The sequence below is a fragment of the Bemisia tabaci genome, chromosome 6, assembly GCF_918797505.1.
Source record: "Bemisia tabaci chromosome 6, PGI_BMITA_v3".
Lineage (NCBI taxonomy): Eukaryota > Metazoa > Arthropoda > Insecta > Hemiptera > Aleyrodidae > Bemisia > Bemisia tabaci.
The window spans coordinates 36,990,005-38,100,863 of record NC_092798.1 but is presented as its reverse complement, the minus strand read 5'-3'; the positions used below and the strand labels follow the sequence as shown (position 1 = coordinate 38,100,863).

General features: G+C 40.4%; 20 protein-coding genes, 2 long non-coding RNA genes and 2 other non-coding genes across 39 annotated transcripts; 12 read left to right on the top strand and 12 right to left on the bottom strand.

Moving 5' to 3' along the window:
- Positions 1 to 6,756: 6,756 nt before the first annotated feature.
- On the bottom strand, positions 6,757 to 178,799 carry nkd (NKD inhibitor of WNT signaling pathway naked cuticle). Of its 4 annotated transcripts, none has more exons than XM_019051423.2 (8): positions 178,682 to 178,799; positions 175,358 to 175,475; positions 134,791 to 134,845; positions 29,584 to 29,753; positions 19,089 to 19,187; positions 13,110 to 13,471; positions 11,215 to 11,355; positions 6,757 to 10,746 (listed from the first exon to the last, which is right to left on the bottom strand). In XM_019051423.2, coding segments are annotated over exons 3-8 (1,323 nt in total). In that variant the 5' UTR covers positions 134,792 to 134,845; positions 175,358 to 175,475; positions 178,682 to 178,799; the 3' UTR covers positions 6,757 to 10,196. The 4 variants fall into 4 exon arrangements, with proteins under 4 accessions (XP_018906968.1, XP_018906969.1, XP_018906966.1 ...); XM_019051424.2 differs by having other exon boundaries at positions 29,584 to 29,756; positions 178,682 to 178,798; XM_019051421.2 differs by lacking the exons at positions 134,791 to 134,845; positions 175,358 to 175,475; positions 178,682 to 178,799 and adding an exon at positions 89,820 to 90,402 and having other exon boundaries at positions 29,584 to 29,756.
- TRNAG-GCC (transfer RNA glycine (anticodon GCC)) lies at positions 128,025 to 128,095 on the bottom strand. The gene has a single exon. It is a non-coding gene; the product is annotated as a tRNA-Gly (tRNA).
- LOC109036928 (vanin-like protein 2) lies at positions 142,839 to 151,212 on the top strand. The gene is made up of 6 exons (XM_072301463.1): positions 142,839 to 144,989; positions 145,493 to 145,657; positions 146,127 to 146,276; positions 146,758 to 146,921; positions 147,388 to 147,602; positions 148,901 to 151,212. The coding sequence occupies exons 1-6, from the start codon at positions 144,894 to 144,896 to the stop codon at positions 149,740 to 149,742; spliced, it is 1,632 nt and encodes a 543-aa protein (XP_072157564.1). The 5' UTR covers positions 142,839 to 144,893; the 3' UTR covers positions 149,743 to 151,212.
- Positions 164,777 to 166,035, top strand: LOC140224858 (uncharacterized). Its single transcript, XM_072301711.1, is given in 2 exon segments — positions 164,777 to 165,129; positions 165,132 to 166,035. Coding segments are annotated over 2 exon segments (468 nt in total). The 5' UTR covers positions 164,777 to 165,018; the 3' UTR covers positions 165,489 to 166,035.
- Positions 178,800 to 199,808: 21,009 nt separating the features above from the next.
- LOC140224860 (uncharacterized) lies at positions 199,809 to 202,732 on the top strand. The gene is made up of 3 exons (XR_011900075.1): positions 199,809 to 199,902; positions 200,484 to 200,576; positions 202,492 to 202,732. It is a non-coding gene; the product is annotated as an uncharacterized lncRNA (long non-coding RNA).
- A 26,469-nt stretch (positions 202,733 to 229,201) lies between these two features.
- Positions 229,202 to 252,692, bottom strand: LIMK1 (LIM domain kinase 1). Its single transcript, XM_019051402.2, has 15 exons — positions 252,292 to 252,692; positions 250,348 to 250,465; positions 249,618 to 249,732; positions 249,011 to 249,141; positions 248,127 to 248,321; positions 245,454 to 245,546; positions 243,853 to 243,985; positions 242,595 to 242,815; positions 240,474 to 240,601; positions 238,596 to 238,705; positions 238,107 to 238,364; positions 237,054 to 237,329; positions 236,517 to 236,671; positions 236,132 to 236,238; positions 229,202 to 235,310 (listed from the first exon to the last, which is right to left on the bottom strand). The coding sequence occupies exons 1-15, from the start codon at positions 252,311 to 252,313 to the stop codon at positions 235,081 to 235,083; spliced, it is 2,292 nt and encodes a 763-aa protein (XP_018906947.2). The 5' UTR covers positions 252,314 to 252,692; the 3' UTR covers positions 229,202 to 235,080.
- Positions 239,788 to 239,906, bottom strand: LOC140224950 (U4atac minor spliceosomal RNA). Its single transcript, XR_011900171.1, has one exon. It is a non-coding gene; the product is annotated as a U4atac minor spliceosomal RNA (small nuclear RNA).
- A 122-nt stretch (positions 252,693 to 252,814) lies between the features above and the next one.
- mRpL37 (mitochondrial ribosomal protein L37) lies at positions 252,815 to 262,282 on the top strand. The gene is made up of 7 exons (XM_019051404.2): positions 252,815 to 253,004; positions 254,384 to 254,585; positions 255,745 to 255,975; positions 258,869 to 258,988; positions 259,994 to 260,277; positions 260,829 to 261,001; positions 261,936 to 262,282. Exons 2-7 carry the CDS (start codon positions 254,398 to 254,400, stop codon positions 262,197 to 262,199), a joined length of 1,260 nt encoding a protein of 419 aa, XP_018906949.2. The 5' UTR covers positions 252,815 to 253,004; positions 254,384 to 254,397; the 3' UTR covers positions 262,200 to 262,282.
- A 513-nt stretch (positions 262,283 to 262,795) lies between these two features.
- Positions 262,796 to 279,569, bottom strand: Su(var)2-10 (E3 SUMO-protein ligase Su(var)2-10). Of its 9 annotated transcripts, none has more exons than XM_019051411.2 (15): positions 279,321 to 279,569; positions 278,757 to 279,017; positions 277,906 to 277,988; positions 276,852 to 276,912; positions 275,786 to 275,952; positions 272,609 to 272,765; positions 271,751 to 271,943; positions 270,808 to 270,932; positions 270,026 to 270,127; positions 269,381 to 269,621; positions 268,738 to 268,972; positions 266,904 to 267,027; positions 266,115 to 266,160; positions 265,219 to 265,455; positions 262,796 to 264,033 (listed from the first exon to the last, which is right to left on the bottom strand). In XM_019051411.2, exons 3-15 carry the CDS (start codon positions 277,929 to 277,931, stop codon positions 263,855 to 263,857), a joined length of 1,893 nt encoding a protein of 630 aa, XP_018906956.1. In that variant the 5' UTR covers positions 277,932 to 277,988; positions 278,757 to 279,017; positions 279,321 to 279,569; the 3' UTR covers positions 262,796 to 263,854. The 9 variants fall into 9 exon arrangements, with proteins under 9 accessions (XP_018906956.1, XP_018906958.1, XP_018906957.1 ...); XM_019051413.2 differs by having other exon boundaries at positions 278,757 to 278,987; XM_019051412.2 differs by having other exon boundaries at positions 279,338 to 279,569.
- Positions 279,570 to 314,775: 35,206 nt separating this feature from the next.
- On the top strand, positions 314,776 to 926,220 carry LOC109036950 (neuronal acetylcholine receptor subunit alpha-7). 5 transcript variants are annotated; one of them, XM_019051388.2, is made up of 11 exons: positions 314,776 to 316,769; positions 318,367 to 318,392; positions 789,007 to 789,146; positions 822,064 to 822,108; positions 826,852 to 826,961; positions 837,531 to 837,711; positions 846,501 to 846,576; positions 871,483 to 871,677; positions 880,989 to 881,075; positions 897,411 to 897,520; positions 921,583 to 926,220. In XM_019051388.2, the coding sequence occupies exons 1-11, from the start codon at positions 316,723 to 316,725 to the stop codon at positions 922,099 to 922,101; spliced, it is 1,536 nt and encodes a 511-aa protein (XP_018906933.2). In that variant the 5' UTR covers positions 314,776 to 316,722; the 3' UTR covers positions 922,102 to 926,220. The 5 variants fall into 5 exon arrangements, with proteins under 5 accessions (XP_018906933.2, XP_018906934.2, XP_072157505.1 ...); XM_019051389.2 differs by lacking the exons at positions 314,776 to 316,769; positions 318,367 to 318,392 and adding an exon at positions 329,562 to 329,723; XM_072301404.1 differs by lacking the exons at positions 314,776 to 316,769; positions 318,367 to 318,392 and adding an exon at positions 638,465 to 638,825.
- On the top strand, positions 628,104 to 633,942 carry LOC109036951 (uncharacterized). The gene is made up of 2 exons (XM_019051391.2): positions 628,104 to 628,262; positions 632,150 to 633,942. Exons 1-2 carry the CDS (start codon positions 628,193 to 628,195, stop codon positions 633,478 to 633,480), a joined length of 1,401 nt encoding a protein of 466 aa, XP_018906936.2. The 5' UTR covers positions 628,104 to 628,192; the 3' UTR covers positions 633,481 to 633,942.
- Positions 715,458 to 743,347, bottom strand: LOC140224779 (gustatory and odorant receptor 24-like). Its single transcript, XM_072301408.1, has 4 exons — positions 743,024 to 743,347; positions 741,524 to 741,595; positions 723,116 to 723,205; positions 715,458 to 716,805 (listed from the first exon to the last, which is right to left on the bottom strand). Exons 1-4 carry the CDS (start codon positions 743,255 to 743,257, stop codon positions 716,686 to 716,688), a joined length of 516 nt encoding a protein of 171 aa, XP_072157509.1. The 5' UTR covers positions 743,258 to 743,347; the 3' UTR covers positions 715,458 to 716,685.
- On the bottom strand, positions 751,497 to 761,840 carry LOC140224796 (uncharacterized). Its single transcript, XM_072301474.1, has 3 exons — positions 759,632 to 761,840; positions 757,487 to 757,740; positions 751,497 to 751,859 (listed from the first exon to the last, which is right to left on the bottom strand). The coding sequence occupies exons 1-3, from the start codon at positions 759,822 to 759,824 to the stop codon at positions 751,497 to 751,499; spliced, it is 810 nt and encodes a 269-aa protein (XP_072157575.1). The 5' UTR covers positions 759,825 to 761,840.
- Positions 829,849 to 835,755, bottom strand: LOC109036956 (uncharacterized). Its single transcript, XM_019051396.2, has 4 exons — positions 835,728 to 835,755; positions 834,940 to 835,036; positions 833,450 to 833,768; positions 829,849 to 830,272 (listed from the first exon to the last, which is right to left on the bottom strand). The coding sequence occupies exons 2-4, from the start codon at positions 835,003 to 835,005 to the stop codon at positions 830,265 to 830,267; spliced, it is 393 nt and encodes a 130-aa protein (XP_018906941.2). The 5' UTR covers positions 835,006 to 835,036; positions 835,728 to 835,755; the 3' UTR covers positions 829,849 to 830,264.
- On the bottom strand, positions 846,583 to 857,043 carry LOC109036953 (uncharacterized). The gene is made up of 2 exons (XM_019051392.2): positions 855,842 to 857,043; positions 846,583 to 851,029 (listed from the first exon to the last, which is right to left on the bottom strand). Exons 1-2 carry the CDS (start codon positions 855,900 to 855,902, stop codon positions 849,831 to 849,833), a joined length of 1,260 nt encoding a protein of 419 aa, XP_018906937.2. The 5' UTR covers positions 855,903 to 857,043; the 3' UTR covers positions 846,583 to 849,830.
- On the bottom strand, positions 862,505 to 868,308 carry LOC109036954 (uncharacterized). The gene is made up of 2 exons (XM_019051393.2): positions 868,101 to 868,308; positions 862,505 to 865,776 (listed from the first exon to the last, which is right to left on the bottom strand). The coding sequence occupies exons 1-2, from the start codon at positions 868,159 to 868,161 to the stop codon at positions 864,641 to 864,643; spliced, it is 1,197 nt and encodes a 398-aa protein (XP_018906938.2). The 5' UTR covers positions 868,162 to 868,308; the 3' UTR covers positions 862,505 to 864,640.
- A 12,856-nt stretch (positions 926,221 to 939,076) lies between the features above and the next one.
- Positions 939,077 to 964,277, bottom strand: LOC109036927 (uncharacterized). The gene is made up of 11 exons (XM_072301401.1): positions 963,716 to 964,277; positions 962,475 to 962,589; positions 961,712 to 961,815; positions 961,243 to 961,314; positions 957,575 to 957,691; positions 955,283 to 955,379; positions 952,726 to 952,934; positions 950,769 to 950,983; positions 945,898 to 946,057; positions 943,484 to 943,653; positions 939,077 to 940,776 (listed from the first exon to the last, which is right to left on the bottom strand). The coding sequence occupies exons 1-11, from the start codon at positions 963,755 to 963,757 to the stop codon at positions 940,434 to 940,436; spliced, it is 1,644 nt and encodes a 547-aa protein (XP_072157502.1). The 5' UTR covers positions 963,758 to 964,277; the 3' UTR covers positions 939,077 to 940,433.
- A 3,248-nt stretch (positions 964,278 to 967,525) lies between these two features.
- LOC140224791 (uncharacterized) lies at positions 967,526 to 970,049 on the top strand. Its single transcript, XR_011900036.1, has 2 exons — positions 967,526 to 968,188; positions 969,431 to 970,049. It is a non-coding gene; the product is annotated as an uncharacterized lncRNA (long non-coding RNA).
- A 4,009-nt stretch (positions 970,050 to 974,058) lies between these two features.
- On the top strand, positions 974,059 to 991,330 carry LOC109036972 (cytochrome P450 4C1). Its single transcript, XM_019051428.2, has 12 exons — positions 974,059 to 975,099; positions 977,237 to 977,343; positions 977,875 to 977,965; positions 978,558 to 978,743; positions 979,530 to 979,599; positions 979,960 to 980,086; positions 981,393 to 981,465; positions 982,297 to 982,406; positions 984,950 to 985,018; positions 985,698 to 985,866; positions 987,709 to 987,888; positions 990,123 to 991,330. Exons 1-12 carry the CDS (start codon positions 974,931 to 974,933, stop codon positions 990,302 to 990,304), a joined length of 1,533 nt encoding a protein of 510 aa, XP_018906973.2. The 5' UTR covers positions 974,059 to 974,930; the 3' UTR covers positions 990,305 to 991,330.
- Positions 991,331 to 992,834: 1,504 nt separating this feature from the next.
- On the top strand, positions 992,835 to 1,018,626 carry LOC109036973 (cytochrome P450 4V2). Its single transcript, XM_072301286.1, has 12 exons — positions 992,835 to 993,129; positions 993,843 to 993,949; positions 995,099 to 995,189; positions 997,264 to 997,449; positions 998,099 to 998,168; positions 998,767 to 998,893; positions 1,001,019 to 1,001,085; positions 1,006,576 to 1,006,685; positions 1,007,197 to 1,007,265; positions 1,009,018 to 1,009,186; positions 1,011,033 to 1,011,212; positions 1,012,899 to 1,018,626. The coding sequence occupies exons 1-12, from the start codon at positions 992,961 to 992,963 to the stop codon at positions 1,013,075 to 1,013,077; spliced, it is 1,524 nt and encodes a 507-aa protein (XP_072157387.1). The 5' UTR covers positions 992,835 to 992,960; the 3' UTR covers positions 1,013,078 to 1,018,626.
- A 312-nt stretch (positions 1,018,627 to 1,018,938) lies between these two features.
- On the bottom strand, positions 1,018,939 to 1,066,736 carry LOC109036926 (very long chain fatty acid elongase 7-like). Its single transcript, XM_072301446.1, has 8 exons — positions 1,062,890 to 1,066,736; positions 1,061,957 to 1,062,043; positions 1,060,900 to 1,061,090; positions 1,059,990 to 1,060,076; positions 1,059,363 to 1,059,419; positions 1,058,562 to 1,058,667; positions 1,057,943 to 1,058,079; positions 1,018,939 to 1,020,535 (listed from the first exon to the last, which is right to left on the bottom strand). The coding sequence occupies exons 2-8, from the start codon at positions 1,061,976 to 1,061,978 to the stop codon at positions 1,020,287 to 1,020,289; spliced, it is 849 nt and encodes a 282-aa protein (XP_072157547.1). The 5' UTR covers positions 1,061,979 to 1,062,043; positions 1,062,890 to 1,066,736; the 3' UTR covers positions 1,018,939 to 1,020,286.
- On the top strand, positions 1,025,886 to 1,033,432 carry LOC109036977 (uncharacterized). Its single transcript, XM_019051436.2, is given in 5 exon segments — positions 1,025,886 to 1,026,138; positions 1,026,817 to 1,027,742; positions 1,030,147 to 1,030,494; positions 1,031,542 to 1,031,795; positions 1,031,798 to 1,033,432. Coding segments are annotated over 4 exon segments (1,428 nt in total). The 5' UTR covers positions 1,025,886 to 1,026,138; positions 1,026,817 to 1,027,230; the 3' UTR covers positions 1,032,112 to 1,033,432.
- A 6,338-nt stretch (positions 1,066,737 to 1,073,074) lies between the features above and the next one.
- Positions 1,073,075 to 1,077,128, top strand: LOC140224895 (cyclopropane-fatty-acyl-phospholipid synthase-like). Its single transcript, XM_072301930.1, has 2 exons — positions 1,073,075 to 1,073,552; positions 1,076,467 to 1,077,128. Exons 1-2 carry the CDS (start codon positions 1,073,075 to 1,073,077, stop codon positions 1,077,126 to 1,077,128), a joined length of 1,140 nt encoding a protein of 379 aa, XP_072158031.1.
- A 3,162-nt stretch (positions 1,077,129 to 1,080,290) lies between these two features.
- On the top strand, positions 1,080,291 to 1,083,944 carry LOC109038047 (cyclopropane-fatty-acyl-phospholipid synthase-like). Its single transcript, XM_072301929.1, has 2 exons — positions 1,080,291 to 1,080,606; positions 1,083,322 to 1,083,944. The coding sequence occupies exons 1-2, from the start codon at positions 1,080,291 to 1,080,293 to the stop codon at positions 1,083,942 to 1,083,944; spliced, it is 939 nt and encodes a 312-aa protein (XP_072158030.1).
- Positions 1,083,945 to 1,110,859: the final 26,915 nt, after the last annotated feature.

The window sequence follows — 1,110,859 nt, the reverse complement described above, 5'->3', positions numbered from 1 at the left end:
AACCCGCTTAAATTAAGAGGCTTGGTTCTTGATTTAAGCTAGATTCTGATTGAATCAAGAGTGCTTTTTCTTGTCGATGTTTTTAAGAGTCTGGACTCTAGATCCAATGTGTTTTTTTTTCCAAAGTAAGTCCGCAATCACATATCTCGTTTGCGATGTCTGAAAATCTCCGCCTCTGAGTTAATATTTAAAAGGAGTAACGAATTGACATCATTCCTTGAAGTTTTTGGAGAGTTTTCCTCGCGCAGTGAAGATAAATCGCGGCAGTTTTAAAGAATAGCCGTTGAGTAGTTTTTCGTTTAAAAAATAAAGTATGACAGGAAGCTTGCGACGTTGCAAACCTAGTTATGTGATTGCCGACCTACACGGGCGATATGGAAGTGCTCGATGGGATATTTTCCTATTTTTAACCTTTTGATGGGTCAATGGATCGTATGCAATGCATCAGGCGATATTGTATCGATATCGATTGGTTCAACTTGTAAACACAACCTCAAAAGTCAATTGAGTAATCTGAGGGAGCAGGTATCACGATAGATTTTTTATTTTTATGAGTACAAAAAGGCAATAAAAAGTGAAATTGTTAGACATTTCCTCATTTTCAGCTTTTCCAACTTCAATCTTAAAATTTTTGAGTGAGGTTATGTTCTACTGTTTTGAACCAAACGATACATCGAACCACTATCGAATACGATCTGTTGATCTGAGGCCTGAGGCTTGCGAAAAACGCCTGTCCCGCGCGCGAGTTTTATTTGGACTGTACATTGAAGCTGTCGACATTAGTCTACAAATACATTTTGAAATAAGAATCAGACATTAAATTGTAGAAGATAGAAAAAACCAAATGTCAAGGAATTTTTTTGGACGACTATTCTCAAAAATCCTAAGTAGGGTCAGGGCCGGATTTACCTACTTGCCGCCCATGGGCCACCTTTATTTTGCCGCCCCTTCTCATTCGTTTTGAAACATCGATACGAACCATCAAGTGAACGTGCCGGATGAGGAGGGGTGCATAAGACGCGTTTACTCGCGTTGGGCGCATTTTTTGTGAAGGCCCTGTCAACACTAGCTAAAGTTCACGGAACTTTGCGCGAAAATTAAGTTCCGTAAACCTATCTCTGTGTGGACGAGGCCTTTCTTTATAAGAAAAGAACGAACAAATTATGAAAGAATAAACATAAACGTGGTTTAATATTTTTCATTTCCACCACCGCGCCAACCGCACCGTGTTTGGCGCAATGCGTGAAATATCTCTACAGTCTTGTAGGCGCTATGCGTTTCACGCCGACCGCTGCTGACCGCACTACGTCTGACGCAATGCAGGAAGTATTCATGGAGTCTTGTAGGCGCTACGCGTTTCACGCCGACCGCTGCTGACCGCACTACGTTTGACGCAATGCAGGAAGTATTCATGGAGTCTTGTAGGCGCTAATATGTGTGTCATGCTGACCGGCGCGTCGAGGGCTTCTCCTTTCCATCTCAAGTCCTCGTCATCATTGCTCTCTGCGTCGCGCCGCTCCAGGCCAAATTGCGTGTTTGGTTTCTCTCTCAACTTCTGTCTCTTGTATCACCCAAAGACGAACAAATTAGAAATTACTATACTTCAACTCTCAGGAAATGAGAGCTTTTTTCGCCTTTTCTCGTTTGTAGTTTTTTTTCTTGATACCTACATTTGAAAAAAATACAACATTTCTCGCCCCCATAAATTTGCCGCCATGGGCCGCGGCCTAAGTGGCCACCCCCTTAATCCGGCCCTGAGTAGGGTCAAATTGACCGGACTATCTCTGCTAGAGGAGTTATGGGGCTGGCACAAACGAGCTTCAGATTTGGGTCTAAATACGTCCTATAAAAATGATGAGACAAAAATTTTAAAAAAGGCAAAATTCAAGCGTCAACACACCCCAAAATAGAAGAGACGTAATCGGGCCTCGTTTTTTATACTTTTCTCAAGAATCTGAGTGAGTCCTCATTGGAGGCACAGATCGGAGCATTGGCATTGCAAGTTCACGTCTCGCGCCATCGCGCCTTCAATTTTGCAGATGCAACACGGACATCCATCGAGCACGAATAGTTGTTTCTCTGCGTCGTCTTTAACGTGCGTCGAGGTTTTTTATATTTGAAATTCGAGAAAAGTTAACGTAAAGTTTGCTCAAAAAATGCGATGATGACTCTAAGCTGATAATCATTTTGAAAAAAAAGAAAGAAAATAAAAATAAACGAGAAAATTGCAAAGTTCTCTCAAGAGCCTTAAAAAGAGCACGTCCAAAAATTGGTATTTTTGTCGAAAATCTAGAGTCGCAAAGTATTTTTGAATATTTTTCACAAATATCTGAAATTTCAAGATTTGGTTATCCACGGAAAATTGCAACCCTAATCCTAGAAGATCCATGAAAGTATATAGCTCGCAAACCAATCAAGAAGCGACAGTGCATCTTGCTAAAAAGGATCGAGATGACAATGTAAATGGCCAAAGTGCGAAACCATAAATCTCCGTATGCAACGTTCCAGACTTCCAATCATCCTTTATTTTTCAAATCAAAAAGCGGTACAGCTTTCCTATAGTAAAAAGATACGAATGGCCATACTCTGTCTATGAAGGTACTCAAAGGTTCTCTATGGATAATAATTTTTATACGACAGAGTTGGCAAGCGCGCATGGCGTGGAGGTGTTTTAATTACTCGCGAGTTTCGGGGCTGGAGCCGGGAGCGCGCTCGGGAGCAAAAGTGCGTGTCGCTCCGGGTGCGGGGCCCGGGAATCACGGGTTTGTCGCCCGAGACGAGTGTGAAATTTGACGCAATAAATATCTGTCAAAGTCGGGAGGCGCGAGGACGTGTGAGGAGCGGGCCGCGACAGGGATGCGAATCTAATTCAAAATTGACTCGCTCCGCACTTCGACTGCCGTGATGGAAGACGCAACCCGCCGAGCAGCTGAGCCCGAGCTCTTGCTCCCCGTCCGAAAATCGATGGTGAAACTACCCGGCCACGGATCTCGACTCCTATGTTCGAAAATTTTCGCCCATGCTTTATGTCTCTCGAATAAATGGCATGATTTTTAAGCTCGAAATTCTCGCAGTACGTCGTAATGGAGATGTTGCATGTGTGAGGAATTTGCGATTTGACTGTTGATTCTTATGTAGAAGTTCGCGGGAAACACGATGGTCCCACTGGTTTTCTCTGAAATCATCTTCCAAGTTCAAAAAAAGCTCTCAAGTTGAGGCCAAAATGGAGGGGATATCCCACGCTATTCTGAGAGCCCACCTCTACACCAAGACAAACTCTCCATGCAAAGATAGGGAGCAAATTCATTGACAGGGCTGCCACTTTATTTAAGAAAAATACTACGGAATTTTTGAGTTGGAACCATGATCAGCGGGCTGATAATTGAAATTGATAGACAAAGCAATAAAAAAAGATATAGAGAGTATAGAGTGATCCTATTGGTTGAAGTGGGTGGCTCCTATAGACTAAGGGAGAAAATAACGGACTCTAACTGTAGGGTCTCTCGTGGGTTGCCGTTAGTTAGTCGATTGCCTACCTCCTTTGTCCATTGCAGCCACCCGCCTAAGATTCCTCCATATCCCTTATTCCTTCTTTATCTATAGCCTTGTCTATCAATTTTGTCTATCAATCAGCCCGCAGCGGGCCGATAATTGAAATTGATAAACAAAGCGATAGACAAAGAAGAGGAGAGTATGGAGCTATCCTATTGGTTGAAAAGGGTGGCTCCTATTGACTGAGGGAGAAAATGATGGACGAATTAAAGGGTCTCTCGTAGGTTTTCAATAGCCATGTTTGCAGACGAGCCACTCGTCAAGTTTGAAATATGGTAGGTAGAGAAGTTGACTTTTTTTTTTCTTCTTTTTTTTTTTGATGGGCAGTTAGCGTGAATCCACTGAAAAGTTACCGTTTTTCCTTGATGATATTCTCCTCCACCCCTTTGTAAACCTCCTCCTGCCTTGCACATTCCTGCATTGCACAATATTTACAAAATACACAATTGTATTTTCCTTTAAAACATATTATTTTTCATCATTTCAAATGAGAATAATCAATGCAGGGTGTGCAAACATTTTAAAATAATGAGTTGAAAAACGCTGACTCCGCGAGTTTAAATATTAGAGCCTCACACAGAGCGGTGCGGCATGTTACCGGCGGGAAACGCGGACTAGCGCCTACAAACCTAACAGGGATACTTCACGCATTGCGCAATGCGTGAAGTATCCCTGTTAGGTTTGTAGGCGCCAGTCCGCGTGTCACGCTGGTCGCCCTCGCCCGCCGCCCGCCACTTCATGCAACTATTTCGCAACATAGGTGTCGCACAGTATCATACGAAATTGAAGGCTCTCCGACGCATCAAGAGTGACAGGCATTCTTTGAGAGTATGGAGCTTTCCTCTTAAAATAAATCAAGATACTACGGTAAAAAAAGAGAGCGGTTGTCCAAAAACTCACTAAGTCCTAGCATTCGTATTTAGTAACGTTTAGCATAATTTTTGAATTTCGTCAGAGAAAAAAGTGACTCGATTTAGGCAGAGACATTCTTGAGTATGCCAGCAAGAAGATTTTATTTTGAACCACGAATAAAATAGCAACAAGGGTAATTCACACTCACATTACGACTCTATGTACTCTATGGAAGGTAACGACGTATGCCCGAAAAATAACTCATTTGGAATTATTATGAGAGCAAGTGCCACTCAATTATTGTTGTAAATGTAGGGAATTTTTGACTTTATATCCTTCAAGTTTGAATCACGCGCCAGATAAAATTACTTTCTCGTGAACGCTGGTAGGTAGCGCCACAATGCACTCACGAGTCAGATTACAGCAGGTTGCGCCTTTCACCGCTAGGTAGCAGTAACTATTATATATATCCGCTTTTGTCCTTTGAGCGCGAGATTCAAAAATGATAGGAGGATGTTGGTAAGAAGGTTGAATAAGAATAATGAGGTATTTGAATGTTCAACATCATTTCACGACAGTTTGAAAACCGCAGTTTGACACCTCAAGCCTAAAAACTATTTTATGAAATAAAAAAACTCTTTTTCATCCTTGATTGAATCCATTTAATCCAGTTTTCCTTGCAGTGAGTTTGGTGCTTCAATTTTAAAATCCCAGTCAGTACCAGGGATAGTTTGTTTTGCCCATTATCTTGTTTCTGAACCGTAAAGGCTACAAGATTTGTTTGTACCTAATAATTCTATATATTTTCAGAGCAATTCTGACTACGTTTGGTCTGTGACTTTAGACCTTTGGAACCCCAAGTAGCACAGTGCAACAAAAATATTGAAATTTGATTTCAATGAAATAGTTATTTTTTTACCGTGAAATTGCAAAATTTTACATAATTTAGTCGAGTTATTCCGATTTTAAACAATCAACCAAATGAGCTTAATGTGTCAGGAAGATAGACAATATGCAATGCAATGAAAAATTGCAACTTATTTCAATTTTACTGCAATAAGTTTCAATAAATGGGGCTCCTTCAAATAGGAGCTAGGCAACATTCACAACACTTAGTGAAATTGCAATATTTTTTACATGCAAATGCTACTTATCGCAATCTGTGCAACTTGGGACATTTGATGGCTTGGTAGGTACCTAAATTTGAGGTGTTTTTGTGAAATGAAGATGATCATGGAAGTTGTTGAAATTCCCTTGAAAGATCACCATCAGATCGATACATACCATACCCCGACTAAAATATATGCTACTCTTTCCATAAGCATCAGACTTAAAATCAGCAAATAAGGTATGCGGGTTTTCAAATGAATTCTCTCTCACCTAGTTATTCGCTTTATAGGAAATGCGTTCCCAGGAGTTCTATAATGAGAAAGGACAATTTTAGTGGGTTTTGAAAGTGGTCAGGTCATGTTTACAGGTTTTCTTCCAAATTTGAGCAGTGATTCATCTCTCTTTCATGCAATCACAATAAAGTCTGGCGAATATATTGGAGAAAATTATATTTTGTTCTGTTCTTTCTCTCCTAAAGTGCAGGCTGCATCTAGTATGTTTGACTTTAAGAAAGAATTTATATGAGGACAACATTTTTCGGCACATACTTAATTATCCGCTATCAAGGATTTTGTCACTAATAAATTAGTTTTTCATTCTTTCAAAAAGAGAAGTTAAATGATTTTCTGAAAATACAACCTTGGAATATTTTATTTGCTGATAAATTAGATATAGATTCCATTTTTATGACCAATCAATGTATCATGAAAGAAGCGGGAAAAGCAGACCCTAGGATTTAAAGAAAAACTTTTTGACTCCTTTTGATGGAGACCCCGTCATCCATTTTTAATTGGATGACATCTTGCAATAAGGAACCACTGCCTCCGGCTCGTCCTCAAAAGCATCTTTCTGCACAGGGAAACCAATGACATATATGTTGTTTCTAAAATGAGCCAAAAGTAGTAGTTCCTTATTGCCAAATGTGGTTCAACTGTTACCCTTACAATTGTAAATGTAATATACTGAAACTTTCAGTGATTTTGCTTTACACATGAAAGAAAAGACAATAAAATTTTCGGATAAAGTGTGGTGGTTCTCCCATGAAGAAATAAAATATGTTTATAAAGCCTGAGACAGCATAGTAAGATACATTCCTCAGTCCAGGATTAGATGAATTATCCATTACTTCTACAATTTCCTGTTTTCTCCTGATCTATTACACATACCATGTTTCCAATTTTTGACAGGTTGCAAGAATTGAGAGAAAATTTTTGAGAGGAAAACCAATTACAACACATAGTATAAATTTTATAATTAATAAGTTTATTTGCAAAAAGTGAAGGTAGGGTTTCAGAAAGTTTACAATAGAAGTTACATGATCATGATTGAAATTATAGCTACTTAACATTGTTATTAAGTATTGCCAGGAACAATGAAAGGCAAAAATAGACTCTTGCCAAACAATGAAACCTTCAGGCGAATCTTTGAGCAAAATTTGAAAATAATGATTTATTACAATTAAACAATAAATGATGGAATGAGAACTAATGACTTATTTGTACCTTCAGAAGAATTCAGAAATCATTTGAGACATGCAAAGGTCAGAATAGATATGGTTTTAGTAGGGTATGGTTGTGTCCACCACATTCCTAGCTGACTCAACCATACTCTTGGCTGGCACTAAAATCTGCCATGGATTCAATAGAAATTATTATTCTTTTTTTTTCGGCTTGAATACAATAAAAAGTAAAGAGCCTGAAATGAATTTAAAAAATCTATTGGTCGTGTTAACAATTAAAATGAAATGTTTTGACCTGATTATTTACCGAAGCGGGTACAAGATATGTTGCCCAGAAATTAAATGAAAAATATTTCACTTCAAGAATTTTTTTAAAATGTTATCACTCTGTATTTGAGTAGTATGAGGAGAGAACAACATGCCATTGGAAAAAAGGAAAGGAAACGAACAGTAACATTCATAAAGAGTACATTTTTGTTTTAAAATTCATGATTAAAATGAACTGATAGTCGTTAATGGATTCCAAAATTAAACTAACTGCTGATGCAATTACATATTGAATAATAATACGATGTAGTCTAAGTAATACTAGAAATTAGGAGAGGGCACAAAAATAATGACACACATTCTCTTGTTTGCAGTCTTTTGCTGAGATTAGTTTCTTCTCAAGCAATGAGAGAAATATTTTATTATCAGTTCTTTATGATAAATAATATGTCGAGATAAATAATTGCATGATTTCTGCCTTTCATAGAATACACAACAGGCTATGGCTCAGTTTGATTTTGTCTCGATTCAGCATTTAAATTTTTTTCAAAGATTAATGCCAAACGGATGTTTCATTTGGATATTTTCATCAAAATTCACAAGGTAAAACTAGGTAATTTCATGTAAAATTTCGTTCTATTGAGGGTTGGGTGCTTTTTTGGAGTGTACCAACTCTCGCAATTTGATTTCTAAACAATAATAAATAAAGAAAGGAAAAAATAGCAATACAAAAAAAATGTATAAAAAGAGGAAAACAATCATTATATACAAATATATATATTTACAAACTAAGTTTGAGAGTACTTATCGAGGAGTTATTGACCTTGGGAGGAGAGAAATTTGAGCTACATTTTGAAAAAAGGGACTAATAGTTCTGGTGTATTCATGTAGGCACCTATTTGCATTGAGAAATTTACTGCAAATATGCTGTTACTAAAATGAATCAGATATAATTTTTCCTTTTTGCAAAATGTGGTCCAAATGGTAAATATGTAATGCCTTTACATACATAATCCAAAGCATTTCAACAGGTAAAATCATACCTATTTATGCATCAATGAGGAAAGAAGAAAAACACACATCTTGACTGCGGTGATTTAACATTTTTTTTTTTTTATCTGTACCTCATTCTTCCATGAAAGTTACATCCAATATTGCTGCATTTGGTTGTTGCATTACGTTTTCTAAGAATATTCTTTGAATAAGAGAGGGAAAATTGCCGAAAGTTTCTGCAATGAAAATGACCTTCCATTCTTCCAAAGATATAAGTAAGGACAGGAATTCTGCAGATTCAAAAAAAAGAGGATGGATGTTTTTTCAACTTTCACCATCAAAGCCCACCTGGTATGTTAAATAACTTTTACAACCAGAAAATTACAGGAGCTCTACAATTCTTCAGCTCAAATTGTTAATTCCTCAAAAACAGAAAATACAGAAGCAAAAGAATCATATGGCGCTGAATAAGCACATTGGCATCAATTGATCGTGAATCAAATAAGTGTTATCAATGTCTCCTGCACAAAGAAATATATGATTTAGATTGCGCAGTTTCTATATTTCAGTGAATATTTAATTGCTTTATGGGAGAGCAGTCCCACGAATTTATCTTGCAATTTTCGAATCTTTTCTTACATGTGTAAGGAAAAATCACTTGAAATTTCAGATTCAGTCATGTTACTATTTTCCTATAAAAAAAATGGTAGTAAAAAATACTGGAACAGTGCAATTAAGATATGTACCCTTGTGCAGAAGATGACAGTACTTAAATCTGCAGAATTAATTTCATGTTTCACCTTCGGTTAAAGTCTTTCTTTATTTCTAATTCAAGAAGTTTGAGATTTTCTTTGCAATTAACTCTAATCTTGATCCTCCTTGTTTCGTTTTTAAATCCTTTAAAAACATTGAAAAAAATTTCGGAAAAAACTAAAATCTCTATTGGCAATTTGAATTGTAAAGAGTGCTCACGGTAAATTCATTGTCAAGGAAAATACTCACAAACGCATCATTTAAAATACTGTTAGATTACCTACATAGGTTTACAGTGGCTAAAAACTGTGCAAAATTAAAAAATAAATAAAAACGAATATTCCTAGATTATGTACAAAAACATATGGCAAGAAAGCAGTACGCATCTACAATCATTGCTCTTACAAAGATACAATATTTTGCAAACATTTTTGGCAGCTTCTATGAAAACTATTATCATCAAGTGATGGATACCTACTTTTCCTGAGGTTTATTCAATCATTATCAGCCAATTTGCTTTTTAACAATGAAGAAAAAAACATACAATAATGATGTCGTGTCTTCTGAGCTATGATTGAAAATTAAGATAAATTTTATAAGGTTTTGACCTTGAGGTTTAAAAGTGAAAGAAAGAAAGGAAAAATAATAGTTAATTGAAAAACAAGAAAATATAAAAAAATTTAAGGAACAAAGTAACAATGCATCAGTAGAACTGAACTAAATACATACCCAAGAGGTGATACAAACACAGAACTCAAGATACTAAACAAAGCGTGATGGCAAAATTGCAGGGCGAAGTTTCCAGATGATATTAACCAAAATTCCTACTTAAACCCATTTAATCAGTTCAAATGCCAGTCTAGAAAGCTTCACACATCAACAAGAATTGCTGAGTGAGGCAGTAGTCAGATAAAACATTGAGATTCAATTTTATTTGCTTAGAAATTGATGAAGAGATCATCATTAGGTCAGTTCAATAAAATCTAAAACTAAAAGATGAAGAAGTCAAATGGAGTGAACATCCTCCAACCACGAAGCTAAACTTTCGAACATTAGGTTGTGCTTTCATTTCTAAGGAGAAATACGCTTCCTTTTGGGCTAAAATTAAGCCAGTACACTTTAAATTTTAAGCAGTCTGCAAAAAGCACAGTTCCGATTACTTTGGGTTAAAAGTTTTGAAAACTTTGTCGAACAACTTGTGTGAAGCCAATTAAACAACAACAGGGGATTCATTGTAATGATGATAGTGGTGATGTACATGTTCATGAATGTGATGGTGTTCATGCTTGTCGTTGCATGATTTCGATCTATTTTCCGTGGTTTTCGTTGTATGCTTTTCTGTGTGTTTTGATTTGCTACGATGATTTGGCGAAGGCTTAAAGACTTCCTGCTCTAACCATTTGACGACTTGTGCCATAGCCCGAGCTTGATCCTGCTCTCGGTGGCGATGCTTAAGATGATGCGGTGAAGACTTGAGCTTGTCTTCGTTGATGAAGTGATTTAGCTGAGGTGATTCGTTGAAATTTCTCTGGTGTGCAGCTGAGTCGAAATACCCGGCAGGAGATGCTTTGTTTGGAGTGACGTACCCGGGGGTAGAAATGTTGTTATTTGGTGACTGGTTCTTGTTCGTTGGAAATAGCTTATTAGTATACTGAGGCGAGAAGGCAGGACACTGAGTGGACGACTGGTGGAAACTTGAGTGCCTCTTGTGACGGTTTCTATGATGATTTGGAAACGAAGAATCTAAGCCACAATGTTTCCTGCAACATAAAAATTAAAAATTAGGAATGATGACAAATTTAAAACTACATAAAGGCAAAAAGTTGAACTAATGAATATATTATTATGTATAGAAAATGTGAGACTGAAATTTTAAACATGTATATGAAACCAACAACTTTCTTTTTTTTAAGTTAGAGAGGTTTTTTTTTCTTTTTCAGTGCATTTTCCGGAGAAGATACACTATGGTTTCTTTTTTGATTCAAGAAATTCAAGGAAACTTCATCGTGAGTCTAGTTTTAAGATCAGTGTCATCAATCAATCAAGAATTAATGTTCATAAAATTCTGCCAGTTGAACTGATATCTAACATATATCAATTCAAAATTTCTAGTTCTCAACTGTCAAAAAACAAGAAAACATCATGATCTCAGCCTAACTTTGCTTTCTGGAATTTTTAAAGGAAGTATTTTTTACGTCTGACAATGGGAGGAAACTTGTTTTGCTTACCTTGAGGTCTGGAAACATAGATTATTTTTCTCCATATTTGCTTGAATAATTTGTAGAAGTTCCTGCCTTTGTAAAGAGGATGATCGTTTCTTAGTTCGACTGCAGCAGTTGTTCTGAGGTGACAAAGAATCGGAATTGTTGCTGAAACAAGAAATTAGTCAGAATTTGAGTACCGATGTTAAGAATTAGGGGTCAGTAGGTAAACATAAAATGTTAAAATGCTGAACACTTTCACATACTTTTAGACTTTTTATATGTACTTAAAGTTTTCAAATAAATGAAAATAGTTCAGTCTTGAGTGCTCTAGAATGAGGGACATTAAAGGAGATCGGCCCTAAACACAGCACCATTGAAGGAGCAATTTTAACTAGTCTCTAAAATTAAACAGTTTACTAGGTTCTAATCCCTTGTGAACTTCTACTTCCCAATTTTCACTGTTGAATTTTAATTACTCGAAACTCGCAACAATTGCCCTTTACATGACAAGGTTCTACTTCTCAAGTTTCACTTTTAAATTTCACATACTCGAAATACATTAAAATTGTTCTTTGCATGGTGCTTTGTTGAGGATATTCTTGAAAACTCCCTAAATCACAATTCAAATCATTTGGAGCCTCTTGAGGAAAATCCATGTACCATCTGTTGGTCCATCCCCTTACTCAGACAGTTTTTAAAATATACGTAGAAGAGCAGTAATTTGAAGTCTAAGGATATTCCAGCATCTCTAGGGATCTTCGAATTTTTTTTAGAAAATCTGGGTATTCTTCCTGTATGTTTGTACCTACAAGTCGCTTTTACGGCGCGCTAGGGCGCTATGCGACGCCTATGCGCCACAGGAGTCTATCATGGTAGAGATCCTTCCTGGTAAAAATTGGCGATAAGAGCTGCGTTTTAAAATACCATAGGAATTCTTATAGCCGACTAAAGAAGGCTACAGAAAATCATATATATGTAGCTGGCTGTAGAATGCGGAGAAAATCATACGGCCGGGCTATACGAAGCGATAAAAAATTATGCAGCCGGGCTATAGTTCCTATCGCCGGGCTTTACACTTTATGGCCTGGCTGTTGCTTTTACGCCATCGGCTATAAAAGGCTATAAGAAATTGTGTAGAAATTCGTGTGCTTTGTAAATCCTTAAGTTTGTGCGGAATCACCTTGATATTCACAAAACGCACATTATATTTTCCTCTAATACATATTCTTTTTCATCAATTAAAATGAGAATAATGCATACAGGATGTGCAAACATTTCAAAATCATGAGTTGAATAACGCTGACTCCGCCAGATTAAATATTAGAGCCTAACATAAAGCGGAGCGGCGACGCACCGGCGCCTACAAACCTAACAGGGATACTTCACGCATTGCGCAACGCGTGAAGTATCCCTGTTAGGTTTGTAGGCGCCAATGCGCGTTTCGCGCTGGCTGTCCGCCTGCCGCGCCGCAGCGTGCCACGGCGCTTGAAGCAACTATTTCACACCAGAGGTATTGCACAGTATCATACGAAACTGAAGGCGCTCTAATATATTAGGAATGGCAGGCATCCATCGAAAGTACGGAGCTTTCCTCGCAAAATAAATCAAGATACTATTATATGTTAAGTATAAGACAGGAATTAGACTAGCTAACGGTATTCCACGGGAGACCCTGTGGCTAGTACATCATTTACCCCCAAGTCCATAACAACTGCCCGTTTTAACCGATGGGATCGCTCCAAGTTCCATATGTCTATCAATTTCAATATCAGTCCGCTGGAGGGACCCACTCCAACACCCTCTTCGGCAACCTGGTATCAGATAGAGTCCCTTTAGACTGAGTATCAGGCATCCTTTGCACATGCCCATATCATAGCAACCCTCCGGATGACTAGAGAAGATAGAAATTGTATACTCACTTGTTGGTGGAGAGCCTCTCGTTGGCGGCGTCGTTCTCCTCCTCGGAGATGTCGGCCTCGATGTCGTGGCGGTCCTCGCTGGGCGCGGAGCTGCTGATGCTGTGCCGCCGCCGGAGGTTGGACTTGTGCCCGCGGCGCGGGTGCCCGGGGGTCCGTCGCTCCCGGATGGTGACGTTGAGGTCCCGCTTCTTCGGGGCGGCGTTGTTGTTGTCGCCGGGCGCTGCGTCCCCGCCGGCTCGCGCTCGCGCCGCCTTGTCCGGCGAGACCGTCAGCTTCACCTTGATCGTCTTGCTCCCGTAGTGCGGCACCCGGATCGACGAGCCGATCGTCTCGTAGATCGTCGTCACCAGACCCGCGATATCCTGCAGAAAAGAAGGAGATTACGTTACAACGTGGAAATCGTAGCGAGAAATACAGCGTCGAGAGAAAAAGTAACACAAAACAAAACAGGGTGTCTACTAAAACAGGCTGGTCAAAAATTAGTATTTTTACAGTACTTTTTCGGTACATTCTCAGGAAATTCAGTACCTCCTCCAACAGAAAAATTCCGTACTTTTTCAATACCTCCATTTGCCGAAATTAGAAAAATTTCAAAAATTTGAAATTACGACAAAAATGAGAACATTTTTAAAAAAATTCTGGACCTTTTTGCGGAATTTCCGCACTTTTTCAGTACTTCCGAACCGCCCTTAAAAAATCAGTACTATTTCTGGACTTGCCGGAAATTCCGGACTTGTAGACACCCTGCACCCTCATTTTTAGAGGGAAATATCCGGTGATAATACCCGCTGAAACTTAGTAATAATCGCTTAAATACCCTTCTTTGCTACCCTGCAACATCCTTAAACGACCATCAAAACACGATCCTTCGAAAAGCGTAACGGAAAATGGGACATTTATGGAAAAAAGGAGGGGTTGAGGTGGACAAGCGCGAACAAGAGGAGATCCCCAAGTTCAAATACCAGAACCAATGTGAATAATTGGGAGCTAGTTAGGGAAGACGACTTAATTGAAATCACTTGGCTACAATAATGTAAGTCTCCTCGCCTCCCTCCCCCGCTCGCCAGCAGTTCCCAATATCAAAGCAACTCCATCCGCGAAAGCACATCCGAGCCGAAACGCGAATAAAAACACACACCTTCCAGGGATGCCGACTCACCGGACGAAAACCGGGATTTCGATTGGGGATGGACGATTTCGCCGTGCGATTTGTCTCGGGTGACGCAACGCGTTCGAAAGAAATTGAGATTACACGCGCTGGCTCCCGGAGAGGCCGGTTGTAGCGTCCGTCTTTTTTTGGCAGCTCCTCAGTCGAATCAGTCAACATTTGTTCTCGCGGACATCCGTGCCAAAATTCGAAGTTCTGCGTTGTCAGATTTGGCGTGAAAATTACATTATCGGGGGACGAAATTGTTGGGTTGCGCGGGTCACGGGGTCGTATTTTCATGATTCACTGGGAAAAAGTTGCTTGAATCTAGAGTCTAGACTAACATTCAGGGCCGGATTAAGGAGATGGTCACATGGGCCGCGGCCCATGGCGGCAAGTTAAGAAGGCGTAAAATTTTGCAATTTTTTTAATGTAGGTATCAAAAAAAAGAGAGAAAAAAATCGGATTCAGGAAATAAATTACAAACGAGAAAAGGCGACAAAATCTCTCATTCCCTGAGGGTAAAAGTACAGTAATTTCTAATTTTGTCGTCTTACGGTGATACAAGAGACACCTCCTTTACTTAGTCGAGTTAAGAGAGAAACCAAGCACGCAATTTAACCTGGAACGGAGCGGTGCGGCAGTCGGCATGAAACGCATAGCGCCTGCAAGACTGCATGAATACTTCACGCATTGCGTCAAACACAGTGCGGTCAGCAGCGGTCGGCGTGAAGCGCATAGCGCCTACAAGACTGCATAAATACTTCACGCATTGCGTCAAACACAGTGCGTTCAGAAGCGGTCGGTGTGAAACGCATAGCGCCTATTTGACTGTAGGAATGCTTTACGCATTGCGTCAAACACAGTACGGTCAGACGATTCTGAGATTTCATCTGACGAACGTTCTCGAGAAATTCTCACAATTTGACAACCAAGCTGAGGATTAGGTACACGATCTACAAAGAAAGAAGCAGGGCTAGGGAGTTGACTAATCATGCTCCGTCACTTTACATAAAAAAGAATACTTCGGATTCAAAATTAATAGTGACACAACGTAGTTGTGAGTACGCAAAACAAACTGAGAGGTGTTCTCGTGTGCACCGCCGCTTGGTAGTACAAAATGATACACGTTTTGGTCAATAAAGTAGTTTATTTATTCTGTTCATTTATTTTCGTAGGAGAGAACTGTCTGTGCCACGGCTCACTATATTATTCTCCGAATTGTTGAAAATCCACGTTTCCCGGCATCTTTCGTGTTCGAAGAGGGGGAAAAAAACAAACCGAATTTTGCATTATTAGAAGTTACTGAAAAAACGTCGAAAGGTTTGATGATTTTCCCCCGAGCCCCGACTGTCGAGGGATTTTCCGGCAAAAAGAAATGCCCTTCGTTTCCATAGAATCCTGGTTCTTGGCTCTCTATCTTATAGAGATAAAATTGGAAGAAATATTCGGTAGAAAATTAGATTTCCATCGTTAGAACATTTCGTCGCTTGGCTGACATAAGGGCGTAACTACACATTGAGATGAGCCCAGAAAAGCATTGAAATATATGGAAGACAGGGTTCATTGGAAGAGGGTAGTTACGCCCTTATGTCCCAGTAGGCGACGATTTATTACCTGCTTGCGAAATATTTTAAAAAGATAGTTAACTGTCTCCCTGGCTGGAAATTCTGGATTTCGTCTATAAGGTCATGCCAAACCACAGCTATCATATTCTGACATTGAAGGCCTGAATTCCAAGGAATTTCTGGAGTCAAAACTTTAAGAAGGGACGCCATGTCATGTAGGTCGTTTTACAGTGAGAGTGAACGTGCAAAGTATCTACAACACCCCGACGTCCAAAATGCGAAACCATGTATCTCCGTTTGGGACGTTGTAGACTCCCAGTCATAATTAATTTTTTCTACGAAAAAGTAGTCAACGTAAGTTCTTGAAAATTGCTTAGATTTTTCTTCTGTGTTGGCAGAGCAGTCTGTTAAAATTTCAAGCTATAAAATTGGCTCCACTGAAAATAAAACTCTAGTCGTGGAAGCCTTAACCTGGCTGTAAAGACTCGGACCCGGGAAGTTCCAGGCGTAGCACCCGGAGCAATCGGAATTACGGTTCCAGCACCCCGGAACTTTCGGTCATCAAGTCCAGAACGGACGGTATATCTACGGACCATAACTTTTTTCAGCGTTGTCCCTCTGCAAAAAAAATTAAACAGGAGTAGAGATTTTGAAACGCCAAAATGGAGATACGTCGTTTTGCACTTTGATATTTAGAATTTTCATTTTTTACTCATTTTTCCCTCCGCGCGAAATCTGATTTCTGCTCACCGTGCGCAGGGTGTCTAGTGTTTTAAATTTTGAAAAATCCTGACATTTTCCTGATTTTTCCTGATATTGTATAAAAAATTCCTGATATTTTCCTGATTTTTCTCGACTCCTGGCACGGTAGGCAAAAAGCAGTAAGACTTTCTCCGCTGAGGAGATTTGCGTAAGAAAAATCCCTGATAAAACGTCCGATTTTTCTGATTTTCCTGATTTTTTCCTGATCGGCCAAAACTCCTGATATTTTCCGGTTTTCCCGATGCTCGACACCCTGGTGCGCCAACTCAGCCGGTCGGTCGGTCGCACGGTGGATCGAGTCATTTAGAGAGGTCGGACATGAAATTTTTGACTGGAACTGCAAATTTTGATGTTTATTTCGTAACATTTTAAATTTCAAAGGTCGCTTACAGCAGCAAATTTTTCGAGGAAACCAATGGAGCCACTTTTAGAATCTCAAAATTTTATATAAACGGAGTTAAAAGCGTTTGAAGTTTCCAAATTTTGTCCGACCTCTTCTACCGACTTGATCCACTGTGGGTCGGCCAGACTTGACGGGTCTTTTTGATCTTTGCGTTTTCGACTCGAAAAGATTTTCCCGCCGTACTACGCGAGCAACCTATTGATTAACAATCTAAACTTAGCGCGTGTGCCGTGATAATGTCAGTGAAATCCTTTTGATGTCCGGATTCGGGAGGCCGTATCGTTAGACACGCTTCGAACCCCGTAAAGAAGGCGAGGGGACTTTAAAATTAGAGCGAATAGAAGGTTTTTCTTTCATACGCTCTGCGCGATGCTTTAATCCGGCCCGGCGATGGAGGATGCTGTGTGTCATTCGACAAGCATTCAAGCAGATTACCACCGGCGAGAAAACGTCGTAAGAGGACTCAAACGAAGCCAAATTTCCTCCGATAAATTGTTTGATCATAGGAGTAGAGATGCATGTTTCGCCTTGGATTCTCACAGACACTAGACAGAATGTAGGTAATGTTTTTTTCATTATGGAAAATACTTATGAAATTCTGATTTTTCCTGATTTTTAACTGATAAATCCTGATTTCATCATTTTTCCAAATCCTGTTTTTTGCGGAGAAAAATTACAGAGAAAAACTTCACGGAGGGCGAACACTGGAAAAAAAAAATTGGATCTTGAGTCCAGACTCCTAAAAACATCGACAAGAAAAAATACTCTTGATTCAATCAGATTTAAGCTTAAATCAAGAACCAAGCCTCTTAATTTGAGCGGATTTCCTTTTGATTTAAGCTTAAATCTGCTTGAATAAAGAGTCCTTTTTCTTGTCAATGTTTATAAGAGTCTGGACTCTAGATCCAATGTGTTTTTTTTCCAGTGAATGTAACTTTACAAAAATAGCTCGATAAAAAAATCCGATCGGACAGCCGACTTTTCTCAAATCCTGATTTTAGGACCGATTTGTCCTTAAATCCTGATGAAATCGGGATTAAATCCTAATTGACCTCAAATCCTGATAGAATCTGGAACATCGGGAAAATACTGATGCTAGACACCCTGCTAGATTACATCGTGTGCAAAATTCGCTCTTTGAGAAGAAAGACACCAACAAGTTTCCTCGGATATTCATATTTTAGCGCGGGAAATGTGGCAAAGTTGGGTGGCTCATACGTTGTTTTTCCTCGGCACGGCACCTGTTATGAGGCGACTGCATTCCAGGGACGCTCTGTTGCAGTAATGAGTGTAGTGCATCAGGCCAAGTCTTTATCACTTCATTTACTCATGTCTGCGGAATGGGTGGCGTGTTGCACCGGGATGACTTCGTCAGATGAAAGGCAGTGAAACATCGCTTCGGCATGTGTACCTATGCCAGCCGGCCCTTTGATGAGGGCTGGAATTTTTATTTGGGCGGTGCGCGGCTCCGCGGACAAATTTCGCGCCTGGTTTTTTAGTCTAGGGTTCTCGATCCCTTTGAACCCGCGAATCGGAGGCTTTGTTCGATTAGTCGCAGAGGCGAATCTCGCGAGTCCGACCTCTGGACTTTGCCCATTAAAACGCATGTAAAAAATCGAAATATAGCGAAATTCGATCTATCGCAGAGGCGGATCTCGCGAGTCCGACCTCCGGACTTAGCCCATTAAAACGCATGTAAAAAATCGAAATACAGCGAAGCATGCTTTCCCTAGAGCAGTGGCGTGGTGTGATTTGCGATATATCGATTGATCGACCATTTAAACCTATGGAAAAATATCGATAAACAGGGTGTTCGCAGCGAACACTTTAACAATCGATTATTTACCACAGCTTCAAATGGGGAAATATCGACAGATCGCGAAGCACGCCACGCCACTGACCTACAGTCGATTGGTTTTAGTGATTGGATGAAGAAAAATCTGGAAAAGCAAGAGTTACTTTCAAGAATCTTCGGTGAGAGGTCAGTTGCGCTACGCTTGGAATCTTGTTTTGATGATTGAATCTTAAAATGTAAAAAAAAAAAAAAAAAAAAAAAAAAAAAAAAAAAAAAAAAAACTTGGTTAATGAGGTAAACTTACATCTTTGGTAATTTTTCCATGGCCATCAAAATCGTACAAGGTGAAAGAAAATTCCTGGCCATTAACGCCTCCTTCGACAGACAGATCACACTCGAATTCCTGCAAAAACAAAGAAAACGACCATCAGAACAAATACACCCATGAGAAAGAAGTTGCAGGCAATTAAATTTGAAACAAAATTCAAGTTCTTTTAGGGTGAGTGCTTTGAACTCCAAGGATACATACAAGACTTTAAATTGCATCGAAAAGCTGAAATAATTATTCAGATTTCAAGTTTAAAAAAATCGAAAAGTTTACATGGTGCAGAGAATTTGGAGGCGGGGCAGAATTTCCATCCCGTGGCGAGGCGTGAAGGATCGATTTTCGATATTCCCTTATATTTGAAGCTGTGGTAAAGAATCGATTATTGAGGTGTTCGTTGCGAACACCCTGTTTATCGATCCTTTTTCATAGGTTTAGAGGACAGACCAGTCGATATATCGCAAGGCACGCCACGCCACTGCTCCCATCCAAATACGAAACAAAACGAACCGGCTGGGAAAAAACTCTTATCTCCGGGCGGAACTTTTTGATTGAATCTGTAACTATCCCTTCCGCACTGGAATAGAATAAACGAGGTGAAAAGTACACAAACCAACGCTGAAATCGGGAATCGCAATTTGAATGAATGAATAAATGATGAATTTAGTCGGGGTGTGGAGCGGAGAGAGAGGGGGACTGGGTTGCACAATCGTCCATCGTGCGATCGGGAGATAAAATAGATTTTGGAATGAAAATTTAGAATTCAATTTTCAGATTGGAATTCCCAGTTCGATGTTCCATGATCCACCGGGAGCAATCGCGTGTGTCACCAAGCTCTCAATCAATTTTCTACTAAAAGGAATTCAGTAATCGGTGGAGAAATTATGTAATTAATTAGTAAGAGGGAAAGAAAAAAATGAGGAAATAATTGAAGTATTTATTTTACACGAACAGAAAACCCAGGCTAGGGTATCTAGTTTTTTATCATTTTGGAAAATCCTGATTTTTCCTGATTTTTGACTGCAAAATCCTGATTTCATAATTTTTCCAAATCCTGATATCATAATTTCTCCAAATCTTGATTTTTTGCGGAGGCGAATGTGACTCCACGAAAATAGCTCGATAAAAAAAATCCGATCGGACGGCCGACTTTTCTCAAATCCTGATTTCACGACCGACTTTTCTTCAAATTCTGATGAAATCGGGATTAAATCATGATTGACCTCAAATCCTGATAGAATCGGGAAAATCCTGATGCTAGACACCCTGCGGGCCATTAAAACAGACACGACGTTGATTATAGTGCTTCGATGCAACTATACGTACTTGAAGGATAACCGTTTTTCATATCTGTACACGCGAGGGCGCAACTATACGTACTCGAAGGATATCCGTGTTGCATGTCTGCACACGTAAAGGCGCAACTATACGCACTCGAAGGATATCCGTGTTGCATATCTGTACACGTGAAGGCGCGACGGTTCATTTCACTCTTTCCTTCCTTATCATTCAATTTCCGCCCGTTCAAGAGAGCAGGCACAAGTCGATTGAAACACTTTCACAATTTTCTACCGACAATGAATTGTTATAAGAAAAGTTCAATACCCTCGAAAATCCATACTTTCGACAGCACTTGAGAGTTTTGAGTAGATACCCTCGAAGACAGAATTTGCTCAACCTAAATTGACCATCAACTCGTCCAAGTCTCGGTCTTCGGAAATTACACTTCGGAATGGCGAATAAAGTAACTACATAATGGAGGAAACCTGGCACCGTTCCTTGAAGAATCCCGTGGTATTTGAAAGAAACCGGGAGCGCGCCTGATGAGTGCTATTTTAAATGATTCGGGCAATTAAGCGGTTTGTTTTTCGTTCGGCGATTCGCTTACGCGAATTCTAATTCGGCGTCGGGTTTCGCTTATCCTCGCAATCAGGTCCTCTTCGTCTCTCATTATTTTCTTCTCGAGTCGTTGTCGCTCCGTCATCAGAGTTGTCGGTGTAACAGAATTATTCATAAAAAAATCAAACTCAGATTTGCATGTGTAGAATCGCAACTGGACGGCTCCATGGCACAGATTAGGAGAGATACATAATAATAATTATCGTGTATGTAAACACCGAGATGTTTTTGAGTGCATTAATTGTAAGAAAAATAAACATGGTTCGATGTGGTCGAATTCTTCTCGAAGTGCAGTGAGGGGATCAAAATCGCGGAAATTCATCGCATTTTAAGAAGTCTTTACGACCATGCCACTCCACTTCATATTCGTTTCATGGATGACCGAATCAATGGACTTGCACGAATGATACTATGATGAGCAGATCCTTTAACGGGGTATAAATATTTGTGGAAGGAAAAAAACAACCTGCAGAACTGCCAGGGTGTCTAGTTTTTTATCATTTTCGGAAATCCTGATTCTTGACTGCGAAATCCTAATTTCATAATTTTTTCAAATCCGGATCAACTCCTGATTTTTAAGATGTCTTCACTTCCCGGTAGGCGAATGTTACTTCACAAAAATAGCTCGATAAAAAAATCCGATCGGACGGCCGACTTTTCTCAAATCCCGATTTTACGACTGATTTTTCCTCAAATCCTGACAAAATCGGGATTAAATCCTGATTAAATCGGGATTAAATCCTGATTGAATCGGGAAAAGCCTGATGCTAGATGCCCTGTACTTTTCATCGATCCAAACATCAAGGTGCACAATCGTGGAGTCGTTGCAATGGAGTTGTGCACTTTAGATCCTGCATGCTCCAAGTACAATGCCATCATTTTCGATTAATAAAACAATACTCGGCCGAGCATCGCAGACTCAACACGCGGAGGTTTTCTCAAAAACGTACGAGTGGAGATCGAGCGCTGCGATATGGGTTAAGAGTCTTGGGCTCCCTAGAAAATGGGCCGCCAACGCGAAGTATAGGGTAGAACACTGCCGTGGTTAGGAAAAACGCCGTATGAGCATTCGAATGTTGCCAAATTTCCTCTCAGAAAATATACATTTTTGAAGATATCCATGAATATTTTTCCTCAAAATTTTCAGACTTCCTCAATCAAATTTCGAACAAAATTCTCCGCAGAATCTGAGGAGAAATATGCGCAAATTTTCCTGAAAAGTCATTGCTTTTCGAAGGGAATTTGACAGCGCCTGATGGCTCGTACGGTGTTCTTCCTTAGCACGGGAGAACAGGTGGTTTTTGAATGCTGCCTTCTCCATTGACGGGCCTGAACAGGGTGTCCATCGGAATTACCCGGGTCTCGGGGAACGACGGCACGGTCCTCCAACCCGTTGAAAACGAACGCAGCTCGGATCCGCTGTTCGCGCCGTGCGTACAATGACAGCTTCCGCAAACATTGTGAAATGAGGCTGAATGAGCCTTTGTGCCCGGCCGAGATAAAACTCGACCCCACTTCACAGAGATTACAAGCCCGCTCTTGAGCCGCGCATCCTGGAGATGGCCTGGCCGTCCCTCAGGAAGTACCTTGCAGGGACGGTCGGCGGACGCGGGTGGATCGGCGGTAATCGACTCGGCCGTCCCTGCCCCCCGCGATAACGCTTTTCATGCTCCGCGTTCCAGGGTGGATTTTTTCCCCACTATCGGGAGGATCTAAAATGAATTTTGACCGCGGATTAAACCGCAGAATCGTGTTTCGATGGTAGAGTCGGATAGATTGGGGGATGGGGGAGGAGGAGGACACGGGGGCTATGAAATAGGCATTTTTACACCGGCGTCTAATTTCGCAATAAATTAATTTCTCAGGGTTGCCACAGAATTAGGAAAATGAAAAGGCATTTTTACACCGGCGTCTGATTTCACAATAAATTGATTTCTCAGGGTTGCCACGGAATTCGGGAAATGAAATTCCCTGACACATTTTGGTGAAATTGTGACAATTGAAGATAAGACCAGTGAGTAAGAGGACATAATTAAAAAACCTTTTTAGGAAATTCGTTGTTTGAAACCTCAAATCCATTCTAGAAAGCGAACACATGTTTTCAAACATACTTAATTGACATTTTCGTCATTTTCCCTAACATTTTAACGGTTTTGCCTGATTTTTAAAAATTCCCGGACATTTCTCGGTATTTCCTGACTGTGGCAACCTTGCTACCAAATCTAGAAAATGAAATTCCCTGATATTTCCCCGACACGTTTTGGTGAAATTCCCTGACACTTGTAGATATCCCAGATGGTCAAAAAGACATAATTAGAAACAGTTTCGGGCTAAATTTGTTGTTTTAAACGTCAAACCCATTCTAGAAAGCAAAGAAAGGTGCTCATCAATTTTTCCCTGAAATTTTCGTCATTTTCCCTGACATTGCCAGGTTTTCCCTGACTTTTGAAAATTTCCTGACATTTCCCAGTTTTCCCTGACTGTGGCAACCCTGATTATAATAAACTCGGTTAAGAAGACTGCCACTCGTTCACAAACGTAAACTCTTCGCTTTGATTAAAAATCACAGAAATAAACAACACGAAATTTTCCATCATCCCCGATAGAGCGCGTGCAGGCGGTAAATCCGACAACGGTGGAAATCGTGCGCAGCTTTGGTGATTCGAGGCGAGTGCGCGCGCATTTCCAGCCGTGAGTGCAGTATAATTAAGGCGGTCATTAATCATTTTCATGAAGCAACGAGATATTAATAATGAAAAGATGGAGCGGAAAAAAGAGAGTCGCCGGCCCGGTGGGAGAGGGGGGAGGAGGGGGAGGAAGAGGAGGAGGAGGAGGAGGGGTCGACGCTGACGATAAGAATCGACATCCATATTGGTCGCGACCGGGTCTCTTCGGTCTTCGGGCCTCCATTACCAGAGGATATTCGCCGAAAGCGGTTTCTGACTCAAAGCGGCCGAAACAGTTGCTGTCCGCGAAAAAAAAGAGTAAAAGGTAAAAAGGAAAAAAATCGCTTTGAGGATGTGCCAACTGTCTTGAGTCGTCGTTTCCCGAACGAAGGAACGTTACTACATCTCAACGTTGCTAAAGTTTATGTAACTTGTTTATTTGTACTCTGAGACTACTGAAAAATTGTTATTGGTAGTTTGGACTTTTCCATGGGTTGATAAAAAAATAGAAAAAAGTAACAAACTTGAAGAAAAATGAAAAAAAGTACAAAAAAACGAAATTTTGAGAAAATGCACTGTTATACAAGGAAATAAAGAATTGTGCAAGTAGACTTGAAACCTCTTAGATTTGAAACCTCTTAGAGTTTTTCATGGGGATTTCAATCCCCACGAATAAAGCTATTCCCATAGAGATTTTTGGTCAATGAGGTTTCGAAGAGCGTTTAACAAATTCGTCGTTGGCCTACTCGGAAGATGAAAAAATTGATTCTTAAGGGCTGCCTTTGCCAAAATTAAAAGACTAAAATTAAGACGATTAAATTAATTTTGTGAAAAGGGGCAGCTGCTCTATCACTCAGTCGCAATAAAACTCGACTGCATAGAGGCTCGGTATCAGGCAGTATATGCTTTCATTTACGGAAGTACCACTGGAGATATAGACAATAGAAGATCAAGTAAAGACTGATTCGTTGTCTTCGGTAAAAATAAATGATGAAATTCCGTTCTTAGGGGTTCAATTTTTTAAAATTTCAGGGAGGAACTCCTTTCCTACATCCTCAGGAGCACCTTCTTTCTCTTTTCGGCACTTGTGTTGAACATGAACACCTTACCAATACGGCTGCGCGCCGCGCCCCGCGCTGCGGTCGAGCTGTGCGTGATAAAATAATCGCCTTCAATTAGTCGTGATACAATGGGCCTGTTGCAAACTTTTGCTAGAGCAGAATGAAGAGTTGTTTCCTATAGATAATGCCTCAAAAATCACGATGAGCGCATCGGCAAAGTCTGAAATGCACTCATAACTTCACAATCTGCGTAAGAAATTTGCGTTATTTTGAGCTTCCCGCTTCAAAAACGATACTACTGCACAGGTGAACATTTTGTTAGAGGAGTCGCTCCATCGTCGGCAATATTCATCATGGCCGACGCTTGCGCAGTTCCTCGCGTAATTCGAGGAGAGTTCAAGGTCAATTAAGGCGGGCGAGGAAAATATGAACGTAAACACGCCGATTGTTATATGGTTTAATCCTGTTCAAGTGTTATCTCGTCCCATCACGCGTGTTTTGGCGGACTGGCGTCGGCCATGATGAGTATTGTCGCCAATGGAACGACTCCTCTAACAAAATGTTCACCTGTACCGTAGTATCGTTTTCGAAGCGGGAAGCTCAAAAAACCGCAAATTTCTTACGCAGATTGTGAAGTTATGAGTGCATTTCAGACTTTGCCGATGCGCTCATCGTGATTTTTGAGGCATTATCTGTAGGAAACAACTCTTAGTTTTGCTCTAGCAAAAGTTTGCAACAGGCCCATTTCACGACATCGGAGCTCGATAAGTGGCATCCGGCACCTTGTGATACACGCTGCTTATTCTGCCGTGCCAAGGAAGAACGCCGTATGAACGTTCGAGAGTTACCAAAATTCCTTCGATAAAATGTTTATTTTTAAGGAAATTTATGAATATTTTCTCTTCAAATTTCAGAATCTTTAGGTAAAGGTACGAACAAAATTATCTGAAAAATAAGTGGGAAAATATTCATAAGTTTACCAGGAAATTTGGTTTTTATTAAAGGAAATTTGGCAACGTCTGAAGGTTCTACGGCGTTTTTCCTTGGCACGGATGTATTCCTGTTCGGTGTATGCCCTTCCTGTTCGTCAAACCGCGGATTTCAGGTACGATCACGGCAACAGCGTGTTTTGAAAAAGTGAAAAAATGAACGAATGCCAACTTAGAAGAGAGATTGGAAACAGTGGTTTTCAAAGCTGGTAAACCTCATAAAATACGGAAAAAAAATAACTTAAACCGCATTGGCGACGCAGAGTAAAGCGGGTAATTTTTTTCCTTGAGGACAAGCACAGTGGCGAAGTGTGAGAAATCGATTATCGACATTTCTCCGTTGAAAGCTTTGCTAAAGAATCGATTATTAGGGTGTTCGTTGCGAACACCCTGTATATCGATCCTTTTCCATGGGTTCGAATGGCAGATCAATCGATGTATCGCAAAACACGCCACGCCACGAGGCAACGATGGAAGCCCCAGGATTTGCGGATCGTGGGGTATGCGATCGGGGTTCGAGACGTGACCGAGAGTTAATCGGCCGAGTCCCACGTTGCCAGATCGCACAAAAATCTCGCATTTTCACCCCCCGAAACAAAAGCAACGGATCCCTATTGGACATCAATTGGATTTACGCGGTTCTCCTCGGAAGGGTAGGCGAAAAATCCCTTATTTTCGTCATTCTAACGGAGAATGACGGATCTCGATAGGGTTTCCATGAGGAGATAGGTGGTTTTTCCTGGGAAGGGTGCTTTTCGTCGCGGCTTGGCGGAGCTGGCGGGAGATCAATCGGGGATCGGCAAATCGGTGATCGGCGATCGACGAAAGGGGATTATCATGATAAACAGGCCGCGGCGTCGCTGTGCCCCGACCTTGGTCTCCAGCGCCGCGCCGCGTTGCCAAATCGCACGAAGTTCGCGATTAAATGGACGCGAATTCGTGATTTCTGCGAGTCGGTCTGACAGTGCTGGGCTGTCCGAGAATGCTTTGACGCTTGCCGGTTAGCACTTCCAACTTGGGACTCGCCGCGGCGCCGCCGCCGTGCTAAGGAAGAACGCCGTATGAACATTCAAAAGTTTCCGAATTTCCCCTGATAAAACGTGTATTTTTGAGGTGAGTCATGCATACTTTTTCTTGAAATTGTCGGATATGCTAGACTAAATTGTGTGAAATATCGTCTGAAAAATTGGATGAAAAAAATCCAACAGTTTCCTTAAAAATTGGTATTCTATCGGAGGAAATTTGGCAACACCTGAAGGCTCATACGGCGTTTTCCCTTGGCACGGCAGTATTGCGGCCGCTCCCAAAATTGGAAAAACTGCGGCCCGTTTAAAGTTAAAAGCGGGGCGAAAGTTGAGTCTGGGAGCCGAGAGCCTTATCGCCGTGTGTGGGAAGTGACAAAGTGATTGCAAAAGGGCTGTATCTACTAATATCTAACGAAGATGCGTTTGGAGAGAGTGGATATAGAAAATTCATTCAAACCTTGGGATGACTTGAAAGCGTCAAAAAAGGGTCATTTTTTATGGAAACCTAACTTCACGTAAGAGGAGGTTGAAATCGAACTTTGTGGTCAAGAAAGGCTAAGTAATAATTCTAAGCTTCAGTTGCTTGTTACAAAAAACACTTAGATACAGGGTTTACATTATTTGCACACTCACGTAAGTATTTTTTAGGGTTAAAAGAAGTGAACTTTGCAATCGTAGGCACCTTATTTGATGCAGCGCAAAGAGAGTTACGTTCCGTCGTCGAGAATACGACGAATTTTGGTTTATTCTTATCGATCGCGAATTTTGGGCCTATCGGCAGGGAAACTATGTCTCACCCCCTCACACAAATTTTACCTCCTCTCAACAATTATTGTCTTCGTCAATCTTCCATACGTCACGACCCTACTGATTACTGGACGCACGGCGCCTGGTAACATTATATACTGACGTGTAAGGGAAAAACGCCGTATGAACATTCAAGGGTTGCCAAATTTCCCTGGATAAATCGTGTATTTTCTAAGAAAGTTATTCATATTTGCCCATGAAATTTTCAGGTATTTTAGATCAACTTGCGAACAAAGTAGTCCGAAGAATTTGAAGCAAAATATCCAAAAATTTCCCAGTAAATTCGACTTTAATTGTATGGAATCTGGCAACGCCTGAAGGCTCATACGGCGTTTTTCCTCGGCACGGCAGATTAGAGCATTGTTCCAGTCATGAGGGGGTCCAAGGAATTTGGACCGCCTCGCCGCGTCCGCGAGTGAAATAACAACTGAAATTACTGTTATCTCCGAGCGGGCGGCAAAGTCCTTTGGGCGTTCGGACAGTACCCGTGAACTTCCTCGGGTCGGCGCCGGCGTTAGGGCGTTGCGTTGCGTTACCGGGCGTTGAATGAACTTGAGAAACGTGCGCCGATCGTCCGATACGCGAACGGCTCATCTGCCGTGCTACGGAAGAACGCCGTATCAACATTCGAGGGTTGCCAGATTTCCTTCGATATAATGTTTATTTTTGAGAAAACGTACGCATATTTTTTTCTTGGACTTTACAAATATTTGAGATTAAATTGCGGACGAAATTATCTGAAATATTTGAAGAATAACATCCATAAGTTTACCAGGAAATTCGCGTTTTATCAAAGAGAATTTGGCAACGTCGGAAGGTTCATACGGCGTTTTTCCTTAGCGCGGCAGTGATGACTCCGGACTCGCAGCCCGCGCAAGATAAAAAGAGACACAGTCACTCGTTCGCGGAATCCCCTAGCGAGGGGGGTCATTATCTCGCCGGGATGGGGGAGGAGGGGGGTTATCGGGGATCGGATGTCAAAATAATAAACGGTCGGGAAGGAAATGGTAGAAAAAAACGGCGGAAAATAAAAATCCGGCCGCGTTACGTAAACGCTTACTAATCGGGGTCAGCAGCGTTATCGATCAAGGTTAATCGAGACTGCACCGGAGAAATGTGTCACGTACTCTGTCGTACTGAGGAAAACGCCGTATGAACCTCCAGGCGTTGCCAAATTTACATTTATAAAACACGAATTTCCTCCTAGACTTATGAGTCTTTTTCTTCCAATTTTTCGGATAATATTGTTCACAGTTTCACCTAAAGTTTCTGAAAATTTCAAGGAAAAATATTCATAACTTTCCTCAAAAATAAATATTTTAGTGAAGGAAGTTTGGCAACTCTCGAATGTTTATAAGGCGTTTTCCCTTAGCACGGCAGAATTGAATGTCGTTATTTTAGTTTAGCTATATTTTCTTTCTTAGTTTAAATATTGGTTTCATAGAGATTTTGTGAGGATGAATTGCTAAAAAATGTTTTCGAGTTTGATGGATTTGCTTGTGGTCCGGAATTCAGAGTAAGAGCGGTGTTTTAGCAAAATTTGTTTGACATTTAAATATTTGCTTTCTCCCAATATGGATTCATCTGATTTACTTGAGATTTCCGCACGATGTTGCAGCCAGGAGTTTGGAGGAATTTCGACGTTGCCGCGTGGGCGATTTTCGGACATCGAGACAAAGGTTACTGTTATTCGGACCGGGAATACAATCTACCCGAAGGTCTATTTGCTTTGAAAAGGTGTCTAGTTTTTTTTTCATTTTGGGAAATCCTGATTTTTCCTGATTTACGACTGCTAAATTCTGATATTAGATTTTTTCCAAATACTGATTTTTTGCGGAGAAAAATTGAATAGCTCGATAAAAAAATTCGATCGGACAGCAAATGTTTCTCAAGTCCTGATTTAACGACCGATTTTTCCTTAAATCGTGATGAAATCGGGTTTAAATCCTGATTGACCTCAAATCCTGATAGAACAGGGAAAATCCTGATGCTGGACGCCCTGCTCAAGTACTAGAAAAGATGCCTACCTCGAATTTCAACTGTTTTTTGGCTGAGCATTTGGGGGAGTTGGGTGATTTTTCCGAATCCAGGTTGGTCATTTTGGTGGGTGGATCCGTGCACGTGTTGTCGTAGAAGGGCATCCCCAGAAGCTCCTCCGTATCCGAGGGTCGGCCATCGTTGCAATCCGATGGTAACACTGCTGGAACAGAACAGAAACAGACACCAAATTAGAATCACGAAACACACACACATTAAGAGTCGATACATTTGAGATCTAATTTTTCGCACCCTCCATGATCCGACATAGAGAGATAAATCGACCATACCGCCGCACAATGGATTGAGTCAATACGAGAGGTCGGACAAAATTTGGGGACTTGAAACGCGTATAACTCCATTTACACAAAACTTTGAGGTTTTAAAAGCGGTTCCAATGGTTACTTCGTGAAATTTTCTTCCAGGAACACCCCTTAAACTTGAAAATATGACGAAATAAATATCAAAATTTGTAGAATTAGTCAGGAATTTCATATCCGACCCCTCTGATTGATTCGATCCAATGTGTGCCGCGCCGATCGACCACAAGATTCAATTTGGATGGTTTGCCGGATGGTTAAAAAGACATAATTAGAAATAGTTTTCATGCATAATTTGTCGTTCAAAATGGCAAACCCATTCTCAAAGGCAGATAAAGGTGAATCAACAATTTTTCCCTGACACTTTCATCATTTCCCCCGATTTTTTCATCATTTTCTCTGACTTTTTAAAATTTCCTGACATTTCCCGGTTTACCCGGTGTTCCCTGACTGTGGCAACCCTGCAATGACCATTTCTAGCAAATCATTGAGTTTCGTGTGCAGTTTTTCTGCCGCGAAAACCACAGAGCACTGTCTGGGCTCGAATATAAGGTATAAGGTATAGGTCTGCTACATTCGGCAAAAATTGCATGTCTGCAGTGACTCGGCGTTACGGGAAAGTATGGATTACACGACCCTACGAAGTTTCGGCCATGTCGTACTTGTCGAACTGTGTCGGAAAAAATAGCGGCGACAGACGTTTTTATTCACTCAGAAGCTACTTGGCAACAATGGCACCGACCTTTTTACTGCCGCCAGCGTTTTCAGAGCTGCAACTACAAAAACGGTGAAATTCTGGCGGCCAGTGGCGAGGCGTGAATGATCGCTTATCGATATTTCCCCACTTGAAGCTATGGTAAAAGATCCATTATTAAGGTGTTCGTTGCAAACCCCCGACTATCGATCCTTTTCCATTTGTTTTAATGGTAGATCAATCGATGTATCGCAAAGCACGCCACACCGCTGCTGCTTTCGACTGGTTTCGGGTTGCGTGAGAGAATCGAAAGCTTGCTGACTCCTGTGCAGGGAACAATGCCTCGAATATGACACCACGGCCTTGCAGTTTAAAGCTAAAATGTCATGTCAACGGGGCGACGGGCTTTGCGCAAGCTGACTTGGAAAGAATTCATGATGTGATAAAGGTGACGAGGGGAGGAGACCCAACAGAGAAGAACTTAGATTCAGACATTGAAACTGAGAACATGTATGCGGAATCAAAGTTCCACACGCACTTTTATAATTTTTAAGCAGTGTAGCTGCTCTCGGAGTTTAAAGTAGTACCACTGGATCGTTCAAGTTATAGATAGTTCATAAGTTGGCTGCCTTTTTGGGCCCCTAGCAGGGCCGGATTAAGAGGGTGGCCACATGGGCCGCAGCCCATGGCGGCAAATCTATAGAGGGCGGCAAATTTTGCAATTTTTTAAATGTAGGTATAAAAAAAATTCGGATTTAGAAAAAAAAATCATAAACGAGAAAAGGCGACAAAATCTCTAATTTTCTGAGAGTATATATAGTAATTTCTACTTTCGTCGTCTTCCAGTGATACAAGAGACAGCACCTTTAATTAGTCGAGTTGAGAGAGAAACCAAACACGCAGTTTGGCCTGGAACCTAGGCCTGGACTTGCCTGGAGAGAAATGATGACGAAGACTTGAGATGAAAAGGAGAAGCCCTCGGCGAGGCGATCGGCATGTAACACATATTAGCGCCTCCAAGACTGCACGAATACTTCACGCATTGCATCAAACACAGTGCGGTCATTGCGGACAGCGTGAAACGGATAGCGCCTGCAAGAATGCATGAATACCTCACGCATTGCGGCAAACACAGTGCGATCAGCGTGAGACGCATAGCGCCTACAAGACTGCGTGAATACTTCACGCATTGCGTCAAACACAGTGCTGTCTCCGAGGCGCGGCGGCGGAAGTTAAAATCATGTTTGTTCTTTCATAATTTCTTCGTTCATTTCTTATGAATGGAAGGCCTTGTCCACACAGAGATAGGTTTACGAAACTTAACTTTCGCGCTAAGTTCCGTGAACTTTTGTTAGTATTGTTGATAGGGCTTTCCCGAAAAAAGTGTTCAACACAAGTAAACGCGTCTTATGCACCCCTTCTCGGCTGGCACGTCCATTTCATGGTTTTGATTGATGTTTCACACCGAATGAGAAGGGGGCGGCAAAATACTAGCGGCCCAAGGGCGGCAAGTAGGTAAATCCGGCCCTGTCCCTAAGAGCTACATGACCTGATCAAACCGAACCTCCGAAGTTTTGAGTTGTCCACTCTCTCCAGGGTTGTCACAGAATTTAGAAAATGAAATTCCCTGACATTTCCCTGATTTCCCTGGCACATGTTGGTGAAATCCCCCGACAATTGAAGATGTGACGGATGGATAAGAAGACATAATTGAAAATAGTTTTTCGGCAAAATTTGTTGTTCGAAACCTCAAATTCATTCCAGAAAGCAAGTAAAGGTTCCTTGACGAATTTTCCCTGACATTTTCGTCATTTCCCCTGACATTTCCCTGATTTCCCTGACACATTTTGGTGAAATTCTTCGAAAATTGAAGATGTGACGGATGGTTAAGAAGACATAATGAAAATCGTTTTAAGGCAAAATTTCTTGTTTGAAATTTCAAACCCATTCTAGAAAGCAAATTAAGGTGACTTAACAAATTTCCCTGACATTTTCGTCATTTTCCCTGACATTTCCCGGTTTTCCCTGACTTTATAAAATTCCTTGACATTTCCCGGGTTTCCCTGACTGTGGCAACCCTGAACATGACCTGATCAAACCGAACCTCTAAAATTTCGAGCTGTCCATTCTCTCCCAATAAAGGTACTCTACCCACTCTATCTTCAGCTCGAGACTCATCTCCGGATTTCGGGGGCGACAACGGCAACCCTGAGCGGGAGCGGGAGACATAATCCGCGGCGCGGGGCGGCGCGGCGTGCCCCAGTCGTAACTCGTAACACGGGAAGCCGGCATCGACACCGGCCGGGAAACCGGTTGCGCCGGGGGAACCCGAGTCGGGCCGATCTTGTCCGAGCCTTTGAGCCGCCGGCCTCACCGCCCGATCCCGGCACCGCTCTCTCAAACGAATGGGCCCATCTTCCATCTTCCGCCTGACCTTCATCAGTCACCCTGCGTTGCAACATTCTGCCCATGCATGAACCATGTGGGGCGCAGGCCCGCCCGCTGCCGTGGCGTGCCTTGCGATATATCCGTTGATGTGCCATTAAACCTACGGAAAGGATCGAAAGGCAGGTTGTTCGCAACGAACACCTTAAAAATCGATTTTTTACCATAGGTTTAAATGGGTAAATATCGACGATCGATCATTTGCGCAGGCCCCTTTCGATCCGACCTTTGGTCTGAGGACCCGCCTACCGCCTGAGCGCGCCAAACCTGCATTCTACGGTTCAGAGGGGGTCATGCCTGCAAAAATTCGGAGAGGCCACCTTTACTACAAGTGGCGTATTCACACTAATTCGTAAAAAGTGAGTTGAGCAAAGTCTGATCGTGACTTAGAAAGGGCGTTTTACCGAAATTGTCGTTTCCCAGCGAAGGAACAAAACCCTATTTCCAAGGTTGCAAAATTGACCAAAACAATTCAATTTTTTTACAAGAATATACCAGTACAGTTTTTGTTGAATTTTTTTCTTATTTTCGCATTTGAAGATGAGGACGAGAAACAGTGAAACCTTACGTTAGAAAAGCCCAAAATTCTCCTTGTAAAAATTTAATTTGTGAGTGGCAAATTGCTCCCGGAGTACCTGTGAGACATCACTACCACAAGGGTCTCTACTAAAGTAAGCTGGCCAAAAATCAGTGCTTCTCCAGTACATTTTCAGTGCATTCCCAAGAAATTCAGTACATTTCCAGTAATTCAGTACCTCCTCAACACAAAAATTTAGTTCTAGTGAAGATTCAGCACCTCCATTTGACGATATGCGAAAAATTTCAAAAATTTGAATTTCTCGCTCAAATTGCGACAAAAAATAACCAAATTTCGGACCTCATTGCGGAATTTCCGTACATTTTCACTACTTCCGGACCGCCATTGAAAAATCAGCACTATTTCCGGACTTTCCTAAAATTCCGGACTTGTAGACACCCTGACCACAGGACGGCGGGGAGAGGGGTGTCACCCCCCCCCCCCCACCGTCTGCTCTTCGTCCTCATCGTCGATTTGTCTGCAGAGACAGAGAGGACGGATCCCGCTTGATTTTTCACGCCGGGGGACGGATGACGGACCAGAGCCGCGGGGAAAAATAAAAGAGCTCAAAGGACCAGATCATCAAAGGAGAGCTTCCGTCGTTTGACCTGCATTCCGGCGGCTATTAATCACCCCGTGGGGAGGAGGGGCGGCTAAGGTTAGGTGCCGTTTGTAGTTCACTCTCGCGGTTTGGGGGCCGGCCAAGTTCGTCTTCACCCGGGCGCGGATTTTCGTTTTCCGCCGCGCGTCGCGATGACTTTGAACTCGATTCCCTCGGCGGCGTTGGCGGACCGCGACCACCGTCACACCCGCAGACGGATCCCCGTCGCGATCCATCATCGAGGCATCGCTCAGCGCGGAAAGGGGATTCCATGCCGCCGGGGGCTCCGGTCCTCAGAGGTAGAGCCCCGACCCTGTGGATTACAGCAGAGTCAGGGTTATCACAGAATGGAGCATTTGCAGGTGTCTGAAATTTGATGAATTTCGTAGTTAAGTGGAAACTACTGCGTGAGCTAACCACGAGGATGCCCATGGTTCATGAATTGATCAATTATTGTGGAAGATATGACAAAATGATGTAATCTGCAAAAATACGTGTGTTTAAAAAAGAAATGCCGCCAGATGACGTCACTAGGCGGTGCATTTTCTCACTTTTAAATCTATTTTCATACTATTTCCCATATCAGAAAAAATGTATAAAAAATACTGTGAAATTAGCTCTTCAAGCACTTTCAGATGAGGCAATAAAAAATTTGCATGCTAATGCTCCTTTACGATAATAAAGTTCCCTGACATTTCCCTGATTTTGCTGATACGCTTTGGTAAAATTTCCTGGAAGTCGAAGATATACGCCAGATGATTAAAAAAACATGCTTTGAAATAGTTTTCGGGCAAAATTTGTTGATATAAACGTCAAACCCGCTCGAGAAAGCAAATGAAGGCGATTTCACGATTTTCCCTGTCAATTCCAGGATTTCCCTGACATTTCCCGGTTTCCCTGATTACGGCAACCCTGCGTCCACCAACTCGACGCGAGGCTGACGAAAGAGGAGAGCGGGTCTCCGAATCGCAGTATTCGCAGCTTGCATCATCGCCCTCACAAAACCGCGGCCCGAAAACGGGGGAGGAAGTGCCCTGCCCGTATTTACACCCGTGTTTAATAATAAACCCTTCGGCGAAATTATGAAAGGCGAAAACGAGGACGGCCAAGCTAGGGAAGAACGCCGTATGAACCGTCAACGTTGCCAAGTTTCCTCCGATAAAAACCGAATTTACTGGCAAAATTGCGAATATTAATTTCCAAAATTTTCAGACAATTTTGTACGCGATTTAATATATTGTATCCGAAAATTTCAAGGACAAATATGCATGAATGTCGCCAAAAATACATGTTTCATCAAGGGAAATTTGGCAACTCTCGAATGCTCATACGTTGTTCTTTCTTAACACGGCAGAACAATGCTCCCGATCTAATCACGGGCTCAATCGACCGAATACCTCTTATTAATTATTCCCATCCGCGGAAGAAGCCACACGAGTACTTAACCACCCGAGAAAAATGGGGTGCGCGGTCGCATGACTGCGCAAAAACCCTACCTCGAAATCGAAAAAACGGAGACTTCTAGACCTAATTCGGCAACGCTGCGTCGATCACAATATGCGAGGGTCGCGTAAATCTATTTGAGCCTATTAGCGTTACGAAATAACTTAACCCCCTTCGCGGGACCCTTGTTTGCCCGCCAGTTTTAATTTCGCCCCTTTTTTCATTCTTCCCGCGGCTGACGGGCTCGAGGATGTAAACAAATCTCGACGGTTCTTGGCGATTTCCTCCCCCTCCCTGTCCTCGAGAGAGGTGGGGCCGGAATTGCGATCAACAAGTAGTGCTGCCGGTATTGTGCAGCCTCCCGGATCACCTGCCCTATCTATCGGACCGAGCCTAGATTGGTTCTAGCCGTGGATCACGCCGAACGGGTTCAATAGACTGAGATGAGAGGGCAGGAACCGGCCTACTCTCTTGAGAAATCGCGTCGAATAGAGTTAATTTGAATTCTTGGTTCCTCCCGTCGAAGCTGGGAGCCTAGGAATCAAGTTCACACAGGAGAAATAACCAAGGGTGCAGGAAATGCCCGGGCGCGTGAAAGTGTGGAAAAGCCCCAAAAAGGACCCCGCACACCTCTTATGGGAAAGTTCACCATGATTGACGGATCCTTAAGTTTTTTATGGCATTCGATTCTCCTCAAGATGCTGATAAAGAGTTATCATTGCGCCAACTTCCTACGATGCACCGTTTTCGCAAAAAAACGGCCGAGAAGATTCAATTATTCGGCGATGAAGAGCCAGAAAGATTCCTCATTTCAGCACTCGACGGAACGGTCGGCTATGTGTTTTTCAGTAGGGACAGTGAAGAAGCGTACTAAGTTCATTTTCTGAAGATGCCTGAAGTCCAACAGAAAGCTTACATGTCAGAAGCAGAAAACATAGTTTAATTTGAGAAAAAAAAATAGTAGAAAAACGTATTTTAAGTCGTTTTTTGTGTGTGTGTTGCATTAAAGCATCTATTTTTTTAAACGTACACGTTGGAGGTAACATCTCCTATGAACTCAGGTTTGAACGTAGACCGGTTCATTTTAGTGTTGCGTATGGGAGTGCGAACAATAACACCCTCCCCTCCCCCCCCCCCCGAAAAAAAATTGACGAGTTTGTTCTTGTAGCTGATGGAACGCGCTTCGCTCGCACGCTATCATACCCGAACAAAATATCAGTGCCCGACTGGTGTGGCTGTGATAATGAGAATCAGCTGCTCGGGGGCATTTGAAACATCCATTCAGTCCCGTAATTCACCGACCAACTCTCCCAGACGCCTACTCCCGTGCGGAGGAAAAGCGACGTAAGAGCTTTCGAACGTTGCCAAATTCTCTCCGATAAAAATAATTCGGATAAAGCTTCGTCTCTTAGAAGCCAGCGAATATTTCCGTCAAATTTTTTATTGAATTTCAATCACAATTCAACGTGACGTGTCCGACAATTTCAGCGAGAAATATTCATGATGTACTTTCGTAGGTACACATTTTACTACAGAGAAATTCGGCAACATGCAATCGTTCTTACGGCGTTTTTCCCGAGAATTGCAGCACAGCACGACGCGACGTCACGGTCGGGAGTTATCAAAGTTCAATGAACAGTTGTCAGTTGTGTGCGCTTGACTCGACGCTGCGCCGCGCCGCGCCGCGGTCTGCAATCACGATGGGCTCGATTTCGATTGGACGCACCGATGCCCCCCCCCCCCCCCCCTCCATCAGAATTTATACTCTTACTGTTATTCAGGCACTCTCTGAGAAATAGAACAAATATAAAGCTACGATAAACAAAAATAAAGCTTTAGAACAAATCAGAGTGTGCCTAAATCGCTGGACGGACGCTTTTGACGTATCTAAGACGTTGTAGGTTCAGACAAAAAGAGGAGAAAAAAAATCAGCCGAAAATCGATACACTAGGAGTATAATTTATTACTTCTGAGAAACTAAACACACACAAATGAATCTTTGCACGGAGACAAGATTTTCAGTAGGTATATCGATTACTGACGAGTAGGGTTCATGAGGTGAATTTAGAGATTTCGATTGTAAACACTCTGTCTAGCCGTGAAGAATAAGTGCGTTAAACCTAATTTGTGTGCAAGGTTTAGGGTAATAATTCTATAGGGACCTCCGTAATGTTCTGTCAAAAAATTAAGACATTCATAAAGAAATTAAATGATAAATTAAATCTTCCGTTTTTTACCAATATATCAAAAAAAGTAACCAGCATTTGAATTTCTCTGAATTCTATATTACTCATTAAGCTGCACAATCTGGGCAACACTGCAAAGCGTCGACGTCGCGTCGTCTCTGCAAAGATTGTCTCACGATCACTTACAAAAAAAAGATCATCTCATAAACCCTGCTTACTTGGGTTAGAGTATGTGATACAACTATTTGAACTCCTACGTAGCCCAAATTGCATAGCCATCGAATTGAAGGAAAACTGAACTTTTGACGCGTATTTTCGCTTACTGTTCTAGACGCTGCTCTTATGTTCATGTTTTCTCGTCAGAATCAGGTGTGAATGAGCGGAAAATGAAGAGATGAGAGGAAGTAAGGTAGACCGAAATATATTAATGTTACTTGTTGAAACTTGGGTGTCTGTTTTTTATTTGGGCAGTTGAGTTTGGTAAGATTCGGTTGTCCTACCTACAAATGGATTGCATTTAGCAAAAAGAAACCAGCGCGATTACAGTGTTTTAAAAATGTTGCATCTTTCTAATTATCTAAGTCTGTCCCAGAATAGCAAATATTATTTGTTTTTTCACCAAAAAATTGTTATTTTAAGGGATAATAATTGCGAAAATAACACTGTACATACTGTCAGTATTTTTTTAAAAAAAAATGAGAAGTTGCACGATTTAAAAAACACTATAATTGCGCTGGTTCTTCTTGGCTGAATGCAATCCAAACAATCTTCAACGCAAAATCAGAGTTCTCTATTGGCCAACGTATATTATTCTGTACTGACGATACCTTTGTTTGACTATTCGCTTTAAAGTTACCAGTGAAGCTTGAAAAAGCGAGAATGCGAGCGTACGGATCGCTTGCACCGAGACTGACCACATGGCAACCGCAGGTCAAAACAGTCGCCGGTGGTTTTATTATGCTTAAAATGAGTTTTTCAGAGCGTTACCGGTGACAAATTGCAATTTCACGCGACATCGTTTCGAATCGAGAATCACGCTGTCGCTAATCGGTTATCGTCGTCGGGCGACGGCCAAAGTACGTATTACTATAACAAATGCCTCCCCCTGCCTCGCCTCGCCGCGCCGCCTTAACCGTTCGCTACTCCATCGTGCGTTGTGAAGCTTTTATACGGTAGAGTGGATTCTACTTATCAGTGGCGTGGCGTGCTTTGCGATACATCGATCCATCTGCCATTTAAACCCATAGAAAAGGATCGATAAATAGAGTGTTCGCAACGAACACCTCAATAATCGAGTCTTTACCACAGCTTTAAATGGAGAAATATCGATCATAGATCATTCACGCCTCACCATTGTTACTAATCGTTACTAGCTGGTTCAAGTCGACTTCGATTCGATCATTTGACGGATTTTGCCAGTGGTGGACTTCTCTCGGGAAATGCATTTTTACTAGCTTCGATAATTGGAAGTTCATTCGCGCGCACTGTTCATTGTTGATCGTACTTTACTCGTTAGCTTATTCTCTACAGAATTCCAAGCCCTCCACAACCATAAATAAACATGCTTTAAGCTCAGGCTCAAGTTCATTCAATGAGCTGAACACTTACGTTACTGTGAAAAACGAGTATGTGCCCTCAGCTAAAGCTGCACGATATAGTTGCCGTACGTATTCTGGGTCAAAACATTGACGGCTATTTTCTGATGCTGAGAGATATTTTACTGGAATACAGAGTATCCTTATTGAAATCTCTTGATTTTTTTCTTCGATTGGTAAAGAGGATACCTTATGCTCCCTAAAATGACCAACATTCTTGCTCAGATCATATAATTTTCGAAAGTCCACGTTTTCATTGACCTAAACTATTCTAGTGTTCGTGCGGGAACATAAAAGAGACAATTTAGCAAATTGAAAAAAAATTGAGCGGCAACAATTTTACATTTTTTCCACCATTAATGTAGAATTCAAAATGCCTGAAATTCCAGAATTCTTTACTAAATCCTCCACTGATTTTAATGAAATTCCGTGACGTTTAAAAAGTGCAATTCTATGACTATTTGTTGGGAATGAGAACCTTGTGCTTAAGGCGACCATCTGATCAAAAATGAAGAAATTCCCATATACCTCTGGCAAAAGTCCTTGATTTCAATGTTTTGAAGGTTCCTTGATTTAAAGGATTTAAAAATGCCATAGCTTTTCTAGGGTTTCCCTGAGAGATAAATCCTTCCAACCAAATCAAACCTCCCAAAAATACTCGATCGCTTCGAAACCTGCTCTCGGTATAAAGGTCCAACCGTATTGCCGGCTGCATGCTTTTGTTCATCCCCGCCCATTCTATCAGAAATCCCCGAACAAAGCCAATCGGGACCTAATTAGCTCTTTAGAGCTTTAGCGCTCGCATAGAGGGCGGCAAAATTCAAACGAGCCAATCGATCCCTGCGCCGCTTTGTTTGGAAACATCGCTAATTCGAAAGACAGAGGCTCCCCACGGCGTCATCGGGGCGGCGTCCCCCGGACGTCTTCTTCCGATTTTACGAGACGGCAGGGCCCCGCGGCGGCGAAAATTGAAAATTCGACACGGGCGAAAAGACAAAACCCCGCCACCCGTGCGCGAGGTCTGCACGCGCATTAATGCACGCGCTTTGTTTCAGCGCTTCCTGCGCGACTCCGCTGCGCGCCGACAGAGGGCGGCACCGCCGCGACACGTGTGCCAAAATTTCGGAAACTCAGCTCCGCGGGGGTCAAATTCGTGGCGTTGGATTTTTTTTTTGTCTCTCTTGCTGACCCGCGTGACCCGTCCTTTTATGTCCGAGCGAGACCCCCCGCCGGCTGGTGCCCTGCCTTTCTTCGCGGCTTTGGTGCATCCTTTCTCTAACGCCCAACAACTTTTTAGAAATGGAGAGCAATTAAACGGGTCCACTGGTTCTTCTTTTATTTCCAGCATGCGTGGAGAGGGTTACTTTGATGATGCCGAGAAAGAAAAAGAGCCAAGACCGGGAACTTGGAAGAAATACGATTGGCTTCCCTGCAGAGAGAAATTCTAGAAGTTTTACCAACCAAACGGTCATTTTAAGAAAGCTGGGTATATTCTCGCAGCATTTCCAAAACGCAATGCACGGTGCAATATGTAGTTCCGAAAGAATTTCTTTCCAAAAAATGAACCATGAATAAAGTTGACGCCGCTGCCTAGAGGCCGAGCGTTTGGTGCTAATGGGCCTGTTGCAAACTTTTGCTAGAGCAAAACTAAGAGTTGTTTCTTATAGATAATGCCTCAAAAATCACGATGAGCGCATCGGCAAACTCTGAAATGCACTCATAACTTCACAATCTGCGTAAGAAATTTGCGGTTTTTTGAGCTTCCCGCTTCAAAAACGATACTACGGCACAGGTGAACATTTTGTAAGAGGAGTCGTTCCATCGTCGGCAATAATCATCATAGCCGACGCCAATCCGCCAAAACACGTTTGATGGGACGAGATAACACCTGAATTGGATTAGACCAGATAACAATCGGTGTGTTAACGTTCATATTTTCCACGCCCGAATGGATTGACCTTGAACTCTCCTTGAATCACGCGCGGAACTGCGTGCAAGCGTCGGCCATGATGAATATCGCCGACGATGGAGCGACTCCTCTAACAAAATGTTCACCTACGCCGTAGTATCGTTTTTGAAGCGGGAAGCTTAAAAAAACGCAAATTTCTTACGCAGATTGTGAAGTTATGAGTGCATTTCAGACTTTGCAGATGCGCTCATCGTGATTTTTGAGGCATTATCTTCAAGAAACAACTCTTATTTTTGCTCTAGCAAAAGTTTGCAACAGGCCCATTATAATAATTAAATGTTAAATAATAATATTATGATGTGGATGAAAATAATTACAGGGGTGCTTCCAAGCTTCCATATTTTCACATTTTCCCCCACAGTTTTCCACAAAATATCCCACCAATCTAAAAAAGAAGATGACCTTTTTCTTATGTTTTCCTTTGATTTTCGACTGCTGGCCCCACAAAATGTTCTCTCCTTCCACATTTTTGGGGCTTTTCCACTTTATCATTTTCTGAGACAGTAGGCATTTTATGCACCCCTGAACTTCATAATAAAATAATATTCAATTTTGTCTCAGTCTTCGCAGTGATGATACAGGAAACGAACTAAGTGTGGGTACACACTGCACAGGGTGCCGTGAAGAAGTAAACGTCGATTGGGTACGTAGCAAGTTGATCAGTTAGGAATACCGTAAGAAAACGAGTGCGCCTTCAATTTCGGGATATGTAATCCGTACATCCGGTGAGCACGAATAATTGCGCATCACGTTTTCACCATCAAGTTTGCTTTTACGTAGATTCGACGTTGTTTTGGACGAGTGCGCCTTCAACTTTTGAATTTGCATCCCGCGCATCCGCTAAGCACGTATAGTTGCGTCAAAGGTTGTCCGCGTCGCGTTCTTACGCTTGTAGATGAAAGTCGCATTGAAAACTGCGCTTATTGATCTACCTCAGCCTATTGTTAGAGAGACATAAAAATCTGCTTTTCGCGTGTTTCAGAAATTTTTTTGGTGATGTAACCTTTACAATGAACTCAAACACGAGAGTTGTTTCTCAAAATTCTGAGAGGTCCAATTCCGCGGCTCTGTGTACAGTGAGTCCACCGAAAAATCGCAAGGCGAGGTGGGCAGACGACGACAGGTTGTAGAGAGCGAGGCAGAGGAAGTGAGGGAGAAGGACAAAGATGATGAAGCGGAGGTAAAACAGGCGTATAAATTTCGGGCGAGCCCACAATAACATAAAAACACCTGATTTATGACCTGCACCGATGCAGTTGAGCCAAAGGTCTCATTGTTGTCGGACGAGGCCTGAATTTGCCCGACGAGGATTTTACAACGCGGAGCAGTGTTGCCGAACTGAATGAAAATCAAAAAGAAACAAATAATCAAAAAATAGGGAAGATATTTTTAATCATCCCATCCGTAACAAAATATTTTGGATGGCAAACATAAACAAAGAGGCTGTTTCAATTATAGAAAAAATAAAGCCTATCATTTATCTACGCATACTAGGGGGCTACGCCCCCTGGCCGCTACGCGGCCCAACCCCCTGAAGGCGCTCCGCGCCATCAATGGGCCGCTTCGCGGCCCTATTTTTACCCTCCTATCGGTGTTAGTTTTATTTTTCCCCTAAAAAATTACGAAATGAGGTATACTTTACTTTTAGAATGAAATAATTTTTGGTTTTGATGAATAAAGAAACAAATTTTTTTTTTTTGAAGTCTAAAGGACGCGTTTTGGAATGACTACTTGATGAAATATTGCAGTAAAACAACGAACATTGATAATCAGGTAATAATTAAGAGTTTCGGGAGACGGGGATCGAACCCATACCATGTTCAAGGTGGACGCTTCCGACGTCTTTGACGACTCGGCCACCGCTCTACCTGAGGCAGACGGGGCGAATCTTGTGTAGATAAGTGTAGAGCTGATGCGCAGGCTACACAGCTACTGCGCAACCTCCTCGACCACTGCGCATCCTCCCGCGCATAGCGGTAGCAGTCTCGGAGCATTCTGAAAATTCACTCACTTTTATAACGTGATTGTAAAAAAACCTGGGTCCTATTTCCAAAATCTGAATAGAGCGGGCTCATCTAGGGCCAATTACCCGTCGATTACCGCAAAAAACTTGGAAATCGGCCCGGTAGAACGCTCAAACGAACTATGACAAAAAATATAAATTTACATTGTTTAAATGGGAGAATTCGCAACTTTACCACTTAATATAAAAAAACCTAGGCCATATTTTGAAAATCTGAAAAGAGTTGGCTTATCTAGAGACAATTGCCCGTCGATAGCCGCAAAAATCATAAAAATCGGCTTTGTAGAACGCTGGAACTAAGCGTTACCAGTTTCGCAAAATTAGGAGGCTTGAGAGCTTATAGTATAGATGGTCTAATATCTGACTATCCATCTTGGTACCCTTGAAATGTGGAACAAAATGAACGTTTGATAAAAACTCCTATAGAGCTGAGGTTGCTTTTGTGGGCAACTTGATTCTTGTTACGGCGACCAGGAAAGCTTCGGTAAATGCCGTTGTCCTATGCGAATCTTGGATGTTGAATAATGAATGCCGGTTGTACTCAAGAGAATAGAGAAAATTTGGTGAAAATCATGTTGAAATGAACAATTATTATAGAGGATGTGACCAAATGACTGAATCTGCTAAAATTCATGTATTTAAATGGAAAGTGCCGCCTTATGACGTCACAACGTGGTAAAGTTTTTCACTTTTAAATATATTTTCTCGAGCAAATTTTCAATCGACTCCAGCCCAAGTCGAACACTAAGTTCGTATATTGACGATACTCTGAGAATGAGGCAAATATAAGTTTTTTAAACATAATAGCAGCGTCTTAACTAGTATGTTGAATTGTCGAGTAGCGAGGAATGAAAGAACGGACTATCGAACGACACTTAAAGCTAGTAATCGCGGGCCCGTCCATCGCAAATGACGTCATCTAATCTGTTTAGAGCGATGCATTCGGTTTGAGCGTGTTCCGCGTTTCAAACCATACGTGTTTATGGCGGCTCCTTGGCGTTTATGAGTTTACGACGCGTTTATGGCGGCAACTACGACAATACAATACGTTTAACTTATTTCCGACGTAAGACCACTACCAACTCTCGACAAAAAATTACGCCTTTTACGGTGTGGATACGGCTGGTGTGCGCCGTTAAAACGATAAAAGAAAAATAAAGTATTTGTGAGAGAGCTAACTTTGCGTTAGCAACAACTGCTCACTACGCATTGCACTTATCCGCGTTTAGAAAGCGGTTTTAATGGGTCAACTCGTTTTTTGTCTGTACTCGGTTGACTGGGTACTTATCTCTCAGCGAGTTTGGAAAATTCCTTCATACTTACGTATAAACGAAAATTCTTACATAAAACAGGCAAATTAGGAAATGTACAAAAAAGAAGAGGGTCTTTTCGCGGAAAATGGTCATCATACTATGTGGCAGCGTGTAAAAAGGCGCAAACATTTAATTTAATTAATTCGGCAACTTTGCCGCATTCTACAGTAAAAAAATACGCAAGCTGATGATTTTAGTTGTTTCCAATTCCGCGCAGGAGAGCGCTGCAATGACGCTGTATTGCATGAAAAAATTGTAAAACTAACCTTAAAAATACAAAAATAGGAATCAAATCTCACGCTAAAGTACCCATTGACTAGCGGTGCCTGTTTGTCTAACGACTAAGACCAAGTGACTTACATCTAGAGTGCGCAAACTCTCTTAAAAAAGGATTTCTCTTCGTTCTGCAAAACCGTCAATTTGGAGATAGACGGTATTTTCCGTCAGCCATCGACCTCTACAATGACTGAATTATAAATAAAAAATGTTGTCAGTGAACATCTGATGATCAGATCTGCCTAGAGCCGCTAACACACGTACACTCCGAATGTACATTCTGGCCTATTGCGCATGCGCGGGCATCGAGAATGTTCCTCATTTTGTTCTCTTGAACAACCATAAGTTACAGGAATGAGTAAAAGATCGTCGCGGGTATCTTCTTTCTCTCGTCAAACTGTACATTCTTTTCCAAGAGAATGATGAGTGTACATTCGCGATGCCCGCGCATGCGCAGTAGGCCAGAATGTACATTCGGAGTGTACGTGTGTTAGCGGCTTCTCATGAGGGTCTTGCTTTTCCAGAAGACAGTCTCTGGATTAAGGCGGGAAGTAGTCATTCCTCCAGTCATGCAGGCGTAATCCGTAATCGCGACGAATAATTCCGGGAAATATGGCAGCCCTGGCAGGGTCCGTCAGGTGGTCGACTGGCGGTGAATATGGTAATTTCTAAAAGGTACCGGCCCGCTCGCCCCCCGCCCCTCCCCACGCACCGAGATCCTATCCCTCCGTGTTCTCGGTTGTACTACGCCTACTCAGAAAAGCATCCCGCCGGATTTTCTTAAGATTTTCGGGGTAGAAATAATTTTTACCTCACAAAACCGTCCGTGCTGCCGTACAAAGGAAGAACGCCGTATGAACCTTCAGGCGTTGCCAAATTTCCTCTGACAAATCACTAATTTTCGGGAAAATTGTTGAATATTTTTCTGCCAATTTCTCAGATAATTTTGTTCGTAATATGATCTAAAGTGTCTGAAAATTTCAAGGAAAAATATTCATAATTTTCCTCAAAAATACACATTTTATCGAATGAAATTTGGCAACTTTCAAATGCTCATACGGCGTTCTTCCTAAGCACGGCAGCGAGGGCCTCCGTTCGGTGTTTTCACTTTCACCCCCGCATAATCGACCCGCGAAACCACTCAACTTCAACGGTGTCCTCGCGGGGATGCGCGGTTTTTGCCTAGCGGTACCTTTTTGTTCAGCCCTTCGCGGGAGCCTTCCTTGAATCGAGGCGGGGGATGATGCCTGAGTGTTGGCGAAATCCACCCCTACTTCTACATCTAGGATGCGAGGAAGGCACTACTATTCAACCCCGCCGTCAACCTGCGGGCTTTTCGGCGGAACGGTGGAGAAACAGTGATTTAGTCACCTCATTTGTCTTGCATGAGTGCGCCTCTTGTGAAATTTCGGAGATAAATTTTTAAGTGGTAAACTAACTGACAAGAGTGTCAGCGCGAAAGAAAAAACAGATTCCCTCCCCCTAACTGTTTTGTCGGTTTTAGCGGCTCTGGTGCTTGCACTAGAGCTGCTATTCCGGACGGTCCCAGCTGGGGAGTATCATTGGACCATGTTACATTGGAGAGACCGCGCGTTGGTTAATGGGAATCGGCGCCATTTTCGGCTATGTTCCTTGTCATGACTTTATTTTATTGCATATTGTTTTATTGTTAGCCAATGCTATGTTGTGTAGTGTATTTTTGGAATCATGGTGATACAGTCAATAATTCAAAACTTGTCTGTGCTTTAATCTCGTGATGGAAAAAATGTACTTTACGTTCAAAATTTGAAAATTTGAATTTTAAAGTTTTCGCGGTTAAGGAAGCTCCAACCACTGGGTTGGAGCTTCCTAGTCATATGCTCGATATCAGCTGATAGCAAACAAAGGTTACCAAGGAAACCGTAAACGTCTAATGCCGTCTGCCCACGTAGCAAATGGGAGGCGAAAATGGAAGTCATCAGTGCATCGTTGAGTGTTGACGCCCGATCCCATTTTCAGACATGTTCACCAACTGTTCACACGTTTTGCTTGCAAAGAAAAAAGGCGGCAAATCAATTTTTATTATTGGACCAATGAGTGTTCTCCAATTTGAGTTTGTAAAATTCGTGGTTTCTAGGTTAGGTTTTTGGCTGTGTGATAAATGATATTATGCCGTCTTTGATTTTGTTAAAATGACTCGATATATGTTATTTGATAAACGATTGGAGTTTTGATAAAGTAAGTTGATTTGAATTAAAAATTGTGTCCTTAAAAAATGGATGATGAGGTGATTTGGTTAACATGGGCATTTGTGGTACTTGCGGCGTATTGGGAGTTTGTATGGAAACGACGTGGCAGTAGTCCACACTTTTTACAAGAAACTATTTTGTACAAAGTTCTGTACAAATTTTACACTATTTATACAGTAATATAATACAAAAAAATTATGTACTTTATCACAACTCACATAGCTTCAAAACAAGATAGAAAATGATGGATGCTCAGACCCGACACATCGATGATCGCGAAATTTGCGCGGCCCGCGCAATTTTCACGTTCAACACTCACCGATGCACTGATGACTTCCATTTTCGCCTCCCATTTGCTACGTGGGCAGACGGCACACAACTACCGTGGCCATCGGGGCGATTATTGAAATGACATCGACTCTATGTCGCCGCTTACGACAAGACATATAGCCCTATCTTAACCGTGTAATATATCGCAATTCGATATTCAAAACCATTACCTACAATTTCAGATATAAAAATGCAAATTTTTTGCAGCCTCGCTAAACGACTTATCAACCATGCATTCCAAAGTTTCTTATCACAGGGCTGTGAAAATATACAATCTAATAAATACAAAATAACCAAATATCTAAAAAGACAAAATTTCAGTTACAGTCAGTTTCAGTCTTATTGTTGCACAAACTAGTTATTTGACAAAAAAAGATGATCACTCAATTGAAAGAAATTGGCGCCCAATCACAACGACAAGTTAAAAAAAATACTGTGGGAGAGATTTTTTAGGATGCGGACCTCCAAAGAGCCTTCAAAATTAAAAGTATACAACAAGTGATAGTGCCATGCATTCTGCATATCAAGGGCCAATACACATGTATACACCGGCTACGTAAATCTGCTAAGTTACAAAACATGAATCGACAGTTGTCGGATTGTACATCAGTGACAAAATGTGTCTAGGCCCTCATTCTTGACTACAACTACTGTCGCCAGAGCCGCTCTCCGACGCGAATGCGTTGGAGCTTCCTGCTTGTTTTATTTATTGGTGGTTCTTAACTTTCTCTCCTTCCCCTTCTCGTGTTCTTGCGGGAGGTTCGTTGATTTCTGCGGTTTTGGATCCGTTTTTGGAGGATTTATTGCTGGTATGCCAATGAAAAATGAAATATTACGAGTAAAACAACGGATGAACAACATATTTCAAGTGGATCAACCATCGTTTTCACACATTTGAAAAAGTCTTTTTGATCCAGAGACTAGACTCGTAAAAAATTTGACAAGAGAAAGATACTCTTGATTCAATCGGATTTTTACTTGAATCGAGAGCCGAGTCTCTTAATTTATGCGGATTTCCGTTGAATTTAAGCAAAAATACAGAGTGAAATTCTGTTCCTTTTTCTGGTCAAATTTTTTAAAAGCCTGCACTCTGGATTCACGCGGCTTTTTTCCAGTGAGTGAAATTACGTTATAAGGCTTTATACGCACAAACAGAATGTGATATTTGATCGACTGAAAAGCATGTCCACATCAATAAAACGCAGCCTAAGTAATTTTTTAAAGTACCAAGTTATATTTTCGTCAATTCTTGAATCCACCATGGGTATTCAGGGACCAAAAGTTCCTGGTCAATTTGCGGTTGGACTATAAGGTTAAGAAGAGTTTCTGATATTTAACATCGATACAACCAGGAATTTCAACTACATACTCTCGTTAAACTAACATTAACGTTCATTTAACTTAACTAACGTTTCGATGATGTTTTTTTCCCCGGGATCGTTACTTCTAGCAGCTCAATTTTTATCCGAATTCCTGTCCATAAAATTTACAAGACACTTGGGTGGTTCGATGAGAAAAATTCTACAAAACTTTCAATCCCGGGTTAGAAGTTAGAGTCACAGACCCTGGGCTGTTTCCCGAACGCAGGACTGCAGGAGGGACAAAACGAGTCCCGCGATTACGTCACCGGCAGGCATTGATGTCCTTCCGTTCCTCTCAGAAAAGTTCGCGTTCGAAAATATTGCCTCCGAGGGCTTAAAAGCTCATCGCGGGAGTCACGAAAGCTCAGCGACGTTGCCAACTTCCGCCTACCGAAACTTCTCCGCAAACCAATACTCGGGTATTTTCAGAGCGGTTTGATAACGGCGCAAGCAGCGCTTCCGCTCAAGTGTGAATTCAATTGGACGCCCCGTCAAGTTGCATTAACGAGTCCAGCTGTGGCGCGCTGCCCTTCGTTGACCCTGGAAATCGTCACTTCCGATAAGAGCCAGGGCTCCGATGATCCCTTTCGGAGGTTCGGCAGTGGTCACCGATAGATAACGAGGTTGGGGTCTGTCAAGGGGGAGCCTCCTCGTCACGCGTTCGTGCGGGGGAGCAGATGAAGTGGTGGCGGAAGCATCGAGATAAGGGAGTCAGGCTTGGTGTTGGTATTTTGAAACAAGAGACGGGCTCGAGAGGACCCGGAGATTTTGGATCTTGATTTTCGGATGGAGGGTAAGTCATACAAAACGCCACGTAGGTTTAAGCAGCGATACTTGAAATAAAAGAAAATTATGAAAAAATGGACGTTCCAGTGAAATATTTTACGGAATTCACTGGAAAAAAAACACACAGGATCTAGAGTCCAGACTCTTAAAAACATCGACAAGAAAAAGTACTCTTGATTCAATCAGAATCTAGCTTAAATTAAGAACCAATCTTAATTTAAGCGGATTTCGTTTTGATTCAAGCAAAAATCCGATTGAATCAAGAGTATTTTTTCTTGTCAATGTTTTCAAGAGTCTGGACTCTAGATCCAATGTGTTTTTTTCCAGTGTTCAATGAAGCTGTGTTAATGAAAAAAGAGGATGGTTATGCTCTTACAATAAATACACGATTCAAAAAGCGAAAGTCGATTTTTCCTTGATGAATCTTGCGGTGCTTTCCCCTTTTTCTTTGTAATTATACATATTGCCAGTGTTTTTCATTCTTACCTATGTACTTTCTTTTGCACTGATGAAGACGAAGTGTTGGTCGAAACGTTTGCTTGTCCACCATGCTAAGGTAATATTGTAAATATATTAACATCCTCTTGCACATTGTTTTACTTTATTGAAGCATGGCCTGAGTCGCAATCATTCCATATATTCGTAAAATCGGCTCATAGCTCATCTTTTGTTTTCACATTATAAGTAGCCGAAAACAGAAAAATCTTGTCGATTTTTACTTGTGCCACGTTCGGCATTCTTGCGCTTCGGACGAAAAGAAAGTAAGCTGGAATGTGTACACGTGGAGTTGGTTTTCATTCCAGTCGATTCGGGCAAAACCATCTCCGTAATTTCAAGAATCGAAAAGTTCTCGGCGCTTCAAAGGAACTTTCGCCAAAAGAGTAAGTGGCTAAGTATGAAATTGCGTCGCCGGTCCGTTAAATTCGGAGAATCTCGAGTAAGCACTTTCGTAAATTTCTTTGAATAGTTCAAGTTTTAGGAGAGGGGCCCCAATTTTATCGAGAACCGTAAGTCGGCACGTGCTTGGTCCGAGACTAAGTTATTCTTTTAATCATGATTAAGATATTTATAAATTAGAGCCAGAGTTACAGAATGAACTCTATCGCTATGGAGTTTACTTTGTAACTTGAATTCTAATTTCTTCTCTTTCTGGCTTTGACTTCTCCACAGAATGAAGGAGACGTATCGCTCATCTCCCACCCTATAGTGCTTCCCGTTTTCGCGTTATAATGCGAGTGTTTTTTCTAACCCTCGTTTGTCAATTAGGTTTTAGGTGCCTTTTCCGCACCTAAAAACAATCTTCTAATTACGATAGAAATTTGAAGGTAAAAACACGCCTGAAGTAACATTTAAGGTTCAAGTCCACATTAATAAAAGCGTTTTCCAATAACCTGATCAGATAGTCTCTTCTTGTCGAAACGATTTCATTACATCTAACTGAATTTCCTTGATATGGGAACATTTTCGGATATAGTACGGCAAGTGGCACAGTGGCACGGAAATTTCAAAGGAATCTAATGAAATTTCACGTACCCAATTTGGGCATGCGTTGCGGCCGCAAATAATTGAAAAAATAGTCCCCGTTTAGGATAATATTTGACTCCGCAAGATAATATTTAGTACCATTTCACATGGTTGGGAAGTTACGGGTCCTACACTAAACTATGGTCACATTTTCAGAGTATTTCGAATCATCGAAACTTTCAAAGTACTCAAAAGCATATTTTTTTCCTCAAGTCCGGGATCCTATCGTCAAATCCTAACCTTTGCAACCGGCACGGCGTCTGCGATAAAATTCGTCCCCGTCTCATGTCTGGCCCCGGCAGAAAATTATTTTCCCTCCGTTCCGCTCAACAATGGGCCTAAAATCGGGGTACCGTGCCGACGTGGCCCGGGGGGGGGGGGGGGGGGGGCTGGCGCGGCGGATCCGTGGGCGACATGACAACCGAGGCGGGAGGTTAGATCATTGGCCTTGGTCATCGTTGCCAGACGGTGCCGGAAAATCACCCCTTTTCCCGGTTCGCCCCGATGTACTTCATCAACGTGGCAACCTTGGCCTTGGTGGCGGCAGGCGGCGAGCCGACCGGTTTCAAAAGAAACGAAGCAACATAAAATCCCCGCGTCCCCCCGCGGTCGTCCGGCCGGCTCCGGGCCCGGGCCCCCTCCCCCCCCGGGCCGGGGCCCCCCTCGCCCGTGCGCGGCGCGGCCCGGACCGCTACCTGCGGATATCTGAACCGCGCCGCACCGCACGGCGGCGTCGGTCTCGGGTCGCGTTCGTTGTGAGCATCTCGCACTCCGCGTCGATCCACCGACGAAAGGACGTAACACAATTCCTAAACGTGAGCCCTATACTCCATATAATCCAATCCATTCCAGGGCTCTTGAGGAAATAAAGATAGGCCCTTGCACCGGAAGAGCGACGCCCTGTAATTCCGATTCCGAATGGCCCGGCATCCGGCATCGTACTTCGTCTTGGACGTGTTTGAATCGAAAGAGACTATCACCATTGTGACATGGTCCCTGCCGACTACGTGTTCTTAAGGGTTGCAGGTCTCAAACCACAACGAGGATAACTCCTATCAGTTTGAATACGTCGTCTTCTTCTGGTTCTCGAAGATTCGGGAGTCGGCCGTTCTTGTACATTCGAAATGGGTTGCACACGGAAAGAAAAATTTGGAGCAAGTACAGCTCCTACTGTGACGTATTTATGCTAAAAGGAACTATGTGCACAGGGTTTGTGTGAGACATAGTTCCTTTTGGCATAAAAATGTTCACTAAAAAATTTGAGCTTGAAAATCGAGCTTTTCGGGCTTGAACACCTAATTCCAATCGAGTTTCCGGTTTTAGAGTTGAATTTATTTTCAAGTGAGCACGCAGTCGTACTGAAAATCGCAAAGAATACGTTCGGCTATCTGAATCGATCATGGGTTCTTTAGGACCCATGGTTTGGATTCCCAACACTAAGGAGAGTACCAGAAAATTTGGTTTTCCAGTGTTGGAAACTAAATTTCAGTTCCGGTAACTAAGATTTCCGGTTTTTGACCAAGTACCTGCCTGGATGCCACTCGACACAAGTCCTTTCCAATCGTCCTTTCTACCAGTAAACTATAGAAAAATCTGATTACTGAACCGAAGACTTCAGGTGGGACCAGTGACGCTTAAGATAGTAGCCGATTTTGTTCCCCGTCCAGCAACATGGGTGTGTCCCTTCATAGCCGGGAATAGATTTCCGAAAATTTTCAACAAAAGTGAAAATTCCCGCGATTTCCGTCGCTGTACACCACCTTTTCCCATCGTTTCTTTTCCCCGACGTTTCCCAGTATTTCCTGACTGTGGCGACCCTGTTTTTGCTGTTAAACTCGCCTGATTAAAAGGAAAATGCCTGGGAGAGAACTTTCTGGAAGGTGCTCGAAACACGAGGCGAGGAGGCAACGCAGGGCTCAGAGCCAGAGCCGAGAGCGCGCGGCATTTCTTCACGGCTTCGTCTGAAATTAAAGGCCGCCTCCCGGAGGATTTTAATCTGATAAGACGCTGTGATCGCTGATCAGGATCACCGATTCCCGCTCGCATAGGTCGTTGCATCCTTTGGCCCCGCCCCCCGCGCGCACCAGTCTCGCGCGCGCACGCACCGATAGAGACATTTGAAAAAAATAACGATGGCCTCCGCGTCAGCTTGCCTCCGGGATCCGCGTTGATACGGAAAAATTATAAAAATTGTGCCCGTGGGCTGGAGCTGTCGGCAAAGTTGTCAGAATTCAGAAAAATATAGAAATAATGAAGTCAGTTTTTAATCGGTGAGTTGGCCTTTATCGGGTCAGGGTTGCCACAGACTGTGGTGAATGAAATTCCCTGACATTTCCCTGACACATTTTGGTGAAATTCCCTGAGAATTGAAGATGTGACGGATGGTAATTGAGAATAATTTTCAGGCAAAATTTGTTGTTCAAAACCTCAAACCAATTCTAGAAAGCAAATACAGGTGATTTAAAAAATTTTCCCTGACATTTTCGCCACTTTCCCTGACGTTTCCCAGTTTTCCTTGACTTTTTATGATTCCCTGACATTAACCAGTTTTCCCGGTATTCCCTGGCGGCTGCAACCCTGGCGGGTATTTTTATTGATAATTTTTCAATTAAAATTTGAGGAAAAATCCGATAAATTCTCGATTAGAAATGCTCAAGACTCTGTTGGTTAATATGCAATATGCAAGGGAATTTTTGGCAACATTGTAGTGGTTACGTTCTTTCGTAAGAAAAACGACGTATCATCTTCAGCTCCTTCCTCGAATCAGCTGATTATTTAAATTGAGACAAAGCTATAGACAAAGATGGCTAACTGAGAATTAAGCGATCCTGTTGGTGGAAGCGGGTGGTTGTAATGGACAAAGGAGGTAAGTAATAGACTAACTAACGGCAACCCACAAGATACCATGCAGTTAGTCCACCATGTCCCCCTTTAGTCTATAACAACCATCAGCTTCAACCAATAGGATCGCTTCATACTCTCGGATATCCTCTTTGTCTATTGCTTTGTCTGTCAATTTCAATAATCAGCCCGCTGGTCCGTCAAATGTGCCTGGTTTGTCAAACAGATTACTGAAAGCGCCGCTGTTTCAAAGATCGAGTCTCCGGAGCACCTCACTGGAAAAAAAAAACACATTGGATCTAGTGTCCAGACTCTTAAAAACATCGACAAGAGAAAGTACTCTTGATTCAATCAGAATCTAGCTTAAATCAAGAACCAAGCCTCTTAATTTAAGCGGATTTCGTTCTGATTCAAGCAAACATCCGATTGAATCAAGAGTATTTTTTCTTGTCAATGCTTTCAAGAGCCTGGACTCAAGATCCAATGTGTTTTTCCAGTGTTTCTTAGGTCACACTGCATGGCTAGTCAGTAAAAGAGCGAGACTTGGGAACCATCTCGTCTTTGCCGACAACACGTTCTGTTGACCCAACGATCCCGAAACAGCGGCGCAACCGGTATCGTTCGGGGAAAAGCGCGGTCCGGCTAACTGGAAACCGCTGGCGAGCTTCTGGAGCGAGCCGATAACCAATCAGCACCCCGTAGCGGGCGGCACGTCAACAATGCAATTTCCAGCGATGCATCAGAGCGCGGCGGGACGGTGGGCCCGGTGGGACCCCCGCCAGGGCCCAGCCGAGGACGGGGCCCCGCGGGGTCCCGGGGCCCTGGGCCCGGGTTCTCGAAACTGACCGAAGACCGAGCCGGCCAGGAATTCGGCTTGTTTACGTTCGAGTTAGTGGACGCTCGGCCGCTAACGGAATTTCGCTGTCCGGCCTCGTGGGTGGTCCACGTGTGAAGTTGCGTCTGCCGACACCGTTGCAAAGTCACCAACCCGTCCGCTATTGGGTGGAGGGCCTAATCCGCAGAGAAGAAATCAAAGGCGAGAGACCCTCCACTGGCCTCTCGGAGATAACTAGAAGCTTTTACTTTCGGGGATTCAACAATTTCTTATGGACAATTTTAAGGGAGCAACAGTCGCCTCTCGGCGACAACTGGAAGCTTTTACTTTTGGGGATTCAACAATTTCTTGTGGAAAATTTTAAGGGAGCAACAGTCATCACTCTTATCTTGGCTGTTGACATACCTACATGGTGAATGCTGAGCTTCAGATGACGTCATGGGCCAAACAAATTTTCCAAACTTCGGCTTGTTTGAGAAACGAAACTGACAACACGTTGTTGAACATCAACCATGTAGGAAAGTCAACAGTAGAATACTGAAGTCCCGAAAGTAAAAGCTTCCTCCATAGCTGAAATGCGAGTGGAGGGAAAGTAAAAGCTTCCTCCATAGCCGAAATGCGAGTGGAGGGTCTCTTGTCTCTGGAAGCAATGGAGAGTGATTGCGAATTGAGACTCCATTCCAGAGACTAACAGATTGCTTCGTAAATTTCTTCGACAAACAATCGATACAGACCGGAAACAACGCCACGACCGGTTCATTTTTGCGGTTAAACATTGATGCACTGGTCGTGGGGCATTTCCGGTTTGTACTGACTGCGTGACCATGAGATGTTCAAGAACATATTAATAGTGTGCGTAGGGCTTTTCGGAGATCCTCGACACTGCCCTCTTGACGATGGTTGAAAAATTCTACTTTACAGGGCAGCACGCTGAACCCGTAAAAATCCCCTTCTTGTAGGTCGCGAGGCAACTTGTTAAGCAAATCGTTTGGCAAACAACTTCACTTTAAGCTCGCCAACCAACACGAGGATAGATGATTGTCCCTGCACAAGGGCATCGAATGGAATAAGTTCGGAGGGTCTCTATTTTGTCTATAGATCTGTGGTATGTTCCTGGCAAAGATTGGGGAAATCAGAGTGGCTGCTGCGTTGCTTAAACCAGGCCAGATGTATCTTCATTATACCTCGGACTATGTACAAAATGAGAAACCTCGTCATTAATTTTCCTAAAACCTTGGCAACGGTTCAGTTTTATTATCCATCGCGTCGTTTTATCATTTCTACTTCCACTTGGAGCGTCAAAAAACGGCATTAGAAGCACTATGTGGCAACCGCGTCCGGCGCCGTCAGTGTAATAATGTGAGTCAGCAGTGATTTGAATTTGGGAGTGCCCATACATACTGCCCGGTGCCTCTTGCACCGGAGGTTTTCAAGGCCAGGCAACCAGAACGAAAGAGCGGCCTAAATGCTTCGTTGTTGACCTTTCGAATCGTCACGACGTGGACACGACGTCTGAGGTCCGATCAACGCTGAACTTTCAGCTTCCGCTAGGCGCCGTTCACATCGAACCTCAACGACGATGGAGCAGGGGTGTAGAGTGTTCACGAACCAACGACCTATCGGTCGTTCGCGAACTATAGGGTACTTCTTTAAAAAATGGATCATATGAAATGTGTTACAGTTTTGATGAAAATGTGCTCCATTTTTGCGTACACCTTCCGAGGTTGAGTACGCATTTTTGAATAGCGTACGCATCTCGGAACTTAGCGCGATTTGCGAGTCAACAGCCAAGAGCGAGACCAGGCGATGACGGAGCGATGCTTGAAGTATCCCTACCGTTTAGCGGGCGCTTCCCGCTGACTCAGAGATTTTAACGCAGAGTAGGAAAGTTTGATGAAGCGGAACGCGTCATGCATACAACTACTTCAACTTCCAAGTGGATAAAATAGCATATCTCTAAATGAAGGGGATAGTGAACTATTTTCGGCTAGCTCAGGGACTTCAACGCAGAGTAGAAAAGTTGGATGGGGCGAAATATGTGATACAACCATTTTGACTCCCAAGAAGATAAAATTGCACATCCAAAAAATGAAGGAGAACGCAAACTCTATTCCCGGAGTCCGATGTTCCTTTAGTATACTCCGGGAGATCACGATCCTTTTTCCATCACTGCACGTTTGACTCTTCACCTCTCGGTCGTAGGTGAGGGAGGAATGCAAAAGATCGATCGCTCCTTAAGTGTCCAAGAGCGCGGCCGATATTCAATCGGTCATTTCTCCGACGGACAACGCCTTAATAACGCTCTTCGGCGGGTCATGAAGGAAGCAGCGCACAGTGGATTGATTCAATAGGAGAGGTCGGACAAAATTTGGAAACTTTGAACGCTTATGATTCCGTTTATACCAAACTTTAAAGTTCTAAAAGTGGTTTCTTTGGTTTCCTTGTGAAATTTTCTCCTGGAGCCACCCCTAAAAATTAAGAATGTGACGAATTAAACCTAAAAATTTGCAGTTTTAGTTAAAAACTTCACGTCCGGCCTTTCCTGTTTGCCTCGATCCACTGTGCGGCGCAGTGGCGGGTCCGTCTTTAAAGTGACCAAGACTCGACGGCGGGCAGTTCGGGGGTGGCGGGTCGGGAACTTTCAGCGCTATCTAAACAACGCCGGAGTGTTTTCTTTCCCTTTCTTCCCGCCGACCCCGGCTAAGTGCACACTCACACACACACACCTACACTCGACGGATCGATGTATCGAACTTCGATAATACGAACGCGTCGTCAAAAACGTGGAAACACTCGATACAATCGACGCATTTCAACGGCCTCTTGGGGAACCTATCGAACTTCGATTCAGCCCGAGAGATGCGGTTAAATGTATCGATCTATAGAATTTTGATTCAGACCGAGAGATGCGGTCAAATGTATCGATCAATCGAACTTCGATTCAGGCCGGGATGATCCGGGCGAGCGGCCGACGATGTGGCGAGGTGGCTAATGAATGGGGTCCATTATGCTCGATAAAAGCTTTGTCTAATAGCTTTGAAAAACTTAACAGCTGTCCGATGACAGCCTTTGGGCCCGGTCCGTCGCCACCGCCACCGGAAATAGCCCCCCCCCCCCCCCCGGCGGGTGGGTGGGTCGCCCCGGAGTCACCGTGCCCGGACCCGGTGACAAGTTGCCGCACCGCGATGCACGGATTACGCCCCGGTGTTGCCGAATCGGAGGAGAGTCATTTTCTTGAGTTGAAAATAATCACAAAAAACGATCGAGAAATACTATGGATTTATATAGATTATAGAGATATTATAGATTATATAGATATTATATAGATTTCGAGGCAAAATAAAGAAGTGGTTGCAGAGATGCGAAATTTCATGAAACTTTATACAATGAAATTTTTTAATGCTGGTAAGTACTGCAATGAACTCGGAATGTCATGAAACGCATGCGAACGATCATCAAATCGTAATTTTGAAATTGTGAAAAAAATGAAAATGAAAAAATGATCATTAAAAATCGTTGGAATTGCATGGAAAATAAAATTTCACTTCCCGGTGTAATGAAATTTCATTTTCCATCTCTAAGTGATTATAATATGCATTTATTTTCAAAAGAGATTTTGCTGTTAACACTTCTGGGGCAAGAGAAAAACTCAGAAAGAAGACAAGACTTACAGACCTCTGTGGTGCGTTTTAAATTAGTCAGACCGACAGGGAACAATTGTATTCAATGACACTTACCTGAAACAAGACAAAAATATCAAAAATTAATTTTTAAGCTCCAATTAAATGATAAACTACAAATAAAATAGTAACACAAGTAAGTAAAAAGGTGAAAATAACTAATTTTCGCAAATCCCGGACAACGGAGAGACTTCAGCCAGTCCACATGAGATCAAAATTAAACCACGTCGCCTTCCGAACGTAAGGGCGTAACTACGATCTGCAGTGATCTCTGTCGTCCCGTACAATTCAATGCTTTCCCGGGCTCATCCCAATGTGTAGTTACGTCTTTTTGTAGAAGAGATCAGTAAGTTCATGCTGGGTTGAGCCCTGGGACATATAAAAACACGTGCTAATCATGGCTCTTACAGAAATTCACTTATACTGCTCTCTTCGCTGTCACGGCAATAATGTCAACCTAACCGAGATATGCGGTGGTCCGCACGAAAAAAAAAATTCAATTTCGAGGAAAAGCTGCTTAAAATTCTGATCTGCCATTTTCAGGACACGAAATTGCCGGATTAGGATGCAACTGCATTCTGCCAGACTGTTCAACGACAGCTCAAAATAGTTTTCCGTTGAAAACTCGAAATGGAGAATTGGCACACGAAATTATTTTTGCTTCGTCTGAGAGTGCCTGATGAGCTGAATTCATAATTTTTTTCTGGCATTGGAAATTGGAGAAAAATAGATTTAAAAAGGAGAAAAATGTGCCGCCTTGTGACGTCATCTTGTGGCAGTTTCCATTTAAACACATGTATTTTGGCAGATTAGGTTATTTTGTCATATTTTCTCTGATACCTAATTGTCCAAATTAAGAAACCAAGGATATCCTCGTGCCCACACTGGAAAGAAAAAACACATTGGATCTAGAGTCCAGACTCTTAAAAACATCGACAAGAAAAAGTACTCTTGATTCAATCAGAATCTAGCTTGAATCATGAATCAAGCCTCTTATTTTAGGCGGATTTCGTTTTGATTCAAGCAAAAATCCGATTGAATCAAGAGTATTTTTTCTTGTAAATGTTTTCAAGAGTCTGGACTCTAAATCCAATGTGTTTTTTTTCCAGTGCAGTCTTCCTAGTAGTACCATTTTTAAGATGAAATTTACAAAATTTAAGACACCTGCAAATTCTCCATTCGTTACTTGGACCTGCCTCGACAAACCGCGTACACTGGAAAAAAAAAAAAAAAAAAAAAAAACACATTGGATCTAGGGTCCAGACTCTTGAAAACATGGACAAGAAAAAGGACTCTTGATTCAAGCAGATTTAAGCTTAAATCTACAGGAAATCCGCTCAAATTAAGAGGATTGGTTCTTGATTTAAGCTTAAATCTGATTGAATCGAGAGTATTTTGTCTTGTCGATGGTTTTAAGAGTCTGGACTCTAGATCCAATGTGTTTTTTTTTCCCCCAGTGTACTTATCTCTGAACATCTTGCTGTACTTATGGACATAGTTAATAGACTTAAATTTTCGACTCGATCCGACAATAGGGGAATTGGACAGGGTTGCGCGACGGTAGATGCGGAGATGGCTCTGCTGGGGTCCTTGGATCTGCGCCGCGGTCGTGCGGGGACGGGCGGCAGGGACGCGGGGGACACGTTGTTGGATTCACTTTCACCTTCCGTATTGGCATGGCCACGAGCACCGTGTTCCCCGACGACCACGCATCGAGACGCCAGAGCACGGGCTACGGGCCGCGGGCCTCTTCCCGCTTCTCAGCAGGGAACTCCACTTGGATCCCCACGGAAGCTCGCGAGTCTAGTTTTGCCACCTCATCGTAGGATTCATCCTTCGAAGGGTATTTTCCGGAACTGAGATTTACAGCGGGCTGACACTAATTATTGGAATTTATAGAAAAAGCTATAGGCTAAGAAGACAAAAGGGAAATGGAGCGATTCTATCGGCAGAAATGGGTGCTTTTCATGGACTGAAGAGAATCTAACTTCCGATCCCCGCAAGCTCTTGAGTTGAGGTGGCAGGATTCAACCTTGAAAGGACGTTTTTCGGAATTTCAGATCTACAACGAGCTGATAATTGTAACATGTAGACGAAGTTATAGACAAACGTAAAATGGAGCGATCCTATCGGTTGAGACGAGTAGCTCCTGAGGAGCTTCTTAGCAGGGAATCCAACTTCGATCTACGGAAGCTCTTGAATCTAGTTTTGCCACCTTATGGGAGGGTTCATCCTTCGAGGGGTATTTTTCGGAACTGAGATCTATAGCGGACTGATTAGTGAAATTAGCAGACAAAGCAAAAGATACAGCGACAGACGAAGAAAAAAAGGGAAACTGGAGCGATTCTATGGATTGAAACGGGCTATTCTCGGCAGGGAATCGGAATCTCGGAAATTTTCCGACAGCAAATGACTCAGTTTTGAGTCAAAACGTCTCGAGGTTCCGTATTATTTTATTTTAGCCTTGTTTCCCGTTTTCCCCCTTTTCTTTTCCTGAAAACACGATTCTATGACTCGCGCTATTGACGCCTGTAACCTCACCTATAGACCACCGCCACCTATACTGATGTGCTAAATTAAAACGCCGTATGAGCCTTCAGACATGGCCAAATTTCTTTCGAGAAAATTCTAATTTTCAGGGATATTAATCGATTTTCTACCTCTAATTGTTCAGAGTAGGTAGTTTATTCTCAATCAAATCTAGTTAATTCAAAAATTTTAAGAGAAAATATTCATGACTCTCTTTAAAAATAGACAGTCGATTGGAGGATATCTGGCAACTCTTGAAAGTTCATACGGCGTTTTCCCTCAGCACGACAATACAGAAGGAACCTGTTACTCGCGTAAAGCACAGTCATCCCGAAAATATGCAATTACGCAACAGCCAACTCGCGACTCGCGACTCAAGGATACCTATTAAGCCTTCGTTCGGCTGGAAACGGTGGAAATTGTGCTTCTGATCATGCAGATTAGGGGACTCCGCGGTATGCGAACAGGGTCATTTGGCCGCGGTCTTAAGAGCCGCCCGCTCCCGCCTGGACCCCGCCTTAAATCCGCGCTTTTTTCCTCGACAGCATTTTCGTGAAAAAAGCGAAATAAATTTCGTAAACAGAGCGAGCGGGGGACGTCCGAGATGAAAGCCGTTCTGCCGACCGCGCCCGCCAGATCTCCGCGGAAAACCTCAAATCCCACAGCAGAAAAACAAAACAACATAACCGAAATATACAAACCTCGCGCGAAATCGGTTTTCTCAGTGGCGAGGCGTGAAATATCGATTATCGAAATTTCCCCATTTAAAGCCGTGGTAAAGAATCGATTATTAAGGCGCGCAAATTCGGTTTTTTACCAGTGGCGAGGTGTGAACGATCGATTATCGATATTTCCCCATTTGAAGCTATGGTAAAAAATCGATTCTAAGGCTTTCGTTGCGAACACAATTTATCGATCCTTTTCCATGGGTTTAAATGGCAGATCAAATGGGTATATCGCGAGGCACACTGCTTTTTTTCGTGCGATTATGGGTTTTAAAGCGTGACCACGTGGCAACAGCGCCGCCGACCGAGTAAATAATCCTATTATCATTAACCGCGTGCGATAACTTGGTCGTCGGTCGGTGCCGCGCCGCGGCAGTTTCTCTTTGAAAATTCCTCCGCAAATACAAAGTAACCTCTGATATTTTAAATTTATCCCCGGCAAAGAGCGCCGTGAATTTCGCCGCCTCCGCCGCCGCGGTTCGTCGTGAATTTTTTTCGATCCGGATTTTTTTTCTCCGTCGCGTTCGTTTCAGGTTCCGCCGGGATGCAGGCGCCATCGCGGGCCCGGAGTAGGAATCCGGCTGATTGTGAGACGAAGTAAACAAAGACCCGGGCTCATTGGCAATATTGTCTTTTCTCCGTTTAAACCTATGGAAATTTATCGATTCCTGGAGGGGTCAGGTACTCCGACAGGAATCGATTGTTTAGCATGGGTTTAAATGGAGGCAATCCGGTGTGTCAAATTGCTACATCCGCCTCTGCCTGGTTTCGCTGGGATACTGGATTTGATCGGTGGTCCATCTCTGGAGCAAATGCTCCGAGTTGCGGCAATGCTGTTTTTCCTCCATTTAGATTTATTATGAATTGCGATTCTAAATGAAGTCAGAAATTTGGTCCTTAAAACTCAAGGCTGAAGAAGGGAAACTCAGAAGATCCGTCAGATTTGACCACTCTAGCAAAAATTAGAATGTATTTTGCGATAAGGAAGCATTATTTGAACTACATTTTGCAATAAGGAACTACAAATTCTGGCTCACTTGCAAAACAACATATGCGTAATTAAATTAGCTATGCATGTATAAGTTTATTTTACACAAAAAAGGCAGTTCCTTGTCGCAAGATACAATTCATTTTTGGTTCATCTACAGAAACACCTAACTACATGAAAAGGGTGGCACATATGTTCGCACAAAGGAGCACACATGTTTTTCCTAAAATTAACCAGAAGTAGCATTTCCTTAATGCAAAACGCATTCCAATTCCACACATGACTCATGCCTAGAATCAGCCAGACAACATTACACGATTCCAGAATCGATATTTCATTATATTTTCCGACTGAAAACTGAGGCGCCATAATGAAAAATGCCTTCGAGAAATTTACCATTCCACTACATCATAAAACATAAGGTGCTTGATGTTTGTTTCCTGCGGAGATCTCTTGAGGCCATTCTTATACCCTGTAGAAAATTAAGAAGAGAAACCTTCATTTCGGGGAAACGTATAAGCTTGGTGACACGATAATATCTCAGCGGAGGATTAAGTTCGATCTCGAAACTGGAACACTTTCACTGGAGAAACTTGTTTCCTGCTTTAAACATACAACGCAGGAGTCCCAAGTATAGAGAATTTACGAGACAAAATACTCGGAAAGTCAATTCAGAATTTAGAAAACAGAGTTCAGAATTTCATCAGGGGAACATGACCATTTTCCTGATTTTTCTTTGTTTTTTCATGAATATTAATCTGTAAAACCTCGTGCTTCTCAGGCAAAATTTTACAGCCCGGCCTCTTGAATTATTACCAACTGATAATTCTCAGCAAACGCTAAAATCATTCCAGCTGTACTTTCTCTGAAAGATACTTAAGTGCCATCGAGTGGCTAAAATTTCGCAAAACACTGAATCCGCATCAGATACGGCATCCACGCCACTCTATAAATAAACGTAAACATTAAACATTTTTTCTCACCCTCGTTAATTAAAATTACCGTTAATTACGACTTTTTTCGCCAATTTTATTGTGATGCCGCCAAAGACCGGCGGTGTTGATAAAGCCACTCGGTATTTCATTGATGCCGTTCGAAACCCGGCGCTTTCGCGAGATAAAACACTAACATGCGCGTGAAAAAAGAGGCACAGTGAAAGAACACTCACCATACGGATGGGAGTGAAATTGGTGGACCGAGGAACAGTAATTTATTTGGAAGATCGCATCGTTCGAAGTGCGCAGCCTTTCGAAGCAATGATCCTTGTCTTCCATGCGATTCAATGATTTTTCAGGTTCATCTAAATGTGTAGTTAGGAACGTCCTTCCGTCAACCAAGCGACGATATGGATCCCCATACATCCCTGGTTCTTCCAATCGTAAGCAACATTTTCAGAGGAGGTGAAGAACCAGTGGTCCCAATTCGTGGGATTCGTTCCCATTTCGCTCAAAATTTCCGGGATTCGGAACTTTTTTGTACCAATTTCTCCCACTCCATGACCATCAAAACTTCCGAGATTCCTTATAGATTTTTTCAAAAGTTCCGAGAACGTTCCGGAAAATGCAAAAGGTCCGGAACATTTCGGGAATTTCAAAAGTTTCGGGAAAAATTCGGGAGGATGTAAGTTCCGGGAAAAATTCAGGAAAATCTCACAAAGTTCCGGAATTCGGAACTACTTCCGGTAAATGGGAGCACTGGACAGAACGGAGCCTCGGATGAGATCACCTTGCGACTCGCGGCATGAAAATACAAGGCCCGGCGCACGATTACCATCGATGACGACGGTCGTTCATCACGGGTCGCGCCATCGGCATCGCGATCTCGTCATCGGGACCGGTTTCCGACCCGGGACTCCGGAGTTTCGCATGAATGAACCCCGGTTCGCAGGTTGCCGGCGAGGCCGGACCCGATCTGCCAACAATGACCGGTTCGGCATCCGCACTTGAGAGACCACCGCGCCGCCGCCAAGAACCGCTGCTGTCCCTCATTTGTAGTGCCTCCCCCTCCCCCACCCACCCGCCTGTGACGCCACAAACCGCTTCCGGGTCTCGTCGCAGGCCCGGGACCTTCACCCAGGGCATCTCGGTGAAGAGAGCGTTGACATCTGCGAAGGTTCACAGTGTGATCCAAATTCTAGATTCCCTGCGAGCTGATTGATGAAATTGGCTGACAAAGCGATAGACAAAGCTATAGACAAGGATGATACAAACACTGGTAACAAAAGTAGCTTGGATCTGGAGTACAGACTCTTAAAATCATTGACAAGAAAAAATACTTTTGATTCAAATGGAAATCCGCTTAAATCAAGAGGCTTGGCTCTTCGATTCAAGGAAAAATCCGATTAAATCAAGAGTGTTTTTTCTTATCAATGTTTTTTAGAGTCTGGACTCTAGATCAAAGCTACTTTTCTTTACCAGTGAAAGATATGATAGAGGGATCCTATTGGTGGAAACGGGTGGTTGCAATGAACGAAGGAGGTAGATAGACTAACTAACGGCAACTTACGAGAGGCCCTTAGTCTTAGTCCATCATTTTCTCCCTTAGTCGATAAGAACCACCAATTTCAACCAACTTGATCGCTCCATGTTTCCTATGTCTTCTTTGTTTGTGGGATTTTTTTTTTCAAATTCAACAAACAGACTGCTGGTTTATTCTTCTGAAGTTTCTGGATTCACAAAGAAAAAATACCGCTTGGGCAGGGTTCTAGAGTGACACTACCAAAATTTCCGATCGGTACCATCCCTTTCTTCCGTGAAACTTGACCTGAATCCAGGAAGGGATTGGACATACCCAAAATTTAAAGAAGGCTTTTTCGTCGCTCCTCTGGCGTAAGGAGTATCTCAACTTCCACTGTTTCCAATGAGAACCATGGTCACAGGCAAACCAACTGAAGATTATGAAAAGAGTAAACAAACTGAGGTCTCGTGAGAAAAACAACAGGACGTTTTTCGGGGGAAAAATCCATGAAATTGTAAAAATTCCTACAATAGTCGGCAAGAATTTGAAGGGACTATCTCACGGAGGCAACGTGAGAAAATTTTCGTGCGAAACCAGGTCTAATTAGACATACAAACGAGGGAAAAACTAAACAAAGAAAGAAAAATTAAAAAAATCCTGCGCAAAAGCACGGGAATAAAAACCGGCGACTCAACTAATCGGGAACGGAGGCAAGTCCCAGACGACATATTTTCGACTGCCACGAAATTCCACTTCGCACCGAAAATGCAGCGAACATCAAACGAACATCAAACATCAAACCGGACAAAGCGCGCCTGGGATTCTCTGCGGAACCGCGTGCCTTTCGGCGCGCCCGGATTCCGGACCGGCATACAATGGGCCGAGACATGGATAAAGGTCGAGCATGATTTTTTTTTTACTAAAATTTCAGATTTTGATGTTCATTTGGTCACACAGAAAATATTAAGGGGTAATTCATGCGGTAAATTTTACGAGAAAACGAATGGAGCCACTTTCAAACTTCTCCGTTTCGTAATAATGGAGATACATGCTTTACAAGTTTCCACAATTTACTTAGACTTCTTCCGTTGACCCGATCCACTGTGCGAAAAGGCCCGCGGAGGAAAAGGCTCGTAAAAACTAAAATAAACCCAGTTTTAATGATCCCGACGCCCCGGTGAAAAATTTCGACGGTATCATTTGTAATTACAAAAGCCGGGCCGAGTCCTATCGATTATAAAATCGTCCAGTCTCGAAAAAATGTCGTCGGATGCCACTCTCTGCAGGGTTGCAGGTTTTGGCGACATTCTGAAATTCCTCGACTTCCCTCGATTTTACCTTGAAAATCCTTCACGCTGAGTGCAAAAATTCACCAAAATAAACCATAAACTAGTGCTTGACATAGTGCAATAATTTCATGACGTAACTCTGGTACTGAATATACTAAAAATAAAAATTTCCTGATTTTTCCTTTGCCTGCAATAATTTCATGACGTAACTCTGATACTGAATATACTAAAAATAAAAATTTCCTGATTTTTCCTTTGCCTCGACGAAAATTCATACTTATGCACACTAAATTGCTTGACTTTTACCCAACTTTTGACTTTTTTCAAAAATTTGAAATTGCGACAAAAATGACAAAATATTAAAAAAATGCCGGACCTTTTTGCGGAATTCCCGCACTTTTTCAGTACTTCCGGACCGCCCTTATAAAATCCGTACTCTTTCTGGAAATTCCGGACTTGTGGACACCCTGAATCCCCAGCCACGAGTTCCAAAAATCCTCAACTCTCCGCTTGTTATTCTGACCTATGCAACCCTGCCCCGTCGAAATCCGCTAAAATCAACATAAATCCACGATTTTGGGGGAAATGCGGCAACAGCGCGGGACACTCGGCTCCAATCAAACGAAGGACGCCGCCGGAGCCGGGACCGCGGAATTTCTCGGAAAAAAGAACCGGATTTTAGGCCGGCAACAGTCGCGACCGGCTGCAATTAAAGGGGGAAAAAAGCGGAAAAAACAGACGACGCGAAATCTTCGGGAATGGGGCGGGGGAGGGGATCGGCGGAGGAATTTTCGAAGAGCGGGATCGGAGGAATGAGCCGAGGAATTATCCCTTATCGGGCCGAGGCCGAGCCAAGGCGGAAGGAAGGCCCCGAGGAACGGGAGATTTTCCAAGTATGAGGTTTGACGTAATGCCGGATCGCTAATCGATCTGATAAATGTTCGTCGTGGAATTTGAAAAAAGAAGAAGAAAAAAAAAATTAAGTGGCACCGTGAGTGAGGAGCCGAAGATATTGTGAGGGTTGTTATTTCGAGAAAATCCTTGACGGTTCTGCCGTTTGAAATGTGCAAAGGATTCACCAAAAGGACCATCGAAAGATCCGCGGATAGTCATCTGAAAATTTTCCCGATTGATCCGCATATGGTTCGAAAAATTGGGAAAAATCCGGGAAATTTTCCGCATCGAATAGCACAAAATGGAAGATTTTCGCGATTTATCCGCATGTAGTCCGAAAATTGGAAAAATTCCGGAAAATTTCCCGAATTTCATGACCTAAAATTAGATCCGCAGATAGTCATCTGAAAATTTTCCCAATTTATCCGCATACAGTTCAAAAATTGGAAAAATCCGGAAAATCTTCCGAAAATAACACAAAATGTACTATCGATTTACTTCTTGGGTAATACCCGCGATTCTGCCGTTTAAAATAAAAAAAATACACCAAAATGAGCACCGAAAGATCCGCAGAGTCTTCTAAAATTTTCCAAATTCATCCGTTTGTGATTCTTTGCGATTTTGGGTGAAATCAAGACGAATACTCTCTCGATTTTTATGGGAAGGGTCCCCAACGAGGTTATTTATTATTTTAGGTTTAGTGCACAATATGAGCGCAAAGTAATAAATTTATCCAGTTTAGGGGGAGGTCTCCCGCAGCCCGCACCCTTTCCTCAGGAACCCCCAGGGTTTTGAGACTGTTTAATTTTCTGCCCTTACCAGCAATAAAACATTAGATGATTAAAAAAAGGGGACGCGCTGTTCAACCCCTGCCAGCCGGGCAGAATTTCGACATTAAAATAAAAACAACCCCAGCCGGACGGGCAAAATCCCGACATTAAAACCAGCACAATGTGTCAAGAAGTCAAGGGAGGCTACAAAGTAACACCCCTCACCCCCGAATCGAAGAGTGACTCACCGACGATGAATCCTACTCAGCACTCTCGAGAGCGGGATCAACCCCCAATCTGCATTTAACGGCCTCACCACGCTGCCGTACTAATGTAAAACGTCGTATGAGCCTTCAGGCGTTGCCAAATTTCTGTTGGTAAATATCGAATTTTCGAGAAAATTTGTTAATATTTTTCCTTTAATATTTCAGATAATTTTCTAGGCAATTTTACCTAATGTTCCTGAAAATTTCAAGGAAAACTAATTCATAACTAGAGTACCTGTATAGGAAGAGTATGGACAACTCGAATTATGTAGCTCTGAGGGCCCAAAAGGGCAGGTAACCTTTGAAATGAAAAAAGTCACTGTCGATCTTCAAACTCCAATATCAAACGAAAATGGACGAGAGAGTAAGCATTCCTCCGGAAAAGTGAGTAAGCTTACGTGAAGACCAAGTCAAATACGTGCTTTACAAACGACAGTTCCCAACAATTGCGATTATAAATCACTCTGGATAATTTGAATTCATAGGTTGGCTGTCTTCTTGGGGTCTAAGAGCTCCATCACCTAACCTCAAAATTTTCGGCAAGTCCACACTCTCCTTATATACCTAGGTATTCTATTCATAACTTTCTTCGGCAAAAACTATTTTCTGGGAGGAAATTCGGCAACTCTCGAATGTTCATACGGCGTTCTTCCTTAGCACGGCTGCAGGACCAGACCACCCCCCGGTCGAAATGACCGTGTATAACGGGGCTGGGGGCGGGAACTTTGTACTCTGTTTTGGTCGATGGTTCTTTTATGACGACGCGTCGATACGCGGGGGGACCGGAAGCGTGTTATGACTATGGAAGACACCATTAAATTTTCTCGTGTGCGCATAATGGCTTCTATTTACGACGGCCCCGAGCCGTTCGTTGCCGTTGCCATCGGTCCCCATCCACCGCCGACCGCCGCACAGTGGATCGAGTCGATAAGAGAAGTCGGACAATATCTGGAAACTTTTAGGACTAATATTTTCAAAAACATTAAAAAAAAAAGAAGTTTAAGAATTGTTTCAATGGTTTTTTCGTGAAGTTAACTTTCAGAAACACTCTTTAAAACTGAATTTGTGACGAAATAAACGTCAAAATTTGCAGTTTGAGTCGAAAGTTTCATGTCCGACCTCTCTAATTGACTCGATCCACTGTGCGCCGCGCCGGTTCGGTTGTGGGTCGCGCGCTCATCGATGCCAAAAGTGATCCAATTGGATTGCATTTTGCAAGAAAGGACTAAAAATCTTTCAGTCTGCCGGTTCTGCTTATTTTTTGCCGGAGTTTCTCATTTGTAACGAGAATTTTCCCTGAAATTTCGGCAACACTTCACTCCAGCGGAACTGTACGCTTTACCGCGGCAATACCATTACCTTTCACGATAGTTACCAAAGCAATACCATTACTGACGCGAGTCATACATCATTTTACAAGAAAAGTTATCCTGTTATACGCGCTATTTTGATATACCATTACGTGGTCCAGTTTTCTCCAGGGGCGTAGAATAATTATGCATAATAATACTTAATTTGAAATAGTTTTCAGGCAAAATGATTTGTTCGAAATGTTAAGCCCACTCTAAAAACAATTAAAGGTGACTAAACAATTTTTCCCTGACTTTTTCGCTATTTCCCCAGACATTTTCCAGTTCTTCCTGACTTATCAAAATTCCCTGCCATTTCCCGGTATTCCCTGACCCATTCTAAAAATAAACAAATAAAGGTGACTAAACAATTTTTCCCTGACATTTTCGATATTTCTCTTGACATTTTCCAGTTCTTCCTGACTTATCAAAATTCCCTGCCATTTCCCGGTATTTCCTGACCCATTCCAAAAAACAAATATAGGTGACTAAACAATTTTTCCCTGACATTTTCGCTATTTCTCCTGACATTTTCCAGTCCTTCCTGACTTACCAAAAGTCCCTGCCGTTTCCCGGTATTCCGGACTGTGGCAACCCTGCAACACGGGTCATAACTCATTGCTCTTGTAGACTGAAAAATCCCCGGATATCAATACTCCGGCAACGTAGACGGGTCCCGCCGGTCCCATCCCGGCGACCTCGGGACTCGCGCGGGCATTCATTAATGAACACCGTAAAACGTCCCATTAACGGCTTTTATTGAAACTATCCCCGACCGAGCCGCGGCCGCGGCCGCCCGCGCGGGTGCACTTTCGCTCGGCCCCGTGGAAATAGTCGCGAGTATAACGGGAGCGGCGCCTTCTCGGAAAACGCGACCGCCAGGACCAGGACGCCGCTAGTCTCCCATCCTCGGGAAAAACGCCGTATGAACCTTAGGATATTGCCAAATTTCCCTCGATAAAATACTTACTCGTGGGAAAAGTAACGCAGTTTTCTTTGAAAATTTCAGGTGATTAGCCCTGTGTCCACTCGTCAAAATGGCGACAAAACGGAAGCTCAAAGCTAATCGATAAATACGATCTGTTCGCGATTGTTGCTAAAAAAAGGGTCGCGCCGCTCTATTTTGAGTTGCAACACTCATCAATCGCATCTATTCCCGACTTTGAGCCACTTATCGTCGAAATCGATTCACTTTGAGCTTCCATTTTGACGCCATTTTGACGAGTGGAGACGGCTCTCTTCGTCAAGATCAAGTGACGTGGTCGAACTGGCATGCTATGTACATCATGTCGATCAGGTGGAAAATCTCGGCAGATTTTGTATTTTTAGCCGAAAAATGGACGATAGCCCCTGCGCATAAGCCGAGAGAATCATTCTAAACCCAATAATTTGCAAATTTCAAAGAAATGAAAGCAGAATAGATTTCGATACAGCTATCGATTTTTGTATCGAATGTGAGGTTTTTTCCCTGACACAATTCTGCTTTCATTTCTCTGGATTTTGCCGATTTTTGGGTTCAGAATGAATCTTCAGACTTGTGCGCAAGGGGTATCTTTCTTGTTTTGGTTAAAAATTCGAAATTTGCCTCGATTTTTGCCGTAATCGATGCCATATATCGCATGCCAGTTCAACCACGTCAGAGAGCTTGACGATCACCTTTATTTCAAGTGGCGAGTAAAATTCCAAAGATAAGTAATTAGAGGGAAAATATTTACAGGTTTACCGAAAATTCTTAGCTTATCAGGAGGAATTTGGCAACGTCTGAAGGCTCATGCGTCGTTTTCCCTTAACACGGTTGTAATATGAAATGAGCTCGCGGCTAGCTCGCACTTGTTCGCGGTCTCCGGGTTACCTATTACACCCTGCGTAGTGTTTTATGTCCTCCTCGCTCTTTTTAATGAACCTCGTATGACCGTATGAATTGCCCGCGGGCGGAGTGAAACTCGAGCGAAATTTTCCCCGGCTCAGAATGAAAAGATAGGTCCTCGTAAATACCTTCAAGTGGTCAGGGAGAGGGGGGCGGGAAGGGCACAGGGCTCATAATTTTAAAGTTCCCTATTGCCTCTGTTAATCCGTGCTTTTTCCAGAGTGTGGGTTAGCAAAGGAAAAGAAACGCCAGAATCCAGCATAAAATAAGTTAGGCAGTCGAAACTTAAAAATTTTTATGATTCTGGTATGAATTTTGAGAGAAATCAGTGCGAAATTTCAGTTAGGAATGCCTAAGATTCTCCTTTGGCAACATTAAAATGAAGTTACGCAGGGTGTCTACTAAAACAAGCTGGTCAAAAATAAGTACTTTTACAGTACTTTTTCAGTACATTCTCGAGAAATTCAGTACCTCCTCCAGCAAAAAAATTCCGTACTTTGTCAGTACCTCCATTCGACGAAATTAAAAAAAATTCAAACATTTGAAATTGCGACAAAAATGACAAAAAAGTTAAATAATTCCGGACCTTTTTGCGGAATTTCCAAACTTTTTCAGTACTTCCGGACCGCCCTTAAAAAATCAGTACTCTTTCTGGACTTGTAGACACCCTGAGCTACGTTATTTTGCGAGGGAAACGGCGGTATGGGCCCACAGATTTTTCACAGCCACGCTCATGATCGCGGGTGAAATTTTCCGGGGAACATACGCAAGCATTCCTGGAAATTCGTGCTCGAGCAGTTCGCTACGGGTCCGTTGGCAACGTCCGAATGCTCACACACCGTTCTTGAATACGGCAGAAGCGGAGTCACGGCCGTGGTTCATCGCCAGGAATTCCGTTGATTATCATCTTCTTCTTTCTCGAGTCTGGTGGAATCCTCGACCAAGCCTGCTCTCTCGGTTGTGGGATGGATTGAACAAAATTAATTAAAGATGACAGCCCGCTCACCGGTGCCGACGGGCTTGGCACCGCCGAAAGCGTCGTCCGTCGAAAAAAAAATAACAACGAACCAGAAGTAATCTCGGAGGCGCGACTCGGGAGAGCTAGCTCCGACTTCCACCGGAAGGAGAGGATTACCTCCGAGCCCGGCGAACAGTGGATCGAGTCAATTGGAAAAGTCGGACAAAATTTGGAAACTTTAAACGCTTATAACTCCGTTTATACAAAACTTTGAAGTTCAAAAAGTAGTACCATTGGTTTCCTCTTGAAATTTTCTCTCAAAAGCACTCCTTAAAGTTGAAATTGTGACGAAACAAACATCAAAATTTGCGGTTTTAGTCAAACATTTCATGTCCGATCTCTCCAATTGAGACGGTCCACTGTGCGGCGCAACGGTTCCAACAGGTAATTCCGCCACCGGGGGTTTCGGTTTGATGGGATTTGAGAAGAAGTATCTCTGGAACCGGTACTGGCTATCCAAGATAAGAAATGTGATTGCTGTTAAGAGAGAAGTATCATTCGAGTAGGGGAGCAAAATTTTCAACATCGTCCGATCCGCAGCAACATCTTTTTCGGGAATGTGAGAGAATTTTCGTCCAAAATGACACAGAAAAATTTTTCGGAAAAATTCTGACGATTTTTCGATTTTCCGACTTTTCGAAGGATGCACCGAATAAACTTGCACAATTTATCCAGGAGTGTGATTGCTGGTGAGACAGACGTATCTTTCGAGTAGAGGTGCAAATTTTCGCTATCATGCGATCCACGGATCGCGAAGGGAAATTTTTGGAGAACGGACGAAATTGTTGTCCAAAACGACACAGAAAAATTTTTTCGGAAAAATTCGAACTATTAATCGATTCTTTGGACTTTTTGGTAGACGTATCGAACAAATTCTTATACGCTGCGAAAGGAATAAAATAAAAAAATCACTTAGGAACATCTTTTGGAAGCGGAAGAAGAAGTCCTGGGTTAAACAAACATTCGACCGAATGGCATACATTTTGCACCCCTGCTTTCGAGGGCTCACCATTTTCTAGTGGAAGCAATGTCCAACTTTGTCTTTCGTACCTCACGATCATTGTCGGAAATTCTTTTGATCTCATCAGGATCTCGTTAGGAGGAAAACCAAGGTGAATGAATTGAAGCACTAAACAAATGCTACCTCTACAAAATGTCACGAGGAAACAAATTACACGACGGGAAGCTTGGAAAACAACTTCTAGGTAAACAAAATACACGTGTTTACAGTGAACATTGGCTAAATAGCAAAAATTTTAAAGCCATAATTTTAGCTAAAAACCAAAACAATCGAACCCTCATTGGTTCTGTATTCAAAAAAAAACTTGTTAATATCACGTTCAGAAAATGACAGCAAAACTTCTCAATGTGGGATTTGTTTTTTACACGTAAGATTTTGAATCATTATACTGATGGAGTTGCTCACTTTCAGCGAACGTTTTCAGCAGACGGCACTGCAAATTACACCAAGTCAGCGATCCCTGCTTTTTCTAATTTCTTCTCACGCGCCTTCTTAATTGATAGGTCCCTAGTGCTTACTCAGGTCGTCGCCGGCGTTGCCGATCCCACATTTCAAGAGTTCAACGGGCTGATTATTGAAATTTATAGACACAGCGATAGACAAAAAGGACATAAGGAGTATGGAGCTAGTATATTGGTTGAAATGTGTGGTCCACTGAAAAAAAAAAAAAAAAAAAAAAAAAAAAAAAAAAAAAAAAAAAAAAACACATTAGATCTAGAGTCCAGACTCTTAAAAACATCGACTAGAAAAAGTACTCTTGATTTAATCAGAATCTAGCTTAAATCAAGAACCAAGCCTCTTAAATTAAGCGAATTTCGTTTTGATTCAAGCAAAAATCCGATTGAATCGAGAGTATTTTTTCTTGTCAATGTTTTCAAGAGTCTGGATTCTAGATCCAACATGTTTTTTTTCCAGTGTTCCTATAAACTAAGGAGAAAATGATGGACGAACTGTCGGGTCTCTCGTGGTTTGCTGTTAGTTAGTCTATCACCTACGTCCTTTGCCTATTGCAACCACTCGCATTCACCAATCTAATCTTTATTCCCGTTTATGAATCCATGAGGGGGGTTGTCTTGACTTTCAGTATTAAAGACGAGTGCGACTGTGACGCCCTCTCGTAGAGGCTCGTGCAACTAACGATTCCCCGAATCGCATCCGATTTTTTTCGTCACCCGACGGCGCCCCGTGTATTCTCGGTTCCGTCTTCATTATCCGGTGGAGTCATCGATTAATGATGTTGTTTACCGGTGGCAGCCCCTGCCGGGGTGGAATGGTGCGGTCGTGATGGTGGTGGCCACGCAACTTCTGTTTGTTGTTCCCCGGATTCGACCGCCTGGGTATCAGTTATTTTAGTTCTTGTTCGTCTATAATTATCCCCTCCGCTACCCCGAGTTTGTCGATTCTAATCGGGTTTTACGATCCCTGTCTCCTAGAAGACGCGCTCCTTCTGGCTCCCTGGCTTTTTACAACATGCAATGACTCTAGAATGACGTGTAAGATAAGTCCATCCCAAACATACATCGAAATGCAGGCTGTCTACTAAAACAGGCTGGTCAAAAATAAGTTCTTTTACAGTACTTTTTCAGTACATTCTCAAGAAATTCAACACATTCCCCAACAGAAAAATTCCGTACTTATTCAGTACCTTCATAAGACGAAATTCGAAAAATTTCAAAAAATTGAAATTGCGACAAAAATGAGAAAAAATTCAAAAAATTCCGGACCTTTTCGCGGAATTTCCGAACTTTTTCAGTACTTCCGGACCGCCCTTAAAAAATCAGTAGAATCGTCTAAATATGATTAAATATAGCACCACTTAAAAAGAATCTGAATCTGATAATTCTTGAGGAAAAATTATGCTTTGAGAATGAAACCGCCCTTATCATGTGCGGTTCCTTCGATGAACCGTATCGATAGATCACTGAATACTTCTCTCCGACTCCATCAGAACCGCCTATAGGACTCCTTCCTTCCAAATGAGGTTTTTACCGAAGAATTTGCTGCATACAAATAGAAATAATAATAGGAAGAATGTTCACCAAAACTTCAAATTTTATTCATTGTTAATTTGCGATCTCTCAGCAGTCTAGAAAGAAGAAGAGAATCGCATCGCGTTTCGTAGCGTGACTAAAGAAGTAAAGATACAAAAGCATGGAAAAAAAAATCAATACTAACGTTCTTCGAGCGTAATGATTCACGTTTTTGACCTCCCCATCGACGACCCCCGAAAATTCAAATCGCACGGAGCTCTGTTGTGTCCGCCGCCACCACAAAGGCATCCCTCCCGTGAAAAATCCGAGAAAATTGATGTCCAACTCGAGCCGATCCGAAAATCGGAAATCGGCGAGCGATTCCGAATCTGCGGGGTCGAGCGTATCGAATCAGGGATGATGTTAGGATTACCACGGCCACGGCCGAGATGAAAGGCCCCCAGCCTCCCGGCGGGAACAAACCGATTCCGCCCCCGTTGCCAAGTCGCTGCAAAAACTGACCTTCCCTCCTTTCGAGGGAATGATCCACGGTCAGGATTTGCCAACCTTGTTGAGGATCGAGGGTCGCGGGCTTCTAGCATTGTTGTCGAATTGGGCGAGATATGGAGGATGAAATCTAAGATGGGGGTACTCTAGAGGTGTTTCATAAATTTTATATTAAAACATTCATTGATGGGGATTACAATTGCAAATCCCATTCCAGGAAAGTAAACCAACCTGTGGTACATCCGGTGCTAACATGAAAACTTTGGGCATGGAGGATTTATGAACAGCTCAAAGATGACGATCACAAATGAATGATATAAAAACTCAAAATCGATTCATTTCAACTGAATTTTTTCGAACGGCAATATTTTTGGGGAAATTGATGTACATTTTCCCATGAAATTCTCAGATATTTTTGATTATTTCGGTCAAAATTGCCTGAACGACTGGATTAGAAAATATTCAAAATTGTCCGGTGAATTTGTTGTTTATAAACGGAAACATGGCATCCTCCGAGGGCTAATACGGCGGTTTTCGACGACCCCAAGAAGAGGCAACACCGCTGCGCGTCCAACACTTATCCGATCCGGATGAAAAACATTAATGCGATCCGAGATCAATCGGGGGATACAAGTTATTATGAAGAGCGGCGGGTTCTTGGAAGTTGCCGGGGCCCGGAGGCTGAGGCTGAGGCGGCGTTTTCTGACGAGCGCGCTCCAAGCTCCGAGGAACCGGCCACGCCGCACAGTGGATCGAATCAAAAGGAGAGCTCGAACAAAATTTGGAAACTTCAAACGCTTATAACTCCGTTTATACGAAACTTGGAGGTTCTGAAAGTGGTTCCAATGGTTTTCTAGTAAAATTTTAATCTAGAGGCACTCTTAAAAATTTGAAATGTGATGAAATAAACATTAAAATTGGCTGTTTTGGTCAAATATTACATAACTGACCAGTGTGCGGCGGCGGGCGGCGGGGCCCCCGAATCCCGAATTCCACCGGTTGAATGGGGCCCCTGCCCGGGCTCCGCCGAGAGCCGGCTACGCCTATTCAGCCGCCCCGAGGGCCCCGGGAGCGTGAGGCACTGAGGCCCCGGCCCGCTTCCCGCTTGACAAGAATTGGAAAAATAGCTCGTTTTCAAAGACCCGAGCCAGGGACGGCCCTGGTTGCCGGCTCTTCTGGCTTCCTGCATCTCGCCGTTTGATCGGGGAGAATCTGCAGGTGCTTGAAAGCTCATTTTCAATGCAAATCGGAAAGTATTTCGGGGATTTGACCGCGCGGTCGCGTTCAAATTGTATGGAAGTGTACTAAAATATTAAGGAAAAGAGAGCCCGTTTGAGCAGGGAGAATGTGCAGGTGCTTGAAAACTCATTATTAACACAAATCTGAAATTATTTCAGGGATTTGACCGCGCAGTCGCAATTAAATTGTGGAAAAGCCCAAAAAATTGTGAAGGTTAAGAGAAGCCGTTTCATCAGGGAAGATTTGCAAGTGCTTGAAAGCTAATTTTCAATACAAATCTGAAATTTTTTCAGGTATTTGACCGCGCGGTCGCGATTAATTGTGGAAGTGCCCTAAAAATCGTGAACAGAAATACAATTTTTAAGTTTTGGAATTTGTGAAGTTCCAAAAGTACAAGCATGGTTCAGGGCAAAGACAAAAGCAATTTGTACATTTAAACTTGATTTGAATCTGAAGTAAGAAAAAAACATAGGAATCCCCCAAAAATTGAAGATAAACAAAAAGCGCGAGAAATGTTTCAGCCCCTGGTGACGCGAATGCGTGCTTTGAGCGGGCCTCACGTCTGACCAGCCCGAAATCCTGGTTTGGACGTTCGTTCATAATTAATGGATGATCGTTGATCGTGTAGCTTGAAACTGGCATCCGCGCATTTCGCTTCTTCCTCTGATCACATGTGTGTAAAGGCGAGTGCCGAGGCAGTCGGGTCCTAAGCCGCCCCCCTTCCCGTTCCATCCTTTTCTTTTCCAGGGAAGCGTGTTCCTCCGAAAACCCGAACCCGCAGAACGTCATCCTTCGCCCCCTATCCGCGCCTGCCGTGATGCGATGTTGGTAGCTAATAAGGTCCACAGTAAAAATTTAGGTAGCAAAGTGATTGAACTTCGTCAGAATTTTATTTAAGGGGCCATTGGGTTTCGTGTTGGAGGCTTGAGACGGAAAATTCTTAATTCCATTGCATCATTTCAAAATTTTGGATTTTAGATTCAGATCAAATTAGATAAATTTTCGACTTTAGCAGTGGCCTTGAACAATTTTAAAATATTAAGCCGCAAACGCAGTTTATGCGGTTTTCACGATCCGCGAAAGTGACGGGAAATAGTAGAACCTGCGGAAAATCTTCACAAATCTTGCACCGAAAACGGGAAACGCACTTTATCAACCATTCACTGCTGCAAAGTTGGCGGGATTAATTGATGAATCTGTCCACAAAATGAACATCTGTGAAGACAATGATTGGCAAAGGGTGGCATTTCATGAAAAATAAAACCTTGAAATTTCACGTGAAATATCTCATGAAACTTCAGGAAGTTATGAAAGATATCGAGAAATCCTGGTTCCTTTTCATGTTTTGCAAAATGTAAAAGTTGTATCCTTATTCTATTTTAGTGTGTTTGAGTGCGGGTCGCTTACTTTAGTCCCTGAGAAATATGAAATATATCACAGCCTCGTGAAATTTCATAAGAGATTCCACTGAAATTTCCTATCTTTTAATTCTTTCTCGTGTTCCATGCCACCCTGCGCGGACACCACACATTTTCAAGCAGCCATGCGAAATTGACAAACCAATCCAACTAGGCAAAATCATTCTCGTACGCACAGAAGTAAAACTATTTAAATTATTTTTTCCGTGTATCGCCGCTCTGATTTCCGAGAACTCGCTCCAAGATCCCATCACGAGGCGATCGAACAGGAGTCCCTTCGTGTTCGACTCACGGTTCAGCGGGTCGGTCCCTTTGTTGGGCCTCCAAGCCGGCATCTCAGAATCTGCGGATCGACAGGTTGCGAAGCTCGAGAAAGGGACCCTCCCTCCTCGCTCGGAATACTAAATCCGGTGACTTATTTTGTCGAGACCCAGCAACAATGGAGATCATCTGTGCACCACCAGACGCCAACATCCCCCGCTGCCAAATCTCGAAAAAAGTACACTGTGACGATCGGACTGAAGGGAGAAACAGGAGGGTTGGAAACACTGTCAACATCCTGCTTATCGTGAGCTGCGGCACACAATTCTGGCGTGAGCTCCGGAGATCTGGGCCATCATCCCCGTGACAAACCCCGCTCTCTGCGTTTAGATGTTTTATCAGCGTTAAAAAGGAGCCGAGATGAATGTTGCGGCCTTTGTGCCTTGGGAAGTCACGAAAGTAAACAAACTAATCCAGAGATCGCAGAAAGTTTTAGGTGAGACTGATGGGAACTCTTTTGAAGGGCCGCATATCAAACGTGAGACATCGGATGTTTCGTTATTTCATCACCGAAAGGAACAGAGATTGCTGATGGGTTCGAAGGAGAACCTTGCTAAATCGAACAACAAAATAAACATCATGGTGCAAAGTTGCGTGACGTTGCCCGAGCACAAACATACTGCTTGGCGTGGTTAATTAGGCTAGTTTAGTATTTGGATAGAGTTTAAAGGGAGATATTTTCTTTAAAATTCTATCCAAAAACTATACAGTGTGTAATTTCGCTCTCTTGAGCCATGTTACATCGAGATACTACTGAAAAAATATTTCAATTTATATCTCTCCACAAGACTCAATGAAGAGATGGTAGTTAACGTCTGTTTTCACGTTCAAAATAGCATAGGTCGATGTTTAATTTTTTGCAGGAGAAAATGTGCACCTGTACCAAACTAGTGCACCCTAATTTGTCATTACCCAAAATGTCAACATCCACAACACAATCGATTCGATCTATTGATTCATCCGCAAGATCAAAAGTTGTCGCGCTGTTAACATAAAACGTAACTCCATTATCACGTGAGCCCTAAGAGCGTGGAGCTAAACAAACCGTAGGACTCATCTGAAAGTGTAGAAACGCCTTAACACTGGGAAAATAAAAGAATGGACGCATGTCAACATTATCTTGACTATATTAATTCAAGTTGACTATATTTTGCAATTTGGAACTACAATTTCTGACCTCTCTGAAAGCACTAATTTGCAGAGGATAAATTATGGTAGGTACATACGTTGTTTCCATGATGAGCTGGAAATAGTAGTTCCTACTCAATTGCCGAATACAGTAAAATTGATAGTTGTCCCATTGGTTTGAACATATTGCTCAATGGTACTGTCATCCGATGTGTTTTTTATTCATTCAATCATTTCCTAGGGTCAAATGTTGTGAGAGTAACGAAACGGCAGCCTGCGAGATCAGACGCACAGCTGGAAAAAGAGCACACGTGAAACCTAACCTAAAATGCAAGGCGTTCCCGTGACGATAAGAGTCCTGCCATTTCCACTAATTCCAGACGGTGTTCCCGAGAAACCATGACTAATATCACGAAATCCTCACAGTCGCAATCGGCAAGCGAAGGCGCAAATCCTGACGGCGTTACGTCAGCAAAATTGCACTTCGAATTTCGAGGGTAAGCCGGTTCGATGAGAAACGTCAAAAATGCCATAGCCACGACCCTTTTCCCGCGCTAAGCATATCGGTGGGAGAGAAGGGCGGCTCGCGCTATCTCAGCGTTCTTCTCGGAAGAAACCAAAGCTGGCCCTCTGGTCCAAGAACCACCTAAGTCAATCGGAAACACGATACACTTGAACTTGCGTCTCGAACGTACTACGAGAGGTATCGATTTATTCCCAGAGGGTTCGAGCAGTTCGACTTGAATTCTGCGATCATATCCACTCTGAGGCCTATACTACCCATGGGAACAAATTGAAAGACCTCTACAACCCAGTAGATGACGTCAAGTCTATAGCGGTTGTAAGAATGTCGGGCTGCAGAAAGTAGATTCAGAAAAATACTTATTAAACTGTAAAGAAAATCGCACAGGTATTGTTTTTTTTCCAGCTGACATTCTACGAAAAGACGCCTTAAAAACGTTCAAACGTTGCAAACTTTCAGCTATCTGGGTAAATTAAACGAATTTTACTGAGAATGTGTGGGTACTTTTCAAGGAAGCTTAATTTATATATAATCTAAAATACCTTTATGAAAATTTCAATAAAATGCTGCTGACATCTCTTGAAAATAAGTACTTTAGGTATCAGAGGTGTGACATCCGAATGTTCCTTACGGTGTTCTTCATTAACATAATAATTCGGGTGTTCAGAGACTTTAGCCTTTTCCTTCATTGTAAAAATTTGAAGTTTAACTATTTCACTGCATATGATGCTTCTCTCAGACACTCAGAATAATCGGTTACAGCTTTTGTATAGCTGGCTAGTTTGCATATCTCAACCATAACCACCCACTTCCTCAGCAGGATGTATCAGCGATCTTTACATGCAGCGGTAAAGCATGTAGTTACCTGCGGTAAAAAATTCCTTAGACGCAAGACCGTTTGTCTGAAAGTTTGAGGATCAAAGGCTGCCGAAAAAGAAATCCGATGCGTGTGAAACCGTCCGGCGATTAAACTTCAAAGCGCGACTAAATGCCTTCCCACCGTGCCCTGAGAACCTACGCGAGCGGTGCGCCGCCGACTTTGATCGTTCAACCTCGCGACTCCTAACATTATCCCACCGGAAAATCCACGGCTGGGTTGAGTTAAGGCAAAATTCAAAATAATTACTACCGCAAAATTAGTGAGATCTCGGGATTTGTGAGCTTTTTCGAGGAAGGAAATACTTCACACCGACTTTGACTTGCGCATAATGAATCCCGGAGGGAGGATTCTGAGAGTTTCTGACAGAAACAATGAACCGTTCCCAAAGAAATTCTTTTAACATGCTTGGAAAAGCAGCAAACAGGTACAAAAATAAAAATGATAAAAAGAAGATTTCTTACAACCATTATGCTGCCATTTGTGACAACATAATAGCACAAAATGCGATAGTTCAATAGCATAATGGTTGTAAGAAACCTTCTTTTCATTATTTTTATTTTATTCCCAAAGAAGGTACTGAAACTTGAATAATCTTCAGATATGGAGAAAGTCGTCCTTCTTAGGAAATTTCTGTGATTTGTAAAAAACACGTGACTTTCGCCGCGATTCTACGAAAAACATGCTACTTTTTACACGATTCTACAAACACGCCCGAAATTCATCGCAATTTTGACGCTTTCACGAGCTGATTTCTCCATTTTCCACGGACTTCCTATTTTTCACGCAATCATGATCGTGTGATTTGGAAGTTTCTAAACCCTGATCTTCACACCATAGATACGGTGTTTCGGGGATTTCGGTTTTGCTTGCTTTTTCACAGGTAACAGCAAGCTGATTTCGTTTTTAATTTTTCTACGGGCTGCTTCCAGAAATTTTTACAATTGGCAAAAGAACGCTGTGTCAAATGTAACGAGTTGAAAATAAGTAGCTTTGCTTCAGACAATGCAGATGATGCTCCAGTCAATGCGGTGGATAGTCATGTTTACGCAGAGAGATGTCGTCACCAATGACGATTGATTTAAACTACGTTAATTAAGTACGTCCATCGCAGTTGAGATGGTACAACACAAGCATGATTATTATACAATCGTCTCGACTATAATTGGGTTAAACACACACTATAGACTGTAAATTTCGGTGAGTCATGTCGTTAGAATCCATCCTCTTCACAACACCATTTTTCCTGTTTTTGAAGACAATTATACGGATTAACAGCTGAAAAATTCTGTCAGATGGTAGACAAATTGGTCGCAAAACAAACATCTTTCATCAGAAGCACAAATATCCATGTAACGCCCACTCGAGTGGATTCTCTGCATAATGAGTTTCGAGTGCGAGTTGTATTTGTTGAAAATACGTTGGGTTTCAGGTGTATCTACACCCGAAGTTAACGAACATTGAGATACCAAACACTTTTCGCGAAATCACTGGGTCTCATTTTTGCGGGAAAAATTAAACGGACCTGAAAAATAAATTAAAAAAAAAAAAAAAAAAAAACAGTAGAACCACTCTTCAGTTAATCTTTCATAAATTTTCCATTTGGAAACCCCAAGTAAAATAAAGCGGACAGACTATGCGTACGGTAGATATTACAACATACTGGTCAAATCTGATCAACGGTTTAAATTCATTTTCTATCAGCTTAAATTAAGGTTTCACAACGCGGTTTTTTTTTTTACAAAATATCAGCTGGAATGCGCAGGGGTGCAGAGAGTTCCCATTATTTCGATTGATCTTCTCATTTTAAAAACCCCTTTTATCTTCGAAAAAATTCGACAAGATAGCTTTTATACGGCTTGAGCGCATAAATTGGCGCTACTCGGAGCAAAACACGCGATTGCTACCGCAATTGTGCGAAAAACACATGATTTTCACTGCAGTTTTGCCCAAATAATCGCGATTTCGCCAGCTTTCCCATTTCAAAACACCATTTGCGGGGTCTTCCCATTTTCCTGCGCGACCCGCCCGGTCGCGTGGTCGAGAAATTTTTGCATCCCTGCCCCGTTCCTGCGCTGTCTTTCGCCAAAAATGCAGAGTGAAACCGATACTTTGGCAAAATTACCGCTATTTCAATATTTGCTAGTGCCTCCCACTACAACTTCACGTGAAATGACCGGTAAGAAACTTGGCAACATAGTCTGCTGTGAGTAGGTAGGTTTGAGTGGAGTGACTGGTCTGGACTTCCACATGGCGAGCGCGGGCTGATTGGTAAGCACGACACGACCGGTGACCGCGTTCGACCGCATCAGCGAATCCAATTCCCGTATCAACGTCCCCGTCGCGTCGCGTCGGCACAACAAGGGACCCTCGGGTCCGATCCCGCAACGAGATCCAACCAAAACACCACTTTCCATCCCGTGGGATCTAAGTTCCATTACGGAAAGCTGATGTGAGGCTGAATGCTCTTTTTAAGAAAAAAAAAAACTCTGCACCTGAATTTTGTATCCCTCTACTTTGGAGAAAGAACTGGTATTTGTAGAAACCGTGTATGAGCTTTGTAACTTCTTCCTTCATTCGCAAATAGGCAGTATCTAATTTCTCCTAAGATTTTCATCTTAAAAATCTACGGAAATTAATGTTTAGATTCTTAATTTTAAAAAATGATTGATGAAATTGATTCGTTCGCGAGGTTCGCAACAAATTATAAATAATATAGTAGGTATGTATGATTTTAAGCGGCTTTCAGGTTGGAAAACGATTGGAAACTTCAAAAATTCCGCGACTTTTCACCGAAGTTCCCCGACCAATTTTCGTCGCTCCTCTGACGTAAGACCGTACCTCAATTTCGAAGTTAGCCCCAGAAAGCAAGGGGTGGTATGGACAGCATTGCCCACGTGGAAATTGAGATGCGGCTTTATGTGAGAGGAGCGACGTTTTGGAAAAATTCTTTGACTTTTCCTGACCTTCTCCAAAATTCCCTCACGATTGCCGCGCCCTAGTCCTTGCGAAGCTTCTACATCGTTTCGGCAAAGAATGCACGAATGCCACTGAACTGCAGTAGGGGACGTATTCGTGTTTTAAAGAAGTCCAATTTCTGGGGATTTGCGTAGCTAGACTTCATCTTCATGCATGTTTCCATTCATAGTTCCCCGATGCAAGTAGGAGATTTTGTCGATGAGCGAGACAATACTGGCTCCTCATTTCAAATTGTGGTTAATTTTTCGAGGATTTTTTCACACCCTTCACCCACTCCACTATCAGCGATCGATGCACGTACGAAACGCCTGTGAATGTCGGGAAAGGGCCCTCGAAAAACCGACTCAAATAAAATGCTAGCGTCGGAAAATCGGCCCGTCTTCTCACCTCTCGGCGACCGATAAACTGCAAGTCCCGAGCTCGCCACTTGACTTTTTCCCTCGAGGGGCTCACGTTTTGGCCGACGCGAAATTTTTTCGCAGAGCCGAAAGGGAACCGCCTATAAACCACCATTTTCAATCGAAAATGCGCGGTTTTTTCTCGACGCGAGTCACGAGACGCGCCGCGCCGGTCGGCGGCTCCAGAGAGAGGAATGAATGGCAATAATGTGGGGCTTGCCAGTGTTGCCGGATCGACAGTTCGAAATTATCGGCTGTTGATACGTGTAAGAATAGGGAATTATCGACAGGGTTGGCAACGGTGGGCGCGGTCGACCCGCGAGCTGAGAGCAGGAGCACTCAAGTCCCATCTCAAGGTGATCAACTGACACGAAATTACACTCCGTGCTCCTCTCTTTGTTACGGTAACCACATTTCCAGTCATTCAGCCGCCAAAGCCGCTCCGAGCAGAGATTCTTCCTGCGTTGCCGCGTTTCACGAGAAAAAAACGCGACATTTCGCATGTTTTCTTCCACACCATGCGGGCCATTTGGAGCGCATTTTGCAAGAGGGAACCACTATTTCTGGCTCAATTTAGAAACAACATGTATGCCATTGGTTTCCCTATGCAAAAAGGAGCGTTTGTGGAAGAGTCAGAGATAGTGGTTCCTCATTGCAAAATTTAATCCATTTGAATTACAGTTGGATTACATTTCGCACTGTGGAACCACTGTCTCAGGCTCTTCCATTAAAGCACGTGTCTGCACAGGGAGACCAGTGGCATATATGTTGCTTCTAAAATGAGCCAGAAATAGTGGTTCTCTCTTGCTAAATGTAATCCAATGGTAGGGTGATGAGTAATAGCTTCAGGGGTCGAGCATCCTACTAAAATTTTGAGCGATTTGGGGAGAAAAATTTATGACGAACCTTCTCTAACCTACAGATTGACAAAAAAACCGCATGTGGTTACTTAGATCTAAGGAGCAGAGCTGGAATCATAAGGGTGAAAAATGGGGGTAGAATTTGCTAAAATTCATCATCCTCTTTTAGCACCTGGAGATAGAAACATTAAGCGTTCCTAGGAAATTAAGGGAGAGACGTCGCAGCAAAATAGAAGAAAAAAATCATACAAATTGTGAATAAATTCATAGATAGGCACGTGATTTCTTCCGATTCTGTCTCCAGACAACTAAAACGATGGGAAATTGCTGGAAGCTTCACTTTCGGAACACTCTGATAACAGATTCTTTAGCATGGCTTCAAATGGGGAAATATCGATAAGCGATCATTCACGCCTCGCAACTGTCACTCACGAAACCGTTCGAGCAGATTTAAAAAAAAAAAAACCGCGGGACAGATCTGTAAAAATTACCTACTACCTCCGTAAAATAGCATAACATTATACTAGGTTCCACCGTGCTGGTTTTAACTGATTTTGAGTTATTCAAAAGAATTTCCCTTAATTTTAAGTACTGCGGTCATCTTACTGAAAAAAAATCCGGGCGTGGAAGCCGAAATTATGGGTTATACAGACATACCGTCCGCGTTCCGGGCTCAAAGGCCGAAGTTTCCGGGCGTAGCACCCGGAAGTTTCGGTCTCTGAGCCCGGAACGGACGGTGTGTCTGGATACCTAAACTTTGTGTCTGAACAGGGTCCTACTGCAAAAGGCTGGCTAAAAACCAGTACTTTTTCAGTACATTTCCAAGAAATTCAATAAGCACCTCCTCAACAGAAAAATTCTGTACTTTTTCAGTACCTCTGATTGACGAAATTCGAAAATTTTCAAAAATTAGAATTTCTCGCTCATATTGCGACAAAAATGCCAAAAATCCCGGGCCTTTGTGCAGAATTTCCGCAATTTTTCAGTACTCCCGGACCGCCCTTGAAAAATACGTACTGTTTCCGGACTTAGAGGCACCCTGCTATACCCTTTTTTTTTCAGCGCTGAAATTCAGTTTAGGCCTCAACCTCACAAACTCCTCCAAGGAAAAACTAGCGAGTTACGGTAAAAAACAAAAAATTAAGGGAAAAAAACAAAAAAAAAAAACTTGGGAAGACACACTGGGAAAAAAACACATTGGATCTAGAGTCTAGACTCTTGAAAACATTGAGAAGAAAAAGGACTCTTGATTCAATCAGATTTAAGCTTAAATCAAAAGGAAATCCGCTCAAAATAAGAGACTTGCTTCTTGATTTAAGCTTAAATCTGATCGAATCAAGGGTATTTTTTCTTGTCGATGTTTCTAAGAGTCTAGACTCTAGATCCAATGTGTTTTCTTTCCAGTGAAACATTTATTTATCTTCAGCGTTCTTCGGGGATGAATCCGACAACACGGTGCTAGCGTCGGCAGGCTCCAGCGCAGCGGTCCAGCTCGGATCGGCGTCCATCATTCCGAGAAATGCGAGCCGATTCTCGCTCTTATGGTCAGATCCCATCTCCGCGTCCGCGCCGCCGCCGTGTGCCCGTGTACCGATGCCGCTCCAAAGACCATCTTTCAATGAACCGCCGCGCCGGCCGCACCGAAGGGGGGCACCGGGGGCAGATGCCTTTTCCCGCTCCGAAAACCCGGTCCGGCCGCCGAGGAAAATGCCAGCTCCGCGGGGATGCTCCACGCAACCACTCAGGAATTCAGTCTCGCATATTTCGGCTCGGCCCCACATTTTAAGGGGTGTGAGCGGATTGGGATTTCTGATTACTGCCGTGTTAAGGAAAAACGCCGTATGAACCTTCAGGCGTTGCCAAATTTCCTTCGATACGATAAGAATTTCCTGGTAAACTTATGAATATTCTTCTTCCGATTTATCAGGTAATTTTGTTCGCAATTTCACCAGAAGTTCCTGAAAATTTCGAGGAAAAACATTCATAACTTTCCTCCAAAACAAACATTTTATCGAAGGCAATTTGGCAACTCTCGAATGTTCATACGGCGTTCTTCCTCGGCACTGCAGATTAGATGTACCTCATTATGTTGCCTGTGGTTTCAGGGCAGATGACTTTTCCCGCCCGCGGAAGAATTTTACTTCAAATAACCCACGAGGGATACTCTCACGCTCTACGCTTTTTAATTTGAAGTAGTTCCCATGCAAAATCTGTTGCTCGAATTATGAAACCCATTCTGGAAAGTACAGAAAGGTGAATTAAGGAACAATTCTTTCCCTGACATTTGTACTTTTCCCTGACGTTTCAAAATTTCCTAACCGTAGCAACCCTGAGAGATTCTTTTAGCAGTAGAAGATCACTTTTCCAGTGGCCGGAGCATGTTCATCGATACTATCCAGAAATCGATTTATTCACCGAATCAAACTGCAAAAATTAAAGAAACTAACGGTCTAATTGCAACGACCTTCGTTAGTTAAGAGTTCGTCGTAATCCAAAAACTCGACGCGTCCGGCGTCCGCTACGGATGAAAAACCGGACTTGAGAACCGCGTCGCTCTCGGAAGCGTGAGTTTACTTCTTGAAATGTTTGTTCAGCACGACTGTTACTTCAAAGCGGGTCCGTAATGGTCCGTAACCGCCGGTCAGTTCCAGATCGTTCGCGCAACACGACCTCCAAGCCTTACTCTCGCCGCTTCACAACTGCAACGGTCCATTAGAAACGGGAATTTTCGGGGGTTTAGCTGTCCGCCGTCTTTATTCTTAGGGTAGATTTGGTACAACCAGAATTACAGAGAATCGAAAGTAGATTGTCCTTCGTATTTCATGGCCTGGAGTTATGGTTCCAGCCATACATAATCTGGTTTATTTCTCTAATAGAAACGTTGTAGTCGAAATGATTTAAGGGTAAGTGACGCTTTTTCGCCGCTTTTGAGTTTGCCCCACGAGTTGACCGTAGAAGACGGGAGACGAGATCGGGCTGGGCGGAAAAAAACTACCGGCGCCAAAATTCAATATTGATACGAGTGGAAGGAGTTTATTGCGTAAGAGAGAAGAGCGCGGCGCCGATACTAAATGAGATTGGCGAGAAATTTGATTGAGGAGCCGGGCAGTGATTCGATTAGGGAAGAGGTCGCATCGAGCTTTCGGCGAGGTTCAAAAGCTCCGCCGACACGCGGCGAGCTGGCGGCATTCAACAGGTGGCTCTTTGCCAAAAGCTCGGAGAGAGAGAGATTACGTTTCGTAATCCCACGAAAATAACAAGACCGTGCAACATCTTTTGAAGTAAACTAAGAGAGGCAGCTGTTTACATGAATCCAAAATTGAGTTCCCACGTCATAGACACGCATCTCCCGCCAGACTACTTCTAGCAAAGAAACAGCAATGAGGTAGTTTACAGACACTTCAAATGGATAAAACGATTTCGGCCCGCCAAAGTAAGGCATCTAAAAGAAGAATTTTGAGCCCCTAAAAAATGGCATGTTGCTTAACGGGGAAGGAATAATATGTTGGCTTACCTACATTTTGAAGGTTATGGATACCGATAGAGAGAACATTATATGTAGAATGGTTCTAAAGAGGGAGCAACGTGAATCTGAGATGTCTATGATATCTAAAACCAATGTTATTCGATTAGAAAAACACGATGGACTAGTCATTACTTCTCTTCTTGATTTTTTGAACGCTGGAATTATAAAACGATAGTGATAAAGCCTCGAGCTAATTACTATTATGACCTTTCCGTAACGGCTAAGAATCAAAATGACGTTCCGGAAAGGGCAAGCGCTATAAGATAGGAGCATAAATTACCTGTAAAATGTTTGTATCCATTGATAACCTTAGTTTTCCACCAGCGGACTAAATGATTTGCCATATGCATCTCATTCATTTGAGTATTGAAAACAAGCTGGCCTCCCTTGAAACTCGCGAAACACATTTAGTAATCCAGGCGGGATAACGATTTCTCACATGACACCACACTCATGATAACACAACGCGAGAGCACACCAAGGGGATTAAATTTAGAGCTGTAAAGCCACGAAACGAAAAGGGGCTGATGTGGAGACTCTAAACAATGCAGTAGGGTGGAAAGAACCAACACAAACTTCCCGCGAAGCAAACTATCTCTCGGACAGTTATGAACTTCTTTGAAACGAGCAAACTTGGACGAAGTTGATGTCTCGACGGAACACAAAAGGTTGTGGGTAAATCCGAAATATTCACAGCAACACAAACGATTTCGTTGTCAGGTAATAATAACACAAGCACACGTTTTCATGGAAACACTTCACGCGAACTCACAACAACCTTATCGAGAGAACACTCAGTGCGGGAGCGTTGCGCGACCGGCCGCAAGCGTATTTCTCAGCGAACTGACGAAACGCGGCAGAGAGAGACGGGCCGAGCGCCAGAGGGGTCTCCTTCTCCCACCACGGAGAGGAGAGGCTATTATCTAGAGTCTGTCGGCTTTCGGAAACACAGGCACAGTCAGAGGTACTATTGGAGCCGATTGGAGACTTGCCACGAAGGAACTCCGGGGCCGACATTGCCGAACTCACCGAAAAACCACAGAATTTTCGGTTATTTTTTTTTTTGAAATTGGACCGCGTTCAGCGGGAAGGAACCAAGCAATTCAATTTTTTCAAGAGAATTTTCGTGCGGATTCCATTGAAAAGTTTAAGGAACTTGCTTCGTGCAATGTAGAAAATTCACTCAGATCTGTACCAAAATCCGCACTACCGTTTTCATGTAAAAAATTAAATTGCTCGATTTAATTTGGCAATAGCTGCTGCGTCTTGGTTTCTTTCTACTTAATGCAGTCCGACTCTTCTTACGTTAACGTTACGTTACGTCAAATAAAAAATAAAGCGACGGATTTTGCTAAGTTTCAAGATTAAATCGAATTTTAGCGAGGGAGACGATTTTCAAAATCTCGACGGAAAAATTTTTCACTTTCAGTTTTCGCGCCGTTAGGGGCAAGTCAACATTTTGAGGGAGCTTTAAACTCTACTAATCGTAGATTTCCGTAGAAATTTTTTTTTTATTTCGTAATTTTTTTTTATTTCGTAAAAAAATTCGTTTTATAATTTCGTAGAAATTTTTTTTAAAAACAATGTGAGCATCGTGTATTGCGGATTAAATCTCGAGCTCCCTTTTTTCGGATTCAATTAAATATTTTTTGATTTTTTCCTACTGAAGTCTGCTTACGGACAATTGACCGATCTAAAAACAGGATTTTTTGGAGTGGCTGAACCTCGGGAACGCGTCAGGCAATGCCAAAAATTGAGTTGATTCAAAGACCATGCCACAGTCCCTCGGGAAATTCGTAAAACACGGAGCAGTCTGGCAGATGTGTTAGGAGCCATACCATCACTAATTCCCCTCCTTGCCGCTTCTCCAAAGACCCATTCTCTTCGCAGCCTTACATTTCTTCATAGAGGAGTTATAAACAGTGCCGACAATACAAGCTATGAGCCCAAAGAAAAAAAGGGCCTTCTTTTTCTTTCTTTTTTACGCTTCCTCGCTCTGTCGCTCCTTCGAGGCTCGTCCATGCTCTTTCTCTGTTATCTCAGTTTGGGTTTTTTTCTCCTTTTGGTGCTCAGTCTTTTTCTCTTCCTTTGGCGGTGGGACATGACATGCGCAGCTACTCAGCTGTGAAGGAAGGAGAGAGATGAAGAGACTGGAGAAGCTCTGAGGAGGGAAGAAGAGGGGCATATAATTTTTCGATCGGCAGGTTACGGTTGCCAAAAATTTTGGGGGTTTCCGCATCCCTGGATCTGAGCGGGGGAGATAAAATTCGCAACAATGGCTGCGAATCATTCCTGCAGTGTATTGGAGCTTACGGAGGATGAATTAGGGCAATAAAATCAGAGCGGGCCCTCAGGAGACAGAACTAATGAAAAACAGAAGCACCTGCTCCTCGCTTTTTTTCCAACGCAGCTTGGACCCATGCAATGTCTGGAGCGACGTGTGTTGGGTTTTTTTTTTTTTTTTTTTTTTTTTTTTTTTCATTTACTTATTTACTCACTTACATATCCTCAGTTTTTGCCTTCACGATACGCAAGTGTATTTATTTACGTACAGCCAGAATGAGATGGTTTCACAGCTTTACGAAGTACGAAGTCATATTCATGCAGGCCCTTTTTTAAATGAATAAAAATCAAATTTGTACCGAAAATAGTATATACTCTAGGAGGCAAAACGGCAGTGCTCACCTAGTTTTCATATTGGGAGACAAGAGCGTAAATAAAGAATTCAGGATTTTGTTTAGGGGGAAAGGATTTTAAAATTTAGGGGATCAGGATTGGAGATTAGTAGATTTTCCATCACGAACCTCTGGTATAGTGACACCTCTCCAGAAATAAACATTGAAATATTTTTATAAATAGGCTCATAAATGGAGAAATAAAAAAAAAAAGTCGGATACCGCTTAGAAGAAAGTTGGCGTTTCGAAAATCCTTCCTCCATAGCTCAACGGAACAAAAGCTCATCCTTAGAACCGCGTTTGGCTTTTGGAGTTGTTCGCCAAGTCTCCGAGAGAATGAACGCCGGTACGAGCGGTAAACCGTGGTGTATTCCCTAGTATTTATTGGCTGTTTAGAAGCTCAAAATAATATGATTCATCGAAATTAGAGCCATCATGCAAATCTTGAAAAATAATTGCCCGATTAAGCTTCCATTTTGAACGTAGATTGGGAACTAATTGTGAGTGTTGAGGGGCCGCTCAAGATCACGTGACGCACTCAGGAAGGGGGGTTGAGCCAGCGCAACAGTGCGTTACGAGGGAAGAGGGGGGTCAAGTCCAGCGTTACGTAACAAATCCGAGCCGCCGAGGGGGGGGGGGGGGGGGTTGGAAAAAACGTGGAAAAACTTCAAAATCCGCCATTCTCTCTCGAAGAACCCTCTCTTTCCACGTCGTCGTTTAGCGGAATATCTCCAAGAAAAACCCCGATTTTTTCAAGCTGATTTCTCAGCATTTTCTTGATTTTTTAAAAATAAGGGGGGGGGGGGCTCGGGCCAGCGTTCAGAATTATAAAGGGGAGTGTAAGGCTGTGTTACAGGTGCGTTACAAGAGGGGAGGGGGGCCAAAACAGTGCGTCACGTAATAGGTACTTGAACGGTGCTTATTAAAGGGCAACGCAACTACGTCCACATTACGAATCCAGCGGCCGAGGCAAGAAGTACTTGCCTACGGTCGAACAGCTGTTGCTTGAACGCGGACTCCCGGAGGCTTCCTCGAATCCAAAAATGGGATACAGAAGCCGAAGAACCAAAAAACCGACGGATCGCGGGAGACAGCATCAGAGCAGGAGCGAGAAAAAAGAACAGATTCGAAAAAAAAAACACAAAGCTAGAACGAAGGAAAAAAACACATTGTCAGCGTTTGTATTTCGTGCGGAGCACAGTATATTTTCGGGAGACCGGCCTAGTTTTTTTCGGCGAAGTGGCAACCCCGATCCGAATCCTGTTGGTCAGGCATGACTTCTCAAAGTCATGCCGACAACGAGTTCCAACCCCCCCTGCCCTCTCCCCAAAATCCCCCCCCCCCGGCGTCCCATCCTGGATCCACCACCCCGCGCCCCTGCCGGTCACTCTCACCGCTCCGCGGTAAAACAACGCAACTTCCATGGAGGACACAGGGCACGTATGCGGTTTCATCTTAGGAAGGATGCGCACCACTCACGCTCCGCGCCGCGCCACCAAACAATTTCAAAACAGATAGAACAATCTCATTCACTCTTTTTTTCTTGCGCACCCCCCCCCCCCCCTCCCGATTTTGGGTATCTCCCTTTTACCTGTGGTTTTTTACATGGTTCCAGGTCTCGTTTCTCTCTGTCGCTCACACCTTGGCGCTCTCGGTTCCTCCTCCGGGCTTCCTTCTTTTCGGATTTTCTCCGAATTCGGACTCCAGATTTGTTTTACCTATGGCTGCGAGCCTCACAATCTCACATGCAGTCAGGACGCGGCGTTCGAGTGAGAATTTGTGTTTTAGAAAAGAAAATTTGAGGGAAACTTTTAGCGGGAAACCACGAAAACCGTTTTTCGATGCATCCGTGCTAAGGAAAAACGCCGTATGAACCTTCAGGGGTTGCCAAATTTCCTTTGATAAAGCACAAATTTCCTGGTAAACTTTGAATATTTTCCTTCCAATTTTTCAGATGATTTTGTTTGCGATTTCACCCAAAGTTCTTGAAAATTTCATGGAAAAATATTAATAACTTTCCTAAAAAATAAGCATTTTATTGGAGGACATTTGGCAACCATCGAATGTTCATACGGCGTTTTTCCCTAGCACGGTAGTATTCCTATGAGGAGTAAAAATCAATGGGCTTGTTTTGCGTGACGGATAATTATTAAGTTCGGAGGAGGGATCTACTTTTAGAATTGCACCAAGAAGCATTGGTCCAAATTTCTTGGTCCTAAATCTCCGGTCGTAAAGTTGGGGTCAACGTGCGCTCTTAAATTTTCTTCCATTTTCTTCTTATCGATAGAGTAAACGCGCACAAGCTGTTACATGCAACTTTGAATACTTCCCGGCGCTCTGCTTGCCTGTTAAGTTTTTGAAGGCGAACTGGTCAGAACGAGCGATCCTATTGGTTGACATGGGTGGTTCTCATAGACTATGGGGGAAAATGATAGACTAACTGTCGGGTCTCTCGTGGGTTGCCGTTAGTTAGTCTATTACCCACTTCCTTTGTCCATTGCAACCATCCGCTTCTACTGATAGGATCCCTCCAAATCCTTTTTGTCTTCTTTGTCTATTGCTTTGTCTATCAATTTCAATAATCAGCCCGCTGGCCTGACTGAACGTAAAGCATCGCGAGTAGAGTAATCGCATGTGTTCTTTCTCTTAGAACCGAATGAGCAATGGTCAAACTGGTGCAAGCAACTATTACTGTTCCGAAGCCGATCAAATTGCCTGCCAAATTTTTGAAGGCAAATTCGTCTGAGTGAGCTCAAAACACTACTCTGTGAGGAAACTAATTTGGTGTGCCTCTGAAGTTATAACCGAATGCAAATGCTTAAACCTATGCAAGCAACTATCAAGCCCCTCTCCTCAAATTTGTCCTCTCCCTTTTGATTCTTCGTCACATTGAGGAATTCTCAGACTTCAGCCTTGCAGGGCAAGAGACATTTCGGATACTCTTGACCTTTGGCACTCCCGAGCAAAAGATCATCTCGGGAGGTTCTTGGCCTTTGGGCGATTATTTCGGGTGGCCGGGGAGAGGGGGGGGGGGGGGGCAAGGGGGCTACGCGGCCCGGAACGGTAACCGGGACGATGCGGGTTCGGGGCCGGGCCGTGCGAGGACTCACGTCAGAGGCCTGGAGCCACGGATGGACACTGGAAGAGATACCGCGGTCACGGCTGCCGCCGCGCCGCGGCCGGCGCGGCGCGCCACGGACCCGGTCGCGGCATGCTCCTCCGATTCCCGACACCGTTGCCAGATTTCACTTAAATCGAACGAATATGGTCGCAACAGTTGTACTTCTAGCTTATATAAAGTAATATGTGATAATCTAATTAGGAACCCTATACCGTAATGCTCAAAATTGAGATACTACCATGGCAGCCAAAGGCGACGTCACACGGAGAAAAAAACTTCGTGCGTGGGACCCGAAGTTGAGGTCATATGGACTCTGAAGTTTTCGGATCACATAACTAAAAACTTGGGGTTCAGCTGCCGAAGTTCGGGTCAGACATCTGAAGTACTTCGATGTATACCGGTGGGTTCAGGTCACACATCTGAAGTACGCCGGTACATACCGAAGTGCCTCGATGTTTGATCCGAACTTCGGCAGCTCGACCTCAAGTTTTCGGATGCGTGATCAGAATCGGATCCTACGCACGAAGTTTATTTCTCTGTGGCTTGATCAAATTTCCAATTTTTTGGAAAACAGTTCGCCGTATCGAAACAGAATAAAACCTTGGTTCTAAAAAGCCGAGTATTCTCCCAAACATGGAATGTAGCCTAAAATTTACCTCGCACAGCTCGAGGAGCAACCGAGATCTTGAGAAATGCCCGTTCTCAGCAAACGACTCTCCTGAGAAACTTAGATGGCCAAAGGGACAATCAAAGGGTTCGAGTGTCTGGTGCGATGCACTACAAATGAGAGGGGGGTGGAGGGGTGCATGCGTGACGTAACGAGCAACAGTTTTAAGATTTGATCATTCCTTCAGGGATGTAACCACGATCAAGGCACATTTCGCAGAAAAACTGATCATGAATGGGAGTGTGGGCTCTGGCTAGCGTCACGTACATCATCAAAGATTTGGAGTCTGTGTTACCGGTCCGTTAGAGGGGTGAAGAGGATAAGGGGTCAAAAAACTAGGAGAGTCGTTGCGTGACACTGGAACGGATCATGGCCACCTTTCGGTTTATCTGGATGGGTTGTCCGCGGTGGAGAAGAGATGTCACCACAGGTGTATTTTTTGAGGGAGAGGAGGGCGGCCCGAAGACGAATGGAAGAAGTGCGTAACGTGATATTCGAAGGGCCCGTGACCGGCGAGCACCCCGCGGTTTTCCTCGGCGGTTTTTCCGGGGCCACCTGGTAACGCCGCCCGAGGTCCAAGCTCGCGTCTAATGACCGCACAGCAACGGGTAAAGTTTAAGCCTGCCCGATGATTGTGCGGGGTGCGGGGGGCGGGCGGAGGGGGGAAGTGGGAGTGAGAAGAAATGGCCCGAGGTGGGCAAGGAGCAAGGAGCGCGAGGTAGTTATTAGGCCGACATTAACTTACAGCGGCGGCGATTTCAAAGGGGCACCAATTACTAGTTTGGCCTCGGCGCGGCCACGGAGATAATGATTGCTCGGCTCTCGACGTTGTCGCTTCGCTGCCCCGGCCCCGGCCGCGCCGCCCCGCGCCGGGCCCGCCTTCCGCGCTCGGCACCGTCGCAAAGTGGACCCGCGCTCACCATTTTGGGATCGGTATTTCAGGACGTCTTCGAGAACACAAGGAGAACCGTTTCTGTAAGGTTTGGTTTGTTAGGGTTAAGGTTGCCGGACATGAGGAGACCGTTCCTATTTGGTTCGGCTCTTTTGGGGTTCATGAGGCTGCCGGACACAAGGGAACCGTTTCTATTTGTTTTGGCTCTTTTAGGATTCATGAAGCTACCGGACACAACAGGACATTTCCCGTTCGTTTCGACTCTTTTAGGGTTTATGAGGCTGCCGGACACAAGGGAACGATTTCTGTTTGGTTTTGGCTCTTTTAGGGTTCATGATGCTGCCAGGATCGATGAAAATGGCGGAAGTTGCGCGAGGATGTCTCGAGCGTGACCGAGTATTAAGGAGCTCTTGACACTCACAGCCACAGCTTCGAAAGAAGGCATTTGAGCGGTATAATTTAACCTTAGTTTGCATCCGCACTCATTTTTACAAAATATGAACATCTTTTTCTTATGTTATAGGAAAAATTAGTGCGTTGAGCGTTTACTATCTCGAATAAAACCGATATTGTTAATTCGCGTAACCGGAAGTTCGGAAGATTATTGGAACCGAACGTTCCGTTGCACAAACTGAAGGTTTGCTTTGACGAACCGCATGATTGGGACGTCACATGTAAAACACCATGTTCACCTTCATTTTGAGAATATGCAATTTTAACTTCTTGGAAGTCAAAATCGTTGTATCACGTCTTTCGCCCCATCCTACTTTTCTACTCCGCGTTAAAGTCTCTGAGTCAGCCGAACAGAGCGCACGTTCTCCTTCATCTTATGGATATCCAATTTTATCATCTTGAAAGTCGAAATAGTTGTATCACGTGTTTCGCCCCATCCTACTTTTCTACTCAGCGTTAAAGTCTCTGAGTCAGCCGAACAGAGCGCACGTTCTCCTTCATCTTGTGGATATCCAATTTTATCATCTTGAAAGTCGAAATATTCGTATCACGTGTTTCGCCTCATCCTACTTTTCCACTCAGCGTTAAAGTCTCCGAGCCAGCCGAGAAGAATTCACATTCTCCTTCATTTCGAGGATATGCAAATCACCAAATGAACTCGGACTTGGATTCAATTCAAGTCATTTGATCTTCATTTCCGACCACTGTGCGCCTTGCCGCGTCGCTTCCTCTTGTTCTTCCTCCGGTTCTGCGCCTGCGCCTGTGGCTGCCATGCTCCGTAGCCGCCGCGCGCCGACCCGACCGCACACCACAAGCCTACATCGCCGAGCCAACAGCCAGGTCGGCTGACTTTTTCGACGCTTTTGGACTCCCAAACGAAACCTTTGGAATGCTTTTGAGCCGATGAGGTTTTTTCCTCCATCAAGGTCGCCCGGTTTATGCGTCGGCCAGAAAATATTTTCGGAACAGGAGCGGTGGTGGCGAAAAAATTGCACCGCGCTCAATGGCACTGCTCAGCATCTCAAAGGCACCGCCGTGAAATGAGAGATGAAAAATGCTTATCTGAGGTCGTTGATTAAGTTTTCGGCTTGGAAAGTCAGGATCATCAAACTCACACCGACTGAGAGGGTCAGGTGAGAGTGGAGTTTTCACTGCTGTAGGAACCTCTTCATGGCATGAGCACAAATGTAGTATACTTCGGAAACTTCCTTCCTAGATTGCTGTTGGCAAGAGTCCTTACAATACTGTCGCGCTAAGTAAGAACGTCGTATAAGCCACCAGGCGTTGCCAACTTTCCTTCGATAAATCACGAATTTTCAGGAAAATTTGTGAATATTTATCTTTCGATTTTTCGAGGGATTTCGTTTGTAATTTGACCTAAAAAGTCTGAAAATTGAAAGAAATAATAGTCACAGCTTCCTTCAGAAATAAAACTTTTCTGAGAGGAAATTTGGCAACTCTTGAATGCTCATACGGCGTTTTTCTTCAGCACTGCAGTATTCACTCAGGTCCGGTGACTTTAACGATCGGTTGTGCTCCCGCGGGCAAATATTTTGAGACCTCTAGAAGAACAGTCATACATGCCACGATTGCTACTTTAACAGATCTAAGGATTAGTCTCGTCGGATAATCGGTATGAGCTGGAACACTAAGGATGAACGCCGTATGATCATTCATGAGTTGCAAAATTTCCTCAGTTAAAACTTTTATTTTCATGAGAAGAGCTTTGTCTCTCGAAATTGTAAGATATGATCTGACCGCTAATAAAATTCACTGAAAAATTCAAAAAGATACCCGCCACAAACAAAACTATTTTTCTGAAATAAAATAGCCGGGGATAAGGGGAAGAGTAAAAGAGTTGATGAGTTTAAAAAATACCGGAGAAAACTAAACACTATTTAAGACTGGCTTTTTATACCCCAATCCCAGAATTAACGAACTCGCCTTACAATCAATTACCTCATTTAAAATAACTTTCCCAAGTTGCACCGGCCTTTATAGATTCCCTCCGATCGAAGTAATGGACAAAAATCAAGCATTGGTCGGTTTTTGATGGAAATTTGACAGTACCAGATATCTCCTTAGCTAGATTAAAACTCGTTATTTCGAACTGCCCCTGTTTTTAAGGAGCAATCCAACCAATAATGCTCCAGCCTTAATGGGACCTTCCACTATTAGCCGCCCCAAAACGACGACTACCAACATTGAAATACGCCCGGTTGAAACCGTTGACCAAAAATACTAGGCGATGTTTTTTTACCGCGGTTGAAATGTAAGAAAAATGTCGGTTGAACCCAGAAGTTACCCACCTTGTAATTAAGAGATATCGGTGCTAGATAAGACGCGTGAGTTTTGAGTGGAGGAGGGGGGGGGGGGCGATAAAAAAAGCGTCAGAAAAAGGCCCCATCGGTTTTTGAAGCGGCAATAAATTAGAGGATTACAGCCCCGCAAACCGAGAACCACGTACCTCCGAGGAGAAGTTCGGATGAGGTACGCGATTTTAGTTCACCGGGGCATATTACTAGTTCTCCCGACTGTTTTTATCTGGAGGCTCGGATCACCGGCTGTGTGCTTTTCGTTCGCGGCGTTTATCTCGAAAAACTCTCCAAGTTCCAAATTTTTGGAGGGCGCGCGGTGCACGGGAGAAGATGCAAAGTGGGCGCCTGCGCCTTGATCTCGTGCCCTTTGGAGCGCCTTGTTTTTGTGATAAGGGGGACCGACTCGAAAACGGCTGCCTCGCGTCGCGGCGCGGCGCCGCGACGCCTACTGCGTTGTCGGATGTAGGAAATTATTGAAATTTGTTATTCCCGATGGTTCGATCATAACTTCGTTGAAATTGATGGACAAGTTTGTAGACAAAGAAGACAAAAAAGGGATATGGAGGGATCCTATTGGTGGATGAGGGTGGTTGCAATGGACGAAGGAGGAAGGTAATAGACTAACTAACGGGAACCTATGAGAGACCCTATAGTTGGTCTATCATTTTCTCTCTTAGTCTATAGGAAGCACCTACTTCAACCAATAGGATCGCTTCCTTTTGTCTATGGCTTTGTCTATCAATTTCAATACTCAGCCCGGAGACTGGCCACGCTATACCGTGTTAAGGCAGAACGCCGTGCGAGCCATTCAGATGTTGTCATATTTTTCTCAATTTTAAACGAATTTACTGGGGAAATCATAAATATTTTTCTTCAAATTTGTCTATCAATTGGGTTCGCTGCATAATCTAAAATATCTGAAAATTTCCTGGAAAATTATGCATAACTTTCTTCCAAAATAAACATTTTATCGGAGGATATTTGACAACAGTCGGATGTTCATACGGCGTTTTTATTTTGCAAGGCAGGAAGGTAAAGGAGTTCCTTAGTCAGTGACAAAAACAGCGATGGGGAGGGGAGGAGGGTGCCACTGGGGGCCTGTAAGAATTCCCAACCCCAACCAGAAACGTTTAGGGATATTTTAACTTTACTCTCCCTCCCCATTGTAAATGTAATTAGTATGAACTTCTTTTTTCACAATTCTGGATGCAGATATAACTCCTATAAATGGTTTGCTTAACGCTTTAAAATTGTAGAATCGAGTGAGCAATGGTAAAATTGGCGCAAGCAACTATTACTGTTCCGAGGCCGATCAAATTGCGAGTCAATTTTTTGAAGGCGAACTGGTTAGAGTTGTGTAAAACATAGAGAAATGTGCTCTTCCAGCTAGAACTAAATAGACATGGTCTAACTGGTGCAAGCAACTATTACTGTTCCGAAGCCGCTGAAATCACCAGGCACATTTTTGAAGGCGAACTTATTAGGGTTGGTACGTAATACACAATGAAAAAAGTAATAGAAGCTAATAGACATGGTTCTAGCAACTATTACTGCTCCAGAGCCGGTCAAATTGCTTGTCACATTATTGAAGGCGAACTGATCGGCGAAGTGCTCTTCTCTCTAAAGCATTATAAACATTACAAAGAGTCATTTATAGAATAACGCACGTATACGCTTCAAACTGGGCGGTTCTTTAGGGCATGGATGTGCTTGATGACACTTACCTGAAACAGAAAAAGCACCACAGGAATTAGAAATTGTCATAGGAAAACCACCCCCAGATAATCATTTGAAACATTCATACAAAAATAAGGCAGTCCTATTCTGGCATCATGGATTTCGTCAATGACGCACGTAAGCAATGATGCTTTCTTTCATAGATTTTCTTAAAAATAGTGCGGTTTATGGACATAGCCATTTTATATATAGTTTTTGAGCCTCTATTTGAAGTTAAAATAAGCCGGAGCGAAGTTTTCACAGAATATGCTTCAAGACTAGTTTTACTTGAAATAATTAAAACCTCATTTTCTTCAAAAACCGCACTTATTCGCCATGTCCTCCAAGCCCCTCCATTTTCAATACATCACCTAGCTCAGTTTTTCTCGTACACCTGATCCAGTTTCTTTGCCTCATAAACTCACTTAATTTTTTCCCTTCTTTTACTCTTGTTTTTCTGAATGATTCAACCGAAAAGTTAGATAGGGTCATTGAGAATTCTTGGCATTTCGTAAGGAGGAGGACCCAACCGACTGAAAATCCATTGATAAACAGCCGCACCCGAAATTTTAAGCCCGATCCACGTTCCTCATGACCAGCGCTATTTTCGACTACGAGATCATAGAGGAAATGCCTGGCGTGTCAGTCCGAGCCGACAATGGCGAGTGATCGATTATCGATATTTCCTTATTTGAAGCTATAGTAAAGAATCGATTATCAGGGAGTTCGTTGCGTACACCCTGTTTATCGATCTTTTTACATAGGTTCAAATAGCACATTAATCGATATATCGCAAAGCACACCACGCCGCTGCGAGCCGAGGAATCCGAAGCGCGCACGCGCAGGAGGAAACCGTCAAACCGGATTCCATCATCGGACATCGATTTGGCCCCTTCACCGCCGGCGGAAGTAGCTTTCTTCTTATTCTTCCTGCGACAAAAAACGCGATATGACATCGATGGCGGTCAACACCGCACAGTGGATCGAGTCAATAAGAAAGATCGGACAAAATTTGGAGGCTTAAAACGCTTAGAACTCCGTTTAAACGAGGCTTTGAGGTTCTAAAAGTGGTTCCATTGGTTTCTTCGCAAAATTTTCTCTCAGGAACGCCCCTCAAAATTGATATAGAATGACTTTTTTCTATAAACTACACAATTTCCAAGAAAATCTATAATAAAACTCGTCCGTACCGACACACGTCATCAAAAAAATCCAAGATGCCCGAGTTGCAATCACCTCCTTTTTTTCCCCATGGCGTTTTTCTCAGCGCGGCTGCTTACGTCTCAGAATTCTGAAGACGATTTCTCCGTCAGTGCGTTCAAAAAGTTGCGTTTGATCCAAGGTTGCTATGTTTTGCTAATCTATCTAGATCACATATTAAAACACGATCCCTCGTCACGTGCATTTGGACGTGTTTCATGCGAAAAGGAACTATGTTCCACGCAAACCCTATGCACATAGTTCCTTTCAACATAAATACGTCCGCAATTGATCCAATCTGAACCTCGTCTGAGTGTTTTCTGCTCGGATGCGTCTCACCGGCGTCGAAATGTTTGAAGAATTCAAAATTTTCCCCCAGAGGACTGTTTGACAAGAGAGAAACCACTCGAATTAATCTACCTAAAGAGCTCTAGACTCGTTAAGATAAACGTCGGGATAAAAACAAAGGAAAACGCGGTGTAGATAATGCACTCGAGAAAACCAATACTCATCGCGCCTAAAGCTCGAGAGGAAAGGAGGCACTCAATTTTTTATTCTTCTTCTTTTTCTTTAAGAGAATGATTTTCATGTACCTAACGCAAAACGTGAATCATCCGAGACTCCTTTACACCGTTATTCTCTCTGTACCTAAGTGGCCTAAGTTCAGGTCAATATAAGCTTAAGTCGTTTGTAAAGCACGCATTTGACTTGGTTTTTGCATACATTTACTCATTTTTATGGAAGAACGCTCATTTATGAACATTATTGGCCATCTTGGTTTGACGAATCTGAGAATTTGTAGCGAAAATTTTTTGTGTTAGAGGGTTGGCTGCCCTTTTGGGGCCTGAGAGCTTCATATTTCGACATGTCCGCGTACTATCCCTACATAAGTACTCCAATCTTAACGGTATCAACATTGGGCATCGTTTAAATAAGCACAGCGGGCTGATTGTTTAAATTGGTAGACTAGACAAAGTCATGGACAAAGAAGACATAAAGGATATGTAGGGATCCGCAGGGTACGACTGGCTCGCATCCGATGGCGTAGACCCTTGGCTGGTCAAAGGGGCATAATGTGAATCCTGGTGAAGCATCCCCTACGCAGAGAGGGGCTCAGAAAATTTTGGCAAAGCAGCACAAGTTTACGCTATTTTCAGGTTCAAAGTTGACTAATCTTACAAGGTAAAAATTGCAAAATTGAACGTATTGAAGTAACCGAAAGACTTTTGAAATTAAAAAACAAAACAAAAAATTTAAGCCACTAGACTCATCCAAGCACCATTATTTTTAAAGGAACCGAGCCAGTGCTGCGGTTTACATGACCTTAAGATGTGCGTCTGCAAATTCATCCTAAAAAATTATTAGACATGAACTTGGAAAAAGAAGAGAGCATCAATACAGCCGAAGACAGTAGAGACGTATTCGGGCCTCTTTTTAAATTTTTTTCCTGACATCTCACCGAACGACACCTCATTGATAGCATGTCGCGGAGAATTGCGAGTTCACGCTTCGCGTCATCACGCCTACAATTTTTCAGATGCAGCACGGACATCCATCAAGTACGAATAGTTGTATCTCTGCGCCGTCATCAACGCGCATCTTTTCCCTTGTTCTATTTCCATATTGTGTTGGTTTCGTTTATTTCATTTATAGTGCTGCTTAAAGGGCTGTGTGAGTAACAGCCGAAGATAGGAGGGACGTAATCCGGCCTCGTTTTGCGAATTTTCTTCCGAATCTGAGCGACACATCCTTCGTAGCATATAGCGGAGCATAGCGAGTACACGACTCACGCCACGCGCCTTCAATTTTGCAAATGCAGCACGGACATCCATCAAGCACAAATAGTTGTATCACTGCGCCGTCATCGACGCGCCTCATTCTCCTTGCTCTAATTCCATATTGTCTTCGTTTCGTTTTTCTCGTTTGTAGTGCTGCTTCAAGGGGTACGTGAGCAACACAGCCGTTTTTGGCGCGCCAAAGGGGCGTATCTAAGCCAATGACAGGTTTGCCTTACGGCCAGTCCGAGCCTGCGGAATCCTATTGGTGGTAGAGGGTAGTTGCAATGGACAAAGGAGGTAGGTAATAGACAAACTAAGACAACCCTGGAGAGACCCTTTAGTTAGTCCATAATTTTCTTCCCTAGTCTATGAGAACTACTTCTTTCAACCAATAGGATAGCACCATACTCCTCTCTTTGTCTATGGCTGTGTCTATAAATTTCAACAATCTGCCTGCAGTCTCATTTCAGCTGCGAGTACCGACGTTCACCATAGAATGTGCACTCTTTTCGATTCGACTGAAATCCCTCAGTTTCAGGAATACCACTGACCTAATACTAATAATAATACCTAAATCCGTGCTTTATGTGCTCTACTTGACAAGGGGGACACTAGTGCGGTTCCAGCTGCACAAACGGATTTCTGGAAAGCGTGGCGAAGGTCGCAAGGTAGCTCGGCCAGCTTCAGGTATCTTGATGGATGCACCGATCTCGACCATTCCATACTAAATAAAAACCGCATTTGCACGTCGGGTATGCTTTTGAGTTACGCGGTTCTTGGCGAGAGCGACGGGGCTCCCTCCGTGTCACCGAGATGTCTTCCGGGAGGACATCAAAGGCCGCCGGTGCCCGGTGAAAAGGGTAGTCGAGCAGGACCAATTGGCCCGGCCCGAAAGGGAGGCCGCGCCACGCTTTTGAAAAGGACGTCAGCATCAGCGCTTTTTCGGCGTATTTGCATCGGAATTGGGCCCAGCGCCGTGGTTCCCATGCTTGGGAAATCTCCGCTAATCCTTCTACCTGCACCGATGCCTCCAGCTCACACCGAACCGAAATCACTTTCCAGTCGGATATTGGTCATCGACATCGATCATGCTGCCGTGAGCGGGAGGAACGCCGTACATCCGAATGTTGCCATATTTCCCTTTATTGAATTTTCCTTGATGAGAGGGTACGGGTTTTACCCTTAAAATGGAGATGTTCCATGTGTGAGGAATTTGCGATTTGACTGATGATTCTTCTGTAAAAGTTCGCGAGAAACACGATGGTGCCACTGGTTTTCTCTAATATTAACTCCCAAGCTCAAAAAAAGCTCTCAAATTGAGGCCAAAATGGAGGGGATATCCCACGCTACTCTGAGAGTCTACGTCTACATCAAGACAAGCTCTCCATGCAAAGATAGGGAGCAAATACATTGACAGGGCAGCCACTTCATTTGGGGACTCCAAAACTGAAAGCACGGCAAACCTGCTAATGTATTTGCTCCCTATCTTTGCATGGAGAGTTTGTTTTGATGTAGAGGTGGACTCTCAGGGTAGGGTGGGATGTCCCCTCCATTTTGGTCTAAACTTGAGAACTTTTTTTGAGCTTGGGAGTTGATTTCAGAGAAAACCAGTGGCACCATCGCGGAAAAATTAATACTCCTATAACGAACAGAGGTAATGACAGCCAGCCAACAGACACAAATTGAGATCGCATAGATTAACCAGCCAAGGTGATGTCATGTCTATGTATTGCGCAGGACTCACTTTCTATGGAAAAAATTATTTCAAGTTACCAACAGTCCAGTAGGTTCAGAATTCCATAAATATTTGCTATATATTTTATGGTTTATAATGGAAGCTAATGGAGCGATATAATTGTGTATTTCTCTAATAGACAACTATTCTCGCTCTTCTATATGTTTGTTGGCGAAGGAGCGAAATTGTAAGCAGAACTCAAGTGGACGATACTTGTCAATAAGTTCACGCATGTTGTATCGGTTCGATCAAAGTTTGTCAAACAAGATTAATAAACATGCTCTAACGGCACGAGCAACAATTACTGCTCCAAAGACGCTCAAATTGCCTGTCAATCATTTGAAGGCGAACTGGCCAGAGTAAGCGTTAAAGCGCGCACCGCCGAGAACGCGTAATGCGTAAAGTATTCCCACAGTCTTGTAGGCGCTAATATGAGCTTCGCGCCGACCCACTGTCTTTGGCGCGATTATTTAACTCGTGCAGTCCGTGTTCTTCAACTCATAACAACCATAATTTTTTGCTCGATCTGAATGGATTAAACACCGTGAATACAGTAAATCCATATCGTCTTCCTGCAAGCTAAAATCGAATGAAAATTCTCAAACTAGTACAAGCATGCAACTATTACTGCTCCGAAGACAAAGTTACAAACTCCTCAAGAGTCGCTATTGTTAGGAGACTTTTCATCATTCACAACCATTACAAATTGATTCAAAGTCAATTTGAGCGAAACATCCTGTCATTTTTACAAGATCACAGCTAGCTCCAGAATTTACCTATATATTTTACTCACCAAAGCATCAGAGGTAACCTAAAGCCCAACTCACACTATCTTTTTCATCCGACATAATTGATCGAGAAGTTGGATGGAAAGTTGGACGCAAAAAAAATCGATTCAATTCGTCGCCTACCTGACATAAGGGCGTAACTACAATCTGCGATGAACCCTGGGCTCCATACAATTCGATGCTTTTCCAGGCTCATCTCAATGTGTAGTTACGCCCTTATGTCAGCAAAGCGACGAATTACCGTTGCAGCGTGATATCGTCATCAGCCTGTGCTTCGTGAAGATACAGCTTCGGCTTTTGTCGGTCGGAAGATTTCGTTCCAACTTTTCGTTAGATGTGACGTCACATTCAAGTTTCCGTTCAATTTTTCATCAAATCGTCGCTTTTTTCTCGTCAGTATCACCCAATCCAAATTTTCATTCGACAAGTTGCATCCAATAGTTGAATGGAAAGTGTGAAATATATTTGTGAAATGGGCTTTAAACCGATCAAACCTTCCACAGGTTCACCGCAGCCACCTCCCCAAGGAATAAATTATGCCTCCAACGGAACAAGGATCACTCCCCCTCATTTTCCACCGGAGTCCACTCTACGTCTTCAAGAGAGCGCTCCGGCCGTGATTTCAGACTGAAGTATTTTCTTTCCGACCTCCATTATACCGCGGTGGTAAACTCACGCAGTGCGGCCAGTCCTCGAACACCGACACCTCCTCGAAGTACACCCCCTTCCCTCCCCTCCACAACCGCCCATCGACCCGGGCCTCAGTGTAAACATAGGCCAGGGCTACCAATCGGAGCGGACAACTCAACCACCCACAATGTACGCGGCTAAAATGTTTAATTTTATAACTCCGAATGTAACGCCGCGGTGGAGTGTGATATTTTCATTACTCTGTTTAATTACTAGCCGGCACTTTGGAGGCCGACATCAAAGGGAGACGCCGCGCCGCGCGGTCCCCCACACCGCGCTCCGTCGGGAGGGGGCAGGGGCGGGGGGAGGAGGGGGCGCATTAAACAGCTCCGCAGGTGTGCCAATCTATCTTCATACACATCCGGAGCTCTGTGTTTTACACCTTGGCTTCGCGTCTGTCCACGCTGCATTTGCGATTGCGAATTGCGAGTTGGCGCTCGCTCGGCTCGCATTTGATGTGCTCCGCTGCGATGCACAATATCCGCGCTGCCGGACCGTCCGCTAAAACGCGCCTGTTTTACGCGGGTCCGTGCGGGGATCGTTGAAAATCTGGCCGTGTTTTCTGCTTCATCGGGGAGTGCGTTTTTAGGAGGCGAAGTAGGTTGGGATCGCCCTAATGATAAAATATTCGCGCTCAGGACGAAACGCGATACGATCAAGTGCAGTTCACGAGCTCATAAAACAAATACGAATTAATGACTCGGAAAGTGCGATGCTGGATGAACGAGTGATGGGAACTCGCCTCACCGTCAGCGTTGACTTCCCCAGAGACAAAACGGAATCCAAAAAGTTATGGCATACAAGTTAAAATGCTAATGTATGTACGTTGCACAAAGCTGTAAAACACTTTTTAACTTTAGGTAACATGAAAATCTTGGAATGAATTTTGGATATAGTCACTTGAATTAACTTTGATAAGGGATGGAACCCGTGTCTTGAAAAGCTTAAAATCGAGATACTGGTGCAACTGTTTTGATTCTAATTTTACGATCAAGATGTAATTTTAAGTAGGCTCTGGAATTAGTACAAATTAAATGTGACCACGGGTGGAGGACTTTTACAACCGAAAAAGTAAAACTCGAAATACTGGTGCCACTGTAATCGACTCCAAGAATACAAATTTCATGGCCATAACGTCCCCCATGTCTCATTTGATGGGGGTACTTAAGGAACTCTTTATCTTGGAGCTGGGGTTCCCAGTTTTTAATTCGTTCCATCAAACTTATCTGCGCGGAAACTTTGTCAACGAAATTTTGGAGGAGAGTTTGACGAACATAAGGAACTTTTCGCGATCAAATGGAACTTGAAATATATCACTTGGTGTGAGAAGCGTTGAATGATTTCAGAGGAGGCCAAAGGCAATTACAGTGCAGATTTCTCATACAAATCCTGAATAAAATGAAAAAAAATCATAAACTTTGATTCTTGGAGAGAAGGTGGGGCAGAGCACGGCTCTGATTTCACACGGCGCACAGTGAATCGAGTCAATAGGTGAGGTCAAACAAAATTATGAGACTGTAAACACGTATAACTCAGTTTATACAAAATTTTTAGGTTCTGAAAATGGTTCTATTGGTTTCCTCGTGAAATTTTCTTGTAAAACCACTCCTTGAAAAAAAATGTAACGAAATAAACGTCAACACTTGCAGTTTTAGTAAAACATTTCGTATCCGACCTCTCTGATTGACTCGATCCACTGTGCGACGTTCCGAAATTTGTCAACGCACTGGAAAAAAAACACGTTGGATCTAGAGTCTAGACTCTTAAAAACATCGACAAGAAAAAATACTCTTGATTCAATCGGATTTAAGTTTAAATCAAGAATCCAGCCTCTTAATTTGAGCGGGTTTCCTTTTGATTCAAGCTTAAATCTGATTGAATCAAGAGTATTTTTTCTTGTCAATGTTTTTAAGAGTCTGGACTATAGATCCAATGTGTTCCTTTTTTCCAGTGCGATCAAAGTTGGTGCTGGTAAAACGTGTAACCACCACGAGAATGGCTGGCTTACGGAATACCCCCCTAACGTAAATTAATTAAGACTCAAATCTAGTCTGACTAGGACTATGCTATCAGCCGCTTCAAAAGACATCGAGAAGAGCCCTCGATTCCCGTCCCCATAGACCGGTCTCAACGACTACAGGTTGCTCCATACTTCAGACGGGAGGTTCTCGTAATGAAGAGCCAACCCCTCCGTGGTTCCATCAAAGACCGTCTCAAGATGGCGACAGATAAGAAAACAATTAACGGTGGGCGATGCGACACCTCGCAGACTAATGAGCCGAACTCGCCTGCAAATTAATTAATTTCGAGGGGGGGGGGGGATTAGCGCCCCGCCCCACACCCACCACCTTCGTGAGAGCGAGCGATAGGAAAGATGTAATTAAAAGGTGTCACCGCAAAAACACGACTTCATTCAACTGTCATAATGAAGCTTGCGCTTGAGCTGAAGCTGCGCGATCCGTCGATCTATCGAATTTCGAGTTTTTAGACGGACTCAAATGCTATATTCGATTTCGATTAATCGAGCTCTGTGCGACTCACGCTGAAGTGTCCTACACGACTCTATGTCCATGCATTGAATTTTACGAGTCGCGCTATTGAAATGGATGCCGAGTGCGCGGGATAAGCGAGGGAATTCGTCGTTCAATTGCTAAAAAGACATAAGTCCATCTCCACGTGAGCCTTGGAACTCATGGCGCTTAACGTAAAACACAGCTCAGTTTGTAGTATAGTTACGCCCTTATAGAACGCTACGGGGTCGCGGACCGGATGAAGGACTTTACAATCTCATTTAGCTGTTTTACAGGGTGGCATAACGTGCCCTTATCTCAATGCTTTTTATCAACCCCCCAAGAGGCGAGACGAGGGGTGCGGGGTGTCGTTGGTTTTGTTTGCTTGTTTGTCCCCGTTTGAAGATAGTACGGCAGGTTGTTATGTTATAGTACCCTTATTTCATGAAATAAGGGTTGGTAGTTTTATTTCATCTCCATTCATTCCTTGACGTGTTACTTTATTTCCCGCTCGGTTGGCAGCGTTCGAGTGAAATGAGTGAATGGGAGAGAAGAAATTAAAAGAGGGATTCGTGGGTGGTTATTCAGCGAACTAATTTAGTGACGCTAGGCAGAATCCAGAGAATTTTTGAAAGCGGTTGTGGTGCTGGATTAATGCGACTGTAATTGAGTAAGGCTCGCTCAAGTATTACTATTATACGTGGAGCACAGGCACAGTCCCCGTTTTTTCGCACCTGTTTTCTCGAATGCAGCCACAACTTAAAGCTTCCTCGTAAAAATCACATGATGCTGGTCGTCGACTTTTCTGAGGACTTCGACAAAATGATGGCTCCAAAATCCTTTCACTCCCCAAAAATGTTACATAAAAACTGAATTGTTTTCTTTCTTCTTTTTCTCTTAACTTTTCAATACGCATGCTTTATCGAATATCACGCAGAAGACCATATATACATATTTAAAGCATGAAATTTTCAAGGCATTTCGAATAAGTTATCAGGGTTAATCAATGTGTGCGCGGCTGAGCTTTGAGCGGTTAAGCCTCTCCTCTACTCCTTTAAAACGGACGTCATTACAAACTCTTACTCCTTAAAAAATTTCCGCGATACTTGAGTGCTCTCTGAGCTAATTTTCCCACCACTAAATTTTTTTACGCTCATTGAAAGGTTGAATTATCAATATATGGCAAAGGTCTCTTTAGGGAAGGGGAGGAAAGCAACTTGCCGCCCCTATTTCCTCCGTGTTTCGGATGAGACATTTTAGACGGTTTAGACAAATTTTAAGGCTTTTTTCAGGATTCGTTGAAGAATTTTTTAAGCACCTCTTGCAAATTTTGCTTCATTGAAACAAATTTCAACCCCTACCCCAAAATGTTGACTGAAGTATACGAATGGTTTGTCCTGTTGATCCCACCGTCTTACCAAATTGTCAAGTTCAGATTAATCAGGAGATTTATCTTCATTTTGACGGTCATGCAATGACAGAACTGGTAGATATATGATGATCAAAACTATTTTATCAATGCATTATACTGTGTACCGTTTATCAAGCGAGTTCCACCAGGGACTTTTAATTCACGCCCCACATCGTCTTATTTAAATGATATTTTTTCCTCCCATAACCCATTCCACGAACAACGGATTCACCATTCAGTGATAGATTTAGAAAACTGCCGTTAAAGTTTCGAATTGTGCAAACTTCAAGAGTTACAGAGCATCGGAATAAACTACGCGTTAAGCGCTAAACTTTTAAGACAGGGGTAATTTAGTGCGAACTCGTTGAGTTCAATTTCGCATCTTCCCGAGCTGACATGACGACGGGGTGCTACTCTGCCGGCCTGCGGAAAAACGCCGTATGAGCATTCGAACGTTGCCAAGTTTCCTTTCAGAAAATATTTATTTTTGAAAAAAGTTAGGCGTATTTTCTCTTAAAATTTGCAGGTGTTTCAGATCAAAATACGAACAAAATTCCCTAAAAAATCAGGAGAAAATTATACACACATTTTTCAGAATATTCGTGATTTGTCGCAGGAGATCTGGCAACGTCTGAAGGCTCATACGACGTTTTGCCCTTAGCATGACGGTATTGCAGCTTTCAACGCACTCGCAGTGCGCTTAATCGCAAAATATGCTGCGGTTTAAGTAAGCAAAACTTTCATATTCTCATCAAGAATAATCTCGTAAAACTGGAGAGGGCACCCGTCTTACGATAACTTCCTAACTTCGTAAATAGTGTTTATCTCCCTGTTAGAAACAATCCCGCTCCAACGCGACGATCCCTGCCAAGTTCTGTAAGTTTACAGTGTTCACAACTTGGCTCATTCCGAGCTTAGGTCAATAGAGCATGGAAAATTCAGTTTCGCGGAACTTTTCGTCAGCATTTCCCTCCGTTTTTCTTTTCTTTTTTCAAAGATAAAAATTGGTTTATGCTATTCGTTTACCATCTGCATTTGACCCAATTCAGGTCTGATGCCTAGTTGGTCCAGGAACTTCAACTCGAAAGTGCGGGGGATGCACCGTGAGAAATATCGGGTTGAAATCAGGGGTGCGAGGTCTTTTCGCTCCTGAGCCAATTTTGCCTCCAGAGCCAGACAGAGTGATTCGAATAAGAAATATGTAAAATTCGCCTGTAAAAGCGGATTCGACTCCGCAAAAGGCTCCGGAACGAAACGCATATTCCGGATTTCTTTCCAATGTATATACCGTTGTATAGGTACTACCATCGACCTTTTTCCTTAATTTTAAGATCCGTGAAAAGAAACATTTTGATTATAAACATCGTTGAAATTTAATTATCCTGATACATTTAAAGTATGCACGGGCGGCATATTTGGTTCCTCAAAACTTCCAGAATTTTATCTGAACACTTTAAAATCGTGCTTACGTGAGTAATTGTGAGCTGTTTTAAACTCATGCGTGAGTAGAATGAAAATAAATTGTAAATTAATGATTAATTTAAAAATGGAGAGTAAGGGATCTCTTACATTCTATATATTTATTTTTTCTATTAGTTTTTATTACTAACTGAAAATGTAATATTGTAACCATGCTGGGAAAATGGGCCTGAAACTGGACGCGAGGACATGAAATCCATCAAGAACATCGACCAGTGTATCGAGTCAGCTGAGAGGTCGGACATACAATTTTTGACTAAAAACTGCAAACTGTGATGCTTATTTCGATAAATTTTAAATTTCAAAGGGTGACTCCAGTGGAAAATTTTACGAGGAAACCAATAAAACCACTTTTAGAATCTCAAAGTTTTGTATAAACGGAGTCATAAGCAAAGTTTCCAAATTTTGTCCGACCTCTCCTATTGACTCGGTCCACTGTGCATCGTAGAACAACGATTCGTTTTTCTCCGCGAAGGTAAAAAATGAAATAAGGTTTTTCGGAAAAGAGGAATGGAATTTCCACTTCCACAAGAAAATTCTTAGGCTCTCCTAAAAATCCCGACCGTCCCCCAATCATGATATTCAAAACGTAATTTCGCTGTCCAAATCCGGCATTAGCCTAGTAAAGCACTGCAGGCTAGATAGGAGAGGTGAAAATCAAATTTTATGAGAGCTGTCTCAATCCTCGGTTTATCCTTGTTCGTGGACCGCAGCTCTGGCGAGGATCTAGCTTCGGCGAATTCATGAATAAACGTTAAAATGACAATAAAGTCATCCGAAAATGGGAAACTATCGGTATCGCCCACGCTTGTGGTGTGTCTCTCCGAGCCACAAAAGCGCATATTTCCCTTCGGAAACTGCTGACTAATCATTTTATCTTCGATCTCGGCACTTTTGTCATGTGAAACAGCCGCGACCCCCCACGTAGACGGTTTCCTTCGTGTTTTTATTCATCTCGGCCAACCGGGCTCATCGTACATGTTCTAAAAGATATAGATAAATATAAAAAGGAAACACCACTTTCTGTACAGAAAATATGGAGTCTAGGCCATAAACGTTAATTTATCATGTAATAAATGCCCATGATGTCTATGATTGATACGTAAGTGCGTTGACAATTTTGGCGAACATTTGGACGGATTAACCAGAACCAACCGAGCTAAATCAGACCGCGCCATATCGCCTCTTTTCTTTCATGACTTTTTATGGAATACGAAGCAACATTCTGATTTGAAACTTTGTCAGTACACCATATTCCTACACTTGCAGGTACATCGTTCAGTGGCTGCTAGGGCGCCGGAGATACAGATAAGACTGAAATATTCTGAAGTCGAAAAAAGAGAGTTTCGAATTCACCCGTTTGTTTAGTGGCACATCAGCAAAACAACACAGGAATTGTGTGATTCAATATTAATTTTTTTCTAGTTTCACTAAGCTCTTTCAAGTTTATTCCAAATTTTTCTTGGGCAGTTTTGTCGTTAGACAAAATGTCTCTACGGATCTGGATGTTTCCTAGGAAATTTTAAAATCACCTAGTGCGACACAAAAAGAAAGAGAATAAAAAAAGAAAACAAATTGGACTGCATTTTACGATTGGGAGCTCATGTTAAAAACAGCATATCGACGGTGAAACTACCAAACCACGTATCTCGTTTGCGGTGTTTAAAAATCTACGCTCACATTTTATTTTTTTGAAGTAGACCAAATCAATATTATTTCTTGAACTTTTCACGGAATTTTCTCCGCACAAAGACAAAAAATCACAGAAATTTTCAAGACTGGATGTTAAGTAGTTTTTCATTTAAAAAATAAAGTATGACAGGAAGTCTGCGACGTCGCAAACCGAGATACGTGGTTTGGTAGTTTCACCGTCGATACATGCTATGAGGTTCTCTATGCAGGTAGGAGCTTTGGTCGAGCCTGAAACTGCAATTCCTTGTTGCAAAATGCAGTCCAGTTATATTGCAGATATTTGGGTAAGTATCTCTTAATCCGTTGTTTCTGCAGACCTTTTGCGATAATTGCAAAGTTGCGGGGTTGAAAAAGGCTGAAATATACGAAGCACGAAGCAGAATAGCAAAGCTAGGTGTGGCCATTAGAAAGGTGAGGGAGAGTGGCACTGTTCAATCCAATTTGAGATCTCGCGGGAACTGCAAGAGGTCTGCAGAGTTCATTAGCAGTGATGGATCGAAACAGGAAATCGATGGGAGACAATCGAAATGGCACCACTAGAAGTCTCCTGGGTGAAAAAGCGAAGGAAAAAAGATGCGAAAGAGGATTTTTTATTATGACTTAACATTAATACTGCATTAAACTCGATTTCCGGTGCTAATGAACCGAGTGGTTGGTCGCTTCGATTAGACCTGAGACGCCTTGCCATTCATTTGCACAGTGTTCCTTTTCTTTACCTGAATGCTCTTTCCCCATTGATACATTTGTTATAGTTTTTATAGCGCAAAGTGATTTGTTCCATGCTATGCCACCGTCGGATAAATTGTGGAAAACAATCATCAAACATTTTTGTTTTTTGCTGAGTTTGATCGTTTCACCAGAGCTTAAGTACTCTCGGCTTAATGGTCCTCAGTTTGTGTCATGGGACTTTTTAACATCTCAGAATCGGATTATGCATCAGAGTAAGCGGAAAAGTCGTGAGAAAATTGACTCAGGAGTTTCACCAATCTTGGACGCTGCTCTGAACGAGTGCACCATTTCATCTACTTGCACAGATTTTGCGATCCAAAACTACAATTTCTGGCTCATTTTAGGGGCAACGTTTATACCATTAGTAGCGGCCCACTTCAAGTTGGGAATCATTTTTGTGGCCACTTTTTGAAGAGATGGTGGCCAGCCTTTTTATCCAATTTTGTCTGATCCAAATTTTTCATTGTCCAATTTTAGAGTTTGTCCAATAGCTTTTTTCCCCTGCAATGATTTATGAACCAACAGTTTTCTTAGTTCAGTTACAAACAATCGTATAGGTGCTGAGATTTTGCCAAATAATAGAAAGGAACCTTTGATGCCCAAGCCGGGTCGAACTGACCCAAGAATCGCTGAAAACACGTACCCCGCGGGTTCTACGGAGCTGGTACATTTGAACTTTAGATGTAGGTCCACAAATATATCTTAAAAAAAGAAAAAGACGTCAAATGAAGAAAAGGAGAAAATCAATTTTTCACATAAACGAAGACAGGAGAGTCGTTTTTGAGTCAGTCATTTATCAGAGCGGCGATTCATAGAGCGGAGCATTGCGAGTTTAAGTTCACGTATCGCACACTAGCGCCTTCAATTTTGTAGATGCAACACGGACATCCATCAAGCACGAATAGTTGTATCCCTGCGCAGTCAGCAGCGCGCGTCCTTTTTCTTGCTTCATTTCCATATTGTGTTGGTTCCGTTTGTTTTACTTGTAGTGGTTCTTCAAGGGCTACGTTAGCAAAACAGTCGAAGATAGGAGAGTTGTAATCAGGCCTTGTTTCTTACCTTTTCTCCCGAATCAAGTGTTACCTCATTGACGGCATAGAGCGGCGCATTGCAAGTTCTAGCATTGCGCCTTCAATTTTGCAGATACAACACGGATATCCATCAAGCACGAATAGTTGTATCTCTGCGCCGTCATCAAAGCGAGTCCTTTCTTACTTTATTTCCGTGTTATGTTGGTTCCGTTTGTCTCATTTGTAGCGGTGCTTAAAGCGCTACGTGAGCAACACAGCCAAAGTATGACTTCGATTAAATTGGTTGGCCAAACTAGGTATCGGGTAAAAAAAATTGGGTCAAGTGTCTAGCTACCCTTTAAAAAGTCCGGCGGAAGTCTTGGAAGCTTTGAGATATTCCATTAGTGAGTTCAGAAGGGGCCTCTTCTGGTTATGTGTGGGGGCGACCGCCCCCTTTCTCCCGGGCCAGTCCGCTCATATCTCTACCCTCTTTTTTCGATTCTGTTCTCTCTATCTATTGTCTTGTCTATAACATCCCTCCTGCGATTTGACGCAGCGTGTTATACTGCGGGCTGATTGTTGAAATTGATAGACAAAGCTGTAGACAAAGTGGACAAAAGGGATATGGAGGGATCCCATTGGTGCAGCCGGGTGGTCGCAATGGGCACAGTGGGTAGATAATAGCCGAACTAACGGCAACCCACAAAATATCCTATAGTTAGTTCATCATTTACCCCCCTAGTCTACAAGAACCACCCATTTTAACCAATAAGATGGCTTCATACTCCCTATGTCTTCTTTGTCTACAGCTTACAGCTGTGAGTATATCAATTTCAACCATGGAGATGTTGCATGTGTGAGGAATTTGCGATTTGACTGATAATTCTTATGTAAAAGTTCGCGAGAAACACGATGATGCCACTGGCTTTCTCTGAAATCAATTCCCAAGCTCAAAAAAAGCTCTCAAGTTGAGGCCAAAATGGAGGGGATATCCCACGCTATCCTGAGAGCCCACTTCTACATCATGACAAACTCTCCATGCAAAGATAGGGAGCAAATACATTGACAGGGCTGCCACTTTATTTGGACACTCCAAAACTGAAAACACGGCATCCCTGCTAATGTATTCGCACCCTATCTTTAGCATGGAGAGTTTGTCTTGATGTAGAGGTGGACTCTCGGGATAGTGTGGGATATCCCCTCCATTTTGGCTTCAACTTGAGAGCTTTTTTTGAGCTTGGGAGATGATTTAAGAGTAAACCAGTGGCACCGCCGTGTTCCTCGCGAACTTTTACATAAAAATCAACAGTCAAACCGCAAATTCCTCATGCATGCAACATCTCCATTTCAAGAATCGTCCCGCTGGAGGCACACCGGACACCGCATTTCCATTCGCGCGCTTCGTAAGGAGCGTGGGATGAAGCTCGAAGTCGAAAGCGACGCTAGATCGACGTCGCGTCGCGTCGCGCGAAGTAAACATCCACATTCCGAATTAGAAGTTCAGTGTCATTGACACCCGCCGCGGTGTTGACATTTTCCGCGGAAAAGGGCGGAGCCTGGAGGCGGGGGGAGACGGGCGGGAAAAAGAAAAATAAAGAGCGGTGGCACAAATTAATTACGTGTCACACTTTTTTGCATGCCCACTTAAACTGACTCCCGACTCGACTTCAAGAGCCGGAGTCGAGTGTCGCGCCCCCTGTTATCGCGCTGTGCCGCAAAATGGCACCCTTAGGTCGGATAACGGGGGGATTTTCGAGAGAACTGGCAACCTCGTTGCGGTACTGACTTGCGATCTATTGCCACGAGCGTTGTTGCCGTTTTCAAATGGTGCTTTAATGGTCGATTCGGCACACGAGCGATTTGGAAGGTCAGTGATTTATAACAAAAAAGTTTTAAATGTTGGCTTATTTGCATTGGTTGAATCGAACACTGGAAAATAAAACACATTGGATCTCGAGTCCAGACTCCTGAAAACATTGACAAGAAAAAGGACTCTTGATTCAATCAGATTTAAGCTTAAATCAAAAGGAAATCCGCTCAAATTAAGAGGCTCGGTTCTTGATTTAAGCTTAAATCTGATTGAATCAAGAGTATTTTTTCTTGTCAATGTTTTTAAGAGTCTGAACTCTAGATCCAATGTGTTTTTTTTCCAGTGAGGAAGATAATTCATCGTTCCACCTTCCAATGTAAAAACGCCGTATCTCGAAAAAAAAGTTATGCTGATTTAACACTCTGGATGTAAAAAAGTGTGCGAGAACTCACAAAACGCTGAATTAACCGCCACAGCAGCTATTTTTACACGTTGAAATTGCTGAAGTAACTGCTGTAACGGTTAATTCAGCGTTTTGTGAGTTCTCGCAAACTTTTTTACATCCAGAATGTTAAATCAGCATCACTTTTTTTTCAATGTCCATTGGACATTTTTCAATTTTTTTTACCGGCTAATGCTGATTTGCAAGAAAACCAACTGATATTCATCCTTCATTCTTATGATACAACTCTGGCATATTGTTAGGAACTCAAATTGAAAAAATGAGGCCTTGATGTGGTCATTGGGGTTTCTTGTGGTAGAGCAGTATGTGCAGAAGAAAAGTATAAAATTTGGAATTGGAAGATCAGTATGTGCAGAAGAAAAGTATAAAATTTGGAATTGGTAGATCAGTATTTGCGGAAGAAAAATTTAAATTTTAAATGGAGTTACGGCGTTCTTCCTGAGGAGGTGAATATTACTGTTTGGATCAAATCTATAAATTTCTCTTGATGGCAAATCTTTGTACCCATTCAATGACCAATCTTTGTGATGTATCGATGGTTAAAGTAAAGAAATGCGTAGTCCACATTCCAGTGTTTCAAAATTTTTATTCCTGTTTTATTTATTCCTTTTACAGCATGCTCCTCGAAATCCTCTGTGTTTATTTTGAACAATTGAAGAAAAATCCTCGAAAATCACAAGAAAAACTGATGGGTTTATTTTCTTTACAAAGCAATGTAACATGAGCGACGATACGCAGCGGTGCAATCAGAGATACACATCCTCCGACTTGAGCTATCGATATGAAAGGAATGATTGAATAAAGAAACCCTCCCAAACCTTTCGAGGGCATAATCAACGACATTAACGTTCAATACGGTGACACGATCTGTAGTTTCGCCTGCAATATTTGACATGCAACTTACAATACTTAAAATATGCCTATCTCATTACGTGGATAGTCAATATGATCCACGATCTGTGACAGAAGTATCGCAACTTGCAATGAACCTTATTTTAGCACAGAACATCTTAAATTTTCCAACTTTGTTTCCGACTCAAAATCATTCATCATATTGGACACTTCGTCCATTAAGTATGATATATCTTTGGGAGTACACTTACCGGCACTTCAGACAGAATACCGTCACATTCCGGCCAAAGTATTACAAGCGCCATGTGACGTTTCAAAATTTCCGCCGCCATTTCATTTTTTTACAGAAAAATGTTGATTGAATTTGTTTGAAAATTTCACTGAATTTCACAATTTATCGGCAGCGCAAAGAAATTTCAGTGAAATTTACGGACAGCTTCGTTGGACAATTTCTCTGTAAAAAATAAAAGGTGGCGGAAATTTTTAACCATCGCATGAAGCTTGTGATACTTCGGTCGGAAGGTGACAATATGCTGACGTGATAACAAGTGAAATTTTGATGGAATTCTGATCGTGCGCATCGAATAGAGGGGACATATTTAAATTACAGCGATTTTCCACGCTTCCTACAATGTTTTCAACAAATGTGGACTAAAGTGCTCTTTTTTACAGACGTAGGTGAAAAGAAAAGCTATTAAAAAGCCAAACATCGTTAATATTCTTTCGAAACGCGTTCATTTTTATCAACCCTAAAAAAACCCGAACCACCTAAAAAGACGTTTTATTCTAATTTTACAGCTGTCGTCGTGCCTTCCGAGTAACGACTCATTCTTACTCCAGGAGTTTCAAACAGGAATAAAAGAGGTTTACGAGGGAAAAATTACACGGTGCGCAGCCTCAAGCAGGCTACATTGTAGCAGTGTTTTCTTTTTTTAATAATTCAGACGCTACAAATGTAGCTCACTCGGCAATATGGTCGTTTTCGGGAAACAAATAAACTGGGTCGGCTTCATGCGTGCCACCATAAAAGGCGGCCTTTTTACGCGGGCACCAGACTGCAGATGCGTTTCCGAAGACATTTCTCAAAACAATCATGTCCGTCTGTCCCTTCTCGGATAGACTATAGCGTCGGTCCCTTTCGGAATTAGCGCGGCAAAGGCTCCGAAGGCCGCTAAGTCCCCGGGCCGGGAAATCGGCATGTAAAATGTTCCGGAATATGATTTTACTGCTCGAGCCGTACAATGGAGACCGTATTTTAACAGTTTACCCAGCGACCTTGTCGCTCCAACAAAGCGGAAGGGCTGTCATATTTGCATGCAGCGCTCTCGTTAATGGACTCCCGGACAATAATGCGATTACGCCGGGATTCTCAGATCCGCTCGAAAGGTCTCTTGCGGCTTTCCACGCGCCTTTTCACTTTTCCCTTTTGATTTCCCACTTTCCTCTCCTCGGGATCCTCGAGTCCTTTCCTTTCCCTTTCTCGGTCTTAAGATCGTCACTTGACCTTCAAACTGCACATGCGTGAAATTGTCCTCCCGTATTGTTTCTGGAGCTCTCGCACACTCGCCGCCTTTTTGGGTATCCTCACCGCAAATTCGTTTTTGCCCTCGTCACAGTTTGAACATCGGACATGTGACTTGTTCAACTCGGCGAGTTTTCCCACAAACGATAGAGAATTCTTTCTTCCTCCTCGCTTTGTCGCGGAGATTACGTCTCAATTTGTTTGTTATTCGAAGGACTCGTTGTTGAATGGGATGCAACACAACAATATTGTCTAGAGCTATATGCTGAATCCTTGAAAGCATTCCAGTGGGAGAACCGGAAAAATCACACTTGACTTATGCTCCCGTACAGAGCAAAAACGCCGTAATTCCATTACAAATTTTGTATTTTCTTCCACACATACTGCTCTACGAGTAATGTAAGAAAATCCAAGTTTGACAAGGCTTCATTTTTTAAATTTTGAGTTCCTAATGCGGTGTGGTACGCCAAAATCGACTCGATAAAAATGAGAGATGAATATTCAATGAATATGATGAATATTGCTAGTTTTCTTGTAAAGCAGTATTCTGTCGGAAAAAATCGAAAAAATGTCGAATGGAGTTAAGGCGTTTTTACTTTGGCGGCAGTATGGGGGTAACATACCACTCTCTGTCTGTTCTTAGGCCTCATTTCGTCGTTTTTCCCAAGAGATAACGTAACTCCATTTCATGTCGCCAAATTTCCCACACAAAATGCTTTTCAATCAGGATAATTTTGAGAATTTCTAATTGATAATTTCACTCACTTCCATCTGATCTCATGCAAATGTCATACAATTGCGCATGTATATTCATGTAAAAAATTGAATTATTTCAGTCAATTTTGCAACTTTGGAACAGAGTTACGTCCGTTCGTCCAGGAAATGACGATCTGGCTCTAATTATGATGATTTCTTTGCCCCTCTATCTATATATTCATAATAATGATGGGGGAGTGGATTAATCATGGGGTGATAGCACACCGACCGTTTCATTTACATACGATCGAACTTTTTTTTCAGTGTGAGGTCGCCTGGACTGCGCCTCTGGTCAAAATCATAAATTCATCGATAATTGAATGTTATCTTTGTGGAATTATTTACTTTTTTATCACAGCTATTTTCCGAGCAACAAACTTCTTTTCCAGAGTGAATGATATTGCGCCCTGGGTGCAAGGAGCACTCCTGATGAGATCATTCACCAATCAAATGGTGCGGAAGTCGGACGGAATAACGAGCACCAGATTTTCAATTGACTTAATTTGTAGGTTACCGACCCCGCAGGAAAGGAACAAACCCCGGGTTTTATGAGCCTCGACGGAACTCCGCCAGCAGGGTTGCAATCGGAGGGCTCGGGTTGCGAGACCCGGATCGAAAATCCGAAGTTTCCCCGCGAACATTGGGAACGTCGTCATGCCGCAGCGCATCTTCCCGACTCGGAAAAACGCATTCGGCGGATTTGAGGATACGAATTTTCCGCAACGGAGATCCAATTAAACGAGAAAAAATGCGCGTAAGACTCCGACGTGACTGCCGATAGCGCTTTGCTTTTCGACTTTGGATTCCGGGCGGCTCCTCCACCTCCGTCGAAAAACGCGCCCCTAATAACCTACCCCCGCTTTTCCTGTCGTCCCTATCAACCCGGAGCCGAGCTCCGCGAAACGAAGTGCGCGGGATGCTCTTTTAGTTCTGCGTGGGTGTCGGATTGTAGGGTGAAACACGGAGACGGAAAGTTAAGTTCGTATCGATGGTCGAAGTGCAAAACCGGAGTTTCTCAGTTTGCTACGTTGCACAATGGATCGAGCCAAAAGAAGAGGTCGGACGAAATTTGGAAACTTTAAACGCTTATAACTCCGTTTATACAAGACTTGGAGGTTCTAAAAGTGGCTCCATAAGTTTTCTCGTGAAAGAGCGACGCCAAGAATGGCACAATTTGGGCCGGAAGGGATTTTTCTGAAACCGGGTCCAAACGATACCTTACGATACCCTAAAACTCTGGTTAAAATTTTAGCTTGAGTATACGCACGGTTTTTGAGAAATGAGGGGGCAAAGTTGCCAAATCGCCATCATTCTGGACAGCATTTCTACAGCAAAAAGACGAGAAAAATGGACGAAAAAGTTACACCTTTGATAGGTTTCGGCTGTAAATGTTCTCATTGGGCCCCCAAGCATTAAAATGTGTTCAGTTTCAAAAATTTTGGTCGCACAGTGGTCCAAAATGGGGAGAAATCGTCGACAAATCAGGATTCTTGGTCAAATTTTTAGAAATGGAAGTAAAATTGTCGATCTGCTGCAGTTTTCATGGCTAACAATGTTCTTATCGGCCATCAATGCATGGGATTGTGTTCAGCTTCACAAATTCACATCGCACAGTGGTCAAAAATGGGGGAAGTAGTGGACAAATTAAGATCCTCTATCAAACTTTTTAAAAATGAAGTGAAACTGTTGGTCCCCAGTAGACTTTAGATCCCGGAAAAATTCTTTAAATTCTTTTTTTGACTATTTAAATCTTTTTTTAATTTTTTCTCTCCATTTTTCCTTCTTTTTTTTAAATTTCTGAAAGTTTGCAAATTTTATTGAGATAATACTACAAAGTATATTCTATAACAATGTTCTATAAACAATACGGTCTGAAATGTAGTAATAATTAAAAAAATTAAAAACATGAATTTTCCGGGATCTAAAGTCTACCGGGGACCAACAGTTTCACTTCATTTTTAAAAAGTTTGATAGAGGATCTTAATTTGTCCACTACTTCCCCCATTTTTGACCACTGTGCGATGTGAATTTGTGAAGCTGAACACAATCCCATGCATTGATGGCCGATAAGAACATTGTTAGCCATGAAAACTGCAGCAGACCGACAATTTTACTTCCATTTCTAAAAATTTGACCAAGAATCCTGATTTGTCGACGATTTCTCCCCATTTTGGACCACTGTGCGACCAAAAATTTTGAAACTGAACACATTTTAATGCTTGGGGGCCCAATGAGAACATTTACAGCCGAAACCTATCAAAGGTGTAACTTTTTCGTCCATTTTTCTCGTCTTTTTGCTGTAGAAATGCTGTCCAGAATGATGGCGATTTGGCAACTTTGCCCCCTCATTTCTCAAAAACCGTGCGTATACTCAAGCTAAAATTTTAACCAGAGTTTTAGGGTATCGTAAGGTATCGTTTGGACCCGGTTTCAGAAAAATCCCTTCTGGCCCAAATTGTGCCAAAAAACGGTTTTTTTTGGCGTCGCTCTTTTCTGCATGAAATACCCCTTGAAGTCTTAAATGTAACGAAATAAACATGAATATTTGCAATTTTAGTCAAAAATTTAATGTTCGACCACTCTAATTGGCTCTATCCACTGTGCGTCGCGTCGCACAGTGGATCGAGTCAATTAGAGAGGTCGAACATGAAATTTTTGACTAATACTGGAAATTTTCATGTTTATTTCGTGCAAAAATTAAGTTCCGTAAACCGATCCCTGTGTGGACAAGGCCTTTCATTTATGAGAAAAGAACGAAAAAATTATGAAAGAATAAACATGAATGTGGTTTAATGATTTTAATTTCCGCCACCACGCCAACCGCGCTGTGTTTGGAGCAATGCGTGAAGTATCTCTTACAGTCTTGTAGGCGCTATGAGTTTCACACCGACCGCTGCTGACCGCACGGTTTTTGACGCAATGCGTGAAGTATTCATGCAGTCTTGTAGGCACTATGAGTTTCACGCCAACCGCTGTTGACCGCACTACGTTTGACGCAATGCGTGAAGTATTCGTGGAGTCTTGTAGGCGCTAATATGTGTTTCATGATGATCGGCGCGCCGAGGGCTTCTCCTTTCCATCTATCTCAAGTCCTCGTCATCATTGCTCTCTTTCTCTAAGCCGCGCCGCTCCGGGCCAAATTGCGTGTTTGATTTCTCTCTCAACTTCTGTCTCTTGTATAACCGAATGACGAACAAATTAGAAATTACCGCACTTTAACTCTCAGGAAATGAGAGATTTATTCGTCTTTTCTCGTTTGTAATTTTTTATTCTGAATCAGATTTTTTTCTTGATACCTACATTTGAAAAAAGTGCAACATTTGCCGCCCCCTAAATTTTCCGCCATGGGCCGCGACCCACCGGCCCATGTGACCACTACCTAAATCCGGCCCTGGAAATTATTAAGGATATATTTCTTTAGTCTTTAAAATTTTTGTTTTCCTCTTCCGCGTGCTGAAAGAACCAAATGAATGGAGCTTTTACACGACGTAGGAATCTGCGGTTTAAGTACTATCGCTCGTGTAAAACTGCACAAGAAACACGAAAATGCTACTGGTTTTCCCTAAAACTAACTCCCAAGGTAAAATAAACTCTCTAAGTTCAGGCCGTTATTGAGAGGAGCGCCTATTTTACGAGTTCAACTTTTCATGCATAGATCGGGAGCAAATACATTAGCAGAGTTGCCATGGTTCTAGCCCTATAAAGCCCAAAAGAAAGTAGCAACGTTGCTAATGTTTCTGCTCCCTGCCTTTTTTTGAGTACGGGAGTTAGTTTCAAAGAAAATCAGAGGCAACACCGTTAATTTTTCGATTCTTTTTTTTAAAATATCGTGCGTAAATCATAAATTCTTGAGGCACAGAAGAGCTCAGTTCAGAGTAGATGGAACCAAATCCTCATTTGGTCCCCTTCTAGAATTCCAATTATGTGTGATCAATTTAAAGAGAGGAACAAACTGCATTTTGACGCCTATGCAGTGCCTCAGAGCAACTGAAGAGTACGCTTGCTTCTTGTCAGAAAAGCTTGGTTCTTGCTTCCTATCCGCTGAACTCGATCCATATTTCTCCTAAGGTGACTCGTCGCGGTATTTGGCGTGGTCGAACTAGCATGTAATAAAGCGCATTGATTATGTAAAAAATCTCGGCAGATTTTGAATTTTTAGCCCAAAAAAGGACGATAGCCCGTGCACATGAGCCTAAAGAATCATAGTCTGAACGAAAAATTGACAACATTTAGAGAAGTGAGAGCGACATCCTGTTAGGAAATTTTTTTTGCATTATGTAAAGCTATCGAAGCCTAAAAACTTGACATTTAGATGTAAACCTATTGCGCCTTCATTGAACAAAGTAGGCGACGTCAGATCCCTCGTGGCACAATGATTATCTACTAAAAAGTGCAGTTGCGTCATTTTCGATGTACCTAGCCTGAGTTTAGCTGCGACAGATACCTCTGCCATGATCTTTTAAAAATATATGCTTACGGTGAGTTTTTTGGGACTTTTGGAGTTCGTTCGATGTGGCATCATATCAGCCCCTTCCGCAAATTCCCGTTGCACCGCTGATAGAATTTAGCAAAACTACAACTACTCAAAACAACTCATTTATAAATCGGGTTGCAAACCGAGTTTTTCGCATCCCCAATAAGAATTGGGGGTGGGGGCGGAACCAGTGAAGCGGCAGAGGAAACGAAATTTATGTCTCCGCTCAAACTGGCTGCCAATTCTCCGTTGTCTCATAAATGAATTGGAGCCTTTTAGCGGGTACGTGGTATTTGTCTAGGTACATTACGCCGAGAGACGATGCCCCACGTTGACGAATTGAACGATAAATACGGGATTTTTCGCGGTGTGAGGGGGAGTTTTATTCAGACAGGCCGACATCGCCGGCCGTGAGGAACTCGTCTGAGGGATTTATATCCTCGGCAAGCCAATTTATGTCTTAATATCCCTGCGAAAAGCGTACTGGGTCTCGATAAAACTACAGTATGCATGGAGGAGTATGCTGTAATAACTTTCCGGCTGACAAGATTCGAGGATTTAAATATTGTTGCCGGGATTTCCGGAAGGGATGATGATGTTTTGAGAGCCGGAAGGGATATCAAAATTGCAACGAGGCTTCGCGGACAGGGTATATAGACTCGTCGTCGTCATAGGGGATGAGGAATCCATGTGGGCTCAGCCTCTCGTTACTGAATAAAAATAAAACAAGAGGAAAACGATGGAAAATGCTTTGATTTACACTCTTACAGGTGGTACAGAGGATGCTGATATTAAAAAAAAAATTCAAATAAATAAATAAAATAATTTATTTCCCTGTGATGAAAAGGAGATTGTTCCAGCATTTACCAAACCTAAAATGGACTACATTTTGCAATTTAGAACTATAAATTCTAGCCAGGTTCAAAAACAACGTATGTGCCATTAGTTTCCCTATGCACATAAGCGTTTTTCCAGAAGCGCCAGAATTTATAGTTCCAAATTGCAAAATGCAGTCCAAATGTTACTTCATTACTAGAATTTTTTGAGCCTGCATTACTTTATTTTTATCTTCAACAGTGCAGTCTATTAAAGTCAATCATAATTCTGGCTTGATAAAATATTCACGAATTTGGTGCGTATACATACATATGCAACAGCCAATTTTGTGACTCCACTCAGTATTTTCATTGATCGTGAAGAGGAATAAGAGGGCCGTGCAAGGTATTAAATAGGCTACCCAGGTGGCGGGGAGAGGGATGTAACCTTGCTTTCTTGAGGGGGTCAAGTCCAGTTTAAATGAGTCACTCGCTTCGGGAATTTCTAGTGTATTTTCCGAAGGAAATACACTATTGCGGTTTTTTTTTTTTTTTTTTTTTTTTTTTTTTTAAAGCCTCTCACTCTGTTATTTTCTGATAAATTGGGGGAGAAGGTCAGGGTAATCTTCCGTAATTTAAAAAATAAGGGAACGGCGGCCGTTTCTTTAGGGTGCCTTACAAGGCGGAAGGGGGGTGTCAAAAAGTTTACCATTATCCCTCACGTAATATTTGAAAAATATATTTATAAATAAATTTATAGTAGCATTATTCAGATTTGTTTTTTCTTCTTGATGCAGATTTCTACTTTTCCAATTAATGATGTGGTATAATGAAAAAGAAATGTAGTATACAATCACTCATCAATGACGTGTAAATATAAACGTAATCGACTGTAATGCACCGCCATAAAGCGTTCGGTGCAAAAACACTGCATCGGCCGGGAATCGAACCCGGATCGCCCGCGTGGCAGGCGAGCATTCTACCATTGAACCACCGATGCTTCGTGGGAGAGCGGGCGAAAATCGCGGCTCTTGACGGCCTGGAGTTCCCGGCTCTGGAAGGCAGATGCGCACGTTGTTGCGTCACTCGCCACGATAATATCAACAGTGCGTTGCCACATGCCCAACGTCAATGTGCCCAACTTACCAGTTTCCTGCACATTAAGCAATGCCTCGGTCTGAGCTGTGAGCTTTTTGTTGAGCTTTTCATGAACTGACAACAATAACAGAGACTGCCACTAAGCTTGTAAAATTCGTGCTTACATACGGCTTTGCCTTAAAAAAAAAATGTTGAGCTTTTCATTAAGTGACAATAGTATCACATTCTGCCGCTATCAATAAACCTAAAAAAATCCTGCAGACACACTGCCTTGCTTTAAAAAAATTAAGAAAACAAATTTTGAGAAATAAAATGAAGAAAAAAAAATATTAAGGACAAAATTGAGAAGAAAAAAAATGCGAGTGTATAATATGTTTTAGAGAGAAAAATGTTGTAACCTCGGCTCTATTACACATCGTCCTATGAAGCGGTCATATTTTCCTTCTCGTTTCACACTTTTACGGGCGATTTCACAATAACATAAGAATAGCTAAAATGTACAACATCTTAAAAATAAAAGTGCACCAATTTTAAACAAATATCATCACTTCATTTTAAAGGTATTAAACTTCCTTTTTCCAGCTTTGGCGCGAACTATTTTGATTCAGTACAAAGGCATAAAAAAATACACCTGAATTTCTGTGGGGAGAAATAATTTCCAAGCAAGAAAATGTCATCAGACGTTTGTACACACGCACATACACCGTTTGTTCTGCCTCATTTTTCGCGCTCAGTTCTTCTTTTGTAGTTTTTAAAAATAGTGACTCAATCATACAATGTTGCCAAATTTTGTGGGAAAGTGTAAAAACCCTATCTCTAACATACTCTTTTACGTGCACGTCCTCACTCTCATGATCCGTCGAAAATGCGACTACGGTGCGTTCCGCAACCTATTGTGCCTCTGGAATCCAGTAACGGGGGCTAAGTCCGGAAATCTTGAAACTCACCAGACCGGGTTCTGCACACTCGGCGACCGAACTCGAGGAGGTTTTTTTAATCCCACCAGTGGCGTGGCGTGAATTGCGACATATCGATTGTTATGTCATTTAAACGTATGGTAAAGAATCGATTATTAAGGTGTTCGCTGCGAACGCCCAGTTTATCGATCCTTTTCCATAGGTTTAAATGGCATAACAATCGATATGTCGCAATTCACGCCACGCCACTGAATCCCACCTGTCACGGTCGCGGTAAGTAAAAAAGAAAAAAAAATATGCTAGTTGTAGTAGCATAAATATTCTCGTTTTGAATGGAAAGATATTTGCTTTGTGAGATTATTGGCCTGATATATACCTATCCTCTCATCCGGTCAGAAATCATGGCTTCGAATTTTTAAGTGCAGTGGCTTTTTGAAGTGACCTCAGTGTCATGATTTAGGTGCGCCGCACTGAGAAAAAACTATGGCTTATAAACCTATTAGTGGTAAATATGGAACACCACTAATAGTAGTACCTCTACATATAATAATAGCACATATACCTTAGTTATGGTCTCTGTACCTTAATTAGGTACAGAGACCTTAGTATGGTTCACAGACCGAGAATCATTAGTTTATTTACGACTATTATAGGTGTTCCATATTTACCTCTAATAGGTTTATAAACCATAGTTTTTTCTCAGTGCGTGTCTTACCGACAGCAGTGACGAGTTGTAAGTTGGCAACACTGTTTTTTCTCCATTTGAATATGTGCAAAACAATCGATTCTTAGCGAGGCAGCTTAATTCATCTAGAATCGATATTTTCAATGGATTTAAATAGAGGAAAAACTTGTAAATCGTCACTGACCGATGATGGCCCCCCGCGCCTTCTTGTAGTCAACAGGTCCAATGTCATTTTTTCTTTTTATAAAGTTCTCACTTTCTTACTCTTTATTATGAGTAAGTATTCTGTTTCGATGAGGGTGCTTCTGATCAAAATACCATTGAAAGAACCGAGTTAAAGGCTTAAAAGTTATATGGAGTCTTACGACCCTGGTAAAAATTGGCAGTAGAATCTGTGTTGCAAAATACCATAGACCTACAGCCGTCTGTAAGATTTCCAATAGCTTCTACGGCCGGATACACAATTTCTTATAGCCTTTTATAGCCGATGGCGATTAAGCAACAGCCAGGCGATAAAGTGTATACTAAATGTTACCAATTACGGATGCTAGGACTTAGTGAGTTTTTGGACTACCGCTCTCTTTTTGGGCCGTAGTATCTTGATTTATTTTGCGAGGAAAGCTCCGTACTTTTGATGGATGCCTGCCATTCCTAATATGTTAGCGCGCCTTCAATTTCGTATGATACTGTGCAATACCTCTGGTGTGAAATAGTTGCTTCAAGCACTGTGGCACGCTGCAGCGCGGCGGACGGGCGGCCAGCGCGAAACGCGCATTGGCGCCTACAAACCTAACAGGGATACTTCACGCGTTGCGCAATGCGTGAAGTATCCCTGTTAGGTTTGTAGGCGCCAGTGCGTTGCCTTTGTGTAAGGCTCTAACATTTAATCTGGCGGAGTCAGCGTTTTTCAACTCATGATTTTGAAATGTTTGCACGCTCTGTGTGGATTATTCTCATTTTAATTGATTAAAAAAAATATGTATTAAAGGAAAATATAATGTGTGTTTTGTAAATATTAAGGTGGTTCCGTATCAAACTTAATAATTTTCAAAGCACACGAATTTCTACACAATTTCTTATAGCCTTTCATACACAGAAAAAAATGGATGGTGCTGACGACAGAACCTTTTGTTCATACGGCTCCCACAGTTTCTTTGTTACACTTACAGAAATTTTCTGTTGTGAGAACAGAACTTCTGTCGTGGGAACAGAGCACTCTGTTCCCACGACCAAAAGTTCTGTAAGTGTAACAAAGAAACTGTGGGAGCCGTATGAACAAAAGGTTCTGTCGTCAGCACCATCCATTTTTTTCTGTGTAGCAGATGGCGATAAGGTGTATAACCCGGCGATAGGAACTATAGCCCGCCTTCATAATTTTTTATTGCTTCGTATAGCCCGGCTCTATGATTTTCTCCGCTTTCTACAGCCAGCTATATGATTTTGTATCGCCTCCTTTAGCCGGCTATAAGAATTCTTATAGTATTTTGAAACGCAGCTCCTATTGCCAATTTTTACCAGGGGACTCGTAAACAATTGCAGCTGATGTTGTGGAGCTGCAAATTGGACTTCATTTTGGAATTAGGAACCACAGTTTCTGATGGCTCATCCGTAAAAACAAGTATTTACATGATCAGACTAATGGAACACTTGTTGTTTCTAAACTAGGCCTTAAGTTGGAGTTCCAAATTGCAAAATGTAGTCCAATTGAGTGTACTACATCAAACGAATACAACTGAGTCAACTAGTATAGTCCAGTTGAGCAAATCGGCTAAACTGGAACGCATTTTGCAAACAGGAACTATAATTTCCAGCTTATATTAAAACAACATATACGCCCTAAGGTTCCCCGCACAGGTAGGTGATGCTATTATGGATGCTCCTGAAATACAGTTCTAATTGCAAAATGCAGTCCAATTGGTGTGCAAAGTCTACTCAGAGTGAAAATCCTAAATCAGTAAGGCCTCAATTTTTTGTGAACTATTAATTAATTCACCGAAGATTTCACTTATAGTTACTGAATAAAATCAGTTTTCTTTTTCAAATTTGTTTTTGAATTCCGCTCTCCATTGTTTCAAATCGATTTCGTCCCATCTCAGTCGGCGGCCTAGACAGCCCCACGACCGGCTTCCAAGAACACCGGTATAAAATGACCGGTCCTCCGCCGTTGTAGGTGCCGAAAAATTTGACGTGTTTTTATTACCACTAATCTCGGGTAGAATGTGTTCCTCGGGATGGGCCGGGTCTAGTTTGATTTATATTTAAAATTTTCGGTTATGGATGGAAAGTATTCGCCCCGCCCGATCCTGGCTCGGTCTCGGGGACACTTAAAATAGACATTGTAAAACCAAATATTTAGATGAGCCTTTTAATGGCCGCATCTCTGCGGTGCAGTCGCCCATAATCTTTAGGGCCGGGCCATCTCAGTTTCGGAGGATGGCCGTCCCCCAATCAGAATGCCTATCTTAACGACATTATACCTGCGTGTAATACTGCCGTCTTAGGGAAAAACACCGTATGAACATTCGGTCGTTGCCAACTCTCCTCCAATAAAATAAGATATTTTAGAAATATTTGCGAGCAATAAGTATTGCGAGTGAGAGCAATAACACTCCTCCTAATTCGTATGATACCAGTGGCGTCGCGTGCTTTGCGATATATCGATTGATCTGCCATTGAAACCTATGGTAAAGGATCGACTAACAGGGTGTTCGCAGCGAACACTTTCATAATCGATTCTTTACCAAGGATTCAAATAGGGAAATATCGATAATCGACCATTCACGCCACGCCACTGAATGATACAGCACAATTTGTAAGCGAGAGCAGTAAGTGGACAAAACCTGACGTCGTTTCAGACAAATCAGCACAACAGCACAATAGCACAACATCCTCACTGTATTGGGTAAAATGATACCCTTCTTTGGCTTAGAACCTTAGGATACAGTGGCTAGGCGTAAATGATCGATTATCGATTTTTCTCCATTTGAAACTATGGTATAAAGAATCGATTATTAGGGCGTTCGTTGCGAACATCTGTTTATCGATCCTTTCCCATAGGTTTAAATGGCAGCTCAATCAATGTATCGCAATGCACGCCACGCTACTGTTAAGACATGTTTGTTTTAAGTCTAGAACGTCAGCACGGAAACATGCAGATCATAGTACGTGCTATTGTCTTGCTTAGCATGAAATTAAGGAGGCTCCTCATGTACAGTCAAAACTTATTAAAGTCACAGTCAAAGTTTAAAAAAAAATATCAAAAATTCGTAATATGTACATTCAATAAAATTTGCCTCTCAGACGATACCATGCCCATTTTTTCAAAATTTTAATTTTACTGGATATGTACTGGAGCCTTCTTCGGAAAGATGGCAGACTTGTGGAACATTTTTATATAATCCTCAGGGCTTTTTATCATTTTTTTCTAGTTCCAAGAGCTTAAAATTCTCTCGGAAAAATGTCCGAGACTCTTTTCAAAATGCAGTATTTTTTCTCATGGATTTGGCAACGTTCAAATGCCCATACGGCGTTCCTCCCTAGCGCGGAAGAATATGAGCCCCGTTTACAATGCTCACGACTTTGATGTCGGGTTATGGCTCTGAAACGTTACTCGCTTCCTCTTAAAACAATGTGAAATGGGGTGCTCTCAGAAAGAATACACGTAAATTTTCAACTCCGCTCCCGCCAGAATTCCAACCTAATAATTTTGGGCACCATGCTTGCTTGAACAAGTATCGGTCAGAAAATATTGTTTTCCGTTTGAAATACGACCTGTTAGTCTTGGGACGTTCCCACTCGAGTCTCAGTCTATCGACGAGAATACAGCAGGGGTGTAGGTGACTATTTAGGTTTCATCACCTCCTTCCCCTTTGAAAATACCTTTACGACATCGAACGTGAAATTTCCAAACTACGTATCTTGATTGCGAAGTTCTAGACTACTCGTCATACTTTATTTTTTTAGTGGAAAACTATTCAACTTCTTTCCTTGAACACCTAATTAATCTTCCCCTCTTTGTAAGGAATATTTGTGAAAATTTCAAGGAATGATGTTGATTAGTTTCCATAAGAAAAGTGAAATAGGTGAAGAAATTTTTACATAATGCAATCGAAAAACATGCTTTGAGAATTCCACTTTCTGGATAGATTTCTTGTTTTTGAACTCTGAGAGAATCAAAATGTTTGGCGCAAAGCGTGAAGTATTCAGACCGTCTTGTGGGCGCTATGCGTTGCTGAACGCACCGTGTTGGACGCAATGCGTGAAGTATTCACGCAGTCTTGTAGGCGCTATGCATTTCTCGCTGACCGCAATGACCGCACTGTGTTTGATGCAATGCGAGAAGTATTCGTGCAGTCTTGTAGGCGCTAATATGTGTTACATGCCGATCGCCGCGCCTTGGGCTTCTCCTTTTCATCTCAAGTTCTCGTTATCATTTCTCTCTAAGTCGTGCCGTTCCAGGCCAAATTGCGTGTTTGGTTTCTCTCTTAACTCGACTAATTGAAGGTACTGTCTCTTGTACCACTAAGATACGACAAAATTAGAAATTACTATACTCTCAGTGAATGAGAGATTTTGTCGCCTTTTCTCGTTTGTAATTTTGTTTTGTCTGAATCCGATTTTTTTATACCTACACTTAAAAAAATTGCAAATTTTTGCCGCCCCTTAGATTTGCCGCCACGGACCGCGGCCCATGTGGCCACCCCCTTAATCCAGCCCTGCTCTATTTATACCAGTTTAAATTTGCAAAATTTGAAATTGTCTTCCTAAACAGCTATGTTCCTTTTTAATAAAAAGCTCAAATCTTTACATTTAAAAAAGGAAAACATTATCAAAGATAAAGAACCTCTCCATCTAGGCGGATTCATCCGTCAGTAAACCGTAAAGAATAATGAGATTGGAGCGGTTTCCTCTTGAAAAGTACTAAAAGTAAGTAAAGTTAAGTCCGAATTTTCTTCGAGACACCAAATTTCTATATATTTTGAAAAAGTTACTCACTAATGGAACATGTGGCTTCCGTTTCGGAGCTGTTCTCCAAGTGCAAGTGAATGCTCTGTAAAACGAAAGAAAATATGTTACATTAATAACAAAGAAAAAAAATGGCACTGCACTGGTAGTGATTCTTGCGTTATAAGGTAGTAAAGCTCTGCTTCATTGAAATAACTTGACAGTAAAATATTGTTTTTGCATAATATCAATCAACCAGAGACTTGAATAGAAAAACTGAATTAGCCTCAAAATCGTGAAGTGGAGCGCAAGAAAATATACTGTCCGGCAAATACAACAAAGGGAACAAATAATCCTCGAATAGATAATTATTGCTGCATGGAGGATGCTTTCTTGCCTACCTCGAAAATTGAAGGCGAAATGACAATGAGTGTAACCCTCATGCTCTCCTACGTAGCGTTTCTCTTCCTCAAAATGTCGCCATTGAATGAAAACGCAATTGAACTCACCCTTTTCTCCTCTCAGAAAAATATACTTTCATTGATCAAGATACATCGGTGCGGAGGTATTGAGATAATGTGCGATCGGACCCTTTGACCGTCATACAGTGGATCGAGTCAATAGAAGAGGTCGGACAAAATCTGGAAACTTTAAACGCTTATAGCTTAGTTTTTACAAACTTTAGGGTTCCAAAGTAGGTTCCACTGGGTTTCTCGTAAAATTTTCCTCTAGCAGTACCTACTCCTCAAACTTTAAAATACACTGAAAAAAAAAACACATTGGATCTAGAGTCCAGACTCTTGAAAACATTGACAAAAAAAATACTCTTGATTCAATCGGATTTTAGCTTAAATCAAAACGAAATCCGCTCAAATTAAGAGGCTTGGTTCTTGATTTAAGCATAGATTCTGATTGAATCAAGAGTACTTTTTTCTTGTCGATGTTTTTAAGAGTCTGGACTCTAGATACAATGTGTTTTTTTTCCAGTGTGGTTTCTCGTAAATTTTCCTGTAGTACTCTTAAACTTTAAATAGACGGAAAAACAAAAAATTGCAGTTTTAGTCAAAAATTTCATATCCCACCTCTTTTAATGCCTCGATCTACACTGGGAAAAAAACACATTGGATCTAGAGTCCAGACTCTTGAAAACATTGACAAGAAAAAATACTCTTGATGCAATTAGATTTTTGCTTAAATCAAAAGGGAATCCGCTCAAATTAAGAGGCTTGGTTCTTGATTTAAGCTAAAATCCGATTGAATCTAGAGTATTTTTTCGTGTCGGTGTTTTTAAGAGTCTGGACTCTAGATCCAATGTGTTTTTTTTCCAGTGTACTGTGCGTCAGCCCGACGTCGTCGTCGCGTCGGTGTATAGGTCAGTAGAATGAATTTGGCGAATGATCCAGCATGCATTGCGCGAGTAATCAACTCGGGCAACCGAACACCTCTCTCTTAATGGACTTGGTAATTGAATTTGCGGTCCGATTTTTCCGATCCGAATCGACCGAGAGGGCAGAATGTCTTAATTTGAACGTGACTTGTATCCACATCTGCGACCCACCGCCCGCTAATGGACGTTTCGCGAGTTTAGGAGTCCGATACTTGGATCTCGTGTGTGACCCCTCTCTTGTTGCCAAATTCTACGTTCCTTTATTATATTTTGTTGACGCGAACTAAATGGAGGCCGGTCGGAAGTATTTCCTAACAGAACATTCAGAGCGGAGAAAATTATCAAGAAGCGTGATACACATCGCTTTTTCGCCTTCAATTTTTGAGCTAGGATAGGTGCAGCAACAGGAAAAATTAGGCTCGTTGTATTTGAGGGGCTTGGAGGAGAAGGCGCATAAGTGCAGTTTTTACTATTTCCAGAAATACGTGTCTGAAATTACATGGATCCTCATGGCGAAAAGAAAATTCGAACTGACTTTTTCATGTTTAAAAATTGGAATTTGGAAGCGAATTTTTTACAGAGTATATTTTAAGATTAGTTTCAGTTGAAACCATTAATATCTCAATTTTTTCTACAACTGCACTTATGCGCCTTGTCCTCCAAGCCCCTCATTTCTAAAAGAAGTTTCCTCACAGGTAATTGTGTTTAAACTCCCATTGGTAATTTTAATACCAAAGCTGCTTTCTCTATCCTTTAAGATTGATCAAATGTGTAATATTTGATTAAATATTTCCTTACGACTTTCCTGTGGGATGCAGTGCTCTCTGATCGTATTTTGCGAGAAACACCTCTTTGAGGCTTGTTAAGCTGGTTTAGTAATGTCAATTTGCGATACACATCGTGATTTTGCAAGTAAGGACTAACTTGGTGTAAGGAGGTTCAGACGAGAAAAAGATCCAAAGCTTTTGAGAGTAAAAACTTTAATATAACAAGAGTGTCACAATTTTATTCTGAAGGCAACGGATTGTCATAAATCTACAAATCTCGTGAAAAATAATTTTGCTTTTCGTTAAAGTAATGTTTTGCCAGTGTTCCCACAGTATTTTCACATATTTTTCTTGCAGATTTGGAACAAAACAATTTGCAAGAATCTTTGAATTGTTTTGGAGTGCGGTTTGTTTCTTCTTTTTTGGTTTCCTCTCTTTCTTCTATTTTCTACTTTTCTTTTTCCCTTTTTTCATGAGGGAAACGGTTGAGATGTCTGAGTTGGCAGCACTGGTAACTCCTCATCGGCGGAGATACAGACGATCTGATTAATGACGCGTTACAGCGCAGCCACCCCAACCCGCGACTTCGCCAAACTACAAAGCAAACGTCATTTGAGGCACTTACGGACAGAAAGTTTCCCGGTCAGCTCAAAGGGAAAGAAAAGCGCGGAGATAAAAACAACATGAAAGAAACGAAAGAGCAATTAGAACAGATATCCGCCAACTTTATTGCACCCAACTCAAGTTTTTACTTAGTAATTATCGCTGCACCCGGAGTTTTTCACGCTGATGCCATGTTTTCACAGAAATATCCATGCTGTGTTGCCATTTTACAGTTCTCTTGAAAGGGGAAAAACAAGATCGTCAGGAAGAGCGGATCATCTAGCTATCAACATCTGTAAAAAATTATAAAAAAAATTGTGAGAGTAAAACCTGAATCTTTTTGTCTTGAATCCTGATGCGTAAGGTATTGTGGTACCGGTACCCCCAGCGACAGTTGCACCCAGGGTGGCAAAATTTCATGAAAAATTAAACATTGAAATTTCATGTGAAATATTTCGTGAAATTCCAGAAATTTATGAAAGATATTGAAAAATACTGGTTCCTTCTCATGTGATGTAAAAGTTGTAATTTTCTTCTATTTTTGTGTGTTTGAGTGCGGGTTGCACACTCCAGCCCCTAAAAAATATGAAATATTTCACTGAAATTTCCAATCTTTCATTTTTCTTGCGTTTCACGCCACCCTGGTTGCACCTGCCCGGTTTCGTATTCCTTCATTCTTTTTTTAGTGAGCCAAAATAATCATCTTCATTTCCCTCGACACTATCCTGGTGCTTGACTTCCCCCACTGAGAATTTTACCGAGCCGCTGCCGCTCTTGAATGGCACCCTCTTGACTTGTGCGGAAAAACTGGGTCACGATAAATTTGAATCAGGCATAAGAGCATCCCCAGCCTCCGCTGAGACCAACATCCTCACCACCCCTAAAGAGTTACCTCCCTTGATAGCATCCATTTTTATTCTCACTATAATGCCGTCTCTTGCTCTCCGCAGTCTTGGTGCTATGAATAATTTTCCTCTTTAACGAGTCCGTGGATTTCTTCCGAACAAACAGGCTGGATGAAATGCGTGCACTGATTCTTCCGATGCAATGATTTCATTGATGATCATCAATGATTTCATTGATGGTCATCAATGATGTCGAAATGCTTAGAGAATTCGCGATTTTCGCCAAGATTAAATGCATTGTATCTTTTTTGCTCCTGCGCGTGGATCTGAGGTACCTTATACTATACTGTCGTCATTGGCAGACCCAGCAAATTGGCAATATTGCTTTTCCTCCATTTAAACCTATGAAAATGTATCGATTCATGGAGGGGCCAGGTGCTCCGACAAGAATCGATTATTCAACATAGGTTTAAATGGAGGAAATCCGTGGTTGCCAAATTGCTGGATTTTCCTCTGACTGTGCTATGGAAGAACGCCGTATGAACATTCGATAGTTGCCACATTTCCCTGGAAAAACATGTATTTTTGAGGACAGTTATAAAGTTTTTTCCTTGACATTTTCAGATATTCTAGATTAAATTGCGAAAAAAATTGTCTGAAAATTTTAAGGAGAATATTTCCAATTTTCCCACTTAATTCGATTCTTATCGAAAGAAATATGGCAACGTTTGAAGGCTTATACGGCGTTCTTCCTTAGCACGGCAGTATACGATACGTATCGACGATGAAACTCCCAAATCTCGTTTGTGGTGTTTAAAAAGCTCCGCTCCTATTCTTTGGAGAAGAAAAAATCAAAATCATTCCTTCTAATCGTAGTTTTCACACAATTTTCCTCGCTCGGAGTGGAAACATCGTGAAAATTCACAAGATTTGATGTTGAGTAATTTTCTATTGAAAAAAAAAAAAAAACAATTATCGCCAGAAGTCCGCAACGTCGCAAACCGAGATACGTGGTTTCGGAGTTTCGCCGTCGAACACCGAAAAATATGCACACACGTTCGAGGAGAAGCAGAGAACTGGCAGTAGAAACAACATGGTTAAGACTAGAGCATGTGGCGTACAATTTGAAGACGAACATATTGTGGTCCTCGGGAAAAACAAATACGGCAGATCGGACAGTATCGCAGGCGGAAAACTTCCTTAATCACTAAAACCGTCTTATCGGAAAAAGTATATACGACAAAAGTTGTTCGAAACTCGTATGAAAGCTATTTGGACTGAATTCAGAAGAGAACAAGAACTCATTTCGGGCAAAACCACGTATCGCCGATGATCAGTTCAACTTCTGGAGGTGGTCATGCAATTGCATTGCAACAAAAACTTAGCCCCTTTCTCTAAACAGTACGTTTAATCAAACTCCACAGTTATTCGTACTTTTTTGAACCCAGGACATTTCCTTTCTTGAGCTTTATAACTACAGGCCCTAATAGCACAGACTCTTTTATTCGCCTCTTTCAATTGCCTCTTTTAGAAATTTATTTCCATATTCATAGTTAAATGGATATTTTTACGTAAAGTTTTTAAGAAAAAACCTGTAACGGCGAGTGTTGTTGTGAGAGCCTACCTCGCCTAGAGCCCTATAATCAGTCTCATTTTCATTTAAATCCACGGTTTTCTTTTGTCTACCCGCTCATTTTCATCATTACACAAATAATCGAACGCCAGCTCAGCATTATCGAAGCAAACGGAAAAATCCCGAGGGAAAATCCCTTGAAAAGAACAAAATAGCCTTCGGCAAAGACGGGCGAGATGCTCACGGACGGCCCATACTCATACATCAACCCCGAACTGCAGGGCAATCGCGAGTTCAATATCAAACAATTTCTTGATATTAAACTCGCGAGATCATTTCGGAAGGAGAAAAATTGGTGCGAGCGATAATAAAAACCCGATAAATGTAGTATAAACATAAGGTTTCGTTTTCTTTAAAAAACGAGATGAGACTCGACTCGTGCGAGCAGCGCCGGGTTCGTAGCTGAGGGCCAGGCCAGACGTACGCTTTATATTTCCATCGATATCAATAGAGTAATAATGGGTATAATAAAGACGTATATTTGCGCTGCCTCTTTCTGCTCCTGGCTTATCTTTTATGGCGCTCTGTTTGACTTCGTTCCTGTTTCCTCTCTTCTGGGAGTCGCTCTTTTCGCAGTTTGCAGTTTCGCACCGTTTTTATCCTTATTTCTGCGCCCGCTGGTACGTACGTGGCTTACGTAACAGAACTGCCATGGCATGGTGTGTCTAACGATATCTAGACAGAGTACCTGAATGTAGATGTTGCATGTGTGAGGAATTTGCGATTTGACCATCAATTATAGTGTAAAAGTTCGCGAGGAACACGATAGTGCCACTGGTTTTCCCTGAAATCAACTCCCAAGCTCAAAAAAAGCTCTCAAAGTTGAGGCAAAATGGAGGGGATATCCCTCGCTATCCTGAGAGTCCACGTCTACATCAAGACAAACTCTCCATGCGAAGATAGGGAGCAAATACATTGGCAGAGTTGCCATTTTTTAGTTTTAGATTCCCCAAATAAAGTGGCAGCCCTGTCAATGTATTTGCACCCTATCTTTGCATGGGGAGTTTGTCTTGATGTAGACGTGGACTCTCAGGATAGCGTGGAATATTCCCTCCATTTTGCCTCAACTTTGAGAGCGTTTTATGAGCTTAGGAGTTGATTTCAGGGAAAATCAGTGGCACTATCGTGTTTCTCGCGAACGTTTACGTAAGCATCAATTGTCAAATCGCAAATCCCTCACACATGCAACATCTCCATTGGGAGCGCATTACGATCTGAATTTTTTCAGGAAACTGTTTAGAGAAAAAAGGGAAATTTTAGAGATAACAGAGAGACAGGAAAATTTCGAAAGAAAACAGGAAAAATATTAGCAAGAAGCAAAAATAGCAAAAACAGAGGGTCTGGAGGAAACATTAATGTGCTAGGGAACGTAGACAACAGTCTCTCAGTGATTTGATGCGACATTCGGTCTTATTCATAGAGCAACTACGGTAGGCACCAATGTAAGTAGATGAGATGATGACCAAGTCCAAAACTGTTGACAAAATTAGAGCTGATTCCATTTTCAACGTAAGACGAGGTTTTTAAGCTACCTTTGATAGATATTTTATCGGAGAATGATACTTGTCCTGCATAAGGATACTTCAGAATCACTCATGGGAACTGATTTAATTCGAAATTTAAAATACGACTATACTTGGACAAGTGAGATCTGCGCAAACCAATCATTACTATATGATAGTGTAACTATCGAACTCGTGATACCTATTTTTCGCCTAACCGACGGACGAAGATGATTTTTGCCCGAATAAAATCACGCTCTACAGAACGATGCATGATGTTCGCCTTCAGGTCTCCGATTAGGCAAAAAACATTTCACAGCCGTTGATATAGTTGCATCATCAGATAGACTGCTTTACACGTGAGGGAACCAAGAATTTTTCCGCATTGTAAAAACAGCGTAATACCACTGAGTATATTTTATGCATATAAGAGCTTTGAATGAGTAGATGAGCCAGGAAATTGTATTCGCTGAATGCAGTTCAGGTCAGGGCCGGATTAAGGGGATGGCCACATGGGCCGCGTCCCATGGCGGCAAAATGTAGGGGGCGGCAAATTTTGCAATATTTTTGAATGTAGGTATCAAAAAGAGAGAGAAAAAAATCTGATTCAGAAAATAAATTACAAACGAGAAAAGGCGACAAAATCTCTCATTTCCTGAGAGTAAAAGTACAGTAATTTCTAATTCTGTCGTCTTTCGGTGATACAAGAGACAACACCTTTAATTAGTCGAGTTAAGAGAGAAACTAAACATGCAATTTGACCTTGGAACGGAGCGGCGCGGCGGTCGGCATGAAACGCATACCGCCTACAAGACTGCATGAATACTTCACGCATTGCGTCAAACACACTGCGGTCAACAGTAGTCGGCTTGAAACGCACAGCGCCTACAAGACTGCATGAATACTTCACGCATTGCGTCAAACAGTGTGGTCGGTAGCGGTCGGCGTGAAACGCATAGCGCCTACAAGACTGCATGAATACTTCACGCATTGCGCCAATACAATGCGGTCGACGCGGCGGTGGAAGTTAAAATGTTTAACCACATTTATGTTTGTTCTTTCATAAATTTTTCGTTCGTTTTTTACACGTGGAAGGCCTTGTCCAAACAGGGATGGGTTTACGGAACTGAACTCTCGTCACTTTCGTAGCAAAGTTGTTAATCTTTCTTTGTGCCTGTTGTTTCGTGAAGTTGTGTCTGGACAACGCTACACCTTTGAAAATAACGCTTAAGAGTTAAAATTTCAAAATTTTCAATTGCTCGAATACAAAAAAGAAGGCTCTTAAGGCGGGGAAAATAGTTAGGTAGAGAGGTACAGTATAAAAAAGTTTGTCCTCAATCCTAGAAATTGTAACTTGAATGACGGAAAATTTCCGCCCAAGGCAAGGCCTCGGTTGATTTCTCGTACGCCCAGTCGCGCTGAAACATAGACGAGAACCTAACTTTGAAAAGTAATAATATAATTAAAAGAGAAAAGAAGCAAAATTAAATTCGAGCGGATTGTGTATGCTCCTCGTTAAGTTTGGGAAATCTCCAGGGATGCATTCATCAGATCGGTATCACATGGCGGAAGGGATGCATCGAGCTGTAACTTATTTGGAAATCCTTCACGTGATACGTTTCTCAGCATTCGCAGCAACTTCGGAACAACACGGCAGGGAATTAAGAGACGAGAAACGAAATCTCGGGAAAATGCATTCTGCGATTGTTTTCCGTGCAAGCGCATCTGCGCTCTAATCTGCTCCCTGTCGTCGCTGACGACGTGAAAGCAAATCGCTGGAAATCCGTCGCAAGGCAAACAGGAGCACAAATCGTGCTCTTCACACACCCTGCACGCTGAAAAATATAATGCTTGTAACTTGTAAATGTCTCTCACAGTATGCCAGTGATAAAAACAATTAACAAAATTGAATTAAGAACTCAAAGAACTGCTTACCGAAAATGAAAATATTGTGGAAATATGGACGCGTTTCGAGTGTGTTTCTCTTTCTATGCCTTCTTCACCAAGGAAAAATGGATTAATTTCAACGAAGAACAGTATTACCTCACGCCAGATTTTCGTTTTTTTGCGCTGAGAAGAATACTCGTTCGTTACGCGAAGGATGCTACTCGTTACGCCGAATTTAACTTTATTTGACACAAAATTTATCTCTCCGCGTCAATGAAATTTTTCTGGTTTTAAATTGTTCTACTGACAATTTGGTTTGTGTAAACGAAGGTTCCTTCTCCCGTCGATGGTCACACATAGATGATTAAACAAGGGAATACACGTGGTAGCTGATTGCAACGTTTCAAAACCTTCGCTTGTGTTATATTTTTAATTTTTTATAAGGAAAAATTAATTAACGCCTTATCACCCCGATTTATACCCATACTCTCGGATTAACCTTTGTTCGTGCCGACACGCCCCAACATACCACTGTTAAAGCAGAATTTTTCGAAACACTGTTCAAGTGGAAATGTAAAAATGGGTAGAAAAAAAAAGCTTAAAAAATACCTGGGAAATTCAAGTCTTTGCCGTGCGCTAGATATTGTCAATAAAAAAAAATGTTAAGGTAAAAAAATCACAAGAAAAAAAAATCTCAATTTAAATTGGCCTAGTCTTTGAAGTCTTTTGCACACGTAGGCGAGGAGGTTTAAGACAAATAAATAAAAATTACACGGATTCGGGCTCAGAAGTGGATTGCCACCAAGCTAACTTGCACTCTTAAATGTAACACAGTCAATGAATTGGCACTTGCTGGCAAAATTTCTTGCGTAGAAATCAATCAATGGTAACACTCGAAACTTTCCCCAAATTGCCAAATCATTATCTTGATTTTGTTTACTTTCATAGCTCTAATTGAATCATGAAATTTGCTGTCTTCAATGTTGATTGAGTACATAAATCGTCGCTTCTCTGATAAGGGCATAACCACCTTTCGAGAAGATCCCTGTTCCTCGTGTTACTTCACAGTTTTCAAGGGCCTTGCTGGAATGAAGATACGTTCTTCCGTCAGCAGACTAACGAATTGTCGGATAATGAACTAAGATAAACTAATGTTCCTTAAAAATTGTCCTAATGAAGTTTGCACGTAGATTCCAGTTACTTTCCATTGCTTGTCATGTATGGAATTGTTTCCCAAAATCTTGCAATAGCTAATAAGGTAAATGACTCTCATTTTGTCTCTCTTCATGATCACGGGTAAATGAACTTACCTCTTCATTCCAAGCTGAGTTTCTGTTTGAAGAAAACAAAACTACTTTGATCACTGATGCTCAGTAGCTTTTTGTAAACCAAGACAGAAAGTTCTGTGAGTCTGTTCACTACTTCACTTCCATTGATTTACAATTATAAATTCGCGACTTAATACCAGGTTACGGGTTTAAATTTTTGACTTTAAATATTGTATTATTAATTGATTGTTTTCACTTGACCATGACGTTCCTTCTATGCTGCAAATCAACAAAGGACATGAAACGACCTTGTATCATTTCAATACTTGCCTTAATTGTTGTGATTACACTTTCAATTGTAAGTTAGCGAAACCCTCAATTTTTATCGTGCTTCTTTAAACTGATTTGGATGACTCAGATCATTTCATTCACGCCGCGTAAAGTCACAAAAAAATATAAAATGGTCAGCAAAAGTTGAAATTACTACGAAGAAAACATCTGGAACCTCAATGGCACAACATGTAAATTTTACGTCCTGCGTACCTACATTTTTGCGTATTTTTTTTTAAAATTATTATGTAAGAAAAATTTACTTTACTATATTGCTGACAAAAATTGCATTTTATCGACTCTAATAATTTGTCAAAGTAATACACTGCTTATCTGTCTTTGTAAACTTCAGGTAATTTTTACTAATTTTGTTACAAAAAAGTGCGAGGACGTAAATTTTTGTCACCAGAATGAGAATATCAAACTTCGAACTTATATTGATATTGCAAGAGGAAATTTTTTATTCTTCTTAAGACGTGATTGATTGCCAATTTGCATATAAATTTTAATACTTTTACATTATCCCGTCAGGTGATTTTTTCTGGAATAGATGAAGAAAATTCAGGACCAAAAGAGTACTTTGCGGCCGTTGTTGAATACCATACAGTCGGAGAGGATGACAGAATATCCCTCAGAGATTTAATGCTTAAGAATGTGGACGAATACGAACTTCTTATAAAAAATGCGAGCAGACTGGTAAGTGGTGTCTTTACAATGACGAAACTTCCTGATGATTACCACTCATCACAAGTAAAGGGATGGATACTTTTGACTCATGAAATTCACTTCAAGCAGAAAACTTAAAATTTAATTCCCTCAATTGTTGGTTTTCAAATGCAGACATTTTAGTGATTGATTCGAATAAAAATCCAAAAATTCTCAGACCAACGATTTCAATTCTCTGGTTCGTAACTGTGAATTGGCTGTTGAAGGCGAATAGAAAAAATGTTTTCTTCTGTTTCCTCATCCTCTTTTGACTGGGTTATAGGCACTCAGGCACTATTGCCGTAGTAAGCACGCATGAAAGAAATACAATTTAATAACAATTGATCAAAATTGTTACATAAGATTGATAATTTTTTTATTTATTTAATGAACCAGAAACAACGTGTCAAAAAAAATATGAGGGAAGAATTGAAGATAGTATTCCTCTTTTCTTCCACAGAACGTGGATATAATTGTTTTCCCTGAAGCGGGACTTACAGGGATTTATTTCAACAGAAGCCGGTTGTATCTCAGTGCCAATTTGGTTGATGTTCCAAGTCCACATCAGCATGTCACGCCATGGAAACTTCCGCGTGGAGCTTCTCATGAGGTGAGAATACGCTTTTTCGCCAACACTATTATTTACCCTCCAAATCAATATGAATTTCTAGGACGAATAAGTCCGATTTTCGAACCCGCTGTTAAAATCTTCTAGAGGAAGCTCAATTTTTCAAAAATCGTGAGTGCAGGGTCGGAAAATGAGCAACATTGGCTATCATTGTTTGGCTATAAAAGTATACCAGAAATTTTTTTGTTTGCCAATGCCCTCAAAATAAAATAGCTTGTTGATTGATAAAATCTTAGTTTTTCATGAATATTGCTTTCAATTTCTTATTCATACAGTTTTTAAAAAGAGGGGGCGGAAAATGAGCTAAAATGTAATTTTTTTCCTTAGAAATCATCTAAATTTCATTGATCAAATGAGCAGAATATCTATGGATTTTTATGGATGGATTTTTAGGTAGGTCGGAGAGGAATTTCACTTTGGGAGTCAACATTCTATTTTCAATGATATCATTAAAACTGTGCAGGTTCTTCGAAGAATATCCCATGCGGCCCACTTGAACAAAATCTATGTGGTCATCAACTTACTTGAAAAATTTAACTGCTCCCTGCAATCTGACTGTCCAGTGGATGAATTCTTATTTTACAATACCAATGTTGTCTTTGATCGGCAGGGTTTAATCATCGCAAGGTATGAAATAAATTTTATGTTCACCTCTTTAAGTATTTTCATCCAATTAAGTCTATGGGCTGTCCAAGAAAAAAGTTAAAATACTCTGTCTTCTGTCTAGGTGGAGACGATTGGTAAACCTCATCCTAAATTCACCGACAGTCCAATCGTGAACTAACATCTAACGTCTTTGAACATTTTCTCTGGCATACACCGTCGAGTTCGAACTCGGAACATGAAGTCAGTGTCTTCAAAGGTAGTTCCTCACCAGCTTAGTTCGAAGAAAATCAATTTTTTTTCTGGCAAAAGTCAGAATGGAAAAGGATCTATTTAAAATTAGTATTATCATTGTTTCAAAGATTGCTTCGGAGAAGAAGTAAAATAAAATAAAAAAAGAGAAAAAATTAGCTTTGCTGTTAGATAATTATACCGACAATTTCTTCCGAGTCTTCATGCATTATCGACAGCTTTTTCTACCTTTGAACAGGTATCGCAAGTCTCATTTGTTTCGTGAACCTGAATTCAGCGCTCCACGACCAACAGAAATTAGCACTTTCAAAACAGATTTTGGTGTTACTTTCGGTATGCTTATTTGTTTTGACATCCTTTTTGAGGACCCTGCTATTCGATTGTTACAAGAAACACATGTAAAGGATATTATCTTCACGTCTGCATGGTACTCAAAATTGCCATTCCTGTACGGTAAGCACAAATTTTACCCCTCCCTATAGTAACCATTAATCGGGATGTGGTACCAAAGAAGTAAATTTGGTACATTTTTGGCAAAATTCTTTTTGCGTACCATCAGGTTCGTTCTCACTCATTGCCAGGGCCGGATTAAGGGGTTGGCCACATAGGCCGCGGCCCATGGCGTCAAATCTAAGGGGCGGAAAAAATTTGCAATTTTTTTAAGTGTAGGTATAAAAAAAATTACAAACGAGAAAAGGCGACAAAATCTCTCATTCACTGAGAGTATAGTAATTTTTAATTTTGTCGTATCTGAGTGATACAAGAGACAGTGCCTTCAATAAATTAGTCGAGTTAAGTCGGAAACCAAACACGCAATTTGGCCTGGAACGGGCGCGACTTAGAGAGAAATGATAACGAGGACTTGAGATGAAAGGGAGAAGCCCTCGGCGCGGCGATCGGCATGTAACACATATTAGCGCCTACAAGACTGCATGAATACTTCTCGCATTGCATCAAACACAGTGCGGTCATTGCGGTCAGCGTGAAACGGATAGCGCCTACAAGAATGCATGAATACTTCACGCATTGCGCCAAACATAGTGCGGTCAGCGTGAGACGCATAGCGCCTACAAGACTGCGTGAATACTTCACGCATTGCATCCAACACAGTGCGTTCAGCAGCGGTCCGCGTGAAACGCATAGCGCCTACAAGACTGTCTGAATACTTCACGCTTTGCGCCAAACATAAGGCCTTGTCCACACAGAGATAGGTTTACGAAACTTAACTTTCACGCAAAGCTCCGTGAACTTTTGCTAGTAGTGTTGGCAGGGCTTTCCCAAAAAATGTGTTCAACACGAGTAAATGCGTCTTATGCACCCCTCCCCCGCTGGCACGTTCTTTTGATGGTTTTTATCGAGTTTCAAAACGAATGAGAAGGGGGCGGCAAAATACAGGCGGCCCATGGGCGATAAGTAGGTGAATCCGGCCCTGCTTATTGCCATTCGGAGAAATTATCAGAGAAGAAATGATCCTTCTCTTGTAAACTGAACTGATTTTTTAATGTTTCTTTAGTTCGCCCCGGAATAAAAGGCAAAAGGACCAAAGCAACCAAAGCAGATTGTTTAGTTTTTTATCATTAAATCATTTACATCTTCCCGTTTAAGTCTTTGAGATTAGATTTACGATAATTTCCAACAAACTGCAATTACCACAATAACAAACTCCGGAAATTAAGCTACGATCAGTTTTATTAAACCCGTTATAATAAAGTATATAAAGTGATAATAATTTGTTTTTTCAATGATTTTAGCTGTTGGCGTTCAAGCCGGTTGGTCTTACACAATGGATGTAAATCTGCTAGCTTCAACTTTAAATACAAAAAGACACGGAGGTAGTGGAATTTATGCTGGAAAAAACGGAGCTCGAGTAGCCGTTACGCCGAACGAAGTCGGTACCCAAGTTCATTTCGCAAAAGTTCCATTCTGGTCTGAGTCTCCAAAAGCATTGAGACGTAGCTACCCTCCACCAGTTAAAAGAGATTTACCCTCTAATTCTAAAAATCAAAGTTACTCTCAGAAAAAACTACAATTCAGTCGAGACTATAGCTTGTTAAAAATGAGCACCAAAATCCTCGAGTATCCTTCCGATCAAATTTACGAAAAAATCGATGGGGTGGTTTTCAAGACTGAGCTGAATTATTCTGTACCAAATTTCGAAAGTTCTGCATCTGTCCGATGGAGTATCAACAAGAAGTTTGATAGCTGGGCACCACGCTACAGGCTATTTTCATTTTTCGGCGACAGACCGTTCGGTGGCGAGGGAACTGCGACGATCGCCATTTGTGGTATAGCAGCGTGTAGGAATGAATCTATTGAGTCTTGTGGACTGATCCCCAACATTGATTCATCTGTGAAAACGACACTGCATGATGTAATTATTAATATAAACTCAAAAATTCTGACTGAGGACTATATACCCATCACGGGTGATTTTAATTTGGAACCATTAACAATAGAAAAGTTTCAATTTTCAAAACAACGAATACGAAACAGTGATAACTCTGCGGAATATAAATTGAATATGTCTATTCTCCAGCCCGTAGATAATGTACTATCTTTCGGAATTTATAAAGTTCCTGGCAAGTGGAATTGATTTGCCTCTGATGAGTGACTTTCTATTACTGACTGAGTCAAGTGCCTAAAACTAACCATGGTTTGATGAAAAGTTAGTCTCGTTCAAAGCATAGAATCATTCTTTGATGGACATGCAATAGGAGAAAATTTACTGTTAGAACAGAAATCTGATAAAAACGATAATGAAAGAATAAAATTTAGGGAAAATTTATGAACATTTGTAAAGTGACATAAATTGCTATTTCAGCGCAACAAACATCACGTAACATTTCAGCGTTTTGATGAAAATAAAAAAAATTGTTTGCTTGGTTTCAGGTAATTAAAATAATTGTCTTTCATATCAAATCCTCTCTGTTCGCCGATTTTTTTACGGCAGCATATTGAGTTGTCTCGTTTTAATGGCAGTTTTAATGACAATTATCAGAATAATTTATTATCATATTTGTATCTTTAAGTGACTTTTTTTTATATAAACGGTGAACCTTACTGAATACTGAACTTCCTTTTATGAAAATGTCATAACGAACGCACAATTTTTGAATAGGACGTTCGCTTTTTTTGTTGGCTTAAAAAGGTGTATTAGGGCGTGAAATGAAAAGTTGTGCTCCGAAAAGACTTATTGATGTACTTTTACTTAGCACGCCTCTTTCTTGCCATTTAAAGCGATAGACGTATACGTCCGGAGCCCATAACTCAAAATTAGGAAAAAACCTAACGTTACTGCAAACATGTCCTATTGTCCTACTACTGTGATAATCCAGTTTCTCTTCCTAAAGGAATCAAGGTGCTGAGCTGTGAAAAAAGAGAGGTCGAGTGTTGAGTTATTGTACACTCGTAAGCCCTTGAGATTTCCTCTATTTTTCATCGCATAGTCTCAACTTTTAATTAATTTTCTCAAGCCTTAAAAGCTCGAGTGGTGGTGCTTTATATTTCCCTGTGACATTTTTTTTTTTATTTCATTTATTCGTTACCCACATAATAGTGAGGAAAGCTCTTAATGATATCTAATTCATGTACAGTAAAAATCTTGTCACTTGCCTTATTCTGAAAAAGAGCAGAATACGCTCACACGTACACATTATTCTAAGTATGGGTTTTTGTTTGTAAGATAAAAAACAAAACAAGCAATTAGGCAGTAACCCAAGATCAATAAGTAAAACCCTCATGTCGTCACCTTCCGGCCAAAATATCACAAGCGTCATGCGACGTTTAAAAATTTACGCCGCCATTTCATATTTTTACAGAGACATTGTTGATTGAATCTGTTTGAATATTTCACTGAATTTTATCGGCAGCACAAAGAAAATTCAGTGAAATTTTCTAACAGATTAAACCAACGATTTCTCTGTTTAAATATGAAATGGCGGCGTAAATTTTTAAACGTCGCATAGCGCTTGTGATACTTTAGCCGGAATGTGACGATGTCTAAATAACGGAAGACAGAGGCGAGGAATAAAGAAATTCACTCATTCAATCACTCACAATGAATAAAAAATTGATGAAGTAAAATCTAGCCGTAATCTTTTGCTCAATTTAGGATTTTAAAAAACATAAGCCGATGTAGGGTATGTGTTGCAACAAGAGGAATGATGGTGTCCCCGTTGGCACTGAAGAGTCGAAAATAAGTGAGAGAGCTCACTGGATTGAACTAGAATCGAAAAAGTGTAATGAAAGTTTAACAAAAAAATAGTGACACTGAGAGATGCCTGAAGGGCTGACGAGGTTTACATGGAACACGCACGGTTCTATAGTGGAGAGGACCTCGAGAAATGGGCAGCCCACGCTTATATAGACTTGCTGACGTCACTGGTGGTGAGTCAACCAGGCTGCGCGTGATTGGCTGGCTATAATCAATGGAGCCATCAGTTGCAAGTCTGGTCGTTATAGGATATGTGATGGCTGGATGATAAAACGAAAGAAACGGAGTTTTGAGACAAAAATGCTCAAATCCAGCCATCGCTAATGACAGCCACAGGGATGGAAACTAAAGGAAAAATAAAATGGTCGGGTTACAGGACCAGAGTCCTTGAGAGTATGAAAATTACGGCAATTTTTATTTATTTATTTTATTAATTTTTAAGAAATAGTAAGATTTTTGGAGTCACGTTGAAGTGATTAAATGTAAAATAGAATGTCATAATTAATTCAGTCTTTAAATACCGACTGAAACTTTTTCAAACCATTCTGGACCCCTCCAAATTTTTGAAATCCATACCTTTCTTTTCTCTTTTTCTATTCTTCGTGTAATCACAAAAACCGGAATATTCACAAAAACATCTAAGTACATATTCGTACTTTTGAACTTCCCGTGACAATAAGATTTATATCCATGACCATTAAGGTCACAAAAAAAAAAAGTATTCCTAAAATGCCGGAGCCTCATCAGAATTAATCATATGCGTAAATGCGCCCAACCAGTATGATACCTACAGGTCAGGTACCGATACCCCTTCGCAAGCTGATCCATTTTGCTATCCTAACAAAAAACGCCGTATGACCATACAAACCATGCCGAATTTTATCGGATATAATGTTAAAATTTGAGAAAAAGTTATGGATATTTTTCCTCGAAATTTTCAGAAACAGTGGAAAACATTAATTGCGAACAGAATTCTCTGAAACGTATCATATAAAAATTTCACAAAATTTATTGAAAATAAAACTCGCGTTTTTAGAAAGAACGATAGCGACGCGTAAATGTTCATAAGACTTCTTGACGCAGCATAGTTTTCCAGAGTACAGCAGCATTGATCATCGCGGTTGTCCTCATATTTCCATTCCCTGATGAATTCGTAACGGATAGAGCCGTAATATCTGCCTCAAAGACGAGCTTTTAAGACGTATTAACTTTCCACCGGACAGTCCTACACTGGAGAGGAAAATCTGTTGGGTGGACAAATTTTTCATCCCCATATTTCAGAGAGAACGGTATTACTAAATCCCTCGAATGGTTTCCATCCCAATGAGTCGAATGGTCGATTCGGGGCTCGGGCGCGCGAGTTGTCAGACTTCGCTCAACGAAATATTATGAATGCCATACAAAGTCGTCAACTTGATGAGAATATATGTTTCGTCGATCCTGTAGATTAAGAGCCGTCCGCATCTTAAAGTGTCTAATCCTGCTTTTTTCATATAGTTTAAGAGAATTTTATGAGTTCAATTCTCAGATTTGTCGAAATTCTTGTTTCGGTAAACTACTTGATTTTTAAACATAGGTAATTGAAACAAATCAAATTAAATAACTTTAAGTTCTTCAGTTTTACTGCTCATAACATAATAGTATATAATTATGGGGTCACAATATAGAGATTGGAGGACAGAGAAGCAGAAACAGAGGAAGAAAAAGAAGAAGGGGAGGAAGAAGAAGACAAATGACGAAGAAAAAGAAGGAGAGGAAGAAGGAAAGAAAAAAGCATGATGGGAGAAAAATAAAAACATGAAGAAAATGAAATAAAAAAAGAAAACAAAGGAGAATAGGAAGAAAATGTGGGGGTGGAAAAAGGAAAATGCGAATAATTTCTCTTTCTTTGTCTTTTTCTTCCTGTTTCCCTTCACTTTCTTTTCCTCTTTTTCCCCTCCCTCTTCCTCCTTACCTTTTTCGCCTCATCCTCTGCATCTTCAGGCTTGTCTATCGATTTGGAAGACCGTTCCGGCAGTCCAGGGATAAACTTGACAACGGTTAATAGAAAAGGTATCATCAATTCCCTCTCGATGTCGTTGGAGAGGCATCAGGCAGTCATGCGAACGGAACAGTGGCGTGGCTTACTTTGCGATAAATCGATTGTTATGTCATTTAAACCTATGGAAAAGGATCGATAATTAGGGTGTTCGCAGCGAACACCTTAGTAATCGATTCTTTACCATAGGTTTAAATGGCAGAACAGCGATATATCGCACAGCACGCCACGCCACTGGAACGGAAACCCCGGACCTCCGGTTTTCACTCCAGTAGTTGGCCAAGAGGACATCCGACTTCACGTCGGATCGACTTAAATTTTCCGTCGACAAGGTCAAAGGTCATCCACGTGAATAACCGTTGAGGTGATACGCCTGTGAAGAATGGATCCTGATATTAATGAGGTGTCGCGACTCCATTCAAGTTTCGAGATTTTTTATGACATTTGTTATCTGTTTCTTCATTCTGGAATGAAAACTGAGGTGAATTTTTTTACTCTCAACTTAGAAAATGACGAGATTGGACTGTATAGAGGAAGGAGAGAGGGGGCGCTTCTATGCTGCCGTGCTAAGGAAGAACGCCGTATGAACAATCGAGAGTTGCCAAATTTACTTCGATAAAATGTTCATTTTTGTGGAAAGTTATGAATATTTTTCCTTAAAATTTTCAGAATCTTTAGGTGAAACTGCGAACAAAATTATCTGAAAAATTGGGAGGAAAATATTCATAAGTTTACCAGAAAATTCGCGTTTTAAAAGGAAATTTGGCAACGCCTAAAGGTTCATACGGCGTTTTTCCTTAGCACGGCAGTATGGGGTTTGAGCCGTTGATTATTGAAATTGATAGACAAAACAATACATAAAGAGGACACCAGTGGCATCACTCCATTTTCACTTTGTCATCTTTGACTATAGCTTTGTCTATGAATTACAATAACCAACCCGCTGGATGGCCAATTTAGTAGATGAAACGCTCATGGTTCGTAGAAGAATATCTATACCCAACAGTTCGTTGGTTCCCCCAAGAAAAAACGGAACTACATTTCAACGTTGCCAAATTTCCCCTCACAAATTGCAATTTTAACTACAGACTCCGGGGCGTATCCAACTGGAACTTTCTCTGATTTTTCATCATATTCTGTAAAAATCAGAACAATTTTGGATAAAAATTTCGCAGGTACAAGTACATTCATGCAAAAAATCGAATTGTTTGAGTCAATTTTGCAACCCTGGAATGGAGTTACGTTCTTTTGTCCGGGAAACTACGAATGGACCACTAGACAAGGTACAAATTTAAGCATTCTGACACATGTTTCTTCACCAGAATTTCACATAGAACACGATTCGCGCAACGAAAACTAATGAAACAAACTCTAAACGAAGATATTAACGTTTTTATTACACATTGGTTACGAGGAATTTGAACTGCCCGCTCACAAGAAACTCAAAGCTCTACGTGAGTCAAATCGCGCACTACAAAAGTTTCAACACGCTTCTCAATCGAGTAATGTTCATTTCCCACCATGTGTTGTTCAAACTATAAGTAATTTGCTACAGCTGAGCCTAAGCGTCAAGATTGAGGTTGCCAGATCTTTATATAGCAGAGAATGTCATGATATCCTTTAGCGCACGATGTGAATCACGTAGAGCAATGAGTTTTCATGAGCGGGTGGTTTGAAATCACGCATCAAAAATCATTAAATATCTTCGGAAGGAGTTGATTTCGGTAATTTTTGTTGCGCGCATCGTATTTTACGTGAAATTTTAGTTGAGAAACATGTATCAGAATGCTGAAATTCGTACCTTGTATAGTGGTCCATTGCCGTACTTTTTCCACCCCATTCCGCAATCAATAACCTGGGGGGTTCCAAATCCGCCGTTTGCATGGGTGACAATAATTGACAACCTACGCAACAGCCTATTAGAGGACCCTGAATCCTTCGCTTCATCAGGTAAAATTCCTCCCTCAAGAGTGAGAGGTAGTATCGAATTTCGCCACCTTGAAGTTGCTAAAGCCCGGATCCAGAAGTTCGAGCGCATTTCAACAGCAACGAAGTAGAATAATTCATCGCAGATGATGGCGCGAATGAAGTTCTCTAAAATCGAGACTCGGTGAGGTTAGCGAAGGCGGCGTAAGAAACTGAGGAACGGTAAAAATAATTCACTCGAGAGTGGAGGAATTGACGAAATAGCGGAAGCTCCGTAAGTGACGACGCGTGGGTGTGGGGGGATGAAAGGGGGCTGGGGATGGAAAGTGCAGGAATTATGTATAAATCCGGATTCGGGCGGGCTGAAGCTCGAACTTTTACTTAATTCATACTCTCACGACTCTCGAAGTCTCGACTTTCGGGGGCATCTGGGATTCCGGGCCCGCGAATGAATAATTCATGCGGCGCGGTCTCTAATTTAATCATGCGCCGGATAAACGACGGCACCCTTTCAGCCAAATCACTGCCCCATTTTCCGACCGTTCAACCCCCCCGCCGGCCCCGCCGGCTACAAATTATAGGTATAATTTAATCATCAACGCACTTCATCCCCGAGTGCTGCGTGGCGGGTTGCGGAATTTGCACCTCGTTTCGTCGCTCCGCTCGGCTCCCGGGTGTGACGCCATTTTGGGGTGAGCTCTGGTGTCAACGAGACTCGATGCTTTCTAGGGCTCACGTTAAAATTGAGTTACAACCGGGAGATGAGTTGAATGGCGGTTTTCGCACGGGAGGTTTGAGATTGCCGCTCGGCGCTTCGTGCGAATTTATGCGGGGATGATTTGTGTTACGTCTTCGTTTGCGGCGACAATGGATGACGTCTTAATTTTAGGAACGCTTTGTCGCGGATCTTCGAGGTTTCTCGCTGCTCTTCGTGATGTCTTTGGCGGGACCTGATCCACGGGCGTGCGAAGGGGGGTCCAGGGGGGCATGCCCCCCTAGAATTGAAAGTGGTGTCACCTCCCCCCCGCCCCCCCGAGCAGGGCCGGATTTTCCTACCTGCCGCCCATGGGCTGCCTGTATTTTGCCGCCCCTTCTCATTCGTTTTGAAACATCGATAAAAACCATCAAGTGAATACGTGCCGGCGGGGGAGGAGTGCATAAGATGCGTTTACTCGTGTTGAACACATTTTTTGGGAAAGCCCTGTCAACACTACTGGCAAAAGGTCACGGAACTTTGCGCGAGAGTCAAGTTTCGCAAACCTATCTCTAAGGGACGAAGCCTTCCATTCATAAGAAATGAACGGAAAAATTATGAAAGAACAAACACAAAATTTGGTTTCATAATTTTAATTTTCGCCGCCGCGCCGCACCGACCGCACCGTGTTTGGCGCAATGCGTGAAGTATTCGTGCAGCTTGTAGGCGCTAATATGTGTTACATGCCGATTGCCGATTGCATCAGGGAGGCCTCAAAATTCATCCAAACAGACTTCAAATTTCAAATAATTTCCGGATCCATAGAATGCAACGACTTCCTTAAGTTTCCTTTCGGGAACCCCCCCCCCCCTTCCCCAGAAAACTAGTCAATATAACGCGCCTTGAAACTTCGCATACTTTTTCTGTAATGTTTGAAGAATATTTTCACACAATTTCAAGTCAAAATGTCGCACAATTTTCTGTCACATATTAAACGAAAGAAGGAAAAAATTAGGTCCATCAGGGAATTGGTTAACGCCCGATGTAGTTAGGCTAATTTTGGTTACGTCGTCGGTCCAGTGCATAGTGTTAAAACACTCGCACTCGCTCAATATTAGCCCTTCAGAGATGAATGTATTTTTCTAAAATCCGTGATATTATACGCGCTCAAATCTACCTCCACCGACGTGTGACTTGTCCCCCTCGGTCGAGGGAAAATTGGAATGCTGAACACTCTCCACGCGTCGAAAGAGATCTCCCGATTCCCGGAGGACTGAGCTGCCTGGTAATGCAATTACCCGCGCGTTCACGCGCTCAATTGCGGAAGTTTTCCCGCATGAGGAGAATCCCTTTTTGTGGGAGCGGGAAATCTCCTGTAGGTAATCCGCATATCTGAAAATATGTTCACGGATTCCGGATTCGCACATACTTCACGCTCAGTAAAGATCATAACGCCGAAGAACAATACTACCGCGCTAAGGAAAAACGCCATATGAACATTCGAGAGTTGCCAAATTTCGTTTCAGAAAATAGTTAATTTTGAAGACAGTTATGAATATTTCTCCTTGAAATTTTCAGGAACTTTCGGTGAATCTGAGAACAAAAGTATCGGAAAAATTGGAGAAAAAAATCTTTAAAAATTTTCCCGAAAATTGGTGATTTACCGAAAGAAATTTGGCAACGCCTGAAGGTTCTTACGGCGTTTTTCCTTAGCACGGCAGAATACTGCCGCGCTAAGGAAAAACGCCCTATGAATATTCAAGAGTTGCCAAATTTTCCTTGGATAAAACGTGAATTCATGAGGAAAGTAATATCTATTTTTCTCTCAAATTTTCAGATATTTTAGATAAGAGTGCGAACAAACTTGTTTGAAAATTTTGAAGAAAAATACTCACAATATTCCCAATAAATCCGTATTTTATCGACGGAAATATGGCAACGTCTAAAAACTCATACGGCGTTTTACCTTCACACGGCAGGATACGTGTCTCTTTTATCTTTTTTACTATTCCCCTTTCGTCTTGAAACAATGTGGTCGGCTAAATCTTACTGGTCCATCGAAAAATGAAGGGAGACGGAATAGAAGTATGTGAGCGTTTTTGTGGAAAACGGACCTCTCAGGGTTATATTTAAAGTTGAGATATTGGTAGCACCGAAAAGAGGAGTGTTTGCAAGTATTTTTCCACACAAAAAATTCCACAGCATTGTCGTTTTCCACATGAGAGGACGTGACTACATTTCAATGTTGCGAAAATGTTTCTCTTAAATGTTTTTTTTCTGGGAAAGTATAAATATTTTTGTCTGAAAATTTCACTAATTTTTCTTTGAATCACACGCAAAAATTAGCAAACTATTCAACAGAAGTTGCATCGTCACATCCGTCACAAAAAATGAATTTTGTAGTCAACTTTGTGATCATGGAAAAGTGTTACGTTACTTGTTCTGAGAAAAGACCAAATATGTTTAACCGATCGATAGGGTATGACAGTTCCAAGTCACTATAGTTTAAGAATATGGATAAAGATATCAATAATTGTTAGTAAAATCAACAGAGACATGTTCTTAAACACATTTTTCACATGAGTTATTCATATTTTCAAAAACACAACAAATATATATTCCTGTCGCAAATTTGTTCATAATTTAAGAAGTCAAATTTTGTATCAACTTAATAGGGCCAAATTAAGGGGATGGCCACATGGGCCGCGGCCCATGGCGGCAAATTTAGGGGGCGTAGAATTTTGCAATTTTTTTTAATGTAGGTATCAAAAAAAGAGAGAAAAAAATCCGATTCAGAAAAAAATCACAAATGAGGAAAGGCAAAAAAATCTCTCATATCCTGAGAGTTAAACTACAGTAATTTCTAATATGTTCGTCTTTTGGGGATGCAAGAGATAGCGCCTTTCATTAGTCTAGTTGAGAGAGAAACCAAACACGCAATTTGGCCTGGACTTGCGCGGCGCAGAGAGCAATGATGGCGAGAACTTGAGATGGAAAGGAGAAGCCCTATCGGCGCACCGGCCGGCATGAAACATATATTAGCGCCTGCAAGACTCCATGAATATTTCACGCATTGCGTTAAACATTATGTGGTCAGCAGCGGTTGGCGTGAAACTCATAGTGCCTACAAGACTGCATGAATACTTCACGCATTGCGTCAAAAACAGTGCGGTCACTTTGTTAGCAGCAGTCAGCGTGAGACGCATAGCGCCTACAAGACTGTAGGGATACTTCAAGCATTGCGCCGAACACAGTGCAGTTGGCGCGGTGGCGAAAATTAAGATCATTAGACCACATTCATGTTTATTCTTATTCATAATTTTTTCGTTCTTTTCTTGTAAATGAAAGGCATCGTCCACACAGAGATAGGTCTACGGAACTTAATTTTCGAGCAAAGTTCCGTGAACTTTTGCTAGTGTTGACAGGGCTTTCACAAGAAATGTGCCAAACGCGAGTAAGCGCGTCTTATGTACCCCTCTTCCTCCCCTCCGGCACGTTAACCTGATGGTTTCTATGGATGTTTCAAAACGAATGAAATGGGGTGGCAAGAAGGTAAATCCGGCCCTGCAACTTATCGCTGTGTTGAAATACCTTTACAACCCTTTTCCGAGGAACGGAGCGATAACGAAGGGACTGAACATTTTCAAAATCCGTCGTTGGCACCTTTGAAAACGGACGAGAGGGAGGGACTGATCGCCTCAACCAGGGTGGTGGCATGAAATGTACAAAAGAAGTGAAAGAATGGAAATTTCAATGAAACGTTTCATGAGATTTCAAGAGACTGTGAAATATTTCACATTTTTCATGGGCTAGAGGATGCAACCCGCACTCAAACACACAAAAATAGAGGAAAGTCACAATTTTTACATTTTGCGAAACATGAAGAGGAATCGGTATTTTTCACTATCTTTCATAGATTTCATGAAAAATTTCACGTGAAATGTCAAAATTTTATTTTAAATGAAATTTTGCCACCCTGGCCTCAACCGTTCCCCTATCTGTGACAACTAGCAAGCCACTACTGAAACAAAATCTTAAATTGAGAACTCTAAGCGTGCAATTAAAGATGTAAGCTTTGAATCTGCACGCATTTAAGATACATTTAAATACGAGTACTTCAAATAAAACTTCTTTCCTCCTTGATAGTATTAACTGAACAACGTCTATCAGGATTACAACGTGGACCTTGGTAGTGGCTAACCCACGCATGGCCAAGGGCTCGGACTGTCGTTCCTTTGACGTAAGGGCGTATTTCCGTTTTGGGATGGGCCCTATTTTCCATATAACTCAATGCTTTCCAGGGTCCAGGTGAGAATAGAGATACGCCTTTACGTCAGAGGAGCAACGATGCTGAGGAGTGAATACAGTTCCTCCGCTTTTCAATTGTCTCAATTTCAGAATAATGCCAGACTTAATGACGTCAGCTTCCAGGCGTCTTAGCTATCGTTCCAAGCTCTGGATTTGACACTCATTTCTGGGCCACGTTTACTCCTCTGCCCTCTCGAACCGCGGATGAAGGAGGATGAAGGGTAGATGAGAAAAAAAATCGTTGTCTCTCATTCGGGAGGTTTTTCATCGACGACTGAAATTGAAACTTGAGCTCCTTCGACCAGATCCTCACCGCGGGACTTCCCGGATTGGATGAGGCGCGTCGAGAACGAGAACGATACCTTTCGACGGCAGGCGGGAAAATTATCTACCCGGAACCACTGTTGTCGAATGATGAAAGGTTTTGGATGATGGAACATCCACTTGTTGTAAAAAATTGGATTTTACTTCTTCTTTTTCATAAAAGTCCTTATTCTACGATAGAGTGAAGAATTTGCAAGTTCTGAAATTTGGCGAGTTTTATTTTTAAGAAGAAGATATTGAGTGAAGTAAGCATGAAAATTTCCTTGGTTTTCAAGATGAACAATTGTCAGAGGAGATAAGACCATAAATGACCTAATCTATACTAAAATACAAGAGTTTAGAAGGGAAATGATGTCTGATGACGTCCCAAGGCGGTATATTTTCGGAGTTTTAATTATAACTGCAATTTCCTATATATAATAAGGAAAAACTACGAAACTAGAGTCCCTTTATACCCAGAGTTAAGACAACTCGATTATCAGCTGACTGGCAGCCGGCCTTGTCTGGCCATGGAAGCCGAAACGAGTGCACCCAAACGAACGATATTGAGGGATAAGGATCAGGAATCCTGCGATGTCTGTCACACAAAAACAACATCAACTAATTGATCAATTAAAAAGAAAATGAGATTGGTTTGTGAATAATTTCTTAATCTATTTTCATTTTGGACCGATGGAAATAACAATTTACTCTTGATAAACCACAATTAGGTAATATTTTCATTATTCTTATTCACATTCGAGGTACCGCCATCTTGGTGCACTCGTTTCGGCCTCCATGAGCGAGAACCAATCAGAATTGGATTTTTTTTTAGGCCACTTTCAGCCCAACCAAAAGTGAGTTGTCTTAACTCTGGGTATAAAGGGACTCTATACGAAACATACCACGAATTCAGCTCATTAAGTCATTAAGCACTCTCAGATGAATCGATACATCTTTTTCAGGAAAATTTTCCATTAGCGGAAAGAGGCATCACGCAATTCCCATCAAAGTTTCAAATGGATCGTATAGGTGTCATTTTGACCCAACATTTGTGATAGTTTCTGCATTTCTTTCTCCGCTACCCACAAAAAATGCGAATCGGCACATCCCTGTGAACTGATTTGAATGTAACTCGGCAATAATTTTCCGGTTGCTTTCGGCTGCTGCGTACGTATACTGCTGAAAGCTCGAGAACAGTTACCGGGACATCTTGAAATTCCCGACTTTTGATAAATTTTATTCAGTTTGCTGCCCCATACCGAGTGCGAGACTGGCCGATACTGACTTACAGGGATACTATGCATGGTCATAGACTAGTCAAAATTTGGGAAATTTTTCAAATTTTAATTTGTGTCATTTTTTGGTCAGGCTAGCAGCTAGCGTGTGGATTGTTAGCCTGGCAAATTCTAGTAGAGTGAATGAACAAATCTGTCTCTTTTATCTGATACGTATGTCATCCCGGCTTCCCTCAATTTCTGCTGATGTCCTTAATTTTTCATGACCAAGTTCAAACTTTATGTAAATCCATCTTCAAGCATTGGTACCCGACGTTCGAACCAATCGTCGTATTCTTATATCAATGGACGACGCGAAACACATCAAGGAATGGCAGCTTGCGAATCACACGCTTCCCGTCGAATCAATTTCGAGTAGAAAAGGGGTATTCTGTCTGTTTTCAGCATTTAAACGAGAGTGAACTCAATTCAGGGTCTCAATCTCAGCACATCGAGGAATTGACGTGGTGGTGGGTAGAGGATGGGGGGGGGGGGGCAATTGAAAATGCTTACCGGGGGCAAGACAAGAGGCTGTGGCTCGCGTCGCATCAATGCGCGGTGTCTCCCCTCGTGGCGCGGGCCTGGTGGCCGCAAGGGGGAACCGGGGGGGGGGGGGGACAGAAGTAATGCAAAGTGTATTTCAGTGTTTTCTGCAAGGGAGAGCAGAGCGATGTTGCCTAATTAAATGATTTGACAGGATTTTTGTCTCGAGTCCTCAAATATGTGAAGCGACCGTTTGATTCGCCCCGCGTCTAGTGACAAAAATTCGGAGTGAAAGGCACTGCATCTCTGAGTGCATTTGGACGTTCGACGACTTAGAATTAGAGTTCCTCTGACTCTGACAAAGTTGGCTTCTCTTAAATCGCGTGAGAAGCCTGGAAATTAGTACTTCCGATTAGGGTCAAATCGAATCCGCGTCATCGAGTAGGAAGATTGTGTTGCGGCTATCTGCTGATACATTTTTCAAATTGATATGTTTCCTTCCTCTCTTAAAATTGTAAATTGTGCGAGAAAATTTTGGAACGTTGCCGCTGAGATACGTGCGGTCCTGGCGTATAGGTATCAAATTGTCTGGGAGCACAACCATTCGTTTAAGTCAGCGCACCTCCAAAGCATGCATGTAGGACCTTTGAATTTTAGAAATTATGGGATATTCCCTTGAAATCTTCGTAGTACTATAATTAATACATAAACGTGTATCTTCCAACGGAATTACAAAACGCAGGTAGATCAATCAGCTTCTGTTCTGAAATTTATGCACCACCGATAAAGAGGTAATAGATTTGGGCTGGCCTATCCTTCTCGAAGTCCAAAAAGCAGAGTTCGGTTAAATCATCAATCAAATTCAAAATCAGTATTGTTATACGTTTCATTCTCATTTCTCATTTTGTAGTTAAAGCATCAATGAAGTTCAAAATTAATATTGTTACATTCATTTTTTATTTTTCCTCAGGAGAAGACATTCACAAGCTTTTTTCGTGTCTTAGACATTAGTTACTCACTCCTACATCCCTCTGAAGATCTGCTTGAAGAAAAATCATTTATGTGAAATGAAAAAGCTTCAATGCAAATAATATACAATGAAAATGTTATTTCACATGGCTACAAGATGATCATGCAACGAGCGTGGGGTTAGAATAGAAGCAACTGCTTCTAATCATCTTTTTCCTTTTTGTTCATTTTCTCTCATTTTTTGTCTCTTCCTCTCCTCGTTTTACCCTAAAAAATTAAGGAAAACCCAAGAAAACATTTTTTTTAGATCACGCGGGAAGTTTTGAATACTACGCAGCTTGCAACCCTGTAAATATTAGCTCACATCTCACTGTGTTTAAACGCACGAAAATCCCATGATTTAGTCAGGTGTATTTAAGTTTCATAACCCAATTTGGCAGGGAACATATGTCATACCGGGATGTTCAAAAGTAACCATCATTTTTCATCCTATTTGAGCCGAAAAATTCTGACTGGGACTCTCTTTAAATGCTCGCTGTAGGGAAAATTTTCAGGGGGATGGAACTCACATTTAATCCTTGCGTTTAGCTGATACAAAACTTTGAATTGTAATAAAAAAAAGTGCATCGCTCCAGGGTTCATGAGAGAAGAACCTTATTGCACAAATTACTGGTATCTGGCTACCATAATTTTAAAAAAGCACTTCAACCATCACCTCGTCGGCCCATCATTCAGAATTAGCAATTAATGGAGGAACATGTAATTTTCGTAAAACGTTTCAATTCATTCGGGTTTTTCACACCGATCGAGTAATACATAGAAAAAAGGAAATAAGGTTCTGCAGAGGCCAATGATCTAGTACAATTCAAACTGGCGGCCCAAATTAAAGTTCAGAATTTTAAAGCTTTCGCAGGCGGCTATTTTTGAACGGTGGCTTGTGGTTCGTACCAAAACGTTAATTTTTCAAATCTTTCAAATGTTGCGATTCAAAAGGGTTTCTCTGGTAAAAATTGCATGACGTAGGTTAGTGGCATTTGCCTTTGAAGCAGAGCATAAATACTGAATTAAATGCCTACAGGCTCATGATATTTTACCGGGCTAGATTATGAGCCCCCCCCCCCCCTTCATCCATTCCCTTCATTTCAAACCAATGAAAATGTATCGATTATTCGAATCGAAGAATCGATTATTCAACCAGGGTTAAATGGAGAAAAGTGGATCCGCCTCTCCCTCCCCCCGTCTCCTTTGAGAGATGAAGTACAGTGACTTCTACAAAAAAATACGCCCCTTCACAACCATATAATGACAGAAAAACCGACAAGAACTACGAGTTTAAACAGAACAAAATTTGCTGTGTGCGAATAGTTACTTCACAACAACCCAGTGCAAATTTTCTGAGAGCCGAGGGTTCAAACAGAACAAAATATGCTGGGTACAGATAGTTACTTTACAACAATCCAGTGCAAATTTTCCTTGTCGGGTTGACGCAAAAAGACTACACATGATAAAGCCACCTGAATTCGTTTTTATTTCACCTTGACTGTCATCGAACCGAACAACCATATCCACCATAAAAAGGCTAAACCATAATATTCTGATCATACTGTTCGTGTTTCACCGTGGTGTAATACTTACTGTTTTTGGTGCGTTTGTGAAAAATGTCCACGTTACGTACAATCGTGCTCATCTTTTGTCTTTCCTCCCTGATTTTTGCTTTGCCATCGAAGGAACCTGGAAAGAAACCTGGGAAGAAACCTGGGAAGAAACCTGGAAGAAACCTGGAAAGAAACCGGAGCCGTCCCCTGAAAAAACTTACTTCATATCGACGGTGGGTGTGAAGAAGGGATGGAAATGGTTGGCTGCTGAGATCAAAAAATGCGGAGCAATCGAACCTCCGGTGGGTGGCAATGTGACCACAACTTGGCTGGATGATCAAATTAAGCCGGACGGTATGATTGTCTTATATTTTAGAACCAAAGATTGTACAGGTGAACCGATTTTCCAAACGCAGGTATCCGTGAAGTCAATACCGGTAAAGCGAAGGAACATATGGGGTTTCGCGATTGATAATAAGACTGAAATTGATGGTGCGACTGTGGTCGGTGTAAAGAGGAAAAGAGGATCTTAAATTGTGCTCACTGCGTTATTTTGTAATTTCTATTCAAATATATTTGATAACAAGAAATAAAGAATGAATTAAAAAAGTATTTAATTGAATGGGTGAGTAATGGAGGTTTGCTCCTCAATTTTTCATTTTATATTCACACATGTTTTGTTTGACATACCTAACACGCCATTTTGGTTTATTCCTCAGTTATAGAATTTTTTTGGAGGAAATTGGCCCTTCATTTTTAGGCCCTTTCAGTCACCTATCGTTTCCTCTCTTAATTTTAATAAGGACTCTTGTCGTGTGCATGGAGAGTCCGGTTTGTTTTTTGTGATTTGGTTTCCATAGTAAAATTGTTTACAAGAATAGTTGTGGCGCCCGTGTTTTTTCTTCACCTACATTTATCATATGTAAAAGAAAAGGAAAGAAAAAAATCATGAAAATGGCAGATTCTAATAATTTATGGTGTTCCGGGCGAGATTTTTGAAAGAAAACAGCACAAAGGCTCACGAAGGCTAATTTTCAATGATCAAGATATTTCTATATTCGTCTCGAAGGTTGTCTCTCTTCTTTGTGCATTTTCTTAAATTTTACATACTTAGGTCTTCCACAGGGCCGGATTTAGGGGATGGCCACATGGGCCGCGGCGCGGCGCATGCCGGCAAAATGTAGGGGGCGGCAAATTTTGCAATATTTTTGAATGTAGGTATCAAAAAGAGAGAGAAAAAAATCTGATTCAGAAAATAAATTACAAACGAGAAAAGGCGATAAAATCTCTCATTTCCTGAGAGTAAAAGTACAGTAATTTCTAATTCTGTCGTCTTTCGGTGGTTCAAGAAACAACACCTTTAATTAGTCGAGTTAAGAGAGAAACCAAACATGCAATTTGACCTTGGAACGGAGCGGCGTGGTGGTCGGCATAAAACGCATAGCGCCTACAAGACTGCATGAATACTTCCCGCATTGCGTTAAACACACTGCGGTCAGCAGTAGTCGGCTTGAAACGCATAGCGCCTACAAGACTGCATGAATACTTCACGCATTGCGCCAAACAGTGTGGTCAGTAGCGGTCGGCGTGAAGCGCATAGCGCCTACAAGACTGCATGAATACTTCACGCATTGCGCCAATACAGTGCGGTCGGCGCGGCGGTGGAAGTTAAAATTTTTAACCATATTTATGTTTGTTCTTTCATAAATTTTTCGTTCGTTTTTACAAGTGGAAGGCTTTGTCCAAACAGGGATGGGTTTACGGAACTGAACTCTTGTTAGTGTTGACAGGGCTTTCACAAAAATTGTGCCCAACACGAGTAAACGCATCTCATACGCCCTTCCCCCACCGGCACGTTCACTTGATGGTTTTTATAGATCGTATTCGACAGATCACTCAGGTGAGATTATGGTGATATCGATTGGTTCAATATGTAACCACAGCCTCAAAAGTCAATTTAGAAATCTGAGGTAACGGGTCTTATGTGATCGAATTTTTTTTCTCTCGAATACCAAATGGCAATGAAAAGTGAAATTGTCAGGAATTTTTTCATTCTCAGCTTTTCTAAATTAAAACCTAAAATGTTTGTTTGAGGTTATGTTATGGCTGGGCGGCAAGTACGTAAATCCGGCCCTGATCGTCCATGGACTACTTTTTGCCTAAAGGGACCGCACTATATCTGGCCTACCTTAAAAACATTATGTAAGCAATGATTTTTCACACGCAGCTGAGGGTTTTAAAATGAGCCAATGATGTCAGTACCATCTTGAAAAAGTCGTCAATTTGATCTCTACATGAGGTCTCCACGGTCCCTCCAGTTTTGGGTCGGTTTTTTCTGCACATTGAGTACAAAAATGATTACAAGAGGTTAAATATCTGAAGAAACGTATAAAGCGGACGAAGGGAAACCAAGAAAAATGTTAGCTAACCGGGGATTATATCCCAAGTAGAAGTGACAAATTTGGCTTTGCGGCGAAAAGTAAGGAAATTAATATTGACTGAAACAGGAACACTTCTTGAAACCGATCAAGGTAAGAACTACAGTATGCCACAACATACTTCCTCTTCAAAATTGTACGTACTACTTACACGTATCACACAAGAAGAAATCCGGAAATCAACTCCTGAAGAAGGTCCGAGTATTTTTAATTAACATTATGGAAAAACACGAGTGACATCAATTCTATGATTTGTGGCCCATTTTTGATCAAAGTAAAATGTACATGTCGTATAGGCGATCAGCAACTGCCGGTATTTTTGCTAGCGGATTGCATGTTGTCTCGATTAATGGCATTGCCTAATGCGCATCGGCATAAAGAGGGTTTGATGGGTATAGTGGCCTCCAATGGCACGATCTTAGCTTGAAACGCCTTCATTTCTAGCGATTCTCTTCGCTTTGTCGCGGAGTTAGTTTAGTTGCCCATCCGATCCAAACTCAACAAGGGTCATGCTTTTCACTGCCGAGGAAAAAGTGTCTATTTACATTAAAGGGAAATAACTTGTAGGTAATCTTTTGACTTTTTTGGAATGTTTATATTTTTTCTATATGTTCACTACTGCCGTAAGGAATAACACCGTATGAACCATCAGACGTCGTCAAATTTCGTTCTGTAAAACACAAATTTTCGGAAAAACCTTTGCCTAGTTTTCTTCAAATTTTTCGAAGAGTTTGATACGCATTTTAATCAAAACATTTGAATAAGGAGAAATGTTGATAACTTTTTTCAAGGAGAAACATTTTATCGATTGAAATTCAGCAACGTCCAAATGTTCATACGGCATTTTTTCCTTCTTAACACGAACGACTATTGGTTTGCAAAGTGCTGGGGATTGCTAATTGCCTGCAAAATATTTACTAACATCTCGTTGAACTCCAAGTTTCTACTGCGTGAGTTCGTAGCTTTCTAGGTACAATTGGACGTATTTCTATCAAACGGAACTATGTGCATTGAGACATGAGCCCTGAGGCCCATAAGAATACATGCATAACAGGGCTCACGTCATGATGCACATAGTTCCGTTTGGCAGAAATACGTCCAATTTTAAGAAGAAAAATACAATTCGGTGCTTTAGAGCATACCTACCTTGTCCAACGGCCCTATTCCGACCTATACAACCTATTCCAATGAACTGTGCTTTGAAAATACCTCCCCTCTTTCAGAGGCGCGTCCCTCTTCACCTCGCCTGCCTCTCAATTATTTCGGCAGAAAGGGAGAGAGGAGGTGGTCGGGGGAACCCTGTCCAACAATTTCCACACCTGAGAGCGCTCCAATTTTTCACGTCGACAAATCGTGATCAGATATTCCATTTTGGCGGCAATTTGGCGACGGTCGCTCGGGCCTCCTGTCACCGGCAGAGATGGTTCCCGACAATGGTGACAGTTTAATTGCTTTCCTTCAATTTTCCGCGCGTGATCCCGGCCTCCCCCGCCCCGCGCATCTTCCCCTCGTCCCCTCTCCATTATCTCCCCCCCCCCGGATTCGGAGTGAAATTTATTCATCGATCGGAATCAAATCGAAGCGAGTCGCGGTTGCGGTAGCCGGCATGCAGCCGCGCCTCGTCAAATTATAATGATTTCAATTTTCGCACTTTGATTATTCGCGCCGCTTATGCCTTCCTTGGTGCTGCCTGCTCCCCCTTTTCGATTTCGATCGCTTCTCGTCTTGCCACTCTCCCTCTCGTCAACGACTTCCTTTCGGCTCTGGTCTGGAGACAGCGTCAACGGGTTCGTCGAAACATCCTCGGATTCTTGTTTCAAATAGAGAAGTTGCAGGTGTCTCAAATTTGGTGAATTTCGTGCTTAAGTGGAAGCTACTGAGTGAACTGAACACGGGGATACCCTTGGTTCATGAATCGAGCTATTATTGGAGAAGATATGATAAAATGATATAATCTGCTAAAATACGAGTGTTTAAATGGGAAATTCCGCCAGATGACGTCACTAGGCGGTGCATTTTCTCACCTTTAAATCGATTTTTATACTATTTCCCAAATCAGAAAAAAATTATAAAAAATACTGTGAAATCAGCTCTTAAAGCACTTTCAGATGAAGCAATAAAAAATTTGCATGCAAATTCTCCATTGTGGCGAAGATTAGGGTAGTTGTATGCAGCAGGGATTTTAAATTTGACTGCTGAATCTAGCAGAGCTCTCCGCGAAAGAACCGATGGTGCATTTGCAAGGTCCAAAATTTGAGCCGAAAGCTCCTAAGAAGCTCGGTAAAGCTTCGTCAAATTGCAGTAAAAAATAATCAACTTTCTTTGAGAGATCGGCCAAAAAATTGAAGGCAGATGAAGCAGCAGCTATTACAGTTGAGTTCTATTTCTCCGCTGTCGGGTCACCTCATATCGACCGCCTCGAGGTGAATATGCAGTGATTTCGAGTAAGATTCGATTCGATAGTAGATCAATAGTTGTAAGCCTACAGGGATTTTAAGACATTCTTTCCAAAAATCCCAAAGGTATTCGTGTATAAAATTAGCGCAAGAACTTTGGAGAAAGTAACTAACTCCGAAAGTACGTTCCATGTTAAATTCGCAAATCGTTTTGCTCTTCGATCTGCGTCATTTATTCGAGAACCTCCGGAGGTTCTGATCAAGTTGTATAGTTGAATACCTACCGACCGCACTGCGACATTATATGATTTTTGAAAAAAATTTGGATTCTGATTTTATCAATTGATCATTTGAAAATCAAAACGTTTTAAAAAGGATTGCAAACCCACTTTCGGCATAAATAAATAAAAAAAAAAAAAATGTGCCCCCCCCCCCCCAAAAAAAAAACTTACAGTAGGTATAACAACATGGTAGGATAATGCTGTGTTTACACTGTTTTATGCGGAAAACGGAGGCTCAAAAAAGAAATCTGACACGTTTCAGCGTAAGATGGAGGGGAGGAGAGTGTTCTACCTATTTCTCAAACATTGGTAACTGGCGCCCATAACTTTAAATAAAGTTAGAGAGGCTAACTAGTTGCATTACCACCGTATTACAGACTTCCATTCCAAAAATCAGGTTAAAATCGCTCGTACTGTTATTTAATACTTATTCCGACGAAAATGGCGCGAATTAATGAGCACGATTTAATCACATGTATCAGAGGTAACAGAACGGACTCCCACGTTCATTGGAGATTAACAGAGATTCGAAACCACGCGATGCCCGCGATTAATTAAGAAACAATATAGGGGGGCGGGGGAGGGGGCCCAAAATTCCGCCGTTTTCGATTAGCCGCGCGGTTCGGGGGTTATAAATTTCGACGGAAAATTATACCCGCATTTGATGTGGGTATAATTTTACCGGGGTTGCCGAACTGTCCATAAATTCATAATTTCCTCCCGTAAAACTCAACATAGTTTTAGTATCATTGAGAAAATACCAAAACAGATTTAAAGAAATGCATTTTGAAAATAGAAAACTCTTTTTAAAAAAAACTCTTCAAATATGCGCATTGAGAAACTCTATTCGTTCCTCTTTCGCGTAAAATGCAACCTTGATGCTCTGTGCGAGCTTTTTTATCACGTCACTTTTGTAAATTTTTACCAATATTTTGCGCCCAGTTCTAGCTTTGAATTTTGTATGTTTGGACTTAATTCTGCAGTAAGGAACCATTGTTCCAAGCGCATCCATGAGAGCACGCATCTGCATTGTAAAAGTAGTCCCTTACACGTCGTTTGTAATATAAACCTCAAATATCGGTTATTTTTCGCTGAGTGATGTCCATCCTGCAGCTTACTTCGCATGTAGCACCGATGTAAACGTATTTTGGAATTTAAGAAAATTTTGATGTTGATTTTTTTTCATAACTTTTCTGAATGTATTTAAAAGAGGACAAAAGGGGTTTCCTAGGTCATGTACTTTTACAGTTCGGTTTTTTTTCTTTCTTTTTTTTCATACATACATGAGTCGCTTTTATAGCACTCTCTGGCGCTTTGCGACGCCTAATCGCCACAAAATTCGGTCTTCCCACAATCCATCTGCGAGTTGACACTCCCTCATCTCACACTGGAAAAAAACCACATTGGATATGGAGTCCAGACTCTTAAAGACATCGACAAGAAAAAATACTCTTGATTCGATCGGATTATTTGCCTAAAATAAGAACCAAGCCTCTTACTTTGAGCGGATTTCCTTTTGATTTAAGGAAAAATCTGATTGAGTCAAGAGCATTTTTTCTTGTCAAGGTTTCAAGAGTCTGGACTCTCAGATCCAATGTGTTTTTTTTTTCCAGTGCATTTAACACCCCCTGTCGCCACCCTCTTACTAGGCGTCCCATTTTTTAATATTTTATTATTGTTTTATTATATTTTATATTATTTATTTTTTTATTTTTTATTTTTTTTAAAAAATATTTAAACCATTGTATGCCATTAGGAAAAAAAGCAAACAACATCGCTCAATCTTGCAACCTGGCCGCATCGATAACCAGAGGAGCCCAGCGAGAGGCAGCCATACCGCCGAGCCGAGCATTTCCAATCTTTTAGCCCCCTCCCTCCCCCCTCCCCCGGGACTGTAAAATATTAATTCGAGTCCGGAACGAGCCGACGGCCGGGCCAGCTGCCCGAAAATCCCGGAGAGGAGCAAGATTGATTCGTAATAACGCGAAACGATCGAGAGAACCTCGGGAGCGTATTATTTTACACCTCGGAGCCCGGTGCCACCAAATCTCAAAAAAAATCACTGAAATCACTGAAAAACCCCGGGGGCGCGGTCGGGGTTTTCCCGGCGACCCGGCAACGCTGCCCCCGCGGCAAGGCACGGACAGAGTGGTGTGAAATGCGGCCCCGGGCAAGAAATCACAGTACCCGATGATTAAAGGATTTCTGGTGCTCTGCTCCGGGACGTCCGCGGCCATCCCTCCTTCCGAGCGGGCCGTTGCCGAGTGGTGTCGGGAATCGGCCGAGGCGTGAGTCCATCGCGAGAGGGTGTCCATAAATTACATAACTCTAGATATCGGATCTACCCGGTAGAGGAGGCTTCGGGGGCCGTTTAAAAAATACGTAACGCTAAATTTCGAATTTTTCGACCTCCGCTCCTTTTTGTAACGTTCGACCATCCATGTTCTTTTACTCGTAAGGAAAGAAATGGCGTAACGCGCTGCTCATCCCTCCCTCCGGACTGATTGTTCAAATTGATAGACAAAGCGATAGATAAAGAGGACGAAAAGAAAAAGGAGTGATCCTATCGGTTGAAATAGCAATGGACGAAGGGGGTAAGTAATGGCAACCCACAAAACACTCCATGTTGGTCCATCATTTTTTCGCTCAGTCGATAGGAACCACCCATTTCAACCAATAGGATCGCTCCATACTCCCTATATGTCTTCTTTGGCTATAGCTTTGTCCATCAATTTCAACAATCAACCCGTCAACTCAACTCATGATACCTCGAGTACCTTTATAAGACAGAGTATGGTCACTGGAGGTTCCACTCGCGTGATTAGCTCAGCCAAATCGTCGTCCCTCTGGCGTAAGGGCGTATCTCAATTTTTGCATGAGCCCCAGAAAGCATGGATTTATATGTAAAACAAGGCTCACTTAGAAATCCAGATACGCCCTTACGTTAGAGGGGCGACGAAATGAGGCCCTATGCAGCTCTTGATCCAAAAAAATGACTAATGCCACGTGCAGACCACTCCCAAACCGTGAAATTTACTCAAATCCCAAAGATAGACATATTCCCTCAGTTTTAAATATAATATTGTGCATTACTTTTGAGAACGTATTTTTGATTTGAACCTTTAGAATGGTAAGATTGACAATAGATGGAACAGGGAATAAACGTTAAAGGCGTTGCCAACCACCCCTTTCCACCCACTCCCCTAGAGTCGCCATCATTTTCATGGATCCTTGGAGCTCCATGCAAATGCAACCCGGAGTCTATACCCTTTATAAAGGTATTCTAACGGCAGCGAGGGGTTCTGTTTGAAACTGCTCTACTTTTTCATGCTTTATGAAGGATTTTGTGTGACGTTCGGCAGCTCTGTCTCGTTCCCGCACAGCAGGGTCTGCCTTCGGAGAACGGTTTATAATTATTTAGATAGGTTACAATATTATTTACTAGGAAAGGGGCCCGCGCGCCCGGGTCTAGGGAAAACGATGAAAAATATACATAATAATAAGGTCCAGCCTTTCTCTAGTTTTTTGTTTTTAAGGATTTTTTGATGGCCGCGATGGGCGGTCAGTTTTGACCCCTCGAATTTGAGGTGTTGCGGTACGTGTAAATGGTTCTGAAAATGTTCATTGGAAGAAGAGTATGGTGCAGAAATTTTAAGTATTTTAGGCAACCGTGCACTTTTTGAACGACAGCTATTTAGGGAGGGAAAAATAACATTTTTGACCGTCCATGGGAGAGGGGAGGGTTTTATATTCACAGTGAATTTGAGTAATTTACTATCAAAACTACGTTTCTTAAACCGCGTACCTCAAATTGTCCCATTTTCGGTTCGGTTTGTCAAACATTTGTTAAGGTCTTTGTGGCTGAACTTTTCAGAGACACCTATATTTACAGCGGTCGCTATTCCAAACTACGAGTATATCTGATTTAAACATTTCAATTTTGAGTTTTTTTGGCTCTGTAGAGCCCTGTTCCTGCAAAAGATCTACTAGAAATAATTCTGATTACTCGTATAAGACGTTGGCAATAGGCCAATTTTCAGTCCTTATTTAGTCTTTTAGTTACTTTTTGTTGAAATTTGTAGGAAATTACGGATGACTGTCGCATTATTTTCGAAAACACTGCGAGCATTGCGCTCCGAGTGACGCTTATATTCTGGATCTATTTTAACAGTTTACAGAGTGGATATCACTCTTTGCTCATATACCTAGTTTTTAGGAAATTCATAGGGTCGGGGAGGAAATGCACTACAGACTTTACTGTGATATTCATACAAATGTATGTTGAAGGAGTCTAATAGAAGTTAGGACGGTGATAAACAAAATTATAATTTATATTTCCCGACTCTACTGAAAGAGTAAAATCACGTATTTTGAATTTCATCAAATTTTGAGGACGTCTAGCCAGTACGTCCCGACTTTCGGTCTTCTTTAGCAAAAGCTGACCCGCCGGAAATAATCACCGGGAACATTTGGACCCAAAAAAGAAACACACAAAATCGGAAATAGGTTGGAAGTTAGAATTATGAAGGTTTGTCAAGATGAGTCAGAGTCTGGATGCAACTGTACGTGCTCGACGGATGTCTGCGTTGCCTATCCAACGAAATTGAAGGCGTTTTGTGTTTCTGCAGAGCAAAAATAGATCGAGTGAAACAGAAAGCACTGTGGCGTGCGGTGTAAAGTCAGGTCACAGTCTTGATACAACTATTCGTGCTCTACGGATGTCCCGGTGGCCTATCCAACGAAATTGAAGGCGTTTTAGGTTTCTACAGAGCGAACCTAGATAGAGTTCGACAGAACGCACCGTAGCGTGCAGTGTAAAGTCAGGTCCCAGTCTTGATACAACTATTCGTGCTCTATGGATGTCCCGGTTGCCTATCCAACGAAATTGAAGGCGTTTTGCGTTTCAACGTAACAATACTGGACCAAATTCTACCGAAAGGAACCACCGCGGTCAGCCAACGCTAGAAGAGGTTTAAAGTTTTATTCCATCATAAAGCTCAGTGTTAAGGACCAAGTGTAACGACTGTTTTCACGTGCAAAATATTCTTTCTCGACTTTGAAATTTTTATAAAAGAAAATGAGCGGCTAGATAGATTTACAACCACTTAATCCTAACTCTTTCTTCCTCCAAAATACGACTTAATACGTTTCTGTTAAATTCGATCCATCCGAACCGCGAGTAAACCTCCGCGGCTAATCGAGACTTAGTGGTTTGCGGCATTGTTTTATTAATGTCAATACATAAAATTGAAATTAATTCCTATTATGTTATCAAATATTTACTTACGCTGGTGTGAGCTGATTCAAGCCTGTCATATCTGCGAAGCGTAAATTTTCGCGATATGAGCGCGAAAAGCTGCGTCAGCTGGACGCGCGTCACTCCAGCGACCGCCACCTTGACAACCCTGAAAAATGAAATTTCATATGTTAACAAAATTATATATTTGCCATTGAAAAATATTAAAGTTTAATTACCTGTAGGAATGGAGCTACAGAATATTTGATGAAGCATTAAGAGTAATAATTTATTTTTTTCCGGATTCAGACTGTGCACGGTTTTCGATTAACTTCAATTTCCTGCGGGGGTGATTTTTGGAATTGATGGGCAAAGAAGTCGCAAAGAAACTGGAGCGATCCCATTGGTTGAAACGGGTGATTGTTATAGACTAAGGAGGAAAATGATCGTGTAACTAAAGGGTCCGTCGTGAGTTGCCGTTAAGTTAGTTTGATTAAGGCCAGTTTTCTGCGGGCTGATAGTTGGAATTGATAGACATAGAAGTCAAAAGGAAACTGGAGCGATTCTACTGGTTATAACAGGTGGTTGCTATAGACTAAGGAAGAAAATTATCGTCTATGGGGTTTGTCGTGGGTTGCCGTCAATTTGTCTCGTTCAATTTTTTTACGCGAACGTGACTGGAAAATTTCTGTTTATCTGATTTTTGCGTAAAATTTAAAAGAATAAGTAAGTTAAATTCGCAGTTTAGAGTTACCCAACATTTTTCGACTATAAGTATAATTTGCGAGTGGAGCTTTGCAACGATGCAGTGTAGTTTCGTTCTTGCATCCGACAATCGACGAGCTCTCTTAACTCTAAATCCAAATGGGAATACTTTTCATTACGCGTGTGCTTAGCCCCCTCCAAAGCGATTTTTCAAACGATGACATCACGCCAAAGGAGCCTCTCCTCGAAAAGGAATTGGTCACGGGCGAATACTAATCACGTTTGAATGATTTTCATCGGAATAATCTCCACAACCTAACAGAGGATCATCAACGTGGGCTCTCTTCCGCCCAATTCACTTAGAATAAGTGCCTCTAATCATTTCTGTGCTTCTGTGCTCCGAAAGACGCTCAAATCTCCTCGACCGAGCACGTTTCCAATCTCCTAACGAATGAGTGAAAATATGAGATGGCCGCAAAGTTGCTAGATTTGGCGATAAAACGTGAAAATTGTACATGCGTTTAAGTGGGGAAATGTGCTGATTTTCAGCAATATCTGGCAACAATGGCTCAGCCGGGGGACTTTATCCTCCGGTATATCGAACAATGCTGACCGGGAGAAAATAAAGACCAAGTTCGGCGTAAAAAATGATGATTTTGGAGTGTGTTTAGTTTGGAGCCCCTATTACGGCGAATCGAAATGGCGAATCATGAGAAAAAAGGCAGGATTGAATCCCTATTGTTGCAGCCTCCAGCCTCCCCCGCCCGGAAAGCCCGTTGCACCCGCTCGGATTGAGAGGCGCGTTTCCACTTGATCTGGATCAAAAAATGCAGCACTGTTCCTTCAATACTCAAGCAGCGCCAAGTAGCTGCACTTGTACTGGGTGCCCGCGGAATCGGAATGCGAATTCTGAAGGAGAACACTGAAAAAAAAATCTCGGTGTATTTACTAAGACAAGGGTAAAATTACCAAGAATTCAGGGTTCTATTTGATCCCAGTTTTTTCTTGGTGAAATTACCATTTATGAAATTGGTAATTTTACCGAGAAATCTCGGTAAAATTATTGAACTTTCTCGGTAATTTTACTGGACCTTGGTAAAAACGCCAATATTTTGTATCGACTGTGGTAGAATTACCGAGATAAAATAGCAAAGTTACCGGGAATTGATTACCAATAAAAGTGGTATTCTTACCTGAAAAAAGAGTAAAAATACCGGTTTTTAAGTAAGCTTACTAGTCTGTCTTGGTAGTATTACCAATAATTATAAAAAAAAAGTGAGATGGTAAAGGTACCAACGGACCTTGGTAAAAACGCCGAGAATTTTTTTCAGTGCAGACATCGTTTTATGGGGTTTATTTATGCGTAAATAATCTTCAGTCCTACACTAAGTAAAATCTGAACAGAAAATGAGGGAAGGCGCATTACGGAGACGTTAGATTCTATGTGAATGAGCAAAAAAAAATCACGTATTTTCGCAACGCGTTGACCGAATTTTAAAAACGTTGGTTCATTACATAGCTTGAAGGATGCCCTCTTCGACCTCTCGAGTTTTCTTCTTTCAATACAACACTTATGAAGAGAAAAATAGGTGCATTACTGTAAAATTAACTTTCACACGATTAATTTATCAACGCTCAGCAATTTTCAAAGCATTAATAATCAAGTCAAATTCGCTTTTTACAAACGTAGAAAGAGATCACAAAAACTAAACGGAGCCCGAAGCCATACACATTCAAACACAAAAATTTCACGAAACCTTGATTGGATTAGATTCGGCGGGAGGAAGCGAATTTTCTCCGGGGAACAAGAGACATGCTCATAAATTGATTGATAAAATGAGTTCTCTGACCTCTCTCCATAAAAGCGAATGTCAATCAATAAGCAATGGGTTTATGTTTATGGTTCAGACTCCACTCCTCAGCAATTCGAAATTGAAGCAATTTTACCTTAGTTTCCTTCAGTGATTCAATTGAGCTCTTTCACAATCAACCAGAATTGACACGAACCTCTCAGTTCAAATTCTGGGGAGTTAGCGACTGTTTGCTAGCTCAATTTTCTTAGAGAGTAAGAATCAATTTTCTTGTTCAGAAATCAAAAGAAAAAATCCTACGGTTGATTGAAGTTTTAAGTATTAATGTGAGATCATTTTTAGATAAAGAAGTAGACTCCTCTTCTGCCGGAAAATTTGATTTCCTTTAACGAAACTCTGCTCAGTCCTGAACATCGAAACATGGGTTAAGTTTCTTTAGGTCGAATATGAGTCATTTTTTTCTCAAAAATGCAATTTAGAATTTGAATAGTATGGGTATATTATTTCAATATTTTTTTATGTTTATGGAATTGGCCGAGTCGCTATCTACGCATATTTGTATATATCATGACAAGTTCTCCTGCTGGAATGACGATTCTGAATTTGTACCTCTGAAACTAGAAAATTGTATGGTCACAATTCATTGGCTAACACATTTATAGGATGCAATGTTAATAAAATCTAACCTCTAAATTTACGACACCACAAAAATTGCTACACCTCAGAAAACACATTCAACATTAATTATCAAGTTTTTAAAACTTTTTTTCTAAAAAAAAAATAAATAAATATTTATTAATCGTATTTAGTTGTAAAATTTTACATAATCCAAAATTATCCATTTAACGTGTTCACTTACGTTAAAACTCGGCGAAATAAACTCGAATCACGTCGCGTGATTTCGGAACGAAGCGAGTCGGAACACTAACGCGTCACCCGTCAGACGTCCGCGCGCACTGTGGGGTAGGCAACCAGCTGCTCGCCTCCGCGCGGCGGGTCACTCCGCGACGAAAGCAGGCGCACAAACAGTCATCCCTTCCCGAGACATCCCTGTCCCACCCGCGTAGCCCTCGGCTCCACCAGTTGCTAATAAGCTATCACGCAGGGCGTTTGTTTTGCCTCCATTCATCATCGCCGTGTGTTTGCACAGCCAGAGCCACACCACGAGCAGAAACCGCGGATTTGCGTATGATTTTAATAGAGGTTGTGCGGTTTTCAAGAGTATGTTTAGCGGAGGGTGCTGGATTGGGAGGGGAGCCAGTTCATTCGGGAACGTCAATCTTATTGCGGTGAAATTCTCGGTGAACAAGGGGAAAATTATTGCAGCCCTCCGACTCCCCCTTTTCATTTTTTTATTCTCTCGTCATCAAAAATAATGCTGAAGTTGATTGAGCCTTTAGTGTTGGAATCGCTCGGGACTACTTACTTACCCCTGTAACCATTCGGTTTATGCCCGTCACTATCTTACTTTGGAGCGGTGGTCTCAGCAAAATGGGGGTCATTTTCCTTAGTTAGAGAATCGTCTTTTGATGCTTGAATCATGAAAATCAGCCTAAAAAACCCCCGCTCGACCAAAATTGATATCTGAACCGAAACCAACTGAGCACTTGGCTCATTTCTCTGAATTGATTTGGCTATGTTCGCGTTCGGAGGATAGAAACCAAAATATTAAAAACAAATTTAAAAATAAATAATGATTTTCTTTTGGCAAATTTAATTTTTTTTATCAGAAGTAGACAAACAAAGCTTCTAGAGTTGATTAAAATAAAAATTTTGACACAGAACTTCTGTTTGTGTCAAATGTAGTAGACATTTTGCAAACAAACGGACCCCTTTCCTCCACCCTCAAAAAAGAAAAAAACTTGGTTATTTCCTGCTAATTTTGATCCAAGTAAGAATGGGTTGCTCAAACGAAACACTAGAAAAAAATTTTCTTAGATCCATAGTCCAGATTTTAAACATTTGAAAAGAAAAAACTTTATTGATTCAATCGGATTTTTCCTTGAATCGCATGAAAATTTGTTTAAATCAATAGATTTGGCTCTCGATTCAAGCAGAAATCCGATTGAATCAAGAGTACTTTTTCTGGTGAAAGTTTTTAAAAGTCCGGACTCTGGACCCAAGAAACTTTCTTTCCAGTAAAAGCTCCAAAACAAGTAATAGAATTGGATGAGCTACCAAGGAGGGAAACAACACTAAAAAATGGCCGGAACTATTTGTAACAAGGCTGAGAAATGATGCTGGGTCCACACCATTCGCGGGGAAAACAAAGCCAGGAAGTTCCAAAATTTTTACAATCAGAGTCAAGAAATGTTTGGCTCTAATAAGTACCAGTACACAACATTTTTTTTTTTTTACTGAAATTGTAAAATTTTTGGACCATCTCGGCTTTGTTTTCCTCGGCTTTGGACCCAGCACCATTTCTCCACCTTGAAATACCAAGTTTCGAACCAGAAGGCTCGATTATCAGAGCCAAGCCATCAATATTGCTCATCAGATTGACACCTGCTAAAACCCTATGCGGGGCACGTGCTGGTAAACCTCGATGCTAAGATCCATAAGCCGCTAATTCAAAAGTTAAGGCTCAAAACCTCTTGTTTACAACCTGAGAACTTGCACTCGGTCTCGTCGGACGGAACAGCGCTCCTCTCACACCATTAGCCCTCTCCCGCCAAAAGCTTTTCAGAGTAAAGTAGCGCGGAGCGGTGTTAATTAATTTATTGAGACGCAAACCGAAATTTGTTAAATTTTCGAGAGACCTCGATAGTCCCCCCGCCGCGCGCCGCCGCCAAAGGAGTACAAATTAATAACGATGAAAAGAAACGCGGGGATTAAAAGGATTTAGGGATGCGTTCGAGTCGGGCTCTTAACACTCCTCTTTCATCACGATCAAAGTGTCGGGAGCCCCGGTGTTGGCTCACACATTTATAATAATTATTTTCTATGAACCAATTTTAGCCTAACCCTGACATCACACGTAGCTCTACTAAGGAAGAACGCCGTATGAGCCTTCAGGCGTTGCCTAATTTCCGTCGACAAATCACGAATTTCCACGAAGATTTGACAATATATGGATCACATTTGGACCGCGTTAAACAGAGATGAACCAAGCCACATCAGCTATTGAACAGGGGAATTTGATTTTTTACGAGAGAACTTTTGTCGGATTCCTTCGAAAATTTTAAGGAATTTGCTTTCTATTATGGAGAAACTTCATAGAAATGTGCACAAAAATCCGCACAAACGTTTTCATGTTAAAAATTAAATTGTCCAATTAAATTTGGCAACAGCTGATGTGGCTTGGTTCCTCTCTGTTTAACGCGGTCCATTTAGCAAAAAGGAACCAGCGTGATTGCAGTTTTGTTAAAATGTTGCTTCATTCATAATTATCTAAAACATTTTCCGGAATAGCAAATAGTTTTTGCTTCCCATAAAAAAAAAAAAAAAAAAAAAAAAAAAAAAAAAAAAAAAAAAAAAAAAAAATGTTAATTTTAAAGGAAAATAACTGTGTAAATTTTAATACTGACACGCATTAAGTATTTTTAAAAGTAAAGAGGAAGTTGCTCGATTTTGAAAACACTGTAGGAGCGCTGGTTCTTTTTTGCGAAATGCGATGATCTATTTACTCTTCAATTTTTCAGAGCATTTCGTCACTAAATTAGATTGCATTTTGCAACGAGGACCACTATTTTTGGCCAATTTTAGAAACAACATACTTGCCATTGGTTTCCCTATGCAAATATGTGCTTTTGTGGGAGAGCCAGAGATAGTGGTTCCTTATTGCAAAATGTAATCCAATTGATCTAAAAAGTCTGAAAATTTCAGGGGAAAATATTCGGAACTTTCTTCAAATATAAATGTTTTATGAGAGGACATTTGGCAAAATTTCGATGTTTATACGACGTTTCTCCTCAGCAAGTCAGTGTACCTCTCCGACTGACTCCCCCTTCGCTTGCCTGACTAAGTTCCGCGCTTTGAACTTCGACGCGGTGTCGGGAGCTTCACGCTGTGAGTTGTATAACGGTGGCAATTCTAGACGCGTCGTGTCTGCCCCGTGAAGGGGCGGCTCGAATGAAACCTCAGCCGTACGCTGATTTAGTAACTACTGGGGTAAACTAGAAGCGAAGCAGGTACTCGCTAACCTCCTCCGACGGAATTGGACCATAACTACGAGGAACCGTGTTACACCCGCAGGTTCATTCCACGGTGCGTGGAAGCATGTCCATCAAAGGATAGAGGATTTTAAGTAGTTTTCGAGGTGATTTTCTCGAAAATTTGCGTGCACCGTTTATCTTATCGCTCCTCTGATGCGAAGACATAATAGCATTTTGAAATGAGTTTTTTGGTCCTCTGGAATCATTACATTTTCACCGATTGCAATGATTATCACCTGGAATGAGCCGGAGAGTTGCGAGCACAAACGGAATGATATGGAGAACGGAGGAAACCACACTCATTTGAGAAGTGTTTCCTGAACATTTTAGCATAGACAAATTTTAAAAAAAAGTCGAACGAAACTAGTACTATGACGCTTCAAAAGTTTCAGTCCCCAAAGATAAGCTTTGAAGGAAAGCCATGATTTTTTTTTAAAGTAAAATCTGTTTGATAGGAGGGGGCGAAGTTGTTCAGAGGAGGTTGTTGAGAGGGACGAAACTTCAAAAAAATCTCGAAGAGTGCCCTAAAATTAATCAGTATAGACCAAAATAGCCCATTAGAATCGAAATGCCACTCACCCTCTCTAGACGCCCTGGTAAAAATTGGCGATATGAGCTGCGTTTCAAAATACCATAGGAATTCTTATAGCCGGCTAAAGAAAGCTACAGAAAATCATATAGCTGGCTTTAGAATGCGGAGAAAATCATACGGCTGGGCCATACGAAGCGATAAAAAATTATGCAGCCGGGCTATAGTTCCTATCGCCGGGCTTTACACTTTATCGCCTGGCTGTTGCTTTTTCGCCATCGATTATAAAAGGCCATAAGAAATTATGTAGAAATTGGTGTGCTTTGGAAATTATTAAGTTTGATACGAAACCACCTTAATATTTACAAAACGCACATTATATTTTCCTTTAATACATATTTTTTTCATCAATTAAAATGAGAATAATCCATTCAGGATGGGCAAACATTTCACAATCATGAGTTGAATAACGCTGACTCCGTCAGATTAAATATTAGAGCCTAACAAAAAGCGGAGCGGCGACGCACTGGCGCCTACAAACCTAACAGGGATACTTCACGCATTGCGCAACGCGTGAAGTATCCCTGTTAGGTTTGTAGGCGCCAATGCACGTTTCGCGCTGGCTGTCCGCCTGCCGCGCCGCAGCGTGCCACGGCGCTTGAAGCAACTATTTCACACCAGAGGTATTGCACAGTATCATACGAAACTGAAGGCGCTCTAATATATTAATAATGGCAGGCATCCATCAAAAGTACGGTGCTTTCCTCGCAAAATAAATCAAGATACTACGGCCCAAAAAGTGAGCAGTATTCCAAAAACTCACTAAGTCCTAGCATCCGTAATAAGTAACGTTTAGCATACACTTTATCGTCTGGCTGTTGCTTAATCGCCATCGGCAATAAAAAGGCTATAAGAAATTGTGTAGCCGGCTATAGAAGCTATTGAAAATCTTACAGGCGGCTGTAGGTCTATGGTATTTTGGAACACATATTCTACTGCCAATTACCAGGGCAACATGCCCAGAAAAATTCTATTTAGCGTTTCCGGCGACCATATACGGGGCTCGGAAATTTATAATTACTTATGCTAAATTATTACACTGGTAACTTTCTTGCTGAACCGTCAATGGACCATAATTTTGCAAAATTTTGATGTGCTAAGCATGTTCTACGTAAAATTGTGATGAGAAATCATGTCCTGCGGTGTGCTGAATGTCTAAAAATGTCGGGTAATCCATTGCTGCTGGTAGCAGCCGTCACGGTCAATACAGGTACAGGTGTCACCCTCTAAGCCAATCAGAAATTAATCCCTCGGTACTTCTTTACTTTTCCTTATTTTTTGCATTCAGTTCCGAATTCCAGAACTTTAGAGATTTTTCTGAATTTACCTGGAACTTTTGAAATACCCACAGTGTTCCGGATCTTTTGCATTTTCCGGAACACTGGAAAAAAAACACATTGGATCTAGAGTCCAGACTCTTAAAAACATCGACAAGAAAAAGTACTCTTGATTCAATCAGAATCTAGCTTAAATCAAGAACCAAGCCTCTTAATTTAAGCGGATTTCGTTTGGATTCAAGCAAAAATCCGATTGAGTCATGAGTATTTTTTCTTGTCAATGTTATCAAGAGTCTGGACTCTAGATCCAATGTGCTTTATTTTTTTTTCCATTGAACTTTTGAAAAATCCAAAAGGAATCCCAAAACTTTTGACGGTCATGGAGTGGGAGAATTCGAAGCAAAAAAGTTCCGAATCCCAGAACTTTTGACAGACTTCTAAATTTCTGAAATATTCAAGTCGAGAACTCAAGGAGGACGTCGAAAAACCACGACGAGTCGCGAGATCGCGGCCGGTGAGCGACGAAGACGACCCGTCGCACTCGGATCTCCCGAGCGGAGGACAGGACAGCCCGTTATCTCCGGCAAAATAAATAAAGGAGAAGCGGAAAAATTAGAGCCAAATGAAACGGAAACTTTTGAAAAAAAGAAGAAGGAAAAAACTAAAAAGGAAAAGGTAAGTGTACACGGTATAAATGATTATTAGGAGGAAGATGAAAGGCGGCGCGAGGCCGCGGGGCGAGGTGGTGGGGGAAAGTCATAAAGGCGAGTGAATGTTTGATCTTTTGTGAAATACTCATTTCAATTACAACGCCTTTGTTCCTGGCCGGCCTTTGTGCATCTTGCGAGCCGCCCTTAGCCCCCAGCCAGCACGGACGGGACGACAAACACGGCTGAGGCTCACTAACTTCACACCTTGACGCTTTCTTTGATGATGGCGGCGCCTGGTGCCCGGTGCGGCGGCGGCGACACCGGATTGTCCACCTTTGAGACAGTCTCCCACGCGCGAGTTTCGATCTATCGATACTACTCTCGAATTTCGATGTGTCGATGGAAATCTGGGGAGAAATCTGGTCGACGGAGGTAAGAATCGAGTTTGCAATTGGACTGCATTATGGAAATGAAAAACAACGTAGGTTCCATTAGTTTCCCTAGGAACATACGTGTTTTTACACATGAGCCAGAAATTGTAGTTCCGAATTGCAAAATAAGGTCCAATTATCACTTTGGTATGACTTTTTGCCTAGTCGATGGGTTGAAGGAAATTTTTTCATCACCTATCGTCGCGTTTTCCAAAGTTTTGGCTGAGCTTGGTTCTCCATTCCCTCCGATAAAACACCCTTGTTTAAGTTGCAATTGGAATGATAATTTGTGTGATCGACCTTATTTTTAATAGAGACTTCATCGCTTACTAGGAATTGGATGATGGTTTTCAGTTTTGCATTTTTGCCTGCCATTGGCTAAGGCTGAAATTATGGAAGTCGTAAATCACTGAAAAACTCTCGAGAATTCGTTGGTGAAATCTATGGGTAGTGTGCGTCTTATGCTTTTGATTTTTAAATTAATTACTCGTCGAGGATCTTTAAAAAAATTCAAAAAGACAGAACAGACAATTACCTGGTATTGAATTTAGTTCGGCATTCCATAGTGTAGTGGTTGTAGCGCTAGCAGCTCTGTGATCGGGGGGTTCCGAGTTCAATTCCCGGCCAGGCGATCCGAGTTTGATGGTCTCAAACAATGGTTGCCTGGGACTGGTTGTTAGGGACGGAGAGGAGACGGGACTAAAGCGCAGGATTGGCCCTTGCGGGCTATTTGAAGTAAAAAAAAAGAAAGTATATAGCCAATTAATCGCCTATTAATTGTACAAAAATATTATAGTATATTTTCCGGGGTAACTTTGAGGAAACTCAAAGCACTTTTTGATGACCATCAGTTACCCCTCTGCAGTTATAAGTTTAAGATGTTTCTTGAAACTGTTTTAATTCGAAATTGTCTTTATTTTCAAGATTTCAAGTCAAATAGTTGAGTTAAGGAACTCCACAAAATTTTGGCCTTTAACGCACCCTTCCTCATAAAAAAATTCCTAGTTTTCGCGTACGAACAAGTGTCGACCATCGAATCTCCAAGATTCTATCCCACACAGAAACTCTTCTCCTCGGCGTCCGATTGACTTAAAGCCGTGACTTACCCCGAATCACGTGATTTCGAATCCGATGAAAGCGGAAAAGTCGAGGATTTCCACCATCGAATCTGGCAAGAAGGGCCGAGCGCGCAAGAGCGGGGCTTCATAAGCACGTTTCGAGCACCATTACTCGCGCCATAACAGCGATTACGGCGCAGCTAAGGTCCAAATTAAATACGCCTCACTATTAGCCGGCTGTGGCTGTGGCTCAGGGATCTAAATCCATGCCCTACCCGGACCTAAAGCACATCCGCCAAACCGCAATCACTTCCCCCGTCGAAAACCTAAAGAAACGCTGATTTATCACACAAACCGGCAACGCCGTGACGGGGTCCACTGCGATAATGACGGATAATTATATTAAATCGGCGTGTTCTTTGATACTTGCCAGGCGCCCGGCCGTGGACCGCACCCCCTCCCCCCCCTCAAGCTTTTTTATCCCCCCTGACCCCCGCCCGATCCCCGGTCGCATCATACCCGCTGCATCTTGACCCGGGTTCATATTAGCTGCACTCCGGGTAACGTATTTCCGACGCGAACGTGCAGTCGAGCCCCGCAAACTTTTGGGGTCGGCCCAAAGTGGGGGATGCGGGGGCGGGGCGGATATTGCGGAAAATTAAAGGGTGGTCGCTACTCTCGCCGGCTGATTAAGTGACCGCGGTGTGGCTTTTCGATTGATTGGTCGGTGAGGAGGGAGGGCACTCACACATACACACCCTCGGTGAAGAATACTAATCCACACACCGCGGGTTCTAATGGGGTTGTTTTTACTGCGGGAATGGATATCCCACGATAGTCAGGAATTTGTGATGGAACCAACTGGACTATGTTAATTTCCGCGAGAAACTGATTCGTGCCTCTGGTTTTGGGTAAAGGCGCCTAACTTAAGAAGGAATTATGGGAAATCGATGAAAGCTGAAATTATGGAACAAATCGATGCGATATATCGCACGTCGCTCTGACACAAAAAATGGCGTCCATCGAATCACGTTAAGCATCTGAGTGTATAAAATTTCATCGCGTTGAAAAATAAGTGAGTTGTCTACAAAGTTCATAACAGCTGCTTCATGGTGTGACACTTTACGACTGTAAGTTGCCAAAAACGCATCATTGTTTCTCCCAGAAACACTGAAAGCCAGAGAAAAAGCTCGAGACTGTTCTTTGTAGACTCAATGTGCACTCATTTGCCAAGAGTGTCGTCAAGTCAAAGAGCATTACGCAGTTTATGGGGTGGGTGTAATTGGCCTTATCTACTGAATCTTGTCATAAATAAGGAACTAAGTGGCGAGACGAAGACTTCGTCGGAGCCAATCTGAGTGACTGACGGTTGAAGATGTTTGCTATCAAACTTGTTGCCAAATTACCTTTCAGTTAAGTGACAATTGTCATAACAAAGTCCACTAAAGTTTCAGGAAAGGGGGGAAAAGATATAACAAGTGCGGGAGTACGGTAGGTGTACTCGCTTGCAAAACCTCCTGAGAATTGTTGAAAATTTTTTAATAACTCTAATCAAACATATGAAATCCAAATCAATTCACAGGTTTGTCAATCGATTCTCGGTTGTCGATCGATCGATTCGTCGTCGTTCGTTTTATTTTTCGATCCATTCATGTCGATCGAATCGACACGGGTGTTTTTAAACTAACTGTCGATCGAATCGGTGTAGATTGACATATGTCGATCGATTCATATCGGTCGAATCGACACCGTTTTTTAATAATTTGTCGATCGCATCGGTGTCGATCGATTATGTCCATCGATGCACGTTTTCATTTTTCGATCGATTCACGTTTCATTTTTCGATCGATCCATGTCGATCTAATCCATACCCTCCTCTAGATCATACAAATAGTGTCCTTTGCATTTTTGTCATTCAAATAATTATGTCAATATACTTTTATCTAATTTAGGATTTGATTGTTGATGAGCCCCTCATTGTCAAAAATAACACTCCAAGTAAAATTTTTAAAATGAAACATGCAATGGATTCCGTAAGTTCGTACCTTGTCTGATAATCCACTGTGCCGTTCCGTTCCATCAGCCATTATAGCTTAATTTAAACACTGACTCACTCTGAAGATACGCAGGTTGATAGTAAGACATTCTTGATAATGGTTACGTTAATCCACTTCCTTGTGCTCCAATCCAAACTCAGCAAGTTCACTTTCAACAAAGCGAAGAAGTGGTCCAAGTCATTCCGACCCATCTTTCTCATTTTATTTTGCCGCTCCACGCTTCAATGCACCGCGACCAAGATTATGAACAGAACGTCTCGATCAATGTATTATTAATCTGTTGAATTTCTGTTCGGTCATGGTGCTCAAGCACAACTTTGAATATTCATAGTCTCTTTGAGTGCAGAATCCGGCGACGCGCATTTTTTATACGGATAATATTCCGCGAGTATTTTTCTTTCGAATCCTGCCGCAGGTCTTGAGACTTCGGTTAAAGGAAGTTTAATTATCATATTTAATTTTTCGACTCAGGGTTTACATTGGAGACAAAGCTTCATCGAACAATGGCCGTGAGAGTGTCTCGAGAGTTTCCATCTTGCTTCATTATCCACCCTTCAACCTCATTAAAATTTTAATTATGAACTTTGACGTTAATGATTTAATCTGGGGGGAAATGCATTTTACCCTCCGCTTAATCGGGCGAAAAAATTGAAGCCGTCTTTCACGGTTTGTCCTCGGACTCGTAAGTGAATTACTCCGTCTTAATTGATGATAAACACTGAAACACTTGAGTTATTTTTAAGGTGGCCATTTTTCCGGATGACGACGTGCTTAGAGAAACGACGATGGAGCTGAAAATGCATATCCTAATTGCGCTGTTTCAAAATTTCCATCTACATGATTTGAACAGGCGCAATTTCAAAAATTGTGCTTTACATTGAAAATACAGTAGACTCTGGATTATCCTTATTAATTGGTGCCGGGCCCGATCCGGATGAAAAAGAAATCCGGATAATTATAGTAAACACAAACACCACCAACCAACACCACAGTATTCTTATAATGTATACATCATGTACATACTAACACGAATTTAAAAGGTTAACGCCAAACTGAACGACTCAATGGTGATTATGAATGGTAGCCGACAACGACAAATTACAATACAACGATTAAAGCGCGCAATGCGTGAAGTTTTCATGCAGTCTTGTAGCCGCTAATGTGCGTTTTAGGCTAACTAACCGACTGCACTGCGTTTGGCGTAATGCGAGAAGTATTTATGCAATCTAGTAGGCGCTAATACGTTCCACGCCGACCTCACTGTTTGGCGCAATGCGTGAAGTATTCCTTCAGCCTTGCAGGCGCCAATATGCCTTGCGACCGCTTTCGCGGATCCGCTCACTTATCGGAATGCGTACGTAGTTACATGGTTGCAAAATCGATCCGGATAATCCAGAGTCCGGATAATACAAAGCCGGATAATCCAGAGTCTACTGTATCAAGGAATATGCACCATATGCCAGAAAAAATTCACACACAAATCTGGAGAGAAAATTTGCAGCCGACTATCTATACTATAAGCTCCAAGACCTCCTAATTTTGCGAAACTGGTAACGCTTAGTTCCAGCGTTCTACCGGGCCGATTTTCATGATTTTTGCGGCTATCGACGGGCAATTGTCTCTAGATAAGCCAACTCTTTTCAGATTTTCAAAATATGGCCCAGGTTTTTTTATATTACGTGGTAAAGTTGCGAATTCTCCCATTTAAACAATGTAAATTTATACTTTTTGTCATAGTTCGTTTGAACGTTCTACCGGGCCGATTTCCATGATTTTTGCGTAAATCGACAGGTAATAGGCCCTAGATGAGCCCGCTGTAATCAGATTTTGGAAAAAGGACCCAGGTTTTTTTAAAATCACGTTATAAAAGTGAGTGAGTTTACAGAATGCTCCGGTACTGCTACCGCTATGCGCGGGAGGATGCGCAGTGGTCGAGGAGGTTGCGCAGTAGCTGTGTAGCCTGCGCATCAGCTCTACACTTATCTACACAAGATTCGCACCGGAAACTTCGTCTTTTACGGTGGCCGAGTCGTCTGAGACGTCGAATGCGTTCTTCCGAAACTCGGTGTGGGTTCGATCCCCGGCTTATAAAATCTTCATTATCGCCTGGCTATCATTATTCATTGTTTTACTGCAATATTTCATCAAGCAGTCATTCCAAAACGCGTCCTTATGATTTTGAAGTAATTTTAAGTAAAATTTAAAATTGAAGTATACCTCATATCGTAATTTTTTAGGAGAAAAATAAAACTAACACTGATAGGAGGATAAATATAGGGCCGCGAAGCGGCTCATTGATGGCGCGGAGCGCCTTCGGGGGGTTGGGCCGCGTAGCGGCCAGGGGGCGTAGCCCCCTAGTATTAAATAATAAATCAATGTTTGGCCGAAAATTTAGGGCCTTTCAAAACAATCACGCCCCTAACGGTTCTGATCCACTTAAGGCCATCTTATTTCTTTTAAAATGCAAGCACAACGTTTTAATGTAAAACCTCACGGGAATAAAAAAATTACTGACGTAACATCCCAAATGTTAAGAATTTGTGCGACAATTTGAATATTGATCTGAACGCTACGGCTGTTAAAGTAACATCCTAGCTACGTTGGATTAACAGCCGCAGCGTTCAGATCAACATTCAAGAGTTGTCGCACAAATTCTGAACATTCGAGATGTTACTTCAGCAAATTTTTTTCCCAATGATTTAATTAGATTTTGCTCCTTCCCCCTTTCTTTAATTTCATGTGAGGGCCCTGAGGCCTGTCTTTCAACACTTCCTATATTTTTCATCACGCGATTCCACCCTTCCAAGAGCTGGTGCTTTTTTCATAGTATCCGAAAAAGAATAAGCGATGCCCCAAGATCGCATTCATTAAAATTATTCAGAATAAAGTCATATGAAACAAAGTTGAAAACTTATAATAAAAAACCCATATTCCTGCGTAGATCGATTCCATGGCTGGCGTTTGGCGTTACCACTCCGTCGAGTTGATCGAACCGTATCCCCTCGTCAGCGGCAACAGCAGAGGTACCAGTCAAAAGCGAGATATCGAGAGATACAAACTGATAAATCACCGAATAGTTTCGAACGGCACACTGTTTACGTCTGACGTCAAGGGCCCTTACTCCGTCGTCAAACGTTATTTATCACGCCCTTGAAAATAACCAAAAACGGAGCCGTTTCGGCGGCGGCGGCTCCGGAACTTTCAAAGTGAAAAAAAATCCACAGTTGGTAGGAAATAGAATCTCGTGGCTCGGCGGGCGTATATCGTCGTCTCCTCTGCTAGAAGGGCGTATCTCGATTTCCATGTGAGCCCTGTTACGTATACTAATCAATGCTCTTTGGGGCTCACGTAGGAATCGAAATACGTCCTTACGTCAGAAGAGCGACGATATGACGTCTATTTTTATTCGTAAACAAATTGAAATTGAAAGCGAAATGGGCTCCCTCTGTTTGCTCTACCTGTTTATTTTTTGAAAAATCCAAAGTGTCGAGAGGCGAGATGGGGGGCTGAAAAATATATGACACGGCGCGATGGGGAGGCTCCGACAAGCTCGAGGTCGGAGTTTCAGCGCTGGGAAATATAAACCTGGCGCCTTAAAAGCTTTCGGGACCTTAAATCGAGTGTGTTATTGCGCTCTGCGCAGGAGACGGAAGTTCTTCCGCGGTTGATTTCGACGAAAATGACTCCGTCACCTATGCGGGTGTTCCGGAGTTTCCCGGTAGCCGCAGAGGGAACCGGGTGAAAGGACAGTTTATTTTTCATGAGTATTTTGGTCCGGGTTGCCAGAGAGGTTTTGAGGAAAATGCCGTGAGGAGATTTCCCGCTGTGTACATTATTGTAATTTCGTCTTGATGGGTTTTGGTAATTGACTTGTTCCTTTGATGATTGGTGCTCCTGACATTGCTTTTCCTCGTATAAATAATTTAAGTTTTTGACTTCTTGTTCCTTCACTGATTTTTTTAATCGAATAAGTGTCAATGAGAAAGGAGACTAGGTCCGATTATTAAAGTTAGAGGTATTAACGCCACGTCTGGGGGAGCGTTTCATAGAAATTTTAGAACAATAACGCCCAATATTGTTAAAGCTAATCGATAAGATGATTTCAGGGGCTGAAGGGGGAAGCCGCGAAAAAAAAAGTATTTAACTTGGCGCTGCGAGGTCACCTGGTAACTAGTAACCTAAATAATTACCTGAAAAATCAAGCAAGGTCAAATAGACTGCATTTTGCAATTTGGAACTATAAATTCTGGCTCTTCTGGAAAAACACTTATGTGCGTAGGGAAACTAATGGCACATACGTTGTTTTTAAACCGGACCGGAATTTATAGTTCCTAATTGCAAAATGAAGTCCAAATTATCCCTCCTCCGGTAAAGGAGACATTTAACTAGACAATAATTGCAGATAATCCTGGTTGCACCCATGAATTATCAGCACTTGTATAAAAAATCCAAGTTATATCCATTTTCCTTTCAAGAGAAACGGATTAGTGTATTTGCATAGAATGTGTATAAAATGTTCCTATCTAACCATGGCGAAAGGAAAAAATAAACTTCATGAATACCACCCGTTGATTTGTTTTCCTTTGAAAGCTATAATACGACAAATTTCGGACATCGCAACTCGAGATCCGAATTTTTGAATTTCTACTAGTCGTTTGTAATTTTTATTCCCGAGTTGTAAGGTTCAATTTTTTACTGTAAGTTGTACGGCAACTTGGTTAAAGACCCTTAAAACTTGGCAACTATACATTGTAGTCCATAGTGACACTTCGAGACGTGCATTGCACGCTCGGTGAAGCTTTTCGTATTCGATCAATTTGCGCTTGTGTGAGTTGACTGTCATCGTCCTAGGGGAGAGAAAACTCCAAAAAGAGCATGGAGGTACCGAAAGAATGGGAATTGAACTCCGCGTCTCAATTGAAAAAAGATGAAAGAAATGAGTGTTGTGAGAGCGCAGGAAAAGACAAAACTCAGCAATAAGATTTGAAAATGAGTACGCGAACCCGTCTTCTAAAGCAAATGTAAAACTTTTCTTTTGTTGAAATAGGCAATCAAGTTTTCCACTCCTTCAATTAACTGTGCGACCATTGATATCCAATTTCCGTTGAATGCAGGGCCCAAAGGGAAGAAACCGACAAGGTATAACTGAATATGCTGAAATTACAATCGCAGGCACCACAAAGACGGTTTAAATTGAAGACAGGGAAGCGCAGATGGATGAACAATCCCGACTGGCTATGTAACATTTCTGGTTCGAAAGTAAAAAACGCCTTCAAAACGATGGATATGTAGATCCTCGACGATCGTGTACGAATAGTTGTAGCATAAAACCTTTATAGGAGATTTCAGAACTCGACTTCTATCAATTATTGATGCAACATTCTCAGGAATTTCATAGAATGGAATCCACGGTTCATCGAGACCGCTGCGGTCCGTTTCTTGACATTTCTTGGGAGTATTAAACTTAAAAGATTATGTTTTCCTTGTATGTCCATAAATATTAAGAACATATCAAAACTTAAGTTTGGCTGGTAGTTCTAGGAGGAGAAGAACACATGAAACAAGGTTAATCTTTAAAATATGGGTGAGCCCCTTGGCCATAAAGCGGCCTTACCATAAGAAAACAACCCTGGTAAAAATTGGCGATAGGAGCTGCGTTTCAAAATACCATAGGAGTTCTTATAGCCGACTGAAGAAGGCAATAGAAAATCATATAGCTGGCTGTAGAAAGTGGGAAAAACCATATGGCCGGGCTACACGAAGCGATAAAAAAGTATAAAGCCGGGCTATAGTTCCTATCGCCGGGCTTTACACTTTATCGCCTGGCTGTTGCTTTTTCGCCATCGGCTATAAAAGGCTATGAGGAATTGTGTAGAAATTCGTGTGCTTTGTAAATCCTTAAGTTTGCACGGATTCACCTTAATATTTACAAAACGCACAATATATTTATCTTACTACATATTTTTTTCATCAATTAAAATGAGAATAATCCATACAGGATGTGCAAACATTTCAATGTCATGAGTTGAAAAACGCTGACTCCACGAGATTAAATATTAGAGCCTAACACAAAGCGGAGCGGCGGCGCACCGACGCCTACAAACCTAACAGGGATACTTCACGCATTGCGCAATGCATGAAGTATCCCTGTTGGGTTTGTAGGCGCCAATGCGCGTTTCGCGCTAGCGGCCCACCCGCCGCTCCGCGCCGCAGCGTACCATGGCGCTTGAAGCAACTATTTCACACCAGAGGTATTGCACAGTATCATACGAAATTGAAGGCGCTCCAACATATTAGGAATGGCAGGCATCCTTCAAAAGTGCGGAGCTTTCCTCGCAAAATCGCCATCGGCTATAAAAGGCTATAAGAAATTGTGTTGCCGGCTATAGGAGCTATTGGAAATCTTACAGCCGGATGTAGATCTATGGTATTTTGGAACGCAGATTCTACTGCCAATTTTTACCAAGGAATTCACATACCTTAAAAGGGTCACTCTCGTATAATTTCAAACATTTAAAGAGAATGGGCATATTTACATATTATCACCTGTTGATAGGTGCAAAAAGCACAAAATCGGCCCCGTTTATCTGCAGTATGCCATTTGTCAAAAAAAAAGAACATTTACATTGTCTAAATAGGACAATTCACAATTCATCGCGTAACATTAAAAAAAATTGGGTCAACTTGTAAGAAAGTGGAGTCCTCTCAACAGTCCTCTAGAGATTATAACCATCAACAGCCTCAACTACGTGAGGTAGTAAGAATGGAATCAACATACCATGAAAATAGAGCAAGGGAAAGGATGCGTGTTAACGACGGCGCAGTGATACAACTATTCGTGCTTGATGGATGTCCGTGTTGCATCTACAAAATTGAAGGCGCGATAGTCCGAGACGTGAACTCGCACTCGCAATGCTCCTCGCTATGCTGCGAGTGAGGTGTCGCTCAGATCGGAGAAAATTTAAAAAACGAGGCCGGATTACGTCTATCCTATCCTCTGTTGAGTTGCAAACGTAGCCCTTGAAACACCATCCCGCCAATGTCCATTTTTCCAGCCTTGAATTTTTTTGAGTTTATAATACTTTTCGGAGTTGATGGCAACCACGAAAGTGGCGTTAAAACTCGTCTTCGGGTTTCCTTCATCCCAAAACGAGTACTTTCATCACTTTTATGGTTGTATCAACTGCTCTTTGAAAGTAACTCTGTAAAAGTATAAACTCAAAAAAAACTTAAGACTGGAAAAATGGACGTTAGCGGTGTCGCACGTCCCGATTTAATTGGCCCCACGGATCTCTAAAACTAACTGCGACAAAAAATTTAAATTTGAAAGATCAGAGCTTGTACACGTGCTGGAAGATACACTTAAGAAACAAAGAGTAACCGACATGTTGAAGAATACCTGCAAGCGATTCCGAGCAGATTCATCTGGATGTTCTCGGCCGACCCAGCACAGCAGCTGTTCGCGGTGAAGACCAAAAGACTCCACCGAAAAACATTACCGTAGGTTAACTCCCCCCGATATCGACTTAGCCGTCACAGCGGTCTTTTCTTCTTTGAGCCTCCGCTAATTGTCTAAATGAGCAGCATTTCGCATGAAAGTGTTTTTCACGGTTTTCGCGCTTCCTTTTTAGCGAGTGTCCCTCGCGGTCGTCTGGAGGGGCGCGAAGATGTTTTCGTCAGCACCTGCACTTCGCCGACAAAGAGAACAGATACATTGTGAGTAAATGGGAACTATCTAAGTCTGAGGAAAAAAAGAACGGAACACTTGGTTTATTGCAGGATCGGTGGTTTCAAATGAAAGAGTAATGCATGAAAACTTCCGTCTTGAGTTCGGGCCTAAAATTAATGTACAGGCGTTGGACTCGAAGATTAACACAGTCTGCGGGCTGATTCAACAATCAGCCCGCAGACTGTGATAGACAGAGAGGACATGAAAATATGGAGCGATCCTATTGGTTGAAATGGGTGGTTCCTATGGACTGAGAGAGAAAATGATGAACATAATGAAGGGTCTCTCGTGGGTTGTCGTTAGTTAGTCTATTACCTACCGCCTTCGTCTATTGAAACCACCCACTTTCACCAATAAGACCCCTCTATATCCGTTTTGTCATCTTTTTCTATCGATTTGTCTACCAATTTCAACAATCAGCCTGCAGTGAACTTGGCGAATGACATCATCCGCCTTGTTTTTTTGCTACCCAAAACGATCTTAAAAGAACCGTGGATGGATCTAATTTTTTTTTTTACGCAACATTGCATAGTTTGATAACAAATCGTAATTTTGTGATACGATTGAAGCCGTTTTTTAGTGAGAAATACAGAAAAGCTCAAATCTCATGAGACTGTCATTGATGCGCAGCACCTTTCTGTCGTCCACCAGAATCTATCGGTTCCTGTGCAAAGCGTTTACTGCAGAGTCTAAAAAAAGCCCTAAAAACTGGGATTTCATCATTAAATTTATTCACTTTACTTATCATCAACCATTGAGACAAACATCATGAAGAGAGGAACAGAGTAGGAAACACCAAGATTTTTAGATTCGAGTTTTGCATTATTTTCTGTGATGCAAGAGTTATGAAGCGAGACCCAACGAATGGGTAACTATGGGATTGAGTAGAGTATGTTTTTATGCATACCTCAAACATTGAAGGCAAAATAGCACTGTGTGTAATCTGAATTTCCTCTTCGCGACAATTATGCCTCACCAAAATTTTCAGTCAAAGAACGTCACTGTTCCCGTGTAGGATACGAAAAAACTCATTCTGTGCAGGGCCGAATTTACCTACTTGCCGCACATGGGCCGCCTGTATTTTGCCGCCCCCTTCTCATTCGTTTTGAAACATCAATAAAAACCATCAAGTGAACGTGCCGGAGGGGGAGGGGTGTATAAGACGCGTTTACCTACTCGTGTTGGATACATTTTTTGCGAAAGCCTTGTCAACGCCACTAGCAAAATTTTACGGAACTTTGCGCAAAAGTTAAGTTCCGTAAGCCTATCTCTGTGTGGACAAGGTCCTCAATTTATAAGAAATGAACCAAACAATTATGAAAGAACAAACATAAATGTGGTTTAATAATTTTAACTTCCGCCGCCGCTGCGCCGCGCTGATCGCATTGTGATTGGCGCAATGCGTGAAGTATTCCTGCAGTCTTGTAGGCGCTATACGTTTCACGCCAACCGCTCTTGACCGCACTGTGTTTGGCGCAATGGGTGAAGTATTCATGCAGTCTTGTAGGCGCTAATATGTGTTACATGCCGATCGCCGCGCCGAAGGGCTTGTCTTTTTCATCTCAAGTCCTCGTCATCATTCCTCTCTGCGTTGAGCTCCAGGCCAAATTGCGTGTTTAGTTCCTCTCTTCACTCTACTAATTAAAGATGCTATTCTTGTATCACCGAAAAACGACAAAATTAGAAATTACTATACTCTCAGGAAAGAGAGATTTCGTCCCCTTTTCTCATTGATAATTTTTTTTCTGAATCCGATTTTTTATACCTACATTTAAAAAAATTGCAAAATTTGCCGCCATGGGCCGCGGCCCATGTGGCCACCCCCTTAATCCGGTCCTGATTCTGTGATTTGAAAGGTTGGGAATCCTCTCCTCGCGAATAAATTTCTGGCTACCTATATCCAAAAATTAAACAGCAGTTTCGCCTGAGCCGAGAAACCATTTTCTACGACGAATCGAATTAATAAACTTTTCGTAGTTGGGCCGTTTTCGAACCGACAGATTCAATCCGTAACAAGAGTCCCTTCATACTGAGAGACAATGTGAATCCATTTCTGATTATGGTTACCGTATTTTAGGCCTCCACAGTGTCACAAACGGGAATAAAGATTACATTTTCACCAATTGCAAAGATTACAATCTGGAATGGACCGAGGAATTACGGGTTCGACAAGGAACAAACGGAATGAGAGAGGAAACGGAGAAAGGAATTTGAGAATGGGCCGATCAAAGATTGCGAAAAACGTTCAATTTGTGTAATCTTTATTCCCGTTTGTGACTCCAAAAGGGGGTGTTGTCTTGACTCTCAGTATAAAGGGACTCTATCCGTAACAAGCTGCGATTTGAACTAGTGGCGTGGCGTGCTTTGCGATATATCGATTGATCTGTCATTTAAACCTATGGTGAAGAATCGATTATTAAGGTGTTCGCTGCGAACATCCTGTTTATCGATCCTTCTCCATAGGTTTAAATTGTATAACAATCGATATATCGCAAAGCACGCCACGCCACTCTGTGATTTGAACCGCGCTCTCCACCCTTGGTCCAGAACTCCAGATTCCCTGTTTTGCCCCGGTAACCCTGGTTTCCCACCCTTAATTTTCGAAACCCTGTTTAATGCCCAATTCGGCAACGAGCGGTCTGGGTATCACGATTACAACCCAAGGTAAAAATCCGAAAGACGGACGACCACCACAACTTACTACGTAGCTGTGGCCGGGGTGGGGGATGAGGGGGGCTTACCCCTAGGGAGTAAGGTTGTGGCGGGAGGGGGTGGCGGGGTGGTATAGGTGTGAGTCGGCAACTTGTGGAGTGAAGAAGCATTGAAGTGAGGCAGCTGCCAGCGGCTCCACCGACATCAAAGACCCCGCCGCTGCAGGCGTGAGCACCGAGGGTGCCAAAAATCTCGATTTCCCAGAATTCTGACCCTGGAATTTTGAGATATTAGGGCTAATTTGGCAATGTGGCTTGGAGTGCGCGACCGAAGGACGACGGAGGGCTTAGGAGCATTATTCCTCTTTTTTTTACTCCTACTATCATTTTGATTTTGATTCTTTATCAATTCAACACATTCGGACCCGAATTTTGAATACGGCGCGCGGCGCGGCCCCTCCGGGCCTTGACTGACATCATCGGTGACTTTACGGTGTTCGACTTCTGGTCGGGGAGATTAAACGGCCGCCGGTGTTGCCGATTGGTTTTGATTTTTAAATATTTTTGTTTGATTTGCCGTACAATTATTGAAAGGGGAGGTTGTCAAAAAGTGAACAATACGTGCGTAGGATCGCCTGAGGGGAAAAGGGCCTTGATTCACTCGGGCCAATTTCGGAAGAGAGATATTTTTGTTAAAAAGGGTTGAGAGATCGGAATTTCAGTTTTCGGAGGAATACAGCCTATAATAACGAACAAAAATAAAGTGAATCCGACCATTTTGAATACTGAATACATACAGGGTGTTTCAGACCACCCGTACCAGGCCTTCCTCTCGGTTGGTTTAGGTCGCACGAAGTCGGAGACCGCGGGGTTGAATAGGGAATCGACCCCAAGGAATCTGAATTTCCCCTGGCCTGGTATGGGTGGTCTGAAACACCCTGTATGTAGGTGGTTGAAATTTCTAACAGAACTTCCTTTTCTAAACTGCAAGTTTTAAAATAGCTGCGGTTCCGGTCACATTTGAAAGTTGGGAAGGGGGGGGGGGTGGAGGGAATTGTGCCAAGATATTCGTAAAATAACTCTCTATGCAAAGGCACAGATGTATTAATTTCAGGGTTTTTTTATATCAAGATCCTTTCTCCCCCGTGCGATCACAAATGTTGTTGCATTTACATAAAACATGTATCCGAAGAATATTTTTATCTCGGTCCTTAGGTAAAGACAACGATTTCTGACGTAAACAATCAATTTCCCTGTATCTGCCGTACCACATTGCTTCATGTTGTATTTGCAAATCATAAATCGCGATTTATGATTTATGACAGAGACGAAATATTGAGTTCTACACTTGTTAAAACAAGGAAAGGAAATCCATATTTTGTAACAAATATGCAAATCGAGTCACATAAAACTTTTGCACCAGTGATCAGCAAGGAGCAGCAGGGAGCATGTTTTCCCGGTTCCAGAAACTAAGTTTTCTTATGGTAATTTTCGCCACAATATTCATCCTTGTTTCGTGTAATTACTCGCACAATTAGTGTAATGTGGACTGTCTGACCGCTTAGCAGCAGAACTTTGACATACTGTCAGCCTCCCTCAAAGCCACTAAAATTAATTTTTGGAGTTTTCAAAATTTCTTCGTAAGAAGACTGTTGACGCCTAGAAATTTTTACAGAATGAACATGGGCTGGTGAGGAATATTTGGAGGAAAAAGTCATTTAATTGTTTTCTTTTCACTGAAAATTATAAAATAAGTATGTGTGGAAAATTTGAGACGTTAATTATTGCCGTTGAGAGATGTGGTTTTGAAGAAGTCATCTGGGAATAAGCTGTACACGGAGATGTTGATCGTTCCATTTATTATACTAGATGCTAAATCAAATAGGATTAGTGCCTCTCCTATAGTTAATGAATGGACGTATTTCTATCAAACGGAACTATGTGCATTAAGACATGAGCCCTGAGACCCATAAGAATACAAGTATAACAGGGCTCACGTCATAATGCACATAGTTCTGTTTGGCAGAAAGTCCAAATGATTTAAATCAGTCTTGTGACATGTTAGGTGATGGTGATACTTGCAATGCAAGAATATGCCGCCGCTGCAGGGATTTTAAGAGACGAAAACGAGGACGCTTCGACTTTCCTAGGAAGACGGGTAAAATAGAATTGTAATTTTTGTCTATTCTGTTAAAAATTAAGAAATATTTTCGACCAGTATATAACTGGATGGCAGAATAGTGATGAGTCTATCTTATTCTGAGGGGAAAACAACGGCGAGAAAAAACTAAACATATTGGAATTAATCTAATTCCAGATTTTTTTCCCCGGTCTCGTTTTTCCCTTTGAATAGTGTGGATTCCAGCAGTGGCGTGGCGTGAATTGCGATGTATCGATTGTTATGCCATTTAAACCTATGGTAAAGAATCGATTATTAAGATGTTCGCTGCGAACACTCTGTTTATCGATCCTTTTCCATAGGTTTAAATGGCATAAAAATCGATATATCGCAAAGCACGCCACGCCACTGGATTCCAGGCACGTAGCCGGGGGGCGGCTTAGTAGGCTTAAGCCCCCCCCCCCCCCCCCCGAAAGCAAAAAAAGGAGGAAAAGAGAGAAAGAAAGAGGAGACAGAAGATAAGAAAGTGCGAGAAAAGAAGAAGTTTGATACCGTTGAAGATATCTATCTCTTTCAATTTAGAGTCTTAAATGAAAACACCGTGTTCATTCCTAATATTTCCGTCAGCAAAGCCTCAAAATGCGTTCAAATAGAGTAAGAATTTCAAAAATTTTCAAGATCTTTTTTAATGCATATAATTCAAAAGTCTCTTTTGCTCAAAATTCAAAAAGAAAACGTCATTTTTCTGCAGACATTCATGGAAAAAGCTGCGCCACGGAAGCCTCGAAATGCGTCCAAATAGAGTTGAAATTTCAAAACTTTTCAGGATCTTTTTGAATGCATACATGCATTATTTACTGAAAGCTCAAAAAGGAAACGTAATTTTTCTGCAGACATTGATTGATGCATGGAAAATCCGCGTCACGGAAGCCTCAAAACGCGTCTAATTAGATTACAAACATCTGAAATTTTCCAGGGGAGGACCCCCATGTAACGAGGCAAATCCCCCTTCTCTGCGAAGCAGATCCAGGTCTTCAGAGGCACATACGTCCTCTGGTATAAGATAAAGATAAGCCAACGTTACTGGAGGTGCCGGAATGAGCTCGCCGGGATCCTGGATTCGGGCGCCAATTTTAAAATGAGTTTGACACCCCAGACCCCCCTCTGTAGTAGGGGAACCCCGCAAGCCCCCCTTCGCAACAAAATCCTGGCTACGTGCCTGGTGGATTTTACTATCCTGCTACTCACGATGGGCCGTAATTGTGTGATCATACCATGTTTACTCGGTGGGTGTCAAGATGAATTTTGGCGGTCAGAGTAATCAAGTAAAACTCAACATTTCAGATCGTTGCATGTGACGGGTCGAGCAGTTGTAAAAGAACTGTAAACTCAGCGGTGCGTAATGAATGTGTCAGATGCCCCTGAAACAAGCCCTTGAAATTCGTAAACGTCTTGCGAATTGCCTCGAAAAATATTAAGAATTCACATGGGAACAAATGAAGGTTTTGTCGGTGCCGTTCAGGGGCGGATCCAGCGATTTGGCAACACCGGATTCCCTCCATTTAAACCTATGTTAAATAATCGATTCTTCTCGAAGCACCTGGCACCTCCAAGAATCGATACATTTCCATAGGTTCAAATGGAGAAAAACTATGTTGCCAAATTGCTGGATCCGCTTCTGGTGCCGGTTTGGAGCGCCTTCGAGTTTCCATGATACTTCACACTTTGTCAAGCAGTTTGTTTAGTTGCCTGTCCAACCCAAACCCAGCTCAGGGCTCTGATTTTACTACGCGCACATCCAAATGTACTACCAGCAGCTACCGCGCATTCAAGAAGAAGAAGCGTTCATTGAAAATCAAGTCATGGTAATCAGCACTTTTTTCACCTCTCATTATTTCGGAATTTCATCTTTATTTCTACATTGTAAAATTGCAACTTTTATTGTTTCTCTAAGGGCCCTTTTGCCCGCAATTCACCTGCATTGCCTCCATGTGGATCACGAGAGAGTTCTAACTGTAAGGACAGCGCCCGGAAGAGATGCACTTGCACCTACTGCATATGTATATTTTAAATTATTTCTACGTGCCTTCTGTTGCCTGAAATTGAATCACGCCCGTGCAGTTCCTACTAGAGTTAGAAATGTATACTAATGAAATAAATAAATATATTATAGCCTCTTATGGTTTACGCAAATACAGCAGCTTAACTACATTTAATTTTCCTCCAAAAATAATCCCCCAAAGTTTGCAAAGAAAGAAAAGAATGACCGATTTAACCACATGCCCTGCCGAATCTCTCTCCAAACCAGGGCCGGATTTACCTACTTGTCGCCCATGGGCCGCCTGTATTTTGCCGCTCCTGCTCATTCGTTTTGAAACACCAATAAAACCATCAAGTGAACGTGCCGGAGGTAGCGGGGTGCATAAAACGCGTTTACTCGTGTTAGACACATTTTTTGCGAATGCCCTGTCAACACTACTAGCAAAAGTTCACGGAATTCTGCGCGAAAGTTAAGTCCCGTAAACCTAGGTATTCCTTTGAGGACAATGCCTACCATTTATAAGCATGGAACGAAAAATTTAAGAAAGAACAAACATAAATGTGGTTTAATAATTATCTTCCGCCGCCGCTCCGCGCTGACCGCACTGTATTTGGCGCAATGCGGGAAGTATTCCTTCAGCCTTGTAGGCGCTATGCGTTGACCGCTGTTGACCGCACTGTGTCTGACGCAATGCGTGAAGTATCCATGCAATCTTGTAGGCGCTAACATTTGTTACATGCCGACCGCCGCGGCGAGGGCTTCTCCTTTTCATCTCAAGTCCTCGCCATCATTCCTCTCTGCGTTGAGCTCCAGGCCAAATTGCGTGTTTAGTTCCTCTCTTCACTCTACTAATTAAAGATGCTATTTCTTGTATCACCGAAAAACGACAAAATTAAAAATTACTATACTCTCAGGAAAGAGAAATCTCGTCCCCTTTTCTCATTGATAATTTTTTTTTCTGAATCCCATTTTTTTATACCTACTTTTAAAAAAATTGCAAAATTTGCCGCCATGGGCCGCGGCCCATGTGGCCACCCCCTTAATCCGGCCCTGTAGAAATATGAATGTTTGGTAGAAATATCTTCGGTAACTTTCGATTGGCCATGGCCATATGGCCAATCGAAAGGTTATTTAGTTAAGCATTATAAGTGATTTCGTCCGATTTCTTTGTTAGCACCAAAATCTTCTAGGCATGGTTAAATCCATCAATTTTCTTCCGAGGAGTGTCTGACCAATTTTTTCCATCATCATTATCAAATCTCCCCATAGCATCAGTCATCATTACAAGAATGATAGTTGAATTGATTTTTTGTGTTCATCGAACGTTTCAAAATTGCATAAGAAAATACTCCAGGAGATATTACTAAATTTTGAGTTTGGTCAACCGCAAGAGAATATTTTTGCAAAATATATTCCATTTGGAAATTTTGAAACGTCACAATAGACTCAGATCTTTGTGCAAGGAATCGAATCAGTTATGATCCCCGAAAGTGACTTTTAACATTGGAAGGCATCAGTGAAGTCAAAAATATTTTGTCTCGTCCATAAAGTATCCTTTGAGTATTCACCGCGCATTCGATCAGAGCTGGCTTTCGATCGGGATTGGCGACGATGCAAACCGAATCAACCGTCTGCAGCCCCAAAATTGATTCCGAAGTTAAATCTCCTCCCCCCTCCTCTCTGTGCTTCATCCGAACAGAGACTTGGCCAAAACCACGGATCTTCTTTATATTTTTCCGTCGAAGTTAAGTGGTTTTTAAGTAGTAGTGCGGCAAAGGAATGGGTCGCGTCGGTCGGCCCGATTCCTTTTTTTTACGACCGCAATAAAACTGATCGAAATCGTGCAATAAATTTTTTAACACGCAATATCACTCGGGTTTTTTTAGGAATCAGGATCCGTCGGTCGTCTTACTACAGGTATGTGGTGATGCTGCGCCGGCCAGACCCGTCAATCGATATCTAGAATCGATTTGTTTGCAATGTGTGGAGGTTCGGAAGTTCAAAGGTTCCAACTAGTCGAGTCAAATAAGGGCAAAAGAAGGGTGAACTCGGAACTAATTGTATGTTTGAGTTTTTTGGGCTCATTTTATTCAGGAGATTAAGGAGAATTGAATGAACTAAAATTCGCCAAAATTCTCTCAATATTTGACCGTAATTACTCCGCGTAATTTTGGCTTTCATGCAGTTTTCATTCATGTTTCTATTGTTAAATTTAGTGCACTTTCATTCTAGTCCCGTTACTTTTCATGCTCAGATGTGCGGTTTCCGAGATAATTGGCATCTTATCAAAAAATCCGTGAATGTTTTAGGTCAATTTTCAGTTTTTATTTGGGGGGGGGGGGAGGGTCAAATTTTAGGAGAATTTTGGCGAATTTTAGTTCATTCGATTCTCTTTGATCTTCTGTATGAAATGAGCCCAAAAAACTCAAACATACAATTAGTTCCGGATTCAACCCTTATTTGACTCGACTAAACCGATCGGTCGATTATAAGCTGATTAATCGGTCCCATTTGCGACGGTGATACACACCGACATTTTTTTCTCATTTGTCTGCTTGTTTTTTGAAGTAGCGAGAGCCGGTATACGTGCAATGACTGAATTTGAAGCAATTCATTACTGAGTATTGGTTCATACGGACGGCAACACGCGAAAATGTGACACCAGAGTATTTTGGAGGGGAGTTTTGTTTTGGGTCTACTCGTTAGTAGATCGGTGAAAGTTTTTCATGAAAATCAATATGAGTCAATGTGGATGTGATTATTTGATACTGCGAATACGAGTAGATATATTTTAAGGATTAGCCCCCATGAGTTTTTGCTTTAGCCCCCATGAATTTCATACAGGACTTTTCCGTTTTAATATATCTACTACACTAAATTATTGTTAACTTAAATATATGGACAAAGTGAAGCCGCTACCATTCGCTCCACAAGTGGTAATGTTGGAAAATTCTTGGTTTACTTACCTCACAGCGGCTGAGGGCTCATCTCATGCAATTTTGAACATGATTGCACGTTTTTAAGTTGGGCTCGTACCCATTTTTATGAGTTGGAGTTCGAAGCACTTACTTTTAAACTCGCAGAATGGTCAACGTGAAGCCGACTGCTGCTATTCGCTGCACAAGTGAAAATGTCGGAAAATTCTCTTGTGCAGCGAATAGCAGCGGTCGGCATCACATTGTCCATTCTGCGTATTAAAAACAAAGTGCTCCGTACTCCAACTCATAAAAATGGGTACGAGCCCAACTTAAAAACGTGCAATCATCTTCAAACTTGCATGAGATGATCCCTCAGCCGCTTTGAGGTAAGTAAACAAAGAATTTTCCGACATTTTCACTTGTGCAGCGAATAGCAGCGCACGGCATCACATTGTCCATTCTGCGTGTTAAAAACAAAGTGCTCCGAACTCCAACTTATAAAAATGGGTACGAGCCCAACTTAAAAACGTGCAATCATCTTCAAAATTGCATGAGATGACCCCTCAGCCGCTGTGAGGTAAGTAAAGCAAGAATTTTCCGACATTTACAGTTGTGCAGCGAATAGCAGCGGTCGGCATCACATTGTCCATTCTGCGTGTTTTAAACAAAGTGCACCGTACTCCAACTCATAAAAATGGGTAGGTACGAGCCCAACTTAAAACCGTGCAATCATCTTCAAACTTGCATGAGATGAGCCCTCAGCCACTGTGAGGTAAGTAAACCAAGAATTTTCCAACATTTCCACTTGTGGAGCGAATGATAGCGGCTTCATTTTGTCCATATATTTAAGTAAACAATAATTTAGTGTAGTAGATATATTAAAAAGGAAAAAGTCCTCTATGAAATTCATGGGGGCTAATGCAAAAACTCATGGGGGCTAATCCTCAATGGGGGCTAATCCCTAAAATATATCTACTAATACGTACGTAATTCACGCTATTTATTTATCACCCAATGAGAAACCTAAAAGGCCTCCGTTCAATTCATAAAATGTTGACTATTCCACCAACCCCAGTGCCCCCCCCCTTCACCCACAAAGGGTAAAATCCTGTTAACTTTTCATTATGTTTAATGGAATTGCATTTTTTATGAGTAAACTCAACACCCTCTGAACTATTTCTATTAAGTTTAAAAAAAATTATCATCCATAAACGATGTAAACTTTATATAACACTCAAATGTTTCTTCAATAGAAAGTCGGTACTCAGGATTTAAAATTTACATTTTTTACCTAGAGGAGAATCAAATTTTCCTGGCCCAAGGAAAAGAGGTAAAAATCCATCGTTCTTGACATTAATATGTTTAAATTTACAACGTTCTGAAGAAGCTCGATATAAGTTCGTGACGATCAATAATTTAGAATAGGTTAAGCCAATTCTGGTAAATTTGACTTTTCTTTTTAAATATGTAGATCTTAAATTTAGCACTTTTTGAAGCATTTTAGGCTTGGCGTAGAACTGAGGGGTCTTTTGGCTTTGCATACTCGGAACAAATCAGTGGCTTAGGTTCCCTTAACCTAACCTAGTCAGCACTTTTTTCACGTTTCATTATTTCTGAATTTCATCTTTAAGTATTCATCGTAGCTACATTGTAAAATTGCAACTTTTATTGTTTAGAGGTGAAAATGTAAGTACATTAATAAAATAAATAAATAAACATAGCTTCTCATGGTTTCCCTGAACTCCCCGGCTTAATTTCATTTCCCTCCGAAAATATCCCCCCAGAGTTTGCAAGGAAAGAAAAGAATGACCGATTTAACCACATGCCTTGACGAATCTCTCTCCAAACAAGAAATATTAATGTTTGGTACAAATATTTTCGGTAACTGTCGACTCATGGCCCATCATAAAGGCAAATTGGTTAAGCATTTGAGTAATTTCGTCCTATTTCTTTGTTAGCGCTAAAATCAGCTAGGCATGGTTAAATCCTTCAATTTTCTTCCGAGGAGTGTCTGGCTACTTTTATTATTATTATTATTATTATTATTATTATTATCATCGAATATTATCGAATTATTAAATCAGTGGCGTGGCATGCTTCGCGATACATCGATTGGTCTGTCATTTAAACTAATAGAAGAGGATCGATGAACAGGGTGTCCGCAAGGAACTCCTTAATCATCGATTCTTTACCATAGCGTAAAATGGGGAAATATCGATAATCGATCATTCATGCCTCGTTTTTGGAACAAATGGGCGCAAATCAAGCCCCCCCCCCCCCCCCCCCAATGGTAAAATAGTGCTGGGTCCACACAATTTTGCGGAAAAATCAAAGTCAATAAGTTCAAAACTTTCAATTACAGTCAAAAATTTGACTACTGAGGTATAACCTTGAACTATTTGGCCTTGCTTTCCTCGCAAAGTAGTGTGGACCCAGCACTATTTAACCACCTTGTTAAATACAGTTCAGGCCACATTTTTTAGTGTCTTTTTCCCGCCGAGCCCTGAATATTCACCACAAAATCGGAATTTGTTCTGCGTGTTGGCCTGCCGACCTCACGAAGTTTCCCGAGGGAGACTTCAGGTGCCCCCGCTCCGGGGTGCATCACGTAATACCGGAACGCTCTCATGCGGCCGGTGCACCAACAAATTACACTCGAAAGGAGCAACATCGCGAATAGGAGTACGTATTCTTGTGCTCGCATTATCTACACATTTTTCAAAGATAATGGGCCGCAAGTGGTACCTGCGCGCTGCGAAGCGAACGGAAGGGATTTTTAGCTGAGGGGTTTATTATGACTAATGAGTGATCGGGGTTGTTTGGTTAGCTGCGAGCGAGAGTCGGCTGTTTGTCCGGTTGCGTTGCGTTTGCGTGCAGCACGCGAGAACATACGCGAGCTGGAAGCGCTAGAATTAGTCTGTGATTAGCTTCAAAGGCCCGCCGGCGGTTGACGCGCCCCTCGTCTGACGTTCACGTCACGTCTCCGTCCCTTCCGCGCAGCGGTCATTCACAACGTGTCCTGCGCACGGTTGCAGTCATTGAAAAAAATCATGGGATCTAGAGTCCCTTCATACTGAGAGTCAAGACAACACCCCCTCATGGAGTCACAAACGGGAACAAAGATTACAGAAATTGAACGTTTTTCGTAATCTTTGATCGGCCCATTCTCAAATTCCTTTCTCCGTTCCACAGATTAGTCCAGATCGCTAACATCCAATCTAGCCAATGCTTCAGAAGCGTGAGTAATTTTGCTACAGGTTAGGCAACTTTAGAAAATTGATGGCACTACCAGTAGTGAAAGAACTTGACCGGATCGAGAGAAATTTCCTATTGAATCTGATTATAAAGCTTGAAAAAAGTATAAATAGTAATGTGTAATAATGGTTTTTGATCAAATAAGATTTTATCAAGTACTGTTATGCTAAGTATTCTGTTTCAATATTCTTACAACAGTTGGTAGCAATTAACTGCTCTCATGGGGGCCTGGCGGGAATTCAAAACTAGGAACCAAAAGTCTCATTTTGGCAGGATTTTGCTTTAATTTTCGGTTTCTAAGGCTTTAAACTTCAAAAATATGATATATTATAATCTGCAAATTTTTTCAATAATGTTATCTACTCAGTATACTGATGAACTCTGATTTGTTTATTTCCACCGATAAAGCACAAAAACATAGCCCGATTATACGAATAAAGAAGGAGAATTAATTAAAATACGGGTAAACAAGGCTAAAAATTATTGAAACACTTAAAGGCAGGACGTTTCGAGCTGCTACCAGCTCATTTTCAGCTGCAAAAACACATAAAAACAAGTAAAAAATTGAGTGGCGACCTGACCCCAGCCGTTATTATGAGTGGTTACGTGATAACGGCTGAGGTCAGGTCGCCACTCAATTTTTTACTTGTTTTTATGTGTTTTTGCAGCTGAAAATGAGCTGGAAGCAGCTCGAAACGTCTTACCTTTTAGTGTTTCAATAATTTTTAGCCTTGTTTACTCGTATTTTAATTAATTCTCCTTCTTTATTTATTTCCACCTTAATTATTTAATCTGGAAATATTGAACCACATAAATTCTACTGAGAAACTAATTCTTGAATTCTTCGGAACGTTTCATCCCACAAAAATCTGAAAAAGAAGTATTCTCCCGCCGAAAATCTGCTGAAAATAGCCAAAAGGACCCTACAACAAAACGGCCAAATCGGCCTAAACACGGAATCCTACGATTTTCTCAGGGATGAAAGAGGGTCTTCCCGGACACTCAAAACTGGTCATATTTTTTGCCTAACCCCCAGGGAAAAGGGGGGGATGGGGGGTCAAAGTCAAAACCTTTAAAGTAGCATAACTTCTCAACGGTTTGTCGTAGAAAGATGATCTTGGTGTCAAAATTTCCAGAAAAATAAGAGCTTTCAGAATATATGTATGAAATTAATAAAATTTTAAAATTTGACCCACTTTTGGGGCATTTTACAAGGTTCCCCTTTCGTAAATTTTCGTTTTTTAAGATTTTCGGTTGTTCGGTTCGCACGGATTAAAACAAAAACAATTTCAAATGAAAGGAGAGCGTTTAAGCTTTAAAACAAGCCCAAGATAATCTTGGGGAAACGATTAGAAGCGGAGTTATGAGTCTTCAAAGTTGACGCGGCGCGCGGGAACCTTGTATGTTCCGAGTCTCAAGGTCACCTGCGCGCCCCGGATTGCCTGCAGGTTGCAAGTTTTTGTGTTGTTATGCTTCTGTAGGTCATTTTTAATGTAAATCATTCAATGAAGATAGAATAATCGAAATTTTTTAATTTTACGGGAGGAGCGAGAGGGGGCTTAGAGTATCAACCATTATGTCCATCATACCTCATTAAACATTTGCTGACGATGACGATTCTGCTCTTATAATTTAGAAGAAACCATGGACCCTCAGTTCAAATATACATATGCTCCATACAGAACTGAACCATTTAGAAATTATAACCCATTGATGCCAAATTTTGGGGTACCCCTAATTTTAAAATTTTTTAATTGAGCTATAAGCTACAGCGCTTGACGGAACTCACTTGGTAAAGCCAAATAGTTTCTGGTAGAAGCAGACGAACTTTGAGCTTCAAAACAAGTCTCAGTTATTCTTGAGGGGGCTATTTGAAACGCAGTTAAAATTTTTTGACGTTAATGTGGTGTACCTCGCCGAAGGCCCATTGTGTAAAATTAAAAAAATCTGATTAAACTATCTTCATTGAATGATTTACATTAAAAATGACCTACAGAAGCATAACAACACAAAAACTTGCAACCTGCAGGCAATCCGGGGCGCGCAGGTGACCTTGAGACTCGGAACATACAAGGTTCCCGCGCGCCGCGTCAACTTTGAAGACTCATAACTCCGCTTCTAATCGTTTCCCCAAGATTATCTTGGGCTTGTTTTAAAGCTTAAACGCTCTCCTTTCATTTGAAATTGTTTTTGTTTTAATCCGTGCGAACCGAACAACCGAAAATCTTAAAAAACGAAAATTTACGAAAGGGGAACCTTGTAAAATGCCCCAAAAGTGGGTCAAATTTTAAAATTTTATTAATTTCATACATATATTCTGAAAGCTCTTATTTTTCTGGAAATTTTGACACCAAGATCATCTTTCTACGACAAACCGTTGAGAAGTTATGCTACTTTAAAGGTTTTGACTTTGACCCCCCATCCCCCCCTTTTCCCTGGGGGTTAGGCAAAAAATATGACCAGTTTTGAGTGTCCGGGAAGACCCTCTTTCATCCCTGAGAAAATCGTAGGATTCCGTGTTTAGGCCGATTTGGCCGTTTTGTTGTAGGGTCCTTTCAGTTTTGGTTCCTAGTTTTAAATGCCCATGGATTTTCCCGCCAATGGCGCTCACAAAGCTACTCACGCTCTTCCGCCGATGTTAGCGATCTGGACTAATCTGTGCTCCGTTCCTTCTCTCATTCCGTTTGTTCCTTGCCGAACCCGTAATTCTCTGGTCCATTCCAGATTATAATCTTTGCAAGCGGTGAAAATGTAATCTTTATTCCCGTTTGTGACACTGCGAAGGCCTAAAATACGGGAACCAATCAGAAATGGATTCACATTGTCTTGACTCTCAGTATAAAGGGGCTCTAATGGGATCCAGGCATGGGCGGAAATAGGGGGGCCGAGGGGGCGGCCCCCTCTACAATTCTGCTCGGCCCCTTCAAAAAAATGTCAAGGACCCAAGCTACTAATTGAATCGACGAATGCGAAAAAGTCCGATGTCCAATACAGTGCTTCAGAATTCGAGTGGACGATCTTGTTGTAACTTGAGGACACAACGACGGTGTAAGTCGGCAATCACATAACTCATTTGCGGTGTCTGAAAATCTCCGCCTCTATGTTATTTTTTCACAGGAGAACAAATTCACACCATTCCTTGAAGTTTTTGCAGAATTTTCTCCGCACAGAGAAGAAAAATCACGGCAGTTTTAAAGAATTGCCGTTGAGCAGTTTTTCGTTTAAAAAATGAAGCATGGCAGGAAGTCTGCGACGTCGCAGACCGATTTATGTGATTGCCGACTTACACTGTCGACAACATGGCTTAAGACGTTAGGAATGTAGACAAATTCTATGAATAATCCCCTGAGTATAGTTAAACGTTTACGGAAGAGACAGATCTTATTCATTAGTGTCGCGGGCAAAAAAACCGTACCGCAATTAAGAAACCCTGTATTGGACAACGGACGTTTTCCCATGGGTCGATTCAATTAGTTTTGAGGTAAAAGGCATGGAGATAATGTAATAAATGTGGGCTTAATCCTAATAAAATTGATCAAAATTGTGAGAAGATGAAAATTTCTCTCAAAGAGGAATTCATTTTTTTTAAAATAAAAAAGGATTAATTGCAGTTTTAAAAGCACATGCATTTGTTTCCTTTAACTCAGAAATAATGGGGATTACGAGGGTCATCCAAAAGTAAGGTTCCCTACCTTGTATCTTCCGAACGAAAAGAGATAAATCAAATCGGTAAAAAGGTACATATTAGACATACTCTAAGCTTTAAAACAAGCTCAAGTTTTTGAAAATCGGTTGAGGAGTTCGCAAAAAAACTCAATTTTACTGAGACGACCTCCTGTCGTCGCGTGCCCACCTCCGAGGTCAGGATGCGCGGAGAGTCGCTTACTTCAGACTCGGCTTATCGCCTCTAATCATCAAATCAAAAAGGAATTTAAAATATATTATTAAGTAGGCCTTACCTTACTTTTTGAGATGGTCTCCGCATCTTTTTTGACATTTCTGGTATCATTACAGCAGCTTTTTCATGCCTTCCGCGTAGAAGGTCTCGTCTTGGCTCAAAAACCAGTCATTGCCAGCGCTCTGCGCCTCTAAATCGGTTGGAAATCGCTTTCCACAGTGGGAGTTTTTCATCTCAGGAATAGACGAAAGTCACCTGAGGCTAAATTAAGAGAGTACGGAGGATTTGGGAAAAATTTTACCACGGAAAGCAACTGATTTGGAAGTGCTGACCGCTGGCAATGACTGGTTTTTGAGCCAAGACGAGACCTTCTACGCGGAAGGCATGAAAAAGCTGCTGTAATGATACCAGAAATGTCAAAAAAGATGCGGAGACCATCTCAAAAAGTAAGGTAAGGCCTACTTAATAATATATTTTAAATTCCTTTTTGATTTGATGTTTAGAGGCGATAAGCCGAGTCTGAAGTAAGCGACTCTCCGCGCATCCTGACCTCGGAGGTGGGCACGCGACGACAGGAGGTCGTCTCAGTAAAATTGAGTTTTTTTCGCGAACTCCTCAACCGATTTTCAAAAACTTGAGCTTGTTTTAAAGCTTAGAGTATGTCTAATATGTACCTTTTTACCGATTTGATTTATCTCTTTTCGTTCGGAAGATACAAGGTAGGGAACCTTACTTTTTGGACGACCCTCGTACAAACTGTGTCCCGAGCCCGACACCCAGCGCCTGCACACGGCGCACGGGCTATGATTTGCCTTCATTTCATCGTGTAGGCGAAAACCGATACCACTGGATACAAGTTATTCTTCAGGGATGATCCATAATAATCCATTATCGCGATGCGTTTTAACGATTGTCTTCAGGGTAAAATCGTTACTGTTGAGTCTGCAGTGAGTCTACAATAAATTCCATTTCAAAGGAAAACACTATTTTTTGTTTTTGTTTTTATTTTCACGGAAAAAAGTATGCATGATTTCAACTATGGCAAATTACAGGCTGACTTCGGCACCTGCGGTTGCACCAGTCAGAGGTATGGTTGATTCAACCACATTTCTGGTAGACTCAAGCATACCTCTAGAGAATTCAATTTCACTCCTGGCCGGCGCCGAAATCATTCGGGATTTACAAATTATTCAGGAACTTTTCATACCTTTCTTCCGTGTATTATACGCTCCACGATTCTGCAACATACGGAAAATACCACGCCATAAAATTTTAGAATTTTTTTAAATGTTTAACATCGATTGATTATAATAACATCGCAGTAGGTAGTTTCAAGCACAGGGACAGGCGAGTAAAATTGGTAAACGATACGTCTGACCGATATCGATGGCGAAGGAACTACTACCTACCACATATCTGCATACTGAAAATTTTACCGGACGAAGAGAACACTTCGCTATTTTGCTTATTTCGAGGTTAGATTTGCAATTTTTTCATACATTACAGAGTTATGGCAGCGCTATCCAACAGAATTAGAAAAAACTAAAGTCATCAGCTTGCATGTTTTATACTGTACAATGCGGCTAAGTCGCTACCTCATTTTTGCCAAAATTATCTGTTACCCGGTATTCTGCCGTGCTAAGGAAGAACGCCGTTTAAACATTCGAGAGTTGCCAAATTTCCCTCGATAAAACATGTATTTTTGACGACATTCATGCACATTTTCTTTGAAATTTACAGACAATTTTGATAGAATTGCGTACGAAATTGTCTGAAAATTTTGGAAAAAAATATTCACAATCTTCCTAGTAAATTCGGATCTTATCGAAGGAAATTTGGCAATGTCTGAAGGTTCATACGGCGTTCTTCCTTAGCACGGCAGTATTGCTCCTCCGCCCTCGATATGCTGAGGATCAAGTTCAAACTTCTAGATTAAAGTTGTAGTATGGGACCTTTGCCTTTACTCTTCTGCCTCACTGTGCGACGATCCCGGAGAGGAATAACCGATGTCAGTTCTCACGAGAACTCACGGACATGTGCGATCAACGCCCCCTGAAATGGACTGCGTTAAACAGAAAGGAACCAAGCCACATCAGCTATTGCCAAATTTAACAGGGGAATTTGATTTTTCTACGAGAGAACGTTTGTGCGGATTCCTTCAAAAATTTTAAGGAATTTGCTTTGTATTATGGAGAAAATTCATAGAAATTTGCACAAAAATCCGCACAACCGTTTACGTGTAAAAAATTAAATTGCCCGATTAGATTTGGCAGTAGCTGATGTGGCTCGGTTCCTTTCTGTTTAATGCGGTCCAAATATCCTCGGGTTTCCAGGCAAAGTTTGGCAACAACCCGAGCGAACAGCAAAGCTCATAAGTAATTTCTGTCCGACATTTAAAGCGGAAAGGACACGACACGACAAGACACTTTCCGTGCCACCGTTACGCGATACCCGGCGCGGTGCGTTAAGTTAGTAATCCGATGTTCCTGCGAGTACAACTGCGTACGAACACTGAGCACTGCCCCGCGAAACGAGAACCACGTCATCCCGATTGAAATCCTCGGGCGGATACGCGGTTTTCGCGGCGTGCTCGAGCTATGGCTTCAGTTCACTCGGGAAACTACCCGGAATAACTCGACCGTGGGGTTCGCGGAAGCGAAAGCTAACAAGACGCCTACGCAATGAGCAATGTAAGCCGTTCCGACTTACGGGGGATTGAAAGTCGGATCGGTACAAAACTATCTCGCCATGCTGAGGAAAAACGTCGTAAGAGCATTCGGATGTTGCCTAATTTCCGGCGATAAATTCTTGATTTTAGAGGAAGCCATGAATGTTGCACCTTGAAATTTTCCGATATCTGCGCTACGGAAGTTGCGAATGGAATGGAGATGTTGCATGTGTGAGGAATTTGCGATTTGACTATTGATTCTTATGTAAAAGTTTGCGAGAAACACGATGGTGCCACTGGTTTTCTCTGAAATCAACTCCCAAGCTCAAAAAAAGCTCTCAAGTTCAGGGCCGGATTAAGGGGGTGGCCACATGGGCCGCGGTCCATGGCGGCAAATCTATAGGGGGCGGCAAATTTTGCAATTTTTTTAAATGTAGGTATAAAAAAAATCGGATTTGATAAAAAAAATTACAAACGAGAGGAGGCGACCAAATCTCTCATTTCCTGAGAGTATAATAATTTCTAATTTTGTCGTCTTTCAGAGATACAAGAGACAGCATTTTTAATTATTCAAGTTAAGAGAGAAACCAAATAGTTAAAACACGCAATTTGGTCCAGAACGGCGCGACTTAGAGAGAAAGAATGACGAGGACTTGAGATGAAAAGGAGAGGTCCTCGGCGCGGCGATCGGCATGTAACACATATTAGCGCCTACAAGACTGCACGAATACTTCACGCATTGCATCAAACAGAGTGCGGTCATTGCGGTCAGCGTAAAACGGATAGCGCCTACAAGACTGCGTGAATACTTCACGCATTGCGTCAAACACAGTGCGTTCAGCAGCGGTCGGCGTGAAACTCACAGCGCCTACAAGACTGTCGGAATACTTCACGCATTGCGCCAAACACGGTGCGGTCAGCGCGACGCGGCGGCGGAAGTTAAAATCATCAATCCACATTTATGTTTGTTCTTTCATAATTTTTTCGTTCATTTCAGAAAACCAGTGGCACCATCGTGTTTCTCGCAAACATTTCCGTAAGAATCAATAGTCAAATCGCAAATTCCTCACACATGCAACATCTCCATTTCCGGCGATAAATTCTTGATTTTAGAGGAAGCCATGAATCTTGCACCTTGAAATTTTCTGATATCTGCGCTACGGAAGTTGCGAATGGAAAACTATGCCAATTTTAAAGGAAAAGTTGGCAAGTTTAACGGAAAACTTATATTCCATTGAACAATTTGGCAACGTCCGGTTGTTCATACGGGGTTTCTCCTCAGGACGGCAAAGTTACAGGATTTTGGTCGCGAAGAAATCGGAGATGAGGTCAAAGCTGCCGTGCTTAGGAAAAAGACCGTATGATGAGCCCTCGAACATCGTCTAATCTCCTTTTGTAACTGTAAGATGATAATGTTGCATTCTTGAGCAAAGGTATGAATATTGTCCTTCTAAATGTAGAGGAACATGAAATTAAATCGCTGCCGATGTTTTCTGAAAAAATTGATACAAAAATTGATAAGTTTTCTGGGAAATTCCCATCCAGAATCTAAACTTTCAAAACGCCCTCTCCCAACACGGCAAAGAGACTACTTGCTGTAGATGAAAGACTCGAGTCATCGAGTCATCGAATGAGACTCTTTAAAATATTGATTCATAGCGAAGAACTGAATCGTCAAGTCTGAGATACACATTTTCAGTGGTGTTTCCTGATTACGAATTTAGAGGAGTAGGCATTGCGAACGCCCTGATAATCGACCCTTTCCCGTGGGTTTCAATGGCAGATTAATCGATCCATCGCAAATCGCATGCCACGCCGCTGACCGCGCTGAGGCAAGATCGTCGACAATACAAGATATGAATCCTCGGATTATTAGTTATTCCCGATCGGAGTACGTTATCTGCCCTACCTCGAAAATTGAAGGCGAAATAGCAACGTGCGTTACTTTTGTAGTTCCCTCTTGGCGCACTGGAAAAAAAAAAAAAAAAAACACATTGGATCTAGAGCCCAGACTCTTGTGGTCTTGTAAACATTGACAAGAAAAAGTACTCTTGATTCAATCAGATTTTTGCTTAAATCAAAAGGAAATCCGCTCAAATTAAGAGGCTTGGTTCTTGATTTAAGCAAAAATCCGATTGAAGATCGTCGACAGTACAAGATATGAATCTTCGGATTATTAGTTATTCCTGATCAGAGTATGTTATCTGGCCTATCTCGAAAATTGAAGGCGAAATAGCAACGTGCGTTACCTTTTCAGTTCCCTCTTGTCGTTAATACTAAATTTTTAGTAAAAAATTCCACCCAGTGTCCCCGACGTTGGTTTTCCTTAGGTCCTAGAGTACGTGGTACCATCAACGAAGTGCGAGAACCTTTTCGTCAGAGATCGATGAGGAGTTTCTCAGAGTTCAAAGCTCGAATCGCCTTTGCTCGGAGCCTTTGCGCTGAGCCGATGAAAATCGATTGCATTCGATTCGCAGGGCGTGCGAAGCCACAGCCGGGGGCGGGCGTGGGGCCGAACTCCGAGACCTCCGCGGCATGTCGATTCGAGATAGACTCGATACTGTTCAGTGGCGTGGCGTGAATTGCGATATATCGATTGTTATGCCATTTAAACCTATGAAAAAGGATCGATAAACAGGGTGTTCGCAACGAACACCTTAATAATCGATTCTTTACCATAAGTTTAAATGGCATAACAATCGATGTATCGCAATTCACGCCACACCACTGACACTGTTCCCGTCTTTGGAGGGCGGGTATCGAAATATTTCGATGGATCGATTGATTCATAGGGCGCGGTGGAAAACAATCGATCCGAGCGGTCACGGTCAAGGGCCGGAGGTGAGCCACGCATCGGGCGTGCAGAATCGGAAGCGTGCATTTTTCTCGAATCAATTAGCCGACCGGCTCCGACAGCGGAACGCTCGCAAAGAAACGCGCATGTCCTGTGGAGAAACGTCGTATGAGCATTCGGACGTTGCCATATTTCTTGTAATAAAAAGTGCCCGTCCGCATGGAAACTGAACCTCGACCGCTCTGACTCATACACTGAAAAAAAAATTCTCGGCGTTTTTACCAAGGTCCGTCGGGTACACCTTTACCATCTCACTTTGTTTACCATCATTGGTAATTTTACCAAGACAGACTGGTAAACTTACCTAAAAACCGGCATTTTTACTGTTTTTTTCAGGTAAGAATACCACTTTTATTGGTAATCAATTCCCGGTAACTTTGCCATCTTATCTCGCTAATTCTACCATAGTCGATAAAAATATTGGCGTTTTTACCAAGGTCCAGTAAAATTACCGAGAAAGTTCAATAACTTTACCGAGATTCCTCGGTGAAATTACCAATTCCATAAATGGTACTTTTACCAAGAAAAAACTGGGATCAAATAGAACCCTGAATTCTTGGTAATTTTACCCTTTTCTTAGTAAATACACCGAGATTTTTTTCTTTCAGTGTAGAGAAAAAAAGGAGGCCCGTGAAGTAGGTCGGTACAGGTACTCCAGCAAAATCCGGAATTCAAAGTATGAAAAACGGATCATAAAGCCCGATTTTTTTGCTTAAACCAACTCATCATATAATTTCAAGCACTTAATGTAGAATGAATTTTTTCCATAAACTACACCAATTCCGAGAAAATCGATGATGAAAATCGTCGTATCGACCTACGTTATCAAAAAAGTCCAAGATGTCCGAAATGCAAACACCTCCTTTTATCTCTCTATGCATGGCATTGACTAAAGTTGAGTTAAGTGCCAGCGTTTTAGAAAAAAAGTACGATTTTACGGAGAGTCTCGCCTTGAGGGGACCATTTTTGATTGGTGCCTCCATCTTCGGCTTTCACTAAGATTTAAGACCCACTAATGGCGAACGTTGCAAGCAGTTTTGGATGACAAATTAATGAAAATTTGGTTTTATTTGCATATCGTACAGTGAACGTTGATCAAATTGGTTATTTCGATGTGTTTACATAGTTTTACAGCTGATGGATGCATAGCCAAAATGTGGTTTTATTATTGCATATCGCACAGTGAACTGTACTCAAATTAATTATTTCGATGTGTGTACATAGCTTTACAACCAATGATAAATTAGCAGGTGGTCGAAATTTTGCTAATTTCATGTTTAAAATGGAACTACTAGGAGAACTGAGCCCGAGGATATCCTTAGTTTTCTAAATTGGACGTATCTATGCTAAAAGGAACTATGTTACACGCAAACCCTATGCATATAGTTCCTTATAGCATAAATACGTCCAATTGAACAATTATTAAAGAAAATATGATAAAACAACCTAATCTGCTAAAATAAACGTTTTTAAATGGGAACTGTCACCAGCTAACCTCACAAGGGGTCACATTTTCTCATTTTGAAACCTATTTCTCTACAACTCTCCATTTCAGAAAAAATTATGAAAAATAATTCGAATTTAGCTCATTAAGCACTCTCAGATTAAGCAATAAAACAATTTTGTACAAATTCTCCAATGATAGTATGGTGATATTCTCGAAAAAAAAAAAAAAAAAAATTATCTTGGATATGGTAAGTGGACGTGTTAGTTTTCTTTGTAGATTGATCCAATATCTATTAAAATTTCATAATTTTTCTTAGAATTAAATATTTACGCAAGGAAAGTTGGCATAACGCGAATGTTCATACGGCGTTTTTCCACAGCCCAGGAGAACGGCCCGCAACAACGCGCGGAACGGGCCATTGCCGGCTTGAGATGATCCCGCCCCGCTAATCCAAAAGCGCGTATCTCCCGCGTATCCCTTACGCGATTCCGCGGTTTTGCCGCGATGCGGGCGGGAGTCCGGCACGAGTAGGCAGGAGCCGCGGCGCGGAGGCGGCGGGCGGGCGGATAGACACGCTGGCTGGCTCTGGGAATCGGCGGCGCCTTTGATCTCCGATAACTTTATAATAAAAGAAATTCAAATTACGGGCTTGGGCATGATAAATGAAGCGGTTTTTGGTTCGGTGCCTCCTCGCGCCCGCCGGCGACTCGGGGTGCCCCGACTACCGGCGCATCTGGCTTGGCGCAGGGGGTGGGGCCGAGGGGGAGGGGAGGATTAAAAATTACAGCTCCAGGCTGAAAATTGCGAGCACGAAATTTTGCACGTTGCGCAGGGTGATTTCGTTCTGGTGTTCGGGAGAACGAAAGATGGCAAGTTGGGATTTAGGAGAATGTAGAAGAGGTGCGTGACCTAAAGTTTTGCGAACATCTTTTCCGAAAAGACTGTTCAGGGGTGAAGAGAGAAATTTTGAACTTTTGTGGAAACCGCGCTTGGTTGACGATAGAACATCACGACGTGAGCAGCTCCTACTGAAATACTAGTTTTAATTATTTAGGGTTGGATTAAGTATTTCAAAACCGGAGATCTGCTCGGTAAACCATTTGTCTAGTGCAAGGAACCGAAAGTTCAGTTCGAAGAACCGGAAGTCCAATTCAACGAACTGAAAGTCCAGTTCAACGAACCGAAAGTCCAGTTCAACGAACCGAAAGTCCAGTTCAAAGAATCGGAAATCCAGTTTAACGAAGCGTAGTCTCAGTTCTACCAAAAAAATTTTGGTTCACGCGGAACATGTTTCGAGTAGACCCGAGTTTTCTCGTTTGGTGAACTGAGACCACGTGTTTTTGAACTCAACCCTCTTTTCACCAAACTGAAGTCAGTCCGAACGCAAGAACGAATCTTCGAATGGATAGACTGATGCTACACGGAGTATGCCCTCTGGTCTGCTTCGAAAACTAGAGGCGACCTCCATATCTACATCAGTGCATCACATCAATGAACACCATAATAATCGATTCTTCGTCATAAACGTAGGAAAGTATCGAAAGTCGGTTATCATGCGTCGCAGTATGTCACACTATAGTCTGAATATTTCGATGACAGCTACGAATTTATATCCTGGTCTCTGCATCTGATTCCATGTATAAAATATGAACAGCATTTTGCAATATAAGGAAGTCCGATTTCTGTCTCATCCGTAAAAACATGAATGTGCATAGGGCAAAAAATGGTACATACATTGTTTCTAAACTAAGCCAGAAATCATAATTCCTATCGCAAAATATAGTCCGAATATGTGACCACCATGGGAAGAGGACCTCAGTTCACAAACAATCGAAATAGATGGGCCGAAAATTGCAAAAAAATGTCAGTGAAAATGAAGTCATGATGCGTTGCAAATTGCAGTTCATGAAACCTATAGTTTCGAGATGTTAATAGTTTAATTCTAATTCGTCATTCTCAGTGCACAAAATTGTCAGATCATAATGACTCTATTAGCAAAAAAATGAATTAAGCGACCAGCATCCTAGCAATTTATTATTTTGGACAGTACTTGGTGAGTAGAGAGATTATCCCGCCGAAATGTCGAGATCGTGTTTTGCTTAAATCGACAAAAATTGCTCCATTGTAAATTCTGCCTAAAGCCCTTTCTCCGTTGATGTTACACAATCATAATAGTACACTCTTTAATACTTCAGAAGTGACGGTGCCTCTCTAGTTTTTATGCAGAAAACATTACATACAGTAGAATGACGTCAATAGAAAAGTACGCACCGCCAATTGGAAATGCAAAGAAAAGTTAGCGCGCCTTCAACTTTTTGCATATGCAACATGGGCATCCGTCGAGCTCGAATAGTTGTATCCATCATCAAAACAGTACGCACGTGATTACCTACAACAACCGTATGGAATATAAAAGCGCCTTCATTTTTTCATGCATGCAACCTAGACATCCGGCGAGCATGATTAGTTGCTCAAAGCCATGAACATTTAGATTTTGCCATTTGCTTCTCGTTGATTTTTAGTTCTTTTCACCGGAGCGTCATCACCATTCAGGTGATTTGACGGTTGCCATTTTTTGTGTCAGAACGACGTGCGAGATATCGCATAAATTCGTTCCATAATTTCAGTTACCTGTCATTTTTTTCGAATTTGGAAATCGCACTTCTGTTGTCACGAGACTGATCTCGAGTGCAGTTTCGATATCAGTATCGAGTGCGATATTTTTCCTCTAGGAAAACTCTGCCTTTATTGTGTTGAATTTCTTTGTCTTTGGTAGGTACATGAATTCTTTAGTCTCGTGACAACGGAAGTGCGATCTCAAAATTCGAAAAAAATGACAAGTGGCTGAAATCATGGAACGAATTGATGCGATATATCGCACGTCGCTCGGACGCAAAAGATGGCAACCGTCGAATCACCTTAAAGTAAGCGACGAGAAGTTTTTCACAACACAAGGTACAGTTTTCTGCCTCATTCTATCGGGGCCGGATTTACCTATTTGCCGCCCATAGCCCGCCTGTATTTTGCCGCCCCCTTCTCATTCGTTTCGAAACATCAATAAAAACCATCAAGTGAACGTGCCGGAGAGGGAGAGGTGCATAAGACACATTTACTCGTGTCGGACACATTTTTTTTTTGTCATCAGTACCAGCAAAAGTTCACGGAACTTTTCCGCGAAATTTAAGTTTCGTAAACCTTTCTCTATGTGGACAAGGCCTTCGATTTATGAAAAATGAGCGAAAAAATTATGTAAGAACAAACATAAATATGGTTTAATAATTTTAACTTCCGCCGCATCGTCGCACTGACCGCACTGTGTTTTGCGCAATGCTTGAAGTATTCCTACAGCCTTGTAGGCGCTATGCGTTTCACGCCGACCGCTGCTGACCGCAGTGTGTTTGACGCAATGCGTGAAGTATTCGTTCAGTCTTGTAGGCGCTAATATATAATACATGCCAACAGCCGCACCGCGCGAGGGCTTCTTCTTTTCATCTCCTCGTCAACATTGCTCCTTTCAAGTCCTCGTCAACATTGCTCTCTGCGCCACGCCGCTCTATGCGTGTTTGGTTTCTCTCTCAACTTGACTAATTAAAGGTGCTGTCTCTTGTATCACGAAAGACGGCAAAATTAGAAATTACTGTTCTCTCAGGAAATAAGAGATTTTGTCGCCTTTTCTCGTTTGTAATTTTTTTTCTGAATCCGATTTTTTTTATACCTACATTTAAAAAAAATGCAAAATTTCCCGCCCCCTAAATTTGCCGCCATTGGCCGCTGCCCATGTGGCCACCCCCTAAATCCGGCCCTGGATGCTGACCTAACGTTAAACTTATACAACAGTAGAGGATCTTGCAAAACAAGTGAGCTTTAAAATGGACTATTTCTATCAAACGGAACTAATCGCCATCGGGGGAGGAGGGTAGAGGGGGGCTTGGATTGGCGGCGGAACCGGGCGTCGGGCTCATTCCGTCCTATACTCGCAATGCTTTTCCATGGCGCTTAGGTCCGTTTGACAGAACGCGCTATCCCGCATTCTAAATTCCGCAAAAAGAAGTCAAATTGGCGCTTAGGTCCGTTTGACAGAAATACGTCCAAATGAAGTCAGAAAGCAAGAGAAAAAGATGTCTCGTAAACCAGTGGCGTGGCGTGAATTGCGATGTATCGATTGTTATGCCATTTAAACCTATGGTAAAGAATCGGTTATTAAGGTGTTCGCTGCGAACACCCTGTTTATCGATCCTTTTTCATAGGTTTAAATGGCATAACAATCGATATATCGCAAAGCACGCCATGCCACTGTCGTAAACGTGATTAAAAAGCGCTCTCACCTGGGTGTCTTCCTCATCTCAAAATACAAACTGCATTTGACATTCCCGTTGCGTAATAGAAGTGGCCGTCGTTGTTACGTCAGGAGACAAGAGTTCCCAGTTTCCAATCGCAAGAAAAATGACTGAGAAATAAAAAAGGAACTCGAAAGGGGATGAAGAGGGCGCCGCGCCGGGTCGACGGGGGAGGGGGCGGCTGCGGTCGAGGAGAGGGGAGGGACAAGACGCACTTAAGGAAAATAGCATCAAGTAAACATTGAATTGTCTAGGCTCGGCTTTTTAAGTGAAATGAAAATAAATTAGTGTTTAAATAAAACTCTTTGTAGTGATTTCCCCTCCCTCCGATGGTGCTGCTTGCCGCGCTAGGGAAAAACGCCGTATGAGCATTCGAGAGTTGCCAAATTTCCCTCGATTAACATGCATCTTTGAGGTTAAAATATAAATTTTGTTCCTTGAAATTTTCAGATATTCCAGGCAAAATTGCCAACAAGATTATCTGAAAAATTTGAAGGAAAATATTAACAATTTGTTACAGTAAATCTATTCTTTATTGAAAGATATATGGCAACGTCTTAAGGCTCATACGGTGTTCCTCCTTAGCACGTGGCTTTGTGCCGCGGCTTTGACGACAACGTTGCAGTCTTCGGATGCTCAAAAATAACAAAAGCGCCGCCGCGGATCGCGTCAGCGTCGAGAGGAAGAAAAATATAAAACGAAAGCGGAGGGAGGAGGGGAGGTTTCATAAAGCTTTTGTTTATCGTTGATTGATCCTTTTTTGTGTGTCTTTGATGTCTCGCGGAGGAGCACACCGAAACACGCGAGATCAGACGCTCACGGCTCACACTCTCAGACAGGTACGTATTTATTAAAAAGATGAAAAGGAAGAGAGGAAAAAATCCGAGATATTCCCCGGATTCCACCGACGTGTATCATCGGCGAAAGTTTCTTTTTTTTTTAGGTCGGATCAAACAGTTCGGATGAAAACAAGCCAATCGGAGCGATTATCGAGCATGAAAACTTTCAGAGGAACCTCGAGTGCGCTCTTGAGACAGGATCAAGAGGCTTCGATCCGCGCCCAGGCGCCTCTTTAACCACTGAAAGGGTTCTTCTCACACATTCACGCCTCAGATGATAGGGAGAATGGATCGTATTCGATAGTGGTTCGATAAATCGTTCGGTTCAAAACAATAGAACTTAACCTCAAACCAAATTTGTAGGATATTTGTCAGAAAAGCTGAAAACGAGAAATTTCGTTGCAATTTCACTACTCAAGTACTCATACGAATCAAAAATTTGTCCGAAAAAACCCGTTCTGTCACGTAACTCAATTGACTTTTGAGGCTACGTATATGTTTTGAACCAATCGATATCGATACAATCTCGCACCCGTTTGATGTATCGAATACGATCTATTCCATACATCGGCGGCTGACGAACAATACCACCTAACTAACAATTTTGGCAAATTCTACAGTGTACAATACGCAAGCTGATCATTTTAGCTTTTTTCTAATTCTGTGGGCGAGCGCTTTAATGAGGCTGTAATGTATGAAAATAATGCAAATCCACCCTAAAAATTACAAAAATGACGAAGTCTTCTCTTCGTTCTGCAAAATCGTCAGTTGGCAGATAGGCGGTATTGTCCTTAGCCATTAATATAGAATGGTGGGTGTCAATTTTCGTAATCAATTTTCGATTGGTTTCAATGACCAGAGTGCGCACCGTGGTGTACGCGCAATGTGTGAAGTATTCTGGCGCTCTCGTAAGCGCCAAGAAGCGTTCAGCGCCGACGGCCGTTCTGCGCAATGTGTGAAGTATTCCTCCAGACTTGAAGGCGCTAATAAAGCGTCTCGCACCGGCCGCACCGCCGCGCCGTACCGTAGCTCTTTGGCACCATCGTTCAAAGTTGGCATTTTTCTACATCTCCGTTATTTTGAAGTTTGTTTAAACGTAGTAAATTACACCAAGTGTGTAAACTGCGCTTGCGCTGGAATGTTGTGCAAACGGAACGAAGCGTGAGTACATACATCCGGACCATTCAAACATTCTCTAATGGGTTCCTGTCAGTCAAGACTATTGCCCACCTCCTTTTTTCATGGCAACCACCCGCCTCCACCAATAGACTGGCTCCATTTTCCCTTCGTCGAACGCTCTTGTAATCGATTTGGTCACGAAAACGTCATTAACGGCAATCAATCGAAATCAAAATTGCCTGATAATTCTCTATTGTTGCTGTCCCGTGGAAAAACAAAGAAAAAAATAAAAAATAAATAAAAATGTATCCGAATGCATGCTTAACTTTCGTACCTTGTCTTGAGGTCCATTAGCGTCTAGTTTTATTTCATTCCGCATATCGACGGTGAAACTACCAAACCACGTATCTCGTTTGCGGTGTTTAAAAATCTACGCTCACATTTTATTTTTTTGAAGTAGACCAAATCAATATCATTCCTTGAAATTTTCACGGAATTTTCTCCGCACAAAGAGGAAAAATCACAGACATTTTCAAGACTGGATGTTAAGTAGTTTTTCATTTAAAAAATAAAGTATTACAGGAAGTCTGCGACGTCGCAAACCGAGATACGTGGTTTGGTAGTTTCACCGTCGATATTTAGTTACCTGAACATGACAGATTAGAATTTTGAATTAATTTGTTACAGATTAATGTTTTTCCATTTACGAACTTCAAATTACCATTACTTTTGTTCGATTTAACATTTTTTGGCGCCTTCCATCTCGAAACGGACGGATTTTACCAGAATCGGCCTAACTTCACGAGACGCGTGCCTCCTCCACTTTGATGTTTTATTTTTTAAATTATCACTTATAAATTAATTTTCAAAAATTCTCTAGTAAAAATAGAGGGAAAATTATCGCTAGAATAGAATACGCCCTTAAATTCCTCAGCGTTTTAGAACTCTGTTTCAATACCCGTTGGAGAACGTGACATTATCAAGAGCTTAAAACGCCTTCATTCTGTGCGTAGTCAACTTTTTATGCTCCTCAGTGCTCTTATATCCTCCAGCCAGGTAATTAGATCCATGAATATGATAATAAATCAATACAATTTCAGAGTTGCTGCAGTAACTGGGCTAAAATCAATACCTAAGTAACCATTATTTCTAGGTAATTTTAGGAGCAACCTTTGCACGCTTTTCGTTTCCTTGTGACGATTATCGCGTTAAGATTAGAAACAGATCTTGAAAAATATGTTCTGATTCAGGACCACTGGGAAAAGGTGCTAGAGATTTCTTGGAGATGCTTTTGGAAAGGGAAATATTGATACACGAAAGAAAAACAAAGGGACGTATTTGCAGTGACAAAGGAGCTTAGGAGGATGAATTTTGCTTCATTTTTTGTCTCTTCAAATGACTAAAATTATTGTGATTTCAGTGGCGAGGCACGAGTGATCACTTATCGATATCTCCCCACTATCGTATATTGCATTACAACATCAATCAGTGTTTTGCTTCATCATTTTTATTTGACTTTTTTTAATTCACTCAAAAACTTCAACTTCAAACTTCTTCAAAATCCACTCACTGAACTTTCTGACTGCTCTCTTACACAACCTCCGAGGCTTAGAAAATATTCGGGACGGTACCCAAAGGCGCAAATGTCCAAGAGCCTAAACTCCAAAAATGAAAAAAGCGCAGCCCAAAAGCTCAAATACGTACCGAAAGGAACACTTCAGAAGAAACATGATTTTTGCCAACACTATTTAAAGCTGATTTTATGGGTAGAGGAGCTTTAGACAGGCTTCGTCGCTAGGCAACATCGCTGCACAGGCTCATGGAGCTAATCTGACCAGAAAATCCCACTTAGTGGATCATTCAGTGGCAAACTGCCAGCGCGAAACGCGCGCTGGCGCCTACAAACCTAACAGGGATACTTCACGCACTGCGCAATGCGGGAAGTATCCCTGTTAGGTTTGTAGGCGCCTATGCGCGTGTCACGCAGGTTGCCCGCCGCCGCGCTGCGGAGTGCCACGGCCGGCGCTTTTAAGCAACTCTTTCGCGACAGAGGTGTTACACTGTATCATACGAAATTGAAGGCGCTCTAACGCATCAAGTCTGACAGGCATCCTTCAAAGAGTACAAGCTTTCCCTAGTAGCAGAACCACAGAAGGAAAAGATAAATATTATTTACGAAAGTTAATTTTTTTTATATAATGCATGCATACAAAAGTGTTAGAAGTGAACATTTTTTATGCAACCATTATATAAAAAAATGTTATAATTTTCGTGAGCTTTTCGCGAACATACTAAAAATTCTTCTAATTCGCGAAAAGCTCACGAAAATGATTACCTATTTTTTTATATAATCGTTACATAAAAATGTTCACTTTTAACACTTTCGTATGCATGCGTTATATAAAAAAAATAAAAAATGTGTGTATAAAAAAAAATTACTTTATCTAGCTTTTATCATTTTTCATATGTTACGGTCAGGTCTGAACTTTGATTTTTTTTTTATATAAGCGTTACACGTTTTTTATATAAAACGAGCATTTAGATAACAGATATGTTTTTTTTTTTACTTTTTTTAGAAAAACAAAAATTTGTTCTGCTACTAGGGTTCCTCGCAAAATGCCTGGGCCAATGATTTCCAGGCCCTGAATTCCTTACTCCCTTTACCCCCGAAATTTGCCGTCCCCGATAATTTACCGCCCGGTGCCATGTCACCGTTGGCCCTCCCCTAAATCCGGCTCTGATGGAGAAAATTAGTGTTCTTGAAATGCTCTTTATTTTGTGAGAGGATGACATTTAAACAAAAAGAGGGCGTCTCTAGCTTTGTAGAAGAGATACTGTTTTATGCTGGATTAATTATACCTATTAATTATGTTAATTGCTTTTAATTTGGATACTAAAATAATGGTTTCTAGCTGCCGGAAAAACATGAAGCAATTTTCTGTTTGAAAATGCCTCACAATCGAATGCCTCTATTTCAAACTTCAAATTCTAGAATCTTCCAAGGGAGGACCCCCTGAGCCCTACCCTCTCTTCTAGCTGAGTAGACCACTCTGTGGACATAGTTACAATTAAAAGGTACCTAGCGGCGATTTTGTTCCACGTGCAAAAATCTCTAAGAGCTCCTAGATAGGATGAATAAACTAAATTGTCACAACAGCGCTCGATCGTTGATGGTCATAAGAAGGGGGGGATGAAAGATCAAATTTTCAGGTACTTTCCTGGTTTTGTGTGGCATTGGTACTTTTTAAGTTAAATTAGACAAAATTCAGAGCAAAAAAAAAAAACAACTTTTGTTTAAAGAAAGAATTAATTTTATTGAGTCAGTTCTGCCAAGATAAAGAGTTATTACCATGAGTTTACACGGCACAGGCACGCTTACGATGATAATTATTTATACATCAGAATATTATCCCCATTTAAAGGAAAATACATCAGTATCAATTCATTATTTTGTTTGTTTTTCAATTTACAAGAAAAAAATTCGATTTATAAACAAACCGGAATGTTTACAGAGATAAATTGACCAAAAGGCGGACTGGGACCAAAAAAGAGACCAGTTGGTGATTGATCCATCCAAAAAGTTTCTAATTCCTCCTCTAAATAAGAGAGAAGTATTAAAGTAATAACAGTCGGAATAGTAAGTAATGCTCTTACTTCTAATTCATACAAATAATTGGAGAGCTAGGAGGTTTTATAATTTTTGACATATTTTCAAACTTGATAAATAACCAGCCCCTCTTTGATGAGAAGAATGAGATAGAGGGCTCCTTTGAAGCTGGCTGTAAAGAGAATGCTTTACTTTAAATCTTCCTGATAATCAAAATAATCTCATGCGACTGCTGAGATGTGAAAGTTTCCAACTGATTTACTCTTTCACCATAATTCTTTACTTCCTTAGCCAGAAAAATAAACAATAATTAGTTGAGGCGGTAGTATTTAAATACTAGAAGAGAATGTCTGAATTAGCCATAGAGCATAGAGTACATTAGAGTTGTAACCTGAGGTGGGAACCTGTGTGCTGTGGCATCGCCAGTCGCCGCACAAATGTCATTGGAGTACTCGACTAATAACAGCCTCAAAAAGTGACATTGGTGGCGCTCCAGTATACAGTGATTCTAGTGTATACTCTAAGGGATTAGCTCACAAAGTATAAACAGTGGAGTGAAACATCAATGGACCCATGATGACAAGGCTCATCATTTAAATATTGAACTTCTAAGTTTTGAGGAGAGAGGATTTTTAGTGAAACATGTTTCCAGTTGCATAGCAGATGAAATCAATCTGTAGATTTGCCTTGGCAAATGTGTTTTCTAAATTTCATACAAGAGAGATAGTTAATCAGATCTGAGCTAAATTTTTAAAAAGCAAAGTCAGCGGTAGTTGGAAGAGATTTAAATTAATTTGATGGATAACTAACTAGGCGAAAAAAGAAAAAAATGAAACGAAGAGAGCATGAAAAGCTCATTACTTCATAAATTAACAGATGGAACACGTTGAGAACATTGAAAATTTTCAAATTAACTGACAAATGAGAAATCAGCTTTTAAAGTTTGCATATATGGGTAAAATCAGGTCCTGAAAACTTATGATTCGGCGAAGGACTAGACTTCGGTTCCACATGAATTTCTTCCGTCTTTTGGCAAATAGAGCTCTCCTATTTTTAAATAAACATCAGAACTTGAAAAAAAATATTTCATTGTGAGGAGCAAAAAGATTCACGAAGTGACCGATTCTTGCCGAATGGACTCTGATCTTTTGGCAAGCAGGGAATTGCATTCACTGAGAAAAATTACACTTTATTTCTTACTTATGAATCAAATTTGAAAATTTGCAATGTGTCCATTGGAATGTGTCCATGGAAATGTGACGTATAAAAATACGTCACATTTCCATGAGGAAACATGCAGCAGGGTGCTTAATTTTTTACTTTGGTTGGTTGTCTCTTTGATCTTTCGTTCAAGCTTCATTCAATTTTATCCTCAGTGGTCTTACGATAATTTTTAGTTAACTTACTTGCAAATTTTATTTTGTAACCTCAGGTTTAGTTTCCTAAATACATGTACTTCAGATCTATTATCAATTTATATACAGAACTAAGCCCAGTAGGCTGCCAATTTTTATTATTGCTGGGTCGAACATTTAAAGAGTAGACTTTTATGACTTAGCAAAACGTTCCTAATTTTAAAAAATTTAATTTTACACTTTGGCTTCGAAGTTCTGGACAATGGGATGAAAATATAATTTTCAGCTTACTTCAATGAAAACTTCAATGGTTACAACTTAAACTTTGCTTAAAATATTGAATCATAAGATCATAATTAGACTTATATTCACCTTAAAAATTCACAAAAAATAGGTAAATCTTAGAATCGTAACAAATTATGCTCAAAAAATAAATAAAATATAAAAAGAAAATAAAACAGAGGATTAATAAAAAAATAAATTTTTCTCAAACAGAAAATAACTTAAAAAAATAAATAGGTAGATACTTTATGCTTTCAGCTACATCAACTAGGAAAATAAAACAGAAATCAAACAAAAAAACAGGGCAAGATATTAGACCTTCTGTAGAAGTCAAAAACTTTTTACAAAATGGAGATACACCTTTTATACAAAATCCTAAAATAAGGTTGACAGCGAAGATATTACCATCTAGAGAATAATGTCTCAGTTTTGCTACCAACGTGCAATTTGTTTTTTCTTTTTACGTTTTTAGTAAGCCTGGAAACTTTCCAACTGTCAGTATTATACTGCTGAGAAATCCCACAAACTTTAAAAATTGGTTTCATGGAATTTCACTTAAACTCAGGAGGAATTAGGCATTGGTATTCTCTTAGAAATATTAAAATGGGAGCTAACTGTAATCTTTCATGTCTGACAAAGCAAGACAGATAAATTCTGGTCTTTTTTATGCAATTACTCGACATTGGTGAGTCAAATTTCTTCCCTCGACTTATGCTTATTCCGATGAATTGCCTACTGTCTGTGAGGGTCCAACCTTCAAAGTCCGTTCTCAAACCATTTTCTAAATTATAATGTCTTCGCATAATAGCTACAATGGAAATTATACAGGGTATATTGCAAAGACCGTACACTAAGTTGACAACTGTCTTAGCACCAACCAGGAAAATTTAAGAGCAAACTATTCAGATAAAAAGTGGTCTCTTATTTCTTCATCAATCGAGCTTTGACGCAATCACTACACTTTTTTTTTGTTCTGATGATTCCATCAGATCATCAGTATTCAGTTTTTAAACTTGCAAAAATCATTGATTTGACAGCTTCAGGGTGAGTCTACAGAGCCACTGCCAGATTAATGGTGCTTCCGACTGATTCTGATATTATCGGAAGTTATTTTGCCCTATGATTTAATTACTATTATGGAAGTCACAACCGTCAATTGGACGTATTTCTATCAAACGGAACTATGTGCATTATGACGTGAGCCCTGTTATGCCTATATTCTCATGGGTCTCAGGGCTCACGTCATAATGCACATAGTTACGTTTGGCAGAAATGCTTCCAATTGATGCTGTCAAACTCTAATTAACTGTGAAGTAAAAAAGTACAAGGAGTAAACTTATTGATATGTTACAGCTGATCTGGTTGATAAAAATTAGAACTATGAATTGAGTTCTCTTGTAACTGATTGTTACAATTCAAACATTAGCGCTGGTAAAAATGTATGCAAATAGAAAATATATTACTTTAAAATCCTTAACATCTTGACGACTTGGGTATACTATCATGCGATCATTTGTACTACATTCTCTAGGTACTATTTCATAAAAAATTTGATAATTGGCTGGTTTTAAAGTATTCGTTTTTTTACTCTATATTATCAATTTGCGCAACTCAGTTTTTTGGGAGAATTTAGAGATTAGACTTGTAAAAACCGAATGATAAAAGAAGCAGGGCTGCAAGATAAAATTACGACACTTTTCATGCATTTTTTTACATCAGGGTGTCAAGCAAAATTTTAATTTCCTTCTAGTTGACTTTCTATGGTCTTCCTAACCTTGTTTCCTGCATTAAAAGAACCTCTAAAATAAATATTACTCAGTGCAGAGTAATGATATGGGTTAGCAGAGGCTTAAATTTTAAGAGACTAATGTTAGGAGAGAGCACTGCAGGGCTCTGTTTCAAAGCATCGTGAAGTTATGCAAAGAAGTACAATGGACTTTGCATTGGTTGCGCTTTTCTCTCCCTAACTTGTGCAGTTGCTAGACGCCCTGATACTATGGTACAGGTATTTTAAAAGACGCAGAAGCATCAACAAATGAAGAGAATTTAATGGAGAAGACATCCTCTGTAAATAGTTTGCTCCCTTCAACTAAAGTCAAGTCTTGAGGACCAAATCTATTCAACACACTGTACCAATGTTTAGAATATTAAATTAAATTTACACAAAAGTTTCGAAGGAAAAGATTAAAATACATCACTGTACAAAAAAAGATCAGGCAACTAATTTTAAGCTTGGGTAATGCGAGTATTACAGATATTGCTTTTTGTCCCCCAAACTAGGCCAATGGGATGGCAACGTACGTAATTCCTATATAACGAATTAAAAGATCATTGCTCTGGATTTGAGCAGTTTGAAAAATATCAAAAATCTGCGAGTGAGCAGTGCAGACAAGAGTTTGGACGGTTCAACAAACAGTCTTGATTCTTGGTGCCTGAGAAGTTTCTTAGCGACATTCTTACTTTTGTGTCAAAAACCATGGCAAGATAATAGAGGTTTTCATAATCACATAAGATTCTTCTCCAACTTTTTGCTATCAATGGAACTAACATTTCATCACAAGAATAGAAAGTATTCGCAGCTTACTTTTCGAGGTTCATTTCAACAAACAGCGAAAGGGCTTGAGCATTATCCTAGGAAAATTTTGAGGAGAGATGGAATCGAAATGACAAAGTGGCAATAAAAAAACTTTCAGATCACTGAGAATTTTTTCATACAATACTCTTTCATCATTTTGATTCGATCCTAACAAATAAATTTACATCAAAAATGAAAAAGTTGATGACAAAGAGGTGTACAAAATCAGGCAAGATTACCTTGGACGGGTCAAGTGAACAAATCAAGTATATGTAAATATAAAACATTGGATAATTATTACTTCCAAGGGGAATTTTTGAGGCAAGAATAATTTTAGTACATAGATACTGAACACCTGATGTGCCCTTATAAAAAACGTTTAACTTGCACAGCAGGAAATCTGGAATGGCTGCAACATAAGATCAGTTCGGTGGTGGAATGATGAAAATTACATACACTCAACTTCCTTCACTACAAACATTAAGATTACACATATTTAACAACAGGTGAGTTTAATCAAAGAGGAACTGGCCTGAGAATGATAATTTTCTGAATATTCAATTCGAGAGAGATGGTGAATGCATCATAGTCTCTCAAGACTGAGTCTAAAAAGCGAAGTAATACTTGTTTTTCCATGGAAGTTAAAAACATGTCTCAACATGCGATTCATTGATTTAGAATTCACATAAAAGCAAGATGGCGATAACATCTTTCTCTTTTCGAACACTTCGCACCTGTTTGCATTATTATTCACATTGTGTAACAGGTTACGCTAGCTTCAATTACTTCATTTTATTTTACATCATGAAGGGTAGGCAATGTTTTGTACACAAATGTATGATGAAAAATTGAGTTGATGAGTTTGGACGGCATCGTTTGGTGCCATATTGTACACAAATAAAGAATCAAAGAGGATCCACCGTACTCCGAAATTACACCACTTAATGACATGTCCAAGTCCATGCATATTCAACTAATATAGATTCTACCGTTATCTTCATTGTGATTAATAAATTTAACAATTTTGAACGGTTTGCCCGTGCCAAGTTTTGAAGTATTACAGCTTTTTGTGTTTGCTGATTAATTTTCCTCTAAGTTGCCATAATAAAAAAAAAAAAAAACTGAGACTGATTGAGAGCTCAGTTCACTTGATACTCTTAAATAATAAAATAGCAAAATTTGCTTCGGTGACCCCAGGAATGAGAATATCTTCCGATAAGTGAAGAAGTTATGATATTGATGAGCAAACCTACGGATACCTTACCAATTTTGTTTGCCAAAAAATAAACAGAAAACTTAAGTAAAAGTACAAAAAATAAACCAGGTTAAAAAAAAAACGAGAAAGATATCATGAGGAGGAACTCTTGATGGGCGCGGAGGCTTCGACTGTACTTTCCAGAACAGAATCCTGTATACTGCTGACGGAATCTTCCGCTCCAGAGACAATATCCGAAACATCAGAAGAACAACTGACTCGTTTCTCTTTGATGGGCTGGAGTGGGGGAATGATTGCTGAATGCCTGACCTCTGGAGTTAGCAATTCTGGCGTAGTTGACTCAGATGAGCTGTTACTTCGACCTGCGGAAAGAAATGCATCAGATATTTTAGAATATTTAAGAGAAAACTAAAAGCAGAAGATGCTTGCAAAAAAAGAGAGGAAAAACTGGTCTGCTGTGGCTGAATGGGGTGGAACAAGAGCTTAAAGAGCGATGAACATGAAAAGAAAAAAAATAATCAGAGTGAAAGAAATGCAAAGAGCCATATTATAGTTCTACAGAAAAATGCTGTATGAGACTTCAGATGTTGCCAAATTTCCTGAAATAAAATATGAGTATTCAGGGAAACCTGAAAACACTTCTCCTCAAATTTTGCAGAGAATTTCATTCACAATCAGATCTAAATTATCTAAAAAATTTTGGGGAAAATATGCCTAACTCTCCTTAAAACTAAACATTTTATTGGAGGAAATTTGGCGACTCTGAAATGTTCATATCATGTATTTCAGTGTATAGCGTATGGCAGTGTATTGACGGAGACCAAGGGTCACTCAGGATAATTTTTAAATACCCTGACTACGTTTTGGTTACTTGCAATCTCTTGAAGGGAACCGGCTACAGTTGCTAAGTTGAGGCCCTACTAGCAAAATTTCCTGACTGTCCTAGTTCACCGTTAATTTCCTGATTTCCAGATTTTTCAGACTGCCAGAAATCCTGCCATTATTTTACAATTGTAAGTTCAGGGGATTGTGCAAATTTCTCAGGGGCTGATTTTGTGCTCTGCAGTATGATGAGGATCAATGAGTTTTCTAAAGTCAAAACTTCTTCGTCAACTTGAGAATTCTTCTTGTTTTATTTTTTATTTTAATTGAGGAGTATAATTTCATTTTTTCTAGGATTTACCTGAATAGTTGAGAATATCATTTTCAAGTTCAAATGGAAGAGGTGCATTGATCGAGAAGTGCATGGCTAAACTTTCCAACCACACTTCCATAACTTCGAATGGAGGCCTGAAAAAATTCAAATGCTTAGAATGATGTCAAATTAGTTGATAGATTTTTGAGATGCGAAAAAATAACTGCCATACTTCAATACTGACAATAAGTGCTAGAATCAAAGTGGCAAAATTAATGTTATATTCACAAAGATAGGCAAGTAATTTGGGATCAATACAATTAAGATCAGGGAGCAAATCCATAAATGATCTATATTAATACACAGGAACTTTTTATTAAGTGATTAAAAAGTAAAAGTCGTTAAAAAAGGGAACAAAGTGAATGAAGATTACCTTTTATCAGGATTTAGATCACAACAAAGGAATGCTATCGAGTAGAATGTCTCCGGACAGTTAGAGCAGAATTTCTCTTTGAATACAGCTTGGTTGAGACCAAAATCAGACGAGCGTGGTAAATAATCTGGATCCGCTTGGACTCGCCCAATAATCTGGAATCATCACAGCAAGTACTCATTAGGTTAATGAGAAGATTGAAAAGCTTGCAATGAAAAAGACAGATATAGTCTAAAATATTTCTTAAGTAGCAATTTGAATAAACGGGAACTCCTATTAGTTATCGAATAAAAGTGCAACAAGAATTTTAGCCAATGGCGCCATTCAATAAGAATTGGACAGTTTATTTGAAGAGGAGTGCGAGTAGAATGGAGTTGCTGTGGTATTTATGCTCTCCTTCAAAAAAGCAGTTTGATCCAGGGTTCAATTTTTTGCATGAAAAGACATTTCATGATTTTCAATAGGAGATAAACACTAGTGTAAGAATCAAAGATTTTCTTCTTCAGCCCAAATTAAGGAAAAATTGCAGTTGCTTACCTCACAGAGTACAATACCAAACGAGAAGATGTCGACTTTTTCGTCGTATTTGCTTCCTTTCATCATTTCTGGTGCCATCCAGTAGGGATTTCCAACAACAGTATAACGTTTTTTGCGTTCACAACGCCTGATCGTGCTCCTCTGGGTGACATTGCTTTTGTTTCCATAGCGACGAGCGGCCATATTGGTGGTTCTTGCTGAGTTGTTCGGCGAATTTGAACTACCAGAGTAAATTATCCTTGCAAGTCCAAAGTCCGCAACTACGACAGTCTTATCCTGAAAGAAAATACAGATTGAATTAATACAGTTGCATGAAGATGAATCTTCTGTAGAAAAACTTCTCCCTGTGTGAGGAACCGAGGGTTTTGAGAGATGTAGGTATTGTCATAAATTGAAAAAAAAAGGAAGACAAAAAAATTCAGGGAGATTAGATTAAATCTGGTAAAACAATCACACATCTAAAATACTACAATGCAGTTATATGTATATATTACTTTGATTTTTCTCTGCAATAGTTGATTGTAGAATCATCAACGTTTTATATAAAGGAACCATTCAAATATTGCGCACAGCATTTTGGCCAACTTTTTGACCCCCCTCTCTTCCTTGTAAGATATTTGTAGGACAACCTTTCGTCCCTCCTTATGCAATATGAGAGACTCCCTCTTCCCCTAACTTTTCAGAAAACAACAAAGAAAAATTGAAAATAGCTAGAAAGAAACCCCTTCTCCCTTTAAGTAGCTTACATAAAATTAAACAATCCCATGTGTTAATGCTGGTACCATAATTGAGTGATCGGGCTTAATATTGACTTTATGAAAATTATTGCAGTTGCCATGATGATAAAAGGTGATATCATTGACCATTGCCATTCAGCTTGATAAGAACTTAAAAAAACGGTCATCTCAACTGGATGAAAATTTAATGAAAGACATAAGGAAAAAAAGTTTCGGAGCATCTTCTATGCTGTGGCGGGTAGGCGTTGCAGAGTGCCCTAGCACGCCATAAAAGCAGCTCATAAATACATCTTCTACGCTTACGGTATATACTGACCTCTCTTACAAGACAGTTGTGAGAGTTCAAGTCTCGGTGGATAATATTCATGGAATGTAAGTACGTCATGCCCGAAGCAATGTCCTTGGCAAAATTAATACGCTGCTCCCACGGCAGAGGTTCATTCAGGTCGTGGATGAGATCTTTGAGGGTTCCGCCTGGAATGAACTCCGTCACAAGATGAAGCTTTTTGTCTTTGTACAGAACACCAATAAACCTAAGTACGTTGTTATGACTTAAACTACGAAGAACTGCAACCTGAAAATGAAAAAACTAATTTAGTAAACCAAAAAAATTACGTTTCTTTGTTCGTTTTTTATAGTAAAACGGAGTCAGAAATTGAAGCAGCCTCAGATACAAAAATATGCTAGCATAGCAAAGCATGAATCCAAGATCTTAAGAAAAATTGGGATTTTTCAGTAGGTAAAATAAAATTTCAATTACAGGGCCAATGAGAAGTGTTACAGCTCCACTATTTGAGAATATTACCTCTTTCAAAAAGTTTTTCTGCGCCTCTTCATCAACACGGTACAATTGTTTCAGAACCATAACTTCGCCTGTATCTCGGTGAGTTACTTGATAGACTTGACCAAAAAATCCTGGATGGGGAAGGTAAAATAAATTAATTAGTAAGCAGTGCAAATTTGGTAAAGATTTTGAAAGGACAGTGATTAACATGATGATTAGGCTTAAAAAATGCAAAAATCAATAAACTTTCCCCTGTTCAAAATAATTCTAAAACTCATTCCCTGAGGTTCAAAATCAAGATAGTGAGCATTCAGAATACATTCTTTGAGGAAAAGAACGTTCAGCTACATTCTTTTCAAATGGTTGATTTAGCCTTATCAAAATCTTGAAAATCGCAAAAATCAAAAAAATTTGAGGTTATTTTAAGGTCAACTGGAAAAAAACACTAAGAAGTGGCCCAAATACTGTATGTAACAAGGTGGAGAAATGGTACTGGGTCCACACCATTTCTTGGGGAAATCAAACCCAAGAAGTACCAAAAATTATAATTAGAGTCAAAATAAATCTTTTTAACTCAAATGATTTGCCCGCGAAATGGTGTGGACCCAGCACCATTTCTCCCCCTTTATGGTCAACCATACAATATTACAAAGACTCAATGACAAAATAATTAACTACAGTGCAAGATAAGGTTCAGGTCTGTCACACAAACCATTTAAACATTGACAAGAACATGATTAATCAGGTAACCATCAAAATATTATAAATGTAAATACCAAGTTGACTAACAGCACTAAGCCATCATTTAAGTCAACAGGTTAAAAGCTTCCACTGACCTTGCAAAAAAATTTAAGTTTTTTTAGAGACTTTTACAGTATACATGAGAAGCTGCAACCATGATAAACGCACTAAAATATAATAAGCACTCAAGAGTATTTGAAGAATGGAAGTTGGAATGTTTTGAAAAGTAATCCAGCTAAACTAAATTTTGACGAGATGAAGTAGGCAATCTCAACTAAAAATAAACTCAGGAACTAAATTAGAGCTGTAAACATTTCAATGATGCTAAAATTATTTAATTTTCATACCAGTATTTGTAAGGGGGTCCAGAGTTAAAATGTTCTTATATTGGAAATTAAAGTTAGAACAATAGTAGAAACTTTAACAGATGAGCAGCCCAAGAACTATTCATAACCTCTTGTAAAGTAAAGAGGTTTCCAAAAATTGCACCTACCCATGAAATGAGTGATGCGAAACAGTTTATCTTGGTTTCAGCAACTATACTCTCACTAACCGATCATTGAGTATAATGCTCTCCCAGACAAGGATTGGGTGGCAAAGATGGGTCCCTTTATAAGTAACCTTACAGGTACTGAGGATTTGCAGGGTGTTCAACTTCAAGGCAATCAATCTTTTTGACATATTCTCTTAAATTTTATCAAATGATTTTTCTAACAGGAGGATTGCTTGTGTCATGGGCTTCAAATTGCAAAATTAGGAAAATGAGACACTTTGTGTGGAAAAATTCATAAAATTTTGCACTGGCTGTTTTATATGCGCCAACCCTCTCTGGTGGATGAATTTGGAACTAATCTATGTTACACTGAAAAACATGCTATTTTTCCCCTGAACTTTGTGTACCTATAAATTAATCATAATAGAAGAACCCTTTCTTGAATCCATTTGCAACAAATTCTAAAGAAAAAAAATACACTTTATAATGCAACACGTAACTTTATAAAAGATAGGTTGACTTATGAAAAAACAGCATATGCATTTTGTGAGTGAGTGGTCATTGTTAAATTTGGGATGAAAACAATATTGATTATCTGTAAACCCAGTTGAGAAAAAATAAAAAAGTAAAATAAAATCTGGAAAAAACTTTATTTAAATTGATACCTTGTCCAAGGAGCTTCCCTTTGACTAAATCCGAGGCTCGAAATATTCTTTGGGTTTTAGCGGTGGTTTCTACACGGAATGATCGAGTTCTCGATAAATCACAGCTTTCTTTAGAATTTGGGGATGACCTGCAAAATAAAAAGTAGATTAATACAAAAAGTGTTGTAATTTATCAAGAGAGTGACAGAAAGTTCACCTCAATTGAATCGCGTTTAGCAGATGGGAACCAACGCCATTTCAGTGTTGTAAAAATCGTGCATCTTTATTTTTATCTAAAAAAAAATGCCTATGCTACCAAGAAAATAGTTTTTTCTATTTTTTTACCAAAAAATGGCTAATTTTTAAGGAGAACAATGGAGTAAATTTTAGTGCAGCGTAAATATTAAGTACTTTATAAAGTGAAGAAGAAGTTGCACGATTTTGAAAACACTATTATCGCGTGGGTTCCTGTTTGCTAAATGCAGTTCATTAATCCGTAGAATGCTAACAAATTTAGAGGCAAGATACAAGTATTTCTTCAGTAAAACTCTTTAAATTAGGTTTTCTTTTTCTTGAACGCAGTGCAAATGCAACAGCACTCAGGTGTATTTGTGAGAGACCAAGCAACTTCTAATAACTTTCAGGAACTTACTTAAAACATTTAAAAAGATAAAACAACAAACACATGACACCGTGTAAGTGACAGGACTTTAAAAAATCTATCATCTCTTTTAAAAATATACTGAAAAATAGCTTTAAACACACTGATTATTACAACAATCTCGAAATCCACGACTAAAATCATCAGACTCAAGAGAGCTGCAGCAAACAGACACAGGATATGGATTTCTCAATTCAAGAATAAGCTGAGACAGTAAAGGGAGGAAATTAATAATTAAACAGATAATTTGACCAGTGAAGCAGAACAGCCAGAAAAATAGACTGAGGGCAATGATGTCTGATAGATTTCACTGGAGAGACACTGCCCTGATTAATCCAAGAGCACTCAAATATCACATTGCCAATTTAGAGTAGGAGAGGAGGGGGGGTGTCCAAGTATACATTACAATCAGAGCGTACATGACTTTTTCACTCTGAATTCCCTAAACTTTGAAAAAAAACTTCCACTTCGATTTTTTTTCCTTTTGCCTAATTATGCTGACTTTTGCTGAACTTTGGATGAAATTTTCACAACCAGAAATTCAAATTTTTGGGGAAAAGGCACCTGGAAGTTGTTCCCACTTTTTCCAGTGGGACTGGCTGAAGTTGCCGAGCCAATGCACTACATGCAGAGTTTCCTAGCTTCTTTCATCGCTGTACACCCTAAACAGTGCACTACAAAGCAAATAGAGAGACAAAAACTCAGTGTTACACGATGATCCAGAGAAAAAAAATTAAGTCACTATGTGTAACTTTGTGTAATAAGGTAAATTTGAGAGGAAAAAGAAGTTCCGATCAAACTTTGCCCAAAAACAGATGAAAGCAGAATAAGCTTCTGTCTGACTTAATTAATTTTATTGAAAGGGGGGTGTCAAGTTTGCATTATAAATACATACCTAATACCAGTAGAGAGGAGAGTGTAAAAACCCAAGAAAATTCTGTTAATGTTTCCGGTGCCATTATGTGCCTAGTGTGTCAGTTTTTGGTTGTGTTTTTTTTTAAAAAAATGGAAGCGATCGTAAAAAAAATACCTATCTATGTTCAAAGATTTGAGAAAAAACATATCTGTTTGGATTATGGATTGGGTTTCAGAATTTAAGTTAGGAGGTTAGAGTGAGTAAAATTTGATGCTAAAGCATTGCCATGCGCCGAAGACCGAGGGACAAATAGACATGACCTGAACAATCTACAGGGACTTATCTGCAGAAGAGTTGATTACGCTTAATTGGCTCTGTTTCTCGATTGAGTTTTGAGGGGTTTCTCCGAGTTCCTCCTTTTCCCATAGCAGCCTTGCTGATACCCTCTTCTAATTGTCTATCTAAACATGATGCTGGTCTTACACTATTGCACTAAAGTCTTTTCTCAAAACTTCCGATGTGGCTTGACTCCGTTTGCGCAAATGTGCTCAAGTATGCTCGAGCATATGAAACTGATGAATAATTTTGAAAAGCTGGGAGAAAAGAAGTGACTAGAAAAACTTACCCTTCCAATCTAGAGGTAGAGGATGACCTCTCTTTAGATTCATTACAACGGCCACGCCTGAGTTGCCTAGAACTCCGGGTTGATCCGCTTAAATAGCCTTCGTCCGTATTTTTTTTGAACAGACGCGTGCTTACATCTCTTATGGGTGCTGGCGACAGGGACGACAGAGGAAACCTGGCCCTTCTTCGACTGACAGAGTCTGGGTCATGTTCAATTGTCAACTGGTGAAAAGAAATATACAACTTTACATCAGTAACACAACTAAAGAATCAGTTATTTATTATATAAACTTGAATTTCTGACAAGGAAATTGCCATTTGTTCAGTGAGTATCAAAATGTAGTGCAGGTCTCCCTGCCCTTTACAGAGGGTAATATGTATTCTCAATTGTTAAAGATGTAAATATTTCAGGTTTGCACTTAATATACCAATTAAAATTTCTGAAATAAGCACTTTTCAGACTGGATTTTCTCGAAATTGGCATATAAAGCGTTTGATTCCAAAAACAGATCTTACTCAGTAGATTGTACGGAACATCATAGCAGAAAATCTCGAAATTCAGTGAGCAGCGAAAGGACCCCACACACCTCTTATGGGAAGCTGCACCATGAAGGAACGTTAATTTATTTATGTCATTCGATTCTCCTCAGGACGTTCATCAAAAGTTATAATTGCGCCAACTTTCTACAATGCACCGTTTTCATAAAAAACCGCCGAGAAGATTCAATTATTCGGTGACAATGAATAAAAAAGAACAAAGCATTCGAGAACAGGCCCGATGTAAATGAGGAAAAAACATAGCGCGTGTCCGTCTTCTTATCTGTACCTGCCGACTCTAGGACTATCCCCCTCCTCCTGCTCTCGACGCATCTGTTTGACATTCACTGACACACAGCCGCTTGTCAATCAAATAGTGAAATGAGGAATCATTCTGGCTTTTTATCGCCGAATAATTGAATCCTCTCGGCGGTTGTTTGCGAAAACGGTGCATCGTAGAAAGTTGGCGCAACTATAACTTTTGATCAGCATCTTGAGGAGAATCGAATGACATAAATAAATTAACGTTCCTACATGGTGCAGCTTCCCATAAGAGGTATGCAGGGCCCTTTCTTTGTATTGTGTGCCTGGTTCTCAGGAGAAAGAGCAAAAGACAGAGCAAAGGGCAACGTGTGAAAAAAAAAAAATCTCAGGGAACTTATAGAGGAGAGAAAGTTTAAAAGTTTTGAGTAGTTAAGCCCCACAAGAAACAAAGACAATACCTGCAGAACAGTATCCGAATATCGTATCAAATTTTCAACATTTTCAATAGTTTGATCTTTCACAGGTGTGCCATTGACTTCTAAAATCCGGTCTCCTATGTGTAATGAAATCAGATCATTGCTAACGTCCAGCCTGAAAAAATAAGTACATATGACTATTACACACAGAAATAGAATCTGCACTACTAAGGAAAACATTCATCATCTATCAATGATACAGTCACTGATCTGGTTGATAAAATCGAGGCTATAGACTTGACTATCAAGCTCAAGATACCTGTTAATTTCATTCTTCAATTTAGTAGTAAGGATATTCTTGAATTCGACATTGGATTTTCAGAATAAAATATCTGAACAGATAGGCCAAACGCAGGGGATGCTAGACTTAAATAAAAAAAAGTCCAGAAAATCAATGTTTTTGAAAATTTTGCTTTACCGAAGAATTTTCGGGTTTCCAAATGTCCTGTAAACCTGTGAAGTCTCTAAGGTCAAGGCATAGACTTCACGAAAATGTATCATGGATGTACTTAAAGTTATTCTTTTGACAGCCTGACCAACAAATTAGAGTTTAATTATGCTGACATTAAGTTAAGACAGTTAATTTGTGCAATAACAAAGATCATAATTTATAGTGGGTAATGTTATCACAGAAAATGATTAGTTTGGGTGAAAGTCACTTAAAATCAGTCTTCATGATATGCAGGGATGGAAAGGATAAACCAAGTAATTTTAACATTTTGGCTGAGGCGCTAAGCTTTGCTAACTGCCAAATAGTGGGGCAATTGTGAATGATTATTTCTTAGCTCATAATTAGTTTTTTCTTGTACTACTGCCTCTGTAACAGAGAAATAGTTTTCATTACCTCTTGATCAATACTTAGTGTTGGTCATAATAGGGTGGTATTTTGACTTTCCCAACCGTGAAATAGTCAAGTTGACGTAAAACACCTGTGTGGTTAGAATGATGCAGAATGAGGATCAGACAAGATTCTTACTCAGTGAATCACACAGCCTGTTTTTTTTTGCTTACTTAGACTTCTCAGCACCTATTGCCACGGAATCGCTGGGCCAACAGAACTCAGTGTTACCAGGGATAAGCTCTGAGGGATCCAGCACTCTCTATCTAAAGACAATAATTTAAACAGTCTGCTCCTCCTCTCATCAGGACATTCTCATTCTATTTTGCATAAATTAAAAGTTACCAGGATACTACATGAGGGAGCAGCAAAACTCTTTGGAGAGAGAAAATATGTTGCGAAACTTTATCTGTGCTGATGTGCCTGAGGAAGTTTTAGTGACAAGTCTAAAGTCTAGAGTCATGTTCCGGATATTAGATAATGCATTGGTTTCTTAAATGCAAATTTTGTCAAAAGATATTTTTTTTTCCATTGCTGACCGACATAGGGTGGCGTGCATCAAATCTGAAAATACAGTGCTTCGCCGAATGGAGCGGAGCCTCAGACAAAGTGTTAATAGGAAAGTGCTTGAAAGCACATAAAAAGTCCCATACATCCTTGGTTAATGACTAATTTTACAAGGAATTAGAACTACAAACTATTAAGGGATTGAGAGATATGTATTCCATAGAGATGCAAATTTTACCTATATCGAGAAACAACACAGCAGAGTTTAAATGCAGCTTTTATTAGGATCACAGCCAGTTCTAAAATTTTTTCCACGATATTCCACAAGAACCTGAAAATGCATTATTTCCACAATCGATGTTAGTGAGTGATGACATACATGTGCTACTCTTGTGAACAACCAAAACATTAGAGGAAAGGCGCCATTCATAAATTACAAACGGCACTTAGATAAGGAGGAGAGGTTAGGTTCAATATTGCAGAACAAGTTGAAAAAAATATTGGGTGATTTTTTTTTGGGGGGGGGGGGGAAATGGATTTTGAGGCAAAATTATAGGGGGAAAAGTGGAAATGGAGGGGAGCAATTGGACTACATTTTTCAATTTGGAACTATAAATTCTAGCCCGGTTTAAAAACAACGTACTTGCCATTTGTTTTCCTATGCACATAAGTGTTTTTCCAGAAGAGCCAAAATTCATAGTTCCAAATTGCAAAATGCAGTCCAAATTATGTTCAGGGTAACTGAATTTACAAGGTGGGATTGGGTTAAAAAGTTTGTTCTAAATAGGGATTAAAAGAGGAAAGTTGCGTTAACTTAATTTTTTATTGGCTCCAAAGGTACCAAAAAGACAGAGAGAGAGAGAGAGAGAAAAAGGGGAAGAGACAAAGAACTTTAACAGTTGTAAAAGCATTTTACAAAAGGGACTTTTTGATAGAGAAAAGTATCTTGACGGATACCTTGAGATATTGATCATTTCTTGATCTCTCAATCTTGACCATTAGAGGGGGGACCAAACCAATTAGTTGAGGTTTTAAGTCCTCGGTAGCATTTTAAACCATAAATAAATAGTTGGAAATTAGTACAAACAAAGTGGGATTCTTGGAGAGAAAAATTATCCTACATGAAGAGAAATATCTTCCTGTATGATTTACTCCAAGATTTCATTCTGTTCGGATATTACTTCTCTCGTTTCTAGTTCTTGGCTGATTTCAAGAAAAAGAGTTCTGGGATGAATCCATTTTCTCAAAATGTAATCAGATAGATTTCACCGGAATTAGTCTGAAAGCATTGCATAGGGTTGAAAATCCTCACGTGCACTATTTCTCTGATAACCAATTAAATGCAACCTCGAGTTGCTTTGATACTCAATTACCATACGCTTGAATTTCACAAGCAATTCACAAATAGTTTTAATGCATAGGTTGCCTGGTTCAACGCTAAAAAAAGAAGACATGCGAGGAAATTTCATGGAGTGAAATGCAGCAGGGCTGAACCTGATTACAGTAGTCCCATTTGTTGGAGCCTCTCTCTCTCTTTTTAATTACTGATAGTTGACATTTGTGTGTTCAAAGGATAAGTTAGATGAATAATAAGTAGGAATTAATTCCCCCACAAAAGCAACTACAGGTTAAAGTTAAAAGCACACGATTATAACTTGATTAACGATCAAAGGCTGTTTAGGAAAATACAATGTGAGATGTCACATTCCATACAAGACTTATTATGTTATGCTTCTGCTTGTTACAGTTTGAGAGATTTTGTCATTTCAGGAGTCTCTACAAAGGACTCTACCAGAATTTGTATTTCCAAGACTTTGAAACAGAGTATCCGTCTTTCTTTCTAGAAAGATACCTTGGTTTAAATCTTCAGTCATGCAACTTGTATAAGTAGATCTACAGCCATGCTCAAAATTTAATCATTTGGTGATACTTTTGAATTCAAAGAGGAGCCTAAAATAACGAGCCTTTGATAAAATTTATCAATTTAAAACTCAATGCAGTTTAGCAGATGAAATTTAACAGATGTTTTAAGATTCCACCCAGCATAATACCTTTTTTTTGTGAGAAGTTAAAGTGATATTTATCTTAACTCACTCAGATTTATTATTAATCTGGAATGGAATTTGTTTTATTTCAAACTCACGGTAATGACAAAATAAATGGAAGAGGGAATTTTCGGAGATACGAAAATGCAGTCAGATCACAATTTCTTAGCAACTAAATAAATTAAACAAGGGTTAAAAAAGGACCCGTCTCATCTCTCTAGGTAAAACAAAATATTTCCAGAAGCTATGAAAATGAAACTTGACCAGGAAGACTTATTAGGATACAAACATTGATGAAAATCAAAGGACTATTCTGGTGAGATGAACACGCAGGAAAGCGAACTTTGGCTTTATATTGGCCATTACTTGGCCTAGGGCTTTGCCCTATTAAGGAAATATTTGTAAGTACCTGCAATTCAAAAGTTCAGGATTAGGCTGTTAACCCATTATTAGAAATTATTTACAGACCTTAAAAGTGCAAAAAAATGTTACACCTGATCCAGTGGCGAGGCGTGCTTTGCAATATTTCGATTGATCTGCCTTTAAACCTGTGGAAAAGGATCAATAAACAGGGTGTTTGCTACGAACACCTTAATGATCGATCCTTTACCATACCTTCGAATGGGGAATTATTGATAATCAATCATTCACGCCCCGCCACTGACCTGATCATATAAAATTCTTCATCTCGATAGAACTAATTAAAGTTTTTTCCATGCACTCATTGGTTCAGTTGGTAGTCATTTGTATGCATTTACACAAAAGAAGTCTACATGGCAGGGCAGGGAGTCTTTTTTTTGGATAAATGTATTTATTTATTGTTTTACGCAACACATTTACAACCCAATGCAGATTGTTAAACTTACTCAGATATTCGGAGTCCTTGGCATTGTGATGTTTCATGCCTTGGTGCACTTTCAGCAGACAATTTGATACCTCTCGTTGATTCAGGAGTTGGTGGAATTTCAACGAGTCTAATTGAATGCGGTTTTCGAGAAAATGGAGTTGAGTTGGAGTAAGTTAGACTGAGAGGTTGCAACTGCCGCTTGTAGCACACTCCACTGTAATTTCAAAAATCGTGAAGAAATAATTTATTATACTATGATAAAAATGGGGCCTCTCTGATTAGGTTACGACCTAAGTTTCCTGATTTATAATTAATTAAAATGAGCTTGTAGGATCCACAAAGTCAAAACGCAGAACCATGCTAGGACTTTAAAGAAATATTCAAGAACTTTTGAAAAGTTTTCCGGAGACCTTCAACTGAAAATTTGAGAACTTTATTGGAAAACGGAAAACACTAAAAATTTGATGTTTAGATAACCTGCTCCCTCTCGTGGCGTACCAACAACAACGCTCCGTTTAACTCCCCTCCCTTAAATTAACGTTTTATAACGACCTTAAAGTTCTTAATTTTCATTATCATAGTGCTGCTTTTCTGAAATTTTTGTCCTTATGTTTGGAAAACTCTACAGATAAACTCCTTTAATTCTGTAGGTAAAATTTCACATTTTTCCACCTCGACTCTGGGAGAAAATGAAAGACTCATGTTGCTCTCTTTTCAACAGGATGATATGTTATTGGTTTTTTTATTGAGCAATTTTTGCTGGTTTCTCTCTTGCATAACCAAAGCAAGCCTCTTATTTTTCGATAAAAGCTCACTGAGAAATTTGCCCGGTTGGTCAATTTGGCTCCTGTAAAATTTAAGTGAAACGATCCTTAGCACTAGTATGTAAATAAACTGACTAACCAGTAGAGTTTTGATCGTTCAACCAGAGCATAAGACTCGCCATCTCCAATGAAGTTGCTGCAGATTGTACATCGAAAACATTCTGGATGGAATTTATGCTCTCCAGCTACCATCACTGGGCCAGTGATTATCTGTAAAAATCGAAGAATTTTTTGTGAAAAACAACATTTTCAACATTCATCAAATATTTATCAGTATGTTAGAGTTTGGTAAAGTTATGTTAGAGTGGGCTAGAGCCACCCTCTAGCCCACCCAGTGATCCAGAGTATACCTATTTCCTGTAGATATGTAGTTTCTTAGTGAGGAGATTGCAGTCGAATCCTTATCCACAAGAATCATCACTAGGGAAGATATGGACCAATTTTTTTTCCACAGCTGACTTGCCGCTGAAGTTTGCATGGGTCCCTTTGCAATCAAGGTTTTTTCAAGATTTTCTGCTCTCGAGACCTGGGATTTCCACTGAGTAAGTCTGCAGGAATTTTGTGCTCTTTCCTTAAATGGGAACAATTACAGAGAGACTTTATTTTTAGGAAAGAAAGGGGGAACTCTAGTGAGAAGAAAGGCAGAAAAAGAGAAGAATGGGAAATAGACAAAAATTAAAACTAACTTGATTGCAGTTCTGGCAAGCTTCTCCATACTTGGACCAATAGTCATCTTTACAGAACAGCAACCCATCTTTCTCAAAATACCAATTAGAAAGTGGAATGTCACAAGCTGAACACCTATGAAACATAAGAATAATTGTGATTGGAGAAAAAATAATACAATTTTTAAAGCTATAGGTGGAAAAATTAAGTGAATTTTCAAATATTTTTTTAGTAATACCTCTGGTAAATTTCATGAATGGAAAAAGAAAGGTGAGATTTTATTTTGAAAAAAGAAAAAAAGAAAAGAAAAAAATATGTTAGACAATCCTGACAAACACACCATAAAATATGAGGTAATTTCAAGTTCATGCACAAAATCAAGAATAACACATGTATAGTAAAGGTTCATTAGAAACCTAACTTACGCTGATTCCACAAGTTGTATCAATAAAAATTATCTTCTCGTTATGCCTTTTGAATTAACTTGAAACTATTGGCAATGCAATAAACAAAAAAGCAATCACAGTTAACTGCACTTCTAGTAACAAGTTGTTCATAATTTTTTCTTTACAAACTTTCCTGAAGTTGTTGCTTAAGTTTCTTGAATCAAAATGTGAGAACTTTTTTTGCTTTTTGGATTTTTTCTTTTTCCTTTGTACTGTCTTCAAAAATCAAGGTGCTTAAATTCATGAGAAGATAACAGAATTTAGGCTCTTTAACTGTAAGATGGAATTTAATTCGATTACAAACCTGAAGCAGTCAGTATGCCAGTCTTGATTAAGGGCTTGAATGTATTCATCTTTGTCAATAGTATTCAAACAACCTCCGCAGATGGAATGCTCAGAGCTGCATTTATCTGAACACTTGTCTGTAAAATTAAACAAGATGAACACAATTAAAAACTTGAAATCAAACTGAGGTTATTCAAATAAAACTGTTCAAAGTTTTCAATTTAAAAATGACATCATTAAAAGAAAAAAAATATAATTTAAAGATTTAATCAGCCATATTCGAGGCTCAACATTTATACATTAAAATACAACTTAAGCCTTCTATCTTAAGAATTGATTGAGACGCTTGCACCTATTTGCTTTAGATACTAAACTGCACACCTGTCTAAGCCAAAAAAATTAATTTTCATGTGCAGAAAGACAAAATGTCTTTATCCTGCGCACTTTGTCTTCAGGATGCAAAGTCTTTTCTCTGTGGACAGTCATGAAAAAAGAATCCCTGGTGTCCTTGGATCAGACTCTTTTTCAGTGGAGATACAATGCTTCTGTGCTAAGGAAAAATGCTGTGAGAGCTTTCAGATACGGCCATACCTCCTCTAATAAAATTCAAATCCGAGTACATGGAAAATTGGGAATATTTTTTTTTCAAATTTTCAAATAATTTTTTTATGCAAGTTACCTAGTCTGAAATATCTAAAAATTTAACTAAAGGATATGCAAAACTATCCTCAATGATAGACATTTTGTCAGGAGTTCATGCGCCGCTTTTCCTTAGCAAAGTAGCATGGGATGTGAAGTGTGCTTTTTATGCAAGTATACAGTGGGAACGCTATTTAACAGCAACAGTCGGTCAGGAGTGGATTTACCTCAAATTGCCTGATGATTTAAAAAATTTTCATCTCTGCCGACAAAGAAATTAGAAGATCTAGTTTTGAGTAGATTTATTACGCAGGTTGCCCACAAGATGAGCATTGCTGGTGTACATTGCTTGGAAGTGATTAGGTACATAGTTTCTCAATTCATATATTCTACACTATGCAGAGCTATCCTCAAAAATAAGGGAGAGACAGGATGCTGGCCATTGTATCATAGAGAGTCTATGTTATAATAGTCAATACATAGAATAATGATGCTTTGCAATCAGAAGCAAAACTCCCGTAAAAACGCGCTGAAGCAAACCCCGTACTTCCTTACTATGATGCCACATTGTGCGTTCTTGAAATGAGCGCAGCAGGACTTTTAAATTTCAAACCGAATCGGCAACCCTGATCGCACGGGCACGCATTTGTCAAATGTGAACAGCACTGTACTAAATATTCTTCTTCTTCTATATCCCTATCCCTTCGACTTCCCTATCCTAGTTTCGCTTCTGATTGCGAAGCATCATTATTCTTTGAGTCAATACTAGCCCATTAGTCCAGCTGTATTTTCATGGCCTCAAGGAAAGTTTCATCATTACGGCAATGCAAACTACCTTTGAATTGATGGAGCTATGCTTACTTAACATGCAGTAAGTACAGGCTCCAAGTGCTTCACGGTAACTGACTTTCGCTGCAGTCATGGAGAGTCAGAGAGATACTTCAGAATTAAAGGGTTCTCGACATTACCATGCAATTTGAGCACCAGTATTAAGAATCAAGAGCAGCGCAGATTATTTTGTCATTGATGTCATAAGATACTGCCTTTTCGCAAAAATATAGAAGAAATTGGAAGAAAATAATTTGTCACGCATGAAGGAATAGTTCACTCATTTTTGTTTACATTAACAACTCCTGAGTTTTATCTGACAAGAAGGAACTACAAATGCCAGACACTCAGGAGATGATCCATGATATTTACGCAGTGTCAGCCACAAGGCAAGCGACAATTTTTGGTGTTAATAAATTTGCTGCATAGTCTCAATATGGGATGTACTGGTTGGAAAGTTCATTATAGTGAGAGAAAGATTATCTGATCAACTTACCCGAGTCTACGGAGGCCATCATTCACAAATCGAGGAAAATAAGAGGAACTAGTGGTTCCCCGGATCATCCATCAGTAGACACATATACTGGTATGCTTAGCAATATGAAAATAACTTGTGAAATGTACACGAGAAGTAAAGAAACCAACTGTCAGATAAATAACGACGCAGACAGAGCTTGTTGTCTGTGTTTACTTCAGATCAGAATTACAAAATCCAAGAATCCAAGGAATCAACAGAACTTGAGAAATTAAATTAGGTTGGTGATTGACCAGCACGGGTGAAACTATCTCCATTGCAAATTAGCGAGTATACAAAAAATCACTGATTAAATTAGATTACTTCTAACTCGATATGTGAAACTTGAAAATTATCAACGCGAACACATCTTTTGGCAATCTATGGCCTCTGATTATGACTTTCGCGAAAGCACGAAAGCACAGATGTACGATGAACTTTCGGTGAGCACTCAACGATGGGCATTGCATGTTTCAATTAGGTTATGTTCTCTATTATTGTATTGCCTGCAATCAGCCTAACTCTTTCACATTATTCGACCGGAAAATTTGTTTTTCCCCTTTAAAATCAACAACTATCTGCACTTTGATCGGTTGGATTCAGTCATGAAAGGGTTTACGTTTACAAAGTTTGTCCCTTTAAGTTAAATATCTTCATCATTTTTAAAACAGTTGATCAACGCACCCCTTAATCTTGTAAGTACACGGTTGTTTACTCTTACTTCCTGCGCATTAAACTTTGATAAAACCATGACACATAAATAGTATTTCTTTTATCTTCCAAAGTTTTTCAAACAAGTTCAGGGGGATAATGGGAAGTGGAGATACAAAGTCAACCAGCGCAAGGCTTGTGAGAGCCAAAGATGATAGTGTACCTCGCTGTTAGTAGAGTCCACGCCAAGTACGGCTACACACTGTGATAGATCGGCAGAAAAGCAGCTGGTATCCAATCAATCCTGTCTGCACTTCCTATAGTCCACGCCCAAATAAGTTTCCCCATTTGTGGACTGCGATAGAAGATCAGCCATCTTGCTTCTTGCATTTACTTTACGTGTAGATGATGTCAGACGGTCTTGTCTCGCAGTCTAGAAGTGCGTACACTTATTTGGTGAAGACTCTAAGAGTCTAGGAATCTTTTAATTTTGCCGTCGACTCCTGAATTTTACAGGGTAATGAAATTAAGCATTTTCTCATCATGGTTATACTCAGATAGGCAATAGAACTTGGTGGACGTATCAAAAATTTCCAAATTAAACTCATCTGTGAGGAATCAGCACTTTTTGTTTATTTCAGCGCAAACTTTCTTACAAAATAACGAAAATCCATTTGAGTAAAATCGGTTCCAAGATAAATTTCAGTGTGTTTTGCCATAAATTAATTTTTTCAGTGTGCTAATCTTTTTGGAATAGCTTTAAAAGCACTGCGCATCTAAGTAAGAGCAGTTTTTTGTGAAACCCAGTTCTGGTGAAGTATTTTTCCCTTGGCAAGTTTATTTTTCTGGACAGTTTTGATTTGGACAGCTTTGACTGAAATGGAATCCGACGGATTCTCTCTGCTCTAATCAGCCTTTTTTTGAGGCATTTTTGGCTTTTACTGTCATCTGATCAGTGTTTAGTGAACATTTTTGTTACTCTGCAGCAAGGATGCGAATTTTTCTAGGCCTCTGCATTTTCAAAGAGGCCTCTAAAATTTTCAGAAACAAGAAGTTCAATAATTCTCTGCACGGTTTTTTAGTGAGGTCAACTGTTGACGCTAGAGCTTGCCCTGCCACTAAACGCACCGCACGCCACTGGGTCAACACAAAGCTCTGATCAGGAGACAAAAAACCACCAACAAAAAGCACAAGAAAAAAACTCAGCCCTCACACTTTTGACGGCATATCGTCAGTTGAAATTGCAACTGCGTCTAAGCATTTAAGAACGATTTGCACCCCTGTTCAGTAGAATATTTTATGACTAATTACTGGAAAAGCATTTTTATCAATTGAGCGGATCCATTTTAACATTATTTTTTTTATTTAATGAAGAATGATATGAGCCTCATCATTGGAAATTTTTAAATTTTTTTGATTCTAGCATTCGGCTCAGAAATGAAATTATCAGAGATCAGACATGCACAGCATACTTTACGTTGGTTTCAACGCCACTGGCGTGTTCAAGGACGACGAACCCCAACAAGAACTTATGACTTCAAAGTCTTAGCAAGGCATAATATTCCTGTAGAAAATGCACTAGATGTTATCAAAGAACCACATAGCAAGCAATGGACAGACGCAGAGTAAGTATGGAATTTCAACTCTTGAACGCAGAGAAAGAAAGAAAAAAAAACTCAAATCAGAGAAAGACAAGCTTATTGACTGAAGTCTATTCCTGATTTAAAAGAACTTCAGAAATTTTATGTAGACAGATGGATAATTTTATTTTCAAAGTGTACATTTAATAAAGCATAGAAATTTACTGCTGACCAGCCATAAGTGTTTACTTGTATGGTTGGTCCAGTTTTACAAAATAGAACAAGACAGATTAGATTTAGCACAAAAAATGATAACTAAAGACAAAAGGGAGTAAGACTATAAAAAAGATAAAAATGAAAAGTAAAGAAAGTAAGAGAGAGAAAAATATAGAACCAAGAAAAATTCAAATTTCAGAAAAATTAAAATAAATAAGTAATGACTAATAGTATTGACTAGTAAAACAGGTTATTGGTTGACCAAACATGTGAGTTTCCGTTGAAGGCATTTTATATTTTAAATCATATCTGTTAATTTTAACAAGTCTTGCTGTCGATCTGTGATTATTCATACAAAAGAACCTAAAATCCTGGCGGAAAATTAAAGGAAGAGTTCATGCCCAGCTGGGTCAATTATTCAGCTACACTCAGCATTCTCAGCAAAATTTGAGTTTCCTGTTTTGAGCACCATATAAAGTAAATATAACAGAAAATAAGTTGCAAATGGCTTAATTCTTGTGGCCAGAGATTGGAAAACATTACATTTTCATCTGGCATTTATGAGCCTTGATTATGGTGAACAAAACCGTCCCATTAATTTTTCCTGAAAGTGTGGTTATACCGTTAACTTCAATCTCTCTTCACTCCATTCAATTTTCAACAAGGAAAAACGTTAAGAAATGTAGTTTGAACTGTGCGTAAAAAAGTGGTAAAATAGTGCTGGTCCACTCTGTTTAGCTTGCTTCAATTTAAAATGTATATCCCTTTTTTGTGCAAAATTATTTAATAAACCCCCAGAAATTCGATTGTATGAATAAATCAATTTTGAGTTGCTCAGCTTTTCTTTCCTGGGGACCGACCTCAGTGCAGAAATCTAATCCGTAAGTGATGTAAAGTTTTTCAATTGCTACAGCCCTTAGCATAAGTAGTTCTCCTACAACCTTTATAATATATTTAAGCTAACGCTTGTTTTTTTGTTTTTGGGTAGTTTTGCCCCCTATGGAACGCTTGGAAAGGTGCTCCCCTTAGATGAAAACCACCCTCTTTACCATGAAGAGCCCCTGTATACATTCAAGGATCACAACGTACTGGTAGAAGGTGTTGAGCAGGCTAAATTACTTACCAAGACAGTTGAAGTGAAGGCAGGTTTGCCAGCAGAGATTGAGAACCGAATAGGAAAGACGCCTTCGCATCCAGACCAGCATACATTTGTCGAACGGTATGTCTGTTGCTTGATTAAAGTACATACTAAGGTCAATGATCTACTAAGGTCAAATGATCAAATGATGTACAGATCAAATGATCACAAAGTCCTTAACCACAGCAAGGCTTCATTGCAGTTGTATCTCTCGAACAGATTACGATAGATACCTGAAATTTTGTAAGCACTCTAAAGTCAAAGCAAACCACTTTTACGACCCCCCACCTCCCAAAATTTTGAAGGGATCTTTTTAAAAAGAGGCAAGAGCCCTAGATATTATAGGGGTGGTGCGGAACCCTCAGATCACCTTGTATGAGATTTCCACTTTAGAAAACTAAATTACATTGGCTTTTTGATCTTCTTCACAACCCTCCCTGAGTGGTATGAAAAAATTCATTCAACAAATTTTATGGTCTAGTGTTGTTCAGTTTGTTATCAAGAAAATAAAACAGAAGAAAATTTTACCAAGTGAAAGGTAGACATTTTTCCTTTTTTTTTTTTTTTTTTCTGGCCCACAATATGTTGAAATTTTGATAAAAATTTCTCACTGGTGGTAGTCAAATAGTAGAAGAGCAAGTATTAATCGGCAAGAAAAGGTTCTATTGATATCGCATGAAATATACACATGCTGATCCTTGTTGAAGATGTTCAAATCATCTATAATCGAATGAACTAGATTTGTAAGGAGGAACTACAAATTCTGGCTCATCCTTAAAAACGTTTAAGTCCATAGGAAAACTAATGGTACTCACGTTGTTTCTAAACTGACAAGGGGAACTTCCCAAGCTGCCGCCTCCGATCGGGCTGAAAAAATTCATACGAACTCTTTGGATGAATTTATTTGACCCGTATTTTTTTGTTTTTTCCAACGCCCCCTAGAAACCCCCCAAAAAAATTCCGGAAAGTCTTGCTTTGAGCGCTCGAGTGTATATACGTAGTATAGCATCAATATCTTATCAGTCGGCGGTGGCTCTGCGGTAGCGCGCTTGCCCGGTGTTACAGCAGTCCCGGGTTCGAATCCCGGGCGCCGCGCCTACTTTTTACGACCGAATTTTATATCCTCACACATTTTCACATCGAATCCCATTTAATACAGTGGAACTTAAAACATCAATTAATTTACAACCATCATCAAACACAAATTGATCTACGATCAATAACTTCTTCAATTTGAAGTATAGATTTTTTTGGGAGGGGGGGGGGGATACGCGCGCGATTATCTCGCCAATCACTGTACTTTTACATTAGCCGACGACCCGCTCCGCCCCCTCACATCAACATATTTCTCCCGATCACCCGTATGCGTCATGATTTTTCCGTCATTATCGCACAAAATCATGACGCATACGGGTGATCGGGAGAAATATGTTGATGTGAGGGGGCGGAGCGGGTCGTCGGCTAATGTAAAAGTACAGTGATTGGCGAGATAATCGCGCGCGTATCCCCCCCCCCCTCCCAAAAAAAATCTATACTTCAAATTGAAGAAGTTATTGATCGTAGATCAATTTGTGTTTGATGATGGTTGTAAATTAATTGATGTTTTGTGTTCCACTGTATTAAATGGGATTCGATGTGAAAATGTGTGAGGATATAAAATTCGGTCGTAAAAAGTAGGCGCGGCGCCCGGGATTCGAACCCGGGACTGCTGTAACACCGGGCAAGCGCGCTACCGCAGAGCCACCGCCGACTGATAAGATATTGATGCTATACTACGTATATACACTCGAGCGCTCAAAGCAAGACTTTCCGGAATTTTTTTGGGGGGTCTCTAGGGGGCGTTGGAAAAAACAAAAAAATACGGGTCAAATAAATTCATCCAAAGAGTTCGTATGAATTTTTTCAGCCCGATCGGAGGCGGCAGCTTGGGAAGTTCCCCTTGTGAGCCAGAAATTGGAGTTAGCAAGTCCCAATTGCAAAATGTAGTCCTAATGGGCTGTATTAGTAGAAAAGAACCAGGTTTGCTGGATGTTTAAGTCAGTAAAAAAATATTTAAAATAGGAAAAGGTATTGAAAGGTTTCATTTTGTTTATAATGCAATGTACAAAAAACAGTCACAAATCCATAAATGAGGAAGTAGGGGTTTTTTTTTATTTTTTATTTTTATTTATTGTAGTGGGCCTTGGTGCTTTAGAAAGAGAACGCAATATATGGACTGTTTAAGCTGCAAATCAATTGTAACTTTATTTATGTGAAAATAAGATTTGCTTCATTTCTGCTAAACGCAGTTATATAGACAAATTGTCCCACATAGAGGAGAAATAATTTAGAGAAAAGATTTAAAAATAACTAATAGTTTTACCAAAAAAAAGGCATCCAAGAGACTTGGAGTTTCCTAATCAGCCCTGAATTTGGACATTTTTGTGTTCTTTTGGATACATCTTTAATTTTTGCCAGCGATTTTTTTGACAGTTTTGTATATAAAACCTTCTAGTTTGACTACTATTAAATTGCAAATTCTGTGTTTTTTAGATGTCTCGATTTATTTTCTTTATCATGCTGTAGCATGATAAAGAAAGGCGTCTTCCTCAGGTCTCTATACTTCAATCAAAATGAGAGTGCAGACTTGGAGGAGTGAAGAATACGATTTTAGAACTAAAGTCAACAAAATTTCAAAATTCTAATTCAACAAAAAGTCAGATTTACAGAAAAAACCAAGAAGAGAAAAGAAAAAACTTCAAATTTTCCCATCAAAATGAAATGAAAAGGTTGAGATAACAGCTCTACCGTTTCACTGTAATTTTCAGCCAACTCAACTAACTTCTTCCTTTTGGCAAGTTTTTCCTTTGATAATTCTGAACATGCTGAATTTTTCACAGCAATAACTACTTCAAGTATTGAAAACGATATCAGCTTTTGAGTCTGTGAATTATTTCGAAGTTTTAATTTCCTCCTTTCAAAATTAATTTTCCAGGTTGATTTTATCTTCCGTTGCATTTGATTTGAAGCAAGATAAATTACCAAGGCTGATTGATCCTAAGCGACCTGCTTACGTTTTTGCTCGTAGATATGGAGTTGGGGACAAGCGTAAAAAGTAAGTTCCTCTAAAAGCTTCATTATAATTGAATCGGCTCATGCAAAAACTGCTAATGTCCATTTTTTCCAATTTTGAGATTTTTGGGTTAAAATACTCTCAGAGGTCAGACATGCTCATTAATGTGGTGAAAATGTTTGTTCCTTAGGTTTGAAGCCTTTTTCAGAGGAGGCCGTGGTCTGAATCATGTGCTAACCGCTAATGTCCATCTTTCGATATATGCCTCATAATACTATACAACAAACCAAAATAAAAAAATGTCCCCTGGACGACATTAGGTGATTTTTATGCATTTTGAGGCGCTGAATCCGAATATGACCTCCCTTTTTTTCTATCACCCTCCAATTTTCCGGAAAAGCCGATTTTACTCGGAAAAATGACAAGTTTTGGGCATTTTTGGTGTTTTTTCGACTGTTATCCCCTGCAGAATGTGGGTAAAATTTTTCGTATCTACGAGATTCAATTTTGCTGATGTCTTTTTAACTGATGAGTCCGGAAATGACCTTAGTTTTTCCTGTTTACCTCTCAGTTTTCCAAGAAAGCAACTTTTTCCAGAGTTAATTAAGTTAAAGTTAATATTTAATTAAGTCAAAGTTAATATTTCATTAAGTCAAAGTTAATATTTAATTAAGTTAAAGTTAATATTCAATTAAGTTAAATTATATATAATGGCCAAATGCCAAAGATGAAAAAACAATAAAAGTTGGTTATTTTATGTTATCTTGGTGAAAATGTTGGCAATCCCGGAAGATGATGAGAAACTTTTCAGCATCTTGCCTTATTTGTTGAAACAAAACTCAGATGTAGCAGAATAAAGCTCGGGACTAGTTTTATTCTGTTGTTATTAAAAATTGATTTTCAATTTTTAACTTTTTCCTTTTCTTCCATCCCTTACTCGCTTTCATTTTGGAACTTGATTTTTACATTCGTAAGAAGTTGCTCCTCAGGGGTCAGAGATTTCTTTGTTTTGGATACCTTATTTTTTATCGATTCAATTTTTTCCAGTCTCTTGATGTTCAATCGTCTCCTACAATTGACCGAAAATATTTTCGGTGGAGAAATTATGAATAACAGGCATGTCGTCCGTGATGCTGCGATCTCTGTTCCGATCAAAGCGGATGGCTTAAATATCCAATTTGAGATCACGGCTGAGATGTTATTGATGGCGGAATCTGCACTACCCAAGCTTGTTGATGTGCCAAGAGGTCTTGACTTACCTAACTTGTTTCCATTAAAGCCTCACATTTCACTTGAAGAATCTAATCACTACGAAATGACAGACAAATTCCGTAAGTTTTCTAAGCCCAAGACTATAACATTTAATAAAAAATTCTCTACGACCTTCACTATTTATTTAATATGCCATTATCAAATATCTAAAGCTAATTCAAAGCTAAAGAATTACAACTCAACTCTCATTCCAAATTGAGGCACGAGGGAGAAAGCATAGTAACCCTTTTGCTCCGAAAGTTAACACAGGTTTATACCAAAGAAAATGCTGGGTTTGGTAGTAGAGTCCAATGTAAGTAATTATTACCGCTGAGTCTGAAAATGACCATAATTCTTTCCCACCTTCAAACTGCTTTTTAATAGCTAGTGTAGTTTTCTCAAAACAGAGCTACTGCCAGTAGTTTTTGGACAGCGTAGGCATTTCCCAAAAAGGAACCGTGAAAGGAAAGCGCAAAAAGCATGTATTGTCAGAAATTGTATCTTGACAAGGCAGGTGCCTATTACTTACAAGGTGGAAAGAGGTTTATGTATTTATTATTTTCCAGAACTGCAAACTTTTCCTCAGTGTTTGTTACATTTCGTTTATTTAAAATTTTTTCCCCTCTCTCAGCATTGAAGCCCTCCGCTGGTAAACTGTTCATTCATACAGCCTTCCTGCATTTTAACGCTGACACAGAGGTGAAAAATCTGTATGATGAACCTGTCACTGATTCACAATTCTTGAGCAGGTCGCTGGTCAAGTCGTTTGCAATAGCAGCTGCCCAAGCTCGATATATTTATGGGGTAAGTTCTAACTCACCCTATTTTATGAGTAATGGTCCACTCCTTTTTTCTATTTCAAACTGTGCCGAAGGGTGCTCTAGTATGGATTGAGTTTATCAGAAACGCGCCAAGACTCATCAAGATTAAGCCAACGAAAAGAGATTAGAAGTTTTTTCCCCATAAGTGTAAGGACTTTTCCAAATTCAAAAACTGTAGTTTATCTCTGCTTTGAATTTTCGTCAGGAGAAATTTTACAACTGCCTATTTTACTTTCAATTGATTTTTTCCCAAATCCGATTTGGAGCACCTGTCAAGCTTGGTCTGCATTATCTAATTACATATGTATGTATAATTTTTCTTCCTCTGAACAACTTTTCCCTTTTTATAAAAGAGCTCAGTCTTTAAATTTCATCATTTTCAGCAGAGCCAGCCCCCTCCTTCAATTCTCATCAGTTTTTGACTGCCTGTGGCCTGAAAATCTCTTTCCTCCGAAACAATACTCGATTTTTCATAATTTTGTACATCCCATTTCATTTGAACTGTTGCGTTGAATGCTGTTTAATCACCCCCTCCGTATATTGAATTGTGTTCAAAATAGTGTTCGAAACTCACCTTTGAGTTTCAGGAGCCGTGTGGAGCATCAAGTTTGACTTTTTGTCTAAATATCACGGCGCATTCAGTGAAAAGTTAGACGCAAGATGTTTTAGTTACAAAACCAGTTGAGGGAAATGTCAAAAAATCAATAAACAGAAAAATTAGGATTTTTAAAGGGGAGGGGGCAATTTTTAGGGGCCATGTTGGCGCAGAGCCTTCATGTTTCAGGCACCATGACCGAATTCTCAGGCGCCAATGCACCTGAGAGTTTCTAACACTGATTTAAAAGCCCTCTAAAACGTATAATAGTTGATCAAATGATTTCTTTACTCATTATACAAGTTTCATCGCCTCTTTTCAGAATGATGTGGAAGATCTACCAGAGCCGATTGTTATTCAATCCATCCATACAGACTCGGTCAATTTTCACTTCAATGTTTTCCAATTGAATACTTTGAATATCAACAGTGAGCATGATGTACGGAACGTCTGGTGGTCTGATCCTATGATTAAATTATACTCTCAGGGTGACTTCGTAGATTCGATTCCTGTCCTGGATGACTACAACCCAGAAGTTTTTGAAAAATTCCTCGCTTTTTATTCTAACGGTACGACTCAACAGTGATTGTAAATATTTGTGTTATTGTTAATTGTTCTAAGCATTTTTGTCAAATTTTCCACCTCCAAATAAAGTTATGATTTTTTGTAGCTAAGAGATGTTTTTCTTTACCCATCAAAAGTTTCCTTGTCACCACAAAAAAGTATAATCGAACAATCGAATTTTGGCGGATCACCAACTTTTATGTCACGCATTTTTAACTCTCCTATAGTTCTTTCTATCAATAGTTCATGATGAACAAGGGGAGGTGACAATGGATACGCTTATGAAGCTCTCACAAGTCTTATGTTTTCCATGGAAATCAATGTGTGAAACGTTATGCACACCCCACATGCTAGTTACCAGACTTTCAACTATTTAAGCAAATATTGATACGAATCACACAGTGGTTTCTGTTGAAAATTTGGGATTTTTGAAACCTTGTCTACAGACCAATTAGCAAAAACGCTGAAACTTGTTTCAGTAAGATATGACCTTTATATGTGATAAATATGGCTTTCATTTCAAACCAAAATAATTAAAATTGGAAGCAATTCCATTGCTTCCTCTCATTGTGAATTTTCGAATTTTTAGCTTCGTTTGAGGACACAAAAAAACATTGATTTCAAAGGAAAAAATACATAACTTATTTTATTGTTTAATTTTCAAAAAATTTACTTAACAACAATACAAAACTAATTTGAATTTACAGAAACATTCATATGTTGAATCATGTACATTTGAAGTTTAATCTTCGAACAAATAGATAAGAGAGAAGAGATAATAAAAAAAAGAAGTTTCACTATGAGGAGAGTCGCTGTCATGAACTCAAAATTAAACTTTATGCGATTAATCTTCGTGCAAATTCTGAGTTTATTTATTAATGACTTTGCTGACTCAAATAACTTGAACCTAACTAAAACATCCACAATTTATTTACAGCAATTCAAGAAGAAATTGCCGACTTTCAGTCATACTTTTTTAAAAGATGTTAAACTGGAGATCTTAAATATTTGGAAAACTAAAGTTCTCCATTTTTGGTAATATCCAATTCATCGTTTAGAAAATAAAATTGTAGGACCAAAAAGTAACTATTTAATAGACCACGATGAACACTATTTTAAATAACTTCGCTCTGTTGATTCATGGGTGTGTAAATCTGGTAACCGAGAATAGAAAATAGGCTTAGTTTACATCTTTATTTGGTTAGAAAAAAGACTGCCCCCCTGAGGAAAAACGTGCTCTGAACATCTGAAAGTCCCCAAAATTTATTTAACAAAAGATTAAGTTTCAGAAAAATTGATGATGAGCTTTCTTGACTGTAATAGAAAATTTAATTCAGAATCTAAATTACACATATTACCTAAGACATTTAAGTTAAAGTATACATACATTTTCTTGAAATAATACACATGGAACTTGTGAGGCCACTCAACGGTTGGTGCAATGTCCTTCCGTAGCAGGGCAAAAAAAAAGAAATAAAAACGATTAACTGCCAGTTCTAGGTGTCAGATCACAGTTCTGTTATAATTAGAAAAATCTCAACCGTGGAGGAATTCACTTATGAGAAGAGCTGTTGGCTCATGAATACTACTTACATAAAATCTAGGAGACAGTGTCTTTGCAATAAAAAGCTTTCAGTATCAGCACTGTGTACTCGTAGAGTGAGAAAATGTCGGTTTTTACTTGAAAAGACAGGAAGAAGGTTCAGGAGGAGGCATCGATGCTGCAGGGGAAGCTGGTGTTGGAGACGGTGATGGACTATCATCGATGATGTCGATCGTTGGAATGACGTTGGGACTCTGATAGCCGCTACTAGTCACAGAGCTTGGCCCGGGAGTTGAAACACAGCTGCCTGAATCTAAAAAAAAGTCAGAATGTTAAGAGGTTTCTTTCAGAGGAATATAATAAATCCCGTTGGAATATAGACAACTCATAGCAAATAACTTAGTTTCTCTCCCAGCCGTCACAAAAAAAATTAAAAATCATTACCTGAGTAAAAACTCAGAATTAACTACAAAAAGAGGAAGGAGAAAGGGTAAACAGGGGTTGGGAAGGGGATAAAGAGGTATTTTTTCTTCCCTCTTTCTTTCTTCTTACTTCTTTCTTTTCTTTTTTTTTCTATTCTTGTCCCGCCTTTCTTTCATTTTCAAATGATTAGTTAACATTTATTTATCAATTAATAAGACCCCACCCGACACAAGGGAAAACCTTAGTGGGTGGTTTTATTATGTTACTTTTCTTTTGTTCGCACTTATTAAATAATCTTGTTAAACTGTAAAAAAAAAGGAGCATATTAAAGTTTTATTATTATTATTTCTTCTTTTTCTTTCCCAACAATGAATCTTGACTAAAAGGGAAAAAATATCGCGACGCCGAATAAATTTAGTAAAATACTGGCTACACTTTCAATTATCAGCAAAAAGAAAATGTCTGAAATTTATTTTAGTAATATGTATAGAAATGGCTTAATGTCCATAAAAACAACCACAACAACCAACATCACAGCAATAAAATATCATCAAAACCGAACGAGTCACATCTTTGATTTTAACGATGTAGACTCGCTGTATCATGAAAGATGTATTTTTCATGATGAATGACGTATCATGAAAGAATGTAATTTCATGATGAATGACGGCAATGATAGAAATTTTGAACCAAAACTTGGAGGTTCGTGTTTCTTGCACTGATTTCACTGGCTTTAGATACATCGCTCACTTTATTCTGTTCAGTGCGTAAGGCTGCTATGTAACCGAATACATCCGTTTTTCCAGAAGCAGAGTCAACAATGTAAAATTTGTCTGCTATTCTTCAGTCAACAATGGAAGATGTTTTCATCTTCCTGTTTCTTGTTTTGTTTCTTCTACATTACATTTTGTTTCATTCCAACATATCGTTCCATTTATATTGATTTAAGCAGAAGATTTTATTGTGCACACTGTTTTCCTCACACAAAACATAGTAGAAAAAAAAGCCTCTAAAGGTCACGTCTTTCTGGGCTAATTGATTTATCGTACATACATTTCAGCAGTAAACGTCTTACCTGATCCAATTCTAGCTGTTGAATTAGCTGCAGGCCAGGTTGATTTTTTGGAAGCATCCTCATCTTCAGAATCGCTAAATGTCAAGTCTATGACTTCGGCTTTCTTCTTTTCGGCTGCAGCAGCATCAGCTGCCGCTGAAGCACCGGCAGTTCCAGAGGCAGAAGCACTAGATGCAGCATCTTTTTCTTTCTTTTCCTCTACCATAGTAACTTCCTCCTTTGGAATAGGCACGATTTCTACGGATAAAAATAAATTGGTTAAACAGGACTCAATTGGGAGCTCCGTTCCAGCATCCGATAAGTCGAAAGGGGGGGGGGGGGGGGGCTTTAACAACATTACATACCATAATAAAATAAGAGCCTGAGAGAATGTACAACTAACAAGATAACCAAATTGAGTGTGACAATATCTCTGAAAAGAGAGGCTAATATCCTCAACGAACATTGAAATTTTGGGATGGTGAACAAGGATATTACATTTAGATCGGTTATTCAATTGAAGCATAGGACAGCAGAGTCTTGATAAGTCTGATTATTTTCTCCAGTCCTGTCAATTGCCCTCTTAACATAACCAAATCAATTTTGAGATAAGTTGGAATTTCTGGTTTTTTCTCGGTTAAGAATTGCTCATATTTCGGTCCTGTCTTAAAGTTTTTGTAGAATTAAAAACTTTTTACCTGGCGAGAGGCATTAGAAATGACAATCTCATACTTCATCTTTATCTTCTACATTCTAAGTGTTACCATCCTTGTAATGTTTAAAATTTACAGATCATTGAGGTTTGCTGTACAACAAATTTTTTCTCAGGAAATGAACAATGAATTTCTTATTGTTTTTATAGACGGACCAAGGATACTTGAATACTTAAATAAATAAAAAAAAATATATGTACTTACCAATATCGTCTATGAGAGTTTCTACGATTGGTTCTACTCTAGCTTGCTGCAACAGAAAGGAATTGTAAAGGTCGTTATTCAGGAATAAAAAAAGAATAAATATGTAGATCTTCGATTTTCTGTACAAAACTAAGAGTTAATAGAGAAAGAAAGAGGTTTGTGATGTACTTTTGAGCACTTCTTGCATTATTTTTGATGTTGCTGTGACATGCTAATTTTACGCTGAAATGGAGCGATAGCTGATATGCAGTACTTTGTATTACATTTTTATAATCAGGTTGTCATGATCAGTAGTCTTGAAAACTTTTAAAATTAAAAGAATATTTTGCCACTTTGCAATTGCAAGACCTTCCAAGCTCTATTTGTGAGACATGTAATAAATGATGGAAAAACTCACAAAGCCAGATACCTGCCGAAAGAATTTTGTCATCTTTGTTAATTCTCTTCAGTCTTGATTGAAGTTTATATTCAACGAATATTTCCAGCATTTCGATTTTCATAGCTACAACAGTTAAAATTAAAAGCGATGCACTCCTGCCCTTAAAATTGTTCGGCAAAGAATGTTAAGTGTATTCCAAGAAATGAAAATGCTAGTTGAAAATTGACAACTGGTCTAATTATACGGTGCTTGTAAAAAGAGAACTGAGAAATAATCTTTTCATCCCTATAAATTCTGATGAGGAAAAGATGGCATATGTTTTGGTAGCTTCATTTTCAGCAGGTTTTCTCAGCGCTGGTGGGCACATTCGCAAAAATTGTGCATTACTAAAAATGATGATATGAACTTACAGTGGTAGCTTTGTGCGTTGGTTCCTTTTTAGCTGTTGGGACTGACCAAGAGCCATCCGGTAACAACTGGATATCATTTGAGCTTCCAGGCATTCTGGGACTATTCAATACTTCTTGGAAATACCTGGACATAAAACACAGCATTAACTTAACGAGTCTTAAGATCAAAGAAAAATATTCTCTTAACACGTTGACTGCCACGGTGTTTTAGGTACTTATTTCCCCCGGCGCCATAGCCTTTTCTTTTTGGTATTTTTTTTAGAATTGACTATATCAAACCTAAACTTCATAGACCTTCGTAATATTCTTTCAGCTTTCAGCCTGAAGCCGCCGGTCGTTACGACCGGTATGGCCTCCGGTGAAAAATAATGCACCGGAGGCCACGCCGGTCGTCCGGCCGGTCGTGTGTTCCTTGAGAATCAGCAACGTTGCGTGACTCGCGCGCAGTCAACCCACAACCTTGAACGGCATGGAATTAATGGTAAGGACTGGTAAAACTGGGTAGGAGACAAACCCAGATACCCCCTAACACCGAGTTTCAGGCGAATCCATCGGCAAAAAATCGAGGTTGCCAATTGTTGACCATTTTGAACTTTAATCGGCGGCCATTTTGAAAAATTAGGGTTTTTTTTAAAAATCTAACGTCAAATTCGTTTTTCTCGTGCCAAAATACCCCCAGATACCGAATTTCAGGTGAATCCATTGGCAAAAAATCGAGTTTGTTAAATTTTCGGCCATTTTGAACTTTGACCGGCCGCCATTTTAAACTTTGACCGGCCGCCATTTTGAAACGGTTTGAGATAATGACTTCGGGTTTGCGGGAAAACATTTTTTTTTTTTTATGTTCTTTCGAACGAGGTATCACAAAGGGGGTCTTCCCATTTGAAAAAAAAAGTTAGGGTCCGTAACACCCCCCCCCTCCCCAAGGGGGGCCCCCAAAATTTTTTTTTTTGGGGGGGGGGTTCAAAAAGTAGCTCCCTTTGATCTAGGAACACCCTCCAAGTTTCAAATCTCTACCTCAATTAGGTCAAAAGTTAGGAGGGGGGGAGGGGACTTTTCGAACACCCTGTATTTTACCTTTTGACCCCTACCTCCCCCCTTCCTAAAAAATTGTTCCTCCTTTTTTTAAAATTTATTTTTCAAGTTAAGCCAAAATTTAAAGGTCTAAAATTAATATTGAGGTAAAAAACCAACGATTGTAATTATATTCTAATTTATTAAAACAAAAAAAAATAGCGAAAAAGAAAATTAAAGTTGAAAGAGAAAAAATCCCCCCCCCCTCCCAATTGTTATTCCCCTTTTTTAATTTATTTTTCAAAATGCGTACAAATTCTAAGGTTTGTAACTAATATTAAGCAAAGAAAACAACACTATTGTAATTTTATTGTATTAATAAATAAAGATGATAAAGAAAAAGAAAAAGATTCATGAAAATGAAAAAAATAAAAATCCCCACCCCCAAAAAAAAAAAAAAATTCAGTGGTGCATTCTCTTACTGGGGCCATGCCGGTCGTGAGCCATAAGCGTATACACGGCTCCGCCGGTCGCTGGCCTCACAGTAGCCTAGTAATGCGAGCGAGCGGGTCCCGGTCGAAACGACCGGCGTGGCCCCGGCAGAACCCTTCGAGGCCGGTCGATACGACCGGCGTGGCAGTCAACGTGTTAAAATATTATTTCTTTCCCTTAGTCTCCGCGGTTGCTATGAAAAGATACTTTCTGAGGCCATAACCCATTTTTAACAGTCTTTCTAAAACATAATTTTTTCAGGAAATTTTTCGGTGAACATCACTTTTTAAACATCACTATGCAACAAAATATCAAGGCCAATTCTTACCCATCAATGACCAGATTATCGTAGAGACACGGTTTATCACACACAGGACAGATCCAAGTTGGCTTGCGCTCATTCATTTGAAGGAAGAGAAGAGCGTCGAAGCATTGGAGATGAGTACAAGTAGATGCGCGACAGGGGTGTGTCATACGCAGTTTTCCGAGGGGACACATCAGTGAAGCACGCAGCGAAGTCGTGGCGATTTCGCAGTCAGAATTCTCATTGAACTTCTCTTTGACTGTAAAGAAAAAAGAGCGAAGAACGGCACTTAATTTATGAGGAAATTATGAAAAACGAAAATTTATGAAATTGTATCACAGAAATAAAGTTGCGGCTTGGCATTAAATTCATCTATCAACGAGAAGTGTAGATATCATGTGCATCATTTTAAGCAAAGAGCAAAATGAGGAATTTCAAAATTTAATCCAAGGATTTACCCTAATAAAATATTAGCAAAGACGTTATGATTAATTTTTGCCTTTTCCAACAAAATCATTCAGTCCTCATCGAGTTTTAATAGTGTAAATTGAGCAAATAAAGAATCATTAGCAATAATTTCTTTGATTTTATTATTTGCTTCCCTCAGCATACAGTTAGTAATCATCAATGAACAATGTCACTTAATAAATTGACAAGAAAAACTTACTCAAACCCATCGTGTAATCTTGATGCCTGATTCCCTTCTGTTTTAGTCTTTGGAGGAGCTGATTAGAGTTCAACTTCCGTACCAAGTATACACCAATGACAAACCCTCTGCCGTATTCACTAGTCCAAGCTACGTTGATAATATTGGGAGTAACAGGACTAATTTTGATAAGAGGTGTAACATTGACTGGTTTTGGCAACCTTTTCTGTTCTTGTCCTTGTTTTGATGGAACTATGAAATTCTGAGAAAAAAATTAGAAAGTTGTTAAGAACTGCAGTCTCTGAGCACAAAATACAAAGATTAGTTATGACGAAGTGTAGTGATGAAGTAATCACATACAATTTATTTCATTTACTTTTTTAAAGCATTGACTGAATGAGGGCATGAGATGTTTCAGCGGTTTTTGACATGTTTATTTGTCTCTCTATTTTATAAAATATGTGTGGAAAGGAGAATTAAAGTAGCTCCACTGATTTTTTCAGATCATTGCAACCAGGCGACCTATCGTCTAGTTCACTCCAGGGTCATTTTTCAGATAATTCCTATTTATATTTTACTCTAGAAAAAGAAATTCAAATAAATGTAAAAATGGATGTGCTTTTGGAGGAATGTTTACAAAATGCTTGAACAATATTGTGCACTTACCGGTAATTGGGCGGTTTTATTGTTGACTTTCACAAAAATATTTGATGGAAAACAGTCCATCTGTTCGCAAGAGGTTTCTAATAGACAAAACCTTACTTGCACCTGAAACATAAGGACATCACTGATGTAAATACGAATGAGATATTAAAACAACAAAATCAAGCACAGAATTAAGAGCGATATTCTTAGTTGCAGATCAGCAAGGCTGAAAATCTCAAGTATCTTAAGAATATATCATCGCATCAATGGGGTTTACATTACTTCTGCCTTTTCGGATTTTTTTGGCTTTCTCCGACCCTAAAAGTTCCAAAATTTCCTGACTTTCCTTCACCTTCCATCATGACATCCACTTGTATTTTTTCTCCCTAAGTAATTAAACAGACTAAAGCTGAACTATGGACGAAATCTCAACTTTTAGAGATTCAAATCTAGGAAAAAGGCACTCGGAAGTTGGCCATATTTTCTCAAAAGACACCAATTAAAGACGCGCTACTCACAAACTTCCCCGCCTTTCCCAGGTCACCGTAACTGCCCTGACTTTCCAGGTTTTCTTGACCACCAGAAATCCTGCATCAATCTCTTCCATTATCTGAGTTATTTTAAAATCAAGTTGAGCCTTTTATTGGATATTTGAAACTTGCAACGATTGACAGTTACATGCAGAAAGCTTGAAAGGGTGGTTCTTCGTAAGTCTCAGCCAGAAATACAACAGTGCAAAAACTAAAATTATGGATGAAATTATCTGAGTTATTTGTGTTTCAATAAACGAAGAGTGGAGGTACCTGGACTGTGTACTCTGCTTTTTGACCTTGAATGATTTCTCGATTGTAGGCTATCTCGTTTGCTTGGTACGGGGTCAGATAAAATTGAAAGCTCTGCTCTTGACTCCGCTGGTTACCATGTGCAGCTGGGGGAAAAAATGAAATTAGGTAATGTTTTTTTAACAAACTATCACAATCAAATGCTTCTACACATTGCAGGGTGACAAAATTCCTTGAATTTAAAAATGTTCTACCTCTATGAGGGTTTTGAAAAGAAAAAAATATCAATTCTGACATTTCCCTGACTTTTCAAGCAATTATGGCATACAAGTGTATTTCATGAGAAAAAATTATTGCAAAATTCAAACTCTGTTGATAGCAGACATTAGTCCATCAAAAACATGAAAATTTTTTCTTTTAACAGGTCAAGAGAATTCCAATCTGATAGCAGAATGTCCTGACTTTTCTCAGTTAAAAGTAAAAGTCATCGCCGTGACCTGATATACCAATACCAACACTTGGCAACGCTTCTGTGGCTTCGTGTTCCTAGTCGCAAGTCCGAGCCTGGACAATGCAATGACTACTGCATACAGGCGGTGTTGTCGCATTCGCATTCGTATATAGCCACCAGATGATTCAACGTTTTTCATTCGCTCCTTGCTACTTTACGTACTGTGAAGCGGTTTTCTAAATGCTGTCACTATAATTGTTTTAAGATTATTAGTGTTCTTGAAAAAAAAAAAAATCATCTCCCATTGCTCAGGGGAAGCAGTGCTTCCCTAGCGTACATGCAGAAATCGCCACTGCAACATTTTTGGTTGAAGTTATCTTTGCTGACTTTTCAATTTTCCAATATTGCAACCTTTTTGTGTCATGAAAACCCGGTCAACAGTTTCAAAATTTAAAGGAAAACTATCGAATCTAAAAGTAATGAAAAAATTCAAGAGAAATGTGAGGTACATACTGAGACTTGAGGGTTTTATCAATTCTCCTAAAATATCATAGAAAGGCAGCCTCTTGAATTTCACATCAGGATGGACAGGATACTGATTCGGGTTGGGCGCTTGCTTTTGAGACATGTGCTGCGCATTTGCCTGTTGATATCCATACATTGGATACTGTTTCTGCATCTGAGTGTAACCACTGCTGCGGCCCATCTGTAGAAGAGATAAAGGCAGTGCGATACTTGAATGAAAGTGACATTGTAAACGATTTCTTTACTTTAAAATAAATGAATAAATTAATTATTACAGATTATTCGTTCATTGATTTATAGACTGTAACAGACACAGGTATGCAGAAATTTCTGAGCTTCCTCACTTCAAATACTCAAACTTCCTCACATATTTACTAGTAACCCTTGTCTTGGCTTTGAACACGTAAAGTGCCACAATTTTGCAAGAAATGTGTGTTTAACACTAAGATTTTGCAAGAGGTATGCAATTTTCACCGCTGTTTCATGAAAAAGCAATTTTTACTTTGATTCTGGAATTTGTGCCCTAAATTTTTCATTTTTAAAACCTATTTTCAGGGCGTTCCATTTTTCACACACAGCTGATCCGAACCAGCCAGCCACTTGGTCGAGAAGTTTCTGAAACCTTGTATTGACATTAGCTCAAATACAAGAGAGTAAAATAAAAGAAACAAAACAAACTCCTGATTGTTGAGAGCAATCCCTCAAAACAGGCAATTTTTGAGCTACACAAAGTAGAGTTTAAAATTGATTGACCAAAGCCTTTCAGAGAATTAATGGCTATTTTGTCGAAGCTTTTCAGATGTTTGCGACGGAGTTTTAAATTTGTGAGTACGGTTAGTTTCTCACCTGTTGCTGTTGGTAATCTGGATAGGTGGGTGGAGGGTTGTTGAGCATACCACTCCCCATCGACTGCTGTGGCTGACGCAGCGGCATGTTGTTGGAGTACGGTCCACTACCACTGGACGGAGGATCTGGGATGACAGTGCCGTTAGCAATCCCTTGCCTGAAAACGGTTCAAGATTATTCAAATATTCATTGAGATTGAGATTTCAGCTCTAAGAAACCAGGGACCATGACATGTATTATAGCAAATATTTAAAAATCATAACCGCATTTATTGTCACTCTGCCAACTCTCATTCCTCTCTGATTTAACTCTAATTCTGCAACATTTGCACTCCATATGGATGTATTCACGCTAAGAGGAACTATGCTGTACACAAACCCTATGCAAATAGTTCTTTTTAGCATAAATGCGTCCATATCTATCATGGGCACTGGCTGCTGAAAGCAGTGGGTGCAAAAAGGGTCAATCAAATTCGGAGAAAAGATGAAGGCTATATCTGTAGCTCAAGATGAAACGATCGTAACACACATTTTCAAAAGAGTTAAAAGAATGGCTTTCTTGACAAGCTTGGCAAAATTGAGAGCATTTATGACTAACAGGAAATGATAGAGTTGCTATCTCGTCTTTCACTTAGTCTCAATCATAGTTTTCCCTGTTATATTTTTTTTAAAAAAAAAAAAAAAAAAAAACCAAAGAAAAGAACGGAGATGTGGCTACGGCCCTTTGGTTCTAGGCTACAGATATAATTGCAGGTTCTTTGTATGAACGACTTACGATGAGGAAAAGTCATCGGACGAATACAGTATTTTTTTGAGACAAAATTATCGCATCTTGCTGGAGCTCTGCTGATCTAGGGTTGCCATAATTTTTTCATCATTAAGTTCCCTGACTTTTTTTCTTTTCCCTGACTCCAAAATTATCTAATTTCCTGACTTTCCCTGACCTTAGGATAAAATTTCCATATATTTCTTTTTTTTTTTAAAAAAAAAGACCCTGACTTTCGCTAGACTTTGATAGGTAGATGTGTCAGAAATTCCCTGACTTTTCCCTTGAATTCTCTGACTCTTCCTGATCATCGCGAATTCCCTGACTTTCCCAGTTTCCCAGACCGCCGGCAACCCTGTGATCTTATTGTAGAGTTGAAGAACTGTGAGAGGAGAAAAAAGGCGGTCTTAACCTCGGCAGTGAAACGAACATGGGAACACGTGCTGAGGTCCTCCTCATTATCACAGCTTCTAGAGCTCCTGTCTGAGGTCAAAAAATCTAAAAAAAAAAGAAAATTACGCCATGAAAAGATTAAAAAGCAATGACAATCTGGACATTAAAAATGCCCTAACTATCAATGGTAGATGATCTCAGCTTCACCAGGTGAAGACAAGTGCCTAATTTTTGAATATTAAGTAGTACAGTAATGCCTCAATTATTCAATGAGTTATGGTGGAAACCTGCGCAAGCTACCAAAAACGCCAGATAATCTCAACTGCATAAAAAGACATAATACCACATGAAATACGTACGGAAGAAATGAAGAAAACAAAAACAAAAACCCAAGAAAAAACAGGAAAAATAGAACATGAACATGTCTCATTGTCGTGCAAGATAAGTGATGAGTGGATAATCAAGGTATTACAGTACTTTCACACTGCTAAAAAATAAATACAGAAGTGGGTTAAAGCTACAGAAGAGGTTTTACAGAGATTTCATCTTTTGAAGTATTGTTAAAATTCTGCGCAAAACAAACGGTTCCTTTAGAGTACCGGTTTTATACAGTGTTCCAACTTCAGGGCTAAATATTAGGGGCCATCTTGGCTGGCAAGCTTAATTTTTGGAAGCCATCTAGGATTTTTTAGGAGCCAAAATGATATTTTGCAGAATTATTACCTATCATGGCGCATGGAATTTTTCAAGGAATGCAAACTGACAGTTGAAATGTATAGTGGGATTGTTGCAATGAAAATTTACAGCAGGCTGACTTGCGCCACAATGGATAACTAAACCTTGTGTTTTGTATATAATATTCTGAACGAATCAGGGGAGTAGATTGCATGGTAATTAATTGCATGTTTTTGGAGCTAAAATCCCGGACAATTTCCCTTTAAATAAGTTCGAAGACTGAAGGAATTTCAAACGCCCTCGAATGGCAAGAAAATAATATAAGTGGTGTACTACGGCAATCAAATCGCTATCTCCTCTCATTTCCACTGATGTTTGTTGGAATGACATATTTCGATGTGGAATTGTTGCTTGTTTATCACAGATCTTATGAATGAGGTTAGATTCTTGGATTTTGAAGATACAGTTCAGACTTTCCTTTGTTTTCAAATAGGAAGAGTAGAAAGTTTGACCGAAGTCTTGGAAACCAGTGCTTGCTTCTGATTAGAACCGGATGACATCATTCAATTCAGTCCAAAACCGGGGCGTTTTAAATTTGTGGAAAAGTTGTGCTTTTAGAACTGCGCATTTCTCGATTTCTGAGTTACTTTTGAGCATTTCTAATGTGAGCATCAGGTTCTACGCGTCACTTCACATTTGAAAAAATATATTCGCAAGTCAAAATTTGTTCATGGTTAAGTGATCCATTGATCAACCCTCCCAGTTTTACAGAGCCCGAGCCGCATTTTGCACATGACGCTCCCTGAAGTTACAACACTATCCAGTAAAAATTTGATACATTTTTAATGAAATATTCTTATGAAATAGCGGAAGGAAAGACTACTATTAATGTAAAGTGACCCATTCAATTCACACAAAAAATTGACATGATGATCTGGTCAGCATTCAGCAATCAGGGGCAAATTTTAAGGAGAAATACGGGGTTGAGTTGTTCCGAATGATTGGATGATTGGCACAGTAATTATTCTTATTCCAAATTCTGGTGGATTTTGTACAGGAGTTCCATTTGCTTGATTTTCATCAAAAAATATTTAAAGGAAAAATCACAATTTCGTAATGGAGCTCAATTGAATGACAGAATGGAATCTGAGCTGGTTCTTCATCAGATGCTCAAGGTGAGTGAATTAAATCACGGGTAGCAACTCAGTGCATGATAAGTAAAATTGAAGAGGTGATGACTTTCGGAGAATCTAATGAGAAATTTTTTCAGAAAACGTAAACAGACCCCTTGTTTCACAAAAAAATTTGGTTCCCTGATGCTAAATGCAGCCAATCTAAACTTACTGGATTGACTTATATAGTTCACGGATCTTTAAGAGGACTGGTGTAGAGCGAGTTTTCAATAATTCAATAGCTCTGGCTTGCAATTCAGTTTTACGACCGGTTTTGTTTCCACCGGCATATCCTAATAGCATTTGCAATTCAGAAACTCGGAAGCTCATTAACATGCTCTGTAAAAACAAAGAAAAACCAATTAGTGACAAGACAAGAGCAAAGACGATTTTAAAAAAAAATGCTACCTTGAAAGAATAGCAAGAATACGTGTATGGTAGTCATTGTTAACAGCGATTCCATTTTAAAGTATGCTCCTTATCTGGTAAATTGATGGCCTAAGTGCAAGACATTGTACCTCCAGTACACTTTTTTAAAGGAGAATAAGCCAATTTTTTAGCTTGAAATTTATGCAGAGTACTCTCCTAATACAGAGGAAAAATCGAAGAGTTTTCAAGAAATTACATTGATGGGTTTTCCAAAATAAAAATGAAGTGTGACAGGAAGTCTGTGTGGCAAATGGGAACATGTAATTTTGCCTTTTGGCTGTTGATATTTTGCCAGTCCTGGACTATTGCACATACACATGTTTTTAGATAAAGAAAACTTTCAAGAGGGAAAGAATATTTTTAATAGAATGGTGCTTGGTGTGTTTCCTTTCAACTGTTCTTCTCAGGCTGACAGTTTATTACTCTATGGTTTCCAAATTTCAAGCCGGAGGGAAAAACTTTCTTGACTACAGGACCAGGCCATTCACATGAAACGGGGAAGTTCTCAAAGGTATAAGAAAAGATGAGGGAGGGCTACCACATTATTTTGATATTTCTATTTTCACAAGTAGAGGCAGTGAAAAAAAACCAACTATCTAGGAGATAACGGTTTCTTTTTGTTTTCTTTTAAGTCTTTAGGAAGAACTGATGAGGAATTTTGGTTGAAAATGGGAGAGACAAACTGTGCTAGGAGAAAGGCTTGAAACTTCCTAAGCCTTTGATCCAAAGTTGACATTCAAAAGGTACAGCGACAAATTCAGTTGTTGCCATTCCACAATTTGGAAAGAGGGACTGTGCTCTGAACTTACCCGAAGTTCATCATCTCCGGCCATTGCTTTACGGCGAGTCATCGGACCGTTTGTTTTTGTTCTGAAACATATCACCGGAGAATTTCATTACAACCAACACTAAAGAGACTTCCAAATATTACTGGGAGATAAAATAGTTTAATGAAAGAAACAAGTACTACAAAACAAAACAAAAAAATGTAAATGCTTGACAAATATTGCAATTCATGACGTAGGATTAAGAAAAATTCAACGGCATGCAAAACTAACCCCTCATCATTGCTTCGGACAATTCATGCAGAACAATAAAACAATGCAAAAAAAGATTAAACAGGGGCATTGACAATGAGACTTTTATAGAATATAGTTAGAAGTTTGATAAATTCAGTTTTATGGCTAGAGCAAGTAAGGCTACTTTAATTTGGGTGCTTTCGAAATGATGGTTTAGACTGGCACTAATAAAAAAAAATGAAAGTTCTCAAGGCTTAAAATTCTGAAACAAATTAAGGTAAATTAGTCACAGATTAATGCACCAAATTTGGATACTACATAAAATCTGTGTTGTAGCTTGATGACAAAAATTCTTTTAAAGAGACAGGCTAGAAGGGCAGCAGATTCTAAAATTTTAATTATTGCACTGAACGGCAAAGCCAACAGCAGAAGATGAGAGTGGAGGTAGAAGAGCAGTTTTTGTCACAAACTTGGAAAATCACTTGAAAATTAAATACTGTTTCTAGACTCAGGTAATAATACAACAGATACTGGTTTGATTTTTCAAATTGTGGTCCATTTGTAAAATATTGATGATTTTAACGAATAAAAGTAAAGATTACTAACTTTTGTGCAGACATTTTTGCACAAGGTTGAAATATTTTACGTTGGCAAATCCTGCGATGCGTTTCAAATGAATTAGTTTTTAAAATCACCTTAAGTGAAGGCAACCAGTGCGATTACCTTCACTTAAGGTGCAATGATCTGAGGATGCATTGCGCAGAGTTCCAGTATTAAATTCGTCAATCTTATCCCCACATAAGAGAGGTTTATAACTGTCCTTCTTAAATTTCAATTAACTTGCCTTATTTTGAACCAAAATGGATCCATTTGGCAACTCAATACCAACTTCTCATACCCGACCACATTTTAAAGGGGACGGCAACCCTAAAATAAAAAATGAGATAGTATTAAAAATTGAAGCGGGAAGGTATAAGCAGCAAAATGGCTCTGCCCCGAATGAAAAATTTGCAGATAGTATTAAAAATTGAAGCGGGAAGGTATAAGAAGCAAAATGGCTCTGCCCCGAATGAAAAATTTGCTACATCGGCAGAGATATGAAGGGTTGCAGGTAAGTCTGACTGGTGACATCATGCGCTCACGGTGCGACTCGAAGTCGACAACTCGAAGTCTGGCCCGTTCGCTAAAAGTTCACACTTCACAGATTTGATTTGTGACAATTTTGGCAGTCACTGTCGGGAAATATTTCAGAGTAGCCATTAATAAAGCTCAAAACTTCAGCCCTCTACACCTTTTTCCAGATGTATGTTTGACGCGTTGCATCTCGTCTTTGATTCCAGGAAGAAATATGTTCCGTAACCCCATCCAAGATGTGATTCTGTTGTAAGAGTTACATTCATTCAGTTCACCTGGTCTAGAATTTCATTCCCTTCTAAGATTTACTTTCTCGAGGAAAAAAACACTTCTTTCAAGTTCTATCTTAGCTATGCCACCCACTCTTGGTAGACTCTCTGTAGGATCAGTGACTGTAATCCTGTAACGGAGTATGAGAAGTTGGTACTTGTAAGCCAGGCAAAGACTGAACAACTAAGTTGGCTCCAAAAATACTAATCAATTACGGATGCAATAAAGGTAAACATTTGATAAGTGCACAAGAGTAGAGTGCTTATAAGAGAAAGGGATAATAGCAAGTACCTTGGATATCTCGGCATTGGTAAAGGAGTCTAGCTTTTCTGGCCGCATATCATTAGTCAGCTCAACTTAGACGAATTGATCACAGGGAGGATCTTGCGGTCTTGTCTTTACCAACTCCGTAATTGCAGATATTTCCCAAATAGAATCAGGGAAAAGTCAATTGCTCTGAAGAACAGAGCTTCCTCACTTTCTGTCGATGAGTACCACGTAAAGCCCTCAGTGATGAGCAACCTGTGACAGATCCGACTTACAGTAGGTACTCTAAAAAGACAGAAGAGAGAGGTATGAGAAGGATTCTAGCATACAATTTAGCAATAAAATGTAATAATGGAAAGATAAAGTGGAAGGAAAAAGAGTTCTCACCATACTTAACTTGGGCATGGAAGATCATAGAACAGTGACAGGAAGGAGCGCATGGTCCAAGAGCTGAACACTAAAAACAAATTTGCTAGCCTTGGACTCTGAAATACAAACAGGTACTAGGGAAGTTAAGTTTAGAGGTACCGCACCGAGATGGAAAACATTGCGTAAACGTGAAAATGCATGCAGAGAAGTGAAATTTACCTGACACTTTTTCATACCAAAATTTACACCGTTGAAGGGGTACTGTTTGAGGGGCTAGGTGTAAAAATTTGGTCAACTGAGAGCATCCAGATTTTCAGAGAACGAACCAAAGACGTCACAAAATTTAAAAATTACATGCAGGAACAATTTTAATCGAAAAATAAAACAATTATTGTGATAAATACAGTGGCCGACACGGGAATCACCCTTTTTACTTTCTTCAAAAATTAACTGCAGTCCATTTTCAAATTCCGTGTTGGTTGTTTCTTTCGTGGAAGCGCTCGAAAATATACGGAATTTGGCAATGAACCAGCGAGCACCCGCGGTTTTTAAATCGACGTCCTTTTTTCCAACAAAAATATGGTTGATAGGATTTGGGCCAATTCTATTCATTTGATCATTTTTATGGAGCTTCTTTAAATTTTACATAAGAATCTATTGTCAAATCGCAAATTCCTCATATATGCAACTAGAGGCGGATCCGGCAATTTGGCAACACCGGATCGCCTCCATTTATACCTATGCTAAATAATCGATTCTTGTCGGAGCACCTGGCCCCTCCGGCAATCGATACATTTCCATAGGTTCAAATGAAGAAAAAACAGTGTTGCCAATTTGCTGGATCCGCCAATGCATGCAACATCTCCATTTGCGCCTTTTTGTTCATGCTTAGGTACGCCCTGGAGTCAGGCCTACCACATCCCATCTCGGGCCCAGGTACCAGTTTTAAAGCCCGGGCCCCAAGCACGGGGGGAGGGGGGGGGGGGTCCTGGGGGCATCCCCCGAGAAATATTTGAATTTGTAAACTTAATTAATCGGACGCATTTTGAAGCTTCCATGACTAATTTTTCCATCAATTTCTGCGGAATAATTAAACTTTTTTTTATACTTTCAGCACAAAATACCTGCGAATTGTTGCATTCAAAACTTCTGGAAAATTTTTATTATGGGGGGGGGGACACATGATACTATTTACAATTCTAAGGGGGCAAGGCCCCCCTGGATTCCCCCTTCGTTTGTCTATGGCAAGGAAGTTGAGCCATGAGTCATTGAAGTCGAGGATGCCCAGACTGGAGACTCTTAGCATCTGAGGACGGAAGGAAGAAGTACGCAGTTACTAAAAATATCCTTCTGTGCTGAAAATCTTGAAAATAGACAGGGCCGGATTTACCTACTTGCCGCCCATGGGCCGCTAGTATTTTGCCGCCCCCTTCTCATTCGTTTTGAAACATCAATAAAAACCATAAAATGAACGTGCCAGCGAGGGAGGGGTGCATAAGACGCGTTTACCGGTGTTGAACACATTTTTTGCGAAAGCCCTGTCAACACTACTAGCGAAAGTTCACGGAACTTTGCGCGAAAGTTAAGTTTCGTAAACCTATCTCTGTGTGGACAAGGCCTTCCATTCATAGGAAATGAACGAAAAAATTATGAAAGAACAAACATAAATGTGGATTAATGATTATAACTTCCGCCGCCGCGCCTCGCAGACCGCACTGTGTTTGACGTAATGCGTGAAGTATTCACGCAGTCTTGTAGGCGCTATCCGTCTCACGCTGTCCGCAATGACCGCACTATGTTTGATGCAATGCGTGAAGTATTCGTGCAGTCTTGTAGGCGCTAATATGTGTTACATGCCGATCGCCGCGCCGAGGGCTTCTCCTTTTCATCTCAAGTCCTCGTCATCATTTCTCTCTAGGTAAGTCGCGCCGTTCCAGGCCAAATTGCGTGTTTGGTTTCTCTCTTAACTCGACTAATTAGAGGTGCTGCCTCTTATATCACTGAAAGACGATAAAAGTAGAAATTACTATACTCTCAGAAAATTAGAGATTTTGTCACCTTTTCTGGTTTATAATTTTTTTATACGTACATGTAAAAAAATTGCAAAATTTGCCACCCCCTATAGATTTGCCGCCATGGGCCGCGGCCCATGTGGCCACCCCCTTAATCCCCCTTAATAGGGCCCTGAAAATAGATAGACAATTTCCAAGATATATACTTCTTTGAAAATTTATGAAGAATTCTACAGTGCCCCAGCGTGTTTTTGAAAAATTCACCTTCTGCGAAATTTTTAGGATAAATTTTTCACTTTTTATTACGAAACAAGGGTTGCATGTGAATTCGTGGTGGTTTTTCACGGGCCCCGGTACAAGGGACCCAGTGCCCCCCCCCCCCCCTTGTGGCGGGCCTGCCTGGAGTTTTTGTTTCCAATTTTATTTTTGTCTCCCTCCTTCTTGGAACTCGGAATTTGCCGCCGGGGGAAGCTGCCCCTTATGCGCCATATGGAAATCTGGGCCTCATAAATATCAGCCGTACTTTTCGGTTCCCGTAATGGGATTATCAATGTTGGTAATCGTATTCTCGTCTCATGCAACCGAGCTCATTCTGCAGTCCGGTTTATGATACCGTACTATTTTTATAGTTCAGTTCGGGTGGAAAGTTCGGTTACATGAGCCGGAAAAGGGTCTCATAAGCCCAGAAGCCCAGAAGCACGGTTACTAGAAGCGACCCTGGGAAAAGTGAGTCAGCCTGACGTCAGGCTATGTTTCATAAACTACCTTGAGTCAGACTGATTTAGGCTGATGCCAGACTGATGTCAGCCTGAATCAGTTAGACTCAGGGTAGTTTATGAGACATAGCCTGACGTCAGACTGACTCACTCTTACTAGGGGAATAGTCAGGCCAATTAAGATACGATGCAAAACAGTACTCCCTCAAAAATTTAAAATTTTAAATTAACATTCAAGTTGTAAGAAAACAAAAATTTGGACGACCTCAAAGTTTGTCTCAACTGCTCCTGCAGTTAACTTGAAATCTTGGAGATGTTAATCCAAGGAGTGGTAGAGTGCAACGAAATTATTGAAATACTTTTGCAATTTAATGCAATGAAATTGCGACATTTTTACATTGATTTTTGAGGATCAATAAACTGTGCTTTACTTGTGAAAAAGGTAGGCAAACTGCCTCGCGATCTAATTCCCCTGATGCTCCTCGCGCCTCAGGCGTTGCGAGTTACTCTCATGATTTCACATCATAGAGTATGATGAGGGGAGCGCCTGCAATATGTGGATAGACAACATGCACAACACTCCAATACAATATCAATTATTTTACCATTTGATCGCAATTTATTGCCACCTGTGCTATTAAGAGGGGCGGTTGAGACAAACGTTGTGATGTCGTCGCAAATATTTTGACAATCAAGATTCATGAGGTCTTGTCTACAAGAGTGCAGTCCGTAGAACCTCGGTTGATGTTTGGACGGGCAAGGTTGCCAGATTTGTATTAAATGAAGGATTTTTACATAGGTTCTAAAAGGGAAAGGTGCCGATTTTTCAGCACCGTCCAGCAAAAATGGGGACGGGTGAGTTAAATGGGGAATGGACCCCTGGAATAGGACTACCGTGGTTTTGAAATCCCTCAGCCCTCCTTGGGATTCTAGGGTCCATCCTTTATTTAATCCCCGGTTTCAGACATCAAACCGAGCAAAAGCCTGGCGCAGATGGTCTATTCTATGGCATTTGCTTGTAATTTATTGCGAAATTAGTTTCGAGAAACACGAAAATGCCACGAATTTTTGTCTAAGATCGGCTCTCCAACTTAGGAAAAGACAATCTAAGGATTAGATCACAATGGTGACTTAGTTCAGTACTATAAAAGAGAGTTCACCTCCAAACAGATAATCTTCATGTATACCGGTACTCACTTTGTTTTCCATTGAGCGTTGCGGCACTCCAAAATGAAGGATACAACTATTTTAACTTCCGAGTGGCTAATATTGCATATCGATCGAATTGAAGGTTAATCGTATTTCTCGCCCTTAGCGCTCTGCGACACCTAGCCGCCAAAGTCCCCTATCCTCCCAAAGCCCTTCAAGGCGTTGACACATCCTCCTTTCCTCTGAAACTTGCCGCTACCCTTTCACTGAGCGTCCTCCTCGTCTCCTCCCAGGAGGAACCTAATCAAGCACCTTCTTTGGCAGCCTTCCTTCCATCATCCTATTGACATGACCATATCAGACAAGCTGTTTGGTTGTGGTCGAACTAGATGTCATTTTTGACGGGTCTGACGCACTCCTTCATTGTGGACCCGATCTCCTCTAGGAAGGAGGGGTTGCGATCTGGGCCGAAATCGGCCCCTCCACGGAATTGAGAAATTTTTGGATATATGGCAGTTGACGGTGCATATTTGACAGAAATAAGCGAGTTTTGCCGTTACTCACGGTTTTTGGCTGCGAAGAAGGGGCCTAAACATGGCGCCGGAGCCGAAAATAGCTTAAATTTCGCGTTTTTCGAGGTTCTACCTCAGATTTTGACCTGGTCCCAAAGATGACGGGTGATGAGCTTCGAATATGGTGTCAAAAACACCTAGATACGTAACATACTTGAATATGATCGACCGTCGCCTTTGGGCCCAACTTCAAAATCGAACTTTTCCAACTTTTTAGCCGTATGAACATTCGAGAGTTGCCAAATTTCCTTCGTTAAAATGTTTATTTTGAGGAACGTTGTGAATATATTTCTTGAAATTTGCAGAAACTTTAGATGAAATTGCGAACAAAACTATCTGAAAAAATTAGGAAGGTAATATTTATATAAGTTTACCAGGAAATTTGTGTTTTATCAAAGGAAATTTGACAGAGTCTGAGAGTTCATACGGCGTTTGCATGGCAGTATACGTCTCTATGCTTTTGATACGTACCTGTCTCAGGTATGGAACACCTAGGGTAGCACCCGTGCCTATGCTACCCCGCACGTCCAATTCTGCCGTGCTAAGGAAAAACGCCGTATGAACATTCCAGAGTTGCCAAATTTCCTACGATAAAATTTTTATTTTTGAGGAAATTTATGAATCATTTCCACTCGAAATTTGCAGATAATATAGATATGATGGCGATTAAAATTCCCTGAAAAATTCGAAGAAAATAAGTGATCACATATTTCCCTGGAAATTCATATTTTATTAAAGGAAATTTGGCAACGCCTAAAGGCTCATACGGCGTTTTTCCTTAGCACGGCAGAATTGGCAACGATTTACGATGGTCCTCCACGCTTGTTTACATGGCAAATGCTTTGAGAGGGGAGTTTTGAGAGAAGGGTCGAAGACAACCCGGAAACTTGGTATCCAAGCAAACATGTCGGACCCCCCCCCCCCCCCTCTCTCTAACGTTGACTTCCTCTCATCCAGCCTGGAAACAGCATCCATCTTAACCGGGCTACTCATTTTTCAAGCTTAACCCGTGCTTTCGCGGAATCCTGCGACTACTGGAGTCACTTCAAAGAGAGCGCAGAGTCAAAAGAAAGTTATAATTTTATTGGCTCTCTCCGTGTGGCTGTCCATAAATGACATCAGGCAGGTTTCCCTATTTTACTTCCCCTGAACACACATCCCATCTCTTTCCATCACAGGTCGTTTCTCCCTCTCTCTTCCTCATTTTAGGCGGGTTGTCCGATACACTGAAAAAAATAGTTCTGTTCACAGGGCTCCTGCACTTTTTTTGTAACAGTCACAGAGGCTTTCGTTTTATGGACAGAGTACTCTGTTCCCACGACCGGAATTCTGTTCTTACAACAGGAACATTCTGAAAGTGTAACAGAGAAACTGCAGGAGCCCTTTGAACAGGAGGTTCTGTCGTCAGCACCATCTATTTTTTTCTGTGTAGTTTTCTAGATACCCCTTTAACAAAAATATTTGACGCCATTTATGGATGGAAATTTTCTCTGACCTACGTTAAACATTCTTCCAACAGACTTTTTTATACTCTCTGAAAGCTTCTACAAATGCTACACCAAAAAAAAAAGATGCTGTAGTAACATCCTAGATGTTACGATTGTTAAAAAAAATGTGCGACAACTCTTGGATGTTGCTATTAACACTCTGGCAGTTAAGGTAGCATGATAGGATGTAAAAGTAACATTCTAGGATGTTACTTTAACAGCCAGAGTGGTAATGACAACATTCAAGAGTTGTCGCACATTTTTTTAACATCCAGGTTGTTACTACAGCACCTCTTTTTTTTCGGTGTACGAAAAGTGCTCCGGGACAGGGAACTTCCATGCCCCTGTACGTGTACGTCGCAATCTTTGTACACCATGAGGTCAATAAATGCCGGTATTAAAGGGTCAATAAAAGAAGCTCCACGTGTGAGAAAGGTGGGGTTATTTGCAAAACGAAAAAAAGTTCAACTTATTTCGATTATATTGCAATAAACAATAGAATGAGCCCCTTCAATCAATGAATAGACAATATGCGCAGCACTCTGGCGCAATAGCAATAAGTTTACCATGTAATTGCAATTAATTGCAACCCGTGCAACTTGGAATATGGTGCGGTCATGCACAGAGAATAGCTGATGATAAGTTGCCGAAAAAGGTCGCGTAGATTGGGTTCCTTCTGAGAGAAGGTGTAGAGGGCACCCAATGAGCGGATAATGGGGTGATATTCAATCCAAAATGCCCAAGTGCAAGATTTGGAAGGGTCTATAGGTCTGACAGAGACTAGTGGAGGATAGGGGTTGTTGAGCTATAGGGAGCGGTTTAAAGCGACTAAAATTTATACAAAACGAGGGGGGGGGGGGATCGGCGATTTTACATCCCCAGGTAGCAGTGATTGCGATAAGTTGCGACTTGATCGGAGAATGTATCGCGATTTTAAAGACCTCAATTTATTGCAATATTATTGGATAAAAAATGCGATAAATTGCGATATATTTAAAAGCCGCTTTTATAGAGCACTCTGGCGCTCTGCGACACCCAGCTGCCAAAGTCCCCAGGTTGGAGTCAAGTTCCCAGTCAGGTTGCGATTCTATACCGTAAATTCGTAACAAAATCACGATTTTATCGGCGGCGACTTATCGCGATATTATCAAACAGAAATCGTGATAAATTGAGATACAATTTCACTTTTATCGAACGCGATTTCATCAAGATAAAATTTCGACAAGATTGAGGATGTTGCTCAGATGTTGATGATATTAGCGATTTTATCTCCGAAAAATCGTAAAAAAATCGCAACTTAATTTCAAGACATCGCTATTTTTCCGTAGAAAAATGCTACTCGGGTCAGGTTTTTTTGCATGCACAAGTCACCTGCCTCCTCTCTGCCGTGCAGCCGTTCTAAGGAAAAACACCGCATGAACATTCGAGAGTTGCCAAATTTCTCCGATAAAACACATCTCTTAAAGGAAAGCTATGCGTTTTTTGCTTGACATTTTCAGTTATTTTAGATTAAATTGCAAACAAAATTGTCTGAAAATTTGGGGGAAAAAATGCAACATTTTCCAGAATAATTAGGTTTTATTGTGGGAAATGTGGCAACGTCAGAAGGCTCATATGACGTTCTTCTCTAGCACGGCGGCTCTCGCAACCCGCTGAATGGGAAAGAGAGGAGTATGCGAAATGGAAAGCGTATACCTGGTGCAGATTTTTCGCGACGATTGCTACGTTCATTACTCCGCTGCTCTGAAATTAATTCTTTCTCTCCGCGATTCCCCTTTAAGTGGCCATTATCCGTAAGTGCTCCTTTGTTTCAGACCGCTTGCATCCCGCCAACGAACGCTGACAAATAAATCACTTTGTCGGATTTCATGAAGCGACTCCCGAGTAGTATAAATAAAATCGACCGTCCCATCTTTTTCGCCCGCTGAAAAGAAGTCCGCGGATTAATTATGAAAAGGCTCGTAACAAAGCTAATGACATGCTCAGGTGGAAGTCTTTTAAGCTAATGCGCTCGGCCTGCTGCATTTGAAGTTGTGCGAAACATTTCAGTCCTCTTCCTTCAGATAATTTTGTTTTCAGCAACAGGTGTTCGCCTATATGCGCTCGGCGGCTTTCGCCGCTTCTTTTATTCGAGCGTTTACTTCTCTATGAACAATCAGAGGCCTCAAATTGCAACAGTTAGCCCCCGCGGTTTTGAGTTTCAGCTTTTATGCGCTGTCATGACTTCACGAGCAAGGTTTTCAGCCAACTCGAGAACAAAGGAGGCCACGGAAACACGAGGGATCTATTTCGGCAGGAAAACCATGAAACACACGGAAATTTGGGAGACCCTTCCAAATACATGACAGGTGTCTGACATATGGTAAATTTCATGTTCAAGATGAAACTATTAAGCAGTGGCGAAGCATGAGTGATCGATTATCGATATTTCCCCATTTGAAGCTGTGAGAGAGAATCGATTTTTAAGGCGTTCGTCGCGAACGCCCTGTTTGTGGATCTTTTTCCATATTTTTAAATGGCAAATCAATCGATGTATTACAAAGCCAGGCCCGCTACATCCTATCTCGGGCTCTGGTACCAGTTTTAAGGCCCGGGCCCCCAGCACAGAGGGGGTCCGTGGGCCTCCCCCGGGAAATTTTTAAAATTTTAAGTCTATACTTGGCAGTGGCGTGGCGTGAATTGCGATACATCGATTGTCATGCCATTTAAACCTATGAAAAAAGATCGATTATCAGGGTGTTCGTAGCGAACACCAGCAATCGATTCTTTACCATAGCTTCAAATGGCGAGATATCGATAATCGATTATTCACGCCACGCCACTGATACTTGGACGCATTTTGAAGCTACCCCGACGGAGATTTTCCATCAGATTCTGCAGAATATTTACGCCTTTTTTTTACTTTTAGCATAAAATACTTTCGGAATTTTGCATTCAAAACATATGGAATTTTTTTTCGGGGGGGGGGAAGGGAGGGCAGATGATACTATTTTCAATTCTAGGGGGGTCCAGCCCCCTTTATCTGAGATAGAAATCTTTAAAGAAGTAAGAAAAATTCTACAGTGCCTCAGCGTGTTTTTGAAAATTTATTTACCTTTTGCGAAATTTTAGGATACATTTTTCACTTTTCCTTGCGAGACAAGGGTTACATGTGAATTCGTATTGGTTTGTCACCAATGGCACGGGCCCCTCCAGGGCCCGGGCCCCGGAACCAGGGACCCAGTATCCCCCCCCCCCCCCTTGTGGCGGGCCTGCGCAAAGCACGCCACGCCACTGCTATTAAGAAAGCTGAGCACGAGAATACAGTTGGTCTGTGAGCTGAATAATTATTGGAGGAGATGTGATAAAATAACCTAATCTTCTAAAATACTTGGATTTTCAAAATTTTCCAGGGGAGGGGCTCAGAAAAATAATTATCATCCCTAGAACCTCGAGCTAGGCCGACACTTCCCCGAACAACTCGGAATGTGTGTGCCTTACTTTCAGAGTTTTGAGATGCTCCTATAATTAAAGTCAGCCTCTGCAGTCGAACATTATTATCCTTTGGACTCGTTGAAAATTTATGAGGAGGCTGAATTTGACCGTATACCGATTCAAGATTGGAATCAGGATTTACCAGAATGCTGCCATGCGAAATAGAGGAAAGCCGAATGAGGCTTTCGACGTTATCAAATTTCCCTTGATGAAATACGAATTTTCAGGGAAATCTGTGAAAATTTCTCCTTCCTTGTCTCAGAGAATTTTCTTCGCAATCAGATCTAAATTATCTAAAAATTTCAAACAAAATAATGAAAAAATTCTCATGATGCATCCGACTAACAATTTATGTACCGAGGAGATATACTGAGGTTTCCTCTCTCAGCAGAAAAAAGTGCCGCGGGTCGGTACTTTATCATAAATTAATTTATTTTTTGAGAAACCTCCAACAACGATAACAATGTGTGTACACGTCTTAGATCAAATTCAATCATTTTGAATGAGATGTAAGTTTGAAAAAACAGTGTGACATCTATTGAGCAAGAGAAGGGAGGTAAGTACATTTTGATTTGGATTAGTTAACAGGAGTAACTTAAAAGGAAGACTTGAACGATAGGAAAGAAATTTTAATATAATTGAGGATTTGTGTTTGTGAAAAGTACATAAGTCGTTAACTTCGAGAGAGACCCCACAAGATTATTCGAAAAATCTGGCAACATTGTTTATGGTGTGATCACAGAACAGATAAGGTGCGAGCAAATCGTCAAAATTCGGAAGCCGGCCGGAGGCTGGCTCGCGAGCCCCTCTGGCGGCGGGAAGCTACCCTTTGCAAAACTGATCTCTGTTACGGCCGCTCGAGGCTGAGAACGAGTCTGTCCTTGAAAAGATTCGGCTAGCGTCGCTCACCTGAGTCGCATTCGGTGATCGTCTCGGGTCGCGTACGCGTCGGCCGCCTTGGCTCCCCAACATTCCTTCAAAATTATTAGAGTTTCCTTTGAGTTTTCTTCTCATTTGACGGTAATTAAGTCTCGTGTGTTTCTTTATGAAGTGTGTCGATAATCTGTGCCGTGTTTAACGCTTTATTTTCTTGAATTCATTCACCATGTCTCGAGGTTTTCGTCGGTACGCGCGTTCGGAAGTTCGGAACTGCTTCGCGCGATTCGCCTTCCGTCTCGTCGTGGTTTTCATTTTGATCGCATCGTTTTGTATTTCGTCTGCAATTAAATCGTGCGGAAATTCGGTTTGTCGTGGTGTGATTTCGTTCGGAGATGTGGACATTTCGCGTCGGTTTCCTCGGTCGAAGCGAAGCTTTTCAACTTCACGCAGAACTGAATCTTGTGATGGGCTCTCTCGATGGGAAATTTTGGCTACTACTGCTTCTGTTTATCACGGTTTGGTCTGTGATCGAGGTTTGAGATAATTTACTTACTTCTGATTTAAATTCTGCTCAACTAAAGGTGTAAATATGTATTACTTGTCTTGTGCTCTACCCTCGTGATTTTCCTGTTTCTTTCTTTCCTCAGTCATTCCTTTTCTTTCATACTCACAACCCACTGAAAGGAAATTTTTCCAAGGTTTTAAATGGAGAGGCTTGGAGGACAAGGCGCACAGAAATTTTTTGAATTTTGTCTATCCTAAGAAATATGTGTTTATAGTTTCAAAATTTCGTGGGGCCTAATGGCGGAAAGGAAGTTCAAACTCACTTTCTGATGCTTTAAAGTTGGATTTTAGTTGTGAATTTTCTAAGAATATGCCTACTCTCTAATTAGATTTAGATGAATTTATGAATATCTCAATTTTTTCAAAAACTGTACTGAATGAGCCTTGTCCTCCAAGCCCTTCCATGAATATTTTTGTACCCTCTCATTTCAGGTTACCAATCTCACCACGCTACCTTTCCCTCATCTGAGAATTCCTAGGTTGTTCAATGAAAATTTAATATGAATTTTTCATTTACATTGTGTCTTACATTTGTACCTTCAGATGATAATTTCGCGCAAGTTTTGTCTGCTTTGTATACCTAGAGTAGGAAAGTATGTTGATTGGAGAGAAATCGACGACTCTTTTATGGTTTTTTTCCCCAGTAGAAAATGAAATTGTTATTTTTTCAAAACGTCCCGGTTTTTTTATGTTGTTGCAGCCTCTCCTTATGTTACTTCATTGGTTGATTAAATCGTTCATTATTACTTGAAGGCTCCACGTATGATCAATGTGAGCTTTAAGTCTATCGAGGAAGGTTGAGTCGTTGAATTGGGATTTTTATGTTTCCGTCATCTCGAGCTTTCCTTTTATTCCTCATCTCTATTTTTGCATTTTGAAGTGTCTGACTGGAACTTATCATTTCAACCCAACCGTACAAGCTTTTGCTTGCCTCCCTCCCCCTCCCCCCCCAATTTTCTTTTCGCAGATTTTCAAGGGATTGCTTTTCCAACATGAGAAAATCCCGTGTAAAATGTGAGCAATTTCATTGAAACAGAGAAGTTTCGCTACATTTTTAGTAATTCAAAAATGCTGCTCAGTGTGAGAATACAGTTCTGTAAAATGTTTCCACGTCGTTAGTTGAAAATTGAGACTAAATCTTGTACTCAATAAGTATCCTCTAAATGATCCTAATTTAGTATTTTCGAAAGTTGGAAGACCTTTCAACCCCTCTTGCCAAATAGTTTCAAAGGCTGCTGCAGTGTTGTTTTGATTTTTCTGTCCTATCGCACTTGGGGCGCTATTTCCGGTTTTCCTAACGCCGAGCAAAATGTGTCGATTGTTGTTCTTTTCAATATCTCAATTGAACTACATTTTGCCATTCGGAACTATCATTTCTAGCAATGTCCAAGAACAACGTATGTGCCATTATTTTCCCTATGCACTTGCGTGTACAGATGATGAAATTGTATATTCTAATTGCCAATTCGTCGGTCTTTTGACTAAAAAGTGTAACTGAATTTCCACGTGAGCCCTGTTTTACATGAAAATCCATACTCTCCGGGGCTCACTCGAAAATCTCGGATCGTCCTTCGGTCAGAGGAGCGGCGAGTTCTCCCGCCTTTTTCCCTCTCGCTTATCTTGTGCTTGCCGGGCGATTTTCTCCCGCCCGATTCCAACACGCTGGGTCTCTCCCCTTCCCCCTGTGGTTTGCTTGAAGTGAATGAGTGAAGCAAAACGGGCAAGATAAGAAATCGGCGACGAAAACTGACGCCTTGGGACCGGATGCGGGCCCTCACGGCATGTGTCTCCTGTCTGGTTTTTCGGGCAGAGAACCTCAGAATCCTGAAGCCGCACGGAACGATTTCAGTCGATTTTCTGCTTTTCAACATTATCACTTATTGATCTTCTAGAATCTGAGTTTTCTTCATGGCAGGTGTAGGTGGTCTGCACGATCGCGGCTTCTTCAGTCAAACCCTCGCTTCTCTCTCTCTCTCCTCTCCCCCTTCCTCCCGTCTACTGTGATAGTTATTATCTCGGAAACTTAGAGAAGAACGCAAGGAGCGCCCCCCCCCCCGCCCCTTCTGATGGATTGTCATGACCGGCGTGCAGATATAAAGACAGGAAAAATCATGAGATGGTTTCTATAAGCATTGGTAGAGAAAAACCTTAGGTTTTTTATTTACTTATTATTACTTACCTGTTTTTCATTTTTAAATCTTATTTTTTGAGTGTCCTCTTTCGTCGACTAGGCTCATCAGGTGAAATTGGAGAGAGAAAAAGAAGGATAGATGAAGGGGGGGGGGGGTTCTTTTTACTCCCTTGTCCCAGCCCAAATGACTCCCTAGAAAATTTCGAGTTGTTGTAACTTTTAAATCATGTTGAAATTGATGATTCTAAGGTTGAGGGACACCTTTTGCCCTGCCCGTTTGAATAATTATAACTTGCTGTTACAAGGAAAAGTAACTTTTGTCAGAAACATTTGTCCATATCCAAGGAGATAAGGCCACACGAAATATATCTCAATCAGATTATTGATTCTCTAACTTCATATCGGTGCATCAAAACTGCCGTGCTAAGGACTAACGTCGCATGATAATTCGAGAGTTGCCAAATTTCCCCGAATAAAACATGGATTTTTGAAGGACGTTATGCATATTTTTCCTTGAAATTTTCAGATATTTTAGAGTAAATTGCGAACAAAATTGTCTGGAAAATTGGAGGAAAAATATTCAGAATTTTCCTAGTGAATTCCGTCTTTCATTGAAGGAAATATGACAACGCCTGAGTGCTCATACGGCGTTCTTCCCAAGTACGGCAGAATTGGAAGAGGATTTTTGTTAGGTCCGAGTGCAAAAGTGATTTTCTTGTCAAGGAGAACGAGGACGATTTGAGAGTTTCTCTTTTCAATATTTGTCCTTACCTTTCCTATTCACTTTCCTCACTAATAGCAATTTGCACCTCACAAAATTAAATCGTTCTTGACTTTGTTTCTTTTCTTTCATGTTCTTTTATTTTCTTATCTTAGCCTAAGTGTTGAAACTATTTAAAAAAAATTATCCTTGAATTACATAATTAATTTAATTAAGTTCTTGCATGTGATAGCGATTTAAGGTGATTTGATAGACGCCATTTTTGTGTCTAAGCGACGTGCGATATATCGCATCGATTCGTTCCATAATTTCAGCTACTTGTTATTTTTTCGAATTTTGAGATAGCACTTTAGTTGTCATGGGACTGAAGAATTCCTGCACCTTTGACAAAGAAATTCAACTCAATAAAGACGTGGTATTATTAGAGGAAAAATATCACATTCAAGTGCAGTTCCGATATCCGTATCGAATCCGATATTCCTCTAAAAAAAATCACGACTTTCTTAAGTTAAATTTCTTTGTCAAATTTGGTACGAGAATTTTTCTGTCTCATGACAACTGAAGTGCGATCTCAAAATCTCAAAATCTGAAATCGATTCTTAAGCTCAAAAGAAGCTCTCAAAGTTGAGGCCGTAATGGAGGGGGTATCCCACGCAACGTTGCGAATTCACCTCTACATCCAGTCTTTTCCATGCAAAGATAGGAGCACGTACATTAGCAGAGTTGCCGCACTTTGTGTGGGGACTCAAAGTCGGCACCACGGCAATCCTGCTGATGCATTTGCTCCCTATTTTAGCATGGAAAATTTGCTTGGATATGGAGGTGGACTCTCATTGTTGCGAGGGGTATCCTCTCCAATACGGACTGAACTTGGACAGCTTTTTAGGCTCCGGAATTGATTTCAGAGAAAACAAGTGGCACTATTGTGTTTTTCACGAAATTTTAAGCACAAAAATATGACTTTATTGAGATCTAGAGTGGGTGGATGTTGATCCCTCCCGCGAGGATGTTGTCTTAGAAGGGGGGGGGGGACCGGGACTGGGGGTGACGGGGCACGTGGTTTGTTGGCCGGTCGGTTGAGCAGTCGGTCGAACGATTTGTCGATAGCTTTTTCCCCGGAGAAAGCTTTCGCGAGATCGTACGACCTACACTGTTCATCTGATGGTCTAACAAACGGTGAGTGCTTGTAGTTTGTTGGACGGTCGGGTGTGCAGTCGGTCGAACGGATTGTCGATCGCTTTTTCCCCGGAAAAAGCTTTTGAGGGATCGTTCGACCTACACTGTTCATCTGACGGTCTGACAAACGGTGAAGTGAGTGCATGTGGTTTGTTTGACGGTCGGGTGGGCAGTCGGTCGAACGATTTGTCGATAGCTTTTTCCCCGGAAAAAGCTTTCGAGAGATCGCACGACCTATACTGTTCATCTGACGGTCTGACAAACGGTGAGGTGAGTGCATGTGGTTTGTTTGACGGTCGGGTGGGCAGTCGGTCGAACGATTTGTCGATAGCTTTTTCCCCGGAAAAAGCTTTCGAGAGATCGCACGACCTATACTGTTCATCTGACGGCCAAACAAACGGTGAAGTGAGTGCATGCGGTTTGTTTGACGGTCGGGTGGGCAGTCGGTCGAACGATTTGTCGATAGCTTTTTCCCCGGAAAAAGCTTTCGAGAGATCGCACGACCTATACTGTTCATCTGACGGCCAAACAAACGGTGAGTGCGTGTGGTTTGTTTGACGGTCGGGTGGGCAGTCGGTCGAGCGATTTGTCGATCGCTTTTTCCCCGGAAAAAGCTTTCGAGAGATCGTTCGACCTATACTGCCCATCTGACGGTCTGACAAACCGCGAGGCTTCACCTGGCTCTCGTCGCACCATCAGGTTACGATTACGATCAGAAACTCCAATCATTGTGTGGTCAGCGATGACTTCATTTTTGACTGGAGTGCGGTCTTAACCTGTTGATGCAACGAGCGCTCTTTATGATGGTGATCCGGGAGGCCATTTTCCTTGTCTATCATCCACTCTTGGCAGACCTGCCGTCCGAGAGGCAAAGTCTGGGTCGAACTCCCGCCGGCGCTGGCCTTCGGCCGCCGCGTTGGGCGTCATTGCCGTGATATGCACGACACCCGGGTTCCGTTCCGGACGATCCGGGACGGAGTCCCGGTCAAACGGAACTTTTCTGGGGCCGAATGCACCTCTCACCCTTTACTAAGGCACCAAATACTTTTATGAAAAATCTGCATCCGACTTGCGTCCCGTAGTTAAAAATGTCACAATTGAGGACACCGCACCAAGAACAGCGTATGACTGGAAACCGCGTTTTGAGAAAAACGCATCTAAAGTTTTGTTTTTGATGTACTGCGCAGACTTTTCTATGCAGGTACCCTGTTTTGGTGTTTTTGGGTGACCTAACCCTTCTATTGAAGGATGCCGGGTAGATTTTGCGATACATTTTGGGTTTACACTCTAATGTATTTAATTCAAAAAAGCGGCTTATAGGCCATTATTACGCCCAACAGTCACTTTGGTGGCAATATGAAGTATCAATCATGAACGCAAAATGAAAGAATATCGATAGTGAGTAAAGAAAGGGGTAACTAGCACCTTATAGGCCCTTAAGCTTATAGGCCCGTTTATAGGTCGTTCTTGCACCCATCGATCCAGAGGCCTGACTTAACTCGAAAAAAACAAAGTTTTTCGACCTCGAGCCGTTACCTATCTATATTCTATCGCTACCACAGCATAGTCCAGGGTACGTAGAATCCGAAAAGCAGATGGGCGTAGTAACGACCTATGCGCCTATAGGCTGTTCTTGGTGCGGTGTCCTCAATTGTGTCCTAAGGGAAAAAAGCGACGACTCACTATCGCCCCGACTTGAATTAAATTGAAAAAGTCACGTGCGTCACGCGGTAGACGTAGGTTTGCAGCTTCTTGAATCTTCTGCTTTTGAACGCGGGAGGCAATGAACCAATTACTTTCCAAATCACGCAAGCGCCAACATTGCGAATGCAAGAAAAACAAGAAAAACCGTTTTATTTCGCTTTGTTGACAATCTTCGAATTCCAAAAAATGAGTGCTCCTGTAGAAGGCTATTTTGAAATCTGACTTGATTGATTAAATCAGAGGAAACAAAGAGAAAACAACCACTCTACCACTAAAATAGAGGTTGGCGCTCACGTGATTTAGCAAATAATCGGTTCAAGTAGGTTCTAAGTCGGATGCAGCCCTCGAAAAAATCGTTGTTAAAACCTCTCATTGAACTTGCCTCCTTATTCGGAGATTGATTTTTACATAATTATGCACAATTTTTTTACTACTACTATTACTATTACTACTACTACTTCTGCGAATACTACTATTGCTTTATGTACCCTTACTCAGGGCCGCCCAGAAGGGGGGTAGGGGGGAGGGTAAACGGGTCTCTAATCTTAGGCCCGGGGTCAAAGTGGCTCCCGTGGCTTTACAATTTGTGAGGGACGGGAGCATTAGGTTCATCCGTCCTCGGACCTTTTGAGTAAAAGAACAATTTTTACGTCTAAACCAAGTTTGAGGACCTCACTCGCAGTTTTACGAGCCCTTCTGATCCATCTATTCTCTTAATTCTTGTTAAGCACGTTCGGCAATCAGCACTATCGAAATGGTTTGAAATAATATACATTGAGAAAGTTCCAAATTGCATTTATTTTACCCTCAATTTCAAAAATTTATTGGGGGAATTCCCCCAAGTGGCCCGTCACTGATGACGTCACAAAGCGTTACATTTTTTCACTTTTAAAACTTGTTTTCAACAATTTCCCATGTAAGAAATTTTTTTTTAAAACATGCCATGAGCCCGGCTCATAATTAGCATACTCTCAGTTAAAGCAATAAAATGTTTTCGTGCAAATTCTCCAGGCTATTGTGAACGTTCCCGGAAACGTTCGCTAGAATTTTCCCTCTACTTACTTTCCTTTCCCGGCACTTTATTTCCTGGAAATATTGGTCCCTTCAAGGAGCGGTTTAATTAAAAATGAATGTCATAGTTTTTAAATGCAACCCATCTTTCAAGCCGCATTCTCACGTGATATCCATGTAACAAGTCGTCGAGAATGAATTAGGTGACTGAAATCTCGCTCCTCCAAATCGTCACAATTATTTTCATTCTCGAGAATTTTTAAGTTTTTTCAAACTTTTAAGTCGTCCGCCACCCTCTCCAATAAATTCATTATCATAGATTAAAGTTCTAAACAAATTATTGGGTTCGCCATTTTTCTGGATCTTGACCGATGACGACTTTTTCAGACTTTCAGTTCATATTTTTTTGCTTCTTGTACTGTCCATCGAAGAGTCTCTTAGCACCACGCATATTTCCTGAACACGTGTACCTGCTAGTTTAGATCAATATCCCGATAAGTTTGATTTTGTCACTTTAAATTTTGCTAATTTAACAACACGATAGAGAAATTTACATGAATTAACAATTTATTTTAGTAAGAATAGGTAAAGTTAATCGCTCACGTAGGTAACAGATTTCCAACTTTAATAATGTGGAATGCCTTTCTTTTTTTTTAAAAAAAAAATTAACTCAATTAATCAGTTTAAATTGATTTGAGAGATCATAGCTCACTCGAAACTTTTCAACCAATGATCTTGAGTCGTAGTATAGGGGGCGTTCATTAGTCACGTAATGCACTTTTCTGGCATTTAAGACCCGCCCCCCTCCCCCTGTAATGCTTTATAACGCAACCACGGACCCCCTCAATCATTACGTAATTCTTATCAAACTTCCCTCCCCTTTAATATTTCAGAAAATGTGGGAGACTGTTGAATATGTAGCTGGATTACTGAATTCTTTGTAAAGATAGTGTGACAAATAACTATGAAGAATTGAGAATGATACAGTTCGGATTTTCTGTGTTTTTACCCAATAGAGAGGGTTACGTAACGCTGGCACTGACCCCCTTCCTCCTTGTAACACAGCGTAACGCAAGCTCATCCCTCCCCCCCCCTCCAACTAGAGCTTTACGAAATTAAGTATGAACTCTCCTTAAGACTGTAAAATTCGTTACTGAGGAATAGTTGTATCACACCGATTTGCGCCCTGGTGCTAAATGGACGTTCACGCCCCGGATTATATGTATGAGTTTAAGGAAAGCATAGGGAAGCGGAATATTGTCAAACTTAAAAAAATTGAACTTAAACATCATTAAGCTCAAAGAAGCTGGAAAAAACCCGAAGAAGTATCATTCAAGGTCGCCTATGGAGAAGGGATCGGAACGTTTCATATTGTTTTTTAAAACAAAGAGAAGATAAAAGCTTCTATCTTTGATCACTTGAATGGTTCTGATTTCGATCAACTGTCGTGTTATTGCCTCAACCCAATTCATGATTTGGGATGGAAATATTAGTAAAATGGCTAAGTCCATCCTTTTATCAAGGAAAAATGAGTTACAAATTTAGGAAAATCAGCATTTTGGCGTCGGCGCTTTTGTTCTTTCAATCATTTCATGTGAAGCAGGAATTTTATTTCAAACTTAGTTCTACAAAATTGCATCCTGAAACTAGACAATTTGCGAGGTTTCTTGTGTTTGGAACTCACTAAGTTTAATATGAAGTTTGAACTTAATTGGCGAGAAAAATTATTTTAGAGTAAATTTTGTATGGATCCAGTTTTTCAAGGAAGAACAATAGACATCCTTAATTTTGAACATGACTTTTAAGCTTGGGAATCGAAGCAACCATAGATTGGCTGTCGATTTGACAGTGGGTAGAGTTTTGTGTTTTTTCGTTAATATCGTTAGTTTTCTCGACTTTTAAATCTGAGTCACTCCCTCCCTGTTCTCCTCGTTCTCAATTTGGAAGGCGTTTCCGTTTCCTAGAAGTCGTAAAAGCATGAGCGGAACTTATATAATATCAGGTGCAGTGTAATTTGACAATAAGAACAGCTCAGAGTTGCTCCTGAGGCGACTCTATTTTTCAAAATCTTGCGGGGGAGGCCCCCCGTATCCCCTTTAAGGTTTGAGCAATCCTCTCAGCTCCTCTTTAGAACTGCGGATCGGTCCCACCAATCCTTCTTTACGGGGTGTTTTTTAATGTCCCCTTACTTTCCCTGACGAGGTGTTTTTTTGCCCCCCCCCCCCCCCCCCCCCCCCCGCAAAATGTTCCCACTCCCACCCATGTATAGAAACTCTAATGTTTGTCAGGATCCTCTCGGTGCGAGCAACTCTTTCAGTAAATTGACGCCTCGCTGTCAAAAATTCTTGCAACTCAGTCTGCAAGAAAATTATTCTAATCATATAATTGTGTAACATTACCGTTGTCGGTAATCGTAATGTAACTGACATTGAGCATGAATAGACTCTCAATTTTTTTTAAGTCTTGCGCTGATCATGGCAGGCCTGACATGACAGAAAGGTAGACGCCTAATCTTCCTCGTTAAGTTTTTTGCGAATAATGCTAACATCGCAGCTGTATTTCCTACTTTCTCTGAGAAAGTTGAGTAGATGGCAGGCAAGTAATGAAAATGGCATCGTTCAAACATGTTTCGTATGGTGATGATGAATTTCTTTCGACTGTAGCATTACTGAAATTAAATGTGTTTATAATTTTAAAATGTGTGTGGAATGTTTATAATATATGATTTTAACTGAATAATCAATGAGAACTTGCGAAAAGTTGTATCTCCTTTACTCGATGCGTTCCTCTACTTGATGCGTTAATGTTGTACATCAAGTAGCGCATGTTGTACGTTCAGTTTTTCGCGAATTCAGGAAAGGTTGATAACTGTGTTTATAATTGTAAGCTGATTTTCCTGTCTTCAGTGTTTAAGGGTTACTCACTCCAGCTTTTAATCAACTTTTATTTCATTTAATTTTTTTTGTCAAGTAGCTGGCCTTTTTTTCAAATTTTACTTTTGATTTATAATACCCATGAACCAAGATTTGCCGAAATTTGGTCAAAAGTAGTCGCAGCATAGCACAGTACATACCTAAATTGGACTACATTTTGCAATTAGGAGCCATAAATTCCGGCCCGGTTTAAAAACAACGTGCGTGCCATTAGTTTCCCAATGCTCATAATTGTTTTTTTCAGATGAGCCAGAATTTATAGCTCCAAATTGCAAAATGCAGTCCAATTATTTGATCATTTTTTAGACGTAATTTATGTAAGAAATGTTTCGAGTTCAGACTGAGCTATGGGTATGGTATTAGTCATATAATGACCAAAATTGCTTCCTGTATTATTTAAGAAAAATCAATTTTTTCCTGGAAAGAAAACTTGTCTTTCCGGCTCTCTCTGTAACTCTACATTTTATGGCAAAAAAAAAAAAAAAAAAAAAAAAACAAAAAAACAGCAAGTACAGCAGCATAAGCCACGAATCAAAGATGCCCTCTGACAAACAATACAGTAAGCGATTTTGATCGTTTTCAAGACAACCATAGCGTTTTAGCTCAAACAACACTTGAGATGTTTTTACCGCGCGCTTGAAAAAACTGCTAAAATTAATTTTGGAAGGAAACGTCGGTCTTATTTATGTTTATTATTTTTGACTGCAGTTACTAAGTACCAATAACTCTAAATCTTTTGTTAAAGCACCTATCTAGATAAGGGAACTAATGGCTCGACGTACGTTGTCTTTGAAATAAGCCAGAAATAGTCCTAGTTCGTGTTTCCAAAATCAAGTACAAATCTCGTGTACTTGTGACTTTGAAATGTATAAATGCCTATAGCCTGCAGGGGCTGTCTGCAGCTTCACTGTTCTGCCTTGCTAAAGATTACTTCGTATGAGCCTTCGGACGTCGCCAAATCTCCTCCGATAAACTACCAGTTTTCAAGGAAACTTGTGGATATTTTTCTTCCCAATCCTCAGGAAATTTTATTCGCAACTTAATCTACTGTTTTTGAAAATGTCAAAGAAAAATATTGCTAACGTTTCCTGAAAATGAATGTTTAATAGGGGAAAGAAAGGTGACGTTTGGATGGTCATGCGGCTATTTTCCTTACTATGGCAGTGTTGTAAATTGAATTTAAATAAGTGTCGTTTTTTCTCGGTCCGTGGGTTTCATGCCCAACATACCTATCGTCGCAACGTTTCCAGCGCTTTTCCCATCTCTTGACGTGTGCTCACGGAAGTTTCGATCGGATTTCGTTCCAATCATTAGTTGAATTTTCATTCAAAGAAGGCAACTGGATTCGATTTGGTCAATGAATGTATCCCGAAGAAGATATTTTCCGTCTCCGAACTCTTAGAACGAATGGTCCTCAAATCACATTCATCCTCACACTTACGACTTTCGTTTCATACAAAATTCATGTGAAAATTACAAGGACATATTCTGATCTCTAGTTGGCTGAAATTCCTCCTTAATCAAGTGAAATTCTTTTCAAGTCAAAGTCAAACAGCCGCGGTAAATCATTGAGGTGGCGAACAATTCACGAGTTGGTGAAAATATCCTGATGAGATAGCAGCCCTCGCCGGAAATGGCGTTGATCGAGCGCCATGTAAGCAATCGGCGCATCCTTGCGTTCGATGATGCAATGCTTGAAGTATTCGTAAGACTTTGCAGGCGCTCCAAACGGTCCACGCTGACGTAACCTCGTTGGTGAGGCAGTTGGCGCATCTTGGCGTTCGATGGTGCATTGTTGGAAGTATCCATACGATGTTGCAGACGCTCCAAACGGTTCATGCTGATTCAACTTCGTTGATTTTTCTCGTCACTGTTCAAAATCACAGAATCCGGAAAGGAGGCGAGACAGGCCCCGAACTTCATCTCAAGAGGTTTCTGATCTCATCAAATTGTTGATCGCGCATTTCTAGAGGCATTCAAGTCTGGAGACACTACCTTCGTCGCAGTCCTTATCTCTGAAACCACCACTCGCTGAACCACTTACGACGCAGAGATTTCGTTCTCGATGCCTGATTATACCGGAGTCGCAATCAAGATTTGCAAGATTGCTAATCTCATTTTGTTTTCCTCTCTCGGCAACAGAAACAACGTCCGTAATAAAAAATCTTGGAATACTTATGGTCGGATTGCTGCCCTGCGTACGTCAATTTCAAAATTGAAATTTCGCACTTTTCCACTCTGTGCGCTGAAAAATTCAACTAGTCCACGAATTTTAGTCTTTCTAGGCCCGAGATTTTAGCCGTTTGGGCTGTAGCCACGTCCAATGACGCACGAACCGCTGATCAAATCAATACAGCACAATAAATCTGAATTTTTCCCGGAATCGAACGTCAGCTTGCTGACTTTCGACAAAAATTTCATTGATGTCGCAGTTTCACCGATACCATCATTTCATCGCTCGGAAAAAATGCTCCGCGCATCCTCCAACATTCGTCAACGTCCATGGAATTGATCCTGTTTTCCTTCCTCCTCGCAATTTCAAGAAGCGCCCTTGAAGACATAATCGCCCTGAAGCCTGTGAGTATTGTGCGCCAAGCCAGCCTCTTCCCGTTGACAGGCATGCTGGTCCCTTAATTGAAGCAGCCTCTCCCTGTTAACAGGCAAGCTGGTTTAGAATTGTGGCCACTCTCTGTTTTTCACAGGCAAGCCAAGTGTTGTGGCCTTTATTTTTTCCTTTGAAGGAACAAGCAAGTGAACTGCAAAGAGCCCTCGTAAACATTGTCCTAACATGGGCTGCAGCAACGGCTGGTGACGCACGGAACATTGATGAAATCAACACAGAACGACAGAAATTTATCGGCATAATACGCTAAGCCAGCCTCTCCCCGTTGACAGGCATGCTGGTCCCTTAATTGAAGCAGCCTCTCCCTGTCAATAGGCAAGCTGACTTAGAATTGTGGCGTTTTTCTGTTTTTCACAGGCAAGCTGAGGGTTGCGGCCTTTTCCTTTTCTTTTAAGGAATAAGCAAGTGGACTGCAAAGAGCCCTCGTAGCGTAGCCCCAACATGGGCTTTAGCAACGGCTGGTGACGCATGGACCGCTGATCAAATCAACGTAGCGCACGAAGAGTTGGAATCACGGCGAACCCAATTTTTTCAGACAAATAACATCTGCTCGCTTACCCATGTTTAAAATTTTAGCGACTCCACAAATTAGTCACATGGAGAAATTGCGGATCGACCAATACTTTTCAACGTCCATGGACCTTTTCGTCATCCGAGCAAGGCCGGCGTTCTTCGCCGTGGATTACATGTCATTATGAGCGTTTCACTTGAAAAATATTTGTTGCAGAGCCACCGATTCGGTGAGTTTATCAAATGTCACGCTGATATAGAAAGCCTAAGAATTCGTCGATGGATCCGACGGCAGGAGTGGAGAGCTTTTGGAGCCCGTAAAAATGTATCTCTGTCAGAAGCACCTTTACTCAAATGCGCTAGTTATTCTTAACCGGGACTGTAACTTCGCTCCAACAAATTTCAACGATGGATACAGAAAAATACCCGAGTAGCACACTCAAGATGGGAGAAGGAGAAGAAGATGGCCTCTGCAGAAGATTTGGATGGTTAGTGGTGCGGATGAACACGGCGTGGAACCCAATAAGTGAAGTGAATATGCCGGAGCAAATTCCTTCAACCAAATGAAGACCTTTAAGGGAAAAGCATTGTTAAAAACTTCCGTATCGTATTTTTGCACGAAAGTCATTCGCTGATGCTGAACTGGCAAATTAGAACATCGAATTACTTTCGAGTCTATTTGACGATGCGGAAGTTTTGTTTTAGATGTTATCATTTGAAAGTGTACGCTTATTGTGTACAAAGAGGCTGAAAAGAAGAAGATAAAAAAAACATGATCAATGAGAGAAAAACTAAAATATGGAAAAAACAAAGAAAGCAAGAAAAAAACCAAAAATACAAGAAATGAAAGAAGAAAAAAAAACAAAAAAAAACAAAAAAACAAAAAAACAAAAAAACAAAAAAAACAAAAAAACAAAAAAACAAAAAAACAAAAAAACAAAAAAAAAAAAAAACAAAACAAAACAAAAAAAACAAACAAAAAAAAAACAAAAAAACAAAAAAAAAAAACAAAAAAAAAACCAAAAAAAAAACAAAAAAAAAACAAAAAAAATAAATGTCATACATTTTAGGTTTATCTCTTTGTAATGAAGTCTGCAGCAAAGAGCCGAAAGATCGTGCGTGTATTTCTATCCTTTAGATATGTCGAGAAAGCATTTTAATATTTCCCGTTGCTAACAATTTAATGTCAACCAAAGGAGAAAACATAATCAAAAATCACTCAAGACGTCCAAACAACCACTCATTACCGCCCGCTTAAGACATGACCGCCAGACATGTGCCCTCTTCAAGATCGTACGCAAGAAAATTATTCGCACAACGGGAAGTTCGAATATCAATTCTTGAATGAAAAAATAACAAGTGCTTCTAACATAGGTCAAATGAAAATTAGTTTATAAAACAGGCGTAATTTTAATTCTTGCCATTCAACCAATCTAATTGTTTTATTTATGTAGTTTAAGGCTTGATTTCCGGACTTTCCATTGAGTGATCTGTTTTCTTTCGTGAAATTTTGAAGAGAAAGTACGTCGCGTAGTGATTTGATTCATACCTTCAAAAAGGCGTATTCTATCACCTCAAATTCTCTCAGGTAGAGGCAGTTTGCAACGAAGCATTCAAGTCTGAAAATGCTCCAATCTCTCGGCTAGAATTCTCATTTTTTCTTTCTTTTAAAATTCCGGGTCATCGGCTCATTTCTGCAAGTAGGTGGCAGTATCTGTAAAGCATTAGAGAACTACTGTAAGGTAGAACTGGGGAAAGAAGAGAAGAGACAAAAGTCACATCCTAAAATTGCACCATTCAACAGATATTTACATGCTAACCAATAGGCCAACTGATGATTGATGTATTCAGACTGATGTGACTTTTGTATCCTCTCTTCTTTCACCAGTTCTAGTATGTTTGTCTGTACTACAGAATTTTGTAAGTATAATTTTTTAAGTTAAGTGCATGCGAATAAATGATTTTTGTTGAGAAATTCATCATCACCATCGTTGCTAACACATCGGACTTTTTTCTTCCATCTCGACTTCTACAAATCGGTATTTCAAAAACTTCGCTTGTCATTTTACTATAGGAATTAAGTTTTAGGGGGTGAGGCATTTACGTCAGCCGCACCACTCACCCTGCAGTGGCAAATAGCGAGTCGTTCACTGTGATGAATCGATTAATATGCTATTTAAACCCATGAAAAGTATCGATCAAGAGTGTTGCGAACGAGTGTTGTTCAATCATAGATACTTATAACCATAGCCTAAAATGGGTGAATGCCGATAGTCGATAATTCACACTTGCCACTGCATTTACTTACCCTCACCTTTGCCATTGCATTTACTTACCTTTTTGGGAGACCCTCGGTGTGTCTGTGATGCTGCCAAGTGCGTTTATTCTCATTGAATAATGACATGTTTTAAATTATACAAATCGTCCCGTCTTTAGATATGCAATGTATAAGTTTAGGTATTATTCTCATTGGCAGGCCGAAATCGCCGCACTGTGTGCGGGCAGAGACGAAACAGCCAATGAGAGTAATTAGGTAAGATATCCTGCGGGGAAATCAAGGCTTAAAATTAAAAAAACTAGCACGAAAGTCACCAAAAGAACTCTAATGAGTATCAGTGCAAGAAGAAGGCGGGAGAGTTATCAGCTCAGGTAGATGCATAGAAATACTATTTAGCAATGTATACGAATCAATATATATGTTTATTTTCCGATATCTTTATATGGTTAGTTTAAAGAGCTCAAATTTTCTCATATGCAAAAATTAAAAGTTAAATAATATCATCAAAATGAAATTTTGAAATTAACTTAATATTTTACTGAATGAAATCCCCCATAAAAGGATGAAAAGGTGATAAAGGTTTTACTGCTGATTTGCCTTGATTTCCCCGTAGGATAGTGTGGACCCAGCTACATTCTATCATCCTGTTATTCACTTGAATTTGGGCCACAGTATAAGTGTTTATTTATATTTACTCAGGGAAGTAAGTGTCATTAGGGCATTCACCATCAACATAAATTAGATAAGAATAGTTCTTCTCCTCTAAATTGATTTCGCATTTCTGGCACATTGAGACACCCTCCTTAAGGATTGTGGCGTCTGAGTCTTGCAGGCTCTCAGAACCATCAATGTTAGCGCTTAAAAAAAAACAAAGAAAAAAAAACCATGAATATAAACAGAATATATTGAGCGTGTGGGTATTTTTGTATTCATGCTTCATAACTGAATCAGCTCATGCGAAAACTGCTTATTTTTATTTTTTCTAATCTTGTGAAACGTGCAAAAAACTGTACTTCTAATGGCGGTTGTTGCTCTTATTGTCTGGCCGAAATCGCCGCACTGTGTGCGGGCAGAGACGAAACAGTCAGTAAGAGTAATTGAACTTGTAACGTAAGAATGCGCAAAAGCTAACCACTGAATCGCAAGGAGTTTTAAAAACCGGAAAGCTTTAAAGACGTAAAACATACAAAATTAGCAGTGATCTCAAGAGCTGACTCACTTTAAGTGGGGCATATTTGGACTGCATTTTGCAATTTGGAACTATAAATTCTGGCTCAGCTGAAAAAACACTTATGTGCATAGGGAAACTAATGGCACATACGTTGCTTTTAAACCGGGTCAGAATTTACAGTTCCAAATTGCAAATTGTAGTCCATTTATATTTTATTTTATTTTATTTTTTTATGTTTTTTTTATTTAAAATTCTATATTGTATTTCCCTCCATTTACTTTTACACCAACTAGAACCGGTATTTATTTGATTGCTTACGGATTTACTGAAGCTTGTTATTATGCATAACTGCTCGTGTTGTATTTGGATCCTGACTGACATCGGAGTGCTGTAGCTATACAATGTAGCATCCCTCTGTATGTACTCAAACAACGTAGGATTCAGAGATAAAAACATTTTTTATCAGAAGGGTTTTTTGCTATTCGTATTGGTGGGGTAGGTGAGGGATGTTTATCCTGGATTGCAGAAACTACAACTTGCAATCACCAGGTGGCTCTGGCTCATTATCGCCCTGAGCTTTTTGTAAAATGCAAAAACCCAACTTTTCTTTCAGTGACAGTCATCGTACTTCCTCCGAATCTTTGTCCTATTTTCCTCGCGTCTTTTCTTGGTAGGATTCGCTTCGGCTCTCTAGCAGTCCCATCTCTCAGTAGCCTTATCAGGGCAGTTGTTGTTACTTGCTTTTGGAATCGAGGGAACTTTTTGTCCTAAACAGTAGTGGGTAGTATGACCTCTTCACCAATCAGTTGTCAAGTTTACAACAGTACTTTCAGAGCCATCTACCGTCATCGCGGCTTTCTATCGATCTAATTTTTCTCATTTTTCCTTGATCAAAGGATGCACTTCCTTTCTCCGCCCTTAAAGCAAGTTGCTAGTGGTTGGCGTTCTGATGATCAGAAGGCGTCGCTTTTATGATTATTTTTTTGGGTAGGTCATCCGGTTGTGCGTGACGCCTGATAAGCAATTCTCCGTCTGAATCTCAACTTTCTCGCTTCTCTTTTTTTTCGGGTCCCCATGTGTCAGATCAGTAACCAAAATAATGGGGAAATAAGCTATTTTCTGTAGCTCCGTTGCAGAGAGTTTTTAAAAACCTCACTTGAGTTTTCATGTGGTAGTTTTTATTTCATACCCGGTGGAGTAGACAGCCATTTCTCATAGGAAGAGGAAAGTTTATAATTCTTTCTGTTGGGGGAAGGGGGTCCAAACATTCTCAGTACTTCTCTCTCTCTCATACCACTGATAACACATCATGTCAATTCAAAAGTTCAAGTAGCTATGATGCTGATCTCTCAGTCAATGCTTCGTTTCGAGTTTATTTTTGTCATAGTTTTTTGCACAAATCGTAATTATCCTCTTTCCACTTGATTTGTAATTCCAGAATAAAATCGTTCAGAAATGTCTATATTGATTTGTTAAATGGATTAGGTAAATTATCATTGAATCTCCCGCTGAAAACATTAACGCAAATTTTTGCTTGAGCTATCTGAGTGATCGTTTTAAGAATATCTGCATTTACGTTTATTTAAATTTTTAACTTAATTTTTGCAAGTAGTCATGCTATTTTAAAAATGTTTCTGGTTTTTTTCTCTCCTCCTACTTTTTTCTAATAAACAGATTTTAAGCAATTTCCTTAACTAATGCATCTAAAAGAATTGTGCACTCCTGATCCGCTCCTCTTCGTACAAAACAGTATAAACAGAAGCAAAAACACACATTTGACTGGCGTATTGCGAACTTGCATGCCTGACACTACGACGTATGACATCACTATTGACTCTTCTTCTTTTTCTCCATTTACATCTTATGCAGTAGTAGTAATAGTAACAGTAGATATTTATCTTAAAGAGGTGCCTTAGCAACTTTGGCAGCTCACACCTTCTCAATTTAAATACTTATGAGTTAAGTCATAATTGAAAGTTAATTTTTGAGTAGGTAATTTGAAAGAAAAATAAAAATTCAAATGTACCTACTTCAGCTCTTGAGCATCAACTTTTAGAAAACAGGGTGTCTAACGACCGGGAAAACCGGGAAATGTCTGGGATTTTTATTTTGCAAGCGATTTTTGTGTCAAGGAAACGTTAGGGAAATCGAAAAACATGGATTTTTTGGAATCTAAACCAAAATTGTTTCCAGAATTTCTGGTGATGTATCTTAAATTTTAAAAATGAGACAAAAATATCCCGCATAAGTTTAGGCCCTGTTGCGTACATTTAGCAACAATCAGAACTATTGAATAACTATTCAACTTCATAATAATAATAAGCATAATAATACTGTTCATTTATAATTTATTCACACGGGCTTATAGCGTTACAATGCGTATGTATATAGAACTCTGTTACCACGGAGACATATCAGGTTGAAGCTTAATTAGCTTCAACAGGCCCCGTATATTTTGCTCTATTCATTGCATTATAATCCTAAAACAGGAAAACCTTACTTACATCTAATCAGTTCAACCGTGTCGAAAAATTAGAAATATTTTTTTCTTTTTGTCAGGGAAATGTCAGGGATTTTTTTTTTTTTAAAAAACATTGTTAGACACCCTGGAATATCTCGAGGGTAAGTGCCTTTTAGAGGGAGGGTGCAGAGGTTAAAAGAGCTGATTGCACACTTACCAAATGGGAACCGAGACGATGAGCTAGACTCATCGTGTTGGTCCCCATTTGGGACTTGTGCAATAGGCTTATGTCCTCGGGTCAAACGCACAGTGTGGAGCTCCGTTTCTAGGATCAAATTGAGCCCACTATTCCACTGATGATCAATTTTGATGGGCTCAATTTGATCCTGGAAACCGGGCTCCATACTGTAAGTTTGACCCGAGCCTAAAGAGGTCCCGGAAGTTCCGTTTCAGCCGCGACGTGCATTTTACGGCCGTGACGCACAACGACGACGACCGCCGTCAGTTCCGGTCATAGTGCCTCCCACGGGCCGACGTCCGACGATCGGGTGGACACCCGCTGGACGCTCCGTCGACTGCTCTACCGTGATGACAGTGCCTCCGTATCGACTTCACTCTCAGGCTGAGGCCTTTAGCCTCGGTCTGAAAGTGAAGTTGAGTTGGAGGCTCTGTCGTCCGACCGAGCACTCGTCGGAGCGCCCGGCGCGCGGTCGTCCATCCGGTCGGCGGATGCGGTTACGGTCCGACGTCCGACGATCGGTGGACACCCGCTGGACGCTCCGTCGACTGCTCTACCGTGATGACAGTGCCTCCGTATCGACTTCACTCTCAGGCTGAGGCCTTGGCCTCGGTCCGAGAGTGAAGTTGTGTTGGAGGCTCTGTCGTCCGACCGAGCACTCGTCGGAGCGCCCGGCGCGCGGTCGTCCATCCGGTCGGCGGATGCGGTCCGACGTCCGTCGAGCGGGTGGACACCCGCTGGACGCTCCGTCGACTGCTCTACCGTGATGACAGCGTCTCCGTATCGACTTCACTCTCAGGCTGAGGCCTTGGCCTCGGTCCGAGAGTGAAGTTGTGTTGGAGGCGCTGTCGTCCGACCGAGCACTCGTCGGAGCGCCCGGCGCGCGGTCGTCCATCCGGTCGGCGGACGTCTTACCGTCTGGAGGCACTAGAGGAGCGATCTGCAGACACCGCCCCGGCCGCACGTCTGCCCCGGTGGATGGTAGCGGGCACCGTGGAGTGCCCTTAGTACCCTTGGTCAGTGACCTTGGGATTGGCTCCCGAGCTACAGCTGCGGTAAAAAACGAGTTTTTTTTACCGTGGCTCATTTGGTTGTGTTGTGTTGTGTTATGGTGTGGTGTAGTGTGATGCACGGAGAAAGAAACTTCGTGCGTGATACCCGAAGTTGAGGTCATATGGATCTCTGAAGTTTTCGGATCACGCATCCGAAAACCGATGCCGAAGGGTTCGAGTCACACATCTGAAGTACTTATACTTCAGATGTCTGACCCGAACTTTGGCAGCTGGACCCCAAGTTTTCGGATGCGTGATCCGAAAACTTCAGAGATGTATCTGACCTCAACTTCGGGTCCCACGCTCGAAATTGTTTTCTCCGTGTGTGGTGTGGTGTGCTATGTAAGGTAAGGTCAGGTTAGCTATGCGGGATTGATATGCTTAGGGCAGGCTAGGGCGGGCGGGGGTTAGGGGTATGGTGTGGGGGGTTTGGGTTGGGATTAAGGGATGGGTTAGAGGAGAAGGGGAGGATTGGTGTGGGCACAGTTTATTTTAGAAGTTAGGTCTAGTTTTAATGTGTGATTGTGTGTTGGGTTGGGTATGGCCGCGGTAAATGAATCGTAGGTATGCTCTTCCTGACTCTCAGTCAGAAGTATGCTTTCTACTCCCGCGACTAGAGCTGAGCCGTGAAATCTGAATGTCAATAACCTTAAAAAGTTGTTGAAATTCTAATTTCGCGCCACAGCTCTAGCGGCGGGAGCCGAAAGTCCACTTCTGACTGAGAGAGTCAGGAAGAGCATACCTACGTTCCATTTACCTCGGGGTTAGCCGAAACAGGCTAGGCGTCAGTTGACTGACTTGGTAAGGCGGGACTTATGAGTTTAGGTGGGCCAAGACTAGGAGGGGGAAGAGGGTTTCAGTTGGGACGAGGAGTTAGGTTAGGACTAGGGTTTGGGTTAAGGTGATTCCACCCAGGAAGCATACAAAAATCGATCTGTCGGACAAATTTTGTTGTGATACGAGTCTTGCTTTTCACTATAAGCAAAAAAAGTGCTGAAACAGTGTAGAGGTATACATCAGCAGTCCTTAGCTGAATAGTCTCTTCCCGGAACCCCTAAATTAAAGCCAAATGAGACTGACCGCGAAATATCGCATTCTATTGGTTAAATAGAATGCGATATTTCGCGCTTAGTCTCATTTGGCATTAATTTAGGGGTTTTGGGAAAAGACTTTTCACCAACAAGACTGCTGAAGTATGCTTCTACACTGTTTTAGCACTTTTTTTTTGTCAAGAGTGAAAAGCAAAACTCGTATTACAGCAAAATTTGTTCGACAGATCGATGCTTGTTCATTTTCTGGGAGGAATGAACTTACGGGATAACTTGAGATTAGGAAGTTCAAGGTAGAAGTAGGACGTATGATGGTTTTATCCCTCGCATTACCTCACTCTTGATCTGAAGGTGATTTGATGGAGGTTATATTTTGTGTCAGAACGACATGCGATTTATCGTATGTCGTTCTGACACAAGATATGGCGTCCATCGAATCACCTTAATGAAGACAGCTTAAATAATATAATATAGTTTAAAAATTAAAGTCACCTTAAGAAAGTCGATAGTAAATTTAATCATAGCGTATTCTTCGGGAGTTTCTACATTTCGATGTATCGCATCAATTCGTTCCATAATTTCAGCGACTTGTCATTTTTTTCGAATTTTAAGCTCGCACTTCTGTTGGCACGAGACTGAAGAATTCATGTACCAAATTTGACGAAGAAATTCAATGTAATAAAAGCAGGGTTTCTTAGAGGAAAAATATCGCATTCGATACCGATCACGAAACTACACTCGAATATTTTTCCTCTGAAAAACCCCCGCCTTTAATACGTTTAATTTCTTTGTCAAATTCGGAACATGGGCGCCTCAGTCACATGACAACAGAAGTGCAATCTTAAAATTCGGAAAAAATGAAAAGTGGCTGAAATTATGGAACGAATCGATCCGATGTATAGCATGTCGCTCTGACACACCGCCTAAAATACGTTTAATTTATTTGTCAAATTCGGAACATGGACTCTTCAGTCACATGACAACAGAAGTGCGATCTTAAAATTCGGAAAAAATGAAAAGTGGCTGAAATTATGGAACGAATCGATGCGATGTATAGCATGTCGCTCTGACACAACAATGGCGTCCGTCGAATCACCTTAAATCGCAAATCGCTATCACATGCAAGAACTTAATTTAATTAATTACGTAATTCAAAGATAATTTTTTTTAAATAGTTACAACACTTAAGCTAAGATAGGAAAAGAACATATTTTTAGTCAATGCAGCTCGCCACCTTTCTAGCTGTATACGATGATCGTCGAATTTCAGCCATAGCAGTTACAGCAGCTGTAAAAAATCCCTTGATTTGGGAAATCAAGCCAATCAAAAATAAAAACAACGACAGTCATAGTAGGAGAGGAAGAAGTTTTAGCAGTCAGTAGTAGACGAAGGAAAATCAGCAGCAGAATTTTTAAGAGTAGGAATATTTGTTCCTTAACACAGCAATTATTTTTCTCTGCGTAACGACTAACTGTCCAGGAAACAGCTCTTTTGTTGTGAGTCATGAATATCCAATAATGCTTAGTTGGTAAACAAATCAGGGCTGCCAATTCTTGAGTAATTCAAGCATCGGTGAGTTAAATGGGTGTCATTTTAGTAGTGTGTGAGAATTCCAATGAGCTGTGAATAATTCAAGAGTGATTCTCCATCATAGTGTCCCGCGGTGTGATTAGCGATCGATGAAGTGATGATCGATCCTAAAATAATACATTTCTGGTGTGTTTGTGAGTAACGAGTGAGTAAAATCGAGAAACTGTGAGTGAAATGTGAGTAAAATTGAGGAACGGTGAGGAAAAAGTGAGTAAAATCAAGTGGGAGTAAAATCGAGAACAGAGAGAACAAAGGTAGTAAAATCGAGACACAAGGAGTACAAAATCGAGACATAATGAGTAAAATGAGTAGTAAAATTGAGACACAATGAGTGAAAAGAGAGTAAAACCAAGAAACGCGGTGAGCGATAAGTGAATTAGATCGAGAACAATGAATAGTGAGAAAAATGGAGAACGGTGACTAGCAAGTGAGCAAAATTTATAACGGTGCGTAGCGGATTAGTGAGGAATTCGCAAAACGTGAGTGTGGGCAGCCCTGAAAAAGATGTAGATCTCAGGGTGAATAGTTCTTGATAAGTCGTTGAAAACCTGGGAAAGTCAGGGTAATTCGCCCAACATTGTAAAGTCAGTGATTTTCGCTGCGGAACTTGGAAATTATTTCTTCCGGTCGAAATGTGTACAAATTACAGTCCACTCCACTAACACACTATGTGGACGAAGATCAACTTCCGCCTTTAAGTCCTTGAATTTTAGATTAAAGAAATTATTATGCCTCAATGAAGGCATTTTTCATTGTGTCCCGATGAAACCGGGTTCCCTCTCACCTCTTTTTCCTCTTCCCCCGAAGAAAAAGGTATCGCTTTTTGTAGTATTCCTTGAAATAATTGTCGAATCCTCAGTATTCGTTGACCCAGTAAATTTAAAGTCCAAACAACGGACTTGGCAGCCAATATTGCTGGTAGGTTTTCCCTTGTGTACTCACACATTTTCGCCTCGTAATCAAAATCTCACGAGAGTTTGTTACTGAAGTAAAATTTTAAAACTTAACTCTATTATGTTCCCCAGCCGAACGATGAATTATAAGCGCTGACGCAACTAATTGCTTGCGTACACGCTACTGCATGGTTTAACGTTAAATTAGTCAATTTATGTTTTATCAGGTATACAAAAACGAAGCATGCGTTAATTTTTTGAGAATTCTAAAGCAAATAAATCCATCAAAACAAAAATAGTAATTGGATAATTACTGTACCAGCTTCTGGACTTAAATATATTGGAGTTTGAAGAACATGCATTAAGTATGCTTCTTGGTTTCTTCTCTTTTTCAGTTTTTGATTATCCACAAGCAAATTATCTCTTTTTTGTATCATTCTGGTTTCAAGACACGCCTTTTATTATCATTATCATCATTCTGCTATTCTGACGATCAAACCACCACCACCCCCCCCCCCTACCCCCCGGGCCCCCGGCCCATGATCGGTAAATGACTTCAAGTCCATTCGTTCGGAAAAAAGGAATGTTTTATGAGGATTTTTGTTTCGTTAGTATTCGCTATGGTTTATTCTCTAAGAGGAGAAAGGGTGTCAAATAGATGATTCTTCAAATGATGTTTCTTTCTTCTTTGAACATTCGCAAACATTTTTGTTCAGTCGTTTCTTTCTTCTTGTAGTTCCCGATGTAGAGTTGCCTACGTACATTATTTTATAAACAAATTTTCTCCAAAATTTTGTACTTTACCCCTTTCTGAACATTTTCGTTCACCTGTCGGTGCTAATCTGGTTCGTCCCAATTATTTTTAACGAGTAGGTGGTAAGCTTATAGTGACGTACAAAAATTTGCAGGTATCCAGTACTGGAGTCTAAAATATGGTCAGTAGTCCCTAGACTGTACTTCAGTCTGAATATAAAACAATTCTTGAAGCCGAAAAAAATGAGGCTCAAACGAAGAAATATAATTAGCATTTCACTAGAACCACTCAACAGAAACTGCAACAACTAGTGACAAAATTGACCACAATCCTCATAATTAAAACACTTTAAAACTCAGATTAATTAGTCAAGTCGAATGTAGTTCCTAAATTTCATCTTGCAAATGAGCAAAATGGGAAAATAATTCACAAGGCTTCTGAAGTAAAAACTGGACCGTTCAGTAACGGGCCTTTACTCTGTTTACATTCCGAACCCGATTATGAGTTTCATGAGTTGAGACGACTGCACTTGGTAATGAGACAAAATCAATTATTAGTTGACTCTTGAATTTAGCCAATAGTGGGGACCCTTCGTTTTTTAATTTTTCGAGAGGAATCGGAGACGAACATACGCACAGTAAGCAAATTTCTCGCTACTCCTTATCGAAAGATACTAGCATTCAGGTTTATGAGTTGAGTCTGAAATACTTATTTAAATTTTATTTTGCTCATAAGAACAATTTTAGAAGGTCAGGTGTTCTTAAAAAATGGGAATTTTAGCGTTCAATGACTGAAGAATACGCTATACACTATCTAAACCCGATTTTATCAGTATGCAGATGAATGAGTTGAGTGGATAGCACTAATTACAGTTAGTTAATTTTTGCGTTGAGTCAAGAGAACTTAGTTTAATGAGTGGAACGGAGAGTATCTTTAGTTTTTTGTGATGAGAACATGTGGAGGAATTTATTTTAATCCGAAAGAGGAGCTATGTCATGGGTTTCAAGTATTTTCGTCCAATTTTTTTCGTGCAATACATTTCCTCCATGCCGTGCATATAGTGATGAATTGCTTGCGACTCTTAAGAGAAACACACTAGCATTCGAATCTATAAATTGAGTCGAAAATATGTTCAGATTTACTTCACTGATGGTGATAGAAATTAGAGAATAGTCCAAGTTTTTCAAATGAAAGTAGTTCCGGTCCAGTGATGAAATTGCACGCTATTCATGGTCTTTACCCGATATTATCAGCATGTAAATAAATAAGTTGAGCCGACAGCACTTACAACTCTAGTACTGTTTTGAGTTGAGACAAGAGTACTGCGGAGATCTATGAGTTAAGCCGAGAGTACCTTTTGCTTTTGTTGTGATGAGAGAAATTGGAGACGAATAATTTGTCACGCGTTTCATAATCTAGACCCGCTTTTATCCGAATGTAGATGAAATAGTTAGAACGACAGCACTTACACCTTGAGTTGAGACAAGATAACTTCGGAGATCTATGAGTTGAGCCGAGAGCACCTTTCGTTTTTTTGTGATGAGTGAAATTGGAGAAGAAAAATTTTTGATGCGTTTCAAAATCTAGACCCACTTTTATCCGAATTTAAATGAATTAGTTGAGACAACAGCACTTACATCTTGAGCTGAGACAAGATAATTTCAGAGATCTATGATTTGAGTTGAGAGTACCTTTTGTTTTTTTATTTGTTTTTTTGTGATGAGAGACATTGGAGAAGAATAATAATCCGAAGTTAAAAGCTGTGCTTAACATGTAGTAATTGAATTGTTCCGCTACTCCTCATGAATATACCCTAGCATTTAGATCTATAAATAATTGAGCCGAAAACATTTTTGAAATATTATTTTACCGGCGAGAGAAATTGGAGAAATGTCTCATTACTGAAATAAAAATCGGACCAGTGACAGAATTATGCGTATTCCAAAATATTTTATCCAAATGTAGATGAATTAGTTAAAACGATAGCGCTTAAATTTGATAATGGAAACATTCATTTAAATTTTTTGACGTCAAGCGTCTAGAAATATGTAGCATTAAGTTGACAACAATGCATCTACGTTAAGACGGTTGAACCACGTGACGAACAATAGTCTCACGAAACATTTTTCAGGAAGTAATCAATATTACTATCACTGCATTTGTGTCCACTGACGTAAGCAAGGATTTGAAAGAAGTCTCTATGAAGTGTCATGCGTGTATTCTTTGAGTAAATTGGTCGTTCATACAAAATCATCGATCATTTTCTCTTTTATTTTATTTTATTTTATTTGTTTGCTTTGTGTAACTACATAAATTGTACACACCTAACATGGGCAGAATTTAAATCAGAACAGTAAATTCGTACATTTTGTGCACCTCACAGTGAACCTGTGCACATTTTTCCACGCTATATCTTTAATATCTCAAATCTTCTCGTGGCCAAGTTTTTTAGTTCAGGCTTTGTGACAGTGTTATGAGTGCTTTCAGCGTGGCGTCGGGCAATTGGATAACCCTCTCCTGGTACGTACTTTAAATTATATTTTCAATTTGTTTTTTTTTTATTCGATCAATATTCACTTTCCTCAATAGAATTTCAAAGTCTAAAGCTGAAATTTAATTTGAATTCAGCAAGTTAGCGTTGCGTAAGTATCAAGGAATCTGTTTGGATAAATATATTTTAATTTCGCCTTTTGAGTACTTACCTAATGCCGAGATTTATTCCAAAATTCATTTTACTTTTAGAATAGAGCTCAATATTAAGGTAAGCACTACAAAGGCAAAATTAAACATATTTCAACAACTATCGGAGAGTGCATGCAACATACAAATTAAAAGTTATCAAGAAATTATCTTGAATTGATTTTATTTTTCGTGATATTGAGAGTGAGTAGTTGCCGCAATATTGCGGTGATTAACGCGTAATTTCTCTTTTCCCTCTAAACAAATATTGGAAAAGTCGTGCATTTCCCACTATACCGAGATGAACTGCGCTTAATTGTCTAGGCTTTAACGAATCCGCTGGGAATATTGCGTACTTTTCGGGATATTGAGATGGATTGTGCGTAACTCCTCACTTTTAGGCGAAAATGAATTGAGTAACTATTCGGACGCCGGAGTGTACAATTGTATAGGAGAATCTTATGTTTTTTCGTATCTCATATTCCTGACATTCTAACATTAGGCTCGCGTATCTAAAAATCGCGTATCTTTCGCAATATTGAGGTGAAAACAGTGTTTAAAACACACGCCTGCCAAACAGCAATTTGCCGGTAAGAAATCGCCTTTGGCCGCTAAAAAATGTAACCGCTAAGAAAATCGTCGTTAAACTCCGTTTTTTGGGATTTTTCGGCGCATTCTGCAAGGTGTTATCTGTCGTGTTATCAATTCTTCCCCTCCGTCTTCGTCAAGTATCGTGACGCATCGGGTCTTGTCCTAACATTACTATTCAATATAGGGTGTTCCTGACTCGATGTATTTCGAAAAGACAATTTCTCATTTTGGCCCCTAAGAAAAAGAGTTGCACGCCAGATGGCTGCTAAGACTTCATGCCGAGTTTCAAGCACTATTGGGTGAAAATTGTGCGATCCCATATATTTTTCATCGACCGCTGAGCATTCGCGTGTATGCCGCGAAAATTAGGAGAATTAGCGTAATTTTTGATGTTCTTACAAAACTGCTGCAAAATCGCGTGGTTGCCGCCAAAAAATTGCGAAGATTAATGTGTGATTTCTCATTTTCTTAAGAAAATCTTTGGAAAAATCGCAAGAATGTCAGTAACAACGACATATTTAGGTCAGCTTTCTTTTTGCTTTAAAATTCCAGATTTTCCGATCAACGTTAGGTGGTGTAACGCAGGAAAACTTACTGTTTGAACCGAAGCCAGTATCGAAATTAATTGACGAGACACGAAAATAGCTATCTTGCTGACTGATACAGAGGCTGAGACTCTCTGAAGACTCGCCCTTGATTTAAAAAAGATTGAATGGATCTATAGGGTAGAGATTTTTAGGCTACGGTTTTTAACTCGTTACTTTGCTGCAACCCCACCCTCATTTTGTCATTGATCTGATCTTTTTCTGCCCTATTTTATCCTTGAATGTTATATTCTCTGTTTCAGGAGTGCATGTCGTCAGCTGTTAATCGGTATGTATCCATAATATTCATTCTTGCATTTCCAAAATGATGAGTTAATCTCTAACAGCTGTCTGTTCATCTAAAAGAAAAATTGTGGTCCTATAGTTAAATGTAGAAACTACGCTTGCAACTATTCGAACTCTGGAGTAGATATGTGGTATCACGCGAAAATGAAGGCAGATCTTGGCTTTTGCCTGTCTCAGATTACTGACGCTCATGAATGCCGTGATGCTCAGATTATGAACACGTACTCTTTTGTGTGTTTTTATCAAACCGCTAGGCAAAACTGCGTATTTGCCGCGATGTTAAGATGAGAATAGCTTTTATGATTTTAAAAAACCGCTGGAACAAGCGTGTATTTTGCGCGATATTCAGATGAATAAGCTTGCTTGAAAAAGAACACGAAGAGCCATGCACAAAATTGCCTGATTTTGGGCCCCTCAAATTGGGGTCCCTTTGAGGTTGTTTTCGTCCTTTGGATGACCCCATACTGCCTATACGTGCACTGAAATTTAAGATTGAATATACGAACTGTTTTCGCGATATTGAGGGAGGGAACAAAGTCCCCGATTATCACTCATTTCTGAGGGTATTAAGCGCTCAGCCGATAGGCAGCGCTTTTTGATTTCGACTTGCCTCTAGAGTACTAGTATACTAGTGCTAACTCGTTTAAATGGCGCACCAGCTCATCGATGTGTAGGCTTTGGGGGGAGGGGGGGTCCAGTTTTAAAATAATTAAAGCTGTGAAACCCGTATTTTACGCTTTTAACGTAATGCGCGGGTAGTTTCGATCGTTTGTCTATAAGAAAATTCCTTAGCGGTAGAGTAATTCTTATCGAAATTGATCGTTGAAAATAAATGAAGCCTAAAAAAACGCGCCTGATGAGCTCAACGGTGACTATCATTTTCGGGAAACGAAAAAACGCGTTTACGGTTTCCTTGGTAACCTTTGTTTGCTATCAGCTGATGTTTTATTTCCATTACCCAGCCAAGTCGACGGCGTTTATACTTCCTTTCTGCACTAAATACATGGACTAACACCTGAGCGCTTTTCTGATACGACAGTATTAGAACTTTCCCGCTTATTTTAATGTCTATATTCGACCGTGACATGTTACTCGATCGAGATATCGAAGCGCGGTTTGCAGCGATTATTCCAGATATTTCTGGGTACAAGTTTTTACATCTTTCTCGTACGTCTACCTGGTTATTCCCGATGGGGGGGGGGGGCGGCTAACTGCAGGTTGCCATTTATCACCGTTTAATAATGACGACCAGTTTAAGTTCATAATGACGAGAAATTGATACCTTGGTCGTTAACCGGTCGACTGGGATGAAACTTGGAGTGCCTGGGTTTTTTGGCACGGAAAGAACGAATCTGACATTAAATGCAAAAATATTGTGCTACTTTAAATCTGACTGCCATTAAAATGGCGGAAAGCGCCTCATCTTGAAAATAGTGCAATATTTTTGCATTTTTCCGTTAGATTCGCTCTTTTAAGAAACCGAGATGATAACTTCCCGCCTTGGTAAGGCTGCCATATTGGAAGGAGTGCAATACTTTTGCATTCCGATGTCAGATTCCTTCCAGAGAGTTTTTGAACTTTCAAAAATCCTTCTCAGGATTCCTCTTGGAGCTTACACTAATGCCTGTGCCAAACTTGGTGGTTATCAGAACAAAAGAGACGAGAAGAGGTTTTGAACAGCTAGAATGGGGTTTTGACACACTGTGCGCCTGCGATAGGCATATCTCAGCGCCTGCATGAAGGCAACTATTTCAACTCCGAGCCGGTGATTCTGCCTACACGCCTGTTTGAAGGCGTTTCGAGCACGGCGCGGCGCGATCTCGCAGCTTGGCGACTCGGCGAAGAGCGGAGACTGTTTGTCGTGGGCTCTTGGGAGAGTCTTTTCCGACTTTACACCCGCTGTCGGTTCGGAACCAAATGAAGCCTCCACTTCGCAAAGTGCACGTCTCCGACAAGTGGATGTCCGAATCAACCTCAAACTTTCCTAACTCAATAAAATACGGAAGTTTCGCGGGCTACGGACGCGGGACTCCTCAGCGGCTAGTAATGATGCAGCCAATTTAGTTTCCACGCCGATATGATTCCGTCCAAGTTTGCAGGTTTTGATTGGATCTTTGATCGGAAAATTCGTGTCAAATGCGTCGCTAAACAGAATGTCCGACAGTTGGGAGTGGCGGGGATGCAAGGGAATGTTTTCACTTCATGGAAAGACGAGAAAACAGAAAACCCTTTACAAATAATACACGTCGGTCTGCGCGAATTTTCCTTGAATTGATTGTTGCACGTGGGATGAGATAAAATCGGGGATTTCATATTTTCATATGCGAAGTTGGATAATTTTCCTATTCTGGAAAATCTTGAATTTACTCAAGTTTTCTTCCCCTCGTAAAAATTATTGATTTTATAAAACAACGAACCTACAAAATATTTTTCATTAGCATTTGAGCACGGGTAGTAACGGACAAAAAGCGTTAGCGTTAGCATAATTCGTCTCCTTCTGGCCAAAGTTTCAAAAGCGCCATTAGTGCTTAGACACTATGTTGCCAAATTTCTACAACTTGTCCAATTTTTAATAGAAATAGTAATGAACATAATCACTGGAAGATTTTATCCAATATTTCTTTTGTCATTAAAATCGAATCGAATCCCTGAAATTTTCATGACACTATGTGCGGAAGTTTTAAAGAAAAATCAAAACAATATTGATATGTTCGGCAACATAGCGTCAAAGTGTGCGTTGCCCCTCTCTAGTATTATAGTAACTTACAATTAGTAGCTCCCTATCAAGTTACTCTACGTGTAATGGCTCGGGGATCCATACAACAAAGAGAACAGCACGAATCACAATCCGATCGGGCCTCGGAGGCCATCCGGATCGAGCCTCCGAGGCTCGACCGGAGAGGACGGTAAAAGGAAATATGAAAAGAGTAAGTCACGGGTTTAAGGGTTTCGAAGTGGCCCGCCGGCCACCCCCGCGCACTCCGTCACATCCGAGAAAGAAAAGGAAAGGCTAAACAGTCACCCCAAAGGGGTGAAAACTGGGAAGAACTTACATGTTCTCTAGATCGGGAAACGGTCTTCGGCTAACTAACTGTACGGCCAATCAGGCGTCGTCCACTCTCCCTCCACCAGAGGCGCTGCTCTGGTGAGCGGAGAGTGGACGGAACCCGACTGGCGGCAGATTTGATTTAATAAGCTGTCTGGCCTATTACAACAACCCCACGGCTGCTCATGTTTCCAAGGAACTTGGAGGCAGGAACAGTTGTGTCCCCAACGGAAAAGGACAGACAGACTGGAACGCTAGGAAACGAGAGGGAAAATTACTTTGTTGCTGGACAAAACAAGACAAGAAAAAAAAATTTGGCAACTTTGGAAAGTTGTGACGAGCGAGTGACGGGACGTGACCAGCGAAAACCTATAATCTTTTCGGTTTTTTGGCCTGTATTCAAGTAAAAAGAAACAAGTACATGAACAAATTTAAAATCTGGCCTTTGGCAGATAAGGCAAAGAGAGGTAACAGTAATAAAGACTGGTATCAAAAATACTAATACTAAATGACAAAATATACTAAGTATTCAATGACATAGAAAAAATACAATTTTAATGGGACGGAGTGTGCGTTGGCGCAATGGGTCACATAAAGAAAATTTCAAAGAAGGGTAGTTTACACACTGTTGTAGTTAATAGGTACAGCCATGCACTCAAGTTTCCCAGGGAAAAGGCCCGAATTGGGTTTGCGAGTGGGGACTGAGTTATTTGACACTTGTGTTGGCCAGACACAAGGCTGCACAAGCCTCGCTGCTGTCCCTACAGCATATATGAGGAAAACAGGTGCTTAACTCCGAAATTGAAAAAAAATAAAACAAAAAGATACAGACGGGAAGCTGGTCTGTTTTACCAAAATGTATTCTAACTTACTCTGACAGTGACAACTGAACGTTGCACTGTTTTTTCGGTCATAAAAAATAAAAAACAAAGCAGATTACAAGGAGTGTTCGATGCACAGTGTTCCACATTCCCAAATGCGGATACACTGTGGATTCCTGCGATATCAATGAATTGATGGTGATCACCCTGTAAAGATTACATAAAGGACGAGGAATCAACACCTTCTTGGGAAAATCGAGTGCACAGCTGTGTAATCGCGGGATTTTTTTAGGTTTGGCAAAGAGTGAAATTTTGAAGACAAATTAAAGGGAAATATTTGAAGAGTCCTGAGAAACTAGCTAAAACTAAATCTAGGTACTAAGGCAATAGGAAAAACACTTAAACACATAGAAAATAGTCACGTTGGGTAGGGGTAACAAATTGCTAACAAATTTAACCAACCCCCTCCCCAACGGAAAAGTAAAAAAAAAAGGACTGGTTGTCAGTTTTTTAAAGTATGCGTTTACACCATACTATAGGATGGACGCCGATTGAGATTTATTCGCAGAGAAGGCGGAGGTGGTCAAGATTGTATACACCTTTACAGGTGTTTGTTACCGGGTCAGTTAACTCAAAAGCCTTGTTTCCGACCAACCGCGAGATTACAAAGGGGCCTTCATAGAGTCTAAAGAATTTCTTGACTTCACCGTACAAGGCATTTGACAGATGGTGCGATTTTACCAGAACTTTACTACCAACTTTGAAAGGATGATCGGTTTCAGGTTTGCCCTTGGCGCGTTGTCTCCTCTCCGCGCTCTTAGTTAAATTTTCTTGAACCATGAGAAATTTTTCGGTTTGAGTCAAGGTGCTTTCACATGGAGGAAATCGGACAAATTGTTCTAGGATATTTCGAGGGGACAAATTTTTCATCACCTCAATCGGCGTGAAACCTGTGCTTCCGCTCACACTAGAGTTGAAACAAGACTCAAAGAAGCTCAGATATTTGATCCAATTTCTGTGACTTTCATGGCAGTAAATACGGATAAATGCCCCTAAGGTTCGCATATATCGCTCGACTGGGTTAGATTGTGGATGGTAAACACTGGTGTGGCCAGGTTGAATGTTGAGTTCTTTGAGTCTTGCATCCCAATAGTGCGAGCGAAAGCACGGGCCATGGTCACTTATAACTTTCTCTGGTGTGCCTTCTACTTCAACAAATTTTGTTATAAACTGGCGCGTGGCAACAACAGCAGTTGCGTTGCGTAGTGGGATCAGTCTGACATATTTGGAGAATATGTCAAGGCATACCATAACATGGGTAAAATTTCCAAAGGATTTTGGGAGCGGGCCGTACAAATCAACAGACACCAGCTCCAAGTTTCTTGATGCAAGGACGGGAATCATTGGTACAGAGTGTCTGCCGATTTGCACGGTCTTGCTTTGTTGGCAGTCGAGACAGATTTTGACAAAATTTCTGATTTTTTGTTTCATTTTTGGAAAAATGACACGTTCCTTGAGATAATTGTGTACCTTGCCTGATCCAAGATGGCCAAGAAAGGAGTGAGTTAGGGAGATTACTTCTGTTTCAATGCATGCTGGTATACATAACATAAATTTTGGTGCATGTTTGTAACGGTAAAACAGAGCTTTGTCATGGATAATATAGAGTGAGTGCATTGCACTGTTGGGATTCTCTCTGAGTTCTTGCATTATTTTGCCATATCTCGGGTCAGCCAAGGTAAGTTCGGTAATCTTACTTAAAATATCTGACTTAAGGTCAGGGGAAAAAACTGTTGTTCTATACACATTAATTTCAAGGTTGTTGGGCGGGAGAGTATGAAAATCTGGGGGATAGCGAGAAAGGGTGTCTATTGCTATGTTTTGTACACCTGCAATAAATTTAACATTGAGATCAAATTCCTGTAAAAATAAGGCCCATCTAGTAAGGCGACCAGAAGACAGATGGCACTGTTTTAAAAAAGTTAGGGCATGGTGGTCAGTCTCTACAATGGTAGTGGAATAGCCAAGAATAAATTGGCGCCACTTTTGACAGCAAGCGACAATACTGAGGAGTTCAAGCTCTGTCGTGGTATAATGGCGTTCACTTTGTGTTAGAGAGCGGCTGTAGAAGGCAATCGGCCTTCGATTTTCATCATTATCAAATTGGTAAAGTTCGCCAGATACTGCATTTAGGCTACTATCACAATTTATATTATACGGTTTTGAGGTATCAGGGTAAGCTAGAACAACGTTTTCAGCAAAAGTTGTTTTTAATACTTCAAAGGCTGCCTCTTCTTCTTCGCCCCACTTCCATTTGACATCCTTGCGGAGCAAATGCAGCAAAGGGCTGACTAACTCAGAGTAATCATTGTGGAATTTTCTGTAAAAATTTAGGAAACCTAAGAATGCTTGGAGTGATTTAACGTTGCGAGGACGAGGGTAAAGAGTAATGGCTTCAAGTTTTTTAGGATCTTTCCTGATACCTGCTTCAGACAATAAAAAACCTAAAAAATCCGTTTCCGGTTCAAGAAAACCACATTTTGGAAACTTGAATGTCATTCCAGCAGCTATTGTAGATAATAAGGAAGCTGGTTTACAATAGGTGCTATAACATAAGGCTCAGGTGCTGGAACATCGAGGTACTGCATATTTCTCACTCGAGAAAGGAAGTAATTAGATAAATTGCCATAGGTCGGGGCAGGTTGATTCGATGAGACAAACGTGTCAAATACAGAACTCTGAATTTCAGGTCCCCAAAAAAATTGGAGGAACTCGGATTTAAAATCCTCAAAGGATGTAAATTTATTTCGGTTTTGGTTGACCTTAAACCACTCTCGCGCACTGCCCCTGAACAGTCTCCCCACTTCGAATAATTTTGTTTGGTCAGATTTGCGTGATGAACTGTAGTAGGCATCAAGCTCGCTCACAAATTCTTTTGGATGGATACCCTCAAGCGTTCCATTAAAATTTGGCAGGTCTTTAAATTTAATGGAATCGCTATGACATGGTGCTACAGTTGTACAATTTTCTCGGTGCGGAGACTGTTCAAGCGCAGCGCCCGAGAACGGCTTAGGCGGGTTTGTTGGTTCTGACATTTTGCTATCAAGCTGCTCTTGAACCAATAAGGGAACTTCGCTCTTAATTTCCTCAAAAGCCTGGGTAACAGTGGTCTGGAGCTGAGCCATCTGTTCAGTTATTTGCAGCATCATTCTTTGCTGGTCTGCAATCTGAGTTTGCAGATAATCATCCGCGGGACGCACGACAATACCAGAATTAAGATCATCACAATTACGCAGATGCTGGTTAGTAGAGGGAGGGTCGGTATGGAAGCGATTAGAGACTGGGTGGGTTGCCGTTATTACTTCTATCACAGGAGACGGTGACATTTGGTGAGGCGGTCTTCTAACAAAAACATTTGGTGATAGCGGTCTTGGGGGTGCCTCAGGTACAGAACGAAATGAATTAGTGGAGTGATCAGAATGAAGTGAAACTCTACTATCAGAAAGGTTTTGATTCAAATTACCCCTCATGCCTCTACCTCTAGGTCTACGAGATCCTCTACCTCTCGCTCTACCAGAGCCTCCTCTACTAACAGCATTTTCAACCGAAGGGTGGAAATTTCCACCGTAGCGAGTACGTCTAGGACTAGAGTTTTGCGACATCACGTAACAAAATACAAATAAAAAGAGTTCTAAATGAAAGGGAGTAGATTTCTCACAATTACTACTTTTCCGGGTACGAAGAAACAGGAACAGGTTCTGAAAAGAAGCAGAAGCGACGAATTAGAGATGTGTAGATAAGGTGAGAAGTTGCTAGAATCAGACATAGGTCCATAATCCAGGTAGTTTGAGTAGTCAGGGAACCACAAGAGAGAGAGTGAGTGCCAAGTCCTTTATCAGCTGTCCACCCACGTTGGGATCGAGGAGGTCTCCGTGGTGACCCGCTTCCTCACCTCGTCCAAATAATGTAGAACAGGAAACATCATTGTGATGGCAGGAACATGGTAACCTTTAGACGTTAACCGTTAGCACTAGGTTGGCATTAGAAAATTATCAGGAATTTTCGAAGAGGAAAAAAAAAATTTTCCTTTGAGCAATAATTTAGAAGGTTAAAAAAATTGTCCGCAGAATAACAGGATAAAAAAAAAAATTGTCCGCATAATTTCAGGATAGAAAATTTGCATCATCACTGATAATAATAACACTTGTTGGGTTACCGTCTCTGTTTACTGTTTACCGTGGTTTGTAGGTTAGGTTCGTTGGTGGCGAGCTGGTGCTGATGGATGATGGCCGTGGTGTGTCTAGATGGTAGTCCGCGGAGTAATACAACGCACAACAAAAAAATGGCGGCGGATCGGGACTATTTCACTACCTCGTGGATCGGATTAGAATGGGCGGAAAAAGTCAAGCAATAATCAAACATGACAACGTAATCAGAATAAGATAGAATAGATTATGAAACACTAATAACGAATACAGGAGCACTTCAAACATTTCCACTAGTTAGGTACGAGAGTACAAGATTACATTGTGGAGGACGCGTACCCGCGCACGCCACGTTTTTCGTTTCGGTTCGAAACACTTAAAGATGGATATCAAAGATATCCTCTTTGAAGCCACTAGTTGGGACGCCAGTTGTAATGGCTCGGGGATCCATACAACAAAGAGAACAGCACGAATCACAATCCGATCGGGCCTCGGAGGCCATCCGGATCGAGCCTCCGAGGCTCGACCGGAGAGGACGGTAAAAGGAAATATGAAAAGAGTAAGTCACGGGTTTAAGGGTTTCGAAGTGGCCCGCCGGCCACCCCCGCGCACTCCGTCACATCCGAGAAAGAAAAGGAAAGGCTAAACAGTCACCCCAAAGGGGTGAAAACTGGGAAGAACTTACATGTTCTCTAGATCGGGAAACGGTCTTCGGCTAACTAACTGTACGGCCAATCAGGCGTCGTCCACTCTCCCTCCACTAGAGGCGCTGCTCTGGTGAGCGGAGAGTGGACGGAACCCGACTGGCGGTAAATTTGATTTAAGCTGTCTGGCCTATTACATACGGAATATGAAGGTTTTTTGAGGCTTAACTTATTTTGAAAGGAGAAAGGTTCAATCCCAGCGTGACGTAATTTTGAGGGAAAAGGGAAGGTTCCGCAGCCTAATGGATCAATTGTGTAGGTGCTGGTCACAGAATCGTATTTTGATGCACATTCTTGTACTTAGAAATGAGAAGTAGAAAAATATACGGCTGGTGGAGCTCAGAAACATTCTTAACTCAATTTTTTCGAAAATGTGGGTTGGTTCCTTTCTGATAAATTCGGTCCAAATATAGTCCAACTTTCGGCAACTCAAGAGATCTAATTTGTCGTCGACTCCACCCAACGCACAGTAGAACACGATGGTGGGAAAAATCGGACGAAATTTGGAAATCTTCAAGGCTTGTATCCACGGAAATGTGAAAGGGAGGTGTTTAAATTGGTGCCATTAGGTTTTTCATAAACTTTTCCTTCAGGATCACCCCTTGAAATGGAAATTGTGACAAAGCACACATCAAAATTTGCAATTCAGTCTTAAATTTTACATCCGACCTTTTCTAATAGCAAGAAGAAGATCAACGAAGCCGACCAATCACGCAGCTCTATTCCTCATCAGCATGGACTCGTCCAGTTTAGAGTCCCTTTATACCCAGAGTTACGACAACTCACTTTTGGTTAGGCTGAAAAAGTGGCCTGAAAAAAATCCAATTCTGATTGGTTCTCACTCATGGAGTCACAAGTGAGTGCACCAAGATGATGGTACCTCGAATCAGGGCCGGATCTTCCTACTTGCCGCCCATGGGCCGCCTGTATTTTGCCGCCCCCTTCTCATTCGTTTTGAAACATCAATAAAAACCATCAAGTGAACGTGCCAGCGGGGGAGGGGTGCATAAGACGGGCTTACTCGTGTTGAACACATTTTTTGGGAAAGCCCTGCCAACACTACTAGGAAAAGGTCACGGAACTTTGCGCGAAAGTCAAGTTTCGTAAACCTATCTCTAATGGATAATGCCTTCCATTCATAAGACATGAACGATAAAATTATGAAAGAACAAATACAAAATTTGGTTGAATGATTTTAACTTCCGCCGCCGCGCCACGCCGACCGCACCGTGTTTGGCGCAATGCGTGAAGTATTCACGCTGTCTTGTAGGCGCTATGCGTTTCACGTTGACCGCACCGTGTTTGGCGCAATGCGTAAAGTATTCACGCAGTCTTGTAGGCGCTATGCGTTTCACGCTGACCGCACTGTGTTTGGCGCAATGCGTGAAGTATTCGTGCAGTCTTGAAGGCGCTTATATGTGTTACATGCCGATTGCCGCGCCGCGCCGAGGGCTTCTCCTTTTCATCTCAAGTCCTCGTCATCATTTCTCCGTAAGTCGCGCCGTTCCAGGTCAAATTGTGTGTTTGGTTTCTCCCTTAACTCAACTAATTAAACGTGCTGTTTCTTGTATCACTGAAAGACGACAAAATTAGAAATTACTATACTCTCAGGAAATGAGAGATTTTGTAGCCTTTTCTGTGTAGTCCTTTGTAATTTTTTTTTCTATATCCGATTTTTTTTATACCTACATTAAAAAAAATTGCAAAATTTGCCGCCCCCCAGATTTGCCGCCATGGGCCGCGGCCCATGTGGCCACCCCCTTAATCCGGCCCCGCCTAGAATGTGAACGAAAATAATGAAAATATAACCAAATTGTGGTTTATCAAGAGTGAATTGTTAAATAGATCGAGAAATGATTCAAAAATCAATCTAATTTTATTTTATCGCACTTTCTTCGGTTAGGTTTTGATCAGTTTTGTCGATGTTGTTGCTTTTGAATGACAGACATCGCAGGATTCCTTATCCTTGCAATGTCGTTCGTTTGGGTGCACACTTTTGTGACACCATGACCAGCCCAGGCCAGCTGCTAATCGAGATGTGTCTTAACTCTGGGTATAAAGGGACTCTAGTCCAGTCTACAAACACAAAATTTCTACAATCGAGCTACAAGTCATGATGGGAGGGGGGGGGGGGGGCGGCGCAAAACCCGATTTTCAACATGATGCAATTCACTGGGAGCCGTAATCAATATTTTTTTGGCGGGGGGATTTCGGGCAACGCCGCGCGCGGCTCGGAGCCCAGGCCGTTGCTGCGGAACTCGTGGGGGTGGGGGATGATTCGGTGGCAGCGGGGCACGAGGCGGGGGCGCAGGCGCGCGGGGGGTGGGGGGCGGCGGGGCGGGGGGAGCCCTGGGACCGGGGAAGCTGCGCGTCGGACGTCGGGGTTCAATCGGATACGTCACCTAGACCGCGGCGGTCGTTGTTCAGTTGCGACTATGCTCTGAGAGCCGGCGGTATGGCGGCACGCGGTTGTCTTTAACCTAGACATGGTGCGGATCGGTGTTGTGCTTGTTCTATGCCTCCTTTGGACACCTCAAGGTAAGATAGTGTCGCAGGCAGCCGATACCTCAAACGTCGGATTTTTTTTTTTTGCGAGTCAAATTTGCGCTCCCCTCGCTTTTTCATGTGTTTTTTAAAGGCAAATCGCCAATGTTTTTACTAATTTTTGAAGTACACACATATATTTATCTTTTAAATTTTACAACTTAAGGTGAGATTGTGTTTCGAGGGTTCGATACCTAAGACGTCGAATTTTTTTTTGCGAGTCAAATTTGCGCCCCCCTCGCTTTTTCATGTGTTTTCTAAAGACAAATCGTTACTGTTTTTACTGTTTTTTTTTTTTTTTTTAAAGAAAATATACATATATTTATCTTTTAAAGTTTACAACTTAAGGTGAGTTCGTGTTTCGCGGATTCGATACCTAAGACGTCGATTTTTTTTTTGTGAGTCAAATTTGCGTTCCCCTCGCGTTTTCATGTGTTTTTTAAAGGCAAAGCGCCACTGTTTTTACTTTATTTCTGTTCTTTTTTTTAAATATATAATTATATTTTATATTTTACAACTTAAGGTGAGGTCGTGTTTCGGAGATCCAAATACCTAAAACGTCGACTTCTTTTGTGAGTCTAATTTCCGTTCTCCTCGCTTTCATGTGTTTTTTAGAAGCAAATCGGCATTGTTTTTACTTTTTTCAATATGTTCTTTGAAATATATAATATTTTAGAACTCAAAGTGAGGTCGTGTTCGGGAATCCGATATCTAAAACGTCGAATTGTTTTCTCCAGTCAAATTTGCTTTCCCCTCCCATTTTCGTCACTTTTTTTTTTTTTTTTTTTTTTAAATATATTTATATCTATATAACTTAAAACGAGATCGTGTTTTGGGGATCCGATAACCAAAACGTCAAATTTTCGCTCCCCTACCCTTTTTCTGGTGCTCTTTAAAGCCAAAACAGTTCTGTTTTTACTTAGTTTTTAATTTTTAAAATATATATTTATATTCTAATTTTACAACTTAAGGTATGATCGTGTTTTGGGAATCGGATATACAAACCTCGAATTTTCGCTCCCCTCATACTTTTGAAGTTTTTTTAAAGGCAAAATCCCACTGTTCTCACTTGTTCTTTTATTATGTTTTTCCAAGACAAATACACAGTCGTTCAATGTACGTAGTTTTCCTAGTGGAGCTACAAATGTTAAAAATCAATGTGAAAAGTTCTTGCAAAGTCAGGAAAAACCAGGAAAAGTCGAAGATGATCACCGTTAGACCCTGGACTACCATTCCTTTTATAGTTTTTTATCTTTATGCCTTCTTTGGACGTCTCGATGTTATACCGTGCTTCCGGGATCCAAAACATCGAATTTTTTTGCGAGTCCATGTTTTGGTCCACGTCCTCCCTTTTTTGTGTTTTCCGGAGGCATATACCCCATTATTTTTATTTAGTTTCGTGTGTTCATAGTTTCAAATTAACGTAATTTTACCAGTGAGCTTAATAACGTCAAAAATGAACTTTATTTTTTTATAAATCAAAGGAAATCAGGATAAGTAAATGAAAATAGCGCAGCTACGAAAAAGTCAGGAAATACCATTGAAATTTTTCAGCGCACCTTTTCCCCCTATGTTTACCTTTTAAAATTTTCGTAATTTATCCAGGAGGACTAGTTAGCGTTAAAACCTGTAATGAAAAGTTCTCAGAAAGTCAGGGCTCAGGGAAAATTGGTAAAAATTAGTGATTGTTACTCAGCCGCGGCGAAAAGAATGGCAAAGTTGGGAAATTTTACTGTTGAACGTTATTTTATAATTTTGATTATATTTTTAGAAATTTACTAGGCTTCTTTTAGACACCTCTAGGTAAGACCGTATGAGCATCCCACTTGAGTTTAATACCGTTAAGTTCTTTGCAAGTCAATGTTTTGCCTCCCTTTTTATTCATTAATTATTTTACCTACTCCACTCTAAAATACGCATCTTTACCAAGGCTCGTAAATTGAAAACGAGAAAAAATACGAACAATTATTACGTAATTAGAGGAATTAAGAGGATTCTTGATGAGTGGTTTAACGGTTGAAGGAGATTTTCCGAGTATATACATTTAATCATAACACGAATTTCTAAGAACAGACCTCTTCAAATGAGAGAAGGAAGTTTCAATGTGACTTTCATGGCGAAGTTGAAGAAAAAAATTTAAATTAAAAGCTTAATTAAAACAGCGGAAGGAAAATTCACTCTCTTTTCATAACGGTTAAAATGCAATATCCACTTCTAGACAAAATCAATTAAATTTACTGGAACGAGAAAGTTGGAAGATTGCGATGACAAGGAGAGCCACAGCTGAGAGACAGCAAACATTTTATAAAAGGTTTCGAGAGAAAGTCCTTTATATATTTTTGCACGAACTTCTAAGCGTTAATAATTTCCTTAAGCCAAGAACGAAGCCTAAAATAATAATAACGAATACAATTCGAAAATGTATAATGAAAACACGCGAAATCTTTTATTCACCTTTCATTTACTGATCAACTCTCAGTTTTTAACTTGTTCTTGACTCTTCCCCCTAAAAACACGAACTTTAAAATCCCTTATTTCTAAACAAAACTATAAGTAAGTGAATAAATACATATTGGTCGCATCGCATAAGATTTATTTGGCTCCAAAGCATCTATCAGACTCGAAATGGTTTTTGACCGAGTGAAGGAGGTAAAACACAAATATCAAGAATGACAGAAAAGAAAGGTGTGCACATTTCGAGAGTAACAGGAAATTTGAAAAGGATAGTAATATGTATTAATAGACTATTCTCAGTAATCATACGTAATCTTCATAATTAGATTCCAAAAACGTAAGCAGTGCTGCTCTGCTTTGAGATGCTAGCCTTCTTAGTATTAAAAAGCTTAGGCAGCAGTTTTCGTGCATTCTCATTCGTTCACAATGCTATGATCTCTGAATGATCTACAATCTTCAAATAATCTCGGACTTCATTTAAAAAATCTGAACTTTCAAAGTTTAATTTGTTTCCGCTTCGTGGACGTTTACCTTAGTTTTACTAAAATTCTTTTTGCCCAACGCGACAAAAAATCGTGAATGGCTTTTAAATGCGGGCAGGTGAAAAAGTACAAAGTTCCTTCAATTTTTCATGTATGCAACACGGACAGTCACTGAGCACGAATAGTCGTATCATAGATTCATAGGTGTCAGATGAAGGCAAGCCATGAACCGTTTCGTTAGGCAGCCAAGGTGCTGCATCCTTACACATCGATCTTGTTTTCGTCCAAAATACGGACTCATCATTCTCTTTTTATAGAACACCTTTTAAAAACTGAGAAGAATCTGAGGGATCTTCATATGAGCAGGCAAAATCAAAGCTTTTTCTCTTTATTGATTTAATAGAAAGGAAAATTATTTATTGCCGTCTCATGCATTACGTTCATTACCCTCGTTTGCCCCGTTAAGTTTCGCTTATGACATAGGAAATGAACAATTGTGGCGTGAACGATCAAAACGTCAAGCAATTTGCCTTTAGGCGTATCGTTATTTTCTCACCTAGGTAAAATCCTCAATCTCTTTCGTGTTTTTTTTGTATTTTTTTGTGAGCATTTATACCTTTTTTTTTTTAATGTTTCTTGTTTCATACTCCCCGACCTGCCAATTAGGGCTTAAATTTTTTTCAATTATTCAGTTCAACATGCTTTTTTAATTTAATTTTTTCTCTTTTGTGATTAATCGTTCTTAATTTTTTTTACGTATAACTTTATCCGATGAGGACGGGACCATGCGAGATCTAAAATACATCGAGTATATGAATGAACTATACAGCCTAAGACGTCCAATTTCTTATTTTATAATAATTATCATAATTATTATATCTGAGGATCCTTCAGGCCGAATTCTACAGTTTTTTGGTTACTTATCGGTCGGTACGATTTCAAGATAAAAACGCTGTCTCTAAATACTCGAATAACTTAATTTTTTCCTCCAAGTCGTCCATCATTGGATCAGAGTTTTTTTTACAAATCCATGCGCTAAATTTTTCTAATTCGGGGATTAAAGCCGAGTGGAATCTGTTTCCATCGACCCTTTCCTCAATTCCGTGAAAAATTGTCGTCGCAACCGGGATTCGAAACCATGACCTATTGACCTGAAGCCAGACGCGCAGAAGACTATTAAACTAACCTGGCCTTTTAAGTTGGACATTTTTCGCCCTGAAGTTCATCACCTGCTTTGAAGATGCATCGCAAAATTATTGTTTACTAATCCGTGTCCTCCCTTATTTTCTAACGTTAAAAAAGTATGATATCAATCACACACGGAGAAAAAAGTTTTAGGGGTTATCCCCTAAAATTGTGGTACCACCCCAATTTGTTGGATGATATGGAAATTTGCAATTAATTTTGGCAGTACTACAACTCAAATTGGGGTAGTGCTGCAACGTTTGAGGTAGTAAACTAATTTATTGGGAAACTACCACAACTAAAATTTGAAATGTCCAAGTTGGGACTTAATCACTACCTCTTTTTTCCGCAAACCAAAAGGACGTAGAAAAGTCAAAGAAATATTTTCATCCATTCGTTCCAGAGATCGATTTCCACGATTTTTATGGCTGTTGGTACGTAATGATTTCTAGATGAGCCCGTTTTCCTCGCATTCTTAAATTGAAGCAAGGTCCGTTAAGGGCGCCAAGCGTCCTCTGGGGGGTGGGCCGCGTAAGGGCCGGAAGCATATCCTCTTATCCCCCTTCAATAATACGTTGGCCAATTTGCGAATGGAGATGTTGCATACGTGAGGAATTTCCGATTTGACAATTTATTCTTATGTACAAGTTCGCGAGGAACACGATGGTGCCACTGGTTTTCTCTGAAATAACTCCCAAGCTCAAAAAAAGCTCTCAAGTTGTGGCCAAAATGGAGGGTATATCCCACGCGATCCTGAGAGTCCACCTCTTCATCAAGACAAACTCTCCATGCAAAGATAGGGAGCAAATACATTGACAGGGCTGTCACTTTATTTGGAGACTCCAAAACTGAAAAAACGGCAACCCTGCTAATATATTTGCTCCCTATCTCTGCATGGAGAGTTTGTCTTGATGTAGAGGTGGACTTTTAGGATAGCGTGGGATATCCCCTCTATTTTGGCCTCAACTTGAGAGCTTTTTTTTGAGCTTGGGAGTTGATTAACCAGTGGCACCATCGTGTTTCTCGCGAGCTTTTACATAAGAATCAACAGTCAAATCGCAAATTCCTCACACATGCAACATCTTCATTGCAAGTCACGATACGCGTCCGAGCGCCGGCTCTGTGGACGCTGCCCTCTTTCCCATTCGAACGTAAACGCATGTAAAATAACACGGACCGAACGGAGGAAATTAAAGCGGGCGGGGATTCGAAAGCTCATTGGGTATAGACTTTGATCTGGGGGATGATTCGAATTTTCTATACTTTCGCACTCGCGAGCATTCTCAGATTCGGAGCGTTTCAAAGTCGACGGAACAAAAACTCGGCTCCCCGCGAGCCGCCCCCTTTCTCCCCCCCCCCCCGGGGGGGGGGGGGGGACGCGCGCGTCGCGAAGATATAAAACTTTTTATTCCTGCTCCGGACGCGAATGAATTCCTCTCCAACCGCCTGCCTCTTCCCGGCTACAGTGCATCTTCGCTGCGAGAACTTCAAACGAACATCCGAGGCAACTCTTTTTCGCAGTGATTCGACCTCGTTTCAATATCCATTCCACGCTCATCGAATTCACTCCTTGCATTTTCAAAATATGAGAGTCGGCGCGCCCTAACGATATTCCAGCGCCTTGGGAAGAAGTTACGTTCCGCGCGAACCGAGTTTCCGTCCCGTCCGTTTCATGTTTAACATTTTGAAGTCTGACTCGTGTGATAATGTCGACGCTGATTTACAACGTGCCACAAGACAGGGTCAGCACTTACGACACTGGATTTCGGAGACGATATATTTTAGGGATCCTGCACCAGGAATTTTACGGATTCGGGTTCAGTTTTCTGTAACGATGAAAAATATGGACAAATACGTCGATAGTTCATCGTAACATGACACTCGAGACGTTCCCCAGACGAAGGAACGTAACTCCATTCCAAAGGTTGCAAAATTGACTCAATAATTCGAATTTTTACAAGAGTGTGCCTGTGCCATTCTTGTTCAAAATTTGTCTGATTTTTGCGTGAGAGCCGATGATAAATCAGTGGAATTTCCAGTCAGAAATGCTCGAGATTCTCCTGCAGTGGCGTAGCTTGCTTCGCGATGTATCGATTGATCTGCCTTTTAAACCTATAGAAAAGTATCGATAGACAGGGTGTTCGCAACGAACACCTGAATAATCGATTTTTACCGTAACTTCAAATGGGAAAATATTGATAATCGATCATTCACGCTTCGCCACTGTTTTCCTGGTAAAAATGCAATTTGCGAGGGGATATTCGACAACATCGAAATGTAGTTACGTTCTTTCGTGTGGGGAATGACGATTTTGATCGCACCTAGTAGAGGAGAATCAACGCGATTATAATGCTGTAAAAAAGTCTAGAAAGTTTCACTGGAAAAAGAAAAACACATTGGATCTATAGTCCAGACTCTTGAAAACATTGACAAGAAAAAGGACTCTTGATTCAATCAGATTTAAGCTTAAATCAAAAGGAAATCCACTCAAATTAAGAGGCTTCGTTCTTGATTTAAGCTTAAATCTGATCGAATCAAGAGTATTTTTTCTTATCGATGTTTTTAAGAGTCTGGACTCTAGATGTAAAGTGTTTTTTTTTTTTTTTTTTTTTTTTTTTTTCCCAGTGTTCAAGAAGCGTCTAAAATTTCGGTCGTGCGGACTGTGCTTGTTTCTACAGGCATAGGCCGAGAAAATGAATCAGGTGCACAAAAACCCTCCCATCAGGAGCCCACGTTAATGGAAGAAGGGTGATAAAATCAACTTTACTGTTTTCCGTTAATTAGTTACGCGAGTACATTCCGACAATCAGCCGCGCCACCCCTTCCGACTGTTTCGCGTTTATGATTTGGAAAAAGGGGGCTTTTTTACTGTCATTGCCTCCGCGGTACCTCCTCGAAAGACGTAACTGCTTCAGAAGATGAGCCTTGACGACCTTACATTATCATGCTTTTCAGAGCTCAACGCAAAATTTCGAGAGGCGCTGCAACGCCTGCAGCCGCGGCACAGCGATCGAATGACGCTTTATGGCCGTCATTTAGTGAGGTTAGAATGACTACCCATTACGTCATTGACTACCTATTACGTCATTTTACACTTGAATGGTTCGATGGGGAGCAAGGGCCCCGCGCACGTGGAATGGGGCACAAGTGGGGCTCAATTAAGTGGGCATATTTAGGTTCGTTGAAGAGGGGGTTGTAAAAACCGATAAGTTCAAACGGATGCCGATCTTCCATGGCTGTCAAACTTTGCGAAGTGTCATGAATTTCTGTATCCGATGATGTCACTCGAAACTTAACCGAGAGTGACAAGTAGATGCAGGGTGGCACTATTTTAAAAAAAATTAAAATATCAAAATTAACTTTATTCGCGGAGGCATCGGCGAAGGCCTGATGGATTTTCGGAGTTTCACATCTGTCCATACTCTCGCTGGACAGGTACTCAACGAAACTCCAACAAGACCATGTCTCCTTTGTTGTGACCACTAACAAGAAGCTCTCCTGTTCGATGGATAGAGAAGCTTTAAGTCGATGTTGTCATCTTATGAGTCAACAATAACGTAACCGTTTCATCACAACTTAAACAAACCCTCTACCTGCCCTTAATTTTCCGATAGTGGCTTCCGGATACACCTCAACAAACACAAGCACCGACCGACAGACCTAGTGCAACGCACAGCCAATTAGGTCAATGTGTGGAGGGTTATTAATTAATTAATTTACTAACGCATCCAATTCACTCATAGCGTGACCTCTTAAAGAGAATTAATAAGCAAGAGTAATAAAGTGTTAAGCGCCGTTTTAAAGGGTCGATAATATCAATTTTAATGTTTGATCTATTCACAAAATGTGGGAATTTGATTCCGAGGTCAGTTTAGTTTTGAGATCAATTAATTGTGCACGGAGAAAAAAAACTCGTGCGTGGGACCCGAAGTTCAGGTCATATGGATCTCTGAAGTTTTCAGATTGAGCATCTGAACACTTTAGGTCTAGCTGCCGAAGTTCGGATCATACATCTGAAACTTCAGTTCTTACATCTGAAGTACTTCAGATGTGAGAACCGAAGTACTTCGGATGTGAGAACCGAAGTACTTCGGGTGTGAGAACCGAAGTACTTCGGGTGTGAGAACCGAAGTTTCAGATGTATGATCCGAACTTCGGCAGCTAGACCTAAAGTGTTCAGATGCTCAATCTGAAAACTTCAGAGATCCATATGACCTGAACTTCGGATCCCACGCACGAGTTTTTTTTCTCCGTGTGCGAATGGAAATATCCCTATTATGAAGTAACCTCTCGTGTATTTTAACATTCCAAGACTCTCTTTTTCCGCGCAGTGCTCGTCGTCTGCGAGTTGATTATTGAAACGTTATCGAATGATGTCAATCGATATAATTCATCGCTAAAATAGGGATTCATCGAACAAGGCAAAAATCGACCTGTAGGTTTAGTTTTTTGGAAATGGCACTTGGCATTTTATCCTCTGTCCGTTTCCTCTCCTCAAAAATAGAGCATCTCCGTTCGCGTACGTGTCTACGTTCCTTCCAATCTTTAGGTCGACTGGTGTCTGATTTGAGCATGAGCTCTGCATTAGTTCCCTTCCATCTCCTCTGAACCACATTGACAAGTTTTTTAAGGTACCGATTTTGACGAGGTAAATTAAATTACTCATACAATTTTTCAATTTTTCTCCAGTTTTCTCGAGCTAACATGTTTTAAACAAAGCAAAAGTTTGGTGAACTCGGTTGTCGGTTTGGTGTAGGCAGTTTATTGAAAAGAAAATTGAACGTAGCTCTGCGTCAGGTCGGGTCGTTAGGTTTGAAGGAACAAATATCTTTACTTCAAGACCTTATTTTACTCCGCAAATATAGATCAAGTGTCTGGCAGAGGGTAGGAGGGGTGGGAAGGCGTACAGTAAAAACCTCTCAATCACAGCAGACAATGTAAGATACCCAGACACCCTCATAAAACATAAATCACATATTGGAATACCCAACACTTGAGCTTGAAATTAATTAAATCTGTTTTATCAGCTACATTTTACGGCCGAAAATGAAAAATTAAAAACTTTTCTGCGCGCGACACTGCTTAAAAAACCATAAAACTTCAACTTCGTCGCGCGTCAAACAACCGCGGAAATTGGATCAAAGTTGGCAGCCCGTCGTTTTAAAGATGCGGGTTGGCAGTAAACTTTCTGGTTCTAAACTCTTTGATTGCTCCGAAAGGAGCCCTCCCCAGGATTGCGATTCGATTCGATTTATTTCGATATCGATATTATTACATAATTTTATTCAAATCGATATATTTTCATGTTTTCGCATGAAAGTGCGCACGTTTCTTTCCGCACTCTAAGGCGCCCCTTCAAAGTCAAGGATACGCAACTAAAAATAAAAAAATCCCCTTCGAAGTCTCGGACACGCAACCAGCACAACCGATTGATGTATCGATTTATTCGACAGCGCGTTTGAGCTATCGCGCGACGACAGATGCTTGATTAAGAGCCGTAAAATGGATCGGAGCCACTCTAACTAGCGCTAATTAAATACGGTTCGAGTAAACAGACTTTCGATAGTATGGGAATGTTTATTAGAGTCGCCGGGTGTTACAAACCCACCGGTTTGAAGTTTAAGCGCGCTAATTACCTTCATGAGCGGGCCAAGATACACGGTTAACAGATGATGGTGAAAAGCCGCCACTTCCCTTAAATTAGTGTCTAATAGTCAGCGTTGGGCTCACGATTTGGCTCATGTGCATAACTCAAATCGAACTTTTTTGATTCCTGTGTGTTTGGATCGAGTAAATCGACACTTGTAGTTTCATCCAAACACTCAAGAAGAATTGGACCGCGTTATGCAGAAAGGAACGAAGCCACATCAACTATTGCCACATTTAATAGGGCAATTTGATATTTTATACGAAAACGGTCGTGCCGATTTTGGTGCAAATTTCAGTGAATTTTCTGCATAGTACGAAGCAAATTCCTTAAAATTTTCAAAAGGATCCGCATAAACGTTCTCTTGTAAAAATTGAACCGTCCAGTTTACTTCGATAAAAGCCGATGTGGCTCGGTTCCTTTCTGCTAAACGCGGTCCATTATGCACCATTGATCCATCAGTGAACAAGTAGCACATTAATTTGTTACTTATCAATGCGTCAATTTGAATCAAAGTAAATTAATAGCGACTGCCGTCATCGAAACGCCTTCAAATACGGCGGATACTACCGGGAGTTACCCGGGAGGTCGAATAGTTGCATCATATGCGTTTATAAAAAATTAAACTGCCCAGTTCAATGTAGCAACAGCTGATGTGGCTTGTGTCCATCATTTTCTTCCTCAGTCTATGATAGGAACCAACTATTTCAATCGATAGGATCCCTACACACTCCCTATGTCTTCTTTGTCTATCGCTTTATCTAATATCAACAATCAGCCCTCTGGACCGAGAACTTCAGTGTTCCAAATGATGAACCGAAGTTTTTTCTTTCTCCAGGCCGCGTCAATATTCTCCTTCAGATTCCAGGACGCGGTCGGGGGTTCTGTCCAGTGGCGAGGCGTGCTTTGCGATTTATCGATCGATCTGCCATTTAAGCTCATGGAAAAGGATCGATAAACTATGTATCAGAATACTTATCTTCATACCTTGTCTGGTGGTCTATTAAGGTTTCTCATACATATACGATTGAACTCGAAATTAACAAGGCCCTTATCAACGAAGAATCTGGGGAAACGCGTGCAAGTCTCGGCCGATCACGGCGCTGGCATGCAACTATTCGTGTTCTGTGGATGCCCGTGGTGCATATGCGAAAAATTGAAGGCGCTTCAGACGCGATGGTAAAACTGTAGAGGTGCGTACAGTGACGTTGCGTGCTTTGCGATACATTGATCGATCTGACATTTAAACCTATAGAAAAGGATCTATTCTTACGGTGTTCGCAGCGACCACTCTGATAATCGATTCCTTATACCACAGCTCAAATGGGGAAATATCGATAATCGATCATTCACGCCTCGCAATTGGGTGCGTACCTTGGTTTGCGGCGTTGCAGACCTCCCATCATACTCTTTTTTCTAAACAGAAAACTACTCGACGTGATTTCTTGAAAACTTTTGTGATTATTCATCTCTGTATATAGAGAACATTCTGTGAGAATTTCAACCGTGACGACGGTTTAATCTCCTTCAGCCTTGCGTTCACTGGTCAAAATGGACGATCAAAATGAATCGATATAAACGATAAATCGACTCTTTACCATAGCTGCAAATGAGGAAATATCGATAATCGATCATTCACGCCTCGCCTCGGGTTTTGTTCGGCTACAAAATTACTCGGTACATTTTTCACTCACCCGAAGGAAAATTCCTCACGATAACGGTGCGGCCGGAAGAGTTTAAAAAGACGGCGCGGAACGCCGTTCCCGGAGCGTTTTCACAAGGCATCTTAATTCTACGTTCGCAGACCGGAAACGGAAGGGCCCAGCCTCGGCGTATCTTCTGGTGCCGGCGGCGGATTGATGAGCCTCGCGATCAGCGCGTGATTGATGTTGTTTTAAAGGGACAACAAAAGTTTTCGCTTTCATTAGCCGACGTCGAATTAATTGCGGCCCGCGGCGTGATTTGATTGGCCGTCAATACGCGGCGTCGCCGGGCATCCGGGAAAACCGCCCGTTTCCGCCGCCGGAGCAACAGGTCTTCCTGACGTCGGGTCATCATCGGCGGAATTTTTCGGGCTGAAATTCTGCCGGCCGATCCGCGGAGAGAACACCTGTTGCTATTGGGAATCGAATCTAAGGTTACGCCAGAGATGCTAGATTTCATGAAATTTTTTCAAATGAAATATTATATTTTTCGAGATTTTCTATCGTACACTGGAAAAAAACACATTGGATCTAGAGTTCAGACTCTTGAAAACATTGACAAGAGAAAATACACTTGATTCAATCGGATTTTTGCTTGAATCAAAACGAAATCCGCTTAAATTGAGAGGCTTGGTTCTTGATTTAAGCCAGATTCTGATTGAATCAGGAGTACTTTTTCTTGTCAATGTTTTCAAGAGTCTGAGCTCTAGATCCAATGTGTTTTTTTCCAGTGTAGACCCACGCCAATAAACATTTTCATATTCGTGTGTTGCTTTTAATTAAGATAGAAAGTGAAAATCAACTCACTTTTGGACTACATTTTGCAAGAAGGAACAACTCTTTCTAGCTTATTTGAGAAACAACATATACATACATGCCAGAGGATTCCCTAAGCAGAGAGGTTTTTGTATGGAAAGGCTTGAGATATTGGTTCCTTATTGCAAAATGTAATTCATTTGGTGTTAATGTTGGTACCGTCTGTTTTGGTTGTGGCGCAGAAAACTATGGAAAAAACAAGAAACCCCTGAATAAACCGAAAGTTTAGGTTAATTTTCGTTATTTTTCCCGCACAGACCGTGCTTTTGTGTTATTTTTTCTCGCAGCATAGGAAGTCAAGAAACGCCTAGAAATGCAGGATGACAATATTTTGATCAGGCAAAAAAAAAAAACCTGGAACATTAATTAAATTTCATTCAATCGTGAGAAGTTAGAAAATCTGTTATCAAACCTTGAATTTTTCTTTCCTGCTATTATCGATCGGTAAATGGCTCCAATGGCTTCGGATTTTTTATTTCACTTTTTGTTTTAGATATCGTCTAAGGGGAAAACAAATCATTCTGCAAAAAGTTACGGGAAACTGTAGGATTCGTCATCTCAAAAACTTTGAGAAGCAAGGGGAAAGTAAAAAAAATTAGCAATTCGATGAACCTGATCACCCTAAAATTGTTAAAATTCAATATTTCAAGTTTCATATCTTATGGAGGTGTTATCTTTGGTTGTATACTCCGTAGAGATGTAGTCCTTAAAAATACTCTGAAACCTCATGAGTTTCTCTGAGCAGAATGAAACATCAATCCGTGAGTCTCATTTCACATACCTGAAGTTTTAGCCAGACAGAAAAAAAGGACGAGAATCCTCGAAATCCGGCACCTCTTGCATTTCCACCACCCGAAGCATAGTTGTCGCACCGAGCACAACCCCTCATATGATTCGATACGATACATAAGGGTATCCTACGCACCACTCGACAACTATGCAGAGCATCGATGCCGAATTTCGTTCAAAATGTTTGCTCCGCCGTGGTAACATACAGCGGAGCGCGCCATCATCGGCAACTGGGGGTAGAAGCTGACACGGCGAGCGAATTTATCATCTTCAAGATTTTCTCGAAAAATAATAAATTACTCGGACCTCCCCCCCCCCCTTCTCACTGCTCCCCCGGTCGGCGCGGCGGGACATCAACACTTCATAAGTTTCGGTCTCAATTTGTGCCGCCATGTTATCAGTTCTCCGGGCCCATTATTCACGTGCTATTAGCTTCGTATTACCGCGGTCGCTTGGTTCCTGCGGTTTCGGTCGAGCCGCTGAAATTTCGGTCGTCGATACCGTTGCGTTGGCCGTTCCTGGCCCGTCGATCCTGCCGCCGTTAGCGTCCAATTAAATTTCGAGCTTTGCTGACAGACAGGCCCTTGTTACAGTGACGTCGTTAGCGGCCAGAGACAATTTTAGAGGCCTCTCGCGCCAACAATAATCTGAACAGTGTGAGGCAAAAGATAAAGTCGGAAGTAAAAGCGGAGTTTTGCGTCAAATGATGGTTGTCGAGCAACTTATTGAGCAAAACATTTCGCAACAATTCACCTATTGATGACTGATGAATGTTGAGTTGAGAACTTTGCTAGGAGAATTTTTCCAAATTAGGTGAGGATTGCTGAATCCAAAAGATCTCTTCGGAGGTAAACGTGGAGGTGTTCGCCTGATGATGGTTAATGAGCAACCTGTTGAGCAAAAAAATTAATAAAATTCGCCTAATATTGAGAATTGAATGTTGAGTCGAGTAGTTTTGGTAGGCGAATTTTTCCAAATTAGGTGAGGATTTCTGAATCAGTCGCTCAACTCATTGATTATCAGTCATCTTTAAGCGAGTCTTTTTGATTAAGAACTTTTGGTTATAAGAATCAACAGTCAAATCGCAAATTCTCCACACATGCAACATCTCCATTGTCATCCAGATAACCAGATATCGGTATTAAACGAACCTAATGATAACCGTTTTAAGAATCGACACGAGAGCAGTCTCCCCTTACTAATTACCATGTCCCCGAACAAAAAAGCGGAAAACAGCGCCATCAACACGAGAAAATGACACATCCAGCTCGGAAGGAACATTTTCCTGAGCGATAATCCCGAGAGCCCCTCAGACTCTCATCCCCAGATCGGATCGTATTCCTCCGCTAACGAGTCCATCCAATTATGCTGAAAAATTTCGCAAATATTAAAACGATCCGAAGACTAAGCAGATAAAGGAGCGGGCGGCGGCGTTGCCGTAACGTCGTTAAATCCCTCGGGAAATCCCTTCCCGCGCGGAGACTCAGCGCGGGACCAGGTAACACGGGCGAGGAGCAGATCCGATGACAATAGATTATTTAATCAGGGCGGGGGAGAATAAAATTAGATGTCGAAGGGATAAACGAACCGCGGCGGGGAACGGGACGAAAGGGGTGGGGGGCGGAGGGAGTGAAGGGACGGACGAAACAAAAGAAGCGAATTAGAGGAGTCTAAATTGAGAGGACCGCGGAGTTGACGGAAGGGGGGCGGCGAAGGAGAGAAGGAAGGTAACAATGAAAACACAATGGTTTTTCTTGGCCCTTGACAATAACGGATTAAATGAGCTCCCTTATTAATACAAGTTGTTGAAGTTGACCAGAGACGGAGTCCTCGAGTAAGGAAGGAAAAATTACGCGGCGGAGGTAAGGAAACGCGGGCTTGCGTGCGCGGTTGCCGTCCGCCCCGGCGCAGTAGGAGGATTCTTAACGCAACACACTGGACCGAGCCAATAGGAGAAGTCGGCGGACAAAATCTGGAAACTTTGGAAGCTTATATTTTCGAAAATATGAAACGAGAAAGTTTAAGAGTGGTTCCGTTGGGGTTTTCTTGAAATTCACTGTCAGAGACACCCTTTGAAATTGAATTTGTGACGAAATAATCATCAAAATTTCAATGTGCATGTCCCATTAAGTATTTTGGCCCAAACTTTGGCCGAAAATTGAAACAGCTTAGAATAATGTCATGTATGGTCAAATCGACTCTTAATCATCTCTGTGAGAACTTGTCCTTATTTGAGGTGTTTTGGAAAGGTTTTTGCCTGGTTTACCAGCTCAAAGTAGTGATGTTTTGCAGTTTTCTCGAATAATTGCTTATTTTCGGTCCTAAATTTGATTGTTTATGTATGAGCCCAAGCGACTACCACTTTCATATCCGAATATGTTAATCTTTAGTACACCCATTACAACATATTTAAAGGAGTAAGTGGTAGTCGCTTGTGCTCATATACATAATCAATCTAATTTAGGACCGAAAATGAGCAATTATTCGAGAAAACTCCAAAACTTCACTGCTTTGCGCTGATAAATCAGGCAAAAACCTTTCAAAAACACCTCAAATAAGGACAAGTTCTCACAGGGTAGATGATTAAGAGTCGATTTGACCATACACGACATTATTCTTAGCTGTTACAATTTTCGACCAAAGTGAGGGCCAAAATACCTTCCTCAATGGGACACATCCTTTGAAATTTTAGCCAAAATTTTCGTGTCCGACCTCTTCTACTAGCTAGTTCCACTGTGCGCAATCGGGAAAATAATTAGAAGTAATGAAAAGTACCCAAGCGCTATCAGGAGTGGCTAATATAGTGCATGTTGTCCACAGCTGTATAGGAGCACGTAAATATCTTTGACATATCAATGAACTTTTTTTCCAGTAGTTTTATCTAATTTCGAGTTTTAATTTTCAAACTAGAGTTATCAATCTTAGGGCTTCAAAATGTCATGAAATGAGAGAAACGGCCGCGCAATCCATTACTCTCGGCCTTCGAATGTTGAATATTTGTCGAATCATCTTGATCGGTAAGTAGCATCAATGAAATAGGGCTTTGTCGATCATGGTAGTTTGATGAATATTCAATAATCGACCCGCTGATTGCGCTTGGAATATTTTGCATTTCTTGCTGTAGGTCTTTCGTCAAGAACTGACACAGCTAAGCAACTTAAAACCTATTTCCAAGTCACCGTCATTGTTTTAACGGTGTGAAAGTTTGGGCTTCAAAATTATCTTTTTTAAGATAAAAAGTTCGTTAAGAACGCCCTAAAGACTTCCGAAGGCATCGTTTGAGACTCAAAAATGCTTGAACTGCTGCTACGCAAGTGCCTTATTCCACAAAATGGCCTGTCATTTAACGGGCCATTGGATAATTTAGCTTCAATGACCATTACATCCCTTTCCCCAGTTATTTTGAAGATTGTTCAAGAATCACCTCAGTTTTTACTGGAATAATTTGACTTCATATTTATATATGCCTCATCAGAAGCACCTAACCACATTGAGAAATGAGTGGCCTGTATGACGTTCCTGCAATGAGTCAGATATACTGGTTCCTTAATACGAATAATAGTCCAGTTGGGTATACATCAAACATTTTGCGAGATGTTGTTGGCAAAGGAGGGAATCAACTAATTCCCGCCTCAAATGTCGGGTATGTGCTCGTGCTAATTCTCAAAATAATAAATTTCTCAACCTAAGTACGGTTTATTGCATTTCATTTTGACGCTTTACTTTGACTCCCTTTAAAAGAATGCCCATTTGATTCGTCGTGAAAGGACAATAGAGGAGTGAATATTACGATTCTAAAAATTATTTATGACTATTGCGCGCTGCGTCGCGCAGTTTTATATCAGAAAATGACATCCATTTTTGATAGGATCATTTTGAAGTCTATTTATTACGTGTTTTCCTTAATTTATTTTTCTAAAGCCTTTATTTTTTAGTGCTTTTGCTTAGAGAAGGCGTAAAGCGCCACACACAAGTTAGACCTGGGGGGTAGGCCCCCGCACAAATACGTTTACTTCATGCGTTGACAGCTCTTGAAATACTCATGATGGTGAGTGAGCGAGTAACCGAGCAAGAAACTCCTTCATATTTCCGGTTATGCAATTTGAGCGACTTTGACGTTGATATAGTTGTATTTCGCATTATGCTCATAGTGCGACGTCTCATGTAGATCCCTTGTAGTTAGTCTGTCATTTACAAGAGAAGTAGATGCTTACTATTTTTATCTGCGCGTATGTGTGGAACTGCTTTAACCGGTGTTCTCATTTTCGTGAATTTTAATTACTTACCGCCCGCGACAAGCAGCAACTTTCAGCGGATTCGCGTCGCGGGAATAATCCCATTCTGACAATTAGGGCGGATGCACTCAAAACGTGTAAAATATGCAAACCAGTAAGTCAAGACTCGCGGTTGTTGAGTCAGGGGACGTTGCCTCCCTTCCTCGCATCCAAGCGTGTAGAATAAATTACAGAAAGTTCTATGCATTATGACGTGGAAAGTTCCATCATATCAAGAGCTGTCTTCAAATCTAATGAGCACCTGAAGTAGAGAGCTCCACGGTGCGTTTCTCATTTTTTTAAGGGAAATGTCTGCGTGCCTTTTTTTACGACTTTTTAAAATTTTTCCACAATACGGTATCCCACAATTTGGCCTCTATGGTAATTTTGATGAAAAAAAGGGGTCGCGACTGAAAAAATCTCATCTTGAAAAAGCTACAGTTTCCTTCTTCCTTTCCTTTTCCTCCTTCTAGATCTCTGTACTACTTAACTAAAGTCTTCACTGAGAGAAAAATGTCGTTGGAGAGTCTCAATTTTACCGACTGAAAATCTTGGCTACATTACCCAAAGCTCGTTTTTTATGACTGGGAAACTTAGTCGTTTGAACCAAAAAATTTAGCGAGCCGTCACAGAAAAAAAGTAAGGTTATTCCTTAAAATTGTGGTACTACCCCATTTTGTGGACAGTAAGAATATTTACAATAAATTGTAACTCAACTTGGGCGTATAGTACCGGAATATTTGGGCTACTACCACAATTAAATAGGAATGTTCAAGTTTGAACTTAGCTCCTACCGCTTTTTTCCGTGATTTATCGAAGCTCGGTCGTTTTAAAGGACATTTTTTCTTTGCGCGCGTTGAATTATTCCAACAAGTTGGCAAGTACTATTTGCAAACGGAAAGGAAAAATGTCTATGCATTCCAACTGTGTTATTTGCTGACTTATTAACTTGGTGTTCAATTACCGACTTGGCTCGCGTTGATTTTGGTATTTTTTTTTCGCACCAGCTGGACGTTCGCAGTAACCCCTTTTACCAGTAAACGCTAAGCTCTCGCCCGAGAGTTGATTTTGGAAATTTTCAATGCGTCCACCGTATTCTGCATGAAATTTCAAAGAGGAAGCTTATGTCGCGATGCTTAATTGGCCCGCCTGTCTAGTGGTCCATTTCAGAGCCGGCGTCCCATCAGAGAAAAATAATAGGTTTTAAAAGTCCAGTTTGGCAAGGAAGCGGCGGCTCTTTGCGAGGATCAGTGGAGAGACTGCGAGAGGTGTGAACCGATCGATTTGTGCATGTGATTAATTAGTTTTCTGGCGACGAAGCCAAGTCGCTAAAAATCCGCCGAATTTAAAAGCACCCCGGATTGTTTTTCCATCGCCTCCGACAACACCCCCGCTCGCGGTGAGACCGGGGTAGGAGAGTCCGAGTTTTTTAAGCGCTATCGCTAGAAAAGTAGTTCATTCTCCTTCGTAATTTTCCCCCTTTTCCCGTCATTTCTCATTTTTTGCTCGACTCTCGTTCCGTCCGCCGGGTTATTAGGGAGTTCGGAACCCTGGTCTATTACTCGGAGCCCGATTTTTTCTTTTTTTCCTCCCGGAGATGGAAGTGAGGCTGTCACGGCGAGCCTCGCTTCTTAGTCCGATCCTCATTGTCTCGGGCCGTCTCGTTTCCCTGAGATGTTTTAGAATCTTGTCGCGCTATCGAGATATACGAAGAAATTTCCTCCGGGATGAATGACAGTTCAACGAACATCCAACTGACAGTCATCGATATCTTCTAACTTTTTAAGATCGACTTTTTCAGAAATGGACCGCGTTCAACGGTAACACACAAATTCGCATTTTTCCTTTTTTAAAAAAAGAAAATCAAATAGTTTTGAATTCAACTAGTCTCAAAGTTTCCCCAGTTAACATGTCAAAGTTGAGCAATAATATTTTGAGCGCGGCATTACATGGTAAAAATTGAGTCTTATGGAGTATTGAAATTTCAAACCTCTTCAACTCGGTTTGATCTTGATGTGACTTTGTTCCTTTTGGTAGTAGGTACTCACAATCAGTCCAGTGTTGCTTCGTAGAAATTTAAAACGCCTTCAGTTTCGCTGGATAGGCAACACGGCTGTCCATCAAGCACGAATGGTCACATTCAGATTGTGTCCTGAATTTGCACTGCACGCCACGGTGCCCTCTGTTGAATTCGATCTAGTTTTACTCGCCAGAAATTCAAAACGCCTTCAATTTCGTAAAATATGCCACACGCACATCCGAAGAGCACGGACAGTCGCATCCAAACTTTGGCCCGATTCAACCGATTTAACACCGCAAACCACCGTGCGGTGCATTCTGTTAAACTCAGTCCGAGTGTGTTCAGCAGAAATTCAAAACGCCTTCAATTTTGCTGGATAGGCAACATGGACATTTGAAGAGTACAAATTGTCGCATCCAGACGCCTGAACCAATTTTACAAAGCTCTCTGCCCTTAGCAGGGCAGAAAAAGTAAACACGCAGGCATTCAGTATAGGTAGCACGCACTGCTAAATTGTATAACATGAGATAAGCAAGGCCTTTTCTGCGGATTTGGAGATAAAATTCGTCGATGGTGAATCATTTGAGCAATTTCTTGGAGTTTTTTGAACGGTTACAGACACGTTCACGCAGAAAGGAAGATTCGTTCGATAAAATTTCCCGCGCGGACGCCTCCGGCCCGTTTTCTCAGAACTTCACCCCCTGAGTTACTGCTCTACCGGGCTACGCCGGGAAAAACGCCGTATGAACATTCGAGAGTTGCCAAATTTCCCCGAATAAAACACGTCTTTTTGAGAAAAGTTATGCATATTTCTCCTTGAAATTTCCAGATATTTTGGATTAAATCGTGAGCAAAATTGACTGCAAAATTTGAGGAAAAACATTCCCAATTTTCTCAGTAAATTAGGTTTTTCTTGAGGGAAATATGGCAACGTCTGAAGGCTCATAGGGCGTTCTTCGTTAGCAAGGCAATGCTCTCCTCGGCTACACGGCGGACCACATCATCCTCGAAGTTATTGCGATCTCAAAATCATCCTCGAGGAGCCGTCATTTATTATTCCTCCCCGCGCATTATCCGCCGGCAGCGCCCTCTGGCGGAGAGCGGAGGCAATATCGGCCGGAGGAAAGTGACGTTGGCCTCGCCGAGGTGTCAATATCGGAGCACTTGACATTGCTATTATCGGATGGAAGTTCCCCGTCTTTCGGTCGGAGCGCCCCCGTGAATAGCTACACAAATTCTGCCCCCCGCCCCTTCCTCCCCCGCCCCCTCCACCCCCCTCGGCTTGCCGCGGGCTTAAAAAAGGGCGAGGAGGTGTAACAGGGAGCGGCGAAATGAAACTTTGAGGATCGATCATGCGATCTCCAATCCCGAGGGAGCCCCAATTGCCCCGGGTTGAGTTTCAGGCCCGCTGGGCGAGGGAAATATGTGCCCCGAACAGGGTTGCGTAATGTCGTCCTCGGTTTCTGTTTCTTTTCTTCGAGAGCAGACGAAGGAAGGCCGAAATTCTAAGACGCTTTTTGAAACTTTCCCGAGAAAGAAATCATTTTAATCCTGGCAGGAAGATTTCCTCTTGCATCAAGAAGAAAAATGCTTTTACTAAGGAGGAGAATGAGTGGTTTCATCAAGAAGAAAGTCGCTTATATCAAACAGTGAACAAAATAAGGAGGAAAAACGGGGGAAAGGGCTGAAAATACACAATTAAGAAAACCCGAGACGTTTCGACTCAAAACTGAGTCATTTTCAGTCGGGAACAATACAAATTTAAAAGAAAAACGATGAAAAACCTGAGCTCTTCATGATGGTGGCCGGGATCTGAGAAAAAAAAAGGATATCAAACGGAAACTCGTTTGATTCAGCAATTTTTTCCTTGATCCGAGAGAAAATGTTCCATGACGGTAGAATCAAGAATTTTCCTGCTGCAATTAAGACATTTTTCAGGCGATTTTTCCCATTCTTGAAATTGATGATCCAATCGGAATCAGTGTGACGCTGCTCAGGTTCAATTTCCTCTCAACAGAGAACAAAGCAACGTTGTGTATAGAAATTGTGTGCGTATATTTATCTTGATTGTGGAAATCCCAGAAAGTTTCAAAGCGGCACATTGTTTAGTATTTTACCAAGAAATAAAACATAAGAGAGAATTTCACACAGCGTGAAACTCAGTTAGGCTGATTCTGGTCGACTTTGCGCAAATGTATCTAAAATTCTCCTAAACGCGTGGATTGAAATTTAAGTAAGGGAGAAGGATTTCAGGGATTTTTTGAGGCGTGATTTTAAATTCTGGCTGTAGAAGCAAATGCGAAGAAACTCGATAGATATTTTAGATGGGGCCGGATTTAGGATTTTTGGAACAATAGATGCAGACAATGGTGAATAAAAGTGAATCTTCCCGGAGAAAGGGTTTCAGACAGGAATTCACCCAGCAAAGAAGGAGTGTGGGTCCCAGCGGTCCGATTATTGAAGCACGAAAACTGACACGACAAGACATGGCCTTATCTTAATCATGCACTACATTGCAATTCGATGTCTAATCAGGCTGCTTTAAACTTTGAGTATTCGGGTCACAGAAGGCCTCTATAAAATTTGAATGTTCAACCTCTCTGAAACGGGGTTTTCGGCATATTGTAGCACACGTTGTGAGGGGAACGAAAGGAAGAGGGACCTGAATAGATTTAACTTTGAGTAACAAGGTGGAGAAATAGCGCTGGGTCCACACATTTCGCGGGGTAGGTACACAAAGCCAAGAAATTCCAAAAAAATCTCAATCAGAGTCAAAAATTGTTTTCCTCTAATGAGCACTAGTGCGAGACTGAAGAGACTCATCAGAACCAAAAAAATGTTTGACTGTAATTGACATTTTTTGGGAATTTCTTGGCTTTGTATTCCCAACGGGTCCCAGCACCATTTCTCCACCTTGATACATACAGTCCAGACCATTTTTTAGTGTTTTTATTTCTCGTTTAACTTTAAGCCAATGAGAGACAAGCGAAAATACCACGGTCGAAAAAATTTAAAAAGTTTACATCGAAGGGAAAAGGGAGAAAACCTAGTGGTGCGGGCCCCTAGGCACGCGTCCAATACGCCCGTATGGTAAACCCGCCTCCGATCTGAGTCACCGGAAATTAAGGAGGTTGGCCAATCATCGTCGATGAAACCAAAATTTCACGACATTTTCCGAAGGTCTGACATTTTTAGAAGATTCCGTATCCGAGAGCGTTCATAGAACACTTCTCTCTGCTCCGGTATCAATAACTCAATTTTGAGTTTTTGTGGACGGCGGTCCCCTCCTCGCGGACGGTCGCATATGTACTCTGTCAGGATCGTGTTTTACTTCTCCAAGCTACATGCTCTGTTGCCGCTTTTATCGTATTTCACGGGTTCCCGATATCTTCGTGGTTACATCCCCTTCGTCAACAATACGTCGCACAGTGGATCGAGTCAATCGGAGAGGTCGGACATGGAATTTTTGACTAAAACTACAAATTTTGATGTTTATATCGTCACATTTTCAATTTTAAGGGGTGCTTCTGGAAGTAAATTTTATGAAACAACCAATGGAACCACTTTTAGAACCTCAAATTTTTGTATAAACGGGGTTATGAGTGCTTAAAGTTTTCAAATATTGTCCGACCTCTCCTATTGATTCGATCCATTGTGCGTCGGCGGAGGATGCGTGCGGGAAAATCGAATTTCCCCGCGCGATCTGACGTCGTGGGCCGAGCCATTTACAGCAGCTCAGCTATTTTTTGTATAAAATATTCAATTGAATCCTCTCTTTGACAGTTACACCCTCTCCCGCCCCAGTTGTGTCTCGAGCTTCGAGCCCCGCGCCCCCACCCCCACCCCCGCCCCCGGCCTGACCCGCCCCGAAAGTTTACCGCACGAAACTCGGGGGTGTTTTTTGCGCCTCATCTAATCCTCCTTGCTCCTGTCAATCTTGAAGGCATCTTACCAGGGCGCGCCTTGTATCGGTGGATATTACTCCCTCATTAGGTATGGGGTCTCGGGAATTTTCCTTTTGAGTTCTCTTGACGCGGTGACGTCATCCCCGAGGAACGTTTATCCTAGACGTTCTTCAACCATGACCTAGTATTAATTAGGGTCTCCTTTGACGAGAGATAGAACAGTTTGAGGAATGGAGACGCGAACCAGTAGAAAGATGTCTTAGTTCGCACGGTTTTCAGTTATTTTTGATCAGCCGTCTCCGGTGTTTTTTTCTCTCATTCCTTTTTCCTTTTTGGCTGTTTCCTGTCGAATTTTGTTTTTGCTTATTTGCCTTACATTTTCATTGGAACTTATAGCCATAGAAGATGTACAGGACAACGACGGGTATAGACTTATCCATGCTTCACGCTCTACAAATTTTTAAAAATTAACAGCCAGGGGAATTATGTATGACAGCACTTTCACTCGTCAGTGCCGTGAAAAGTTGTGGGCACCATCGGGATCTGAACCCAGGACCTATTGACCACGTGTCGCTCTCTTGATTCCGTGGTCCACACTGGAAAAAAAAACCACATTGGATCTAGAGTCCAGACTCTTAAAAACATCGACAAAAAAAAATACTCTTGATTCGATCGGATTTTTGCTTAAATCAAGAACCAAGCGTCTTAATTTGAGCGGATCTCCTTTTGATTTCAGCACAAATCTGATTGAATCAAGAGTATTTCTTCTTGTCAATGTTTTCAAGAGTCTGGACTCTAGATCCAATGTGCTTTTTTTCTAGTGCATTTCACGTGTATAATCTTTGCAATCATCAAACATGTTATCCATGTGCTGATGAATGGTTTCCAATGCGGCGACTCTTGTAGGATGACTACCCTTTCTCACCTTCATGCTCATAAATACATGTGAAATAATCGATTTCAATCGATTACCTAGAAACGATTTTTACAATAGATTTAAATGAAGGAAACAAAATGCAAAATTTCGAGAATCGCTTCCGACGGTCCCATGAAAACTTCATAACGGAAGCCAATCAAACAAGGATTCCATATGTTTCGACCTCCCCGTCTCTCTCTCTTCCCCTCATTACCCCTCTCTCCCGCTTCCCTCTTCCCCTTTCCCCCTCTAAATGAACTTTACTGTCCATAAGCCAATGGTGCATAATAATCTCGCGGGTATCGTTATTCGTATTTCGCCAAATGAAGGAACTTAACTCAGTTCAGACTTTATCAAGCGCCGTTGACGATTCATTTATTTTTGCCTTTTTCCGTTGAATTTTCTTTTTTACAATTCCAAGTATGGAGGAAAAAAGCAAGAAAGCCAATCGGGAGCTAGCCCGCGGACTAGCTTGGAGATAGGGACGTCCATTCATTGACTATTTGCCAACTTAGATATGGGTGCACGTGGAGCAAAAGGACTCCATTTATTTTGAGAAGTAGGGCATAGAAAATCCATTTCTGATTGTGTCTCGTGTAGCCGGCTCTGAAAACGTCACAAACCTCCGAAGAGATTGTAATTTCCAGGGTTGAAAAACTAAACAGAAAAACGGGCATACAGCTTGCGGGAACGACAAGAAACAAACAAAACGAGAGTGAGGGACCTCGTGAGTATAAGAAAATGAGCCAAACTAAGGTTACTTACAATTGTGCTTACTGTGTCATCTACACAACGGTTTGTGACATCAGATTCTTGAACACAGTCTCCGTTAACGCTCCGGTAACGCAAACTACGGACCCGTGGCAATCAATTCTATAACTCTGGAAATAAACTTTACCGAAATGTCATCGGTATAAATTGGAATATCCAGTAACATAACACTTGAGCCATCTTTCCCTTTAAATTTGTCACGTGACATTTTTACTACATTTTGTATTTTTAGGAACTACAATTTCTGGCTCAGTTTGGGAACAGCGTATGTACCATTGGTTTCCGTATGCGATGAACCGGAAATTGCAGTTCCGAATTGCAAGATGTAGACAGTTTTAGCGATTCCCAAGACTCAACCATTAAAACACGAATTTGTGACACGCAGAACCACCGGGGTGAGTGAAAGAAACTTGGCTACAGAATCATTTCACAAGTCGAAGAGTAATAGTTTCCCCCGCAGCTGAGGAAATTTTCAGGTTCGAGAGTCATCGCTGCCAACTCTCCCAAAAATTACCACCAAAATAAGTCCTCCAAGAATATGAAAATGATTCAGTAGGGTCAGTCGTGGAATCGTGTATTCCTCAGACATTTTTTGTACTTGTTCATACCGCATATATTTCATGTGAAATTTCAAGATTTTATTTTTCATGGAATTTTGCCACACGGAGAAAAAAAACTCGTGCGTGGGATCCGAAGTTTAGGTCATATGGATCTCTGAAGTTTTCAGATTGAGCATCTGAACACTTCAGGTCTAGCTGCCGAAGTTCGGATCATTCATCTGAAACTTCAGTTCTTACATCTGAAGTACTTCGGTTCTCACACCCGAAGTACTTCGGTTCTCACATCCGAAGTACTTCGGTTCTCACATCTGAAGTACTTCAGATGTAAGAACTGAAGTTTCAGATGTATGATCCGAACTTCGACAGCTAGACCTAAAGTGTTCAGATGCTCAATCTGAAAACTTCAGAGATCCATATGACCTAAACTTCGGGTCCCACGCACGAGTTTTTTTTCTCCGTGCACCTTGGCCAGAACCTCTAGTTCCAAACGAAGACGGGGATTGAAGTATGCTCGCGGTGTTCAGCAGTTGAGTGGGCCCGGGACCCTGGCTCCTACATCCGGCACCCTTAACGCCCCCCCCCCCCCCTCACACACACACACCTTGAAAGTCGGTAGACCTTCCAGCGAGAGGATATTCTATATTTGTTGAGGTCGCCTCATCAAAAGTTAGCATGGAGCACGATACTTTTCACCATGGAATCATCCATTTTCGCTTATTCTTCGTTGAGCTCTGGATAGACGATCAAATTCGCTAACCAATTCCGATCAAAGTATCCATAAAAGTTCCGGGAGTCATCAGTCTTAAACTCATTAAATTGCTTCATTTTAAAATGAAAACTTGGCAGAAATGCTTCCTGAGGCAGGAAATGATGCATGGTGGCACTCCATTCTGATCTTACTTTGGACAAATAAGTGTAGCCCGTCAAAATTTGATGGTAGATGGTGACCACCAGTCATCAGCATGTCTTCTTTGATCGGAATCGGTTCGGAATTTGATCGTCTATTCAGGGCTTTTACCTCCAAGTTTGAAGGATGGAAGGACGGTGTCATGACCCGCGCAACGGCGATCCCTTCCCCGACAACGCGGCACCCCTGCAGGGAGGTTCATCTCGGCCCGATCACGCGCTCGGGGAAGCCTCTAACGAGCGGGGCTGACAGATGGACTAATTTCCGGCGGGCCCGATTAGCGAGCGGTCATCGATGAGCGGTGCCCGGTGCGGTCCGCGGTCGCCGCATCGATCCGCTCACCGTTCACCGTTCGCCGTTCACCGTTCACCGCTCCGGCTCTGTCGCGGGGCGAATCTTGAAATGCTCGCCAGCTGTTGGTGTATATGCTTAAGTTTGTCACTGCTCGTGAATTGATTGCCGGGATCCGAGCTCCCACCTAGGCCGGCTATTGACAGTTATTAATGACGCCACCCCTTCCCCCTCCCACTCTCCCCCCGGTGCCTCTTCCGACCGCCCCCCGAGGGTTCCTTGTCGTCTCGTGGTCGGTAGCATCCGCTCTGCCGTGATAGTGAAGAGAGCAGTAAGTGCATTTCTGTATGAGCCATGATTAGCCTAGTGCTTTTATGCGTCTCGAGGTTCATTCCAGCATGCACTTACTGCTCGCTCCGCTATCACAGCAGCGATGCGAACTTACCTGGGAAATTCGCGATCGAGTCGGGAAGTCTATGGTTAGGTGACAAGTTCGTGGGGAGTCATCGAAAATGTGAAAAAGTCAGGAAATTTTCTTCAACTCTGCACTGAAAAAATTATATGCTGTTTTAGCACCTAGTATGTCAAAAATGTGTCTGGTGATCCTAAGATGCTGCCTTGATTGCCCACGCAATTGAATTTGCATTCATAGGATGTAAAGGTAACTGCATGGGCAGTAAATGCAGCATCTAGGGATCACCAGACACTTTTTTGACATCCCAGATGCTAAAACAGCATATAATTTTTTTCAGTGTGAAAATTGAGGAAGAATTAAAGCGATTTAACCGGAATTAGCCTGACTATGTCGAGCGATGCTTAATTTTCTCGGTTGTTTCATCAAACCGGTAGAATTTCCATTGAAATAAGGATTTGTTGGATGTAAAAGAATGATGTCAAAGAAAACAGAATAAATGTCTAAAGAAAACAGCAAAATCTCTGGAAGGGGAGTACACGATGCTACTGGATTATGCCAGGAAAATAGGAAAATACAAAGAATCTATCAGGTAAATCAGAGAATGTCAGGGAAAACCAGGACATGTCAGTAGACCCTCTCCTTACCAGAAGCGGATCCAGCAATTTGGCAAAATCGAATTTCCTCTATTTAAACCTATGTATTAAATAATCGATTCCGGTCGGATCCCCAGGCTCCTCCAAAAATCAACGCATTCCCATGGATTTAAAGGGAGAAAAACCGATGTTGCCATTTTGCAGGATCCACACGGAAAAAATTAAATGCTGAGTTAGCTTTTAAATTGTCAAAAAAAGTCCGTCAATTTTCAAATGCTGACTTTACAATACAAAAATGCTAACACAACATTTGAATTTGTTCGTTTTACAGTGGGCGTAGTTAAGTTAGCATTTCTCCAATGTAAAATCAGCATTTGAAACTTGTCGGACATGTTTTTAACAATGTAAATGCCAAATCAACCTTTTAATTTTTTTTCTGTGCCCCAATACTCCTTACGCAACCACTAATCCGAAACCACTCTTACAGTGGACGATGTCACCAACTCGTTTCTGAGAGGAGGCTCCGGTTCATCTGAATCGGCGCCACCGAAAGTCGGCTCAGCGTTATTATCTTCTTAAGGAAAATTCAGCCTCGGAACGATTATTTCCCGCGGTCGCGAGAATGGCCTGTTTTTATAGAACACAACGCATCATGCTCTGCGTCTAAACGACATCCAGTCCGCGTCTGAGAATAAATACGCTCAGCGACTCCGGGACAAAGCGCCCAGTGTCTTACATCATGCTCCACTCCGCTCGCCCGCTAATCAATAACCACTCAACAGCACGCGGGATTCCTGCGGGAGATGCGCGGTTCTTACTCACTCGCACTCGAGTCGTCTCCGAGACGCTAGCCCATGATTCGGAGTCTCCAATAGAGTAAATAAGTTGGAAACGTTCCAATACGACTTCGACTTCCTATGGAAAATTGAGGAAAATAAGGAGAACAAGGGAGCTAGGAGAAACGCGGCGGAGGATTACTGCCGTGCTAAGTAAGAACATCGTATGAGCCACCAGGCGTTGCCGAATTTCCTCTCGAAAAATTACAACTTCTCAAGAAAATTTGCGAATATTTTCCCTCCAAATATAAGGAGGATTTAGTTCGTAATTTGATCTGAAAAGTCTGAACATTTCAAGGATAAATATTCATAACTTTCTCCAGGAATAATCTTTTTCTGAGAGGAAATTTGGCAGCGTTTGAATGTGCATAAGACGTTTTTACTCAGCACGGCGGATTATCCTACCGACGGAGGCGGAGATAAAATTTAACAGAGTGAAGCATTTGAAAGCGGGCGGACTGTTTTATTATTTTTCATTAAATTTAGTCAAGAAGTAAATCGGAACCCCCCGCGGAGAACGGTAATCCGAAACAACCTGAAAAAAAAAGAAAGAAAGAAAAAAAAAATGAAAAATCGTGGAGCGTGCGAAAGTTTAGTTTTCTCAACTCGCACCGCGTTTACAGGAGCTATCCCACTCGCAGAAAACTTCGAAATGAGCTGTGCGATGGTTCTTGGGAAGGAACGGCGTATGAAACACGTAGACATTGCCATATTTCCTATTAGTAAGTGCAATTTTCCCCGGAAACTTGCGAATATTTTTTTGAGGCTTTTCAGAAAATTTTATTCGCAACTGGACCGCGTTTAGCCGAAAAGCATCAAGCCACATCATCTATAACTCAATTTAATTAGGCAATTTTATTTTTTAACAAGAGAACGTTTTTGCGGATTACTTTGAAAATGTTGAGGAATTTGCTTCGAACTCTGTATGAAATTCACTGAAATTTCCACCTCAAAATGACGAAATGATTAAAATTTTGCCCCCGGGACATAGCAAGTTCCAAGCGGAATCGCATGATACAACTATTCGACCTCTCAGGAAACGCCAGGTGGTATCCGCCGTGTTTGAAGGCGCTTTATCGATCGCGGTCGCTATGAGTCTTCTTCCATTGAACTGACGCATCAGTAACTAAAGAATGAACGTGCTACTTGTGCACTGATAGATCAATAGCGCCGGTGGCGTGGCGTGCTTTGCGATAGATCGATTGATATGCCATTTAAACCTATATGGTAAAGGATTGATAAACAGGGTGTTCGCAGAAAGCACCCTAATAAACCATTCTTTACCATAGCTGCAAATGAGGAAATATCGATACGCCACTGCCACTGAATGGAGCATAATTGGACCGCGTTCAGCAGAAAGGAACCAAGTCACATCAGCTACTGCCAAAGTTAACTGGTGAAATTTAATTTTTTAGAGGAGAACGTTCTGACGGAAACCTTTGAAAATTTTGAAGAATTTGCTTTGCACTATGTAGAAAATTTACTGACATTTGCACAAACATTTGCATAAACGTTTCTATGAACAAAATTAAATTTGGCATAAGTTGATGTGGCTTGGTTCCTTTTTGCTTAACGCGGTCCAATTTAATCTCCTGAATCTGAGAATTTGAAAAAAAAATATTTAAAACTTTTCTGAGGATGGAATGCTTGATTGAAGGAAGATTTGACAACGTCCGCATGTTCTTAAGAAGTTTTTCCTTAAGGCTGCAGGCTCGGCCCAACGCTGCAGATTGCGTCCCATTAAAATCGCCTTCATTTTTTAGAAGGTGCCAGGACTGCCGCGCCTCCGCCAACGAATCCAGACCGTCTTCGGAATAACGAAGATACTACATTAAAGGACGGAGAAGTACTAATCCGCCGGCAGATAAAAATCGGTGCGTGGAAAAATAATGACGCGGAGTCCGTGTTGCCAAATTTGGAGATCATTTGGACCACATTTTGCAATGAGGAGCCACTATTTCTGGCTCATTTTAGAAACAACATATCGACGGTGTAAGTCGGCAATCACATACTCGTTTGCGGTGTCTGAAAATCTCCGCATCTATGTTATTTTTTTAAAGAAGAACCTGCAGAAGTGCATTGACGGTGATGACATCCCGAAAGAATGGAAAGAGGCCTGGATAACAGCGTCGCATAAAAAAGGAAGGAAGGATGACTGTGGGAACTACAGAGGGTTAGCGGTGACAGGAACGATAAGTAAAATTTATGGAAAAGTGTTGAAAGCGAAGATCGAAGAGGAGTGGACCCCGTTCGAGGCGGAGGAGCAAGCAGGTTTTAGGGCTGGTCGGTCTACCGCTGATCATCTGTTCTGTGTTACCCAGTTAACCGAAAAGAAGAGAATTGTTGGCCAGGAGCTTCATTTAGTGTTTTTGGATATTGAAAAGGCTTATGATAGTATTCCTCTTGTGAAACTCTGGGAAGTCCTAGAAGAAACTGGTTTTAGTAAAGGACTTATTGGGGCAGTCAAGCAGTTTTATCGGGGGGCTTTTGCTAGAATTAAGTGCCAAGGAAGGCTTTCAGACGGTTTTTTTTGTCACCAAGGGGCTTAAGCAGGGATGTTGTCTGTCACCGACGCTGTTTAAGATATATCTAGAGCACGTTCTGAAGGAATGGAAAAGAAAGTGTGCCGGCATGGGCGTCCCTCTAAATGACCAAGAAACACTGTTCACGCTATGCTTTGCTGACGACCAGGTTGTCATAAGTCAAGATCACGATGACGCGGAGTATATGACCCGAAAGTTGGTGGAGGAGTACCGCAAATGGGGCCTCGAGGTTAGTGTCCGTAAGACAAAAAAGATGTCAGTCGGAGGTGCTCAGCAAAGCATAGTCCTGGAGGATGGTCAACATATAGAAAGTTGCGAACAATACAAGTACCTGGGGGTGAACCTGACTTCGGATGGGAAGCTGGATCAGGCCATTCGGGACCGTAATCTTCTAGGAAGGAAAGCCATCGCCATGCTTAATGGGATCCTTTGGGACCAAAGGATTTCCAAAGACAACAAGAAGAGGATTTATAACTCGGTTGTCAAGCCTATTATCACCTATGGCAGTGAAGTGTGGCAGTTGAAGAAGCGGACCCAAGAAATGCTCAAGGCGACCGAGATGGATTTCTGGCGACGATCGGCTGGAATCTCGAGGAGAGAACGTGTCAGGAATGAACGTGTCCGAGAGATAATGGGCGTTGAGGGGACGATTGTGCACGATATCATGACCAAGCAATTGGTATGGTATGGGCATGTGCAGAGAATGGCTGATACCAGGTTGCCGAAGAAGGTGTTGGAGTGGGTCCCCCCAGGTAGGCGACGGAGAGGGCGTCCAGCCAAACGGTGGGTAGAGGGCATCCATGAAGAGATGGAGAGATGCCACCTTCCGGAGGATCTCTACCATGACAGATTCCTGTGGAGAATAGGCGTCGCAGAGCGCCCTAGCGCGCCGTAAAAGCGGCTCATACACAAATTTACATCATTCCTTGAAGTTTTTGCAGAATTTTCTTCACACAGAGAAGAAAAATCACGGCAGTTTTAAAGAAGTGCCGTTGAGTAGTTTACCGTTTAAAAATAAAGTCTGACAGGAAGTCTGCGACGTCGCAAACCGAGTTATGTGATTGCCGACTTACACCGCACCGTCGATATATACGCCATTAATTTCCCTACGCAGAGAGGTGCTTTTACAGAAGAGGTAAAGATAGTGATTTCTTATTGAGAATTGTAATCCATTCAATCGTCCGGTTTTACGGTCTTTCCTCCTCGTTTGGGTGATACTTGGAGACGTTTAAATTGTTATATACAATATATTATTAACCCCTATGTTGCTTAAATTGCATATCCGACGGAAATTTTTACAATTGTAAAAATTATGCATCTTTGGCACACGTTTTTCTCATTCACTTTGCTATTGTTCGAATTAAAGTCAACACAGTCAATGCCTGCATTAATAGACAGGGTGTCTAGCAACCCGTAAAACCGGGAATTACCGAGAAATATTTTGGAATCGGAGAAACCCTAGAAAAACACCATGAATGTACGAAAAATCTGTTGGTCTTAGAATTTTTTCGTAGAATCATCAAGTTTTCACGTTTGTATATTTGGAATTGTTTACTTTTGATTCTAGAGCTCATGGAAATATCAAACATATCCCCTCCCCCCGAAAATTACCATGGTTCGGAAATTTTACGCATTTTGGTTCTGAAAACCATCATAAACCATGGAATCACCAGGAAATTCTTTTTGTTTCTTAATGTGCAATACACTAATGAAGAACCTCTGCGTTGACGTCACGTGTGAATTTGGATCACGCAGGCTTGATGGCAACATCGGTTCGTCGGAATTTGGTCCATAATGATGACGCTCAAAAGTTTTGCACGCACTTCAAATGAACAAAAGAAACTCGGTTTACTGCGAAAACTAACGGCGGAGCGGACTTAGCGAATCCTTAGAAGCGTCTTATCCCTTGCGGCTCGGAAGCCGGCTGGTCAGATTTCTCGCAAAAATTAAGTTTTTATGTGTGTAAAAAATCAGATAATTTCCCTATAATTTGGCAACCGTGCACCGGGATGTTACCGAGTGTTAGCAATTTTGACGTTTGTTGCATTTTTACGGATAATAATCTCACAAAGGTCGGAAAAGACATCGTGGCTCACGATCAGGAGACGAGGGGGTGGTTTATGGATCGGATTTATTACTTTAAACAGGGAATAGAAGTTGTGAAAGTAACACTTCTACATCATATAAGGAGTCCTGCGCCACGAAGCGCAGAAACATACAAAGAGTATACATAAAAAATGTATAGGGTCCTTTTCTTGGGCATAGCATAAGTGATGGCCAGTGAATATTACTCCCTTTGACTTTCTTGTTTGTTCTGACGGATTTACCTACCCATGCTGGAGTGATAGGCATCCTAAAGTGCTTTGCACTCGAGTGAGATTTTTTTAGTATCTATCGATAAGTCAAAAATTAAAAAGAAATAAATTAATTTTGAACATTTTGAAGTAAAAATTCTATCTTGAAATTCAAAATTAAGAATTAAAAGAATTAACAAAAATAAGTTCACAAAATAATTAAATCGCGATAAATGACCTTTGGGAGGAAATTTTTGTGAATGGTTAGAAGTCATAGTAACACTGGACCCTCTAAATGTTTTCTTCCTCAACTTCACCTCTTTCTACCTATCCCCCTTTCCCCCTTAACAAGGGTAGAAAACCGTCATTATTGTTGCAATTTATTGCATTCCGTGCATCTTGGGCAGTAGGATTGCTTTATTTTCTCTTTGTCTTCTTTGTCTATCGCTTCGTTCATCAATTTCAATAATCAGCCCGCAGTTATCTTGTTGATTTGAAACAAAGTCTATTTTTGCCCGATCGGAGCGTGGAGGTTGAAAGGGCTCCTATTTCGCTGCCATCTGGAACGGCAACGGTAGCGAAGTCTAATAACCCTTCCTTGGGTTAGCAACAGGAGCCAGGTAAGCGGGAGAGGCAGGGCGCGAGGGAGAAAATGAGACGAGGAGAAATTTTAAATTAAAGAAGTTGCTCCTAATTTGAGATAAAAAGATCCTGATTACGGTGAATCTTGCGAGCTGTTAGGCGAGGGTCGCGAGGGGGCTCTCGTAGTTGCTAGGTCGCGAGGAAAGCGCGCTCGTTTCTTCACGCTAAGCCGCAACTCTGCCGACTCTAGTTCTAAAGAAAAACGCCGTAAGAATATTCAAAAGTTGTGAAATTTCCCTTGTTAAACCGTTTACTCAGTGTGAGGGAGAATTGTGCCCAACTCTGGAAAGTCCGAGAATTTTGTTACGGAACCTTGAAATTTTCACAAGAATAATACATTCTGGATCTGCACTGGAAAAAAAAAAACACATTGGAGCTAGAGTGCAGAACTGCAGACTCTTGAAAACATTGACAAGAAAAAATATTCTTGATTCAATCGGATTTTTGCTTGAATCAAAACAAAATCCGCTTAAGTTAAGAGGCTTGATTCTTGACTTAAGCTAGAACCTGATTGAAACAAGAGTACTTTTTCTTGTCGATGTTTTTAAGAGTCTGGACTCTAGATCCAATGTGTTTTTTTTCCAGTGAAAATGATAAGCTGATTGAACTGTATTGAGCTAAACGAAGTGAGTGTCAATCACTCTCTCATTGACCTTCCGGTCAAAGTATCACAAGCGCCATGCCACGTATAAAAATTTCCACCACCATTTTATTTTTTACAGAGAAATTTTTGGTTGAATCTGTTTGAAGAATTTTATCGGCAGCACGAAGAAAATTCAGTAAAATTTTCGGACAGCTTCGTTGAACCATTTCCCTATGAAAAAATAAAGTGGCTTCGTAGATTTCGAAACGTCGCATGGCGCTTGTAATACTTTGGTCGGAAGATGATGATATGCAGCGCAAATAGCACTTAAAGTTAGCGCATCAACTCTTCGTACGTCGCGGCCGGATCTTCATAAAAACGCCTTCAAATGCGTGTGATACTGTGCAACACACCAGAGTTGATATAGTTGTATTCTTAGGTTGGAACCTAACTCACGTAAATCGCCCTACCAAACAAGGCATGTTGACCTGTTAACTGCTGTATTATTACTATTATTTTATGGAAGAATTTTTCAAAAAGCTGTCTGAAAATTTCACTGAATTTTTTTTGTGCTGCTGATAAAATTTAGTGACATTTTCAAACTGACTCCACCAAAGATTTCTCTGTAAAAAAATAAAATGGCGACAGAAATTAGAAAAAATCCTATTAAATTAAGAGTTTGGGCTCTCGATTCAAACAAAAATTCGATTGAATTAAAAGTATTTTTTCTTGTCAAATTTTTTAAGAGTCTGGGCTCTAGATCCAAGAGACTTCTTTTCCAGTGCTCTACATTAGACAATACTAGCCTTTTTTCAATTTCGAGAAACTTCCCGTTTAAAATTTTTCGGGAGAATAATTTTAAGGAGAAATTGAACATTGAAAAGTTGGAGAGAAGTAAGTTAATTTCAATTTCCGAATCCCCTCATTTTTCAGGGATTTCAAGTCTTTTTGGGATTGACTTTTAACGGAGAATCCAAGAAAGCAAGCTACCTCGTTATTTATGAAACTGTTTATGCCGGGCGATAGGCTTACGAATATTTGTATTTTACTAGTTTCTTATTAGAAAATATTTCCCTTTTACTTGCTATCTACTCAAAAAATTGCGCATAATTTCAAAACTAATATTTTTTGCTCATCAATTGTTTTGGATTTGGATGCATCTTCGTATGGGTATTCTGCACGCAATCTTCCGCAAACTGGATGTGCACCACCACGTGTCGCGACAAATTGTTGAGTTTTACAATTTTAGGTTACTTATTTAATTTAGCAAACTTTTTTCTATCTTACAAGTTTTAGCATCGTTTACATTTCAACTTGAATATATTTGTCAAAACCCTGACTACTCTGGATTTTTCTTTTTCCCGTGTATTATATATATGCGTAGAGCTAAATCCCAAGAGAATATGGCAACTCTTTTTGTCTCATCATTTCTCAGTGTCAGCAAGTTTTATTTGAGGTTTCTCTTGCTCACCAAATGAGATTTTGGATACAGAATAATTAAACAATAAAATCGGGTCTTAATTACAACTACCGTCTCTACCACCTTTCCCCGCTCTTTTTCCTTTTCTGCTTTTCATCAAAACTATTTTCAGCTTCGCGGCAAAGTCGTTTAGATACTCGAGACATTAATTCGTTTGTTCGCTGATTGCTGATGTTTCAGATCCTAGAGGCAGAGTCCGGTTTTTAAAGCATTCCTCTTTCCAAACCAGCAAAAGAATTTGTGATGATCTATAAAATTAAATTCATTCGTAGGGATTATTTTTATCCGTATCCTTCTGATACAGTGGTGCGGCGCAAATAAATTTCATAGATTTTCGTGGGGAAGAAAATATCCTGGATGCAACGCTTCTTTCTTCATGAATACTAATTCCTCTTTTTCTCCATTTCTGTTTCAGGTTGGTTGCATTTTCAATGACGTTTTGTGTGTTAAGAAATATTCCATACATCTTAGAGTGAGTCAAAAACAAAGTCTTTTTACCACTAAAATTTATGTCTGTGATATGAGAAGCTGGATGAAAAAACGGAGTGATCATGTTTATGGTTTACGGTGCATCGGGTGTATGTTCAAATGTCACCTCACAAAGTTCATGGCCGTATCTCAATTTCTAAGCAGCATATGGGAATATATCTGATTAAATGTTGTCTTTACCGTATCATAGCAGTAAAAAATTGTAAACTTAATTTTCTCGTCAAGCCATTCCGCCGCTCAAACTGTTTTCTCGCCAGCATCTTCTTAATTGGACCGCGTTAATCAGAAAGGAACCAAGCCACATCAGCTTTTGTCACATTTAATCGAGAAATTCAATTTTTTACAAACCGAATGCGCAAATTTTTGTGCAAATTTCAATGAATATTCTGCACAGTACAAAGCAAACTCCTGAACATTTTTAAAGGATATGCATAAACGTTCTCTTGTAAAAAATTGAAAAATTGAATCTCGATTAAATTTGGCAATAACCCATGTGGCTTGGTTCCTCTCTGCTAAACGCAGAGACAAGAGACCCTCCACTGGCCTCCTAGCGACAGGTGGAAGCTTTTACTTTCGGGGCTTCAACAATTCCTTATGGACAATTATTAGGGAGCACCAGTCATCACCCTATTTTCGGCTGTTGACTTACCTACATGGTCGATGATGAGCTTCGGATGACGTCATGAGCCAAACAGCTTTCCCAAACGTCGGCCATTTTCGGCTTGTTTGCAAAACGAAACTGCCAACACGTTGTTGAACATCAACCATGTAGGTAAGTCAACAGTGGAATGCTGAAGTCCCGAAAGTAAAAGCTTCCACCATGGCCAAGATACTAGTGGAGGGTCTCTTGTCTCTGGCTAAACGCGGTCAAATGATGCATCATTGATCTGTAGGTGAACAAATTGCACGTTAATTTTTTAGTTACTGATACGTCAATTCTAATCGAAGCGGACTAATAGTGTATGCGGTCAATAAAACGCCTTCAAACACGGCGGATACCACCTGGAGTTCCCTGGGAGGTCGAATAGTTGTATCATGCGTTTCCTTTTGGAACTTGCCGTTTGTCGTATGCATGTCTTGTTGTTTGTTACTTTTCCCCTTTTCCCTTGCTTTCTTCACTCTTTAGTCGTACTTTCTTACTTTTTCCTTAGTTCTATTCTTTTTCCTCTTCTTCTCACCCTGTTTTTTCTCCTGCTCTTTGTCCTCATCTCCTTTTTCCTTCTCATATGATTTCTCATCTTTATTTTCTCCTTCTCACTTTTCCTCATACTTTTCCAAAGTCTTTTTTTTCTTTTTATTTTTCTCGCTCTCCTTTTCTCCATCTTCTTTTCTCTTTTCTTCCATCTCTTTCCTTTCTTTTTCTCCTCCTTCCTCTCCTCCTTGGAACATGCTATTTGTCACGTATCAACTTTAAGTCACATGGTCACCTGCAGTGGATATTCGACTTTTTAGCCGTGTTCATAGTAGTGTTTGAGTCCTTCTACCTTTCAAAACGTCTATCTATTCACGTGTCCGTATCTCCTGTGTGCAACAGACTCATTTTGTACACCCCCGCAAAAACTAGTATTGATTCTTGACCGGGCGCCGATGAAATCAGCCTAATTAGAATTTCGCCGGCACAGAGAGCGTTGATAGCTCAATGAGCTAGGCCGAGCTTTGACGTAACTCAGTGACAGCACCGAGCGCGTGGCCGGGGGCGGAGGTAGGGGAGGGGGGAGGGGGAGGAGGCAATTTCGGGTCGCGCGTATATTGCAAAACTGGGGTTATCTCACAAAAGCGAGTCATTTTCTGTAAAGTGCGGCGGATGGGACGAACAATGGAGTTTTCAATTACGCCCTCCCATGCCCCCCTCCCGTCGCCCCCCGCGCGATCCGTCCCCCGAAAATTGATCGAAATTGCCCTCCGGCGGGAGACACACGCATTATTTACATGACAGCCCTGTCCTGTCCCGCATTGTTTCGCGCTGAATGAACTGTGCCCTTTTTATGGCCGCCGCCCCCGGGCACTCGTGTCCGTGGAAATTCGCGGTTAATCAGAACATGCTAAGTGTCGGCGGGAAGGCAAAAGGCCGCTGATTGGAATTCTCTTATTTTATCGTAAGGAACAAGAATTCGATCGGTATAGCCACATCTCCGTTTATGTTTCGAGAAAAAAAAAACTGTCCATGGAGGAAAGGGAGGCATGGCTCTTACAAAGCGTACACTGGGAAAAAAAACTCATCGGATTGGAGTCCAGACTCTCGAAAAGATTGACAAGAAAAAATACTCATGATTCAATCGGACTTTTGCTTGAATCAAAAAGAAATCCGCTTAAATTAAGAGGCTTGGTTGTTGATTTAAGCTAGATTCTGATTGAATCAAAAGTACTTTTTCTTGTCGATGTTTTTAAGAGTCTGGACCCTAGATCCAATGTGTTTTTTTCCAGTGATGTCTGATCAGTGGGCTGATTGTTGAAATGGATAGACAAAGAAGACAAAAAGGAAATGGAGAGGTCTCATTAGTGGAAGGAAGGGGTTGTAATGGACAATGGAGCTGATGGACTAGCTGACGGCAACCCACGAGAGACCCTACAGTTAGTCCATCATTTTACCCCCTTAGTCTACAAGAACTCCCCATTTCAACCAATATGATCGCTCCATACTCCCTACATCTTTTTTGTCTATCGCTTTGTCTATCAATTTCAACAATCGGTCCACTGCACAGTGTGTCAAAACCCCAATCTAGCTGCTCAAAACCTCTTCACGTCTCTAAATTTGGTCGGATAACCACCAAATTTTGCACAGGCATTAATGTAAGCTTGAAGAAGGCTCACCTAAAATTTCAAAACTTAGTCATCAAAATTTTCAAAATGGCAGCCATCTAAAAGTCCTGTTCAACTCATGTAAAAATCGTAAAATTTCAACTAAATTTTAGGCGCCTTATGTGACTTGATGAGCCCCAAAAATTAGACAAATTGTGTTTTCCGATCCAAAATAAGTCCTGGAGGATGTCTTGGGGTTATGCATTCCACTTCAAAATGGCGAATTTCTCATTTGACCATCCAAAGAAATATGAATTCCATATTATTAAAATGATCCGTTTCGGCAACTCTAAGTGACAAGTTAAAAATAATATTTTCAAAATGTTTGCCTGTAAAGGAAAATTTCGGCGAGCCCCCCTCCTTTTCATTTTCCTACGTTTCATAAATCATGTCCGAAACCTTTCCTCATTAGAAATAAATAAGAAAGTCTGTTTCAAATCATACAAGAAACTTGTTGAAAATTCGATGCAACTTTGTATTTGAGGACCCCCCTCCGCAGCATGACAGTATAGATAATGGGAAAATCGTAATGAAAGAAAATAAAAATTTAAAAAATTGGACTGTTCGGGATTTGAACCCCGGTTATACAGGAAATAATGAAGGAAGCAATCAACTGAGCCACCATACGATCTTATCTGCCCCGGTGAAAAGCCTCATGATAAGGCTCACTCAAATCAGGGGACCGAGCGCGCGTGGTGAGATGCTGCCTCCGTCTCAATTCACCTGTGACAGCCTGTTGGGGGAGATCGCATTACGCCGCTCGCACGCTTTTACACTAGGAATCGCCGAACAAAATGTGCTCTTATTCTCAAGGTTGCGGAAGGTAGCAGTAAAACTAAAGACATTTCAAATCTAGATAGTTTTCTGAACACTCTCATATAAGTTTCATGGTGTTCCGTGTAGTTCCGCGCTTTTGCGGCTCTAATAAAGCCAGGAAAAGTAAACGGTCTTGGGTACTGTTTTCAATGAGCAATTATAATACTTAAATAATGATTTTGGAGAAATCAACGGTCATATTTCCTTTCTCTGGCCTTTGACATCTCGTTTCATCCAGAAATGACCCTTTTTCGCCACGAAGTACTCTTAAAAGAAGCAATACAGTGGCACCACTCCTGATGGCGAGATTGAGGCTGGACGTTTACCGGCTGCAATCCCTATCATTTTAGCGACCAAAAAATTTATTTTTGTGATAACCATGATAGATACGTAACCAGTGGGTGCCTGTGGAACCACTCTGACCATAAATAACACCATTTGTTGACTTGATATAAGGGGGGTTTTGAGCAGCTAGATTGGGGTTTTGACACACTGTGCACTGGGGCTATCTGATCCAAAATCTGATCAATCTTGTACCACGAATGTGGATAATTCGCTTCATTACGAGCTTTTATTAGATTGTGGAACGTCATCGTAAAATATTTGGTCAATAGTTCGTGACGAAGATTTTGAATAGATCAACTTTTGAAAAAATATGATTATGAATTCATCAAACGCAAGTATAAACCCGAATAGCATATCAGCAGATCCGTACAGCGTCTAGGGTGACAACTGAAGTGATCCCCAGGTAGTTAAACTTGCGGAACTGGAATTCTGAAGGCGACTTCACTCCTTGGCTATTGTTAAATGAATGACTGGTTTTGTAGAATTTCGTGGAAATTATTGAAGACCAGTATGTTTCTCTGCGAGAATTGAGTTCATCTTTGTCGACTGAACGGGAATTGCTGCCGAGATTGAAACGGACCAAACGTCGTTGAAAGCTGACAAAAGTTATTGAAAATCCGACGACATTGCTCTCTACAAAGCGGCTAGGAGTTAATTTGCCACTACGAGTGCGATTTCAAAAGCTCATATCGAGGTCCCTTCGCTCTTGCCAAATGCTGCAATTTTAGCAAAAATCTTGTTCAAGGGAACCTCCGATCATGTTGCCCGGTATTGAAGAAAGATCAACGGACATTTGTGTTCAATACGATTTTTAACATCAATCATGGTACAGGTACTCATACCAGGTTTTTTACTGTACCGGAAGATAAAGAGTTGAAAGTTATACCGCGGAGCGAGGTTGGTTTATCAAAAGGCTAAAAATTGCCAAAGGCCAAAGAGAATTGCTTTAGTGAATTAAGTATTTTTGCGATTTGAGGATGGTTGGCCACATTAAATTGGCGAATGCCAGGAAATCTTGGTACCCACGACTAAAGAAAATTGGGGCGGACGTCGTAAAGAATCCAGAGACAAGCAAGATAAAAACGGGAAAACTGAGGGACACCAAATTCCAAGGGGACAAGTAGTTTTCCCTGTTTTTTTTTACAAGAGTCAAAATAACGATTTTTTATTTCCAATGTTTTTCAAAACAGGACAAGGAGCCTTTTTTTAAGAGTCTTACTCGCAAAAGTCAGGTAATTTCCCCAAAATCTCTGGGTAGAGGTAACATTGCAAATTCTGGGAGTTCTATCGCTAAATTTTTGTCTTTCATCCCTTAAAAACCCTTAGTTCTCCACGAACCTCATCTCCACCCCCAAAAAACCCGGCACGAAACGGCAACGGCTGCCAAAGGTCCGCATCGCAAATGTAAACTACGCTTCCGACGACAGGTTGTTATAGCCCAATAGAATTCGGCTCCGTCACCTCAACCGTGACGTCAGCTCGGGCGAGAACCAGCCCGAGCACATCTCGAACATTTTCAAAACCGCGGATCCTTGCATAAGGTCCCCACGCGAGTCGAGTGGTTTTCGCCGATGCAATTTATTATCCGTGCCAGTTGGCAACAAGGCACCTGACGCCCCAACATCGTCTATTACGTGTTTTGTGCTATACGTGCTATGCAAGTCCCTGTTATTGCTCGATGCGGATTTACAGCCCCTTCCCCGCGGCGCCCGGCAACCCGCACTACCTCTTGGCACAAAATCTGTACCCCCCGCCCCCGCCCGCCGTGCGCGCAGCCTCCTTTTTGATATTTGCGCCCCCCTCCGCCCGTCCGCAGTGCCCTTGTCCCCGCTGTTACACTGTTTTCCTGCCTCTTGATTTAATTATATTCTCTCCCCTATAAAAATTGAATCGAATTCGTTTCTCCGTCATTTTCTCTTGCCCTATAAATCCGTAGTCGATATCTTTATCTGCTTAAACTGTTTCTTCGCCCCTCCCTCCCGGAGCGTAATCTTCTTCCCGGAACTTTCGGTTATAGGCGCGTCGTCGTGACTCTCCGCTCTTCCCTCTTTCCGCGCGTTTTTTCTTCCTCCGGAAAAAGCGTCAAAAAAACCTCGAAAATTTGTTTACTCTCGGAGATTGAACTACGACACCGATTTTTTCGCCCGTATTTTCAGAGAAGTCTTTTTCTATCGGTTTTCGGTTCGAGCATTTTCGCCCGTTGTGAGGTGTTCCTTTTTGAAATTAGATTCCCTTGCCTGCGGTTGTGGGGGATGGCCGCATCCATTTTTAACCCTGTGCGTGGAAAGAAATGGAAATAAAATATAATTCGGACTCTACGTAGATAAGATGTTTGTCTTTTGATGTTCTTACCTGATACTTTAAAGTTACTCTTCAATCTTTTATGGAAAGTTTCCTGGATTTCTGGCCTCTTCGATTTTAAGTTGCCTTTGAAAGGTCCACTGAAAAAATTATTAGGGATTTTTTTTGGGGATTTCGAAAAAAACTGGTTTAAAGTTGACTAATTTCACTAAGCCACATAGCCTGAAGAACTCTATGCGCATTCAGGTGCCTGAACATTATATCTACCTCAATTAACCTTCGAAAAGTAATGAAAATCTGTATTTCTTTAAAAAGAAGAAATATATACATTTAAAAAAGAAAATTTCATTTAAGCTTTAAAATGACACGTTAAGGTAAAAAAAACCATCGAAACAATATAAAATCAAAAGTAACAAGGTTACTTTTTTTCAGTATGTGCGCAGATGTTGACCTAATATTTTTCTAAATATTTTCCTCTCGACCGAGACGATTCTTAGCAACGGGAAACGCTGCCACTAAAATTCTCCATCCCCTAGCGTAAGGGCGTATTTCAATGGAGATGTTGCATGTGTAAGGAACTTGCGATTTGACTGTTGATTCCTATGTAAAAGCTCGCGAGAAACATGATGACGCTACTGGTTTTCTCTGAAATCATCTCCAAAGCTCAAAAACAGCTCTCACGTTGAGGCCAAAATGGAGGGGATATCCCACCCTACCCTGAGAGTCCACCTCTACATGAAGACAAACTCTCCATGCAAAGATAGGGAGCAAATACATTGATAGGGTTGCCGACTTTAATTGAGTCCTCAAACTAAAACGTGGCAGCCCTGCCAATGTATTTGCTCCCTATCTTTGCATGGAGAGTTTGTCTTTGATGAAGACGTGGACTCTCAGGATAGCGTGGGATATCCCCTCCATTTTGGCCTCAACTTGAGAGCTTTTCTTGAGCTTGGGAGTTGATTTCAGAGAAAACCAGTGGCACCATCGTGTTCCTCGCGAACTTTTACAGAAGAATCAACAGTCAAATCGCAAATTCCTCACACATGCAACATCTCCATTCCCACGTGATCCCTACGAAGCATAGAGTTATACAGAGAATAGAGCTCCTTGGAAATCGAGATACGCCAGAGGAGCGAGGAATTGGCCGAGAGACAAATCCGACGACGAAGACGCAGTAGGTACTTTCTAACCTGCAAAAAGAAACTACTGACAGACAGATGTCGATAATCAGCCTCGAAGACATGTTTGGCAAAGCGGAGAGGAAGCGGGCAAAGCGCGGAGGCAAGAGCCGGGGGAAGCTTGTGGGTTCGCACTCTGACCTCTTTAACGGATTCACGCCGCGTCGAGCTCAGGACTCAGATGTGACCGGCTTTCCAGGATCCCTGATCCCTTCCCGAGGGGCCGACTACCAGCCCTTAATGTCCCTCCCAGCACTCAAAGCGCTCTTCGTTGCCACTTAAATTGGGAAAATCCGTGAAATATCCACGGACAAAGTATCTTACGCTCCCCGCGCTAGCAATACAAGGGGCTGTCCCTGAATTGCGTAACGCTAAATGAACCGCGTTAAACAGATAGGAACCAAGCCACATCAGCTATTGCTAAATTTAATCGGCGAATTAAATTTTTTACATAAAAACAGTTGTGCGGATTCTCGTGCAAATTTTAGTGAATTTTCTCCATAGTACGAAGCAAATTCCTTAAGATTTTCAAAGGGATCCGCACAAACGTTTTCTCGTAAAAAATTAAATTGCCCGGTTAAAATTGGCAATAGCTGATGTGGCTTGGTTCCTTTCTGTTAAACGCGGTCAAAATCTACGTTATTTTAAACATCCCTTCTCGCCCTAAGGTGCATGTAGAGAATTTAACGTAGTAATTATCATGATAATAAGATGATCCTCGAACTCAAACTATGCTTTTACTGGAATAATCCGAACAATTTCGCAACTAATTTCATACGAGATTAACTTGATTATAATTTTAATTACCGTAGTTTTGGTCACAGAAGAAATAAACTTTATTTATATAAGTAAAGTTCAAATATAGGTGTCTATTTTGATAATTCTATTTCCTTTAGTACTAATTTGAATAATTACAATTTCAGCAGAAACTAACCGGGCGCCCTTTGATTTTTCAGGAGGGGAGTCAGAGTTGATTTCAGGATTTAAATGCTCGGCAGGGCTAAATAGGCTCGGTTTTTCAAAACGTTACGCCGGATTAACCTAACTAAGATTTAAATTTTGCACTTTATATTTTGTTTTCTATGAAAAAAGGCATCATTTCTGAGCCAGCACCTCGTGGTTTTGCTGAATGCAAGGATTCGTTTGATTGGGAGAGTAAAGAGCTTCGAGGGTATCTATGTTTTTAACCGCCGCAAAGATTAGACAGTTTCATATATGAAAATGCAAAAGCCTTCAGTGAAAAAAAAAAAAACTTAAATTTTCCTTCAAGAAATATTTTTTCTTGAATCAAGAATGTTGAAACTTACTTTACGCTCCTTTTTGCTCAACCCAAGCATATTTTTTGTTTATAAACAAATTCTGCTTTAATTAAGATAATAAAAGAAGAAGAAGAAAAATTGGGTGGCAAATTCAAGAATCATTAGGCTTTAGCCAAGCACCCTTTCTCATTATCGGTTTATGACACTATTAGGGGCCGTCCGTAAACTACGTAACGCATTTTTCCAGCACTTTTGACCCCTCCTCCCCCTCATTACGCTTTTGTGAGGTAGGTTCCTACCCTTAAACACGTAAAAACAAAATGGCTTAACGCTCTCTTTGACCCTCCCTCCTTCTTGAGCGTGAAGTAATTTAGGGCCGGTCCCTTAGAGTCAGTCAGAGACTGCGAAACGGGAGAGGATAGACAGATGTGAAACTCCAAAAATCCACCAGGCCTTCACCGATGCCTCCGCGAATAAAGTTAGGACCCAGAAATGCAGCCAACCTATGAATTTCAATTATCCAGAGCGATTTACTAATACAATTGTTACGAACCATAGTTTATTAAGCACGTATTTGACTTAGTTTTTGCATCAATTTACTCATTTTCGCGGAAGAACCCTCATTTATGTACATTCTTAGCCATCTTGGTTAGAATTGGAATCTGCAGACTGGCAGTGAAATTTTGTGTGCGCTAGAGGTTGGTTAGAAGGGTGCCTGCACTTTTAGGCCCTAAGCCCTCCATGAAGCGATCTATCCATACTCTCGCTATATAGGCACTCTAAGAAACGGGAGTTAGTCACAAACAGATTTCACACTTTTTACTTCCGCGTTCTAATGTTTCCAAGGGCGCCTCCGCGTATCTGTTTCGCCCCTCGTCGGACCCCTGTGCGGAGGGAAATGCGTGCCACTGTTTTCTCAAGTGCAGCTTCGCCCCACCGCACCACAGCGGTCCTCGCGTCGCCCGTCGTCAAGGGATAAAGTGGCCGTAATAAGCGCGCTGGAAGGCAGCGGGGCGGGGGGGGGGGGCACTCGGGCGTAAAAGAGCGTCCGCTTACCCCCACCCTTTCTTTGCATAAGCGTATAGTGGCGATGGCGGCGGCGGGGAAGAGCCCCCAGACGGGGGGGGGGGGGCGTCGAGCGGGATAAGGCGAGCCCTTGAACCGTTATCTTTGCCTCCCACGCAAATGTGGCCAGGGCTTAGCCCTGTTGCCCGGACGGCTTTCCGCCCGGGAGAGCGGGGGAATTTTCCAGGTGAAAATCAAGCTGGGACTTGGATGCAACCGCCAAATCCGCCTTTCCCGAGGTGAAAAATATACATGCATGGAGAAGGGTCGAGTTGTGATGGGTCAGTGGACAGGAAGTTCGAGCTAAAAAGTAGCGTCGCCGGAGACGAGATATTTTACCGGGGAGTCCTTTTCCGGGAAGTCTCCGTGCTTCAAGCTCCCGGCGGTCTGGGAAACCTGGAAATGTTGAGGGCAAACAAGCGACGTGGAAACTTGGAGGTGTTGCATTCCGATCCGAAATTACCGAGCTCTTACGTCGGATCAAAGCTGAAAGTAGTTTTTTCTGAAAACTATGATTTTTGAGCCTCAGTTTGAAACCTCTAAAGCACCTCCGTTTAGATTTATGGACGTTATTTGTACGAAAATGCTCGTGTTAGTTACATGCCTCTCGACAACAATGCCATTCTTTCAAATTTTAGTCTATGCAACATTACGCTGAGGAAAATCTTGGGGTTGAAATTTCGCAGTGTATTTCACCCTTGAATCTAAAAAAACGCCCGAAGAACCTGAGTGATATGAACACAGATCAGTCAGCATCTACTTTTTTACAGAGTAGAGCCAGAGAAAGGAAGCGAAGGGGGCACAATGGGGAGTTCAGAGAGAAATTTAGCCCCAACCTTACCTTTAAACCAAACGAAAACCTTTGCAACACGCGAATGTCTAAAAGCCTTGGGGTAAAAAATCGAGAATCATCGTTTTTAGATGTTCCTTGGCCTCCTCAATGTATCCTCAAAAGTTTTAAAAAATTTCTCGTAATTTCTTGAAAGACGCAAATAAATTTCATGAAATTTTCCATCTGTGAGCGTGGTTCGCTCCTATGGAGTGAATTTCACTTCGAATGCACATCACTCGAGTTGTTTGCGCGCTTTATGGACTCCGGTGTGAGATGCACTTTACATTCCACGATTCTCTCTGATATTTCCAACAGCGTAGGGTTTTTATCCCAATGGTCGCGTAAGCAAACATATTCCCCCAGATTTCGGAGGGATCAAGCTGGCAACGCGAATGCAGGCTGTCGTGATCCTTTCAGCTTTCGTAGGTCTGGGCGTTGACAAGATCAGAAAGAAGGAAAGTGGAAGGCGAAAAAAATGAGACATCCCTGCGTCAGTCTCGAGGGTGTCAGGTCTTGCGATCCTCCGCAACTCGCAACGATGTCGTTGGTAGCTCGCAGCTGAAAATCGTATACTTTCTCCGTCATTTTATTTCCTCCGTTTTACGTTCGAATAATTTCTTCGCTACTCAGTCGTGTTTTTACGAGGTGCTTGCTGAATAATCATCGATGAAAGACGCCTTTCGAAGAAGAGTCGTTTGAAGGGTTTTTACAGGGGAACTGACTTTGTAAGAGAAAGCAGCGGATGGTACTTTACGATAAGTTTTGTGACTGAGCATTTCAATACCGAAAATGAATTGATTCGTAACATAAGGATTTAAGTTCATTCCGACGTTTCAAAATTACAAATCGACGGTGTAAGTCCACAACCGTGTAAGTCGCTTTGCGACGCTGCAGACTTCCTGTCATACTTCATTTTTCAAATGGTGAACTACTCAACGGCAATTCATAAAAACTGCCGTGATTTTCCTTCTCTGTGCAAATAATTTTATCGAAAAGTTCGTGGAGTAATGTCGATTTGTTCTCCTTTTAAAAATAAAATAAAAGCGGAGATTATCAAACACCGCAAACGAGAAACGCTGTTATGAACTTACATCGTCAAAATGACACTTTTTTGGCATGAAAGGATAACAGGGCGGATTTTTATGACAAAATTGAGAATTTTCATTGCATCATAACCGATCAGGTACAGCATTAGTGGATAAGGAACAGCCACAAGAATAAAGGGAACTTAGGAAAAAACCTGAAAAACAGAAATTTAGCATTTATCAGTCATGACGGCTGCACTGGAAAAAAAAGAATCTTAAATTTGCCACCAAGAAGTATTTCTTCTTAAATCAAGAATTTTTCTGGTTAATATAAGCTACTTTCTTGCTTAACCCAAGCATTATTTTTCTTGTATCAAGAAAAAGTCAGCTTAAAGCAAGAAAAAAAATTTCTTGGCGGCAAATTCAAGAATCATCATGCTTGATCTAAGCTACGTTTTTTTTCAGTGTGGAAATTTTATATTCTGACCGTCTGATCAATCGTATTGCTGGACTCTGCGTATTCACCCGCAACCAAATCCAAAAAAAAACCAAATAAAAATAAGGGAAATTGGACTTATTTAAAATACCTCGAGCCCTGCATTTTATCAGGTGAAATTTGGCAACATTCGAATGCATATACGGCGGTCTTCCTCAGTACGGTAGAATAGCAAAGCCGTATGAAAGTTCTGCAAAAAAAATCTCACGACACGTAGGAACGGTGCCACCTGTCAAGACTCACCGGACACCGGAATCACGCAAGCGTAACGTCTCAGTCAAACGCACTAGCCCGTAGGAATTTTTCTAGGAGCAGCGTTGCTAACGATGAGCCCAGATGAACTGCATTTTGCGACATGAAACTGCTATTTCTGGCTACTTCCTAGAGGCATCTGTTTGCATGAAGAAAATAAGGTCACATATCGATGGCTAAAGAACAATATCGCCTATCTGGAAACTGACGAATTTGCAGGACGAAGAAAAAATACGTCACTTTTGTAATTTTGAGGTCAGATTCGCAATTGCCGCAATACATTACGGCGCTTCCATGCAGAATTGGACAAAGCCAATAACATCGGCTTACGTATTTAATACTGCAGAATGTCAGAACTCACGAAATAGAGAATCTAGATCGTAATTAAAGTATATTCGTAGCGACCGGTCGATAAAACGCCTTCAAATGCGGTTGATACTACCTGGAGTCACGCGGGAGGTCGAATAGTTGTATCATGTGTTTCCTCTTGGAATTTGCTGTTCGTCGTATGCCTCGTTTTTTATTATTTTTCCCCTCCTTTTTCGTAGCCTCCTTTCCTCTTTCCTCCGATTTTTCTTACTTTCAGCTCTCTTCTCTTCTTCTCTGTTTCCTCTTCTTCTTTGTCCTCGTCTCATTCGTCCTTTTCGTACAATTTCTCTTCTTTATTCTCACCTCCTCCTCTTTTATCTCTTTCAATATTTTTTTTTCTCTTTCTCGTTTCCCGTGTCTCCCTTTTCTGCTCTCTCTCTCTCTCCTGTCTCTTTCCTTTCCGTTTCCCTCTTCTTCTTTACTTAATCTCTGTTCTTCCTCCCGTCTTCCTTTTAAGTGCTTCCATCACAAATAGGTGTCATTATTGAGCCAGAAACAGTAGCTCCTCAGGATTGCGTTTGCAATATTTTTCATAATTTTTATGTCTGATGTGGGATATTGTAAATAAATAAATTTGAAAGTGAGAAAATACGCAGCCTTGTGACGTCATCTGTCGGCATTTCCGTTTTAAACACACGTATGTTAGCAGATTCAGTTGTTTTGTCATATCTCCTCCATTAATTGTTAAATTTAGAAACCAAGGAAATTATCTTGCTCGGTTATCTGAGTAGTTTCACCTCGAACCTGAAATGCACCGAATTTCAGACTCCTGCGAATTCTCCATTAGTCCATACGTTGTGTCCAGAATGAGTCAAAAACAGTACTGCCGTGCTAAGGAAAAACGCCGTATGAACATTCGGGAGTTACCAAATTTCCACGGATAAAATGTTTATTTTTGAGGAAAATTATGAATATTTTTCCTTGAAATTTTCAGACGCTGTAGACCAAATTAGAAACAAAATTATCCGAGAAATTGGCGGGAAAATATCCACAAATTTTCCTGTGAATTGGTGATTTGCCAGAGGAAATTTGGCAACGCCTGAGGGCTCATACGGCGTTTTTCCTTAGGACGGCAGAGTAATCCCACACTGCAAAACGTAGTCCAGAATTCCCCGCTCCCGACTGCCGCGGCACGACATGGCAAGAAGTGTCATGCCCCAGCTATTATGATGTCGCATTTTCCCTCTCACGACGCGGGACTCGCTCACCTGCTACCCCCACCCCCGCACCACCCCCTCGGCTTGGCGAATATCTTCAGTATGAATACGCACCCCCCACCCCCCTTCGTCCGTCAGCCCGTTTCTCTCGCGGGCTCCTTTCATCATAGCGGGATTCTCTCACCCTCGAGATTTCGGATTAAAATTTTCGTGTCGTCTTGTTTCAATTACGCCAAAGACCATTTTGTGGCCCATCTCTCGCGCTTCGTTGCCAAAAGTGTGCTCGAAATTTTTCGGGAATCGGTGATGAGTTGGATAGTCTCCATTAGAATCAGCCAACACGGATTCTGCGTTGTCTAATTTTCTATCACGTTTCGTTTCTTCGAACAGAATGAATGCCTTTAACACCGAAAGCATCACAAAAATGATAATTTTTGCAAGCCTCAAGTGAACGCATTCAAATCAAAAGGAATTATGTCGATTGTAACAGAAGCCTTCAGCATTTGCTAAGCCTTCGGAACAAAAGCTATTTTGCAAGTATTCTCATGAGTATCCGTTCTCCCATCAGAATGTGTATAGTTCCTTTTGATTCCTCCTATTTGTTCCGATTAAAGTTGAGTGATTTTGGAAATGAATCCTTGCAAGGGGATCACGATGATTTGCCGCTAGAAAAAATACAAAATACAAGAGAAAATATGTTGTTTTGCAAATTTCAAGGTAAGTCTGTGCATACCATGAAGTTCGTCAGAATCATAGACGTTTTTCTCTGTATTTGGCACTTTTACAGGGGCGAATCTTAGTAGTCCCTTACACGGATTTATTTCTAAATTTTTGGTGCTGAATTTTACTTGAGGTTTGCCAAAACTGTCCTTTTCATGATATTATGTTAAGGATGACGTCATTAAACTTCTATGACTAAAACTATGACAAAAAATAAACATTTACATTGTTTCAATGGGAGAATTTGTAACTTTACCAAGTAATATTAAAAAACCTGGGTTATATTTTCAAAATCTAAATAAAACGGGCTCATCTAGAGATAATTGCCTGTCGATAGCCGAGAAAATCGTGAAAATCGGTCCAGTAGAACGCTGGAACTAAGCGTTACCAGATATGCAAATTTAGGAGGTCTCGGAGCTTACAGTATAGATACTTCTTTCGGGTGGTGAGGGGTGGGAGGTTGGGTAGCGAAGTACTCAGGGGGCGCAGCCCCTGGTGCATGTACATTTTCATCAAAAGTGTATCCCAGCCTCCTCCCCCTCCCCCCCTCCGAAGGTAGCACCATCCAAAAGGAGCGAGTTGACGAGGCTTTGCTCCGCAATCAATTAAGGATTTCCCGGCTTTTTCCTCAAAATGGCAGGTGTTTGTTCGGCGACAAGGCGCCGCAATCCAATCTCGCCGGGGCGCATCTTATTTCTCCGGAAGAATGGTTTTTGACGGCTTCGACATGAATCACCAATACGGGCGTAGTCTGACGGCACCCATAAAGCCCTCCCCTTTACCTATCCTCCACTCTCACCCCCCCCCCCCCCCGAAAAAAAACCGCGGCAAAAGTAATTACTGTTCCTAAGATCGCGAGACGCTTCTCGTTAAAATATTATCCTCGCTCGCGTCACCTCGTTGGCTGGCAGGGTTGCCCAATATCCGGAAGAAATCCGGAATATAAAGTGCCAGGAATTGGTTGTAAAATGTACACTGTTTGGATTTTTGAATTATGGTTGGAACCGAGAAAATAGCAAGAAATAGGAGCTGTTTAACTGTACTTTCAAAACATCTTCTCAAAGAGAATAGTTCTTATCAATTTTGAAGTCATGAGGGAAGGGGGGGGGGTGATGAGAAATAATTGTCTCGAATATTAATTTCATCAAGTCACATTTTTTGGAACTCATCTCCATCTCAATGTCACGCACGTCTAATGAAAGACAGAAAGTCCACTTATTTTGGCCTGCATATTTCCAATCAAGGCAAAAGTATTTTGAAATTTTGCGAAATTCTGTAATTAAATCTCACCCATCACCCAATAAACACCCATCACCAAGGATAAATCATTGAGTATTTTTTCGAATTTTGGGAGATGTCTGGTCAGCATTAGCATGAATAAACCTACCGCTTTGTATTTCTTTTTATGATTTGTGACTAATTTATTCCTATATTTTTTACTTAAATTTTTTATTTAATATTCTAACAAAATTCTATTTCAATACTCAATCAAACACTAATTATATTTCAACTGAATAATTAGAATTATTACAAGATTTAATTTGAATCAGTATATCGTAAATATGCATGCAACGCCTTATCTAAAAATATTAAACTTGAAAATATATGCACAATACATTCTTAAATGAAGATTTTATCTGAGATGGCTCGCAAATTTGGCTACCTATAAACTTCGTCTCAACTGAGTTTGAGTCAACTCGTTTCAGTAAATCAACCCAAAATTGTCACCCTGATTGAAGAAACCAATCCATGGAGAGGTAAAGAGAGGGACTTTCATTACTTGGGGGGGGGGGAGGGAGTCTAAAACAAATGTGGCTGTACAACCCCCCCCCCCCCCCTTTAGGACATTTTGTGAGAATTTTTTCAGGATCCATACGGCAACCCCTATTTCGTCGGCATCTTAGCACCGCTCAACGTTCACCACTCCTGCGAACAAGGGGCCATTGTGCTCGCGGCCGAGCTGGGTCGACGTTGCCAATTCTGTGTGAAATCTATTTATTTCACATGCAGTTTTATGACCTTCCGAGGCAAACTGGCAACTCAAGCAGCCTTTCAATATGTTTTCTCGCGGGATAATCGTCTGATTCGCGCGAGTAATATATAAGTGTCACTTAAGGGCCTCGCGCCCTCTTGTGCGGGCGTCTAAAAAGTGTAAAACGTGCGGGCCGATGTTGCGGTTTGCTCGCGACAAAATGCCGCCTTTGGGAGTTTGCATTCCTTCATTTCTTGGATTTTGCAATAGCCCATTTTCTCTTCGAACTAGCACAAGATTTCTTTATCTTCTTTTTAAATTTATTTGAAAATAATATTTTTCTCCTGCCAAGCTCACTGCTTTGTCGGTGTTTAAATTAGTGTCGTGAAATCGATTAAAAGCACGAATTTAATACACTGAAACAAACAAAAAATAATCTTAAGATTGCCGCCAAGAAGTATTTCGTCTTAAATCATGAATTTTTCTGGTTAACTTAAGCTACTTTTTTGCTTAACCCGAACATTATTATTATTCTTGTATCAAGAAAAAGTCAGCTTAAAGCTAGATGATAAACTTTCTTGGCTGTAAATTCAAGAAGCGTCATGTTTGATCCAAGCTACTTTTTTTTCAGTGTAGAGTAACTATTCCTGCTTCTGTGCAGTGCTTTTTGCCTACACTCAAAATTGTAGGCATTTTACGGAGGAGTGGTTTTGTAAACTAACATACATAAAAGTCAAGCACAATCTTAGCTCTTGGTTCCTTTTTGCAAAATGCATTCCACTTGATCTTAGCAAAAACCCCCAATGAAACTACTCAGCAGCAACAATAAAACCAATAATCATTTTTAAAAATCAAACTCAAAAGAAGAGGAAGTATCATACACGTCTCCACAAAAACATTTAATTTACCTTCACGATATTGCAACGCAGCAGTCAGGATATCCTTTGAAAAAAGGTATCCCGGTATGAAAATGTGTCCCTTCCCCTCTCGCCTTCGTCGGTGGCCAATTTCCTTAGATCGATAACTAATATCAGCACGGATAAGAGTTGACCCCGCCTCGGAAGGAGGGCGATCCGCTAAGGAAAAGGGTTGCGTTATGGCCACGGCCGGGCCGAGGGGTGGGAGGGGGGTGAAGATTTTCGAGTGTAAACGTGGCATAATAACATGCAAAATGTAGACTCCTCGGATGAGTTAAGCTACACCCCGCCAACGGCCGAACCGTAGCTACTTTGTGATCGATTTTCCATTCAAGTTTCCCGCTGCTGGTCACACAGTGAGCGAAAAACCGAATTTTGCCAGCCGAAACTCGACTTGATAAAACAAAATGTCCTTTCAGTGCGAAAATTGACTTTCAAAGATCGAAGTTATGAATAAGACAACGCGAGATTCTTTGAAAATTGGTCACACTGGAAAAAAAACACATTAGATCTAGAGTCCAGACTCTTAAAAACATCGACAAGAAAAAATACTCTTGATTCAATCAGATTTAAGCTTAAACCAAGAACCCTGCCTCTTAATTTGAGCGGATTTCCTTTTGATTTAAGCTTAAATCTGATCGAATCAAGAGTCCTTTTTCTTGTCAATGTTTTCAAGAGGGTGGACTCTAGATCCAATATGTTTTTTTGCAGTGCAGGAAAAACCTGGGAGTTCAAATCCTGAATTTAAGCCATCATAGACAAGGGAAACAAATACTGCCGAAAAGAGAACCTTCAGGAAAGAATTATCGGAAGTAATAAGATTGTTTTGGCTTGTTTCCCCTCTTAATTTTTCTTCGCAGATTTTATTTGTAAATTGGTCCATTCATTCGATTCCTCTCCAAATTAACACGTTTCATCCGAGCAGCTTCGTAGCAAGACTGCACGGCGTTCCGACGATAACTATATCAACTTCCGAGTAGTTAAAATTGCATACCTGAAATTCTGAAGGCGTTTTACATGCCGTCGAAATATCAGCTTCCGTCTGAATCTTGCACCGTTTCACGCGAATTTATGCAACAGGTCATCAATTACGATTATCGCAGTGTTCATATGATAGTGTGGTGTCTTATTTTGTATACTTCAGTTTGCTGCTAAACATCCAAAAATTCATTTTCCTTATTTGTTTGAATAAAATAGAAGACGAAAATTAGAATAGACAAGTTTCCAAAACTGTATTTTACAGGGCTTTAAATGATAAGTTTCTCACAAGCTTATCAGTTTCTAACGTTAAATCACATTTCTGCTTTTCCCTCAACTGAACTATTTTGATTCGCAGCTCGATGTGAACCTCATTCTGAAGCGTTTCAGCCGCAAGAGCGCCGCGCGTTCTTGGGTTCAGGCCGCGTCACCTCGCACCCAAGAGGGTGCTTATAAGGACAGCGGCTCTTCGCCTGGCGACCCGTTCTTAAATTAACGCAGCTTCACCCTCCCCCATCACACAGATACCCACAACCAGTCTTTTTTAAGGGTTCCAGTAGCCCTCTTTTTTACGTCTCCGCCTCGTATGGTTCCCAACGGATTTTTCGAACGCAAATGAGAATTCGTTGATCACTCCATCAATGTTTCCAGTTCCAATCTGTAAACGTGGGATTTACAGCCGTTGGGACAAGAGTATTGGCTTTTGGGCCAAAAATTTGTCATTTTCTGATAAGATTCCACAGGAAAATATTAGGTTAGACTGTAGAGTAGGAAGGAGGAGACAGGAATGGTGATGTTGCATGTGTGAGGAATTTGCGATTTGTCTACTGATTCTTATGTAAAAGTTTGCGAGAAACACGATGGTGCCACTGGTTTTCTCCGAAATTAACTCCCAAGCTCAAAAAAATCTCTCAAGTTAAGGCCAAAATGGAGGGGATATTCCACGCTATCCTGAGAGTCCACCTCTACATAAAAAAAACTCTCCATGCAAAGATAGGAAGCAAATACATTGACAGGGCTGCCACTTTATTTGGAGACTCTAAAGCTGAAAACATGGCATCACTGCCAATGTATTTGCTCCGTATCTTTGCATGGAGAGTTTGTCTTGACGTACGTCAAGACAACTACGTAGAGGTGGACTCTCAGAATAGCGTGGGATATCCCCTCCATTTTGGCCTCGACTTGAGAACTTTTTTTGAGCTTGGGGGTTAATTTCAGAGAAAACCAGTGGCACCATCGTGTTTCTTGCGAAATTTTACATAAGAATCAGTAGTTAAATCGCAAATTCCTCACACATGCAACATCTTAATTGAACGGGTTATCTAAAGAAGGGCGTAACCGTCAAAATGCAAGTCTCGAAAAAATCGAAGTACAGAAATACTTGCTTTCTTTGACAATTCTTCCTATTTACGTTAAAAAAAACCAATGTTTTTTATGAATCTGTGACAAGACTACGGTCATGGGAGGAGGGTCTGAGAAATTGAGCAAGATATAATTTTTTAAAATTTTGGTGGGTTCGTCTTTTATACTCAAACCGCACAGCTCTGATATTTCTTGCAGTATCATGACGAGGAAGTAGCAAGTCTGTTAGATGAAAATTTTGAAAATCATAGTCTATGCCCATAAACGTATGATTTAGTCCAATATTCTCTGTGATCACTTATAATTTCGCTCGTAACTTTTGAGCTTTTTGAACTTGGTCTGCGTGTGAACATTTGATGAGGAAACAGATCTTGTACGGCTTTAATTCACACCCTGTCTGATGGTCAACTCGGCTCACACTAAAGAGGTCATCAGAAAGGAATCATACATATTTGAGCCTTATCCTGCACATGAAAGGTCCAATTTTGTTCCCCAGGAAGCTAACTGCTATTTTTGCCGTACACATGGCATCTGTTTATCAATACAGCCGTTACAAGAACACTCACTATAGCACCCTACGGCAGCGGGTGGCGTATGTTTTGGCCACTTAACGTGCACTTTGAGCTGAGGGACAAGAGGTGACCCTTACGCGTGGGACAAGGGTACCTATCAGCGCGTTTCCTGTCTAATAACCTCGTTGGCTCAGACTCGATTTCAGAAAATTCCATTTGCCTCCGTTCCCTTTAGGTTGCTGCAGGGTGCTTGTGTTTCACCGCGAGTTAGGATACTTGTACGAGGTTATAGTCGTCTATAACCCATTTGGTCGATTTTTTAATCGTCATCGATAACCTCGATCGATAGATTCCTATCTTATCAATGCTAATCATCGATCCAAGTTTTTCGATAACGATTCTACATCCAAGAGCTGGTTCCCGAGAGTCGGGCCGAGTTTCTCCCGCGGAGACTGCGGCCCCTGGGTTACCAGAGGAAGGTTGCCGGATTGTCTGATAAATTATGGTTGTTTAACATGGGTTTATACGGGGAAAAGTGTTGATTCTCAGCACTATCTGTCAACGATGATCCGGAGCCTGGTGCGTCGCGACGGCCGAACGACCATGTCCGTCTAACGCCAGGAGGTTTCGGTCACTTCCTTGTCCGAGTCGTTATTCCCATCAACTTAAACTTGAACGAGGATTAAATAATAACAGCTATTAAAAGTAGGCTCCGAGGAAATGCAATGTATCATGTCGCTGTCTTTTCGGCTAACTTTTCGCGATTATGAAAAAATATCCTATAAGTAGGTGTCTAATTTTTCATTTTATTTTTTGTTCCAGGTGAGTTGATGTTCTTTTATTCAACTGGAGGATACTTTTTTCACGATATTTCAATTTAAGATGTAAGTAATTATAATTCCTAGTCTAATATCTTTGATTTCCTTGGACAATGGGACCTTTCTGGCAGTGGCATGGCGTGACGTGCTTTGCAATATTATATCGATTGATCTGCTTTTCAAACCTATGGAGAAGGATCGATAAACAGGATATTCACAATGGACACATTAATAATCGATCATTTACTATAACTTCAAATGGGGAAGTATCGATACTTGACCATTCACGCCTCCTCACGGCTTCCTGCATGTAGGGAAATTTTAAAGGGAGCTCTGTTCGGCAGGAAATCGGAAATTTTACATGAGAATCAACAGTCAAATCGCAAATTACGCACACATGCAACATCTCCATTTAGGAAACAGTCACCCGGTGTTTCTATTCAATTTGTGAGGCAACTGGCCGGAACGGAGACTTGTGAGCCTTTGAACTGCTCCTATTGAAACAAATTCATCTGAATGTAATAAGTTCAATCTTTTACAGTGGATGTCATCAGAATATGAAAATAGTTAGTTTTATACTATCACAATTATTAAGAGATTCCGTCGTTTTCTGAAGTTTTTTTTCATATACGGATTTATTATTACGAAAACTTTACCTTCTGCGCCAAAAATTGGTGCAAGTTTCTCAATTTTTTTTATATTTATATATGTTTGAGAAACTAACAGTGTTACACACGAACCGTTAATTCGGCTGTAACATCGCAGATTTTGCCAAGCGACAAGATGAACGTTTGTATTACTTTTCTATTCCGATCGGTTCCATCTCGAATTTCGAAACCGGTAATTTTTCACAACTGGAGCAACCGGCGCGCGGCGCCGCACTGGAATCCCGATACTGCAGCAAGACGCAGGGGAAATTCGTGGGCGAAGGCCCCCAGGCGGTTCAATCCAGTTCCCACAGAGAAAAGTGGGCTAATTTGGGATTACTCAAAGAACGGGCCGTGAATACCGAGCGGGGCTGCCCTGCAAACAGGGATGAGGGATGCGAACTAAATTGAATGCATGTGAGGCCGCGGGGGAGGGGGGGGGGCACTGGTTCCACACCGAGAATCACGTGGCCCTCGAAAATACAGTGCCTTCTCATTATGCGGTTTTACGAGTTGGCAAACGGAGAGCTCATTTTGGCAAACCGTCGTCCCCGTTGCTGGACGAGCGGAAAAACCGCCTTTTTCGAGCGAAGTGAGCTGGTTTCACCGCTGAAACTTGGCAGTTTTCGCGGAAATGAGAAGACGTCCGTTTGACCGAAAACCGCCCAAGTCCAGTTGCAGCATGAAGTGGATCCGCGGTTTGCGCTTAGGAGCGAGGGTGATAGTGGCGCCGCACAGTGAATCGAGTCAACGAGAGAGGTCGGACCAAATTCGGAAACTTTAAACGCTTATAACTCCATTTATACAAAACTCTAAGGCTCTAAAAGTGGTTCCATTGGTTTTCTTGTAAAATTTTCTATCAAGATCACTCCTTAAAATTTAAAATGTGACGATATAAACGTCAAAATTTGCAGTTTTAGTCAAAAGTTTTATGTCTGACCTCTCTGATTGACTCGAACCTCTGTGCGCCGGTCTGCGGGGAGTGCGCTTGGATCGAATCGCGGCGGGACGTAATCACGTCACAATTGGATCAACGTCGCAGAAACCCGACATGTTGATTTTTTTGATGAGCTGTGGCGCGCCAGGATGGTCAATTGCAATTGCACGTGTCGCAGTGTAATTTTTCCTCAGTATCTCCCAATGGTCGTTCGCCTTGAAGTCACGGCCGGATTTAGGATTGAAGGGGCTCGTAGGCGCAGCCTGTGGTGCAGGCCCCCTGAAGTGCATCTCTCCGAAGAAAGGTTGTTCCACGAGAAGTGGATCGCATTTAGCAAAAAAGGAACCAGGGCTATGCGTTTCTCTTTCTTGGGTACCGTCCGTCAAATTTCGGAAAATCGCCTTCGTTTGAACAACATCGCGAGGACGGGCTTTGCCGATCAAGGTCATTCGACGAAGGAGCGATACAATTTTTATAATCAACTGTCTGGCGAGACAGCAAATCGACGAAACCGGTCGATCCCGGAAGTATCTTTTCAATCAGTCGAGAGGAAAAAAGGAAAAAATAGATGTCATTGGAGTGGAAAGTTTGAAAGAGGAAATCTGCTTCCATCCGAGAATCCTTTAATTAATAGCGTACAGTTCCACGTATAGTTCACTCGGTTCGCCTCATTGTGCGAATTATGGGAGACTGCTCCCAACGTTGTCGCTTCCATCTGATTTTTCCATAATACTCTATGTGAATCGTTACGCTTTTTCCCCATTTGTGGCAACCCCGACGGCTTCTGAATGGGCTCCTCGCTGAAAGTGTTAAACTTGGTACAACTTTTTTTTTCATTTTTTCCCGTTTGAGCTATTGTGAGCGAGAGCTGGTTGCCCTGGCACCTTTTGTCTAAGGGTGTATTTAAAGGAAATGCAGTAATCCAAGAAGTGTTTTATTAGCCGCTTTTCATCTGAATTTTTTTTTTTATTTCATAAAGTCATTTTTAGCGCTTGAGAGTGTCTCTCACGAGAGCACACAAAGAATTACAGTTCCATTGTGACGCTGCATCTTAGCCTATACCAATGCACCTCTTGTAGACCTGTATAACGACACTTATAGATAGGGTTGGACTTCTATCGTGTTGAGGACCCGATTGGGAAAATAATTTCAACCCGATGCCATATCTGTATTGACTTGAAATCGTGTGAATCTTAATTTATTCAGCGAATAGGGTTCACATTAAAGATTGCTTTGTTACTCTCTAAAATTTTTCCTCTATTCGTGTAAGTTCACACCACCCTGCTGAAAATAAAAAATCGGCGGATAGCGTAACTTTGCAGCCTCAATCGGAAGAAACTGATCATGATTCACACTTTTGGACGCGAGAGCGAGACATGTCTGTCTAAACTTCAAATTTTCTTTTTTAAATCAGCTCTACAGAAATCGCTTTTTCGAAAAGTTTTTTTGGCGGACTAAGGCTTCTTCTCTCTTGTATAGCTACTCAATTATATACGCATGTTACCACGATTGTGACCTCTGAGGAAATTTCTATGATGAATGGATACACAGCCGAAGTTTACCTCTTGCACATGAAACATGTGCTCAGATAATTCTGCCATACCCAGGAAGAACACCGTATGATCCTCCTGACATTGCACAAATTTCCGAATTTATAAACGAATAAATCATAAATCTACAAAACCTGAAAATTTCAAGGAAAAATGTTTACAACTTTTCCTCAAAAATCAGTATTTTTTATGGAGGAATTCAGCAACGCTCAAATGTGCATATCGATGGCTGAGGAACAATATTGCCGTGATAAGAAAGAACGTCGTATGAACATTCGAGAGTTGCCAAATTTCCGTGGATAAAATGCTTATTTTTTTAGGAAAATTATGCATATTTTTCCTTGAAATTTTCAGATACTTTAGATCGAATTACGAACAAAATCATCTGAGAAATTGGCAGAAAAAAATTCAAACATTTTCCCGAAAATTAGTGATTTGCGAGAGGAAATTAGGCAACGCCTGAAGGTTCGTAAGGCGTTCTTCCTTAGCACGGCAGAATACCGCATATCTGCAAACTGACGATTTTGCAGGGGACAGAGAAAACTTCACCATTTTTGTATTCATTAATTTCAAGGTTAGATTTGCAATTTTTTCATATATAGATCGTTTTCGATACATCAAACACGTGAGATTGTATCGATATCGGTTGGTTCAACATGTCAACATAGCCTCAAAAGTCAATCGAGTAATCTGAGGAAACGGGGTTTTTCTGATAGATTTTTGATTCTTATGAGCACTAGATGGCATCGCAAGGTGAAATAGTTCGGAATTTTCTCATTTTCAGCTTTTCCGACTGAAATCCTGAAAGTTTTGTTTGAGGTTATGTCCTATTGTTTTGAACCAAACGATACATCGAACCACTATCGAAAACGATCTATTATAGCGCCAGTGCAGCACTCCCATGCGGCACCGAGAAAAACTAAAAACGTCAGCTTGCGTATTCTATAATGTAGAATACGTCAAAGTCGCCATTTCGTCAAAATTGTCAAGTTAGGTGGTATTGTGCCTTATAGCTCTCGATGTGACGCTTTTTGTAAGCCTGATAGTACTTTGACTCTGCAGGAAGGGTGAACACTGAACAAGCTGGCACCCGCGGACCCAATGACCCGCAAGAAGCTCCAAGACCCCTCTCCGGAACAGTCAGCGACGATCAACTTCTGCATGGATGAGAAGGGTAGCGAACGCAGTAATGACACCGTCGAGAAAGCGCGGGGATCGCCGAGTATGGTACCATCGATGCCGTTTTGTCGCGACTTTTCGTGCCGGGAAAAGCCAATTTTCAACCATAATCCTTATCTTCAGCATCTTCACAAACACTCGCGCGAGTGTCGGACGATTGTCGGGGAAGTAAAACTTTTAGACAGAGATGGAACGAGGAGGAAAATACGTTATTACGTTAATACTTTTATGTAGACCCACGAGAAGCTTCGTAAATATGAGTTTTGAAAATTTTCAGTGCTGGTATAGTGAATTCCGTAAGCAGAGACACCGCGTCACACAGTGGGTCGAGTCAATTTGAGAGGTCGGGTATGAAAGTTTTTGACTAAAACCGAAACTTTTGATGTTTATTTCCTCACATTTTAAATTTCAAGGGGCGTATTTTGCAGGAAATTTCACGAGAGAACCAATGGAACCACTTTTAGAACCTGAAAATTTTGTATAAACAGAGTTATGAGCGTTTAAAGTTTCCGAATTTTGTCCGACCTCTCTTATTGACTCGATCCACTGTGCGCCGCGATGATACCACGATGCAACTTTCTGAGCTCTAGTTGCACCGCACGAAGATAAATAGACTGCATTTTGCAATAAGGAACTACACTTTTTGGCTCATTTGAAAAATTTCTCTGTACCTAAAAAAATATCATGGAAATTTGGACCGCGTTAAACAGAAAGGAAGCAAGCCACATCAGCTATTGCCAAATTTAATTGGGCAATTTAATTTTTTATATGAAAACGGTTGTGTGGATTTTCGTGCAGATTTCAGTGAAAATTCTCCATGGTACGAAGCAAATTCCTTAAAATTTTCAAGGAAACCCGAACAAATGTTCTCTCGTAAAAACTTTAATTGCCCAGTTAAACTTGGCAATAGCTGATGTGGCTTGGTTCCTTTCTGTTAAACTCGGTCCATTTATAAACGTCGCATGGCGCTTGTGATATTTTGGCGGGAAGGTGACGGGATGTGTATGCTGTGCTACTTAGAGGCGGGTTCTGTCTGTGGATCACTTAGATTCACCTCAAAGACGAATTTCGATGTCCGATCCGGCAATGGACCCCGAGACAGAGTTGAAGCCGCCGAATAAACCGTTTTATTGTGGCGGAGCGAGGCGGGGAAGGGCGAGGTGGCAACCGCGACCGCAGGAAAGACATCAATCCTCTTAGTGACGCAGCGCATTCACGGAACAAATTGAAATTAAGACGATTAAGGTGCCCGCTTCGACTGACTCCAGGCCCCTGCCCCGGAGATTATGTCGAGAAGAATATTTCTTCCTTTCCAGGATTCACGGCCGGCCGCTAGCCGCAATTTCGGGACGCTCGTCGTCCTCAAGTGTGGCGATCCAACTTCGGGGCTTCGGACTCGCTTTTCGGCGAGCCAGCGAATTTCTGCCCTGAAAATACGTATGTTTACGTGAAAAACTTCTGTTTGAATGTCGTGCGGAATCAATTTCCACGGACGTAGAAGGACCAAATTTTGCGATAAGGAACCACTATTACCGGCTCATTTTGACAAACATTTCATTTGATCAAGTAAAAATATACTGAAAAAAATTGAAAACGTGCAATTTTTTTGGTCGCAGATACAGCGGATTATTCTTATTTTTAAGCATCAGTGTGAATTTTCAAGCTCTTGCTTGCTCCAAATCCAATTTGATTTTTTATTGAAACAACATCTGTGTAAAATAATTAAACAATCCAGTCAATTTTGAATATAAAGATACTTTAATATTATGTTAAGCGAAAATAATGTCGATAAGCGAATCTGTGACATCATGTGCGAAAAGCTAACAATTTGTTTTACAGTTAGATTTTTCCAAATGTTTCAGTCTTTCTTCTTTTTTAAAGTTAATTATTTAACTGCCGACAAACCCGGAAGTGGATAGAATGACGTGAGAAGTCTTCGTTCAGTATTCACCGAACCAACATAATCAAGGATTCTTTTTCCTCTCGTTTGAAGGGATTTCTGTCTTGACGCCGCCTGTATGTTTAAATGTATACAAAATTCTAGGTACCGAGGTGTACGCTAACTTTAAGATCAAGTAATGCCCAGCATAGATTAAAGGTATGGAAGAAGGGTGTGGGGGGGTTGAAAAGGCTGAAAAAGCCCACGCAACAAAGAAACTGGATATCCGTTATATCCTCATTACACCCTCCTCATCCACAGATCTTTTTAGTCTCAGGTTTTATTCCAAGTTTCCTGACGTCACGCTTTATTATCCACCTGCTGAGTCCGGGAAGAAGGGTGGGTAGGGTAGAAGTACTGCGCTCCTTTGCAAAAATAGCATATGGTCACTGGATTATGGTTGGAGTTATGCGCTTTCTGGTTTGCACGGAGAAGGAGTCGTGTTAATTTGTCATTTGAGGCGTCGACCTTTGTCGAGTAAACTGTAATTTAGGTGACTCCTCGACCGCTGTTGGCAAATCTCATACGGTAGTACTTTGTTTATAAATACCTACGTACGTGAGTACGTTAAACACAATTTTCTGAAAAATTACATAAATTCGTAGTGAAATATGATCTGTGAAAATTAATCGAAGTATATAATCGCAAAACAAGCGGGAAAGCTCTGATTCGTTCGTATTAGAGAAGTGCTCAGCAGTTCTCTAGGTAGGTGCGTTTTAAGTTCCTCGAATAAGATAAGCACCATTGAGAGGAAAAAACTTGTTAACCAAAATTTCAATTATCAATTATGACAGAACTATACTACCGCCAAAACATATATTATAGAAAAACGAATATCGTCATCCGTGCTTTGACATCAAAGGCATTACATTAAGGTATCACAGATTAATCTATTCTAAATATATTAGGCAGGTTTGCGTCATCTTGTTGGCGATGATGCGGCATTTGAACGCATTGCCTCTAGTATACTAGAGTCCCTTTATACTGAGAGTCAAGACAACACCCCCTCATAAAGTCACAAACGGGAATAAAGATTACACCAATTGAACGTCTTTCGTAATCTTTGATCGGCCCATTCTCAAATTCCTTTCTCCGTTCCTTCTCTCATCCCGTTTGTTTTCGTCGAACCCGTAATTCCTCGGTCCATTCCAGATTATAATCTTTGCAATCGGTGAAAATGTAATCTTTACTCCCGTTTGTGACACCATGGAGGCCTAAAATATATACGGGAACCAATCAGAGATGGATTCACATTGTCTTGACTCTCAGTATAAACGGACTCTTTAGTATACTAGCATTTTAGAGGTAGGTTGTAATAAAAAAACGCTCCGTATCGGCCGAGCGCTTAAAAGTTCGAGTTTATGAATTAGCATCGAAAAGTCGTTTTGCAAGTAGATTGGATCTACGAAACCTCGTTCGCTTCTTCTAATGCTCTGAGCTTACTGAATGGCGACGCCCAGCATTTAATCGCCAAATCGCAAAATTCCGCCGCCACTCGCCAGGATAATTTATAGGGTCTCCCGCTCTATTCGGATTTGAGGTTATCATTTGGCAACGCGCCTGCCTAATTAACATGGTGCAATTACTCCAGCTAACAACCCCCAGATCCGGTTCTTCTTTTATGCGAGAAACAAAATCTCACCCTCACCGCCTTCCCGTCGGACGTTAGCGTCAATTTAATAAGGCGCTTTCTCTCGGTCAAATATTTTTAGACCCTCAAGCTCGGGCTAACAAGCTGTCTTCCGCGAGACCATTAGGGGCTGCGTCCCCCCTCGCCGCTTATTTTGAGTTGTTTCAACCCCACGTGGTGGTGATTCTTTGTTTACCACATAACGCGGGATGTTCTGTCTCTAAGTTGAGCCCCTCCGAGGATTCTGAACCACAGACAACGTTCCGTCGAGAAATCCTCGTGATAGCTTTCGGTTTTAAGTAAACGGGTCGGTAAAAAGACGTGTCAGAAGTCCTGGCATGTTTTGTATTGTCGTACTACACGGAGAAAAAAACTTCGTGCATGGGACCCGAAGTTGAGGTCATATGGATCTCTGAAGTTTTCTGATCATGCATCCGAAAACTTGAGGCCAAGCTTTCGAAGTTCGCGTCAGACATCGAGGCACTTCGGTATGTACCGGAGTACTTCAGATATGTGACCCGTACCCTTCACTGAAAAAAATAATCGGTGGGATTTACCAGAGTTTGGGTGTTATTTACCATACTGTCTACTTGATTTTTTACACAGTGAAGCTGCAGCATAGTTACCAATATACCGGTATGGTAAATAACACGATACGGCTGACACTATGCGACACAGTGCCAGTGTGGCGTTCCCGACTGACTAGTATGGTAATTTCAAGCATCCAGATGCTGCGACAAACCTTGTAGATTCTAAAATCCACTCATCTTATATTATTAAATGCTTTTGATGAAAGTCGTGGATATTTTACTTACATCTTACTTTTAGAAATTCCGTTACGTACACAATCAATGGCAGTTAAAGACAGTTTCAACGAGAAATAGCAGATAATTGCTTCACTGATTTCAAGTAAATGATACCAAAACCATACTTGTTATTCGCGTTAAGGTATCATTTACAGACTAAATCAGATCCACGGAAAATTTAATTGCATATAATAAATAGATAGTTCAAAATATACCCACAAAAAGACACTAAATGAAAATCCAATCGCACGGTTCACGGTGGGCAGAAGCTGCCAAATTTTGCTTAAAGTTACAGTTAAACATCAATCCCACGCACATTTGTCTCTTCATCTGAGTATGTTGAGCTTCGAAAATTTTAACAAGAATATAGATATACCTACGAACGAAGTATTCAAAAATCACTTCTAGTCGATTATTTTCAAATTACTTCCGCACTTTTATGTTTTCGAAATGACTTTACACAGAACCGATATTCGCTGGATTGCAGAACAACTTTGCGAAGGTTTTCAAATTTTCAGGATTCCTTCACTTTGCAAGCCAGATTCATTGTAGCAACTCCTAACCTCCAGAAATTGGTCGATACGAATAACGAAAAAATCTCAGAAAATGTATGTGGCAGATCAATATAGATAGATTCGAAGAGAAGACGGTAGCTTTAGGGACAATTCGAACACAAATTTGGGCAAATTACGCGTGGATTCACATGGATTAATATGGATCAATAAAACACAGCCACGGACTCCGACCCTCAACGTGATAAATTTATAACTGACAAACAGACAAACGAAAAATGGCGGACCACAGACCGCAGCGCAGTCAAGCGGGAGCTCTCACCACGCTGACTATACCAGTATGGTAAATTTAACCTACCAACACCATGACCAGTCGCATACAGATGCCTACAGATATCAAACGCAAGTGTTACCATGTTATTCCATACTTTTAACTCATCGTATGGTAAAAAATACCCAGCTGATGGTGAGAAATACCTAAACGATGGACAGACACACCTAACTGATATTTACAATCCGGGTATGGTAATTTTTATATCGAGTATGATTCTCACTTTCATCTAGATGCTTAAATCGACCATTATTTGGCTTTTTATCACCATATTTTTTTTTACTATACCATTATGGTCAATCCCACTTCCACTTTTTTTTCAGTGTTCGGTATATCGAAGTACTTCAGATGTCTGACCCGAACTTCGGCAGCTGGACCTCAAGTTTTTAGATAAGTGATCCAAAAACTTCTGAGATCCATATGACCTCAACTTCGGGTCTTACGCACGAAGTTTTTTTCTCCGTGTAGAGAGAAACACCGTATGAACCTTCTGATGTTTCCGAATTTCCTTTGATGATTTACGAGTTTTCCGGAAAACTTATGAATTGTTCTACTCGTGTCTTTCAAATGATTTTTGTCGTGGTTCAATCCATGATGCCTGAAATCTAATTTTACCATTACTTGGGAAATCAGGTAGAGGTAAAATTTGTTTTTTGCGTGATGCAGCAATAAAATGCATCGGATCACGGGAGAAGAATTTGTTTCGTAAGATGAGAGTCCGTCAATATATCAAAATACTAACTCAATGAAATATGGTAAACCTCAACGTGGGCCTACCCCAATCCGTTTCGCGACGATCCATACAATTACTCTTCCTCCCTAGTATTCAAGGGGCATCATACCAGTACAAAATCCTTTGACTGGCTCGGTAACGTGCAAGCTTGTCAAACTTACCCATTTCAACACCGATCAAACCCTCAAACCTTTCGAAAAATGCGAAATCCGGCAACCGGGTGAAGAAAACGCGGATTAGAGCCTAAACCTTCCGCGCCTAAACCTCTTGATTAAACGGCGACGACAAAAAAAAATCCCCCTCCTTTGCCGGTCCGCCGGCGCACGGTATCAATTATATGGGCGCTCAAAGGCTGTTTGCCTTTTATGCAAACAACATGAATATTCACTAAGTATCAATCAAGCGAGATACTCCCGCGAAGGTCCGCTCCCCGATTTTTCCCCGCCGTGAATTTTAAGCCGGCTCCAAGGGTAATTACAAAGTCAATACGGGGTTATTAGCCCGTCTTGATTGATACTCCCAAGGACACTGGATTCTGGGGTCTCGGCCCGCTTTGTTCGGGACCCGTGCGGGCAGGAGGAGAAAGCTCAATCCGTCTCCCAAGTAGGAATTTTTGGCAAAGTTCATGGATCGGGAAATTGTATTTCGTGCGGTCGATAGTTGCTAATTTTTAATTTAGCTAGTTCTGAATTTATTTTATGGTTTCATCGCATATTGCGTAACACGGAAAAAAGAAGTGGGGGTCTCCAAATCTCGGTGTATTTACTAAGAAAAGGGTAAAATTACTAAGAACTCAGGGTTCTATTTGATCCTAGTTTTTTCTTGGTAAAATTACCATTTATGGAATTGGTAATTTTACCGAGAAATCTCGGTCAAATTATCGAACTTTCTCGCGTCTGCGGTAGAATTACCGAGATAAAATGGCAAAGTTACCGGGAATTGATTACCAATAAAAGTGGTATTCTTACCTGAAAAAAACAGTAAAAATACCGGTTTTTAGGTAAGTTTACCAGTCTGTCTCGGTAAAATTACCAATAATTGGTAAAAAAAGTGAGATGGTAAAGGTACCAACGGATCTTGGTAAAAACGCCGAGAATTTTTTTTCAGTGTACCTCTCTTACGGAGTGATTTGCGTTCTTACGGACCAGAGCGTTCACTCCTCTAGCGGAGAGCACTGCGCTCTTACGGAGCAAATTTCACTTCCCATTTATATCAATCTGGTTGTTTGTGAGGTATACAGGCTTCGAAATGGAATGCAGATTCCACTCTGATGTTTTCCATAGTGTGCTAAACAACCTGGCAGTGGCGTCGAAAATCGGAGGATTTGCTTTGGACCGCAGCGATAGGGAATTGATTAGCGAGCTCGAGTTCCTCCGTTAAGTTGCAACTTTCGCGTCGTTGCCGAACCTCCTCAAATATAAATTTACCCGCCGACGATGCGATGATGCCGATAATTAGCGGCAATTCGGCAACTCTGCGCTTTGTTTGAACAAGCAGAACGCGGCCATGCGACGCGGCTTGGCGTAGCGTGACGGCCGGAAGCTCAAATCGGCGCCGCTCGTACCCGATACTATACCTTTGTTTGACAGCCGAAAATCATCGTCGATCAAGGCGCTCGGCTCGGGGACCCAATTACTCGTCGGCTGGATTCCAGGCGTGTCCAGGAGCAAAATTGTCGCCGGTAAGCGAAAGTAAAGTCTGCGCCGATGGATTTGGGAAACCGCGTACGCTCTGCAGCGGTAAAATGTGGAGATACGCTTTTCTTCGGGTCTCGAAATGTAGGATTGACTATTCATGCTTGGTGGCCACCGATTGGACGGATTTATGCCACATGGAATGTGTACAAATGAATGGTTCAGTTGCGCTGGTCACAGAATCCTATTTTGATGGGTCAAGCTTCTAAAGGAGCGAAAATTATCCAGACACGTCCAAACGCCAAATTTCTCCGTGCAATTTTAACTGGATTGCATTTTGCAAAAAGGAACCATAGGAGTTGCAATGATGCTGAGATTGTGCATTTTCATCATTTGCAATGACATTACTGAGACTATGAAAAAATATGAAATTTACATGGTAATTTTTGTCCTAAATTTACAGTTTTAAGCGAGTAAAATAGAAACTGTGTAGGGATAATCAGATTTTTCTTCCAAGACAGAAGAAGCTGCACATTCTTATCAATATTGCAATGCTCCTGGTTCCTTTTTGCAAAATGCAATCCAACTGAGATATTGTCCATCTATTCTTGTTCGCGCTGATTCGCACTTTCGAGCCATCCGTTTTTAAACTAATTTCGGTATATTTTACGATGGAAAGATTTTCCTGGGTACCCACTTTTTTTACAAGATTTAGGGTATCAAAGGAAGTAAGGAAGTATATCTGTGTGAAACTAAGCTGTAGTCATTTGCCTGGATCGATTTCGATGCGTGATTCGGTTCACGCTTATTGCGGTTTTTCCACGAGCAGGAAGTTTAAATTCATTGGCCATAATGTAAGCTAAGGACGTTTATTATTCATTTATTGGTTAATTTTGAAGTTTTCGATACGTTCAAGGTGTTGTGCGTGAAGTTTTACCAAGAAAACATGTGCCGTTTTGCTTGATTTCTTACCCTGACCATTACTTTCTTTCCCATAAACGCTTTAATCCTACATACAACTATTTTAACTCTGCGGATATGCGGGTTGCTTGAATCCTCATTGAAGGCGTTTTATGATTCCTTACTGTGGAAGTCAACTGATTCCCGTTTGTGAATGTCTCGGAGGGGGTTATTATTGACAATTATCGTCGCATGAATATTTCTCCATTTTGAACACCGATGAGGAATGTTTTTCCTTATTTATGAATCGAATTTGAATTTGCTCTATGCGTTAAACGTACACACGTGAAATTGGCCAAAAAAAAAAAAAACAAAAACAAAAAAGAAAACATGTACTTTAGTTCTTTCTAATATTTATTATATCCAGTGATCCTTAGAGTAACTTGACAGAGGGAGAGAGTACGGACATCTCACCCCCTTCACTTTGCATGGAGGCCTTCGAACTAAAAAATGACGGCTCTTTGGTTTGGTTTTTAAGGATGGGAAACGGGCCATTGCCAACTTTCGACGGTTATCACCAACCGCACTTGCTGCCACCCTTACCGTAGCTAAGATGATTTTTTTCGGAAATAGCACACGAGTAGCCGTAAAACTATGTAAGGATGTCGTAATAATGCATTTGAGTCAAGTTCTCGTTGCGATTTGCCAATAAAACTATACATTATAAGCAATTTCGTATTTACATCTATTTACAGAATCCGCTATGTTTGTGTTCTGAGAGCTCAATGAAGCTTAAGATGGAGGAACCAATCAAAAGCTATAGCCACATTGCCAGTGTTCGAAACTCACAGGGGCCAACGCGCCAAATGCGCTCAAAAAACCGGTCATGGCGCCAAAAAAATGAAGGCTCCGCGCCAAAGTGGCCCCTAAAAAGTGCTCCCCCCCCCCAAAAAAAAAAAAAAATCCTAATTTTTGTTTTGTGACTTATGTTTAGTGACTTTTCGAAAGCTATAAGTAACAGCTACTAGTTTTGTGTGACTTAAACATCTTGCGTCTGATTTTCACAAAATGCGCCGTGATATTTAGGCAAAAAGTCAATTTGGCCCCTAAAAAATCTTCAATGGACCCCAAAAACTGAGCTTGATGGGCCACATGGCTCCTAAAATTCTAAGGTGAGTTTCGAACACTACACATTGCGATTCTCTCTCTATCTCCATCAAGTAACTCAAGTGATTCTTTTAGAATTTGAGCAGGTCTAATACCTCAAAATTTATGAGCAGCAAAATTTATGTGTATCCTTTGTTCTTTTTTCGCAGCCTTTTCCCCAAATTAAGTTGTTCTTTTTTTATGAGCAGAGGCCCTGTTCCCGATCGACACAACAATAACGCACACGAACGCGGCAACGGCGCGTGTCCGCCATGTGTTGCAGCGCTCCGATTTGCGTATGCATCACCAAACAATGTGTGCAAACATGTTGCGCGAACAACCGCGTGCATGCCTCCGAATGCGGGCGAACGTGCATAATGTTCTCCTCGTGACTAGTTGTTCTCAAATATTAGTGAATTTCAAAGACAATAGATCGTTGCGGGGATGACGTCGACGTGTTGGGTTGTGCGCTGAATATTTCCCGTCTTCCCGCCGAACCGAGTCACCGAAATCCGTTCGTCGAGCTGCTAAGTCGAGGCGGATATGTGTCCGCAACGACGGGGCAGGGTGCTTTTTATGACTTCCGAGAAATCAGTTTCCGATGCGCTTCAGTTCCTCGCAGTGACGTTAGCTTTTTAGGGGGTGGAGAATTTGCAGGGGTTTGAAATTTGATGAACTGCCAAAGCGTCGAGATCGAGGTTGCAAGATTTTCAAATCGCAAAGCCTATCATAGCAACGTAACGGACGTAGACCATTGTGTTTTCATGAGTGGGAGATTTTAATTCAAGCGTGAAGAAACATTAAATATCTTGGTTACTAGCTGAAAATTCCTACCTTGTGATTTCAGTAATTTTCGTTGCACAATCCGTGTTCCACGTAAAATTTTGGTTAAGAACTATGTATCAGAATACTAATCTTCATACCTTGTCCGGAGGTCTATTAAGGTGTCTCACATAAAATTTAACTCGAAATTAACAAGGCCTTATCAACGAAGAAACTGGGGAAACGCGTGCAAGTCGCGACCGATCACGGCGCTGGCAAGCAACTATTCGTGTTCTGTGGATGCCCGTGGTGCATATGCGAAAAATTGAAGGCGCTTCGGACGCGACGGTAAACTGCAGAGGTGCGTTACAGTGGCGTGGCGTGCTTTGCCATTTATTGATTGATCCACCATATAAACCTATTGAAAAGGATCGATTATAAGGGTGTTCGCAGCGAACACCCTAATAATCGATTATTTACCCTACTCAAAAGGGGAAATATCGACAATCGATTATTCACGCTTCGCCACTGATGTCTAAGTGAAAACTATACCGGGTGAACTGGACACGAGGATACCTTCGGTTCATAAATTGAACAATTGGAGTGTTTCTGTCAAACGGAACTATGTGTATTAAGACATGAGCCCTGAGATCCATAAGAATATATGCATAATAGGACTCACGTCATAATGCACATAGTTCTGTTTGGCAGAAATACGTCCAATTGTTGGAGGAGATATGGCAAAATGATCGAATCTGCTAAAATACACGTCGACGGTGAAACTACCAGACCACGAATCTCGGTTTGCGAAATTGCAGAGTTCCTGCCATACTTTAATTTTTAAGTAAGAAACCACTCAATGACAATTCTTGAAAACTTCCGCGATTTTTCTTCTCAGTGCGAAAAAACTTACACTGAAAAAAAAAGTGCTTGGCTCAAGCGTGATGATTCTTAAATTTGCCGCCAAGAATTTTTTTTTTATCTTGATTCAAGCTAAATTTTGCTTGATACGAGAAAAACAATGCTTGGATTAAGCAAAATAGTAGTTTATATTAGGCAGCAAAATTCTTGATTCAATAAAAAAATACTCATTGGCGGCAAAATTAAGATTTTTTTTCCAGTGTACCTGAAAACATCAAGGAATTAAATTGAATTGTTCTCCTCCAAAAAAATAAAATGAGAGCGGAGATTTTTAGATACCGCAAACGAGATTCGTGGTCTGGTAGTTTCACCATCGATATGTTTCAAATGAGATATGGCCCCAGATAATGTCACAAGGCGGTGCATTTTCTCACTTCTAAATCTATTTTCATACTACTTCCCGAAGCAGAAAAAAATATGAAAAATACTGCAAAATCAGCTATTCCATAATTTGTTGTGTCCGAATTTCATGCTCAAAAAATGCCAGACCCAAGCTTTACAGTCATTCGAATTTATTTGAGGCAGCGAGTTCGAATAATCGCGCCAAACACAATGCGGCCGGCGTTAAACGCATAATAGTGCCTGCAAGACTGTAGGAATACTTCACGCATTGCGCCAAACAGCGCGGCCGGCTTGGTGCGCATATTAGCGCCTACAAGACTGCATGAATACTTCTCGCATTACGCGAAACGCAGTGCAGTCGGTCAGTTGGCGTGATTCGCATATTAGCAACTATAAGACTGTCGGAGTACCTCACGCACTCCGTTCAAGTGAGGATGCATCTGAAGAAAGGAATGATTTGCCCCTTTTCTGGGAGATAAACGGAGGAATTCTCTGAGTAACAAGCTAAATCATGACGATGATTGCGACATTTACTCGTTAGAGCTCTTGCGTGACCTCAAAATCACAGGAGAGGACAGCCCCACCATCCCAATAAGAAACAACGCAAATCCTATTTAAATCTTATTTAAGTCAGCGGTTTTTGATTAGCATAGAGGGATGCGACAAAAGCGCTGAAAACCCGCGCGAAATATGTCACTACGCTGAGGTAAGAGGGTGACTCTTGTTTTGAAAAGAGCCCTACTGTCCGTATGATTCTTTGCTTTTGGGAGCTCATGTTAAAAATGATTTAAGCTCTTGCGTTGGCGGGGCGGCGTTTTGCAGCAGGTGACTCGAACTTAGCGAACTCTTAAAAGCTCAGACTTTCAACGTGTTCCCCCGTAAATAATTAAGCGAGGAGCAAAATTATGGCGCCGATGAGAGCGACGCTTTCGAAAAGTTTCGAAAGAATCCCGCGAACATCACCGACGCCATGTTGCGACTTTCGTCCGGAACTTCGTTTTTCTTCGACTGCGAAAGGTGGTTTGAAGGTTAGGTTTCACGTGGCAATGCGTCGGCCCGCGAAAGTTTACGATACATTAAGATGCCGGCTCATTATTGGTTTCGGGAGATTAATTACAAGCTGCGGCTAACTTTGATTTGATAAGTTTAAAAGTTCGGCCCGTCAACTTTAAACTTGAGTTGTGACCGTGACTCGGTAGTCCGTCGGCACGGCAAATCATGCAAAGTGATTCTCGTGTTAAGTTATTATTACTCCATTTTTTCATGCCGTAGCATCTAAGGCACACCGTGCTATTCTGCCGTGCGAAGGATTTATTGAGGAAGTTACAAATATTTTTCTACCAAATTTTCTGATAATTTTGTTCGCAATGAAGATGTTGCATGTGTGAGGGATTTGCAATTTGACTACTGATGCTTATGTAAAAGTTCGCGAGAAACGCGATGGTGCCACCGGTTTTCTCTGAAATCAACTCCCAAGCTCAATAAAAGCTCTCAAGTTGAGGCCAAAATGGAGGGGATATTCCACGCCATCCTGAGAGTCCACCTCTACATCAAGACAAACCCTCCATGCAAAGATAGGGAGCAAAGACATTGACAGGGTTACCGTGATTTCAGTTTTAGAGTCCCCAAATGAAGTGGTAGCCCTGAGGCCTGTCAATGTATTTGCTCCCTATCTTTGCATGGAGAGTTTGTCTTGATGTAGAGGTGGACTCTCAGGATAGCGTGGGATATCCCCTCCATTTTTGGCCTCACTTGAGAGCTTTTTTTGAGCTTGGGAGTTGATTTCAGAGAGAACCAGTGGCACCATCGTGTTTCTCGCGAACTTTTACATGAGAATCAACAGTCAATTCGCAAATTCCTCACACATGCAACATCTCCATTCAGTCTAAAATATCTGAGCATTTCAAGGAAAAATATGCAAAACTCTCTTCCAAAATTAATGTTTTTCAGGGTAAATTTGACAACATCCGAATGTTCATACGGCTTTTTTCTTTAGCACGGCAGAACACCCCTGGAACTTTTTCTCCCGGTGCGCGGAGAGGCTTTGGGGGCGGCAACGCGAAGCGACAAGGGCTCGTTTAACCGCATCTGGAGCCGGGCGACGGAGGTTGACCCCACTGACCCCGTGGCCGCGGCCGAGGAGTCGCATCGCGAAACGCAGCGGAAGCGATCACCGATTGAACTTGGTCGAGCCGACGGCGCACCAGAAGGGGGGGGGGGGGGGGTTGGGAACGGAGGGGAGGCTGGCGTGACTTTCGTGGAAACGCCGTCCCGTCATCGGCGTCGCGTCGCCTGCTTTGCATTTCTACGGCTCCCGGGCGCGTCGCGACGCGCCGTCCCGCGGAATCCGAACCGAGCGGACGCGCTTTTGTCGCCGCGCAAAGGTCATGCGATCCGTGGAAATCGCAGGTGGAATACTGCCGTGCCGAGGAAAAACGCCATATGAACATCCAGGCGTTGCCGAATTTCCTCTGATAAAAGACGAATTTATTGAGAAAATTGTAAATATTTTTCTTCTAATTTTTCAGACTATTTTATCCGCAATTAAATCTAAAATATCTGAAAATTTGAAGGAATAATATGCATTTTCGTCAAAAATACATGTTTTATCGGGAGAAATTTATCAACTCTCGAATGTTCATACGGCGTTCTTCCTTAGCACGGCAGGATACTGCCGCGCCGAGGAAAAACGCCGTATGAGCCTCCAGACGTTGTCAAATTTCCTTTGTGAATCACGAATTTCATCATCGTGATTTTTGAGACATTGTCCGTAAAAAACAACTCTCATTTTTGCTCAAGCAAAAGTTTGCAACATGCCCATTTTGTGATATGCTAAAATTTAGGAAAATTATTACTTTACACCCTAAAAAACTTAAAAAGGCCTTATCCTCGAAAAGGTAATGTCGTTTTACCCGAAGAAAGACATGTGTCTTCATTCCGCGATTACAAAATTGATTAAAAAAATTGACCTTCTAACAATAAAATAAAATTGTCACCCCTCTGACGTTGGGGCTTATGTCAATTTTCACGTGCGTCCCGTTTTACATCAAAACCCATGCTTTCTGACACTCATGCGAAAATCGAGATGCACCTTTACGTCTAAAGAGCGATGAAATGCTTTGAGGTATTCTCCAAAAATTTTCTTATTTTTGTCTTTTGCCGGGAGATGCGTCCGTGAAATTTTCAGTTAAAATTTTTGAACAATTTTGCAGAATGAATAAAAATTTTGAGTGGAAACTTTGCATCATTGAAATGGAGTTACGGTCCTTCCTGCAGGCGATAATCTAAAGAGCAAACGTGTCAGTTTTGCTAGGAGAACGTTTCCCCAAGTATCCGATTTTTGGTTCAGAACTTCCTCGATGTTAGATATAACGAGGTATTTCTATAAAGACGGAAGAGCCCGCCTTAAACCGACATCCATGGATGAGAAAAAATTCAGGGACCGTGCGGTAGATCGAGCCAAAACACTCTCATGCAAATTTCTCTCGTCATGCAGGTACGCCTAATGTCGCTCAATCATCAATATCACGTTAGTGCCTCATTCGAGTCAAACGCCCCCCCCCCCCCCCCCTCCATTCCACCCTCCGCTCCGACTTTTTTTCTTTTTTCCTTCATTCAAGCGCATCGCTGAGTTCATACTTAAAAAATACTTACTAGTTAAGAAATGGTGTTTTGACGACCGCCAACCGCTCCCCTTATCACACGCGATAAGAAAATTCAAGTACCTTTACGAATCGGCCCGAATCTTCGCGGTGGTTTTTTTTCGCGTCGTAGCGACTTCCGCCTTCACGTCCCGGATTGGCTAGAAAGTTGGAAATAATCAGGAAGCGGGATAATTTGTCTCTCAGTCTCAGGATGGTTCAATTGACTGTGAAATTCCCCGCTTTTCAGCTTTGTGGCTCGCTTGGGAGCCCTCGGATTAGATACCCGCTTGCGATAATGTTTATGTGTTTCGTTGGAAGTGGGGTTGTGGGACAAAGATATTTAAGCGGTAATATCTCGTAAAAAGAACGACACTTGAGCTGGAAAATTATATTAAGTAAAACATTTTAAGCGTGGTATTTTGCATGAACAGTCGCATGTGGCTGCTCTCGAATGACGAAATTGTCGACCGCAGTGTTGAGAAGACAGAAAATTAGATGGACGAATTTAATCTGAAATAGTAAAACAGCATTTCTTATTGCCCAATTTTTGCTCATTTTTTAGTTTTATATCAAAGAAATGAACCACTTAACGCATATGAACTCCCTGTGAATTTATCCTATACCACTGTATGGAAGAACGCTGCATGAATCTTCAGACGTTGTCAAATTTCCTCTGATAAGAAACTAATTTTTAGGGAAACTTTTGAACACATTTCCTCCAGTTTTCTAGAAAATTATAACCGGATTCTACATTATCTGAAAATTTCGAGGGAAAATACTCAAATATATAGATTATTGGAGGAATGCTGGCAACTTTCGAATATCCACGCGGCGTTTTTCCTCAGCACGATAGTAAAGTTATTAGGAAATTTCAGTATTTTTTGAAGAATTAGTCAATGGTTTTTTAAGCATGGATTATTTATCAAGCGAGCGAGAAATCCTTTAAAAAACCACTGGCCGACTCCTAAATACTGCAATTATTATAATTGGCCGCCATAACAAATCTTCAGTTCGTCAAAAAATATACCGCCATAGCTCCATGTCTCAGTGCTGTTTAGTTCATCTCTCTTCAAAAAATAGAGGGAAAAACTTACCGACTAAATTTATCATAACAAATCTTCAGTTCGTCAAAAAATATACCGCCATAGCTCCATGTCTCAGTGCTGTTTAGTTCATCTCTCTTCAAAATATAGAGGGAAAAACTTACCGACTAAATTTATCATGACCTAAATTCCGCTCCTGATGGGCTGCGAAACTCACAGTTGGCAGAGAATAGGATCATCTAATGTAGAGCTTTCAAATTGTTGCCACAAAATGGAAGTAAATGTTAAACGGTCGAAGCGTATATCATCTGCCAACTCCTGTGTTGTATGACCTTTCATGTTTATTTTGGGCGGTGTTCTGCTTGCCCCCACGGGAGAAAAATCCGGACATCTAGTTGGTAGTTTTAGGCGGAAAATCGGGGAATTTTACTCATATTGTTGACCTCGTTTCCGCACTGCGGTCAGGAACGCAGAAATTGGGGAGGAGGGGAAGGGGAGTTCTCTTTCCCCCCTCTCTTTCTCTCCTTCTCTTGCGTTTGCGGTCGGAGAAGCCGTACGTGCACTTACGCGGCATGGATGCCGAACCACCTCACGCGGCTTTTTCAATGCGAGTGACGTCATACAAGCAGGAAATTGCGTTTTCCTCGCGTCCACACAAGCCATCCTGATTCAAACGGCTTAAGGAAGAAACTTTTCAAATGAAATTTATCGCTCGTTTTAATCCTAAATTAAAAATAGGCATTTACAGAAATAAAAAATAATATATCTTAAAAAAAACTTAAAGTTAGACGAGATAGCTTTGCGTCACTTTGATCCTAAGGGGAAGTGTCAGAAGTATTGTTTTTAAATCCGCGAATCACACTTTAGGCTCTTTAGCTTCATCAAGTGGTCCATTGAGCATGCGAAGCGCTAATTTGGGGGTTGGGCTGCATAGCAACCAAGAAAGGAACCCCGTTCATAGATCCAAAGGGTAAGCCTTCATGAGAATCTCCTTTGATTCTGCCCCTCTAATGAACGCTTTATGAGCGTGCAGAATATGCTAAACTGCACTGAATTTATGTCTAATTAGGAGGAAAGTTTATGAGTATATATGAGTGTTTTCTCTTGAACTACACAGGTACCAGATTGAATTGCAATTAAATTTCCTTGAGAGTGTCAAAGGAAAATTTGTGCAAGTTTCTTAGAAAGTGTGAATTTAAGTATGAGAAATTCGGTAACGTTTGAACGTGCATACGACGCAGAGTACCTTCCTAAACTATTTTTCCCGCCAGTCGAAATAAGCACAAGGCGTCTCTAAGTACTATTCTGCCGTCTTAAGGAAAAATGCAGTATGGGCTTTTAGATGTTGCCAAATTTCCCTCGAAAAAATATTCATTTTTGCAGAGATACACGTATATTTATACTTGAAATTTTCGGATATTATAGATTAAATTCCGAACAAAACGGGAATAAAAAATTTCAGAGTTTTTACGGTAAATTCGGTTTTATTGAAGGAAATGTGGCAACGTTTGCAGGCTCATGCGGCGTTTTGCCTTAACACAGCAGTATGAAAGAGAATAATACGGTCTTCCACTGCTTCTTAAAAAGAAGTGGCTGTGACACCGGGAAGGGTTATAATTTCCCTGTCCGCAAAGGCCATGCCAAATGTGCGCGGAGCATCCGGGAGAAACTTAATCCCACTCACAGTGGTTTATTTTTAACTTCTTTAAGCCCAGAAGGACGCCGTGTAATAACGCAGACGGAAAGAGCGTGAAATGGCGGAAAAATAGTTATAATAAACAAAAAATAATATCGCAGCGGCGAGATAAGTAAAGCGAATAGGAGGTCATAAAACGGCCATTATCGCGGAGCAGCGCCTTTCTTGGGCCGCGACGAAAAAGGCATTATGAGTGCATTGTAAAAACATATTTCAGGTGGCTAGTAAAATATTGCAAAACATTTTGCGCCGCTCTCACCTCTCCGCATACCTATCCGCCATTCTTTTCCCGAAGTTGCCAGACTTCGACACAGTTCCCTGTCTCACACCGTACAGGGGAAAGAAAAAAGAAAAGAAATCTTTGATTCGATTCTTTCGACACAAAAACTACTATTTTCAGACTATCTGTGTTCGAAACTCACAGGCGCCAACGCGCCAAATGCGCCTAAAAAATCGGCCATGGCGCCTAAAAATTGTAGGCTCTGCGCCAACGTGGCCCCTAAAAATTGCCCCTAAAAATCTGAATTTTCATATTAGGCGATTATTCGAAATTTTCAGCACCACAAGTGAAAGCTTTCTCTATTCTTCACGATCTCATCATTTGTGCTTTTGTCTTCCCCAAGTTACAGCTACTTACTAGTTCTGTTACGAAAACATCTTGCGTCTAACTTTTCACTAAATGCGTCGTAATATCTAGGCAAAAAGTCAATTTGGCCCCTAAAAAATCTTCAATGGTGCCAAAAAATCGGGCTTGATGCGCCACATGGCTCCTAAAACTCAAAGGTGAGTTTCGAACACTGGCTAGTATGTCTGGAGAGTGATTTCATTATCCGATGTACCTGGTCCTTCAATATGAAGATTCTCCAGTAAAAAAGGCCTATCCGAGGGTTCCACGTTTCCACCAAACCTTAAGGCGCGTTTTTTAGTGTTCATTCAATCCAGCCAGAGAATATAAAATTTAGAGACTTCGCTGTGCTATCTTCCCTGTTGTGTAAAAGTAACTCTCGGAAGTCAACTCTCCGACTAGCTTTATGATGGCTGATGACCAAAGAATCAAGCAATTGGTCTAGTGTTACCTATTTTTGAAGAACTCGCCAAGCAAAGTGTTCATCCCGACTTTCATCAGTAACTTTGATCAGTAATCATCCGGGCTACTTTATGCTCAGCAAGTTTGCTCATCAACCGTCATCAGCGGAAAAATATCATTGTCTTTCGAACTTTGTAATTTTTACCTCACCTGAGTAAATTTCTCAGATTGTTAGTGCAGGGCCTTATATTGTCCCTGAATCTGGCGACCATGACGTCACTGGTCACCAATCACCAACAATAATTATAATTCCTACGTAAATAAGGAAAATCCATTATTCTCACAGCCGTTTGGCAACTCGGCATTTAATCCTACGCGTTTGGGTCTCGTTTGAAGTCATAATTATTTTCTCTGCAGTGGCACCCTATTCGCCAAATTTCATCGGATTTCAAATATTCTCGATAGAAATGTGGTGTTTTTATCACCGATTCGGCAGCGTGGAATCTCGAAACCGGTCAATTCTTCATATCCCTGCTCCCTTTACTTAGGTAATAAATCCCACGGGAGTTTTAATCGCTTAACCTTAATAAATAAGACCAGGATGCAGTCTTCGCGTTTCATTTTGCATTTTTAATTCTTTAATGAAACCTCGGGTGGTAGATGAGCTAGTGGCTTTTTTTCGCCCCTTAGTTTAAATGGTCTGAATTGAACGAGAAATATGGGGGGTGGCAACCCTTGATTTATGATTTGCCTTCGCTGCAAGCCGTAAAAATAACTGGGGCCAGTATTAATCTGTGAGACCCAATTTTGAACTGATGTTATGTTAATCTCTCCTGTTCGCAATATCTTGGCTTCCCACCGTCATGAAACACGCGTAACACAAAGAATATAAACTATGAAGATGGAAAATGTTTTGTTTCAAAATAAGAAATGCAGATTGAATTCGGAAATGTGAACAGCGCTTCTTATAGAAACTGATTTATTGAGCCCATCTATAAATAAAGCCACTTTCATGGAGCAACTATAAACACTGATATAATATCTCCATATTGATCCAAACAAATCGAGCTGTTTTTGCATGCTAAGATTAAATGATCAGTCCCAACAAATTTGTCAAAGTTTGGATGATCACATGACGTTTACCTTTAGCACATCAAAGCGTTATAAATAAGGTTTAGGACGCAACGACGGTTTCTACGATTGGTTCAAAATTTCCGTTCCTATTTAATTTTTTAAAGGAAACTAAACCATCGTCACGGTTGAAAGTCTCACAGAATGTTCTCTTTATACATAGATGAATAATCACAAAAGTTTTCAAGAAATGACGTCGAGTTTTCTGTTTAGAAAAAAGAGTATGATAGGAGGTCTGCAATGCCGCAAACCAAGGTAAGCAAAACGCACCTCTGCAGTTTTACCGTCGCGTCCGAAGCGCCTTCAATTTTTCGCATATGCACCACGGGCATCCACAGAACACGAATAGTTGCATGTCAGCGCCGTGATCGGCCGCGACTTGCACGCGTTTCCCCAGTCTCTTCGTCGGGCCTCGTTAATTCCGAGTTCAATCTTATATGAGAAACCTTAATAGACCACCGGACAAGGTATGAAGATTTGTATTCTGATACATAGTCCTTAACCAAAATTTTACGTGGAACACGGATTGCGCAACGAAAATTACTGAAATTACAAGGTAGGACCGAGGCGTATTGCGAGGCGATATTGGCGTTTTTACCAAGGTCCAGTAAAATTACCAAGAAAGTTCAATAATTTTACCGACATTTCTCGAATTTTACCAAGAAAAAACTGGGAACAGTAAGAACCCTGAATTCTTGGTAATTTTACCCTTTTCTTGGTAAATACACCGAGATTTTTTTTTCAGTGAAGAGTGTCGGGGACATAGACATAGACAAGAAATATATATTAAAATGTTTGAATCAGTATCTTGTCTTGGGGTCCATTGTTTCTTATTCTAAGATTTCTTTTCTTTTTCTTCTTTTTATATAAGAAAGTGAATAAAACTTAATAGGCTCACAAGGAACAACTAATATTTTATTGGATCCGAGGGATTGCATTCAGAACGAGGTTGCGGCGTGCGAGGCTCCGGGCTCGTAAAAAGTGCCGAGTTCGATGGGTTTACGACCCGGACACTTTAGCCGGGTCTGCATAAGTATGCCATTGTGATATTGCACTGCCGCTAGGAGTCCCGTCCCCGGCCCGTTGTCCCATTTCCATAGCGGGGCCTCGCCCGCGGTTGTAAACAAAAGGACGGGATGCGCCCTCTCCCGCAGCCTTTGTCTCCGCTTCGCAATCTACCAAATGGAGGAGATGAACGGGATTTGATCTAGTATCGACGCGACTTCCTCGCGCCGGATTTCATTTTTCCGGATCCTCGATCCATGACTCGCGGCAAAATGGGCCAGAATAAACAAACGAAGAATGGAGGCCATTGGGTCACTGAACCATGAACGAATTTTGACTTTCAAACACATTTTTCTGAAGGTGAATGACGTGACACCACTTTTCCGCAAACTTGAATTGCCCCGATTTAGGTCTGGAGGAAAAAAACACACCAGGGAGTGGCCCGAAAACTGTATGTAACAGGGTGGAGAAATGGTGCTGGGTCCACACCATTTCGCGGGGAAATCAAAGCCAAGAAGTTCCAAACATTATAATTAGAGTCAATTTTTTTTTTTTAAAACTCTAATGAGTACCAGTACAAAACTGAGAGGGGGGTTGGGGGGAGAGTGTTCAGCTCAGGCAGTTTGCATTGGAATATTAAGTTGGAGTCACGGCGAGAGATCTATACCGGTTTGGGTCTTTTTAGGTCTACATATACGATCAAATTTCGAAGTATAAAGGGACTCCATGTTTACATAATGATCCAATCGATATCGATACAATCGCAGCGACAGAACGCCTGAAAATGTATCGAGCACAATCCATTGTGCTTGTTTTTCCCGTGTCAGGAGGAAATTTTGAAAATCGTGACATCGTTGAGATTGACCGGTGTTGGCCGGGAGTCGGTGGAGCTTCGCAAAGGCGTGTGAAAAGCACGGCGTACGCGTAAAATCACGCGAAACACGCTCGAAGCGTGAAAAAAGTTGGAAAAAAAACAGCCCTGAATGAAGCGCGACAGCCCTTGAGGTAGTCATGTAAAATGGACGCTGGGGTCCGGAGAAGCGCGGCTCGGACTGACGGAGTTTGATACCGGTATATTCAAATGAGATGAAAGCCTGCTCTGTTGCCGAATTTACTAAAGAAAGGCAATTTGCTTTCATATAGTAGGAAGAAAGGGTCGCGCTTTTTCATACAAGCACTCCATGCAGAACTTGCGAGGCACGAATTCGTTCCGCACAAATCGATCGAGAGATATGAACGTGAATCTGTCGACAATTCTTTAAAAAACCGGATTGACTCGATCGAAAAACATAAACGGGAACCGATCGACAGCGACTTGATCAACAAACCCATGAACCGATCTATAGTGATCGACACCGATTCGATTGACACAATCCGATCGATCCATGGTATTCCATGGTGTTGTCGATCGATTCACGGGTTTGTCGATAGAGTCACTGTCGGTCGGTATGTTTTTCGATTGATGCATGTAGAATGTAGATTGAACCGACCCTATTTTTTGAAGAAGTGTCGATCGTTTCACGTTCATATTTTTCATATTTTGGTCTTACAGTAGGGAGAAAGGGATGCAACTTCTAATACGAGCACTCCTTGTGGACTGCAAATATTTTCATGGATTATATTTCGCCGCCCATTGCATTTTTGAGCAGGTTCATAAAACGCAGTTCACATGAAAGTTGACATCGTTTATAATGTAGTAAATCGAGAAAGTCAAAGAACTTTCGGTGACCGGGATAGTCAGGGCAAGTTAGGAAATCCTCGGGCAGAGTCTGGGAATTTCTAGTAAGCTTACAAGACAAGTTAATAATTTAAACAATTATTTTGAAGAAATTGCAATTTCAATCTCTAATAAGATGGAAGAGCAGAAAAAGTCATGGAATTTAACACTATTTTTAAAGAGGATATTTTCTTAGACTGTCAGGAAAAAGCAGGAAAGGTTAAAAAAAGTCAGAAAATTTGAAAATCGAAAATTTATGGATAATCTGATTTCAATAAATGACCATTATATGAGAAATCCGTCTTCAGTTTTTCGCATATGCAACAAGACACCCACAGAACATGAGTGGTTGCATTCAGGCGCCGTGATCGGTCTGGCGACCGAGATGCTTCTTAATAAAGGTTCCTAAATCTCTTCCTGCTTTGGGATGCAAATTCCCTGTCATGCCGACTCTAAAGTATGAATAATTTTCAAAAAAAGACAAGATGCAATTGTAGCACAGTCCACGCTGGCTCGCCGAGCATAGAGTCCCTTTATACTGAGAGTCAAGTCAACCCTCCTCATGGCGTCACAAACGGGAATAAAGATTACACAAATTTGCAGTTTTTCGTAATCTTTGATCGGCTCATTCTCAAATTACTTTCTCCGTTCCTTCTCTCATTCTGTTTGTTCCTCGTCGAACCCGTTATTCCCCAGTCCATTTTACACATTATAATCTTTGCAATCGGTGGAAATGTAATCTTTACTCCCGTTTGTGACACTGTGGAGGCCTGAAATACGGGAACCAATCAGAAATATATTCACATTGTCTTGACTCTCAGTATAAAGTAGCGTCCCTTTATACTGAGAGTCAAGATAATGTGAATCCATTTCTGATTGGTTCCCCTATTTTAGGCCTTCACAGTGTCACAAACGGAAATAAAGATTACATTTTCACCGATTGCAAAGATTATAGTCTGAAATGGACCAGGGAATTACGGGTTCGGCAAAGAACAAACGGAATGAGAGAAGGAACGGAGAAAGGAATTTGAGAATGGGCCGATCAAAAATTACAAAAAACGTTCAATTTGTGTAATCTTTATTCCCGTTTGTGACTCCATGAGGGGGGTCGTCTTGACTCTCAGTATAAAGGGACTCTAGCTGAGCAGGGTGGCAACAGGGGTACAATATGATGGACGGGGACGCAGCGCGTCCCCCACGCCGCCTCCCGCGGTCGCCATGGCAACAAACCGCCGAGAAATTATAAATTTAACCGACGACTCATCTGCTCAAAAACGCGCTGCGCTCTCTGTTTACCCGCCATTAATAATAGATGCGACGCAAAGGTCAATGTCTGGCCGGTGATTAGCAGTCACCGGTCTCAAGCTCAAGTCGCCGAGACGCCTCCACGCCTCCTTCGATGGTGTCCACCTGTCCGCTGGAAAATATCGAGTCGCCCGCTGCACTCTCGACGGGATGTGTGGTTGTAGCCTCCCCCGATCCGTCTGGCGTCTATTTACTCGACCCCGCGTTGTGGTTCTTTGCTTTCACTTTCCGAGCCGAGTTTCGCTTTCCCGGCGTCTGCGTCGAAGTGGTTTCGATCCGACGCAGCCTTGGCATCTCATCGGGGTCTTTCATAAACCGACGTTGACATAGAGTCCCTTTATACTGATAGTTAAGACAACCCCTTCCCCCCGCATGGAGTCACAAACGTGAATAAAGGTTACACAAATTGAACGTTTTTCGTAATCTTTGATCGGCCCATTCTCAAATTCCTCTCTCCGTTCCTTCTCTTGTTCCGTTTGTTCCTTGCCGAACCCATAATTCCCTGGTCCATTCCAGATTGTAATCTTTGGAATCGGTGAAAATGTAACCTTTATTCCCGTTTGTGACACTGTGGAAGCTTAAAATACGGTAATCTATCAGAAATGGATTCACTTTGTCTTGACTCTCAGTATAAAGGGACTCTATAGTTGAACCCGCAGAAACGCGTGTCTCCATGTACCCTCTCTATACAGGGTGACCCAGGGTTAAACGGCTAGACTGCAGTAGCGTGTTTTATGGGTCAAAGTAAGGTCTTTTTTGTTGTAAAAAGCTTTTTCCAAATGTGCCCCAATCGGAGCTACGCCCTCCCCCCTCCCCCCCCCAAAAAAAATTGGAAAGTGAATCGTTTTACCTGAATTTTGCCAACGGTTGTGAACCTAATCTCATGAAAATGTGTACTTTTATTTACTTGTACGCTCTGAATTCATAAATGATCTAAAATAATCGAAGTATCAATTTAAAGAGGGGATTTGGGGGTGTTTTGACTCCTGCAGTCTGGCCGTTTAACCCTGGATCACCCTATGTGTGATGCTTCATGCAACTATCTTAACTCTGCGGATGTGCGGGTTGCTTAAATCCCAGTCACAGGAGCTTCCTAGTTCCTTTTAAGTTTTTTTTTTTTTTTATTTCGATTGGTACTGGTAAATGGGGTATTGCTAGATTGAGTATGGAGCTATGCGCCGCGGGATATAATTGGACCGAGTTTGACCAGAAGGAACCAAATCACATTATCAGGATTAAACTAGGAGAATGACGTTTTATTATTCCCCCATCAGATTCAATCGACGATAGCAATATTGCAGGAACGCGTCGCTCGGTTTGAGATGTTGCAGACTTCCATGTCATACTCTCTTCTTTAGATGAAAAAACATTCAACATCATCTAGCATTTTAGTTCATCATTAGTAGCCAATGTTCTGCTTAATACAGAAACAACGTATTTACTATTGATTTCCCAAAAGAGCAGGGTGCTTTTTCACCGGCGAGTCCGGCACGTATTGACTCCTTTCCCATGAGCGCTGTAGGTACATATAATGCTAGATGCAACTAATAAAACTCCGTGGATGTGCTGGTTGCCTGAATCCTATTTGCAGGCTTTTAATAGGTCCTTTCCGCAGACATCAACCTATACCATTTCCTGATTATCTCTAAAGGAGCCAATATTCAATATTACAGTAAAGCAAGCAAGAACAATGCAGGTAAAATCGGAAGGACGAGTATATCAGTTTTCGACATAGTAGACTTCCTGTTATTCATTATTATTAAATGCGGATCTACCTAACTACTTGTGAATATTGCCTCTTTTGAAGATATTTAGAAAATTTTATAGAATGACGTTTGCGAAGGGGAACTTTAAAGTACCTGCAACTGAGATTAAAGCACCCGCACATCTTTCTTGATTTTTCCACTCGATGGGAAGGAAAATTTGTAAAACTTTAAAGCATTGGCGTTGGTTTGTTCCCTTCCATTCTCGAAGGAAGTGCGGGGTCCGGGGTCTCTAAAATATATTTTACCTGCAAAGTCCCTGAGACATAGGCAAATCCAGACACTTCGCACGGAGATGGGGGGTCCAGGGGGCTGCCCCCTAAAAATTGTAAAAGTTTGAAGCATCTAAAATGCAGTGTGAGTCAATTTTATCATGAATAATTACGAATTCCTTCCTTTTCCTATTCCCCTGTTACTTCCTTGTTTTTCCGGGCAAACGTACACCCCCCCCCCCTTCCATGGATCCGCCTTTGATCTGAGGAAAGTATCTGTTCAAGGAATGACTTTGAATATGACCCAAAAGATGAGCCAATCAGAATTGGGTCCCCCAATGTCCATACTCTCCCCATGAAGGTACTCCACTTACAGCTCGCCTTTTTATCGGGCTTAATGATCGTAAGAGCATAATTGGTGCATGCTAATGAACTCCAAACAGCGGGAATCTCCGACTCGCCTAGCGTCCAGCCTTGTTTGCGTTGCGCGCCCTGTTTTATTGAAGTCCATTCGAGCGCAAGTAGGGCCGCGCACTGCAAACGAACTCACTGTATTTATTTTCAACGGATGAAGAGCCACTTAACTTTTTTCCCTTCGATTCCCAGAATTTCAGTTTCAACGTGGACCGCGGAAGTTGCCAATCCGTTTTTAATTCGAACTTAACACAATTCGGGAACAGAGACAATTATTTAAAAGACCCCGCACCACTATCTTAGTGAGTGTAGTAGTGTTGAAGTTACTTTCGGAAGTCAACAGTCAAATTCGCTTATGATGACTGACGGCCAAAGAGTCTACCAATTGGTTTAGCAATCCTAACCTATTTTGCAAAAACTCGCCCAGCAAGCTGCTCACCCCGACGTTTATGAAATATCATTACGCGAATGCATTTCGAGTTTTTGCTAAACGAGTTGCTTATAAACAGGCTGATTATTCAAATTGATAGACAAAGCGATTCGCAAAGAAGACCTAGGGGAAATGGGGCAATCATATCGGTGAAGCGGGTGGTTGTAATGAACAAAAAGGATAAGTAATAGACAAACTAATAGCGACCCATTAGGAACCCTACAGTATGTCCATCATTTTAGTCTACAACAATCACCCGTTTCAGTCAGTTTGTTCGCACCGTTTTCCCTTTGTCTTTTTTGTCTAGCGCTTTGTTTATCAATGTCAATAATCTTTCGATGGCAAAAATAGGGTTGGCCTCTGAATTTAGCTTCTCCTCTCTTGATTATATTTTTTAGATTGTTGGTGAAGGATGTTTAAAATGTTTCGTCTTTGTACCTACAGGACTAGGCATGCACAGAGAAAAAACGCCGCTTCTCCAAACCAACAAAATTGCAATTTATACGGCCGACCACAGTCTGCGATTCAATTAATCTGAGTTTTTTTGGTCCTAGAAACCGAACTTTGATCCAACGTCTTCGGTTACACTGCAGTGAACATTCGTGATATTTTTTTTTTCCTGGGAAAAATGGGGAGTTTTTCCTCGTAACAATGTAACTAGATATTTTCTGATCCTATGTAGGTGCGGCCGGCGTTGAACATATATTAGCGCCTGCAAGACTTTAGGAATACTTCACGCATTGCGCCAAACAGTGCGGTCGGCGTAAAGCCATTATCAGCGCCTACAAGACTCCGTGAATACTTCTTGCATTGCGCCGAATGCAGTGTAGAGAGCACGCACGAGGGCTATCCATCACTAGAAAAAAACCACATTGGATCTAGAGTCCAGACTCTTTAAAACATCGACAAGAAAAAGTACTCTTATTTCAATCAGAATCTAGCTTAAATCAAGAACCAAGCCTCTTAATTTAAGCGGATTTCGTTTTGATTCAAGCAAAAATCCGATTGAATCAAGAGTATTTTTTCTTGTCGATGTTTTCAAGAGTCTGGACTCTAGATCCAATGTGTTTTTTTTTTCCAGTGCACTCATTTCTTTCAATCAGATCAACCTCTCTGCAAAGCGGGAAGTAATATTTTCCTCTGAAATTTGACAACCTGGGGCAAAAAATCGGCGAGAAAGAGAGGCAGGCACGGTACTCACAGGTAGCACACACGCAAGGTTGCCATTTTCACGGTTATAAATCAAAATAATCTGCTTGGTATGCATATGAGCATGTATCAGCCCTAAATCCAAATTCGCAACAGAGTCCGTGTGAAATATGCTCGTACTTTCAAAGAGCGGGGAATTCAGTGCGAGTAGCAGAGCGGCTGATGAAGGCGGAAGCCGGGTCCGGCAGTGGCAATCAACGTTGTCACATTTTCTACGAAAAAAGCAATTTTAAGTCGGTAGTCGTATATAATTCGAAGATTTAGCTGAAAGTTGACAACGCTGTAGTGGATGCAGTCGTGCTCTGAACTTGAATGATTCCTGCCTAGCGGAGGTATCACTTATCCGCAGGGTTGTCGGATGGTCGAGAGGCTGGTTGATTTGAGTTTTCGGTTTATAAAACGCATCACAAGAACACAGCATGTCAAAGCATCATTAATGGGCCATTTTTGACGAATTTTGAGTAAAATTCAACAGTATGGCTTCGGAAATACACCCCTTTGAGGTGTTAACATGATTTTCCTGAATACAAATTTAAAATAAGAACAGGGAAAATTGCAGATCTTGGAAATGTTAAGGTTCGTGTTAAGGTTGGGTCCATGCCTAAAGTTAAACTGTAGAATTTCACTCGGAATTCCTTGAAAATATCCTTTTTATGATGTCATATTAAGAATCATCATCCTCGGTTACTTCTTCTCTCCTTCTCTCCCTCCCCTTCTTTTCCCCTTTTTTTTCACTTGCACTCCTAGTATTAATAGATAACCCGTAGCCACAAGGACTCAGTTAGATGAAGTTATAAGGCATACTTGACCCCGAATTAATTATTTTCAGCCGACTGATTCTCCTTAACTTCCTCCATGTGGCCAAAAAAAAAAAAGGATCATCTTATATCTCTGCAGCCACAAACTAAACCCCACATGGCTTTCTACGAAAAGGCGTCGTTAAGGAACGACTTTATGAATACCTTAAATTGTTGGCGAAGGATATTTAAAATATATTATCTCCGATTCAAAGCGACCTAGCAACCTCCGGTTGAGGTTCTGCAGTGGCTGGAGCATTTTTCCGCCCAGACTGGGTTCCGACGTGCGAAACTAGGAATCCTCTTCATCACCAGGCCCTTGAGAAATGGCACGTCACGGCCACTATTCCGGAGCTACCTACTTTTCCCATCGAACTCGCCAACCATCCCTCGCAGTCACTCAACGCCTTGCATTTCTGCGAACTTGCTTTACAACTCTATAAAATGTACAACGTATAAAATGCTCATATCACAGTGCTCATTAATTAATCAAGGTTCCATTTATTTCTGTTTCAGGTACGTGCCCGTGTTTATAATTGCAACTATATTAGATTACTACTTCTCGAAGTTTTCATCCAGGTGGAAGTTTCCTTATTCGGTGAGTCTGCTGAGTTTCAGCATCCCTTCAGCTTGGTTGATGGACCACTAGTCTAAGTGCGAAAGTCAGCACCAAAGTACACATTTTCTCATTAAAATTTCACGAAACATACGTTCGTTACAATGAGAATTTCCAAATTAGTAAGAAAATAGTGTTCCCCATGCACGCTAGATGAAACTTTGAATTGACGTAAATACTCTGGTCTACGCGCGCAACTCAAATCAAGTATACAGTATATACAGTATGTTCTACAAAGCAACGAGCGGGGTTTGGGCTGCGTAGAGTTCAGGGAGAAACCTCTGGATTTTCTAAGTCCTTAACATTACCTAGAGAGATCCTTATCAAAATCTACGAGAATTAAAACGGTACTCATAAGAGACTGCTAAATGTTAGGTTCAATGCAAACGAGCAACTATTCGCACACTCATGTCGTGAAATGGCCTATACGGCTATTTGAAGGCGTTTTCTGATGCAAGACCTAGCCCTATTTCTCGCCCAGTGAATCCTTTGATGTCACCTTCCCTCTGGCGATGATTTTGAAATGACGGATACGGAAAATCGGCTCTTCATTCATGAGTTTTGAAATCGAACATTTTTAATACACACTGTCGTTAATTTTTTTTTTTATTCAGAGCGATTTATTTGTAGTAATTAAAGTTATTCTGCAGTGGGTACAGCTCAGTATTGATGGACAACGAAAATTGACTCTTCACCCATGAGAGTTGGATGCGGAAATACTCCGCACGATCATAAAATTTGTACGTATTCAATAGAAATTGAAGGATCAATCGAAATGATTTTAAAGTCTGATTCTCTGCATCCACTAGACGAGACAGCTTTATCGACTGCCGCCGAATTCTGTTGAAAAATCTTGCGCGTCAAACTCAAACCTCAGAATTGAATTGTTTAATACCCTTGCATAATTGTTCATAATGTACCTCTCTCACCAATGGTACCAATTTCACAATTTTCAGTTTTCAGCACTCAGGACTTTTACCATCGGATAGTGGCAATTAATTAAAATCTTAGATTAATACGGTTCCTTTCTCGAATTCCGTTGAAAAACCTTGCGCGTCAAACTCAAACCTCAGAATTAAATTGTGTAATACCCTTGCAAAATTGTTCATAATATACCTCTCTCAGCAATGGTACCAATTTCACAATTTCCAGTTTTCCGGCACTCAGGACTTTCACCCTCGGATAGTGGCAATTAATTAAAATCTTAGATTAATACGGACCCTTTGTCCCGTGCTTTAATCGTAGAAGTTTAGAGTCCTCAGCTCATTTTGTCACGACGACAAAGAAAGATGTCCGATTCGGGGAGGGAGGGGGTAGTCTCAGGGGATTGTCGCCCTCCTTCGATTCCAGCCCAAAGTGTCAAGTATCTCCCCTGCCTGATCCGATTACCTTTGTTCGAACAATTGTTGAAGTTGAAAAATGTTTGAGGCTGGACCGCGGGCTCGGAATCCCTCCCCGCTCCGATTCCGGAAAGTTAAACCCACCGTGTGATGTAGTTTTCACGCTCGCTGCATTATTCAAGCCCCGAGCGAAAGAGCCGAATCGGCTTACTCAGTGTTCTTTCCGAACAATATTCGCGGGACTCGATGAATGGAGTAAATAAACAACGTTTATGGGAGGACTTAGCATCAGCAGGGCGATTTAGCAAATGGAGATGTTGCATGTGTGAGAAATTTGCGGTTTGACTGTTGATTCTTATGTAGAAGTTCGCGAGGAACACGATGGTGCCACTGGTTTTCTCTGAAATTGACTGCCAAGCTCACAAAAAGCTCTCAAGTTGAGGCCGAAATGAAGGGGATATCCCTCGCTATCCTGAGAGTCCACGTCTACATCAAGACAAACTCTCCATGCGAAGATACGGAGGAAATACATTGACAGGGTTGCCGTGTTTTCAGTTTTGGAGTCCCCAAATAAAGTGGCAGCCCTGTCAATGTATTTCCTCCCTATCTTTGCATAGAGAGTTTATCTTGATGTAAAGGGGGACTTTCAAGATAGCGTGGGATATCCCCTCCATTTTGGCCTCAACTTGAGAGCTTTTTTTGAGCTTGGGAGTTGATTTCAGACAAAACCAGTGGCACCATCGTGTCTCTCGCGAACTTTTACTTAAGATTCAATGGTCAAATCGCAAATTCCTCACACATGCAACATCTCCATTTACACCCTTGAATATTCGGCTCTTTTTTGACAAACTCTATCCAAGTGGTGAGCCTTTTGATCGGGTGCAACTCTTGAGTACTTTGAAATTCTCTCCAACCACGCACCGAGACCGTTAATTGAACATCCGTCTCTTCCATCGAGATTCCGTTCATCCCGGTCGAAGCTGGAACCGCTGGGAGAGGTCAATCGCTACGGGAATCGTTCGGAGACTAATGTCTTCCACGATTAATTATGTACATCTGCCGCATTGGATAGGGCTCCATCCATGAAGCCCGGTAATATATGGTACGTGCCCGCCGCACGGTGGATCGAGTCAATAGGAGAAGTCGGTAAAAATTTGAAAACTTGAAACGCTTATAACTTCGTTTATACAAAATTTTAAGGTTCCGCAAGTGGTTTCATTGATTTTCTCGTAAAATTTTCTATCAGAAACACCCCTTACAATTGAAAATGTGACGAATAAACATCAAAATTTGCAGTTTTAGTCAAAAATTTCATGTCCGACCTCGGAGTAGAACTATTCTACTAGAACTAACTTTTACGTAAGAATCATTAGTCAAATCGCAAATTTCTCACACATGCAACATCTCCATTCTGGACTTCCTGTCCCATTAACATGCGTAAAAATGGTCCATTAATATAGAATACCTCTGACGATATCCTCACCGGAACAGTGCATGCGAAAATTCCCAGCCTGTAAAAGTCGAGTGTGCAGGGAATACCGCTCGGGACGCCCTGCGCTGCGCGCGAATTAATTATTCCATCAAAGTCTTAATTTTTTCCGTCGGATGTCATGCACGAACTTTACGGCAACTTTGCTCATAAAACCCGCGCCTGAAAGTTATGCACGCCCGTGTACACTTCCGCGGCTTCAACTCCGCGAGATCCTCCAAGATTGAAACTAAAGCCTTGCTCCACCCCCCCCGAGGCTAGAACCGTCTCACTCTTGACGAAAACCATAAGGAGACAGAGTTGCCATTAGGCTCGCGTGCCAATAAAATACCATAAAACTGAAATGGTTCATCAAGATTTATATTTTCACTCAAAAATTGACCTTCTGGCAAAAACAGGAAGAAAATAGCCAAGCAAGGCCGAAATTTTTTTTTAAAAAAAAGGTAGAACGTGGCAGACTGGTGTCAACCAGTGGCGAGGCGTGATTTGCGATATATCGATAGATCTGCCATTTCAACATATGGAAAAGGATCGATAGACTTGGTGTTCGCGATGAACACCCTAATAATCGATTCTTCACCATAGCTTCAAATGGTGGAATATCGATAATCGATAATTTACGCCTCGCTCTTGGTGTCAACCCTCATGTTAATTAGGATGCGATTCAAATCGTAAAAAGCAAAAATAATGAAAGATCAAAAACCCAAATCCCCTGTTAGCGGTAAAGAGGAACCAAGGGATCTGGAGTTATTTCCTTTTTATTAATTTTATATTTTTTTTTCCAGTTTCCAAGGTGACTAGTTTCTTTTGGGCTTGATGCCACTCCAAAACAATAAAAATTGTACCTCCTATGATTTTAAGCTAAATATCGCCTCAGAGTTCGATATTTTTTTATGTGAGTATTAAAGAAATAATTCATACCATCGATCAAATTTAGTGTTTGGAGGAGAAGTCCCATCGCTCAAAACGAATTTATTTTAGGATTAACGGGAATTCTTCCAAGATAAAGATTAAAGTAACGCGCCTTCCCTTTGAAAATACATGAATGACATTTTGTCCATGTCGATATCAAAGTCGGCTTTCTCCTAATTCACACCAGAAACTCTATTGGAAAAGATATTCCATTTCTACACGAAATTCCATTCCTACACGAAATTCCATTCCTACACGAAATTCCATTTCTACAAAAATGCCGTTTCTGCACGAAATTCCATCTCTGCACAAAATTCCGTTCCTACACGAAATTCGGCATTGCGGATGTAGATGCGTGGTTCTCGCACGGCACAGGGGGCTGCGACCGACTGCGACCCCCTCGCCACCTGTTTGGAACATCTCGGCACTGACTCGGCTGACATATCTGCGAGGACTTCTCCTCGCTCTCGCATCAACTCGCGTCGAAATGAAGGGAGACGTTGTTGGTCTAAGTTGATGTCAACTTGGAATAACTTATGCATAAACCGGAACGGAGGTGGCGTGTGCATGCTCAAAGTGCAAAAACAGTCATTAATGAAGGTATTCCGTGGTGAAAGTCGAAAAACACGCATCTCTATTCGCGGCGTTGCCGGTTCCCTGATATAATTTTTGAAAGTCGGACGAAATTCGCCTGAAGGTGAGGGGTAACCAACTAATCATGCCACGGCCTCGGGGGGTTAATTCTGCATTCTTTGTCGCAAATAACGCTTAACTTATGTAGAGAAAATTTACCCTTCGATGGAAGGACACATAAATGAGGAATTAGGTATTCAAAGCGCCATCTTTTTCGGTCGATACTACCTGTGAGTACAGGAAAGTGTGGATATAGTTACTTCGTGGCTCTTTTCACGATTTCAGTTATGTAACTGCCATTGGTATAAACAAAATCTCCGGTCGGTACTTTTTTTTTCCTCTCGTTTTTCATTCTTCCTATGATGAGTTTATCGTATTCGATCGAATTTAATGTTCATAGGATGAATACATTTTTCCAAATTCGATGTGCAGTTATTTGATTCCTTAGAAGACTCTGAAATTCCTCTCCTCCGTTCTCCTTCTTATTTGTTCCCTGACGTGCCTCTAATTCCTCCAGGGTATCTCGTCATTAAAGGCCGAAAAATATCAGGAAATTCAGTTTTAGCAGACAAAATGAGGAAAAGCAGCCGTGGATCAAGAAATTTTAAGGGTTTCAAACATTTGTAAAACATTTGATTCAATTCATCAGATATTTCGATTTTTTAGGTCGAACGAGTGTCAATTCATTCGCGCAAAAAATCAGGAAATCTCGTCTATAATATTAAGAAATATTAAGAAAATTTCGGGAAAATCCACAATGACGTTTCAGTAGACAACCTGCCTCAGTCCATGCCAGTTGATAATCTTTGCAATCAGTGAAAATACGAAGTTTTCCCGGTTTGTGACACAGTGGAGGCCTAAACTACCGGAGCCAATCAGATATGGAATCCTTATAACCTAACTCCCAGTAAAAAGGTTTCCGCTGATGTTTGTTTACAGCCGTACACTTCCCTTCGTCGATTATATCCTAATCTTTGCAATCCGTGAAAATACGAATTTTTCTCCATTTGTGACACAGTGTATAGGCCTAAACTGCAGGAACCAACCAGAAATGGATTCCTTACATCTCAACTTTCGGTATAAAGGGACGCTACGTTCACTTTTCGGTGATGTTTGCTCGCAGGCGTACACTTGCAGGTGTCGATTAACCTAATCTTTGCAATCAGTGAAAACGGGAATATTTCCCCGTCAGTGACTCAAAGGAGACACGCATGGAGGCCGAAACTGCAGGAACCAATCAGAAATTGATTCCTTACGGCTCAACTATCGGTATAAAAGGACTTCATATACACTCTTCGGCGATGTTTGTTTACAGGCGCACACTCCCGTCTTCGATTAACCTAATCAATGTCCCAGCGAACCCGGAGCGAAAGTCGGGAGGAGCACCTGACGTCATCGATCGGCGGATTTTATCGGGAGCCGCCCGGCCCGGGTCTAGCCGTGCGGAACCGGGCGGAGGCGAACGAAACTCGTTTATCTCGGCGGCCGGGCCGGGGCCGGGCACGAGTTGGGAGAGGAGCGCCGAGATCGGGCCGGCGATCCGGTGTCCTTATCACCGTACACGGGCGGACAAGAGCGACGGCAGGACTGGTCCAGACGGGACGCAAGATAGGCAGGGATAATAATAAGTTAAATACATGGCATGAGTTTGAGTTCGACCAACCCCGCCCGCCCGCCCGCGCCCGCCCCCGCGCGCCCCGCCCGCCCGCCCGTCGTCGGCGGTCCGCAATGCAGCAACAAGCAAAACTCCCGCAGCCTTGCCGAATGGCGCGCTCCTGCCGCCTTTTCGCCCGTGAGTCCCCTTCGGTGGTAAAAGCTCTTCGTCGGTAGGGTCGCTCTTTACTGAGAATTAAGACATAAGGAATCGGGCAGATCAACTGAAAATAAGAAGATCTGTCCAAATAGCAACTTTCCACGTTGAATATTAACCGAGATATCGCGCTTTGAAGAACTCAATTTATGACGTCATCCGCCGCGGTAGTAGAGTCCCTTTATACCCAGAGTTATGACATCTCACTTTTGGTTGGGCTGCAAGTGGCATAAAAAAAATCCAATTCTGATTGGTTCTCGCTCATGGAGTCAAAAATGAGTGCACCAAGATGGCGGTACCTCGAATGTGAACAAAAATAATGAAAATATAACCAAATTGTGATTTTTTTAGAGCGAATTGTTATTTTCAATCCACCAAAATGAAAATAGATTAGGAAATTATCCCCTAATCAATCTAATTTTATTTTATTGCAATTTCTTTGGTTAGGTTTTGATCAGTTTTGTTGATGTTGTTGATTTTCAATGGCAGACATCGCAGGATTCCTTATCCTTATCCCTCGATGTCGTTCGTTTGGGTGCACACTTTAGTGACACCATTGCCAGCTCAGGCCAGCTGATAATCGAGATGTCATAACTCTGGGTATAAAGGGACTCTACTTATGCACTACCGCGGTGGATGGTGTCAAGAAGCCGATTTTTCAAAGGACGGTATCTCGGTTGATATTCAACGTAGAAAGTTGCTGTTTGGATAGATCGTCTTATTTTTAGCTGATTTACAAGAATCAAGCATCACAACACGATTCTGTTACCAGCGCAATTGGCCCATCCCTCCCATCAGGGGTACGATAGGGAACAAACGGCATCAAAGAGGAAACGAAGGGACAGAATTCAAGAATGAATTAATCAAAGATTCAAGACGAATCGATCTGATTGACGCAAAAATTCGCTTTAGAAGTTACTTTCGGAAGTCGACGCTCAGATTTGGTTAATGGTGACTGGTGACCAAAGAATTCTGCTACTGCTTCAGAATTTCTACCCTTTATTGCAAAAACTCACATAGCAATGTGCTCATCCCGACATTTATCGGTCACCATTAAGCAAATTCTATCAGATTTTTAGATTAGAACGTTGCTCATTAACCATCATTACTTTGGTTAAAAGTGCGTTGACCTCCGATATAAACTTTTGCTTCGCTCAATTGAATTGATTCGATTGTTAGTGACGGGATTTCTAGAATATAGACAGCTTGTAGATTTAAATGAGATGGCACCCCTTCCTACTTCTCTCCCCTATTTATTTGATTTTCTTTCTTCTTGCTTCGAAGAAAACACGACTACATTTTGGCATTCGCATTTTGTATTGTATCGGGATCAAGCAATACCTTCGGCTTGATATTGTCTTTCAAGGAGGATTCTATTTCTTAAAAGTCGCTCCTGCTCTTCTAGGTGACACGACAGAAAGTACAGCTCGAAACAGAAGACTGACTTCAGGCTGAAGCGGCACCGCTGTTCGCATCCTGTTCAACGGCGAGTTCAAAACATTCATCTCGGTACCGACGACTTTTCTGCGCTTCAGCCCTTCCCGAGAGGGGAAGAGGCGAGCTTCGTCTCATCCCCCACCCCTCCCCCTCTCCAGCAGACCACATTCCCCTCCCCCTACGTCTTCCGGGATGCCTCCGCCTGTGAAGTTTCGAGTATTAATTCTCTGTATGTTATTTAGGCCTTCTGTCCGGGCCCGGGCCTCGCCCCCCCCCCCCACCTAGCCCCCTATTGCTTCTTCTAGCCCCCCTGCCCCCCGCGCCACCCTTTGTTGCTCTTATGATTGTTCTCCGTCGTGCTTGTTGTTGCAGTATTTTTCGGGATTCTTTTCCAGTTGTCATAAAAAATGTCTCTGCGCTGCGGCCGTTCGCTGCTGGTTCGTCAGGCGTTGAACGTTGCCGATTCGCGAATTGCGATTTTTGGAACGAGTCATCTTGTAGAAACGTGTTTCGACGGTTTACTGTTATAAGTTCGAGAAACATATCGAGCTCCGTCAAAACACCTCTGATTCACCAGCCCAAAGTAGTGAAGTTTTGCAGTTTTCTCGAATAATTGCTCATTTTCGGTCCTAAATTAGATTGTTTATATATGAGCCCAAGCGACTACTACTTTCTTCTTTAAATATGTTAATCTTTAGTACACCCATTACAGCATATTTAAAGAAGAAAGCGGTAGTCGCTTGTGTTCATACATGAACAATCCAATTTAGGACCGAAAAGGAGCAATTATTCGAGAAAACTGCAAAACTTTACTACTTTGCGCTGGTAAATCAGGCAAGAACCTTCCAAAAACACCTCAAATAAGGACAAGTTCTCACAGGGTAGATGATTGAGAGTCGATTTGACCGTAAACATGACTTTATTCTAAGCTGTTTCAATTTTCGACCTAAGTTAGGGCCAAAATACCCGCCTTAATGGGACACATCCTTTCTAGGAAAATATTCGGTACTTCCATAAAAATAAACATTTTACCAGGGAAAATTAGGCGACATTCAAATGTTCACACGGCATTTTTCCGCAGCATTCGGGTGCATCCTTCGGAGGCTGGCAACAATGGCGATAGGCCTCTTACGCCTGTTTTCTCGGCTAGAGTTAGCCTTGAGGCGTCTCGTTGGCCTAATTATACGCTCGCCGAGGAGGAGTCTACTCGCAAAGACGAAGTGCGGTCCGCGAGCTTGCGGTTAATCTGAGGAGCCTCAGCCTTTCGCTTCTTAATATTTCACAGCAGTATCGTTTTTGTGCACTGCCAAGACAGATCCTCAGGCGCTAGAGAACTGTCAAAATTTGCACAAACGAGCTTGAGATCCTTAGTTTTCTCGAACCTCAAGGTATCCCTTCTAGCCCACAGGGTCCACTGAGTGGGTCTGTTGCACACAGAGACAATATGCATTTTAAAGACCCTGCACTGCTATCTTCCTTGTGGTATAATAGTTTTTTTTCGGAAGTCAACGCTCAGACTCGCCTATTAATGGTGGTAGATGACCTAAGATAAGAGTCGACCATTTGCTTCAGAAATCCTAGCCTAATTCGCAAAAAAGTTCCCGAGCAAAGTGCTCGCTCTGACATTCATTAGTGATCCGTCATTCATTTGGACCGAGTTTATCAGAAAAGCCAAAACCAACCCAAATTTTCGAAAAAATTGAGATAAAGATTTTTTCGAGTTCCACTAGCCGTATATTTTCTCCTGCCACAAACTGAAAGTCGAAAAACAGAAATTTGTTTGTGAAAAGAGGGGTTAAAGTTTATTTTCTACATTGAGCCCTATGCAGGAATAAAACTTCAAACTTCATCTTCTCAGTTTCAACTGAAGATGGGTTGGTTCTTTTCTGATGAATTCGGTCTATTTAGGGAATCATGTTTGGTTTTATGCTCAACTAGTTGCTCATCAATCATCACAAGGTAGAAAGTAGCATTGACTTCCGAATTCACCGTTTGCCTCGCCTGATTACATTGCTTAAATGCTTGGTTTGTCAATGCGTGGTCTCTAAAATATGTTGTATCTGGTCCCAGCCGACAAGGGGTCCGAATGAGTCACGAGAGATGCAAAGAGATGTGTATCTCTTGTCGAAAACAGATCCATTGATTGAAATGCAGATCTTTCGGGGTTCATATTGAAATGGGAAAAGAAGATCACCAATTAGAAGGACTCGTATGTTTGTAGAAAAAAAGAAATCATTCAAAAGGAAGTCTTGGTTGTGATCAAGTACACTCGAAGCGAACGATCAAGAAAACGCCTTCAAATCCAGCCGATACCACCTGGAGTTACTTAGGAGGTCGAATAGTTGTATCATACGTTTCCACTTGGAACTTGCTATTTTTCGCGTGTCATACTTTGGGAGTCAGTTGGTCGCTTTAGCAGGTATTTACGCTTTGCAATGAGGCACCCAAAGCAGCTTCTCGCAGTATCATCATGTATTCCCCAACGAGTTCTTTTACACACTTTCAAGCATAATTTCAAAAAAAGCAGTCACTTCGCAGAAACAAATAGACCTCTCTTTCTCGTCAAACCCTAGTTCTTTTTCCTTAATGACATGCATTCTCGACAACTACTTACTGCATAATGCGATCTAAGTAGACTTCATTTTATTTATTATTTTATTATTATATTATTATTTTATTTCTTCATTTATTAAGGAGCTACCATTTTTAGCTCATCCCTAAAAACACTTATCTGCATAGGAAAACTAATGGGACTACCTTGGTTTCTAAAATGGGCCGGCAATAGTTGTTCCTCGTTTCAAAATTTGAGCTTCATTTTGCAAAACGAACCGCTATTCTTTACTCATTTTTGAAACAACGCAAGTACCACTAGTCTCCTTTACAAGTAGATGCATTTATGAATGTGCTAAGGATAGTGACTGTGTACAGCAAAATGTAGTCTTGATATTAGGTTAAACAAAACACCCCTCAAGATTCCGATAATCTCTCTCAAGACGTCAGACGAACCCCGTCTCTGAGTGCCGAGCATGGAAATTTTAAATAAGTTACTCCAATCGTGGCCCGCCCCAGTTTCTAGACCCTTTTTCATCTCATGATTATCTCCGTACAAAAAGCGCATAAAATTCCATCCCCTCGACTGGGGGCGCTCCTCGCAATTGCGGGAGCGAATTTGAGACGGGAGCACGTAAAATATGAATAAAAACTGCATTTGAGTTGCACTCGTATTCTGCAAACAGAAACAGCGCCACGTAAGAAATGCGCCGATACGCCCAAAGGGGAAGACCGGGGGAGAGGGGGGAGGGGGGCTCGGGGGGCCGCGCAGAATCGCGTACGCTCCAAGGAGAAATTCCCCATGCAAGATCAAAGCTTCCCCGCAGAGTCACCGAATCATACAGAAAAGCAGGCTTGCCGCGGCAATTGAAAAACGAAATTCCCGGGACTTTTCCCCTCACTTCTTACTGCTTCATTAATAGATAGTTTTCGATATTGGTTCGATGTATCGTTTGGTTATAAAACAATAGAACATAACCTCAAACAAAACTTTCAGGATTTCAGTCGGAAAAGCTGAAAATGAGAAAATTCCTAATTATTTCACCTTGCGATGCAATTTAGTACTCATAAGAATAAAAAATCTATCAGAAAAACCCCGTTTCCTCCGATTACTCGATTGACTTTTAAGGCTAGGTATACATGTTGAACCAATCGATATCGATACAATCTCACCTATTTGATGTATCTAAAACGATCTATTTAAGGAGGTAGCGGGCTTTTCTCTGATTTTATTGCAAAGGTCTCGTCCAAAGGTGCGTAGCATTTTCTAATGACGAGTAAAAGAGAAGTTTTCTTTGAGTTTTTGTTATTTTGGGGTAATATATTGACTTTTTAAAATTTCTCGTGGCGTTTAAGGGTCGCATTCGCTCATTCATTGTTTCGCATCCAATGTTTTGAGATGCGTGACTTTTCCAAATCGCGGAAATTGACTTTTTCGTGTCTCCCTATTTTTGAAAATTTCCGCAACCCTGCAAAGTTTTTCCTTGCGTTTTTAAAATATATTACTTTTCGTAAACTTTCCTCATCAGTTTTCGAAAGAATCCCTGATTTACACACATATAGCAGCCGTTTTTATGGCGTAGCTTCGCGCTCTGCGACATTCAATCGCCATTGCCCCCTATCTTCCCGGAGAGTCCCTGATTTACTAATGTTTCTATCCGTTTTTTTTGGACGACAACAAAGGGCAAACGAAGAAAAACTTTTCCAAATGGTGTGTAGAAGCATAATTAACTTGTTTTTCCACAGTTTTTTGAAAGTCCTCTAATCCACAAAATTTCCCCAATGGAGAATTTGCATGCAATTTTTTTATTGCTCCATCCGAAAGTGCTTAAAGGGCTGATTTCACAGTTTTTTTTATAATTTTTTTCTTGATATGGGAAATAGTATAAAAATACATTTAAAAGTGAGAAAATGCACTGCCTAGTGACGTCATCTCGCGGCATTTCCCATTTAAATTCACGTATTTTAGCAGATTAGATCATTTTGTCATATCTTCTCCAATAATTGTTCAATTCATGAACCAAAGGTATTCTCGTGTTCAATTCACTCGGTAGTTTCCACTGATACACGAAATTCATCAAATTTCGGACACCTGCAAATTCTCTATTGTTTCAAATATCCTCAGACCTATTCGGGGCTTCACGACTTTTCAAAATTTCTCGCCCCCTCCCAATGAATTTATTCCCCCTAAACATGACAACCGTGGAAGAAACTTTTGCGAAATTTCGCGGCAACGTCGCACACAAATTAAAATGCAAATTTTTTTTCCAACTCTGCGCAGCGTCGAACCGCACGATCCTAGCAAGGCTGCTAGCAACCGACCTCCTCCTCTCCGCTCGGGCGTTCCCGTTCCGGCTTTTGATATTTCTGCCGACATTAAATACATTTTCGGGGCCGAATTAAACGGCGTTATCCGAGTCCTAAGCTAGAACCACGTATTTACATTATGTCTTCGTTAGAGTTACGTGGTTTTTTTCCAGCAGGATTTAGCTCTCTTTCGGTAACAGCATTCGGTCGGCTTGCGACGTGTTTGGATTTCGGGGCGAGCTCTAATTAAGGTGGTGAAAATTCGAACCAAGACGTTTCATTCCTTGCTGATGAAGGAATCTTAAATGCGGCACGCTTTTGCGCTAAGACTGTTGAAATGTTAATCTTTTGTACGACCACTACACTGTAACCGCCTCAGCCGCACAAAACGTGATTAATAGATTTTGGACTTTTAATATACCTGTTTTTAACTGAGAAGGCAAATGGGAGTTTAAAATGTTACAATTATTCGTATAGTTTTTCAACGAAGGTGACAAAAATTGCATGAGTCATTACGAGGAAGCCCTTTTCTGGCCAAATGAATAATTATAACCCTGGAGATCAAGAAAATCACCGAAATGGGAACAATCGAAGGAACGGGTGAAGGAAACGCCTTCAAATACTGCTGATACCACCTGGAGGCACGTATGAGGTCGAATAGTTGCATCGTCCCTTTCCACTCGGATCTTGCGATATTTGTAGAATAAATTTGAAAATTCGTTTTAATTATATCGATTGTAAATTGATTAAATTAACGATGCTGTTTTACCAAAATCATTCGCTACATGTAAATCAGTGCAGTCGAATTCGGGACGAAACTTGACAACGAAAATTTGGTCTTTATTGCTCTTTTCGGTGACACAGTATTTAGGGGCTGATACTTTTTAAATTGATAAACAAAGAAAACAAAGAGAAAACAGAGCGATCTCATTGGTGGAAGCAGATGTTACAATGGATATAGGGGATAATTAAGTGTGCAAACTAATGTCACCCCACAATACCTTATATTCTATCATTACTCAAGAGTCTATAACCCCGAGTCTATGAAAATTGACAATCACCCTTTCCAGTCAATTGTAACATTTTGTCTCCTTTATCTATCGCTTTGTCTATCAATTTCAATACTCAACCCGTAGGGGATCCTTTCACGCCTAGCAACTCATTCTCCGCGGCAAATAAAAGGCTCCCGACTGGATGGAGGGTGTCAGGTAGAGTCCCTTCATACTGAGAGTCAAGACAATTCGAATCCATTTCTGATTGGTTCCCGTATTTTAGGCCTCCACAGTGTCACAAACGGGAATAAAGATGACATTTTCACTGATTGCAAAGATTATAATCTGGAATGGACCAGGGAATTACGGGTTCGGCAAGGAACAAACGGAATGAGAGGAGGAGCGGAGAAAGGCATTTGAGTGTGGGCCGATCAAAGATTACGAAAAACGTTCAATTTCTGTAATCTTTATTCCCGTTTGTGACATCCATGAGCCGAATTGTCTTGACTCTCAGTATAAAGGGACTCTAGTGTCAGGGACCAGAAAAAAGGGAAGAAAAAAAGCGCGCTATTAATTTGGCCAATCGAGGCCCGCACTCATCGCGGCACCGCGACGCGGGGGCGGGGGGCGGCGGGCGGAAAGGCGGGATTGTTACGCTGATTTAATTAGTGAGTAATGAAACGATATAAAGTCAGGTTCACGTGCGACTCGGAAGAACTACGACAGTGATGTTTGCAAACAATAGACGACATAGCAGGTGCTCGAGAGGGGCCTCCGGCACGGGCCCCGCTGCCGGACCGCGCCCGAAAATAGAGGGTTGAATGAAGAACCGCGTATCCGACCGGGGGTCGCGGGCGGGGTTGCGCGGTTCTCGAGCGGCGGGGCGGAACGCGCGTGTCGAAAATCGGTGAGTTAACGTGATCTGGGAGCCCCGCGCTGGGGGGTGGTGTGGAGGGGCGGTTTTCTGATAACCTATTTTCCCAGAGATGCGAGATGTGCGCTGACTGGAGGCTGAGTCGTTGTCAGATGGCCCCGCCGGGTTGCCGCTTCGCTGTCGTGGAACGGTTCGCTTCGGGAACGGGTTGAGTTCCGACGGTGGGCATTCCCCAGCTGTAATTCCGCTAGATTTAATAAAGACTTGGAAACTGGTATGCAGCGCAAACAGCTATCAATGTCACCGCATTGCAAAATTTTCTCTGTGGGTCGCGGTCAGGTCAATATAAAACGCCTTCAAATGCGCTGTGATACTGTGCAACACACTAGAGTTGATATAGTTGTATTCTTAGGTTGGAACCTAACTCAAGTAAACTCATTGGCGGATCCAGCAAATTGGCAACGTTGTTTTCCTCCATTTAAACCTATGGAAGTGTATCGATTGTAAGCGGGGCCAAGTGCTCTGACAAGAATCGATTATTTAACATAGGTTTACATGGAGGAATCCGGTGATGTCAAATTGCTGGATCCGCCGCTGACGGTGGGAACGGAGATTTTGGACAAGCAACTTTACTTACCCGGGGAGAAATTTCGCTATAATTTTTTGCGAATATTAAAATTGTTGGAAGTTAAATTTTTCCAGTGACTTACCAATTGAGTTCAGTACGGATTTTCCGACTACCTTATACCGCGTTACAATGACCATTACATAGTAATGTTGTCGGAAAATTCGGACTGAATTTCATTGGTGAGTCGCCAGAAAAAGTTACCTTTCAACGATTTTTGTGTAAGGGTCTGACTAAATTTGCATACAGGTGTGATCGTTTTTGCAAACATTTGGACCACGTTTTTCTATAATCTAAGACTGTTTTTCTTGGAACCCCAGGACTTATATCTCTTTCAATTTTTGAGATTTTAGGTTTAAACTGGCGCGAAAATTTCGAATTTTCTTCCTCCATGGATTTAAATAATATTAAGGAAAATTTTCTACCTGAAGATAATGTCCATTTTCACAGAGTCAGTCACATATCGACGGTGAAACTACCAAACCACGTATCTCGGTTTGCGACGTCGCAGACTTCCTGTCATACTTTACTTTTTAAATGAAAAACTACTTAACATCCAGTCTTGAAAATTTCTGTGATTTTTCCTCTTTGTGCGGAGAAAATTCCGTGAAAATTTCAAGGAATGATATTGATTTGGTTCTACTTCAAAAAAATAAAATGTGAGCGTAGATTTTTAAACACCGCAAACGAGATACGTGGTTTGGTAGTTTCACCGTCGATATATATTTTTAGAGACCCTGCCTTAACTCCCTTGTAATCGAAGTGCAGTGTGAGACGAAAGTCAAGTTCGGAAGCCTACGTTTTTATTCGGCAAATGCTAATTGATGATCAAATCTGTTGAGTATATAATACGCCAGATGATTTTTTGGCAAGTTTTTGCAAAATAGGTCAAGTTTAACGTACGGGTTGGTCAACTTTTTGGTCATTTGTCATCATCAGGCGAATTCGAGCGTTGACCTCCGAAAGTAACTAAACTTAGGAGCGATTGAAATATCAGGTCTTTAAAACACAGGGTGTCCCAAAAGTCACTTCCACCCCCTCTAAAATTTTAGCTAATTAATATTTTGAAACGAAACTTTGGGGATGTTCATCGATCAATGTAAGCTACTTTTGGGGGCCCCCAAAATTTTCGGGGCCCCCCGTGGGGAGGGGCTGCGGACCCCAACTTTTTTTTTTCAAATGGCAACCCCTATCTTGTGATACCTCATTCGAAAGAGCATAAAAAACTAAGAATTTTGGCGCAAACCGCAGATCAATATCTTAATTTTTGACCGAGTTATGATAGGTCAAAGGTCAAATTTGACCTATTTTCAAAAAATTATAACTCCGGTTCAAATTATCGTAATGAAAAAAATAAAACGGGAAAATTTACCACATTGTAAGCACTTTTAAGGAAAAATCACAGAAATTACTTCAAACTAATTTTAAGGGGGGTTTCGGACCCCCAAATACGCCAATTCAAAGGTCATTCAATTTTCCCGCGAAATAAGCCAATTTCCCCCAGATTTGCCTCCACACTAGTTCAGTAAGGTCAAAATCAGTTCAACATTACGTTGGCAAGTCCCCAAATTTCGGGAAAAGTTAAAAAAAACGAAATTAAAGGTGATTAAATTTGACCGTATAAATTTTTTTTTTAACTTTTTCCGAAATTTGGGGACTTGCCAACGTAATGTTGAACTGATTTTGACCTTACTGAACTAGTGTGGAGGCAAATCTGGGGGAAATTGGCTTATTTCGCGGGAAAATTGAATGACCTTTGAATTGGCGTATTTGGGGGTCCGAAACCCCCCTTAAAATTAGTTTGAAGTAATTTCTGTGATTTTTCCTTAAAAGTGCTTACAATGTGGTAAATTTTCCCGTTTTATTTTTTTCATTACGATAATTTGAACCGGAGTTATAATTTTTTGAAAATAGGTCAAATTTGACCTTTGACCTATCATAACTTGGTCAAAAATTAAGATATTGATCTGCGGTTTGCGCCAAAATTCTTAGTTTTTTATGCTCTTTCGAATGAGGTATCACAAGATAGGGGTTGCCATTTGAAAAAAAAAAGTTGGGGTCCGCAGCCCCTCCCCACGGGGGGCCCCGAAAATTTTGGGGGCCCCCAAAAGTAGCTTACATTGATCGATGAACATCCCCAAAGTTTCGTTTCAAAATATTAATTAGCTAAAATTTTAGAGGGGGTGGAAGGGACTTTTGGGACACCCTGTATATTGTCTCTGATTCTGGGATTTTAAGAGGTGAAGTTGTCGGAGGAGTGTCCAATCAACCTTATGCTAAGAAGGAGCACAGTACAAAAGGGGAAACAGGCCTCAACCGTGCGTCGTTTTATTTTTGAGCCTTTTAAATGAAAATTGAAATATGAACTGTGAAAAACGAGAAAAAAGCATTTAGGAGAGAGGTGGTGGTAGTAAAATTTCGTATTTCTCGTTAAAAATAAGTTATTAGTATGTTCGAATCGATAAACCGTGGAAAAGTATCAACGTCCCTGTAAAATCTGGGTGAAAAACTATAAAATACAGGTTCCTTATTCAAAAGGTATAAGAGCAACTGTATTACTCCAAACATGATAGCTTAACCTAATGATATTGTATATGAAACATCTGATCTGTACACAGAAATTCTTTCAAGGCGTGCATCTCAATTTTACCTAAAGTTCTCGAACTCAGGTGTGTACACTTTTCCCAGTGTTTCTAAAAAAAAGTTTCCACGGGCTGATAATAAATGACCCTTCGAGTATATTCATGAACTCGGTCCAACGAATAGAGCAACAGAAAATTTAACTTTTTTTCAGGCCCAAGAGAACCAAGACGGAAAATTGCTTTTAGAGCTTTCAAAGCCGTTTTGCCAACTTCGAGATGCTGACTGGAAGCTGCATATTCTTCGCGAGCCCGTCGGCAAAGCTGCCCTGACACGGGAAACAGCCGCGCATTTCAACGTGAGCCACCGTTAGTAGACACTCTAACGAGCCTGGAGGCTCACCGCGGAATACACTTACTACCGTCTTCCGTAGCAAGACAGACAGTCCTGTTCGCGGAAACAAGCTAATGAAAGTTTCGCGTTCTTAAGAGTTACAAGCATCGATTTCTGGAGAGCGCTCGTTGCATTCGCGGTGGTTTCTTTCTCTGTGAACAGAAATAGTTTACGCCGCTACCGAACACGATTGCCACACCGTGTAACGTCAGACATTTTTTTGGGTCGGATTTATGCACTGGAAAAAAAAACACATTGGATCTAGAGTCCGGATAGATCTGGACTCTTAAAAACATTGGCAAGAAAAAATACTCCTGATTCAATCGGATTTTAGCTTAAATCAAGAACCACGCCTCTTAATTTGAGCGGATTTCCTTTTGATTTAAGCAAAGATTTTTATCTGATTGAATCAAGAGTATTTTTTCTTGTCAATGTTTTTAAGAGTCTGGACTCTAAATCCAATGTGTTTTTTTTCCAGTGTGGAGATCTTAGAACACTTTTAGTTTAGTGCGAGGCGTGTGGTCGCGAGGAAAGTCATGGAAGAGAGCCCTTTATTGATCGCCAAAACGCCTTCAGGTCGTTAAGTATGCTTCATTGATGACCTCTGTGCCGGAATGTTCGCATCTCGCCACCCAACCAAGCGTTGTCATCAGATGGGATTGGCCCTGCGCTCCGTAACTCAAGTTAGGGTGGTACCGCAGCATTTGGGTCAGTTACCTAATTTGTTGGGGTGCTAACATCATTAATTGGGTTACTACCACAATTAATTGGAAATATCCATATCATCCAACAACCTCGTGTTTTTTTCCCCGTGGGGTGGCTCCTATCGACTAAGGAAGAAAATGATGGACTAATCGGGTCTCTGGTGGGTTGCCGTTACTTACTTCCTTTGTCCATTGCAACCACCTGCTTCCGCCAATTGGATCTCTCCGTATCTCTTTTATCTTCTTTGTCCATAGCTTTGTCTAACAATTTCAATAATCGGTCGGCAGGAGGGCATTCTAATTTCCATAAGTTTCTATTATCTCCGTCATCAGGGTGGCAACAGAGCTGTCTAGAGTAGTACCAGGGCGGGATGCGGCGTTGCTGCTGCGTCTGAAACCAAGACATTTTTAATGATTCTCGGAGAAATAATCCTTAATTCTTCCCGACCATCGCGGGTGGGCCGCGGCCAAACTCGATTTCCCGCGGCGGAAGCTATTTCGGTCCGGCGCGGGGATGCGCGGAAGAGGATAGGAGGAAACCGCGAGGAAGGGAGGCGGGGAGGAGAAACCGCCTTGATGAAAGAATTGCGAGGCGAACCAAGATTGATTCTCGTTTCATTTCGGGTTGTGTAGAACGGTAATTTTCAACTTTTTGCACGTGAGTGAGCTAAGAAACGCGGCGTGTCCTTTGTTCGCCGGCCACGTCTGGGAGTCTCGGCGACTTCTTTGAAGCCCGCACGCAGCGAAATGGGAGACCTGTCGCTGTCTCTTAGACTGCGTCTGTGAGCAGTCTTGATTGGGATGAGACGTCAAAAAATGTTCGAATAAAGGCTTAAAGTGGTAGAAAAAAAACCCGCAAAAAACCGAGCTGGCAAAAATAAGACGAAATTGTCCTGAGTCCAAGTTTCCTTCAAAAACATTTATTTTCGAAGAAAGTAAAATACTCTTGATTCAAACCTCAGATTTTTCATGGAAATCAAGAACAAGCCCATTGATTTGAGTCTGGACTCCTTTGATTTCAAGCTAAAATCTTGATTCAATCAGATTTAATCTTGATCAAGGTAATGCTCTTAGAGATTGGCTCTTGATTCAAGTAGTCTGATTTATCAGTGAGTCAATGTTTTCTTGTCAGAGCTTTTAATTTCTGGACCAGTTAAAATATTTTTCCTTGAAATCTTCAGATTTTATAGATCAAATTACGAACGAAAGCCTCCAAAAATTGGAGAAGATATATTCATTAATTTTCCTGAATATTCGTAATTTGTCGAAGGCAATTTGCCAACGCCTGATGGCTCATACGGCGTTCTTCCGCAGCACGGCAGAATGGGAGGTTTTGCAAATTGCCATGCGAAATTTGTCCGCAGTAAAACCCGATTTCACAGGGAAGAAAACAGGAAAATCAAAGAATTCTGGAAATGGGAAGAATTAGAGCATTCCCAGTGTTTTGCATTTTCGGCAGTAGTGGATGTTGCCAATTTCTATAGATAACGTGTCTCGTACACCCACTCTCGCAGGAGTGAAAAGCATGAAAGTCCATGGAATTTTCTGGAAAAGGGATAAATTAGAGCACTTTTCCAGCATTTAACGTTTTCAGCCATAGTATAGTAGACGTTGCCAATTTTTATGAGAAACGTTCATTAAACCAGGTCTCGCAGGGATAAAAAGCTGCTCCTCTGACTTGAGGATTACTTTCTAATTCCTCGTGAGCCTTTGAAAGTATGTGCTTAAACGACCACCAGGGGTCATTTCGAAATTCGCATACGCCGCTTCGTCGGAAAAACGACGAATACGGAGGAGTCGCCGTCAATGACCAGAGGGGAACGCAGCCCATTCCGTATCAGGTTTTTTCGGGCCACGACAACGAATGCCTTTGAAGTTTCGCTCGGAATTGTAAAGAACGTAATGATACACCGTTCCACGGGTAATTGCAACGCTAATTGCAGAGAGTAATTTGAATAAGCTCGCGCCACTCTTTGGTGCCTCCACACGGATGCGCGCATAAATGTCATCATATAATTCTGCGGATGTGTGCTCCCCGCGCTGTTGCCAACTTTACTCCAGCTGTGAATGGAGCCCATATAGGGGGAATATTGCCACGTCACACAGTGGATCGAGTCGATAAGGTCCAGTTACACGATCAAATTGTGCCATCAAATTGGGTCTCTCATTGGTCGCATCCTCACCTCAGGTCTTTTTCCACCAATCAGAGCTTCAGTTTGATTGCTCAATTTGATCGTGTGACTGAACCTATAGAAGTTGGACAGAATTTGGAAACTTTAAACGCTTATAACTCCACTTAAACAAAACTTTGCAATTTTGAAAGCGTTGCCATTAGTTTTCTCCTTATATTTTCTTCAATAAGCTTCCCTAGCCATTTTAAATGTGACGAATTAAACATCAAAATTTGCAGTTTTAGTCAAAAGTTCTATGTCCGACCTCGCCAATGAACTTGATCCACTGTGCGTCAGTGCTCAATAGTTTTATCTAAGATGATTTCATCCAGTAAATATACAAAAATTAATATATCGAAACAAGTTTGCCAAAATACAAGTTTCGCTTTTCGATATTTGTAAAAACAGAGAAGCAACAGTGTAAACGCATACTTCAGCAACTTTATTGGTAGAACATCGCTTCTAAAAACCCTAAATTAAAGCCAATAGTGAGACTTAACGGAAAAATTTCAGTTCAATTTGCTAATCGAATGCGATATTTTGCGTTTAGTTTCATTCGGCGTTAATTTACGGTCTTCGGAAAAGATTGTTCACCAATAGACTGCTGAGGTACACTTCTATACTGTTGCTTTCTCTGCTGTAACAAAGAGACAAAAGCAAAACTCGCACTTTCGCAAAATTTGTTCGAATTATCGATGTTTGTTTACTTCCTGGGATGTATCGCCTACAGGTTTTTTGTTAAACTCCTAGGGACCAACCAGGAATCACATCCGGTGGCTAAAATCGAAAAGTACCCATTGCAACCATCGCTTTATTTTCTCTTCAAATTCTTTGCGTAAGAATTATTTCAATAATTACCCCGTTAACACTAATTAGGCTTGATAAATGTCTTTGAGCTGAAGCTCAAATTCAACTTCTCTCCTCGCAAACATGGTTGCCGACCATTTTTAAAACGTGCGATACGGTCCACGCAGATTGTGTCATAAAGTGTATATTATAAGCTTTTTTTGATCTTCTCGTCTTAATTTTTGTGTAATCCTACCTCCCGATCGTCCATTCACTCATCTGTATCTCTTTATGTGGAACAGACATAGAGTACATAGAGTCGTGATGCAAGTGCGAGAGCTGGCGCCACTTTTACGCATTTTCCAGGTCCCGAATTCCGAGATTTCTGTATGCGGCGCCGCGCCGGATCTCTTTTTCGATACATAAATCGCGAGAGTATGGACAGATCGCTTGATGGAGGGCTTAGGGCCCAAAAGTGCAGCCACCTTTCTGAGCAACTTCTAACACACAAAATTTCACTGCCAGCCTACAGAGTTCAATTCTAACCAAGATGGCCAAGAATGTACATAAATGAGCGTTCTTTCGAAAAAATAAGTAAATTTATGCTAAAAGTAAGCCAAATACATGCTTCATAAACGGCGGTTCGTAACAATTGTATTTAAAAATCGCTCTGGAATTCATAGGTTGGCTGCATTTCTGGGCCCTAACTTCATTCACGGAGGCATCGGTGAAGGCCTGATGGATTTTCGGAGTTTCACATCTGTCCATACTCTCGCTATACAGGTACTCTACCCCACACCGGGCTCGGAACTCGTCAAGCAGAACATGCACTGGAAAAAAAAACTCATTGGATCTAGAGTCCAGACTCGCTTAAAAACATTGACAAGAAAAAATATTCTTGATTCAATCAGATTTAAGCTTAAATCAATAACCAAACCTCTTAATTTGAGCGGATTTCATTTTGATTTAAGCGTAAATCTGATTGAATCAAGAGTCCTTTTCTTGTGAATGTTTTCAAGAGCCTGGACTCTAGATCCAATGTGTTTTTTTTTTTCCAGTGTGGCGCCAGCTCTCCCACTTACATTACGACTCTATGCACTCAATGGGAACAGACTCATTCCTCGAGAATAATACACTTTTCTGTGTGTGAGCTTTCGTGCAAATTGGTTCATTCCCACTAAACTTATCTTAATTGGTCTCTCAAACGGGGCAACATTGCAACACACTTGTGAGAATAAGCCCCTCTCCTCTCCTCCCCACCCACCCACCCTAAACCTTACTTAAACCCGAGGCCTGATATAATCACGGCGTCGACGCTATTGCAGACTGGTTATTGCGGGCGGCGACGGCCGGAGGGGGTTGATGATACCACCGGGGGGGGGGGGGTATAATCCGAGCAAGTGGCGTTTTAAATCGTGATCTGTCAGGCAGAAATCAAGGGGCGCGGACAGGGGTATAATTGAGGGCGGATTATCAGGGCGCCCGATGACGTAGTTGCTGGTTTTAGGAGAAAAATTACGAGTCTAGCCCCGGCGCGACGGCGAAAAGGGGTGATCTGGTAACGGCGCGGACAGGTGGCGGTACTCATGGAGAGAGGAACGAAATTAACCGGTTTAGCACGACGAGCGTCGGACGCATTATCGATGACGTCACGTGCATGAGCGATACGACCGTGGATGCGTTGTGAAAGTCATTGTATCGATGATTGATCCGTCAATTGGACAGAGTTTAGCAGGAAGGAACCAAGCCGCATCGCAGAGTTGCCACAGTCAGGGAATACCGGAAGAATCTAGGAATGTCAGGGAATTTTAAATAATCAGGGAATATGACGAAAATGACAGGGAAAAATTGTCGAACCACCTTTATTTGCTGTCCAGAGTGTATTCGACGTTTCAGACAACACATAGCGTTTGAAGAATACGAGAATTTCACCAAAATGTATCAGGGAAATCAGGAAAATGTGAGAAAATTTTATCTTCTAATTTTTGTGGCAATCCTGACATCAGCAAATGTTATATGTAATTGAGCAATTTAATTTTTTATATGGAAACGCTTATGCGGATTTTTGTGCAAATTTCAGTGAATTTTCTGCACTGTACGAAGCGAATTCCTTAAAATTCTCAAAGGAATCCGAACAAACGTTCTTTTGTAAAAAATTAAATTGCGCGGTTTAGTTTGGCAATAGCTGATGTGGATTGGTTCCTTTCTGCTGATAGCGGTCCAATTATGTGGTTTTTGATTTTCGGATAAGGGGCCGTTCATGAAATACGTAACGCTTGGGATTCGAAAATTTTTTTGTGCAATTTTTTTACTCATTAAAGAATAGAAGCCTTCCAGGCATTCGTCACGAATGCGTTACAAAGGAGGAGGAAATCGGAAAATCCAATTTTTAACGTCACGTATTTTATGAGAGACCCCTAAGAGACGATTTTTCAAACTGCATTTTGACAGTGTTGATCGAATGCAATGCGTGACGGTTACCTCAGTTCAGTTACATACCCCAGAAAATGAAGGCGTTTTATCTTTCTCCGAAACGCAGATAATTACGTTCAATCATCCGGAAAACTGCCGTTGGACAATAATGATTGAATACAACTCTTCCTGCGTGAAGGTTGCCTCAGTTACTTATCCTAGAAAACAATGGCGTTTTATTTTGCTCAGTAACACAGATAACTCAAACAAATTGCGGCAAATTCACAGACTCTACATTGATTTCATGCTGAGCATTAACTCACTTCATTTTGCGCCGGTCGCGTGGTCGAGAAAATTCTCCACCCTTCCAGTCACATCGTCAAGAATACGCTCACACTGCCGTGCTGGGAAAAAACACAGCATGAGCATTCAAACGTTGCCAAATCCCCTCTTAGAAAATATAATTTTTGAAGGAAGTAATGAATATTTTTCCTTGAAATTCTCAGACACTTCAAATCAAATTATGATCGAAATCCTCCAAAAAACCGAAAGGAAAATATCCATAAATTTCTCTAAAAATCCGTGATTAGTCGAGGGAAATTTGGCAACGTCTGAAGGCTCATACAGCGTTCTTCTCTAGCGCAGGCCCTCGGTAGGCTTTTCAGGGGCCGGAAAGTTTGGCAACGGAGGGTGGACCCTTAATTCATTTCTCGGGGGATTGTTTGATTTTGTCGTTTTTACGAGCTTCTTCCGAGATAGCCTCCCTCCCCGCGCGTTCCCTCACCCTCCCCCACCCCGCGCCCACGCCGCCGACCCTGCGCAGGCTTAAATTAACGTCGAAATTTAATTACGAGCACATTAACCGTTTGATAGTCTCTCAATCCTCGGAAGGGGCCGGAAAAATTGTAAACCGGGCCCCCGTTAATTTCTTCTTTATTACCCCCCCCCCCCCTCCCGCTCCCGACCATCGTCTTTTGTTGCCGCGCACACAGACGCAGCGAAACCGGCAGCCTTGATTTTGCATGTAAACAGCTGTCGTGAGCGGAACATTTGAGTCTCGATTCTGAGTGGCAGGCACCCCGAAAGGGTGAGGAAGCCACCTCTATTATTTCTTGGATCTTCAATAGAGACACTCCATGTACTCAAAATGGAGAATTCGCACGTACAAATTTTATTGCTTCATCTGAAATTGCATACTAAGCTGAGTGCGCAGTTTTTTTCATAATTTTTTTCTGATATGGAAAATTGTGGAAAAAAGGATAAATGTGAAGAAATTTACCGCCTCCTGACGTTATGTGGTGGCATGTCTCGTTTCTGATTAAGTATAAGTGGCAGGCACCCTTGGAGCACAAAGAATAGACTGATTTAGTGTTTACGTCATTCGATATAATATCGAACTCTTGGTTCAAACCAAGAAAAACTAAGGTAACCTCATGTACAAATTCTTTGAGAGTTAATTGTGTTGATTCATTAAAATTTAGCCATTGACCGGCCATAAACCAATCAAGGATTCATTAAACACGAGGGATTTAGATTGTAAGAAACACTTGGACGGATTTTACTGCCTGCGCGAAGGGTGAGAATCAGAAACAAGGTTCTACGTTTCTTTACACCTGAACCATGACGTTGCCACTAAATCAGTCTCTAAACATTGTGATGGCTAAAGTGCGAGGCTACGTATTTTCATCAGGATGTGTCAAAATCTTTGCTCCTTTTCCATTTTTTTTAAGAAAAATAAGCCAATTTCGTAGCTTGGAATTTATACGGAATATTCTGCTAATACAGAGGAAAAATCAGAGAAGCTTTCAAGAAATCAAGTTGACCAGTTTTCCGAAGAGAAAATAAAGTATAGACGATGAGCAAGCGACGACGTCGCAAGCAGAGATACTTTGTTCCGCTCTCTGGCCACCGATTGCCTTTTGCTAGGGTCTCTCTGTACCGAGTGCTCAGGCGTGCGGAATCATTTTTGATTGGCCTCTGACTTTTAGGCTACGAATCCTTTCTATTTGTTTTTTACCGGATCTTTACGAGTAATATTTTTTAGCATTTCTGAATTCGCATCGATGAACGGAGCCAATAAGGAAGCAAAAATGTACGGAACCTTGGAAGAACAAACGGGATGATGATGTATGTATCTTATCTACATGACATGCACTGCTTTTGATCATTTTATTTCAAAGCTCACTGCCAATATCGCGAAGATAATAATATGTACTGCTTCTTTAACTATTGATCTTAAATCACTCGTAAATGAACTAAGGCCAAGTCTCGAATCAAACACGAATACGTTAACCGATACTTGTAATCGGACCACATTTTGCATTAAGGAGCCACAATTTCTGGCTCATCCATAAAAGCACCTATCTGTAAAAGAAAACGAATAGCACTTATGTCGTTTCTAAAATGAGCCATATATAGTGGTTCCTTATTCCAAAATGTGGTCCAATTTACCTCCGTAAAGTGTAAGATCGACCGATGCGATTTTTCCTTCAAATCAAAGTTTCATGGACATTTGTACGGGGAAGGAAGGTGAGTAAAAAACCAGGCACTATGATGTGGTCGTCCCACTTGAAGCTATGGTAAAGGGATTATCGGTGTTCGTTGCCAACACCCCGTTTATCGGTCCTTTTCCATAGGTTTAAATGGCAGATTAATCAATGTATCGCAAAGCTCGCCACGCCACCTACCGAAAATTGTATTCACCTGGAAGAATAGAGGGTTTTGAACAAATATTTCTGCAAGTATCCTTTTCTGGCCAGCATCCATACACCATTACTCCGGAACGCCATGGTTCCGAATCTACTCTATTGGCTTTTTAGGCGAGAATTTTACGAGTAATTTTTCTCCCCAATAGCGTTTTTTTTTTTTTTAATTTGCTTTAATGAACGGAGCGAAGAAGAAGCAAAAATGAGCGAACCCTGCGAAAAAACGGGACCCAATCAAGGGAACTCATTTAATCGTGACCGTTGCGCGAAGTTTATTAACCGACGACCAGACAAGGGAACTTTTAATTGTTGTCGTAAAACCGCTTCGGCTCATCAATTCATGTCGAGTAATATCCAGCCCAATTCCCCCGATTCACAGAAGTTGAGAAGCTTTTCGAGCGTGTGTCCATTCATCCGTGCGTAAGGTTTCAACTTTGGCCCGAGCAATGACGCCACATCTTGGAGGCGAATTATTCGAGTTCCGTTTTTTATCATTGAGGTGTAAAGGAGAGAGTTATTTTATCTGATATTTATGACCTCGCTCAAAAATGACGATGACAACCTCAACAAATGCCAAGAGCCGTATTTTTAGTCGTTCGTTAATCAGTTCCTCTCTGTAAGAGGCCTCATGCGATTTGCATCTTGGTTAGGAAAAGTTATACGGACGGCAGAACGCCTGTAAAGAAAGGCAGTGGTGGTTTTTCAATTCGACAATACCGTTTTTCCTCTATTTAAATTGATGAAAAATATCGATTTAAGCTGAGGCAAGCTGCAGCTGCCTCGCCAAGAATCAATTGTTTTTCATATATTCAAATGAAGGAAAAATCATTGTTTCCCATTTGCACGAACGGAGAAAAAAAACACGGTTATTTCACGGTTCTCACGATAGTAATATCACACGGGATTCCACGATAGTAATCTCACACTGGATTCCACGATAGAAGAACCGTGGATTTGGGTAAAATTATTGACGAGTATAGTAGCATAACCATGCACATGATAGCATTTTTGTACCCACAGTAATATGACGGCGAACACGGTAAAATCACTGTGCTCATCACAACCATCAAAATCCACGATTCTACTACCATGGAATCCCGTGTGACATTACTACCGTGGTAACCGTAGAAATACTGTGTTTTTTTGGGTGTGGATCGCCACTGAAGAAAGGATAATTTCTGTGAAAATTGAATACAATTCAAAACTTTGTCCTCGGAAATAGGCCTTGACAAGAGATTACAGTAATTTGCCTCTGCCAACAATTTAAAGTGCCGAAAAACAGATTCTGTAATGTACGCGCGGTAGGTAGGGATCTACCTCGCAAATCCTGAAATATTGTTTTTATTGCAGTTGAAAATAATCGTTATCTCTTGTAAGGACCTTTTTACAATGGTCCTCTGTTAAATACTCAACTTTCGATCGTAATAACATTTCCCCCTTAAATATATCTTGTTTAACGGTGCACAATTGGCAACATTTTCCGCCGATCTCGAAACACACGACCACTTTAAAATCCTTCACTGCATTGAGCCCGGCTATACACTGCGTCTGACACGGGGTCAGGTTAAAAAATAAAAAAGTTTATTTCTCAAAGAAACTTCGGGTTGTTTTTCAATTAGTGCTCGAAATTTATGTTCCCGGAACAGCGGTCAGGAGGAAGCGGATCGTTGTGTCGGGACGCGCATTGTTGCCAGATCGTCCAATCCCCTAATTTGGAAAATTTTGTAGGGATCAGCGTCGAGGGATCGAACTGGCAACCCTGCTTTCACGGTAAAAATACCCGTAATTAAAAACAAAGTAGGGCCATTGATTGGGGGTGCGAACTCGGGTGTTTGTAATCGGCTTTGCGCCTATTATCGTCGCTCCTATGACGTGAAAGCGTATCTTAATTTACACGTGAGCCCTGGTTTACATATAAAACCATGCTTTCTGGGGTTCATGCGGAAAATGAGATACGCCCTTAGGTCAGAGGAGCAACGTTATGACCGAAATACTTCCGGTGTTGTTATCACAGTTTCAAGGCTTACCGGGGGCTTTTTACCGAGGCCTTTTTAGCGAAGTTTGTAATCGCTCCGCGGGACGAGAGAAACCCTTTTCGAGCTCCCCGAACCCCCCCCCCCCCTTCCGCTAGTCCCCTGTTCTGTGTAATTTCCGATTGGTGTTAACAACTTAATTCGGGCGGAACCGATATTTTTCGATGCCCTCTTTGGGAAAGTTTAGCGGGGATCGAACTTTGTTCCTCACTTCCTTCGGGTGGTTATCGAAGATTCTTATAGCGGGCTGGATGTAGGAAATGAGATTCAAAGGGGAACCGTCGGAAAGTTTTTACGACCATTATTTATCGCGAGAACTAATGATTTAAAAATTAATTATATTAATGGACCGAGGTTTTCTCAGAAAAAAGTATAAGTGTTCCAAAAACGTCGCTATTGCGGCGAGGAAGTCAACGATGCAAATTCAGACTCATTAGATCACGGGAAAGTGCTATCGCGCGGTGAAACCGAAAGTGGTCAAGCTCATTTTTTCCCTCTCAAAAAGAAATTCAATCTCTTCAGTGTAAACTCTTTGACCCCCTAAAAATTTAAGTTCGCTCAAACGTTCAACTAAGCACATCCTCGTGATTTTTGCGTTCATCCCTCGGTGATAGTCCCTAATTGAGCTCGCTTCATTCAGATGTTGAAATTAATGGCCCCGCTTTTCGTACATCAATGGCCAAAGCACGAAACCACGTATCTCCGTTTGCGCCGTAATCCAGGATTGCGCGAATTGAGACCTTAACATCCGCTACAGAAATGCGCGAATTGAAAATGAAGTTAATTTGAGGTAGAAGTTTGGCAAAACAGGATACAGTCGGAAAATACACGCATTTTTATGTTAATGCTAGCTTAGGTGTTTGTTGACAAGTCATCGATTCTTACCTTCTGATGATAAATGAAGTGAACAGATTAAATAATGGTCATGGTCATAAAGAACTTTCCTAACTTTTCTCGGAAAAAATATTTAATCGAGAGAAACGAGGCAACGTTGAAATGTTCATATGGTGTCGAAACACAACATAGGCCTTTTAAGCTCTATTATTCGATGGCGCGATTATTCTAACACGAGTTCAAATAATCGTGCCAAACACAGTGTGGCCGACGTTGAACATATATTAGCGCCTGCAAGACTTAAGGAATACTCCACGCATTGCGCTAAACAGTGCGGTGCGGCAAGCCCATATCAGCGCCTACAAGACTGCGTGAATACTTCTCGCATTGCGCCGAACGCAGTGTAGTGTTTCTCACGCAGTTTCTCATATGATCCGTGCTATTTTCTTTCGATTTTACCTCTTGACAATATCCTCAGTCGGCTACATCTTAGTAGCGCGAATGATGGATTATCGATATTTTCTTGATTGAAGCTATGGCAAAGAATCGATTATCAAGGTATTCGTTGCGAGTACCCTGTTTATCGATCCTTTTCCACAGGTTCAAATGGCAGATCAATCGATAGATCGCAAAGCAAGCCACGCCACTGTTGAATCTCGCGTGTGCATCGAACCCATTTTGCAGCGTCGCTCACGATGAAGAACCGAGATTACGCCCGCCCTTGGATACACGAATCCCGAAGTTGTTGAGTGAAAGTTGATTTAATTTTATGAAGAAGAAAAATAAAAGCTTTCAGGCCGGCGACGGAGGGGAGGGGGAAGCGTTCGATGCCTGGAGCCGTGGGAATATCAACTAATTTTTTGCTCCCCCCACCCCCGCCCCCCTCCAACAGCTATGCAAAGCAATCGGAGGATCTTCACAAGAGTCACAGGAAAGTTTCCGAGTTTATCTTCCCAACTTTCCGCCGGCTCCGCGTGTTTGACTTGGAAAAAATTAAGGGACTTAACGAGTTATGATAATTGTGATTTTTGTGTTTTCGCGCTCGCGAAAAAGTACAATAGTTGGGATAATGAGCGACAGAAGCGGGGGAGGGGCGCGGAAGATTAACTGTTTTGTTTGTTTGGATTTAATTAACACAAGAAGTGCTAGTTTCGCTGTTTTTGCTTTGCGCTGCATTTGCTCTGGACCCTAGAAACTTCTCACCATACTTTTCCCGTTTTTTGTTAATTTGTTCTCCCTTTAAATTAATTTGATGGCCATGGACGCCGCCGGCCCTTTAAGTCCCTAGTCGGCTAAGTCCCTAGTATCATTGATGTTAAACCAGGATCGACAGTGAAACTTTCTCTAAAACCAATTAAACCACTTATTTGTTACTTATTACTTTAATAAACAATGGTGATTTCGGGCTTGGGTGTCCATCGTCAGGCGAATACAAACGAATCGAATTATTGACCTGAAGATGGGGACCCAAGGCCTAAAATGGTCATTATGTATTTAAATTATGATTAACAAGTAAGTAGTTTAATCGGTTTGAGAAAGAGGTTGATCGGTTGGATCTGTCAATTCTTGTTCAGAAGAGTGAAAGCGTTTTCCTCACATTTTTAGGTGGTAGTGTTAGTGGGTGTTTACGAGCACTCGCGATATTCACGTGGGTTGCACGAAACCATACACATACAAATAACATACAAAGGGGGAAATACATAGCCGTAGCAGCGGAACGATTGCAATATCATTGGGAACTCCGTCCACTTGAGAAAAAACATGCAGCAACACATAATGGCAAACGCCATGCATTCCTGCTCTATGAATTGTCTATGCAAAGGATGGGCTTTGCGAGTCGTCGCCTTCCATCTTCGCCCCTTCAATAATTAGGATAGACAAACCGCAACGGTCACTAGACAATCAAACCGATCCGGGATCAACGCGATCGAACCAAGCAAACGCAAATAACTACCCTGATAGATTCAGAGAGTGTCAAGGGAAAATAGCCAATCTACTCCGCCGTGCAAAGGAAGAACGCCTTATGAACCTTCAGGCGTTGCCAAATTTCATTCCACAAAATACGAATTTATACAGGGAAATTTGTGAATATTTTTCTTCCAATTTTTCATAGTTTCACTTGCATTTTAATCCGAAGTAAATGAAAATTTGGAGGATAAGTACGCATAACACTTCTCTAACCTAAATTTTTTTTCGGAAGAAATCGTCGTTTCCTGGACGAAGGAACGTGATATCATTTCAAGGTTTTAAAATCGACTCAAACAATTCGATTTTTCACAAGAATGTACCTGCGCAAATTCTTTTCACAATTTTTCTGATTCTTGCGTGAGCTTTAAAGAGAAGCCACTGGCACCGTCAGTTAGAAATGCCTAAGATTTTCCAGTTAAAATTGTACGTTCTTTTTTGGTGGAAGCTACAAAATTAGGCACCCGTGCAAATTTTTTTTCGCAATTCATCTCATTTTCGCGTTAGATCTGAAGAAAAATCAATGACACCTTCGGTCAGCCCAAGATTCTCCGTTTAAATCGCAATTTACGAGTGAAAATTTGGCAACATCGAAATTACTTACTTCTTTGGCGAGGGAAACGACGAAATTAGGCAACACTCAAATGTTCATACGGCGTTTTTCCGTAGTACGGCAGGGCACAACGCTGTATGCATACTGAATACATCTAGATTCCTTTCTGCTTGAAGTCACTGCACCTTGAGATTTCCTCAGGCAAGTTATTCGCAACGGTCGATCTGGCCAAAAGGAACTATGCACACGAGAATCAAATCAAAAGGAATCAATGGCGTGGCGTCCTCTGCGATATATCGGTGAATAGGTCATTTAAACCTATGGAAAAGTATCGATAAACCTGGCGTTTGCAGCGAACACCTTAATAATCGATTCTTTACCACAGATTCAAATGGGGAAATATCGATAGATCGCAAAGCACGCCACGCCACTGGAAGGAACTATGAAGCATACAAATCCTATGTATACAGTTCCTTTTCCCTAGCTTCATTTGCACATAGGTTCTTCCAGCATAAATCGTCGCTCTCCTGACGTAAAGGCGTATCTAAATTTCCGCATGAACCCTGCTGTCCATAAACCTCAATGTTTTCTGCGGTTCTCTTAGAAATCGAGATACGTCCTTACGTCAGAGAATCGACGAAATTCGGGATCCGCAAATAACCAACCGAGGTCCCTCCGCACCGGACCAATTCCCCACCAAGAATTATAAAACGGCCGTGTTGGCGATGGTCTGCGGAGAAGTTTCGTGATTCTTGAAACCGCGTATCTGCACGTGTAATCTCGTGCGAATACGTGTTTTTTGATCGAGCTGAGCGGCATGTCTGTTAAATTAACCCGCGGTCGGCTCTGCCGGGCAACCGGGAGCGGATCTTTGATAGATGAGTGGCTCAGCCGAAAACTAGAATTCGGCCGCTTATCACGGACCTGTTAAAATCGTGGAGAAGCCCCCCTACCCCTTCCTTCTCCCCATTCCTCCCTACTCCCCACTCCCGAGCTGTTCCTATCCTTTTATTAAGTACTTTAGTTGGAAGGTAAACACAAGGCGGGGACTATTTTCAGGATCCCCTTTCTCCAGCTTCCTTCCTCTCACAACCCGTCTTCCCCAAACTGCCGTGTTAAGGAGGAACGTCGTATGAACATTGAGATGCTGTTGAATTTCCCTCAAATAAAATATTTATTTTTGAAGAGGAGTATGCATATTTTCTTTGAAATTGGCGGATTCGTTTAATTAGTATACGAATAAAATTTTCTGAAAAATCAATGACAAATATTCACACACTGGAAAAAAAACACATTGGATCTGGAGTCCAGACTCTCAAAAACATCGATAAGAAAAAATGCTCTTGATTCAATCAAATTTAAGCTTCAATCAAGAACCAAGCCTCTTAATTTAAGCGGATTTCCTTTTGATCTAAGCTTAAGTCTGATTGAATCAAGAGTATTTTTTCTTGTCAATGTTTTCAACAGTCTGGACTCCAGATTCAATGTGTTTTTTTTTCCAGTGCAAGAAGTCCTTAAAATTCATGTTTTGTCGAAATAAATTTGGTAAAGTTTGAAGGTTCAAACATCGTTTTTCCAGGATAGTAGCTCTCCTTGCAGGAGGCTAGAACGAAAAGCTGACGGATAGCCGCCCTCACTTTAGCCCCCCTCTGTCCTGCTAGGGTAAAACGCAGGGTCTGTATGAGCGTACAGACTTTCCTAAGTTGATCCCAATAAATGATTTATTTTAGAGAGAAGTTATAGATTCTCCCCTCAGAAATTTGCAGACTCTTCAGACTAAATTGTGGATGACATTCTCTGAGAAATTGGAAGACAAATATTCACAAGTAGCCCTAAAACCTCATATTTTATCGCACTAAATTTTGCAACGTTTGTACAGCCGCACCGTGTTCCTCCAGCACTGGAGCTTTCTTCGTTACAGCAAAAAGTCAATGGATGACCTCTGAGTTAGTCGACTCTTGGGAAACGCGCTGCCATGATGCCAAATACATCCGATAAACAACCAAATTTTTGGATTAGAGTTCTTCTCAAAATTGCACCAATTTAATTCGATGAATGGGCCTGTTGCATGCAAGAGATACAGCCGTGCGAATAGACTTTTTAGAGGTTAAATGACACGAAAATTACAATGGTCACATTAAAAAAGTCTGAAATACACTCCTTACTGCGCAGTTTGTGTTGTTAGGAACGCGCTTTTTCAAATTTCCCGCGCCTGGGGGCAGTTTTCTAACGGAAACAATTAACGGCAACTCGCGGCTATTTCCGGTCAACTAAAACTGACAACATAACCTACAAATCGGAGCTCGTGACATCGTGAAATGAAATGTAGAAGGATAGCGTCGAATATTTGAAAGTTGATCAATTTGGTTACCGCATAAAGTGTATACGGACCACTGGGGGGTTTGTAAACAAACTGAAGGAAAAAATAACAACAACAACAACGACTCGGCATCTTCCGGTAATCACCGAGCCCGCCGTTTGCTCGTTTCCGGTGATTAGAAAACTGCCCCCAGACGCGGGAAATTTGAAAAAGCGCGTTCCTAACAACGCAAATTGCGCAGTAAGGAGTGTATTTCAGACTTTTTTAATGCGACCATCGTAATTTTCGTGTCATTTAACCTCTAAAAAGTCTGTTCGCGCGGTTGTATCTCTTGCATGCAACAGGCCCATTGAGCACAATTTTATTGACAGTATTAAGACTACATTCTAATGTTTTTCCAGTGTCAAATTGCATACGATTTGCACATCTTACATTCTGGTCCAATAATTATTATTGTACAATTTTTAACAAAGCATCAAGTAATGATTGTTACTTTCTTCTTGTTTCAGGTGAGAAACGACTCATTTCATTTTATTTTCTCGTTCTGTGGCTCCAAAAAGTTGGTGAGTAATTTTTTAGAATTTGTAATGATTTCATTCTTGAGCCATGCTACCGCGCACCCAAGAACTGCAGACCCTCCAAACTTTCCGCCCTAAATTTATTTATTTTTTTGATTCCCCCCTTTGGAAGTAACATGTATACGTATGAATATTACATTTATCAGCATAGTTTTGCAAAGTGAAGAAAAATTATGCAAAATTCTCCTATTTGAAAGCGGTCGGCTGTCCTGTACCTGAATAAAATTTCTCAAAAATTTCTCGGCATCGCAGAGCAAATACATTTTCCTTTAACCGCTGTGATACCATCGATATTTTAACTGGCTGAGTAAGTCTGACAGCATTCATGAATTGGTTCGAGGGTGAAATCGATGGAATTTCCTCCGAGTCCTGGCAGTTTTGCCCGGGAACGTCAACAATATTATTCATAGCTTCTGCATAAGACGGGACGCAGGAAGAGGTAAAATCTCGAAGATTTTCTTTTCAAAAAGCATTTCAGTGTTTTCTTTTTAATGCAGGACGGGAGAGAGTACATAATTCAGAGTAATTTCTTTGTCACGTAATCGGTTTGCTCAATTCGGCGTTTTGCCGGCAAAAGCGCGTGTTTACATTTCTGGATGAACCTCTTTGTGGACTTTTCCCCATGTTACCAGGGCTCACGTAGAATCAAGTTAGATGTTCTATCGGCAGAGTCTCGGGCAGCGTCGCTGAGTTGGAAAATAGTTGGGAAAAAGCAGAGGAATTAGTGGTAGTGCGCCTCCGCTCATTGTCTGTCAAGCTCTTTAACTCAATGCGAGGGATTTCGCTTGTCAATTTTGCTGTTTGCTGTCTATCAGGATTACCGTGAGTTCCAGGAAGTTTAAATAAAGAGACAGATCGCTTTTTTTAGCGGACAGTTGGGTAATGGGTGAATAAACAATCATTAGATCACTTCCTCGAACTATTCTTAGAACAGGAATGATGCTGGTAATTGAATAAATTAATGCGAAGTAATGAAGAAAAAAGAAGACAATACTGTAACCCAACAATTTTCCATTTCGGTGAGTTGGGTATTTCAATAAGGTTGACTGTCTCCGAAGTCATAATCCATTTGCTCATTTTATGAGGGTCTCAAGGCTTTTAAATAATTTCGATATTTTAACAATAGCAAAAACTGTTTTCTTAGCCTTGTTTGGCTTACGGTTTGCTTCGTAGAATTGCATTAAAAATTAAATTTGATCCAAAGCAAAATCTAAAGCGCATCACGAGGCTGGTATTGTCAGGAGCTCGCACCAAACTCACACAGCAGAAGTTGTCATCTTAAAAAAACTCAGAGGATTTAAAATCATGCGTAGAGCGATAAGTATAAAAACGCCTTCAATCTCGGCCGATACCACCTGGAGTTAGCGTGAAGGTCGAATAGTTGTGTCATGGCTCCCGGCCATTTTCAGCAATTTGATTAAAAATCGCCTTTTTAAAAACCCGTCAAATGTACTTATTTACTTTTTAGTATAATTCTTGAAGGCAGTACAAATGAACCCTTGAACCATGATGTCCGAAAAAAAAAAGAGTTGAATCAATGAAGGTAGGTTTTATTACCACAAAGGAAACTCAGGATATTTAAAACCATGCGTCGAGCGACAAATATGAAAACGCCTTCAATCTCGGTGGATACCACCAGGGGTTACCGGGAAGGTCGAATAGTTGTATCATGGCTCCCGGCCATTACTAGCCACGCTCTAGACGACTTTTCTTTCTTGTAGCAGTGACTTTGCGTTGGCAATGTTGCAACCCTGAATGCAGAGAACCGTGCAGAACAATCAAGAACTCCCCGAATCGGAAAGTTTCGCTGAATATTTAAAAAAAAATCAGGCTCGAGACAACTGAATTAAGTGCCGAGAGGCAGCGCAGATTCGGGCAGGTGGTCGATTGTTGCTTCGCTTATCCAACGCTCAGTGAGCAAGTTAAACTGCACTGTGCGAGCAAAACAACTCCGTTTCTGTTCATTCTCAGGGTATATCACCAAAAGAAGTTCCAAAAAAATGTTGGAGCAACGTTTCATCAAAACCTAAAACTAATTATTTTCGGTTTAAAACAAAGTTTTAAGCTCTAAGCAACTATCTTTGCATAGAAGAAAAGTTTCTCTTTTTGAAATGATTTGTTTTTTTTTTTTTTTAAATAATTGTCTTTCTTTGAGTTTTACTATCTTTAAAATGCTGACAAAAGTAAATTTTTAATCGACGATAGAATTGATTTTCTTTGAATAATTTAAAAAAAATTTAAAGAAAAAGTAGAATGTTTTTGAATGTCTGTGGGTTTCCGTGGATGTAAAATTTTTTAAGTGCTATTTTCAAAGCTTTTCTTCTTGAGTTAGGTCAAAAAGCGAATTGTGAGCTATTAATGTAAAATCTCTTTAGTGCCTTAAAGAATGTACTGCGACTGCCTTAGTTCATGTTTGGGCATAAAGAGAGTGTAAAATTGTATTATTATCTAGAAATTTTATACCTTGAACATACCAAGTTAGAATTTCAAGTATTCTAGAGTTTCAAGTCTACGTATGTAAAATTTAAAACTTTAAAAATGTACATACTCAACAACTTGTGTAGTGATTTAAACTCCTGTAACATTTTCTCATCAAGTCTACGTCGTCAATGAACAATATTGAACCTCGAAAAGCGATTTCAGAGTTGAGTAGTTTGAACCATATTTATACACCCCCCACCTAGAAAGGGAAGATCATATGCAAAAGTATCCTTATCACCCGGGGTCCGGGTGCACTATCGCGGGTTATTTCAGGTAGCCGTGCATTGATAACGGCTTCAAGGACCATAACTCGTGGTAAGAGGACCACACGGTCTAAAGTGCACCCGGGGGTAAGGAAATTTTCGAACACCATCTTGACTCTCTCGGCGATGCGAATTGAACTGAGAACCCAACAAACTTAACTTTAAATTCTTTGAAAAGAAATCCGGGAAATTTCTCGTAAAGCAATTTTACTTTATTTTTTCAAAAGTGCAAAAGTTGAAAATTCCTGCAAAAGTTCATATCAGCGATGTCTGCCACAGTTCCCCCATTAAAACCATGCATTCGACGGATTTTCTGACTATCGGCAACATCTTCCAGAATGACTGTGGCAAATGTTCGCAGCAGTCCAATTGCAAGTCCTTTAAGATGCGTTGCCGGAATTTTGAAACCGCCTGGGTTTCGCGCTCTCGAGGCCATTTATCACGGCGACTTTTGGGCGTAACCGGCGGCAGAGTCGAAATTCCACCCGAAGATCAGACATCGCGTCAAACCCATAATCCGACCTCCGATTGCTTCTGCCAAAACCACAATCTCGCGCCCCAGCTCAGACGGAGGCTTGGGGTTGCCGGATAGTGTGCGGGAACTCGCCTGGTTTACACGTGTTGTAGGTTTACCTCCAAGAATACGACTACCGTTACCTTGTTCGAAACACGCTACACGGTTAAAAATTTCCGTGTTTGAGGTTACTATGTGTTACTCTGCGTTACTCAGTGTTACTTTTTCTGTGTCAGATCAACCCATAAAGGACTTGGTTGCTCAAAGCCCGTATCATACGACCAAAGAGAGCTCTCACAGTGGCGTCACGAGGGGTCATGTGACCCTCAAATATTTCTCTGAAATCAACTCCCAACCTCAAAAAAAGCTCTCAAGTTGAGACAAAAATGGAGGGGATATCCCACGCTACCCTGAGAGTCCACCTCTACATCAAGACAAACTCTCCATGCTAAAGATAGGGTGCGAATACATTAGCAGGGATGCCGTGTTTTCAGTTTTGGAGTCCCCAAATAAAGTGGCAGCCCTGTCAATGTATTTGCTCCCTATCTTTGCATGGAGAGTTTGTCTTGATGTAGAGGTGGACTCTCAGGATAGCGTGGGGTATCCCCTCCATTTTGGCCTCAACTTGAGAGCTTTTTTTGAGCTTGGAAGTTGATTTCAGAGAAAACCAGTGGCACCATCGTGTTTCTCGCCAACTTTTACAAAGGAGTCAACAGTCAAATCGCAGATTCCTCACACATGCAACATCTCCATTTCCTACATTTTACCCCAAAATATTTTGGTAACTTTTTCTGAGTGCGTAGCAATGCCCTCCTTATGTAGGTACCCTAATTTAACATTTGACTTCCCTTGTTTTTGGGCTTGGATCCGAGAGCCAGGCGCACGCGCGCGGCGACCCAGGACGCAAATCCATTAGACGTGATGAAAACGAAATCCTCCGAGTCACGCGGCTGCAGTGACTTCTCAGCGGCATCCCTCATGAAAAGGAATAGAGCCGCTACATTATTCTTTGTGTACTCTCGGAATCCATGCTCTGTGCTCAGACAAATCCCCTCTTCCGCCTCTGGTTTTCCGTATTCATAACTCACACACCTCGCACATATTTTTCTCCGCGATCTTTTTCACTTACGCCGCGGATTACTCGCAGAACGACGCAAGTGCAGCGGGATTCGCAAGCTCCGCGTGCTGTTTCTCCGATAAACGGTTTAGTCGGGGTGCTCGTCTTCGTCTATGCTGCAGTCGGGAGCGATTTCGAATGATCAAAACATCGAAATGCTTCTATGCTCCGGCAAAAGGAATTCTCGATGCACTTGCTCGGATATTCTGCGCACGTCTTTTTTGCACCCGCAAGAAGGGATTTTTTAAACAGAATATTTTAGGTTTTGGTTTTTGAAACTCTCTTATTTACAGAAAATTTTACTCTTGGGTTCGCGAAGAATTAAGGTCAGGTATGTTTTTCGTCAAGAGTTGATTACTGGCACAGTTATTGCGTTTCTGGAAGAGTGTTGTTCAGTAAAACTTGACGTTTAGAAGTTTTTCTGGAAGTCAAACATGAAAGTTACCGAGTTTCAAGAATAATAGCATTGATATGTAGGTTTTAATTGCAAAAGAGCGTACGGAATAAAAAGAGGTAGAGGTTTTAGGATGATGTGGACGTTTCCAATTAATTGTGATAGTACCCCAATAAATTAGTTTATCAACCCAAATGTTGCGGTACTATCGCAAGTAATTGAAAATGCCCATGCCATCCAAACAAATTAGGATAGTACAGTAATTTTAGGGGATAACCCCTGAAACTTTTTTTCCATCGATCAAAATTAGTAAGAATCACATTTTGTAAATTGCTGAGTGAGAATCAGTTACTGTCTTCTTCTTACTTTGTCTGCTGAAAATTAAATGTCAATAGTTTCATGCCCATCCCCTTTCAATATCCTATCTCTCTAAGTTATGTTTTTTTTTTTTTTTTTTTTTTTTTTTTTTTTTTTTTTTTGACAAAAACCAGACCCATTGCAATCGCCACACCCCCAATGCACCCCTGGCAATTTATTGGTGCCGTATATCAACCACCGCCACATCACCAACTAAATTTGATGTAATGCACTATAAATTAGGTAGCGTGCAATATCAATTCGAATAGTGCACCGCATCAAATGGATTGACTGTGTCAAAATCAGCCGTACGGCTGGAGCAGAACGCCACATTTTATTTTCCCTCATTATTTTACCAAAATCTCAATTCCGATTTTTACGGCACCAAAGCCCACTCTGCCGCGGACGGTCACGAACGCTTAATATTTGCACTTTTCGAGCATAATAATTCCCATTAGAGGAAACTAATTTCGGCACACACAGACACACGAATCACTGATAAACGTACGTATTCAAATCGAGAGGAACTACACCCATCGTGACTCGGGCCTTCAAACCCATAAGCATACACGCACACCAGGCTCCACGTCATACCGGAGATACCCCCTTTCGATTTAAATAGTCGGCTGCTCTTGTAATTATTAATTGTTTGATTAGCACCCGAGGTCTGAGGTCTGCGGTGCGCGCCCTTTTTCCAATCACCTCTCCTCAAAGCCAAATATTTGTCGGCCCCGCTTCCCCCCCCCCCCCCCGGATCAAAGGGGCAACATCCAACCGGAAGTCCCGGCCGCAAACCCGCTGCCCATCGTCATTGATTTCATTTCCGGTTCCGGCGAGGCCGCTTATAATTCGAAATTAATACACGTGTAAACGCGCGACCTCTAGCCGCGGCATCGGGCCAACCGCCGCCGCCGCCCCCGCAGCGGTGGCGGTGGGAGCGTTGGGGTGGGGGTAGGGTAAGCTGCGGCGAACCCCCCCGCGACGGATTCGCGTTATCCCTGCCCGCGACCGCAGAGGCATTTCCGGGCTTCGATTGAATTGGAATTTTCAGTTGAGGAGGCAGCGTTATTGCTTTCCTGGGGTCGGGCTACGTGGTCCGGAGCCAAGGGGTGGTTCGGGTCCGTTTTGTAGAGCCCTGGAGTCCATAGGGAGGTATTGATACTAGGGTTCACGACGAGATGGGGATGATGGGTTCCGCCATCCGAAGATTCATGCAGCGCGTTCTTCTTGATACTTTGACGTCCGTGCGCGTTTGATGCACACGTTGGTGCTTTCGGTGGTTGCTGGGTGGCGGAAATCGAAACGGTGCCGTTTTCCCGGTGCATTTCGGTTCTTGTATGCAGCCCCCACAAGAGTATCTATACAGGGTGTAACAAAAGTCCGTTCCACCTCTGCTAATTTTCGAACGAATTAAGCCAAGGAAATGAAACTTTGGGAATGTTCCTAGCTCAAATGGGACCATCTTTTTTTTTGGGGGGGGGGGGAATTTTGATCCCTGATTTCTGTTACACCCTGTATAGGGCAGTGGCGAAGCGTGAATGATCGATTATCGATATTTCCCCATTTGAATCTATGGCAAAGAATCGATTATTAAGCTGTTCGTTGCGAACGACTATGTTTATCGATTCTTTCCCTTCGATTTAAATGGCAGATCAATCGATATATAGATACTCCAGTGGGGGCTGCATACAAGAACTGAAATGCACCGGCAAAACGTTTTTTTAAAGTCTGCTGGGAATCGATTTTAGAAAAAAAATCACCCGGATCATCGAAATCGTACGCACGAAGTGAATAAATGGCTCATTGTCGGTAGAAAATCCCCGCCCTGTGCGAGAATCATCTTCGCGCCTTTCCAGTTGAATATTCCCAGCCCATCCCCCTCACCCTCCGAGATCCTATGCGATTCTGTCGGATGTCCGGAATCCTCTAATAACTTTCGGTCGGTGCTGAAGTGTAGCGGAGTCAGGAGAGCGGGGATCTGGGACGGAGGGGGGCGGGGGTTGAAAGTCGCCTAACGAGGGTGATCTCGGATTGCCGAAATCAATTAATTGAAACGCTTCGCATTTCGGCCACTTGTCGGTCCCCACTCGTCGCGGCGTCGCGCCTAGTCGCCTCCAATCAATTCCCGTGTCAAAAGGCAAACTGTTGGCGCCTTTCTCTCCCTCCCCACCCTTGTCAAGTTGAGTGCTCAGCTTCCGGCGTTTGGGCCTTGTTGAGTGGTGGATGTATTTTTAAAGCGGGGTTTTAGGTGAATCTTTGTCGGTCCGTGGAGTGTAAGGCACCTGTACACTGCCGCAGTGAAAAAAAAAAAAAAAAAATCGGTCATGTGAACCGAACGTTCTGTGTTTCATATCATCCCAAATATTCGGTTTGAACCGAACCTTCGGCATATATGACCAAACTTAGTTCGCCAGTTCACTTTACCGCGCAAGTTCTGTTTGACAAACCGAAAATTCAGTTTGACGAACCGAATAAGTTGGGATGATATGGATTACCGAACTTTGGTACATACGACCGAACTTTTTTTTTTCAGTGCGTGTTAAGGGAAAACACCTTATGGACATCCAGAAGTCGCTGCATTCTCCTTTGATAAATATTTATTTTTCAGGATTGTGCTTTTTCCGTGGAATTCTCAGAGATACTTTACACCAAATCGCGAATGAAATTTTCTGAAAATTGAGAAAGAGTAACCGAGTTTTCCATTAAATTAGTATTTTATCAAATAAAGGCAATTTCTGAAGGCTTACATAGCGTTTTTGCTTAGCTCTTTCCATTGTGCGGCAAAGTATCCATATTCTGCCGTGCTATAGAAAAACGCCGTATAAACATTCGAGAGTTGCCAAATTTCCTTCGATAAAACGGTTACTTTTGAGGCAAGCTATGGATATTTTTCCTTGAAATGCTCGAAAACTTTAGTTGAAATTGCGGACGAAATTATGTGAAAAATTGCAAGAAAAATATTTACAATTTTTTCCGAGAATTTGCGATTTACCAAAGGAAATTTGGCAACGCCTGAAGGTTCATACGGCGGTTTTCCTTAGCATGACAGTATTGCTGTGCTAAGGAGAAACGCCGTGTAAAGCCTCGGATGTGGCCATATTTTCTTTGATACAGGACGATTATTGAAGGGTTATAGTGAATAGGTTAAATTCATTTTTCAAAGTGTTAAAGCCGCAATTTCTAAAGCATCTGAAAGTTTCCAGGAAAAATACATTTAGTTGCCTGAGTATTCTGAGAATCGTTATTGTATCGGGAAAATTTAGTAACCTTCGGATGTTCTTACAACGTTTTTCTTCAGCACCGTAGGAGTATAGTTAGAGTATTGACATACCTGGCCCGATATCTGGTTAGTCTATCAGTTTAAGGATTTGGGGTTCCTGAGCACCTAAGTAAACAAACTCGATTAATTGGAATTTGTGTTTCCGAGGTGCGTAATTTTCCATAAACTTACTGATCTTAGTTAAGTCAGACATACTAACAAAGTTGGAGATCAGAAAAACCTTGCCAGGTGTAGAGCTTTGGCACCATCTTGTATGTTTACTTTAGTCTAAACTAGTAGTGGAAAGTGCTACCGTGAAAGCCGGAAACTCATTTTGGCCTTGATTCAAAGAGCTGCTTGGAGTTCGGAAGTGGATCTGCTATGAAAACAGTAGCGCCTTTGTGTCTCTCGCAAAATTTGACAATCGATGAACTGGCAATCTTATTACGTGGATGAAGTTCCAGGATTTAGGTACAGAATTAGAGCCCGCCCCTAAAATTACCGTATTTTGCAAATGTTCTCCGCACATTCGCAAAAATTAGGCACTCTTCAAGTGCAAAGAATGACACTCGTACCCGCCCCCAAAATGGCTCAAGCTGAAAGACCCTCGAGTTCGCTTTGATAAAGTACAGCCTCGTTTTCTGCTCTTTTGATCGTCAGGTTGCCAAATAGACACATTGAAGGCGTTATTGGGGGGAAAATGATCTCATATAGGAGTCGAATGGCGGTAAAATGAGACTTTAATCTTAACATTTTTACTCTCGATGAATGGGGTATTGTTTCTATCACTGCAAAATCATTTAAAAATCACTGGGAGCCCTCATCATTTTTTTGAACATATTTATGTCAAAAGAAAACAGGTTCAAATGAAGCGAACCGGAAAAGCCTATACAACACGTAGGTGCTACGCATGCAGTTTCTTTTTAGTTTAACGCATTTGCACAAAGTTCCTTATCGTATGAATATGTCCGTTTCGACGGTCTCATTTTTTAATCGCTGGAAAAGGGTTACAACATTCCGATCCGTGATAACACCATTCATTAGTGTTTGATTAAATGCACTTTTAAAACACCCCTAGACCGCTGAAAGCATTTCCTTTATGAGCAGGGTCGCAAAATTTCATGAAAAATGAAATTGTGTAATTTTGCGTGCAATATTTCATATTATTTCAAAAATGAATGAGAGACATTGAAAAATGCACTTCAAATCATGAATTAGAAGCACACGCTGAATTATTATCCAATTAATTATACGTATTAATTGTAATTAATTGTATGTAATTAATTGTTTAGAGGCATCGTTTTACTCACTCATGTCGTCGCTCTTTTGACATAAGAACGTATCTCGATTTCCACATGAGCCCTGGTAACCATAGATTTATAGAAAGAACAGATGGATTTAGAGATACGCCCTTACGTCAGAGAGGCGACGATGTTACCAATGCGAGAAAAAGAAATCAAAATCCAGAGTTCGATTGCACAAAAATTAGAACCCTTTTGCTGTTTGGTGTTTTTAGTCGGGCTGTATATACCCTGCCGATACAACGAATGTTTCATAATTTTTAAAATATTCATGGCCTCGTGAAAATAAAATAGTATCTACGCCATATAAGTTAAAGCATTCTTAGACCAATGTAGAAGCTCCGCCATCTTGCTTCTTGCTTTTACTTTACACGTAAAAGTGATGTCAGACGATCTTCCGTCGCAGTCTAGAGGTGCGTAAACTTATTTTGCGTGAACTCTATCTCGTCCACTGGCAAAACACTTTACATAGTGATACTATTTAGTGAAAATAACGTGAATTATGGTAGTATTCACCAGAACTTTGATGATACTTACCACAATATGGTAAATGCTACCATAGAGTCTGGTGTTGATTACCATACTCGTATCTCTGTGTCAGAGTATGGTAAAATCTACCATATTATTTTTTCAGTGTTGAAATTTCCAATCTTTCATAAGTATATTTCGTTTAACGTCACTCGATTCATGAATGATTTGCCGAGAGCGTTTCAAGTTCGGAGAAGCACGAACTGCCAACAGAGTCGACTCCGAATGTCAAATCGTTGAGTGCCCTCTTCAGCGAGGAGGAGAGACTGTAGCTACGAAGTTATTCGTTCAAAGTAATCATCCAACAGGTATTCAATTGCGAATCCTTTCAACGGAATAAGAGTGTTATCGGGCCATCGCGGGATACCTCCTTTGTTTGCGAACATACTTCGCGGGGAAACATTTCGCTTTTTAACCCACCCCGTTCCGAGAACGCCAGTGGCGTGGCGCGAATTGCGATATATCGATTGTTATGCCATTTAAACCTATGGTAAAGAATCGATTATTAAGGTGTTCGCTGCGAACACCCTGTTTATCGATCCTTTTCCATATGTTTAAGTGGCATAACAATCGATATATCGCAAAGCACGCCACGCCACTGGAGAACGCAGGATGATTCCTGCGAAAGGGAGCCAAGGCTGTAAACACAAGCGAGTGCACAAATGGTGCGCGAGAGCCACCAGTAATTCAAAACTTCCATACTTTCCCGCCCCCCTTCCTCCCGCGGAGGGAAGGGCCCTCCATTCTGCCTCCGCATTAATTCATTTTGCCTCTTTGCTCCGTAAAGTGTTAAGTTCAACTCTCACAGAAGAAATTGAAAGGCTCGAAGTGACATTTTACCGCTGGGAAGTTGAATTGAAATGTAGAGTATATCCTTGCCTCCTGATATTCGAACTCAGTTTGGTAGAATGGGTAGCTAGTAAGAGACAGATTTAAAGAGGGTTTTTTTGCGGTTGTGTCTTACCCATAGAGGTGTCAATAATGGGTTTGCTCACAACCCATACTAGAAAAAAAAACACATTGGATCTAGAGTCCAGACTCTTGAGAACATTGACAAGAAAAAATACTCTTGATTCAATCAGATTTTTGCTTAAATCAAAAGGAAATCCTCTCAAATTAGGAGGCTTGGTGCTTGATTTTAGCAAAAATCCGATTGAATCAAGAGTATTTTTTCTTGTCGATGTTTTTAAGAGTCTGGACTCTAGATCCAATGTGTTCCAGTTTGTCTTCCTAGGTCAGGTTGCTCACACCATCCACGAGTCTGAAACCCGCCCCCCAGCGAGGCATGAGAGAACACGGGTAAAGAAATGAGGAAAGAGATGGAAAAATAGAAATTAAAGAGATGAGGTTTAAATCATTATTCAGACGATACTTTGCGCTCTACTGCTGTTTACCCAATATTTTCTTAATTTTCTCATGATTTAATGTAAGTGCTAATGGTATGATTTTAACCCAAAATAATTGTTCCAATACCATAAGAAGAAAGTATTGTTTCATTGGGGCAATTCATGGAATACGTATCGCTCTGAGGAGGAGGGAAATTCAAGGAGAGCAACGTCATCTTGTTTTCATGTGTTGAAGTATGCTGCTGTGCTGAGGATAATCGCCGTATGAGCCTTTAAACGACGCCAGATTTCCATCAATGAAACCCGGATTTACTGGGACAATTTTGAATCTTTTTCTTCAAATTTGTCAGATAATTTGTTCGCAATTTAATCTAAGACATCTGAAAATTTCAAAGGAAATACGAACATCTTTCTCTCAAAAATACATGTTTTATACAGGGAAATTCGGAAACTCTCGAACGTTCATACGGCGTTTTTTTTTTTTTTTTTTTTTTTTTTTTTTTTTTTTAGCACGGCAGTATAAGGATCTGCACATGACATTTAAAAGAAAATGAAAATGTGAACCAACGTAATTGTTTTAGATATAATCAATGTTTGTTTACCCATGCATTTATTTCAAAAGGGAAACTGGTTTTGTGTGAGAAAATTCCACGAAATCTTAAATCGCTCGTAACGCGGCAACGTTTCGAAGTTTGGCTGTTGAAGGCTCCCAAAAAAAAGGCGCATCAGGCCCTGAGGCGTCGGCCTCCCCAATTATGCACGGTTAAGACCCCCATGAGTGTGCGTTTCCGCGCATAGTAAGGGCGCTGCGGTCCCGCCCCCTTCAGAGAAACGAGCTCCTAACCGCGATCCTAACCTATAAAAGTTGATTGGGGAACGCAGCGCACCAAAGTTGAGGTTGTTTCAGCGAAGAGGAATTATTCGTTGATCTCTTCCGTGTAGCAGAGGTGCCGAGTGTTCCGAGAATTACATCGGGCTAAATATTGAACTGTCTTTAGAAGATAGGAGCCACTGAACGCTTTGAACAAGGGTTAAGATGTGATATAATCATACCTTATTTATGCAAAAATTGCAGAATTTGTCCAAAGAAAAAGGAAGAATACAGTGCGGTAAAATAAAAATTTAGAATTTGGGATTTTTCGAAGATAGAATGAATTTTCCAGCAGACACGAGTTTGCTCTCTCTCCAGAAGTGGAATATATCAGATTAAATGAAATAAGTACCATGGAAGGATCTAGGACAAAAAGACTATAAAATTACATTAAAAATGTAAAAATTGATTATCTCAGAAAAAACCGCTTGGTCTCAAAATGCCGCACATAAAGCTTTAAAGTCAAAATTCGATCATTAGCCTCAAAACACCAGTTGAAACTTTATTTGAGCCTCAAGGGTCTATGTAATTTTTAAACCGCTAACCAGTCCTTCAAGATATCACAAAAGTGTCACTCGATGTGTTTATGCGACGGACCGTCAGTTATTTCTCCAAGTTTAAAAAATAATGTAGCGTGAAAATAATCGTTTAATTTTATCTCGATCCAACATCAAGTCTTTGATAGGATTGACACCTACACCCTCTGCCACATTTTTTCTGCTGCACTATGAATTTTCTAGATAGACAGACTCCTTGCCAAATAAGTTGACGCCCTTCGAGACTGCTACAGAAAATCGTCTGACGTCACATACAAGTAAAGTAAATGTAAGAAGCAAGATGGTTGATCTTCTGTCGCAGTCTAGAAGTGCGTAAACTCATTTGACGTTGACTCTAATGAATTTGTTCCTTCAAAATGTCTGCGAATTTTGTGCAAAATTTGATCCAACATATTTTAAAATGTCAGAACAAAATATTCAAAGTCTCCATTTCATGGATAATTTATTCGAGGAAATTCGATAAAATTCGATCGCTCTCTCGTCTTCTTCCCTTAGCACAGTCTCCCTACCCTGGTGGCGGAATCTCGTTCGGAGCTGGTCCACTGTGCGAGCGGCACAGCTGTGCTGCAGGTTGCGGCCCGCGCTATTGCAGGCGCGCTCGTCGACCGGCTCCGGGCTCGACTCCTGAATATTCCAGTTTCCACCGGAATCGTTGCCAATCGCTCCTCCAACTTTTTCCCCCGCCCCCGCTCGCCCCCGCCCGCCTAAAACGCGTTGAGGCCCGGTTATTAAATTAACGCGGCCATCAGCGCAACACCTTTCTGAGTGAGAGGTTACGGCGCGGCAGGCCTAGTGACGAGGCTCGACGCTCAGAGCGGCTCGCACAGTGATAAACGCACCTGATTTCAGTTTGGACGTGCTCATGAAGAACGCTGCATGAGAATCAGTGACGTGGCGATCTATCGATTGATCTGCCATTTAAACCTATATGTAAAGGATCGATAAACAGGTATTGCAACGAACATCATGATAATCGATCGTTCACGCATTGAAAAAAAAAAATATCGGTGTATTTACTAAGAAAAGGGTAAAATTACCAAGAATTCAGGGTTCTATTTGATCCCAGTTTTTTCTTGGTAAAATTACCATTTATGGAATTGCTACTTTTGCCGAGAAATCTCGGTAAAATTATTGAACTTCCTCGGTAATTTTACTGGACCTTGGTAAAAACGCCAATATTTTTTATCGACTGTGGTAGAATTTACCGAGATAAAACGGCAAAGTTACCGGGAATTGATTACCAATAAAAGTGGTATTCTTACCTGAAAAAAACAGTAAAAATACCGGTTTTTAGGTAAGCTTACCAGTCTGTCTTGGTAAAATTACCAATAATTGGTAAAAAAAAAGTGAGATGGTAAACGTACCAACGGACTTTGGTAAAATAGCCGAGAATTTTTTTTCAGTGTGATCTGCTATTTAAACCTATGTGTAAAAGGATCGATAACCAGGGTGTTCGCAACGAACACCATGATAATCTATTCTTTACCATAAATTCAAATGGGGAAATCCTGATAATCGATCGTTCACGCCTCACCACTGATGAGCATTTAAATGTTGCTAGATCTTTCTTGATAAAATGTATGACTTTGAGGAAAATTTTGGTCATTTTGTCGTCTTCCAAACGAGAGAACTTGACGACATTTTTCGCAATTTTGCAACAATTTTACGCGCTGATAGCACTTAGATTTTTAATTGAAAATTTCTGACTTTTCTGTTATGACTACGCAACATGTTAACGCAATTTTGGATAAGAATTGATGAGTCACATTCTAGTTAAAAAATTAAGGAATTTTCCGGTAAAAGAACGTGCGTGAGGTTTTCAATGCTGCTAAGATGGTGCAACGCAATTCCTTACTAGTCACAAAAAGCTGTGCTATGAATTGCTCTCCGAGTTTTCCTTCACTGTTGGGTGGAAGTAATTCGTCTGTGAATACATTTTATTTGCTGCAAATGTCATGGAAAACTGAACAATATTAGCAGCATTGCGAGTTTCATATGTCCTTTTATCGAGGATGCTTTCGATCGATTTTTTTTTGGAAAGGAGCCACTATTTATAGTTCATTTTAGAAAAAAAAAAAAACGTATGTGCCATTAGTTTCCCTGCGCACATAGTTTCTCGTATGGAATAGTCAGAAATAGTAATTTCTAATTACAAAATGAAAACCAGTGGAGATTTTGCGGGTGCGTCTATTTAATAAATTTCGTAACTAAGTGGAAACTACTGATTGACATTGATTCATGAGGATACCTTTGGCTCATAAATTAATCAATTTGAGAAGATCTTAAAATGATCCATTCTGCTAAAAAGCATGTGTCAAAAGGAAAATTCCGCCTGACAACGTCACGAAGCGGTACATTTTCTTACTTTTGAATCTATCTTTGTACTATTTCCTGTATCAGAACAAAGTCATAAAGAAATCCTGCGAAATCAGCTCTTTAAGCACTCTTGGATGAAGCAATAAACAATTTGCGTGCAAATCCTCCATTGTGATATGAACTCCTGGATTTTTGAAAGCGCATGCAGGATCGTACTGGCTTTCCTGACCAGAGGGAGAGTTTAAGGAACGACTCAGGGAACGGCTCCAACTCTCCTCCCTGAAAACACGACTTCCCGTAAGCTTCATACTGCCTTGATAAGACAGAACGCCGCATGAGCCTTTAAACGTTGCCAAGTTTCCTCCGATAAAAACCGAATTTCCTGGAATAATTGTGAAAATTATATTCCAAAACTTCCATGTAATTTTGCTCGCAATTTAATTTAAAATATCTGAAAATTTCGAGGAAAAATATGCACGAATATTGTCAAAAATACATGTTTTATCAAGGGAAATGGCAACTTTAGAGTGTCCATACGGCGTTCTGTCTTAGCGCGGAAAATTCCCGAAATGGCACTCTGACTTCTACTCCGGAGCGTACCTGATGATTCATAGCCAACTCCTGCCCGGATTATTTATGCCTCACCTGACACCGGCGTTGGTCCGCGAGTCGCCCCTGCTCGCTGCCAGGCCGCAACCCGCATCGCAGGAAAACAAAGCGCCTCCAGCCCGCGATAACGGCGACGCGGAAGTGCGTCGCGGCGCTGCCGGATCCGCCCCCGCTTACGGTGACTCCGCTCTGGGGGCGACGGTGTTTCACCGACAGCCGGCGGGGCTGCGGAGAGAAGGGTGCTTCAACACAAAGCAGACGTGGTTAACAGGCTCCTCGCGAGGGGCCACTCACCGAGTGTTGCGGTAAGCCATGGGTGCCAGATCGTGTCTAGAATGGAGACGTTGCATGTGTGAGGGATTTGCAATTTGATAATTAATTTTTACGTAAAAGTTCGCGAGAAACACGATGGTGCCACTGGTTTTCTCTGAAATCAACTCCCAAGCTCAAAAAAAGCTCTCAAGTTGAGGCCGAAATGGAGGGGATATCCCACGCTATCCTGAGAGTCCACGTCTACATCAAGACAAACTCTCCATGCAAAGATAGGGAGCGAATACACTAGCAGGGTTGCCGTGTTTTCTGGCGATAAATTCTGGATTTTAGAGGAAGCCATGAATGTTGCACCTTGAAATTTTCTGATATCTGAGCTACGGAAGTTGCGAATGGAATGGAGATGTTGCATGTGTGAGGAATTTGCGATTTGACAATTGATTCTTACGTAAAAGTTCGCGAGAAACACGATGGTGCCACTGGTTTTCTCTGAAATCAACTCCCAAGCTCAAAAAAAGCTCTGAAGTTGAGGCCAAAATGGAGGGGATATCCCACGCTATCCTGAGAGTCCACGTCTATATCAAGACAAACTCTCCATGCAAAGATAGGGAGCAAATACATTAGCAGGGTTGCCGTGTTTTCAGTTTTAGAGTCCCTTAATGAAGTGGCAGCCCTGTCAATGTATTTGCTCCCTATCTTTGCATGGAGAGTTTGTCTTGATGTAGAGGTGGACTCTCAGGATAGCGTGCGATATCCCCTCCATTTTGGCCTCAACTTGAGAGATTTTTTTGAGCTTGGGAGTTGATTTCAGAGAAAACCATGGCACTATCGTGTTTCTTGCGAACTTTTACATGGAATCAACAGTCAAATCGCAAATTCCTTACACATGCAACATCTCCATTGTGCGTCTCATGGGGGAGGGAAAGTTGACGTGAGCTACGGTCAGCAGAAATATTTTTTTGGGGTATTAATTGAGGAGTTTCCTGGAACAAGGGCGTATGCGACTTGCAATGCAGCTAAGATTGTGCGACTTTGTAAACAATTTGCAGCGATCCTTAGTTACATTGACATGTATCTATTTTTACAGAAAAATAAATCAAAATGTTAGAGGAGATCGTGGATTTCATGTTCTTTTAATTCAATTAGGTTTATATCAGGAAAAATTTGGCAACAATCGAATGTCCATGCGTCTTTTTTCTGCAGCAAGGCAGAAATGGACACGGGAAACAACGGAAAATGAGAGAAAAAATGGGGTTATAGGCATGATGTTCCACGCGAAAAAAATATCATGCAGCAGAGAGGGGGCTCGCAAGTGGATGCTGCATCGTAGCGTGGGGTATCGGACCTCCCGGGGGAGGATGATTGAGCATGTGGCGGTGGTGAGGGGGGGGGGGGCGAGTAGGGGCATTGCACGCAGCAGAGGCTGCAGAGGAGGACGAGTCAGAGCATTGATTTTTAAGGTATTAAAATATAAGGGTTGTTAAGTGGACCGACCATACCTCCCCCGTTTCACTGACCCCCTGATCTCCTGCTCTCTTTCCTCTACCTCCCTTTCATTTAGGTGTTTTGGATAGGATACCTACCAACACACAAATTTTGATTGCTATTATAAAATGTCTGCGCTTGCTTTATTTTTTCGTTCGTTGAGGTATCAGATTTGAATCAGATTTGTAAGGTTAGGTATAATTTATGCTATGATAACTAAAGGCATTTTAGGTTTTATTGTTTGAGGCCACCACATATCTACCGTTGGAATAGACGTTGATACTCGGGCTTATTTTACTTCAGCCACTGTAATTATTGCTGTTTCGACGGGAATCAAAATTTTTAGGTGGCTTGCTACTCTAGGTGGTATAAAGTCTAATAAGTTTAGTCCCCTTGTTCTTCCGACTGTCTCTTCGGTTGTCATGAATGATGAGCAAGTGGTGCAGGATGGCTACAAGTGAAGCTGCCTTCATTTCTTTTTTTTTTTAAATATTTTTTTACGCATAAAATTTGTTGTCCGTAAGGAGAGTGAACATTCAAAATACCCTAAGCACCATCGCATGCTGGACAGTTTGCATGACTGCGATAGAACGGCAAAGCATCCTCTCAGATATAATGTAGCAACGCTTGACTTTAGACGGTGTGTTAAATCGCATTCAGAATTTCAGTTATGCAATTTTACCTACTCAGGAGTTGAAATAGTTATCGTCTGAGCGCCGTGCAGTCCCACTATAATTTTGCTCATAGAGTTAGTCCTTACTGGATTTGTTGGGGCATGTTGACACTAGCGCATTAGTTACACGGATTTTGAATACATCGTTTCACATAAATTAAACATTTGTAAATTTAATAATTTATATCATAATTTTTCTCCTTGGATGTGATGATAATGCATTTTCCTCGTGCTTTAAAAATATGTCGCAGATTTAAATATTCTTACGATAAAAGTACAATTTGTACCAATTCAAATCACAAGATTTGAACTATTGAGCTAAGCTGCCCAGGTCAATATCAGAACAAAATTCTGACAATCTGATTACATAAATCCTAAATTAAATTTTTATTGATTCGTATTTTTTTTCGATCAAAGAAAGCGTATCGATTTGGGCTCACCCTAAATTTCCTCCACTGTGCGAAGTGTGCGATTCTCTGCTCTTCGAAGGTCTATATTTTACGGAATGCATCATAAATTGATCATGTTAGGCCTCTTTTTGGGTCTAATACTTGCCTAAACATGGGTCTGGCTACCGATTTTGGCAAAAAATGAGAGTTCGCGGTCAAATGCCGAAAAATCCACATTTTTTGCCAAAATCGGCCTTCAGACCCATTTTTAGACCACTAACCTTAAAAGAGACGGGGAATGGCCAAATGAACTGCATTTTGCAATTTGGACCTATAAATTTTGGCTCATCTGAAAAAACACTTATGTGCATAGGGAAACTAATGGCACATACGTTGTTTTTAAACCGGGCCGGAATTTATAGATCCAAATTGCAAAATGCAGTCCAAATCATGATGCATTACATATATACAGACCTTCAGTGAACAAAAATTCACAGAGTTCAGAGAATTCAGTACCGGTGGGCCAAAACATTGCACTTAACGATACCCTTAATTTATATTTCTCGTAGAATAATGAAAAAATGTGTAAATTTAAATATCTGCATTTTTAAAAAAAATCACGACATTAAAATACAAGATTTGTATAGTTAGGCTAATTGTAAGTTGTCTCGGGTACAATCAGAAAAACACGCTGGAAACCCGACCTGATAAATCCCGAAAGAAAAAAAGGAGCTATAGACTCCGTCGGCGCACGTAGCCCTTACCGATTTAATTAACTTCCTCCTGGAAAAGTATCCAAGCCCCGAGTCAAGGTTCTGAAAAGCGCCGGAATTCTTTGCCGTTTCCGGCGGCGAGTGTTCTTATGGTTAATGAGCTGATTAAACCAATAGACCGAATCCTCGGAGCACGGCTCGGCGCGGCGGCGGCCCATCGCTAAAAAGAACTTGATATTTAATTTCACTAATTGGTGCACTGAGGGCGGACGCTTCGCGCTCACCCCCCCCCCCCTCCCCGGCAACCCCGGCGCCCCCTCGACCCTTTTTACCCTGGGTGCTCATCCCGCCACTCTGCGCGCAACCCTGTAACGAACGAACGGACATCGCAGTTCCCTCCGCGATATTTGTTGGAGCACCGTTGTAATTAAATAATACGGCCATGTCAGGTCGGACTTTGAGGTTTTTCCTCCGGTTTCGCCGGGGTTTTTTTCTTTTTTTTTTTTGTTCCGCGTCCGCTCCCGTGGAGGAGGATATTAAACTTTAGACCGCGTTTCAATTTTATGTGATTAAAAAAGGTAGCGTCCGAGCCGGGATGTTGTTGAGTCATGGTCGACGGATATTCTTCATCGTAGTTTGATAGACTCGGATCGTAGGGCTCAAAGGGTCTTATTCGGATCGCGTTTTGCAATTAAGAACCGCAATCTCTGGCTCATTATTGATACAGCATATGTATGCCATTAGCTTCCGTGTGTAGATAGGTGTTTTTATGTATGAGCCAGAAATTGTAGTTTCGAATTCGGTATTCTTTATCGTAGTTGGATTGACTCAGATCGTAGGGTTCAAAGGGTCTTATTTGGACCCCATTTTGCAAATAAGAACTGCAATCTCTGGTTTATAATTGATACATCATATGTGCCTTTAGTTTCCGTGTGTATATATGTATTTTTTTTTGTAGGAGCCAGAAATTGTAGTTCCGAATTCCGTATTCGTTATCGTAGTTAGATTGACTCAGATCGTAGGACTCAAGGGGTCTTATTAGGATCGCGTTTTGCAATTAAGAACTGCAATCTCTGGTTTATCATTGATACAGCATATCGACGGTGAAACTACCAAACCACGTATCTCGGTTTGCGACGTCGCAGACTTCCTGTCATACTTTATTTTTTAAATGAAAAACTACTTAACATCCAGTCTTGAAAATTTCTGTGATTTTTCCTCTTTGTACGGAGAAAATTCCGTGAAAATTTCAAGGAATGATATTGATTTGGTCTACTTCAAAAAAATAAAATGTGAGCGTAGATTTTTAAACACCGCAAACGAGATACGTGGTTTGGTAGTTTCACCGTCGATGTGTGCTATTAGTTTCCGTGTGTAGATAGGTGTTTTTATGTATGAGCCAGAAATTGTAGTTCCGAATTCCGTATTCTTTATCGTAGCTAGATTGACTCAGATCGTAGGACTCAAAGGGTCTTATTTGGACCCCATTTTGCAAAACTTAGCTAAGATATTAAAAATCATTTAAAATTACTTGAAATTTCTCAAAGAAAGGAAAAAACGTATCTGCAAAACGTGAAGAAAAATGAAACGTTTACTTGTGTGTCGGCGGTACTTTAGCAAAAAATAATTTAAAGGTATTTTAAAAAGATATAATAAAAACCCTCTTGTTTTTTAAGATTATGCTAAAAATAATCCATTTTATAAAAGACAAATCTTACTACGTGTGCAATCATACTAATAACTTCTGAGAACAGAATTTGAAAGTATTTGAGGATCCTTGAATTTCGGTTTTAAATCCTGCGCGAGCCGTGCTGGCGAAGAAAGCTGGCGTCGAAGCCTGGGCAGGCTTGGGCTCATTGGAAAGAGAATTCTGGCGGCAACTAATATTTCAGACTCTTTCAGCGTTCAGCCCCAGCCGACTCGCTCTGGATATCTGGGCCTGATAATCCGAAACAAAACTGTCCCAGCACGCCGCGCGCCCAACTACCCAACAAAGCGAGCGCATGACATGATGAAGAGCCCTAGTTAACTTTGTCTTCCTCTCGCGCCTCCAACGAACTTGCCACAGCCCAACGATGACAAATCGGCCCCCAAAAATGAAAGTTTTGCACATCGGGAAGGTTTGAAAAAGGGGCAGCTTTATCCCGAAACGGCATCGCTATGAAGCAGTGCGTGGAACGGAATGGGTCTGGTTTTGAGGCTTAGAGACCGTATTCATAATCGTTCCTTTAACAGGCTGCTTCATGGCAGGGGACCATATGAACGTATTTATTCTGAAAGCAGCTATCTGTACCTAAATTGAATAAAAAAGTACAATGTACACAGGATTTGGAAGCTGTATTGTTCTTGCTGATTTACTTCATCGGTGTGTAATTCCTTTCAACATGAATGTGCCTACAAAAAGAGTAAAAATTTAAAATGGCCCAAGCGTTATCGCATATTGCTAAGTGGGTGTGTTGTTCTTCACTTTGAAAGAACATAAATGCATCCCCTCATAAATAATGCAAGGTTCAATCAAGCGCTAGACTGTGGGTCTGGACGCGACGGTGCGGTGTGTTAAATCGCCTTCAGATTTTCAGTTATGCAATTTTAACTACCTAGGAGTTTAAATAGTTATCGTCTGAACGTTGTGCAGTCTTGCTATTGTTCAGTTCATGCTTTTAGTCTTCAGTTGACTTGTTAGGACATTTTGAAACAAGCGGCTCAGTTGAAGCGTGGAGAATGAAATTCGATCATTTGTATTTATTTATTTTTATCATATGTGTCGCCCATATCACCGTAAAATTGTCTTTCTTTCTGTTCCACAATTTCATTATTTTCCCCGGTATTTCTCTTCTTTTACTTCGTACTCCTCTTTTTTCCGATTTCCTTATTTTTCTAGTGTTATTTCTTCTTCTTCTTTTCCTCGCCTTTTTCTCCTCTTCTATCCGTTTCATCTTCTTTTGCGTCATATTCTTTTTCTTTTTCCCTTCTTTTCCTTCTTCTTTACAAGCTTCTTCCTCTCCCTCTTCTTCACTTTCTCATCCTCTTTTTTTCCCCCAGCTTCTCTTAGTTCTTCTCCCTCCTCTCCTCCTCCTCTCACATTTCAAATGCCAACAACGTCATAAATACATCGGTATACGTTATGAATCCTGCATTATCGCGTTGATATGTATCCTCTTCAGAACACACCACGTAGTAAATCCCAAGCGGTTCGTTCTTTTCAGTTATAGCAAGCTGCAAATTTGAAAGACCCAAGTCAGTCAGACCGGGCTTAACGAACGACTTACCCCATACTATACGGCCCTCGGAGTTCGCGACAGTGCGTCCGTATAGCTCATTCCCGCTGATTTAGCGACAGGATTTTTGGCAAGAGAAAGCTCGTTTCCTGCGAGACCGGGACGGCGCGCTCCCGAGGAGAAGACAAACACGGACCATACATCCTCATTCCGTAATGAGCCCTGAGCCCCGTAAGGATGCCTCCGCTCCGGGGCTCATGAGATGTTGCGCGTTGACATGGACGGTCGGGAATATTAGCGTCTATTCTGGCAGCTTTCGCGACAGCGGCCCGGGCCCGGGGGCCCGAAAACGCAAATGCGGTGGCTGACATCTCGGATCCCGGCCGGGCCGGGCCGGGGCGGAAGGCGGAAGGCGGAAGGCGGAAGGGAAAATATTAAAAACTGCAAAAATGAAGCCGGGCGGGAATTAGGGGCTCCGAGCTGAGTAATGAAACTGCCGGGCGCAGACATGACGAAACGCGAGGAAACGGAAGATGCCCGGCTCCGGCGCACAGTGGAGCCAGTCGATGCTCCCGTAATAGCGGAAAGAGTAGTGATGGAAATGTTGCATGTGTGAGAGATTTGCGATTTAACTGTTGTTTCTTATGAAAAAGTTCGCGAGAAACACGATGTGGCCACTGGTTTTCTCTGAAATCAACTACCAAGCTAAAAAAAGCTCTCAAGTCGAGGCCAAAATGGAGGGGATATCCCACGCTATCCTGAGAGTCCACCTCTACATCAAGACAAACTCTCTATGCAAAGATAGGGAGCAAATACATTGACAGGGTTGCCGTGATTTCAGTTTGAGAGTCTCAAAATAAGGTGGCAGCCCTGTCAATGTATTTGCTACCTATCTGTATCGAGAGTTTGTCTTGATGTAGAGGTGGACTCTCAGGATAGCGTGGGATATCCCCTCCATTTTGGCCTCAACTTAAGAGCTTTTTTAGAACTTGGGAGTTGATTTCAGAGGAAACCAGTGGCACCATCGTGTTTCTCGCGAACTTTTACGTTTAGAAGCTCATAACTCTGTTGTTACAAGATGTTGAGGCCTTAAACATGACCCCATAGGTTTTATAGTAAAATTTCCCTCACGAAGCACCCCTTGAAATCTAAAATTTGACGAAACACACCTCATAGTTCGCAGTTTCAGTCAAAAAATGCACGTTCAACCTTTCTCTCAGTATCGACTCACTGTGCGGCGACTTCCAATCCTCATTCCTCCTCCGGCTGCCACATGGGGCCCGCAAAAAACCCTAGTTCTTTGTTCTTGGAACTAGGAATTCGGCGGTTCCTTCGCCGCGGTGATGAGAATGGACCATTAGACAGGATAAGAATGGACTATTAGAGACGGATAGGAATTGAGCATGGAACACGTGTTTCCTCGTCGAAATTTCATGCACGGCGAGGAAGGAAACACGGTTTCTCTGTGGTTGCTTCGGGCCGTATTCATGGGTGATCCTTGAATGCTTCTATCAAACCCTGTATGGTTCAAATTGTGACTAGGGGTTAAGAAGACCCTTAACACAGCATCATCGAAACAACTATTTTATCGAATCCCGTGTAAAACTAACAGTATTACTTAGAAACTAAGTTCCTTGCAGATAATGAGTTTCCACTGAAATTCTAAATAGAAAAAATTCTATGATTTTCTGAACTCCTGATTCAACCTCAAAACCTGTCATGTTCATCGGGCCACAAGTACACCTATGGGCTTTTGAAATGAGAGAGATGTAGTAGATCACAATTGCAAAATGGAGTCCAATTGAATGTTGGTCGTTAGTTCGTGACCGAACTTTTTAATTGTGTTGAAAGATCGTCAGTACACAGAGCGTTCGTTTGAAATGACATAAATGCTTTGGCCAAAATTCATGAGCTGATGAGCGTGCGTTTGATTCAATACTTCAATCAAACATTTCCATCCCTCTCAGCTATTTTTCATTCAGTGTGATTACAATAAATACAATTAATTACAATATTTCATTACAATAAATGTTTAATTTGGCATGAATGAAAGCATGAATGTGGCTTTTAGGTGATATTAAATGATTCTTAGTGAATTGACGGGCTTGGAGGACAAGGCGCATAAATGCAGTTATTGCTATTTCGAGAAATGCGTGTTTGAAGTTTCGAAATTACATGGATCCTTGCGGCGGAAAGAAAGCTCGAACTGACTATTTGATGATTAAAAATTGGAATTTGATAGCGAATTTCTCACAAAATATGCATAAAGACTAGTTTTACTTGAAATCATAATATCTCATATTTTTCACAAACTACACTTATATGCCTTGTCCCTAAGGTCCTAAAATTTGATTTAGCTTTATTACTAATTTGTGTGCAGAAATTGCTTTAATTTTAAAAACAAATCAGAATTCTGACTATAATTGTTGTTTTTTGTATTTTCAGGTAAGAAGATTCAAAGATTCAGCCGCGTAATTCTGATGTGTCTGTGAGTTTGCTACAATTTATATCCGTATTTTGTTGAGTAGAAAGATGAAGGGAAACCTTTTTTTATGCATTAAAGACATGTTATGATTATGCTAAGCTTCAGAAGTGCAGACTTATTATGTTTCGACTATTAAAGTAAGCGATTCAGCGTGCCGATTTTTGAAATTTTGTGTTTGTCGACTAGACGTAGATGACGGAAGTGAAAAGGCTTAGAATTATCGGGCGGCTATGGCTTATCGCTGTTTTTTTGTGTCTAAATCAGGAGGTATCAGGATTTTATTAAGAACTCAGTAGCTGCCTTGACTTGTTGTCGATTATACCCAGCATAGGCATGGCAATGAAGCGGTCAGACATAGCCGCCCAATCATACTGCTCCATTCCACTATTTTACATAAGTCATTCAAGTCCGGCCGGGAAACACATCATTTCAATAACTAGCCATCTGAGGCTGGATGGAACCATTTTTAGTGTCCTTCTTTAAATTTTAAGTAAAACTTTACTAATACAGTTTTTGTGATGTGACCTGAAAATATGAGGGTTCGGTTATTTCCACGAAACGTTTAACTTTTTGAGTTTTTTCCTAAGTGTCCCCATGCAGATAGGCAAGGCTAGCCTTTTTGTCTCTCGTGTAATTGTTGGCGGGTCCAGACACTCTGAACGGTGAGGGAGGGCGGTAGGGGGTTCGCGGAGCTTCCCCTAAAATTTTTTGGAAATATCAAAGCAGGTAACATGCAATTTGAATCAACTTCGTCCTAAAAAATTATCAAAAACAAGAGTCTTTTTTTCTTTTTTCCTCCGCTCATTCCTTCTATCTTCATTCCTTTTTTCTTTCTTCTTTTTTCGGGAGAACGGGAAGGGGCGGACGCCTCCTATGCCACCCCTTTAATCCGTATATGCGTCTAATTTCAAGAACAAAGTAATACTTTGAAGTCGAAAATCCTCTCAACGTGGGAACCACGTAGCGAATAAGACAGCCGAGCAGTTTTTTTCCCCACTGCACTGACCCACAACTACCTTGCACCGTGAACGTTTTCGCAAAGCGAGCACATCACAACCCTCGCCGAGTCACACACACCCAATTCATTCGAGCATTAGACTCACATCTCGGCGTCTCATCCTCGGAAATGAAGAATTTCCCGAGACACTAATATTTTATAAATAACGCCGAACAAAGGGAAGCCCTCACGTTACGGCGGGAAATCGCGCGCCGAGAGCCCCTGATCCTCCCGGCCGGGACCCGGGGAAGCGTGCCCGGACGCCCGGAAGAGGGGGGCGGGCGGGGGGCGGGGCGAGAGCTAGGAAAATCTATTTAATGATGAGTGAAATAAAGATAAAACTGACTTCATTTTGTTCGCGAGCCAAAAATAAATACAGGGACTAGAATTCAGCTCAGGTCGCTCTCCAGCGTGATCCTCTTTTTTCGCGGAGAGCACGTTTTTAGTCCGAGCGGGGTTGCCATATTTAGTGGAGTGTTAAAAGTACATGAATTGCCGGGGGAGGGGAAAGGGGGTGAAGTCATGACTCCCAATAAATCGTCGTTTCTCGAACTAAAATAATGTAACTAAATTTCAACGCTGCGAAATTTCCTCTCGAAAATTGTATTTTTTTTGGGGGGGGGGGGAACTGCCGGAAGTTTTTTGCTGAAAATTCTACTGATTTTTCTCCTGATGACACCAATAGATCAGTAAAACTTTGGATAAAATTTGCGCGGTTAAATTTATGTAAAAAATTGAATTGTCTCCGTCAATTTTGCAACCTCAGATGATCGGAGTTACGTGCCATGTTCCAGGGAACGACGATTCGGACTTCATTTTGCAATTAAAACTACAATATCTGGCCCAGTTTACACACTAACTATTAGCTATATCATTAGTTTTTTTCAGTTGCCCCAGAAATTTTAGTTTCGAATTGCAAAATGGTATCCATTTATGCAATGTGCATGGCTCTACAGTGAAGCTACTTTTTTCCTCCTCATCACATTCTTCCTCTATTTTATTCACACATAACATGCATTATGTGCGGTTAGCTCAACATTTTGATTTTCACAAGTAGGTTAAGATTCCGTTTCATTTGTTACGTATCATTTGAAAGGAGCATAAAAGGAGGAAATAAAGCGAAATTTTGAAGAATACCAAGTTATGAGCGATTCTTGTTGAAGGCTGTAAAATAATATCGCTCTCCCACGTATCTTAACATTTTTATCCGAGTTGGGAATAAAGAGGATGATAGAATATGAATGGTGCTGGCTATAGGCTAGGCTCTATACAGAGAAATTAATACCAACAAATTCCAAACATTTCATTAGATTCAAAAATTTGAACTCAACTGAGTATCAGTGCAAGACTAAGGGGTAGAGTGCTCAGCTCAGGTGGATGCATTTGAAATTTGCATGAAACATACAGATGAAATTCTCAGAATTTTATAGCTTCGATTCTCCGGTAGAATAGTGTGAATCCAGCACACTGCCATCTTGTGTTGCCTATTATTCGGGCCACATTTTTAGTGTTTTTCTTTTCGGGGGAAAATTGATACCTTCTCTAAAGTTTTCCGATTATCAGCTCAAACCCTGTGATAGAATCCTCTAACTACTCTCATTCTGACATCACCTCAATCACTACCATGTACCGAAGTTTATCTTTCAATGACTATTTTTGCCATCGTGTTTAAGTTCATATCCCGTCGCATCAGTAGCAGTGGCGTGTCGTGAATGATCGATTATCGATTATCGATATCTCCCCATTTGAAACTGTGGTAAAGAATCGATTATTAAGACGTTCGTTGTGAACAACCCGATTATCGATCCTTTTCCTAGGTTTTAATGGCAGATAAATCGATATATCGCAAAGCTCGCCACGCCACTGATCAGTAGCAGGTTTTCGCGGCCCGGGCCTCGTAAAATTGTAGTAAAAGTTACACCAAGTGGCCACGCCGGCCATTAAATTCCCTATTTACCATGGTTTCACACGTAAAGAGAGAGTAGGCACCAGTGATGCCAGGCGTACGGATTTATCCGTGCCGCGCGGACATCCCCTATACCGACACGGACCGCGTACGGACAAAAACCTTATGGGAAAATAGCTTCCCTATCTTAAAATATCCGTACGCGTGACGTCACAGAATGACGCTTAGCCAATAGCAGCACGGAGAGCGGTAGAGCGTACGGATCTCGCACACGGAGCACCCGGGAACACTGGTAGGCACGCACAAATCCGGCAACAGCAAAGCCAACGGTGCAATGTGACTTTTTCTCACCGTTCGGAGCATCGGCTGACGGTGAAAAATCTCTTTTTGATGCGAGTTTTTTACCCCGCTCGAAAATGTCCCACCGCCGCACCGTCTAGCTCGGCTATTTTCCACCACCATACAACGTTGCCTGATTTCGATTATAATATATATTCCCCCACTTATCTTCGTTTTGGATAATCAATGCGGAGTTTTGGGCACCGTGGCAACCCCGTTCTGTATGTTCGAATGGAGGCGGAACGAGGACTAGATATTTCTAAAAAGAACTATGTCCATTTTTTCATAAACTTTAAAACTCGTGTATTCCCACGGAGTTCAGGGTTCATCAGATAATGTACGTGCTCGAAACTCGTGGAACTTTGCTCGCTTCATCGATACGAGTGTTTACGGCCTTCGGAGCCGGGCAAAGCTGACTCGGCATTGGGTAAATATTGGGATTTCCGTTGAAAAAAATTAATTTTCGCGAAGCTCGGGTAGGGTCGCAATGATTTACTCGGGTTGGATCGGAGTGGAGGACAAGGTTAATGATAAATTAATTTTTTGAGTTCTGTTGCAATATTGAAAGGAGTTCTGATATTGTTTCTCCACTATGCGCGCAAATTATAGATTGTTTCAAACTTGAGGTAAGGGTAATTTCACGATGAATGAATAGAAGTTGTTGGCTTATTCAAATGCTTAGCAGAACAAATATATTGGGAAAAAAGTAAAAAAAAACACACCCACACACACAAAAAAAACCCAATCATTATTACAAATTGTTCATATTGTGACCCTGCAGTGATTTATGGAATAAAATATGAGAAATTAAGTCACTGAAACTTCCAGACCGTAAAATGTCGTTGATGCCGTATCTTATGACCTTTTTTTATGTTGATTATTCGTAACGAACTTAAAATGCTGCAGTCTAAAAATCTCAGAAATGATATGTTTCGAAGTGAAAGTTTATGCAGGACTAAAAAGTGACCAATTTACCTTTTCCAACTTTCAGAAAATCAATAATCTTAATTTTTCTTCGTTTGATGAGTCTTTGGAGTTGAAGTTTAAATTTCAGCTTAAGACCAGCGTGATCACACCTGAAAATTTTAAAATTCAAAGTTAGTGGTACTATGCGGATTGCCTAGCAAGAAAAATGGACGTGCATGTTTTTAACCTTAACTGTTTTTCACCATTTTAACTTTCATTTGGGTGCATGCTTTTTCGACGTCAACACCTAAATCGTGTATAACTTTCGATTTATTTTTGGAGGACACTGTTGATGTGGAATGGGCAATTCATACAGATTTCATAAAACATCTTAGAAGGATATTAATTTTCAAATGTTTTGCCGATTATGTGAAAATATCCAAAATATTGAGAGCTTAATCCCCTCCTGTCTCCCAAATTTTAATTTCTGCCAATATCTTTTTATTCCTTTGGCTGCGACTTAAAAATCACTATTTATTGTTGCTTTTATCTCACTCGTCAGTTTCGTTAAAAAGTTTCCTCGTGTTCCTCTGATACTACATGCCTCTATTGAACCGATCATTTTCCAAATCACGAAAGTACCAATCTCTATTTTGGTGGTAGAGGGATTGTTTTTTCTTTGTTTTCTCTGGTATAATCAATCATGTCTGATTTCAAAATAGCCCTCTAAAAGACCATACATTTATTGGAATCCAGGTCAGCCTCAGTGGTGTAGTGGTCAAGGCAGTTCGCTGCCAATGCTGAGGTCCCGGGTTCAATCCCCGGAGCTCAAATATCAGTCATCGTGACTGTGGATGAATATGCCACTTCAATGCCCTGACCCTTCTAGGTAACAGGGTGCGGGAGGGACATGGTCACCCAGTAAGTAATCTGTCTGGCCCTTACTTACTTACTTACTTACTTACATTTATTGGAATTCAAAGATTGTCAACAAAGCGAATAAAACAGGTTTTCTTGTTTTTTTCTTGCATTCGCAATTTCGGCGCTCACGCGATTTGGAAAATAATCGGTTCAATTCAGAAGTGCCAATTTCGTGCTGAAAAGAACCAACGACGAATATTCCTCGGTACGTACTTCAGTCAGCATTCAAATTCAAACAAGAGGGCACTGAGACAGACGAAAAACTCACATTCGACCCCGCGATGCACCGCATTTGCCTCTCATTGTTAAAAGTGCATTGAATGGGAGGAAAAAACCGAGTGATCGAATTGAATCAAATCCCGTTTATTCACGGGTTGAATTAAGGGCCCAGCCGGGGGAGCGGGGGGAGGTCGGGGTAAACTCTGAGGGATAGCGCCATCACAAACGGACGTATTTCTGCCAATCGGGACTTTGTGCATTACGACGTGAGCCCTGTTATGCATATATTCTTATGAGTCTCAGGGCTCATATATGTAGTTCCGCTTGGCAGAAATTCGTCCAAATAAGTTGAATGGTTGCGTTTGCATTCTCAGGGACGGCAGAGAGGAGCCAATTTTATGCATGCAATAAACTGACTACATCTCGCAATAAGGAACCATTCTTTCTGACTCATTTGTGAGACAAAATTCGGATGGCATCCTGCAATAAACTAGCTATGGTCGTTGGATAATAAAAGGACCATTTGATTCTTAGTGACCGCTTTTTAGGAGATGTCGCATAGCCGCATAAGCACATGTAAGAATTGGACGTATTTCTATCAAACGGAACTATGTGCATTATGACGTGAGCCCTGTTATGCACATATTCTTATGGGTCTCAGGGCTCATGTCTTAATACACATAGTTCCGTTTGATAGAAATACGTCCAATTCGTCAGCAGATTTGCGGAGATCAAGCGGGAACAAGCGTTGGATCTTGATTTACACAAATTTAAACCTCCTACTATAACACGTTCAACATAAAGGAGTCATATGATCACCATGTATACGCTGCTGAGTGTTTATGGACACTTACGCACCGTTTCCGAAGACACAGTTGCCGTAAACTCTGCTCCCTAAGAAAGAAGTGAACTTGGCAAAAAGCGCATATATCCCTCCTCAAGAGCGGCTTTTACTTTGATAAAGGGTAGATTCCAATCCTTTGACTCCTTCTTTTATCCCCTAATACAGGAAATTCGGAAAATTGTATCTGTTGACGTCTCCGGAAAGGAGTTCTAAAGTGCCTTCAATTAGGATTGAAGCATCCAGCACATACTTAGAGTTTAAATAGTTGCATCTTGCATTTTATGTACAGATCTCGTAGGAAAGATCCCCATAATACAGGAATTTAGAAAATTGTATCGGTTGACGTCTCCGGAAAGGAGTTCTAAAGCGCCTTCAATTAGGATTGAAGCAACCAGCACATCCTTAGAGTTAAAATAGTTGCATCTTGCAATTTATGTACAGCTCTCACAGGAAAGGAGCCAATAAAAGCCGGATTCGTCTATAAAAAGCACCCTGCTCCTTCGGGAAATTAATAGTAAATAGGTGGTCTCTAAAATAAGTAGAAAGTTCGACACTACTGTGGAGTATTTTTTACTAATATTTTGACTACTGATGTGAAGTATTTTCCTGGGAAAAAAATCATGACAGGAAATCTGCAACGTCACCGAGTACCTACAAGTACACCGTGGAAAGTGCACTCAATGAGGATTCGAGCAGCTTGCACATCCATAGAGATAAAACAGTTGCCTCCAACACCATACGCACTGGAAAAAAAAACACATTGGATACCAGACTCCAAGACTTGGATTTGGAGTCCAGACTCTTAAAAGCATCGACAAGAAAAAATACGCTTGATTCAATCGGATTTTTGCTTAAATCAAGAACCAAGCCTCTTAATTTGAGCGGCTTTCCTTTTGATTTAAGCAAAAATCTAATTGAATCAAGAGTATTTTTTCTTGTCAATGTTTTCAAGAGTCAGGACTCTAGATACAATGTGATGTTGTTTTTTTTTTTTTTTTTTTTTTTTCCAGTGCAGACAGTGCTCCTGGTAACAGAGCCAACAAGTGCAAGACTTATCTTAAGGAAGGCCCCCGCTTCTTCGGAAATTAAATGGTTAATACGTTGTCTCTTAAATAAGCAGACGATCGGCTACTAATGATGATTCCTAAACGATGTCGAGTATTTTTCCATCGATAAAATAAAGTATGATTAGAATTCTGCAACTTCGCCTCGCCCTGCAGTTACCGTCGATCCAGTCTTATCATGAAATAAAACTTCAACCCTCTTCCTCCCGGTTTGATCCTGATGTGATTCGGTTCCTTCCCGTTAAACCCAGCTCAATAATACCCTGCGGTGTTTAGCCTCATACCCAATCTAGCAGTCCATTTACCGATACCGATCGAATAATTGATACCTGCCCGCAGCGCGGGTTCGGAATAGTTTATTACCCCTTCACCGCCACCGCGCCACCCCCGCAGCTACCGTCAAGCCTATTTAGCGAGCCGAAGGAAAACTTTAAGGGCCCTTACAAGCACATCTTGACAATCGTACACGGAAGCCGATTTGCGACCTCTACCTCATCTTCCCCCTTTTCCCCTCGCCGCCCTCCTCGCATCCCCCTCCCCCCCCCCGTCAGGATGGGATGCTGCAGTTACAACGGCAAACGAACGGCCATTGTTGTGCTGTCGGGAGAAACTCGATCGCATTTGAGCGGACGCAGCCCCCCCCCCCTTCCCGCGTCGACGCCCGACCTCCACTTCACTGCTCCTGTTCTGTCGACAAGTCTAACAACCCCCCGCGCCCCTCTCGCCACCACGTCCCGCCCCTGCGAGACGTCAACACCCCGAATTACTTTCTGATTCACCTGCCGCATGGTGGAGCTCGGCCCGGGTTCTTCGGTGCCGTCGTTGCGGGGTTGTTGCCTCGACAACTGCGCTCTGATGAGAGTGCTACACACACACTAAAGAGTAACCAACATTTCGTGTATGGAAGGGAAGATTTAGAAACATTTCAACACGCAAGTTTGGTTAATACGGGAAGGAAAACATAATAGAACCCTAGTCTTCGGTTGACAACTTCAAGAGAAAATGCCAACTAGTTTTTCCAAAGAAATGTAATAAAAAACGAGTGGTGAATGTACCAACGATGCAATAAGAGCCTATTATCAACCAAGCCTATTTGGTATTCTGACAAGAAAAAAAGTAACTTGAGGTAACTCTAGGTAGTAGTAACGATAAACGCGGAAATTTATAATTGTGTAATGATCTCAAGAGTTTTTTTTTTGTGTTTGTGTGATGCACTAGGTGGTTTTAAAATTTCCAAGGAAACAATTATATCCGTAGAAACATTTTGCTTAACAGCGAAACTGCGCAAGTAAAATTTGGAAGAAATTTGGAATGCCAAACTTTTTTCGTGAAACTTAAAGCCGAAAACCGTTAAGGCTTTAACTTTGAGAGATTTTTCAGTTGATACCATACGAAACTTGCGGCACTGTGGTGTTCTTCGGACAATTTTAGGTGCAAGTAGTCGGTGAAGTTGCCGAATCCATGCTTTTGTAGAAACTACACACACAGACTTTCGACTGAGCAAGACTTCCCTGCAATCTCATCAAAACCTTAAAAAGGTTAAAAGGAGATCAGATACACGATTATAGTTCCACGCCACCCCTGCGCCCCCTCCCCCGCTTAATCCAGCCTCATCAAATCTGAATCCGCCGGCGCGAGGAGAATATGTCACGCTTCTTATCGTTTGCATTCACCCCAGGAGCAATGATCATGATTAATCGCCCTGCGAACCGCGACGACGCAACCAGCAATACGCGGCGGTATACCTGTCCCCAGCGTTGCCTAACTTCAGGCTGCAACTTGTGAGTTTCACCCGTCCGAGGGGCGTTTCGGCAACAGCGCTCGAATCGCTCCCCGAGTAGCTTGCGCCTTGCACTTCATTTATCTTGTTATATAAAACGGAATTCTTACGGCGCTTAGTGAAGAAGTAGGGCTGGCGAGACGCCTCCAACTTAATCAAGGCTCGTCGACGTGGTTGTCAGATTTTGCGTGTAATCCCAGTGAGGAAATATACCTGCAAATTGACTTATTTTGAAGATAATGTCCCGTTCAAGGCATCCCTAATTGTTGGACAACGGCTAGAGTGAGAGTTGAAGCTCCCGAAGTGATCAAACCAGGCTCATAGCAAAAAATAATTATATTTCGATCTGGCGTGGAATATGGGGTCGTGTCAATTGGACTACATTTTGCGGTTAGGAATCGCTATTTCTGGCTAATCCACAAAAACACCTATTTGCCTGGGAATATAATTTGCATATACGTTGTTTCCTCCAAATACCCAGAAATAGTAATTCCGTATTGTAAAATGTCGTAAAACTATGACTCTACTTTCGATTTAAAGACAATACCTCAATTCAATTTTTTCTGATTGTGAGTGACTTCAAATGAATCCAATTGCCTTAGCCCAATATAAGAACTGCACCCACTGCAGATTCTTCCAGATTCTTGGTCCAGTCCAATGGGCTATAGCCACTCGCAAGTCGTAATCCCTGAATGTTCTGTTTCTGAATTTGTTGTTCAGCCAGACGCTTCTTGATCCCCACATGTCTCAGGGTAACCGACTGTTTCGGTCGATTTAACCGAAAATTAGTAATAAGTAATAAGTAAATAATAGAAAATCGGACCGAAAAAAAGTAACCCAAAGTAACCGCATGCACACGGGAATTTTTAATTTTATGGTTTCGTATCGCAAATCAGTCCAGTTTGAAATCATCATTGAGCTCGTTAGATCTGTAATAATTCGATAGCCGCACAGAGAAAAATATTCGTGTTTTTATGTCACTTTCGGATGATGTAGGAAGTGAAATACAAACCAACCCAAATTTTGTGTTGATCTCGGTAAATTTTGCAATCAGTTTAACACAAAAAACAATTGGAAACCGTGAAACCCCAGTTTCAACTGGAGGCTTGGGTTTTTTTGTGTTCCACTTTCCATATCATCGTGTTTCTCGCAACAGTTTACACAGGAATCGATACTCAAATCACAAATTCCTGTCTCACACAAGAACTACATTGCTTGCTAACTCAATGTGGATGGATGTATGTGTACTTCCTTATGTTCTATTAACCAAAATTATGGGTTGTTCTTCCTCTCAGTGCAAGGCATATCGATAAACGACGGAAAAATGGAAAACTCTTCACTCAGCCCGGCAATCTCGCCGTATCACATACGTTCATTTCAACGGGTGATCGTCCTATTCATTAATACAGGTCAGTGGCGTGGCGTGAATTGCGATATATCGATTGTTATGCCATTTAAACCTATGAAAAAAGATCGATTATCAGGGTGTTCGCAGCGAATACCTTAGTAATCGATTATTTACCACAACTTCAAATGGGGAAATATAGATAGATCGACTGATTAATACAAGTATGTTACGATCGCGGGAGGGCGAGGGGTCGTGGGAGACGAGATCCTCAAGGATGAGTGAGAAGTCGTTTGATGGGACAAACGATACAGAGCCCGTTTTTTCTTCCCCCGCGTATCAACTCGCGACTCGAATGTTTCCCATTTAAGTTGCGAGAGGGCGCGGGGAGCGGCACCTCGGTTTCGAGCTGCCTACAGGCGGTTTTGGATGTATTTCTCTCGGGAAGCGAGATATTGTAATAAGTGATCGTGTTCCCTCTAAACTCCAACTTTCCCCGCCATCCGATCCGGATGTATCGCCGTGGAGAAATTTCTCGGCTTCCGTTTTTTTTGCTGTTGCTCCTGTGACCCCGTTTCGGGGATGGATCGTTGGCGGGCCGTTGTTCTTAGTCGAGATCTGTCGGGGATGTGGTGATGGGGTAGAGTTTCTTGAGAAACAAACAACTGTTTATATATCATACTCACATCTATATCTATATAGGACCAAAAATGATATGCGCTTGGATTGTTAAACCATTATCGAATGCCTATGATTGATACATAGCATAGGCAAGATAGGGGTTTATCGATCTTCGATCACGTTCATTTGATAACGATTCAATAATCGACCCGTTGCAGGATATGACTAAGTCATGATCCCCTTCGTTAATTGTTCACTTTCGATGAACAAACAATCGTGGGATTACGAGAATCATGGGTCAACCTGAAAACAGCTCATATTGAAACAGTAGTGTTGATCCCCCTTGAAGTGAGGAAACCAATTAATTTTAACATAGACCATTAAATTGTGTTTAAAAAGAACGTAACAATATTTATTAGATGGTTTATTCGTTTTTCATGTCGGAGGCAAATAGTCTAAAATCAGGCATCGTATGACATGTCTAGGCAGGTAGTCAAGTTTTGACATTTGACGCAGATTGCTACAGATGCGAGATGCAAAAGTGTTAAATGGATTGTTTCTACGCACAGACCTTAACTAAGCAAAATTACCAGAATGTCAAACGAAGTAAGTTTATTTGACCATCTACTTAGCGGCTGATTAATGAATTTGATCGAATGAGTGATAGGCAAATGTGACAAAGAAAAATTGGAGCGATATTATCACTGGATGATGGTGGTTGCAAGGATACGGTAGGTAAGGAGATGAAGAATAGTCGAGCTAATAGCAACCACCGAGAGACCCTTTATCAGTCCATCATTTTCCTTTTTAGTGTATAACAATGACCCGTTTAAATCAATAGAATCGCTTCATATTTCTTTTATCTTCTTTGTCTAGCGCTTTGTCCACCAATTTCAATAATCCGTCCATCAGGCATTTGACAAAATACCTGATTCGACTATTTGCTTGTGACATTTACATTGATTACCCCTAAAAAAAGGGTGCTTGATGAGATAAAATCAGGTCTGGGAGGAACACGGAGAAAAATCCATATGGCTTATAAAGCAATTAGTGGTTCATATGGAACACCACCAATATAGTAGTGAAAGCAACATATAATAATAGTACTTATACCTTAGTTATGGCATGTATACCATACTATGGTGCGAGCTACCAGAAACTTCTGAAACTCTTTGCCTCCCTTAATTTAAAAATCTAAAGTTTTGTGCATACACCCAAAATCTTTCCAAATTCTTTGTAAAGACGTTCATAGCTTATGACGCTGAATGTCTTTAAATAAACTAACCAACTAACTTACTAAGTATGGTTCATAGACCGATAATCATTAGTTCATATACAACTCTCAATGGTGTTCTATATGAACCACTAACTGGTTTATAAGCCATAGCTTTTTCTCAGTGAAGTTCTGAACTCGGACACTCATGACTTTCTTTGGAAGGGCGGAAGGAGCATCCTCACTTTACCCGAATTCTCTGGAAGAGTGAAGTAGCATGTATGCTTTCGCTTGAGTAATTAAAACATATGCCCCCTGCAACGAGTTTAAGAGCATAACCCTGTTGTCATTAAATATTCGTTTGGAGCTCTCGCGGCCCGGGACGAAATGGGACCGCGGTCAGGCGGACAAATTGAAGCCGCACCGATTCAATTGTTTCGTTCATAACTAACTCGGTTTTAATTTCGGAAACGTCGCACCGAACGTGATCGATGCGTGCTTCCGGTCCGGATTTTTAAACCATTATGATGAATGGTATCGGCATCGTTTCACCATCCATGAAACGCCTCAATTGTGAAATGCCGTTCTTCATTTTGAGTTTTTAATCTCGCTATTGATTGATGACAACACTAAAGTAGTGAAGGTGTGACATGATCTAACGAAAATCTCATCAAGTAGTTTTCATAACATATACAGGAATGCCAAAAAAAAATAAAAATTGAACTTTGACAAAAATCCGATTTTCTGCGGCGACGAACCAGCCATCATATTCCAACGAATACTCAAAACCAGGCTCGGTAAAGCGTTTTGGCCTAGAAACTCCCTAAATGCTCGTAGAAAGGACGTTGGATCCATCTTTCATTTTATTTCATTTCATTTCATGAATTGCATCCGAGTTATCTGTAATGAACAAGCAACAATCCCACTTGAAATACGTTTTATTTTAACGCACATCAGTGAGAAATTAGAGGAGATAGCGATTTAACTGCCGTAGTATACAACTTCCATCATTTTCCCGCCATTGCAGCGCGTTTGAAATTCCTTCGAGTCTTTGGCCTCTTTAAAAGCGGGCGCTTCCGGGAGACGGCTCGAAAAATACAAGTACACAATAAATTACCACGTACTACTCACCTGGTACTTTCGGATCATTAAATAAAAACACAAGGTTTAGTAGTGATCATTTCTGCTCACACAAGCTATTCTGCACTTTTGTGTTATCAGTTTCCGTTTCGTTTTGGAGGAGCGAAAGAAAACCCCCATCAATCGACATTTAGAGGTACTGTCCGATGCGCCGAATCGCAGAGCGACCTATTCTGCCGTGCTAAGGAAAAACGCTGTATGAGCCTTTAGGCGGTGCCAGATTCGCCTGAATAAAAACCAAATTAACCGGAGATTTTGCGAATTTTACTTCAAACAGAAGTTTTACTTCAAATTTTTCAGACGATTTTGTTTGCTCTTTGATCTAAAGTACCTGAAAATTTCAAGGAAAAATATGAGTAACTTTTCTGAAAATTACATGATCACACTAAAAAAAAAAAAAAAAAGAGTTGGGTGAATTCGAACTAGTTAGGAGCATATGGAACCAGGTTTTGCTCGGTAAACACAACAGACTTAATCGGTCCGTTGAACCGATCCATAAAAAAATTTTTATTGTTCGGTTCAGCGAACCGGCAGACCGAGCAGACCGAATAGTTCGGTTGTGTGCACCGAACAAAACCTGGTTCCATATGCTCCTAACTAGTTAGGATTCACCAAACGTTTTTTTCAGTGATGGTTCGAGGAAATTTGGCAACATTCGAATGTTCATACGGCGTTTTTCCTTAGCACGGCAGCACCTTCCTCAGTGGTTTTTTTTTCTTTTCAGTCCGACAACATTCTTAAAAGAGCAACAGATAAACCCCCGGCGTCGTTGCGGCCACCGGCCCCGCCTCCGCCGCAGCCAATTACTTTTGTCGGCAGCCACTTGAGTCTCAATTATTGAATTACGTCCCTATCTGAACACCTTGATCAATGTGTGTCGGGAGCGGGACCAGCCGCAGCCCTGTCGAGCGGGAGGTCGCGCGCGGCTTTGAAGGGGCTCCCGACCCTCGACGCGGCGTTGGGTAAATGGGCCGCGTCACGAGGTCCTCATTCAGGGGTCAGAATTGAGTTAATTATCCCCGCAGGGAGGGTATTTTGATTCGAGTGTGACTCCGCCGCCTTTAAAACACCACAGATCGGCCGAGGTGTCGACCGTGAAACTTAAGGTATCCCTAGTCGCTCTTTGGAGAGCTCCTTTCTTCAGTCGAGAGTCGTTTATGGAATTGTTCATAGTGGTCCTTTTGCTTTTAAGTCCCCCTAAAAGGATTTGTCCTGGGCCCAAATGGGTTAAAGGTCATTTTGGTCCAGTGAAATTTGTCTGTACAATTTGGACATTCCGTCCAAAAAGTTTGTCCCGTCAATTTTTACCGGCCGAAAAAGTGCCCAATGGGTAATTTGGTTCATAAAAAAGTTCTATTCCAAAGCGGAGTCATGTGATAACAAGACTTTTTCACGCAAAAACTATCTAATTCCGTTCAGCGATCGTTTGGTAACCATAAATGATCCCTATCTTCATTTTTTAAATATGAAACTCCCAGTATCCTGAAGTTTTGACCTAACCAGCGAGCCGATTATTGAAATTGATAGACAAAGTTATAGACAAAGATGACAAAAGGGATATGGAGGGATCCTATGGTGAAAGCTGGTGGTTGCAATGGACAAAGGCAGTGGGTAATAGACAAACTAACGGCAACCCACGAGAAATCCGACAGTTAGTCCATCATTTTCTCCCTCAGTCTATAAGAACCACGCATTTCAACCGATAGGATCGCTCCATAACCCCTATGTCTTCTTTGTCTATAGCTTTGTCTATAAATTTCAATAATCGGCCCGCAGTGGATATCGAGAGCCAGCTTGATCGTAAGTGCAGCCTACGAAGGTGAATTCACAGAGTGTAGAGTTGTAAAACTGACATGCGAGAACGCAGCGAAGCGCCTTCATTTCCGCTTGATACCCTAAGCACCACGGCCGAGTTAGTTTAGTTGCTTAACCTAACCAAACCTAACTTGGCTTGATACTCATCGCCACCAGACTGTTTGGGCCTGAAAGATAGATAAGAACCAAACGGAAAAAATGCTGTTATGTCTTGTTTACACACACGGAAAAAAATTGAATGGCGCTTTAGTATTTATGAGGTGAAAAAAATGTGCTACAAGTATGAATGCTAATTTTACAATAAAAAAGGCTATGTTAACTATATGTAAGGTTAAATGAACAAATCTAATGTTGAGTTAGCATTTTTAAAATGTAAAATCAGTATTTCATACATGTCGCACATTTTTTTCAACAGTATAAATGCTGAATTAACATTCCACTTTTTTCTCTTTGTCATAAGCTCATGGATATCTTACAACCGGAATGAAAGGAGTACTGATATATGAGCCATAAAAATATATCACTACTTACGACGGTCACCGTTCATGTTTTTCAAAGTCTGCCTTGCCGTATACGCTTTTATCTATAGTGGTGGTCATTAAAAAAATGATGACATAGTAGCAGAGCCTTCAGTGTGAAATAATCCTAATTAGAATAATGTGAGGATATTGCTCATTCTGCAGAGCATCCAAAACGTGAGAAACGTGTTTCCTTCACCCAGGGATGAAATATGCGCGTTTCAAGCCCAAACTATTGATCTAGCCTGCACTAATTTTTGGTATGCTTACGGAGCACTAACAGCATCCGGGCGGCTGAGATCCTGAAAACCTCGCCCCTCCTCTTTCTGCAATCTCAAAAGCTCAAAGGGATCATAATTTACGTCGAATTTATTAGCGGGCCTGTCTCAGTCTACTAATAATTCACAATAGCAGCTGACACACGTACCCTCGCCCTAACAAGAGACCCGCTCACTCCAGCCAGCCCTTGATTGAGACTCGAGCCACTTAAGTGTGTTAATTTCCGCGATCTGAATTTTCTGAGCAAGACACAAATAACGTCTTTGACATGCCGCGGGGAGCCTGGCTGGAGCGGGTGGGGGGAGGGAAGGAGGGGACGCTTTATTAACAGCCTGTATACACGCCTAAATAATTGCTTGAAGTTGAGAAATTAGTGCCTTTCTGACGGTGACTCATTAATGATGACACATTAGCCGGCGCTTCTGGGGCGGCGGCGCCGTGTGTTTTTGAAAAATTTGCACCCGGAAACTGTGCAAAATCATTGCACAATTCAAGGGCAAAATTTAGTAAACCTCGGATCATCCGAATTCCGGATCATCTGAGCTCATTTGTCGAAACATACTCCTCGTTTTCACTCATAGCAGCAGCTAAAAACTGACGGCTGATTTTGGGCAGAAGTAAGTAACGGATGAATTTAAATAAGGAAATATGAAACGAGTCTCGTATAAGTAGACTAAATATTTGCATACTAATTTTGTCTTTTGAAGTATAAAATTAAAGCAATTTACATTAATTTCATCGATTTTCCATTCATATCACGAAAAGTAGCAATTACATCAGGATTATCCGAATTTTCCTGTATCCGAACTGGCCGACCGTCACATAAGTGCGGATAATTCCAGGTTTACTGTATAGGGAGAATTCGCTAAATTTTTATGAACGTAATCAAGGAAATATCCTACGTTGTGGATGGCATCTAAAACTGGAAGAGTTTCTCATTTTCTGTCTACGTTTAATAGAAATATTTAACTACATTTTGCAATTTGAAACTACAATTTCGGCTCAGTCTAGTAAGAACGTATGCACCACTGGTTCCCTTACGCTCATAAGCGTTTTTATAGATAAACCAGAAATTATAGTTCCGAATTTCCAAAATATTCAAATCGATATTCTATTTACAAAATATAATGAAACAGGCGTGTAGGAGATAGCACATTCGGCTATTTTTTAGACGTGAAATGAATTAGTCCCTCTTTTTACAGTCACGAGTATATTGTGTCGATTCTGTACCACCTAGCTACCACTCGATCGATTATTAAAAATTTCATGAAAAACTTAGGTCTGATTTTATATAATTCATCTGCGCTCAAACAGTTCTACATCTATTTTCGCGAATCTTAAGTCTCAGACTTACTGCCCTCTTCTGTACTATGGCAGCGTAGTAGTTTATTGAGCAAGAAATTTGTCAACGACGAGTATGCTAATAGAGGAACTGCTCCGGTGCAGAGTTGCTTGCGAGTAATTAGCATAAATGAGAAGCGGGACGTCCGGAGCAAGGGGTCGTCCCGCCTAATTTTTGCCCCGGACGGAGCCCGCCCCTAAAAATTAGGGCATCCTCCCCCAGGAGCACTCCTAAGTGGCCCACAAAGATATGATAATCCGGGGGGTGGGGACAGAGACAAAATATTCTAGGGAATCCCTACAACATTCTATGGAAGTTACTCTCGAGAAGAAGTACTATTTTCGACTAATGATGACTGATGATGACTGATGAGCGGCTTCCCATGCCATCAATTGGACTACATTTTGCAATCAGGAACTGCAATTTTTGGTTCATTCGTATAAACACTTATGTAAGGAGGGAAATTACTGGTACATAGATTGTTTCTAGACTGAGACGGAAATATTAGTTTCCACAGCATTCTATGGAAGTTACTCTCGAGGAGACGTACTACTTTGCGACTAATGATGACTGATGATCGACTTCTCAAGCCATCAATTGGACTATATTTTGCAATTAGGAACTATAATTTTCGGCTCAGCCGTGAAAATACTCATGTGAGTAGGGAAACTAATGGTACGTACGTTGTTTCTAAACTGAGGCGGAAATCGTAGTTTTTGATTGCAAAATATAGTCCAATTCAGCCAGCAAGACTGGTTTGATGAATGCGTAGATCAAGTGACCCTCTCGTTGCATGGTGCCACAGGACCGAGCTTATCGAAGGTATTCTATAAAAATAAATTTGCAAAAATACAAACAAATTAATTAAGTAACCCAAAAAAACTATGAGAAAAAGAACCTTGGCGTGAAAAACTTACATTAGAACAATAAGACATTGCTTTAAGAGGTAATTTACGAATGTTGTGGCTAAAAAGAACGGCTTCGAATTTCAAACTGAATCGGAACCGGAACGGTTTGAATCTTACAACTGCAATAGCTTGTCTTAAAGATAATCTGATAACAATGAGAATTTTTAAGTGCGAATAGTTCAAAGATGTCGAATTAAAATGCCTGTTTGTTCTCTACACTATCATAAAGGTGAGTTAACCCACTTTCCGTTCATTTTTGGGGGTTACCAGAGAGTAAGTTACATGAAAAACTCGACTAAAATTTGCAATCAGGAATTTCTATTTCTTTGTCAAAGGAAAATAATGTTGCATACGTTCTTTCTATAATGAGCCAAAAATAATAGCGCCTCTTCGCAAAATATAGTCCATCTCGAAGTCAAATGCTTTAACGTAGGTACCTTCATAAAAATCCCCGCTACTAAAAAATTTCCGACCAAGTATGAAAATTTCTTTCCATTAACGGTCAAAACCAGAGATTTAGTCCAAAGACGGATCAAATTTACACCTTAGAGCGAAGGTAAAAATTGCAGGTTTTCCAGGAAATGAGAAAATTGTGTGCTCTCGCTGAGAATTGAGGGTCTCAACAGAGTTGAGCTCTCTGCATGGAGAAATAACTTGCGATGAAAATCAGACGAGCTTGAGCCTCGGGCGCTGAAACTTCTAGTTTCCACAAGTGGGGGGCAGGATGGTAATGAAACAGGGTAACGTATTCTAATATCTTATCAGGGACGCAGCAAAATATTGAAGTTCCCTTCGGCTGAGGCGAGGAAATTGGTCCTTTTTTTAGCGAGTGCCAGCTGTGCAATTGCGCTGCGTAGATAAGGAAAGGAAATTTCCTATAAAAAGAATGAGGGACCTGAAGAAAAAGAATCGTTACGTGCAAGAAAACTTGTCCCGCGGACCCTTCGTTCCGCTCCGAGTTATGGACAAGGTTGCCAATTCTTTTGAAGTAATGTTCCAAAATGAGGCTGACATAGCCAATAAAGTGAAAATTATAGGTTATGAAGTCGGCTTAGGATACAGGTCATAAATTCAGGGTGTAAAAGCTGAAAAGGGGAAAGGGAAGGAGAATTTTTTCCGCAATTGTGATAAATTCAAAATCAGGGAAACTCGTGAAACGCTGTGGAACGATTGTTCAGGGAATAAGGGATATGTCGGGTAAAATTGATCAGAAAACCCCAATTAAAATTTAAAAAAAAATAACTTAAGATGAACACGAAAATGACATATAAAGTAGAAGAAATTGATATAAAATAAAAAGAAAATGAAACATATATTAAGAATATATTTTTCAAGAGTCCCAATTTTTTACATGTTCCTTTACATCACTTCAAGTAAGGATTATAACACTTTGCAGAGAACCATCCATCAAATAATCGGGGCATCGTCTAAAACCAGGCGAAGAAACAGGAAATAAATCTAGCATAGTGCACACCCTGAAATTCATCAGCCACCATACATAAGGCGCATTTTATTTCAATTTTTGCTCCAAAAGTTGCTTATGAACCATGATAAGGCGTGAAATAGCATTCATCTTCGAATTGAACTTTTGCCGCGCTCGATTATAACATTTTGATTATAATATTGTCGTGCTTAGGAAAAACGTTGCGAGAGCATTTAAATATTGCCAGATTTTTTCTCAAAAATTGTTTATTCCTAAAGAAAATTATGAATATTTTTCCATGAAATTTTCAGGCTTTTGAAATCAAATTGCGATTAAAATCATCTGAAAAATCGAAAGAGAAATCTCCAAAAATTTTCCTGAAAATTTATGTTTTTTCGAAAGAAATTTGGCAACGCTTCTACCCGTACTGCGTTTTCTTTCAGAGCGGTAAACTAGTGCGGGACCTGTAAAATATTTTCTCTCCGGATGGTACAAATGGAATGACGTAAGCTCAAAGTTCAAGGTTGACCACGTGCTTCGAAGCTCATCGGGACCTTACATCGAAACGTTGAGCGCTAACCCCATGAAGAGGCTTGACAATCCATTAGCCAGCCTCAAGTTAATTTGCTACGTGTTAATCGCTTGCTTTCAGAACCTCACAAGACCTGAGCCCCCAGCTCAATAAGAATGGCTGTATTCTGGGGCTCATAAAATAATGGACGTATTCAGTTGCAACATCCACTGATTCATGTGAGTCAGCTCCAGGTCAATGGAGATGTGAATTGGTTACTCGGCTGACAAAAGAACGTAATTACAATTTGCGATGAACCCGCGAAAGCATTGCGTCAAAGAGACGACAGGGTTTATCGTGAAATGTAGTTGCGTTTTTATGACAGGAGGGTGACGGATTGATCCGCAGATGCTGTTGAGGCTTTTCTGGTGCCCGATAGTTACACCGATCTGAACGTGCGAAAGGGAAGGAAAGCTTAGTATAATCAATGTAACAGATCCTGGAAATTCCAAAGATTATAGAGCGTAAGTCGGCTTTGAGGTAGACTGGCAAGCTCTACTCGACCGTGAAGCAAAAGGTGTTGTAAATCCTAGTATCGCACACACACGGAATAATAAATGCAGCTCTCCTAAATGAGGATCAAGCAGATTACATTTTTTAAAGGATCACTGTTTCTGGCTTATCCGTAAAAACACGTACCTGCTTATTCAACCTTTCCTATCTTATTTATCTATCTCCCGTATTTTCCGTAAAAGGAGGCGCAGAAGGGTTGTTTCTAAAAGGAGCCAGAAATGAAGGAAATGGTAAATGCAGAAATCATAATAGCTAGCAATCATAAATGCAGGTGTTTTAAATGAGGCGTTAGGTGCAGAGAGTGTTTTGGATTCTTCTCCGCTAATTTTTATTTTACGAAGGAAACTATTGAACAAATTTTCTGAAATTTTTTCAGTTTCAGCATTGTAAAATCATGAAGAAAATTCAGTAAAAGTTTCAACGGACTCCATACATTAGATTTGATTATAATGAATGAAACGTTAGTAGAGATTTGAGACACGGCAACTAAGAAATGCTCTTTTTGCACCCACCGCTTCAAATGAGAATTGAATGAACTATATATTTCAACGAGGAGCAACTGTTCTTGACTCATCCATAAAACGCCTACCTGCGTCTCATTTTAATCTATGAGAGGTGATTTTAGAAGAAAATTTCACGAGGAAACTAATGAAAACACTTTTAAAACCTCAAAGTTTTGTATAAACGGAGTTATAAGCTTTTAAAGTTTCTAGATTTCGTCCGACCTCTCTTATTGACTCGATCCACCGTGCGATGGAACTCGTCTCCGATCTCTTCGCCCTCGAAGGGTGACAGCCCCGTTTGGCAGCAGGCCCCGACGATGGCCCGGGAACTTTTTCCCCGTTCGTAAGGGACACGAAAACTTTCACCCTCCGAGTGCGGGAGGCCCATTTCTCGCCTCGGACGCTGCCGAATCTAAACGGCGCCATTACGGAGGCAAGCGATTCCGCGGGCATTTTCGAGTGACGCGACAATATCTCCAGTCCGAGTCAGATTCATTTATACATATCTCGCCTACTTTATTAAATCGACTGCGTTGGCCCCGGAAAGTTTGACACTTTCGCCCGGCTGATGTATGTGTAACGTGGATTCGACCCGATGGAACCGGAAGAAAATGAAAGCGGCGTCGCGATCTGCCTGGCTCCGGAAAAACCGCGTATCTGCCTAGGATTTTTCATTGGACTTACCAGTTTTTGCCGTAGCCGGGTGGATTTCCTTCCGTTTCGACGACAGGCGTCAAGTCGTCGCTCCTCAAGGGCGTATCCCAATTCAACGTGAGCTCTGTGCTCCGTATAACCCTATGCTTTCCGAGGCTCATGCGAAAATCGAGATACGCCCTTCCGTCAGAGGAGCGACAAAGTGAAGGAATTGTCCAAATGAAACAAGGGCTAACTTCTTTAATTCCGTCTGATAGGATGCTTGCAGTCAGGGCAAACCTGGAAAATTTAGGAAATTTCGCCCTCACTGGAAAAAAAAAACACATTGGATCTAGAGTCCAGATTCTCAAAAACATCGACAAGAAAAAGTACTCTTGATTCAATCAGATTCTGGCTTAAACCAAGAACCAAGCCTCTTAATTAAAGCGGATTTCGTTTTGATTCAAGCAAAAATCCGATTGAATCAAGAGTATTTTTTCTTGTCAATGTTTTCAAGAGTCTGAACTCTAGATCCAATGTGTTTTTTTTTTTTTCTAGTGCTCAGCCAGGGAAATAGCGTGCCTTGCAGGTTTAAGGAACCCCTCAAAAGAAGATTATACAAAAGACATTATTGCTGACCGCCAGAAAAATCTGCAAGTATAACTTTGGAAATGGATCTGCCAAAGGGATTACACCCTACAATTTTTATCCCTGTAAAAAGCACGAAATGAGGAAGAAAGAATCCTAGGATTTTGACGGACTTTAAGGCAGGTGCGAGCCTCTACCTTAACATTTACAAAGCGTCCAATATATTTTTTTGTTAGTATTTTGCACATTTCGCAAATCATTGCAATCTTTCAAAGATCCATTTCTAAAGTTTTATTGCTGACTTTTTTAGGCTCAACCTGCGTGAATTTCCTCCAATCTATGGTTTTGTGCTTATTGAAGGTGTATATTTGAGGAATCCACCCTGATTTGATCATTTATTGGTTTTTTTCATTCTAATAGTGGCCTAAAGATCGATCTGAAGGCCGATCTCGTCGAACATTGCGGATTTTTCTGCATTCGACCTCAATCCCACAAAATTCTCATTTTTTCCAAAATCAGCCTTTAGACTGATGTTTAGGCCTGTATCAGACTCAAAAAGAGACTGAAAAAGACCAAAGCATGATGAATTTCGTAAAATATAGACCTTGGATAAGCAAAAATAATGGAATTGAGGAAATTCAGTGTGGGCCAAAAAACGGCCCTTATCGATACTCCTCGTTTAAGAACCTCTCACTCCAACGATGAACAAAGGAAGAAGACATATCTCCCACTAAACCTCAGAAAAGTTTGTCTTAAGGAAACGGAGTTTGCAGGCGTTTGATCAAACAAGACAGGTATTGACATTTACAACTTTTAGTGCGGACGGAGTCACCTTGACGTCGATGAACGAACATCAAACGATTGAGATCGCTAAAACTTATCAGCGAGTCCTCCGGACAAACTGCAACCCACACGTGCTCGGAGCAAGATGAGATTGCCGGGAGAATATATCGCAGGCTCCGCGAATTGAATCCGCACAATAAAAATCTCCTGGCGCAGTATTTCATAAAATTCGTCCGCCACTTTCGTCTTGAGATTACTTTTATGACATTTCGATGCATTTAATACAATACCAGCGAGCTTGCATTGCCAGGTCGTCATCCTGCATCGCGGGTATCAGCGGGAGCATTCTGATACATGCTCCTCGACGAAAACTTCTTAGTGGTCTGGACTAGTAGTTTTTTTATGGATCTGCGGGCCGATTAATGAAATTCATCGAAAAAGGAGACAAAGGGAAAATGAAACGATCCTATTGGTAGGAACGGTTGGTTGTAATACACTTAGCAGAGTGATACTATGAGCAAAAACAGGAAAATATCAAGAAATTCAAAACCATCAGGAAAATGTCAGAAAAATCGGCCATGGATCAGGAAATTCTGAGCGTTTCAATCATTTTTAAACGTTCGATTCAGTTCATCGATATGTTGATTTTTTAAATCAAACGAGCGTTAATTCATCCGCGCGAAAAACAAGGGAATCTCGTCCAAAATATCAGGAACAAATGAAGGAAATCCAAAATTTTAGTAGACATTCTGCTTACAAGGAAAATTATGGATTAATTATGGTGTCCATATCGTGGGTTGCCGTTGGTTAGCCCATATTACTTACCCTTTTGGTCTATTGCAACCTTTCGCTTCCACCAATATGATCGCTGCATTTTTCCTCTGTCTCTTTTGTCCGTCAATTTCACTGATCTTCCGCCTGGAGTTTCTCAAAGGAGCATTTGGTCAATCACTGGTAAGAAAAGCCTTTTGGACCAATGCCGCGGTGCATAGACTTAAGAGTGCAGTTTCTTGTCGCCGGATTTAAGAGTCTTGAACTCTTGTTTCAAGCGGATTTTGCATTGATTCAATTCAAACGTGAATTGAATCAATGCAAAATCCGCTCGAAACAAGAGTTCAAGACTCTTAAATCCGGCGACAAGAAACTGCACTCTTGAACCAAAAGGTTTTTTTTACCAGTGAATCTAATCAAAAGTAAAATGAACCGAAAGAAATTAACCAAAATGCTGTATTGCTTTATGTTCTACCCTCTATATTGACTCACAATTTTGTGTACTTCTTTTTAAAGCGAGATACGTTAATAATATATTTATATGACATCGTAATTGTACCTTTACTCTCATTAAGTTTCGTTTGTTCCCCTCACATTTAAAATAGGTATAGCTTTTATCTGCCCCTAAAGAGGACTCTATCCCAGTGTGTCGGAGGTGTTGGGTATAATGCAACATAGTCCGGCAACCGAGCCGAGGGGTGCAGCCAATAAAACCTTGACGGAGTGCAAAGAAACGTACTCCTGTTTGTCTTGTCTCGCGTTCCTGGCACACTTGTTTATGGTATAAACGGGATCACTTCAAAGTTTTATTGATGCGCCCGGGAACTTTAGCCCCGTAAAATTAATCAAGAGGACCCCCTCCCCCGCCCCGCCCGGGCCCCCGGCCTCCGCGGAACAAATTGCGAAACAGTAAAAACTCGGCGGATCGTCAAAAAGGAAAACCGCGAATTACATTCTGGAGCCCGGGAAACGGCATTTATCGTGGCGCCGTTGCCAGATCTCGCAGGATTCGCACCGTAAAAGCGTAATTTCGCGGTGCGATTTGGTAGCGGGGGTCGGGGTGTTTATGCCACACGTAGCGCGAGTCAAACAAAAGTGTCGTTTTTAGCATGCAAAACGTGAACTTCGGCGCGGGATTTATGTGTTTGCAATTTGTTTTTCCGTCCGTGAGGGGTGGGGGCGGGCGGGCGGGGGGGGGGGGGCGAGGAGGAATGCCGAATGATAATGACTTATGTTAAGGAACCCCCTGCGGACTCCTTTCGCTGCAGGAATCCAGGTGGAGCCGCCTGCCGAAATTCGGGCGAGGGTCCCGGTGGCCCAATGCCAGGAGCCTCCCCCTCCCACGCGTGGCGGGTCGCGCGGCCCTCCCACAGAGCGATAACACGTTTTATCTCGTCCCTGGCTATATTTATGGATGTTTGCTCGCAGGGATCCCCGCTATTTTTCCGCCTTCTCGCCCCTCGCCGATGAGTGCTTCTTCGAATGTTAACTGTCGAAAATGCTCGGTTTTGGCTGTTTCGGGGGTGAGAGTGTGGAGTGCGGGTACGTATCCTGAGGGAGGCTGGGGTGGGGCGCCTCCTTGAGGATTATATTCTCTCCGTGTTTTTTTTGAGTAAGCAGTTTTGGCGCCCGATGTGAGGTTGGAGGGATGGAATTGAATCGGAAATGTTAAGGTGCTCAATGCCCGATGGTTCGACAGAGGGCATTGGAGGTTAGGTGTCGTTGAGCGTCATAGTGCTATAAAGCGACTTATATGTATATTTGTAAGGAGTTTTGGACCGTAGGATTTTTGCCATCCTTGAGATAGAGTACCTATCTAAAGAGAGTACGGTCATTTCGAAGAATGGAGCTCTTACGGCCCAAAAAGGCAGCCAACCTGCTACACAAAAAATGTCACTGTCAATCTTCAGATTACATTATCAAACTAAGATGGCCAAGAATGTTCATAAATGAGCGTTTTTCTGCAGAATTGAGTATGAATTTATGCAAAAAAAATAAGTCAAATACGTGCTTCATAAACGACAAAGTCGTAACAATTGTAATGATAAATCACTCTGGATACTTGGAATTCATAAATTGGCGACCCTTTCAGGCCCTAAAAACTCCATTATCTAACTTCAAAATGTCCGACATGTCGCTACTTCCCCGTTGTCTTACTCTACCCTGAGATTCAAGATTTAACCGACTTGTGTACGGAATTGATAGATTCCGTACCATATACTTTGCTTGTGTTCCGCACCAATGAAGGAAGATGGTTACAAATCGATTGTGAGCTGATGAGACATTTCTCTGGTAGAGCAAATTAACTTGATGCAGTGGCGTGGCGTCCATAGGTTCGCAGTGTTCGCCGAACACCCTAAAATATTTTGAGACAATTGATAAATTATGGCTAACAATGTGGGAAACAATACAGAATAGTAGACCGCAAATAATTATCGGGAGATTTTCTTCCGACGGCGATATGCGGCGTGGCGGAGAGAAAGAATCCTGAGACGCGGGGTCCGCGAGGGCCACCGATCCTGGATGAGAGTGAGAGGGGAACGGGCGGGGCGAGCTGCCCACTTCGGTGAGAAGAGAGAACCTCGGTGCAATGATGAAGAAGGGTCGGTAGACGAGAGAGCGGGAGGCACCGGCCGGCGCGGAGGACAGAGCGGAGCGGGAGCATTGAGTTCGGCCGACAAGTGCGGACCGCGCTCGCGAAGTGAACATAGCAGAGAGAAAAGGGAACAGGGAGAGAACGAGAGACGAGAGTCGCTCATCAGTCCAGCTGTTTCCTTTACCAGTGGTCCGCAGGTCCCTGCGAACGGCCGAATTTCCCCTCTGCCAATTCGTCCTACGCTTCTCCTCTTCGCTTGCGGGCAGCGCGCGGGCCGCATCTCTCAGTTCCACATTCCTCAGTCTCCCATTTATTCTCGCAGGTGCGTGTTGTGCAATTCAACGTGATCTTCTCCCCTTTCAAGAAGCTGGAATTATGGTTTCAGAAGAATACTGAATAAATAATAAATACTTTTTGAAAATTTTAATTATAATAAAAACTTTTTCAACAATTTTTTTTCATTCATTTAATCAAAAAATAAATCAAATATTCCTTAAAAAAATAAAAAAAGCTATAAAAAAATTTAAAAAATAAAACAAAAATGAAAAAAAAAAAACAAAAAAAAGGAAAAAAAAAACAAAAAAAAAAACAAGCGGGAAAGTTCTAATACTGTCGTATTCGAGAAGTGCTCGGTTTTTTTCTGTGTCGTTTTTCGGCGCGTTTTTAAGTTTCCTATGCAGGAGATGAGCACCGTCGAGGTGAAAGAACCCTCTCACCAAAATTACAACTATAAATTTGGGGGAAACTAAAATTCACTAAAATAAATAAATTACAGGAAAACGATCAGTGAAAAAAAAAATAAAATAAAACGTCAATTTATTGCCACAATTTTCACCAAAAAGGATGAAAATTGTGTTCCACCAGAAAGGATGAAAATTGTGTTCTTGCGGCTTCATTTTTTAAAAAATTTTCCGGGGGAGGCCCCCCGGACCCCCCTTTCATGGAAGGGGGGTAAACCCCCCCTGACCCCCCCCTTAGGTGGTTGACACTCCTACCGAACACCTATCGGATAAAGTCACGCCACGCCACTGGTTGATACAGGTTTTGAGTTGAGGCTCCTTCTTCTTTTGTATACGAAGATTCCAGTAACCTAAAATTACAATCGCGTTCTCCCGCAAAAATGTTTGAATTCATGCAAAAACTAAGTCAAATACGTGCTGTACAAGTGAAGGGTCGTAACAATTGTAATGATTAATCCTTCTGAATAATCTTAATTATTAGGCTGGCTGCCTTTCTTGGCCCTAAGAGCTCCATGACCTGACCTCAAATTTCACGACACGCCCCCGTACTCTCCGTACTTAGCTACTCTAATTAAAGTGATTCCAAAAATTTTAATTCTTAGGCTGGTTGCCTTTTTGGGCCCTAAAAGCTCCATGACCTGACCTCAAAATTCACGACATGTCCCCGTACTATACTCTCCCTACTTAGCTACTCTAATTAAACCGATTCCAAAAATTATAACACAGGGGTGGCAACCCCCGCGGAAGAATCCCTCACCGCGAGTCACTGCGGATTCATCTTAAAGGCAGAAGAAAAAATCAGAAAGATTGCTCGTTAATCCGGCAGCGGGCGTGCCGTGTTTGCTGAGTCATGCCGTGCCAAAAACAATCCTAATTCCGAGCCAAAACAACGTCTAATACGCCCTGGGCCGAGCTTATCTTAACCGGCCTCCTTCCCCCGCCCGCCCCCGCCCCAGTGTCCCAGTGACTTTCCCGGCTCCCTTTTTTCTCCCGGAATTGATCACCCACGGCTCCTCCTGGACAAAGGAGCCCCCGCTATCAAGGGCCATTTCCGGCCCCTCCCCGCCCCGCGACTCCAGGTCCCCGCCAAGAGCAGACCGTGGCTGAAACAGTCGCCAAGGCTCGGCTACCGGTGGCGTGGCGTGCTTCGATGTATATCGATGTTTCCTCATTTGAAGCTATGGTGAAGAATCGATTATCAAGGCGTTCGTTGCGAACACCCTGATAATCGATCCTTTTCCATGGGTTTAAATGGCAGATCAATCGATATATCGCAAAGCACGCCACGCCACTGTTGGGCTACTTGGCCGGATTTCCACCTGCGTCGAAGTCTGAGCAGCTGAGCTCGGGAAGCATTCCGGAGCAAGTCATCCGTGCTCCCGGTGATAGAAAATTGTGTTTAAATGAGGGAGGGCTTGGAAAATCCCGAGTGTTTTCCCGTTTTTATTCCTCGTGTGCATTCTCGCTTTAATGCCCTTGTTCCTTCTCCTTTTTCCTCTGCCTCTTTATCCTGTTCTTCTAAATGTGCTTAATGTTCTTTTCCTTTTCATTTTGGTGTTTTTCTTCTCCTTTTATGATTTGTCCTATCTTTGTTCTTTTCGCTCTCGTGAACCATGTGCTCCTTATTTTCTTCTGTTTCCGTGATGGTCTTCCTTTCACTTTCCTTCTTTTTCCTCAATTTCTTCTCTACTTTTTTCTGGGCTTGCTGCTTTAATACTATCTTCTACAGATGGTTCTTCTTCTTTCCTCTTTTTTCTTACTTTCCATCCATTTTTTTATTCTTTTCTCCTTTACCGTCTGCTTTACATGATTTGCGTTCTTCTTATTTTCTGTATTAATTCCCTTACTCTTTCTCTTTTTCCTTCTTTTTCTTATCTCTTCCTCCTTTTTTCCCTCTTGTTATCTCTCTCCTTTTCCTTTTTCCTCTTCTTTTTCCTTCTTCTTCCTCTTTTTCTTCTTATTTCTTTTGCTCAAAATCTCCGCTGGGAATCATAATCTTGAAAGGAGAATCCGAAAATTTTGGAGTCAAGGAAAAGCAAAAATAGCCAGGGAAAGTCAAGGAATTTGAAAATGAAGAAATTATGGCAACCCTGTTTTTTTATGATTGTCATTATTAACAATTTAACATGACATTCATATTGAACTCAACAGAACCTAAACCAATCTTTTCAGTGGTGTGGCGGCAACCATCGATATTTCCACATTTGGAGCTACGATGAAGAATCGATTATTAAGGTGTTCGTTCGAAAACCCTTTTTATCGATCTTTTTCCATAGGTTTAAATGACAGGTCAATCGATATACTGCATAGCACGCCACGCCACTGAATCTTTTCACATGCGCGGCAACACGGGGACTTTTTAAGGGAGTTATATCATCTGTTATCTGTGAGCTCCCCTGCCGTTCACTCCTGCAAGTTTTTATATGAGGAGGGGGATTTGCCTGTTCTTCCAGACGTCATAAATTATTCCCGCGATTCCTCGGTCCGTCGCCTGGTCCGGCATCTCATGCACATAAGACGACCCGGGTTTTTTCCGACTTTCCGGACTACCGCTCACGGGAGAGGTACCGGTACCCCGCTAGCACGGTATAAGTTGACGTCTGAATATTTAGAGTCTTTTTATATCGCGAGACTGAGAGTTAGGTCATGTAGAATCAATCTCTGATTGGTTTTTCACTGGAAAAAAAAGTCGCTTGGATCTAGAGTCCAGACTCTTGAAAACAATGACAAGAAAAAGTACTCTTGATTCAATCGGATTTTTGCTTGAATCAAAAGGAAATCCGCTTAAATTAAGAGGCTATGTTCTTGATTTAAGCGAAAATCCGATTAAATCAAGAGTATTTTTTCTTGTCCATGTTTTCAAGAGTCTGGACACTAAATCCAAGCGAATTTTCTTTCCAGTGTTCCTTTAAAAATTGTTTTCCTATTTTACTGGCTTTATCTTCCTTAAATTGACACAGCCTATTTATTGGGGTCAGCAGTGACTTTAAAATGAAGCCTTGAGAATGTAGTTTTGGTAGTTTCTGAGCAGAGAATTCTAATTCTATGTCAAGTTCCTCAGTTTTCCTGAAATTGTCGTAACTCCATGAAAAAAAACTCCTAGAGATTGATTGTATAGTTAAGAATCGACGAATTGTACTATTAATAAAATTACAAAAAAAAACAGACTTAATTGTTTTATTTTAAGGTAGGAAGATGTATCATCCTCTGCATGCGTGGGGGATGACATTTTTGACCATAACATATACACCTTTAGGTATGAAGGTGATAGAATTTGGTGCAAATTTGCACAAAATAGCAACAGATAATGCTCTCATGCAACGTAATATGAACTTTATCTTTTCTGTCATCGGAACATCAGATCATCCATTTGAACACGCACATCATCCTGGGTTGTGATGGATCGTTTAATTTTAATGGTCTCCGAATAAAAGGGCCCCACCAATTTAGAATTAATTTTTCGTCCGTCGACAGCGGAGGTTTATGCCTCCTTGCGCTTATTCGTTTCCTGGCGATGGTTCAAGCGTGTGACTGCATCGCACACATTTCGTCATTTTCTAACGCAAGGGCATATCCCAGTTTTCACGTGAGCCCTATTCTCCGCATTACTCAACATTTCCTAGGGCTCATAAGGAAATAGAGACGGATCTTCACGTCAGAGAAGTGACAATTTGCAATGTCTACATGCGCGGTGCACCCAACCCCCCAACGTTCCCAACGGAAAGCGTCCGAAACTACGGATTCGGGAAGTGCTAATCTGAGCGGCAAACTTGGGCATGTTGCGGAGCTCGTGTTGGAAAGTTGGTGGCAAAAGTTTCCGCCATCCGTGACGATTCGCCGCGGTTCATGGGTAGTTCCTTCGGCGAGCCGTGTTTTTGCGTTTTGTACGGATTAAGCGATTACAGCCTGGAAAAACGCGCCCCTGTCTCCTTGGCTTAGACAGGGTTGCCGAATCGAGCGCGAGGCCCTTTCGGCTGGACTAATGAATAACATAGTTTGTATATTTTAATGCTTTCAAATTTTTCCCTTTTTTTTTAAAAAAAAAGAGGCCTGATAACTTACTCATTTTGCAGAAACATCATGGGGAAATTTTCCCATGAAATTTTAAGTTGTGCACGGAGAAAAAAACCTCGTGCGTGGGACCCGAAGTTTAGGTCATATGGATCTTTGAAGTTTCCGGATTGAGCACCTGAACACTTTAGGTCTAGCTGTCGAGTTTCGGATCACACATCTGAAACTTCAGTTCTTACATCTGAAGTACTTCAGATGTGAGAACCTAAGTTTTTCGGATGTGAGAACCGAAGTTTTTCGGATGAGAAAACCGAAGTACTTCAGATGTAAGAACTGAAGTTTCAGATATGTGATCCAAACCTCAGCAGCTGGACCTAAAGTGTTCAGATGCTCAATCCGAAAACTTCAGAGATCCATATGACCTAAACTTCGGGTCCCAGGCACGAAGTATTTTTCTCCGTGTGCATATCCAAACCGCTAAATGATTGCACTAGAGCGCTATGTTTCTCTCAATCGCCACCGGAAATAATCTCTGTCGGCTCATGCAGAGGGTCGATCATTAAATATGATGGACAAAGCTATGGACAAAGGAAGAAAAAGAAGGCAAAGGGAAAACGGAGCGATTCCATTGGTGGGAGAGGGTGGTTATTTTAGACCAAGGGGAAAATGATGGACCAACCAGAGGGTCTCTCGTGGGTTGCCTTCTTAGTTAGTCTATTAAATACCTCCTTTGTCCATTGCAAAAACTCTGTTCCACCCTAAAGATTATACTATCTTCCATTATTTCCCTTTTTCAATCGCTTTGTCTAACGATATCAATAATCAGTCCGCTGTAACTCCATCCAAAATGTTAACGTTTTTCACTGTAAAGTTTTTACTATCAAGAACCCCTCTGTAAACCACCATGTGCCTAGCTGATTTAAATTATTTACCCAATTTTGTGGGTGAAATTTGTTAAGTAAGCATAGTTCGTTCCTTTAGTGACATGGAAAGTTAGGTGGAATGACATCATACATCGAAAACTTCAAACCTTATTGTCTCCGTACATACGCTATTGACACTTCGCGCCTGCTTTGTTCTGTGTGATGAACTCTCAATTACACCCTGAATTCAAACTGAATTTCAATAGTATCTTATCTATTTTGATACGCATTGTGTAACTAAACTTGTTTTAGACAACCCGTGTAAAGAGCGCGAATATTAGATCGGGAAAATTTAATTTTTGCGAAAGACCGCTTCGGTGAATTGCTATTTCAAAGAGTTTATTGAATGGCGTCTTGAACGACTTCGCCGTAAGTTTTCAAGGACTTTAGCAACTGCGGCGTCAGATGCTGATCACGTAAGATGATGTTGTCAGTTTTGAAGGATAATTCACGTACTGTATTTTAGTTTACTTTACGGAAACTTGATCTTTTATTGATTACCATCGACAACTAAGCTAACGAAGTTCAACATGAAACAAATTGACAAAGTGCAAGCAGCTTGCATGTCAAAAAGATAACGAGAGCAAGAGATAGCGATTTGAATGTAAAATTTTCGTATCTAAAAAAAATGGAAACTTATGTGTTCTTTATTTTTTCAGAAATAATTATTGATAAAGGTGGAATAAAGAGGTGTGAAGTATGGATCACTAGACAAAGTGCGATTTGATTCAAGTATATTCTGGTTTTTCTCGTAACCGACAAATTCTTCGTAACCTGTACTAAATAGAAACGTTAACATCTTGATCAGGAATGAATCTCAAGAATTTTCGTTTCGCAAATCATGTTCAGTGTGACATTTTGAAGAGTTAACATATATTGAAACGATTAAATTCGTATGTTTTCTGGTGGCCCATCGCAAAACTCCGCAATGTAAAATGAAGAAAACTTTTGAGTCGCCCAGTGAGAATACTCAATAGAAAAATACAGTCCCTTTCTTAGCCTAAACAAGTATCATCGAATGGCGCATCGCTCAGACTCTGAATAATGTAAGCGAATAAAGGCTTTTAAGTGAACATTATCTAATCCAAAGCTCGCCACTCTATAAGTCATTGACATTGCATCACCTCCCGGCCAAAATAACACAAGCACCATGCGGCGTTTTAAAATGTCCGTCGCCATTTTATTTTTTTACAAAAAAATCGTTGGTTGAGTCAGTTTGGAAACGTCACTAAATTTTATCAATACAAATTCAGTGAAACTTTTTGACAGTTGCGTTTAAAAATTCTTCTATAAAATAATAGTAAATAATAGTAATAATAAAGCAGTTAAAAAGTAAACATGCACTATTTGGTAGGGCAATTTACTTAAGTTAGGTTCCAACCTAAGAATACAACTATATCAACTCCGGTGTGCTGCACAGTATCACACGCATTTGAAGGCGTTTTTATGAAGGTCCGGCCGCGACGTACGAAGAACTGATGCGCTAGCTTTAAGTGCTGTTTGCGCTGCATATCATCATCTTCCGGCCGAAGTATTACACGCGCCATCCGACGTTTCAAAATCTACGAAGCAATTTTATTTTTTTATAGGGACATGGTTCAACGAAGCTGGCCGAAAATTTTACCGAATTTTCTTTGTGCTGTCGATATAATTCAGTGAAATCTTCAAACAGATTCAACCAACAATTTCTCTGTAAAAAAATAAAATGGCGGCGGAAATGTTTATACGTCGCATAGCGCTTGTGATACTTTGACCGGAAGGTGACGATTGATTGACACTTACTTCGTTTACCTCAATACAGTCCAATCAATCAGCCATCGGCGGAGCCTGCGATCGGCACCAATGTTTTTCTTCGTTTAACCTATGGAAATGTATCGATTCTTGGAGGGGCCAGGTGCTCGGACATGAATCGATTATTTAACACAGTTTTAAATGGAGGAAATCCGGTGTTGCCAATTTGCTGGATCCGCCTCTCCAATCAGCTTCATCATTTCGTTGCTTAAAAGTTATTCAAGTTATTTACTGCAGTCACTCATGTTATCCGCAAGTTTGCATTTCATCACTTGCAAGTTTTCACGCTGCGATGACTTTTAATCATGGTTATTGAAGGCTCCCAGCGATTCCTCGCGTTTTTTTATGAATTCTCACGTGATTTTATTCCACCCCGTCGCGCGCCGAATGAATCCTCCCATTGTTGAAATCTAATCAACCGGCATTATGCCTCAAGTGAACGTATTTCTATCAAACGGAACTATGTGCATTATTACGTGAGCCCTGTTATCCGTGTATTCTTATGGGTCTCAGGGATCATGTCTTAATGTTTATAGTTCCGTTTGTTAGAAATACGTCCAAATAGCATCCGAACCATCCGAAAATAAAGCACGAATGGAGTGATGTCTGTGGATTGAACAAATAGACAAAACACCGGATGCCTCCGTATTCGCTATCAAAGGGACTGCCATCCGTTCTACCTTGTTTTTTCAACGAGAATAAAGTTTTTTGTGTCTCTTTATAAACCATGTTTGGATACCGATCATTGAATTTTAGATTCGGGTAGGGAACAGAACGATTCATGTTTCGCCATCAGAGTGAAGTGTATTCCAACTTTCACAGCTGACCTTACACATGAGAACTAATCTGAAACGGAAGATTGAATTAGAAAATTTCTCAAAATATTTCAATACTTTAAACATCATGCATTGCAATAATTATTGTGTGTAATTTATTGTCGTGGTACATTTTTTTATTATTTCAAAGAAACGCTGTATTTTGAAAACCACCGGGTAGATTTTCACGGTTTTTTGGTTGTCGGTAGGGATTAATCTCTAGTTTGGCTTACCATCTTGCTGATAAGGACTTAAACTTTTATGAGTGTTCCTAGCTCACAGAGGATACTAATTTTAAGTCACCCCCTCGTCCAAATTTTTACGAAGACCACATAGGTAGACGCATTTAGTGTGACGTCACATATCGATTTAATTTACATATCTCGAAAGTCGAAATGGGCCCCAGCGAACGAACACAACATTCGTCTGAAGACTTAGTATTATGTCACGAGCTTATTATATTATCAATCTTGTGAATGTGGTCTCAAACGTTTTGGAAAATGACTAGCTTATTGTGAAACATCAACAATGAGTGGGATTCGAAGCGTCGCTTCGAATTCGCGCATCTCTAAAATCATAACAATGTATCGAGTCTCTCACCTATTGGATGTAAACCAGAATAAACTACACTCTTCTTACTGATGTCGTCGCGTACGTGTCTAATCATACCTGCTATCCCCGCTATATCATAATAGGTTATGGCCCAGTGCTTTAGTATGTGTAGTGTGCAACTTTAAAAAAAAAAAAAAAAAAAAATGGGCTGGTTTACGGATAGTTCGGAAGAAAAAGAGAACCAAATTGACTTAATACAATCCAACATTCAGCAGTACCAACCCGTAAGTACTCACGACGTCGTACTTTACGTAGTAACCGCGATATTGTTCTTCCTCATAATCGCCGTTTTATTAGGACTATGGTGCGTTGTCGTTACAAAAAGGCATTCTCGACTCTCGAAGCAGGTTAAAGCACTAGAAGTGCGCGTCGCGAAATTATAAGTGCGAAAAATGGACAAAAAACTGAAACGGGTAAATAACAGAATACTTGACGAAATATAACGCGTTTTCTTCCGCCAGAAACTAGGTGCTACAGTTTCAAAAAAATTATTGGTGCAAACAAGGAAACTATATCGTTATTGTCAAAATCTGAAACGGGTAAATAACAAAATACTTGACGAAATATAACGCGTTTTCTTCCGCCAGAAACTAAGTGCTACAGTTTCAAAAAAAAAAAAAAAAATTATTGGTGCAAACAAGGAAACTATATCGTTATTGTCGAAAAAAAAAAAAAAAAAAGTTCGTCCGTCTCGTGTATCAAAAAGCGCTACGTCCACAAAAATTCAAGATGAGTGACGAGCATACACAATACTCTCAGGTTGAAAAGCTGAAGGACGTCGAAAACTTTAAGCTTTGGGAATTTCAAGTGAAAGTGCTGTTCAAAGCAGTTGGAGCCATCGAAATAGTAGAAGGAACATCCAGTGATCCGGGACCCTCAGCAGAAAGAAGGCAAGAAAGAAGTGATTGGGCGCTGAAAGATGGCAAAGCGCAACGAATCATCATGTCGACCGTCGACAGAAGCCTACTCGCCCATCTCCTTGAGTGCAGTAATTCAAAAGAAATGTACGACAAATACAAGGAAATGTTCGAAAACAAAAACGATGAGCGTAAGTGCATACTTATGCAAGATTTCCTGAACTACAAAATCACTCGTGGAGAAAATGTTGCCACATTTCTAAGCAAAATCTCAAACCTGTTTGCCAGTCTGAAAGCCGTGGAGCCGACCTTAACAGATGACCTACTAATGAACAAAATTATATGCTCACTACCAGAAAAATTCAACCCGTTCGTCACTGCATGGAGGCTTAATGGCAGCAAAAAACTTAGTGACCTCATTGCAAACTTGGTGAGTGAAGAGCAAAGATGGCTTAAAAACACAAATGAAGAACCAGTGGCCTTTATGTCTTCAAAAGACACAGTCTGCAGAAATTGCAACCGGAAAGGCCATAAAGCCCGCTTTTGCTATCAAAACAAGAAAGACAACGACAGGAATGAAAGTTCATCAAGCAGAAACCCTAAAAAACAGAATAAATTTTGTGAAATTTGTAAGAAAAAATCTCACGAGGCCCGTGAATGCAACTTTCGTCCGGGCGGAAAATGGGATCCAAATAATAAAAATGAAGAAAAAGACGACAAAAAGGTCTCATTTTTAGCTCTAAAAAAGGGTGATGAAAATTCCATGACTTGGGTCATTGACAGCGGATCGAGTTCACACATGACCTACAACGAACTTGCCTTGACAAACGTGCAACAAATAGACACAGAAATCAGCGTTGCAAAAAAGGGTGCCGCGCTGCAAATCCGGAAAAAGGGCGACATCGAAGCCGATCAATGCGTACTCAAGAACGTATTGTACACCCCACACGTCGCAAGAAATCTAATATCAGTTAGTGCAATCGTGGAAAGTGGCGGACAAGTTATTTTCACAAATGAAAGCGTGCAAATCATGAAAAACGGAAGTGTCATCCTTGAAGGCCAAAAGGAAGAAAATGGACTCTTTTTAGTGAACCTGAACATTCAAGACAAGGGTCAAGCCTTTATAGCTCAAAAAAGTGAAAATGCAATGATTTGGCATTTGAGACTAGGGCATCTTGGTGTAACAAATATGCTCAAGCTGTCAAAATTGTACGATGACACCAGTCTGCAGTTCAATAAGCAAGAACTCGAAAAACTGATAAAGGATTGTGACGTGTGCTATAAAGCAAAAATGACGCGAAAACCGTTTGGTGAAGGCAGAGATAACGCAACGAGACCTCTAGAAATCATAGTTAGTGACGTAGGAGGTCCAGTCACACCAAAAACATACGACCAGAAGGCTTATTACGTTTCTTTCCGTTGCGACTACACCGGTTATGTGGAAGTTTATCTACTTAGCGCCAAAAGCGAAGTTTTCTCAGTGATGCGTGAATATATCGCGAAAGCAGAAGCAAAATGGGGTACTAAAGTTCATAAGTTTAGGTGTGACAATGGAGGCGAATACTCATCAAACGAACTAAAAGATTGGTGTAAAGACAAAGGCATCATTTTAGACTACACGCCTAGTCACACACCCCAATTAAACTCGAAAGCGGAAAGGCTAAATCGAAGTCTACTTGATAAAACAAGAGCCTTACTTATAACATCTGGAGTTAACAAAGAACTCTGGGGCGAAGCCTTAAGATTTTCAGCAGCGTTGTTGAACCGTACTCAGTATGCAGAAAAAGAGTTCACCCCGTACGAGAACTGGCATAAGCGCAAACCTGATTTACATGCCCTGAAAGTTTTTGGATGTTCAGTTTTCGCAAAAGAACTTGGATATCTTAAGAAACTTGATGACAGATGCGAAAAAAAGGTCTTAGTTGGCCTTGCACCTGTTGGGTATCGCTTATGGGATCCAGTGAAACGCAAAATAACAATCTCTCGGGACGTCAAATTCAAAGAAGACGAACTCGAAAATAAAAGAAATAAACGTGAAGATAATTTTGCCATTATTGGCAACATCGAAGAAAACGTTCCACAAATCAACCAAAACAACACTCAGAAATATCAAGTTGAAGCTCAAGGTGAAAACCTCACACAGAATGCTGAACATGCAGAAGAAGACACCGGAGCGACGGCAGAAGAAGAGGATGATGAACTAGACCCTGACCTAGCATATCTTTTCGATTCGAGTATGAGTGACGCAGAAAACACAATGATCCAAGACCCCAACTGGCTACCCGGTGATAGTGACCTTCACGCCGAAGAAACCATTGAATTCACAGATGAAGATGATGACTCAGACCGTAGGTATCCAGATCGACCCAGGCAAGCTCCAGAATTTTACCAGTGTTCGATGCTCACGCAGGGACAAGATGACACCGAACCATTGACCTACTCTCAGGCACTGAAATCAGGTGAGGCAGAACAGTGGAAAGCAGCCATGGTAAGAGAGTATGAATCCTTAATTAAAAACAAAACTTGGATCTTAGTAGAACGACCAAAAAATCAAAATATCATTACATGTAAATGGGTGTATAAAAAGAAAAAAGACGAAAATGGCAAGACCGTGAGATATAAGAGTAGACTATGTGCCAAAGGTTTCTCTCAAAAATTGGGTATTGATTATCATGAAACCTTTTCACCAGTAGTAGGAAACTGTGTAATCCGATTCCTCTTGGCGTTAGCAGTGACTTTAAAACTAAATATACATCATTATGATGCAACCTGTGCTTTTTTAAACGCAAAATTATCTGAGCGAATTTACATGGAGCAGCCGCAAGGCACTGTAAGTAAAGGTAACGAAAGCAAAGTTTGTTTGCTACAGAAATCTCTTTATGGACTGCGTCAAGCGTCAAGAGAATGGTACAATTTAATTAACCAAATATTATTAACCCTAGGATTTAAGAGATCAGTACTACAAGCTTGTGTTTACTTTAAGATATCAAACAATTCGATTTTAATCATAGCGTTATTTGTTGATGATTTTTTAGTCCTCTGGAACAAAAATGAACAACTAGAACAGCTAAAAAGAGATTTGAAAGGCAAATTTGATTTGGTTGACTTAGGCCCTGTGCAACAGTTTCTGGGCATACAGATAAAGCATGATAGCGCAAAAGGCACTTTAAGTCTTAATCAGAAACCTTATATCTTAGATCTTTTAAAAAAATACAATATGAAGGACTGCAACCCTATAGGCACACCATTAGAAGTTCGTCCATCAAAAGTTATACCAACCGAAGAGTTGCAAGTAGCTAAGGACGTTCCATATCAAAACCTAATTGGGGGATTAATGTATCTTGTTGTTTGTACTCGGCCTGATATTGCTTACGCAGTAAGCTACCTCAGTCAGTATAACAAAAAACCCACTCAAAACCATTGGAAATCAGCAAAACGAGTACTTCGATATTTAAAATATACCATAGATAAATGCATCATTTATAAGTTCAAGCCAGGGATACCTAAGCTACTAGCATACTCCGACGCTGACTATGCAAACGACGTAATTGATAGAAAATCATACGGTGGATACGTGTTTTTTATGGCTGGAGGACCCATATCATGGGAGAGTAAAAAAATGGCTACCGTTTGCCAATCGAGTTGTGAAAGTGAATATTTGGCACTAAATTCCGCAGCAAAAATGGCATGTTTTCTACAGAATTTTTACAATGAACTTTTCCAAAACCTAAAATGTGAAATCATACTAAATAGTAAATTAGAGACGACTGTTTTCACAGACAGTCAATCCGCAAAAACCTTGGCGGAAAATCCGATATTTCACCCAAAAACAAAACATATAGAGGTGAAATACCATTTTATTAGGGAAAAAGTACTAGAAGGAAAATTCATTTTAAAACATGTTTCTACCACGGATATGATAGCCGATGTGCTTACAAAAGCCTTGCCCAAGCCTAGCCATAAGAAACACACTGATATGATGTTACATTAACTTATTTGACATTATGATATCCAGGTGGTGGGTCTCATACTTGCTAAAACCATTAAAGCATCTATAATTTGTTCTTAATGACCTTATAATCATAATCATAATAATCAAATAATCAAAAAAAAGTGAGTGAAAGAAAGTTTCAGATTTTAAACAACTTTTTTTCTTTTCTTCATAACGTCCAATTTTCAAAAAACAGATTCCGAAGAAAAGTAGTCATGCGTCTCAAGGCTAATTTTTTCTTTTTTCCTCATTCAAAGAATTTCAATGTGACTCAAGAGAAAAAAGAAAAACAATTTCTTTTCCGTGTGTTACAAAATCCTTTCATGATGCATGTCTAACCTGTTTATTCTTTTCAGAAGAAAGTCATAACCAACGATATTTGTAAATAGTCTTAAGTCAAATGTGCGAGAGACCTAGGAAATTTTAGACGCCTCGTAAGGGCAATAACAAGGAAGTAGAGAGATACGCGCCTCGTAAGGGCATGATGCAACGAGTCAGAAAATTCATGACACAAAAATTTCACCTCTCCAAAACAGACAGTTTTTCCTACCAATTGTTTACACGAATAATCGTTTCAAAAATTGAGGTGGTGTATTGTGAAACATCAACAATGAGTGGGATTCGAAGCGTCGCTTCGAATTCGCGCATCTCTAAAATCATAACAATGTATCGAGTCTCTCACCTATTGGATGTAAACCAGAATAAACTACACTCTTCTTACTGATGTCGTCGCGTACGTGTCTAATCATACCCGCTATCCCCGCTATATCATAATATAGCTTTCATAATTTTACGGTCCCACGGATTGATGTGTTAGTTTTAGGCTAGTTTGAGCATTCTTTCATCGATTGTTCGTTTTGGAGGTTATGTTTGTTTGTTGGGGCACATTTCGACTTTCGATATATCGAACCAACAATATCGCTCCGTGACATCACCACTAAATTCGTCTATTGAAAAGGGGCAAGAACCTTATTGGTCACAAGGGTGGTGCGGGGTTTTTAGATCACCCTCCTATGACAAACAAACCCGAACGATTTGGCAATGCTGGATCCGGTCCGATTTGAGGTGTGTCGGAGAGGATTTTGGGCGGAGGAAGGCGAGTCGAAGGGAGGAGCGATGAACCTTTGACGGAAAGGCAATTTCAGGGCTGGGACCGCGGAGCCATGGGCTACGGCCACTGGCCCGTGGGGACATGGCCCATATTCAGCAACTTTTGCCCCGCTTTTCTCCCTCACTTGCAACCCTTTACGCCACGCATATTTTACCTCTGCGGGGTTTTTCCCTCCTTTCAAAGGATGCGCTCTCCGGAGCATCCCGATACAGATACCGGCCAATCCGACCGAGATTGGAGTTGTTTTATTGAATTTTGTATCTTGTTTGCTGTCCTCTCCTAGGAGGACACGATTCCTAGAATCTTGACGTAGTCTTCCAGAAATTTTTGAACGGAACCTGAAGAAAAATACAATAAAAAACGATTTAAATAGCGGGTAACAAGGGTAACAGCTCACACACAAGACCAAACGTTTCGGTTGAGTGAGCCGAAACTAGTAACGTTTAGTAACGTTGTGTGAGTTTCGTACACTGGTCCTAATGGAGATGTTGCATGTGTGAGGGATTTGCGATTTGACCATTGATTCTTATGTAAAAGTTCGTGAGAAACACGATGGTGCCACTGGTTTTCTCTGAAATCAACTCCCAAGCTCAAAAAAGCTAGCTCTCAAAGTGAAGCCAAAATGGAGGGGATATCCCACCCTACCCTGAGAGTCCACTTTTACATCGAATCAAACTCTCCATACATAGATAGGGAGCAAATACATTAGCAGGGTTGCCACTTTATTTGGGGACTCCAAAACTGAAAACACGGCAACCCTGCTGATGTATTTGCTCCCTATCTTTATATGGAGAGTTTTGTTTTGATGTAGAGGTGGACTCTCAGGGTAGGGTGGGATATCCCCTCCATTTTGGCTTCACTTTGAGAGCTAGCTTTTTTGAGCTTGGGAGTTGATTTCAGAGAAAACCAGTGGCACCATCGTGTTTCTCGCGAACTTTTACGTAAGAATTAACAGTCAAATCGCAAATCCCTCACACATGCAACATCTCCATTTGCTAGATCCGTCAATGTGTTGGATACACATATTATTGTTTCTTCTTCAATTTTTTAAGATAACTAAATTCAACTATCGTGCTGAAATAGTTATCTATTCGAGGATTTACCTCATAAGTTGAAAAAATTTTCAGAGATTTCTCATTTTATCAGACGAGATCAAGCAACGTTCCAACGCCCAAATGATGTGTTCACCAGCAAAGCAAAGTAGCCGAGCATGAACGGGACATTCCTGCTCAAAACAAAACTAAGAGCGGGAAGTCGTTCGCTGAGAGGATTTTTACAGCATCTGGCTACGGCCTCGCGCCCTCTTGCTCACGTAAGCCCTTCACTTCCACCACACTAAATATAAACCTCGTAACTCAAACAATATCCCCGCGTAAATCCGCGGTTTTTGATCGACCGGTCTGTAAGCACAATGTTCCGCCGTAATAAAACCTCTTGATGTTGTAAACCCCACTTTTCATTTCTGCTCGATCGTGGTTCGCGGCCCGCGTGCGCGCCCAACTTTCACGCACCGCGAGGTTGCCTAAATGGGCGATAAAACGTGGGTTTAGATGGTGGAAGTGCTGGAGTTTCAGCAATATCTGGCAACAATGGCGGACCCCCTCGAAAACTAGTTTCCGAGTCCGACTGAGCTTAAAAAGGCTTACTACTCGTGAAGCTTCGATTTGTTTTCGTCTTTTCGGTGATTCGCGCTGAACTGAGCCGCCTCGTTGGTTTAGTTGAGGATCGGAAATAATCATGATTAACCTGCCGAGGTACCAACTCACCTCTAGAAGAGGAAAACTTCAACTAATAACTTAATAATGGACGTATTTCTGCCAAGCGGAACTACGTGCATTGAGACATGAGCCCTGAGACCCATTGGAATTCATGCAGAACAGGGCTCAAGCCATGATGCACATAGTTCCGTTTTGCAGAGATACATCCTAATGCTACGAATCGTGGCTCACGGCTCTGCCGCACCATGAAGAGGATAACGCTTATGAACATTCAAAAATCGCCAAATTTTTGCCCATCTAATAAATATTTATTTAATGGAAATCTTGGGTGATATTTATCTAGCAAATTTTCCGATTATTTAATTTGCGATTCTTATTGTATACTTGAAAATTTTAAGGAAAAATATTTCGACATTTACTCAAAATAAAATATTTTATGAAGGAACTTTAGGCATGTCGACGGTGAAATTTCCAAACCACGCATCTCGGTGTGCGAAGTTTCGGACTTCTTGTCACGCTCTATTTTTTAGTGGACTTTCGTGATCTTTCCTCCTTGTCGAAGGGAACTGCAAGGAATGATGCTGATTTGTTCTTCTCAATTCCGATAAGTCTTTTATTCATTTTTACAGACATCTAGATTTTCCTTACTAATTGATTTGTCTTGTCTTGTTTCAGGTAAGCGCTGGTTCTCAGCTCAAAACTGATAGTAATGACCAAGTGACGTAAACTCTTCGATGAAACCTTCACTACAGTGAGTTTTGTATCTATTGACGAGAATCAACCTAACTACATCCTACTTTTTCTAATTTCCTTTCTGAGTTATATCAAACTGACAAATACATGAAAATAAGACTTGAAGTGTTGTAAAGTGTATTCTGCATAAACCACGGAAAATCCACGGATACTTTACAAGTGGACCGAGTTCATTAGAAAGGAACCAATCCACATCAAGTTGAAGCTAAGAAAAAGGGATTTGAAGTTGTATTCCTCCATAAGACTCCACGCAGAATGTATTTAACTCTCTTTTCACGAATTAATCTTTTTTTCGGCTCTGAGTTTTTGGCAGGAGAAAATATACAACTATAGCAACTCAAAAACATTCCTAACCCAATTGTTTCAAAAATGTGGATTGGTTCTTTTCTGATTAACTCGTTTCAAGTATGCTTCAGTTTGGGTTTTTGTTGCACGGAGAAAAAAACTTCGTGCGTGAGACCCGAAGTTGAGGTCATATGGATCTCTGAAGTTTTCGGATTACGTATCTAAAAACTTGAGGTCCAGCTGCCGAAGTTCGGGTCAGACATCTGAAGTACTTCAATATATACAGAAGGATTTGGGTCACACATGAAGTACTTTGGTGCATACCGAAGTGCCTCGATGTCTGACCCGAACTTCGGCAGCTCGACCTCAAGTTTTCGGATGCGCGATCAAAAAAAATTCAAAGATCCATATGACCTCAACTTCGGGTCCTATGCACGAAGTTTTTTCCTCCGTGTAAAAACTATAAATATCAGGGGAAAAAAAGGCAACATGAAATGCTGTTAGGCAAGTTCTGGTTAATTTAACTGGTTTTACGTGCAGCTATCCATTTTACAGATCGTCAACCATGGAACGGGAAAAAACTCATTTTCGTAAAAATACCATTTCATCTGCGACGAACGGTCAGTCCATTCATTCAGCATCCAACTTTGAAATTTTAAACGCTTACGGGTTGCGGTGATAGTGGCCCGTTCCCCGGATCGAAGCTCCGATTTCGCCTGTATTCTAACGACTGTTTATCCCGTAGACAGAGTGTCATAACCAAGTCGGGACCCATTTTTATCCCGGCTAATAATTTATAGGAGTTGCAGAGCGGTTCTCGGGCACACCCATTTGAAATTTTGCCAGGTTGGGTTCTGCTTCATCCGCATGACTCATCCGAGAAGGTACTTTGTAGTGCTAGCTCGAAGCCTTTTCGGTGCCGGTCACGTTTGCGGGATTGCCGCTCGGGGAGAATCCAGAATCGTAGAGTTTTAAAGTATCAGAGAGAAAAATTGGATCACATTTTGCGAAAAGGAATCAGCGAAATTGAAGTGTTTTCAAGATTGTGATATTCCTTCTTATCTTTTAATATGTAATACTTAATATATGTACAGTTTTAAAATTTACTTAATTTAATTTAAAATTTATTTTTAAAAGTAATTTCATATAATATTAACAAGGTTATGGTAGGAAGCAATAACTATTTGCTATTCTGGGACATTTTTTAGATAAATATGAAGAAGCAACATTTTTACAACACTGTTATTGCGCTGGTTTCTTTTTGCCAGATGCGATCCAATTGCTCTCCGAGGAGTCAGAATTTGTAAGGTTATAACGCCTTTGAAATTTGATGAAAATCCATTTTTTATGCCGTAGAACGTTGGAATTTAACGTACCACTAAGCCAAAATTCTCATTGACTAAAGAGAAATTAAATTATATAAATTGAAAGTTGAGGAAAATTCACTTATTGTATCGTGAATAATCAGGGATTTCATCAAACTTTGAGCCAAAATGCTTATTAACCGACCAAAGGATGTAATGATTCCAATTAAATATTCCCATGGAACTTTGATTTAAATTCCCTTATTTTGCTGTAAAAAATCTGGAATTTAACGAAGGTTTGAGGCAAAATACTTTTTAACTGGTTAGAAGATGAGAGGATATAAATTATTACTATTAGAGTTGATGAAAATTCCTCTTTGAATCGTAATAATTCCGGAATTTGAACCATTTGTATAGAGGCCAAATACATTTTAGCTGATCACAGACGAGAAGGGAGAGAATTTCGATAGATATTTCATGGTAATTCATTCATTTTATTTGTAGGAAATTAGAATGGACTTCGAATTTTCAATGAATCGAAGAAGCGAAATGATTTTAAACTAATTGAACCATGGCAAGGTAAAATTTTCGGCATAAACTCGACAAAAATCCACTCATTTTTTCTTAAAAAAAACACCAAGACTTGAATTATCTTATCTTGAAAGCAGTTTTTTTAATAAAAAATATTTGTCATTCATTTTTACACCAATCGGATCATTAAACTGTATCCATTAATTTTGCGAATATTTTTGACACAATTAAATCGAAACCTCCACCGTTTCAACTTCTGTGGCTGTGGGATTCAGTGATACATAAAATTGTTCATTTAGAAGCCACCATACCTCTATGCCTAAAGTTATTTGGTATGGTTTGTGTTGAGATAAAAACAGCCAAGGTCTTAATTGTAATTAAATTTATTTTGCCGGATATTTTTATTTATTCTGGCAAAATAAATTTTTAAATCTATAGAACCTTACACCTTGGTTGTCATCATTTCAACTCCTGTCAAAACCTGTCAATCATCCACATTCAATCGTGACTTTGATTTTTTACTTTCTCCCGGTGATCAAACTGTTCCACATATCAATGGGTCGCATTGACATATTTATAAGATGTCTAAAAACAGGATTAATAATTGAGAAACGAGAGGCAGGGTCAATATACTCGTACTTACGGTTTCTTCAAAAGGAAGGTTTTAAGAACGTAAAATGTAATGAACTGGACCGCGTTTAGAAGAAAGGAACCAAGCCACATTGGCTATTGCCAAATTTAACTTGGCAATCTAATTATTTACGACAGAACATTTGTGTGGATTCCTTTGATAATTTCAAGAAATTAGCATCGGACTATGCAGAAAATTCACTGAAATTTGCACCAAGATCCGCAAAACCGCTTTCATGCAAAACATTAAATTCCCCAATTAAATTTAGCAGTTTCTGACGTGACTTGGTTCCTTTCTACTTAGCGGGGTTCAACTATCCCTAGATCGGTTTCTTTAATGACCACGAACATTAACTAAAGACGCTTGAATCGATGAGCGAGCTGCTGGATAGTTGAATCGCTATAGATGACCTTAATCGATCACTGAAAAAAATGAGTTAGCGTCAGATGACTAAAAATGGTTTCTATACACTAACTCAAATTGTGTGATTTGGACACACATGATTTTTGGTTTCTGTACACTAACCCTTATTAGTGCTGGAAACTAATTCCGCTACTCTAATTCGCATTCGGTAGGGTTGGGTCAACCTAACCTCAAAACTGGGAGAGGAGAAAACGGCTTAGCGAATGATAACTGGACAATACTTTCAGGAAAAGAAGATTTCTTAAAAGATGAGAGGTAAAAATCAACTGACCGGTTCCAAATGAACGACAGAGGAAAGGAATATCCCATAGGTATGTGCAAGTAGACAGAATTATCCTTTAGAGAGACACACTCACACTGAAACGGTAGCGAATGTTCACACTGAATAAACATATCTCGTCCGAACACTTGAGATATTCTTTTGAAATTACGGGAGAACACGAACTATAGAAGTAAGCAGTAAGTTCACAGATTTTCGTAAAATATAAACTGAACGCGGAACGCTTTAATCGCAATTTAATACAGAAGATTGACGACTCCAACGAATATCATGCTTGTTTACGTTTTGAATCGAACAGACGATTTCTAACCTTAACAGGTTTATTTATGTTGCTTTCGAACGTTTTCAAGAAAGAGAGGACACTATAAATCATACCGGGAGTATTTACATTGTCAAACGAGCCCGAAATTTCACATTTTAATTGATTTTCACGAGCTGACGCGATTGAGGCTGTTGTACCGACGCCACTTTTCCGAAACTAAATAAATGTAACGGACAATGTGGCAGTTAGTGTTGAGGGCGAATTAGTTTGACCCGAAGGTGAATTTGTCTTACCACAGCGCTAATTTTACAGCTAGTGCTGTTTTCCAATTCTGGTTCGCGCTCTAGTAAAGTCAAGTCAGCGTATGAAGCGAATTTATTGGTGCTTCAGTACAATAAATTAGTTCTGAAGCCTAATTTTGATTCTACTTGGCGAGAACTTACCAAATTAGTTCTCAACGCTAACTACTTTTTTTTCAGTGATATATAACATTATTAAGATAGGAACTTGTTGATGAAGGTCTTTCGATAACGATTCTATAATCGACTAGCTGGGCCGTTCAAAGATAACAACCCTCCTCCTTATCCACTGAGCGAGAAGTTTTCTCAGCCTCTAAGAATCAAAAGCCACCTAGGTCAGGGGCCTCGTAATTTCACCCCTCGCGCCCTCTGGCGGAGATATTCGGAGGGATTCGGAGGGAATCTCGGATATTCCCAAGTTTAGGGAACCATTAGAAAGTCTGTAAATTCTTGACGACTTGCGATCTTCTCCGGGGCGAAGTTTGATTAATCCTCTTACATGCGTAATATCGGCCAATTATCAGTCGGAACTTTTCGGCAACAAACGATAACTTTGATTCCCCCGCAGGATGGTACGCGGCCAGCGGTTCGCGTGATTCAATCCCGCGTTTCAGACCGCAGAACGGGGAGTTTGGTCATTTCGTGGGAAGTCTGGCAACCGCGCGCAGTGATAATTTTGAACTTCATCAACAGCGTCTAAAAGCTTTTCGGCGCCTCGGAGTCGAGAGGAAATTTTTGACCGTGATCGGAATTGGTCTCGTAGTGTAGTTCTCACTATCCGGGCTTTTCGTTCAACGTGAAACGTAACTTCCTTGCGCAGAGCAGATGCTATGTTCTAATAGCAGAAGCAAGATACAGATCGTTTTCGATACATCAAATAGGTGAGATTGTATCGATATCGATTGGTTCAACATGTAAACATAGCCTCAAAAGTCAATCGAGTAATCTGAGTAAACGGGGTTTTTCTGGTGGATTTTTTATTCTTATGAGTACTAAATGGCATCCCACGGTGAAATAGTTAGGAATTTTCTTATTTTCAGCTTTTCCGACTGAAATCCTGAAAGTTTTGTTTGAGGTTATGTTCTATTGTTTTGAACCAAACGATATACATCGAACCACTATCGAAAACGATCTATTCCAACGAGATTCGAGGTTGGCCGAGGGCAGGGAAAGTGTCAGTTGGATCGCGTTAAGCAGAGAGGAAATCAGCAATTTGAATCGGGCAGTTTTTTTTTACACGAAAACGGTCGTGCGGATTACTTTAGCAAATTTCAGAAAATTCTCTGCATTGTACGAAGAAAATCCTTTAAAATTTTCAAAGGAATCCCCACAAACGCTCTCTTGTAAAAAATTAAACCACCCAATTAAATTTGGCAATAACTGGTGCGTGGCTTGGTTTCTTTCCGCTAAACGTGGTCCATATAATCTCTGAAGGATGTGCGAGGCTCGGATACGTTGCAGCTTTTTTCGGAAATTTGAAATTTTTGAAGGTTCGCAGTATCCGTTTTCGTCAAACGATTGACGAATGCAAGAATATCTTGTAATAACGAGTTGTTCGTAGATAAGAACATGTCCATTTTCAATCGGCCAAAATGTCTTATGTAGTGCCTGAACGGGCTTTGAGTGTTCCATTGGACTTAACGCTCCATTCCGCTCTAAGAAATATTCGTAACATGCTCGTGTAAAAAAACCGTAACATTTTCCAATACATTCTACGTAATAATTCACGTTCCATTCCAATAAACAGAGGAATAGCCAATCGTATAGGTAAAACGTAAAATGCGGACGGTTGATTTTACTATCAATAAATAACTCACCCGTAGAATTTGATCTTCGTGACGTATGGGAGTAAAAGCTCCACTTCAGCGGTAGACCGACGATTCGCATACCGAAGGAGCGCTCCGCTTGTCACGAAATCCCAGATTCGCGTCTTTTGCGATAGATAGATTGGCCGTATTTTATGAAAAAGTATCGATCCAGTGGCGAGGCGTGAATGATCTATCATCGATATTTTTCCATTCGAAGCTATGGTAAAGAATCGATTTTTAAGGTATTCGCTGGTACCACCCTGACGATCGATATTTTTACACGGGTTTAAATGACAGACCAATCGATATATCGCAAAGTACGCCATGCCACTGTATCGATCTCGGAAGGAATCGATTCTTCACTATGGTTTAAATGTAAAAATATCGACAGTCGATGATTTACGTTACCGTGCAGTGGTGTGGCGTGCTTTCCGATATATCGATTGTTATGCTATTTAAACCTATGGAAAAGGATCGAAAAACAGGGTGTTCGCAGCGAATACCTTAATAATCGATTCTTTACCATAGGTTTAAATGGCATAGCAATCGATACATCGCAATTCACGCCATGCCACTGTTACCGTGTAGCTCCGAAAGAAACCATACGCTTGTTTTCCTTAACTTCAGGGACCTCCTACAGGTGCCGGAGTCGGTCTAGGCCGCTTGATCGCATTTCGTGGGAATATTTCCGGCGGGCGGCGCTGTGGAAAGAACGGCGGGTTCGGTTCATATCCGCCCCGCCGCCGACCTCATAAACAAAACGCGGACATTTTCACGACCGCCCCGGTGAGGCGAGGGGTCGAAGTGCTTCGATAGATGCTCCGTGCCGCGGAATCGACGTGGATCGCGCGCCCCTGCGAGGCCGATTTTTCCGCCCGGAGGCGCGGCGCGCTTGCCGCTTTTCGGAAAATTGAGATTATTACAACCGGGTTTAGCAGGAAGGAGCCAAGCCATATCAGTTTGTGCCAAATGGAGATGTTGCATGTGTGAGGAATTTGCGATTTGACTGTTGATTCTTGTGTAAAAGTTCGCGAGAAACACGATGGTGACACTGGTTTTCTCTGAAATCAATTCCCAAGCTCAAAAAAAGCTCTCAATTTGAATCCAAAATGGAGGGGATATTCCACGTTATCCTGAGAGTCCACCTCTACATCAAGACAAACTCTCCATGCAAAGATAGGGAGGAAATACATCAGTAGAGTTGCCGTGATTTCAGTTTTAGAGTCCCCAAATAAGGTGGCAGCCCTGTCAATGTATTCGCTCCCTATCTTTGCATGGAGAGTTTGCCTTGATGTAGATGTTGACTCTCAGGATAGCGCGGGGTAGCCCCTCTATTTTGGCCTCAACTTGAGAGCTTTTTTTGAGCTTGGGAGTTGATTTCAGAGATGACCAGTGGCACCATCGTGTTTCTCGCGAACAATTACATAAGAATCAATGGTCAAATCCCAAATTCCTCACACATGTAACATTGCCATTGAAAGAATATAGAGAAGTGCACTGTTAGAAATCTCGTATAGTGAAATCCGGAGCGAAGTTGACTCCAAAGCCTATTCCCCCCCCCCCCCCCCCCCGAATACTGAAGTGATATATCGCTCCTTCAACGTAAGGAAGGGCTTACCTTTATTTTTATTCCAACGCCAGCCCTGTTGCTCATGATGGAGGCCAACCCCAATTGAGGAAAATGACGTCCTACCATAGCCGCGTTTTGTGAGTTTATGCCCTCTGTGGCTCATATAGAAAAACGGATACGCCCCTAAGTCAAATGAGCGACAATATGAGTGATGAGTGAAATCTGCTTCGTGAGAGTAAAGCACACTCCTCGTTCATGTCACTCGAGTTTTCAGGGAGCAAAATGGGCTCCAGAGTCAAACTGCACTTTGAATTTCAAATTTGAATCATATCGTCCATCATCATTGAACGTGACCTAAATATACCTTACGTTTAACGGTGTTTTTCTCTACGATTTGTAAAAAAACTTCTTGCTTGTTTCTTAAACCCATTTTTTCTTGGTTTTCCCTAATTAACTTCCACGAAAAGAGTCTAATTAAGTCCATTTGCTAAGTCTGTTTCTATGTAAGAGGTACTTTAATTTAACATTTCCTTGGGTTTTTCTCCCTTTGAACGCCAGGCGCGATGGAGTGGGTTGCATATCCATTAAAACTTGCCCCTGCAATATTTTATCAGAGACCCACCGGGAAACGTGCATTAGCGGACAAAGTACCCCAATGATTTCTCCTTAACACCTTCGTTTCACTCGCCTGTGTTCATCAGGTAGAAATGTAGGGAAAAATTAGGATAAAGTTCGCCCCATGATAAATCTAAAAATGTATCTTCAATGCAGAGAAAGGGACCTGAGTGCCAAAAATCTCACAATTCAGGTAATGGTACTCCTGTATATACAAAAAAACAAAAATGTGATTTTTGTACAAAATTTCGGCCCAATCCAAAAAATGTCACTAATTACCAAAAACAAAAAAAAAACAAAGAAAAAACCAGGCACCCAAAACATATGATGGCAGTACCGTTTGGATTCATCATATAAAAGGAAATGATATCAAATCGGCCCAATTTTCTCTTTCATGCCCATGCAATATACCAAACACCCCAACTTTTTTCACAAAAAAAAAAAAAATAAATAAATAAATACCTATAAGGTATGATGACCTGAACACGTTTATTGGATCCATCGCTTTAAAGGAGTATGATATCAAATCGGCCCAACTTCTCTGAAATATGCCCATCTCGGATCAATAATTTTTTTGAGACCTTCCGACTCATCGCTGAGGAGACACTGATCATTACTTGACCCTTAGTATATGTCCTTGTTTAGATGTCAAAGAGTTCCTTATGAGAACTGTAATGAATTTTTTTTCTTTGAAGAGATAAAATCAAAAAATCGTCATAAAATTGAAAAAAAAATTCGAAGAAAAAAAAAGGAATGGGCCGGCCGGCCGTACATACAAGTGGTAGATAATATAGGGTGATTATCGTCTCTCTTTCACATATACATGAACAAGTATAATCGTCAAAAGGAGGATCAGTCCTTCTTGAAATCGTCATTGAAAGATAGACTGAAAGATATTCACACATGAGTGAACAACTTACCAAATTTCAAGCAATGCCATATTCTTTGTTTGTTTCTGATAGAAGGCCTTACAAACTACTGAACCTTGGCGTATTATTGCGAATATTATGTGCCTCCTACTTACAATGCTTCTTTCTTAGCAACTTCATGGATGTTGGCCAGACCGGGTCGGTCACCCATGCCAAAATGTTGGGGCATACCAATGTATCTACATTTCCCCCCTTTTTTTTGTACGTGCCGGCCGGCCCATTCCTTTTTTTTTCTTCGAATTTTTTTTTCAATTTTATGACGATTTTTTGATTTTATCTCTTCAAAGAAAAAAAATTCATTACAGTTCTCATAAGGAACTCTTTGACATCTAAACAAGGACATATACTAAGGGTCAAGTAATGATCAGTGTCTCCTCAGCGATGAGTCGGAAGGTCTCAAAAAAATTATTGATCCGAGATGGGCATATTTCAGAGAAGTTGGGCCGATTTGATATCATACTCCTTTAAAGCGATGGATCCAATAAACGTGTTCAGGTCATCATACCTTATAGGTATTTATTTATTTATTTTTTTTTTTTTTGTGAAAAAAGTTGGGGTGTTTGGTATATTGCATGGGCATGAAAGAGAAAATTGGGCCGATTTGATATCATTTCCTTTTATATGATGAATCCAAACGGTACTGCCATCATATGTTTTGGGTGCCTGGTTTTTTCTTTGTTTTTTTTTGTTTTTGGTAATTAGTGACATTTTTTGGATTGGGCCGAAATTTTGTACAAAAATCACATTTTTGTTTTTTTGGAAGGATATCACGTATTTTTGGTATGACTTCTACGAAGTATCAGGCAAAGAGAGTTCCCATTTTAAATTTAAAAGTTGTTCCCGCGGGCGCGAGGCAGAGAGGAAACGACCCCCCCCCCCCCCCCCCCTCGAAAGCGGCCCACCTTTTTTTAAGGAATTTCGTTCAAACCGCATGTCATTAATCTGTAATCGTTCTCGAGACATCAGTAAGGAAGGATCCATATTTTTGGCACACCCTGTACGTCACAGAAAAAAAACCGCAGGTCAGTATTGAAATCGTGACAAAGTTGGGTCACTTGACGTAATGCCTAATTCTCATTGGCTACGAACGATAGAAACTACAGTAAAGCGCATTGACTTATAACGCAATCTAGGTCGCGCGGTAGGTAAGACAGCTAGCGGGGTAAATCAGGGTAAAGACGCGCCTTCCGCTTAGTGGATACATCCGGATATACGAACGAAAAGTACCCGTATCAGGCAACGGCACTGGCATGACAGGCATTTTCATTGTCTCGGGTCTCGGTCTCGGACTTGCTGGGTGTTGCTGAGTTGCCTATCGTCCCGCCTGAAGGGACTCTAGTCTCGCCGAAATTTCCTAATGCGCAGTCTAAGCTAGAGTCCCTTTATACTGAGAGTCAAGACAATTTGAATCCATTTCTGATTGGTTCCCGTATTTTAGGCCTTCTCAGTGTCACAAACGGGAATAAAGATTACATTTTCACCAATTGCAAAGATTATAATCTGGAATGGACCGAGGAATTTCGGGTTCGACAAGGAACAAACGGAATGAAAGAAGGAACGGAGAAAGGAATTTGAGAATGGGCCGATCAAAGATTACGAAAAACGTTCAATTTCTGTAATCTTTATTCCCGTTTGTGACATCCATGAGCTGAATTGTCTTGACTCTCAGTATAAAGGGACTCTAGTCTAAGCCATAGATAGTGCATAGAGAGGTTATGATAATGTTATTGTTTCGTTTGGAAATTTTGAATCGGGTTTGAGCAAAATAGCATTGCAATTTCAATTTCTCCTGGCTCCTGTCTCTTTTTCTATGTCATATTATTTCTGAAATTAATAACAATATAACTTCTTGAATGGTTTTCTCATTGTACGCACGAAACATTTTCAATTTTATGCTGCCCCGAGGAATAATACTTCCAAATGTGACCATTCTTGATTTTGCATGATTCCTTCTCTCTCTAGGTACCTTTTTCGTTGTGAGTGAGTTTTCTTTTATGATTCTCTGATTACTGAGGGCACAATGCTTGGGCACAATGTGCCTGAAACGAAAAGTTGCTACTTACTTGTTTACTATGTGCATTCCTATCCAGACATCATATGAAATCATCTTGGTACTTGCGTTAAATGTTTCCGTTCATAAGGAGATGGTATACAATAAACTTTAGTTGTGATGACATAAATTTTCTCAACTGCATGCTGATTATTGAAACTATGTCAGTACGACAAGGCAAGACAGCCCTATCTTAACTGTGCAATATATCGCATTTCGATCTCTTATCAGACTGCTTCAAACTTTCAATAATCGGCCTGCTGCAATGAAATCCTTTTATAGCTTTCATCATTATGATTCTCCATTTGGCCATTCTGGTCAACTAGAGTCCACAAAGACACATTGACTTTAAACGCGCAACAGGGTGAAAGGGAGAGTGCCAGTTTAACTAATAATGGGTTTATTTTCAATGATAAAATTAACCAGTCTATTTACTGTCACACCTTCAAAGTGGGTGAATGTGTCAGGCAAGAACCCTGATAATCAACAACTTCAGAGCTGCTCTTAATATAGGACTTCTATGTAATGTTCCATCTCCTGTGTACAGTAGGCACAAAACCAGGATTTACATTAGAGGCATCACCTGTGTTAAGGGATACCTTTTATGTCTTACATTATCCAACATTTTTTTTTTGGATTCTTGGAACTAATGATAGAATGCAAGCTAAATTCTGCAGCTCAGTGCAGGACCTCTATCATTTACGCTGCTTATACCTAGTTATGCCTGCCAGGTCCTTTGACCATTCGAATCGCAATTTCTCCGAGCTCCAATTTCCTCATCAGTAATAACATTGCAAACGCGTGATACCGTCTCATAAAGACAGTAAGCAAAGTAAGTATTTATCAATATTTTTAGTTTTGTGAGAGATGTCTCTATACTATGGCATTCTGTATCTTAAGAAATGTGACCAGTTCACTCGTCATTGGAAAAGATAAACAGTAAAAGTTGATGCTTCCGCAAGCAAAAGTTACAGTTACCACAACTGAAATTTCAATCTCAATAGCATGAATCTTCTGAACTGTAATGAAACAGTTTGATAACATTTCATTTTCAGGAGCCTTTATCTGCCAATGCTGGTCATACAGAGTCAACAGCGATTGAGTTTCAGTGCGTTATCAGGGTACAACAGAGAATACCACTTTAATTTTTGGTTTTCCTTTCAATAACATTTCATTTTTATGAGTCTGTATCTGCCAATTCTGGTCATGCAGAGTCGGCTGCGATTGAGTTTAAACGCGTTATCAGGGTAAAACGCAGAGTACAATTTTGATTCTTTGTTTTACTTTCAAGGATGGAAAAAAACAGTCCATTTTCTGTCACACCTTCAGGCATGAACTTTTCAGCTAAGGACTCAAATAAATGACAATTTAGGAGCCACTTGTCATGTATGGTTCTCCTGTATTAGTCCGTCCCTTTCATACCGTAGACCGAGAACCAAAGGTTAAAGTATAAATATCACCTATATTCAAGGCTTAATTTTATATCCTATGCTATGTGATCCCTCTCATACGATTCTATCGAACGAATGATTCTGCCGGTAAGTTAATTATGTGGAGCACCATCATATCTATGCTGGGAATTGCCAAGGAGATTCTGCAACTATCCGATTAAGGTAACTCTCACATCGATATAGTGGCAGGCAAAGTGAGTAGGTATCAAAATTTGTCAGGCGAGGACTCAGATAATCTAGATTTCAGGAGGCACTGATGTTTTATATTGAACAGCCACTCTGTATGTGGTATAGCCACTCCTATATGTGATAAGCAGTGACGGCAAGTTTGCGTCTCCAGGAACTGCAAATTTTAGCCAATGGGTAGAGAGGTTATCATAAAGGATAGCCTGCATTAGTTAGCAGATCAATTTTATTAAACCAATGAATTAAAGTAGTATAGAATACATACCTTCTGCAGAGGTCAATATGAAAGGTATTTATTAGAAGAATTTTATCCCAACACAGGCAAATTAGTCGATTCAATCAACTTCTGACACAGAATCCAAGAGACTTGCTAATAATCAAATTAACGGTAATGTTTAAAGTCAAGTATCTTGGATGTTGTGACATTGAGTTGATTTCATTAACGGAGCGCTGCGTAGCTTCTTTGAGTAGACACATACGCACGACTGATTGGTGAATGCGTAAACCGCGTTTCCAATATAGAGCATTACAAGTCTATGAAAACATTGAGGCTTTATGCACCGATAGCATGATACACTGAGAAGAGACACATCAACTCCAGAGGAGTTCGGCTGCTAGCAAAATTTTAGGAGAAAGTGGAAACACAACTTCATCCCCACAAATTGAGACCCCGACAGACATCATCGTATTGAGGGAAAGGATGATTTTCTGGTGGATAGTTGTTGAATCTGATTAACGAGAAATAGTATCTAGGACTCACTAATATCATCAATTATTCATAAACAATTATTGTAAAGATCACTAGATCCGGGCCGCTGGGAAGAAATAGCAGGTTGCGATCTGAGTAGGTACTTACTGTAACAGCACATGGTAACAGCTCATAGTAAGGGTGTGGGAATCATAAAAGGATTATATAGAAATGGATCCAGTTATCTTCGGCTACGATAAAATGGAAACACGCATCAATTAATCTATCTTCATCTTACTATTTCAATTAATCTATCTTCTTCGTATTAATTAAATATTTAAAGCCATAATAACAGTAGCATAACCTGAAATTTAACCTCTGGAGTCGGCGCTCACCATCCATCGCGCGGTTCTACAAGTTATTTTCAAATTCAAATGTGCTTGAAGAATTGAAGGACCCGCTCCTTCTTTCGATTATTTCTCCTTTCGACGTCTATGTAAGTCTGCAAAAGTACCAAAAGTTCCATCTCCAGCGTCTACAGATTTAAATTTTACCTAGTTTAATGGGTTTTATGCTACCATTACTTCCACAGCCGTGCCCCCAGGTCGCCTATTGAGAATACTAGAAAATGAACTATTTACCGTTATTTCTCCCTTATGTCTCATTTATGTCAAAATTCCAAAAATACGTATGAGCTTTATGAATAGAAGTTTCAAAATATCTACAGTTGTATAGGGTTTTTTTCTACGGTTATAGCTGTAGGTTTGTCTAAATAACACGCCCGCCTTCCGCGGCCGGGCGTTTCGCGGGCCTCGAATCTGCCCCGAATCTGCTCATCTGCTCAGCGATTGGTCAATCCATCATCGTCATGTTTTGGGGTCCAAAATTTGTCGTTAAAGCTTAATAACTTTTTTAATATTTAACTAAACTTAAAAAGGGTGGGCATTACGAGTAGAGCTGAGCATACTCTACCCAAATATCATAGGGTTTTTGGGGTTTACTCTCCGACTTAATTAGTAGGAGAGCTTAATGGACCGCAAACCGTGCAGAAAAGCCCGGTCGCGTTGTTTCGTGTAAAACTAGTTAGGCAGCAGCCACCCGTCTTTTTTTTTTTTTTTTTTTTTTTTTTTTTTTTTTTTTTTTTTGGGTCGTCATTTTTTAGAGGGAGTTTTTTAGGATTGGGCCGGGGTGGCTACCGCCACCTAGAATTAACAAACATCATGGGACATAAGTCGCTCAAAACTGCGAACCAAATCAGAGTGATTTTAGTTAGCATTTTAAATGAACGTAGTTTTGAGAAAACTCCATACAAGGTTTTGATTTGCTACACGAAGAAAGCTTATTGTGATAAACGTATTCACTCGTTGTTAAACTTAAAGTAGGGATGAAACCAAATCGGCGGATCGTCATATACCCAGTGGTGAAACGTCAACGATCAATTTTTGATATTCCTCCTTTTGAAACTATGGAAAAGAATCGATTATTAAGGTGATCGTTTCGAACACCCTGTTTATCGATCCTTTCTACCGGTTTAAACGGCTGATCAATCGATGTATCGCAAAGTATGCCACGCCACTGCACACGCCACGTTCCTAGAGGATGATATCTCTGTCGAAATTGAGCGTGGCAACTTGGTGTCTGGACGGATCTTGATATTTTTTGCGGATTTGTAATAAGAAATCACCAAAACACGATTCTCTGTCAGGGTATCAGTGATTTTGTCAACGTGCGTTAAATACCAGCATAAAACTGACATTCTCACGATTCCAGCACTAACGCAACTGACCGCTCTAAAAGCGACATCTGAACCCATCTTGACAAAATTAACTACTGTCCCCATGCTCTCAGGACTAGTGACCAGGCGTGATAATCGACTATCGATATCATCCCATTTGAAGCTATGGTGAAGAATCGATTATGAAGCTGTCCGTTGCGAACACCCTGTTTATCGATCTTTTTCATTGGTTTGAATGGCATATCAATCGATACATCGCAAAGCATGTCTCGCCACTGTTCAGGACATTCCTCCCGCCAACGGTCACATATGGCAACACGGCTCAGGGGCCCATAAATTCGGAATAGACAGTAAAGTGTTTTATGTGAGGACGCCGAGGAACCACGATAACACTCCAACGTAAACACGTATTAGCATCGTCTCTGGAGAGCGGGTTACCGGCGGGGGCGGCTTGGGGGCGGTTGGCGGGGGGCGGGGGGGGGGATGTTCATAGTACCTCCGTTCCGTTCCGCGCCGGAACACGAAAAATTCGTTTCACCGCGACGTGACTGGGCGGCTAGCGACTTCCCCCATACGGCGACGGGAGGGGGGAGGATGAGGGGGGACGACCCCCGGAACGGTGGGTTCCGAGCGGAAATAAATATTTTTTCTGGGACGCGCCGAAAATTCCGGGCTGATTAAAGTGTCACGGGACCCGGGAGCTTCCGTAAAAAATGCGCATCGATTGACACGGAAAGACGCCCAACGGGTCGTTGGTGAATTCGTCGTTCCGTAAAAGAACGTAAGTACATTTCAATATTGCCAAATTTCCTCGCAAAGATTGCGTTTTTACCTGGAGAGTCTTGGACATTTCCGACTGAAATTTATACTGATTTTTCATCTGATCTCGTGCAAAAATCGGACAAAATTTTGACGAAAATAGATTGGATGAATTTGCGTGAGGAACTAATTTATTCGGGTCAATTTTGCAATCTTGGAATGGAGTTGCGTTCTTTTGTCCGGGACACGACGAATTGCTCTGCACAAACAAATGCGTTGCGGCAGTCCTCCGTGAGGACGCGAATTCCACTCACGTGGTGGAGCGGAACGAATGCGGGGCCGAGTAGTTTGTTTCGTACTCTTCCGAAAGCAAAGATTGATGACGTCGAAGCCGGAGCATTCCGCAGGGCGCTCTTATCTCGAAATCCCCCGACATTTTCAAAGACTTTCGGGATCCCTCGAAACTAATCTCTTAATATTTTATTTAAAATTTATTGGGTTTTATTACGTGAGATCGTCGATCGTTTCGAGAGAAGAGGTTCGAGCTTCCCACTCATCCAGTCGATGTTTGGTGAGTGATAATGGGTCGTAGAACGGTTTGTAGATAATTTTAGACTATAGATCAGTAAACGGTCGAAAAAGGTTTCGGAGTAGGTTTCTCCAGAGAGGCATCGTAGAGTCCTCCAGCTAAAAGGTGGATCGATGGCATCCAATAGGAGATGGAGGAAAAGACGCCTGCTTCCGGAAAATATCCTTCTTGACAGATTCCAGTGGTGGCTAGGTATTGCAGAGCGTCCTAGTGCGCTGTAAAAGTGACCACTAATTACGCTTATAGATCTACAAATAATTATTAAATCTGTCCACAAACCAAGATTTGACGTCCAACATCAACGGAGGTATCGCTTCTTAAAAAAAGAAAACTTATGACGTCATCGGCCGCGGTGGTGTATACTATGGTTTCTTGTTACTTGGTTTCATCCGTTTTCTCAGTGCAAATGAACGTATCACTGATTGATGAATCCAGATAGAAGAAACCATGATACACTCTTCCACGGTGAGTAACTTCATGCACCATGTTAATTGCATTGCGATAACCTAACCTAAACTGATGAAAAAGTATGGTAATACTTACTATGAGCCCACTTGACTTTTTACACAGTGATACTATTCAGTGAAAATAACCACAATTGTAGGAGTATTCACCAGAACTCTAGTGTGATTCTTACTATAATACGGTAAATTCTACCATAGAGTCTGATGTTTATTACCATACTCTTATCACTCTGTCAGAATATGGTAAAGTCTACCATAATTTTTTCAGTGTGGCCTAACATTGAAAGAAAAACAAGCAGTTCCAACGCCAAAGCGTTGGAGGGCGCTTCTTTAACACTGCGCATGCGAGGAACGTTTTCATACGGCCAAGCGAGAGTATTGCGGACGGACGATGTATAACAAATTGCCTACGTGAAGGTGGTCCGGCAGCAACATACCCGCCGCTAGTCTCTGGAAAACAATAGAAAATAGTAGTTGCGTACGTTGCCAGCGAGCACGCTGCGAGCGCATCTGTTTCAATTACCTAGCATCGAGTCGGGCCTCTAACTTTCTATTCTCTCTGACATAACCTTAAACCTTCAACCCAGAGCCGCAATCAGCTGACGCTTGACGAGGCTGCGCCGAGAAAATGAACCAATCACAAAATAGCACAGTAATACGTCACTAAAATGAAGAGATCACGTGACTGTTCGTGATTTTTTCGAATCAATCTGAAACTACAACCTCGAATATGAGGCATTTAAGCATAACGAAGCCCCAAAAAAGTTTAACCAGGTAATACGTCCGTGCGAGATTGTTATGCTTAAAAGCAAAACATTTCACGAAAACTTTTACGAATACCAGATGCAGAAGAAAATCAAATTTTCCCGGGTGTACCAGAATGGCGTCATACCCATAAGGCAAAACGGTATGTAGTATAGTACATGTTACATCGGGAGAGTCGAACGGCTGGAAAGGGCGCATCTGGTACCCAGAAGCGCCCAATATTTATAACGGCACAGAAATACATTTTTCCCCTCGTGATGGCGCCGATTTTGAAAAGAAGACAGTATTTTGCAACATCGAGCTGATGTGCAAAAATACCTCTTTCAAAGAATTCAGTCGCTCACTACCTTTCGATTGATCCAACGCTCGCCTAAATGCCGACTGCGCACAGCTTCCTTACCCTGGAAGAACAGCGTATCTACCATTGATTTCCACTAGCGTTATGTGGTTCTCGCTTGGCGAGGCAGACATCCCACCCAGCATTCGGACCTCGAGCGTGGGGCGATAATGATGTGAGTGATTTATTTGACGGTTTGACACTCGCTAATCATCGAGCAGGGGAAATGAGCTATTATGGGGCGGACAGCCATGGTTGTCTGGACGCCATGATAACTCAATTAACCAGCCATACACAGCGGGGCTTTCACGTGGGTTGAATAGGTTCTTTACCCATGTGTGTGCGTTTACTCATGTGCTGTGTGCGATTATAGGGTCGCAGTATTATAGATTGTATGTGACCGCTCACACATTTGTTCGGGCATTCACACAAGATTACTTTTTTTCATTCAGAAAATGTGACTTTCCACGAGAGATGGGACCTTATAGTGCAGGAAAGTCCTAAGTTGAAACACTGCTACCACCGTGCTACCTTGCTTTGAAATTAGGCGTAGTGTAAATGAAGAGTAGACTCTCAGAGAAAATTGGACTAAATTTTGCAATAGGGAATTACCATGGACCCCTAGACAAGGTACGAATTTAAGCAATCTGATACATATTCCTTAACCAAAATTTTTCGTAAAACACGATTCGCACAACAAAAATTACTGAAAATAACCCCTAACGAAGATATTAACGTTTTTATTTCACATAGGTTACGAGGAATTTGAACTGCCCGCTAACAAGAAACTCAAAGCTCAACGTGAGTCAAATCGCGCACTACAACGGTTTCAGCAAGCTTTCAATCGAGCAATGTTTGGTTCCCACCATACTATGAGCAAACTATAAGCAATTTGCTATAGCTGAGCCAAAGCGTTAAGATTGAGGTTGCCAGATTTTATATCGCTGAGACTGTCATGATAATTTTAAGCGCGCGATGTGAATCACGTATAGCATTGAGTTTTCATGAGCAGATGGTTGGAATTCACGCATTAGGAATTATTAAATATCTTTGTAAGGAGTTGATTTCGGTAATTTTTGTTGTACGCACCGTGTTTTACGTGAAATTTTGGTTAAGAAACATGTATCAGAATTCTGAAATTCGTACTTTGTCTAGTGGTCCATTTCTGGCCCATCCACAAAAGCTCCTATCGGCATGAGAAAATTGATGGCGCTTACGTGATTTTGAAAATGATCCAGATTTTGTAGTTCCTTATTGCAAAATACACCAATGATTTTAAGCTTGCCTAGATTCTAACATTGAGCTCAATGGAGGAATTGAACCTCAAACCTATTCGCCTCGGTTTCGTCTGGATGTGCGATTCCTTTTTGTTCAACTTGGTTCCACTGAACGAATACGCGCAGAAAAAGCCTACCAAAATTGAAAGTTATACAAGGAAACCTATGTGCAATAGTTTGAAAATCACGGCACCCTGTGAATGGGAAAATAACAGGTTTTCATTGAGGTCCAGAAATATTTTTTGTCCCGCGCTAGCTGTCAGAACGAAACGCAACTATTCGGCCTCTGAAGTACTCTTTGGTGGTATCAGCCAGATATGAAGGCGCTTACCGAATCATTTGGCTGCTGAGATTCTATTTTTCTTTTAATACATATACCGTGTTTTTTTTTTAGGTAAACGGAGCGGAGATCCATGTTCTATAAGAACCGTTGCACGAGAAACAATTAAAAAATTAAAACTGAACCAGAGCGCTGACGATTGGAAATGTGTAGTTTAATGGGTTGAATTTGGTCAGAAGCTATTGAAACTCTTTAACTCCTATGTTTGGAGTTCAAAATCATTGAATTACCAGAAGTAATATGTTTTGCCACAAAAATAAATTAAACTTCCCAGTTCATTCCTCTCGGAAATCATAGAGTATTTTCCGCCATGAATTCAAACTTCGAGTTTTTCTACATAGAGTTTTCTGATTTTTACACCAGGTTCTTATCCTCGTAGACAGTAGCAAATCGATATTCCAGTAAAACGATGTGTAGATAAAATTGCAAGGTAGTCAGCAACGAAAAAAAGGTATTTTTGGATACCAGGGAAACCCTGAACAACAGTGGCGTGGCGTGAATTGCGATATATCGATTGTTATGCCATTTAAACCTATGATAAAGAATCGATTATTAAGGTATTCGCTGCGAACACCTTGTTTATCGATCCTTTTCCATAGGTTTAAATGGCATAACGATCGATATATCGCAATTCACGCCACGCCACTGCTGAACAATTTAATGGATTTTAGAGGAAATTTGCCGATCGGAGTATTTCTGCCAGAGGCATCAAATTTTACGGGACTTCATTTTCCGTTACTCGACTGAGAGTCTCTGCGGATGTCGCTTAAATGAAGCTTACGAAAGGTCCTTATTGCTAAATTTCTCCACCTGGATGAACTTCAAGGCACGTTGCTGAAACTAATAACCTCTATTAAAGCGAACCTCGACGGAAATTTTACAGATGGTTGGGAGACGTTTTGGTTTTGTCTACCCGAAGCGTGGATCGGTTCCGAGAATTCGTCGATTCAATAATACAAGTTCCAGGAAACTGAGAGGCAATTCAGATGAATCCAGGCTGTCTCCGGCAAAACTATGGCAACAGAATAAGAATTGAATAGAGAGAAATCATCAGCTTTCTGCGTGTTTCCCCTGTCAGCCGGAAGTTTAGATTCACTGATCTTAGCGTCAAACATTGTATCCAGCGTTGATTTCAAAATTTTTCAATTAGTCTGCCGTGTTCCGCGGGAAATTTTTACGAGAGATTAGGTATATTTTGACATTTTTTATAACTCGTCTCATCTGACGTTTTAACACTAAAGGAAAGGGGGACATAACGAGTGATTGGAAACCGTTTTCGCAGCCGGGTGCTCAGAAAGCGCCTTCATTTCCGACCAATACCACCGAGGAATACAGAGTAGGCCGAATAGTTGCATCACCCATTCCGACCAGCGAGTGTGGAGAATGAGAAATATAACTTTTCATCAATCAAACCCATTATGTTCCAGTCAGCATGAGTACTATGATTATAAAACTGCTACACGTCAGTTTTTTTTCTCCAAAACTTTCAACTTTGGTAGGTTTATTTTCAGCGTTTATTCTTTCATTTTGACCGACTTTAACAGAAAATAACCAAGGCACATCAAGATCGAACTAAGGAAAAGAGGTTAGACGATTTATTCCTCAATGAGACTCAACGATAGATGTAATGTCAATACGTATTTCCACTTTCAAATGGTTTTTTTTTTTTTTTTTTTTTTTTTTTTTTTTTTTTTTTTTTATCGATTTTGAATTTTTGTTTGGAGAAAATGAACTGCTGAAATAAGCTTAAAACAACTCCTAACTCATTCTATCTCTGAAGGTGACCTGGATACCTTTTGTCAAATGCGCAGTTTACCATCATTTTGGGAACATGAAAAGTGCTGCGAACTCAGCCCGAAATTTTGATGAGGGAACATGCCTACTAACTGCTGCCGTGCTGAGGAAGAGTGCCGTATGAGTATCCGGATGTTGTCAAATTTCAATTAATAAAAAATTATGTATTTCCGAAAATATATATGAAGATCTTTCCTCAATATTTTCACGTTCACTGGGTAAAAGTACGGAAATTTTGATCTAAAAACAAGGTTAAACACTCACAAATACCCGGATTGTTCATATTTTATCAAAATAATTGTGAGAATGTCCGCATGTTCATAAGGATATATTCCTCAGCGCAGTACTTTAACTCGACCCCATACATTTAAACCGTCAACTCGTGTGTTTTTGCAAAAAAAAAAAAAAAAAAAAAAAAAAAAAAAAAAAAAAAAACGAGGATGTGCAGACTTTGTTCAGAACTTCATTCCCTCTTGCACCTCAATACTGCCGTGCTAAGGAAGAACGTCGTATGAACCTTCAGGCGTTGCCAAATAAAACTCGAATTTCCTGGTAAACTTATGAATATTTTTCTCCCAATTTTTCAGATTATTTTGTTCGCAATTTCACCTGAAGCTCCTAAAAATTTCAAAGAAAAACATTCATAGCTTCCCTTAAAAATAAGCATTTTATCGAAGGGAATTTGGCAACTCTTGAAGGTTCGTACGGCGTTTTCCCATAGCACGGCAGAATAAAAGTCATGTTATCTGGAAGACAAGGGCCACCTCAAAGGGCAGATACGCCTTTATGTCAGTAGAGAGACGACTCAAGCGGAGTCACCCCGTAGCATTTCTGACAAAAGGACGTATCCGTTTTTTGAGATATCTCCTACCGTCCACATAACTTCACTATTCCCAGGGCTCACGACAAAACGCAATTACACCCTTACGTCAGCGAAGCGACATCTTGTTATCACTCTGTTGAACCCGGTTCTGGCTTTGAGTTTCGCGAAACGCGCCCCGGGGGACGGTCTCCGGCGGGGGTTCATCTTTGATCCCGGGTGAGGGTGGGTGGGGGGAGGCGGGGCCGCGAGGCGCGAGCGATCCATTTTAATCGTACCGGTTCGGTTTCATATTCCGGCTTAATTGTTCCTGCTCTCATTCCAAGTTCCCGTCCTCAAACGCAGCCGGAACGTGAGGTCGGCAAGTTATGAACTGGGACGGCGCGCGACGTGCCGGCTTGGGCGCCCAAAGAACTACATTTTATAGTTTTTTTCTTCTTCTTCTTTCTTTTTAAGATATGATTTAGCGGCAGCTTCCAATACAGAAATATAAACAATTAATTAAATTATAGATAATGTATAGAAAAAGTAACAACATAAAAGTTACATATTGTAAGAAATTAAGAGTAGAAAAAAGTGCATCCATTGTAAAGAGAAACTGTAAGATTAATGTATGATTAATTTAAAGTGACATTTTATAGTGAGGATCTAGTGTTTGGCCTTTTATGAAACAGCATATCGAATGATTAAAGAGCGCTTCTCCATTTCAAGGTTACCAAACTGAATCAGTCAATTTTACAGGAATATAACTGAGAAATTTTGGTCCAAAATTCTGCTTAAAAAAATGAAATAACGCTCAGCGGATTGATTTCTGAAATTTTTAAAGCTGTAAACAACGAGAGAATGAAGTGATCCTATTGGTAGAAACGTATGGTTTAAGTAGACAAACGAAGTAATAGACAGACTAACAGAATCCCACGAGAGATCTATTGTTCGTCCATCATTTTCTTCCTCAGTCCACGAGACCACCTCACCAGCTTCAACCAATAGAATCGCTCCATTTCCCATTTGCCTTCTCTGTTTATAGCTTTATCTATCAAATTCAAGATTCAAAATTCAATAATCAACCCACAGGATTCCCTTGATAAAAGTGTGAATTATCTCATTCCAACGATATAAATTTTCACTTTTTCGGTCTTCGTACATTCTAGAGATCTACTTAGTATTTTATTATTATTTGGATTAAGATTTGCAATAAGGAACTAGTATTTCTGATTGATCCGCAAAATTGCCTATCTGTGTAGGGGAAACAACAGTACTCGTGATGTTTCTAAATTTAGCCAAAAATTGAAGTTCTTATTGCAGAATTTGCCCTAATTTTGCAGCCATCAGCAAGTAATGACCTCTGGATGAGCCATCCCATTTGAATTTTTGTGCTGAGACCCCCGAAGCGCCTTCATGAGGGCGCGGAGCGGCGAACTGCGGCTTAAAATACGTAGCGGCCAGGGACTCTGTCTCCCATACTGGAAAAAAAAAAAACACATCGGATCTAGACTCCAGACTCTTGAAAACATTGACAAGAAAAAATACTCTTGATTCAATCGGATCTTTGCTTGAACCAAAACGAAATCCGCTTAAATGAAGAGGCTTGGTTCTTGATTTAAGCTAGATTCTGATTGAATCAAGAGTACTTTTTCTTGTCGGTGTTTTCAAGAGTCTGGACTCTAGATACAATGTGTTTTTTTTTCCAGTGCAGTCATTATTAACAACTCGGTGATCAACCCTATAATGATCCATCGCATCAGGAAACTGTGAAATTTTTCCAGGCAGTCCGGCAACCGCGCGGCACACCTTTTCGCAGGGCAATAAATAAGAGCTTGGGGGGCGGGCGGGGGCGCAGGACCGGGTCCCGCGAAATGCACAAAGATTACACCGCGCCCAAGTTTCCAACGAGCATACATAGTGCATAAGTCCCAGGCGTATCTGCCACTCCCCCTCCCGCCCCCCGCCACCCGTTCTTGTCGCCGCCAGCGGAGCCGTAAGCGCGGGCATGAAACACGGCCCCCCGTTCCGACTCAAAGTTTCAATAAGTCGCACAACTGTTCCGCGGTTGTATTTTATTCCCCCCCCCCCCCACCCCCGCCCCCGACCCACGCCTCCATGACTCCCGGCCTGCCATCTACTTGTCTTTGGGGCGCCGTCGTTGCCGCTGTGGATGAAATCCGACCCCCCCCCCCCCCCCTTCAAGAATGAAATCTCTCTCAAAAGAATTTTTTTTAGGGATAGGTTTATGACGATCGATGAAATAAGAAAACCGTGAAATCGCAGGGATTTTCATTCATGAATGAAAAACGCTGCAGCGGGGAAAACGTGAAAAACTTAGGAAAAATTGGAGACAGCCTTGAACGTCTAAATCGGTTGAAAACCTTGAATTTCGGGGATATGGTTGCAAGCTAACTTGTATAAACATAAATAAGTACAAGAAATCCAAGCCGGCCAGTTGCGAGGTGTGAGTGATCCATTATCGATGTCTATCCATTTGAAGCTAAGGTGAAGCATCGATTATTAAGGTGTTCATTGCAAACACCCTGTTTTTCGATCCTTTTCCATAGGTTTAAATGTCAGATGAATCGATACATCGCAAAGCACGCCACGTCCCTGAATTTGACAGAAAACGCCATAAACAGCACATCGAACTCAGGTGTTGATACTGAGCAGATAGGAGATCTTGGCTCTTGCCAATAATAAGGGATTGAACTTGAAAATTTCTGTCACCTGAATGGTTTTAATATCAAATCTCGTATTTTATTCATCCACAAGGGCAGACGGGGAAAAAAAAGAGAACTACAAAAATTTTAAACATTGAAAATCATATTGACCTTGTTGTGGGCGTCACTTCGGCTACAACAAAGTCGATTCAACTAAAATCCTTTTACATGACTTTCAATCTAATTTTATTTTATTGCAATTTCTTTGGTTAGGTTTTGATCAGTTTTGTTGATGTTGTTGTTTTTGGATGACAGACATCCCAGGACTCCTTATCCTTATCCCTCAATATCGTTCTTTTGGGTGCACACTTTTGTGACACCATGGCCAGCCCAGGCCAGCTGATAATCGAGATGTCTTAACTCTGGGTATGAAGGGACTCCATCCAAATCTAGATCACTTTGTCCGTTCATTTTTCTCGGTCGAGAGCTCGGTGAACTCGGCATCAGAGCTCACAATTCAAAGTTGGCGTGGAATCGGAGGCGCGGCGCGGCGCGGCGCCGCGCGGCCCGACCGTGCCGATAAGACAAATAGCAAGTACCTGTGTCAATGAGTGTTGGCGCGCTTTTATCCCCCTCAACGAGCGCATTCACAGCCAGACCTCACTTTCATGCGCCAGTTTTTTGCTTCAACGACTTCCTGATTCCCATCGCACCGCCGCGCCGCGCGGCGCCGATAGTGCTCCGCGAAAACCCCCTTTTTCACGCCGACCCGAGGCTTTTATTAATTTCTATGCGGCAGCCGCTCGCTTTGTAAACGTGTTGCGTTCGAGTGGGGGTGAGACCCTACCCGGGTAACAGTGATCGCGATAACCTCTGATTCCAATGGTAAATGGGCCTGTTGCGAACTTTTGCTAAAGGAAAAGCGTGGGTTGTTTCCGATATACAGGGGTGTTCCAAAAGTCCCGCACTGCCCCTTTAAGCTCCTAAGGTTCTTGCTCCTTTTCAAGGCAGTCATTTCAAAATTGTGGGGGATTCCTAAAAATTGTCTTCTTTGACCTAAGAGGACTCACGAAATTTCAAGTGTACGTTTCAACTTGATCAAAAGTTACAGGGATGATGTCTGGTGCTGTTAGTGTGGGATTTTTGAGCCAATCTGCAGAATGGTTCAAAAATAACGATGAGCGTATGTCATAGAGTACATAGAGTCGTAATGCAAGTGGGAGAGCTGGCGCCACTTTTAAGCATTTTCCAGCTCCCGAATTCCGAGATTCTTGTGCGGCGCCGGGTCCCTTTTTCGATACATAATCGATTGTTTACGATACACGGGGACCCGACCATATTCCCTACCGCCATTTTGGATCGAATATGTATCGAAAAAGTGACCCCGCACACCGGGCTCGGAACATGGCGCCAGAACATGGTCAGCAGTCGAACAGTCGAGCAGAACATGGCGCCAGCACTCCTACTTACATTACGAATCTATGTGCTCTATGGCGTATGTACACGTGCTCAAGAGAGCAGTTACGCTCAATTTTTCGAAATCGAGTTTCCTTCAAAATTCCTCCAACCTCTTTTAGATGAACTCACTGAGTCAGCTGAAACGGCAAAATTCGTCTTATTTGCGTGTAACGACACGACTGATGAGAAAACCGTAAGTGGGCAGAAATTAACGTTATTTCAGGCAAAGGGGTATTTTTCCGCTAGAGGACTGTGCGGATTTAAAATGATACCCTTTTTGCCAATGTCTGACATTGGAATTCGTTTTTTGTGTGTCAAAAACCTATTCACAAAAGCACGCAAAAGGTAACACTGACGGCTACCCTACCTATCATGAAAATGTTTCTTTTTCTGAAGTTGAAAAATATTTCGTCGATTTTTAACCATCCAAACGTTTTCTGTTAGTCTTCCGGATGACTGGCGGCAATTTTACAAAGAACAGGGGCTTCTCTTAAAACATTTTTCCACTCAGACGCTACTAAGCAAATTTTCTTTAAATTTCATTTTTACTCTTCCTGCTTTCTTCGGTAATACAGCAGTATGTATCGGGATTGTCTAAAAATACTCTTCGGTTCATAATCTGCGTAAAAAATTTGTACATTTTGAGCTCCTTGCTTGTGTTCCTGCCAGTGTTTTTCGTTCCTCTTATTAATGAAGTTTTCAATAGGAAAGTTCGCGAGAAAACCAGTCAACATATAGTAAAGCAATCAGTTTGGACCCGAGATTGAATCAACAAGGAGTAAAACGAAGCTCTTTAGAAATTCTCAGAACCCTGAGCGCTAACCGAACAAAAAAACTTCAACTGAACGTTCCCGAGGACGTTGAGCGCATTTCATCCCATGCAGCTCCGCAGAAAAGTAGAATCGAAGTATTATTATACGGATTTTACCGTCCTTTTGAAAGGGTAATAATTTCGGACTAAAACTTTTAATGGGTCGACCCTCATACATGGAAGACGAGAAAAATAGAGGATTTAACTTGTAATGCGACTGAAATAACTTTGAGTCCGGGATAACTAAAACTCCTCCTGTATAGCGAATTTAGCGTCTCTCTCCTTATCCCGCCAAGCATGATATTAAACGGCGGAGCGAGGCTACGAATTTGTCTCTCTCTGACCCGTGTGTGTGACGCGACTAGAGAGGAATGTCTCCGTTCGGGCATGTCCCTTGTCCCTGCGCAAGCAGTTAATCAAAACGGGCGGGGGGATCGCTTGATACTAACGCGAAACTTAGTCTATTTATATACAGGTAGCCATATTAATGCACTGAATTTAAATATGTTTATACTCCCGCATTTTTATCCACTCACTCCCTGTGCTGCAGCCACCCTGGCTCAGAACTTTACCCGTGGAGAAGGAACTTTTAGTTGCCTAATTTATCCGAAATATAAGGGTCTTTTGGTGGGCTCTAGTGAGACCTTCATCTTTCAAACTTAAACAAGAAGAAATTTCTTGTCGTTTCCGGAACTGGCTCATAATTTTGGAAGATCTGATAGAGTTCCTGGGATTAGTTTCCAATTTCGTAAATTTATAACAGTCTTTGATTTTTCTTTTTTTTCTTTTATTTCACAAAAATAACTTATGAATGTTAAATATCTAGGCAAAAAAGTTCTGCTGTAATTCAAAGTATCTAGAATGATAGGTATAAGCCAACTTAGCAAAAATACATTTTCTGCACCATGATGGCTGGAAATTTTAGATATTTTTTGACGTTCAGAGACAAAGCATTGGTCCGAAAAACGTACGTAATCATAAATAGTTACAGATCGATTTTTGACGTATCGTATTGATGACGGATGAGTTCTGAGGGCGCTTTTCAGTTCAGAACTGAACCTATAGTTTTCCAAACTAACCGTTTGGGTAACAGAAAAAAAACTTTAGTTCGGTACTCCGTAAGTTCAGGTCAATGAACAAAAAAACGTAGGTCAATACAGAACCTGTTCCAACCATAGACTTTATCTCCGGCTCTTGTAAGGTGTTCTCAGTTTACCGAACCGAAGTTCGATTCCAGGAAAATTCAGTAAAATTTTGAACTATAAATGGACGTATTTCCATCAAACGGAACTATGTGCATTAAGGCACGAGCCTGAGACCCATAAGAATACGTGTATAACAGGGCTCACGTTCATAATGCACAAAGTTCCGTTTGATGGAAATACGTCCGAATGTACGGTTAAATTTTCGTAAAAATTGATTGGTCGAATCAATTTTTTTCAATCTTGTAGTGGAATTACTTTCCGTCAATCGAGGAGCGGGGAAGTCGGTCCGCTAGACCGACATTTCAGTCTTCGGAACCGAAAAGTGGTTACTGGATTTATCGGTTCCGATAGCCGAGGTAACGCGCGCACAGTTCGGCATCGGAGGGGAGGAGCGTAACCCCGGTTTGAGTCACACAGACGGAACTCGTATTTTAGCTCTCATCCCGTCTAATGCATATCATTTTGATTAAGTAAAGAGTGAAGCGCACCCGACTTGATCCGAGTGTAAGCTTACGGAAATGACAAATTACAGAGCATCCCGAACGCTCAACGAAAACCTCCGCGTTGGTCTCGGCGGCGTCTTAATTCAGTTTATCTTAAGTCTCCGCCGCACCGCACCGCATCGAGTCGCGTCGCCGGGCGCGGCACCGCACTTTTCTCCGGCTCCCAGCCCTCCGCGGAGGGTTTTAATTCGCGACGGCAGAGGTTTTTCATCGGATCATCGCCGAGCATCGTCAAAAGATCCAGATTATCCCTCCAGTTATTCGGTCGTTGACTCGATAATTTCCCGTCGCTGCCAAGCGTGTCCAATTAAAAGCCTCCCTTTTGCATGGTAGGAGGGTGTGTGCATGATTTTGTAAAGTTAGTAAAAACCACCCTTTGACTGGGCAACCCTTTCGTCTCCTCCCAGGAGGAGCCCAATCAAGGGTGGCGACAGGGGGCTTTAGAAGAAATGAGGGAGTGTCAACCCCCTTGAAGGGCTTTGAGAGCTAGAAAACTTTGGTAGCTAGGTGTTGCAGAGCGCCATAAAAGCGGCCTAGTAAAAACCTCTATAGATGATCGAAGGCAACCAAGTACTCCCTATCTAACACTGGAAAAGAACACATTGAGTCCAGAGTCCAGACTCTTAAAAACATCGACAAGAAAAAGTACTCTTGATTCAATCAGAATCTAGCTTAAATCAAGAACCAAGCCTCTTAATTTAAGCGGATTTCGTTTTAATTCAAGCAAAAATCCGATTGAATCAAAAGTATTTCTTCTCGGCAATGTTTTCAGGAATCTGCGTTCTACATCCAATGTGTTTTTTTCCAGTGACTCTATGTTAAAATTAGTCAAGTTCAGGTACACTTCCATTTGAAACTGCCGGACGTATGCTGTTCAAATTTTGCAGTGGTCATGATGAGTATGTCGGTAAGCACTGGAAGCAGGATTGTGAATTTTGGTGAACTTTAGTTGTGATTTTCATAAGAAAATAATCTGAATATCACTCTACATTTACCGATGGGATTGGTGTTTCTATATAAGGAGGAAAATTGAAAGTATTGTAGAGAATATTTTCGAGAATCTTTAAACCTTTTAATGACGATCGACAAAAATTCTACAGAAACTCGTAAGAAAATCACTTAAATTCGTTACGTCATGCTTAGCTCTATAATTCTTACTCCCTGTAACGCCGCGTACCCCTGACAAACACCCTTCCCCGTTACGTGGTATAGGGACGGCTCCTAACACAATCGCTGTCGAGCTGTAATAGTTGTATCTTGGCTATGGGCTTAGAATCGCGTCTTGGCCAATAAACAAACACAAAATTTCAACATGTTGCAGGTTTGTAATTGCTGCCAAAGGGCCCAATAGAGCTGAGTCATACGCCGAAGAGAGGAGCTTCTCCTCGTAAATATGAATGAAACTTGAGCCTTGAACACCGATGAGACGTCGTAAACACTCGAGGCGGCTCAAGTGCAGAACGAGGGAGAAGAAAGAAAAATTGAACTCGGCATTTTTCTAACAACATTTGAATCGCGGCGTGCCGTTCAAGTGGTTTGATGATCTTGGGGAGAGTTTACAAGTGATCATGAACTATTAAACTTTGCGCGGTTTACGAGGGCGAGTCGAGCTCCCCATCTTGGCGAAACTCGAATGTTCCGGCTCGTTGGTCCCGGGACGCATAAAAGTTCCGGAATGAATGCACGTTAAACTTTTCCTCCAATTAGGACTACACGAATGCTCTATTCTTGCCGCAAATTGCTTTTTCGAGGATGAGGAACAGGCACAAACGCAGTGTTATCACGGTGACATCAGACCGCGTCTCGCGTGGTGCGCTCAGATTTAAGTTCCTTTTTGTCTGGAAAGGCGCATTTTGAGAACAACTGCTCATTAATCGTGGTCTGACAGACTCGGAGCTCTTAGACGTGGGGTTTGCGATGATTAGGTGAAATGAAGCGATAGAGAAATGGTCTAATCTTAACAAAATAAAGAAAAAATGATTGTATTTTTTCATTCTAATTCATTTATTTTTAACTCTATTGCCCGTTAGCGTTTCTGAATTTTACAATTTTTTAATTTATATAAATATGAAGTTGCCTTCACTAATAATACGCTAAGCTAAGCTAGACCTACTAAACGTATAATATTAAAACTTTCTCGGTAAGTTTTGAAAAAAAGAAAACACATATTGGCAGTTAAACTACAAAAACCGCTTATTTCTGTTGGCAACACTGCAAATTTCCGGGTGTAACACTCTTATTAAATGCAAAAAACGCTCGACGTCATCTCTTGAAAACGATCCTAATGTATACTTTCTCTCAAAAGAATATGCTGTGGAAGCCCCAAGCTAGTGTGAACAGGCACTGTCCTTAACATGGAAAAGGAATTTCTCAGCGTAAAAGATTCAGACTTTCAACATCTGTTTAAAATAAAATTGAATACTTTATTTTAACTCGAAATGTCATTTAAGGCTCTTCGTAACAATAGTATAAGAAAATTACTCACCATTTTGCAGTTTGCTTATGTAGCGCAAACAGCTCTCAAAGTCAACACATTATGACTGCACTCTCCATAAGTCGAGGTCGGGCCAATATAAAACGCCTTCAAATGCGTATGATACTGTGCAACACACCGAAGTTGATACAGTTGTATTCTTAGGTTCGAACCTAACTTAAGTAGACTGCTCTACCATTTGAGGCATGTCAACCTGATAACTGCTGTATTTCAAGTTACCTCACATATTTTATGTCCGCGATTGCTCGTAACAAAAATTTTAGGCATAATTGATTAAAAAAGAAATAATTATCATAATTAATGTGTTGCCAACGAAATGGACTAATCTGAAGAAATACCAATTCTTGAAACTTTTACAATTTTTGAGCGCGTCTGTCATCAACTGGGGGTATTTCTTGATAGAAAGCTCGAATTTTCAGTCACATTTTCAAAATTTGAAAATTCAAAATGGCAGACGTGGCCCAATATGGTATCTCGGCTCCTTTCCGATCGATTTTAGTGGATTCCGGCATCAGGGGGTATTTTTTGACGAAAAATTACATTTTTTAGCCAAAGTGGCAATTTTTCAAAATCCAAGATGGCAGACGTGGCTTACAATGACAACTCAGCTCCTGCTCGATTGATTCTTATGAAACTTTGGTATATCGTAATTTTCAGTCCAAATGCATTTTGAAGCATATAGATACATAATCAGTGGCGAGTAATGTTATATTTTTTGCCGCAGAGAAAGAGCGCTATTCACATTATTTAAGAATTATTATTTGCATAAAAACATGTTTATAGGCTACGAAATGGATTTGGACTGAAAGCACTCATTGGCAAATCAAATCTTAGTTAACAATAAAGGGTGCAAATTGCAAAGAAAAAGGAAGCTCTTATTAACGCTCCTCTCCCTAAGATCGAGGGTGGCACAGACAAAATTATCACACAGATTCTGCCTCGCACGTTGTCCTAGTATTTTGATGAGTGATAAAGCATTGTCAGAAGTAGTCAATATTATTTCCCAAGAAGAGATTAACAGAATATCCTTTTTTCTGGATTCTTCAACAGCATCACTCTTCCCTTACAATGGAACGGAACTTTAATTCAACTTTGCCAAATTTCCCTTCGCAAATTGCAATTTTTACCAGGAGTATCTTGCGCATTTTTTCATGAAGATGCCCTTGATTTTTGCTCTGATCTCATGCAAAAATCAATAAAATATCGGGCAAAAATTTCACTGGTACATTTTTGTAAAAAAAAAAATAGATCGTTGGAGCCAATTTCACACCTTGGAATGGAGTAACGTTCCTTCAAGCTAGAGTCCCTTTATACTGAGAGTCAAGACAACACCCCCTCATGCAGTCACAAACGGGAATAAAGATTTTCGAAGAAACGTTTTTCGTCATCTTTGATCGGCCCATTCTCAAATTCCTTTCTCCGTTCGCTCTCTCATTCCGTTTGTTCCTTGTCGAATCCGTAATTCCTCGGTCCATTCCAGATTATAATCTTTGCAATCGGTGAAAATGTAATCCTATTCCCGTTTGTGATACCGTGGAGGCCTAAAATACGGTAACCAATCAGAAATGGATTTACATTGTCTTGACTCTCAGTATAAAGGGACTCTACCTCAAGCGGGAAACAACGAACCTAGATTCGGCAATGACGTGATCGAGAGGCCCCCTCCGGTGCCCACAGCACTTAGAGTCAAATGAATAACAAGAAAAGCTTTTAATATTGATGATAAAACGGAAATAAGCGGAGAAAACGTCATCTCAGCGAAGCGGGTTGCGGACGCGGCCGGGGCTCGGGTCTGGACCGCGTCGCGAGGGTTTCGCGAATCTCGGGGCCCGGGCCGATTCGCATAATCTCGGCTCAGGAATTCATAACGAAGCGATTCTCCGCCGGCAATAAATAATTTATTCCCCGTTTTCTTTTCCGCCGTTATCTCCCGCTCGCCCGCATTTATTCGCCCGGCCCTGCGCCAGCGCACCACCGGATAATAACGCCATCTACCGGCGAAACCAGGCAACACGATCCCGTTGAAAGCCTGGTACATCGTAGAGTACCTATATTGAGAGAGTATGGCCACTGGTGTTACCACCTCTGATTGGCTCAGTCATCTTAGGCTGAATGGAGCCCTTAGGACCCAAAAATGGCGGACGCCATAAATTAATGTAATGCAAAATGACTCAAAATGTAGTTTTCTTTGCTTATCGTAACGAGAAATTTACTCAAATGCACTATTGCGACTTCTTTACATATTTTCAAGGCTAATCGTGTGCAATTTTTGAAAAAAATTATCTTAGATGTAGTAAGGTTGGCAGCAAGTGCGGTTGGTGATAACCGTCGAAAATTGGCAATGACTCTATACATCGCTGTGATTTCGGGTCTCAGTTGAACATAGAGCACATGTAGAGTTGTGATGTAAATATGAGAACTGGCGCAATGTTCTGCTCGACGAGTTCCGAGCCCGGTGTGCGCCGAGCTTCGGTCACTTTTTCGATACACGTTCGATCCAAAATGGCCGTGTGGAATACTTGATAATTCGTATCTTCTTTGTTTACATCGGATGGCTGGGTACCTGTGTATTGAAATCAATGTATCATGTATCGGAAAAGTGACCCGGTGTCACACAAGAGTCTTGGAATTTGGGACCTGGAAAATGCTTAAAAGGCGCCGGTTGAAAAGCGAGGGTACGAGGTAGAGAACCTATGTAGGAAGAATAGGGATGTATCGAAATTAGGAGCTCTATAGGGCCCAAAACGGCAGCCAACCGTCTAACACAAAAAATGTCACTGTCAATCATCAGAGTCCAATAGCAAACCAAGACAGTCTTGAATGTTTATACCAGGGTGTACCAAAAGTCCGTCCCACCCCTGCTAACTTTTGAACGAATTGAGCTGGGGTAATGAAACTTTGGGAATGTTCCTATCTCAAAGGAGACCATCTTTTGGGGGGGGGGGTCAAAATTTTGGTCCCCCCTCAGGGGGGGGCGCGGGGGGCCCCAACTTTTTTTTTCAAATGGCAACCCCTATCTTGTGATACCTCATTCGAAAGAGCATAAAAAACTAAGAATTTTGGCTCAAATCGCAGATCAATATCTTAATTTTTGACCGAGTTATGATAGGTCAAAGGTCAAATTTGACCTATTTTCAAAAAATCATAACTCTGGTTCAAATTATCGTAAAGAAAAAAATAAAACGGGAAAATTTACCAAATTGTGTCCGCTTTTAAGTAAAAGTTGCAGAAATCACTTCGATTTAATTTTAAGGGGGGGCTCGGACCCACAAATACGTCAATTCAAAGGTCATTCAATTTTCCCGCGAAATAAGCCAATTTCCCCTAGATTTGCCTCCACATTATCTCAGTAAGGTCAAAATCAGTTCAACATTACGTTGGCAAGTCCCCAAATTTCGGGAAAAGTTAAAAAAAAACAAAATTCAAACGGTCAAATTTAATCACCTTAAATTTCGTTTTTCCCGAAATTTGGGGACTTGCCAGCGTAATGTTGAACTGATTTTGACCTTACTGAGATAATGTGGAGGCAAATCTAGGGGAAATTGGCTTATTTCGCGGGAAAATTGAATGACCTTTGAATTGACGTATTTGGGGGTCCGAGCCCCCCCTTAAAATTAAATCGAAGTGATTTCTGCAACTTTTACTTAAAAGCGGACACAATTTGGTAAATTTTCCCGTTTTATTTTTTTCTTTACGATAATTTGAACCGGAGTTATGATTTTTTGAAAATAGGTCAAATTTGACCTTTGACCTATCATAACTCGGTCAAAAATTAAGATATTGATCTGCGGTTTGCGCCAAAATTCTTAATTTTTTATGCTCTTTCGAATGAGGTATCACAAGATAGGGGTTGCTATTTGAAAAAAAAAGTCGGGGGCCCCCCGCGCCCCCCCTGAGGGGGAACCAAAATTTTGACCCCCCCCCCCCAAAAGATGGTCTCCTTTGAGATAGGAACATTCCCAAAGTTTCATTACCCCAGCTCAATTCGTTCAAAAGTTAGCAGGGGTGGGACGGACTTTTGGTACACCCTGTAGATAAGTGTTCTCCTGCAAAAATGAGTTTATTAACACGAAAACTAAGTCAAATACGTGATTTACAAACGACATTTCGTCACAATTGTAATAATAAATCACTCTGTATAATTTGAATTCATTGTCTGGCAGCCCATTTGGGCGCTAAAAGCTTCATAACCTCAAAACTACCATGTCCGTACTCTTCTTATGTACAGGTACTCTGGTCATGTATACATCCCTGCGATCTCTTCAGATTTTGTTGATTTTTGTCTTTGGTCTGAAGAAAATCATTAAAATTTTCAGTGCATGGAGAATAAGGACCGTTTTTAAAAAATGAAAATACAAATGACGAGTGAATATATCGCGACGTAGGATGTGGTCACGTTCTTTCATCAGGAAAACGAAGCAGTACGCCGGTGGAATTTCTAAATCACGTATCTCGGTTTGCGACGTTGCTGACTTCCTATCATACTTGATTTTATTAAATCGAAAAGGAGGCAACGGCAATGTTTAAAAACTTCCACGATTTCTCTTCTTTGTGCGAAAAAAATTCTAAAAAAACATCAAGGAATTATGTTAATTTGTTCACTCTCGAAAAAATAAAGTAGGAGTGGCAATTTTAAAACACCGCAAACGAGATACGTGGTTCGGGAGTTTCATCGTCGAATATCTCCACGCTGAGGGTGTGAGACTAGAGTCCCAGTTCAGACATCGAGTCCGCAAGAAGGAATGCTGAGCACAAAGAAACGGCCGAAGGGAGGTGACTCGGTGAAACGGCCCGGATAAAGCGTAACCTGTAACGTTTTCGCGGGGCTTAGCCCGGTCGGGAGCAGGGCAGGAGCTGAAGGAAGGAGAGGCGCAGTTCAATAAATCTTAACCCGTTCTAATGAGGATTATTACGCAGCTAGTGCCAGGCCCGTCCCGGCCACCGTGCCGTGTCACGCGGGTGGTGGAGTAGCGCGGCGCTGTTACGCACACGGGGTCACAACTCGGCATCGTGAGCCAACGTCCCGCGCGGAAGAAGAACGCTGGATGAAAATTTGATCGTTGCCACATTTCATCCGATTCAATTTCATTTTGCTTAAAAAAGTGTCTCTGTGTGCTCTTCGGATGCAAAATCAGGGATACTTAGGTCCTTATGGTCGATCACAGTCTTAAGTTAAATCAAAAAGACATTTTCATTTTGAAAGATGGTTGTTTCATTTTTCCTCCTAAATAGACAGAGGCAGTAACTCATTGAGCTAAAATATATAATTATGTTATGAGCATTATCTTGTAAAAGTTGAACTTAAGCTTTTTAAAGATGCAACTTGCATGTAAAAGTATTTTGTGCAACTTGTATTCTACGTAAAAACAAAGAAATAAATGAATAAATAAAAATCCGACTTAATATATATTCTCGAAGAGATTTTTGATTAGGGAGCATTCATAACTTACGAAGTGTAATTTTTCGGCTTTTTGGATCCCCTCTTTCTACCTTGCAACGCTTTCGTGACGCAGGTCCTTAATTTTTTACAAGAGAACGTTTGTGCGGATTTCTTTGAAAATTGTAAGGAATTCGCTTCGTACTATGCAGAAACTTCACTGAAATTTCCACAAAAATCCGCTCAGCCGTTTCCATCTGAAAAATTAAACTGCCGAATCAAATTTGGCAACAGCTAATTTTGCTTGGCTCCTTTCTGCTCAACGTGGTCCAATTTTAAGGAAGATACAGTCATCACCCTCTTTTAGGCTGTTGACCCACCTACTAGGTGGATGATGAGCCTCGTGTGAAATCATGATCCAAGCAAGTTTACCAAGATTTGGTTTGTTTCCAAAACGAAACACGTTGTTGAAAATCCACCCAAAAGTTAGGTCAACAGTTTAGTGTGATTCCAGAAAGTGAAAGCTTTCATCATTGCTAAAATACCAAGGGAGGGTCTCTCTTTGTGTCTAGAGTCCCTTTATACTAAGAGTCAAGACAATATGAATCCATTTCTGATTGGTTCCCGTATTTTAGGTCTCCACGGTGTCTTAAACGGGAATAAAGATTACATTTTCACCGATTGCAAAGATTATAATCTGGGATGGACCAGGGAATTACGGGTTCGGCAAGGAACAAACGGAATGAGAGAAGGAACGGAGAAAGGAGTTTGAGAATGGGCCGATCAAAGATTACGAAAAACGTTCAATTTCTGTAATCTTTATTCCCGTTTGTGACTCCATGAGGGGGTGTTGTCTTGACTCTCAGTATAAAGGGACTCTATTTGTGTCCACTCCTATAGGGCACCGATGACCTCTGTGCGGCACATCAGGGAAGGCGGGATCCGCGTGTACAACTCGAGGGCGGGCTGTTCCTTGCCCGGTATCCGGTCCCGGTGTGGAAGAAAGCGATTAGGTGTTGCGCGAGCTGCCGGGAGTTTTAATTATTTTTCTCCCCGCCGAAACGTGATTATATCCCGTGCACCGTGTCAACGCGACCATCCCTCACCGATGCCAAATTCACTCTACAACCGGAACAACCCGAACTCCGCACACCTGGGGTCAAAGCAAATTACTATCCAGTTTAAATGAACTTATTTATGCCAAAAGGAACTAAGCTGCCGTGCTAAGGAAGAACGCAAGAACGAAGAAGATTCGAGAATTGCCGAATTTCCCTCGATAAAATGTTTATTTTTGCGGAACTTTATGAATATTTTTCCTTGAAATTTTCAAGAACCTCGAGTGAAATTGAGAACAAAATTATCTGAAAAATTGGTAGGAAAATATTTACAAGTTTACCAGGAAATTCGTGTTTTAACAAAGGGAATTTGGCAACGCCTGAGAGTTCATACGGCGTTTTTCCTTAGCATGTGCGTATGTACATAGGGATCCCATGTAACATATTTCCTTTTAGCACAAATACGTCCAATTGACGCACAAACTCACCCTCCCATCTATTTTAACAATAATTTTATTTATTTGACAATGTTTCTATGTTTCTCTTGAAAGGGTTTTTAACTCGCGGTCTATTTATTGAGATTGATAGACAACGCGATTGATAAAGATTCTCTAGCAGGATTGCCCCATTTTTCTTTGTATTCTCTTTCGATCGCTTTGTATATTAATTTCAATAATCACCCCGCTGCAGGCTGATTATTAAAACTGATCGACAAAGCGATAGAGAAAGAGAGAGAAGAAATTGAGCAATCCTATTGGTGGAAGTAGGTGATTACAGTGGACAAAGAATGCAAGGAATAGACTTACTAACAGCAGCTCTTAAAATATCGTTATCGCCTTTAGTCTATATCAAACCTCCCATTTCAATCAATAAGATCGCTCTATTTTCTATCTGTCCTCTTTGTCTATTGCTTTGTCTTCAGATTTCAATAATTAGTGCTTAGACTTTTGCTCGATCCCGAGAGAGAATTACGTAATTCGGAAAAATTTGTCTGTCGTTTACTGTTCATTAGTTCCCCTCTCTTCGTAAATGGATTGCAGTGGAGAGGCATAAATGATGGATTATCGATACTTCCCCATTTGAAGCTATGGTGAAGAATCGATTATTAAGCTATTTGTTGCGAACACCCTGTTTATCGATCCTTTTTCATAGGTTCAAATGGCAGATCAATCGATTTATCGCAAAGCATGCCACACACCACTGATGAATTCTGCATTGGTGTTATATTTCTAAGTAATGAAAGACAATTCAAATGCACATCGAGGCAAATCTCCAAAATTAATTCCGTGTGGACCAAAATGAAGATCACGGAAGCCTAGCTTCTGGAGACTGTTTGATGATAAACAAAAACTCTCGCGAAATAATAACTGATAAGGACCGATGATAAGGAGGAGGGGTTGGCGGCGAGGGGAGGGAGCAGGGACGCAGCTCACCGGCTGACGGTAAATCAATTATCCGGACAACGCTACCGAAGGGGGGCGGAGGGGGTATAAATTGGGGCCGCGGGAGGGGGTTCGATGGAAGCTCAGGGGTGGGCGGCGGCGGAAGGGTAGGGGGTTGATAGGTGAGCATCTGAGTTGCCGAAGCTCCGATAAGTTAAGAGGTGAAGTTTGACATGGTATGTTGTTGCCGATTTTGATTCAATTCAAAACTTCAGCTAGTTTAAGAGCGGTGGCGTGGCGTGCTTTGCGATATATCGATTGATTTGCCATTTAAACCTATGGAAAAGGATCGATAAACAGGATGTGCGCAGCGAACACCTTAATAATCGATTCTTTATCATAGGTTTAAATAGCATAACAATCGATACATTGCAACTCTCGCCACGCCACTGTTTAAGCGGTTTATTTTCGCGAATTATTTGCTCGTTATTCAGCAGAAAGGAAGTTCCTGCGGATGGCACTTTAAAAAAACAACGTTTGGTCCATTATAATGCTTTAATACGTATGAGTTTGTGTGTCTCTTTTTTAAAAATCATCTTCCTAAATACAGCAGATCTACCTCGATACGTACATCATTATCAGCAAATCACTAGGGAAAAGTTGTGTTACCGCATCTACATTTTTTAGCGGTTCCGTTTATGAGTATTTGGACCGCGTTAAGCAGAAAAGAACTGAGCCACATTAGTTATTGCCAAAAACTGGGCAATGCAGTTTTTTACAAGAGAGCGTTTGTGCAAATTCCTTTGAAAAGTTTGAGGAAGTTGTTTCGTGCTATACAGAAAATTCACTGCGTTTGCAACAAAATCGTCACAACCGGTTTCATGTGAAAAATTTGACTGCCCAGTTGAATTTGGCTATAGCTAACGTGGCTTGGTTCCTCTCTGCTTAGCGCAGTTAGCGCGCTCCATTTAGATTCAGTCAAAAGTAGGTACTCTTGTACTGTCACATAAATTCAATTCAACATTTATACAGCTCCATTTGGGTCCGTTCATAAAATGCGTAACGATCTAGCGGTGAAGTGGGGCTGAAGAGAGGAAGAGCGCAAAGAATAGGGACCTACGTAAACGTTACTCCGGCGGAGAAAGGGGGAAATAAGAATCCGAAAAGCGTTACGTATTTTATGCTCGAATGTAAGAATGCAGAATGCGTTTTAATGGCACTTTCATACCTGGAAGGGGTTGAATGTTTTTTCAACAGCACTCCTCAGAAAATCAAGCTTAATAAATCAACGGTGTAAATAATCGATCGTAGTTATAGCTTCTTTAAAATAAATGTAACGCCTTTCACTAATGCATACAAATTTGCCTTTGAGAGCTAAGGCTTATGTGTATTGATTTCAAAATATTCGGAAGGAAATGATTATGAACCTCAAGAAGCATAGTCGCGAATTACCTGACACATTATGTAGAGTGTAAAGTAGGAACCTGGAGTAAAATTTTTATTACTCGAATACATTATGATTCAGAAATTACCTCAGAGCGCACTAGTGACACCGCTGTGTCCTCTCCTCCGGTTTAAAGTGAAAGTTAGTTAGCATCTGCATGTCATGAATAATTGAATTCAAATTGAAGCGCGGGAAGTTTGACTCAGGTTCATCATTTCGGTGCATGCGCGATACTAATCAACTCACCGACTAATTGAAACTTTACGGTGGCCACTCAGAGATGTACCACACCATGAAGCAAACAATTTTCTATCGACGAGCCTTCGTGTCAATGCTCATTCACTACCTCGACAGAACAGAGGAATCCAGGAGAGTACTGAATATTAGATCGTAAACGCTGTCAAGTTAGGTTAAACCCCTGGATGCAACTATACGTGCTCTGCGGATGTCCGTGTTGCCTATGCGGTGCAATTGAAGGCGTTTTGCGTTTTTGCGGAGTACAACTAGATTGAGTTCATCCCAACTGAGGTCTCTGCGTTGTGGTTGTGGCGTGCGATATCAAGTTGGGTCACAGCCTGGATGTAACTTTACGTGCTCTGCGAATGTCCGCGTTGCCTATGCGACAAAATTGAAGGCGTTTTAAGTTTTTGCAGCGCACAACTAGACTGTATCAAAAGGAGACACGTGATGTGCAGTGCCAAATCAGGCCAAAGTCTGAATGCAACTATTTGTGCACTGCGGCCCTTGCAAACAATATCTTTCCTAGAGGTTAGAGGGATGCAGGCATCTAATTATAATTCTACTTCACCCAACATGCTTACTTCTATCATGGTTTTTTACCCTTTTCCTCATACATAGCTTTTTATAAGCATCGCGAGTGTAGAAAAAAAGAAAAAAATGGAGAAGAAAAACCACCGTAGGAAACCTCGATCAGAGACAAGATACTTTCTTCCATCGTATTTTCTAACTTCAGATAGGCGAATATTCACCCAGCAACATCCAATTACCCTGAGTGGAGTCACATGACACATCTTTGCATCGCGGGTATATATTTTTCCATAGACTTGGTGGATGGCACATCCCCGCGTTTATCTGGTTGCAATTCACCGGTTTTTGTTCTTTTTTCGGAATAGAATCCGCTCCAAGCTTCTCCATTTTGCCGTGCTAAGGAAGAACGCCGTATGAACATCTGGGAGTTGTCAAATTTCCTCGGATAAAATGTTTATTTTTGAAGAAAATTATAAATATTTTTCCTCGAAACCCTTAGACACTTTAGATCAAACTACTAACAAAGTTATCTGAGAAATTTGCAGGAAAATGTTCAAAAAACTTCCTGAAAATGAGTGATTTGCCTGAGGAAATGTGGCAACGCCTGAAGGCTCATACGGCGTTTTTCCTTAGCGTTGCAGCGTTCATTGCGCGGGCGGCTCGATTCCTCGAACACTTCGTGGAGTGATAATTAGTGGAGTGTTATCGTTCAGGGAAAAACTGTAGGAATCTCAACCCAGTTTTCCGGCGTACGGCAGAGGGCGCAACGTGTTGCATTCTTCGCGGGTTGCGATCGTAATCGGGCTCCCATAGAATTTGGATTACGAGTAAACGCCGACAGAGTTGCCGTTCTGAGCAAGAGGCAAAAATTACAGTATTATGTTTTCGCGATGAACTCATGATGGAAGTGAAGGAACGAGCAAACTTCCAGCCCCAAATCTCTGGATTAAGTTTAAAATTAAGTGAAGTGATTGGTCCGCTTTCGGTAGGCTGAATAGGCAACACAGCGGACCGATTATTGAAATTAATAGACAAAGCGATAGAAAAAGAAGACACAGGGAGTAAGGAGCAATCTCATTGGTTGAAATGGGTGGTTCCTATAGATTAAGGGAGAAAATTATGGACTTACTATCGGGTCCCTCGTGGGTTGTCGTAAGTTAGTCTATTACCTATCTCCTTTGTCCATTGCAACCACCCGTTTCCACCAATAGGATCCCTCCATATCTCTTTTGTCTTCTTTGTCTATAGCTTTGTCTATCAATTTCAATAATCGCCCCACAGGCTTCCATAGAGCATGAATCCAACCCGACTTGACTATTCACATCACGGCGCAGAGGTTTCGGTTAAACTCAGTCTAGTTTTAGTTGTGCGCTGCAAAAACTCAAAACGCCTTCAATTTCGTCGCATAGGCAACGCGGACATCCGGAGAGCACGTATAGTTGCATCCAGAGTTTGACCCAACTTGACACCGTTTTTGATCAAGTATTGAGGACTTTCACGGATTCTTTTGTTCCGTTGAGGTGGTGAATAAGTATTGATATGAGGGCTCGTTGATAGAAGATTTTATGGGGGAGAGGAACCAAGTAGTGTTACTCAAGCCTTTTGTTTTAATTACCAGCACCAGTTGCGCGCCCATAACGGTAAGACCAATGTACAACGGAAAAAATGAACACGGCTTTGATAAACCTAACCATGACTTGGAATTTTAAAATTATGTCAAATCCACTTTTATCATCCGGATTACATGAATTTTGAGGAGGAAAGTTAAGTTATGTGTCCATTTTGGCTTGTGATACTCTTCTTTGAGGTTTGATGGCGCTAGAATATTTTTTTAATTATAACTTCAACAAACGTACACTGGATAGGAAAAATACATTGGATCTAGAGTCCAGACTCTTGAAAACATAGACAAGAGAAAATACTTTTGATTCAATCGGATTTTTGCTTGAATCAAAACGAAACCCGCTTAAAGTAAGAGGCTTGGTCCTTGATTTAAGCTAGACTCTGATTGAATCAAGAGTACGTTTTCTTGTCGATGTTTTTTAAGAGTCTGGACTCTAGATCCAATGTGTTTTTTTTCCAGTGTCCATGTGCAAAGGAAAATTATTGCTGAATACGTTGTTTCTAAACTGAGCCAGAACCTACAGTTCCTAATTCCAAAATTTAGTCCTACTTATCAAAAATGGCGCTCGTGATACTTTGGCTGGAACGTGACGTAGTCAGAAGTATATTAATTTTTTTTTTTTTTTTTTTTTTTTTTTTTTTTTTTTTTTATGCAAGTGCGGGCAGGATTTTTGGTATGACCCCATCCTGGAGGCCGAAATTATTTCAATGAAGCAATATTCACGGAGGTCCAAAGCAGTGATTTATCACCCCCGGGCGGGAATGGCGGCATCCATGGATGCGATTTTTCGCCCGCGCGGGCCGGCGCGCGGCTCACGGTGGGTTTTGTTTCGATTCCCGTTGAATGGTGCAGTTCGACCCAGATTTTTCCTTGATTAAAACGAGCCCCATTCAGGCCCCGGACCCGCGTTTCCCGTTGCGTTCGCCTGTAAATCGAACCGTTTTCATGCCGCGCGGCCCCGAGTTCGAACCCCCACCACTTTTGAAAGGGAACCGTGCCCGCCGAGTTTTCTTGGAACGATTCCTATCGACTCTTCGGATCTTTTGTCGCGGGAACGCAACAACTCACAGTGGATCGAGTGAAGTAGAGAGGTGGGACTTAAAATTTTGGGCTAAAACTGCAAATTTGGATGTTTATTTCGTCACATTTTACATTTAAAGGGATGCTTCGAGAAGAAAATTTCACGGGGGAACCAATGGAGCCACTTTGAGAACCTCAAAGTTTTGTATGAACGGAGTATTAAGGGTTGAAGTTTCCAATTTTTGTCCGACATTGATTCGATCCACTGTGCGACTGCGCGGTAAGGGTCGATCCGTAGGGTTTCGAGCGATCCGGGAAATCTGGGAAACATGGTATTGTAAGCGGCGAGAAAAAAGGACTAGGAAACCTTCAAAAGGCAAGGAGTGTTCCTGCAAAATTGAAGAGCCATGCGGTTTCTACCATCAGTAAATAACGTAAGAACCGGAAAATGTGGAGCAATTCGATGTTATCAGGCAAAATTCGGAAAACGTCAGGAAAATCGGTCATGGACTAGGAAATTTTGAGTGCTTTAAGTATTTTTCAAACATTTGATTGAGTTCATCAAATATGTCGGTTTTTTAAAACTAACCGAGTGTCAATTTATTCGCGGCAAAAAATCAGGAAATCTCGTCTAAAATACCAGGAAAATCCGAAATTAAATTTTATTAGACACTCTATATGGGTAAAAACCAAATTTCAGCGTCCTATCTTTAGAAAAATTGGCATGATTGTTGTCTGAAATGTAATCAGCTTTAATTTGCCGGGCAAAAACTCAAAACGTCTTCGAGTTCGTCACATTGGCATCATACGCATTTGGCATTCGTAGAGCGCACACACAGTTGTATCCAGCCTTTGACCCAACTTGACACAGTACGCTACAACGCAGTGGCAAAAACTCTAAACGCCTTCAATCTCGTCGCATAGGCAACGCGGACATCCGCAGAGCTCGAAAAGTTGCATCCAGAGCTTTCACCCAACTTGATAGTGTTTCCGATCCAATATTCGGATCCTTCACGGATGAGACCTTTTCAGTATTTGAACGAAAAAATCAGACCAATGAAAATTCAAGAAAACTATGCCTTTTTCCTACAATAAAAAAGAATTATTGATTTTTCCAATTTTCGAACGAGCGTTTCGAGGGAAACTCAAAATCATACTCGGATGCTTATTTCAATGTTACGAGACGTACATTTTAAGCTAAATGTTGCAACATCGCTCGCAGCGCCTCGCTTCCGCAGGATCAGGAACATTGTTCTGCAATATAAACCCTAACGTATATTCTTTATTTCCCTCCCGGCTCGGGTACCTTTTTCGAGGGATGAGCGCAATCTAACAAGGGGAATATCTTAGGAATGTAAACTCCATAAAAACTGCATTAGAGCAAACCTCGACGTTAGCACGCATTTACTCACCGCGGTCGGTAAATAGAAGTAAATAAATGGGGGCCGAGAGAGAGCGCCCGGGACGGAGCAGGGTAAATGTAAGTAAATAGGAGTAAGTTTATTATTCAACAACAATCCAACTTTCGAGTGAATCCCAAATACTCCGGCTAAATCGAACCGAGCATCGCTGTCTCGCAGGATAGACCTACCCGCTCTCTGCCGTTCCATTCTTTGCCCGGTTCTTTGTTTTAATTTTTTTCATCGGAAGGAGCATTTTCTCGTCAAATTTAGAATTTTGGACACTGGAAATTTTTGGAAAATCAGAGGCTTTGGTTTTGTCAAGTTTTTCCTGCGCCTTCTTCTCTGAAAAGAATAACCTCGTCATTATAAACAGCAATTCAACTTACACCGTTAGAAATCCCGCGCAGTGATATTTGGAATGCATTTCGGTCCGGAACTTGTTTAACTGTCAAGAACTCTGTCAAATAAGAATACTCAAGATTCAATCGGATTTGTGCTTGAATCAAAAGGAAATTCGCTTAAATTAAGAGGCTTGACTCCTGATCCAAGCAAAAGCCCGATTGAATCGGGAGTATTTTTTTGGGTCAAATTTTGAGTCTGGACTCCAAATCTAAGAGACTTTTTTTTCCCGTGCTCAAGATGAAGATTTTCTCAGTGGTGTAGATCTTAATGTTAAATGAAGTCTACGTAATTCTTCGACACGATTATAAAGTTCCCCGCGACGGTCAACCTTTTTCTCCTCAGTTCGAGAAGAAACAATCGTGCCTCTCAGATCCAGAGTCCAAACTCTTAAAAAATTTGACAAAAAATAAATTTTCCTGATTCGATCAAATTTTTGCTTGAATCAAAAGGGAATCCGCTTAAATTAAGAGGCTTGATCCCTCGATCGAAGCGAAAATCCGATTGAATATGGGTTAATGCAGATTCTCTCATTGTCGTAGATCTTAATGTTAAATGAAATCTATAGTAATTTCTTGTAAATTACTGTATTTCTTCTTGTATTCTTGTATTTCTTGTATTTAATCTTGTATTTCTTCAGTGAGTAATTTTTTGACACAATCTTAAAACTCCCCGCGACGGTCAGCCCTCTTTTCCCCAGTTCTAGAAGAAACAATCGTGCCTAATTTATCGTGTCAGAGCTTGTAGGAGCAACGCACTTGGGCGGCCGGGCACGTGGAGTGTCGCAAAAGGAAAGCTAATCAAATTTGGAGTTTGTCTCACTTCACGAGACACTCGCGGTCTAGAGGTTGCCGATTTTCCGAGAAATCCCGAAGACGAAGTGGACGTATTTATGTTAAAAGGAACTATGTGCATAGGGATTGCGTGAGACATAGTTCCTTTTAGCATGAATACGCCCAAGTGTCTTCGGAACACGTGGCTTTGAAACGCCGACTGGATTGGATTCGTCTCAAATAGAGTTATCTCTTTGAACTCTGGATTTGTGCAAGCGTTAAATGAATTTGCGGCTAGGCTTATCTAATTAGTCACCACCGCATCGGCGCTGCCGGCTCTTATCGAAAAATTCGCCCTTTTTTTGCAACGTCGATGTAAATTTTTGAGATATCACGATTGGCTGGCAACCGCGCTCGAAGTTCCACCGCCCTTTTTTGGCACGTATGCGTGCCGTGGCGTGGGTAGCGTGGCCACAGGGTCGAGAAACGTGGGAACTGGGAAACATTCGGGGGAACAATTCCTTTTAAATTTCAAGAAGGACAGCGATTTTCATGATATTCCTGGAAAATCCCTGACATTGTGAGGAGAGCTCATTCAGTTAGTTTTCTTCCTCTGCGCATAATGGCACAACTGAATGTACATGCCGTGGCAACGTCCTGTACACGTCCCGTAAAGAGTTTTCTCGATCAGAATCCACTATCCTAATATAAATGGGACTCCAATCCCTTAAACGTGAACAATATAGGCTCACAGATTTAAATCACGCGATGTTACATTATCTCACGAGTCAGGTTTTAGGCAGTTCGCTAAAATTTGGGTTTGAGAAATCGCTAATTGGGAGCTGCGTTGGTTTCGATTCAAGTTGTAACTGTAATCAGAAAGTTGAAAAATATAGGATTGGTTTCCGAATTTTTTCGAAATATTTTTCAGACATTTTCTTTTCCGGTCGAAACATTATGTCAGTAGATCTATGACGAACAGAATGAATAAAGAGTGAAATCACATAAGATCCCCGACAACGTCAGGTTTTTCTAATCATAACAGAGCCTAAATACTTCATTGGGAACTTTTCTTAATTTTAGTCTTAATTTGACGACACGAATTCTATTATTCACAGAAAAAAACGGTTCAACGCTAATGTCTAGAAAGGAGGGAAAATGACAGCAACCATGATTTTATTGAGTAAGAACCAGTTCTGCTGAGATCCTGCAGCTGATGTAAAGCCAGTACCCAACCAAAATTTAAATTATACCGTTTCAGAGCCCAATCGTGTTTTCGCTCTTAGCTCATTGGAATTCCGCTAAACGAATGAAAGAGTTTGAAAAATACAGCAACGCGCAATGACGCTTAGTATGTTTTGAATTTCCACCCCTTAAATGGCTTGTCTCAAAAGTTCCGAGTTCGACGGGAAGAGCCGTGACAGAAGAACCAAGAGAATTCCGAACCATACTTAAGCTCCTGTTCAACGAGAAGGACTTACAGAGCACTCTGTATAATGGAGGATCTACAGCGCAGCACCAATCGACAAGGAGCCCCTGATTTATCGCTGCGTTAATTTTTCCATTCGAAGTCGTGACAAGCAATAAATAACGCCGTTATCTAACGCTGCGGTTATCTTGGGAGGACAGCTCACCGGCGCTCGGAAGCAACGTCTCCTTACACGTTCCTTTTGCACCTTTTTAAACCTTCCCATTAACAGTGCCTTGTTCTAATTAAGGTAACTGTTCGCCCGAGAGGAATCGATCCCCGAGATTAAAGTGCGCCCGGCGCACACTGCTGCGAGTCGTTGAAGAAGCCCGGACACTAAAACTTTTGCTAAAATCGCAAATTTTCAGGTTCATTTTGTCACATCATAGATTTTTAACGACGTTTTTCACAAGAAATGTTACAGAAAAATCACACATTTAAGCCTCTTATGTTTGCATCAATGAAGATATGAGTGTTTAAAGTATCTACAGTGTTCTACGTCATGTCCGCATTTTCTTATAAATTCGCCCCAGTGTGCGATGATGAGTCGGAGACTTAACGAGTCACCGCCAGAAAGAATATACTTCCTTGTAACGTGCAGGAAATTCCTACGGATGGACTCAACCAGTATTGTCAAGATGTCAATGTTTCCGCTGGTTTTTATGTCACTTTCGGAGGAAAATGAGGCTTCCATTATGATGGTGTCATTCGAAAAAGAACAACTATTTTTCGAGAAGGAACAGATCTGGTCTGTTTGTTAGAAGCATTCACGTTAATAGGGGAAGAGTACATAGCGACGGTGAAACTACCAAACCACGTATCTCGGTTTGCGACGTCGCAGACTTCCTGTCATACTTTATTTTTAAATGAAAAGCTACTTAACGTCCAGTCTTGAAAATTTCCGTGATTTTTCCTCTTCGTGCGGAGAAAATTCTGTGAAAATTTCAAGGAATGATATTGATTTGGTCTACTTCAAAAAAATAAAATGTGAGCGGAGATTTTTAAACACCGCAAACGAGATACGTGGTTTGGTAGTTTCACCGTCGATATACTTCCTTGTAACGTGCAGGAAATTCCTACGGGTTGACTCAACCAGTATTGTCAAGATGTCAATGTTTCCGCTAAATTTAATATCACTTTCGGAGGGAAATGAGACTTTCAATACGATAGTGTCATTCGAAAAAGAACAACTATTTTTCGAGAAGGAACAGAACTGGTCTGTTTGTTGGAAGCATTCACGTTAATAGGGGAAGAGTATTTAAGGGTGTAAGAACTCGTTGGCAGATATCCCGTACGGGAAAAGCAACATTAGTGCTGGGCTTGGAAGCTGACGTCAGACATGAAATTTTTAAGAAAATAATAAAATTTTACGTTTATCTCGTCACAATTTCAATTTTAAAGGGTGCCGCTGATAGACAATTTTACGAGAAAACCAATGCAACTACTTTTAAACCATCAATATTTCATATTAATGAAGTTGCACGCTTTTAAAGCTTTTAAATCATGTCCGACCTCTACCATTGACTCGATCCACCGTGCGGCATCGCTGTTGAACAACCGAAAATCTCGGTCTCAACAGCCGAGTTCCTGAAGGCGCGGATGCATACGAGATTATTCCCTCTTTCTTTGCGTACACCGACTAGTTTTCCAATTTTAAAGACCTAATTCTATTCGTGTGAAGACGGCTCAATGCATGCTTGTAGCCGAAGCCTCCTCTCGCATCATTCAACACAAAAGAGGCAACTTGTTGCGCGGGCCCGGGCCCGTCCTGGCGCTAGAAAGAAGGCGAGGGAAATATTGCGGTTCTTCGCACACAATTTCACGCGTCAATTTTTTATCCGAAACTTGCACCCTTCTCACCTCCTCCCCGACCGGCGCCTGTCATGCCGTGAAATCAAAATCCATTTTTAATGAAACCGGGGGGTTTTTTTATGTAACCGGATTACGAGCAAGTAAGAATTATAAGCGGGGAAAAATTGGGAGGACCCCGCGCTCACAAGGAAAGCTCACAAAAAATGTCCGCGCGGCGGGGTGGAGGAGGGGGAGGGGGCGGGGGCGCGTATTAATTTTGAGCGTGCAATATTTAAGCCACAAGCGAACGGGCTGCCAAGCTCCCGCGAACGCGGAGGGCTTTTCAGAGGTATTTTTAATTTAAATTCCGCCATAAAACAAATACAGATTTGTGCCGGCTTTCGGATGAGCCAGGACCTTCCACCCCTCTTTCCGTTGCCAACTTTATATGTACGATGATGATGTCTCAGGATATCCCCGTTATTAAGATTTTTAAATTTTCTTACAATAAACGCACCCCGGACGACAAATCGCTTCCTTCCGGGAAGAATACCACAAGCGCGATTCAACATTGCCAAGTTTTTTACGTAGAATATTTTTTCTTTGCAGGAATACCATTGAAAGACTCCTTTTGAAAATGTCTCTGAGTTTCTTTCAAATTCTTGACATCCTCTATCTCTCTCTGGTACCAATTTTTATTCGGCGATGATGTTTCGGGATCGATGTTCGGTGTGGGAGAGCCGCATTATTAGAGTTTTTAAATTTTTCCACGATAACCGCAAACCAGACGACATAATACTCTTCTTTCAGGAGAGATACCACAACCGCAAAGCACCGTTGCCAAATTTTCTTTTGATTTTTTTTTGAGAAAACGTTGAGAGATTCCGATCCAAAAGTATTGTGTTTTTTTCTTCTTCTGTTTATTGTCAATGAAATTTGCTTTAGTTTTTATTTGAATCTGATGCCCGACTGGCTAACTGGAAAAAATGAAATGTCATTGAAACGTTGGCAAAGTTATATACTGCTGTGCACAGGAAAAACTCCGTGAGAACTTTCAGATTTTGCCAAATTCTTCCTGATAAGAAGCGATTACTCTTAAAAATTAATATGTATTCCGAAGACTTTTTTCCAGGATCTTCATTACTTTGAACACCGGAAAACGTGAAATTTTCTGAAAAAAAAAAAAAAAAATATATATCCATTATTTTTTTGAAAATAAATATTTTGCCAGGAGAAATTTGGCGAATTTCGAATGATCGCACGACTTTTTTCCTTGATATGACAGTTTAAATTTCATGATTTCCTTTCCGGTTGAAGGGGATGAAATACTCAGAAGACTTTGAACTTGCTAATCTCGAAATTCGAACGAAACGGTGAAGACAACAGATCATTTTGGAGATCACCGCTTTTAATGAGGATCGATCGTAAATTATTGACTCATAATGATGATTTGCGGGCAACTTTTTGAATTTTTCTTTGGCCTAATGATGACTGATGCATTGACTTCAAAAAGCTGAACCTGAGTGAACCTTCATGGGGAGAGCACGGACACAGTGGGCCTATTTTCGATTGTCTCAGCCCAAGTTAGGTTGTCTCATCACGATTTTAAGATCCATTTGAAATCCACGCTCTCGCTATTTGTTCACTTCAATTTTGGGGAGGTTGGGGGGGGGGGGGAGGTTGTAGATGGGGACGGCTGCGGGTGTAATTCGTTGGTTGTGTGCTCCAACTCGACGGGTGACGGTTGACCCGGGCGGGGGCTGCTGCTTCAAACGATCAACGTTGCCACACTTCGGTAATTAAAAATATTTCACCACGGACGAACCAATTTTTACGGCGAAAAATGGCAACAATGTGGGCAGCGCGCTCGTTGGAGTTTCGCCGCACAGTGGAGGCAGGACAGTGGACATGATGCGAGAAATCCAGAAGTTTACGCATTCGTTAAGTATATCAAAAAGTGAATGCTTAAAATTGGAGGCATCGAACGATGTTTCTCATACAGCACCCCTCGAAATTTATAAAGTGACTTCTTGAGCATCAAAATTTCCAGTTTTAGTGACAAAATTCCATGTCCGATTTCTCTCAGCCGCGCGTTCTTCTGCGCGGTGCGCTGCTGTGTGGGTGCGCTTCGCTTCGAGGTGGTAATTTGAATTGTAAAGCAGATTAAATCGTGATGAACCCGACTTCTTTAACACCTTCTCCCGAATCGCGTCCCTCGCACCCCCTCCCGTTCTTCCACCCTTCAAATTCCTCTCTCGCCGAGTGCAAATCCGCCGTGCTGAGGAAGAACGCCTTATGAACATTCGAGAGTTGCCAAATCTTCTTCGATGAAATGTTTATTTTTGAGGACAGCTATGGATATTTTTCCTCCAAATTTCCCGGGAACTTGAGGTGAAATTGAGAACAATATTATCTGAAAAATCGGGAGAAAGTTATTTATAATTTTACTAAGAAATTCGTGTTCCATCAAAGGACATTTGGCAACTCCTGAAGGCTGATACGGTGTTTTTCCTAGCATGGCAGAAATTACCCCGGGATCGGGTTGGTAATTCAAAGAGAAGTATCGTCGAGTCGTGTAGGGGCATGATGGATCCGGTTTTAACTGAATCGGTCCATTTGAAAAACCAAACAAATGCATTTTTTGAATGAGCCCCGAAGTCCGTTAGAATGCTTGCACTCCAGGAATCATCAGCTCAAGGGCAAGCGTAGTTTTATCCTCGACCTGTTCACTGGGCGGTGTTCCGAGCGCGGAAGAGTCTGTTTGATGATTTCGAAGCTCTGGTTTTTTTTTATTGTCAGGCGAATTGAGTTAACGGAAGAGCACACCCCTCTTAAATAAAAATGAATATTGTGACATATTTACATTTTGAAAAGACACGGTCTTGTTTCATCCGGGGACAATATATTTTTAAAAACTTTCCACCAACAATCTAGGCAGTGCGAATTATAAATTAAATTCGGGAGTCGACCCCTGTTTTTGAATGATGACCGTGATGAGCACATTTTTGAGTAAAAAATAAAAAAAATCGCCTAGTAATGACTGATTATGTCAGCAGCCTGATTGTTGAAATTTCGTGTTTGTCGGGTAGACATAGGTTAAAAAGCAGTGCTCAATTGGTCGGCCATACGTCTCATCACTGCTTTGTCGTGCCTATGTCGGGTGAAACTCTCGACAACCTAAAGGTACCTTTTAAGTTCCCGACAGTATGTCGTCCATTCCTCCTGACAAAGACACGATAAAGCAGCTATGAGACATAGCTGACCAATCACGCTCCGCCTTTTAACCTATGTCTACCCGACAAACACGAAATTTCAACAATCAGGCTGCAGGGTGAGCCATTGGGTAGGCTAGTTTTTTTTTTGAAAATCAGGTTAGGTTTGCTAAACCGATTGATCGACTATTTGGGCATTAGTGGTCATCGGGCGAATCTGAGCATTGACTTCCGAAAGTAAATTTTACGTTATAGAGGAGATACCAGGGCAGGGTCTCTAAAATTTACTATCTACAGTTTCATCACAATGGGGAGCAAACTCCAGTTTGTATGGAACACTGAAGTTTTCAGTTTCGTCGACGTTTTTAGTCGTAGAAACTGATAACCAGAATTTTTGTTAGCCGCACCAGGAATCAAATTCTTCACCGAAGATTTTTGTGATTTAAACCGAAGTTTGGCTTTTGTGATGGTTTCGTTTAAGAGAGAAGTGTGGCAACCCTGTCTCCCCGAGGCGAGCGGACAGTAGAAAATGGCGCGAGTATCGAACAATGAGGTACTTGAAAAAAGTTCGAAGCAGCGTAATTCTTCCCGTAGGAAATCAGAAGCTTGTTTCCGTTGGCGAACTTTGCGTAAAAGTTCACCCGCACCTCCTTTTCGCCGCGAAAATAAATAATACTCAACCTCAGTCCGACAACCATTGACTCCATCGAAACAGACCATTCGCCAAATTTGCACGCAGAGATTGTGTATTGCCAAATGTATCCCTTTTCAACGCGATTGAGAAATCAATCTTTCATGACCAGTGCACTGAAAGGAAGGTCGATCAGTGGAGCCGAAAGTTCGGAATTCTATATAGCTTAAACCGTTCGGTCCGTCAACCAAACTTTTGATTGCTCAGGTTCGGTTCGTGAGATCAAACTTGGGTTTTCACTGTGTCTCAATCCAAAATTAAGAACATTTGATTTAACGCATCGGAATTTCGGTTTGACGAATCGAAAGTTTGGTTTGACAAACCTAACGGTCCAAACGATATGGAATGCCGAACGCTTGACTCCTATGTTCGATTTTTTTTTTTTTGTTTTTTTGTTTTTTAGCGTTGGTTCTTTCAAACGGACTAGACGAAAGCCTCGTCATCAAAACTTCTTGATGATGAAAAATGAGTGGGAATTTTAATCGTCAAGAGTGAATAACGCGGCTTTATTTGCTTTTTATTATCAAATTGTCAAATGCACGTATACAATAACAAATATATTGGTGCTAAAATACGATTCAATGTGACCGTCTGCGGAGAAAAGAACCCTCAAATAAAATAATAAGAAAAAAAAAAATGAGTGTAAAACGTAGAAGGCACGGAACACGCAACTATTGGCGCTTTCCGGAGGTGAAATGGCCTACACTCCTCTTTGAAGGCGATTTCACTTCGACGCAGAAAACTCGGCAATTTTCAACTGTGTTGTGGACTTCGTGATATGGTGAATAAATAAAAGTTTGTTCCGTCCTAAATTAGAGTATTTCCGTCCACAACTTAAATTCTGATTTTGTCGACAGTAAAGAACAGCTCTTCTGTAAAATGTTCATCCCTGCATAAAAGTCCTCATTCCCGTAGGCAGTCGCAAAACTCGTTCTCCCGTAAAGATTCCTAACAATATTTTGCTTTTAATAGTGATCTGAAGTTCACACGATTTGATCTCTGTCTCCGTCCGCAGACTACAATAAACATTTTTCTGGATGAAAGGATGAGACTGAGACTACCCGAGGCTGCAGTAATGGGGAAGTCTCTGGTGTTGTAAAACCCGACTCAGCCGTCGCCCTAGATCTATCGCAGTTCGAGTAATCGAGGTACGAGATGGTCCCCTGCGTGAGATGAGGATAATCGATAGGCGCGTGGGCTGAATCTCTCAAAGTTTCTTCCCTCGATTTTTTCAATCAAAGTTGCATTTCGTCGCGTCTGTAAGGTCAGAAACTTCCGGCACTGATGCCAAGACTCTTGAAAATGATTTAGATTTCCACGCCAAGCGTGAATTTTTATCGTATTATGGCTCCTCACTGGAAAAAAAAACCACATTGGATCTATAGTCCAGACTCTTGAAAGCATTGACAAGAAAAAATACTCTTGATTCAATCGGATTTTTGCTTGAATCAAAACGAAATCCGCTTAAATTAAGAGGCTTGGTTCTTGATTTATGCTAGATTCTGATTGAATCGAGAGTACTTTTTCTTGTCGATGTTTTTAAGAGTCTGGACTCTAGATACAATGTGTGTTTTTCCCAGTGTAGTTAAAATAGAATATCATACCTAATAATATTGCAGTTCTTAATTTCACCTCTCTTAATCACAATTTAAACAATAGGCCTCCCGTATTTAGCTTTTTAATATTAAAGGAAAACGAATAAGAATACTAGCCTGGAACTTGGTCCAGGGATCAACACAAACCTTGAAAAATTGTGACCAATGAGCGAGGTATTGAGGGACCTGTTTGACAAATGAAACTCAATTTGACAAACTTTCTGAGACAATGCCCAAAACCAGTTTCATCAGTCCTAATTAGGTAAAGAGTCGTTTTGGTTTACTGCCCAGTATCTGAAACATGCAGTAACTACCATATCTTTAAAACCAAGTGTTCTTAAAGATCTAACTGATGTAATTCAAATGGGCTCTGAAACATCGATGTTTATTTGTTTTGAAAACACCAATAACCAAAAATCGAAAAAGAGTAGCAAGCACGCAAGCTTCAAGTCATTTTCGACAAAAAAGCAGGAAATCCAAAGAGTATTGTCTACTACCGTCCTTTGCAAATCGTCATCCGCAATGTCTACCTTCAATCTCAAAAGTTTTTCTTAATTAATTTAAAACGGCCATGCATCATGGGAAAGGTACACGCTTGAAGGCAGCCTTTTTCGAATCTTAGTCAATTACAGAGTCTAATATTACAGACTATAAGTGATAATTGGACAACATACGAAGTACTCGTTTGATCAAATTATTTGCTCCGACAATTCCAAATCCATTCTAGTGCCCGAGTCCAGCATAATTGTATTTCGGATGTTCCTCGGAATTTTGAGTGAGGTGTCACGTAATACGATCCCCCTCTTATTTATCTTTCCTTATTTATTTTGCTACTCACTTATATAGTACACTCAGGGTGGTCGAGATTTGGGATCGTACGATTTACACTATGAGCGGGGACATTTTGAATCACTCGTGGGGTTTAGACGCAACTAACCCCCCTCCCACCGCCCCCTCCCACCGCCCCCTCCCACCGCCCCCTCCCACCGCCCCCCCCAAAAAAAAATCTGGATCAAATTTTGGATTTACTGTTCTCCTCAATACCATAGCTGTCCGGTATTTAATGAGCCGATGCCGTTTTTTTTTTCGCCCAACTCGACAACCTTGCGAGTGAAGCTGCGGCAAAATTGAGTTACCGTCAAAAAGTCATAAAAAAAGTGATTGTTTTACGACGGACACGGTAGCACTGCCGTGGTACGGAAAAGAGCTGTAAGTGGAGTCTGGGATGACTCTCGAGATACATAAGAGCATGTGCTGGTCATAGCTCATACAGAAATTTGCTCACGGTTCACGCTATCACGGCGGCAGAGCAATGGTGGTGGGGATGCAACACAACGTTGCAAGATTCTGTGGTATTTTTCCGTTTATCAAGCAGAGCGAACGTGGGAAATTACCGCTTATCTGTTGAATGGCAAGGACGCCGCAGAGCACCTGAATGCTTTCAATCACGGATACTCGCAGAGGAAAACTGGCCGCGGCTAAAAACAGCGCCTGAAAGATGCATACCGGCTGGCGCTGGAGTTAGGAATTCAATCAATGGCTATTGAAAGGCTATGCCGCGAAAGATTGATTTTTTTTTTTTTTTTTTTTTTTTTTTTTTTTTTTTCGCGCGTCAAATAAACCGCAGGAGCCTCCATGAAATTGGAGGTTGGTCCAGTGCAAACTTATGTTGAAAAATTTCGCACGTCTCGTGTTTCCTTTAAAGTGTTTTGGGAGGAGGAATGATGTCATATCACCTCGAGAATAAAATTAATTCTATGAAAATTTTGAAAGTAAAGGGCTTTCACGAGAGAGTACAATATTTAACTGAATTTTTTAGCTGCAAATTGCAACTTTGGCGTTGAAAGGATCAAAATCCGTGAAGATTTATTTTCAAAGTTCTGGATAAAAACACATGTGCTCTACGGACGTCCATGTTGCCTACGCAACAACATTGAAGGCGTTTAGAATTTCTAGATCAAGTTAAATAGAGGAAATCACAGTAGAATGCAATGTGAAATCGTGTCGAGGATGGGATGCAACTATTCGCGCGCTACGGATGTCCGTGTAGCCTATGTGACGAAATTGAAGACGTTGTGAGTTTTTACGGAGCACAACCAGACTGAATCCAACCGAGGCCGTTGTGCTGTAGGTACCGTGCGGTGTCAAGTTGGGCCAAAGTGTGGATGCAACTATTCGTGCTCCATGGATGACCGTGTTGCCTATCTAACGAAATTGAAGGCGTTTTGAGTCTCTACACAGCAAAAACAGGCATCGTTGCAGCTGTCAGCATCGATGGACTTTTAAATATTAAATGTGAAGAAATCAGGGTCTGCAGCTTTTCCTTTCCCTCATATCGTCAGTGTTTCTCTTAAATCTGAAATTTTTAATATTTTTCCTCCTAGAAAAGTCATCTTGGCGTCATTTAGTCGAGAGAAATGCTTTTCATTTAATTTTGGCACCAAGAACCAAAATGGCAACTCTGAAGTGACAAGCTTGTATTTTGATTATGCGTAAAAAAGTCACCAAAAAGAAACTTGAAAAACTTCAACTCTTGACTAAAATTAGCTGGACTCGTAAATAATTTAGTCGAATTACAAGAGTTGGAAAGTCGAGTATAGCCACTCGACTGATCCCACTATGAGTCGCGTACATTTCAACTGTAACATTGTGGTGAAATCTCCAACTTCTCGACGATTTTAACGCATGAGTTACCGCGCTGGAAACCCGCCTTTCAAAGTTTGGTTAACCTATTTAGTACGCTCATCTGTGAGCTGCTGTTTCCTGGAAAGCCGTGGTTATTTTCTTTGAAGCGGAACACAAGCACATAACGCGGACTGGCCTAGATTTTTATAACCAAATTATCTCACTTAAAACGAATGCCACAGGATTTCTTTTTTTTCTTTGAAATTTCCTCGGCTCCCTTTTTAAGTTTCCGTATAATGATCTCTCGTAAGCGCGTCCTCATTAGCGCGTCGTGAGGCTCGGTTGCCTATGCTCCAGGAGAAACTTTCGGACACCCTTCAGAACGTGCGAAACACCGCTTGAAGCTCCTCGCTGCTAACAGGGAAATGATTTGGCGATATGAAATGCCTTCTTATTTTTGTATTTGCAATTTTTTTATAATAATCTCACTGGAAAAAACACATTGGATCTAGAGTCCAGACTCTTAAAAACATCGACAAGAAAAAGTACTCTTGATTCAATCAGAATCTAGCTTAAATCAAGAACCAAGCCTCTTAATTTAAGCGGATTTTGTTTTGATTCAAGCAAAAATCCGATTGAATCAAGAGTATTTTTTTTTGTCAATGTTTTCAAGAGTCTGGACTCTAGATCCAATGTGTTTTTTCCCCCAGTGCTCAATATTATAATCTCACTCCTATGGTCCGTACAGCCCCTCCCCCTTAGTCCTTAATCAAGTTTGCCCTAGGTCACCGTTGTTTGAGAGCATCAAACTCGGGTCATTTGGCCGGGAATCGAACCCGGGGCCTCCCGATCATAGAGCAAGCATTACAATCACTATACCGCAGAAGGGCAACAATATCTCGACATGGGTGCTAAATTAGTTGCTGAGCGGCTTTTTGAGGCCTCTCCCGAGAGTTTTAGTAAAAATCCCTGTTGTTTATGGTTATTTTCTTGAACGCAAAGTCTGATTAAATCGGTCATACTTTATAGTTTTTGAACGTTTTCTGATTAGGAAATTACTTCCGGTAACTTCAATTATATTTAACTTCTCTTTGCAAGTTTGATGAGGTAACATCCATTGTAGGCGCTGTAATTGCTAGTACATTATGTTGTGTGTCGTTACACACAGTTTCTCACTGCGAAGGTTTATTTTCAGAAGTTTTTGTGCAGATATTTAGCTGCTTTTCTGACACTGTTTGACAATTTGAAAAGGATGAGGAAGAAGACCGACTCTATGGACCATGATTTGTAAGAAATAAAAAATTGTGCACAATTATTAGATGCTACGAGGCTTTGCTTTATGACCGTCATGCAGCCCAAACCCTTCATGACGCTTTCTGAGTTGTCATTAAAAAATTTAAAGAAAATCGACTCATTTAGAAGTAATTCTTGTTTAAAGTCACAAAATTAGAGGAAATTTGCCCAAAAGTATTCTTAAACAAATATGGCAATGCTTGGCAACTAACATTTTTCTAATGGAAAAATTCATAATTTTAACATAAAATTGGAAAATCTGGGCCAAATTTCAACAATATCTAGAAGATATGTTCATTCAGAGATTAATACTTGCCGATTTCTACCAAAAATTTGGAGTTCAGCCCGCCACATCCCTAGAACACTCTATGACGAAAAATAAAATAAAAATAGGGAATCAGTGAGCCTGCATTGAAGATGTTTCCGAGTAAAATATGAAGCAAGCACTTGGTGGACACATTAAACATGTCTGGACTCAATTCACAATCTAGGAATAAGCGTTCTTTATTTAGCATCAGTACACATGTAAGAGATTTATGAGGCGAGAAAACAACATTGGCCATTAAGCACCGGATCTCTCGAGGAGGACAATGGGAGAAAACGTAATAAAAATGCACCAGTTTCATAGGAAGAATATTAAAATGAATAATATCAGACTTTTTATTTATTCAATTTTATTTCCGCGAACTCTTTCGGCAACGATGCTGTCAGGACGCAGTTGAGTATTTCCATCCCTAAATATTCAGCATTTCTGCGCAGCGTGGAAATTTATACTCTTGTCCGCTTTGAGCCGTGTCAATAAGTTGAGAGTTATTCAGGGGCTTCGGGGGGATGGTGGGTGGGGGGTGGGGGGTTATTCCAGGATTTCGCGAACGGACTCAGCGGAAAAATAACGCGTTGAGCAAGGTCAGGTGTTTTCTGCCCGAGCGAGAGCCCGCAAGCCGGACTGGGAAACCACCCTGTTAGCGCCGGAAAATAAAAAGGTGAGTGAAATTGTTAATCAAGCAAACAAGGTATGAGGCTTGCGGCGGGTTGCCGGCTCTGGGCTTTCCTGCATTTCTCGTTTACATGTTTGATACGTATATTTTTATGTAGATTCGCAAGAGGCACAAAAAAACCGCCGGAGCGCCTCCATTTATTCTGACGCATCACACTCGTGCACGGAAGGTGATTCGATGGACGCCAAATTTTGTGTCAGAACGGCATGCGATATATCGCATCCATTGGTTCCATTTTTTTAGCTACTCGTCATTTTTCTCCAATTTTGAGATCGCAATTCTGTTGTCAGGAGACTAAAGCACTCACTTACCAATTTTAACAAAGAAATTCAACGTAATAAAGACGTGGTTTTTTTAGAGAGAAAACATCGCATTCGATACTGATATCGAAACTTCACTCGAATGCGATATTTTCTCTCTAAAAAAACCACGTCTTTATTTCGTTGAATTTCTCTGTTAGAATTGGTAAGTGAGTGCTTTAGTCTCCTGACAACAGAATTGCGATCTCAAAATTGGAGACAAATGACAAGTACACGGAGAAAAAAAACTCGTGCGTGGGACCTGAAGTTTAGGTCATATGGATCTCTGAAGTTTTCAGATTGAGCATCTGAACACTTTAGGTCTAGCTGCCGAAGTTCGGATCATACATCTGAAACTTCAGTTCTTACATCTGAAGTACTTCAGATGTGAGAACCGAAGTACTTCGGATGTGAGAACCGAAGTACTTCGGATGGGAGAACCGAAGTACCTCAGATGTAAGAACTGAAGTTTCAGATGTATGATCCGAACTTCGGCAGCTAGACCTAAAGTGTTCAGATGCTCAATCCGAAAACTTCAGAGATCCATATGACCTAAACTTCGGGTCCCACGCACGAGTTTTTTTTCTCCGTGTAGCTGAAAAAACGGAACCAATTGATGCGATATATCGCATGCCGTTCTGACACAAAATATGGCGTCCATCGAATTACCTTAAATCCAGTCACTTCTAGAAGTATTGCGAAATAGAATCAGTGAGAACGGAAACACATCAACTCGAAAAAATAAAAATAATCAAGACACACAAAACTGCAGAGTAGGTGAAGAAGTTAGTGTAAGAAAAATAATTTTGGTGCCTAAAGGCAAGTACTTAAGGAAACTTTAAATGTCCAAGTTGGAACAGATACGGTAACTTCAATGCCCTTTTTGAAAATTGTCTGTCCTTAGTGAAAAGTGAGCATTTCCGAGGTACCGAGTCGGTGTGTTTTCGTTCTCACTAATTCAATTGTGTTTCATGCTAATTGGACTAAAGTTTTCAATAAAGAACTACAATTTATGGCTCATCCGTAAAAGCGCTTATCTGTGTATGGAAAGTAACGGCATGTTAGTTGTTTCTACAATGAACCAGAAATAGTAGTTTCTTACTGCAAAATGACCTTGATACTTTGAGATATGGGACCTTAAATTCAATCAAATTGGCTATCGCCAAGGATTACTGATTATCATATTGTCGGTATCTATGGCTCATCTGAGACTTTGTCCACCCAGTACTCACTTTCAGACGAAAGAAGGATAATTGCCATGAAGAAGGGGTCATCTAGTTTTAGTTTACATTCATGAATAATTTCACAAATATATAAAAGGGGTAAAAATACAAATAAAAACGAATTCATCTAAATTGATGCATTGTATTTTTTCGAGATCCATTTCTAATAGCAATTTAAATTGCAGACTGTTTGAAACGCCATAGATTGTTTTAAAATGGAAGGCGATATTTGCCGAAATGTTACCCATTTCATATTTTATGAACTTTATTAAACTCAAACTATAACCAACATCCCAAAAATGGCTATTTACACGCGGGTGTAAGTGCATCTTATCCATCGGGTGTATATACATTATTCGCGATCATTTGCAAACTTCAGGCTGGCAACGTCCAGACGTGAATCCAAATGAAAACGGGTATTACGGCGACTGTTTGCAATGGTGACGGCAAATTTGTGGACGTTTGGGCGGGAGCGCAATTTATGCAACGTAAAAAGGTGAAAATGGTTGGCACAAGTAAAACGGGGAGTATAAAAAATAACAAACGGTGCAGAAAGAGCGAGGCGTGGCGCGGAGACGAGAGGGGGTTGTTTTTCGTCTGGAGGTGACGGGGATACAAGACAACGTTGTCGGAGTTCGAGGTACGATTAGTGTGCTCCACGTCAAGTTGTAAGAGGAAAAGGGTATTATTCGCACGATCCGGCAACTTTGATGTCAGGGGGCTGTGTGTGCAGTTGCCGAATGACGTCAGCGAGAGTTCGAGTATTTTGGCTCCCCGCATCCGGCGTAAGCGATTTGGCAACGCTGCCCGTGACTCTTGTATAAATGCAGGGGGCAGCCAGGATTGACTCGTGATTTAAGGTGTGTGTTCTGAGGCACGACGACAGGAGCTGAGCGAAAAGCACGTAACTCCCGTGGGAAATTCCGCGCACGTACGCGGTTTTTGTTTGGACACGGACTGTGGGGTGCAAATAACGCGGCGAAAGCGGGGAAAAATTATGAAGAAAATATTTGTCTCATTTCCTGCTTTCTGAGCGAGCTGAGACGCGTGTATTTTCGCGTCGATGTACAGTTTAATTAAACGCTGGGTAAACACGCCTTGATGACGCGATCAATTTGTGGGACTCTCAGGAATATTCAACGCTTGGAGTGTTCTTGCGCCGTGCGTCGCATATGAAATTTTAAACGGAAGGCCTTTGTGTGTAGCGATGTAGAATTTTAATAAAATTTCAAGTAACGTTGCGTTGTTAGAGTTTTTGAGGTTGGGTGGTCTCAAATGGAACAACCCTCCTAGTTTCCAAGGATTGCAATTTTCTCAGAGTTGGTAAGAGGTACGATTATAAGTACCTGAGATTTTCCCTCAACAGCTTCCAAGATGAGTATATCTAGTTAATATCTAGCGTTTCGAAAACTAAAATGTCATAAATACACAGATATATTCAATTTCCAAGGTGGTCTTGATTATATTTATACAACCCTTACGGCATGCGTATGCGCTCTTGTATTGGTTTTCAATAGAACGTTAGGATGACTTTGATTACATTTTGCAATAAGAAACCATTATTTCTGGCTCGTTTTAGAAACAACATATGTGCATTGGTTTCCTTGGACAGAAAGGTACTTTTATGGAGGAGCTAGAGATAGTGGTTCCTTATTGCAAAATGTAATCCACTTGTGAAATGAGTCAAATATCTTCTTTCCTTCGTAATAATCAAGGATAGGACAAAGTCAAACCATCGGTCGATTGAGCAGACTCTCAGCTCCTAAACAAGCTTCAAAGAAACCGACGAAACTAATTCTTTTGTGCATACTTTGCACGCTAAAAATGAGAGGTTAGGGAGAGGGGGAGGGGATTATAGGTGCTGAAATCTAGAGTCATAGATGCTTTGCTGAATGATGGTTTCTTAAAATTTGCAGGATTCTGTATACATTTCAGCACTTAATAAAGTCGTTGCGCCGCAGCTATTGGTTTCACTAGAATGAACCTAAGTGCATTTCATGTTGCTTGATTTCCTCGCCTATTTGACTTTTTAATCCAACATCCTAGCGAAATAATTCTTTTAAAACCCCTCGTGGCTTTTCACCAAAAAGAGAAAAAAGATAGAAGAAAAATAAAATACATTCTAAAAATGAAAAGATTCTTCAGTTTTTAATCCTTAAAGTAAAACAGGAAAGTAAATAAGACAACGTTCAACATGCTTCGAATGATTCTCTTCAAAACAACTTAATTCTTTGACATACCTCGATAAATTTGACACGAAAATGGCTCAAAACATTTTTAAATTTACAAAACAACCTCTATCGAGCAAAGATCGAAGAGCCTCATTTTTAGCGTTTGAAGCAGCGCATTTGCTTAACATTTCAGAAATCAAGTTTTTATGTAAGTCACCATCATTTAACCAACAGCGATTCGCGCTCAATAGACCGCGAACGCTTCTCTCGCCTCATCAAAAAGCGTTACATCGAGGGCTTGCTTTTGCCTACCCGCTCTTTTTCCGGCGCTAAAATACGAAACTCGGGCGAGTCATTTACATGCCGTTCGTTATCGTTATCATCGCAAGCTGTTACGCGCCAAGGCGTCTGCTTCATTTCTTTTCCAACTCTCCGAGTTCCTGTCATACGCGCCGAATCGGTAAATTTATCGGCAAAGTTCCCCCGAAACCCCGTCCCCTCGCTTCCCCCAGACTCTTTCCTCACGTTAAGGTTGATTAACGCGCGAAAAGTTTACTTGCATCTGCGTGAACTTCGACCTGACGCAGTTTAAACTCTTTTTCAAAATGTTCAGTTGGGAAGTTTCCATGATGTGCATTTTGAGAGCTACAGTGGCTTTGCGGGTACATACGTTTTGGTTGCACGATCAATCAATATCATTCACGGAGGAAAAAAAAAATTAAATGTTGATTTAGCAGTTATATTGTTAAAAACACGTCCGACAAGTTTCAAATGCTGATTTTACATTTGAAGAAGTGCTAACTTAACCACGCCCACTGTAAAACGAACCAATTCAAATGTTGTGTTAGCATTTTTGTATTGTAAAATCAGCATTTGAAACTTAACGGCCTTTTTTTTAACATTTTAAATGCTAACTCAGCACTGACTTCCTCTTTTCACTTCTTGTCAAAAATTGAAGGTCGAGAAAAAATATGTATAGACTGATAAAAGGGGGTCGGACCTCATCTGCAATTTCACATCTTAAAGGAGAAAAAAATTTCTGACAGCTCGTCTCTTTTTTCCTCTCTTTTTCTTCCTCCTCTCCTTAATCTTCTTTCCCCTTCTTTTCTCTTTCTCCCTTTTTTCTTTCCTCATCAAAAAATGAGAGTCGAGAAAAATATACAGAGACTGACAAAAGGGGGCAAGACTTCATTTTAAACATCAAGTCTTATAGAAGGAAACAATTTCTAACCACTTTTCCTTCGTTTCAACCTGATGTGGCTCTTCTTTTATGCTGAATCCGGCAAATTTCATTGCTTCACTGAAATATCAAAAAAAGGCCGAAAAACAGCCTTTTTTATGGAGATTTTCTCCTGCCCGCGGTCAAAAGTAGACTATATTAAATGATTTTTCTCCTCTTTCCCGGAATGAGTAGTTTTTATTGCATATCTGGGCAGCCCTGCCGTAACAACCTCAAACAATACATATATAAATTCCAAGTGAAGATCATCATTACTTTTGCACTGACTCCTTATTTTCCCTGATATATGTCTCTAATTTCACGAACGTTACCATCAAACGTAAACAAATGTGTCCCCTCTTGCCTATCGCCAAAATTCGCATTGCAACCGAGTCGCGGCGAAGGGACGGGTTGAACGGCACCACCATCCATTCCTCGTGACTGAACTGCACTTTATTCGTCGCCAAAATTGATGCGACGGAACGCACGGAGCGGAAGATCGGAAATTTCCTGAATTCTCCAGGAACCGCAGGACCATATTTCAAAGGGCTTAAACTGCCACTAATTTGGTTCCGCACCGCCCGCATGGATGAGGTCCCGCAACCGAAACGATGCTTCTTCGAAGACAAAAAACTGACTTCGATTTGTTTTGAGGTAGTGCACACTGCACGTAGCCCGCACGAGCTCACGAGCTGCCACCGAGTGCAATTTCGACTGCGAGCACGTAGACGCGCGATTTGTGAGTGAAACAATTTGGAGACTCAAGGCAGGGAAGAATTAAGCGCTTATAATTTTTCAGCGCGCGCGGGATCTCTGGAAAAGTTTCAATTCTTTCTGCCTTTCTTCTTACACTGAGAAAAAGAGTTCGATTATATGTACCGAATGTATACTGGAAAAAAAAAAAAAAAAAAAAAAAAAAAAAAAAAAAAAAAAAAACCACATTGGATCTAGAGTCCAGAGTCTTAAAAACATCGACAAGAAAAAATACTCTTGATTCAATCAGATTAAAGCTTAAATCAAGAGCCAAGCCTCTTAATTTGAGCGGATTTCCTTTTGGTTTAAGCTTAAATCTGATTCAATCAAGAGTCCTTTTTCTTGTCAATGTTTTCAAGAGTCTGGGCTCTAGATCCAATGTGTTTTTTTTCCAATGTACGGTGTTCAAATTCGGCCGTACTGTTCGGCTCATGTAACCGCTTCTTCGGTTCTAGGCACCGTATCATCGGCTCATGCAACCGAGTTTTGTTTATGGTTCGGCTTGGTTTGAAAACTAGGTTGCATGAACCGAGGACACAGTTCGTGGAACTGAGAGAGTGGATACAAGAATCGAAAAAATGAAATTGCTGATTTAACAATTTTGTTTTTAAGAAAATGTCCTGTTTCAATGTAGATTTTATGAATTTAAAAAAAATGCTAATTTTACCACCCCCTTCGTTAAATTAGCTTTCGCTATTGTAAAATGCACATTTGAAACATGTCAGACATATTTTTTAAGAATTTAATCGTTAAATCAGTAATTAATTTTTTTCCTTGCACATTCTTTTATGTGCGAGACGAAACGACGATTCATGTACTATTTACCGAGTGTTCAAATTCTGCGGGGGCGCCTCCCGGTTCCTGGAACCGAAGACATCGCCACAAACGGGAGCAGCTCCAAGTTTGCGGGAGCCGATTCTCAAGTGCCAAAATTCTGCGGTCGTCACGGTTCGTCACCGGGTGCCGCAGAACGAGTGTTCCGGCTGGAGGGAACGCGCCGTGAACTTTGAACTGGTGACCGCAAACCGCGTCAATTGCAGGTGGAACCCCCCTCGCACCACCCTCCGCGCCCCCGTCTCACGGCGAAATCTCAGCGGAACCGCCTGGTTTTTAACGAAATCCACCGTAAATCCGAAGGGCTCCTTGGCAAAGTGATACCGTCGTTTGCGGAGTTGCCATCTCTCGCAAAGAAGGTGGGCATTTTGTTGATTCCGGGCCGAAGGAACTTAACTTCCTTCCGAATTAAAATATAAAAAGAAGAGATAAAAACATGGGCAAACAAGGCTGGGACATTAAAAGCACTGAAAAGCAGGACGTTTCGAACCGTTGCCGGTTTATTTTCAGCCGCAAAAAAGACGCTAAAAAATAAATGAAAAACTTTATAAAACTAAAAGTTACGTACGTGGTGACAACTAAAGTCAAGTCACAATTCAATTTTCTACTGATTTTTGCGTGTTTTTTTTTTGCAGCTGAAAATGAGCTGGTATCGGTTCGAAACGTCCTGCCTCTTAGTACTTCTAATGTTTTAGCATTGTTTACTCAGGTTTTATCTATTTTCATCGTATTCGTATTTTCGAACTGTGTTTTCTTTGTTTCATTCCAAAGTTAAAATGATTGGTGGAAACAATCCACATTTTTCAAAATTGTATAATTGCAATTTCTTTCCACAATTTTGCTGATTCTTGCTTGTGATCAGAGGAACAACTCGTAGAATTTTCGGTGAGGATAGCTTAACAGCAATCCGTGTCCGTCTAAACTTGAAATAGTGACGTTAAAATATACTTATGCTTTTTCGTCTAGAAAGTAACGAATTTTGCCATAACTATAAAGAAATATTCGTTTCGATCTATTGTCAAATTTCATCAAATGAAGGCTCCCATAGTTTTCCGTAAAGTGTTTGATGAGGATCCGCAGATTTGCATAATTATAAAACTACATAAATATAGTCAAAACAACAAACATGCGTCTAACTTAATCCTTTAACGAGGGGGCTACAAGAGAAATGACGCTCGTTGACGAAGGCGCAGAGATACAACTACTCATACTTGATGGTTGCCCGCGTTGCGTCCTTAAAATTGAAGGCGCGATGGCGCAAGACCTGAACTCGCAATGCTCCGCGCTGCCAATAGGGTGTCACTTAGACTCGGGGAAGAAGTCAAAAAACAAGGCCCGATGACCACTAAGTGGTCCATCCTTTTGAAGGACTTCGTGCCTGAGCCGTTGTGCGTTACAGAGTTACGTATTTAATAATATAGAACATGATGTGTTCATTAACAATTTCAATCGGCAAAATAGTAAACTTCGAAAAGATCTTAAAATAATTAGAAAATTGTCGACATGGTTCTGAATCGATCAAAAATTTTACAGGCAATTCTCATCTAAATGAACGCAGAATGCCTTATCGTGTATTCATAAACTAGCCAGAATCCCAATCTAAAAATTAATGATTTTCTGTTTCCCAAGTCATTTCACAAAAAGTCCAAAATTCAAATGCGCCAAAGGTCATATAGGCGATTGATATGATCAATCGATTAAATTAAAATTAACCCAAGAGGAGTGGGACCGAATTAATAATTGAAAGTGCTAATGTTGAATGATTGGATTTTCCTCCTGCAGTGGGTGCAATAATCGGGGCGATCATTTCTTCATCAAGCAATTTGACAACGCTGCGCTGCACGTCGCGATCAAACCCGGATCCAATCCGCACGGACCCGACGGACTCGGCGGTAAAAATCAAATCAATCATTGCTCCAACCCCTAACTGGGGTAGGAGGGGGTGGAGAGGGTGGAGATGAGGGGAGGGGAGAGGCGGATGAGAAACGCAAAACTCGTTCGGTAGCTGGAACTTTCCTCCTGTCACTCTCCTTGTTACCCAGGAATTTCCCCCGCCACTGGCCCCGCCTTAATCGCGACTTTTGCAGGTTCATGGATGCCGATTTCACGCGAAAATTTGAACTTTTCCGAGATAGTTTGTCAAAAAAAAAAAAAAAAAAAAAAAAAAAAAAAAAAAAACTTACACCGGGGAAAAGGAAATATTTCTCTCTTCTCGAAAAGTTGTTTTTAAAGCCGTACGCATCTCGTAATTGGGAAGATGGGCGCCAGTCTTGTTTGCATCGTACAGTGCCCAATTCCGAAGTTAAAAAGTTCAGAATCTACCACCAGAGTCCTTAAAAGTTTCATATTTTTGACCAAGAGGCTCTTTTAAAAAACTGAATAGCATGCGCCAAAACATTTTTCGTTCATCGAAAAGTTTGGGCGAAATTCAGTTGTTTTTTGCCAAATCAGACACTTTTTGAAATAAGGAGCTCAATTACAGATGGCACACAACCATCACATCGAAGTGCAGAAGATTTGATAATGAAGTAAAGAAGTTCTGGTTTAAAATGAAAGAAGTGGACCGAAATCAGTTCATCACTAAGACTGGAGAATCTGTCTCCGATAGTGAATTGAGAAACAATATTTGGTTCATGTTCCCTTTATTTTGGTTCGCTTACCAAACTTCCAAATAGAGCAGAACCATAGGAAAATTTCCATGGTATGAGTCGAACTATGGGAAGAATTCGGCTGCATGAATCACAGCAACCGTTAAAAGTTTGCAGAACTAGCGGTCGCAGGTGACATGATCAATATGGCCCATATGGAACTACGCTTTGAGGTTCTAATGATTAAAATGTTTTTCTTAGTGAAAATTTAAAGTCAGAAGAAGGTTTTTGGGAGTAAAGAGGGCTTGAGATGCTTTCAAGTAAGAACTTCTAGTGTATTTTTACACCAGAAAACACATGTACTTGATACTTGATATCATAATTATAATACAAATGCTACAAAATTGGTTTGATTATAATCAAGTAAGGTTTATTAATTTGGGTTTCTTCTCTTTGTTTGCAGGTATGTGATAATTTCCTTTCTCGTGCCACACTAAATGTCAAGGTAAGAACTATTTATAAAATTGAGAACTACCTGGCAAGTTAGAACTGGAATGATTGAACTTGTTTATCGTGTTCCGTACGCATATTTACAATAGATTAGAATTTTGAGTTGCCAATAGATACCATCCAAGCCACCTGGTGCTGTCAAAATAATAAAATCAACTTTCAAAAAGCAGGGAATATCATCGATAATAACGCAGTTTTCATGACAAGTTCAGGTTCAGTCGAAGTTGGAATTAATTTTTGCCGAGCATTCTTCAGCTTGACTAATAAGATCTTTGTATAGTTCCACCAATGAAAGTTCAGTATTCAGAGAAGTTGAAATCCGCAAAAAACCAACTCTCTTCTCCCGAGAAACTTCTGACGTCCTATGCAGAAGTTTCGAACAGTGGTAACGCTGACTTGGACCTTCTGTAGGTATCTATCCTCGCTTTAAAAAATGGAGATTTAGATTGATGCATAGTGACGACCAAGTTGAAACTATCAAGAAATCCATTTTTTGCAAGAGTATAGGATTGGTCTATAATTACACGATAATATTAGTTCGTCAAATTAAAGTTAGGATATTAAGTCTAATCTTTGGCTATAATTGAAAGACAAATAACTAAACGAAAGATTATCAATTACACTGATAAAATGATTAAATTAATTATCTTTGTCTTTAAGATTGAAACTTTCTGATAGACAAATGTATTAAGTAACCAAAGATTAAAAAATTAATCAAAATTTGATTATTTAAAAATTTCATTATGATATCACTGTGATGTTTCTTACCCTCCCAAAAATGCTTTCCTTCCGAAGTTTGAGCAAGAAAATATCCCTTCTTTTTCCTTGTTGCATTGTTTATGGATTACGTCGAAGAAAAAATTGATACCTGTTCGATTATAACAAGCGCTATCCTTTTTTCCTCGCTCCTCTGGCGTAAGAGCGTATCTTGATTTCGACATGAGCCCCAGAAACGATGGTTTTTAATGTAAAACGCGGCTCTTGTGGAAAATGAGGTACGCCCTTAAGTCAGAGGGGTTGCGATTATGTAACCACGAATTAGGGGAAATCGTTTTGAGCGGGTATTGAACCTTTCAAAGGTTGGACTTAAAGTTTGTGAAAGAAATGCCTTCCTAAAAAAAAAAAAGAAATATATAGGTAAAAAAACACTTATTTGGACTGGAAAAAACCACATTGGATCTAGAGTCCAGCCTCTTGAAAACATCGACAAGAAAAAGTACTCTTGATTCAATCAGAATCTAGCTTAAATCAAGAACCAAGCCTCTTAATTCAAGCGAATTTCTTTTTGGTTCAAGCAAAAATCCGATTGAATCAAGAGTATTTTTTCTTGTCAATGTTTTCAAGAGTCTGGACTCTAGATCTTATGTGTTTTCTTTCCAGTGTGCCCGTTTTTTTAAGGCCAAAAAAGAGTGTAACACTTTACATTCCCCCCGGTCACCGATTTATATTTAATTGGTCGATAAACGTTGTCACAGCCCTACGTGAATTTCTTCCCCCTCAAACTTCAGAGAGACTTTAGCTCAGAGAGAGAACATTTATCAGAGAAAAGATAACACCACAGTAAAGTCTTAGTTCGATTCATCGAAATCCTTAAGAGCGCTTTGAGTGACACCAGGTTAATATCTGGTCGTCAGATATCCTTAAAAGTTGATCCCCGGAAAACTCGAGCGTCGGGAACGGAAACGAAAATTCTCAAGGAAGTTCTTGGATTACTTCTCACAGTATGTATCAAACTGAGCGGATATTAAGGTCGTCCGCAGGAGAAGCACCGTAACTCCTTTCTAAATTTTTCAACTTGAATCCGTGTAAAATCTCCGTTAAAAGATAACTGGGGACCATTTACTCTCTTCGTTTCTGGAATCCATCTTACCATGAGAAAGTAGTACTATTTTGTGCCATAACCCGACCATAGTGAAGCATATTGGTAAAGCACGTATTTGACTTCATTTTTGCATGAATTCACTCATTTTTGCGAAAGAACGCTCATTTGTATAAACATTTTTGGCCATCTTGAATTGATATTGGAATCTGGAAGTTGACCTTGACATTTTTGTGTCAAAAGGTTAGCTGCTCTTAGTAGCATCGTAGTAGTACCTAATAGGAGAAGTATCATAGCGTAGTTGTGTGCCACTTTGTTAGAAAAATTATTGTAAGAGTCATAATGGAATCAAATCGTTCTTGCTTTGTAAGTCAGATTATGTTAAAGCACTTATTTAGGGCGAGTTCGGACTTGTCGAATTATAGAGCAATTAGGGTCCATAAAGAGCAGCTAACCTTTTGACACAAAAATGTCACTGACAACTTCCAGATTCCAATATCAATTCAAGATGGCCAAAAATGTTCATAAATGAGCGTTCTTTCGCAAAAGTGAGTGAATTCATGCAAAAGCGAAGTCAAATACGTGCTAAGAAACGACGGGTCTTAACAATGGAAATAATGTATCACTCTGGATAATTTGAATTCATAACTTGCCTGCCTTTTTGGCCCCTAAAAGCTCCATGACCTATTATATTTTTTATGGAAAAAAGTCACCATTTTATCCTGATTTCCTGGCTAACTTTAAAGGCCTGGCCTCTCAAGGCCTTTTTAAGGTCCTGGCTAATAGGTGACTTTTTTCCTTAAAAAATATGAACATGAACAACCTAAAAAACAAAAATGAACAACCTAATAGATCACTCCAATGCTCCCATTTCCCGGAACTAGTTCCAGATTCCGGAACTTTTGAGATTTTCTTGAATTATTCCCAGAACTTCTGAAATGCCCGAAAGGTTCCGGATTTTTAGCATTTTCCGGAACTTTTCCGGAACTTTTGAAAACATCTAAAAAAATCCCGGAACTTTTGACGGTCGTGGAGTGGAAGAAATCGGAAGAAAAAAAGTTCCGAATCCCGGAACTTCTGACGGACATGGAATGGGAGCGTTGGATCACTCCATGACCTAACCTCAAAATTACCGATTTTTCCGTACTTTCTCTTCGCAGGCACTTTAGATTATGTGTGAGGGTGTGCATGTGCATGTTCCCTCATCGAAGTTTCCCGGGAAAGTTCAGTCGGAAATTACGAAGGACGTCCCCGTTCCCGGGAAAGGAAAAGCTCCCGTCCCGATCCCAGGGTGCCCAGAACGCGGGAAACGGATAGCTTCCTGCCGGGCGGCGAGCAACAAGGCCGAAAATCCCGATTTCCCTGGCACACTTTATATGCTAAGAACGAATCCCTGACCGGAAAAATAATGTCTGAGACGTCTGTCATGATAAATGGACCGCATATTTCTCGGCCCCGCGCCGCCGCCCCCCTCCTCCCCTCCCCCGCCCCGACATGTCAATTTTATTCTCATTTTTCTTCCCCAACTCTCGCCGGGCGCTGAACCGGCCTAATCATATTTACGAGTGATTGCGGTCATTAAATTTTATCGTCTCCCCGTCTCGATTTTATAAAAATTGATCGCTCGCCAGCAACAAGCGGCTCGTCAAGCGCCGACAGCTCGCGAGGTTTCGGTTTTTGTTTTTATTTTTTTCTCCCCCCCCCTTTCCGTGTTTTTATCTCGAATTTAATGGCCCGCGCAGTCAGGCTGTGAAAATGAAATTCGAGAGCGCGGATTAGGGGATAGCCCCACTTTCGGGGGAACGCTTGTTCGTCGGGAGAGAAAAAAAAGGAGCGAAAAACACACGAAATCCATTGTGCCCGCGGTTTATTCTGGTCCCCGCGTTATCGTGATCAATTCGCTGCGTTTTACGATGTTTTTAATGGGACATCAACAAAGGCCATAACGCTATGGACCAGAATGTGCAAAAACATTCTGTTGCATCTATTTTTCAATGTTTTGCCCTAATCTCATGGAATCCTGATGGGCCGAAATACCTTGGATTAAAGTCTAAAGCCTCATCCACGCGAGCGTGGTTCGAGGAACTTCGGACTAGAGTACCTGTATAGGTTCAGTTACACGATCAAATTGAGCCATCAAACTGAAGCTCTGATTGGTGGAAAAAGACCTGAGGTGAGGATGCGACCAATGAGAGGCCCAATTTGATGGCTCAATTTGATCGTGTAACTGGACCATATAGCAAGAGTATGGGCAGATGTGAAACTCCGAAAGTCCAACCGGCCTTCACCGATGCTTCCGCGAAAAATTAGAGCCCAAAAATGTAGCCAGCCCATGAATTTCAATTATCCAGAAAGATTCATTAACACTAAATTGTTACGAACCGTCGTTTATAAAGCATATCTATGATTTAGTTTTTGCGTAAATTTACTCATTTTTGCGAGAGAACGCGCTCATTTCTGTTCATTCTTGGCCATCTAGGTTAGAATCGGAATTTGCAGACTCTGCAGACTGGCAGTGAAATTTTGTGTGTTAGAAGTTGGTTAGATGAATGGCTGCACTTTCGGGCCCTAAGGCCTCCATGAAGCGATCTGTCTATACTCTCGCTATACAGGTACTCTATTTCGGACGAGCTTGTCAATGGGAATCCCCCAGCTTGTGGAACTAATTCGCCCGAACTGCCCTCATCTGTACGAGGCCTAAAAATTACTACTTAATGAACTTTAATAGGACCTTTTTCGCTCAAAAGTCACCCAAAAATGCTAAATCATCCCCGAGCTGAAAAAATGTGAGGTTTTTAGGTCCAAAAATGTTTTTTCGAGATAACATCGCGGAGGACAAGTCTTGCCGAAACGATTCAAAGTGTGAATACAACTATTCGTGCTTTGCGGATGCCCGTATTGCCTATTGCGTGGAATTGAAGGCTTTAATATCCTGTGCAGTTATGCATGTTAGTTTCAAACTGTCATATTTGGGGCTCAAAAATAGTCAGATTATCATGCAGGTCTTACGATCATAATCTACACAGGAAAAAAACTAAGCCGTTGAAATGTCATGGGGGGGGGGGGGGGGGAGGCACCAGGAAGCTCTTGCCGCAGAAAACTCAAAACTTTTGGATGCTCACAAACAGAACAGCCGTTAAAACTGATTGAAAATATAAGTGACGACGGTGCACTGAAAAAAAAAGTTCGGTAAATCCGAACTAGTTAGGATCATATGGAACCACGATTTTGTTCGGTACACACGACCGAATTATTCGGTCTGCTCAGCCGAACTGTTCGGTCCACTAAACCGAACTGTAAGAATTTATTATGGTTCGGTCGTACAAACCGAACAATTTGGTTGAACAGACCGAATAATTCGGTTGTGTGTACCGAACAAAACCTGGTTCCATATGATCTTAACTAGTTCGGATTTACCGAACTTTTTTTTTCAGCGGCGAAAATACGATTTAATCGCGAAGTAATACCATTTTACGTACTTTTAAACGTAGATTTGAGAAAAACTTTGCAACCTCGCAAAGGAAAACTGAAAAATCTAGCAACGTTCCGTCCCTCTCGTTCGCGCCGTGTCGCGTAGCGACTCGAACGCCATCTGCGATCTCTGAGCTTTGACATTCGTCTCGTATTGTTCCGTTTCAACGGTTCCTATTTTTCTCCTCCTAGCTTTTCTCTTTTTTATCTCGTCAACATTACACAACATATCTCACGAATTCCCCGTCTCCCACACCCGCCCACGCCTTTCACCGTTCCCGGAGCTTTTATTTTCGTTTAATTCAAAGAGCGCTTTTCACCGACCGTCGAAGAAAAAATAGAGGGAATTCAACACTCGCGGAGTTAAGGCACCGAACGGTTTTCTTATCATTCCCTTTCGCTTGAGAGAGGTGAAATGTGACGCGTCGCCGGTAAACTTGCATTTAACTCCCACAGGCCGATACGGGGTATTCGCACTGTTTTGTTTAAGAGAGGTTATTATGCATTTGTATGTATAAAGTTGCTTTTATAGCGCTCTTTGGCGCTCTGCGACCCCTAGCCGCAAAAGTACCCTATCTTCCCAAAGCCTTCCAGGGAGTTGACAAACCCTCATTTCTTCTAAAACCCCCTGTCGCCACCCTCTCACTGGGCGTCCCCTTCGTCTCCTCTCAGGAGGAACCCAAGTTGAAGTTTAGTATGCATTTGCGTTCCGAAATGAAACATGAAATTCAAAACGCTAAGGAAAAACGCCGTATGAACCTGAATGCATTGCCAAATTTCCTTTGATAAAATACGAGTTTCCCGGTAAACTTACGAATATTTTTCTCCCAATATTTTAGATTATTTCGTTGGCAATTTCATCGTGAGTTCTTGAAAATTTTAAGTAGAAACATTCATAGCTAGGACTTCCAAAAATAATCATTTATTCGGATGAAATTCAGCAACTTTCGGATATTCATACGGCGTTTTCCCTTAGAGCGGTAGATTAGGATTTGGTAAGATTTTGTTTGATTTCCCCTCTATGAAATGAGGGGCTTGCAGGACAAGGCGCATAAGTGCAGTTTTAGAAGTAAATTGAGGTATTAATGGTTTTTAGTAAAACTAGTCTAAATGCATATTCTGTGAAAAGTTCGCTCCCGAATTCCAATTTTGAAGCATCCAAAAGTCAGTTTGAACTTTCTCCCCACCAGAAGGATCCATGTAATTTCTGAACTTCCAACACGTTGGTATTACTCAAAATAGCAAAAAACTGCATTTATGCGCCATGTCCTCCAAGCCCTTCAAATAACCTACCAAAACCAACCTCCGCACCTTACCTGCCTTTGTGCCAATCGTTTTAAACGGAAAATGTTCTCTTTGGAATTTAAAAGCAAAAACCATCAACTATTCTTGACATTATCAGATGAAGATGCAGGAACTTTACAACACTTTATATGCACTGGTTTCCCTATGCTAAATGCAATCTAGTTGTATGTTATATCTCAGCTGTATCCATGATCTCTTAAAGAATATTCGAATTCCCAGTTTCTCATTGGACGTAGAGACGTCAACTTCCTTTAATCTAGAGAAGTCAAAGGTAAATCTCTGGTCGAAAAGAAACAAATATGAGGACAGAATTATAAGACGCTCCTCGAAATTTCTTTGACATCGTCTAAGATCACACTCCTTCTTACACACGAAGATGTTGAGGAAGTTTTGAGGCAAAATGATTTGAAGCTGAATTTTAAAATTCCGGTCCGATTATCGGAATCATTTTAAAAAATGTCTCTCTCTCTCTTTACTTCAGGGGAAAATTTGAGCTCTGAATGTTGACAGATGATTAAGGTTAAAATCCCAACTAACCCTTTTTGAGAGAACTAAACTCACGGCTGAATGTGATGATCATTACAATTCTATATAACTCTATGGTCACGTGATTGAGACTGTAGTTGTAATTTTGATGTTACTCTCCTAAACCAATAGCAGCTTTAATGAAAATCCCTTCTTTTAATGAATAAAAGTTCACAATCAAATTATAATGATAGCTCCAAAATGTCGGATGCAGATTTAATAGCTCGATGCACTTATTCATTTGCGACGAATTAGCTCTCAGAGTCAAGCTTTAGCGCCTTTCAAATGAAACTACTCAATTTCAAAAACATCCGATTTGCTTGAATGATAAGATCCTTGGTTTGATATGAGATCATCCAGTCTTAATGATAGCGCTTTGAAACTTAGACCATTTGCAACTGTCGCTTCCATCGCAGTCTTAACCCAACGGTATTTTACTTTGCTCAGTGTCAGATGGCACGCTATCAGATTACATAATCCATCTCCAGGTTGCAACAGGTAGATTTTAAAAGAAAAGGAACGAAAAAGTCGGAGATTGAGGAGCTTTTACAGGGTTGTCTCGCAGCGGGAAATTCTGTTTATTTTTTGTGCGGAGCCGAGGCAAAATCGGGGAAAAGTTTGCCGTCCCTATTCTCATAATCTCAAAAGTACCTCATCATCTATCAGGCACACTTCTATACGAGCAAATCAGGCGCATAAGAATAACCATCGAAATGGAAGTTTTGGTGGCTATTGGCGGTTTTGAGAGCCATCAATCATCATTTGTGATATTCAGGGAGAATTTTCACCTTTTATTCCAGAAAATAATGAAATTATAATCTTAGATCTGATAACTTCAGTAAGTATAACGCTATTCAATCCATAGGGAATGAGACTCACAAAATTTCATCTCGATGCCTGAAGTTTTCAGATCAGTAAATATTAAAAAATAAGATCTCAGATGCCAAATTTCTACGTCGAGTATATTAAAGAAGACCCCACTCCGTAAAAACTAAGTTGATGGACAAGTGCCACGGTATAGTTCTGAGTATCATACCTTTCACCCTTGTCTTATCAGCACTTCATGCCGGTGCAAATCATTACGTAATATCATTCTTCAAACCAAGGCTAAAGAAATCATGATATGCGATATCTCGTCATATAGCAAAAAGGAACCAAACCACATCAGCTATTGTCAAATTTAACTGGGGAATTTAATTTTTTACAAGAGAACTTTTGTGTAGATTCCTTTGAGAATTTCAAATAATTTGCTCCGTATTATGCAGAAAATTAATGGGAATTTGCACAAAAATCCGCACAAGTGTTTTCATGTAAAAAAAAATAGCTAATTTAGCTTTCTTCTTTCCTACTTAACGCAGTCCATATAATATTTGAGTAAGCAAGGGAAAAGAAAACAAAGAAAATTGGCAGCAGCGCGGAAAATGAAAAACAAATCAAAGCGCAATGCGAGGAGTGCTGCGTAAGACAAAAACGACGCGAGATAAAAACTGGAATGACAGCGCTCATAGGACCCGTCGCCAGGCCCGAGAATGACTGATGACACTAATTATTTGCTCTTTGTCCGGGTGGGGGCCATCGGCAGGGGGATTCATCACATTAAGCGCGCTTTTTTATCGCGAAAATTTCATCTGAGCGCCGAACGCCGAACCGAACGGCCCCGAGTTCGATTTCAGTTGAACTTCCAACTTTCCGTGAACCCGACCAACTTCGGAGGCGTCCTCTTTCCACTCCATCTCTCGCGCCCGACCCGTCCCCGCCGCGCAAGGGACTCGAGAGGAGCCAAATTTGAACATCCGAGAGTTCAATGGCTCCACTCAAAAAATACGTATCTTCATCATGCACGAAAGAAAAATTGAATGTTGATGCAGCATATATACTGTTAAAAAATGTGCGACAAGTATCAAATGTTGATTTTACATTTTAAGAAAATGCTAACTCAAAATTGAATTGGTTCATTCAACCTTGGACGTCGTTAACCTAGAATTTTTTTCATTGTAAAATTAGCATTTATACTTGTCGCACATTTTTTTAACATTATCGATGTTAAAGCATTATTCAATTTTTTCCGGGATGGTTGGACAAATTCTGCTGCTTTTCCATTTCTTCAAGGGAAAACTGGGTTGCATTTTGCAGTACAGAACTAGAAAAAGGAAGAGAAATAGAAGTAGACGAAAACAAGAGAGGAAAATGGACGATGTGGGGAAGTAAAAAGAAGTATAGAGTTAAGAGAAATACACGGAAAAAAGATCACGGGGTTGTTGGACGACACAGATATTTCCAATTAATTGCGGTAGTGCCTCAATAAATCAAGTTACTGACCCAAATGTTGCGGTACTACCCCAACTTGAGTTGCGATAGTACCACGATTCATTAGAAATGCCCATATCTTCCAACGAATTTGGGCTACATTACAATTTTGGAGGATGGCCCCTAACATTTTTTTCCATGTAGAAAAAACTTGTTTCTTCTTCCTCTCATGTTTATCCTTCACTTCTTCTTTTCATTCTCGTGCTTTAATTGCAGAGGCTCGGATGGCCAAAGTTGCCATTCATTCCCTATAAAGTAGACAAATTCAATACGATACAATACTGTTTTCATTTCTTCTTATTCTTCTTCCTTGTCTCCCGACTTGAAGTCCGAGTCCAGTGTCTGAAGGACCTAAGTCTGTCAGACCTTAGACTTGAAAATAATGACGTATAACTGAGCTACATTTAGCAATGAGAAACTACTATTTCCGGCCTATTTCAGAGACAATTTATCGATGGCCAAAGTTCGAAACCACGGATCTCCGTTAGCAACGTTGCTGACTTCCTGTCATACTTTATTTTCATTCTTAGGAAAACTTGTTACATTCTTCTGGTAAAAATGCAATTTGCGAGGGGAAATTTGGCAATATCGAAAAGTAAAGTGGCTCGTGTGAGAGATGACAACTTGAGCGATTGATTCAACAATCCTTACTAGTGCCCACGGCAAAAAAAAATCAGTTTCTCGCAAGTCAGAAATACACTGGAAAAAAAATCTCGATGTATTTACTAAGAAAATGGTAAAATTATCAAGAATTCAGGGTTCTATTTGATCCCAGTTTTCTCTTGGTAAAATTACCATTTATGGAATTGGTAATTTTACCGAGAAATCTCGGTAAAATTATTGAACTTTCTCGGTAATTTTACTGGACCTTGGTAAAACCGCCAATATTTTTTATCGACTGTGGTAGAATTACCAAGATAAAATGGCAAAGTTACCGGGAATCGATTACCAATAAAAGTGGTATTCTTGTCTGAAAAAAAACGGTAAAAATACCGATTTTCAGGTAAGCTTACTAGTCTGTCTTGGTGAAATTACCAACAATTGGTAAAAAAGTGAGATGGTAAAGGTACCAACGGACCTTGGTAAAACCCCGAGAGTATTTTTTTCAGTGTCTCTTCACTCGAACCACGTGTGAGCCGGTCGCTCCCGGTTATAAATTCCGAGCAAGTCTTGGGCTTGACGACTGCACAAGTTGAGGTCTTACTAATGGTTTCTGAAAATGATTTGTTTTGATGCGAGTTCTCCCCTCCTGAATTGACAGTTAATTCCGTTTTAGAGGTTGCTTTCTTTGTTTTCCCGCCTCCGCCCGCCCCCTCCCCTCCCCGCAATGACTGCTCGATCAAATCGCTCTCTCCAAAAATTAAATCCCCCCCGCTTTACGGGAAAGTTTCCCCGACCCGGGCCCTTATCTCCTCCGAAAGAAGTTTGAATTTTCGAGCGACACCTTTAACGGCGTACTTCTGCTTTGCAGTCAACGTGACTAGCATCTCAATGGCGACGCTTCAATAGAATCGTTTATTCGCAATAGGGATCCACCGTCGCTTTTCAAATTAAGAGACGACGAGGAACGTTTTTTCCTAGTTTTTAATTTTTTTCCTCTCTTATTACATGTACTGGGTCCAAATTAAATTGCGCGTGCGGGCACGCCCCAGTCAAGTCGAGTGGTTCCGGGTAAAATGGACCGCGTTTAGCGGAAAGGAACTAAGCCACATCGGCTATTACCAAATTTGACTTGGGCAATTTAATTTTTTAAAAGGGAACTTTTGTGCGGATTCCTTTGAAATTTCTAAGGAATTTGCTTCGCACACGGAGAAAAAAACCTCGTGCGTGGGACCCGAAGTTTAGGTCATATGATGGATCTCTGAGGTTTTAGGATTGAGCATCTGAACACTTTAGGTCTAGCTGTCGGGGTTCGGATCACACATCTGAAACTTCAGTTCTTACATCTGAAGTACTCCAGTACCAGGACAGCATCAATGTCTCATTTTCTTGTACGAAAAATATCGTTTATCTTATCCGACAATACACTAAACCGGGGGCCTGTAGTCACTCTAAAGTTTCGCTCTTATCAATGTATATCAATTCTCAGAAATTGGAACTGTGTTACATGATCATGAAGCTTTTAGATGCCTTGATCTTTCTGGTCCGTTTGCTTCTGGTCCTCTTTTCCTAATAGCTCATTGTCAAACTCACAAATCGAAATATGCACTACTGTGCTACTCTCAATGTATACAAATACTTAATGGAAATCAGTATTTGGCAGAAAGCTTTCAGATGCCCAGATCTTCCTGATCTGTTCGCTTGTAATCATCCTCTTCCAATACCTTAGGTAAACTCGCCAGTCGAACTGTGTACCAACATGATATTGCTTTTGAAAGTGCATTATCAAAGGCGGAATCGAATAGACGAATTCAATGTATTATATTCCCACCCGAACGTACTCCAAAGCGAACATCGGGCTACGATCTGAGCTGAATGCATGGCAAAAGGCCGTAGTGAAACACATCCCTTTTAAACTCCAACGAATTTCAAGGGCCTGTCTTCAGGCCGAAGAGTTCGATCCCGCCCGCAAGTTCAATCCTCCGCTATCCGACATAGCTCTGTTCCGTTGTCCTGTAAGTGCACTTATGCCTACGGCATCGGGTAGTTGCCATCCTCACGTATGAATCCTTCTAATATGTGGATATTTGTATGTGAATGCGTGATTCTCGGTCTGGATTGGCAACTCTTAATCAAGCTCTACAACTCACTCAGGTTCGGAAGGAGAGCGGATCTTGTCCAGTTGTTGTTTTAGTCAAGTTGCACTTTGACGCATGTTTCGGTTGATTCTGTTCCGTTTCGATGTGAGTCGAATGCGTATATACATCTAAGTCTTTCCGAAGAGCACACACGGTTCCATTTGTTCGATTTCAATCAATACGTTGCGCTTCCGTTTATGCTTGGAACAATTAGGGCTGCCTGTATTGATTGGAAGTGTTAATTAGGGACCAGTGCACTTATGTGTGGGATTTATGTGCCATCAAATGCTGTTTTTTCTGCACCAATGCACTATCTTTCCCTTTTTAATGCACAAATTGTGCAAACCTGAAGCGGATCTAGCAATTCGGCAACACCGGATTCCCGCCATTTAAAACTATGCTAAATAATCGATTTTTGTCGGAGCACCTGGCCCCTCCACAAATCGATACATTTTCATAGGTTTAAATGGAGGCAAGACAATTTTGCCAATTTGCTGGATCCGCCAATGGACTGCAAACTCGGACGCTTCTTGTGAATAATTGCAACGTTTGGCGAAATTCTGCAAGTCATCTTAATTTATGTATATCTTGATTTTTCAGACGGGTCAATTCCATTATTCACAGAATTATGTTTTAATGACTGACATTTAATAGACAAGAAAAAAACATGTCCACCCAAATACCCGGTTTCTGCCTCATGTCAAAAGAGAGTCACCTCCCGGGCCGGGGTAGTACATGACGTAGTTTCCTCCTTCATGTACTCATCAACTAGTCATACAAGTCATACACACATTTGCACTGTTTCCTCAGGCTTAAAATATGGATGAAACCAAGGCGGAAGAAACTATGATATGCACCTCTAGGTGCATGACGTCATACTTGGTGTTTTTTGAAGGACTATATTTCCATTAATATTGAATCAGGAATCTTGGTGTCTGGACTAATCTTATTTGTTTTTTTTTATTTTTTTAAATTGTTTGTGGATTTATAATCCTAAATCGTTGAATTTGATTCAGTGACTAGCGCAACTGATCCATCACGCAAAGAGGAAGGAGCTTTTAAAACCCAACCTGGACGTTCCCAATTGATTGTGGTGGTGCCTCAATAAATTAGGTTACTAACCCAAAATCTTGCGGTACCAACCTAATTTGAGTTGCGGTACCACCAAAATGAATCGAAAATGTCCATATTGTGCTACATGTTGGGGTAGTACCTTATTTTGAGGGGATAACCCTTAACACTTTTCCCCCGTAAGTATGGAAAAAATGACGCAATATTAAAATTCAAATCGTTCCGTAACGCCTAGGTGTGACTTTCTCCTTCCTCTCTTATAACGCTCTCAACACAGGCTCAAGCTCACATCTAATATTCCATATTTTCTCCCCATCACATATTTCATCTATGAGTATCTTTACATCCTTTGCTTGATTTTTATCGGCTTTCGGTGGATCAAAGGAGGAAATGATAGATTTTCTGGCCCAAAAATCTTACTTATGAGAGTTCCACCTTCCTTTGAAGTTGCTTTCACGTATATTGAAATTTCATTTCCTCAAAGCACGTAATAGATAGTGGAGGCGGCGCTTCGATATTCTGCTTTGAGACGTACTCTGCGCAAATGCGCCTCCGAAGTATTAGCATATGCAAACGGATATTCATAACAGAAAATTCCAATGATTTTACGCCAAACCAACCAGTGGTATTCTAAAAAAATATGTAGGAGATTCTATAACTTAATGCCCGCAGTAATAAAAATACCGTGCTAAAAGATGAGATTTCAGGCCTTGTTTTTCAAAACATCAAGGGAGGATCTGTTTCAAATTAAGCTTATCAACATTTTTGCGCATCAAGATTCAACACTATATATTACGTTGAAACGTGTCAATAAACCTCATGTGTAAACGATTAAAAGTGTTGACTTCTTTGATTACCAGAATACTCCAATCTATTCTGGAATGGTTAAGGAATCATTAGCACAGAAAATAAAATTTTTTGAAGATACCATGAACTCTAGTTGAAAGCATGTGAACTTTAAATCTAAAGTCAAACGAACTGTAAAATTGAGACCTCTTTTCATCGAGGTTTTCAAACAGATCAATACTTCCCATCAAGATCGAATACCGGAATCTCCTAATATACAAGTTACACACTGAAACAAGAGGTTGAGTCAAAATTGCGCTAACACCGGTAGAATTTTGTCTTCAAGTGTGTGAAGCTAGCCCTAGTTAAGACTGACGATATAACAGTGGCTCCGAATTCGTTCATTATTCTTTGTTTTTAGGTCATTGAGAGCAATATTGGTATTATATTAGGTGTCAATTTTTTTTCCGGTAATCGTGAGAAAAAGTGGCAAATCTTCTCGAGGATATGATAGCTTAAAATCCGTTTGACACCCACCCATTTTTAAGTGATTTCTGTTTCTGTTTCATTACAGTGTTCTAAGACTGAAGGTCAAACATCAAGTTGACTATTCTTTCAATGGTATCTTCAAAATAGAACATTATCTGCCATGTTTGTCGACGTGACAACAAGGACGGAAAATCTGCAGAGGAATTTGTTAATTAAGCGAATCACAGGAGACATGGATGACTAATGGTCATCAGCGAGATTTGTTTGGCGCATTCTTCCACGAATAAGTTTTGATGTATTATCCCCCTCCCAGTTCAGCCCGCAAATTGAATGTCTCACTATAACGCGCCATTATTCTCTTTCCTCAGCCTACCCATGACTTTAGAGACGCGTACAATATTTTCCTAGGTCAGGTTGTCGGCGGCTCACCGAGATTCACAGGTTTTAACGTCTTGGAAACCAGCATATGTTTCTTGAGCGCGTATCGCGGATTAGCGCCTACAAACCTAAGGGGATACTTCCAGCATTGCGCAATGCGTGAAGTATCCCCTTAGGTTTGTAGGAGTCGGCGCGCGATACGCGCTGGCAGCACGCCACTCCGCTCTGCGGTAGGCTATAATATTTCAACTCGCGGAGTCAGCGTTTTTCAACTCATGATTTTGAAATGTTGGCACACTCTGCGTGGATTATTTTCATTTAAATTGATGAAAAAATTATATGTACTAAAGGAAAATATAATGCGTGTTTCGTAAATATTTAAGTGATTCCGTGTCTAATTTAGTTATTTCCAAAGCAGTTAAATTTTTCTTTTATATGTCGTGCTTTTACTGGGCTGCACTGTGGTGTACGTGCAACCAAATGCTCAAAATTGGACGTATTTGACTCGATTTGTAAATGGGGTGAAACCAAAGATTGCGTGCTTTTTGGTTTTTTCCCCCTCTTTGATTTATTTTTGTACAGTTTCTTTCGACACAACTACGGATCACCTTCTTTTAAACCGATGCTAAATAATTGATTCTTGTCGGAGCACCTGGCCCCTCAAAGAATCGATACATTTTCAGTTATTTTTTTTTTTTTTTTTTTTGAATGGAGGAAGGACAATGTTGCCAATTTGCTGGATCCGCCAATGAGACCAATTATATTCGGCCCCGGGGGCAAATGTTTATTATATCTAAAATTAGCAGAAGAATCGATAAGAATAAGTGAAAGAACGTCCAATTTGGTTCTCTTCTTGCGACACATGTGCAACTCCCGAAATTTCGCACACTTAGCGAATTTTAGGGGTAGCTCTCTACCCGCCAAAAACCACCCCTCCAGCCGCCACCCGCCCGCAAGACAAACTCGGGTCTCGCGAGTCACCGCGGAAAAACGAACGCGCTCGTAGAGCCGGGGGGGGGGGGGGGGGGCTCCGTGAATAGTGTCAAAATTGATAAACAAACACTCTCGCTACAAGTAGCAAATATGCCTGTCTCCGCGGAGATGTTAGTCATCGGGGAGGAAATAACTCAAGATAAGGGGTCGCGGGAGGGCGGGGGTAGCGGCAGGGGAGGGGGTTGAAGGGGAGGGGGGGAGAGCAACAGCCGGGAGAGAGGAAGTCGAGTGTGTGCGACTCAGCGGAGATAGAGATAATAACGATGTAACGCGATCCCCGGGAGGGGGTGGTGGCCGCGTAAAGAGTAAAACGGGCAGAGGTGGGGGCGGAGGTCGGGGCGGGGGCGGGGGGGGGGATCACCGTGAGGGATGAAAGAGCGGATTTAGGTGAGCGCCCGTGCACCTGGCGAAAAATCTCCCGCCGCGCGCTTGGAGGGGCTGTTTTTTCAGTCTCCTAGGGTGGGGCTTCGATTTTTTCGGTGCGGCGTTTTTATTTTTTTTTTTTTTTGGAGGGAAAAAGGAGGTCAAGGCCGGTCGTGAAGATCGGAGTATTGTGATTTTGTCTCGAGGAAAGCTGCGGAAAATGGAGCTTGTTCAAAATGAAAGCATTTAAAGGAAATAATATCAGGGTATACAGTAGCATAGAGAACCGGGAATGGAGAATTTGCTCGCAAATTTCGTATAACTTCGTCTGAAGGTGTTCGAGGTGCTGATTTCGCAGTGATTTTTATATTTTCATCCTGCTGTGGGAAATAGTATAGAAATAGACTTAAAAATGAGAATATGCACCGCCTCGTGACGCCATCTGGCGGCTATTCCCACTTATTGTTACAAAACGCATGCTTTATAGCAGATTAGAACATTTTGTCATGTCTTTTCCAGTCATTGTTTAATTTACAAACCAAGGGTTTCTTCGTGTTCAGTTCACTCAAACGTAGTTTTCCGCAGTTAAACACTAAATTCATCAAATGTCAGACACTGGAGATGCTTACTGCCGGGAATATTATCAGGGATTTCTGTGTGTTTGTCAGGGAGACCTGTGGAAACGATTTGAAATAGTTGAGTGAAAACTTGTTGTGAAACATCACTATATTTTGATTGTAAAATAGTATAGTAAAATCACAATGTTTTTAATTTTGTGTTCAGATTAATTGCAAGTATCAGGTTTTTTTCTCTTTATAATGTGAGGCACCGTGTATATGGACAAAATCCTCGGATAAAACTGGAGAAAAAAATTCTGGGAGAGAGCACGAAGTGAGGCGAGAGTGAGAGCTCCCCTTCAGTTATATATCTCTTCAAAATTTTATTTAAATCGACGGACAGTTTGGATATCAAGGATACAGACGTGTCTGAAAGAAGAAAAATTATAAAATTTCATTATTATTCTAATTTTGGTACCAAAGCAAGTTCAAAATACGGTAATATGCGTCTTTTTTTTTAAATTGACGTCAGTTATTAGATAAATACGAGTCTACAGTCGTTTTGGCTAAATTCTGCAATGAAGAACCCTGATTTATAGCTGAGCCGCCAGATATTCTATCTATATAGGGAAAATAATAAAACAAATACAGGTTTTGAAGTGAACCAGTAAGAGTAGTTCCTGTTGAAAGAATGAGTCTATTTCGCACTGGCCAAAGAGCCATCGCCTATATCTAGAGAAACGTAATAATTCGGCGGTAATGTTCGGATACAACTATTACAGCTCCACGGATGTCCATGTTGCATGCGAAAAAATGAAGGCGCTTTGGACTCTCTTAGTCCTTGAGCAATTCTCGCGTTAATGAATGTATAAAATACTTTTGACCCGCTGCGAGAACTGAAACTTCTCCGTTGAATGATGTCCTAAACTTGATTAAATGATGTACTTAATTTTCCCCCAGCGCATATGCCCCTCAAAATGGATGCGCCCTAAATCGATTTCAAACTGTAAATGAACTCGCTTGAGCATCTCTCGAGAAAATTTATAGCGGCCAAGAACAAGAGAACGCAGGCAAGATGTCCGCTCCTCTCTGCGTATTTTTTTGAATTATTTTAACTTTTCAGAACAAAAGTGCTTCGCAGAGACGGCGCTTAAGTTCTGCTCCGAGGATGATTTACAGAGGGGACGAGAAAATTGCCGGATTTACATCCCCTCACATAAAAGCCGAGAGCACTTGTACGATTTTTTTCCGCGGATCGGCAATGGACGACGGAGGAAAACAGAAGCTGCATTCAATGATGGAAATAAAAGTGCTTTGTGAGAGATTTAAATTTGAGAAATGAACATCCGTATGGGGAACAGATGGTGAATATTTAAGCTCCAAGTTGCTCCCCCGCTAAACGGTCTTCTTTTCGAGTTCAGGTTTTGTGAACATTACAGTCACATGCCGCGCATCTGGAAGTGAGATTAGGTCCATAAAAAATGTGCGATTGTTCTGCCTTTGAAAGAGTTAAGGGAGCCAACCACGTGGACATTAATGTTCGTCGGGTGTGTTGGTGCGCATTGAAACCCTAATCATGCCGCGGTAATTTTTTGTTACTTTCCCACGATACGAGTTCCTTTTGCGGGTTGATGAAAAATATAAATATTTCTAAAAAGTAATTTAGACGATTCGTTACATCATTTATTCGAGTCGAAGAGAGTTTGAACAACCAACCAGTTGATCTCACAATAAGCTTAAGAAAAATTTTGCGTTATAACTTAATACTGAACTCGATTTTTATCGAAAAGACACTGAAAATTGAGTTGAAATCACACCGAGCTTTGATTAAAATGATTTAACAACTGACGCTAAGGTTCACAACACTTTGAACTTTTGCCTTTTAGCACGTCCCGATTCAACCGAAAAACGATCCTGCAAATCCTTTAAAATCTCAAAGTTTCGATTAATCACCCTTCAATATTTGAAATCATTTAGATGTTGCACCCTATTTCTTCTATTTTCCAGTGACTTTATTCTTTAATTTTTTTATGTTTCGTTGTCACTGATCAGACATAACTGTTGTTGATGTTACAGTTTTCACGTCAATGCGTTTAAAAATAACTAATATTGTAAAGTGAAATGGAGACAGTACATGAAATACATGAATACCTACATTGTCCATACCTGATTTTCAAATTCGAAGTATTCATTTCGAACTTAGGTATAAATTTTTGACAAGAGAAAATGTACGATATCAAAACTCAAAATCACTCCTTACAATTTCTTTTTTTACCCGCGGTGCGGTTTCTAGCTTATCAGGCCAATCCAAACATTGTCCTCTCCAAAATACTATGCGTTTGTCCGTTTGCGCGTTCCAGACCATGAATCGGTCCAGAAGTTCTGGGCCAGAATTAGAACCAGCCCACGCGTACACACAGTTAAACTTGGTCTTAACGGCACCTTCTCAAAACGGAAAACCGAGAATCGTCCCAACGGATTCGATGGTGGAAAATGCATGCAAAACCTCGTTGTTAACGCACACATCTCTCCGCCTCATCAAATCCCGAAGTGCCTCCAAGTGGCGAGACGTGAATAATCGATAATTGATTTTCTCCCGTTTGAAGCCACGATAAAGAATCGATTACTTAGAAGATAAAGGTATTCGTTGCGAACAGTTTGATAATCGATCATTTTCCATGGGTTCAAACGGCGGATAAATCGATTAATCGCAAAGATCGACGCGCTGCTGACTGCCTCCCTTCTGGTAAACACACTACACACAACCGTGGAAGATCGTAAGGACATCAAAATTGTACATCGACTCGTCTTCACCCCCCCCCCCTTCTTTGCCTACTGAATCCACCCCCTCCCCTTCACCGCGGCTTAGCCCGGAAGTGCATAAGTCAGAAAGGCAACTTAACATGCTGACTTATTAATGGACCCGATCGTAGATGCTGACATCGGATCGGGGGAGGGGGGTTGAAGCCAAGCCGAAAATCCCCGGCGTAAGGATGTAGGCCGCTCCGGGCCCGGGGCCTTTATTTATTCATCGGGGTAGGGGGCTAATTGATAGATGGAAGTTGGGGCGGATACAAATGAATAGGCAGCGAGCCCCGGCCCGAACAAAGCTTTGAAGTTGACTGCGTCCTGGAATGAGCCGGTGGGTTGCCACTTCACTGCCCTCTTGATGGAAGAGCCGCGTATCTGCGATTGGAAGTCCGTGTAGATACGATGTTTTTGCCACGGCGTGACAGTTCAATTTTGAGGCCGGGCCCCGCCACTTGGCGACCTGGCGGTCCGACCCCCTTTCCCTCTCCTCAAAAGCCCTTTGCACCTGGTAAACACTGCCGCGTTACCAGGAGGAGCGTTGCTCTACTTAAATTGATCATGCTTGTACCATGTTAAGACCACGCTGTTACCAACGTGGTACATACATGGCACCAATACTGCTATGCTATGCTAAGGAAAAACGCCGTATGAGCCTCCAGGCGTTGCCACATTTTTTTAGACAAATCACTACTTTCCAGGAAATTTGTGAATACTTTTCTTCCAATTTCGTGGAAAATGTTGTTTGCAATTTGATCTGAAGCGTCAGAAAATTTCAAGGGTAAAGATTCATAACTTTCCTAAAAAATAAACACTTTATCGGAGAAAATTTGGCGTCTGTCGAATGTTCATGGTGTTCTTCCTTAGCACGACAGAATATGTCGGCGCTATGTTGAAGAGGGAAACACGGTACAATCATAGCTCCAACATTAGGATTTGGCTTATTTGTAAGATAAGAAATTTTGCGTAAATTCATCGTTGCGGATTCCAATGGAAGTCAACACATATAAAATAAGATTTAACAACATGTATTATGTCCATACGCTGTTTTCCTTGGCAGCGACCGCTTTTTAGAGGGTCCAATAGGGTCTGTATCTCCCTGCCCTATATGGATGTGAAGTTTGGTAGTTGAAGAAACGGACACAGCGTATGCTAAGAACAACGGAGATGGATTTCTGGAGTTCGTCGGCTGGATTATCTAGAAAAGATCCGATTTGCAGTGATAGAGTGCATCAGATCATGGAAGTCGAAAATGACATCGCATTCGACGTAATGACCAAACAGCTCGTTCGGTATGGTCATGTAAATAGGCTGACGGTGGAAAGGCTGCCGAAGAAGATGCTCGGTTGGATTCCTCCTGGGAGGAGACGAGGGGGTTGCCTGGTGAAAGGGTGGCGACAAACAATGTGGAGGAAATGAGAAGGTGTCAACTCCCTAAAGGGCTTTTGGAGGCTACGGTACTTTGGCGGCTGAGTGTCGCAGAGCGTCAGAGAGCGTTGTGCAAGCGGCTCTATTGTACCATCGTCTCTCTGACGTAAGGGGGTATCTCAATTTCCACGTGAGCACTGTTCTCCATCTAACTCTATGCTTTCTGGGACTTATGTGGAAATAAAGATACGCCTTATCTTCAGAAGAGCAACGATATGTATCTCCTTACCCGCGCACCTCAGGTTCACCCCGCGTGGCAACTCCGTGACGAAGTGTGGCGCTGAAATATGTTTTATCGCCGGATAAAAGCAAGGGGAGGGGGGTCCCGGGCGATCAAAAGGGGGCATCGGGGGGAGTTGAAGAGTGAGTTGGCTGTAAGGCGATGATGCATGTTGCAATAATACCTCGACTCCCGCGTACGCGCCGCACATCGGGACCGATCGCCCGACGATCGTGAGAAACACTGAAACGCGTATCCTTATCCCCATTGGGGGGGGGGCCGTTCGTGAAATACGTGACGCTCCAAAAGGGAGGGGGTTGAGAAGAACATTACACTATTTCGTTTTCACATGTTAAAAAAGGGGACTCACGCCACGAATACGTTACGAGGGAAAATGGATTGAAGAATCCGAAATTTGGTAGTACCTATTTTATGAGGGGGCCGTATTATCTGGTGTCTCTATTTCCCGTTCCCAGAAAATTAATTGCAAAGTATATAAATGCATAGCATCCGCTTTTACAGTACTCTCTGTCACTCTACGACGCCTAACCGCCACAAGTTCCTATTTTACCACAGCCTTTCTGGGTCCGACACTGCTTCATTTCTTGTTCAACCCCTTGTCGCCATGCTTTCAGTCGAGCATTTTTTTTGGCAACCTTTCCGCCCTGTCATTCTGCTCAAATGACCAAACTGGACTAACTGGCTGGTTATGGTGTCGTTGGGTATGATGTCATTTTCGACTACCAGCATCTTACGCACTCTTTTATTACGAATGCGATCTCTTCTAAAATTCCTGCCGACCGACGAGGTACCCGATAGCTAGTCCAACATTTTCTTTCTTAGTCTATCGCAACCACCCGTTTCAACAGATAGGATCGCTTTACTACCCCTTGGTTTATCGCGAGCAGAATTAGGATTGATGCACGAGCCATTTTTCGTCAGAGTGTTGGTATTTTTGCCAACGTGCGTTAAAAAATTAGCACACAACTGGAATTCTCATAACAGAGTGGAAAAGCTCATTTGAGGACGATTTCCTCTCATAGAGAAATATAAAAATGCTGAATAGTGCAACATTAGTTACAACCAGTGAAGAGGGCAACTGCTGACGTGTTTAGAGTCTAATTGAACCCATCACTAGTGCAGTGCAGCCTCTTGTCATCTCCTTTGTTCATTGCTTTGTCTATACCAATTTCAATAATCAGCCGGCAGGACTCCAAAGGATTTTTGGTGTACACGGAAAAATGGATTGCTGATTTAGAAATAAAATTGTTGACAGTAGGACACATTGGCTTGTTTAAAATATACATTTTACAATAGGACGTATTCCTGTCAAACGGAACTAAGCGCCAATTCGAGTTCCTTTTGAGGAATTTAGAATGCCGGATAGCGCGTTCTGTCAAACGGAACTAAGCGCCATTGAAAAAGCATTGCGAGTATGGGACGGAATGAGCCCGACGCCCGATCTCGTCGCCAATCCAAGCTCCCCTCTACCTTCCTCTCCCTATGGCGCTTAGTTCCGTTTGACAAAAATACGTCCAATAGTAGAAAGTAGGTGTTTAAATTAGCATTTTTTTACTGTAAAATCTACATTGAAACATGTCGGACTTTTTTTTAAACTACAAATGGTTAAATCAGCAATTTCATTTTTTCCGTGTGGATACCGAATCCACCGAGCGGTGGCCGCGGAGCGAAGGTGCACTTTTGATAAGATGCGATAAAATATGGGGCGACACACCTCGGTGGCGCTGCGCCGGGCGCTCGTTTTCGTCACACTCAGCTTCAATAACTTATCCGCGAAATATATCGCCGACGCCGACTCCGGCACCGACGACGGGCGTCGCGACGCGGAAAAACAGACGCTCCCCGGGTTAAAAATGATAAACTCGCCGACGGGGTTCGCGGGGGCGTTCACGTCCGAACCGTGCCCGCGCGTCACAAAAAGTGGCGATTTTGTAAGTTGACAACAGTGTGAATACTCCATTGAGGGGCTTGGAGGACAAGGCGCATAAGTACAGTTCATTGGAAAAAAACACGTTGGATCTAGAGTCCAGACTCTTAAAAACATCGACAAGAAAAAGTACTCTTGATTCAATCAGAATCTAGCTTAAATCAAGAACCAAGCCTCTTAATTTAAGCGGATTTCGTTTTGATTCAAGCAAAAATCCGATTGAATCAAGAGTATTTTTCTTGTCAATGGTTTCAAGAGTCTGGACTCTAGATCCAATGTGTTTTTTTTTTCCCCAGTGTTTTTGCTTTTTCAAGAAGTACGTGTTTAAAATTTTGAAAATACACGGATCCTCATGGCGGAGAGGACGTTCAAACTGACTTTTTGATGCTTGAAAATTGGAATTTGGGTGCGAATTTTTCATGGAATATGCAAGAAGACTAATTTTACTTGAAATCAATAATATGTCAATTTTTCCGACAACTTCACTTATGCGCCTCGTCCTCCAAGCCCCTCTTTTGAAGCCATTAAAAATATCGATTTTCAACAATAACAATTAAATTTTTTACAAGAAACTACGTATGCAAGTTTCTTCCAAAATTTTTCCAATTTTTACGTGAGATCAGAGGAAAAATCATTGAAATTTTCCTTCAGAAATGCCCAAGATTCTCCCGGTAACAGTACAATTGGCGAATGGAAATTTGGTAACATTTATATGTACTTACGTTCTTTCGCGAGGCGGGAAACGTCGAATTGAGGGACCTTGTTTGGATTTGGAAGTCAACGCGCGGCGCATTTTGACCAGTGGCGATTCTTGAAAGGTGCCAACAATGTTTTCCCTCCATTTAGAATCATTAAAAATATCGATTTCAGGCGAAGCGAGCTACCCAACCAAGAATCGATCATTTTATATAATTTTAAATAGAGGAAAAACAGTATTGCCAACTTTCAAGAATCGCTAATGGTCAAAAAGCGCCGCGCTTTGGCGTCCCAAGAGAGGTTTCTCAATACGTTGTTTCCCTGACGAAAGAACGTAACTACATTTAAATGTTGCCCAGTTCCCCCTCACCAATTGTAATCTTACTAGGAATATCTTGGGCATTTCTAACTGAAATAACACTGATTTTGCCTCTCATCTCACACAAAAATCAGACAAATTTTCGACAAAAATTGCAGATGTATATTCTTGTGAAAAATTGAATTGTTTTTGTCAATTTTGCAGCCTCGGAATAGAGTTAAGTTCTTTCCAATAAGAAACGACGAACTGTCAGTTCCCTGACGAAGGAACGTATAAACACTTTGTACAAGACTTTCAAGTTTCCTTGAGTTGAAAGTCGACCACTGTTCAGGGCGAATGATTCAAGTAAAATCCTTTTTCCGTATACTGTTTTGTGAATCAACTATCGGATAGTGTCTCAGTCGAAAATAAAGCCAACCGCTCATAACAATATGTTAAGCGCTCAGCCGATAGGCGGCGCTTTTTGATTTCGATTTGCCACTAGAGCTCTAGTATAGTAGGGCGCTCAAGCGATCAAATGGCGCACCAACTCATCGATGCACGAAACGCCATTTTTACTTTTTTTTTTTTTGATTACCTCATTATGCCTCTGTGAATACGATTAAATGCAAATTAGCGTAAGAAATAAATAACAGTCCTAAAACTCTCTTTGCTATGCGGTTTATAGTTATCCTATAATTACTTCTGAAAGTTCAAGATTCGCGTTCTGTTTTCCGAAAACTTTTCCACCGGTGATAACCTTATTCGGAGACCTTAGTAGAATTCGCCTACATCTAGGTTATGTGTCTTTGACCTAGGTACTGGAGAGTATTGCCATCCTTTTGCCCTTCTCTGATTGGTTCATGAGTTTTGGCGTCTTTGGCCCTCTTCTGGCTTAATAAGATCAATGTTCATTTTCTGTAGGTACATAGCCGCGATTCAGATTCAGATGACACTACTCTCCCGTATTTGCTTCTCGCGTCTCGCTTACTCCTTTGTGTTTTCATATTTCGTCCATCTCCCTCCATCCATAATTAATTCCATAATCCATCCGCCTCGTTTAAGATTGTGTTGTGAAATTTAAGATTGTGAAATTGTCTGAAATTTGAAGCATAATATTTTGGAATTATTCAACGTATGTCGTGTCTTGTCTTCAGACTCGTTCTGCCCACCTCGTGAAGTTTGTGAAAGTTTCTGAAGTATAATGCTGTGAAATTATTTGACCAATTATCATGCTACCTCAGAGACTGTTTTAGTGTTTTTGGGTTAATTAAAGTATGTCAGGTAGGAGATCTGCCATTTGCGATACATGCAAAATGCTTCATTATACTAGTGTACCACAGTTGTTCTCAAGCACCAATTACAACACGGTTTGCATTTTTATGCTGAATAGCATAGATAAACGACTGGAGCATTTTGCGCAGCTCAAGCGCAGGGATTTGTACCTTCGTAATTGTCACCACCTCATCGCTGCAAATTATGAAAAGGACCGCTCGAGTGTATCCTTGATCATAGAATATCTGTTATTCTCAAAGCGATGTCGTCATCACATCCCTGTCAGTTCACAACTTCTAATTATTGAGTTTAACTAGGTGTCAAAAAATCTGAGATATCTGAAGTAGCAGAAAATTGTGTACTTTCAAAGTCTAAGATTTTTTGCGGCACTGACAGTTTCATAAATCTTCCTTATAACACTCTACTCTGAAACCGCTACATTCTACCTCTCACATTGCTCCATAACAAAGGTATGTGTTAGCCTCTTATTTGTACTAAAAATTCTAGGTTTCATGACTCATTTACTCATTCACTCTCTGGTGAATTTGGTTCCGTCAGATTCATTGCAAGACACCTTATGTGTTATCTCCGCAGACCTAACACAGACATTTGAACGCTCAATGAGAGCAAAATTTCAACTGGCCTGTTGTCTACTTTTCAGTAAAGAGGGTAAATAACCTTCCTTAAGGACTCGCTTTGAGACGATAAAACAAGGTTTCTCCATTACTTACCGTAAGACGATAATAAGTGTTCCACCAGACTATGTAGGAGATGAGGTTGAAAGTTACATCACCTCCATGTGTGAGGAAGTTTTCTTACCTACAACCTGATTTTATGACTTACAATAACAAAAGATACTGCTTTCGCCTGGCATTTTTTCATGCGTCACATCGTCTAATAAACGGGGACCTACATTTGATTCCATGAATAGGTAAAATGGCTCAGAGAGAATTTCGTCGAATGATCACTACGGCCATCTCTCATCCAGTTGGAGAACTTTTACTTACCTTTGATTAAAAAATTCATGAACCATAGAGTTTTTGGAAATTGAGTACACAATATTATTGTGAAAGATTTTTGAGGTTGAGTCTTTGTTTACATTCTCAAAGTATCAAAAGTTCTACAGTTTCATCGTGTTTCCTCCTAACTTTATCAGCTTATGAGCAATGGCTCCTAATTTACTCAACTCCTCAGCAGGCCAAAACTCTATACCTCTACAGATACATATGAGAATCATGCGTTTCAACGAAACCTACGAGTCCTCTTATCATCACTCAGGAACCACCGATCTTTTCTGCAGGTGTCATGGACCATTCATGACAAATACTGTTGCAACCACCCTTATCCTAGGTACATATCTATGCATAGTAATTCTAGTGATCAGCTCCATACTCACAATGTAATTTCTGTAAAATACAGTTGGACGGTGGAATTACCAGACCCCGTATCTCGGTTTGCGACGTTGTAGACTTCCTTTCATACTTTCTTCTTTACACGGAAAACCAACCAACATCAATTTATAAAAACTTCTGCAATTTTTCTTCTCTGTGCAAAGAAAACTCTGTGAAAACCAAGGAGGAAAAATGATTTGTTCTCTGTCAAAAGAATAAAATGGGAGCGGAGATTTTTAAGCACCGCAAACGAGATACATGGTCTGCTAGTTTCACTGTTGACTTGTTACGATATACCTATACCTACAATATCCCTATAGATTATATTGAAGATATTACTGTCCCTGTAACAGTGACTGATTCGAATGTTATCACAGTATAGAGGGTTTCAGATAATTGGGCCAGCATGGTTTATTAATTACACAGAACGTAAGTTACCTTTATAAATTAAGGCGTAGAGGCAACTTCTGCCTTTGGTTGGCCAGAAATTTCTGTAAACGCATTTAAATTCCTGAAATTTATGAGAAATTCCGAATCTACTAAATGAAAGCAAGGATTTCAGGAGAACATGATTAACAATTTGCTGTCAGAAGGAAAACTGCGGAAGGAAAGTGGGAAAGATTTTTCACTAAGGCTCAACATAATATGAGGAGGAAAAAATGAATGTAATTTCCGTTTACCCTGGTTATAATTCTGGTATTGCAAGAATTCTCTTTCTCTATTTACGCAATTACGTATTAGATTATTGTATTGTATGAAATCCTGTTATCACGAAGACAGAGTATCATAGAGCATAAACAATAAACATAGGAAAGGTTGTGTCTGATCATGAGTCATTAGAAGGTTTTAGCGTAGTGTGCTGCAACCTAGCGGACACATGGTGCCTTCGATTCGCGAAAAGTTACCTTCAGTACTCACAATCAGTTGCAGTTGATCGATTTCGTTTATTGTCTCATCATTTACCTATTAATATTTATATTTCGTTCATTTATTTACCTATAATATTTTTTACGTGTCCAATTAGGGCATCATTAAAACAATTAATTTGGCCTCGTTAAGTGATACGTTCATCTTTGATACATTTTCTTCAAATGATCTAGAAAAGTTATTTTTTTGGAGCCGTAATAGTTTTCTCTGTTTTTATGAGAAATCGAGGATTTTTTATGTATTAATATTTCGGTACTTAAGTAATGGATCATTATTTTTCTTATGGATCTTGGATTTTTTTTCGGGGGGTGGGGGAGGAAGCACAATTTTAGATGTTTTAATTATTGCAAATTTTAAAATACTCAGTTAATAGGTAGTAAATTAAATCTGGGACTCATTAAAATTGCGCTCACCGCTGAGCGCTTCTCTAATACCCACGTATTAGAGCTTTCCCGCTTGTTTTTTATTGCCACTATAGAGGTAAATTCTTGTGAAAAGTTGAATTGTTTGTGTCAATTTTGCAGCCTCGGAATAGAGTTCAGTTCTTTCGTTTAGGAAACGACGAACTGTCAGTTCCCTGACGAAGGAACGTATAACCTTTTTGTAAAAGACTTTCAAGTTTCCTTGACTTGAAAGTCAACCACTGCTCAGGGCGAACGATTCAAGTAAAATCCTTTTTCCGTATACTGTCACGTGAATCAACTATCGGACAGCGTCTCGGTCGAAAATAAAGCCAACTGCTCATATCCAATAAGTTTTTTACTACCACTACCTTCTGTTTGCATTCTCTTGAGTCCTCTCTTTTACTTTTAACTGACCCCGCTGCTTCTTTTTCATTGTGTTCCAGGTAAGCCGGGACCAACCCCCCAATTTCAACACTCGTGGCTCTCTGATGGAAATCGATGGTCAAAGGTTTTCTTCTATATTTTTTGCACTAAGAATCATTGAATTATTCATCGGGTCAGCGCTTTGACCACCCGTTGGCACTCTCGTCTCTCCGGAGACCGTCTGTCGATTCGGATCCGAGACTCCTCCCCTGCTTTGCTCTCGGAGCCGAGGGGCGTTACTGACGTTCGTAACGTTGTAGGTGAATAGAGGTAGGTGTGTTAAACGTTGAGGAAGTCCACGTCGAAATTCGCCCTTTCGGATCACTAAAAAAGCAGAGAGATGCAGCGATACAGCTGCAGTGATCAGTGGCGTGGCGTGAATTGCGATTTATCGATTTTTATGCCATTTAAACCTATGGAAAAGGATCGATAAAGAGGATGTTTGCAGAGAACACCTTAATAATCGATTCTTCAGTATAGGTTTATATGGCATAGCAATCGATGTATCGCAATTCACGCCACGCCACTGGCAGTGATGGCGAAGAGAGCAGTAAGTGTCAAATTTTCGCAATCGAGTTTCCTTCAAAATTCGTCTAATCTCTTTTGATGAAATCACTGAAATAGCTGAAACAGGAAAATTCATCTTATTTCCATAAAAACGAGACATAATAAGAAAGTCGTAAGGGCGCAAAATATGACGATGTTTTAGGCAAGACAGTAGTAAGTGACAACATGCCTCCGAAGAGCCAATGAAAACAGTGCTTTCAAGTAAAGTGCCCTCCTGCCGATTTCTAACCTGAAAATGTGTTGGTTGTCTGTCCAAAACGCAACCACGAAAGCATGCAGTGGATAGCACTTACGGCTGTCTTGCCTAACGCCAACCTAGCATGAAAATGAAAAATACCCTTTTTATGTAATTGAAATAAAATCAATCGATTTTCAATCATGCAAACGATTTCCAGAGGTCTTTCGGACGATAAGTGATAATTTGAGAAAGAACGGACGCTTCTTTCAATAACATTTTACGGTCAGAAGCTTCTGAGCTCGTCTTCTCAAAACTTCATTTTTGCACTTACTGGCTCTCTTCGCTATCACAATAGGGTGTCTCAAGTAGGTGCGTAGAAACTTGTAGGGATCCTTCATTGTATCGAGTTTGATCGAAACTTTAAAAATAACTCAACCTCTTTCCGCGGAATCCGAATAACCGATTTTAATTTTATATATTTGAACATAGTGATGAGAACCACCGTAACACCAGTTAAGATTGGATAGGTTTGTATGTGAAAAACCACAAAGCCAAGGTGTTATTTTGAGAATACTATTTTATTAAATCATTGCCGAAGCAATCCAATGCATTCCGATTTTAATTTTGATCAACAATCCAGGTATTCATTTTTGAATAGTTAGTAGATAAAGTATCAACCCGTTTTTTCACCGGGAGAGGCAATTTTTTCTCCCCTGAACCGAGGAGGTTTTCTTCCATCGCGATATCCCGGTTCCATCGTCGAATGTACGCCACTCACGGTGTCTCCGGCTTCCCCGGGGGGTAGCACGGTCTCCGCGTTGGGTCTTCACGGCCGTCTCGACCAGTGGCGTGGCGTGCTTTGCGATGTATCGATTGTCATGCCATTTAAACCTATGGTAAAGAATCGATTATTAAGCTGTTCGCTGCGAACACCTGTTTATCGATCCTCTTCCATAAGTTTAAATGGTAGATCATTCGATGTATCGCAAAGCACGCCACGCCGCTGGTCTCGGCCGTATTTATTTATGAACGTCTCAGACGCGGCTTTTGATATGTAAATACGGCAAGTTAAGACCCGTCCGGTCGAGCTGTCGCGCGCGGCGGTCCCCCAGGATATAACCTCCCCGCCCGTGCCAATCTGCCCGGATAATCGACGAATTTCCGGATCTCCCCCCAAAAAAGACTCCTCCGATCCGGTTGAGGTTGATAGACCGAGGCAGTGCTCCCATTCCATGTCCCTCAAAAATTCCGGGATCCGGAACTTTTTTGTTCCAATTTCTCCCGCTACATGACCGTCAAAAGTTCCGGAGTTCGTTTTAAATTTTTTCAAAGTTTCGAGAAAGTTCCGGAAAATGTAAAAGATCCGGATCATTTCGGAACTTTGAAAAGTTCCGGGAAAAATACAGGAAAATCACGAAAGTTCCGAAATTCGGCACTAGTTCCGGGACATGGATGCACTGGATTGAGGTCAGGACGTCAATATTTTAAAACCGCCAGGTTCTGTGTATCTACATTAATTCGAAAACGTAAGATATAGGAGACTGAGCACATTACCTCCCCGCCCGGCTCGACTTGTCCGGATAATCTCCGAATTTCCGGATCTACTCCTAAATTTGAAAAAAAAGATTCCTCCAGTCTGGCTGAGGCAGAGAAGGATTCAGGGGGGAGGGGGCGTGTAGGGGACGCGCGCTCTCTCCCCCCCCCCCCCCTTCGTTCGCTCTATGAAAAGGGGGAAGCTTGAAATTTTTTGACAGGTATTTCTCTATCTTGCGGCAATTGAGATATCTATATGTAGGTCACGCGATTTTTATTTTGCCCAAGGAGGGCACATAGAAAAAGGAACGGATGAAAGGAGAAGGAAAGACGCTCAGATTTGGTATTTATTCATGACGACATTTAGCAAATTGCATATTAGAATTCGCATGCTTTAAAATTTTGATAATTTTCTTGTGGAGCCCTTGGAACACCCCCTTTCCCTCCCGTTTGAAGTTTCTGGATCCACCGAGGTTGATAGGCTGAGGTCAGAACGTCTTTATTCTGAAATGATAGGATCCGTGTATCTACATTGATTCGGGAAACGTGAGAAAAAGAAAAATGAGTACATAACCTCCCCGCTTATCCCGACCTGTCCAGATTATTGCCGAATTTCCCCCCGGATATTCCTGTAAAATCCAAAAACGCACCTTTTCAGCCCGATTTGAGATAGATAAACTGGCTCAGTCAACCAATATTTTTAACAATCGTTTGGGCAAATAGTGAACCGAAAAAACAGTTCACTTTATAAATGTTTTCGTGTTAATTTTTAAGAAACAAATTGTCAGAAAGTAATCAGTAAATGTTTGTAAGCAATTTTAAAAAACAATTTTAACACTCTTGGTTCGGACAAACTCTCTTTAAAAGTATAAAAATTTGTTTTATGTTTGGTTTTCCAATTTGAAGGAAAATCATTTTAGAAACGTTTCCTGGAACCTTTTTAGACAAATTTTTAAAAATGTAAAATGACTGACAAATGACCTTAAAATACACTAAAAGCATATTTTTCGACGGTGAAACTCTAGGAATGTGTAGCTCGGTTTGCGGCGTTGCAGACTTCTTTTCGTACTTTATTTTTCACACAGAATACTAATAGACGAGATTATTTGAAAATTTCGGTGATTTTCAAGGCATAATGTTGGCCTGGTCTCCTTTAAAAAAAAAAAAAAAGAAAAAAAAAGAGGAACGGATCTTCTGAAAAACCGCAACTGAGGTACGTATTTCTGCTGTTTCACCGTCAATTTGCCACAATTACGTGTCTCCGTGAACGTTTCAAATCGATACTCAATCGATATATTTAAATATTTTGGTTCTCTCTGTTTTACAGACTTCCATTAAACATTTTATTGTTTTTAGAGCTATCTTAATAACATATTTTATGGCGCTATGATTAAGAAGAATCCTTGTATATACATTGATTCAGGAAAAAAGAAAATTACAGGCACGGCCAACGGAGTAGACTTCAAGTAGCTAAAATTGCGCACAAATTACGTCAAGCACACAAAAACTGTTGAAAAAACTTATTCTTGAGTTTCATGCATTTTCCTGGAGAAAATCGTTTACTTTTGCAAAAAAGCATCCATAACTGTGTCGATAGAGTTGACTGAGATCGTTTTTTATAGATCATGCAATGAATCGAGTAAAACTGACGCAATACCAGAGCCAGGCTTTGAAAAAAAATCCCTCTGTTCCACACCTCATTATGCGATTGCAAAGTGACGCCAAGATTTTAATATCCAGGCTGAGCTATGCAATTAAGAGTGCATGCCAGAACTCACATTTTTTCACATGATGTGGGTTCGTGAGGTACATTCACAGAAAAAATAGGATAGTCGTCACACGCTTATGACGACAATCCTATTTTTTTCCGTGTATATATACGTTCGTGTTGAAGACTGGTGTTTCATTTCTCGACACCCAGATTCTAAGAGTACAGTCTTAATAATTCGTCTCAGCTTAAATGTATCTTTAATTTAACCACGGTATGGCGTTTCTGGGCGTCCTGGTCGTTGCAAGCCTTTTTATTGTGAGCCCAGTTCTGTCGAAGAAAGAAAGTAAGTTATCTCCGCGTTTTCACCTCTTTGACATTTTGATATTGAATGATCATGTCACTCTTAATTATAGCAACCCTCTCGTAACTCACTTCCATCGTAAAAATAAAACATTATAATGATGGTCAAATGATAATCCTCAAAGGTACGAAATAATCTTGAATGATCCTAACGACAGTGTTAGTGAAATGTGTCCTGGCCCGTTGCAATTTTTTCACCTGGAAACTTGCTTACTTTGACCCGTTAATTCAAGTTAATGAAACAATGATAGACCATATCACGATCGGGGGAACACTGTAGTGGTGATCGTTGAAGATTTCTCATATCTCTGATGGTTATTTGAACATCACGATGATGATGTTTTATTGTTACTAGGGTTCATACCACGTACTATTTAAGAAACTGCATACATGGTGATTTTAAAAAGAAGGAAGTAAAGAATTAGAATGTTTTAACTTATGAAAGTAACCTATATTTTGTATCTAAAGAGTGCCGTTGCTAGTATCAGGTGTATCAAAAGTAGTCGTAGGGATGCCAAATAAGAAATATATAACACTAAGAAACGTGGCCCGTACTGTTTGTAATGAGGTCAGAAAATAGTGCCGGGCCCTCACTATTTTTCGGCTGAAACAAGGCTGATAGTTTTTACTGTATTTGTAAATTTTGTACTTTCTTTTCCCCGAAAAATGGTGTGGACCCAGTATCATCTTACCATCTCGCCATGCAAAATATTTATATGTGACTTTCTGAAGGAAAAATTACTTAAGCCTACAAAATTTTCAGACTTATCAATCCATAGTAGAGAGTAGAGAGGAACGCTGCTCTACCAACATTTTGAGACGGTGAACCTCCAAAAAGTTCAGACTAAACCCGATTTACAGTGGTTTGAAGTCGGCAGGTTAAAAAATACAGTATCGAGAAAACACTAATTGAACAGAAATGCCCAATCATAATGCAAAAGTACGGCCTGTTTTGGAAAGAAATTCATCGAACGGCTTGAAAATCATTATTCCGGACCCTGGAGAACGCTCCTCATCGTCAAAATCTCAAAATCCAATTTTCCGACCCAACTTGACTAAAATCCTTCCTCTGTGTGTTTTGCTGTTGACGACTAAAATATCTTTTCTCTTGAGAAGTCTTATTCTATAGACTAAATTCTGCCTCAGGAAATTCCTATTTAGACTTCATTTTGCAATTGAAAACAACTATTCCTGGCTCATTTCAGTAACCACTTTTTGCCATTATTTCCCCTCTGCAAGTATTTCGTTTCATGGATGTGTAATAGTGTTTTATAGTGTTTGTTAGACAATTAGTGCGCGGAGAGAAAGTATGTTAGTTAGTCCAGATTACATATGATCCCAAGGTAACCCATAAGCCATCATTTCATATAGATTTCTGACGGTGCTTATCTTCCAGCCGGTATACCTGACCAAATTTATAATAGGAATGACAGAAATGGACGTATTTATGACAAACGGAACCAGAGACAGGTGGGGAAGAAGGTGTGCTCGTTAGTTCTCGGGCTGTATAAATGAATGGGAATTATAAACAGGCCCGCCACATCCCATGTCGGGCCCTGGTACCAGTTTTAAGGTCCGGGCCCCAAGCAAGGAGGGGGGGGGGTCCGAGGGGCATCCCCCGAGAAATTTTAGAATTTATACGACTAATCGGACGCATTTTGAAGCTTCCATAAAGAATTTTCCATCAATTTCTGCGGAATAATTGTGTTTTCTTTTTCTACTTTCAGCAAAAAATACTTGCGAATTGTTGCATTCAAAACATCTGGAGAATTTTTATTTTTTTTGGGGGGGGGGGGGGGCATATGATACTATTTTCAGTTCTAAGAGGGCCAGGCCCCCCTGGACTCCCCCTTCGTTTGTCTACGGCAAGGGAGTTGAGCCATGAACCATTGAAGTCGAGGATGCCCAGACTGGAGACTCTTAGCATCTGACGACGGAAGAAAATGATACGCAGTTACTAAAAATATCCCTCTGTGCTGAAAATCTTGAAAATAGATAGAAATTTTCCAAGAAGTATACTTCTTGGAAAATTTAAAAAGAATTCTACAGTGCCTCAGCGTGTTTCTGAAAATCTATTCACCTTTTGCGAAATTTTTAGGGTAAATTTTTCACTTTTTCTAACGTAAAAAGGGTTGCATGTGAATTCGTAGCGGTTTTTCACGGGTAACACGGGCCCCCTCCGGGGCCCGGGCCCCGGTACCAGGGACCCAGTATCCCCCCCCCCCTTGTGGCGGGCCTGATTATAAAGCGCCAGTGACGTCAGCGGCGACAACCAACCAGGCTCGACAGGCTCAACGATGCCGCATTAACTCATGAGCCCTATCCACAATGCTCTTGTCACATGCCCACGGCTCAAGACTGCCGCATACAGTTGGCGCTTGGTTCCGTTTGATTCAATGTATAATCCTGATTTTCCATTTACCCAAAAGGAATCTCGCTCATTTTTAGATCGTTTCTTATGCAGCCCGCCTACCACGACATACGTCTCTACTTCCGTTCAGCAGGAATGCGTTCAAATATAGTGCTATAGTTACAATAGATTTTCTGAAGACTTTATTTATATCGGACCCTCGAATTATTGTTTCCGCAAAAAAATGTTTGGCTTATCTACGAAAACTGTTGTCTGCTCAGGAAACCTAATGGACCTGGTTCCCAAAATGAACCATTAATTGTTTTTCCTAACTGCAAAATGGAGATCATCCACCATTAGTTTTCCCACACGGAGAAAAAAACTTCGTGCGTGGGACCAGAAGATGAGGTCATATGGATCTCTGAAGTTTTCGGATAACGTATCTAAAAACTTGAGGTCCAGCTGCTGAAGCTCGGGTCAGACATCTGAAGTACATCGATATGTACCGAAGGGTTCGGGTCACACATCTGAAGTACTCCGGTACATACAGAAATACCTCGATGTCTGACCCGAACTTCGGCAGCTTGACCTCAAGTTTTCGGATGCGTGATCATCGATCTACTTCTGTAGGTACCGGAGTACTTCAGATGTGTGACCCAAACCCTTCGGTATATATCGATGTACTTCAGATGTCTGACCCGAGCTTCGGCAGCTGGACCTCACGTTCTTAGATACACTATCCGAAAACTTCAGAGATCCATATGACCTCAACTTCGGGTCCCATGCACGAAGTTTTTTTCTCCGTGCAACCAAAATTTCAGCGAAATGTTCCGTCGAGTTGGTTCCGAAAGTCGGATCCTGAAGTCTTGACTAACAACGGGTGGCAATAAGTCATTTTTCCTAAAACATTGTTTCCTATTGCAAGTTTTCCTAGTACTTTTTTCCTACAGGTCTTCTGTCCCATTACAGTTAGTCCTATGAGTGAGATGTCCTACTGGCTTTTTTCCTTAAAAAACAAGCCTAATTAATTAAAAACAATTAACAAAAGGGATTTCACGGAAAATTTAGAAACAATCAATTTACAAAAGGAATTTTACGGAAAATTTTAAATGTGAATTTATTAGAAAAGTACAGGTTATCAAATATTTAGGTTATCAGAGAGGTTTTTATTTTTCCTAGAGACAAATACAAGTTGCGAGGTTAGGACGGAAAAATTTCTCTCTGCTCTACTCATCTTTACGTTTCTATCATTATTAGGACAAACGCCCTTAGGAAAAAAGCCAGTGGGAGATCTCACTCGTAGGACTTACTGTAATGGGACAAAAAACCAGTGGGAAAAAAGTACTAGGAAAATTTGCAGTAGGAAAAAAAAAATTAGGAAAATGAAATAGCACCCTAACAACGCACTGCGCAGTCCCAAAGAATAAGATCCGAGTTATTTGTGCTGTTCAGCTATAAAATGTGATTGAAAAATATTTCCTATCGCAAAATGTAGATCATCTCATATCGATCGATTTCAGAGTCTTACACCGCGGAGAGTTGCAACGAGAGATGCCATAAAAAACACGGGTACATCATCATTCCCTTGACCGGTGGAGAAGAAACAACGGAATGGATGACAACTGGAAGTCTGGTGGAGAAGGAAGAGAAGCCAACCTCAAAGTTCCTCAAAAGAGTAACCCTGAAAAAACCAACCCCGAAAAAATCAACCCTTATTTGTGATTGTAAAATCAACCCCTATGTGCTTGATCATATAGAAGATAAAGGTCTCATTCTCGAAGACTTCTTGGGATGGTTCAAAAAGGCCCCATGGATGGGCAGAGGCTGGTTGAGAATAAAGGGGATCAAAGTCAAGTTCCCAGAAAATTCAAAATACAATAAAGACCAAAAGTATCCTGTTGAAGGAAATCAGGACCTTCCACCATTTGATTCTCCTTTTCAGCTTGACCACCATTCACAGTCATTCTCCCACCATTCAGCCGACCAGCCTTTTTTTCAGCTTGACCTCACAAAGTTCCAGAAATCACTGCCTCGAGATAAAATGCTTAATTTAGAGGATGACCTATCCGAAGGTGGGAAGACAATGGTCGAAAACAAGTTCTTTAAAGATTTAAAACACAATATGGACCCATCGACTCCTGTTAAAGGAAACCAGGACCTTCCATCATCTCGAGTTGAAAATTCCCGTTCTCAGCCTCTAGTCAACGATATCAAGTCCATCCGCTCAGCATCCCGAGGTTCACAGGATGAGCTTTCACCACCCGAAAAGATAGCGCATCATTTACAGGTACAGTATGACCGCTCACCACCCCGAAATATGAAGATCGATTTACAGCATAGCCACTCACCACCCCGAGATGGGAAGTCCGTTTTACACCACGCTACAGCGGGCCACTTAAAATCATCCGACGCACTGCTCGACTCTGAAAAATTTCTTCTTCATTATATTCCAACCGAACAATCGACAGTGGAATGCAGCGCTAAGTGTCAGGTTCGTGGCGGTTACGTACGCGGAGAAGCCAAAGACCTTTACTCACGTGAAGGAGGAGCCAAACACCGAGACAAAATAGACCTCCTGGTTGGGATGATTAATGATACCGAGAAGGTGGAGACCTGTGTGTGTAGACTCAACTTCGTCCTGATTCAGATGGTGAAAAGCAAGGACTTCGACGCGGAGGACGTGCAAAAATTCGAGGATTTACAAGATAAGCCTCTGGTTTCTGTAATTCACTGGTTGAGAAAGCACGGAATTGAAGTCCATACCCACAAAACGCCTTTCTTTAAACAGTTCTTAAGAACGAATAGCATGCGCGGCTCCGAAGTCCAGAACCCCAAAACTCCCCAACGATGACCGTTTGACGCGTATATGACTAGTCCCTCTCAGTCATGAACGTTACCGTATACCAATGGTTGGTTAGTTATAATTTACGACGATCAGCAACCAGGCTATTTTATGTATTCCATAGGAATTGATAATTAATTCATCGACCTCAGTGGATGGAAAAAGATTTTACGAACACTTTTGGGGATAAATGCCTTAAAACGTGAAACTTGACCGGATTATGGTTGTTTGTAGTTGATAGTGAACGCTATGTAATTATGATGTAAAGAACGCTTTAAAACTGCAATTTCTATAATTTTTCCCCCTCCTGCAATAAGATCTGTTTTCTTGTGGACGGTGACGAATAAAGATATTAATGTACTAAACCCTTAACCAACCTGTTAACCTGTATGATTCATTTTGGTGTACAATTGTGATTCGGAATTTTTGTTTATCATGCATGTCAAATATAGTCTCTTCTAGTTAAAGGCATTTATACGAGTCGTTGTTTGTGACCAACACCTGTTTCATAAAATTCGGTCATATTTTAAGAAGACTATTGAACATTTCTGGGACCGGTGTAAACTGTTTGATTGGGAGAATGATTTCAGAATAAGTGAATCGACTCTAAAAACAAGAGAGTTACCGCAACTTTTCCTTCAGCCCAGCGAAAGACGTAAATGCTCTATCGACCTTCATAGAATTAGGTTCTTTGCTAATTTTTTTTCTAATTTTTTATTCAATGTTAGCTACTGTATACATCGCGGTATAATTATTTTCTAATGGGAAACATCTTATAGAAAGGTATGGCTTTTTGAACGTCAATAATTAGAAAAAATCTCAAAGTATGCTAGAAATCCGAGTTTATTTCTGCCACGTTTAGGAAAAACGCATTATTAAAGCTAAGGAGTTGCCTGGTTTATTTTTATAAAATTTGAATTCTGTTGATCAGCGAATTTTTTTTTCTTTATTTTTCCGAGAATTTTGCTCGCAATGTAATCCAGTTCTCACGAACATTCTTGAGGTTCATACTGAGAACTTTTCTCAAAATCAACTATTCTCTCAAAATGCATTAGGATGGCCGTGCGACGTTTTTTCAGCATACCAACATTGGGCACCCTACAATTATTTAAAGTCAGAGACACTCACTACTAACAAACCTCTATGTGCATTTCCATTTTCAGTAAACCTCTTTTTCAAGGATATCATTATGAAAATTGTTGTATTATTATACACGGAGAAAAAAAACCTCGTACGTGGGACCCGAAGTTTAGGTCATATGGATCTCTGTAGTTTTCACATTGAGCATCTGAACACTTTAGGCCTAGCTGTCGAGGTTCGGATCACACATCTGAAGTGCTTCAGATGTGAGAACCGAAGTTTTTCGGATGTGAGAACCGAAGTTTTTCGGATGTGAAAACCGGAGTACTTCAGATGTAATAACTGAAGTTTCAGATGTGTGATCCAAACCTCAGCAGCCGAACCTAAAGTGTTCAATCCGAAAACTTCAGAGATTCACATGACCTAAACTTCGGGCCCCACGCACGAAGTTTTTTCTCCGTGTACAGTCGTATGAACACCAACGCGATGGTAAAGCTGCAAAAATGTGTATCTCGGTTACCGGCGTTGCAGATTTCCTATCATACTTTATTTTCTACACGAAAAACTACTGAAAGTCATTTTTTAAAAACAAATTCAGTGATTTTTTTTTCTTTATGAAGAAATTTTTGTGAAAAATCCAAGCCATGAAGTTTGTTTGGTCTCCTTTGAAAGAATAAAATATGGGCGTAGATTTTGAAACACCGCAACCGAGCTATCAATTTTTGAAATTTCACCATCGAACGGTTATAATAGCACCAACACCCAACAGCTCATTCTTAAAAAAATGATAGAAGAACTCCTTTCAATCACTCCACGCTAGCGCTTGAGAAGAATTGGAGGCATTTCTGTCAAGCGGAACTATATACATTATAACGTGAGCACGGTTTTGTATATCCTCTTATGGGGCTCAGGGTTCATGTCATAATACACATAGTTCCATTTGGCAGAAATACGTTCAATTGAAACTTGAATAGTCGGAATTTAGGGTCAGGATCCTATCGATCAGTTGCTTAAAGTTCAGTCTACGGATCTAAATCACATTATTGTCCTTGCAGAAGACCCGCATGGCTTGGATCGTGATTAAGGCATTTTCGGATCCATTAAATTGGCAACATTGTTTTTTCTCCATTTAAACCTATGGAAATGTATCGATTCTTGAAGGGTTCAGTTGCTTCGACAAGAATCGATTATTTAGCATACTGTCGTGCTAAGGAAGAACGCCGTACGAACATTCGAGAGTTGCCAAATTTCCTTCGATAAAATGTCTATTTTTGAGGAAAGTTATTAAAGAATTTCCTAAAAATTTTCCAGAACTTCAAGTGAAATTGCGAACAAAATTATCTGAAAAATTGGAAGAAAAATATTCCCAAGAGTACTAGGAAATTCACTTTTTATCGGCGGAATTTTGGCGACACCCGAAGGTTCATACGGCATTATTCCTTAGCACGGCAGCATAGGTTTACATGGAGGAAACCCTGCGTTGCCAAATTGCTGGATCCGCTCTTCGATTAAGGGAGACTAATTAAACATTCAACCAACTGTCTAGTCGTTTTCCAGAGGGAGAAAAATGAATACATATCGACGGTGTAAAGCTTCCTCTTGGATCGCAATGGATCACTAGACAAGGTACGAATTTAAGCAATCCGATTCATGTTTCTTTACCAGAATTTCACGTAGAACACGATTCGTGCAACTAAAATTACTGAAACCAACTCCTAACGAAGATATTAACGTTTTTATTTCACATTGGTCACGAAGAATTTGAACTGCCCGCTCAAAGGAAACTCAAAGCTCTATGTGAGTCAAATCGTGCACTACAATGGTTTCAGCAAGCTTCTCAATCGAGCAATGTTCATTTCCCACCATGTGTTGTTCAAACTATAAGCAACTTGCTATAGCTGAGCCGAAGCGTCAAGATTGAGGTTGCCAGATGTTTATATCGCAGCGACGTTCATGATAACGTTTAGCGCGCGATGTGAATTACGTAGAGCATTGAGTTTTCATGAGCGGGTGGTTTGAATTCACGCATCAAGAATTATTGAATATCTTCGAAAAGAGTTAATTTTGGTAATTTTCGTTGTACGCATCGTGTTTTACGTTAAATTTTGGTTAAGAAGCATGTATCAGAATGCTTAAATTCGTACCTTGTCTAGTGGTCCATTTGTATTTTCAAGGGAAAGAGAGAAAGCGAGTTGAAAGTAGCTGCTTTATTCAAGATATGTTAGAAAGCTGTGGCAACATTCCATGTTTTCGATTTTGTACCAACATATAGAGAAAACTCAACACGAAAGTCTGGTTGATACGGAAAGTAAAACACGAAATAAACCAAGCCTTTGGTTGACTCTCGGGTTCCCCACTCATTCCATTGTATTTCCCGCCGAAATGTCAGTTGCACTAGTCACAGAATTCACTGAAAAAAAAAGAATCTTCAATTTGCCGTCAAGAAGTATTTTTTCGAAAATCAAGAATTTCGCTGCTTAAAACAAACTACTTTTTTTGCTTAACCCAAGCACTATTTTTCTTGTATCAAGAAGAATTCAGCTTTAATCACGATAAAAAAAATTCTTGGCGGCAAATTCAAGAAGCATCATGCTTGTGCACCTTTTTTGCAGTGTTGTGTTTTGATGCTTAGTTCTCGTAGATAAGCTAAAAATATTAAGATCCGTCCAAACGGTAACTTCCTATGTCAAATATTAACCGAGATATCGCGCTTTTAAAAACTCGGTTTTTGACGTCATCCACCGTGGTAGTGACACCCTCGGTTTCCTCCGCCATGGATTCATCTCTCAATGGTACACCTACATTGTGCTTTGGTTGCTCGACGTTAAACGCCAATAAATCCAGGTGGAAGAAACCAAGGGTGTCACTATCACGGTGGATGACTTCGTGATAAACCGACTTTTTCAAAGCGCGATCTCTCGGTTAATATTGAACGCAGAGAGTTGCTGATTAGACAGATCTTCTTATTTTTATCTAATGGAGATGTTACACGTGTGAGGAATTTGCGATTTGACTGTTGATTCTAATGTCGAAGTTCGCGGGAAACACGATGTTGCCACTGGTTTTCTTTGAAATCAACTCCCAAGCTCTAAAAAAGCTCTCAAAATGAGGCCTAACACAATATTGACAGGACTGCCACTTTATTTGGGGACTCCAAAACTGAAAACACGGCAACCCTGCTAATTTGCTCCCTATCTTTGCATGGAGAGTTTGTCTTGATGTAGAGGTGGATTCTCAGGATAACGTGGGATATCCTCTCCATTTTGGCCTCAACTTAAGAGCTTTTTTTGAGCTTGGGAGTTGATTTCAGAGAAAACCAGTGGCACCATCGTGTTTCTCGCGAACTTTTACAAATGAGTCGATGGTCAAATCGTAAATTCCTCACACATTCAACATCTCCATTTAAAAGAATTGAGCATCCAAACACGATTCAGTATTACCAGCGCAACTGACCCATTTACCGCAAACTGGACCAAAATAAGCGAAAAATATTGTTTCGTTTGTATTTCACTTCCTATTCTACCAAAAGTAACACAAGAACACAAATACTTTTATCAGTCACTTTTGTAGTTTTGCACCATACTGATAGGGCGCTTAACCACCACTGAAGTCTGTCGACGTAGAGATTTTCTGGGAGCTGTCGTTTCAGCACTTCATCCCTTTTTGGATGCCTTCTCTCCACCCTTTAGTTAGACGCCTGCCTGGGGGTACCCACCCCAAAACCTTTTTCGGCAGCCGGCTGTCGGCCAATTTCTGCACATGCCTATACCATATCAACTGCTTGATCATGATATATCGTGACCAACTGTCCCTTTAAAATCCATGATCTCTCGGACACTTTCATATCTGATACGTTCTCTCCTCGAGATTCTAGTCAAGTTTTTCGTTCCGTTTTTCTCAAACCAACGTCTCTTTGGCCAAACGTCAATGTTGGATGACAAATCTTTTTTTGACCTTCCAAAAAAATTGCATAACAGCAGGTGTAATTAAATTTGTATGCATGCGGCACAACAGTTTTCTGAGAATCGCGACTGCGAGTCAACAACTTTTTTTCTTGCATGACGCATCTAGTGCCAATAAATTTTCATTCCACCCGGTAAAAGGCTTCATACTGAATAGACGGCCAGAGTTTGTGAGAGCGCGGGTCCAAATATCTCGGTTCATTTTGATCGCAGCCTCCCAAAGTAATTGTGCCGGCACCGACATGAAGTTACTCATCAAGTTGATTTTAGTCAGCTTTCTCATCACATCTCAAGCTTTGTGCGAAGAAGAAGGTGAGGTTTCCTTTTCGTTCTTTTTTTATCTTTTAAAATCCTAAATTTTAATTGCTTTCAAATTTTTATGTCCTTTTCCTGTAGTCAGGTACATTTTACATTATAATTTGAAATGCTTAAAAATACCCTGCTTGAAGACAAGAGGTAGGACATCAAAACGAAAATCAATCGATTTTAATGATTGTTTTTATTATCGGCAGGTATTAATCTCTTAATAAAGGAATTGAAAATGCTAGTTGGCTGGCTAATATCACTCACTTAAAAAAGGAGGTACAATGACGAGTTGATATATAGTGAATGTAAACATCAATCACATGATTTTCTTGTACCCGAAGACTTACGTTCTTGGTCGAGACGCTTGTATTCATTGTGGGTCTTTTTTATAGTCCTCTGCTTGTGATCATATAATTAATCTAAAATACCAGAACGCCGTAAGAGCCTTCAGACGTTGCCAAATTTCCTCGGATAAATGTTTACTTTTGGGGAGAAATATGAATTTTTTCCCTCGAAATTTTCAGATAATTTAGATCTGATCGTTCAAAATTCCTCGAAAAATATGCACAGACTTCCCTGAAAATTCAAATTTTGTTAAATGAAATTTGGCAAAGTCTAACGGCTCATACGGCATTTTTCCCTAGCGGGGCAGATTGTCTCAGAAATTTTTGCGATCAAAGTTGTACCCACACGGATAAAAAAAAGCACGAGGTTGTTGGAGGATTTGGACATTTCCGATTAATTGACGTAGAACCCCTATTACTTGCGGTAGTGCCCCAACTGACTGTGGTAGTACCCCAATAAATTAGGTTACTAACCTAAATGTTGCGATACAACCTCAACTTGAATTGCGGTACTACTACAATTAATTGGAAATGTCCATATCATCCATAAAATTGGGGTAGTAGCACAATTTTAGGGGATAACCCCTTACACTTTTTTCCGTGCAGTCAAGTAAAATCGTCGCTCCTCCGATGTGAGGGCGTATCTCAATTTCTGCATGGACCCCAAAAAGCATGGATTTTTACGTAAAACAAGGCTCACGTGGAATTTGAGCTACGCCTTTACGTCAGAGGGGCGACGAAATGTGGAAATGACGGGGGGAAAGGGCGTGGAAGATCACACGTAATCGGTTGTTTTGTCCCGTAAAACTGACTCCACACCATGCGGATTAATTTCAGACGAGGGGTAGGGTGTTTCTTATTTTTTAAATTTTCGATATCGAAGGAGGTCCTGGTCTTAAAAGTTGATGTGTGGATAGATTAAACCCTGTGCAAGAAAAAAATTTAAAACAATTTTTAACCCGGTGCTCAAACTACTTAAGTGCTACAGGTAAACAATTTGAGTTTTTTAGACCAAATAACAACTGTTTTCTAGAGGATAACGCCGAGTTACGGCCCAAAAGGGCGAAAATTTCGACCGTTTGGTACTTTATCTGCAACACAAAAGCCGCAAACACCCGAGTGAAAGCCGCGCAAGGAAAGACACTTGGGGCAAAATGGATCGCGCCGCAGCGGAGAAACGCGCGCGCGCGAGTCCCTCTGCACAGCCAAGCGACATGCCGCATGCCCGCAACACGACGCGCTAAGCTTTACGGCTGCCCGAAAGTTCCCGAGTACGTTGCAATGTATCATTATGAATTGACCTAGATTCACAATAACATTAAAAAAAAGGTGTTAAACGTAAAAATACATCAAAAACACATTCTCTTAATATGATATTGGCTATAATGTAGGAAAAATCAATTCAACAAATTAACAATTCAAAGTTAATCCAACTATAATCAAATAATCGACATTTACGTAAAGGCTAAAGTAGTCTTCAAATGTTTATATTCCGACTATTTTTAAAATAATATTGGATGGTTTTTAATTGCACTTTGCTGTGACTTATAAGAAGATCATGAAAAATCATAGACCATCAAATGAGCCCCTAGACAACAGTAAAAATGTACGTTCTGGCGGATAGCGATTCGGAACCAAATGCTGTTTCATGGTTGTGAACAAAGACTCTTTTGGTGTCCGATGAAATCTCACATCAATTATGCCAAGGGAAACCAAACATTATCCTAACATTGAACCATACGTGGCCGATAAATTACGGAACGAAACTATCTGCTGTAGGTACTCTCATTAAAGCAGCAAACTTCTTGAGGTCTGCGATAGACCTCCAGACATTTTCATCGGGGTCATTTTATATTTTCCAATATGGCCGATTTTCCGCCTCAAATTTACCTATACTCTGACGAAAGCCCGGTAATGTCAGTCCTCTTCACAAATACCACACAACAGTCTTTTTTCAAAAACAAAGAATTTGGCCATGTTCGATTTCTAGACTCTTACCCAGCCCCATGGCTATTTTACTTCCGAATAATTAGAGGATAAAAAAAAAGTACAGTAAAAATTCGTTAAGACGAAAAAGCTTTAAGACACAAATCCGCTTAAGACGAAAATTTTTCGGTCCTTATGATACTTCCATAATTGTCGATCGTAAAAAAAATTCATTTTTCGTCTTACGACTTTTACTGTAGTTTTGAGACATAAAAGAAGAGTTAATGATCATCTGCACGCAAATTAAAGTGCATGCCCGCGCCACAACAGGAGGATAGGGTACCCATCGTAAGGTGATGGAGATCTTGCATATGTCAGAATTAGCGATTTGTGTACTGATTCATAAGTACAATTTCCGCGAGAAACACGATGGTTTCACCGGTTTCCCCGAGCCAAACTCCAAAACTGAAAAAAAACTCTTAAAGTTGATGCTGTAATGGAGGAATGGTCCCAATCCATCCTGAGAGTCCCGCCACTGTATCAGTCAAACTCCACGCAAAGAGCAAATAATACATTGACAGGGCAGCCACTTTGGTTTGGGTTTTCCCAAAACTGAAAACAATGCAATCCTGCGCTGATTCCTTCGACGTATGTAATTCAGCACCACACCAACTCCGGATTGTGACGTCGCAGACTTCCTGTCAAACTACTAAACTTTTAAACGGAAAACTACTCAACGCAGATTCTTTAAACTACCGTGATTTTTCATCACGGTGCAAACAACGTTCTGCTAAAACTTCAGGAATAGGTATACAGTTTTGTTCTCCTTTATTAAAATAACATAAAGACGGAGATTTACAGACACCGCAAACGAGATACTTTATTGCGAACTTACCGCCGTCGCTTTGCTCCTATCCTTGCATTGAAAGTTTGGCTTAATACGAAGGACGCACGGAATGCGGGGATATCTCCTTAAATACGCTTAACTGAGTGGAGTTATTTTTTTTAAAAAGAAAAAAGTTTTTTGGGTGTTTGGTTTCAGAGAAAACCATACTGAAACCTTTCTTGTATCACGCGAAGTTTAATTTACAAGGAATCCGTACTTAATTGCCAACTCCCGATACGAACAAGAGCTTCTTTCCATGATCTCTTATAAGTCACAGCTAAAGTCAATAAAACCATCCAAATATATAAATGAATAGTCGGAATAAACATTATAAGACCTTAGCCTTTAAGTAAAACTGTCGATTAATTGATTTAGTTGATTAACGTTGAATTGTTTAATTTGATGAAATAGATTTTCCTACATTATAGCCAATACATATAAGAGAATGTTGTTTTTTAGATGTATTTAGACGTATCATCCTTTTTTTTTAATGTTAATAGGTGTATCATAGGTCCCAAGTTCATAAAGATACATTGCAACGTACGGAACTTTCGGCCAGCGTAAGCTTAGTGCGTGTGTGCGGCATGCGCATGTCCGCTTGGGCAGTGCAGAGGCTCGCGCGCGCGTTCCTGCTGCGGCGCGTCCATTTTGCGCCCAATGTGTCTTTCCTGCCGCGCTTTTCTCGGGTGTTTTTGCGCTTTTTGTTGCAGATGCGACCAAACGGACGAAATTTTTTCGCCCTTTAGGGCCGTAACTCCGGCGTTTTCCACTAGAAAACAGTGTTATTTTGTCTAAAAACCTCAAATTTTAAACTGTGTCACTTAAGTCGTTTGAGCACCGGTAAAAATTGTTTAAAAATTTTTTCCTTGCACAGGCTCAAATCTATCCACACATCAACTTTTTAAGACCAGAACCTTCCATCGATATCGAAAATTTAAAAAATAAGAAACACCCTAACGAGGGGCCCAAAATGAATATCGCAGTCTGCAGGTGCCGACAGAAGTATGGATACATCGACCGTGGACAAGATTATCCCATAGCTATCACGACCGGAGAAATCGTAAAAATCCACGGAAAGGAGGAATGTAGGTGCAACCTTGGCGCGGTCTTCCTTGCATTTTTGAAAAAAGAAAATCTGAGCATAAAAAAATTCGTAACGTTGCACGAGAACGGATCCTTAGGACCATGGAAGGCCCGTAACTGGTTGAGATGGCACGGGCTCAAAGTCAGGACATAAATGAAGAAAAAACCAACCGCGGACGACGAGAACAAGTGAGAATGACCGTGAAGAAGGGGCTTCATTCACAAGACTTCTACATACAACTTCTACTTCTTTACCTAATATCATAATCAAATAGCACATCCGTTTGCGATATTTTTTTGCACTTTACCTACCTACAAATGAATCAGTGAGAACGAAAACACACCAACCAGGTAACTCGAAAATGCCCAGTTTCCATTAAAGACAGTTAATTTACATGAAGGTTATTGAAGTTCGCGCATCTGTTCCAACGCGGACCTTAAAAATTCCATACGTCTTTGTCTTTCTTAAACTAAATTCTCCACGTATTCTGCAGTTTTGTGTGTGTCTTGATTATTTTCATTTCTCCAACTTGGTGTGTTTTCGTTCTCACTGATTCAAGTACGGTGTTTCTGTTTTTTTAATCATAGTTACAAACAATTCAAGAGGGAAAAATGCGTGAATGTATGAAAGAATACCAAATATAAAATATTTATTCATTCTCAATTTATGATATACTTTTCGGTTGGACCGATTTGAATCACCTTTGAAACAAAAAGTGTCCCATGCAACGGCGAGGATATTTCTATTCAATTTAATTATTATTTTTTTTTCTTTCTTTTAAAGAACCAATAAGATCTGACAACTTCAGGGGAAAATGTCGATCTCATGAATCATAAATATGACGTTAAACTTCGCCCTTGATATTTGACTCCTGATACCTAACCTCTGATTCTTAGCTGCAGTTTCAAACTGACCCACATTGTAATGATGAAGAAGTATGAAGTACGTGGATTATTATTATAGCCCACACTGCGGGCGACATTTTGACACCGTCTACACGTATCACGCGAGATATCTAGGAATTTATCTAGGAACGAAGCAGTGGTGCATTTGAAAAACTCATCCTATTTTTCAAGAGATTCTAAAGAGCAGATTCTAAAAAATCTCGAATCCAAACTTTTCTATTTTTACAGAATTATTTTTAAAATTCTAATTGTACACCCTGTCTGAGAAATGAAATTTTTTTAGCAGACCGAAACATACTAAAGGAGTCACGTCAGTTTTGCCCAAAAAGCTAGATATATAGAAACATTTTGAGACAATTCCGGGAATAGTATTACAGATTTTTAAAACTGTACGGAACAAATTTAAACTATCAGAATTTCCCCAAAAATCAATGCAAATATACAAACTTTTGAAATTTTTCCGAACAGTTCAATTATGCGTGGATGAGCTCGCCGAAAAAAAGTGAAGTTGATTTAAAATACCGGATGTAAAAAAAGTGTGCGAGAATTTATAAAATGCTGAATTATCCGCTTCAGCAATTACTTTAGCAATGCCAAGATGTAAAACCGACTGCTGTAGTGAGTAATTCACCATTTTATAAGTTCTCGTACACTTTCCTTTACATCCAGAATGTTAAACCGTTTAAAATGAATGTTATGCTCTGATTTATAATTTTAAAACAAAATTCCAAGTTGAGCTGTTCGATATGTTTGAGAAAAAATTATCATGTATTACCCACCAATCTCCTCAGAAAATCTGGAAACTTTATTTTAGAAATCTCTCACGTATACATATGTCCTTGTTTTCGAGACTTTTTCGATTATTTTTTTATTATTATTTTTTTTAGTTATTTAATTTTTTTTTAAAGTTATGTGAGGTCTTTAATCCATTCGAGGATTCTGCAACCTTAAATGAGCATCGGGTTAGGGTTAGTGCACATCCATGCTCCAGACTTTCAAATTTTCATGGATTAAAGCCGAGTGGAATCTATTTCTGCAGATCCACTCGTCAGCTCCATGAAAATTTGTCGCCACCACCGGGATTCGAACCCGAGACTGATTGGCCCAGAGTCAGACGCGCTGACCTGGTCAACCTGGCCGGTTTCGATGAAAAATTAACTCTGTGTTATTTCCCATAAGGGTCTCAGCAAGTGGGCACTAGGCGGATCAGCCAATCAGGAACGACTCGTGCAAGTTAGGGGTACGCCATCCAGCCCTCAATTCAAATGGTAACTCTCGTTTCCTCTTTGGTTCTTTTACAGCAGTTTGGTCAGGACAAATTTGAAAAAAAATGTATAACGGGAGCAGGGATTTTTTGTTTCGGATGGCAGGATCGCTCCTCGAAGAAACTTTATTTTTTCCCCGCCACGGAAGTGAGCCTACGCTTTCAGCGGCGACGCGCGTCGCACTCGTATGTCAGACGAAAATGTAAGCGATGTTGCTCATCAGAACCGCGCGAAAACGGAAGTGAATTTTATTGCTTTTTCCCTCCTCCGAGTTCTCAGCATACTCGAGATGTGCCGTCATCATTCATGCTGCCCTGCTGAGGAAGAACGCCGTATGAGCCTTCAGACGTTGCTAAGTTTCCTTCGGTAAAAACCGACTTTACCGGAAAAATTGTGAATATTTCTTTCCAAAATTTTCAGAAAATTTTGTGCGCAATTGAATCTAAAACATTTGAAAATTTCAAGGAAAAATGCGCATGCATGTCGATAAAAACACACGTTCTATCAAGGGAAATCTGGCAACTCTCGAATGCTCATACGGCGTTTTTCCTCACAGCATGGGACTGGGTGGCATGCAGGTGCAGCTCCCGCCCCAGGTGAAATTTTATTGGCGGCGGCGGAAAAGAGAATAAATAATGTTGCCCGCACCCGGGGACGCCGGAACCTCCGCTGAAATCCGACATTTTCGTCCATATTCCACGATAAATTATCGAAATTTTTTGGACGTTTGGCATCCCGGTTCGCATCTTTTTCCTTCACCCACACTCGCTGCGACGCGACGTCTCAAACCATGTGCAAATTCATATTTATGGTGAGCAGCCGTTGTGGAGTTCTTCCCTGCTAAGTCGGAACATCGTATCCTCGATGGGTATATCCCTTGTAGGTTGGCTGTTTTTGCCGAGGACTGCAGGGCACCGGATTGTAGTTACTCGGGACTGCACGTATTCTGCGATCGTTTATCCAAAAACGGGGGGTTATAGGTTATAAGCAAAGTTTCCGTATGCAAAGCGAGAGAATGCAGACCCTGTGTGGAAACTGGGCAGTCGTTATAAAACGCACCGAATTGAGATTTGTTGCAACCTTCGAGGAAAATTTCGGTGGAAAAAGCGTTGCAGCTTATAGCTGGAAATTTTATATTTGTAACTGTTATGGGCAGATCCCGATTTCTGGGCGGATCGCGATCTGCCTCTTTTTGGGGGAGGGGGGGGGGGGGGGCAGATCGCGATCAACTCGGGCAGATTGTGAACCGCCCAAGGGAGATTGGGCGAATTTGAATTCAAAGAGGAAAAAAAGAAAATTGAACAGGAAGTTCTGACCTCAATGACGATTATTTGTTTCCGCAGGATAATGAGTTATGATACTTGGAGTTACACAAAACGCCTGCTTCCTTGCACGCGCAGTGGTTGGTTTGGCAGCTAATTTTGCAGAAATACTTTAATTGAAATCTTCGGCCACCGAAGTTAGAATTTTTTCGGCTCACAGTTCGCAGGGAAATTTGAATATTTAGCACATCGAAAACTGCCTTTGAATTTGACCTCACCATGTTAAGGGCTTACCATGGTGTGATTCAGGTGCAAATCTACACCTTTCATTAGTAAATGTAGCATACGTGTAGTTCGTGTATCATAAATGAGTCGAGAGCCAATTTTTTAGTTCTTATGTCAATAATCATGGACGCCTTAAGCTTTGCTCATCTCTCTTTCATCTCTGTTTATTGATGATCTGTTGTGGGGGATAGTTACAAACAGTTTCATAGAGATGCACCGTAATCGAAACTATGGTAGACATTGACGTAGACAGTGAAAGGAGGTACCCTCAATTTTCGTAGGGGTCGGGAATAATGTTTTAGATTGATTTTTTAATTGATCCCCATTTGGACTACATTTTGCATACAATTTCTGGCTCATTTCAGAAACATCATATGTGATATTCGTTTCCCTATGGAGATAAGGAGCTATTGTGGTGCTTTCGTGAGTGAGTCAGAACTTGTAGTTCCTAATTGCAAAATGTATTCCATTAATGAGTTTGTCACAAAAACCCTGCAAGTGATGCCTTCGTGATTGAGCTGCATCTGTCATTTCGTCAGCGGAGCCGAGAGCATTTGTAAAAAACCTATGAAATGTCTGAATATTGGGAACACGCATCTCGTGTTTCAAGACGACGCTAGTTACATTGTTTCACCGAAAGTGGAACTTCATTACAGCCGCGCTATGATTGCACTCAGAGGCTTAGTTTTTCGAGCATGTCGGATGTGGAAACGTCTCTGACGAGAAAATTACAAAATTCATTGGGACTCTAAAAAGGCAAGTGCATCTTTGTGCATTTTTGATTCTGACGTGCGGGTTTTCCAGTCTAATCATGGATGTGTGACTGAGGTGAAATCTAAAGTGACCTCGGATTAAAAGTAGTAGATTTCAATTCAAAAGTACGTAAAAATCTAGAAATCAAATGAATATTTTAAAGAATAGTCTGTCTGTTAATTTTTTTTGAAGGTGTATTGCGTTGATTTTGTCGGAGAGGCACTTGGAACCTCCACTGGGTATTAACAAAGGATTCCAATACGTTTGATCGATAATTTACATAATGTGTGGCTGTGGTTCCTCCATGAAATTTGTCAGATGCTTTTTATGCACAAAGTACATTTGGAATGAATTTTTTGGATTTGCTTATAACTGTTTTTTAACACTATGAACTTTTCTTCTTTGAAAGAGAATATCAATCTAAGGCTACTTTCAGAAAATGTATTTTTTTAATTACAGTTGAGAATTCCAAAAAAATTAGAATGAAACACTCATACGCTTTCATCTGTCACGTCGTTTTTTTTTTTTCTTTTTCAATTTTACTACAATTTGAACTGTCTGTCAACATTTTCTCAGAGAATAGCAATTTCCTGACAAACTGCTTGACTTCAAAAGACTTTACTAAAATTTACTAAAATGAGGGAAAAACAAACCAAAACACACATTTTTATCGTTCAAATTAACATAATGTTTAATTCTAAACAGTATGCATCAACAATAATATAACAAAATATTGAAGTCAAGTAAAAATTCTATATTCAAATATTAATTCTATAATAAGATAAAAAGTCTAAAATTTAATTCATATTTTAATGTTCACCTTTTCTCCCTCATCCGCCTTACCGGTCCCAGAGCCCAGACCCTATCGAACAAAGGTGGGCCGAAAATCCATCCAGCAGCCCTAGGCTGGCTGGATAGTGGATATAACAGCGGTCGTATGTCGGGTTGCCTACCTTCCGAACGAGCAGCATCTCGGGTTGCCTACCTCCCGGGCACCCAGGCAATCCGCCCAATTTGCGGGAGTGCTGTCACTGGCTTTGTGCTCGCCTCGCAAATGCCGCTAATACAGATTACACATACTCGTTTCATTTACATTTAATCAATCTCTCGGTATTCCAAACAAACCCTCCCCGCCCCCTCTCGTCGCCGTAAGGCGTTTGATCCCCAGCCCACGACAATGGCGTTGGCCCCAGTGATTAGAATGTAGCGCTCAACCTGCGCTTTTTAGAGTCGTGTTCAGCCTCTTTGAAAGGAGCCCAACACAATGGCCTCAACTTGAGGAGAGTGCTGCCGTCCTAAGGAAGAATGTCTTAAGAGCCTTCAGACGTTGCCAAGTTTCCTCCGATAAAAGCCGAAATTACTGGGAAAATTGTGAATATTACTTTCCACAATTTTCAGAAAATCGTGTACGCAATTTGACCTAAAAAAACTGAAAATTTCAAGGAGAACATATTCATAACGTTCCTACAAAATAATCATTTGATCGAAGGAAATTTGGCAACTCTCGAATGTTCATACGGCGTTTTTCCTCAGCACGGCAGAGCGGCCGTTTGTCATCGAGAGGGCGGAGGACCAACCTGGAAGCTTTTGACTTCTTCTCACGCAATTTGGGTTTTAAGGAGTGGATTCTTGTTGAATTGAATCGCAGACATCGAGGGTCGTATTCAAATCGTCCATTAAATGACTCTTTTCATTAAGGAAGCTCGTCTGGTATACATTGCAATTCGTCGTTTTCCAGATAGAACTTAACTATACATTAACGTAGTAAAACTTTAACTTAAAATTAATGATTTTACTCCGGAATTACTGAATTTTTTTATGGACGATGTTACAGTTACTATTATGAATTACCGTAAAAAATCAGCAAATTTTTGAATAGAATTTTCGCTGTCATTTTCGTGTAAAAAACTGAATCGGGTAAGTAGATTTTGCAACATGAAAATACAGTTTTTGTCAGTAAAGTAACGAGTTGAGGTAGGTCTGAAAAGTCTCTTGACGTCCCATTAGCGGGAAAATAATTTTCACCTTCCGCGGGTCAAATTCCGAAGGGTAAACTGAAATTTAAAATCAATAATACAACGCATTTTTAAAATACATCTGTGATCGTAACGCTCTGTCGTAATGGCCATTGAAGATTTTTTGGTGTCTCGGTTGATTACTTGAGCATGATGAGACAACAAGAAAATCAGAGCCTTCACTGGGAAAAAAAGTCTTTTGCATCTAGAGCTCAGACTCTTGAAAAACCTGACAAGAAAAATTACTGTGGATTCAATCAGTTTCTTGCTTGAATTAAAAGGAAATACCCTTTAATTAAGAGCCCTGACCCTCGGTTCAAGCAAAAATCCGATTGCATCAACACTGAAAAAAATGGTATACTGTTTTAGCACGTACGATGTCAAAAATGTGTCTGGTGATCCTAACATGCTGCCTTGATTGCCAAAGCAGTTGAATTTGCATTCACAGGATGTAAAGTTAACTGTGGAGGCAGTAAAGGCAGCATCTCGGGATCACCAGAAACATTTTCGACATCCTAGATGGTAAAACAGCATATTATTTTTTCAGTGAAGAGTATTTTTCTTGGCAATTTTTTTCAGAGTCTGGACTCTAGATCCAAGAGACTTTTTTTCCAGTGTAGGGCAAGTGTAGGGCAAGTGTGTAGGGTGTGTGTGTGTGTGTGTGTGTGTGTGTGTAGGGCATTGTTGAGATAAATTTTTACCGCGGCGCGCGGTGGACTCGGCTAAAGCTGCAAAAAAATATGGAGCCCTACGAGACCCGGTTGACCTCTCAGCCTCCCTAGGTGGGTTTGTTTGCTAACGAACAGGTCAATAGGTGACCAAAACACGGTGGGATTAGCACGAGGTTCAATTTATTCATGATCACGAACTCGGTGTGTACATTATCATCAGAGTTGCCGAACTAACCGGGAATTCACCTGCAGTGGAACGAATGAAACATCCATGGTGGTGAAATTTGACAACCGCGCACGTCATGTCGCGAGGTGCATTTTAAACCCCGCAGTTGCCGGTGCAAAGTCGCAAGTGGCGTAGCGTATTTTGCGGTGCATCGATTAATCTCCCATTCGAACTTATGGAAATGGATCGATTATCTGGGCGTTTAGAAGGAACACCGTGATAATCGATTCTTTAGTGTAGCTTTAAATGGGAAAATATCGATATTTGATTATCGCGCCTCGCCACTGATAGTCGCTCTGCAGAAAAAAGACCGTGAATGTGCTGTCGAGTGAGCTTTCGGAGGCGTTGCGTTTTATGGTTGAAAAAGCTCACCTTCGAGGAGGGGTAAGTCTATTTGTCAGCACAGAGACAAAATTATTGTATTCCAAAGTAAAGGATATAAGGAGCTTATCTCAATTTCGTCATTACCCTTCTTTCATATCGAACTGACTCATCGGAGCTTATTATAATTTGGAGCTAGAGATTTTTATTTTGCTCAGAGTTTCTTGCGTGATTGTTGGCAGGGGAGAATGCACCATGCAGACGCATTTTAAACGCACGCTTCACGGAAGAAGCACAAGGGGTCGTTTGGATGATATGAACATTTCCAATTAATTGTGGTAGTGCCCCAATGAATTAGGTTACTAACCCAAATGTTGCGGTACACTGCCCCATCTTGTCCATATTTTCCAACAAATTGGGATGGTACCACAATTTTAGGGGATACTTTCTCACACTGTTTTCCGTGTCAAAGGTCTGGTTCATACTACCTTTTCTCCCCCCCCCCCCCTATTTTAAGGACCATAGACCGCCACTGCTGTTATGACTGTAACTGAAAAAATTCATATTTCTCGGGAAATCGTAGAGGAATGGGAAGCTCATCTACCGTTTCAATATTAAAGAGACGGCTAAAATTACAAGTTTTAATTTCATTTTTTCAAGAGAAACGCATTGAAATTTGATAAATAATATGAATAATAAGGGTACTGCGGAGCTTCAAACTTATCAAAATATCGAACCTTCGAATATCGAAACGAGAAAATGGAAAGTGTACAATATTTCTTCAAAATATACACCGAGGATGGTTTCAATTAAAGTGGCCAATACATATTTTTTCCCTGAAATGTTATTAAACTTGTTTAACCATGACACTCTGCATGTGTTTGATGTTTTCTGACATTACTATAATTGTTTTCCTTCTTTTTTCTGTTCCAGGTAAGCCCGATAATCTTAATTACCCTTACTCTCAAATTACAATGGCATTAGGGTAAGTTAAATCTTGAGACAATTTTTAATCAGTGCGTTGAAATATTTCTCTCCATGGGAGTATACGTGCGTTCCCGCCTGTTTCAATATACTGTGTTTGGTTACTTGTTATCACAGCTTTATGCACGGTAAAACAAGTCTCAGCTATATCCGTACGCTGCATTCTACAATTTTTGGTAGCCGGGAGCTAAAATTCTCGGTCCTCGCTCCCGAAATTCAGTACAACTACAAGAAGATTGGCCTATCTCGCCGAGCTTTTGCTGTTTTTAGCAAATTTTGGAAGCTGGAAGCGAGAATCTAGGTTCTAGTTGCCAAGCTTTGCGAGGTGCGAGTTGCCGGAACACATTTCTCCGTATGTGGTTTGTGCAAGAAGTTTCAATTTCATCCGGCCTTGACTCAAAAATTGTTCAGGGTTTGACGTTTTTATTTACTTGTTTATTTGTGCGTGGTATAGCCGCCAAGAACCCTGGTTTTTAGCTACGGTAATTAGATATGTGTGAGCGAAGGAGATTAGGCCAATGGGACTCTAGCTAGGCTGCTTCTAGTTGAATCTATAATCGACTGATTTCATCATGTATTATGTTTATTTTTTGCAACCAGGAATTACAGTTTCTGGCTTATTTTAGAGCATTGTAAGTGCCATTATTTTCTTAACGCATGCATATATTTTTATGGACAAGTCAGGAATTGCGGTTTCTCATCGCAAAGTATAGTAAATTTCATTTATTGTTACACTTGGATCGCACTCAGCGAAAACGAGCCGGGGCGAGTGTTGTAAAAATGTTGCCTCTTCATATTATCTGAAAAACCTCTCAGAATGGCAAAAAGTTTTTCTTCCCTACAAAAATTGTTCATATAAAATGAGGGAGCTTTTCCGCACAAGCTGTCATGTAATTAAATTTTCTTTAGAAAAAATTAGCTCACTTGCGACGAAATTCTTTGGTATCGGCAGACGCATTAGTCAGACATCAGTCGCACCGATGATGAACCGTATAGCTCAAAACGCGACTGCCTATACCAAAAAATTGTCAAATAATTCGCAAGTGAATTATTATTTTTTTTTAATTTTTTGAAAAAATTGTTACAATAATGGTGCAAATTTTAGTATTTTACATAAATATATTATTTTTAAAAAAATAGAAGAAGTTGCAAAAGCAATCGCGCTGGTTCCATCCACTTATTACGTGTACCTTCTTCGTCGAAAATGATGTCTAGGTTCCTTCTTCGTTCCAGTATCTTGTCTACCTTTAGTGAAGAAATGAGGGCAAAAAAACTTTGTTTCATTACAAACTAGAGCGTGTTTCACAGTTTTTAATTATGTATGAGTCCTTACTCGGATGCGCGCGGTTGACTGCGGAGGTGCCGGTAATTAACCTCTTCATCTTTTCATGAAATTAATGCAGTGAAACTTCCCGTAAACTCATTGTCCCCTGTTTTATGCGTCGTTCAGGGTTTACCCTGTGAAATTCCCATTTTGTCGCCTTCGGTTAACACGACAGTCGACCGAGAAGGTGTCAAAGAACGATAGATTAGTTTCTACTCTCGAAAAAAAAAAAACTAAAAGGATATTTACGAATCCTCGTTATTGCCAGACAATCTCCAGACAATTTTTGGTCATCAATGAAACATTTTTTAAATGTATGTTTCATGAAGGCGTCACAAATCATAAATTATGCGTAAAAATACTGAATTGACCTTAAACGTGACATAAGAATTGGTGAATTGCAATCGGGAAGATGATTGAGGAGTGACTTTGGCAGACTTATTGTTTTTAGTTTTATGAGAACGACCAGCAGCGTAAAATCCGTACAGAACGGTGAAAAATCGAAAACTGACCAAACTGTGACAGATGATGAGTTCTGAGGAAACATCGCCGAAAGGGTCCTTCAAGAAAATTTCGATTGCAATTTACGAAAAGCATGTCCCTGAGACCCCGAGGAATCTTAGGACATAACTTTCCAAAAATGTTCTGATGATGTATAATTGAGGAATTTTCCCTTCAACTATTTAAAAAGGGCTTCTTTTGTTTCATTTTCAGCAAGTTCTTAGTATGCGCTACCTTCTCTATTCTTTATTGGTTACGTTTTGGACAGTTAGTAGTCAAATTTCAATGTTAAAATTCACAGGTAATACTGGCAATGCGGGTCAGTACGGGAACAGGAGATATAGTGCTGCTCTCTCGCGAAATAATATGAACTTACCACAATGTGAACTTACCAACGTCTTGTCTAAAATGGTGGCAATTTTTGCCATCTTACTGCTTCCTCATAATTTTCATATACTTTTAAAAATCAGACAAGTCGTAATGCATTTTGTGATCAAGATCCACCATTTCTGACTCATTCATAAAAGAACCTATCTACATTGGTAAACTCATGCACAAATGTTTTTCTACATACATATAAGTCGCTTTACAGCACTCCCTCGCGCTCTACGACTCCTTACCTCCACTGCTCTCTTTCAAACCACAAAAAACAAACAAATTTGTGGTTTGATGTTTTTCTAAATTAGTAAAAAACTAGTAGTTTTAATAACAGAATATTTGCCAAATTTTGCTATCCTACTCCTTCCTCGCACCTCTCATACCTTCAAAAATTAGACAAGTTGTATAGCAGTGTGCAATCAGAAGCTACCATTTCTAGCTCATAACAGAACCTATCTACGTTGGTAAGTAAACTTATGGCACATACGTTGTTCCTGAACTGAGCCATACACTAGTAGCTTTAATTGTAGAACACTATTAGTCCAATTTTGATATTTATATGCATCAGTCAGTTCACCTAAATTAGATCAGTCGTATTTTAGAGTTAACTTGATTTTAAATATGTAAGCGCTACTACTCGCCTTGGTTACGTGGGCAGTATACTGCCGTGCTACGGAAAAACGCGTGTGAGAATTCAAATGTTGCCAAATTTCCCCTTAGAAAATATTTATTTTTGACAAATTTCATGAATATTTACCTTTGAATGAAGATGTTGCATGTGAGGAATTTGCGATTTGACTACTGATTCTAATGTAAAAGTTTACGAGAAACACGAGGTTGCCACTGATTTTCTCTGAAATCAACTTCCAAGCTCAAAAGAAGCTCTCAAGTTGAGGCCAAAATGGAGGGGATATCCCACGCGATCCTGAGAGTCCACCTCTGAATCAAGACGAACCCTACATGCAAAAATAGGGAGCCAATACATCAGCAGTGATGCCGTGTTTTCAGTTTTGAAGTCCGCAAATAAAGTGGCAGCCCTGTCAATGCATTTGCTCACTATCTTTGCATTGAGAGTTTGTCTTGGTGTAGAGGTGGACTCTCAGGATATAAGAGCCCGATGCAACAAACACTACTGGCATTAAACGTAAGAACGAAATGAAAGATTTGAAATTTCAGTGAAATACTTCAAGAAATTTCACAGATCTGTGAAATATTTCACAGGGATTTCACAGATCTGTGAAATTTCCAGTTTCAGTCTGTGAATTTCACAGGGATTTCACAGATCTGTGAAATGTTTCACAGGGATTTCACAGATCTTGAAATGTTTCACAGGGATTTCACAGATCTGTGAAATGTTTCACAGGGATTTCACAGATCTGTGAAATGTTTCACAGGGATTTCACAGATCTGTGAAATGTTTCACAGGGATTTCACAGATCTGTGAAATGTTTCACAGGGATTTCACAGATCTGTGAAATGTTTCACAGGGATTTCACAGATCTGTGAAATGTTTCACAGGGATTTCACAGATCTGTGAAATGTTTCACGGGGATTTCACAGATCTGTGAAATGTTTCACAGTGATTTCACAGATCTGTGAAATATTTCATGAAATTTCCCAGGGCTGGAGCGGGCGGAAGCGGCTGGTGCGCGCATGCGCATCGTGTGAGATCCTTTGCGAAATCTTCCAGAACGTGCAATTTTTCAAGGATGAATTGACCGATCACCTCGATCAAATTGGAATATCACCCCGTCGCTTATCCTACACTATTCTCTATTTCGACCATGCTCTTTCACGTTCCGAGTCATTTCATTTCCGAAGATGTTGAAATCGACCGATTCACTTCAACTTTGACGATTCTTCCCGATTATGAAACTTGTCAAAGGCTGCAGAAGAATAATGTCGGCAATGGAGAATTTTTTCGGCCCTTCTTTCTACAAACGCAAAATTATTTTTCAAGCATTGCTCTCTATAATCTTTTATGGAATTACAATCTGGATCACAGCCCTTCAATGGAAAAAGACCACTAATCTATTAGAAACTTCTATTCGTCCTCTTAAAAGGACTCTGATTTGTGGATATAAGTCGGTATCTAACTTTGCTCAAGATGTCATCTCTGGGGTACCCCCAATTGATTTGTTGATTGAATTAAAATTCAGAATTGCCAAGAAAGAGGATAGATTAGTAGTTGATTCAGATATTAGAAAGAAGTGGAGAGCAAGATGGAAAGATGAAACTGGAAACAAATGGATCAAAACAGTCATTAAGGATTTAGATGCCTGGTTGGACAGAGACCACGGATTTCCGGATTTCTACGTTACACAATTTATTTCAGGTCATGGTTCCTTTGGCTATTATTTGGAAAAAAGAAAAATCATTGATTCACCCCTATGTTCTTGTGGCCAAATTGACACCCCTGCACATGCATTTTTTGACTGTTTTGTAAATAAGGACAATTTAAAGAAATTAGAAAACGAAGTTAATAATAAGATCACAAAAGATAACTTATTAGATGTAATGTTGGCAAATAAGGAATTTTGGCATAAAGGATATAATTATATAAAAAATATTTTAGATAATAAGAATAAATATTATAAAGATAAGACTAACAATGTACAAATATGTAAACCTCTCCCCGATGTAGTGTCTTCCGACGGTCCCGGGGCCTCTTCCTCGGGACTTCCATAAACGCCTCTATTTTATGTGTGATATATATATCTGTAATGTAAACTTAATTAATACTTAGACTCTTTTTATACATCTCTAACCTGGGCGATGGATATATCCTTGATATTTGCCGTCCTTTTATCGTATATCAAGTAATTAAGTTGTTATTTATATGCCTAAATATCTTTAACAATACTTACTTATCTTATGTTATACACTTATCTTATGTAATATATGTAATATTTAAATACGATAATAAAGATAGAAGGGGAGTGTCCCTGATATAAAAAAAAAAAAAAAAAAAAAAAAAAAAAAATGGAGAATTTGCACGCAATTTTTTTATTGCTTCATCTGAAAGTGCCTAATGAGCTGAGTTCGCAACATTTTTCATAATTTTTTTCTGACATGGGAAATTGGAGAAAAATTGATTTAAAAGTGAGAAAATGTGCCGCCTTGTGACGTCATCTGGCGGCATTTCCCATTTAAACACATGTATTTTAGCAGATTAGGTTATTTTGTCATATCTCCTCTAATAATTGCTCAATTTATGAATCAAGGGTATCTTCGTGTTCAGTTCACTCAGAGGATTCCACTTAAACAGGAAATTCATCAAATTTCAGACCCTTGCAAATTCTCCATTTATGCACACCAAGTCACTCAGAATCGCTCAGAGCCAAATTATTTAAAATAGTGTAGCGTGGGATATCCCCTCCATTTTGGCCTCAACTTGAGAGCTTTTTTTGAGCTTGGGAGTTCATTTTCGAGAAAACTGGTTGCACCATCGTGTTTCTCGCAAACTTTTACATAAGAATCAACAGTCAAATCGGAAATTCCTCGCACATGCAACATCTCGATTTTCCAGTGGCGTGCGGTCCGGATAAGCAAGGCAAGCACTGCTTGCCCAAAGATTTCAAAAGAAAGAAGAAAATTACACCTGTTAGATGCATGTTTTACATTTTAGCAAATATATTTATAAAGCGTGTTCAGTATGTGAATTGCATTAAAAACAGAAAGAGAGACAGAAATGCGTATAGAGCCACTGAAGTATAGGTAGAGCGGATGGAGGCGGCGCTGGCGCAGCGCGCTGCGCGGCCTGAACACGGGCCGACTCATGCGCTGGAGAATCGCTTGCGATCAGCTGAGCGGAGAGCCCCTGCTCGGCCGCGGAATCAAGGCGGGCGGGTAGAGCGGTATACGTTCCGAGTCCGAGCCCTTCGCTGCGCGATCGCAGCTCGCTTCTCTTGGCCATCTCTTGGCCCGTCACCGCAGCGCGCTGCTTCTGCCTCCGATGCGCTATCTTGCTCCCTCTTTCCGTCGCGGTTGTAATTGCTCCCTCGGTGCAAATGCCCTTAAATTCTATAAAATTTCCCTCACTTGATCTGATTAGTGATGAATTAAAAAATTCTCAATCATGTTTTAAACGCAGAAAATTCTAATTTTCTAACTTATTTTTCTAATTTCTAATTTTAAACTCAAAAAATTCTAAATAATGTAGAATAAAGACTACAATACCTAAAATAAGTGGCAAAATTAGGAGTTAAGAGCATGGAGCCGTCCTCTAATGCTCAGTAACATTTGAAACAAGTTGAGTAAATGAAATCATAAGTAAGAGAGAAAGTAATTAAACCACAGTTTTTCAAGACGTTCCATCAGATTTCATCCGAAAAATAGAGCAAATACCATAAAATTTTAACAATTTTCTAGGGAGGCTCCCTGAGGAGGGGAAAGAGACTATGTTAACCCCCCCCCCCCCCCCCCCGGATGGCGAACGCTAGAGCTTGCCCTGTCACTAAACCTACCGCACGCCACTGCGATTTTCAGACACTTTAGATCAAAACTCTTCAGCAAAACTCTTTTAAAAATCGGAAGAAAAACCTTCACAAATTTTTCCGGAAATTCGTGATTCACCGAGGGAGATCTGGCAACGTCTGAGGGCTCATACGGCGTCCTTCTTAGCACGGCAGTATAGTCAAACGTTGCACGTCGGGCGTTGAATGTTGAGCCCCGATAGCGTTGATAATGCCCTCAACGGGAGTAACTTCGCCATTCCGGCATCAAAACCGCGCAACTCTACCGTTAAGTGAGCCCTGTAAAACACTGCGTTATACGCGAGACAGGGGTCATCCCGAAGCGGTGTTGGAGCCCTACGTCAGCGACTTGTTACGCGAAACTCAACGGTTCGCTCGAACTTTATCGCAACAGAATGAACTCTGACTCGTGTTAAGATAGTTGAAAAACTTGTTAAAGACTCCTGATGAAGTGTTCGGGTGCATCGTAAACTCGCGGGTTTGACGATGGGCGCTGAAAGCCCGGGCTTCGGCTGCTCCCGCCCTGCTGGGCAGTAACCGCGCAACTCCTCCAGGAACCACGTGGAGATAAGAGGTTTTTGCCTCGCGTTGTTGGTCCCAACAGCCGGTCTATTGCACAGTCATCTTGCGTGCCCAGGGCCGAAATTCGCGTAGGAGTGTTCTGGTTGCACTTCTGGAAATGAGATATATTCTGCTGAAGGCAGAACGCCGTATGCACCCTCAGACGTTGCCACATTTTATTTATAGAAACGAATTTTCTGGGGAAATTGCCAATATGTTTCTTCAAATTTTTCCATGCAACTTTGTTCGCAATTGAATTTGAAATACCTGAAAATTTTAATGAAAATACGCGGAGTCATGTTCAAACTTCGGAGCCGGGCGGTCACGCGAGTGACCGCTCCGGCAATCAACATCTGTAACTCGCTCAATTCGGCTCCTTTTAAATCCGCTCTTTTACAAGTCTGACCCCTTAGTGTTCTCTGTGCTACCCCCTTCTTCTGAAGTGTCTAGTGTATCCTCCTCGCGAGATACCGAGGATAAAGTGCGGGACATAAAGACATTTTCTTACGAAATTTTGGCTTTAGCCAACAGTGTTTTTGATTATCAACTCGAACGTACAAGCAAAGGACGGAGCAAGAGGAAGCTGATAAGACACAACTCGGAAATAATGACACGACCATGGAATAACGGAACTAATGGACTCCACGCGTTGATCTTAAATCAAAACAAAACTTGTGCAACTTTGGAACTACGGAACACTTGGAACTGAATTGGAATCTTCGACGTTTGATGGACACGATCTTGCTTGTTGATTAGGATCTCCTCCGAAATCTCTATCTGACTGTTCCCTACGGGAACTGTGCTCTCCAGAGTTAGATTTCCTGCGGTCTGATACATCGCTTTAGTGTGTAATGCATAGGGATCCGGATGCGTGAGTAGCAACTTGAGTTTACTCCTGACCGGGGGGACGGGAAGTGTAGGCCGAGGGGGGGTCTCTTTTCTGTGTGCTTTCTTTCACGTCCGTCATCTATCGATTTCCTAATCAATGAATTTTCTTAATCAACGCGAGCTACTTTGGATAAAACTACTTTGGGTAATAAACAAACCTTGATTTTCTTATCTAACTTTCGGAACTCAAACGCACGTAAGTGCAATAGTATTATTTACAAACATTCGGAAACGAACTTTGGATTTTATCGGATTTCTACCTTGTTTATACGGAACATTTGGATTTTAACGGCACCTTAGTGATTTTTGGAACATTTCTCACGGATCTTGACTACTCGGAAAATAAGTGAAACCACTTAGTGGAACAACTCGGATACTTTACTCTCTGGACTTACGGAACACTTGGATTTTAGTGACACTCATAACTACTCGGAAAATAAGTGAATATTGAATTTTTGGACCAACTTTGATACTTAAACACTCAACTATGGAATAATTTGTTCAACCTAGAAACTTTTGTTTTTGTAAACACTCTGAGATTTTATCTCCCTCTGAGATTCTATCTCCAGGTGAGCGTATAGGGTATTACCCTGGTCTCACCACACTTCCGGTTCTTTCTGTTTTCATGTATTTACATATGTTTTGTTTATGCCGTGTACTTGTGTGATTACAATAAAGGATCGGTTTTGAAACCTAAAAAAAAAAAAAAAAAAAAAAAAAAAAAAATGAAAATACGCGTTTTCCTAAAAAATGCCGATTTGTCTAGGGAAATTGGAAACTCTCGAGTATTAATGCGGCGTTCTTCCTTATTAGCAAGGCGATGTTAAGGTTACACTTACCACCAGTTCTGGCTCATACGCAAATCATCATTTCACCTTGATAGAATGCAAGTTACATTTTTTATCGAAAAACAGCTTGCATTTCAAGTTCAATACACGCGAGAGGAAAAGTAATTATCCTACAGTATTTTAATTAATTTCATTCAGGAGTTACGTAAGCCCCAAATCATGTATAGATGCTTAAGAAAACCTAACTTTTTCTTTAAATTTCTAATGCCTTTGCTTAGAAAATGTTTGGAAATGTACCCGTCAGGATACCTTCGTGTGTATTACATATCGAGGGCTAATGATCAATACCACCTAACTGACAATTTTGGCGAAAGGTAGTTAGCGACTTTGCCGATTTCCTCAGTATAAATACGCAATCTGATGATTTTAGTTTTTTCCCATTCCGCATGGGAGCACTGTATAGACTCTGTAATGTTTGATAAAATTGCAATTTCAACCACAAAATTACATAAAGTCCAAAATTCCTTCTTTGTCGTGCAAAATCGTCAGTTTGCAGATAGGCGGTATTACTCCTTACAGCCAAATCGATATGTATTTTATTGTGGCTAGCGCCCTCATTTGAAATCTCAAAATAACGCAAAAGTTGAACGGGTTCGTGTAAGATACAGTAGCGGCTCCCATTTTCGCTGTTGGAGATCTCTATAGGCTTGACGGGGTCGCTACCGCTCTTAGTAATAACTTTAACTGCAATCAGCCTATCTACAGTGTACTTTGCACAATTTTCTCTAACGTGCCATTTTTCAAACAGAAGCCCCGAAAAAATTCAGCTTTTAATTTTTTAAATAAATTCATTGATATCTGGAGAGTGTACCGAAAATTTTAAGGTATCACGAGGTTATGCCTAAGTTTCCTCCTTAAAAGGAAAGAACAGGAGGGAAGCTACGTTAAATTTCGGTAGTCTAATAATTTCGTCCATTCATTCTTTCACTCTCTGGAAAGCTGAAGACACGCTTTTTTCTCAAATAAAAAAGATTTGTGTGCTAAAATTTTGGTTCCCTTTGGCCTTTCCTGTGACTTCACCCATTACCTTACAGGAACCGCGCGTTGGTCGCAAACCGAAATTATATTAATGAGCTCGCTGGATTTTGCAGGGGTTTCATGCACAAAACTTTGAAATCTCATGTTTTTTCAACCGGTATTTTTTGCATTATTAGAAATACGCGAAAAGCTTTCAAAACTATTGAAGTAACTTTAACAAGGAGCTGAGAGAGTGGCATTACATTATAAACCTAAAAGTTTTATATTGTGCGGGAGAAAAGTTCCTCTCTTGAGCGTTGTGAGGGAGGTGTTTTAATCAATCAAAACTTCTCTTCTCACGACTTTTTTAAACCGTCTGCGACCTGCTCTCTCATTTAATTTTCCGAGGAGCTGACCTTAAGCACTTTTTCTTTTCTTGTGCCTTGTTCCTCTCTGTTTTTCTACGTTTTCTTTCTGATTGGGAGGAAGAACAGATTTAGGTTTTCCGCCGGAAACGGAGAGCGAAGATAGAATCAGAATTTAATCCTTGGGAGTTGAGGAAAAATAATATTTATCAATCTGAGGTTTTTCTCATTTGTAGCTTTTTCGTGGCGTGCAAAAAATGACTCCCATTGCGGAGAGTAAGTTTTCTCATCTGATTAAAATAGTACCCGTTACGAGAGTTCACCCAGTTAAAGTGTCGTCTCAACTCTAAAATTAGAAATTGCAATGATTTTTCTCGCTTTACCATAGCTTAACACCAAAAAAAATGTTGCAATAAAATATATTTAGGTTACTAAGAAACTTGTAAATTGTAGTCTCTTTCTCTCTTTGATCTTCGTAGGGTGCAAATTTCGGCACAATGAGGAGACCTGTAAATCAGAAATATTTATGATATTGTTTAGCTGTTTAGAAGGTAAAAGTAGTTTAAAATTTGACTGTATATTTTTTTTGCAATTCAGAGCCACTATCTTTGGCGCATGTATGAAATCCCCTATCTGCTTGAAAATACTAATGATATACAATTATAAACGTTGTTTCTAAAAAAAGCCAAAAATTTTAGTTCACAGTTGCAAAATGTAGTCCAATCATGTTTTAACATTTCCAAATTAGTATTATTCCGAAAATAATTTGCATGCCTTTTTCAACAATATTTTGAAAAGCTCATAGAGGTGCAATTATTTAAACATTATTTTAAAATTCAATAGCTTTATTAAGCTTAAGAGTTACATTTTACAACGTTATAACAAAATAATGAAGAAAAAGAAAAAAAGGGAAGGAGATAACCACGAAAGATGAAAAGAGAGCCAATGATGATAAGAAGGAGAAAAGAAAGAATAAGCGGTGGTACTAGAATAATACGACGAGAAAGGAGGAAAAGAGGAAGAGGAATAGAAAGAAGGGGAAGAAGAAAAGAGAAATGATTATGAAGAAGAGGGAAGGATAGAAGGAGGGGGAAGAAGAAAAAGGAAATGATGATGACAAAGAGAAAGGAGGATTTCTTTCCCCCCATTTTTCTTCCTTTTTTTGCATTTCTATTTTCCCTTCCTACCTGCTATTTTCTTTTATTCTTATTCCTCTCCTTCTTCTTATTCCTCCTCCTCCTCTTCTTCTTCACATTGTTATTCGTTTCCAGCTCAAATCTAGCAGACCAACAAGTCTGATGGATTCTAGCCTATTCAATCAGGACTGAAAAAGCGTTCCTCATATCTCCTTGGGAGAAAAATTCAAAATATCTGAAGCCGTGAATGGATTTGGCAGCCTCCGCGACTCCACTCGTGAGTTTTCCGAGTCCCGCTTATGTATGCAAGAAAATGTTACTGCATACAGGGTCGGAGCGAGCTCTTTTAACTTAATTCCTCTCCCTTTTTCTATAGTCTGCACGGCGAAACACCCACGCCGCACACCCAGCCCGGCACTACTGAGAGAGCGTGTAACCCATTTTTCCTCACCATTTACCCAGCATTCAAGGAAGTCAAGTGCGTGTATCGTTATGCCCGACGCCATTAGTGTTTACGAAATTCAATTCATGCATTTTTGAGGCCGGCCGAGCCACCCAAGAGCCGGCTCGCGCCTAATGAACTGAGCCGTGACGTCACGTTGCCAGCTCTACGTCATCCTGGGCCAAACATTTTGAGGATCACGCTCGGGTAGCTAAAGGTATAGGTTAGATCGTGGAGCTTTTATTGTCTCTGAGCTTTTAGGGTCAAAAAGGCAGCCAACCTTTGAATTTGAAATATCCAGAGGGATTATTTATTACAGTTGTTACGACCTTGCTTTCGTAAGTACAGAAGTGACTTAATTTTTCCATGGATTTACTCATTTTTGCGGGAGAATGCTCATCTATGAACATTTTCGGTCATCTTGGTTTGATATGGGAATCTGAAAATTGGCAGTGACATTTCTTGTGTAATATGATCGGCTACTCTTTAAAGCCCCACGAGCTCATTTTTTAAACATGTCTGTACTCTTCCTATATTTGTAGACAGTAAGTTGAAATTTCTCAGCCAACGTGCGTTAAAAAGTTTCCAAAGTTCAAAAAACAAAACTGTTTTTTGGCTTCCCCATCGTAATAAATGCCATGAGATCCATTCTCTGTGAAATTTGGTTCGTTAGGAGAAGAAATTGATTTATGACCATGCACCTTTTCTTCCAGCATTATTTGTCAGACTTAATTAAGTTTGATTACACACTAGCTGATTTTTGAGGTTTGATTGAATTTGGAACTGTAAACTTATAGTATTATCAGTTTTTTAAACATCATGGAAAGGTTGATATGGAAGTTGCTAAAACGTATTCACCATGTCAGAATTTATCTTGAGTACTTATTGGCAACGCTGGACTGGTAAGCTGGGATGTGTGCAAACCTCGTTAGTTTTAACTAAGCATAGGTTGGCATGTTGCCCAGATGTAAGCTTGGATTCTGTGATTCTGAGTGGATAAGTAAATGTTGCTTATAAATAAATATGTTAAAATGCTCAACTGGAAACATATTTAAACCTGGAAGTCCAAGTTCAGTCATGAGTTAGATCGAAATTTTATGAATTTCGCTTATGGAAACATATTAATTACCAGAAGAAAGAGATGAAGAGAGGAAAAAGGAGCAGAAGAAGAAGAAGAAGAGATGAGCTTAGGATAACATTGGAAAAAAGGAGAAAGTGGATGACGGAGGGGAAGGAAAAGGGAAGGTATGAAGAAGGAGGGAAATAAGATAGAAAATGGTAAGTAGAAAAGGAGGAAGAAGAAGGAGTAGAAGATTAGAAAGATGAAAATATAGGAATAGAGGAATTGAAACTAGAAGGAAAGGGAGAATAGACAAACGTGGATGAAGAGGAAAATGAACCTGATAAGGAAGTAGAAGAAGAGAGGGAAGAACGTGACGAGAAATACTTGGAACTTTCTTTTCGTCGCCTTTTTCTGCTTCTTATTCTCTTTTTCATTTTCATACTTTTTTCTTCCTCTTGTTCTTATTCTTCTTTTTCTTCATACCCATGTTCTTCTTTTTTTTTCGTTTTATTTTTCCTTTTGTTCTTATTTTTCTTCCTCTCCTTCCTCTTGGTCCTCATCCCACGATTTGGAAGAAGAAGACTTATGCCCAGGACCTAAATCTGCTAAACCAGCGGGTAAATTGTAGAATCTTTTTCAAATTGATCGATAAATGGCATTGACAGGATAGGAACATATCGATCCAGGCCATTTGGTAACGATACAACGATCCAAACACAGCAGGGGCCGAGAGACGGCCATGCACGCAAAATTTTTGGGACCGCTTTAAACCGTACGGAAAATATAAATCAAAACCTGATAGCTCTGACAGCCGACAACACGGTCCGGCCGCGGCCCTCACCAGCAGACACATCAGCCCGCGCGCGTCAAAACAGATTGCATTTTGATTCGGCCGCCATACACATCGCCCGTCCCTGCCCGGGCGCATCCTGGCTGCATCCAATGGAAACTGCATATAAAACCGCCCAGTAACGACTCCCGCGATAAGTACGTAAAAATTACGGAAATAATTCATTTCGTCCCTCTCCCTCCGCTCTTCCCCCAATCCCCCCGGCCCCCTTTCGCCCCACCACCCCTCCTTCGTCCCCCACCGACGACAATGCCCCGATCGCGGGGGCGCTTTAATGCATATAAAATAAGATTCGCGTTGCCGGCTCGGAGTTTTCAATAATTGCCCTGAATAAACAATTAGGCTCGATTTCCGTCTGGGCACAGCATCCCCCACCCCTTTTTACCCCCTTTTTCCCCCACCTCGCTCCCCGGGCTTCCGACATCTCTCTCCGGGCCCGCGTTTTTTGCGCGGCCTTAAAATGCCCGACATTCGGCTCAGATTTGTGGAGAGATTTCTTCTCGCACTGTTGTCATTTCGGATTGTATTTGCAGGAATTTCTCTGTAGTGGAACAGAGTCCCTTTACACTGAGAGTAAAGACAATGCGAATCAATTCCCTCAATTCTCCCCAATCAATTCTTGATTCCCGTCGCAAACAGGAATCAAGATTACGTTTCCACCAATTGCAAAGATTATAAACTGGAATGGACCGGGAATTAGGCATACGGCAAGGAACGAATTGAATGAACCAACTAAAATGTTAGACTAAATCATTAAATTATAAACTCTAAATAATATATAATGATAAAACTAGTTACATTCAATATAAATAAAAATTATATTTCTCTCGTGAGAGAGGGAATGGATCAAGGCAGGAATTCGGGAATAGGTTGATCAAAGATTACAGACAACGTCCGATTTGTGTAATTTGTATTCCCGTTTGTTACATCTATAAGACACGTTGCCTTAACTCTCTCTCTCTCTCTCTCCCTCCCTCCCTCTCTCCCTCTCTCCCTCCCCCTCTCTCTCTCCCCCTCTCTCTCAATGAAGTTACACTACAGTGGAAAAGAGTAAGGTTTTAAAAACCGGGTTTCTGCTTTCGAGGAACTTTCTCTATTTGCCGCCCTGTTCGGTTCATGTAACCGCACTTCCGGCTCGAGGGACCGCATCGTTCGTTAATGCAGCTGAGCTTTAAAATCAAACCTCGGAAAAAGCTCTGTTGCGAGCAGTAGCGTCGCATACTTTGCTGTCTATAGATTGATCTACCATTTAAACACGTGGAAAAGATTGATACACAGAGTTTTTTGCAACGAACGCCTAAATAATTTATTCTTTACGATGGCTTCAAATGGGGAGAAATCGATAATCGATTGTTCACACCTCGCCACTGAGTGCGGAGATGTACCAAGCTTAAGAATACGGTACCTAGAACAGAAAGTGCGTTACGCAAACCGATAATTACGACCGATTTAGAATACCATGGTTGCGGTTTATATGGCGGAACTATCTTTTTTCGTGTACGTAGATAAAATTGTTCAGAACAGATTTTGTGCACCCCGGTAAGCCTGTTTACTAGAACTGAGAAGCTCGGTCCTCGCAGCCAAAATTCGGTAGCCGGAATAATGAATGTTGGCTTTACCTATTGAGCTCTTCAGATTGCAGGTATTGCTGAAAAATATTTCTTCGGTGCAAGACGGAACCTCTCTTTTTTGCAATGAAGATGAAGGATACGAGCGAGAAAGTGAAAACGCCTTCAAATAAGTGCCTATGCAATTTTAACTACCCGGGAGTTAAAATAGTTGTATCACGCAGTTCGGTTTTGTAGCGTGACGTTTGAAATAAAAAGTCGCTCGTGACTCTGGATGCGTGATCGTTGAATTGAAAATCCCTTTTTTTAGGTGACTATGCGATAAAAACAACTCGGAGATGCAAATGGTAACCTTACGCATTTTGCACCCAACTTTTTAGGCCGTTCTTCTATCCAGTGTCTGCAGAGTTAGTCCCTCCCCACAGGTCCATCCCAGCCCTCCAGAAAATTGTTGGTGAAACGCTATCGAGGTTTTTTGTTTTAGAAGGAGCATAAAGGGTTTTTTTCTTTACCCTGCCTCCCTTATAAAAGAAATTACTAAACCCGTCAATGGTGGCGCGACACTTCGGTTTTAACTGGCCAACGAACAATTTCTGAGCGAGAAAAACATATATCGACGGTGAAACTACCAAACCACGTATCTCGGTTTGCGACGTCGCAGACTTCCTGTCATACATTATGTTTTAAATGAAAAACTGCTTAACGTCTAGTATTGAAAATTTCTGTGATTTTTCCTCTTTGTGCGGAGAAAATTCTGTGAAAATTTCAAGGAATAATATTGATTTGGTCGACTTCAAAAAAATAAAATGCGAGCGTAGATTTTTAAACACTGCAAACGAGATACGTGGTTTGGTAGTTTCACCGTCGATATGTGTTTTCCCTTTAGAATCTCACAAAGCACACGATTCACACGGCGGATACTTCGGGAATCAACTCCCGAACGAGATTCCAACAGGTGTTTTCAATGAAGATTAAATGAATGAATTCTAATATCGTGTTTAGGAGTTGATTCTAAAATCTCTTGTCTCATGATTCGTTTTCTTCGTGGAATTTTGAAGAGAAATAATGGAACGTGCTGCTTTAATGTACCATAGTATATACCTAGTCATTATTGAAATTGATAGACAAAGCAATAGACCAATGAGACATAGGGAGAGTGGAGCTATCATATTGGTTGTAATGGGTGGCTCTTAAAGACTAAAGGAAAAAATAATGGACTAACTATCGGGTCTCTCGTGGCTTGCCGTTACTTAGTCTATTACCTACCTCGTTTGTCCATTGCACCCTCCCGCTTCCACCAATAGAATCCCTCCATATCTATTTTGTCTTCTTTGCCTACAACTTTGTCTATCAATTTCAATAATAGGCCCGCAGGATACCATCTCGCGCATGCATGAATTTCATTTTGCTCTAGCTGAAGTTTTCACCAGGCCCATACGACCCTATAAATGGACTGCATTTTGCAATTTGGACCTATAAATTTCGGTTCATCTGAAAAAACACTTATGTGCATAGGAAAAATAATGGCATATACGCCGTTTATGAACCGGGCCAGAACTTAAAGTTCCTAATTGTAAAATGTGGTCCAAATGATCGTAATCTACCCTGTTTTTGGGGGGTGCAGCGGGCGACGGCAACCCCGCGCCGAGCTTCAATTATCCGGATATTATCTGCCCTCGACGAGTTCTCCGCTTTTCCCTGAAATTTGATTTGAGGGGCCCTCAGCCCAACGATCGGAATCGTCTCCTGTTGAAATATTCAAGAGCTTTCAAGGAGAATGGAGTGCAGATTCGGCAGTGATGAGTCACCCGAGCAGGCCCGGAGCTTCCATCTGCATCGTGCTTTGCGATATATCGATTAACCCGTCATTTAAACCCACGGAAAAGGATCGAAAAACAGAGTGTCCGCAACGAAAACCTTAAAAATCGATTCTTTACCATAGTTTCAAATGGGAGAAATATCGATCGATCATTGTTTTCTTCGTCTTCTATTTCTCGGCGAAAATATCCTGGACCCGGACTTGGCCCCAAATTGAGGGTTTATCTTCCACCGGCCCGGAGAGTCCGCGTTCGCTGCAAAACGCCCTATTATCTTCTTGCGACCCGGTTTCGAGGGATAGTTAGACGGGTCGCGCGCCAAACTTTAAATTCGTAATCGTTTCCGCGGGCTTTTCATTTATATTTAAATATTCTATTGTTGATTCCGATTGGAGCTCTTGCACGACGCAGGGATTTGCGAGTTAAGTACTTTTTCATGGGTTAAATTTTGCGAGAATTACAATGGTATGCCATTGATTGTCTCTGCAACGATCCTTCAAGCTCAAGTAAAAAACTCTCGAAGTCGAGGCGATATTAAAGTGAACTGGGAAGGGTAAGGGAATGTAGGGTAAAATTTCTCGAGCAACACGATGCTACTCGTTTGTTTCTCTGAAACGAACTTTCGACCTCAAAAAAAAAGCTCTCTCAGTTGAGGTTATAATGGAGCGTATCTTCCGTGCCACGCAAAATTTGTAAAATCAGAAATAGAACCGTAAAAAATTGCAATTTTCATGACTGGACTTTAAAAGTTATTAAAATTTGAGATCAAGGAAGAATCATAGGTGGCGAATTTAGTCATCGACGCGAATATATTTGAGCAAAAATAAGTTTCAGTACATCCTGTCCAGAGGGTGTCATCTTTATTGATTTACCAATATGTTTAAAGAGTAATCCAAAAGCCATGGCTCAATTCAGAGAGAGAATTGAACTTTTTGAGTGATCCTATATCAACGAAAATGACTTTTAGGAACCCTTAAAAGTTTAAGGGGACCACTCGCAAAAGGAGCAAGAACTCTAGATATTACAGGAAGGCGTGCGAGGCGTTTGGACCACCCTGTATCAACCGCGATATGCCTCGGCAATAACATGTCAAAGGTCGTTAAAAAGATGTATAATTATGTGTTATTTATTAGTGGCTACAGGCAACATGCATAGCTCTTTATTTTTAAAATGCTGCAGTAAGGGGTAATATCTACATAATTTGTCTTTTCTTTGTTGCAGGTGAGTTCACACTGTATAAATTCTCAAATTCAAATTTTCTATATCCTCGGAGTCAAGCCTAAATGAAAGGAAATCTGAGAACAGAAACAGTAATTATGTAAGTACGTTATGACCGGTACCTTAAATGTTGGAATGCGATGACCCATCACCGAATGTACGGCAATCAACATCTTTATGTCAATAAGGCGTTATTGTCCTAATAATTATTCGTCTTGATCTCAAAAAAAAATTTAATAATAAAGGCTATGCATCATATCTTAGTTTTTTAGGACCCCAATCGATTCAAATTGCAACTCAGAACGTATGGCGATCGAAATGTTTTTAGCGCGCAAATTTTACTCTGCAATTAGGGTTTGCATCATAAAACTTTGTCATAATTAGTCCATGGCAAATCTCCATTTTATCTATCTCTACTCATGCACCTTTCAACTCACACATGCCTTCGAAAGCCACGTCACCCTTGGCAAAAATGTATCACACTGACTCACGTTGGGTTGATTCAGACTGGGTGAGATTGATTTATCTCTCCGTTCTTCGAATGAACCATTTTTACGTCAGGTTGATCAGTCTGATATCACTGCGGTATCTCATTTGGTCAGTGTGATATCACAGCACTCATTAGACGTCATTGAACAAAAAGTCTCTTGGATCGAGAGTCCAAAATTTTAAAAAACGTGAGAAGCAAAAGTACTCTTGATTCAAACGAATTTTTGCTCGAATCAAAAGTTAACCACGTAAATTCAGAGGTTTGGCTCTCAGCTCAAGCAAAAATCAATTTTTTTAAAAAAAAATGTCCAAGGAAAGACCTGGATCCGTAGTAACATTTTGCCCAACAAAATAATCGCACAAGACAAATTTGGAAGGAATTTGGAAGAGCTTAGTGAAACTATAAAAAGTATTGAATGGCACATTTTCTGTGTTGTTTTGCGAATGAAGAGTATTTTTCTTGTAAATTTTTTTCGGGTCTAGACTCTGGATCCAAGAGACTTTTTTTCCAGTGAAGGCTAACGTCAACCTAACTCACTTTTCCTAAAGCAGGCTGAACGTACACATTGGCAGATCCAGTAATTTGGCAACACTGGATTTCCTCCATTTAAACCTTTCGAAAAGTATCGATTCTTGGAGGGGCCAGGTGCTCCGACAAGAATCGATTAATTACCGTAGGTTTAAATGGAGGAATCCGGTGTTGCCAAATTGCTGGATCCGCCTCTGAACGTACATTCCTCTGCCTTCTGGAAGAATACATATTAAAAGCTGGCGTTGCTTTTTTGTGTGGGTCCAATGAAATTTTGCAACTTTCGAGCGTTTACACGGTGTTTACCCGAGCGCAGGCGAACATGGCAACCCTCCGGGTAATATCTTATTTTATTTCGCTCATTTGTTTCACGCTCAATATTGCAGGGCATGACATATCCGACCGGGAGGGGGGAAAGGTCGAGGGCAGGGTGCACATATTTGGATGTATGTCTGCCAAACGAAACCTCGGGCAATATGACGTGAGCCCCGAGACCCACGAGAATATACGCATAACAGGGCTCACGTCATAATGCACATAGTTCCGTTCGGCAGAAATACGTCCATTTAGGCGCACGGCTAATTTTATCGTTGAAAAAGCTCGGTTTTACTGCCGTGTCAATAAAACAAACGAACTCCGAAGTCTGAATTATACGCTGAAATAAGCTGCCATAATGAGTTTCAGCTCGGTACCCAAGTTCAGTGCTCGCCGGTTGCCGAATCGCGCGAAAGTTCAAAGTTTATTTGGACGATTTTAACCAGCATTGAGACTTTGAAGGCGTCCAATTTCTTTAAAATTCCTTGTTTAAAATGAAACTACTGAGAGAACTGACCACACAAATATTCTTGTTTTCTCAATTGAGCAGGTTTTGGAGGAAATATGACAAAATAATTGGACCTACTTAAGTAAATAAGTTTAAATGAGAAATGCCTCAATGATATCACAAGGCGGCATATTTTTCTTATACTTTGAAAACTATTTTTCTACGATGTCCCGCACTTCAGAAAAAAATGATAAAAAATACCACGAACTCAGCTAATTAAGCACCCTTAAAACAAATAGTGTGTGCAAATTCTCCATAAACATAACTGAAAATCCTGATAAGAAGCTCGTCTAAAATTCAGCTGCAAAAATATCTTGAATTGTGAAGGAACAACTACGATCTGCGAGGAGAGAGATATGTCTCATTTCTCGGGAGATGTGACACTGAGTGTCCCATTCACGCCCTAATGTCTTGTTTTATGATTCCAGCCCCATCGACAATTTTTGCGTTGAATCCGTTGATCAAAGTATAGTTTTCGGGGGAAAATAGGAAAATTGTGTGCGTATTAGCAACACCGGGTAGTATACAATGAGGCTACAGGGAGGCCTGTCTATAGCCTAGCAGTGCCGCGATTACTGCTGAGCCGAATATTAAAAGTATCGTTTACACAATTTGCCAATAATTAAATACGATACTTTTAGAATAGGGTAATTCACCACTTTATAGGCGAGATTATTCATGATTCGGTCCCGCGGGGAAAATTCGGCGCTTTTTCGGGGAATCATAAACAGAACGCAAGTTAAAAGGCGCATATCAGTTTAAATACGTAGAAGAAGTTTAAGTCGCAAAATAAACGTTAAAAATGGCCGTTATGCGCACTTTTATTTGACTCCATTTTATCTTCGATATTATTCAAACATAAAAATTGTTAAGTAACATGGAATTCAGCTGAATTGCATAAAATGAGTTCAGATGACTATTCGATAGTAGAATAAAGGGCAATACGACCCTTACAAATTTTGAATGTCATATAGGCATCAGAAAAAAAAATTGTTTTTTTTTGTTTTTATAAAATAGCAGCAGTTATCTGAACTTACCGTTTTTAAAATTTTAGGTTTATTAGTAATTTTTACTCAGAATTACAAGTCACCTTCAAGTGTTAGTTGAACGCCTTTTTGCACATTTTCATACCAACCGGAAGAGCCAAAACAGAAATTATTTCTGTTGGATGATATATTAAAATTACGGACATATGCATTCAATTTACCATATTTATCTACTTGTTGACACTTCAAAACATTAGCCTTCGTATTCTCATTCGGTCGCCGTCAATCATGAACAGCTTACAGCTTAACTGCGTTTCACGTCGTATAAGTTTAATATTTTTAACCAAACCAAAACAAGATATCTTGAATGTTAATATTATTCTTTAAGTTTAAGAAATTACTGATGAGTGATTTTCAACAATTTGTCGGTCGAAAAATTTTGAATATGCGAATATTCATGTACCGAGTATAATATTTCAGAACAAAAATGTTGAGTCTAAGAAAATTCATTATTTTTAATAATTATTGACAGTATCATGTGACATCTGTAAAAAAAATTACATTGGATCCACATGAAAACACGGGAAAATATATGTCCAGCTCATAAAACGTGCAGAAGTCCAAAACAGTGAAAACGGGTGTACCTCTGGTATTCATTATTTATTCAAAACCCAACTTCTCAAGCCTCGGAAAGAAACTGTTAGGCCCTGGAGTCTACTTCATTTTGCCGCAAAATTACTTTTGACGCTGGTGAGCCATATTTTACCATCTCTCTCTTCGCAAGCTCAAAAAACACGGCATTAAAGTAGAACATCACCGCTCTTAGCAGTGCGATTCCAAGAAAAGAAAACTAAGAGTATAGAAACTCTTGGATCTATGAATCTCCAACACTGTTAATTTTGGAGTCAAATTCTGTATTGGAGTCTATACAGCGCCCAAAAATCAAATATGAATATGTAGCGTTATATACACTGAAAAAAATAGTATGCTGTTTTAGCACCTAAGATGTCAAAAATGTGTCTGGTGATCCCAAAATGCTGCCTTTTTTGCTCTCGCAGTTAACTTTACATCCTACGAATGCAAATTCAACTGCGTGGGCAATCAAGGTAGCATCTTTGGATGACCAGACACATTTTTGACATCCTAGGTGCCAAAACAGCATACCATTTTTTTCGGTGTACTCTCCTTATACGGAGTGACTTACAGTATTGTAGAGCGAAATCTACTCTTTCTGCGGAGTGTCATACAATTTTATGGTGCTATTTTCACGTCGCATTTATATTACTTGGGGTCATGAGCGCTATATAGACCACGGCACAGAATAGATTTTTAAGCGTGCATAGATGTTATCTCCAAAGAAAAAGTAAACCATTGTCATTTTTGGGTTTGACCTTACAAATTACCCCTGTTTAAAAATACTCTTAACGATCTACGCAAAACGGTCCATAGCATTGCTTCATCTCAATATTTTGCCGCGCTAAGGAAAAACGCCGTATAAACCTTCACGCGTAGCCAAATATCCTTCAATAAAACAAGAATTTCCTGCAAAACTTATGAATAATTTCCTCCGTTTTTCAGATAATTTGTTCGCAATTTCAACTGAAGGTCCTGAGAATTTCAAGGGAAAATATTCCTAACTTTTCTCAAAAATAAACACTTTATTGAAGGAAATTTGGCAACTTCGAATGTTCATACGGCGTTTTCCCCCTGCCGTATCGTACGTTTTTTCGTGATTTCTGGCGATATTTACGCCAAGATCGATAACCTCAACAAGTTTAATCGCATTCACGGCCGGGCGCGTACCAATCATAGCGGGTGGTATTCACGAGTTGAAGGGCGCTTGGAGGCCTATTCGAGTGCCCGTGCGTAATACGTCAATCGCCTGAATGCGGGAATCCGAGCCGAACTAATGCTCTCCGGGCAGGTTTTTGTCGCCACCGCCGCACAGTGGTTCAAGTCGATTAGAGAAGTCGGACACGAAATTTTTTACTAGCACTGCAAATTTTGATGTTTATTTCGTCACATTTTAAATTTCAAGGGGTGATACTGCAAGACAATTCTACGAGGAAACCGATAGACTCACTTTCAGAACCTTAAAACTTTATACGAATGGAGTTATAAGCGTTTAAATTTTCCGCATTTTGTCCGACCTCTCGTATTGACTCAATCCATGGTGCACGGAGAAAAAAACTTCGTGCGTGGGACCCGAAGTTTAGGTCATATGGATCTCTGAAGTTTTCGGCTTGAGCATCTGAACACTTCAGATCTAGCTGTCGCGGTTCGGATCACACATCTGAAACTTCAGTTCTTACATCTGAAGTACTTCGGTTTTCACATCCGAAATACTTCGGTTTTCACATCTGAAGTACTTCACATGTAAGAACTGAAGTTTCAGATGTGTGATCCGAACCTCGACAGCTAGATCTTAAGTGTTCAGATGCTCAATCTGAAAACTTCAGAGATCCATAAGATCTAAACTTCGGGTCCCACGCACGAAGTTTTTTTCTCCGTGTGCGCCGCGCCCTCTCTTTTTACATTTTTCAAGTCGCTGCGAAGTTTTCGAGAGGACCTGTTGCGAAGGCTCCAATTTCAAAAGTTCCGCGGCGGAAAATGCAATCAGAGCGGAGAGAGGGGACTCGAACCTGCTCGACTTAACCCGGGCAGCGGCGGCGTTTGTGCGCGCCGATTGAAATCAGCCCGCCTGCACGCGAGATGACTCCGGCCGATCCCGGATTGCTGATACGTTCAACTCGACTTAAACTGATGGACCTATTGCAAACGTCAGCCAGAGCAAAAGGAGAGTTTTTTCGGATGGGGAATGGCTCAAAAATTAGAGAGTTACGATACGAAACAGAGGATACAACTATTTTAACCTCTATGTAGCCCTAATTGCATAATCAACCATTTGAAGGAGTTTTCAATATCTGACTCGTGCCTCTACTTTCTAAGAACAGCAATGAACGACAATTGGTGGTGATGCTCTATCGATAATGAAAGTGATACGATGAATTCCATGTATCGATCCTGTGTCGATATATCACTTCATCGATCACATGTATCGATATTTACCGATATCGATATTTTCTATTAGCTTTTCCAATTAACAAGCTTCAGATGGGCCGCTCGCAAACTTCAGTCAGAGCGAAAAGAAGAGCTGTGTCTTATGAAAGAATGGCTAAAAAATGACGATGGGCGCATCGAGGAGGTCTGAAATACTTTTCTAACTTCACGATCTGTAACGAAACAAACGTTTTTAAGCTTCTCGCTGCGAAAACAATGCTACGGCACAGGTGATCGTTTCGTAATGAGAGACATCTCGTCCAAATCTTGCGCAATAGGATGCTATATGTATAATACTCAACATGGCTGACGTTTCCGCACGTAAATCGTGAGGATGCACCATGGTCACTCGTGAAGGCAATAGATCCCACACGTACCACAGAAAAAAAACGAATTTGCGAAAGAAAATAAAAAACGAAACGAGACGTAAGACGGGTCCTGAGGGTAGGTCAATTGGCGTTACCTACCCTGTTTGTGTGTCTTTACCTTCCGGTTATGGGCTGAGACGCAGATCAAGGTAGATTGTGGCAGGGTGTAGATGTGGAACCCGAACAAGGTAGATAACGCCAGTCTACGTCCCTGTCTTGAGTCTCCGACGCAAAAAGTTATTTCTGTGAGTGTCTGCCACCCGCGGGAAAAACAGTTTTCATCGGATCCATAAATTTCTGTTTCTTACAACTAGTAGGTTCAGATTCATTAATTTTACCCAAACTTCTTTGTTAGACACATATTCTAAATTGTTCGTGCTTATTGAAGGTTTTAATGGTTTTTTTTTTCAAAGCTACTTCAATTGGAACTTTAAACTGCAATTTTCTAACTGTCCTATCTTGGTTTAGATTAACACAAGAACAAAGTTTTACGGCTTTACCAAAATGTGATTAGAAATTATAACGTTTCAAAATTTTCGTTCAAAATCTGTTACTTTTCGAAGGTATGTAAAGTCATCCAACAGTCCAGCTTTAAAAGGCCATTGATTATTAATTTTTTTTTACTATAGTAAGATAATGAAAGAACTTCCAGTCATGGTGTTGATTCTCCTACCTCTGAGGTAAATAAAGTTTCCGTTGATATTTTGAAACATCGCAGTCGAGGAACGTATTTTCAGAGTTCACCCATCGACTTGTCAGTAACCTCCACTTACGCTAATTACTTAACTCAATTAATTTAAGTGTTAATTCACGCTCGCGTCTAAAGTCAACGGGTTGTTTACACAACCGTTACGAGGTCTCGGAAATGCACGGTTCACATTTCGCGACTTCCGCGCGCATAATATTCGCAGTGGGAAATGACTTCCTCCCCCGCTCCCCCCCCCCCCCCCCCGTCGGATACGCCCCGAAACCCGAGCCCGGAGGCGGCGAAGATCAAAAAGAAAGATGGCAAAGGTTAGCATTACGGATTCCAATGCAAACAGGCGGCTCGGTGCACGGCGGGGGAAAATGAAGCGGATTCGGGCGAGTTTTTTTCTTTTTCCGCGCTTTTAACTCGGGTAACGGAGGCCGAAATTAGCGGCGCTTCTGAGACGGAGCCTTTGGAGGAGTTATTGGAGCCTGGCGCTTGGAGCTTGAACGTATGACGCATTGATGATGAGCTACCCTCGGATACGGAGCCCTCGGCTCAATGAGCCAAAAGGTGAGAAGTCAAAAGAAACCAAGTGAAAAGCCACCGAGGATTTAATCAAGAGGTGATTCTGCCGTGAGTTTGCCGGATTGTCATCGGATTATTTTATTCGCGTGACTGATTCAGTGCCTACGTCATTCGATTGATATCGAACCCTTGGTTCAAATGGAAACAAACCCAGAACCTTGTTTCGGATTCGCGCCCTTTGCACCATGGTGGTGAAATGCGTCCAAGTGTTTCTTACAATTGAAAGTTCTCGTATTTAGTGAGTCTTTGATTGATTCACTGGAAAAAAAGACGTTGGATCTAGAGTCCAGACTCTTAAAAACATCGACAAGAAAAAGTTCTCTTGATTCAATCAGAATCTAGCTTAAATCAAGAACCAAGCCACTTAATTTAAGCAGATTTCGTTTTGATTCAAGCAAAAATCCGATTGAATCAAGAGTATTTTTTCTTGTCATTGTTTTCAAGAGTCTGGAGTTTTTCCAGTGTTTATGACCAGTTAATTACTAAATTATAATATATATACACAAATCATGAAGAATTTGCACATGATGCTGTGTTAGTTGGTTTTGGTTTGGACCAAGAGTTCGATATTATATCGAATGACGATGTCACTATATCAGTCTAATGAGGCTGCTCAAGTCCCGAACTTTAGTAAATCCTAATTACTCTTGGTTAGAAGCTCGGTTAGAAAGTTGAATAATAGGTAAAAAATCAAAGGGTTATTTATCTCCATTTGAACGAGTGGATGAGAATCACGATGTTTGAAAATTAGAGAAGTCTAAATTTTTTAAAGTCCTTCGGGTCGATTGTTGAATCGTTATCGAATGAATTTGATTTGATTTATTTTTATTTTTATTTTTTTTATTTAGCAAGCTGTTTATTGTGTACAATCGTACATACTCCCTATTTACACAATGCTATATATTGATTAAGGTCATTCGATTCAACGGTCGAGGTAATTCAAGTAAATTCGGTTGAATTTACTAAAGTATCACACAATATTTTTACATATCATAAATGCTACCAGGTTTTCGATTACCCTCCTCCAAAAGTTTACTCGGGTTCAAAATCAAGCAAAGTTGGCGGTATACTTACAATATTTTTTCATTTTCCATAAGCGCTGAGTCACTGCAAACTCGCAAACGGATCCGAGGTCGGGCCCATGCCTGAGTCAGACTCATAAATGGAACCATTAAATGCAAGATGATGGGTGCACAATACATTATCTTCTCATAAAAACTCTGCAGCCCGCCATGTGTCGCATTTTAAACGCATCTCCACCATATGTTGTGCATTGAAACGCAAAATTTGAGAGTATATGACCCAACTTTATGCTCTGCATAGAGAGTTGAATGGGAGATGGGGTTGGACTTTCTCATCTAAGGGGGGAGCTCTGGTTTCGCAGACTAGTTCAATTTGAGAGCTTATTTTGGGCATGTATTTTGCATTTTTTCCATTTTCCGTTTTTTTATTCACTTTTTTCCAGATTCTAGAAAAAAAAATGCAAAAAAAAAAAAATGTAACACGGAAAATTCAGTATATTCTCCAAGCCTGCCGAACCATACAATTTACTTATCATCTTATTTTAGCGCAGAAATTTTGGATTAGTGTTGATTTCCAGCAATGAAGTTCAAATATTAGGTATCCATAATGCTTGTTTCATTACATCTCAATCATCGTTGCCATTTAGATACATGGTCTGTGAAAGGCTAATCTTCATTAAACTAAGACTCCATCCCAATCAGTGGCTAGGCGTGAGTGATCGAGCATCGATATCTCCCCGTTTGAAGCCGTGGTAAAGCATCGATTATTAAGCTGTTCATTAATTGCAAGCACCCTGTTTGTCGATCATTTTCCGCCGGTTTAAATGGTAGATCAATCGATGTATCGCAAAGCACGCTACGCCAATGATCCCAATTCTGCCGTGATAGCGAAGAGAGGCGTAAGTGCAAAATTTTCGAAATCGAGTTTTCCTCAAAATTCGTCTAAACTCTTTTAGATGACGTTACTGAGACTGCAGCTAAAGCAGCAAAATTCATCCCAATTTAATGAAAACGAGACGTATGAAAAAGCCGTAAGTGCACAAAAAACGACATAGTTTTTTTCAAGACAGCCGTAGGTGCATGAGAGCCAATGAAAACAGTGCTTTCAAGAGGAGTGCCGCCTTCATCTGCCGATTTCTAACCTAAAAATGTTTATATTGTGTGTCCACCACGCTACCACAAAACCACGCAGAAGATAGCACTTACGGCTGTCTTGCCAAATTCTAACTTAACATGGAACTGAATTTTACCTTTTTCATGTAATTTAAAATAAAATCGGTCGAGCTTCAATCCCCCAAATGATTTCTAAGAGTCTATCGAATGATTGGTTGCGATTTGACAAAAAACGGAGGCTTCTTTTAATAAAATGTTCCACTCAGAAACTTCTAGGCCCATTTTCTCGAAACTTCATTTTTGCACTTACGGCTCTCTTCGCTATCACGGCAGAATTGACCAAAATTGCTCTCGATACGGTATATTTTCTGAATTCAGGAGGAGATATCACCCTCCCCCTTACCGTTCAAACAGAGCACTGAAAAAAAAATCTCGTTGTATTTACTAAGAAAAGGGTAAAATTACCAAGAATTCAGGGCTCTTATTGATCCCAATTTTTTCTTGGTAAAATTACCATTTATGGGATTGGTGATTTTACCAAGAAATCTCGGTAAAATTATTGAACTTTCTCGGTAATTTTACTGGACCTTGGTAAAAACGTCAATATTTTTTATCGATTGTGGTAGAATTACCGAGATAAAATGGCAAAGTTACCGGGAATTGATTACCAATAAAAGTGTTATTCTTACCTGAAAAAAAACAATAAAAATACCGTTGTTTAGGTAAGCTTACCAGTCTGTCTTGGTAAAATTACCAATAATTGGTCAAATAAGTGAGATGGTAAAGGTACCAACGGACCGTGGTAAAAACGCTGAGAATTTTTTTTCAGTGAGCCCTTGATCTTAAGAGTGCAGGCTGTTCTCGCCCAACCTGGCATCCGACATAATGTTTGCTCGGTGAGAAGCTGGTCCGCTTCACAATCGGATGTTTGGAAATGAAGCATCCCACCCTCAACGCTTTTTCCTACCCCCTTTCCCACCCCTTCACATCCTCCCCCCGCCCCCGCACCCCCTTCCGTTCGCGGTCTCACCGCATCGTATGAAACATTCATATCTATCAATCAGCTGTGCATCTTTCGCAGCGCCTGCAATCGCAATTCTCAGTCTCCGACGAAACGTGACTGGTTTCGCGAAGTAATTGTTACCAGTCCGCCGTGCTGCCAAATTGTTGAAAATTCCCTGTTTTTCGGCGCGAAAAATAGGAAATTGAAAATGTGAAAAATGTGGCAAGCCTGCTCGGAGATAATCAGGAGGTATTGAGAGGGTAGGTATGGGGAGATGGATTCGGATTTTTCAACGCGAGCGTCGAGAGAGGGTATGTTTTTTGATGGCGTGAGAAGTTTTCGTTTCGAGTGTTGGCGTTGGTCTAGTTCTGAGATCTTTCTAGAGGATATCTCAAACACTCCACACTTCAAGTTGAACCCATATGGTTTTAATGAATTCTTTTTTGATACTTTCATTCTAATTACTCTAAATTATGGCACTGAACAGTTTTTGGCCTGCAGTTGTAGTAAGAGACATTTGGAAATTTTTATAGCGTGTTGGCGTCATTTGAAGAGTTGTTTGCAGCAAGGACGAATAAGTTGAAGTTTGCAGCACTGTTCAATTGATCCGGTATAAAGAGCATTCGCAGCCAAAAAATTCCAAATTTCTAGTTATTTTTTCCTTTAAAAATGTTCGTTATTCTTTTTTTATATACTTTTCATATTCTACTCTTTTTTTTTGACAAAGGCATACATAAGCTCTGTTATGTACAGTCATTGCCATACCAGGCACGTCTAAAGTGGTTCCATTGATTAAGATTGATGAAAAATGATGAAAAGTCATATAAATGATAAAAAGTTATAGAAATGATGAAATCAATGTAAAATGAGGATATTGATAAAAATTATGTAATTAACAAATGTAATTAAATTCAATGAAAATATTAAACTTGTTAATTTTATTTATGAAGCCAAACAACAGTTTGTCTCAAATACTCGGAGGATCAATTTCTCAAAGACAGGCATTACATAAAGTGGACAAAATAGGAGAAAAAATGTAGAAATGGTACATAAAAAAAATTGAGAAAATAGGTATGCTACCCGCCACAAAAAATGGCGCCGAACCCATGGATCAGTGCGGGCCTTTACCAATGGATACATTACTAAGATACCCGATGCAAAACGACGGGAAAGAGCGTCCACTACTAACGTGTTGAACGCTCAACATGAAACACATTCATTCATCTTCTGGGGTTGAGAACCAGCTCCGTGCCAATCTCTTTGATGCAATTTTTTTTTACAAAGCTGCAAGATCCTAACAGCACTGCAAAATTAATAACGTAGGCACTTGTTGCAGAAAGCCGCTCAATTTTAATGGCTGCACGGGCCGATCCCCAGTAATCCGGCAACCGGCCGGCTGATTAAGACCCGGAGCGCGGCGCCTTATAAATCGCTCACCGCCACGAGTGAAAGACGCGACAAAAAACCGCACCGATCAGCGTTGCCGGGGCTGGCCGAAACCCGGCTGAAACCCTCCCGAAACGCCCATTCAACCCCTGCAATCCGGGCGAGTTTTTCTCGGCGCGGGCTGCATCCCCCGCTAATTGCATGCATGTTTTAACCAGATGAATGGAGACCGGAGAGCATCTTATCTGCAGCGACATTATTCGCCTGGGAGCAGGCAGCAGCCGCAAACGAGACGAGAGGCGGGGAGGGGGCGAGGATGGCGCGGTGGGGGATGGGGGTGGGGAGTTGGAACATTAGCTCCGTAAGTTGATCGTCGTCGTGAGTCAGCGGGCACCTTTATTTTTATCTGCGGGTGGAAAATCGTTTAATCCTCTTGAATTAATGAACGCATTGGCTTCGGAGTCTCGACCCCTCCCCTCCGGCGACCCGTTTTCACCTAGTAATTTTATTTATTTATTTTATTTATTCCCCCTCGCACCTCGGAGTTTTCAGCTCCGCCGACTTTTTTACGGTTATTTACCTGGCGCGCCGGGAGAGTTCGCTTCCTCCGCCTCTGCGCGCAGTGGGCTGTCGGATCGACTCCGAAAAAAAAAACTAGGAAAAATGATCAATGATTTTTTGAGCTTAAACGCTTGATAAGATTAGTGATGAGCCAACAGAGAAGCTTTATTTACGATAATTCAAACCTTTTTCGGTAAAAGGGCGTATGAGACTTCTAATGCTGCTAAGATTGTAAAGCGTTGTTCTCTAGTTGTAAGTAACTTATCCGATAGTTCTGCTGTAAATTATTCCCTGAATCTGCTTCGAATTTTTCCTCACTATCGTCAAGAAGTATGTCGACTGTGAATGAATTTCATCTGCCGCAAAGGCTGTAGAAAATTGCACAATCTTAATAGCATTGCAAGCCTCACGTGCCCTTTTACCAAAAAAGCCTCAATTTAGAGAATTAAGCTACTATGAATAGGTGATACAACTATATTAACTGCCACAAAGGCTGTAGAAAATTTCACAATCTTTATAGAATTGCAAGCCTCACATGTCCTTTTACCAAAAAAGCCTCAATTTAGAATATCAAGCTACTGAACAGGTGATACAACTATTTTAAACTCTGGGTAGGTCAAATTGCATACCGGCTTATTTGAAGGAGTTTCAGTGCCCGACCCACGTTTTTACTTTCGAAGATCCGTAGTGGACGACGATCGGTGATAGCCGTTTGTGTACGATACTAAAACATCGACACGATAAATCTCATCTATCAATGTATCCCTATATCGATCCCAGTCGCGTGGCGTGAGTTGCGATGTATCGATTGTTATGTCATTTAAACCTATGGTAAAGAATCGATTATTAAGGTGTTCGCTGCGAACACCCTGTCTATCGATCCTTTTCCATAGGTTTAAACGGCATCACAATCGATATATTGCAATTCACGCCACGCCACTGATCGATCCCATGTATCGATAAATGCCGAAATCTATATTTTCGCGATTTATCGAACTGATAAGCTTCGAATAATCGAGAGACTATTGTAAATTTTTCAATTGCGCGCTAGCAGAGGTCAACAGAAACATGATTGAACTTCGGCAACGCAGCGAATGAAAACTCAGGTTATCTAATTTCCCATTCGATGCAAGTTCGACTCGTGTGCGCGGTGGGCGGCGGGTGGGCGACGATCGGGTTTTCGGGCTCGCAATAGCTTCCTCTCGGCCGCGACCGGACCTGTTCCTGCTGTGAGTTCCCTTCCCGACCCTCGGGATACCGGTCCTTATCGAATCGGCTTCAAGTGGTCTCGATCGATAAAACCCTATCTTTGCAATACTATTTATCGATTATAGTTATTCGATAAGGATTCGACAATCGAAGCTCAAGGGAGTGGGTCCTCGTTTCCGGATGAGGATGACAATGAGAGCCTCCCCCGTCTTGCGGTCAACCCATAACTGTCAGTCTTGCTTTTTCACGTTGTTTCGTTTTTCCCCGCGGTTGCGTCACACACCTTGATGCGACCGCCGTCGGCCGTTGTTTTCTTTTCCGCGGAGGAAGATTCTAGTCCCCGGGCCTCTTTATTTAGTGGCATTTTTGTCCCTTTAGTCTAGAACGCTCTTGTTTCTTACACTGGGAAAAAAGTATCTTGGTTCCAGAGTCCAGACTCTTTAGAATTTGACAAGAAAAAATACTCTTGACACAATTGGATTTGTACGTAAATTCAGAGCCAAGCCTCTTACTTTAAGCCTTAGTTCGATTTATCTAGAATATTTTTTCTTGTCAAATTATTTAAGAGCCTGTTTCCAGTGTTGGATTAAGGATAGTGCGCTAGAATCGTAAAGAATGAAATTTTAGAAATTATAAGGAAGGGAAAGAAAGGACAAGGGGGAGGGGGAGGGAATGGGGGGAGGAAAGGGGTGGGGGAGGGGAAGGGGGAGGGGGGAGGGGAGGGGGAGGGAGTAGTGAGACGGGGGAGGGAGATAGAAATGAATAATAAGGTGAGAAGAAAAGTTCGATTCAAGGGGGAAAACACGCCCTCAATTGAGAAGGATGCTGCGCAACACATAGACGTTTGAATAGTTGTATCATTCTGTTATTTATGATGTTCCAATTGTTAAAGCGCGAATCAATAGTAGAGGAGAGAGGCAGGATAGGGAAAACTGTCTTGATAGTGGCTATCCATGAGCCGGGGGAAAAAATAAAATTACCATATTAACGATGCTCTCTATGAGATCCTAAATAATGTTAGCCGTAATCGATAATAGGCATATTTTTTCACCTATAAGCGATGGTTTTATCATTACTTTGGATGTGAACACACTGTATGCGTACAGAAAAATTTGCATGAGTAATACGTTGATAAATTTGTACCGCTCTAAAAAAGGTAACTTAATACATTAATTGTTTAAGACTTGGTGTGGCGTAATTCTCTTTCATTTTGTCTATATTAACTGTTCTTGGCGAAGCCAGTGCAGTTATTTGTTTCGATTCACGGCAAGTCTTGAACTACATTACTTTCCTGTTCTTTTTTGAGTTGTTAAACGACAAATAAAGCCTGTCATAAAAATTAATATTATTAATTATTAATTATTAATTAATTATTATTATTAATTATTAATTTTTCTGTATTGCGCAAAGAGTATTATCATACGTAACAAAACATTTCTCTGTTTCAGGTATGTAATCGTATTGAGCTCAACCTTTCCGGAATAAAATAATCGGACTCAGTGGACGCAACGTGTTTCGGGGTTTTATGTAAGTCCAATTCACATCTTTGGCATCAGAGGCAGTGCGGCAGAATTAATTTTCATTCAAAATTTGTTCACATACCATACTAAGTAGATGGAGTAAAGTAACTGTTATTTAGTTCTTTATTTCTATAAAATTTACATTTCACTCACTACTGTTTACTAATCTGCGGAAGGAAGAAGACCTTCATTACCACTCGGTGCTTTTCGATTCGTTCTCATGCGTTTAAATTAACTGTTTTTTTTTTTCTCCAAACATTTTTGAGACGATGAAGACTATTTATCTCAGACCATCCTACCTTTTTTTTTACCTTTTTTTACCAGTCTCTCTTCACAGTTTGTTAAATTCATGGACATCTGCAAGACATTTTTCCAGATATTTGCCACCTTCGAATTTAAAACTTTGACCTATCAACGAAATGCCAAAATAGAAAATTACGAGTTTTTTTGTAAATATAATGCATACCCGATTATTTAATTTCCTGGGTACGCAACCTCGATGTAAAACTGAGAGATATAGCATCCTCTCAAGATTATTTATTTGTGACAATAAAGGAGATCCTAAAGGGGATAAAGGTACAATAAGCTGAGCATTCAGGAAACTTGTTTTCGTTGCATTTTGTGAGGACAATTTTTCCCATTTTCCCAGTTTATGGATTCAGGCTTCTATAAACACGAAACCGAGCATATCGCAGGGAATGTTGAAATGGAATAACCTTCCTGACGGCGGTGGGGAGAGGGGGGGGGGTTGCTACGAGGAGAATATTACCAATCGAGAGAGAACGACTGGGGTGATGGCCCAAGGAGTGGAAGAGAGGTGAATGAGAGTAATATCGTCAAGTTTGACGCACGGCAGTTTGCTTGAATGACAGGAAAGAAGATACTCGCGAAAGTACGGCTCGTCTCCCATCAATGTATCGATTTTCGACCAGAATAGTCATGGTGAAGAGAGCAACTTCATGACTCGGAGTTTGAGGTTTTGAGCGCAGAGGCAACGTAATTGAGTGAGGCAAAGGTTGCATGGAGAGATCAACGCAATTTCGTGCTTAATAATAGATTATGAGCAACTCGATGAGCAAAAAATAAAATTAAATTCGCCTTAAGATGAATTATGAATGAAATTTGGCAACATCAAACTATCCATTAGAGAGTTTTATTTGTAACATGGCCGCCTATAGTACACTGAAAGAGATGAAAAGTCTAGAAAGTTTTCGTACTCGCAGTAATAGTGTGTATAGAAATTCAGGGTTGGAGCGCCTTCAATTCAAACGATACTTCCAGCCTCACCTTGGAGTTAGTTTAGTTGCGTGACCTAACTTAACCCAACCTGACAATATTGCGCTCGGTTCCCGAGCTTTGTTAACGATTAGAGACTTATAACTCGGGCATATTCAATCATTGCAAAGTCGAAATTCGTTCTAACGTTCCAAAATTACTTTCTATGTATAATTTTTTACTTCATCGAATTGTTTTTCTCTTGTTCTTTGCCAATTTTTGTCACTTTGTAAGTTTGGTTGGTAAATGTTACATCCGCCCCTGTTCGATCAATTTTTCTGAAACTCAGTGTCAGGAGGTATTTTTTGATGAGAAACTCCAATTTCTAGTCAAAATTTTAAAATTTCAAATTCCAAGATGGCGAACGTGGCCTAAAATACTATCCCGACTCTTGTTTGATCGGGTTTTTTAAATTCTATTATCAAACGGTACTTTTTTACAGGAAACTCGAAATTTCAATCAAATTTTTGAACCTTCAAAATCCAAGATGGCGGACGGTGTCTTAAGTGCTACTTCCGCTTTTTCAAAAGTATTTATCCTTGCAATCAAGATATGTATATTTTGAATCCCGGTCTCGCAATAACAGCGTAGCGACGGCTCGATTTTATTTGTAATTTATTTTCCGGTTGAAAATTAAATTGTAACTATTTTGAAACGTTCTGGGTTTTGTTTATCCTTTGTTCTTTTTTTGCAGCCTTTCCCCCAAATTAAGTTGTTCTTTTATCATGTATATTTTCTGTTCATTTTCAAAATTAATTTGCCCTCAGCTGATATAGACCTTGACATGGACGCGCTCTTTCAACATAGATGTATCGAAACTGCTTGTCCCCCTTTTCCCCCCTTTATAAATATACATATCGTTAAAGCCGAAAAGAGTCCGCTTCGAACCCTCAAGAATGTCCGCTCATCCGCACAGGACCTTAAAGAGAGAGAGCATTCTTGACCCCTTTTCCTTTCACATTTCCTTTGACCCTTCGATACATCGAACGGCGAGCATCGCGGAGGCGTCTCGGGAGAGACAGCTCGAATTTTGAATACAAAGTGCTCATTAGCCGATCGACAAACAATGAATAAAATTTTCCCGCGCGGCACACCTGATCATCGATCGGAAGGGACGGAACGCCGAAATAAAAACTCGTGAAAATAAGAGGAAACCCGCTCGGGAGGAAAAAGCGAAGCGTGAAAAATCGACTATCGATTTCTTCCCATTCGAAGCAATGGCAGAGAATCGATTATCCAGGAACGTTCGATAATCGATCCTTTTCTATAGGTTTAAATGACGGATTCGTCGATTCATCGCGAGGCACGATATACGCGGGAGGAAAACGCTCCCGTCATGTGCGTGAGCGGGTGCGTTTTATTTCGAGTGCGTCGTTTTGGATTTTATTTGAGTTAGGTGGGCGCTTTGTAAGCTTCGGAGGGATTGGGGAATGAGCTTTGACGTACCTTTTTTTTCAGGGGTTGATGGTGTGTTCCATATTTGTTAGGTGGAAATAATTGAAGGGCCGCTGAGAGTTTCATACGAACGAAATTACGACTTTTTTCTCCTTTTTTTTCGTTATCGTATGCCTTATGGAGCATTATAATTTCGGGTGTTGATTGTTGTGAATTTTTATCGTCTGTTTAATCTGAGGCTCCGTTTTTTGGCGTTGTATGTGAGACTTTGCCCTTAAAACGTTATGTTATGCAATTTTTCAAAGCCGTATTTGAAACGGTCACCGCTAAGACACCCTCTATTTCCGCCGGCCGGTTTATGCCCAATAGTTTCGTGTAAGATCCACAAAAAAAAAACAGATCCTGCAAGAAGAGGGAGTGTGTGATGTAAGTGTTTTGGTTTGTTCCATTAAAAATTTGTCATCATCAATATTACACAGTATTTTTTTAATCTAAAACAATCTATGCTTTTCGCAAGTGTAACAATCAATACCGATACAATGAACCTCATTCGATGAATAAACAATCTTCATATATTCCAAGTTTTCACGTTATTCTACGAGTTTCTGCCTTAATTTTAAGTTTAGCATAGTAACAGAGAAACACGAATATGTTAAAGAACAATGTCGCACCGATGGTTCTCCAACATTTAAAACTGAAATCTTGCAAGCCTCGGGTATAAAATTAGAGTAAAATATTTATTCTTTACATTGCAGGGCTACGCTTTCTTTGACGTTTTGTGGAAGATCAAAATGCTTTAGAAATTTTCTAAAATTTTGGTCGGAAAAACTTCTGTATCGTTAAAAGTTTCGTCGCCTTTCTTTCTTGCCTTCTTTCTTTCTTTCTTTCTGTGATTCCAAACCCACAGAGGTGTATATGGCCTTAGCAGCTAAAGCAACGCTTTAGAATAAACTTATCTTACTACTACTACTGGCCTTCTTTCTTTCTTTCTTCTCTCTTTTTTAATTTAGTTTTCTTTTTTTCCTTCCTCATCTTCTTTTTATTCTTTTTTATTTACGGACTTTTGCATGAAGATATCAGCAAACAAATTACCGTCTTAAATAATCAAAAAGAACAGAGATATAATGATTAGATGGGTAAATTTGCCGAGAAATATCTCATGCCAGTATTAGTTCAACGTGTCTCATCTTCCTCACCGTGCGAGAAAAACTACAAAATTGAAAGTTTAACATCTCATTCCATCTCTTTTAGCCACAATTAAAACGGAGAAAACAGAGCTTTCTCGAGCCAGCGAAGGCAAAGACTTCTCCGAGCAGAATTCCATCTTCAGCGAGGAGGCTCCAATTCAAAGCCAGAGTCTTCAGCAATTTCCGAGAATTATTTCACGGTCTGAATCGCGCGGATGAAATACATATTCTGGAATAAGGACGAGTAATTTAGAAAAAAAAGAAGAGACGGGGAAAAAACCCCGACAGCTCGCGGTAACCACTTCATTTACACAATTTCACTCATTTTTAAACAGAAAGATAATCCGGAGCGAAAGGAAATGGATTGTGCTAATAGGACGCTCTCCAGGACTGCGCCGAGAGAGATGTTTCCGAAATTCCGCCCGTAATATTTTCTCATTTCGCTCACAGGTCAGTGAACAGGCTCGTGAGTTGCCAAACGAATCGTCGGGATCCCTTCTTCCGGACGGGAGCTCTTCTAGAGTCCCTGTATACTGAGAGTCAAGACAATTTGAATCCATTTCTGATTGGTTCCCGTATTTTAGGCCTTCACAGTGTCACAAACGGGAATAAAGATTACATTTTCACCGATTGCAAAGATTATAATCTGGAATGGACCAGGGAATTACGGGTTCGACAAGGAACAAACGGAATGTGAGAAGGAACGGAGAAAGGAATTTGAGAATGGGCCGATCAAAGATTACGAAAAACGTTCAATTTGTGTAATCTTTATTCCCGTTTGTGACTCCATGAGGGGGTGTTGTCTTGACTCTCAGTATAAAGGGACTCTAGTCTCTTCGAGAAAAGAGCCCGGTTTAGAGAAGGGCTCTGATTAATTGAAGGGTTGGAATTCGAAACATGCGTGAATACAATTGTCTTTGGTCGGATCAACCAGAGCGATTTAATTGGTGCCTGGTTGTTACGAGTTCGCAGTGTCATAACCAAAAAATTGGTAAATATAACCAAACGATTCGGTTGATTTAATTGGAAGAGCAATTCAAACGAAATTAACCGAAAGTTTTTTGAGTGACCTACTTCTCAGAGTGTCAGACATTTTTGGTTTATTTTCCATACCGAGCCGTAAGTGCTCTCAGGAATCGCTTATGTTGCCCATTGCGTTATTTACTTTATAGAAATAACTTAACTGCCTTGGAATTTCTTCTATTTTTGTTGGAAACTTATTATCTGCAAAATCTGGTCCTATTTTTTTCCAAAAATTTTCTTTTCTGAATGTCTTTTAAATGAGAGAAACAGATACGCAATCTTCGTAACACAATCTTCGTAACACCTGCTAGGAGGGCTTAGCAGGTTTTGAGTATCCATGCACTATTCATTTTGGAATCCTTCCTGACATAGCCGCTCGTTCGGATAGATTTTCTCCAAGATTAACAAGACTTTAGTTGATATGATTGGTCCCACTTATCGTACGAGTGTTGTAACCCTCTGTCAGGAAATGACCGAAACAACAAAAGCGTTGTTGCCATATGTCTGCGCATTACTAAAGAGTAGTAACTCCAGAAATGAAGTTTAGACAAAATGGACCTGGTATTGTCCATTAATAATTTAACCGAACAGTGTCTCTCTTTTTTGTACAACCATTCAAAATCATCCGTAAAAGACTCTTAGAAATTGCTTGGGTGATAAATATTTCCACGCATTTAACCCTTCAAATATAGGTAGAAAAGAAGTTGTCATTGTCCTGTGTTGTGCGGAGGAGTTGCATGGACTATCTCCTGCATGTTAGCGTGATTTTAATGAATTAAACAAGCTGCTGGTTCCAACACTACTGTGTTGGAGAGCTCGCCTTTGGGAAACTATTAACAACTATTAATGATTTTTTCTGAAATTGTATATGTATTAAATGAATCTTTACCCAATTATCAGAGGTTACATGCCGATGCAAAATGTTATGACGTAATTTCATATGACAAATTTTTCACATTACAATAAATAAAGAGAAATAAAGAGAGAGAAATGGAATTATCTTTTATGAATGTGATTTTGCGGCAAATGTTGCAATGGCTATTTTTGCCATCGCATTTTTGTTTCTGGCTTTCATCGTTGATAAGCTTTTTCTTAACTTGTCACCAATGTAATGAAACCATATGATTTAATTTTAATTTTTTTTTTTTAAATCAAGTCGCCAACTTGAATTAAGGTTATACTTTGTTAAGCTCGCAGTCTGAAATTCTGAATTTTTATCGGCACAGAGTTCAAAGAAACTATAATTTAGCACGGTTTGGAGGAACGTTTCTGCCATAATTCTTACACAATACTTATGGTATACACTAAGAGCTGAAAAGGAATTCACTTGAATTTTAGCGTGGAGCTCGAGAGACCACTTCAAGCCTTTGTATGCGAGTGGCTCAATGGAGCACATCACGCCTTTGTAGGTATGGGGTGGCTCAATGGAGCACCTCGCGCACTATAAATAGCACGGAGCTCGAAAGAGCACTTCATGCATCTGTATTTTAAGGTTAAAACGAACTCTAAAGAAACTCAATGCGAGGCTCAAACGAATTCCCAAGCATTCTTGATGCGAGGGGCTCAAACGAATCCTAAAGCATTCTTAATATGAGGTTTAAACAAACTCTGAAAGGATCCCAATGCGAGTCTCAACCGAGCTCTCAAGCATGCAATTATTTTGAGGTTAATTAACCTTCTATGGTACCAATAACGGCAATCTTAAGGATTATCCATTAATTATGCGCAAATCTCAATCTTAGTCTTAGTAACTTAAAATTAATTGAACAAATTATTAAATCACGTCGAGGTCACCATGTTTTTTATTTTAAGAAATAATAACAATTGCAAGTACAACTGCACACAAAAACTGCATTGAAAAGATAAGAGGATGATAACATACAATTAGGTTATTTGATATAAAACCATAGCAACATGCTATGATATGCTCGGCCACTGGAAAGTGCTGCTCTCTAGTGTAGCAAACGAGGAACAATTAATCCTCAGTTGAATGAGGGAACGGAAATGTTCGACGGAGGAAAACTGTAACCCGCGAAAATTCAACTTTTAGACCTTGAAATCAATGGGATTTTGGCCGTTCCTCCGACGGCAACGAGAACCATCCATTCGTCGCCACGGACACTACCAATGCTAAAAGAAATCGATCGCAAAGAGCTCTCCCGAGTGGGCGAGCTCAAAACAAATATTTAGGTCACTTGTCGATTTTACTCACGTAGAGCTTTGAGTTTTTTGTGAGCGGACAGTTCAAATTCCTCGTAACCAATGTGAAATAAAAACAGTAATATCTTCGTTAGGAGTCGGTTTCAGTATTGTGCGACTCGTGTTATACGTAAAATCCTGGTTAAGAAACATGTATCAGATTGCTTAAGTTTGTACTTTGTCAAGTGGTCCATTCAGAATCACATTTTCGCTAACATTTAATGCTTTGAGCAAATTTTGGGGAAAATCCACACCTTGGCTGGCTCTAGTGCCCTGAAGAAGGTGTTCTCAGAGACATTTTCATTGGAAACAAAACTTATTTTCACCCCAAGACTGAACTCTTAAATTACGGCGCTTCAACTTCCGGACACCCTGTATTTCCTCTCGGAGAGCGAGACGCGGCATCTCTGGTTGAATTCTCGAACTCGGGCTCTCGTGAAATGGCTCGGATGATGGAGTCGAGGCAAATATTATAGAGAAACCGGAGTCGAACGGTGGGCTCCCGCTTAAATCGGCCAGAAAAGTAAGTGGCGTGCCACGGCCTCCAGCCCCTTCGCCGCCGCGCCGCGCCGACTGTTCGAGTCATTGCTCCACGAGCGCTCTCGCACCTCAAAGTTGCCACGCCGACTCATATGTGTACAAAGATAGTCGAAAAACACGGTGATATTTTATTCCAAGTGGCAGCAGCGTTGGAAGTTCTCGGCGAACCCATAATTCCCGGAGATTTTTCACTACCCGCCAACGGCAGCCCTGCCTGCGAAACGCCGGCGGCGCGAATTGAAACGAACTCGAAATAGACCGGGGGAGCGAGGCTGGATTTCGGGTTGTTTATTTGGACGCACTTAAACGAAATAAGTCTGCATAGCGAGACACTCGGAAACAAACAAGAGAATACGAACAAAAAAATTCTTCGTATAAGTAAGCCCTCATCCCTAGTATGACCGCGACGTGGCCTGTCTAGGCCCAAGGCCTTGTATAATTTGACTACATCTTCCATTCAAAAGCTACTATTTCTGGTTCATTACAGAAAAATCGTGTGTGTTATTAGTTTTCTTATATAGATAGATTCTTTTATTGATGAGGCAGAAAATAGTACTTCCTATTTCAAAATAGAGTCCGATTTGTTGAATTTAAAACAAAAGGATCGTACTGTACCATTTCGGAGTTTAGGAAGAATAAGAAAAATGAAAATGAATAATATGTATAGCAGTTTACAACTTCAAGAGGTAAAACAATGTGTAGAAGGGGAAGAGAGATAAAGAAAGTGGAGGAGGGAGATAGGGAGAAGAAGAAGTGAGATGAAAGCCAAATGGGAAGACGTAGAGGAAGAGGCAGAGAGGAGGAAGAAAAAAACAACCTAAAAGAAAATATGTTTGTTCCTTTCGTTCTCTTCCAAATTATGCTTATCGTTCCTCGTCGTGTTCATCTTCCTTCTCTTCATTTTCTCTTTAAATGAGAAATGGGGAATAGAGTGATAATTTACTCTCTTCGTCAAGCGATATACTGTTCTTTCGTTGAATAATGTTGAATCACCGCTGTTTTTTCTGAAACTCTGATTTTTGCGTACTTACTGCTTTCTCAAAACTCTTTTTCCTTTTAGCAATAAGACAAATGTTGGTGTATTAGCGAAATTCGTCAGTTCACTTAAGTTAGATAAGTTAAATCTTGGAAGGAAACCCGATTTTGAAATGTGCTCTCCTCGGTAACATGGCAGTGGTGCGACATGCGAGAATCATAACTGATGACGTCACGCCAGTATCGCATCTCATAGATCACATTAAGAATATTCGTCTCGATGATGTGAGGGTGCCCTAAAACAAGCCTATAATTTAAGGCGGGGGCCCTTAACTCGGGCAGCCGAAACTAGATTTGTCTCATTTCCGGGCCGCTCCGCGGAGGTTATAATGAGAGCTCAGAGTTTCCAAAGTTGAAGCCAACCGCCGAAAACTTTGCTCTCCGAGGAACCGCGACAAGCCGGGACCCGTAAACTTGACCGGATCGATACTTCCCAACGCTCCCTTACGTGAAATCGAGATTCGATCCATCGCGAAGGTTCCGTATGAAACGGAGGGAATGTATCGATGAGTCGCCGTTTCGATTCTCGGCCGCGAGAGAGCGCGGTAGGCTCAACCGAACCCCCGATTTACTGCACTGCGTAACCGAGAAGTTATCGGGCTTATTTGAATCAACTTTGAATCTCATTGAACTCCATAATTCAAGGCGAAACTCGGCTCTTATAACGTCTGAATGCATAATTTAATTTGCTCTTAGTGCTTAATTAAACAGTTTTTCAGTCTTATTTTTCAGCTCGCCCGGGGCCGGGCCCGCGCCGAGTTTCGCTCGCGGATTCAAATATGATTTCTCATTCTTCCGCGATTAAATTTTTGCCGCGTCGGAGTTTTTCGGGGTCCGGGCAAAAGTTGAGTCGTTAAGTCGGGATACTCCGGCGCAAACAGCACTGATTAAGGCAGGTTAATTGAACGAATTGTTTCTCAAACGGAACATGTTCATTTTTGGATGAGCCAAGCTATAGGAGAATCCTACCATAACGGAGCTCATGTAAAAAATAAACTTGTTCCCTTTTAGAAACAATCTCGAGTTCCGAATCACCGAATAGTTCTTTCGACCCGTCGTTATTCTTTTGAAAGAACTGAACTGCATTTTTTGCTAATCTCATCGTAGACGTTAACCAATACGATTCAAGGTTCATTCGAAGATTGGCTTAAGCTCTTTAGGTCACATTTACTCTAATATTTCGTCGACCTAGCACGGTGAAAAGTTCAAGGAATAACGATTTTTACCTCTGCACGATAACAATGAATATATAAAATAGTATTACTGTTTTTTGAGTCTCCCGAGAAATAATTGAAATGGAATTCTCAGCTTAATACAGCTCGAACATTAGAGATGTTCTAATTGCGTTTTAACGAATACTTGTAAAGGTGAAAATTGTTTTGCTTAGCATTGGAAGCTTATAAAATAATCGATAGTTTGAAATATTTAGGCTTGCTCGTTTTTTTAGGAACACCCTGTACATTTGTACGATTTGGCTTCCAATACAAATAATCTCAATAGAATGCATGAACATTTGACGTAAGAGGTTACCGACCTTTCGAAGGGATAAAAATACAGTTTTGCCTTTATTGAAACCTGTTACTCGGTTCTTTTTTGCGGATGAAAAGAAGTACGAGATGAGATGTCAAGATACAGGGTTGATTTGGAGCAGAAAATGTACAGAAATAAAACTTGCAAGAAAAAGGCAAACACCCGAAGGTTGGAAAACTGTAGACATATCAAAACGATTTTCTCTCTTTGTTGTGAAAAATCGTTCGTGTTTCATTTTAGGGGCAACAAGCTTTTTCTCCGTTCGTTTTTCTACTTTAAGTAGTATTAGTTTGTAACGTATACATCGGGCAGTTGAATTCTTTGCATAAAAGTAATAACATAACTTGATCTATTTGCCTGATCGATCTCTCTTAATTTTTCAACTTTGACATCATTAACTGGCCCTCTTTCACGAAACGAATTCCTATTATTTCACTATCGTGTGCAGATTTTATCCTTTCAATGTGTACTTCTGAAGTCGAAATCACAGCAGCTGACCACCCTTTTCCAAACGCTGCCTGCGTTGACCTGAACGACCCAATTGCGAGATACATCTATACTAACTCCCAATCAGCTCAAATTGCATAACCGCAAAAACGAAGGAGCTCCTAATTCGAGACTCCAGTACAGTTTGCACCAAGTGGTTTTTTTTCTTTTTGAACAGACTTCAGAGGAGACTCTCAGTAATAAAGGAAGAGTATGCTATAACAGAATACAGAATAACCATTTATCGCTCGTTACCAGTATGGACTATTAAAACTTAAAGTGCTCTAATCATTCACTAAACTATAACGGCACATTAACCAAATTAACACAATCGGAAAGTTAAGCGTGCACGCGCCACAAACAGGTTGAATGCAACTTGCTTATTCAATGATCCAATTCGTTAGAAATGAATTGGATGTATATTTCTTACGCATTATCCATGCGAAGCCAGCGTTGCCATTTAGAGTAAAATAACATCGAGTTTATTACGAAAAGATACCAGGAAGATTAATTCTTCCAGAATTCGAGTGGAGCTGTGCTTATGCCGCTTATCACCAAATTCCGAGTTAAAGTTGCTGCGGCTTTTGTGGTAGGAAATCAAATTTCTGAACGCTCATAAAAGTGACAACGGTGTTTTTGAGCCGTAAATCATTGTAGCTGCTCAACACCTCATCCTATAAGCCTTCATTGTTTGCGTTAACTTTGTTGGTAAGTTAAAAAAATAAGAAGACATTAAAAGTTGGTGAGGTAAATAACTGTTCATAATTATTATTAAACCGGATGACCACAATACAGTGGATAATATTCTTTCAGACGCATAGATCTGAACTTTCACCTACCCGTTAAATTAGATTTTAAATGTAATTTTTTCTTACGAGGTGGCTATAGCATCATATAACGGTAATCAAAAGTGTCTTTTTTATCAAGAAAAGCCATCAACATAGCGTAATGTCCCCATCTGATCTCTAGATGGCCTCATTTATCCTAATATCTGCAAGCTCGACAAAAATGAAATTTTAGTGTCTCTCTGTCATACAACCAAGCTTAACGATGCAAATTGTCTTCTTTTACTTCTGATAATTTGTTAATACAAGTTTATTTTACTAAAGGATTCATCAGTTTTTTTCTGTAAAAGTCAACTTACGTATTAAACCTTCATATAAATACACCCACCAGACAGTAGTCCTAGAAAGGAGTTCTTGAGAGCCTGTAATAGCATTACCTTCCTTTACCAAATTTTTCCGTATGGGCACTTGATTGGGGTCTCCCCTAGTGAGACCTTTGTTTTTAAAAAAGAACATGAAAAGATCGAGATAATAAAGCAGTAGACAGAGCAGAAGAGTGAGAATCACGGTACATGGATTCTCGTTGTAGTCGATAGACGCATTGGAAGTGTCAAAAATAAATTCAATTGAAAAATGAGAGTTTAGTCTTCATCGTTCTAAATTATTTAAATTTCCCGTTCACCAAAAAACCCCAAATCTACCTTTGTCAAACCGGTCACTACATTAACCCTGGAGTGCTTTTCAATGACAATTTTGCTTTTAGGTTTTTATGTTTATCTAAAGATGAAGAACTACTGTGTGACCATAATCAAAGAAAATATGTGTAAAATCAACGTTCAGTCTTTTAAAATTTGAAAATTTGAAAATTGAATTGTTTTAATATTTGTAGACTCTTAGTTTGTAAGCGAGAACATCAATGGCTACTTTCTCTTTAATGGATTCATTTCGGAAATTGTTAGTATTTTAATAGTAATAGTAATAATAGTATTCGTGTTCCATGTGAACTTTTTACGAAGCAACATCTCTTTCGGTACACTTAACCGGTGGCCCATGCTCCACCTGCTAAGAAATCAACCCTCATACACTCTCAACTCTGTGAATAAAACTACCGCATGCATTCCTCCTATCAAATTCAACTACTCATCCTCTCGAAGGAATGTAAATGCTCCTTGACGGTTCAATCCACTTATAATCGCGCCGGAAAAACGGGTTTTGATTCTTTACACAGGTATGCCAATCCGCGTTAATATTTCCCATTCCAAGCTCAGCTAGACTTAAGAGTAATTTGATATTTTAGGTTGGCAACTCGGCGGACAAAGCCATGAGAGCGCTCGCATGGAATCCCAAATCAGATCAATTTCTGGGTCGGAAGCGAATCTCATGTGGACGTTGTCGGATAGCTAAGTCTCAGTTTATTTTTTCGTTATGACTAAATATGAAATCGGTGATTATTTGCCCCTATTTTTGCCGCAGCATCTTACTCTTGCACTGTTGATTCGCGAACGGAGAAAAGTGGGCTGTACATTTTTTTGTGTTTCAAGACCCTTCTATTCCGCTTGTCATCCATAGGTTTATAAATGAATATACTTCGTAAGTTCAAAAGACAGAAGTTAGTCCATGTTTTTGCGTCTACGACGTGCAGTTGTCTGAATGATGAGAGTAAACAAACATGTATGCATGTCAATTCACGACTGCACAGATTTCTTCACAAAGAAGTACATTCAAGCTCTTCACTGTAAAAAATCTGTTTTCTAAACCCCAAAATCAAAGCTTAAGACAGCCAAACGCAAAAATCAGCTTTTTGATTCGACGAAACGAATGCAATATTTTGCGTTGAGATGATTTCAGCTTCATTTTCGAATTTTGAAAAAGCTGTCGTGGGAAAAACTACTAAAATGAGCCTTTGGGCCTAACGCACCCGTTTATATTTTCAAAAATTAGAGTGAACCCTGATTTTTGCCTGATTTATTTCATCTTTTACATACGTTTAAAAAAAATACGCAAACTGATTGCGGTAGACGCACGGGTCGTAAGACAGTGAGTTGGAATTTTTCAGCGAACGTGCGTTAAAAATCAGCATAAAGCTAAAAGTCTCGATATAGAGGGGAAAAGCTCAAATGAGCACAATTTTCCCTCAAAGAGACACGCTGTTTGGTGCAACACTAGTAACGACTATAGCATATAATTGTAACCATAGTAAATTCTAGCGGTTTTACACATTGAAAATCCCCTGCCCCTCACTCGGGTCCTCTTTGACACGCATGGTGAAAGAAGAAAAAAATCTCACCAGTAGATACCAAACATCATAATATGAAACACGCCCACAAATTCAATAATGACCGGTTAATTGATTGACAGCGGAAATCTAGGAGTGATAAGAATATCAGCTCCCATGTGGCTGTAATTCCCCAACTGTACTTCCGCTGGATTTAATACAGAGTTGGAATTTACGTATGCAGCGCAAACAGCTATCAATGTCACCACATTACAACTATTTTCCGTGGGTCGCGGTCAGGTCAATATAAAACGCCTTCAAATGCGTGTGATACTGTGCAACACACTAGGGTTGATATAGTTGTATCCTTAGGTTGGAACCTAACTCAAGTAAACTGCTATATCAGAAAGGAGGAGGCCGAAACGCGTCTGTATCTGCCTTCCTGATTGGTCGGTACTATAGTGTTGCACCAAACACCGTATCTCTTTGAGGGAAAATCGTGATCATTTGAGCTTTTTCCCTCTGTATTGAGATTTTCAGCTTAATGTTGATTCTTAACGCTCCTTCGCTAAAATATTCCAACTCACCTGTTTAAAACTAGAAAAATGATTCTATCAAATTGTTCGAATTGCTCTCGAAAGTGTTATACAACAACCTCGATAAGATCGAATTGTTTTAAAAAAAATATCCAGGAGATTGCGCAACTATGCCATTCGTTTTTTAGCGCTCTTACGATCGTTAACCTGGGTATATCGATGTGCGCAACGCAGCGAAGAGAACTAGGCTTATTCCTGTTGAGTCTCCCCCTCCCTCTCCCCCGCAGCTCTACTCGCAGGGCTTAACTTCTCATTCGTTTTCGAGAATTAATGAGAAATTATTGTTATTTCCCCCGCTGAGGCCTACTTCGCTGCGCCCCTGAAAATGAAGAGACATGATGCGTTGGAGATCGCTCTAGGCGGTGTTTGGATATCTTCAGAAAATAACCTCGTGCAGTCGAAGATTGCTCATCTAGTCTTCGCTGAGAAAAAACTGTGGCTTATAAACCAATTAGTGGTTCATATGGAACACCACTATTAGTGGTTAAGGCAACGTATAATTATAGCACATATGCCTCAGTGATGATGTATAGTTTAGTACGATAAACGCGAGAAAAAAAAAAAAAAAAAAAACACTAAATACGAGATACCTTAGTATGGTTTACGGACCAAGAATCATTAGTTTATTTACGACTAGTATTGGAGTTTCATATAAACCACCAATTGCTTTATGAAGTCATGGATTTTTTTCTGTGCTTAGCGATGAAAACTATGCTAAAAACTGCTCAAAAATTAAAGAAATAATTGACGGTAAAGTACATGGTTTCAACAGTTTTAATTGTAAAATTCAGAGGTAAAAGTAAGAATCAAGTAATAATTAATTCAATAAAAATTCAGAAAAATACAGCATCCGGCGTCATGTAACCTGCGTCTGATTATTGTAATGAACCAGAACTGAAAGAGACAAAAACTTCAAATTTTTCCCTTTTCGCCTTTTATCTTTACGTAAAAACAGATAATCACTACAGAAAGTTCACAGATCAGCTCCTGAACGGGGTATTAATAAGTATTTTGAAAACAGATCAGACGGAAGTTAGATTACACAAATGGTATCATTCGTATTTTTGAAATTTTTAACCAAGGCTTGTTTATGAATACGGATGTTAGAATACGTCGTTCTTCTGACGTAAATGCGTATCTTTATTTCCGAATGAGCCTTGAAAAGCATGGAATTATACGGAGCCCAGGGCTCACGTAGAAATTGAGGTATGCCCGTATGCCCTTACGTTCTAGGAGCGACAAATAGTGATGGGTCCACACCATGCTGCAGCGAAATCGAGGCTACAAAATTAGCCTCAAAGTCACGAAATGTGAGTTGTAAATTATATATTGTTCAGGAGTTGATTTTTAGACGTTCCGTCATGCACTTCATTTTCCTCGTTAAATTTTGAGGTGGAATAACGCTGCGTAGTGCTTTAATCATTTATGCTTTATCTAGAGGCTCATTTCGCAACCTTAAAATGGACGTATTTTTGCGAAAAGGAACTACGTTGCACACAAACCCTTTGCACACAGTTCCTTTTAGCATAAATACGTTCAAATTGAGTTATTCTCTCCCAACTGAGAAACAACGGAATGCATAGCTCTACGGCGTATTTTTGACCATAGATTTAAAATTCCTGTTATGCGATTGATTTTCATCGATGAATTTGAGGTGAAATTATGTTCCTTAGTGCTTCAATCATTCATCCCTTGTTTAAAGACTCACTTTGCAACCTTGAAATGGAGTCATCTTCCCTCGACCGAGAATCAACGGAATGCGTAATTCTACGGCATATTTTTGACCGAAGTTACATCCGTTCCCCTTTCGCGGAATCTTCCCGACGGATCAATTAATCGACCCCTGTCGAACTTGTTCAATTCTTCGCGAATAGCCCGACTATCAATTGTCTAACTTCATCTCGCGAAACTTTATATTCCTCCTCGAGCGCGGGCCCGGCCGGGCCGGGCATCCGTCGTGGGTCGAGGAAAGTTCCGCGCCGAAAAACACCACTCACCGGCGATGACCGCTTGACCCCACCTTATTCCACCCCGGACACCCCCTCCCCACCCCGCCGTCAGCCGGGAGGAGCCCGTAGCGTGAAATTCAGTTTGGCAGGTCTGAAATTCGATAATCTTGCACGCTAAATCAATTTCCGCGCTCATCAATCCGCTATGACACCGCTGCCAACTTCGCGGATATTCCTGGATCCCTCGGAAAACCGCGCATTTACGAGGGATCAACGTTGGAGCCGCGCGGTTTTAAGTTGGCACGATTTGGTTCGATTGTAAGTTTAAGATTTTCGAGCGAGCGAGGGAGGCCACAAAGCCGTGCTGGGGTGCCTGAACTTAAGTCGAGCTATTAGTCGAAAGTTCGTCTTGCAGGGTTGCCGGCTTGATCTGGGGATGACCGATAGGGGTGTGGATTTTGAAAGATCAGGGTTGGAGTTGGCAAGGGATCCCTGCAGGTCGAGGTAGGGTGTTAGCTGGGAGACCGCCGAGTCAGACTGAGGCCTTGACGTTTGTCTCGGCCAAGTCCGCAGTGAATTTTACCAATGTCATGCTGTCATGGCGGTGGATTCGGAGAGAGACTTAGAGGTAGCCACTCAGTGAGGTCAAGAGGCTGCAGCGGACACTTGCTGGGGGCTCAGGGTCTATCCCCTCTTTTTTTTTCAAAGCCTAACACCCCCTTCGCTAAAAATTTCACGTGGACTAAGCCTAGAAATTAATGTAAAACCCTAGGAAAAATGGAGACCTCGTGGATTGTGATAGCTGCTCAATACCACCATTTCCTGTATGCGGCTCAAACGTAAAAAGAAAAATGATAGGATGGGTTTTGCTGCTTAAAATCAACCCCCTGTACCTAGTAAAACGTTTCGCCATCACTTGAATACTGCTGTGCGGGGGGGAAAATGACACGCGTATAGTAGATCTCTCAGACGTATGGTTAAAGCTGTCATAACTATGATAGGGGCTTTTAGATTTTTTGGAGATCATTTGGACTGCATTTTGCAATAAGACGCTACAATTCCTGGCTTATACATAAAAATACCTACCTGCGTAGGAAAATTGATGGCACGTATTTATGTTGTTCCTAGCATGAGCCAAAATTCGTGGTTCCGAATTGCAAAATGTAGACCATTAGTAAACAAACAAATTCAGCCACCATTTTTCCATTTAGGCGAAGAATCTAAATACAGTTTATTGTGAAAACAGACGAGATTTACCGTCTTCGTTAAAAATGTTCTTTATCATTGTGTTTATAAAATGAGATACTTGGCGTTGAAATTAGTCAACAAACAAAAATTGGATTGCATTTTGCAAAAAGGAACCACGAGCATTTCTACGTTGCTAAGATTTTGCAACTTGTTTTTCCTGGAAGTAAAACCTGATTATCCATTAACAGTTTCTATTTTGCTCGCTAAAAATTGTAAATTTAAAACAAAAATTACCATGCAAATTTCATATTTTTTCATGATTTCGGTAATTTTATTGCAAAGGATGAAGTTGCACAATCTTAGCGTCACTGCAGTGCTTCTGGTTCCTTTTTGCAAAATGCAATCCAATTGTATGTGTATTTCTGCGAGATTTAGTCTAACTATACTCCATAGAACTATCGTTATTAAGATACCATATACATTTTGGTTAGGTTTCTTCTCTATTTTGTTGTGTGTTCTCCCTTTTATTCCGCACTTTCCTTCCTTTTCTGTTCTCTTTCACTTTCCATCCCCTTCCTCTCCTTTTTGATTTCCGTATATTTAGACTGAGGTTGGCTTCAACTTCAGGAAGCTGGAGGCGAATGTTTACAAGAGCACCATCGCAACGCTATGGCGCAATATCTATCGGGGAGATCTGAACCGTTAAAACAGTGGAGTCTGGACAGATTACAGCGGATTAATGTCAAGACATAAAGTCAGTGACCTGTAACTGACCCTGGCGTGGGACTAAAAGTTGGTCGGCGGTTACTTGGGAGATTTCTCGGCATTCCCGCATCTTACGATTAGATTAGGCCAGAGCACTGGTACACCCGCCCACTACTGCAGTCCGGGGGCAGTTTGGATCTTCGCTTGCCACAGGATGAGAAGACTCCGTTCTAATCTTCCGTATTGTCGATTTACAAGGACTTTTCAGGTGGATCTCAGGAGAGTGTTCATGCCAAACATTATGTTAGTTCATGTTGGAAGTTCACTGGAGTTTCGAAGACCGCCACTTACTTAAAAATTTCCGTGTTCATGGTAACTTTGGGTCACTGGTTTTTTTTTGGTTAGATCAGCCAAACCGATTTTGTTGCTCAAAAAAATTTTTGGTTTTATCAACTTAGATATTCGGTTACTCTGAGGATGAAAAAAGTGTCCTGCTGAACTAATGTGCTAAGGAAGAACGCCGTACGAACATTCGAGAGTTGCTGAATTTTCTTCGATAAATCGTTTATTTTTGAGAAAAGTTCTGGATTGTTTTCCTTGAAATTTTCAGGAACTTTAGGTGAAATTGCGAACAAAATTATATGGAAAATTAGAGGAAAAATATTTACAAATTTTCCCCAAAATTCGTGATTTACCAAAGGCAAATTGGCAACGCCGGAAGGTTCATACGGCGTTTTCCCTTAGCACGGCAGTGATGTACCTCGGCTCCTCACTATGCCATTCATAGATTGCGACTTGCGACTTGCGAGTGGCTAGCGAATTGAACTACTTACTACCATTGTAATTTAGGTTGGATCCTGGTAATGGACCACTAGACAAGGTACGAATTTCAGCATTCTGATACATGCCTCTTATTCAAAATTTCACGTAAAACACGATACGAACGACGAAAATTACCAAAATCAACTCCTTACGAAGATATTTAATGATTCTTGATACGTGAATTCAAACCACCCGCTCATGAAAACTCAATGCTCTACGTGATTCACATCGCGCGCTGCGTTATATCATGACAGTCTCTGCGATATAAAAATCTGGCAACCTCAATCTTGACGCTTTGGCTCAGCTATAGCAAATTGCTTATAGTTTGAACAACACATGGTGGGAAATGAACATTGCTCAATTGAGAAGATTGCCGAAACCGTTGTAGTGCGCGATTTGACTCACGTAGAGCTTTGAGTTTCTTGTGAGCGGGCAGTTCAAATTCCTCGTAACCAATTTGAAATAAGAACGTTAATATCTTCGTTAAGAGTTGGTTTTAGTAATTTTCGTTGCTTGAGTCGTACTCTACGTGAAATTCTGGTTAAGAAACATGTATCAGAATGCTTAAATTCGTACCTTGTATATTGGTCCATTCCTGTATAATTTTTAACGAGTTTGAGATTTTTCCAATCGAAAAATTTGGTCAATGTAAATCGGAGATTCGATTGATGTACCCCAAAGAAAAACTAACAAAAAACATTAACTGCGCGTTTAGGTTATTTTGTGTTGTATTTCCCGCACTAACACAAAATATAGGTTTTACTGTGCACGATGTATGCAGTGCCGGCATGGACCGTATTTAGACCGCATTAACCAGGAAGGAAAAGCCCGTATAACCCTTACATCACTAGTCTTGTTTGTGTAATGATACAATAGTTGGTGACAAGACTGTTGGGACACCCTATGCACACACAATCTGAGTGTTTGAGACGCACAGCATTAATTCCAATCATTGTATAGAATGCTCAAGATAAAAATGGTGTCGAAGCTCTTTCCAATAATTTGATGAAATCGTTTGTCTGACTTTTCAAGTTCTTCCCTTTCAAGTCTGCTTCACTATTCCCAACAAGTAGATTATCAATTCATCACCCGAGCAGTTCCGCTCAAAATCACTCTCGACGAAGATTCAAACTTTTGTATTTCTTTCTTTTGTTATTTTGCTCTAGTTTTTGTTGGTCTTGACTTTGTTGTGCCAAATCTTTTGATAAATGTCACATAATACTTCAAACAGGCTTTTTCCAAGCAAGATAGGGACCTCAAAGCGTTATGATATTTACGATCGGCCTCCAATATGTTCTGACTGAAAATCGAAGCTGATATAAATTGGTAATTGGTTGTGCTTGGTAAATTTCGTACAGGGACTGAATCGCGTAAACTTGAGTTGGTTTGTAAAATACTTTGATCAGTTTAAGTCAAAGGACGAGTTCCCCTCTTGATATTACGTTGATTCGATTGAGTAAATGCGCTCACAAAAGTATATTTCATTTCTTCTCTGAGATTTATCGAAGTACTTCACGGTACATATAAACAAGCGGGTAAGCTTTAATACGTTCGTATTAGAAAAGCACTTCAGCTGCTTTCTATGTAGGCGTGTTTTTAAGTACACCTAAAAGAATGAGCACCATTGAGTTGAAAACATTCACTCACCAAAATTTCAACGATCCATTTCGAGATAACTACCCTACCGCTAAAAAATAAATTACAGAAATACAAGTATCGTCTACCGTGCTTTGACGTCAGAAGCATTAAAGGTGAATCTATTCTAAATATGCTAGATCCCTCTCCGTCACCTTGTTGTCGAGCTGGTGTACCATTTAATTAGTATACTAGAATTCTAGAGGCAGGTTGAAATAAAAAAGCGCTCCCTATCAGCCGAGCGCTTAGAATGCATACAAATCTTGTATTTTCACAAACATGCCTTACCACGAGATTGTAAATAGGGACCTCTAGTTTCTGCCAGCGAAAAAAAGAGGAAAGAGATATAAGGACCTGTAAATGAGCATAATCAATTCCATCCTATTAAGAAAAATTAGGCGAACGGGCTCGGCTATTATCGGCCAATATTCGACGAAATCAGTTCATCAGATACTCTTGTTGGAATTTGCAGGAGAGAGCTATGGAGCTTATTAATAAGCTTTCAAACAAGAATAAGGAGAAAAATATGCGCATTCTAGGATTTTTTTCAACCGTACTAATTAGTTTCGCTGGCTCTCCTGCATCTATTGTTGCCTCTTGCTGAAAAAATAAAGAATAAGAGGGAATTTTCAGGGGAGCAAATAATTTCTGAGGCATCGCACACTTCACGATTTCAAAGAAGAAACTTTTCATTCGTGTTGGGTGAATTGCATCGGGCTCTTTTCTTTCCCTGCATCTTTTAGCTTCTCGAATCGCTTTGAGGATCACGAATGTACGGCTAAAAAGAGATTTCAAGCTACAGGGTCCGTGAAAAGTTGAATGTTGGGAGGAGGAGAAAAAAAGGACAAATGTAAATTGGGATGGTGAATTAAATCTTGGTTTTGTGGTTGAAAACTTACATACATATATTGCACTAAACTAAACGAGAAACAAGAAAAAAGACTAAGAAATGTGGCCGAACTTTACGTAAGAGGGTGGTAGAATAGTGCTGGGTCCACATGACTTTGCGGGGAAAAGAAGGCCAAAATTTTCAAATATTTCCACCCCCCCCCCTCATTCTTGTACTTATACTCATTAGAGCTCAACATTTTCACTCTAATTAAAGATTTTGAAATTTTTGGCCTCTCCCCTCCTCCAGAAAATAATGCGGGCCAAGCTCAATTTTATTACCTTGTCACAAAACACGAAGTAAAGCGTGGGGGAAAGAGAGGATCAAAAGATAAAAAAATCCTAGAATTAAACGTAACTTGGGATTTTTCAAGGAAAAATATGGAGTGGGGGTATTTTGTCAAAGTGCTATTCATCACAGAAAATTATTCTGCAGTATTTTGATTTGTTTTTTTAAATCGTACTTTGAATTCCATATGAGATCTACCTATTATCATTGTATGTAACTTATTGTTGATGAATGTCAATGTGCAATTTGTGGTCACTCGTCATGATTTATAAGCTAAAAATTTTGCCTTGAGATTAAGAACATGTATCATTCATTTTATTATCTTCTTCTGTTTTCTACCAAAATTTACAGTACTCTTTAGACTTTCATTTCGTAACTTTCAAAATACCCTGTGTTACATGTATGAACGAACAGGTTCAATTTTACGTCACGCCTTGGCAACACAGCCAGCAGAATCTCGATTAATTCATCCGTGAACAGTTTCACATTCTTTTGATAAAGATTAAAGGGAATTATGCTTACAATTATTCTTTCTTCCTGGCTTTCCACCAGTTTTCCCTGGATCTTTTTCTTCCCTGCTTTCCTCTGCAACACTAATAACGATCGAAACAAAATGTAGGTAAGGCAAGACGAGGGCTCCAGATATGCAGGCGAGATTCAGAGATACTAGAATTTTTCCTTCGAGGGAGATAGAGAGCTTTCATCAAGCAGTTTCTTGATTTTTCATTCTTTCCGGACTTTATTCTGTCCAATGGAATGAAACCGAGCCACGTTGACATTTTCCCCCAAAAATTCCTGAAATTTGCATCATTTCTATGTACATCGGTCGTCGCGTGTCTGGGAGCATAATCTTGTTTGGAACACATTTTGCAATTAGGAACTATAAATTCCGGCCCGGTTTAAAAACAACGTATGTGCCATTAGTTTCCCGATGAGCATATGTGTTTCTTCAGTTGAGCCAGAATTTATAGCGCCAAATTGCAAAACGCAGTCCGTTTGTAGTTTCCCAAACGAGAGGGCATAACTATATTTTAACGTTGTAAAATTAATACTCATAAGTTGTATTTGCTTTCATTTGGAAACAGTTGGGAATTTCGAACAGAAAATTTAGCTAATTATCATTCTTCTTATCAAACGCAAAAATTTGTAAAATTTTGGATAGAAAGTGAGCTGTCATTTTCTGTTAAAATTTGAATTGTTTGAGTCAATTTTGCAAATTTGGAACGGGGTTACATTCATTTGTTGGGGAAACGACGTGTTAAATAGAGACAATTAGAGATCCTACACTGCTATCTTCTAGTATCTGTACGTTGCAAGCAATTAGCAATAGCCGGCAATTCGCAAACAGCATGCGCTTTAAATCGGCAAATTGCAGTAGTAGTAGTTCGCACTGACATAGTACAGATTTCATTGATGAAGAACTTCAAAACCACCTCATTGGCTCTGAACGCCTTCAAATTCGGGTGATACTCTTCGCTTCGCCAAGCAGTTAGTTTAGTTGCCTATCCGAACCAAACCCATCTAAGGTATCTGATTTCACTACACGCGCTCGGAGGATACTAGCTGGTACCATCCATTCATGAATCCCTAGCATAATAATCAGTACTTTCTATTTAGTTCCTTTACTTCTGCCTTTTTACACGTTTTGATTCAACAAGAGTAGATTGCAATTTGCTGGCGATTGCGTCATTTACTCTATAGTGTAAAAGTTATTTTCAGTGGCCGACACTTTGTAAGATTCACGTGATGCTCCTTCGAAATTATGAGCCCTCTGTTTCTCAATCAAGACCCTACCATACGTAAAAAATGGATTGCTGATTTAACAATTAAATTGTTGAAAAATGTGTCCGACGTGTTTCAAATGTACAATTTGCAATTGTGGGAGGCTCATTTAACCAGGGGGGGTGGTTGAATCAGCATTTTTCCCTTGTTAACTACATCGACACTTTTTTTAACTACAAAATTGTTAAATCAGCAAAATCATTGTTTTCCGTGCACCCCGTAAAGAAACTGCACCTGGAAAAATCGTAGCGTAATTTTCAAACTTGGCACCGCCACCATTTCCATGTCCCGGTTTTATGCGATCCTGTTTTTTTCCCCTTCCGGCCAAAACGGAGTCGAGTCTATACTCAAGTCCACAAAATCGGCCAAACCGGGGACATATGTTGCTTCGTCCCTATCGGCGTCCATCAGTCTGGCACAGCTGTTACCGAAATTGATTGCCCCACCGCTGAAACAGTACGCCAGGACACCGCACCGTCAGCGGCGTTGTCAGTTCTCTCGAAAAAATCCGGGTTACCACATCGATCCTCCTACTGATGCTGCTGGAAACGGCATCATTGACCGTTAGCTTTGACCGAGCCCCTCTCCTCCATGGCTGCAATTCGATGAAACCTCCGAGCCTTTTGCCCCCTCACCCCTCCCCCTTTGCCCCCGTAGAACTATACCGAGGGACCTATAAACCTCTCGTTCTCAATTTTGAACACGTTTTTTACTTTTGCATTTTTCTTTCCGATGTAATGGCATACGCTCCCGGCTCAGCGATGGTGCTCATAGCTGAGTTTCAAAATCAGGGGTAGTATTTAGGGGGGGGGGGGGGGCATTAGACAGCCCTTGGTTTCTCGTCGTGTTCACAGCCAGAGATTCAAAATGAAAAATTAAGCTAAATATATAATATGCAATGATACCATGGAACACGTATGGATAATTTCGACCATTTCTAATGCTTGAATCAACAATAAGTTCGAAAATGACCAACACACATGTTGCATCACACGTACAAAATAAACCGACCTCTGAAACCATTAAACGATGTATTTTATTGCATGCCGTGGCCCGAGACAACAGTTACAGGAGAAAAACAGGGAGGAAAAAAACGGTAGACAAAGCGTAAAAATCGGTAACGGTAAAAAACGGAAAAATACAACAATGAAAAATCCGAGACGTTGAACTGAAAATGACTCGGTTTCGAGTCGAAACGTCTCGGGTTTTTCATTGTTGTATTATAGCCTTGTTTTCCGCCCCCTCCCCCCAGGTTTTCTCCTGTGGAACTATTTTTGCAAAAAGGAACTATGTGCAAGTGGAAAGATGGGGTGTGCTCGTGGAAGCTAGACAAGAAACAATGCAAAAGTGGGTATAGTTCCTTTTTTTAGAAAATGGAAAGGCGGGATTTTCAATTAAATCAAAGGGAACTGAGCGCTAACTCGTGAACCGTGGGCATGTGACGAGAGCGTTGTGGACAGGGCTCATGAGTTAAAAACCGTCTTGCCGATTGTCGTCGTTTCCGTCGTTGCCGCTGACGTCACTGGCGCTTTACATCTCCCATGCATTCTTACGGCCCGAGCACTAAAGAGCACATCCCATCTTTCTAAAGTACCTTATAGACAGAGTATATGGCCATTTCTGTGCCGGTTTTTCATTGGCCGCGTGAAAATTGGCTGACACGATGTTCTTACGGCAGTAAATAAACAAACAAGATGGCTGTTATCAGCAAGCAAGTTTGATGTTATGCACATCTTACATCCTCCTGTGATTAAAATGAAAGGCGATTTAACAATATTTTCGTGTGTTATTCGTAGACATGCTAATTTAAATCGTTACTGCCGTATAATTGAAATTTTAGTCAAATATTACCTTCTAATCGATGTTACGGTAAGCCGCCAACTTGGCCCTTGGCTTATTTACGGCCGTAAGAGCATCATGAAGCCTGAAAACTCGTTGACCGATCAAAAAGCGGCACAGATTCCCTGTATTAAAAAGATACGAATGGCCATACTCTGTCTATAAAGGTACTCTACATCTTTCCACTTGCACATCGTTCCATTTCGCGTAAATATGTGCTATTGTCTCTAGTTTTGACCTCTCGCTAATAAAAGACCCATATTTTTCCTCCGACATCGTTTACCCGTTGCGTGGAGCCTGCAGTGGCGCAATCATTACGTAGCATCTTGCATTCATTCCTCGTAGATCATATTATATCGGGCAGGTAAGCCGTCCGCCCGTCGAGAGGAACTTGAAATCAATTTAGGCCCCCGCGTTCGAGACCCATCACCGGGGAGAACCCCCCCCCCCCCCCCGGATAACCGATCAGCAACATTGAAAGAACAAAACACGCCGCATTGATATCGGTATTTAATGTCGGCGCGGGGCGGGCGGGGGGCATTAAAAAGGTCCGATACGGGCATTGTTTTTCTTCCATTAAATTTTATTTCAGCGTCGCTTTTTGCAGCTCGCTTGCAGACGCGAAGCGAGGAGATGAAAGAGAGGTAACCGTGGGGGCAAGGGGGGTGGCCGGGGCGGGCGGGGAGGGGGAGAAACTGCACACCTCGGCGGGATAAATGTCGCGTGTTCCCCTCGTAACGACCGGGGGAACCATTAAAACGAATCGATTTATGAATTTAAAACACTTTGCCCGCGCGCCCTTGCGTTGGCAATTCTGACTCCGGGATCATGTTGCCGATTTGCTGTAGGCCGTTGATGATTTTGGGTTTTGGCCGTGCACGGAAGAAAACGAAATTGCTGACTTAACAATTTTGTAGTTGAAAAAACTGTCCAACATGTTTCAATGTAGATTCTACAATGAAAGAATGCTAATTTAACCACCCCCGTAGTTAAATTGGCTTTCCACTATTGGAAATGTACATTTTACACACAACATATTTCAACGTAGATTCTACAATGAAAGAATTCTAATTTAACCACCCTCTTTGTTGAATTAGCTTTCCACCATTGTAAAATGTGCATTTGAAACATGTTGGACTTTTTTTTGAACAATTTCATTGTCGACCTTATATTCAAACATATTTTACAGCCTGATGCTAATCCATGCACGAAAAACATTAACTTGCTGGTTTAATAATTTTGTAGTTAAAAAAATTGTCCAACGTGTTTCAATGTACATTTTACAATGAAAGAATACAATTTTTTCTGACATAGGAAATTGGAGAAAAATTGATGTAAAAGTGAGAAAATTTGCCGCCTCATGACGTCATCTGGTGGCATTTCCCATTTAAACATATTTCAGCAGAATCGGTTATTTTGTCATATCTCCTCTAATAATTGCTCAATTAAAGGACGCCTCTCATCCTAGAGCACCTTCAATTTCGTATGCTACTGATGTGCAACATCTCTGTTGTGAAATGGTTGCTTGAAGCGCTGAAGATGACAATCTTTTACCTTTTGTATCAGTGTTAATTAACACTTAGATGGAGTTTAATGTCTCGAAATTTATCAACATATAAGAATTTTTATATTGTTATCATTCAACAGGTAAAATTAATAAATTTTTAGATTTTAAATAAAACCATGTTAATATCTAGTCATTAAATAAAATAGTTTAATTAAATATTGTTTTATTTATTTGATAATTTAAATTAAAAGTTAAAAGCCTGCTAGAATAAAAACATAAACCTCTGGATGGCCAAAAAAACCAAAATGAATGCTGGTATAAGATAGGATCACCTCCACCCAAGGGATTATAAAAGGATCTATTAAAATTTCGATCTATTAATAAAATTGTAATAGCCCCTGCAAGAACAGGAAGTGAAATCAGTAGTGGATATACTGTAATTAATACTGACCAAATCCCCCGCGGCACGCTGCGGGGTGGCGGCCGGCCGTCAGCAGGCAACGCGCATTAGCGCCTACAAACCTAACTGGGATACTTCACGTATTGCGCAGTGCGTGAAGTAGCGCCTACAAACCTAACTGGGATACTTCACGCATTGCGCAGTGCGTGAAGTATCCCTGTTAGGTTTGTAGGCGCCAGTGCGTGTATCGCGCTGGCAGCACGCCGCCGCTGGGTGTTAGGCTTTACTATTTAAACTCACAGAGTCTGCGTTTTTCAACTCATGATTTTGAAATGTGTGCACGCTCTAAAGAGTCCGTGTTCTAAAGAGTGCGATTTTTTTAAGAGTCCAGACTCTTAAAAACATCGACAAGAAAAAATACCTACTTTTGACTCACTCAGATTGAAGCTTAAATCAAAAGGAAATCAAAAAGGCTAGGTTCTTGATTTAAGCAAAAATCTGATTGAATCAAGAGTATTTTTTCTTGTCGATGTTTTTAAGAGTCTGGAATCTAGATCCAGTTTTTTCCATCCTTTTTTTTCCAGTGTGGTAACCGTCGAATAATCGTGGTTTTTTCTCCGTACATATTTTGAAGGTGAGTTTAGAGCACTGTATCCGAGACAATCTGATAACATTCGAATGCGCACACAACGTTCCTCCCGACCCCGACAGAGCAGTCACAGAGCTTTCGAACTTTGAAAAATGCGCTTTGTCGCAATGCTCCCGTGACGCCGAAGGGCAAGGCAACACGGTGCGGAAGTTGGAAGGTTGAAATGCAAAACTTTATCCGACGACGGCGATGGCCCGGGGGCGGGGGGGGGGGGGTTAAGGAAGGAGGGAGGGGGGGAGAGGAGCTGCGCTCCAATACAAAAGCCGTTTAAACTGCCGAACAAAGTCCTGGTCCCACCGGCGTACCGGCGTGCCAATCGCCGCATATTTCATTTCCAACAAAAGAATCTTGCCTGCTACCATTCCTCAGCGCGGAGTTGCGGGCCGGGCCCGACTCGGTGCCGAATCTCGCGTCGGCCCGGGAATCTGGGTCAGTCCGGTGCATGCAAATAAAAGAAAAGTTTGTCCTGGTGGTTTTTCATCTGTACCATTATGAGTCAATGTTGATCCGTGGTTGTCCGAGGTATCGGGACCAGGGCGCAGTGTTGTGGGGTCGAAATAAGCCGGTTTTTTTGACTTATCTCTCTAAAACGAGAGAGTTTGATCGCAATAGAGTCCCTTTATACTAAGAGTTGACAACCCCACCATATTGGTAGAGCATTTGAACTGAGTAAAGCAGAAAGGAACCAACCAACATTTTGGAAAAAATTGAGTTATGAGTGGTTTTGAACTCAACCACTGCTCTACTATCTATCACCAAAAATTCAAAGTTTTTGCTGGAGCAAAATTTTGCAGAAATTGAACTTGAAGTTTACCTTTTACATTGAGTCTTATGCAGGAGCCAAACTTTAAACCTCTTTTTCCCGGTTCAATTCCGATGTAGCTTGGTTCCTTTCTGTTCAACTCCGTCCATTTATTTTACCTCTAAGGCAAGTTTGGCTTCCAAGTTTGTGGCAATGTTAAAATGTCCACATTACCAAAATATTGAAGGAACAATGTTAAGACAATGTTATAGAATTTTACACTATATCCAATGCGGATTTAACATATTCTCAAAAGTGGCAACAGCGCACCTTATATTGAATTTCCCCATCCGGACCAATCCTACATGAGTGCTAGGCGTTCATTAGATCTTCATTAGTCCAGCTCCCGAGTCCGAGAAAATCGGACATTTTCCCCGGAATCGCTTTGTTTTCCGGAAAACTGAACTGAAAATACGTTGCCGCGTAATCAGACTCGGACCACCCGACACACAGTGGACAGGGTCAGTCTGACAGAATTTGGAAACTTCAAAAGCTTGTAACTCCGATCATACACAACTTTGAGGTTCTAAAAGTGGTTTCACTGGTTTCCTCGTAAAATTTTCTTCTATAAGCACCCATTGAAATTTAAAATGTGATTTAATAAACATACAAATTTGTAGTTTTAGTCAAAAATTTTATGTCCGATCCCTCCAAATGACTCGATCCACTGTGCGGCATGAGCTTATTGAAACTTGTCCCGCCTTCCCAGAAATCGCGGAGTTACGAACTCTTGACTCCGTGAATGATCGATCATCGATAAATTCCCATTTGAAATTATGACAAAGAATCGATTTTTGCGGTGTTAGTTGAGATCACCTTGTCTATCGATCCTATTCCATAGGTTTAAATGGCAGATCAATCGATATATCGCCGTGCCAATGCTTGACTTTCGGAATCGGGGTTTCTTGACGGAGAGCTCTCAGGTCTCATCGAGCGGCCGTAAAGCAGTTCCGATTTACACGCACTGCCCATTGAAAATGGACGTATCAATGCCAAAAGGAACCATGTCAACATGAATTTTATGAAAAGGAACTATACGTATAGGATTTGCATGTTTTATAGTTCTTTCTCATTCAATTCGCATTGTATGAAAAGATGCGTCAGATAATACCATCACCAAGGAAACCCTCCTCTTGTTCTACTGCCGTGTTAATGAATAGCGCCGACTACGCAGCGATTGAAAAAGCAGAGGCGCTTTCAATTTTTTTCCGCTTGTTAAAACGAAATCGTCTGAATCGTCGTTGCATAGAAATAAGGCGGCTTGAGTATTTAATCAAATTGAAAAAGATAAGAAATAAGTAGCGTACTTGCAGCAACACATGTTGGGATTGATTGTTTACTCTGATATTTTGACAACTTTCTTGAATGGGCGAAACACACAATTATATACTAAGGTTCATTTTGCTTGAAAATTTTAAATCACACATGTTTTTAACGTTTACTTTTTTTTTCTTCTGTTCTAGGTGAGTGCATACATGACGTCATTTATATTCAGCATTCGAGTAGCATTTTACACTTTTTGGTTCCGTAAGTTTGAAACTCGATTTATATTTTCATGTTCTAAATGAAATTCATTATTATCCCAGTAATCCATTCGTCTCATTTTTTTTATGTGCAATGGACTGAAAGTTTCGGTACTGTTTCATTACAACTTATGACATCATGTCAGGACCGATGGGAATAGAGTTTTTGAACCCTGACTCCCTCCTAAAACGAGAATTTGGGGTTCTTCTTTTAAACCCTTATAAGCAGCCTCCTTAAAGCTGAGTTGTTAGTGGCCCTGGTCCCCTAAATTTGTGGTACTACCCCAATTTGTTGGATGACATGACCAATTGGGCATTTCCAATTGATACTGGTAGTGCCGTATAACTCATGTTGAGGTATAGTGCCGCAACATTTGGATCAATGGCCTAATTTATTGGGGTACTACCCCAATTAAAAAAAAGGAACCATGTTAAACAGAAAGGAGCCAAGTCACATTAGCTATTGCTAAATTTTAATTGGGCAATTTAATATTTTACATAAAAACTGTTGTGCAGATTTTTGTGCAGATTTCAGCGAGTTTTCTGCATATTCCGAAGCAACTTACTTAAAACTTCCGAGGGAATCCGCACGAACGTTCTCTTCTAAAGAATTAATTGCCCAATTAAGTATAGCAATAGCTGATGTAACTTGGTTCCTTTCTGCTAAACTCGGTTTAATAGGGGTACCACTACAATTCCTTGGAAATGGCCTCGTCATTCAGCAACCCCTTACTCTTTCTTTTCCAAGTAGGCCCTTACCTGTCCATCTCCTACCACGTTTCAAAGGAACCTAACTCGCGGCATCAAAACGTTTCCTCGGAGATTTTCCAGCGAGTAAGATACATAACTAATTAAATTGTAAACCCGCCCGGGCTCGTGAGGAACCTCGGCAGGGCGCGATTTCGCGCTGCGAAGCGTCGACGACACGGAAAGTTGGCCGGAGACTTTTGAGTATATGCTCACGAAGTTGGACGGGGTCGCGGGGTAGATGTCTTCTCCGCCGCCTCCCGTTGCCCCTCCTCGGCGGATGTTTTGAACTGGAGCAGAACTATCAAGTATGTGACACTCGTCGCTATGAACTGGAACAGGCAGAAAAGAGCTGGAGTTAGCTCCTATCCTGGTAACAGTGATTCCCAAAAGCACATTGGAAAATGAGGGAGAGAGACAAATAATGGGGGGGGGGCTGAGGTTCGATCTTACGAATCGTTAAAAAATGAAAATGTAAACGACAAATCTGTGAATCAATCAATGAAACAGTGAATCGACCGGCTATCCGGTGAGTTGATCTAAATATCCGCGAACCAATCGAAAACGCGTAAATCGATAGACATATTTGTGAATTGATCGACAGACTAGTGAATTGATCGAAAAATCCGTGAATCGATGAAAAAACCCGTAAATTTATTTATTTATTTTCCTTTATTTGTCAACAATGCTCAAATAGGCAAACAAATGCGTCAAATAAACAAACAGATTATAAGAGTTACAGCAGATTTGCTAATTACAGTTCACTAATCTTACTTCACTAATCACAAATACACTAATCAGAAAGCTCTTTAATTGAGTAAAATGTTTTCTCTGTTAAGCAATTTTTTAATTTCCTAAAAAAATCGATCGATAAAACTGTGAATCAATTTGCAATACTGAGAATCAATGATTTTATCGATCGAATCGGTATAGATCGAGTCGCTGTCGATCGGTTCACGTTTTTATTTTTTGATTGATTCACGTCAATCGAATTCATACACTCCAAAAAAAAAAAAAAAAAAAAAAAATCGGTTTCGAAATATGTGTCACAATCAAGGGCATAGTAACATTAGTAATCGTACTCAAGAAAAATATTTGAAATTAAAACCTATAAAAGCCTGTTTTCTCTGCGATGTAAACCTTGCCAAGGTAGAATATTTATGAACAAGAAAACGAGAAGAGTTGTCTTGCGTACATGTGTTTCTAGTCGAAATACCGAGCAAGGTTACCAACCTCGTATTGTTAAACCACTTAGAGCCGCGATCAAATTCAAAATTGATGGGTTTTAAACGCGTGTACCCAAGGGCTCGCATGAGAGGAAGAAGAAGAAAACCCTGGGTCGGAGGAGACTTTTTTCGCGGGCGATGTAAATTCATCTCAACGGAACGAATAAAAGATGAGGCGAAGGTACGCGTCTTTTTTGGAACCCAATGAGTTGTGTTTTCTGAAGCTGAAAGGAGAGACGCACAAAACCACCTCGTGAGCATAGAATGAAGGATACCGCACAGTGGAGAAAACATGTGGACTATGTCGTCGCTTGGCTGGCAAAAAGGCGTAACTACAATTTTGCCGTGCTGAAGAAGAACGCCGTATGAGCCTTCAGTCGTTGCCAAGTTTCCTCCGATAAACACTTATATTACTGGGAAAATTGTGAATATTTGTGTCCAAAACTTTCAGACAGTTTTGTACGCAATTTAATATAAAATATCGGAAAATTTCAAAGAGGAATGTGCATGAGTGTCGTCAAAAACACATTTTTCATCGAGGGAAATTTGGCAACTCTCGGATGTTCATACGGCGTTCTTCCTTAGCACGGCAGAATTGGAGATGAGCCCAGAAAGCAATGAGTTACATGGATAACAGGGTTCATCGCGAACTGTGGTGTGGCGTGCTTTGCGATACATCAATTGATCTGTCATTTAAACCTATGGAAGAGTATCGATAAACAGGGTATTTGCAACGAACACCTTAATAATAAATGCATTATCATAGTATCAAATGGGAGAATATCAATAATCGATCATTCACGCCGCGCCACTGATCTCAGAGGGTAGTTTTATCAGGAGTATGGCGGTGTGAATTGGCAGATGGCTGATTTGGGCCACATACCTTGGTACTTGTTTTCCTGGCGGGAAGACAATTCGCAAACGAGGATAAATCATAGAAAATTGAGATTGGAGTTTTGAACTGAGCCCCGACACATAATTCCACTGTCGTTTACCCGTTCTTTAGAAGAAGACATCAAATTGATTTTCCCTTGACGTGAGGGTTTAACGCATTTTACCTTAATTCATTCTGAATTATAACAATGCACACATATCTTCCCTAAATTGTCCCTTCTCGGCCAGTTTCTCTCAGGTCTTGAACCACTGCTTGAAATTGCGTAGAGCCAAGACATTCGGGAGTGTTGACACAAAAAGTCGAGTGAACGAAATGATGCCTTCGTCCCAAATTCCACGGCCGAACGTTTTCTGAGGCAAGGGGGAGGTTCTGTTTTGATAATAAACCGGTGATAACCAACTAAACACCGTACCCTATGTTATACTCTCAGAATTTAAGCGAATGGAAGGAACGGAATTTCCTACAGTACATCCGCAGTTTGTTCAACAGACTTTCAAATGTAATTGCTTTAATTTGTCAATCATAACCATCGGTAGACTTGATATGTACACTGTAGTTTCACATCAAATCTCTCTTTGGATAAGTATTTCTTGTTGAAGGAATTGCGGTGTTAATTTAGTAAACTTTTACCGTAATTGCCACATTGTAAGTTGCTGGTACTTTTGAGAGTAAACCCACAGTAAAAAATAGTTTACAAGAAATAATGGTTTCCTCTCCGATAGTCAATACTTGGTTTGTTTATAAAGATGGAAAATTATATTGGTCAATCGTCAATCCCTTCGTTTAATATATATGATTTACTAGGTGTTCAAGTATGTATCATTGAATTTTCAACGTAAGAATTTAACGCTTTCCTTTTCGAAAAACTTTTTCGGCAACACTGAAACAAAGTAAATCATTCAAGTCTAAACATATATCTTCGGCGGGTGCCGGGTTTAAATGAAGTGTTTATCGAACGCACATGGTCCACTAATCATTACTAACCGATTAATCTTTCGTTGGGACCCAATAAGAGAAGTTATTTCGGAACCGTGCGAATATAGGGTAATATATTGGGTTTGATATTCGTGAAATGAAGCGTTCAAAGATATGAAGTGGCATACTGGTAGCCGAAACTTTATGTTACTTTATAATCATATTTTTCGGCATTCTACCAATCGCGATTTTATGACACATGGAAATGACCAACGGCATCGCGATTGCGTAGTTGAGAAGTGTCTGCGACTCTGAATCGTGGGACCCTAAAATGACCTAAATTTTTACTTAAGGCGCGCTCGTTTTCCAGATAATATAATTACTCCCAAAAAAGTCCTCCTTTGAAGGACAATTTCGATTTTTCTAAAATCTCGATCTTTCATGGAAATTTGTCAAATTTTTCCGAACTTAACTCTAAAAATTACATATAAATCTATCAAGTCCACTCTTGTGCTATGCTTGTAGACCCCAAAAACATAAAGTCGTGAAAGCTCTCACAGGCGGAGGTCGTTTTGAAAACCTTATTCCATTTTAGATGAGCTAATTACGCAATTTGTCCGTTTGAAGTTACTTGGATTCACGGATCAACGTACTATTTGCATGCTCCACAGTGCCAATTGATTTGATTCATTTCCAATGTCTTCCCAGCATATTTGTCGCAGGCAAATAGTCATATTAGGCATTTTATCATGTACCTAGGCAGATAGGTAGTCTTTGGACAGGCATTAGACAGAATGCCTGATTTTTACAATTTTCCTGCGACACACACACGTCGATACTGTCGTGTTAAGGGAATACGCCACACAATCATTCGAGAGTTACCAAATTTCCCTTACTCAAATGTTTATTCTTAAGGATTTTTATGGATATTTTCCTCTGAAAGAGCCTGCTCCCAAAATTTGGCCCCTTTTTAGGTATTCGATTTGACCATCGAACCAAGTTTGAAATTGAAGCTCATAATAATAGATAACTAAGAAAAAAATTTCAAGATGAGTAAAGGAACCGTTTTCGAGTTACGGGGGGGCAAATGGGTCAAAATCCGGCCTTATTTTTTGACGTTTTCTTGTTGAATTGATGGGTCCACGGGGTTCTTATCGTTGTTTGCACATGTTAAGCACCTCGATTTCTAATTATTTTTACACGTAGACTCATTTTCCGACGTTGCTGAATGGATACACTAATCGGTTAAATCGATTTTTAACGATTTTTTATGGAAAATCGATGATTTTTCGGGATGAAAATTGTTTATTTTCGATTCATGAATGAATGAATATACCTAACATGACTGTAACACACCGAATCCTACGTATGGCTATCCTTTGACACGTGGAATTGGACTGCATTTTGCAATTTGGAACTACAAAGTCTGGCCCGGTGTAAAAACAACGTTTATGCCATTAGTTTCCCTATGCACATAAGCGTTTTTCCAGATGAGCCAGAATTTATAGCTCCAAATAGCAAAATGCAGTCCACTTGATTTCTAACGTTAACGAGTCGATTTATCGATCGGTTATATCGAATTTTTTCGATTATTCGCCAGGATTTCATCCTTTAATGGTACAACTTATCGATTACGGTCTTGAGGCTACAACTCCGCACTAGATTTCGAACCCGGGTCCAGACTCGAGTGCCGCATACCCATTGCGGTATTTCCTCGGGCAAGGGTTTACCTTCCACGGTAGCTGTCTCGCATCCCACTCGCGCCCTGCACTCCGCGCCCCTATTTGTCATGCAGGAGGCGGATGCAATTTGGTTTGGTTTTGTTAACGTCGGTAAAAATGTCTTCATCCCAGCCGGACGATCCAGCGCCCACCGCACCTCGCATTTCCATGCGCAGCGTTGCCAAACCGTCACGAACAAACCCCGAAATCGTGCTAATTTCCAGCTTACTCACGGGCGAGCCGGCCGCCTAGTCCATATGCAAATTTTTATCGCCGCCGCGACGCAGTGTGCCTAGCAGTCGCGGCGCTTGCTCAAACACTGCGTCAAAATCGCATTATTCGCCCCGAGCCCGGGCCCGGGGCCCGGGCGGGAAAAATTCGAGCCGCTTAAAAACTCGGTTCATTTGTCAAACGCTTAACTTTGCGCCAACGCGAAAACGCGAAGTTTTAAATATTTATCAGCCAGTTGCACGGGAATCGCTGTTCCGCTTTCCTTTCCGGTCGGATAGAGGCCTCGCTGCCGGGTTTCCGGGGGAATTCGCGGACTTCGGTCGGGGAATAAGGGGGTTTTCGGGGCCGTTCGGGGAGGGCGCGATGGTAGTCGGATAGAAGGTATGAATAATGAGGCGTCTCCGTATTTACTGCATAATGTAGCGTCCCGTCGGATAACTCTTGCCTGGACGCTTTTATTCAGCTTCTGGGAAATTCGTTTTTAATTTTAATGGAAGACCGGCGATCGTTCAAACTCCGCGATATCATTGGGCTTGTTCCTCGCAGTGGTAGTTTTACATTCACGTGGTACACTTCACCTGTGCGTTTATAACATGTACGATATGGGCTACACCGGAAAAAAACACATTGGATCTAGAGTCCAGACTCTTAAAAACATCGACAAGAAAAAATACTCTTGTTCAATCGGATTTTTGCCTAAATAAAGAGCCAAACCTCTTAATTTGAGCGGATTTCCTTTTGATTTAATCTTGAATCTGATTGAGTCAAGAGTCCATTATCTTGTCAATGTTTTCAAGAGTCTGGACTCTAGATCCAAATTGGTTTTTTTCCAGTGTGGGCTAAAACTAGTGCTTCCGTTCCATGTCCGTGAAAAGTTCCGATATTTTCCACCCCATGACCGTCAAAAGTTCTGGGATTCCTTTTAAATTTTTTCAAACGTTCCGAGAAAAATCCGGAAAATGCAAAAGATTCGGAACATTACGGGAATTTCAAAAGTTCCGGGAATAATCCAGGAAAATCTCAAAAGCCTGGAATTCGGAACTATTTCGGGAAATGGGAGCACGGACTGAGACTAACAAAACCGTACGGAGCTTCATTTTGGAATAAAATGAGTAAGGAGTAGTGATGAAGAAATGAGCTTGGAGTACGATCTCTATAAGTGCAGCTTCTGTCGTTTTTAGAGGTATATGTTGAAAGTTTTAAAATTGCATAAATAGTTTAAAAGGGGGGGAAAAACATCAAACTCATTTTTTGATACTTAAAAATGGCTTTTGGTAGTGGATTCCTCACAAAATATATTTTGAGGATAATTTCAGGTGCAATTCCTATTATCTCAGTTTTTTTTCAAAAACTGCACTTCTACGCTTTGTCCTCTAAGCCTTTCAATTTAAACTAATCATGGAATTTTTCGTGTCAGAAATTTAAAGAAGAAAAAAATTATTCTGAACATGAAGATAGTCGTTAAACTTTGTTCTTTCCATGGAATCTTATGCCCGAATAAAACATAGAACCTCCTTCTCAAAAATTTCGCTCTCGAATAACGTTGTCTACTGTTGCTCTATTGTTCTCACTTACTGTAAAGAGCCATTCATTTCCTCTTTTATTTAAATTACCTTTTTATGCATGGTAACAAGTTAGATAAACAAATATATACCTTTACAATCAATGTCCTGTCCACGACTAAGTATCCGGAAATGTTTATCTCTGGATTTTCCATCGCCATCGCTTCCAAAAATTTCTCAACCTGTAAAAACATCCGACATAGTTTCAACGCAAACTAATTTTACGTGATAAAGTACCTTCGCATAAATTGGAGTTTTTCACCCCTTTTTGGATACTCGAGCGAGTCAATGAAATATGGCTCAAATGAAAGCTTTTGATAAAGCACACTTCCGGGGTTTCATTAGCTTGGGGCAGCTTTTCGTCTATAGGCTCTACATGCAATGTTGCCAAATTTGTATTTTTGTGAATAATGAACGTTTAAACTTCTCGATTAGAGCATTACCACCGTTTAATTCAACAGATTTGCATTGCAGGCTAAAATTACCGTGTGGTAAAGATAGAATTGATTTTGGAACCGAAATAGACGTTTCAATTGAAATGATTCTATGGTTTCGGAAATCAGGAAACTGAACGTTTGGTCATCTCTTTACAGCGTAAATATTACGCAACCCCAAGTTTAAAATATTCAACGACCTTTGCTTTGTAATAAGCTTTTGTTTGAGCCATCTATCATTACTCTGCTTCAGCGTTAAAAATGTGTACATTTTGGCGACGGGGTTTTTGAAACTTTTTGATTTTTACGAAGTCTTTTATTGAGCGGTCATTCGTATCGAAGAACACCTTCAAAGAGTTTGAAATATGTTTCTTGTTTTTTTAAAAAAAACCAAGCCGTGCTTCGGACGGAGTTAAATCCACTTTAGAATTTTGTGGGGATATTCACACAGCCGTCTTTTAAGCTCCATTAAATGAAAGAGACGTCAATTAACTCGGTCCTCAATGTACCCGAGTATCCGGACCGTGAAATTCCTTGGCTCAATTTTTCTGTGCAAGTCGGTTCAAACGTACATTGATTATTTCCGTACTTCAGGAAGTAATTTCGGTTGAATAGGTTTTTTCGTCTTATTTTGCATAATAATAAGCTGCATAGCGGAGTCTCACCCAAAGGCTTTCAATCGAATTAACTGAGCCTTTGAAATTCCTCTCAATAAGCTACACTGAAAAGAAGTCTCTCACTCAGCGCAAATTTCAAGATTAATAGACCGCTTTGACTCAAAGGTAGATTTCCCGGTACTTGGCAGCTTAGTTGCGTAGTCAGTTCGAAAATCAGAAAAAAAATTGTTGGCCATCGGTTTTAACAAAACCGCCTGACTGAAAATTTTGACAAAAATAGGTCAGTGACTTTGGTGCATTCTACAGTATAAATTACGCAAGCTGGTGTTTCTAGTTATTTCCAATTCTGCACGAAAGCGCAGTAATAACGCTGTGATGTACAAAAAAATTGCTAACACAACCTTTAAATTACAAAAATGGCAAAGTTTTTTCTTCGTCCCGGAAAATTGGCTGTTCGCAGATAGGCAGTATTACTCCTTGGTTATCGATATCCACTGTGTCAACGGTTCCAGTTATATTCCCCTAAGTGATGGTGTGCTTAAATATATGATTTTAGGCTCTCTCAGCCAAAAAACTTTAAAACATATACTTCATCGGTCGTTAAACCTCTCAGGAAAATATTTAATTGCTATACACATGATATTGGATACGAATTGACACAAGCTACCCAAACGCCCTAATTTCTCCGGGTATACTTCCCCTCGACCATGGCGTTAAAATAGTGGTATCATACATAATAGACTACCTGCACGTTTTGAATGAAAGCTGTAAGACATGTTAATATGCTGTACGCCATCACGGAATCGTTATTCATATTGATGTGCAAAATGCTTAACAATACTTTTTGCTTCTTATTCAAATTCTGAGCTCGAATAGTCTCCAATAACTGTGAATCAGAATATCTATGATTCAAAGTGAATTTCATTCTGAACATGAGTTCCACTGGTCAGATTCACTCAATGTCGCGTCGAAAGTATTAACTTTTGTGCTTTATTTTGGCTCAACACAAAGTCATCGTTATTGGCAGACTAGTAGTGACCACCCCTGTATATTCGTAAAAAAGGGTCTGAAACGGCTTCTAAGTGTTTACGAGAATTCTTTGGTAGATACGGAGTCATTCAGTGAGAATAGCTTAGAGCTCCTTACTGCAGAGCGTAAATCTCATATATCGTGTCTAACAAAAAAGAACTCCTAAATCACCGCATCTGCCAACGAGTTCTTATGAGCACATACGCGCCTTTTCCCAAACCACGGTCGTCTTGAAGCCGAGAGCTGTGCCTGGATTGTTGAAACGTAATAGATTGATCTTGACCGAAAATTATCATTACCAAGATGGGAATCTATCGATCAAGGTCATTCGATAACAAGTGCGCAGGCATCATCTGGTTAATACCTGATGAGCTGATATCATGACGTCAATATTCTGCCGTGGTAGAACTGGCGTGCGATATATCGCATCTATTATGTAAAAAATATCGGCAGATTTTGAATTTTTAGCCAAAAAAAAGAACGAAAGCCCTGGCGTATGAACCCGAAGAATTCGATACAGAAATCGATACTTGTATCGGACACACGAGGTTTGTTTCCAAGCAGGATTCCGCTTCCATTTTTCTGAATTTTGCCAGTTTTTTGGTTTAGAATTATACTTTAGGCTCTCGTCCTTGTTTCGGCTAAAAATATACAATTTGTCGAGATTCTTGACCTAATCGATGAAATATATCGCTCGTTAGTTCGACCATGCCAGGAACCGTGATGAATCACCTAAAGGTGATTCGATGGACGCCATATTTTGTGTCAGAACGGCATGCGATATATCGCATTAATTGGTTCCATTTTTTCAGCTCCGCGTCATTTTTCTCCAATTTTGAGATCGCAACTCTGTTGTCAGGAGACTGAAGCACTCACTTACCAATTTTAACAAAGAAATTCAACGTAATAAAGGCGTGGTTTTTTTAGAGAGAGAATATCGCTTTCGAGTGCAGTTTCGATATCAGTATCGAATGCGATGTTTTCTCTCTAAAAAAAACCACGCCTTTATTACGTTGAATTTCTTTGTTAAAATTGGTAAGTGAGTGCTTTAGTCTCCTGACAACAGAATTGCGATCTCGAAATTGGAGAAAAATGACGAGTAGCTGAAAAAACGGAACCAATTGATGCGATATATCGCATGCCGTTCTGACACAAAATATGGCGTCCACAGTGAAAAAAAAATTACGGTATATTTATTAAGAAAAGGGTAAAATTACCAAGAATTCAGGGTTCTATTTGATCCCAGTTTTTTCTTGGTAAAATTACCATTTATGGAATTGGTAATAATATCGAGAAATTTCGGTGAAATTATTGAACTTTCTCGGTAATTTTACTGGACCTTGGTAAAAACGCCAATATTTTTTATCGACTGCGGTAGAATTACCGAGATAAAATGGCAAAGTTACCGGGAATTGATCACCAATAAAAGTGGTATTCTTACCTGAAAAAAAAGTAAAAATACCGGTTTTTAAGTAAGCCTACCAGTCTGTCTTGGTAAAATTACCAATAATTGGTAAAAAAAGTGAGATGGTAAAGGTACCGACGGACCTTGGTAAAAACGCCAAGAATTTTTTTTTTTCAGTGCATCGAATCACCTTAACGGTGGCACGATCGGGCATCCGCGGAGACTCCCGGCCCGAATTGATCGCAACAGCACGGCCGGAATAATTTTATCTCCGGAGAAGGAATCATTAGACAATTTCGTTAACTCACAAAGCAGGTACAGAGTAACCAATAAAGGTCAGGGCGCGGGGGAGCGTCCCGCGTCACTGATATGTCCACACCGGGTGGAGGAGCCGGAACGTCCGGGAGGGTTCCTTTGAGATAATCGCAAATCCAATAAATTGCCTGTCATGCACAACAGTCGTAGTTGATAAAACGTTTTTAATTCCGCGCTTGAGAACAGTTTGCCGCCGTCGAGAGGAAGAAAAAAACCTGGCAAAAGTGAGGAGATCCGTATATCTCCCGGCCGGCGAGAACAACGCAACTCCGCGTATTTTCCCAATGTACTTGCGCGGTTTTTGCACGGCATGGGAGTATTTATGTGCGGCTTCTAGGTCACATCAGTCCCTTCGACGATGTTCCCTATCTCGGGGATGGACTCGGATGTCGGTCGCGTACTACTCATTTTTCCCGGACTGTGAAGAGCTTATTTTATGCGCGGGGGAGGGGGCGGGCTTCAGGGTTAACAAATCCCGGTAAGTATCTCGCTCCGGTGATAGTTTCGGTCAGGAGTGTCGTTTGGGGTTGAAACGGGGCGCCCCAATAATATTTGCTTCTTTGAAATTGTATCGTGTCTTGGCGTCTTCTCATTCGGAGGTATATGTTGCCTTTTTCAATCAAATTTTCCCTACGATAAGGTCGGAGTTACCCCCCGAAGTTCGGTTCCGGGGTTTTATTATGTTAAGTTTCCATGTAATTCAGTAATCGATATTATACGTAACTTGAATCATTATGTATTGTAGCACTGATTAACTTAATAAATACATTTTTTTTTAAAAAAAAGGTCTGAACTAGAAAGAATTTCACATGTTTTCTCGTTTGAATCTTACCTACTAAACAACTTACACAACGGGGAGGTTCAAAACTGAACTTCTGAACGAGATATTGGATGTAATGGCACATAACGAATCTTAATTTTCAAAATGTGGACTTTTTTTTGGAGAGAGACATATTTGTGTAAAAGCAACGGAGTTATAATTAATTTTTGTTTTGTGTGAATTCCTGTTTTTCAAACGGCACCTACAACTATGTTATTGGCATGGGAACGGAGTTCCCCTGTCTTTACAATCGTTCTGTTGCTACTGCTATGTAATTCCCTATGTCTCTGCGACCTTGAGCGAATCGCCCACTCTTCGATCTTTGGTTAATTTTCGGATGTATCAAAAATCGTTGTGTTTTTTAGCCAATCATGTCTCTACGTCAAGTTGTGTAGAATTCTAAAATTCGCTTTCCGCGAGTTTTTTTTCGCCTTAAGATGTCGTGTCTGACTGGTAAATCTGCGCAGAACCACCGATTTCCGAATTTAGGCAAATTCTTTTTTTTGGGAGGTTCCGATTGGTTATTTTTCGCCATCAGTTTTCTGTTCGTTGGTGCAAAAGACCGCCTACCTCGTTGCTCTTGAGAAGCCGCCATTATCCCACCTCAAATTTTAAACATAGATATAAAGAAATAATAACCATCGTGCAAGGTGGAAAATTGCTCTGGAGGACCCGTTACGGATATATGAGCCAAAATCAGAACTCGATTGATGGATTTAATCCATGAATACAGAAATATTGCCTCAGCTTACTGCCGCGATCGCAAATGCATGCTGAGATGAACCTTGTGACATATGACAGCATAGGTAAACAATGTCTCACAAAGTAATGCGCTTAATCCGTTGTCTCTTATCACGCCAGTGGCTGAAAACCGCCGAAATCTCAAGGACGTCTTTTGTGAAGCCCCGCTCAGCGTCCGAGATCACTTAACTGTTCTCTTTTCTCCTGCATACCGAGCGGCGAGATGGCTCAGTTAGCTACGACACCATTCTAACTTTGGGAGGACGTCATGTTTTGTGCGAGCGGGGGTTCGAATCTCGCAGGGGACAGTTAATTTTTACTGGTTGTATTGAATGTTTTAGACCAATCATCAAACAATAATTAATACTTGGCAACTTAGGAAGCACAAAGGTCACTTATGATGCGTATTCGGGCATATGTGTAGAGTAAAAATATCATACTTTACGCCGAAAAAGCGAACCTGAAACTTAAATGCGTTAACTTCCGAAAACCATATATAATCCAACGAAAATAAATAATTGGTACATAACAGCTTTCTTGTATGCGAAGAAAAAAATTAGAAATGTTAAAAAAGAGATGTCAACACAAAATTACATAGCCCCTTCAATTCAGAAGATACTACAAACGAACTGTACCTTAACATTTTCATATCCCAGAAGCTAAAGTTCCCATGACGAATATTGCTATCGCTAGCGATTGCAAAATCCAACTTGTTTCTTTGTTGAATTGAATGACTGGTTCATATGATCCGTTCAATAGCAGCATTGGGCAGGCTGACTTAGTGTGTCCAGCTGCATGACAGTTTCATTATGCTCCTTAATTTTACACGGAGAGAAAAAATACGTGTGCGGGATCCAAAGTTGAGGTCATACGGATCCCTGAAGTTTTCAGATCGTTCATCCGAAATGAGGTCCACATGCTGAAGTTCACATCTGAAGTGCTCCGGTATTTATCGAAGGGTTCGGTTCACACATCTGAAGTATTTCGATGTATACTGAAGTACTTCAGATGTTTGACCCGAACTTTGGCTTGTGGACCTCGAGTTTTCGGATGAGCTATCTGAGAACTGCAGAGATCCATATGACCTCAACCTTGGGTCTCACACACGAAGTTTTCTTCTCCGTGTACTGAAGAAAGAAACAATGCGGCTTGTCAATTTATTTTTCTAGACCTTTTTTTCAAAGTTACTCCGTCACAAAGAACAGTTACTCAACAGTTCATGCAGTAATTTCTTGCTTGTTTTTTTACTTTTCCATTTCAGCAAAGTATCACCAACGACGTGGTATTTGAGGGCTTAGATGTATCTCTTTTCCGCATCCCTCCGGTATGCTTGAAATTTTTCATAGAAGTACAGGACAGGAAGTTTTAATTAGTGTGTGCTCGGCCTAAAAGTTTCTTCACTCATAGAAGGTTGCCATATGGAAGAAACTTTGATTTTGTCATCCTATCAAATGTTGCCAGATCCTCTTCAAAATATCAATGCATTGTATTTCAATAGGGCAAAAACAACTTACAGTTTGAATTTTTTGTGTGGATTTATATACATTCGCGTCGCTTTACAGCGCGCTCAGCGCCACCTAGTCGCCATCCTTGCATATCGATCCAGAGTTCATTTGGTAAATGGCATCTTGTGATTTCATCTTGCATGCCACCTATCCACGATTTTGCTGGACACCCCTAAGTCTACTCTCAGGAGGAACCCGATCTAGTATCTTCTTAGGAAATCTGTCATCCGCCATTCGTTGAACATGACCATACCAGACAAGCTGTTTGGTCATAATTTCATGTGCGATTTTCTGCACGGCGTTCATGATCTCACGCACTCTTTCGTTCCTTACGTGATCCCTACTCGAGATTCCGGCTGATGTCCGGCTTTCTGTGTGGATTTTCCTTCCTAAATTTAAAAAGAATTAAGTACATCTTAATGACTCATTCTGATTGGTTTTTTAAGGGGAAAAAAAAAACAGATTCCGGAGTTCTTTTTCGTTGAAAAGTTACGCATTTTACCATCGATGTTTAAGAGAAGAGCAGCGTTGTCAACTTGCAAGAATCGCTTTGCTACGGTTAAACGCGCGCGTGTTACCGTAATGATGAATGATCGCATCTCCCTCTTCGCACTGTCCGTGTAAAAAATGACCACCTCTGAAAAACCCGCGGTAGGTGGACCAATTTCAACTTTTTAATTAAAACTGCATAATCCAATCTAGGCCGCGTGTGTCGGGCGAATGACGTCTACCGTCCCTGGCTGATTAAGCAATTCTCAAGCCGTAAAAAGTGGCCGTCCCTTCCGCCCTTACGCGCTTTCCGTCTCAAGTTTTCAACCCGTAATTTATTTTAATTTGAAGTCCGTCCCGTCACAGGTTCTTCTTATTGGGTTGCCACATGACAACTTTGTGGATTTACAAGCTTGCCGACGTGCTTGGTCGGAACATCTTTGAAAATGCGAAATACTATGTGAATCACATTTCGCAATAAGGAACTATTATTTGGAGGGTATGGATTCCACCGAGATGAATCTTTCAAACGAAAAATTAATCTATCTATCTATCTATCAATCTACCTACCTACCTACCTACCTACCTACCTACCTACCTACCTATATTTATTTATTTATCTATCTATCTATCTATCTATCTATCTATCTATCTATCTATTTATCTATCTATCTATCTATCTATCCATCTATCTATCTATCTACCTACCTACCTATCTATCTATCTATCTATCTATCTATCTATCTATTCATCTATCTATCGATTCATCTATCTATCTATTCATCTATCTATCTTTATCTGTGAAAAATAAAAGCGTGAATTGATTGACGTGAAACGATTGACACTGACTCGATCGACAAATTATTAAAAAAACGGTGTCGATTCAATCGACATGAATCGATCTGAAAATAAAAACGTGAACCTATCAACGTGATTTGATCGACACCGATTTGATCGACAAACCCGTGAATCGATCGAAGACTCCGTGAATCCATCGACGACTACGCAAATCGATCGATGACTCCGTGAATCGATCGGCGTACCCGTGAATCGATCGTATTATGTCAATCAAATCGGTGTCGATCAAACCACGCTGATTGCTTCACGTTTTTATTTTTCAATTGATTCACGTCGACCGAATCGACACCGATTTTGATAATTTGTCAATTGAATCAGTGTCCAACCGATTTCATGTCGAACGACTCCCGTTTTCTTTTTTCGATCGATTCATCTCGATTGAATCCATATCCTCCCTATTGATTTTCGGTTCATTTTAGAAACAACAGATGATTCCCCATCAAAATGTAGTCAGGATAATAAATCCATCCGTGCATCCTCAACTATCTTAAATAATAAATATATTTTGAAGCGTAGCTGGCAACATTTAAATGTTTCTACGGTGTTTTTCCTCAGCATGACAGCTCGGGTATTCGGATTGTATAAAGACGGCTCAAGAGTCGACAACCCCGTCAGAAGACCGAGACTTGTTGGAGACAGCCGCTGTTGGGTCTCAAACAAGAGTCGAATCGAGGGGTTGGAAACATGTCCTATCTCTCTCTGCATCTTTTCCATCTGGAGTGTAATGTTTACCTACTTCACCCCCGCCCCCCTCCCCCTCGCCGCTCTTTCACCCACCTTTCTCCGGGTCACTCCGTCACCCCTCTGGCGTAGTGGCGTACCTAAATTACCACTTGAGCCCTGTCTTACGTATAAACCTATATTTTCCGTGGATCATGCGAAAATCGAGTTACGATCTTACGCCAGAAAGACGAAGAGTTGAGTGCTACGTCGGCGGCGCCCAGTCAAAACCTCGTCTTGAAATCATTATCCGCTCGAGTATTTGCATGAGTGGATTGTGCTTGAGGTGTGTCACTGTATCGATCTGAGTTCGATAGTTTCCCCTCGGAATATAGAGGGATATCGAATGGTTCCGCGTTCGATTCTCGGAAGTTGGGAAGGGACTCCACAAGTGCTGCGAGTGAGTTTGGAATTGTTGCACGTAACAAAAGGGAAGGAGTCCGTTTTTGTGTGGGAGCTTCAGTCCCAGATCTCGTTTTCATAATTGGACCGTGTTAACCAGACTCACAAGCGGTCTAACTACATATGGACGGGTTTTAGTTGGATCAGCCCAACTACATCAGACGTTGCCCGATTTTCTCTAGTTCTTTATATTTTATTAACAGAAAATTATGCAACGCTGAAAATTGAATATTTGTGTGTATATTCTTCTTAGTCTAGGCGTATATAACAGTATATAACAGCGTATATATTAGTATATAACATTTATGAAGGCGTTCAGTAGTTCAGTTCTCTAATAAAAATATAAAATATAACAAGAAATTGGGCAACGTGAATGTAGTTGAACCAATTAAAGGTTACGTCCATCCATTTTACATTCCATTATTTCATCCATCGTTGCATTGTTTCAACCGAAAACAAGGTAACATACTGCCTTTTACGCGATAAAATTGTGAATTACTTGACATTTTTCTCGTGAATCTTATCGACACCCTTATAAAATTTCATTTGTATTGCTGAAATTTGGAAAGCGGGTTTACACATTGAAAATCCCCTGCCCCTCACTCAGGTCCTCTTTGACATGCATGGTCAAAGAAGAAAAAAATCTCACCAGTAGATACAAAACACCATTATATGAAACACGCCCACAAATTCAATAATGACCGGTTAATTGATTGACAGCGGAAATCTAGGAGCGATAAGAATATCAGCCCCCATGTGGCTGAAATTTCCCAACTGCAATTTCGCTAGATTTAATAAAGACTTGGAAACTACGTATGCAGCGCAAACAGCTATCAATGTCACCACATTACAACTATTCTCCGTGGGTCGCGGTCAGGTCAATATAAAACGCCTTCAAATGCGCGTGATACTGTGCAACGCACCAGAGTTGATATAGTTGTATTCTTAGGTTTGAACCTAACTCAAGTAAACTGCTATATCAGAAAGGGAATCTCAACCTGATAACTGTTGATCAACAATTTGGGACTGCGCGGTGTTTGGCGCGATAACTATTTCAACTTCTGTGTGGGTAAAACTGTATAACTACTTTTCTGAAGGTGACCTTACACAACGTCCTGCATTAGCGTCCTAATATCTCTCTCGACAATTCCCGTTGCACTACAGCCCCTTTTGTTTCCTGCGTCTTACTATGTCTCTGACATTGGTCAAAAGCTCATAAAAATGAATGAAAAGGCGTCATTAAGCTGGAATGCTGACGAGGTTGAAGAGGAAATTAGTGATCACCTGTAACATGACCAGAAACTGCAAATAGGATTAGTTCATGTTTGTGGCATTTGGCGCGATGGCTGTTCGACTCCCGTGTGGGTAAACTTGCATACCTAAGCTTTTGAAGGCGACTTAAAACACCTTCCTGCATAAACGTTTGTAGAACCTCCTCCTTTACATCTTCCCCTTTAACCCTCGGTACATTCTGCCGTGCTAAGGAAGGACGCCGTATAAACCATTCGAGAGTTGCCAAATTTCCTGGATGAAAAGTGTATTTTTGACGCAGTTTAAGCGTATTTTTCTTTGATATTTTTAGATATTTTAGATTGAATTGCGTACAAACTTTTCTGAAAAATTTGGGGAAGATATTTTCAATTTTCCTAGTAAAGTCGGTTTTAATCGAAGGCAATCCAACAACGTCTAAGGGCTCGTACGGCGTTCTTCCTTAGCAAGGCAGCATTGAGGTCCCTCTTCGCGTTAACGGTCAAAAGTTCATAAAAAAAGGGGCGAGAAGGCGTCGGTAGACTGAACCGCCGAGGAGACGGAGGAGGGGATAAATTGTCACCCGCAACGTGACGGGCAACCGCAAGTAGGAATGTTTCGTCTTCCCCGTTCCAAGGATGAGGGGGTTGTAGGGGGTGGAACAATGGGCTAATAAAGCCGAGGACTTAATTCAGATCTGCATGGACCGAATCTGTTCGTCTCGGGTGTAATTATTCCCCGAGTTATGACTCTTGTTTAAACTACAACTCCGGCGGGGTTGCCAAATCGAAGTCGCGTTCTTGGGCTCGGCATTTAAAACTGCCGTGCCATGAAAAAAAACGCAGTATGAACCATCAGGCGTTGCCAAATTTCCCCCGACAAATCGCGCATTTTCTGGGAAATTTATGAATATTTAACTTCTGATTTTTCAGAGGATTTTGTTCGTAATTAGATCCGAAAAGTCTTAAAATTTCAAGGAAAACTATTCAAGACTTGTCTCCCAAATAATAATTTTACGAATGGAAATTTGGCGACGCCGAATTGGTCTTACGGTGTTTTTCCAAAGCGCGTCAGGATATGCGGGTTTTTTCGTGCGATCGGCAAACGCGCTGCTGCACGAGGTTCTTCTCCCACCCGGGGTGTTCTTGGGCCGGGAATGAGCGGTGTTGTCGGATCGTACAGTTTGGCAACTGACAGATTTAGGTTCGAAGATACTCGTGTGTCAATCGATACATCGGCGCTCGATAGTTTCAGTAAGAACAAGAACATAGCATCAAGTTCAAAAGGGTTGATTTTAAAATCGAAAGGAGCTATTTTCAATATGACCGGGTCTCCGAGAGCCGTAAGAATACATGCATGACGAGGATTATGTTCCTGCGGGCCGATTATTGAAATTGATAGACAGAGCTATAGACATAGATGACAAAAGGGTTATGGAATGATCCTATTGGTGGAAGCGGGTGGTTTGAATGGACAAACGAGCTAAGTAATAGACTAACTGATGGCAACTCACGAGAGACCCGATAATTAGTCCATCATTTTCTAGCTTAGTCTATAAGAAACACCCATTTCAACCAACAGGATCGCTCTTTACTCCCTATGTCTTCTTTGTCTATAGCTTTGTCTATCAATTTCAATAATCAGTCCGCTGTAGAGATAGTTTTTTTTTGAGTCGAATGTATTGATTAAAATATTCGACGTTTGTCTGAATAAAAAGTATTGTCAAAATATTGAAATAATATCCATCCATAATACCGTAGAAATCACAACCTTTGGCCAAAAAATGAAGTTTTGTCTCCAATGGAATTTTCCCCGTTTATAATTGTTCATTAGCACCAAAATTAGCTGTTCTAGGCAATTTCGCAACGTTATTGCGAATTCATGTCTCTAATTTATGTGAGAATCGATTAATTTCGTAGCGTTTGCAAGACTTACGAAGTTGTTAATCATCCTTGAATTTCGCGGAGCCAAAACATACAAGAAACAAACTACTACAACGATACATCTTACCCTATAGGCCTATGATATAAAACCATTGGAGTAACGCGCTGCACATAACGCTTGAGGCACGATGCGTCGCACAATAGATCGAGTCAATTAGTAAGGTTGGACATAAAATTTTTCCCTAAAAATGCACATTTTGATGTTCATTTCGTCACATTATAAATATCAAGGGATACCTTTTGAAGAAAATTACACGAAAAAATCAATGGAACTTTGTTTAAAACCTCAATATTTTGTATAAACGAAGTTATAAGCTTGTAAAATTTCCAAATTTTGTCCGACCTCTCCTAAAAACTCGATCTACTGTGCGTCATAGGAGGTCAGACCGCGGATAAGGCGCGCAATCCCTTAGTTTAAAATAAAATTCAATTTGCTGGCAGAACTGGGCAACGATGAGGAAATGACTGCAACCGCAAGTTCACGCGGCAAAAGATGGGGCTGAATAGATCGGTGGTGAGTGGTGGCGTGGACAGTAAAAACTTAGAGAACTTCGATCAAAAGTTGTCAACTTTTGTCCTCTCGACAGGACCGCAGTCTCGTGATACCAAATTAAACTCAGACAAAGATGTTGACATTACGTCATGCTCATATCCGTGCTTTTTTCTGTAAAAATAGAAATACTCCTTACAAAGGGGAAATACTCAAAAGAGTAAATTTTCCACTTTTAGAATTAAACTTGGTTTATTAAGATTTAAATTAGTGGAATAAATAAACCGCATCGAGGTTGCCGGATCGGCAGTCTTGAGCAGTGGCGTGGCGTGCTTTGCGATACATCGATCGTTCTGCTATTTAAACCTATGGTGAACAATCGATTATTAAGGTGTTCGCTGCGAACACCCTGATTATCGATCCTTTTCCATAGGTTTCAATTACATAACAATCGATATATCGCAAAGCACGCCACGCCACTGCCTCTTGAGGTGGTTTCAAGCTGTATTCGATGATTTCCCCGCTTTAAGGTGGAAGTCCATCACGTCTTGTACATGTTCCAGTCGGTGTGACAAAATAAAAATTCGTTTTAATGTTCAGTTGTTACAGTATTCATAGTGAGGATAACACAGTGAGCTCCTCTTTTGATGTGAAATATGAATCGCCACCAAAGGTATCTATCAGACTGGAGAACAAAAATGAAAACTTGAATTGAATTGAACCTATTCTTTCCATATAGTGGAAATTACTGACACTGGAAATGACAGCATATAAATTATTTCACTTTTTAACGCAACATATTCGAGATGTATGTAATATGTTTGTTTAAATGGGTTCACGTGTTAGTACCTGTATAAAACTCCCCTAGTCATCTCGTGTCTTAAAGAAAAAGTGTAACAAAAAATTACCAGGAACGAGAGTGAGTATTTTGCACGTAAGTTTTTTTCTCTTTTTCTTCATATCAAATATCCTCGAGGGGATAATCTCACGCTTACAGTCCCTAAAGTCCCATCTCCCTTCAATACCTAATCAAGCCAGCCCCAGACGACCGTTGTTTGAAGTGTTGACGTGTTGGTGCTGATTTGAAAATTTCTTCAAATTGTATAATTATATCTCAACTTGCAGTTTCCATAGACATTCTGTCAGTAGACCTCTTCGAATGGGAAAAAGCAGGTTTCCGGCGATTCTCATTTTCAGCCGAATAACGTGATTATCCAGTGCAATCCGTACCTACTAGTTGGCAACAGTGAACCCGACATTTTTTCATTTTTCCTTGTAAATGCCTAATTTGATCGTCAGAATTAAATGTATCCAAGTAAATAGAAAGTCTTTTGATAGGACGTGTCGTTTTCTTGCGAAATTAGATGTAACTAACATTTCAAAAGATGCCTCTGTTGCTTTGGAAACCAACATAATATCAAAGTCAGTTACGAAAATTGTCGCTTACGGATCAAAACATTTCTTTGAAATTGAACATAGTTTTAAAGCAAACCTAAAATGGTTATCGTGATGCGATGGTCACGGAATATTTTGGAGCTGTTGAAATGAATTTTTTGTTGATACCTACCCGTACACTCAGGAAAACATATTTTATTATGCTTAAAAGCTGAAAAAGGCATTGAACTAGTGGATTATTTGTAAACATACTTCAGTTTTTACTCCAAACTGCATATTTAATTGTAAAAAAGGCCTATTGACGTGATGCACGGGCCAGAATCAGTTCTTAGAATCCCGAGGTTTGTCGATACTTTGCAGGTAACGACGTATCGTTCTTTTCCTCACAAAAGAACGTTACTAAATTTCAATGTTGCTAGACTTTTCAGCAAAAATTGCATTTTCATCAGGAGAGTTTTGAGAATTTTTTACTGAAAATTCCACTAATGTTTTTTCTGATATCACATAAAAATCAGAGAAAATTTCGAGGAAAATAATGCAAGTTCACTCTCATAGAAAATTGAACATTGCCTCTATTTGTTTCTTGTTTGTTTTTACAACCTTAGAATGGAGCTACGTGCCTTTGAGCGGGGCACGACGATATTTTTGTCGAAATAAATCCTTGGGTTTGGCATTTACTGAAATTTCTAGGCCTCAAAGCAAAAGCGTAAATCGAAAAAAAAAAAAATTTTCCAGTGTTACATCTCAGATTTCCCTCCGGGCCCAGTGATGTGATTTTGCCTATACTGCAAAACTAAGGCAAAATCCCGGGCATCGATTCTCGACGTTGGACAATATTCTTTACAACCGCTATTAAATCTTACTTGCTCGTGAGAATGGAAAGAAGAAAAAGAAGGAAGCAACACGATTCCGGTCCGCTTTGGCAATCCGACCGAGGCAACACTGAGACCGAACATAAGATTATCGCGTCTGAACGGCTTATGGGTCCCCGAACTGCAATAAAAATAGCTTAAACTTCGGAGCAGCTCCGAAGCGAAAAATCCTCTTCGCATCCATTGCGGAGGAAATAAATTCCTTCATAAGCGTGCCTTCAAAAACGAAAACAGTATCGTCAATTTGCAACGCTGTATGCGACCTCCTTCCGCAAACTGCACGCAGACGCAATGACGTGAAAAAGATAGCCAAAGGGAACCCATTTTCCGTCCTCTCTCTGATTTGACGCACAGTGGAGCGCGTCAGTGGAAGAGGTTGAACATGATTTGGACTGCGTTAAATAGAATGGAATCAGGTCGCATCAGCTATTGCCAAATTTTATTAGACATTCTAATTTTTTAGGTGAAAATAGTTGTTCGAATTTTTGTGAAAATTTCAGTGCATTTTCTGCAAAGTACAAATCAGATTCCTTAAAATTTTCAAAGGAATCGGCACAAACGTTCTCTTGTAAAAAATTAAATTGCCCAGTTAAATTTGGCAATATCTGATGTGGCTTGGTTCCTTTCTGCTAAACGTCCGCTTAGAATTTTTAAAAGCGTTTATCTTCTTAAGTATAAAACGTGACAGTTATGAAGTGGTTTCTTTGTTTTTTTCATACAATTTCCTTAAAATTGCACCTTTCGAAATTTAAATCTTAACAAGGTAAATATGAACATTGCCAGTTTTAGTAAAAGCATTTTTTTTAAACGTTCGACCTCCACCAAAGGCTCATTACTGTGCGCGGCGGTCGAGGCGGCAAAAAAGAACCTGATGTCTCCATGCGCAGCAAAAACCTCACTTACTTCCTTCCCATACGCGAATAGGTGCAAAGGTGAAATGTTTTGATTGACTTTTTTCCCTCATTTCCGTGGGTGTTAAATTGGACGTATTTCTGTCAAACGGAACTATGTGCATTAAGACATGAGCCATGAGACCAATAAGAATACACGCATAACAGGGCTCACGTCATAATGCACATAGGTCTGTTTGATAATAATGGGTCCAATGGAGAGTGTGTATCGGTGGAAAACATCACTCTCCATCCCCGGGTAAGCTTGTATTGTATCTTTTGGTGGGTTTGGCTTTTGGAAGTTCTCGAAATGAATTATTTTTCCGATGCCTTTTCGATGATTTTTTTCTTTTTTGCAAACGCGTCCATTATTCTGTTGTAGAACCCACTGGCCCCTCGGTTTTGTTTTTGGAAGCACGTTAAATGCTGCCGACAATTAGCGCTTCATTGGTTATACGGGTGATTCCCGATCGCAATGGCTCTCTAAAATCTCCTGGTCCGTGCAACCAGCACTATTCCGACCGTCGGTCCATTTAGCAAATACAATGTCGTGCGGACGCTCAAATTTCCAAAGTTGGAGCGGCTCGGCGCAAAATCGTCAAGACCGCGCCTCCTGCCGATGCATGTTTAATTAATTTCAAAGTTGAGAAGCTGTTTGAAAGAGCTGCGGGGTTGCAGGCGAAGTTGAGCCGAGTTTTGCGACCGTGCATCAACCAACAGACTTCGTCGAATCGCCTCGAGGGCAGTCAGAGTTGAGCAAGATCATTCTTCCTCCAGTTTTATTTTTCAGCTCCAACTGCGTTTAACGCTGAGGTAAGGACGGAGAAATTATGGAAAATGTGGTAAATTTAGGTTTATTTTCTCATATGTGACTGTCTGCGGAAAAAGGGGTCTCCTTTATTAGGAGGAAAGTAAAAGACTGAGCTATGTGTTTTTTCGTCTATTTATCCGTATCCAGGAGTGACTAAGTGTCCAATTTTGCAAAGATGACCCGTCTAATTACCCGTTTGTAGGAGTGCTTATGTATCCAATTTTGCACGGATAAAAACAAATGGTACGGACCACTAAACAATATGTGATAATGTGATATGTGTGTATAATTTGTGTAAGACTGAGTTTATCGATATGGCAAGGGTGTGAAACCGCAACCGCGTATCTCCCTCCATTGCGGTGTTTTAAAATCTAGTCTATATTTCTTTATTTCTTGAAGGTGACAAGTCAACTTAATAGCTTGAAGTTTATACAGAATATTTTTCTATAAGAGAAGAAAAATCGAAGAATTTTTCAAGAAATTAAGCTGACTAGTTTTACAAGGAAAGAATAAAGTATGAACGGAAGTCTACAGCATCGCAAACGGAGAAACGTGGTCTTGCATCGCACTATAGTCATCGATATGATCATTCGTGCATCTAGCAACCAGTGAGATTCCTGATAGGGTCGACGACGTAAAATAGATCTATAATGCACGTATAACATCATTATTAGGTTGCTTATATCCAGTAGATTATTTTGATATCATAAACAGTCAGAAAATGTAGCCACTACCCAGAAAGAAATAGATGGTGCTGACGACAGAACCCTCTGTTCACAGGGCTCCTGCAGTTTCTTTGTTACACTTACAGAATTTTTCTGTTGTGAGAACAGAGTACTCTGTCCTCATAACGGAAGCTTCTGTGACTGTTACAAAAGAAGTGCAGGGGCCCTGTGAACAGAACTATTTTTTTCAGTGTGCTACCATTTTTTTACACCTAACTTTTTAAACTTCAATCCAACCAGCTGATCCATTCCTGCGGCAAATGAGCTCTTTCTCAACGGAGATTCCCCCCCCCCCCCCCCCCCCTACAACTGCATATACATCTAGCGCGCAAGGTGTCGATGGGGCAATCATATTCGCCAGAAACATCCGAGTTTTCATTATCATAATATTTTAGAATGCTTCTTAATTATGCTGCTCCGTTTATAACACTCTTTTAAGAGAACTGGCGTCGGTTCCCAGAAAGTGGAGCGTAACTTCACCCCAAGGTTGCGAAGTCGACTCTAAAAATTTAACTTTAATGATTGTGAAGCTTCTCGTCAAAATTTTGCGGGTAATTTGAAGATCTGCCGGTGAAATTTATATTCAAAGAAGCTCAGCAGTTTTCGAGTAAAAACTAAAATTAGTGAGTAGAAATTTCTAAACATCAAAATACACAATTTCACGTCCCGTTTGAAAAAACGACGACGAGTAAATGAAAATCACTTTCGGTCGGCCCGACCTGGCAACGGCGTGTGCAAACTTCATCCGGAGGGGGCGTTCCCTGCAATTATACCAGACTAATCAAACTAACCTCAATTTGCTTCTCCTCGTCAAAGTCGTACATGCTAACTTCCAGGAACTTCTTGTTGAATTTGAACCCAATCTGAAAATAAATATTTAATTTAAATGCAAATGCGGTCGTTGAAAGAGCTCGGCGCTTTTGCCGCGAATTAAAGGAGTTGATGAGCGAGCAGGAGTCTTTTCCAGCTGTCGAAACAACCGGAAAAATTCACGCCGCGCGGGACTAATTTTGAACTTGGTCCGGTGGCGTGGCGCGCCTTGCGATACATCGATTGATCTATACCGTTTGAACGTATGAAAAAAGATCGATGTACAACGTGTTTGCAACGATTACCCGAATAATAGATTCTTTACCATAGCTTCAAATGTGGAAATATCGATAATCGATCATTCACCCCTCACCACTGACTTGGTCCTCGTCGACCGGATGCAGAGATGAACCGGACCGCGTTTGCTAGAAACAACCAAGCACCATTTGCGTGGCGTGAATTGCGTAATATCACTTGTTATGCAATTTAAACCTATGGAAAAGGATCGATAAACACGTTGTTCGCAGCGAAAAGCTTAATAATCGATTCTTTACTATAGTTTTAAATAGCATAACAATCGATACATCGCAATTCACGCCACGCCACTGCCAAGCACCATGCGATGCTGTAAAGATCGTGCCGCCTCTGAATCTTGCAAACCTGAAAGCTTGACCGTTTTTTACTTTTGTACTAAATAATCAGTGACATTAAAAAAATGTGTCATATCCACATTAAGAACTTTGAAATACCGCGTATGCGCAATAGTGAGATAGCATATCTGTGGTGTTACGAAAAACAGCGGTAAGAACATTGTGGGATTATCCTCGAGACACAAGGGACAGATGCTAACCGTGGCTTTTACAGACATACTTTTACTGCTTTCTTTCGTAACACGGCAGATACGTTAGATAGGAAATTACTTATAACAAGAGGGCTTTGAGTGCTAAAAGAGTCAGAAAGCAGAAAGAATTCACAAAACTACAACAAGCTCGATTGAACAAGGTGGTAAAATAGTACTGGGTTCACAATCTTTTGCCGGGGAAAAAAGGCCAAATATTTCACAAATTTTAATTTGAGTCAACATTTTGAGCTTTAAACTGAGATTTTTGGACTTTTCGGCCTCGTTTGCCCCGCATTTAAGTATGAAACCAGCACTGCTTTACCACCTGCTTTATACAGTTCGGGCCACGTTTCTTAGTGTTTTTTTTTTCCCGCTCTATTGAACTCCGCACCTTTGTAATCAAATTCTTTTCCCTGAACAGATAAGCTCTTGTTCAAAAGTTAAATTTAGTTGTGACTCGTGGAATATGTACCAACATGGACCAAACAAGTTTACTAAACTTCGGTTTTTTGCTGGAAAAAAATATTATTCCATACGTTGTTTTCCTAAAATGTAAAGTTTCTACGTTCCCAAGATGCCACTGAAAAGTCTCTCCTTATGAGAACTTTTTTACGTAGTAACTTCGTGAATGCTCACTTACTTGATCTTTGATCTTATGAGCGCAGTCGGAGAGCATGAACATGTAGAAGAAGGAGAGGAGACACAGGAAGATGTAGACGAAGATGGCGGCGCCGAAGCTGCTGTCGAAGATGCAGATGATGAGCCCGTACGTGCTGATGATGAAGACGAGAAAGATAGAGATGAGGACCAAGCTGAAGGCGGCCATCTCCACCGACCCGAAGTTCTTGATCAGTGCTGTCATCTGCAACCACATCTCCCGGGTCTCTCGCAGTTCTGATGCCGAATATTTCGTGCGTAGCGCCTGTTGAAAATATCCGTCTGTAGGTCAATTTTCCCAATTACAGAAATGGAAATTCTAACTGCACTGGAAGGTTTCAGTTCCCTCTGACCACAGAGCGGCCCATTCCTCTTCAAACGCTGTGCCCTCTTAGAGGACTTGCACTTGGAAATTTAAGACTGCGGACTCGTCTTAAGATCTAATTGGACGTATTTCTGCCGAACAGAACTACGTGCATCAAAGTGTGAGCCCTGTCATGCATATATTCTTATGGGTCTCAGGGTTCATGCCTCAATGCACATAGTTCCGTTCAGCAGAAATACGTCCAATTTCGATCCGCCAAACACTCAAAACGCCTTCAATTTTTACGCATAGGCAACGCGGACACCCGAAGATCACGTATAGTTGCATCCAGACTTTGACCCAACCTTGGCACCGCACGCCACGGCACAGTGGCCTCGAGTGAACACGGTCTAGTTGTGCCGCGCTCAGGAAAAACGCCGTATGAGCATTCGAGAACTGCCAAATTTCATCCGATAAAACGTTTAATTTTTAGGAAAATTATGAATATTTTTCTTTGAAATTTTCAGGAACTATAGGTAAAATTGCGAAAACAATTTTCTGAAAAATTGGAAACACAATATTCGTAAGTTTACTAGGCAATGGGCCCGTTGCATGCAAGAGATACAGCCGCGCGGATAGACTTTTTAATGGTTAAATGACGCGAAAATTACAATGGTCACATTAAAAAAGTATGAAATACACTCCTTACTGCGCAATTTGCGTTGTTAGGAACGCGCTTTTTCAAATTTCCCGCGTCTGGGGGCAGTTTTCTAATCACCAAAAACGAGCAAACGGCGGGCTCGGTGATTTCCGGAAAATGCCGAATCATTGTTGTTGTTGTTATTTTTTCTTTCAGTTTGTTTACAAACCCAACGTGATCTCTTATAGTGGTTCATATACGCTTTATGCGGTAACCAAATCGATCAACTTTTAAATATCCAACGCAATCCTTCTACATTTCATTTCACGATATCACGAGCTCCGATTTTTAGGTTATGTTGTCAGTTTTAGTTGACCGGAAATAGCCGCGAGTTGCCGTTAATTGTTTCCGTTAGAAAACTGCCCCCAGACGCGGGAAATTTGAAAAAGCGCGTTCCTAACAACGCAAATTGCGCAGTAAGGAGAGTATTTCAGACTTTTTTAATGTGACCATCGTAATTTTCGTGTCATTTAACCTCTGAAAAGTCTATTCGCACGGCTGCATCTCTTGCATGCAACAGGCCCATTCTTGTTTTATCAAAGGCACTTTGGTAATGCCTGAAGGCTCATACGGCGCGGCGTTCTTCCTTGGCACAGCAGAGTTGCGCTTCGCAAAAACTCAAAACCGACGCATCTAGACGCAAACCCGTCTTGTTCTAGTTGTGCGCTGCAAAAACTCAAAACGCCTTCAATTTCGTCGCGTAGGCAACGCGGACATCCGTAGAGCACGAATAGTTGCATCCAGGGCTTTGACCTAACTTGACATCGTTTACGATCCAATATTAAGGACTCTCACTGAGTCCATACCGCAGGCTGAGAGACTAGGAGCATAGGCTATGGACGGAAAGGACGGAATGGGTAATTTTTGGATCGGCTCAGAACAAGTAGCTCCTAATGCTTTTGTCTGAGCCTCATCTTGCTCCATTAATTTGAGCTCCAAGTCACCGGAGCCGCCGGCTCCATGCTCCCTCCTAATTAAATGAGAGCCGCCCCATTAATAATGAGCCCCCTGATCTTGCCCCCTGTACATTGAGCAAGGTTGCCAGATTTTGAATAATCTGTCGCAAGGCCAATTTTATGTGTCTCATATTCCTAGGAATGTCATGTTTCAAAGGCCATGCTTCAAAATCCAGCATTTACCAAGCCACTGAAAGCCACAGTCAGCCCTCACAGTTATAAAATTGGCTCATTTTGTCGGACGAAGGAACATGACTCTATTCCGAGGTTGCAAAATTGACTTAAACAATTCAATTTTCACGAGAATGTACCCGCGCAAATTACGTCGACAATTTTTCTGATTTTTGCACGAGATCAAAAGAACAATTAAATAAATTGTCAACTGAGGACTCTCGAGACTCTCTTGGTAAAAATGCTATCTTTGAGGGGAAACTTGCTAAAATTTAAATTCAGTTACGTTCTTTCGTTCTTGGAAAAACAATTTATCGTTGAATTCGGTGTTCTAGGAGATTACTCTGAATGTCGAGACAATAGACTCCGGACGCGAATGAAAAAACTACCAAGTAAACGAATACACGTCATATACCATTATGCACGGGAAAAATAATACTAGTAAATATTAGACGATTTGTAATATACCGATGTCTTGAGTAAATAAAAAAAGAAAATGAAAACTATCCCTTAATTGCAGCGTCTCAATTTTTTTGTTTTTGTTCATTTATTTATTGTTTCAAAGGGAGTCTTATCAAGTTATGTCCCCATTTTCTGCTCAATTTTCTGAATAGAGGAAGAAAATAAGACACCTCAGGAAGCGTTTCTGTCCCACACTTGACTTTCGTTGTATTTAATATTTTCACCCTGCAAATTTTTCATAATGAAGTAGATTTTGCATGAAGGCTGCCACCGTCTTTAATCTTTTTCGTGAAGTTGATCAAACTTCCTCTCTGCCAATTATTTATTCATGCGGTGCAACCGTAGCTTGTATTTAAGCTTGACCATAAATTACTAAGGTTGACTTAAATTGACACACTATTAAAAACCATCAAGTCAGTTTCTTACGAAGTTTTTTCCAAGGAGAAATTACTCATTTAAAATGTTAAAGACCCTGCTGTCATTGAGGGATTTCCATGAAGTCAGATCAAGCGACCTTTGGGTGAATCAGCATGTTTGTGATCAATCGTTCGTTAGGTGCTTCTTAAAAGGCGTCAAAATACTTATCCTTTTATTTTGAGGAAGGTCTCGCAAGAAGTCGCTTTCAATCGTCGAAAATCAGAAATCCCAATCAGATGTTTACTGTCAACTGCAACATCATGGAGGGAAAGGCAGCTGGAAGGCTTCATTTTACGCTGTCGAAAGCGGTATTGAAGTTTTCTGCTAACTGGCGCGTGTCAAAAAGTTAGTGCTCATGAGTTTTTCTCTTTTTTCTATTTTGTTTGAAAGTTTTGCAAGTGACGTGGTAATAAATGAGGACTATCTCAGATAGCTAGCTTCAGAATAAAGTGCTCTGGTAAATATTCGATTTCTGTGAAGGTTGTATAGTGTAGCGAGAAAAGCATAGGTACACATTTTCCAGAGGCGAGGCGTGAGTGATCGATTATCGTTATTTCCACACTACTTGAGGCTGTAGTAAAGAATCGAATATTAAGGTGTTCGTTTCAAACACCTTGTTTATCGATCCTTTCCCATAGGTTTCAATGGTAGAAGTGCTATCTATATCGTAAAATACTCTACGTCTCTGATATCAATTTCATAATTTCAGTTATTTTCATATTGATTTAGTGTTTATTTCTTGAAAGTTATGAAAGTATGGCATCAAATAGTAAACACAGACAATTTTACAGGTCATTTTAGGCTATGAGAAAAAATCAAAATCTTACTCTGGACCGTGGCGGTTTTTGAAAACTGGCAACACCGTTTTTCTTCCACTTGATGTATGCAAAATTATAGATTCTCGGTGAGGCAACTTACCTCACATAACATCGATATTTTCAATTGATAATAGATAGAGACTGTTTTTTCTCATAGCTGAAAATTACCTGTAAATTGTCTGTGGTTGCTATTTGCTATACTTCCTCACCCTCCAAGAAATAAACACTAAATCAATCTGAAAATATCTGAAATATTCAAATTGATACCGAAGACGTGGTGTGCTTTACGATATATCGATTGCTCTCCCATTTAAACCTATGCGAAAGGATCGATAAACAGGGTTTTAGCAACGAACACCTTAATAATCGATTCTTCCTCACAGTTTCAAATTGGGAGAAATCGATAATCGATCATTCGCGCCTCGCCACTCAGATTGCTTTGCACAATCACATAGCTCAGGTAAATATTGATGATAAATAAATTGCGTTAACATATAAGCAAGTTTTTTTATTCGGTATGCCAGTGTTTTCCTTTTTTCCGTGGTGGGGGTAGTGCGGAGGAAAGACCGGGGAGGGTGGATGGTGAAAAGGGATGAAGGCCATCAAACTTGAAAGTCTGAGCTGAGGAAACTACGCTTTGCGATGCGAGCCACGTCGAAGGTGGCTCTAGGTGCGGCAGCAAACTGTTTATGTTATCCTCAAATTTAATCCCACTCGTAATGGACTCGACATTTGCACTCTTTATATTCCCTGGAAATCCATTGTTCACTAAAGCCGTGTTGTCTGTTTTTGTGCGGGAATCACCTTTTACGAGCGATACGTTCCTCGAGAAATTCGATCATCTTTATCACTATAAAATTAATCCCCATTCCATACTGGCGTGCTTGGTAAAAACGACGTATGAATATTCAAGAGTTGCCCAATTTCCTCCAATGAAATGTTTATTTTTGAGGAGAGTTATGAATATTCTCTCTTGGAATTATCAGATAAGTTTAAACTTTTCGTGAGTAAAATTCTTTGAAACATTTAAGGAAAAAAAAAAAAATGCTCAGATTTCCCTGAAAATTCACGTTAAATCAAATGATTTTGGCAACGTTTGAGAACTTATACAGCCTTCTTCCTGAGCACGGAAGTCGGGTGGGTCGATTGTTGTGTCGAAATCAAATGACCTTAGTCGATAGAGATTCATCTTAGCAATACTTTCTATACCAATCAGGGTCAATTGAACAATTGTGCAATCCAGGCACAGGACTGGGAACCATAATAATTTGGGAGAGACAACAACTGTATACTTACTGCAGGTAAAATCACTTTAAAATCGCGACGATCACAACAGGAATGGCTAATATACGCACACACATTTCGACACATTGGCAGGATAAAAGTATTTGGGCTGCATTTTGCTATTAAGAACTGCACTGGAAAAAGGAACACATTGGATCTAGAGCCCAGACTCTTGAAAACATTGACAAGAAAAAATACTCTTGATTCAATCAGATTTAAGCTTAAATCAAAAGGAAATCCGCTCAAATTAAGAGGCTCGGCTACCTAGGATCTAAGCAAAAATCCGATTAAATCAAGAGTATTTTTTCTTGTCGATGTTTTTAAGAGTCTGGACTATAGATCCAATGTGTTTTTTTTTTTTTTTTTTTTTTTTTTTTTTTTTTTTTTTTTTCTCCAGTGTGCAATTTCTTGCTCAGCTCAAAAATAACGTATGGACCATTAGTTTCCCTATGCACATGAGTGTCTTTACGGGTGAGCCAGAAATTGTAGTTTCCAATTACAGCATGCGTTTCGTTTTTCCTTTGATTAACGCACAACTTGCTCCAGGATTAAGAACGTCCAGGGCGCCTTCATATTTTGCGCATGTAACATGGACATCCGTGGAGTAGGATTAGTAATGAGGGGAAAAATCAATAAATAATCTGGTGAAGTTAATGAAGATAGCCCGTTTTTTTATAACACGAAGAGGGAGAAAAGGGACATCATCGCAATCATTGACCAAGACTCATTGGTAGACGATCAAGATAGCTATCACGATCGACTTATCCCAACCACAAAAATAAATGCTCCGGGACTGAGAGTCGTAAATACGGGCATTAGAAGACCGGCTTTAGGCAAACTCTTGCTCCTTAAAATTACCGGGTTCGGGAACGACCCAACTTTGAATGGTATATTTTTCGCTTCCTAATGAATTCCTCATTCCAAACAGGAACCGATTACAAAGTCCTCCAATTCGAACTTACTCGACTCCGAATGACTTTTCCTCGTGATGACTTTTCCGGCTTTGATGCGGACTTCATTGTCTCTTCAAAGTTTGGTTTTTCCGGGTCTTAGAATAATTCCATAATTCATTTTAAAAATAGGGGTAAGCATATGAACGTTTGTACAAACTGATTGTAATGGCTACCGTTGTTTGAAGAACTGTGCCCAACGTTACATGATGGTGGCCATTTGAGTCAAGCTCAGGGACTTCGAACCTGGTGCGACTACCAACCTAAGGAAAAACAGCGTCTGGAAGTTTGAATGTTGCTAAATTTCCTTCCATGTAATGCGCATGTCTATTTTTTAGAGGAGTTGAAGACAATGTCTTCGAAATTTTCAAATATCTTAGCATCGCGAATTGAATTATCTGATAAATTGAAGGCAAATATGTACACAATTTATAAAAATGTGTTATTTATCGGGACAAATTGGCAATGTTTGAAAATTCATAGTTTTTTCCAAAGCTCAACCGCGTTAATTACATACTTGTAGTGGTATAATTGTTGATACATGACGCTCAAAAATCCGTAATTCCTGCAAGAATTTTTTGTCATGTTGCTGTGGCTAGTGGAGCTGAACTTTACCATATTTCTTACTTAATTTTTTTCAAAATGTGGCTAGGTTTCTTTCTAGACTAATTTTGTCTACCTCAACCAATCCGTTGGAGGTAAGGGGACAAAATGCATCGGAAGGTGTTGAGATCAAACCAAATCAAGTCAATTTCGTTCAAATGAACAAAGGCGATCCTCAGCTAAAAACGCTTTCACAACAAATTTTTACAAGGATTGGAGGGAGGGGGGCACAAATTCTGGAGGAGAGAAAATTTGCTACAATATGAGGGGGGGTTATAACTTCAAAAATCTCTAAAGATTCGCCCTAAAATGTATCTAAATCATTCAAAATTATCTTTTAAAGGTCGAAATTCAAAGTCTGGGAGTGAAAATGCGTTTCACTGTCCTTGTGTTCCCTGAATGGCATCCCTACCTCGACATGTCCCCGTTTAAAATTGAAAATTTCCCGCCCGGCGCCGACACCGCAACACCGATTCCAGGTCGGATCGTGTTGCGAAAATTGAAGCTCAACTGAAAGAACTCGTATAATGCGTTTAATAACTCTTGACTCCTCCGAAGAGACAAACTGCGATCCGGGGGGAAAGTTTCGCCAACTTTTTTGTTTCATAATTCTGTCCTTAATTTGAATTTTATTCGTTGATGTTTTCATTTTCTCCCGTCTCCAGTTTCGTGCCTCTCCCAGGTAGTTTCGCTTTGAGTAATCTCAGGACAGCGCTGCCGGGTCTCGCGTAAAATCAACTTACTTCGAGTGGTGAAATCGGGGAATTTCAAGGAAAATGGCAAGCCTGTCCGGGAGCAGTTTTCCCCGCTTCACGGCGCGGTGGAGGGTTTCGACCGTGCTCGCTGCGAACGGGCTTTGCTCCTCGAAATTTCTTCGTTAATGCATTATTCTTGTTAATTAAAGTGTGCACTTTCATAATGTACAAAATTCCCCTTCCTTTTACAAACTGGGCTTTCTCGATCAAGTGCAGTTGTTCCAGGATGAGAATATTTACGACACTGCATAATTGAGGACCTTTCATTATGAAACTTTTTTTTTCCCCGGGATGTTTTGGTCTCGGTTCAGCTACATGTTTTGCATGTTTAACGCGCTTCGATGGTAAAATTTAAAAGAAAACGCTTTTTCTTGTTTGCGGCGCGCGCTGTTATTATAAACTTCAAAACACGGTGCAAGTAAAATAAATAAAACTGAAGGAGATAGTTATCAGTATGCTCCAAAAGCTCATTTTATTTACGTTCATTTATTAGAGAACCTAAAACTTACGGGTGTGGCAGGTCAATAGTTCAACTTTTATGAAGTCAAAGGGCGAAGTGATTTTGCATTTCGTTACCAGATAGAGTCGCAGTGATGAAAATGTCAGAGAGAACTAGTTGAACATAAACAAATTCCTAAAATCAACAGTCAAGCTAGTGAAAAATTGGTGCTTGTGATATCCTTTGAATTTAGTCTATTTGAACTTTTCTTTCGCGAAAGGAGCAAGTCGTCGCAAGTCAAATCGGCCATCGAGACATAATTCATACGTTTCGCAAATAACTGGAGTTTGGTTGTGCAGAAAATGAAGAAATTATGGAAACCCTAACAGTCCATTGAGAACATATATTCTTGAGCGTAATATCGATGGCCAACGTGTCAAACCACGCATCTTAGTTTGCGACATTATATAGACTTCTTCTCAATTTTTGCTCTGAAATCAGTCAACGTGATTTCTTGAAAACTTCCTCGATGTTTCTTCTCAGTTAGCAGAATATTCCGTGTTAATTTCAACCTGCAAATATATACAGCTGGCTTGTTTAGTTCCAAAAAGATAACATGGATGCGGAAATTTTGAAACATTGCAATGGAGTCACGTGGTTTTGAACTTTGGCCATCGATGTGCTTACCTGGACTGCGTGGTCCGTAAGCGTCCGAATCGCGATCTGGAAGGCGTAGGAATTGAAGAACCAGGTGAGGAGGAAGGCGTACATAGAATACGATGCCGTCACGAAGGAGACCACGTCAAAGAACGTGATCTTGGAGTAGTCGCGGACGTCCAGAATCCCCAGGAGCAGCACCGTCTGGAGCACCGGCAAACAGAGGACGAGGAGAAGGCTCAGCCGCACGAAGGAGCTCAGATTGAAGAGGATGCAACTTCCGAACCTGTCGGCGTAGTCGGCCTGCAGAGCAATGTCGAAGTTCATACTTCAGAAACAAGAGATGAAGCCAATACAACGTCTTGGGAAGTTTTATCGTTGTGGGTTGATGTCAAAAGATAAACAGCACAAACATCAATGAAGAGAAACTAATATGAGTAACCAAGACTGCAAAATGTTGATGCCGGGACATTGCGAGGCCCTAAAAATCCCATTTTCAACCTCATTTCCATTCTTACCGAGAGGACTGAAAAGGAAGGTACTTCCATGGTCCAAGCCTGATGATTCTTGATTTTTTCGCCAAGAGTCTTCATAATATTGGTTCAAGCTGAAATTTTCTAGAAACAAGCAAAATATGTTTAGGCAAGGCAAGAAGAGCTTAATTTAAGCAGCAAAAATACAACATATATAAATCAAGGAAACAGTGCATGGTTTGCAACGTTGCGGACTTCCTGTCACACCTTTTTTTTAAATGCGGAACTGCTCAACGTCAATTTCTGAAAACTTGCTTGATTTTTCCTCTTAGGAGTCAAATTTTGAGAAAATTTCAAGGAATGATGTCCATTTGCTTTTCTTACAAAAAATAAAATAGGGGCGGAGATTCTTAGACAGCGCAAATGAGATACGTGGTTTGGAGGTTTCAATGTCGATTGCAGTCTTGGCATTTACACATTGCATACTCGCAAAACCGAAGGCGCTAGGTATCCCTCCCATTGAATTATTGAATAATACTTATACTTATGTGGTTTTACTTTCGTTACGTATCCACGTGGAAAAATCCCCCTGATGCTGCAATGGCATTCATGCATTGCATACTCGCAAAACCGAAGGCACTACGTATCCTGTCCATTGAAATATTGAATGATGCTCATGTAGTTTTACTTTCTCTACGTATCCACGTGGAAAAATCCCCCTGATGCTGCAATGGTATTCACGCATTGCATACTCGCAAAACTGAAGGCGCTACGCATCCTGTCCATTGAAATATTGAATAATGCTCATGTAGTTTTACTTTCTCTACGTATCCATGTAGAAAATCCCCCGGATGCTGCGATGGCTTTATTAACTCGTTCCAAGGAAATGAGGTTCTGATGAGGTGAACTACTGCCACAGAACGTAATAGAAGTAAAAAAAAAGGGACGAGTGTGTAGCTTGCTTAACTTCGACAAGGCGCTTGTAACATTTACAGTCTTGGCATTTACGCATTGCATACTCGCAAAACCGAAGGCGCTACGTATCCTGTCCATTGAAATATTGAAGAATGCTCATGTAGTTTTACTTTCTCTACGTATCCATGTAGAAAATCCCCCCGATGCTGCAATGGCTTTATTAACTCGTTCCAAGGAAATGAGGTTCTGATGAGGAGGGCTACTGCTACAGAGCGCGTCGATGGTGAGGCCGTTATTGCCAGCGCAGCGTGTGTTTTACTTGGGCCGGTTTTCTTTCTTTGTGCTCGGCTGGCTCTCGGTCGCTTTGGAAGTGAGCTGCTTGATGGATCGCTCCCCGCATCGTGATGTATGTTTCCAGCAGCTTCGCCGTTGATTGATTTTCCTGGCCGCCTCCTTACCCTACCTGAACATTTTTGAACAGTTTCACTTGTTTCTGCTCCCGAGTTCCCGCTAATTTTTTTTTTCTCCGCTTGAATGAGAGGTGAACCAAATTAAAAAGAGCAAGCAAGAAGCTCCTCCGCATTGGTGCCGTGTTGCAACCGATGGAGAACGCTGGTAGGGATTGAGGTGGTTTTAACGAGGAGGAAATAGAATGTGTCGAAAATGAAAAGGAGGATGATTGAAAAATATTGAACATGTTTTCTTACTGCTCGCATTTTAAGCGCTCAGCCAATAGCACTGGAAAAAAACACATTGGATCCAGAGTCCAGACTCTTAAAAACATCGACAAGAAAAAATACTCTTGATTCAATCGGATTTTTGCCTAAATCGAGAACCAATCCTCTTAATTTGAGCGGATTTCCTTTTGATTTAAGAAAAATCTAATTGAATCAAGAGTATTTTTTCTTGTCAATGTTTTCAAGAGTCTGGACTCTAGATCAAGTGTGTTTTTTTTTCCAGTGAGGGAGGAATAGTCGGAGTCGTTTCTATTAAACTCTATCTAAATGGTTCAAAGGCAAGATACGACTAAAGTGACGCCCGTGCAGCTAAAATTGCATAATTGCAACAATGAAGGAGCTCTGGATATTTTGGCTGCATTTTCCATTGGTCTGCGTAATTTATCTGCACTAAATGCATACCCCTCTCCAAATACACCCGCAAAAGCCACTCGCTAAAAAAAAGAATCTTAAATGCCGCCAAAAAATATTTTTCCTTGGAAAATAATGTTAATGCTTACTTTAAGATCCTGTGTTGCTTAATCCAAATATTTAAAGCACTCAGCCGACGGGAGCGTTTTTTGATTTCAATCTGCCTCTAAAATTTTAGTATACTAATGGCAATGCGTTCGAATGGTGTGCCAGCTCAACAAGAAAATAGCAGAAAGGAGCCTAACATTTTTAGAATAGATCAATTTGTGATACCTTTATTTAATACTGCTGATGTCAAAGCGTCAAGGACAATATTAGTTTTTTTATGATTTTTTTTTTCTTAGCGGCAGTATACTTTCTGAAAACTGATAGTTGAAATTTTGGTGAGCGAGTTCTTTCATCTCAGCGGTGCCCATCTTATTCGGGGTACTTTCGGAAAAAACGAGCTTACACAGAAAACAGCCTGAGAGCTTTTCTAATACGAACCTATTAGAACTTCCCCGTTGTTTTTTTTTCTTTTTTCAAAAATGCGATTTAAAAGCATCCCTTTAAACTCTGTCCATTTGTCATTCACAGCATTTCCAATGTTTTCAAGCGCCAGCATCACCGTCGAGCTCATCGAAGCGCTACCTCTCACCTCCTTCCGATTATCCAGCGTCTCAAACTCGTAAAATTCGCGTTTAAGGTCGTAATCGGAGCCTTTGTCCTAGTTTGTATACTCATTGAGCGAGTAATTTCGCCGATTTTCCCAATCGGAAAAGGGGTCTTCACGCGGAGTTGAAATTGAATTCAGGCTGCAGCATTGAAATTGCCTCCATCGTGCCGTTTCGTTCGACCCGTGCCCTTTGATGGTATCATCAAAGTAAAACACACCGGAGCTTCTTGGACAGTTCTTGGCCCCCTGGCGTAACAGCGTATCTCAAATTCCACGTGAGCCCAGGTTTGAATATAAATCCATGCTCTCTGGGGCTCATACAAAAATCAAGATACGTCCTTATGCCAAAGGAGCGACGATTTATCGAGACGATGCCCATCCGCTCGATCTGTTTGACGAGGACTAGACTAAATTTAATTGTCCCTGATTCAAATTCTACGATGAGAAATAAAGGACTCAAATTGGTAGGTGATTGCCGGAATGATCTGTGATCTTGGAGAGTCCCTTTCAGGGATTGGAGATGCAGGGCGAAAACTTTCGTTGTTTTTGCGTATTCTTGGCGATTTCTCTGAGATTTAGCACTTACGCCTATGTCTATATCTCATGGTCTAAGTTGATTTGAGTGTGGCATCAAAATGTGATCAGGAATACTCGGGTAGTATCTTATATAGAGTTGGAATATATTTTTCAATGAGGAACTACTATTAATGTTCTAACGTGCTCAGGGAAAACGTCTTACGAATATTCGCAAGTTGCCAAATTTCCTCGGCTAAATCATGCATTTGTAAGGAATGTTATGCGTGTTTTTCCTTGAAAATTTCAGTCATTTTAGATTGAATTACGAATAAAATTGTACGAAAAATTTGAACAAAAAATACTCCATCATTTTCACGGAAACCTCGTTTTTTATTGAGGAAAATATGGCAACTTCTGAAGGCTTTTATAACGCTCCTCACTTGCACGTTAGTTGTCCTGATGTATCCTGAAAGAACCTATATTATCAAAGAATTCGTTTCTTAATGCGCTAAAATACATCGAAAACACTATTTTTAGAAGAAACAAGGGGAGTCCCAACTTCTGACGTCAAAACCTACTTACGTCATGCATTAAGACGTCTAAATTGTGTCAAACTCTGAACGTGTCATGGCACACAGACAAAAAGAGCTAGGGATTGTCGAATGATACCCAAAAAATTAGGTTACTAACCCAAATGTTATGGCACTACTTAAACTCGAGATGCGTTACTGCGACAATGAATTGGAAATGTTCGTATCATACACTAAATTGGAGAATTACCACAATTTTAGGAAATAACCCCTAACAACTAGTTTCCATGTACGCGTAAAATCTTTCCGCATAAACTATTTTAAAACATTTTTAATTTTAGGGCCAAAAGAGGCCCTCATAGGCACCTATCTTTTTGGGTAATTTTCTCTGCCAAGTTAGTCCCACCTTAAGTCATTATAATTACGAGCGGGGGAAAAACAGAATGACAAAGAATCCGCTATCTCTGCCTTCTTAAAACTTTACCCTGACGCTAGATGTCGGTGTCCCATGCCAAACGAGCTCTAAATGTCCCCAGATACACTTAACACGATCTCGAAAAGTTAACGTGGGTCGTGGGAATCTTGCGGACACATTTGGAAGCTCTCCAACCTCAATTTTTTGCGGCCCGGGTGGAGAACAGGTTAATTTAATGCAGGGGAAGTAAGGACTACTTTTCATTCTTGAGATGACTGCGCAATGTAAAGTTTGGTTTCTCGAGAGGAAATGAGTTTCGAGCGTAGTTGCCGAGGGACAAGGAACATTTAAAGACGCTTTTGTCGGCGAGAAATATCCACTTTTGAAGTCCGAATTTTTAGAATCCAAGGTTGAGAACTGTAAGGGGCCGTGCATGAATGGATTGCGTCTAGCTGAAAGGAACCAAGCTACATCAGCTATTGCTAAATTTAACCTTGCAATTTAATTTTTTTAAGAGAGAACTTTTATGAGAGAACTTTTGTGCAGGTTCCCTTGAAAACTTTTAAGAATTTGCTTTGTAATATGCAGAAAATTCACTGAAATGTGTAAAAAAATCTGAACAACCGTTTTTTTATAAAAAATTAAATTGCCCGATCAAATTTGACAATAGCTGATGTGGCTTGGTACAATTCTGTTTAACGCTGTCCAAATGAAGCGCTGGGTGTAGAGAGGGAATTTCTCGGTTGCAGTGTCTCAAAATTTCCGCTCACGTTTTATCCGTTATAACCAAAGGAGAGGTATGTAATTTTTTGTAACTTTTATTAAATATTCTTAATGAGTTTACAGTGCTGAAAACAGTAAATTTACTCAATAGCTCCCTCTCTAAAATAAAAATCAGCACTGAAGATTCTGAAACATCGCAACTAAAATACCCTTTCTGCTTTCAACGTCTGAAATATCCTCACATACTTTTTTTACAATTTTTTATTCCCATTTTCCTCAATTCAGGTATACAGGGTATCTCAAAATCAAACGCAAATATTTTCATAATCGATTTTTGGGATCAAAATAAGAATTTTTTGTAAGTTTGTGGAACTTTTATAGAGAAACGTCATTCATTTAAAAAGTCTCATTGTGGTCTCAAAAATCGATTCGAAAATAATTCAAGTGCAACTTTAAGACACCCTGTATACGACCAAAGATTCAATCTGAAAGTATTACGAACGGATTAGTGGAGGGTAAGTCCAAGATTCGAACGTTTTATCAAACCAAATTTACCTGGAATTGCCTCCAAGTATTCTGATACTTGATCATATCCTTGAGTTGAACGGCGTAGCACACGGGTATGATAAGATTGATATGGAGGGCGACCATGAGCAGCAAGCGGTTCAGGATTCCGTTCACATTCGAATCAGCCTGTAGAACAGCAATCATTTTCTGTCTGTACTGGAATAGGATAGGGATTGCCAGCATCAAGTATCGGACGAACGTGTACGCCACCGGCCAGCTGATGAGCTTTAGCTTCACTGCCTCTGTGGACATAAAACGTGGTCCAGGAATGTAGGTGCACATCAAAATCACAATCAGGGGTCCCTCAACTAGCTACTAAGTGGTGTTCCTCTTCCGGTGGAGCCGTCCCTGAAGTACGTAACGTTCCAAGGTGGGCGGGGCGGGGGTCTTTGCCAGCGTTACGCGGCGTTACATCGGGTGGGGGATATAGAGCAAAGCGTTACGTAACGAGTTTACGTAATTTTTTTTTCTAATTTCTGTAGAATTATTCGTCGGTCGTCTTCAGGAGTTTTAAAGAATCTCAAAAATATTGTCTGCAATATCTTCACTTTTCCTGACTACGTGGAAACGTCAATCCATTCCGTGAATGTAAGGTAATATTTAGATTACTTTTAATGTAAGGGTTTGAGGACTCCGGGTAAGCGTTACGTAATTTTTATAGGGGGCTCTAGCACAGCGTTACAGAGCGTCACAGGGTGGTGGGGGGTGTCAAAAAACCGCAAAAGCGTTAAGTAATTAAGGCACGGCCCCTGTTCCGACATGCAGGTGCTTAGGTAGTGTCCCCGTATCTGTGTGGTATACCACAACAAGAGAGTCAACTTTTCCAGCGTGTTCATAAAATCTATCCATGCGAGAAAATTAATGAAAGTAATGTCATTCCTGAAATGAACCCTCTACAATGGTTCTGTATTGCTTAATGTACCTCCTTGATTTACCTCCTTTAAGGGTAAATCAAAGATAGTTTTGTCATACCTGAATAACAGCTAAAAAATTAGCGTATTTCTGCAAAGAACCGACAATTTTTAGCCTATAACTCAGGTTGTTTTCTGTGTAATATTCCTATTGCCTTGCATTAATGAAGTTTTCATTTTTATGTTCCAGGTTCGTGCTGCAATTATTGTTCACTCTCTCGAGTAGAAGATTCCCACTTGTAATTTCCTCTTGTGAGATCAAGTTTATAAATGCATCCTAGAGATAAGTATGTAAAGCTAACACATTAATAATTCATGTGTTCTCAGGAAAAAAGCTTGCGAATCTCACCATCAAAAATTCATCGACGTCCTCATGATGCAAAAATCAAGTTGCTTGGTAACAGTAATAAGCCGCCATGGAAAAACTTCTAGAAAATAGCTACAGTGGGTCAGGGGGTGAAACAATGGGCGATTGAACACCTTCGGGGATCCTTTCAAGGGGTTCAAAAAAATTATTTGCCTTTCCAAAAATATCGAAATAAATAAACTGCAAACTTTGCAAATCTTAGGATAGGTCCTGATCTTATCTTAAAACTTGTGAAAAAGACGGATTTTACTGTGTTTTCTGCATTTTTTACTGTGATTTATAAAAGTAATCTCACAAGAATCTGTTTCCAAAGTTTCTCAGTGTCATCTCATCCAGGGCTCTTTAAAATCGTTCCTTTCTCGACCCTCTGCTACGGACTCCTCGAATCTTCCCTAATTACAGTGCATAAAATTCGAAGTTCATTTAAAAGAAGGAGCTGTTTAAATATCAACCATGAACACCACCCTTAAACTCTTTTTCAAGCTTAGGAAGCGTTTATCGCACTATTCGCACAGCGTTCGGACATCGAAGCACGAGATTTCTAATCCTGAGCACCCGAATCGCAGTTAACCTAATCAAGTCGAATCACCCTGTTAAAATCGTGCTGATGCATTCCCCGTAGCGCCCCCCCCCCCCCCCCCGAACTCTTTCAATTAAGCCGGATGTGCGCGGTCCTCAGATAGTGAAAATAACCCCAGCTTTCTCCACCCTCTTCATTATACACTCCCGGCGATCTGGCAACCGCGTGGGGCGCTCGTTCCGAGCAAGAATGCGAAGGGGGGGGGGGGTGGATAATCCCCTTGTTACAACAACCCCTCGAAGTGATACTCGCCGGGGAGGAATGGTGGTGAGTACCGTCTTTGGTGCGTGTGAAGGCGAAATTCCCGAGCCAGCGCGAGAAGTAGAATAACAGTTTGGCGTCCTTAAAGTAGCGGTTGGACTTGGCGCGCGGGCCGCCCTTCTGCGGCGTTTCCAGGGCGATCCCCTGCTTCAGCTTCTTGTAGTTCTCCTCGACGATCCTCTCGAGCATTTTTTGACTCGGGTACATGTTTGCGCTCGCCCGGATGTTTTGCTCCCACTCCTGTAACAGTCGTAAGGTCAGAAAGGCTGAAATATTTGAACGTCATTTGGAACACATTAAGCGACAAGGAACCACCTCATTCTGGCTCATTTTAGAAACAACATATATGCTATTGGTTTCTCTATGCTGGCGCACCAAGGAACACGCCGTACGAACATTCGAGAGTTGCCAATTATCTCATGATAAAACATGTATTTTTGACGATATTCATGCATATTTTTCGTGTGTTCATGCATATTTTTAGTGAACGAGTGAAAAACATGTTTTTTTATGTCACCACTCTTTAGCTATGAGAACATCCTTGGGATCCTGAAAAACACAACGACCTGTCGAGGAGTCTAAACAAAGTTCCAGGATATTCCCTCAACGATTTTTTGTCTCGTAGTCTACGTCCACGCTTAAAATAAGCAACAGTGACTTGGTCCAAGTTTTTTTTGTTTATTTGTTTTTTTTTTAATGAAAATATTACTTCATTTGAAAAATATTTACATTTTTATAACGTGGCAAATGTTTGTAAGACCTTTTCCAATCGATGACATCGATATCTCAATGAACCGCAGTTGGGTTGAAAAAACTATACAAAAAGCATAAAGGAGAGGAAAAATCAAGAAGCAAGCAATCTTTGATTTTAATCTATTTATAGATCGATCTTTTAGAGTCAGATACGTCCAATTTTGAACGTTTGCTTCCGCATACACCACGCTGCAGCACAGAAAAAGCACAAAATATGAAGAATTAATGAAAAGCTTTGGGAATAATCAAATTTGACACGGAACCACCTTAATATTTACAAAACACACATTTTATTTTCCTTTAATACATATTCTTTCCCTCTAATTTAAATGAGAATAGTCCATGGAGAGTGTGCAAACATTTCAAAATCATGAGCTGAAAAACGCTGACTCCGCGAGTTTAAATATTAGAGCCTAACACACAGCGGCGGCGTGCTGCCAGCGCGATACACGCACTGAGGGATACTTCACGCACTGCGCAATGCGTGAAGTATCCCAGTTAGGTTTGTAGGCGCTACTTCACCCACTGCGCAATGCGTGAAGTATCCCAGTTAGGTTTGTAGGTGCTAATGCGCGCTGCCTGCTGACGGCCGGCCGCCACCTCGCAGCGTGCCGCGGCGCGGCGCTTCAGGCAACTATTTCACAACAGAGATGTTGCTTAGTATCATACGAAATTGAATGTGCTCCAACATATTAAGGATAAGAGGCATCCTTTAAGAGTATTGAGCTTCCCTCGCAAAATAAATCAAGATACTACGGCACGAAAAGAGAGCGGCAGTCCAAAAACTCACTAAGTCCTGGCATCCGTATTTAATAACTTTTAACATAATTTTTTAATTTTATTGGAGAAAAAAAGACTCTACGTAGGCAGAAACATTCTTGAGTATGCCGTCAAAAATATTTTATTTTGAATCAAGAATAAAATAGCTGAATGAAAGCGGGTTTCATCTTGATGCAACTGACTTTCCTTCTTATATAAGCATCTTTTCTCCTTTAAACAAGCATTATTTTCTATATTGATTCATGAGAAGATCTTTTCAGAGGTAAATTTGAGCATATTTCTGCTAGAATCAAGTCACTTTTTCCTCTAATGAAGTTTAAAAATCATGTCAATTGTTAATGAATACAGACGCAAGGACTTAGTAAGTTTTTCGACTACCGTTCTCTTTTTGTCGTCGTCACTCGATTCAATTTGCGAGGAAACTTCAAGCTTTTGAAAGATGTCATCAATCATGATAAGTTGAGGTGCTTTTTATCTCGTATGATACTGTGCAACCAAAAATCTCAACTCTGAATTATTCTCCATTGAATCAAACAAACAAACAAAAATTCAAGCAAACCCTTATTCTTCCAAGACATTATATATTTTCATCCAAAAACGTCGTGAGCCATTGCCGTTTTTATTTACCGATTCACGTTGGTCTCAATTGGTAAGGGTACCAAAACTCCCCTGCCGAAAAAACGCGTGGACGTAAATTACTAGAAAAAACGGGTGCGCGTACAAAAAATCGTTGCCAAAATGTCCTATGACCCTAAAAAATAAAAAAAAAAATAAAAAATAGGTTACAATTTAGAACGTAGGACATATGTGATACTCGTAGATCATAGATATTAAAATTCAGTTAAAATACAATCGGAAGTGAGGGGGAGGAGAGGGGATTCAGAAAAAAGTTTATCTTCCCTACTCTGTAATGAAATGTGTTTAAAGAGCTTTTCCTCAAATGCACTTGAAAGTTCGTGATTTCACTCCTCGAGAAGTCTTTAATATCCCCCGTTGAAAAGACTCTGTTTCCTTAATACAGGTTGGAAAGAACTGTCATGCGAGAACCTTGTCCACGGATATTTCCAAAATTAAAAAAAAGCACAATAGAAGGTTCACAACGTCGAAAACGTATGTTCCATCAAAGATCCGGAATGGATGCGTGTGCGGGCTTTCATTGAATGTCTATCGAACGGAATGCCAAAATCCGGAGAGTGCCGGAATCAAACGGAGTAATCGAATCGGAAGATCAAGATCCTTTGGCGCGCTGCGTATGTAATTTATCTGCTCTGTCAGATGCGCAGATGTCATCAACCAATGGAGCTCACCATGCCTCGCGATCATTTAAGCGGACGTTCCTATCAAAAATTCAAATCCATCGAAGGCACCGGTTATTGACGCGCGACCGGTAGTGAGCGTGCGGCTTACGATTCCGGCAAGATTTACGGAACTATACCGGATCCGGAGAGGGGTTTTGCTCGAAACACCGCATTTAGCCCATCCTCCGAGCTCCGATATCGTCGCTCCTCTGACGTAAGGGCGTATCTCAATTTCTGCATGAGCTCTAGAAAGCATGAATTTATATGTGAATCAGGGCTCACGTGGAGATCGAGATACGCCCTTACGTCAGAGGAGCGGCGATATGTGGGCTTGAATAATCATGGCTCACCGTAATGGAGAGATAACGAATGGATAAACCTCTGTTGTCTGAATTCCTCAAAAAATGCCTGCCCTATCTCCGATGGAGGCATTTAGGGTTTTTGCGACTAATTTTGCAGATCATCTATCAGGTTAGGAAAATAGCGCCAAAAAGTGTTTTTAAAATACGCATTATTGTAATTCGGATTTTTTACTTCCTTTTCGTCCGAAACGCATCTGTAACACGTGCTTGTACCTTCCTCGAAAAAAATACATGATACACCTTTCATGAGGGAAGAGGGGTTGACCCCATTTCTCGACAAGTTGACGTTATCGAATGAATTTAGGATAGAAAGTTACCTCCTCAAGTCGATGTTACTCAAAAGCTCCTTCTTAGATTTTCAAATTGTTTAGATTAACGCCCAATTCTTGTTTTATCATTGTTTTGTAAAATAATCTTGATGGAATCGCAAAAAATGGGCAGTTTGGTATTCAACCGTCTTTACAGGGTTATTTGAGCATTTAACTAATATTTTTTGTGTTATATTCTTTAGGGTTTGGCACATTTCCAATGTTTAGTTGCTTTACAATAAATCTTGAAGCAATTGAACATTAAAAGGAATGACACAACAAAGTACCCCCAGCGAAACTTTAAACATTTACCATTTCCGTGTAACTTGAGTTGATTTTATCTGTATGTTCCCCTCAAACTACTGCAGCATTACCCTTACGTTGAAATAAATTTCGAAGATAATCAGGCTTGAGTCATTCGTAAATGACGTCGTAAATTTGGAAGGAGAGATTGTTTGTAGGTTCGATTCCAGTGATACAAATTAAACTTGGAATGCGTTTGATCTATCGTTTGATACACTTTAGAGTAATCTTATGTTGCTGAGTAACGTAAAGCAAATTTCTTCAAGCCAGGAGATTCTAAGGGGAGAATTTGGTCATATCTCACATGAGGTTGGGCATTTTTGGTTAAATGGGTTTGAATAAGTAAAAATTGAGTTTTCAATAACATCATTCGTTGGTTAAGAGAGATGTTTCTCTACAACGAAGCCAATTGGTTCTATATATTTTGAACATCATTTAGGCTGCTCCCGAGAAAACCAAAATTTCAAGTTCCCTCAATCCTAGAGACAAAGAACATGTCTCTTTCTCACATATTGGCTTGGATAATTTTTGTCTATAAATTGAGTCTAAATGACGTCATCATTTGGCTGAGAAAGACGTTGCTCTTCAACGCAGAAAATTTGTTCTAAAAAACGTGAACATCATCCAAGCTATTCCCAAATAAGCCAGAATATGTCAATTAAAACGGGTACAGCATAAAAACGAGCCAATGGCGCCATTGAACTCCGGGGTATTCTAATTCAAATCAGCTCTATTCGAAGAAAAAACAGCCCAATGAAACACATAGCAGAGTTCAAATTGTAAAGAACTGAAGCCTGTTGAGGGATTGACAGAGAACTCGCCATTTTCCAATGTCATCGGGACTGACTTTTGACCCATCGAATCCACATCATACAACCACTCAACGCTGCCGCAGCCCCTCGAACTCATCCCAAACTCGCTGCCATGCTTTGGAAGAACGCCGTATGAACATTCAAGAGTCGCAAAATTCCTCCAGATAAAACATGATTTTTGGGGGGAAATTATGCACATTTCTCCTTGGAATTTTCAGATATTTTAGATCAAATTGCGAATAAACTAGTCTGAAAAATTCGAAGAAGAATATCGACAGTTTCCCCAGTAAATTCGTTTTTTTTATCGAAGGAAACATGACAATGTCTATAGGCTCATACGGCGTTCTCACTCAGCACGGTGGACTTCGACGAATTCATCATGAAACTTGACAACGTCGCGCTCGGAGCCTGACATACGCTCATCCTCCACAGGCGCCCACCCGCCGATTTTGGCGGGAAATACCCGAGTTTCGCTCGGTGGGACCGGGAGATTTCGCTGCCTGGCGGCAGCCGCGGAGGGGCTATCGCGATTGAGTCAAGAGCATCATGAGTCGATTACAATGTTACTGTCATCACCCGCGCTTCCGGTGCCCCCCAGCCCCCCCCCCCCCCCCCCGGTCGGTGTAATGCAGGCCTCGAAAAAGGGCGCCCGTCCCCATGCCGGGGCGAGGGCATTCACCAGTGAGTGCACTCCATCAGATAATCGGCCCCCGATGTGGCAGGCGCCCCGGCTCGAGCGCCGGAGCTGGAGTCATTCAAATCCGACTCCGCTGCCTCACCAAACCGCGTTTCGGGTTCTGGGGCTTCCATTAATGCGATTACCGACGGTGAAATATTTTCGAAACTCTTCGCCGGGATACGAGAGCCGTGTTCGCCGGAGACTACGGTTATTTTGGGTGATTAAAATTTCGTAATGGTAGCTGGAGAGTCTTTTACAAGGTGGCTTGGGAAACGGGATCTCTGGGAATTAATAGGGGATTTTTATTTTCCCGCTACCCTTGCGGGTAGAGAAGGTATTGTCATCGTGAAAAAAGTTGAAATCTCAGTTAAAAGTTTACTAAAAAACTTATTTTATTATGTAACCCTTAGTATAAAAGTTATATAACCAAATTCAAAGAGTGTATAAAATGAATTTTCATTATTCTTCCTGGCTGGTAGCGCACTCTAGTTATGAAGTGTGCAAGTTTTCATATGCGTTACTACCAGGTGGTGGATCATCGTAGAGTTGTGACTTACCTTAAATCCGCGCCGTCCTAGTCGGGATTAGAACCCACGCTTCGGGATGGAGTTGCAATCCGAAGTCCAGTACTTTACCACCAGACCAGCCAGGCTTGATATGAATGGGCCCCTAAATTCAATCTCTTAACTATCGCAGGCCTCTGAGTCCGTAATATTTTGTTTATTGACGGATTCTTATGATATTTTACCAGACTTTATTATTTATTATTTATTTATTTATTGTTTTTTATTTCATGATGTAATTTTTTCATTTTCATTTTTTTTAACTCTCTCTCATTTTTTTAGCTCTCTCTTTTTTTTAACTATCATGATTTTTAACTATCATTTTTTCTAACTCTCTCTATTTTTTTTAACTCTCATTTTTTTAACTCTCTCTCTCTCTCTATTTTTTAACTTTATAATTGCGTCTTTTTCCAGTTTTAATTATTTGGGCCTTTTTCTAGTTTGAATTTATGTCGATGTATTTATGTTATTTATTTATTATTATTATCATTTCCTTTTTTCTTTTAAATTTTTATAATATTAATTTAAACATTTTAAAAAAAATCAAAATTTTTAAAATAATATTTAATAATATTTTTAAAATATTAACAAAAATAATTATGATATACTTTAAAAATATTATAAAATATTATTTTAAAAATTTTAATTTTTTATATTTTTAATATATTTTTAAAATGTTTTAAAAATATTCATTGATTGTATTTCAAAAGTACTTTTGAAAATATTTTAAAAATACATGAAAAACATTTTAAAAATATATTAAATTTCAATATTTTTAAAATATTGCTGTCTAACTGGGCAGGGTTGTTTTTTTGTTGAAATCAAGGATTACCTGAAACAGGAACCCCCTTTGCGGATAGAGCACTAGAAAAAAAAACACATTGGATCTAGAGTCCAGACTCTTAAAAACATCGACAAGAAAAAATACTCTCGATTCAACCGGATTTTTGCTTAAATCAAGAACCAATCCTCTTAATTCTGGCGGATTTCCTTTTGATTTAAGCTTAAATCTGATTGAATCAAGAGTATCTTTTCTTGTCAATGTTTTCAAGAGTCTGGACTCTAGATACACTGTGTTTTTTTCCAGTGAGGAAACATATTGTTATCTTAAAAAATAAATTGAAATTCCATCATAACTAGGCGTTTAAAGGTGCTTGAAGTAAATAAATAAAAAAAAAAAAAAACACACACACACACACATTTGAAAAAATATATGTCTGTTCGTCTGGAACCCTTTATCTGTAAGTACAGTCATATCTCAAAATCAATTTGTTCAATTTCATCCAAACTTCGTATGGAGGAACACATCTATGTCTCTATATTTTTACTTTTTTTTTAGCAGAATAATGTAGCAATATAAGTAAGCAGGCAATGTAAAACGTAGTTAAGCTGATTACGCTTGAAGCCACCGAAACATCCAATCTTTTTTTCTCTCTCTCTCTCTTTGTTCTTTTTTGTCTTTTTTAGAGTAAACTTGAGAATCGTCTCGACGAGTTCAACCCTTGGACCGCGGCAAGGGCGGAATGGATATGGGTTAATGGGTTATCGCGACGATGGGCGATCCCGCCATTCGACTCGCCATCCTCGTCGTCGTCCGACGCGACGCGATCCCGTGAATAACGAATTCCCAAACTCGATTTCCCGACGCGCTCATGCACGACGAAAATACTTTATTCCCGGCCCCGGCCGCACCGCCAGAAGCCGAGCACTCCTGTCGTGCCGTTTGCATATCCGCCCGGCGCCCCCCTCCCCGGCCGCGGCCTCGGGAAATATGATCCACGCGCGCCGCCCATCTCCAGTTCCCGCGTCCGACTCTGCCCCCCCCCCCCCCCCTTCCCGTTGGAACGTTTGGAAGTTGTCAAAGAGCCCCATTTAAACACGTTGACACATTTTTCTGTCCATTATTTTCTCATAACGCACACAGAAGAAAAAGGCGGGGGTTTTTGGTTAATATGGGCGTTTGCAATCCATTGTGGTGGTACGCCAATAAATTAGGTTACTAACCCGAATTTTGCGGCACTGCCATTAGAGATGCGCGTATCACCCAGCAAATTAGGACAGTACCACAATTTTAGGAGAAAACCCTGAACACTTTTTTCCCATGCTGTTTTCCACAAACTCGTTCCTCATTCATTTTTTAACATCGTAAAATGACCCACTATGGGATTTTCCCCATGATGTCGCCCTTTCTTGGACTTTTTGACATTATATCTGGATAAATTTGGCATTATTAGATAATACATACGGTATATCTCCTCAGCATGGCAGCACAGGCCACCACCAAACTATACTGCTTGCTAAGCAAGGACGCCGTACGAACTTTCGAATGTTGCCTAAGTTAGTCGCAGAGAATATTTAGTTTGTAAGAAAATTATGCATGATTTGCCTTGAAATTTATAGATGTTTGAGACTAAAGTGTGGACAAAATTTCTGACTAATCAGTGGACGGATATGCAGAATTTTCTCAGTAAATTTGTTTTTAATTGAAGGAAATGTGGCAACGTCTGAATGATAATACAACGTTCTTCTTTTCCTTGGCACGGCACCACAGTCTTCAATTCGTTGACGAATTATCATTAATACGTGAATTTACCCTCACTACGTGGCGAAAACTTAAAGAAACGACTTTCAATACACCTCGATTCCTCACTTACGACGTGTGTAAGCAGAAAAAAATCATTAATTACCCATCCAGAGGCGACGGCGCTTTTACGCTAGAATACTGCGGGCTGTGTCTTCAGGAAAGTCGAGTCATCGAGCTCTTTTCCGGGACGACTTCCTTTGCCAAAGTGTACGCTGTACCCGCACCAACGGCGCTAATGAAAGCTTTTCTTGAGAAAATTACATCGCCCAGGGCTTTTGTTTTGCCCTTGGAGACCGAAGTCGGGCCAATCCGAAACTCGCCTAGCCCACGGCGCACAGTGGATCGAGTCAGTGGTAGAAGTCGGACATGAAATTTTTGACAAAAATTGTAAAATTTTACGATTACTCCATTACAACTTTAACTTTGGGGGTGCTTTTGGTTGAAAGTTTTACAAGGAAACCAATGGAACCACTTTTAAAACCCCAAAGTTTTGAATGAACGGAGTCATAAGCGTTTAATGTTTCCAAATTTTGTTCGACCTCTCCTATTGACTCGATCCACTGTGCGGCGCAAAGTGAAACGAGCTTTTCGGAGATGTTGGGCGTACAGTTATTCATTGAAACTGCAAGTTTTGATGCTGATTTTGTCACGTAATAGTTTTAAGGGGTGTAAGTTGAAGCGAATTCTATGGAAGAATCAATGGAGCCCATTTTAAACTTATAAGATTTTTATTAATAAAGATATAATATTTAAAATGTTCATACTATGTCCAACTTCTTCAATTGACTCGCTCCCCTGTGTGACAGAAAGTAGTTGCAACCATCCTTCCATCGTCACACAGTACAGCAAGTCATTGGGAGAAGTTGGGCATGGTTTGGAAGTTTCAAACCCTATATCTTTATTAGTACAAAACGTTGAAGTTTGAAAGGGGTTCTATTGGGGTTTTTTTGGTAGTATTTTCTTTCAGATACGCCGCTTGAAATGTAAATTCTGACGAAACAGATAAAAAATACATCACATTACATCAAGAACCGTGCTCCGGCGCCGTACCACAGGGGGTCTAGTCTCAGGTATGCAGATGAAAATTTCCCGAAAAAGTCTAATGAACGGAATGAGGTCGGAAAAAAATCCGGGAAAATTCTCAAAATTCTTTTGCTCGCGTGTAACATTTGCGCATTAAAAGGGTTTACTAAATGATTCCTAGTTCTTAAATGAGCATTGATCGCTATAAATTTTCAGCATGTCATGAAATACAGAATTTTCAAAATGTTGATATCTCATATATACAAGGAGAATTTTGAACAGAAAAATACAAGAAAATTTCGTAGATTCAAAGAGTTTTCACCTTCAAAGCACTGGAAACTCTCTTCGTCAAAAACTTACAAAACGCCAACTATCAAACTAAATGCCTGCTGTACTGATTTTCAATGCATGCCTGTGCCTCAGCGGATATAGAATCTTCTTATTCTTATCTTCATCCTCCTAAATAAAGAAGGAGATGTTTTTGTTTTTTTTCTAAAAATAACGAAGCAAATACATAAATTGATAGATGGCACCACAGTGCGGAGGAGGAAGCCGAAATTATACCTAAATGTGATTACCCGCTCGCACTCACTCAATTACACATATCGATCTTGCTCCCAATTTATTAAAGTGTCACTGGCGCAACATCTGTTACAACCCAGTAAAAAGCGCCCCCTCCCCGCCCCCACAGCTCCGCCCGCTTCTGCGATTCTGCACACTCACGGGCCCATTCGCATTCAGCTGCGTTTTAAATTGAACTTTTGAAATAATTCGGCTCCGATTCCATCTCGGAGTTTAACCCGGGCTGCCTGATTTTCATGAAAACGCATGAATGAGAATCTTGGTTGAATACTGAGAGGGGTGTGTATTTAGTCTGGATTGGGGTTCTCATTAATGTAAGTTAAGCTCGCCTGGAATTGATGACATTTTTTGGAGTTTGGTTTGGTTTCTTTTCAAGACATGTAATGCGCAAGGAATAAATACTTAACTCGAAGTATTTTATTCGATCAGATTTTAAGGCTAAAGTTTCTAAAAATGAAGGTAAAGCTACGGTGGACAAAAACTTTGGCGTTTGATTGACGTTACGGATAAAAGAAATTACCTCTAACGTAGTATTATCTTTATTTTTAGAGACTTTTACTTCGCAATATGATTCAAGAAGTCGACTTGAAAAGCTCTCTTCAACACAAGCTGGTCTCTCCCTTGGATTCAATTTTCCAAGAGGAAAAAACCCGATCACACTTCTTCTTCCGTGTCTGTTTAGCGTTAATTACTAGGGGAAAGAACTAATGTATATTTCAACGCGGACATTGTATTGTTATCAAGAAACTGTTCGAAATTTACCAAAAATTTCGCTCGTGTCTCTTCAGATTACATGCAAAAATTAGTAAAATTTTGGGCAGATGACACAGCCACATATATGTATACCTATGAAATTGTAAATTGCTTGAGACAGTTTTGCAACCGTATAGTGAATTCAGACCCACAAGGCTCATTTTTCCTTTCTCATTACCAAGGTAAGTGTCTACATACATGCCGTCGTTTTCTGGGCGAAGTTCGTAACTACATTTCAACGTTGCGAAATTCCATTCGCAAATTGTATTTTTTTACATTGAAACTGTCGGATATTTCACGGAAAAAAGAGGTCGGGGCTAAGTCTCAACTAATTGCGGTAGTGCTCCAATTAATTGTGGTAGTAACGAAATAAATTAGGTTACTAACCCAAATATTGCGGTACTACCAAAATCAATTGGACATATCAATATCATCCCACCAATAAATTTTAGTGCCAAATTTTTCATCCAACTAATTGGGGGTAGTGCCATAATTTCAGGGGATAACACCTAACATTTTCCCCCCTTGTTTCTGAGCACACACATGTTTTTCAGAAACAACTCAGCTGTATTCCCACAAAAAATTGGATTAATCGAGTAGATTTCGCAACCGTGATATGAAGTTACGTCCCTTCGCCTAAGAAGCCCGATACGATAGTGAACTCGAGGGATTCGGCGCGCTCACTGAGAGCTCTCAGATCGTTTTCATTAGCTGATGAGGAGTGCATTCCAACAATACCAGTATATCACAAGACTCACGACTTAATATACCTCCCTGTAATTTAGCACCTAGCCCACATGCTTCAATTTGCAATATCCGCGACTACCCTTCCCGGAACCGGCGTCGGAACGGCACGCCGGCGTCGAACGGACTGTTTGTCCGCCCTTAAGTCGGCGTCCTCGAGTCATAACCGTCGGCGATAAAGCAACCCCACCGCGCAAGAACCACGTATCCGAAATTCGATTCAGTTCACGGTTACGCGGTTCTGGAGAGCTATCGACATCGATAGCGAAAGTGACAATGGGCGCGGGCAGTGGTAGCGGATAATTGCGGTGGGATAATGGCGCCGTACGTAATGGATATTGGACGATAAATAATACGTGCTCGCCGCGATGCCGGGCAGAACCGCGAACGAACCGAGTTAAGAACGTTGTAGATAGGTGGTTTTTCGGTTGGGGGTAATGGGGGCCGACCGAGAGGTGTAGCTGCATACCCTCGGCTTTTCCGCGGTTAACGGGGGCGGTGCATCACCTGACTTTAATCTTGTTATGATTACGTGTTTAGGCCTCCACCCTCACGCCAAGTCGATTCCGTGCCGGGAGATCGCAGTAAGAATGTTCTAATGTTGTTGAATACGGTGGGATCTGGATCATCCGAGGTTTTTGGGGAGAGAAGGGGAGGCGGCGCGGATAATCGAAGCCCGTGAATAACTGAGAGAAAAAGGAGATGTTGCATGTGTGAGGAATTTGCGATTTGCCTGTTGATTCTTATATACAAGTTCGCGAGAAACACGATGGTGCCACTGGTTTTCTCTGAAATCAACTCCCAAGCTCAAAAAAAGCTCTCAAATTGAGGCCAAAATGGAGGAGATGTCCCAAGCTATCCTGAGAGTCTATTTCAACATCGAAAAGAACTCTCCATGCAAAGAAAGGGAGCAAATAAATTAGCAGTGATGCCGTGTTTTCAGTTTTAGAGTCCTCAAATGAAGTGGCAGCCCTGCCAATGTATTTGCTCCCTATCTTTGCATGGAGAGTTCGTCTTAATGGCGAGGTGGACTCTCGGGATAGCGTGGGTTATCCCCTCCATTTTTGCCTCAACTTCAGAGCTTTTCATGAGCTTGGGAGTTGATTTTAGAGAAAATCAGTGGCACCATCGTGTTTCTCCATAGAGTACATAGAGTCGTAATGTAAGTGGGAGAGCTGGCGCCACTTTTAAGCATTTTCCATGTCCCGAATTCCGAGACTCCTATGTGACGCCGGGTCACTTTTTTGACACACAATCGATTGTTTGCGATACACGGGTACCCGGCCATCCGATGACAACAACAACAACAACAACAACAACAACAACAACAACAACAACAACAGAGAAGATAGGAATTACCACGTATTTCACACCGCCATTTTGGATCGAAAATGTATCGAAAAAGCGACCCGAACTCGCCGCACTCGGCGCACACCGGGCTCGGAATTCGTCGAGCAGAACATGGCGCCAGCTCTCCCATTTACATTACGACTCTATGTACTCTATGATGTGTTTCTCGCGAACTCTTGCATAAGAATCAACAGTCAAATCGCAAATTCCTCACACATGCAACATCTCCATTACGCGGTGTGAGCCAGTTAGGCTGAAGCTGGTTGAATCTGATCAATGGCTCTGTTGTGTGCACTTATGCAGGAGATGCGGCTAAGTGAAGAGACTTTCTAGTTTCTGTGTGTGTAATCACTCGAAAAATAAGGTGGTCACATGAAAATAGTCTAAAATGTACCCATTTGCGCTCGATCTGCGTGGTTTTGAACACGCATTTTCAAATTTATCGCGATCGCGGGCAGTTTCCCACAGTGGCCGACGGCACTATCCTCTGCATGGAAAGGCGAGAAGGAGATGGTCAAACAGCGGGTTCAATCGACTAATCACGGCCGAGCAACTATTCGAGCTTCTGCGTTGCGAAATTGCCTAACCAATGGTTTGAAGGATTTTTTGCGGCATGATTTGCAATTTATTGCAAAAATGTCTCTTAAATATTTTTAATTTCAGTTCCCCACAAATTGTCACATTTCTAAATTCCTAACGACGTTTTCAATTTACTAATAATCACAAAATCTCTTAAAATCTTTTTCCTCTCAAAAAATCTACTACTTTCTCAAAAATGCCTTAAGAGCTACTTACAATAGCTCAGCAGTCGTTGTTATTCTAATAGAGGAGCAAACAGTACAAACATATTACATATTTTTTTAAAGGGAGATTTCAACATCCTTTACGATAATTACTAGTAAAAATACCTTCATTTTTCCAGATCAACTGACAACAGTGCTTACAAGCCTGTTCAGCCTCCCTAAAGTGAGTTACCTCGTTGACTGCCCGCTACCTTTTACGACGCGGAGATAGCTTTGATGCTCCGAATCTACGTTGCCGGGAGTAATAAAATCCGATATTTTACGATAAGATAATTCGTATCGATTCGCTTAATTTCCTCTCAAGAATGCAACACTGCTCATGTCGCATTGCGGCCGAACGCTTCTCGGAATATTTCATGTTATGAGCGCGATATACCTTTGAGAAAAATTCCGATCTTAGCCGGTTCGGTGAAACGTGCAGTTCAAGAGGATCCCTGTGTGAGAGGCCCAATGAAGGGTCGGAAAATTTAGGCAAGGAAGGGAGCAGATTCGTTTACCCTGCCGCACTGCGGTTCGCTTTCAACAGGTTAGGAAGGGAGCGCAGATAATGTTGATAACGCAGAAAGGTTTTGTGACGTAATACCTTTGACCCGAGAGTATTAAATCATGGTCCTGGAGTAGGCTTCATTAGAGATTTTTGCCGCGGGTTGATGACTTATTATGATAATTAAATGTCAGATTCCTCCTCATTTATTCGATGGAACAGTACCTATTTGGACCAATTACCAAGGGTTTCAAAGGGATTTATGAACCGTAAAATTGTTGGAATGACCTACTGAAGTGTCAAAATTTAATCTCAGCTATTTTACAGCAGTGAAGTCTTAGAAAAGTACCATGCTTATTCATAGTTGCACTCTTTCCCGCGTTATAAGGCGACGAGATACTACGGTGCGACTATAAGAAAGAGTATATTTTCAAATGGAATCCCTCCACATTCCCCTCTTTCACTTGAATTCAATTTGTACACCCGCAAGAAAGGGGCATAAACAGTGAGTTATTACATAATTAATGTTCTACATAAAACCCTAGGGAGAAAGGAAAGGAAAGGAAGGAAACAGAGGATAAAATCTTGTTTTGTTTTTTCATGCGGCTTAATTTACTTCTTTTACTCAGAAGTCGACCCTTCATATACATATCTCTATTCCAAGGTTTCAATTTTTCACAAGAGCATGACTGTCTAAAATTTTGCTGACTTTTGAGTGTAATCAGATGATAAATCAGTGTTTTAAATCAGGAACGCTTAGAGCTCCTTTATATTGAGAGTGGAAGAGATTATAAACTGAAATGGACCGGAGAATTAGGGGCGTGGCATGGAAAACACGGAATGAGAGAGAGAATGGAGACAGGAATTCGGGAATGTGTTGATCAAAGATTATGAAAAACGTTTAATTTGTGTAATCCTTATTCCCGTTTGTGACATCCATGAGCCGCGTCGCCCCGACTCGCCTTATAAAATGACTCTATATACGCTCATAGTTTTTAAGTAAAATACAATTTTAAAAGGTCATTTTGAAACTTATTCATGTTCTTTCGCTTGCGATACAATGGCACTATGGTGATTCGATGGACGCCGTATTTTGTGTCAGAGTGACATGCGATCTATCGCATCGACTGGTTCGATTTTTTTAGTCACTCGTAATTATTCTCGAATTTTGAGATCGCAATTCTGTTGTCAGAAGGCTAAATAATTCACTTACCAGTTCTGACAAATAAATTCAACGTTATGAGGGCGTGGTTTTTTATTAGAGGAAAAACATCGCACTCGACACTGAAATGAAAATTGCTCTCGAATGCGATATTTTTCCTGAAAAAAAAAAAAAAAAAAAAAAAAAACACGCCGTTATTACGTTCAATTTGTTTGTCAGAACTGGTAGGTGAAACATTTCGCCTTCTGAGAACAGAATTGCGATCTCAAAATTCGAGAAAAAAGACGAGTGGCTGAAAAAATGGAGCTAATCGATGCGATACATTGCATGTCGCTCTGACATGAGATTTAGCCAGCGTCCATCGAATCACCTCAAAAAAGCTGTACAAAATCGTCATGTTTTCATTCTTTGAGCCTTGTAGCCACCCTGTATATCCATTTGGGCTATTTTGACGTCACGCTTGAGAAAAAAATCCGCTACCCGGGGAAATTACACTCATTGATCAAGGAAACAAGGCGTTTCAGAACGAGCGGGAGGGAATTCAAATTTCCGAATTGACTTCGTTTTATGGATGTGAGGCTGAATGGAGAGCCGAAAGAGCTTCGAGGCCCGAGACAAGGCATTTCAAACACATGCATTGAAGGGCCGTATAACAAGTAGCCATTGACAAATCGAGTTGTGCATTCGCAAGCAGGTAATTCCCTGAGAGGAGGAACCAGACACATCTGTATGTACGGCGCGAGGAAGAGTGCTTTTGGCCGAGCGGAGGAGGTCTATGCAGGGTTGCCAATCTGAGGAAATAAATATCAAAATAAGGTGGTCGTAAAATGGACCGCGTTTAACAGAAAGGAACCAAGCCACATCAGCAATTGTCAAATTTGATCGACAATTTAATTTATTACAAGAGAACGTTTGTGCGGTTTCCTTTGAAAACTATACAGAATTAGCTTAGTATAATGCAAAAAAATTCAGTGACATTTGCGCAAAGAACCGTACAATCGGTTTCATGCAAAAAATTAAATTGCTCGATTAGATTTGGCAATAGTTGATGTGGCTTGGTTCCTATCTGCTTAACGCGGTCCACCATTTTGCGGGGAAAACAAGGCCATATAATTAAAACATCTCAATTAGAGAAAATTAATAGATAAATGACAAAAATAATGACGAATAATGATGTAAATTGTTACCTCTGATTGGATATTATGACTTTTTTTGCCTCATTGTTTTCCCCGCACAATAGTGTGGGCCCAGCACTATTTTATACCACCTTGTTTTTGTTACATGAAGTTCGGGCCACGTTACTTAGTGTTTTTTCTAGTATGAAAATAAGTTTAAACTATCAGAAGAACTGAAATAAGACAGCAAAAAGCAAGTTTGTTTTAAAACTGTTTTATTTTGATAATTGAGAAATACATGTTTAGCGCATGTTCGTGATTAATGGAGCCCTAGTAACTGGGAGCAATTTTCAAGATATTGTTTTTTGATAGGTTGGATCGATAAGGAACCCTCTTATCTAAAAAGCAAATTTTCATGAGTAAATTTTGTTGAATTGTTCAATCAAATCGTCAGGATTGCAGGGGCAGGGCGGCGAAAAACGCTCTGCTGCAGTAAAGAACTTAATTGAGCTAATTGATGAATTTTGGCCGACGTCCATCCACATTTTGGATCGCTTTGGAAGGTGGGTCGATAATTTTGGAAGTGCTTGTCAATGCTGCCAGTATGGAAACCAAATGTTGTAGGCGCACACCGTCTCATCGCGTCGTTTCGCTCGGAGGGATCATCGTTTTGTTGTAAAGAAGGTTGACAGTAATTATAAAAATTAACCAAATCTACACGCGGAAATTTGTCTAAATTCTTTAAAAATTTAAGTCAGGGAATCATGAAAATCTTAATCTCAATAGAATATCGAAACGTGATTGCTTCTCACTCGATTCTTTCTTAAAACCGCCAAAGCAACAGTGCAATTAATGTCAGCCACACGATAAGCACGAGCCGGTTGTTGAATCGCCTTCAAATATTCGGGTATGCAATTTTAACTACGCGAGAGTTGATATAGTTATCTCACGGGCGCCTTGCAATGCTGCTGCTTTGATTATCTCAATAGCCTTCCTATTCATTGGTGGCGTGTATTGAACCATGCCGTTTCGTTTAAATTTGTAGAACGGAATAAAATTTGCCCAAATTTGACCATCAAAAAAGGATCTTAGTTAATCGCAGGGAACTTTGGTCAAGCTGACAAGTAAAAATATCCGAGTCTCATATTTTACGGAAAATATTTTTTAGGATTCAAATCAACAAGCGAGGTTTTTCTAAGAACCAAACAAAAAACGCTTTTTTGTATATGAATACGAAACAAATGTTTTCCGTCCAAAAATTATACTATCTTTTTACTTTTATTCTTTAATTTATCATTTTTCCTTCTCGTCTGTAACTTATTTACTTTTTAATCTCATTTTCCCCTCATTCCTCTCTCTTTCTTCTCCGTTTCCTCCTCTTTTTCTGTCTATTTATTTTCTCTCTTTCTCCTATCATCCTCTTTTTCTCTCTATTTTCTCCTTTAATCTTCTATTTGTTCTTTTACCTTCTCTTTTATCCTCTTTTTCTCTCTATTCTCTCCTTTAACCTTCTATTTGTTCTTTTATTTTCTCATATTATCCTCTTTTTCTCTCTATTTTCTCTTTTATCCTTCTATTTGTTGTTTTACTTTCTCTCCTGTATCTCCCTTTACTCTCCTCCTTCTTCTTTGTTCTCTTTTTTTCCTCATTTTTCCCGCACGGACAGACTACAGAGAGCCCGGCGGCCGAGATTATCGTTTCCGGCTTCGTGGCTGCTGACTAACGGCTTTGTTTTCGTTAACGAATCAGCAATCAAGAGCGTGTCCGACGGTCAGCGTCCGTGACTCCCCCCGCCCACCTTCCCCGCGCCCGCCTCTTCGCACTCCCCCGGGCTCTCACGTCGCTTAACCTAAATAAATACCCCTATAGCGACTCGAATTTTCCGCACACCTGATCTTTTATCGTCTTCCGGATCGTATTTTCTCGCCGTTCGGACATCCCCGCGTTCCCGGAGCCGTTTTTACCGTCGAATCAGCCGCCTCCGGAACCCTTTGTCACGGTCTCCACGACAGTGCGACTTCTCCGGGGCGGGTGCCTAATGAGAGTCTGTTCACATCTCGATGCTTCGTGGACTTCGTTCTCGAATGAGCCCTAAAATGCGAGGATTAATGCGGATAAGATGGTTTATCTTAAATTAAAGATACGCTCTTGTGTCTTCAGGGCGGAGATCTTTTTCACTGGAGCTTATCGTAAGTCCCTAGCAATGATCCTGCGTTCTTCCTCTCGCGCGTTAACGAAAGCGGATCCATCCGTATTCTGGCGCTCGTAGGAAGTCGCTCGTAAAACTGTAAATCCCCTGTGCATGACAAAATTCGATAAAGTAAACAAGGAATTGAAACTTATCTCGTGCGCTTGTTGTCTCGCAACGAGAGCAGCGTGTATTTAAATGGCCAATTTTACAGAAAAGGCTATGTGTTTAACGTTGCCAAGATTGTGTGTCTCCTTGTGTATTAAGCGAAATCAGTTATCATCACAGTTCAATCGCATTTTTATTATTTTTTTTGCATTATGTTTGCATAAGAACGTTTGTAATATTCCTCAATGATTCAATACGCCGAGAGCGGTTCGTTATTGGAAGAACGACAACACAAAAATCGGCCAGAATTTAATGAACTCTGTTGGAAGCAAGCAGAAAATCTTTCATTACTCTAAGAATATTAAACTCTTTTATTTTTACATATAGGACTCAAAGTCATGTTCTAAAACTGTCCGTCAAAACAGTGGTATGTCCATCAATAAACGATAAAGCACAAAAACATAGCCCGAATCTACGAATAAAGAAGGAGATGCTGGTAACAGCTCGAAACGTCCTGCGCCTTTTAGTGTTTTAATAATTGTTTAGCCTTGTTTACCAATATTTTAATTAAATCTCCTTCTGTATCCATCAATAAATAACATACTTTCTCGTGGAGCCGTGAGAATATACATCAATTTGATTCTTGAAAGATTAAGAACCGGTTCCGTGGGTATTGCGAGTGGCAAGCTGTTATGGCCTCAATACAACCGTAGCTCAGGAAGTTTTACCACGTTCTCCTCGAGGTTGATTCAGCCACAATTTAATTCTACTGGTGGCATTCACGGTGCTACCTCTGAAATGTCCGAAATAATTAATAGTTTAAAAAACTTTTCAGTTTTATTTGAACTCAGCAGCGGCTCTTTCAAAATCTCAAGAAGGTGGGGACAGAGAGCCTGGCAAATTAAGAGAAATCAGGGGAGGGAGGGTCATGGATAGTCAAAAGAAGACAGGGAAAAGAGGCAAAGACCCAACAGTCAAGAGCTTTTTGCACTAACGGAGCAGATGGTGACTTTTAATCACCTCATCACAGGCTTTAGTCTTTCAGTTAAATTGGAAATTACTGCAAAGTCAGAGAATTTTTCAAAATTAGCCTGGATGAACCTAATAAGGTCCAAGACTACCAATTTGAAAGTTCCGCGGTGACTCCTTAATTATCTTTTCCTGCGTAATTGCATATTTGTATTCCCCCATCAATCAATCATTCTGCAATATGTTTCCCTTTTGACAAGAGGGTTGACAACCACCCGAATGAGGTCGCAAGGTGTGGTGGATGCGGGCTTCGGCGAACCCAGTGACCGAAAAAATCCGCCGAAGTGATTCAACACTCGGTCGTAGGGGATGAAACGGGGTGATTGAGGTCGAAAGCGATGAAGAGCGGAATGCATAAAACACGGCGCTAACAGTGGGAGCAGATCAGGCTCAGTTATCGGAAACAGGCACGTAATAGCTAGAGATGTAATATACAATGTTGCCGGTATTAATCCCATTACTGTCCATTAAAGTACGCAGAGTAAAAGAAGTTTAATTTCCCTGGTTTAAAATGACAATCGTACGCATAAAATCGAATATGATGTTGCCATTTTGTGCATTATTTTTTCATTCGTTTTATTCAAATAAGTGTATTTTTATCATGCCAACGGCAACTTACAATTTTTACCGCGACTTCAGCACATTTAGACGTCCATGTGGATACTGTTGCGATAAATACTCTCGGTTCTTTTAGCGGCTCTGGTGCTTGCACTAGAGCTGCTATTCCGGACGGTCCCAGCTGGGGAGTATCAACGGACCATGTTACATTGGAGAGACCGCGTGTTGGTTGATGGGAATCGGCGCCATTTTCTGCTGTTTAGGGGGGACTGATTTTATTTTAATTGATATCTTTTTCCTGTGAGCGAATGCTATGTTGTGTAGTGTATTTTTGGAATCATGGTGATACTGTCAATAATTCAAAACGGGTCTGTGCTTTAATCTCGCACCGGAAAAAATGTACTTTACGTTTAAAATTTGAAAATTCAAATCTATAAGTTTTCGCGCTTTTTTCGAAGAATGCCGTGGTTGGAGCTTCCTAGTCATACTACTCGACATCAGCTGATAGCAAACAAAGGTTACCAAGGAAACCGTAAACGCGTAACAACTACCTACCGTCGCCAGAGCCGCTTTCCGACGCGAATGCGTTGGAGCTTCCTGCTTGTTTTTATTCTATGTTGAAATGGTAGAGAGAAAGGCAGCAACGATAGGTTAGTGGCCTTTTTAAAACCATTTGTGCCCATCCACGCGAAAAACTACCTTAGTCTTTGGAGAGAAAATAATTGTCAGAATGGCGGTTTTTTCGAGGCAAGTGGAGCGAGATTACAACTCAAAGGGTGGCGTGCTTTGCGATACATCGATTGATGTTCTATTTAAACCTTTGGAAAAGGATCGATAAATAGGGTGTTTGCAGCGAACACCTCAATAATCTATTCTATACCATAGCTTCGAGTGGGGAAGTATCGATAATTGATCATTCACGTCTAGCCACTGTTACAACTGTATACAGCCAAACCGCCATAGCTTCGGTTAAGTTCGACATTTTTGCGGGGGTTTGGTTTCGTCGGAACATATTCGTAGATAATTCCTTAAACTCCTCGTATATGTAACTAAGTTTGGATTTTTGTGGACCTGAGTCCCTCTTCTTTTAAGCGGTTACATTTACAGAATTTCTCTCTCACGTACATTACTACAGGACTATATGGATCGCATTTAGCAAACAAGAACCAGCGCGATTACAGTGTTTACAAAATCATGCAACTCCTTATGTTTATTCTCATGTTCTTCTTCGTGTTTCTTCTGCTCCTCCTCTTTTGAAAATTATTGATATATTTGTAGTATTAAAATTTACACAATTATTTTCCTTTAAAACTAAACATTTTTTGGTGGAAAGCCATAGGTAATTGCTATTCTGGGACATTCTTGACATAATTATGAAGAAGCAACATTTAATACAACACTGTCTTCGCGCTGGTTTCTTTTTGCGTAATGCGATCCATGTATGGTTTGCGCTCTCCTTTGGAGAAGAAGATGCTTATTCCCGTGTCAGCGCAAAGGTTTAGTGATAGATTGAATTTGTTAACCATCCAGGGACTGAAAAATGAAAATCTTAGCAAAAGTTCAAGGAACACCGTCATTTAAGGAAATCTGAAATTTCAGTGAGAGAATTTTTGAAATGTGCGGGTTTCTTCTTAATTGAAATTCGCCTGAAGAATGCTCTTACATTTAAAGTACCCTTAAAACGAATGAAGAGTTTCTCCTACACTTGGCAACATGGCGCGGGCAAGTGCTAATGGAATGTCAATCCATACAGCAACGGCTCTCGATTGTCGAACGCTGCAAATTCGGTTTTACTGTCGCAAGTTATTTTCGAACGTTGCCAGATAATGAGTGATGATGATCTACGCGCCAATTCTAAGATATTTCGATTGGACTGAGCTTATTTTTGAGCTTATATTCCTAAAATTTGGTCTCAAGTTTCATAAGTTCTTATTTGTAAAACATTCGAACATCCTTAGTTGCAATTTTAAACTAAAAGTGGTTCCTGCCTCCACTTGAGGAGCTTTCTGGGAGAAGGGTCAAGGGTCCATCTAAAAATATCACATTTGGGAAAAATGAATTCGGAGTTTTCATTATTACTCTCAGGCCACTGATGAAACCTTACATCGGAAATTGCAACTCAAGCTCTAATGTAAATTATCGTCAGAGGCCAGAAAGTTTTTGTGAAAACTCCAAATGCATTTGTCTCAAATGCGATTTTTTTCTTTAGGCCTTTTTTTTTTCGAAAAACTCGGGTTCGGGTCACACATCTGAAGTACTCCGGTACATACCGAAGTTCCGAATTTGGTACCGAACTTCGGTAGCTCGACCTCAAGTTTTCGGGTGCGTGATCAGAAAACTTCAGAGATCCATATGACCTCAACTTCGGGTCTCACGCACGAAGTTTTTTTCTCCGTGTAGTGGTCCATTTGCTGGATCTATCACGCGCATAAGATCCATTTTTCCAGCGACGTGGCATCGTTGTATCGGTCCGCCGATAGCCGTTGATTTACGCTAATCGGCATGGGGCAAGAATTGGGGCATAGCTGTGAGATGTAAATTCAGCGGCACGCCGACAGGAGCGGTGGCCTTTTAAAATCCGCGCCATAATAACTGACCTCGTAAGTTGCCATCGGTCCTTTGATTTACGCCCGTCACCCCATTGTCCCTTTGTCCCCGGATCCCGGAATTCGTGACGGCGACTATCCATGCCCTCTTTACGCCGTTTTTTAAGTCCGTCGCGAAGTTTACTCTGCTTCCGCTCCGGCACCGAGTGTGAATGCCCGATCACGGACTTCGGTTTCGTAAAGAATGACGCTTCCGCGTTAGGAATTCAATTCCTGGATTTCGCCTTTCCATTAGGTCGGATTTGACGGGCGAAAAGGGAGGGCTTAAATTGGGACTCGTGCCAACGTGTATGCAACATCACAGCCTCAGCATGTAGAGTGATTTTATAGGGAAGGGCGGGTGCGACATTTATTTCTGATCGGCTTAGCCGTAACGTTTCGAACTTAAGAGCGCTGTAGCATCATAACGAGCCAAGGCTTGTAACCTTTTGACTTTAACTGAAACTTTTCCTAGAAGCTTGTCTCGTCCTAAGGTCTCACTTTAGTAACCGGAAAAGTCGAACCCAAAGGTGGATCCAGCTACTTTGGACCGGGGGGGTGGGGGTGTCAAAGGGGACGGAGGAATGGGGCTTCCACCAGAAAATTGTCGAAATTTTAAGGTATGTAATATGCAGTTTGAGCCCATTTTGTCATGATTACCAAATTTCAGCGTCCTCTCTTCTTCTTTCCTCCGTTCCTTCTTTCTTTTTTTTCTTCCTTTCATCGGGCAAACGGGGGGGGGGGGGGGGGGCGCCCTTTATGCCCCCATTTTGGTCCTTGTACGCTAACCTCCGGTTTTAGGCATTAAAAAACCATAAAAGTTGAGCGAGGCAGGATGACATCCAGAAATAAGTCGGGACTACTAATATGTATATAAATTCTGATTTTTACGAAGATACCATGAGATTTATACATGAATTCCGTACGCAATTCAAAAGTCATCCTACATTATTTTCGTGACTATAATTGGAACGAATGTTGCAACTATGAATTTGTGTTATTTTCCCTCTCTCTAGCAGAGGGAATCATTAAATGGTTTTCTTGACATATATTGATAGATATAAATAGGTGAAAAATCTGTAAACCCATTTTGTAGGTAAGATAATAGCACAGAATGGAATTCCGTTTCGCTGGTTATCAAAGCAATCCTTCTTCAGTGACTTCTACGGCATATTATCAAAACAATTGTTTAGGCGAGATAAAAGCACCAAATGGAGCTCCGTTTTCTGATTCTCGAAGATATCAATATCAAACTAATAACATGCTATCATTTAAGAACACTCATAGCCACTCGTCTTTCGTTGACTAGCTCCAAAACCTATTTTTCACAACGCTCTTTAAAATCGGTGAGGAGAAGAAAAGCGCGATAAATATCCGGTTAAAATCCGTGGCGCAGATAAAGATTATATGGGGCTTCATATGAAGAGGACGGGTATGATTAGGCCGAAATACTTCAGCCACCAGATTTGGTGGTGTAATCTGCTGAGCTTACGTTCAATTTAATGAGTTATTTGATTTTTTGGCACGAGGTGGCAACGCTTGTGGGCAATAAATTCACCGCGGGGAATTCTTTCTCCATTATGGCTCGTAATAAATGAGGGAGCTCGATGTCATCAACAGGAACGGTCCTCGCGATTTTGACCCCGTCTTGGTTGCCGCGGAGCTTCCTACTAAGCTGGAGTTGCCTCGGAATAAACTCTTAGCTCTATTATCACGAAATTATCCAGCGGGTTTTCTAGGGGCATAATTGGACAGAGTTAAACAGAAAGGAACCAAGCCACATCGGGATCGAACCGAGAAAAAGAGGTTTAAAGTTTGGCTCCTGCATAAGACTCAATGTAAATGATAAACTTCAAGTTCAATTTCTGCAAAAGTTGCTCCAACAAAAACTTTGAATTTTTGGCGATAGATAGTAGAGCAGTGGTTGAGTTTGAAACCACTCATAACTCAATTTATTCCAAAATGTGGGTTGGTTCCTTTCTGCTTAACTCAGTCCAATTAACCCTTGAAATTCCCATTTTGCAAAATCCCTAGCACTCGTACTGTCTATGTCTATGAATGAAGGGTATGATGTCCTTTAAAGTCTTATTTCCTCTATTATGGAAAAAAACTGCTGAAATATTTTTGAAAGTTCACAAATAGTATGTATCAGGTTAATTACAAGGAAACGAGACTGAAAATTTGGCCCGAGCTGTAAGTAGCAAGGTGGCAAAATAGTGCTGGGTTCACTTTTGTTCGGGGAAAGCAAGGCCAAAAAATTCCAAAAATTTTCAGTTTGAGTCAAAAATTCGAACTCAAATCGTCGTTTCTCGGACAGAGGAACGTGGTTCTATTCCAAAGTTGTTAAATACACACAAAAAATCAATTTTTTTACAAACATATACACAAGTGCAATTTTTATTCGAAATTCCTCTGATTTTTGCGCGAGATCAAAAGAAAACTCTGTGTTTTCAGTCAGAAATTCCTGAAATTTTCCTGGAAGAAATTCCGTTTCTAAGGAAAAATTTTGTAAAATTGGAATGCAGTTACGTCCTTTCGTGGGCAGTGCAAGATTGGAGGGAGAGAGTGTTCCAATGCATGAGCTGAACACTAACCCTTCAGTTTTCCACTGATCAACTCATTAGAGCTCAATTTTTTATTCTTATTATAGTTTTTTTACCTCGTTTTCCCCGCAAACAGTGTTGACTACAAGAACCATTTCACCATCTAGCTGTTATATACATAAAGCCGCTTTTACAGCGCCGCCTCGCGCTCTGCGACGCCCAGTCGCCATTGCCCCCTATCCTCCCAGAGATCATCAGGCAGTTGGCACCTTCTGATCTCGTCCTCCACCCCTTGTCGCCAACCTTTCACAGGACGTCCACGCCGTCGCCTTCCGGGAGGAACCCAATCGAGATCTGCTTGGGCAACCGATCATCTGCTATCCTTCGCACATGTCCATACCAGACCAACTGCTTGAACCTGATTTCGTGCACCATCTAGCTGTTAACTGTAGTTATTTCTAGTGTTACTGTCTAAAATTTTGGTCTTTTTCTCTCTTGCTTGACCTCCAAAGTTGAAATAACGTTACTTATAGACCGTGATTACAGGTCAAATTTGAATGTACATAAGGTGTTTATTTTCTAGCACGACAGCTTTTATCAAAGACGCATTAACGATCACAGCTGATTCTTGGAGGCTGTCAACTTTCTCTTGACTACACTTCCGTGCTAAGGAAAATGCAGTATGGGTATTCGAGAGTTGCCAAATTTCTCCAGATAAAACGTGCATTCTTGGGGAAAAGTTATGCATATCTTTTCTTGAAATGTTCATGTTATTCTAAATTAAATATCATCCTATATCTTATAAAAAAATTGAAGAAAAATGGTCTCAATTTTCCCAATGAATTCGTGTTTTATTGAAGATATTCGGGCAACGTCTAAAGCCTCATACGCCGTTTTTCCTTGGCATTGCAGTACTGCCGTGCTAAGGAAGAACGCCGTATGAACCTCCAAGCGTTGTCAAATTTCCTTTGTTTAAATACACATTTTCGAAAAAACTTATGATTATTTTTTTTCCAGGTTTTTAGATTATTTTGTTCGCAATTTCAGCTAAAGTTCCTGAAGATTTCAAGGAAAAATATTCATAAATCTTCTTGAAAATACATATATTATTGGAAGAAATTTGGCAACTCTCGAATGTTCATACGGCGTTCTTCCTTAGCACGGCAGTGTACAAGTTGGCACATTAGCTCCAGACGCCCCTTCCAGATTTGCTCATTTTATTAAATTCGCAATATCCTTCCCTGGCAAGGATTCTTCCCGTAAATCATGTCGACATCGCTTTCAATTAACGCTTCGGGCCCCTCCCTCCCGGTCGCGCGGGGAAAAAACGAAGAATTAAACGGTCGTTAATGAATCAAGTTATAATTTTTTTCGCCTTTCCTTAGCACCGTGTCTTTGCAGTGAGTTACGGACGCCACTTCCTTTGTTTGCCGCGCCGCGTCCCGCAGCGCCGGCTCGAAGTCATTCTAATGCAATTAAAGGCGAGCGCTACGTTGCCTAATCCTCGAGAAAATTCCGATTTTTCCGTAATTAGTCTGGCCGATCGATGCATTTTACGACGCCAGCTGCCAGCGATGGGGAAGGAGTGGTGCGGGCCCGGGGAAGATAGCTTGATTAATTCTGTCTATTTGCAATACATCCGTGCCAAATTCTGCGTTTATGAGCATAACCTAACCTAACCTAACCTAATCTAACCTAACCTAACCTAACCTAACCTAACCCAACCTAACCTAACCTAAACCTAACCTAACCTAACCCCGTAATACGGAAAAGCCGTAACTCCAAATCTACCGTGCGAAGGAAGAACGACGTATGATCATTCGAACGATGCCAAGTTTCCTCTCAGAAAATATTTAATTTTGAAGAAGGTTACGGACATTTTTCTTTGACATTTCAGGCTCTCTAGATCAAATTACGAGCAAAAATCTCTTCATATTTTAATTGCTTTTTGGCAAAATTGTCTCACAGTAGAAGCATGGAAAAAAGTGAAGAATTGGACCGCGTTAAACAGGAAGGAACCAAGCCACATCAGCTATTGCCAAATTTAATCGGGCAATTTAATTTTTTACATGAAAACGGTTGTGCGGATTTGTGTGCAAATTTCAGTGAATGTTCTCCATAATACAAAGCAAATTCTTTAAATTTTTCAAAGGAATCTGCATTTACGTTCTTTCGTAAAAAATGTAATTTCCCTGTTTTTGCATGGCAATAGCTGATGTGACTTGGTTCCTTTCTGTTTAACGCGGTTCAATTGTTTTGATTCTCGAGTATTTTGTTTTAAAAAATGTGAACATTATTAATATAAAAGACAGGTGGTTCGCTCACTCAGGGCCCCGAACTTGGGGCCATCTAACAAAGTGATAGAAGCCCCCAATCTTTGACATAGCTTTCTGAACTTATAAAGTAGACGGTTTTGGATGTGAATTCGATCAAATTCTGAATGCAATATTGTGTGCAGTGACAGGAACAGCGCGGAAAAATAACCACAAAACTGTATCGCGAGCATTGTCACCGCAAAAGTGCACAATGAAACGATCTATCCCAAACACAAAACCATGTAATTATTTTCTAACTTTGATAAGGGAGCGTAAAAAAATTACTCCTCGGTTCGCACGGCGCTGGCTTTTTTCCGACAGCGCATTATACATCCCTTGCAATAACAAAATTGTATGTCGAGTTATTTGTTTTGTTTTTTTTTTGCCACGTTGATGCGAGGCAAAGAGAAAAACGCTAGGTTGAGAATCGCAACGAAGAGAATGATGAGATAAAAATGGGGAAAGTGGGGCATTAATGTTTCGCTGCCCCGGACAAGGGACCGGGAAGGAGGAGTAGATAAATCAGATGATGTCACACGATAGCCAGGCTCAATGGCGACGAAAAAGAGGCCCGAACAGCCCCTGGGAAGCTATGCAGCGTGCAACACTTGTCATCCCGTCGACAATGTTGCCAAAGCGCACATTATTTTTTTCATCACAAAAAAGTGACTAAAGAATTTATGTATCTCGCACATGTTACTATCTACTACGTACATCAGAAAATTCTTTCTGCAGTAGGTGTAGAGCATAATACCATCGCGTGAGCAAAGTCTCGTATATTATCCTGCGTGAAGTTTCTAGCTGTCTAAAAGGTAATTCAAGCTCACAGGCATGACAACTGCGCTAACTTATATGGTCGCACCTCTGCTGAGAGAATTTCACTATTTACAGGGCGAGCGCTTCCTACTTTAATTCTAATTTGAACCACCATCGCAGTCTAAACTTCTGAAACTTTTTAATGGACTCGGAGGCTCATGGCTGGTAAAAGCAGTAACGTATTTTTTTTTTCTTCTTTTTTGCAACATTTCACGTGGGAGTAGTGGATGTTTTGCCAGACCAACCCCTGCTCATGTACAGTGTCGATTTTTGGAAACTTGAAGAGTGTTTTCCTGTATTCAAATGTATGTAAACACATTGATTCCGGAAACAGACAGCCGGCAGCCCCTTTGGAACGATTTTCACTTAAGTTTTAACAGACCATGCATCAAATATTTACAAGTTACGACACATCTCTTCCGGGTTCCCAACCCGCGGGATCTCAACAAAAATATGCGGGCGAGAAAAATCGCATGGAAACGAGGTTGCCCCAGAGACGACATTCCGGGATTCCGGGAACCCGCGTCGCCGGGCGCGGTATGCAACAAGCGCTAACCCGTCCAAATTGACTCCCTTCGCGCCGGGCTGCGGATATCCGGGGCAGAGGTCGTAAACAGTTACCATCCACGTCTTCAAAAACCGCGTATCTCCAGCGCGACCCCCTATGGGGTTGCGGGGTTCTCGCCTCGGCATGGGCGACGGGGGAGGGGAAGTAGGTTGTACTGGTGCAACGCAACGTGCGCTATGCTAACGAGGTTGCTGACGGTGCTGCGATCTGGTTTGTTGCAGAGTCTTCACAAGGGCCTCATGAAAAGCGTCTTCTGCACACCCTGTTGGACACGTACAACACCCTGGAGCGGCCGGTAGCCAACGAGTCCGAGCCCCTCCAACTGTCGTTCGGGCTCACTCTCATGCAAATCATAGACGTGGTAAGTCCCCCTCCTCCACCTCTTCTTCCTTGTAGAGCATTGGGTTTGTATTTGTGCAAGTTATAAATGTATGTATGCGGATGCGATTCGATACGGAAGGAGACGGGGTGTTAGCTTCGTTTCCTTATGTTTTGAGACCCGAGAGAAGAGAGGTAGACTGCAGTGCAGAGAAAAAACGACATATTGGCCCTCAGGCGTTGTAAAATTTCGCACTGAAAAAAAGTGCGGTAGGTAACATCTACCATAAGTCTACTTGATTTTTACACAGTGATACTATTAGTGAAAGTCAACCAGAATTATAGTAGTATTTACCAGAACTCAGGTGATTCTTACCATAATATAATAAACGCTACCACATAGTCAGGCGTTTATTACCATACTCGTATCACTGTGCCAGAGGATGGTAAAATCTACCATATCTTTTTTTCAGTGTGTTTGATAAGACAGAAATCTTCTGGGAGACTTGTGGATATTTTTCTTCGGATTTTCCAGATACTTTTATCCGCAACCAGATGTGTATTTTCCGAAAATTTCAAGTGGAAATATTTATAAATTTCCGCAAAAATCAATATTTTATCAGAGAAAATTCGGCAACACTGGAATGTTTATAAGACGTTTTTCCTTAGCGCGACGTAAGTGTTTTTTTTTACCCGCGCAAGGAATAAAGTGAGACCGGATCTATGAAAAGGGATCTTATCTTCCGAAAATTCAAATGAGTCATTGGTAACTCTGCACAGAGTAAGAAAATCTGGAAACTTTGGCGCAAGTTTGACTATGGAAGGTCAATAGTCAAGGGAGGTAGAATCTAGTTTCAACACAAAATTTCTTAAGTTTCAGTTTAAGTTGAAAGACACATAGAGAAGTTAAGGTCTCTTTCAGAGTATGTTCAGGTGTTCGATATTTGATGAATTGTGTACATAAATGAAAACTATGGATTTAATTGAACACGAGGATACCCTTGATTCATAAATTGAACAATTATTGGGGGAGAAATGACTCAATGATTTAATCTGCTTAAATACACGTGTTTAGAAGGGAAATGACGTCAGATAACGTCACTAGGTGGTACATTTTCTCACTTTTAAACCCAGTTTCATACTATTTTTCATAGCAGAATATAATTATAAAAAATACTGCGAAATCAGCACTTTAAGTGCTCTCAGATGAAGCAATAAAAAATTTGCTACAAATTCTCAATTCTGCATTTGCACCGAGAAAAAAGATTGGTAGAATTTACCATTCCTTCACGCTGTTTTTTACACAGTGTCAATTCAAAATAAATTCTACCAGAAGAAAGGTAAACATTACTATATACTGGTATAGATAATCATTCCTATGGCAGAATCGACTTTGAATTCACGCTGTGTAAAATCCAGTGTGAAAGAATAAATTCTACCAATCCTTGTTCTCGGTGTGTACAAGAAACGACAGCTAGAATCTTTTGCGGTGAGGAAATTAATCTAAAACCATGCGTGACTTGTTCTGAAGACATTTTATTTTATAGCTGTATGACATGCATGAATTACTGCCGTATCTTAGTCGTTTGGCATTCGCCGACTCCCAGATTAATCAAACTTTGATATGGCAGACACCTTGGGCAGCGCTAGACGAAATTTTACTTCCTGAAATATTTGGTGTCCAGACATAGGAGAGGGTAGGGGAGCCTGTTTTGGAACTCGAATCACGAGTGGGCAAATATTTAACCAGCAGGCGTGAGTGGTTCCTGGGCAGGAGGCCAAAACACTAAACTGATACAAACGAAAAAACAATGAACTTGTATTAGCCTCAAGACATCGAAAATGTGGGGCACAGGCTAACGACCTTGTTGCCGTACATCGCAACACGCAATGTTTTCGGAAAGTTTTTGATTTACTCAGATGTATTTTGGGCACCATCTATCATCATCTAATCATCGCATCGGGATAAGATTTTTTAGAAAAGTTGTGATGTTATTGCTTTAGAATTTTTAATTTTAACTTGTTCTGCTGAAGGGATGATTATGCCCGAAATGCACTCGAAGAGATGGAAAATTTTTCAAGAGTATTTTGTACTACGGTATATGTTCTACCTACGTCTTATAGGTCTAATCACATCTGAAAAAACACTTTAACCGATCTCTAAAACCTTGAGTTCCTTCTCCAGATCGCAGTAAGGGCATTTTATTCGGCAACCGTGTATCAAAACGAGAAAACCACGAAGTTCATCTATGAAACCACCCTTAAATACAGCTCCTTAGTATTATTATCACTTCGGCTTTGTTGATCTTGCCCCTTACCCTTGCCTCGTTCGAAAGTGGGATGCCGCCCCAGGAGTTATCAGCGAGAACTTCTGGATTTGCGGAACAACGCTCAGAACCGCCGATAAGTATGATTCATTTCCGTGGAATCGCGGAAGGGTTGCTATTGTTGCATTGACCATTCGGCTATCTCGAGGGGTCGTCGAAAGCCGACGCGGAGTTAAGTTATGAGATCAGTTGCTAAACGATCCTACTTCACACCAGTATTTTTAACCCCATCCAGATTCTGATACAATGCGACAAATAACAGATATTCCTAGTTTTAAAAACTGTCAAAAACCGAGACTGATAATACTGAGGTCACATTTAAAATTAAAGGGGTCAAAATTAAAAACTCAACTATACCTCAATAAATTAAGACGTGTCCGTTAAAAGAAGAGGTGCAAAGCATATTTTTGTGTTCTACTTCTGCCATTTTATTAAAAAAAAACTGACTATGTCCAAGGGTTAGTCTAAAGCAATAGATGTAACAAAAACGAATAGTTTCAGCAGATAACATCTTCAACATATGCTACATTTTGTAAGTTAGGTGCCCAAATACTTTCAGGTACAGCGAAATAACGTAAACAAACCCTAAAACACAGCACTGCTGCTGCTGGGTAACTGGGATCGTACTCAAAAGTGCTCCGCGCGCCGCATTTCTTATGCTTGTCACATCTTTATTAGTGCTTCAATCGAAGTGATATTTTACAGGAGTCTTCTCTATAGTACGCACCATCAATCTACGTCTTCAAATCGAACTTTCCCCAAACTTCATTTTTATTTATTTATTGCCACTTGAATCGGGCTATGGGACCATAGTGCGGGGCGGCGGCCGGCCGGTCAGAAGGCAACGCACATTAGCGCCTACAAACCTAACTGGGATACCTCAAGCATCGCGCAATGCGTGAAGTATCCACTTAGGTTTGTAGGCGCCAGCGCATACATATTTGTTACGTGTTTCATGGTTTGTCCTCAAGACTGATCATCTGATTTTAGTATATGTTTTTATTTTACGTGCGTTTTTACAACGATGTTCCTTGTAATATCATAAATCAAACATTATTTAGCTTCATCAACCGCGCCTTCCATTTATGGAATTACTTAAGATAAAAATGAAAATGGAGGGAAAAACTCCTAATCCTCGAAGAAGCATATCTTCTTCTTCCGTAATATGCAGAAGCAGCGGTACTCGATTAAGAGAAAGGCGTAACGCGCCCCTCAAAAGTGTCTGATTTTATCAAAGCCTTTGCAAGAAAGTTCTTTTTGGTCAATGGGAGTTGCCAAACTTGATTGTGAAAAGATTAGGGATTAAGAGTAATTCCTAAGTAGCATGGGGAAATGAAAATTTTGGAATAGTTCTGTAATTTAATGCAATTAACGTGATATTCTTCCACTACAAACTTTAGTATGGTTTTACGCTATTTTATCCATAATATACATGTATCGATTTTAAACGGCCGATAAAATGTATTTTATGTGTCAGAAAGGTAGGCTATTTGCGATGCGTAACAATATATCAACGAAAATCAATTGTATTGCAATACATTTCAATTCGAGGAGCCCATTCAATTAGTGAGTAGACAACCTACACAACATTCTGGCCAAATAGTAGTAATTTTACTATGTTCTTGCGATGCAATATGGCCGCTACTTTGGCTTTTATCATCGAAGAGAAAAACGAGCCACTGCTGATGACTAAATGAACGTATTTTCATCAAACGAAACTATATGCATTATGACGTGAGCCCTGTTATGCACATATTTTTATGGGTCTCAGGGCTCATGTCTTAATGCACATAGTTCCGTTTAGGAGAAATACGTCCAAATATGACAATCACTGTCAAGAAGTGAATGTGTAAAATTCTTCAGGTTCTTGAAATATGCTGATGGCAAAACTGCCAAACCACGCACCTCGGACTGCGACGTAGTGGATCTCCTGTCATACGTTAGATTTTAATTGAAAAATTATTCATCGTTACATTGTACAAATTTCCGTGATTTTTCCCCTCTGAGCAACGAAAATTCCGTAAAAAGTTCAAGGAATGACGTTTTATTTGTTCTACTTCAAAAAAAATCAAAGGGATCGGAGATTTTTAAACACCGCAAGCGAGATACGTGGTTAAGGTGTTTCACCGGTTTGTAATTTTGCTCATAACAATGAAGACACCTCAATCAAAAGTGATAGACCGCGCTGAAAGTAACGATAGTACATTTAATACACGAGAAAGAATGATCGGATTTTTCCGCAAACTCAAAACGAGAATAATCTCAATCCTGAGAATTTCCCTCTGAAATATTCCCGCTCACCATTCGACGCTTCTCTGACGTAAGGGCGTACCTCAATTTCTACGTGAGCCCTGTATCACTTATAAACCCATGCTTTCTGCGGTTCATGCGGAAATCTAGATACGTTCTTACGTCAGAGGAGCGGCGCATTGAACCACTCAGTATATGCACACGGAAACAACGAGGCAAAACGAGGCTGCCTCGGTTCTACAATGTCTTCGAGTCATTCGAAACTTTTTCCATAATCTGAGAGGATTCTTTCAGTGGAAACACAGACTACTGAAACAACGGGTCCCCGTCTCGGCAACTGGCGTCATAACCTATGCTCCCGACTCCTTTTCAGGGAATTTCGATTTGAATAGCTCGGCACCGCGCCGCGCCGTTTCACATGCTTGTCCTCGCGACTCCGACCAGTGTTATCTGTGAATCCGCTCGAACAATCGAAAAACTCTGACCCCGTTTTACGAACCCATTGTAGCCGCGATCAATGGGCCCCATCGTTCAAATATTTCCATGAAAATTGATACGGAATTCCAAACATGGGCTCGTTGTGAATCCCGCGCGCTGACGCCCGATTGCAAACGAAATTGAGTCAACCGTCGCACTCCAATCCAATAGCAAAATTGTACCTCAAATAAATAAGAAATGAAAATAAAACACATGAAGTAATTTTAGGTAAATAAGTTAATATTTTACCTTTTGTATCAGGGTTAATGAAAAATAAAAACGAGTTTATAATATCGAAATATATTAAAAGATGAAAATTAAAATACTATTGACATGCAGAAGTTAAAGTAAATGCATTTTTAGATTTTCTTTAAGATTGAGTGTAAAATATTTGGTTGACCGTACCGTCAGTATCTAGTTTCCTAATTTTTTTATTTATTTATTTATTAATATTTTGGGTTTAATTCCGCATGCATTTTTTTACACCTTTCATTTTGTGTTTTCTATCATATTGTGTTTCCCTATCTGATTATCTATGGTATTTCTAACCTCTTTAAAGTTTAGTGATTGATCATTTGCCTATTCATAGTCGTCTCCCGAACAGATTGTTTTCTCTAAAAGTTCCTTTGTGGCTTACGTTGTGATTGAGGGAAATTTAATCTTTGAGATAAATAACTAGTTTCTGACTAAATGTTCCTACTAAATAATGGGGTTAATCTTTCAGATAAATGACTAAATTAAAACATATCAATTACACAAATAGAATGCAGCCAAAGAGATCTTTGTCTTAGAAAGCTAGAATTTGAACATTTAAATCATATATTCAATATAACTAAAATTTAGGAGCCCCCCCCCAAAAAAAAAATAAATTGAAAAAAAATAATAAAATATCCATTGATAAAAATATCAAAACAAGATGGAACAAGTTGGATTTTGCAATCGCTAGCGATAGCAATATTCGTCATGGGAACGTTAGCTTCTGGGATATGAAAATGTTAAAGTACAGTTCGTTTGTAGTATCTTCTGAATTGAAGGGGCTATGTAATTTTGTGTTGACATCTCTTTTTTAACATTTTTAATTATTTTCTTTGCATACAAGAAAGCTGTTATGTACCAATTATTTATTTTCGTTGGATTATATATGGTTTTCGGAAGTTAACGCATTTAAGTTTCAGGTTCGCTTTTTCGGCGTAAAGTATACGTAAGGTGTCCCAAAAGCACCGGGACTTGTTCTGTAACTTCGAAAGTAAGATAGATACAGACATGATCTTGATTTCATTTTTAAGATCAACTCAATACCTATCGATTAAAACCAAGATCAGCTCAATCGGATAAAAATTGACCGAGTTATGGCAATTTGAAATCAGCGAGGAAAGTTTACGCCTACGGTTTTTAAGGAAGATTCTTCATCGCCGTAAATCGAAAAGTCGGCCAATAAAGTGATGCTTATTGTGTTTTTTTATTTTCGAGGTGTCATTTATCAACATTTTGTACCATCAAACACAACAGTTGACAGTGCGTATTATTGCAAAGTACTAAAGGAGTTGAGAATGCACATTTCCCGGAAACGGTCGGACTTGAAAGCTTCGTGGATACTCCATCAAGACAATGCGCGGCCTCACACATCGAGCTTAACACGTGAATTTATGAGTAAAAATGGAGTTGAAACAATCCCTCATCCCCCTTATAGCCCTGACTTGGCTCCATGTGATTTTTGGATGTTTCCTACGCTTAAAAAGGAGCTTCGCGGACGAAGATTCGTATCGAAGACCGAAATCCAGAATGCAATTCAAAACTTCTTCAACTCCATCCCAGAGGAAGAATTCAGGAAAACAATGTTGGATAAGTGGCAAGAGCGCATGAAAAAGTGCATCCGGTTTGATGGACGGTACTTTGAAAAGCAAAAGGAAGTTATGGAAGATTCGGAGGAAAGTGGATACGAATATTAACTTTTTGAATCCTGGTAAGCGAAAAATCTTCCTAAAAACCGTAGGGGTAAACTTTCCTCACTAATTTCAAATTGTCATGACTCGGTCAATTTTTATTCGATTGAGCTGATCTTGGTTTTAATCGATAGGTATTGAGTTGATCTTTAAAATGAGACCAAAATCATGTCTGTATCTATCTTACTTTTGAAGTTACAGAACCAGTCCCGGTACTTTTGGGACACCCTACGTATGATATTTTTACTCTACACATATGCCCGAATACGCATCATAAGGGACCTATGTGCTTCCTAAGTTGCCAAGTATTAATTATTGTTAGATGATTGGTCTAAAACATTCAATACAACCAGTAAAAATTAACTGTCGTCTACGAGATTCGAACCCCCGCTCGCAACAAAAAGGACATAATTGAAGCACTGACTTGGCGTCTCAATCAACCGAGCTATCTCGACACTCATTCACGGATGGAGGAAAGATAACAGTTAAGTGATCTCGGACGCTGAGCGGGGCTTCACAAAAGACGACCTTGACATCCGGCCACTGCCGCTAAGAGACAGCGGATTAAGAGCATTTCTCTGTGAGACATTGTTTGCCTATGCTTTCATGTGTCACAAGGTTCATCTCAGGTTGCATTTGCTATCGCGGCAGTAAACTGAGGCAATATTTCTGTATTCATGGATTAAATCCATCAATCGAGTTCTGATTTTGGCTCATATATCCGTAACGGGTCCTTCAGAACAATTTTCCGCCTTGTACGATGGTTATTATTTCTTTATATCTATGTTTAAAATTTGAGGTGGGATAATGGCGGCTTCTCAAGAGCAACGAGGTAGGCGATCTTTTGCACCAACGAACAGAAAACTGATGGCGAAAAATAGCCAATGAAAACCTCCCAAAAAAAAGAATTTGCCTAAAAACGGAACTTCGTGGTTCTGCGCAGATTTACCAGTCAGATACGACATCTCAAGATGGAAAAAAACTCGCTGAAAGCGAATTTTAGAAGTCAACACAACTTGACGTAGAGACATGATTGGCTAAAAAATACAACGGTTTTTGATACATCGGAAAATCAACCAAAAATCGGAGACTGGGCGAAACGCTCAAGGTCGCAGAGGTATAGGGAATCCCATAGCGAAAGCAACGGAACGATTGTAATATCATGGGGAACTCCGTTCCCATGACAAAAGATACATTGTCATATACATTGATAGATACATTCACAGATACAGCGATAGATACATTGCTACATTGATGGATTCAGTACTATATCTCCTTTGGCACGGAATCATGAAAATGCAATCCAATTGGGTAAAATTCAGTAGTTTAATTCTGAATGTATCCTCACAGTCGATTTCAATGATTGCCGCTATGCCGCTGCAAAAAATACTAAATAATGCAATGCATTGCGAGTCCTGCAAATTTTCAGAATGGCCTCTGCCTGCCTTTAAGTTTTTCAAAATCACGGAATCCCTTCCGATGAATTTCGTTGTTTTCGCAGTGACATATTCCAGCTTTGCAAATTCTTGAATTTTACAATGCTCGAAGGCTTTCTCAAACCTCCTTGAAGCACATGGAAAATATATAGGGGCTCATTGAAGAAAGAAGTTTTTAAGAAACGACTGTGAGAACGGCCCTAAAACCCTCCTAACTTCGGGGAAAATTCAATGTAGGTTCGTGGTTTTTGGTTTAGAGGTTCATACGAACAGAGGAATGCGGCAGCGCGGCAATCTTGCTCCAAGCCCTGCTCCAAATCTGAATAAGCTGGAAATAATTCATCTCCACCCTTTTTCTATAAAATCCTCTTTTGTCTCCTCCCCTCTGTTTTCCGTCCCCCTCTCTCCAACGCGACGGGAAAAAATGCTCTCTCGTTTTTGTAATGAGCAATGAAGAGTGGGAACTAGACTTGCACCGTGTTGCGCCCCTTTCACCCAGTGGCGTGGCGTGATTTTCGATTTATCGATTGATCTGCCATTTAAACCTATGGAAAAGGATCGATCAACAGGGTGTTCGCAACGAACACCTCGATAATCGATTCTTTACCAAAGCTTCAAATGGGGAAAAATCGATAATCGACCATGCACGCCTCGGCACTGCTTTCACCCCTCTTTAGGATGGGAGAGGGTAGTTTTTTGGCGGGTTAGAATTCCGTAAGTGCTGAAGTATTCGGAGGAAAACGGTTCTGTTTGTGGGGAGCGGTAAATTATCATTGAAAATGAGACAAAAACGAGAGGAATGGTGATGATCCCACCCCTTGAATATGCCCCTAGTATCGAGATTTGCCTCGAGGCATGGCATTATAAAACATAAATTAATTCTTCGTATTGTGTACTCGAAAGCAGTGCCATTTGCAATAAAACGTAATTGGTATGAGGAGAGTTTAAATGATTGATGGGATGAATTGCAATCATACTATCACTATAGTCCTACTACTACACTGTAGTTACTGTCACTGTGGTAAATAAGTATTGCAAATTTGTGCGCCTCGTAATATTTTCTCATCAGTGATCGTTATTTTAAAAATGTAGGATAACCGTTTTGCGAAGCTTCTGCAGACCGAAATCTTTGAAATGAAAACGTCATCATATCGTCACGTGGCTGACGTAGGGGTGTAACTACACATTAAAATGAGCCTGGAAAATCATTAAATTGTATGGAGGAAAGGATTCATTGTTGCTTGTAGTTACGCCCTTATGTTAGTTGGGCGACGAATTATGTACATTACTTTCCCACGGTGAAACTCCTCAAACCACGCATCTCGTTTGCGGTATTTGAAAAACCATGCCTTTATTTTATTTATTTTTTAAAGAGAATAAATCGACATCATACTTTGAAGTTCGCTCAGAATTTGCTTCGAGTAGAGAGAAAATATACTTCACAGCTTTTAAGAATTGACGTTTAGTAGTTCTCTACTTAAAAAAAGAAACTCTGATATGCAGGAAGTTTCCAACGTTGCAAACAGGGATATGTGGCCGAGGAATTTCACTATTGATTTAAATTAATATTGAGGTTCTCTTGCAAAGAGCATCGCGGTTGCAGCCATTTCGCTAAATTTGGTTTTTTCTCATTGCTGCTTTTTCCTTTTCTTCGTCCGCGCCTTCATTGTCTCCTTCTTTTCATTCCTCTCCTTCTTTTTTCTTTCTTTCTCGACGCTCGAAAAAAAAGGATGTTGGAATGGTTTCATAGAGAAGCTTCACTGCATTGAGTGTACAAAATCAGTCGAAACGCCTTCAAGTTTTTGCATATGCAATATAGTTATCCATCGAGTAGGTATAGTTGTATCCAAGCGCCTTCAAATTTGCGCCAGACGCGACAGCAACAGAAATGGGCAAGGTCAATAAACAAACTGAGGTTATCTTCTTCTATATTCCTCTACTGTCCAGAGCAATTTTAGTTTAAAAGAACTCGAATCATCCCCTTCATTCTGCCTCTTATTGCCATTGACTTTTTTAACCCGCGCTTCTATAACAGTATAGGCCCTTATGCCTAATCGCTGCATGCTCTCCAAATCTGGTTTGGAACTTATTTGCCGGAAAGTTTTCGAACAGTACTGTGCACTAGAGTCGTAACTTTTCAGACATTTTAACGAAACTTCTGGCTCATCAAAATCTGCAAAATTTTCTTTTTCGTATTTTCAATTCTTTTGAGGCGGTGAACCATTAATAATTTTTCCTAATTTCTTCGGTTTCACCATTAAATCGACTTAAAATTCTTTAAAATTGTCCTTTCCAAGAGATTATTCTTGAGATTTGCTCGAACCTCCCTCAACCACAGTGTAAATTATATGGAAAGTCCTAAGAAAATGAGCTGTTCCAGGCACAACTACAGGTCCTACTCATTGTCTTACTTTGAGCAGCTCCTTTACTTAGGAGGCCCTAGGGAAGTTCAAGGAGATCTTTATCGAAGCATCATAGGAAGGAAATTTTTTGCAAACTTGGAGTGATATTCGCGGAATCAACTTTGAAAATAACTTAACAGTATAATGAAGAGTACTGAGGGTATAATTTTGAAAATGGGTCCTTGAATGGGATTACAGTGATTTGCCACTACAAAAAATACTAAAAAACGAAAGAAAGTGTATTGCGAGTTTTGTAAAACTTGAGACAGTTCGCATCTACCTTAAGGTGATTAGATGACCGCCGTATTTTGTGTCAGAACGACGACTTGTCATTTTTATCGAATTTGGAATTTCAATTTTGTCGTCACGAGACTAAAGAATTCACTCACCGGCAACCACATCCAAACTAATAAAGGCAGCACTGAAAACAAAAACACATTGGATCTAGAGTCCAGACTCTTGAAAACATTGACAAGAAAAAATACTCTTGATTCAATCAGATTTAAGCTTAAATCAAAACGAAATCCGCTCAAATTAAGAGGCTTGGTTCTTGATTTAAGCAAAAATCCGATTGAATCAAGAGTACTTTTCTTGTCGATGTTTTTAAGAGTCTGGACTCTAGATCCAATGTGGTTTTTTTTCAGTGAGGGGTTTTCTAGAGAAAAATAATCGCATTCGATAGCTGATATCGCAACTGCACTCAAAACCGCACCTCCCTCACTCTTAAGTAAACCACGTGTATGATACCAATTACCAAGGCAAGGAGCTGTTTAAGGAAGGACAATGAATACAACCCTGAACATGGCCCCTGGCTCCACCGTTGCCCCTCACTGTCGTACTAAGGGAGAACGCCGTATGAACATTCGAGAGTTGCCAAATTCCCTTCTATAAAATGCTTATTTTTGAGGAAAGTTGTGAATATTTTTCTTTGAAATTCTCAGGAACTTTAGGTGAAATTGCAAACAACAGTATCCGAAAAATTGGAAGAAAAATATTCAAAAATTTACCAGAAAATTCGCGTTTTATCAAAGTAAATTTGGCAACGCCTAAAGGCTCATACGGCGCTTTTCCTTAGCACGGCAGCTCAGTTGTCAAGCACCCGAGAGTACCTACGTTTTTATCATGCGAATCTTGGCGTTCGTCTACGCTCGCGGAGGAGTTCGAGCGCTCTTCGAAAGTTGTGATTCAACTCGTTGCTCGCCGACGAGCAATTAATGCAAGAGCCCACGGCTCAAGAATACTAACTTGGGCTCGAGTCGGAAGTTAACTTCTCCGACTGGAAAGGCACACCCGGGACCCATCACTCGCGACCAGACCCCGGTCCAAACCTGGAACCAGTAATCACGTTTTCGTGCTATAATTGTGCATCTTAATAATTTGACACGCCACCACCGTTCAGCGTCAAGTCAGTTGTAAAAAGGCACTTTGCTTATCTAGACTGCGGACTGATTTTTGAGATTGATAGACAAAGAGGACATAAGGACTATGGTGCGAATGGTGCGATGCTATCGGTTAAAATGGGTAGTTCCTATGGAGATGTTGAATGTGTGAGGGATTTGCGATTCGACCATTGAGTTTTATGTAAAAGTTCGCGACAAACACGATGGTGCCACTGGTTTTCTCTGAAATCATCTCCCAAGCTCAAAAAAAAGCTCTCAAAGCGAGGCCAAAATGGAGGGGATATCCCACCCTACCCTGCGTATACAAATAAAATAGATGCGTAAATATAACATGTGAAATTTGGGTGTGGTAAGTGCCATATTTGCTTAATCGCAGCTCGTTTGCGTGTTCGCGGAGAGGATAATCGAGAATCAAAATGAAACGGACCAGACAAGCCAACTGAGCAGACTGCGGGCGAGAGAGCAAGAAAACTTATAGCCACCTCTTTGACACAGCCATTTTTACGCGGCCCTTAAAATTTCCCGAAGGAGCGTTTACTTATTCAGCCTGCCGAGGTGTTCGCGTGTGGAGTTGGAATCTCGTTTAACTCGCACGGATTTAAGGCGCCTCCGACAAGAGCCAGACGGACCGAAGTAAATGCCACTGAATATTTCAGCCGGCTCGGCAGATTGAAAACCGCCGCCTGTTGTTCGGAAAAATCTCCACCTTGAAACCAAGTTGGAGCGCCTCACAGTGGTAAAAGGCCTGGATAGTTGGCGGCCATAAAAATTATTCTCTAAAACTCCAAGTTATGATGTTTATTTTTCCATATCATACATTTTACGGGGTATTCCTTGAAAATTTTACAATGAAACCCTTTTTTTATTCTCCTAATTTACGCTAATCCATTAACCATCTACGTCACCCTCTTCTTCTTTTTCTTCTTCATCCTCTTGTCTTTTTCTTCTTTTTCTTCTTCATCCTCTTGTCTTCTTCTTCTTTTTCTTCTTCATTCTCTTGTCTTTTTCTTCTTTTTCTCTTTATATGCTCATTCTCCTAAATGTTATACTGAAAAAAATATTGGCAGAATTTAGCATTCCTTCGCTGTAAATATAGCTCGCTGTATTTCACACAACGTCAGTTCAGAGTCAATTCTGCATGAAAAAAGGTAAACGTTACTATATACCGGTAGAGGTAACCATTCCTCTGGCAGAATCGACTTTAAATACACGCTGTGTGAAGTACAGCGTGAGGGAATGCCAAATTCTACCGATCTTTTTTGTTCGGTGTGATGTTCATTTTGTCACGTGATACATTTTAAGGGCTTTTTATGAAACTTTTACAGAGAAACCACCGAGACCCTTTTTAACTTCCTGTTTTACATTCATTGAAAAGCTTCATATTGGAATTGTTAAGCAAAGAAGTTATCCCTTATTATCTTATTATTTCACACTCACCCATCAACAGTGCACTTCATTCTCTTCTTCTTTTTCTTCGGTTCCATATGCTCTTCCTTTTTGCGCGCCCGTTAACTTGGCTTAAATGAAACATAAGAATAATATGTTTCACCTTATTTTGGAAAAATCACCAGTTTTTTGAAAGGGTTCATATTCATTTACCCGTATTTAAGTTACAACGTCGCATTGAGGTATGGATGTTTTTTATCTCATCGTCGGCGATGGAAAAATGTGTAATTGCCATCGTGCTAGTGTGTGATATCAGCGGTAATCCCGATCTCCTGCCATCAAATCGAAGCGATACTTTTCAAGGCGCTCTGAGCAACTATTCCACCACAGCAGTATTGCACAGTATCATTCGAAAATGCAGGCGCACTAACTTTTGTAAATTGACTGGTATCGTTTACCGCTGTTGTTTAGTCTTACTGATTCTACGGCATGCGGCTCTTGTTCGATAGATTTTTGTGAAACTCGTAATGAAGGGTACTTTTTGGCCGAAAACTCGAATTTTTGGTCAACTTTCAAAATTCGAAAATCCAAGATGGCAGGCGCGTGGTCTAAAATGCTATATTAGCTTTCCCAAAAGTATCTTTCCTTGCAAATAAGTATTTTTCTTGTTCATTTTCTAAGTCAATTTATCCTCTGCTAAAATAGAGTTTTACATGGACGTGCTCTCCAACGCTTTTGTGTTAAAATTGCTTGTTTCTTCCTCTTCTTTCATTTCTTTTTCCTCTTATGCTTTTTCTCCCAAATTTTGACGATAATTTCGCCCCTTGATACATTTCAAAGGGTATATCTTGGACCTTTCAGAAGGAAACCACTGTAACCACCTTTAAGCTCAAATTTTTCGCATCAATGAGGATGATAGCTTTAAAGATTTCCAAATTATGTCTGATCTCTCTCCCTTTTAAACGTTCCGTTGAGCGCCCACCTCCCAGAATTTTGCGTGGAAGTGAAAAATTGTATTTATTAATTTACTTTAATTTTTGCAACTTTAAACCATATTAAACCCTAATCTGTCAGAGTGGGGCCTTTTAGATCCGCGACTTACTTTATTAGTGTATATTTTGCAATATGGACTACTATTTCTGACTTATTTACGAAACAATTTGTGGTTCATAAGCTTTACCATGCGGATAGGCTCCTTTACGGATGAGTCAAATGTAGCAGTTCCCAAGTACGAAATGTAGTCCAGTCATATTCACCACTAGTCTATCTAGGTCTAAAAATATTTCGGGTACAATACGTTTAAAACATACTTCCTGATTGGCTCTACTTAAAATGATCCATTCCGATTTGTCTTATCTACGTTGAGATTAATATCCTAAACTTTCAAAATTTGACTCCCTGCCCAGACATCTGATAAATTTTCATACTCGACAAATTGCGTGAGACGTTTAGACAGGGTTTTTCTTCAAGTGCAGTTACAATCTTTTGTCAGCGGACCGGCAATGTCTTTCGCGAATTCCTCTTCCTCAACCCTTGCTTTAATTCTGAAACATTGTTGCAAAATTGCCCACATTAGTTATGTTTTTCTCATGCTGTCGGATGTGTCGAAATTTTTCTTTCTTTCCGAAAAATCGATTGGGATTAAATTGTCTCGAATACAGTCTGGCAACGGTGTCTAAACTTCGAAGTCCTCGCTTTTTCTCGCAGGAGATTTAGAATCTTATTAAGAAGAATGAATTCCGGCTGGCTTTTAATTACGTCCAAATGCCGTTCTGCCTCGATGTCGAATTTCCGGTGAAACTGCATCTAACAATCGAGATGTGTTTAAACTGATGAGATTTGGAAAATCTGGAAGTAACTCATAAATTCTTCTTCTCCTGTTAACTCATCAGCTGATGTATTCCTAACCTAGTATTATTAAATAAACTCATAGTTGAATGTGGAATATAGGAGTCGTCCCTTTCTTTGATTGAGTGTTCCACATAATGGTGACCTACCGACGTGATACAAAAAGTTCCTAAAAAAAAAGTTCGTTGTGCACTGATGAAGATATGAAGTAGGCGCTCGCCACCATATCCTGAAAAAAAATAAATACGAAAGTACGAAGTAGACGCTCGTCACCGAACATTCATAGTTCAGCATTGTGTGCAGTAGACGCTTGTCACCACACTTACTGAAAAAATAAATAATTTACCGGTAAAAATCAGGTGCAGGTAACGCAGTAGGCGCTAGCCACCGTAAACCGCACCACCCAACGTGCCCTCGTGCCGTTATCAGCGCTTTTAAGCCCGTGCCCTCGTGCCGTGGACTTAACCTCCAATGAGCCATTGTGCCGTGGAAAAACAAGGCCTTGTGACGGCTTTCAGCCGATAATAAATAAAATGACGGCTTTCAGCCGATAATAAATAAAAAGACCTATCTAAGCGAAAGTGCATTTAGGCATCAAAGACCTATCTAAGCGAAAGTGCATTTAGGCAAAAATGACGGCTTTCAGCCGATAATAATAGAAAAAAAAGACCTATCTAAGCGCGAAAGTGCATTTAGGCATAAAAGACCTATCTAAGCGCGAAAGTGCATTTAGGCACAAAAGACCTACCTAAGTCTCAGTACATTTAGGCAAAAGCCCTGTCTAGTCGGAGTTTAGAGAAGAAAAAGTATAGATTTGAGTGAGAAAAAAAAGTATACATCTGAAAGAGAAGAAAAAGTATAACCTAAGTGAGCAGAAAATAAGGTTATGATCCGAGACTGATATGAGTTATAAGATCGAGAATAAAGAAAAGTGAGCAGAGATATAACAATGGAATAAAATACATAATACTACAATAAATATGAAGAAAGGAGGATTTACTAGTCAAGCAAAACCCAGCGCGAATGAAGCAGAAATCTTAAAAAAAAGAAGCTACAGAGGAGTTGAAAATGCGAAAGGAAAACATGGAATATCAACTGCCCAGATTTGTGAACTCTATGGAAACAACTTCCGAAACAAGCTCACCTGAGATAATAAGTAAAATAAAAGCCCAGTATACCAGTTGTACCAACTTGATTTTTGAATATTTGAAAGTAACAGTTGCATTAAAGCACCTACAGAAAAATGTGTGGAATCCTTAGGAGATAAACTCCTGACTCAACAATGCATGCAATGACTGCATTGGATGACAATGTCCCTAACCCTAACAAATTTGTGTGTCATTTTCAATTGGCTTTTGTAAAGAAGAGAGAATGAGCACAATGGAGAAATAAAGCGAGTTTAAAATAAATGAATTTTTATGTAACTTAGCATTATTGTGGATTAATTATTATGAACTTCAACACGTGATAAATTAACACATGGTGAAAATAATACGATATTCATTATTCCTTAGTAAATTATTATACCTACCATACATAAAAACCGATTTAATAGCGCTCTACTTCGAAATCGAATTTCCAAAATTGGAATTTGCTTTTTGGTGCGAAAGGAAATCATCCAAAATGTATGATGTATTTATACTTTTAATAACCCTCTCGAATAGAGCTGAAAGATTTGAGGAATTCATTGTAAGGAAAAGTAAAGACATTTAGAAAAATGTTTAAAGATTAAATAAAAAGCTGAAAGACAGTGGAAGACTAATAAATACAGCTGAAATGAGGAGATAAAAGAGAAGTGTTGACAAATGAGTTTGAGTTCAGTGGTTTACATAATAAGAATGCAGATCTTTTTGGATCGAATGTTCAAAAATGATGAATGTTTGAATTGAGTAAAGCTCAAAAAGTATTTAAAATCTCGTATTGGTGATCAGTAGTATTGAAAGCTATTCTTACCCATAGTCTCAATTTCTAGCTGTGGAGATGAGACCTCTGGATGAGAAAGAACGTGAATAAGATTTTACACTAAGTGTAAAAGCAAGACGGACTAAATTATCCGATATTATCAGACATATCATCATGATCTCAAGTTAATATCAACGTGTAAGATAAATAGTTCGTTTTTCTGTTTCTGTTGTTATCTGGTTTAAGGTAACCTACTAAGAACTAAGAGCAAAATATAATGGAACTAAACCGAGCCTATCCTCTGCTGTCCCGTCCGTCCTATGTTCTCCTGTATTGTCCTATGTATATCCTACATCCTATGCATGAAATTCTGTATGAAACCCTGGCTGAATACTCATATAGCCTACTTTGCGGTATTATAACCACTATACCACTCTCCGTAACCCACGCTGGACCCCTGGTGAAATGAGAGACGATGATGAAAAGCAACGCAAAAGAAGAAAATAATAAACGAAAGCAGAAGAAGAAGGCATATTCCTGTACCTATCTCTAAACCGTCTAGAATAACGAGCAGATGAGCAGAGAGTAATTTACATTCACGAAGACAAGGAAGCGTGCACCCAAGAAGAATAAGAAATCATCGCATGGTATCGCTTAGGTACCCAAATCAAATGATTAGAGTATAACTCAATTAAATGCTGCTGTGTTTGAGCGGTTTTTCCTGTACTTCAGAACATAAACATTTGAAGTCTGATGTGGTAATCCCTGTGGAGGAAATAAACATCTTAGCAGAGGCACTTGATGACGTCATTCTTCAAAGTACCAACTTGTTCGAAAGAGCCCAAATGGCGGAAGCAGCTCTTTACAGAGTTAGAGATGATATTAGCAGCGTACAAGATGCATATCGACGATAGAAGACATCGTTAGTTCGTTGGTTATAAGGAACAGAAGCAAGCTTTCCTTAACTTAAAACAATCTCTTGCTAAACTTACGGCAGACCAACGAAGGCCCGAAGAAGAATAATGAAACATGAAATCTCAGAAGAACAACTGATCATGAATCCAGCCAAATTTGACGAAGAATTGACGGAGCTTACCAATCAAAATTACCTACCAATTGTGTCATATGGCACTACACCAGAAGCGTCACTTGCAATACTGATGGTCTCTGTGTAAAGCTACATTGCAGAATGCAACTCACGTATACCTAACTAAATGGGTGAGCAATGTAACCAAAGCAATCGAAACAACGAGTGAGAATCAAGAACCCCTTTGCTTCAACAAGAATAATGAAGTGAGAGTAGTAATGTTATGTTTTAGACAGGAGCAGCTGATTGACTTCGCAAAACTTTGGAGAAAGCAACAACAATCATTCTGTCAATGCTTATAATCAGAAATCGATCATTCGTGTACTGTACTCTTTTTCCCTTGCCTATGTTTTTATCCAATGGTTTTTCATATGGTTACGGTTTTTAATGAGGCAGTGCTTCCTGTTGATAATGAAGTTCATAAAAAGAAACTGATCCCGAAGTCCAATTCAAAGTCTCATTTTACTTGAAGTATTGAGAAGTATACAGCACATGATGCGTTCCAAATTCATTAAATTTTTAAATTTCAACAGATGTTACGACAACTGGAATTTGTCTACTTTTTAATGGAATTTCAATTTGACCCTAAAGAACCTCCTTGCGTAACGGCAGCACTTCAGACTTCTCTCGAAAGTGCCTGCAAGTTCCTGTAGACGAGAAGAATCATTACAACGTTTACCCTAGCGTCATGGCTTCAAAATCACAGCCAAAAGAAAAATTAGGATGCACCATTTTATACACTTAATTATGAAGAAAAACAAGAACTAATATTTTAAAGTTTAAAATTGGTCGATTGTTATTATAAAATAATGTCATAATTAACATAATGCTAATGTCCTAATGTAATGTGTTCAATTGAGGAAACCTCAAGGGGGGGAGTATGTTAACTCATCAGCTGATGTATTCCTAACCTAGTATTATTAAATAAACTCATAGTTGAATGTGGAATATAGGAGTCGTCCCTTTCTTTGATTGAGTGTTCCACATACATCTCCTTCTACTCCTCATTATCTCCTTCTCCTTGTTCATCCTTGTATTCTTTCTCTTCTCTTTCCTTTTAACCAATGATTTAACAAATTCTGTATTTAAATTGCAGAGGTGAGAATGGCCAAAGTTGACAATGCACCTCTTTGAAATAAATATATACAACTACTACTACTACTACTACTACTACTACTACTACTACTACTACTACTACTACTACTACTACTACTAAACTTACTCTTACTACTACTACTACTGCTACTACTACTACTGCTACTACTACTACTACTACTACTACTACTACTACTACTACTACTACTACTACTACTACACTACTACTACTACTACTTCCACTACTACTGCTGCTGCTGATCCCTCTACTACCGCCACCACCATCACCACCACTAACACCACCACCACCACCACTAACACCACCAAACCCCTCACTACCACTACCCTCATTACCACCACCACATCCGCCGCCACCACCAAATGCAACCAATTTGCAAACGCACATAACGGACAAGCTTTTTCGTGACAATTTCATGCAACATGTTGTTTTAGACGCCCATAATTTCACGTATCCTTCCATTTCGATCGTGATCCTTCTTTGACACTCCGGCCGATCCACGCCACAAGTCGGCGAACTTCTTTCTCCGTCTTGTATAAAATCGTCAGTTTGCAGACAGGCAGTATTGTTCCTTGGCCATCGATATACAGGGTTATTCAAAATTCACGCACCACTGGTCATGAGGAGGGTGGCCATTTGAAATTTTAGAGTTGCCCCCCGTTTCCTCCCCCCGAGGGGATCAAAAACTGGAAAATACCTGAACAATTTTTCTTCTCGACACGAGGAAAAACGCCTTAAGTCGATATCATAATTGGACGTATTTCAATCAAACAGATTTATGTGCAGGTGAGAAATATGGGGTTTCCTCGTCAGTTCTCTGGCCGTAAGAGTAAATGAGAATAATAAAGCGCCAGTGACGTCAGCGGCAATGATGGAGCCGGGGCGCGAGAGAAAGATCGTTGTCGGGGCGCTTTAACTCTTGAGCCCTGCCCACAACGCTCTCGTGCCTTGCCTGCGGCTCATGAATCCCGCACTCAGTTGGCACATAGTTCTGTTTGCTGAATTTAAAATCCCACACACACATCAAACCGCTAACTCAGCGCACTAGAGCGCTCTGCGACTCCAAATCGCCATCGGAATCGATCCTCCCACAAATCATCGGGCAGATTACACCGTCCGATCTCCCCCTCCACTCCCTCCCGCCAACCACGTCCACGCCGCCTTCTTCCGGGAGGAACCCAACCAAATACCTTTCTGGGCAACCGACTATCTGCTATTTAAAATCCCGCGACTATTATAAATGCGACTATTTAAAATCCCGCTTTTCCAATTTTTCAAAAGGAATCACGCCCACTTCTAGATTATTTCTTATGAAGCTTTCTAGAGCACAGCCCATATTTCTCACCTGCACATAAATCTGTTTGATAGAAATACGTGCAATTAGAACTAAAGTTGTGGAGTGGTGCGTGACTTTTGGATAACCCTGTATGAGGGGTCCTCGGACCCGAGTCCATGGAAACGGGGTTGAAAAAATCGAAACGTATCCGATTCCAGACGGGAACAAGTGCGGCAACAGACCTGGAACGTGCCGTCGGCGGGGTCTCAGTCAGCGCTATGCACCTCCGTCATTATGTCGGCGATAATCTCCTGCACAGGTGTTCCCGTAACGTCGTGTTCCCTCGCCTTAATTTAGTCGCCCACCCGCACCCCGTTTCCCGTTTCCCTTTTCGGCGGGCCCCTAATGACGCGAGTTTGAATTCAAGGCACCCGTCGCGACTCAAGACGTTCCCCCCGAATCCGCTGCACACTGGATCGAGTCAATTAAAGAGGTCGGACATGAAACATTTGTCTAAAACTGCAAATTTTGATGCTCATGCCGTCTCATTTTTAAGTTTAAGGGGTGCTTCGAGAAGAAAATTTTACGAGGAAACCAATTGAACCACTTTCAGAATCTCAAAAATTCGTATTAACGGAGTTATAAGCGTTAAAAGTTTCCACATTTTGTCCGACCTTTCCTATTAACTCAATCCACTGTGCGCCGGGGCCAACGTGTTACCGTTGCCACTGCTGCCGTGTACTAAGGGAAAACGCCGCATGAGCCTTCAGGCGTTGCCAAATTTCCCCCGGCAAATCACTAATTTTCAGGAAGATGGAGATGTTGCATGTGTGAGGGATTTGCGATTCGACCAATAATTCTTGCGTTAAAGTTCGCGAGAAACACGATGGTGCCACTGGTTTTCTCTAAAATCAACTTCCAAGCTCGAAAAAAGCTCCCAAGTTGAAGCCAAAATGGAGGGAATATCCCACGCTACCCTGAGAGTCCACCTCTACATCAAGACAAACTCTCCATGCAAAGATGGCGAGCAAATACATTGGCAGGATTGCCGTGTTTTCAGTTTTAGAGTCCCCAAATAAAGTGGCAGCCCTGTCAATGTATTTGCTCCCTATCTTTGCATGGCGAGTTTGTCTTGATGCAGAGGTGGGCTCTCAGGATGGCGTGGGATATCCCCTCCATTTTGGCCTCAACTTGAGAGCTTTTTTGGAGCTTGGGAGTTGATTTCAGAGAAAACCAGTGGCACCGTCGTGTTTCTCGCAAACTTTTACATAAGAATCAATAATAGTCAAATCGCAAATTCCTCACAAATGCAACATCTCCATTGTTGAATATTTTTCTACCAATTTCTCAGATGATTTTGTTTGCAATTTGATCGAAGACTTCCAAAAATTTCGAGAAGGAATATTCATAATTCTCCTCCAAAATAAACATTTTATCGAAGGAAATTTGGCAACTCTCGAATGTTAATACGGCGTTCTCCCTTAGCTCGGCAAACCGCCCATCGCAAAACCTAACGTGCGCAGCAAAAACCGCATAACTTAGATGGAAGACCCGTTCTGATGCGCGGTTTCTGCCCGGCGTAGTATAGAATCGCGATTGCTTCGATGGAGACGGCAACGTGTCAGTGGTGTGGCGTGAATTGCGATGTATCGATTGTTCTGCCATTTAAACCTATGATAAAGAACGATTATTAAGGTGTTCGCTGCGAACACCCTGTTTATTGATCCTTTCCCATAGGTTTAAATGGCATGACAATCGATATATCGCAAAGCACGCCACGCCACTGCAACGTGTCCGATAATTTGGAGACATTAGGCCTTGTCTCCACGGGATTTGTCCCAAGTTCGAATCGTAGGAATGAAATTCCTGCAATTTTTCCCAGTTACCGTCTCCACGGGACGAGACTCATACAGTCCTGCGACTAGTTTGCGCGGGAAGATAAATTAGATAAAGTCGAGTATTTAACCGGGATAAAAATAATAATTGCACTCAATGGACCACTAGATAAGGTACGAATTTCAGCATTCTGATACACGTTTCTGAACCAAAATTTTACGTAAAACACGATGCACACAACGAAAATTACCGATATTAACTCCTTACGAAGATATTTAATGATTCTTGATGCGTGAATTCAAACCACCCGCTCATGAAAACTCAATGCTCTACGTGATTCACATCGCGCGCTAAACGTTTTCATGACAGTCTCTGCGATATAAAAATCTGGCAACCTCGATCTTGACGCTTTGGCTCAGTTATAGCAAATTGCTAATAGTTTGAACAACACGTGGTGGGAAATGAACATTGCTCGATTGAGAAGCTTGCTGAGACCGTTGTAGTGGGCGATTTGACTCACGTAGAGCTTTGAGTTTCTTTTGAGCGGGCAGTTCAAATTCCTCGTAACAAATGTGAAATAAAAGCGTTAATATCTTCGTTAGGAATTGGTTTCAGTAATTTTCGTTGTGTGAATCGTATTCTACGTGAAATTCTGGTTAAGAAACATGTATCAGATCGCTTTAATTCGTACCTTGTCTAGTGGTCCATTGACAATTATACACATTATTTTAACGAAACAAACCTGAACAATGGAGTATTCAACAAAATATCGCACACTTCGTTTACACTTCTTCTTCCTCTCCCAGTGGGTCCTAGGAGTAAAAGGACCATACTTGGTACTGGGGAAAAATATTGATTAACTCAATAGTTTTCCCAACTTCGTAAGTGGGATTTTTCCCTGGGACAAATCTCGTGAAAAGGCCCGTGGAGACAAGGCCTCAGAGGGTGCGGGTCATTTCGTAGCTTGGCTGACAGAAGGGCGTAACTACACATTGAGATGAGCCCGGAAAAGCGTTGAATTGTGTGGAAGGCAGGGTTCACTGCAGAGTGTAGTAACGCGCTAATGTCCGGTAGACGACGACGATTTTCTTCGTGTCTTTACTTGGTACTAGGATTTGCCGGGTCATGACCCTGGTGACTTTGGTTTATGTGTTTATATCGCGATTTTAGGGTGGGATAACTTTGCTGTTAAGGAGGATTGACAGTGCTTTTCAGTGGCGTGGCGTGAAGGATCGATCATCGATATATCGCCATTTGAAGCTATGGTAAAGAATTGATTACTAAGGTGTTTGCTGCGAACGCCCTGATAATCGATCTTTTTTCATAGGTTTGAATGGCGAATCAATCGATATATCGCAAAGCACGCTACGCTACTGGTGCTTTTGCGGATACAGCATAGGCAACATTGTCTTCTCTCCAATTAAACCTGTGGAAATGTATAGATTCTTTGAGAGGCCAGGTGTTCCGACAAGAATCGATTATTTATCGTATAGGTTTACACGGAGGGAATCCGGTGTTGCCAAATTGCTGGATCCGCCTCTGTAACGGTGATTTTGATAGCAATGCGATTGCCAATCCATTAATCAATAGAAAATTTCTGAATGTGTAGACTTATAAAAAAAAAGAAAGAAAAAAACTTAAAATTACGTCTTAGCGCACCACTTTTTTCACATATACGAAAGGACGGGTGCCCTAAAAGGCTCTTCATGACCTTAAGGCTGGTCACATTTTAAATTGCTCCAAACATTTTCCATGGGGCTAATTATTATTTGTGCTATCGTTATTCGAGGATTCTAATTCAGTTTCAAGTTTTGTTGCATAAATTGGGCTGTAATTCGTGTTTACATTTTATTCTCTTCCTGATCTTGCCATAAATCAGCAAAAACTAGCTGATTTTTATGCATTCACTGTAAGTGCACAATGAGTGCCGGTTCAAACGACGTAAATTCTTTTCTTCCTTCATTTTCTTCATGTATTCTCAAAATCACCGGCTGTTTTTCCCTCGTGCTTGTATCATATGCCATTCTGCGAGATGGTCAATTTTTGGCTGCCCTCTTTCTTGTGATAATAAATTTTAGGCCTCCCGCCCAAGCAACCCCGAATTTGATGGATCCATGTCCACCAAGGGTCCAGGGGTAACCTAAACTTTTGGATTTTACAAGTTCAGGTTCCTTCTGCTGTGTCCCATCAGCGATATCCCAAAGGGCCTCGAAATCGCCAAATTCTAATTATTTTGGATTACCTAAGAGAACATATTTTTCCAACCTAGACCTTAATTTAGTGACCTTTTTTTTTGGAGGGAACTCTAACCCCCACCTTCAGGGGTTAGTGTTTAGAACGGGCTAATTTTGAACTTTTTGACATTGATTTAAGTAGTTAACTCTCTCCGCGTTTTCAGATTTTAACAAAGTAATTTAAAAAAATTTTGACGGGAGGGTTGAGTTTTAAAATCAGAATCCCCCTTTAACCTTCCCCCCCCCCCCCAGCGAGAGCGAGAGGGGGCTTCGGAACGATTTTTTTCGGATCCCTTGCGGTTGATTCTTTTCCCGGTTTTTTTTCGCGATCCTTGACTTCTTTCGATCTGAAATAATGAAGGAAAAAACCTGATGGTATGTACCATTCTGTATACACTGCGACAGACCGCTCACTACACTGGAAAAAAACACATCGGATCTAGAGTCCAGACTCTTAAAAACATCGACAAGAAAAAATACTCTTGATTCGATCAGATTTAAGCTTAAATCAAGAACCAAGCCTCTTAATTTGAGCGGATTTCCTTTTGATTTAAGCTTAGATCTGATTGAATCAAGAGTATTTTTTTGTCAATGTTTTCAAGAGTCTGGACCGTAGATTCAATGTTTTTTTTTTTTTTTTTTCTTCTTTTTTTTCCAGTGTGCTTCAAGGGTGAAGGACTATGGATAAGATACTAATCTCAACAAGCACATTCCGATAAATGAAAGTCCCACGAAAAATGCCAATAGTGTTCAAAATATAAATTCTTAGCTGGGTTTCCTTAGACTGACTATTACCGAATAATACTCATCTCCACCTGATAGATTCCCATCGTTTTCCGTCACAGCAGACACTCGTTATCGAAACATTCGTAGACTGTATCGAAATTGGAGAAGTGTGATTCCAGTGTGTGCCAGGGAACGTGAGAAAAAAGAGAAAACATAAAACATTATTTACATTCAATAGCTGTCCTTCTATTGTCATTTCGTACATAGTTTCATTGTAAATTCAAAGCATCTACTATGTCCTTGAGATGTTTAGCCCTATGCTGACCGCCTCCGACGGGCCGACACTGGAAGGAACATCGATACGTAACCTTTCCAGCCAAGTCACAATCCGCGGGTCTCATTGCATCACCGCATACTCGAGTATATTCATCATTATCATTATAATGAACACTCAATGCAAGAAACTTGTTGAGCGCCGCCTCACAATTGCCTTTTGCATACCGGGGCGTTGAACGACGAAGATCTCCTATTGGGACACGTGTCCGAATCATGGTGATGTTTGAGACTTTCTCGCAGGTCCTCCTCACTGTCAACCTAGAATTTAACGATAGGTCTGTTGCAAACTTTTGCTAGAGCGAAACTAAGAGTTGTTTCTTATAGATAATGTCACAAAAATCACGAAGAGCGCATCGGCAAAGTCTGAAATGCACTCATAACTTCACAATCTGCGTAAGAAATTTGCGGTTTTTTGAGCTTCCCGCTTCAAAAACGATACTACGGCACAGGTGAACATTTTGTTGGAGGAGTCGTTCCATTGGCGGCAATACTCATCATGGCCGACGCCAATCCGCCAAAACACGGATAACACTTGAACAGGATTGAAGCAGATAACAATCGGCGTGTTTACGTTCATATTTTCCTCGCCCGCCTTGATTGACCTTGAACTCTCCTCGAATTACGCGAGGAACTGCGCAAGCGTCGGCCATGATGAATATTGCCGACGATGGAGCGACTCCTCTAACAAAATGTTCACCTGTACTGTAGTATCGTTTTTGAAGCGGGAAGCTCAAAAAAACGCAAATTTCTTACGCAGATTGTGAATTTATGAGTGCATTTCAGACTTTGCCGATGTGCTCATCGTGATTTTTGAGGCATTATCTACAGGAAACAACTCTTAATTCTGCTCTAGCAAAAGTTTGCAACAAGCCCATTCCTATGAAACTTGAGTATTTAGCTTACGGAAGAAGTTAAATTGCTGATTTGACGATTCAATTGCTAAAAAACGTGACTGCAATATTTCAACGTGGATTTCACAACATAAAAATGCTACTTTCACCACTACTGTAAGCTAATTAAACGACGGGGGTGGTTAAAGAGCATTTGTTTGTTTTAAAATCTACATTAAAACATTACAGTCACTTTTTTTCAGCAATTGAATTGTTAAATCAGCAATTTAATTTTTTCCGTGTAGGATGAGTATGATCAATGAACATTTAGATAGGATATGAAATCAGGCGCACAGTGATGTACGCTTTCATGTCGGAATTTCATGTGGAATACGATAGAAATCCTAAGATTTCCTAAATCCAAATTGTGAGTGAAAAAGTCATTTGCTCATGTCAGTTCACAAATCCCCCCAAAAAGTGAAATCTTCTCTCATCGAATCAAGCTCTAAACTGGCTTCGATACGTTCTACGTAATAGAATACGAATTTATCTTGAATAGGATAGTAAAAAATTTGCAGGTGTCCGCAGAAATTTGATGAATTTCGAGTTCAAGTGTAAACTACTGAGTGAACTGAACACGAGGAAACCTTGGTTCATAAATTGAACAATGGACAACTAGACAAGGTACGAAGTTAAGTATTTGGATACATGTTTCTTAACCAATATTTTTTTCGTAGGACGCAGTTCGCGCTACGAAAAGTATTGATATCAACTCCTAACCAAGATATTTAATGTTTCTTATTGACGCGTGAATTCAAACCTCCTGCTCATGAAAACACAACGATCTATGTGGGTCTAAGCGCGCATTAAATGTTACTATGACAGTCTCTGCGATATGAAAGTCTGGCAATCTCAATCTTGACGATTTGGCTCAGCTGTAGCAAGATGTTTATAGTTTGAATATCACATGCAGGGTGGGACATAAACATTGCTTGATTGAGAGGCCTTCCGAAATCGTTGTAGTACGTGATTGGACTCACGTAAACGTAGAGTATTTGCGTTTCTTGTGACCGGAAAATTCAAATTTCCCGTATTAAATGTAAAATAAACAAGTTGGTTTTTGCAATCGCTAGCGATAGCAATATTCGTCATGGGAACTTTTGCTTCTGGGATATGAAAATGTTAAGGTACAGTTCGTTTGTAGTATCTTTAGAATTGAAGTGGCTATGTAATTTTGTGTCGACATCTCTTTTTTAACATTTTTAATTTTTTTCCTTTGCATACAAGAAAGCTGTTATTTACCAATTATTTATTTTCGTTGGATTATGTATGGTCTTCGGAAGTTAACGCATTTAACTTTCAGTTTCGTTTTTTTCGTCGTAAAGTATGATATTTTTACTCTACGCATATGCCCGAATACGCATCATAAGTGACCTACGTGCTCCTAAGTTGCCATTTTTTTCATTCAAATAGATGTAACTGAAATGTTAGATGTGTACTACCTATACTACTTTCATGTCATTGCTTTATTTATTTATTTACTTTTTGCGTAGGTATAAATTGTTATTTTTTGCTGAATTTTGGAGAAAATATTGCTTTAAGAACGTGGAATGTAAATTAAATTTAATTGAAAAAAGAAAATACCATCATTAATTTGGGCGAACAGAGAAAATATTCATCAATATTTGGGTCAACATCTCCCTGATTATATAAAGGATGAATATATTAGTATTTCTGTATCAAAAAACTTAGCTTTTGTCTTCAGAGATACAATGATTCTAGTCCCAGTCAATTTGTTTTATTGAAAAAACAAAAAAAACAAAAAATAAATAAAAAAAAACAACTGAAATGTTAGACATACTATTTTCATGTCTTTCTATTTGTATCAATAGATACTTTTTGCTTAACTTACGAACGTTGAATGCAAATTAACTTTATTGAAAAAAGAAAATAACGTCATTAATTTGGGGGAACATGTGGCTGATTATATGAAGGAGGTATATTCCAGTATTTTTGTTTAACATATTAACTCACGAGAAAATGTTCGTACATTTATAATCTAGTATTAATTATTTTTTGATGATTAGTCTAAAACATTCAATACAACCATTAAAAAGTAACACCCATCGTCGGGTATCGAACTCCCGATCGCCTATTGCCCGCACCTAATCAAAAATATGAGGCGGTTTAGTCAACTAGGCTATAACGAAACGGTGTGTGAGGTGTAAAAATAGCATACAAAAGACTCGGGCAATGGGCGGGACTTATCACAAGAGACCTTGACGCTTGGGATATGAGAGAAATGAGCTAGCTAGCGCATTGCTGTAGGAGCCATGGTTGGCACTGTTTTAATGTGTCTCGAGGTTCATCCCAGCATGCATTCCGATCGCGGCAGTTGAGCTAAGGCAATATTTGCGTATCCATGAATTAAATCAATCAATCAAGCTCTGATTTTGACTTCTTTGTTCGTAACGAGTCCTCCAGAGCAATTTTCCACCTTGTACGATGGTTATTATGTCTTTATTTCTATTTGTAAAATTTGAGGTGGGATAATGGCGGCTTCTCAAGAACACCGAGGTAGGCGATCTTTTGCACCAACGAACAGAAAACTGATGGCGAAAAATAACCAATCAGAACCTCCCAAAAAAAAGAATTTGCCCAAAATCGGAACTTCGTGGTTCTGCGCAGATTTACCAGTCAGACACGACATCTCAAGGTGGAAAAAAAACTCGCTGAAAGCGAATTTTAGAAATCAACACAACTTGACGTAGAGACATGATTGGCTAAAAAATACAACGGTTTTTGATACATCGGAAAATCAACCAAAAATCGAAGACTGGGCGAAACGCTCAAGGTCGCAGAGGCATAGGGAATCCCATAGCGATAGCAACGGAACGATTGTAATATCATGGGGAACTCCGTTCCCATGACAAAATGTTCATATCTTTCTTAGAAGTTGATTTCAGGTATTTCCGATGCAAGAATCGTGTTTTTCGTAAAATTCTGGTTTAGGAACATGAATCAAAATGCTTCTTATCGTAGCTTGTTTAGTGGTCCATTATAAAATGTCATATGGCAAAATGGTGATGTAATCTGGTAAAAAACATGTGTTTAAATGGGAAATGCTGAGAGACGACATCACTGGGCGTTCCATTTTTTCAATTTTAAATCTATTTTTATACTATTTCTCTTATCAGAAAAAACGATAAACAATACTGCAAAAGCAGCTCTTTAAATACTCTCAGATGAAGCAATAAAATATTTGCGCGCAAATTCTCCATTTCTGGATCGGAGTGTACAAGTATTCAATGATTTGCTTTTACATATTTCGGAAGTGATGAATGGGTATGGTCTATCAACAAAATTCAAAATTACATCTTTCAAAATATCTATCATCAAAATTCAAAATTACATCCATCCAAATATTCATGATTTAAGTTCTGATAATCAAAAAGTAAAAACCAAAATTTTAAGGTCTTTTTACAAGTAAACCTTAAAATTTAAGGTGAATTCCTGGTCTCGGACGAAAATATCCTGATTACCGATCGTCGTGATTAATTTAATAACTGACTTACCATATATATGGAAATATATTTTTAAATATTTATAATTGATATCGTAGGACTAGATTTAATAGTTTATCAGGCAATGTGATAGAAGTCAGTTTGATCGGGTATTGTCACTTAAAACGGCGCTTTAAAGTCAACTATTTTAAATTACATTTTATGAGTATGTATCTTCGACTTACCGATGTAACGATAGAGAAGTTACAAAGTAACGTAGCAAAAAGTCCTGTCACGTAAAGTAGCAGCATTGTCACAGGTGATTGTGTATGATCGTCTGTCGTGGGATCAATTGAGCGTGAAAAATTTAAAACCCACTCTTTATAACTGATCCATTTCATGTCTTGCAGGCGGGAGACCCGAAATATATTTTTGAAAGAGGAGGGAGAGAATTGAAATCGATCGGTAAACAAGGTAATAAAAAGCAACAATATCACGACCCACTTAGCATAACCCGGATAACGAACAGTGTGAACTTTTTATTGACTTTTTTTATCCCAAATTCTCACCCTCTTATCTCTCAGTGACATTTGACACTTGTTTTGTTTACTGAAACAGCATATATGCAACGGGACGGATCATCATTTTCATTTATGTCACCCATTCTGTCGTGCTAAGGAAAAACGCCGTATGAGCCTTCAGGCGTTGCCAAGTTTCCTCCGATAAAAAACAAATTTACTGGGAAATTATAAATATTATTTTCCGAAATTTTTAGACAGTTTCGTACGCAATTTTTTCTAAAATATCTGAAAATTTCAAGGAAAAATATGCATGAATGATGACAGAAATACATGTGTTACAAAAGGCAATTAGGCAGCTCTCGAATGTTCATACGGCGTACTTCCTTACACGGCAGCATTGCAGCTCAATCACGGTTGCGGTGACCCAAAATGAGCAGCGGATTACATTTCTATGTTTACTCTTTGAATTTTTTATGTGGCAGAGGTGGCAGGTCGATTTCGTTTTTTGAAGTCTCTAAAGTCTAAACAGCACCGTTTGCAGTGACTGAGTCTTAATTGAAACAACATTTACCCGCGAGAGTTTGTCAATCTATGAAATTTTTCAGAGTTTAAAAAAAGTTCATTTATTTGAACAACCCAACTATTTCAATACGTCCCATTTCCTAGTGCCGAACTAAACATTGAAGCTGCCGCCGATCATCTTAATATAGCTTCCTGCAATCTGGGTTCTGGGGGAGGGGTATTGAATTAATACCAATATAAACAGTAACCTCTGACCTGTTTTCAAAATGCAGTCGTTTTGTTTAATTTTTGCTTCATTTTGCACTAAAGTTTATCTAGTTTAATTCATTTTAGTTGCTTTGTTATCATTTCTGATTTTAGTTTTTGTCAAACCATTTACAAAAAAAAAAAAAAAGGAAATAAGTACAACCACTAAAAAGTTGTTTGTTCGGGTTGTGAACTTTGTCCCTAGGTTATCGACCCTGCAAAAAGGAATAATATTTGAAGATTTTCGACTCTTTTTTTTTTTTTTTTTTTTTTTTTTTTTTTTTTTTTTTTAAATCATATTTTTCACCCATCAAAGTTAAGAGTTTCGCGATGAAAACCAAGGGGCATGGAAATTCTAATGAATGGAGGTTAATTATAAGTTTTATAAAACATGAAAGTTCTCATATAGAAGAATCCGTACATGCTCTCTTCAGCCGCACAAAGATAGAATTTTTCAGCTTAGAATGGCTCTAGGACAAAGACTTTATTGTGGGAATTTTTAGTTTGAGTGTTTCCGCACTAAATAATACGCCTTTTCTGGAATGAAAACTTGATCGTTCTCTAAGTTACGTTCCAAGTGTTTGCGGAAGGAATGAGCTGATTAAGCAGTAAATAACTCTGCTTACCAAAAGGCAGTTCAAGTTTTATGTGACTGGTTTTTCTTAGGTATGAACATTCAGACCGTCGACTCTTTCCATGTCCCACCTAAAGCGTTGCTTAATATTTTGACTAAATTTTTTAGTAAGGAACTACTAATTGGACGTATTTATGTTAAATGGAACTATGTGCAAGTGGAGCGATGGGATATGCTCGTTAGTATCCGGGCCATAAGAATGAATAGGAAATATAAAGCGCCAGTGACGTCAGCGGCAACGACGGGAGCAATAACGATCGTCAACGCGGTTTTTAACTAATGAGCCCTGTCCACAACGCTTTTGTTACGTGCCCACGGCTCACGAGTTTCCTTTTGATATAATTGAAAATCCCGCTTTTCCAGTTTCTCAAAAGGAACTATATGAGTAGGTGCTTTTATGGATGAGGCAGAAGGAATAGTTCCTTATAACAAAATGCGGTCCATTTCAAATCTCGTGAATTTTAAAATAGCTTTATAATTGATCTTTGTTTGACATTATCTGTCTCCTTCCATTTTGTAATAGGCGACTCTTGGTCATGTGTTGCCTTATTTCAGAATGGCATGACTGCCATAATCCTGTAGGTGAAGGGTTTTTTCTTCATTCACTAAAGTTTGTTCATATATGTATAGGTCCAAATGATGTACCGTATTAATAACTCGTTGAATAAGACTACACTATTTCGTTTCTCGTTTCCTGATCGCCAAAATCATTTGTTTGTTTCAGGACGAGAAAAATCAACTTCTCATCACAAATATTTGGTTAAAATTGGTAAGTTGCATCCATTCTTAATCTTCCAAATGTCCCTTCTTTTCCCTCCTCTACCGATAACGAGGGTACAGCCCTATTTTTCAAGCTCTCAAGTACCGAGTTCTATAAATTACCATTAAATATAAAAGATTCGTCAAGCCAATAAAAATAAAACAAGAGCAATAAAACATTTCATTATCTACAAGAGAAGGGAGTCCCTATCTCTTGCGTATTTGTTTAGTTAATTGTTTCCCTGAGGGTTAGAGAGCCGTTTACATTTTTCAAGTCTCTTTTGTCCATTCGGTCTCCGTGCTCCTTACACTTACCTATTTTGCAACATTCTGCTCTTTTACGTTAAAATCATCACTGATTTAAAGCCTTTTTTCAATTTTCACCCCCCGAAACTTAAACAGAAACCCCAATAAATATACATCAATGATATTTTTAGAGTGCCTGTGCATAAAATTTGATATTTGTGATGATCGATAAATAATTAGTGACAGAGCATCTCTATGTATAGAGAGACTATGAGATAGTTATTGCACCATTTACCAGATTTCTCATAGTAGGAGTTCGATTTGAAATATTTTTTTAAGTGCGATGCACAGAATTACTTTGAACACTTTGCAACGTCTAAAAATATGGTTGGGGTAAAATTCACGGTAATAGAAGCAACCACAACTACATTATATGCACTTTTGCATCATCTGCTGAAAAAGCTGATGCAATCACAAGTGGATCATTCAGTGGCGATCTCTTGGAACGTCTTGTACCTTTATGTATATAGAAAGAGTACGAGCCTGTCTAAAAATGGACCTCTTTGGGTCTAAAATAGCAGCCAACCTTCTAACACAAAAAATGTCACTGCCAATCCTATGATTCCAAAATCAAACCAAGGTGGCCAAAAATTTGTATAAATGAACGTTCTTTCAGAGAAATGAGTACTGGCAACAACCAAGTCAAATGAAATTTTTACAAACGACGAGTCGTAACAATTATAATAATAAATCACTTAGGATGATTTGAATTTATGGATTGGCTACCCTTTTGGGCCCTGAAAGCTCCATGACCTTGCCCAAAAGTACCAACATATCCGCACTCTCACTAAATAGCTGTCGCACTAAAGTAAGAACGTCGTATGAGCCATCAGGCGTTGCTAAATTTTCTTCGACAAATCACACATTTTAAGGGAAATTTGTGAATATTTTTTTTCCGATTTTTCGGAGGATTTCGTTCGTAATTTGATCTAAGAAGTCTCGAGGGATAATATTCATAACTTTCTTAAAAAATAAATATTTTCAACGAAAAAATTTGGCAACATTCGAATGCTCATACGGCGTTCTTCCTTAGCACGGCAGATGGATACTTTAGTCTTTGCTTTGGATGGTAGCATCAGAAATCCTCGTCAGAATAGATCGAGAAAAACTCGGCTAGGAATCAAACTTTTCAGGGATTCTTTTGGCTCGTTGATTCGCGACGGAAAATTGCGGATAACGGTTCGAGATCCTCGGGGGACGAATAGCTCGCCGAAGAGTAATAAAAGCCGAATCAAGCATGTTAGACATTTTATTAGCCACTTCCATTGCGATTCATGGCCGTCGCAACGATTTATTTACTCGATCAAACATTTATTGCTCGCCCAATTGGTCGCCCCCCCCCCCCCCTCTCTTCACAGACTTCTGCGCTGGATCGGGCGAAGCCTCGCTTAGAAGACGCTGATCTCCCAAAACTCAGTCAGATCTGCGTCCTAGGTCACGGGAACCCACAATGAGGACAATTGGACCGCGTTAAGCAGGAAGGAACCAAGCAACATCAGAAATTGTGAAATCAGAGGCGGACGATCCAGCAATTTGGCGACGCCGGATTCCCTTCGTTTAAACCTATGTTAAATGATCGATTCCTGTCAGAGCACCTGGCACCTCTAAAAATCGATACATTTCCAAAGGTTTAAATGGAGAAATACATAGTTGCCAATTTGCTGGATCCGCTAATGTGTGAGATTTAATAAGGCAATTTCATTTTTTACGTAAAAACGGTTGCGCGGATTTTTGTGCAAATCTCAATGATTTTTCTGCATAGTGCAAAGCAAATTCCTCAAAATTTTCCAAGGTATCTGGACAAATGTTCTCTTGTAACAAATTAAATTATCCAGTTGATTTGGCAGTAGCTGATATGATTTGGTTCTTTCTGATGAATGCGGTCCAATTTTGATACAGTCCATGAATGTTTCGATAGCGAGTGTTTGCTGTGACGGAAAACGATGGAAATTTATCAGGTGGAGATGAGTATTATTTGGACTGAGTTAAGCAGAAAGGAACCAACCCACATTTTGGAAAAAAATGAGTTATGAGTGGTTTTGAACTCAGCCACTGCTCTACTATCTATCGCCAAAAATTTAAAGTTTTTGTTGGAGCAAATTTTGCAGAAATTGAACTTGAAGTTTATGTTTTACATTGAGTCTTATGCAGGAGAAAAACTTTAAACCTCTTTTTCTCGGTTCGATCCCGATGTGGCTTGGTTCCTTTCTGTTTAACTCCGTCCATTTGGTAATAGTCAGTCTAAGTCTAAGGAAACCCAGCTAAGAATTTATATTTTGAACACTATTGGCATTTTTCGTGGGACTTTCATTTATCGGAATGTGCTTGTTGAGATTAGTATCTTATCCATAGTCCTTCACCCTTGAAGCACACTGGGAAAAAAACACATTGGATCTAGAGCTCAGACTCTTGAAAACATTGACCAAAAAAAATACTCTTGTTTCAATCAGATTTTTGCTTAGATCACAAGGAAATCCGCTCAAATTAAGAGGCTTGGTTCTTGATTTAAGCAAAAATCCGATTGAATCAAGAGTCTTTTTTCTTGTCGATGTTTTTAAGAGTCTGGACTCCAGATCCAACGTGTTTTTTTTCGTGCACTACCACCAATAAGACAAACGATATAAACTCGCAACATGTAAATCAAGCAAAGGAAAAGACGCGAGAGGATGAAGGCGCAGAGATACAACTATTCGTGCATGATGGATGTCCATGTTGCATAAGCAAAGTAAACTGAAGGCGCAATGACGTGAGTCTTAAATTTGCAGTGCTCCAATCTATGCCGCTAGGGAGGTGTCACTCAGACTCGGGAAAATAGTTAAACAAGGATTTTTTTATTTCTAAAATTTGACACTTACTGCACTCTCCGCTATCGCGGCCGTATCTTACAGTCCTCTGATTCTTACCCCTTATACTGCCGTGCTAAGGAAAAACGCCGTAAGAACATTCGAAAGTTGCCAAATTTCCCTTGAATTTACGTATGAATTACGTTGAATTACGTTGAATTTACGTTTTGAACGTATTTTTGACAACATTCATGCAAATTTTTCCTTGAAATTTTCAGATATTTCAGATTAAATTGCGTGCAAAATTGTCTGAAAAATTGGAAGAAAAATATTCAAAAATTTACCTGAAAATTCGCGTTTTATCAAAGTAAATTTGGCAACGTCTGAAGGCTCGTATGGCGTTCTTCCTTAGCACGGCAGTATAGTGGTCCATCGATCTCATCGACCAACCTCGATTTGAATCCCGCGGGAGGAGCTTCCGCGGGTGAGAAAGAGTCCATTGTGATGAAATTTTGATTAATTCTTTTCGGCGGAGTGTCACGGCGAGATGAAATTTCATCCGACGAAATCGCATTTTCTCAAGAAAACGCCCGCGGCCCCCTCCGCGCTGCTCCGCTAGTCAGGAGATATTAAATCACTCGACTCATTCATCACCGAAACATGTTCCGCGATTTCCATTTATATCCAACATCCACCCCCCACCCCCACCCTCCGTCACCCTCTCCCGGAGCAGCCCCGGCTCGTAATGTGAGAAACGTAGCAATTTACATCCAGTTAATTTTTAATATTAAAAATCCGGGGGACTTCGTCAACTCGGGAAAGTTTTTAAAAATCTTCGTCGCCCCCCCCCCCCCCCCCTCGCGGAAAACACCCGGCTCCCCGGCCCCGCTGGGTTTTAATTTATCGTCCTGTCGTGCGTCAACGGGCTCTTCGTAATGAGTCGGACGGGGACTTTATCAACAATGTCGATTTCTAATTTGATCAGAAGTGGCAGACGCGAAGCACAGATGTCGTAGTTTTATCACGAGATATGCCCTTTGGAAATCGATCAGGGTGGCCTCCCCGTGTTCGTGAGGAGCGCTAGATTTAAAGTTTTGACAAATTAGTCTAGTGCCGCGCTAGGTAAAAATGCCGTATGAGCCTCCATAAAGTACACAGGGATTGCATTTTGCAAGAAGGAACCAGGAGCATTGCAGTGTTGCTAAAATTGTGCATCTTCTTTTGTCTTGGAAGAAAAACCCGATTATCCATCAACAGTTTTTATTTTCCTCGCTAAGACTGTAAACCTAAGACAAAAATAATCATGTAAATTTCATATTTTTTCATGGTTTCTGTAATTTTATCGCGGAGGATGAAGTTACCCAAACCATTGCATCCATTGAACCATTGAACCATTGCAATGCATCTGGTTCCTTTTTGCAAAATGCAATCCATGGAGTCGTAATTAATGAAGTGAAGTGGGGTTATGTTCTAGTCGACGAGTTCCAAGTTCCGTGTGCGCCGAGAATAGGTCACCTTTTTGATACATTTTCGATCAAAAATGGAGAAGGTAATGGACATGACTCAAATGTCAGAGAATTCTACTTTTATACTGTACTGTTCATTCATTTAAGAAGTTTAATTGCAAGTTTGCATCACTTTAATTATGATTTTTCTGGTTACAGGAATGGAATGATGTAAATTTAAGGTGGAATCCCAGTGAATTTGGCAATGTTAGAGATTTACGAATACCGCCTCACAGGCTATGGAAGCCTGATATACTCATGTACAATAGGTGAAGTATTCATTTTTACTCTGAAAGTTTTATTATACTTTGTACAATCGATTTACACAAATGCGGGTTTTTTATTTTTTTGTTTAAGTCGATAGGAGTCTTAAGCAGTTGTGCAGATTAGTCAATGGAAAACTGAACTTAATTTTTACTTTCCAAGAAATAATTTGAAGCTTTAAATTTGTATTTCGTATGTGGAACGCCTCCCGCTAAAGAACTATTTCCCCTTTTGCTGTATAAACTGGAACACATTCTGCGATTCGGATCTGCAATTCCTGGCTCAGTTTAGAAACAACCTATGTGCCATTACTTTTCCTATGCACCTAAGTTTTTTTTTTTTTCGAATGCGCCAGAAAGTGTAGTCTCCAATTTATTGTAATGTGTAGATTTACTGAACGGCATTGGCCAAAATCATAATTGACTACATTTTCCAGTCAGGAACTCTTTGGCTTAGTTTAGTAACAACGTATGAGCCATAAGTTTCCCTATGCATGCATAGGAGAATGTGCTTTTAAATGCTTCACCTCTCTTAATTTAAAAATCTAAATTTTCGTTTATACTCCCATTTTCAAAATTATCTGTAAATACGTTAATAGCCTGAGACGCTGAATGTCTTAAAATTATACTAACTAACTATTTACGGATGAGTGAGTAATTGTAGTTCTTAAGTACACAATGAAGTCCGATTTACGGCATCTAGATCATTCTCCTGTAATATTTTTTTAGAGAGAGATAAGAAATAGAATTCTTTAAAATTGTCTGTAAATTTCTTTTGCACCATAAAAAATATACTCGCACAATCTCAAGTCAATTCATTACTTTTATCTCAAAAAACACGACACACGAACAAACATTAGGCTCTGAATGGTGTGGCCAGCAGGTGGATTCTAGCCAATTCCTCACCTTCGTCTAAACTCAGAATGCTTCCCAATGCTCTTAGGAGGTAATATAGTTTTCCCAGTGTTAGAGCGTCCGGATGGACGAATGAAATGATACTTTGAGAAGTGCCGGTGCCGATCTTGAAAATATGGAAACCATCGGTGGTTGAGAATCCATCCGCGAACTCTAAATCTGTTCGCTTCTCAATATGTTGGACGCATTTGAATGAAACATGCTCGTGTTACCGCTATTCAAGCTAGTTTGAAGAATTCTGAACAGGATGCTTCTCGAAATTTACATTTACCCGCTTATAAAGCAGCCTTTTCTACCCATAGACTCAGCTGCCGCATTATGTAAATCATTGGCGAGACGAAAAATGATCGATTATCGATATTTCTCTACTTGAAACTTCGGTAAAGAATCGATTATGATGGTGTTCGTTGAGAACACCTGTTTATCGATCCTTTTTCTCTATGTTTAAATAGCGGACCGATTGATACATCGCAAAGCACGCCACGCCACGCCACGCCACGCCGCTAGTCTGGATCGACAGGAACGCTTAACTGGAAATAGTTTTTGAACTTAACAATGAAACTTAGATCCAATGGGCCTGTTGCAAACTTTTGCTAGAGCAGAATGAAGAGTTGTTTCCTATAGATGATGCCTCAAAAATCACGATGAGCGCATCGGCAAAGTCTGAAATGCACTCATAAATTCACAATCTGCGTAAGAAATTTGCGTTATTTTGAGCTTCCCGCTTCAAAAACGATACTACTGCACAGGTGAACATTTTGTTAGATGAGTCCCTCCATCGTCGGCAATATTCATCATGGCCGACGCTTGCGCAGTTCCGCGAGTAATTCGAGGAGAGTTCAAGATCAATTAAGGCGGGCGAGGAAAATATAAACGTAAACACGCCGATTGTTATCTGGTTTAATCCTGTTCAGATGTTATCTCGTCCCATCACAGGTGTTTCGGCGGACTGGCGTCGGCCATGATGAGTATTGCCGCCAATGGAACGACTCCTTTAACAAAATGTTCACCTGTACCGTAGTATCGTTTTCGAAGCGGGAAGCTCAAAAAACCGCAAATTTCTTGGGCAGATTGTGAAGTTATGAGTGCATTTCAGACTTTGCCGATGCGCTCATCGTGATTTTTGAAGCATTATCTGTAAGGAACAACTCTTAGTTTTGCTCTAGCAAAAGTTTGCAACAGGCCCATTTTCTTCACCAGTTCTATTGGTTTGGCGGCTTACGTCTGCCACAATAAAAATATTTTTGAACCTAAGAACTTGAGAAAGGTACACTGAAAAAAAATTCTCAGCGTTTTTACCAAGGTCCGTTGGTACCTTTACCATCTCACTTTTTTACCAATTATTGGTAATTTTACTAAGACAGACTGGTAAGCTTACCTAAAAACTGGTATTTTTACTGTTTTTTCAGGTAAGAATACCACTTTTATTGGTAATCAATTCCCGGTAACTTTGCCATTTTATCTCGGTAATTCTACCACAGTCGATAAAAAATATTGGCGTTTTTACCGAGGTCCAGTAAAATTACCGAGAAAGTCCTCGGTAAAATGACCAATTCCATAAATAGTAATTTTACCAAGAAAAAACTGGGATCAAATAGAACCCTGAATTCTTGGTAATTTTACCATTTTCTTGGTAAATACACCGAGATTTTTTTTTTCAGTGTAGTTTCATACAGCTCGGATCGTGTTAATTGTCAAAATAGGTTCGATATAAGTGTCAAAAAGTACATCTTTTAACTGTGATCTTCAACTCTTTTTTGCACGTGGTACCAAAATTGTCGGAACATAGCTCAGCTTGTATTAGCAGACTGAAAAACACAAGAAAACGGGAGACCAAGGCTTAAAAACAACAAACATAAGACCTGGTATGTTTTAAATTGGTTCCAACTCCTTTTTTGACCAAGAAACAAAAATATGTAAAGAAGTCATAAAATTTAAAATCCCTAAACCCCCCATTCTTGATATAAAAAAGTATTAATTGACAAAGACTTGAACGAAGTTTATTATTTGAAATACAAATCATGATGCTTTTATTCGTATCGTGTGCATTTTTGGCCAATCAAAACAACATAATTTTAAGATAATATACGCAAAGCAGTGAGGATGTCCTTAAGCTGTTTGGCCTTGTACTCTCCAGTAGGTGATTTCCGACATTGAAAAGAGCATCGAGGGACTACTTTGCCAGCATTGTCACAATCCGCAGGTTTTGTTGGATCGTAGCATACTTTTTGGTAATCGTCGTTAGCAATGCATAACGTAAGAAACTTGTTAAGTGCTCTCTCGCAGTTAGTTTTGGCTCTGTTGGCCTTAAATCCTGCTTGGTTACCCCTGAGAAGAGGGCAAGTGTCTGCTTGGTGGTATTTCAGTAGGCTAGCCCTCGCCTTTATTTCGGCGTCATTCATCTGGAAAATGTAATTTTGAAGAAGAAAAAAATTAAACTTTGAAAGGTGTTTCTTCGATGCCGGGCACATAACTAAAATGTCATGTAACGTGTTTCTTCTACAAAATGTCACTCAGAAAGCGATTATCGCAGCGGGAAGTTTGGAAATCAACCTTAAACAAAGGCATAGATTCTTAAGAATTTTATACTTAAGTGACTATACGCGTTATTAAGTATTAATACTTTCCATAATAATTTTAATTAAGTTCGTTTACCTTTTGTTCTCACATATTTCTCTCCAGAAAATCTGAATGCCGTCGATTGAGAGAAAAGTTCCCGCCGACGCGATTACATCAAACATTTGTAAGACGGTTTTCGAAAATTGTACACTTCGGTATGCGATGTGATCGACGTGAATATTTCGCGGTATTCCTAAAGGAACGAATGCACTTGTGTGTTTCCTTGTGCAATGTGCCCATAAAGGGCACAGACATTAAGAACTGGAATGGAAAAGGGAACGGGTGAAAAAAATTCGAGTTTTATTGATCCAAAATTCCGCGTATCGTTACGAGGTGCGCAATCTTTGAGTCGATTTTTAACATTCGGATCCCAGGTATCATGCCTCTTCCTAAAAATAGACTTCAATCGCAATTTGCCCTCTTCTCACACACACCCTCACACACAAAACCACAACGCAGGTATATAATCTGGATGGACCGCTAGACAAGGTACGAATTTCAGCATTTTGATATATGTTTCCTAGTCAGAATTTCACGTAGAGAGCGATTCGCACAACGAAAATTACTTAAACCGAGTCCTAACGCAGATATTAACGTTTTTATTTCACATTGGTTACGAGGAATTTGAACTGCCCGCTCACAATGAAACTCAAAGCTCTACGTGAATCAAATCGCGCACTACAAAGGTTTCAGCAAGCTTCTCAGTCGAGCAATGTTCATGTCCCACCATGTGTTGTTCAAAATATAAGCAATTTGCTATAGTTAAGCCAAAGCGTCAAGATTGAGGTTGCCACATATGTATATCGTAGAGACTGCCATGATAACGCTTAGCGCGCGATGTGAATCACGTAGAGAATTGAGTTTTCATGAGCGGGTGGTTTGAATTCATGCGTCAAGAAACATTAAATATATTAGTTAGGAGTTAATTTCAGTAATTTTCGTTGCGCTAATAGTGTTTTATATAAAATTTTGACTGAGTAACATGTATCAGAACGCTTAACTTCGTACCTTAGCTAGTGGTCCATTCTGTTTTAGCGCCTTCGAAGTATTTGAATTTGCAACTAACAACAAAACTTGCATTTAATTTTACGTCGCTACACCTTATTTGACATCGCATCATAAATTTCGGATCATTCTCATTGTCGGATTCTGTCTTTTAACGCCATATTTGCACATTGTATCACGATTTAACCGTTGTTAGGATTGTTGGAATAGAGCTCATTAAGTATGATTCATGTAAACTGTAAGCATCACATATTACTTTAAAGTACACGATACACTGAGGAGGAAACGTGTTCACGATAAAAATGCTTTTACTCGCATTCCACTCACTTTATGGCCATAAGATTGCTTTTTTAAGATAATAAGTGTAAAGCAGAAACTATGTCCTTAAGTTGTTTAGTCTTGTACGCTCCAGTGGGGGATGTCCGACATTGAAAAGAGCACCGAGGGACTGCTCTTCCCGCTCCATGACAAATCGCCGGTTTTTTTGGATCATAGCACGCCTTTCGGTAGCTGTCGCTAGCAACGCATAGCGCGCGGAACGTGTTAAACGCTTTTTCGCAGTTGGATCTTGCAGTCGACATTTTGAATCCTGCGTGGCTACCCCTCTGGAGAGGGCAAGAATCCGCTTGATAATATTTAAATAGATCAGCCCTCGCTTTGCTTTCAGCTTCAGTCATCTGGAAAAAATCATTTCGGGACTCATTTTATCGGTAAAAAAATTTGAGTTGTAAATATGTCTGTTTCCTCCTTAACATTAAACGGATACCAGCGGTTTTTGCAACGGAAAGCTTGGAAATCAACTCCCAAGCGAGGCAACAAGGCAAAGTTCAAAATAATTATTTGCGACAAGACAAGGTAATGATTTTTGAGAAGACTACCCAGTTTTGGAGGGTGTTGCGACGTAGATTATCGTACAAGAGATCGTAGATTATTAATGAAGAGTAAGGATTCTCCTTCTTGGCGTCCATTACAATTTTTTTTTCATTTCCTAGGGTACAAATCTCTTTTAAATGTATGCATACATTAGTGCATAGTACACTATATAAAGTAAAATCATGCTCTATAATATAAAATTGAGGTTATGACCAAACAACTTGTCTGGTACGGTCATACAATAGGATGACGGAAGAGAAACTGCCAAAAAAGATGCTTGCTTGGGTTCCTCCTGGGAGGAGACGAAGGGGACCCCCGGTGAAAGGTTGGCGACCGGGGGTTATGGATGAGATGAGGGTATGCCAACTCCCTGATGACCTGTGCGAGGACCGAGTTTTGTGGCGGTTAGGCGTCGCAGAGCGCCGGAGAGCGCTGTGAGAGCGACACTTTTAAGCGCTCAGCCGATAGGCAGCGCTTTTTGATTTCGACTTGCCTCTGAGTACTAGTATACTAGTGCTAATGCGTTTAAATGGCGCACCAGCTCATCGATGTGTAGGCTTTTTGGGGGGGAGGGGTCCATTTTTAAAATAAATAAAGCTGTGAAAACTGTATTTTATGCTTTTAACGTAATGCGCAGGTAGTTTCGATCGTTTGTCTATAAGAAAATTTCTTAGCGGTAGAGTAATTCTTATCGAAATTGATCGTTGAACTCAAATGAAGCCTTAAAAAAACGCGCCTGATGAGCTCAACGGTGAGCTCATTTTCAGGAAACAAAAATACGCGTTTACGGTTTCCTTGGTAACCTTTCTTTGCTATCAGCTGATGTTTTATTTCCATTTCCCAGCCAAGTCGACGGAGCTTATACGTCCTTTCTTCATTAAATACATTTACTAACACCTGAGCGCTTTTCTAATACGACAGTATTAGAACTTTCCCGCTTGTTTTATTTTATTACAGTCCCTTCCCGGATTAAGTTGTTAATTTTGGTGGGTTCGGACAGATTGAGTAATTTTTCGTGAGACACAGTGCTTTTATTCATATCCTATTCGCTTCGTGGTGAATTAGTACATAAAGTTCTTAACCTAAATTTAAAGCGGCAACTATGTCCTTCAGATGTTTCGTCTTGTACGCCCCATCGGGAGACTCTCGACATTGGAAAGAGCATCGAGGGGTGACCTTGCGACCTTTGTCGCAGGCCGCCGGTCTTTTTGGATCGTGGCACGCGCTTTGGTAACTGAGGTTCCCAACACACAACGAGAGAAATGTGTTGAGGGCTTTTTCGCAATTGGACTTCGCGAGCGAGGCTTTGAATCCCGCATGCTTGGTTTTTTGAAGATGGCACGTGTCAGCATTGTGGTACTCCAGTAAACTGGCCCTCAGGTTTCTTTCAGTTTGAGTCACCTGGAAAAAATCGTTTCGAAACTCATTCTATCGGCAAAGAAATTCAACCTGTGAGCATATTTTCGTCAAAATGGATTAAACAAAGTTCCGCGTTATACGTTTCCTAGATTCTACGTAAGATGTGATCGTCGCAATGTACATTTAATCAAAATCATTCAAGTAAGAAACACAAACCATGCACATGACTTCATTTACACCGCAGTCGGAAACAACCAAACCACACCAGCTATTGCTTACTTTAACCGGGCAATTTAATGTTCTACATGAAAACGGTAGAAACGACGTCATGTACAGGAAGTTAGTGTGGTATAGACTAGGACATGTGCATGTGCAAAGCATGTCGAAGGAAAGGTGGCCCAAACGAGTTTTGGATTGGGTGCTACCTGAGAAAAGACTACAGGGACATCCCATGATGAAGAGAGGAGAGATGAGTTCCCTTCATGACGAGTCATGAAGGGATGGCGGCAGGCGTTGACGAAGAGATGTTGCGTTGTCAGTTACCCGATAACCTCTGGGAAGGAAGGCTTATGTGGCGTTTGGGGGTCGCAGAATGTCAGAGCGCGTTAAAGTAGCGACTTTTTTGCGTGTAATTTCAGTGAATTTCCTGCATTCCTTAAATTTTTCAAAGGAATTGGGTCAAACGTTCTCTTGCTGAAAAATTTAATTGCCGAGTTAAAGTTGGCAATAGCTGATGTGGCTTGGTTCCTTTCTGCTAAGCGCGGTTTATTTATAATTCTAAATTTCTAAATGTGTCGCTTTAAATGCTAGTTGTTCTACGGAATAATCATTAATGATAATATGAAATAAGCAAATTTTCGTATTTATAATGTATATGTATGATAAATATTTTGAGCTTTGATAAGAGTTGATTTCCAAACTTTCCGTACAATGAAAACTTTTCTTCTATAACTTTTGAAGAGCAAAAATGGAATGCTTTAGTTCGTATGTTCGATCGGTGCCCTCCAATACTTTTCACGGACGATTAGTTTATCCGTAGTCCCTAAATACGATGGTCTTTATTGAACCGCTCAGTCTCTTTTTAGAGTGACAACGGGATGATCATTCAGTTGGAGAAACTCGTCTCTCGTAAGAATGAAACGATTTCTACATTTCATGATTTCTCTTCACTACCTAAATATACAGATTTGTTCCATTTAATTCATAAACTTACCGATGTAACTAGAGTAAGGTTACTCAGTAACGCGGCAAAAAGTCCTGTGATGTAAATTAGGCGCATTTTCACAGTTGGTTGTGTGGTGATTTCCGTTCTATGAAAGAATAAAAGAAGATAAATAAGTCTGCATTCTAGTATGATGTGATCTATTCTGTACGTGTATGGCGTTACGAATTTGTCTTTGACGGAGAATGACGATTTGAAAAACAGCAGTCAATGAGAATGTTTAAAAATAAACCACATCACGATTCTCTAAGTATAAAATGTAACCCTAACGACATGACGGAAAAAAGAGATTGTGCTGTGCTAAAGACTCATTATTTCAACATACTCGGCTATGGTGATTTTACTTCATCATTTCAGACCGAACTTGCCCCAAGCCGACTGTTGTCCTGTATAAACTCCCTCTGCACCAGGCAACGTTTTTTATGTGCCAAACGTGTTTTATGGTCATGTGCCATGATATGGTAAACGGATTTTCTCTGCGTAAAGTATTTATTATTATCATAATAACAAAGTAAAAGAAATCGATAACGTAAAAATGGAAAATATGAAGTATTTTGTTCAACGTCGCGCAGAGAATACATCATGTTTTTACAAAGGACAACTTATCATAACGTGTTTCGGCTACCAGGAACTAAGTGAAAGTGAAACTTCTTTCTTGAAACTTGAAAATTATTCACTGTTCTGTACTTGAAGACAAATACTTTATAGCAGCATCTAAGAGTGAAATATATATTGAGTTACAAGCCTAAGGCCATGAAAATGTATTACCTGATATTTAAAGTTGTCCAGGTGTCGAGAGATGAGAGATTTCCGGGACAGGTGCGAAGGTGACCAACTCAACGAAGAAAAAAGGAATACGGGGTTTTTATGCGAGTTTTAGCCTTTTTGTAGTTGCAAGTTTTCTTGAATCTTGTGAGAAAATCGTGCAAAAGTGGTAAATAATTTGGGTGGGTCGATTCAGCCATAAACATGTTCGAATTCACGTTCAAAAGTTTGTTTTTCTATCGAACACTGCGATTATTTCAAAGCAAGCGTCACGCTTTTTGTTTATTACCTACGCTTCCGTAGTCGTGATCTAGTCATCACTCGTAGCGAAGTAAGGACTGTTTTAAAAATAGCGCACTTTGCCGAGAGCTGTTGCCGACGAAAATCCAGGGTCACATGGTTGAATCAAGTTCTAGAACTGCAAATCTAGTCTAGAAAAGCGAAGTTACGTGCAGAAGTCACTACTCAGATTCCCGGAAAGATGATTGATGATCAAAGAGTCGAGCAATTGGCTTATCAATTTTCCAACCTAATTTGTGAAAAAATTGCCTATCAAAGCGCTCACTTCATTTATCATGACATCCATCAGTTATCATTTGGCGAATTTTACTTGATTTCATCAGTGGCATGGCGTGGTTTGCAACTTATCAATTGATCTGTCATTTAAACCCACGGGAAAGGGTCGATCAATAGGGTGTTCGCAATGTGCGACTTACTAATCGATTCTCTACTTTAACTTCAAATTGGGAAACATCGATAATAACCAATCATTCACGCCTCACCACTAGTTTTCACGCTAATCAAGTTGTTCATCAATAGGACCACTTTTTGCAATTCGGAACTATAATTTAGACAGTTTTTAGCAGAAGCGGATCAAGTCTTATCAGCTATTGCCAAATTCAACTGGACAATTCAACTTTTTACAAAAGAACGTTTCTGCGGGTGTGTTTGAAAATGTTTAGAAATTTGCTTCGCACTATGCAGAAAATGCACTGAAATTTGAACACAAATCCGCAAAATCGGTATCATGTAAAAAGTTAAATTGCCCAATTAAATTTGGCAATAGCTGATGTGGCCTGCCTCACCTCCAAGAACACTCATGCGCATAGGAGAAGTAATGGTACATTATGGTTGTATTTCTAAACAGATTCACAATCATAGTTTCTGATTGCAAAATAGTCCAACATCATCAGGCGAAAATAACGTTAAATTTTGGATTTAACTTGTGCCTCACGCGATTACAGCGTGGATAAAATGAGGTAGGAGTTGTTGGATGATATGGGAATTTTCATGTAATTTGGTAGTACCCCAATATTTTAAAATTAGGTTGCTAACCCAAATTTTTCGGTACCACCAAAATTCATTTAGAATGCCTATAAATCCAACACATTGGAGTCGTATCACAATTAGTAAAATTGTTAGGGGATAACTCCTAACACTTTTTTCCCCGTGATTACTCAGGTTTTTAGTGCTGAGTCTCTAAAACACATTTGTCTCTCAGTAGCGTGATGTGTTTTGCGAATCATCAATTGATCTGTTATTTAAATGTATGCGAAAGGATCGAAAAACAGGGTGTCCGCATTGAACACCCTGTTTATCGATTCTTTACCATATCATCAAAATTTGATATTTCCTCATTTAATGAGGAAATATCGATAATAGATCATTTACGCCACGCCACTGTTGCTCTTGTCTCTGGTCACCATGAAAATACGTACTCCTCAAATGTCACCGAAGAACATTTTTGGGCCTTTTTTCCATAGGTTCTCCGCCTTTTTCTTCTCTTTTTTGATATAATTGTTTTATTCTGTTTACAGTGCGGACGAAGGGTTCGACGGAACGTATCCGACGAACGTCGTCGTCCGAAGCAATGGCAGTTGCTCGTATATTCCTCCGGGGATCTTCAAGAGCACCTGCAAAATCGACATCACCTGGTTTCCCTTCGACGACCAGAGATGCGAGATGAAGTTTGGAAGCTGGACCTATGATGGTTTCCAGGTAATTCAGTCAACCTCTTTTCCATATCTATGTTGACCAGTAACGTTTATAAATACCGCCCTTGTAAAGATTGGCGATAGATCGTTTTCGATACATCAAATAGGTGAGATTGTATCGATATCGATTGGTTCAACATGTAAACATAGCCTCAAAAGTCAATCGAGTAATCTGAGGAAACGGGGTTTTTCTGATAGATTTTTGATTCTTATGAGTACTAAATGGCATCGCAAGGTGAAATAGTTAGGAATTTTCTCATTTTCAGCTTTTCCGACTGAAATCCTGAAAGTTTTGTTTGAGGTTATGTTCTATTGTTTTGAACCAAACGATACATCGAACCACTATCGAAAACGATCTATAGGAGCTGCGTTTCAAAATACCATAGGAATTCTTATAGCCGGCTATAGGAGACAATAGAAAATCATCCATCCGGCTACACGAAGCGATATAAAATTAAACAGACAGTCTATACTTCTTATAGCCGGGCTATGTGGTTTATCGCCTGGCTGTAGCTTATTATTGCCATCGGTTATAACAATTGTAAGCTAGCCGGCTATAGAAGCTGTAGGAGCTTCCAGGACTTTATGTCCACCTACCTTTCGTCCATTAAATAAATGTCCACCGCTATTTATGTCCACTAAACGTTAAGTCCAGTCTTTATTAAGTCCACATGATTTAATGTCCAACTATGAATATGTCCAAAATTTTCCAAATTGTGGGCATGTTATGTCCACATTTTTTTTCCTTCTCATTTAAACTTTAAGAGCAGATAAAAACATATGTTCATGTGTACACTGTACGGATATGATCAGATGAAAACCAAAGCGGGAGCCTCGGAAACGCTCCAATGCCAAATTAAACATTTTTCAGTACCTAACAGATGCAGTCAAAATTGAAAGTCCTCTTTAACTAGTTATTACGTGCGCCTTCAATCTTGTAGGATACTGTGCAACGCCTCTGACGCGAAATAGTTGCTTAAAGCGTTGCGGCGCGGCAGGCGACCAGCGTGACACGTGCTAGGCGCCTACAAACCTAACGGGATACTTCACGCGTTGCGCATTGCTTGAAGTATCCCATTAGGTTTGTAGGCGCCAGTGCGCGTTCTGCGCTGCTAACACGCCGCTCCGCGCTCTGTGTTAGGCTCTAATATTTAAAACTCGCGGAGTCAACGTTTTTAAACTCATGATTTTGAAATGTTTGCACTCTCTGCATTGAGTATTCCCTTTTAAACTGATGCAAAATAAACATGTACTACTGGAAAATATAATGTGTTTTTTGTAAATACTAAAATTCAATGATTTCCAAAGCATTCTAATTTATTTTTTTATGTTTTGGGCTTTTACTGTGCTGCAGCGTGGTGTAAGCGCAACTAAACGCTCAAAATTGGACGTATTTGACTCAAGAAGGGCGATGTACAAATAAGTTAAAAACAAAAAAGTGCGTGCTTCTTAGTTTTTTTCCTCTTTTATCAATTATTTTATAGTTTCTTTCATCACAACTACGGCTCATTGAGATTCATATCGATGCCATCGCTTGGAAAAGGTTTCACAAATATTTACCACGTTTTAAAAATGTAAATGTTTTTAAAATGAAGTAATCAATTTCATTAAAAAAAAAGAATGTGCATTTAAGACATATGTTATATCGGAAATTTCAAGGATAGAAATGAAACCAAGTATTTACCAAAGACAATTTGAAAAGATGAATCAAAAGAAGAAATTAACATTTCATTTAAAATATGAGTTACGATAACAACACCTCATTCTCTCTTAATTTTCTCATTTCGATATTGTCAATATAATTTTACACACGGACTAAAATATGACGCTTGAATTTGATTTTAGTGGACTTTACATTTGTGGACTTAACTTAGTGGACGTTTAAGTAATGGACTTAACAATAGTGTGGGCTTTAGAACTGTGGACGTAAAAATTGTGGACGAAAAGTCTGTGGACGTAAAAAAAGTGGACATAAAGTCCGTGTACCTGTAGGAAACCTTACAGCCGGCTGTAGGTCTATAATATTTTGGAACACGGATCCTACTGTCAATTTTAACCAGGACGTAAGGATGAGGGGGTCAATGGGTCATCACTGAACGAAAGCATCCCTTGAAACCTCGCAGTACTGGTACTGGTATGACGCTCGAAAAATGATTTCAAAGTCACAGATTACAGGTTTATTTATTTACTTATGTTTTTTTTTTTCTTTAACTGAGGGATAAACTGAATCATTTCAAAACGACTTTGAAACACCTAAAGGAATGAAATATGACGACATGTATGATTTTATCATTCCTTTTAACGTCACTTCGTAACCTTAAAAACATCTTTTGAAATGTTTAAAATATTATATTTAAATTGTTTTTAAAACAATTTCTAGAAAGTTGTATGAAAACATTTCTGAAATATCAGATGCAGAAAATTATTAATTATTTTTTTCCTTTTCTTAGAGTTTTTTTTAAAAAAGTGGATCCGTCCAAAAAAAACCCCAGTTTGAAACATTTTGATTTCTCTTTCTTAAAAGCAATCATAAAAAAAAAAAAAAATAAAAAAAAAAAATAAAAAAAAATTCCTTCGTTACAAGAGTAATGAGATTAACCAGCATTTAGAACGCCCAAATCGTTTTCTAAAATCACTTAAAAACATTTTTTAATTTTTTCTTGATCGCATATTTCATAAGTATTAAAATTAAATCAGATAATAATAGAGACTGTGGCCGTGAGGCCGTGCGGGGTCTCCGTTATAAGGACGTGTTTCTACCATACGGAACTATATGTATTAAGATATGAGCCCTGAGACCCATAAGAATATAGGCATAACAGGGCTTACGTCATAATGCACATAGTTCCGTTTAGCAAAAATACGTCCATATATCGACTTTGCTTGAGCTCTTGCAGTGCTCTGAGATGAAGCTGGTGAATTCCTGGACACATTTGCAAACAAACTGGTCATCACCGTGAACGTGAGACGGTATTGGATTACGACGCGAAGGCGGGGAGGGGGAATTAAAAGTCAGAACCGAATTCGGTTTGTTTACTTACCTCGACGCCCGTCGTTCCCGTGACGTCACCAACTTGATCACAACCGATGCAGGATTGCCAGCGCCATCTATTAATTGCATCCATAAAATCTCGTAACGGAGGAAGTTGCATCGAGTAAGAAGCAAAGTCGTCCGGTGTCCAACAAGCATTGATGTATTTCTATGGACGAAATCCAGGACTTTGATAAACCAGAAAACATCGAGTTCTATCACGAAACGAGATAGATCACGAAATACATAGATTCAGGGCCGGATTAAGGGGGTGGCCACATGGACCGCGGCCCATGGCGGCAAATCTAGAGGGCGGCAAATTTTGCAATTTTTTTAAATGTAGGTATAAAAAAATATCGGATTTAGAAAAAAAAATTACAAACGAGAAAAGGCGACAAAATCTCTCATTTCCTGAGAGTATAGTAATTTTTAATTTTGTCGTCTTTCAGTGATACAAGAGACAGCACCTTTAAGTAGTCGAGTTAAGAGAGAAACCAAACACGCAATTTGGCCTGGAACGGCGCGGCGCTGGAGAGCAATGATGACGAGGACTTGAGATGAAAAGGAGAAGCCCTCGGCGCGGCGATCGGCATGTAACACATATTAGCGCCTACAAGACTGCACAAATACTTCACGCATTGCATCAAACACAGTGCGGTCATTGCGGACAGCGTGAAACGGATAGCGCCTACAAGAATGCATGAATACTTCACGCATTGCGACAAATACTTCACGCATTGCGACAAATACAGTGCGGGCAGCGTGAAACGCATGGCGCCTACAAGACTGCGTGAATACTTCACGCATTGCGCCAAACACGGTGCGGTCTGCGCGGCGCGGCGGCGGAAGTTAAACTCATTAAATCACACTCGTGTTTGCTCTTTCATATAATTTTTTTGTTCATTTCTTATGAATGAAAGGCCTTGTCCACACAGAGATAGGTTTACGAAACTTAACTTTTGCTAGTGGTGTTGACAGGGCATTCCCAAAACATGTGTTCAACACGAGTAAACGCGTCTTATGCACCCCTCCCCCGCTGGCACGTTCACTTGATTGTTTTCATTGATGTTTCAATACGAATGAGAAGGAGGCGGCAAAATACAGGCGGCCCATGGGCGGCAAGTAGGTAAATCCGGCCTTGCATTTATCGACGGTGAAACTACCAAACCACGTATCTCGGTTTGCGACGTCGCAGACTTCCTGTCATACTTTATTTTTTAAATGAAAAACTATTTATCGTCCAGTCTTGAAAATTTCTGTGATTTTTCCTCTTCGTGCGGAGAAAATTGTGTGAAAATTTCAAAGAATGATATTGATTTGGTCTACTTCAAAAAAATAAAATGTGAGCGTAGATTTTTAAACACCGCAAACGAGATACGTGGTTTGGTAGTTTCACCGTCGATATTTGGTCGGATGATGATGAAAAATCAGTATTGTGCACCGACTTCAAGAGATGAGTTTTTCCCATGAAATTGTGAGAGAAAACTTGTGTATTGGTCCACCACATCGCTTAGATCGTTAGTGCGGGGTCTCTAAAATAGATTCGATTGACATGAATCGATCAAAAAGTAAAAACGTGAAGTGATCGAAGCGAATCGATCGACTAATCTTGATCAATTTTCGATCGATTGGCGGGTTTCTCGATCTATTCACGAGTTTATGGATCTAGTCATAGGTTTTTCGAGCGATTCACGGGTTTTTCGATCGATTCTTGAGTTTATCGACCGTGTCGTAGGTTTGTTGATCGATTCACGAGTTTGTCGAGCGATTCACGGGTTTTTCGATCAATTAACGGATTTGTCGAGCGATTCACGGGGTTTTCAACCAATTCGCCGGTAGATCGGCCGATTTACGGGTCCATCGATTGCATCGTAGGTTTGTCGAGCAATTCACAGGTTTTTCGATCGATTCCCAGTTTTCGATCGAATCACGTCGCTCGGTTCACGTTTTTTTTTCGATCGATTCATGTCGATCGAATCCACACCCTTCTCTAAAATATACTCTCTCTGCGGGGAAGTAAGTTCGAGGAAGCACAAGTTGGCAGCAGCCCGACGCGGCGCATCTCGAAGATAGCGAGTAAACATTTAAATAAGTAAATTCCACCGCGCCGTGATAAAATTTACTCGGACACGATTAAGAGACGTGATTGAGTTTGCCGCAGCTCGACTCTCGTCTAAATCCGGTAATTCTATACTTTATCACTATTTATTTTCGGTTTGCCCTCGACGATTGAACATTTGTCGGGGTTCGAACGCACCCCCTCCCCCCTCCTGGTCTACCTCATCAACCCATCCATCGTGGCTCGTCCTCTAACGGGGAGGCCGGGGGTCGTTAACGCTTCTGTTACTCACGCTCCTTGCCTCCTACAGGTGCACTACGTTTTTGCAATCGGGAATGGGCCAGTTGCAAACTTTTGCTAGAGCAAAACGACGGTGTAAGTCGGCAATCACATAACTTCGGTTCGCGACGTCGCAGACTTCCTGTCATACTTTATTTTATAAACGGAAAACTACTCAATGGCAACTCTTTAAAACTGCCTTGATTTTTTTTCTCCGTGCAAAGAAAATTCTGCAAAAACTTCAAGGAAAGATGTCAATTTGTTCTCCTTTAAAATAATACATAGAGGCGGAGATTTTCAGACACCGCAAACGAGTTATGTGATTGCCGACTTATACACCGTCGAAAAATAAGAGTTGTTACTCGTAGAAAATGTCTCAAAAATCACGATGAGCGTATCGGCAAAGTCTGAGACGCACTCCTCACTTCACAATTTGCTTGAGAAATGTGCGTTTTTTCGGGCTTCCCGCGCTTCAAAAACGACACCATGGCACAGGTGAACATTTCGTTAGAGGAGTCATTCCATTTAACCCCTGCTCATACGAGGATACTACGGAATATTCAACAACGCTGACGCCAATCCACCAAAAAACATGTGACAAGACGAAGGTTCTGATAACGATCGGCGTGTTTACATTCACATTTTTCTCGCGCTGATAGATATCCGCCTTGATTGATCTCGTGCTCTCCTCAACTTGTGCGCGGAAGCGTTGGCCACGTTGAGCGCAGGGATCAAGTGGAACGACTCCTCTAACGTAATGCTCACCTGTGCTGGAGTATCCTTTTTGAAGCGAGAAGCTTAAAAATACGCAAATTTTTACGCAGATTGTGAAGTTAGGGGTGCGTTTCAAAGTTTGCCGATGCGCTTGTCGTAATTTTTGGGACAATATCTATAAGAAACAACTCTTATTTTTGCCGAAGCAAAAGTTTGCAATAAACCAACTAACAACTATTTTTGGCTCAGCCATGAACGCCCTTACATGGTTGTAGATTCTTAATCTATCAATAAAGGAATAAAAGCCAAAAAAATTAAAAAAAAAAAAAAACCGCCCATTGCAACCTCCCATATGGATCGCTTCATTTTCTCACTTTGTCGATCGATTTCAACACTCAGGCCGGTGGTGGGTTTTTCGATGCTTTTGGAGGTGGAGACTCAAAGTTTTTAATCAAAAATTTGACTTTGGATCTAGCACGTATTCAGTCCACCAATGTATCACTCATCGTGTATTGTTACCTCTGGAAAGAAGTGGCCTAACTCAAGCAGATGTATTCCTATTTGCCGCTGAGAGTGTATTTCTCTTGAATCGAGCAAAAATTGGACGTATTTCTATCAAACGGACCTAAGCGCCATAGGGGGAGGAAAGGAGAGAGGGGCTCGGATTGGCGGGTGTTGCGGAACGCGATGCTCGCTCCTTCTAAACTCGCAATGCTTTTCCGTGGCGCTTAGGTCCGTTTGACAGAAATACGTCCAATTGATGTCTATGCCAGGAAGAAAATGGGCGGAGCTTAAAGCTTGATTCAAACGGTTTTATTCTTGATTCAAGAGTGAATCTTCTTGAAGTTATTTAAGTCATTTTTCCTGAGTGCGCGGTAAACAAATAAAACAATAAGTGTATTTAATTAACCTAGTTTACTCCAATGAAGCCTCCAAAAGCAGAAAGAAATATGAATCCCTTTATACTGAGTCAAGACAATGTGAATCCATTTCTGATTGGTTCCCGTATTTTAAGCCTTCACTGTGTCACAAACGGGAATAAAGATTGCATTTTCCCCGATTGCAAAGATTATATTCTGGAATGGACCAGGGAATTACGGGTTCGGCAAGGAACAAACGGAATGAGAGAAGGAACGGAGAGAGGAATTTGAGAATGAGCCGATTAAAGATTACGAAAAACGTTCAATTTGTGTAATCTTTATTCCCGTTTGTGACTCCATGAGGGGGTGTTGTCTTGACTCTCAGTATAACTTTCCCGTACAACGAAAGAAAGAGTTCGCCGTTTCCCGGACGAAAGAACGTTACTCTATTCCAAGGTTGCAAAATTGACTGAAACAATTTAAGTTTTTACAAGACTGCAACTGTTTTTACTTGTGCAATTTCAATCCAACATTTTACTGATTTTCGTCCGAGATCAGAAGAAAAATCAGTGAAATTTCCAGTCGGAAACGCCCAAGATTCTCTCGATAAAAATGCAATGTGGGTGAAATTTGGCAGCAATGAAATGCAGTTACGTTCTTCCTCAATAGGAGCGACGAGTTATGAAGCGGTAAGAACGGGTGAAGTGATGAAGTTCTTCCGCCTCGCCGAGATTGTAGATTGCTTTCGATGTGTCGTGTGAACACTTTTTAAATTAATATAAAGAAGCATCAGGTCTACGTGACTTCCGACCTCCCCCATCCCCTCGCCTAGTCCACCGGTCACGATTTCTATCGTCACGGAACTTTGTAAGCCGGTCAAAATTATAGCCATACCACCCTACCTGCGGTTACTCCACGTATCTGTCATCTGCTCTCCGCGATTTACAGCCTCTGACTGTTAGATAGCTTCGCACAGTGGGTCGAGCCAATAGGAGGAGGTCGGAAAAATTCGGAAACTGTAAACGCTCATAACTCCGCTTATGCCAAACTTTAAGGTTCTAAACTTGGCTCCATTCGTTTCCACATGACACCTCTAGGAGCCTGCACCCCTTGAACTTTAGCATTAGACGAAATAAACATCAAAATTTGCAGTTTTTGTTACACATTTTATGTTCGACCTCTCTAATTAACTCGATCCACTGTGCGTTCACTGAAAAAAAAAAAAAAAAAAAAAAAAAAAAACTGCTAAAATCAACACATGAAATAGTGAAAAAAGGTGGCAACTCATCAAAATAGATTAAGAACACCGGGTTGATTTTACTAATTTGGTGATTTGTCACTGTATTTTAGCAATTTTTTTGTCAGTGTTGTTAACTTAATGCGATGGAAACGGAAGGCGATATTCTTTCTCGCGAAATAAATTTTGATCGAGGATTGCCTTCGTCTAAAGCAACGATGGTTTATGTCTTTCATGGTTAACTTGAGAAGTGCTACAAAATCTTAAATATAATAAAATTGTTGTCTATTCTGATGTTTAATACCTACCCATGGAATGTTGAATGCTAAAAAAAAACCTAAAATCATCCTCATCAAAGAGTGTCTTGGTGGAAATTATCATGATTTTTTCCATGATACAATTTTCATCTCTTTGAGGCATTGTTCTTGTTGATACTGTTGATTTAAATAATTTTCAGTAACAGCTTCACAAGTTATCCAATAATACTCTAATAATTGCGTGAATGTCTTGTCACAATTACTACCGTCTATAAGTAGGATTTATCAAATTTAATCTTGTAAAAAGTGAAGGGTTGGATCGATAGTTTACGGGTTTTTGTGTTTCTTTGTTTCAGCTGGACTTACAACTCCAAGACGAAGGAGGTGGTGATATTAGTAGTTTTATAACAAATGGGGAATGGGATCTGTTAGGTAAGTAATTACACATGATGTATGTTTTGGTATCACGAGAAGCAATATTCTGTTTTCGTCCTGTGACCAATCTTAAAAAAGTCCTGTCAAGAGAGATCTTGCAATAGAAAAGAAAGTATTTCAATGTAACACTTACTGACGAGAGTTTGGTGTCCAGTTTGATCCCAGTAAACTTTGGTCTCTTCGGCGTGCGAGACGTCTGAATGAACTCAATAGAAAACACTGTTCGCACACTTGAATGATAATATTGGAAATTTTCAATGTTCTCATTATCTTGCACATGCCATCAAGTCATTTTTTGTAGAAACGACGTGTAAGCTTCGCAACGCCGCTCAGTTTGTACGATGGTTTTTAAAATGTATGGCCAACTAAACAAACATAAAAGTAGTAAAAAAATTTTTGGGGGCAAAATGCTTGTTTGGTTATTAAACTGGCCGTCTGCAAATGATGTGCCAGGCAATGATGTTTAGCAGCACTGCAAATCTTATTCGTTGTTTCTACAAAGAAGGACGCAACTTTGATGAGAAAACATCAATGTTCATCCTTATAATTGATTTCTGACCTGTCACGTTCGCGCAAAAGGGTGCTATGGTTTTATACCTTCGCAGCCATGAACGATATAAAACGTTTCCTTTGTGACAACCGGGAAGTTTGGGGTGAAACAATAGTGAAAGTAAAGTTTACTGCAAAATTTTAGCTAAACATGGATCAATTATGCATTAAAGAGGATTTTATTGTTGATTACTACAACATTCCGCCCGTAAAATATGAATTTTAAGCTATAGAGTTATGCGGACACGAAAATCAATAATTTGATTTAATAAATCGAGCGCAATTTCTCGCGCGTTATGACTTTGTTAACTTCATTTTAGGATTTATAGAGTAGAATTTTTTAGGAATTAGCTGAAAAGTGTGGCAAGATGTAGCGGATCCGTTAAAACTATCGCATGCCATCTCCACATCGCGCTCTTTTCATGTAGCCAAATCTTTAATATTTCAAGAGCGGGAAGATAGAGATAAAAAGCTGTCCGACGGTTAACTTGTTGCATCGGCAGGATATGAAGTGTCTTCGTTGCCATCGGCGAGTGCCTCAGAAAGTGCGATGACAAGAACACAAAAGTCGCGAGGATGCGTTGTTCTGCCGTGCCAGGGCAAATGCCGTATGAACCCTCAGACGATGCCAAATTACCTTTGACAAATCGCTAATTTACAGGAAACTTTTTCCATATTTTTCTGTCAATTTCTCAGATAATTTTGTTCGTAACTTTATCTCAATTGCTTGAACAGTTCTGGGACAAATATTCAGAACTTTCCTCAAGAATAAACGTTTTATTGGGAAAAATTTGGCAACTATCGAATGATCATACGGCGTTCTTCCTTAGCAAGGCAGTGTTGCCGTTGTGGCCTTGATCCCCACCAGATTTTGTCCATGCTCTAGTGCCACTCATGGTGATTGAATATTTGAAGTGCGTTTAATAGGCAGGAACCAAGCGACATCAAGATCGAAACCAATGTTTCTTAAGATATCATCCTCCATAAGGCTCAACGTTTTTACCCTCGTATTGTTTCTCTCTCATAGCCAGTTATGTTCAAAATTACTCTTACATTATTTTTTCCGAAATGTAACTTAGGTTTTACCTTACTGATTCTGTTATTATTAATTTATTTCTGTTTCTAGTTCCTAATAATTTTAAAATGCGCTGCATAGTTATGCACGTACTGCTCATTTTGCTATCATGTTCAATGTTAAAACAAATAGCGGCCTCCACCATTTTCACTTGACTTAAACCAATAGCATAAAAACGAGACCAAACGTAGGTTAGCAATTTTCCCCAAAATACTGTGTTTTGGAAGTATGCATTTCAATTCATGACATTTTTATATTTAAAGAATCATGCGAAGGATGGAAATGCATGGTGTCTTTCATACTTCGAGAACACACAATTTCGGTTTTTGTCAAGGTTAGTGCTAAACATTTGAAGTTTGAAGGTCTTCACCACTCACTCCTTGCCGGCAAAAAACTAATGGTTCCGCTTCCTGCATCCTTTGATCTCTCGTGTTATCGAAAAGATAGACCCTTAACCGCTCATCTCAGATTGTGCTAGGTTTTTCCATCGTGGTGACAAAAAAAAAAAAAACAAAAAATGCTAACTTGGTGTCTGTCAAACAGATCTGAGTGAAACTTGTTTTGTTTGGTTGCATCAGTCTTCGACATTTTCATTGACTCTTAAGTCTAACCAAATTCCATGACATACCAAGAGGAAATTGGGAAATATCGTATCATTACCTAACCATGTGTTCCTAATCATCATAGAACAGACCAACACAAAGTATTTGAGCACACAACATAAAATATGTGCAATTTATTTTACATTTTGAAGGAAAATAATAGCAACTACAGAGCACATTCAGTTCTCCTATTTAATTTTTATCGATTTTTTTTTTAAATTTTGTTTTTCCCGCTTTTCCATTTCCCAAAAACGAATCCAGCCCGAACGATTCGAGCAAACCCTATAATTCCCACACGTCTCTACTTCCGTTTAGCAGGAATATGGTCAATGCTTACGCGTAACATATTTTTAAGCCATTCAAAAATGTCTCTCGGTCAAATTTTGCTGTTACAAATTCTTGGCTCACTGGACCGTAGGAACGTGCCATTATGCTCGGGAATTTTCAAAAAATGACCTAAAATCTGGAAATTACACGAAAAAAAAGTATCACAATCCCAACTATACTCCCAGCTGATTTTAGCGCCAGATATTACAGTAGTTAGAGGTATGGTCAAGTCAGCTGGAAGTGTGGTTGGATCAACCATACTTCTAGCTGGTGCCCTCACAGACAGCATTAACTATACACTGGTAAAGAAAACCTCTTGGTTCAAAAGTGCAGTTTCTTGTCGCCGGATTTAAGAGTCTGGATTCTTGTTTCAAGCGGATTTTGAATTGAATCAATGCAAAATCCGCTTGAATCAATGCAAAATCCGCTTGAAACAAGAGTTCAAGACTCTTAAATCCGGCGACAAGAATCTGCACTCTTAAGTCAATGCACCGCGGCATTGGTCCAAGAGGTTTTTTTTAGCAGAGATACCGCTGGCTCGTGCCTATGCACTTCCAGCCAGTGCAACTACTCTTATGGCTGGGGCCAAAATCCTCTAGAAGTATAGTTGATACCTTTTTTTCAGTGTATGGATCGACTATCGTCTCGTTATCCGAAGTGCTGAAAAACCACCTTAAATCTTGATGATCCCTCTAACTCTATTTACCGGGAAGTGGTGCGGATCTTCTCGTCTTTTTACGTGGAGATGGTGGCTGCTCCTCCTCCTCCCCCTCCTCAATTGTTTCCATTATATTGAAGGATTTTTCAGGGGAGTCCGATCGCGACGGCCTGCGTCCACTCGAGGTCGACGAGCCTCCCGACGAGGAGGGTTGTCCTGGAGGGATGGCAGCTATTTGCGGTCGCAACTCCTTGTATCCACCCGGGGACGCTCCGTCTTCCAGGTAAACTGTGAGACCCTGCCTTAGTAACTCCGGTATAAATTTTTCTTGCCCTCCCTTAAATGCCTCTTTGATTTTATAGAGATCGCGACCTTTCTTTCTTAGGATCTCAAGCACTTGAGAGTTTAATCCGCAATGACACTTCAATTGATCCGTCTCCGAATCCTTTTTTCTATATGATTTTACCTTACCCAATGAGAGCGGCCTCTTACCCACACCATCATCGAAGTCGACCAATCCCATAAGTCGTCGGCATTGGGCATGACACATCCTCGTGAGTTCTTCTCCGGACCTTTTCGCGGGCGGAGGGTTCTCCTCGTTTTGAACCGCCTTGCCCTTCGATTGCACCCACTCTTCGACCTCCGGTTCCTCCGATATTACCTCCTTTCCCTTCGTAGTGGGGTGTCCCGAGGGAGTTTTATTATCCCGGGAGGTGACCCGCCGCTCGAAGCCGTTAGCCATCAACCATTTTTTGGCCGCCTGATCGTCAAACTCGCACTCTTTGAATGCGGTTACGCTTTTTCCTGCGCGCTCCAGGACACTATAGAAGTCTTGGCTGTATGTGCACTTGCATTTTAACTGCCCGTCTTTGTTCACCTCCATGCGCCCACCAGTTTTCATCGGCACCCTTGTGGGTGGGTCCCCTTCCACGATGCTCCCTTTATCCTTCTTGCACTGTTCATCGCAAGCCGGGTCTTCCGCTAACTTGAAACCGTTCTGCCGTAACCACGATATGGCCTTCCCGAAGTCCTGCTCTTCTTTTTGGAACTCCTTCAAGTCGTGGCCCGCCTTACGTATGACAAAGTAAAGAGAGCCGCTGTACAGGCACTCACATTCTGGCTTTCCGTCAGGCCCCTTCCCCATTTGCCCAGTTTTGATCGGTATAGTTTTGCCCTCGCGGTCGATTGACCCCCATCTCCTCCCACACTCCTCGCTGCACTCCTGGTCGGTCGTCGGCTCTGAAACCCAGGAGGGTGTCAAGATAAAGTTTGAGTTGAAATCTGAATCGAACCCAGAGACAAGAGACCCTCCACTGGCCTCCTAGCGACAGGTGGAAGCTTTCACTTTCGGGGTTTCAACAATTCCTTACGGACAATTACTAGGGAGCAACAGTCATCACCCTAGTGTCGGCTGTTAACTTACCTACATGGTCGATGATGAGCTTCGGATGACGTCATGAGCCGAACAAGTTTCCGAAACGTCGGCCATTTTCGGCTTGTTTGCAAAACGAAACTGCCAACACGTTGTTGAACATCAACCATGTAGGTAAGTCAACAGTGGAGTGCTGAAGTCCCGAAAGTAGAAGCTTCCACAATGGCCAAGATACTAGTGGAGGGTCTCTTGTCTCTGATCGAACCAGCGGGCTAATTATTGAAATTGGTAGACGGAGCGATAGACGAAGGGGACGAGAAGGGAATGGAGGGATCCTATTCTGCCGTGCAGTGGCGTGGCGTGCTTTGCGATGTATCGATTGTTATGCCGTTTAAACCCATGGAAAAGGATCGATTAACAGGGTGTTCGCAGCGAACACCTCAATAATCGATTCTTCACCGTAGGTTTAAATGGCATAACAATCGATGTATCGCAATTCACGCCACGCCACTGCTGCCGTGCTAAGGAAGAACGCCGTAGGAGCATTTGAGAATGGAGATGTTGCATGTGTTAGGGATTTGCGATTTGACCGTTGATTCTTATGTAAAAGTTCGCGAGAAACACGATGGTGCCACTGGTTTCCTCTGAAATCAACTCCCAAGCTCAAGAAAAGCTCTCAAGTTGAGGTCAAAATGGAGGGGATATCCCACCCTACCCTGAGAGTCCACCTATACATCAAAACAAACTCTCCATACAAAGATAGGGAGCAAATACATTAGCAGGGTTGCCACTTTATTTGGGGACCCCAAAACTGAAAACACGGCAACCCTGCTAATGTATTTGCTCCCTATCGTTGCATGGAGAGTTTGTCTTGATACAAATGTGGACTCTTAGGATAGCGTGGGTATCCCCTCCATTTTGGCCTCAATTGGAGAGCTTTATTTGAGCGTGGGAGTTGATTCCAGAGAAAACCAGTGGCACCATCGTGTTTCTCGTGAACTTTTACATAAGAATCAATAGTCAAATCGCAAATCCCTCACACATGCAACATCTCCATTCTCAAATGCTCATATACGGCGTTCTCCCTTAGCACGGCAGTATTGGTGGAAGCGGGTAGTTGGAATAGACGAAGGAGGTAGGTATAGTAGACTAACACCGGCAACCCATGAGAGACCCTATAGTTAGTCTATCATTTTCTCCCTTAGTTTCTCTAGTTTCCCTTAGTTTCTCATATGTGTTTTCATACTAATATGGCACTAATGGTTAATACTAATATGTTTTTCATTCAACATCCACGTAATGGAATACAGAGTGTTTCCGGTTAGGGTAATTTTTTTCTTTAATATACAGTGCAAGGGTGGAGGGCAGCATATGTAAGTGCCTACCCCTCCGTCCGCAATCATCACCGCACCAGGCGCAAAATACTAAAAATCGAGAGCCCAAAAGCTTTAATGGAAGAAATCGAGATGATGTACGATCTATCGACATGAAGTCAGAGAGCAATAGTGATTAGACGATTTTGTTTACCTCTATTATCACACTTATAGTAGGGGTAGAAATTTGGTGAAAATTCAAAGTTTTCATACGTTTTGCATTGAATTCAATTCCGCCGCCATCATAACCCTGGTAAAAATTGGCAGTAGAATGTGTGTTCCAAAGTGTTTCCAAAGTGTGTTCCAAAATACTATAGACCTACAGCCGGCTGTAAGATTTCCAATAGCTTCTGTAGCCGGCTGTACAATTTCTTATAGCCTTTTATAGTCAATGGCGATTAAGCAACAGCCAGACGATAAAGTTTATGCTAAACGTTACTAAATACGGATACTAGGACTTAGTTAGTTTTTGGACTACCGCTCTCTTTTTGTGCCGTAGTATCTTGATTTATTTTGCGAGGAAAGCTCCGTACTTTTGAAGGATGCCTGTCATTCTTAATATCTTGGGGCGCCTTCAATTTCTTATGATACTGTGCAATACCTCTGGTGTGAAATAGTTGCTTCAGACGCCGTGGCACGCTGCGGCGCGGCGGGCGGGCAAAGAGCGCGAAACGCGCACTGGCGCCTACAAACCTAACAGGGATACTTCACGCTTTGCGCAATGCGTGAAGTATCCCTGTTAAATTTGTAGGCGCCAGTGCGTCGCCGCTCCACTTTGTGTTAGGCTCTAATATTTAATCTCGCGGAGTCAGCGTTTTTCAACCCATGATTTTGAAATGTTTGCACACTCTGTATGGACTATTCTCATTTTAATTGATGAAAAAAAAATATGTTTTAAAGGAAAATATAATGTGTGTTTTGTAAAAATAAAGGTAATTCCGCATCAAACTTAATGATTTCCAAAGCACACAAATGTTTACATAATTTCTTATAGCCTTTTACAGCCAATGGCGATAAAGTGTAAAGCCCGGCGACAGGAACTATAGCCCGACTGTATACTTTTTTATAGCTTCGTATAGCCCGGCTTTACGATTTGCTCTTCTTTCTACAGCCAGCTAGATGATTTTCGATAGCCTTCTTTAGTCGGCTATAAGAACTCCTATGGTATTTTGAAACGCATGCTCCTATCGCCAATTTTTACCAGGGAATTCCACCTTCAGTTGATTAATTGATGTATTCAAGCACCATCGGATGGAAAGCTCAAAACCACAAATGATAAAGTGTGCGCTTTTAAGCTTTTAATTCTGAGCAATTTGCGCATTTGGGCTCGACCGCCTTTTGAAAGTTTTTGAAAGCCTTTTGAAAGTCGAAAGTTTGCGCGCAATGAATCAGCTGAGCAGGTCAGAGAATCGTGACTCGCTGCTTGAAATATGTAGATTAGCTAAAAATAATAAAATCCGTCCTAAACAGCAACTTTCTACGTTCCATGTAAACCGAGATATCGCTTTCTGAAAAGTCGGCTTTTTGACTTCATCCACCGCGACAATGACACTCTTGGTTTCTTCCACCTTGCTTTCATCAGTCAGTGTGACGCACATTCGCACTGGTTGTTCAACGTGAAACTCGGCTTTCCAAAGGGCACGATGTCTCGGTTAATACTGAACGTAGGAAGTTGCTGCTTGGATACATCTTATTATTCCTAGCTAATCTACAAGTATCAGGCATCAAAACGCGATTCTGTGACTAGCGCAACTAATTTCGACGGTGTAAGTCGGCAATCACATAACTCGGTTTGCGACGTCGCAGACTTTTTATCATACTTTATTTTCTAAACGGAAAACTACTCGACGGCAATAAACCACTAGACAAGGTACGAATTTAAGCATTCTGATACATATTTCTTAATCAGAATTTCACGTAAAGCACGATTCGCGCGACGAAAACTATTGAAACAAACTCCAAACGAAGATTTTAACGTTTTTATTTCACATTGGTTACGAGGAATTTGAACTGCCCGCTCACAAGAAACTCAAAGCTCTACTTGAGTCAAATCGCGCACTATTATGGTTTCAGCAAGCTTCTCAATCGAGTAATGTTCATTTCCCACCACGTGTCGCTCAATCAAACTAAGCAATTTGCTACAGCTGAGCCAAAGCGTCAAGATTGAGGTCGCCAGATTTTAATATCGCAGAGACTGTCATGATAACGTTTAGCGCACGATGTGAATCACGCAGAGCATTGAGTTTTCATGAGCGGATGGTTTGAATTCACGAGTCAAGAATCATGAAATATCTTCGGAATAAGAGTTGCTTTCGGTAATTCTCGTTGTGCGCGTCGTATTCTACGTGAAATTTTAGTCTAGAAACATGTATCGTAATGCTGAAATTCGTACCTTGTCTAGTGGTCCATTCCTTAAAACTGTCGTAACTTTTCTTTTCCATGCGAAGAAATTTCTGCAAAAATCTCAGGGTATGATGTCAGTTTGTTCTCCTTTAGAAAAATGACATAGAGGCGAAGATTTTCAGACACCGCAAACGAGTTATGCGATTGCCGAACCGTCGATTTGTCCCGTGAAACGGTATAGGCTTCGAGGTGGGTGTTAGAGGTGGCTCTCAGAGATGGAAAGTGAAATTTCACGTTTTGAAATTTCATTAAATTTCAAAAGGCTCAAATAAATTTCACAAACGTTGAAATTTATTAATTTTTTTAGAATTATTTATTAAACGTTTGGAGGTCTGAAAGCGTTTCGGATGGTCTTTCCAGTTGATGCTGCGGTATTTTGCTACTCTACTGAAGGTGCCAGACACAAAGAGGGGGCAAAAAGGGGAGTTTAGAGAGAAGAACCCCAACCCAACCTCTAAACTAAACGAAAACATTTGCAACGCGCGAATTTTTTAGGTTTGGGGTGAAAAATTTCAAAATTTAGAATCACTGCAGTGGCGTGGCGTGAATAATCGATTATCGATATCTCGCCATTTGAAGCTATGGTAAAGAATCGATTACTAAGGTGTTCGCTGCGAACGCCCTGATAATCGATCTTTTTTCATAGGTTTAAATGGCATAACAATCGATTTATCGCAATTCACGCCACGCCACTGAATCACTGTTTCTAGGCATTTCTTAGCCTCCTAAAGGTATCCCCAAAAGTTTCAATAAATTTCATGAAATTTTCCATATCTGGTGGCTCTGTTTTTTACTTCCGCAACAGGTCCATTCAACTGTTCAGTAAACTTAAATGAGAAGCAAGTAGATGATAAAAATCGTGCATCAGAAATTTTAAGATGAATAAACAGGGAGGCAACTCACGACAAAAAGCTGGACCTAGGATGAAAAGGCTCAAGAAAATCACGTAGCCGAGCGAAGCCATTGCGCGGCTACCCTAAACGAACGTCAGAGCTGAACAAAATTGTTTGGACTGATCGCAACAGCAGCCCGTGACAGCACAACAAGGTTAAAACCTAACCTTGTCCCGATCGAAACTGTGGAACAGTCGTCAGCGTGTGTACACTTTTGCACGTGAGCACCAGCGGGTCGATTGTTGAATCGTTATCGAAAGAACTCGATCGATAAATCCCTATCTCGGCAATGTGTTTTATCGATCAAGGTCATTCGATAACGATTCAACAATCGACCCGCAGGGCACATAATGCGGAAAAATACCATTTTTGACTCGGTGTCTAAATGACGAAGCTCAGGAAAAAAATTCCATTCGATCGGCTGTTTAAATCGGAATGAGTTTTAGACCAAAAACACTTAGAGGCTTTGCTCTTTCAGAGCAAATGGGTCTGCTGCACACAAGAGATAGTTAGTTATAGTCGTTAGTTAATTTACGACGATCAGCAACTAGGCTATTTGCGTCGAGGACCAGGCAACCTTAAATTTTTAAATTTAATTGTTTAAAGAGTTTTAAAATTTCGGAGACTACTATTGGATCAATCAGTATTCTCCCTTAACCCTCTATGACATGGCTTGATTTTGGATCTCAGATTCTGGGGGATACTAATCTACTTTTTAGCTTGCATGAAAATCATAGAGTACCAAATATTTTTCAAAATTTTAAATTTTATGGGAATCAGTTATACTCAAAAAAAGAAAGAGCAAATGGAAATTTGAAAATCATGCCACAGAGAATGGACACAACTCCTAAAAAAAAAACCCAAAAACGTCGTTACGAATTCTTATAACGATGGATGTCGTAAAGGGGTAATTACCTAATTTCCTGAAGATGCCTCATTACATAGTGATTAATATGTGTACGAGGGTCATCCAAAAAGTAATATTCCTTACCTTGTATCTTCCACACAAAAAAAGAGATAAATCAAATCAATAAAAAATGAAATATTAAACATACTCTCTAAGTAAATAGGTAGAGACATGAAATGCACAATATAACTAAATTGATGGTTGATATGTAGCTATATGTAAGTAATTTAATTTATTTTGCACAATTACTATGTCAATTGCACTTCTTCCCAATTTCGAGCAAGACTGCTGTCGGTCTTGTTTCAAAGTTGTTATCTGATAAATAAAATCATTATTAAAAAAAAAAAAAACAAAAAAAAACAAAAAAAAAAAAAAAAAACATACTCTCAGCTTAAAAACAAGCTCTAGTTTCTGAAAATTGGTCTAGGGGTTCGCGAGAAAACTCGATTTTACTGAGACAACCTCCTGTCACCGCGTGCCCACCTCTGGATTCAGGGTGCGCGGAGAGTCGATTATTTCAGACCCGGGTGATCGCCGCTATAAGCATCACATGAAAAAGGTATTCAACATGTTTTATTGAGTAGATCTTACCCTGACCTTACCTCACTTTTTGACATAGTCTCCACCTTCGTTTTGAAATTTTTGGAATCAATATAGCCGCCCCTCGATGCACTCGGAAGGAGCTCTTGCCTCGGCACCGAAACCAGCCATTGACAGCGCTCTACCCATCCGAATCAGTTCCTTTGCACAGGGAAATTTTTCCACACTCTCCATACTATCTCGATTCAGCCTCATGTAATTTTCTTCTGTTCCCTGGCCTAAAAACTTCCTCAGTGGAAAGCGGTTCCCAACTGATTCGGTGGGGTAGAGCGCTGTCAATGACTAGTTGCGGTGCCGAGGCAAGAGCTCCTTCGCCGAGAGCATCGAGAGGCGGCTATATTGATTCCAAAAATTTCAAAACGAAGGTGGAAACTATGTCAAAAAGTAAGGTAAGGTCTACTCAATAAAAAATGTTGAATACCTTTTTCATGTGATGCTTAGCGGCGATCACCCGGGTCTGAAATAATCGACTCTCCGCGCACCCTGAATCCGGAGGAGGGTACGCGGCGACAGGAGGTTGTCTCAGTAAACTCGAGTTTTCTCGCGAACTCATCGACCGATTTTCAAAAACTAGAGCTTTTTTTTAAGCTGAGAGCATGTATCATGTTTCTTTTTCATTAATTTGATTTATCTCTTTTTTTGTGGAAGATACGAGGTAGGGAATCTTACTTTCTTATCTCAGTAAAATCGAGTTTTCTCGAACGGTGGAACTCAATTCTGATCAAAATTTGACGGCCCGTCCAAGTTTGATCGAAGAGGACTGTTGCATGATGACCATCAGTCATCAACTGGTCGCCTTTGATCATAATTGGTTCGGAATTTGATCGTGTATCCAGACATATCACTATAACAGTCTGTGCAAACCGATTAGACCGAGTGAAAATTCGGGAATTTTCGTGCGAAGCGAGAATTGCAATCATGGACCCCAGCGCGCAGCCGGCAGGTCCGCTTCGAGCTCACTGAGATACTGTCATCATTGTATCCACACCGAGGCTTTATCCGGCGGCCGGACCCTTGTCATCGTGGTCAACTGGTAGACGAAAAGTTGCGGACCACATGCTTCATCATTTGTGATTTTCGGATTCAGCTTGCAATGGTGAAAAATATATATAATTGCAGGTAAGTACGATGGTAAGTTATTGCATCATGAAACTCGCAAATTCCTTCAGCACGTTTTGTGGTTCAATGACTTCATAAGAAGCATTCATGCCTTCATTTTCAGCTCCAACGTCCAGCATGAGAAAAAAACTTCACCAGCAATTTAGCCTTCTTCTTTTTGCACCCTTACTCAAACATCTTGTTATACATCTGCAAAAGCAACCCCATCGATCACTTTTGTATGCTGACGATGCGAACTCCTTTTTTCTAAAGAAATATATTTTACTATCTGGAAATTTTCTTTATACAAAAGTAGGTAATTGATTAGACTGAAAAAGATACATGGCACGTTTCTCGCCATTTTTAAATATTAATAATATACATTATTTTTGGTAATACATTAATTGACCTTGTTTACGGACACGCGCTTCAACTCCCTCTGTCAGAAACATGCAATGTAACAGCCAATACTGCGTTAGGCACTGTTGATGTATTGCCCTTGTCAGACAATAGTAACATTCACCCTCCAGTCAATATCATATGATTTGGAATGTTATTCTCACATTAGAAAAAGTAATAATCTACAACAGTGCATCACTTGTATCCCCTGCTAATAAAACAATTTTTTTTTTAAATTTGATGTAAATACCATACATAAATTTATACCTTATGCTGCCAAAATTGTAATCATAGTAGACTTCAATCATGACGTATTGAAACAAGAAAAAAACAATTTATCATTAATTATTTAATAAATATGAAATTCATTCAGCATTGCCGCCAGATTCTGTAACCACACAATATGGATCACAACTGGATGTTGTCTTTACAAACCTAAACAATTATAATGAACAGACGTATCTCACTAAATTCAGTGATCATACTCCTGTATATATTCAAAAGTGACTTTAAACTTTTGAATCGCCGCATTCCAAGAAACTTTTTCATATATTAAAATAATGAACAATTTTTTGATTGGATTTTGGAATTTTTTGATCTTTTGATTGGATGTATACAAAGTAGTATTTTAATTATAGAAATTGTATACTGAAAATAAGACTATTTACTGATTTTCTGTATTTATAAAGGAAATAGTTATACGGATTACTTAACGAAAAAGAGAAAGGAAATATATATGTATGTGCCGTGTTATAACTTCCATGTAACTTAAATCTATTGTCTTATATAACTTTATTTAGATTATCTTTTATTACCCTGATTGTATGCGTTAGGTGATCATTTTTCTTACACAAAAAATAAACAAATTATACCATCAAACTTTCGGTTTCTTAGTTCCTTAAATACATCTTTACCTCGTATTTCAGATATGACAGATTTCCTGTCACACTTTACGTTTTACGCTGATGCTGCTCATCAATATTGAATGTAATTTTATGTGATTCTTCTTTGCTCACTAAAAGAGCTCACACATTTTTAGTAGTGTACTCTTGATAAAAATGAATTATAAGCATACCCTTTTGAACACTAACCTCTATATAGGAACGTATTTTAGTGGTTTCAGTATAACCGCGTGTACACGATATGAAACCATTTAAAATTTTACATTGACAGAATGAATGTAGAAAACGGCTGTAGGTGACTGTTTGAACACCGAGGTAAATCACTTTGCCTGCACAGATTATGAAGGCGAAATTGTGTTGAAGTCAGGTGAAATAGGCCATGAGAGGAGGTATGGGAAGGCGGAGATGAAAATAATAACATGGCTAAGAAGTATTCAATTTCCATCGATTGCCCAAAAAAATCCCACAAAGATAAAATATTGACTTTAAACAGCAACGGAGTGAATGAGAACGAAAAACGAAGAATGTTTGTAAATGCTCGAGCGAGGGCGAGCTCTCCAGCACAGTGGTGTTGACGCCTGCAGCCTGTTTTGAATTCCGCACTCTTCGCTTAAAAACGTTGTCTTTTTTGTGATGCTGACCAGAAGGTCGCCGTAAACCGCTCCATCCCGACTAAAAATGCACTCACACAAAAAATCGACAAAGTTGCGACAGTTTGAGTGAAAAACAAGACCCATTATTTTTTGAATATTCCTATTATTTAGTCCTATTCAACTACCAAAAATAGATGAACTAACTATAACAAAGAAAAATCTCGATATAGAAAATAAGTAATATAATAAGATTAACGGAATTAATTTTATTAGAGTAGAAAAAATAAGATCGCAATTGAGTTGGAGGGCGCTTCTCTCAGTGGCAGAAGCAAGTAATATAGTTGCTCATACTTTTTCAGTCAAATTAAACACGAAAAATACCTTAAAACAAAGTAAAAAATATTCCAGGCGAAGGATTGATCCATGACCTCCGGATTTTCAGCCGGACGCTAAGGCACTCGGCCACGCTTTTGTGATGAGAAATACTACACTTTTTAACTGAAAACCTGACCCATGTCTCAGAGAATGAGGAGGCGCGTTCAGAAATTGCGTACGCTTATTGGCCACATGCTTCACAGTTGTTTCGAAGCTCCACATTAGCGTCTCGGCCCAATGACTTTGGCCCTGAGGCAAATTAATATTTGGATTCTCATGAATTAAATCAAGAAATCGTTCAATATTAACGTCTGATTTTGGCTTTTACAGACGTAATTGGTCCTTTGGCGAAATTTTCCACCATGTACAATGCTCCCTTTTTTTTTGTCTTGCAATTTGAGGGGGGTTTTTCTGTCCACTAACATACTAGCAAAAAAATTGGAACATGAACCAATCACAGAAAATCACAGCAATACGTCACTAAATGAAGGGATTACGTGACTACTCCTAAATTTTTCAAAACTCCTCGGAAATTAAGGATCAGAAATAAATTTTTAAGCACGGCGAGGACCTTAAAATAATGTAACCCGGAAATCCGTGCACATTCTACGCATATTTTTAAAAATAACAGTTAACGAACAAGATCAAAGTGTTACTGCCTGTACCAAAACGGCTACGACAACACGCTATGTCCCATGTATACATGTTACAACGAGGAGTCGATCGGCTGGAAGTCGCGTCTGGTAAACCAGAGACGCTCAAAAATTGGAGCCCCCCCACATACAGTTTTTGGAGAGCGTCTTACTGCGTTCTCTTGATTAATCCGCTCATCCCTTTGACTTTTCGAGATTATAATTTTCCATCTCAAAATATTGGCTATCAATATACTAATTATTTTACCACTTTCTTGACATATTTCTCTGAATTTCTCAGGCGGAATTGCTGTCAAAAACATCTAAACTTATGTCTCGATTTACGTTTTTCACTATTTTTGAGCTCGGAACGTTTTATCCGCAACATAATACTGACGACGATAAATTGTTCATAATCCAATTCTGAGTCTTTTGTGAGTCGCGGAAACTTCATCGAAAGAAATATTGGCAAAAAAAAAAGCCAAAGTCACTCAGGGATTACTGCGTCGCAACTGCGCCGGCAATGTAAGCTTTCATGAAATGGCGTGTAGAATGAAACAAGGTTGGTCAGCGGACGATTGTGTTCGATATAATCAGAGAAGTATATCGATTAATCGTTCATTTAAACCTATGGAAAAGTATCGATGAACAGGGTGTTCGCAGCAAACACCTTAACAATCGATTAATTACCACAGCTTCAAATGGCGAAATATCGATGGATCGCAAAGCACGCCACATCACTGCACCGAAGATAATAAAGACTACCCATAACGAGAATATGTTCCCATTGAAAACGGAGGAGGGTCCCGATTTTTTTTTTATCCAAACTGTTATAACTTCGTTCATTTGTGACCAAATGAGTTGACCTCCAATTCAACTAGGCTTTCGAGTTCATCTTTGAATTATAACCAAGATCAAGGCTCTAGCTAGCTTAGTTTTTGAATTTGCGAAACAGTCCGGGCATTTTTTAGACAGCCCATGCATTTAAATCTTCCCAACGATAAACACTTCATGCGTTTGACGTATAACTGCATGCAGTTTTCTGACTGTTTATGAGGCAAATGAGTTATTGCTTTGATAAAATTGCGACTAAGCTTGCCGACACCATATTTAAGATAATTTTACTTACTAGTAAAAAAGTTAAGGAGTGTGATCGAAAATTAAATCTTAACGCAAATAATATCATATTTTATTCAAACATTTGACAGAAATAGATTTTAAAGTCACAATAAAATGAGATTAATTGATAATAAAACATTCTCATAAATAAACTAAGCATGCTGCAAAGTTTAAAACACAATACCGCCTGCCTGCTAAATGACAGATTTAAAGGACAAAGAAAAAACTTCGCCATTTTCCGACTTCGGAATTGACCATAGTGAGAAATAGAGGAGAAAGGAACGGTCAATTTCGTCAAGAATAATTACTAAATATATCGAAGTTTAACAATTGCTCTTCCTCTGTTTCACTAGAAGGTGATGAGTGTCTCATCCTTTCTTCCCCTAGATATATGAATATAATGAGACATATGACAGGCGTATGATTGAGATAGGGCTTGCAATTTTTCTTTAAACATTACAGCGTCATTATACAGTGCTTCTATGGAGGATTGGAAAAAAAAAACTAAAAACATCAGCTTGCATATTTTATACCGTGGATTGCGGCAAAGTTGCTAACTTATTTTCGTCAAAATTGTCGGCTTGACTGTATTTTTCCCTAGCCCTCGGTGTTTAGGAAAATAAAATAAAAGTATTTTAATCATAAATGGTACGCATCCCGTTCATATCGTAAAGACTACGCCACGGTCCAGTCTAGCTGCCTTAAAGTTCAACAATTTCTCTTCATCTGTTTCACTCGGAGGTGATGGGTGTCCCATCCTTTCTTCCCCTAGATATATGAATATGATGAGATCATGACCTTTTCTAGCTGCCTAAAATCTTAATGATCTTTCGCACTCTCCCTCTGAGGAGATGAGGATCTCCTCGCCTCTCTATTTGGAGATGCTAGCTATCTCCTCGTATTTTTATCTGCAGATGGTGGCTGCTCCTCCACTCTCCTCCTATTCGTTTTAAGTCCTTCCGGAAATCCTTTCTTCCCATTGTTTTTAATCGCTGCAGTGCTACACGTTGGGAGCTGACACCTTCTCCTCATTTCCGGAAGGACTCAAAACGAATAGGAGGAGATTGGAGGAGCAGCCACCATCTGCAGATAAAAATACGAGGAGATCGCTAGCATCTCCAAATAGAGAGGCGAGGAGATCCTCATCTCCTCAGAGGGAGAGTGCAAAAGATCATTAAGATATTAGGCAGCTAGAAAAGGTCATGATCTCATCATATTCAAATATCTAGGGGAAGAAAGGACGGGACACCCATCACCTCCGAGTGAAACAGATGAAGAGAAATTGTTGAACTTTAAGGCAGCTAGACTGGACCGTGGCGTAGTCTTTACGATATGAACGGGATGCGTACCATTTGGACGTATTTATGCTAAAAGGAGATATGTGCAAGTGGAAAGATGGAGTGTGCTCGTTAGTTGGGTCATTAGAAACAATGTAAAAGTGGATATAGCTCCTTTTGAGAAAATTGAAAAACGGGATTTGACATTAAATCAAAAGGAGCTAAGCGCCAAAATATGCTAACTCATGAGCCGCGGGCATGGTAAGAGAGCGTTGTGGACAGGGCTCATGAGTTAAAGACGCCGGACGGCGATCCCGATCCCGAAACCGTCACCGCACTCACCGCTGACGTCACTGGCGCTTTATATTCCCCATTCATTCTTATGGCCCGATCACTAACGAGCACACCCCATCTTTCCACTTCCACATATCTCCTTTTCGCATAAATACGTCCATTTATGATTAAAATACTTTTATTTTATTTTCCTAAACACCGAGGGCTAGGAAACAATACAGTCAAGACTACAATTTTGGCGAAAATAAGTTAGCAACTCTGCCGCATTCTACGGTATAAAATATGCAAGCTGATGTTTTTAGTTTTTTTTCCAATCCTCCATGGAAGCACTGTATAATGACGCTGTAATGTTTAAAGAAAAATTGCAAACCCTATCTCAATCATACGTCCGTCATATGTCTCATAATATTCATATATCTAGGGGAAGAAAGGATGAGACACCCATCACCTTCGAGTGAAACAGGAAGAGCAATTCTTAAACTTCAAGCGTCCTCCCTTCCTCTTTCCTCCACTTTCCTTTCTCCCCTATTTCTCGTTATGGTCAATTCCGAAGTCGGAAAACGGCGAAGTTTTTTCTTTGTGCTCCTCTTCTTCTTTTTCGGGGCAATGGCTCTTACCCCTCATCAGTAGTCGTAATCGTCGCTGGGGGTTTGGATTTTTTGGGTTTTTCGGGTGGTTTGGGGCACATGACATTGACATACTTTCCACCTTTACGCAAATTCCACCACCATAACCAATTACACCCCTTAGCTTCGCCTTCAAAAAATGCCGTTTTGAAATGGGAGGTGTTAATTTTTAACTTCTCTAAGTGAGAATACACTTCAGGGTTGATTTTGCATTTACACTCCAGTGGGTCTTGTTCGTCTCTCGGAATCTCAATTACCAAAATCTGGGTGTCCGAAGGATCGTTTTCGTCTACATCCGTGGCGATTGGTATCCTCCCGTGAGGATCATTTTTAAAGAGGCTTTTTTTGAAGCCGACATATCCCTGAGTCACGCGGCAGTTGTGCTCACATTCCAAATCGGGCATTTCCTCTAACTCGTACACGTCGCGATGTGCTTGTATCACACTCACCGAAAAACCCTCAGCTATCAACCAGTTTCTCGCCTCCGTAGAGTTATCCTCGTGCTTTTTGAATGCGGCCACGTCGCAGCCCTCGTGCTCCAGGAAATGATAGAAGTCTTTGCGGTACCTGCACTCACATTCGCCTATCTCATTATCGATATTCTTCAGGTGCCCAGTTTTGAGCAGGACACGGTGTGATTCTTCCTGCTGGTTCCCGTCTTTGCCAGTCTCCTCGTGCCCACTTTTGTGGAGTCGCGATCCTGCCTCCCCGTTCCCGTGTTGGAACGACACCTTACGCCCTTTTTTGCCCGTTGACTTTTCCTTCCCGTTAGCGCTGCTGATTCTTAAAATGCCAATCTTCTTATGCTCCGATTTGCGTGGTTTCTTTTTTTGGACGTACCCTCCTTCCTGCACGCACACTTGATCGCACGTCTCCAGATTGAGCCTCAATTTATAACCGTGGTCCTTCAACCATTGTGTCATCTCCCAATAATCCGTCTCGACTGCTTCGAGGTTCGCTTCGTCTATGATGTGCTTCAGTTCCGAGAGGTTAAATTTGCAATTACACTTTCGAGGTCTATACTGCATTACCCCAATTTTGATCGGTACATTGGAGTGTCCGTGCTCGACGAACCCATAGCTCTGCTTGCAATCATACTTGCATTTCTCGATTAGGCTCGGATCTGAAACGAATCAGTAAGTCGAGATAACATGTAAACCAAAATTTGAATCATAGTTTTGTTACAGCATTTCTTCAGTTAATTTTACATAGTAGCCGGTAATCATGTTCACCTAGAGGTATATGTAAAGAAATCTTAGTAACAGAAAATCTCGCAAACTTTTATCACGTCTTCCCGCAGTTTGGGGGTTTACTGGGTGATCTGCCGTGCTAATGAAAAACGCCGTATGAACATTCGAGCGTTGCAAAATTTTCTCCGAAAAAATGTTTATTTTTGAGAAAAGTTATGAATATTTGTCAGAGAAATTTTCGAAAACTGTAGGTAAAATTGGGAACGAAATTTTCTGAAAAATTGGAAGAAAACTGTTCACAAATGTGCTTAAAAATTCATGATTTACCAAAGGAAATTTGGCAACGCCTGAAGGTTCATATACGGCGTTATTCGTTAGCACGGCAGTTCAGTTGCAGCTATTAGGGTAAGAGCTCAGCGCCAAGTTGCTTTTCTTTCGCGTGGCCTCGGATGTCACTTTAAACTGTTTAAGTGTGCAGTGTGAAAGTGGATTTTCTCACATGATTTGTTTCCTCAACTCATATACTTGATGTAAATTCAAACCAATAATCTTTACATTATAAACTTTAAATAATAGCTTTATTAAACTTTAAGCATTTTATTTCATCAACTTAAATAAGCATTTTGCATGGATGAATGACGTGCCTTATCAACACACTAAAAATTTAAATTAGCAAATTTAATTATAATTTTGAAAATTATTAGTTTTAATTTAACTTAAAATTTTAATAAAAAAGAAATAGAATAAGATAATATAATAAAAATAAAAATCTTAATAATCCAAATTTGATTGAATTCCAATTTTTCTCACTGTTTTTTTTTTAAACTCTTTTCTCCGTTAAATCTGATGCCGGCGAATAAAATACCCACGGGCCCGATAAAGGCGTGGGACGGTTTAAATTAAAAATTTCGTTTCGGGGCTCGTTTTAAATACGTGCTTGTCGTTGCCACAGCCCGTAGCAACAAATTCGTGACACTAAGAGCCCAAAAGCTCAGGCTGAATGAATCGAGTTGAAATTTAATTATTTATCGACACGAATTCAGGAAGCAATGTAATGATACAAGTAATGATAATAATGAATGACTCGAGATTTATATACGTGTCACATGGTATTCAAATCCAATTTTTCTCCCGGTATATTCTCTCATGAATCCGTTGAAAATGTATATCGATTAAGGCACCATCAAAGGAAGACCCAAAATACACTATTTTTACAATTTGAGCTGTCAATTTCGGAAATTTACACATAATGGCTTGATCAGCCTTTGTCGTAATTTTTACGCGGTTTTCCCATTAAAAACTAGACTCTGAAGTAGGTGGCTGTATCTTTACTGCTAACACTGTTAAAAATCAATGATTTACTCCGAGTGAATAGCCGGCGTGAAAAAAAAACCCAGCGCGAATTTCGCGCCGTACTCTGAGTGAATAGATCGGAGCGTAAATATCACAAACGACGGACGAATTAGTTGAGGTACCCCCAGTGGCGTGAATTCAGGACCTCCTGGTATGAACGCCGAATGGCAACTGGTAGCGCACTCGTCTATCACCGCCGCGACTCGAATTCGAATCCATGCTGCGACAGTTCCGTTTTACGTTTGACTGTCAGATTTTCACTCCGGCCAGAGCGCGGAATTCGCACCGGATCCAGTGGCGTGGCGTGCTTTGCGATGTATCGATTGATCTGCCATTTAAACCTATGGAAAAGGATCGATACACAGGGCGTTCGCAGCGAACACCTTAATAATCGATTCTTTACCGTGGGTTCAAATGGCATAACAATCGATATATCGCAATTCACGCCACGCCACTGACCGGATCCATGCACTCAGAGTAACAGGTGGTCAAAATGGCAACTGAGTAAGCATGAATTTCGCGCCGGGATTTTTAACAGTGTGCCACATGGTATTCAAATCCAATTTTTCTCCCGGTATGTTCTCTCATGAATCCTGAAAATGTATATCGATTAAGACACGAAGGCATCGACAAAGGAAGACCCAGAATACACTATTTATACAGTTTGAGCCGTCAATTTCGGGAATGTACACATAACGGCTTGATCAGCCTTGGTCGTAATTATTGCGCGATTTTTCCCATTAAAAACTAGGCTCTGAAATAGGTGGCTGTATCTTCAGTGCTAACCTCTTTATCCTGCCTACACCTCTTTCGTTGCCCAATGGATCTTATCATTGACAAATTTCCCTGTATGAAAATGAAACATTAGAATATCAGAGATGAAATTAGCGAAGAGATAACTTACTACACAAAGCTGGACCTATGATGAAAAGGCCCACCGCAATCAGATTGCCGAACGAAGTCATTGCGCGGCCGCCCTGAGGACACGTCAAAGGTAAATCGAATCGTTTAGACTATTTTTCCAATCGAAACAGGAGTCCGAGACAACAGAACAAGGTTAAAATGAAACATCATCACAACCGAAACTGCAAAACTGTTGTTAACATGTGCGCTCTTTTATAGGTGAGTACCAGATGCATTTTGAAGGGGAAAAAATGTAATTTTGACGTGTTATTTCAGTAACGCGGCCCATAGTAGAAAACAAACTGCTGTTTGGTACTTCATAATGAGTTTTAAATCAGAAGAAACGCTTGATTAGAAGCCTACTTCCCCTCTCATGCAGCCCGTTGAGCCTCGTTTTTCTACCAAAATCGCATGGCTCACGTAACGGATTCTACTTCATTACATTTGTTTTGCCGAATTAGTCGAACAGATTATTCATTCTTTAGACCATCATTCGCAAAACGGAAGGCTATACAGAATGCAGTCGGTCTTAATGAGTAACTCCTGCATCTGTATTGCGTCCGGAATTCGCTCATTAATTTGCAGGTTTGATACTTTTTATGAGCTTGCCTGCTTCTCGCAACATCCACAATTTACAATCTTGTATTTACAGCTGTACACGGAAAGTCTCACATTGAGTAGATGAAAAATAATTTTAGAAAAAACTGGATGTTTCGGATGAGCGTAATATGAGTAATACTGCCGTGCTAAGGAAACACGCATATGAACTTTTAGGCGTTGCCACATTTCCTTTGATAAAACACGCATTTTTCCCGATAAACTTGCGAATAATTCTCTTTCAATTTTTCAGAACTTCTCTTTCGGAATTTAACCTGAAGTTCCTGAAAAGGTTAAGGAAAAATATTCATACTACTAACATAACACTGAAAGCGCTACCGTGCCCTTAGCCGTGACACCCAACCGCCACTGATATAAAAATGCAACTTCAACCACTCGACCCGGAAATTGAACAGAAGCTCTGAATACTTTAGGAGGCTTATGAAAAAAGAGCCCTTTCGTCTTGTATACCGTCCAAAATTGTGTGACTTTGTGACCAACATTTTGTGACACGCATTACGTAGTTAACGTTTTATGTTTAGCATGTACGCGGTAACAGACGTTACATATTTTATGTCTGCTACTTTCCAATGATCTTCCAAACCATTTTTTTCCAATCATGGTACTAAAATCTACATTGTTAAGATAATTTACGGAAAGTTTTGGGGAAACTGTGTACTTATAACTATTGATTAATTAGTCGATAAACATTAGCAAATTGGCAACATTCCCCCCCCCCCCCATGTAAACTCATTGAAATGTATCGATTCTTGAAGGTGACCGATTTGACACCGATTCTATCGGTGTTCCGACAAGAATCGATTATTTTATTTATGTTAAAATGGAGGAAATCTGGTGTTGCTAAATTGCTGGATCCGCCTTTGTCGATATAATTGCTGCGCCAGAAAACCTGGGTCTCGCCCTTTTAGTTGATTCCAGCATGCCCTTCTTTTTGAAACCAATCACGTATGATGTATCCACAGAGAAAGTTGTATCGAGGTATCTATCTACTATAATACTGTATGATACCAATGCTGTTAGCAAGATCCTATTTGTAGCTAAATACGCTCTTCTTGGTGTTACTAGTTAGTGTACTGTTAGTGTTCTACCCGCAGTCAAATCACTTACGCAATAGAGAACCATTTTTCTATCTAATGCGTATAGAATCACCTTTTTGCACAAGGCAAGTATCGAGTATTTACTGTTCCTGGAATAAACCAGAAGTCGTTTCTTTTTGCGTGATTCAGTCCAATTAACTTGGGATCTTATCTTCAAGTTTTGGCATAACCTAACTTAACCCAACTTAACCTAAACCTAACCTGACCTACCGGAGATGTGTCTTACTTGATTACTCTCGAAAATGCTGAAATAAATGAATCTCGGACTAAAGCTCGCGAACACGTTGTAAAGTATCCATAAAAGTTTGGTACATTTACACATAAAGTCGCCTCTAAGTTGCGCTCTGGCGTTCTGCGACACCCAAGCGCCACATGTGTCTATCTTCCCAGAGGCTATCGGGCAATGGACCACTAGACAAGGTATGAATTTCAGCATTCTGATACATGTTTCTTAACCAAAATTTCACGTAGAACACGATACGTACAACGAAAATGATCGAAATCAACTCCTTACGAAGATATTTAAGGATTCTTGATGAGTGAATTCAAACCACCCGCTCATGAAAACTCAATGATCTACGTGATTTACAGGGCGCGCTACACGTTTATCATGACGGTCTCTGCGATATAAAAATCTGGCAACCTCAATCTTGACGCTTTGGCTCAGCTATAGCAAATTGCTTATAGTTTGAACAACACATGGTGGGAAATGAACATTGCTCGATAGAGAAGATCGCCGAAACCGTTGTAGAGCGCAATTGGACCCACGTAGAGCTTTGAGTTTCTTGTGAGCGGGCAGTTCAAACTTCTCGTGACCAAGGTGAAATAAAAACGTTAATATCTTCGTTAAAAGTTGGTTTCAGCAATTTTCGTTGCGCGAGTCGTGTTCTATGTGAAGTTCTGGTCAAGAAACATGTATCAGAAGCCTTTCGTACCTTGTCTAGTGGACAAGGTACGAGTTACCACTGTTGTACCACGCGTTACCACAGGTAGGTACCACTGTCCATTGACAGAAATTAACGCAACATCTCTTTGTCAACGCCCTGCCGTCATTCCTTCATTGGACTTCCCTGGTGCTTTTTCTCAGGTGGTACCCAATCCAAAGCTCGTTCGAGCAGCCTCTCTGGCTCGTAAATTTACCAATTTTCAATAAATTGGGGAGAAATGGCACCATTACTCTTGTCAGTCTTAAGTCTTTTGTGGTTTGGACAATTTTTACCTTAGGATTCATTCAGAAATCAAACGTGAAGTTTACTTCCTCATTAGATACGCCCTATTGGAAGTCTGAACTTACAGTTGTTGAAGAGAGAGGCTGAAGGCCAGTACACTGATGAAAATATTTGTGTTATTGTGTTACTTTTGGTTGGCATAGGAAGTGAAGCACAGACTAACACAAATTTTGTGTTAATTTTGGTACTGTTTGCGGCGTATTTTAGCGCAGAAAACAATGGAGAGACTGGGGTAATGCATTCCTCCGATTGTGACGTTGGTGTTCACCACTCGTTTCTTATTAAATTTCTCCTAGAAAACTAGCTGGCATTTTCTCTTGAAATTGTCAACCGAAGGCTAAGGTTAAATTGTGTTTTGCTTCCCGTTTTAACCAGACTTAAGTGTTGAAATTTCTCTCTGTGTATAATTAAATGCATCTTTGTTTTGTTTTTGTTTCAGGGGTTCCCGGCAAGAAAAATGTTATATATTATAATTGCTGTCCCGAGCCTTACATCGATATAACATTTGTGATTATCATTAGGAGAAGAACATTATACTATTTTTTCAATCTAATTGTTCCATGTGTACTCATCGCATCAATGGCTGTGCTTGGGTTTACTTTACCTCCGGATTCAGGGGAAAAACTTTCATTAGGTAAGAAAGACCTCATCTTTGTTTCCTTACTTATGTTCGTTTCCAATTTCCCTTTTTTCTTCTGTTATTTTTTCTTCTCATTTTTAAAATAGTTTCAGCGAAATTCCCATATTAAAACTAATTCTGATCAATTACTCTCACACCATTGATATGTTTGTGAATTTGATACAGTATATTATTTTTCAAACCGTGATTCATTTTTTATTTTCATTTTTCAGTCTCTTCTATAGGTCTCGTGCATTACAAACTGAAAATGTATTTAATTTCTAAAAATGGTTGCCGTGACTCAGTGTAAACTACACTCATAAAAAGTCAGAAGATGAATAGGGCTTTTCTTTAAATATGCATTAATCTTACCGAAACATGTCTCTTTTTCACGAAATAATGAAATTTTGAATTGCATCAGGATCAACGATCGTGGATTTTTAGGGATAAAGAATACCCCCATAATATTTACTCTTGGAGGAGGTACAGTCACGTTCAATCAGAGTTTTAAAATTGAGCGTTAATTACCTTTAAGATATTCGCAAGGTTTTTCTATTATTATGGGTAGCCGAACACTTTCTACATTTTCATTCAGAAATACCTACATTTTCCAAACAAATTCCCAATTCACACTTGAGTCTCCCAGTACAAGAAACTTTATTTATTTTTCCTCCCAAAAAAAAAAAAAAAAAAAAAAAAAAAAAAAAAAAAAAAAAAAAAAAAAAAAAAAAAATCCACGTGAACAAACGGTGAAAGTGAAGGGAAAGAAAATTAATGTTCTAAATGTTACTAAAAATTTTGAAAATTAAATTCTTTTCAGCTTAATTTTGTGAATCAACTTCTAGTTTTCACAATCTTTAAGACCATCAATAAACTTACGCTCCTCTGTGAGGTGCGGATTTGCGACTAATAATTCCCATCAGATTCATTCAGTGGTTGGTTGCTTTCAGGATTTTATTTTATAAATAATGATTCTTCCTTCCAATTTTTTCCAACAACAAATATTTGACCTCTTAAATAGTTTTAAAGTGGTTTTAAAAGGAGCACTCTTGAAAATATGTATGTCGATCTTAAACAGATTTTTTTTTTTTTTTTTTTTTTTTTTTTTTTTTTTTTTTTTTTTTTTTTTTTGAATTCATTGAACCTATGGCTTTTGATTAGTGCGTGTGTGCATGGCTCACAGGGTAAATGGAAAATTTGTGGTGAGTATTTTTACAAGTGAATCTGAAAAATGATTTGAATGAATCCTTAAGTTTCTGATTGTATAACATCTCCATCCAAAAACTTTAAGGTTCGGCGGACAATTTTAGTGTGATGGGATCTGTTTGTTCAAGTTTTTTGACTTTCGCATAAAATAAGCTCTCGAAAATCCATGGAGGTCAGAAGATACGCTCAAAAGCACCGGGACCGAAAATATCTATTGGTGGATAGCTATTCTAAAATTATATTGTTGTTTCCCCTCCTCTCTCGAGAATAAAACTTCATATAAACTATCCAAAGACTTTTACGCCGTAAGTTACATTGGCCTGATCTTCCCTTTGTATTTAAGGACGATAGAATAATAAGAAAGTCAAGCCGTAAAAGCACGTGGCAAAGCTTTACGTCACAGCAACTTTTTCCAAAGTAAATTTTACTCTAGTAATCCTGTAAACGCACTTGCCTGTGTCCCTTGTTCAGTTTTTTTGCTTGGGGGGGGGGGGGGGAATCAACTTGCAGAAGGAACTGTTCAATGTAAAGAAGCTGCATTTTAAATACAAATGAGAGTTTCGGCAAACCCAACATTCGATTTAGTCCGGCCGAACTGAACTGACAATGAGAAAAAAACTTTGGCTCCAGGAGCCGTAAGTACGGGGTGTATAGGGTGTCTTAGGATTAAGTACGAATATTGAAGGAGTCAATTCTTCGGGTCGAAAAAATACGTTTTCGCGGTATAACTTTTTTTTTCCAAAAACGCTTTCTCTGGGGGCCACGACCCCCCCCCCCCCCCCCCCAAAGTTGGAGAACAAAATCATCTCTTTAAGCCGATGCGGAAATATTATTCATGCTACAAAGTAGGTGATAAGGATTCAGCATCGACCGATTAAAATGCGCGAATGATGCAATTCTGGTGCTAATATAATACGTGAGCAATGGAGGTAATACTTTTGAACGTATCTTTCGGAGTCTGATACTTTCGATAGATCTCTCGGAGCGGTTCACCTTCGGTCCATGTTTCATGACTTATTCGATGATGTTTCATTTCCCGATTACGGGGGGGGGGGGGGGGGCGAGCGTGTGGGGGCTGATTGTATTTTCCGGGGCATTTGTGAGTGAGATCGTGCTAGTGGATCGACTGTCGGATTGCTATCGAACGATTTCAATCGATTTATGTATCTACTGAGGTATGTATTCGTCGATCGAGTTCAACCGATGAACGGTTCGACAATAGACACGCTGCAGAAGTTTTGCTCAGTGGCTTGAATGATCTTGGACCAACTAGGTTAATGTGTTTCTTTTGTGCTTTGGATTCTGATCCGATTCCTCCGATTATCGAATGCTATACTGCAGGCTGATTATTGAAACTGATAGACAAAGCTATAGACAAAGACGACAAAAGGGATTTGGAAAGATCCTATTGGTGGAAGCAGATGGTGGCAATGGATATAGGAGGTAGGTAATGGACTAACTAACGGCGACCCACCGAAGACCCGACAGTTTGTCCATCATTTTCTTCCTTAGTCTATAAGAACCAACCATGTCAACCAATAGGATCGCTCTATACTCCTTATGTCTTCTTTGTCTATCGCTTTGCCTATCAGTTTCAATAATCGGCCCACTTTAAGGCACAAAACCGCCTAACTCAAATTTAGGCAAAAATGGGTTAGCGACTTTGCCGCATTCGATTGTACAAAATACGCAAGATGATGATTTTAGTTGTTTTCTTATCCTGTAGGGGAGCGCTGCAATGACGCTAGAATGCATGAAAAAATTGCAAATCTAACCTTAAAATGACAAAAATGGAGAAGTTTTCTCTTCATTCTGCTATATCGTCAATTTGCATGTAGGCGGTACTGTGCGTTAGCCATCGTTATGTTTTTAGGGGAGCACGGTAGTAGTATGATATTTTTGACAATAAACTGAATTTTGATTCGATGAGGATTTTTGAGTGAATTCGCTTCGAAAAAATCTGATTCAAATGAAAATAACAGCCGAATGTTCGCCGCGAGGGAAATTTTTGGGGCCATCCTGCGGTTGCTCTACTTGCGAGAAAAATTCGGACCGAAATTGTGAAAATTGAGCCATTAAGTTGGAAACTGAATCTCCTCACGATCTTGACAAAGTAAGGAGGTCCGACTTTAGTTTCTTCTTCATTACAATTTTAAACTGGGCCCTACTTTTTTTATTTTTTCCCCTTTTTTAGGATTTTTTTTTTTTTTTTTTTTTTTTTTTTTGCGAGCAGTCAAATGACAATCAATTCTTTGATGCCTTTTTACGCGGTGTCTCATAAATGGATCAATGTTTTGCCTCGTCGGCTGATCACACTGTTAAAAATTATTCTGGCCTGAGTGGCCTGAGTGAAATATTATGGAGCTATCCTGCCTGAAGCATCGAGTGACAAAATTTTGCGGTGAGTTAGATAGCTCGCTCTGGCATGGGAAGCTCCTTGTAGCATGTGTCACTCCAGGAAAGACAGATATTGGCTCGGGAGAGATACTCTCCACTCAGATTTAAGATACTTAAGAAGAAACAGAGCTATAATTTTTTGCGCATCATCAACGCGCATTGGCCGTTACAATCTTATTCTGGAATTCACGACTGAGACGGCGTCAGGGTTTTTTTTTTTTTTTTTTTTTTTTTTTTTTTTTTTTTTTTTGCGAGCAGTCAAATGACAACAAATGACAATCAATTCTTTGATGCCTTTTTACGCGGTGTCTCATAAATGGATCGATGTTATGCCTCGTCGGCTGATCACCATCGAGATCGAACGATAGTTTAAATGAAAACTAATAACGAGTCAGGAAAAAGGGAGTAATTTCCCGGGAAGCTCAGAGGGGAAACAGAACATAGCATGTTAGAATTGATGGGGGCATCAAACGGCTCCGTTGGGAACGGTGTTGTCAAACGGAATCTGAAAATTACGCTACTTCGGTTTTTCTGTGCATACGAACGTCAATTTGACTAATCTTAATTTTCAACTGTTTATTAAAATCACAGTTTAAGGAAAATATCGTAAATAAGTCCAGCCCGACGATAAAATTAAATAGCTGCAGTAAATTGATTGTACTTAGGTAGCAGAATAAAGGAGATGTTGCATGTGTGAGGGATTTGCGATTTGACTACTAATTCTTACGTAAAAGTTCGCGAGAAACACGATGGTGCTATTGGTTTTCTCTGAAATCAACTCCCAAGCTCAAAAAAAGCTCTCAAGTTGAAGCCAAAATGGAGGGGATATCCCACCCTACCCTGAGAGTCCACCTCTACATCAAGACAAACTCTCCATGCAAAGATAGGGAGCAAATACATTAGCAGGGTTGTCGTGTTTTCAGTTTTCGCGTCTCCAAATAAAGTGGCAGCCCTGTCAATGTATTTGCTCCCTATCTTTGCATGGAGAGTTTGTTTGTCTTGATGTAGAGGTGGACTCGCAGGGTAGCGTGGGATATCCCCTCCATTTTGACCTCAACTTGAGAGCTTTTCTTGAGCTTGGGAGTTGATTTCAGAGAAAACCAGTGGCACAATCGTGTTTCTCGCTAACTTTTGCATAAGAATCAACAGTCAAATCGCAAATTCCTCACACATGCAACATCTCCATTGATCTTTGTCAATAAATGTCAGCATGGAGAAGCATATTATGCCTGTCCATGGCGCATGTCTCCTCGGGATGAAACACGAAGGTGATCCTAGCGCCTAGATGCAACTATTCGTGCTCGACGGACGTCCGGGTTGCATACCAGGAAAATGAAGGCGTTTTAGCTATACACGCCCCAGCAATGAAATGGCTTCAGCAACGAATCTGAGCGTTGAACTCTAATCGTAAAACTCACACTTAGGGAACGATACGAGTGCGGGGTTTGAAATACAGGGTGATTCAAGAGTCCCGCACCTCCAGCGCCAGGAGTCACTCTTCGACTTCTGGTAATTTTACCGAGCTTCTCCGGTAAAATTACCAATTCCATGAGTGGTAATTTTACCAAGAAAAAATTGGGATCAAATGGACTGCATTTTGCAATTTGGAACTATAAATTTTGGCTCTTCTGGAAAAGCACTTATGTGCATAGGGAAACTAATGTCACATACGTTGTTTTTAAACCAGGCTAGAATTTATACTTCCAAATTGCAAAATTTAGTCCAAATAGAACCCTGAATTCTCGGTAAGTTTACCCTTTTCTTGGTAAATACACCGAGATTTTTTTTTTTCAGTGTAGGGATTCTCCATAATATCAAATTGGATCCAAACAATAACATTGGCATAACCTCTTTCAATGCTACCAATATATAAATATATATATATATATATCGCTTTTCTGTGACGTGGCACTAATAGCGTCTTTACATATATAGTTTGGCCGGAAAAGCGGCAACGGGAGTCGAACCGGGCAATCGGCTGATGCAACACTTCCACTCCTCCGACGCGGCAGCGAACCAATGACCCGCAATGTCATCGATAAGAATGTACCAGACTCCCTCGCCTCCGCGTCATCCCCCCCCCCCCCACGGAATTTCTCCCACCATTTCCGGGAAGCCAGCAGCCAATTTCTACTATCGCGGACCACCATCAAATTGACTCTTTTTAATTGTTTGCCCGCGCGGTGTTGTCGGAGAGAACCAGTTTAACTTCCTGGGTTCGGTTGGGGCTCGTTAATTGCACTGCATTTTGCAATTAGGAACTATAAATTCCGGCCCGGTTTAAAAACAGCGTATGTGCCATTAGTTTCCCTATGCACATAATTGTTTTTTCAGATGAGCCAGAATTTATAGTTACAAATTGCAAAATGCAGTCCAATTATGCTGTGCCAATGAGAAACGCCGCATGGACAGTCGAACGTTGCCAAATTGTTTCCGTTCGCATATCCAGATTTGGGGAAACATTTATCAATATTTTGACTTGAAATTCTTACATGATTTATGTAACGTTAAGAATACGATTCTTTGAAGAATTCGAAGCAAAATATTCACAAGTTTTCCTCAAAATTCGTATTGTATCAAAGGAAATTTGGCGACGTCTAGAGTCTCATAGGGCGTCTTTCTTCAGTATGGCAGAATTCATCCAATTAGCAGAATGTCTGGCAACAGACGTCTGCGATGATTCAGATCACGTTTATCAGCGCTAGAAGACTAGGTGAGAAATTTTCTCTTTCGTTTCTTTCCCCTTCCTTAAGGTTATTTTAAACGCTGCAGACAAGGCAGAATGCAGGGCAGGCGGCTAATCACCATGCCACTTACGTGTTTTATGAACTTGTCCCAATTGATAGCAAAGTTCACCACAATGATAACTCCGGTTAAGGACTCCAGTTTGGTGCGTGTGAAACACTTAGGTTTACTGTATAGGAATCGATGTTTTCGGTCGTAACCGGAATGTTCGCAAAAAGGGAGCATGAAGAGTGCCTTCAGTTTTGCGTTATGCAATACGCACATCCTACAAGCACGATTAGTTGCATTCAATGATTACCATGTATTTAACGCCTTTTGAATCTGATACTAATTCGTCGTTCCAGACGAGGGAACGTGACTTTATTTCAAGATTGCAAAACTGACCAAAAAATTCATAACATTCCTAAAAAAAATGTATGCCGTGCGAAAATTTGGCAAAACTTGAATGCTCATACGGCGTTCTTCCTTAGCACGACAGTACAGTAATGAGACGCCCGTTATGCAACCGCTCTTATTTCGCGGTCTAAGAATGACTCTGACGATTCTGAGATGCTGGTTTTACTGTCGTTGCAGTTAAATTTTCATGCTCAGGATGTAAATTTATCTATATCCACGAACGGGTGCCGATGCCGTTGAAAGGTCGGCTAATTCAAACGAATAAAGTTATTATCGCGCAACAAACAATATGCTTATGGTCTCATGTCAAGTGATAAGATCCCAGCGAATTGAGGAGCGTTGTCCGTTTGTTTGGAATGCGAGTTGGGACTTTAATGGAATAAATAGTTCTTATATTCATACAGCAGTAGTCTAGACTTATTCCCATTCAGCGGAAAGTATGGTGCTCTTGAATGAGAAAGCGGCTTTGCAGTGTGTGTGGTTTCTTATTTGGGTTTGTGTGTGCCGTAGAACTTTCTTTCAATCCGAATAATCATGAACCCACTTGAAGTGAATGAATTCTGTAGTGTCTGTTGTGAAGAAGGTAGCTCACTTGAGACTTTCGTCAATTCTATTATGAGTCAATATTAGCCTCGAGAAACTGAGCAGCATCATTCATATTTTCAAGAGTGTCTTGTTTAACACCATGTCATTCACATGCTGCTAGCATAATTTCGCAGCTATTTCACCACACAGAAATGTAAAGTTATGGGTTTTCTAGGCTAACTGTGAAAGGTCAAATAGAAAATATCGTAAAAACAATTTACCTTGGCACAAGTTAATGACGTGAAAGAAATTGAACTTTTGAAACAAACAATTTGAAGCGTAAAAAGAAATAAATAAAAATATCAAAAGGGAAAAGTGAACTGTAATGTTCTCACAGTTTTGTGCTCGTTTTTATCCTGTTCGTGGCCCACCCCACATGGACCCAATGTCTCTGTACTACGTGCCTTAGTGTTTAGTAATAATTAATCATCTGTTCCAATGAAACGATAAATAATTTTTACCTCCTCATATACTGTATATGATCATGATGGGTAATTGTTTGAACAATAATGAATAGGCAATTTACCCGCAAATCTCATTTAGTGTATATAGGCTGATCCAGTGGTTACGTCATGGTTCAAATGTCAACAAACACATAACCTTGAGATGTAAAATTTTCCGGCACTCACTTTGGTGATTTTTTAATTTATACGAGACGCGTTTTGGAGCTCAAAGCTCCATCCTCAGTTGACTGCAAACTGTTCACAGTTGACTTGCAGCGTCCCCCCACGTAGTTTCTACATTACAATGTCTCTGATTCGCCCCCTTCGCGCCGAAATGGTAAAATGCGTCTACGGGTTTTTTGCAATCGAAATTTCTAGTGTTAAATGAGTTCTTAATTTATTCATGACCTGTTAATGACTAAATTGTTATTCATACAATCAACTCAAATGGAACGTTGCTTATGAGGTCATGTATTAGTTTTGGTTCGAACCACGGAGTTCGATATTATATCGAATGGCGTGAACACTAAATCAGTCCATTTGCAGTGATACACACTTGATCATTGTTAGGCAATGGGATTTGCAGAGCGTTCATGAGATTTCAACTGTGATACACAATTTGTAGCATATATGAAATACACAAAAAGTAAAGTAGTGTTGTGTCATCGCGAAAGTTTGATATAAAATGTTGCCTTGAATTTATGAATATCAAATATCAAAGGCGATTAGGATTCCTAAATAGCTCAACGGAACTCACGTATTCAATGGACACACAATGCACAAATCCATGGACTTGAGATGTATCATCATTTGGTAGTGCACTGCTTCTTTTTTGAAAATTTTCTGAAAATATGAAAAAAAAGTTTTAAAAACAATCCAGAAAGTAGATACGCCATCTTGGGATATTCGCCATATTTAGATGTTATAAACGTTCATTCCTCACACGGCAGCAATGAGAAAAAACTATGGTTAAAAATATCAATCAAGTGGTTTCCCAAATGTCTACTGAAGTAATGATAGCTATTGTGATCGTATTTTTACAATTAAGTGATAGTTCTATCGATGTAGTGGTAAAATCAAAACTTATTAGTAAAATTACCGCTATAGCGATTTGTAATAGCTATCATTAATTTAGAGTTCTCATTGACACCACTCATTTGGTAATAATTTTTGTTCAGTGTGAAATAGCGGGCCAATGATCATGATCGATAAATCCATGATGATGCTATTAATCAATTATTGTATCAATATTTATCAACAATAACCCTACTTGTGGGAAAGGAAATCTGTGAAATGGGTTGTGCGTTTCGCATTTGATTCCATATCACAGAGCACAACTTGCAACCCTGAAAAATAATGAAATGAGTTTTTTTACATTGAGTCATCGATTACGTCAACCACTGTGTATCCTAGAAAAATGTCAGCGCATAAACAGTTTAATTCCTACGTAAAACACCTATGCTACGACTCTATTTATTCATGCCATGAATCTCTCTATGGTGAGTGTTTTGAACTTTGCTCAACTAAACAAACTTGCGTGTACTGTCTGTCCAGGTGTTACAATTCTTCTGTCTCTCACCGTTTTTTTAAATATGGTGGCAGAGACAATGCCTGCAACTTCCGACGCAGTGCCTTTGTTAGGTAATTAAATAAAACTCAACTCAAGGTAGCACATGCAGGCAAAAGGACTCACTTTTATGAGGTTTAAGGTTCTGTCCGGTTTTCAGGTAACGCCCAGCGTGAACCGGAGGTCAGTTAAGTGAACTTGGCCTAAGGAGCAGTGTTTTCCAAACCGTCCGCTGTTTTGTGTCAGTAGAGTAGTATTTTTTTATCGATTATGAGGTTCTGAAAGCTCTGCTCCTTTGATATTATAACCTCCAAGATTCACAAGTAAGTTCCAGAGGCTTACAAAAATCAGTGTTTGCAGCGATAATTTTGTATGCAAGTTAGTGCAAAATTTAAAATTACAAACCTTTAGAAAACTATACCGGATGACGAGTGCGAGTATTTTTGACTTCTGTTTAAAAATTGGTCGATAAAATTTTAGAAGTTAAACCGATAGTGTCTCTAACTTTTCGTGCGTGGATCAAGATTTATTGGGAGGAAACGTTTGATAAAACAAGTTAATGGCCCTTCAATAACTCATTAGTTTCACAGAGACGCGTTTTTGTGAAATCAGTGAGTGGTTGGACGGAAATTAATTCGTTCTATCAATATGCTGTACTGTGCACTCCTTGAAATCTTGTTCCACTAACCTTCCTCCCCAGGGCTCAGGGTACGATAATCGTAAAGATTTAAAAAATTCACTATCTTTAGGCGTCCTTAAATCAAATATCATGATATTCTTTTTCCTTTCAACTGATTGCTGTAATTGAAGATCGGGCATTGAGAAGTAAACAATTTTCTCCTTTGTCTAATGACTATTACATCAACAAAATTGACAACTTCTAATTTTAGTAACGAACACAGAACTAACTCACTGTGGTTCCGTTTCTGTCCGATGGCTATGGAAAATCGGTATTCATATTTCGTTTCTACAAATGTTTAAGAGCAACTCGAGGGAAGTTTTGAAAATTCGTCTGGCTAGACAGTGCTTTTATTTTTCACTTCTGTTCCAAAAAAAAAATATTATCCATTTCTTTGTCAGTTTGTTATTTTCTTTCGCCTTTATGTTGGTAATAATTTGTGCATTTATTCGCTTCAGTTCATTAATCAATGCATTTTACTAAAATTGATTTCAAGATTAACTTTTGAGGCCAATGCGATTTAATGATTTTCTCAATGGGCTCTATATTTCGGATGGAATCCAAACTCTAACAAGAAGTAGATAGATCACTGTTAAGGCTCCACTCACAAATATGCCAACCCAGAGCATCTTGTAGGTCCTTGTGAAATACATCAATGTTGACTCTATGAATCAAAAATATTTTTAGGGGATGAAGCAGAAAACAAGTAATGGCTTAATCGAAAATATTTTATCCTGTTTAAAGTCTGCTTTAGTCGGCCGTCACAAATAATGCTCTGTTGCTTTTTTGACCGACAGATGTAACCGTGTTACTTTCGCTAACCTTTTTTCTTAACATGGTAGCGGAGACAATGCCTCCCACGTCTGAAAGACCGTTAATAGGTAGGATTCGTTTCGAGCCCGTAGTTAAGACACACGTCAAAATTTCGGCAGAGAAACATTCATATTTTTTGGACCTTGGATGCATATTCCTATTTCGTTTAATTTTTAAATGCAACACCCATTATGATTGCTTGACGAGAACCTTGCAGTTTGATTTTTGGTTTGGATTACACTACGTTTGATTTCTTTCTTTAAATTTTCTGAGCTATTTTTTTCCGTTTCCCTTCAATTGTTGATGCATACTTTGATAAATTTCCCCTTGAGTTCCATCAAGTCGGTTACCCATTAGTGTTCAGGTTTGGGAGTTGCTTAGCCACGAATATATTTCTGCTCCTCCTTTGATAGATATACCTTCATCGAGAATATTTGATTTTTCCTTTTTGGTTCAAGAAAGCAATAGTTTTGCTGAAAGACGAGTTTGCATCTCTTTAGTTCAGTTTTGATCCTGAAATTGTACTTCAAAATTGCCTCGGGAAGCATTCAAAGAAAAGAGAGCACGGTCAGCATTATCTTCCTGGGTTTTTTTGTTGCTTCTAGTACGTGCTGTGAATTTTCTCCCTCTTTACATGTTCCTACATGTTACCTATACATCTTAAATATTTGCAGGCATAGCTTGCTGGACGCAAATCAAGTGATCTCCGATAAATGAACACTAGATCGTGTCAACGTCGTTGATATTTTACAGTCAATTTGACAGCTCCACATACTTTTAAAACTTGCAGGGTTATTTTTAAAATATTCGTAATCCATAGGGTTACATTTCATTTGCTTGGACATATTTTAAATTTTCGATTTACATCAGTGTAGTCCAATGTCGTCCATTTATTAATCAATATTAAACGCATACAAGGACAAATGCCGAAAAGTATAGCTCTCAATAAAAAACTGAACACAATTGGGTTCCTCGGAAGCTTCCTTATGATTTTCTCGTCAAATTTTTGCATCTTACCTTCTGCATTGAAAGTTAGGATAGCCTAATTCATCGACGTTTATACTTTCGCATTTTTTTTATTTTCAGCATACCTCTATTTCATCTTGAAACGAGTTGAGTTGCATTTGGTCTCTTTTGTTCTACCCAAAATTTATGTTCGTTTGTGTAAATAATTTCTGATTCCTTTCCTTTAATTATAATTTTCATTTCCTACCTGTCATGCACAATGAATCATTCTTTGTAAAAAAAAAACAAACAAAACTATTTAATGCACAAATCAATTTTGGTTTTTACCCTCCGAACAAGTGTGGTATTTTTTTAGACTTTTTTTTATATACACCACTAATTTCACACATACATTTATTCCTTTACCATGTATATTAATTTTGATTCCATTAGATCGTTCAATTATTAACACAATGTAAAAAAAATTATAAATACATCTGTGATTTTCTAGCATGGTTTTTGACCCTTAATTTACTATTTCATAAGGAGAAAAATACAGTATTTTATTTACGATATGAATATACGATTTTCTCACGGAGAATCTTGTCTCTTCTGTAATTTGAAGTTAAAAACAATAAACCTTTGATAAATTCACTGAGTTTCTATTTATGAGATTCAAAATCAAAAAGTGAAGTAGTTCTACTCAAGATAGGTATTGAACATAGAATAATTATAACAATGAAAATTCATAGTTTTTACTGACTCTAGATGGCTCTTCATGTTACAAAGTAGTCCCTCTATTAAGCATTTAACGAAGACTTTACTAACAAAGCTTGTTTGATTTATTGTTACAATGAATAATAATATGATCGCAGGAGCTATGCATTTACTTATATCGTCAGTTAGAACGGGCGGTGGAAAAATATCAAGGCCCCTTTTATTCAAATATTTTTTGATAGAATACTTATCCCCAAACTCATCATTGTTTGATGACTCAGCAAATCGTTGCACTTATGTCCCTCCTCCATTATTTATTCTGATTTTTCCCTCATGTTCATTTGCAACAATTAGCTAGAAAGTTTACATGCCTCGTGACAAAAATTTGGATTTTAAAATTTGTTGAGCTTATAGAACATAATTAGAACAGTTGGCAGCTTTGCTTCGGGTAGAATAGCTTTGCTAAAGCATACCTAAAAATTACGATTTATGGGCAGGATACCGCCTGTTTTGCTCATCCAAATTTTAAGGTATTTATTTCTAAGGAAATTACGAATGAACTACCGTGGATGATAATAATACTCTCAGATGTATCATTACTTATATTTTAAAACTTGAAACGACCCTTTTTCTCTCGATGTGTCACACCAGACGGCTTAAGTTTGATTCCTAACCGGATCGGAAAATTCCAAAATTATTCTTTATCACTCAGTTGCGTCTCAAAAGTCAGGAAATCATCTCGAAATCAATCGGTAAAAATCTAGAAAAATCAGGAAATTCAAATTTAAAACCTTTATTCCTCCCAGTTTTCTATCGCTGGATGTCATTAGGAAATTGCTCTTGAATATCACGGATGAGGAAATTCAAGAGTTGTGGACATCGTGACTGAATTCCTCAAGCTCAGAAAATGGGCCTTTAGGCAAGGTATGAATTCAAGCCCTGCGTTACCAAGTTTCTTTTCAAAATCTAACGAGAAAAACGAATCACTCACTGGAATTCTGCGGTTTAGTTCCAACACAAAATACAAATTTACAATGGACCACGTAACAAGATGCAATTTTAAGTATTATGATAAATGTTTTATCAGCAGAATTGCACGTTGAACTTGAATTGCACAAAGAAAATTACTGAAAGTATGAACTCTTAACAAAGATATCAACGTTTCCTAGTGAATAGCTTCAACCTTCCCCTCATGAAAAAAAAACCATGGTTTATTAAAGTTAAATCGCCAACTGAACGATACCGTGACAATATTTGCAAAATGAAAATATGACAACCTCACTATCGTCACTTCGGCTATTGCATGTTGTTTACACTTTGAAGAACACAGGATTGGGAAAGTGAACTGCTCATAGAGAATTCTGCCAAAACTGTTGTAGTGCGCGATTTGATTCAAGTATACTTGAATCAAATCGCCAGAGTCTATAGACTCTGGTATCTCATTTGAGCGGGGAGCTCACAGTTCTCGTAACAAGTGCGGAATAAAAATGATAATATCTTGGTTGGGAGTTGATTTTAGTATATCATATAGCAGGTATCGTGTTCTACGTGAAATTCTGCAGGAGAAACAAAGATCAGAATGCTTAAATTTTTGTCATGTCAAGTGGTCTCTGAGCATTTGTTAAACGGCAAATATACAAATGACGTCATCTGAATAATCTAACATCTGTTTGATCTGCGTTTATAAGAAGCTCTTGTCACACGATCAAACCTAGCTATCACAATATCAAGTTCAGGTGTTGCGACTGGCTAATTCGATAACTTGGACCAATCGCAGCCCTTCAGCTTGATACATTGATGGTCCAGTTTGATCGTTTGACTTTAGCGCTTCTTGTAAAAATCTCGCTAGGGAGTTGATTTTCGAACAGTCCGCTGTGTGATTCATTTCCTTCGTAGAATTTTAGGAGAATACATGGACCGCGTTTAGCAATGAGTAACCAAGCCACATTAGTTACTGGCAATTTTAACAGTGCAATTTAAGTCTTTACAAGAAAGCTTTTGCGCGGATTCTTTTGAATATTTTAAAGAACTCTCTATGCGGAAAATGCACTGAAATTTGCACAAAAATTTGCCGTGTTTTCAGTTTTGGAGTCCCCAAATAAAGTGGCAACCCTGCTAATGTATTTGATCCCTATCTTTGTATGGAGAGTTTGTTTTGATGTATAGGTGGACTCTCGGGGTGGGATGGGATATCCCCTCCATTTTGGCCTCACTTTGAGAGCTTTTTTTGAGCTTGGGAGATGTTTTCAGAGAAAACCAGTGGGACCGACGTGTTTCTCGCGAACTTTTACATAAGAATCAATGGTCAAATCGCAAATCCCTTACACATGCAACATCTCCATTCTTTTCTAAATCTCTCATAGAGAACGAATCATACAACGGGAGTTTCAGGAATCAACTCCTGAACGATATCAGCAAATATTTTTAACACAGGTCAAAAGGAAGTTCGATTATACAAATACCGTCATTTGTACTTCTGTCATTTAACCAATAATATTGTAAACACTCGTATCTTGTTTTGGTGTGATTTTCAGACTTCCCGTTGCGTGATTCGTTTTTGTCGTGAAATTTTAAAAAGACAAAAACAAAAACCTGTCGTGAAAAAACATCTTGCATGGTGTTTTAATTCGTACCTTGTGTAGAGCCCCATTGAATGATGTCACGTGGTTCATTTCTGCTTAACGCAGTCCATAAGTGACATCCTCTCCTGGTCCAGAACTCCAGACCTTGCCCTGTGGCCTACTTTTCTTTCAGTCGGTCAGCAAACGTTTCCGATAGGACGTGCACAAGGTGCTGCAGCCCATGTAAGGCGCAGTTCCCATAAATACCGGGTCACTAATTTATGCGATTTCAAGGCTTCGCCGCACTGCGTTCAGGCGAATTTCGGCACCGGCAAAGCACGAGCGCAAACTATCTCCGTAATTAATTCGGATATTACCCGGCCGGAGACAGATGGTCCGACAATCCTCCTTGATGAGCTACAGTGGTGGCCATCTCATTCCCTATAAATCCACCCGATACTAAAGACCGAAGGCCGCACAATGGAACGAGGCAATTTAAGACGTCGGACAAAAGTCAGAGACTCTAAAAGCTTACAACAGGGTTGCCACCGTCAAGAATTATCGGGAAACCCGGGAAATGTCAGCAAATTTGAGTCAGAGAAAACCGGGAAATGTCAGGGAGTACGACGAAAATGTCAAGAAAAATTTATTACGTCACCTTAATTTGCTTTTTAGAATGTTTTTGACGTTTCGAACGACAAATTTTGCCTGAAAACTGTTTCTAACTATTTGCTCTTACCATCTAGCATATCTTCAATTGTCAGGGAATTTCACCAAAGTGTGTCAGGGCAATCAGGGAAATGCCAGGGAATTTTGTTTTCTAAATTGGACCGAGTTTAACAGAAAGGAACCAAGCCACATCAGCTACTGCCAGGTTTAACTGGGCAATTACATTTTTTACGAGAGAACATTTGTTCGGATTTCTTTAAAAATTTTAAGGAATTTGCTTCACATCATAGAGAATTTTCACTGAAATTTGCACGAAAATCCGCACAACCGTTTTCATGTAAAAAATTACATTGCCCAATTAAATTTGGCAATGGCTGATGTGGCTTGGTTCCTTTCTGTTTAACGCGGTCAAATTGTGTGGCAACCCTGTTATAACTCCACTAACACTTGACGTTGAGGTTTTCTAAGCGGCTCCGTCGGTTTCCTTGTAAAATTTCCTCCAAGATGAATCTCCCAAAATTTAAATTTGACAAAATAAACATCGAAATTAGCAGTTTTACCCAAAAAATTGATGTCCGACCTCACCCATTGACTCTATCCACTGTGCGGCGGGTAGAAGTCAAACGGTGGCTCCACCTGTCTCTCTCGCTTCCTCCGCACTGCGATACACGAGTCGGAGAGGGATAGAGCAGCTTCTTCGTCCGCTGTCCCTTGAACGAACGCGGAGGGCCTGCCCAGCGACATAACTCTATTCTAATGGCGCAGTGCACTTCGGGCAGTCGCCGTCGGTTTTATTAAGAGGAGGATTTATTCGATCCTCGAGGAAGTAATGACAGGGCCGAATCGTTTAGGGCTAAAATTTAGTGGTGGGGCTTCTTGGGAAGCAGATGGAGCGAAATAGCCGGTCTGGTGGCCCGTTCTTGCTTGCTATTGGGTAATGATTGACTGGGACTCAGGTGAAGATAGTCAAGGATAACCTGGAAAAGCAATCGTTAGAAGAATGCAGAATACAGTAAACCTCGGATTATCCGAAGGCTGGAAATTTGTCGAGGCAAATTCTTCACTTTCAGTCCTGCACTTCTATATTGGAGAATTTGCACACACAAATATTGCTTCGCCTGTGGGGCTCAGGTGACGACAGTCGAGGATAACCTGGAAAAGCAATCGTTAGAAGAATGCAGAATACAGTAAACCTCGGATTATCCGAAGGCTGGAAATTTGTCGAGGCAAATTCTTCACTTTCAGTCCTATACTTCTATGATGGAGAATTTGCACACACAAATATTGCTTCGCCTGAAAGTGCTTGATAAGCTGAGTTCTCAGTATTTTACATCATTTTTTCCTGAGATGGGACATTTTAGATAAATATATTTAAAAATGATGAAATAAATGATGAAAATGTCTTGTGACGTCATCTGGCGACATTTTATTGCCAACTTTGGGAAATAAAGGGCAAACATGGGGAATTGAGAACTTTGAATAATACTGCTACACATAAAATTAACCCAGAAAAACAGGAAGAAGTCAGAGAATTATGTCGGCGGTCATGGAATTTTTCATGAGGAGAGAAAACAAAACTAAGCACGCAAGGTTCCTTTTCAAAAACAGTATGATTTTTCTCACCATTGAAGTCACGGATAAGTTAGGGAATTTTGCGAAAATTAGCAAGACAGAACAGTAAAGAGTCTAAACAGAGTCTTAGAGGCTAAAGTTCACCCCGGGTTGTAGCCAGTAGCGGCATGCTTTGCGATAATTCGATTAATCTGCCGTTCAAACCGATAGAAAAGGATCGATAAACAGAATTTTCCCATTGAACACATTGTTAATCGATTCTCTACCATAGCCTCAAATGGGCACCTATCAATAAATCGATCATTCACGCTTCGCCACAGGCTGTAGCGAAAGTGTGAGAAAGTGAGAAAGTCGAGGAAAATCTAGAAATTTTCAGATTTTTCTGACCAAATGATAATGCTATCGATATTTCACACGACTGAAAATGAAGTTCCATACACAATCGATATTTTTTTACATCAATTTACTTTTGCACATCAATTATTTTTCTTAATATGTCTAGCAAAATGAATTTTCAAAAATCCCTATTTTTGCAAATTTAAAAATTGACAAAACCGTTCAATTTTATGCGGAATTCAGCGCTAAGTATGCCATAAATGGATATCTCTTTAACTTAACGAGCAATTTCATGATTTTTGAGAAGTTCTCATATTATGTCCCAATCAGTTTTAGCAGTATAGAATTGTCAAAGTATGTTTCTTTATCCAAATATCAATTCCGGAACATGAGGTTCTAATTCGCATTTAGGAAGGGTTAAACATTATTAGTTTCAGAAGGAAACATTGTAGCCGACAGGTTGAAAGAGGAGGTGAGACTAAGAATTGAGGAAATGATGACATTGGCTTTGCTTCTCATAAATTACTGCTTCATTTGTATGGTTTTTGATAAAACGCTCATCGAGGCTCTCCCACGATTTTTTTAGATGTGTACTATTCATGACAGATTGAGGGGAAATTATAATTTTTTTATAATGACAACCACAAACTTTTCTACTAATTGAAAAAAAAAATTGAGTTACGTATTTTTCCGACTTTTATGAAGGTGTATCCAGTATAGTGATGTTTGCATTTGTAATGGATCAAAAAACCATATTAAATTTTATAAAAAAAAAAAAAAAAAAAAAAAAAAAAAAAAAATGAATGACTTACGTTTCAAAACCCAAAATTTGTACCGTTAATATGAATGGACAAAAGAGTATTTACTTACGTGTCCATGGGTGTTAAGTCTTGACTTTCTCCGATCGTTATAGATCGTTATTCCACGATTATTTTTTTATTTGGTTCTTTAATGTTTTACTTTAGACTACAGAAAAGTTGGCAAGCTTACTAACTAGTTTACACATGTTCCAGGGGTCACCATCCTGCTATCATTGTCAGTTTTCTCCTTGATGATTGCTGACGCGTTACCGCAAACATCTGAGGCTATTCCTTTACTAGGTTAGAGTCCCAGGATTACTACACCTCCCCAATCGCAATTCTCTATTTCTTCATTTTATTCCACCCCACTCCACTTTTACTTCATTCAGTCCTTTTTTTTTACGCAGACATTTTCTATTTCCGCCAAATTTTATTTCCCACCAGATAGTTCTGATTTACATCATTACAAAGATATCCGTTCATTTTTATTCTTATTCGTATGCCTCTCTTGATAAAATTAATTTTAAAAAAATATTTCATCAACCAACGCGGAAGGTCAGTATTTTTTCACCTTTGTGCACTTATATTGAAGGAATGACTTTTGCCATGAGCTGAAACAACGGGATGATGAAATGTTAAAAAGTCTGTAATAAACGTTTATGAAGAACTAAATCACAATATTAAAATCAGACCAGTTCGAAATAAACATTTTGCCTTCAGTATATAGATATGTATTTAAGATTACCTTCTTTTTGCATGAAAAATTACCACAATGATTTAAGTTCAGGTCTGGATATAAGTAATTTACTTTCCGCTTCATGTCTGGTTCTGAGTTTTTTCTAGTAAGTTTTTAGAGAACCTATCACAAGCTCACAACCTATTTCTTGTGTTTATATTGTATCGCTTTAACTCAATTTCCACTCTCTCTCAAACTTTGCACATGACAATACATTTGAAATTGAAATAAGTTAATAAAGACTTTAACATAAAATGTCTATCATTTCGCAAGGCTGAAAACGGACTCGTTGTTTCACCGCCTGTCACTTTGATCACACCATATTTCACTTTCCTTCAAAATCACGAAACGAAAGAAAGCGCACCGCAATGCAACAAACTGCTTATAACGTTCGTCACAAAACTAATTGTAGACAACTGACCAAGCATTTTTCCTTTCACATTGTTTTCCCAATGAATCGTCCTCTTATCATCATCTTTTTATTTTTTGGTCTCTCTTGTTTTTTTCATTCATTCATTCATCAGTCACATTTTATTAATGTTTTGTTTTTAACAGACTGATACGAATATTATGCAATGATGATTTTTTAATAATCATTTCAATGCTGACATCATTGCCACTCCTTGCGGAGCATAATCGGGAATTTTGGTAAAATTCACTGTCACCAATTAAAATCTATTTTCACAATTTGGTATTTTTTTAAGTATTAAATGAAAGAATCGGTGATCAAGCAAAAATGTTAAATAATTGACATTCAACTTCATAGCTTAAAGGATTAGTTTTGTTATCTACGGAAATCATTAGCCGTTTTGCTCATGACGATGAAGTTCAACCCAATTTTATAAATATACAGGGTTGTTCGTGTTTCTCTTATTAGAAAAAAAAATCATTGGGTATTTTCATGTTGTTCATTTTTTTTAGCTTTCGTATTTTATCAACTCTCCATCTTCAATCTCCCGTCCCTTTTTTTTTGTTCCCTGGTCAGTGAAGATAATTTTTCGAATCCAACAATTTAAATCCGGAGACAAAGTATCTTAAAGCCTAACAGTACAATGTCCTCAATATTGTGATTTTTTGGACTCCTTACGGAGTCACCACCGGCAGATTATAATAAACTCTTTTCCCAAATTGCGATGGAAAATGTAAATTTCATCCAGCAAACCCGCCACTTATGATGCAGAGTAAATTCAGACGGAAAATATGCCTGTTTTCTGTCTCTATGTACAAGCTTTAGTAAAAAAAAAAACTTTGTAGAGCTTAGGAGGTAGAATATAATATTTTGCCGCTGAGATATTTTGTCTCTGATCAAAATACATAAACTTACCCAACATTAACTACTAATCTCTTGCAGATGCTGCGTTTTAGCGAGGATGGCGTCATTCTTTTTACAACTTTTCTGAACTATTTAGTTCTATGCCGACTTTTCGTGGTAATGACAGATTTTTGATTTTTGAATTTTCTTTTCCTATTTTCATTGGGTCGTAGAAAATAAAATATGCAGATTGCATACTGAATTATGAACTTACAGCAAACTTTTTTATGTTTTAGAAGTAATTTTCTCCAACTCCAAAAATGTACAAAATCCATCCAGCGGTAACACCTGGGGGAAAGTTTAAAATTCGCCACTTTTTTTTGTTTTTCATAACAAGAGCATGAAGGAAAAACATTGACTGTTTAAAAAGTCAACGGTTTCTTTTTGTTCACCATACATTATAGCTATTTATGCGATGCATCAAGTTTTTAAAAGGTATTATTCATGAATATAACTTTTTTTTTTTTTTTTTTTTTTTTTTTTTTTCATTGAGCACTCGAATAGTGTTTCATTTATATGGAGGCAATACGCCGAATGAAATAATCCTCTAAACTCCATGAAAGCTATAAATGTAAATTGCATAAAACAAATGAAGCGAACATCCGTATTTTCGGCTTCCGGATATTACCTATAAATTGACGAATATTTACCTCATTTTTTTGTGACTACAAATTAAGACGAATATATCCTCACTTCTTTTGATCAGAACCATAGAAAATTAAAATACCAATGAGCATTTTTGCCGGAAGCAACTTGGAAAATCTATTCCCCGATTTTTTCATCTCTAAGACGAGATTCGTCGATACATCGCCATAGCCCTCCGATTTTTCTACAGAATTTTTTCTCGACGTCATCCCGGACTATCAATTATTCCTCTCAGCATCCGAGAACAAACACGATTAAGTAAATTCACACTCGTATAACTTATCTATTACAATCTTAATAGATAAAATTACGAATTTGATATATAATCGAAAGTTCTAACCAAACCTGGATAACCTATACTGCACCTAAACAAAAATCCGAATAAAAGTGAGTCCTGAAGGCTCAAATGTGTTACATTGTAATTATATTTTGCTCTGAATGGACCTTTTTTTCACTGCATGCTATTTTCCGTTAGAATGTAAATGTTTGTAGTGCATCTGCATCATCACTGAGGCCTCTTTTTTTCAAGTGAAGACATTTTTTCGGAACATCCTTGCGTACAAAAAAAGGAAATGATGATGCTTGAAGTTTCTTTCAATGGATTGTCTTACCTTGAAACATGGAGGTTCTCCTCAGCTTTTCCGAGAATATTTTTAACCGCTCCTAGCTTTTCTCCTTGAATTTACAGGTTCCGGGTTAGTTGAGAGAGTTAGACTCGATGAATAGGCGTTTTTTTACTACTTCGTTTACGATTGGCAGTATGTATACAGTCCTTCGCTGTAATTTATCCTCATTTTTTGTGATGGCTGAGGATGGCTGATAGAGAGTGTGAGGGATGTTTGCATAACGGATCTGAGTAAACACACCCACAAATCAGCTTTAAAAAAATATAAATATGAACAGTACCTTAATTACCTAGTTTGAAATATAAAAGCGGGTAGGTATTTGAAGTAAGTTCCCCAATACTTCGTCTTAAAATTATCAATGACATTGCCAACACCAAACCAGTTTTCAAAAGAACGTACCGTCTGATCTTAAACAAACCAACATCAACACGGGTTTGGGTGTTTCCCTTTTTCTTCTCTCGGACTGATAACCATTGAGAAAAAATTGGTTTTTCACTATTAGCTTATGCGCGTTATCACGGTTTGCGTTGAAACTTTAGGCAAAACCATTACATCTCAAATGGAAAACCAATGAAGGTATGCATGTTTTTTTAAACACGACAGTCTCAGCGCCTGAATGCAACTATTTTAACGCAACGTATGTCAATGTTGCATATGCGAATGCTTGAAGGCGTTACGCATTTTTTCATGATCTCATAATTACATTTCTTAACTGCAAAGTCGTATGAACTTAATGTAAAAGGTGTGATTAAAAGAGGGAAGAAGAGAAAATATATAAAACGGATGTATACCAAAGTATTGAGACTGAATATGTTCACATAAGCATTATTTGACAAAAATCGTTTTGTGAAAATTGTATGAGGATACACTGCATACCTGATTTTACTTTTTCTTCGAATGATCAGATCTTACGTCATAACTCTTCAAAATTTCTTGCTATGAAAACCAGCTGTGAAGGCAGAATGTTTTGTTTTTCTAGTATACATATCACCCTTATATGCGTTTTCTTTTTATGTTCTGTATAATACATTTCTAAAATCATTATTTCTGTAATGAACATGATTATTGCTGTCATCCTCTTTTTGAACTTGAAAATTGACTGTGCTGTCATGCGTTGTTCACCGTCCGAAGACTTCCCGATTTTTTTTAATGATGATTAAAGTATATGAATAAAGACAGGAAGGGGTATCTTTTTCCTTATCTATTTTGGAGCAATGGAACAATGAATCTTTTGAAAAAATCTATTGTAGAGTGAAAAAAGTAGCTCCTGGCGGTAAATGGCTTAAAAACAACGCTGAGCGCATTGATACATTTTAAATATTTTCAGATTGTAAATTAAGAGGTAGTTTTTCCAGCTTTGCCACAACGTTCATCGTAATTTTGGAACCACTCATGTGAGGATCAACTCTGTTTTTTGCTCCAGATGTATTTCGAAAAAAATTCATTTTCTAAATGTCTTTCAAGTAGTCTAGCCTATTCATATAGGGATTTGTAAATGTGCTTTCGAAATCGGCTGTTTTTACACGTGACGTCAAGGAGCAAACATTAGGTGCACTAATTTTCAAATTGTGGTTGTAAGGAGCCTTTTTTCTTTTTTTTTTTGTGGGGGCTGCAATTCTAAAACTCCGTCAGTAAACAAAATAGTGCGTATTTCATTAAACACATATGTATCATTGTATCATATCTGATTTCTCCTCGTAGGCACAGAAATTCCGTGAAATTACCGCAAATCACTCACCTCCATTTAGTTTATTTTCTATTTTTACGGATAGTTTGTTAAATTGATCAAATCGCTTGCGCTGTTTATCTTAAGAATGGTGGCTTCATACAGTGGCGTGGGCATCTCTGTCATTAGCTTTGGTGAAACAGCCTAAAATTGCTTATAGCTGGCATATTCTCTTCTTTAACTTTGGTCCTATCCTAAAACATCCTTTAGGAAAGAAAAGGTTTTTCAGAGGATCACTCAAGTGGAGCATTCTGAAGGAAGAACGTAGCTAAGGCACGAAGAAAATGTTCAATTTCATCTATTAAAAAGGCCCTCTCATTACCTTTTCTCATATTACTGAGCGCCGTTGAGTTTGCATGCCGAAAGGTGTATCATACGAGGGGCGTTCAATAAGTAAGTATCCTCCCTCTCTAAAATCCATAAGAATGGACCAATTTTAGAAAACTTGGGCTCAAAATCTTCCTTAGGATATTTTGAGTTCAACAAAACAAACCGCAACAAAATCGGACGATGTGCGGCCGAACGCGAGCCGTTTGAACGCGCCGAGGTGCTGGACGCTCCCGCCGAATCTGCGAGGATTTGAAGTCCGCTACAGGAGAAGAGCTTCTCTGCCAAAGCCTCAGTCGTTCATCACTGACGAAAAATCAAAGAAATTTTTGTAGAATAAGGGGCTTACCTCACTTCTCCGCATAACCAGCTCGATCCAAGCAAGTCTGATACTGAGACTAAGACTAAGAGAACAGCTTTTGGATGCCTCGTGCGTGGAAGTCTTTCAGCTGACCGCGGATGGAAGAGTGGACGGCTTGTTTGACCTCTTCCACTGATTCAAAATTAACTCCTCCGAGTTCAGATTTCAGATACGATAATAAATGGCAAACCAGACCACCATTTATTCCCGTTCCTGAAATCTGAACTTGGAGGAGTTAATTTTGAATCAGTGGAAGAGGTCAAACAAGCCGTCCACTCTTCCATCCGCGGTCAGCTGAAAGACTTCCACGCACGAGGCATCCAAAAGCTGTTCTCTTAGTCTTAGTCTCAGTATCAGACTTGCTTGGATCGAGCTGGTTATGCGGAGAAGTGAGGTAAGCCCCTTATTCTACAAAAATTTCTTTGATTTTTCGTCAGTGATGAACGACTGAGGCTTTGGCAGAGAAGCTCTTCTCCTGTAGCGGACTTCAAATCCTCGCAGATTCGGCGGGAGCGTCCAGCACCTCGGCGCGTTCAAACGGCTCGCGTTCGGCCGCACATCGTCCGATTTTGTTGCGGTTTGTTTTGTTGAACTCAAAATATCCTAAGGAAGATTTTGAGCCCAAGTTTTTTAAAATTGGTCCATTCTTATGGATTTTAGAGAGGGGGGATACTTACTTATTGAACGCCCCTCGTACCTCATAATCAGTACATCTTGCGTTACTTTACTTGTGATTTTTTCCTGTAGTTAATGCTGTAAAATATGCTTTATTTTTAGAAAAACGCTTCTTTTTTTGATAAAGAAAAGAAAACCGGAATTTTCTTTTCACCCAAAGTAAATATGTATAAATTATCCGAGGGAAGTATGATTTTAAACACACCACTCTGAGTGATGTGGGTTTTTAAAACTTCCTCTTGTTGAATGTATGATTGCGCTGATTCTTGGAAGTATACCTGTCATACCTCTAGTTAATATTGTGTGCTAATCTGCTTGATAGAAATTGTGAGTGCATCGCTTGTTGCTTTTGCAAAACCATTCTCGTAGAGCGTTTGCATTTTTATTAGTTTGAAACTTATTTGTCTTCAATAAAACATCTTGAAAATGTTTATAATCATTGGTGTCAATGTTTCTTTTTTGGTAAAAAAAAGGAAATATTATTTGGACCAACAGTAAAAAACCAGTTGATAATAATTTGTGTACGTATTCATACATTTGTATCAAATATTGCAAATCTTGATTCATATTAGAACAACATAATTTAACGGCTGGTTTTGCGACTAATATTGTGGAGTGCGGCACCTAAATAATTAATTAGCCCTTGTTCAAATCCTTTGCTTCTCGTGTATTCCTGATCACATCTTATAACTTTTTAGAGCTGCACCTAAAAAAAGTTGAAAGTTTTTCAAGTGAGCTGAAAATAATTACTATGGCCCCTCTGGTAGTAAACCCTCAATGTGTGTTTCGCAACATAAATAACATAAACTCTCACAAACTTTTTATCTTGAGCTCGTCACACATTTTTAAATGTTTTATAATTTTACTGTTTTAAACAAATTCATGACATAATGTTTGTGGTTTTGGCAGGTACATATTTCAACTGTATTATGTTCATGGTAGCATCTTCAGTAGTTTCTACAATTTTGATACTAAATTACCATCATAGGAATGCTGATACTCACGAAATGTCGCCATGGGTATGTATATTTACCACATTTATAATACTTGATTACTCATACGGTACAATTTACACAATCATACCTTATTTTCTTTGTTTCACAGCCTTTTATACAAACACATGAATTCTCTTGGAGAGTACATTTTTTCCTCCCACACCAACGAAATTTGGTCTGCGCATTTCGCTGATACATGCGTTTTTTCCTTTTTTAAGAAGATATTTCTGGGTGAATGTGAATACAAGTAACCGTGATAACGTAAAAATTCTACTTTCCTCCTCCGCCCCTCCCCCTCCCAAAAGTTTCTCAGATGCGCTGTCGGAGAATGACGTTTCCTCGAATCCAAGATTTCCGGCAACTTTCCTCTCCACCTCACTACCGCGCTGCCATGCTAAGGAAAAACACCGTAAGAACATTCGAGAGTTGCCAAATTTCCTTCGATAGAATGTTTATTTTTTAGTAAATTTATGAATATTTTGCCTTCAAATTTTCAGGAAATTTAGGTAAAATTGCGAACAAATTTATCTGAAAAATTGGAAGCAAAATATTTATAAATGTTCTCGAAAAGAAAACTGATTTCGCACTGGCGGAGCAGGAGCGATCGGTGTGCGGAAGGGTGCGCCTTATTTTATTCAGTTATGCAATTTTATTCGCGTAACGCCGCACCGCTGCGGGGCGGCGCGCGGCGGCAGGCTGGTCAGAAGGCAACGCGCATTAGCGCCTACAAACCTAACTGTGATACTTCAAGCATTGCGCAATGCGTGATGTATTCCCTTAGGTTTGTAGGCGCCAGTGCGTGTCTCGCGCTGGTAGCACGTCGCACAATGGATCGAGTCAAACAGAGAGGTCGGACATTAAATTTTTGACTAAAACTGCACATTTTGATGTTTATATCGTCCCATTTTACCTTTAAAGGGGTGCCTCTGGAAGAAAATTTTACGAGGAGGCCAATGGAACCACTTTTAATATATCAGAGTTTTGTATAAACGGAGTTATAAGCTTTTAAAGGTTCCAAATTGTGTCCGAACTCTCCTATTGACCCAATCCACTGTGCGCCGTTTCCCTCGCGAATGAGCATCTACATTTCAGTTATGCCAAATTTCGCCGCGCTCGTTACGTTTTTACCGGGAGAATCCTGGGAGTTTCCAATAGAAAATTTCATTGATTTTTCATCTGATCTCATGCAAAAATTAGACAAATTTTCAACAAAAACTGCACGGGTAAATTCTTGCAAAACATTGAATCGCTTGAGTCAATGGACCACTAGACAAGGTACGAATTTAAGCAATCTGATACACGTTCCTTTACCAGAATTTCATGTAGAACACGATTCGTGCAACGAAAATTACTGAAACCAACTCCTAACGAAGATATTAACGTTTTTATTTCACATTGGTTACGAGGAATTTGAACTGGCCGCTCACAAGAAACTCAAAGCTCTACTTGAGTCAAATCGCGCACTACAACGGTTTCAGCAAGCTTCTCAATCGAGCAATGTTCATTTCCCACCATGTGTTGTTCAAACCACAAGAAATTTGCTATAGCTGAGCCAAAGTGTCAAGACTGAGGTTGCCAGCTGATTTTTACATCGCAGAGACTGTCATGATAACGTTTAGCGCGCGATGTGAATCACGTAGAGCATTGAGTTTTAATGAGCGGGTGGTTTGAATTCACGCATCAAGAATCATCAAATATCTTCGTAAGGAGTTAATTTCGGTAATTTTCGTTGTGCGCATCGTGTTCTACGTGAAATTTTAGTCACGAAACATGTATCAGAATGCTGAAATTCGTACCTTGTCTAGTGGTCCATTTTAGAACTTTGGAATGGAGATACCTACGTTACTTCGTCCGGGAAAAAAAAATGGAGGCAATACGCCGAATGAAATAATCCTCTAAACTTAATGAAAGCTATAAATATAAATTGCGTAAAATAAATACACATTTTTAGATTAATTTTGGCAATTTAATGCCTAAAAGTAAAACACAACCCCATGGTGGTAGTATCAAATAAGATTAACTCTTTGTCTTCACTTTTGAAGGAAATTTTTTAGCGAGAAAATCGCGGAATTTTCCATGGATTAGGCCGCAATTTTGTACCGAAATTTTTTTGATTTTTTTTTTTTTTTTGGGGGGGGGGAGGGGATGAGCGGGAGCTCTGTACTTACGGCGCATTCTTCCAACACCTCGCGTTGGGTTTACCTGCTTGTTCTGCATTTGTGCTTACGGCTTACGGACACACAATCGTAAGTGCATTGACCAGGTAGTCTTTAAATTGAGTATCTTATTCTTGCAAGCTCATTGGCAGAAAACTCTTGAGAAGGAAGAACGTTTGAATTTTAGAAGGACCTCGGCAAATCACCGTTTCTGTCTGTTTGCCGCTGTTTTATGTGATCAATAAAACTCGAACACAAAAAAAGGAAAAAAGGAATGAAGTATTATCGCCATAACATTCCTCCGAAATTGTCGCGGGAGACTGTTGAAGTGCTTGAAATAGGCGAGTGAGGTGAAAGGGCGTTATGTATAGCTCGACTTTTCAAGCCCTCTTGTCGGATCGCGGAAATAATATAAATATAGCGTTATTTTTTCTCTTAATGTTTAAACTTACTTCAAACCAACATCTTTCTTTACTCTCATTTTTATTACTTACTTACTCACTCACTTACTTACTTACTTAATTACTTGCTTGCTTGCTTACTTACTTACTTAACAAGGTGAAGAAATGGTGCTTGGTCCACGCTTTTTCCGGGGAAAACAAGGCCAAGAAGTTCCAAAAATTATATTACAGTCAAACATTTTTTTTTAACTCCAATAAGTACCAGAACAAAACTGAGGGGGGGAGGGGGGAGAGTGTTCAGCTCAGGCAGTCTTTTTGTGTTTTCTTTTCTCTTAAAATACTTACTTACTTACTTACGTACTTAATAATTTACTTAATTATTTACTCACTCATCCCCCCTGTTTAACTGCATTGCCATTATCATTTTGAGGGGGTCATGAATTCATAACGTTACTATACTGTTTACTGCGTTATGAGTTGAAGCATCACGTTATTTTTCTAATCTTTAATTTATTTTTTGTAGAAAAAGATTCAAACAACGGGAAATGCAGAAAAGAAAATTTAAATCGATTTAATGTATCATGGAATTAGTGAAACGCAAATCATAAAAATGTCGTCATTCCGTCATTTAATTGGACCGCATTTAGCAGAAAGGAACCAAGCCAAATCAGTCATGGCTTTTAACTGATCAATTTAATTTTTTACCGGAGAACGTTTGTGCCGGCTCTTTTGAAAATTTCAAGGAATTCGCTTCGTACTAGGCAGAAAATTCACTGAAACTTGGACAAAAGTCCGCACAACCGTTTTCGTGTAAACAATTGAACTGTCCAATAAAATTGGTCCATACCTGATGTGGCTTGGTTCCTTTCTGCTTAACGCGATCCAATTTGTACCTTGTTCAAAGCCCCATTATTCCCCGGGATAAGAATACTAATTATAAGCGGCGCGGCCGAAAGGCAACCAAGGGCCGAGGTGCATTCACTTCTCTCCGACCGTCCGAAACACCCCCGGCCACCGAATGGCCCACGCCGCCCCCGAATACTGCCGTGCTAAGGAAGGAAAAACGCCGTATGAGCATTCGCAAATTGCCAAATTTTCTCCAATAATACGTTCATTTTTGAGGAAAATTGTGAATATTTTCCCTTGAAATTTTAAGACTTTTCAGATCAAATCACAAGCAAATTACCTAAGAAATCGGGAGGAAAATATTCACAAATTTTCTTGAAAATTAGTGATTTGTCGGAGGGAATTTGGCAACGCCCGAAGGCTCATAGGGCGTTCTTCCTTAGCACGGCGGAATACCAACGAAGCGCCCCCGAACTCCCCCACCGACCCGGCACCCCTGCTTTACAACAGCGCCCCACTTCCGTGACCTGATTTCAGCGCCTACAGCATCCTCCCCCTTCCCGGACCCGCCGCACCACAATCGATTCTCCCCCGGAGAGACCGGCCTTTTCAGCTAATTTAGTCATTTCTTTTGTTCCGCCCGACTGGAAGTGTGCATCCTCAGATCGCATCCTTTTCGCGGTGGTTAACGAATGATTAAGGCGCCCCGTCCGGGCTTCAATCGGTTTTCAGCTCGCGCCTCCTCCAGCTCCCGAGTGTTAATCGCCTCCGACTTGGCGCCGCCTTTAAGGCGAAGACCGGCCATTGTTGCCAGATTGGGCTGGAAATCTGCGCTTTTCCCTATGGCCGCATTCGATAATGGTTCGATGTATCGTTTGGTTAAAAACAATAGAACATAACCTCAAAGTAATCTATTAGGATTTAAGTTGGAAAAGCTGAAAATGAGAAAATTCTAACAATTTCACTTTGCATTGGCATTTGGTACTCAAGAGAATAAAACATCTGTTACAAAAGACCGGCCGTTCTCTCGGATTTCTAAATTGACTTTTGAGGCTATGTTTAAGTTTTGAATCACTCGATATCGATACAATCTCACCTGTTTGATGTATCAAATACGATCTATTTAAATCCATGTGAAGTATCCGAATTTTATTGCATAATCTGACAACAGTGAGACCGACTCGCGCTTGGATCGAGCTGTTTGACCGCTGCAAAGGCGGATCCGGCAATTTAGCAATTTGGCAACATCGGATTTCCTCCATTTGAACGTACGTTAAATAATCGATTTTTGTTGGTGCACTTGGCTCCTTCAATAATCTATGAATTTCCATAGGTTTGAATGGGAGAAAAAAAATGTCACCAATTTATATATACCCATATATTACCTATATATTTTTGTAAAATAAATTAATTGCTTCAGTCAATTCGGCAAACTTGGAATGGAGTTACTTTCTTTCGTCCGGGAGACAACGTATTGAGTTCGGGATCCTCCTACAATCATCCTAACCTAATCTCTAAGATACATTATCCCGATTCGAAACCCATCATTTTCATGATACATTCAGACCCCTCGTATATAAAAGGAAGAAAGAGAACTGGCTAAGTTCGATCCACAGCTCCTGTAACAATTTCACGCCGCGTGGTGAAGGGTTGACACCAAACAAGGGACAGCAATGAAAACATAGCGCAAGGCAACAGGAATTTCGAGCCTCGCTAGGGGTGGGGTGAGAGGTGATCGGGAGTGGGGGCGAAGGGGTGGAAGGGTGGAGGGGTATAGAAAAATATAATATCGCAGGGCCCCCCGCGCGGTACATTTTTACTCTTTGCTCCGCGTCATTAAACTAATCTGCCACCAGGCCTCAATGGCCGCTCCGACTGAAAAAATGGTTTATTTTGTGGAGATTTAAAGTGAGTTTGAAGATTTTTCGTAGAGATCTGACTCCACTGTGGAGAGCTTTTATGCTGAGTTACATTCTTTGCCTCGCTTGCCGGTAGCCAGAGTAGCCGATTCGGGTCTACTATCCTTTGTGTTACCGACTGAAAAAAGTTTGTGGTTGGATGACGGAGTACACTGCAGAGACGGCTCACACGTGTTTGCAAGCTGAAACAAACTATTTTAGGACTCCGCACTAACATACTTATTAAAAGGAAAAGTTTGGGTTATAAACACAAGCGGAAGGGTGCGCCTTATTTTATTCAGTTATGCAATTTTATTCGCGTAACGCCGCACCGCTGCGGGGCGGCGGCCAGCCGGTCAGCAGGCAACGCGCATTAGCGCCTGCAAACCTAACTGTGATACTTCAAGCATTGCGCAATGCGTGAAGTATCGACTTAGGTTTGTAGGCTCCAGTGCGCGTCTCGCGCTGGTAGCACGCCGCGGCGCGCCGCGCCGTTTCCCTCGCGAATGAACATAGCTACATTTCTTCTTCTTCTTTTTCTTCTAAGTTCTGACTAGGGCCGTGACCCTGTTCGTCTAGCCTCTAAATTAGTATATAAATATGATAAATAAAATTATATACATTTACTTCAGAACTATTATGATGCTACATTTCAGTCATGCCGAATTTCGCCGCGCTCATTACGTTTTTACCGGGAGAATCTTGGGAATTTCCAATAGAAAATTTCATTGAATTTTCATCTGATCTCATGCAAAAATTAGACAAATTTTCAACAACAACTGCACGGGTAAATTCATGTGGAACATTGAATCACTTGAGTCAATTTTAGAACTTTGGAATGGAGATACCTACCTACGTTACTTCGTCCGGCAAAATCGACAGAAGTAATTGTTTGATCAAATTTTTCCTAAGTGATTACGATTAACCAACGCGTCTGGCAATCTGTACAACAAAGAAGGCCCAGTTCGACGAAATTATAGAGTAAATTACTCAAATAATTCACTTGTATGAGGCTAGTCATTGAGGATGCTTTTTGTCGATAAATGGACTACATTTTGCAGTATAGATTTACAAGTTATGGCTCATTTTATATACAACGTATGTATCATCAATTCCCCTGTGTAGATAGGTGCTTTTAAAATGAATGAGCCAAAATTATTCGCTTCTAATTGCAAAATGTAGTCCTAAATGTTGATCCCCGGAAATGAATTAGTATTTGTTAGTCTGAACTTCTCACACAGTCAGCGCAGGGCAGATTTTCCGAAATATGTTGTCGCTCTATGTGAATCATTAAAGTGATAAGCGAAGATTCAGTATGATCGAGCTCATTTCGATACGATTCGTGGGGAGGGGCAGAAACCCCCTACCCTCCTCCCCCCCAAAAAAAAATCAAGAAGAAAGAAAGCGGAGATTGCGGACCCGTCTATGATTGAAACTCATTCAACAGCTTGTCAATTGACCTTCATCGACAAGTAATACGACAAAATCGGGCTTCATCTATCGAGGCTATTCAGAAAGTTGAAAGTCGGGGTTTAGAGGGAATCGTTGCAGAGACGTGCATTTTGGTCGCAGTGTTTCAAGATATTCACTCCCATTTTATTTTATCGAACTAGAACAAATCAACGCTTTTTCTTGAAAATTAGGAAAGTTTTCCATAAGTGAATTTGAGTTTTTTCCATCAACGCATTATAGAATGACAGGAAGTCTGAGACGTTGCTAATGAAGATGCACGCTCCTGCAGTTTCAGTCGATGCGTTGTGGGACGGTCCCTCTCAGATTTTAATCCGGGCATTTATTCTCGTTAGTCAACGAGAAGTTTCTAAAGCTCATGATTCGGATCGTAAAAACTTAAACTGCAAAATCAACACTGGAAAAAAAAACACACTGGATCTAGAGTCCAGACTCTTAAAAACATCGACAAGAAAAAATACTCTTGATTCAATCAGATTTAAGCTTAAATCAAGAACCAAGCCTCTTAATTTGAGCGGATTTCCTTTTGATTTAAGCCTAAATCTGATTGAATCAAGAGTCCTTTTTCTTGTCAATACTTTCAAGAGTCTGGACTCTAGATCCAATGTGTGTTTTTTTTCCAGTGAATGGTGTTACGTATAATATTATGATTGGGTGTAATATATACTGTAGCACCCAATTATTGTGGATTATATTCATAAATTAAGATTTTTTATACCTTACTGCACAGCGTACAATCGTACATCAGGACTGTAATGTTGAAGTTAGAGATTCTAGTCTGAGTTCTCTCAATGTTTTTCATCCAATGTGGCAAGAATGCAACTAGCTCCTCATTACCACTTTAGCGGCTGTTCTAATCTCGGCTTAGCCCCACATGACTGGAGCTAGGTCTGAGCCCTTTGCAAAAAAAGGAGGAAACCGACTCGGTAACACTAAACTCTGATGAGCTGAAAACGATCTCAAAATGGATTAAAACAGTTATCAGTTCCTAATCGTTTGGTTTCATCCGTTTTTCATCGGATTCTTAAGACACACCGAAAAGTCGCTCTCGTAGCGCTCTTTGGCGCTCTGCGACACCCAGCCACCAAAGTCTCCTATCCCCCAAAGCCTACTTTTATCCAAAGGAGTTCGTAAGTTTCTGTAATTTTGCTTGACTTTATCCTGCAATGCTGTGTTATTAGTCAATATGTGCCCTACATTTGAACGTATTTCTACCAAACGGAACTATGTGCATTAGGACGTGAGCCCTGTAATGCATTTATTCTTATGGGTCTCAGGGCTCATGTCTTAATGCACATAGTTCCGTTTGACAGAAGTACGTCCATTTTTCAATAAGGAACGCCTTTCTTTTTTTGTTCTGCCTCCCTCGAAATCATCGTATGTTTTCTTAATGCTTCCACACATACCGGTGTTTCTTTTTCTTCTTCGTATTCCACCTCTTTGTTTTATTTTTATTTTCTTCCTCTTCTTCTTCCTGTCTCACCTCTGCTTTTCCACTCCGATTTTTTCTATACAGACAGGTGTTTCAATGAAAGAGCCAAAAACGATGTACCCTTCTTCTAAGTGTAGTTTATATATTTTGGAAAACTGATCAAACCGGCATCAGTGTTTTGGTGACCAGTTCCAATAAATCTTTGACTGCAGGGTCGGTCGCCATCGAAATGTACGTCAAAAGTTTTTGATGGGGTAATCCTCAGAGTGAGTGGAAGAATATTGACCAAGGAATTCAGGGCGGTTGCCACAGTGACGGGCTAAATTTATCTTAGCCTCTTCAGACACGTGCGGAAAGGCTATTTTAGTATAGGTCTTTTGATCAAATCTTTCCTTGAGGATTGTATAAAATGTAGCTCATTGTTTTAGAAATCGAGTAATTACGGTAAATTTACAATCCATCATCTATAGTTCTTTTTCTTATCTTTTTTGGACTAGTGATTGCTGAAACTTGCAAACTCCTATTGATGAAAGTATTCTACCTCTATTCCCCTTCAAAGATTACATATATATATATAATAAGGGGGGGGGGGGGTGGGGGGGGGGGGGGGGGGGGGGGGGGGGGGGGGGGGGGGGGGGGGGGGGGGGGGGAGGGGGGGGGTGGGGGGGGGGGGGGGGGGGGGGGGGGGGGGGGGGGGGGGGGGGGGGGGGGGGGGGGGTGGGGGGGGGGGGGGGGGGGGGGGGGGGGGGGGGGTGGGGGGGGGGGGGAGGGGGGGGGGGGGGGGGGGGGGGGGGGGGGGGGAGTCGGGTGGGGGGGGGGGGGGGGGGTGGGGGGGGGGGGGGGGGGGGGGGGGGGGTCCGGGGGGGGGGGGGGTGGGGGGGAAGTCCGGGGGCGGGGGGGGGGGGGGGGGGGGGGGGGGGGACGGGGAGGGGGGACCGGGGGGGAGGAGAGGGGGGAGCGAGGGGGAGGGGGAGGAGGGCGGGGGGGGCGGGGCGGGGAGGGGGGGGGAGAAGAGGAGCGAGGGTGAAGGGGAGGGGGGAGGGGGTGGGGGGGGAGGAGTGTGGGGGGGGGATTGGTGGGAGAGGGGGGGGGGGGGGGGGGGGAGGGGGGGAGGGGGGGGGGAAGGGGGGGGGGGGGGGGGGGGCGGGGGGGGCGGGGGGGGGGGGGGGGGGGGGGGCGGGCGGGGGGGGGGGGGGCGGGCGGGGGGGGGCGGGGGGGGGGGGGGGGGGGCGGGGGATAGGGGGGGGCGGGGGGGGCGGGGGGGGGGGGGGGGGGGGGGGGAGGCGGGGGGGGGGGGGGGGGGGGGGGGGGGGGGGGCGCGGGGGGCCGGGGGGGGGGGGGGGGGGGGGGGGGGGGGGGGGGGGGGGGGGGGGGGGGGGTGGGGGGGGGGGGGTGGGGGGGGGGGAATAAGACTTCCCCCTCACCGGATGGTTGTAAGATTGTGAGGGACTCCAGACACACTAGTACTAGCGCACTAAACTTTTAAAAATAGCAACCACTACCTCGTTACTTTTTGGTCGGGTGGGGGACCTGCAACAGATGTTATTTTAACACCTACGGCTACGACTATAGCATACATACATAAGTGTCTCGTGTAACGAGCACTGCAGCGAGCACCACGTATTACCCATCCGTGTTTTGAGCTCATGGGGTGATACAACTATTTCAACGTTTACGTAGCATAAATTGTATATCGGTATATCGAAGGCGCGTGCAGAATTTTTGAATATCCAACGTTTTCACCGTCCAAATTTTCTTTTCAACGCTTTCTGCCAGTGCCCTTGTGACCGCCCTCAAGCCCACCATAGACCATAAAGAAGGACTCCTAATTTGTTTGAAATATGTTTCGAAATATTAATTTTCAGGTAAATTCCGCGATGCATACAGATATCAGTATTGCTCATTTTTCCCGAAAATGTATATGATCTCTAATAAAAGTTGATTATTTATCCCCAACGTGACATCGATGAGCGACCAACACGTCAACGCACTACTCCTTGCTCGTCGAACCGGATATCCCTTTTTTCATCCGACCTTCACCAATAATCAATCAACAAGTTCCTCCTGGCTGTCTTTTCCTCATAACTCCATCTCTGCCCCCCGCCCCTTCCCATTGTTCTTGTTCCCGTAATATCCCACTTCCTTGCTCTCGACGACACTTAGGTGAGAAAAGCAGCCCTGAAAAAACCGACCTAAGATGTTTCACACTTCGGATTTTGTCGGTTATATGGTGACCTAAAGATGAAAAAATGGCGTATTAAATAAGAACCAGCAGTAGTTGTGTTGACAGAAACTATGCACAAATGAATGAAAGAGGGGAAAAACCGAGAAGCACGCAATCTTCGGTTTTAGCCCATTTGCACATCGATCTTTCAGGGTCGTCCTATACGTCCTATTTTGAGCGTTTGGTTGCGCTCACACCACGCTGCAGCACAGTAAAAGCACAAAATATAAAAGAAAAAATTACAGTGCTTTGAAAATCATTAAATACGACAAGGAAACACCTTAATATTCACAAAACACACAATAAATTTTCCTTTCATATATATATATTTTTTTTATCAATTTAAATTAAAGTAATCTTTGCAGAGTCTACAAACATATAAAAATCATGAGTTGAAAAACGCTGACTCCGCGAGTTTAAATTATAGGCACTGGCATAAAGCGGAGTGATGCGACGTGTTGCCAGCACGAAACGCGCACTGGCGCCTACAAACCTAAGCAGATACTTCACGCATTGCGCAATGCTTGAGGTATCCCTTAGGTTTGTAGGCGCCAATGCGCGTTCCGTGCTGACTGGCTGGCCGCGCCGCAGCGTGCCAAGTGCCACGGCGCGGCGCTTCACTATTTCACGATAGAGGTGTTGTACAGTATTATACGAAATTGAAGGCACTCCAACATACCGACAATAAGAATGACAAGCATCCTTTAAGAGTTTGGAACTTTCCTTGCAAAATAAGACGAGATAAGAGAGATAAAGGAACATTCTTGAGTATGCCGTCAAGAAGATTTTATTTAAAATCAAGCATAAAATAGGTGAACAAAAGCGGGTTTCTGCTTGATGTAAGTGACTTTCCTTTTTATAAAAGCATCTTTTCTTCTTTAAGAAAACATTATTTTCTTTATTAACTCATAAGGAAATCTTCTGGGCGGTATTTGATGATATGTCTCCTTAAATTAGGTCACTTGTTCCTCTATTGAAGTTAAAAATCATACTAAACATTATTAAATACAGATACTAGGACAGTAAGTTTTTCGACTACCGCTCTCTTTTTGTTGTCGTCACTCGATTTAATTTGCGAGGGAACTTCGTGCTTTTGAAAGATGCCATCAATCATGACACGTTGGGGTGCCTTCAATCTCATATGATACTGTGCAACACCTCCGTGGCGAAATAGTTGCTCGAAGCGCTACGGCAAACCAGTGCCGAGGCGAAGTTATCATGCACAGGAAAAATATGAGATCCTTTAGCTGAGGCAAATCATAAGGTTTTCCAGTTCAGATATAAAAATATGGGATTTTCGTAATTTGATCTAAAATATCTGAAAATGTCAAGGAAAAATACGCTTGACTTTCCTCGAAAATACATGTTTTATCCGAGGAAATTTGGCAACACTTGAATGTTCATACGGCGTTTTTCTTTAGCACGGCACTAATCTCGTATTTCGACGCGAGTGGTTCAGTCACCTTGATCTTAGCGTCACTCATCGAGTTGGTCGTTAAGACGCTTTGTGCGCGCTCCATCATCTCAACACTCCCCCGACCGCAAGGGCTGCTTAGGTCGTGTTTTCGCGGAAATCAGTCAGGGGAGTTGATGGATTGCGCGAAGCAGAAATCAGAGGTTCTCGGAAATGTCTTTTCAACTCGCTTCAAAGGCTTATCCACATCATTGCAGAGGCCGAGGATATACTCCAACAAAAATGAAATGGAATAAAAAACTTCGCGTGTGTGTGTTCTGACCATCGATGCAAAATAAACTTTCAAAAATTGTTTTTTGTGCTGGATACATTTTCAAAATCATCAACGAAAGCTTGACTCTCTTTTTATCTCTATATTGACATTGAGTAATATATCGTTGTATAGTATTATGAAATTACGGTTATCGGAAAGAAATAAGCCTTTACATGAGCCCGTTCTATTCACGTAAACTCTTGGGGGCCCGCGAAGCATGCCAAAGACACCTTTCTGATGGTAGAAGGTTGGACCGCGTAGCAGTCGAGGGCCTAGCTTCCTAGTCCTTCGTATAACTTTAGAATCTGAGTGTGCAACTTGGAGCAAATAACCGAGAATTCGACAAGGAACTTTGGAGTTTAACCCATGATATTTTTTTCCTTCATATTTTCTGAACCTCACTGGGAAAAAAATTACATTGGATCTAGAGTCCAGACTCTTAAAAACATCGACAAGAAAAAGAACTTTTGATTCAATCAGAATCTAGCTAAAATCAAGAACCAAGCCTCTTAATTTAAGCTGATTTCGTTTTGATTCAAGCGAAAATCCGATTGAATAAAGAGTATTTTTTCTTGTCAATGTTTTCAAGAGTCTGGACTCTAGATCCAATGTGTGTTTTTTTTTCTTTTCCCAGTGCGTGTTCATTATTTGAGATTGGATCGTTAATATCGGGCTAAAGGTCAAAAAATTGAAAATTTTGTCAGACGTGGAATTTTATCCTGAGTACACAGGCAAAACTGCCACATTATGAGCTAGGTGTCACCAACACCAGACAAGTGCGCATGAAGTCCGAAAAACAGCGTCATGTCCTATATTCCCCGGCAGTTTTAGGGATGGAAACGTAAACATCGCGAAATGAAGGTTGCGGCTTTTGGCTCTGTCATGATGACAATGTCTCCATGTTCAGGTGATTCATGGTCGTCTGATTCTATCAAAAAACATTTCATTCGGGGATTTCATTTTATAAAATTTTCTAAAACTTATGCGTCCCTGCTCACTTAAGTCTATTGGTCTATTTAGCAAGATTTTATTTGTCATGGGAACGGAGTTCCCCATGATATTACAATCGTTCCGTTGCTTTCGCAATGGGATTCCCTATACCTCTGCGACCTTGAGCGTTTCGCCCAGTCTCCGATTTTTGGTTGATTTTCCGATGTATCAAAAACCGTTGTATTTTTTAGCCAATCATGTCTCTACGTCAAGTTGTGTTGATTTCTAAAATTCGCTTTCAGCGAGTTTTTTTCCACCTTGAGATGTCGTGTCTGACTGGTAAATCTGCGCAGAACCACGAAGTTCCGTTTTTAGGCAAATTCTTTTTTTTGGGAGGTTTTCATTGGCTATTTTTCGCCATCAGTTTTCTGTTCGTTGGTGCAAAAGATCGCCTACCTCGTTGCTCTTGAGAAGCCGCCATTATCCCACCTCAAATTTTAAACATAGATGTAAAGAAATAATAACCATCGTACAAGGTGGAAAATTGCTCTGGAGGACCCGTTACGGATATATGAGCCAAAATCAGAACTCGATTGATGGATTTAATCCATGAATACAGAAATATTGCCTCAGCTTACTGCCGCGATCGCAAATGCATACTGAGATGAACCTTGTGACACATGACCGCATAGGTAAACAATGTCTCACAGAGTAATGCGCTTGATCCATTTGTCTCTTATCACGCCAGTGGCCGAACCGTTGAAATCTCAAGGACGTCTTTTGTGAAGCCCCGCTCAGCGTCCGAGATCACTTAACTGTTCTCATTTTCTCCTCCCATCTCCGATCGGCGAGATAGCTCAGTTAACTACAGCCACCGTTCTGACTCTGGGAGAGCGTCACTTTTTGTGCGAGCGGGGGTTCGAATCTCGTAGGGGACAGCTAATTTTTACTGGTTGTATTGAATGTTTTAGACCAATAATCTAACAATAATTAATACTTGGCAACTTAGGAAGCACATAGGTCCCTTATGATGCGTATTTGGGCATATGTGTAGAGTAAAAATATCATACGTAGGGTGTCCCAAAAGTACCGGGACTGGTTCTGTAACTTCAAAAGTAAGATAGATGCAGACATGATTTTGGTCTCATTTTAAAGATCAACTCAATACCTATCGATTAAAACCAAGATCAGCTCAATCGAATAAAAATTGACCGAGTTATGACAATTTGAAATTAGTGAGGAAAGTTTACCCCTACGGTTTTTAGGAAGATTTTTCGCTTACCAGGATTCAAAAAGTTAATATTCGTATCCACTTTCCTCCGAATCTTCCATAACTTCCTTTTGCTTTTCAAAGTACCGTCCATCAAACCGGATGCACTTTTTCATGCGCTCTTGCCACTTATCCAACATTGTTTTCCTGAATTCTTCCTCTGGGATGGAGTTGAAGAAGTTTTGAATTGCATTCTGGATTTTTGTCTTCGATACGAATCTTCGTCCGCGAAGCTCCTTTTTAAGCGCAGGAAACATCCAAAAATCACATGGAGCCAAGTCAGGGCTATAAGGGGGATGAGGGATTGTTTCAACTCCATTTTTACTCATAAATTCACGTGTTAAGCTCGATGTGTGAGGCCGCGCATTGTCTTGATGGAGTATCCACGAAGCTTTCAAGTCCGACCGTTTCCGGGAAATGTGCATTCTCAACTCCTTTAGTACTTTGCAATAATACGCACTGTCAACTGTTGTGTTTGATGGTACAAAATGTTGATAAATGACACCTCGAAAATAAAAAAACACAATAAGCATCACTTTATCGGCCGACTTTTCGATTTACGGCGATGAAGAATCTTCCTTAAAAACCGTAGGCGTAAACTTTCCTCGCTGATTTCAAATTGCCATAACTCGGTCAATTTTTATCCGATTGAGCTGATCTTGGTTTTAATCGATAGGTATTGAGTTGATCTTTAAAATGAAATCAAGATCATGTCTGTATCTATCTTACTTTCGAAGTTACAGAACAAGTCCCGGTGCTTTTGGGACACCTTATGTACACTTTACGCCGAAAAAGCGAACCTGAAACTTAAATGCGTTAACTTCCGAAAACCATATATAATCCAACGAAAATAAATAATTGGTACATAACAGCTTTCTTGTATGCAAAGAAAATAATTAAAAATGTTAAAAAAGAGATGTCAACACAAAATTACATAGCCCCTTCAATTCAGAAGATACTACAAACGAACTGTACCTTAACATTTTCATATCCCAGAAGCTAACGTTCCCATGACGAATATTGCTATCGCTAGCGATTGCAAAATCCAACTTGTTTCTCTTTATTATTAATTTTATCCATTGATAACACGCAAAATGCGTTAATCCAACAATCGTATAAGTTAAAATGCGCGGTTCCTATATACGAAAGGAGAAAATAATGGTCTAACTGTATAGAATCTCTCAAGGATTGACATCAGCTAGTTTAATACTCACCCTCTTTTTCCATTGGAATCACGTGCTCCCACCATAGGATCACTGGAAAAAAAAACACATTGGATCTAGGGTCCAGACTCTTGAAAACATCGACAAGAAAAAATACTCTTGATTCAATCAGATTTAAGCTTAAATCAAAAGGAAATCCGCTCAAATTAAGAGGCTTGGTTCTTGATTTAAGCTTAAATCTGATTGAATCAAGAGTATTTTTTCTTGTCGATGTTTTTAAGAGTCTGGACTCTAGATCCAATGTGTTTTTTTTCCCCAGTGATCGCTACATTTTCTCTTGTTTTCTTCGTCGATAAATACCAATAATCAGTAAGCTAACCCATTGCAAGAGTAAATTTTGCAACGTTTGTCGTTGAGTTACGTTCCTCGGTCGGGGAAGCGACGACATGGCAAGAGCTCGTAGCCGAGACCGTATGACTATTGAGGTGAGGAACTATTACGTCGAAGCAATTTCCGTTTCGGAGTTGAAGCAACGCGAAGTTTTCGCTCCATTTTAATTCTTCTCGGTCGACAAAAAGCCACGGCTCCGGCTCCCGGAGTCGCACAGCGGATCGAGTCGATGAGAGAGGTCGGACAAAATTTAGAAACTTTATAACTCCGTTCGTACAAAACTTCGAGGTCTTAAGAGTGCGTCCATTGGTTTTCTCGCGAAATGTTCTTCTAGTAGCACCCCTTAAAATGTAAAATGTGACAGATTAAGGTGATTCGATGGACGCCGTATTTTGTGTCAGTACGGCATGCGATATATCGCATCAATTGGTTCCATTTTTTCAGGTACTCGTCATTCTTCTCCAATTTTGAAATCGCAATTCTGTTGTCAGGAGACTAAAGCACTCATTTACCGATTTTAACAAAGAAATTCAACGTAATAAAGGCGTGGTTTTTTCAGAGAGAAAATATCGCATTCGAGTGCAGTTTCGATATCAGTATCGAATGCTATGTTTTCTCTCTAAAAAAACCACGCCTTTATTACGTTGAATTTCTTTGTTAAAATTGGTAAGTGAGTGCTCAAGTCTCCTGACGACAGAATGGACCACTAGACAGGGTACGAATTTTAGCATTCTAATACATGTTTCTGAACCAAAATTTCACTTAGAACACGATTCGTGTAACTAAAGTTACTGAAACCAACTCTTAGCGAAGATACTAAAGTTTTTATTTCACATCCGTTAATACGAGGAATTTGAACTGGCCGCTCACAAGCCCGTGCTCAAAGCTCTACGTGAGTCAAATCGCGCACTACAGTGGTTTCAGCAAGCTTCTCAATCAAGCAATGTTCATTTCCCACCATGTGTTATTCAAACTAAAAGCAATTTGCTATAGCTGAGCCAAAGCGTCAAGACTGAGGTTGCCAGATTTTTATATCGCTGAGACGTTTATGATAACGTTTAGCGCGCGATGTGAATCACGTAGAGCATTGAGTTTTCATGAGAGGGTGGTTTCAATTCACGCATCAAGAATCATGAAATATCTTTGTAAGGAGTTAATTTCGATAATTTTCGTTGTGCGTATCGTGTTTTACGTGAAATTTTGGTTAGGAAACATGTATCAGAATGCTGAAATTCGTACCTTGTCTAGTGCTCCATTGCGATCTTAAAATTGGAGAAAAATGACGAGTAGCTAAAAAAATGGAACCGATTGATTCGATATATCACATGCCGTTCTGACACAAAATATGGCGTCCATCGAATCACCTTCAAACATCAAAATTTGCAGTTTTAGTTTGAAATTTTCTGTCCGACCTCTCTGATCGACTCGATCCACTGTGAGTCGCGCGGAATTGCAGTTTTGAATTTTCTACCCCATACGAGGCGACTCCGCCTCCTCTATTACTTCCTCCGCCTCTAATGTCGCTTATCTCCCCCGAGCCCGGATTTTCTGCTTGTCTACTTTGATTCGAGATATGCTCCCATTTATATACACGACGATACAAAGGGAAGGTGGGAGTGAATCCAACACACTTTTGACTTAATGAATATCAGCCACCCCCGCGTTAGTTTCTCCCTGTTCTGCCAGGATAAACGTCGTATGAGCCTTCAGACGTTGCCAAACTTCCAATGACAAATCGCGAAATTCACTAAAAAAAAAAAAACACATTTGATCTAGAGTCCAGACTCTTAAAAACATCGACAAGAAAAAATACTCTTGAATCAATCGGAATTTTGCTTAAATCAAGAACCAAGCCTCTTAATTTGAGCGGATTTCCTTTTGATTTAAGCTTAAATCTGATTGAATCAAGAGTATTTTTCTTGTCAATGTTTTCAAGAGTCTGGACTCTAGATCCAATGTGTTTTTTTTTCCGGTGTTTTGGAAAAATTTGTGAGAGTTTCCCTTTGATTTTTTCGAAAAATTTTGTTCGTAATTTGATCTTAAAAGGTTTGAAAATTTCAAGGAAAAATGTTCATAACTGTCTCTAGAGATACATATTTTCCGATAAGAAATTTGGCAACATTCGGATGCTCATACGGCGTTTTTCCTCAGCATGGCAATGTAAGCTACCGTCGGTGCCCCTATCATTTGTTCTCGTCTCTTCGAGTGTGTGAACCGGAATAGTCTAAGGTTTTTCGGGAAGTTCTTCGCCGAAGAAAGTTTTAATCAGCGTGGAGGTATTGACACACGTGCCATTAGCTCGCCTTTTCCAAACTACATACAATGAAACGAAACAGTGCAAGTTTTTAGGGAGGATTTTAAGTTGTCGCGAAAGGTTTTTACTGAGACACACAGTGAAAATGTTTTTGGTTTTCTCATAAATGTTGATGGCTGAGGAACAATACTGCCGATCTGCAAACTGACAATTTTATAGGATGAAGAAAGATTGTCGCCATTTTTGTAATTTTGACGTCAGGTTTGCAATTTCTTTAATACTTTAAAGCGTCTCTACAACGCAACGCTTCCATGCAGAATTGAAAAAAAAAAACCGAATACATCGGGTTGCGTATATTTTATACTGTAAAATACAGCAAAGTCGCTGACTCTCTTTCCACTAAATTTCCAGTTAAGCGGTACTGTTCCTCAGCCATCGATATGAGGTTCTAAGTCAACTCTTCCGTACTTGTTCCCCTATGCGTGGAGAGCGGAATCGTCCGAGGTTTTTCGCGAAGTTCGTCATAAGGAAAAGTTTTAAACTGAGTAGTATGACTCACGTGCCATTAGCACTTTTGTCCCAAAGTATTATGAAACGAAAGAGTACACGTTTTTTAGCAGAGTTTTGTCACCAATGGTTTTTACAGAGACACACAGACCTAACACTTTTTTTTGTATTTGTAAAAAAATATGATATCGAAGTCAAATTTTCCGTATTTTTTTTGCAGCACCTGGAATAAGGTGCTAATGCAACATTCGGGTCGCTGAAAAAGTGTGTGACAACTCTAAAGTGCTTATTTTACCCCATCTGTCACTTTTTGTACACCTCAGTACGTAAATATGATATAAACTGATGGAAAAGTACTGCAGGTGGAAAAAATGAGCATTTGAGAGTAGAGAGCTGTCTTTTTTTTAACAACTACGATGCTGGAAAACCTCCTTCTTCTTGGTGAGGATTTGGAGGATATTAGACCCAGGTTCTCTATGTTATATAGATAGGTTTAGAGTTTTAGTCGAACAGTGCTATGTCCTCGCAAAAATGTTGCGCACAGGATGCTGCAAACTCCTACGAAACCGCTTAAACCCGCGGAAAAGTCACATGAAAAATGTTGGTGTCGACCGATAGGTGAAAGACATGTCTCATCTACACCAAAATCTATTTAAAAGTCTTAAAATGAAGTCAAAGTACTCTATTTATTTTGGAACCGATTTCAATGCATCGATTTACATAATTAGATACGTATTATTTTTTTAAGATTCAAGGAGGATGATTTTCGGTACGAACTTAATGATTTATTTACAGTTAAAATGTCGATTTTCCCAAAATAACCCACTAAAATTGGCAAAATTTGGTATATTGTCGGTAAAACTCCCAACCCACGCATTTCGTTTGCGGTGTTAAAAATATCCGCTCTTGTTTTATTTTTTTACAGAAGTACAAATCAACATTACTCCTTGAAGTTTTCTTAGAGTTTGCTTCGCGCAGAGAAGGAAAATCACGGAAGTTTTTATGAATTGACTTAGAGTAGTTGTCCTTTTCAAAATAAAGTACGAGTTTGACAAGGAGTCTGCTGCCTCGCAAAGGGAGATACTTGATTTGGGAGTTTTATCATCGATATATCGTTGCTCCTCTGACGTAAGGGCGTATCTCGATTTTTACATGAGCCCCAGAGAGCATGGATCGGTATGTAAAGCAGGGCTCACGTGAAAATTGAGATACACCCTTACGTCAGAGGAGCGACGATATATCAATTTTACCCAGAATTCATCACGTAAAAGCTGAATATCCACTTTGAAAAGCTATGGTATAACACACAAAATAACCCACCAAATACACAAACACACCGGTTCGTTCAGAGGAGTTTGATTGGGACCGCGCTTTAGCGGAAAGGAACCAAGCCACATCAGCCATTGTCAAATTCAACGGGGCAATTTAATTTTTAACAAGAGAACGTTTGTATGGATTCCTTTGAAAGTGTAAAGGAAATTGTTCCATTTCATGCCGAAAATTCACTGAAATTTGCACAAAAATCCGCTCAACCATTTTCACGTAACAAATGAAATTGCCGGATTAAACTTGGCGGTAGCAGATGTGGCTTGGTTCATGTCTGCCTCCAGCGCGGTCCATTTTTAACAGTGAAGAAGTGGCCGATCAAAAAGGGTTTACTGTAAGCTAATGGACTGTTTCTGCGATTGAACTAAATAATGAGAGCAGGGGCATTCGGCAGAAGTCACAAGTTATTTTGTTTATTTCATTCTGAGAAAATTTGGAGTTCCTGGAGGTTGTTTGCAAGGACACGTGCCGATCAAGCCACCCTTCAGCTATGAGGCATAATGCGTCTTCCCCGTTACTTTCGATTTGGGGGCTCACAACTCTCTCGGCGGAAGTTGCCGGAAGCCCTCTTTTGTTTTGGTTTTCCTTCCTCCTTCGACCGAGCCATCGACCCGAAACTTTTCCTGTTCCACTTCAAGTTCCATTAGTTTTGTTAAAAGCGTCTAAACACCAATAAACCGTCATTTAAAGTTCGGACCGCAATCCTGCTACAACTGCTCCCGTTCAATTTTTTCCCCGGCCAAGTTAACATCCGCAAACTCATTTAAAGTGAAAACATTCTTGAGGAAATAATATTGGAATCTCTTCGCAGGATAACTGCGAAAGTTTTTCAAGCTGCGCCACTATCATCCTCCGCCCTGGCGTCCTCGAGAAAGGAGCGGGAAAGATTCTGATAAAATATGTCGAGCGAAACTTTCGCAATTAAATCCGTGTCCAGGGCTCGGGTTCTGGAGAGATTCGACGGACTTATTGGAAAAATGTTCCTCGACCGAGAAAGATTGGAGATTTCGATAAATAGTCAGATAATAGTTAATAATGTATTCTCACGGTCTATGCATAACCTTCCCCCGAATCAATCGTCATCAGCACCTCCTCAATACTCAACCTCTCTTTTCGCTGTACTTAACAATGGGCGACTAGAGAAGGTATTTGCTGATAACGTCACATTTATTAATATGCCAAAATATTACGTAGAAAACGAGTCGCACGACAGGAGGTTTAGAGGTCAACTTTTAAATGCAAATATTTTTAACACAGATTAAATTAAAGTTGGATCATACAAATAATCACCCGTATCTTGTTTATAAGTTGTCTTCTAGATTTTCCGTTGTGTGTTTCGTTGTTTTCGTTCAATTACATCACGAAGAGAAAAAGCGTTATGTAGTGCTTCAATCATATTTTGCCTAGTAACCTGTATACCTACTTTTACCAGTATGAATCCAACATGATTTCCAAATTGAATCGGAGTCTTTGAAATGCAAAGAATAAACTCGCAACCGCCACTATTTGATTTTTATTCGCAGCTTTATTTCTACGGAAAAGTGATCAACAGTATCGCTCAACAGTTTTCAATGCGGAAATTTCTGTTTTTTCATCCGCAGTAATCCCAACCGATTTTATCATCGCTGAAACGTCATTTTCTCCATACGGTTTTATAAGGTGGCAGGCATCGTCCACTCCCATTTCTGACTAAAATTCCTTTGTTTTTCATTACTTCTTAGCTAGTGTTGTACGTTAAGAATATACTGCCGTGCTACGCCAGTCTGAACATTTGGGCGTTTGTCTATAATATCTGCAGACAGTGCCCTTAGTTGGGTTCGGGCCGTATAGGCAACTTAACTAACTCGATGGCAAACCGTAGGGTATCGTTCGAAATTGAAGGCGCTCTCAGGTTGATGTGAGATCGCACTTGAAGTTAGCGAGAAGCGATTTCTGTTCCTTGCTAAAACCTCATGCATACTTCTACATCACGACTAGATATGAAGGCGTCGGGCTTGCCACGTTGTCACTACCTTCTGTACTTTTTTATGGGTCTCATTCAAAGTCGTCTCACAATAGCCCCTTCCCTTACGAGGTTTACATTATGATTGAGGGAGGTTTAAGGAGTTCCTCTACAAATCATCATAAAGAGGACAATGGATGGGTGAGGACTTTGCGATTTGACTGTTGATTCTTATGCAAAAGTTCGCGAGAAACACGATGGTGCCACTGGTGTTCTATGAAATCAACTCCCAAGCTCAAAAAAAGCTCTCAAGTTGAGGCCAAAATGGAGGGGAAATCCCACGCCATTCTGAGAGTCCACTTTTACATCAAGACAAACTCTCCATGCGAAGATAGGAAGCAAATACATTGACAGGGCTGCCACTTTGTTTGGAGACTCGAAAACTGAAAACCTGGCATCCCTGCTAATGTATTTGCTCCCTATTTTCGCATGGAGAGTTTGTCTTGATGTAGAGGTGGACTCTCAGGATAGCGTGGGATATCCCCTCCATTTTGGCCTCAACTTGAGAGCTTTTTTGCGCTTGGGAGTTGATTTCAGAGAAAACCAGTGGCACCATCGTGTTTCTCGCAAACTTTTACGTAAGAATCAATGGTCAAATCGCAAATTCCTCACACATGCAACATCTCCATTTCTGCAAAGCTCAAGTAACGTTTTGCAGTATGTTCCCTTGCAATGTATTACAATGATTTATCACTTCTAAAAATGCAAAACCGGAGTAATTTTTGCACCTACCTTATAGGCAGTTCGTTTTGTCTCCCGTATTTTATACTTTTTGCAGTGGCAAATTATTGTAAATCCCTTGCGAGGTTCCATTTCCAGAGTCATAATCCTAATTTTTTCCCGAGATTCGTAAACATAGTCCGTTTTATGATTCTGTGTTCAAGGTTTCTCTAAATCTCCCTTAATCATATTTTAATCCATATGAAGGCCCAGACACACACGGCGATTATTCGCCGCGATTGAAAGACAAAAGCCGGCTGCGGCCAGCCGGTCAGCAAGCAACGCGCATTAGCGCCTACAAACCTAACTGGGATACTTCAAGCATTGCGCAATGCGTGAAGTATCCCGTTAGGTTTGTAGGCGCCAGTGCGCGTCTCGCACCGGCAGCACGCCAGCGCCGCTCCGCTCGGTGTTAGGCTTCTTATAATGAAACTCGCGGAGTCAGCGTTTTTCAACTCATGATTTTGAAATTTTTGCACACTCTGCATGGATTGTTCTCATTCAAATTGATGAAAATAAATATGTATTGGACGGAATATATAATGTGTGTTTTAAAAATACTTAAAAATTTGCAAAATTATGTTACTTTAAAATTAACTATTATTTGGTGGAAAGCCAAAACTATTCGCTATTCTAGGAGGCTGTTTAGATTATTGTAAAGGAGCAACATTTTTACAACACTGTAATCGCGCTGATTCCTTTTTGCTAAATGCGATCCATGTAGAACCAAGTGGGTCACATTTAGCAAAAAGGAACCGGCGCGATTACAGTGTTGTAACAATGTCGCTCCTTCATAATTATTATCCAAGAAGCCTCCTGGAATAGCGAGTAGTTTTGGCTTTGCACCAAAAAATTATTAATTGTGAAGGAAAATAACTGTGTAAATTTTAATACTACACATATACTAAGTATTTTTTAAAAGAAATGGAGAAAGGGCACGATTTTGAAAACACTGCAATTTCGCTGGTTCCTTTTTGGTAGAGTCCCTTTACACTGAGAGTCAAGACAATGTGAATCCATTTCTGATTGGTTCCCGTATTTTAGGCCTTCACAGTGTCACAAACGGGAATAAAGATTACATTTTCACCGATTGCAAAGATTATAATCTGGAATGGACCAGGGAATTGCGGGTTCGGCAAGGAACAAACGGAATGAGAGAAGGAACGGAGAAAGGAGTTTGAGAATGGGCCGATCAAAGATTACGAAAAACTTTCAATTTCTGTAATCTTTATTCCCGTTTGCGACTCCATGAGGGGGTGTTGTCTTGACTCTCAGTATAAAGGGACTCTACTCTTTGGTAAATGCGATCCAGGTGTTTTTCGAGGGTGTCTTCAGTCTTGAGATTTGACGGTGGGCGTTTCCTGTTGCAGATCAAACTACTGTTCCTGAAGTGGTTCCCGTGCATCCTGCGGATGTCGCGGCCGGAGCCGGAGACGCCGGTCTCCGGCTCCGGGGAGTCGGCCCGGAAGCTCCAGCTCCGCGAGCTGGAGCTCAAGGAGCGCTCCTCCAAGTCGCTGCTGGCCAACGTCCTGGACATCGACGACGACTTCCGCCACGCCCCGATCCCGCCGCCGGCCCCGCACGGGTACCTGCCCCGGCACGGCGTCGGCGTCGGCGGACACCCTCACGAGGACGGGCACACGGGGACCCTCCTCCACGCCACCTCCGCCTCCTGCCTCGGGCCCCACCGGGAGCTCGCGCTCATCCTCAAGGAGCTCCGCGTCATCACCGAGAAGATCCGCAAGGAGGAGGAGGACGCCGCCGTCACCAACGACTGGAAGTTCGCCGCCATGGTCGTCGACCGGCTCTGCCTCATCATCTTCACCCTCTTCACCGTCATCGCCACCATCGCGGTCCTCATGTCCGCCCCGCATATTATCGTCAACTAAGGACCTCCCGGTTGTCGAATCCCTCTTGCTCAAACTAAGACGTGCTTCTTCCACGGATCACAAATGCTTCCAACGCTCACGTCACTCGGCGCGGGAAATTCAAATTATTGGCTCGTTTATTCAGTCATCACATACACTGGAAAAAAAAAAAAAACGCATTGGATCTAGAGTCCAGACTCTTGAAAACATTGACAAGAAAAAATGACTCTTGATTCAATCAGATTTTTGCGTTAATCAAAAGGAAATCCGCTCAAATTGAAAGGCTTGGTTCTTAGTTTGAGCAAAAATCCGATTGAATCAAGAGTATTTTTTCTTGTCGATGTTTTTAAGAGTCTGGACTCTAGATCCAATGTTTTTTTTTTCCAGGGTACGGAACACTGAGAAGGAAAACTGACGTAAAGGCAGTGGCGCTCCTTGAAAGTTAGCAACACTGTTCTCCCTCCATTTAATACATTGAAAATATCGATTTTAGGTGAGGCAATGTGCTTAGATACGAATCGATTGTTTTATATACATTTAAATGGAGGAAAAAGAGTAATGCCAACTTTAAAAAATCGCCACTGTTTGGAAAGCCTGTCGAAAAGTGCCTCTTTTCGGGGGAACGTAGTGACTTCGATCAAAGTTGGCTCGAACGATACCTTATCAAGAGGAAATTCTCCAGTGAGAGTTTTAGGAGGAGTTCAAAACTCGTTTTAGTAATACGACGTTGCTAAGTTTACATTTTGACCATTGAAAAATACTATTATTTTGAAGTTCTTGATTGTTGAAAAAACAACTTTAGTTGTTTTTTCTTTCTTACTTTCTGAGGCAGGTTAACATTGATAATAAAACTGTGCTTCAGAGAATAAAAAGGGAGCGACTGAAGTTTTCTTTTCAACTCGGAAACTTCGAAATATTTGCATTTTTTAATGGTCAAAAATTGAAACTTTGCCAGAATGAGCTTTGAACTCAAGCTAAAAATATCATCATAAGGTATTGTTAAAGCTACATGTGGACACAATCTCGGAGTTTTTGCAAGAAAGTGAAGGCCCTTTGTTCGTCAGGATCTTTGCTATCAAGAAGGTTTCCTTTTGACTCTAACATGAAATTGCTTGAATCGAGCAGATTTCTGCTGGATGCAAGCGCTTTTTTTTGATAAGCATCTTATCTGTTCAATTCAAGAGATTCAATTTCTTGGTGGCAAATTGAAAAACATTTTGCTTGAATCAAATCTTTCTTTTCCAGTGAAGAATGATTGATGGTGGGAACTAAATCTGCTGTCCGAACATGATTTATGACGAAATTTGGAAAAAGAGGATTTCAGATAAAGTGATACGATTTGACCTATAACTTCTTTTCACTGCTCGTAAAAATAGACTCCGCCTCCTTTATCTTGAAAAACAACCAAAAATTTGGTAGGAAATTCCGAAAATTTCTTGTACTTCGAAGTCACCTTAGCGGCAAGCATTGGTCATACATAGTAAGGATGTGTCTCTTATCCTTTTATCTGAAGATCTCTTTTTCCGACTCTCTTGCAAGCATTCTGAAAGGTGATGAGCATCTTTTTGCAGCGATAATCTGATTTTCTACGCGTGCGTATGGAGCGTCTCTCAGAATAGTCTAATTCTCCACATATGTTTATCAAAATTTGCTTACCATGAAGATTTTTGGCTCCCGGAAAGAGAAAATTGAAATCAAGAGGCCACGTGAACATATTTCAGCGTAGTTGAATAGCACGAGTATTTGAATTTCCCGCGTCAACCTCGACGAAAGATAAGAGCGTTCCAAAAATATATGGTCCTAAAAAATACGTCTCAAGGCTTCAGGTTCCTTCCATTTGTCAGACGATTTGGTTAAACGAGCCTTACCCTATTTTTGATCATCTACGGACGATCTCGGTGAAGGATACTATGATTCAAAGATTGTTATGTCCAACACTCTAAGTTGACTGCCCGAAAATGCCGTGGTTTTCTGTCAAACTATGCATTAAATTCCTTAACCGTTTTTAATACTCAGCTCAGTGGAGTTCTCAAGTGCCTGTATCACCAACCTTCACCGGAGAGAAAGTTAAGACTCATTTTCCCCAATTGCCTCACACATAAGGAAGCCACGTGAAAAACATGAATGGGCTCTTTGAACTGTGTTTGTTTTCGTTTTTGACGACTTCTCTAACCAAAATGGGTCCAGTAAATTGGTCAATCAAACTAAAAACAAAAAGAATGTTCGTTGTGAACGCCCTAATAATCGATCTTTTTTCACAGGATTGAATGGCGTAACATTCGAAACATCGCAAAGCATGCCACGCTACTGCAAGGAAGCGTCAAAAGCGATGGTGAATCCAGTTCTACGTTATGGCCCTTATTACGACATCCTCAGTAACTCAGTGCTGGCACAAATTAGACTTGCATAAACCAGTTGCTGAATCGGCAGGATTCAACTAGAATCGGGCTAACTATATCTTACGTTGTCTACTTTTCCTCTTGTGTTCTATATTTTTACAAGAAAACCGAGCAATATTCTGACTTAAAATAGTGTAAATATATTCTCAAATAGGAGGAAATTTGCGAAAAGCTTCAAGGTGTTACGTTGCTCAGTTTTCAGTAAAAAAATAAAACATGTGAAAATACTACACAACGTGGAATGTAGGTAGGATGATTCCAGTTCATTCAGTCCGAAAAGTCGTCGGAGATTATCCACATCGGGCTCTAGGTTACCGGCCTGACAGCCAGGGATAATAAAAAGGGTTGTAGGGCGTGTTGCTCGCTGACAAAATTTGTTGCAATAACCTTCCAGGCTCACCCGACTAGGTACCTCAATTGCCCAGCAGGACACTTAAAGAACGATTGTTTTTGTGGATTAATGCAAACTTAAAACTGGCTCCTTTCCGTAGAGTACAATTTGAATGCCTGTATACCATCTCACGTAAATCATTATTGATTTTCCGTGTACTTTTCGACCGTTTTCATACTAATACTTCGCCGAAGAATGTAAATTGCCAGTGTGAATCTTCATGATAAGTCTGCGTTACATTAATCGAGCGTTGCCAAATTTGTAACAAGATTTCGACCCTAAATTGTGTTCCTTGTTAATATTCATTGACAATAAGTCGGCTCGAGCAAACGTCCTAACAACTTTCCTGTAAACGGAACTGCCAAATAATTGCCACTCTCGCGCAGTTTACTCAGTCATGCTAAAGTGCATTGGAGTTACACTATCAGTGGTGTGAAAGATCATGGTCAGCAAACTTACAATATCTTAGGTCACATTAAATTACATCACAGCTGCTTAAATACAATTTATTTGAGAACAAATTGTTTTTTTTCATCAGAAGATGTTGAGATTCTGCTTTGCGTAAAAATACTGTATGAATCAGTGACGTCACCGCCAAATCAGCTCTCTTACAACGGACAATAATTACTCAAATTGTAGCACAAAAATGAGTGTATTACTGTCAGGCGATGACGTCATAGGACCGTACCGCGAAGCATTCAACATATATCTACGTTGCCCATCCTAAATTCACCATGGATATTCATTTTGTATCGAATCTGATTTTATCATAATTTCATTCGTTTCAACAATTACTCCACGTATATTTCGACTATAAAATTGAGTGACCGAATTTTCCAAGTATCAAGCATTCCAGTTGTCTCTGTCATTTGACGTACAATCTGTGAGTTTGGAGCCATTAGCACCACTGAACGTCTCCATCTTCGCATAGACGCCTAAACTGCGCTTTGAAAGCGTAAAACACTAAAAATAAAATTAAACTATATTTTTTTAATTTTTCATACAAAAAGATGCATACTCAGCTGTGCGCTTTTTAATCGTGAATTAGACATTGATGAGACAGGTGCTAGGAATGAGAGATATTTCTGTCGCGTTACCTTCCCTGCGTAAAATCTGCCTGAAGAACAGCAAATGCCTATGAATTCAAGTGATTTATAAACTTATCACACTTTAGGTATTTGCGACGATTTCTCAAGAAAGAAAAAAAAAGTATACAGTTCGTTTATAAAATATTCAGAAACTCCAATATCCGGTAAATCACTAAATTGTATCCAAATTCCTCCATTAACACTAATCAACTGTCCGTTAGTGCACACATTTCGCATGATCATTAAATAATTGGATTTGATACACTCTTTTGTGCTTATTTGTGTCAAAAGTTGATTCTTTTTTGTCCGATAAATGGAATATTCGAAGTTGTTTCCTCATTGTCTTGTCGCGTCTTGCGTTCGCCCTCATTGGCTGCTACCACAAACCTAGGTTAAAGGTTTGTCGCAGGAGAAGGAGCTGCGCAGCAAACCTCAATTATAGCTCTGTCTTCATCAAACTGGTTAACTATGCTACCATTTTGTTCGTTTCTTTTCACGTAATTATTTTTTTAAGAGCTTTGAAAAGTTAGTTAATAAAAAGTAAATAATGAAAAAAAAATGATTTTAAATAATAGGTTGCTAATTTTATAAAAGCCTCATTTATACTTACTAGTTTTTCAAATTTGCTAGTAGTTGTTTAGCGTGAATTTGTTATTTATTTCATAATTTAATTAAACGGGTAATATGTAAATAGCGCATTGTTATTATTTATTTAATTTTGAGGATTTATTTGTAAAAATCTTATCGTTATTTCCCATCTGTGAGATAGTAAGAGAGGTTCACCTGTCAAGCAATGCTGTTTTTTTTTTGTTTATACTTTTGTTTTCAGCCCAACTTTTGTCTTTCGAAATCACATACCTTTTCCTTTGCCACCTCATGCAAACTTAAATGATTTTAAAATATCTGTACTTTTTGAATTATGAAGTAAACTAATGAGTAAAAATAATCCAATAAATTCGAGATTTGATATTTTTAACATTCATCAGCTTCTCACAAAAAGGTGGCAGAGATAATTTAATGGTTACCATAAAATTGGGATAGATCTTCCCCTCCTTGTCTTCATTTTACTCGTTACCACATTCTTGAGATAAATCTTTCCCTTGTCTTCGTTTTATTATGTCATGCCTTGTGACAAAAATTTCCCCACCTTATCCTTAAAAAAATAAAAATTCAACCCACCCTCCTTCAAAAAAAGAAAAAAATCAATTTCTTCTTGCGCTGAAGTAAAAAGCTTTATTTGTTAAAACTTGATTGTTCTGTTTAAACGTATCCTATTTTCGAAATTAAACAAATTTTATTAGTGTTAGCACCATTCTCTGTTTTTTTATTTGTTTTGTTCTGTTTGAATTTTTCTCTTTATTTTGCTCCAAGCGTGCAAAATATTCTAATTTTTCTTGTACTAACTGTTAAAGTTTTTCTCCTCTTGTGTATTTTATTAGTTTGTTGAGTTAATAGTTGATTTTTACGAGATATGCAAATCTTTAGAGCAAACCTGTTTTGTTTTCTTCATATGTTATTTGTTTTAGCAAGTAGATAAGCGGAAGGAAATGCAAGATGTGGAACTTCAAAAGCAAGGCAGGCTAACAAAAATAGTTTGAAGAACCTTACTCGCTGTTCCTTGCGCAAGAAATCAAGAACAGAGTTTCAGTCTCATTAATTTGTTTTTCTTTCCCCTCTGCATTAGCTACAATACCTACGTTTTATGCAGTAGTTCGTTCTTAAATGCCTCAATTGTATGGTTTTAAATAATCTTCAAAGTGCAGTAAAAACTACATGTGTGATGTATCTAGTCATCTATCCGAAAAAAAATTTCTTGTCCAAGTATTTTGCAGTTTTTTTTTCGTATTCAACACAGTGTGATTCTAACACTCGTCCCCCCCCCCCTTTTCTCTTAGTATTTCACAAGGATCTCAAAATTATCAGTTGTTTAGTTCTATCGTGTTTCCTCTTATCCACTGTTTTTATTCATGTCACTGTGCCAAACCTCAGATCTGTTCACCTGTTGAAAAACAGACAAAAATACACGTACCCGCAATGCGGAAATATTAGAGTACTACAATGTATTTTGTAATCGTCACTGCTATTGTAATTTTATCGTTATTGCCAAGTTTCAGCCTCACTCGGGACAGTTTGTTCGCCGCCAACGTCGCTCCGAACTTCATCCTCCAAACCAAAGGCAATAATTTGTTCTGTTCTTCCTGCAATTTTTCGAAGCTTTTGTAAATCGCTTTTAAATTTAGGTAAGTCACGTGAATAAGAGAAATTAACTTGTGCCCCGTTTCATCTTCGCTTTGATAAACCTTGAACATGTTTGCAGCTCAATTAAGTTAGAACTACGCATCTGATGGATGGATATCGACCCCAAAAAACAGGATTAATCTCGACATTTTTTGAAAATTAGAACGTCAACGTAACATAGGCACCATGCTTTGGCTTCAACTGGAAAATGGAATTGTTTAATCGTAAAGCTGTGGGTAAAATATAAAACAAAAAACAAAATCAATGTTGGTTACGATTTGAAATGGATATAGGTTCTCTGTAATTACTCTTTCCATGATTTAAAGGCTTAAAAACTGTATTTTCTTTCAAAGAAAATCGCTGCAAAATGTTCAGCTCTCACTGACGTTCCAATTTTTAAGAAATGGTTGATAATAATCCTCATCTCAGCAATTTATCGTGATTGATAGCCAATGAAAGGGTACCAGGTACCATCATCGAAGGGCTAATTGTAAGACCTTGCTCTAATGACGTTACATAGACCTATACACGTCACCAAAGCACCTTGCCTTCATTTGGTGAGGTAGATGACTTCATTCAACAATTCAACATAGTCTTTGTTGTAAATTGGTCTTGCTCTAGATGTCTCAGAAACCAACCAATCTGTCTGAATAATATTTTTCATAACTAGACACGAGATCATTAATTACTGGGTCATGATATATATTACCACTACGATGGTGCTTCTGTAAATCTATGTGACGGAACATTGTTGGAGATTAAAATTTCAAAGTATTTCAATACCCCATCGTTCTTCTCCTTTTTCTGCACAACAAAGCTACCTACTGGGAACATTTCAACTACAATGGAGCTCCCCAGAAAAACAGAGTCACGTGATTCATCTTCGGTTGATTTTAGTTTCAATTTTTATTTTTTAATGTTTTACTTCCCATGTTATTTACTTGTTGTCTTCTAGTTGTAACATACTTTACATAATGTACATTTATAAATCATTAGAAATTATTTTTTTTTCTAGGTAAGGGTTATAAAGAAATTATAATTAAAAGCTATACTCTTAAAATATTTTCTAAACGTGCCTAATTTAAATTTTCGCTCATCGTAGCGCTGTTATCCGAGGGTTCGCTCTGAACTAGAACTTCATATTTTGGTGTACAGTTTTGATGTATTATACATGTAAAGTAAAGTGTCAACTAGGTATGTAATGATGCGCAAGGCCGTAAGGTGTAATGCGTAACAAACATATCTGAAAAGTAGGCGTAATCCGTGTATAAAACTTTTACCTAGTTGTAGCTCCATTTTACGTTGTTTTTTTCAATCGGTTTACCGATTGGTTAATTAATCAATTAATTCGTTGATTTTTCTTTAAATCAAGTTTTTTTCGAGTCATTTTCAACATAAAACGGCAGTATCTAACCAGCTCCCTCACAATTTGTCATCTATCCAACAAAATGTAATCCTAATAAGGCTCAATGTAAATTGATTCACAGCGATTTGTTATTTGACTATTTAACAGAGGATTTTTCTGCCTTGATCATGAAAGTAGTTTCAGGGGCCAGTCGTTGACGTAGTTGGTAATTTCCGAATGGAGTTTCGCGAGTTTGTCTTAAGCCAATAAAAAAAGAGAGGGAAAAACGAATTTCTGACGAGAAGGCCTATCAACCGAAAATAAGAAAAACCCAAAGCAATAAACTATTAAGTAATGTAAAGGATAGCTAATGAATCATACGCAACGCAGGATTAATTGTCAGTAAACGTTTATGGTGTGAATTACTTAAACTTAAACGTCATGTGCTCCTATCTTATTTGATGCGGAACTTCTCGTCAAAAAACTTTGTGCACTTGCACCTACTTCTCACCGAGATATTCTCCTAAAAATCACCGCGTGGTATTTATTTACTCACATTATCTCTGCAATCCTACGTCGATTCTCCAACCTCAACAAACAATTCGAGTAAATTTTAAAACTGGGGGGGGGGGGGAGTAATACCCTAAAGCCAGGTCCAGACTACGGCTAGCGGCAAGCGGCAACGCGCACTGGCGCCTACAAACCTAAGTGGATACTTCAAGCATTACGCAATGCGTGAAGTATCCCCTTAGGTTTGTAGGCGCCTTTGCGCGTTTTGCGCTGGCAGCACGCCGCTCTGTGTTAATGGAGGGGTTAGCGCTTATTGGCTCTCTGGTCATGTTAGACTCGGTTTGAACGCATCCTCCCCCTCTCAAACTACCAACTTCCTTAATTCATGAAAATAAAACGAAAGCAAGTGAAAACAATCCGCCAAGAAATTTACATTGTCCGCTCTCATTGGGCTCTTAGATACTGTAGATATTTGTGCTTGATGTTTATTTCATGTTTCTTAACATTTTTGTACACTGTCATTTAAGAATAATTCGTTCTCGAAGTAATAAAGTAAAGTATATTACTGCATTCTACTTCCTTATATTTAATTTAGAAAAATTGTGACCGTAGTCCCTCAAATTATTTTTAGGTTAATGGCCGGGAAGCTGCACAGTGCGCATCGCATTGCTAAATTTTCTCTCGGAAAAATGTTCTTTCAGTGTAATCGCAATTCGTCGAGCTGTCGAGTGACAACGTGATGAAGTGAATAATTTTTTGGGACTCGGTTGCTTTTAGTGATAAAACAACGTTCTCGTTTCATTTGTCGTCTTGTCTTTCATGAAGGCTCTGATAAAAAATTCCTTTTCGCTCTAAAAAGTGTTCATTTTTTTATACCATCTAAGAGCCTTTGGGTTCATGGTAAAAAATATAGGTGTGTTAAAATCATATTCGCAAATTTTATCAGCGCAGTACTCTAAAAAAGTATGGTAATATCTACTATACGTTATAAAACTTTGAAATATTTAAAAACTCACGTTTTTACTTATTAATAAAATATTAATTATTTATAAATTAATCATAAATTTATAAATAACCTCCAAGTGAGAGCGTGAGTTTTTAAATATTTCAAAATCTTAATACAACAGCTTTTACTGTTTTGTGAAAAATTTGATCATTTTAGTAAGATCTACTATACGTCTACTTGATTTTGTACACAGTGATACTATGTAGTGAAAATAATCAGAATTTTAGAAGTATTCACCAGAACTTTTGTGTTACATATCAGAATATGGTAAATGGTACCTCAGAGTCTGGTGTATATTAGCATACTCGTATCACTGTGTCAGAATATGGTAATATCAACCATATTTTTTTCAGTGTATCAGCTGCCCGACTTTGAGATATCGAAAAAAATATCGATAGTGTAACCACGGGTCTTGAAGAAGGTTGGAATGTATTCTTTCTCAGAGGCTTTTTGGCAGACAACCACGACAGCTAAACGGAATAATGAGAAAAGCGTATTAATTCTGAAATAGTTTATTTGAACAACATAAGTACATACTTGTTATCTGTACCCAAATAAACTGTGTACAGAGATATACCATTTAATAATAGTCGCTGTTAATTATTTTAACTCGTTTTCACATTTCTTAATTCAATACTTGTGAGCAGATAGGTGGTTGTTGCGTGCGAAATTCGGGAAGAGTGTTAATACCGAGGTAGTAGAAAATCTTTTTCAGGGTTGATTGTAAACCATTTTTTCTGAAAAGTAACTATCGAACTCAAAATGATTATTACTTTACGATTAATGACTGAATCAAGCACTTACGGCAATGTCCCACCTAACCCAGCAAAGTTTTTAATGTGGAATGGCTGGGTCAGTTCAAGCTGAATGTGAATTAAATTCTCCTCGAAGATCTACAAATACAGGGTTATTCAAAAGTTACGCACCACTGGCCATAACTTTAGTTCTAATTATGATATCGATTTGCGGTTTGTGGCGTCCTTCCTCATATCGAGGGGGAAACTTTTTGAGGTACTTTTCAGTTCTTCATCCCCCCCAGGGGGAGGGGTGGCGGGGGGCAACTCAAAAATTTCAAATGGCAACCCCCATTATGTGATACATCGTTAGAAAGAGCATGAAAAAAGAAAATTTTTGGCGCAAACCGGAAGTCGATCTGACCCCCCTGTCAAAAGTTAGGGGGTCCAAAGGTTATTTAGGGGGTCCGTACCTTCATTTTTTAGAGTAGCTTCGGCGGCTCTTGGACATACCGTTTCTCTTTTCAAAGAGTCCTCGAATACTCCAAGTCTGATACCGAAGTCTTCATATTGCCCCCGGGCCACCACAGCCCCCCCGTAGGGGGGGGGATGGGCCTGTTACAATGAAACATTGCATTAAAATGCGAAAAGTCACAGAAGAGCTTCAAACCTAGTATCAAATCCGAGTGGACCTTCTTGCCAATGTTAACGCAAACGCAGCCTGCGACTTTAAAGTGAGTTTTCAAAACTCTTAGCCCCCTGCCCCCCCCCCCTCATTTTTGGTTGCAGAGCGGGTAAAAACCGGGAAATTCACTGCAAATAATGCCCGAAACTAATGTCCAACTTGAGGAGGACCCTTGAAACGTTGCGATCAGTCGGAGCATTGAAATACAAGGACTGCCACCCCCTTAAAGTATGGAAACATCCAAAACACCCCCGCTGCCCCCCCTCATTTTTCGTTGCGGAGCGGGTAAAAACCGGGAAAATCGCCAGAAATGATGCCCGAAACCACTGTAGAACTTGACGAGAACCCTTGAAACGTTGCGCTCAGTCGGAGAACTGCAACACAGGAACTGCCGCCCACTTTAAGGACGGAAACATCCATAAAACCCCCGCTGCCCCCCTCTTTTTTCGTTGCAGAGCTGGTAAGAACCGGGGCATCATTTCTGGCGATTTTCCCGGTTTTTACCCGCTCCGCAACGAAAAATGAGGGGGGCAGCGGGGGTGTTTTGGATGTTTCCATACTTTAAGGGGGTGGCAGTCCTTGTATTTCAATGCTCCGACTGATCGCAACGTTTCAAGGGTCCTCCTCAAGTTGGACATTAGTTTCGGGCATTATTTGCAGTGAATTTCCCGGTTTTTACCCGCTCTGCAACCAAAAATGAGGGGGGGGGGCAGGGGGCTAAGAGTTTTGAAAACTCACTTTAAAGTCGCAGGCTGCGTTTGCGTTAACATTGGCAAGAAGGTCCACTCGGATTTGATACTAGGTTTGAAGCTCTTCTGTGACTTTCCGCATTTTAATGCAATGTTTCATTGTAACAGGCCCATCCCCCCCCTACGGGGGGGGGCTGTGGTGGCCCGGGGGCAATATGAAGACTTCGGTATCAGACTTGGAGTATTCGAGGACTCTTTGAAAAGAGAAACGGTATGTCCAAGAGCCGCCGAAGCTACTCTAAAAAATGAAGGTACGGACCCCCTAAATAACCCTTGGACCCCCCTAACTTTTGACAGGGGGGTCAGATCGACTTCCGGTTTGCGCCAAAAATTTTCTTTTTTCATGCTCTTTCTAACGATGTATCACATGATGGGGGTTGCCATTTAAAATTTTTGAGTTGCCCCCCGCCCCCCCCTCCCCCTGGGGGGGTGAAGAACTGAAAACTACCTCAAAAAGTTTCCCCCTCGATATGAGTAAGAACGCCACAAACCGCAAATCGATATCATAATTAGAACTAAAGTTATGGCCAGTGGTGCGTAACTTTTGAATAACCCTGTATAATGTGCTCTGCGGCTCTGCCAATTTTGGTCTATTAGAGAAAATTTTGAACAAACTCTTTTGATAGTGAAATAGAATCATGTGAAAAACCTGTAGTGTTGTATTTTTCTTGGAAACGTGCATTTTAAGGCCCTGATTGATGCAGAGTGTTTCTCAATTAAGTTTACTACCTGGTTTATGCGTACCTATCTAAAAAAGAGAAAAAAATGCTCAACATTTTTATCAATATTCATATATTTTCACCCTTTACTATCTTTTACAGCCAAATCAGAAATTGCACTTTTCACTAATTCAATATTTCGCCAGTCTTCCTTAAGTGAGTAAATTAACCTATCTCGTTTTTGCTCATGTCTCGTTCCTATCTTTGTCTCACAACCATCGTTATTGTAATTGGGCCTAGTATACATTTTGAATATCTCCCAGAAGCGGACAATTATTTTTTTTATTCTTCAGCTTTATTTTTTTCAATGCAAAATTTCATCGCACGCATTCATTCATATTTCTCTGATTAAAATTTCATGACTTTGAACATTGCACGAAAAATTCTAAATCTTAATACTATCCACAGTGGAAGAAAAGAAATGTTAAATAACGAAATATGGAATAAAAAACAGCCTTTATTCTCACTAGAGTTTCGTTGTTCGTATAGTCTTAAATAAGTAAGGGCTCGACCAAAAATGTAAATCGATTGTTTTCTTCCCGTCGATGTAATGCCTTGCCTCGTCTAAAAAGTATGTGCATATATAACTCGCAAATATCAAAGGCTCTTAGTGTTTCAGTCGGTGATGAACAAAGTAATGAAGCCACGTCGCACAAAGATATTGAATCTATTTGTCATTTTTGAACACGCCTGTAGTGTAAAGAAACAATCTCATGCTTACAATCGTCCCAAATGAAGGAAGCTTTCAATCGCTCCACACATTTTCATTATTTATGGTCTTAGGCCGAGTAAGAAGCTTGCATTCAATTTAAAATAACACAAATTCATTATCCCGAAAAAATCCATCTTAAAAAAGTGTACATAAAGTATCAAAAGTTTTATAATACTCATGTCATTAACCTAAAAGATAAAATATCTCACTCTTCGGAGACTCCCTATGCTAAATGACACATGTTTAATTTTTTATAGTTATTTCCTCTGATTTTTTTACCAATTGTATTTTTGTATAGAAACTTACATATAGGAAAGAAACTATTTTACTCTCATGCTTTAGAGTTTTCGATCATGCAACTCGTTAGATTAATATATTCAGCATACGTTTTCTTTGAGACGAAGCGTGATCTCCGACATGTTTTTGTGCCGCTGGTTTTTCATCAATTTGTAACATTGTAAAATTTTGCCGTAAAGATTGATCCGCAAAGCAAAGAAAAATGCATTTGAACTCAAAATGTATTTTAGAAAGCTGGGCTTTTTGACTTGATAATTATTAGCATCGATACGAGAAGTAATTAATTTTCTGCAACTGCCCTTACTGCTTGGTCCTCCATCTATCTGAATGTATGTAATGGAGTCGATTCTGGAATCCTAAATTGATTCTTTATACATGATGTAATCAGAGGTTAACCAGTAATATAAATTACCACTGCGTATACAATGACTGTAATTATTGAGCGTCTGATTCGGCTTGAACCTGCTCCTGAATCTAATCCATCCCCAGAACAGATAGGTAGGTTACTTCTTAAATCTACCGCAGTAGATAGACGTTTCTGGTAAAACATCCAATTTCTCAACACAGCAATCTTTAATTCTAAATTTTTTTGTTTGTCTTGTATTTCTTGTCTTAACTTGCCCAAATTCAATTGACACTTCATTATATTGTATTTGACTATTTTTATCTGAAAGTATTTGCAGATAAACCAAATGGTTGAAGTATTTCAAAATGAAAACTTTATGGCACGCTCACGTGATCGGAGCAAATCAGAAATAACGTAAGGGTTTGGAAAGAGCACTTTTTGTTCGTTTGTTTACGAAAAAATATCCTCTAGACTGGTTGCTGTGCAATAGCAGATCATTAAACGCCACACTGTTGCAATTTGTGTGAGTCACACCCCCTTGTATAAATCAGTTAATATACCTGTTCCGCGTTCTAGTCTACGATGAAAGTTAGGAATTTTCATTGACTCAAACTTACTAGCCTACATTTAAGCTGAGTTTTGCTCATAGGTTTTTTAAACATAATTTTCATTCCCGTATTTTGAGTGTATTGTTTTGTTTTGAAACCGAAATGTATCGATCATCCTTTGTACTGTTTTGTAAATACCGATTGATTGATTTATTATTGATTTACCTACTGTAATATTATTACGTACATAAAAAATTTTAAAAATAAATTTTTATTCAGTGAACGTGCCGTCGTTATTAAATCAAATTTTCCTTCGATACACTGTTAAAAATCTCGCGCCTCAAAAATATCTCAACTAGTTCGTCCGTCGTTGGTGATATTTACGCTCTGATCTATTCACTCAGAGTAAGGCACGAAATTCGCGCTGGATTTTTTTTTCACGCCGGCTATTCACTCAGAGTAAATCATTGATTTTTAACAGCGTAGAGCACCATTTTGACCATTTAATTTATAGTCAAAAACAGCTCCTTGGAGTTGTCTTGCAAGTATTCAAAAGCATATCGTCTGCTTAGTTTCTCAGTTTGCCACAAAATAAACGTCAATGCCTCTATAAATTATTAAGCGACGTATAAATTGTCTCATCTGAAAAAACAGTAGAATTGAACCACGCTAACCAGATTCTTTTCACTCACAAGATTTTGAAGTCCCCAAAATTCAATTATTGAGCTTAAGGCAAATTGCTTGACACACCCGCCGCGGATAGAAACGCCCGAAATTGTTCGACCAACCCTGTAATGTGGCGAGTCAAAGGCCACTGTTCAAAGAAAAAGTTCCGAGAAGAAAGCTATTGACTATTCTGATCTGCAACTCTAAAGGCAAAAAAATCAGAATTGTGTCACGACTTGTTGCATATCTTTCGATATTAGAATGATTGAAACTGCTACAAACCCAAATTAATTCTGAAGAATATTGTAGTTACGTCAAGTTGAGACGCACTAGAAAGAAAATGAAAAAGGGACGAAAGGAGAAACGGACGGAGGAACGAGGGAGAAGATGGAAATGAAAGAGGAGAGGAAAAAGATGAAGTGAAAGGAGAGGAATAAATATATGAGAAATTAATGGAGAGAGGCGAAAAGAGGGTAGAAGGAGGGAAAAGCAAAAGAAATAATTTACTTCCTCTTTTTGTTATCTCTATTTTTCTTCCTCCCCCTCTTCTTATTCTTCAATTTTTCCTCATCCTCCGCATCTGTTTTTACTCCTTCCTCACTTTTAAAGAAGTACAGGAACAAGAAGCCAAGAACATAAACTATTTATACGAGGGCTAGCTATGTCAGGAGCACCAATAATGAAAGAATCAAGTCAAGTACCAAAATCTCCAACTGCTGGAGATACTATATGTCATAAAGAAGATTATGATAAACGCTTGAGAAGTTATAACAAAATTATGTAAACAATAATTTATTACAAAGGAATCAACATTTATAAGTTCAGACCAAATGGACTGCATTTTGCAATTTGGAACTATAAATTCTGGCTCTCCTGGAAAAACACTTATGTGCATAGGGAAACTAATGGCACTTACGTTGTTTTTAAACCGGGCTAGAATCTATAGGTCCAAATTGAAGAATGTAGTCCAAATAAGCATTCTAAAAAAAGTAACGATCAATCTTCCTTAAACACCAAAAATTAAATTCAATAAACCAATGTCTTTGTGACTAGTTGAAAAAATTCCTAACTCTCTTGTTCCTTTCTCTCCTTCTTCGTCTCTCACGTCATTCGTAATGCGTCCTCATCTACTGCGCATGGGTGTTCCATTCGAAACATCCCATGTCGGTAAGAAGGTATAGATTTTTGCATAGATGTCTAAGCCTTGGGTCTGGAAGACCGAGGTCGGTCAGATGGGAGTCAAGGTAATTTTTCCGATGGATGGTCCCAATTGGCAGTATTTCTGCTAAAAGCAACCAGAGACGAGTGGAAAAGAAGGAATGTGCTCGTTAGTTGAGGGTCGTAAGAATGAATGGGAATTATAAAGCGCCAATGACGTCAGCGGCGACGACAACGACGAGGTCGACGGGCGTGTGCTTTTAACTTCTGATCCCTGTCCAAAAAGCTCTTACTTGTTACATTAGTCGGAACGGATATTTTGGCACTTAGTTCCTCTTGATTTTATGTAAAATCCGGACATTGCCATCATCACAAAAAGAATCAAGTTCACTTTTACAATGTTTCTCATGCAGCTTCCTAGAGCACATCCCATATTTCCAACATGTCCCTAGTTCCTTTTAGCAGATATCCTTCTTGATCATCTCTGCTCTTTTGGTAGCGGATCCCAAAAGGATCCTCCGGCTACAGTGCGAGGACTGCTGCCCTTTTTTGAACAGATCTGTAACTTTCATCCCTTATTTCACTTCCGTTAACTGTGGTTTACAACGTTGCAATCGAGGTAAATAAGATCCCAGTCGCGTGGAACCATCGATATTTGAGTTCGTTTACAGCAGGCGTGACATACAACTATTTGACCACGTGTGTAAGCATGTTGCAGCTCCGCCGGATTGAAGGCGCGTCAAATTGCGAAGCTGTCTTGACCGCCTTGCCGAGCCTCGCTGGCGGGACGAACGCTAAAATCGCTGTGACACTTAGACGACGCGTCATTATTTATGACTGTCCTCTAATTTTCTCCGTAAAAAGAGAAGAAATAACTACCCCAATACCCACGATGTAGAATCTAGGACCATGATTTTTTTTTTGGTAAAAAGCAAAAACGGAAAATAGGCTCAAATATAATATCGCGACGAAATTTCCCGTGTTTTCAATTAAAATCGTGCATAAAATTGTTGTACATTTTTCAGAGAATCAGCGCGTATATTTTAAAAAATATTGAATGAAAGTGAAGCATTGACCGTGATTTGCAACGTTGCAATCGAGGTAAATGAGCTCCTACTCGCGTAGAAACATCATTATTTGAGTTCGTTTACGGCAGGCGTGACATACAACTATTTGACCACGGGTGTAAGCATGCTGCAGCTCCGCCGGATTGAAGGCGCGTCAAATTGCGAAGCTGTCTTGACCGCCCTGCCGAGCCTCGCTGGCGGGACGAACGCTAAAATCGCTGTGACACTTAGACGACGCGTCAATATTTATATTTTTCTTCTAATTTTCATCGTAAAAAAAAAAAAAAAAAAAAAAAAGAATAACTATCCTAATAGCTACGATTTAAAATCTGGGACCATGGTTTTTGTTCGGTAAAAAGAAAAAAAGGAAAAAAGGATTAAATATAATATCGCGACGAAATTTCCCCTGATTTCAATTCAAATCGTGCATAAAAATGTTCTATATTGTTCAGAGAATCAGCGTGTATCTTTTGAAATCTATCGAATGAAAGTGAAGCATTAACCGTGGTTTGCAACGTTGCAACCGAGGTAAATAAGCTCCTTTTCGCGTGGAACCATCGATATTTCAGTTCGTTTGCGGCAGTAGTGACATACAACTATTTGACCGCGGGTGTAAGCATGTTGCAGCTCCGCCGGATTGAAGGCGCGTCAAACTGCGAAGACGTCTTGACCGCCCTGCCGACGGACGGGCGGGCAGCCTCGCTGGCGGGACGAACGCTAAAATCGCTGCGACTCTTCGACGACGCGTCATTATTTATATTTGTCTTCTAATTTTCATTGTAAAAAGAGCAAAAATAACTACCCTAATACCTACGATGTTGAATCTAGGACCATGGTTTTTTTTCAATAAAAAGAGAAAAAGGAAAATAGGACTAAATATAATATCGGGACGAAATTTCCCGTGATTTCAATTAAAATCGTGCATAAAATTGTTGTACATTTTTCGGAGAATCAATGCGTATCTTTATAAAAATATTGAATGAAAGTGAAGCATTCAGCTTCTGGTTTCTACCCGGGTGCTTTCTGGGCGTTACCCTTGACCACCGGCTGCTACTACATTAAAAACCCATCTATAACTTTCTTTTCTTTCACTTCCGTCGAGCTTCTAGTTCCTGCTCGGGGGGTTTCTGGGCGTCATACTCAGCCACTGGCTGCCCTTTTAAAAATACATCTTTAACTTTCATCCCTTTCACTTCCGTTAAGCCTCTGGTCTCTGCTCGGGCAGTTTCTGGGTGTCACCCTCGGCCACTGGCTGCCTTTTTAAAACACATCCTTAACTTTCAACCCTTCCACTTCCGTTGAGCTTCAATAGTTTCTGATCGAGGGGTTACTTCCGGCCACTGGCTGCCCTTTTTAAAACACATATATATCTTACACTCCTATCTTTTCCGTTAAAGCTTACTGGTTTCTGCTCGGGCGGTTTCTGGGTGTCGCCCTCAGCCACTGGCTGCTCTTCTATAACTTGCTGCACGTCTATAACTTCCATCCCTTCACTTCCGTTAAGCTTCTGGTTTCTGCTCGGGCGGTTTCTGGGTGTCGCTCTCAGCCACTGGCTGCACATCTATAACTTCCATCTCCTTCACTACCGTTAAGCTTCTGGTTTCTGCTCGGGCGGTTTCTGGGTGTCGCCCTCAGCCACTGGCTGCCCTTCTTTAACTGGCTGCACATCTGTAACTTCCATCCCCTTCACTTCCGCTAAGCTTCTGGTTTCTGCTCGGGGGCGTCACCTTCGCCCTCCGGCTGCCCTTCTCCCTCTTGACCACCCTCTCCCTGAGCCTCCTCTTCGGCGGCGGCTTCGGCGGCAGCTGCCTCTGCCTCCCGGATGGCCCGGAGCCGTTGCTCTTCGGCGATCTTCCGCTGTCGCTTCAACTCGGCCACGCTGCCCTCCCAGTCGTCGAAGTCGAACGGGAAGAACTGCTCGCGCTCCTTGAGCCCAATCGTAGGGTCCGGCGAGATGTAGATCGGGAACAGCTGCGAGAACAGCAGGATCGACTCGTCCTTCTTCGTGTCCTTCATAGCGATCACCAGCTTGCTCAGCCTGAAACGGTATCCCAAGCCGTCGTGTTTTTCAAAAGCTGGCAACGCTGCTTTATCACCATTTAAATCGATCGATTCTTGGTGAGGCTACACGGAAAAAAATAAATTGCTGATTCAACAATTCAATTGCTAAAAACAGTGAGTGCAATGTTTCAACGTAGATTTTACAACAAAAAAATGCTACTCTTACCACATTCTAAACTAATTTAACCGCGGGGGTGGTTGAAGTAGCATTTTTTTGTTGTAAAATCTACACTGAAACATTGCACTCACTGTTTTTAGCAATTGAATTGTTGAATCAGCGATTTAATTTTTTTCCTTGTAGAGCACCTATTTAGCGAGAGTATAGCGCTGTCTCCACTCGTCAAAATGGCGTCAAAATGGAAGCTCAAAGTGAATCTATTTCAACGATAAGTGGCTCAAAGTCGGGACTTGATGCGATTGATGAGTGTTGCAACTCAAAATAGAGCGGCGCGGCCCTTTTTTGATCAACAATCGCGAGCAGATCGTACTTATCGATTCGCTTTGAGCTTCCATTTTGACGCCATTTTGACGCCATTTTGACGAGTAGAAATAGGGCTTATGGACAGATCGCTTCATGGAGCTCTTGGGGCCCAAAAGTGCAGCCATCCTTCTGACCGAATTTTGACACACAAAATTTCACTGCCAGTCTGCAAATTCCAATTCTAACCAAGATGGCCAAGAATGTACAGAAATGAGCGTTCTTCCGCAAAAATGAGTAAAATGCAGAAGCTGGGTCAAATACCTGCTTAATAAACGACGGTTCGTAACAATGGTAATAGTAAATCGTTCTGGATGATTGAAATTCATAGGTTGGCTGCATTTCTGGGCTCTAGCTTTATTCGCAGAAGCATCGGTGAAGGCCTGATGGGTTTTCGGAGTTTCACCTCTCTCCATACTCTCGCTGTACAGGTGCTCTAGGTGAGGCATGCGGGCTGATTGTTGAAATTAACCGACAATCAACGCAGACATCAAAGCGCTTGACAAAGAGGACATAAGGGCTATGGATAGATCCTATTGGTTGGAATGGGCTCCTGTAGACCGAGGGAGAAAATTATGGACTAACTACGTAGGGTCTATGGTGGGTTGCCATTAGTTAGTCTATTACCTACCTCCTTTGTCCATTGCAACCACCCACTTCCACCAGTATGATCCCTCCATATCCATTTCTGTCTTCTTCGTCTAGCGCTTTGTCTATCAATTTCGACACTCAGTCTGCAGCTTGCTTTAGAGTTCCTTGATAGAGAGTATATCGACATGAAGCCCCTCCACCTTCCATGGAAGCCTTAGGACTCAAAAATGGCGGCGCTTTGTTCTGATTTCCCGAGATGGGTGAGGGGTCATTGCCAACTTTTGACAGTTCTCACCAATCGCTCTTCCTGCCAACTTAACTACATCTAAGATAATATCTCTCGAAAATAACACGCACGATTAGTTGTAAAACTATGTAAATACGTCCAAATAATGAATTTGATTAAAGTGCCTGGTGCGATATGCAAATAAAACTACATTTTAAGTCATCTTGTATTTCCGTTTACCTACAGCGTCCACCGTTTTTGGGTCCTCAGAGCTTCATTAAGCTCAAGATGGAGGAGCCAATCAGAACTCATAGCCACATGGTGATACTCTCTTTATCAAGATACTTGAGCTTGTCTCGTCAAAAATCAATATTTTTCATGAATTTAGACGGAAAAAACAGTGTTGCCAACTTGCAAAATAGCCACTGATTCCAAGTGACAAAGACTGCAATGAAGTATATCTACCGGTAAACTTTGCCATTGAATCAGAGTGTTGCATGTTGTGTGTGTTGCCTGCCTACTAATTGGACTGCATTTTGCAATTTGGAACTATAAATTCTGGCTCATCTGAAGAAACACTTAAGTGCATAGGAAAACTAATGGCACATACGTTGTTTTTAAACCGGGCCAGAATTTATAGTTGCAAATTAAAAAATGCAGTCCAATTGAAAGTGCTCCTCTTATTGGAATGTACCAGAAATTAAACAAGTTGGATTTTTTCCTTGCGTTGCAAACTGCCTATCTTCCTGACGAGTAAAGCTCATTTTATCGATTGTTTAAAATCAACATTTTTCGGAAATGCGCAGATAGCGCTCCTGCGGACTGATTATTGAAAGGAATAGACATAGTGATAAGCGAATGAGACAAAGAGAAAATGGAGCAATCCGATTGGTTTAAACTCCGTAGACTGCGATAAAAATAATGGACTTACGGTAGGGCCCCCCGTGAGTTGCAAGTTGTTCATCTATTACTTCCTCCTTCATCCATTGCAACCGCTCGCTTTCACTAATGAGATCCCCTCATTTTCTCTTTGTCTCCTTAGTCTATAGCTTTGTCTAACAATTCTAATAATCAGCTGGCTTTTCGACATTGTCACACAAAGTACGGGCAGATAACCGTCGTTCAATAGACTAATTTGTTGCATTCATTATTTTCTGAGAAAAATTGTGTTGAAACAAGCTTCTGGATTTATCACAATCTCTAACCTTATCGGTTATGGCAAAGGTACAAATTACCTAAAATCAGAGCATTTTATTCTCCAACCGATGGTCTTCAGTTGTATCATCTGCTTATTCTGCATTCCGATCTCTGATTGTATTGTATGGAGATAAGTAAAAACGCAATGAGTATGAATAAACGGGCTTTTGCAATAGATATGTTCTTACTTACAAAATTTGATCTTCGCCGAAGAGGAGTAAATCCTCGTGAGTTTTGCAAAGGAGCTTGGCAGTAGCAGGGTCAGCGCTGTCAAAAAAGCCGAATTTTTCCACGATGTCACTGTTTTCTTTTATTGTTTCCATCAGCTCAGGAGCTTTTGTGGCCTCGTAAATGATTATGTACTGTAAAAAGAGTAGTTTATTGAATCAACTCCAATATTTTAGTAGAATGCGAGAATCTGACACTTTTCACAGGTGAACGTTGAAAACGTTGCGCTTCCAATAAATATTAAAAATTATTACAAATTGAAGTAAAAAACGGGCAATATTCGTTGATATCAATGATTTTATATCATCCAGCAGAAAGAAAAAAAAACATATTAGTTTCGAAACTGCTCTTTACTTTAAAAACTTTCCGTTTGTTGCAGTGACTGCTCAGTTTTTTTATGGAATGTGCACATATTTTTTTCAAATTGTTGACTCCGTAGAATACGCATCCTGGGTTTATTCATAATTTTTTAAAATGTCTATTTGCCGCGCGGGCTTATTCCTTGACGATCTTGCACGGGGGAAAAAATTCGAGCCTATATGGTTTATTACTACATGATTTCAAGCGTAGACCGTAGAAGCAATTGCGTCTCGCCAAAACTACCTGAGCTAAGAAACGAGTTTTTCTGACCGTTTCTTTCGCCTGATGGCCGTTTAGACCGTTTGGAACAACTAGCTCTCTTATTTCCTAATTATGAGCTCTAAATGAACTCGTAGAGCATTTTAGGCCAGAAAATCTGACTCAGCTGGTCAAGTCCAAGGAGACTAGCTTAGTTTCAGCCCGATCGGAGAACTTTCGATTTTGACCCCGAAATTTCAGTCTATGGTACCCATGTCGATTTTTCTCGATTTTGGACGAGAAAAAGAATTTGAGATTGCCGTCGAATCCTACAAAGTTCGAGGCGTGGAATGTTACACCCAGGCTCGCCAAAGCTTCCTGAGCCGAGAGACGGTCTGACCGTTTTGCAAAAGTTCCCTGACCGAGCATCCTCTGGCCTATCGATCGCGCGAATCAGCGGACTAGATGCGCTTTTTCAACCAGTGAATCAGACTTAGCGGGTCATTTTCAAGGAGACTTGCTTGGTTTCGGTCCGATCAGAGAAGTTCGTAATTGCAGTCTGTCAGTATATTTATACTAATCGCTCAGCTTTTTAAATTTTTCGGGCGGTTGAGAAGGCGTAAAATGACATTTCAATCGAGTATTGTGAATTCCAAACATGACATTTCACAGTTTGTGGTGGTTTTTCCTTAGACGTGAGGCAGAGCTTTTTATAATATTGCGAAACTGAAAGCGCGACACTACGAAGGCCCACATTTTTTTGCCACTTTGAAATGCCTCCACGTCAAAACCGGCATAATGCACTGCTCATAGTGACATCGATGAGTACATTTTTGTGCCACATTTTTTGTTGTCCTGAATTTTTGTAGATGACTAATTTAGTCCTTGCCTAGTGCCACATTTATGTATCCTTCGAGACACTCTCGTTGTTTCCTCTTTTACCTTTGACGGCATGTTCGTAGACAGGAGGATTCAACTATGTTCCTTACTTTACAAAAGAGTACATCTGCCGTGCTAAGCAAGAATGCCGTAAATCTATCAAAATTTTCCCCCGTTTTTTGGAACTTAACAGTTTATAAAATAAAAACTGTTTTATCCACGCACCTCTAATTTCTGGGTTAAGTTCTTGATAGTACCTCCGAAAGAATTCTAAAAAAACATTGACCCAAGGTACACAAGATTTTCTGCTATGATACATTGCATCCAAAAAATTTAAAATGGCGTTTTCGCGTTGTACGGCAGACATCATAGAGTCCTAATGTAATTTGGAGAGCTGGCGCCTTATTGTTCTGCTCGACGAGTTCCGAGCCCGGTGTGCGGGTCACTTTTCGATACATACTCGATCCAAAATGGCGGGGTGGAATACGTAGTAATTCCATGGCCAGCGGGGATTTTATTAAAGTTGTTGGACAAAGCGATAGACAAAGAAGACATAGGGAGTATGGAGCGATCTTATTGGTTGACATGGTTGGTTCTTATAAACTAAGGAAGTAAATGATGGACTAACTGTCTAGTCTTTAGTGGGTTGCCGTTAGTTAGTCCATTACCTACCTCCTATGTCCATTGTCACCACCTGCTTCCACCAATAGGATCCCTCCAAGTCCCTTTTGTCGTCTTTGTCTATAGATTTGTCTATCAATTTCAATAATCGGACCGCAGGTCCCCATGTATCGCTAACAATCGATTATGTATCGAAAAAGTGACCGGGCGGCGCACAGGAGTCTCGGAATGCGGGACCTGGAAATTGCTTTAAAGTCTCGCCAGCTCTCCCATTTACATTACGACTCTATATACTCTATGTTACTTTACAAGATACCTACCGACGGCGGTGGCAGCTTCTCATCGACGTGACCCAAAGCCTCCACGCGCCGTGGGAAAACTTGCTGAAAAATCGCTGCCTTCGACAGAGGACTGGTTGGAGTCCACAACGCCAGCTCCTTCTCCCCAGATTCAGTTGTGTTCATGTACACTTGCGCTATACTGTAAAAAAAGTGAAGTTAAAATCGTCTGATGAAATCATGGAAGTGCGATCATCGGCTTTTTCCCATTTAAAGCTATGCTAATAGAATCGACTGTTAAAGTTACCCCTAATAATCGATTTTTTCCCATAAGTTTAAACGTGGGTCAGTTGACTCATCGCTAGGCACGACCCGCCACTGCACTGGGTATGACATTCCGTCTTTTTGTAGACGGGATAACGTAACATAATTTCTACAGCGCAAAACATTCTAATGAAAATGAAAGTTTCGACGAAGGAATTCTTAAGTATTTCTGACGGAAAATTTCACGGATTTTCTCTCGGACTGCACACAAAATCACCCAAGTTTTGGAAGGAGTTCTATTATATTTGTATGAACCCTCGTAGATAAACTCGCTCCAATATTATTTGATTAACTTAGAAGGCCCTCAAAGCGGGGCTTCACAGGGTGCAAGTCTCTGCCAGACGGAGGGGGGGAGGGGATGCGTAGTGGCCAGTGGTTGTACCTCCTGTTTATAATGGACCTTCCACGTTCATATAGAGACCTTAAATTCTAAAACAAATATGCTTTTAGACGTTATTTTTCATCATGCGAGTAGTGTGTAACATTAATTATAAAATAATGATACTCAAAAGGATGTAATTGCGCACCTCGCCCCTGATTTTTATGAAAATATTTTTTGTTGGAGAGGCTAAAAATGTGTGCGTTCTAATAGAACTCGCAGCCTTGTTGAACTCTTTCGACAAGGAAAGTGAACTTCATTTAACGCGTCAGAGCTATAGTTGATTCACAATCAGTTAGCATGCCAACTTTATCATACGCAAGCTGATGAAGCCACCGAGGATTTTTTTTCACGTTACGCAGAAAAAAAAACCTTTTAAGTGCCGTGAATCAGTGGTAGGCTTATAAAACGATTACGCATTAAAAGCAGATTTACGGTGTAAAAAACCGCACCCGCGCGAGAGAAGGGTTCATTTTGTACCTACCAGTCATACATTCAGTGGCGTACATTTGGTGATTTTGATAGCTATGGACTTCATTTACTTTTCGATATTATACTTTCTGGTGAGATATCTCTAAGTATTTTTCAAGTAGTTACGAAGAATGAATAAGATTTTTATTTTTTAAAAAAACAAAAGCATTTTTGCTGCGATTAAAAGGGAATACAGACGAATTTGATTTTTTTAAAAAAAATTTGGGTTTGCCTTTGACTGTAAAAAAATGGTCGCAATTTTATGTAATAATGTTTAGGACTTAATGGAATTGCTCATTTTGCTTTCAACGTGTATAGAGTTCTTTAAAATAGTCACCTGGCAAATTCAGAGAAAAACATACCTACAGAGGAACATCTTCGGTGACCCAACCGCACTTGCCTGACATCATTATGAATATTATGCAATTTTACACATGGTCAACAATTTGCAAAACAATAATTGTCGGGCAATAAGAGCGTGACCCTATGAAAATTATATTTTGTCTCATCCGATTAGACTGCCTAGATTAAGAATTCAGGGTCTCTGAATTATAGTGTCACCGCATGAGCCATCCCTTAATGGAGGAGCTGTTTAAAGTAAGATTATCAGCATTGATCTTGAACACTGGAAAACATTGTTGAAAACCCGTAATTCAGTCAGAAAAAAAACTTGGTTCATTTTAATAATTTTGTTCCCTTAATGATTTTAGGAGATATGAATTTTTTTGAATAAGTATGCAGAATTGTCTTTTTTTGAATTCAAAGAAGACACATTTGTCATCGGTAACAAAATAACATTTCCTTGGATTAAACAGTCAAAATTAAAGAAAACTCGTTTGACTCTTTCTTTTAAATCCATTAGGTACGAGACATTTTCTTTAAACCAAATACAACTTTTTTCAAATGAAAAAAATCATTTCCTAGCAAAACAACTCAGGAAATGCGTCATTCAATAATAATTTCTCCAGTTTCACCGACCTCTTCCAAATTGTATTCAAATTTTTCTTGTGCAGTTTTGTTGTTAGGCAAAACCTTACTACGAATCTGGGCGTTTCCTTGGAAATTTGAATCCACCTAGTGCGACTTACACACACACACTCACCCTCAGACACAAAAAAAAATATTTCTTTCAGTGAAAGGTGGCGGATATTCGTAAAAGCCTCTCAGAACCCCTTAGGCTAAAAATTCTCCATTTTTCTCTGCTCCGTCTTGAAACTTGGTCCAATTTCCAGGTAATCTACTCAGCGATCGGGGCAAAAGCACATCCACCCGTAAATCAGGCAGACAAGTCTACATTCGATCAGTCGATACAGATCGGTACACTCGATGCGGAGCCTTGGGCGCCGACACCCGAACTCGGTCCTCCGCAGGCGACCGCAGCTGATCCGGCGGAAGCTCTTTCCGGAAATGCGCGGTTGGAAAGAAGAGGCTTGGACAATCCCTCGCCCGACACCGGCAAGCGCAAACTCTGCTGCTACGGCTGGGGAATCAGTGTCACAAGAAACCGCTTTGTCAAGTATTACGGCGATTTCCTCAATTTCAGGTTCAGGAAGGTTAAGGTCGTAGCGATCGGTCCGAAAGATTCCCCTCTGACGGTCACGTTCACGAAGAAGACACCGAAACGGGGGACACCGAGAGGGGAGGTTAGAGTCAACGGGGAAATAGTCCTCTCGGACTGCGACCAGGTGAGTCCGAAGACGACTTATCAAAAACTCGGGGGTTCCATGTGGAAAACGAACCTGCCGCTCGGGGGCGAAGAGATGTCGGAGGAGGAGGTCCAGGTGTTCCTGAAGGAAGTCAAAAGGAAGAGACCACTCGCGCATATGATAACTAAGGCGGCAATTGCGACACAAAGAGTTATGAGGACGACGCTGGGCGCTGTTGCGCAATTTGCGCAACGCCTGAGAATCCGTGACAGGAAGGCGAGGCCGAGGCAACAGCAACGACTTCAGAGTCGTGGCCTAAAACAACGTGGCGGGCGTTTGGAACTATGGACACCACGTGAAGTAGCAAATTACCAGAAGAAGTATGGCGGGAAATGGATCAGGCTGCCCTTGCGTAACCTAGTAGGAACCAGCAAAACAAAGTAGGCAACCAGCAAAACAAGCGGATTGGAAAGCGGAATACTCGCATTGGAGCTTAAAATTCATGAGGAAACACTAATAAACTCATTTGCTGCAGAATTGTATTTTATTTATTTATTTAAACGGTTTTAGATTATGACCTCTCCCTTACCAAAGATATTTTATTGCTAAAGGGGGAGTTAAATCAGAAAGTGCCTTCATATTTCTGGTATGCAACACGGACATCTATCGGGTACAAGTAGTTGCATCAAGGCGCTAGAAACAGTTCTGCGTTCCATCGCGCCGGGATATACGCACCATAGCCGCGTATCTAGTGTCTCATTCTGTTGGTAGAAGGAACTAAAATGATTGATTGCTTTTGATGTTTACTGCGCACGCCGTAGCGCATTGTAGGATCAAATAAAATACACCGAAAAAAAAGGGAAGTTAAATTAACATTCTGAATGTAAAAAAAGTGTGCGAGAACTTATAAATGCTGAATTACCCGCCACAGCACTTAATTTTACATCTTGGCATTGCTGAAGTAACTGCTGTGGCAGGTATTTTAGCATTTTGTAAGTTCTCGCACACTTTTTTTTACATCCAGAATGTTAAATTAACTTCAATTTTTTTTCGGTGTATGTTTTAGGGACTCCAAACTGTTATCATTCTGAAAATGTGAAAGTTATTTTCGGAAGTCAACGCTTAGATTCGTCAAAGTAAGGCTGTAGCCGCATATTTAGTGCCTCATTCTGTTGGTAGGGGGAACTAAAACGATTGCTTTTGATGTTTAATGCACACACCGTAGCGCATTGCAGGATCAAATAAAATATTTTTTGGGGACTCCAAACTGTTATCATTCCGAAAATGCAAAAGTTATTTCCTGAAGTCAACGCTTAGATTCGTCAAAAGATGGCTCGTGACCGGAGTGTTGAGCATAATTGGCTTTGCAAACCCGAGCTAATATTTAAAAACTCGCAGAACCAAGTGCTCAGCCCGACATTTGTTACGTTACTGTGTCCATAAAAATGCAGCTTTTGAAAATGTTTTCCAGTGAGTATTATCGCAGTTGATTGCGTGGCGCTAGCAATGACCACTACCATGGGACTGAATTTTTAAATTGATAGACAAAACTATAGAAGAAGAGGGAAAAAGGGAAGAGAAGCGATCCTATAATGGTTTAAACGGGCAGTTCTCATAGACTAAGGGAAAAATTATGGACTAACTGGACGGAGTTAAACAAAAAGGAGCCAAGCCATATCGGGATCGAACCGAGAAAAAGAGGTATAAAGTTTGGCTCCTGCATAAGACTCAATGTAAAAGATAAACTTCAAGTTCAATTTCTGCAAAATTTGCTCCAACAAAAACTTTGAAATTTTGGCGATAGATAGTAGAGCAGTGGTTGAGTTCAAAACCACTCATACCTCGGTTTTTTTCCAAATTGTGGGTTGGTTCCTTTCTGCCTTACTCAGTTCAACTATAGAGTCTCTAGTGGGTTGTCGTATGTAAGTCCATTGCCCATTACAACTACCCGCTCCCACCAATGAGATCGCTCTATTTACCCTTTGTCTGTAGCTTTGTCTATTAATTTCAATAATAAGTCCACAGGCCACTATATTCTCGTGAAAAATGGATTCTTTGTCTTTACTTGATTCATTCGTCGGTAATTACTTTACCTCTTAGGTGCTGGATTTAGGCAGTCTCCGTTGCCTGTCGCAACCATGACCGTTTTCTGTTCTATGACACCCAAATCAAGGGGTTCCTCCTTCTCAGGGGGGGCTTCAGGGTCCGGGTTGACCGGTTGATACTGTAGTAACGTCACATAGCACTCCAATGACGTCAGAGTCTTTTTAAAAGCGTCCGTTAGCTCCAGCCCGGATTCGTAGAAAACCTGTGGTTTTTCGAAAATAATTCAGAGGATAATGTAAAATTATAGAATTTGTAGATGAAATGCTGCACGATGGATTAAAGGAGTTCGTTTGATTTAAACCCAAGTTAGCGTATTCCAAAAAAATCTCTCGTAGTATTAGTTGCTAAAAATGTTAAGAAACTCATAAAGTTTGAAGAGGAGACCTCTTATCGACGATCTCATCACTACCACACATTTAATCTTATAGATAATGATATTTTGTTAATTTGTCAAAACCTGAGATAAATTTTATAAAACCTAAGAAAATTTGTGATAACCAATATAATCTGTTAACAAACTGATCTGTTAATCTTCATTGTACCCATTGTGACCCGTACCTATGGCCTAACTTACGATGTATTAAAGAAATTCGTTTGACCCAAGTTAGCATACTCGAAAACAAACTCTCGTAGTATAGTTGCTAAAAACGTTAAAAAACTCATAAAGTTTGAAGAGGAGAACTCTTATCGACGATCCCATCACTCCACACATTTAATCTTATAGATAGAGATATTTTGTTAGTTTGTCAAAACCTGAGATAATTGTTAATACCTAAGATAATTTGATGAAACCTACGAAAATTTGTGATAACCAATCTAGTCTGTTAACAAACTGATCTGTTGATCTTCATCATACCCATTGTGACCGTAACTAGCCTAACTTACAATGGCTAATGTATAGCGATAAACTAAACTTGAATTTGAATTTGAAAAACTGTTAAAATATCCGAGTTAGGAACTATCCCTTTTTTTTTCTTGTGCACTTAAAAATGTCACTATGTACATGTATTATGGATTTAGTATGATTATATTTAATTTAGCAATTATATTTTTGGTACTCGTATTTTCATTTAACTATGCAGTTCTTTGTTGTGTGTTGTGCATCAGAATACTTAATTTTTTGAAACTAACGCAATTTAGATGACCTTTTTTTCCATAGCTTTTTGAAAATGTCAATTTCACATTAATTTTACTGGAATAAGAACAAAAGGGGCTTCCTAACTCCTAAATTTTCACATTTTTTCTCTTTTTTTTCTAAATTTTTGTGACAGAACACTTTCATTGGTAAATATTATTAGGGCAGTTATAGAATGCACTTTTGGGTAGTTGTCATAATGAGCGCAGAAACACCATCGCGTTTATTGGAATAATAATATGGGTTTACTGGAATAACAGTGTGATGTTACTGTGCCTATCAATAAGTTTATCAAAATAGATACACAATTTCACCACCTTAAACCCTCATATGGCGTGACATTCAAACCGTGTGAACGTTGTAGAATAAGCGTGTTTGTCTATGTCTATGCTTTTAAGTAGAGGCTGATCACTCATTCATAGACTTCATTAAATAAAAGAACGTAATAGTGTATTAATTAGGAAAATTACACTAAAAAATTCAGCACGATGATTTGGCACACTGCTTGAGCTACGTGTATGTGTTCATTACGCATTTTGAGTACAAACTACGAATGTAAGGTGTACGAACTACTAAGGTGTTGGAGTGGGTCCCTCCAGGTAGGCGACGGAGAGGGCGTCCAGCCAAACGGTGGGTAGAGGGCATCCGTGAAGAGATGGAGACATGCCAGCTTCTGGAGGATCTCTACCATGACAGATTCCTGTGGAGAGTAGGCGTCGCAGAGCGCCCTAGCGCGCCGTAAAAGCGGCTTATACACACATACTACGAATGTTACACTGCAGACATAAATAGATTTGGAACACAATTACCAAATCAAGATTGTCCTTGGTGATTTGAAAAGGAAGCTGATCCACGACGCTCAGAGATGCCTCTTCGTAGAGTGGAAGCAGTTTCAAGGCAGGCTCACAACCAAGACTTTCGGAGTAAACAGTCGGGAAGAAAATTATCACAGAGTTTGAGGTCAGTTTCTGAGCCAGACGTTTCAGTGACCGTAATTTGGCTTTTCGAATCTTCTCCGCTGTATAATGAAAAGTAAATAATAATGTCCATTAATATTTTATATTATTTTTATAGAATGAAGATGCCTTTTTCGGTGAGATAGATATTGACTCGATAACAATGAGTACTCTTATACTAACACAAATATATTAACCTATGCGTCAAGGGTGAGGAATCAGCCACTGCTTTAAAAATATAAAAAAAATGTATCGCTTAGTTGTGAAATTAGAAAAAAAATATATTCCAGTCTATGACATTGCAAAACTTGTCTTAAGGTGAATCCAGGCTTGGAACTTCGCGATTTCGCCACCACGTCGCGCTGCTCAGAGTAGCCGCATATATTTGCCAAAATAATAAAAACCGTAATACATATTCAAGATTGGAGATCCAAGGGATATAGCAACATACTTGAGGAACACTCAGTAAAAAAATCTTCTCAAAATTCCCAAAAATAAAGTCGTAACTACGGCGGAAAGTAATTCCCATTGCGGCAATGGGAGTGAGAGAGACAGAACATAAGGTATTCGGTTGCGCGCTCGGCCGCCGCCGCTGAGCTGAAAGTTTCAGCCGTACTTTCTCTGCGCTTGTAATTCTAATTGCCAATATTTTTGGCTCAAAAAATCAAACGAAAAATAATCTATATCTTGTGGATCTCATTTTTGTAATTTGAACAATAATATTTCAGTAATCGTCGAAGGAAAGTGAAATTCTCAGTGGTGACTGGTGGCGCTATCTCTAATCTTGAATTATCTCTAATCGAACCCTGGATTCACCTTAACATTTTATTTAAATATAGAAAAATCAACAAATTTTAATCTATGGAAAGCATGATTTTTCTTAGGCAAATTGTCGGTGGAACTGAGAGAATGTGTATCTCGGTTACAGGAGTCGCAGACCTCTTCTAAAACTTTGTCCTTTACATGGAAAAATACTTTAAGTCATTTCTTGGAAACTTCTCTGATGATTGCCCCTGCATATGAGAGGAATATTTTAGGTCTTCAAGCAAAATCTTTGGTTGATCTCCTTCAATAAAAAACAAGCAGAAAAATCCAACATGAAAGCGTGCCGAATAACTAAAATGTTGGACACATACCTACTATTTTCACGTCTTTGTTATTTGCGTCAATTCGTACTTTTTGCTATATTTGGGAGAAAATATTGATTCATGAACGTTGAATGTAAATTGATTTTAAAGATTCCGTCCAATTATCTTGATTTTAAGCTGATATGCGGCATTTCGCACGACCGTGATTTGGGCGAACTGCCGTGCATCGAAATCGCGTTGAGTTAATCTCTTTGGATTTCGAACTGTAACTTCTCTCCTATTCGGCCGATTTTCACAAATGAGGTCTCTTTTTATTTGTACTTTAACGGAAAGTAAGGAAAAACTCGCTAAATAGACGGAAAACAATTTTTGTGAAAATTTGGTGGATCCTGGCGTCACGGTGAATGGTTAATCGGGCGTGGAAGATAATAGGTTCGACGAGGCGACCCTCTCCTCGCCGTCTTTTATTGCCTTGCTCGAAACCTGACACCCAAAGCTATATCGGGAGATAACTGCAGTGGTTTGAGTGGATTTCTGCAGGGGCCACGGTTAGTACATGGTATAAAGAGTCACGAGGCTCATCACAGATTGCACTTGCAGTGCAAGACGCTCATTGGCTAAACAGTTTTGGCGGGAAAAAAGGTTCTAGAGTTGAGTCCTCCGAGCGTAAGAAAGCTTCTATGAGGTTTTTGTCAAATGAAATAATACGGTTTTGACAGGAAAATGTTCTCAAGGGTTCCCAATTAGCAGTTCATTCGGTTTTTTGGTAAGAGACCATCAGGGCTTGACAGTATAATGGTTCAAAGACAAGAAAACGGGTCCGAGGAAAAAAATATTTGGACGGCCCGTTGAATAGCATTGGTTGATCGGTGTGCTGCACTATGGTACATCCGAGTGATTTCAAAAAGCGAGCCCTACTGGCACGCTTAAAACGGGATCAGAGATTCACTACTACAATACTTTACTACTTCTATATTTTTTTTCTTGCAAGTTTCGCTCCTTACACTGTGTACATGTATGTGACTGTCATCATCTCATTGGTCAAAAACGCCGGGAATTCAATTTCGCGGGATACTTCACCAGCCGCACCAGAGTTAAAATATTTGTATCGAAAATCATTGCGCATCTAGGTAATAACTGAAGAGATCTCTGAATCCTCCATTAAACATTCATGAGATGTCTTCTCGCATTCAGTCTGAAGAAACCTTAATGGAAATTTTCGGCATAACTCATGGGTTGCGTCTCTTGTTTTCAGAAATTTTCGAATAGTTGTTTTACTTTACGTATGAATGAGAGCATGAAGATAAAGTTGCTTTTTTTACCTAATTCTTTTGCCTCTTGCTCCTCTTGTTCCCTCTGGAGTCGTTTCTCATATTCCATTTGTTTCCTTTCCTCCTCAGTTATTTCGCTGAAATCAAGCTAAAATCATAAATGATTATCAGCCATATTTGCTAAATGTAGGGCAACATTGAAAAAAAAAATTAGTGAACGGGAATTGATTTACGACAAAGACAGATTCTGCTAATTTAAATTTATCGGCTCGATTTCAAATCGATGCGCTTATAATGATATTTGCTACCAGATATTCTACTTTCAATTACATCCTGACTTTCATTTGAATACGTTTGGTCAAAAGAATTGGAATCAGTATGATCACAATCCGCTCATGCATCTATCGTGAGATGACTCTTTCCAGCTGATCGGGAAAATACTGAAGTTCAGTCACATCACAAACAGGAATAAAGCGATAATAGTCAGCCTCGTTTGATATTTAGAAGTGAAAGAATGAACGTTAATGCATCAAAAATTAAGGTGCCGCAGGACTAACCATCCAATTGTCTTTTCGTATAAGGAATTCATTCACACTTTTTACCCTACCACCTTTTAAATTATGAATATTTACTCAACACCCACATCAAGGTGTTGACTCCATGTTAACTATAAAATCACACTTAACTGGCATCAGCTGTTCTTAGCAATACCATAATGAAATGGTTGTTATAGCAGCGCGCCTCACCTACAATTTCCACTGGTAGTGTAAAAATACATAACAGGTAGGTGGAAACTCCTTCTTGGCAAAGCAAATGATATCCTCCAAATTCTTTGTAGAGACGTTAATAGCCTAGGATGTTGAATGGCTATAAACTAACTAACTAACATATGTTAGGACAACATATAATGAGAATCAAGAGTATTGGGTTATTTATTCAATAGGTAATGAGACTTTGGATGAGTGGTCCCGGAATGGAAATTAATTTTGCTCACATTCATTGAAATTGGCTCCTGTGGAAAATGCTGTCGAGTAACTGAGAAATAAATAATTCACTTCCTAAAATAGTTGAATTTTCTCTGTTGCGAAAACGCAAAAATCGAGGAAAAAGTGTAAAATTGGTGAGTAAGCGGTACACCCAACTAAGTGAAATACAACCATAAAAAGTACAGCCCGTCAGGAGGCAGACTTTTTTGACGGCTAACGTGAGTGAGCTGATTTTTTTGTTGGCTAGCTTTTTAATGTTGACGCACCTTTTGAATCACCCATGACTAGACCAAGCAGGAGTTGCATTCATTTTGGCAGGAAAAATATCAAATCGATTGAAACCCTGACTCAGTGATGCAGTATTTTTTTCAATTTCACGATTGAATCGATGTTTAAAATTACTAAAATTTTACGAAGAGCAGGTAACCGTATTTTAAAGGTGAAATCGTTAAAAATAAAATGAAACGAAACAAAACCAAATTTGACTTTCCTCACTGCTCAGTTTGAAACCAAATTTTAGATGGTTTTATATACCTACCAGTATAGAAATGCCGGCGCGCCTTCATTTTTTACTAATGCAACTGCATGCGCATCGTGTAGTCACAATTTTATCCGGACTCCAACCCTAAATTCCTGAGGACTGAGGGGACTAAGAGCGATGACTTCCGGAAGTAAATTTTACATCATGTATATTTTCTCTGGGGGTGAAAGGGCATACGGAGGATCAACAACATGTTTTCCCGTAACGGTAATAATTGGCTTGTGACGCGCAGTGGCGAAGCGTGAATTATCGATTATCGATATTTCCCAATTCGAAGCCATGGTAAAAAATCGATCTTTAAGATATTCGTTGCGAACATCCTGTTTCTCGATTTTGTTCCATATGTTTAAACGGCATCAATCGATACATTCCAAAGCACGCCACGCCACAAGTGACGAGTAACTTGTTGAGACTTGAGGAGGCCTTGTCCGCACGGGCGCCATTTGGACGAATTAGTTCCGCGAACTGTGGAGCTCGAGGATAAAGTTAGCTAAGTTATAGTAAGTTCCTGGAACAAGTTCGCCCGAAGTTCCGCGAACCGTGCTTGTGTGGACAAGACCTAAGTAATTAGGGAGGAATGTCGATTCGTTGAGCTAAACAGGTCTTGTTTTCTTTTAAATTGATCAGCATATGCTTCAAATAAATGATTTTCAGGTGGAATATGGTGTCGTTATTTGGAAAATCATCCAGTTGTTTGGTTACGTTTTAGGGTATTTTTGCTATTCGATAATTAACTTCAAAGGAGGCGAATTGTAAAATATTCTTGATTAGTTTCAGAATATTAAATAATTTTACAGATAAATGAAAACAACTTACCGATTCTCGTTCCCTCTCTCCAGCCATGACTTTCAGCTCCTTATGGAGCTCTTGCTGTATGAGTCTCATTAATCGTGGAGCGTCGGTTCCCATCATGATTTTGATCAGTCTTCCTCCCTATGACATCAAAATATGCTAATTTTTAGAAAAGGTAATCTATTTTCGTGATATTGCTGCAGACGCATTCGCTTAATCGAGGCAAAAAGCGACTTTCCGATTAAACAACGGTACTTTGGTTATAGGACATTTCGTCAACGATTTTTTGTCCGCGCACCTGTTTTTTCCAGTAATTTACGTCCACGCGTTTTTTCGGCACGGGAGTTTTGGTCCACGTGCCAGTTGAGACCCAAAGTTATTTGGCCCACTTGTAAATACAAACGACAATTGCTCGCGACGTTTTCGGATGAAAATATATAATGTCTTGGAAGAATGAGGGTTCGCTAGTTTTTTTTGTTTTGTCTGTTTGGTCCAACGGAAAATAATATATACCCTGGTAGTACAGGTCAGATTGAAGATGTTTTTAAAATGTGTCATTGATCCGAAAAAATTTCTTTAAAACATTTCAATGAAACATCTTGAAAACATATCATGTGTCCAGACGGTTTTGAAAAGGTTTCTAAAACAACTCTATGTCACCCCTAAATTTGTTTCACAGATACGTCCGATAGATGTTTCTCATACCTTTACAACACATCTCAGTGAGGTATCGGCACCACAAATTCGTCGTAGAAATATATCTGACACATTCTTGAAACATTTCGGTGAGAGGCATGACATTCCTTTGTATCGTCGAAACGTTTCAAAAATGTTTTCAAAACCTTTCAGTGGTTTGTTGAAACATCTTGAAAACATATCATGTGTCCCGACGGTTTTGGGAAGGTTTCTAAAACAACTCTATGTCACCCCTAAATTTCGTTTCACAGATACGTCCGATAGATGTCTCTCATACCTTTTTAACACATCTCAGTGAGGTATCGGCACCGAGGCTATAGGTATCAAACATTTTCAGACATTTGTTTTAACTAATGTCGCTGTGGAATTAGAACCATCACAGCAGGCATCCCTTGATACCAACCCTGCATGAGGGCTGAATCGTTACACTTCATCATTATCAACCTATCAGAGGGATTAGAACACCTTCACTTCAGAGAAGTATGCGCAAAGCACGATGTACGGTTTCAATATTCTAGATAATCCATAACTTTTGAGCTTTTATGGAGATGAACTCGATTCATACAAGGAATTAACCGTGTTAATAATCTCCACATAATTAAATGTCCAAAAAGTATAGCTTGAGACGAAAAATTAAGCTGAAATTTGGTAAAATTGAAAAATTAAACTTCAACGCCCTCTGGTGGATTCAGTCTGAACTAGGTAGGAAAAGTTTTAGAAAGGTCCCAGAAATGTTTCTATTTTATTCAATGAAACATTTCTAAAACGTGTCAAAAACATTTTATGTGACGTATAAATTCGAACAAAATATTCAAAAAGGTTTCAAAGACATTATATTTATTTTTAATTGAAAACCAATCCAAAATGTGTCAGATAGGTTGCTGGGAGGTGTTGTTGAGTCATGCAGGAAAAGTATCTGACAGCACTTGGAGAAGTTGCTTGAAACAAGCTGTAGATTCATTCGAAACATTTTCAAAAACATTTCACCAAACACTTCGAAATTGGAAGTTTCTGAGAACGTGTTGGAGATGTGTTGAAAACATTTTTCTAAAACTTCAGCGACACTGGTTCGATTTATATTCAAAACGTTTTGAAATGAATTGAGGATGCTGATCGGAAAGAGAATTAAAACGTTTTGAAAATGAGTTGGAGATATACCGCACCAATCAGTAATATTTATTAATGATTGAAAACATATCTAAAATGTGTCAGATAGGTTGCTGGGAGGTGTTGTTGAGTCGTGCAGGAAAAGTATCTGACAGCACTTTGAGAAGTTGCTTGAAACAAGCTGTAGATTCATTCGAAACATTTTCAGAATATTTCCAAAACATTTCACCAAACACTTCGAAATTAGAAGTATCTGAGAACATGTTAGAGATGTGTTGAAAACGTTTTTAAAAAGTGATAGTAGAACAATTTGAAAACATTTTGAACACATTTTAAAAACATTGTTTTCACGTTTCTGCAAGATGAAATGAAAATATTTTTAAACTGTGTTCAAAACATGTTGTCTCTGATGAAATATTTTACATGACTCGCAACTTTGTCTTCAAAATGTTTTTAAAACATTTCATTTCCCCTCCAAATTTTTCTTTTGTAAAATGTTTTGGATTGGTTTTCAAAATATTTCTGTTGTGTTAAATGTATCCAATTTGAAAACATTTTCAAAATGTTTTGGATATGTTTCAATGAAATGTTCAAAGTATTTGCGTCATTGAAACATTTCTGAAATGTTTCTAATATGTTTCATCGAGATGAATCAGTTTCGACACAAGTGGAATGTTTCTAAAACCTTACCGATCCGAGCTGTGCTACCAGGGTAGTTGAGAGTTTTGGTAAAAATGGGGGAGCGTCAATTCCATGAGACGAAATTCACTAAAACTCTCTACACCTCTTTGGTGTAACAGGACTTAACTATCTTTCAAGAAATTCCCACCTTGTTATACCCGAACCGGATAAACCTATATATTTGCCTCAGCTGAAGGCTCTTAGATTTTTCCTGTGTACGATAAGTATATCTTGATTTATTTTGCGAGGAAAGATGCTGTACTTTTAAAGGATGCCTGCCATTCTTAATACGTTCAATTTCGTATAATACTGTGCAACACCTCTGTTGTGAAATAGTTGCTTCAGGCGCCGCCGCACGGCGGGCGGGCGGCCAGCGCGGAACGCGCATTGACGCCTACAAACCTAAGTGGATACTTCAAGCCTTGTGCAATGCGTGAAGTATCCACTTAGGTTTGTAGGCGCCAGTGAGCCTCTCGCGCTAGCAGCACGCCGCTCCGCTCTGTTCGGCTTTAATATTTATACTCGCATAGTCAGCGTTTTTCAACTCATGATTTTGAAATGTTAGCACACTCTGCATTGATTACTCTTATTTAAATTGATGGGGAAAAATATGTATCAATTTATCAAAGGAGAATAATAATATAATGTGTGTTTTTTTTAAATATTGGTGGTTCCGTGTCAAATTTAATGATTTCCAAAGCACTTTAATTTTTTCTTTTACATTTTGTGATTTTATTGTGCTGCAGCGAGGTGTATACGCGCAACGAAACGCTCAAAATTTGACCTATTTGACTCTAAAAGATCGATGTACAAATGGGTTAAAACTGCGCAGACCTATTCAATCATAAAACTGTAACTTCAACATCAAAGATCAGCGAAAAGGGTGGTACCCGTGACTGTTTGGCTGTCAGAAAAAAATTAAATTCGGAAAGGTTTTGATTGAAATAATAAATGAAGATTTATGGATTGAATTTCTTGTCGAGCACCGTCAATCAGAAGTTCATTTTTTGCATGGCCATTAAGATTATTGATAATAAAAGTATATTTCGTATTACGCGTTATGACTATTAACTAAATACGATTGTTTGATAAGTAATATTGTGGGCTAAAACAGATTTAGCAGATAAAAAAGATGAAGAATGAGATGCTACAGAGGAATTAAAATTAACAATTATAGAAAATAAAATTATCTCCGACGAAATACTAACCGCAACAAGCATCCATGTTGGTTCACTGCGGTCTTTAAATCTATTTAAAACCGTGATACCCTCAGCTTTCGCCTGAAAAATGATAAATAGCAATCTCAACAGAAATTTTATTTTGAATTCTTCTTTAAAATTGAAGTTCAGTGATCCTACAACGAATCACTGTAAGTAAAAATGTAACGAATAAGACAGACATTGAAGAACAATATGATAGTAATCTTCATATACGATTTGCCTTTGAATTTTGATGGTAAAAGGTTACTTTAGTTGCTCGCCCAAACACTAGGCTACTCAATCTGTTACACTTTATTTGACACAGTCAAGTCCAAATGTTTATTTTTGTAATCATTTACAAAATAATCAAAGTAGGTTTACCACGGTCCTCAATAGTATGTAATACCGGAATACTATTCCAATAGAATGTGGTGGGCAAAAATTATGAAAATTCAATATAAACATAGGAATTTCTTACGACAGCGTAGTGTAAATGGTCACTTCCAAGTTCCAGTTTCAATTTTTTCAGGTTGCCAACCATTCCTATGCATGGTCCACACCATTCGCTGAAAACGTCCACAACTGGAACACGAAGCACAAAAACATATAACCAGAATCTCTAAACTTATTCCGCTCTTGACAGAAAAATAGATGCAAATAGAGCACAGTTTAATTTGATAAAAAAACTTATACTGCTTTATGTTGCAGGAAATACTTCTAAACAACTAATGAAAGGACCTCTTTTCATATGTGGATCCAGATGTTTCAAACGGGGCGTCGGAGGGGAGGGGGAGGGGGAGCGGAAAGGAGGTCCGCAAGGTTCGATCCCCTGAAAATTTTTGAAATTTTAAAAGGCCTAATATGCAGTTTGAGTCTATTTCGTCATGAAGAATTACTAAATATAGGCGTCCTTTCTTCTTCTTTTCTCCGTCCCTACCTTCTCTCTTTCTTCCCTTTTCTTTTTCTGTTTTTATTTTCTTTCTTTTCCTTCTCTTTTCATTTCTCTTTTTTTTAAGGGAGCGGCACACGCCCCCTACGACTTAAGGATCCGTCTATGCCTCTTATTTTCTGAATGACTTCTTGGTTCTACTATTTTTCGAAAAGGAAAAATAGCATGCATGCTCACTTGTTTACGTTTGCATTTGAAATTGATATCACTTTTAAACTGATTTTCAAAGTTGAGAAAATTTATCTGATTTTTTTCCGAGAAAGACTTGGGTTTTGAGTTAAAATTATCTTACCAATCAGGCCCTCGCGATCTATGAATTTTGTCCATTCTTCGTCTGTGTTCAGCTCAACTTGAAGTTGGATTTGACCTCCTTTCTTGGTCATCCCTCTTCGGCCTCCTCTTCCGCCCTGCAAAATCAAAAGTAGTCATCATCGTTGTGCAAAGCACGCCTTAACATACATATAGTCGTATTTCGTGTTGACGTTTCTCGAACCAACGTTTATCCGGAATCAAGATTCGTTTTTACAGTTCCGGCCACTCGTTTTGCGTTGTAGCGTTTCTCGAAATACCGTTTTTCTGCAACGCTCCCATTTTTAATTCCTCGTTGAAAACGCGACGATGAAATACGACTGAAATTAATTTTACCTGCATTCAATAGTCACTTGGAATAATTCTTAATTTTTATTTATTTATTTTTATTTTCAAACATTCGCACAAGAGGGACCCATAATTGGAAGTATGACACATGTAAAGAGCCCCCCGCCCCCTCAATACCCAGTACAATTACTCACAATAAAAGAACAATGAACCTAGAACAATAGCATCATAACAACGTTAATATTACAAAAATTTCAGATACTTGCTGCTGACAAAAATTACAAATTTACAAAGGTCTGTACTAGACGGACCCTCGTTGTCACAAAAATCAAATTGAAATATTGATATCCCATGGAGGATCAATTTACGATTATTCCAGTATTAAAAACACAGCAAAAGTCGACCTGAACAGAGCAGAAGTATTTGAAGTTTGGATCGTATGGTAATTAGAGGAAGATTGCGGTCGCAGAATTGTGAGGTCTCTTCTTACCTGCATGTTTGGACTTAAAAAATAAAATTGCACGAAATTAATATGAACACTGTAAACGAACTGATGAAAAAATTAAGAAGCTGCTTTGAACTTGCACTAAGAGAAACACATGTGGCTTGAATGCCAAAGTTTCGATCAAATTCGACAAAAATCGTTCCTCTGAAAATGCTCTCATAGTATCTAAGGTCTCTATGTCCGTGGGATGTCACATATGGACTCGTAAAGCAGCAAATGAAATAAAAGGTAAGTACAATTTGTTCAAGCATAAAAACCGAATGTCTGGATGACATGAAAGCAATCATGAGAAATATAATTCAATGCATTTCATCGGAACGATGTAAGACAATCGTTAGTCTATGATTTGGGCTTGTTCCCTCTCCACTTTTTACATCCGGTACTTTCAGATTGCATCAAAGTAATTTTGAAAATTTGAAATTTACACTCACCCTCGGACCACCACGTGCCATCGCGTTGGAACCTCTGGCCATTGCAATAAAAATAATGGGGGAATCGACACAACGTGAAAAACGTGTGCAAAACTTAAGTTACACAACCGCTAACTTGCCGGTTCCACACCAAAAAGCTTTGTCAAAGCTTGTTACCATTATTTTCAGTTACAGGAAAATTTTTTGGTTTTAGAAAAAAAACAGCCACTAATACTAAGTCCCTTGGGGGGGTGGGGGGGGGATGCGATATTTCTGAAGTCACCGCGGTTGTCTAAAAAATGAAATCACTCAGCAACGCCCGTCAAAAATGAAAAGTAGAAGTCGGTATTGGAGCCAATATTTTGACCTATGATAAATTCAAAACGCTATCTATGTTTCGTCATTCTCATTGTGAAAGATTGAGTTTTTCTTTAATGCCGTGTATTTTTATTGCATTTAGCGTTTCACAAGTTTTTAGTTTTTCCAGCGTACTAATTTTGATACGTGTAAAAATTTAATAAGAGATTAAGAAAACATGTTTTGATGATTTTTTTCAGAAATTATGAGCGGTAGTAAGAAGAGAAAAACTTTATTTAGACGATCTGATTCGGCATTGATCGACATATACAAAGGAGTTACAAGTGTTTAAAGATGCGCGACTTGGCCGGATTTACAAGTGTTTAAAGATGCGCGACTTGGCCAGATTTACAAGTGTTCAAAGCTGCGCGACTTGGCCGGATTGTGTGCGTAAAATGCGTTTACAAAAGTTAACAGTAATGTATAATGCAAAAACCGGAAGACGTTATAAAAGCCAAACGATCGAGTCTCCGTTCCCGCAAAAGCCGAATCAACAAAGGATGGAAGAGGCAGGGAGGACAGTTAGGAATAAACTAAACGGTTAATTATATAATCGACCCCATTTGTCAAGGGAACAAACGCAAAAGTTGAAAGAGGAATGCCACGTTGACAAAATCCAGGGATACCTCCAATTTTTCCATATGAGCCGGAGTAAAGGTTTCTAGTGGCACTACCCGGTGCGGCAATTCTGGAAGAAACCCAGGTTGCCAGGTAGGGGAAAAATCGGGTGAAAATTCCATAAATCGCCACTTCTATAATTTAAGGGCGTAACCGTATCTTCTTGCAATCCCTAGAAAGCTCAAAATCATGCGGTCGATTTGGCTCATTTTGAAATGCAGTTAAGTCTTTATGTCAATGGAGTAACGGAATGTGACCACTCTTGGGAAATAGCACCGAGCAAATCTGGTTGAAATTACTGATACCGCTATGAATGCAAATTAAGGGGTGATCACGAACATTTTAGAATCTAGACTTTCAAAATCATTGAATCAACCCTTAGTCGTAAGAGTTGGAAACTTGTAGGGATAAAAGCATGGTTTCGAGACAAAATATTACATCTGCCATGTTCACATGGGGGTATTGGGTATTGCCCTTAAAGAACCAGAGTGAGTCTGCCCCCCCGTCCCCCCCACCACTCTTAGTAAAATGATATTAGCAGAGCATATGCACCGTGAAAAATAGCCTGAGGACCCTTGCATTTCCATTTTCCTCCATTTTCCGATATATTCTTCCATTTATTTTTCATGATATGCTGCAGAAAATTTACAAAGTTTGAGACGTTTTGGAAGTACTATGGGTAGAGTTGGACCATTGGTTTGCGCATAGTTTAAGATTGCGTGGAGCTCAAAATGTATCTTACAGAAGTCAATTTGCCAAAATGTTCCAGGAGAGACACAACAAAACTCCGCTTTGAACGTAAAAGACCCAGGACCATCCTGAAAAATGAAGGCCAGGCTGCTGCCAGAAAATTAATCAACAGGCTGATTGTTGAAATTGATAGACAAAGCGATAGACAAAGGAGACGACATGAAAAACGAGCGATCTGTTGGTTGAAAAGGGTGATTGTTATAGATTATGGGAGAAAATGATGGACTAACTAAAGAATCCCTTGTGGGTTCCCCTTAAGGTTCCCTTTGTCAATTGCAAACACCCACATACACTGAAAGAATCCCTTATTTTTCTATTTATCTCCTTTTGCTATCGCTTTGTCTATCAATTACAACATTCAGCGCTGAGTTACGCTGCGCTTTATCCATTTACAGAGTTCAAAGGATCGGATGTATACATTAATTTTTACTCTCCATCGGTCCAAAATATAATAAATCCCCTCGGACATTTTTTCTCTTTGATTTCTGTTTCCCGTCGAATAGTTGGGTATAGAATTTCTCAATTTAACTCGAGAAAAATTGATCCTCTGAAAAATTTTATTCCTAAAACCAAGGTCTCCTCAACAAAATTAGACTAATTGGGGGAAAATTTTTGGTTTTAGTGTTCAATTTGGCGATCGAACGGAAGATATGATTAATGCCGGATAAACGACCGCAAGGTGGGCTAGAGAGTTTTTAAAGTACCAACTTTACCGTTGGGGAGGGGTAAAATGAAGGGGCGCGGAAGGAACGGCGGTGCGGAAAAATAAAAGGAACGCACTTTCGGGGGCGGGGGTCGTTAAGCGGTTAGCGGGAGCGGGATTGTCATCATTTTGTACCAGTCTATGCGGAGCACAGTAGAAAATCAAGACATAAATTATCTCGGATAGTTTAGCTTGAGAAGCATTTGCGCGCCTGCCAAATTGCGGCGGGCTCACGCGGAGAGTCTCGGGTCTTCTGTTGCCGCGATCGATGATAGGTCAAAATGTCCAAAAAAAATGTCCAAAAGTCAAAATATCCAAACCCTGAATGCCCAAAAATCTATAAAGGCCAAATATCAGTAATGTCCAGCAGACAGATAAGTCCAAAAGTAGGAACTTACTTGGACACACAAGCAGGAAGACACAATAATTTATTATCTTTCTTCATTAAGAGTAGAGCTTGGCGAATTCACGCCTCGCGCCTTCAATTTTGCAGATGCAACACAAACATCCATCAAGTACGAATAGTTGTATCTCCGCGCCGTTATCAACGCGCTTCCTTTGCCTCGCCTAGTTTCCATGTTATATTGGTTCCATTTGTCTTATTCGTAGGGATGCTTCAAGAAATATGTGAGCAATACAGCTGAAGATAGAAGATATGTAATCCGGCTTTGTTTTTTAACTTTTTTTCCCGGATGTAAGCGACACAGCATTGACAGCAAAGAGCAAAGCATTGCGAGTTTACGCCTGATGCTATCGCGCCTTCAATTTTGGAGATGTAACACGATCATCCACCAAACACGAATATCTGTACGTCTATTGAGATATACATTGAGTGTACTTCCTCTGCACAGCAATACGACGGTGAAACTTCCAAATTACGCATGTCGTTTGCGATGTTTCAGAATCTCCGCTACTATTTCATTTTTCAAGGAAGAGCATATCAACATAATTTCTTGAAGTTTCCACTCCGTTGCTTGTTGTGGATGATAATTTCATGGCAGTTTTTAAGAATTGCCTTTGAGTGTTTTTTAAGAAAGAAAATGAGTATGACAATAAGGGGTCTGCTACGTCGCAAATTGTGACACGCAATTTGGAAGTTTCACCGTTCACTGCATGGAAAAAAAAAAAAAAAAACCACATTGGATCTAGAGTCCAGACTCTTAAAAACATCGACAAGTAAAAGTACTCTTGATTCAATCAGAATCTAGCTTAAATCAAGAACCAAGCCCCTTAATTTAAGCGGATTTCGTTTTGATTCAAGCAAAAATACGATTGAATCAAGAGTCTTTTTTCTTGTCAATGTTTTCTACTAACTTGGATCTAGGGCTCTAGATCCATTTTTTTTTTTTTTTTTTTTTTTTTTTTTTTTTTTTTTTTTTTTTTTTTTTTTTTCCACCGTTGGATAGTTATAAATTCCAGGGTTTTAGACTCGTATTGTTAATAAATCTTCCCTCGAAAGAATGTGTGTTATTTAACTGCGCCCAACAGGCAACAATGGACATTGTGCGCCACGGAGGCCCGTTCGAAAACTTTCGTCGGAGAAATTTTTCCGCCGATCTGCGGTCATTAATTCGAGTGAGCTGCCACTCTGCTCTCGCAGTGGCGTGGCTTGAATGATCGATTATCGATATTTTCCCATTTGAAGCTATGGCAAAGAATCGATTTCGGTGTTCGTTGTGAATACCACGTCTATCGATCCTTTTCCATAGGTTTAAACGGAAGATCAATCGATATTTCGCGGAGCATGCCGCGCCACTTCTCCCTTCGTATCAAATCCCTCCGCGGATTCGATACTGTATTTTATCGGTTTCTTTATGAGCCCGTCCTCTTTATTCCGTGTTTATCTGCCGCTTAATCTGCCATTGTCTTGTCGTTCGCCGCTTCCACTCACTTTATAGTCTCCGAATTCGAAACCCGAACGAAGGGCTGTTACTTCGAGAGCCTCCGGGGGAGCTTTTCCAGTTTGTGGCTGGTCGTCGAGGGATGAACCCAGACTTTCGTTGAACGGATTTGGAGTCTCTTGGTGCTGAATTTTTTGGGGGTGAAGAATGGACAAACTAGACGGGGTAAGAAACTAAAATCCGTAGCTCTGGTAAAAACGACCCTTAAAAAGCAATATTAAACAATGATTTGAAACACTTCCATAATTAAGTTTAAGAGAGCCTTCTCTGCGTCTTTCTGAATTCTTTACGCATTGTAAAATTTGTGTATAAAAGTCATTTAAGTGAAGAGCCTTGAATTCTTTAAGAATTTTTCATAGTTAAATTTAAAAATAAATAAAGTTAAAAAACAGCATGCAGTAAATCTTGGAAGATTTTTTGATACTTGTGTCCTAAAATTGAACCTTTTGTAAATTTTTCCGAATAAAATACCCAAAAAGGTTATCTCAAACATACATTTAAACAGAATTTACATTGATTTTGTACTTTTCAAATTTGAGTTTTTTATTATAAAGTTTTTTCCGTTATCGTTGTTACCAGGAAATGATGTTTTTTCATCAACATTTTATCTGCGAAAACACTTCGACCGCATTTCAAATTTTTATTCATAAGTCGGATATTAGCGCTTCCTGTCCTTGCATTTTCTCTCAATTTATTGCTTCAGAGCAGAAGTTTAGTTTAAGGAAACCCTAATCATTTTCCGGAGGCATGAATTTATTTACAATGGTCGATTTATAGCAATACGTATGTAACGTTGGTCTGGATTCATTTGCTAAATGCCCCCTCCCTTTAATTTAAATGAATTAACTCTTATATGAATTATGAACGATCATCCTTACCTTGGTCTTAATGTCTGTATTGTGTATTTTCTCCAGTTCCTACGTAAACTTTTGAGAAGGCGTTTTAATGGGATTTTAATTCTTATCTTATTTAGCGGTATATTTAAGAATTAATAATTAGGAATGTAGGAATTGACCACATTTCATAATAATGAGCTACTATTTTGACTCATCTATAAAAGCATCTATGTATCCGCATAAAGAACCCGATGGCACATACGTATTACGTACAGTACACCGAAAAAAAGGTGCTGCAGTAACATCGCAGATGTTAAAAAATGTGCGATAACTCTTGGATATTGTCATTAAAAATCTGGTATTAAAGTATCATCCTAGGATGTTACTTTTACATCCTAGAATGTTACTTTAACACCTGACACACTGTTTTCTTAAAAAATGGCAGTAAAGTGTAAAGTATTAAGTGTTTCAAGAGTATCCAAATACATCGTTGCCGTATTGTTTCATTATTGAAAAATTCTTTGATGCACATCAAACATCGAGTTAAACTTTACGTTCTATATTCATACAGTATTTGAAAGGAGTTATCAAGTAAACTTGCAGATGACCACCAACTCAGCAGATCTGGGCATCTCAAAGTCTCGAGAGCTAAGAAGTGATGATGAAGAAAGGCAAAAAGAGAGGTAGCAGAATAGCGGAGATCTCAGTGACGCATGACGTGACACCCGCTAAAGTCTACGAGTCTTCGTGGAGCCCGTGCAACGCAAATCGTATTGCTCACAAATGAAGGCGTTTTAAGAAGTTTTCATGTTGTGTTTCATCGTGTTCATTTAAATATATGAACTGCATGGATATTTGACCAAACCAAAAGCGGCTCCACTAGAGACCACGTTCCACCATGGGCAAAATAAATTTTGCACAGTTTAAAAATTCTTGCCGATGAGATTTTATCTTTTATACAGAGAATAATGCGGTAAAATCAGACGGAAAAGCCTTGAAGGTGAAAAATCAAATTTTTCCGAGCATTTAAAAATGTAGGGGTTTGGAGTAAAAAAATATCAATTTTCAGTTTCCAAGGATATACAAGGTTTCATTACATTTCATAGCATTTCCTCAAAATGTCTTGACAAAACATTTGCATTCTTAATAATTTTATTTGCTTTTTAAATATATTTTTGCTGTAACTGGCACTTGCAACCTTCATTTCCGTTTTTTTTTATTTATTTTTTTTCAAATTTGCAATTTATGTTTCTATACCTTTGAGTTTTTCTCAACAGGTCAATTCTCGGAATTGTTTCATGTTCCTTACGTGCCAAAAGACGCATAATCATTTCCTCTAATCTATAGTATAACTGAGGTTAACCCAACAGTCAACGAACATAATTAACTCGTATCATACTCTATTTCTTTTTCAAGAGCTTTTTTGCCAGACTCCATCAGTCCATCACATTTAAATTTACTATTTCTAAGCACTTGCGAGGATATCTTTTCAATATGAATGGAGACACGCGTATAAATGAAAACATACTAGGATCAGTTCTCAATATATTTTCAAACTTTTTGTGCAGATCACGGTATATGGTCATGGTACGATGCTGTGTTATATACTTTTTTCTCGCCAGAGGATAAACATTGGTAACTATTCCCATTACCACTTACATGTAACACGCACATTGAATTTGTAAAAATGTCAGTAGCCACGATTATTTTCCAAGAGGAACAAAGCAAAATTTTATCCCAATAGGCAACTCTTGTGCTGAACATCTGAATTCTAGTCCCTCATTTCACTCAAGGGCTTAGACTTCAGCTCAGCTATAATGGTATCCAAATATATTGAAATACTTTAGACCTACATGTATAATTGCATTTTTAGAAGAGTGGTTCAAAACAAGAACGATGAGAATAACTCTTAAAATTAAAAGTGTAGGAGTGCAATATCGCCGCCAAAACTAAAGTACATGCATGTAAGTCAAACTTTTGTGCACAGAAATGAAATGAATTAGAGTCCATAAAACAGGCCAATTAAAACCAACCGAAAAAGGCCGAGATAATGATTAAAATTCATTGCTTGGCGAAATACTCCTAACATCACAATGAATTGCGGTTGACAGGTTTACGAAGCATAATTATTTTGTTTTAACTCACCCACTTAAATAGCCGGCGTACACAACCTTACTGTTTCCTTAGCAACCATCGGTTTTTCAACTACGCATAGCCGCACTGAGGCTTCAGAAGAGCCGTTGTCACACTACTAATACGAGTGCATACGTAGTGTACTGTACAACCTTTTCGCACTTTAACTCGCCTGGGGCGGTTACACGCCAGAATAATTCATTTCTAAGGTGACGGAAAAGTGCCTTACATTTTTGTATCCTATTCTGAAACGTATTTAAGAAGTTCCACTGAAGAAGAACAAAGTCAGAGTAGTTATCAATGTAACTACTAAAGAATAACTAAATTAACTAACATCATACATTTCAGTTTTAACTTTGAACTTTTTCTTCCTCTCAATTAGCGTTTTGTTTGAGTTTGAAGTTACCCATGTTCATAGAAAAATTACTTCTTCTCAAGTATAAATGAATTTTAGAAGTATAACTATACAAAATTAATTTTTTTTTCTTTTTTTTTTCAAAAAACCGATAACACAAAAAATATCTATTTGTGGAATTTTTGTATTTTTCAACGGAAATTAAAGGAGTCAATTATTTTTCTTGAATGGGTTCAAAAAACATATTTGGATCACATTTATTTTAGTAGAATGACAAAAAATTGGAGATTTTGAGACATTGCAATTTATGGACAAATTTTTTGACTTTACCCATTGATTGTTTCCATATGAATTAAACGACGCCTGTCTTGTCAACGTTTGAAAATAACACTTCAAAGAAGAGGAGAAAAAACATATATTTCTTCCAGTGGTCGATGAGGTAAAATGTTTTTAGGTTAAGTGACGGTAATGAAACACACGTGTGAAGAGATGGAATAAATTACGGGAGAAAGCAAAGACAGCGAATAAAAATCGTAAGCCTTCCGCCACGGAGAAAAAAAAGAACACACCCAATCACCTTCTTGTCATTATATGCATTCGGCAAGGAAAAAACTTCTTATAAAGTAGCAGCACATCATTGCCACATTGCACGTGTTCAAAGTCCTGGGGCCCAGCTCAATTTGTACTCGAGCAAAAGTGACCCCGCTCACTTCGAAACCCTCTATTACTTTAAAAGGCTGAAAGTTAAATTGTTTACTCACTTGCACGTTTTTTTAATTATTTTTCCGCAGACGCGTTTCGGTCAGTACGGACCATTTTCGATGCTCGATCGCGACTGATGACTTTGATCATTCGCGACTTTGATCGGTCACGATCGAGCATCGAAAATGGTCTGTACTGACCGAAACGCGTCTGCGGAAAAATAATTAAAAAAACGTGCAAGTGAGTAAACAATTTAACAAGGTGGAGAAATGGTGCTGGGTCCACACCATTTCATGGGGAAAACAAAGCCAAAAAGTTCCAAAAATTAAAATTAGAGTCAAAAATAATTTTTTAAACTCTAATGCGCACCAGTACGAAGCTGAGGAGGGAGAGTGTTCAGCTCAGGCAGTTTGCAATGGAATTGCGACTCCTACTTAATAGTAGGAGTCGCATCGAGAGTTTAAACAATTAACACGTTAAACAATTCACGTTAAAACAGTCACGCTAAACAATTTAACTTTTAACCTTTTAAATCATTTTCTTGTGCGGTGAAGCTCCCCCGAAAGTACCTCTATTCCTGTTCGCGCAAAACCCCTCATAATAATGGGTCCTAATTATGGGTCCATTCGCGTAAAAGGGTTGCGCCCAAAATGAAGAACCTCAGCAGACTGTGAATTCGCAAAAAAAGAAGGAGAAGAAGAAAAATAAATTAATCAGATTCAGCTGATCGCGAGATTCACCATACCAGGCCAAGCCCTTTTAAAAGCTTATGTAGGTATGTAACAGTGGCGTGGCGTGCTTTGCGATACATCGATTGATCTGCCATTTAAACCTATGGAAAAGGATCGATAAACAGGGTGTTCGTAGCGAACACCTTAATAATCGATTCTTTCTCATAGCCACAAATGAGGAAATATCGATAATCGATCATTCACGCCACGCCACTGGTATGTAAGGCTGCGTTGCCGAGTTCAAACAAAACTGCTTGTCTCAAATTTCACGGTATAGAAAATGTCGTCTTTTTTTCTGTCGTTTAATGGCTTTGTGTCAAGCACCTGAGATGTCCTCTTGCAGGAACATAGAATAAAAAAGAGTAATCCCCCCCTTCCCCTCCTTCCTCAATGGCCGTCCTTACTTCGAACTTACTAAACCAATTAACGTCGTTTGATGAATTATCTGAATCAGCTGCGACTCTAACTAGATGTAAAACTGAATGTCGTTCAATGGGATGAAAATTAACCGATCAATCTTTATTTCGATGGATCGTATTCGATAGTGATTCGATGTATCGTTTGGTTCAAAACAATAGAACATAACCTCAAATCATAATTTTAAGATATTTGTCAGAAAAGCTGAGAATGAGAAATTTCGTAGCAATTTCACTACTCTTGGCCAATTAGTACTCATAGGGATCAAAAATCTAATACAAAAAACCCTTTCCGTCAGATTTCTCAATTGACTTTTGAAGTTATGTTTATGTTATGAACCAATCGATATCGATACAATATCACCCGTTTGATGTATCGAATACGGTCTATCTCCTAAAATCGATTATTTTATAATTTAACTCGGTTTGCGACGTTGCAGAATTTTTGTCATTTTTTATTTTTTACACGGAAAACTACTCAACGGCAATTATTTAAAACTGCCGTGATTTTCCTTCTCAGTGCGAAGACAATTCTGCACAAACTGCAAGGAATGATGACAATTTGTTCTCCCTTAAAAAAAGAACATAGAGGCGGAGATTATCAGATACCGCAATCGAGATATGTGATTGCGGACTTACGACGTCGATTTAATTAATTCTTAACGAAGAGAAGGACCCATGTCTACCCTTCACTCTTCATTGTTCACGAGACATCTTTCTTTTCACAATTCTAGTGATGATAATATCTTCTCATAAATAAATAAAAAAACACATGGTTTACAAACATGAATGAAAGATAACAACGCCTCACAGCTAGTGTTTAGATCATTGTATGCCGATGTTGTCATTTGAAGGAAGAATAATCAAAATAATATCAAATTGGATACGAATTTATCAATCCTGCGGATTACTATTTTTTAACAGCGACAACGAAGTTTACACACTCACACACGAGCTCTGCATGAATGTATAAACTTAATATCAGAGGTGGAGTTCATCTCTTTACTGATGTAGCAAAAAAGAAGAGAAAAAACAGGAACACTTGCTACGACCTTGAATATACGCCTCAAACTTACAAGTCCCATGCGTTGTCTTTTTAAATCGCAGAATAAAATATGGGAGGGGGAGAGACAGAGGAAAATGGTTTGGGAAAATTATTTGAATAAGGCAGTAGAATGACTCTTAAGACTTCGTGAGGCGGTGCAGGATTGAGGTTATGAAAATTGGTCTGAAGTTGTTTATTGTTTGTGTGGTGTGGTGTATCAGTGTAATTATCTGCTTTGAACCAATATTATAAAGAATTACTGATTAATTTTGAAGTTTGCATTTATTGAATTGAATCACTCGTTCATACCTTTCGCCGCGAATGATGCATACAGTGCCGCAAAAAGTATATATTTTGGGTGATAGAATTCGCGACGATGAAAAGTAATACAATAGCTACGTAATTGAGTATTCTCGAAGTGACATTTATTAATTTTTGGAAGAAAGATCTCACGTCTGCAACTGACAAGTTTTTGATGTGAATAGCGTCCGTCATTTTCAAACACAACACGGCGAACGTTTGAACTGTTCTTGTTTTTTTTTTTTTTTTTTTAAATGTAAATACATACGAGTTTTTTGACCCGAGTATAGGAAATTCGGAAGCTTTGTTCTTTTGAAATATCATGAATTAACCATTGAATATCAGTTCAATGAGTGGCTAAACAGGTATACTTTTTTTAAGCCGTCAACATGATTTGTTTTCTTTTGTGTATCGCCGCGTTCTGCTGCATCCTGTTCAGAATCAACCAGAAATCGCACATATGGCTCAGAAAAATGCGTTATGTGGAAAATTTTCCCGGTCCCCCACTTAAAAACAGATTAATAGGACATTTGAAGGAGGCTATGGTCTCTCCAGCAGGTGAGTTCTTCATCGTTTTACCACATTGACGACACACACAGAATTAGAGGCTTCGTAAAGCCGATATGGTTTTCTAACGGTAACTTTTCTCGAGATTTGACAACACTGGATTTAAGGGGCTTGGAGGACAAGGCCCATACGTGTAGCTTTTGCTATTGCGAGAAATACGTTTTTTAAGTTTCAAAATTACATGGATCCTTATGGCGGAAAAAAGTTCAAACAGACTTTTTAATGCTTAAAAATTGGAACTTGAGAGCGGATTCTTCTCAGAATATCCATTTAGACTAGTTTTATTTGAAATAGTTAATAGCTCATTTTTTTTCAAAAACTGCACTTAAACGCCTTATCCTCAAAGCCCCTCACCTGTCCGTTTAAATACACATACGTAAATAGCAGGTGAAAATAGGGCCTAAATTCTTTTGGCAGAGTTGCGGCCGGTTGTAAGTTACGGCCAATTGTAACTTTCAGTCGATTGTAAGTTGCGGTCGATTGTAAGTTGCGGCCGATTGTAAGTTGCAGCCGATTGTAAGTTGCGGTCGATTGTAAGTTACAGTCGATTGTAAGTTGCAGTCGGGATGTTGGTTTTATTATTAAATCGCTGATCAACGGTTTGAGTTGTTGAGAAACCGAGGATGGCTCAACTCGTATCCAGCTCGAGTTTAGAATGTAATCTCTCCGATTCAAAGTCGAATTTAGATTTTATTTTAGATTTCGGTCGACCCGTAGCCAAAATAATCCGAGGCCAGGTAACAACCAACAGGTGAGGCAGGCCGAGGTTTGCCTAAAATAGATTTTTTTACATTAAGTCAAATGTATAATAGCTGGTTTTGCCAATTTATACGAGAACTGCCCCTGTTTTTCGATCAAAAGAGGCTGCATTGTCAAATGCACTTTTTAGAGAGCTTGAATAAAGGCATGGATTTAAATTAAAGTGTCTTAAAATTTCTACATGCTCCTTATTAAAATTTTGAAAGAAAACGAAGCTTTGGAAACAAATTAGAAAGTTATAGCCTGACCACGGTTATTACACCACGGTCTGACCACGGCCTGACCACGGTTTATTTACAAAATGAGTGGATGCATTTTGGATACATATTCCATCTTCAGCACTCCACGTGATCAGCGTCCACTCATCTCGGAAATAAACAATTAACCAAAAAGCTGTGGTCTAGCTATAACTTTAATGAAGAAAAAAACACTAAGAAGTGGCCTGAACTGTATGTAACAAGGTGGAGAAAGGCTATAACTTTATTTTGTTTCCAATATTGAAAAATCACGCAATATGCGGCTCAACTCATAAGATTAACCAACTTTGCGGCTTGAGCAAGTGTCCACAATGCAGATGAACCACAGAATTCATGCTGAAATAAAACATCATCAATGATTTTCACAGAGACGAGAGGATTTATTTGATGATTATCTCGGCAATATTGCCGGATTGTGAAGTGGTTTGCCAGTTTTTGTACTTGGAAATAACTTACTTATTCCAACACGTAAATTTCAGATAAATGAACAAAAACGGACCGTATTACAACTCTGCAGCACTGTTGGGAGGATGGTGAGGTAGTTCTTTCTGTCTCATGAAAATTATTCATGATGTTTTATTTTTACTGGGGACCGATGTTTTTAAAAAAGTACGTTGCATCTGGTCTCCCGTTTACAAAATGGAAAAGCACGATAAATTTGCAATATCGCAATCCAAAATCGTGTCATAGAATACAATATCGTAATTTTTAAAAAAAAAAAACAAATGCTTCAGGATTTTCATTTCGTATGATGTATGACATCAATTAGAGTTTATCATTTTAAAGTTTTATGAAACGTTTGCGATGGACGCACTTCCTAGGCATTTTCAAAATCCCACTGAGGAAATTGAGGAGAAATTTTGTTTTCTACATAAATGGCTGAAAGTGCAAGGGAACCCCCCCCCCCCCTCCCTAGTTTACTACAAGTATTTAAATTTATAATTTTAATGTTTTGCGAAATTGTAACATCGGTCTCAACAGCTGATCGTGCACGTTTAAGATGAGAAAAGAACGTTGCTGAATTGGAGGCTTGGACGCCCGAAAAATGTACCCCATTCCAGAGATTGTTTTTTCGCAGCATTTAGTGTTAATTCATGACTTTTAACTTGCAGACTTACCAACGGAATCCTACAGGCATTATAAGGAATATGGGGGTATATACCGATTCTGGCTTTTGGGGTACGCCATTATATTCATCGGAGAGGGCAAATACGCTGAGGTATGTCAGTATTATTCACAATTTTGACAATTTTGCTGTAAATTAATTCTCCAAAAAATACGTGCACCTTTATTTGTTACCTTAAAAGTGACGTCAAACACTAGCATACAGTCATAGAGTAGAGTACACCAGAGTCTGTATGCACAAAAGCGCCGGTGAGGGCACATTTTTCCTCAAGATATTTAGATATTTAGGATATTTAGGTATTTTACATAAAAACCGTATGCGTACGTTTTTGAAGATATAACAAGGCAGATGTAGGATGTATCTGTAAAGGAAGTTTTAAGTAATACAGCGTTGATTCTTGCCACATAAAGCTGAAAAATTAGCAAATATATACTTTTGATGATACTGGCAGGAAAATAAAAAGATGCCGAATAAAAAATAGCCCGGTTCTCGTAAATTTATAAGGTTACTTTACATCGTCTATCCCATTGAATCCTTCTCCTAATTGGTTCATGTTTTTTCTACGCCCTTACCCAACTTGAGGCCTTAGTTTTCCTTTTCACCGTGCAAACCTAATTTTTTCAGATCTTCTTTACATCCAAAACCACTGAAATCAAACCGGATCCCTACCGGTTGCTTCATGTTTGGCTTGGTCTTGGATTGTTGACCAGTAGAGGTCAGTAATATTCGTCCATATTTTTTATTAAGTAGCATCGCGTCCAAGATATTGGACTCCATGCTCATCCTTGATATACTTGCCTGCTCATCTCGTCCAAGATCTCAAGTGCCTCCAGTGGCTGGGTTAGCAATCAGTCAGGGAGCGCAGTTTCCTAATATTATAAGTAAATGATTAAAATCCGGCCGCCCACCCGCGGAACAAAAGCAAGTTATTAAGGAGAGGAATTTTCGTCCGCTCGTTAAAATAAATTGGCACGCAACAGTTTCACAAAAAAAAGAGGCGAGAGCGGTAACCATACTTTTGTGCCAATAGACTGGAGGAAATTGCATAAAATCCAACAGCCATGGGCCCTGTACATGGCAAATAACAATCTTGAACAGCTTTCTCTCACACCTGCAGTTCAAGAACTGCAATTATTAACAGAATGTCCATATCTACAGTATTTTTCCGTAAAAAGTGTTCCCTGTAAATTCTTGTTTTTTGAAAAAGTATACTCTTCATGAGTTTTTCATATCTTATTCCTACTTTAACCCTCTTATCTATTTTTGCTAAGATGCTCACGTTATTCTGTCTCTCTCTCTCCCTACAGGACAGCTTTGGCAGAAACGTAGGAAACTCTTAACTCCTGCTTTTCATTTCTCAAATCTGACAAAATTTTGCGACGTCTTTGTCAAAAACACTCGGACGATGGTCCAACAGTTACATCAAACACCGGATGGAAGTCTTGTTGACGTAACTACACTGATGAAACTAGTTGCTTTGGATAATATTTGCGGTGAGTCCAGTAAACTTAATAAGAGCTCATTAGCCCAATACGTAAGAAGATTGAGAGGACATTGTTTTAAATGTGCAGATCCCAACTTTAGAATAATTAGAATAGATTGTGTACCTAAAGGATATGGTTTTGTCTCCACGGGACGTTCCATAGGATTTGTCCCACGGAAAAATCTCACTTGTGAAGTTGTGAAGAAAAATATTGAGTTGGTCAATACTAATCATAGTGCTAAGTAAGAGTCAATATAGAGTCCCAGAAACGACGTAAAAAAAAGAAGAAGAAATTTTGTTGTGTTATTTAACGGGAAAAAAGCTCAGAAGTTTCATTCCTGTGATTCGAACATGGGAAAAATCCCGTGAAACATCTCGTGGAGACAAGGCGTAAGTGATGAATCAATTTTAGAGAAATTCATTACCAAGCCAACTGGCTTAATTAAACTTCGATCAATTGTAATACGTCAAAATTCTTCACCTTTGTCAACTATTTCAACTCCTATATCTAATTGCGTACCTACATAAATGGAGGAACTTTTAAATCGCTTATGCGTTTCCCAACTTTGCTTAACATGCGGTTCAATAATATCAAAAAATCTCACGCAAATTTGGATAACTTCCGCAATAAAATAACAAGTTTATAATTTTATCGAAAAAGCTATCCTTTCATCCAACTATCGATCATACGATCTCTTGGAAATCTAGTAAAAACAAGTGCAATACTTACCTGCAAATTTACTCTTCGGTCCGACCGGGCAAATACGTTATTTAATCTCCTATTCTCTTTTTTTAGAAACTGCAATGGGGATTGAAATCAACGCCTTGAAAAATCCAAATCACAACTATATTCGGGCAGTAGAAGAGTAAGTTTTTCCAAATTTGTATCTTTGAGCCATTCAGCCCTCCTTCTCCTCATTTTCCTCCACCTCCTCCTTCTCCTCCTCTCATCCTCTCTCCTTCAGTATTTTCATGAGAATAAATATCTTTTTCACTTTAATCTTAGTCAAATTACTCTAAAAAAATTAAAGAAAATTTATTTTGAAGTCCTGAAAAGTGAATATTTGTGGGAGGCTAATTAATAAATCACCCGATCTTATGATGATACTTTTTCCAATCCTTAATTATAGAATTTCCATCGAAGCGTACCCTCTCATTATAGTTCAAATCAATTTAGAATGATTCCGGCTATTGATAACAGTATTTTCCCTTATTCCATATTTTAGCTGCACGCACATGACAATGGAGAGATTCACCAAGCCCTGGCGCTGGAATGATTTCCAATTCTTCATCATGCCGTACGGTAGAAAATACTGGAAAGATTTGCATACGATTTTTGAGCTTACAGATAAGGTAATATGTCCAATTTTCCGTATAAGATGATGCACTTTTTATCTTTGCATGTCGCTCCACATATTTTTACGTATGGTGTGTAAATGAAGTTAATACTCGATTTGCGAAATCGCAAGCAAATTTATTCCCTGACTTTATGCCGCCATTAGCTCTCATAAGAAAAATGCTGATCCCTCAGGGTTTCCAGTTTCACTACCATAATTTTTGCAGAGGCACCTGAAATAATTTTTTTTCTTATATATGTATATTTTTATTTGTAGAGCAACTATTCATGCGTAACAGATGTCTTCGGAGTATTGATGAAGAATCTCTGCCATTTTAAATCCTCCGTAAAGCCTGCCGCACAATGAATCTTACCCTTAAAAAAGGTTGGACATGAAATTTTCGACTGGGGCTCCAAATATTGATGTTCATTTGTACGGGTTGTTAATTTTATGGAGTGCTCCTCGAAGAAAATTTTACGAGAAAATCAATGTAACCACTTTTGAAACTTCTACGTTCCGAATTAACATCGATTATGAGTTTTTAAGGTTTCTACAATTTGTCCGAACCTTCTCGTTGATTTGCTCCACTGAGCGCCACTGGCGAGGCGGTTAGTGTCTGAAGTCAAAACGCCTTCAAGGCCGGGCGTATGCAACACGGACATCCAATGAGCCCGAATAGTTGCATACAGGCGATATGATAAAATTAATTTAGTATCCATCGCACGCGACATTCTTTGAAGCTTTGAGCCATTTTTTCTTTTACACATTATCTCATCCAAGCGTTGCCTTTTGTCCGGATGAGTTAAACTTTTACTGAATTTTCTTGCGATATTGAAAATTTTTCGAGAAATGCATTCTTTAAATGTATTGTAAAGTTGCCGCCCGTCGGATTTGAAACAAATTCGGTATATCTGAGCATGACATGTGGAATTTCCTCTGACTTACTTTAATTAGTCGTCCTTTTGTTTGGATTTTTTGTTGTTGATTTTTTTCCCTATGGAAAAACAAATTTTATCGTTTTAGTGCGAGATATTCAAAGAAAATCCTGATAAATCGCATGGAACACGGACCATAAACGATTACCATTTACCTTTAGTAAAAATGAAACGTGTGACAGGAAATCTGTAACAACACAAACCTTAATACACGTATACAACTTCCAAGGTGCAATGAGGAAACTACAAAAAGTCGGGTAAATATGTTAGTTAAAATTATATTATGTTCCAATTTTTCCGTCCAGAAATATGGACTACGTCTTGCAACTATTTATGAAGTGTTTGTATTCGTTAATCTCAGAATTGAATTGAACCCACCTGTTACAGGCCATTAATAACAGAAAAATAGGAAGAGCAGAAAGAATACAAAATTCCTCTCAGCACCTCGACGAGGCCGAAGGTATGTAAACTAGTGATCCTCTCATCCATTGCCTAATGCACTGAAAATAGCAAAATGGAACAAAACAAAAATTTTACGGGAAACGTAAATTTTGACCCCCCAAAAAACTACCGATTGGAACGAATTAAGTTAAACCAATGTTTTACTTGAAAAAATCAATACCACGGCCAAGATCGACACGTAAACAAGTATTTCTGGTACAGGTATTCGAACTGATTCCAATACCTCTAACCGAGTGTAATAAACCGAGTGTAACAAATCTACGGTACTATGGTAAAACGTTGTAGGTATACATTCGATTGATGCCACATTTTTTCCGGCGAAATATTTATTTTTGAGGGAAATTATGATTATATTTTCTTGCTGAGTCTCAGACACTTTAGACTGAGTTGTGATAAAAATTCTCTAGACAGCCGGAAAAAAATGCCTTGAAAAATCGAATGGAAAAATTGAAATTGAAGTTGCATGAAAGTATAGTTCTAACCCATTCTCTAGGCGTCTCTTCTCCAGTAAGCTGAGCGTTTTGTCCGTCATAACATTCTTTGACTCGACTTGAAGTCGAAAACACTTTTTTCTGTATTTAAATCCATATGAAACATCGATTTTAGATTAGGCAGGCGGTCTCACCAAGAATCGATTCTTTTGCATACATTTAAATGGAGGAAAACAGTGTTGTCAACTTTCAAGAATCGCCACTTCTTCTCGATACGTCATAATTTTTCCTCAGCTCCCAGAATTTCACGGATAATTAGAGGATTCTTCAAAAAGGTCAATTTGAATTGTATTATTTTTATTTCGGCGATCACCTGATTGGTATCAATATTGTTTCAGAACCTAAAAAAATGGCTTTCCTTGATCTTCTACTTGCATCGTGCGAGGACAGTTCCGTTACTTTATCGGATGAAGATCTGAGAGATGAGGTCAACACTTTCATGTTTGAGGTGAGTTTGTGAGCCTCAGCGGTTTGAGTTGAGATCCAGATCAATTATGAGTGGCGATAACCACATCCGGGTAAGTCACCTACCCTCCAACAATTGGACGTATTTCTATCAAACAGAACTATGTGTAGATGAAAAGATGGGGTGTGCTCGTTAGTGGTCGGGCTATAAGAATGAATGGGAAATATAAAGCGCCAGTGACGTCAGCGGCAACGATGAGAGAAACGACGATCGGGGCGGGGTTAACTCATGAGTCCTGTCCACAAGGACGAGATACATGCCCACGGCTCATAGGTGCCGCACTTATTTGGCTCACATTTCCGTTTGCTGAATTGGAGAAGCGGGATTTCACGTCCTGTCAAACGGAACTATGTGCACAGTGTATGAGCTGTGGGCATGTATCTAGAGCCTTGTGGACAGGGCTCATGAGTTAAAGACCGCCCCGATCGTCGTTTCTCTCGTCGTTGCCGCTGACGTCACTGGTGCTTCATATGTCCCATTCATTCTTATGGCCCAACCACAAACGAGCACACCCCATCTTTCCACTTGCACTTGCAGTTCCATTTAGCATAAATACGTCCAATTGGCAACACGGCACAGCTCGGTTGAGGCACCGATGCTATAACTACACGTACTTGGCTTATTTGGGTTTTTACTTGCGGTTTAAATTATGATGGGTACTTTTTCCTGGCGATCAGTCACTTCAACCGGTTCCGCTGGGGCCGTTAGGTTGAGTGGCTGTTCGTCCATGAATGCCAAATCTGGATGCCAACACCTGTGGCATGGAGGATTAGAGGAACTTGTAAATTTTACATTTGTAACCTCTGAGAAGCGGAGGTTCTTTGTTTGACTACATTTTGCGTGATAAGGAATCGCTATCTCTGGCCCATTTATAAAACCATCCATCTGCGTGGAGAGCCTGGTGTTGCGTATGTTGTTTACATCAGCAGTATCCTGTCTGCTAGGATGCCCATCAATCACCTATCCTATATTGACGATGCTAAGGACTTACTATTTTTGACAATGCACTCTCGAGTGTTGCAAAGATTCTAACTCCCGCGATAGCGTTATAAAACCATTTATGCCGTAATTTTCTGTGTATGCTAAACACTACCTTCTGATGAAAAAGTACTTAAGTGATGACCAAAATTGAGACTTTTTTCGATCACCCTGATATGGGGATCGCATGCCGTTCTGACACTAAATATGGCGTCCATCGAATCCACCTTAAGATTTTTCCTTTTCATGTCATAATGAACCCATAGCACAGAAGTTTTCAAAAATGATTGGAATTTACGAAATTTCATTTTATGAAGTTACATATAAAATCTTGCATCTCTGGTTTGAACCGTATACCGAGTATAATTCCTTGGCGCGCACCTTGCGGAGCGCCTTCAACATCGTAGTTATGCTTCAAACGTGACACTCACGCTCCGATGTGTAATTTTCGCATGTTGCGCATGTCGGAGCGTATGTCCAGTTTAGAATTGCCCAAGAATTGAAAGATTTTAAAGCCGCGAAATTCATGTTTAAATCCGCAATTTTTATTTCCATGCCGAACTGAGAAGGGGATTTTCAATTCCATGAAGGCTTGATGGAAATGACTTGGTTTCCGTGTGAGTTGCATGGAAGTGTTATGAGTTCCATGTCGAGCTCACAAGGAAATATTTTCATTTCCATGAAGACTTGATGGAAATGACTTGGTTTCCGTGTGAGTTGCATGGAAACGTTATGATTTCCATGTCGAGCTCACAAGGAAATGTTTTCATTTCCATGACGGCTTGATGGAAATGACTTGGTTTCCATGTGAGTTTCATGGAAACGTTATGATTTCCATGTCGAAGGACATGGAAGTCAGACGATTTCCATGAAATCACATGGAAATCGGGTCATTTCCACGTGAATCCACATGGAACATTTTTAGAGTGAAGGTATGTATAATTTTCCCCGAAATTTTCAGGAACTCTAAATGCAGTTGCGAACAAAATTATCTGAAAAACAGGAAGAAGAATATTCAACAGTTTATCAGGAAATTCATGTTTTATCAAAGGAAATTTGGTTACGCCTGAAGGTTCTTACGGCGTTCTTCTTTAGCACGGCAGTATAGTGATCAAACATGCCCTACACGGCCGTGCTAAGGAAGAATGCCGTATGAACGTTCGAGTTGCCACATTGTCCCGGATAAAGCACGTATTTTCGAGGAAAATTGTCCGTTTATTTCTTCGAAATTTTCAGGAGTCTCGGATAAAATCGTGAACAACATTCTCTAAAAAATTGAAGAAAAATATTCACAATTTTCCCAGTAAATTAGGTTTTTATTGCGGAGCGTTCTTCTTTAACATGCGGCAGTATAGCCGACTGTCATTTTCCGATGTCAAGTGTGAACTGACATTGCAGGAGAAAGGGTCTCTAGTAGAGATTACACCCAAAGCGGGCTGAAAGCTACTAGAAAATTAATGAGACAGTAGCCAGCAATTTTTAAGGTTTTCTCGTGCCTTTCCAGAAGGAGCGTTGCATTATTTTGTATCGTTTTTCGATTCTTGCAGGGGCATGATACGACTGCAGCATCGATGGGCTTCACTTTATTCCTCTTGGGAGTTCATCCTGAGATTCAGGTAGTATGCGCCCGTTCATTATACTTTCAGGGGCGGATCCAGCAATTTGGCAACAACGAATTCCGTCCATTTAAACCTGTGTTAAATAATCGATTCTTGTCGGAGCACCTGGCCCCTCCAAGAATCGATACATTTTCATAGGTTTAAATGGAGAGAAACAGTGTTACCAATTTGCTGGATCCGTCAATGTATACTTTCCAATGATGCTCTATCTGATCAAAATCTGAAAAGCCCTCTGCAAAAAGGGATGAGCATAGAAATCGAATTTTAAACATATCCGTTCAATGAACGTCACTGGTAGATCCAGCAATTTGGTAACACCGGATTTCCTCCATTTATACCAATGGATATGTATCGATTCTTCGAGGGGCCAGGTGCTCCGACATAGAATCGATTATTTAGCATAGGTTTAAATGGAAGAATTCGGTGTTGCCAAATTAATGGATCCACCTCTGGTGAATGTTTCACGAGTCCATAACGGTCTGGGTCCATGGTTTAAGAAAATATCAAACATTTACATCCATCAGAGCTTGTTTACGCAGGCTAATAAAGTATCCACTGCCTGGGCGTTAGATAAAAGGAAAATACTATCAACTTACTTCACGGAAATCTTGGTGCACTGAAATTGGCTTATTAGTTTTGCAGAGACAAATTCTAATCTTTCTTTTGTTCCCTGCAGGAAAAATGTTACCAAGAACTTCGTGAAATTTTTCAAGACTCAGATCGAAGCCCAACTATGGAGGATTTGCAGAAAATGAAATATTTGGAGCAAGTGATCAAAGAAAGTATGCGTATGTTTCCAAGTGTCCCAATCTTAGGGAGGGAAGCTACGGATGACGTAAAATTAGGTAAAATCCCTCGTCAAGCTGCCATTTTTTTTTTAAATAACGCCAACAACATTCACTTTTTTTTAGGTTCAGTAAGAAAACCCCTGCGTAAAGGGCCCTCTGCCAATTCGTGGATTGAGAGAATGAGGTAGGAAATAAGCGAGATGCGATCTGCCGGAGGAGCTCTGGCAGGATCGCTATCAGTGGCGGTTGGGTGTCACAGAGCACATAGAAGTGCTGTAAGAGTGACTCGTTAATAATAGTAAAAAACCCCAACCACATGAACTCACCTTTAAGATATGTATTGAATGTCTTGTTTACTAAGACAAGATAATTGTTCCAGTGAGGCATTCCAAATAATTTGATCTTGTTTCTCAAAAATAATTTTTTCCCGGTATAATTGTAGGCTATGAAATTATATCAACGCAAGAGGATAATGTAGTACGAGTGATTTACCTACTGATCAATTTTTCTCGATTTTCAAGTTCCATGTAGGTCTATACCCACTTTTTTCCAAAGGACTTTAATGAAAGTCAGCTAGGCAAACATATCAAACAAAAAACCACGTAGAATCTTATCGAAATTTGCAAGTGATATAGCGTTTGATATGCATTTATCACTGTTAATAACCCATTGAATGTTACTGTGAATTACACTCATCACTCGTGGAAAGAAAAGAACATTTTATCAGGGCCGGATTAAGGGGGTGGCCACATGGGCCCGGCGCAAATTTTGCAATCTTTTTGAATGTAGGTATCAAAAAAAGAGAGAAAAAAATCGGATTCAGAAAATAAATTACAAACGAGTAATGGCGACAAAATCTCTCATTTCCTGAGAGTAAAAGTATAGTAATTTCTAATTTTGTCGTCTTCCGGTGATACAAGAGACAGCACCTTTAATTTGTCGAATTAAGAGAGAAACCAAACACGCAATTTGACCTAGAACGGCTCGGCGGTCGGCATGAAAAGCATAGCGCCTACAAGACTGCATGAATACTTCACGCATTGCGCCAACAAGGTGCGGTCGGCGCGGTGGTGGAAGTTAAAATTTTTAACCACATTTATGCTTGTTCTTTCATAATTTTTTCGTTCGTTTTTTATAAATGGAAGGCCTTGTCCAAACAGGGATGGGTTTACGGAACTGACCTTTGGTTAGTGTTGACAGGGCTTTCACAAAAAATGTGCCCAACACGAGTAAACGCGTCTCATACACCCCTCCCCCACCGGCACGTTCACTTGATGGTTCTTGTAGATTGTATTCGACAGATCACACAGGTGAGATTATATTGATATCGATTGGTTCAATGTGTAACCACAGCCTCAAAAGTCAATTCAGGAATCTGAGGTAACGGGTCTTATGTGATCGAATTTTTATTCTCTCGAGTACCAAATGGCAATGAAAAGTGAAATTGTTAGGAATTTTCTCATTTTCAGCGTTTCCAAATTAAACCCTAAAATTTTTGTTTGGGGTTATGTTCTATTGTTAACCAAACGATACATACCACTTCATACAATACATACCAACGACATGTCACTGTCGAATACGATCTATTGATGTTTCAGAACAAATGAGAAGGGGGCGGAAAAATCCGGGCGGCCCATGGGCGGCAAGTAGGCGAATCTGGCCCTGGATTTCATTAATTTATTTTAAATTGTGTACTCTCAATTTATTATTTCAAATACCTACATAACCATGAATGAAATTTTAAATGCAACGCTTAAAGTTGACTGAAAATCTCGTGAGAGACATCGACGAACTCCTGGACTCAAATAAACTTAGGGCAGTAATTTTAAAACAATATCTTTTCATCTTCATATAAATCAGCGAAAATTTCCTTTATCTTGTTCCTGTTATTTTGTTCAGGTGACCACATGATTCCGAAGAAATCAGTTATCGTATTGAATGTCTACAACCTGCACCGAGACCCGAAGGTTTTCCCAGATCCAGAAAAGTTTAATCCTGATCGGTTCAGTCCAGAGGAGAGTTTGGGTCGACATCCTTTTGCATACGTTCCTTTCGCTGCAGGTCCGAGGAACTGCATTGGTAAGTGAGTCATTTATACCAATTTCATTCTCAAAAGCCGTGCGTGCAACATCAAACAATAAATCACACGAAAGCTAGTTCGCAATGATTATTGCATTTAATCCACGATTGAAATTCTTTTTTTTAGATGACCATATTTTTCTGAGTTTGCCTGCAGGTTTGATACATACAACTCACGTTAGTCTTATGTGCGACCGCTTACATAGAGGGGGTCCTTAATTGACGAGGAAAAACATCGTTAGAGCTATTTTTGCTGAGTAAAATCTGATTTTTTAACACGACATCGTTTTACTGAAAGATTTCCCCTGTAGCAAACATAGGCTCAAAGCCCCATAGGCCCCTTTTTTCGCGGACTATTATTTTATAGAGCTATCCAAAAAGAGTAGAAGCCTGAAAACTCATGAACCCTAGTTTTTGTCGTTAATATTGCCTAACATGGCTCATGAATATTCAGACTTTCGCATTTTTCACATGATGCATGTTATAATTAAAGTAATATTTTGACATACGTAAAAGGCGAATTCCGAATACCCATAAGCCATGACAGCGGTTTATCATTCATATCATATCTACCAGCGTATAATTTAAGAAAACCGATATCCGCCCCTGCGCCTGCTAAGAAAACCTCTATTTACCGCCAAAAATAGAGGCGACATGCAGGTATATTTTTCCAGGGTTTGAAAACAGGCATCTGGAAGTGCCTTTGAGGACGAAAGAGGGAAAAACGCCGCTGTTGCATCGGAAAAGTTTTCCGCGTGCACTATGCACTTGGTTGTAGGGAAGGATTCTAAGCCCGCTGATCATTTTGCGATCAATTTTAATTAAATAGTAGAGTTCACCTCTAAGCGAGAAAATTGTAGAAATCGTTCCTAAAATTCCATGAGATTGCTGATTATCGGCAATATATCGTCGTTTAAAAGTGTAATGAATCAAATTTGTTGCGGTTTCATCCATCTCCATCTCATAAAAACTTAAGGAATCAGTTCGTTATACATTTTTTCATATTTATCATGTTAACCAGAGTATTTATTTTTTCATTATAGGTATTCACTTCGTCTCAAGAGGGTATGAAAGGATTTTCCAAAATTAACAATTTTCATGAAAATTTTGCGATGAATGATCAAAAAACAGCGAATATTCCAGTTCTGTAGCGTATGAACGTGGGCCGACGCGAGGTTGCACGGCGCATAAGTGGCGAACCTCTACCCGAGCGCGCGACCAAAACCGTCCTCACGCGTTTTCTATTCGTCACACAAAAAAGGTTTTGGTATCGTTTTGAAGGTCAGAAAATCTTCTATCCACCTCAAGAAAATAAAGGGCTCTAATTGCGCCCAGAAACAAAAAATCAATGGCTGTTAAGATGATCGAAATTGAAAAATTCACGTATTTTTTCATAATATGGCAAATTATTTAAAGGTAAATGTAAAAATGCACATTATTTGAACAGGTCTTTATAGTAGCTTTCAAACGAGACCAAAAGTTTGAAAATCGAACGAACGGTTGGAGAGATACAGCGCCTTTTACACGTGTGAAGCGCGCCCGTGGCCATGAACGCGGGGTGGAAATCGCCCGCCGCGGCCGATCGCGCGATACTTAAATGGCTCTCGCGGGCTAACTACTCGTAGCACAAAAATGGTTTTGGTATCAAATTAAACGCGAGATCAAGACCCATCTCTTTTACTGAAGAGAAAATATCAATTTTCCTGCTCAGTTAGAAGTTATTTTGCTTTGAAATTTTAGGAATTTTCAAGGAAAAAATTTTTTGTAACATTTTGGACAAATTGTTGGCCAAATTGACTTTGTTATAATTTATTCATATTCTAGGCCCTTTTAACTCTCCTTTAAAAAAAAGAAAATCAAAATCGGACAATTAGCAACAGAGATATAGCACTTCAAAAAAGCGCTTGGCCGCCATCTTTAACGGCCGCCATCTTGGATCCTGCACGGATTTGAAAGTGGTTCTACGGACAAAAACTTTTATTTTTTCATCTAGTATGACCTCCCGAAGTGGCAATTTCCAATCAAAAAATCGTCGATTTTGATCGTACCCACCGTACTAAATACATTGACAACAAAAGCCAGGGCTCTCGAGTTTACGGGCCTGCGTCTTTTTCGTATGTCTCGATTCAAATATTGGTACATTTCCATCCTTGGCTAAATCCCTTTTGTGCGTGTTTATAAACATGTTCTCTCTTACAAAATAATTATTCTAAGCCGTTTTAATACTGTTTCAGGACAAAAGTTCGCCATGTTGGAAGAAAAAGTGGTACTGTCATATATTCTACGTGATTTTTTGCTGGAGTCAGAGCATGGCATGGATGAACTTCAGCTGAGTTTTGCGATGGTCATCAGATCTCAGAAAAACCTAAATGTTAGATTTACGCGCAGGAAAAAATTTCATGGCTTCGAAAGTTGACATTATATTTAAAAAAAAGAAGAAAAGAATAGTATTACTTGTACATTTTTTGGTGCTTTAAATTTTCCCGAGAGGAGAGTTTCGGAAAATCGTGAAAAATAGATTGTATAAGTGTAAAGTATCAAATATGAAAGAAGAATCATAGGTACACATATATTTTCATTATACCCAGACAAAATGACGTAATTGCATTCAATGTTGGAAAACTTTCACTCACAAATAGGATTTTTATCAAAAATTTAGGATATTTCTAACTGAAATTGTATTGCATTTTTATATTTAATAATCTTGATCAGAATGTTAGATAACTGTAACCAAATAAGTAGCTGTATTTTTTCACAAAATTAGTATTAAAAGACACACAAAAATTGGGTTAAAAATATATTGTATTTTGAATGCACTAAAGCTGTTTCCTTACATAACATAAAAGGACAAAATAACCGGGCAACTAAAAAAAAAAAAAAAACCTCCCATTCGTTTTAGAGGCAATTTTTTTAAAACACTTAAGAACATATTTCTTTGATCAATGGTCCATTGAACAGAGGTTTGAAAATTTCGTCTTTCGTGGAATAGGACCTAATTACAGTTTTGATTAATCATGACCTCAAATTATTATCATTACGAAACGTAATTATGTTCATACATTTTATATTCATTAACACTTTATGATATCGAAATGTTTCCATCAATAAAAGAACTTCCGACGGTAAAGTAGAATGTGACTGCTAACTTTAGACAGAGAGACCGAGTGTGCGTGTGGCAGCGATTCTTACCTTGTACTGAATCACGCACTTGTGGTCATTATCACAAATTGGATAACCTCACTCACCTCTAGAAATCACACGTGCTCTATAATCCTAATTTTCCTCAATTTTTCAGTTTCTTGATATTTCCCAGTTGAATCGAAAAATTGCACTTGTCAGGTTGTTTTTACCTGTTTTTTGAAGACATCGGCCACTTGTGCTGAATATATACTGAAAGACGCGCGCTTGTTTTCAAACGAGAAAATACACGAAATTCTTCATTCATTTTAGCGGCTCTGGTGCTTGCACTAGAGCTGCTATTCCGGACGGTCCCAGCTGGGGAGTATCAATGCAGCATGTTACATTGTAGAGACCGCGCGTTGGTTGATGGGAATCGGCGCCATTTTCGGCTATGTTCCTTGTCATGACTTTATTTTATTGTATACTGTTTTATTGTTAGTCAATGCTATGTTGTGTATTGTATTTTTGGAATCATGGTGATACAGTCAACAATTCAAAACTTGTTTGTGCTTTTATCTCGTGATGGAAAAAATGTACTTTACGTTCAAAATTTGAAAATTTGAATTTTAAAGTTTTCGCGGTTAAGGAAGCTTTAACCACTGGGTTGGAGCTTCCTAGTCATTTACTCGATATCAGCTGATAGCAAACAAAGGTTACCAGGGAAACCGTAAACGTCTAACAACTATCGTGGCCATTGGGGCGATTATTGAAATGATATCGACTTTATGTCGCCGCTTACGACAGGACATAGCCCTATCTTAACTGTGTAATATATCGCAATTCGATATTGTTTTGATTTTTAAAAGGAGCAATTCATTCATACAGTTCCGATTAGTTTTGGCGAACGGGCCCTTAGCCTGCTTAGTACGTATAATCCCAAAACGCAGGAAAATAGATTGTAGGAAAATATTTGCATCGGAAAATCGTAACAATTTTCCCCTAGATGTCTTCCATTCCGAGTACATATTTATTGAAAACGGCGACTTTTTCAACAGTCCTATTTTTATCTACAACATCTAAGTGGCCCTTCATAATCATTTAATTTTGGCCCCTGGCCAGAAAAAGGTTCGGAAATTGCAGTGATTTTGCCGAAAATGCTGAAGTAAGTAAATTTGGGCATTTTTTTTCCTTCTTCAAACTCTGTGGAGAAGCACTTCTCCTCCAGTACATCTATTTTTTTACTTATCTCTCGCAAGGTACATTTACAGAAGGTGTGTTCCAGTATTAACAGTTCAGATTCGTTGTTTTTTTATTATAACGCTTATTTCGGAAAGCAATTATTACATTGTGCAATTCTACTGACTTTCAACACTCGATTATACTCCCGGCAAATTCTGCAGCAGCGTTTCAAATGTTGACTCTAATGCTTCCAACAGCCATCCGATGTCTAAGAGTTTATTCCTAGATTTAGGGATTTTCCGGAATTTCCAGGGATTTAGGGATTTTTCAGGAAATCTAGGGATTTTTTTTTGATGAGGTAAAGTTACCAAAAATCAACTTTTTAACCTCAATTCTAGCTTCGACAATCGAAAACATTTTTTCATCTATATTTTGTAGGCCTTTTTGGCAACACTATTTTCCCCGCAAATAAGCCGGAAATTAAAACGATTGCGTCCTTCGATGTACTTGACATTCAACTGCATTCAACCTGTTAATAATAAGAAATCAACTAATATTCTTTCATTTTATTGGTCTGGATTAGCACTGCTTTCAGAGAGCGCCAAAATTCAAACGAGCCAATCAGATTTAAATATTGCAAATTGTATTTAAAGTGGACACATTTATTCGAAGAAAAATGACAAAATGTGCTGTGAGTTCATTAATTCCGTTTTTTGTGGAAACATTCCGCATTCAATAGTTTGTTTTCTAAGTCATAATTAAAAATCATAAAAATGATATTGTTGATTTTATTTGCTGTCGTTGGCTGCATCGCCCTTTTTAGACTCATTCAAAGATCTCTGATATGGCATAGACAATTCAATATTTTAGAGAAATTGCCCGGTCCGCCGCTAAAATATAAAATTTTAGGGCATTTAAAAGAAGCCGTCGTGTCTCCTGAAGGTGAGTTCTCATTAATATTGATAAATGTAACCAAAATCAAGAAAAAAAATACACAGCATTCAATATTTCATACATTCATGAAGAAGTTTAAGGAATTCTCACATTGGACTGAAGACTTGAAAATCCAAGAATGTGTTCAAGAATGTGTTAAAGAATGAATTCAAGAAATTCTTGGTGCTGAGTTACTTGCACTTTAGGTGTCAGGTGTCTTTTAAGGGGGAAATGGTTGGGGTTTAGCGAATGAACTTTTTTTAAGGGATATTTAGCTAGAGTATGAAAGTTTCCGCTGAAACAGATTATGACAGCAACTGCTTTTCTTATAGTTTCAATAGAGGTCTCCTTAAACTACTTTAAAGTTATAATTTTTCATTTAGAAGACCTATATTTTTCCCCCTTTATCAGGCCAATGATTTGTTGATATGGTTTCCGTTTTTTTTTCTCCGATCTCTCGGCAACCGCTCTGTGCTGACTGCTGAGGACGTCCGATTAGTAGCCAGAGAACCACCGTCTGTTTCTCCACAACTCGCTATAAAGGTTTTGGAAATATTACCTAGTTTTTTTTTTCTCCAAAAAAGAAGGAAAATATCAACTAAAAAAATAATATATGTTTTAGAAAAAATAAAAAAATAAATTCTCCTGGGCAAAAATTTAAAAGTCCGTTAGTATTATGAGTGATAACCGTGTTTTATTATTTTTCACATTTTTAATTGCAGAACTACCGACGGAGATGCACAAGCAATTTAAGGAGTATGGAGGAATATACAGGCTGTGGCTTGTTTATTATCCCACAGTATTCATAGCAGAGGCAAAATACGCCGAGGTGCGTTGATTGAATTTGGCTTTAATATGATTCAAAGATCAACGGAACACTCAAGAATAAGAACTTCAATCCGTGCTTATCCGGGAAATTGACTTTTATTGAATTAACTGGCAAATTATTGTTTGTGCACGAATGTTTTACGTGCAAGGCAAGTACAGGCATTGCATTTTGTGTGTACCGTCAGTGAAAAAAAAACGCAACTTTTTAGCAGAGTGACTTAGAAGCTGAGAAAATGTTAATCTTTCATTAAACCACTCTTTATAATGTAAGTTGGGAGCAATTTATTTCAATTTCTTGCAAACAAAGGGCATAAAGTTGTACTTAAATTCTAGCACAGGAAGAAAAATGTTAATTTTTATTTTAGGTATTCCTAATAGTATTTTTTTTTTTTTTTTTTTTTTATTTTTTTTTTTTTTTTTTTTTTTTTTTTTTAATAATTAGGAATCTAAATTAAGAAACCTGAGACTTCGAATAGCTAGCTCTCAAAAATCGAATTTTTTAGTTTCAATTTCAAATCATCGAAATTCCGATTCAGTTTGACATTTTTGGGCCGACGTGTTTTCAAAAGATGCATGAAAACACTGTGGAAACTGTGTAAGTGTTTTTAAAAAATTGTCTCACTTTGGGATTTTTCAGATTTAAGATACGTATCTTATTGCGTTGATGGCCTCTTCTTTTCGGCCAAGCTTCCAAAACAAAAGAAAGTATCTTATCCTCTAAATTGCAAAACGTGCTTAGACAATTCATTTTCTCATGCGAAAATAATGCCTCAATTTTTGTCCAAAACCTCTCTGCTTTTTGACGGTAATTCTTTAGGTACATAAATTGGTGAGATTTTCAACAAAATTTTGAAATAATTTCCGCGTAAAATTGCGACAAGTAAATGGAAATCTTGTATTGTAAAAATGTTGTTATTTCCATCAAAAATCGTCATTTTATCTAAAGAGATGGAAGTAAAGTGAAGCTTATCTGCCGCTGCCCTAAATTCCCCACATCGTTCTGACATAGATTTGTATTAGGTTAAACTTTCAACTTAATTCTGCCTTTTTTCATACAATTCACAGATTTTACATCGCAGATATTGTTTAATAGAACCAGACAGTTTCATACTTTGTTTTTCAATAAGATATGCTCATTCTAATTTTTCAGATATTCTTCACATCTGAAGCCACTCAAGCTAAACCTGAGCTTTATCGGTTGCTCCACGTTTGGCTCGGACTTGGGCTCCTGACCAGCAAAGGTAAGTCCATTTATTATTTCGGTGAGGCCAAAAAAAAAGGCGAATTTCAACGAGCGGATTCGGTCGGCTTTTTCAACCAGTGTGGCAGGGTTGCAAACTGATGGAGAAGAACGCTCCGCTGAATTCAAGAACTAAACTCAGTTGCTTCATGAATTATGGCCGACGTATGCATTCATCCGCTTTTCGACTCACCGCCCGAGATAACCCGAGAATTTTGGATGTGGTCGTCAATGCTGCCAGAATGAAAACTAAATATTTTACGCACACCGTCACACGGAGGGAATTTTGTTTTGTTGTAACAGAGGTTGGCAGAAAGTAAAGAACTTCGACCGAATCCACTCGCGAAAATTTGTCTGAAGAAAGGAAAATAAAAAATCTTTTGGCTTGATTGATAAATCTGATATTGGATAATATGAATTAAAGCGGCACTTCTCAAACTGTGGTCCGCAAACCCCCGGAGGGCAGTGATGGCCACTCGGGGGGCCGCGAGGGGAAAATGAATTTCAATACGGCCTGGTTACACGCTCTTTCCGTCAAATTCTGATCAAAATGATGACCAAGATGGCTGTCGGGAGTTATCTAGATTGATCAGTAAAATTAATTAAAACAGCTTGTTGATTGAAATAAGCATGAAATAAGCACGGTTGTGTGGAAATCAGATGAAGGATGAGCCCCACAGCTCCATCATCTATCATCAAATTTTGGCAGGCCGCAGAAATTTGATGGTAGATGGTGCGCACCAGTCACCATTTCATCGGAGATTGATGGGAATTTGAGCGTGTAACCAGCACATTACAAAGAAAAAAGGACCAAATTAAACAGAAAGGAACCAAGCCACATCAGCTATTGTCAAATTTAATCGGGCAATTTCATTTTTTACATGATAACGGTTGTGCGGATTTTCGTGCAAATTTCAGTGAATTTTTTTCATAACACATAGCAACTTCCTTAACATTTTCAAAGGAATCCCCATAGGCGGTTCTACGGGGGTGCCAGTGGGTGCCGGGCACCCCCAAGCAAAAATTAAGTACGGTTACCGGAACCGTGAAAGTGGCTTTCGGGCAAGTAAACAGTAAACACGTCAAGTAAAAATCGTATTATGAAGCGCAAAAAATTGGCAATATTTTTATTTCATGAATTTTTTAAATCTGAAAATTGATCTAAAAAAGACCAAATTACTGCTTTTAAAGATTCTGTATTCGCTCACACTGGAAAAAAATCCCAGCAATTAATTGAAAATGTTTTAAACAGAATTAACATTGATAGCCGTGTTTTACAAAGATTCTACTGTTTTTTTTTTTTTTTTATGGTAAGAATGTAGTTTTGGTGGAAAGTTTTGCTAAAAATTTTCTACGTTGAATTTATAAGTATTTAAGTAGAAAGGAGAGAAAAAGAGAAAGGAGGGTAGGAATGGGATAAAACTTGAGGGCCGAAAATTAGGCCTCCCCTGAGCGACCATCCCCTTTGGGGCCGGTCTCCGACATTTTCCACCTCTGGGCACCCCCAAACATGAAGGTCTAGAACCGCCTATGGGAATCCCCACAAAAGTTCTCTTGTAAAAAATACAATTTCACGGTTAAATTTGGCAATAGATGATGTGGCTTGGTTCCTTTCTGTTTAACGCGGTTCAAATAGTGCTATAATTATTAACGAATCGTAAGCAGGGAAACATGACAGATTGAAGAAAAGATTCTGCCTTGGTAACGTAAACCCTAATTTACCTGGATGTTACTACTGGATGTTCTATAGATTTTTTTCAAATTGTTTGTATTTCAAATTATTTTCAGTGACGTTTGCAAAGGGGGTTGCAAGTCGTCAGGATAGGACCGAAAAGGTCCGCGAACTGAAAAGTATTGCTTCATTTTTAGTGTATTTTCCGAAGGAAATACACTATTAGTTTTTCAATTTTGGAATGATAGTTTCACAGAGTGATATTTAATATTTTCATGGTGTCAAGCATCTCGATGTGGGTTTTAGCTTTCCTTCCCTACTTTTCGTAAATGACATTATAATTTAAGAAAACGGTGCTCCAAATGATTGTTTACTTTTAACAATCCTCTCTTTCTCTCATCAGGGCAGATGTGGCATGAACGTAGGAAACTCCTGACTCCGGCATTTCACTTCTCTAAGCTGAATGAATTTTGTGAGGTATTCGTCAAAAATACACTTACGCTCGTCCAACAATTACACAAATATCCGGATGGATCCCTCATCGATGTTTTCAAAATCATAAAGCTCCTCACCCTGGACAACATTTGTGGTCAGTCAATGTAATATACGTCAAAAGTCAAAGTACCGAGCCTCGTTATTACGTCTACGATATCGGAAATCTCATGTCATATTTATACCAGAGGCATGGCGCGCTTTTCGATGTATCGATTTATATGTCATTCAAACCTATGAAAAAATATTGATTATGCTAGTGTCGCAACGAACATCTTAATAATCGATCTTTTACCATAGCTTCAAATGGGATAATATCGATAGTCGATTATGACGCCACTGATTCATTCTACTCTACTTGAAATTCTTTCAAGGATATTCTCTAAAAAATTTCGCGCAAAAGTGTAGAGAAGTATTTGCCAAATTTCTTGCCATTACTCACTTCTGTACCCGCGTGTAATCATGCACTAAAATAATTAATTTTTGTTTTTTTATTTTATTAAAAAAAAAAAAAAAAAAAAAAAAAAAAAAAAAAAAAAAAAAAAAAAATGGTATCATCCAATAACGTGGATTGTAGATAAATTTCTTAATGCTAATAATTCAAGAGTCGAAAAAAAAAATGTTCAAGGTATGATGAATATCTTATCTTGAACGAAGTACACTATTTTCAGTATGCATAAATGACTGAATCATTGAGAGAGATCAGTGTAGAGCAATTACTGATTTTCATTCATCCTCTCTTCCAGAGTCTGCTATGGGGATTGAGATCAACGCTTTAAAAAATCCAAATAACAACTACATTCGGGCAGTTGAGGAGTAAGTTCTTCTTTTCCTATTCTTTTCCGTTTTTTCCCTCGCCTTACAGTGTTTTGAGCTTTTGTTTTTAGGGCGATATTGAAACTTTGACTCTCGTATTCAGCGTTACCTACATGCATTTTATAATGTTAAAGTTACTAAATTAAAAAAAAAATACTGTCAGTAAGGGCGGTCATTCCCTTTTTTATTAATTTATTAATTAATCCCCATTTGTTAAAAAAAAAAAAAAAAAAAAAAAAAAAAAAAAAAAAAAAAAAAAAAAAAAAATGTTCAACTGCAAGCGAATGATTGAAATAGCACACTGAGAGAAAAAGTTACGGGTTTCATAGACATACTGTCCGCTCCGGGCTAGGAGGCCGAAAGTTCCGGGTGCTGGAGCCGCAGCTTCGACTGCTCCGGTAGCTACGCCCGGAACGCGAACGGTATGTCTATTCCCGTAAGTACGGCTTCCACGGCCGGAGTTGTTTTCGATACAATAAAATGTGGGAATATATTGCGCTTTCAAATCGCCACATGATTTTCTTTGGGACGCCTTAAGTCAGTGTAAATTTTGCCACCTGATTTGCATTCAAATGAAGTTCTATTGTCCGCTTTTCAGCTGCATTCACATGTCTCAAGAAAGAGTTGTTAAGCCATGGTACTGGTTTGACCTCCCTTTTTTCATCATGTCCTGCGGCAAAAAATACTGGAGGGATTTGAACACGATTTTTGAACTCACTGATAAGGTAAAATGACTGAAGTTTTACCATTATAAATTGCTGAGTTTTCGACTCATGCAGATTCATTTTTTGATTTTCATATATGTTGATACTAGGGGGCAATGCTCCCAAATTTCTGGGAAATGGGAGCACTACTTGAAGGGATTATTTAATCTCGATTTTTCTTTGTGTGAGTGAAATGTTACCATCCTTCATTGTTCCTCCTCAATCTCCTCTCGCGCTTGTATTTGCATCAGTGGCGTGGCGTTCTTTGCGATACATCAATTGGACTGCATTTTGCAATTTGGAACTATAAATTCTGGCTCATCTGGCAAAACACTTATGTGCATAGGGAAACTAATGGCACCTACGTTGTTTTTAAACCGGACTAGAATCTATAGGTCCAAATTGCAAAATGTAGTCCAATTGATCTGCCATTCAAACCTACGGATAAGGACCGATAGACAGGGTGTTCGCTGCGAACGCCTTAATAATCGATTCTTCACCATAGCTACAAATGAGGATATATCGATCATTCACGCCACGTCACTGATTTGCATGTAATGCACTGATTCGGACCGGATTAGCAGGGGTGTCGGGAAGATGTCAGGTGGCGGGCCCCCTGCCCCACGGGTCCGCCTAGGTGATTATTTTTTATTCGAAATCCTTTTGGCACTGGAAATATAAAAACACATCGGATCTAGAGTCCAGACTCTTGAAAACATTGTCAGGAGAAAGGACTCTTGATTCAATCAGATTTAAGCTTAAATCATAAGGAAATCCGCTTAAATTAAGAGGCTTGGTTCTTGATTTAAGCTTCAATCTGATTGAATCCAGAGTATTTTTTCTTGTTGATGTTTTTTTAAGAGTTTGGACTCAAGATCCAATGTGTTTTTTTTTTTTTTTCCAGTGGGGGTCATTGGAGTCCAAAATATGGATTTAGAGAGGCCGCACACGGAGAAAAATCTACGGCTTATAAACCAATAAGTGATTTACATGGATCAATACTAATCGTAGTGAAGGCAACATACATATAATAATAGTACATATACCTCATACCATACTATGGTACGAGCTACCACAGTATTGCTCATGCTCACAGACCGATAATTGGACCGAGTTTAGCAGAAAGGAACCAAGCCACATCAGCTATTGCCAAGTTTAACTGGGCAATTACATTTTTTACGAAAGAACGTTTGTTCGGATTTCTTTGAAATTTTTAAGGAATTTGCTTCGTACCATGGAGAATTTTCACTGAAATTGGCACGAAAATCCGCGCAACCGTTTTCATGAAAAAAATTAAATCGCCCAATTAAATTTGGCATTAGCTGATGTGGCTTGCGTTCCTTTCTGTTTAACGCGGTCCAATTATTAGTTCATATACAACTATTAATGGTGTTCCATATGAACCACTGATTGGTTTATAAGCCACACCTTTTTTTCAGTGTGAGACTGGAATTTTCATTGTCATAGAGGGCGTTAAATTTTAGCATTTTAGGGCCCTTAATGAACATTGCCCTGGGCCCCTGGGCGCTAATCTGCCCTTGGCGTTGATCATTATTTAGATTATTCTTTAGCTGTGATTTTTGGTTAACCATCTTTAGTTTCTTTAATTAAACTTTGTTTTCCCTCTGAAGATGGCTGGAATGCCTTCGGCGTTGTGTATTAAATTTTACAGCATAATGGTTCGAGGTGTGCTCATCTTTCTTTTGCATGTTTTTGATAGTGCTGCCGCTCCAAGAATGCTCAGGTAGCAATTTGGTTTTTACTTTTTAGAATTTCAAACCGCATAACTACCATCAAGCACCCACTTCTTGTTAGAATATGGAAAGATATATTTAAAAAGATAATGGTAAACATAAATAATGAATAAATAATTAATAACATTTATATAATATGAAGCATATGGTGCACTAGATTTACACGGTGATCGCTGTATACACTTTCAAGTTGTCCCTCTCAATGTGCTGAGACAGTGTCATACCTTTAAAGAAAAAATGAGCCCTTAGTCACATGAGAAATATTCATGGTTTAAAAACTCGAAGACACGCTCCTATTTGTGATATAGTTATGCTATTTGTAGATTGCAGGTATTGAGTAAATTAACCTTTTTTCTGCTAATGTGGTTATGAAATGAATACATTTTTTACAGGCAATCAGTAACGGGAAAAATGCAAGAATGGATGTGAAATCAAAGTCAAAGAAGAAAAATGACGAAGGTACGTGCGTTAGTTAAGACTTCTGATCCAGCTTTCTGCTATTAAGAACATTTCACTATGAAAGCGTGCTAATGCCTGATTTTTTATTTTTTTTTAGAAACTTTTGACGGAGCGCGGTAACACTTCACCTTGGTATCTGATTAGATGTTTTTGTATTTATCTTTTAAAAAACATCCCCACAACTAAAGATACGTTCCGTCCCATAAAGAAAACTATTACAGCTAATGTCCATAGTAACATGATCTTTTGTAAACATCCAATAAGTTTTGAAAGTCTGGTTTTAAATCAGTGATGAGATTGACAATGTGGTGATATAAAAGTTTTGAAACTTTAACGCAGAAGACTCATATAACAACGTCAATAATTTGCAGTGGTGTTCCTCTGCGAAAATTTTGGAGATAAAATTTGGGATAAAAATTCGTTCTAGGTATAGTTTGGCAATCATCAATATTTAAATTAAGTTGGGCTTAACGGCCGTCAGAGTAATCACCACTTGTCAGAGCATGAAGACGAGCAGGAAAATATCCAAAAATCTGGTCAGGATCCGGTGGGAGGAGGGGGGCACGGGGCATATGCCCCGCCTCGATCCGCTTGTGCCTTTTTTTTGGGGGGGGGGGGGGTGGGAGGGGTCGCACTAACTGGTTTTAAAATTACCAAGGAAACACCCAGATCCGTAATACCATTTTGCCTAACAACAAAACGGCACAAGAAACATTTGGAGGAGCTTGGTAAAAATAGAAAAATTATCATTGAATGACACATTTCCTGTGTTGTTTTGTTGATCGGTCACGAAACAAACGGGTACAAAGTATTGCCGTTTTGGCTCTATTTATTCAGAATACACGAGGTTGAGTAAAGATAGGAACCGACCGGCTAAAACTAGTCCACCTCTTAATTGAATCAGTGAGTTCGAAAACACAGCAACTTTTTTCGATTTTCTTTTTTTTACGGTTCAGTAACATTTATGGATAGAAGCATCTACACGCGAAAGGAAATTTTGAAATTGCAATCGGAAGTGCTCGAAACAGCGACGAGAAAAGGTAAGAATCAAAGTATTTCATTGGAAATACCAATTTTTTGCCATTTCAAGGGAAACGGGTGACCATCCGATTCTGCGGTTTTCTTTTTTCGGTTCAGTGCACCTTGTACCAACAAGTTATATAAATAATCAGGCGTTATTCAGGTCGAAAAATATACATTTTTCAGGGCAGGCTATGAAAAATTGAGAACGGAAACACACCAACTCGGAAATTTTTAAACGCTTAATTCTCTGTAATCAAACATGGTGGTTCGATTTCAACTTGGTGCTTTACAAAGTCTCTAGGTACTTGTCCTCTCGCACCAAAAAAGTATTTCTTAAACTAATTTCTTCACCCGCTGCGCAGTTTTAGGTGTTTCCCGAACAATTTTTTTTTTTTTTTTTCCGAGTTGGTGTATTTTCGAACTCACTGATTCAATTTAAATTTTTGTGCGACGCGCCGGAACCGCTCGGAAACACTACTGCGGCAGGTTGTCTAGGATTTAGATCTTTTTTCTTCAAGTCCAGGACACGCTTGATAAATCTGCGCCGGTGAAAAATTGAGTTAGATAAAAGTCAACCTGCTCAAGTCCACTATACAGCCACTTTGGCAAATCTCTAATAAGAGTTTTGAACCAAACACTTCCATTTCCCGCATTCCAAATACCAACCCATTTGCTTCAGGTATCAGTTCTACACTGAAAAAAAATTCTCGGCGTTTTTACCAAGGTCCGTTGGTAACTTCACCATCTCACTTTTTTTACCAATTATTGGTAATCTTACCAAGATAGACTAGTAAACTTACCTAAAAACCGGTATTTTTACTGTTTTTTTTAAGTAAGAATACCACTTTTATTGGTTATCGATTCCCGGTAACTTTGCCATTTTATCTCGGTAATTCTACCACTGCCGATAAAAAATATTGGCGTTTTTACCAAGGTCCAGTAAAATTACCGAGAGAGAGTCAATAATGTTACCGAGATTTCTCGGTAAGATTACCAATTCCATAAATGGTAATTTTACCAAGAAAAAACTGGGATCAAATAGAACCCTGAATTCTTGGTAATTTTACCCTTTTCTTAGTAAATACACCGAGATTTTTTTTTCAGTGTAATTTCAAGAGGATCCGCCTCTCTCTTGAAGCGCCTAAAACTTTCTTCAATTACAGTGGCGTGGCGTGCTTTGCGATATATCGATTGATTCGCCATTCAAACCTATGAAAAAAGATCGATTATCAGGGCGTTCGTAGCGAACACCTTAGTAATCGATTCTTTACCACAGCTTCAAATGACGATATATCGATAATCGATCCTTCACGCCACGCCACTGTTCAATTAAGAGTCTTGTTGGATGTATTCCAGAAAGCACATCTCATGCGAAATCGGAACAGGTCTTAACATTCGCAGAACGCTTGTGTATGCAGAATATATTTTTCATCCGGAACAGATTTCATCTCCAGACATTGCCTAAAGGAGTTACTTTTAATGCGAGCCCAGCTATCAAGTTGCCAAAAACCGGTTTCCTCCTCAGGGGTCGAACACCCGAAATTTCGCCGACTCTGGCTTCGCTCGACCAAGCGATTGCCTCGGACTCACAGTGCGAACAGAGCTCGCCTCGACGCGAGATGCGCAGCTTCAAAAATTGTGAATTATATCGGAAGCGATAGGTACGGGCGGTTTATTAGTGATATTTCAACGATGTACTTACGATTCTTCTGCTCTGAAAATCCCTCACCGCTGCATTTCTCGAGCCGCTCGATTGTGTTTCTCCAAAAACGAGCCGTCAAAAGTCCCGAGAACAGTATTCGTGCTTTTTCCGTAAAAAAGGAGCCTTAATTTTGTTGCATACAAACACTATGAAAATTCCGTGACGGCTATATTAAAGTGTTGAGTTCTCTCGTCCTGTAATGTTGTGTAAACCATAAATTAGCTCAGCGGAACGCGCGGAAAAAGTTTTACAGAGCCATCGACATTATGTAGGGTTCCTTAAAGCCCATTCAAATTATCCTATTGGCAAAAATTGTATTACTCTATGGCGAATTGTGCCATGAGCGTTAAAATCATGAAAAAAAACACTAAAATAAACTCGGAGCGACTCATTACCAAAATCCGCTCTGCCTCAGACTTAAAGATACATTCTGGCATGGACCGATTAGAACTGAATTTGAGATCACAATTCTCGTCAAAACACATTGGCGGTGAAATCGATCATCAGGATAAGGCTTACCTAAAAGACGAAACAAGGCATAAGACGAAACATTTTATCAAGAGACAGTTACATCGGATGAACACTTAAACATTGCTATAGCCTGTTTGGAAAAATATCATGGAAATCGTTCCGTTAAAATTATCCTGCAGCGCGACGTGTCTTGAACACGAATGTATAAAAGAATGATTGCTAAAAAGAATAGGTACTTGCTGTTAATCCAAATCCACCCATCGCAGAATTCCACGCTACCTTTGCCTCTTCTGTATCAATGGACCACTACAAAGGGTACGTATTTATGCACCACAACATGTGTTATTTTTTAAAAACTTAAAATTTCAGATGAGGAATTTAATAAATCGTCACCTTCCAGGCAAAGTATCACAAGCGCCATGCGACGTTTAAAAATTTCCGCCGCCATTTTATTTCTTTACTGAGAAATTGTTGGTTGAATCTGTTTGGAAATTTCACTAAATTTTATCGGCAGCACAAAGAAAATTCAGTGAAATTTTCGGACAGCTTCGTTGAACAATTTCTCTGTAAAAAAATAAAATGGCGGCGGAAATTTTTAAACGTCGCATGGCGCTTGTGATACTTTGCCTGGAAGGTGACGAAATGTTCAAAAAGTCAAAAAGTAATCGACGTAAGTAATCAGAGTTGGACTTTCGGAATAGGGTACACTGATAAAAATATTTGTGTTCTTAGGGTACTTTTGGTTAATATAGGAAGTGAAGCACAAACCAACAAAAAGTTTGTGTTTATTTTGGTACGGGTTGCGGTGAATATAGCGCAGGAACCAATGGAGAGACTGGAAGAATGTATTCCTCCGATCGGGACGTTGGAGTTCACGACTCGTTTCTTATTAAATTTCTTCAAGAAAACTAGCTGGCATTTTCTCTTGAAATGGTCAACTATACGCGAGGGGTATTTTGTGCTTTACTCCCCGTATTAACCAGACTTTTGTGTTGAAATTTCTATCTGTGTAAAAGTAGGTCAGTTGCGCAGTGCTAGTAACAAAATGAGTCATTTTTTAATTCATATTCTAAACGTAAAGAGTTATTTAAGCTTCCAGGAATTTTGTTCAGATTTTTTAACCCTAAGTGGCAAAGAGATTGTGTTTTTAAAATGCCAAAAATGGGACCCGTTTGAAACGATGTTATTGGCGGGCTTTGATAAGGCAGCCAGGCGGAGGAAACGGCGCTCGCTGATTGGCTGAACTCTCTTTCAGGCATCACCTTGCTAAGTCAAGTCGGAAAAGTTTGTTGAAGGCGGACAAGTGTTGTCCTCAGAAATAATTGTTTTAAGTTTTTAATGAACTTTTTGGTGTTTTCATGAAATATTACGCCGAACGAACCACAAATGAAGCCTGTAAGAATTTCTGACTAGTGTTTCATTGTGTTTTAATGATCTCACCTTATAGATTAGCAAAAAATAATAAGATCTGTTCAAACACCAAGTTAAGTTCCTACGTCCAACATTGACAGGGATAATCGTACATCGAAAAACAACGTGTATGATATCATCCGTACAGCTGTGGTGCGAATACTTTTTTTCTGTGTACGATACTTTCATTAGTTAGTGATACGTACTTTTCTTACGTAAATATGGTATCTCTATTTCTACATGAGCCCCGTAAAGCATAGATTTTCATGGAGAGCAAGGCTCATTTGTAAATTGAGATACGCCTTTACGTAAGACGAACGACGATTCGCACTAATTGCTCGACGTAAAACACGGATGAAACCATGGTGGGTGTAGGCACATAATGGGCCGTTCATAAAATACGTAATGCTCCGGCATGGTAAGGGTGTCTGAGCCTGCGTTACGTACGTAATCATCACAGGGGGAGACGGCGCTAAGGCCTACGTTACGTATCTAACGTTAAAATGATCGTGTAGCGCAAATTTTATAAAAATCTCAAATGAAAAATCGATGCGTGTCCGTGATTGTTCATCAAGACAAAATGATGATTTAAGGGGAGGGGTTTGAGACATAGCGTTACGTATAGTTTATTTTTTAAACACAAACGGGTGATGGGCCAAGGCGTATCATCCTCATACTCGTACCAACCTCGAAGTACGTCGCATTTTACGAAGGGAGGGGATTGTAGAGTGTAGACCTGTGCTACGGGTGTATTATATCCGAGAAGGGGGTTAAAAAATCCGATTTTTCAGCGTTACGTATTTAATGAACGACCCTAATGGCATTTTTGCACTTTCTATGACATTTAAACGGATGATGAATATCAATGTGGAATGATGTTACAGAACCTAACAGAATGGCCTTTCTCGACCTGTTACTTTCTACATGTGAAGATAGATCCGTCAGCTTGTCGGACGAGGATTTGAGGGATGAAGTTAATACTTTTATTTTGGAGGTAAGTGTGCATTTGAAGTTCAATATCGTCACTGAAAAAAAGAAAATTCTTGAAGGAGGTGTATCGATATGGGCCGTTTTTGGACCCACCCTAGCTGAGTTTCTTCAACTCTACAATTTTTTGCTCATTAACGGTCTATTTTTTACGGAATGCAATACAATTTGGTATCATCACCGTTCTCTTTTTACGTCCAGCCTGAATATAAGTCTGAGGGCTGATTTTGGTGAAAAAGACGGATTCTTTGCCATTCGGACGCAAACCTACAAAATTCGCATTTTTCGCAAAAATCCGCCTTCAAATCTATGTTTAGGCCACTATAATACCCGGGCAAAGACCGAAATCTATTTGTCTATAATAGCGTGTGCGTACTGGGCCCAGCCCAACAATTCGCGGAGCGTATGTTTTTAGCAAGCCTCGAGTCACTTTGACCCGGTTTTGGCATCTATAAGTTAGTAAAAAAAAAAAAAAAAAATCGTGCTTGAGGTTTTACATTTCTTTCTTTTCCTTTCAGGGCCATGATACCGCTGCAGCCTCCATTAGTTTCACCTTGTTTCTTCTGGGAGCCTATCCGGAAATTCAGGTAGAATAGCTTTGATACCTTCGTACAACTTATGGCATGAAACACGACGCGCGTCATGAACGGAATCTTTTTGTGACGGGTGACTTGCCATTAGCTGAATCTCCAATCACCGTAAAATCAGAGTTGCATTATAATTTTTTTTTGTCGACAGTTAGAAATCAACTTAGGGTTTAAAGTGTCACTTAAGTATTTTGATGGCGGAATTGATTGAGCACTAACACAAATTTCTTTAAATATTTACAAAAAAAAAGAACCTGTCACCCTTCTATAAATTGTCATTCGACGAGAATTTAAAAGTGGCGATTGCTAACTTTTTAAATATCATACAAATCGGCAATAAACTTTTTAAGGTTTCTATTTCAGGTGATTATTCAGTAGTAGCACGCCGTATAATTTTGTGTAAATATTTCAAATACTCATTTACCGATGGAAATTGTGTTTAATAATGGTAAAGAGACTCAATAATTGTTGTAATTAAGGCAAGTTGAGTAAAGTGCGAAGAAGAGTAAAATCGGAAAAAGTCACACAAATCATTGCAAGTTCTTGCCTAAACCTACCACGATGAAGCCTGACTGAGACGGATATGATAGCGCCTTCGAATCCGAGCATAAACAGCCCGGCCATCCTCGTACGTTTCAATATTTCGGACGTAAATGGTGCAAAATTTTAAGCAATATGCAAGGTACAGCAATCTAGGATAGTAAACATTTCAGAATTTTCTGAGCCAGTGATGATGCAACTTAAGTTGAAATCGAGCACACAATGGCATCTTTACCAAAAAAACTTATCAATACAAAAGATTGTTCGGGATAATTGTACATTTACACTTTATACAGACATTTATATCGTGTGGGATTGTAGGATAGCAACGTCAGGCTACACAGAGGAAAGGACCATCTCGAAGGTCGGATAGGAAATGTATTGCGGATGCCTTGCAAGGTGAGAGGGGCGTCAAAAAGTCGACAGGGACGGTTTACGTATTATTTGAATGACCCGCGCGGCGCAATACGTCGTCATCTTCCAGCCTAGAGTCCCTTTATACTGAGAGTCAAGACAATTCGGCTCATGGATGTCACAAACAGGAATAAAGATTACAGAAATTGAACGTTTTTCGTAATCTTTGATCGGCCCATTCTCAAATGCCTTTCTCCGTTCCTCCTCTCATTCCGTTTGTTCCTTGCCGAACCCGTAATTCCCTGGTCCATTCCAGATTATAATCTTTGCAATTGGTGAAAATGTAATCTTTATTCTCGTTTGTGACACTGTGGAGGCCTAAAATACGGGAACCAATCAGAAATGGATTCAAATTGTCTTGACTCTCAGAATAAAGGGACTCTATTCCAGCCAAACCTTCACAAAGCGCCGTGCAATATTTCAAAATTTCCGCCCTTTATTTTATTTTCTGTACAGAGAAATTGTTGGTTGAATCTATTTGAAAAGTTCACTGAATTTTATCGGCAACACAAAGAAAATTCAGTGAAATTTTCGGACGACATCGTTGAACAATGTCTCCATAAAAAAATAAAACGGCGGCAGAAATTTCTAAACTTCGTATGGCGCTTGTGATACCTTGGCCGGAGGGTGACAAAATCTCTCCCGAAAGTGTAAAATGTTGCAATGAAGTACTAATATATAAAATTAGCTTTGTGCGTAATAATATAGTTGTCGCATAAGACAAATATTTTAAAATGGCGAATATCTCCTCATAAACATTTCCTCAAGACAATCATGAATTTTTGTTGCTTTCTACAGGAAAAATGTTACTCTGAACTTAGAGAGATCTTTCAAGATTCGAATCGAAGTCCGTCAGTCGAAGATTTACAAAAAATGAAGTATCTGGAGCAAGTGATCAAGGAAAGCTTACGGTTGTTTCCAAGTGTCCCCATATTGGGGCGGGAAGCTGCGGAAGACGTAATAATGGGTAAGGATGCGTTCAAATATACCTATGGAATTGACTCGTCTCATTTCAGTGATTTAGGTTAGGTTCCATCAGCATCTTACGATGGAGCTCTTGCATGTGTCAGAAATTCACGATTTAAATACTGATTCCTGTTTAAAATTCGCGAGAAACACGCTGGTGCCACTGGTTTTCTCTAAAAACGAACTCAAAAGCTCAAAAAAAGCTTTCAAAGTTGAAACCGTAATGGAGGGGGGGGATATTTCACGTCACCCCGAGAGTCTACCTCTATGCTGCTGTGCTAAGGAAGAACGCCGTATGAACATTCGAGAGTTGCCAACTTTCCTTCAATAACACGTTTATTTTTTAGGAAAGTTACGAATATTTTTCATTGAAATATTCAGGAAGTTTAGTGAAATCGCGAACAATATTATCTGAAAAATTGAAAGAAAAATATTCATAAGTTTACCAGGAAATTCGTGTTATATCAATCGAAATTTGGCAACGCCTGAAGGCTCATACGGCGTTTTTCCTTAGCCTGGCAGTATAGGTGAATTTTCGCGAGTGGATTTGGTCGACTTTTACAACCAGATCGGCAGGGTTGCAAACCAAAAGCGAAAAACTTTCTGACGCTGTCAAGAACTTAACTCAGCTGCTTGATGAATTTTGGCCAACACGTTTGCATCCATCCACTTTTCAACCCACCTCGGGAGGTGAGTCGAGAATTTTTGATGTAGTCGTTCTTGCTGCCAGCATGACAACCAAATGTTGTAAGCGCATTGTCGCCCAGAGGAACTTTCGTTCTGTTGTAACGGAGGTTGGCAGTAAATTAAAAACTTCGAGTGAAGCCACTCGCGAAAATTTGCCTTACATCAAGTCAAACTCTCTATGGACAGATACGGGGCAACTACATGTACATTAGCTCAGTTGCCGTTTTTCAGTTTTTGAGTCCCCAAATTGGAGCCCGGTTATTGTCGTTTTGTCGTTGCTCCCTATCTTTGCAGGGAAAGTTTTCCTTGATGTAGAGGTGGATGTAGAGGTTAGCGTGAGATATCCCCTCCATTTCGGTTTCAACTTTGAAAACTTATTTCGATTTTCAGAGTTTGTCTCAGAAAAAACCAGTGGCATCATCGTGTTTCTCGCGAAATTTTACACAGAAATGTATAACTGAATCGCAAATTCCTGACACATGCAAGCTCCATTAGCCAACGTGCCGACATCCATGATAACGCCCGAATGCAACCTTACTGGCTCAAGAGCAACACATGTTGCATACAGAAATAATTAAGGCGCGACGACTTTTCTTAACATTTGACAAGACACCCGCGCCGTTACTTTCTCCGAATAACTACGGAGCTATTGTTGCGAAGTATAAAATTTCATGGTTTTAATTAAAAAATAAAACGCACTGGGAAGAATGTCTATGGCTTTGAAAACTGCCGAACTCGGAAAAGTGAAAATTCTTCTTTCTTGCTATTTCTGCTTTTATTCGCATCGTATGATTGTTTTTTCCTCCCTCTCATTTAACATATAAAAAACAAACACGAATTCAGTTAGTCCCAAAAAGTGACCGACATTAGGGTTCCAAAACGTTCATTTTTCGGTAATGATGACCGAAGAGTTTCACATCTTTGGCCACAGGACTTTCTATTTGGAAAGTGAATAACATTGATTGCGCCAAAAATTGTCTACTCATCGCAAATTTTTGACCAAATTTAGTTGTTCTCCCTGGATTTGTTCTCTCAAGTGGGGCACTTTTCAAACGAAGCTATTAAAAGTTACATGCACATAAATCCTAACATCATATGTTTGTTTCTGTAAATTCCTCAGCCGGAGAAACTAACTTGAGTTGTTTTTTTTATCTGTTTAGATGGCTACACCATTCCCAAGGAAACGACTATATTACTGAACGTGTATAATCTACATAGAGACCCGAAAGTTTTTCCGGATCCGGAAAAGTTTGACCCCGAACGATTTTGTCAAGAGCAATGCTCGGGTCGCCATCCCTATTCCTTCGTTCCGTTTGCTGCTGGGCCGAGAAACTGCATCGGTGAGTATTTGGCAATTTTTCAGAGCCATTTGTATTCTCAAGAGAACGTATAATAATGCAGTATAATTAGCTGATCCCTCATCCTGGAACCTTTAACGTGGCGATGTATACGGAATTTTCGACACTTCAGGAGGACGTTTATTGGTCACTTATTGGCAAGGACGTGGGAAAAAGTTTCAAGAATTTGTTTAGTCCCGCAATTACGTTTGAAAAAAAAAAAAAAAAAAAAAAAAAAGTGTATACAGTTCTGGGTTTAATTGAATTTTACCAGCGTACCTAAAATTGGAACGAACTTTTTCAATTTTACTAAAATGCCAACAATTAAAAAGTATTGGAAGCTTTGCAAGGCCCAAAATTAAAAAGTATGGAAAATACACATAGAAAGTCATCGTTTACGAAAGCGATAACAGTCGACAAAGTTGGCGAAATAACGCCACTCCTTCGTGCACATTTTTTGAGCTTCTCGCTTCATAAAGAATACTATGACAAAAACATGTATGCAGAGATGGAAGATGAAATTTACTTTCCCATAAAATGTATCCGACACAATTGACAATTATCCGAGTATCCGATACGAAACTTTGAAATTTGACTCATAATTATTTCAACATTAAAAGTTTACTTTTTCTGTGCGTTTAATTACTGAGCTCATGCCTGAAGTTTTGAAAAAGAATCAAGTTTCAAAGTTTTGAAGTTTTAGATTTCACTAAATAAAATTTCATGAAATTTTTCATCTCTGAACGTATGTTGGATGTACAATTGATTCATTCCAGTTTCTTGATTTCACAAAAAAACTGAAAATGACAGCTGTCATGTGACATAATGTCTAATGAAAACAAACAACATAAGTACTTCTATACATTAAACCTAATTTGAAGAGTAGGGAAGTGATAATTTCGGATGAATGGCGTGCGTTTGTATCGAAAAGTAGTGATACACGACCAGGGTCGAGGCGTGAAAGATCGATTATCGATATTTCCCCGTGCAGCTGTGATATACAATCGATCACTGAGGTGCTCACTGCGAACATCCTGTTTATCGATCCTTTTCCATATGTTTAAATAACAGATCAATCGATATATCGCAACTCATTCCACGTAACTGCAAACAACGGCTGTCATATGAGTTTCACGTGACACTGCCTTCAAATTGGACTACATTTTGCGATTAAAAGCTATAAATTCCGGCCCGGTTTAAAAACAACGTATGTGCCATCAGTTCCTCTATGCACATAAGTGTCTTTTCAGATGAGCCAGAATTTATAGCTCCAAATTGCGAAATGCAATCCAATTAAGGTGCGAATCTTCAACAGTGCGTAGTTAGAGATTTTTTCGCACAGGGGGGTCGCATAATGGATGTCTGTTTGAAGCGGTGAGTCATAAGTTCTGGCTAACATTCCTCTTCCGATTGACACTACTAAAGAGTGTTAGCTTTCCTTATTAAACTTCAAAGTTCGTATTTTTTTGAAAAACATTCTGGACATGCGCTGCTAGAATTACATTTATCGGTTGCAATATTTACATAATTACTGATTTCGGAGCCAGATTTTAATAGCGTGACGTGTGGTGGATTTTTTCGGAACTATAACAAAAGATTCACCGTAGATGATTTTCTCTTTTTCAGTAATTTACAAGTTGGTATTTTCTTATTAATGTATACGTATAATTGGTAAACAACTGATTTCAGGTCAAAAATTTGCCCTGATGGAAGAGAAAGTGATTCTATCTTATATTCTTCGTGATTACCTGCTGGAGTCAGAACACGGAATAGATGAGCTCCAATTGAGTTTTCAGCTCATAATCAGATCCCAGAAAAGCCTGAATGTTTTTTTCCACCGGAGAAAACCGGACCTAACTCAGCTTTAAGCTTTGACGACGATAGAGAGGAAGGTCTGCATTTTCCTCTAAATTTTTTGAATCTCAATTTAACCTCTACAATAGTTGCGATTTTCTCCGAATCGGCGCGACTAGTGTATAAATGCTAGTTAATTACGGCGAATGGGCAATGGAATGTATGGCCTTGAATGTATTTTTGACCTTGAACGTACCACAAATAATTGAATTGATTCATTGACTGCTGATCCTCAACTTTGAATTTTAATTGATTGCAAAATGGGCCTGTTACAAACTTTTGCTGCGGCAAAAATGAGAGTTTCTACTATAAATGTCTCGAACATCACGATGAGAGCATCGGCAAAGTCTGAAATGCACTCCTTTCTTCACAATTTACTTGTCAAATTTGCGTTATTCCGAGCTTCCCGCTCCAAAAACGATACCACGGCACAGGTGAACATTTCGTTAGAAAAGTCATCCTATCCAACCCTTGCTGACTCGAGGATAATATGACGCAATATTCAACATAGCCGACGACAATCCGTCAAAAAACATGTGACGAGACGATGGTTTACACCACCTCATAACAATCGACGTGTTTACATTCACATTTTTCTCGCGTTGATAGATATCCGCCGTGATTGACCACTTGCTCTCTCCAACTTGCGCGCGGAAGCGTCGGTCATTAATGCTGAGTGGGGATTGAATGGAACGACTCTTCTGACGAAATGTTTACCTGTGCCGTACAATCCTTTTTGAAGCGGAATGCTTAAAAAAACGCGAATTTCTCACACTGATTGTGAAGATAGGAGTGCATTTCAGAGTTTGCCGATGCGCTTATCGTGATTTTTGAGACGTTATAGCTATAAGGAAACCACTCTTATTTTTGCTCTGGCAAGAGTTTGCAACAGGCCCATTGTACGCTATCACGACATTGATACAATTCTTATTAATTCATCGGTTATGTCCGCTCATTGTTTTCCTGCTACAATTACAAAACATGAGTAAGAAATCAAAAACAAAAGAATGATTGATAGAAAAGGACCGATTAATCGGAACGATACTTATGCAGATGTTTGTAGCTTTTTTATGTTAGTATTCGAGTTGGTGGCGATAAAAACTTTACTTTTGATTGGATTTTTTGAGAGAGCTTTTGCACAAATAATTATTAGCTCTGTTGTATTATTATTAATCAGACTTGAAGGCCCTCAGCGCTTTTAAAATGATAGTTTGAATGTTCTCTCTTGAAAATGTTAAGAGTCGTTGGAAGAGATACACTTCGTCCGTATGCTCGACCGGCGATGCACAAAATCTGACACAGCATATTTTAAGGTTACAACTGAGGCAACTATACGAAGTGAAGAGCTTTCAAACGGGAGATACCCGATTCCTGAAATGTTTTTCAAGGCATGCTATCGCAATGTTTAAGTGTTCATCTGAAGCAAAGCAAGCTTGGGATGCACCCCGATATTATGTAATGAAATTGCGACGAACGAGATAGAACGAACAATATATCTTGACCTTGAAATGGGGAGTCCCAACGTATGGAAGGTACTCCTCCAACATATCGTTGAGCTCTCTAAGTACAGCCCATCTGGCAAGCGAGCTGTTTCTCTGGTCCCCCTGGTAGCGCTCTGTGTACCTTTCGGTGTAGAGGATTCGGTGATTAGGCCCGATCGTTACAAACGCTCGAGCCTGATATAAAATGTATTGCCCTACTTGGACGACGTCGAGTGCGTCCCACGCGTGCGCCTTTAAATCGTCAAACGTCAGGGCAATCGCAGATGTTATTTGATTGAGACCGGTTAAAGACGCCGTCGAATCAAACCTCGGTCACAACATTATATTCGGGGTCCCATGTGTAAATCACGTTGGGTTCCTCGTCTCCGCACTCGAGGACATGGTTGTGTGTGTCGCGAGCTAACTGGTCGATGCGCATGGTGGATCTTCGAGGTACAGAGGTGCACGGTGAACTGAAGCATCCTTCGTCGGATCAAACTTTCACGGGTCAATTTTTTCGTATATAAACGATTAATGTAGAGACCTGTTTCTAATCAATTTTTTGGATCCGTGCGATTATGGCCGAGCACGAAACCAAATTTATCTTTTTGCTTGCAAAGAGTATATTTGGTTTCGTGCCCGGAAAGTAAATTCGGTGATTAGGCCCGATCGTTACAAACGCTCGAGCCCGATATAAAATGTATTGCCCTACTTGGACGACGTCGAGTGCGTCCCACGCGTGCGCCTTTAATTCGTCAAACGTCAGGGCAATCGCAGATGTTATTTGATTGAGACCGGTTAAAGACGCCGTGAGGGACGCATCGAATCGAACTTCGGTCACAACATTATATTCGGGGTCCCATGTGTAAATCACGTTGGGTTCCTCGTCTCCGCACTCGAGGACATGGTTGTGTGTGTCGCGAGCTAACTGGTCGATGCGCATGGTGGATCTTCGAGGTACAGAGGTGCACGGTGAACTGAAGCATCCCTCGTCGGATCAAACTTTCACGGGTCAATTTTTTCGTATATAAACGATTAATGTAGAAACCTGTTTCTAATCAATTTTTTGGATCCGTGCGATTATGGCCGAGCACGAAACCAAATTTACTTTTTGCAAGCAAAAAGATCGCATGAAGATTGAGCCTAAAGATAAGCGGGATGCGCTTTGTGCCCTTTGTCCACATATCCATCGTAATACTTTATAACGAACTGGCATCGTAATTTTTGACAATTTCTTTTAAAACATACGTAACAACGAAATTTCTTTTTAAACATGACCGTGGACTTCGACGTGGGTACCGGCACAAATTTTTCGTTGTACCGCACGCTCAAATTCGTTTGGTCGGTTGACACCGATTTACGCTTTACATGGGGACTCTAAACATCTGGGAGGGGAAAACAAATGAGACTCACTTTTTACACTGAGGGGTCGGCGGGTGGCAGACTAGTTGTGCGTTTTTGTACCGTTGATCGCATCAACCGTAATGCACCCGAAGAATAATGTTCCCAAACTTGATCGTAGATGGATCAAATGATCAAGTTCCTGATCGCCTTCCGATTCAAGGCGCTTCCCCTGGTTTTACGGCACCAGCGATCTGAACGGTACGTTACCGCCTGTTCCTGGTCGTTCTCTCCCATCAACACTCCTTAGAACTCTACGTATAAAATGTAGAATCGCTGGTCATCGCCGAACTCGGGCAATCGTTCTTGGAACCAAACAAGCTTCAATTCGTTCTTCAAATGGCGCACTAAAAGGGCGCGAATCGACATCGATCGGTAACGCTGGTACGTACTCCACGCAGTGCACTTCTAATAGACCCTTTTCGTCACTCCGGTAACACTCACCGTCAACCTCGCGGTGCTGTTAGTAGTATATTTGGGTCTGTATTGCCCTCTCGAACTGGTCAAGCCGCATGGCCGTACCGTACAAGTCGAGAGAGCAAACTGAAGAGCCCAAGTCGGTGTCTTCGTCTAGACAAAGCACAGTATCCTCTGGAATATTAAATTGTTTTCTAAAGTTTTTATGAAACGTTCATGGCCCTTGTCAATATAACCGTCGTAGTATTTAATGCTGAATTGAAATCTTAATTTGATTTCAATTTGACCTAAATAACGATATGAATATAAAGATAATGCAGTTATCAAGTATGGGATCGGGATATCCTCATTCATAACTGATACTCTTTTAAAATTAAATTAAAATTAGGCGTGGCAAACACAAACTATTGAAACTATTTCAGGTTTTCAATAACACACGACGTATGAATGCCGGAAAAACGTACGGATTCCTACTGCATCTGTGTTCAATCGAGGATAAAATACGTGACAATTCGCCCTCACACAGTCTTCTATTCATCCAAAAAACGTGAATATTATCGTACGTCGTCGCCTCAATTCGTCGTCTAAACTTGCACGCCAAACGTTCCACAAGCTCGGTTGTCACATGCCATGGGAAATCAAAGTTCTGCTCTGGTAAACAAACAGTCGCTTCCCAAGGAAGTTTTTTAACGATAAAATTAACAACTCGGGCACGCCCGTTAACCCCACATTCATTTTTTATTGCACATGTATTGACAAGGGGGGGGGGGGTTAACAAATTTGTCGTAATATGATGATACAGGGTTAGACATATAGATTACTCGTAAGTATTTTTTTCTTATTAGTCGTTGTTGTACTAAACAAAAATCAAAATTTAAATAGACTTCCCTGTAAAACGAGCGCATCAAGCCTCGGTAAAGATTGGGATTTTTGTACAATTTTTGACGTATTATCGTGAATACATTTTCTACAATTTTTACACATGGATTATTCATTGATGTACTCATGGAATTATCGACTTAATGGTTTTTTCACCTTTATTTTTCCTACATTTTACCAACATACACCATTTGCAACACATATTTTCCATTGACACGATCGAAATTATTCCTCGTTTTTTTTTTAATGAGTGCAGGGATCACATCATTTGACGCTCCTCTCAACGGATCATACATATAACACCTTAATTCTAATGCAGAAACTCTCAGTAATCTCCACCGGGAGTTTCGCATTTCTAAATCTACAACCCTTAGAAACAAGGCCCTGTACAAAGAATCAAGATAGCCAGAATAATCTGTTTCAGTTAAAAGCGTATCCGGCATTGATCCTATTGTATGATCTATCTTCGTTTGCGTCCTATCGTGGTAAATTACAGTGGAGAAAAATGCTGGCAAAATTTTGACTGGCATGGACCTATGTTGCTCTAGTATTTGACGATTTTTTTATTTTTTTCGCTAAAAAACCATAGGGGGACGCTGAGAGGTGTTAAAATCATAAAAAGTTGTTAAAAATTTAAAAAAGATTGTTAAAGTAAAAGAGTTGTTTAAAAAAAAAATTAAAACTACATAAACTACTATATTAGTAGTCGGCCACATAATTAAAAATAATATTTTTTATTCAATTTCAAAAACCGCGCGTAGAAGTGTTGCGTAAGATTTTTTTAAGTGTCTGCTGAACTCTTTCCGGTCACGTCTTGACATTTGCTCTCGCACGGGTTACACGCTCCATTTATTGATTTAAAATCATAAAGGGAACGCATCAGCAAAAGTCGCATTTTAAAATCGTCTACTCCTCTTCGAATGAATGCTATATGGAAAGGGGGTACCTGCACCTTATTCGAATATTTTGAGTTTTTACATGATTTATCAGCTATGCTGTTAAAACATTTTTTCCAGTAAAGATACTTTACTTTTCTGGGTCTAGTGCTCATCCCATTTTGTCCTACAAAACGAATACTATTTTTCATCGTGGTGTCAAGTTCAAGTTTATGTTTAAAGGTAAAGTTCATGTTCTAGAACAAAATCTGTGTATGTCCGAGTTCAAGGTCAAGTTCATGTTCAAGGTCCAAATCCGTATATGTCCAACTATCTCCGGCATATATAAGCTATTGATATATAAGCTACTTATAGCAGCTACTCATGGTATTTTCCTTAGATCATGATAGTCGTAAAGCCTGACATTCTGCAGGCTTGAATTAATATCTTGATGTCACTTAAATTGAAAATATGAGACAATTTGTTTTAATAAATGATATGTTCAAAATATGGATGTTGATTTTTTTCTTTATCTTTGTAGCAGAGATTAATGAAAATCTATGCACTCATGATGTTGAATTCAGTTTGATTTCAATTTGTGTTGTGATTAGACCTCAGATGATATTCATAAACAGCGTAATGCGATTTTTTCGATTTTTTTAAACCCGCGTACTTTTTTTAACGCCATTGCAACGCTGGTCCATAAACCCCCCCCCCTCCAAAAAAAAAAAAAAAAAAAAAAAAAAAAACAAAAAAAAATCACGCAACATTTTTCTCGACACTCCCTCCTACTACACACAAAAAGGAGCTCGAGAGGAATTTTCTGTGAAAACTGAAGGAGGACATAGCTCGTCTTAATTCAAAGGCTCTTTATTTACATAAAGAAGGAAGAACAGGCAAAAAAACTAGCTTACACTGTAACGAGAGAAAAAAGTTGGAATTTAATATGTAAGAACTATTATTTAACGTTGAGCTTGACACCCTCTCACCTTTTGTCACGCTTATGATGACAAAATTATGAAGATCTAACTGGTTGAACCCGCATTGGTTCCCGTGGCCGTCCGCCGTAGTCCGAACTGGTTCCCGGATGAACCAAAACCCTATAGTCCGCACTGGTTCCCGATTCAATTCCAATGTTGTTCAAATCCATGTTGCAATTTTGAATAAAAAACATTGAGCTACGATTTTATAGATGGGAACTAATACGGAAACGGGAACCAATGCGGACTGCGGAAGTGGGAACCAATTCGGCAACTCCCACCTAACTACCCCTAGAGCGTTACGTAATTGGACCGCATTTTGCGATTTGGAGCTATAAATTCTAGCCCGGTTTAAAAACAACGTATATGCCATTAGTTTCCCTATGCACATAAGTGTTTTTCCAGAAGAGCCAGCATTTGTAGATCCAGATTGCAAAATGCAGTCCACTTTATGGACAGCCCCATGTTCGCTCTCCTATCTCAGTAGAAGTGATTGATGTTACGTGGTTTTGTGGAATACCTCGGCCTAATAGTACTGACATTCAGTAAAGCAAGTCGATGAGAGAGGTGAAACATTAAATTTTTGACTAAATTTGCAAATTTTTTTTTTTTTGTCACGGTTTAAACTTTGCGGAGTACTTTTAGAAAGGAATTAGACCAAAAAACCAATGGAATCAACCTCGCATCTGGATACACTTTATCAATGAACACAGTTGCAGTTATCCTTTCATAAAAATTAGAAATAAGAATATTTGTTTTTTCTCGTGATCAAAGAAAGAGATCAAACGAATGTAGCGATCGAAAGTCATATTATATGAGTCACAGTTTTATTTCTACTGTCTAATTATTTTTGTGTACCTAAAACGGCAAGCGAAAAAATGAAAATCTAGTTTATTCATGCTAAAAATAGCCAAAAACAGTTCCTTTAAATGAAGTTTAAAACTGCTAGGTGGTTAATTTGAGGAAAAGGGATCCCTAAACTTGTGACGAGTACGTTTGTCTTTTTTACTTGTCACTGATTTCTGACGCCTTAGTCGGGATGTTCCCGAACCCAGGGTGTCAAAATTGTCCTGAGCCTGAATCTAATTCACACACACCAAAAGGGTTACTAGTAGAATATTGGCTGTTGAGCTCTTCATCATTTTTGCTGCTCGGGCGGAATTTCCTGGAGAATATCGGTGACACCATCCTCATGAGCTACCTGATCGAACTCCACAATCTTCGTTTTCAAAGGCTGCGTCCGACTCAAAATTAGGCTCATTCAAATATTTTTCACCAGGGATATCCCTCAAAGCAAATCCTTGAGTCGCACATGGGAACACTGACTTCGAGGCAACCTCTTTCTCATCATCATGATGCCTAGCATGCAGGTTTTGTGCGAGGGACATGTTGATTATTGCAACCGTGAGTCCACCGAACAACACGATTCTGACCATCATCTGCGGAAAAAGAGGCCGATATTAAACTTGGTCATGGAACTTCTGAAATCAAAATTATAATGGAAAATTTGCATGCACATTTTTTATCGCTTCATCTGAAAGTGCTCAAAGAGCAGATTTCCCAGTATTTACTATGATTTTTTATTTGATATGGGAAATGGTATAAAAATCGATTTAAAAGTGAGAAAATTCACCGCCGAGTGACGTCATCTGGCGGCATTTCCCATTTAAACAAATGTATTTTAGCAGATTAGATCATTTTGTCATATCTACTCCAATAATTGTTAAATTCATGAACCAAGGGTATCCTCGTATTCAGTCCACTCTGTAGTTTCCACTGAAACAAGGAATGCATCAAATTTCAGACACCTGCAAATTCTCTTTAACCTTATTGCAATGGAAGAGTACACGGAAAAAAACCTCGGTTCCTTGAACAAAATATTTCAGTAGACGCTATTTGGTTCAAAGGATCACTCCTCGGTCGAACGAGCCGACCACTCGGTTGACAGAATTGAACCCCAGGATTAGAAACCGAAGGCTCAGTTTTAGGGAACTGCAGCCTGATTATGGAAATTTTTTGTTTGTCGGGTCGACATAGATGACATAGGTTAAAAGGCGGAGCGTGATTCGTCGGCTATGTCTTATCGTTGCTTTGTCGGGTGAAATAATGGACGATATACTGTCGGATACTCAAGAGGTACCGTTAGCTTGTCGCGAGTTCAACCCGACATAGGCACTACAAAGCAGCGATAAGACACAGTCGACCAATCACGCTCCGCCTTTCAGCCCATGTCATCTATGTCATCCCGACAATCAAAAAATTTCAACAATCAGGTTGCAGAAGTCTCAGCTTATTAACCAAACCGAAAAATTATGGTCGATAAGGAACAAATGCCATGTAAACCAAAGCATAGCTGAGAATTGTGTTCATTGAGTTGTACCGAAAAAAGCTCGCTAAACTATTTGGTTCGTCCAGCTGAGGTTTTCCTTTCCGGTCATGCTAAAACATCATAAGTATCGATGACTACAATCTGCAAATGCGCTCGTATGCTCAAATGCTCCGCTCATACTTTATTTTCTTTGTGGGAAACGATTATAGTTTTTCTTGAAATTTACGGTGAATTGTTACCTCTCCTTTAAATAATTTCACACAAAATTTCAATGAAACTAGACAGAGCTCACATTTTGAAAATGTAAACGCAGCACGTAATATTATTTTCAACAGTATTTTTATTAGACTGAATTATGCTACAGTTTTGCCACTACGCCTAAAAATTCATGAGCGTTTAATTAGGTCTGCGATATCATAGATTTCGGTTATAGGACATTTCGTCAACGATTTTTTGTCCGCGCACCTGTTTTTTCCAGTAATTTACGTCCACGCGTTTTTTCGGCACGGGAGTTTTGGTCCACATGCCAGTTGAGACCCAAAGTAATTTGGCCCACTTGTAAATACAAACGACAATTGCTCGCGACGTTTTCGGATGAAAATATATAAAGTCTTGGAAGAATGAGGGTTTGCTTGTTTTTTTGTTTTGTCTGTTTGGTCCAACGGAGAATAATATATAGTTGAGAGTTTTGGTAAAAATGGGGGAGCGTCAATTCCATGAGACAAAATTCAATAAAACTCTCTACACCTCTTCGGTGTAACAGGACTTAATTATCTTTCAAGAAATTCCCACCTTGTTATACCTGAAACGGATAAACCTCTATATTTGCCTCAGTTAAAGGCTCTTAGATTTTTCCTGTGTACGATAAGTATCTTGATTTATTTTGCGAGGAAAGATCTGTACTTTTAAAGGATGCCTGTCATTCTTCATACGTTCAATTTCGTATAATACTGTGCAACACCTCTGTTGAGAAATAGTTTGTTCAGGCGCGCGCCGCCGCACGGCGGGCGTACGCGCATTGGCGCCTACAAACCTAAGTGGATCACTTAGGTTTGTAGGCGCCAGTGATTCCTCTCGCGCTGGCAGCACGCCGCTTCGCTCTGTAAGGCTTTAATATTTATACTCGCATAGTCAGCGTTTTTTCACTCATGATTTTGAAATTATAGCACACTCTGCATTGAAATTTCTCATTTAAATTGATGAGAAAAAAAATATGTATCAATTTAATCAAAGGAGAATAATAATATAATGTGTGTTTTTTAAATATTGGTGGTTCCGTGTCAAATTTAATGATTTCCAAAGCACTTCACTTTTTTCTTTTACATTTTGTGCTTTTATTGTGCTGCAGAGAGGTGTACGCGCAACAAAACGCTCAAAATTTGACGTATTTGACTCTAAAAGATCGATGTACAAATGGGTTAAAACTATAGATTGCGTGCTTCTTGGTTTTTTTCCTCTTTTATTCATTTTTGCAGTTTCTGTCGGCACAACTGCGGCTCGTTGAGATTAATGTCGCTTGGAAAAGGTTTTACAAGTATTTGTCACGTTTTAAAAATACAAATGTTTTCAAAATGAAGTAATAATTTCGTAAAGAAAAAATAAAAAAAGTACTTATACATATATAAGGTATATTGTACATTCAATATTTTTAAGGATAGAAATAAAACCAAATATTCACCAATGACAATTTAAAAATATGATTCAAAAGGAGAAAGGAATAACATTTCATTTAGAAAATGAGCAACCATAACAATATTCCCTTCTCTCTCAATTTCTCATTCCCTTATTGTCAATATAATTTTACATACATACATAAAGTCGCTTTTATAGCGCCGCCTCGCGCTCTGCGACGCCCAATCGCCATTGCCCCCTATCCTCCCAGAGATCATCAGGCAATTGGCACCTTCTGATCTCCTCCTCCACCCCTTGTCGCCAACCTTTCACAGGACGTCCACGCCGTCGCCTTCCGGGAGGAACCCAATCGAAGACCTGCTTGGGCAACCGGTCGTCTGCCATCCTTCGCACATGTCCATACCAGACCAACTGCTTGGACCTGATATCGTGCACGATGTCCTTCTCCACACCCATGATCTCGCGTACTTTTACATTGCGGATACGCTCTCTTCTTGAGATGCCAGCAGACCTCCGCCAAAAGTCCATCTCAGTTGCCCTAAGCATGTCTTCAGTTCTTTTCTTGAGTTGCCAGACCTCACTCCCGTAAGTTACGGTACTCTTCACGATGACGTTGTAAATTTTTCTTTTGGTCTCCTTGGAGATACTCTGGTCCCAGAGAACCCCATTTAGCATCGCGATAGCTTTCCTGCCTTGCACATTCCGATCTTTAATAGCCCGATCCAAATTTCCGTCCCTAGTTAACCAAACTCCTAGATATTTATACTCTTCACAGTCCTGAATTTACATACCGACTAATATATAACGCTTGGACCAAGTCACTGTTGCTTATTTTACGTGTGGGCGTAAACTACTAGACAAAAAAGGTGCGCGGACAAAAAATGGTTGATAAAATGTCCTGAAACCTGGATTTCCTGTCGCATTTTATTTTTCTGAGAGACGAATGGTCATCGTTTCTGTCTTAAATTCCATGCAAATCATCAGGATTGCTCTTTAAAAATTTCTTGTTAAAACATCAAAATTAGTTTTCTTGAAGGTAAAAAAAACGTAAAAACAAGAAATCCAAACATAGAAAGACTTTTTAAAATATGTCAAAGAAAACTTTACATATCATGCTCACATACCTACTTTGTCAGCAAATCCAAGGGGTGGCAACTTTATCACATATTTCAATAATGCATTGACAAAGTTGGAATGAAAATAAGTAATAATTTATTTCATGAGCAAAGTAGGCATTGCTGGGATTAAGTAAGATGTATGAAAAGCAATCAAAGCTTCAGTTAGTGTCGCATGCGACATATGCTAAACGAATTTCAGTGTAGCGCCTGGATGCAACTATTCGAGCACCATGGATGTCCGTGTTGCATACGCACGGAGTTGAAGGCGTTTTGACTGTCCAGACATTCGCCACTTCACCCGCGGACAGCGGACAGCGGCCGGCACGGCACGGTACCAACGGTGTGCTTCAATGCGAGGACCCAAAATGGCAGAGCGGTTTCAATTCTTGGTTTATACTACCACAAAGACATCTCCTGGGCGTACATACTTCTGAAATTGGCCCCCTTAGCCACTGAAAACAATCTAACTCACTGAGACAACTTCCTAAAGTCGGCTGTGCAAATCGTTGGGAAATATAAATTGCATTGCATTTACTCACTATTTCTATGCTTTCCTCTCCCCCCCCCCCAGCATCTTGACGCTATATTACCTGGTTTTTTATTCCGCTTGTAGCGCCACTTTCAAGCTGAAAAAACCGTGCATACATATGCTTGCTTACAATGGTGACGGACTACCATTCATTTTATCACTTGCATTACCGCGAGAAGTATCACACATTTTTTAAATATTTTTATTTGCATGAGGCGTTAGAATAGAGCTGTAGAGAAGTACTCGCATGTACTCATGATAAGGAATGAGGAAAAAAAGATAAAAATGATCACGACGCATTCTAAAGATAGTAGATAATATTCACAATAATTAAGAATTAAAAATCGCTAAAATTTAAAACCTCAATCTTTCTTCTTATATTCGTCCGGACGACGACGTTTCGGAGAGTCCGGTGCCCTCCCTCCTCAGCGCGATAGTGCGAATATCAGTCGCAAGCATGTGTATGGTATTTGCTCTGTTTTAATCAAGTAGTAGGTTGACCACTGATGATGGGCTCTGCCCGAAAGGCCTCTGACGCAAATTACTTAAGAAATATGTTTTATTAGGGGGCTATGCCCCCTGGCCGCTAAAAAAAAAGGTCAGATTTTTCCATTCTGAGGGGCTAAAAAGTCGGGAGACATGGTAGAGCAAAACTTATTTGATTCTACTCAGCCGCAAAAATCATGAAAATCGGCCCGGTAGAACGCTGGAACTGAGCGTTACCAGATATGCAAATTTAGGAGGTCTCGAAGCTTATAGTATAGAATATGCAAGGTAAGACTGAATTTGTCTCTATTTTCATTTTTTATTACACCTTGCTATCTGTAAAAATGTTCAATTTCGACTATCAGTCGCACTGTCACCGCTGAAGGAGGAGGGCAGCAGATCCTTCGAAACGTCGTCCGGACAAATAATTAAGTAAGGAAAGATTGAGTTTTTAAATTTTAGCGATGTTATTCTTGAGTTCAGTGTACTTTCCTTGTTTTTTAGCCCTATTTTCATTATCATACGCTATAATCTTGCAGAGAGGATAAAGCTTATCATTTTGCAAATAGAGGATAACGGCCATTTTATTCCATTTTATTGCTCTATCACTCGGCTATACTCAAAAATTCTCCTCCATAAAATACCAGTACTGCATTCGTATTCGGTATGCTGTCTCGAAATGTGCCTTCATAACGGGGAGTTTTTCCCGCAGGTAAGGTGAGCATCGGATTTTTCTATTATGTTGTGCGCGTGTTAAGTGAACTCCTTGAAACAGTTGCACACCTGCATTTCATTTGTGATCTCATTCTCAGTTCCTCTGGATGTCGCTTTTTGCACACAACTTGCTAATTAGCTTTGTTGCAATACTAAATATGTCATTGCTGCCTCGCCCAGAAGTTTTGAAAAGTTTCAGTTGAAATTTCAGTGATCATCTACCTGTATCTCATGGTGAGAATGCAAGCTTAATCTAACTAGAGTTTTTTGAATTCGAGTGGTGCGATTGTAAAATTTTCAAAACCTCAATCCTCTTATTTTCCTTGTTTTGTGAAATATGATTTTTACAAGGTAAAAACTTTTGAAATATCGGTAATTATAATTTTTCTTTTTAATATCATACATAAAAATAAATCATGTGGGGTCAAAATTGCCAGAATTCATATTTTCACATTTTCAGAAAGTCGCAGAAAACTAACGATTGTCGTAACTGGATTTTTTTAAAAAAATTTAGTTTATTTTAAAAAACTTGCATCAAAACGAGCCAAACCTAGCTATTTGAGGTTTCAGGATACATTAATTTTTTAAGGTGTTTATCAGTTATTTCTCAAAAAGAAGGATGGATCTATGTTCTTTTGATATTACATGTTTTTCACCATTATGAAAAAATGTATCCAAATCCATGCATTTTTGTCCGAACCCTTTCATAGGTGCAACTCTTGAAGTTCTTTTTTTTTGGGGGGGGGGGGCACAGTTAGCAAATTTTAAAATAGTCAGCAGTCACTGTACCTTGTGTTTTTTTCCTCCGTTCTAGCCCATCATTCGGGACTTTTCTAAATTTTGAGCAATAATCTTCATCATCATCCTCAAAATTTTTATTACGATCCAATCTTACCCGACATATTTTTCTAGCCCTCCAGCAAAAATATCCCATCCTCGTTCCCATTCCTAACCCGACGTAGTCTTCACCCTAACCTTAACGAACCTCACGTTTAACTTACAATCAACCTATTCTTAAAACATGTTGACGCAACTCAACGTCAAAAGTGACCTAACCTCGCCCTAAAAAACCGCTAACTTAACTTAACCCTACCTCATTCCACCACAACCGACTTAACCTCTCGAACTCGTTCAATCTAACTTAACCTGACTCAATCTTACCCTAACTTTATCTAACGTGCCATAGCCTCCAGTCATAATATTCATTCTCCCCCTCGACACAACCTCACCTCAACCGACTTGCCCTCTCCCGACCTAACTTAATCTAACCTAACCTGACTCACTCTTGCCTTAACTTATCTAACGTGACCTAGCCTCCCAGTTATAATGTTCATTATCCCCCTTACTTTATTTTCTCTGACCGTGACCATCGTTCGCACAGCGGACTACCCCCTATCCTATTGCTCCTCCTCCGACGGCACTTACAAATTGACCCCCTTCGACAAACCAACCCCCGGAAACGCGACTCCGGCCGGAGCGTCGACCTGGTCGCTGACGGTGGACGACACCCCCGCCGGGCGGAAGCAGAAGGTGCTCGGCTTCGGCGCCTGCGTCACGGACTCGACCGTCGCGGTCTTCAACCTCTTGTCCGAGTCGAAACTCGCGGAGCTGCTGCGGACGCTGGTCACGCGGGCCGGCGCCGGTTTCAACCTCATGCGCCACACCGTCGGCTGCTCGGACTTGTCCGGCGATCCCGCCTACACCTACGACGACAACGGCGGGAGCGCCGACGTCAACCTCACGGGTTTCAATTTGGGCGACCGCGGCAACGCTATGGTCGCCATGCTCAAGCGGATGCGGGACGTCAACCCCAAAATCAAGATCCTCGGCTCGCCGTGGTTAGTGCTGTAGATATTTTTAATCCCCCCCCCCCCCCGCGCCGCGCATACACTGGAAAAAAAACACATTGGATCTAGAGTCCAGACTCTTAAAAACATCGACAAGAAAAAGTACTCTTGATTCAATCAGATTCAAGCTTAAATCAAGAACCAAGCCTCTTAATTTGAGCGGATTTCCTTTTGATTTAAGCTTAAATCTGGTTGAATCAAGAGTCCAACTCATATCAGCGCCTGCAAGACTGTAGGAATACTTCACGCATGCGCCATAAAGTGCGGTCGGCGTCACGCGCATATTAGCGCCTACAAGACTGCATGAATACTTCTCGCATTGCACCGAACGCAATGCGAGAGTTGTTTACAATGACTATTTGACTACGGGTATAGAATTTATAGAAACATAATTGCCGCTAGGTGGATTAAAGGCACTTTAATCCACATTAATTAAACACTTTGAAGATGACTCGACATTCGTTTGCGCTCCCTTCCACAGCTCGCGCGACGCTAAAATAGCCGCAAAACTAGGATCACGCTCCATTTATTTTGACAGTCCCTGCCCGGTTTGTGCCACAGTTAAAAAATAAATGTGTAAGTTGATTGCATGCATAAACTTGGACGATGCTTATACGATGCAATCAAGAACCAAGCCTCTTAATTTGAGCGGATTTCCTTTTGATTTAAGCTTAAACTTGATTGAATCTAGAGTCATTTTTCTTGTCAATGTTTTCAAGTCGGACTCTACATCCAATGTGTTTTTGTTTTTTTTTTTTTTCCAGTGCCAAACCACTACAGGGTCCAACCCCCCAGAGGGCGCTTGGCACTGTCTTAGGACAATGCGATAGCGCAAGAGTTTTCAAAAAAAATGTTTTTTTTGTTTTAAATATTAGACTCGAACAGTTCAAATGTTCAAAAAAACATGACAGGCTGGTTTCTGTCAAATATTTTGTTGATTTTAACATGTAGAAAGGAATGATACAAGGAACGCAACTAAATCAACGTTACGCAATGCTCTCACGCAATTTTTATTTTCACTAGGTAATTACTGAACATCGTTTCGAAAATTACGCAAATTCCCATGACGTATCGTTAAAAAGCAATTAAATTTTGGAAAGTAATTGCGTGGTCATTTTTGGGCGAAAATGTAATCGTAGAAGTGAATGTTGCAACCTTGAACGGGAGATAGGTTCCCTTCTCTTGGATGGAAACGACGATTTGAGGAATAATCGGACATTTTCTGTTGAATACGACCAACAGCTTCCTAGTAAATGTGCAATTTCCGAATGGAAATTCGAAGATCGTTAAATTGCAGACACGTTCTATGTCTGACAACGAAGAAATTAAGAGATAAACTCATGCAAAATATTTGACAGAATTACGCTGGCATATTTTTATTAACATTCGAACTCTTCGAGTCAATTTTGCAACGCGGAATGCAGTATTACGTTTCCTCGTCAAAGAAAAGACAATATGTGCGAAAGTCGGGCAAAACATGCCTGAAGGAAAGGCAGAGTGGAGGGATACGATAACTATACCACATCTAGCTGTGTCTGTCTCGATTGGTTTAAAAACAGCCAAAAATTTCAATAATTGACTTTTTGAGTGCGATTCCATTCTTGTCTGGTTTATAATTAAAACTTAACATAAATGATTAATAAAGTTTATAGCTGGAAAATATTTCATTTTCACTGAAAAAAGTAACACCACAAACTCAACTATACTTCAAACTGATTTTGGCCCCAACCATAAGAGTAGTTGCACTATCTAGAAGTGTAAAGGCACCAGCCAGCGGTATAGTTAATCCAACTACACTGATACTGACTGTGAGGACACCAGCTAAAGGTTTGGTTGATCCAACCACTCTTTCAGATGACTTAACCATACCTCTGGTCTGTGCAACTACTCTAATATCTGGCGCCAAAATCAGCTGGGAGTATAGTTAGGATTGTGATACTTTTTTTCTGTGTTGTTATTAATAATAATATACCTCTTTTTAGTTTGAACTCAGTTAGTACGAGGATTAAGTTTCTTGGTTTTTAAGCCGAACATTTTTAAGTCATTTCTCAATTTTAAAGGCCACCAAATGGGGAATTATAGAACAAAACTGTTAAAGCTGCCAACTCTGCACTCGAAAGAAAAACACATTGAATCTAGAGTCCAGACTCTTAAAAACATCGACAAGAAAAAATACTCTTGATTCAATCGGATTCCTGCTTAAATCAAGAATTAAGCCTCTTAATTTGAGCGGATTTCCTTTTGATTTAAGCTTAAATCTGATTGAAACAAGAGTATTTTCTCTTGTCAATTTTTCAAGAGTCTGGACTCTAGATCCAATGTGGTTTTTTTCCAGTGTGCGTTGTTTCTACGCGTCGAATCATTTCAATTTAAAAGCTCAATTTTGGATTCATAGGTCGCCCCCCGGATGGATGAAGCTGAACCGAAAACTATGGGGCACGACCAAGAACAACAACTTGGACCACGCCTACGTCGACCCTTACGCCCAGTACTTCGTAAAGTACCTGGAGGCTTACAGGGACGGCGGGGTGAGCGTCGACGCCATCACCATCCAGAACGAGCCGCACAACTCCAGGAACGGCATGCCCACCATGTACATCTACGCTGATGAGAGCGGGCGCCTCATCAACGAGAAGATCGGACCGGCTCTTAAAGCCGCCGGATTGCGCACTCAAGTCTGGGCCTGGGACCACAACACCGACGTCCCGGAATACCCGCAAAAAGTTCTTGACACGGCCCCTAGGTTAGTTTTACTCGGTCCTAACCCACTTGAGTTTTGCAGAGCTGCAGATAAACTGCAAACATTGCCCCTTCAATTTGAAGGTAGGCAACACACACTTCATTCCGATGTAGTACATGGAAAAATGGATTGATGATTTAACGATTCAATTGTTGAAAAAAAGTGTCTGCAATATTTCAAAAGCACATTTACAATAGTGGGAAACTAATTTAACCACGAGGTGGTTGAATTAGAATTTTTTTCATTGTAAAATCTACATTCGTTGTTTGAATCGAAGCCCCCCTTCCCTGTGTATGGGTCTAGGGGCGTATTCACACTCGTTCCCTAAACAGCTCGTTTTCCTAGGGAGGCCATATTTGGTTTAAATCGTGATTGAGGTATGAGGGAAGTTCGGGGAGATCTTCGACAAAAAATCATGAAACAGACGATTTTGAGTAATCTCGAGTAAAATGTAAAATATAATTTTGGGAATAGATTCTTGTGAGCTATTACAATGTTCTGCCTTTGCAAACAATTTATAGGAGGAAAATCGGATGGTTTTGAAAATTTCAAGGTAGGCTCGTGCCTACTTTTTTCATCAAAGTCATGATATTTTTCTTCCGCATTTTTAAATTTCTACAGAGGCGAATCATACATCCATTTTTCCAAATTTTAGACAAATGTTCAGCCTTTAAATCCTGACCCCATCCCCTTTTTGTCTCAAAAACTGTTCGCATACTCCAGATAAAATTTTGTCCCGAGTGTTGGGTCGCCGTATGTTTTTATTTAATCTACATTCAGTCCAATTCTATGATGACCATTTTTTTTTTTCATTTTTGGGGTCGGAAACGCTCATTTATGAACATCCTTGGTCATTTTGATCTTACATTGAAATCTGATTGGTAGTGAAATTTTTTGTGTCAAAAGGTTGCCTGCCTTTTTGGGCCATACGCCCTACATGAAAGGATCTGTCCATATTCTCGTTATACAGGCACTCTAGTTTTTAAAAAGTGCTTTTATTTACTTCGTGGCCCGAAGACATACTTAAACCTCTCGATCTCTCAATTTCAGTTTCGTGAAGACGGTGGCCTGGCACTGCTACGCCCGGAACAACGACTGGGCCACGCTGAGCCGCTTCCACGAGCGGAACCCGAACGTCACGCAAATCATGAGCGAGTGCTGGACATCCCCGAAAACCGGCTGGGTCCACGCGGCGGACTTCACGATGGGGCCCCTCCAAAACTGGGGCGGCGGCGCCATTGCCTGGGCCCTCGGCACGAACCCCGAGTACGGGCCCCATCTCTCCTACCCGGACGGCCCTGCACCTCCTGCCGCGGACTTGTAGTGGTCGATGCCAGCGATGGCACCTACCAACTGACCACGGACTACTACATGATGGCCCAGTTTAGTAGGTTCATCCCGCGTGGGGCTACCGTGCTCCGGGGTTCTGGGAGTTGGTCTTACGCCGATGGAACTGGGATACAAAGCGTAGCCACCTCCAATCCGGATGGTTCTAAGACGGTGGTCATCGAGAACAAGTTTGGGAATGATGTCTATGTTACTGTGAACATGAAGAGTGGGGCTGTGTGGACTGGGAGGGTGTATCCCAAGAGTGTTGTCACCTGGGTGCTCAAGGACTAGAGACAGAAATGGACGTATTTCTGTCAAACGGAACTAAGCGCCATGGGGTGAGGAAGGTAGAGGGGGGCTTGGATTGGCGGCGAAACCGGGCGTCGGGCACATTCGGTCCTATACTCGCAATGCTTTTCCATGGCGCTTAGGTCCGTTTGACAGAACGCGCTATCCGGGATTCTAAATTCCTCAAAAGGAACTCCGTTTGACAAAAATACGTCCAAATAAGGTCCATGTAGCTTTGTGAAAAAGTGACGTTGCGTGCTTTGCGATAAATCGATTGATCTGCCATTTAAACCTGGTAAAGAATCGATAAACTGGGTGTTCGCAACGAACAAGCTTGCAATAGCTACAAACTGCTACAAATAGCTTCAAGTAGGGAAATGTCGATAATCGATCATCACCTCGCCTTTGTAAGTGAAAATGCAAAAGTACTATCTTGGTTTGCCACACCGCAGACTTCCCGTCACAATTCATTTTTAAGGAGATATTCTTAACGTGATTTCTCGATAACTTTCCTGATTAATCTTCCCTATATGTGAAGAATATTCTGTGAAAATTTCCAGCAATAGTATTATTTTGTTCTCATTTAATAGAGTAAAATTATGGCGAAGATTTTGAAACACCACAAAACTTTGATGCCAATTTTTTCCAATACTCTTTTCAAACATGAAATTTATATTCATTTTACAAAAAAAGAGCAGGTTTCCTAACTTACACATTATAATCTTTTACATTTTTCAAAGTCTAAATATAATTTTCAATGCTGCTAAGGTAGGTTTTATAGTCCTACGTGAAGGTTGTGAGAGAGTCGCCACTATCGCACCTCGCGTGGAAATCCTGGCACCTTAATCTACGATCTGGACTCCCGATATGCAAGCGTTGGCACGGCTTTTGTTTGCAGTTCGTGCTCTCGTAAACTGTGGGTTCGTCGACTTTTTCTAGATAAAATTATAAAGAATGCACCGATGACATTGTCAATAATTTATTTACAGAGAAGGCCTATCATTACAGGATCGTCGTCAATTTTTTTTCAGTTGCTCTGCCGATTTACGCTCATGCTCTAGTTTCATGTTTAGGCCCACGTGTGGAGAAGTTTATAGTTCAGTACGAAATACTTCCATCCCACCAGTGTTTTTAATTTTCTTTTAAAATGGATTCACATTGAACAAAATATATGTAACTGCCTTTTCCCGTCATTCTCGTTTAAATTAGCCCTTGTCATAGTTTGAGTCAATAACGCTGAAACACGCACCGAGAAAAAAAAAAAAAATAATCGCAAGAAATCTTTGCAAACTACAAGCCCGTTTATGATGCGAAATGTTTTACAAAATATACCTACATTAAGAAAATCAACGTAAAATGACTCTTAAGATTAATATATTTCACAGGAAAACCCTCTGGACTGTGAGGAATCGGAGGAAGATTGTCCCACGATACGTTTTGTGACCTTCTCATATGAATTTTTAATGTTGTCCGATCCGATTAGGATGTTATTTTCCCCGGCGAATGTTCAATTTTTAGAACGTCTGATATGAAAAACCTTTCGGCTGCGTCTGGAAGCCACCTGTCCCTGTGAAATTTTCCCCTGGCTTCAATGATTACATATTAATTACGGTTAAAAATACTTCTCTGCCGTTAATTATTTAGACGTCTTTTTTTGTCTCAAATAGTCACGCAAAGGCATCGATGCTTCGTTGCGTTGAAAACCATCGGCCTAGAAATAAACTACTCTCTCTCTGTTTTATGGTGTTTTAATGGGTTATTAAAGTATCGCCTGATCGGATGCAATAGGAAATTTTGTGAGGTTCATCAAATTTACATCAGGTAGCTTAATTATTCACCATAATGAGCTTTTAATTTTAGTGCGTTTAAAAAATACGCCCGCATGATGTTTGAATACCAAATACGGTGTGCCGTTCGATATAATCCTAAAACTCTGATGTGTCCTGATGCTCGGTTGCATCGTAATCTCCAGCTCTCGATAAGCGTCCATAAAATTGAAAAACAAAAGTTCACGTTACTCATAAAGTTACGTTACGTTCGTGTTACGAGGAGCCATTAAATACTGCCCAATCAGACACGGCGTGTAAGTCCATGCTGTTTTCAAAGCACGTGTTTTCCTTCGAAGGATCTCTTTTGGGAAGAAAATGTATTGCATAATCTAGTTCACATGTTTAAAATATAAGTTAAGAACGTACAGTGTAGATACACACGTAAAATACGGAGCTCTGTTCGCTGTAACTTGGATGCTCTGATAAAAAACCAGCACTTGCCTGCACCGCACTCTCCTAGCCTTGAATAAGCGTCCATGTGTTTAAAACCACTAAACTGCCCTATTTTCACCGCGTTTCAAGAAGTCATTCTAACAGCGGCCAATCAACGAACATAAAATATTAGTTTATGACGTTTTTGAGGCGCGTGCTCTGCTGTGGAATTTCTTACTCGGGAATTATTGATTAATCTCAATGTGCCTACTTCAAACAATGAAGGAATCATACACGAGACGTAAATACAGAATACGGGGCTTGAACGTTCAGTGTGCCATAATGAAAATGGTGGGCGTATTGCCGATGGAGGGTTGCTCTGAAGTGCTCAATAAATGGATCGCTACTAGTGTCGCTGCCTTTTTGTGCTTGAACGTCATCACGAGACTGATGTTCGTCAGGAAATTTAACTCAGAAATAAGCTTCTGGAGAAGTGTGACTAACATTAGTCAGTGGTATTACCAGACTTTCACTTTCTTCATGTACCTCAGTCTTTGCATCGACGCGAAAAGGTGCACTGACATTGAAGAGACGGATTGAGGGAACTTTTCGTCAATATTCCTCAGAGGAAACGAGGAAAATTGTCATGAGCTCTCGGAAAAAGGAGGAGACATTCTGTTTGGTGGCGATGCTCACTATGATGAACATGGTGGCCATCGCTTTGTTCGCCCTTCTCGTCATCATGCCCAGATCATTGAGCCTGAAACAGTCCATGATGGAGTACTACCGTCGTGAAGGAAAGAGGTAAGTGACTGGAGAGTTTCCTTGGTGGCACGAGAAAGTAGGTATGCGTGCAAACCTAGCGATAGGCTCAGTTGGTTATTGACTACCACAAACATTAGGATTGATTCAATCAGCTGTCGTGTTTTCACATCCAATGGGTCAGTTGCGCTGGTCATAGAATCGTATTTTGATGCTCGATTCTTGCAGATAAGCTGAAAATAATAAGATCTGTCAAAACAGCAATTTTCCACGTTCAATATTATCCGAGATATCGCGCTTTGAAAAATTCGGCTTGTGACGTCATCCACCGCGGCAGTGACACCCTTCGTGGATTCCACCTTGCTTTCACCAGTCTGGGACACACATTTGCACTAGTAAAATGACGTAAGAAACCGACCTTTCAAAGGGTGATATCTCGCTTAATATTCAATGTAAAAAGTTGCTGTTTGGATAGATGTTTTGATGTTTAGCTATTCTACGAGAATCAAGCATCAAAACACGATTGTGACCAGCGCAACTGACCCACTTTGATGTATCACCTTTTGACGAGTTTCAGGAACGTATAAGAGCTGCCGATAGGTCATATTATGATCAGTTCTCTGAATCATTTTTTTAATCAGTACTTGAGACAAAAAAACTGCACACATAGCCAGAAATGAAGTGGATTCTCAAATTACGTGGGCCAAAAATGTGGAAACGCTAGGGAGTTAATACACTTCATTTATGAGTATACGTATGTACATTTACAAGAAAGTACTCTATTAACTCAGTAACTGAATATTCCTGAATTACGTTACACCTGTTTTGCGGGTTCTCAAACCACCTGGCAACGCTCCAAAGCACTTTACTCTATGCCGAAACCTGCCTGGAAATTCTGTGACGTTGACTCAGAGCCCCCAAAATTCTAAATGAGTTGGATATCATAGTGTTAAAAATACACATTAATGGTTGGTCAAGGATACAAATGCATGATGAAGAAAGTCCTAAAAATCTCAGACTGCGCCAAAAAAATTACATTTTCCCCCATAAAACAGGGAAAAAGGGATCACAGAGCTTATATAATGGAATTGGGTCGACAAACTTGACCTAATTTGCAAAAACTTCCGTAGCGTAATTCATCCTGATACTTAGCATGTCATTAAAAGGCAAATTATACTTTCAACAGAATGCTCATCTCTCATCATAAGGCAGAAAATAGCGTTGATGTCTGAATTGAACAAGACAGCATAAAATAGTGCTGGGCCCAAACTATTTATTGCGGGGAAAACAAGGCCTAAAAGTTCAAACATTTCTGTCCAAATTTAGCTTTTTCCTTATTAAAATGCTTAGGTTGTTTGTGCAGGGTCTCTAAAATATATCGTCTTTGCTCATTCTCCTAATAACAGCCCCGGTTTATCATACTTGTAATAAATCTTCTCAGGTTTCCAGAGAACTCAAATTTAATCAAAAACTGGTTCCCGTTTGATGAGACGATACCACCTTGGCCCCAAATACTGGATATTTTTGGGATATTCATAATTTTCTTTTCGTCCATCTTCTTTTACATCTCTTTCACGTTCGTTCCTATCGTCGCTTTCCACGTTCAAGGCCAGTTTCAAATTCTCCTGCATCACATTGCAAATTTAAGTGGGCGGAACCCGTCCAATGAGCCAGTTTTTTCGAAGAAGAAGAACGAAAAACACAAGTCAGTGCACGACCAGATGAGGAGCATCGTGAAACATCATCAGCTCATACTGAGGTCAGATTATGGAAATATTCAAGACGAAGCTAATTAACCACAAACTACAATAAAAACAGTGGCATTCTCGCAAACTGGCAACACCGTTTTATCTCCATTTAAATTCATTATATAAATATCGATTGTAGGTTAGGTAATAGGATCGATTATTATACAATTCATATCGATGGCTAAATTGTGAGACCACGTGTCTCCGGTGTATACGACGTTGCAGACTCCCTGTCACACTTTATTTTATACCCTCAAAAACTAGTCCACGCAATTTCTTAAAAACTTTCTGATAATTCTTCTCTTTCAGAAAAATATTCAGTAAAAATTCGAAATTGTAAAGTTGGCATGTTCTTCTTAGAAAAAATAAACCATAGGAGCGGATATTTTGAAATATCGCAATCAGGCCCGCCACAAGGGGGGGGGGGGATACTGGGTCCCTGGAACCGGGGCCCGTGTTACCCGTGGAAAACCACTACGAATTCACATGCAACCCTTGTTTCGTAAGAAAAAGTGAAAAATTTACCCTAAAAATTTCGCAAAAGGTGAATAGATTTTCAGAAACACGCTGGGGCACTGTAGAATTCTTCTTAAATTTTCCAAGAAGTATACTTCTTGGAAAATTTCTATGTATTTTCAAGATTTTCAGTACAGAGGGATATTATTAGTAACTGCGTTTCATTTTCTTCCGTCGTCAGATGCTAAGGGTCTCCAGTCTGGGCATCCTCGACTTCAATGGCTCATGACTCAACTCCCTTGCCAAAGACAAACGAAGGGGGAGTCCAGGGGGGCCTGGCCCTCATAGAACTGAAAATAGTATCATATCCCCTCCCCCCCAAAAAATAAACATTTTCCAGATGTTTTGAATGCAACAATTCGCAAGTATTTTGTGCTGAAAGTAGAAAAAAAAAAACATAATTATTCCGCAGAAATTGATAGAAAAATTCTTTATGGAAGCTTCGAAATGCGTCCAATTAGTCGTATAAATTCTAAAATTTCTCGGGGGATGCCCCTCGGACCCCCCCCCCCTTCATGCTTGGGGCCCGGACCTTAAAACTGGTACCAGGGCCCGAGATGGGATGTGGCTAGCCTGATCGCAATGGAAAAACTTGTCGCTTTTTGGCCATCGATGTATACGTAAATAGAGGAAACACAGTGATAATAATTTGCAAGGACTGTCACTGCCTGAAAGTTGAAGAGGGTCTAAATGGCATTACGAAGAAAGGCGATTATGACCATGCTGAGTAACAAGTGATGTCATAGGTCGTCGGCGAAAGTTGAAAAGATGCATATCCATTCGAGACAAAGTATACGTCTCTCGTGTTTTTTTTTTTTTTATTTTTACAGGAAAACAAATAGACATGGTTTTGGCGAAACCCGTTTTTTTTCAATTCTTTAAATTGGGAACAACTAAAAAATTTACATTCACGCGTCGATTATCAAAACAAAGTAAAAATTGGACTGCGTTAAGACGAAAGGAACCAAGTCACATCAGCTATTGCAAAATTTACTTGGGCAAGTTAATTCTTTACGAGAAAACGGTTGAGCAGATTTTTGTGCAAATTTTATAGTGAATTTTCTGCATACTTAGTGCGAAGCAAATTTCTAAAAATTTTCAAAGGAATCCACACAAACGTTCCCTTGTAAAAAATTGAATTGCCAAGCTACATTGGATAATAGCTGATGTGGCTTGGTTCATTTCTGATTTACGCGGTCCAATTAAAAGTAGCAGTGATGATTTTAAATGGGATGAGAATATATTCATTGCAAGTCGAATTCATGAAACTGTTATCTGTTTGATTTGAACAATTAAAATTTTAAGGGCATACACATCGAGAGAACTTTCAGCCCTTTTACCTCTTCCAGATTTTGTGACGAGTATTCAGTTTTCTGTCGAGCCATGCTGCTGGTTCGGGGGATTTTCTCCTCGATTTTCATTGCGTCAACTGTGATGTTCACATCTTCCATGGTACGTAGGTATTTTATAGTCGCGAAGATATTATTCAGTTTTCTGTCGAGCCATGCTGCTGGCTCGGGGGATTTTCTCCTCGATTTTCATTGCGTCAACTGTGATGTTCACATCTTCCATGGTACGTAGGTATTTTATAGTCGCGAAGATATTTTCTAAGACTGCCATTAAAGTTTGGCAATCTAACGTTCTTCAGAAATAAAGGGTCTCTACTGGCAATGCAATGTGTTCGCCAACTTTTCTTGGATTGCCTTTTTGGAATACTACACGCAAAATGTTGTGACGAGAATGAGAATTACTTACGAAATAAAAATTAATTTCAGACGCCCCCCCCCCCTCCCAAAAAACAGAGCTCCCAGGACAAAGTTCCGTGGAATTATCCTCAATCCTGTTTTGTTCTATTTTTGGACTCCCACAGAGATACACATCGATGGTGAAACTGCAGAAATGTGTCTCTCGGTTTGCGGACTTGATGTCATGCTTAATTTTCTAAAACTCATGCTAATTTTACTTTTTGAAAATTTCTATGATGTTTCTTCTGTTTATAAAAAATATTCTGTAAAAACTTCAAGACATGATGTTGGTTCGGTCGAAAAGCCGCAACCGAGATGCGTATTTTTGCCGTTTCACCGTCGATGAAATTTTGTACCGTCACAAAGAAGAGAAAACCTACGAGAGAGGTTGGACATGGCCCTTTGACCAAAAGTGCAACTGTTCATGTTCATCCTGTCACATTACATATGTTGAGAGGCATACCTCGATGAAGTTTTTACAAGAAAACGAACGGGGCCACTTTTACTATATTTATTTGTATAAACGAAAATATAACATTTTAAAGATTCCTTATCATGCCCGATTTGTCACAATTAACTCGCTTTAAAACGCGTCATTTTTCGTCTAAAATATCATTACTGAGGCCGATAAACGGATGACTGAATAGTGTAAATCGCGACATGGTAGCGATAATCTTCCGATGTTTTATACCTCAGTAACTCATCTAACATAATTTTTTCTTTTCTTTTCTATTATGCACGGTTGTTAGAAGAGCAACCCGGAGCTGATTCCTTTCATCTTATCTCAAATAATTTATTCCACTTTGGACGTCTTCCTTTTCTGCTATTTTGGAGAAATGTTCATTCAAAATGTAAGTGAAGGCCTCGTATCATACTACATAATCATCATCATCACAATATGTAATTCCGTAAGCCCGATCTGTCGGGTCAAAATTCAGCGGGAACCGACGGGCCAATCCGGACGCGGGTGGTACTGGCTTGACCGTTCCGATCTACCAGTGGGCGGGGTAATAGAGGGATCGCGCCCCACGCCCCTTGGAAAGATCGGTTATCCCGTTCGTCCCATCGAAAGATGCACGATTTTTCGTTATTTTCGGGCGCCTCTATTCGATCATCTGATAATTCGACTGCCCGAGGCGTTTGTCGTTATGAAAAACGCCGTGGATGATGGATTTACGGCGGAAGCGCACTTCAAAATCTTACGTAAATTAACTATATTCACACGGGAAGTTTGGAGACCAACTTTTGAACGAGATATAAAAGTGCAAAGCCACGGATCTTCTTTTTTGCGACGACGAGGAGGCAGACTCCCTGCCATTGTCAACGTAATTTATTTAAAACTATCTTGACTTTCCTTCTCCTTTGACAGAATATTCCATATATAGGTATTTAAAGCTATGAAGGAAGGTAGCTTCTTTCTCATTTAAAAAAAATTTAAAAAAAAATTAGCAAAAAACAGCAGGAAAACTCCCACAATCCTTCGATCCCAGCTTGCGGTGTGAAGTTCACACCGCAAGCCTGTCAATTGAAGTTCACACTGTGAACTTCAATTGGCAACGAGGATATCGATCGCTTGATACCCACCTCGAGGGATCGAAATCCTAACCTTGGATCACTCCTAACCGTCGTAATATAAATTACTTGGGTTAAATTGCACGCTAAACGTCACTATGACAGTCTTAATAATATGAAAATTAAGTAACCTGAATCTTCACTCCCAGCTCAAACTGTACACACTATGAACAACACATTGTGAGAAAGAAACAATGCTCGATTGAGAAGTCTGCTAAGGCCATTGTAGTGCGCAATTTGACTTGCGTTGGGTTTTCTTCTTCTTCAAAGTTCGGGCAGTCCAAAGTTCCGGTAACCATTGGACAAGAAAAACGTTGGTATCTTTACTTGACGTTGATTTCAGCAGTTTTCGTTGCGCGAATTGAATTCTACGTGAAATTCTGGTGAAGAATCATGTATCAGAGACTAAAATTCGTATCTTGTTTAATGGTCCATTCAATCTAAAAAAGCGAACATAGAGAACTTTCCTAACTTTTCTCAGAAAAAATATTTTATCGGGAGAAACGAGGCAACGTTGGGGCACAACATGGGCCTTTTAAGCCCCATTGATCGATGCCGCAATTATCTTAACGCGAGTTCGAATAATCGTGCCAAATACGGTGCGGTCGGCGTCAAACTCCTATCAGCGCCTGCAAGACTGTAGGAATACTTCATGCATTGCGCCAAACCGTGCGGTCAGCGTAGCGCCTACAACACTGTATGAATACTTCTCGCATTGCACCGAACGGAATGTGAGAGTTATTCGCGATAACTATTCGACTGCGAATATAGGCACATTGCCGCTAGCTGGAATAAAGGCGCATCACACTGTGAAAATGATCCGACTCTCGACTGCGCTCTCTTCCCCGACTTGCACGACGCTAAAATCGCCGCGAAACTAGGACCATGCGTCATTTCTTTTGACGGTCCCTGCCCGGTTCGTACCATAATTAAAGGGTAAATATGTTTGTCGATTGCTTTCAGAAACTCAGACGATGCTTATAAGATGCAGCGATTCTGAGACTTGATTCGCGTAAAATTAATTTTGGTTTAATAAAACGAAAACAGAACGAACAAAAATATCGCGTAGAAATTTTTTGTGATTTTATTTTGAATCATTCCGGACATTTCTCGGAAACTTTTAAGAAACTGTGTGTAGCTTTTTTTACAAACAATGATGAAAATTAAAACATGAGTAGAGATGTGCAACATTGCAATCGGAGATAAGAACACTTTTTTCCGCGTACAGGCGTTCATATTTGATTTCATTCACGGCAGGCGTAACGAGATAATCATTCGATCATGGGTGTAGGCATATTGCTGCTGACCGGATGAAAGGCGCGTCGCACTGCAAAGCTGATTCCACCGCTTTCCCTTCCCCGAGGCCGAATTTTGTCGGCTTTTTTACACAGAGTGCAACAGCCATCGATGAGTTAAAACCGCACCACCGGCCAATCAGAAGCGCTAAGCCGGACTTAAGTGCAGTCGAGATCCGTCCTACGCATATTTAAGTACGGTGGAAGGACCGACAAAATTCGGCCCCTAGCGCGAGCGGGCGAAGGAAGCCATCGTTAAACTAGGATTACGTGTCAACATTCTTGACTCTCTGCTCCGATTTTTACCATATGTAAAGGCATAATATGTATCCTCATTGTAACGATTCAGAGACTCGGATGATATTTAATTTTTTTTCGTTACATAAAAAGAAAATAGAATGAACGAAAATATCGCAGCGAAATTTTCGATGCTTACATTTGAGATCAATACAGAAAATTCGCGAGAACTCTTCAGAAAGACTATAGCTTTACTGTAGCTTTTTGACAACAGTGTTCAAAAATAAGACATAAAAAAGGGTGCATAACTTTGCAATCAGAGATAAATACGCTTTCTGTCGCGTGCACCCGGCTTTTGAATTCGTTCATTTCTAAAAGAGCACGAACATGGTTGTTCTATGATTTTTTACTTGTAGTTTTTTTCAGTGGCTGGCGGCTGCGTAGCGGTCACAGGCTTCTGGCATAATATGAAATCGTAAGCACTTTGCGGGATTAGAATGCAAAGCGGTCAGGGGTTGCATAGCCTCCTAGTATCCGTATGAAAGTACGAGTTTATATGTACTTCTTAAGTGCGATATACATTCAGCCGTAAACAGACCAACGCAACTGCCAAAGCTTTCTAAGAGCGAACTAATTTTGTAACTATTTCAAAATTCTACTAAATTCTAAGTAAAAATTTAAAAAAAACTAAAACTAAAAAAAAAAATGTAACTGTAAATAACTCTGAACGCATACGACAGTATTCCCTGATTTCTTTTTAAAAACAACTGGTGAACTTTATTTTTCAGAGCCAAAAAGTAAGTTCCGAGCTTTATGCTACGAATTGGTACAATTTTTCTAGGAGAAGCAAACAGTTAATGCGCATCGTACATTTACGGGCTCAAAAACCAGCTCGGCTCACCCTGTTCAAAAGATTCATCGTCGTTAATATCCACTTGATGGTTCAGGTTAGTCATGTTAGATCCATGCAATTACCACTTTTCTGCCGTCCTAAGGAAGAACGCCGTATGAACATTCGAGAGTTGCCAAATTTCTTTCGATACAATTCTTATTTTTTAGGAGAGCCATGAATGTTTTCCCTTGATATTTTCAGGAACTTTAGGTGCAATTGCAAACAAAATTATCTGAAAAATTGGAAGAATAATATTTACAAATCTTCCCGAGTATTCGTTATTCATTAAGAGAAATTTGGCAATTCCTGAAGGTTCATACGGAGTTTTTTCTTTGCACGACAGTGTCATGGAATGGGTAAGCGGAGAAAAGAAAAACTTGGCGTTACTTGAGGTTCAAGCGTAACGAGAAGGGTCTTTTTTATGATCGACGGCTTCGCTTTGTTCGGAGACGGCAGAGCTGAAGTTTGAAAATTTGATTGAAATAACTGTGTTAGCCTATTTTTACGAGAAAATGCAGTCAGGAGACCATAATCCCCGAAACTTCATACACACACCGCCGATGTTAAACAATATTGGAGGACATAAACACGTCTATGGAGCTGCTTTATTGAGCAAGGCCGTGGTTATTCACTTCAAATTATGCACCTTTTTCTTATATTAATGAAATTAGAATGTTTTGTGACACGAAACATAAAATTAACGCGTAACGCATAAAGTCTGAGGCGAATCACTTCGGGGGATTGTACTGCAAAATGATTAGGGGGCGTAGCCCTTTAGTTACTTTCAAACAAAGCAACTTTTTTGTTGTATATCATTTGATATATTGGTATAAAAAGAATAGAGTATGAAGTCGTTGCCCTGTGAGTACGGACAGATATGAGTAATTAATAATAACAGTGTTTTTCTTCTTTTTCTTCCTTTGATGAAGCGTTCTTCTTGAAAAAGATTAAAAAATGTGGAAAGTCTACCGTTGTTTTCACTAATCTTAGCAGATACATCCAATATTGAACCCTCCAAATATAACAATAAGACCATATTTTTGTCATAGTATATGCCAATCTAAATACTGTTTCTTTATTTTTCAGATAGTACAAGCTTCTTACTCAATTTGCACGATATTGATCGAAAAAAATTTTGTCTCCAGCATGACACCAGTTTAAGATTGGGTACTACTGTGGCTGTGGCTATTATTATTTTTGATTGGATCAGGTCTTGCAAAGAGCATGCATATTTAATAAAAAAAAAGAATTGTACATGGGAAAAGAGTCTTAGCGGCTGATGTCTGATGACTCATTACAAAACTTTAAAATTTTTGGATCGTATTTTATCGTCCACGAAAAAACCTACCGTCCATTAAAGGCTTAGGACATGCGCTAGCGATGTGAGCTGCAAAGTGGGAATCATCAGTTTCTTGTTCAAGATTATGTAAGTTCATTATTAACTCAACGTTCAATAATCGTAATTTCACAAATTTGAGTTTTTGTCATGGGAACGGAGTTCCCCATGATATTACAATCGTTCCGTTGCTATCGCTATGGGATTCCCTATACCTCTGCGACCTTGAGCGTTTCGCCCAGTCTCCGATTTTTGGTTGATTTTCCGATGTATCAAAAACCGTTGTATTTTTTAGCCAATCATGTCTCTACGTCAAGTTGTGTTGATTTCTAAAATTCGCTTTCAGCGAGTTTTTTTCCACCTTGAGATGTCGTGTCTGACTGGTAAATCTGCGCAGAACCACGAAGTTCCGTTTTTGGGCAAATTCTTTTTTTGGGAGGTTCTGATTGGTTATTTTTCGCCATCAGTTTTCTGTTCGTTGGTGCAAAAGATCGCCTACCTCGGTGTTCTTGAGAAGCCGCCATTATCCCACCTCAAATTTGAAAAATAGAAGTGAAGAAATAATAACCATCGTACAAGGTGGAAAATTGTTCTGGAGGACTCGTTACGGATAAAGAAGTCAAAATCAGAGCTCGATTGATTGATTTAATTCATGGATACGCAAATATTGCCTTAGCTCAACTGCCGCGATCGGAATGCATGCTGGGATGAACCTCGAGACGCATTAAAACAGTGCGAACCATGGCTCCTACAGCAATGCGCTTCATATCACAAAAGCAGTCAAGGTCTCTTGTGATAAGTTCCGCCCATTGCCCGAGTCTGTTAAATGCTATTTTTACTCTCACTCACGTGGATCCGCTATAGCCTAGTAGACTAAACCGCCTCGTATTTTTGATTAGGTGCGGGCACCCGGCGATCGGGAGTTCGATACCCGACGATGGGAACTACTTTTTAATGGTTGTATTGAATGTTTTAGACTAATCATCAAAAAATAATTAATAGTAGATGATAAATGTACGAACATTTTCTCGTGAGTTAATATGTTAAACAAAAATACTGGAATATACCTCCTTCATATAATCAGCCACATGTTCCCCCAAATTAATGACGTTATTTTCTTTTTTCAATAAAGTTAATTTGCATTCAACGTTCGTAAGTTAAGCAAAAAGTACCTATTGATACAAATAGAAAGACATGAAAATAGTATGTCTAACATTTCAGTTGTTTTTTTTTTATTTATTTTTTGTTTTTTTGTTTTTTCAATAAAACAAATTGACTGGGACTAGAATCATCGTATCTCTGAAGACAAAAGCTAAGTTTTTTGATACAGAAATACTAATATATTCATCCTTTATATAATCAGGGAGATGTTGACCCAAATATTGATGTATATTTTCTCTGTTCGCCCAAATTAATGATGGTATTTTCTTTTTTCAATTAAATTTAATTTACATTCCACGTTCTTAAAGCAATATTTTCTCCAAAATTCAGCAAAAAATAACAATTTATACCTACGCAAAAAGTAAATAAATAAATAAAGCAATGACATGAAAGTAGTATAGGTAGTACACATCTAACATTTCGGTTACATCTATTTGAATGAAAAAAATGGCAACTTAGGAAGCACATAGGTCACTTATCGACGGTGAAACTACCAAACCACGTATCTCGGTTTGCGACGTCGCAGACTTCCTGTCATACTTTATTTTTTAAATAAAAAGCTACTTAACGTCCAGTCTTGAAAATTTCCGTGATTTTTCCTCTTTGTGCGGAGAAAATTCTGTGAAAATTTCAAGGAATGATATTGATTTGGTCTACTTCAAAAAAATAAAATGTGAGCGGAGATTTTTAAACACCGCAAACGAGATACGTGGTTTGGTAGTTTCACCGTCGTTATGATGCGTATTCGGGCATATGCGTAGAGTAAAAATATCATACTTTACGCCGAAAAAACGAAACTGAAAGTTAAATGCGTTAACTTCCAAAAACCATACATAATCCAACGAAAATAAATAATTGGTAAATAACAGCTTTCTTGTATGCAAAGAAAAAAAATTAAAAATGTTAAAAAAGAGATGTCGACACAAAATTACATAGCCCCTTCAATTCTGAAGATACTACAAACGAACTGTACCTTAAAATTTTCATATCCCAGAAGCAAAAGTTCCCATGACGAATATTGCTATCGCTAGCGATTGCAAAAACCAACTTGTTTTTTATTATAATCCGTACCGAATTATTTGAATATTAAAGAAAAAAGAGTAACAGACACACACATTTTTGCGTCCCCATGTTGTTATCGCTCCTCATCAAATTGCGCGTGATTTTCAAGGCATTGCTTATAAATGCACGGATTTCTCACATTCGGAGTGCATTTTGCAATAAAGAACTGATATTGGAGGCAAAAAGAGACACATTATATTCAGTCAATTGATTTTGTAAAAGTTGGGGCGAAAATTGAGGATTTGAGATTTTGATGAAAAACACTACCTCGGCACTCCACAAACGAGTTGAGAGAGATTTTGCCCATTTTTTCACCGTAAAATTACATCTGTGTTTAGAAATCTTGCGTATTTTTTTATTCAAATCATAAGACAGTAGGACCCTTTAAAATTTAACAAACGTAAAATACTTGAAGTTTTTGTTAGTAAAATGATAAATATTTAAAAATAAGTATAACTTTTCATAAAATTAAAAATTAAAATAACAATTTATATTATAGAATTATGAAGAACAAGTACCTGATGTATAAAGGCCCAAAGCTCTAAAAAAAACATTGCTTAAACTGAGTTAATCATAGTAGATCAACATTTTAAACTACTTTTTCTCAAAACTACGTTTATTATCCAGAAAGTTCAAACCTCCATTTAGTTCAAGTCTCACATCTTTACCCCAAAGTGTATGGAAGAGGTAGCCCTATGCTGTGGTACGAAGAACTAAATTTTAATTGTGTCCTTTGAAGTTAGGTCCTCCTTCCTGTTACCGATTGCGTTTATATATTATACAGGGTGATGGTCACCCTCGGCAATTATTCCATTTTTAAAACATCCATGAAACGAGTAACCTTGACCAAAGGATGGCGCGGCGTGTTTTTCTATAATTCGATTGATACTCCATTTAAACCCATGGATAAGGATCGATAAACAGGATGTTCGCAACAAACACCTTGAAAATCGATTCTTTACCATAGCTTCAAACTGGAAAACATCGATAAATCGTTCATTAACGCCTCACCTCTGACCATAGGGTGATACATCAACGGCTCAGGCGAAGCCGCTTCCCTCGGCTACGCTGATCAAATATTAATTGCAGTTCAAAATACCCATCGCCCGATAATTATATTGAAGGCGTTTATTTCCAACGGTCACGCAGGAGCACTGAAGCTCAGTTGCGTCGGAATTCACTGGCTTTGAATAAGTGTCCGTATTTTTCTTTTTAAAAAACATAAAATCGTCTCTCATTCACATTGTTTTTAAAAATAATTAAACAGTGCTTAATAGAATGCAAAATGTAAATATGTTGAAAGGTTTTATAACTTTTGATTCAAGTATCAAAATGATGACTTACTCTTCTTTCTCGTCCTAATAATTGTTGAATTGGTGAAGTTCAGACTATGATTCTTTCGGAATTTTTAGTCCATCATCAGGTCGATAAAATTGTAGGTTTTTCAAAAGCGTAGTTTTTAATACGTGTGTTGAACCGATGGATTCAATGTGGTCTACATGAACTTCAGAGATCATGAAGTGTAAATACAAAATACGGAGTTTGAATGTCCAATGTGCGATTATGAGAATGTTCGGCATTCTGCCGATGAAATGCTGTTCGAAGGGTGTTCAGAGATGGATCGCCAATGGTATATTAGTCATTCTATTTTTCAACGTGCTTGGTAAACTGATTTACATCTACAAAGTCAGTCCAGAGCTGAGCTTCTGGCGGAAAGTGAGCAACGTTAACTTGTGGTACTACCAGACTTACACTTTCTTCATGTACCTCAGTCTGTACGTCGATTCGGAGGGGATACTGACATTGAAGCAGCATGTCGAGGGAACTTTCTATCACACGTCCTCGGAGGAAACGAAGAAGATTATCAGAAGTTCTCGGAGGAAGGAACAGACTTTTTGCCTGGTGGCGGCGTTGGCTATGATAAGTTTGGTCGCTCTGGCGCTGTTCGCTTACCTCTTCGTCGTGCCCAAGTCTTCCGGACTGAGCCAATCGGCGGTGGAGTATTTCCAACGTGAAGGCAAAAGGTGAGTGAAGGAAAGTGTCAACATCAAGTATCACACACATAAAAAATCAGATTTCAGACTTTGTCATGTAAAGAGTCCCTTTATACCCAGAGTTAAGAAATCTCGATGATCAGCTGGCCTGGGCTGGCCATGGTGTCACAAAAGTATGCACCCAAACGAACGACATTGAGGGATAAGGATAAGGAATCCTGCGATGTCTGTCATCCAAATCAACAACATCAACAAAACTGATCAAAACCTGACCAAAGAAATTGCAATAAAATAAAATTAGATTGATTATTGAGTCATTTCTCAATCTATTTTCATTTTACTTATAATGCATTTTACATTATGTTTGTTACTTCATAAGTTTTGAAGAGTGAGAAAAAACGATGTAAGCTAGTACCTTTGTGAATGAATTGTGGTCGTACTTAACCATTTGTTTCCTCGGCATACCACCAGGGGAACGGATATGACGAATACCGACAGCTTAAGTCGGAAAATGCGCATCTACGTTGCAGCATTTAAAATCTGCGGATATTTTAGATTTGTTTAAAAAAATACCAAAGCGTTCTTTTCTATGAACATTTTAAAATTAATGGAAAAAATTTAAATTTATATTTGGGCCGGATTTAGGGGGTGGCCACATGGACCGCGGCCCATATGGCGGCAAATTTTGCATTTTCTTGAAATGTAGGTCTAAACAAAAATCGGATTCCGAAAAAAAAAAAAATTACAAACGAGAGAAGGCGACACAATTTCTCATTTCCTGAGAGTACAGTAATTTCTAATTTTGTCGTCTTTCGGTGATACAAGAGACAGCACCTTTAATCAGTCGAGTTAAGAGAGGAACCAAACACGCAATTTGAGTAAAAAAGAAGAAGCCCTTGGCGCGGCGGTCGGCATGTAACACATAATAAGGCCTACAAGACTGCTTGAATACTTCACACATTGCGTCAAACACAGTGAGGTCAGCGTGAAATGCATAGCGCCTACATGACTGTAGGAATACTTCACGCATTGCGCCAATTACAGTGCCGCCAGCGCGGCGCGGCGCGGCGGCGGAAGATAGAATTATTAAACGACATTTGTGTTTGTTCTTTCATAATTTTATCCTTCATTTGTTATAAATGGAAGGCCTTGTCCATTGAGAGATAGGTTTACGGAGCTTAACGTTTGCGCAAGTTCCGTGAACTTTTGCGAGTAGTGTTGACAGAGCTTTCGCAAAAAATGTGTCCAACACAAGTAAACAATTTGTATGCACCCCTCCCACTTCGGCACGTTCACTTGATGGTTTTTATTGTTTCTTCAAAACGAATGAGAAGGGGCCGGCAAAATACAGGCGGCCAATGGGCGGCAAGTAGGTAAATCCGGCCCTGTTCCGCAAGGAAACGAATTTAGCTGTTGTAGTTATTATAAAACAAGCAGACAATATTCGTTTTTTTAATAAGATTTGTCCAAGTTCCTTTCCGGAAAATGAAACATGAGCGAAGAATGTGACGAGTGAAGACGTTACAACCGGGTGAACGCATTCTCCATTTCAGCCGTCGACGTGTAAAGGTGCACGGCACAGGACAGAGACACGAAGACTCTGATGAAATCCAATATTTGATGCCACGCACGATGATAATTGTAATTTTTCATCAAGATCTTCAATACAAAAACGATTATACACAACTTTGTTAGAATATTATGTGGTATCCGCGAAAAGACTGGCAGAATATTTATATAGTAACTTACTGCAAAATATCTGATCAGCACAGAAGAAACGACTTAAAGCTGTAGCTTTTGTGAGGGTACCAGCCCTGATTAGATAGATCCGTGTCTAGTTCTGCAACTCTAGTACTGGTACATACCCAAAAATAAATGATCCAAGTCTAAGATCCTGCAGGTTGATTAGTGGAATTGATAGATAAAGCTATAGACAAAGAGGACAAAGGGAATACAGAGTGATCCTACTGGTGGAAGTATAGGTTGTTGCAATCGGGGAAAGAGGTGATTAAAAGACTAACTAGAGGCAACTCACGAGTAACCCCATTTACGAAGTCTATCATTTTTCTCTTAGTCTATAACAACCATATGTTTCAATAACCAGGAGGAACGCTCAATTTTCCTTTTGCCTTCTTCGTCTATTAATTGCTTTGTCTACGAAATTCTAAGATTAGCTCGCAAGTCCTGACCGCAGAGTCGATATTTTCCTCAAAAAATAGAGAATTTGCTCGTAACAATCATATTGCTGCATCTTAGAGTGCTTTTCCATACCGGAAAACTGTAGGAAAATGGCTTTTAAAAATATAGAATCCACTGCCTTGTGACGTCATCAGGCGGCAATTTCCATTTAAACACAGGTATTTTCACTGGTAAAAATTGGCGATAGGAGCTGCGTTTCAAAATACCATAGGAGTTCTTATGGCCGGCTGAAGAAGGCGATATAGGAAATCATATATCTGGCTGTAGAAGGTGGAAAAAATCATACGGCGGGGCTACACGAAGCGATAAAAAAGTATACAGCCAGGCTGTAGTTTCTATCGCCGGGCTATTCACTTTATCACCTGGCTGTTGCTTTTTCGCCATCGCCTATAAAATGCTATAAGAAATTGTGAAGAAATTCGTGTGCTTTGTAAATCCCTAAGTTTGTACAGAATCACCTTAATATTTACAAAATGCACATTATATTTTCCTTTACTACATATTTCTTTTCATCAATTAAAATGAGAATAATCCATACAGAGTGTGCAAACATTTGAAAGTCATGAGTTGAAAAACGCTGACTCCACGAGATTAAATATTAGAGCCGAACACAAAGCGGAGCGGCGGCGCACTGGCGCCTACAAACCTAACAGGGATACTTCACGCATTGCGCAATGCGTGAAGTATCCCTGTTGGGTTTGTAGGCGCCAATGCGCGTTCCACGCTGGCTGCCCGCCCGCCGCGCCGCGCCGCAGTGTACCACGGCGCTTGAAGCAACTATTTCACACCAGAGGTATTGCACAGTATCGAAATTGAAGGCGCTCCAACATATTATGAATGGCAGGCATCCTTCAAAAGTAGGGAGCTTTCCTCACAAAATAAATCAAGATACTACAGTCCAAAAAGAGAGCGGTAGTTCAAAAACTCACTGAGTCCTAGCATTCGTAATTAGTTACGTTTAGCATAGACTTTATCGCCAGGCTGTTGATTAATCCTTATCGGCTATAAAAGGCTATAAGAAATTGTGTTGCCGGCTATGAAAGCTATTGGAAATCTTACAGCCGGCTGTAGGTCTATGGTATTTTGGAACACAGATTCTACTGCCAATTTTTACTAGGGTTATCAGATTAGGTAATTAGGTCATATCTCCTTTAATAATTGTTCATTTTAGAACCCATAGATATTTTCATGCTTAGCTCGCTCAGTCCTTCCTCCTAATTAAGCATAAAATTCGCAAAATTCCAAACACCTGCAAATTCTCCATTGATAATATTGTGACATTATTGCGTCACCTTTCGGCAAAAGTATCACAAGCGCCGTGCGACCTTTTAAAATTTCCGCCGCCATTTTATTTTTTTACACAGAAATTGTTGGTTGAATCTGTTGGAAAATTTCACCGAATTTTATCCGTAGCACAAAGAAAATTCAGTTAAATATTCGAACAGCTTCGTTGAACAATTTCTATGCAAAAAATAAAATGGCGGCGGAAAACTAGAGTCCCTTTATACTGAGAGTCAAGACAACACCCCTCATTGAGTCACAAACGGGAATAAAGATTACAGAAATTGAACGTTTTTCGTAATCTTCGATCGGCTCATTCTTAAATTCCTTTTTCCGTTCCTTCTTTCATTCCGTTTGTTCCTTGTCGAACCCGAAATTCCTCGGTCCATTCCAGATTATAATCTTTGCAATTGGTGAAAATGTAATCTTTATTCCCGTTTGTGACACTGTGAAGGCCTAAAATCCGGTTGACCAATCAGAAATGGATTCGCATTGTCTTGACTCTCAGTATAAAGGGACTCTAGTTTTAACGTTGCTGATACGTCCCTTACTAACGTTTCCGCTTATGATACTTCGGCCAGAAGTAGACGATTGGTCAATTTGACCAAATATTTCTCACCAGTCGTTTACCTATCCGCAGGTATCCGGAAAACCAAAATGTGATCAAAAATTGGTTCCCGTTCGATGAGACGGTACCGCCGTGGCCTGAAATATTGAACGCCATCGGGATCTCCCTTTTTCTGTCCTGTACCGTTCTCCTCTACATATTCATCACATTCGTTCCTCTGGTGGGCTTCCACGTCCAGGGCCAGTTTCAAATACTCCTGCATCAAATCGCGAGTCTCAGCGGGGATCTCCTCACAGCGCCAGTGTCTTCGGCGACCGGCGATGAGAGACACGAGGTCGTGTACAAGAAGATAAGGGACTTGGTCGAACATCATCAGCTGATACTCAGGTTAGGAATTCGATGTCTAAAGTACACGTGAAGGAAATATCAAAAATTTGCGTTTTCCTCACGAAAGAACGGTAACTCCATTCGGCCACATTTTGCAATGAGGAACCACTTCTGGTTCATTTTAGAAATAACATATATGCCTGGTTTCTCTATGCAAAAAGGTGTTCGTGGAAGAGCTAGAGATGGTGGTTCCTTATTGCAAAATGTGATCCATTTCGATGTTGTCAAATGTTTCCTCACAAATTGCACTTTTACAATGAGGATCTTGGGCATTTCTAACTTTTCACCGGTTTATCTTCGAATCTTGTACAAAACTTAGTAACTCAGAACTTAGTTGTACAAAACTTCTCTGCAGGTTTTTAATTTTAACTAAATATACTATGATATTGTAATAATCTACATATTTAGGAATCTTTTTGGAAGCAGTGCAGATCTTTGTGGACCTGGTGAATATGAAAAATATAGTGATGACTACATATCTACATGTCTCTTTTTCACGTAGTTGCAAACCTCTTGTCACAACTAAGTTTATAAAGAGCATCTGATCATTATTTTTCTGTAAAATTTTGCACAAAAATGTCAAGAAGTATTGCTTTTTAAAAATTAATTAATCCAACAACACAATCGAGGTTCGTATACGGTAGTTTCATCATTGATATATTCTTTAAGATGCAGTTTATTTGCTTTTCTGCGAGACTTCGCGAGATTGGCGGACAGCCCTTATTCCCTGTACACGTTTTGTAAGATTCCCATATATCCTACTTCTAGATTTTGTCATGAGTATTCAGTTTTCTGCCGAGCAATGCTGCTGGTTCGGGGTACTTTCTGCTCAATTTATATAGCATCGACAGTGATACTCACCTCCTCCATGGTATGTATTTTTAGAGACACTATATTAAATTAGTCATTGTAAGTATATGGTCACCATTATGTAAACTTAACTCATAAAATAAATTAATAAAAGGTCCCTGTCAAAGAAAAGTTTGCACTTGGGTGAACTACGTTCCTTTGTCTTGCTCTCTTACGCTGCAAGGAAGATTGTCATATGAACATTCGAGAGTAGCCAAATTTCCTTCGATAAAATGTTCATTTTTAGGAAAGTTTTGAATATTTTCTCTTAAAATTTTCAGAATTTTTTGGTGGAATTGCGAGCAAAATTATTTGAAAAATTGGAAGAAAAATATTCATGAGCTTACCAGGAAATTCAGGAAAAAGTTACATTCAAGGATCGATGCAAACATTCATCTCAAGATGAGTCCGAGTCTATGAAATAAATGTAACCCGACAAAAAGGTCTTATTTAAAACCAAAATATTTGATACCTAAAATTCTTGCATTGAAATCTGGATCACGTTTAATGAATTGCTTCATCTTTTGTTGTTCAGTAATTAAGTACTAATGGTATTCTTTTTGTGCTCATAGATAAGCAACCCAAAGCTGATTCCTTTCATTGTATCTCAAATAATTTTTGCCATGTTAGACGTCTTCATGTTCTGCTACTTTGGAGAGATGTTCATTCAAAATGTGAGTGCTTCCGACTAATATATAAGTATAGAGTATAAAGGGTTCAAACGTATACTTTCATGTTTGTGCAAAATTCAAGTGCATGATTCTTGAAAAAAATATTCATTATTTTTACCTACTCCTTTGAACGACTATTTGACATAATTTGAGCACTGATATTATGAAAAGTCGTATCGTTCTGGTGGTTTATCATGCACAGTTTAAAAAGCCAGAAACTCTTATTAAGACACATCAGTGACAGGTACTTCACAACAAAGCCGTATAGTGGAAGTCTCTCCCTCAACGGTTTTACTGGCATTCGAGAAAACAGAAGAATGGACTAATGTGCCGGAAAAATTCAAGATCGAGTTACTGATACCATTGCATGGAGTACACTACAAACTGTTTGGAGAAATAAGCATTTGGGAGTGTGAAAGTAAGTTAACGACGATATGGAAGTAGGTAGGGTGCAAGAAAATAGTTTTTTGGGGGAAATGTATTCAAAATTTAAGCTAATACAATCGGGGCTCAAAATACAATTATAAATCCCTTTCATCGGCACAAAAATGAACTAATTGTAATGGTCACTCGAAAATTTATCTTTGGGATACTAGAAAGTACTTTTCGTGAATAATTTAAAAGAAAAATTTTCGACCTAATTTGAGAAAAATCGCTTCCCTGAAAACTGCCTTAAATAATAGATACGGCCTCTATCTCCGCATAAATACCACATTTCAATAATCAAGTATTCTCAAACTCAATTGGTTAGAATTGGTATATGGTTTTGAGTCCGATGTGGAAACTCTTTTTTGCGTACTTATTTAGTAATTGCGAATAACACGAGATAAAACGTTAGGTTGCATCATTGTTCTATATAATTATTTGCGCACTCTCATTTTTATTTATCAGAGTCAAAAAGTAAGTTCTAAGCTGTATTCCGTAAAGTGGTACGATTTCCCTCAGAGGAGCAAACAACTGATTCGAATCATGCACTTGAGGGCCCAAAAGCCAGCTCGTCTCACACTTTTCAAGAGGTTCATTGTCGTCGGCATCCATCTGATGGTGCAGGTTAGTAGTACATAATTACTGATAGATCATGTAAAACTTAGATAATTCATTTTTTTGCATACATTTTCAAGCCAAGATCACGGGCCCACCAGATCTCATAATGACAAATATTTTCCTAAAATCAAGATCAAAATTTAGACAAATTCCTACACGAAATACCAATGAGGCATTGGTTGATGACAATACTGTTTGGAACTTCTACTTTCCAGTTTTAGATCACTTCTCGAGGCATGAAATTTGATGTACGAGATTTTCTTAGTTCATCAGAATAACAATTAGAGGATAGCAGTAAACAAGGGCTTTATTCTATTAAAAACAGCAACTGACTATAGAGAGTCAAGTCGATTTATACACCTTTCAAATCAATTGGTTTTTCCTAACTTTTCAGATACTGCGGGCATCTTACTCAGTGTGTGCACTCCTCATCGAAAAGAAAGTAGTCGTAGAAAGCGCAACGGCCTAAGATCAGTTCTAGGTGTAACTAATGTCACGGAAAGGACTGACCTGCGATGAGTTCAAGTCTTGAACTTCAAAAGACACTTTTACTGAAGCCAGTTAAAAAGACTGGACCGTCGTTCTGAGGTGCAGTTGAGCGTATCAAATAAAATCCTTGTCAAGCCTCCTAAATAGTAATGAGACATTTGGCTCGCTCATTTCGCCCGCATTCTCCTGATTTCTAGAGCGAGGGCTCTAGCAGTTCATGATACTTAAAAAAATGACGAAATTTCGAAATAGAAGACTCAAAAGTCGCCATGATCACTATTAAAGTATAAACTTGTAAAAAAGTCATCGTATGCAAAATGAAGACATTAGAGGTCATAATAATTGACAATAGGATGTGCCCAAAACCTCCATTCTCATAATAAGAAGTGTTCAAATGTCAATTTTCGACGTCCGATAATGCGCACGAGAAAGAATTTTTTCATACAGGAGGGAACATGGTATCAATTTTCTGTGAGGAAGAACTTATTGAAATGCATTGTGTTCTAATGTGTATCGATGGTAAAAACTATAAGGCCTGATCGTATTTCAATTTGCGCTAGCTGCGACGGATTTCCATTTGTTGTTTAATTTTTGAAGGTAGGCTGACTAAAAATACTAGTATGCTATAAAACTTTTAAACACAAATATTTAGGGATTTTTCGAAAATAAAAGAGAAGAACAAATTTTGAAACACCGCAATTGAGCTATTGAGCTGAATGTTCTGGGTTTTTCACCATCAGTATGCACGTGTGAAAGAATTGTGGACAATTTATGTATAAAATGTGGTAAAAACAAAGCATTTTTACTAAAGGATCATTTCATTTTATTTTCGTCAAGTGGCTGAACATGTACAGGTGGGGACGGCGTTGCAATATTTTTGGCAGATTTAAGGTAAGCTTTGCGGTAAAAATTGAGGAACAGGAAAAAGAATGACGAACAATCGAGGAACATAAAAGTTGCCTCAGCTTTGGAGAGTTCACAGTTGAAGATAAGCAGTCCCAGTAGGTACGACATGACAATAATGAATTGAGCCTGAAATGATATTAAAACATTAGAATTTTAAAGACAGTATATTTTTTAACGTAGACTGTATATACATTTCACCTAAGCATCCGGAGGTATACGTTAGAAGTTTTTATAAAAACAACTTGGCTTGCTCTCAGTATCCTTTGACCAGTCGACCCTAAAATGGTGTCCTACTAAACTCGGGTCCAAAAGTTTCGTATTTCTAGTCACAATTTATAGGAAGATGCCAAAAAAACTCTAATTATTTCATAATTTTGTACATTTATGTGCATAGATGGTGAAACTTGAAAAAACTTGATTGCAGTGTTTCAAAACTCCCACTTCTCTTGAGCTCATGAGTTAGCATATTTTGGCACTTGGTTCCTTTGATTTGGTGTAAAATTCCACTTTTCCATTTTACCAAAAGGAATCACGCCCACTTTTACATTGTTTCTTATGCAGCTCAAAACGAGCACACCCCATCTCTCCCACACGTCTGCAGTTCCTTTTAGCATAAATCCGTCCAGATGTTCGTTGCGAACACCCTGTTCATCGGTCCTTTTCCATAGGTTGAAATGACAGATCAATCGATGTATCGCAAAGCATGCCACGCCTATGACCTGCTCGCATGATCAAACAAATCGAACAGAACAGTAGTTCATGCATAATTGAAAAATGTGTGTCCATTTGGTGCGCCTTCATACTTTTGAATATGCATTCCGGACAGCCGCTGAGTTCGAATAGTTGCATGATCGCATTGCCGATGTTATTCTTAAGTACCCGTTCCTGTATTGAGTATACAAATTATCTATATACGTACCAACTGAATTCTCGTCAAATGCTGTTTCCACCATAGATTTTTCTGAACTTGAGGTCCAAGTGCAGCGAGTAGATAGTAACCATACATAACAGCATGAATAAATGTATTTAATATCGTAACCAGAGGTCCGTATGAGCCTACAAGGGCAGTAAAAAATGGAAACTTAGGAATGAAAGCCTTTTAAAATGGTCATATTGATGCCTCATGGTTGCACTTCTGCGGAAAACTTGTGCATACTTACAACTAGAGCAAGAGAATTTTCAAAATAACTCTGAATGTTGTATATAACTTTAAGATAAAAAAACACACCTTTGAACTCGAGAGTTTGCTTTAAAACTGCAATTGTCTACTTAGTTAGATTTTACGGTTTCTTTATTTATTCTTTTCTTTGCAAAAAAAAACAAAAACAAAAAACAAAAACAAAAAACAAAAAACAAAAAAAAAAAAACTGAACGCTACATTAAAGCACCTGCACCTTATCTAGCCTTCTCTCTTTGCAGCGCTCTATCCTTATGCAGTTGAACATCGATACATATCCGGGAACATAATGAAGTAACGTTTCTGCAGCCTCTCTAGTGAATGTGTGTCAAGTGTTAGTCATAAATCTGCCCTATCTTACCTCTCGAATACTTTATGTAAGCCCACACGACCAAAGCCATATTTGCATGGTGGTAAACATGAAGAAACGAAACTTGCGACTGTTTTTTTCGAAGGACAAAAAACACCTGCAACAAATTAATGAGAATCAGAGTTTGTGCTTAAGTTGCATTTGTTAAATAAATTTCCTGCTGGATACATACCTTGAAACGCAATTGCAAAAGATATCAATGCATGACATTAGGGCAAAACAGGAAATGAATTCTACGACGTTGCAATTTTTTTATTTTTTTTCCTTGGGTAGAAAACCAACCGTTTTGAATTCGTAAATTGAATCAGAGTTATTTTAAAATAATTTCTAAATAAAGCATGAAAAAGATTGTAAGGTTATTTTTCTTTCGAAAAAATTAAGTAAGTTTACAAATGTCAAAACACCATCGATGAAGTATCGCTTCTCATGCAGTGAAGAAATTATCACGGCAGTTGGAATAAGCAGTCTGAATAGTCCTAATTTACTGGTTCTGTCTATTCGTTATAACTTGGCTGTAAAACTAGGACCTGGGAATCTGATTCTGCTTGTTCCTTGAAATCCAAAGATCAACTTGTTTCCCTATTCTTCAAATTGTGTCTGGGTTTCAAGTTAAATTTACCTCAACAGACATTAATCTGATTTTACATTTTTTAACATTTTTACATTTAAAAAACAAAAACAAAAAAACTTGTAAAGTTTTAACACCTTGAAATATGGGATGACTAAGCGCTTTGTGTCTTTGTGTAAGTCGTGAAGTTATAAAGTATGCAACCTTTTCTTAGTTCTACTTACCGTATCAAAGAAATCTAAAAATTTGGAAAACATGAAGTGCCAGCCTACTTTGAGTATCTGAAAAAATTAAATGGATAAGTGACATAATAATTCATACAGCTATTTTTGGCACCATTACAAAATAGTGGTTTCGGTGGCAATTTGTGGCTCAAGAGAGGAAGGGGGGAGGGAGGGAGGGAGGGAGGAAGGGAGGGAGAGAGAGAGTAAAAACTATTTGTGTACAGGATTTAGACGTTGCCGATTTTCTGACGTAATGTATTTTTTTAAGAAAACTAACAAAATTTCATCTTGTAAATTTTGATATTTTTTTTTAGGCTTACAAAGAAAATTATGATGGTATTCTAGGTATTGTTTCTTTTCTATTATAAAATGGTAAGGACCGAAAGCAACAAACAAAATACATCTCTTTTCCTTTTGCTTTTTTCCTTTCCTCTAGATACCCACCAGCTACACTAAAAGTATTATCAGGATGTTAGCGGAATCTTCAGTTTCTATTAAAATATCCGAAGAGCATTTCAAAAGAGTGGTCCATTTTCGAAGCTTTTTGTTTGAAAAATCACGCATGACGTTTGAGAGAATTAACTTCAAGTGTTGTTTTATTTTACCGTAAGTAGGAATATAACCAACCGTGGATGATAAGTAGCTTTCTTGAGGATTTAGTGGCACACAAGAATGAAACAACATTTCATAAAATACACAGATTGAGGAGAAATGCTGAAACAAACCGATAGAGGAGGTTAGATAACTTTAAATTTTCAGAAATTTCCAATACCATTTTAGCTATTGATGAGAAGGGAAATCCCAGCCAGGAGTAGAGGCTTATTGTTTCACCGGATGGAGACCTATATTGGTTCAAAAAACACGATCTTTTGAAAAGGTAACATGAAAAATCTTCCGTTCCCTATCTATTCATACATTTAATGTTGCTTCCGTAATAATACACTCGTACATCGTGTCATTCGTAGTCCGAAAAAGCCAGCATTGTAGGGGAAAGAATTCAAAGTGCTTTACGAGGAATTAATTTATATTTTAGATATTGGCTTCAATTCTTGATCGGAATTTAGCCGCGACTGGTCTTTTAAAAGTGTTGAGAGTTTCTGCGTTCAATGAAAATGTGTTCTTTAAGCTGCTCATTATTTGTCCGGGGGAAAAAAAAATGTTTAATGGCCGCTATCCCTCCGCCGCACAGTGGATCGAGTCAATTAGAGAGGCCGGACATGAAATTTTGGACTAAAACTGCAAATTTAGGTGTTTATCTCGTCACATTTTACATTTCAAGGGGTGTTTCAAGTAGAAAATTTCACCAGAGAACCAATGGAGCCACTTTTAGAGCCTCAAAATTTTGTATGAATGGAGTTATGAGCGTTTAAAGTTTTCAAATTTAACCGACCTCTCCTATTGATTCGATCCACTGTGCGCCGCCTCCCGAAAAGGACCCGACCAAGAATTCTTTTTGGCCCGAGCCGTAATTATTCATTAAATCTATAGTACTTGTCAATATAAAGTTATACTGCTATTAATACTTGTCTGTACTTACCATACTAAACATGAATGTATTATAAAGAACTTGCGCTAAATTGTAAAAAATCAATGCATATTTGAGTTCAAACGCTCGCCTATGTTTCATATAATCCGGGCCAAGTTTGAGCACAAAGATTAGGTAGCAGGCGACTATTAAAAGTGGTGACCAAAAGCTGCCCATTAGAAACCATGAGTCAACGGTCTGATCTGAAATCAAGGTTTCCTCTCAAGAGTGAATTGGAAGATACGTGGAAAAAATTGCGAATATGTAAAAATGAAGTTCTGAAGAAGAGTTCTTTAGTATGTGGCAGTCACCTTGCAGACTGAAAGTTGTTGGGACATAATACATTTTTACCCTTCAATTAATACAAAAATAATTTAAATTGATCAAAACTTGTTCCTTTGAGATGACAGATTGCACATGCAACCGAAAACTCAAATTCTGATGTTTCGCTCGAATTAAGGTAAGTAATTCTATATTGTTAATCCGGTCGGGATAATGTTCTCAAACATGGGACGCACTCAATACATGGGAATCGGTTTCTGTTAGACCGCAGTGTATGTCGAAAAACTCATGAGCCCTTAGCTCATCAGTTGAAAATATAAATCAAAGACGCCCACACAGGAATAAAAGTCTCTTGGATCCAGACTCTTAAAAAATTTGACAAGAAAAAATACTCTTGATTCAATCGAATATTGGCTTGAACAAAACTTAAATCCGCTTAAATTAGAGGCTGGGCTCTCGATTCAAGGGGCAGTTTGATTGAATCGAGAGCATTTTTTCTTGTTGAATTTTTTAAGAGTCTAGACTTTGGATCCAAGAGTATTTTTTTCCAGTGCGTGAAAAGAGGAAGTCTTGTAAAATACTTATACTTGATGAATATTAACTGAATGTTATCTCCCTATTCTCAATGGAAAAATCACTCCTCATAAATATCAATGATCTCTTTGTATAGTACCCCATATTGCACGTGGCTGGTAATTTGATATTCAAAAAGACCAAGCTTGCCATTTCCTGAACCTTGGCAAAATCTCTAATTATTGAGACTTGAAGTATGAAAAAAAAAACTTACCTAAAACTACTTCGGTTGCCATTTTGCAAAATTCCCAAGGCCAATCTCGATTTTCTTGCAGTTGTTGCTAGTAAGTGGGATTTATTCCTGAAATCGAAATAAATCATTGTCGCTGTAATAGGTACACGGAGAAAAAAACCTCGTGCGTGGGACCCGAAGTTTAGGTCATATGGATCTCTGAAGTTTTCAGATTGAGCTTCTGAACACTTTAGGTCTAGCTGTCGAGGTGTGGATCACACATCTGAAACGTCAGTTCTTACATCTGAAGTACTTCAGATGTGAGAACCGAAGTTTTTCGGATGTGAAAACCGAAGTACTTCCGATGTAAGAACTGAAATTTAAGATGTGTGATCTAAACCTCAGCAGCTGGACCTCAAGTGTTCGGATGCTCAATCCGAAAACTTCAGAGATCCATAATATGACCTAAACTTCGGGTCTCACACACGCAGTTTTTTTCTCCGTCTACGTCACTTAACCATTTCCAGTCTAAGATATTTCTGCATACTGGGTCGATTTTCATAATATATTAATAAATGAACTAATAGAAATATTTGGATAAAACTTTTCAGTTTTCGAAAAATCATCGAGGTATTTTATTGCCGGGGGCAAGGCGCATGGCGGCCAGGTAGAGTGACCGCCACACGGTGGAACGAGTAAATCAGAGAGGTCGGTCATGAAATGTTTGACTAAAATTGCCGGTTTTGTTTTTTTTTGTTTTTTTTTTTTTGTCACAAATTCAATCTCAATGGATTTTTATGAAAGAAAATTTTTTGAGGAAACCGATGGAACCACTTTTAGAACCTTAAAAGTTTGTATAGACGGAGTTATGAGCTTTTAAAGTTTCCACATTCATAAAGGTCAAGTTTTTCGAACACAGTTAGCACGAAGAGCATTTGAAAAAAATTGAAAAAAGTAAAATCAATATTTTCTTACCTGTCAAATTCTTCGATGTCCCCTACTCAGAATTTGGCGTGTATATGACTCAAGACGCAAAATTTCCGCATAATGGACCAACACACTTCATGTTGCTGAATACATCGGATCTCATTTTGCAGTAAGGAACTACTATTGCTGGCTCATTCTAGAATCAATATAAATTCCATTAGTTTCATCATGCAGATAAGTGCCAGTTGAATGAGTCAAAAATAATAGTTCCCTATTGCAATATGTTATCCGAATGAGACTCATCTGGTAACTAAATAATTTGGACAAAACTTTTCAATAAAGAGCCATTTTTTCGGGCTTATTTTGGAGACCAAATATTTGCCATTAGGTCTCGTGCAAAGGTCGCCAAAAGATGAGACAGAAACAGCCATTCTTTATTGCAAAATGTACTTCCGATATAAGCTCCGCAGTCAATTCAAAATTTTCACAGCTTAAAAAATATTGATACGGTTTGTAATAAAGATCCTGAAGACCCCTTAAGTATTGAAAGTTTAATGTAAGTCTTCTAAAAAGATTAGCCGAAAGGGTCGTCCACGGCACCCGGACCGTAGGCAATCGTGACCGGTCACGAGTAGCGCGATGGAAGCTAATTAAAGAGAGAGACGAACATTTACTTTATTGAAATTTTGAAGAATTCATCCGCGGCACTCGGACCGCAGGCAATCGTGTCCGGACACGAGTAACGCGAATGAATTTTTAGACCGAAATAGAACTGTTTATTGGCAGAAGGCCGGAATTTGGCATGATATTATTATTAGTGAAATTGATAGAGAAAAGAAGGTGAATCTAGAATAAATACTCACATGGTTGAATGAAAAGACGTAACGGTATAAGAAGGTAGTAGTAGTAAAATAATTTTATTTTAAAGCGGTGCTTTAGCATCTAAGGCCATTTACACCTCTAAAGAGGGCAATAACAATAATAAATTTACATGGAAATATCAGTAAAAATACAAAAAGGTTGAGGGAAAGGTTAAATTTTGAGATTAGTGGAGCGCATAAATTCAAAAAGTTTAACAGGATGAGTATTCAGAAGTAAATTTTTAAGAGAGGGTAAGGGGTAGGGAAAAAAACGTTTTCGGATATCTTTATAAAGTGGGCAACTTATAAGAACGTGATCTACCGTTAAGGGGGAATTTGGACAAGAAGTGCAAGCAGGACGGTTTGATTGGGTCATCAAATAGCTATGGGAAAAATTTGTGTGACCAATTCTCAGTCTAGTTTGGACTACTTGTTGAAGTCGAGTCAAATGAAAGTTTTCGGATGAAGGTGAAGTAGGCAATGCAGGGGGGCATTTAGCATTGGTGAAATGCTGCCACTCAGTAACCCAATGGTGGAGAATTTTTCCTTTTATATCTAGAAACAGATCTTTAGAGGTAACCGATCCCTTCGAGAAGGGGCCAATTGAAAGGCTAGACTCCCTAGCTGCAGAATCTACTCGAACATTACCCGGAATATTAACGTGTCCTGGGCACCAACAAAACAGGATAGAGAAATTTTTAGATACAAGGGTGAAGACTAGATTCTGGATCTGGGTAAGGATTGGGTGAGGATTATTGGGGTTACCTAAAGCACTTAATACACTATATGAATCTGAACAAATAATTGATTGTTTACAATCTGTATTATGGACATAATTTAAGGCTTTGGAGATAGCTAGAGCCTCAGCTGTAAAAATAGATGTGACTGGTGATAATTTAAAAGAGTATATTTCGTTCAGATCGCAACTGAAAGCACATGCAGTAGAATTAACAGTTTTAGATCCATCTGTATAGAATGGCTTATGCTCAGCATGAGAATCAATGACTGAGAAAAAGTTTTGTCTCATTTCAGCTTGAGATAAATTAGCTTTTGCAATAACCGGAACATTTAAAACATTTTCCGTAGGTAATGTCTGCCAAAAAGGGAAAATAGGTTTTTTAAATTTTAACACATCATTAAAATTAGTAAACCTGAAAACAGAAAGATACAATTGGTTTTTGAATGTAAGTAATTCTTTGAAGGTTTCAGGAAATGTATTAAACGATTTCATCTTAGCGAGGTGTTTTGCGAGCAGTAATTGTCTTCTATAACAAAGGGGAGGCTCACGAGCTTCTATACATAGACTAGATGATGGACTTGACTTAAAAGCACCTGTTGAAATTCGAATACCTGTATTATGAATGGCATCTAAAGTTTTGAGGGTAGAAGGGCTGGCAGTCCCATATATAAAACAGGCATAATCTAATTTTGATCTAATCAGAGATCGATAAAGATTGAGCATAGTGAATTTATCAGCGCCCCACGAGGTGTGTGATAAAAATTGTAGGATTCTTAATCTAGACATACATTTATTTTTAAGGGAAACTATGTGCTCGGACCAATTTAACTTTCGGTCAAAAATCACGCCGAGAAAATTAACAGAGGGGTAAAACTGGATTTGTGCATCATTAAGGAATAATTTAAAACTAGGAATTCTATACCTTCTGGTAAAAATAATGCCCTTCGTTTTAATTGCTGAAAATTTGAAACCCGTAACTTCTGACCATTCTTCGAGGTTACGTAGAGTTTCATTTAGTTTTCTTTTGGCATATTTTTTACTATTTGTTGTTATATAAATACAAAAATCATCAACAAATAATGAAGCTTTAACATCTTTTGGTAAACATTTAACTATATCATCAATTGCAATCAAAAAAAGGAGAACACTAAGAACACTTCCCTGAGCAACTCCATTATCTTGAGAGAAAAGGTCAGAAAATGTTTGATTAACTTTCACTCGGAAAGTTCGATTAGAAAGTAACTGTTGGAGGAAATACGGAAGGTTTCCACGCAGGTTCCAACTAAATAGTTTTTCTAAAATTCTATGGCGCCATGTTGTATCATAGGCTTTTTCAATATCAAAAAAGAGAGCAACGGTGAACATTTTTTTCTTAAAGCCTCCTAAGATTTTTGTTTGAAGGTTAAGCAGGTGATCAATGGTAGACCGACGTTTTCTAGCACCACACTGAATATTTGTTAATAAATTATTAGAGTCTATAAACCACCAAAGGCGCGCAGCTACTAGCTGTTCATACACTTTACATAAGGAAGAGGTAAGAGAGATGGGTCGGAATCTGGATGGATCAAGTCTATTATTGTTATCTTTAGGAACAGGGATTACTACGGCTTCTCTCCATTCCTCAGGGAAAAAATTGGAGGACCAAAATAAATTGAACATATCTAATAGAGTTGAAATCATGGAATCAGGGAGATTTTTTAACATTTCGTTATGGACCATATCAGGGCCGGGAGCTTTATTTTGTAATTTCTTAAGAACGGTTTTGAGTTCAGACATGGTGAATGCTACGTTATAGGACTCAGAATTATCAGAGTCAAAATTTATCTCTTGGGCTTCATTTTGCTCTTTTTTAAGTAAGAAATTGTCAGAATAATTCTCGTTACTGGAGTAATAATGAAAATTTTCAGCTAAACAGTTTGCAATAGTTTTCTGGTCAGAGATAATCTGGTTATTTTTAATCAAATTTGGAATTGCTAGAGATTTATTTGTCCCTGAGAATAGTCGAATTGCATTCCACACTTCAGCGGGAGTTGTATTACAATTAAACCTATTAACAAAATTTTTCCAGGATGCAGCTTTGGCATCTTTAAGGACCCTTTTTGCCTGAGCACGACTTTTTTTAAATTTGATAAAATTTTCAATCGAAGGATCTTTTTTATATGCTCTGAAAGTTTTATTCCGATGAGAAATTGAAAGTTTGCAAGCTTCATTCCACCAGGGGACTGAAGAGCGTTTGGGTGAGATTTTGTTGCGAGGGATTGATTTTTCTGCAGCGTTAAGGATCCTAAACTTTACCTGTTCATATACCTCTGAAGGGCTACCAGCCAATTTCCCACTCGATTCACACATTTGTCTAAAGAGCGACCAATTAGCCTTGTTCAAGTTCCAAGTAAGAACATCGGAAGCAGCAGGTTTACTTTTTTTTGTTAAAGTCGTGACAAGAGGAAAATGATTACTTGAGCATAGATCTGCATGAACATACCACTTTAAACGGGGAAATATACCAGGAGAACAGACGGTAAGATCAATACTTGAAAAAGATTGATGAGTGAAGGAAAAATGAGTCGGATCATGTCCATTCAGAAGCATAAAATGGTCATTGTTTAATAGACTTTCGACGATACGTCCTCGACAATTTACTTTTGTTCCACCCCACAATGGATTATGGGCATTGAAGTCCCCACACAATATAAAAGGTTGGGGTAACTGAGAAACAATATTTTTCAAATCATGTTCAGAAATTTTTTGGTCAGGGGGTAAATACAAACTACAGATGGTTAAATTTAGATCATCAACTGTTAAGAGAATAGCAACTGATTGAAGATTAGTATTGAGTGTGACAGTTCGCGGAGAGTAACTGGTCTTTGCTAAAAGTGCTACACCACCACTAGCTGCAAGGCCTTCAGTGAAGTCCTTTCTAAAGATAGAATAATGTTTCAAAGAGGGGTTATTTTTTGCTTTAAACTTTGTTTCTTGTAAAGCAATTGCAAGGGGTTGAAATTTACAAATTATTTGTTTTAATTCTTCATGATGGGAATAATACCCATCAATGTTCCATTGAATTATTGGGCAGTCCATATATGCATCTAAATTTTTGAAGAAATGGAGGATGATAAAGAGTTGTCACTATCATCAGATGAGTTAAGTTCAGTATCTAAAGTTCGCACCAGTCGATCTATTCTCGCTTTCACATTTTTGGAGGACAGCCTAGAACTTACTTGCTTTAAGAGGTCGGCTAACTCACTTGTATTACTTGTATGCGTTTGGATTATTTCAATGGGTTTCTTAGAATTTTTAGTTTCCGATAACATTGTTACGACTTCAGTTTCAGTGAAAGGAAAAACTTGTTCTTCAAGGGATATTTTAACAGCCTCTAAAATCTCATTTGACTCTTTTTTCAATTTTAAAGCTTTTTTCTTCTCTTTTTTCGAAGGCAGGTGATCATCAAGGGGGGAGGCTGCCGCAACACTTGTTTCAGCAGGTTCGATACACTTTGGAGAATCCTCAATTGATAGGGTATTCTTATCATGTAAGTCCTGAACATTTAAGGAGGAACTCACAGCTGTACCTGTCAAGGGGGACTCTGATTGACAGTTCTGGGCTGCAGGCAAGGGAGGGGTCGATTCAGCAAAGTCCATAACCTCTGAGTCATTCGGGGGAGGGACAGGGTTTGGTGCCTTAGGTTGATTACCCAACATTAAATCAGGCTTCGGAGGGGTTTTAGCTTTAATTAGTCTATCAGCAATTTTACTACTCTTCGCATTTTTCATATCACCCGAGTATTGGACGCAATCGTTGGTTTTGTGTTGAGTAGTCATGCAATTGAAACATCTATAATCTTCTATAGAAAGGAAAATTCGAACATCTTCCCCCTCATGAGGGATGAGGAAAGATTTAGGCAAAGTAGGAGAATCTGGTTTTTTTACCACATAGACTTCCCGTCGAAGGGATTTTATGTGAGCATATTTTGGGTTCTTTAATCCCGCGGACAGAGTTTGTACTGGAGAAACAATATTGACATATTCTGACAAACCCGATATAAGATACGTGTCTGAAATTTTGGGCAATACATTTGAAAGAACCAGACGAAAAGCCGGGTTAACAAGTCTTCTAATTAACAGGGATCCAACTTTCGTATTTATTTCTTTAGTTTCGACGATCTTATCTACTAGAGCTAAAGATGAGAGGTAGAAACACATGCGATTATTTGAAATTTTTGCGGCATATAAAATGTCAGCTGGTGGAATGATTTTTGATATCTCATCGAGATAATCAACCAAAGTGAGTTCATTATGAGCGGGAATTATAATTGCGAGTTGTTTAGACGATTGGAGACTGGACGGTTGGTTTTGGGTAGAAGGGTTGAGAGGGTTTTCAGAGAAGGTACCTGAGGATTTTGGTTGGGTAGTGGAGGAGGAGGAGGAGGAGGAAGGGGAGCCACTCGAAGCTTCAGCATACGACATAGGTGCATCAACAGGAGTAGGGACATGGAGTTGTGAGGTTAGGTGTTGGTGGTGCTGCTTTTGAGGTAGTAAAGGAAAGGCGGTAGTGGAAGGCGCGATACGCGGAGGCTGATTTTCAGACGATGTCAGCTGAGTTGTAGGTCCCGTTTCACATTTTCGTTTGGACAGAGTTTCCTCTGATGAGGAGGTACTCTGTTCCGCTTGTTTCTGCTTTCTTTCGCGTTTCATTATTCGCGGACAACAATCAAACGCAAGAAGGATTGGCGGTAACTAAGGAAACGCACTGGAGATTTTGTAAAAAGTTTAATGTTAGTACATTTTTTTTAAGGTTATCAAACACTTAATTGCATTAATTATTTGACTTTAAAGGGTTCACGAGTCAAAGCGGAGCAATCCCTATCGACCACGAACTTTTAAAGTTGGAGTAACTTAACACAAAAACCACTGCAAAACCGCACCCATTTGGATACAGAAAATCAAAAAGGCCGGGAGCAAAATAACCGCGACATAACTCGGTCCGGTATAAGAAGGAAGATTACAGCGCATGAAAGAACATATGCGGGGCGAATGTACTTATCCATAGACGCTACCCTAGAATAGTGGGTGAAGCATAACTTAGATACGGCACACGGGCCAAGCGGTCAAACTGGATTTGAAAAGGAATTGCGCGGACGCGTAGTTTAAGTTGAAAAAGGTTGTGAAGGAAGGCACCAGTGAGTATTATAATTGAGGATTTATGGAGAAAAGTAATCAAAGATGAATTTTATATATTGAAACAGACAAAATAATAAATAAAAGAATTGAAATATCTAAAGGAAAGCCGGAGAGGCGAATAAAGAGCCCGCAGCGCGATCGGGCGGGCCGCAGCGGAACTAGGCGCGCGGCGCGACATGAGATGCGGGCGGCTTGCCTAGCTGACGGAATGAAGGCTAAATATTGGTGACGCTAGCGGCGCCAACAAGTATAACAATATTAGACAAAATTGCAATTACATTGAGAATATTCAAGTAACATTTAAAAATGTAGTCAAAACTTTAGAGACATCACCTATATCAACTGGAAGAAATTTGGTAACTGAAAGAATGGGTCGTGAATCGTACATTCATTGCTTTTTTTTCTAAGTAGACAGTAAGTAAGTCAAAAGTAGGTTAGAGACCGTTAAATTATGGATCGAACTTAATTAAAAATTCATTTCGATGAGACTAATTTTTTTTTGTCGGGCGGATGTTTTTCGTCCAACGACTTGAGACATCCTCAAAGGAGTGATTGATCAGATGCTCACCGACAACAGGTGTTCGTTCCTGTGACCCCTTCCTCTCCGCTACACCATCTGCCTCTTCGAACAATGATTGAAATGACGAGAAAAAAAAGACGAAAAAAAAGGTCGACATCGTGATTTACATTTTCGGCATACTCTCATATCCTCGGACTTTTCCACATGCTTTTATTTTTTCTGGAGTTGGTTTTCTCAAGGATAGTGATTTCAAAACTCATTAAAGAAAAAAAAAACTAGCTGACCGTCAAAGCTATTTTATAAAGTTTCTTGTGCGAAATTGATCCAACTGCAGCAGAAAGTATTTTAAAATACAAAAGGTAGTCTCCTGTAGTCCTAAAGAAATGTGCGCCTTCTAATTCTGTAAAATTTCTCCCGGCAGAACACGTGATTTCGAAAAAATAAACTTGAGTTGGACGTTTTCATTGAATTATACAGAAGCTTTCCTTTCCAATGGAATCTAGCTAAAAACATTTCAACTGAAAATATGCATAATTGTGTTCAATATTACTTATTCTATAGAAGATACTTTGCGAGAGTTTAAAAGTTCATACGATGCTCATTCTTTCGCTCATTATGGCGATTTGATAGTTTTCAGAAATATTTCGAAATTTTCTTTGTAGGCTTGTACCAGTGTACCTCACATCCTTTTCAATAAGGTCCACGTACAAATTTTTAGGGGAATATCAGCGCTCCGATCAGAACTGTTAAAAAATGACAATACAAGTGGATGGAGGAAGAAAAACTAAATTACGTGGAGTATTCGTGGATCTTAACTTTGACTGCATCAATCTATGTAGGAAGTTTGTTGGACTACTCACAGACGCTCGCGGCAATTCTGATAACACCTCGCCATTAGAAACTGAACCTAAGTATCACAGCTCAATTACATACATAATACTTAATGTCTTGTATTAACTGTGAAACTACGAAAAATAGTATTTCGATTGAGGTGTATCATTTCTGTCTCTAGTTTTTTTTTTTTTTTTTTTTTTTTTTTTTTTTTTTTTTTAAAATAATACTGAACATTTTCGCCCACAATTTTTAGACAGTATCTTTGAAAGAGCATGGACATTTGAAATCATTTTTTTTCAATAACGGTGGCCAGATATTTTTAAGAAAAATTAAATGTATTAGGAAATCTGCAACGTCGCAAACCGGGATAAGTGGTTTAATAGTTTCACGATCGATTTCCTTTCAAAAAAAAAAAAAAAAAAAAAATAGGCAAGTCAAGGAACCCTATCATATTGGGAATATGGTGAATGACCAACAATGGATGCTCCTTCATTTAAAGGTGTAGGCAAAATAGGAATTCAGGTTAAATGACGTGTGTACACGAAGCCATTTAAGGGAACGCGGATCTTACTGCACGAGGGTGCATTGTTCAGGAGACCAATTTTTTCTGCGACAGGTCAATTTAAAGAATACTTAAACTCTTTAGCATCATAAGAATAAGTTACGAGCGGTTATTAGTTCATTTTGATGTCAATGGAGGACGTGAAGTTGAATTTCAGTTCGTCAATTTTGCGTTCCGAAACTATATTATCGAATGAAACCAACAATATTCACAAAATAACGACAAATTTTCACGGAACTAACAAGAAAATCTGGAAAAGAAATTTTCGCTCAGTCTTAAAACATAGGCCAATAAACTAGCAGAAAAAAGTGTCTTTGTGGTTGGTTCCCTGTGGATGAAAAACACTTCCTTAAAATGTAAGAAGCAGAAACCTTTCTTCAGTGAATAAAACAATGTTAATATAATCCGAAAAGCAGAAGCTATTGGATATCCACGCTATAATTAGACCCTTTACGGTCTACAAGCTTTATTTCCTACCCGTGTAGACTTCCTACATTGTGACAACCAAATCGCCGAGAGCGGCATTTGCCAAAATAGACGAGAAAATTGTGACCGCCTATTGTTTCCGCCACCAAAGGTCATAACGGGGAAGAACTTCATGGATGACGTATTTGCATACCAAAATTAACGCAGCTATACATATGTAGAATATTACAATTTTTATTATCAATGCGGATATCATTGAGAATCAGCTGATCAGTGACGTTTCATTTCCTACTCTTCAAAGTACTCTAATTCATGAACACTCATCAAATACTTCCCACTTTCTTGGTTTTAATGCCGTAACTTTTCGAAGGTTATTTTGCCAAAAAAAAAAAAAAAAAATGCAAGAATGCGGCACTTGCCAAAATCCGTGAGAGAATTTTGATCGCCTATGGTTTGCGTCATCAAAGGTCATGACAAGGAGGATTTTCATGAATATCTTATTTGCATACCAAAAAGACGTAGATCCAAAATATCAAATTTTTTATTTTCAGTGAGGGTCATTCAGAATCAGATGATCAGTGACTTTCTTCTCCTAATTCCTACTTCCTACTTTCTTCTCTAGTCTCTACTTTTGATTGATGAATACCCAGCATCTGTAATATCAAATACTTTGTGCTTTCTTAGTTTCAAAAGCGAAGGTGTTCCGAAGTAATATTCCCTAAATGTGCGTATTGTGCGTTGCCTAGAAAAATCGAAAACTTCGTGTTTTAAATCGGGCGACTAAGGTTTTGAGTACAATATTCAACAAATAGTGATTTTCCCCGCAAGAGAGTATTCTGGAAAAAAAAAACGGTAACATGTGTGCAGACCATGTTGAACAACTGAAATATTGAGCACACTCTTTCATAATGAGCAGTTTAGTCTTATTTTAGTTTGGTTACTACCATTTGACTCTGATCATCGAACTAAACGGACGGATTAAAGTATTCTAGCTGAAAAGCAGCTCAGACTATCAGAGATTTTAAAGTGCAGCTTTCAGAGGTGATATCTCATTGTAATGAAAAACACCACAGTCAAAAATTAGATTGGAAGAAAACGGAGGGTCAACAACCAAGATGGGATTCGAAAACGACGCTTGGTACAAAATAGTCAACGAAATTTTCTCAAAAGCCGACATCAAGATCAACGGTCCTCGTCCATGGGATATCCGCGTGAGGAACCGCGACTTCTTCAAGCGCATCCTGAACGAGGGTTCTGTAGGTCTCGGGGAGAGCTACATGGACGGCTGGTGGGAATGCGACAATCTCGACGAATTATTCTACAGAATCGTAAAGCACCGCGTCCACAAACTTGTTCCCGGTCGATGGTCGGATGTCTTCCGCGTGTTGGCGGCGCGGCTGTTCAACCTGCAGTCCAAGATCCGCGCCCGGAGGGTATGCGACGTGCATTACAACCTCGGCAACGATCTGTTCGCCCAAATGCTCGACCCGCACATGCAGTACTCCTGCGGCTACTGGGATGGCGCCACCACGCTCGAGGAAGCACAGAAGAATAAACTTCGAATGATCTGCGAGAAGCTTCGACTTGAGCCAGGTATCAAAAGAAATTAAATTCCCATTTTTTGTTAGTGTCACATCTAGATATTTACCTAAAGCACCTGCAAAGGGAGAGTGCAGACTTGTCAAAATACGGAAAATATGGGCTCAAAGCAACCAACCTTCTAACACAAAAAATTTCACTGCCAACTTTTAGATTTAAGTGTCAAAACAAGATCAAATCAAGCCAAGCGTTCCCCGCCAAAAACTTAGTCAAATACATGTTTTACAAACGACAGGTCGACGACTATTGTAATAAATAGATCTCTCCGGATAATTTGAATACAAACACTGGGCAAAAAAACACATTGTATCTAGAGTGTAGACTCTGAAAAACATCGACAAGAAAAAATACTCTTGATTCGATCAGATTTAAGCTTAAATCAAGAACCAAGCCTCTTAATTTGAGCGGGCTTCCTTTTGATTTAAGCTAACATCGGATTGAATCAAGAGTATTTTTTTTGGTCAATGTTTTCAAGAGTCTGGACTCTAGATCCAATGTGTTTTTGGCGCGTATACGTAGTATACCGCCTTTGCGATCGTTTCGAACCCTGCTCGATACAATAACCGAGTCCCCTAGTTCCTTACCGAAAAGTGACTACCGCGAACTTCTGAGATTTTCCAAAGCGTGTAAAAAGTTTATTTATCCATCAATAATTATGATTTAAAGTTGTTTCTCATTCTGGGGCTCATTAGTTTATGTGCAGTGAATACCAAGTGTCTACGTTACTTGGTTTTTTCAAAAAAAGCCTAAGAATGCGACGCGCTTTTTTAAAATATGCATATATAAGCAGAATCAAGCGAATTGATTCGAGGATGGCTGAGCAGGTCGGCACTCTCGAAATGAGAATTTAACTCCTCCGTTTTGTTCAAAACGTTGCTTTGACAGATCTGTAACCTCGGTTATACTTTCCAAAAGTTGGTACCCGTGCTCTGATAGTGCAATCTGTGATGAGCCTCGAGACTCATTAGACCATTAGCTAAACGTGGCTCATACAGGAATCCACTTACCCCTCTCTTTCCCACGCTCCTGCTCACTGCGTCGGCGTCTCGACGAACAATAGCTAATGACGGTTGCCAAGCGATGCCGGGATCCTCAGCCCCTCGCCCAATTACTTACGCTTCATTAACCATTTCACCGTCACGCTAGGATTCGTCCAATTTTCAAAAAAAATTGTTTCGCGAGTTTTTAGCAATTTTTTCCTTACTCTCCGTTAAAACACGAATTAAAAGAGGTCTCATTAATAAAAATCGGCCAAATAGAAGAGAAGTTACAGTATTCGAAATCCGAAGAAATCAACAAAACTTCTCCAAACAAAAAATAAAATGAAGGGAGGGGGGATGTATAAATTACAATTTAATATGATTGACCTCAGAATGTTACAAGCAATTCAATTATAAAAAGGAGAAAAAATTGAGTGAAATTACAAAAAATTAGCCTCTTGCAAGGGGCTTCCTTGTATAAGTTTTGACCTGAAGACAAGTAAATCCCGTTATATTATTAAAACGAAATTGACTCCATAGTTTAATGCCTTAGTTTCTTGAATACGATTATTTTAAGCACTCGATTTATATCAGCAATTTTACCCATGAGGTGATTTCCTGAGAGCTGATAATATCACGAATTTCTCATAGAGCCCTTCAAAAATGGCTTGCTTTTTGGGCAGCCGATTCGGCCATCAAACCGGGGTTTAAATGGAAGCTGATAATAACACAAAGCTCTGAGAACAATTTTAAGATGAGTATAGGAACGGTTTGTACATTACGAGGAGAGGCGGGCATTCTGTTCAGCATATCGATACATAAGTATTTTCACACGTAGAATTCAATTTTCACGTCAGGGAGTCGACATATTTTGATTTTTTCGATTTTATACGGGAAATTTATGGTTTTTCGGGATTGAAATTACTTACAATTGTTTCATGAAAAATGAATGCACCCAAAATGACTATAGCATTTTGACTTTCACATACCTACGTGCACTCACTAAATTGATTGGTAAATTCAAAGAGTGGGTACATCGACCTGGTATATCAAGTTTCTGCGATTTTTTACGGCAAATCGGTAAATTTTCGGGATGTGGATTGCTTACTTTCAATTCATGAATGAATAAAGCATGGACATGGTTGAGCTTCTTTGCATGAAAAGACGTTTAAAATAACAAAATCAAGACATATTTAATACAATTGCATTTATATCGAGTCAATTTCTTTTCAGTAATATAACGGGATTTATAATACCGGTGATTTGGGTATTTTAGCCCCAAAATACCTTTAAATCGACTTTATCTTCTAGGAATTCGACAGAATTTTTCCTTTCTTCGCTTAAATTTTTCCGTAGCACTTTTCTTCAAGAATCTGATAAGATTTTGCTTGAGGCGGATCAAAAAACTTAAATTTGTTCGAATAGCTTTCTAGATTCACAATACACGGTCTCGTCAAGGTGCGTCGTTGACCTTGCAGTGTTGGATCGTGAATTCTCTTGTTGTGCTGCTTGCCTTTTTTGAAATCTCTGTAAATGAAAACTAAAGGGGTTGATATGTGCGAGTTAATGACGCGCCTTATCAACACATTGTGTTGGAGTTCACTGCTTGTTTTTTTTCCAGTGCTTGACTTCCCTTTTAAAAAACCCTTGGCTTCGCTACAATGGAAAAAAGAGACTACTCTGAGTCAAACGACACTATAGTCTGTGTTCCAGCACCATCGGTGAAGGCATTTTAAACCTACTCCATAGTCCGCACTAGGGCAAAGCCTGTGGGACACACTCAAAATATTTCTTGTCAAATTTTCTCAGGACATTCCCTATGAAATTCTCCCTCAAGATATTCTGGAAGTAAAACTTGTAGGAAAGTCCTTTTGAAGTACTCTGAGAATATTATTTATGAAATTACATAATTTGCGGTATGCTTTCAGGGATGAGACTCCTGGACATTGGCTGCGGGTGGGGCGGTTTGACTGAGTACGCCGCCCGGCATTATGACGTCACCGTTCTCGGGGTGTCCAACTCGAGCGAGCAAGTGGCGCTCGCCAGAGGGCGCTGCACGGGGCTCAACGTCGAGATCCTGCTCTCCGACTACCGCGACTTGGATCCGGACCAGCGCTTCGATCGAGTCGTCTCCGTCGGAATGTTCGAACACGTCGGACCCAAGAACTACGATCTCTTCTTCTCCATCGTAGACCGTTGTCTGGCCCCCGACGGGATCTTCCTCCTTTACACCATCGGGTCGAACACGACGGTAACGAAAGGCAACGATTGGACCGAGAAGTACATTTTCCCGGGTGGGTGTATACCGTCCGTGCAACAGATCGGAGCTGCTAGCGAGCCGTACTTTGTGATGGAGGACTGGCACAACTTTGGGCCGGACTATGATGTCACTCTCATGGCGTGGCATGCCCGGTTTTCGGAGGCTTGGCCAAAGCTCTCGCGTTCGTACGATGAACGGTTCAAACGCATGTTCGAGTACTACTTGATGTCGTGTGCTGGCGCCTTCCGCGCGCGGCACATTCAGTTGTGGCAAGTGCTTTTTAGCCGAGGCCTGGATGGTGGACTCAGTTTTCTTCGAAGATCTTGTTGATTCTTTTGAGTACCTATTAAGGGCCGTCCCTGAAATACGTAACGAACTTTTCGGCATTTCTGACCCCCCTCCCTTCCCTATTACACGTAAAAACAAAATGACGTAACGCTTTCCTCAACCCCCCCCCCCCCCCCGCCTAGACCGTAACGTAATTAAGGGACGGACCCATAAGAAGAGTATGGATTTGTCAATACGCCAGCATCTTCCGGCAAAAGTATCACAAGCGCCATGCGGCGTTTACAAATTTCCGCCGCAATTTTATTTTTTTACATTATACAACAAAGCTGTCCGAAAATGTCACTGAATTTTTTTTGTGCTGACGTTGGAGTTTGGTGAAATTTTCAAGCAGATTCAACCAGCAATTTCTTTGTAAAGACATAAAATGGTGGCGGGAATTTTTGAACGTCGCACAGCGCTTTTGATACCTTCGCCGCTGGGTGACAACATTGAGCTCTCGTGGCTTAAAAAAGCAGGCAGCCTCCTTTTACAGAAAACATTAGAGAATTGCTTCTGCCATTTGCAGATTCCAATATCAAACCAAGATGGCCAAGCATGCTTTTACATGAGAGCTTTTCCGCAAAAATGATAAAATTTTTGCAAAAACTAAGTCAAGTATACGTTTTACCGATGCAGTTGTGATACCTGTGCGAACTATCCCGGTTTTTCATTCGTTTTATCCATTATTTTGACGGCCTTAGTCCCATAGTTGTTGGATTTGTATTATCTTTCCAGGCCGATTAAGTTGTTTTTCACTCCGCAGAAACATGCAGTATTGGGTAAAGTTTTTACTGACATAAGATCATTATTTCATGCATTCATTATAATTGTATTGCAAAATTGCTTTAAAAATCGTCAATATAAAATAAGCGTCCTTATATATGTAGATTTATACGTTTTTTATTGTATACGTTGTTTATTTATTTACCCGAGGAAGAATAAAGAATTTGAAAGCATTATAGAATTTATTCTTCACCACATTGTCACGCCACACGCCACGCACCACACACAATCATTAGTGATATACAAAGGAGTCCATATTTGCACTGCGGACATAATTTAAATGGCAGTGCTTCCAGGGTGTATTGTAAAGTGCACCATCGTTGAAGAAACAACACAAACATTGCATGAATCGTATGATTAGAGAAACTAAATATTATTAAATAGAGAAATCAAATTTACTAATTTACGTAGTCGAATCTCTTTGATAGAGAGACCCCTTCATTTTACTTTTATTTATCAATCTAGTTACATTTATCAATCAGCAGGATGCGCGTTGTTTACGCACTTACATGTGCCATTATAATCCGATAATTTAATGCCTAATAAGTAGCGCACTTTAAATATATTTTCTTCGAAACTGTATGCTTTGAATTGCAATCTTTAAACCTCTTTAACTCCCGTTTAGTGCGTTTTAGCATGATTCACAACTTCAGCCAATCCATAAAAATACAGTAAAATCAACTTAATCCAGGGATAGGTTGAAAAGAAAGAAAAAAAAAAGAAAAAAAGAAAAAAAAGAAAAAAAGCAAACAATATACTCGTCTTTAGATTTTTAAAGAAAGGTCAGGTCAGTTTGTCACCTTCCGGCCAAAGTATCACAAACGCCATGTGACGTTTGAAAATTTCCGCCTCCATTTCATTTTTTACAGAGAAATTGTTCGACAAAGCTGTCCAAAAATTTCACTGAATTTTCTTCGGAGCTGCCGATAAAATTCAGTGAAATTTTCAGACAGATGCAACCAACAATTTCTCCGTAAAAAAATATAATGGTGGCGGGAATTTTGAAACGTTGCACAGCGCTTATAATACGTTTGCGAGCTGCCGACGCTGTAGCGCGCGGGGAATTTTATTTTCAAACTAGGTGTCTCGAAATTTCCGTGCACCCATTTCATTCTATCAAAAGCTAACGAGCTAATACAATTGTTTAAAAATTTCACGGAATATTTTTTACACGGAGAAGAATAATCAGAGGAATTTTCAAGAAATGCCGCTACGTATTTTTCCATTTAAAAAAATAATTATGGAAGGAAGTTTGCAGCGTCGCAAATCAGAGGAGCTAACGAGCCGATACAGTTGTTTGAAATTTTGACGGAATACTCATTATACAGAGAAGAAAAATTTGAAAAATTTTCCAGAAGTGACGTTACGTTTTTTTCCTTTTAAAAAAGTAATAATGACAGGAAGTTTGAAGCGTCGCTAATCTAATCAGGCTACGCGTTTTGGCAATTTCCTGTCGATTTTTTGTCGGTCAGTGGTGTTCCTATTCCTTTGAATGACTCGGAGAAAAAAGGAAGCAAAGGAGGGAAAACAAAAAAATAGCTTCGTCCTGTTGTATCGGAGCAGTTACATCCTCATTCTCAAAAATTAACCTATGGGCTTGCTCGTATAGTCGTATTTTTTAAAAGTTTTTACTCTAAAGGTAACAATATACACGTCAATGAGATTAGAGCGACCCTTATAGTATCGAGAGAGTGAAAAGGTAAGTGAGGTACTTTTTTGGAGTTTATGGGTTTTTGGGGAAACTATTTTGAAGTGATTTTTGAACTCGAATCTATCTGAACTTCATGTTTAGAAAGCTCAGCTGCTCTGCTAGAATACCTACTGCTCTCTCTCGTTTCTTTTCTTGAGTGCTTTGTTTTAGCACATTTACTCGTACTCCTGCTTCACTTTATTTGATTTTCTAAATTATTTTCCTGATGCGAATTTTTTCAGACTACGTTCTTGAAAGGACAAAGTTGCTTTCAAAAAATTGACAAGGACACTAAATCAGTCAATCAATACAAAACCCAAGCCAGGCGAAATGATTTCACTAAAAACAGAATGGCTTCATAACGGCAAGATGGTGATTTCATCGGTCTTGAAAATCATCGCAACCGGCGATACGCAGCCTTTCCTCGAGTGCATTTCCTCCCTGTTACTCTTCATACGGGACTGCAAATCTAAGCTTTTGCAGCCTGGCCCAAACCAAAAGGCTCGCAACCCTAGGAGGAACAACACAGACAAGGAAAAGGACCCTTGGTGCCTCATAGCCGAAGAGATGCTCTCATATCAAGGGCAGACGACCAAATCAACGGTCCTCGTCCTTGGGACATCAGCGTCAAAAACTCCAATCTCTTCCACCGCGTCTTGAACGAGGGTTCCTTGGGTCTCGGCGAGAGCTACATGGACGGCTGGTGGGAGTGCGAGGATCTCGATGAGTTCTTCTACCGAATCTCGAAGCATCGTCTTTACGATTACATCCCTAGTCGGTGGTCTGACATCTTCCGACTGGCAATGGCGCGACTGTTCAACCTGCAGTCTAAGATCCGCGCCCGGAAGGTATGCGACGTGCATTACAACCTCGGAAACGACCTGTTCGCCCAAATGCTCGACCCGCATATGCAGTACTCTTGCGGCTACTGGGATGGCGCTACCACGCTCGAGGAAGCGCAGAGGAATAAACTTCGAATGATCTGCGAGAAACTTCAGCTTGAGCCAGGTATTATCTAAATTCAGTGGATTGGTGTGCTTCACGATAAACCGTTTGATCTGCTATTTAAACCTATGAAAAAGGATCGAAAAGCAGGGTGTTCGCAACGAACACCTTGATAATCGATTCTTTACTATAGCTTCAAACGGGGAAGCACTAACAATCTTAGAAATGTAATTGAGTGAGACAAACGTTAAACTCGTAGGCCGACGCTTTTTTGCGCCTAATTATGAGCAATTTGTTAACCAACAAATCAAATTAAATGCGCTTGATGATGACTGATAAAGGTACCTAAATGTATGCACTTTGCTTGGCGAATTTGAGAAAAGTAGGTTAGAATTATGAAACGAACCACTCACTCCTTGGCTAAATTCGTCATTACCAGGTGAATCCGACTGTGTATTCCTGAAATTCACTTTTTCACTTCAGGGAAGAGAGCAGAGTGAAAGTCCAGAAGCGGGAATGATATTTTACGCTTTTGAGGTAGTGAAATTAGAAAGTCATTTGCGCAAGTGATGCCCATGAAACTGGGAAAAAAGAAAAGCAAGTAAAACTTGATCGATACGATAGGAATTGGGTTGCAATACAACATACTTGTTTTAAGTACGTATGATATCAAATAGTCTCCGTCCAAAGAGCAAACGAGCGCGAAAGTTTAGTGAGTATTATGATTGTGAAGTTTGTTTGAAAGCGCAAATACCTGAAAAAAAGTAGGACTTAATAATACACATTTACCTGATTTCATTTTTTTCTTAAAACCGCAGTCTACTAGTGTTCCAATTTATTATGACCCTAAAGCAATCACTAATATAAGAGATTTTTTCTGCAAGCTTTGGGTCTTGACGCATTGAGCAATACATGCAAACAATCGAAGAATATTTAAAAAAATTGATATTGTCACGATGAAAATCATTTTTAAATTACTTCATCAGCATCATCAACAACACTGGGATTAAGTTAAGATGTGGAAGTAAGAGAAACAATTAGAACACCCTGATCAATATGGCCCGCGATGAAAACTAACGACACTATGTTGTTGCATATTGCACGGTTTGTGAACTTTTATCGGCACTATACACAAATTACTACATAAACTTAAAACTTTTTTTGAAAAACCGATCAATATCACTTACTTACTTATTTTCTATGCACGATGCATCGTGCATAGAATATAAGTAAGTAAGTGATATTAATCGGTTTTTCCAAAAAAAAAAGTTTATGTAGTAAAAACTAACGACGTTTCATGTTAACGCCTGGATGCAACTAAACGGGCTCCACGGATGTCCGCGTTGCATACGCACTGAAGAGAAGGCGTTTTGACTTTTCAGGCACTCGCCGCGCCACTACGCTCTCGTAGCGCACAGTGGACCGAGTCAATGGGAGAGGTCGGACATGATTGTTTTCACTAGAACAGCAAAATTAGTTGTTAATTTCGTGAAATTTTAAAGTTTGAGGGGTGCTTTCTACAGTAATTTTTACGAGAAAACCAATGATGCCATTTTTAAGATCTCTGCATTTTATATTAATGGAGTTACGAGCTTTTGGAGTTTCCAAATTTTGGCCGACTTCTCTCATCGGCTCATTCCATTGTGCGGCGTAGCCCTGCGTGGCAGCGAGCTGTACTGCGATGATCTAAAATGACAGAGAGCCTTCAGTTCTTCGTTTATACTACAAGGACATCTCTTAGAAACGACAATAGCAAAACTCTTATTGTCATTTCACGCAGGTGTAGGGTGCATTGGTGCAAGTACCTTTTACCACCTCAGTTTTGACATTGCAATATGCTGAGCATGATTTGTAGAGCAACTTTTCGAGCCAAAACATGAGTTTGAATATAAATGAAAAATCGAAGGTGCCCTGTCTTTTTGGATTTCCGTGGTACTACCCGCCGCATTTGAGCAGTTCCTCTGCACTTACACAGCAATTGAACAGTTCCACTCCTCGCCCACCCATCGGACGACCGCACCATGTGTGTTAGGTACGTTTTTTTCGTGGGCCATCACCAATCTACAGTCTCTACATCGTTGCTCAGAATATCTGATAAATTCTCATTAGTATACATACAAATATATAAAAACCGCTTTAACAGCGCTCTTGGCGCTCTGCGACACCCAGCCGGACTTTGGCGGCTAGGTGCTCAGAATATTTTAATCGTCACCTTCCGGCCAAAGTACCACAAGCGCCATGCGACGTTCAAAAACTTCCGCTATCATTTTATTTTTTACAGACACATTTTTGATTGAATCTGTTTGAAAATTTTCATCGGCAGCACAAAAAAATTCAGTGAAATTTTCGGACAGCTTCAACAAACAATTTCTCTTTAAAACAATAAAATGGCGGCGGAAACTTTTAAACGTCGCATGCCGCTTGTGATACTTTGGCTGGAAGGTGACAAAATGGACCGCGTTAAACAGAAAGGAACCAAGCCACATCAGCTATTGCCAAATTTAATCGGGCAAGTTAATTTTTTTCATGAAAACGATTGTGCGGATTTTTGTGCAAATTTCAGTGAAAATTCTCCATAATTTGAAGAAAATTCCTTAAAAATTTCGAATGAATCCGCACAAACGATCTCTCGTAAAAAATTATATTGCCCAGTTAAATTTGGCAATAGCAGATGTGGCTTGGTTCCTTTCTGTTAAACTCGGTCCAAATGTTGGCATGTTTGCAGGGATGCGGCTCCTGGACATCGGCTGCGGGTGGGGCGGCTTGGCTGAGACTCAGCCGCTGAGTACGCCGCCCGGCATTATGACGTCACCGTTGTCGGGGTGTCCAACTCAAGCGAGCAAGTGGCGCTCGCCAGAGGACGCTGCACGGGGCTCAACGTCGAGATCCTGCTCTCGGACTACCGCGACTTGGATCCGGACCAGCGCTTCGATCGGGTCGTCTCCGTGGGGATGATCGAGCACGTCGGACCCAAGAACTACGATCTCTTCTTCTCCATCGTGGACCGCTGTCTGGCCCCCCAAGGGATCTTCCTCCTACACACAATCGGGTCGAACACGACGGTGGCGAAACTCGATGACTGGACCGAGAAGTACATTTTCCCGAACGGGTGTTTGCCGTCCATACAGCAGATCGGCGGTGCCAGTGAGAAATACTTCGTTATGGAAGATTGGCACAATTTCGGGGCGGACTATGACGTCATTTTGATGGCGTGGCACGCTAGGTTTTTGGCTGCTTGGCCTAAATCAGCGCATGCGTACGATGAGCGTTTTAAGCGTATGTTTGAGTATTATCTGAAGTCGTGTGCTGGTTCATTCCGCGCGCGGGATATTCAACTGTGGCAGGTGGTTTTCACTCGAGGCATCGAAGGCGGACTCCGAGTCCCCCGAGGATCCTCTTGATTGTGTACAGTGGCGATTTTGCAAGTTGGCAACACTGTTTTCCTCCATTTAAAGTCATTGAAAATATCGATTTTAGTGAGGCAAGCTGCCTGACCAAGAATCGATGGTTTTAGATTTAAATGGAGGGAAAAAAGTGTTGCGAACTTTAAAGAATCGCCTCCGATTGCGTAAAATGTCGTCGTGCCACCTTCCCAAGAAGCATTGATTGCGATGGATAGGGATTTTATCGGTTGGTCATCGCGATTATATCGGTGGCAATATATTGAGATACTATCGTATTGAAAATTGTAATATATATACGGCGATTAAATTACTACACATCCCAATTTTTGGTTCGATGAAATCGGGATTAAATCGCCATTAAACCTAACTCGCGATTTTTATTTGGAAAATATTGCGATAAATTGTCGCACTGGAAAAAAAAAAAACACATCGGATCTAGAGTCCAGACTCTTAAAAACATCGACAAGAAAAAATACTCTTGATTCATCAGATTTAAGCTTAAATCAAGAAACAAGCCTCTTAATTTGAGCGGATTTCCTTTTGATTTTAAGCTTAAATCTGATTGAATCAAGAGTCCATTTTCTTGTCAATGTTTTCAAGAGTCTGGACTCTAGATTCAATGTGTTTTTTTTTTCAGTGAGGGTAATAAAAAGGCGATTTTATCGCAATACGATCGAGGATAATCGCTCAGATGTTGTTGATTCTGAAGATTTGATCGCCGATAAAATCGCAATATATAGGGATTCTTCCGTTGAGAAATGTTAATTGGGTTCAGTAAACAGTAAAGACCCCGTGACTTCATAAGAGATTATACAGGAAGTTGCGGCTTTTGCTCTTGGCAATGCAATGGACCATTACACAAGGTACGAATTTCAGCATTCTGATACAGGTTTCTTAACCGAAATTTCACGTAGAACACGATGCGCACAACAAAAACTACCGACGAACTATCCACTCCTTACGAAGAAATTAAATGATTCTTGATGCGTGAATTCAAACCACCCGCTCATGGAAACTCAATGCTATACGTGATTCACATCGCGCGCTAAACGTCATCATGACAGTCTCTGCGATATAAAAATCTGGCAACCTCAATCTTGACGCTTTGGCTCAGTTATAGCAAATTGCTTATAGTTTGAACAACACATGGTGGGAAATGAACGTTTGCTCGATTGAGAGGCTCGCTGAAACCGTTGTGGTGCGCGATTTGACTTACGTAGAGCTTTGAGTTTCTTGTTAGCGGGCCTTTCAAATTCCTCATAACCAATGTGAAATAAAAACGTTAATATCTTCCTTAGGAGTTGATTTCAGTAATTTTCGTTGCGCAAATCGTGTTCCGCGTAAAATTCTGGTTCGGAAACATGTATCAGAATGCTTAAATTCGTACCTTGTCTAGTGGTCCATTCGTAGTTTCCCTCGGGAGAGAACGTAACGACATTGAAATAATGCCAAGTTGCCCTTCGCAAATTGCACTTACACCAAATAATTCGTCAACAATTCTGACAGAAAATTTCACTGATTTTTCTTCTGATTTGATGTGAAAATGCGAAAGATTTTGGGCCAAAATTGCGGGCACATTCTTGTGAAAAATTGAATTGTTTGGGTTAACTTTGCAACTTCGGAATGGAGTTACGTTGCTTCCTCCAGGAAACGACGAGATTACAGTCCCCATTAACTGTTTACGCTAGTTTCATTAAACTGTTTAAATTAAATAATAAATTAATTAAAATAAAACTGTTTACGATACTTTAATTTCGAAAATTAACAGAAAATAACTGCATATCTTAATAAATTGAAGGAGTGATTCTTCTGGAAAAGTCAATATAGCACTTTAGGCTCCTCTGTCATCTTGGATTTTAGAATTTTGAAATTTTGACTGGGAATTCTAGTTTCCCATTCAAAAATGGCCGAGTTTTACAAAAATCGATCGAACAGGATCCTCGATAGCATTTACCTACCAAACCTACAAAGCGACAAAAATTCCCGGAGAACTTCGAGAAAAACGATGCAATGAGTTTTCTTGTATAAAAATAATACATAAATGCAATTTCGTAACGTTGGAGCAAATTCTGTCTTAGCAGTGAATGAACATGCCCGAATTTTATCATTCTGATTGGTCTCGAGGCTCCGGAACCGAGCGCAACAGAGCAGGTCGGGTTAAGTTAGGTCACGCAACTTAACTAACTCTCCGGCAAAGCTGGAAGTATCACTCGAATTGAAGGCGTCCCAATCCTGAGTAACAAAAATTCCCGGAGAACTTCGAGAAAAAAAAATGCAATGAGTTACCATGTAAACAAATTTGGAGCACCTGGCCCCTCTCAGAATCGATACATTTCCATAGCTTTGAATGGAGAAAAGACAATGTTGCCAATTTGCTGGAACCGCCAATGGTCATCGCAATGCGATATGTTGGAAAAATATCGATTTTACTAAAATTCTTGTAATCATTATAGAAATAAGTAATTATCCAGTTGTTACTTTTATATACCCTTATGTACAGACATTAAGATAATTGTATATATTTCCTCCTGGGAGGGTTGTTAAGAATCCAGCTATGCGCTGCGCGTGCCCACTCTCGTTATCCCGCTATGCGCCGCGCGTGCCCACTGCGCCCCGGGGATTCCCGGATCCGCGCTTACTATTTTCGCCGCTAGAGCGCGCTCCCCGCAGACCTGCCGTTGCGGTCCATTCAAAGGCCGCTTAAAGGGCACTAACCGAAACCTTTGCCCCTTTGACGTGGTAAACACATAATTTATGGACGTCTCTCTCATATTGCCGGGATTTCCGGGTCAGGGGCTCGGATGGAACCCTTTGGCAACGATCCGTGCTCGGCCACCCCGTCAAAGGGGCAGCGTCTCGATTCACCTGGGCAGTGCCCGGTTCGTTAATCATTTTGCACAAGCCAATCAAATCAAGCAACCTGTCCAGCCTTCCAAAGACAAGTCAAGAGCAGGATCCAGCATCTCAACAATCAATTTCTTCAACAAAGTGAGTATTAGGTAAGTATTTGGAGTTGCCAGTTCCATTCGGCATTTCATCTCTCACATTTTCGGCGCTACGCTTTTCGGCGCCAAGAAACCTCTTCTCCAGGGTTGCCAGGTTCTTTCGGCACCCTGATTCGGCGTTACGCTTTTCGGCGCCAAGAAACCTCTTCTCCAGGGTTGCCAGGTTCTTTCGGCACCCTGCTTCGGCGCTAAGCCTTACGGCGCTAAGAACTCTTTCTTCAAGGGCGATCCTCAATCTCACGCCCCTTCGTTCTCTCTCTCCTCTCTCTTCTTCACATTCCTTTAACTTCTCTCAACAACTCTTTCTCACTTTACATTTCTTCTTCTTTCTCTTCCTAAGTATTTCTTGTTGCCCTGCCTTTAAGGTGGCTGCCTGCGAGACTATCCTCGGGATGACTTCTTTTCTTCTTCTCTTTCCTATCCCACTTTTATAGTTCTCTAACATTAAATGGTCCCTCGGGCCGGATTCACTGTGTATCCGGTGAGATTGTGACACTGGCACTAAGGTGTTACTTTCCATTTTTTCTTTCGTTCTCTTACAAATCTTTCAAACAAAATAAATAAAGTATTTTTCTCTATCAATAAAACAGTCGACTTTTGCTAAGTTTGGTCATCGTTATTCCATCGACAATATGGTGAAAACACGAAGAAATCGCCAACAAAGCTTCAGCGACGATAATACAAGGGAAACCCCCGTTATTCGAAATGCCCCTTCAAACATGGGGAAGGCAAATGCTCTTGCGGCAAAGCGAGATGCTATTGTTAATTACGTGAAATCGGTTCTCAAAACCTTCGAAACTAAACTCTCCAGTGAAAACTTTCATCGGTACGAGAGTTTCTACGAGGATGTGGGCACACAGTGGAGTAAATTTGAAGAAGTTCAGGAACAAATTTTCATCTTGAATTCTACTCTGCCGGAAGCCTCACAGATAGAAACAAACGTCAGTCAAATGGAGTTCATCGAGCTGTTTCACCACACCAAAGAGACGTATCTGTCTCACAAACCCAGGCCAATTGAAAGTCTGAACAGTTCCGTTTTATCCGAACTCTCAATGCAAACTTCAAAACGCGTTCAGCTACCCAAGCTGGTTCTGCCAAAATTCTCAGGCAAACTCGAGGACTGGCGTTCATTCCATAGTCTTTTCACTGTCTCCGTTCATGAAGCCGCGGATCTTGCAGCCGTTCAAAAATTCCAATATCTCTTGACCGCTCTAAGCGGAGAGGCTCTAGATCTAGTGAAGGGACTCGCAATAACAGAAGCCAACTACACTGTAGCTTGGGATTTGTTGTGTCAAAGATACCAATGCGAGAGAAGGCACATTTACCATCACTTTTGGGCCTTGCTTGAGCTCCCAGAACTGACAAAAGTGGAGCAAATCCCACAACTCCTAACAAAATTTCGAGAGCATACGCAGGCCCTCGAAGGCCTCGAGCAGCATCTAAAGGATTATTCATCCCTTTTGACCGCCGTCATCGTCCAAAAAATGAATAAATATTTCAAAAGGCGTTTCGACGACTTCAGAGGCGCTGATACAAAATACCCAGAACTTGAGGAGCTAGTTCAATTCCTGGAAAAGGAATGCCTTCAAGTTGACGAATCAAACTCGTCTGGGTCAACTCAATCAAAACGAACTCATGCGCTCATAGCTACCAATGAGCCTTCAAGGCCGCAAAAGGTCCTACATTCAAGAGGCTCATCACAGTCACAAACAAGTGACAATAGGAATGAAGCCCTCCAACCAAAACGGGCATGCATCCTGTGCAAGCAGTTCCATTTTCTGCCCTATTGCGAGCTATACTTGCAAAAAACTCCACAAGAGCGCAAAGAATTCATAAAGAAAAATAATCTATGCCAAAATTGCTTAAGACCTCATCCCACAGAAAAGTGTATCTCACAACACTCTTGCCAGGTTTGCTCCAAGAGGCACCATACAACGACTTGCACGCAATCCAAAACTTCGGAAAAACCTCAGCCTACACCAAAGGTAATGATGTCTTCAGATCATAGCAAAGACCAAACTCACAAATCTGAAGCCCTCCTAGCCACTTTTTTGGCGCAAATAGCAGCTCCTTCGGGGCGAACCAAAATCATTCGTGGTATCATAGATATGGGCGCTCAACGCTCCATGATCACCACACGAACTGCAAAATATCTGAAGCTCAAGTGCACAACTTCTTCAGCAGTCATCAACGCCGTCTCAGAAACTCCTGTCCAACTCAAAGGCTGCACGGAGATTGCCCTAAAAACGGCTGAGAAGGAGTTGGTCATGCAAAACTGTTCAGTTGAAGTGTTGGACAGCATCACAGCCCCGTTGCCCACACAACGGGTATCACAAGACGTGCTCTCAAAGGTTCGAGATTTCAAACTAGCGGATCCACAATTTGATTTGCCTGGAGAAATCGACATGCTGTGTGGAGCCGACCTCCTACCATATCTACGCCTCGGAGCACCCGTGGTCTTAGGTGCAAACATGCCAATGGCCATACCGACCATTTTTGGCACGGCCTTGATGGGCCCCACGCCGTTGCAAGCACAAGATTTGCACTGTGCACACTGCAATACACTGTTAAACACGGAAGCACCTGTGATAAATAAAATATTTCACATTCAAGCTGATCGACCGAAAAATTTCGTCGAAAACCGTGAAAACAAATTCAAGTCGTCGCACTCCAACGTTACTAATACTAAGAGTGTCTTCAAATCAAAGGGAAACCTCACCCTAACTCAATTGCGGACCCAAAATGCGTCCCCTATAATCAAATCAGCGGCAAGCTCCTCCGTTATCCCCAAACAAAACGAACGTTTTTCGCCTAACAAAAACCTTACCCCTCAACGACATTGGCCCAAACGGATCTCTCCGTTATCGGATGGCTCCTGTTCGTCTTCCACCCGCGTTGACGTACCAAAATCAAAACTCAAATTCAAGCAATTACCATCTCATAATCCACCACGTTCTTACGATGATCCAGTCAAATCATTCTCCTCCCGCAAGACGAGAAAAATCATCAGAGCTTTGAGATGGCGATCTCCTACCGGTGTCCGCTCTTGCGTCCACACCCTGGGGTCAAATATAGTTGAACACGGGGGTTCAAAGCGGGGAGGGTGTTAAGAATCCAGCTATGCGCTGCGCGTGCCCACTCTCGTTATCCCGCTATGCGCCGCGCGTGCCCACTGCGCCCCGGGGATTCCCGGATCCGCGCTTACTATTTTCGCCGCTAGAGCGCGCTCCCCGCAGACCTGCCGTTGCGGTCCATTCAAAGGCCGCTTAAAGGGCACTAACCGAAACCTTTGCCCCTTTGACGTGGTAAACACATAATTTATGGACGTCTCTCTCATATTGCCGGGATTTCCGGGTCAGGGGCTCGGATGGAACCCTTTGGCAACGATCCGTGCTCGGCCACCCCGTCAAAGGGGCAGCGTCTCGATTCACCTGGGCAGTGCCCGGTTCGTTAATCATTTAGCACAAGCCAATCAAGTCAAGCAAGCTGTCCAGCCTTCCAAAGACAAGTCAAGAGCAGGATCCAGCATCTCAACAATCAATTTCTTCAACAAAGTGAGTATTAGGTAAGTATTTGGAGTTGCCAGTTCCATTCGGCATTTCATCTCTCACACCTTCGGCGCTACGCTTTTCGGCGCCAAGAAACCTCTTCTCCAGGGTTGCCAGGTTCTTTCGGCACCCTGCTTCGGCGCTAAGCCTTACGGCGCTAAGAACTCTTTCTTCAAGGGCGATCCTCAATCTCACGCCCCTTCGTTCTCTCTCTCCTCTCTCTTCTTCACATTCCTTTAACTTCTCTCAACAACTCTTTCTCACTTTACATTTCTTCTTCTTTCTCTTCCTAAGTATTTCTTGTTGCCCTGCCTTTAAGGTGGCTGCCTGCGAGACTATCCTCGGGATGACTTCTTTTCTTCTTCTCTTTCCTATCCCACTTTTATAGTTCTCTAACAAGGGTTACAATAAAAAAAAAAAATAAAAATAAAATTCTGACTTGAAATACGCATAATAATAGTTAGTTAGTTATTATAATTTTGAGACATTCAGCGACTCAGGCTATTAACGTCTTTACAGGTAATTTTGAAAATAGGAGTATAAACGAAAATTTAGATTTTTAAATTAAGAGAGGTGAAGAGTTTCAGAATTTTGGTGGCAATATTATGTTCATCGCATGTAGTAAACTGTTGTATCAGTCTGCATATGCATGTGAACATGTTCTTACACAATCAACTTGTAATTTTTATTTATTTTAATAGAAATTGCACTTAATCCAGAGCGAAACTACTTATTTGCCGAATTTAAATTCCAAATTTTCCTTCCTCTTAAAATGTTGATAAGTCTTCGAATATTCACCTCAAACGATAATTATTGAAGGGCTTAGAGGACAAGGCGTATTAGGGTAGTTTTTGGAGAAAAAATTGAGATATTCATGAACTCAACAGAAACGAATTCGAAAGGAAATTCGGTGAAAAATTCACGACTAAAATCCAACTTTAAAGCATCAAAAATTGAGTTTTAACTCCCTTCCCACCATATGGCTCCATGTAATTTTGAAACTTTAAACACGTGTTTCTTGAAATCGCGACAACTGCACTTACGCGCCTTTCCCTCCAAGCCCCTCAATGGACCACTAGACAAGGTACGAATTTCAGCATTCTGAAATATGTTTCTTCACCAAAATTTCCCGTAAACACGATGCGCACAACGAAAATCACCGTAATCAACTCCTTCCATTAAACGATTCTTGGTGTGTGAATTGAAACCACCCGCTTATGAGAACTCAATGCTCTACGTGATTCACATCGCGCGCTAAACGTTATCATGAACGTCCTTGCGATAAAAAAATCTGGCAACCTCAATATTGACGCTTTGGCTTAGCTATAGCAAATTACTTATAGTTTGAAAAACACATGGTGGGAAATGAACATTGCTCGACTGAGAAGCTTACTGAAACCGATGCAGTGCGCGATTTGACTCACGTAGAGCTTTGAGTTTCTTGTGAGCGGGCAGTTCAAATTTCTCGTAACCAATGTGAAATAAAAATGTTAATATCTCCGTTAGGAGTTGGTTGCAGTAATTTTCGTTGCGCGAATCATGTTCTACGTGAAATTCTGGTTAAGAAGCATGTATCAGAATGCTTAAATTCGTACCTTGTCTAGTGGTCTATTGTGTGGATATAGGAAAACAAGCGGCTTTGACGATTCCTACGTTTACTGGCTCTTAACTTCAGACAATCAAAAGTAAAAAAATTATTAACTGCTCGTTTGCTCTCCTCGTAAGGCGCGATGACACCTTACAAATCGCCAATAGATTGCAATGGGAATAATATGTAATGATATGTTTTTCTTCTAAATCCCTTTATCAGGTTAGTTCTTTGAAAATTTCGCACTTAAATGTCAAAAATCACTGTCCCCAAAGAAGAAAAGCTCGAAAAAAGATCACTTATCAGAGTAGGTTAAAGGAAACAGAACGTATCATGCTTAAATGTTTAATTTTTTTCAAATTATAAGGGCCAGCTAGGTTTCAATACATTTAAATGATGCATTAATCTGAAAATTGACAATTTCGCGATCAAAATCCGGGATGATTTACTTCATTGGAACATTAGGCAACGCTGGAATGAAGTTGCCGTGCAAGAGGTTCAATCAAAACTTCAGTTAGTGTCGTATACGGCGGATACTAATAAATGAACTTCATAACTAGGCGTCAATGCAACTATTCGGGCTCCATGGATGACCGTGTTGCCTACGCACTCAAGTGAAGGCGTTTTGACTTCAGGCACGAACTGCCTCAACAGCGACGCTCACTGGAGCGAATTAATGAGAGGAATCATACAAAATAGGAAAACTTAAAAAGCTCAAATCGATGTTTGTACTAAGCGAAGAGCTTTTAGAATAAGTGCTTTCATTGATTTTCTGGTCAAATTTCCTTCAAAAAGCACTTCATACACTTTATGATGTGAGAAAATTAACATCCTATGTAGCAAAATATGAAAGATGATTGCCAATATATTGATCACTTATTTACAATTTTATTCCAGTTAGATTTCCATCGATTGGTAATATATTGCCAATAATTGACCAATCCGGGAATCAAAAGTCGACTAATTATTTGGCAATTTTATTGCGAATTAAATTGCAATGAAATTGGAATATGTTGGCAATAAAACAGCAATATCAATTTCTCAACTTTTTTTTGTCCCCAGTATCAGGTTGAAAATAGTTTCTCCCAGGGAAACTTGCACAGAGTACTGAGAATTGAGGATTAATATGATCGAAAAAGGAAAAAGAAAGGAAGTTAGGTATCTTAACTCGCCCCAAAGATACGCGTAACAGTATATTTCGAAGAACCGTTTTTGTTTGCCGTTACAGTCGAAAATTTCATGTCCAACCTATTTGAAATTTTCGTTTCATTGAACGGCGAGCTTTAATGATAAGATCTAAATTGACTGAGTGCCCTTGATTCTTCATTTATAATTCAAAGACATTTCTTGGACACGAAAAATTGGTCTACAAAACATGCTCAGCACATCGCAATATCAAAACTGAAGCACAAAAGATACTCAGATCCTACGCTTGAGAGCAAATATTCGTGCTTAAGAGATATCTTTGTAGCATAAACGAAGAATTGAAAGTGCTCCATTGTTTTGGATCCTCGCGGTGAAGCCCACCTTTCGGTGAAGTGAAGAGAGCCCGGTGAGTCAAAACTCCTTCACTTTCGTGCGTATGCAATAAGGACATCCATGGAGCTCGAATAGTTGCATACATGCGTCATAATGAAATGCATTTAGTATCCGCCGCGCCAAATAACTGAAGCTTTGGTTGCTTTTCTTACTTAAATCTAGCTTTGCCGATGAAGTAAACCATCACTGATTTTCATTGCGACATCGTCAATTTTCCAAGAAATGCGTCATTTAAATGTATGAAAACGTTTTCGGCCCTTGAATCCGCAAAGACAATTTAGCATGATATATAGGGTTTCCCTATAGCGACTTGAATGAAAAGTCTTTTGTTTGGATTTTTTGCTTGGAGCAAATAAATTTTGACGTTTAAGCGTACTTTTTACAAAGGCATATCGATGATGAAACTACAAAACCACAGTTGTCCTTTTGCAACATTTCAGATTTTTTACAACATTAGACATTTTTGAAAGGCAGCTCCCAGCTATTGGACATATTTTTCTTTGCTTTTTCAAGAATATTCTATAAAATTTCGTGTAAAAATCACCATTAATATTATTTTTAAATGATGAGGAATCCATAATTTTTAAACACTCTGATCGAAGTATTTATTTATGTGGCTTCCTATCAATATTTGACTGTTTTGTGGATTAATTTTCTTGAAAAAGGTTAGGCTGGCTTCAGGACAAGGAAGAACAAGGAGAACTGTTTCACGAGAATTTATTTCTTCGTTTAAAAACAGGAACAATATTTTATAACTCAAACAAAACAGTTTTAAAATAACATGAAAAACAAGAAACGTAAAACATATTTTCAGATTGTACGTAAATTCAAGGTGACCATTTTTAAGACATGTAAGTTTTTAACAATAAAGAAGACAGTTTATAAGAGTAAAATAATCAGATGTTTGTAATTAAAGACTCCATTTAAAAAAAAATTATATATATATTCTACAATGATAGTAGTAATGCACGCCACTGGGAACCATCAAACTGTTTGACAGGTCTTATTGTTCAGTTTGACAGGCTATTTTTGTTCGGTTTCTATTGAGTAATAATGATAATAATAATGGTTAAAATAATAGGTTGACATATGAATTGATGGCATATCATGGCATTATAGGAGTCAATGGCCTGGACAATTTTTCCTGAAATAGCTGCAAGGAATCGATTTTCAATTTTTTCAAGTGTTTCCAAGAAACTAATCAAACAAGAATGAAATTCGGATGATAGTTGACGCCCGTCAAAAGGCTGGTGAAGTGATCAAAGAAGTTCCAGGAAAATTAGCTTCAATTGAACCCATCAAAGTCAAATTAACCAAATTAGCACGTCCGGAGCTTCCGTGGATTGTGAAAGGTAGGACAGAAGATTTAGTCCTACACTACAAAAAGCTTATGAAAATCCAACATGATGACGACGTAGGGCATATGACAAGCCTCTGCGTAGGCTTGGCCATGGTGGGATGCATTGATGTTGAGTTTTATACGGATGTGAGGGCGAGAATTTTGCAGGAAGTTGTCGATATTGTCGATCTATCTATTGAAGAATTCGCCCAAAACACCGGTTTGGATGTAGATTTAAAAGATCCTTCAGAATACGACAGTATATCTCCGTATTACTGCATATATAACACTGCAATACTCCTAACTCTTATCGGAAAAAGGTTGAACGACCAAAATTATAGAGCCTTTGTTTTTTTTTGTTTTTTTTTTGTTTTTTTTTTTTGTTTTTTTTTGACTAAATCAAATCAAAGAAGAAGTTGCAAAAGAGATGCAGAATATAGGAAGCGAAACCCAGGAAGTAACGCCCGCAAGTAATCAGCCACCTGCAGTTGTAGTGATGGTCGCACCTACAACTCTTCCCGTTCCAGGACGAGGGGGAACCAAGTGGTCCAAAGAAATTAACGAGCACATAGTGCACTGCTACTTCGAAATCACTCGGAACGAAACTACTGATCTACCCTATGTTGTTTAGAGTAAAAATAATAAAAAGTATAATTTGTTGTAAATTTGCAACCATGTGAAAAGAATGTTAAACTCCATGGAATTGTGCTCTGGCTGAAAAATACCTACACGAGAGAAATAAAACAACGTTTAACTAATAAAGAGGAATAAGGATAGATGTATGAAATGGAAACCCTTTTATCAGTAAGGAAAGGTATTTTTCAGCTGGAGACTCAAAACCGGGAGCTTCACCTTCTCAACGAGTGGATTGAGACTGACGTCCGAGTGGCGTCCGGCCATGATAGTTTAGTTAGTTATTAGTCGCTTGCGAAAGAGCGAGATGTCCCTTTTTGGTAATAAAATCTAATTCGTTTCTCCCAATCTTGGTTGATATTATTTTCGCTAAAAACGACACCCTATAGTGAATATTTGCATGGAATGGTGCTTGAAAGGTTCCCTGAACTGAGGAACAAGTTGATTCAAAACATATTGGGCTATTTTGACTTATTCCTAGGTTGACCCCCCCCCTCTCCCTCCGTCTCCTGACGGCTCCTTGGCCAGGGCCTCCAGAGACAAAGGAATAGATACATTTCGTCGGGTGCCAACATACGCCATGCAACAGTCCGCCTGGACGCGGGGATGTGGACAGAACTCGAATTCTTCAGATATGTAGGCCATTACGCCGATAACATGTTGGCGGCCAACAACATCCCGCCAGACAACATTGTGGAGGAAGAGGTACACTTTTCTTTCAAAATTTGCCATAATTTTTTACGATGACGACATTTTAAAAATACTTTCCGTACTAAATCCGTCCTCTCTGATGTTTGGGATAAAATTAGAGCGCATGCAGGGGCGCATGCCTGTAATTTGTTTATAGTCGTAAATAATTTGGTGCATATCAAATTAGAGACTCTAGAAGACAAATTTACTTCAGCCCCCCGAATAACTGTGCTACAGCTACAGACGAGTAAGTCCGTCAAAGGCACTCATCACGGTGATCTTATTTTGACAGAAGACGGCCCCGCAATCATGCGCTATCAACCCGAGGCCATCGAGGGAATATTTGACCCCGAGCCAGAAGGAATGAAGGTGGATGAGCCCCAGCCCCCCCAGGACGCCCAGCCTGTACAGCGCACCTCAGACTCTGAGGAGGATGAACCACTTGCGAATCTAATACGTGGTCGCGGACGTGGTCGCGGACGTGGACGTGGTCGCGGCCGTGGTCAAGTACAAGCAGGACTCGAGTAATTCGTCCTGCCGCCCAGCCCCCCTTGCCCTCCTTGCCCGCCCAGCCTGCCTAACATGAGATCATCATTATATCTATACCCCCTATAGTGAATATTTGCATGGAATGGTGCTTGAAAGGTTCCCTGAACTGAGGAACAAGTCGTTTCAAAACATATTGGGCTATTTTGACTTATTCCTAGGTAGACACCCCCCCCCCTCTCCCTCCGTCTCCTGACGGCTCCTTGGCCAGGGCCTCCAGAGACAAAGGAATAGATACATTTCGTCGGGTGCCAACATACGCCATGCAACAGTCCGCCTGGACGCGGGGATGTGGACAGAACTCGAATTCCTCAGATATGTAGGCCATTACGCCGATAACATGTTGGCGGCCAACAACATCCCGCCAGACAACATTGTGGAGGAAGCGGTACACTTTTCTTTCAAAATTTGCCATAATTTTTTACGATGACGACATTTTAAAAATACTTTCGAGAAATTTATAAGAAGATGTAATTGGCACATTTATTTAACAAGGGAGGAATAATTGTAGATGCCGGTACATGTTTCATGACTCACTTAAATGAATCTCATTTTTCCTCTTTCGGAATTTATGAGAAGAAATTTCATCCCTTAACGCCTTATCTATGGTAGAAGAGTTAGAAATACGTCTTGGATTGGGACACAATCAACTGGAACGAGATGTAAACGAGAGAAATCGCCGTGACCGTTGGAAGTGCATGTTTAAAAATCACTCAGACGACTCCGGCATGAAAGTGACTCGATGAACTGACGCTACGATGAGCCTTGAGACGCCCCATGAAGTCCAGAACGCCTCCAGAATGTACCCTACAACCCGCTCCTCGCGATCATACCATTGCTCCCGCCGTCGCCACCCCGCCATGACAAGACCCCGGAGCAGCCCGCCAGCAACTCCTCCGCCGTAACCGCTGCTACTGCCACAAGTAGGACATGCCCGCTGCCGTACACGCCCGAGCAGCTCGGCCGGGTCGTCGATGCGCTCAGCCCGAGCCTTCGCCACGACCCCACTGCCACGCTCGGGCTAGGGGACCAGTTGGTCCTCGCATTGGCGGCGCGGTACATAGAATCTCACCAGGGCGACGAGGCCTTAAAAGGCGCACGTCACACCCTCCGCGACGCCGCGAGGCTGCTCATAGCCGTGGGCGAGCTGCGCACCCGCCTCGGTGGTCCCTCCCGCGTCCCTAGTCTCCTGGAAATCCTGGATCCTGCCTTCTTCCAACTCATCGTGGAGGCGGCTTTGCAGATGTCTCGTTATGACCCCACCACCGGGGAGTTCGGGGTCATCGGCATGGCCAAGCGGATAAAGGCAATGCTCGATCTAGCCCAGAAGATCCGACTGGTGGGCGTCGCATAACGTTGCGCCACCAGTTGCTCCCGGAAGAGATGGCCCGTATCCGCAGGGACGTCTCGGACTTCCGGGAGGTGATGTCCCTCAACTGGGAGGCGGCAATATCCAACAGAGCTCGCCTCTGCGAGGCGCGCCGCTGGCACAACCGTGCTCTGGAGGGTCTTCCGGACCAGGGAGACGTGGACGCGGTAACAGCTCGAGCGCTGGAGCAGGTGGAGGAGGCTCGTCGACGGCTAGCCGTAGGCTAACGGGTTATCAGAAATTGTCAAAAACTAAGCGAACAATCGCATCCTTGCACTGGCCAGCCACTACATCGATTCGCACCAGGGCGACGAGGCCCTGAACGGTGCTCGCCGAACGCTGCGCGACGCGGCGAGGCTACTCCAAGCCGTGGCCGGCCTGCGCACCCGCAAGATAATTTTAAGGATTTTTAATTTCCTGTGGACATAAAATTGGTTACAATAATGATCATGTTGCCTTGATTTACATTGATGACATGATCACAGGTGATGATGATTGTTGCCTTGATCACTTAATGTGCAACCACCTATTAAGAGTTATTTTACATTTTTGGATTGTTTCAGCATCCGAGAGGAAACCCATCAGTTGTTCAAAAATTATTCGGACATTTATGTAACTCAGATTCATCGAAACAACCTCTACGCACCGGTACCCTTTGGATTCAATCACGTAGTTTTCTTCAATGCTCAAAATTTAAGGTTGTTACCCCTCCGCCGAGAAGTAAAGGCAATTATGCCCCTAGTAGAATACAAAAAGCTGGAACCAAGATTGAAACAAATGAATGTTGGAGAAATCTTGATTTATAGAAATCAGTTTTTCCTATGCGCAGATAAAAGCATTCAATCAAGATACAATGTGAAAATAGCACTGAAGGTAAGATAGTAAGATAATTAGGAAAGGCACCTCTTGTGTTCCATCTTCCAGGCAGTGTTTACGAAAATTTTATATTTTTCTTTATGAAATGAATATCGTTTAGGTGTTAGGTGATTTAGCCTATTACGGCTAGCAACCCAATAAATAGTGTAGAATTCAGCAATTATCATTTTATTATAATGCATTTTTACAGCTACGCTCGTCATCATTCATGTTATTATTCAATTTCGTTCTCTTTATCAATTGGGTCATTGTTCAATTCGGTAAACACAGCTTTTAAAAATTAAAAATTAAACTAAGTATTTCATTTATCCTTACAAAGTTACTTTGTATCAAATTGCTTTCCATGTTAAATATTGCTTTGAATATTGTTTAAAATTAAATTAGGCGAAATATGGTTGATTACACTTAGCATAAAGTACTTTACGTACTTGATTCATTTTGACGTACTTATTATTAAAAAAATTTACATACGGTAATTTAGGTCTTTAATTCATTTTGAAAAAAATGTGGATGCTTTTCCACCGGATATCCCCCTCCCACCCCACCGTTCGTTCCTCTACGCCGGTGTAAAGCGGCGATGCGCAACCCTGCCGCGCGCGCACGCTCAGCGGCGGGCCGGCCGCGGCGCGCCCCGCCAGCCCATAGCCTCACGTCGTCATTGGGCCGTTTGTGACCTTACGCTTCAAGATACGGCAAAACGGACGAAATGTCTGTCCTAAGAGGACCGTAACTTGCCATTTTCCTTCAGAATTGATGTGTCGCTTGCCAAAATTTTTGAATTTTGGGTTTAGGCCCTTTGAGGCACGGGTTAAATTTTTTTTAAAATTTTTTCCTTTTAGGGGGTTCATTTAGAGACTACATGGAAACTTTTTAGGGGTTGACCAACTTGATTTTCGCAAAACTCAAAAATAAGATACACCCTAGAGAAGGGTTACCGGATTTAGGCTTCTCCGATGATCCGTTATGACTCCTGAAAGTATGGATTTAAAATCTCTTGCGGCCATTTCCTATGGAAAATAGGACAGTCTCTTTCTCTCTTCCTTGTTGATCTAGTTATTTTGAGAGGAACACTCTTTTGTTCGCTTGACACAGACTGATTTATCATAAAGTTCCAGACAATTCGATACCTATTCATAGATTATTTATATCCCAACTTAAACATTCTTCAGAAAAAAGAGCCGCATCACATTTCTACCGAATCGACGGTGAAACCGCCAAATTACATAACTCGTCTTTTGGTGTTTAAAAATCTCCGCCTCCATTTTATTTTTTTGAGGGAGAATGGTTCAATATCATTCCTTCAAGTTTCCTCAGAGTTCTCTTCCCGCAGAGAAAAAAAATCTCGTTTGTTTTCAAGAATTGACGTTGAGTAGTTTTCCATTTAAAAAGTGTAAAAAAGAATGACAGGAAATCTACAACATTGCAAACCGACGTACATGGTTTGGTAGTTTCACTATCGATATGCCTTTTTTTGCACTGTGATAGTAGAAATGACGAATAATTCTTGTTTTTCAGGAGTGCTTACGAGATCCCCGAATCCCTAGGGGTTCGGATCCGTCGGGGTTGCGCTCCAGTGTGCGACATATCCTGGTCCCTCCGGATTTCCTGAAATTTTTGAAGGGTACAGAATGTATATTATATTTTTGATTCCCTAACTTAATATGTTTTTTGTTCTCCTTTTCCTGATGCAGTATTTGTATTAAATGATGTTCCTTTTGCAAATTTTTTTCTTTCAATGCTTTCATATTTTAAGAGACTGTTCTTACATATATTCATATTTTATTTATTTAAAGACATGTTATAAATATTAATCGATATAAATACAACTGTAAGGTCCGATACCTTGTGATCCTCAACCCTCTATTGCATGAATTAATTTTGGATCATGGATTTAGAAATACTTTTTTTTTTTGAAAGATCTTTGAAAAAAATAGAGTCCCAAAATTTTTTGGGGGCGGGAGGAGACTCTTTCCCCCAAAAATGGCCCCCCAAAGTGGTAATTACATATATATAGGTCCAAGCGACTTTGATAAAAAGAAATAAAAAGAGAAGTTACATATATGTGATTCTATGCAACTTTGGTTAAAACCCTAAAGAAGAGTTGTTACATGAAGACATGCGCAAGTACATATCATTAAAAAATGTGGTTTAATAATTTTAACTTCCGCCGCTGCGCCGCGCTGATCAATAGAGAGCGCTGAGAGCGCCATCTCCTTCAACCAAACCTCGGGTTCTAACAATTTATAACCTCCTTTATTAAGTAACAAGCATTAAATCAGTCATATTTGTGCCGTATTATTATATTATATTTGTGCTTAGTACCTCGTAAAAAGGAACCGCGAAAGATGGAATCTGCCGGGATTCTAAATTCATTAACAACAAACATATTAGTATTTAATAAAGATGTAAGTGTCAGTTCTTGCGTCAGCTTGATGACGAATAGTAACTATATATTGTAAGTACTTACCTACCTAATTAGTTGTCTAATTTTGCTTGGTGTATACCTACGGAGTAATTTTGGAAATAGTATATGATGCATTATATAATGCATTTGAATTCCTAGGTTTCACCTGACTCAAAGCGTTTGTGTGGCGGCGCGGCACTCGCACTCAGCAGTGCGCGTGGCGTGCTGACGCGCCCGCTCGACGCAATTCCGACTTCGGCCGCTAGTTGCAGTTCGATCGCTCGGTTCCCTATCGCAAAGCTGCAAACCAGCCTGGTGGGGAGTCGGCGATCGACTATAAATAGTGGCCGGAGCATAGGCCGGGCACCAGTATTTGATCAAGACTCGTAGGAGACCAACCAGTCCCAGTCGTCGGCTCGTCCCGTAAGCACGAGGGCTATGGCCCGAACCTCCGCGGCACAGACCCGCACTACAAGCACGCCCCGGACGCGTACACCAAACTCGGCTCAGACCCGAACCCCCAAACTCGGCTCAGACCCGAACCCCCCCCCCCCCCTCCCCCATCTCATAGCCCACTCTCCAACCTTAGACCTGTTCATATATATGTGTATGTGAAGCAATAGTTGAAATAGCATAAATAAATATGTGTCATGTAGCCCTCATAGTTCATCCTTTATCAACAACCAAAAACCACCCTCCTTACATTGATGCATTATATAATGCATTTGAATTCCTAGGTTTCACCTGACTCAAAGCGTTTGCTGCTATTATCTAGAAGCGTTCCGACTCATTTATCAGAGAATTGAGCGTTTCCTATCGGCCCCTCTGCAATTATGAGATTAGTCCAAGAATCCTTTAGGAACTTAAATTAATGACTCAGATGGTGCTTTTGAGCCAACTTTCAAAGAATCAAAGGCATTTTTTCAAAATCTACAGTCCATGAGCTCTCCGTGTGACCGAAGTGCTCTCCTCGCTATATGACGCGTAACCCTTCAATTTTTAGTTTAGTCCAAAGACCTCATAGGAACTTACATTATTGAACCAGGTGGTGCTCTTATGCCAACTTTCGAAGAAATGAAAGGCATTTTTTTTCAAATTTACAGTCTTTGAAAATGAGTTGTTTGTGTGATGTCGCGGAGCAAAGTGCCCTACTTTTGGGCCTCGTAATCCCTTGAATTTTGAGATTAGTCCAAAGATCTTTTAGGAACTTAAATTAATGACCCAGGTGATGTGCTTGATGCCCACTTTTAAAGAATTAAAGGCATTTTTCAAAATTTACGGTCCCTCAAAATGAGCTTTCCGTGTGATTTTGCTGAAAATGGACCTTTAACCCAATTTGACCCTAGCCCCCCCAAATTTTAGCGTACCCCAAAATCGTTGGACGTGCATAAGGAGACCATAAATATGGTGTTCTGTGAGAATTTTGAATGAAATCGAACAGATAGATTCTGAGATATCGCTGTAGACAGATTTGGGGGACGCCGGACGGACGGACACACATTTTTTCAAGTATGGTTATTTTGACTCCTGGGACCTTAAAACGTCTAGAAATGATGAAATTTCAACTTTTTTTTTTTTTTTTTCTTGGAGGATGACAATACTTCCTCTCTACCCTAGGGGAGCGAGAAAGTAAAAAATAGTATTAAAATTTAAAAAGGTAATTATGCCGTTTAAAGTCAGTTACTTTATGTATATTCCTAATCAAGTCATTTCAACTTCGATTAAGGACAGCGATAAATTTCTTTCCTTGTAGTACATTGCTTTTAGGAATGTTAAAAATTGAATTACGGCACATACGCTTACTTATCATTTAATCCAACGTACTTATAACGTAATTTAAGTATTTAATGCATTTTTATTTCGTTTTCTTCGCATGTACTCATTGGAGATTTTTTTTCCCGGAGATGAGAAAAAGGCTTTTGCGGAAAAGAAGAGAGCCGAACGGAGGGCCAAGAAAATAGACAATCATCCGTTGGGGAAATTACTTCAAGAACTCATACCGTTCGCGGATCAAGGCTTGGCACCGCTTCCGAGAGTGATCGAGGAAATGAGGAGGCTGATGCACGACCCGATGTTTTACTCGGGTCTTGCGGATCCTCAACAGACGGAGTTGATAAAATATTTCGCGCGTGGGAACTCCAAATGAAGAAGTTGAAACGGACAGGAGAATCGCTGAGGACGTGTGGATGGCCGGATATCGCGACGCTCATGCAAAAAGATACATTCTTCACGATATTTATAATAACGGAACTGGAGGAACCGGTGAAAACGGCGCTATGCGATCTTTGGCTAAACTTAGAACAGGCACCTAACTGTATTGCAGCGCACGGAGGACACTTACACGTCCTCCACACCTGCGACTACAACAACAGCACATGTAGGTGCTACCTCACCAAGATCCTTCGGGGCCGTTTCGGAAAATGGTTGGCTCGCAAATGCTATAGCACACGAAACTTGTCAATCCAAAGATGGCGTGCTTTCGCAATTTATATGTCATCAGGAACACGGTCAATCCTTATTTAAAATTAACAACTCAGGAACTGCAACTGCAATGAAATGCATTTGCAGTTACATCGGCTACGGCCACACAAAAGAGTGCGACCAAGCGAGTCCTTTGAAACAGGCTCTTTTCAACAATGGACGACAAAGCGCCCAAATTTCCTAAGGGAGGAATGACAGGTGAGGCTTACGCCCTCCTGAATCCTCACCTTAGTAGGGAGCCGGGAAGTGTCTTGTTTCCACAAGACGTATTCGCATCAATTCTCGCAACCGCGGAATTAGCGAGTCCTGGTGTCAGCCATCGGGTTTCAATAGAAGATTATGTCAGTATTGTAAAAGAGTGCGACGTAACGAGTTCCTTAAAAAAGGCTTTTTTTCAACGATGGACGACGAAGCGCCCAAATTTCCTGAGGGAGGAATGACAGGTGAGGCTCACGCCCTCCTGAATCCTGACCGTAGTAGGGAGCCGGGAAGTGTCTTGTTTCGACAAGACGTATTCGCATCAATTCTCGCAACCGCGGAATTAGCGAGTCCTGGTGTCAGCCATCGGGTTTCAATACAAGACTATGTCAGTATTGTAAACTCAGCGGTAAATCACCTCGCATTGGCCCAGGTATCTGGGACTCCGTGGTTGAATCCCCCTGCGTCGCTTACGGACGACGCGATCAACCTTTAAAAAGTTGTATCGCGCCGCACTGTTGCGACCACGGTGGCTCAACCGACCGTGGTGCCGGCCGTGCAAGATCCGGTCGTTGGTTCTTCAAAAGTTCAGCCTTAGCTGAACAAACCGAAGGCGAAGAAATCCCCTGTCAAAACAGGAAAATCTTCGAAGCGAACGGCCGAAGCGGGTTCGGCAAAGCCGAAGTCCGCCTCGGGGTCGGGCTCTGCTCTGCAGAAGTCCTCCAACCCTGAAGTGGTCCCCTCTGGTGACTCACCTGATTTTCACTCGAGTGATAAAGAAGGCACCTCGGTCTTTCCGAGGAACCGGTCCGCAAGCTACGCTTGCCCGGTCACTGGGATTGACTGAAGAGTCACTGCAGGAACGCATCCTGGCGTTAAGCAGATCTTAGCAAAACCATTCGGAAGACTGATATGCTTCCTGGAGCTTGACAGCATCCCGTCATTATTGGACGGCACCAAAGCCGGCAGGATACCCGGGGTCGGGTCGCAGTACCTTTATTATGGAAAGAAAGGAACAGTGTTTGCCTACCACCTGGAGGATTGCAACCTCCTCTCTATCAACATTCACCTGGGGGGTGCTCCGAAAGTATGGTGAGTAAAATTCTAACAAGATCTGTAAACTCCAGAGAGAGGGCTATCCTGCCCTTGCCTGCATTTTTCGTTTTTTTATAAATTACACCTATCCCTGTTTAATGTCGATTCTCTTTCATCTGTTACAGAATATAACACACGTGATTATGTACTTGGTGCTGAATACGCAATTATGCCCCGCTAGAAAACTATTTTACGTCTCCAACGGCGACCCGAGTTGGGATGTTGGCTCCCTCATAAACAGCATAAGACTAGATTTTCAAGTGACGCATTATGTATGCGCCACCCAGAAAAATTTGCCAATACAAGAGGAAACGTCAATGTTTGTATCCTACAAAGAAGGTGGGACCCGCGAAGTTAAACCACAGTCTAGAGATGAACGCGGCCTACAACGAAGATACGTGGAAGGAGACGACTTCAACAAATTGAATAGAACGGCAATTTCGTTTGAACTTGAGGCAGAAGCCGTGAAACAAGATTTTTTAAAAAAGAAAATCTTAGCTAGCAGAAAACACTATCACACGAAAAAGGGTGAGTTCCACAATAGAGTTACGATATTTTCGAAGGGGCCTGTTCTCCTAAAGGAGGGAATCCAAATTGCTTTGGCTCACTTAAGGCGAAGTAAGGGCTTTTTTTTTCTTCTTTGTTCCAGTTGATTTTTCAATCTTGCCAGATGAGTGGTTTTCGGAGAAGATGTCATGTTTGCGGCCTTGTTGATTATTGTTTGTTTTTAAGTTTTACCTGTTTTACGAAGTTGTTTTTAACATGTCTTTTCTACAAGAAAAAAAAAATTGAAAATTCTCTAATTTCTTTTTTTCCCAAAGCTCGACTCACTATTTTACTTTAAGGAAATTCCAAGTTTTTGACCTTGTGCCTCAGTGATTTTCAAAGAGACAACATCACGAACTTCATCTTTCAAGGATTATGAAAACTATAGAGTCGCATTACTTTCTCGATCCTGTCATGTTCCAATCCCATGTTCTAGACCCTATGACAGGACGCAACGAGACAAACTAACAGTAAGGAAATTCTTGTACTATATTTCGAACGGCTCCTCACAATATGACGTCAAGCAGCTAGATGGCGTGGACAATTCCTTTAAAATCAAAAACATAATAGTATCGACAACACGACACCTGCCGCCAAACGAGGACGAGGGAAAGGTAGTACCCCTCAAAACGGGGGCGACATGTAATAAAAATGCACAACACCGCGGCGAGAAAGCCGAGACGTTGTATGTGGATTGGAACCAAACACTTCGTTACTTCTGAGACATGGCGGAATGACAGGCAACTTATCATAAATGGTAAGAAACCAGCGTTTATTCTTAACATTTCCATGTAGAGGGAACTGTAGAGTTTATCTAGGGGCGTTGTGTGATAAATCGGATCACGAAGAAAGGTGTGATGGCATTACCCATCACATAGTATGTAGAAATTTAGGGCCATGTAATCCAGCGGACAAATCGTGGGAGGATGTATGAACATGTAACCATGCTTGTACAGAGTACAATTCATCCCGTAAGGAGGACATTTTTGAAAATTCGGATTCAGAGTAAAGGAAAATAATGGTACCATAAGTTTGTAATATTCAATATTTTCTCCTTCTACTTTATAGATATAAGACGAAATTACACGATTTTAATCATATTCATTTCCGCTTCCTCGCTTTAATTTTTTTTTGTATATATAAAGTTGAGTCAAATCCCTGAAAACGGCCTTGGAGACTCGGAAGTCGACAGCATTTTGGCAGAAACTTCTCCTGACAACAGAGGAGGGAATTCGAATCCTGCAAAATTGGGTACTAAACAACAGCGAAGAGGTTGACGTGCTGGAGCAAGGCTTGGCTGAGCTCCGTTCTGACTGGGAGGAGTTGCAGCAGTTGTTGGATGAAACGCAAATATCAGAGATGGTCGAATGAGGGCTGGGGATGTCGCGCTTTGACCCTATCACCGGGGAGTTCGGCGTCGTCGGCATGACAAAACGTATTGAACCAATCCTGGATGACGTCCTGAACATCCGACTGGTGGGTGCCATAACGCATGCGTCACATCCTGGAGGACGTTGAGAGCATCCGGCGGGATGTCGCAGACTTCCGGGAGCTCATGTCCCTTAACTGGGATGCCACGATAGCTAACAAAGCTCGGCTGTTGAGTCGCGCCAATGGCAGAACCGCGCTCTCGAGGACCTTCCGGACCCTGGTCCGGAAGGACACTCCGCCATCCTCGCTGGGTTCACAACAGTATTTTTCACGACTGCTCTTCAATCTTTCAACTTTAATGGAACCGTAATCCAACTGGCAGCGATGAGATCCAACTTAACTCCACCCCTCTACCTGGAGCTCGCCAACGAGCTGGCTCTTACTACAAATGTTTCTGGAGACGTGAATGATTCACCCTCATTGTTTATTCTTGTTGTCAATGCTATAGATAGACATATTGGTGGAGTCCTACCCTTAACCAGCCTCGCCACTCGCAGCTGGAATGCCCCGATACTAACCTGGGGCTTTGAAGGGCCTTTCGGCATCAATTCTCCTCATCATCCCCCGCGTTTCGGGAACCCAATGAGCATAATGTCGTGGTTAGACACATTTCCAATAGAGTGGGGTCCAGTCGACTACCATACGACGGCTGACCTAAGGAATGAGGTTGTTATACAAGGACCGCCAAACACACGAGGCTGGTACGCTAGCGGTGGCACCCCGGATTACCGCGAAGTAATGATGTCCACCTCTCCATATTCCCTGAAGCCTTATGGAGCCCTAGCGATGACAATTATTTCACAGGCTCTTACCGGTTTCCTACCACAAGGGCAGCCGGTATTTAGCTATCAGACATTTGCATGGGATCGGACCGGCCTCACCCCTGCCTTGATTGTGCCAGCTAACCCCAACCCACCGATATGGGATGGGATGCGTCGTTGCTTCGAACCATGCACCGTCCAGTCTTTTGATTGGCTTTCCAATACAGCATACGCACCTGTACTTCAAGAAGTGGTTGTTGGCCCACAGACACTCGAAGCGTTGGGCACCTCGATGCTGGATAATGCGATCCTTTTCTTTGGGTTTGCCATGGCTCTCAAGGTCACCCACCCTGCCCCGCCGACTACGGTTGTGCCCCTACCAGGCTTGAAAAGAAGAATGGGCATTAACTTCGGACCAAGCATATCTTCCGACGAGCCAACACCTCCACCAGCGAAAGTAGCCCTAAGTGACCCACCAGTGCCGTTACAACCCAGTACTGGAACCAACCCTTCCCCAAACTAACAGGGGTGCTGTGTGGTCTCTCACAGACAGCACCAACTGTCGGTGATTATTGCTGTTGCAATTCAATGCCTTATTATCTAACTTGATGCCTATGTTTTTTTTCCAATCATTATGTGGAACGCTCAGTCAATGAAAGGGACAACGACTCCATTCCACATTCAACTATGAGTTTATTTAATAATACTAGGTTAGGAATATATCAGCTGATGAGTTAACACTGGAACACTTTCGTGAGGAGTTTCAGTTTTTATCATTTTTCAGATTTTGCGTTTTAAAATGACACCTATTCCGTCTCTGGAGGGAGATTTGAGTTGTTTTAAAGTTTAATCTATGTAATTTAGGTTTGCTGGAGTCACAGGGAGCTGTTCCAAAGCATGTGAGACAGCTGAGCAATTTTTTGTCACTGCATCAGTTTCACGGAAGTCTTGAAATTTTACGCATTTTGATGAGTCAAGATTTAATATCACACCTATTCAGCCTCTAGAGAGAAATTTGAGTTGTTTTAAAGCTTAATCCATGTAATTTAGGCTTGGTGAAGTCGAAGGGAGCTCATACAAATGATGGGGGACGGCTCTGAAATTTTTTATTACTGAAACACTTTCGTGAGGAGTTTCAGTTTTTATCATTTTTCAGATTTTGCGTTTTAAAATGACACCTATTTCGTCCCTGGAGGGAGATTTGAGTTGTTTTAAAGTTTAATTCATGTAATTTAGGTTTGCTGGAGTCACAGGGAGCTGTTCCAAATCATGTGAGACGGCTGAGAAATTTTTTATCACTGGATCAGTTTCACGGAAGTATTGAAATTTTACGCATTTTGTTGAATCAAGTTTTAAAATGACACCTTTTCTGCCTCTGGAGAGAAATGAGAGTTGTTTTAAAGCTTAATCCATGTAATTTATGATTGGAGAAGTCAGAGGGAGCTAATAAAAATATTGGGAGATGGCTGAGAAATTTTTTATTACTGGAAAACTTTCGTGAGGAGTTTCAGTTTTTATCATTTTTCAGATTTTGCGTTTTAAAATGACACCTATTTCGTCCCTGGAGGGAGATTTGAGTTGTTTTAAAGTTTAATCTATGTAATTTAGGTTTGCTGGAGTCACAGGGAGCTGTTCCAAATCATAAGAGACGGCTGAGCAATTTTTTATCACTGCATCAGTTTCACGGAAGTCTTGAAATTTTACGCATTTTGATGAATCAAGATTTAATATCACACCTATTCTGCCTCTAGAGAGAAATTTGAGTTGTTTTAAAGCTTAATTCATGTAATTTAGGCTTGGTGAAGTCGAAGGGAGCTCATACAAATGATGGGGGACAGCTCAGAAATTTTTTATTACTGGATCAGTTTCACGGAAGTATTGAAATTTTACGCATTTTGTTGAATCAAGTTTTAAAATGACACCTTTTCTGTCTATGAAAGGAATTTTGAGTTGTTTTAAAGTTTAATCTGTGTAATTTAGGTTTGCTGGAGTCACAGGAAGCCATTAGGAATGATGTCAGACGGCTAAGGAATTCTTTATCATCGGATCAGTTTAACGAGAGCCTTGAAATTTTGCCCATTTTGGTCAATCACGATTTAATAGCACACCTTTTCGGTCTCTGGAGAGAAATGTGAGTTGTTTTAAAGCTTAATATGTGTAATTTAGGTTTGCTGGAGTCACAGGAAGCCATTACAAATGATGTCAGACGGCTGAGGAATTCTTTATCATCGGATCAGTTTAACGAGAGCCTTGACGGCCCCGCAATCATGCGCTATCAACCCGAGGCCATCGAGGGAATATTTGACCCCGAGCCAGAAGGAATGGAGGTGGATGAGCCCCAGCCCCCCCAGGACGCCCAGGACGCCCAGCCTGTACAGCGCACCTCAGACTCTGAGGAGGATGAACCACTTGCGAATCTAATACGTGGTCGCGGACGTGGTCGCGAACGTGGTCGCGGACGTGGTCGCGGACGTGGTCGCGGCCGTGGTCAAGTACAAGCAGGACTCGAGTAATTCGTCCTGCCGCCCAGCCCCCCTTGCCCTCCTTGCCCGCCCAGCCTGCCTAACATGAGATCATCATTATATCTGATGACGAGGAAGAGCTAGTGGAGACAGGCATTAAATGTCCCGTTTGTCTGCTGCCAAATGGGAACATGTCAAACACCTGCGGCCACATTTTCTGCGGCCCGTGTTTTGAGAGGTACTTTCCTGAGGAAAGATTTAGAAAATTATGTATTCAGATTAACTACCAGTGCAAAATTAACGGAAAAATTGCTGACTATTACAATAGATCGGCATCCAAACTGTTCAAATTGCAGTGTCAACTTTATCTTGTAAACTCGAATTTTAGATTTAAATTTTCA

Excerpts from the sequence above, each read along its gene's own strand:
- nkd (XM_019051421.2), bottom strand. The coding sequence starts at position 89,946 with ATGTGTTTCGCGAGTTTCAAGGGAGGCCAGCTTGTTTTCAATACTCAA. Across the intron at positions 29,757-89,819 it reads TGGATACAAACATTTTACAG|CAGTGTTACCATCGGATTGC; the intron begins GTAATTTATGCT and ends GTTCTGTTCCAG. Across the intron at positions 19,188-29,583 it reads AAAAACAGTTGAAATTCGAG|GAATTCGAGTGTGATCTGTC; the intron begins GTAGGCATCTTT and ends TTGTTTTTGCAG.
- LOC109036928 (XM_072301463.1), top strand. The coding sequence starts at position 144,894 with ATGACGTTCCTTCTATGCTGCAAATCAACAAAGGACATGAAACGACCT. Across the intron at positions 146,922-147,387 it reads CAGGGTTTAATCATCGCAAG|GTATCGCAAGTCTCATTTGT; the intron begins GTATGAAATAAA and ends ACCTTTGAACAG. Across the intron at positions 147,603-148,900 it reads AAAATTGCCATTCCTGTACG|CTGTTGGCGTTCAAGCCGGT; the intron begins GTAAGCACAAAT and ends CAATGATTTTAG.
- LIMK1 (XM_019051402.2), bottom strand. The coding sequence starts at position 252,313 with ATGATGGCCTCCGTAGACTCGG. Across the intron at positions 249,733-250,347 it reads TGGCATACTGACTGCTTCAG|GTGTTCAGCTTGTGACATTC; the intron begins GTTTGTAATCGA and ends TATGTTTCATAG. Across the intron at positions 248,322-249,010 it reads GAACGATCAAAACTCTACTG|TGGAGTGTGCTACAAGCGGC; the intron begins GTTAGTCAGTTT and ends TTGAAATTACAG.
- mRpL37 (XM_019051404.2), top strand. The coding sequence starts at position 254,398 with ATGAAATTATCAGAGATCAGACATGCACAGCATACTTTACGTTGGTTT. Across the intron at positions 254,586-255,744 it reads AAGCAATGGACAGACGCAGA|TTTTGCCCCCTATGGAACGC; the intron begins GTAAGTATGGAA and ends GTTTTTGGGTAG. Across the intron at positions 261,002-261,935 it reads AAGCTCGATATATTTATGGG|AATGATGTGGAAGATCTACC; the intron begins GTAAGTTCTAAC and ends GCCTCTTTTCAG.
- LOC109036951 (XM_019051391.2), top strand. The coding sequence starts at position 628,193 with ATGGCGTTTCTGGGCGTCCTGGTCGTTGCAAGCCTTTTTATTGTGAGC. Across the intron at positions 628,263-632,149 it reads AGTTCTGTCGAAGAAAGAAA|AGTCTTACACCGCGGAGAGT; the intron begins GTAAGTTATCTC and ends GATCGATTTCAG.
- LOC109036950 (XM_072301404.1), top strand. The coding sequence starts at position 638,486 with ATGACAAATCTTTTTTTGACCTTCCAAAAAAATTGCATAACAGCAGGT. Across the intron at positions 789,147-822,063 it reads TCATGCAAATCATAGACGTG|GACGAGAAAAATCAACTTCT; the intron begins GTAAGTCCCCCT and ends TGTTTGTTTCAG. Across the intron at positions 881,076-897,410 it reads CGACGCAGTGCCTTTGTTAG|GTACATATTTCAACTGTATT; the intron begins GTAATTAAATAA and ends TGGTTTTGGCAG.
- LOC140224779 (XM_072301408.1), bottom strand. The coding sequence starts at position 743,257 with ATGTGGTTGCAGATGACAGCACTGATCAAGAACTTCGGGTCGGTGGAG. Across the intron at positions 741,596-743,023 it reads CTCATAAGATCAAAGATCAA|ATTGGGTTCAAATTCAACAA; the intron begins GTAAGTGAGCAT and ends ATTTATTTTCAG. Across the intron at positions 723,206-741,523 it reads ACGAGGAGAAGCAAATTGAG|GTTGAGAAATTTTTGGAAGC; the intron begins GTTAGTTTGATT and ends ATGTTTTTACAG.
- LOC140224796 (XM_072301474.1), bottom strand. The coding sequence starts at position 759,824 with ATGTACCCGAGTCAAAAAATGCTCGAGAGGATCGTCGAGGAGAACTAC. Across the intron at positions 757,741-759,631 it reads CTTCACACGCACCAAAGACG|AGGCAGTGAAGCTAAAGCTC; the intron begins GTACTCACCACC and ends TTATGTCCACAG. Across the intron at positions 751,860-757,486 it reads ATACTTGGAGGCAATTCCAG|GCCGACTACGCCGACAGGTT; the intron begins GTAAATTTGGTT and ends ATTGCTCTGCAG.
- LOC109036956 (XM_019051396.2), bottom strand. The coding sequence starts at position 835,005 with ATGCGCCTAATTTACATCACAGGACTTTTTGCCGCGTTACTGAGTAAC. Across the intron at positions 833,769-834,939 it reads ACCTTACTCTAGTTACATCG|GTGACTCAAACTGAAAGAAA; the intron begins GTAAGTTTATGA and ends GATTTTTTCCAG.
- LOC109036953 (XM_019051392.2), bottom strand. The coding sequence starts at position 855,902 with ATGGCTTCGCTCGGCTACGTGATTTTCTTGAGCCTTTTCATCCTAGGT. Across the intron at positions 851,030-855,841 it reads CCTAGGTCCAGCTTTTTGTC|AGCCGACGACCGACCAGGAG; the intron begins GTGAGTTGCCTC and ends CCTGGGTTTCAG.
- LOC109036954 (XM_019051393.2), bottom strand. The coding sequence starts at position 868,161 with ATGACTTCGTTCGGCAATCTGATTGCGGTGGGCCTTTTCATCATAGGT. Across the intron at positions 865,777-868,100 it reads CATAGGTCCAGCTTTGTGTA|ATCCGAGCCTAATCGAGAAA; the intron begins GTAAGTTATCTC and ends GATTCGTTTCAG.
- LOC109036927 (XM_072301401.1), bottom strand. The coding sequence starts at position 963,757 with ATGGCCAGAGGTTCCAACGCGATGGCACGTGGTGGTCCGAGG. Across the intron at positions 957,692-961,242 it reads CAACATGGATGCTTGTTGCG|GGAGGAAGACTGATCAAAAT; the intron begins GTTAGTATTTCG and ends TTGATGTCATAG. Across the intron at positions 955,380-957,574 it reads GAGAGAGGGAACGAGAATCG|CTTGATTTCAGCGAAATAAC; the intron begins GTAAGTTGTTTT and ends TTATGATTTTAG.
- LOC109036972 (XM_019051428.2), top strand. The coding sequence starts at position 974,931 with ATGATTTGTTTTCTTTTGTGTATCGCCGCGTTCTGCTGCATCCTGTTC. Across the intron at positions 979,600-979,959 it reads TATATTCGGGCAGTAGAAGA|CTGCACGCACATGACAATGG; the intron begins GTAAGTTTTTCC and ends TCCATATTTTAG. Across the intron at positions 982,407-984,949 it reads TCAACACTTTCATGTTTGAG|GGGCATGATACGACTGCAGC; the intron begins GTGAGTTTGTGA and ends CGATTCTTGCAG.
- LOC109036973 (XM_072301286.1), top strand. The coding sequence starts at position 992,961 with ATGATATTGTTGATTTTATTTGCTGTCGTTGGCTGCATCGCCCTTTTT. Across the intron at positions 995,190-997,263 it reads TGGGCTCCTGACCAGCAAAG|GGCAGATGTGGCATGAACGT; the intron begins GTAAGTCCATTT and ends TTCTCTCATCAG. Across the intron at positions 1,011,213-1,012,898 it reads TGGGCCGAGAAACTGCATCG|GTCAAAAATTTGCCCTGATG; the intron begins GTGAGTATTTGG and ends AACTGATTTCAG.
- LOC109036926 (XM_072301446.1), bottom strand. The coding sequence starts at position 1,061,978 with ATGGCAACCGAAGTAGTTTTAG. Across the intron at positions 1,059,420-1,059,989 it reads AAAGCTACTTATCATCCACG|ATACTCAAAGTAGGCTGGCA; the intron begins GTTGGTTATATT and ends TAATTTTTTCAG. Across the intron at positions 1,058,668-1,059,362 it reads TTTTAGATTTCTTTGATACG|GTGTTTTTTGTCCTTCGAAA; the intron begins GTAAGTAGAACT and ends AATTTGTTGCAG.
- LOC140224895 (XM_072301930.1), top strand. The coding sequence starts at position 1,073,075 with ATGGGATTCGAAAACGACGCTTGGTACAAAATAGTCAACGAAATTTTC. Across the intron at positions 1,073,553-1,076,466 it reads GAAGCTTCGACTTGAGCCAG|GGATGAGACTCCTGGACATT; the intron begins GTATCAAAAGAA and ends GTATGCTTTCAG.
- LOC109038047 (XM_072301929.1), top strand. The coding sequence starts at position 1,080,291 with ATGGACGGCTGGTGGGAGTGCGAGGATCTCGATGAGTTCTTCTACCGA. Across the intron at positions 1,080,607-1,083,321 it reads GAAACTTCAGCTTGAGCCAG|CCGCTGAGTACGCCGCCCGG; the intron begins GTATTATCTAAA and ends GCTGAGACTCAG.